The 1,153,433-nt window shown below is 41.2% G+C and overlaps 16 protein-coding genes across 64 annotated transcripts in view; 2 read left to right on the top strand and 14 right to left on the bottom strand.

The window, feature by feature from the left end:
- Positions 1-209,660: 209,660 nt before the first annotated feature.
- Positions 209,661-931,101, bottom strand: LOC120932487 (protocadherin gamma-C5-like). 46 transcript variants are annotated; one of them, XM_040344890.1, is made up of 5 exons: positions 512,239-514,848; positions 439,579-439,659; positions 235,762-235,820; positions 218,753-218,841; positions 209,661-212,294 (listed from the first exon to the last, which is right to left on the bottom strand). In XM_040344890.1, the coding sequence occupies exons 1-5, from the start codon at positions 514,678-514,680 to the stop codon at positions 212,080-212,082; spliced, it is 2,886 nt and encodes a 961-aa protein (XP_040200824.1). In that variant the 5' UTR covers positions 514,681-514,848; the 3' UTR covers positions 209,661-212,079. The 46 variants fall into 46 exon arrangements, with proteins under 46 accessions (XP_040200824.1, XP_040200821.1, XP_040200822.1 ...); XM_040344887.1 differs by lacking the exon at positions 512,239-514,848 and adding an exon at positions 446,717-449,325; XM_040344888.1 differs by lacking the exons at positions 439,579-439,659; positions 512,239-514,848 and adding exons at positions 430,508-430,588; positions 435,810-438,417.
- On the bottom strand, positions 235,762-459,749 carry LOC120932492 (protocadherin gamma-C5-like). Its single transcript, XM_040344941.1, is given in 3 exon segments — positions 235,762-235,820; positions 456,989-457,184; positions 457,187-459,749. Coding segments are annotated over 2 exon segments (2,397 nt in total). The 5' UTR covers positions 459,437-459,749; the 3' UTR covers positions 235,762-235,820; positions 456,989-457,037.
- LOC120932491 (protocadherin gamma-C5-like) lies at positions 235,762-476,791 on the bottom strand. The gene is given in 3 exon segments (XM_040344940.1): positions 235,762-235,817; positions 473,670-473,865; positions 473,868-476,791. Coding segments are annotated over 2 exon segments (2,400 nt in total). The 5' UTR covers positions 476,112-476,791; the 3' UTR covers positions 235,762-235,817; positions 473,670-473,709.
- LOC120932494 (protocadherin gamma-C5-like) lies at positions 466,399-469,121 on the bottom strand. The gene is given in 2 exon segments (XM_040344943.1): positions 466,399-466,566; positions 466,569-469,121. Coding segments are annotated over 2 exon segments (2,319 nt in total). The 5' UTR covers positions 468,819-469,121; the 3' UTR covers positions 466,399-466,497.
- On the bottom strand, positions 486,786-489,751 carry LOC120932493 (protocadherin gamma-C5-like). Its single transcript, XM_040344942.1, is given in 2 exon segments — positions 486,786-486,947; positions 486,950-489,751. Coding segments are annotated over 2 exon segments (2,319 nt in total). The 5' UTR covers positions 489,200-489,751; the 3' UTR covers positions 486,786-486,878.
- On the bottom strand, positions 503,367-506,082 carry LOC120932495 (protocadherin gamma-C5-like). Its single transcript, XM_040344944.1, is given in 2 exon segments — positions 503,367-503,523; positions 503,526-506,082. Coding segments are annotated over 2 exon segments (2,319 nt in total). The 5' UTR covers positions 505,776-506,082; the 3' UTR covers positions 503,367-503,454.
- LOC120932496 (protocadherin gamma-C5-like) lies at positions 527,741-530,464 on the bottom strand. Its single transcript, XM_040344945.1, is given in 2 exon segments — positions 527,741-527,902; positions 527,905-530,464. Coding segments are annotated over 2 exon segments (2,319 nt in total). The 5' UTR covers positions 530,155-530,464; the 3' UTR covers positions 527,741-527,833.
- On the bottom strand, positions 541,387-544,199 carry LOC120932498 (protocadherin gamma-C5-like). The gene is given in 2 exon segments (XM_040344947.1): positions 541,387-541,543; positions 541,546-544,199. Coding segments are annotated over 2 exon segments (2,313 nt in total). The 5' UTR covers positions 543,790-544,199; the 3' UTR covers positions 541,387-541,474.
- LOC120932497 (protocadherin gamma-C5-like) lies at positions 570,910-573,600 on the bottom strand. Its single transcript, XM_040344946.1, is given in 2 exon segments — positions 570,910-571,068; positions 571,071-573,600. Coding segments are annotated over 2 exon segments (2,319 nt in total). The 5' UTR covers positions 573,321-573,600; the 3' UTR covers positions 570,910-570,999.
- On the bottom strand, positions 593,928-596,922 carry LOC120932490 (protocadherin gamma-C5-like). The gene has a single exon (XM_040344939.1). The coding sequence runs from the start codon at positions 596,542-596,544 to the stop codon at positions 594,082-594,084; it is 2,463 nt and encodes an 820-aa protein (XP_040200873.1). The 5' UTR covers positions 596,545-596,922; the 3' UTR covers positions 593,928-594,081.
- Positions 629,265-630,383, bottom strand: LOC120932499 (protein phosphatase 1 regulatory subunit 3C-like). Its single transcript, XM_040344948.1, has one exon. The coding sequence runs from the start codon at positions 630,190-630,192 to the stop codon at positions 629,518-629,520; it is 675 nt and encodes a 224-aa protein (XP_040200882.1). The 5' UTR covers positions 630,193-630,383; the 3' UTR covers positions 629,265-629,517.
- Positions 844,611-847,338, bottom strand: LOC120932489 (protocadherin gamma-B6-like). The gene has a single exon (XM_040344938.1). It carries the CDS (start codon positions 847,154-847,156, stop codon positions 844,673-844,675), a length of 2,484 nt encoding a protein of 827 aa, XP_040200872.1. The 5' UTR covers positions 847,157-847,338; the 3' UTR covers positions 844,611-844,672.
- LOC120930247 (protocadherin gamma-B4-like) lies at positions 876,445-886,391 on the bottom strand. The gene is made up of 3 exons (XM_040341471.1): positions 884,946-886,391; positions 878,408-879,462; positions 876,445-876,450 (listed from the first exon to the last, which is right to left on the bottom strand). The coding sequence occupies exons 1-3, from the start codon at positions 886,177-886,179 to the stop codon at positions 876,445-876,447; spliced, it is 2,295 nt and encodes a 764-aa protein (XP_040197405.1). The 5' UTR covers positions 886,180-886,391.
- On the bottom strand, positions 895,868-898,547 carry LOC120930246 (protocadherin gamma-B7-like). The gene is made up of 2 exons (XM_040341470.1): positions 896,036-898,547; positions 895,868-895,906 (listed from the first exon to the last, which is right to left on the bottom strand). The coding sequence occupies exons 1-2, from the start codon at positions 898,421-898,423 to the stop codon at positions 895,868-895,870; spliced, it is 2,427 nt and encodes an 808-aa protein (XP_040197404.1). The 5' UTR covers positions 898,424-898,547.
- Positions 931,102-987,647: 56,546 nt separating the features above from the next.
- LOC120932486 (protocadherin gamma-B3-like) lies at positions 987,648-1,076,930 on the top strand. 3 transcript variants are annotated; one of them, XM_040344884.1, is made up of 4 exons: positions 987,648-991,420; positions 1,066,532-1,066,590; positions 1,072,007-1,072,095; positions 1,075,001-1,076,930. In XM_040344884.1, exons 1-4 carry the CDS (start codon positions 988,976-988,978, stop codon positions 1,075,216-1,075,218), a joined length of 2,811 nt encoding a protein of 936 aa, XP_040200818.1. In that variant the 5' UTR covers positions 987,648-988,975; the 3' UTR covers positions 1,075,219-1,076,930. The 3 variants fall into 3 exon arrangements, with proteins under 3 accessions (XP_040200818.1, XP_040200819.1, XP_040200820.1); XM_040344885.1 differs by having other exon boundaries at positions 987,662-989,170; XM_040344886.1 differs by lacking the exon at positions 987,648-991,420 and adding an exon at positions 991,483-992,927.
- Positions 1,076,931-1,120,742: 43,812 nt separating this feature from the next.
- Positions 1,120,743-1,153,433, top strand: part of HDAC3 (histone deacetylase 3) — a 64,584-nt gene continuing 31,893 nt past the window's right edge. The window contains exons 1-5 of one of the 2 annotated variants that reach the window (XM_040344881.1): positions 1,120,743-1,120,894; positions 1,136,182-1,136,264; positions 1,141,489-1,141,631; positions 1,147,387-1,147,468; positions 1,151,592-1,151,648. In XM_040344881.1, the coding sequence (XP_040200815.1) occupies positions 1,120,828-1,120,894; positions 1,136,182-1,136,264; positions 1,141,489-1,141,631; positions 1,147,387-1,147,468; positions 1,151,592-1,151,648 (432 nt within the window). In that variant the 5' untranslated portion in view covers positions 1,120,743-1,120,827. The remainder of the gene's footprint in view (positions 1,120,895-1,136,181; positions 1,136,265-1,141,488; positions 1,141,632-1,147,386; positions 1,147,469-1,151,591; positions 1,151,649-1,153,433) is intronic. The other variant, XM_040344882.1, reaches the window with a different exon arrangement.

Below are 1,153,433 nucleotides of genomic sequence, written 5' to 3'. Positions count from 1 at the left end.
AGGCAAAGCCTTGCCTCTAGCAAAAATGCTACCTAAATACAGAAGTGCAAAACAAGGCATGATAAGTCTTTCCTGTGGAAAATATTAATTGTAGAGAGACAACAGGCAATAACGGTTGCTAGTTCTTTCTCTTCTGCCTGCCTAATGCCACATATACACGGAATTTCCAACAAGAAAAGTTCGATGTGAGCTTTTGGTCGGAAATTCCGACAGTGTGTAGGCTCCATCTGACTTTTTCTGTCGGAATTTCCGACAGCAAAAATTTGAGAGCTGGTTCTCAATTTTTCCAAGAAGAAAAGTTATTGTCAGAAATTCAGATCGTCTGTATGCAATTCTGACGCACAAAAAAACACGCATGCTCGGAATCAAGTCGATGCATGCTCAGAAGCATTGAACTTAATTTTTCTCAGCTCGTCATAGTGTTGTATGTCACCACGTTCTTGACGGTCGGAAATTTTTGTGACCGTGTGTATGCAACACAAGTTTGAGCCAAAGTTTCATCTGAAAAAAATCCATGGTTTTCTTGCCGGAATTTCTGATTGTGTGCTTATTTTATGCCCTGTACACACGATCGGATATCTGATGGAATCTAATCCGATGGATTTTTTTCGTCGGATATCCGATGAAGCTGACTTTAATCAGTCTTGCCTACACACCATCAGTCAAAAATCCGACCGTGTCCAACTCAGTGACATAAAACACTGCGACGTGCTGAGAAAAATTAAGTTCAATGCTTCCGAGCATGCGTCGACTTGATTCTGAGCATGCATGGATTTTTCTCCGATGGACTTCCACACAGACGATCGTCTTTTTCTATCAGTTTTTTATCCATAGGAAAATTTTAAAACATGTTCTTTTTTTTTTCACCGATGGAAAACAAACCGATCGTGTGTACAGGGCTTAAGAGTTCCACAAATCAGGCCATCTTGAAAAAGTCATGAAATGAAAATTGGAAACATCACAGAAATTGCTCTTTCTAAATACCCCAGGGTATTTATCATAGCATTATTATATACATTTTTATGAAGAAAAAAAAAATAGATTTTAATTTTGGAGCGGACAAAGTTCTTTTGTACATTTTCTGTAATAACTAAAAAAAATAGAATTTCCTTTAAAAACAGGGATTTTAAATAAAAGTAATTGCAATAATAAATTAAGCAGTAGTTAAGTAACATATATTTAAATAGTCATCATTTTGTCAGCCTTTACTAAAATTTTAATTGTATGGATTCCCACAATTTATTAAGGCGTCCAAATTGGAATTTAAATATTGATCATGTAAAATCTGTAGATTTCGATTACACATTTTATTTCCCAAAATGTGAGGAAGAATGTCTTTTTAGCTTACTGAAACTATTTATTTTGATTAAAGAGTTTATCATTTATTTCCTTTTAAACTGGTTAAGGGACCTTTAAAGAGGAAGTAAACCCCCGATTTTTTTCTTTTTCTTTTTTTAAATATTATCATTTAGCAATGTATATAGATGCCTTGCACATTACAATGTCATTAAAACAAGGTTTGCAAATACCTTTTTTTACTTTTATAAAAGATACAGTCCTGATTAAAAAGTTTAAGACCACTTGAAAAATGGCAAAAAATCATATTTTACATTGTTGGATCTTAACAAGGTTCCAAGTAGAGCTTCAACATGCAACAAGAAGAAATGAGAGTGAGACAAAACATTTTTTGAGCATTCAATTTAATGAAAACAACGATTAAACTGAAACAGGCTGTTTTTCAGCTGATCAAAAGTTTAGGACCACACCTCCAAAAAAAAACAAAACCCCCCAAAACAGAAATCCAACTTCCAAACATGAACTCAGTAATGAGTAGCTCAGCCGTTATTGTTGATCACTTAAAAAATTCGGTTCGGCATGCTTGATGCAAGCATTTCCATGAGGTGAGTGGGAACATTTCTCAAGTGGTGAAGACAGCCGCACGAAGGCCATCTACTGTCTGGAACTGTTGTCCATTTTTGTAAACTTCCCTTGCCATCCATCCCCAAAGGTTCTCAATTGGATTTAGATCAGGGGAACACGCAGGATGGGGCAAAAGAGTGATGTTATTCTCCTGGAAGAAGTCCCTTGTCCTGCGGGCATTGTGTACTGTAGCGTTGTCCTGTTGAAAAACCCAGTCGTTACCACACAGACGAGGGCCCTCATTCATGAGGAATGCTCTCTGCAACATCTGGACATAGCCAGTGACCGTTTGACACCCCTGCACTTCCTGAAGCTCCATTGTTCCACTGAAGGAAAAAGCACCCCAGACCATTATGGCGCCCCCTCCACTCCTTATACAGAGACAAGTTGCTATTAACCAAATTTTTCCATTGCGCCGAGGGAGCTTCTACCTTCTTCCAATTTAATACTATTGCCATTCTTGCATAAAAGACCAACAGGCCTACCTGTGTTCTTCTTTCTATAGGGGCCATGTTTTCCTCTACCAATCCCAATAGGCAGACCTCTGCCTCTAGATCGAGCTGAACTGACGTCACTTTATCAATTACTCTCAAGACCTCTCTCCAAAATAGCACTATCTTCGGACAGGACCAGAATATATGAATACAATTTCCTGGGGTGCCTGCACATCTCCAACAGTTTTGAGAATTTGATGGAAATATTTTAAACATTTTATACGGTGTATAATAACTCCTATGTGTTATTTTGAATTGAATTAATTTGTCTCAAAGTGAGACTAGAATCTGGAATGGAAATTTATATATCTTTCCCCAGTTTTCTACCGATGGTTTTTGAACATCTCTCATCCACCCTTCACATAATTTATTCATATCTGACGCTTCTGTCTCTAGTAAATGGGTATATAAGATTGAAATCATCCCTTTTTTCCTTTTCTTTCTCACCGTTTTTTGCAAATCTGATTCTATTAATTGTGGGATGCCTTCGGAAAACTGAGCCAGCAAGGCATGTATATAGCTCTCAAGTACATTCCAGTTTTTTCTCATTTCTGTAAATGATGATATTTTCCCCTCATGTATTACTTGTGATATTTTTTTTACTTCATATTTTGCCCATGCTCTAGGGTCTTGGACAAACTCGGGATTTGGGGAAGTGTGATTGAACATGTGGCCCAAATGCAAGACAGAATTGCCCAAGTGATGCCGATTGTGAAAGAACATTTAGCCCAAGCCTAGTTTCCTTACAATTATGGTGAGCATGTATATTTGTAAATAGTCTACATAAATTAACATCTGTTGTTTTCTGTGGCATAAATCCTGTCTGATCTGAATCTATAATAGTTTTTAATAATGGCTGTAATCTTATTGTTAGTATTTTTGTTAATATTTTGAAATCTATATTCAAAAGTGCTATCGGCTTATATGAGGAACATATTTTTGGATCTTTCCCTTCTTTATATATTAAAGTTATATGTGCCTGCCTCATTGAGTCTGGTAGTATCCCTCTGCCAGTTTTGGAGCTAATAGAGCTTTATATTTCTTATAAAATTCGACAGGAGTTCCATCTGGGCCTGGTGCCTTTTCTCCCAAAAATGTCTTTATGACCTTGATTATCTCTTCACTTGTAATTGGATTTATCAATGCCTCCCTCTCCCTATCCGACAGCCAACCGAGGACCACCCGGTCTAATAGATCCGACATGTTCTCAGGTTGGAAATCGGAGGGCAGAGAGGAGGCATATAACCCACTATAGTAGTCACTAAAGGCCTTCAGGATCTCCTCATGTTCCTTTACTCTCCTTCCTTCTGCCGTCTCTATCTCTGCTATAGTTGTAGCTTGATTCTCTTGTTGTGCCAGTCTAGCCAAAAAGCTCCCACTTTTATCACCTTGTTCAAAAATATTTTGTCTCTTTCTATATATGTCCAACCTTGTTATCTCCTCCATGTGTAGTTGTAACTCTCTTTGTGTGGCCATCGTTAAATCAAAATTGGGATTACTTGAATCTTGACTATATTTTTCCTTACTACGTTCTACCTATATTTGTAGCTCCTGTACCTCAACCTTCTTTTTTTTATTTACTGCTGCAATATTTGAAATATATTGTCCTCGTAGGTATGCCTTGAACGCATCCCAGACCATATCCACAGAGGATTAACCTTCATTTTTTTCCCAATATTAATTTTTTATAGTTATCATCTTTTCTGCTATTTCTGGATATAACACCCATTGTGGGGATAACCTCCAACACGCTGCACCTCTGGAAATAGGAATCCTTATTGTAAAAAATAGGGGGCATGATATGACAAGCCGCTCGGTAGGTATACCGCATCTGTCCATTAACATTGCAGAATCTGCGAATGCCAGATCTATCCTAGAAGCAGTTTTATAGGAGGTAGAGTAGCATGAATACATTATTTTTTACATCTCCATATCTCTGTTACCCCTATTGCTTGTGCCCAACTATATAAATCAGCTGAGTGCTGCTTTGGAGGTCTAGGTCTATCTAGGTCGGCTGACAACACCGAATTAAAATCTCCAATGAGCAGCAATTTTGCTGGAAGATATTGAATAATTTTTTCCATGATTTCATTCAGGATTCCAACAGAGAAGGGTGGTGGGATATATACTGCCACTATAATACACCTTTGTTGCCCAATCGTATATATTAGAATCACATATTTCCCTTGTAAATCTATGTATGCTTTTTCCATCTTCCCCGGGAAGGATTTGTTGACTAAGACTGATACCCCTCTGGCATAGGATGAGTAAGTGGCATGATATTCTTTTTGTATCCAGGCTTTTTTTAGCGTTGTTATTCTTTTCCCCATTAGATGTGTCTCCTGAAGTATGATCAATTGAGGGCTGTATTTTCTTATATACTGAAACATCAGAGCTTGTTTAAACTTAGAGTTCAATCCTCTGACATTCCACAATATTACCGAATAACTATTATTTTTACCTGGCATTATATTTAGAGCTCATATAGCTGCCTCCTACGCCTTTCAGTTTGGGGGGGGAAGTACCTTGTTGAATCCTGAACTACACCTCTGAACACTTACACCCATCATTCTTAACCCCATCTTCCCTCCCTCCTCCCCTCCCACCCTCCCTCCCTCCTCCCCTCCCACCCTATCCGTCTCCACCTCCTCCTTTAATCTAAAATCACATCCATATCTGGACGAGAGTGGAGAGGCACTTTGACTATCCCTTTTTCCACTGATCATAGTATCTATTTCATGATCAGTACCCACCATATCTCAAACTCCACCCTTCCCAACACAGAATACAATTGCCCTTTTATTCTGCCGTGTGATGGGCTCAACAATATTTATATTTCATACATTTTACCGATATCTTATTTATCCTTAGTGTTTTTCCATATTAAATATATCAATATAAGGGAAAAAAATCTTTACCCTTCCTTCCCTCTCCCTCCTTCCCTCCCCTCTCTTCCCCCTCCCCCACCCCTCCCTTTTTTCCCCCTTTTTTTTCCCTCTTCCCTCTCTCCTCCCCTCCCCCCTCTTCCCTCCACCTCCTAACTCACCTCTCTTAGTGAATATTGTTTCCGGCTCCTACATGGCGCAAAATAATTAAAATATGTGTAAATATATGTGAATCCTTTCTCTTTCCCTCCCCCCCTAAACTCCACCACCTCCTCTCATAATTTAATTTGTGCACAGTGATTTTGGCGCCTACTTGGCGCAACAAATATAAAACTCAATGTGTTTAAAATCTGTAAAAAAAATATATAAAATAATCTCTTGTGCTTCCCCCCAGTCCTTCATCCAACAAGAACGAGCACAAAAAAAAATGGAAAAAAACACTGTCTATTTAGAGTCTAGCCATTCTGCAGCCGCTGTTGATGTCTCAAAAAAAATGTGTATGGTCTCCATCTATGACCCTCAGTTTACTGGGGTGAAGGAGACTAAATTTAATTTTTTTTCCCCCGTAGCCTGTTTTGTACTTCCGTGTATGTTTTGCGCTGTTGCTGTATCTCAGGTGGATAATCCGGAAAAAATAATATTTTGGAATTTTCATATTGCAGTTCTGATTTTAGTCTAGCCATTGTTAATATATGGTCGTGATCTCTGTAGTTTAATAGTCTGAAAAGAAAGGGGCGAGGGGGAGGTTCCGGTTTTGGTGTACTGAAGGAGATTCTATGAGCTCTTCCTACCACAAAAGTTGCAGACATATTCGAAAGGTGCAAAACATTTATCAATAGATTCTCTATAAATTCCCCCGGTTTATCTCCCTCCGCTCTCTCTGGTAGGCATATAATCCTTATGTTATTTCTCCTCAGACGCCCCTCCGTATCTACTGCCCTTTCTTACAGCATATTAATTAGTTTTTTTAACGCATTTAACTCCTTATGGTCCGCTCTTGTCATGTCTTCCACCTTTGATACCACTACTGAGGTCTTTTGTTTAACTTTTTCAAATTCATGTCTCATGATGTTAATATCTATAGCTAATGCATCAATTTTTACTGTAAGGCCTTGTACACACGACCGAGTTTCTCGGCAGAATCCATCAAGAAACTTGCTGTTTTTTTTTTTTTGCCGAGGAAACTGGTCGTGTGTAAATTTTTCGACGAGGAAACTGTCGAGGAACTCGACGAGCCAAAAAGAGAGCATGTTCTCTTTTTCCTCGACGGGAATGGAGAAAATTGGCTCGTCGAGTTCCATGACAGCCTAACAAGGAACTCGACGAGCAAAACGATGTGTTTCGCCCATCGAGATCCTCGGTCGTGTGTACAAGGCCTAAGTGTTTCACTACACAATTTATTAGCTGCCATATCTTTCCCAGATGGTACATGTTCCTGTTCCATTTCTTTAGCTATAGCTATAACTTTCTGTGTATTTGCTGACAGTCCGGTCTGAGGAGATCCAACCACTCCATTTTCTGCTGCCTTAGCTAACTTTTGAGAAGGAGAGGTGCAAGGCGTAATAATTTGAGCTTTGCGTGTTTTGCTTGGAGCCATCTGGCTCTATTTCCTCCTATAAAAGCTGTCCGTCCAAATATTTCACCCTCACTCCTTTCTCTGAATGTAGCTGTATCTATAACTTTTCCACAACACCGTGGATCTTATGGAGGGGGGTCAGTCGGTACCAACAATAATATTACGAAATGTTCTATGTCCGACGTCTTTCCCCCTTCCAACCAAAGAATGCAGAGTCTTTTAAAACCGTGTAGTGGTAGGGGGAAAAAAAGGGAAGGGAGACCAACCACGGTTTAACTGTCCCGTCTTGTCACCTGAGGGTTAACTTGAACTTACAAATTTCTGTATGACCAAAGTCTTATAGCAAAACCCAGAGAATAAGCAGAATACTACAGCAGCTTATACTTTCAGCTCAGTAATTTAACAGTACTCAAAAAGTGTTTTTTTTTTATACTCACTCTGCCTTGCTCTGTTTCAGCGCCAGTTTTTTCTAGGCTCCTGCTGTTTTCCAAAAAATGTAAAAAAAAGTCACCTACTGTTGTTGTCTTCAGGGATCAGCAGGGGAAACAATAATTGGGAGCCGTCCACCGGGAGTACGAGGACACTGCAGCATGGGCCATCCTAGAGCAGGGAGAGCTGGAAAGTACAGCCACCCGCCAGGACCCAGGAAACAAGCAGCGGGGATCTCAAGACTGCAGCCACAGAGCACCGAGGACCAGAGCTCCGGAGCCAGGCACCACGGAGAAGAACACCTCCGCTCCTCCACCCCAACAACCAACCAGCGTGAGCAGACCAAACAGTATGTCCGTAGCCGCTAAATTAAAAATAAAAAAAAATCTTCACCACGCTCCTCCGAGATTCAGTGGGCACTCCATAGTAGAGATGCTGTGATATCTCCAAAGTCGATCTAAGAGGCGGGCGGGATTGAATCCCTTGGCACTTCAGAGCTGGCGTTTCTCACTCGCTGGGAGCTGCTGGAAGCCTGCTAAGAACCTCACATAGGAAGAAGGAAATCCCTCGGTACTCCGGCACTTCAGAACTGGCGTCACACACACGCTGGTGGTAGCCGGGAGTCACTAGAAGCCTGCTGGCTGTCTATGGCCAGCTTAAGAGGGTAATAGTAACAGTCATGCGTACTCAGCTAACGCATAGCTTTGTGCGTACCAGCCATTTTGTCATGTCTCAGATTTCCTCAGCCATGTTGTCTTGTGAAGAGCACACCACAGTGACATTCTTTCAGTTATCCAAATACACAAACTGGTAACCGAGACCAGGACCCTATCAGTCCAGTGATCAAACACATAGACTTTTCCATTACCCAATCCACAATTTAAGGCTGGAAAACCTAATAAAATTGTCACCCTCTCAATCCAGAGAACCAACAGATACCTGTCATAAATACCTCAATCCATATAGAGTGCAGACAGTTTAGTATAGTTCTGAAACTTCAGCATGTTTTATAAGTTCCAACATAATAATGGCACAGCCATAATATGGACATATTTAGTTCCCATATAATTTGTAATGTTTTAAGTCCAGACACTCCTATGTCAGATCATATGGGGAACCCCTGGTACCCCTTCTTTCTCCTAGGCAAACTAGACATTGGAAACCTGCCATGTTTATATTTGTTTTGAAGCAAATGTCACACTGGGCCATAATATGGATGTTGGCAGTCTGCAAACAGTAGAGATGCAGAGATATGAATATTTACCACAAACTATACCTGGGACATGGTTATGAATGTAGAGACCTCCCAGCAACCAACCCCTTAATTAAATGACCAGACGATTGGTCATTGATATCTGTCAATACCCATTTGATCCCAAAGAAAGGGGCAATGCCAGGATAATTTGACAGCTTTCCTTTACCATCAAATCAGGAACATCTGACAAGTTTGAGAGCCGATTGCACCTGGCTCATCGACCAAACTCTGATCAACCCAAGAACATTGATTGAAAGTATGCTTCCTCCTCAATTCTACCTTTTTAATTTGTTTCTGCACATTGTCTTTATTTCCTTGAAACACCTTGTTCTGTAATTATTTTATTTGTACCAATTTTGACCATTTCTTTATTAAAACCTTATTTTGAAAAGTGTTAACCTTGTCCCTAAGCTCTTAATGCAAGCTAACCAAGAACCTGTCTCTTAAAGAGTGCTACTGTATAGGATAAACTTTCTGAACATACCTGTCTGTGGTGACAGTGTGTGTTACAGATGATTATTCTAAAATTATAATTGTAATGGTAAATTGGTGGAAGTTCTGACACTTCAGTAAACAAACGTCAGTGATGACCGTTAAAGGGTTAATTGTTTGATTAGCCCAGTGACAATCGCTCTCAGGCTGCTGACACCTAGATTGTGGTCCCTCATGGCTCAAGCTGGACAATATTTGTGCTGGGTGCAGCTGAAAGTGGCATTGTTACGTTAGTGACAGCGCAGTGTGAGATTGACCAGTCCTTGTCACGAGGCAGGGATCTGATACCCACGTTCATCACAGTAATATAAAAAACAAATGCTGACAGGGGGTTTAACCCTTCCATACTTTTTACAAAGCAAAAAAGAAATACAATTTTGTGGTGCATACATTTTAAAGCAGTACCCTGAAATATCTACCCTTTTTCTTGAATTCTTCCTGAAAAACGGCAGTGCACTTACCAGTATGTGAGGGTGACTCATTGTTGTATATTTGCAATGTAAAATCTGAGGCAATGCTGCCTCTGCCTGCAAGTCTAGGATATTTGAAGTGAGGCTTATGCCCCGTACACACGAGCGGTTTTCCCGACGGAATTCCTCTCAAGCCTGCCTTGCATACACACGGTCACACAAAAGTTCGGTGAAATTTTGACTGCCAAGAACTTGGTGACATAAAAGACTACGACGAGCCAAGAAAATTAAGTTCAATGCTTCTGAGCATGCGTCGACTTGATTCTGAGCATGCACAGTATTTTTGCACGTTAAAACTGCATACAGACAAACTGTTTTTCCTGCTAGGATTTTTTCCTGATGGGAAAAAAGAGATCCTGCTCTCTTTTTTTTCCCGGCAGCTTTCCTGTTGAAAAAAGTCAGATGGAGCATATACGCGGTCAGGATTCCCAGCCAAAAGCTCTCATTGGACTTTTTCCGACGGGAAAACCAGTCATGTGTACGGGGCATAAGCGTTGTTACTGCTGTGCCACTCACTCTTCTCAATGCTGCATTCTTTAACACGAGTAACAAAGTCCTCTACCAGGATGGCCACCTCCACACAGAGACACAAAACAGAACAAAGCATGGTAAGTTGTAATAGTGACATAATAAGCTTAAGGGAGATCACAGGCAATACTTACTGACTAGTTCTTTGCCCTCTGCTTTCTTTTTACTGGTACAATTTTCATTTCCAGTTTAAGACCTATTATTTGTTCAACATGATGTATTTTCAATGGCATGTCACAACTTATACTATACTTACTACATTTTTAAAAATGATCTCCATTGTTTCCTCCTCTTTCCCTTTGTAAAATTCTTTGAACTACCTGATAGATTGCAAATCAGTGTTTCTCTTTTATAATTAAAAAGCAGAGCACAAAACAAACTCTGGACTCCCCTGCCTCGGGTCAGGGAGTAATTTAATCAAACTCTAACTATATGTCATGAACGGAACTGTGGCAAGATTATCTAATCCCTTTTCACTCATTATTACATCAATGACTAATAGGAAGTAACATTTCCTATTAGTCATTGATCTACTAAAAGTGACAGGTATCAGCGAATCATGCCCTGCCTACATTCATAAAATGATTTTTTTTCTATTGTCCATATTCATTTTTTCTTCTTTCACTTTAATGACATAACTTGGTGTTTATTAATTATCAAAAACCACGATAAAATTGAAGTCCAATTTTGGTGATATTAATTGAAGCAAAATAGCTTTATTTTACTTCAAAGTTAAGCACTAGACAAACAGTTAAATACAAAAAAGAAAGCATATAGAAGAGCTGTTGCACCTACAAAAAAAATTTGTATTTCTATCTATACAGTTCTGAGATATACACAACTCTGACCCACAGCACAGCACCAGTTAAGTAACATTTACTTGTCTCTGCCCCTCCAGCCTTTGACTGGACAGTGAAAGGAGAAGCAGCAGACTGACAATCACATATTTATGTTACTCTTCTCACTCCAATAAGCATGTTCTTTTTTAGCACATGTGCACTGCAGCACAACAAACTGACTCTTTGTGCTGTTTCTCTCTCACAGTCTGAGCTATGCTGTACAAAAACTGCACAATGCTCCTACCAAGTCAAACTTATGCCTCATACACACAAACGGAAATTCCGCCAGCAAAAGTCTGATGTGAGCTTTTCATCGAAAATTCCGACCGTGTGTATGCTTCATCAGACTTTTGCTGTCGGAATTTCCGCCAGCAAAAGTTTGAGAGCAGGTTCTCAATTTTTCAGATGGAAAAATTCCTATCGGAAAATCCGTTCATCTGTATGGAGTTCCAACGGGAAAAAAACATGCATGCTCGGAAACAATTAGACGCATGCTCGGAAGCATTGAACATCTTTTTCTCGCCTCGTCATAGTGTTGTACGTCAACGCGTTCTTTTAAAGGTGTTTATTTTAGATTTTTGTACGTCACCACGTTCTTAACACTTGAAAGTTCAGTGAAATTTTGTGTGACCATGTGTATGTATGTTTGTCTGTACAATGCATAAGGTACTTACACTGACAGCATTAAAAATACATTTACAGTAAATTGTATGTAAATTGTATGTAAATTCTATCAACAAACTTCTTCTATTTGCTCCCTTTTGGTCCCTTAGATCTGTTAAATATAGCATAACCACTGTATAGTATATCACAGTGGCGATGCGTCCATAAAGGGCACACGGGTGCCGCTCCCTCTCTCCTGGCACCTCTCTCTCACCATAGATAGATTCATGCATTTTTTTTGGGCACCTGATTAGAGCCATAGGAATTTGATGGGCACAGTGGCTGTGTTTGATGGCACAGTGGCTGCAATTGGTTACCGTGGCTGTGTTTGATGGGCACAGTGAGGCTGCAATTGATGTTTTTTTTTCAGAATCTTTCAGTTTGTTTGCGCTCCCAAAAAAAATTTGAGCACCAGCCGCCACTTAATATCACGGCTGCGTGGGACCGCTCTTGTTGTGCATGCTTCTATGATTCTCAACTATGCTTCTGCCTGCCATCTGCGTTGTTTATCCACCACGTTTCTGCCTTCTAAGTTAACTGCTTAACGACCGCTGCATGTACATTTACGTCAGCAAAATGGCACGGGCAGGCAGAACGACGTGCCCGCACATCGCTGCCTTTCCGCGGGTCGGGGGTCAGATCGGGACCCCCCCGGCACATGCGGCGGTCGGTAAGCCTCAGGGAGCGATCCGGGACGAGGGTGCGGCTATTCGATTCTAGCCGCCCCCTCGCGATTGCTCTCCGGAGCTGAAGAACGGGGAGAGCCGTATGTAAACACGGCTTCCCCATGCTTCACTGTGGCGGCTGCATCGATCGTGTCATCCCTTTTATAGGGAGACACGATCGATGACGTCAGACCTACAGCCACACCCCCCTACAGTTGTAAACACACACTAGGTGAAGCATAACTCCTTCAGCGCCCCCTGTGGTTAACTCCCAAACTGCAACTGTCATTTTCACAATAAACAATGCAATTTAAATGCATTTTTTGCTGTGAAAATGACAATGGTCCCAAAAATGTGTAAAAATTGTCCGAAGTGTCCGCCATAATGTCGCAGTCACGAAAAAAATCGCTGATCGCCGCCATTAGTAGTAAAAAAAATAAAATAAAAATGCAATAAAACTATCCCCTATTTTGTAAACGCTATAAATTTTGCGCAAACCAACCGATAAACGCTTATTGCAATTTTTTTACCAAAAACAGGTAGAAGAATACGTATCGGCCTAAACCGAGGAAAAAAATTATTTTATATATGTTTTTGGGGGATATTTATTAGAGCAAAAAGTAAAAAATATTGTTTTTTTTTCAAAATTGTCGCTTTATTTTTGTTTATTGCGCAAAAAATAAAAACCGGAGAGGTGATCAAATACCACCAAAAGAAAGCTCTATTTGTGGGAAAAAAAGGACGTCAATTTTGTTTGGGAGCCAATTGTCTGTTAAAGCGATGCAGTGCCGAATCGCAAAACCTGGCCTGGGCATTTAGCTGCCTTAAGGTCCGGGGCTTAAGTGGTTAAAGTGGTTGTAAACCCACTTTTGCAAACTTTTACCGAAGGTGCGCTCTCGTCTCATACTTTATTCTGAGCATGTGCGGGTTTCTTAGCATACACACGAACGTGTTTCTCGTCGAAAACCAGCCCGACGAGGAACACGATAAGGAAATTGAGACTCCTGTCGAGGAAAAAGAGAACTTGTTCTCTTTTTTTCTCGTTGAGTTCCTCGACAGTTTCCTCGATGAAAAACATACACACGTCTGTTTTCCTCAGCAAAAAAGCTCTGCCACCAAGTTTCTTGATGGATTGTCAAGGAAAACAGTCGTGTGTATGAGGCCTAAGTGTAATATATATTAGTGTAACGCTATTGGTAACCTGTCCTGGCACATTTTGCTCTACTGATGCCCATTAGATACATGTAAATGTCCCAGACCCACTTACTTGGTGATAAATGTCCCAGGCACATTTCTTCTCAGGGTGAAAGTCCTTTTGCCTGTGTGGTGGTGGATTAATTAAAGGCACCAGTCACTTTGAGTACATTTTAGATGTTTTAATGATGTACGCGCATGAAGAGTGGGAAGGAGGGTGGAGGGAACACGGGATACCTGAGGGTTCCGTTAAGAATACACAGTCTCTGGTCACATACCTGGTCTTCTCACTAAGACCAATCCTGCTGTCACAGAACTCTGCTGTCTGGAATACATCTCATAAAAGTGGCTCCTTGTCAACTGAGGTGCCTGTGTATTCTCAGTCTTGGAGTACAAGGCAGGACAGCAGTGGAAAGGTTTGTGTGGTGCTTCCAAGCTCGGTCGGTCACCCACCATTCCTGTGGTAGGACAACCGCAGCTTTGCTTCCCCAACGACCAGTAGCACTTCATCTCAGCCAACAGCTTAGGGACACCTCCCATGACAGGAGATCCCTAAACCCTAAGGCCTAAGTAGATCACACAGACAAAACAGACAGACAGACCAGGAAGTGACTCAGATATTTAACCTCCCTGGCGGTATTCCCAAATGTGGCTTGGGGTTAAATATCAGTACCATTAGCAGTAACCCCGAGCCACACTCGGGATTGCATTGCAGGATCCTGGTGCAGTATACTCACCCTGTGCCCATGATCCTGCGATGTCCCCTTGCTATGTCCACGAGCTGTGTCCTCCGCCCGATGCCTGTGTGCCAGGCTCAGTTCCCTGCGAGCATTGTGACGCATGGGGGCGGAGCCTGGTGGCAAATTCAAAAATTACAAAATTCACAATACATACAGTACACTGTAATCTTAATTATTTCATATCCCATTTGTCCCTAGATGTCCCTGGTGTTTTCTCCAGTGCCCTGCATGCAGTTTTATATTATATATTCTGTTCTTTCTGCCTGGAAACTTGAGATTGTCCATAGCAACCAAAACGTGTCCCTTTATGTCAAAAGTGATTTGAGACCAGCTAGAAAACAGCAATAGTAAATAAGAACACTTGCAGAATTGAGCGATGATTTTCCCAGCATGCACAGCAAGCTCCCCAGGCCTGCTGATTGGCCAGGTATTAAATATCTATAATGTGCAGTAATATCTCTAGAACACCCTGCTGGAGAACACTCAAACAGCATGTGACTGAGAATAATCACTGGACACTATGGGGTTGATTTACTAAAGGAAAATATACTGTGCACTTTGAAAAGTGCAGTTGCACTTTGCAAAAGCAGTTGCTCCAGAGCTTAGTAAATGAGCAGAAGCTTCACTGAGTCCATCATCCAATCACATGCAAGCAAAAATGCTTTTTTTTTCATTTACTTTGTACTTGATTGGGTATTTTCTTCCAAGTATAGCTTTACCTCATTTACTAAGCTATGGAGAAACTGCACTTGCAGAGTTTGCCTGTTTGCCTTTAAATCAACCCTGTAGAGTGTACACATCTAAGCTGACTAACACTGCACTAACAAGTCACAACACACAGCAAAAATTATTTAGGAAATCACTACATCCCTACATTAGATTTTGTACTTGGGTTTAGATATACACTTTATTCATGCATTGATGAATATAAAACCGCAATGAATTGTGTCAAATTTTTGCCTTGCATTCAGAAAAAGTATCACTTTAAAATGGCTAAAATGACATCACTCCTGCACATGCGCAATAGTTCATTTACCTTGGAAGATGCTGAAATTGTACACTTTGGTGTTTACACACAACTCTGTGTACATCATAAGGAAGCAGGTAAGAATAACTAAATGCAGTTAAAGTATGTGCTGGCAAACGTTTTTAAAATAAAAGTTCCACTTTAACATTTTTTACACCATTCACAGCCCTATAGGGCAAAGGCACAACATAAATAGTTCATCAGTCAAGAGCATGCAATATACTGTGTATGTTACATACTCCTTACCCATGCACTCTGTATTTATAGTTACGTTACATAGTTACATAGTTACATAGTTAGTCAGGTTGAAAAAAGACACAAGTCCATCCAGTTCAACCACAAAAAAAAAACAAAAAAAAAAAAAAACACAATTCAGGGCTGTATATTACATACTCTTGGCCCCCAATGTATTTGTCATTTTTCTTATAGGCATGAATACCATTGGATGCCATGCCATTTTCTTATTTGCCCAACGGGGCTACAGTCTGCATATTGTTAAACGGTAATTGTTTATTTTATAACATTACATGTTTATATTGTGACCAAGCAATTCTCCCTATGGAATGACTTCTTCTCCTGGCTTCTCCTCTTATACCTCAGCAGCAGGACAGCACCAATAAAAACAAAATGGTTAGAACCACCCCAGAGAATCAGTAGCAAGAACATGACTTTTTTCAGTTTTCAGTTAAATCTAAGCCTTCATTTGTGTGATTTGGTTAAGCTATAGTTTGACAGTTAATGTATACGACCTCAAGATAAAAATAGCCAGCCCCTGAATGCTGTGTTTGTCACATATTATGCTCCTGGTGATAATTATAGCACAGTGACTAAGCCTTGTGCTGAGATGAAGGGCATCACTTATGAGCACTCTGAGTAAGATTTATTTCATGGAAAATTTACTATTTCCAAATATAGAAATTCTAAACATTTTGTATTCTTTCTTTTCATTTAAATAGATGGACAAAATGAAGAAAACATTTTTTTTACTTTTCAGCATTGGACTGTTATCCCCCCTCTTGCACTTGATAAGCCTAATGTGCTGCAAAAGGAATTAAAGAAGCGTAGAGGATAATTCAAGTATTAGTTGAGTGTTGGGGTCAAAAGCTAAGAGGTTAGGGTTACAGCCCCTCAATAACCTATTGATTCCTCCAGGAGAACCATTATTTTTCTTTTTTCTTTAACAAGTCAAGCTTTTAATCAGAAGTGGCAGTTAGAGGACTTAGAACAAACCACTGACAGCTTTTTCCTCTAAGAAAAGAAAGTTGCTGTAAGTGCTTAAAAAAGGTTAACTGAAGTATAGAGTTTAATTATCTGCTCATCTAAAGTCCATCTAATGCCTCGTACACGCGACTGGTTTTCCCGTTGGAAAAGCTGCGGATGAGAGCTTTTGATAAGAAATATAGGGGGCGCTGTGCCAATTATTTAAAGTGATTACATTTTTTTTTTTTTTCACTCGTGAAAATAGTTCATGTGATATTCATATCTATTATAAGTCCTAGATACAAATGCTATGATGAACTCAGTCCCAATATAGTAAACCAAAATGACAATATAATCCAATGACGAAAATAATTGCAAAAAAAAATGGTGAATGAATTATAGCAATAAAGTCCAATGATGAAAGTTTTTGCAGAGAAAAGTGGTGATTCCTATGTTCCTATTCAGAATCCTTCACCAAACATAGCAACACCCAAAAGTGATTGGTATGGAGATCTGCTTACCAGATGTACAGGTAATTGACTCCTTTAGTGAAAAAGAAAGTCAATTATCGCTTGTGCAGTTTAATGCCTGCTAGCATGTCAGTACAGTCTGGAGATATACGCTGGAACCTGCCTCCTCAAAGTTGCAGACGGGGTATATGCAAGAAATAGGGCATCCATAGCATAATATTGCTTTTTTATAAAAAACCATTAGCCAAATGGCTTCTTAAATTAGAAGGTGACTACCCGGCTTTGGGGCTGCTGGTGTGTAAGTCAAAAGCGGGGCGAGATGAACAGACCAATGGGAAAACTGCTGAAAAAAAAAGAGAGCGGGATCTCTTTTTTCCCCATCAGGAAAAAATCCTAGTGGGGAAAACCGTTCGTCTGTATGCTTTTCAGACGAAAAGAAAAAAAAATGTGCATGCTCGGAATCAAGTATGAGATGGGAGCGCTCGTTTTGGTAAAACTAGTGTTCATAATAGAGATAGCACATTTGTCATGCTGTAACTGACTGAAAAGCATGAGGCTGAAAAGCGCGAATCGTCTCCCACCAACTTTTACTAACACAAGGATCGGCAGCAGCCCAAAGGGTGGCGCCGTTGGAATTTAACTTCCCCTTTATCGTACCGTCGTACGTGTTGTACGTCACCACGCTTTGGACGGGTGGAATTAGGTCTGACCATGTGTACGCAAGACAAGCTTGGCCGGAATTCCGTCGGGAAAACCATCAGGTTTTTATCCGATGTGAAAACGTGTGTATCGTGTCCCCAGGTCAGCAATGCTGCTGTGTGATATTGCTGTAGAAGAAAAGCCTCTTCCCCACTGTCAATCACAAAGTGTTGAAAGCTTCACTGGTGGCTGTGGGACACCCTGGTGGGCCAGAAGCCAGAGGAAGAGAATAGTGTGGCTTTACAGAACACATCGCTATTATTGACAAAAGGCATCAATGATGCAAAGGCATAATTTTGAGAAAAAAATTGATGATATTGTTTCTTTAACTGCAGAAAAAGTCAGCTTTCCAAGTTGTCAGTGCTTCCTGACCAGGCTGTGTAAATCATAGGACTTAAAGCGGGGGTTCACCCTAAAAAAAAATTCTAACATTACATTGAGCTCACTTCCGACATTGACAGTATGCTGATCTTTTTTTTTTTTTTTTGTCGTACATACCATTGTATTGTTATTTTCCACCCGACTTTCAGGTAGTGAATCCCGCGGGAGTGGGCCTTCCTATGCACAGGCTAAGTGATTGACGTATGACATAAGCTTCCCCTCGGCGCATACGGCCACGTCACGAGTTGCCGAAAGAAGCCGAACGTCGGTGCGCAGGCGCCGTATAGCGCCATATAGAGCCGACTCGCAGTCTGGCTTCTTTCGGCAACTTGTGACGTGGCCGTATGCGCCGGGGGAAGCTTTTGTCTTACGTCAATCACTTAGCCTGTGCATAGGAACGCCCACTCCCGCGGGATTCACTACCCGGAAGCCGGAAAATAACGATACAACGTTATGTACGGCAAAAAAAAAAAAGATCAGCATACTGTCAATGTCGGAAGTGAGCTCAATGTAATGTTAGATTTTTTTTTTAGGGTGAACCCCCGCTTTAATAAGCAGAAACATAAACTCAAATTGTATTTAGTTGTTTGCCTGGTGTTCAGCTTTATCCTGTCACCTGAGCATTTTCCCCTCCTGCCTGTCTTTTCATATTTTAATGAGATGGGCACCCTCACTGACCAAAGGGAGACTCAGGTTGCAGGGTGAAGCCTGAATCACAGGAGCAGTTCCGACTTGCACATAAATTCAGCTACCTCTATCTTTTTTACAGCTGAACTCCGGGATAAGCAAGTATTATCTAATTACAAGAGTTATATGTATTCTGACTTGGCGATATTTGTATATTTCTTCCAGATCTGTGCAGTAATCCAGTGTAAACTATTGCCTCTGTGCAGGAGCTTCCTGTAATAAAGACCGGTCACTGTTAGGCCCCATACTCACGACCAAACATGTTTGCTGAAACTGGCCCGCGGACCAGTTTCAGCATACATGTTTGGTCGTGTGTAGTTACGAGCGTACAGAATTTCACCGTACATTTGCCCGCCGGGCCGTTTTTCAGCAGACATTTATTTCCAAACTTGTTTTAAAACCGTCCGCTCAAATCCTGTCCGAACGTACATGTTTGGTGGTGAGTACACAAAACCAACGTACAAAAACCCCGCGCATGCTCAGACTAAATGAGGCCACGGGAGCGCTCGTTCAGGTAAAACTCACGTTTGTTTGGGATATGGCACATTCGTCAATAGAAAGATAAATTCTAGCAATAGAACACTGAAGCAAAACACACAATAACCAACGCTTGATGCCGTCGTTTTATTCATTCTTCTCTTGCTATAACTAATCAGTTATTTAGCTCATGTTATTTCAACTGAGTTGTTCCATACTGAAAAGTGACATTTGTTAGCTGTGATGTAGTAAGATTTTTGCAAACTTTTATTGGCCCGACGTATCATATTTTTAGTGGTCCTCCACATTTCAATTTTTTTGCTTTTAATGTTTAATGGTTATCTTTCCCACTTTCTTTAGGTGTTTATAGTTATGTCACCATTTAGAATATTATAATAGGAAATTGTTTTGATTTAGCTTTTGTTTGTATATTTAACAGGATTTTTTTGAAGGTTGTTTAAATTGTCTACCATGTTGGCACACCAAATGACCCCCCCCCCCCACATGAGTTAGTGAATATTTTAGATTAAACATTTTATTTGTTTGTAATGTTTGATGCCTAAAATAATACCCACAGTATTACAAACAATAGGCACGTTTTTCAAATCAACAGAAAGGCTTTTATTTGAGCAAATTATAAAAAGGATCAAAAACAGAATGGCAGCACTTGAACAGCTAGCAACATACATGCAAACTTGCATTTGAAACATGGTGAAGGATAAACTAGCCAACCTCAGGAAGCACACAAAATAAAATCTGAAGCAGCAGCACATAACCAAAGGAACCCAAGCTGTGGTAGTCCAAACAAGATGCCATTTGTGGGGGATCAAATGGAAGGCAGGGCATCAACGTCTCCTCTTCCTTGCAACCTTCCTTCCAGGCTGCCTTCCAGCGGGTCTTCCCTGGGCCCTTGCAGGTGGGGATGATGTGGCAGCAGGAGTATGATGTTCAGCAAGCCGGGCCGGGTCACATAGCCCAGTGTCTGGGGTCAGCAGCTCCCTCTGCATCCACCAAAGGGCCTGGTTGATCACGCCCTTTGCCAGTTGCCTCTGCTCCTCCGTGCCTTTATTCAGGTCATGTGCCACGGAGGCACTGTAGGCCTCAGTGGGGTTGAGGGGGGCCCTCATGATGGCACTCGCCTCCCTAATCATTTGGAGGCTGGCTTCCTCCACTGCCCCCAATTTCTTCTTACGGCCTGGTGGCCTAATATAAAGGGGAGGAGCCTGGCTGGTGGTGCTTGTCCTGGGGAGCTGCTGAACGCCACTGGGCCCGGCCTCCTCCTGGCTGCCACTGACCCCTTCGTCCTGGCTGACAGTGAGGAGAGGATCTGCCACCTCCTGGCTGGTCTCTTCTTCCTGTGTAAAAAAAAGGGACATGTTGTAATATATTTAGGAATATACTCACTCACATTTTCATGCTTGAATCTTATTTTTTGCCTTGAATTTAAACTTGAAAACAGACTCACCCTCTGACCCCTGCAGTTGTCATCCCTGACACCTATTTGTTTGCCCACGATTTTAGATTTTTACTTCCCAGCTTGTATTTTATTAACCAATATCAAGTCAAGAATCAAACAATAATTAAGATTATTACATAAATAGTTATGAAACTACTATACCTCATCATCGTAGAGGCGCAGATCTGCCTCTCTGTCAGCCAGGCCCTCTTCATCTGACTCTGCAGGGCTGTGGTGATCTGGGGAAGTCCCGCTGGGAGGTAGCGTGGAGGAAAGGTTGGGATTCAGACTTGACATTGATGGCCTGCCTTCCAGTTGATCCCGCAAAAATGACATCTGGTTGTAATACCACAGCTTGGGTTCCTTTGGTGGTCTTGCTGCTGCTCCAGATCTTAGCTGCTTTTGGTGAGCTTTGTACGCTCTCCTATATGTGCCCCTGAGGTTGGCAAGTTTATCCTTCACCATGTTGGCACTGCATTCTGGCACCCATGTCCTCATGTATGCTGCTAGCTGTTCAAGTGCTGCCGCTCGTACGTCCTTATTGTGGTAATGGTCCTGCTTTGAATCCCACAGGATGGGCATTTCCCGAAATTTATCCAGCAAGTGCTGGATAATCTCTTGGCTCTGCAGGAGATCCATTAGGAAATTAGGATTTACTCTTTTTTTTTCTAGATTGAAAAAATAAAAAGAAACCAAAAACACTATTAAAAAAAGCCTCAGCATTTACATTGATAGAATATGTTGTTTAAAAAGTAGTACCTATATAGAAATACAAACACAGTGTCTCTTGTTTAGAAAATGCTGGCCAGCTCTGCCCCATTGGTTTGTTTTAGCTAACATTTTTTTTATACATGCCGCCCCTTTGGTTACATTGCAGGAAATAATAGAAATGTACAACCATACACAATTATTACAAATGACATCATTCATCAAGGCACTATTGCATGTGTAGATATCCTGCCCCTCAGCATTGATTACATGAAAGTAACTTCCTAATGACCTCTGTCCAACCAACACAGAACAATACTTGGCCTGATCTGAATACACCCTACATAATTGATAATGAGTCACAGCATTTTTGACCTCTCTATTTTGTGATGTCTACAAAAGCATTTGGGTACGAAAATCACATTCTGTTATCCAAGAGACATAATAGCTTAATAAAACTGTGCAACCAACAGACCAAACCCCCATCCCATTGCTCTACATTTTACAGCCCGCTGCTGATCCCATGTTTAAATTTCTTACCTGCCTCTCTCACAATCCTCGTTTCTTCCGCTCGCTGAATTAACACGTAACCTACGTAATCACGTCAAGCGCCTTTTATCCACTCCGCGTATGTATGAAACGCCGCCCTCGTCACCTTTGCCATGCCCCTAATCAATTGAAAAAGTAAATTTGGCGTTAACTGTGTAGGTTCTGGAATCGCGCGAATATTCTCCGCGTAACCTACGTCAATACGTTGTTGGCATTCGCGACACTCCGCATATGCAAGAATCCCCGCCCTCATCTCCGCCCCTGACGGGACATTTCCTCGTTTCCACGCCCCTAATCTCTGTGGGAAGGAAAGATGGCGATGTCACACGAGCGGGCACGGAGCTCTCATGGCGCAAGTGAAGGGACAGAGGCAGGACCGTCCCGATCCAGGCCTAAAAGATATAAAGCCACTAATATGGCGTTCGAAGAAATGGTGGAGTTGGTTTACATCATGAGGAGGAAGGATTATGATGGTGAATGTGGGCCCTACAAAACACCGAACCGGAGAAAGTCACACATAATGGACAAGGTGGCAAGGAGAATGAGGAGAATGTTTGGTGTCACCAGGTCAAAGGAGCAACTACGGAAGCGTTGGTCCGATTTAAAATTGAGGGAGCCACATCACATGAAGAAGATACTCAAAATTCTGCGTAAAAGTAAGTCCATATTATTTAAGGGGGGGGGGAATGTCTGCAATAATGTGTTGACATGTATTTTTTCACATCTGCCTCCTTGGCCTGCTTGTACTTTTTAACACGTGTAGATACTGTATTGTGTTTATGTCAAATAACAACCTTAAACAAATTTTGTGAAATAGTAAACACGCGTAGTATGACATTGTTTAGCAAAAATGTGACGTTACTCCAGGAACAACACACCTGGACATGGCTGACTGGCCCCAAACTTGGTTTTCCAACATTGTTGAATAGCAAAATCACAGAAATTAAATTGAGTGAATGTGACAGGCAAACAAGATTCATTCTCCAAAATGCAAATAAAGCTGATGTTTTAACATCTGGAAATGCAAAGCACCTGTGTCTCAAAAATCAAAGTATATTTATTTGGAGGGTCGACGAGAATTAATGTTTTGGGGGGACATCCATTTGTGTCACTTCTTAGCAAAAAAGGGGCAGGATCAGAGCTTGGCCTAGAACTACGCCAAAAATGGAGGATTGCTGAAAGAATAAACAACAAAAAATCATCATTAATGTATCGTCTATGCAATGTGTGCGATTTATGATATCCAATATCTGTGTGCTGATGAGTATCCCTTTTGTTTTTTATTATTTCTTATAGGGGAAAGAAGACGCCAGCAATTGGAGGAGGCAGAGAGGGCCAGACACCCGGAAAATCAAACACCTCCACATGTTGAGCAGGAGGAGGCTGGGGAAGGAAGAGAGGAGGATGTGGAAGGAGAAGAGGATGTGGAAGGAGAAGAGGAAGGAAGAAAGGAGGAAGGAAGAGAGGAGGAAGAAGTTATTTTGGACTTAGAATTTATATCAGATGAAGGGCAAGTGGCGGAAGAACAATTTGGCGAATTGCAAGAAGGTGGATTGATGGATGAAGGAGGAGTCGAAGATGATGGGGAGGTGGTGGAAGAAGGAGGAGTGATAGAAGATGATGGGGAGGTGGTGGAAGAAGGAGGAGTGATAGAAGATGAAGAAATTGGGGATGTGGAAATTATCAGGCCATCAGGTCAGTGTCACCCCTATATTAATAGGGCCAAACATATGCAGATAGGCTGGAAATTATTTACATATTTTGAATGCCAATTTGTTTATTTTTAGGGGATGAAGATGGAGTAGCACATTTTTCACGTGCAAGTGCTTCTATAATTGTACAGCAACTAATGGAGTGCAGCACGGAAATGGACATTATGCGGGAAAGGATGGTCGTCATGGAGCAGAATGTGCGAAATGTGATTTCAGAGTGTAGCACGGAAATGGAGAACATGCGACAAAGGATGCTAGTCATCGAACAAAATTACAAAAATATCATTGACATGATGGGCCGTGTCAAAGACTGAACCACAGAAGCCCATCCCCCGCCCATCCCCCGCCCATCCCCCGCCCACAAAACCCTTTTTAATTTTTGTACGTTATAATACGCCAAAATTTCTAAATGCACACACAGTGTGCCAATATGTGCTATCTGCCATCACAGACTATCTATTGTCTGTGCTTTGTGGGTACAAACCCCTCCTCGATCCTCAAGTAGTTGAGAGAAAGGGTTTGCTCCCACAAAACACAGACATTGATCACCCATGATGTCAGATAGCACATGTGGCCATTTGTCTGTTTAACCAATGACATTTGGCGAGTTTTCACTGAATGTGTGCATTTAGAAATTTTGGCGTGTTCCAGTGTGAAAGCACACCATCCATATGACTGACTGCTGTCCTTTTTTTAAATTTTTGTTTGGTGTTGATCTTTTTTGGTTTGTAAATGTTTCCAGTTTCAGATCACAAAACGAACAAGAAATCTCACCTAAAGAAAGAAGTTAACTAATTTTTGTAATTTTTGTAATTCGATTTAGAAGTGTGTATATATGTATATATATATATATATATATATATATATATATATATATATATATATATATATATATATCTAGAGATAGATATATAGGAGACAAGCCAAAAAATTCTTGCGTATAGTTTCAGTGAAATTATTCTTACATTGTGTTTCGATCATTATTATTGGTAATCACTGTCAATAAAGACAAAAAAATAAATAATTAAAAGCAAATATTTTGTCTCAAAAATTTGCAGGAAATGTTTTCTGCCTAAAAATACACATTTCTTGTTAAAAAATGACTAAAATAAAAAATGAGACATCAAAAGCAGAAAAATGAGTGGCTTCTTATTTCTAGACTGAATACCCAGTTAGTAGATGAGTGAATAATGTGCAAATGTGGTTAGTTAATACATCTGAGTAAGTAAATCTGGCACTAGAAGTGCACTATTTTTGGAGATAACCTGGAAGACAGAAAAATAGAGAAAAAGCAGTAATGACAAACAACTGTATAAAGTCCAATGGTCTAATTATTTATTAGTTGTGAGAATATTCCTTTCTTTGGGGGCCGAATTAGAAAGAAATATGATCTGGCATAGCAATGGCCCCCCGACCCATGAAGTACTCAACATATTTGTCGCGTACCTCACGAGCAGATTGGGGGGCCAAGCCAGCGCGACCAGTGTCCAGGCCAGGAATGTTCTCTGAGGGTAGTCCTGCCTCAGAGCCCATGGAGGCTAGGTACGTCTGGGAGTGCCTGCGTAGAAAATTGTGCAAAATGCAGCAGGCAAATATAACGGTGTTCAATTTATATTCCGCCAAATGTATCGATGTCAGGAACAGGCGGAACCGGTTGCTGAGGATCCCAAAGGCATTCTCGACTACCCTCCGAGCCCTGGACAACCGAAAATTGAACACACTCCTCTCTGAGGTGAGGGTCCTCTGGGGAAAAGGCCGCATTAGGTGAGGTCCAAGGCCGAAAGCCTCGTCCGCTAGGAACACAAACGGAAGTCCTTCCACATTATCTTCATCTGGTGGCAATGCCAGACCACCAGTTTGGAGACGATCATAGAAATCAGTCCGTGCGAACACTCCCCCATCTGACATCCGGCCGTTCTTCCCCACGTCCACATATAGAAACTCATACTGTGCCGACACCACCGCCATCAACACGATACTATGATAACCCTTGTAATTATAATAGTAGGACCCCGAGTGGGGTGGGGGCACAATGCGGACGTGTTTCCCATCTATTGCTCCACCGCAGTTAGGAAAATCCCACCGCTCGGCAAATTGGGAAGCCACAGACTGCCATTCCTGTGGTGTGGAGGGTAGCTGTGGGGACAAACAAAAAAAGAGATTTAGTACTTTGGCACATAAACATTGCAAACATAATCCTACAAGCATCCTTGTGCAACTTTACATTTTTAAAATAGCATTTGCAAATTATGAAGTGAGAATTTCGGGGCACAAATAGATAGGCCCACTTAATTAATAAGAGACTCCACAGCCCTCTGATGGGGACAAAAACACTTTGAAGGGGGGGTGGGGGGTGTTTAAACTGTTTTTAGAAAACAATAAAAAATAAAAAAAAGTGGCATGGTGGGGGTTGGCCCGAAGATAGCATGCTGGACAGGTTAATATTGGGTAAGATCAAAATATGCAGGTAGGCCAAAATAAAAAGAACATGTAAAAGCTGATATCAACATGCATAGTGAGAAAAGGGAACGTTAGTTAAACACACAGCATATCTGGGAAATAAAATAAAAAGTTAGTTTGCCACATTATTAAAGACACATTGTGAGGTTAAAATGAGGAAACTTACCTTCATATACTCCTCGTGCATAACTTTAATGATGGCAGCACACGTGTCCGGTATGATGACCCCAAGCGCCTGCGGAGAGATGCCTGTCGAGAACTTGAGGTCCTGCAGGCTCCTCCCAGTCGCCAGGTACCGCAACGTGGCAATAAGCCTCTGCTCGGCCGTGATGGCTTGGCGCATCACAGTGTCCTGCCTCGTGATATAGGGGGACAGAAGTTCCAGCAGACTGTTGAATACGGGGTCCGTCATGCGGAGAAAATTCCTATAGTCATTAGGATTATTCTCCTGGAGTTCCCTAAGCAGAGGCATATGAGAGAACTGGTCACGCTGGCGCAACCAATTCTTGGTCCAGAAACGCCTCCGCCCCCTGTTTCTGGCCAAAGTACTGGAATAATGAACATATCCAGCAGCCATCCCATAAACAGCACCAACTCGCGAAAATTGACGCTGCTGCTCCATCATGGCTTCAAACCGGCCGGCTGGTCAGTCAAGAACACACTCCAACAGAAAGCACAATCAAATCCAGCGGTACCTGCAAAGAACGCACGACACACAGATACGAACGCACAGTACGAATCTGCTAAGCAGAACGAACTGCACGCCTGTACCCGAATGCCAACTACGTACCCACAAGCACACGCACTGAACGAGAAAATACTACCTGCTAAAGCCTGGAGACCGAGAAGCGCGAATCAGCTCTAACCAAACCTTCACTAACACGAGCAAAGCCGTAACTAGCAAAAGCGGAACAGAGGGCGTCGCCATTGACTTTGGCCTTTCCCTTTATAGTGACGTCAAACGTGGATTACGTGCACGCGTTCAGGTCCGCAGGGAAATATCGTCCGCTGGTGTGTACAAGCCAGCGGGCCAAATGAAAAAACAGCCTTGTACGCCGGAAACAGCCCGTCGGGCATTTCGAACGGACATGTTTGGTCGTGAGTACTCGGCCTTACTTTGACCACAGCTGTGGACCACACATGTGGACAATAACAATAACAATGCTAAAGTTCTTCTTATATTTTGCTTTCCCTGGTTCTTCTTTTCCCTCGTCTTCAACAATGCTAACAACATTTTCAAATAAAACATTTGTGCTTTAAAGCAGAGGTTCACCCTAAAACATCTATGTACCATTACATGCAGCCTTCTTGCGTCAGCTACAGTATGCTGGTATTTTTTTTTTATCGCTGTACATACCGTTATATAGTTCATTTTCTTTTTTTTTTTACTCCCGCGGGGAATAGGCGTTCCTATGAAGAGACGTAGACGATTGACGTGCGGAAAAGGCGCGTCACACGTTCCGAAAATAGCCGATCTGAGACTCGGCTAAATACGGCGTCTGCGCAGTCAGCTCTGCACGGCTCCTAGTCTGTGCGCAGGCGCTGTATAGGGCCGTGTCCCAGATCGGCTATTTTCAGAACGCGTGATGCGCCTTTTCCGCACGTCAATTATCTACGTCTCTTCATAGGAACGCCTATTCCCCGCGGGAGTAAGAAAAGAAAATGAACTATATAACGGTATGTACAGCGATAAAAAATAAAATAAAATACCAGCATACTGTAGCTGACGCAAGTATGCTGCATGTAATGGTACATAGATGTTTTTTTAGGGTGAACCTCCGCTTTAATTACATACCTTATTTCAGACCAAGTGATATCATCATAGGATAAGGCGACCAGATTTTTCAAATGAAATCCGGGGACACATTCCTCTAGTAATGGTGGCAATCAGCGACTCTCTGCCCGTCACCGCCTCTGCCCACCTCACAGCCTGTCAAGTCTCACTCTCTGGGCCCATGGCTACTACTGGGTGGGGAGCGGAGGAAGATCACTCCACCAGTGAAGGCAAGGAGATAAAACAGGTGGCTGGCCGGGACTTGAGCCAAGGCAGAAAAACATGCGAGGGGAGCTAAATGGGCACCCGAAACTGAAGAAATATTCCCTCCACTCAGACCAGCACATGATCATCAGAAAGGGGCACAGATAATGGAAAAAATACACCGACCTAATGTAGTAGGAGCAGCGGAGTGGGGGGGGGGTGTAATTCAGATTTTTTTATTTTATTCGGCACTGACTGTCTTTGAAATTGCCTCAGCCCCTGTTCAAATCCAATCTGGGGACAAAACCAGGGACACACTTCATCCGGGGACAGTGTCCTCAATCTGGGGACTGTCCCCTGAAACCGGGGATGTCTGGTCAACCTATCATAGGATCTCTGTGCTTCTCTATTTAATGCAGGCATATCGTGGGTGGCGGGAAGTTCTGGTAGGGTGCTGTACATAGCTTCCTGAAAACATTACAGCACCATTAGCGGCTGGTGACAAATACTCTGGGGGGAGGGGCGGCAAACAACCCCCCAGTGGGTTGGACAGGAAGGCAGCGATACATGCCTTATATTCTGATGACGAGGTGTTGCTGGATCCTGGAAGCGGCTGTTGCTGCCCCTCTGCCCGCTGCTCCTCACTCCAGCTAGTGATGGGTTGCCAATTCTGATGGAACACTGGGCCATTGCTTCTCCTCCTGAACGAACGGGAAGTGCGTTCTAAGACTCCCTGGCCAATTGGGTCTCAGGACCAGCTTCCTGATTGGCCGGGGGGAAGAAGCAGGAAGACATCAGCGAATAATAATATATTACTATTAATAAAATGGCCACTTGTGATGCTGAGTCTCTGTGATTGAAATCATTAAATAACAGGGCCAGCCAGGGACATGCAGGCTGGGAAGGAAATGGAAAGGTTCTTGATGTCCTCAAACCAAGAAAAGAAGCAGGCTGTATCTGCCTTGCAAAAACTTCTAAAGCACATTATAAGAATCTCAGACCGAAGGTAAAGCTCAGCTATAGTTCAGCTATAGTCATTCATCCCTGGACTTTATCAGTAGTCCTAAACATCTAGAACAGTCATGTAAAACTGGTTTATAGGCTGCATGTAGCCCCCTCAATACTTCTCTGTGTCCCTCAGTGGTTTAAGGATGAAAGAAACCAATTCAACCCCAGCTGTTCTCCAGCTGATAAGTTTCACTTTCTTACATCATTTTGCTAAATATTTTAGGAAAGCTACAACTTTTACTGTAATGTTAGTTTCAAAGTGGTATGATATAAAATGAAATAGGTGCAGCCCTTAGGCTCTTTTTACACTAATGCGTTTTTTGATGCATTTTGCAGATATGCAAGGACATTTTGTAACATGGATTCCTATTGAGCATGTTCACATCAATGCATTTTTGTGCCTCTGCATCTTTGGAAAGGGTCAGGGACTTTTTTTACCGCAAAATGCAGCGTTTGCATGTAATAGACTTTAATGGACCCGCATCCAAAATGCAAGTAGTGCGTTTTTAAGATCTATGATGCGATTTTGCAGCGATTTGCATTTTTTTTTACACTATATATAGCTGGTTGCTAAGGAGGGGGCCAGGAAGCCTCCATAACAATCGTTAAGTCATCAGCTGGCATGTGAGCTTCCCACTGAATGTAAAAAAAAAAGAATTGCCAACTAAAAAGAAATTGTGAAAAAAAAAACAGCATTGGGTCCTCCCCCAGGTCCATACCAGGCCCTTGGGTCTAGTATGGATTCGGAGGGGACCCCCATGACAACATTTTAAAAACGGTTTGGGGGTCCCCCCAAGGTCATTACCAGACCCTTATCCGAGCATGCAGCCTGGCAGGTCAGGAAAGGGAAGGGACAAGTGAGCGCCCCCCCTGAACCATACCAGGCCGCATTCCCTCAACATGGGGGGATGGGTACTTTGGGGCAGGGGGCTCTGCCCCCAAGGTCCTCTTCCCAACAACCCTTGCCTGGTGGTTATCAGAGTCTGCGGGAGGGGGTGCCCTCAGATCCCAGCCCCCCCTATGTGAATGAGTATGGGGTACATTGTACCCCTACCCATTCATCCCCAAAAAGTAGTGTAGTGTTAAAAAATACAGTAGACAGTTTTTGACAAGTCTTTTATTAAAAATGTCTTCTTCTTCTCCGCTTCTTGCTCCGGTCTTCCTCCATCTTCTCCCACATCTTCATCCTCCGGTCTTCTCCTTCTCCCCCTGCTTCTGCTTCCGCTCTTCCTCTTTCTTTTGTCTTCTTTGTCCAGTGTCCTTCTTCCTCTGCCACCGCTCCCACCGACGACCCTTCTCCGAAGCTGCGTCCCGCTGATCTGTCCATGTCAAGCATTTCTAAAATAACGATTGGTGCTTGGTAATTGGATTACGTCTTTTGGAGGCCACACCCCTTGTGACATCACTGACCCATCATGTGCCCAGGTGGTGATGTCACAATGGGTGTGGCCTTCGGATGATGTAATCTAAATGCCACACCCCCATCTTTATTTAAGAAATGCTTTGGGGTGGGCAGTGCCGATCCTGACCTCCCTGGGGCCCTAAGCAAAATGACATGGCACAAAGTTGAGAAGCGGGAGGAGGGGGGGTTTTGCTGTCGGAAATGACATCTTACAATAAAGTGAGAAGCGGGGGGGGTCTAACTTCTTGTGGAGACAATATACAAACATATATATATCACCGCGCTACCTGTGTATACATACAAATTAATGACAGCCAACACCACAGAATTAGATCAATTCTGCAGAAAACAAACATACAAAGCAAAAAAGTGTAGCGCTAATTAAATATAAAGCAAGTGAAAAGACTGTAAATACAGATCTAAATTGATAAAAAAACATAAGTGCTCAAAAAGTCCATGGATGGTGAAAATATTAGAAGTACATGTATAAACACATAAAGTCCCATGTGAATCAATAGGTCCAACCAAAATTAACTCAGTGTTGGAAAATTATTAAGGATGAGAATTTGATAGTAGGTCCACCACCAAGGTAAAAATAGGAGGCTTACCAGAGGAACTGGACCCAATTAAGCGTATACCTAATGGGTCATGCAAGCTTAAACAATATTGATGTCTTGACTCCAAGATGACTTGAATAGCAGACTGGGAGTTGATTTCCACTATAGTGCTGTGCACAATATAGTGCTGCAGGAAGAGCAGCCAGTAACAGCCAGGGATGATAGTAGACTTGTTCCTTCTTTTTGAGCCTTTGGATTTAATGATACTGGCACAAGTCTACTATCATCCCTGGCTTTTACTGGCTGCTCTTCCTGCAGCACTATATTGTGCACAGCACTATAGTGGAAATCAACTCCCTGTCTGCTATTCAAGTCATCTTGGAGTCAAGACATCAATATTGTTTAAGCTTGCATGACCCATTAGGTATACGCTTAATTGGGTCCAGTTCCTCTGGTAAGCCTCATATTTTTACCTTGGTGGTGGACCTACTATCAAATTCTCATCCTTAATAATTTTTCAACATTGAGTTAATTTTGGTTGGACCTATTGATTCACATGGGACTTTATGGGCCAGATTCAGAAAGACTTGCAAATACGCCGATTCACGAACGTACGCCAGGCCTGCGTATCTGTTTACGTCGTTTGCGTAAGACTTACGCCCGGCGTAATGTGACCCCTGTTATAGTGATACGCAGCCAATGTTAAGTATGGACGTCGGGACAGACGTAATTTACGTTGTTTGCGTAAGTCGATTCACAATTGAGCTGGGCGTAAGTTACGCTTACGCCGCTTTCATTGACAATTTGCGACGTGATTTGGAGCATGCACACTGGGATTCAGTCGCGGCCGGCGCATGCGCAGTTCGTTCGGCGCGGGACGCGCTTGATTTAAATGATACACACCCCCTACCCGCCGAATTTGAATTCCGCCGGGTGATTTACGCTACCCCGCCTCAACTTTACAGGCAAGTGCTTTGTGAATAAAGCACTTGCCTGAAAAACTTGCGGCGGCGTAATGTAAATGACATACGTTACGCCAAACTAAAGATCCGCTCTCCTACCTGAATCTAGCCCTATGTGTTTTTTACATGTACTTCTTATATTTTCACCATCCATGGACTTTTTGAGCACTTATGGTGTTTTATCAATTTAGATCTGTATTTACAGTGTTTTCACTTGCTTTATATTTAATTAGTGCTACACTTTTTTGCTTTGGGTGCTAACTTCTTACCTCTTCTCCCATGCAGCCAGCGAGTTGAGAAGCGGGGTGAGGGGCCGAAAATGACTTCTCACCAGGCAGGGCCTCTAGTAATTTGGGGGGCCCTTTGCAGCTTTGCGGGGCCCTAAGCGGCTTGCATAGTGAGCCTATAGGGCGGATCGGCCCTGGGGGTGGGGGGCGCAGAGCCCCCCTTCCCCAAATCACCCATCCCCCATGTTGAGGGCATGCAGCCTGGTCCCCTCCCTTCCCTGACCTGCCTGGCTGCATGCTCAGATAAGGGTCTGGTATGGATTTTTTTTTATTTTGGCATGGGGGGTCACCTCCAAACATATACTAGACCCAAGGGTCTGGTATGGACCTGTGGAGGGACCCCACGCTGTTTTATTTCACATTTTTTTTTTGGTTATTCTTTTTTTTTTACATTCAGCGGGAAGCCCGCTGATAGCTAATGACTCATCGGTTGTTAAGGACGCGGCTTCCTGGCCCCCTCCTTAGCAACCAGCTATATGCAGTTTAAAAAAAAAAAACGCAAATCGCGGCAAAATCACTAAAATTGTGGCTCAAAAGCAACATGCATAGATGTGAATCAGGCCATAGGAGACATTTTGTGGCCTCTTGAACATTTTGCTCTCTCTATTTGGTCCACTGTTTCATCTGAGTTTGGCATGAATATACTGTACATATGGAGAGCATAAGGCCTGGTTCACACTTTTGCAGATTGCAGCTTGCATCTTGCAGGTGAATATTGCATTTTTTTAATACATTGAAGTCTATGGTACCAAAAACCAGAAAAACTTTTCTGGCCCTTTCCATAAAATGCACAGATGTGAACTACATCCATACAACATCATGTTAAATGGACTGTAGTGTGTTTCTGTAAAACTGAAAACGCACTAAAAAATGCATAGGTGTGAATCAGGCCTTAAAGAATGTAAAACGTTGGGGGTAGGAGAGAAAAGTGTGATTAAGTAGTTTGTACTTAACATATATTACATTTTATTTTATAGCACATTATTTTTTCAAGGTCCATCTGTAGATTACGTTGTATGTATTTCTTAGAAGCTGAAACAAAAGAGGTATTTTTATCCTGCAACACCATTTAGCGTATCGAAAAATAAACACAGCTCTGACACAGGAAATTGATCTGCACTGCAGCAAACAGTGAACAATCTGCTGAAGGTCAGCAAGAAATTCCCATAACTCATTCCCTTTGCTGTGGATCTGGCACCTCTCCCATCCGCAATCGTTTTCCTGTGTGCAGCCTTGCTGATTATAATACGTAGCAAAGACACTCTGTACTCTGTGTAAAGCACTGTTTTTTTACCATCATTAGCACAATGTACAGCTGAACATAATGACCTCGAGAGATTAAAAAAGAAGAAGAAAAAAAAAAGCACTGTCTGTACAATTTTTTCAAATTGTTTTGCTGGAGGAGAGTCTTACAGTTATATATCCATATTGTGTGTGTGTATAGAAAAAAGGAGATACATTTTAGATTTAGTATTCTCCAATGAGGGGAATGGGAGACCAATGAAGACCATAATGCGTTGCTAAATGCATTAGGGAAGGCACTGGAGAAACAAGTGCGTACCTTGTGGGACATTTCGACCTTTAAACATTATTTAAAGGAGAAAATTATAATGGGTAGTCTAAGATGGGAGGTCACTCCACAGGATGGCCTAGACGATAAAGAATCTGAAACTGAGTGGTTGGATTTTTTTAATTGGGTAGGCTTTAAACTACAGCAACTTGTACTCAAGCGTAAAATTAAAAAAAATGGCACTCCTTGAGAGGACAATAGCATAGACAATAGAAATAGACAATAGAGTTAAAAGTCAAACTAGACCCTTTAAAAGGAACACAAGTGGTAACCAACTTTGATAATGAAATAAAAAAAAAGTTGGATAAAATTGATAAAGAAACTCAAATTTAGAAGGGATCTCAATGATTTCAGGAAGGATACAGTGTATATGGCAGATGGGGAAAAGTAACGTACCGCCTCTGCAACAACAAATAAACCCTTTAACGAATCAGGAAAATGCCAACATTAGAAGGGCTCCACCAATAGCCCAAGTGACTGAACAGAGACAAGATGGTAGATCATTACCTAATCCTCCACAACAACGAGTAGAGGTAATAAATCATTGTTGAGGGGAAGGAATAATGGACAAATAAGGTCAGGGTATGATGCAAACAATTTAACGTATAACAATGATCATTATCGGGTGACTACCCAAAATATGTACGATCGTTTATCAGGACAAGAGTGTTCAGATAATACGTACCGAACACAATCACCACACCCGGCTCCTTTTTTAGGGAGAGGTATGAGGGGACATCCCCGAGGACGAGCATGAGGCAGCCGGCCATGGAGAGGCCTCCCACAACAGTATCACAATCCCAATTACACTCGGGATTGGTGGAACCCTCCAGTAGGGGAAGCCGCATACAGCCCAATAAGGAACAACAGGCCCCCACACGTAGAGGATGCCGAGCAGGGCAACGGGTCAAACAAAAAGAGGCCAAGGCATGCCAACTAGGTGGCATTTATAATTTATCATCAGTGACTTTAACGCAAAAGGAAACTAATATTCTAAATGCAGGGCTCAAATGTACTTCTACTAAGGCACTAAATAAGTTTGGAGTATACATTGATATACATAAATACATAAGGAAGGTAAACAATAAAAAATACTTCCTGGCAAACAATTTTGGTAGCAGAAGTAACAAATATTCGGAGGTTGTAGGGGTGGACAGCGGCCTTAAAAATAGATCTCTGTTCAATCCCCCGCAACTGTCTAATCACCATGTAGAGGTATTCAAACAGTTGGTATTGAAGGATTTGGATGCCCTTCAGGCGAAAAAAAGCCTCAACCCTAAACATATAAAAGAAGGAATTCAAGCCTTAGAAAAGCGAAAAGATATTATTGTGCGACCAGCAGATAAAGGAGGAGGGGTAGTGGTAATGGATAAAATCTATTACCACACCCAACTCCAGGAGATGCTAAATGATGAAAATACATATTTGCATCTGGCTGGTGACCCGATCAAACAGTATAGAACGGATTTACACAATCTTGTAGATTTTGGGTATTACATGAGAGTATTATCTAAAAAAGAAAAACAATTCTTATGTCCTAGTTTCAGCAGGACACCAACAATCTATACAGTCCCAAAAATGCATAAGCATCTCACATTGCCACCAGCTAGGCCAATTGTTAATGGCATAGAATCGGTAACATCGAGAGTTGGCCAATATCTGGATAATTTCCTACAAAGTAGTGTGATCACCACAAAGGCTTATTTAAAAGACACCACAAGCTTTCTGCAAACACTGAAAGAAGTTACCATCCCGCCTGACACTACAATGTTTTTGGTCACAGCAGATGTCTCATCGCTTTACACCAACATACATCATGAAGATGCAATATTAGCCCTGAATTGGGCTTTAAGTAAAAGGGATGAGTTACCTTACAATCAGAAGAAATTTCTAAAAATGGCTTTAGAGTATTGTCTAACGCATAATTACTTTTGGTATGGGGGCCACTTTTACAGCCAGAAAACAGGCGTAGCGATGGGTGCAAAATTTGCACCCAGCCTTGCCAACTTATTCATGAGCAAGTGGGAGGATAAGTGGATCTTTAATAATAGACGGAAGGAACTGGTATTTTACCAGCGCTACATAGATGACCTGTTCATCATATGGCAAGGATCTGAAGAATTACTACAACTCTATTCGGACTGGTTGAATACTAATAAAAATAATATCAAATTAGAATTCAAGTGGGACCAACAGCATGAATGGGGGTTCATATCGGGTTACCATGAACAATATAGGGAAATTGAAGTCATCTTTAAGAAACACTGGGGCATACTAACAATGGACAAAGTATTGAATCCTTGAATCCACAGTTACCAAGTGTTCCCCCGTTTATATATAGAAAAACACCATCTTTTGGGATCATATTGTTAAAAAGATATTGGACCCACCAAAAAAGATTCAGATGTTCTGGGAGAGATCAGGTTTCACAGCTTGTAGGCGCTGCAAAGCATGCCATCAAGTATCAACCCATTTAAGAGGCCTGACCCAGTTCTCCTCTACAGCTAACGGCAAGCAATTTGAAATTAAGGAGTGCATAACGTGCATATCAACACATGTGGCATATGCCTTGGAGTGCCCATGTGGGCTGATGTACATTGGCCGCACTAAAAGAACCCTATCCAAAAGAGTGTCTGAACACATCTACAATATCACAATTGGATACAGGGAACATAGTGTATAATTGCATTTTAGGGAAAAACATGACAAAAACCCAATAGGACTAACATTTTGGAGGATAGATAAGGTTGACCCCAATTGGAGAGGGTCTAACATGATAAGAGAAATATCAAAACGTGAAACGGAATGGATATTTCTCACCAATACTCTCAGCCCCAATGGTCTCAATATAGACCTAGACCTAAATTGCTTTATAAGCAATCATTAATTAATTAGGTCAAGGGTACAGCGGGGAAGATATGTAATATATCTTTCAATTTATTTGATTTTATTCTCAAATTTTTATTTACATTTTTTATTCATATTTTATCCTATATATAAGGTCAAGTAGTATTACAGTGGATGATTATAGGGACTACTAATGTATGGCAGAGATAATGAGCCTAATGGCAAGTTTTACAGTTTTGAATGCAGATGGTCTGCTGGATGTGCAATCTACTAATTTTTAATGATCTAATTTTCAATGACATGATTAATATACATGAGATTATAAATGATATATTTTACTGTTTGTCGTGATTATAAGGCTGCATATCAGTTTATTTGTACTGAATGAGGCAGCTGAAGATCATATGATCACTATCTAACAACAACTAAGTGAAGATATAAAGAGCAAGCACGTTTGTTTTTTTCACTTTAGTGGCAGTGATATCCAAATGTCAATATGTGCGGGAGTGTAACTCTGTGTTCTATTGTCTTTCTACTCAGTATTATTACATATGGGTTGTTGTTAATGGCTTCTGTTCGGGTGTCAGCAATGAAGGACCTCTTTGTATTGTGTGCAGAGAGGAACGGAGTATGCTGACATATGGAACATAGGGTAGTATCAGCAGTGAAGGGCGGGCCATTGCGTAACAGCAGAGGGGGGGCGAACTACACTGACAGGGATGTGCTAAACACGCCCTGCCATATAGCTTATCATAGATAGGGGGGCGGAGCTGATCGGGCGGTCCGAAGCTTAACAGCAGTACGAGCCATTAGGGGCGTGGTTAACACACCCATGCAAGCAGCTGATAACAGGCGAATGGGCGGAGCCGACCAACCCCATCCGCCTATTTATACGATAGGTCGCTTTGTGTAGCCATGCCCTCTGAAGACGTGAACCAATCACGAAATGCGTCAGGGCGTGGCTACGCGACGCATCGTAATCACGGAGGAAGCTGCAACCGGGACTTACCAGCTGGAGACCTGTTTTGGAGGCATATCCACCTGAGTGAGCTGCTGTCTTTTATCTGATGTGCATTCAATTTTAACACACCTTGTAAGCATATATGCATTGCGGGGGAATGATTTTACAATAAAAATGGTTTTACACTATGTTATGCCTCTCTGCTTCACTTACATGACCGCTTATGCTGCATGCATGCACCCACTGTATTGAATCAACACGCACTGGGAGGAGAGTATCTGACGCTGTGCTGAGTTGGGGCCAGGAGGAGAGTGACTGATGATCCCTGGTTAAGTGGAGAGCATCATACACCACTGAAGTCTGGTGAGTAGGACATCTTAAGGGGGACAGCGTTTGAAGGATTGTCTGGATATACTAGGAATGATCATTATAAACACCCAACATTAATGAAGCAATTTGAAAAAGAGACCATATGATGTTTAAACACTAATTTGGGACTTTTTTTGGATTGTGTTTATTTATTTATTTTTTCGCTTTGGAGAATCATAGGTATGAACCCCTGTGAGACTATTGCCCTTGATTATAGCAGATTGTGAACACTTGGTTCAGTTGAATTATATCATTCACATAGCACTGTTAATGTTTCAATGAGACATACCTTTTCACTTCAGATGTTGTTTACATACATTATAAAGCAGATATGCTTTGCACAGTATATATGTCCTCTTCACCCTCCTGGAAAGTTACGTTGATCTGTTTGATTATGTGTGCAGTTAAAAGCTGATTGAAAATTGCCCAAAAATTGCCGCTGTTGGTCACTGTAGCTATGAGGACCATGTCCATGTTAGCCCTGTCCACACCAGGTCATTACGGTAGTGAACAATAAAATGTGTGTGTTACAGCCACACACTGTAAGGCCTTGTACTCACGACCGGATCTGTGCGCTGAAAACTGTCTGCCGGACAGTTTCCGGCGTACAAGGCTGATTTTTGTTTGGTTCCGCTAGCTTGTACACACCAGCGGACCAAATTCCCGTCGTACCGGAATGCGTGCACGTAAACCACGTACGACGTCACTATAAAGGGGAATACCAAACTTAATGGCGCCGCCCTCTGTTCCTCTTTTGCTAGTTACGGGTTTGCTCGTGTTAGTGAAGGTTTGGTTAGAGCTGATTCGCGCTTCTCGGTCTCCAGGCTTTGACAGCGTGTATTCACGGGTTCAGTGCGTGTGCTTGCGGGATCGTAGTTGTCATTCGGCTATAGGCTAGCAGGTTGTTTCTGCTTTTGCAGTTGCATTCTGTGCGCTCGTATCTGTTTGTCACGCGTTCGTCGCAGGTAGTGCTGGATTTGCGAGTGCTTTCTGTTTGAGTGTGTTCTTGACTGACCAGCCGGCCGGTTTGAAGCCATGATGGAGCAGCAGCGTCAATTTTCGCGAGTTGGTGCTGTTTATGGGATGGCTGCTGGATATGTTCATTATTCCAGTACTTTGGCCAGAAACAGGGGGCGGAGGCGTTTCTGGACCAAGAATTGGTTGCGCCAGCGTGACCAGTTCTCACATATGCCTCTGCTTAGGGAAATCCAGGAGAATAATCCTAATGACTTTAGGAATTTTCTCCGCATGACGGACCCCGTATTCAACAGTCTGCTGGATCTTCTGTCCCCCTATATCACGAGGCAGGACACTGTGATGCGCCAAGCCATCACGGCCGAGCAGAGGCTTATTGCCACGTTGCGGTACCTGGCGACTGGGAGGAGCCTGCAGGACCTCAAGTTCTTGACAGGCATCTCTCCGCAGGCGCTTGGGGTCATCATACCGGACACGTGTGCTGCCATCATCAAAGTTCTGCATGAGGAGTATATTAAGGTAAGTTTCCTGGCTGTAATAATGTTGCTAACTAACTTTATTTTTAATTTCCCAGATATGCTGTGTATTTAACTAACGTTCCCTTTTCTCCCTATGCATGTTGATATAAGCTTTACATGTTTTATTCTTGGCCTACCTGCATATTTGTCCCTTACCCAATATTAATCTGTCCAGCATGCTATCCTAGGGACAAACCCACCTTGCCATTTTTAAAAACACGACTTTTTGGTTTTTGTGCCCCCCCCCCCTCCACCTTTAAACTTTTTTAGTCCCCCATCAGAGGGCTGTGGAGTCTCTTAATTAAGTGGCCCTATATATTTCATTCCCCAACTTCTCCATGCACTTTTTTCTAATGCAATTTTAATACTGTGAAGTTTCACAAGGATGCTTGTAGGATGTTTATGTGCCAAAGTACTAAATCTCTTTTTTTGTTTGTCCCCACAGCTACCCTCCACACCACAGGAATGGCAGTCTGTGGCTTCCCAATTTGCCCAGCGGTGGGATTTTCCTAACTGCGTTGGAGCAATAGATGGGAAACACGTCCGCATTGTGCCCCCACCCCACTCGGGGTCCTACTATTATAATTACAAGGGTTATCATAGTATTGTGTTGATGGCGGTGGTGTCGGCACAGTATGAGTTTCTATATGTGGACGTGGGGAAGAATGGCCGGATGTCTGATGGGGGAGTGTTCGCACGGACTGATTTCTATGATCGTCTCCAAGCTGGTGGTCTGGCATTGCCACCAGATGAAGAGAATGTGGAAGGACTTCCGTTTGTGTTCCTAGCGGACAAGGCTTTCGGGCTTGGTCCTCACCTCATGCGGCCTTTTCCCCAGAGGACCCTCACCTCAGAGAGGAGTGTGTTTAATTTTCGGTTGGCCAGGGCTCGGAGGGTAGTCGAGAATGCCTTTGGGATACTCACCAACCGGTTCCGCCTGTTCAGGACATCGATACATCTGGCGGAATATAAATTGGACACCGTTGTATTTGCCTACTGCATTTTGCACAACTTTTTACGCAGGCACTCCCAGACGTACCTACCCGACATCGGTTCTGAGGCAAGACTACCCTCAGATCCCCTTCCCGGGCTGGACACTGGTCGCGCTGGCTTGGCCCCCCAATCAGCTCGTGAGGTACGCGACAAATATGTTGAGTACTTCATGGGTCGGGGGGCCATTGCTATGCCAGATCATATTTCTTTCTAATTCGGCCCCCAAAGAAAGGAATATTCTCACAAATAATAAATAATTAGACCATTGGACTTTATACAGTTGTTTGTCATTAATGCTTTTTCTCTTTTTATCTGTCTTCCTGGTTCTCTAACTAACTTCTGCAATTTTAGTGCATAATTGATTTCTCCACTTTTAGTAAATAACCACATTTTGCACAGTATTCACTCATCTACAAACAGGGTATTGAGTCTAGAAATAAGAAGCAACTCCATTTGTACATTTTGAGGTCAAGTGTTTTAATTTTTGCTTGTTCATGACCACAAAAATTTTAATTTTGTTTTTTCATTACTCCCTGCTTTTGTACTTAGGAGTCTCCAATATTTTTTGGACTTTGTGTATTTTTTTTTAAGGTAATTAAACAAAAAATATTTTCAAGAATATACATTTTTGAACAAGTTCACAGTTTTGTTTATCAAATATAGTTCGATTTATTGTTTACACATATATATATATATCTATATAGAATATTTTTGGTGGGGTGTTTACCGCCTTTGTATTTTTTCTTCTCGCCATATTTTTTAGTCCCAAAAACAGATATTTTTATATTTTTTTTAGTTTTCTTATTTTTTTCCATTTTTTTGTGTGTTTTTAAATAGGAATATTTGTGGGGGAGATTTAGGAGTCAAATCTCCACTTCACTAAATTCAGTGATTATAGAGATTTATAATTCTATATATATATATATCTTTCATTTTTTTGGGTGTTTATTCTTTATGGTCTAAACTTTATAGTATCCAAAAATGTACAACATGGACCAAAAAAAGAACTTAAAACTTATAAAAATATAAAAAATCACAACAGCAGTCAGTCATGGTGTGCTTTCACACTGGAACACGCCAAAATTTGAAGATACACACATTCAGTGCAAACTCGCCAAATGTCATTGGTTCAACAGACAAATGGCCACATGTGCTATCTGACATCATGGGTGATCAATGTCTGTGTTTTGTGGGAGCAAACCCTTCCTCTCAACTACTTGAGGAGCGAGGAGGGGGTTGGACCCACAAAGCACAAACACTAGATATTCTGTGATGGCAGATAGCACATGTTGGCACACTGTGTGTGTATCTTCAAATTTTGGCGTATTCATTATTAAAACAGTAAAAATGTTTGTGGGGGCGGGGGATGGGCGGGGGGTGTTTCAGTCTTTGACACGGCCCATCATGTCAATAATATTTTTAAAATTAGATTCGATGACCATCATTCTTTGCCGCATATTGTCCATTTCCGTGCTGCATTCCAAAAGGACATTTGTTACATTCTGTTCCATGACAACCATCCTTTCACGCATATTGTGCATTTCAGTGCTGCACTCCATTACCTGTTGAATAATTATAGCAGCACTTGCACGTGAAAATATTGACACACCATCCTCCTCCCCTAAAAAAAAAAAAAGGGCATTTTACAATATTTTATTTGATGAGGCCTATCTACATATGTTTTTTTTTAATCAAGCTAGGGTGACACTGACCTGATGGGCTTCTCCTTTCCACCTCTTCGACATCTTCTATCACTCCTCCTTCTTCCACCACCTCCCCATCATCTTCTATCACTCCTCCTTCTTCCACCACCTCCCCATCATCTTCGACTCCTCCTTCATCCATCAATCCACCTTCTTTCAATTCGCCAAATTGTTCTTCCGCCACTTGCCCTTCATCTGCTATAAATTCTAAGTCCAAAATTACTTCTTCCTCCTCTCTTCCTTCCTCCTTTCTTCCTTCCTCCTCTCCTTCCACATCCTCTTCTCCTTCCACATCCTCTTCTCCTTCCACATCCTCTTCTCCTTCCACATCCTCTTCTCCTTCCACATCCTCCTCCTCCTCCACATGTTGAGATGGAAGATTTTGGCCTTGTCTGGCCCTCTCTGCCTCCTCCAAATGCTGGCGACTTCTTTCCCCTTAAATAAGAAAAAAAAAAATGTATACTCATCAGCACACAGATATTGGAGAGCAGAAATCGCACACATTGCTTAGAAGAGGCTTTCATTTATTTACTTTTATCTTTCACCAAAACTACATTTTTGAATTAGTTATATGGCAAGCTCTGATCCTGCCCCCTTTTAGCAAAGTGACACACATGGATGTCCCCCCTAAACTGTATTTCTGGGAGACCCTACCAAAACCCATTTTGGATTTGGGGAGACACAGGTGCTCTGCATTGCAGCTGTGAAAACATCTGCTTTATTACCACTGTTTTAGAATGAATCCTGTTTGCCTTTCCCATTCTCCGAATTCTATTTTTTATAACTAGCTTTTACACAATGTTTACCAACAAAGTTTTTGGCCAGTGAGCCATGTCCAGGTGTGTTGTTCCTGGAATAACCGAGCCTTTCTGAGAAACTATGTGATGTTAGGTGGTTTACTAAGACCACTATTTGTAAATATGTAGGTATTTATGTCCTAAAAAATAAATGACAACATGTCTTTAGAATTACAAGCAGGCCAAGGAGGCAGATGGTGAAATATACATGGCAACACATTATTGCAGACTATCAACCCCCCCCCAACCCCAAAATATATTTACTTACTTTTACGCAGAATTTTAAGTATCTTCTTCATCTGATGTGGCTCCCTCAATTTTAAGTCTGACCAGCGTTTCCTCAGCTGTTCCTTGGACCTGGTGATCCCAAACATCCTCTGCATTCTCCTCGCCACCTTGTCCATAATATGTGCCTTTCGGCGATTAGGGGTCTTGTATGGCCCTAATTCACCATCATAGTCCTTCCTCCGCATGATGGAAACTAACTCCACCATTTCCTGGAACCGCATATTAGTGGCTTTGTATCTTCTTTGCCTTGACGGGACGTCCCTGCCTCTGTCCCTTCACTTGTGGCATGAGAGCATCGTGCCCGCTCGTGTGACATCGCCATCTTTCCTTTCCCACAGAGTTTATGGGCGGGGAAAAGATGAATTGTTACGCCATGGGCGGAGAAGAGGGCGGCGTTTAATACATACGCGGAGTGTAGAGAATGCAAACAAGGTGTTTACGTAGGTTACGCGGAGAATCTTCGAGCGCATCCAGAACATACACAGTTAACGCCATATTTCCTAAACACATTGATTAGGGGCCTAGCAAAGGTGACGAGGGCGGCGTTTCATAAATACGCGGAGTGTTTAAAAGGTGCACACCGTGATTACGCAGTTTACGCGGTAATTAGGCGAGCGTGAGAAACGAGGAGCGAGAGACAGGAAGGTAAGGAAATTAAAAATGGGATCAGCAGAGGCCTAGAAAATGGAGACCCATGGGATGGGGGTTTGGGATGTTGGTTGCACCCTTTTTAAGCTATTCTGTCTATGGGGTACCACAATGTTATTTTGGTGTCCAAATGCTTTTGGACACCTCACAAAATAGAGATGTGAACAATGCTGTACCTCATTGACAAGTTTTTGAATGGTGTATTCTGATCAGGCAAAGTATTGTTCAAGTGTTGGTTGTACAGAGGTCATTAGGAAGTGTCTTTTATGTCATCCATTGTCAGGGGCATTAGATTTACACATGAAAGAGTGCCTAGATGAATGAATGATACTGTCATTTGTAATCATTGTTTCTTTTTCGATATTAAAAATAGTTACTGCAATGTTAAGAATGGCTCTGCATCTAGCAAATCAATGTTTGGTACAACCAATGCGGCCGAGCTGCCAATCATTGTTTAAACAAGAGAGACTGTGTTTGTAATTAGATATAGGTAATAAATTTGAAGACACATATTATATCAAGGTCAACGCTGATCATTTTGAATATCTATTTTTCTTTGGTTTATGTTTTGCGAATCTAGACTCAAAAAGAAATATCATATTTAAAAACGGGAAATGGACCTCCTACAAACAAAGGAAGCTATAGAGGCCTTACTCCAAAAATATCAGGACACGCCCATCCTGTGGAATTCCAAACACTCTTTATATTGTAATAAAGATGTACGAGCGGCAGCACTAGAGGAGCTAGCAAACTATATGCAAACATGGGTGCCAGGATGCACTGCCAACATGGTGAAGGATAAACTTGCCAACCTGAGAAGCACATACAGAAGAGCATATAAAGCTAATAAAAGCAAAAAATCGGGAGCAGCAGCAACACAAGCAAAGGAACCCAAACTGTGGTATTACAAACAGATGGCTTTTTTGCGGGACGAAATGGAAGGCAGGAAAACGATGTCTAGTCTTTCTTCCAACCTTTCCTCCATGCTACCTTCCAGCGGACATTCCCCAGATGACCACAGCCCTGCAGAGTCGGAGGAAGAGGGCCTGGCTGACAGAGATGCAGATCTGCCACCCTTCGATGAGGAGGTATAGTAGTTTCCTCTATATTTCTGGCGTAAATAATTATTGGTGGATTAATGATTTGATATTGTAAAAGAAAAGCCAAGCTGGGAAAAAGCAAAAAAAAAAGGTGTACAGACAAATAGGTGTCAGGGATGACAACTGCAGGGGTCAGAAGTAGAGTCTATTCAAGTAATAATGAACAGAAAATGCTAAACGAAAAACATGAAAATGAGTGTGGTTTTATTTAGCGAAATTGTAAAAAATTTCCTTTTTTTTGCACACAGGAAGAAGAGATCAGCCAGGAGGTGGCAGATCCTCACGTGTCTGTCAGCCAGGAGGAGGCCGGGGTCAGTGGCAGCCAGGAGGAGGCCGGGGTCAGTGGCAGCCAGGAGGAGGCTGGGCCCAGTGGCCTGCAGCAGGTCCCCCCGGCCAGGAGAACCACCACCAGCCAGTCTTCTCCCCCCCAGGTGAGGCCATCAGGCCGAAGGAGGCAGTTGAGGCCTGTGGAGGAGGCAAGCCTCCGCATGATACAGGAGGCAAGCGCCATCATGAGGGCCCCCTCAACCCCACAGAGGCCTTCAGTGCCTCCTTGGCACATGATTTGAATGAAGGGGAGGAGGACCAGAGAAGACTGGCAAAGGCCCTGATGAACCAGGTCCTTTGGTGGATGCAGAAGGGCCTGCTGACCCCAGAGACTGGGCTATGTGACCCGGCCCGGCTTGCGGAACACCATCCTCCTGCTGCCACATCGACCCCACCTGCAAGAGCCCGTGTAAGATCCGCTGGAAGGCTGCCTGGAGGGAAGGTTGGAAAGAGGAGGAAACGTTGATTCTCTGCCTTCCATTTCCTTCCACATAAAGGACATATTGTTTGGACTACCACAGTTTGGGTTCCTTTGTTTCTGTGCTGCTGCTTCATATTTTTGGGTTTGGCTCCTGAGGCTTGGAAGTTTATCCTTCACCATGTTGGAAATGCAAGTTTGCATATAGTTTGCTATCTATTTTAGTGCTGCCGTTCTGTTTATTTTTTTTATGACATTTGCCTAAATAAAAGGCTTTTTGCTTTCATTTGAAAACATGTCTATTGTTTGTTATACTGTGGGGATTATTAGGCAGCAAACCTTTAATAAATATACAATGGGTCATTTACAAAGGACACACTCCTTGGGGGGGGGGGGGACATTTGGTGTGCCAACATGGTTCAATATTCTCAAATGAAACAACAAAAAAACAAAAAAAAAAAAAAACATGTAAAAAATAAATAAAGAAAATGGTGACATAACTAGAAACAACAGAAACAATTAAAAAGATGCACATTCCTTTAAAAAAATGACTACAATAAATTATGGAGGACCACCAACCAAAACACACGTCTGGCATAGAAAACATTATTAAAAGATTACATCACAAGCAAGAAATTGACATTTCAGTATGGGACAACTCTATTGAAATTGCATCAGCAAGAGAACAGGGTTATTATAGCAAGAGAAGAATTAATAAAACGAGGCAAGAAACTGTGGTTTAGTGCGCCTTTTTAAGACATTGTTCTCTTGCTAGAATAAAAGGTTTCTAATGACGAATGTGCCATATCCCAAACAAACGCGAGTTTTACCTGAACGAGCGCTCCCGTCTCCTCATTTGGACTGAGCATGCGCTGGGTTTTTGTACGCTGCTTTTGTGTACAGACGACCGAACATGTCTGACGGACACGATTCCAGCAGACTGTTTTAAAGCAAGACCAGGAAACAGTTGTTCGTTGGAAAACGGTCTGGCCGACGAATGTTTGCTGGAATCCTGTCCGTTACTGCCTACACACGAACGAACATGTCCGCTGAAACTGGTCCGCGGACCAGTTTCAGCAGACATGTTTGGTCGTGAGTATGGGGCCTGACACACAGTATGTATGTTGATGGTTTCTGATGCTATTGATTGTGAAGGGCACCCTCATGCACCTCAACACGGTACCTTGTTCTGCATCATTTTTGTGCATTGAGTTGCGTTAGAGCTCATTCATTTTGAATAGGATCTTGCACAGCATGGCCTAGTACACCTTAACATTCAAAAATGCATGTCTTGTGGTATGAATGGACTGTTAAAGGTCTGCTTGTATGTTTATGTACTTACAAACCTTCCCAGATCCAAAATGAATATTGAGTAGAATTAAGTTAAGCCCCCACAACAGTCCCAGTTTCTCATTTTTTTTTTGCCCACTCCTGTTCTCTGTAAAACTTTCCTTGGCAGAATATCCCCGGCCTTAAAGTGGTTGTAAACCTTCACATATACCCAGTGAATGGAACAGCCTCAGATAATACACTGAGATTAAACAAATCCTTCTACATAGGTTTTACTTGTTTACCTGCAGTCTTCTCTTGTCTACATCCCTTTAAAGGGCAGACCATGTTAAAAACTTTTCCTCATCTGTCAGGAGCACAGAGGAGGGGGTGGAGAGACTGCACTTGCAGTGTTTGGGAGCTGATTGGAAGAAAGGAACACACCCCCTTCATACAGCAGAAGAACTGATTTGTGAATAGACAAGTTATGTGCTGAGCTCCCCCTCCCCCTGACACAATTTTATCTCATGTGTTGGGAAAACTTCTCAGAAGCGACTCTGCTGATAACAGAGGAATGAAGCACCAGAGAGAAAGGACACTGTGAGCTTTGAAGAGAGGTAAGTAAACACTACAGATATATGTACTTTGCTTGGATTCCATGACTGAGGTTTACAACCACTTTAATAGCAGTGATGGTGAACCTTGGCACCCCAGATATTTTGGAACTACATTTTCCATGATGCACTCTTCCTGCACTCTTCAGTATAGATGAGCATCATGGGAACTGTAGTTCCAAAACATCTGGGGTGCCAACGTTCACCATCACTGTCCTATAGTCTAAATTAAAGCCTCTGTTAAAATAAATTAATAAAATAAACACTACAGATGTATGTGCTTTGCTTAGATTCCATGACTAAGGTTTACAAAGGCTTTAAAGATTAACATAAAGACAAAAATAAAGCCTCTGTTAAAATAAAGGAATAAAATTAAAATTCTACAGTGTATAGCATATAGGGCTGCAACTAACGATTATTTTCATAATCGATTAGTTGGCCGATTATTGTTTTGATTACTCGGTTAATAACCTTAAAAAATTGTGTGGCCATAAAACAATGTCCAACCGTGTGAAAGGGACCCAAGTCTGTCATTAAAGTGTAACTCTAGCCAAAAAAAAAAAACATTTTAGTCTTTCAAAGAGTGGGGCAGGGGTAAATCCTCTGTAACAGCTGTCTGGCTTTACCATGTATTTAATTACCCTTAGTCCCTTCTAGATTATTATTATTATACAGGATTTATATAGATTGTAAGCTCTAATGAGCAGGGCCCTCGAGGTTCCCTCCTATATTGATTTGTATTGTAACTGTACTGTCTGCCCCTATGCTGTAAAGTGCTGTGCAAACTGTTGGCGCCGTATAAATCCTGTATTATTATAATTATAACAGTCCCTTCTTTAAAGATACTGTCTCCGGGACATGAATTCAAGGAAATCTCTCTAGTGATGACAAAGACAGTATTAAAAAACTAGCAAAAGTTCTAATTCAGACCATCTCTACTAAAATTAGCTTTTCTCACTGACCCATTGAAAAGTTTCCCCTCACTTCCTGCCTCGCTGACCACACTCTCTCTGATGGGGAATGAAGGAAATCCTTTCCAATAGATACATAAACATCAAAAAAAACTCTGACAGAGGTTCTCAGCCTTTCCCAGTTTATCTAAAGGCCCGTAAACACACAATACAAAAATCAGATGGAAAAATTCATACGACGAGCTGTCTTACAATTTTCGGATTGTTAGTATGGTGATTTCGACAGCCGATTTCGCTTTTTCGTCAGACAAAAGCTGGATAAGCAGACTATACATTTTTAGTCAGATGTAAACTCAACCACCGATTTGTCGTAAGAGCAAGACAACGCATGTTCAGAAACGAAAGAATACATTAAAATCTATTATTGACATTGTATTTTGTTGCACGAAAATTTTCGGATTGTGAGTAACCTCTTCACTTTGACATGGGACTAGCATGCCACAAAAAACTGAAGTTTGGTTGTCCAAAAATCTAACCGTGTGTACGAGGCTTAAGAATAAGGAAAAACTATTTTTGGCTGAAACTTTATACTTTAACAGCTGGAGAAGTGTGGATTACCTTAATCTGCTGTAGGACATGTGGTTCTGATCTTGTTTGTTCATACCACACTTTGTAAAACAACTTAGCAGTTATAAAGTGCATTACATGAGGAACCTACATGATATATCATGCACTAGTTTCCCATCTGCCAGCTTGCGGAACAGGATAAAAAATTGGACAGAGTATACAGCCAAGCTGCTCCCATGGCCTAAAGGGACCTTAGCATACGCATGGCTACATGTGTATTCATACAGGTCTCCTATTCCCTTATCAGTACAGCCTTGACATCATGACTGGGTCATTGGCTATTTAGGTCACTAAGTTGTTTTGTGTTCACCAGCTCTCAATGATTAAATCAGATTTTTATAACTAATTTCTTCCTGTGTGGCTGTGACTCTACTGTAGAAGCCATGTAGGATGGTGTGGGAGCTCATTGCTTCTGTGTGGTTGCTGTGAGTAATATGAGAACTGGGAAAATGTCCCAGTCCCCCTACATTACTTTGCTTTTACTTGACTTTGCTTTTCAAATGAAGCTGAAAGACCCATATGAATAAATAATCATTCAGACTCGCTATATGCAAGAAATTTCTAATGGCAGTTTAACCAAAAATTATTTATTGAGAATAAGTAACATGTTCAGCAGGCTTACTTTAGTTAACTATACTATATTCTTGTTTTAATATTAAAGGGGTTGTAAAGGTACAATTTTTTTTACTAAATAGCTTCCTTTACCTTGGTGCAGTCCTCCTTCACTTACCTCATCCTTCGATTTTGCTTTTAAATGTCCTTATTTCTTCTGAGAAATGCTCACTTCCTGTTCTTCTGCCTGTAAGTCCACACAGTAATGCAAGGCTTTCTCCCTGGTGTTGAGTGTCGTGCTCGCCCCCTCCCTTGGACTACAGGAGAGTCAGGACGCTCTCTACGTTGCAGATAGAGAAAGGAGCTGTGTGTTAGTGGGTGTCCTGACTCTCCTGTAGTGATTTGCATATCATGACCTAGCTACATACTCATTTATAACAATAACTAGGTATAGTACAACCTCACAGTCTCTGAAAGAACAGAGAGAACAGAGACTAAGCAGTTAATGAGCTCAGTAGCTTCCAGGATGGGATACACATAGTTTTCACTAACAACCTAAGCCATTTGCCTACTGTCACATTATTTACGTTATGTCATGTATAATCTACTTCAATCGGCACATGTTTCTGTCCGTATGTTTATTACAGCGGCTGCGTCCGCATTTATGCTTTCAATTGTTATCTTTTATACCCACAATAAAAGCTTCTTGAACACACACAAATAAATTGCCTCACAGCTTAACCCCCCTGGCGGTATTCCCGAGTCTGGCTCGGGGTGGAATTTCAGAACCAAAAGCGGTAACCCCGAGCCAGATTCGGGATCGCCTCGCAGTGTCCACAGGCAGGGAAATTCTTACCTTGTCCATGGATCCTGTGATGTCTCCCCGCTGTGTGATCGAGCGGTGTCTCCTCGCTCGATTCACAGTGCTGAGCTCCGTTCCCTGCGACGTTACGACGCACAGGGGCGGAGATCGGCGCCAAATTTAAAAAAGTCAATAAACACAATACATACAGTATACTGTAATCTTATAGATTACAGTACTTTATGAAAAAAATACACATCCCCTTTGTCCCTATTAGTCTGCCCAGTGTCCTATATGCAATTTTATATAATAAAAACTGTTCTTTCTGCCTGCAAACTGGAGATTGTCCATAGTAGCAACCAAAAAGTGTCCCTTTATGTCAAAAGTGGTTTTAGACCAGCTAAAAAACAGCGATAATAAATTAGAATCACTTGCAGAATTGAGCGATAGTGATTTGTGGGGAAATTCGTCATCAAAAAAATTTAAAGTAATAATTTCTATTAATATTATATTATTTGTTATAATTATTTATATTTATTTATTATAATTTATGATTTTGTGTTTCAAATTTTATTAAACCCGGGATGTCTACTAGACTCTTGTTTGGACAGATTTAAGTGTGTTATTCCTAAGAATTGCAGGCCTACAATATAAAACGCCAAATTTCCATGCAAAATAATGGTACCACTTTCAGCACCTAAAATCTGAAATAATCATACCGCCAGGGAGGTTAATGAATGAGGGGAAGCTCTACTGTCTTCCATCATCTAATTGTGTGCAAGTACAAATATATTTTTTTTATTTTCCTGCACGTGATTGGGTATTCTTTGAAAATTGAAGCTTTACCTCGTTCTGGAGCATCTGCACTTGTGAAGTGTCACTGCATTTTACAAAGTGCACAGTCTATTTGCCTTTAGTAAATCAATCCCTGTGTCACTACAGGACACACTAGTGAAATAGGGCCACTGGATGGATCCACAGGTGCAGCAGGTGGCACAGACGTGCAAAGTGTGTTGGATGCAGAAGATACTTTGAACATCAAAGCTCTTCAAAAGAACAAAGGTCTCAGGCACCGGAGGAGGAACGGGTAGATAGTTTTGGTATATGAAACTTGGCCACATGCCCTAAGCATTGTTGCAGTCCATTTGCCTTTAGTAAATCAACCCAATTGTGTATGAAAAACATTGGCATTATAGTATACCATAAGACTTTTTGTTCCCTATTACATAAAGAACTGCTATATACAAACTGGCTTGGAACACTCAATCAACAGATTTTTGTTATTGTACAGTATCACTCCTTATTTGTGCCACTACATTGTTCAGTCTTAACACAGTGTTCCATTGCTGACTACATGACACTACACAGCTGAAAGGGAACTGAATTTGTTATAATTATACCATAGGCTCAATGTTGGATAAACTATGGCAGCTGTGATTCATCTCCAGTATGAAATAATTAAGTCAGGAAAAGAGATTATGTAAAGAATTAAATTGGATTGGAGGAGGCACACAGCATTTGATATGTTAAGTAATCTATTGAAATATGCATTTAGTCAGAATCCTTAAAATTTCCAATTAATTCAACAATCTTCATCCATCCTACACACTGTGTTCTGAGTTTGTAAATGATTCACTGACATTAGGCAAGGACAGATATACCTGCTGAAGTATGGATGATAGGCTGAAGTATGTATTCATTACTTCCCACTTCTATCATCTGCTACACCACGCACATTATTTAATATCATCCTCTTGCCCAGGCAGATACAGTACATAAATGTTTCCACTAGTCTTGATAGAAAATACCAACTCTGCCCACTGGCATAATCCATTGCCAGTTCAACCCACTCCCTCAATGATCTCAGATATTGTCAACTTATAAGAACACAACATGATGGAATATTATTAATTATTTGGTAGAAGAACTTTGGAATAAAAAAAAGAAGATACTTTAAAATATATCAAAGAAATACATTAATTTAATATCCCTGCAATGGAAAAGGAGGTAATAGGTAAACGCAATAACTACTCCCCTTCCAAATATACAGAAATGTGTTTACGAAGCACAACTCAGAGAGCAGTCTAGTAGACGGGCCATTCATCACTTTAACCAACCAATAGGAAGAGGGGAGGGACAACTTTCCAGTTTTTTCCAGGGATTCAATTGGAGGACGCATACTGTCCAATCTACCTCACAGTGCTGCCGGCTGGCTGAAAGATCCCGGTACTGGGTAACTGTGTCTTTGGAACCTTTGCAAAGTGTGTGTGGTTACACAGTCCTGTGGCAGAGGACTGTACAATGACTCATTTACACTCATCAAGTCTGTGGCAGAGACCTTTGAACGAGCTTCGCACCGGCTGCTAGGTCAGTGAGAGAGGCCTATCCGGGGGTTGCTGAATCTAGTGTGGAAACGGTTTGTCCTCTGGATCCAAGAACGTACCTGTGATCCGCAAAGCAAGGTACCTGAATCTCCCCTAATCCTCCATCCCTCTGGCTGAGTTTGTTTAATAAAACCTTGGAAAAGAGACTAAGTGTTGGCACAGACATTTGTGAATAACTCTTCAAGGAGGACCCCTAAGATGAACATGGTAAGGTAATGGCAGGCCCAAATTCAAACCAGCAGCTCCTACAGGGGTAGTGCTACACATGTTTCTAAGCACTTTCTAAACTTTGTAATGAGTACTGACCTGTCCTCCTACCCTCCTGCCACAGGCAATCTGACAACAGCTGGGAAAGAGATGGTTGATTAATAGCTGCAGCCGGTCTTAACTGTGAACACTCCCCTGAGACAAATATTGGCAAAAGCAATGCAGAAGGAGCGCATTCCTCCTGTGGTTGCTTGACACAGGAAAGTGTTCACAGCTGAGGCAAACTGCAGTTATAAATCAACAAACTCCTTTATAGCTGTTGTTGGATTGGCAGTCAAAACCACATTTTCAGTAGAAGTTTATGAAAGTGTCCCTTGTGCTTGTCTCCTGTGCACTGCCCGAGCCTGTGTTTCTGTCCGTGACTCTCCTAAAAAGAGGAACAGATTTGAGAGGGGAGTTCTCAGTGTGTTATTCTGCCTCTTTTGCCTAATTTCCAAAGATGTGCTAACAGTGCAGTGACATCAAGAGACAAACTTCTGTACTGCAGCAATCCATAATCATCATACTGTTTAGAGGATTCTGTGAGCCTGTGTTTCTCCCATCGCCTTCCAGTCAGCTGACACAGTGGTCAATCTACCAAATTCTGGAAGGAAGATATATCAAGTGAATCTAATGGTGAGAGATCTTCTGCCACCCTTGTGTGAGTGGATCTTGCTTAATCCTGCTAGGTCCTATATACCGCTAATGCAGCTCTATCTGAAGGTGGATCACCACATCATTAGTAAGACCTTGTCTGGAATATTTAGTTCAGTTTTGGGCTCCAGTTCTCAAGAAGGATATCGGAGAACTGGAGAAAATGCAGAGAAGGGCAACCAAACTGATAAGAGGCATGGAGGAGCTCAGCTCTTGAGAAGAGGAGATTAAGGGGGGATATGATCAGCATGTACAAATATATAGGAGGTCCATATAGTGAACTTGGTGTTGAGTTATTCACTTTACGGTCAACACTGGGGACAAGGGGGCACTCTTTACGTCTAGAGGAAAAGAGATTTCACCTCCAAATACAGAAAGGTTTCTTCACAGTAAGAGCTGTGAAAATGTGGAATAGACTCCCTGCAGAGGTGGTTCTGGCCAGCTCAGTAAAGTGCTTTAAGAAAGGCAAGGATACTTTCCTAAATGTACATAATATAACTGGGTACTGACATTTATAGGTAAAGTTGATCAGGGGGAATATCCGATTGCCTCTCGGGGGATCAGGAAGGAATTTTTTCCCCTGCTGTAGCAAATTGGATCATGCTTTGCTGTTTTCAACTGTGGGCATAGAATTGGGTATATGTGATTGTATGATTTTATTATTATTATTTTATTTCTCATGGTTGAACTTGATGGTCTTTTTTCAACCTGACTAACTATGTAACTATGTAACTATGTAACCACATCTGTTAATCTTTGTTACCCTGTGACACTTTGCGAAGATACCTCTTTCCATGCTGTGGATTACAAGTATTGCTTCACAGAAGGCTAAGTACTTAATCACAGGATTTAACTTCCCAACGCTGGCCGACTCTCTGTGTGTGTGTGTAAATAGAATTCCCACTGGCCAGTGGTTAGCTAGAACCTACAAGACCTAGATAGGCTTTTATAGTCAGTAATATCACTTTTGGGTAATCGTTGAACATTATTTTTTTGTATTATGAAACTGACAGTATTCGTTCACCACTCACTCAGGCAAGGGTTCTCACTAGCAGTTAACAGGAACGAACACCAATCCTGTTTTAATTTGCTGAGTGCTCGTTGCCCTGGTACCCTGTTAATCAGTTTATCTCTTTCCAGGGCTTATTGCTAGTTCTTATAAAGTCCAGCTAAATATTTAAACGGTGTATTGTTGTTACTTGAATCCAGGTAAGGCTGAGGGGTAGATCCACATACAAATACATCGGTGCAGCGTATGTGAGATACCCAAAGAATTTGCGCCGTAAGTTACGGCGGCGTAGTCTAACGCAAGCGGCGTAATGGCGCGGAATTCAAATCGGCGATTAGGGGGCGTGTTTCATTTAAATGAAGCGCGTCCCCACGCCGAATGAACTGCGCATGCGCCGTCCCTAAATTTCCCGCCTGTGCTTTGCGCTAAATGACGTCGCAAGGATATAATTTTTTTAACATAGACGTGACTTATGTACATTCCGATTCACGGACGACTTACGCAAAAAAAAAATTCAAATTAAATGCGGAAACGACGGCCATACTTAACATGGCAAATCTAACTATACGCGACGAAATACCAGCTTTAACTGTACGCCAGAAAAAGCCGACTACAGACGCCGGAAAAATATGCGCCGGCCACTCGTACGTTTGTGGATTGTCGGAAATAGCTAATTTGCATACCCGACGTGGAAAACGACGTGAACGCCACCCAGCGGACGCCGAAGTATTGCATCTTAGATCCGAAGGCGTACGAAGACGTACACCTGTCGGATCTAACCCAGAAGCCGTCGTATCTTGTTTTGAGGATTCAAAACAACGATACGATGCGGGAAATTTGAAAGTACGCCGGCGTATCAGTAGATACACCGGCGTACTCGCTCTGTGGATCTACCCCTCAGTCATCACTGGGGTGGGAAAGAACACCCGTATATTACAGCGGCCCTTGCAGGGGTAGCCCTACATTCAGCACTGGCACAAAGGACACACGATTGAAGAACACTTGTCACTTTTTGCAAAAAAGACTTTGTGTTTACTAAATGACTGTGTTTATCAACTTGTTCACTTTAGCACTAGTCACTTTAAATAAGATTGTATTTTTTGTCACATTTATGAATTATCACATTGTTATTAGCTGTATTTAGCACTAGTGACTTTATTTACTTCAATTTTTCACATTAGATGGTACAGTTTCATATACAAGTTAAGCCTCGTACACACGGCCGAGGAACTCGACGTGCCAAACACATCGAGTTCCTCGGCCAGTTCAGCACTGAAGCCGCCGAGGAGCTCGGCGGGACGAGAGCTCCCATAGAACAACGAGGAAATAGAGAACATGTTCTCTATTTCCTCGTCGAGCTCCTCGTCGGCTTCCTCGGCCGAAAGTGTACACACGACCAGTTTCCTCGGCAGAATTCAGCCAGAAACTCGGTCGGAAGCTGAATTCTGCCGAGGAAACTGGTCGTGTGTACGAGGCCTTAGAGTGCATCATTGGAGCACTCAGATCCCTGGTATAGGATTCTCTCTTTAGAACAGCGCCACACCTACTGTCCTAATCCAATTAACACTATACTCCACTTAAGTGGCTGTATTAGTAGGGGCAGCAGTTCAAATGATATATTCAGCCATCTGCACGGGACCACCCACAATCTCTTCTAAATAAGATTATATTCATCCGCACCGCTGGCTATGGCTGGCGGGGCTGAGTGCAATACTGTATCCTGGCCTAGACGAACAAGGCCCAGGTCTAGGGCAGCACTTTGCAGGGGGGTAGCATGGAAAAAGTTGTTAGTGTAGCGCCAGTCTTATTGGGGCAGACAGGGCTGAGAGGCAAATTAGTCTAGCGTCCCCATAAATCGTCCGTACTGCTTCCGTTATGCGAACGGCCGGCATTCCACAATTGCGGGAGGGGGGACACTGCTTCTAATTTTGACTGACCTATCATCCTGGACCACAAACCTTCCTCACTGTGCTATATATTTTCTGCTGCACCATTGGCATGGTTATATCTTCTTAGTCCTCTCCATAAAATTATCAGAAATTTGTGCTTAAAGTAGAATTATAGGCAACGCTTTTATTTTTATTTTGGATAGAGTAAGGGAGGGTTATAGCCCCTGTCAGTTTATTTTTTACCATCCCTGTCCCATTGCAGAGATTTCCCTTCACTTCCTGCCCCGTAGCCAAACAGGAAGTCAGAGGAAATCTATGCAAATTAAGGGAATTCATTGCCCCCCCCCAGGTCCTCAGGACTAGTGTCCCCGCTGGAAAATTTCAGGGCGGGTCTTAAACAGCAAGGGGTGGGGCCTTGACAGAAAGGTTTGGGTAATTTTTAAATTAGGAGGTGCACAAGTTTAGTCAGGCCTAGGGCAGCACAAAACCTAAATACACTACTGGCTGAGCGAGAGACAATTTTCCAACAGGCTGCTTGTACACAAGTTGATCAAGAGATTGACTGGTGTACAACCAGCCTGCCCATATATGGATTTAAATTTGGCCAGTCCCTGCTGACCTGGCCAGATTGCGATCTATGTATGGCTGTCTTTAAGAAGGAATGGTTGCTGTTTTACAGTTGCATCTATCTTTTATTTTAGGGCACACTTTTATCTATAGCTATGACTTGCATTTGAAATGAAATGTTTTGCTTTAATGCTGACACTTATGCCAAGTACACACGATCGGTTCATCCGATGAAACGGACCGATGGATTTTTTCATCAGATATCCGGTGAAGCTGACTTTCATCAGTCTTGCCTACACACCATCAGTTAAAAATCCGATCGTGTCCAACGCGGTGACGTAAAACACAACGACGTGCAGAGAAAAATTAAGTTCAATGCGTTGACTTGATTCTGAGCTTGCTTATGTCGATTTTTGACCGATGGATTTCCCCACAGACGATCGTTTTTTTCTATCGTTTTTTTAACCATAAGAAAATTTTAAAACCGGTTCTATTTTTTTTCACTGATGGGAAAAAAAAACAATGGGGCCCACACACGATCGTTTCGTCTGATGAAAACGGTCCATCGGACCGTTTGTCAGACGAACCGATCGTGTGTACAGGGCATTAGGGGCATATATTTATGAACCAGTGAAGGTGACTTTCACTAAACATTCACTGGCGGTGAATCAATCACTGTCATTTAAAATACATGCATTAAAAAGATTAACCTGCAGTGAATGTTTGGTGAATGTCAGATTAATTGCTTCATAAATATGTCCCTTAGCTGAGGTCCATTGTTTTTTACAAAATCACAGGTGCAGATTAACAGTGCATTCAGTATATTAAATAGGAACATAATTTAAAGGGTTTGTAAAGGTAAAAGTTTTTTTACCTTAATGCATCCTATGCATTAAGGTAAAAAAACATCTGACAGCACCGCCCCCCCCCCCCCCGAGCCCCCGTTTTACTTACCTCACCGTTCGAAAGTCCCGGGCGCGTGCTTGTCATCTTGCTCGGTTCCCAGCCTGGCCGTTGATTGGCTAGGCTGGGCGGATTGATAGCAGCGCAGCCATTGGCTGGCGCTGCTGTCAATCACAGCGGATGACGCGGCGCGCCGGGGGGCGGGGCCGAGTGATACAGTCGGCGGCTATGGCCGCTGCTGTATCACGGGAGCGCGCTCGCAAAAGCTTTCCACCATGCGAGGGAGCTCGCATGAACGTGGAAAGCTTTTGCGAGGAGGAGCCGAGACAGCCGCCGAGGGACCCCAGAAGACACAGATCCGGGTCACTCTGTGCAAAACGATCTGCACAGTGGAGGTAAGTATAACATGTATGTTATTTTTTTTTTTTTTTTAATTGTACCTTTAGTGTTCCTTTAACATTTCATAAGCTTCTTCAGGATGCTGATTTGTGAATCAGGAAAGGGTGTGGGATCAGCTGAGAGCAGCACTACAGCAGGCATGTCTGTGCTTATTCAGGACATTTAGTAATTAGACTGGGTATTGACTGAGCTAAGTCAATTAGTATTTGACTAATTAACAACATAGCCATGTTTTTCTAGGTTGTAGAAATCATTTATTATTTTATTACTTATTCTAGGGTAAACATCTGGTAATGAAATTTTTATTAATCTGGACCTGTCTTTGGTCCTTACAAAAAACTAAAAAAAATAATACATAATAGAGTGTCTTGTGCATTAGGGGTTGATTTACTAAACCAATCAGCTTCCAGGTTTTTTGTTGTCAAAGCTTAATTAAACAAGCTGAAGTAAAGGCCCGTACACACGATCAGATTCTCCGACGGGAAAAGTGTGGTGACAGGCTGTTGTCGGAAAATCCGACCGTTTTTATGCTCCATCGGACAATTGTTGGATTTTCCGCCAACAAATGTTGGATAGCATGCTTTAAAATTTTCGGACAACAAATGTGTGTTGTCGGATTATCCGATCGTGTGTACACAAGTCCTTCGGACAAAAATCCAAAGTACAAACACCCTGTGACCTAACACTATCCCTCACTCTAATTTGCATCAATAATTTTATATACATTTGTATTTATGATAGCGTTACTGTCCGATCAGAAATACTGTATGATCAACAGTTAAAAAAGATAATTTGAAAAACCATACACTTAAAGCGGAGTTCCACCCAGGAAAACAAAATTTGGCCAAAAGTCCTAAAAAAATAAAATAAAAAAAAGTGAAAAAAAAAAACATTTATACTCACCCGAAATACCTGTTGCTATGCGGAAGTCCGTAATCTGCCTCTTCGGCACTGCGGTGTGTTTTCTTCTTCTCCTTCTCCTAGTGAATGGGGCGCGCTGCTTTCTGGGAACTGTGTGTGTTCTCAGAGAGCAGCCGCCCATTCACAAGCCGGCACGAGACTCACACAGGCTTAGTAGGAAATGGGCAGTGAAGCCGTAAGGCTTCACTGCCTGTTTCCCCTAGTGTGAATGGCGGCGCGGGACCTGCATCAGTCGTGGGATCGGCATCGGGGGCCATCAGCGTGGGCAAGTAGGACAGGTAAGTGTCCTTAAAATTGCGGGTGGAATCCCGCTTTAAAGTGTTACTAAACCCACAACAGTAAAATCAGTCTGTATATGCAGTAAAGCATGCCTGTCATACTCACTGTGAAAGGGGTAATCCTCTGCATGATGTAAAAAGGCTGTTTGATCCTGTATGCACAGATCCTTCCCTTCTTACATCGCCCCCAAAACATGTCCAGAGTTACTCTGAGTTACATGTTACTCTGAGTTGCATGTGCAGAGTGGAAAACCAGATAAAGTGAATGCAGGGTCCTGGGTTTAGTAACACTTTAATGATCTTATATAGAATTATCTACTTTCCTATGATCGTATTTTCCGTCCAGACTAATCATAATAGTTTTGACTAAACTGATTAGTTTTGCTTAAAATGGTTGTAAACCCTGTTACACCACTTTTACCTACAGGTAAGCCTATAAAAAAATGATGGCGAACCTTGGCACCCCAGATGTTTTGGAACTACATTTCCCATGATACTTGTGCACTCTGCAGTGTAGTACATCTGCAGAGTGGGGTGACATCTGGGGTGCCAAGGTTCGCCATCACTGGCCTACAACAAGGCTTGCCTGTAGGTACCTTGGATATCTCCTAAACTTGTACAGGGACATATTCAGTATATGCGCTGCTGCCGATGTCATTGGCGCATGCGCACTGAAGAAACAGGCTGATGAGCAGTTTCTTCAGGAGTCGTGCCGTGACTGGTATCTCCTGCACGCATGAGTGACGTCATCACGGCTCCGTCCAACCATATCGCCGGAGCCGCGAACCCGAAAGTAACAGGTGAAACATGTCTGCGCTGTACTTAGAGGGCCGACGCCGATCTATGGCATCATTCTAAGGTAAGCATTTCATAATGAGCTAGTATGTGATGCATGCTAGCTCATTTATGTCTTTGTCTTGCAGGGTTTGTTTTGTATTTAATGTGTCTTTTTGATATTTCATGGTTCCTAACATATTATTTGATTCTTTGAACAATTGTTTGATTAGATGATTATGTGTAAGGACAGATTGGACCCACTGAACCTGGAGGCCTGTCCTAGTGAGTCTACCCATAAATGTATTCTACAGCCTAAATAACCAGATCCTGTAAGTATATTATATTAGATGTTTGGTGTAGTGTACAAGTATGTCAAAATGTGACATACAGTAAATGTTCAGTTCAATTATTGTTCATGCTGGGATACAAACTAAATTTTTATGCAACTTGAAGGGCCCAAATTATATGATTGCATGAAATGCTACATAATAAAACAATATAACAATAAGGTCCCTGAAGAGGACATGTGGTCACGATTTGAGGCTAAAAGAAAGTTTAAGCTTAGTCCCCGTACACACGATCGGTCCATTCGATGAGAATGGTCTGATGGACCGCTTTCATCGGTCCAAACCGATCGTGTGTGGGCCCCATCGGTTAGTTAACCTTCGTTCAAAAAAATAGGAACGTGCTTTAAAATTTAACCAATGGACGCCTAACCGATAGGTCAAAACCGATCGTTAGTACGCACGACCATCGGTTAAAAATCCACACATGCTCAGAATCAAGTTGACGCATGCTTGGAAGCATTGAACTTCGTTTTTTTTCAGCACGTCGTTGTGTTTTACGGCACCACGTTCTGACACGATCGTTTTTTTAACCAATGGTGTGTAGGCGCAACGGACCATCAGTCAGCTTCATCGGTTAACCGATGAAAACGGTCCGTCGGTCCGTTCTCATCGGATGGACTGATCGTGTGTACGCGGCATTAGATTGTGGAAAGGGTTTTTTACTGCAGCTGCAGCACAAATGATCAGCTCATTGTATTGGTTCTCCCTCCCCTAGTCTCAGCTCTGCTGTACAGGGACTGAAAGAGAAAAAAAACAAAGCCAAATTCAGGTATGTACCCTGCTTGCATTTAAAAAATTAATTTACAAATGTATTTATAAATCAGACCTGCATTGATTTGTATATTTTTTATCTGCATAGAGTTCAGCTTTAAATGACATGTTCTATTGTGCTTTACAAAGAAAGGCAACAGTTTTATTGTCCTGCATTAATAATGGTATTTAATGCTTACAAAAGAACAGATGGTTTAAAACATCTGGGCATTAGGTTAATAGCAATTTCCTTTATTAGAATGCCTTATATTCCCATGCCACACCCAATTCAATAGAGCTTTGTAATATTTGTTTTCACGTTCCCTATGCCCTTGCAGTTCATTGCTGCTGATGACATACAGTGAGATGCAACAGATCTACATTAGTCACTAAGCTAGCCCATGGAATTTAAATTCTTCATTTATATTCCCTAAGTTTAGAGAGTCTGACAGAGCTTGTTGCTCAACAAAGATAGTAATTGTCAGGGTCAGTGGGATGATTGTTCTAGACAGTTCATCAGAGAAGATAAAGAAGTCTTTAGCAGCAATGACAGCGATGGTTTTGTGCTCATTATGTACTCTTACAATGCGCCAGTATTTATCCATAGTCACCAGTCTGAGCCAATGATTCATAATGCTCCGGATGTGGTTTTCTGAATCAGTCCTTTAAATCACATTGGCCATCTGCACTTTAGGCCTTGGTCATAGATAAAAAAAAAGGAACCCTTCTTAACAGAGCTGATTATAAACTCCTAGGGCCAGATTCACAGAAAAAGTACGCCGGAGTATCTGCCGCGTCGTATCTTTATTTGTAATTCACAAACCAAGATACGACGGCATTTGGCTAAGATCCGACAGGCGTACGGCTTTGTACGCCTTCGGATCTTAGGATGCAATACTTCGGCGACCGCTGGGTGGAGTTTGCGTTGTTTTCCGCGTCGGGTATGCAAATTAGCTGTTTACGGCGATCCACGAAGGTACGCGCGTTCGTCGCTTTTTCTTACGTCGTCGCTAGTCGGCTTTTCCCGTCGCAAACTTAGGCCTGCTATTTCATGGCTTAGATTTAGACCAGCCATGTAAAAGTATGGCCGTCGTTCCTGCGTCAAATTTAATTTTTTTTTTTTTTTTGCGTAAGACGTCCGGGAATTTCGCACAAAGCACGGAGGAAAATTTCCTAACGGAGCATGCGCAGAACGTTCCGCGCGGGAACGCGCATAATTTAAATGGTACAAGCCCCATTTGAATTAGGAATTAGGATTTTTTTTTTTTTTTTTCACATCAAAGTTTATTAGGAAAAGGAAATAAATGTACAAGTACAAATGGAAGTCACATTCCGACAGTATTTGAAAAGTAATCAAACATTAATGAAATGCATAGCTGTAAAGCATGTAACAATGTATAGATGTAAAGCATGTATCACTGTAAGGGGGGTATGCTTAACTAGGGCAGTACCGGTGTAGGGCCAGGTCCCTGGGACCGGTTAAATGAGGAGTTTCCCCTTCACAAGATCTAAAGAATCTTCCATGTGGCAATGATAAAAAATAAGAATAGTGGGAAGAAGGATAATAGGGGGGGGGGGGATAGGGTGGAGGGGGGGGGGGGGGGGGGGGAGAGTAGAGCATGAAGGGTGGTGAAGTATTATTCGTTAAGACCTCATTGCATGTAGGAGAGTGGGTATAGACGTATATCAGAGATCGTGATTACAAAGAGGCAGCTGACCATAATTCGGACAGTTATGCATCTTTAGAGGTCATTAGGGTCACATTAGTGGGTGGTTCATTAAGCAGTGAGGAAAGACATACAGATAACCAAGTATGGGGTTAAATAAAAGCAAGTAACATTACACATGTATAGTGGGACCTACAGTCCTGTCGATCATTTTTATTTCTGTAACAGGAGGTCGTAATCTTGCGAAAACCTGAAGGCGAACCAGGGAGACCAAGTTTTGTGATATCTCTCCACACATTCGGTGGATTGGGCTGTGGTGTCTTCCATTTCGCAGACGTCTGCGACTTTGCGTAGCCAATCAGACACAGTGGGGACCTTTGTGGACTTCCAGTGCAATGGAACCAGTGATTTGGCTGCATTGAGTAGGTGTCTGGATAGGGATTTTTTATAAGCTCCAAGGGATAAGTGAGAGACGTGTAACAGACAACATGCCGCGTCCAGGGAAAGTGTGGTCTCCGTGATCCGCCTCACTACTTCCCTGACCTCCGACCAATAAGGTGCTATCATGTCACACTGCCACCATATGTGCAATAAAGTTCCCTTCTCTCTATGGCACCTCCAACACTCATCCGAAGCCTGTGGGAACCACCTATTGACCCTCTCCGGTGTGGCATACCACTGTGTTAAGAGCTTGTATGCCGTCTCCTGTAGTCTGGTGCTAATAGAGCATTTGTGAGACAGGACACAAGCTCTGGTCCACTGTGCCTCCGTGATCTGAATGCCCAAGGTGCCCGACCACTTCTCCCTATATTTGTTCGAGTCGGAATCTGTCACCTCCTGTAGCCATGAATAGGCCACAGAAGTTGATCTATGGACCTGTTCCCCCTTGTCGCATACCTTTTCAAGTTCGGTAAGGTCTCTGGTTAGGTGAGTTTCGTGAGCGTGGTTGGTTACGAAGCTACGTATTTGAAGGTATGACCACCAGGGCAGTAGGGGCAGGTTATTGTCCGTCCTAAATTGTGTCATGTCTTTCATTGCTTGGTTGTTGAAGCAGTGCCGTGCGAGCAGAGGGACTTTAGCAGCATTGGGACCTAAGAATCCCCTTTCCAATCCCGGTAGAAATCCAGGGTTATTCGTCAAGGGGGTGAGTGGACTCAGGGGGGATGAGAGTCTAGCATGTTTAGTCAACTGATGAAAAATATTGAGTGTGGTACTGACCAGGGGATGAGCCTGAACTGACTGAGGGTAGGAGGTCTTGGGTATCCATGGTGAATACTTCAGGGGAATAGATATGAGGAAGGACTCAATCCCCACCCAGTCCTTGTTGTTGGAGTGGCAGTGCCAATCAATAATCCTGCCGATATGGGAGGCGTGATAGTAAGCCTTAAAGTCAGGAATACCTAGTCCCCCCTGTGCCTTGGGTTTAGTCAATAGATTCGATTTTATGCAAGGGGGTTTGTGCGCCCAGATGAATTTCATCTGGATGGAGTGTAAGTTTTTGAAGAAGCTGATGGGGATCCTGACCGGCAATGCCCTGATGAGATAGAGGACCCTGGGGAGGATCGTCATCTTACAGACGGCAGCCCTACCAAACCACGAGAGATGGCCTGGGTGCCATGTCTTCAGGTCTCGTTCAATGTTTTTGAAGAGAGGGGGAAAATTCCGTTCAAAAATCGACTGGAGCCTAGGGGTTAACCAGATACCAAGGTATTTTATGGCAGAGGGTTGCCACGTGAAGGGGTTATTGCTTTGGGCCTGATTCAGGACAGCATCTGGTAATGTGATGTTCAGTGCCTCAGACTTAGAGTAATTGATTTTAAGGTTTGCTAGTTGGCCGTACCGCGAAAATTCCTTCAGGAGGGACGGTAAGGTAGTATGCGGGGCCGACAGAAAGAATAAAAGATCGTCGGCGTAGGCCGCAACCTTAAATTCCCTCCCCTCCATTTGGAATCCCTTGATGTCAGTATTTGCCAGGACCCGTCTGATGAAGGGTTCCAGTGAGAGTATGAAAAGTAGAGGTGACAGAGGACACCCCTGCCTGGTCCCGTTTTTAATGTTGACCCTGTCAGATAGTGATCCGTTGATTTTAAGTTTAGCCGAGGGGTTCCTATATAATGCTGAGATCCATGCCATCATATGCGGGCCTAGGCCCACGTGACGGCATGTCCCCAGCATGAAGTCCCAGTCTACTCGATCGAAGGCCTTCTCCGCATCCGTCGATAGGAGAAAGCCCTCGATCTTTCGTACTCGGGCCGCATAGATAAGGTTGAGAGACTTGGTTACATTATCCCTGGCCTCCCTACCAGGCATGAAGCCCGCCTGGCATGGGCCTATCAATTTGTGTAGCAAGGGTCTCAACCTGTTGGCAACTATCTTCGCCACCAGCTTGACATCCAGATTTAATAGGGATATCGGCCTGTAGCTTGTGCAGTGGAGTGAATCCTTACCCGGTTTGGGCAATACCGTGATGTAGGCAGACAGAAAGTCAGGGGGTATTTCCCTATGAGTGGATAGCGAGTTTAGGGCGTCTTTGAGGGGGGTAAGGAGTATGTCTAAAAATGTCTTATAATATATAGCGCTAAACCCGTCAGGACCAGGGCTTTTGCCCGCCTTCAGGTCTTTGATTGCGGCCTTCAACTCAGAGGCGTCTATTTCTTTCTCTAGGAGGGCGACATCCTCTAAGGAAAGTGAGGGTAGAGCGGATTCTGTCAGATAGTCCTTAATTGCCTGCGTTCTATTCTCCTTGGGCCCAGATGTTGTATGGTGTGTTGGCAGGTTATATCATTTGGTGTAGAATTCTTGGAAATGTTGCGCGATCTTGTTTGTTTCCCTGTCAATTCTACCACTTTTGTTCTGAATGCCCGCTATGGTGCAACGTGAAATCGGTCCCTTTAAAGCCCTAGCCAGCAGGTTACCAGGCTTATCCCCATGCTCATAGTATAGCTTCCTTCGGAAGAAAAGGAATCTCTTGGTCTTAGCGTCAATGATCTGTCTCAGGGCTTTTCTTGACTCCAAAAGCGAAGTCGCTGATTGGATAGACAAGGATTGTTTGTGCTGGGTTTCTAAAAGACGGATCTGATTGATCAGCTTCAGGATTTCCCCCTCTCTCTCCTTCTTTTTCTTTGAACCCATCCTGATTAATTCCCCCCTGATTGTACACTTATGGGCCTCCCATACCATCAAGGGGTCTGATTCTGGGGTGACATTGTGTTTGAAGTACTCAAGGAGGGCTGAGTTCAGCCCAGGAAGTAAGGTCGGGTCCGTCAGTAGAGAGGCATTCAGCCTCCACATTGAGGTCTTGGTCTGAGGTGTTGCCTGGTTTAAAGTGAGGGAGATCGGGGCGTGGTCAGAGAGACTCTGCGTCCCTATGTGGGCTTCCGTCACTACCTGTAGGTCTTGTTGCGAAATGAATAAATAATCGATCCTGGAGTATCGATTATGTGGATTCGAGTAAAAAGTGAAGTATTTGTCATCTGGGTGGAGGAAGCGCCATGTGTCTACTAAATTGAGAGAGTGTAATAGTGCCTTAATCCTTTTTAAGATCCTGTATCTGATACATGTCTTGCCAGCAGAGGTGTCTGTTAGGGGGTCCAGGGGAACGTTAAAATCTCCACCTAGGATTAAAAGGCCAGAGCTGAAAGCCTTCAGCTCTCCTACTAGCCTCTGACTGAAGGTCAGGTGTGATGTGTTGGGGAAATATGCGTTGGCTAGCGTGACCGGTGTTCCTCCATACTTCCCTTTAATGAAGATGAACCTACCCCCAGGATCTACCAGTTTGTCAGTTAGTTCGAAGGAGGCAGTCCTACTGACCAATATGGTCGTCCCTTTAGTCTTAGAGACATCATTAGTGGCGTGGTGGGCCTCTATGAAGTATGAATCAGTGAGTTTCGGAATCTGTCCCGTCTTAAGATGTGTTTCCTGTAAGAAAACGAAATCGGGCCTGCTTTTTCTGAGTTCCCTCAGCAACGCCGAGCGTCTCTCCGGGATGTTCAGACCTCTAACATTGTGGGATATCACTGAGGGATTGCGTCCAAGACCGGAGTAAGCCATATTTAAGTCACAGAGAGGAGGGGGGGACTCCCTCACCAAAAAGAGGGTCCCAGGCGACCTGTCTGTGCACTGAATACTATGTTCACCACTCGCTTCTAGGGGGGGGGGTGAGGTAGTAAGGGGAGGGAGGGAAAGGATCAATAGATCCCAAGTGGGACAATGAGTAGAGAGGGTAGGGGGAAAGCAACAGAATGTGAAATAGGAAAAGAAGGTGTGAGGATAACTTCTCCCAGACGTATATAACGTCCCGGGAGACTCTAATTAGTGTACTGAGCTAAGCCCAGAGGCCCGCTCGTGTACCCTATGGGGGGAACACGGAATGCGCGCCGAAACAGACGGCTAACGTAACCCAGTCCCGTATACGATATCAATACGGGAGGCGGAGTTAGGTATATGAATTCAGAATGGTCGGGCAACGGCCCTATCTAAAGGCTAATTGTAAGCTGAAGAGTCTACTCTGCAACGGAAAAGACAATTTAAGCAGTGGTCGCAGGGTCAACATACACGTAGTTATGTGGAAGCAAGGTCACCAAAGGGGAGCGATCGAGTGGTCAGGCCACCCGCCAGAGGTATCCCGGACCCGTCCATCGCTCCTCGTACGCATCGCAAGATAATTGTATAAACTGGCATCGTATCAACATGGAACAATAAGTAAAAACATCTAATTATAAACTGATGAACTATTGATTAATGGTAAGTCATCCTTCTAACAGACTGCACAAACCCCAAAAGCTACTGACAACCCAGCCTAAAACTGCGCCCAGGAGTAGTTACATGTAAAGCGAAAGTGCTTGACCAAGTACCCAGCAGCCAGCCCCGCAAGGTTATAGGCCCGCCAATCTCTTCTCTCCCAAAAAGCCCATAGTCAGTGAGCTGAGTAACACATATAGTTAAGATGTTGGTGCGTGACAAAACAGCTGAGTGTGAGACAAACTGACGTAACAACTCAGCCGGTCTTAAGACTCCACAAACCAGCTCACCTGATCCCAGGTAGAGCGGTCGCTGTAGATGGAGTGTGCATGAGAAAAGGATTACTGTTTTTATCAAATGAAATCAGGTAGTTACCCAAAGGGCGGGCGGTGGGGCTTCAGCGACTGGCTTGTCTGCCCCTCTCGTCTGGTCGTGTAACAAACGGACATGGCGCGCTTGATAGTTGCTTAACCACACGGTAGTCTCGTGTGGTGCGGGCCAGGTGCTCGGTGAGGCTAGCGTGGGGGAAAGGCCGAAAGGCCCGTTGTGCAGTGAACAAATGATGCGTCAACAACATACAGAACGGTCTGCGACGAGGAGCGAGTTGGATCATACTCAGGGGCTTCATGCTTCCATCACGTTCCTGGAGGGGTGGGCTCGGATGCCAGGGGATCCCAAATGTTGACCTTCATGACGAGCTGGTTTCTGCCTCTTGGATAGTTGTTTCTCTGGCGTTGTCAGTGGGGATCTCGTTGGGCTCCTGTCCCTGGGTGGTACTGCATATTCTTGGTACCACTCTGGCAGGTCAATCCGGCCAAGCTGCAGTGCCTCACAGAATTCGGGGAGGTCGATAGGGGTACGGAGCGTATGCTGTCTGCCTCCATGAGTGACGAGTAGAGCAAAGGGGAAGCGCCACGTGTAACGAAGGTCCCTCTCCCTTAACTTATCCAACAAAGGTCGCAGGGCCCTGCGGTTTTTTAGGGTTATCTGGGAGAGGTCCTGAAACAGTTTAATGTTCTCCCCATTGAATACAATGTGCTCGTTTCTGCGGGCTTTCAGCATGATTTCCTCTTTCAGTCCAAAGTGCTGCATGCAGCAAATGATATCCCGAGGTGGCAGCGTGTCTGGGCCTCTGGCTCTGAGAGCCCTGTGCGCTCTCACAAAATCTATTGCCGTGTCTTCAGGTCTCTCCAATAGGCTATTAAAGACCCTCTGGAGGACCGGCACTATTTGGTCAGTGTCCACCGATTCCGGTATGCCGCGTACCCGAATATTACTCCTCCTCCCCCTGTTGTCAAGGTCCTCCAGGTGTCTGCTTACCTCAATAAAGTGCAGGGAATGTGTGGTAACGACCCTGTCCAGTCTCTGGATCGCCCTGTCCCTGTGCTTCCCCTCCGTTTCTGCGGTAGCCACTTTCTCCTGCAGTACAATGAGGCTTGTTTTCAGATCTGTGATAGCTGCCGAAAAGGATGCCTTGATATCCGCGGCAAATCCGGACATATCTGAGTATGTGAGCGGGTGGTCAGCCCTAGCATTCTTTCTGCCATTGTCTTCGGCGGCTGATTGGGAATCCTCGCTGTAATCTTCGTCCGCGTGTACCGGCGCCATCTTGCCTCCTGCTGTATGCTTCAAGGCCTCGGCTTGATTGCGGAACAAATCCGAGATGTTCCGACTTGAACTAGCCGCCGATGATCGCCTGGAACGGGTGTGATGAGGATGGCGACCTTGCTTGCTCATCCTCGGGTGATTTCCGTGCAGAGAGACGGGTTAGGGCCGCGATGCCGACGGAGCTCTCGAGCTAAGCTGCCATCTCCCTCGCGCGCCAAGCCACGCCCCAGGAATTAGGATTTTACGCTACGCCGCCGCAAGTTTACAGGCAAGTGCTTTGTGAATCAAGCACTTACGCCGAAAACTTGCGGCGGCGTAACGTAAACGGGATACGTTACGCCGCCGTAAATCTACATGAATCTGCCCCCTAGTGTTTATAGACTTAAATCAGAAAGGGATTCTAGTACTTGTGGTATGTTGGCTACTTATAAACATTTCACATTGTGGTTATTTTCCCATTTTTAAATATAAATGTGTGGCATTTAAAGAACAGCAAATAAAGAGTAGCATTGTTTTTCTAAGTATATGCGTTACGATGACAATGCAATTAAACTAAAAGCCTTTATGATGTCATTATACCCCTGGGAACCATTGTGCATCTACCTAAAAGTCAGCTGTAAAAACACTCTTATCTGAAACTAGAAGGACTAAATAGGAAATACTACAAGAGCTTGATTTTCCAGCAAGTCAAATATTTTAAGGTGGGAGAAAAAATGAATCAACTTTGTAAAATGTCTTTATAACACTGTGTATATGCATTTCTATGCACATACATTTACATGCCTTTTGAAATATCATGTGTACAATTGTTTTCATAGTATTTGGAAGCTACAGACACTTGAGGGGGTACATTTATAAAATGATGGCCCTAGTCTACCCATGTACAATTTTTTTTTATAGAATTTGGAAGCTACAGACACTTGATGGGGGTTACACTTATAAAATGATGGCCCTAGTCTACCCATGTACAATTTTTTTTAATAATATTTGGAAGCTACAGACACTTAATGTGAGTACATTTATAAAATAATGGCCCTAGTCTACCCAGTAACAACTCATACTTGCTCCTACGTGTCTAGTCACAAATTTTTATGGGTTTACAGTACATATTTTTGGTATTCACCGATCATCACATTCTAGCTATACACATCCATAATTTTTTCTAGACACTTTTGGAGCCATTGCCCTGCATTACTAGCAACGTCAACATGGACCTCCCCATCCTTTTGGGAGTTTTAGGCTCACGCCCGCCTTTTTTGTGTGTCCTCATCCACTCAGCTCCTAGGATAGACACTCAAGATGGTGAACATCTTTCCAGCACCACGTGTTCACACTCTGAACCAATATGTAAGTAGGGAGATGGATAATCTCCTTCCTCCTGACTCCTTTTGCTCCTTTTCTTTTGTCTATCTTCCCAATTGATGGGGTTCAACATTAGATTATACTGGCTCTTATATATTTTTTCTGTAGATTTGTCACATGCATCCATTCCTGATGAGGTGGAACAATCCCTGAAACGCGTTAACTACGATGCATATATGTCCCGTACATACAATATGGTTTACACTGTTTATTTTCGCCTTTTAAGATCTCCTACTGTAAATGGAGCAATTGGCTAATGATATTTAATACTGTTTAATTCCATGCTAATACCCCTATACATCAATGTCCTATAAGGGCGATTGGAGTGTTGACTAACTAACCATTTATATTTATACATGTATAAACTGGATGTGTTAAATGTACTTGTTTTAATAAATTTGCTTTTTTGATTAAACAATTGAGGTTTTTGATTGAGTTTGAGGTGGAGGAACTGTATTGGCCTGCACAAAGTCCTGACTCCCACCTCCAATAGAACACCTTTGGGATGAATTGAATTACTGAAATAAAATTAACTTTTTGATGATATTCAAATTTTATGAGATGCACCTGTATATGTATCAGCATTTCCTGTCTCTGGGAGGCTGGCTTGGAAACACTAAAATAAGGAAGTGGAGAGAGATGAGCTGAAACCACTTCCCCATGGAAGAACTGTTGCTATTTCAGACAAAAAGTAGGGGTTATTAGGCAAGTGTTTTTATGTTAATAGTTTATTGTTGCCCATAGCTTCTGGGTTTATAAATTTATATTTTTAACAACCAGTGACCAGAAATGTATATCTGTCCTTTTGTTGTTATCTCACATGCACTATACCAGACAGTTTGGTCTGTGACACAGTGTGCATGTTTTGTGGTCACCTTGCTGGATGTTAGTAGGCGAACCTGTTTATTGCAACTTAAAATACAGCTTCTGTTAAGCTGGCTAATAACTTAAGGAAAATTTTAAAAGAAAGTTGTATAATGTGTAGCCAGCTTTAGTCTAGTTAACCTTGTTCGATTCTACAAGGGACTGATAGGCTGGCTCTGAGTTCCAGTAGTGCCACACTAGTTCTGCTGGTGAAAAGCTGTGTTTAGGCTGGTTGGACAATGGCTGGAGGGTCTCACTATCATCACCGATTTTGTCTTCAGGTCTCTGACACCAAGACGAATGGCATGATCATCCTCAGGAACCCCTGCAGCTGGTCTTTGCTGCAACAATAATTTGGAGGTATCTCTAATAAGGAATATATATACTCAGGTATATGTGCACAGTACCACCAGGACTCTTATTGGGCACTTTGCTGATAATATCAGTTTGTACTTTGAATGTACTGTATGTACTATTATAATCTTTTAGTAAAGCTTGTATTATTCCCATAATGGCATGCATCTGTATCCATATGGTTAATGTTATATCCTGATTGCAGTAGTCCCTCAACACCCAACTTTGATTGGATTACTGGTTAATTACCCAGGAAGGGAATTCCCTCTGTTCCCTCTGTTCACAAAGGCAATGTTCTTGTTGGAGGCATGGCCAACTTTATTTTCAAACCCACTTCTACTTAGTGAAATTTCTGATTCTCTTATTGACCTACAGGTTTCGCACAATATCCTGTTTGGGGAGGGCTGTTTATCATAATCCCCCCTCCCCAACTTAGGGTTACACATATGCTACATTAAACATACAAATAATTTGATAAGATTTTGTCTAAATGAATGGTCTGACAGCAGGGTCTCTTTAAAGGGGTTGTAAAGGTTTGTTTTTTATTTTCTAAATAGGTTCCTTTAAGCTTGTGCATTGTTGGTTCACTTACCTTTTCCTTCAAATTCCCTTCTAAATGTTTTGTTTCTTTGTTTTCTTTGTCTGAATTTCTCCCTTCTTCCTCAGTAGGCTGTTCAGTAAGCTGTTCTGGCTGACTAAACACCGCTCAGATGATGGGGGAAAGTTTACTGAGGAGAAACAGGAAGTGAGAAATTCAGACAAAGAAAAAAAACATTTAGAAGGGAAATCGAAGGTTAGTGAAACAACAATGCACTAGCTTAAAGGAACCCATTTAGAAAATAAAAAAACAAACCTTTACAACCCCTTTAATGTCCTATTTTTATTTTTTGATATTTTGCGATATATTTTTCACTTTTGTGATATTAGGCATGTATTTTCACTTCCATTGAACCCAATATGTAGAGAAATGTGTTCTTGCAGTTTGCTCTTTATTCATCCTTAGGCACACAACCCTCCTAAATTTCATACAATGAAATCCAGGAATAAGAAATTGTTAATGGCACCAGCAGAAGATAATCACCATTATATTGTTCTTATAGATGAGTAGATGTAGTCAACACAATGAGTGTAGTTTTTGTGCAGGCATTCATTTTCTTGTGATTCATCAGTTATTAGCAGAAATCTCTCCATATGTATAGATAATTACTAAGACCTGCTCAATAGATCTTCATTTTTTGCTTTGCTATCCATGCCATTAACTTCTAACTTCCTTTGCAGCATAGAAACCCCCGCAAAGAGAACTTTCCTGGAGCTAATTCTAGAAATAATTACATATGAGAGCGGAGAGCTATTGAAGGAGGTTGGTTCACAAATCCACCCACACAAGTTGGCTGCGGGCTTGAAACAACAGCTTTCTTTCACAGGATTTCACAAGTATTCTGTTAGAACAGCTCATGTGTGCTGTGTTAAATTACATCAGCTCTTCTCTTTGATATTTATATAATGTAACAGAGCAACAGAATGTATAAGATGCCCATGCTTAGTCTCTAATTTCAGTACTCCAAAACAGTAAAAAAGGTTAAGAATGCACTAAAACATTATATTATTCTCCGCTAAGAGAGTCTCACTTCTCCTGTTGAATTCTTAATGTTCTTGCTCAATGTAGTATGTAATATACACTATGTAAACTCTTGCAGGGAATTTGACATTGTCTTGTAAATGTTATGGCAGGTGATCATTGCTGAGAGTTCACATGTAGAGGCTGAATACCTGTTGGTGTAGTGGTGTTGGTTGAAGTCATTTAAGGGATCTGCACAAAACAGTTCTGAATGAATCTATTCTTTAAAAATATATATTTTTGTATAATCTTTACTTTTATTAAAATGAAATTTCACAAATGTTATTGACTATGCAGAAATATAATGTGCCCTTCATTGTTAGCAGCATGTGAGAAGGTAGCCTCACAAAAAAACTGTGTAAAAGTTATACATTGATAAAGGTATAACACTAATCTACATTATGTTGACTCTAGATTCATTTAAACCATGCAAAAAGTAAAATGTATTACACTTAGAAGTATATTGAAAATTAAGTGAAATTTTTGGACCACTTTCACACTGAGGTGCTTTACAGGCGTTTTAGAGCTAAAAATAGCGCCTGCAAAGCGCCTGTAAAACGCCTCTCCTGTCACTCCAGTAAGAAAGCCTGACGTTAGAAAAAGTCCTACAAGCATGAAATGAATGGGCAGACCGGCCGAAGCGCCTGCAAAGTGCATTGGCAGTGGCCCTACACAGGCGGTATTAACCCCTTCTTCGGCTGCTAGCGGCCTAAAAACGCTGCTAAAACAACGGTTAAGCGCAGCTAAAATGAACAAGACAATGTAATTGAAACTTGACAAAACTTGACAAAAAAAGAGCCCATCGTGCCATTCTGGGAGAGAGGCATTTAGCTTCAGACAAGGATGTGAGATTCCTATGGCCAGTAAGAATGAGAACCGGCAAAGTGGTACCTTCAAGGAGATGTCTCCATTCTTTCAGGGCAAAAATGATCGCTAACAGCTCTCTGTCACCAATCTCGTAATTGCACTCCGCAGGTGACAATTTCTTGGAAAAGTAGCAACAAGGATGTATAGCGCTCTCAGAGGTAGGACGTTGAGACAGAAGGGTACCAACTCCAGTCTCAGAAGCATCAACCTCAAGGATAAAAGGTAACCTAGGATCAGGATGTGCCAACACAAGACCAGAAACAAAGGCAGCCTTGAGACTCTCAAAGGCCTTAATGGACTCTGGAGACCAACTCAGTCAGGGGCTTGATCAGAGACGAGAAGTTACGAATAAACTTCCTATAATAGTTGGCAAAGCCAAGAAAACACGGCAGAGGATGTAAACTCACGGGTCAGGGCCACCTTAGGACTTCTGAAAGTTTCTCTGGGTCCATTGAAAAAACTGTGGAAATTACATAACCCAGGAATTTAACCTGTTCACAATGGAATTTGCACTTCTCCAATTTACAATAGAGATTGTACTCTCTTAGTTTCTGAAGCACACAACAGACATCTGTATGGTGGCTCTCCAGGGACTTTGAAAATATGAGGATATCGTTGAGATAACAACAAAACTGGGGAATGCCCAAAACTGGGGAATGCCCAGGGAAAAACCAAGCCTCCTTACCGACCAGCCTGCAGAACAACCAAATAACCTGTCTAACAGTATGCGTTAAAAACAGGGGTTTTGTCCGCAATCATTTGCAAATGCATGCGTGAGCCACAGAGCCGCGCCAAGGCACCCTGTAATCTGTGGTCCTAACACTAAACAATGAGTGTCCCCATAGTGGAGGCACATACATTCTAATGGATAGATAGGGGCAGGTGAACTGAAGGGGAGCCACCCCTCCTTAAAGGTACAGGAGCACACCAAACACGCAGCATATAGCACAATGGCTGCAAAGATGTTGGTGCACTGCTGGACCAATATAAGCACCACAGGTGAAACATAAACGTGTCCACCCCCCCATCTATAGCTGGCAATCACAGTAAGTGGCATTGGAAGGGTAAAGAAGATAACAACAAAACCTGGGGAATGCCCAGGGAAAAACCAAGCCTCCTTACCGACCAGCCTGCAGAACATCCAAATAACCTGTCTAACAGTATGCGTTAAAAACAGGGTTTTTGTCCGCACGCATTTGCAAACGCATGCGTTGAGATAAACCACCACACATAACTGCAACAAATCTGAGGACATCATTATTAAATTCCTGGAAAACTCCTGGAGCGTTACAAAGGCCAAAAAGCATTACGAGGTAGTCATAATGGCCTGTTCTGGTATTAAACACAGTTTTCCACTCGTCGCCCTCCTTAATCCTCACAAGATTGTCTGCCCCTCTCAAATCAAGCCTCATGAAAACCATTGCTCCCTTGAGGCAGTCAAATAACTCCGCAATCAACGAAATCGGATAGGCATTCTTAATCGTGAAATTATTGAGACCCCTATAATCAATACAAGGTCTCAGTTCACCACTCTTTTTCTTCACAAAGAAGAAACCAGCACCAGCAGGAGATGAGGATTTGCAGATGAAACCTCAAGAAAGTGCAACAAACTCCTCCATGGCTTTATCCTCAAAGACCAACAAAGGGTTAACCCAGCCACGAGGGGGTATGGCACCAGATTCAAGGGAAATTGCGCAATGATACGACTGGTGTAGAGGAAAACTACCGGATTGACCTTTGTCAACGACATTGCTAAAATCACGGTACTCCTCTGGCATGAAGGAGAGTGAAGAGGTGCACAGGACCTTGACTTGACATCTGGAAGCATGTCTTACTGCATTGTGGCAAAAAGGAGAGAAGCTCAGCACAGAGCCAATCAAAAGAGGGGTTGTGCCTCTGTAACCAAGGAAAACCAATAACCACAGAAACTTAGGTAAGGAATTAACTTAGCATTGGAATATCTCATAGTGAAGTGCCCCTACGACCATGGACAAGGGAACAGTCTCATGGGTAACATGGGCAGGCTGTAGAGGTCTCCCGTCAAGAAACTCACTGGCAAGTGGAGTGTCAAGCAGCTGCAGCGGAATTGAGTGCTTCAATACAAAGGCAGCATCAATGAACAGTCAATCAGATCCTGTATCTCGATGGATGACTCAGCCCAAGAAAGGGTTAAAAAAAACTAGGGGCTAATTCTTCTGGATAACTGGGGATGAAAAAACGCCACCTAAGGCCAATCGGTTTACCGGACCTCAAGGTTCGGGCGTTCCCTAGGTGGGTAGGACAGGATTTCAAAAAGTGACCTGCCTGCCACAATAAAGGCACAATCTCTCCCTCCTCCTAAGGGCTCTGTCATCCGCAGAGAGACACGTGAAGCCCAAGTGCATGGGTTCACCTTCACTGACCGACTCGGTACCAGGATGCATGGAAGGTGAGGGAGGCAAGGGTAGGACTGCAAAGCTCGGAGACAAATGTACAGGAGGCTTTCCGCAAGCACTCCTTAAAAGAGTCTTTCTTTGGTCTGGAGTCAATGAGGATGGCACACGTGACCAACTTCTCCAGCTCAGTGGGTATATCTCAGGCTGCTATCTCATCCTTGATGGTTCCGAGAGACCATGAGAAAAAGCAGCCATGAGGGCCTCATTGTTCCAAGCAACCTCTGCTGCCAGAGTACAGAATTCAATGTCGTTATCGGCAACAGTTCTTGTACTCTGTTTGATGGACATGATGCACTTGGCAGCACAAGCGGAGTGTGCGGGAACGTCAAATGCCATTTTAAAAGAAGCCATAAACTCAGGGTAACTCAAGACAACAATGGGAAATGGGACAATGGGAAATGCGTTTCCCATAGAGGGTTTTCCCAGGCAAAGGCTCTCTCAGAAAGAAAAGATATCACAAAGCCTACTTTGCTTCTGTCCATGGGAAACGCCTAGGACAGCATCTCAAAGTATATCTCAATTTGGTTGAGAAACCCTCTGCAAGCGGACTGGATCAGCCAAATCACTGGGAAAGCGGGAACGGAGCCAGACATACCTCCTTATAGAGGTAATACTTGAGGCGGGTGCCTGCCCAGAGACTGGAGCAGCAGCAGGGATGTCCTGCAACACAGGTTATACCAGAGGAGCCACAGTGGGAGATTCCAGGTAAGTCATGCGACTCAGGAGCGTTTGTAACACCATGACAAACTGATCCATGCAGTGATCCTGCTCATCCAATCTGGAAAAAATCTTACAAACAAGTGGATTGACTGCATCTTCTGAATTCATGGCCTTTGCCTACTGACAGAAACCATGAATCAGACCGAGACAGAAGTACAGTTAAATCACGCTTGTTTAATAATATAAGTAAAATAGTACAAACGTAGTCAAAACATAGCCAAAGTTTGGTAACCGGAACGGATAGTTAGACAAGGCAGAAAGTCAGGAAGCCAGGGATCAGCGTAGTAGAAGAGCAAGCAGGATCTCGAGCCAGAAGGAATGTCAGCCAAGCAAAGTCTTTAACAGGAATGCAGGACATAGTCTCTGTGGTGTTGATGGCGAAGGCAGAGATCATTTGGGCTGGATGGCTTAAGTAGACAGGATTGATGAGCAGAATATCATCAACAGGTGAGTCACTGTGGAGAGATAAGAGCTGGCCAGCTCAGAGAAGGAAAGGCTCAGCCCTGACACTCACTACCTATCACAGTTTCAGAGGAAACAAAATGCCAAGATAGCACAACCCCCCCAAATGACCCCATTTTGGAAAGTAGACACCCCAAGATATTTGCTGTGAGGCATGTTGGAATATTTTATATTTTGCCACAAGTTTCGGGAAAATTACAAAATTGTTATTTATTTTTTTTACACAAAGTTGTCACTAAATGATATATTGCTTACACATGCCATGGGTATGTGCCTAGCCACGTATAGGACCTTAAAAATCAATCACCACCTTCATGCTTTCTAAGGGCGTACATTTTTGATTTCACTCCTCACTACCTATCACAATTTCAGAGGACATGAAATGCCAATATAGCACAAACTTCCCCCCAAATGACCCAGATTCCTCCATTCACATGAATTGAAAAGTCCACCCCTGCCCCTATGCTTTGACATATATGGTCTTTTTTAGCTGTGGTGGTGAAATCACCTCCTACAGCACAGGAGTCACGGATTTACATATTGTGAGAGCAAACCATATTGCTGTCAAAATAAATCAGTGCTGCAGCTGAATGGCGTACATGCAAAGCAAACATCAATAAAACATTAATCCAATAAAACAACTTTTTTTTATTGCAATCTGTGCCAAAAAAAAGGGCAAAACATAAATGCTGAAACATATGGGCAATACTCCCCTATGTCCACCCCTGCCGTTAGGCTTCGGTATATATGCTCTTTTTTTAACTTTTTTTATTAACTGTAGTGGTGAAATCACCTCCTACAGCGCTGGAGTGGCGGATTCATGTATTGTGAGAGCAACCCTGTTGCTGTCAAAATAATTAAATAAATAAATCCATGCTGCAGCTGAATGGCGTATCTGCAAAGCAAACAACGGTTAACAATAAAATACAGTAACAGTACAGTATAACAGTAGAATGGTATACCTGTAAAGCAAACATGATAAAACCCAGTAAAAATAACGCATTGCAGTTACATAGTTACATAGTTAGTCAGGTTGAAAAAAGACACAAGTCCATCCAGTTCAACCACAAAAAATAAAAAAAACAAAATAAAAAACACAGTAAAATCCTATACACCCAACTCCATACCCACAGTTGATCCAGAGGAAGGCAAAAAAACACAAAAACAACATAAAATACAGTAAAACAGTCAAATAAATAATTAAACACTTTTTGGCTTTTTTATTATATATATATATATATATATATATATATATATATATATACAGTATATATATATATATATATATATATATATATATATATATATATATATATATATATAATTTATGTTTTTTTGCGCTTTTATTTGTAACTGTAAAGGTTCCAGGTTGGGGTCTCTCATAATGCGATGGCCATCTCTCATCTTTCGAGACCATGTGTGAAAGTGTGCCCAACGATTGCACCCTGCTGTACCCTATTCTAATACTCTAGTGTGTGATAGCAACGGAAACATTCCCTGATGCAGAGACCAGGTGGGTCAGGATAGGATGAACATATAATATATGTCCACGTTTTCTACAGACAGGACATCTTTGGGCTGCTCGTTGGGTAGGGGTACCAGGGAGGATATCTGAAAAATGGCTCTCATTCAGTCGGCTCACTGCATTTGGATTGGGAAATTGGGCCACAACACCTTCTGGATACAGAAGGGCAGTGATGATCTCTTCCTGAAATTTTAGGAAGGATCCAGTTCATCCAGGCGCTTTGTATAGTTCTCAAGCATTGAACGGAGCCAATTGGAATAGGTATACAGACACTTTTTTGTACCAGCATCTGGCCTTACGGGCAATTAAGCACCATATTCTGGTCGTTAAAGTCCACCCCTCCCATATTAAGGTTGTATTCGTGGACACAGAGGGGCTTCTCAAGAACACCAGTCGCCGTAGTATTTGGACTGCTGTGTCTGCATGAATGGAAGACAGAACGAAAACCTTCCATTCGTCCTTCCATCTCACAGCAAGCAATTAGTTCGACCTCAAGCAGGCTCTCTACCCCATCAAGTCGGGTATCTACAAGCTGGTAGGGGAAGCCCCACTGTGCCACATGAGCCAATTCCTTATTGAAAGAGGTGTTCATTTATAATTGGTACTCCTTTTTGAACAAGGGTGACACCAAGTCCCAAACAATCTTGCTGCTGCTCCCTATTGTAATCTGGGCAGTTGGGGGGCTCCACGCTCCTAACTTTTCCCTGGTAAACCAGATAACTATGAGGGTGCCATATCTGGCATGCTGGCTGGGGAAAAACTGTTTAAACACAAGGCGGCTAGAACATGTAATCAGGGCCTCATCAATGCAGACATCTTGATCGAGAATAAACAAGGTGGCAAATTGTTGGTTGTAGTGGTTTTCAAGGGGCCAAATTTTGTGGAGCCGATCATATTTAGGGTCACCCCAAGGACGACAGAGTTCATTGTCGTTGAAGTGCATGAACTGCAAGATTTGCTCGTATTGAGTCCTGGCCATGGCAGCAGAGAACATGGCATATGGTGAATTGGGTCAGTGGACCAATATTACCACAACTCACTTGTGAACCAGGCAAATTCTCTGCCAAGGGTCAAATTTTGATTTGCGAAGATAAATTGACCAGCATATGAATTGATTTGGTCCACAATAGATCTGTACAGATCTTCAACGAAAAACAGTTGAGGGAAGTAAAATCTGCTGTTTTCATCTGAATTCCCGGTTGGCCAGTGAATGGGGGAAGTACGGATGCTGCAGAATGGTGGGCTGCCAATCAGAATCTGCAAACGCATCAGTAAGGGCATTATGGACTCTACAGGCCTGTGTTCGAATTCTTGGTGGTTGCGGGGCACTACTTATGCTAGCCACCACACCAGCTTGAACTGCACTTATGGGACTTATGGCCACATCACCAAGTGTTACTGCAATGCTGGTTTGTCTATGACCATTATGTACTAGGCCACTGGTGCTTGCCAGTTCCCCAGAAGGTTGCGCGGCACTAGTACTGGTTCTCTGCTGCATACGAGAACCATGCGATTGTTGCACCTCAGCAACAGAAGAATGGGGTTGGGTACACCTGACCTTAGCAGGTACCTCTATCTTGTCGTCAGAGCTATCTGTCAGGGTGCCATTGCTCTCTACAGGTTTGTATAGTGAGCCTGAATCAGATTGTTATTCTGACAGTGAGGCTTCCCCTGCACTCTCATCTGTCATGCTCAGTATCCTGTAGGTGTCTTGACTAGAGTACCTTTCGTTTGACATTTTGGCCACTAAATTTACAGGTACCTAGTGTGACTCACAGGTAAAAAAGCACCTGTTTGTCAGAGACTGCTTGAATCTCTACGAAAAAAATAACTGTTAGTGCTAGCAGGGATTAGGCGTGACTGTGCTAATGCTGCAGTTTTGTGTGCTGTGTTTTGGAAGTGACAGCGTTCTACTGATCCTGCACTTATGGTGGGCTGGGTAGAGGGGCTAGAGGACACTAGTGTAGATCTGATCAGATCAAATATATTGATCCGTTCAGACACTATACTAGTAATGGAGTTATATAGTGTGTGTGTGTGTGTGTGTGTGTGTTAGTGTTTCTGGCAATCAAAGGGTTAAAATCTGACGCTGTCTGGGATTGAAGCTACCACTAACTGATGCTAACTGATGTCATCTTTGATACTAATACAGTGATTAGAAAATTGATCTGTACACTATACTAATGACACTGTGAGGCCTCGTACACACGACCGAACATGTCTGCTGAAACTGGTCCGCGGACCAGTTTCAGCGGACATGTTCGTTCGTGTGTACGTCCGACGGCGGATCGGACAGGTTTCCAGCGTACAAATGTTTCTTAGCATGCTAAGAAACATGTCAGCTGGAAGCCTGTCCACCGGACATGTTCGGTCGTCTGTACGACTTACCGAACATGTCCGCTCAGCCGAAAGCCCTTACATGCGTCAAAGTGATTTTGGAAGCATTGACCTTCCAGGGTCGCGCACGTCACCGCGTCATCGTCGCGGCGACGGCGCGGCCACGTCACCGTGTATCCTGTCCGCGGGGATTTTGGTTTGATGGTGTGTACAACCATCAGACCAAAATCCGGCAGCAGACATGTCCGATTAAAACGGTCCGGCGGACCGTTTTCATCGGACAGTCCGTCCGTGTGTACGAGGCCTGACAGGCAGTGAAAAGGTTAACTAGGGGGTGAGCAGAGTGTTAAATCTTTATTAGGGAATATATGGCGCTATACAAGACTATACAAGACTAGCGCTGACACTAACTAGCTAACAAGCATCATCCGTGACACCTGGGCCTACCACTAACTGCCCTAACGCTGTGATCAGTAAACGCTGTGATATGTAAAACATCTGAAAACTGCACTTTGTGACACTGTGCACGTAGCTGAGTTGCTAAAAGTGGGTGAAGTACATGCTGTATGGGCTATATTAGCTCCCAAATCTTTGCCAGAGAGAAGAAGGAGGTCCTATTAACTGGTGGGGTCAATAAGTAATTTCTATCAATAGAAGATTCAACTAAACTGAGGTTAGAAAATTATTGCGAAGGTGTTAATTTTTTGTTTTTAAGTTTACGACCACTTTAAAGTGTAAAGCTAAACAACCTTTCTTTGTCTGTATCCTATTTGGGAGATTACCCTTGACTTCCTGTCCCAGTGGCACAACACAAAATTAGATGACATCTCTGCAAAGCAAGGGAAAATCCCCTCTTAGACAGTTGTTACAAGAGCAGGTGTACCCATGAGAAAATATCTTATCATCGCCTGTTCAGTGACAACTCTAAAACGTCTGGACTTTCATTACAAAAAACAGTGGTCACCAGGACAAGTAGAAAGGGGAAAATCTCATAAGCGGGCATACAGACAGCCATAAAATTCTGACAAGGGTTTTAACTACGGTATTCCACACTCTTAAAAACAAAATGAAAGTATTACAAACCTTATAAATAAAAGTTATTGCTTTTTTTTTTAATTTTCTGATTTTAACGACAGCTCTCTAAATGATTACAGATGAAAACCTCCTAAATCAATGAGTTAAGAACAACTTTCTTTGAATGTGCAGGTTTCTCTAACATTTTGTCTATTAGGTTTTGCCTAGCAACTGTATAGCATATTACAAAGCAATTTTTTTGGCATTATAATTAAAAGATCCTAAGAAAAGGTCCTGCAGGCCAGTTTCTCCTCTTATGATTGGAGAACAGAGACCTTCATTCTTGTGTATCAGGCACAGAAGGGACAGTTACAATAGTAAAGAGACAGACTGTATTGAAAATAGTCAAGAATGTACTTCTCCTGCCAGTACTCAGCATTCATTTTGGCACCCTTGCTTTCTCATTTAAAGAAGTCCTAAGTTGCTCTTTATTTCATTACCTTCCCACGCTCTTCGGGAAGTATGCCACTAAGAGCCCAACTTCTTAATTCTGGTCTCCTAATTCATGAACTAAAGATGAGCTAAAAATATAATTTTAACCAAGACTTCTGAACAAATTAGAGAACATTTACTGAAATGAGAAAAAATAGAACACACCTACAAACAGTAAGGCCGCGTACACACGATCGGTTAAACCGATAAGAACGGTCTAATGGACCGTTTTCATCAGTCCAAACCGATCGTGTGTGGGCGCCATCGGTTATTTATCCATCTGTTAAAAAAAAAGCCAACTTGTTTTATATTTAACCGATGGATTCCTGACCGATAGAAAAAAAACGATCGTTAGTAGGCACAACCATCGGTTAAAAATCCACGCATGCTCAGAATCAAGTCGACGCAAGCTTGGAAGCATTAAACTTTGTTTTTTCAGCACGTCGTTGTGTTTTACGTCACCTCGTTCTGGTGTGTAGGCACGACGGACCATCAGTCAGCTTCATCGGTTAATCGATGAAAACGGTCAGACCGTTCTCATCCGGATGGACCGATCGTGTGTACAGGGCTTTACTGTGCATTTTTAATTATATATATACGTTAAATTGGTAACTTGGATGAAAATCTTATCAAATTACGTAAATGATTTAAAATCTTGGTTTTATGTTTTAAATTAATTGAATGCAAGAGAGCAACCATATTTTTTAAGTGGGCTTTACTTTCTACCAATTTCGTTTTCTTATCAATAAGGTCTGTTATTAAACAGAAAGTTCTGTGCAGTTTGTAATGATGTCGCACACCCACAGTGCACCAGTTAGTCAAAAACAATGTCATGTTTGCCTAGGCTTTAAGTTACATGATGGAGTTCAGAAGAGGGTTTTTAAATAATTGCAAAAAAGCCATATATTTTACACCCCTATATAACGTAGTTTAAACGTTTTAAAGGGAACTCCGCGCTTCACCCCTTCTGAACCATACCAGGCCGCATGTCCTCAACATTCCAAAGCATCTTGCCCCCATGTTGACAGGGACAAAAGCCTCTTTCTGACAACCCTGGCCGGTGGCTGTTGGGGTATGCAGGCAGGGCAGGGCCTTACCGGAATCTGCAAGCCCCCTTTAACAAGGGGGCCCCCAGATCCCGACCCCACTATGTAAATGGATATCGGATACATTGTACCCCTACCCATTCACCCAAAAAAGGGTGATCCCTCACATGTGACATCATGTAATGTCAGAAGGGGGTGGGGTCATCTGGTTATGTTACTGGGTGGCCCCTGCCCTTGCCTATATAACAGCTGTTAAAGTGAAGAGACAGCAGTCATCGAGAGGCCTCCCAACAAGGCAGAGCTTTTTTAAAAATGTTCTATTTTTTGGGTCCGTCAGGCGGCGTGATTGACGATGGATGTACATAAGCACCCTCCAAAGCACCCTCCCCATGTTGAGGGAAAGCAGCCTGGTATGGTGCAGGAAGGGGGACGCTCGCCCCTCCCTTTCCTGGCCTGCAAGGATGCATGCTCGGATAAGTGACTGACTGCACACTACACTAACTACCTTCCTAATCTCCATTCATTCACTATATACGGCCGCCATTTAAGCATCAACCTCAACCCTGCCTTTGGCCAATCATGGCTCTCACAGCACATTGCGCTGTGATTGGCCAAAGCATACAGGCCAGGTGCATGCCTTGGCCAATCAGCAGCTGTTAATGCACTGCAATCTCACAGTGCATTATGGGGCTCTCCGGGGCGGGTGAACTTCCCGCGAGCGCCCCATAAATTCATTTTGGTCTACGAACAAACGAACACCCGATGTTCCAGTCGAACCTACGATTGGAACATCGGACTCATCCCTAATGTAGACCAGTGACCCTCTATGATTTTGCCCTAGGCAGCAGTCCACAGGGTCGGTCCAGATTTGTCATCTACGGTTTACAATTAAGTTTGTCATTAAGGCTCGGCTTCCAAAATGCAATGTTTTCCCCAATCTTGAATTCACAGATAAAACATATAACAGCGCGCAATTTGTGTGAAATGTGGGCTTCTAGTCAAGTAAAGGGAATTATTAGTTTGTTTTCAAATAGTACTTAGTATATTCATTGCAAAAGTAGATTCTAGCAACAAGATTTTTTCTCTGGCGTATTTTGCTGCAGGAAAGTAAATTTTCAGTGCAGAGGATCCCAAAGCAAGACATATAAATATGCAAATGAGGAGTTTACGGTTAGTGTAAGGGGGGCCTTATGATAGGGCATGTCTTTTTGTGTTGATTGCTTATTATCGGAAAGCTAATATATCATATTGCTCTGGATTTTAGCTTTTACTATCCTTCTCGCCAAAGCTTGCAAATTTATTATAATAAGATACATGATCCACAATGTTAACATCACAAATTTTCACGCATGATGACAATTATTTCACTGTAATATGTTAATATTCTCCTTTAGTTATGTGTTTCACAGACCTTTTTTGCCTCTATATCCCACCTCTTGTATTCATTTTCGGCAGCAAAGCTGCAGCAATACATCATCTACATTGTGGGAGTCTGACATCTCAATCTACCCTCTTGCAGCATCAATTATTGAAGTGCTCCTTCCCCCCCTCAAAGGCTTTTAACTCTTTTTCTGCCTCTGTGATAATGCCTGAGAAGAAAATAATGGGTTTTCCTGCCAGAGGTGACTTCTGCCATTAGAGGTTCTGCCCCTGCCATCTCCTGCAGCGAAGACATTAGCCACTCAGTCATTACCTCTCTAGTCAAACATTTCGCTGGAGTGGAAGCTGTCTATTATCTCTGCACTGTAAACTGCTATCAGAAAAAAAAAAACATTGCTGCTGTTGTCATTGGATTTATCTGTATATTATGACTAGTCTGAGCATGTCGTTTTTTTTTTACATTATTACTAACAGTATCAAAATATATTTATTTTACGTGGAATAAAACTAGGACAGATAGCTTATAGCAGCTCATAAAAATGAATTTATTAATTTGAAAAGTGAAATTCGATTGGCGGCCAAGTGCAATACTGTTTTATGTATGTATTGCTCCAGTTCTTGCATATCTTCTCTACAGTATTTATGAGAACAATACATGAATTGTTGGATAAAAGGACTTCCATTTATTTAATTGTTATTATTATAACTAAAATTATTTTTTATTTCACAATTTTCTTTTAAATTGAATATTTCTATCTTAACAGGTATTTATCATAGTTCATAGCTTTGGGGTGTAATTGATTTCCATGGTGATGTTTGATTTAGTTTAAGGTGATAATCTTCAGGTTGTTGGTAGTTTCCAGATTTGTATTGTTTCTCTCAGTTTATTTATCTGTCTCCTCCTGCAACTGATGTAAATTAGGAGGTTTGGAGGAGCGTAAGATAGAGAAGAAGGGTTAGCGCTGAATTGAGGAGACTGGTTTGGGGATAGGTAGAGGCAGGGCTGGGACAAGGGGTGAACAGGAGGGTCAGCTGCCCTGGGGCAGACAAGCAAGGGGACAATGAACAGACACATGGTGGTACTATTTCTATGGCATGTATCAACAGTGAGAGGGGGGGTGCAATTCTGGATGCTTGCCCTGGGCGCTGAATGACCCTGTTTGGGTAGAGGGAAGATTTATAGATATAGGGTGAGAATTCAAGCCCTTTCCTGGGGAGAAGACTTTCTCTGGGTTCCTATATTTTGATATGTACAGTGGGCCAGATTCACGAAAATTTGCGGCCGTGTAACGTAACCCATTTACGTTACACCGCCGCAAGTTTTCAGTGTAAGTGCCTGTTCCTCAAAGCACTTACCTGGAAACTTGTGGCGGCGTAACGTAAAGTCGTCAATTCAAATGGGGCGGGTACCATTTAAATTAGGCGCGCTCCCGCGCCGGACGTTCTGCGCATGCTCCGTTCGCAATTTTCCTGACGTGCTTTGCGTGAACTTACAGAGGCCCGACGTGTTTGTGAATTGCGACGTGCGTAACGTACTTACGCCGGAAAAAAAAATATTCAAAAGCGGCGCGGGAACGACGGGCATACTTTAACATGGTGGAGTAATTTTACACCATGTTAAAGCACACCTAACTTTGCGGCGGGAAAAAAAGACTTGCGCCGACGTAACGACGGGAAAAACCTTTGTGGATCGCCGTAACTGCTAATTTGCATACCCGACGCTGGAATACGACGCAAACTCCCCCCAGCGGCGGCCAAAGTATTGCATCCTAAGATCCGACGGTGTAAGTCAATTACACCTGTCGGATCTTAGGGCTATCTATGCAGAACTGATTCTATGAATCAGCCGCATAGATAGGACAGGAGATACGACGGTGTATCAGTAGATACGCCGTCATATCTCCTCTGTGAATCTGGCCCAGTATTCCTAGGGCCAAGGACAAGACAAGACTTTCTTAAATCTTTACCAAATGCACTGCTATTTGTGCCCACCACATGGCTTCACCACAGATAGCTTTTCAGCAGTGCTAGGGTCTCCCTGCCCATCCACCACCTTTAGACAATTTCTATGTAGACAGTTAAAATGTCTCCATGCGTTAAAACATGCTATTTGCTTTAGCATCACTCTGGAGCTGTAGCTGCTCTTCATATGCTGCCCAACCACTATTAGAGTGCTTACATTCTGGACAGAGGAGCAAGAGAGACACCTTTGGACAGCAACATTGTTAATCTGGGAAGAAGGAAATGTTAGATGTTCTAGCAGATTTGGATATACAAACAAATTAATGGCTCATACATTTCAAACAGTTACAGCAACATTTTATGTTCTTTTGGGATAAGGTTTTACATACAAGCTGACCGCTGTAACCAGCCTTGTCAATAATAAATGGTTTGCCTTCTAACTGCTACTGGATAGTTTGTTCTTTTGAAAAACAATAGACTTACAGGTCAGATCACCAGGTGTAAAGAAAGAAAGCCTGAAAAAGAAAACCAATGCAGCCATCATATCTAAGAAATGGTAAGCTGCGATATAATAAATGTTTGTTTTGGGGTTTATTACCACTTTAGGTGCTTGTTTGTTCCTTCAGTTGGATAATCCAAATGTCTAAAATTCAAAACTTAGTTACAGCACTTATATGTAAATTATTTTCCACTATCGTGGCTATCAGTATAGTAGGAAGTGGGATTAAAGGAAACGGTACATACCAAAACAATGCCTATTGCTTTCAGTCTGATGTGAATGATAGACTTTTACTAAAAGAACAGTACAGTAGTAATTACCAACCACTCTATGAGAGTGGCAGCAGGCATCCGAGCAGGCAGGGAAGCAGAGATAAAGGTATGTATAGGCACCACAGTCTGCTATGCACAAGATGTTTTTTATTCACAAGTTTCACTTTCAGCTGACCAAAATAATATATTTGTTTTACTATATTTAATGGCGCGTACACACGATCATTTTTAATGGTCTAGAAAAAACAACGTTTTTTTTCAACCTGATTATTGTAAAGCCGGTCTTGCCTACACACGATCTTGAAAAAAAAATGCTCTAGCAAAGTGCGGTGACGTACAACACGTACGACGGCACTATAAATGGGAAGTACCATTCGGATGGCGCCACCCTTGGGGCTGCTTTTTCTGATTTTGTGTTAGTAAAACTTTGGTGAGAGACGATTCGCGCTTTTCAGTCTGTTACAGCGTGATGAATGTGCTATTTCCATTACGAACGCTAGTTTTACAAGAGCGAGTGCTCCCGTCTCATAACTTGCTTCTGAGCATGCGCGTTATTTTCACGTCGTTAAAGCCCACACACGACCATTTTTTACGACTTTAAAAATGACAACGTCAAAAACGACGCAAACATTTAGAGCATGTTCTAAATTTTTAATGGCCATTTTTAACGTCGCGAACAATGCTCTGGAGCCCACACACGATAGTTTTTAATGACATTAAACAAAAAATTCATTTTTTCACATTGCGAAAAATGGTCGTGTGTATGCGGTATAAGATTTCACCTTAATTTTTAATAACGTATTGGGTTGAATTTGGTATGCTAGAGCACATGCTAAGGTCTGTTGTGCCTACAGAGCTGAGGTGCTCCGAGATGGGACAATGCTGTAAGCTGTCACCATTTACACCACATTCTAATTTAAGCATAGCTGACACAGGTGCCTGACATATATACGTTAATTTTATCCCAAACTATTTGTCAGAAGCTATTGTGGACTCCATAAATCATTATGCATTAATGCTGTACTGACTATTCTTATGTTCTCTAAACCGAAGAATGCAATGCACAGCATATGTTTTATATAACTGCTAAAAAGTATTCATGTAAAACTATACCTAATGCACAACCTAAATACACGGTTTTCCTGACATGCCAAAACCCAATGTTTTTTTACGACGTGATTCCTCTCAAGCCTGCCTTGCATACACACGTTCAGTCAAAAAAACGCTTGACCAAAGCGTGGTGACGTACAACACGTACGACGGCACTATATAGGGGACGTTCCATTCAAATGGCGCCACCCTTTGGGATGCTTTTGCTGATCCTCGTGTAAGTAAAAGTTAGGTGAGAGGCGATTCGCACTTTTCAGCCTTGTGCTTTTTAGTCCGTTACAGCGTGACAAATGTGCTATCTTCATTACGAACGCTAGTTTTACCAGAGCAAGCGCTCCCGTCTCATACTTGATTCTAAACATGCATGTTTTTTTCCCCTCGGAAAAGCATACACACGAGCGGTTTTCGCGACAAGAAAAAATAGAGCAGGTTTCAAATTTTTTTGGGGGCAGTTTTCTCATCTGGAAAACTGCTGAGGAGCATATACAAGAAAACCGGTCATGTGTACGAGGCATAAGAGTTAGAAAAAATGTAACATTGCACATTTTTACTTTTTGTTGGCAAAGATCATTCCATTCTATATTTTTGTCAGTAGCTGAGAGATATAATATACCACATTAATAAATCCCAAAACCTACATTTCATAAACTCTTTCATATATATTTTATAAGGATGTAAAAGTTTAAAGGGAAACTATATAGTTTTTGGTCAATAGGTATACATCACGTCTCATTTTGTTTTGTTGGCACAGAGTTTCCTTGATAACACCTTCCCACTGTGCTGGGTGACGTGGCAGCATTGCCGGGCCACTATGTTCACTTGACCTGACATCTACAGTATATGTGACAACACCAGTGTCAGAACTCAATGTGCTGCCGCCAATATGTGATGAAAACTCAGTAAGCACACACAACGCTGTCATGAATACAAGATGACACTCTCAGCCTCACCCTGCACAGAGATTTTCTAGCTCTTGTGACCACACTCTGGGTGCCAGCATACTAAGAGTGATGGACATTGGTTTTAGTTAACCATGCAGTTAAGCTATTACACACCAAACAACCATGTGTTTTATCGGAAACACAAACTTTTCACAATACCCGTGTTAACAATTAAGACTTTTAAGAAATGTCTGTAATACACACTGTCACGACAGACAGGAATATTTCAGAGATTTACAAATTAGTAGTGCTCTTCAAAGAGAAAAGGATTCTTTAAAGTGGTTCTAAAAGGCTGAAGCTTTTTTACCTTCATTCTTTTAATGCATGAAGATAAAAAACTTTCTTCCCCAGCCCCCCAAATCCTTACCTGAGCCCCCTCTGATCCAACGATGTTCAAGATATTGGCTGAGACAGCAGTGGGAGCCTAATTGGCTACCACAGCTGTCAATCACAGCTAGTGAGCCAATCAGGAGAGCGAGCCACAGCTCTATGTGTCTTATGGACACAAAGAGCAATGGCTCAGGAGCAAACATGCAGCAGTGCCCCCAGGCAAGTGGAGAAAGTGGCTTTCTCTGGGGGAACTGCTTGAAGGGGGGGAACCAGGAACTCCGGCAAAAGACCTGAAAAGAAGGGGATCGGGCTGCTTTGTGCAAAACCAATGCACATAGCAGGTAAGTATAACATGTTTGTTATTAAAAAAAAAAAAAGCTTTAGTATAACTTTAAGTTCTGGCTTAGTGTATTTTTTGGATCTTTTTTTATTATTTTAAAATCATTTGGAAAGAAAAAATGTAATATTTAAAAAAAAGAGAAAAAAAAGTATTGTAAAAGAAAAAATATAATAATACAACAAACACAAAAGATGATCAACTTCATAAAGTTACTGGGTTCTCGCAATGTTTGGGCAAAGTGGGCAAAAAAATGGGTACGAGTGTTGGCTCTCATAAAACAGACTCTTGGCTGGTGTTCTTCATTTGATGGTAATGGGGAACTTCAGACTGCTAATGCAGACACTTTTTTTTGTGCTTAAAGTAGTAAAGGCAAAAGGTTTTTTATCTTAATGCATAGAATACATTAAGATAAAAAAATAAAAATTGTGTGTAGCAGGCCCCCCAGCACCCCCTAATACTTACCCTGAGTCCCATCTCTCTCCAGCGATGTCCACGATTTCCTTGGCCATCTTCTCCTGATTGCCTGGGGCACATCCGCGGTGCCATTGGCTCTCGCGGCTGTCAATCAAAGTCAGTTAGCCAATCAAGGGAGGAGAGGGTTGGGGCTCTGTGTCTTAATGGATACACGAAGCTCTGACTCGGCTCGGGTGCCCCCATAGCAAGCTGCTGGTCTATGGGGGCACTCATCAGGAGGGAGAGGTCAGGAGCAGCGAAGAGGAACCTGAGAAGATGAGGATCCTGGCTGCTCTGTGCAAAACCAACTGCAACAGGGCAGGTAAGTACATCATGTTTGTTATTTTTTTTTAAGCGATACTTTACAATCACTTTAAGAAGAGTGTTGAGGGATATGCCCTGAACAATTAAGAGATCAGAGGACTGGTTGACTGGATATTTGCAGCTGCCACTACCTCAGATACAGTTTTCTAAATGTTTTAATATCTTCAATTTCCTACAGGTTACATTCTGATAGCCCATATATTACTGTCCAGATGTCCAGAATGAAATTGCCTTGTGAATGAATACAGATATGATAGTTATCAGATGCCTATACCACCCACGAGGTGGGATGTGCCTAACCAGACTCCGGTACCACCTCCTAATGTAGGCATGTTTGGTCTTAAAATGTTGGTAATTAGTTAATAAATGTACATTTTTTTATTTCTTTTTTGATATTATGTCATCAGTGCAGGAGTTATGAAACATATTTACCTTTTAAAAGAGAGATATTGGGCAAGGAATGTGTACTCTGTTTTCTGCAGGCTAAACTTTTTTTTATGGTAGGGCAATAAACCTGGCCTAGCAGGATGTTAGAATGGATTAGAAGATGTTAATTATTGTATATACTTTAAGCCTGGTACATTCGGCCCTGGTGTACAGCAGCCTGTTTGGCTTCTGTCAAAAAGGGTATGCTGGAAATACAGCAGCCGATCGGCATCTGATCAGTGCTCGCAGCCAATGACTGTGAGTGCTGACCAATGTGCTCTGGTGGAGGGGCAGTTCCCCTGTCAGTACACAATAGCTCAGCGGGGAGATCGCATAGGTAGTACAGTGAGCTCCTCGCAAGCTCCTCAGTATTTTTCTGTTCAGACTGCTAAATTGAATTAAAAAAGCCTGTCAGTGTGTATCAGGCTTAAGCCTGGTTTCCATACTTCCTTTCCATTGGACTTTAAAAAGGGGATCTGGTTGTATAACCAAGGTCTGTATGTAAAGTGCCATGATCCAGCCAGTAATGAATGCCCACTTTTGGCTCATCCTGTATATATAGGGACAGATCCACAGAGCGAGTACGCCGTCGTATCTACTGATACGCCGGCGTACTTTCAAATTACCCGCGTCGTATCTTTGGTTTGAATCCTCAAACCAAGATACGACGGCATCTCGGTTAGATCCGACAGGTATACGTCCTCGTACGCCTTTCGGATCTAAGATGCAATACTTTGGCGTCCGCTGGGTGGCGTTCACATAGTTTTCTGCGTCGCGTATGCAAATTTGCTATTTCCGGCGATCCACGAACGTACGAGCGGCCGGCGCATTTTTTTACGGCGTCTCTAGTCGACTTTTTCCGGCGTATAGTTAAAGCTGGTATTTCGTCACGTATAGTTAGACCTGCCATGTTAAGTATGGCTGTCGTTCCCCCGTTTATTTTGAATTTTTTATTTTTTTTGCTTAAGTCGTTCGTGAATGGGGATGGACATAATTCACGTCTAAGTTAAAAAAAATGATGTTGTTGCGACGTCATTTAGCGCAATGCACGGTGGGAAAGTTTGAAACAGGGCATGCGCAGTTCATTCGGCGTGGGGACGCGCTTCATTTAAATGAAACACGCCCCCTAATCGCTGATTTGAATTCCGCCGCCAGAGATACACTACGCCGCCGTAACTTACGGCGCAAATTCTTCCAGGATTCGATTTAAATCCAGGTAAGGTACGGCGGCGTAGCGTATCTCTGATACGCTGCGCGGGTGCATATCTCTGTGGATCTGCCCCATAATGTATATGTGTGTGTGTGTGTATATATATATATATATATATATATATATATATATATATATATATATACATATATTACATTCAATCTGTACATTGCAAATGAGCATTTAATATTTACAGGTTGCATCCAATACACAACCATTACAGAACATTTGGAGGTTTCTGACAGACAGTTTAAATCATACATCCAATATGATTTCCTTGGCTAGCTCAACATCAACACTGTAGGCTCGGCATCTTTGTGAGGAAGACATAAAAAAAAGAAAAGAAAACTGCAGAGTGTCCATGGCAACTGGACCTCTTTGATGGTGAAACATTGGATATTATTACAAGACCTGCAAAAATGAAGCAAGCTTTTGAGGGTTAAATGAAAAACCTCTGTTAACTTTGACCTGAAAGAAATGTAATCTATCAACTGATTTTATGGACCTTAGGATGTTTTGTCCCATTAACTTCAGTTAAATATTTGACTTCATATAAGACATATGTGCATTTTGAATTATATTCCCTGTGCTCTGAATAGGATTATATCATATCCTAGAAAATAGGCGAAGCATACTCCTTACTGTACAACAAAGAATGCTATTTTCATTCCCTAGCAGACAATAGGTTATATGAGCCATGTGGCTTCAGGTTCAAAGAGTCATCCAATCCAAAAAAAGATTGGAAGATGGAACTTGTTAATATGACAAAAAGGATAATTTTGCAATTGTTAGTCAGCAAAGGAAAAGGTCTTGCAAAATCTATACTGTATTTTCAGGGTAGGTGGTATATGTAGCTGCATATCTTGGTTTATGCTCTTTTCTTTCTAGATTTTGGCAATTGATATATTGTGGATAGTACTGAAAGCAACAGACCCCACTGATTAACAAAAAAAAATGATAATTCACTCTGTAAGAGCAGCAAGGATGTGGAATTCCCTTCCATGGGTGATGGTTTCAGTGGGGAGCATCGATAGTTCCAAAAAACGATTAGATAAGCACCTGAACGAACACAACACAACATACAGGGATATACAATGTAATACTGACATATAATCACACACATAGGTTGGACTTGATGGAATCAACCTCACTTACAATGTAACTATGAATGTAACTATGTGTTATCACCATTTTGTGCATCTATGGCACAACTATAAGCCCATCCCCGCATGCCAAGGTTCTAGGTGTAGTCTTGCACTCTGAACTCTCCTTTAAGCACCACATCCAATCACTGTCCAAATCTTGCCGCCTCAAGCTCAGCAACATCTCCAAAATACTCCCTTTCTAACCAATGACACAACAAAGCTCGTAACTCACTCCCTGGTCACCCCTTCAATCCATCATGAATGCTGCTGCCAGACTCATCCACCTTACCAATCGCTCTGTAACTGCTACTCCTCCTGTCAATCCCTCCACTTGCTTCTGCTTACCCAAATAATTAAATTCAAAATACTAACAACTACTTACAAAATCATCCACAATTTAGCCCCCAGCTACATCACTAGCCTAGTCTCTAAATACCAACCTAATTGTCCTCTTCATTCCTCTCAAGACCTCCTGCTCACTAGCTCCCTCGTCACCTCTTCCCATGCTCGCCTCCAGGACTTTTCCAGAGCCTCTCCAATCCTATGGAATGCCTTACCCCAATCTGTCCACTTATCTCCTACTCTATTAGCTTTTAGACATCCCAGAAAACCCTTCTCTTTAGAGAAGCCTACCCTACCCACACCTAACAACTGTATTTTCATTTTCTCCATCAGCTCACCCCACACAGTTATTACCTTTAGTTCCACTTGACCCTCCCTTCTAGATTGTAAGCTCTAACGAGCAGGGCCCTCTGATCCCTCCTGTATTGATTTGTACTGTTAGTGTACTGTCTGCCCTCATGTTGTAAAGGGCTGCACAAACTGTTGGCACTATATAAATCCTGTATAATAATAATAATAATAATAATAATAATAATTTTGACCTGTTGTTATGATCACGTAAAAAAAAGGGGAACATTTTTATGTGTGGGCTTATTTTTTTTAAATTTTTTTTAATATAAAAAAATGAAATGTGTTATACAGTATCATTCTTTATTATATACTGTATATAAAGTTTAGATTTTACAAATCACCTTCTAGTGGATGCACTAATGACACTACTGTATATATGACACTCACGTATATATATACGTGATTTGGCATTTCCACTAGCAGGGGGCATGTCTCTTTTGCTATCAATATCTACAGCAGAAGCCGATCTGCAGGTTCCGGGCACTTGATGTCCTCCAGATGTAAGTCTACACATTTTGCGGGACCCCCTGCTTCTTCAGGACTTCGGGAGCATATAGCTCTGTAAGTATACATGGTAGTCATCAAAAGCAATGTGGATCCAGTATAAAATCAAGAGAAAAAAGAAAATCCCCAAGTGAAAGTGTGCCCATGGGACGCATTTCAATATCCCTATAAATAGGTTGACATATTTGATGATAAAGATGGACACAAAAGTTATGTCTCTCTGGTTGTTAAATATAGATGGATTAGTAAGAATGAAATGGATCAAACATCTATAAATGGCATATATTTCTTACGAGCAGGGCCCTCTGATCCCTCCTGTATTGCATTGTTTTGTAACTGTACTGTTTCCCCCATGTTGTAAAGCGCAACGCAAACTGTTGGCACTATATAAATCCTGTATAATAATAATAATAACAATAATAATAATAATAATGAGGAAAGACTATCATCCCTGGGAGAGAGGATTGGTGTTCTGGAGAAGGAGAGAGAAAACTATATGGAAACAGTATCTCATATGCAGCTCCAGATTGAGGAATTGGGGGACCACAGCCATCACTGTAACCTGAGGCTGAGGGGGTTCCAGATCAAGAAAACCTCCAGGAGAAGGTAATGACAATTTTTCATATAGTACTAGAAGGTAAAGCTAATATGGACATGGATAGGGTACACAGGGCAATGGACCCCAAATCAACTGACCCCAAGAGGCCACGGGACATAATATGCCGCCTACATCGGTATGCGCATAAAGAGACATTACTGAGGAAAGCATGGGAGGCAGGCACAATTAAAGCTGAGGGGGTGATGGTGAAAATCCTACCTGATGTCTCCCGTGCTACATCGCAGCGTAGAGCTATGATGAGGCCAATCTTGGATTGTGTAAAGCGGCAAGGGGGGACATACCGCTGGAGGTACCCCCTGGCGGTGGTGATAAAAAAGGACTCGGCCACGTTTTTGTTACAAACGCACAGTGACCTACCTAAACTGTTCGCATTTTTGGGGGTGGAACCGCACCTGGTCCCAAATTGGAGAAAATCATTGTGTAAAGTGTGAAAGTGTCTGCGCTGTAGGAAACCTGGACTGGGGGGGGTGGCAAGGAGAGGGGTGTGGGGTGAGTGGTCGGAAATCCGTGGGTCAGTGGGATATTGAGTATATAAACACAGTAAGGGTGACCCACAATAAAAAGAAAATAGGTGTGGTCTGGCCTGATAGGTGTGGCGAAAAACACATAAAAAACTCTTGTCACTGATAAGTGAATATTACAAACAAATGAACTTGTGAGGTGAGTGGAAAAAATCAACAAATAAAGTGGGCGAAGCCCAAATGATAGTGGTAGAATCCAATGAGCAATGGTGAAAAACAGTCAAAAAACAAGGAAAATGGAGATTGACTGATGAGTAGGTAAGTGGTTAAGTGTGGGGAATACCAAACTCCAGTGAGTCGTGGTGTGTGGTCAGGTAGGTCCACACACCGTGCACCCTTCACCAGTAGTGAATCAAATGGCTTACCTCTCTACTCACGTATAAGCTCAAATCAGTCACTGTACCAGCTAGTTGTTGAATGTATATTTGCTTGTTATAGTCTCGGTGCATACATGTAAAGACAGCGATACAAATGTTGTTGCTTGGACTTCTTGCAAACAGCAAGGAGACAGAATTACCACAGTCAGGGGTGGCTAATTGTCCACTTACACAACTTACAGTGATGTATAAGGGGCGTGTGCCTATCTCCACGAGCGCCGAACTCGTATTCCAATCTTCCTACTACTGCCAGTTTCCTCTCAGCATCGAATGGAGCCGTCCGCTCGTGATGAGACAAATAGGCAGGGATAGAAAGGAGAGGGGGGGCACATCGCGTGAACCAGGCAAAAAATGAATTTATTAAAACAAGTGTTAAAAATAAAAGACTCACATAGGGCAGTTTACAGGCGGTTCCGTAGCTACGAGCGCCGCGCTCGTCCACTGTCCGTCAGGTACTGCTCCTGGTGTGTACTCTGTATTCCCTCTGGAGAAAATCATTGTTACAGTCAAAAAATTATAAAGAAGCTTAAAAAAAAAAGTATAAATGAGATGCAATAATCAGCTGACCTATGTTAAATATTAAAGTGGCTTCTGTCGGAGGGAGAGGAGAGGAGAAATAATTACAAATAAGGGTAAAGGGGGAGTCCCAAACCCCCGCTGTGTTGGGTTGGGGTGCTGGTTCCCCCGGCCCCGCCCCCCCCATCGGGGCAAAAATTCTTTCTCTCTGAAGAAGTACATATTGGAGAGTCATTGAAATAATAACATAATGATGAACTAAGAAGAAGAGGAAATATATATAACACTCATATTGTGACTGACAATCCCTTTTGGATGGTGTTTTTTTTTTCTTCTCTCAAATGATGGAGTTCAACCCAAATTGGTCAGTTGACCGAATAGGATAATGGATGGAAATATATAAAAATCCGGTCTGGGTTATTTGTATGAACTTTATTTAATGTACTTATTATTTGAGAAGGGGACTAAAAAAAATAGGGATGAATTATCATATTTGTTATTTTTGGTTATAATGATCAATCCTTAGTTATGGTTATTGAAATATTTAAAAGTTAATTATGTAGTGGTGGTGGAGGAAGGAGTAGGGGGAGTTAAAAGGTGGATAGGTTTCACATAAAAATCACATTAAGGGAATAGAAGTGGCAGAGGCGGCTCTAGGCTTTGCGAGGTCTTAGGCAAAACTTAGACATGAGGCCCCACTCACGCCCATAATGGGAAAAATAATTCAAGCTATAAAAAAAATAACGCCATTTTTACGAGGCATCAGAGACCTCCCAGCCCAGTCCACCCCAACCTCCTAGCGGGTTCAACAGCTGCTGTATATGAATTACCAGCCCGGCCCGCTCACCCTGCCAGCTTGGGGACACTGACCGGGGACATTCCCTCCCATTCTATCACATACATCAGTTAAATTAGGTGGCTGCGAGGCCCCCGAAAGCGCGAGGCCTTAGGCAACCGCCTTCTTTGCCTAATTAGAGAGCCGCCTCTGAGAAGAGGTATAAAAGGGAGGGGAGGGGATGACTTTTCTTTTGGCTTTTTTTTGTGGTTTTTGGATGGGAAGCGGTGTGAGAAGGCTTTCCCTTATAAGGTGGGGGGGTGGGGGGTAATAACACAAAGACGATAACACAGAGAGGTAGGGGAGTACATAGGGGTGGGAGGGAGGGGGGGAGAAGGAATATGTGATATTATAATATAATAACACAGTTATATAAATCATTCTTTTTTTTTTTTGATGTTTGGATTATGGATGGAAAGCGGTGTGAGAAGGCTTTCCCCTATAACACTAACACTGGGGAGGAATTGGACGGGGGGAGAAGGTGGGGGGGGGGAATAACACAAGATGATTACATAGATGACACAGAGAGGGAGTGAGCACATAGGGGTGGGAGGGCACGGGTAGGGTACATATATAAAAGGGATGTTTTTTTTTCCTTCTCCTTTCCTCTCTCTCTTTCTCCCCTGTGTGCCCTGGTCCATCTGTCCTCTCTATGGTAATTAAATATCCCCGAAAAACGTCGGATTTTATTATAGGACCTCAAGAGACAGCATATTGACATTGCTTTCATTCAGGAAACCCATTTAAAGGAAAAAAAACCTTTCCATGCTGAGGAATTAGAGATTATTTAGTGGTGTACCATGCAACTAACCAGGGCTGGACTGGGACAAAAATTTGGCCCTGGACTTCATCCAGACTGGCCCACTTTGACAGGTCTCTCCCATGGCGGCCGGACAACTCCCGCAACCCCCCCGGCCACCCAAGCCCCCTCTCCCCCTTCACTAGCCAGTGGCGAAGCTAGACATTATTTTACCCGGGGAATCAGTTTGGTGCCCCCCATTATGGGACAAGATTAGGAAGAAGTGAGAAACCCCCAGGCCATAGCTGTTGAGTCAGCTGTCTGTCTCCTTCCCCATGCTCCTCTGCCGTCCCTCCTGCTCCTCTGGTCCTCCCCCTGCTTCTCTGTTCTCCCCAGGTGAGCGCTGCAGGGAGGGAGAGGAGGTGAGCGCTACAGGAAGGGAGAGACAGAGGAGCGGAGGGGGGCGGTGGTCTGCTGTCACTAAAGTCGGCCCACTGAGCCATCGGCCCACTGGGAAACTCCCTGTAGTCCCAATGGCCAGTCCATCCCTGCAACTAACCCAGTCTTTAAAACAAAGGGTGTATCAATTTTGATATCTAATAGGGTGGCCTGGGTCCACAGAGACTCCTTGATAGATGGGGAAGGAAGATATCTGTTTTTAAAAGGAGCAATTGGAGGGATAGGAGTGACGTTGGCGTCCTACTATGCCCCCAATATACAACAAGATGTATATGTTAAAAAAATTATGAAAAGATTAGTGGAATTCACAGAAGAGCAGTTAATTCTGGGAGGAGATCTCAATGTTCCGTTAATACCTAGTGAGGATACTTCATCAGGGAAATCATCAGTACCACCTAAAGAAAGGAAGGGGATTACAAAGGCAATGATAGAGGCAAAAATGGTGGACATATGGCGAATGCTGCATCCGAAGGAAAGAAATCTTTCTTGTTATTCTAAATCTCATAAGGTATATTCACGAATAGATGTTTTTTTTATTACTCACAAACAATTACATTCAGTCAGGGAAACCACTATTGGTATGATCACCTGGTCAGACCATGCACCGATCTTTCTGAGATATGATTTGGCAGAGAGAAATCATTCAGCACCAATAATGTGGAAACTTAAAGGGGTTGTAAAGGAAAACATTTTTTTCATAATAAGCATCCTTTACCTGCAGACATTCCTCTTTTCACTTCCTCATTGTTTGTTTTTGCTCAGAAGTTGCTCTATTTCTTCTCAGGGAGGCTTTACTGCGGTGGTCAGTAACGTGCTCGCCCCCTCCTGGATACTACATCTGTGCAGCAGGACGCTCTCTATGTGTTAGAGACTTCAAGGAGGTGTGAATTACTGGGCGTGCCGCAATTCATATTGGGAAATGTAGTTCTTACATGAATGAGCGCCACAAACCAGGAAGTGAATGAGAGAACAGAAACTAGGACGCCGGAGGTGATATAGATGAAGGAATTTAATAGGTATTTACTCATTTTTTAACAGAATCATTACACTATTCTGTCTGTCTACCTTGCAGACTTTGGGCTAGATTCAGCAAGAATTTACGCCGGCGTATCTATAGAAGATGCGTATCTTCTTTCTGTATTCAGAAAGCAAGATACGCCAAAATTAGGCTAAGATCCGACAGGCGTAAGTCTCTTACGCCGTTGTATCTTAGGGTGCATATTTACACTTGCCGCTAGGTGGCGCTTCCGTCGTTTTCGGCGTAGAATATGCAAATGACCTAGATACGCCGATTCACAAACAAATGTGCGCCCGGAGCAATTTTTTACATCGTTTGCGTAAGGCTTTTTTCGGCGTAACGTTGCTCCTGCTTCTATGAGGCGTACGCAATGTTAAGTATGGACGTCGTTCCCGCGTCAAATTTTTTGAATTTTTTACGTCGTTTGCGTAAGGCTTTTTTCGGCGTAACGTTGCTCCTGCTTCTATGAGGCGTACGCAATGTTAAGTATGGACGTAGTTCCCGCGTCGAATTTTGAATTTTTTACGTCGTTTGCGTAAGTCTTTTGCGAATAGGGCTGGACGTAATTTACGTTTCCTGGCGAAAGCAATGACGATTTGCGGCGGAATTTCGAGCATGCACACTGGGATTCTTTCACGAACGGCGCAGGGTCAACAATAAATTAAATAAAACACGCCCACATCATCCCCATTTGAATTAGGCGGGCTTACGCCGGCCCAAATACGTTACGCCACCGTAACTTAGGGCGCAAGTTCTTTATGAATACGGAACTTGCTCCCTAATTTACGGTGGCGTAATGTATCAGAGATACGTTACGCACGCAATAAATTACGCAGGGCTATCTGAATCTAGCCCATAATTTTTAGGCAATTTTTTTTTTCCTTTACAACTCCTTTAATGAAAGCTTACTGCAGGACCCAATGGTGATGGAGGATATTCGGAAAGAGGTGAAATGGTTCTTTCAGGTGAATGATAACTCAGAAAGTACACTGGGAGTAATTTGGGAAACACAAAAAGCTGTAATACGAGTTGTACTGATTAAACATGGTGCAAGGATTAAGAAAGAGAGAGAAGTTAAATTAATAGGTCTATTAGGAAAAATTCAAACCCTAGAGGCACGACATAAGCATTCCCAGACTACGGAAGTAGAACAGGAATTATTAGAAACCCGAAGACAAGTAACTGAGCTACTACAATATAGAGCTAAAATGGCATTACAAATAGGACGTAAATGTAGCTATGAATCAGGTAATAAGTGTGGAAGACAATTAGCAAGAGCCTCACGGGAAATACAGACAAGGACATATATAACCTTTGTTAAAAAGAAAGATGGAACTGAGGTTTAATTTCCTGGAAAAATTGCAGAGGAACTTGGCAACTACTACTCCTCACTTTATAAACTAGAATTGAATGAGCCAGATCAAGTAGAGATGAAGGAATATTTAATTTCAAGTGGCATGCTGAGTTTGACGACAGAGGTTGGTGAGGAGTTGTAGTCACCAATAACATTGGAAGAAGTTCAAGATACAGTAAAATTAGCAAAAGTAGGTAAAGCTATAGTCCGCTGGAAGCCTGTCCGTCGGACATGTCCGATGGTCAGTACGACTCATCGGACATGTCCGCTGGCCCAAAATCCCACACATGCGTCAAAGTGATTCGACGCATGCGTGGAAGCATTGAACTTCCTGGTGCCTGCACGTCTCCGCCACGTCACCGCGTATTCTGTCCGTGGGGAATTTGGTCTGATGGTGTGTACACACATTAGACCAAATGATCCCAGCAGACATGTCCGATGAAAACGGTCCGCGGACCGTTTTCATCAGACATGTCTGGTCGTGTGTACGAGGCCTAACAGTTGCCTGCACAGTAGAACCCTGCATTTTACCATAAGGGCCAGGATGTTTGGGCCCCAAATGTGGGGGGGTGGACGTGCACAGGAGCCTGTGATGTGAAGGATCTGAGTCATAGCACCAATATGACACTCGGACCTCCGCTGGAAGAAAACATTTACTGACTGGACCCCTGAGGATATTAGTTCAGTACCCCTGGTCTATCACATACAATCCTAATAAAAAACATTTAAATTTTTGGTTGAAACGTGACAAAATTTGAAAAATTTCAAGGGGTATGAATACTTTTTCAAGGCGCTGTGAATCAGGTTTTGGTACATTGACTGTTTAAGTTTAAAAGCAACCTCAATGAGGAACATTCTCATATAAACCATTTTTATGCTCGTTTACTACTGAGGGATTCCCCGCCTCTTCGTATTCTGGTGAAGTCACAGGAAATAAAGAGGGGGGTTCCCAACAAAGACACAGATGACAATAAACATCTGTACTAAATCTTTGGCTGAAGTTTTTGCCCTTTCCCCACACAATGCCTAGCAGCAGATGGGATATCAAAGGGCCAAATATAAAGGAATGGCTGACCATTATTATAGAAGTTAATAAAAAATTCTTAGAGACATGTGTAATAAAATGCTGTTGTAATGATCCATAAATAAACAGAAAACAATTGACATAAATGGAAATAAAATGGTATTAAATATACCAATAACCAAAGCATGTATATAAGTTATATAAAATATTTAAATGAATGTCTGATAACAAAAAAAATTACACATTACACATAATCATTCCTTTTGTCTTTATAAATAGGAACCCACGTTTCTAATGAAGTTAGAACAATGACCAATTCTATATTTTAAATAATACTAATTTTAGAAGAAATGTTAAATGTTTACATTTAACATGAGCGGCTTATACAAACCAGCCCTATAATGTATGCGAGAATATATCAGTAAAGTCTTTGTGAATATTATTGTAGCTGTGTATTTAGATGGCTCCAGAAAGGTTGATACGTCATAGCATGCTGCACTCTGGAATTTAACAAGTGGGACCGTTTGTTATATGCTGGGGTTTTAGTAAAGCACACAGATTACTAGCAGATGTTGGTTAAGCTTTATCTAGACTAAAAGACCAAGCTCTGCAGTGTTATCACACAACATACACTATTCCTTTTCTCAACTGGACATCAAAACAGCATTAGAAGATCCAAAACCAGAGACACATAGGATGTGAGCTCTAATATTATCCCATTTTTTTTTCTTTTTTGAACGCTTGTTCTTTAACCCCAAGCTTTCATAAATAGTTTTAAAGATAAGGAGCAGTTTGCAAAATTCCACAATAATAACAATCAATCATCTTCTTTCACTGTTCTAATTAACCACTTCCTTACTGGGCACATATACCCCTTCCTGACCAGGTGAAATTTCAGCTTCCGGCACTGCGTCGCTTTAACTGACAATTGCGCGGTCATGCGACGTGGCTCCCAAACAAAATTGACGTCCTTTTTTCCCCACAAATAGAGCTTTATTTTGGTGGTATTTGATCACCTCTGCGGTTTTTATTTTTTGCGCTATAAACAAAAATAGAGCGACAATTTTGAAAAAAAAACAATACTTTTTACTTGTTACTATAATAAATTGCCCAATTTTTTAAAAAATAATAATTTTTTCTCAGTCTAGGCGATACGTATTATTCTACATATTTTTGTTAAAAAAAAAAAAAAAAAATCGCAAGAAGCGTCTGGTTTGCGCAAAAGTTATTGCGCTTACAAAATAGGGGACAGAATTATTATTTTTTATAATTTTTTTTTACTACTAATGGCGGCGATCAGCATTTTTTTTCGTGACTGCGACATTATGGCGGAGACATCGGACACTTTTGACACATTTTTGGCGCCATTCACATTTATACAGCGATCAGTGCAATAAATATGCACTAATTACTGTATAAATGTGACTGGCATTGAAGGGGTTAACACTAGGGGGTGAGGAAGGGGTTAATGTGTACCCTGAATTGTGTTACTAACTGTGGGGGAAGGGGGGTGACTGGGGGAGGTGACCGATGCTGTGTCCCTATGTACAAGGGACACAGATCCGTCTCCTCTCTCCCCTGACAGGACGTGGAGCTCTGTGTTTACACACAGAGCTCCACGTCTTGTCCCTGTAGCCGCCGATCACGAGTCCCCGGCGGACATCGCGGCCGCCAGGCACTCGCATCGGCATCTCAGCGATGCGGCGAGCGCGCGCGCGCCTCCGCCGGACGCGCGCGCGCAGGCCGTAAAAACACGGCCTCCCAGAGATGTAGAGCCACCCTGCGGCCGTACAAAGTCGTACGGCCGTCGGGAAGTGGTTAAACTTGTTAGAGACAAAATTTGTCCAGTATGCTTAGCACACAATTATTGCTTTTTTCATTGGCTCCTGAAGTTGAGCTCTGACCTGACCTCTCCTGTACCTCATCTTTGCTCACTCTAAATACCCATCGCAGTTATGAATGGTAAGGCCCCTTTCACACGAAGCATCCAATCAGATCCATCTGTCAGTTTTTCAGGCAGACCTGATCGAACAGTCCATTCACCCCTATGGACCAACGGGTGAATGGATCCCCTTCGGTTTTTTTTTCCAGCAGACTGGATCAGATCGGAAAGTAGGTGAGTGTAAACAGACACAAGAACCAATTCAAAGTTATTGTACTAGATAACAGTAAACAATAAAAGCAACAATCAGCGCACAAATAATACAGTTAAACTAAAAATATTGCAAGCTGAACACAAAAAAAGGTAACCACGACCTCAAATGTAGCAAATTAAAAAAATATGTAAGTGCAATAAAAGTCCATATAAAAGTAACTGAAGATGACACCCAGTGATACAGTGAAAACTCTTCAAACGAAAGTGATGTAACAGCCAAAAACAAGAGAAATGCTTCCTTACCAGATGGGATGGACCATTTGCATTAACGACTGGTCAAAACAGCTTGGTCTCAGCATAGGAGAGAAGATGCGGATGGATAACGCAGAATGGTAGGTAATCCGATCAGATATAAAAGAAACAACAGAAAACACGATCTCAGTGTAGACTGTTTGTATTTTATTCCAAGGGTAAAAAAGTTCACTATACAGCAAAAATCCTGGACTGGACAATAGGCACAGGGAAATCCACTGGAGGACTACCGTCTGGTATAGCGAATGAGATTAAAATCATAAAAAAGCATGGCGTGTAGCCGTGGTGTACAGCTGCAAACAGCAATTTGAAAAGGACGCGGGTGACGTCACAAAGCTCCTCCCCCCTACGCACGTTACGTCCGATTGGACTTCGTCAGCGGTGGGTGGGGCTAGATAAGCAAAATGATCCACTGCAGACAGAGAATGCTGATGAACAGGCAGCTTTACTCAATATTACAGTTAAAGCAAATGTAAGAGCAGATATCACAAGACACTCACAAGACACTCACTATTACTTTTTTAGTTAGAAAATGTTCTTCTATGCAGAGGTGTAGCTTGAAACTTGTGGGCCCCAATTCAAAAGTTGGCCTGTGCCCCTCCCCACTACCACCACTACTTCCACCGTGCATGCAGATACACCCACCGCAAGATATTTAAAGTGGATTAAGAGGTTTGAGTTTTCAGAGTTCCTCCTAACATCAGAGGACAGGGATCACCTCTGGAGAATCAGAGGACAGGGACCCCTGGCAGGTCACTTGGCAGAACTCCTTTCCCAACCCAGCACTGTATACATTCCCCCCCCCACACTACACAGGGCTGAAATCACATCCCTTTACACGCAGTCTGTCAGCCTTCACAGGGTGTAGCTGGCTTTTATGTTGCCATTCTGACATGTAAAATTCTCTGGTTGAAATGACAGTGTAGTTGCAGTAGGCAGATACACCCTGTGGAGATGGTGGCTGACTGGTTGTGTTGTAAAGGAATGTGATTTCAACCCTGTAGAGGGGGAGCAGTATAGGGTGCTGTAATAGAAAAGGAGCTCAGCAGCCAGGCATAGCATCCAGGGCAGAGGGGTGGTCAGGGGGCTTTGGGGGGGGAAGGCGCAACTTAGATCTAGGGTGGGCAAAGCCACGTGACACAAAATCTGGAGCCTGTAGCTCCACAGGGGCCCCTAAGGAGGTGTTAAGGGGTTTTAGCAATTTCTGAAGGTTCTCTGTCAGTGTTGGCAGGTGTTGGGGGGAGGTCACTTCCCGGAGGTGTGTGTCTTTTCCCCAGTTGTCAGGGAAGGGGGTAAGCGGACATCCTTGGGTGGGGGGGGTACAGAGAATCCCAGATGGTGACTAGGAGACACTGAGCAGTGTCTTACCTCACCAGTGACATTGGTCCCATTGTGGCTACAGGATGGCACTCTCCTCCTCTTGCCTCACTGAGATTGTTTACCATTCCATGTTGACTGCACAGACACATTCCCGTCCTGGGCTGTTCTCACCCCTTGGACCTCTCCATTTAGGAAATGTCTCGCAGCTTCTCCCCAGCCAATGAGAACGGAAGGGTGTGGACTGTGGAAGGCAAAGTGGAAGCCCAGTACTGGAGCTGGTCTTTGTGGAGGATATGATAATATGACAGGTAGGCTGCAGGGGCCCCCTGCAGCTAGGGGCAGGGGTTGCGATTGTGACCCCTGCAACCCCTTATGCTACGCCCATGCTTCTATGCTCCTCTTTGATTTTGTTTCATGTTGTTACTGGTGTAGGCACGTGTTCTGCTGCAGTAATCTGAAGGTGATACTGTACATTTATTCAGGTTGGCTATTGAAGTCTAATTTGTTCTCTGTTGTGGGCTCCAGGCAACCATCATGGGATGAATGGCATCTGTTATTCGAAATTCTGCATCAATCAGGGAGTCCACATTGTGGGAGTAGGTTAGTAACAGAGATTTTCAGATTGGGGAGAGAGTAGGAGCAGTGATAGGACAAGGTACCTGATGGGAAAGGAAACAGTAGGTTTACCCTTACTAACATCTTCCTGGAACAGCATTTGCAAAGGCCTTTGGCCTCACAGGGTGGCCCAGTATTTCCATGGCCCTTTCATAGAGAGTGATTCTCAGACATTCTGTGGTCTGTTAGGGCATGTAATATTACTATTGGAGAGTGCCTTCTTGATAAAAAATCTCTTCTGCCTGAAGATGTATATAACCTGCAATATATGTAGTGGCATTACTGAAAGCTGCTTTATTTCTGTGATAATTCAATTGTTATCTACAGTAAAAACAATGCTTAACTTGACTTTGTCTCTAGTTACAAGAATTAAAAGTTCTTATAAAAATCAACATTTTGATGCCACACCGATTCTTTTTCTCAAGTGCAATCAAAGATGCAGAGTTGCTATACATGGTATTAAAGTGTACTTCTATAGTGTGCATTTTCCTATGCATTTGCATACACAGATCCATGTACAAGTTCAGAGGCACATGCAACCTTCCTTAAAGTGGTTGTAAAGTCAAAAGTTTTTTTTACCTTACTGCATTTTATGAGACTTTTATCTGTGTGTGGCCGAAGTTAGACTGACTTCTGTTGTATGGACACTCCGCTGTCAGAATACAGTGTTCTGGCAGGGGGATTACTCCATCCACCTATGCCCAACTTTAGTCCCTAGTCAGTGTCTCGGCAAGCACTACAGCTGGAGGCAGCCAGGCAACTAAGGCCCCTTTCATACAGGCATAATCTGATTAGATTAGCAGGGAATCTGTCAGCTCATCCCCTGTTGATCAGAGCAGAGCGGGAGGATGACAGTTCTGTGTCCGCTCAGTTTATGCAGAGCAGACACGGACTGAGTCTTCTCTGCACTATGGACCGGCGGGTGTAAATGGATATTGCTGTCTATTTACACTCGACTTTCCACTGATCCAATCCTAGACAGAGGGGGATGGATCTCCTTCATTTTTTTAGTGGACTGGATCAGATTACAGGTAGGCAGGTGTAAATGGACATTTACACCTGCTGGTCAATTGGGGTGAATGAAGGGTTGGACCAGCAGACCTCATCAGATCTTTCACATAAATAGAGAATATTATTTAAAAGCTAAAGGTCAACAAGGGCATTCTCTGTCTTTCTCTTAGTATCATCTTTTATATGTCTAAAAGTAGGGTCCACAAATATATAAGAAGCACCGCAAACTAGAGTTTATAGCTAAACTCCTTTGCCTTTAAGGGATTACCATAAGATCTTTTCATCAAACTGTATATTGCAAACTGTACACTAAAATTGTAGAATGATTAGAAAATTTAACAAAAAACAACCGCAAAATGTTAGCAAATCAAGCACATGTTTATTTCAGTACAGGCATACAATTCAAAATGTAAAATCTACATAGTTCTATTAAAAACATCTGTTAATGAAACTTCTTTTAAACAAAGGCACATCTGCATTATATTCTACCGTGAAAAGGGCGGGAATTTTTTTTTAACCATGTCATGAGACTCCAGCTTTAATGAACTGGCAGTTACAGTACTGTTGCCTGATAACAGAATGGACTGTTCATGCTACAGAAACACATATATAATGCTATCCTTATATGCAGGCTCCACCCCTGGAACATATGTTATTATTAAGATTTTGCAACAACTGCTGGTTATATGTTATTTTAGCTGCAGTCTTAGCAGGTCTTGCAATGTTATCAACCCCTTCAGTTGTGCTGCTGGATGTATTTAAAGTTAAGCTAAATGATATCCGTTTTCTTTACAAATAATCCATAAACATCCAATACTTCTTGGCCCTGAAATCTATTTCTCAAGATCGGGTCTGCCAAGGACCTTCCAGGTGCTGGGTAAGCCTCCACAATCTACATACACTGTCAGCGAGGATCATATGGGGCCTTTCCAGGACCTTGGTTGATGTCAGGGCTAAGGATGGGGAACAGCTGTGTGTGTTTGAAACACAGAGACTCTGATATTTCCTCTAATACTACCAAAAAGGTACTAAAAAACAGCAGGTCAAAAAAAAAAAAAAAACAGCAGGTCTGTTTTTAGCACAAGGGTCCAAGAAGAGGTCAAGAGGGTGCAACAGCCTTAGTGCCGGTTCACACTGGGGCGGCTTCAAAGTCGCCCAAAACTGTAGCCACCTCGTACAGCGCGACTTCAGCACGGCTTGCAAATGACTTCTGTAATAGAAATCAATGCAAGTCACCCTGAAGTCATCTCCAAAAGGTACAGGAACCTTTTTCTAAGCCTGAGCAACTTGAGTGGCTCCGATTTAAATGGTTTCAATGCACTGCATGTAGCGCGACTTATCAGGTGGCTAAGTCGCCTGGCAGGTCGCCTCAGTGTGAACCGAGCCTTATGCATAACCTTTATAAATGAAACAATGAAAATGTTTGTACTCACAAAAACAATTTGGCTATTAATCTACAGCAGGGGTCTCCCAATATAAACAAAGGGCCAGTTTATTGTCCTTTAGACTTAGGGGGCCGATCTAGGGCCAGTGGGAGTAAAACATGTCTTGCCATCCAGTGGGAGTAAAACATGTCCTATCATTGGTGTCAATGGTAGGAATCGGGCCCCATGTTGTTGTCAGTGGAAGTAATTGTGCCCTTTTGATGGTGTCAGTGGGAGGAACAGTGCCCCATTGTTGGTGCAATTGGATGGAATAATGCCCCAAGGGCCAGATAAAGGCAAGCAAAGGGCCACATATGGTCCCCGGGCTGCATTTTGAAGACAGCTGATCTATAGGTAGAAGTATAATCTCAGCTCTGATGAACAGGGTACACCACTCAAAACGCTCTTGATTCTGCTTCAGTGAGGGCTCAGTTTTATAGTGGACTTCCATTTCCTTCCGAGTCGTATTTGTACCTATATGTTCATAACCATATGGCTATTGTGAGAACATACATTTTAAATAGTTTCATTAATAAATGTTTTTTAAGGTATGCACAAGTTTGTTGTACCCTTCTTGTTATTTAGAAGTAAAGATTCCCTATTTGGAAGAGGGCGGCATACTGTAGCTTAAAGTATTGTCTTTGCCATATTGAAGTTTCTGCTCATCAAACTCTCTTCTTCCGGGCTGCCTGTTTTTTCACAGGACTTTAACACTGATGTCATATCTCTATTTTGTCTGGTCTTATCAAAGAATTAGCAAATGACAGACAACTTAACATATGCTTTTGTGAGTACTTAAACTTGAAGGGGCAGATCCACAAAGATCTGCACCCGCGCAGCTTATCTGAGATACGCTATGCCGCCGTCACTTACCTGGCTTTTGTTTGAATCCTGAAAGAATTTGCGCCATAAGTTACGGCGGCGTAGTGTATCTCTCGCGGCGTAAGGGTGCGGAATTCAAATGCAGCGAGTAGGGGGCGTGTTTCATTTAAATGAAGCGCGTCCCCGCACCGAACGAACTGCGCATTACCCATCCGTCAAAACTCCCAGGGTGCATTGCTCCAAATGACGTCGCAAGGACGTCTTACGCAAACGAAATAACATTTTTAAAATTTGACGCGGGAACGACGGCCATACTTAACATTGAGTACGCCACCAGATAGCAGCTTTAACTATACGCCGGAAAAAGCCAAACGGAAACGACGTAAAAGAATGCGACGGCCGCTCGTACGTTCGTGGATCGTCGGAAATAGCTCATTTGCATACTCGACGCGGAATACGACGAAAACGCCACCAAGCGGATGCTGGAAAATTGCATCTAAGATCCGAAGGCATACGAAGACGTACGCCTGTCGGATCTAACCCAGATGCCGTCGTATCTTGTTTTGAGTATTCAAAACAAAGATACAAAGATACTTTCTTTGTGGATCTGCCCCAAAATGTTTATCCTTAAAAGAGAAGTACAGCCTAGGCTTGTTTGGCTGGGCTTCTCCTATGGGTCACAGGAGAGCAATTAATTTCCCACTCCTGTAATCCATTTTCAGCAGAGAGAGGACTGAAGTCCGCTCTCTGCTAACGTCACAGGAATCAGTCCAGGCACGATCGCGACAATGGAAGTTGGGATCTGAAAGGTGCCTGGACTGATACCCGTCTCAGCCTTTTAGTGAGCAACTTATAGCCTGAGTCGCCTGCTCCCTATCCCTCCACAGCTCAGCACTCCTGTGAGCGTGGAGGATCAGAGCAGGAGAGCTGCTGATTGACAGTCAGCAGCTCTCTGCTCGGGGAGCTGTGAGAACCTAGCCATCGGCGATGATCGATCACTTAGTTCTCAGTGTAGAGGTGACGGGTGACAGGTGCAGTATCAGACCGATGCTGCATCCACCTAGGTAAGTTTGATGGGGGAAAAACCCCAAACCCATACTTCTCTTTTAAAGGCATGGTATGGTAACAAGGTCTCTTTAAAGCCAAACTCCAGGAACTGGCAGTGCCCCCATGCTTGTTATATTTCGGCTAGGGTTGTAGATGCTGTTTCAGCTCCAATGTTCTCCACCTTCGCCTGAAGCTCCATTCTGTGAGCGGAGCCTGGTGTTATTAGATACCATACAGTGGACATTAAAACGTTACTAAAGGCTAAACTTTCTTATATTCTTACCTGCTCTGTGAAATGGTTTTCACAGAGCAGCCTCAATCCTCCTTTTCTGGGGTCCACTGTATGCGCTAAATGCTACTCCTCTTTTGTGTCTGCCCACATAGCAAGCTGCTTGTTATGGGGACTGACATTATGGGCTCAAACCTAATGGGGCTTGGCAGAGAATGAATTAAAGGGGTTGTAAAGACAAACATATTTTCCTCTTAAATTAAAGTCTGACAGTAGCTGATAAAGTAAAAAGTAATGTTTTGCATTATAACTCGTTTGATACCTGTTGAAATTGAGCTGTTTTATTCACCTCCAGCACTCCTGAATCATTATTCTCACTGACTTCCTGGTTTGCGGTGCGCATTCATTCTTGCTACATCACGGCCTAATGGGAACTACAGTTCCCATTAGGCTTAGCCTCCATGCCTGTGAGGGATAAGAGCGCATCTTCACACAGGGCGGTAGTCATAGGGAGGGGGTGAGCACATTCTGCTTTCCACCATGCAAAACGTCTCAGATGCTGATGGAAAGCAAGAAGAGGAGAGACAGGAAATGGCATTTTCAAACCTGGATTACTGTATTTTGGAGGTCAAAAGGAAAAACGAGGTAAGTGAAATTTAAATGCTCTAGCTTACAGCAATCAATTGATCTAATAAAAAACGAACCTTTAGTGTTCCTTTAAAGAAAAAAACCTTTAGCCTTCACTTTAACCCTGTATAGTACTATGATAAGAACTGGTGGCAGTGCTAGAGGGAGCCTGCAACTAACCATTGAAATGCATGGGCCCTGGGGGTCCACAATATAATGGTGTATATTTTTTTTCAGGAGTTGGGCTTTAATATATCTATACGTCGAAGTCTGTTATTTTTCAGTGTGTCAAAGCTATTGTTCCAATTTTGGGAATTTGTTTGGCCTCATATTTGTAAATTAATATCATACAGCATAAATAATAGTTCCAGTTGGGCCCTAATAAATCAGCAGATTAAAAGAGTGAATTTTACAAAAATTCTCAACTTGTCTGATGGTTGGCAAGGGGAAATTGTTGAATAGTTGTGTGAAATTAGTTTGAATCATGTGCCAGTTTAGCTCTGTGGTGCCAATTTGTGAAAGATGTAGGAAAGAAAATGAGTGGAAAAGTTATTCTACTGTCCATCAAATTCAGCTTTCCAAGTAGGTGCCTGCAGGACACTGAAAAGGAATGGCTCAGACTTTTTTTCTTACCGCAGATCAGAGTTAATAGAAGACAAACTTCCTTATTTTTGACAGTTTGAAGATCAAAAACCCTGTCTGGTTCTGAAGTTGGGATATAAAAGTTATGGAAAATTCTTGCATTCAAAGCAGCAGACACCTAATATAATCCATGTGGCAATTCTTTTTTAGAAACTCAGCTCTGTCTTCTGGGTTGAATTGTCTTTGTTATAATCTAAGTTCAGAACAGTGATGTATTCATTTTATAATTGACATTTGGTTTACGCCTCACAATCAGGAGACTATTGGAACCAACACCGTCAGTATACTGCATAGGACTAGAACTATAAAATAGCTAAACTGATCCCACCTGTTAGGTAGTCTTGGATGTTAAATTATGCCTTGTCTTACATACAGGTAAAAAACTCTTTCTGGTTGTTTTCAGCTAGTCATAGATGGAATGCGCCAATTTACACCATTGACCGATGTGGTTTATCTGATGATCTTGGAAAACCTTTTGTTTAAAGGGCCGTACACGCAAGTCATCATCAGCCGGCTTCTATCGAAGGGGCATGACCATCCGATCAGCTCTCTAAGCCAATGGGTGAAAGCACTGATCGGTGTGTTCTGGCGCCCCCCCCCATCAGGACACAAGAACTCAGGGGGGGAGATGGATGTACTAACATCAGGTATTTAGTACAGCAGTTTCTGCTGAGCTCTTCAGTTTGAACAAAAAAAATGAGTAGTGAATAGTGTGTACTAGGCTTAACTTTACAGTGGAATACCGCCCACTGAGACATTTAGCTAGATTCAGGTAGCCGGGCGCATCTTTGAGGCGGCGTAGCGTATCGTATTTACGCTACGCCGCCGTAAATCAGAGAGGCAAGTGCTGTATTCACAAAGCACTTGCCTCCTAAGTTACGGCGGCGTAGCGTAAATGGTGCAGCGTAAGCGCGCCTAATTCAAATGCGGATGAGGGGGTGTGTTTTATGTAAATGATTGGTGACCCGACGTGATTGTGCTACGTCCGTGTACATATCACAGTGTGCATTGCTCCAAAGTACGCCGCAAGGACGTATTGGTTTCGACGTGAACATAAATTACGTCCAGCCCCATTCACGGACGACTTACGCAAACAACGTAAAATTTTAAAATTTTGACGCAGGAACGACGGCCATACTTAACATTGGCTAGGCCAGCTATTTGTTGGAATAACTTTACACCGGAAAACGCCTTACGTAAATGGCGTATCTTTACTGCGACGGGCGCATGTACGGCATATATAGTAATTTGCATATTCTACGCCGAACTCAATGGAAGCGCCACCTAGCGGTCAGCGTAAATATGCACCCTAAGATACGACGGCGTAGGAGACTTATGCCGCTCGTATCTTAGCCTAATTTAAGCGTATCTGGTTTCCAGCAAACGCTTAAATTTACGACGGCGTAGATTCAGAGTTACGACGGCATATCTACTGATACGCCGGCGTAACTGTTTCTGAATCTGGCCAATTGTGAACACAAGACAGTGGCTCCCACTAATGTCAGAATACATTGATCAACAGCTGAAGTCACTGATCCAGAAAAGTTTTCCAACTTATTCTTACAACAGAAGTCACTCAAATGATCAACGTCCAATAAGAGGAGACTGTCACACACTTGTCAAAATTTTTGTGAAAGGCTGACCGCAGGTCAGCCTGTGTTTGTAGGAGGAGTCGGGAGGTATTTAAACCCGCCCTCCTTCCTCCTTCAGGGCGTCGGTGTTCTGGTGTGAGCTGCTGCTGCACCCGTGTCGTCATTTCCGGGCAACCCGTCTGACGTCACTTCCGGGTTTCCCTCGCGGTCAGGAAGATCGGGCGGGTGTCTTGGTGGCTCCGAGTCTCCCCGCGGGGTTCAGGTTTGGTCAGGGGGAGGTCCACAGGGGGCCAGCTACCCCCATCTGCTCGGTCTCACTGGGTGGTGACTCCCTGTTGGGGGATGACGGTCTCCGGCGGCAGGGATCTTGTTTGGCTTCGGCTGCGGTGTTATCAGGCAGGCAAAAGTTCCAGCGGACCCACCCCCCCTCCTCCGGGAGTTGGTATATCTTAGGGGGCGGGGGGGGCAGAGCAAGGAAACTCCACATGGTGTCAGGGGAGGAGTGGGATCTGTGGCTGCCAGCTCTGGGAACTTGCAGTATACCACTGGCACAGCTCCACCATATGTCACATGTTCAGCCTTTTACTTACTCCTTACTACACATAAACATTCCATGCTACACGTCAGCACTGTTATGCACTGCTGTCCATGTGTCACCTGTCATGTGTCCCCCCCCCTGTCTCAGGACTCTGGTTGGAGTGTGTGGGTGATCAGTATTCAGTTGGCAGCGCAGTGGTGTGTATTCAGTCAGATTCGGTATGCATTCATTTCACGTTTCTCATGTGTTTTGGTTTCTCATGCAATTTCCTCTTGTGTTTTTGTTTCTCATGCGATTTTCCCATGCGATCACGCTTCTCATGCGATCTCGTCTCATGCGATCACATCTCTCATGCGATCACGTCTCTCATGCGATCACGTCTCTCATGCGATCTCGTCTCTCATGCGATCACGTCTCTCATGCGATCATGTCTCTCATGCGATCTCGTCTCTCATGCGATCACGTCTCTCATGCGATCACGTCTCTCATGCGATCACGTCTCATGCGATCACGTCTCATGCGATCTCGTCTCATGCGATCTCGTCTCATGCGATCACGTCTCTCATGCGATCACGTCTCTCATGCGATCTCGTTTTTCATGCGATCACGTTTCCCATGCGATTTTTTTCATGCGATCACGTCTCTCATGCGATCACGTCTCTCATGCGATCACGTCTCTCAGGTGATCTCGTTTTTCATGCGATCACGTTTCCCATGCGATCTTTCATGCGATCACGTTTCCCATGCAATCTTTTCATGCGATCACGTTTTTCATGCGATCACGTTCCCCATGCGATCTTTTCATGCGATCACGTTCCCCATGCGATCTTTTCATGCGATCACGTTCCCCATGCGATCTTTTCATGCGATCACGTTCCCCGTGCGATCTTTTCATGCGATCACGTTCCCCGTGCGATCTTTTCATGCGATCACGTTCCCCGTGCGATTTTCTCATGCAATTTAGTTTCTCATGCGATTTTCTCATGCGATCACGTTTCTCATGCGATCATGTTTCTCATGCGATCACGTTTCCCTATGCGATCTTCGCATGCGATTACGTTTCCCATGCGATTACGTTTCCCATGCATTCACGTTTCCCATGCATTTACGTTTCCCATGCGATCTTTTTATGCGATCACGTTTCCCATGCGATCTTTTCATGCGATCACGTTTCCCATGCGATTTTCCCATGCGATTTTCTCATGCGATTTCGTTTCTCATGCGGATTTTCATGCGATCTTCTCATGCGATCACGTTTCTCATGCGATCTTCTCATGCGATCACATTTCCCTATGCGATCTTCTCATACGATTACGTTTCTCATGCGATTACGTGTCTCATGAGTCATGTCCTCTTGTGTTTACGTTTCTCATGTGTTTACGTTCTCATGCGATTACGTTTCACATGGTAGTTCTCGTGCAATTACGTTCACATGCGATCACGTTTCTCATGCGATCTTGGTTTTTCACGAGTCTTGTCCTTGTGTTTACATCTCTCATGCGATTACGGTTCGCATGGTGGTTCTCATGTGACTACATTTCGCATGGTAGTTTTCATGCGATCACGTTTCTCATGAGGCATGTCCTCATGTGTTTACGTGTCTCATGCGATTACATTTCTCATGCGATTACGTTTCACATGGTAGTTCTCATCCGATCACGTTTTCATGCAATCACGTTTCTCTTACGAGTCATGTCCTTGTGTGTTTACGCTTCTCATGCGATTACGGTTTGCTTGGTAGTTCTCATGCGACTACATTTCGCATGGTAGTTTTCATGCGATCACGTTCCTCATGAGTCATGTCCTCATGTGTTTACGTTTCTCAGGCGATTACGTTTCACATGGTAGTTCTCTCGCGTTTACGTTCTCATGCGGTTACAGTTCACATGGTAGTTCGCATGCGATCATGATCATGTTTCCCAGCATAGTTTCTCAAGCGATTACGTTTCTCATGTGTTTATGTTCTCATGCGACCACATTTTTCAAGCCTTATGTTGTCTCATGCATTTCGTTTTTCATGCTCATGTCCTCATGCGATTACGTGTCCTCATGCGATTACGTGTCCTCATGGGTTACGTTTCTCGTGCGAGTGATGTTCTCATGCAATTTTTACATTTCCATGTTTCGTTTTACGTTACGTTTCTCATGCTATTCATGTTCTCTAACATTTACGTTTCTCTGGCAGGTTTCAGTTGTGATACAATTACATTGGTCATGTTTTCATACGTTGCGCTTTTCTTACGTTACGCTTTTCACACAAGTTACGCTTTTCATACGAGTTACGCTTCTCACACAATTACGATTTTCATGGTATTTTTATGTTCTCAAGTGTATTTTCGTTTCTCATGCAATCATGTTCTTGGGTGTTCACGTTTCACATGCAATTTATGTTCTCATACAATTTATCTTCTCATGTTTTCATATCTCATGCTATTGATGTTTCTCATGTTTTTTTTTTCGTTTCTCATGCTATTCATGTTCTCGAATGTGTTTATCTCATGCAACCTTACGTTTCTCATGCAGGTTCCAGTTGTGTTAGTTTTCAGTTGGTAGTATTAGCATGTTCTTTTTAGGTTCATGGCGTTCCACCGCTGGGGGGGGGGTCACCCATCACGTCGATGGGTGCTTACGGATTGAGATGATCGTTTTTAATTGGCTTGTACGGTGGCAGGTCTCCTCATCCGTTTCTAATACGTTTCATGCATCTTAACTTTTCGTTTCTCACACAACGACCTGACACGTCTTCAGGTTGCGTCAGGCCTGAGTGTACGTTTTTAATTTGCCTGCTACGCCTCAGGTTGCTCGGCCTTCGCATTTCATGGGATTGTCACATGGTCAGTCCAGCTGCACTAGTCCTACACTTACCTACATTTTATTGTCATAGTCTGGGCATACATGTCACGTTCATATCCTCACGTTAGTTCATGGCCACTCTCCACTGCTGGGTACCGTCACGGTTAAGGGTACTGTCGGATTGAGATGTACGTTTCTAATTGGCTTGTACGGTGGCAAGTCCCCTCATCCGCTTCTCACGACTTTCATTTCATTGCATACGTCTTGTTATCTTTTACTTACATCACTTGCCTGACACATCTTCAGGTTCATAGGTTTGAGTGTTACGTTTTTAATTGGCCTGATTTGCCCCAGGTTGCTCAGCCTCGCTAGGTTCTTCAGACTGACACGTTTCAGTCCTGTGCTACGTATTCGTTCCTGCTCCACGTTACCGAGTGTGTCGATCACGGACACCTGCGTAGGTAGGGGTTAGGGAAGGTTAGGGTTTTTTCTTCCTTTTCCCTAGGTAAGTTATGGCTCGTTGGTCATGTTTTGTTTTTAAGGATGTTGTTCTTGTTTGCAGATTTCATGTCACAGGCAGCAGACATCGAGTTTTTGCTGCCATTCGTCCTTCTCCGGTTCGGGTTCCATACATGGTAGCACGCCCTCTTTGATCCTCCGGATACGGCCTTTTCTTTTGTTACAGACGAAGCTTGTTCTTTAAGTCCTTTTCAAATTCAGCCTAGGAAGCTCTGGACTCAGCCTGGGATATCTTCCAGGTGTTTCTTTCTCAGTATCCTGGGTCCTTTTCGCACCAGCATTCAGTTCCTACTTGAGGTCGTTTTCTTTTGCCTCTTTCAGCTCAAACAGGTTTTCAAGCCGGTGCCCAGTACAGTCTGGGCACCAGACTTGTGTGGATGTACTCAGAGATAGGCCACTTTCCTTTCCCCTGGTACTCCCTTCTCTGCTAGCACAGGGCATGACACGTAGCCATTCCATGCTGCCTAACTAGGGTAGCATCTTAATGTTCACTCCGGGCCGGAATTTCGGTACAGGTGCAGTTTCGGCTGCCATTCATCGAGGGGGTCTGTATTCTCGTTGTTGAGGAGTTAGTTCGGGGTAGTCGGCTTTCTTTACCGGTCATATCCCAGTTCCACATGTCGGTCACTGGCATTCTGGCATTGGGGGCTTGTGGTTACATACAGTTACTTTCATTGCATCTCTTTGCTAGCTCATCCTACTGTTTTGTTTTTTGCCCCCTTTTAGGCATACTGACCACTTGACCCTGGCACACCTCAGGTCATTTTCCCACCTTACGTCACTTTCCCACCTCAGGTCAGTTTCCCTGTTTCCTCTCAGTCCTTTCCCTAGCACGATTACCGAGACTCTGAGTACAAGTGAAAGGCTGACCGCAGGTCAGCCTGTGTTTGTAGGAGGAGTCGGGAGGTATTTAAACCCGCCCTCCTTCCTCCTTCAGGGCGTCGGTGTTCTGGTGTCCCACCCACCCATCCCCTTTTTTCTGGCATTTCTTCTTTTACTTCTACTTGGGTATGCCCCCTTTTAGGCATACTGACCACTTGACCCTGGCACACCTCAGGTCATTTTCCCACCTTACGTCACTTTCCCACCTCAGGTCAGTTTCCCTGTTTCCTCTCAGTCCTTTCCCTAGCACGATTACCGAGACTCTGAGTACAAATTATATTGCTGTCCTTGTCATTATTTGCTATTTTTGCCCTTATTTCCTGCCTCTGTAATAACACAGGAAGTCAAGGGATATTTTCGCAACATAGACACAATCGGTTAAAATTATAGATTCTAACCCTTCTTCTACACTCTAATCCAATGGAATATTATTTTAGGTTTGGCAAAGGGAGGTCATCAACAGATGGCGACTGTTTCTACATTGCTCTTTACATTAGAAAAAGTGTTAATAGATTTATTTTACACATTTACAAGAAAATCATATTAACAGTCGTTTTTTAATTGTTGTTTCTTTTATTATGAGCATATTGTAATACCATTTCTTGTTTTATATGCATGACCTCCAAATCTTTAAGGACTCTGAAATAACATTGTCCATTTTGCACATTCTTGGAACTCATCCATGCCTCAGTTCTTTGACAGTTGGAAGTTTAATGGTTACAGTATGTTTTATACATTCTTTGATATTTCAGGACTTGTTACATGTGGCAATGGGAATTAGATTTGTCTTTAGACTGCATATGGGAACAATAGTCCCGTTCTTCTTGTTCAAGTTTTGGAAAAGAGCCTGATGCTTCTGCAAATAAAAGTTTAGTCATTTTTCTTTACAAGCAAATTTTATAATTGGTGCATCTTCTTGCTGAAGAAAGTATAAAGTCTCAATTACTTTGAATTCCCTTTCCTGTGATCCAGAAACTCGACCAGTTTTTTTAAGGAAATTAGACATCCTTCCTTACCCCTTAAAGAAACTCTGTTAGAAAATAATAGCAATACAAAATAATTACTCAGTAATTCTCAGCAAAAGAACAATGATGATATACTATAGGCAGCAAGTCACGGCAAACAATCAAATTTCACTTTACTAGAGTTACATGTGTTCATTTTGATTGGTTGTGTTGCTTAAGGGTTTATTCACACCAGTCTGGCCTGCTGTGCAGTAAACATGTATGGCTAACCCATAGGATCCCCTGGATAGGGTGGGTCTTCTATTCATTGAATCAACATTTTCCAAAAACCTCAGCTCCTCTAGCACACCAGGTTGAGTGTACAAATATAAAATATCACAGTAATTCATTGGAAGTAATATTTAGCACACAATAGTAGCTCTATATATTGTCCAAATCAGCAAAAATAGTAGCAAGGCCACCTCATGCGCACCAGTGAGCAGTAGTAAAGTTTAATCTACCGAGTGCTGGAACTATACTGCTCAAGTGTATTTATGGTGGCGATGCTAGACTTAGCCTGACTGGGTATGCACTGTCCAAAAGAAAAGAAGGATGGTACCGGAAGGGGCTCTCAGAATAATTTTTACAGGAGAGGCAGTTATTTAAGATCTTCTTCCAGCTAATTAGGTCCATTTAGGAGTGTTGGTGCACTTAACAACAGCCCCAGTTAACCTGCATGCAGTATAGGTACAGTATAGATATGTTATAATCTCAGCACAGGTAGAAGGTAGATGTGGTTCAGATGCAGTAAAGGTTTGGTATAATGCAGTGTAGTGTTGTTAAAGGTTCAGTCTAGGTTTGGAATAGGTGCAGTATAGAGTGCACTAGGGGTACAGTATGGATTGGGTACACTTGGTGTCCTGTGACTCAGCCCCTGCTAACAATATCAGCAATGAATGAATAGCCTTCTCACCAGTCCCCAGGATACTGCAGTGACCTCTCACTCACTGTAGAAGGGGGTTCCCTTGGTTTCTCTCTGAAGGCTTTCAGTTATGAACAGTGGGAAGCAGAGGGTGAGTTGATGCTCCAGTCTCCCTGTGACAGCGATGCAGGTACTGTGATATGGGCTGTGCCCCCAGATGTCCTCACTCCCAAGCTCAGGCTGAGATCTCTGCTGGTATAGTCTCCCACTGGCAGGTGAAAATACAGACAGAGGTACTCTCTCTTTCTTTAATTCCCTCTGTGCCAAGAGAAAGAACTTTCCTGGGCAGTTTAATAAAAACTCTCTCCACTACTCCTACTTAGAGGTGGTTCTGGCCAGCTCAGTAGATCGCTTTAAAAAAGGCCTGGATTCTTTTCTACAGTAAATGTATATAATATAACTGGGTACTAACATTTATAGGTAAAGTTGATTCAGGGAATATCTAATTGCCTCTCAGGGGATCAGGAAGGAATTTTTCCCTTGCTGTAGCAAATTGGATCATGATTTGCTGGGGTTTTTCGCCTGCCTTTGGTTCAACTGTGGGTGAAGGATTGTGTATATGGGATTGTATGGTTACATAGTTCCATAGTTAGTCAGATTGAAAAAAGACACAAGTCCATCCAGTTCAACCATAAAAAAACAAATAAAAAAACAAAAACAAAATAAAAAACACAATACAATCCCATACACCCAACTCCATACCCACAGTTGATCCAGAGGAAGGCAAAAAAAACCAGCAGAGCATGATCCAATTTGCTACAGCAATGGAAAAAAATTCCTTCCTGATCCCCCGAGAGGCAATCAGATTTACCCTGGATCAACTTTACCTTTAAATGTCAGTACTCAGTTATATTCTGTACAATTAGGAAAGAATCCAGGCCTTTCTTAAAGCAATCTACTGAGCTGGCCAGAACCACGTCTGGAGGGAGTCTGTTCCACATTTTCACAGCTCTTACTATGAAGAAACCTTTCCGTATTTGGAGATGAAATCTCTTTTCCTCTAGACGTAAAGAGTGCCACCCTTGTCTTCTGTGTTGACCATAAAGTGAATAACTCAACACCAAGTTCACTATATGGACCCCTTATATATTTGTACATGTTGATCATATCCCCCCCCCCCCTTATTCTCCTCTTCTCAAGAGTGAATAAATTCAGTTCCTCTAATCTTTTCTCATAGCTGAGCTCCTCCATTCCTCTTACCAGTTTGGTTGCCCTTCTCTGCACTTTCTCCAGTTCTCCGATATCCTTTTTGAGAACTGGGGCCCAAAGCTGAACTGCATATTCCAGATGAGGTCTCACTAATGATTTGTACAGGGGCAAAATTATATCTCTGTCTCTGGAGTCCATACCTCTCTTAATACAAGAAAGGACTTTGGAAACCGCAGCTTGGCATTGCATGCCATTATTGAGCTTATGATCTACCAAAACCCCAAGATCCTTCTCCACTACAGATCCCCCCAGTTGTACTCCCCCTGTATGATGCATGCATATTCTTAGCCCCCAAGTGCATAACTTTACATTTATCAACATTAAACCTCATCTGCCACATAGTCGCCCAATCAGACAGAGCATTGAGGTTGGCTTGTAAATTGGAGACATCCTGTAAGGACATTATTAAATGTTGTTTTTTTTTTTGGTTGAACTAGATAAACTTTGTCTTTTTTCAACCTGAATAACTATGTAACTACTGTATATACTGCACAGTGTCTGTTGGGATCTGTAGTGTAAGGAGTCTATTTGTCCCAGTATATTGCTGCCATCTCAAACTACAGTCCCAGGATTCTGCGCTATCTGCAAAGAAGTCTAAGGGCTTTCTTGGCTTGAGCTCTCCCCTTGCTAGCCGGAGGAGAATGGTGCAGCATAATAGTTCACTATCTCAGTAAAGGGAGAGAAGAATAATAGGTAATAGGGCTGGTTTACTAAAACTGGAGAGTGCAAATATGGCGTAGCTCTGCACAGAAACCAACCGGCTTCCAGGTTTTATTGTCAAAGCCTAATTTAACAAGCTGATTAGCTACCATGCACTAGATTTTGCAGTTTTAGTAAACAAACCCCTTTGTCTCATTCTCCATATTGCTGTAGCCCAGCACCTGGCTACATACTCGTAATGTGCTGTGCATTAATCTGTAATGCATTAGGACAGTGGTTCTCAACCTTTGTCAGATCAGGTCCCTGTAATTTTTTTCAAAAAGAAGCTTCCATGCCAAAACAAATAAATAAATATGGGAATGAAAAATGTGTGTTCATTTTTATTTGATTTTGTCAGTAACATTTGTTTGTGACATTCATTTGTTTTATTGATCTAGCCTGGCAATCTTGTCATTTGTTGCTAAAGACAGCATTGTAAACGTGACATCGACCTAAAATCACACCACAATTGCATTTTTGTAAACGTGCAGTTGATGATTGTGGTGTATGCATGTGTGGAGTAGAAATATAATGTCATTGTGCATCTGTTTTCTACAATGACAATAAAATCTATCTATCTATCTATCTATCTATCTATCTATCTATCTATCTATCTATCTATCTATCTATCTATCTATCTATCTATCTATCTATCTCAGAGTCATCTGAGAGGTTCACTTTTCGTTTGCCAAAACTCAAACCTTTTTTTATAACCATAAAGGAGACAAGGCCCCTTTTAACTCTTAGCTACCATCTTCAGATATTAGTGCCCTCACAATGCTCCTCGGGTAAACTTAGCAACTATCCTGACTCAGCGTGACTATGATCCATATCCTAATTTCTGTTAGACATTATTAGCTAAACTATATACAATAAATGCATAATGATTATTTTAAGTCTAACTACCCCAAGATACAGTTACACTTAAATGTCCATTGAGCATGTGCTGAAACATATGCTGAACTGAAATGAAGAGAGTACTTTTAGACTGTTTAAGTCTGACTCTGCTACTACACTATGAAGAGGAGACAAACTGTTATCTGAGGCTGTAACATTCAACACTCAACTCAGTTTAGGAAGAAATATACACACTGGCCCAGATTCAGGTAGATTTGCCCATTACTTACACATGAGCTGCTCAGCTGAATTTCTCTGCGCTGGGGCAATTTAGCCAAATTGCCACCTGATTCAGGAATCGTTTGTTCAGTTAATTTGCTCCTGTTTAAGGCAAAGCTGAGGGCGCAAGGCCGCGCAAGTGAAAGTGGGTGTGCCCCTATGTAAATGAGCATTTTTCGGCTCAGCAGAGGTTTGCGCCGGGCGCGCGCATGCGCAGTTATGGCGCTTCCGTCTGCGCATGCGTCAAACTGCGCCTATCATACTTTCAGGGCAAATCCTGCTCAGCTGCTTGCACTGAGCAAATAAATAGGAGCAGACTTGCGCAGGTTCTTTGCTGAATTTCATCCTGCTTTTTCCAACCCCCCCTGAGCAAGGAAATTTTGCCCATTTTGAAGAGATGGCACCTCCCAAAGGAACGAAAAAAAGAAAGGCCAACTTCGTGGCTGCGGAGATGGACATCCTAATTGCTGCACTTCAGCGCCATAAAGAAGTCCTATATGGTGCCCAGCGGGCAAACACCACCGTTGCCCAAAGGAGGGCTATCTATGAAGCCATAACCCTGGACATCAATGCCCTGGGTAATCAAGAGCGTTCCTGGGATGACATCCAGAAAAAACTTAATGACATGAGGCGCAGGGTCCGGGAGAAACTGGCTCTTATCCGCAAACATACCGGTGGCACGGGAGGTGGACCACGATGTAAGATACGACTAAATCAGGAGGAGGAGATTATTGCCCAAAGTCTAGTGCAGGAGCAGGTGGAGGGACTTGCAGGGTACGACTCCACTGTTGGGAACTTGGGGACTGGTAAGTAATTTTTTTTCATATCTGCTGTGCATCATGGGAGGGGGTAGAAGTGAACATATTTGGGGGTAGAAGTGAACATGGAACTATTATTTTTTTTTCATATCTGCTGTGCATCATGGGAGGGGGTAGAAGTGAACATATTAGCAGTGTGTTGCACCAGCACAAATTTTTGTTTTGGTGTCATCCACAGGTGGTGATGAGGATGATGAAGCTGGGCCGTCTTCGGCTGCGGGGCGACCCACGCCATCCATACCTGAGCCAGGGGTCCAGTCAGGCCCCATGGACATTATGGCAATGCTGGTACAGGAGGAGATCCTACCGGGGACAAGTATGGTGGAGGAAGTGGTTTTGGAGGAGGAGTCCTTTTTCATCATCCAGGAGGACTCTGGCTCCCTCCAGGAGGATACCACCATCCCTGATCAACCCACCACCCCCCCGGCCAGCACGTCATCCCCCTCCATGGCAAGCCCCTCCAGGGCAAGCCCCTCCATTGTGGACCCCTCCCCTTCTCCCTCTGTCCGTGCCCGAGCCTCTCCTCCCAGGAAGGCTCTGTCCAAAACCAGGGATATACCCTCCAGCCTCCGTCAGGGTCTGCTGGAGGAGCAGGCCCTGCAGAGCCGCCATATAGGGGCCATGGTGGCAGATGTAAGACGTCTGGCGGACAGCATGGCATCCACCTCCACCTCTGTGCAGCATGCCCTCACCCTGCATGCAGACCGGGACAAACATGTCTCACGGAGCCTGGATGAACTAAGTGGCAACTCCAAGGCCATAGTCACCTGCTTGGTGGCTCAGCAGAACGCCCCCGCTTTATTAACCGCTGAGGTCAGCAGGATGGCAGCTGCGGTGGAGGCCAACACCGCTGCTGTGCAGGCCCACACCGCTGCTGTGCGGGAGGAGGGGAGAGTTACCCGTCGTCATCAGCGGAACACCACCACCCGCCAAATGCGGATGTTGGGCCAGACCAACACCATCCTCGCCCGCCTGGCCAACGCCATGGAGGGCATGCAGCCACCACCTGCGAGGAGTCTGGAAGTAGGGGTTGATGCACCACGGAGATTGAGGAGCCGGAGCCGGGGCACCCTTGGCCCAAAGAAGAAAAAAAAAATTAATATAATTTGAAAAATTATTATATGCTCAGAATATGAGCTATTTTTGTTTATTATATGCTCAGAATATGAGCTATTTTTGTTTATTATATGCTCAGAATATGAGCTTTTATATTTATTTGTAGTCCCTACACACGGTGAGGAGTGTATACTACAGTGTGACTGGTGTGTGAATGGGGGGGGGGGGGTGACACTCCTGCTGAAAAAGGGGTGTCACCCTCTGCCATGTGAAAGGTGTATGAATGGACAGCAACATAATTGGAGCCTTGACGCGGCGTTGCTGCTCCCTAATACCATGTGGTATTGTTGGGTCTAATCCAATTTGGGGTGCATGTGTTGTGTGTGTGCTAGGGACCACAGTGGTGTGCATACATGCATTATACTTGTGACAAGATCAGGGTGTGTTTAATGTGCAAAGAGACGTTCCACAAGACCATTCCGGATTTCTCTTCCCTCAGAAGATCCGGTAGTGTTTATTGGGGGGGGGGATTGCGTGGTTCTGGGGTAAGGTCATTGCGTAGCTCAATGTGCATGCCCCTTCTCTCAGCAAAATTGTGGAGAATACAACATGCTCCGATGATTTGGCACACAAAGTTGGGTGAATACAACAGGGTCCCCTCTGATTTATCCAGACATCTGAATCGAGATTTAAGGATGCCAAATGTGCGCTCCACCACCGCACGGGTACGTGCATGGGCTTCGTTAAATCTTTCCTCTCCTGGTGTTTGAGGGTTACGAAATGGGGTCATCATGTGAGGTCCCAGGGCATATGCTGCGTCACCTGGAAGGGAAAAGACAGGAGGATGTTAGTCGTGCATGTGCCCCTTGTGATGTCTGCGGGGGGGGCAGTCATACCTGACACCCATGTCACTCACCAATCAGCCAGCTGTCTCCATACATGTTCTGGTCAAACTCGGTTGGGATGGGGCTGTGTCGGTAAATAAAACTGTCATGGCTTGACCCTGGGTGTTTGGCACGGACATGCCATATGAGGCCATGTGCATCCACAATCACCTGCACATTTATCGAATGCCAATGCTTCCTGTTGCAGTAGATATGCTCGAGGTGCCGGGGGGGGGGCGTAGTGCCACATGGGTACAATCTATTGCACCCACAGTGCGTGGGAATCTGGCTATTTCATAAAAATCACTGATTGCCTTCTGCCGCAGGTCAGCCGTGGTTGGTTTGATAAATTGTGTGCCCATGCGTCTGAGTATTGCAGGGATCACTTGGTGCACACACCTGCTCATGCTGGATTGGGACATCCCCGCCACCATTCCACCTGTGCGCTGAAATGAGCCACTTGCCAAAAAATGAAGGGTTGCGACTACCTTCACCAGTGGCTGCAATGCCTGTCCCCGATGGGTCGGGCTGCTGATGTCATCCTGCAGGATTGTTAACAACTCAAGGATGACTTCAGGGCTGAAGCGAAACATGCGATACACCTCATTATCACTCATATCAAAAAGGTTGTAGCGCCCTCTGTAAATCCTCTCCCGTGCCCTCCTACGAGTCGGCTCAGTCAATAGAATATCAAGAACCATAGCTGCCCCTGGCATGTTGGTGCACAGATGTGAGGTCCCGAAAATGTGGGTGCTCTGCTTGTTCAGCTCGTCTGTCTAGGTGCTGCTGAAGTTGCGCACTCCTGCAGCTGACATGTGCCTATCTGTTGCTAACTTGCCCCTGCTTTTAGAAGGAGCAAGTTTGCCCGGGGAAAAAAGCTTGCACGCTTCCAGCGCAAGATGCGCCTCACACGCGCATGTTTCAGAATCATCGGCAGTACCTAATTTGCATGTTAGCTGAGGGAATAACATGTTTGCGCAAGTTACACCCTGCGCAAAATTGCGCAAGAATTGCTCCGGAGCAGCGAGGCTGCGTGCGCGGGAAAAAGGCAGAATTTCAGGCTTAGCTGGTTTACAGAATCAGCCGCAAATTTGCCTGGGAGCAAATCAGTACTTGCGCGGCGCAAATCACACTTGCTCCCGCGCAAGTGCTTCTTGAATCTGGGCCACTGAATACAACATCTGCAAGTTAAGGACAGAACCCCAACAATTTAAGCTCCAGGAGAATCTTGAGAATCTTGAACAGACCTCAACAAAGCTAAAAGCCATTGGAGATAGACTAAACAAAACTTTTAAATAAAAGGTAACAGGCCTGATATTATTCAAAAAAATGTTTTGACCCATACTACATTTTCATTTCTTCTAATGGTTTATCCACACACCAGAAACCTTAACAAAATCTATTGGGGAGTTTAAATTGCATCTAGCTAAGCGTTTCTCAGTCTCTTCTAATGCATTGTTTCACTCTAAAAAATGTGGAACATAATTGACTCCATTACACTGGTCTCACTGTATGGTAATACCATTATATACAATACAGTAATACTTTAATAATTTGGTAGCTAAAAAATTAACTTCCTTATTCTCCCTTTTATTTTATCTACAAACGTTTTTAAATAATATTACATTTCTGAAATAACTTTGTCCTTTTCTGTTATATTTTATTTGAACTGAAAACAGAAAATTCTTTGCAATCTAGAATTGGTATTTTCCTATTTTCTTGTTTCTGTACAAAATCTGTTTATTGACCCTTTTCCACATTACATCACTTACATTACAATACAAAAAATACTTTTACAAAAACACAGATAATACCATCATTCATAAAACGCAGATAACACAAACAAACATAAACGGTCTCAATATAACCCCTTCATAAAATTTAACTAGTATTTGTAATGATTAACTTCTCTTTTCTTGTTAAAAAAAGAATTGGTATTTTCCCCCTTCTATGAGTGGAAGCTGATGGTCCATTGTTGCAGTCTATGCCTCATGATGTCCTCATGTCTTGCAGTCTTTTATAGTGGATCCCACTCCTGGGTCTGTAGGGGGACTTTTAAAGCCGAATTCCAGGTAATCAGCTAAATAAATGGCTAGAATGCATCTATTCTTACTACTTTACCTACCAACGGCTTTGCAATTTTGTACAGCCAGTTTTATGAATGACACATTTTCTAAACTGGACAGCCAGTGATGTGACACACCTAATTTCTAAACAATTCAGCTTCCTGGCAAGACAATTCATCTTCCTGTCATGTCACCACTGCACCTTCAACCTCCCCATTGGACAGTGAAAAAACACAATTAACTCCATCCAGAATGCAGGGAGTGACCTTGCTGACATGCAGAGGAGTCCTAATAACAAGAATGGCTAGCTGAGGTTAATGACCTTTTGGCATTTAAAACAGTAAAAATTATGTGCTTTAACTTTTGTGTCCCCTTTAGCTATTTTGTTACTCCCTACACCTTGACCTATGTCCACCAATCGGCAGTCAAAAAAGTATCAGTTCCATAAAGCTTTCACTGAAGTATCTGGCTTTGTGTACCAAAAGAAACCTCATGATGGGAAAGTAATATTACATGGGCTGAAATATTTATAGCACAAGGAATCACTGTAATGATGCAACAACACTCAAGTTGAGTTGCAACACCAAAGGGCTGCCTGTGTCAGATATTTGAGAACTTGTAGGCGGGTGCAGTCTGTTTTCTCTCCAGCAGGTGGTGCTTCACCGCGCTGCTGTTGAAGAGGAATTTAGGAGGAACAAGGTTTATCTATGATTTCCTGGGTCACTGGGGAAGTGATCCTATTGGATGCTGCCACCCTATGTAACTCAAGCAGCTATCTTGGGTCAAGTAGAGCCTATATAAGGCCCTGACTCCCGGACTTGGCACACTTTTTGGGGTGAGTAGGGACAGATACTCCTCCTATGAGGGACAGTATCAGCTCTAGGGAGAGGTTTCCCTGGACATTCTCCTGATTAAAACCTGATGACAGAACACATTCTGTCCCCTCTCAACAGATGCTGTCATTCTGGCTGTAATCTGTGCCTGACCCGTTGGTGAACTGTGAGTGCACCAGGCTGGTTGGCCTTCTCCCAGAGTGTGTTCTGAACTGTTACTGTATTTCTTCAATACACGTTTTATTGCACCTGCCTGTGTCTGCACCCCACCTACAAACTGCACATTCACCAGAATTGATATCATTGTGCCATCTTTGTACCAGTATCTCAGCCTATAAAATAGATGGTGTCCTTGGATGATGCCTGAACACATCTACTGCCAGCCTTCTAGAGAAAAAAGTAGATAAAGATATTGCTAGAAGAAGAACTGTGATCTCTGTGAGAGATACTAAAAACATGCAAGTGTTACATTTACCCAATACTTATATTGAACAAGTATAATTGACAGACACTGCTTTAAGGGCAAGTTTGATTAAATGCACTGCCAAATTCACATGCAGTGCCATGCAGTTTGGTGGCCACAACCATGCTGCATTTGCTAGATGTGCTTGGGGTGCCGTTAACATATAACACCTGTACGCATCTAGCAAGGGCAGTGTGATCTTGTGCAATGTGGGAATGCACTTTTCCCATCACATGTTCTGGTGTGAAGGGACCCTAAAAGTAAAAACCCAAATGTAAAACCATTGTAAAACCTTTTTTTGAGACTCACAGTGAGGGTATATTCAAATATGTGAGCTGGCATTGGAACAGGAATAAAAGGGAAGTCTTCCAACAGGAGCACTAGATATGAAAATGTAATCTCTCTGACAAGGATTTTATTAACCGGTTAAGACCCGGACCATTATGCAGGTTAAGGACCTTGTCCCTTTTTGAGATTCGGCCCTGCGTTGCTTTAACTGACAATTGCACGTGCGGCGTGGCTCACAAACAAAATTGGAGTTCTTGTTTTCCCACAAATAGAGCTTCCTTTTTGTGGTATTTGATCACCTCTGCGGTTTTTATTTTTTGCGCAATAAACAAAAATAGAGCGACAATTTTGAAAAAAATTCAATATTTTTTACTTTTTGCTATTATGAATATCCCCAAAAAATATATAATTTTTTTTTTTATTCCTCAGTTTAGGTAAAAAATTCGCAATAAGCGTTTATCGATTGGTTTGCGCAAAATTTATAGCGTTTAAAAAATAGGGCATCGTTTTATGGCATTTTTAATATTTATTTTTTTTACTACTAATGGCGGCGATCAGCGATTTTTTTTCGTGACTGTGACATTATGGCGGACACATGGGACAATTTTGGGACCATTGTCATTTTCACAGCGAAAAGTGCACTGATACTGTGAAAATGACAATGGCAGTGAAGGGGTTAACCACTAGGGGGTACTGTAGGGGTTAAGTGTGAACTAATGTGTGTTTCTTACTGTAGGGGGGTGGAACTGGACATGTGATGTCACTGATCGTTGTTTCTTATATCAGGGAACAGACAATCACTGACACTGCCACAGAGAAGAACGGGGAAGGTTTGTTTACACTCACCTCTCCCCGTTCTTCAGCTCCTGTGACCCGATCGCGGGACACGGGCGGCGATCAGGTCCACAAGTCCCGCGGGCATGGTCACGGAGCTTCGGACTGGGTCGCGAGTGCACTGCTGGCGGCGTGCTCGCGACCCATGGCTGGGCTCTTAAAGAGGACCTATATATACGTCCATGTGCCCAGCCGTGCCATTCTGTCAACGTATATAGTCGTGCGGCGGTCCTTAAGTGGTTAATTTCCTACTGTATTCAATACTAAGAAAATGGGGCGTGGCTACACGGCGACTGTATGTTAAAGCTGGGATGGTGTTCTGATGTCTAGCGAATGTGTGAGATCACAACACAGAGCCGCTTGGCATGTCTTGTACTATTTTACAAAAAGGCTTGTTTTAACTATATTTGATGTACGTGCAATATATATTTTAAATAGGTCAATATCTCAAATGATTTTATACTATTGGAGGCTCCATTTCTCCCTCTATTTTCTACATGTGGAGTCAAACTCAGGCGTGAACGGAGTGTGGCAGTTTACAGCAGCTGTTCAATATAATCTTCAAGCTTGTTTGCCAAACACGAGAGTGAATGGCAACATCATCTGGTAAGCTTGTTTCTTAACAGGAGTTGATCTCCCATTCATCACTGTGGTGGAGGAAATGGTGTCATCATATTGTTTTTGCACTCTTCAATAAGGACTGTCTTTTTGGTGTGGATTCACAAGACTTTCTCAATATTCGTTTATATATACAGTGGATATAAAAAGTCTACACACCCCTGTTAAAATGTCAGGTTTCTGTGATGTAAAAAAATGAGACAAAGATAAATAATTCCAAAACTTTTTCCACCTTTAATGTGACCTATAAACTGTACAACTCAAATGAACAACACACTGAAATCTTTTAGGTGGAGGGAAGTAAAAATAATGAAATACAATTATATGGTTGCATACGTTTGCACACCCTTACACTAATACTTTGTTGAAGCACCTTTTGATCCTATTACAACACTCAGGGCCAGATTCTCGTAGACCGGCGTATCTTTGTTCCGGCGTAGCGTATCCTATTTACGCTATGCCTCCGCAACTTAGACGGGCAAGTGCTGTATTCTCAAAGCACTTGCTCCGTAAGTTGCGGCGGCGTAGCGTAAATAGGCCGGCGTAAGCCCGCCTAATTCAAATGTGGAACAGGGGGGGGGCGTGTTTTATGTAAATAACTTGTGACCCGATGTGATTACGCCGGTCGGATCTAATAGAAATCTATGCGTAACTGATTCTAAGAATCAGGCGCATAGATACGACCGCCCAGACTCAGAGATACTCTGGCGTATCTGGAGATATGCCGTCGTATCTCCTTTGAGAATCTGGGCCTCAGTCTTTTTGGGTATGAGTCTATCAGCATGGCACATCTTGACTTGCCAATATTTGCCCACAATTAATGTGCAAAAACATTCCAAATATGTAAGATTGCGATGGCATCTCTTGTGCACAGCCCTTTTCAGATCAGCCCACAGATTTTTAATCGGATTCAGGTCTGGGCCATTCCGAAACTTTAATCTTCTTCTGGTGAAGCCATTCCTTTGTTGATTTGGATGTATGTTTTGGGTCGTTTTAATGCTGAAAGGTGAAGTTCCTCTTCATGTTCAGCTTTCTAGCAGAAGCCTGAAGGTTGTGTGCCAGTATTGACTGGTATTTGGAACTGGTCATAATTCCCTCTACCTCTACTAAGGCCCCTGTTCCAGCTGAAGAAAAACAGCCCCAAAGCATGATGCTACCACCACCATGCTTCACTGTGGGTATGGTGTTCTTTTGATGAAGTGCAGTGCTGTTTTTGCACCAAACATATCTTTTGGAAGTATAGCCAAACAAGTTCAACCTTGGTTTCATCAGACCATAACACATTTTCCCACAAGCTTTTGGGAGACTTCAGATGTGTTTTCACAAACTTTAGCCAGACTTGGATGTTTTTCTTCGTAAGAAAATGCTTCTGTCTTGCCACTCTACCTCATAGCCCTGTTGTTCCATATTTTCTCCACTCGGTGATGACTGTCTTCACTGTGTTCCATGGTATATCGAATGCCTTTGAAATTATTTTGCACCCTTCTCCTGACTGATACCTTTTAACAATGAGATCCCTCTGATGCTTTGGAAGCTCTCTGCAGACCATGGCTTTTGCTGTAGGATGTGACTAAGAAAAAGTCAGGAAAGACCTACTAGAACAGCTCCTATTTAACATGAGTTTGATTGTGAGTTTGAATGTGATTGCTTAATTCTGAACACGGCTACATCCCCAGTTATAAGAGGCTGTGCACACTTATGCAACCACGTTATTTTCGTTTTTTGTTTTTACTTCCCCTCCTAAAAGATTTCAATTGAGTTGTACAGTTTATAGGTCACATTAAAGGTGGACAAAGTTCTGAAATTATTTATCTTTGTTTAATTTTTTTACATCACAGAAACCTGATATTTTAACAGGGGTCCGTAGACATCTTATAGCCACTGTATATGAAAAATTTGCTTCACCATATATATATATATATATATATATATATATATATATATATATACACACAGTATATTCATTATTAAGGATTTTTTTGTCTTTTTTGGACATATTTAAGAGCACTACTGTGGATTATATTATATATACACTGTTATATATTTATGTTTTTCATCTCTTGTTATAATACTAAGAAAATGTTTAGATATGTGTACTTTAATCATGCACAAATATGTATGGTCATACGGTATGTTCATCCAATATCTATAGCTACGATAGAAAAATAACTAATTTCCTTAGTAGTTGGTAATTTCAGATTTATTTATTTTGAATACTGTATAGAGTACTATAAGACTAACATCCTTCATGTACGTAGTATTACAGTAAAGACGTGTTTCATACTAAGTGTGAATTTTTGTTCAGCTAAGGGGAATAATTGATTTGAAATGAGTAGTGCAGTCTATACTTCTAATTACCAGTGTCCGAAGATGGTAAACACATTTATTGTTAATAATTAATATCCTTCCTAAAGATAAATTGGAATTTAATGAAGTTCTAAAGGCCTTTTTTACCATCTGGAGGGTGGACGTCGGGGGGCAAAATCAGTTAATTAAAGGAATTGTTTCTTTATACTTTGGTAGTTGAATTTTACAATGATGCCAAATGTTCTAGAAAATAACTTGATGCAATTTTACATATAACTAACACTCTGAGCCTCGCACAGTTCTGTCTGTAAACATGCTTATAAAAGGAGAAAGCACAGGAAGGTGACCTCATCACTAGGATGCTGCTCCTCCACTGTCCAATCACAGGTTATATTTAGCTGTTTTGCCTAATTGTAGAGAAGTCTGCAAAGGTTGGGAAAAAGTGCATGGCAAAGAGTTCGGCTCACAAGAGTGGCTGAACAGAAAAAAAGTCATTTGGTAGGTACTGTAAGATAGTTACATATTAGTCCATACATTGTATGTTTAGCTGTTTGCTTGGAGTTCAGCATAAAACTCACAACATCAACTTAAATCTGATCAATCAATGCACTGATAGAAAATAAAAATAACAAAAGGTTTAAGCCACATGATGGAGAGCCAGAACTCACTTGTGGAAAGTGCTGAGGGGAAAAGGGGAAGGGGAACAAACAACAGCTAAGATGGGCATTTGCTGACAGGCCAAGTGTGCCAAAGTCCATTGAGTCCATACAAAAGTCAAGTAAATTAATAATATAGATTTTATAGGCTAAATTGCCATGAATACTGTACTTACTACAAATAGCTGTTGTTTTGGTCCAGTAGTACATATACTGGACTTTTAGTACAGGAGTTCTTTTGGCCGAACAAATATCAACATTGAAAAAAATCCACGTTTAGCCGCGTTTAAAAGTATTTGGCGCTTGATATGCCTCTAAACTCAGCGTCTGAACTCATTTTTTTTGCTTTCCAAAAAAAGCCTCTAAACTCAACTGCCTAGAAACAACTATAGGCTTCATGTACACGGGACATTTTTACAACCTCTCCTGAACTATTTAACTTGACATATAGTAACCCACGTTTAAAACGTCCGTTTTGCCGCATTTTGCCGCGTTTGCACTTAGAAGCATTTATATATATATATATATATATATATATATATATTATTTATTTTGTAACCCTCCCTTGGCACTCCGGATGTCTTGCAAATGTATTGTGACCCCTACTTGGTTGAGGTAACAATAGCAGGGCATATAACATAAAATAACAGTACAGTAATAATGTTACCTGTCCCTGTGGGTGATTTCCATATGAAAGACACGTCAGACCATTAGTATATTCAAACCAAACAAATTACTTTACTTTGAATATGTTAAAGCAAGAAAAAGGGTTTGAATAACAGATTAATGACAAATATGCAATAACACACAATGACTCTGCAAGGGCCCTTGCGAGAGTCAGCAAGTAAAGAAAGGAATTCAAACTAAAGGGGTAGTGCTATCTAACTTAAGTTAATAAGGCAGTCTATACTCGCGAGCTCCCTCTAACGGGCAAATCCTGCAAAACAGCTTAATGTAAGTAACTTCTTGCCAGGCCTGGCTTTTAAACATTTATCAAGAATCTTTGAAGATGAAGTCTACGTTGAGGCCATTGGTGCACTTTTAGATTGTAATCCAAAAGGGGTAAAAGATGGAGTAAACTCAATCAACAGGGTACGATGAATAACAAAGTTGATGAACTGATCGCTCGTCAGCGTCAGTCAATCCTGCGGAACAGCTCTCAACTTAAAAGATCTCTATCGTTCAGTCAGAGATCAAACACGTGTCTCCAGCTTGAGGGGTGACACTAGGCTTGAAAGAGAGGATTGAAAGTTGAGCATGTGCTCTCTCACCTGAACAGGCCCCATACCACCTGATTACTTCTCAAAGGGGCGCGCTGACCAATACTGCTCCACAGCACGAGATCTCCGGTATCAGGTTCCCGCTGTTTCAGTCGTCAGCTGGGCGGTTTTATCCGGTCTCCTGGCTCACGAGCGGGACACCCTTTGGTCTTTCCTCCTTCCGGATGGTTGGTCTTCCGGTGGGTCCAGGCCCAGGCTTCAGGCCTAACAGCTTGGCTGTGTAGCCCTACACAACTCCGCAGAGGAGAAGATGAAGGTCCCGAGAGAGCGAGATCAGCTCTTCCCTGTCCTTAAGTAACCTCCCCCATAAGTCTGTGCGGAGGTATCACATGTTCCAATAAGGCAGGGCATTGTGGGAAGTGTAGTCTGTTTCTACTAAAAGTCAATAGAATCCATATCTCCCGGTACTTCTGGTCCCACAATGCATAACTTCTTAAAGACATCTTAACATATTTATAGGTGTGGCTAGAGCTCCGCGGTGGGGATTCAGGCTATCAATAGTCTCTGATAGGATGACCCCGCTGCATAACCATTTCCTAAAATTCAAATATAATCAATTTGAATTTGAAAAGAATACAAAACAATAGATTAGAATAGAAAATAATATAATATTATAGAAAAAACAACATAGAATAGAATAGAATAGAATAGAAAGAATATAACCATCTTCCTAGTCTAATCAATACTTTTCTATTCTATTCAAATTTTCATTGATTCTATTTATACGAGAAGGTCTGGCTCGCAGTATCTGCTCTAATTCATCCCAAAGGTGTTCTATCAGGTTGAGGTTTAGTTCAGGCCAGTCAAGTTCCTCCACCCCAAACTCACTCATCCATGTCATTATGGACCTTGCTTTGTGCACTGATCCAAATAATTTGGTGGAGGTGGGATTTTGTTGTGGGGTTGTTTTTCAGTGGTTGGGGTTGGGCTTGGCTGCTTATAAGGTTCCAGTGAAGGGAACTCTTAAGGCATCAGCATGCCAAGACCTTTTGGACTATTTTATGCTCCCAACTTTGTGGGAACAGTTTGGTTATGGCCCCTTTCCAGTTCCAACATGACTGCGCACCAGTGCACAAACAAGGTCCATAAAGACATGGATGATTGAGTTTGGTGGTGGAGAAACTTGACTGGCCTGCACAACCTGATAGAACACCTTTGGTGAGGAATTAAAGCGGAGAATGCAAGCCTGGCCTTGTCCACACCAGTGCCTGACCTCACAAATAGGCTTTTGGAAGAATGGTCAAACATTCCCATAGACAAACTCCTAAACCTTGTGGACAGCCTTCCCAGAAGAGTTAAAGCTGTTATAGCTGCAAAGGGTGGTCTAACTCAATATTGAACCCTACAGACTAAGACTTAGATGCCAAAGTTAATGTGCATGTAAAGGCAGGCATCCCAATACTTTTGGTAATATAGTGTATTTTATAGGGGATGCAGAAAAACCAAGACTGCTGTGTGAATGCTAGTGACATTTAGGGGGGCATTATGAGGAAACAAGAAGCTTTTTATATTGCTTCTCCTCAATAGAGGAGGTGAGGCATAATTCCATGGTTTACTTTCAGAGGTCACCCTTTTCCATTTAGAATAGGAAAAAGGTTACGGGAGTGCAGTACAGAACGTTAGCTGTGGCCCCCATGGAAGTTCCTGGAGCTTTGGACAGCAATGTGTAACCACTCCATACAGATGGCCTTCCATGACTGGGGGGGGGGCTCCATGACACCCCTCCCCCTAGAGGGCTGAGCCTAGGGAGAAAGTTGACAAAAGAATATCCTAAACTGGACAAAAGTAGAACACTGCTGATTTGGATGTCAGAACTGTAATTTGCCCAAAGGTTGTAAGTAAAACACAGTTAGATAAGGAAGATTTGGTGCTGTCTTTAATTATATGCTTGTCTTTGACCTATTCCTGAACAAGTGAGTACACACCTGATTTAAGCCTAGAAGGGGCTGGAACATGATGTGGTATATGGACATTGTGGTCATGATTGAGAGACTGTGTTTGAAACATGTTTGGGAATGCTCCAGCTATTTCTCCATCGTGGAGTGAGGGTCCACACCAACATAGAGGGAGACTGGAAGCCTGCTAGTGGTATCCGAAATTGGAACCTATTGCCTACATTCACTAAGCCCCTCTCACAGACAGACTACATAATATACGTAATTTCTGATTACACCTTAGTTCCATTTTAATAAGAACGAGTGTTACCAACCTAACAGATTAAAATTTACTGACAAAATATCCTGGCACAGCAAATATTTTACTCGCATATGCAAAAGTTACAAAATTACAGTTTTAAGTGCAAATTTCAGTATTTAGGCTACAAACAAGTTACAATATGCAATTAGCAAAGTGATTTAAGGTAGATATTAAGGCAAAAACATATTTATTATTTTATTTTCGATATAGTAAATAAGTAGCTCAGGGACAAGAATCGAGAGGGCAAGAAACTAGAATATGTGGCACACAAACATGAAATTAACTCTCACAGTGACACTGACAGCAGTGTGAAGCAGCACAGATGATGATGGCACCTCATCAACATGACACGTCCCCTCCTGAGTCTGTGACCTTCTCTCTCTATGCCAGGTGGTCCCTACAGTCCACTCCTGGCTTGCATTCCTCCTGTCCTGCAGACCTGCACATGAGGCTCCAGCTGCTCCATTCTCTTGCACCATGACTTCACGGGACACAATGCCGGCACTGGCCGAACACACTGTAGCAGGCACTCGGATGGTCTCGGCCAAGCGTCAAAGCCATATTTTTTACTGGCAACCTTTTGCTTTTACTGGCATTTACTGGCAGGAGAAAAGTACCCATTTTTTACTGGCAACTGGTATCAGGAATCAAGTACTCACCGAGACCGAACTGCCGAGGGTGGTTCACCTTTACGACCAAGCGCGCCCACCCACTGAGTTTTGGAACAGGTGGCAGAAGCACGAGGCGGTACCGGTGCCAGTGGAGAAGCGTTGACCGGTGACGGTTGTAGATGACAGGTGCTTCTGGGTGACTGCAGACGGAAACAGGAACAAACAATACTGAAGCCGGATAACCGGTACTGAAAGAGTCCAAGAAACAAACTGGAAAGTCCGGGGTGCAAGCCAAGGTTCGGGGAGCAGAGAAGACAGCAGATCCGGGTCACAAGCCAAGAGGTTCAAGGGCAGGAGAAACAACAACAGAGTCCAGGTCACAAGCCGAGATCGGGGTCAGAAGAGTTCAATAGAGTGGTGAAGCAATCCGAGGTCAGGTTCCAGGTGAGAGGTGAGTCGAACGGAATTCCAACAGGAAATGGTTTCCAGAGACACAGGTTCAGGAAGTAGCTGACGATAAACCAGCAACCTGTCTACTGACAGGAGCTGGTTTAAATAGGGCGGTCACGCTGGTGATTGGCCCCGAGAGGTCACATGCGTATGCGCACACGCCTAAAGTGCCCAGTTAGCCGCCGGGAAGCCAATCTACTACGCTGGTGTGTTAAAGGAGGAAGTACAGCGCTTTGGCCCTGACAGTGCCCCCCCCCAAGGGGCGGACTCCGGACGCCTAAACTGGCCATCAACTCCGGATGCTCCTGGTGAAAAACACTAATTAGCCAAGGGGCATGCACATTTCTTGAAGGTTCCCATGAGTTGTCTTCTGGAGGGTAGCCCCTCCATTTGATCAGGTATTGGAGTTGTCTCCCCTTTTTTCTACAGCTCAAAATGGCCTCTACCTCAAACTCCTCTTCTCCATCAATCTCCACTGGTGGTGCAGGAAGAGCTGCCCTTCCCTGAAAAGGGTCGGGGATGGTAGGTTTTAGGAGGGAGGCATGAAAAACCGGGTGGATTCTATAAGAGTTGGGTAATGAAAGTTCAAAAGCTACTTCGTTGATCTTGCGTTTGATTCTAAACGGGCCAATGAATCTCGGACCTAGCTTCCGGGCAGGAACTGGCAACTTCAAATTAGCCGCGGAGAGCCAGACCTCTTCCCCAATTTCAAAAGAGGGACAGTCCTTCCTTCCCTTATCATAGAATTTCTTATAATCCTCTTGGGCTTGCTGCATTACATCCCTGAGTTTCCGAAAGTTAGACTGTAAGGTGGTTATACGTTCCTGGGCAGCTGGGACAGGTATCTCCGGGAGAGGGTCTGGCAGGAAGGCCGGGTGAAAACCGCAATTAGCCCAAAAGGGTGTTTGGTTGGTGGTAGTGTGAACAGAATTATTGTAGGCAAACTCCGCAGTGGGCAATAGAGATGACCAATCATCTTGGGAGGCAGAACAAAAACATCTGAGGTATTGTTCAAGAGTTTGGTTCGTCCTTTCCGTTTGCCCGTTGCTTTGCGGGTGGTAGGCTGATGACAAACATGTTTTGACTTCCAGGGATCTGAAAAGCTCTCTCCAAAATTTAGAGGTAAATTGGACCCCTCTGTCTGAGACAATGGTTTTGGGGACCCCGTGAAGCCTAACGATTTCTTTGAAGAAAATTTTCGCCGTTTCGGCAGCAGAAGGGGTTCCAACCATGGGTAGAAAATGTGCCATTTTAGACAGGCGATCCACGACTACCAGGATTGTCGTGAAGCCCTCCGATGGAGGTAAATCTACGATGAAATCTAGAGCAATATCAGCCCACGGACGTTCTGGAACTGGCAGAGGCTTAAGTAACCCCCAGGTCTTGGTTTTAGGACCCTTGTTGCGTTGACAGATTGCACATGAAGAAATGTAAGTTTTACAGTCTTGTTTCCATTTTGGCCACCAAAAATAACGGGAAAGTAGTTCAGAGGTCTTCCTTGCCCCAAAATGACCGGCTAACTTACGGTCGTGGAAGGTGCTCAGAACTGATTGCCTGATCTCGGTGGGAACGTAGATCCTGTCTTGAAGCAAAAATAAGCCATCGCGCTCCTTTAGTGACGATGATACTGGGTCAGAGATTTGTCTGGATGCAATTTTGATGGAATTTAACAGATCAGTTTCAGAAACCAAGAGAAAATTCCGGGAAGGCAGGATGGTACTTGGTTCCGCTGTGCAAGGAGTCTCTGGGAACATCCTGGAAAGTGCGTCCGCCTTTCCATTTTTCGAACCAGGCCTATAAGTAATATGGAAATTAAATCGTAAAAAAAAAAGAGCCCATCGAGCTTGTCTAGGTCTCAAACGTTTTGCGGAGCGCAAGTACTCGAGATTTTTATGGTCCGTAAAAATTATAATCGGGTGAATTGCTCCTTCTAACAAGTACCTCCACTCCTTGAGGGCAAATTTGATAGCGAGGAGTTCTCTGTCCCCTACGTCATAATTCTTCTCTGGAGTTGTTAGTTTCCTGGAGGCAAAGGCCACGGGATGGAGTAGGGACTTTAACCCTTGCCTTTGTGAAAGAAGGGCTCCTAGGGCTGTCTCAGAGGCATCCACTTCCAAAGTAAAGGGCAACTTTGGATCAGGGTGCCGTAAGACAGGTGCTGAAGAAAAAATCTTTTTTAGTTTCTCAAAAGCTTCCTGAGCCTCCTGCGACCAGTGAAAATGGCTGCCTTGGTGGGTAAGTTTGGTGATAGGAATCACAATCTCAGAAAACCCGACGATAAATCGCCGGTAGAAATTGGCGAAGCCAATAAACCGCTGCACTGCCTTCTTATCCACTGGTGTCGGCCAGTCTAAGATGGCTTTGATCTTCTGGGGATCCATGGCGACCCCGCCGGTGGAGATGACAAAACCTAGAAACTGTATCGTCGTTCTTTCAAATTCGCATTTTTCGGCTTTCAAAAATAATTTGTGTTTCCTGAGGATAGTAAGAACTTTCTTGACGTGGTGCCTATGAAGCTCAAGAGAAGGGGAAAAAATGAGGATGTCGTCCAGGTATACAACTAAAAAATCATCCAAATACTCACGAAAGATATCATTGACCAGATGTTGAAAGGTGGCCGGGGCATTGCAGAGCCCGAATGGCATGACGAGATATTCAAAATGACCGAACCGTGACCTGAAGGCGGTCTTCCATTCATCCCCGACTCGGATTCTAACAAGATTGTAGGCACCCCTCAGATCCAATTTGGAAAACACCTGGGCATCTCGAAATCTCTGAAAAAGCTCTGGTATGAGAGGCAACGGGTACCTATTTTTGATGGTGATCCGGTTAAGTTCTCTGTAGTCGATACAGGGTCGTAACGAGCCGTCTTTCTTTTGAACGAAAAAGATACCTGCCCCCGCTGGAGAAGAAGAAGGTCGGATAAAGTTCTTTTGTAAGTTTTCGTCGATGTATTCCTTAAGAGCCGCAAGCTCGGTTTCAGATAACGGGAAGATGCGGCCGAAAGGTATTTCAGAGCCAGGTAAGAGATCAATCGGGCAATCATAAGGCCGATGGGGAGGGAGAGAGTCAGCCTGCTGTTTATCAAAAACGTCTTTAAATTCATGGTAAACAGAGGGGACGTGAGGTGGAAGTTCAGGTGAGGTTACCACAGTTGAACAGGTGGCTACCGTGGGTGCGCAGCAGTTTTGGGCACAAAAGGAAGATGTAAAGTTGACCTCTTTCTTCAGCCAATCGATGCAAGGTTGATGTGTTTGCAACCAGGGGAGTCCTAAAATAATAGGAAAAAGCGGTGAAGGAATGAGATCTAGTTGTAGAAATTCCTGATGACCTGAATCGGTAATGGCTAGAAGAGGCACAGTTTCCTGTGAGACTAGTCCCGATTTAGGAAGAGAGCCATCGGCCAAATGTATTTGCAAGCGTTGATCCTTATTGCGAAGGGGTATGTGGAGTTTAAGGGCTAAATTGGAGTCCAGAAAATTACTGCATGCACCTGAATCAAGGATGGCCGGGAGGCGGATGGTCTTTTCCGGTAGGTGTAAAGAGACGAAGAGTACAAGATGAGTTTGAGAACTATTTGAGACATGAAGGTTGAAAACAGGTTGAATCGGGAACTTACTCGGTCTTATGGGGCAGGTGCGAAGAAAATGACCGGTGGCACCGCAATACAGACACAAGTTATTCTGGCGTCTACGCAGTCTTTCCTCACTGGTGAGAGGGGTTCGAACCAGTCCGAGTTGCATGGGTTCCGGGTCTGGAAGACTGCCGTGTTGAGGAGCCACAGGAGGGGATGCAGCTGTAACTACCCTGGGTGGAACCCAAGCAGGGCGTGAAGTCTGGAAGCGCTCAGTGCGTCGTTCTCGTAAACGTCGGTCCAGCTGGGTGGCGGACTGGATCAAGGCCTCTAACGAAGCGGGAGCCTCGGTTCTTGCCAACTCATCCTTGAGAGTTTCTGAGAGTCCCTGGCGGAATTGGTATTTTAGTGCTGCGTCATTCCAGCCGGTGTCAGCTGACCATTTGCGGAATTCCGCGGTATAATCCTCTACCGGACGCCTCCCCTGGGTTAGATTATGGAGGACGGTCTCAGCAGAAGCCATACGCTGCGGGTCATCATATAACTGAGCCATATGATCAAAGAAAGAGTCCAGTGAATCTAGGATCGGACTTTGTTTTTCCATTAGGCTGTGCGCCCAAGCCTGGGGTTCTTCGGACAAGAGGGAAATAACAAATCCAACTTTCACGGCCTCGGAGAAAAAAGTTCTAGGCTGGAGGTCTAAGTATAAAGTACACGCATTTTTGAACGCCCGGTATTTTCGGCGTTCGCCAGAAAAACGCTCCGGAGGAGGGACCCGAGGTTCCGGGTGGATCAATCCGACAGCTGAACTGGGAATGGACTGTGATGAGGAAGTCCCGACAGCAGATGCAGCAGGTGGGGGTGCTACACCAGGAGACCCAGTTAACTGTTGTAGACGGCCATCGACTTGGACATATCCCTCCTAAAGTTTCTGCACCGCCTCGGTAAGCGCGGACACCTGCTGGCAAAGTGTCTCGAAAGGTGAACGCACCCTGTCGGTCTCGGACATTTTTTTTTTGTTTTTGGCTGGTTTATACTATCAGGAATCAAGTACTCACCGAGACCGAACTGCCGAGGGTGGTTCACCTTTACGACCAAGCGCGCCCGCCCACTGAGTTTTGGAACAGGTGGCAGAAGCACGAGGCGGTACCGGTGCCAGTGGAGAAGCGTTGACCGGTGACGGTTGTAGATGACAGGTGCTTCTGGGTGACTACAGACGGAAACAGGAACAAACAATACTGAAGCCGGATAACCGGTACTGAAAGAGTCCAAGAAACAAACTGGAAAGTCCGGGGTGCAAGCCAAGGTTCGGGGAGCAGAGAAGACAGCAGATCCGGGTCACAAGCCAAGAGGTTCAAGGGCAGGAGAAACAACAACAGAGTCCAGGTCACAAGCCGAGATCGGGGTCAGAAGAGTTCAATAGAGTGGTGAAGCAATCCGAGGTCAGGTTCCAGGTGAGAGGTGAGTCGAACGGAATTCCAACAGGAAATGGTTTCCAGAGACACAGGTTCAGGAAGTAGCTGACGATAAACCAGCAACCTGTCTACTGACAGGAGCTGGTTTAAATAGGGCGGTCACGCTGGTGATTGGCCCCGAGAGGTCACATGCGTATGCGCACACGCCTAAAGTGCCCAGTTAGCCGCCGGGAAGCCAATCTACTACGCTGGTGTGTTAAAGGAGGAAGTACAGCGCTTTGGCCCTGACAACTGGCAACACTGATAAGAACATGGTTGTATGTAAACCTTAACCATAACTTTTCTGTACTCACTTTTGGTCTGTTAAATATACCATGGAACGTGTTTTGTTAGATCGCTAATAAGTGCAAAAAAAATACTTGTTGATCACATCAGAAATTCAGATCTGTCCTGTGTACGGTGCTCACTTCCTGTGTTACCTCAAGGAAAGTAATTCTCTTTTACTCCTAGTTTCTATCTTGGGACTGTCAAATGATTAGCTCTATGCTCTGGCAATGGAAGAGTTGCAGAACACCCTTGTTGTCCCCCCACCCCCTTATTTTAGGTCTGAACTGTGGAAGCACATCAAGTCTAATTAGTATTGTAGGCTCACACAGCTTAGACATAAACCAGCGGTGGGGTTGGCTTGAAACCACCCAGGAAAGGAAACCTAAATTTTATCTGAAATGAAGGTAATCTTGGGTTCTCCAGTAATTAGGTAAAACACTAGAAATGGCTGTGTATATGCATGGATTCTGATTCCTGATGGTCAGCTGTATGCCTGCTTTCCACTCAAGTCAGCCCTTGCCGCTTCCTGCCCATTGTTCTCCTATGTGTAAAATGTTGACTTTAGGCTTTTAGTCCAACAGTTTTTTAGGAGCAGTAATTTTAAGTCTACCGTTGTAAGAATCATTTATCGCTGCTACCTTAAGTGAAGCATTGCTCTCGAGTTGTTGCGTGTCTAATGTATCCATTGGGAGCTTTGCATATGAATTAAACATCATATAACTTTCAGCAGTCACTTTCCTAACAGATTCAGCTGAATATCTATGCAGAAACACAGAGTAGAAATTTACTGGAGGGGAAAAGAATGTCTTGTATTACTTTGAAGGCCACTTCTAATTGATAATTTGCAAGAATATCCTCTGGCTAAATTCTTGGTATAATATTTAAAAAGGATGTATGTAAAATTCTAGCTACGAATTTGATTATTTCTAGGAGACTGTATCAGATAGATTTCCAATGTGAGCCAAACTGTCCCCAATCTTAAAAATATTTGATGCACAATGAAATGCAAGGAGGGCGCAATCAACGCCAGGCACCCGCGATTACTCGTTACAGAGCGAGAACCGAGAGCTGTGTGTGTAAACACACAGCTCCCAATCCTGACAGGGGGAGAAATGCCTGATTGTCTGTTCACAGGGCCGCTGATAGAAATCATGGGGCCCCGTACAGCCTACCTGACGGGGCCCCCCCCTTCAGCCCCACCCTCAACCCTATCCATTGCCCCGCCCCCTCCCTACACCGCACCTTGAAATAAAGTGTAGGAACAGGCCCGGATGTACATGTATGTGATCCAGCCTGTCCGTGCCACCCTGCCAAAGGGTGGGCGCAAGCAGTTTGGGGGTGGGTTCACACAACGGGTCTGATAGGGCCCGCCTGTCCATTTTATAGGCGGACCTGATCTGACCCTCCATTCATTACTATAGAGCGATGGATCTAAATGGACTTATGTTAATTTACACCCACCTACCTCCAATCTGATTCTCTAAACAAAACGGAAAGGGATTTGTAACCCGCTGTCTAGCAGATCGGATTGGAGGGCAGTTGGTTATAAATGGATAGTCGATTTGTTTACACCAGCTACCCTTAAAGCAGAGCAGGCTGTGTCTGATCTGCAAAAGAAAGACACCAATGTCTACCGCGCATAGACAACGGCGCGCAGGCGCATTGAGCGTGCCGTTACTAGCGGCGATCATGCCGTTAGTGGCGGCACCAGCGCGCATTAGCGGGAGTGACGTCATTGTGGCTCCGGCCAGTCACAGCGCCGGAGCCATGATATGCAGAAGTGAATCGTGCAGAGATGGCGGCGACGGAGGAGGGGAACGAGCACCACTGCAGGGGCTTCGATCTCAGGTAAGTACTTAATAATGAGCTAGTATGCTATGCCTTGCAGGGTGTTTTAAAAATAAATAAATAATAGGGTTTACTTCCTCTTTAAGATCATCAGCATCTATAACACACTGCCTGTGTGTTATAGATGGTGATATATTCTTATAATACCAATAACCACTCTTAGGATTTAATTGTGTTGGCTATTTCACCTATGTGAATGAATCCTCGATAAGCTGCTGCTTTTAAATTGCCTGTGTATATGTTTTTTTTTTTGCCTAATGAATCCCCACAATATTAACATTATTATACTAGATACATCATCAAAATTATAAAAATCATATATCCATTAACAAAAATGTTCCAATTACCTGTGAAATTAGTGTAAAATAATAATTAAAATAATAAGCAAATCTAATTTATACATGAGTCTGTGTCCTTTTATCTCCAAGTCCATACATTGACAATTTTGACTCGTGCAATTTTCCAAAGTGCCAGGTGCAGACAAACATGCTCCCCCTTCTGTGTCAGCACTAACCCACTTCCAGGCACTCCCGTGCTGCAGCAGCCACGAATTCCAGCTTCCCCTCTGCTTCTGCAATTTGTCAGCTGCCTGATACCTCCGCCGCGCACCTTGCAGCCTCTCTCTCGCCATCTTGCTAAGGGGAGCTAGATCACTCCGCCAGGGAAGGAAATGGACAGCAGCAGGCTGGCGCCCGGAACTGTAAGCGGCAGAGCAGGGCGCGAAATGCACTGCACATGCGCCCGAAAAAGAAAAAAAAGTCCCTCCACTTCCAGTCTCCCTCCACCACATAATCAGAGAGGAGGGGCCCGAAAAATAGCCACAATACCCCCGCCCCCTAAGCTAGCAGGAGTGGCTAAGCAGGGGTGTAATTTAGAAGAAACATTTTTATTTTTTTACTTCTGTCTATGAGGCTGCCCGGGCCCCCCCTGAACGCCGGGCCCGGGACGCCAGGGCTGGCTGTACTGGCCTATCAGCGGCCCTGTCTGTTCATACAATGTATGAACAGCGATCAGTCATTTCCCCAAGTCAGTTCACCCCCCCTTCAGTTAGAACACACCCAGGGAACATACTTAACCCCTTCCTCGCCCCTAGTGTTAACCCCTTCCCTGCCTGTGGCATTTTTATAGTAATCAATGCATTTTTATAGCACTGATCGCTATAGAAATGCCAATGGTCCCAAAAATGTGTCCGCCATAGTGTCGCAGTACCGATAAAAATCACTGATCATCGCCATTACTAGTAAAAAAGAAATATTTATAAAAATGCCATAAAACTATCCCCTATTTTGTAAACGCTATAACTTTTGCGCAAACCGATCAATAAACGCTTATTGCGATTTTTTTTAATGAAAAATATGTAGAAGAATACGTATCGGCCTAAACTGAGGAAAAAAAACATTTTTTTATATATTTTTGGGGGATATTTATTATAGCAAAAAGTAAAAAATATTATTTTTTTTCAAAATTGTCCCTCTATTTTTGTTTATAGTGCAAAAACTAAATACCGCAGAGGTGATCAAATACCACCAAAAGAAAGCTCTATTTGTGGGAAAAAAAGGATGCCAATTTTGTTTGGGAGCCACGTCGCACGACTGCGCAATTGTCAGTTAAAGCGACACAGTGCCGAATCGCAAAAAGTGGCCTGGTCTTTGACCAGCAATATGGTCCGGGGCTTAAGTGGTTAAGATACATACTGGATCCAAAAGTCTTTTAAAAATATCCATACTCCCCGAACCAACCACCAATTGTGGAAGAGAGTTCCACATTCTTATTACCCTGACAGTGAAAAACCCCCTGCGCACTTTAAGGTTAAACCAATTCTCCTCCAGTCTCATTGTGTGGCCCCGTGTCCTCATACACTCCCTGAGACTGAATAGTTTTTTTCCTATGTTGGGATCCCCATTGAGGTATTTGTAGATTGATATAATATCCCCCGCTTCTCCAGTGAGAATAAATTCAGTGTTTGCTGTTGTTCCTCGTAATTGAGGTCCTCCAGTCCCCTTATTAGTTTTGTTGCCCTTCTTTGGACTCTCTCCAGCTCCAGCACATCCCTTCTGAGGTCTGGTGAGCAGAACTGTACAGAATACTCCAGATGTTGGCCTAACCAGAGTTAAAGTGGCAGGATTATAGTTATATCTCTGGAGTATATCCCTTTTTTATGCATGCTAATATTCTGCCAGCTTTGGTAGCTGCAGCTTGACATTGAATGCTATTGCTCAATCTGTGATTTTGCTTGCTGTGTTGTCTGCCTGCACATGTGTGAGATGATGGGTTGTGGTGGGATAAGGGAGGTAGGCAGAGTAGACATTCACCTTGTTGCATGTTTTTTCTTTTTTGGGGGCTGAGTCTATGAATATAAAAAAAGCATTGTATATTTAAATCAGAAGTCAATTATAATATTCAGGTATATTCAGCTCTGAAGTGTGAACTGTCTGCCTGTGTTTGTGTTGAAAGTTTGAGTAAGAGAAGGGACTGATGGAGTGTGAAGCCTGAAGAACAGCTTATGCTGTATGGACAGAAGTGGAGTCTGTGGAATGCCAAGCCAGGGTAACAAGTCTACTGAAAAGGTACAAGTAAGGTTAGCCATACACATATAGATTTCTCTCATCCTGCCCGCAGGCTAAACAAGAGAGATTGATTATATTCCTCCAACCACGCTAAATAGCATGGATGGAGGAATCTCTCCTGCTGGCTATTGTATTCAGATAGAAGACACTAGCAATTGTCTGAATACATAAACAGTGATTTCATCTGATTGGAGGTAGTAGCTGTTAAGTCGGCCAGTGTCAACTCAGGTCTTTTGATCCTTTTATTTTTTAATTTGAAGTTTGTCAAGCCTGGGGATGCTGATAGGGTCACCCACATCTTATTTGAGATGTTTCCCACTGTAATATCCAAAATTCAAACTGTGTATGGTAGGCTTCACTTTATATGGATTCAGACTAAGCTGATGCTCTGCCCCTGTGTCTTGTTCTTATGAAGTGGGAGCAAGGACTTTGCACTAGGGTGAACTAAACAATTACCACACAATGGGAGTTCACAAAACTTTTTATGATTTGCCTGCATAATATCTTGCAGACTTGTTTAAAATGCAAATAATAATACAATATATTAATATCTGTTTCGTCAATTGCACAATTGTGGGCATAACAGCACAAACAGATCTGTGTGGAAGTATTCAGGCAAACTGAAAATTGTTATTTGACAATCATTTTAGTTTTTTTTTTTTAATATTTCCATGCTTATTCTTTTTGACAGGCAGAGAATCTTGAATTATTGTATAAATTGCAAAAGCATAACATGTATTAGTCACAATTGTCTGGATACTGAACTGAATGATTTTGCACCCATCACATGGACATACTGTACTGTACAGTATATGCACATATTTAAGCACACAACAAATTTGAGGCAAACTGCAAATTTTGGCCAAAAACCATGAATTTCAACATCAAGATAATTATAATTAATACATTGTGTGATTCTCAGCAGTTTGAACAAGACTGCCAGAAAATGTTCAGTTGATTCACAAAAGTGTGTGTTTTTCAGATTTAGTTTACATTCCAATGTAGCATCATACACTGAAGGGATTAATGCCACAGACTTGTAACTTGGTGACTTATGCGGCGTACACACGATCGTTTTTCGGCATAAAAAAAAAACAAAGTTTTTTAAAAACACCATTTAAAATGATTGTGTGCGGGCTTCACATCGTTTTTCGGCTTCTGAAAAACGACCAAAAAAAAATTCGAACATGCTGCATTTTTTAACTTCGTTTTAAAAAATTTAGTTTTTTGGGTTGTAAAAAATGATCGTGTGTGGGCTAAAACAACGTTTTAAACCCGCGCATTCTCAGAAGCAAGTTATGAGATGGGAGCGCTCGTTCTGGTAAAACTACCGTTCATAATGGAGTAAGCACATTCATCATGCTGTAACAGACAAAAAAACGCAAATCGTCATTTACTAACAAGGAATCAGCTAAAAGCAGCCCAAAGACGAATGGAACTTCCCCTCTAGAGTGCCGTCGTACGTGTTGTACGTCACCGCGCTTTGTTCATCATTTTTCAAAAACGATGGTGTGTGGGCAACATCGTTTTTAATGATGAAGTTGGAAAAACTTCGTTTTTTGGACATGCTGAAAAACAAAGTTTTTTTTCCATGCCGAAAAACGATCGTGTGTACGCGGCATTAGACATAGAGGTGGGCTGCAGGCAGATGCTGAATTGGTGGGCATCCTTGTAGCTATCTGCAGGAGAAGTAGAGCAATCTCTGGCACGTTTGAACTATAGGAGGTGCCCAACTGGCAATTTTCTTGGAAGTATTTTGAATTACAAGGTCATGAAGCATTTATGAATAACATAAGTGAAATCCATATGCCTTATTGCACAGCACTTTTTGAAAACTGTAAATAATACTGCGCGTTTAGCCTTGAAATGAAAAACCTTAATGTATTCCATATTATACAGTATATGTACCACATACGTGCTTAGAGATGATTGATTTTGATTTTAAGAAGGATCTATACAGCTGTCACCATTACACAGAAAAGTGGATTAAAGTTACTGCTAGAACAGCGTCTTTAATTTTCTAAAGCAATGTAAAAATCCTTCTATATTATACTTGGCATAGTTCTGATTAGCGGGTTATGCAGCACATTTTGTATAATATGGCAAGGTATAAATGATGTCTTCTGGAAAATAAAAGTTCCCAGTGGTAATTTACAGACATATTTTACACAGATGGAGCAGGGTTTTTGTTTCCAGAGAGGAAATGGTTCTGCTTCTCATGTGAAATATTAAACATATTTCCTAATGTTGAAACCATTTCAGAATCCTTAACCATTTTCTTTCTGAAATATTGTACATGTTTTGGTTATGGAATATCTGCCATCTATGTACTGTATAATCTATTATTTTGTGATATTAAAATTACATATGTGCATATGTACTGTATATGTGTATGTACTGTATACTTATTATAATACAGTTCCAGATCTGTACAAATGCAACATTAGCCCAGACCCAAGTCAGTGGAACTTCTAGAGGAACACTAGATTAACTGCTTAAAAATCCATATACTGCTGCTTGCAGCCTAAGGTTATGTTATGATAAGTGAAGAGCATGCTCAAATAGACAAAAAGTAGTCTGAAAAAGTTTCTAGATGTTGTAAGTTGACTGGCATTGTGCTCAAAAAGTGAACATTTTCTATGTTACAGGGAACATTCAAAAGTGTTAATTATGCCCAAGCAGTGCCCTGAAAAAAAACATACATATTGTCTGAAAATCCACCCAAATGAATAGGCTCTCCTAGCAGGCCAAGGGACTAAAAAAACCCTGTCAATTGGCCGACACACCCCATCCATTCATGATCTGACCTTGCTATGCCCTTGTCAATCTAATGTCACCAGCACAGTGCCACCTAGTGACAGAAGAGAAAAGGTGCAGCAATTCCATAATTAGAGGGAAATCAGTGGTTCTTCTATCAATTAGCCAGGACAATTACTACCTGGCAAACTTAATTTGTTAGCAACCTTGCCTAAACACCAGCCTAAGCTACAGTAACAATAATTTCCTGCCTGGCCTTCAAACTTAGGTCACCTGCCATTTAAGGGCCCAGGTCTAAACAGTCATATTGACAATGTGTTTTATTTGTGATAAGGAAAGTTCGGCTGACAAACTGCATTAGGAATGTGGTGATTCAAATTTCTGACACTGAGAAACCCCAAACTGAATGGAGCAAAGGGAAAGTGGTACTAAACACATTTACTCTCAATTTCCCTGATAGGCCAGGAGAGGTGGTATGAGCTTGTAATGGTGGCAGATATAGTTTTATTCTGGGATGGGGAGGGAGCTAACCATTGATAATGTAGTCTGTGGCTTTAGCAGTAGGGGTTTTGTAGTTATTGGTAATCTAACACTGATTTATTAAAATAAAAATGCGCTAGGCTACACTGTCAGGGGACATGTAGATTTTCTTCTGTATAATACAACCTCCTTCTATGCCAAAGAGCATTTCAGACAGCACCCTGCTGCAGGAAAAGTCAGAAGCTCCATCTCTGTCACGATCAGGCGTCGGGCTTGAAGACTAATTGCAATAGCAGTGGCAGGACAGCAATACAGACAGTCATTTCTGGCAGATGACACAGGCTCCCTTGAGGTGCGGCGTCTAAATAATAGCTGGTTTTCCCCAGAGCTCCTGATGGTGGAGATGGATTTAGCTGCAAGCTAGTACCAATTCGCAGTCCTCAAGTTTGCCCCACCAGGGTGTGAGCAAGCTGGGGTCAAATAGCGGATAAACAAACAAGGATGAAACAGCATAGTGGTCAGTAAACAAGGGATCAATCACGAGTAGCTGCAGGTTGGGATCAAGCAGTAGAGTAGTTAAAGAACAGGCAGAGGGTCAAACACGGGTGGTTGCAGATTGGGATCTGGCAGTAGAGTAGTCCAGGAACAGGCCGAGGGTCAAACACAGGTGGTTGCAAGTACAGATGGCAGCAGGAAAGACAACAGCAAGGCACTGGCAGGGAAGGCACAATAACCTGGCATGGAAGAAGTGCTGAGACAAGGCTTTTATAGGAAGTTCATGGGAGGAGCAAGGGGTTCAAGGTTCAACAGCAATCAAGACACCAAGCAGAGTAGTCTAATGGATCATATAGGTTTATCCAGCAGATCAGGCAGAGAACTATCCAGCATCACAGATAGCTCAGTGGGAAGAGTCAATGCCAGATACAGAGGAGGTCCTAGGTTCAAGCCCAGGTCCTGACAAGTGCATATTGTGCAAGCTTCAGCCAGTGGTTTAAGCCTGGAACCCAATAGTCAATGGTGTCCACAAAAGCCCTCTAGTCAAGAAACATGTGGTTCAGGTGCTGTTTATAAGTGCTGCCTGCAGTCAGGCCTGACCACTGTAGAAAAAAAAGATGATCTAAGGCAGCAACTGCTGTTCCTTCTTTCAGTGATTGGAGTCATGTTATTGTTAGAGGGGATCCTGCCACCATCAGGAAATCCAGCAAAAAGGTTCCTATCCAGCACCTCCTCAAAGTGGCACAGTTTGGACTCTCTCATATGGTGGTAGTAGATTGGTTATTTTACCATTGTATCAGTGATTGAAAGGAGTAGCCTAAATTCTGGGGTCCTTGCCCAGGGATTTCAGCATGAAAGACTGCATTTAACACAAATCGGCTGCTGCAGAGGACCCTAAGGCTTTGAAGTTGTTAAGGACAACACCATGCTCAATAAAATCACCATACCCACATACCATACAGGGTTTTCAAGGTTTTTAAACATCCCCTGTAAAGTCTAGCCTGTTTCTTCCCCTTTCTTGCCACTAGCACCCAACATTCCTCCTTATATTCACCCTCAGCCTCCTGCTACCTCTGCCTCACGGGGATGAAGGCAGTAGGCAAAGGTTCCTGCTCGCCCTGAGACAGAAGCAAATCCTTTTTTCCACCCCCCTGCTACTGTGCTTCCAGTGACAGGTTTCCTAAACCATACACGGTGTGTTTCAGTAGGGGCATGAGACCAATTTTATGGCACACTGCTGCTGATGCAGCTTTTGCAGTATGAAACAATATTGAGATCCATTGTGTGGGTATGTCACAAAATGTTGTACGTGTTGTATTTCTGCCATGCAATTAATCATAGAGCATGATTGTCTACAGTGGCCACTAACCCTTCTGATGAAGGACCTCCTGGAAGTCAGAGTACTTAATATAAACCAGGGGTATCCAAACTTTTTAAACAAAGGCCAGTTTACTGTCCTTCAGGCTTTAGGTGGGCTGGACTGCAGCCAGTGTGAGTAGAAAATGTCCCTGCATCAGTGGGAGTCAACACTGCCTCATCATTGGTTTCAGCATTGGTTTTAGCAGGAAGAATATTGTCCCATTAATGGTGTCAGTGAGAGGAATGAACCATTTCACCATCAGGGTTTGGACATGTTGCGGGCAAGGTGCATGTGTGATTTTTCCCAAGGGAAAAGTAACCATCAGGTTAGTGGCGTTGACATGACCTTGCCTGGCTAAAGATGATGTGAGGTCAGCCACGTTTTTTCATTTTCTTTTTGCAGTGGATGCAGCAGGAAAATGTTGGGGAAGGGGGGAATGTAAAGTGAGGAATGAGGAGGAGGAAAAATGAGTGTGGACCTTTTGCTGCCGACTTGTCTCATTAAGGTGCTGCTCCTATCGAGTTCTGTGGTGCAGAGTCATGTGTTGTCCCACACATATGGTATCCAAGTGCTGATACTTTTATCTTGGCTGATGCTCTGCAGGCAAAGGCTACACCACACAGTGCATTTAAAAGGCACACATTGCAGAGCTCTGTTATTTACCGCCAGATGTGCTAGAATGGCTGCTCCCCCGAGTTCTCTGCAAGCTGTCCCTGCCCCAGGACAAAATCCTTCCTCGCTGCTGTTTTACCTCATTCTCAGAACTTTCCTTCTCTCTTTTTAGTGGCACCCACAGATGGTTTTTCACCCCCATCATCATCAACCTACTCATTGATGGAGCCCACTTTGTAATAAGCTCCATCTAGAACATCACTACATCTTGCTGCTCCCTACCTGATGGCTTCTCCTTCTAGATCACTTTCTTTCCGATTATCTGCAAGAACAAATGTTTGTGCATGACCGGGATCATTCTCCTGTAACAAGTCAGTGATCATGTGATCAAATAATTGTACTCCTAGTTGCTAGTTTGGATTAGGATTAGTATTAGCTAAAGAGGAGGAGGAAGAAGAAGGGGCATTAGCAGCAGTAGCAGAAAACTGACTGTTATGCCCCTGGGAGTAGGAAGAGGAGGAAACCTATGCGTGTACACTTGCTGTATTACATAGCCACTCTGAAATAGAAAAAGCAGATGTGTCTGCCTCCAAATGATGCAGCCTGATCATCTCTTTAACATTTTGTTTAAATGTGGGAATGCCTAAATGTAATGCCATCTAAACAGAACAAAATAGAATAGGAAATAAAATAATAGAATAAAATAGAATTTAAAGGAATATAATATAATAGAAAAAATTGGAATAGAAAGTAAATGAATAGAATAGAAAAAACAATAGAATAAAATAGAAAGAACCGTTTAGAATTTAGAATTTTAGAAATTAGAATTTATTTGAAATTCTAATTTTAAATAAAATAAATGTGAATTGGAATGCAGATACAAAAATGAATAAACTTAACCAAACAAATTCTGAAAACAAATAAAACAGATTAAACACATTTAATTAAAATATATTATTCAAAAAACGAAACAAAACAAATTTTTTTGTTGTGCACATGCCTACTCCACATAGCATGTATGGTTATGATATCTTAAATAAATGCAGGTATCTAAACATGTTAAAGCTGTGTATAACCTGTTTTTCTGGAACTGCCAGTTAACCGCTTAAGGACCGCCCACTGTATATATACATCGGCAGAATGACACGGACAGGCATAATCACGTACCTGTACGTGGCCCTTTAAATGCCTGCCGTGTGGTCATGAGCGTGCCACCGCCAACACGCTCACGACCCTGCCGCCTTCCCCGTGAGTCGAACCGCGGGTCCTGAGGACTCGATTGCCGTGGGGATCCCTGCGATTGTCTCACGGAAGTATAGAGCGGGGAGATGCTTGTGTAAACAAGCTTCTCCCCACTCTGACTAGTGACAATGACACTGATCTCGGCTCGGTGTACTCGGAGCGGAGATCAGTGTCATGTGACACAGAGTTCACCCCCCCTACAGTAAGAAACACTATGCAGGGAACACTTAAATCCTACAGCGCCACCTAGTGGTTAACCCCTTCACTGCCAGTGTCATTTTCACAGTAACCAGTGCATTTTTATAGCACTGATCGCTGTGAAAATGACAATGGTCCCAAAAATGTGTCAAAAGTGTCCGATGTATCACTGAGGCTGATTGGCGCAAAGCTTTTCTCTATACTCACAAATCCTCTATTTCAAGCTACGCTCAGGAAAAAAACTATAAAGTGATATCGCGATGGTATCGAGTACCGACCACCCTCAGGATCATGTTTCCATCAGCTTCCGACACTTGCTGGAGATGTACCTTGGCAACGGGTACATACTGTCACATCTGGTGGGATTGTGATGTGAATCGCCCATTCTGGAACCACATCTTTCAAATATATTCTGAAATTTACGATAAATCTCTCACCCCCTCCCCTACTATAGCCCTCCTCTCCATTCTCCCGGGTACTGTCAAATTCCAAAAACATACCCTCCTTAAATTCTTCCTTAGCGCAGGTCAACAACTGATTTCTAGACATTGGAAACCCTCCGCCCCTCCGACCCTCGTCGAATGGGTAAGTGAGATGAATGGCATTATGCTAATGGAAGAGATGCATGCCAAATCCCTTGATAGTTATGCAAAATTTTCCTTCATCTGAAGTGTCTGGAGGCATTACTCCACCTCAGATAAACATAAGAACAGACTCCCACCCAAAAATGTCCTCTGAACCCTTGCTGGGTCCCTGCCTACATCTTCGCATAGCGAGGAAAAAAATAATAATTCTGCATTGGACTTGAGCTAGCAGTCTCCCTACCCCCCCCCCCTACTCCCCTCCCCCTCCATTTCTTTCCTGGACTCTCCCTCTTCACCTTCTTCTTTGTCTTCTCTCCCTCTTCTATGGGCCAATTCTGTTTGGCCGCACCAAGTATTCATATGCACCCCGTAAGCCTCATGTGTCAGTTTTGATATTTGTGTGTTGTAGAAATTCATTCACGTTTTGATGCTATCAGCACTCCTGCCTTAATTACCTCCCTTTTACTTCCCCGGATCCTGGTCGCAGCAGGTTCCCATTGGGGTGCCCAGGCCGGGGGATGTTTCTATTGGACGCAGGTTAGCATTGTATACTTATACTTGTTAAAAGATGAGGTACGGCGCAAAAACAATTACGTGAAAGTTTGGTAATGATACCAAAAATACAAAACTATTGAGTATAATAAAAATAAAAATAAAAACAAATTAAAAAAACACAAAATAAGCGTGATTAAAACAAATAGTAAATGATTAATAATGACAAAATAAGTGATTGATACTCAGTGAAAAATCCAAAGATTGTGACATAAGCTTAAATAAAAAATTAAGTCCATGAAACAATCCCACGTGAAATAAGAATAAGAAATTAATCCATATTCTTCTTATATTAAGTGATGAAATAGCAGGGGTTAAACCTTCTTCCACCAAATAAGCACCAAAGTGAGAGAGATGCAGTCTCCTTACCAGAAACTAAGACCACAAACTGGCAGTCAGACCAAGCATGGGGTTTGTTTAAAGTCTCCCAATAAGACTATATGGCTGGAGCTGATTCAATCAGGCACTGATGAGGATCTCAGATAAAGAACAAAAGGAAAACCATAGTGTAGACTGCAACAGAGGTTTTAATAAAAATAATGGTAATGCACTTACAGAAAAGTTGTGGTATTATACGCCCGTTCAGTATATAACACATGCAGTGTGCACAGCGGGTCTCGGCGTCCCCTCTCGTTCCTTCTCCTGTGTCGGTCTGTTCCGGGGAGCGTGATGACGTCAGGTTTTCTTCTAAGATTCTATTTGGCTCCATCCATCTTACCTTCAACTCTGATCAACTTCCCTGTCCCTGCGGAAAAGCATCTCCACAACATGATGCTGCAACCCCCATGTTTCACGGTGGGGATGGTGTGTTCAGGGTGATGTGCAGTGTTAGTTTTCCGCCACACATAGCGTTTTGCTTCTAAGGCCAAAAGGTTACATTTTTGGTCTTATCTGACCAGAGCATCGTCTTCCACATGTTTGCTGTGTCCTCCACATGGCTTCTCGAAAACTGCAAATGGGACTTCTTATGGCTTTCTTTCAACAATGGCTTTCTTCTTGCCACATTTTCATAAAGGTCAGATTTGTGGAGTGCACAACAAATAGTTGTCCTGTGGACAAATTCTACCACCTGAGCTGTGTATCTCTGCAAATCTCCTCCAGAGTTACCATGGCTGCTTCTCTGATTAATGCTCTCCTTGCCTGGCCTGTCAGTTTAGGTCAGTGTTTCTCAACTCCAGTCCTCAAGGCGCCACAACAGGTTATGTTTTCAGGTTTTCCATTAATTTGCACAGGTGATTTGATCAGTTTCTCTGCCTTAGTAATAACCACAGCTGTTTCATCTGAGGAAAATCCTGAAAACATGACCTGTTGGGGAGCCTTGAGGACTGGAGTTGGGAAACACTGGTTTAGGTGAACGGACATGTCTTGGTTGGTTTGCAGTTGTGCCATACCCTTTGCATTTTCGGATGATGGATTGAACAGTGTGATATTTTTTTATAACCTAACACTGCTTTAAAGTTCTACACAAATTTATCTCTGACCTGTCTGGTGTGTTTCTTGCCTTTATGACGCTGTTTGTTCACTAATATTTTCTAACACACCTCTGAGGGCTTCACAGAACAGCTGTATTTATACTGAGATTAAATTACACACAGGCAGACTCTATATACTAATTAGACTAGTTTGACTTCTGAAGGCAATTTGTTCCACTAGATTTTAGTAAGAGATATCAGAGTAAAGGGAGCTGAATACGAATGCACGCCACACTTTTCAGATATTTATTTGTAAAAAATAAATTCCTTCCACTTCACAATTATGTGCTACTTTGTGTTGGTCTATCACATAAAATCCCAATAAAATACATTTACGTTTTTGGTTGTAACATAGTTACATAGTTACATACTTAGTCAGGTTTAAAAAAGACCATCTAGTTCAGTGGTTCTCAACCTGGGGGTCGGGACCCCCTTGGGGGTCAAATGAGGATTTGCCAGGGGCCACCAAAGCCTGGGCTGTTCCTGAAGCCTGCAGCCGCCCACTCGGCCTCTTCACAGCCGCCCATTTATTTCATGGCATAGCTGGGGGGCAGGGACTAGATGTCAGCTGACTGGTGAGGAATGTGAAGTGGGTGGGGGCTGGAGGAGACCCTATCTGCTGATTTCAGCATAGGTGTCACTGCTATGAGAAATCACAAAGTTGGAGACACAGTGAGTAACACTACCTTGCCTTTAAAAGTCCACACTACAGTTCTCAGATCAGCAGATGACCTTGATCAAGAGCACCTAAGTTGGCTGATTCCAACTCCCCGCCAGCACTGCCACTGATCCCATACTCCCCACCAGGGAGTAAGAGAAGGAATAAAAATAGAGAATACATGGAAGGGAGAGGAAAAGAGGGGGAGGAACAAAGAAAAAGGGAGAGAAAGAATAAGAGAAAGAACAAGAAAGACGTCTAGAGAAGGATGGGGATAACAAACAAGAAATTAGGATAGAGAGGGATAAAAGGGAAAGAAAGGAGAACAAAGAGAAAGAGTGGTACATCCTAAAATGCACTATAAGGGGTTTTAATACTGTACGAGTGGAAGGGACTCAGTGAGCGCTAAATGTCCGTGGGTTAGGGGGCGCAAATTACTTGTCTTACCTTGGGTGCCAACAACCCACGATAAGAAAATAATTTTACCGTTAGGGGTCCCCACAACTTGGGAAATTTTCTCAAGGGGTCACTGCACTAGACAGGTTGAGAACCACTGATCTAGTTCAACCAAATAAATAAATAATATAATACAATCCCATATACCCAATCCTATACCCACTGTTGATCCAGAGGAAGACGAAAACCCCCAGCAAAGCATGATCCAATTTGCTACAGCAGGGGAAACAATTCCCTCCCCGATCCCCCAATCCCCTGAGAGGCAATCGGTTTTCCCCTGGATTATTCACATATAAATGTTAGTACCAATTATATTATGTACATTTAGGAAAGAATCCAGGCCTTTTTAAAAGCAATCTACTGAGCTGGCCAGAACCACCTCTGGAGGGAGTCTATTCCACATTTTCACAGCTCTTACTGTGTAGAAAACTTTCCGCATTTGGAGATGAGATCTCTTTTCCTCTAGGCATAAAGAGTGCCTCCTTGTCCTCTGTGTTGACAGTAAAGTGAATATTTCAGCACCAATTTCACTATATGGACCCCTTATGCATGTGTACATGTTGATCATACCCCCACCCCCACTCTTCTTCCCAAGGGAGAATAAATTCTGTTCTTCTATGGGATTAAATGAAGGATGCCTGGACATAACAATAATTGAAACCACACCAAACCAAAAAAAAATGTATTAAATAAATAATTAATTAAATAAATACACAAGATACTTTCATAAGTTACCTTACTAACAATACCATTTTTTTTTTGGAATAAATTTGGCCGCGGCATAACTATTGGTTTATTTAGATGATTGTAAAATAATACTATTACTTATTAAACTTAAATCAACCATATCAATACTGAAAAAGCAGCTCAGCCACTACGACTCAAGCTGCATACTCCTTACATTTTCAACCACTATCCCCTTTTGCCAACCTGCAAAATGGATTTACCAAAGTTATACCGCGACAAGGGAAGTGGGGGGGGGCGGGGAGATCCGCTGTCAGTTCTCCCTTTGAAACGGCTGGCCCCGATCCACGGAACCAGCTCCTTAAATAGGGCTTTTTCCCAGAACTGGAACATTTTGGAATACCAGGTGACCTAGATTGACCTATCCGGAACCTTAAAGAGCACAAATTTACCCCAGCAACCCAAGAACCAGAACCAATCCAACCCATTCCCGCTCAAATACCTACTTAACCTATCACCATCTCCGGATTTTCCACTAGCAACTAAACCCAATAACCAATCTCTTTGCTTCCCGCCTAAACCTTAAGGGGAAACTTGAAACTGTCCCCTGCAGAAATCCCATGAGGAAAAGGGGGGCTGAAACAGCCTAAAACCCCTTTTCCCCTATATGGGATTAAATGCAGGATGCCTGGACATAACAATAATTGAAACCACACCAAACCAATTTTTTTTTTTTTTTTTATTAACCACTTCCCGACCTCCTCATGTACATTTACGTCGGCAGAATGGCACGGACAGGCACATCAACGTACCTGTACGTGCCTGCCTAGACGTGGGTGGGGGGTCCGATCGGGACCCCCCCGGTACATGCGGAGGTCGGGTCCGCTCGGGGAGCGATCCGGGACGACGGCGCGGCTATTTGTTTATAGCCGCTCGGTCGCGATCGCTCCCCGGAGCTGAAGAACGGGGAGAGCCGTGTGTAAACACGGCTTCCCCGTGCTTCACTGTGGCGGCGCATCGATCGAGTGATCCCTTTTATTAGGGAGACTCGATCGATGGTGTCAGTCCTACAGCCACACCCCCCTACACTAGTAAACACATACACAGTGATCCCTAAATGTTACAGCGCCATCTGTGTTTAACTCCCAAACTGCAACTGTCATTTTCACAATAAACAATGCAATTTAAATGCATTTTTTGCTGTGAAAATGACAATGGTCCCAAAAATGTGTCAAAATTGTCCGAAGTGTCCGCCATAATGTCGCAGTCACGAATAAAATTGCTGATCGCCGCTATTACTAGTAAAAAAAATAAAAATGCAAAAAAAAATTTATATATGTTTTTGGGGGATTATTATTACAGCAAAAAGTAAAAAATATTGAATTTTTTTAAAAATTGTCGCTCTATTTTTGTTTATAGCGCAAAAAATAAAAACCGCAGAGGTGATAAAATACCACCAAAAGAAAGCTCTATTTGTGGGGAAAAAAGGACGCCAATTTTGTTTGGGAGCCACGTCGCACGACCGCGCAATTGTCTGTTAAAGTGACGCAGTCCCGAACTGTAAAAACCCCTTGGGTCTTTAGCCAGCATATTGGTCCGGGGCTTAAGTGGTTAAATAAATAATTGAATAAATAAATACACAAGATACTTTCATAAATAACCTTACTAACAATACCAATTTTTTTTTTTTGGAATAAATTTGGCCGCGGCATAACTATTGGTTTATTTAGATGATTGTAAAATAATACTATTACTTATTAAACTTAAATCAACCATATCAATACAGAAAAAGCAGCTCAGCCACTACGACTCAAGCTGCATACTCCTTAAATTTTCAACCACTATCCCCAAACGACAGGCAGGGCGCCTCAGCCCTGACTGTCACCAGACCACAAAACCGCAGCCCTCTCAATACAACCCTGTAGAGCCATATTGAATATGTCCAGGCCGACATCCGAAAGGTGAACCCCATCACTCCTGTAGAGTTCAGGGAGACCACCTTCCAAGTCAATGTGACGATAAGAGAAACCCACGTCTTGCAACATGAATTTCTCCACCGCTTTGTTCACTCGTTTCCTAACTTTCTCAAACGGCCTACAAACTACCGAGTCCAACCACCGCAATCTTGGGACTATTTCAGAGAAAACAATTACCAATCGTGGGTAAGACTCCCGAAGAATCTGGATCGTATCCCTGATACCAAAGATAAGGTCCAAAGTCCTCATTTGCCCAATATCATTCCCACCTAAGTGTAGAATGAGAATATTGGGTTCCGGCCAAACAGAAATAAGGGAATCAAACACGAACAACAGCTCTTCCCAACCCATACCCCTCCTACCGCACCAAAAAATTCTGAAGACAGAAAGATCCAAGCCCAAATTCACTGAATAACATCTGGTCTTTGCACGCTGATGAGCCCAGTAGATGAACGAGTGCCCGATAATCCAGACTATTCCTGGAACACCTAAAACAGTCAAACAACAAAATTAGGACGCATGTACAGTTGAAAAGCGTTAGATTTCCACCTACCCAAAGATTTAATTCTACCAGCATCAAACCCTAACCGAGCAGCCTCTGTGGCGGCTCCAATCCTGAAAGAATGGGATGAAATCTTCAAATTTGCAATATTAAGAGCTTACAACATTTGGATAACACTGCCCGAAATTGAAAAGCTGTCAGCGGAGAAGAGTCCTCATGAATGAAAAGCACCCCCGCTGCATCAGGACGGACTTGTAAATAAGCCAATAAGCTGGCCACTGGACATACCAACACCCCCGGGCATGCAGCTAAATGAATCCAATGGCCCTTACCCAGGCGATCAGTTTTACTGTATTGGATAAAAATACTAAGCCTTTCAACCTGGATTTTAATGTGTTGTAATAACAAACCAGACGGGTTCCGTCTGCTTCTGGACACTAATTCAGAGATTCTGAGGGCAGCAAAAAAAGCCAAAGTAAATACTGCATTGAACAATATGGATTCAAATGTAGAAAAACACACAGAAATGGTAATATTACAAAGAGAAACCAGCAACTGTGGGGTCACCGGACACCTGTTATCCTTATGAAAATTAACCCTTTTATATCCTTTTAAAGACTGATGTACAGAAAAATAAGACAAACAATGAGGAACATTATGTAACTTCTGAAAGAATGCAATACCCGACAAAATCTTGTATATATGAGACCAAGAATATTTTTTCACCATTAAGAATTCCAAAAATAATAAAAACAACGATTCAGATACTTCATCGAACAAGGCTCCATAGGCCCCTAAAAATTGTAACCATAATAACCAGGATGAATGGTAGCTAGACAAAGAGGATGCAGCCAAAGAATTTTCAATATTTTCTGACACTAAACGATTCCCCATACACTTGCTGGGAAAGGCGTCCCGACCGCGTCTGCTGTAGGAAGCAGGGAGAAAAACCGCTCCATCTGTGAACAAGAGTGGGCGTCGGCCACCTCATTAGACTTACCCGGCACATAACGAGCTTTAATCCAAATGTTGAAAAACAAACATTTATACACCAAATAACGTAACAAAGCAATGACCGGGGGAGAATTGGAGGACAGACAATTAACGGCAAACAGTGCACCGTTATTATCTGTGCTAAGTAATAACCTTTTATTTGCAAACTCACTACCCCAAACCTCCAGAGCGACCACCACAGGAAGAAGTTCCAAAAGCACAATATTTTTGCATAAACCTCTACTTACCCAATCCAAAGGCCAGGAAGAACAGCACCAATGATTACCCCAGACTGCTGCACAACCTACTGAGCCAGCAGAGTCCGTGGACAAGCAGAAGTCCTTGTCCAAGGCGAATTCCTCCTGCCAAAAAGCTCTCCCATTGAAATGAATGAGAAAATTCTGCCAGACCAGAAGATCCTCCTTCAATTCCAGGGTCAAACGAACATGCGCAAAAGGGTTCTTGATCCCTGCGATGGCCAAGTAAAGCCGCCGGGAGAAAACTCTACCCACCGGCAAAACTCTTGTGGCAAAAGCTAGCAAACCCAAAAAAGACTGTAGCTCTTTTAGAAAAACCTTCTTCTTCTTAATGAAAGACAGAATAAGGCTTTTCAACTTCTGAATTTTCTCCTCAGGTAGCCTAAATTCCCTACGCACTGTATCAATAGTAATTCCTAAAAATTCGATACAAGTGGTAGGAAAAACAGTTTTTTCATGAGCTAAAGGTATACCAAAATCGCTGCATACGTCCATAAAATGCTGTAACATCTCTAAACATTTTGGAGAATCAGATGGGCCAAAAAATAAAAAGTCGTCCAGATAGTGAATTAGAAAGGGGGATCCAGAAGTACAGGAAACCACCCAATCCAAAAATGTGGCGAACTCCTCAAAATAGAAACAGGACAACGAGCAACCCATGGGAAGGCAGCGATCGAAATAAAATTGTCCTTGAAACTGAAATCCCAGAGAACTAAAGCAATCAGGATGTATCGGCAAAAGCCGAAAAGCAGCCTTTATATCTGCTTTGGCCATTAAAACCGATCCCCCTAACAACCTAATCCTCTGGATAGCTTGATCAAACGAAGCATACGACACTGATGATAAATTCGTATCAATTTGGTCATTCAATGAAGTTCCCGACGGAAACGACAGGTGATGTATCAACCTGTAAGTATTAGGCTCCTTTTTTGGTACAAGTCCCAAAGGGGACAAACGAAAATTCGAAAAAGGAGGACGCAAAAAAGGGCCCGCGATCCTGCCCAATTCAATTTCAGCATTCAACTTCTCCTCCACTACCAGGGGAAAATCAGAGACAGACTTCAAATTGTTTACCATTGACACCCACCCCGTCAAATTTGGGAATCCTAAAACCTTCAGAGAAGCCCTTAATGAGCAGCTCCGCCGTCTGTCGTTTTGGATATTGAAGCAGCCAAAGGAGCATTCTTCCCAGCCTCACCGGTGTGGCTGCTTTTGAGAAAAAAGCTCCCTTGTGGCTGATTAGCAATGGACATTTTCCGAAAACATTTGTTAACCGGATGTGAGCCGCCGCAAAGGGCGCACTCATGTCTGTAACGACAAGACGATGGCCATTTACATTGGCTATCATTAAAAGAAAAGCATAAACCTTTTTTGTAAGGTACACTAGATGCTGTTGAAACATTACCTGACCCGGGCCTTGGCACCAATGGCTTCTGTGGGAGCAAAAGGTTAAGCCATAGACCTACATCTTTGGTTCCCCATTGCAAACCCGGATAAACAGACAGCTTGTGTCGGAAAGCTTCGTCATATACAAACCATACAAAGCCAGGAAAACCTTTGTAAGCTTCTTGAATAATGTCAATATGCTGAAACAAACCCAGACTTTTTTCCGGGAATCTTTCACATACCACACTCGCATAGATACAAAACCCCTGTAACCAATTTGTAAAAGATTTGTATGGTCTACGCTTATCCTCATCTCCTTTATCAGATTTATCTTTCAAAGCTTCTTTTTGATTATGCAGTAAGGATAGTATTTCAATAAATTCCCCTTTCCAGATCTTGTCTTTAATTGTAATAGAAAGATGAAATCCTAAAGGGGATAAATAACACGGCATGGACTCCTTGACATGACTGTCAGGAATTGAACCTATGTTACCAACAGCTAAAGTTGGACAGGCCACAGGCCCTGGATCCTGAACTACAGGCACCTCAACAGACCCCTCGGGTCTGTCAGTTGACCAGACCACAGCTGCTGGATCACCCATAGAAGACCTGTAAGGAACTGAAGGGGTTAACCTCACTGAACTAGGCAACTCACTCTTCCGCCAGAAATCTGATAAAAAAGAGGAAAAAGCAGCGGAAAAGACATCTAGAAACTCAGTCTCACCTTGAGAAATCCCCAACGGGGGATGCGCCGTCACTGGAGGTGCACAGAGCACTGGAATTGCCCCAGCTGCCCCTGCAATACGATCCGGTCTCCGTGCCGATGCTTGAGGCGCTGGAGAGCCACCTTCTTGACCCAGCGCAGGCTCCGTAGCCGATGTTGACCGGCGTCGCAGCGGTGGTGACGTCACCGCAGGCCTGGATGCCGCTCGCCCCCCCTCGCCGACTCCGCTCGCTGCCTCCAATAGGCCGACCTGACGCTTGGCACGCTGGGACGTCTCCGCCTTCTTCGCTGACCGACGGGGGCTGGATGATGGGCTGAACGCTTTCTTCTGCAGCCTCCGCCTCTTCACCGGATGTCCCGCCTCTTCTTCTCATACAGCCGCCGTGATCGCCGCTCGACCTGGAAGCAGAAGCATCCTGCTCGGGCCCGCCTCCTCGTCTTCCTCCATGATGGCGTCCACCGACTTCTCCGGCAGGTCCCCGATGTCGTGCCCGAACGGTACCGACTCTTGACCCGAAGGTAAGCGCAGACACTGCCGAATCCATTCGTCGTCTTCTGCGTCCACCCGCTCCAGCAGCTGCCAAACTAGCATCTTCATGCCGACCAAGGAAAACAGCGGTAGTGTAATAGCTCTTTGAAAAGCTCTTAGAAGAGCTCAGAGATCCGCTGTCAGTTCTCCCTTGGAAACGGCTGGCACCGATCCACGGAACCAGCTCCTTAAATAGGGCTTTATCCCAGAACTGGAAAATTCTGGAATACCAGGTAACCTAGATTGACCTATCCGGAACCTTAAAGAGCACAAATTTACCCCAGCAACCCAAGAACCAGAACCAATCCAACCCATTCCCGCTCAAATACCTACTTAACCTATCACCATCTCCGGATTTTCCCCTAGCAACTAAACCCAATAACCAATCTCTTTGCTTCCCGCCTAAACCTTAAGGGGAAACTTGAAACCTTGTCCCCTGCAGAAATCCCATGAGGAAAAGGGGGGCTGAAACAGCCTAAAACCCCTTTTCCCCTATAATCTTTCCTCATAGCTGAGTTTGTCCATGCCTCTTATCAGTATGGTTGCCCTTCTCATGACAAAATGAGGAAAATTTCAAGGGCTATGAATACTTCTTCAAATACCCAGCTCAAATTTCATGAATCGGGTTTACATCCACTTTAAGCCAAATTTTTCTTTTAGTTTTGAATAGAGTGGAGATGTATTGGAACACCTGCCAGTTTTTTGCTAGTCAAAAGAAGAGCTGCGCTGTTGTAGGTTAAAATAAAGTGCTAGATAAACAACAATTAAAATGACGAAACACTGACGGAGTGAAAAAAAATTATATCTGTAAATAGGTCTGTGAGGGGTTGATTCCTAAATTAGGTAGAAACCTGAAAAGTATCAAGTGAATAAATAGCAGTCTGTGCGAACAAACCAAAAAAATCCTTAGGAATTCCATTAACAGTAGCGTCAAATGTATAAAAATGTGAATATATTAAAAATACTAATGCAGAGTGTCCATATAAACTTAAATATCCCCAGTGTTCAATGAATCCAATAGTCCAGGAAAAAGTGCTGACAGGATAGTGCCTCCACCAAGCAATAACACTGCCGCTTACCAGACGGATGTGATCTCTAATTATTGGAGATGAATATGCGAATATGGTTGATATCCCAGCCTGGGGTCTCTATTGGTAGAAAAAATCCCTCAGTGTGGTTCAATATTGCATAGAAGATGTCTCAAACAACGTAGCAATTCAGGATGCACCACTTAGTTCAGGCAATTGATTCCTCCTCAGAACTCTGTCACACAGTAAGCCTAGGGATGCCTTGTCCTCATGGATTGCCAGGAGAGAGCTCCTCCCTCTTCACACGATTGGTGTCAGCTGGTCAGCTGACTTTTTTCTTTAGGAACAGATATCATTTTTACCAGAACAGGAATGGAGGGGAAATCTTCTAATGGAGAAACTAGTTCTGGTGAATCAAGGATTCCCTTGCTTTGGAGATATTTCCAGGTACTTCCTGCTGTCATTATGTGACAGGAAATTAAGGGAAATCTCCCCGATGGGGCACAGATGGCAAAAAAATTAATATAAATAAATAAAAAAACTGAAAAGGTATATAACTTTTCTTTACTCTATGCACAATAAAAGTTTTGCCTTTTGTTCTATTTTAATTTCAGGGATGTCTGTATTATGTGTGAAACCAAAACAGCTCTATTTTGTGTAAACATTACACCATTATCATTGTCTGTTCTGGACACAGCTTACATAAACAAGGAAGAAGGACACAGGGAACATAATGCACCATATTTCCTCTCACATACTGTCCTCACATCCTTACATTTGTCCTCTTTTTGTTCTATTTAAGTGAAAGGATGTTTTTTCCCGCCAAAATCTGCAACACTGCTTTCCTCTGATAAAGTACTGAACCCATGGATGTCAAAAGCCATGAATTTAGAAATCACTTCATGGACAAATCAATTCACAGATTTATTTTTGGGTCTTAGAAGGAATGACAGTGATGGAATGAAAGCAGGATTAATGAGCACAGATCCTCTGCCAGTATTTCTATGCAGTATAATGATTGGAACGGGCCTTGCTAATATTCCATGCAGCTTTACTCCTCTCCTGTCTCATTGCTTCTGCTCTTGGCAACATAATTCCGTGCTCACATTTCCCTCCCCCTCCTCCATTTATAGGATTTTTTTGTCTCTTTCTCTCTGTCAGTACTGCTTGTTTTTTCCACAGAATTTGTTTTTCTCTCGTCTGTGACATTGCATAACAGCAATCCGAGACAAGAAGCTGGTCCCAGCTGAAGAATTAGCATACTGCAGAGAATAGCAATGTGTTCAGGGCTGCATTGTAAATGGCAAGGCATTTTGTCCTTGATTAACAGGCTCATATTGGAAAATTTCGGTTTTTGCTGGGCAGTATAATCCCATGGAATTATTGTTGCTAAGGTAGCGTACGGTGGGTAGTGGTGCTAGCAACTTATTTGATTACTAAACAACAACCATTGCTTAATGCAGATTAATGAGGACAGTGGTGGATTGGATATCCTTTTACGAAAAATCTGTTTATCATTTTTTTCACCATGTTTCCTTCTAAGGCTTTCTACACAGCATTTTCCAACATTTACTTAAGGGTTAGGAAGGCTCTGCTTTTTGGGCTAACATTATTATTATTAAAGCAGACTTTCACCCCCATACCTAGCACTGCATGCCCATCCAAAAACCTCATAAAAGTCATTTGTAAAAAAACAAAATGTAGCACTACCCACGTAGGAATTGCAGATAAGAGGCACACAACAACTTCAGCTTTCATCCGAACACAGTGAACAGTTCTTGAGCTTTGTTTTTTTATTTGAGATTTGTGACGAACCGTGTCCTCAACAGCACTATGTCTGCTGTCAATGCTTCCTCTGTCCAGAACCAGCACTATCCAAGGCTCTTTAACCCACCCAGTCACCATCCGTACTTCAGTGTAGGGTGAAAACCAGCAACTCTTTATTCAAGCACATGTTACCACAGATATATAACTCAGAGACACTCCCCCCACCCTTGGATTCAGGGCGGAGTAAACTTTCCCATAATAATAGACACACAGGTCAGGTGTATTCAAACTTCTCATCAGTAAACAGTATTATCAGCAGGGAGAGCTGTTGGAGGAATCCCCCCTCCCCTCTCTACCCTACTCCGGTTTTTGAAATACTCTTACAAGAGTTTAGCAATCTTAAAGGTGAAGGATATTGCTCACAAACATTAAGGCCCCAAGTGAAAAGATCCCCTTCACTTCTTCAGCACAAACCATACACACAATATCCAGGACAACAGTGTCAAAAGTAAATGCTGAGTCCGGTGTGGTTGTTGTATGGTGATTTGGGTTAAGCCAGTGTTTCTCAATTCCAGTCCTCAGGCCCCCCCAACAGGTCAGGTTTTCAGGATTTCCATTATTTTGCACAGGTGATTTGATCAGTTTCACTGCCTTAGTAATCACCACAGCCTTTTCATCTGAGGGAAATCCTGAAAACCTGACCTGTTGGGGGGGCCTGAGGACTGGAATTGAGAAACACTGGGTTAAGCAGACCCAACTGGAGTTCTCAGCTAACCTGTGCCCTGAATGGACACAGGGTAACTTACACATAGAAGGGGCCATGGGAGCTGGACCAGGAGCCCCCAGTGCTCTCCCAGGCAAGTTGAGCCGCACAACCCCAAAGTGAACAAAATTCTTTCTTGTATTAAAAAAAGGTATGGACTCCAGAGAGAGAGATATCATATTACCCCTTTACAAATATTTATTTTTCATTATATATATTGTGGTGGTGGGACTCTGTGCGACCTTAAAGGAGTTGTAAAGGATTTTTTTTTTTTTTTTTTGCTGAAATTACTTTTTACAGGGTATAGAGACATAGGCCCAGATTCTCAAAGAAGTTACGCCGGCGTATCTCGAGATGCGCGGCGTAAGTGTATATATACGCCGGCGTATCTATGCGCTGTACCCACAGAGCCAGATACGCCTGAAAATAGGCTTCTTCCGACCGGCGTAACTTTTCTACGCCGGCATAGCGTAGGCGCATATTTACGCTGGGCGATTCCCGAACGTACGTCCGCCCGACGCAGGCTACGCGCGGTGCGCATAAGCTGTACGTCCAGCCTAAACTTGCCCCTCATAAAGCAGGGGCAACTTTGCACCAGACGTGTGCAGGTCAGCTGGAGAGCAGCTTCAGCAGCACCGTTACGGACAAGCTGAGCAACCACACTTGCAGGACAACACATCTGTATGCCAACATGCCAGGGGCAGGCATGGTCATAGCTATACTAGTGTGTGCCCAGGCGCGTAGAAGGAGGAGGGCACGGGAGAGGATATACCGAACGCGCATAAACGTCTTTGGCATGGGGGATTCGGAGGTGTATCGCATCTTCAGATTCAACACTGATGCCATCATGGATTTAGCCACAACCCTGCAGGATGACATCACCAGCCAGACACACCGCTCACATGCAGTGCAGCCACTGGTCAAGGTCCTGGCAACACTGCATTTCCTCGCCAGTGGATCTTTTCAGCGTACAAGTGGAGTTGTGGCTGGGATGTCACAAACCAGCATGAGCAGATGTGTGCACCAGGTTGTCCCCGCAATCCTCAGACGCATGTCCCACCACATAATCAGACCCACCCAGGAGCACCTGCGGAATAAGGCAATGGCGGATTTTGTCAGAATTACAGGATTCCCACGCACCGTGGGGGCCATTGATTGCACACATGTGGCACTACGGCCCCCTGTGACACAGAGCACATATACCGCAATCGGAAGCACTGGCATTCCATCAACGTACAGGTGATAGCCGATTCCCAAGGCCTCATATGGCACGTCCGTGCCAAACACCCAGGGTTCAGCCACCACAGCTACATATACCGTCAAAGCACCATCCCAACAGAATTTGAACAGAACGTGTACGGGAACAGCTGGCTGGTTGGTGAGTGACATGGGTGTCAGGCATAACTGTCTGACCCCATGATGCAGACATCACGAGGGGCACATGCACGGCTAACATCCTCCTGTCTTTTCCCTTCCAGGTGACTCTGCATATGCACTTGGGCCCCATCTCATGACTCCAATCCGGGATCCCCAAACCACATTAGAGCAAAACTACAATGCTGCACACATACGTACCCGTGGAGTGGTGGAACGCACATTTGGCATCCTGAAGTCCCGTTTCCGATGCCTGGATAAGTCCGGGGGGACCCTGTTGTATTCCCCAAACTTTGTGTGCCAGATCATCGGTGCAAGTTGCATTCTGCACAACTTTGCCGAGAGAAAGGGCCTGGAGATTGACATACGTGATGACCTGACCCCCGAACCAGACAATCCCCCCCTGCACGAGGATACCCTATCTGCTGAGGGAAGAGCAGTCAGAAGTTGTCTCGTGGAACGTATCTTTGCACGTTAAACACACACACATTCATCATGGCACATAGAGAATACACGCATGCACACCACTGTGGTCCCTAGCACACACCCCACATACACATCACATTGGATTAGCCCAAGTCCACCAAGCAGGAGCAACGCCACGGCAAGGCTCCAATTATGTTGCTGACCATTCATACCACATTCACACACCAGTCATACTAATCTGCACGCCTCACTGTGTGCATTATTAGAAAAAAAATCATAAAACTCTTAACCAGAGCAAAAAAATAAAAAACTCTTAACCAGAGCACAAAAGAAATCATAAAACTCTTAACCAGAGCAAAAAAAAAGAAATAAACAACAAAAGCCTGGTTGACGGCTCAGGTGGGGGGGGGCATCAGGTGGAGGAGCATCCACCATGGCTGGAGGCCTGCCCTCTAACCCAAGCAGGTGATGACAGCTGCTGTGTTGCCAGCCACATCCTGCAGACCATCATTGATGTGGCCCCTGGAGGCCAGGCTGTCGGCCACTCGCCTCATGTCCTGGGCCATCTCACCCATATGGCGGGTCTGCGAGTCCTGGGCACTCATCAGGTTCTCTGGCAGGAAGTCCGGAACCCCCCTGGTCTTCCTGGTTGCCTTCCTGGGGCCAGGAGAGGCTTCAGGCCTGGCATAGGGGGAGGGACTTGAGGGAGTGGGTGGGTTGGGGATGGAGCCAGAGGGACTAGAGGATCGGAGGCTTGACGCCCGGGATGGACCAGCCGATACGGAGGCCTCCTCTAGATAGAGAGACACCTCACCAAAATGTTCTGCATCCTCCTGAATGACCTCATCACTGGAGGTCTGGGCACCACTCCCCTCCACCAATGCCTCTTGGCTTCCCAGGGGGTCAGGGGCAGGAACATCAGGGGATGATGGCGTGGGACGGGCAGAGGCACCAGATGGCCCAGCTCCCTCCTGGACATCTGCGGATGACACAAAACATTCACATGTTGGTGGACCCACACACTTGTCACATATTCCCTTCCCCCCCTCACATGCTACACACCAGATAGTAAAAAAAAACACTTACCTGTCCTCAAGGGCGGCTCAACTGAGTCGTAGCCCTTAACACCCTCCACTTGCTCCCTCTGAAGGCAGCGTGCAACCACCTGCTCATCAGGAGTCAGCCGAATCCGAGAGGCTGGTCTACCACCAGTGCCCCTGGCATGTCTCCTCATAATGGAGAGCTTCTCCTTCACCCTCCTGCGCATATCGTTAATTTTTTTGTTATGTCCTGGGGCCTCCTCACCCCATTGCCCACGGCATTCACCTGGTTGGTGATCCTCAGAAGGATCTCATCCCTTCTGCCCTTGCTCGTCTCCTTGCTCCGTGCCCCATGGAGGCGATCGTCATACTTCTCCATGGCCGCAAGGATGATGGCCTTCTCCTCTGGGGAGAAGTTATTTTTTCTGTTCCCAGAACGCCGGGCAGACATGTCCAGAATAATAGCGCAAAAGTAACTACACCAAACCAACGGGTGTACTTTTGCACTCGACGGGCGCATGTCTGGGTGCATTTATGCCCTGGGCGTAAACGGTGGGCCGGCGTAACTCAGGATTTATGCCAGGCGTAGTTGTGAGCATGCGCAGAGGGGTGCGGGACATACGATCACGTCACGGCGCATGTGCCGTTCTTTCGGCCCTTCATTTGCATGGGGTCACGGTTAATTTAAATGGATCACGCCCACTTCCTTCCTACTTTGAATTACGCCGTCTTACGCCGACGATTTTACGTTACGCCGGCGCAAAATTGGATGCTTTTGCTTCGAGAATACGGAGCTTGCCTCTCTAAGTTACGTCGGCATAACGCATCTGAGATGCGCTACGCTGGCATAAAGATGCGCCGATCTACGTGAATCTGGGCCTCAATAGTTAACTGATTCCTTTTAAAAATGATTGAAAATAGATAAAAATCAATCATATAAAGTACCTGCAGTATCTAGTTTCGTTTTTGCATGTTGTTTCCTGCTTCTGTGATGTACAGAGCCACAGAGCCAATACAGGGCAGTGATGGTTTGGAAAACAAAACTGATTGGTGCTGTGGGGTTTTAGACACACAGTAATCACACCTCCTTGATTAGTGACCACAGAGAGAAAGCTCCCAGTACTGTGGATATCAGGAAACAGACAACCAGAAAGTGTGGAGATCAGAGAAGAATTACAGCAACTTGAGAGCAAAAACGCGAACAATGAGGACATAAAAACAGCACTGCATTAAGGTAAAGGAAGCTATTAAGATAAAAAAAAAAATCCTTTACAAATCCTTTAAAGATTGGTGGTTTACGCCATATTTTGGAGAGAAAGACACACTAATTGCACAGCTGTGTGTTTGGCTATTTAGTTCTGACCTGACTATGGCTCAGAGCCCCACCCAACAGACAGGAAGTATGTCCTGGGAGTCAGGTGGACTCCCATCCCTCTGAGAGGAGTCAGAGACGCTGCGGCCAGAGTATGCATGTCTGCAGGAGGCAGATGTCATTGGTGATTGAGCAGCAAGGCTCTGATCAGGAGTAAGCTAGGAGAGAGCTTATCTCTAGGAAACTCTGTTTGTTATGAGGAGCTGACCTATGGCCTAGGCTAAAGGCCTGAAACAGCCGGATGGCAAGAATGAAAGCCAGGAGGCTAAACTGTTGAGTATGCAAGATACAGTAATGGTGGAACCCCCTGTGAGGACTACTGATGTATTTGTGAACTTTTTGTGCTTTTAAATAAAAGTGGGCTACCAGGCCCTTAAAAATTCAGTTCTGGACTGGCGTACTCACTAAAAACACATCTACCGCTGGAGCGCCGACAGATGAAATAGTTCTGAGTTTCTTAAAATATTCCTGGGGCAGGGTAATTGAAAGCATTTGAAAATTAATATAGCACCTTGGGCATAAAATTCATTTTAAATATGTTTATTCTGCCTAGCCAGGAAATGGCCCAAATTTCCGAGGCCCAGTTCCTCTTTACACCACACAAATGTGAACATAGGTTGAATTGTGAATTGCTCTCTCACTGTTATATTCAGAATCTCTGATTTGGATGTACTGTATTTTCTGGCGTATAAGACTACCTTTTACACTTAAAAAAACTGGCCAAAAAGCAGGGGTCGTCTTATGCGCCGAGTCAGCTGCTCGGATGCCTGCTGGATTTGCGGTAATACTGTATGTAGCTTTGGCTACATACAGTATATACCGCTTAGCCAATCCCTGTGAGCGATGTATTCAAATGAATACGGAGCCTACTCGAATTGAAGTAACAACCTCTGCCAATCTGAGCGGGCTACATACAGTAGCCTGCTCGGATTGGCTTTGAGAGTCAGAGAGGCGTGGGCTGATGATGTTACAGCCTCTGCCAATCCAAGCAGGCTTTGTATTCATTAATAGAATACATTGCTCACCGTGATTGGCTCCAGCTCCAGCAAGAAGGAAGAAGAATATGGCTCCAGAAGGAAGAAATAAAAGTGTTGGAAGGGGGGGGGGTCGTCTTATACCGTGACTACAGGCAAAAAATCGTAAAAAACTGTAAAATTAGGGGGTCGTCTTATACGCCCGGTGGCCTTATACTCTGGCAAATACGGTATTAATTTTTAAATAATAGCCCATATCTCCTTACTTTCTCATGTCAGCCTAGGATTAGCAATAAAAAAAAAGAATGTCATCTGCATAAGCAGCCACTATACCCCTTCTGTACAAATCATTAGTAAGACCTCATCTGGAATATGCAGTTTAGTTTTGGGCTCCAGTTCACAAATTTTTTTTGAGGAACTGGAGAAAGTGCAGAGAAGAGCAATCAAACTGATAAGAGGCATGGAGGAGCTCAGCTATGAGGAAAGATTAGCTGAGCTGAATGTATTCCCTCTTGAGAAGAGGGGATTAAGCAGGGTATGATCAACATGTACAAATACATAAGTGGCCCATATAGTGACCTTGAGTTATTCATTTTAAGGTCATCACAGTGGACAAGGGGCACGCTTTACCTCTTCAGGAAAAGAGTTTTAATCCCCAAATATGGAAAGGCTTCTTCATAGTAAGAGCTGTGAAAATGTGTCATAGACTCCCTCAAGAGCTGGTTCTTAGCTCCTCAGTAGATGTTTAAAAAAACGGGTCTGGATTCTTTCCTAAATGCACAAAATATAATGAGATACTAATATTTATTGGTAAAGTTGATCCAGGGAACATCTGATTGCCTCTTGGGGGATCAGGAAGGATTTGTTTTGCCTTCCCCTGGATCAACTGTGGTTATAGGATTGTGTATATCTAGGTATTCAATTTGTGTGTGTGTGTGTGTGTGTGTGTGTGTTTTTTTGGGCTGAACTGGATGAACTTGTGTCTTTTACAACCAGATTAAGTATTTAACTATGTAGATGCAGCACCTACAGGTTACACACAGGAGGAGGAGGTGGCCAAGGAGTTAAAGCGGAGTTCCACCCAAAAGTGGAACTTCCGCTTAATCCACTCCTTGCTCCCTTACATGCCACATTTGGCAAGTCATTTTTTTTGGGGGGGAGTGGGGGCTTCAGGAGGAGTGGGACTTCCTGTCCCACTTCCTCCTTCCACCCAGAAAATGCTTAGGCGATATGTCATATCACCTACAGCCTGTAGGCGATCGCCTGAGACATGTGATAGGTCCCAGGCGATTGTCTGACCAATCACAGTGCCCGGCCATGAAGCTGAAAGCTGTCACGGTCGGGTGCCCACACTAAGAATGATGACACCGGCCGGAGAGGGGGGGAAAGAAGCGGAGCTCCGGTCGGCGTGTCGCTGGACCGTGGAGCAGGTGAGTGTCTGTTTATTAAAAGCCAGCAGCTACACTTTTTGTAGCTGCTGACTTTTAATAAACATAAAAAAAGCCTGGAACACCCCTTTAAGTTAAAGGTCACATACAGTAAGAAGGTGGAGATGGGGGGATAAAGTCCAAATGAGCAGGATAAGGGAGGTCACTGAAGAGACAGTATGGAGATCAGATGTATAGGAAGAGGCGGGGTGGTGAAGTGGTTAAAAAAACTCACTTGCATCTGCTCCTGCCGTGATCTGTATAGTGATCGGGAACTAATGAATGATTCATTCATTCCTTAGTTCCTCTTTCCTCCATTGTGAGAGAAAGAAGAGGGTTCACAGGTGTAAACACTACATTGCTTATGTCTCTGATTGCTGTGATTGGTCTCTCTATAAGAGTTAACTTCTGTGGCCATTATAAATGGCGTTGCTGAAATAAGCATCCACCGTTTTGCCATTTAAAGATGTATGCCGGTAGGTAAGTGGTTAGGGTATGTTCACATCAAATCTAATGCACTTAGATGATATTCTTTTAAAATCCTAAGGTATTTTCTCTTACGATCTAATGTTTTTTTAAATGTGTTGCATCCAGTACTACTTTTATACTAATAAATAATAGGTTACACATTCTAACTATATTCAATCTGAGATGTTAGGACAAACAGGAATCACCAATTGAATATTAGATTTACCCTGTTAAAGTCAATATAAATGTAAAAAAATAACATTCACAAGGGCATTATTCTTGACTTGTGAACGATTGTTTTTTATATATACAGTTCCCTTTGTGTACTGACTTCACTGTGTCACACAAGATGATCCTGTTTGCTGGGGTTTCACCATTCGCCTCACATTAGGGCCCCTGTATCTTCTCTACTCTGAAGTACAGTTGTGTCCTCCATTCCTCTTTGCTCTGCTTCTCTTGTATGTCCCTTGCTGAGCCCTCAGAGAACACTGCATGCTCCCCCTCCCTTCCTCCCGCTGTTACCAGCCAGATTTCTAATTTCATAAGCGTGGCTGCAACTGCTGCTCTCAGGCCAGGCAGGCTCTCTGTATAACACAATCAAATTAGTTCCACAAGCTCAACCTTACAATGGATCAATCGTGATTGTGGAAATGATGTACGGAGGACAGAAAATATCAAGGCACATGGTAATGACAGCATGTGTGGATGTCCTAAGAAAAAAAAAGAGCTTGTCGGTGTAATGATTTACAACAATAAAAGAAGCTGCTGTCTCAGAAGATCATTTAAGCACCTTCAAGTTAATCACTTCCGTTGTGATCTCAACAACATCTCATCGTTTTGCTTTATACAGTGAATAGTTTTGCTTTGTAATGCGTACATGGTTATTTCTATTGACTGTTTTGGTAAAAATGCCTACAAATCTGTGGTTTAATGCACCATTATGTGCAGGATAGTATAAAATGCTTAAAATGAAAAACCTTGGCAAGGTGCATAGATGGAATTTACCTTCAGCTCTTGATGGAGGCTGGACTCCAAGATTCTCTGGATTTGTGGTAAAGAATTGTGGTGGAGTGGTCCACCAACTATTTTCATGTTACATAGTTACATAGTAGGTGATAGTAGGTGTAACGGTCACCACCGTTTACGACCTTCCATCCCATCCACGACAGCTCATCTGACACACAGACAAATCAGCAGGCATCCTATTTTCCCAGAATCAAGACGAGACACAGCTCTGTGCTTGTTCCAAATGTAATGATTACTTTAATGGTTTCTTTCAGTCTTATATACAGTACAAGGCATTAAAGGAACAATCAACTCCCCACCCACACATCACACAAAGATCTCCTTCCAATCCACATCCCCAGACAGACGCTCTGTCTCCGACAAGTACATTCCACACATAAACAGTGGGATGCTGTGCGGTGTAGGCGGCATGCCCACTCGGTATAGGAGTCTCCAGTCTGCTTGCTCGTCTCTCGGAACCGCCTCCGGTATGCCTCCGGTGTGACGGCATACCTGGCCAAAAGTGCTTCTTTTACCAGTCCATAGTTCATAATATCCTTGTCTGGGATGGCCCTGAACGCTTCACTGGCCCGGCCGGACAATTTCCCAGACAAAATGGTAACCCATTCCTCTGTGGGCACCCGGTGTAGGGCACATTGCCGTTCAAAATCAGCAAGATACCCATCAATCTCCCCTTCAGTTTCAATGAAGTTCTTAAAAGCAGCAAAATGTATCTTTCTCCTTTCAGTTGGTGCTGCTGTGACTTCTGCTGCTGCAGAACGTTTTTGCTGTAGCCAATTTGCATCCACAGCAGCTATAACTCGGTCTATGATCTCCGGTGGAGGGTTAGGACCATAGTGTGCCAGTCTTAGTTTGACAGCCCGATCAAAGCTTGCCTCCTCCGGGGTCCTATCTGTTACGCTGGGCCTTTCCGTTACGTCCATCTTCTTATGGTTGCTGGCTGGTCTGCCATGGTTCTCCAGTAGTCCTTGTAGCTGTCCTTTAAGCGATGGAATTATCCCGCTGCTAGCCACCAATTGTAACGGTCACCACCGTTTACGACCTTCCATCCCATCCACGACAGCTCATCTGACACACAGACAAATCAGCAGGCATCCCATTTTCCCAGAATCAAGACGAGACACAGCTCTGTGCTTGTTCCAAATGTAATGATTACTTTAATGGTTTCTTTCAGTCTTATATACAGTACAAGGCATTAGAGGAACAATCAACTCCCCACCCACACATCACACAATGATCTCCTTCCAATCCACATCCCCAGACAGACGCTCTGTCTCCGACAAGTACATTCCACACATAAACAGTATTTAGCATACATAATTAGAGGTCTGGGAGCAGACCTGGATTAACACCTTTACACAAGGACAATGAAATGTCTTCCAGGCCCTGACTCAATTAGCATGTCACTAGTCAGGGCTAATCATTGAAAAGAGTCAGTATTGACTGGTTGGGTCACAATATCCTTTACAGACATTTAAAGAATATATGGTAGATTACTGTCCATGTTAAAACAATCCAATATATGTCTCTTTATTTCCTGGCTCAACCTGTGCCCAAAAGTGACTCCTGTTACAGTAGGTATGTTTGAAAAAAGACCAGTACATCAAGTCCAACCTATGTGTGTGATTATATGTCAGTATTACATTGTATATCCCTGTATGTTGCGGTCGTTCAGGTGCTTATCTAATAGTTTTTTGAAACTATTGATGTCCCCCGCCTGAAACCACCGCCTGTGGAAGAGAATTCCACATCCTTGCTGCTCTTACAGTAAAGAACCCTCTACGCAGTTTAAGGTTAAACCTCTTTTCTTCTAAATTTAAGGAGTGGCCATGTGTCTTAATCCAATCCCTATTGTGAGATCACCAGTACAGTATTTGTAAATCAAAATCATATCCCCTCTCAAGTGTCTCTTCTCCAGAGAGAATAAGTTCAGTTCTCGCAACCTTTCTTCACTAATGTCCTCCAGATCCTTTATTAGCTATGTTGCCCTTCTTTGTACTCTCTCCATTTCCAGTACATCCTTCCTGAAGACTGGTCCCCAGAACTGGACAGCATACTCCAGGTGCGGCCGGACCAAAGTCTTGAAGAGTGGAAGAATTATTATATTATCTCTGGAGTTAAAGGGGTTGTAAAGGTTTGTTTTTTATTTTCTAAACGGGTTCCTTTTAAGCTAGTGCATTGTGGGTTCACTTACCTTTTCCTTCCATTTCCCTTCTAAATGTTTTTTTTTCTTTGTTTTCTTTGTCTGAACTTCTCACTTCCTGTTCCTCCTCAGTAAGGTATTCAGTAAGCTGTTCTAAATGGCTTTCCACCGCTCGGATCATGGTGGAAAGCTTACTGAGGAGAAACAGGAAGTGAGAAATTCAAACAAAGAAAAAAAACATTTAGAAGGAAAATGGAAGGAAAAGGTAAGTGAACCAACAATGCACGAGCTTAAAGGAACCAATTTAGAAAATAAAAGACGAACCTTTACAACCCCTTTAATCCCCTTTTTAATGCATGCCAATATTCTGTTTGCTTTGTTAGCAGCAGGTTTCCACAGCCTGTGGACAAGTTTTTGCCCTGCTTAGCTTAGTGTCGTCCACAAATACAGAGATTGAGCTGTTTACCCCATCCTCCAAGTCATTTATTAACAAATTAAACAGGATTGTGTGTATGTGAGCAATGCTGGGTTTTCTATAGCTTTGGTGAACAGAGCCACACCCTGCCCTGTCCTTGAATGAAGATTGACTCAGCTGTTCAAGTACGAGGTTTAGAGAAAGTTACTTTTTATAGATTTTCTTTGGGATTTGCTCAATGAATCTGGAAAGTTTCTGTGGGCTGGATCCTCTGCGCAGAAAATTAAGCTGTTGGCTTACCTTAAGACTATCCCAAGAGGGCTAGGAAGTGGGATGGTGAGAGATGCGAGCAGCCCCTCATGGCTCTGATGTGAGTAATGCACATCTCGGTTCTTTTCCTGTAAAGGTTTCTTAAACCATCAGGATACTCACCCCCTCCACCTTTGCATGGATGGTACATTGTTGTGTGCCCTGGTTGGTGCTCTCCAGGCATTTGAATGGTAATGTGTTGTTTGGTGGGGGTTCTGTCTGCTAGAGGTGAGATGACTGGTGCTAGGTACAGTAATCTGGAAGACTGAGAGGCTCTAATCCTGCAGCCTTTCCCTCCATCAATAAACCAGTGGACCATTAAAGTAGCACTAAAGACATACAGCCAGATTCAGAAAGACTTAAGCTGGCATATCTACAGATACGGGCCCAGATTCACGAAGCTCAGCGCATCAATAGGCGGGCGTATCGCAATGCAGATACACTAGACCGTCGAAACTTAGAGAGGCAAGCAGCCTATTCAGCAAGCAAATGCGCGCTGCGATGCGCCATCGTAATGTAATTTTGATGGCGTAACCCGACGTAATTCAAATTGGGAAGGAGGTGGGCGTGATCCATTTAAATGAAGCGTGACCCCATGCAAATTAAGGTCCGAACGAACGGCGCATGCGCCGTCACGTGATCGCATCCCCCGCGTCCCACTGCGCATGCGCCCCAATTCGCCGATCGTATTCCCCCCACGATAACCCAGCCCACCGTTTCCGCCCAGGGCATAAATCCGCACGGACATGCGCCAGTCAAGTGCAAAAGTACACCTGCTGGTTTTGGTCGTTTGGTGTGGCTACTTTTGCTTTGTTCAGATCAAAAAAGATGTCTGAGGCTGGCACGAAAGATAGGAGGGAAAAAAACTTTATTATTGAGGAGAAGGCGGTGATTATTGATGCCATGAGGAAGTATAACAAGTTCCTCCACGGCAAGGAAAGTGGCTCGACCAGCAAGGTCCGTAAGGATCAAATCTTGGCACAGATTGCAGCGGAGGTGAGTGCCCTTGGCTATGCCAACCGGACCCCAGACAAGATCGCCAAGAAGATCAACGACCTGCGGCGTCTTGTGAAGGAGAAGGTGGCCAAGATAAAAAAACACAGTAGGGGCACCGGAGGTGGACCAGCCCTGAAACTAAGACTGACACCTGATGAGGAGGTCATTGCCAGGTGCCTGGAGAAGGAGCAGGTGGAGGGCCTGGAGGGCTTCGAGTCAGTTGATCAGCCCTTGAGGACAGGTGAGTGTGTTTTTTCTTTTATCTGGTGTATAGCATGTGGGGGGGGGAGTGAATATGTGACAAGTGTGTGGGTCCACCAACATATTACTGTTTTGTGTCATCCACAGATATGCAGGATGAAGCGGGCCCATCCTCGGCTGCTGGCCAACCAAGCCCATCCCAGGATACCAGTGTCCACACCTCTCCATTAGAGGAAGTGGAGGAGGAGCACGGGCACCTGGATGATGGCATATATCTGGGGGATGAGACCACCGTCGCTGGACCCTCCCATACCTCCATAGGGGATACCCCCCCAAGGGACTCAAACTTTATTGTAACCCCCCCAAGGGCCTCCACCCTTTTGGGAAGCCCCCTAAGGGCCTCCGACCTTTTGGGAAGCCCATCCTCCCTAAGGGAAGTTCCCTCAGGGTCCTCCCCATACATTCGTCCCCAAGCCTCACCTGCACCCAGGAAGGCAATTAGGAAGACGAGGGGTGATCCTGATGCCTTAGAAGCCACTTTGGCTATGGACCTGGCCAGGCAGACCCACCATGTGGGTTCTGTTGCATGTGATATGCGCCGGGTGGCAGCCAGCCTGGCCTCCATGCAGCAGACCCAGGCTGCTTTCACTGCCACCATTAGTGAAAATGTGCAGGAGGTCAGTGCCAACAGCACTGCGTTGGTGACCTGCGTTAGGGACCTGGATGACACTAATTCAGGCCTTGTGGCAGAGGTCAGGAGCCTGGGAGTGGCCATACAGGCCAATACAGCAGCCATTGAGGCGGTGGGGAATCAGACCACTGCGGTCCTTACCCGCATAGCCCTGGCTTTAGAGGGTATCCAGGCAGCCAGGGAGAGACCGGGGGATGTTCCTCCTCCCAATGACCCACCCCCCCCACCCGCGGCTGCCCCCAGGCAACAGAGGGCACGGAGCCTTGGCACTAGGCGTAGTACACGTCGGGCCAGATGAGTGCCATTTAGATTATTTTATTTTTATATTCTATTTGATTTTTGGTTATTAATTGATACTCATGATCTGAGTGATATTTTGTTATTATGATACTCGATTGGAGTTGTATTTATTTTATTATTATTTGGGATATATATATTGACAAATATTTTCTGAAAAACATACAGCAACATAATTGGAGCCTTGACGTGGCGTTGCTGCTCCCAAGTACCGCACGGTGTACTTCGGTCTAATCCAATTTATTGGTGTTTGGGGGGGGGGTGTGTTAGGGACCACAGTGGGGTGCATGCGTGCATTAGCATTGTGACATGTTTCATGTGCGTGTTGCACGTGAAAATAAGCCTACCACGAGGCATCTCCTGACTGCTCTTCCCTCAGCAGACGGGGGACCCTCGGGTGGGGGGGGAATGTCTGGTTCGGGGGTCAGGTCATGACGGACTTCAATCTGCAGGCCCCTTCTCATTGCGAAATTGTGCAAAATGCAACATGCACCGATAATCTGGCACACAAAGTCTGGGGCATACAACAGTGTACCCCCAGACCTATCTAGGCATCGGAACCGTGACTTCAGGAGGCCAAACGTGCGCTCCACCACTCCCCGGGTACGTATATGAGCCTCATTGTAGCTTCTTTCTCCTGGTGTTTGTGGGTTCCGGAATGGGGTCATCAGGTGGGGTCCCAGGGCATATCCAGAGTCACCTGTAAGGGAAAAGACAGGAGGATGTTAGTCATGCATGTGCCCCTCGTGATGTCAGCATCATGGGGGGGGGGACAGTAATGCCTGACACCCATGTCACTCACCAACCAGCCAGCTGTCCCCATACACGTTCTCTTCAAATTGTCTTGGGATGTCGCTTTGCCGGTAGATAAAGCTGTCATGGGTGGCCCCAGGGTGTTTAGCACAGACGTGCCATATGAGGCCTTGAGCATCGGTTATTACTTGTACATTAATGGAATGCCAATTCTTCCTGTTACGGTACATATGTTCAGCGTCACGGGGGGGCTGGAGTGCCACATGAGAACAATCAATGGCCCCCACAGTGCGTGGAAATCTGGCTATTTTATAGAAATCGGTTCTTGCCTTTGCCTGCTGGACCTCCTGGGTGGGTCTCACAATGTGGTGGGACATCCGTCTCAGGATAGCGGGTACAACTTGGTGCACGCACCTACTCATTGTGGATTGGGACATCCCAGCCAAATTTCCACTGGTTCTTTGAAATGATCCACTGGCGAAAAAATGCAGGGTTGCCATGACCTTGAGCAGTGGCGGCACTGCTTGTGATCGATGTGTTGGGTTGGTGAGGTCATCCTGCAGGGATCGTACTATTTCCATGATGGCTTCAGTGTCAAATCTCAACAAGCGAAACACCTCCGATTCCACCATGCCAAAGAGGTCCATGCGATCTCGGGGTACCCTCTCCTGTGCCCTCCTCCTCCTCCTGCGTGCTTGTAGACGCCGTAGTACTATGACCACGGCTGCCCCTGACATGTTGGCACACAGATGTGTTGTCCTGCAAGTGTTGTTGCTCAGCTCCTCTGTCACGCTGCTGCTGTTGCTGCTCTCCAGCTGACCTGTGCAAGTCCGTTGCAAAGTTACCCCTGCTTTTATGAAGGGTAACTTTAGATCGGGCTAGCAGCTTACGCGCACCGCGCGTAGCCTACGACGGACAATCGTACGCATGTGAATCGGCATTTCGCCCTCATTTGCATAATTGAATAGCTAATCAATGGGAACGAAGAATACGCCTAGCCTAAATATGCGCCTAAGTTTCGCCGGCGGAGGACAGTTGCGTTGGACGGGTGAAGCCTAAGTTCACGTGTATGTGCTTCTGTGGGTACCGCGCATCGATACGACGGCGCACATCTACACTTACGCCGCGTATCTCGAGATACACCGTCGTATCTCTTTTGTGAATCTGGCCCACGCAGCGTAAGTGTACAGATGCGCCATCATATCTATGCGCCTTATTCCCAATACTAGATACGCCTGAATTCTGGCTTCCTACTACTGACGTAAGTCTCCTACGCCGTCGTATCTTGGGTGCATATTTACGCTGGCCGCTAGGGGCGCTTCCATTGATTTACACATCGAATATGTAAATGAGCGAGATACGCCGATTCACTAACGTACTTGCGTCCGTCGCAGTAAGCTACGCCGTTTACGTAAGGCATACGTCCGGCGTAAAGATAAACCACCAAATAGCTGGTCTAAGTCGTGTAGGGTATGGACGTCAGAACTGCCGTCGGATTTTACGTCGTGTGCGTAAGTCGTACGGGAATGGGGCTGGGCATAGGTTACGTTCACGTCGTTGCCATCGAGCCGTCGTATCTTAGGGCGTAAATTCGACATGATTCGCCGTTCGTTCGGGAATTCATTTACATGGGGTCACGGTTAATTTGACAACACGCCCACTACCTTCCAAATTTGAATTAGGTGGGCTTACGCCGGCCCATTTACGCTACGCCGCCGTAACTTAGGGAGCAAGTGCTTTGTGAATACTGCTCTTCCCTTTCAGAGTTACGTTGGCGTAGCGCGTATGAGATGCGCTACGCCCACTCAACGATACGCCGAGCTACCTGAATCTGGCCCATAAGGTGCTAAAGGGTATAAGCTATTGCTTCTGTTGCTCTCAAGCAAACCCTGTCCCAGCCAATAAGGAGGGAGAAACCCAGGAGAGCCTTGGGTCTCGTGCACATTGCTGGATTAAGAACGGGCTTAGGTAAGTATTAGGGGGGTTGAGGGGGGACACTGCACAGAAGGGGGGGGCGGCAATGTCAGGCTTCTGCAAACAAGCCCTACAGCTTTAAACCTGTACTTGCAAATGGGCTATCAGTTACAATTCTGCAGGGCTTGTGAATAAGCAATGGGGCTTGTGAATCAGCTCCCTCATGGTCCATTCAGAACTACAAGCCGTCAGCCACAGTGGTAGTTGTAGTATATTTATTTAAAGGAAACTGTAAATGAAGGATGCAGCTGTTTGGGCAGAGTCCTGTATGGTCACACTGTTGAATTGTAACAGTGGGGAGAGATTCTTCTGCCTGCTGTCACACTGGGGATTGGGGGGAGAGGCTGCAGGAGCTGGAACATGTTACATGTCCCACCCTAAATACAGGTGGAATATGTAACATCTTCCAATAGGTGATCTTAGCCTTTAAGAGCCTTTGAGAGAATAGAAATCTAAACAGGTAGAGGGCAAGTAACCACAAGGATAGGTGTAGAGCAGGCATGCCCGCCTGGTACTTTGTACATGTATATATTTTGTGGCCCCCAACAAATCCCGGGGCCACAAAAGATATATATATGCTGGCTGCCTTGGAGGGCACAGGGAGGGGAAGGATGAGTGCCGTGCAATAGGAAGTCCCATCTCCTGCGCTGCTATTGGATGACTGTTCTGTCCATCATAAGGGGCAGGACTTTGTATTAAAGAGGCTGCAGAGAAAACAGATTCTCCTGTATATAATGTGTTGGCACTCTTCCCGCCCGCTCCCTGTCCCTCTGAGGCCGCAGATGGGCAAGGATCAGGCTGCACTGATGGCAATGGTGAGGCTGCATTCATGGCAATGGTGAGGCTGCAGATGGGCACTGATTAGGCTGCATTCATGGGCATTGACCCTTATTTTGCTTCACAGTTCTTTATTTAAAATGTTTGTTTTTTTCCTGAAATTTCCCTCTTAAAGTGAAGGTGCGTGTTATACGGTATAACCAAATTACACGCCCAAGCTCATCTCTTCACCACACACAACCCCAAAGGCAAGCGAATTCTTGCTGGGCAGTGTATTAGTACTTAGATGAACACACTTAGTCCGAATTTTAATGGTTCAAAGAATGTCAGGCAAAATGGTCGGCCCTCACACATGTTCACTTCATCAAATCTGGCCCTCTTTGAAAAATGTTTGGACACCCCTGGTGTAGAGGATTGCTTTGCCAAATAGCTGTTGGGGTATTTTGTGTGGTTTCCATGTAAGTACCACCTGGAGCAGTTGTCCTGATCTGGGGTAGGACCTAATTGGAATTAGAAGAGCTCAGCATTCCTTAACAGCCTCTGCAGATTATTTGGCTCTACTGTTTTCCTCTTTTTATAGTCATTGCAGACCCTCTTGAAGGCTTTAATTAGAAAGCTCAGTGTACATACAACACGCAACATAGTACAGTATATATACAGAACATTGATTAATGCAGTAAAAGGTAATGTTGCCAAAGGTCCAGTATTAATGTTCTTTGCAGGACCTGATTGATGATACCAGCTTTAATGAAAGCCATACATATTTTTATGATTATTATTTCATCTTTTCACATCAAAAGGTTAATGTTACTGTCAAACAGGCATTGAAGACTCAAGTGATCAAAACAATGATGTTTTAATTTCTTTATTATAAATTACACAACTAGACCACTTAGAAAAAGCATCTGAACTAGCATACTCGGCACTTCTTTCTCTGCTGCAGGCAGTGACATGAAGGAGATATCTGGGACTGAGATTACACAGCTCTGCCTAGCAACAGCTATAAAGCAATTTGCATGTGTGAGATGTTGCTGGGCAGACCTGCAGCTTACCTACTGACTGGCACATCACTGGTCTCAGACAGAGGAAAGATTCATCTTCTGATACATGATTCGAGAATTCTGTTTTGTGTTAAAAACAAACAAACAGAGCTGTAGTTTACAGTTAATAAAATGATCAATTCTGCTTTAGAGCCCTTTCACACTGCCAGCACCTGGGCATTAGCGTTGCCGGAAAAAAGGGTTAAAAATGCCCTCAAAGCGCCAATGCAGAGGCGCTTTGCAGACACTTCGGCGGCGCTGCCCATTGATTTCAATGGGCAAGGGTGCTTTAGGAGCAGTGTATGTCCTGCCAGCGCAGCACCCCAATGTGAAAGCACCTGGGCTTTCACACTGGGATTGCAGATGAGGCTTTATTCAGGTGCTTTATAGGCTCTATTTTTAGCGTTAAAGCGCCTGAAAAATGCCTCCAGTGTGAAAGGGGTCTTAGAGCCCCTTTCACATTTCCAGCGCCCAGGCGTTAGTGCTGTTTGTGCTGGGCTTTTAACCCCTGCTAGCGGCTGAATAAAGGATTAAAATCGCCTGCAGAGTGTGAAAGGGGTCTTAAGCAAATCAGAAGTAGGGTTCCTAATCATTCTCAATTGCAAAGGCTCTTTGATACAGTGAGTTTGTTGAAGCCAAAGTAAACATTCAACTTTCTCATTATTTGTGATATCAAAGCAGGTCTGAAATAATAAGCTGTGGTGATAGATCCCTTACTGATCTGGTGCATATTGACCAGGTTAGGCTTTTGCCATATCCACTCTGTTCCATGAGTAAGGCCGCATACACACGATCGGTTAAACGGATGAGAATGGTCTGACGGACCGATTTCATCGGTCCAAACCGATCGTGTGTGGGCGCCATCGGTTATTTATCCATCGGTTAAAAAAAGCCAACTTGTTTTAAATTTAACCGATGGATTCCTAATCGATAGAAAAAAAACGATCGTTAGTAAGCACGTCCATCGGTTAAAAATCCACGCATGCTCAGAATCAAGTCGACGCATGCTTGGAAGTATTGAACTTCATTTTTTTCAGCACGTCGTTGTGTTTTACGTCACTGCGTTCTGACACAATCGTTTTTTTAACCGATGGTGTGTAGGCAAGACTGACCATCAGTCAGCTTCATCGGTTAACCGATGAAAACGGTCCATCAGACAGGGCTTAAGTCTCAAAATTCTGCTGATCTTCATGTTCCCATCCAGTATACACAGTTCTGCGGCTGTCAATGATAAACAACATTGTCTAATTTTATTAATAAAAGCCACTATTGTCTTCCTAGCATCACCAGGACAGGAAGAAAGGTAAAATCTCTCCAGTGAGGCACAGGCAACAATGAACCTGATAGAGGTTTTAACCGTTCCATACTCAAATTAGGTTTTGGGTAGAGTTTGTTTTTACTGGATTAGCACCCAAGTAAAAAGGTTATGGTAGGCATGTCTTCTGCTTGAATGCCAGCTTGCTCCTTTTAAGTATGAAGGTGTGGGTGCTGAGCAGAGATAGCCATGAAAAATGCAAGTTGGGTGGATAGTGGGAGTTCCTGAGCTCTCAAAGATCACAGACTGTAGTTGTGACAGCCCTACTGTCATTTGTCTGAATGGCATCCATCAGCATTTTAATGAGCACAGCAGTTGGGCTTAGAAAATATGTCTCCGTTTATACCCCCCACCCACAAAGTGTCGAACCGGGGCCGTATAATCTCTCCCAGGATTGATCCAACATTTCTATACATGATTTAATCATGGTTAACAAAAACAAACGCCTCTTGCTATTTCCAGCTTCCATTATGTGATTGCATTATTGGAGATTGAGTTGCTTTATAACCTTTTATAACCTCTCTGAGTTGTCTGTTCCTGGTTAAAATGTCTTTGGCATGACTATATGCATACAATTATCGTCTTTTTCTGTGTGCGTCTCTTCCTTTTCACCTCCCCCATTTTGGCAGTGTGTTCTCAGCTCTGAATCACGCTTTTCCCTCAGTGTCCAAAGTGCTATAATGCAAAATTGCTGACGGATTTGCAGTGAACACGCACACACTGACTCACGTTAACCCTCTCCCTAACAGATTACATTCCACTGATGCATAAATTAATAATATGTAGAAAAGCATTGTTTTGTCTGTTACCGTGACAGCTACATCATGCTGTTAGGAGTGTCCTATTAGGTGATGACCTAATCTACACAGTGTGTGACAACGTATGGTGAATTTGTTTGCCAGTCTTGAACTGATTGCAACGGAGTTACAAATTTTGACCCAGTGCAAATAGGTGTACAGTATAATTTCCCATACATATACCTACTTTTAATATAAATCATTTGTTTATTTTTTTTATTCTTTATGTAACACAAGAAACTTGTGGACCAATGTGTTGGCCAGCAGAGATAGAAAGGGCAGCACTAAGCCTTAAGCCTCGTACACACGATCAGTCCATCCGATGACAACAGTCTGAAGGACCGTTGTCATCGGTTAACCGATGAAGCTGACTGATGGTCAGTCGTACCTACACACCATCGGTTAAAAAAACGATCGTGTCAGAACGCGGTGACGTAAAACACAACGACGTGCTGAAAAAAACGAAGTTCAATGCATCTGAGCATGCATGGATTTTTAACCGATGGTCGTGCCTACTAACGATCGGTTTTGACCTATCGGTTAGGAATCCATCGGTTAAATTTAAAGCAAGTTGGCTTTTTTTTAACCAATGGTTAAATAACCTATGGGGCCCACGCACGATCGGTTTTGACCGATGAAAACGGTCCATCAGACCGTTGTCCTCTGGTTAACCTATTGTGTGTACGAGGCCTTAAATAGTACAAATTTTCATAATTCCCCAAGATTGGGATAACTCCTCATGTTGTCCAGCTGTTGACATTTGTTCCTGAATTCAGCAAGACAAACCATAAAGGGGTCGAGGTGCAGGGGATGCTTGAAGGAGTCACATTTGTAAAGAAGATTTTGAAAAAATAATCACATGATACAAGGGGTGGAGCTTGTACAAAAGGTCATCATTACTTAGCTTTGCCTAGGGCGGCATGAAATTGTTTACCCAAGCTTTAGAAGACCATTTCATGAAACGGCCTTCAGACTTGTAATACATTTTCTTGTAATCAAAGCTACATAGTATTGGCTATAAACAATAACCAGTGCTGATAAGAGTTTTGTTTAATTACTGGATACCTACCATGCAATGGCCAAATGCATTTTGTTTTCTGCTGAATACATTTTTGTCTTTAGTTCATTATAATGTTGAAAATTCATAAAACGAAAAACTAAAACTAAAAAAAAAATATTAGGCTGGTCGTTTTATCTTCCTTTACATTAACCCAAATCGTATCTAGACCCCCAAGAATGTCATATTTTTTCCAGTTCTTGGATGCGGTGGCTTCATTCGTTTCCTGATATTAGAATTTTTTTTCCCTTTTTTAGGCCTTTTTCACATGGGGTTCTATAATTTTTTTCCCGTGATTACATGGATCAAGAACGGACTACAATGCATCCCTATGGGTGGCCAGATGTAAGCCAATATGTGTAATTTTAGCATTTGGTTGATGAATTATGGGCTAAAGAAGTAAATTGCAAAATCTTATCCTGTGTGCTGATTGTATTCTACATGATTACATTTTGCAGCTCTTGGAATAAAAGACATGGGGCCAGATCCACGTAGCGCATCGTACTTTTAGGCAGGCGTAGCGCATCATAGTAACGCTACGCCGCAGCAACTTTTAGAGGCAAGTGCTGTCGTAAGGGCGCGGAATTCAAATGTTAAAGATGTGGGCGTGTTTTATGTTATTTTTACTTGACCCAACGTAAATTAAGTTTTTTCTGAACGGCGCATGAGCCGTCCGTGGGGGTATTCCAGTGCGCAAGCTCCAAATTAACCCGCAACAAGCCAATGCTTTCGACGTGAACGTCATTCTACGCAAAGCCCTATTCGCAAACGACTTATGCAAACAACGTAAAATTTTAAAAATTCAACGCGAGAACGATGTCCATACTTAACATAGGGTACGCCTCATATAGCAGGGGTAACTTTACTCCGGAAAAAGCCTTACGGAAACTACGTAAAAAAATGCGCCGGCCGGACGTACGTTTGTGGATTGCCGTATCTAGCTAATTTGCATACTCGACGCGGAAATCAATGGAAGCGCCACCTAGCGGCCAGCGTAAATATGCACCTTAGATCCGACGGCGTACTAAGACGTACGCCAGTCGGATCTAGCCCAGCTTCAGGCGTATCTTGTTTTGTGGATACAAAACAAAGATACGCCGGAGCAAACTAGAAATTACGCAGCGCATCAATAGATACGCCGTCGTAACTTCTTCGTGGATCTGGCCCTTGCTCTTTACTTGTCTTTTTAAAGTTGTTCTAAGGTCGGCCATAGCTGCAGCAAATTTGACCAGTGTAGATAAGATGTCCTACCTTGTTTTGTGTCTGCCCGACCATGAGTACTCACCATCCCCCTTGCTATTAACTAAATGAATGAGACCACACATGAATTGGAGTACAAATGGCCATAGCAGCCTTTTTATAAAAAAAAAACTTATCAGCCTGTTGGTCTTATGACGGCACCCAAAATTCCAACTTGTTCCACTTGTGATGCCTAGTACACACGTATGGGTTTCCGGTGGACTTTTTACTGCTGGGAAACCCGAGGGGAAAACCAAGAACCTGCTCGGTTACTTTGTCCCCCTATACACGGCAGGGTTTCCCGACAGGAAAACTGCCATGAGAGCTTTGGTCGGGAAACCCGGCCATGTGTATGCTCCACTGCAGTCTTTTCCCCATAGGAAAACTGCCGGTTTAAAAACCGCCGGGAATCCCGGCGGGAAAAAAGAGAGCCGATTCTCTTTTTTTCCCGGCAGTTTTCCTGTCGGGAAAACTGCGATGGAGCATACACACGGCCGGAATTCCAGGCCAAAAGCTCTCATGGCAGATGGGAAACCACGTACGTGTGTACGAGGCATTACACTGCGGGACCTTTTACCATACCAGGCCTCCAGCCGTGACACACCAGCTCGGAGAAAACCCACACCCGCAGTGCAACCATTACCGTATTCCAGTTAACCTTAGTAACTGGAATACACCAGAGGGGCACATACCACTAGAGTTGAGCGAACCCGAACTGTGGTGTGGTTTAGGAGAGGGGGGGGCCGAACTCTGTCCCCCCCTCTTTTCTGCGGCCGGCCAGGTCAACATGCTCGGATAACGGGTCTGGTTATGGATATTTAGGGGGAACCGCACGTCATTTTTTTTTTAAATTGACGGCGGGGTTCCCCTTAATATCCATACCAGACCTGAAGGGTTATTGAATTTGCGGGGACCTCCCCGCATTTTTTTCTAAAAGTCCGTGTCCCATTGACTACAACCCCCCCCCACACTTCCATCTCAACTGCATTTTCTTCCACCATCAAAAGACCAACCACCGCCACAAGGCTGCCATGACGTCCTTTGCTCATATTGCACCTGCAAAGAGATAAAGCAAACCAACAAAACAAAACACAGGGAGGGTGGGTGGGAAACTGCTTGTCACCTGTCCCTTCTCTGCTGTCCAGGGGATCCCAGCTATCCCTTAACTAACTACCACAAACCCCTCCTCATTCTGTTGCTCCAACCAATCCACCTCTCCCCCATTCTCCACCTACAATCCGTAACTCCATAGTTGCTTCCCCTTCTTACACTGTCATGCCGGCCCTGCACCATCTTTCATTTTATTTTCTCTCGCTCTGGGCCTTACTTTCCTGCCACCATGGGTGACCATGACAGGGTTAAGCCGTCCCCGCTGGGAGAACACAGATATTATTGCTAGCAACTATAACAGCTGCAAACAATAATCAATAAAATTGGCAGACTGGTTGTACCCAAGTTAATCGATCGATCAACTTGGTTACATTCAACCTGCCCATATATGGTTCGCATCTCGGCCGGGTCCTGCTGAACTGGCTGAGATTCGAACCATCTACTGAATGGCCGGTTTAAAGTCTCAAGTTTTTTTTACCTTAATGCATTCTGTACGTTCTTTGTCTGTGTCCTGGTTTCCCATGCAGCCTCCCTTCATACTTACCTGAGCCTGATTTTGATGCAGCAATGTGCACCAGAGCAGCGTCTCTCTCCTATCTTTCCCTCCTCACAAGGCAGATTGATAGCAGCATGCAGAATTGGCTCCTGCTACTGTCAATAAAATCCTATGATGAGTTTGTGTGGGGTGGAGCGAAGCCGTGCTGTCTATGTCTATAGATGCAGTCAGCGGGGCTTGAGAGCAAGCCTGCACAAGTAACTCCCTAGCAAGCAGTTTGTTGGGGAGTACTCAAAAGCAGGTGCAGCCAGGAGTGCTGGTGGGGGACCCCAGAGGAGGAGGATCAGGGCTGCTCTGTGCAAAACCATTGCACAGAGCAGGTATTTATAACATGTTTATTATTTCAAAATAAATAAATAGATAAATAAAGGTTTAAAATCACTTTAACCACTTGCTTACTGGGCACTTAAAGGGTTTGTAAAGGTAAACGTTTTTTTACCTTAATGCATCCTATGCATTAAGGTAAAAAAACATCTGACAGCACCGCCCCCCCCCCCCCGAGCCCCCGTTTTACTTACCTCACCGTTCGAAAGTCCCGGGCGCGTGCTTGTCATCTTGCTCGGTTCCCAGCCTGCCCGTTAATTGGCTAGGCTGGGCGGATTGATAGCAGCGCAGCCATTGGCTGGCGCTGCTGTCAATCACAGCGGATGACGCGGCGCGCCGGGGGGCGGGGCCGAGTGATACAGTCGGCGGCTATGGCCGCTGCTGTATCACGGGAGCGCGCTCGCAAAAGCTTTCCACCATGCGAGGGAGCTCGCATGAACGTGGAAAGCTTTTGCGAGGAGGAGCAGAGACAGCCGCCGAGGGACCCCAGAAGACACAGATCCGGGTCACTCTGTGCAAAACGATCTGCACAGTGGAGGTAAGTATAACATGTATGTTATTTTTATTTTTTTTAAATTGTACCTTTAGTGTTCCTTTAAACCCCCCTCCTGCCCAAACTAATTTTCAGCTTTTAGCGCTCTCACTCTTTGAATGACAATTGCGTGGTCATACAACACTGTACCCAAATGAATTTTTATCATTTTTTCCCCACAAATATAGCTTTCTTTTGGTGGTAATTGATCACCTATTTGTTTTGTTTTGTTAAAAAAAATAAAAAAGACAGAATAAAAAAAATACAAAATAGTTTTATATTTTGTTATACAATTTTGAAAACAGGTAATTTTTCTCCTTCATTGATGTACACTGATGAGGCTGCACTGATGGCCACTGATAGGCGGCACCGATGGGCTGCACTTATGGGTACCAATAAGGCGGCACTGATGGGCAGCGATAAGGCGACACTGTTGGGCACTGAGAGGTGGCACTGGTGGGCACTGAGAGGTGGCACTGATGGGTGGCACTGAAGGGCATTGATAGGTGGCACTGGTGAGCACTGAGAATTGGCACTAATATGTGGCACTGATAGGTGGCAGTGATGGGCACTGATGGGTGGTAATGATGGGCAGTGATCAGCACTGGTAGGTGGCACTGATAGGCAGCACTTCTAGGTGGCACTGATGAGGCACTGATTGGCACCACTCGTGGGCATTGATAGGTGGCACTCATGGGCATTGATAGGTGGCACTGTTTTGAACTGGTGGGCACTGTGGGCACTGGCAGGCAGTACTGGTGGGCACCGATGAGGCGGATGTGCCTCTTCCACTCGGGACCGATGTCCCTTGCACAAAGCCATTGATCTGCTCTTTTTTTCTCTTCACGCTGTAAGCGCGAGGAGAAAAAAAAAACGATTACCAAGCTTTTGGTTACATTACGTAATCAGCTGTCATTGGCTGGGACCGGCAGGGACTCGGGACCGGATCGGTGATCACCCTAGTCTCAGTCCCTGAAGTGGGCACGCGGGCACGCGGGGAGTGTGCAAAGGGGAGGACGTCTATTGACGGCCTCTCAGCAAAGTAGATTTGCGCTGTAGCCATCATTCGGCTATAGCGTGGATGGGCAGGGCCATCTTAATAGCATCATGGGCCCCTGGGAAAATTAATGCACTGGGGCCCCTAACCCATTTTACATACCTACTCTACTACAAAATAATATGTTGGTACAGTATACTATACAAATAAAGATAACACAAGCACTACTATGAATTATTTATTTTTAAGTTCCTTCTAAATCTAAAAGATAACATTGTATCTGTGTGTGAATAGATCTTGGGGCTCATTCAAGTGGGTACTATGGCATGTACAGTGTGATTCAGTGTTTTTTTAGTGCTATGTGGAACTGTGGGGATTCAGTAGCTTTATGAACACAGCTGCAGGTCCTGATTTGACATGCATGTGGAAGGAGCTGTATGGCGCTGAACATAGTGTGCATTCTGGACCACTCACCAACACCTGTCAAATTAGGACCTGTGCCTGTGTTCATAGAGCCGCTGCATCCACATAGAGTAACCAAGGGCTCCCACCGCACAAACAACCTACTCATTCACACTTTATGGGTCAGAGAGTCCACGTGAATGAGCCTTTTATTTATTTATTTATTATTTTTTACATTCTTTGTTATTTTTAAAATTGTTCTAATAATTTTCCTTTACATTCTTTTTTCACAACAATTTTGGGGGAGGGGGAAAATATCAGGAGTCTAATTAGACCCCTGATGTCTTACTTTTGAGACAGAGAAAGAGACTGGGGATATATATTCCTTAACTAACCACTTCAGCCCCAAAAAAATGTACCCCCCTTCCTGACACTAAGTGACACTTTTTGGGGACCAGTGACACCAATACAGTGATTAGTGCTAAAAACGTGCACTGTCACTGTACTAATGATACCCGGGGGTTAACTGTGTGTCTAGGGAGTGCTTGCTAACTGTTAGCTGGATTCAGGTAGATGCGCGCATTTTTACGGCGGCGTAGCGTATCGTATTTACGCTACGCCGCCGTAAGTCAGAGAGGCAAGTGCTGTATTCACAAAGCACTTGCCTCCTAAGTTACGGCGGCGTAGCGTGAATGGGGCCGGCGTAAGCGCTCCTAATTCAAATGAGAATGAGGGGGGCGTGTTTTATGTAAATGGGTGGTGACCTGACGTGATTGACGTTTTTTACGAACGGCGCATGCGCCGTCCGCGTACGTATTCCAGTGTGCATTGCTCCAAAGTACGCCGCAAGGAGGTATTGGTTTCGACGTGAACGTAAATTACATCCAGCCCCATTCACGGACGACTTACGCAAACAACGTAAAATTTTCAAATTTCGACGCGGGAACGACGGCCATACTTAACATTGACTAGGCCAGCTATTTGTTCGACTAACTTTACGCCGGAAAAAGCCATACGTAAAACGACGTAAAAAAAATGCGCCAGGCGCACGTACTTTTCTGAATCGTCGTATCTAGTCATTTGCATATTCTACGCCGAACTCAACGGAAGCGCCACCTATCGGCCAGTGTAAATATTTCACCCTAAGATACGACGGCGTAGGAGACTTACGCCGCTCGTATCTTAGCCTAATTTAAGCGTATCTGGTTTCCAGAATATGCTTAAATTTAGGACGGCGTAGATTCAGAGTTACGTCGGCGTATCTACTGATACGCAGGCGTGAAGCTACCTGAATCTAGCTATGTGTGCCTAGCCTGTGCTTGGTTACTGTGGGGAGGTGCTTTTACAAGGAGAAGGCATTGATCCATATTCCTGTTTTGCAGCAACACAGGATCAATACCTTCCCTACTGACAGAACAGCAGTCTGTCTTGTTTAAATAGGCAGACTGCTGTTCTGCTAGTGTCCCGATCGATCGCACAGCATGTTGTAATGCAGCAGCTTGGGTGAATTGCTGACAAGGCAGCAGCTGGGGGTGTATACATGCCAGAGCCACGATGCTTTGATTTGTGACTGTGGCAAGAATTATATCGCCAGTTGCATTTGGCGGGCACTACTGCTTACCAAAGGCAATCTAATCAAATAAGAGTCTGCTGCAACTTTCCCACAACCGTGTGCAATGCACATAGTTGTGGTGGGGGTGATGCAGGTTTTAGTGGGTTAAAATAGGCGGTGAGGAAGCAACATATAACCTCCTCACCGCCTATCTAATACCTCTGAAAAGCAATCTATGTGAAGCAGTTTTTTACAGTAAGAGACTAAGTGCCGGTTTACACTTTTGCTCTGTGAATTCGCAACAAATTCTGTGCAGATTCCGCACCAAATCCAAATCATACCCCGTTCATGTGAACCACTGCATGTGTGTATGTTAAGGTAACGACACCCTGAAATCTGTTTCCAAACGCAGTGTGATTTGCAGAAATTATTCAGGGGCGGCCTAAAAAAATAAGGGTCCTGCAACACTTTAGTGAAGATTTGGTGTGATTTGAGCCATACAAAATGAATGGCTCAATTTGCACTGTTGAAGAATCGCATGTGATTTGAACAGGAATGTGGTGCGATTCCTGTTCAAACTCGCATGCAGTTCCCGCACTGCATAGTGTGAACCGGCTCAGAGCAGCAGAGAAGGACATTTGTTATGTTAAGGGGGGTTAAGGGGGGTGTCTGGATAGTGGACTTACCGATTTTTCAGCCTCTGGTCTCCTCTGGTCTCCTCCAATTGCAGTTTTCATGCTGCAGCTACATGACTCAGGTAGCCTGGATAACCTTTAATAACCTATAAAACACCATCCCATGTTACCCCCCTTTACCTAAGAGGCGACACCTGAGATTGGAGAAAAAACTTGGCCATAGCAGCCATATTTTATTAAACACGTTTAACATAATTAAACTTTTTATTAAAATTTTACATTAATTTTTATCATTTAAAATATATATCAAAACAGTTTCCAAACAGCCATTATAAAAAATGGCAACCATAAACAGTCATGTGGTAAAAGGAAGTAACCCCAATAACTTTTTTACACCATTATCCTTCGGGACATAAACAACCACCAGCCGCCAGCCTTAAAGGCATAGCAACACCCCTTATCCCGCAGTACACAAATTTCCGTGCTCCAGCGGACACCATTCCGGTGAAATACGGAGAGGGTCCATAACCGCTGGACCCCCACACTTTCGTCATAACTGTTCCTTTTGACCTCCTGGACCACATGACACCGCCACACCACTACTACTGCTATGACTACCTGCATCCGTGACCTGCAAAAGAAGAACACACACAAACAACACAAAACAAGACAAAAAACAGGGGAGGGTGGGTGGGAAAATACTGCCTCCTCCTCTGTCTCCTACACGCGCTGCCGTGGCTAATGGCTCCACCCCTTCCTTAAATAAACTTCCCTGAGCCCGGGAAAATGATCCACACAGCACCGCCCACACCCTTCCTCCCAGAACTTGTTAACCCCTTATGTCCCCAAGCACACTGGTCATGCCAGCCCTACGCTATTTTCTTTTTTGCTTTGCTCCGGGCTTTTCTCACCTATCTAGAACCATGCTGTGTGAGCACATCAGGGGGAGGGGTTGCTCGTCTGGCTGGGCACAGCAGGGAATCAGGGATTGGTCGGGTTACAGGGGTCTTTAGCACACTGAGGTCCTGTGCTGTTCACTCTGAATCCTCCTGTGATAATATGAGTAACATTGCAGTAATGGCACAGGCAGATACAAAGACAGCACTTTCACTGGGGAGTCCCAACCTGCTGCCGTGCAGACTGTGGAGGCAAAGCTTCTGCCGACATTCAGATCTCTCAGCCAGGGAAGAGTGAAGGAGAGGAGAGAGACACCAGTGACAGCCCTCCTGCCCGCAGGCAGAAGCAGAATGAAAGCAGCCGCCCGACCGATTCCCGAACCAGGCAGCCCCAGCGCACCACACAGTGCAGAGACCAGACCACACACTGCTGACCTGTCCTTTCAACTCTGCCGCATCCTGCAGGGTTTTGACTGAACCGGCCCTGATGGGGCCCCAGGAGCACCTGGGGCCCCTGGTCTGTGTCCAGGGGTGCCCGCTTAATAAGACGGCCCTGTGGATGGGAAGTGGTTAAAGGTCTGTTCACACTTGTGTCAGCCCTTGCTTCCCTTCTGAAAAGTGATTCCTCACAATCAACCTACAACATGAATAGATACCAGGCAAAATAATATTAAACATGTATCACTGAGACACAAAGAGATTTCTAGAAACACAGAAAGAGGAGCAAAAATAAGAAGAGGTTCTAAAATTTTGCTTTAAGCTTTGGGAAGTTTGAAGCAGATGCTAGATGTAGTTTGGGGTCCCTAACAACCAGTAGGTCAATCATATCCCACTCGAACTATCTAATCATCTCATTGCTCCATTTACTAATTACTAATAAAGTGTAAAATATTGAAATCCACTTATTACCATATTTATCGGTGTATAACACGCACAGGCGTATAACACACACCCTAACTTTAAGAGGGAAGTTTCTGGAAAAAAACTTTCCGCGGCCCCCTGTGTATAACACGCAGGCACAGTTTACCCTCTATTTTCAGGGTAAAAAGGTGAGTGTTATATGCCAATAAATACAGTAATCATCATGGAGGATTGGGATGTATATTATTCAGCCATACCTGCAAGTGACCTAAATGATGATGTCATTTGTCACTATTTCATCACTTTTGGGCCACATTTTGTGGTCCTAAGGGCCCTGCTTGCATCCCTGGAACTGCCCACACATGACAATTTAGGCATAAAATAAAAGTAGAGTATGTGGCAAGCAGAGAATGAATAAACGGACTGAATAATTAGGATGTGCATAGGGAGAGAAGCAGATGTTAGATGCACATATTTTGGGCAGAGGAAGAAAGAGATAAACTCATCCTGCAGACTATTTCAAGTTCTCTGTTAGACTACTTAATAAATAATGTATCTGCTTTTCTCTATTGTGCACAGACACTGTTATCCCAAGGGCTTTTCAAAGGACAATATGAGTGATTTAATATGGATGATAGGTTGCAGTGATATCTGTTTTCATCTTATCCTTGTGTTTCCTGTATGCAGGAAACGGTCTTATCTGTTCTTTTAATTTCATAGAGTCCCTGTTGTTTATCGTACTCTCTGGGAAACGAATGCAGATTGCAGACACCAGTCAATGAACAATAGCGGTAACACCCAAAATGTTACTGCAGTTTGACAATGACTTTAAGTGCAGAGAACTGGTTAGGCAATTACCAAGTTTAAATAATTCATTTCAAAGTGGGGGAAAAAAAAAAAAGCTACATCACAGTTGATTGCTTTATGTCTTTTTTTAGCCCTTTCATTTATTTATGTTGCCCAACAGATAAATCAACCCTCTATAATCCAGATTTTATTGAGTACCCTACAGTCACATTTATGATTAGCTAAGCAACTGCGATGTGGGATTCGCTTCCCCATTCTTTAATGACATGTGACTGATGATGGTCACAAATTATGCAATCACTGCTGCAACCCACAATAGTTGTGACAGTTTTAGTGCCATTGGGTAAACATTATTGCCAAATGTAGACCCTGAAACACATGTTGTAGGTGATATTTATTTTTAAAGTACGGTATATAAAACCTATATCATACACTGCCCAATGAAGCCTTCTTCTCTAAAATCCTTAATTTTCCTTCCATTACTTTTTTTTTTGCACGTAGCAGTTATGCTGTTACTGAGGATATAGGTTGGATTGTGTTTACTTGACAAGATATATTTTGCTTTGCTTATCTCTGAAACAATTAAATTCAAATTTAGATGAGCAGTAATTTGAATTTTTCAATTGTATGACAGCAGCTTCAGCAAATCACAAGCATAGCAAATTACAAAGATTTAGAAATTCAAAATGACAGAGGGATTAATTAAAGGTGAATATCTGTTTAATGGGAATGGACATAGATGGATCTAAATTTGATCAGTCCCTGCTGAACCACCCAATCTTTGATCCATTTACAGACAGCTTTAGACATAGTTAGTCTAATGCAGTGGTCTCCGAACTGCGGATTTTATCTGGCCCTTGAGGCACTGTTAGGCCGCGTACACACGATCAGTCCATCCGATGACAACGGTCCGAAAAACCGTTGTCATCGGTTAACCGATGAAGCTGACTGATGGTCTGATGTGCCTACACACCATCGGTTAATGAACCGATCGTGTCAGAATGCGGTGACGTAAAACACAACGGCATGCTTAAAAAAAACGAAGTTCAATGCTTCCAAGCATGCGTCAACTTGATTCTGAGCATGTGCAGGTTTTTAACCGATGCTTTTGCATACTAACGATCGGTTAGGCGTCCATCGGTTCAATTTTAAAGCACGTTCTAATTTTTTTGACCGAAGGATAACTGACCGATGGGGCCCACACACGATCGGTTTGGACCGATGAAAACGGACCTTCAGTCCGTTTTCATCGGTTTTGACCGATCGTGTGTACGCTGCCTTACTCCAACTGATACAAGGCACTATTCTGCCCACCGACACCAAAAATTAGGGCATAATTCCTACCACTGACATCAACAATGGGGCATTATTCCTCTCACTAATACTGAGGATGGGACACTATTTGCTCCCACTGGTGCTGGAAAAAGAAATCCTATTCTTGCTGGCAAACGTCCGGCCCCCCCCTAAAGTCTGAAGGACAGTAAACTGACCCTTTGTTGAGAAAGTTTGGAGACCCCTAACTCAAAGGAACCTGTAGATATCAGATCGAAGTTACCCAATATGGCTTTTATAAATATCGTGTCCATGGCTGGCCCACCTGGCTTTCTGTGTGAACAACAAGTGATTGGAATGGTTAGAAAATCCATCCCAATCCTTAATAATTTCTTGAGTGTTGTAAGTGACCTGTTCTCTATTTAACTGCCATCATCTCTCCATAGAGGCTGCTTGTATGTTCAGATGAACTTCTGAAGTAATAGACTGCTGTGCAGTGCTTTGGCAGCAATATGCCCTGATGGCAGTTAGATTACATCTGGTCAACAAACTACCATTGAAAATGATGTGAACTTTTACTCAGTAAGGTACAAAACAACATTTAGGTAACCCATAGAACTCAGAAATAATAGTTTACTAATTTAAAGTCATTGGTTGCAGTGAGGTAATAAGATCACTGATTGTAGCGGGTTACCTCACTTTGAATACTACTGTTAGGCTGTACGTGTGTATAATGCACATGCTTTCCATTAAAATCAATGGAAATACATGAAAATGCATGTCAACATGTATTGTAATGACGCAAACTAACACAGATCACCTAAGTGAACATGCATGGACATTGTCACACATTTTCACGTTTCTATTGATTATATTGGAAAAGGCATGTCCCCACATATAGAGGTGTATATGCAGCCTTGATTCCTATTCTGTTTTTAGTGAATATGCCTGTTGGATGCTGAATTCCAGCATGCATTTATGCAGCCCTGCGTTCCCAACTGCACTGGCTCTAAACCAACTGTCCAGTTGCCTAGACTTGGACTAAATTCTAGGATCACAAAGGGCCCAGCTTTAATTCATCGTAAAGTAATTTAAACGTTAATCTAAAAGTTAATGTAGAAAGTAGTTTAATGGTTAAATTACCTTCTCACAGGATGTGGTGTACTTGCTGTAAAATGAAAAAAACTAACAAAAAAAGATGTTGATCCATTAGAATATGGCAAGCAGGAAAACTGTTTCTGCTCGTAATGTCATCTCAGTTTCCTGGACTGCTTGTGCTACCATTCATTGAACTAATTAATAATGTGGATGTACATAAGTGTTATTTTACACTGAGTTTGGGCAGATCCATAAACAAGGATAGTACTGCCATTGTAAACTGTACCTGCCCCGACTGCTAGGGGTTGATTTACTAAAGGCAAATAGGCTGCTCAATTCACCTTGCAAGGAGATTTTCCTCAGAGCTTCGTGAATATTGTAACATTTGACTTTGAAAAGAATACTCAATCACATGCAAGAAAAAAAAAACATTTCTGCTCGCTCACGATTGGATGACAGAAGTCAGCAGAGCTTTACTTTATTCACTAAGCTCTGGGGATAATTCTCCTGAAAAGTTCAACTTCCCTTGCAAAGTGAAAGGTCTATTTACTTTTAATACATCAACCTTTTTGTGTCAAACCATAGGCATGAGTTTGAGTCAGTAGGACAGCCAGAGTACATACAACTTGGCTCCACTCACCAGCACCATTGGATATTTGGCCAAGCCAAGTTGCTTACATAGGCAGCCAAAATGAAGGATTGTGAGGCATAAAATTACTTACCATTAGCAAGGCACAATTGTATTTCCTTTCCATTTAGGAATGATTCCAGCACAGAGTTTTAGGATTTGAAAAGACAACAGCAAATGTTTATCAGCTAAGCACAACATAGAACTTTTCACTAACCTTCATATTGACTTTTTTTGGGGGGGGGGGGGGCCCTTGTATATATTATATATTTATAGAGATTAATTTGTATAACTGATACAGAAGTGCCATGAGGTTAATAACCCTTTATATTAAATACATAGCATAATGCAAAAAAAGGTCAATGCCCCAAAAAAAGAGGCCTAGCAAGCCTATTTGGATCTGTAACGCTGCATATACACAATAGGTTAGTCTGATGAAAACGGTCTGATGGACCGTTTTCATCAGACCAAACCAATCATGTGTGGGCCCCATCGGTTATTTATCCATAGGTTAAAAAAATAGGAACTTGTTTTAAAATTATCTGATGGATAAAAAACCTATAGAAAAAAACGATCGTCTGTGGGTACGTCCATCGGTTAAAAATCCACGCATGCTTAGAATCAAGTCGAAGCATGCTCGGAAGCATTGAACTTCATTTTTTTCAGCACGTCGTTGTGTTTTACGTCACCGCATTCTGACACGATCGGATTTTTAACTGATGGTGTGTAGGCACGACTGATCATCAGTCAGCTTCATCGGATAACTGATGGAAAAATCCATCAGACCATTTTCATCAGGCTAACCTATCGTGTGTACAGGGCATTGGAGTTGAGAGAGGGAAGGTAAAGAGGGGAAAAAAACAGGAGGGTTAAGGGGGGACCAGAGGCTGGAGGGGAGGAGGGGGGGGTTGTTGAGCCAGGATAAAAGAGCCAAGGGGTGTGAGCGCCCTAGCAGGGCATATGGTAGGGACCCACAGGAGTGTTCTAGGTTAAGGCTAGTTACTCATGCAATGGGCAATGGGCTAACACTGCCTGGAGGACCTCCCCTATCAGAGGGAGGTAGGTGTTATGAAATGTATCTTCTCTATGATAGAAGGAGGCAATAAGCTGTTCCATGCATTCATTGTCATTGATTTTAGCCAGGCACAGAAAGATTGGAGACATGATGGGTTGCTTCCATAGGGCTGGATTACAAGCCCGGCTGCATTAAAGCATTTGTAAAGGTTCACATATTTTTTCTTTAAATAGCAAACATGTTATATTTACCTGCTCTGTACAATGGCTTTGTATGAACTAGACGTGATGCATTTGGCTCTATATGGAGAAGATATGGGGACTATACAGATTTTCTGTTGTGGATCCATAATGGCTGTTGCCAGCATGTAACTCAGTTTGCCAGAGAACTTGTAAAATGATCTATAAACCTTCACAAGTTTCCATTTAAGATCATCAAATGGGAACAAATTCAGTCTGTCATATAGGACCAGGAGTTTGTGACGTACTGTAGGGGCAAGATATTTTTTCTGGAAGGATTCTAACGTGGGCTTTATAAGTATGAGTATGAGTATAAGGTCTAACATTGGAGAGAGCGTTGTTTTAGACAGACTCCATGCTTTATAAAAAATCATTGGGCTTCCCACAGTTGAGGAGGAAATGTCAAGTGGATAAAGACATGGTCTGCAAAAACTATGGAACCAATGGTGGAAGTGGAAACCACACTGAGATAGTCCTTGTGGCAGACACAAACATAATTGAGTCTGGAGCAGGTTTGATGTGGGACTGAGAAGTAAATGTTCATCCTAAGCAGTATCCTTCAGCGTACTACAATACACATGAATTTTAGCACACCGCAATGCACAGATGTGATCACTGCATTGTCAAAATATTGCATTGAAAAAAGGTGCTTGTGTGTAAATACCTATATTGCAGTTCGTTGATAGCCTAAATGAATGGTCAGCCTTAACACAACACACGTTAACATGTGTAATAACGTGTGTGTGTGCTTCTGCACTGCACAGAATTAATTTGAACTTCAGGTATACTAACCCCCCACCCATTCTCTTTGCAAAATGAAAAAAAAAAGTTTGGGCTTTAGATATACTTTACAGGATAACATTACAGCATGTGCAACTATGCTATTTTCCCATCCATTATGCATCTTTTATGTTTTATAACAAAACCTTCCAGAATATTCTAATGTTCAATAACAGGAGGATGTTAGTTTTTGATGCATTTTCCAAAATTTAGTACCATATATGCCTCCTTATACTTTCTGACGAAGCAGAATAGGTTCTGGGAAATGTGACGAAAACTACCATCCTTCTACTGTTGACCATTAGCGTATTCTGGGAGGTTTTTTAACAGAGTATACAAGCTGTATAGTGGATAGGCAAAGGGTAGATGCATAATAGGAGCACATACTGTGAAATTATATTTGACCTTGTTTTTACATGCTCTATGAAAGTATATATTTGATATGTTTCTATTGTGACATTGGCAAATAAATGTGGTCTTTTAAATGATTGTAATGTGTGGTATGACCTATGACACCTCAAAAGTCCTGGTGCATTTACATTTTTCATGTTAAATCTGTATATACTGTATAGAGATGTGGTGTCCTGATAGTTTAAAGCTGAATTAATTGTCCCGCAAGAAGGGGAATTGGCAGCAAATGATCCTCCTTACCCCTTTTTACTTGCCACAAGATACAACTCTTTATGATAGAGATGGAGAGGGTAGCTGGTGGTGGCCCCATCCCCCATCCTCCCTTTATCCTCTGAATTCTCCCCCCCCCTTTTTTTTTTCTCTTTTTCTATCCCCTCCTTCTTCTCCTCCTACCTGATAGCATAATAGATGTGAAATGGCATAGTAGGACTAGTAACAAAAAGTGTTGACTGATATTTTCCCCCACACCCCTTTTGGATACCTCAAGCGACCTAACCAATGGTGCACCTAAATACCTTGTTCTTAAATATTAGACAGTTTGTGGTTATTCCCTACAAATAAACTGAAATGAAGGGTATAATACTGGGAATAGCTATTAACATGCCACAGGAACAGGATAACTCCCTAATCATATGGGTGAATGTGTTTCTGTATACCATGTTTTGTTCTGTATTTGTATGTATTGGTTTACTTGCAGCAATGTCTATGGAATCATTTACTGTACTGTGCGTGAAACCTTTAATAAAATATTTATGAAAAAAAAGCTGAATTAATTGATTGTCAGCTTCCCCAGCTCTCATATATGAAATAAGCATACTTCTTTTGGTCAAAGCTAAACAAGTGTAAGTATGCAATACCTGGAGTTCAGTTTTAACATTAAACAATATCCTTATTCAACACAAATATCACACATCCATTACTTATTGACCCTGTTTTTGCCTCCTTGTTACGTCTTCTGTGGGCTTCTGAACTTCTCCTTTTCCCACTCGCTTCCGTTTTCTTTTGGAATGATGTTAGTCATGTGTGCTACAAATCCCATAGTCCACAGTACATCCCAGGAGTGATCAAGAGAGGGTGGCTATGTTTCTATGTACAGTGGGACCATGGAGTACGAACGTAGCCATCCGCTAACAGGAAGTCAGATCAAAGCAGCAAAAAAATGGGATTTGAAGATTTGGGGGAGACTGAGAGCAATAGAAGGAACATATGTGAGGTAAGAATACATACTTAAATGTATTTATTTTTTTAACCAAAGTTTAGTGTCACTAAAGTTAATCTAAATAGTCATACAAAAAACTGTTCTACAAACACAAAGAATTTAAATGTACAAAGACTTTCAAGGTGTCATAAATCACACAACAAATTACAATAATTTAAAACGATTAGACAGAGGAAGGATAAATGTAACCCACAATACAAGGTTGAGTTATTTTGTCTTTATTTTGTCAGCTGGTCTTACCTATTTCTTATCTCTTCCATGATAAAATATGCATTTTTTTGGGCCATTCTGTAAATCACATGTTCAGGCACGCTCACATTGAGCCCACAGCCATACCAAACAAATCATTAAGAAATATGGGTCATCTCTAACAAGCTTAGCAAGGCAGCAATCTCTCCAAGGAAATAAGAAGACTTATCTGTGCTTTGTGTAATACGAAGCAAGCACTACAATCATCTACATAACAAAGGGTCCCAGACACTGGAATTTTGAAGAAAACATTTTATTCATTTTTTTTTTCTCCCGAAGAAAGAAAGCAATATAAAAACAGAGTATAAAACTTGCATGTAATACAGTGACATGGGTATATGGATACAGGGAGGGGAATAAGCCTATATATATTTATATAATATGTAGATATAGTAGTTTAGTATTAGACACATTTAAAAAGGACAGATGCAATTCAACTCATGTACATTGAGATCACAAACCACACGTAAAGATAGGAGAATATTAAAATACTGCTGTTCACAAGTTAGCTACTGGGATGAAATAAGCACTTCATTCTTACAACACAATAGTATCTCTACAATGACATATTCTTTTTTGTTTCAATAGAAAGAAAAGAAAAATAGCAAAAATGTAATCTATCGCTAAAAGACTCACGTTACTGCCTTAGTTATTAGTATTACAAGCAGTGAGGATGGTTACTATTATTACAAGAGACATGGAGGAGGATAATGAAAGTTTTCTTCCTTTTTTTTTTGCATTTTTTTTATTTTTTATCTAACCTGATACTGAAGTGAAGGAGCGAGAAATATAGCAAAGCAACATTACGCTGGCATAAAATGTAAGAATTTTGCCCAATTTAAAAAGCAAGTTACTACTGTATATTAATAAAAGCAACGTCAGTAGCCTCTAAAAGGCAATTTCTAAAGAAGCTTGGCCAAATTCATCGTATTATATCGCAAGTGACCCCGGTGTCCAAACTCTACCTCCCTCTGCAAACAATATTGATATAGAGGCTTATTTTCTAATAGGATAATGGTATTGATCATGTGCAATGTGCTGTTTTCCACATCAACCATTCTAATTTCATCTTTCTTAGTTTATAGTAGTCAGAAGAAGATTTCTGATAGGATGTTATAGGTTGCTTCACTTTGCACACTAGTCTCTATCTGATTAAATAAGCCTCCACATTTTAGCAGATAAATTAACGCTCAAAAGAACTTAAGAGTTCATTAGTTGCTTCATAACTTAAGCCAGTAGGGCATTTTGAAATGTGACTATGTTTTGTCATTTCTCACATACATTACTGGAACTGTAAGAACTATTTTGATATACATTTAATTATGAAAATGTAGGATAGTCTAGTTTGTGTCTTAGTCTCCTCCCCAAGTGAAAGTACTCAATATACTCAAACATTTTCCCTGCACTACACAGGCTTACTTTAACCATTCTATATAAAGAATGAATGACCCCCATGCTGGCTACATGCAACAAAGTTCCTACATCTGGTGGAAAACTGTAGACACCATGTGAAAATTAGACATGCATTTCTGTGTGCAGAAGTGTAAAGAACCCGGTTTAACACCCTGAAGGAGTGAGTCGGCATGAACAATTGTATCAGTGTTTACATCAAATAATGTGAAACTTTTAATCCACAGTTGGGGGAACTTACATATTTTTTCTGTCAGAAAATAAAACAAAACATCAACAAGTACAGTATTAAAAGAAGTACTGCACAAGACCATTGACACTCTTGCTAAGTAGTAGTTGTACAATCACTACATATATATTTGTTTTTACATATTTAAGCAAAATAAACTCAGTTAAAGTGTATCCATTACTTATACTCAGTGGAGGCAGCCACTTTGCAAGCTAACCTATTTTTTTTTTTATTTTTTTTTAGGACTACAGCTTACATTTTCCAAGTGGAGCACACACGTTTTAGTATAATGGTGCCTTCACTTCTTGTAGGCAATTACAACACAAATTATCCATAATTACCAATATTTCCAGACCCACTGACAAAATGAGCAGGGTAATACCTAGCAGGAAAGATTATGAGCTGGACAAAATTTGGCCCTGGATTTAGAATATTGGCAAGTATTATTTTCCATTTTTTATCATTTATTAGGGCTTGCCTTCATATATACCAAGCCCTTTAGGAGTATTTATTTTTAAAATTTGGTGACATATCACTACTTTTAGCACACTGACTAGTGCCACTAGTTAGTCAATGGAAAAATAATGGGAAACAGGTAAAAAACACTTAATTACCCGAATGCTTATAAATTATAAATATCGGCTGGGATTATATACAATGGAAGAAATTCCACAAGATGGAACTGTGGGAGCAAATCAAATTGAAGAAGTTTGTAAAAAGAGTGCATACGTTAGCTAGGTAATTAGCCTGCACTAGTACAAAATATTGACGGATATATCAGGGCACTTATTTCAGAGGTTTTAATATAATGTTCTCATCACAAAGGCTAGAAGCAGACAAATGTCCAGCTAAAGGACATTTTGTGTAGCCAGAAATAACGATGACACATTCTTGATACTGATTTTATGTATATGTTTTCCTAAGGTGACATTCAACTTCACCCTAATACTTTTTCTTTTTAAGATGGAAAAGCTCTCAAACAATGGTGCCCTGTTGATGTAAACTGCTCTAAAATGGTTACTTCTTGTCTTTCTTCCCCGACTTCTTCTTGTTTCCACCACCTTTTCCATCACGCTTCCCTGCAGCATTGGTCGGGGTTAGTGTACTTCCCGGAATGTAGACGTTTTGTCTGTAGTCGGGCACATGCTGCAGGGTGAACTGTGGTCCATATCGGGCACTGAGGCCCATGGTGCCTGTGCTTCCTCCAAGGCCTGATGTTCCTTCAGCAGCCTCTGTAAGGTAATATGTTAAAATGTTGTTAATGCTAATTAAGAACTACTGTATATCTGAACTCCAAATGACAAATATATAACTATAAATGTATTCGTATGCCCATCCTAGGAAAAATAGCTTTTTTACATTAAAGAACAATCCTACTTAAAAATAGTTTTAAGATGGAAAATACTAATAATTCCAGCCTGTAAAACAAAACAGAAATACATTCCTACTCTAAAGGCTTGCCATGTGCTCCTGGTATGATCTCTTTTCCTCTAAGTTTGTATTGGCAGCAATGGCAGGACTGTCTGAGTTTTAAAGGTTTCGTTTCTAAAAATGTGTTTTCCGGCCATATTATTATTATTTTTGGTTTTTAAAGACATCAGAAACTCTGTTTGGATCTAAAATCATTGCAATTTTCCCCACTTGTTATGTTTTTTTGTCTGCTTGAATGTGACAGATTTCTTGACCTCACTTGATTTATTCTGTTTACACGAATCATGGGCTAAAAATGTAAGTTGATCACGAAGGAAGCATTGGAAAGGAAGATCTACATTAAAGCAAATTTTCCTGAAATGAATATGGCGTCAGCATTGGTGTTGTTATAAAGACCCTTTTGATTTACTGACCCTGAATAAGTATTCATATTACGAAACTCAGAGTAGACTGAGAAATCCTAATCATACTTGTCCTAGGCTAATGACACAAAGTATTGAGTTTAGCAACTAAACTAGAAGTTAACATGGCAGCCTTGGCATTTTTACCAGGTTTCCTTTACGATACAGCAGAAATAATCGTTGTTTAGTCATTAATTAAATCTGGTTATTACTTTAATATCTCAAACCCAACTATTTTCAGTGCATTCTCATTGTTAAATATTAAAGGGGTTGTAAAGGTTCATTTCTTATTTTGTAAATAGGTTCCTTTAAGCCAGTGCATTGTTGGTTCACTTACTTTTTCCTTCGATTTCCCTTCTAAATCCTTTTTTTCTCACTTCCTGTTTCTCCTCAGTAAACTTGCCCCCATCACCCGGGCCGTTCTGGCTGGGGTTTAGTAAGTGTGCTCGCCCCCTCCCTTGGGACTACATCCCTGAACACAGCATCTCCCTGCAGGAATGTAGGGAGGGGGCAAGCACGCTGACTAACCCCCAGCCAGAACGGCTTGGATGATGGGGGCAAGCTTACTGAGGAGGAACAGGAAGTGAAAAATTCAGACAAAGAAAAAAAAACATTTAGAATGGAAATCGAAGGAAAAGGTAAGTGAACCAACAATGCACTAGCTTAAAGGAACGTATTTAGAAAATAAAAAAAACTAACTTTAAAACCCCTTTAAGGTACAAGAGCTTTTATAGTTACTGTGGCTCCAAATAAGCAGAAAAAATGTACTGTATGAGATCATCTAGTGATCGATATGCACATAAACTATGACAAACAATATTCATAGAAATATCTATAGAACTCTTGTTATTTATTTTTTCTCAGTCTGACTTTATTTTATAGCTTTAGCTATAATTTAAATGTACAAGCTAATACATTATGGCACAGAAATCGCACTGTATTTATACCTATACTGTATATAATAAGAATCTTGCAATGAAGGCTGTTACTCTTCCCCACATGATAAAGGAGGGGATTACTAAGGGTAGAACTAATCACAGCTAGTAAAGTAAAGCTTTTTTCTTTTCTTTTCAAGCAGCTTATTTAAAGCAGATATATTTTATCTCTAAGCAGCTAAGGCATAAATGTATTACGTTGCCTAACCCTTGGCTATATAGTGTGGAGCATGGTGAGTGAATTGCAAGAGTACTCACACAGAATTGCAAAAATCAGCTGATATATACATACATACATACATACATACATACATACAGGGTATATATATATATATATATATATATATATATATATATATATATATATATATATATATATATATATATATATATATATATATATATCCCTCTTCCTATTCATGTCAGCCTGAGGCACTGGTTAACATACAAAAGATAGTCATAACTATTCATATTTACTTTATGTGAATCATTAAGCTACAATACTCAGCCTGGAAAAAGTATTAATACATGCCAAAAAATAAACATTTAAACTTGCCAAAGAAACTAATTTCAATGTGTTTTTTTTACTCTTATGACATGTTGCATTTTTGTTCTGTCAATGGAAAAATTCACCTTACTCTTATGACGCGTACACACGATCAGTCCATCCAATGAGAACGAACCGATGGACCGTTTTCATCGGTTAACCGATTGCATACTAACCATCGGTTTTTACCTATCGGTTATCAGTCCATCGGTTAAATTTTAAAGCAAGTTCTCTTTTTTTTGACCGAAGGAAAACTGACCGATGGGGCCCACACACACGATCGGTTTGGACCGATGAAACGGTCCTTCAGTCTGTTTTCATCGGTTTTGACCGACCGTGTGTACGCAGCCTAAGAGCCAGATAACAGATGGCAGAACTTCTGCTATGATATTTATGCAATGCAAGCAGTAATGTGACTTTTAGTTTATAAGTCTGAAATACCATGGCCCTACACTTGACTGGATCATTTATTTTTTGTTCAACCACAAAACATTACTGTAGCCATATCAGTAAAATTAATAAACTATTTACAAACTCATTTGCAAAGCAACTCATCAATAGGATGATTGTTATGAACACTGCAAAGTTAGATACATTCTTCTACAGGGTGGGCCATTTATATGGATACACCAAAAACAAAAGTTGGATTCAAAATGGCCGACTTCAAAATAGCCGCCATGGTCACCACCCATCTTGAAAAGTTTCCCCCCTTACATATACTAATGTGCCACAAACAGGAAGTTAATATCATCAACCATTCCCATTTTATTAAGGTGTATCCATATAAATGGCCCACCCGGGTGGATCCATATAAATGGCCCACCCTGTATATTTAGTAATATGCATAGAGTACCTCACAAAAGTGAGTACACCCCTCACGTTTTTGTAAATATTTTATTATATCTTTTCATGTGACAATACTAAAGAAATGACACTTTGCTACAATGTAAAGTAGTGAGTGTACAGCTTATATAACTGTAAATTTGCTCTCCCCTCAAAATAACTCAACACCCAGCCATTAATGTCTAAACTGCTGGCAACAAAAGTGAGTACATCCCTAAGTGAAAATGTCCAAATTGGACCCAATTAGTCATCCCCCCATTGTCATGTGGGTCACTGGAAGTTCAACATGGCACCTCATGGCAAAGAACTCTCTGAGAATTTGAAAACAACATTTTTTGCTCTACATGAAGATGGCCTAGGCTATAAGAAGATTGCCAAGACCCTGAAACTAAGCTGCAGATTGGTGGCCACGACCATACAGTGGTCTAACAGGACAGGTTCCACTCAGAACAGGCCTTGCCATGGTCAACCAAAGAAGTTGAGTGCACATGCTCAGTGTCATATCCAGAGGTTATCTTTGGGAAATAGAGGTATGAGTGCTGACAGCATTGCTGCATAGGTTGGGTGGGGGGGTCAGCCTGTCATTTTGAGGGGAAAGCAAATTGACACTGTTATACATGCTGTACACTCACTAGTTTACATTGTAGCAAAGTATAATTTTTAAAGTGTTGTCACATGAAAATATATAATAAAATATTTACAAAAATGTGAGGGGTGTACTCACTTTTGTGAGATACAATACATTGCCCGCTTTAGTCAACATAATTTGACCACTATAAGTAGTTAATAGCCCCCTTTTTGCCACCAACCAGGTTCACATCTGATCCATGATATGATATTAAATAATAAAGTGAATACAATACCTGGGGCAAAAAAGAGATTTAGTATGTCACTCAGACCCTTTTAATAATTAATTCCAATTGTGTATAATCAATGAACACCTCGTCAAGACTCAAGTCTGCTAATCTCAAAGCAGACATTCAACAGAAAAACAGCTGTAATTGTGAGTATCTTGTGGGCTGCAGGGAGTTCGTATTGCCTCCTTGGTCTCATTTATCCCTGTTTAAAAAATGTAGCAATATTCATTGAAGTGCATATTCTGCACTTGGTTCTCAATTATTAGGTAGATAATTATGTTGTCAATTCATAAAGATTACTACGGCATTGGGCAAAGCAATATTTACTCACAAATGTGGGCTTGTGCATTTGATATGCCTGGGATTATTTTTAATCCTAGTTCATGCCCACACATTAAATCTCCAGTCTGAGCCATGGCATGTTGGTACACAGTAAAACATCACAAACAAGCAAAAAAAAAAAACACTTAACAATGTCCCAAATAGATCTGCAGGGGTCACAGCTAAACCAAATGCTTTGGCTGACTATTCTAAAGACTGTCATATTATGGACTTGAATATTATTCACACGGAGGGCAATTTAGCACTCCACTTTTAGGCACCCCTCTACTGTAGTAAGTAAAAGATCTAATATAGAAACAACTATTTGTGTTGGTCAAATCTCAAACACTGTACATTATATTTTAGATGTATGCATTGCTGGGTATCAAAGTATATTGGCAGTATTATTAAAATAAATAAGTTAAATTAAATTAATAAATTAAAATAAATGAGTGCAGCGCTAAAACAATAAATGATGCTCAAATAAATTTCACAATGAGCTGAATAAAGTTTGTATAAAAAAGAGTTTCCCAAAGAGTGTCTACTCATGATTCATGTAGTCATGCGGATGACAACGTGCAGCGTCTTCACCACTGGTATCATTAGCAGCTCACCTCATAATATGGACCCCTTATTTAACAGATGGGTCAAATGCACCTTCCCATAAAGGGTCAATATACTGGAAATCCTCATCGGAATAATTGATTTCCACCAAAGGCAGCACTGGCATGCGTCAAATAAAAATAGTTTGTTTTCAGGCGTACCTGAGGACTTACATAGCCGATGATGAGATGAAAGTCCTGACTCTCTCAGTCCCTGTGCTTCTGCTGGAGTGATTTGGCTTGCCTTGCACACTGCCACTTCCTTCAGCAAGACATTTGTTCACTTTTCCAAAAATTTCCAACATGCCTGATCACTCAAATTCAATGACTGCACAAAAATCAGCCATTCATGCGGCCTACTAATGGTGCAAAATTATAATAAAAATTCTAAGTAACGATTTTCGAAAGAAAATTCTTTTGGGATTCAACCCATTTATGACAGGCTTTAGGCCAGGGGTGGCCAACCAGTGGCCCGCAGAGCCCTCTGATGTGGCCCGCGACTTCCCGCTCTGGAATGGCAGGTTGGCAAGTCCAGATCACAGGTTGCCGAACCGTCATACCACAGCATCAGTGTTGTGAATGAAGCTGGAGGTAGAGGAAGAAAAAGGCTGCGGAGTAGAGCCCCATAAGCCGATGCTTCCTGTACAGCGCCGGCTTTTGCCACAGGTGGAGTCTATTGCAAAATTCAGCTAACCTGCAGGATAGACATCGGTGCAGTACGCTGCACCCGCGATGAGGGTAAACTGCAGAACATCAGTGTGAAAGCAGTCTTGGGCCCTTTTCACACGATCGGCCCTACCCAATCGGACCCTATGTAAAATGTAAACAGACTTTTGTCCGTTTAAGCCCGCCTACCTCGAATCCGATCCTCTAAAAAAAAGAAAAGAAGAGAATTTGTCCCCTTCCATCTGGGCGGATCAGATCGGAGGGTCTATAGAATATCCATGACCTGTCATATGCCTGCTCCGATCATTGTGGCCTGTGACTGGTTACCAAGTTGCTTAAGTGGCCCTCACTCTTCAAAAGGTTGGGCAGCCCTGCTTTAGGCCCCTATCTTACCGGGTGGACTCCGCTTTACTCAGCGGGCATCTATCTGCTGATCCCCCACTGATCAGAGCAAAGAGGGCAGATGACAGCGCAATGTCCTTTCAGTTTATGCAAAGCGGTTGTGGACTGAGCCCACTCTGCTCTATTGGCAGTCGGTGTAAATGGACTGCGGTGCAGTGTAAATGAACGATCTGCCTAGACAGAGCAGGACGGATCCTGTTCCGATTATTTAGCAGTCTAAATTGGATGTAGGCAGGTGTAAAGTCCGTTTACATCAGCTGCTCTATAATGGTGAATGGAGGGTCCGATTGGGTCCCCCTGAAAAACTGACAGACGGACCCGATAAGACCAATCTTGCGAAAGGTCCTTAGGCCTCATTTACACTTGTGTTTGGGGGTATGGTAAAAACATGCGCCCAAACTTGTTCCCCCCTACAATTTTTTTTAGGTGAGTGGGTGGGGTCATGGGTGGGGTTAGGTAGACTGTGCCCCATGATTTCTAACAGTGGCCCTGCATGTAATATCTTTCAAATTCTTGCACCAGACATTTTTTATCTATATTTTAACAACTATGGGCTACACCTCCACTTTCCTTTATCTATTTTAAATTATCAATGATGGTTTGCTTGGATCTGACAAATAGCAAGCCTATATAAATTATTAAATATAACATGCTGTTCTCCCATATGCTTTTATAGAACACTGACCGTTGGCGGATGCCAGAATCATCGCCTGAAGTCTCTCGGTTTCAAACTGGTTGTTTGGCCATACTCCAGCTTCCTCTGTGGGTTGAGCTCTAAAGAAATCATAATGACAAAGCACAATTACCATTAAACAACAAAAGCAATTGTAAGAAATCACAGAAATACTAACATAGATCATCAGCGGTAAGACTGTAATTTACAGGACTACACAACAATGATGAAGCTGTTCTTATAATTACTGAACTATGTTTTAGAAAACAAAACATGATGATGGGCAATTCTGTATACAAAATAGCGTTTGCCCACAGGACAATTATATGTATTCAACTTATTGGTACACATCTTCACGTCACCTACAGTTTCTGTTTAACAAAGGAAGGTTATCATTATAATAACTCCTCCCTCACACTATTTTAGATGCATATTTTATCTTAATTATTTTAGGTTTAGGTTATTATACATATGTACTTTAAGTTAAACCTTGTTTTTTGTCCCATTGATAGAAATGGCCAGCTCAAGTTTTATGCATAGCTAAACTTTTCTTGTAATTTGAACAGGGACACATGTTTAGTAGATTGGGCAAGGGTTAAAATGTCTGACCATGTTGTTTTTGCTGCCTGTGACTTCCTGTCCTTGTAGCTACGGCTTTCCACATTCCTTGTATATGTGTGATAGGAACGGGAAGTTAAAACTGAACTTTAGTCTTACTTTTAACCACTTGACCACATGAGCAGGCCATTATTTTGTGATACAGCACTGTGTTACTTTAACAGACAATTGTGCGGCACAGTACCCAAATAAAATGTATTTCCTTTTTTACCTTTCTTTAGGTGGTATTTGATCACCTCTGCATTTTTATTTTATTTTTTTGCGCTAAAACTTAAAAAAGACAGACGATTTAAAAATATATATTTTTTTCTTTCTGCTATAAAACATATCCAATAAAAAAAAAAATCAAAAAAAAAAAATCAAATTTCTTCATACATTTAGGTTAAAATGTGTTCTGCTGCATATTTTTGGTAACAAAAAATACTAATAAGCGTATGTTGATTGGTTTGCGCAAAAGTTATAGCATCTACAAACTATGGGATATTTTTATTTATTTATGTGTTTTTTTAGTAGTAATGACGGTGATGTGCAACTTTCAGCGGGATTGCAATATATTGCAGCAGGCACACTGACACTTTTTGGAAACCAATGACACTAATACAGTGATCAGTGCTAAACATATGCACTGTCACTGTACTAATGACACTGGGCGTGAAAAGGTTAACATCAGGAGAGATCAAAGGGTTAACTGTGTGCCTAACTAGTGTTCACAGTATGTGAACTGTGTGAGGTGCTTTTACTAGAGGAAGTAAAAGGGACACAAACTCCATCCCTTCCCCCCTGTCAAAAAGGTGATCTGCCTTGTTTACATAGGCAGTTTGCAGTTCTGTGTCTCTACCTGACAATTGGCTGGTGCCAGCGGACATCAGGTCTCTGGTATCCACCAATCGGCTTCCTCTGCATATAATCACAGCAGAAGAGAGCTGCCGGTGGCACGCATTCGTGTCCCCTACCCGAAAGTGCAAGGTCTTGCAAGGTCTTGTATATACAGTATACGTGACCAGCTGCACAGCTGCCGCCCAGTAGCAGTAAAACAGCTATAGGGTGGTAAGCAAGTAGTTAATCTTGCACAGTTGTACATGCTCCTCACCTATATGGATATTGCTTAAGAACCCCATAGATAATTGTTTTTTGTTCAACCAGCAGGTTAAATGAAAAAAACTGACCTGATTCCCTTATCCACACATTCGAGATGTTATTCAGTTCTGATAGCGGGGAAACTTCCAAGCCATCAGATAACACTGATCAGCACCGCTGGCTATAGCTGGTGGTGCTGATTGAGCAGCATTCATCCAACAGGCAGATTGTACAGAATTATGCTGGCCATACATGGATCGAAGTTTGTCTGGCCCCTGCTGAACTGGCTATTTTCTGTTCCATGTATGGCTGGCTTTACTCACAGTGTACATTAGGAGCTGCAGCATGTCAGATAGAGCCTGCTTATTTTCTGCATGCTATACCATTGTTATCCTAGCTAATATTTGTTTTAAAAAAAAAAATTTGCGTCCACATAAAACCGTTATCTACAATACACTAGTCCATACACACTGTGCGGAGGAAAACAATATGCTCCATATTGACCACATACATTCACAGATACTATCACTGCATGACTAAATTTACCTTCACAGTCATTCAGTATCTAACTGCCTTTCACATCTACACTATATTACCAAAAGTATTGGGTCGCCTGCCTTTACATGAACTTTAATGGCATCCCAGTCTTAGTCCGTAGGGTTCAATATTGAGTTGGTCCACCCTTTGCAGCTATAACAGCTTCACCTCTTCTGGGAAGGCTGTCCACAAGGTTTAGGAGTGTGTCTGTGGGAATGTTTGACCATTCTTCCAGAAGCATATTTGTGAGGTCAGGCAATGATGTGAACAAGGCCTGGCTCGCAGTCTCTAATTCATCCCAAAGTGACTGTGCAGGCCAGTCAAGTTCCTCCACCCCATACACGCTCATCCATGTCTTTATGGACCTTACTTTGTGCACTGGTCCAAATGATTTGGTGGAGGGGAGATTATTATGTGGGGTTGTTTTTCTGGGGCTGGGCTTGGCCCCTTAGTTACAGTGAAGTAAACTCTTGAGGTGTCAGCATACCAAGACATTTTGGACAATTTTATGCTCCCAGCTTTGTGGGAGAAGTTTGGGGATGGCCCCTTCCTGTTCCAACATGACTGCGGACCAGTGCATAAACAAGGGCCATACAGATTTAGATGAGCAAATCTGGGGTGGAAAAACTTGACTGGCCTGCACCTCAAACCAATAGAACACCTTTGGGATGAATTAGAGCAGAGACTGCAAGCCAGGCCTTCTCGTCCACATCAGTACCTGACCTCACAAATGTGCTTCTAAAAAAATGGTGAAACATTCCCATAGACACACTCCAAAACTTTGTGGACAGCCTTCCCAGAAGAGTTGAAGCTGTTATAGCTGCAAAGGGTGGACCAACCTAATGTTAAATCCTATGGACTAAGACTGGGATGCCATTGAAGTTAATTTGTGTGTAAAGGCAGGCGCCCCCATACTTTTGGTAATATAGTGTATGTCATTCAGATACTCAGTTTCAGTGTTTTAACTTGAATTTTTTTTTTGTAAAAAAAGAGACTAATCTGTTAACCCCAAAGCACTGAAATCTTTTAGTGGTTGTCCTAAAGGGTAGTTATTTTGAAAACAGGTTCATGCGGTCCCTTAGCTTTGGTAATTGTGTGTATAGACTTTAATTGGTGACCATTTGAGCTGAGTTCCTTTCACTGCTGAATGAATGGAGGTCATCTGGCACTGCATGTACGGGTGACTGAAACCCTCAGGCAGATTTGACAATTGTGTATGGTGAATGGTGAACAAACCCTCAGTTGAAGGCAATAAAATATGACCTATTACCCATTTCTTAGCATTCTCAGCTTCTTGTTCATAGCTTTACAGATCTAATCAAGGTCAAAGGAAAGTAGTGGGATGTAGCGGGATGTCAAGTATGTGGATTGAGAAAGGCTGCAGAGGTATTCCTTGATCTACACACAGGTGTTTAGGTAAACTCTTCAAACACTGGGGTACAATGAGTGCTCAGGAAAGGCAATGAGCCTCTTTTACCACTTATATCTTTATAGTGTATTTAAATTTTTGCAGCCACATTGGGAATACTGTACAAGAACTGTGAAGCCAGCTCCCATGATTTCTCTCTGTGAATGTTTCAGGGTCAGTATTTTTTGGGAGATTTTTTTTTATACATTTTTTATTAATATCAGTGTCAGTTAGTGTCAGTGGGCCGGTTTCAAAGAGATTTGCGCATTTATTACGGAGGCGCAGGGCAACGATTTTGCCCTGCGTCCCTGAATTTTTTTTGTGCTGCCCTCGATTCACGGAGCATAAGCTCCGTAAATTGCGCGGGCGCGCCGGCAAAATGCCCGGCGCAAGAGCACGCAATTTAAATGATCCCGTAGGGGGCGGGAATCATTTAAATTAGACGCGTTCCCGTGCCAAGCGTAGAGCGCATGCTCCGTCGGGAAAGTTTCCTGACGTGCATTGTGGCAAATGACGTCGCAAGGACGTCATTTGCTTCAAAGTGAACGTGAATGGCGTCCAGCACAATTCACGATTCACTTACGCAAACTACGTAAAATTCAAATTTCGCGATGCGGGAACGACGGGTATACGTAACATGGGCTGCCCCTGCTGATAGCAGGGGCAGCCTTGCGCGAAAACCGCCATACGTAAACGACGTAAATTGCATACGCAGGGCTCACGCAACGTTGTGAATCGGTGTTAGTATGCAATTTGCATACTATACACTGAGCACAACGGGAACGCCACCTAGCGGCCATCGCTAGAATGCAGCCTAAGATATGCGGGCATAAGAGCCTTATGCCGCGCAGATCTTAGGCTGCAGTCGGCGCAACAAGGTTCCTGAATCAGGAGCACTCGTTACGCCGGGGCAAGTAAGCAATTGCGCTGTGTAACCTATGGTTACACAGGCGCAATTGCTTCTTGAATCCACCCCAGTGTGTTTTAGGTAGGATAAAAATAAAAGCAAAATGTTCAGTATTGTTTTTGGACTGTAACACGGGAACAAACAACAACTAACATATACATACAGTATGTGGTATTTTTTTACAATTATTTCCTTTAACCACAATACTGGGCACTTTCACCCCCTTCCTTTCCAGACCAATTTTCAGCTTTCAGCGCTCTCGTACTTTCAATGACAATTGCGCGGTTATGCTACACTGTACCCAAATAAACTTTTTATCATTTTGTTCACACAAATAGAGTTTTCTTTTGGTGGCATTTTTTTACGACTCAGTTTTTTATTTTTTGCAAGATAAGCGAAAAAAAGAGCGAAAATTTGTAAGAAAAATATATTTTCTTCTTTCTATTTTAAAAGAAATCCAATAAAATCGAATTTTGTCATAAATTTAAGCCAAAATGTGTGATCACAGACAGATGTACGCAGATGATCATGTACAGATGTGTGTAGGTGATCACGGACAGATATGTGCAGATGATCATTGGGACATGTGAATTTACTGTTACATATGTGGGGGACAGGTGTTTTTTTCCATTTTTTTTCCTGTGTGTATCACAATGTAGCGTTGAATAGGGGAATGAAGCTTTTACTAAAGTTAAAAGCATGTGATCACTTTACCATTTTACTATGTTACATAAAACTCACACTAATGTAAAATCATTTTAAAAGAGAAGTATGGGTTTACAAAAAAAAATGTTATACTCACCTACATGGATGCAGCATCGATCTGATGCTGCATTTGTTCCACGCTGACTCTGCAGAGACAACTGAGCGATCGAACACTGCCAATCTCTCAGTTCTCTGCTCTGAGCAGAGAGCCGTGACTGTCAGTCAGGATCTTTTCCCAGCCTGAATTGGCTGAGCGATATCATCTGACAGTGGGCTTTAGCCCACTGTCAGCTAAAAATAGGTCACAGAAGTGCAGAACAAACTGCACTCCTGTCATTCATAAAAGTATTGGCAAATAAGCTTTGGCCATACTTTTTCTTTAATTAACAAATTTAGTTTAGCTTATATTTTGGCGTATCTTTTTTTATTATTATTCATAATAAAAAGCAAGGAAATATATGTTTCAAAACATATATTATAATTATAATGCATGAGGGTAGACTACAAATGTAAAAAAGTATAATATAAGCGAAATACAAGAGAACGGAGTCGCGCTAATAATAATAAGCAATGTGATGTGCCTAATATTCAAACGAGCAAACCATCAATAAATTAATAATGCTAAATAAAGTGATAAGTGAATAACACAGTTGTGATTGGTCACATTCAATAAAGAGAAAAGTCCAGTCATAAACATATGGTGACAATTAGTGATAGGCTAGCCCCAGTGAGATATTGATCCACAAACGGTCCAGAAAACAGTGATGACAGAAGAACCTCCACCACGATCAAACACTGAGGCCTCGTACACACGACCGAGTTTCTCGGCAAAAAACAGCAAGAAACTTGCTGTTTTTTTTTTTGCAGAGGAAACTGGTCGTGTGTACATTTTTCGACGAGGAAACTGTCGAGCATCTCGACGAGCCAAAAAGAGAGCATGTTCTCTTTTTCCTCAACGGGAATGGAGAAAATTGGCACGTCGAGTTCCTCGACAGCCTAACAAGGAACTCGACGAGCAAAACGATGTGTTTCGCCCATCGAGTTTCTCGGTCGTGTGTACGAGGCTTTACCCTTACCAGAAGGATTGATCTCGAAGAGATCACAATCAGCATAAAACACATGGATTCCTTTGGATTAATCGCCAAACTCAAGCCGATCTTCACCAGTAGGTAATTCCTCAAGCAATGCCACAATGGAAGGTATATGCAGAGAGAGAAGAGGACTTGCATAGCATAAAAACTTTGGATATTTATTGTAGTATAAAAAGATGTACACTTACATCAGCGAAGATAACAAGGAGCATAAAAATATCTCCTTCCATGTGTTTTATGCTGATTGTGATCTCTTTGAGATCAATCCTTCTGTTAAGGGTCAGTGTTTGATCGTGGTGGAGGTTCTTCTGTCATCACTATTTTCTGGACCGTTTGTGGATCAATATCTTACTGGGGCTATCACTGATTGTCACCATTTGTTTATGACTGGACTTTTCTCTTTATTGAATGTGACCAATCACAACTGTGTTATTCACTTATCACTTTATTTAGCATTATTAATTTATTGATGGTTTGCTCGTTTGAATATCAGGCACATCACATTGCTTATTATTATTAGCACGACTCCGTTCTCTTGTATTTTGCCATTTTTGTTGTATAACAATTTTGAGTCGCAGCTTAGAAATTTATTTTTGTTTTATAGTATGCGCAACATTTTTTTCACGTATAATATAAGCGAGACATCACCGAACTGAAAAATAACAAAACTCAAAAACCAAATGGATCTAGGGAGAAAAAGCCTTGGGGACAGAAGTTGTTAACCACTTCCCTACCCGCCCAGTGTCAAATGATGTCCGCAGGAGGGATCTCCCATCCTAGGCGGGCGTGTCATATGACGTCCTGGGCTTTCTGGCGGCCTAGGGGGCCTGGAAATTGCCAGTAATAGAGCCAGGGATGTGGATCTGTGTGTGTAAACACACAGATCTACGTCCTGTCAGGTGAGAGGTGACCGATTGTGTGTTCCCAGTACAGAGGGACACCATTCTGTCTCCTCCCCTTGTAAATCCCCTCCTCCTACAGTTAGAATCACTCCCTAGGTAACACATTTAACCCATTGATTGCCCCCTAGTGTTAACCCCTTCCCTACCAGTCACATTTATACAGTAATCAGTTCATATTTATAGCACTGATTACTGTATAAATGTGAATGGTCACAAAATAGTGTCAAAAGTGTCCGATATGTCCGCCGCAACGTCACAGTCACAATAAAAATCGCAGATCGCTGCAATTACTATTTAAAAAAAATGCCATAAATCTATCCCCTATTTTGTAGGCGCTATAACTTTCGCACAAACCAATCAATATACACTTATTGCTATTTTTTTACCAAAAATATGTAGAAGAATATATATTCGCCTAAACTAAGGAAACATTTAACAAAATTTAAAATGGGATATTTATTATAGCAAAAAGTAAACAATATTGTGTTGTTTTCAAACTTATCACTCTTCTTTTGTTTATAGGGCAAAGAATAAGAACCACAGAGGTGATCAAATACCACCAATAGAAAGCTTATTTGGGTACAGCTTTGCATGACCGCGCAATTGTCATTCAAAGTGTGACAGCACTGAAAACTAAAAATTGGCCTGGGCAGGAAGGGGGTGAAAATGCCCTCTATTGAAGTGGTTAAATGAAAAAAAATCGATCATTTTTCGGCATGAAAAAAACGTTGTTTTAAATAAATGTCATTTAAAATGTTTTTTTCATGCCGAAAAATGATTGTGTGTACGCGGCATTACATTCAAATACATTTAACTTGCTAAGTTGTGAAATTAATGTGGAAATACTATTATTGCAGAACTAAAAGCTGAAACTTTTCACAAATATTTTTCTAAGCTTAAGCTGTTTAGACTAGAGGAAGCTGTGATCCATTTTGCTCCAGTGAGGAAGTTGTAGGAAACTCAATTCTTAAAATTTTGAAGAATTCTTGCCATGAGGGTGGTTTATTAGAAGCCTCCCTCACTGTGCACAGGAAAAACGTAAGGAGGCTTGTTGTGTGATCAAAGTCTTCTCACAAAGATGTGGGTCATTGGGTCCAAGGGGAATACTTAGACATTTAAAAAAACACGGGAGGTGGAGATTCTGTACATTGTAAATGTTCAGTGATGGTAGCATTTTCTGGCTGCAAAGAGGATTTTCACTCTCATTAAAAAAGAATAAAACCGGGGCGCATGCGCGGCGCTGATCGGGATGGACGCTTGAGACTGTAGCTCCGCTCCACTCGGGACCCAGATCACCGCTGGAGGGCTAATATAGATCGGCTTTTTGCTCCATTTTAACACCCCTCTAGCCGCAACTCAGTAGTGCATGCCGCCGAAGAAAAAAAAGTCCCAGGGCCCGGCTCAGCACACCTTGACACACTATCTCCTCCGTGCCCGGGAGCAGGACAGCATGTCACAAGATGGCGCCGACGTGGATCCAGGCCTGCTAGGCACGCCGCAGCGGACCTCACCAGTACCAGTCTAGTTTATCCAAGGCTGACCTAGATGCTAGTCTAGAGTCCATGTATGAAAAACTAGCCACGTAGTTCCAGACTGAACTCCATAAAACCTCCCACACGCTTTCCCAGGAGATCGCGGCCCTCGGCTCCAGGACCGACCTCCTCGAAACTAAACATGACGAGCTGGCACTAGCTTATGGGGATCTTAGTAGGGAATATGATTCCCTGTCCTCAGCATTTATTCAGATGCAGTCCCAAATTGAGGACCTTGACAATCGAAACAGACGCCATAACCTACGCCTAAGTGGGGTCCCTGAAACAGAACTGGAACTTATTCCCACGGTCATCAAACTATTTAAATCTCTGCTGCCAAACTGTGACTCTGCTGCATTCACTTGCGATCGCATCCACAGAGCTCTCAGGCCAAAACCACCCCCGGACAAGCCCCCGAGGGATATAGTCCTTTGTATGAAGGACTTTCTCATTAAGGAAGAGATCCTACGAGCAGCTCGCATGAAACAACGTATTGTGTTGGATGATAATGTGATTCAGATCTATCCGGACATTTCACCTGCTACCCTTGATAGACGCAGAGGCCTGAAGGAAGTCACAACGATCCTTCAGTCTGCCAGGATTCGTTACAAGTGGGGATTTCCCTTCAAGCTCACAATCCCCCACAATGGCACGACATACTCTGCAACATCTTTGCTGGAAGGACAGGAGATCCTCGTGAAGCTGGGCCTCTTGGATGCTGCCATGATTCGCAGTCCCCCCTCCACACCTAGACCTGCTCCAATCTGGCAAACACCTCCACCTCGCAGGGATAGAAGGAGGATCAGATACGACCCTGGTGACAGAAATCTTAACTAGCCGAATACAGACGCCCCACACTGGGCTTCTCTAAATCTCTTCTATGGCAACTACTACATTTGTGATGGAACTTTTCTTATATTTTTTTTTCATTTAATTGGCTCTGTTTCCATCATTCCAAAGGCTCCCCCTCTGGTATTCGTCCCCCGGAGCCGCGTCATGCCCTCCCCACCCAGCTAAATTTGTGACCTTTCGCCCCTTTGAACAGGTGATTGAGCCGCTCCCCCTCACTTGTTTGGACCTGCTGGGTTCGAGACCTAGTTGTCTCGTTTTGTTTTGGTTCTCTTATTATCAGGTTGTGTTCTTATCTACCTGATCCAATGCATATGTTCTGCATTCTATTTTTCTGTGATTTCTTTTGTTTTATGTTTTTACTGTGTTGTTTTTTAGACATGGCTTACTTTTTTTCAGGTCAATGGCTTCCTATAGATACTATTGGTGTCCTTTTTAAACTTGGATTGTGTGATTTACAAATGTATACTCTAATAGATGTTCCCTGCCTCTCCTTCACTGTGGTTGGGCTCGGGAGCGTGGTGGCGCCCCTGTCAGATGGTGATTTGGGATGGGGGCTAGGTGTGTCTTTTATCTTAGGCCCAAAATCCCTGCATATAGAGCATCCTTGCCTTTCACATGTCAGTTACATGTGTGTCACATAATGTGAAGGGCTTTAACTCCCCTGTGAAGCGCCGTAAGGCCTTTGACATGTACAAATCCTTAGGAGCCAAAATTCTCCTTATTCAGGAGACTCATTTTGCCCAATCCTCCCATCCTAGATTCTTCCACAGACAATTCCCGCAGGCCTTTTACTCGCTTCACACCTCTAAGTCTAGGGGCGCTGCCATTCTCTTACACTCTTCTTTTCCTATGGAGGTTAGGCAGGTTGTTAGAGATCCGGAGAGTAGATATGTTATAATCAAAGGGCTTGTGAATAACAAAGAATTGACTATCGCGTGTGTCTACGCCCCTAATGATGCCCCTGTTTCTTTCTTCAGCTCCTTTTTTGCCATCCTGACCCAGCACCAGTCCCCGCACATGATAGTAGGAGGGGATTTCAACATGGTTGCCAATGCTAACCTGGACAGGTGTACCACCGCGATCAATGCTAAGGCTTTTCCCAAGACCTTGGTAAGAAGCCTTCTTGATCACCAATTGGTAGACGCATGGAGAGCGCATAATGTAGGGGTTAGGGAGTTTACTTTTTATTCTCATCCCCACAATAGCTCTGCTAGGTTGGATTATGTCTATGCCTCACCGGTTCTCTTGGCCAACTCCTCATCCTCCTCGATTCACCCCTGCGTTTGGTCAGACCATCAAGCGGTATCTTTTACCATGAAATTTATTGGCTTAGCCCCTGCCCCATACTCTTGGCGGCTTAACGAAGCACTCCTGTCAGACGCTGTAGTTGAGTCGGATGTGAAGAGGGCCATAGTAGAATACTTTGCGCAGAATGCCATTCCGGACACTCCATTTACCACAGTCTGGGCAGCCCACAAGGCTGTGATCCGGGGGAAACTCATAGGAATTGCCTCAGCACGTAACAAACAGAATAGACACAAAATCCTATCACTTTCGGCTGAATTAGATCTTCTTTATAAGAAGGCTGATTCGTTGCACTTAGACTCTACCAGACAGGTTATAGAACAGAAACGCCTAGAACTAGATGTTTTGCTCTCAGATAAAGTGGAGAAAGCTTTGAGATGGTCTAGGGCGCGATTCCTGCTTCATAGCAACACGGCCTCGTCCATGTTTGCGAGAAAATTGAATCAGCAGACGCGCCCTCCACATGTCTATAAGCTAGATGTCGGGCCAGGTTGGACCTCTTCTCACCCGTAAGAAGTGCTTCAGCACTTCACGCAGTTTTATTCTTCTCTATTGGCAGCAAGGCCCTCGGAGCCCTCAGTCCAAGATGACCCCTGGTTCAGTTCCATCCCTATCCCCTCCCTTTCTTCTGCACAGCGTGATAAACTGAATGTGCCAGTCACAACAGAAGAGGTCCTTGGGGTTATTAAGTCTCTAAAGTCGGGTTCCGCCCCTGGTCCTGACGGTTTTTCGTCAATATACTATAAAAAATTTGCGGAACCACTATCCCCCAGGTTAGTCCATTTATTCAACTTAGTTCTGCAAGGTGGTAGCTTCCCAGAAGAAATGTTGCTTGCCAACATGTCCCTGATCCCTAAACCAAATAAAAACCATGCTCTCCCCCAAAACTATAGGCCTATATCGGTTATTAATAACGACCTAAATTTTTTTTCTAGAATCATGGCCGATAGGCTAGCAGGAGTGATCTCGTCCCTTATCTCGCCTTTTCAGTCAGGTTTTATCCCCCATAGGCTTATCACGGATAATATACGCCTAGCAACGAACATTATCCAGGATGCCAACCTATTTTCCCGTAAACTTTTTCTGTTAGGTCTGGACATCCATAAGGCCTTTGATAGCGTCTCCTGGAGCTATCTATCCACACTTTTGCCCCGCATGGGTTTCCAGGGTGAGTTTTTTCATGCTTTTCAGGCACTATACCAAAATCCTAAAACGCGCATTCGAATCCCAGGGTGCAGCTCAGAGTTTTTTAGCTTGGGTAGGGGTACACGGCAAGGTTGTCCCCTTTCCCCCCTTATTTTTGCGCTGGCCCTTGAACCCCTTGCTATTGCCATTCTAAATAACCCAGACATACGAGGGTATACCAAAGGAACCTCCATGTATAAATTCTGCATGTATGCAGACGACGTCTTAATGTTTGTCACCAACCCCCTACTTACCTTACCCCCTTTGATGTCCACTTTGTCGGATTTTGCGAGGATCTCCGGTCTCTCAGTCAGTGTCGCAAAATCGGTGGCCTTACCGGTTGGCTTCTCCCCCGAGGAGATAGGTCATTTAAAGCGTAGTTTTGCGTTTTCCTGGGTGATAGACACTCTTTCATATTTGGGCATCGAACTGGCCGGAGATTACCGCAAACTCTTTCACGCAAATTACCCCAAGATGTTTGCTAAACTAAAGGCTCTGTTAAAGCTCTGGTCCCCTTTACACATCTCTTTTCTTGGCAGGATCACAGCCCTGAAGATGACAATCTTGCCCAAGCTCCTTTACCTGTTCCGCTCCCTTCCGGTTAGGCTCTCTAAATCCCTTCTATTAGATTTCCAGTCCCACTTGAATAAATTTATATGGCAAGGCAGGCCCCCAAGATTCTCCAGGGAAGTTCTATATCGTCCAATGGCTCGGGGAGGTCTGGGGGTCCCTCAGGTTTGGCTCTACTATCTATCTAGCAGGTTCACTCAGCAGGCTCAGTGGAATATAGCTAACTCTAGAGTCCCTTGGGTCAGATTTGAGGAAGAGTCAATTTCCCCCTATTTCCTCCCAGGCCTGCTGTGGTCCTCTAATAGATCATGGCCAGGGTTGCTGTCGAAGAATACCATTGTGGATGAGAGTTTGAGACTTTGGTTGGATTATAAAGATAAACTTAAGCTGAGCTCGGATGGACCTCAGGGGGCTTCATTCTTTGGAGACCCTAGATTTCCCTCGGCTTTTGACCACCCTGAGGTGTTTGAGATTTGGAGAGAGTGTGGCCTGACTCAGCTGAAAAACTTTCTGGTGGGATCCGCCTTTGTCTCTTTCTCTCAGTTACAGTCGCTCTACCCCTTGCCCACTAGGGAATTCTACCATTTCCTACAGATAAGACATTTTTTCCAGCAGCATTACCCCCTTCAAAATTCGAGCATGAGCTCCCTTTTTGAGGATATTTGTTACTCATCTCCCAGACAAAAGGGCCTTATAGCGATGTTCTATGTCTTGCCCTTTTATTTTCTTTAATTGACTTTTTTGTTTTTCTTTACTATTATATGTGTATTTTCATATTCATTTTTACTTCGGCTTTAGCCACATATGTTGTATAGGTTTGATATATGATGCTCTTAAATGCTAATCTCCTCCCAGGGACCTGCGATGGACCATGAATAGGTTTCTTTATCTGTCATTATGGATGTGTTTTTCTTATCCTGTATGTATGATTTTTACTACACAAACCTATTGCTGTATTAGCTTTATCTGTGCCTTTCGGTGTTTCACCGGTTCATATTTCAATAAAAACTTTTTGAAAACAAAAAAAAGAATAAAACCCTTGAAATGGCCACCAATGCTGACCTTGCTTGTGGTCCCTGCTGATGGTGAACTAAGAGAAGGTGGCTGAATTCCCTGGAGAATGTAATTATTTATTAGTATAATGGTCAGATTCCCTGGCTATATCTTTTTTTATTGTTGTTGTTTTGCCAGTGAGAAATTCTATTAAAACATAAAAACTATTTCAGCTTCTTATTAATATTTTTTTCTAAGGATTTTCTTTGCTGTGTTAAGTGGAACATGAAGATACACATCAAACGTCACTATACAGCCTATTTTCGCCCTTAGTTTTTTGACTGACTCAGCATTACATTGGCAGCAACCCAGATATAATAAAACTTTGTCATATAAAATAAATAATGCATTCCTTATGTCATAATACACTTATTATTTCTGTATTTCAATCCCAACAGATGTGAAACATGAGGGCATTAATAAGACTTGTGCTAAAACGGTGATGCATTTACACAGAAATTTGGCACGTTAGCCCACAATTTGAGGAGCAGGCTAACTTTCTAGCAAATTTGTTCTTGGAAGTCAGAAAAATCATTTACTTTATAAATTGCATTTATGACATGGCATTATTCCGTATTTGTATGTATGCACTTGAAATATCAGTAGTACCCAGTGGAAAGTGTTCACGTTTAAATACTGACATTGAAAAACAAGTTATTAATACTAGCGTTGTTTCTTTTTATATCTATTCAAACATACATGAGTACACACAGGCATTACATTCCAGAGACACAGCTGTGGCCCCACTTAATCCATTGTAACACATTAATGGTAAGAAGCAAAGTTTGAACACTTTCCATTGGGTAAAACATGTATTTATACATTTAGGAATACGATAGATAGGCAGGAATAGCTACAAAGTTGAAGATTACAATGCCCAGCATTACGATGTAACATTTGTAAGCCAAAGTTAGGGTTAAGGTAGTTCAACACAATTTTGTCACTTGCTAGCAGTGTTGCCAACCGTCAGTATTTTTACTGACAGCCAGTAAAAAATGGGAACTTTTCTCCTGCCAGTGAATGCCAGTGACAGGAAAAGGTTGCCAGTAAAAAATATGGCTGCGATGCTTGGCTTGGAACTGTACATGCACAGTTCGGGTCTGGAGCTGGCCGAGACCATCCGAGTGCCAGCTACAGTGTGTTCGGCCAGTGCCGGTGTGGGGGGCAGGCCTGGCGGAGCTGTTGCCTAAACCGGGCGTGTGATGTCATGGTAAAAGGGAGCTGGAGCCTAGTTTGCAGGTCTGTGGGATGGAAGCAAGGCAAGCCGGGAGCAGGACTTTCAGTGCTGTTTGCACTGGAGTGGACTGAAGATTTTTGCCTTAATATCTTAAGTACTGAAATTTGCACTTAAAACTGTTATTTTGTAACTTTTGGAAATGCCAGTAAATTTGGGGTTTCATGTCAGTAAATTTCAATCTGGTAGGTTGGCAACACTGCTTGTTAGCTTCTTTACAAATCCTTAGAAACATGGGTGAAGGAACACCCAAGCCCCAAGATCCTGAATCTACCTTAGCCATGGCTGTAGAAAACCATTATGGCTGGCTTCAATTCTACCTAGTTAATGCTGCATTTTCACATATAATTCCAGTAGAATAGATCTACCATGAAGAAAGATCTACCATGACTGCAGGTGTAGATATTCTATGTTCTCCAAAAGCAGTAGTAAAAGCAGGTCTTTGTGTTGGCCATAGTCCAAGTAAAACTCAATGACTGGTTTTGCGTATACCCTTACCTTTATATGTTACCAGGTAACATCTTACAAAAAAAAGATCAGTACTGGCCATCATGCTAAATCTGCAAAATTACTATTTAAAGATGGAACTCTGACCAAAACTGTTAAGGGACTGTGTCCCTGTTAGGAGTCTTCCCCTCTTCTGCCTTAGGAATGAAGTTCAGAGGGGCATAACATGAAGAAAAGTCTCTCCAAGGGGGTTAAGCACAAATGGAAATAATTTAGTAGAATGAGGAAAGGTCAGAACCTCTACTTAGGTTTAACTGTACTACTATCCCTTCCAGTTACAATAAAGAAGTGGGAAGAAATACCAACAGCCTCTCATTTATCAGATGACAGGACAGAAAGGCTTAACATGAAAGTGCAGTGACACCTTCTCTACATTGCTTCTACACTAACAACTCTGCTCCAACTGGCAGTTCAATTGAATTATGTTGCGGGCACACAAATATTAAATTGCTGATTTTACCTAAAATCCTAAAAAGATTGCTAATAAGTACCTGTGCAGGCTCCTGCTGACTGCCATCACAGCAGCTGAGAGAGGGGGCAAGAGCAGGGATGGGCATAGAAAAGAATTGACACTTTCAGAAAGTGGTCAGATTCCTTTTAAACTTATACATTTCACAACATGGCTAAAAAATAACTAAATTAAAGTGGGGAAGCAGTAAAGTGTTTATTATCATCTAGTGCTGTAAGATTTTTATTTAAAAAGTGATGACAGTGGCCCGGATTCAGTAAGATTTGCGCTTAAATTACGGAGGCACAGGGCAACGATTTTGCCCTGCGCCCCCGCAAATTTGCGCCGCTGCCCTCGATTCGCGGAGCAGTAGCTCCGTAAATTGCGAGGGCGCGCCGGTAAAATTGCCTGGCGTAAGCGCGCGCAATTTAAATGATCCAGCAGGGGGCGGGAATCATTTAAATTAGGCGCGTTCCCGCACCAATCGTAAAGCGCATGCGCCGTCGGGAAACTTTCCCGACGTGCATTGCGGCAAATGACGTCGCAAGGACGTCATTTGCTTCAAAGTGAAAGTGAATGGCGTCCAGCGCCATTCACGAATCACTTACGCAAACGACGTGAAATTCAAATTTCACGACGCGGGAACGGCGGGTATACTTTAGCATTGGCTGCCCCTACTATTAGAAGGGGCAGCCTTACGCTAAAGACGCCGTACGGAAACTCCGTAACTTGCATATGCAGGGCCCACGCAACATTGTGAATCGGTGTTAGTATGCAATTTGCATACTATACACTGAGCACAATGGGAGCGCCCCCTAGCGGTCATTGCAAGAATGCAGCTAAAATCTGCGTGGCATAAGAGCCTTATGCCACGCAGATTTTAGGCTGCAGTCGGCGTTACGATGTTCCTGAATTAGGAGCATTCGTAACGCCGGAGCAAGTCAGCAATTGCGCTGCGTAACTATGGTTACGCAGGCGCAATTGCTATCTGAATCCGGGCCAGTGTCTCTCTAGGGAACACTGTATTATTTTCTTTAGCTTCCTCATGCATTTTTTAAAAACAAGGACAAAATGATGAGCATCCACTCACCCACTGGGTCCGGGTCTTTGAGCCTGAGAGATACGCCAGTCTGCATTAGGCTGCGCCTGCTGAAAAGAAATGGAAAAGTGCTTGTAATTGCTTTTAATATACAAAAATAAGTCATTTTCAAGCTTAGGCTGAAAGAGAGAAATACATTAACATATTAAAACTCTACCATACAGTTTTTTCTTCTGCTCTGTTCCAAGATAAAAGAAAAGTTATATTACAAGTAATTTCCTTTAAAAAAGGCAGAACTGTTAGGATGAAAAATCTATAACAATAATAATAATGATAATAATAATAATAATAATTATTATAATACATGTATATTATACAACACATTGGAATATTGAAATATTAATATATGGAACACAGTTGCATACAGGCATACCCCGGTTTTAAGTACACAATTGGGTTTATTTACTAAAGCTGGAAAGTGCAAAATCAGGCTCACTTCTGCATAGAAACCAATGAGCTTCTATCCCCAGCTTGTTCAATTAAGACTGGTAATAAAACCTGGAAGCTCATTGGTTTTTATGCAGAAGTGAGCCTGATTTTTTGATTTTCAGCTTTAGTAAATAAACCCAATTGTGTACTTAAAACCGGGGTATGCCTGTATATACAAATGAAAATGATAATAAACAGTTCAGCAACAAAAGGCTTCATGAATATTTTTGTATTATAATATTCCACAGCTTTCCACGCAGCAGAACCAAGAGGGTCAAAAAAACAAATTTCCACCTTTCTGGAGCACTGTGCTCTTAAAATAACCTTTTACTGGCTACTTACTAAGGAGGCGGTTGTTTTGCACTAGATACCCTAAAGCATGGGTGCTCAACCTGTGGCTCTCCAGCTGTTGCAGAACTTCAAGTCCCATCATGCCTCTGCCTTTGGGAGTCATGCTTGTAACAGTCAGTAGCTTGCAATGCCTCATGGGAATTGTAGTTCTGAAACAGCTGGAGAGCCACAGGTTGAGCACCCATGCCCTAAAGCCTAGTACACACAGGCCGAATGTTGAGCAGCATCAGCCGCTTCAATAGAAACTGGCCAACATTTGGACCATGTGTACTGCAGTCTGTCTGACAGAAGACGGCTGTTTGGGTCATGATCAAGAAAGGTCTGCCGACCGTCTCCTAATTAGCGCTCTCAGAGCATTGACCGGAGTGTTCTGGTGGGGGCCGTGCCCCTGTCAGAATACAAAAGAACAGCAGGGGACATCACTTTACTAACATTGCATAGTTAGTACAGCTGCTCCAACCCAAGCTGTGAGTTTTTATTCGTTCAGCCCATCGAGTTAAATGAAAAAAGAAATAGTAGCGTGTACTAGCCTTAAGGGGCCTGCTGCTACCCAAACACGTCTGAGCAAAGTTATATGCATGGTATGGAGGAGTGCCTAAAGTATTTTTATCTATCTTAGTTGTTTTGGGTGTGGTGTTGCAACCCACCTATAAGTCCCATTCAGTAATATTCTGTTTCTGAAAGTAGTTATACATATACCATTTTTTGGGAGCTATAGCAATGTGCTGGGGACAACTCTGTGTTGATAATAGCAGGCACCTTGTGAGGCCTTCTGCAAAGATTCTACATTACTTTACTTAATTGGTATTTGATATAGGTTTACATTAATGGCTTGGTAAAATGTCACAGGGATCAAAAAACAGATTTTGCACATAAGTTCAAGGCTAGTGTCAAAAGAGAAAAGCAGAAAAACTATGGCAGACAAAAATGAAACTAGTAGTCATGCTTTTTATGGACATCTACCAGTCACTATTATATTCTAACCACTGTCTCCATAAAAAATAAAAAAGTTCAGGTATTAAAACAATAACGTATGAGCCCTTCATAATAACTGGAAAGAAGCAATGAAATGCATGGCTTGGAAGTCATCAATACAGATTTACATTATTGGCATGTTAAGATATCACAGGGATCAAAGACCAGAGTTTGAACACTAGCTCCAGATTAGTGTCCCAAGTTCAAAGAGAAAAAAACTGCGGACAGACCAATGTGGAGCTAGAAGTCTGTGGTGTGACTGCACTGCTACCAAGTACTGTTACATTTCAAAAATCATTCTTTGCTCTTTCCTGTATCTAGTGTGGCTTCTAATTGTAGAAATGTTTAGAGCAGCCATTCTCAACTTGGTTTCTGTTGAACCCTAGGGTTCCTTGGGCTGTGCCCGATTGACCTCTCATTTGATGGTGCCTGCATTATTTCAGGTTCAATGCCATTTGGCAGAGTCAGTGGTAAGAGACCAACGTTATGGACATCAAGGTAAGGCAAATTCTTCCACTGACCCCTGATGAAATAATTTTATCAGGGGGTTTAGAGCGCTACTACAAGACTCATGAAGAGGGGGAGCTGCAAAACACCAATACCAGAGCAGATATTGCTGTTGTGAGGCCCCATTGTAAAGAATATCAGAATATTGAACTATATCAGTCACTTATAAAACATTGACATTCCCTAAATGTGTTTACAGATGGACCGAACTTCTGCTGGTTCAGCAGGAACAGGTTGATTTTGAAGGGAGGAGTACAATAGTGCTGTTAGAATACAATAGCACAGTGGGAGAGATTCCTGTATGCACGTCGCTTCTGTGGATGCAGGAATCTGTGAGTTTTCTTTTTTTTTAATTCGCCCTGGTAGTTGAACGGTAAAAAAATGTACAGTGTGAACCCATCTTTAGTGTTCATTCATAACAAGAAGACAGATTGATGGTGGTATTACACTGTAGATAAGATAGAAGGGGGGGTGAAATTACAAAGTGAATTGCCTTTTCCAAACATATACAAAATATATAACATTTGCCAATATAAGTAACCTGCAGTCTAACCCTAAGTTGTCTTTTTGTGCACCACTTATTATTTTTATTGTTTTGAGTTTTTATGTAGATTTCAAAAAATGTTTGGAACCTCTTTCAGGTATTTATCACTGTCTATGTCTATACTGGAGAGTATTTCTATCACTTTCTGTCCCAGAGACATTGGTCACTAGGACAGGAGATCTATCTACTAGGCACACCAACAGTAATAAAAACACTATTTTTTATTTTTTATGAAGTGGAAAAGTAATTAGCTCTTATTTTTGTCAATATTCTGAACCCTCCCGAGTCAAACTTGGACAGCAATAAAAACCTAATATTTCTGAAAGTTTTGTTTCTTTCCAAGTCTATCAAAACCTTAAAAATTTGCCTGGATGTATATTTTGAAGAAATGCTACGTACATTGTCATAGAACAGTTTTTTAATAGGCCGAATCTGTATGGTAAGCTCTATAAACCTGTCACAAAATAGGAAAAGCATCCGTTCATTTTTGACCTTATTAGAGTTTAATTTAGCTATCAGATGCCAAACATGTTGACCTTGTTGTACTATTGGCTTGTAATTCATCTGTGTTGTATAGTAGCTTGCCAATGGTTTTGCCATTTTGCAAACACACACGTGCTTCATCTAGCAACTTGGGGAAAAAAAAAGGTCCCTGTGGACCACAGTATGCCAGACTATGTATGAGGAATGCCCACACTAAAAATATAAATGCTACAATGGCAGTCTTCCAGCTGGACAGACAGCAGAAGAGAACTGTCTTGTCATATATTCTACTTGCAACGGGAATTCACACACCACAAGCACAATCAGAGATGTGAAGTTTAAGTACTTCATTGATTGACAATAACAGAGACTCTGCTTTTGAAAATAGAAGCCAGGTACAGTATATGTAAATTATAATAGTTACATATTTACATACACTTACATTATTAATCTTTTTTGTCAGGTACACAATGGGGGGCAGATATTAAAACTGGAGCAGACAGATTCTGGTGTAGCTGTGCATAGTTAACATTCAGCTTCTAGCTTTAGCTTCTTCAGTTAAGTTTTAAAAATGAAAGCTAGAAGCAGATAGGTCAGGCATAACTCGTCCTGATTCTGTCCGAGTCTTCGAAAAACCCCCCTAAATATATTTTCTAGCAAGTATATCCCATATAATATGCATTTTTGTATATATATTTATAAATACTTATACCCGCATACCAGGAGCAATAGCTTGTGTGCCCAAGATGTCTAGTACAACATACACAATTAAATATTCATACTACCTTGTGCATTTAAAGCAGAAGTAAACACAACGATTTAATAGTTTAAAAAAACAGTTACATTCCCAGCATGCCAAATGTCACAAAACTGTCACATTGGCTGTGCTCTCAACCAAACTGTCAAACCATCCAATGGCTGGTGTCATAACTGATCACATGTGCAGCATCATGGCAGTTGAAGATTGAAAAAAAAAACAAGATGGCAGCTTCCTTGGCTGAAAACGATAGGTGGGCTTACTTCCACATTAAATCTGTCTGTCTTTAAAATTTTGCCTGTCTATTTATTTCTATCCCTAGTGTAATGCCAGATAGATTTAGAGTGTAGCTATATTTGTTTTCTGTTATCAGGAGGCTCTGTTTTGTAAAGTGCAACTTTATTTTTAAGAACAATTAACACTAGTCAAAATAATTATGTTTCAACTGCTTTAGCAGGTTAGAACAGTCCACAAGGTTGTATAACAGTTGGGATCAGATAAAAGGTCAACACAACTAAATCAAAATAGAAGACATCCATCTACATCTGGATTGAATAATTACCTTCTGAGGGTATTTCCTCTAATTAAGTATTTAATCTTTGATTCCACATTTTATAACGTGACATATCACTCCTCTAACACTCACAGGTCAAATGTCAACACTTAAATCTGCTTTTTCAGTCGCCATTCTGCTGACAATTTAATTACAAGCTTCCTTCAAAAAGGAAAAATGTGTTTATTCAAGCCTGTTGCCCCTTCAACTTCCGTCCAAGAGTACCAGGACACTTTCAAGTCACTATAAATCACTTCCATCCATTAGTAATCCTGGCAATACATTGGTTAAACCTAGTGTTTCTGGGTTAGGCGGTGAGATATCCCCCAGCTGTTGACAAATATATGACTTTGGCGTCACAATAATCTGCTTAATCAATCTAACATGGCTCTGTGGAAACAAATGATATCACATAACCTGTAAGACTGCCATGTTATGTTTCATTGGTAATAAATAATAATTTGACTTATTAAAGACATGATTCTCTGTGGACAACAAACTAAACATGAAGTAGAACTTAAATTAACAGTAATAATTTAGAATAATTCCCAATACACATAATTTGAAGAATGCATGAAGGTAAAACACCTTCAGCTTTTAAAGCCACTTTAAATATGCTGCATATATATCTGACAGCTTTTATTTCCTGTAATGGGTCCAGGACTTGGTGAAAATGATGTCATCATTGCACTTAATGTTTTAACTACCAGATAGGGTGGGGTTATAGGATAAAAACCAAGGGGCCAGATCCACATAGAATTGGATAGGCGCAGCATATCAGAGATACGCTACGCCGCCGTATCTTACCTGGCTTTAAGTCGAATCCTGGAAGATTTTGCGCCGTAAGTTACGGCGGTGTAGTGTATTTCTGGCGGCGGAATTCAAATCAGCGGGTAGGGGGCGTGATTCATTTAAATGAAGCGCGTCCCCGCGCCGATTGAACTGCGCATGCTCGGTTTTGAAATTTCCCGCCGTGCTTTGCGCAAAATGACGTCGCAACGACGTCATTTTTTTAACTTAGACGTGACTTACGTCCATCCCTATTCACGGACGACTTACGCCAAAAAAAAAATTAAAATTTTGACGCGGGCCATACTTTAACAAGCAATTCGATCTATACGCCGCAAAATAGCAGCTTTAACTATACGCCGGAAAAAGCCGACTAGAGACGACGTAAGAGAATGCGACGGCCATGCGTACGTTCGTGGATCGTCGGAAAAAGCTCATTTGCATACCCGACGCGGAAAACGACGCAAACTCCACCCAGCGGACGCCAAAGTATTGCATCTACGATCCGAAGGCGTACGAAGCCGTACGCCTGTCGGATCGAACCCAGATGCCGTCTTATCTTGGTTTGAGGATTCAAACTAAAGATATGACGCGGGTAATTTGAAAGTACGCCGGCTTATCAGTAGATACGCCGGCGTACTCACTATGAGGATCTGGCCCAAGGTGTCTGCAATGAGAGCTGTCTGAGTACTCGCCAGCAACTAGTACACATTTTGAAAAAGTTTTGGCTGGAACCTTAGGCAATACTTATTTGAGACACTTTTAGGGAGTAGTATCCCTAAAAGATGCTCTGTGGATTAAAATAGTGCTAATAAGAACATTTCTGGACATTGGAAATAATAGCTAGACTGCTGCATAATTCTGAGAACGAAGAAAAAAGGAATAGTACATCTATAACATCAAAATAGAAAAAATATCTTTTAAAGAAGAGTCAGCACACCTGCATACAGAAAGCATCTAATTTACACATCAATACAGTTCTTGGTGGTTGTTATAGAAACACGAGGCACAGAGGAAAGGTCTAAGATGTTGGCATGTTCTCTTCCTGTTTTCATTAAAGCAAATAATAAAATACATTTCTTTGTTTTTATTGCAGCTTCCAGTGTCCCAGTTTTGTTTAGGCAATTTACACTTTCTTGAAGACTGCCACACACACATATATATATATATATATATATATATATATATATATATATATATATATATATATATATATATATATATATAAATATAAATCTGTATTATATGTTTAAAGAATAACTTATTTAACCATTGTAAATTATTTAACAGTCTACATCCCTGGTGTCCAATCTTTGGCACTTACTGTGTGATCCTGGGGGACCCCGGAACACAGTAGTCTGTTTTGCTTTGCCTGGGTGCTTACTTAGGCCAGTGAAGGTTTGTGGGCCAATAGCGATGGGGTACTATAGGCAAATAGGCTGTTAACTTTGCAAAGTAAGTTGCACTTTGTAAGGGAATTGTCCCCAGAGCTTAGAGAATGTGGTGAAATCTCACGTTGTAAAGAATATCTACTCATGCAAAAATAATTTTTGATTGGATGATAGAAGCAGAGCTTCACCTCATTAAATACACTCTGGGGTAAATATCCTTGCAAAGAGCAATGTTCCCTGCTCAGTCAACAGCCTATTTGCAACCCCCCGACCCTGTGTCTACTCCCCAGTCTCCAATAACTCCGATAGCATGTTTGCAGTCTTTTACTAGTAGCATGTTGCTAGTTTCTGATCCTCTCCTACTTCATATATGCAGTCTCTCTTATTTTTATTTTTTTGTAGAATTACTAAAAATGAACATCATGCTGCACTTGAACCCCCCCATATCAAGAAATTTGACCTGACCACCATCTGTCTACTGACTATTGTAAAAGAGTTTCTAACACTGGTCATTACTACCCCTCATAAAATGGAGGAAAGCTCTGCCAGACCAGACAACATACACACATGTACACTCAGTCTATGCTGGGAGGGGGGAACAAAAATGTTTTTAAAACTAGCACACATGTACTGGCATTAAATGTTATTAAATTTAAAAGCGTATTAGCTGATTCTTGTTTTATCTAACTGGAACAGGGAACTACTTCTAAATTAATGACAACATGCATATTGCATCTGTGCTAGTGGCATTTGCTAATGATTCGAATGATTAATTATATCAGATGACCTCTCTTTGTCAGCCTATGTGATGAAAGAAACTGACCTTTACAAAAACAAAATCTATTTACCGTATTTGCTAACAGCAACGTGAGTTATTTTATAGCATTGTTATTTATAAAAAACAAAAAAACAACTTACAAGGTCACTATGTAAAGTACTGAAACACATGGTTATGCGTTCTTATTTTATTCTTAACTTTTGAAGTATGAAGTATGAAAAACAGATCGATAAAAATGTACAGTGCTGTAGACCTTATGCATCATCATCAATGTGCATATTAAAATATATTTTTCAATGTATATACAAATTAATACAAATAATTGCAAATAATTATTTGATTGCTTGCAGAAGATTTGCATCAGCAAATTAAGTAAATGACTCCTTCTAATCCAGCTCTAACTCCCTGTGCTTGGCATTAGGTATGTTTGCCAAGATTCCTGCCTAAAGCCTCGTACACACAACCGAGAAACTCGACAGAATCCATCAAGAAACTTGGTGGGAGAGCTTTTTTGCCGGTCGTGTGTTCGTATTTCATCAAGGAAACTGTCGAGGAACTCGACGAGGAAAAAGGAGAACAAGTTCTATTTTTCCTCGACGGGAGTCTCAATTTCCTCGTCGTGTTCCTCGTCGGGCTGGTTTTCGACGAGAAACTCGAGCGTGTGTATGCTAAGAAACCCTCGCATGCTCAGAATAAAGTATGAAGCCTCTCTGAAGCCTATCCTACCCACACCTAACAACTGTATTTTAACTTTGCCCACCTGATCACCCCCCACATCTACTACCCTCTGATCCAGAATTGAAAACTGAACGTGTTTAATTCCCCATAGTCTAAATTGCTGGTATGTGTTTGCAGCTGACTGACATCCACCCAGAATTGAAAACTGAACGTGTTTAATTCCCCATAGTCTAAATTGCTGGTATGTGTTTGCAGCTGACTGACATCCACCCAGAATTGAAAACTGAACGTGTTTAATTCCCCATAGTCTAAATTGCTGGTATGTGTTTGCAGCTGACTGACATCCACCTAGAATTGAATCATTGCTGTCTGCATTGCTTATGTCCATTTGATAATACTGGCATGTTATCTTTGCTTAACCCTCTGTAGCCCTGTCCACCTTACAATGTTTTATTATCTTCCTTGGCTTACCCAAATCATGGGCCATTAATTTTATTGTCCTCTTGCTGTTCTGTTTCTGAACTAAGAATTCTGCCCTGTTGAACAGCATACCTTATTGCCTCCTGATTAGTTAATTGAAAGCACCCACCCCCTATATCCAGCAGTATAAATGTAAGCTTCCTTTTGGGGGGAAGCATATGCAGGGGGCTCCTTGCATCTGGGGCTATTCTTCAAGTGGGGCTTTTCTATAAGTGGAAGCACTTCGGCCTCAGCACTTCAGCGATTGCACAAAGCAAAACAAATCTTTAGTTTGCTGTTCATGATACAGGTATAATTTTTTTTTTTTTTTTTTTTTGGTGGAATTCACATTCCTCCCCTTCGAAAATGCACTCTCTACCACTCCTTCTGACAGTTGGGTTTTCTATCCTCAAACTTTCTTCCAGTCACCCCTCTGGTCCACCCTACACCCTCTATATATCACCCTCACTTCTGTCCTCTCCTTATTACTGCACTCACCAACTCATGCTAATTCTAAAGTCAAACGCCCAATGCTCCAAATCACTGGGGCAGGTCCACTCATATAAATCGCATTCCCACATTACCTCCCTCACCCTCCTGCTTCTCCTATCCTCTGGTGATATCTCCCCAAACCCTGGGCCTCCTTCATCAAACCGTGCTCAACGCACACATTACCCTACACGCTCTGGGTGCAGTCGCAATGCACACAATCTGGTTCCCATTTCTCTTCTTCCCATGACCAGACTCCCTTTCTCCTGCGCCATTCTGAACGCTCGCTCCATCTGTAACAAACTCACGTCCCTCCACGATCTCTTTATCGCAAACTCATTTAATCTACTCGCCATTACTGAAACCTGGCTCCACGAATCCGACACTGCGTCTTCTGCTGCTCTATCCCACGGTGGTCTTCTTTGGACTCACTCCCCCAGACTCAGTGGACGCAAAGGAGGGGGTGTTGGAATCCTTTTAGCCCCACATAGCACCTTTCAGGTACTTCACCCACCTCCCTCTCTGTCACTCTCCTCATTTGAGGCGCATTGCGTTCGTCTCTTCTCCCCAGTTTCTCTAAGGATAGCTGTGATCTACCGCCCCCCCGGTCCAGTATCCTCCTTTCTTGATGACTTCTCTGCCTGGCTACCCTACTTTCTCTCTTCTGAAATCCCCACAATCATTCTTGGCGACTTCAACATTCCTACAAATGCTAACACTCCTGCAACTTCCAAACTTCTCAGTCTAACCTCCTCTTTTGACCTGAAGCAATGGATACATGCTCCTACTCACTCTGAAGGCAATACCCTTGACCTTGTCTTTTCCCACCTATGCACTCCATGCAACCTCTCCATCGATCCTTACCCCCTCTCTGATCACCACCTTATTAATTTCACGCTCTCCCTCTCCTCCGTCTCCTCTCCCTCCAAATACCTAACAGTCACTCGTAGAAACCTTCAGCATATCAACCCTTCTCTTCTACACTCTGCAACTGACCACCTCTATGACAAAATTGCACCCCTGTCCTGCACTGACCTAGCTACTTCTGTCTACAACACTTCACTTCTAGCATCACTGGACAGACTGGCCCCCCTCACCACACGCAGAATAAGGCCCCGCCCCCTTCAACCCTGGCAAACTGATGATACTAGAAGTCTGAAAAAACACAACCGTGCTCTCGAGCGCCAGTGGCGCAAGACTAAGTCCCAGGAAGACTTCGTCCAGTATAAATCTGCCCTCCAAAAATACAATTCCAGCCTCCTCGCTGCCAAACAGACCTACTTCATCACCCTCATTAAAAACTTATCATCCCGTCCCCGTCAACTCTTCTCTACCTTCAACTCCCTCCTTCGTCCTCCATTGCCTCCACCCACTAACTCAATCAACGCCCAGGAGATTGCCAATCACTTCAAACAGAAGATTGATACAATTCGCAAGGAGATCTCTACTGTTCAGACATCCTCCACACCTCACACCTCATGCACACAGGTACAGTCACTACTTCCCTCGTTCAACCCCACCACTACAGAGGAGGTCGCTAAATTACTAACTAATGTCCATCTTACCACCTGCGCTCTAGATCCTGTTCCCTCACAAATGCTACGTTCACCCTCTTGCTCTATTCTACACTCTCTTACCCACATCTTCAATCTCTCCCTCTCTTTTGGCATCTTCCCTAACTCTTTGAAACATGCACTAGTCAGCCCCATACTTAAAAAGCCCTCACTGGACCCATCCAATCTAGACAACCTACGCCCCATCTCCTTGCTCCCCTTTTTATCCAAACTCCTTGAACGTCTAGTCTACAACCAACTGAGCATACACCTTGCTGACAATAACCTTCTTGATCCCCTTCAGTCTGGATTTCGTCCACAACATTCCACTGAAACTGCTCTCCTAAAACTAACAAACGATATACTAACGGCCAAAACTAAAGGACACTATTCTGTGCTCCTACTCCTGGACCTCTCTGCCGCCTTCGACACGGTTGACCACCCACTCCTCCTCAAAAAACTCCACACCTTTGGTCTCTGTGACTTTACTCTTCGCTGGTTCTCTACCTACTTATCCAACCGCACCTTCAGCGTTACTTACAACTCTACTTCCTCCTCTCCTCTACCATTCTCTGTTGGGGTCCCCCAAGGTTCTGTTCTTGGACCCCTCCTATTTTCAATCTACACCTCCTCCCTGGGTCAGCTGATAGCCTCCCACGGCTTCCAATACCATCTTTACGCTGATGACACTCAAATCTATTTCTCTGCCCCTCAACTCACTCCTTCATTTTCCTCACGTATCACTAATTTACTATCAGATATATCACTTTGGATGTCACGTCACTTCCTCAAACTCAACCTATCCAAAACCGAACTTATCATTTTTCCTCCCCCACGTGCCTCTTCCCCTGATCTTTCTGTCAAAATTGATGGCACAACTATCAGCCCATCCCCACATGTCAAGGTCCTAGGAGTAGTCCTGGACTCTGAACTGTCCTTTAAGCCTCATGTTCAATCACTGTCCAAATCTTGCCGCCTCAACCTCCGCAACATCTCCAAAATACGCCCCTTTCTAACCAATGACGCCACAAAGCTCTTAATTCACTCCCTGGTCATCTCTCGCCTTGATTACTGCAATTCCCTTCTCATTGGCTTACCGCTGCATACTCTAACCCCCCTTCAATCCATCATGAATGCTGCAGCCAGACTTATCCACCTTACCAACCGCTCTGTCTCTGCTACTCCTCTATGTCAATCCCTCCACTGGCTTCCGCTTGCCCAACAAATTAAATTCAAAATACTAACTATGACCTTCAAAGCCATCCACAATTCTGCCCCCTGCTACATCACTGACCTAGTCTCCAAATACCAACCTAATCGCTCTCTTCGTTCTTCTCAAGACCTCCTGCTCTCTAGCTCTCTCATCACCTCCTCCCATGCTCGTCTACAGGACTTTTCCAGAGCCTCTCCAAGCCTATGGAACTCCTTACCCCAAACTATCCGTCTATCTCCTTCTCTTTTAGCTTTTCGAGGATCCCTGAAAACCCTCCTCTTCAGAGAAGCCTATCCTACCCACACCTAACAACTGTATTTTAACTTTGCCCACCTGATCACCCCCCACATCTACTACCCTCTGATCCACTTCACCCTCCCTTCTAGATTGTGAGCTCTAACGAGCAGGGCCCTCTGATCATTCCTGTATTAAATTGTATTGTAACTATAATGTCTTCCCTGATGTTGTAAAGCGCTGCGTAAACTGTTGGCGCTATATAAATCCTGTATAATAATAATAATAATAATGAAGCCTCGTACACACGGCCGAGGAACTCGACGTGCCAAACACATCGAGTTCCTCGGCCAGTTCAGCACTGAAGCCGCCGAGGAGCTCCGCGGGACGAGTTCTCCCATAGAACAACGAGGAAATAGAGAACATGTTCTCTATTTCCTCGCCGAGCTCCTCGTCGGCTTCCTCGGCCGAAAGTGTACACACGGCCAGTTTCCTCGGCAGAATTCAGCCAGAAACTCGGTCGGAAGCTGAATTCTGCCGAGGAAACTGGTCGTGTGTACGAGGCCTCAGACGGGAGTAAAGGTAGCATTTGTAATGGAGATAACACATTTTTCATGCTGTAACAGACTAAAAAGTGCAAATCGTCTCCGACCAAACTTTTACTTAACACGCAGTAACAAGAGATTAGCAAAAGCAGCCCCAAGGGTTGTGCTAGTGGAATAGAACTTCCCCTGCCATTGTTTGTGTTGTATGTCACCGCGTTTGAGAACGAGGAGATTTTGTCTTGACAGTGTGTACGCAAAGCAAGCTTGTCGAGTTCCTCTACAAGCCTAACAAGGAACTCGTCGAGGAAAACGATGTGTCTCGCCTGACGAGTTCCTCGGTCGTGTGTACGAGGCTTAAGAAACTGGGACTAATTAGGCCCTGACCTTGCCCATACTTCAGCCAGATCTTTAAAATACATTTATATGTGGATAACTCTTAGGTACTGTTGGTTAGGATGTTGTAAGGATGTTGTAAGTGCTAATACATAAAATAGTGCAAATCAAACAATTGTGCAAAATAAATTCAAAATTATATCACTAAAGTGCTAATATGACAATGCATAAAAATAAAACTTCCAAGAAAAAATGTAAAAATATCAAAAATATAAAAATTCATAAAGAATTGTTCGAAAAGTTGTTGTTTAAAAATTGTGATGTGAAGTCCAAACTGCTCTGCACCAAAGTTCCCAAGTGCACCACCAAAATCCTTCACCACTCTCACTAAAATAGACTCACCAGATTGATATGCTGGTAAAATTATAAACCATCAAACTAGCCAAAATATCTACCAGCGGTCATCGACTGCAACTTGCTCCCCTCACTGGTCAGGATCTCAAAAATCCCAGCGTTCAATGTGGAAAACAAAGAGAAGGAAGAAGACTCCCATAGCGTAAAACCATACAACAGGATTTATTTTTTTTTAAGTGTATATATTCCACTCACATGTAAAAAGTGCCTACCCGACACTAGGGAAAACATGCACAGCTTTACTGGCCGTTCAGCTCTGGACATACCATAGACCGCGAGTGTGAACTGGCATACATGATGGCATCAGCATCCTTGTCCCACCCTACGTAATAATATGTACCCTCTAAATATGTATTTACCTTACTTTTACCGCATTGCAAGAACCACTCACCAAAAATTAATAATATATAAAATTAAATATGTAATAGCATTCACTGTACAGGGGATCCCCGGGTTACAAACAAGATAGGGGTCTGTAGGTTTGTTCTTAAGTTGAATCTGTTTGTAAGTTGGAACAAGTACCTTTTTTAAGTGTAGCTCCAGCCAGTTTATTTTTAGCTTTTTAGATAGCATGTGAAAGGGTTATCGCCCTTGTAACATTTGTTTTGCTCTCTGTGCCCCTGATCAGAAGATTTCACCTCACTTTCTGTCCCAATGACAATTGGATTTTGAAAATTTAGGGAAACAAGGATTGGTGATAAAGCATCAGTGGAGACACCTTTTCCCCATATTAACTCTTAGGCCTCGTACACACGATAGGTTAACCAGAGGACAATGGTCTGAAGGACCGTTTTCATCGGTCCAAACCGATCGTGTGTAGGCCCCATAGGTTATTTAACCTTAGCTTAAAAAAATGTCAATTTGCTTTAAAATTTTACCGATGGATTGCTAACCGATAGGTCAAAACCGATCATTAGTACGCACAACCATCGGTTAAAAATCCATTCATGCTCAGAATCAAGTCGACACATGCTTGGAAGCATTGAACTTTGTTTTTTTCAGCACGTCGTTGTGTTTTACATTACCACGTTCTGACACAATCGTTTTTTTTAACTGATGGTGTGTACGCAAGATGGACCATCAGTCAGCTTCATAGGTTAACCTAGGACAACGGTCCTTCAGACCGTTGTCCTCTGGTTAACCTATCGTGTGTACAAGGCCTAACAGTAGAGAATTTCCCTTCCCAGGGATAGATTTCCTCTCACTTCCTGTTGTCTTCTTCCGTTTGTAAGTAGGAGTCGTTTGTAAGTCAGATGTTTGTAAGTAGGGGACCCCTTGTATTATTTCTACATGTCAAATAAAAACAAGTGGGGAATGTTGTAAATCAATGAGATTAAGACCAACCTGCTACTGACATTTTTCACTTAGTACAAGGGGTACAAGGTACAAGGGGATACAACAGAAAACATACAAAGGAATAATTTACAACTATATGTATATTTTTCCATATTACACTTCCTATGTTGCAAACTACAGTATAGGAAAATCATAAAAATCCAACAGGCTTAGTGGGGCCCTAGCATAATGGCCACAGCAGGTATGTCAACTCATGAATTCAACTAGAGGTATTAAAAAATAAATTGAGTCCCGGTGAGACATAAAAGTTAAATGGAAAAAGTAAAAGTCTCTTTATGTTAAATAATAAACTTTGCGTTAGAATTTTCCATTTCTGTTTGTCTAAATACTAATTAACAGAATACAGATGATCAAATCCAGTCTGTGTGCAGCTCTTAACATGATGCAGCTTGCAGAACCATAATACATTTATTTCATTGCAGACATATAATTATTTTGAGAAACAAAACTCTGTGTGCCAAATAGTATTCCATAAAACAAATTCTCCAAAGCCACGTCAAGACTACTTAATAAGTAAATGCATTCAAACATCAATCTACATAACCATGCCTTTCCAAACTGTTCCTTCTCTGACAGCTATGTGAGTCAGCCAAAGTTCAGGATACAGTAATTGCACCAGAACTGTGACATCTTGGAATACATTGCGTAATATCAGCTTGCAATATAGAAACACACAGATGTTGTTTTCCTGAATGAGAAGTTGGTACCTAAAAGCGCTTCACGCTAATGCACTAAATACTAAATAAAATACTGTACTCCAGTACAAGATTACAAGATCTCCGTTTCAAGGTATGGCTTTTCATATGCAAATTAAACCTTGCTGTGTTCTCTAGTGATTTCTAGTGAGATTCAATCCAAATTATTTTAAATGGAGTCTGTTGACAAAATCTTGCAAACTGGTAACTAATATTTAGACAATCACAAACTCATACAAATGGGACCAATCTAATCATTTTAGTGAGAATTAGACATAATAGAATATACCGTAATTAACAAGTCTAAATACAAATAATAGAGCTGGCAACTCCAAACGTCCTTGTTGCTTCTTTATTGGTGAATAAAAAAGTGAGTAGAAATATACAGGGGCTCACGCGTTCCAGCTTACAAGCCTTGATCACAATTAACAAGTCTGTGCTTGTAAATGACAAAAATAAACCTGGCTTTAGTCCAACATTCTGGTAAATCTCTATGCTCAACTGAGCATTGTTCCTTTTTTTTTTCGACGGAAAAAGAAATGGTCACAAAAAATTGTGAGAAAAAAAAACAGGTACAGGACACAAAGCAATTCTGTTAAAAAAGCTTAAAGTGATAGTAAAGGTTCACGTAAAAAAAAAAAAAAATAACAAACATGTCTTACCTCCACTGTGCAGTTCGTTTTGCACAGAGTGGCCCCGATCCTCGACTTCTGGGGTCTCATGGCAACTCTCGCAGCTCCTCCCCGCAATAGATAACCCCCTCTGGGATGGGGTTACCTTGCGGGCACGCTGCCGTGTCATACACTCGGTGTACATAGCCGCCGAGTGTATGACTTGGCACCGCCCCCCGTCGGCCACGTCATTGCATTTAATTGACAGCAGCAGGAGCCAATGGCTGCGCTGCTATCAATCTATCCAATGACGAGCCGAGAAGCCGTGGGGAGAACAACGTGGGATCACGCCCATGGAAGTTTGGGGCTCAGGTAAGTAAAACGGGGGCTCGGGGGGGGGGGGGGCGGACAGTGAAAGTTGTTTTTTCACCTTAATGCATAAGGTGAAAAAACACGAGGCTTTACAACCCCTTTAAGGTGACTGTAGCTCTGAACAGGGCTTGGACCAAGAAGGAAGGGTACACCCTAAAAACAAATGTAAATATTAGTGCATATAAAAATCCTGGCATGGCGAGTAGTTAATGTTGTTGAGGACAGACAAACTGCTCATCTCTAGTTCAAAATCCTGAGAAATGTAGCTAGCTGCCTTGTTGTTACTAAATAATTCAGTTGCCATGCTACAGACCAGTAGAAAAGCTTCCTCTTTCAGTGCCATTTAAATTTCTTGTGCTGACAATACTTGGACCACCTAAAACTACTCTATACAAGCCCAGAGGTTTTTAATTTGTGCAACTAGTTCAGGGTCACTTGGTCAACAATCTAGCAATGCTGGTAAAAGTGAGACAATTAGTTTGTGTAGCAGTAAAAAACAGGGTTGCATTTTTTTTGGTTAAAAATGCAAACTTTCCTTATCCTCTACACTCTTCCTGTGAAAATTTGCACACTCCAGATGCTGAATGTCACAATTTTTCTGTAATAAGTATAGTGGAACATGCTTGTGCTCTGACATGGCTGTTTGTAGCCCAACTTTAGAGTATACAGGAAAAAGTGACAACACTTCAGCTGAGTTGTCACCCTAGGAAAGGAAGTGCCCGTGGATATACCCTGCTATGATCACTGGGAATGTTTTATTAAAGCAGAACATATAAATAAAAGGTCTGAAAACGTTGATATTCCATGAACATGAGTAAGAACATACTGCTGGTTTAACGAGGTTTTAGATACACTTCCACTATTCAAGCTTTAATGAACACTTATGAGTACCAAAAGTGCTGATTATTAAACACATTGAAAATCTCTCTAGTCAATCAATGAGCATTTCCTTTTTTCACTGAAAAAGGAAATGTTACCTCATCTTTTGGGAATTCCAGTTGTCTGCTATATCATGGAAAAAAATGTTTTGGATTCTGACAATACTCTGTCTGTTTAGGACAGAAAGACCTTACACAGCCCATTGTTCTTGATGGGAAAAATGGTATATGTGACAGCTCTTATTCAAGGCATTCATATACTGTAGATGGCAGTCTTCAGACAGCTCAGGGCAGAGTCAAACATCCACAGGGCAGCCCCAATAGCTGCAAAGATCATTATCAGGGTACACAGCAGCTAGACAAGTTAGAAAAACATATTGCTATTGTTTTCCATATGATAACTGGCACTGGCACTCCTCTATTGCCAGGAATGCTGATCTGAGAGTTCCTTCAATGTTTGAAGCTGATTGAAAAAGCATTGTGAGGGTTTTATATCTGTTTATAACCTTAACCACTTCAGCCCTGGAAGGTTTTACCCTCTTAATGACCAGGCCATTTTTTGCGATACGGCACTGACAATTGCGTATGACACTGTACCCAAATAAAATGTATGTCCTTTTTTCCCCCAAAAAAGAGCTTTCTTTTGGTGGTTTTAGATCACTTCTAGGGTTTTTATTTTTTTGCACTATAAACAAGAAAAGACCGACAATCTTGAAAAAAAACACAATGTTTTTTACTTAATACATGTCCCCCAAAAAAAAAATCATTTTTTTCATCAATTTGGGCCAAAATGTATTGTGCTACATATTTGTGGTAAAAAAAATCCCAATAAGCGTATATTGATTGGTTTGTGCAGAAGTTATAGCGTCTACAATTTTTTTATTGTTTTGTAATGGTGGCAAACAACGATTTTTAGCGGTACTGTGACATTGCGATGGACAAATATGACACTAAGTGACCTTTTTTGGTGACCAGTGGCACTAATACAGTGATCAGTGCTAACAAAAATCACTGCTACTGTATAAATGACACTGACAGGAAAGGGGTTAACATTAGGGGAAATCAAAGGGTTAAGTTTGTTCTCTTGGAGTGTTTTCTAACTGTGTGGGGGGTGGACTGACAAGGAGAACACAGAGATTGATGTTCCTGCTTACAAGGAATTTTAAGCGGGATTGTATTGTATTGTTTACATAGGCAGATCACCGTTTTGCCTCTGTGTGAAGCAATCGCTGGTGGCTGGCGGATATCGGGTCCGCCGGACCCGCTGATTGGCTTCCGCTCCATGCAGCCCACAGTATCTATTGCATGAAATGATGTACAGGTACATTTTTTTATGTAATAGAGCCGCCCTGCCACAGTATATATGCGGTGGGCGGTCTTTAAGTGGTTAATAAAAATTATAGGAAAAGAAAAGGCATTGTGGGATGCTTAGATCATGCACTGCCATCCAGCCCTTTTTTTATGTTTATTATTACAGGTACTTATATACTTATATATTGCACATACACATTGGTCCCTGCCCTCATGGAGCTTACAATCTAAGGTTCCTAACTCACATTCATACATACACATAATAGGGACAATTTAAATAGAAACCAATTAATCTACTGGCATCTCTTTTGAGTGTAGGGGGAAACAGAAGCACCCAGAGGAAACACATGCAAGCACACTGAGAACATGAGAACTACAGGCAGGTAGTGCCATGGTTGGGATTCAAACCAAAAACACCAATGCTGCCAGGTAGAAGTGCGAACCACTTGGCCACTCGACTGCCCACTAACTTTAAAGTTAGATCCTAGACCCTTGGTTAAAACCCACATTGCGATCTACTACTGCTACTTAGCAGTTTACTGTTTAGAGTGCACCTTAAAGGAAACAAGTGGTTGAAACTGTAGAGTAACAAAGTACCTGTGGCCTTTAAGCGCTATTCTAATGTGTGTATTTAGACTGACTTCTTATTTGTTTTATCTCTACGTTTGTATATGCCTTAATTGTATGGATTTGTACCACCATTTATTTCTTAAATAAAAGTTTGTAAACAAACAAAAAAAAAATATATATAATAAAAACCCACTGGTAATTTGTTTCTTGGTGGGTCATGTAAATACGGGTAGTTTCATCAATTGCTTTGTAATTCGGGCCAACACAGGCTTTGACATAGAACTTCAAATGTTACTGACAAGGGCAATTTAAATCAATTCAGTTTAATGATACATGAGTCAAATGGCACTGATGACAAGCAAGCATGATCAATATTATCATGTAAGAAACAATATCAGATTTGTGTGCGAACATCAGTAAAAACCAAAGATAAAAGCTGAAGCACAGCATTGGTGTTGTCAAAAATGAATGTATTAATTAATGTACAGCCAGCATTTATCACAATGCTTTATAAGGAGCAAAACATAATTAATTGCTAATCTACTCAAGCCTTTAATAAAAGGTTTTACAGCAATCAGACACATACAGTCTGTGGCTAACTGATATCCCAGTCCATTTTTGGATTGTGGAATGAAACCCAAATCTATAGAAAAATCACTGTCACTAGTTGAATGCCAGATTCTATTGCACAGCACTAATTATTAAAACATTTTGTTCACTAACAACTGCACAACTTTGTTTGCACTTAGGGCTCTTTCACACGGGTGGCCCGTTCAGGTCCGCCTGCCAGTTTTTTAGGCCGACCTGAGCGGGCGCTCCGTGATCCTCTATGGAGCCGCGGATGTCATCGGTGACATGCCCGCTGACATCCGACCTGCTCCGTTCCGCCAAAGTGTGACGGAGGAAAAACCTACTGTTCCATCCGTCTGGCGGATTGGATCGGGTGAACACAGACAGACGGTCCGTGTTCATCCGATCCCCCCATAGGGGACCGCCCTGTCATCTGCCGGCTAAGCGGGGATCAACGGAGCGATCCCCGCTGAGCAAGCGGAGGTTCACGGGGCGGTTCACGGGGTTCACGGGGCGGATCATTACTGATCCGCCCCGTGTGAAAGGGGCCTAAGTCTGTCGACAGGCTGTATAGTAAAGACAGCAACATGTCTGCAGACCTGACTGAGAGAAATGCATTTGCTCCACATACCTGTTTAAATCAGTAAGTTTGACTTTCTAAAGGTAAATTGGCTGTTACTCTACATGGGAATTTCCCCTCAGCCTAGTGAATCATCAAATCACATGCAAGCAAAAATACTGTGTTTTTTGCATGTGATTGGGTATTCTTTGCAAATTTAATTCATTTAAGCTAAGGAAAATCCCATTGCAAAGGAAGCAGCCTATTTGCCTATAGGTTTTGGTTTGGGAATTTGCCTATAGTAAATGAATCTCAGTGTCTTACAAGAAGCCATACATTATAGATTTTATACTGAACTGCTGTCATGCAATCACTAGAGAAACAAATTACAAAATACTAAGAAAAAAGGCAGGCCCTGCATTCAATGTTTTAATATAGTTTAAAAGTACAGTTATCTTTTATTTCTCATAATGATTCTCAAGCGCTTTTTAGGCTCAACAGGTGAATGTCACAGCTGTCAGATGGCAGGTCTAGACGTGTTTGCTCATTAGTAACTTTGTAAGCACTTAACTGAGACTTTAAACTAATGCATGTTTACATTTCTTATGAAACCAAAATTTCAAGCTGTATAAAGGAACATTGTATTCTATGGGGAATCATATAATACAATAAAAGAATCAGCTGGGACCAAAATAGCGGACAGTTCTTGTCGATACAAGTTTAATTGTCCATCTACACTTAGCGATGAAAAAAAAAGTAAAGTAGAGTAAAAAGCTATTTATTTGGTTAAGCATATGTTTAAATATAAATGTGTGGAAAGCAATAAAATAAGCCAGGCAAGACTAAACACTGAGCAGTCTCCACATGTAAAACAAGTGAATAGAAATAGGCAAACCCACTGGAAATGTGCCAGCTTAATTTGTATCTTGTTTAATCTGTGTATGTGGAAACTGACTATTAAGCAAGATTCTCATTAATGGAAAAATAAGTGAAAGCTTTATAATTAAATCGGGAGTAAGACAGGGCTGTCCTCTGTCCCCTTTGGTGTTTATAAGTGTTATTGAACCGTTATTGAAAAATGTTCAGAAAGACAAACTCTTTAGAGGAATGTTTATTCCAGGGGGTGGTGGACAAAGGGTTAAAGCCATGGCCTATATGGATGACCTTGTCTTCTTGGGACAGACACAACAAGAGCTGAATAGAGCCAATTTACATGTTAAAATCTTTTGTTCAACATCAGGAATGGCAGTTAATTGGAGTAAAAGCAGTCTATGTAGCCTGGGGAGGGAGGTTGAAGTCCAGACGGAAGGTATCCCTTTTGTGAAGGAAACAAAGGTTTTAGGCTTAACTTTTGATAGGGATTTGAAAGGTGAGACGAGTTTAAAGGACTTGTCTGCTAATATAAATAGGAAACTAAACTTATGGAAATTAAGAGAACTTACACTGTCTGGGAAAACTTTAGTTGTGAAAGCAATTATACTACCCCTGTTACTGTATACCTCACTAGTGTTTCCACCTTCAGATTTGTGGATACAAAGGATTACAAGACAAATTTTCTTGTTTTTTTGGGGCTCTAACATGGAGCGATTATCCCGATCTAAAATAATGCTGACACAAGCTAATGGTGGGTTTGATTTCCCGAATATAAGGGAATTTATACACTTGCACTACTGGTGCCTTATTATCAGAATGTTGAAAGAGGGTGATCGGACAGCAATTATGATAAGGTATTTAGCAGGTTGGTGGTTCATTAAATGGGGACTAGTTCAAAAAGATCTAACAAAACCATATGCACTAGTGGTCCCTCCATTTTACTCAATTCTGAAGAAATTTAAAGAAGTGAATCATTTGGATGAACTAGGAGAGAAGATGGGGAACAAACAATTTATCAAGAACTGGCTAAAAAGGGATGAACTGGTGTCACCTATATCGGGATTAAACTCTAGCCAGAGCAGTTTAGTGTGGAAAAAGGCACAGGTAAAAGGGGTCACAAAAAGACAGTGGGACATTGTATGGATGGGCTTACACGAATGTTTGCCAACCAGAAATTTCTTGGAATCCAGACACCTTACTGCAACAGAGCAATGCCCTCGATCTGATTGTGGGGGGAGAGAAACGGTTAAACATTTGTTCTGGTATTGTGATTTTGCGTCCAAAGTCAGGGATAACTTTAAGCCTTTTCTGGCAGAAGTAGCGGGGGTGACATGTCTAGATTATTTTTTGTTTAACACGGCACTGAAAATTAAAAATAAATACAAAGCAAGGGTGGCATGGATTTTCTTTTGCATATTAAAAGAAGTTTTATGGGACGTCCGTAACCTTTTAGTTTTTAAAAAAGAAGTCATACCGGTTAGCAAGGCATGCACAATTGTAATTTCCAAATGTGAATTTGTTTTTTTTCTGGATCAAAAACAAATGGGAGAAGAAAAGGCAGAGTTTAACTGGAAACATACAAAATGGAAATGTTGGTTTGCCAGTTTATAATTGGATTTGCAAAACGATATGGAAAAGTATGTAAAATGGCATTGTACAAATCTTTGTAAATATTTGTTTTCTCTTGAAATGTGACTATGTATATATGTGAAGTTTTAAATAAAGCTTTTAAAAAAAAAAAAAAAAAAAAAAAAATTAAGCAAAACGACATAGAATAAGCAAATACCAGTATAAACATAGAACACAAGTTGAATATTAGCATCTTATTGTAGGTTAAGGCCTAACTTAATGTGATGTTTATGTATCTAGGGATACAATTAGAGATGGAAACACATTTCTTGGGGATATATGGCTGTGCTTTCAATAAGACCACCATGTTTTGTGTTTGCTCAGCTCAAATGCACCAAGACTGTGGCTACATTATTCCAAGCAGCATCTAAAATGGGTACTGCATGATGCTTACAATTATGCAGCCTAAAAAACAATCCTTAATCCTAATCCCACCAAAAACCTGTTCAAACATAATTTACCAATTCTAGCTAAAACTTATAATTACTATTAGCTGTTATTACCTCCATACATACTGCAGACAAGAATCAAGTGGGCTAGGATAGCGCTGTATCATCTGTCCCCATATCTGAAGTGGCATAATTGCCTTAAAAAACAACTGTACTTAGATAGCAAGAATTGCCCTTGGTCTTTAGACTTATACCCAAAGCATTTTTAGGCATTATTTATCAATTTTCTGGGTCTCAGAAACAGTTATGCCTCGTTCACACGGCCGGACTTTTGACCGTGCAAATGTCCGCCGTGAGTTGGTCGGAAGTTCGACAGACAAAAAGAGAACAGATTCTCTATGTAAGGACCGCCAGACTTCCGAAAGAAGTCGGAAAGTCCAGCCGTGTGTACGAGGCATTAGAAACACAGCACATTAGTTTAATTTTTCATGAATTCGATCAGGTACTAGAAGCACAGAGGGGAGGACTGGTAGGCTGAAATATATAAAAATAATATAATTTTGTTCTTGAGTTTAATTCATAATTTAACAATAAGGAAGAAGAAATACATGTGTTTTACTGCAGCTAAACATCAATAAAAATATTGTGTAATCTTCAGCTTTATTTGAAGTGCTTGAAGTAGTAAGGAGAAAAAAAATCCTTCCAAAATGCAATTACAAGTGATTTTCTTTAAGGTAAAACTCATTTTGCATAATTCGTAAAGTGGTTGTAAACCCTGTACAACCACTTTTACCTACAGGTAAGCCTATATTAAGGCTTACCTGTAGGTGCTGGAAATATCTCCGAAATATCTCCACGGTTTAGGAGATATTTCCAATAAATGCTTGTGCCGTTTCAAAAGGTAACATGCCATGCCTGGTGGCTCCCTGATGTCACTCGACTCTGACCAGTCACAGAGCCGGAGCCTGCGGCACTGGAAGGAAGAGGGGCAAAGGTGGATGCATCCAGCCAGCGGGGACAGCGGTGACACCGCACGCTTTGTTTTCAGGTAAGTGACACATAATGGGCTACTATGCGATGCATAGTAGCCTATTATGCTTTAACTTTGCAGGGAAATAAAGAGGAAGTAAAACCTTTTAGGGATTACTTCCTCTTTAAGTGTGGCAATGAGAGGTTTATTTGGACAGTACTTTAGCTGACACCACAATTTTAGAAATGTACTTTATTTAAAGCCAACATTAACAGAAGCCATGGTAGAATATGTATAGTTGTTATCTATTAACATACAGTATATACTGTATTAACATTTGGATTGTAAATGTGTCACTTCTGCCACTTTGGATCAGGTTAGAAGGGAATTAACACAGCCCTTCTGCAGCAACAAATCATACTTGTGATCTAATATTTTAATAATACACAGCTATTATTTCTTTATCTGTACATGGACTGTTGATAAGGTCACAAAGATGAGGTCATCAGCCCCTCTTGCAGTCAGGTGCCAGGCATTCCTAATACACAAGCCAATAAAATAAAGCTGTAGCCCAAGATCTGAGCCAATCAGCTTTGTGTTAGAACCATGTTATCACTAGCAGCTAGGGTTCTGGTGCCCAACCTGTGCTAATTTAGCACTTATTGTACATCCCTGCAGTTAGTAGTCTTTGTTTTCCCTACTTAAGTGATTACTCAAGAAGGAAATCATTCTGGTTTTAGTAGTTAAATGGCTTGGTTTATTTATTTCACACTATCTTACTTTTTTCTATGTTGTTTATCCCTTTTCTCTTTTTATGTCCCCCCCCCCACTGATTTGTACAGGAGGTGTAATACCAGAGATTCCTCGCAGTCTCTTGTCATTTCTTTTCTGAACTATCTTCTAAAATGCGCCCTCAGTCTATAAATTATTTTTAAAACATGTCCCCAGTCTCCAACAACTTCTTTAGCAAATTACATAGCCTCTGAAAATCTTTGTTCATCTTCTGTACCATATCTACAGTCCCTGATAGCAGCCCTGTGGTCACTCTAGGGGCTACACTTGAGGCCCCCTATATCATAAGTCTTAACTACTATATCACTGGCTTGAGGGTTTGAACACATGCATTCCCCAATCTCACCTTACCATTGCATCGCATAAAAACATCCAATATAATTAAATGAAGAAGTATTAGAAGACATTTTATTAAATACATGGCTGGGCAACCCAAACACTACATCCTATATAAACTTGAATGTGTTTATGTATTTTTTAAGTGATTTTTTAATCCTTTTAAAGAAGAAGTCCAGCCTGAGCTCTTTTTTCTGGGCTTCTCCTATGGGTCACAGGAGTGCAATCTGTTTTGCACTCCTGTGACCCGTTTTCAGCTGCAAGCAGTTTGAAGTCCACTCTCTGCTGACATCACTGGATCCAGTCATCCAGTCCAGGCACCGCGTCATCACGACAAGTCTGGATCTGCCAGGTGCCTGAGGTGATGCCTGTCTCAGCCTCTCCTTAGCTCAGCTCTCCAGTGAGTGTGGAGGAGCAGAGCGGAGAGATTCTGACTGACAGGCAGCAACTCTCTGCTCGGGAAGCTGAGAGAACAGCGCCATCGGCGATGGCTCTGTACTCAGTGCAGAGGCTCCAGGGAACAGTATTCAGCAGCATCCATCTAGGTAAATATAATGGGTAAATAATAAAAAAAAAACTTACTACTCTTTTAAATTGGCAACTTTCATAAGGGTCTTTGGGCCAGATTCACAGCAGAGATACGACGGAGTATCTCAGATACTCTGTCGTATCTCTCAGAGTATCTATGCGAGTGATTCATAGAATCAGTTACGCATAGATAGCCCTTAGATCGGACAGGTGTAATTGTTTTACACTGTCGGATCTTAGGATGCAATACCGCGGCTGCCGCTGGGTGGAGTTTGCGTCGTATTCCAGCGTCGGGTATGCAAATGAGGTTTTACGGCGATCCACGACGGTTTTTCGCATTCGGTACGTCGTCGCTAGTCTAGTTTCCCGTCACAATTTTAGTCGTCATTTTACCTGCTCTAACTTTACACAGCCCACGTATGTGCTGTATAAAGTATGGCCGTCGTTCCCGCGTCGAAATGTAAAAAAAAAAAAAATTCTTGCGTAAGACGTCCGGGAATACGAAAGTATGCTACGCGCGTCGCCGTTCGAAAAAATGACGTCATTTCGCGCAAAGCACGGCGGGAATTTCAAAACGGAGCATGCGCAGTAGGTCCGGCGCGGGAGCGCGCCTAATTTGAATGGCACACGCCCCTTTGAATTACGCAGTTCTATGTGAATCTGGCCCTTTGTTCTTTATCTTTGTGGCCCTGCATTGTCACCACCTTAAACAGTAGCTGCATAAAAGCTGCAGGACTTTAGCAGTACTGATTTGCAACAAAGAATAAAAACAGGTAAACACAGTATTTTAATAAAAAAAAAAAAAGGTAATTGTTAATGATACTCAATGCTTTAGAAAAATTAATGTCATTCATTTAGGATTTACATCTGCTTTAATAAGCCTATCACTCATGTAAGCAGCACCACTAGAATGTTACGTAAAAAAGTGCCTGCGGTAATTTTGTGTCTTTACAATTATTTGGGCACAAAACTATGCAATCTATAATGTACTGCTGTGATCAGATGGCAATGTGGCTAAAGTGCTCCAGACTAATTTCTAGATTTGCTCAGAATAGCTGTTCATTAAGAACGCGTACACTGGGGAATTTTTACAGACAATATGGAGATTATTGTGGGTATTTATAGCACTGCACCTGTGCTAATTCAGTTTGAGTTACCAAGCTCAGGATGTCAATAGAGCAATAAAATGTAGGACATAAACTCTATCAGGCCATATAAAGAACCCGCTGCAAAGTGTGGTAAATCAGGGTAAACAATCAGATTATTTATACCAGCCATAGAAAATAAAAATATCTGCTCGCTTTGTGTGACTGCATATTGATCCTTACTATATTAAATATACATGTACAACATTTCTGCTGCATTCTACACACTTGAAATACATAAATATTGATGCCAACACAAAAAAAAAAGGATGTCTTTAATGCTAAATGTTTTATAATACTATACAGCCAGCCTTGTTTACCACTGCCAAACATCATGCCCTGGACCCCTGTGCACTGCAGATACTGCTGCTAAGCAACACAACTTTGTCAACGACCCACACCAGCCTGTGACTAAACAATAAAGAAGCAGCAGAATATTAATGAGGCCTGTGCTCCCCCCTCTATAAGAATATTCATAAAGTTAGAATGAGGCCCATGAGGAATATGCATTGAGCCATTTGAATATGCATGTCTTCTGCTACAGTAAAATATGTTAGGGTGCAACACACCACACCATGCGTTACTGCAACGCATATGTTGGAATGGGCTCTGAAAATACTATATAAAATAATACAGACCTTATGGGCTCAACATGCTAACCCTCAATCTCTTAGAATCCTGCTCTGCATATTCATAGCAAGCTGATATCAGTACAGAATTCCGATACTTATACTAGTTCACAGTGGCTGATTTACTAAAGCACTAGGGGATGGTCACTGAATGCAAGTTACCATAGCTTAGTGAATACAGTGAAGATGTTTACACACCAATCATTCAATTATATGCAAGGAAAAATCCTGTGTGATTTTTTCCCTTTATTTTCATTGCACACGACTGAATATTCAAAGCGAACACAGCTTTAGCATATTCACTAAGATAATTGAATCTTGTTGACTGCTTTACCACTTCAGCCCCAAAGGTTATACCCACTTCCTGACCAGTGCATTTTTTGCGATACGGCACTACATCACTTTAACTGACAATTGCGCGGTCATGCGACGCTGTACCCAAATAAAATTGATGCCCCTTTTTTCCCACAAAAAGAGCTTTCTTTTGGTGGTATTTGATCACCTCTGCAGTTTTTCTTTTTTTGCGCTATAGACATAAAAAGACAGACACTATAATACATATCCAAAAAAAAATAATTAAAAAATAATTTCTTCACCAATTTAGGCCAATATGCATTCTTCTACATATTGATGGTAAAAAAAAAATCACACTAAGCATGTATTGATTGGTTTGGGCAAAATTTATAGTGTCTACAAAATAGGGAATATATTTAGGGACTTTTTTTTTTATTGCTTTTACTGGTAATGGTGGTGATCCAAGATTTTTAGTGGGCCTGCGACATAGCAGCGGACAAATCTGACGCTAAGTGACACTTTTTGGGTACCAGTGACACCAATACAGTGATCAGTGCTAAAAAAATGCACTGACACTGGTAGGGAAGGGGTTAATTACAGGGACATTCAAGGGGTTAAATGTGTTCCCTGGGAGGTGTTTCTAACTGTGGGGGGAGTGGATTCACTGGTGGAAAACAGAGATTGTGATTCAGCTTAGCTGAATCACGATCTCTCTCTTTTCTTCCCTGACATAGCAGCGGTGTCCTTTGTTTACATTGGCTCACCGCTGTTCTGTCTCTCCTGTGAACGGTCGGCATGGATCACAATCACATTGGGAGTGGTGCACCGTCGGCGCCCGCCGCCCTAAACCGCATGTATGAAGTCACGTACAGGTACATGATTTTGCGCACCCGGGCTGCCCTGTAAATGTACGTCCGGTAGCGATTAATAGATCCACCTTATAGACTTTCAATGTAAGGAGGACCAACACAATGTAACCATGATGCAAACGGAAAATGTGCTTAAGTATGTCTCTCTGTATGGAAATAATTGCAAATTATTCCTAGAAACTAGGTTTTTAAAAAAAAAAGATGAATACGTATTGATAAGATTAGTTGCATCAACTTGACCTCTTTTACATGGTAAGAATACACTGAAGCCCTGTACACATGGGCAGAATGTCAGGAGTCATTTGTCAGCTCAAAAAAAAATGTCCGACATTCTGCCTGTGCGTATGTCAGTCTGTCTGGCACAAGGCTTCTGTCGGACATGCATGCTAGAAAACCAGCAGCCGACCATCTCCCGATCAGTGCTCTCAGCCAATACCACAGAGCACTGATTTGAGTGTTCTGGCGGGGGAGGGTCCCTCTGTCAGAACAGCTCAGCGAGGGAGATAGCTGGACTAACCTTGCATGGTTAGTACAGTGTCTCCAACCAGAGCTGACAGTTTTTTTCGTGTAAACCCATGGATTTGCATGAAAAAAAAACTGTTGTGTGTACCCGGCTTTAAGCTGACCTTTTACTGCCAGATTTTCTCATGTGAATATTCTTATGAAAATTCCTAGTACTTTTGATGACTTGACCAGTGTTGTTCAAGTTATTTTAAAATGTTGTTTGCTCTTCACATTCAATTCCGGTTCTAGAAAAAAAAATCCATCCTAATCCATCCAAAATAATTACACCACTGTGGTAGAAAACAAACTTCAATTTGATTCCGCTTAGAAAATCAAATAAAAAACTTTTAAATAAAGTTCTACTAGTGCATGACCAGCTTTACGTTTTAATGATTTTTTGATGATCGCTTAACAGGATTAAATAGTGGTTGGTATACCTGCTTAGGGTGTAGATTTAAGTGTATTTTAATGACCAAAGTAAATTAGGCAAGTGTTGGTTTTAAACTTTCCAACTGGCTGCACTATTGTTAAACTTTCATCCCCTTCTAAAGCAAACATTTTTTTTTGTCTTTCATGGCCCAAAGGTTACTGTTTGTATTCTATACACTGCTTGATAGTTGTTCAAAGTAGTAGACAGTGGGGTAGATTCAGGTAGGGCTGCGCACTCTTACGGAGGCGCAGCGTTCCGTTTTTACGCTACGCCTCCGTAAATTACTTGCACTACGCTTCATTCACGAAGCAGTAGCTCCGTAATTTGCGGGGGCGTTCCGTAAAAGTGGCCGGCGTAAGCGCGCGTAATTTAAATGATCCCGTAGGGGGCGTGGATCATTTAAATTAGGTGCGTTCCCGTGCCGAAAGTACTGCGCATGCTCCGTCGGGAGCATTGCGGTAAATGACGTCGCAAGGACGTCATTTGCTTCAACGTGAATGTAAATGGCGTCCAGCGCCATTCACGATTCACTTACGCAAACAACGTAATTTTCAAAAATCGCGAAGCGGGAACGACGGGTATACTTAGCATTGGCTGCGCCTGTTAATAGCATGAGCAGCCTTACGCAGAAACCGACGAACGCAAACGACGTAAAATTCGAATGCCGGGCACGCGTACGGTTGTGAATCGGCGTGAGTATTCAATTTGCATACTCTACGCTGACCACTACGGGAACGCCACCTAGCGGCCAGCGTAAGAATGCAGCCTACGATACGACGGCATAAGAGCCTTATGCCAGTCATATCTTAGGCTGCAGTCGGCGTATCGAGCTTTCTGAATACAGAAAGTCGATACGCAGGCGCTACTTAGCAATTATGCTGCGTATCTATGGATACGCAGGCATAATTGCTACCTGAATCTACCCCATTCTTTATATGATATAACAATCAATTCAACACATGGATACCCTATTGGCAGTTATCCAACTGAATAAAAGGTATTATTGGAAGAACTACATTAACTATGACAAATGCCACACGATCTGCCCATGTTTGTCTTACTGACAACATGATAAAGGCCCGTACACATGATCAGAAAATCGTATGACAAATACCACATTCAAATCAATCGTACGATAATCAGATCGTTAGTGTACAGCTTTCGAGAGCCGATCAGGACAGTTCATCTGCTTATTTGAAGGGACAAACGCAAACAAATTTCTCTTACAATACCAGACCATATGAATTTTGCTTAATCAGTACATTTTTTTGTCCAAAAAATACAATACAACACAATACATCACTTCCGATGTTTTATTCTGTCGTATGAGAATTTTCATTACTTTAGTAACCTCTTCATTTTTGATAGGAGATTAGCAAGCAAAAAAAAAAAAACGGACGCTCACTCGTCTGATAATTTCATCGTGTGTACCGGGCATAAGCTAGCTGTTCATTTTTAGGAGATGCTTGCCCTTTTTTGGGACTGATTTGCTAAAGTTGTATGTTTATATATGGACAGTTGGTTTGGGGTAATGTTGTTTAATATAAAGTGATAGGCATACTTTTTCAACAAAATAAAAGATATGTTATACTTATCTATTCTGTACAATGGTATTGCACAGAGTGGCACCTTACCTCCTTTTCTGGAGTCCCTGGGCAAGTGCTGTCTGCTCCTCCTCTTCTGCTTGTGCAAGCTGTGTGCTATGGGTGTACACATATTGGGGTACTCTCAAGTCGGGCTGTGTATGTCCATAGGCACACACAGCGAAGCTCTGACACCCCCCCGCTTTCTCCTCACATTATTTAACTGACAGAGGTGGGAGTCAATAGCCCCCGCTGCTGCCTGTGTGTCCAGTGTGGAGAGGAAGAGAGGAGAGGGGGGCTGCAGTTGGGCACAGAACTGGATGGATAGAGGACTCAGGTAGGTGTTTAGGGACAGGGTGAAAGAAAATTGTGTTTTTACCTTAAAGCGGAGTTCCAACCACAATTAGCATTTTTTAAATGTATGTCTTTTCATCCTGCGTTTTTATAATATAAATCTGGTCACTTACTATTTTACAATCCGCCGCCGGTCCGCATAGATATTCAAAAAAGATAGTTTATAAAACTATATCTACACCGTTGTCATTTTGCTTGTGGGCATTGTGAAGCCTACAGGCACTTACTTCCTGGAAGTCTTGGATGGGGAGTGATAATTGGACAGCGCACTGCATCCTGGGAAATGATGACACACATTTCCCAGGAGCATTAGAGGGAGATGATGTCAGAATCCTAGGTGGTTTCAAAGGCAGATTTGGTGGGACCGCATAGCAACAGGCATTTCCAGATGAGTAAAAAAAAAATATATTTTTTTTTTCTTTTTTAGTCATAAGCTACAGTTTAAAGCAAAATTGTTTTTTTGATGGAACCTCCACTTTAAAGCAGTATTAAACCCAACAGAAAACATTTATTATATTGCAACTCTCCAGGAAGAACAAGCTCTCCAGGAAATACATTAGTTACAGGGATGGGGCAAACTATTTAACACTAACAGGTTTGCTTACAACAATTTGTTTTTATTTTTTTATGTAAAACCTTTATTCCAAAAGAAAAAAAAATCAGTTTGCTGTAACTGCTTACAAAGTATGAGCTAGAGTTTGGCTTTGATTGCTTCATTCATCCAGAGTAGGGGCACTGTAATACAGGAGGTGTGTTATTGGCCAAATCACCAGGTAAAAACAGAGGGCAAAAGCCTAAATAAAGAAAACTAATGCAGCCACCACACCTATGGATTGGTAAGCTGCAATATATTATACTTTTTATTTTTGGGTTTAAAAAGCAATACGGTAAAAATGTTAAGACTTTAGAACCACTTTAAGTTAAAATAGTTAATTAAAGTGTTACTAAACCGACCACAGTAAAATCAGTCTGTATATACAGTAAAGCATGCTTGTTATACTACTCACTAAGGGGTTAATCCTCTGTATTGTGTAAAAAAGGCTGCTTGATCCTCTCTTCCCTGATCCTCCACTTCTTCCACTGTCCCCAATCCATCTCCTGATAGTACAGAGCCTTGGGTGCAAGTTGCACATGCTCAGTCTGTTGTGTTTTGCCAGAGAGGTTTTTTTCTTGGGAGAGCTCCATGATCAGTACAGGGCCAATCAGCACTGTCCAGACAGAGGGTCAGGGGTCCTGCAGCCTCATAGGACAATCAGGGGAGAATGAAAACTCCTCCTACAAGCTTTAACCAGACTCTGATAGAAGTCACACGACTGCTCTTACTTTTGATGAGAAAAGGTTTTTAGCAGTTTATATTTACTAAAACTATTGCATTTCCATGTTCTGTTTACTGTGGGAGACCAGATATAGTGAATGCAGGGTCCTGGGTTTAGTAACACTTTAAGCATCATAAAATCCAAATATAATCTATATCAATGCAATCAGTCTGTTGAGAGTTGCGATGACATTGCATTAGATTTGCTACTTGCACATGGTTGACAATGATATAAGCTAGGCTTAAATTAATGTGTATGTATAGCCACAACTGTTTTGTTTCTCTTAGTTTAGGATATACCAGAGAAGGTTTAGACCCCCTGTTAACTTTTCATTGCTGTCTGTGTCCCTGCTAGGAAGAATTACCCTCAATATTTGTCCTGGTGTCATTGAGACACAAAGTGAGTAATCCAAAAAGTTTAGAATTGCCACTGGAACAGAAATAAAGGGGACCATTTACAATGGGGACTCTTGTCTCTTGGACTCTTCTGGTTACAGCAATCTAAGAGGGAATTCCCCCCTTTTTTCGAGATCACTTCTTGCTGAATCTTCTCAATGAGACACAGACAACAAAAAATCAACTGGCAGGACTTTAAACCTTCCTTACTCTATTCAACAATTAATAAAAGGTTTTGGTTATACAGGCATTTTACCCATTTTAGAAGAAGTCTGACTATATATTGATCAGCTAGCCATTTTCTATCTATCTATCTATCTATCTATCTATCTATCTATCTATCTATCTATCTATCTATCTATCTATCTACATATATTATGGGCCAGATTCACGTAGATCAGCGGATCTATAGATCGGCTCGATCTACGTGATTTAAGATCCGCTCCCGCAAGTTTGAGAGGCAAGTGGCTAATTCACAAACCACTTACCTCCAAACTTGCGGCGGCGGATCCTAAATCCCCCGGCGGAATTCAAATTCCGCGGCTAGGGGGAGTGTACTATTTAAATCAGGCGCGTTCCCGCGCCGATTTAAATGCGCATGCGCCGTACGGGGAATTTCCGGGCGTGCATTGCTCCCACTGACGTCACTAGGACGTCAATGGTTTCGACGTGAGCGTGACTTGCGACGCGCGTGTTTGTGAATCGGCGTACGCAAACGACGTTAGAAAATTCAAATTCGACGCGGGAACGCCGGCTATACTTAACATTGGCTGCGCCTGATAAAAGTAGGGGTAAGTATACGACGGGAAAGCCGCTACGGAAACGTCGTAAGAAGACTGCGTCGGGTCCGCGTACGTTCGTGAATTTGCGTATCTCGCTGATTTACATATTATTCAAGGTAAATCAGCGGGAACGCCACCAGCGCCATTTTGAAATCGAAAATAATATCCGACAGTGTAACACATTGTAACACTGTTGGATCTAAGCCCTATCTATGCGTAACTGATTCTATGAATCAGGCGCATAGATAGGACCAGTGTAAGTCAGAGATACGATGGTGTATCTGTAGATACACCGTCGTATCTCTTTGTGAATCTGGCCCAATATGTCTATCTATCTATCTATCTATCTATCTATCTATCTATCTATCTATCTATCTATCTATCTATCTATCTATCTATCTATCTACATATATAATATGGCTATCTATCTATCTATCTATCTATCTATCTATCTATCTATCTATCTATCTATCTATCTATCTATCTATCTATCTATCTTTCTTTCTAGCATAGCCTTCTTCCCATTTATCCATCCATCCTTTCCATCTCCAAAAACGTTGCTGTTTTGTGTCACCATAGGGTTATTTTCTCTATCTTTGGTCCTGGTAAGACTTGTGCTTCAGTTCACACACATACATATGTATACAACCTCCTCTCCTGAGGCTACTGCAGATTAACAATGTTCATTATGTGCCCCCCTGCGGAGCAAACCTCTGAAGCTAGGAAGTGTTCAGGAAGTTGCCTGTTACTTTCACTGACGCCACAAAAAGTAAGCTATTCACTGCATGTATATATTGTACCATAAATATATACTAGAACAGTGCTGGTACCTTCAGTATACATATGGACATATTAAAGACAGTTTTCTGCAGTAAAGGACTGCATATAATAAAATACAAAGTAGGCGGACACAAATGACAAAAGGACTAAGCTGATAAGAATTTGCCATTTCTTTCCTTTTGCAGTAGACAAGCCATGTGGAAACACTGATGCATAGCATGAGCCAGGCATTATAATTAGTTGCTATGCAAGGAATATTACATAGTTACATAGTTAGTCAGGTTGAAAAAAGACACAAGTCCATCAAGTTCAACCATAAGAAATAAAATAAAAATAATATCGTACAATCACATATACCCAATTCTATACCCACAGTTGACCCAGAGGAAGGCAAAAAAAAAAAAAACAGCAAAACATGATCCAATTTGCTACAGCAGGGGAAAAAATTCCTTCTAGATCCCCCATGAGGCAATTGCATATTCCCCGGATCAACTTTACCTATAAATGTTAGTACCCAGTTATATATTATGTACATTTAGGAAATAATCCAGGCCTTTCTTAAAGCACTTTACTGAGCTGGCCAGAACCACCTCTGCAGGGAGTCAATTCCACATTTTCACAGCTCTTACTGTGAAGAAACCTTTCCGTATTTGGAGGTGAAATCTCTTTTCCTCTAGACGTAAAGAGTGCCCCCTTGTCCTCAGTATTGACCGTAAAGTCAATAACTCAACACCAAGTTCACTATATGGACCCCTTATATATTTGTACATGTTGATTATATCTCCCCTAATTCTCCTCTTCAATATTTTTTTTTTCTATACAGGATATCACTTATAAAAACTGGGCAGACTGTATTGTATCTGCTCAGGAAAGCGAAGACGCATCCCTTTTTACAGTTACACCTCATTGTATGTTGCAGCACTCAGTCCACTGTGTCCAAATAGCCTCCAATCACACCTGAGCATACTGGAATCGCAGGCAGAATCGCGCGATTCTGCCCGTGATTCCAGAATTGTGGCAAAATAAGGGACATTAATTGCACCCCAAAGACGGTTCGATCTTGTCACGGTTGTTGAGAGACAAAGCACACTAAAATCATGGAAAAAACGCAATGCCAAACGTGTCTGTCTCTATGCCAAAATTTGGTTCCCTAGCTTCATTGCTGCATTTTTGGAGCGGAGGGAGGCCCATTCAAATGAATGGTGCCGCTCCAAAAACACTCCACAAAAACACACAAAAAAGCTCAAAAAAACGTGATGCAGCAGGTGTCGCTTAGGTGTGAATGGAGCCAAGATCGCATTTTAGGGGATTGATCAGTTTGTAAACACCTCCTAAACCTCAGAACAGTGACTGAATGGGAAATCCACTTTGAAAAAAGGATCCTTCACTCAAGACAGTTTGGCAAGTGGATGTTCATACTGGTTGCATAGTTTACAAAGACATAATCATTGTCTAACCCACCTGCAATTAAGTGGGCCAAGCAACTACCATGTTAATACTATGGGCACGGGAGAGAGCATGTTAATTGCTTATAGTCGCAATATTAGCAATTAGATGGCACAATTCAATGAACTATACCTAGCACATTATAGAAAATGTTGATGTCTCACCTGCCCAGGCCCCCTTAGAGTGGGGAATAAAGCCTCGTTTTCACTGAACATGCTTTTCAGTTGAGGAAAATTTAAAGGCTTCATGAAGTTGATATCATTTTTATCTGACATTGTGGAATAGCAGGATTTGTAACACTGACCCTTAGGATCTGTTGGTGCCATCCTAACTTCCATATACTTCAAAGTACCGTCTGAGTTCAAATGCAGAGTTGGTTGATACTGTCCCGTGTAGTGATTTGGCTCAGAATCATCTTTGCAACACCACGCTGGACCACCGCTATCTTTTTTCAGACATTTTATCAGCAATATTGTGAAGGTAATAAAAGATACTGCACTTATTGCCACCAAAGAAATAATTAAATACATTGTTATTTCAGAACTGTTTGTGGAACTTGGAAACAAATCCTGGGACTTCATATTTTCCTGGATTGTAGTATCTTCTAATGTAATGACGATTGTCATGGTAGCAGACAAGGGAGGTTCTCCATGATCACTAACTGAAATAACTAAACTTTGCTCTTGATTTTCATTTTCCTGAAAACTACGGGTAGTCCTAATTTCTCCCATTTGGGAAGATATAGAGAATAAAGATGAGTCAGTGGCATTGACAAAGTTATATACTAACCATGCATTATGACCAGAATCAAGGTCCACTGCATTTACTTTAGTAACAAAGTATCCACCTGGGGCTGACCTTGGTATCTTCTGATGGGCAAGGAACTCATCCGAATGCTCAGGGTAGAAAATTGATGGAGAATTGTCATTAGCATCTAAAATGAAGATATACACAGTTGTATTGGAAAACTGTTTTGGAGATCCAGAATCCTCAACTTTCACTGGGATTTGTAAAACCTGGACCTGTTCAAAATCAAATGAACGCTGTGCATAAATATTTCCAGTTTTTGGATTAATATATACAAAAGATGATATTGTGGAACCTCCAACTTGGCCATCCGTAATTGAATAAACTAAGTTGGAATTCTCTCCTTCATCTGGATCTGATGCCAAAACCTCTACAAGTAACTGCCCAGGCTTGTTGTTTTCTTGTACAGTGGCACTGTAAGTAACTTGGGAAAAGGTAGGCTGGTTGTCATTGACATCTGAGATTTTTAAAATTATTGTTTTTTGCGTCCTTAGAGGAGGAGACCCCATGTCACTTGCAACCAGGTCAATGACATACTGGGACATTGTTTCCCTATCCAAGGCACCATCTGTAATTAATGAATAGTGATCATCTGAAGATTTAAATTTGAACGGTAAATTAGAGGGCAGCTCCAGTTTTACCTCTCCATTTGGACCCAAATCTTTGTCATTTACTCTGAAGAGCCCAACAACTGTTCCGATTGCTGTATCTTCAGGAACATCTGTCATTAAAGAGGTCAGCACTATCTCCGGTGTATTATCGTTGACATCATCAACTTCCACGTGAATAACACAGCTCCCCTCCATTTCTGGCACACCTTTGTCTTTTGCTCTGATGGATAACTCAAACGACCTTGACTCTTCATGATCAACTGGCCCAATAACAGAAATAACCCCTGTGCTTGGATTTAAGGCAAATATTCTTTTAATAGAATCTGGTGTGTGATCATCAAAGGAATATTCAATTTCACCGTTGGCACCTTCATCTAGATCGGTGGCATTAAGTTTTAAAAGTATCGTGTTAACAGCAGTGTTTTCCCTTAAATTAATTTTATAGGATCCCTTTTCAAAGGTAGGTGGATTGTCATTTAAATCCATGACAATGACATGTATTTGTGTAGTTCCAGACCTTGAGGGAGTGCCTCCATCTACAGCTGTAAGGATAAGGTGATGTCTGTCTGCTTCTTCTCTGTCCAAAACTTTTTCTAACACTAGCTCTGGAATGACAGTTCCATCTTTGCGGTTCTTTACAGACAGCGAGAAATAAGGACTCGGTTCCAGTTTATATTGTTTAATTCCATTGGTCCCCACATCCAGATCGTGTGCACTTTCCAAAGTAAACCTTGCTCCCGGACTTGCGATCAATTCTGTAATCTTTATAGTTCTTTCATTGTTTGAAAATACGGGAGAGTTATCATTTATATCCATAATCTCTACCATGACACGGTGTAGCTGTAGAGGGTTTTCTATAACTACTTCAACGGGTAACACACAGCTTGTGCTAGAGCCACACTGGCTCTCCCTGTCTATCTTTTCATTCACTACCAAAGCTCCATTTTCCCAGTTCACAGCAAAGTATTTTCTGCTTCCCTCTGATCCCATCCTAAGCTTGCGTTTCGAGAGATCAGAGATTTTCAGTCCCAGATCTTGTGCTACATTTCCCACCACTGTCCCTGGCTCAGACTCCTCCACGACCGAATAGCGAAGCTGCCCAGAGACCCAGCCCCAGCTACAAAGGAAAAAGAAGCACTTTACTTGCCATTTCCAAGTCTCTGCTGAGTTTTGAATGTCCATAACTTAAACCTTCCTTCCAAGCAGCGTGACTGCTTTCTCCGAATCCACATGTAAATCCTAGGAATTAAGTGCATCCATGGTGCACAAAGAGACCTTCATAGAGTAGCACATTTGTATCCAACTTGCTAAATACATCCACAGAACTCTTATCAGAGCAGCAGCCTTCCTTTCTCTGTTGCTGGAGGAACGCTTCACAAAACCAGGGGGGAGAGAAAGGATGACAGCAGAGGCTCTGTTGTGTGTTGTGTGCAGCGCAGAAGGATCAGATGTCATCTCTGCCCTCTACTGGTCACTGTTGTGAATTTAATAACTGCAAACTGGAATAATATAGTGCTATATTTACAATCACAACTAAAAGAAACCTTCCAACTTGTGCATTTTGGGAACTCTTTAGCTTTCTATGATTTCTCCTACTGCAGACTTACATTTTTAAAACAGTTTAACTACTTAAGGACCAAGCTTCTTTTTGACAGTTGTTGTTCACAAGTTAAAATCATTTTTTTTCCACAAAATTACTTAGAACCCCCAAACATTATGTATTTTTTTCAGACACCCTAGAGAATAAAATGGCGGTTGTTGCAATACTTTATGTCACACCGTATTTGCGGTCTTACAAGTGCAATTTTTTGGGAAAAATATGCACTTTTTATTTACTTAAAATATAAGACAACAGTAAAGTTAGCCCATTTTTTTTTATACTGTGAAAGATAATGTTACATTGAGTAAATTGATACCCAACATGTAATGCTTCTTTGACCCTTAAAAATCTCCATAAACTACATTTAAAAACTTTGACAGGTTACGTGTTTTCTGTTACAGAGGAGTGCTAGAATTATTGCTCTCACTCTAACGATCGCAGTGATACCTCACATGTTTAGTTTAAACACCATTTGTATATGCGGACGCGACTTACCTATGCATTACATTCTGCGTGCGAGTTAGGTGGGACGGGGCACTTACATTTTTTGTTTCTTATTTATTTAACGTTTTTTTTACACTGTCCTTTAAAAAAAAAAAAAAAAATTGGGTCACTTTTATTCCTATTAGAAGGAATGTTAACATCCCTTGTAATAGAAATAAAGCATGACAGGACCTCTTAAATGTGAGATCTGATCTAACATTTACACTAAAATGCAATAAATAGAAATTAAATGTCATTTGTTTTTTCCCCTTTAAGACCATTGGGCGGAAGTGGTGTTTGACGTCTCTTCCGCCATTCAATGTTATGGAGCCGAGCGGGGGCCATCTTTCTCTCGGCTCCATTTTTTAGAGGAGAAAGGACACGATCGTCTCCACCGCTACTGATGACCCCAGTAAGCAGCGGAGATGACCGAAACGTGACGGGAGGGGGGCCCTCTCCTGCTCCTGATAAAAGTGATCTTGTGGCGAATTCGCCATGGAGATCACTTTTATCTAAAAGCAAGACGCTCGTCGTTGTTACAAAACCCCTGCTGCCATAACAACGATATTTAGCATCAAAGTACCAATGTACAATGACGGCGAAGTGGTTAATCTGAAAATTACAATGAAACTGAAGTCACCATGAAACCTCTCTTTGACTAAAAATAATTACTACATGAAAAATGTTGTTGAGCGATAATTCCTATAAAATGATTTTTTTAGTGTTAGTTTTTGCAATTTTTTATGGGACGATTTTCTATGTGTATAATTTAGTTTTGAAGTCTTGTAAACAAAGCACAAACTATGTCACAAATGAATATCTACTTTATTATAACATTGGCATGCCTTTAATTTGACAGCACCACAACTAAGAAAGCATTTAATCAAATTACAGTACATTCGGAAATAGCAAATGCAATTCCCTTTGCAACGTAAATGTTTTTATATAACAATAATTACAAACGCAAAAACAGGATTTACACAGGTACTCTATAAACACAAATATACTCTATAAAATCTTCATTCATTATTTAATCTTTTTACTTAAAACCAAGTGCAAATCCATGCTATTCCTAAAATCCTCTTGTACATAAAAAAGTACTTATACTATAACATGATCCTGCCCTGCCTCCAATACCTTTATACAATCATCATATTTACCTTTGTTGTCATCTGAATTTGAGGGTCACTATTGGGGGATAATCCCTCCATGCGTTTTTTAGAGTCCACTTCATCGGAAGTAGCAAAAAGAGTGTGGATGACAAAAAGGTTAAATATGATGATTGTATAAGGTTTATTGGACAAATGTTGGGGGAGTCAGGATAGTACAAAATGCTTAGGTATATAGAACTTTTTTTATTTATAAGAGGATTTGGCTTATGAATAGGAAATGGCATACAAATGGCATAGATATGCACAATTTTTACAACAAATTCAACAACAAAAATATGAAAATGTTAAAGAGTTTGTAGAGTACATGTAAAAACCTTGTTTTTGTATTTGGTATCCCTGTTATATTTATATTGGGATGAGGGTACAGAATAACAGTAGGAAAAAATCCAATCATACACATTTATTCTGTTTGTTGAAAGAAGTTTCCATAACCATGTATATGAAAAAGTACAGAGATAAACTTCCAGCAGGATGATACTGGTTGGAATATGAATACATTTATAAATATTGCACACCGTTTTAGAAAAGTGGTCTACCGTCTTTGGATCTTTTCTTACCAAAAAATGGAACTTCCACTTTTTGGAATCCTCCCCCCCTCCGGTGTCACATTTGGCACCTTTCAGGGGGGAGCAGATACCTGTCTAATCCAGGTATTTTTCTCTCACTTCCGGGCATAAATCGCTGCAGGCTCTGCAGCGATCTATGCCCTGTTCGGCCCCTCCGCCCTCGCTGTCTTCTGGGAGACACACAGGTCCCAGAAGACAGCAGGGACTAGTGAGGACGCACAGTGCGACTCACGCATGCGCAGTAGGGAACCAGGCTGTGAAGCCGCAAGGCTTCACTTCCTGATTAGCTTACCCAAAGATGGCGGCGCCGCCACCTGAGACCCGAACAACAGATTGGCTTTGGTTGAGGACAGGTAAGTGTCCATATTTTAAAAAGTCATCAGCCTGCGGTAAAATTATTTTGGTAGAACTCCGCTTTAAGGTGTTTAATATTAGAAAATGCCTAAATGCTGGCTGAAGAAAACCCAACAGATGAATGCAATGCATACATACATAATAAAAGCTTCAATGCCCTTTTCTCTATACAAAGGGAACAATAGGCTGTCAATATAAACATGCCATTGTGCAATAACAGTCATTACCACCTTGCTAAACAACGCAACTTTCATAAGTGATGCTCAATTGGATTACATGTTTATTTGAATGGCTAACCTAGAAATGTGGCTTGTGCCCAATAACTAAACAACCGTGCTTACTCATTTTGGGCACCTTGTGTGAGTAAGCATAATGATGAATATCATTTGCATTAATTCACAGAATGTTTAAGCAGCAACTAGAAAAAATAAAAGCAAGAAGGTGAATAAATAACATTATGTGGGCTCTGTAAAGAAACAAAATGGGTAGATATGAAGTTAACATTTGTGTACCTCAGTATTCCAACTCCAATCTCATCTAAAGATCCCACATAGCGTAATGTGACTGTCAGCCTGTTCTGACCAAGAAGAAAGGATGTTGCAAAATTTCCCATCTGTGAGAATGAAGAAATCTTCCAACATCCATCCTGCATTGCCACTGTTTTTAGAAGCAACCCCAAAAATATAATATAAAAAACAGGTCAAATCCATCACACACATTTCGAAAGACGCAACCAACTTTACCACTCATGACAAAGCCTCTTCAAAACCCACACCAACCAGGTTGTACTTAGTTTCATCGATTTTTCCCTGCCACTTCTTCCTTCATTGCAGCTAACACAAAATACCAGGTGTCCGTGATTGGACTCTCTTGGGGCTCTTTAATCTAAATTCATGACATGTTGATATGTATGTCACCCTTGACCTCTTTGCCTGATGTTACAGAATTTAACAAATTCCATGCCCTAAACAACTTTAAAATAAACCTTAACACAAATGATATACTCCAGGCGAAAATTATAAACGAAAGATCTCAATTATAAAACACCAATACAGTATTTAAAGCCCGATGTGCTCTTATAGTTACAAACACCCCCTACAGTTCAACACTCATCTTTTCACTAGAAACATGTACAAACAAAGAAGACATTTACACATATCCTGTCTCCATCTAATATAAACTTGTGCTTCATGGTATACATGATGATGCTCCAATATTTAAAACATGACAAAAGAATTTAATAAAAGTTTGGCTTAAATCCAATACGATTACACAAACAGAGGACAAGAGACTTGCTTAAAATTCATCTCTGGATAGCACCAGAAACTTTGAAAAAATATGTTGCCTTGAGCTTTCTGGCTTTGGTTTGTGATGTCAGTAAGGGAAATCTTCAGTAAATTGTCAAATGTTACACTTCTCCTGGGAAATGTATATTATCTTCTATGACAGCCTTTTTCAGGCTTTTTACCTGAGAGAAGACCTTGAAATAATTTTCAGTCCTCAGGGAACCCCAGCTAAAAGGAATTTGTTGGTGATAATTGGGAAGAATGCTCCCCTTAGGCCCCGTACACACGGCCGAGAAACTCGACGAGCAAAACACAAATCGTTTTGCTCGTCGAGTTCCTTGTGAAGCTGCCGAGGATCTCGGCGAGCCAAGTTTCCCCGTTGACTAACGAGGAAATAGAGAACATGTTCTCTATTTGGCCCGACGAGATCCTCGTCGGTTTCCTCGGCCGAAAGTGTACACATGGCCGGCTTTCTCGGCAGAATACAGCTCCAATCGAGTTTCTGGCTGAATTCTGCAGAGAAACTCGGTCGTGTGTACGGGGCCTGACAGTGTTGGTTAGAATGCCACCCTTACAGACAGCTAAAAAGATCATTCATCATGTCCCTGGCTCTGTCATGTGACACTGGATCTAAAATTGTGCAGGCACCATCAGATGAGAGGTCAATCAGCTACAGATCAGGGAAATAACAGCCTCTGGAAGAAGCATATAACCCTTGTAGAGAAAGGCTGTTCTATGAGGTTTCAAACAACAACAATGTTCTGTAAATAGTGCTACTTAATATGTTTGATATTTATTTACTCTGCCCAATACCAAAAAAATGGGTATGTTATTGTGTAAATGCACACTAAATTGCATTTACAGTAAATATTTTATTTTTTTTCTGAAAGATTATGTTTCATAAATGGCTTTGTGCAACATAAAACAATTGCACCAACTGCTATTTTATTCTTTAGGGCCTCTGCCTTTAGAAAATATATAATGTTTGGGGGTTCTACGTAATTTTCTAGCTAAAAAATGCAGATTTAACATTTATATGAAAAATGTCAGAATTGGCCTGAACTGGAAGTGGTTAAATATGCCTGGGACAAATGTAAGCTCAAGCAAAAAATGTTTTCTTGTTTCTGTTAGATTACATTAACATACACAGTATAGTTTGAAAACTTTGATATGACTACTGGGAAAGCTATTTGTGTTCCTTATCTCTAGAGGACCTGTGTTTGCTCTGTAGATTAGAGCAGTGGTTCTCAGCCTCAGTCCTCAAGTAACCCCAACAGGCCATGTTTTCAGGTTTTCCTTTACTTTGCACAGCTGCTTTAAATCAATATCAATTACATGGTATTGATAAGAACTATTTTATCTAAGGGAAGTTCCCAAAACATGGCACGTTGGGGGTACTTGAGGACTGAGGCTGAGAACCACTGGATTGGAGAAGCAAGCGTTCTTTGTAGTCTATGTAAAGACAAAGCTATTTTTTTTTATTTTGTATGGTGTATAGAAGGGATCCAAATGTGTTCTTTTTCTGTCTATCTGTCTGTCTATCTTTTCCTGCTTTGTATACTTACTCCTTTATTTTATCCTTAAAGGGGTTGTATTTTCTAAAAAAGGTTGCTTTAAGCTAGTGCATTGTTAATTTTCCTTCGATTTCCTTTCTAAATGTTTTTTCTTTGTTCTGGCTGACTAACCCCCATGGATGATTGGGTCAAGCTTACCGAGGAGGAACAGGAAGTGAGAAATTCCGACAAAGAAAAAAAAACATTTAGAAGGGAAATCGAAGGAAAAGGTAAGTGAATCAACAATGCACTAGCTTAAAGGAACCTATTTAGAAAAAAAAAAAAAAAAACTTTACAACCCCTTTAAGTTTTGCTACTGAGATTAGAGTAAACCAAAGAGAAAGAAGACCAAAGAGAAAGAAGAGAAAAATCAGCCTAGAGGTAGACAGACCACCAAACCTAGAGGATTCAACCCTACCTTGTCTTTACATACATTTTAATGGATTTGTTATTGGGGCTACATGTAAAATAGTTACAGCCTGCATATCTTCACGTTTCCTTTCTTCTGCTTTTCATTTCTTCTCTCTTTCTCTATATTTACGATTTCCCCCTCCCCTTTTTCCTCTGCTCTTACTTTCTGCCACACTTTTTTTACTGGAGTGAAATCACATATAAATAATTTCTCATGTAATTTTCCATTTAATGTCATTAAATACAGTAGCAAGATGATCATCACATACAAGTACAAATCTCACTTGCAGCCAAACCTTGCATATCCCTTATTCTTACTAGTCCATGCATCCTGATTGGCTAATAACCATTAGTCCCCCCCGCCAGCCTTAAAGCCCTGTGTTACAACTTCTCTTCCTGCAGATGCTGCTCCAGACCTCCACTAGAGGGAGCCTAAGAGAAGATAATATATAGACTGCTTTATTCCCAGTACAACGCTCCAATGCTGGTAGGGAGCAACTGCTGAAGGAAAAGAGAAAATGTAAGCACATTTGAGGCTCACGGTCCCTTGCATCTGGATTTTCAAATAAGAATATGTGCTAAAAGTTAACTTTGTATTTAAAGTGGAATCAAGCCGTTTACTTAAATAGTTTCCCAAAACAGTTAAATTCAAGGCATGCCATGAATGATAGCTGTCATTTTTGCCTTTGTCCTCAACTGAACTGTCAAGCCATCAATTTGCTGGTGTCATAACTGATCACATGAGCATCACCCTTGCTCCTGCAGATCAAACATAAGCTAAGATGCCAGCTGTCTTGGCTGTAACGTATAGAAGGGTTTAGTTCCACTTTAAAGGAAACTGATTATGAACAAAAATGTCACGTGAAAAGGGTGCATGCTGCTGTTGCTGACTTTTCTTGGTAAAAATAAATGGATGCTGACTTTGAGTCACTGACCTGTAACAAGTATGCAGAGAAGGAATTTTGCCATTCCTGATCTGCAAACTTCCTGCAGTCAGTGAAGAGCCAGCACATATTTGCTCATGCTATTAAATGGTCTTAAACCAAAAAGTAAATATAATGACCAGTTAAATATAATTTTCAGAAGTAGCTCAGCAATGTCAGTCTCCATATTTCTCCCTGTCCATTAACACCTTCCTGCCCAGCCTATAGAAGGGCAGGCGGGGGCTTTACTGTTCTGATTGGATGTTATATGACGTCCTTCACATTGCGCCGCTCATGCACGCCCCTGAAGGCACGCAGTGTGAGTGAGTGAGTGAGTGAGTAACTTGTATAGCGCAGCAAATGCGAACTTAATCGCCTCAAGGCGCTTGTCATCCAGAGTAGTACAGATCTTTCAGAAGAGGTGGGTCTTTAGCTTTTTCCTGAATGCCCGATGGTTTTCTTCCAAGCGGATGGTCGTGGGTAGAGCATTCCAGAGCCGTGGTCCTTGGACCGAGAATCTTCGTTCTCCTTTCGATTTGTAGCGGGATTTAGGAATTTGGAGAAGGTTTTGGTTGGTTGACCGAAGCATGCGCTTGGTGACGTACGGTTTTATTTTCTCGCATAAGTATTGAGGAGCTTTTCCCTGTGAACATTTGTGGGTGAGGCAGAGCGTCTTGAATGTCACCCGGTCCTGTACGGACAGCCAGTGGAGGGACCTCAAGACTGGGGCGACTGCGGTGATTCCCACGGCTTTTTACCTGTTACCAGTCTGGCTGCCGTGTTCTGGACGACTTGTAGACGCGCCATCTGGTATTTTGGTAGCCCTAAGTAGAGGGAGTTTGCGTAGTCGAGTCGTGAGTTGATGATTGTTCCGACAACTACTGCCGTGTCTTCTTTCGGGATAAAGGGGATGAGTCTACGTAGCATGCGGAGCAGATGATGAGAGCTGCTGACGACTGATCCTATTTGTGCATCCATTGTCATGTCTGAGTCGAAGATGACTCCGAGACTTTTGATTTTTTTGCTTGGTGCGATGGTTTGTCCGAGGATGGTGGGTGGTGTCCATGTGGTCCTAGCAATGGATTTTTTATTTGCGTGAAGGATGAGTAGTTCTGTTTTCGATCCGTTAAGTTTGAGGGAGCTTTCGGTCATCCAATTGTCGATCAGTGTGAGGCACTTTCCAAGTTCAAGAAATTGGTCTTTTTTGTTGGTGATTCGAAGGTAAAGCTGCGTGTCGTCCGCATAGGAGTGGTAACGCAGGTCTTGTTTGCTGATGATTTTGAGGAGCGGGCGGATGTAGATGTTGAAGAGTAGAGGTGAGAGGGGTGATCCTTGCGGGACTCCGCATGTGATGGTCCGTGTTTCTGATGTGAAATCTCCAAGTTTCACGGTCTGAGTACGATTTTCCAGGAAAGATGCGAACCACGGTAGGGCTGCGTCAGAGACTCCTGCTACTTCTTTGAGTCGCGTGAGCAATATGTTGTGATCTACTGTGTCGAAGGCTGCACTAAGATCCAGCAGCACTAGGAGACAGGATTCTCCGTCATCTGCTGCTTCAAGGGCGTCATCCCATATCTTGAGAAGAGCCGTTTCTGTGCCGTGGCCTGGGCGAAAACCTGATTGTAGAGGATCTAGGAGTTTGTGGTCGTCCAGGTGGGGCTGGAGTTGTTGCACTACTGCTTTCTCCATGATCTTGGAGATCGTGTTCAGGCTTGTTACCGGTCTGCGCTGGTTAGGGTCTTTCGGATCGAGGTTGGGCTTCTTTAAGAGAGGTTTTATTATGCCTTGTTTGAGGTTGTCCGGAACCATCCCTTCCCTGAATGATTGGTTTATGATGTGCGTTATGGTGGGTGCCAAGATGTCCGTGCATTCTTTCAAGAGTTTTGTCGGGATGATGTCGTTTGGGGATGTGTTGTCTCGGAGGCTTCTGATGATGTTTTTTGTGGTGTCGATGGTAATTGGGATCAGCTCGAAATTCATCGAAGTTTTGTTGATTTCTTCTTCTTGCTGTATCTGAGTGGGGTTTATGTTTTTTTTCTGTTGAACTGTTGCCCGAATCTTTTCAATTTTGTCGATAAAAAAGTCTGATAGTTCGTTGCAGAATTCTTGTGTCTCACTTGCAGGGGGCTCCAAACAGGAGGGGTTCATAGCCTTAGAGACTAGTTTAAAAAGTTCCCGTGGATGGTTTATGGCTTTGGAGATGGTGTTTGCGAAATGGTCTTTTTTGGCTTTAAAGATTGCTTTGTGGTAATTTTTGGTGAGGGTTTTGTACTTTGTGAGGTTTTCTTTTGATGGGTTCCTCCTCCAGGCTCCTTCAGCTCTTCTGCGTTCCTGTTTCAGTAGAGTGAGAAAGTCATTAAACCAGCCTGAGTTATTTTTTCGGTTGAGAGCTCTGCGTTTTGGAGCGACTGTATCTGCTGTTTGTAGTAGTGCTTTGTTTAAAGCGTTGAGAGTTTGCTCCGTTGAGTGGTTCGGATTTGGTACGTCTATTTTAGTTGCTAGTGTGATTTTGAAGAGCTCAGAGTGTAATTTCTTCTTTGATCTTGCCCAGTGTATAGTTGTTGGGAGTTTGGGTTTTTGAAGGACGGTATCGGTGGTTAATATGAATTTGATGGCGTGGTGGTCCGTCCATGGTAAAGGTCTATTGTCCATAGTGTTGACATTCACGTTTTGTATGAAGATGAGATCCAAAGTGTGACCTGATGTATGTGTTGAAGTCTTTATCAGTTGCTGCAGACCCCGTTCTTCCAGTTGGTCGATGCAGGCGGTAGCGATGGGATCCTGAGTTGAGTTAGCCCAGAGGTTGAAATCCCCAAGTAGCAACAGGTTTTTGGTTTTCAGAGTGTGCGTCGAAAGGAATTCGGAGAAGGGTGAGAGGAGATGCGTTTTTGGTCCAGGTGGTCTGTAGCATAGTAGTATATGGACGGTTTCTTCTGGTGTAGTTTGAAGCTGCAGGGTCAGCGTTTCCATAAAGGGCAGAGAGTTCTGTAGAGTAGGTTTGGTGAGAGCGAGGTGGGATTTGTATATCACTGCAAGGCCTCCTCCTCTTTGTCCTGTTCTATGTTCGGTTAGGATGCGATAATTTTCGGGCACCAATTCTGCTAAGATGGGGTTACAGTCGGGTGTTAGCCAACTTTCTGTGATAAAGAGGCAGTCTGTATTGTGTTGGACGATGAAGTCATGGATTTCCTTTCTGTGTTTGACTGCAGATCTTGTGTTGATCAGGGCGCATTCTAAGTGTTGAAGTCGCTGCGGTGGCTTCTCTTTTTTTGGGTTTGGTTGGCGGTGGATTCTTAGTAGTCGTTCTTTCTGTAGTGTTTTTTCAGTGGTGGCTGGAAGCGTAGCGGCCAACTTCCTTAAGTTGCGGAGGGTGTCCGCTGCGTACTTGATGATGATCATGGTGGGGGATAAATTGATGGCGAAATGCTGGTACTGTAATCCTGTTGATCCAACGATGATGGGGATGGTCCTCGGGGGGGGGGGGGTGCTGTTCCCGGAAGGTTCAGTTGGTATTCGCTCAGTGACGAGGATCGGTAAAAATGCTGCAAAAAAGATGGTGACCCGGCCTGTGGTGATCAGTGGTGAGTCGTGTCCTTTGGACACAGGGTGTACAACCACTTTAATTGTTTTAGGAAACTGTTAAATGTGCAATTTTTGGTTCTGCTTTGAATGATATCTCTTAGGCCCCGTACACACGACCGAACATGTCTGCTGAAACTGGTCCGCGGACCAGTTTCAGCAGACATGTTCGGTCGTGTGTAGGCCTGAGCGGACAGGATTCCAGCATACATTTGCCCGCCGGGCCTTTTTCCAGCGGGCAAATATTTCTGGACTTGTTTTAAAACAGCCCGCTGGAATCCTGTCCGCTCGGACATGTTCGGTCATCTGTACAGACCTACCGTACATGTCCGAGCGCCAGCCATCCCTCGCATGCGTCGAATGACTTCGACGCATGCGTGGAAGCATTGAACTGGCAGGGCCGCCCACGTCGCCGTGTCATCGTCGCGGCGACGGCGCGGACACACCCCGCGTATTGTTTACGCGCGGATTTCTGTATGATGGTGAGTACAGCCACCATACAGAAATCCCCGGGCAGACATGTACGGTGAAAACGGTCCGGCGGACCGGTTTCATCGTACATGTTTGGTCGTCTGTACACGGCCTTACAGTTACTAGCATGCTTATGTTAGCTCTCAGCCTAACTGTCTAGCCATCAAATGGCTGATGTCAAAGCTGAGCACTGTGGCATCTGCAGAAAAATGAGGCCAAGATGACTGTAAAGTAGAGGAAAGATTCGTTTTGCTTTAAAGCATAGCTCCACCCAAAAGAGGAAGTTCCGTTGTTCCCTGGTCCTCTTGCAAAATTGCCAATTTTGAGGAGCAGGGGGGGGGGGGGACAGGTACCTGATTTTTACAGGCACCCTCCCTCCCTGTGCTGTCTTATGGGACACTGACAGGTCCCAGAAGACTGCATCCAGTACTAACGATGCACAGCACAACTCGCGTAATGCGCAGTGGGCACACAGCTTGCGGCTGCACAGCTGGGTACACATATTGAAGATGCCAGTGCCGGGGACTAAGCACAGCGAGTGAGAACGACTGGAGTGAGCACATTGCAAAATCATGGGACAGTTGAGTGGTTGTTTTTTAAAAGTCAGCAGCTACAGTTTTTGTAGTTACTGACTTTTATTTTTTCCACATGTGACTGGAATTCTGCTTAAAAGTACAGGAATGTTAGAAACTCTGCAAGGATTTTATTGTTGACTGTTACCCTGTTGCAGATTTTCTCACTTCCTGTTTGCTTTAATGGTATTTTTCTTTAAACACAGGATATTACAGCCATAGGTAAATACAAATACTAAAAAGTGCAATGACATTAACAAAAAATAAAGCTTACCTGCACATATAAAACAATTATATTATAAAACCTTAAAACAAAGAAAGTATAAGCTACTAAGTAACCACTTCAGACTTCTATACACCACCAGTGTATAGATCTGTAAAAATAAAAATAAAAAAAGCATATACAAATAAAAAAATTGTATGTTTACAACACATGAAATGATAGATATAGCAAATGGAAATGGAGAGGGTGCCTTCTTGCTTGGCACAATGGATAAAATGCAAAGCGGTGTTCTGTGAAGTGTAAACAAACACTACATAGCCGGAGCTCCCTTGTTGCCTAGGAGATAAATGGAGCAGCACGATTTTCTGCAGAGAAGCTGCAGTGCTAACAGCGGAGTTACTCATCAAGGATGCATATACTTTACATTATGCTTGGCTGCTCTGTGCAGAAGGTGCTTATAACACTCTTGCAAATGGCTACAGTAAAATGAACACAGCCATTACGTTTTCTCACCATCTGGGTTAAAGGTTAACTAAACAGAGCATACAAAAACAAAACTAACACCCATTCCAAAAATCCATTCTAAGACCACTGCTTATGTAAACGGTCACTCTGAAATCATATTTTATTGGCTACAAAATTGTATATTTCGGCATCTTGCTGTCTGGCCATTATGTTTTTTAGACAAACTTTCTTACCTGAAATACACATTCAATTTCATCCAATAAAAGTGGAGACCCAGAGGCTTTTTAAAACATTAGTTAATTTTTAAGGTGAGAAAACAGCTTTATATATATATAATATTGTTAACACAAAAGATTTTTTTTTTAAAAAAAGTGTGCAAATGTATCAGATTTCACTCCATTAATTCTGACCTCGAAGACAGGATTCTTGGCCTGAAAGATGTTACAAGGGGTTTGTATGTTGTGGTGTAATGGTTTGCACTTTATATTTGGTCTTTGTAGTGATCGTAAACATTAGAATGTTCTTCCTGTGCAGTGTGGTCATTATTAATTGGCTCTCTTGTTACAAAGCCAGACAAATATTTCTCCTGAGAACACATCTAACGCAGTTCTTTTTCTGACTGCACAAGAGAAGCTTGTCCACCACTAAGTGTCTCCCTAAGCATATTTTTCTGCTGCAGCTTTCATATGAAATACATAGAAATGTAACCAAGAGAGCACTCTACATATTAACTTTGTTTTAAATAAACAAAACACAGCAGTCCCTTACATATAGTTATATACCATTCACACTAGGTAAGTGCTTCTCTGTCTCTAATATCCCAAATATGCTCACACAAATATCATTGTCAACATTATCATAAATTACGTTTTACAGAGGGACCATTTTTAATCTTTACATCATTACGAATGCCCTTTCTTGTACTTATCATCATTATGTCAGGAGTGAGAGACTGAGGCCTCATACACACGACCGAGGAACTCTACGTAAATGAAACACCGTTTTCCCCGACGAGTTCCTTGTTTGGCTTGTCGAGAAACTTGACAAGCTTTCTTTGCGTACACACTGTCAAGACAAAATCTCGTCGTTCTCAAACGCGGAGATGTAAAACACCTACGACGGCACTATAAAGGGGAAGATTGATTACATTGGCGCCACCCTTCTGAGCATGTGCGGGTTTCTATGCATACACATGAACGTGTTTCTCATCGAAAACCAGCCTGACGAGGAACACAACGAGGAAATTGAGACTCCTGACGAGGAAAAAGAGAACTTGTTCTCTTTTTTTCTCATCGAGTTCCTCAACAGTTTTCTCGATGAAAAACATACACACGACCGTTTTCCTCGGCAAAAAAGCTCTGCCACCAAGTTTCTTGATGGATTCTGTCGGGGAAACGGTTGTGTGTACGAGGCCTTACTTTCAGCAATGAAACACATTGTATAAAAGCAAAAGAAGGATACAAGCTCTACTTCCTAGCTAATATGACCTATGCAGTGTCAGTTCAATGACAAGATCCCTGTACACCCTTGTAAACTTTCCAAATACTGCAAACTTCAAAATCCTTTATTGATAAGTCAAGACGGTAGTACAAAAGTGAATGTTTCTCATACATGTCAGAAAGATCCATAAAGCTGAAGTTTAGTTATGCATATTTGTACATAGTTACATTGGTCCAGCTTGGACCAATGTAAGTATGCCTCTGCCAGGCACATGCAGTCAGGGGAGGATCGACTTTGAGGGTCATAGCTCGGTGACTAGGGGCAACCATAAATTTGGTGTATGAAGCTGAAATCCTACCCCACGACTGGTCAAAATTTGGGGCTCCTATCATCTAGGGTTCAGGAGATACGGGGCTCTGTGTGCAGCCTGTCAGAAGCTAAATACAGAGCAGCCAGTTTAAATGCAAGCTGGCACACTCTTTTTGCAGCAGACTGAGGCCTCGTACACACGACCGAGTTTCTCGACAAAAACCAGCAAGAAACTTGCTGTTTTTTTTTTTTGGCCCAGGAAACCGGTTGTGTGTACACTTTTCGACGAGGAAACTGTTGAGGATCTCGTCGAGCCAAAAAGAAAGCATTTCTTCTTTTTCCTCGACGGCAATGGGGAAATTTGGCTTGCCGAGATCCTCAACAGCCTAACAAGGAACTCGACGAGCAAAACGATGTGTTTCGCCCGTCGAGTTTCTCGGTCGTGTTTACGAGGCTTGAGAGGATGAGCTCACAGTGGCTTTCCTCACTTCTTGTCAGAGGCACTAAGCTCAATGGACAGCTTGGAGTCTTCGACCAATGGTAAAGTATCATTGGCCCAAGCTGTACAATAAAAATGCTGCACTGGAGGCACGCCTCTCACTGCAGTGTCATAGAAGGGGGCATGTGTCTAAAAGACAAATATTCCCTTCCAGCCCAGCCCTCTTAACTAGAAGGAAAAAAACATACGTTTATGTGTATAAGATGTACCCATAATCCCATGTTTTTCTCACACAGTTAATAGGGAGAATGAGAATCTGCTGCTGCTGAAAAGGTACAAGCGAAATCATATGTTATTATGCTATATGTTATAAGATAAAAATTTGTTATTTATCTATTTACTGTGAAATTATAATTTCAAACTTCAGTAATTTGTTCGTTAAGCCACCTGCTTAAGTACAGTTTTGAAAAATATGGTAAATTACCTTAAAAATAATATATAATAATTATTTGTATATTACTTACTCATGGTAATTCATCCCTTGCCACCCTGGCCAATTCTGACATTTCTCTACTACATGTAAAAATCATAATTTTTTTGCTAGAAAATTACTCAGAACGCCCAAACATTATATATGGTGGTCAGTGCAGCAATTTTTCAAACACATTTTTTGGGGAAAGAAACTGTTTCACGAATAAAAAAAATTAACACTTAAGTTAGTCCGATTTTTTGTATACTGTGAAAGATGATGTTACGCCAAGTAATAAGATACCTAACATGTCACGCTTTAAAATTGCGCACACTTGTGCAATGGCATCAAACTTCAGTACTTAAAAATCTCTATAGGCAACGCTTTAAACATTTTACAGGTTACATGTTTAAAATTACAGAGGAGGTCTAGTGCTAGAATTATTGCTCTCGCTCTAACATTCACGGTGTATGTAACCTATGTGTATCTGGCTCTGATACTAGCCAGTGCCTGACCAGACACTGACCTCACTGCATGTCCCTGGCCTGTGCCATACCTGTAAGATCCCAGTGGAAGCTGGGAATCACTGTAGTAGACAAAACTACCACAGGGAATGCCACTTCTGGGTCCCATGCCAAGTTGCATGCTCTATTGCTTAGTGAACACAGGAAGTTGCTCGCTCAGCATGGGCACTATTCAAAGAAAACGTAGCATTTTCTCAATGAATGCAAAGCATTTTCTGATGGGACAAAATAGAGATCATGATGTCACAGCCCCACCTCTTCACCTTGTCCAATGCTACAAGGCAGAAATTACAACCTTATTCCTCACTTTCACAGAACCCTCTGCTCCAGATTAATGGTCCCCCAAAACTGCTTCTCTTCGGCACGCATTCAATCAGTCACACTCTGACAATATCACATACAATGGAAGGCCAGAAATTCTCCATTATAAGTGAGGTCAGCTAGGGCCGAGCTCACAACCAAGGGAAGAAAAAAGTGTTGGCTGCAGGGGGAGCGAAGGTAATTTAAGTAAAATAGCTTTTTAGGATACCCTAGGCAAAAACTGCAGGGTTAGTTTGGTAATTTCCCAACTACTTAACTTCGAAGTAGAATTTAAGCCAACGATTTCCAATATTTTAGAAAAGAGAAAGATTAAATCCCTGTCAGGTTTCTATTGCTGTTTGTGCCAGTTGGTGATTTCCCTGGTGACCATTATCATTTGGGACAGAAAGTCAGGGGGGAATATTATTATTATTATACAGGATTTATATAGCGCCAACAGTTTACGCAGCGCTTTACAACATCAGGGAATACAAGATTTTAGTGGTTGGCACCAGAACAGTAGTAAAGGGAACATCTTACAATGGAGACGCTTGCGGATCTACAGTATTTATAAACGTTTTCACACAATTCTACACAACATTATCCCAGGATTCTTAAATGTTTCCAGTCAAATCCAATTAGAAAAGTGTGTGATTCTTGGGAGAAAGTTGTGGGAATCCTGTGTGAAAACCTTGTAGATGCCTTTTTCTGGTGACAGCTGTCTAAGAAACCTATAAATACCTAAAAGAAGTTTGAACCTTTCACCCTCTCTATCCAAAACCAGAAAAAGCTTCAGCTAGAGTTATAATTCAAGCAACCACTTTTTGGACTTAAAAAGAAACCACAGAAGAAAGAATGAGAACAATGAGAGAGGGCACACATTACATTGTGCACTGCAAGGAAACCGTTTTAACCAAAGAGACACAGGGGGAGATTTACTCAAACTAGAGCGTGCAAAATCTGGTGCAACTCTGCATAGAAACAAATCAGATTCCAGGTTTTATTGTCAAAGGTTAAATGAACAATCTGAAGCTAAAAGCTGATTGGCTACCATGCCCAGCTGCACCAGATTATGAGCGCCTCAGTCTTAGTAAATCTCCCACACAATGCCTTTGTCACTAAATGTGGTACAGTGAACCTATGTACATGTGTAATATCCTGTCATGACCAGAGAAGCTCCTTAATTCCCCTGATTATAACGTAATATTTAAAAAGAACAGGATAGCAGCAGTATTACAAGGTATAAACAAAGAGTATAATGGAGGGGATTGGAATCCATCATAATAGAAACACTGGGTGCAATTCTATCCGTGCTTTCATTTGTTCTACATATTTTGGTGGGATACCCTCCTCCTGCCACAAAATGTCAGAAGAATGCACAAGATGTCTTTACTTGTTGACTAGAGAGTATGTATTGTTTGCTTTTGGCAATATTACAGTGTCCATGGTGTGGAAATACACCGCTCTCTAGGATGATTACCTCTCCTGAGGTCAGCTGTCTCCACAATCAAGTAGGGTGTTTGCAACAGAGATAATGAAAAGAAAATAGCTGGATAGCCGCACTCCGCATATTCACCTTTATTCAAAGTTTAAAATGCCGTTGACATGTTTCACACCAGGCACGGTGCTTAGTCATAGCTACAGTGTCCATGGTACTACTCCTGGTAGCCTTTGCTTTACAGAAAAGCAATGGTAATATGCAGCCCACATGCAATCTTGGCTGAAAGAGCCAGGCAACACTTCATTTTGGTTAATGTGTCAAAAACTGTCACATGGCATGGAATTTTTGTACATAAAAGTCAACAAAGCTCTCATGATTGAGAGTCGATTTTCTAGCTATTCTGGGGTCAGGGAACTATTTGGAGGGCTGGGGGGCTGCACAGAAAAGTTTTTTTTACCTTCATGATGAAGGTAAACAATCTTGAGCCTTTAGAACTACTTTAAAGTGATATAAAGGCTTCTATTTTCACAGTCGGTCACACAATAGTCATTCATGGGCCAAGAAAACTGCCTAACTTTTTAACACAACTGTTATTTATCTGATTTTAAGTGTAAAATGTTGTCTGCAGGCTAGGCAGAGCTAGATAAGGAAGGAGGAGGTATAGAGATCAAGCAGCACCTGCACATCATAATTGTGATAACGCACTGTTCTTGGTCAAGTGGCAACAGCTACTGTGAGGCCTCGTACACACGACCGAGAATCTCGTCGTAAAAGAAACATAGTTTTCCTCGAATCTTGTCAAGCTTTCTTTGCGTACACACTGTCAAGATAAAGTCTCCTCGTTCTCAAACGCGGTGACGTACAACACGTACAACGGCACTATAAAGGGGAAGTTCTATTCCATTGGTGCCACCCTTGGGGCTGCTTTTGCTAATCTTGTGTTGCCGCGTGTTAGTAAAAGTTTGGTGAGAGACGATTCACGCTTTTCAGTCTGTTACAGCGTGACGAATGTGCTATCTCCATTACGAACGCTACTTTTACCAAAGGTGCGCTCCCGTCTCATACTTTATTCTAAGCATGCGCACGTTTCTTAGCATTTACACGAACGTGTTTCTCGTCGTAAACCAGCCAGACGAGAAACACGACAAGGAAATTGAGACTCCCGACTTGTTCTCTTTTTTCTCGTCGAGATCCACGACTGTTTTCTCGACGAAAAACATACACATGACCGTTTTCCACTGCAAAAAAGCTCTGCCACCAATTGTCTTGATGGATTTTGTCGAGGAAAACGATCGTGTGTACGAGGCCTGGATGGTGACAAGGCAGCAATGATTTTACTGCGGAAAGAAAATTGTGGTCAGCATATTGAACAGAGGAAGAAATTAACAACGCTCCTGGCAGGATCATCAGGTAGTTAATTATTCTACAGGGAGGACTCAGAAAAGCATAAATCACTGTCTTTATAGAACTGACAGTCTATATCATATATGAGATTTTTGTTTTTACCATAGTTCTACTTTAATGATCACTATGCCGATCCTATGTACAGCAGTTACAGCTAGCTAGGTCAAGGACAACATAAAAGCACCTCGTATAAGTATATAATCAGTGTATTTCTCTTCTAATATGCACATGCAAAATGACAGATGGCATCTGGGTGACACAGAGAAATTTTATATACTAAGGATTTAGAAATTAACCCACAGTGGTCATGTTAACAGGCGGAGGCTAGGATTAGGATAGACTGTCTGCACACATTAATTGCGTTGATCCCTATAAACACCGCTACGGTCCATACAAGGAAAACATCTGAATTCCAACACTTCATTTGCCACTGATATGTGAACAGAAATGGTAAGAACAAGTACTTCTTTCTGAGATCGCTTTTGCAGCTTTTTAAAAATGAATATAATAACAGTACACAGGTTCTGACATGGGTGCATGTTTTGTAATCATATCAGTTGTGAAATACACTGACGCAGAATAAATATTATTAATAAAAATAACCTCATAATATGTATTTGTGGCAGTTTATTTTGTCTGCAAAATACTGTGGACTGTTTGAGCAAGAAAAAATTTAGATTCATGAAAACTACAGGAAACAAAGGTGTATGAAAAATGGAACAGTTTCACTCCACAGTCACTTAGATTCCTGGTTTCATTTAAAAAATAAAATTCATAATTGCCCCAGGAAGTGGCTCCAATGTGTGTGTTTTAGCATTATGTTTAATAAAACAGCATACGTGTATGTTATCTTCATATCATTGCTCATGAAGTCTAGTTTTTAAGGGGGCATTCACACATTCTTTTATTATATGATTTTGTAAACTTTCACAATAGTTCATTAACAAAAAAAAATAGGAAAACATTTTGGGAGATGGGAACACCAATAGGGACATACAGATCAAAAACATATAGGGAAACAGTAACGTGACTGGAAAGTATTATTACTGTACAGAGAAAAACAGGCTGTTCATTGTACTGTTTTGTGTCATCAGTGGCTACTCAGTGGCAACTGAGCAATTGTTTCCTGAGCAATATAGATTTACCAAAATTATTTAGGTAAAAAAAAAAATCTTGAAATACTTGCATTAATACTGCCTTTTTTGTAAAAAAACTTTCAAAAATGTATTTTTTTTGTATCTAATAAAGAGGCAATGTGATAAATTCATTGTTTACTTTTAATACCAAATATATGAATAGTGAGAGCATAATTATCCTTTCACAGCAATGTTTACAAAGTGACATTGAAGAATCAAATAAATGACAGCAGAAGCACTGCTACTTGACTGCATAGCTGGCTTAAAAGCCTGACCTCTCCTGGTCCAACATGAGAACTACATCTATCTCGTCTACTTTCAGAAAATGTATCTGCATGGATTCTTAGGCCTCGTACACACAACCGAGTTTCTCGGCAAAAACCAGCAAGAAACTTGCTGGCAGAATTTTTTTTGCCAAGGAAACTGGTCGTGTGTACATTTTCGTCTAAAAAACTGTCGAGAAACTCAACGAGCCAAAAAGAGAGCATGTTCTCTATTTCCTTGACGGGAATGGAGAAAATTGGCTTGTCGAGTTCCTCGACATCCTAACAAGGAACTCAACGAGGAAAATTATGTGTTTCGCCCGGTCGTGTGTACGAGGCTTGAGAGTGGTTAAGAAGTATTGTATGGTCACGCAAGCTTGTGTAGATTTGACAAAATGAAATAGATTTGAAATGATATTTACTTCTGAATGTCCCTCCTATTACACAGACATTCATTTATAAACAGAGCACTTATAACAAATAACATCCATTCTGCATGTTGTGTGAGTTTTACCAGTGAATTTACAAAAATCGTTTGGTTAAAAATAACGTAAGGCTATTTATGAATAACCTAGGGCCTGTTGACAGGCTTTTGTTTATATCAGACTTTTTTCACTTTCCATACAAGTTGATGCGAACACAAAGGCAACTCAAAACACATATAGGTTGATTTATTTAAAAAGACTGTGCACTTTGCAAAGTGCAGTCACACATTGCATGTGCAGTTGCTCCAGGGCTTAGTAAATGTGGTATTACTTCATTTTTCAAAGAGTACCCAATCACATGCCAGGAAAATAAAAATACAGCATTTTTGCTTGCACGTGATTGGATGATGTAAGTCAGCAGAACTTCTGTTCATTTACTAAGACCTGAAGCAACTGCACTTGCATCGTGCAACTGCCCTTTGCAAAGTGCACAGTCTATTTGCCTTTAGTAAATCAACCCCATAGATACTGCTTAGAAAGATATAAAATACTAGTCAGAAGATGATTAACTGGTCAAAAGTGTTTCAACCTGATCTCAAAGACAAGTTAGAAGCTAGCATCCAGCTTATCACTCACTGGGAGTGATAGCACTTAGCACTTCTGGGAGCCCAAACCTTTTACAGTCTGTACCAAAATATTATTCATCTAGTCATAACAGAGTCTTTCTAAGCACATTTCAAACAATAGAAAAAAACACACTCACTCTTATTGTCATATAACATAATGTGATGTTTATCCCCCCCGATATGCATTATAATAAATATCCTGTATATTGGAGAAGGAGAAATTGTGACATTTATCCACTCCTCACTCCGTCACAGAATGCATTGCATTCTGAGAAAAGAGTGCAAGATATTTTCAGAATGGAAGAGAGTGGAGAGCAAACAACCAGCAATGATCAGTGTACTACACCCTTAAGTTTCAGAAGTTTCAACTGTGCACAGTACGAGCTGAATGAAAAAAAAAAAACTTTTCCCCAAACACAGCAGTACCCACACACACACTTTTACATTAGCAGTTATTTATTTTTACAGTACAAATGGGCAAAAAATGTTTTTGCCTAGGGTTCAGCTTCAATAAAGCATGCACCATTCTTGCAAAAATAGGTGGCCTAGTGTTCTTAAACTGAATCTTAATGGCCAAAGATTATCCTTATAGCTTACATATTCTGTTACTAAGACTTCATTCACATGACTTTAAAAATGGTACTGATGTTAGTACACATGTGTTTTCTAGGAGAAAAGTTCCTGCGAAATGATCAGCAAAAGACTTGTGAATAGATGCAGAATAGAAGTTCAATGCTTCCAAGCATGCGTCGACTTGATTCTGAGCATGTGTGGATTTTTAATCGATGGTCATGCCTACTAACGATCGTTTTTTTTTTTCTATCGGTTAGGAATCCATCGGTTAAATTTAAAACAAGTTGGCTTTTTTTTAACCGATGGATAAATAACCGATGGCGCCCACACACGATTGGTTTGGACCGATGAAAACGGTCCATCAGACCGTTCTCATTGGTTTAACCGATCGTGTGTACGTGGCCTAAGGCCGGGTACACACGAACAAACATGTATGGTGAAAGCGGTCCGTCGGACCGTTTTCACCATACATGTCTGCCAGAGGGCTTCTGTACGATGGTTGTACACGCGGACCAGTTTCAGCATACATGTTTGGTCGTGTGTATGGGGCCTTAGAGTTAACGCAGAGCCAAGGACCTTTCCCTCACCCTCATGTGCTAGTGCTCAGAATTAATGGCTGGCCAAAGAGGTGCCTTACACTGTATAACAGAAGGATAGGGATGGGGCATATGTTGCTGCATATGTGACAGTATTTCCATATGTCTCAGCCGGTAAAAAGGGCAGGTGAGAGTATAGGAATGGTATGCATTAGTAGCATGTTGAATGGAATGTATAAAAGGACAGGTTTATGTTAAGCAATGCTAGGAAAAACATGTGCACTGGTCAGGTAAGATATTTATATTGTCTTTGTTTAAATACTCAAGCTTCATGTGTTTGCATAGCCTCCTTATTGTTGTAGGTGGAACTGCTGAATAGTAAGCACAATTAATGTGGAACACTAATGCCTAAAACCGTACATAATTATTTATATACTCATGAACTCCCAGTACAGATATATCACAGTCAGAAATCTGTTTGCTAGTTTTCCCTATGTAGGTTTATTTCCCAGCCATCATTATGTTTAATTCTGGAAGTGAAACTCTTCTGCTCTATATATGATTATCGTAATAATGATGATGAACATGATAATTTGCATGTGTGACACCTGTGTCCTACTTTGCATGGCAGAGATTGTCTGTGTGTAAATTCCTTTTCTATGGCCCACAAAGAATAATTATTATTTCTGGATTACTTGGCACAATCAGATTAGGTAATAAAAGTTATATACATTTCAGAGTATAACCAAACACAACAACATGTATTGGCTTTAATGAATATTACATTGATTTTAGAATGCAGTGTATATAAGTGATTAACTAATGTATGCAGGCAGACTACACAAGGCAGATCAATTGCTTTTCACCCAATGTGGCTTTATCAGAAGTTCTGATTGGGTGAAATGCGTCAGTGGGGGTTTGTCTGTATCACTCCAATGACAGCAGTGAAGGCTGATAATTAATCGTTGGGATGAACATTGTCATACTAAGAACTTTTGCCTTTTATGGACTAAACTATATTTTTGATAATGCGCTAGGATGGCTGCTTTCTTGTCTCTTTTATGTCTTAGTTCTTTCTCAAGAACCTTCCATACCAAATGAGAGTAGCAAGACTTAATATTGTATTGTGATTGGATTTATAAACTTGTTCTGTGCTATCTGCACTGACCTACAAGCCTGGAATTTCTGGTTTTCCTCATTCAACTTTCTACTTTTCTGACTTGGAATTAGAGAGTATTATTATTATTATTATACAGGATTTATATAGCGTCAGCAGTTTGCGCAGAGCTTTACAAAATGAGGGCAGACAGTACAGTTACAATACAATTTAATAGAGGAGGAGTCAGAGGACCCTGCTCGTTAGAGCTTACAATCTAGGAGGATAATATTTATTAGTTGCAATTGGTTATTGCACAAAGAAATCACAGAGTAAAAAAGGGAACTCTCTATTAAATAAGCCTGGTGATTTATCCAAAGACATGCATTGTAATTAATAGAAATAATGGTAAATAACTATATGAGCCAATAAATATTAGTCATGCTACCTGGATGGAACAAAAATGCATTAATAATGCAGCCTTATCACATACAAATTCTTAAAAATCTTAAATTGTATGTGCTGTAACCCATAGCAAGCAAATTAATATAAACATCAAAGTCATTCTCCATGTTTTCCAACGATAATCATTCTTATATGAGCAATTTAACCACTTGCCGTCCACCAATGACATATTGACGTTGGCAAAGTGGTTGTAGAATCCTGACTGGGGGCGCGCATCGCGGCGATCGTTGTTGCAGGGTGTCAGTCTGACACCCCGCAACACAGATCAAGGAGCAGCCGATCGGCTCTCCTCTACTCGCGTCTGACAGACGCGAGTGAGGAAAAGCCGATTACCGGCTTTTCCTGTTTACATCGTGATCAGCCGTGTCCAATCACGGCTGATCACGATGTAAACAGGAAAAGCCGGTAATCGGCTTTTCCTCACTCGCGTCTGTCAGACGCGAGTAGAGGAGAGCCGATCGGCTGCTCCTGTGACAGGGGGGGGTTTGTGCTGATCGATCATCAGCACAGCCCCCCCGAGGATGCCCACTGGACAACCAGGGATGCCCACTGGACCACCAGGAATGGCCACATAGAACACCAGTTAAAAAAAAAAAAAGGATGCCACCCTAGACCACCAGGGATGAGGAGGACACACAAAATGGATGCCAATCAGTGCCGCAATGGATGCCAATCAGTGCCCACAATGGGCATCACTGATTGGCAGGCATTGTTTGGCACTGATTGGCATCCATTAGTACAACACATACAATAGTGCCCATCTATGCCCATCCGTGCCACCTATCAGTGCCCATCCATGCCGCCTATCAGTGCCCATCCATGCCGCCTATCAGTGCCCATCCGTGCCGCCTATCCGTGCCCATCCGTGCCGCCTATCCGTGCCCGTCCATGCTGCCTACCCGTGCCCATCTGTGGCACCTATCCGTGCCCATCCGTGCCGCCTATCAGTGCCCATCCATGCCGCCTATCCGTGCCGCCTATCAGTGCCCATCCATGCCGCCCATCAGTGCTGCATATTAGTGCCCATCAATGCCACCACATCAGTGCCACCTCATCAGTGCCCATCAGTGCCGCCTTATCAGTGCCCATCAGTGCAGTACCATCAGTGCCCATCAGTGAAGGAGAAAACGTACTTATTTACAATGTTTTATAACAGAAACAAAAAAATACATTTTGTTTTCTAAATTTCCGGTAATTTTTTTTTTTTTGCAGAAAATAAATATCCCAGAGGTGATCAAGTACCACCAAAAGAAAGCTCTATTTGTGGGAACAAAATGATAACAATTTAGTTTGGGTACAGTGTAGCACGACCGCGCAATTGTCATTCAAAGTGCACAGCACTGAAAGCTAAAAATTGGTCTGGGCGGGAAGGTGTATACGTGCCCTGTATGGAAGTGGTTAAAGTCACAGCTACCCCAAAGTAGTTCATGCACTACTTTGGTCCAATTTTCATGCAACTTGAGGACCATAGACTTCAATGTTAAACCCTCAAAAGTTGAATGAAAATTGTTCCTGAACGTTATGCAGGCATACAGCACTTTTAAGTACACGATGGGGTTTATTTACTATCACTGGATCATGCAAAATCAGGTTCACTTCTGTATATAAACCAATGAGCTTCTAACCCCAGCATGTTCAATTAAGCCTGGTAATAAAACCTGGAAGCTCATTGGTTTCTATGCAGAAGTGAGCCTGATTTTGCACTTTCTAGCGATAGTAAATAAACCCCATTGTGTACTTAAAAGTGGGGTATGCCTGTACAATGCAACAACAGTTGTCCATTATCACTTGTCAAAGCCAAAGTCATATAAAAGTTGCAACCATCCAAAGTTGGGTCAAAGTTGCTTCAAAGTTGCATTAAAGTTTCACTCCTAAGTTGGTGCAACTTTGTGATCGTATAACTGTGAATGGAGCCTAAAGGTAGTGGAAATGATTTATACAATCCGCAACTGCAAGTATATTCAATAAAGCATGTGCCCAGAAGGGCAGCTTAAACAAATAAAACAAATCTAATATAAATAAGAGGGACCTTATATAATTACACTGAAAATATATTTTTTCCTCACCTGACTTGGGTCAATCAAAAGATTCAAATTAGAAGCATCAGGTGCACTATCTGGATCTTTAAACTGTGAAATATTTAATTGACTCCTTAATGTCAAGTCATTTGTTCCTGTACCAGGAGGAAAACAGATTGGATAACAAGGTCCAGTGGGTTCTGGAGGAGCCATCCTTACCTCCATATATTTTAAAGTCCCATCCGTGTTTAGGTAAAGTGTCGGTTTGTACTGATCCAAATAAGATGTAGAAAGTGGTTTGCTGGAGAAACAAGACCCACAGCTACTGTCATAATTCTTCTTAAGGCATCTGACAAGCAATATTGTAAAAGTAGTAAGAAAGACTAAACTAATTGCTGCTAAGGAAATGATAAGATATAAGGTCATATTTGGTGCTGATTTAGAATTTGTAAGAAAATCATGGGATTTGGGGTTTTCCTGAGCAATATTCTCCATTATATTTACAATCAGAGTGACTGTAGAGGACAGTGAAGGCTCCCCATGGTCACTGACTGAAATTACAATACGATGTTCTGCGTTATCTGTCTCCTGTAATCCTCGCAGAGTTCTGACTTCTCCTGTATATTCAGAGATGTGAAACAAAGCTGGACTGCCAGACTGAAGAAGACTATAGGTGAGCCAGGCATTGTGCCCAGAATCCAGATCCACTGCAGAAACTTTACTCACTAAATAGCCAGCAGACGCAGATCTGGGAATGGTCTCTTGTGCCATGACTTCCCCTGAGCTCTCTGGGTATAATATAGAGGGATAATTGTCATTTGTATCCTGAATAAATATGAAGACTGAAACATTGGAAAACAGCTTTGGGGATCCAGAATCTTCCACTCTCGCAGTGATCTGTAGAACTTGGAACTGTTCATAGTCGAATGAGCGCTGGGCATAAATATTACCAGTGTCAGAGTTAATGTAGACAAATGAAGAGACAGGGGACCCATCTATGTGGCTCTCTGCTATGGAGTAAATAAGCTTTGCATTATCTCCCTCATCTGGATCTCCAGCAGATACTGTACACAACAGTCTGCCAGGCTCATTGTTTTCTGATATGAAGGCATTATAAGCAGACTGCAGAAATGCTGGAGGATTATCATTCACATCAGAAATATTAATGATGATTGTAGTCTGGCTGCTTAAAGATGGAGAGCCCAGATCAGAAGCGATCAGTGTAATAGTATATTGTGAGACTTTCTCCCTGTCCAGATGTCCACTAGTGACCAGTGTATAACGGTTTGACATGGGCTGGCATTTAAAGGGTAAATCTGGTGATATTTCTAATTTGATTTCCCCATTTTTACCGGAATCCCTGTCTCTGACTGTGATAAACCCAACAATAGTCCCTACTGGAGCATTTTCCAGCACTTCATTTTTTTTTGTAGTAAATACAATTTCTGGTACGTTATCATTCACATCTTGCACTTCAACCTGTATAATACATCGTCCTTCGAGTTTAGGTGATCCTTTGTCTGCAGCTTTAACAGACAATTCATACAATTTTGTCTCCTCAAAATCCACATGTCCCTTGATAAATATTTCACCATTGTGAGGATTTAAATCAAATGTTTGTTTTGCAGACTCCAAAGTATGGTGATCAAATGTATAGAATATTTCACCATTAATTCCTTCATCTAAATCAGTGGCATTAAGTCTCATAACAACTGTTTTTATAGGAACATTTTCTCGTAAGCTAATTTTATAACGTGGCTGATCAAACACTGGTGCATTGTCATTAATATCTAGCACAATAACAGTTATCTGAGTAGATCCTGATCGGGGAGGTTCTCCTCCATCTATGGCAGTGAGAACAAGCTTGTGTTCAGATTTCTCCTCTCTATCGAGGATTTTTTCTAGGACTAACTCTGCAATGAGCGTTCCATCTATGCGATTGGTAACAGTCAATGAAAAATATGGATTTGGGTTCAGTTTGTAATTATTAACACCATTATTACCTACATCAAGATCCTTGGCTATTTCTAGTGGAAAACGAGCACCTGGGAAAGCAAATACTTCTGTAATCTTTACAAGTTCATTGGTGGTGGTAAAACTGGGAGAATTATCATTGATATCCAAAATCTCAATTTCTAAATTAAACAGCTCCAGAGGATTCTCAGCTATAACCTCTAAATGCAGTAAACAGCTGGATATGGATCCACACAGGCTTTCCCTATCAATCCTCTCATGAACAGTCAGGGCTCCGTTTCTTTGGTTGATATAAAAATATCTGCTGCTTTCTTCAGATTTCAACCCCAAGCTTCGTTTTTTAATATCTGCTAGATTCAATCCAAGATTCAGAGCTACATTCCCTACAACAGTCCCTAAATCTGACTCCTCTGCAATAGAATAACGAAGCTGCCCAGAGACCCAGCCCCAGCTACAAAGGAGAAAGAAGAAAGCTACTTGCCATTTCCAAGCATTTGGGATGATTTGCCAGTCCATATCTTAAACCCTTATTGTATGATTGATTAAAATGTACATCCTTTATAATCCAAATGTGTTTTTAGTGTAAATATGAAGCATTTTGTTGAGATTTTCTGTTGTTGCAGGAAAAGCATCCAGAGGGATCTCATTGCAGACGCAGCTCTTCTTTGTGTGTGAGAGAAGAGATGGGAGGGTGAATCACTGAGCCAGGGGGAGGAGAACACTGCCAGCATGAACAGATTTTGTAGTGTAGCTTAAATACTTGACTGGATGACAAGTATTCCCTCTTCTGGCCACCAGTGATTATTGCAGTTAAATACCATGCAATATGCTGATACTAATTTGACTGTATATTTCCAACAAAAACATTTAAAATATTGTAAATTTGTACAAATACATACTGGGCAGAAGAAGGTATGTTAAGTGTTAAAAAGATATTCAACGGACTGTATAATCTAGCTATCAGAGCACTGGCACCCATATTAAATACAGTATAATTACATCATTTATATTTATGCTGTTTTTTTTAAGATTCCAAGATGGAAAAAAGGTAGTAAGTTTGCAAAATGGAGAAGATTAAAAGGGGACAGGTTATTGGCAATTTTGTATATACCTAGTACCGTACCTAAGTTGATGTTATATATGATCATATCATCACTGTCTATTGACATATCTGATCATTTAACATTTTAAATGTGTTTTGTTATGGCATTATAATATATTTAAAATTTAATAAAAGCATAAAAAATATTGTGGATAAAATGGCATCTGTTTTCTGATATCTTCACAATGTTGACTCCAGATCTCTGGTATCTTTATGAAATAGCTGCTAGCTTTTTATAATACAAATCACAAAGTCTTGTGATGTTACACTAAAAATCCCCCAAACATATGGCTTTGAAGTACAGATCTCAAATAAGTTTCATCTTTATCTTGCAGGTCTCCATATCTCTGATGGTCCTAAAGTTCTACTCCAGGTTGCAGTTAAATGTACCCATGCAGTGCCTCCTCCCAACACTGCTTAAATGAAATGTTCATTTGGCTGGAGGGGAAGGAATAAGCACAAATACTTACCCTATTTCTTGATCCCCTGGCAGCAGATGCTCTTCTTCATTGTCCAATGCTTCAGGTACGTAGGTGGGCCCTCGCCATTCTTGCATGCAATGCAGCACTAGCCCTGCAGTGTGTGTGATAACCTACGACCGCTCAGAATAACTAGGCAGCAAAGTGAAGCTGCTTCAATGGAACAAGTTGCATGGAAAAGAGGAAGCCTGCGAGAGCAAATAATACAGTAAGTATTGTGATTTAAAGGGGTTGTAAAGGTAAATGTTTTTTATGGCCGCACCTGTATCACAGGTGCGCGTTTGCAAGAGCTTTCCACCATGCGAGGGAGCTCGCATGAAGGTGGAAAGCTCCTGCGCATAGGATTTTTGTGCGTTGAAATTGGCTACAGACGATTGGAATTTCCGACAAGAACGTTTGTTGTCAGAAAAATTGAGAACCAACTCTCAAACATTTTTCCGACAGCAAATGTCCGATGGAGCCTACACACGGTTGGAATATCCGACCAAGAGCTCACATCGAACATTTGTTGTCAGAAATTCCAATCATGTGTATGCGGCATTAGTCCAATTGTGAACATTCTGCTGGCTACAGAGTATACTTTGTGTTCTTTATGTGCATGTCTCATACAGTTCAGCACCCTCTTCTGCTGCCTAAAACCTTGTACACTGAAGTTACATGTCAGATAGATAAAGTGATGGTAAACTCTGTACAACCACTTTCACCTACAGGTAAGCCTTAATATAGGCTTACCTGTAGGTGCTGGAAATATCTCCTAAACCTACACGGTTTAGGATATATTTACAATGTACCTGTGCGCTGATGTTTTCTGCGCATGCGCACTTTAGAAAGGGCATAATTGGGAAAGAAAATGCTCTCCTTGCCTGTATCTTGCCTAACTTCTCAAAGATTCCTTGAACATGATTGTGTATTCTTTGCAAAGTGAATTTTCACTGCATTCACTAAGCCACAGGAAAATTCACTTGCAACGTGAATTTTCCCACACAAAGTAAAGAGCCTATTTGCCTTTAGTAAATCAACCCCTTGGTGTGGAATCCTGGTCATAGCACCCTTTAATATAAGAAAGGAAGATATACAGTTATCTTTGCAAGTCTTAGAAATGCATGTATGAAATGCTAAAATACCTTTTCACCTTTGAAGATAACAGTCTGTATTCAATTTAATGCATTACTTCTCTAAATATTTGTGCCAGTCACCACAGCCACAACACTTCTGGAATACACAACTTGTATTTTGCCTCTCCTGCATCATCCTACCATGCAAATACATATATATTGGTTGAATTAAAGAGGTTGCTTATGAATTATTATTTTTCAAAACCGAGAGATGTATGCATATAGACAGTTTTACCAAGCTAGATAGATGGATTTACCTAGCAAAGGGACATATTGTATGCATAAGCTGGTCAGTCATTCAAACTTTTTGTTATACTGCATATTTCTGGTCTCATATTTTTGCAACAGTAAACCATCCATACTATATCAGGCATTATATATAGCAATTAATATATTTAATAGGTTTATGCTAAAGTTTGCACACACAAACGTAAAAAAGCTGCCATGGCCAACTCTTCCTTCTGAAAATGTGACTAGCTGACCCTCCAGGTTCAGTACTTTCTGAGTTACTAACCAAAATAAAAATGCAGATTAGGATTTCAAATATCACGTGATGAATTCTGGTTCCAGGTTTGTGACCCAGAAACTATTGAAGCCAGAAGAAGTTAACTAACATTTTTAGAACGTGTTCATCAGCATACATTTTTATTTCATAACATGTTTCCTGTTACCAATTTTGAGTGTATGTAAACTCTAACAATACACTTCTCCTATTGGCTCCCTTTTGCCTCCCTGTTAAATATTTCACTGAAAGTGTTTTGTTATATCTGTTTGATAAATGCAAACAATTTCTTGTTGATTATAGAAGATATTGTGCATATTTCCCTGCGTTATTTCAAGAAGTCTAATTAGCCCTCCTAGTTCTCATCTCAAACTACAGAACAGTGTCTATGTTGTAGATACAAGTAGACCGGGAGCAATTCAGTAGTTTAGCAAAGGACAACTGTGCATTGCTCATGCCATTGGTTCACTGTGCTGTCAGCCCACAAAAGGATTTAGGAGCTGAGTGCATTTCTAGCAGATCAACACATCTTTTTTCTGTACTTGCAAGGATAAAACATGTATTGAAGAGATGTACTGTATATGTTTCTTTTTTTGCCTCAACATACACTTTACCAATTGATATAACCATGCGACAATAATAGATTAAGATAGTTTTTTCAGATTTCTGAAAATGTTGGTAAGTTATTAGTTTGGGCATATATAAGATGGTATACTGAAATTTTAGGTTATGGCAAAAGTGTGATGTATACCAATTTATACAAGTGCAACAATATTTTACATGTAAGATAAATTATAATATTTATAAACCAGTAACATTATTATTATTATTATTATTATTATTATTATTATTATTATGTTCCCTACCTGGCTTATTTCATTTAACAGGCTTGCACTGGTGGATTGATTAACCTGTGTATCCATTAGAACTGAATGTAAAGCTGTGACTGGTTTTGTCAATGTAAAATCTGCAGCGTTGGTTGATGGAGGAAAGCAAGGTGGATAACATGGTCCTGGTGGGTCTGTTGGAGCCATCCTCACTTCCATGTATTTTAATGTTCCATCTGTGTTCAAGTAAAGAGTTGGCTTGTAATGATCCATGTAGTTACTGGAATGTGATTTGTTTGGGAAGCAAGACCCACAACCACTACTGTAACTATCCCTTTTAAGGCACCTCACAATTAATATGATAAATGTAACCACAGAAACCAAAGTGGTGGCTACAAGAGAAATAATAAGATATAAGGTCATATCTGGTGTTGATTTGGAATTTGTAAGAAAATCATGAGATTTGGGGCTTTCCTGAGCAATATTATCCATGATATTTACGATCAGAGTGACTGTAGAGGACAGTGAAGGCTCCCCATGGTCACTGACTGAAATGACAAGTCGATGTTCTGTGTTATCCATCTCCTGTAATCCTCGCAGAGTTCTGACTTCTCCTGTATATTCAGAGATGTGAAACAAAGCTGGACTGCCAGACTGAAGAAGACTATAGGTGAGCCAGGCATTGTGCCCAGAATCCAAATCCACCGCAGATACTTTACTTACTAAATAGCCAGCAGATGCATATCTGGTAATGGTCTCCTGAGAAATGACTTCCCCTGAGTTCTCTGGGTATAATATGGAGGGATAATTGTCATTTGTATCCTGAATGAATATGAAGACTGTAACATTGGAAAACAGCTTTGGAGATCCAGAATCTTCTACTCTTGCAGTGATCTGTAGAACTTGGAGCTGTTCATAGTCAAAGGAGCGCTGGGCATAAATATTACCAGTGTCGGAGTTAATGTAGACAAATGAAGAGACAGGAGAGCCATCTATGTGGCTCTCTGCTATGGAGTAAATGAGTATTGCATTATCACCTTCATCGGGGTCTCCAGCAGCTACTGTACACAGCAGTCTGCCAGGCTCATTGTTTTCTGATATGAAGGCATTGTAAGCAGACTGTAGAAATGCTGGAGGATTATCATTAACATCAGAAATAGTAATAGTGATTGTAGTCTGGCTGCTTAAAGATGGAGAGCCGAGATCAGAAGCGATCAGTGTAATAGTATATCGTGAGACTTTTTCCCTGTCCAGATGTCCACTAGTGACCAGGGTATAACGGTTCAACATGGGCTGGCATTTAAAGGGTAAATCTGGTGATATTTCAAGTTTTACATCTCCATTTTTGCCAGAATCCCTGTCTCTGATTGTGACAAATCCAACAACAGTCCCTACTGGAGCATTTTCAGGCACGTAAGAATTTTTTGATGTATATATAATTTCTGGAGTGTTATCATTTACATCTTGCACATCCACTTGAATAACACAGTGTCCCTCTAGTTTGGGAGACCCTTTATCTTCTGCTTTTATAAACAATTCATAAAAATCTGAATCTTCAAAATTTATGATTCCTGTAACAAACACTTCACCTGTGTATTGATCTATATCGAATATGTTCTTTGCAGAATCCAGTGTGTGATGGTCAAAGGAATACAAAATTTCACTATTTGTACCCTCATCTAAATCTGTGGCATTTAGCTTTATAACAACTGTTTTTAAAGGAGTATTTTCTACAACACTGATTTTATAGCTTGAGTGATCAAACACTGGTGCATTATCATTGATATCCAAAACCACAACAGATATTTGTGTGGATCCTGATCTTGGTTGTTCTCCACCATCTATGGCTGTAAAGATCAATGTATGTTCTGCATTTACCTCTCGGTCTAAACTTTTATCTAATACTAATTCTGCAATAAGGCTTCCATCCTTACGATTCTTAATTAATAAGGAAAAATATGGATTTGAATTTAAATTGTACTGTCTAACACCATTCTTACCTACATCCAAATCCTTTGCTAGCTCTAACTGAAATCGCAAACCAGGACTTGCCACTTCTGTAATTTTTATAACTTGATTAATGCTTGAAAAAAAAGGTGAGTTATCATTTATATCCAATACCTCAATTTCCAGGCTGAACAGCTCCAAGGGATTTCCAGCTAAAACCTCTAACTGCAGCAAACAGCTGAGGCTGGATCCACACAGGCTCTCCCTATCAATTCTATCTTTTATAATCAAAGCACCATTTTTTTGATCTATAGCAAAAATATTGCCTTTTCCTTCAGATTCCAGACTTAGTCTTCTTCTATTAATATCCACCAGGTTTAAGCCCAGATCCTGAGCTATATTCCCAACAACAGTCCCTGGGTCTGACTCCTCTGCAATAGAATAACGGAGCTGCCCCAAGACCCAACCCCAGCTACAAAGGAGAACGGAGAAAGCTACTTGCCATTTCCAAGAATTGGGAAAGCTTAGGATGTCCATATCTTAAATTCTTTCTGTGAAAAATAAAATATACATCCTCTTTGTAATCCAAATGTTGTTGGAGATTAGATTATCATGAAAAAAGCAGAGCTTTTCTGCATTTGAATGATCCACAGGGTTTTCATCGGAGCAGCAGCTCTTCTTTGTGTGTGAGAGGAGAGATGGGAGGGTGAATCACTGAGCCAGGGGGAGGAGAGAGCATAGCTGAAATGAGCAGATTCATTATTGTGACTTGTAATCCTAACTGGATGACAAGCCTGCCCTCTTCTGGTAAATAGTAAGAATAAACCTTAAGTTAAAGCAACATGATTCCCATTTTTAAATAGGAATATTTATATAGATACATATATATATACGGTATATATATATATATATATATATATATATATATATATATATATATATATATATATAGATAGAGAGAGAGAGAGATAGATAGATAGATAGATAGATAGATAGATATATATATATATATATATATATATATATATATATATATATATATATATAATCATAAGAAGGGATAAATAAATTATATGCTTTATAATGATTTCCTAAACATATATGTCAGTATTATCTGGGGAACCTAGCACAACAAATAATAATACAAAGCATTCTGTTACGTCTCATCTTCACTAAAATAAACAAAAATCACCCTGTCTAGCACCTATCAAGGTGACCTATATGCTCAATTCTAATAAATTATACAAACAAGAAATACAACTCTACAATGTGCTTTCTTCATCAGAATAGTTGGTTTCATTAACCACTTGAAGACCAGGCCTATTTCTGACATTTGTTGCTTACAAGTTAAAATCTGTATTTTTTGCTTAAAAAATCGTGTATATACTTTTAGCAGAGACCCTATAAAATAAAATGGCGGTCATTGCAATATTTTATATCACGCTGTATTTGTGCAGAGGTCTTTCAAATGCAATTTTTTGGGAAAAAAATATATTCATTAATAAAAAAAAAATGAAACAGTAAAGGTAGACAATTTTTAAATAGTAAATAAATACCCAACTTGTCACACTTTAAAATTGCGCACACTTGTGGAATGGTGAAAAACCACAGTACTTAAAAATCTCCATAGGCGACGCTTTATAAAAATTTAACGGTTACCTGTTTTGAGGTACAGAGGGGATCTTGCACTAGAAATATTGCTCTCGCTCTAACAACCGTGGCAATACCTCAAACGTGTGGTTTAAACACTGTTGAACACTGTTGCAGGCTTATGTATGCGTTTGCTTTGGCGCATAAGCATGGAGGGATGGGGCGCTTTAAAAAACAATATTTTTTTACACTGTCCCTTTAAAAAAAAATCTGATCACTTTTATTGCCATCACCATGTATTTAAACTTCCCTTGTGACAGTATTTGGCAGTGACAGGAGCTTTGTATGCAGGAATCTGGGGTCTAAAAGGCCCCTAGACCCTCCTCCGCACTTGAAAGCATTCAAAACGCCAAGATCTGCGTTTTTGAATACTTTTGATTTTGTAAAACTGGCTGATGAGTAAACTGGAAGTGACATCATGGTGTCTTATCTGGGTTACTATATCCGAGACCCAATCAAAGTCAATTCCGGCCAGGTGGTGGCTCGAGTCTCCCGGTGAGATGGGACAGCCTGGGTGAGCTATGCGGGAGGAGAGGGTTGTCCCCTCCCACTGCTTGTGATAAGAGCTGAGCGGCTGCTTAGCTGCATTGGTTGTTATTACAAGAAAGCCAACCGTCAGCTATAAAAAACGGTACCATGATTTGGCGGCAAGTGGTTAATTTATTGATTCTGTTACAGGCAACATTAACAAAATACTAGAGAAATAAGCTGAAGTAAGATTCAACTTTCTTAAAGGGGTTGTAAAGGTAAAAGTTTTTTTACCTTAATGCATCCTATGCATTTAGGTAAAAAATCATCTGAGAGCACCGCCCCCCTGAGCCCTCGTTTTACTTACCTCACCGTTCGAAAGTCCCGGGCGCGTGCTTGTCATCCTGTTCGGTTCCCAGCCTGGCCGTTGATTGGCTAGGCTGGGCGGATTAATAGCAGCGCAGCCATTGGCTGGCGCTGCTGTCAATCACAGCGGATGACGCGGCGCGCCTGGGGGGCGGGGCCGAGTGATACAGTCGGCGGCTATGGCCACCACTGTATCACGGGAGCGCGCTCGCAAAAGCTTTCCACCATGTGAGCTCGCTCGTATGAAGGTGGAAAGCTTTTGCGAGGAGGAGCCGAGACAGCCGCCGAGGGACCCCAGAAGACCGGAGTCTGCAAAACGAGCTGCACAGTGGAGGTAAGTATAACATGTTTGTTATATAAAAAAAAATAATCTGCCTTTAGTGTTCCTTTAAGACTTTGTGGGAGATGGGGACAGTCTGTGTGATATATATAAAAAAAACTTGCAGATGCTCCAACATAGGCACTCACACAAATGTGACATATACACCTTAAGTGAAGTATGTCCAAGTCAAATGCGTCTTTTCATTGTGCTATGTTATGAAAGATATTACATTACATATATTAAGTATTATATATTATATATACATGCATATGTATTTGCAATAGGAACAGAAATATTCTGTAGATCTGTTCTGAAAGTAATGTGAATGTTACACAAAATATGTTGACTCACATAGTATTACAGATACATCTAGGAGTTACTTATTTAAATTTGTATCATATGTCAGTATTTTACATTTTACCACAACAGTTTAAACTCCTATTATGTAACTGAACAGGGTAAACAGAGACAACATTGAGACCAAAGTTTGAGATTCTACCATGAGCCCATTGTTCATATACTACAGTAAATCCCTATTGTAATTAGGTATTGTGGATATTTGTTAAATTAAGAGAAAACGTGGCACAAGATAGATAAAGTTCAAACACCTTAAATCTATATACATTTTTTCTAAATGTAATATGTGAATGGGGAGAGTTTTGACTTCCTATCGAATACAAATAAAAACAATATATATCTTTGTGTTAATTTTTCTAATTTAGTGTCGTGGTGAATGTGTAAGAGGAGTAAAGGATCTCTTTGCAAATTGCACATAGGCTCCCCTATACCCCCACCTTGTAAATTGGAGGTGCAGAAGACCCCAATGCCTGTTGACACCTTGCTGGTGATTTTGAACACATGACACTGAAGTGTATGGTTCTAACTATCCACAATTTTCCAGGCCCACATGCTAGTGGCTCTCCTGCCCTTGGAATATCATTCTCTATGCCTGGCATACAGGAGTATAACCTCTTGGAGGATACTGCTATTTTCTTTAAAGTTTTAATAACCTATAAAGAAACACATAAAAGGAAATTGCTCTTGTAATTACAGCCCTAACAGCAAACTTTGCAATTATTATCATAGCAACATCATACACATCACATTATCCTCACATCAAAACCACTGTCCACTGCCTAATTTCAAATGCAAAAAAATTTCTAGAACCCAGTCAAACTTCATTATCATGCAGACTTCAGCAAAGTGTTAACATGCGTGCAGATTTTCGTGAAGTCATTCCAGATTTTCAAAATAAGTACATTTTTGGTACTCTAACACTGAAATATTTCAATACAATAGCATTAACAGAAACTGAGCAATTACTGAGATGTGTAATTCAGCAAAATCTTAATTTTTGCCAACACTAAAACCACAATTCAGAGGCTGACATTTTTAAATCTTGGGGCATGCTGGGAGCCTATTTGGAGTGTTACCAATAACTTGGTGGCCTTGCATTACTGTATATCCCCTTTACAATGTGCAAACATTTAATATTTTGCCATATTATTTTTTTTCTGCAGAAAACCGAAGACTGTAGTCATATCTGTACAACAATACCAGCGCAAGAGGGTTGATATTGTTTTCCCTACTAATCAAAAGGAATGTAATTTTATATTTACAGGCAAAGTTAAATGTCTGCTTCACTCAGCATGCTGTCTTATACCATCCATACTGACACTTCTGTACTAGACTCTTTTTTTCTGTTTATTGAGACATAAATAATTCAAGTTTACATAAATGAATAAATCCATCATATTAATTGTATTTTATTTTTCACCAAGGTAACTGAATCAAGTCTAATGTAATATTTTATGTTAAAAATGTGTAAAAGTAGTTGATAAACATGTAGAATTTACAGGCCCCAGATGTGGCCTCCAACTTTTGTTAATGGGAAAGCTCTATAATTAAAACTGGGCTTCGGAAAACAAACTGCAGTAAAAAGGACACAGGTACTGTGGCACGATGCTATGATGTGGTGCAATAATATCCTCAGGCCCCTCCTACAAAACAAGAGCTTACTGAATATCAAAGACCCGCACAAAATCCTAATAATGACTTTACTGGGTTAGAAAATGTGTGTATTTTGAAAAAATTTACTTTTTTATTTAAAAATGTTATTTGCAAAATTGTTTAAACTTAAAGTGGAGGTTCACCCTCAAAAAAAATTCTGACATCACATGGCGTCGAGCCATCCTACCGACAGAATGCCCGTGTTTTTTTTTTTCTCAGCACATACCTCGTTATCACGATTTTCACCCCCTGGCAATCCCGCGGGACTGGGCGTTCCCAAGCACTGCCTGTGATTGACAGGCTTCCGAACGGTGCATACTGCGCGTCACAGGTTGCCGGCAGAACCCGAACGTCGGTGCGCAGGCGCCGTAAAGAGCCGCACCGACGTTCGGGTTTTTTCTGCAACCTGTGACGCGCAGTATGCGCCGTTCGGAAGCCTGTCAATCACAGGCAGTGCTTGGGAACACCCAGTCCCGCGGGATTGCCGGGGGGTGAAAATTGTGATAACGAGGTATGTGCTGAGAAAAAAAAAAACACCGGCATTCTGTTGGTAGGATGGCTCGACTCCATGTGATGTCAGACATTTTTTTGAGGGTGAACCTCCACTTTAAGCTTTTCAAAGGGGCAGCACCAAGCGTGAAAATGTAAAAAGTAGAATAACTTTTTTGCTATGTGGATCTGTCCATCGGCGGTCCGTTGGCATGGCCGTGACTATCGCAGGATGTGTTTGGCAGTATATTGGGGTTCTTCCTCGGCGCAGTCCACTTTACCTCCCAGTCCATGCATTACCATGCAATTGTCATTTACATGGATATTTCCTCTTATGACACAATACTGGTTCACCAGCAATTTTGGACCCTTTTGTACGTACTGCGCCTCCTTAGTCTCCCCGCCTTGCTGCCTTGCCCACACCCCTTGCCCGGCACATCTGGTTGATATCACCAGGCTCTTGTTTCCTTATGGCCTGGCTGTATTCCTCATGAGTTTTTACCGTGATCTCCACAACCAACCATCCCCTTGTCCGCTGCGGGGGGAACCCCCCAGGCCGCCTGGGTTCCGCATACTATCAATTGACTCATTTTATTGGCAGTCCTGACGAAGCGGCAACCCCGCGAAACTAGTCGACGTTTGACCAATCATTGAAGTGTTTTTATCTGTTCTGTATTTTTATACATCAATAAACTTTTTTTCATTATTATGTTTTATGCAATTTCATCAGTCCCTCCCAAACCACTGAATGGGTGGCGCCGGGTCCAATTTCAGCTACTGGTCCCTCGCCCCCACTCGCCCCTCTTTTATTCATAACCGGGATGAAAAGGTACTATTTTTAATTTTTTATACTTGAGGCAATACTCCCCCTTTTTGTTTTTTGCTATTCCCCGTTTTTTTTCTACCTTAGGACATTTGTAGCTAAACTGAGCAAAAGCTCTTTTCTGTTTATGATACATTAAATCATTTTTTTTTCTGTGATAGTCTATATAGTTGTATATGCCAAGTATAAAACAGACCTCAAGTTGAGTCCAATAAAGCCTTTTTGCTTAGTTTATGCTAAAACAATTATATGGCGAAGGGATGAGACTTTACAAAGAAGAATACTGTATCATTAAAGACAGCATACATATTTTAGATATATGCATCACACCAGATTTAATAACACTAGCTTTAATCACAGTCTGTATATTTGCTGACCATATACTATCCAAACTAAAATTTATAATTACAGAGCTTAGACTATGGGGTTGATTAACTAAATAGGTCGATTAACTAAATAGGCAAATAGGCTGTTCACATTGCAAGGGGAGTTGTTGGGGAATTTACCCCAGAGCTTAGTGGACGCAGTAAAGAATAGCCAACCACGTAGGAGAAAAAAAAACAGATTCACTACTACAATGCCTATGTTATTGTAATATTAAAACTTTGGACTTTGCAGCTGTGAACATACCAACAATGAACATCTGAATATTAAAAACAATGGATATCAGTGCAATGCTAGGTAAAGCAATCAGTGTTCTGAAAAATATGTAGAATTTGTTTGAAACAAACATCCAGAAACTGGGTAATTTCTAAATATAAAAGATAAATATTTGTAGTAGCTCACCTGAATAGGTTCATTAAGCCAGTCTGAGTCTGTTTGATTTTGAGATTTTACAACTGTTTCATTTAATGGGGGAATAAAACAAGCTGGATGGCATGGCTGTGGAGGTTCTGGAGGAGCCATTCTAACTTCCATGTATTTTAAAGTTCCATCAGTGTTCAGGTAAAGTGTTGGTTTGTATTGATCCAAATACGATGTAGAAAGGGATTTGGTTGAGAAACAAGACCCACAAGTACTGTCATAATTCCTCTTATGGCATCTAACAAGTATTATTATAAAAGTAACAAGAAAGACTAAAGTGACAGCTGCTAAGGAAATTATGAGATACAAGGTCATATTTGGTGTTGATTTAGAGTTTGTGAGAAAATCATGAGATTTGGGACTTTCTTGCACTATATTCTCTATTATATTTACAATCAGAGTGACTGTAGAGGACAGTGAAGGCTCCCCATGGTCACTGATGGAAATGACAAGTCGATGTTCTGTGTTATCCGTCTCATGTAATCCTCGCAGAGTTCTTATTTCTCCTGTATATTCAGAGATGTAAACCAAAGCTGGACTGCCAGTCTGAAGAAGACTATAGGTGAGCCAGGCATTGTGCCCAGAATCCAGATCCACTGCAGATATTTTACTGACTAAATAGCCAGCAGACGCAGATCTGGGAATGGTCTCTTGTGCCATGACTTCCCCTGAGTTCTCTGGGTATAATATAGAGGGATAATTGTCATTTGTATCCTGAATAAATATGAAAACTGAAACATTGGAAAACAGCTTTGGGGATCCAGAATCTTCCACTCTCGCAGTGATCTGTAGAACTTTGAACTGTTCATAGTCAAAGGAGCGCTGGGCATAAATATTACCAGTGTCAGAGTTAATGTAGACAAATGAAGAGACAGGAGAGCCGTCTATGTGGCTCTCTGCTATGGAGTAAATGAGCTTTGCATTATCTCCTTCATCTGGATCTCCAGCAGATACTGTACACAATAGTTTGCCAGGATCATTGTTTTCTAAAATGAAGGCATTGTAAGCAGACTGTAGAAAAGCTGGAGAATTATCATTAACATCAGAAATAGTAATGATGATTGTAGTCTGGCTGCTCAAAGAAGGAGAGCCGAGATCAGAAGCGATCAGTGTAATAGTATATTGTGAGACTTTCTCCCTGTCCAGATGTCCACTAGTGACCAGTGTATAACGGTTTGACATGGGCTGGCATTTGAAAGGTAAATCTGGGGATACTTCTAATTTAATTTGCCCATTTTTACCAGAATCCTTATCTCTGACTGTAATAAACCCAACAACAGTCCCTACTGGGGAATTTTCAGGTACCTCCCTACTTTTAGAGGAAAAAATAATTTCCGGACAGTTATCATTTACATCTTCTACTTCGACTTTGATTACACACCTTCCTTCTAATCTGGGTGATCCTTTATCTTCTGCCTTTACAAATAATTCATATGATTTTGACTCTTCAAAATCTACAGGTCCCTTCACAAATATTTCACCAGTATGTGAATTAATGTCAAATACTTTCTTTGCAGCATCGGATGTATAGTGATCAAAAGAATAAAATAGTTCACCATTTGCACCCTCATCTAGATCTGTAGCATTTGGTTTGATGATAACTGTTTGTAAGGGGACATTTTCCATGACAATTGTCCTATAACGTGGCTGATCAAACACTGGTGCATTGTCATTAATATCTAAAACAATAACGTTTATCACAGTGGATCCAGATCTGGGAGGTTCTCCTCCATCAATAGCAGTAAGGAAAAGCTTGTGCTCTGATAATTCCTCTCTATCAAGTGTCTTTTCCAGCACTAATTCTGCAATCAATGTTCCATCATTGCGATTAGTTTGAAATAAAGAAAAATATGGATTTGGATTTAGTCTATATTGGTGAATCCCATTGGGGCTTATATCTAGATCTTGAGCAATTTTTAGAGGAAAATGAACACCAGGGCTCGTCACTAGCTCTGTGATCTTTAGTACCTGGTCATTTAATAAAAAAATAGGACTATTGTCATTAATATCTACAACCTCTATTTCCAAACTGAACAGCTCCAGAGGTTTCTCAGCTACAATCTCCAAATGCAGCAAACAGCTGGCGCTGGATCCACATAGGCTCTCTCTATCAATCCTCTCTTGCACAGTCAAATCTCCGTTTATGTGGTCAATAGCAAAAAATCTGCTGCTTCCTTCAGATCCCAAATTAAATTTTTGTTTATTAATGTCTGCCAGGTTTAACCCAAGATCCCTTGCTGTATTTCCCACTACAGTCCCTGGATTTGACTCTTCCACAACAGAATAACGAAGCTGCCCAGAGACCCAGCCCCAGCTACAAAGGAGAAGGGAGAAAGCTACTTGCCATTTCCACGCTTTCAGAGAGGTTTGGCAGTCCATATCTTAAATCCTTTGTGTGAGATAGTATAAAATATACATCCTTTTTGTAATCCAATGCAAATGTGGATGAAGATTCGATTATCATAAGGTAAAGCAGTTCTGCTGCAATTGAATCATCATCTTGGTTTATAATGGAGTAGCAGCTCTTTGTGTGTTAGAGAGGAGATGGGAGGGTGAATCACTGAGCCAGGGGGAGGGGAGTGTGTGGCTGAAACCAGCAGATTCATTAGTGTGGCTTGAAATCCTTACTGGATGACAAGTCTGCCCTCTTCTGGTTAAATGTGAAAATAAAATTACAATTAAGATGAAGTAATTCCAGACATTCTGAATATTTCATTATTAAAGGATATTGATATACAGTATATTATTATATAGCAGATATTGACCATATATATATATATATATATATATATATATATATATATATATATATATATATATATATATATATATTGTGTATCCTCTGGTACGTTGTGTCACATATGGTTTGTAATTTTTTTTCAGACTCAAGCTCTATGATATTCTTGTCAGTCCCCCTTAGCAGCAATAGTCACTACAAGCTGAATAGTGTTGATTCTTTTGAATTTTCTATAATACAGATTAATGCTAAACAACACACCCTGTATACCATTATATTGCCAATATCATGGTTAAGGTGTCTTTTTTAGTATAAATCTATATTATAGAAAATGTGTAAGGATCAACATAGCAGAAAAATAATAATATAGCGTATACAAATGTGACACAAGTTACATTGCAATTGAATGGTATTAAAAATGCCCTTTCCCTTTTATTCTGCAGTGCTGTAAGTCACATTTTTAGGCATCTCCTTTTTTGGGGAGGTACCCCCAAAGTACAATCACGTCTAAAGGGATTGCCACTTTCCTCATTAGAACCCTGCAGGTGCAGCAGATGATTGGTAATAATAAAATCACTTCCATACAGATTCATTCACACATGGACACAGACAAACAAGCAAGTATTTCTTCAGAATAACTAGAGGTAGGAATCTGCAACACAATTTGTTAAAATCCTTGCTATGTACATAGATCACTCAGAGAGGAATGTTTTTTTTCTCAACAAAAGTGTAGTTACTTTTTAAACCAAGTCAGATATATCTTATGATTATGTTTTTATATATATATATATATATATATATATATATATATATATATATATATATATATATATATATATATATATATATATATATACATGTGTATCTGTCAATTTTTATTGTACACAAAAATGTAATATTTTATAGACGTGATGTACCAATAATGTCGTTTTAAAAGCAGATATTGAAAAATGTTGCTTCACAGAGTATCTAATATGTAAAAAAATCCTTGGCTGCCCAATACTCCTGTCATTCGCACACAATTAGGCAGGCACATGAGCATTCGTACTGATTGAAATGATCAATAGGTATAGAAATATATCTGACAATTGCTTATTAAAGTAAAGAATAAGTGCACTTTCATTACACAAATATTTTTAATGTTACCTCACTATTTCCTTCCCAGTACTAACAATGCACTTCTACCCTGAATCTCAGATCAAAATAAACTGCATTCCCCTTGGCCTTGGTAGTCGCAGTCTTTACTGAAACTGGTGCTTTATAGCTATCTATATAATTAGGTTCATGCTGTGAGCTGGAAATGGGGGATGGAAGGTCAGGCACAGAGAAACATACGTATATTTCGTTTTGAAGAAATCTGAGCTTTCTTATATTCGTAAATGTCAAAGTGCATGTATAGATCAAACATATTACTGTAATACTGATAAAGCAAAGTATGCTATTGACAGCAATGTGAAGTAATTTATACAAGAGATACAAAGAACATTTTACAGCAAGATGCCACATTTACATGAAATAAGGGTAAGCTCTCAGAATACCACATTTACCCATTTCTGTATTTAATAGTTTATGCTACCATAGAGCAGAAATTCATATGTCAGTATAATAGTGGATATGAAATAACAAAGGAATTGTTAGAAATACTGTCAGTTGCTTTATTGAAAATTGATTAATAAAGCTTTTAATCTCTAAACGGGATATAATTGTTTTCCTTCAAAAAATACATATACCGTATATACTCGAGTATAAGCCGACCCGAGTATAAGCCAAGGCACAGATAGTGAAACTAGGTCCTTTTACTTCTGAAAAACGTACCGTGTCATGCGGAGGCCCTCAGGGGTCACCTTTGTTGCCCGTACTATTCAATATTTATCTCCGCCCTCTTCTCAAAATCATCAGTAACCAGAATTTACTCTACCATTCCTACGTGGATGACACCCAACTCTACTTTCGTATCAGCAACAAAAAGGATCATTATCTCGGACTAGAGAAATGCCTTACTCTGATAGAGAATTGGATGACGGAGAGTTACCTTAAACTCAATGGATCAAAAACAGAACTTCTTCTGTTCCACGCCAACCGAAAGAGACTTGCTACGACAACATGGACACCCCCGCCCATTTTGGGACAAACCATCACCCCTAGCACCAAAGTCAAAAGTCTCGGAGTCACTTTTGACTCCGACATGACAATGGATGCACAAATAGGTTCAGTAGTCAGCGGATCGCACCATCTGCTGCGCCTGCTTCGTAGACTCATTCCCTTCATCCTAAAAGAAGACACAGCAGTCATGGTGGGAACAATAATCAACTCCAGACTCGACTATGCAAACGCCCTTTACCTTGGACTCCCAAAATATCAAATTGCATGTCTACAAGTCATCCAGAATACGGCGGCACGACTTGTAACATGAAAAAAAACCTGGGAATCAATCTCTCCCTCCCTCAGGTCCCTCCACTGGTTGCTCATAAAAGATCAAATTACGTTTAAAGAGCTCTGCCTGACGCACAAATGTGTACAAGGAAGTGCATCCCAATATCTATGTGAAAAATTAAAATGTCACAACCCCAACCGCGTTCTTCGATCTACTAACCCAAATCTACTCCAAATACCCAAGGCCCGCTACAAGTCCAAAGGAGAACGAAGATTTGCAGTCCAAGGACCTCGACTGTGGAACGCTTTACCAACCAGTATCCGAACGGAAGTGAATCACCAAGCCTTCAGAAAAAAACTCAAAACCCACCTATTCTGAAGGCAAAGAAAAATAGTAGGAAATGGATACCAAGCGCCTTGAGGCGATTCAGTTTGCATGTGTACCACTATACAAGTTTTTCACTCACTCACTCACTCACTCACCTAATTTTACCACCAAAAAATGGGAAAACGTATTGACTCGAGTATAAGCCTAGGGTGAGAATGCAGCAGCTACTGTAAGCAGAAAAGAGGGTCAACAATGCCTATTTGCATGCCTCACTGTGTCCATTTGCACGCCTCACTATGTCCAACCTCACTGTGCCCATTGGAACCTCACTGTGCCCATCCTCACTGTGCCCATTACAACCTCACTGTGCCCATTGCAGCGTACCTGAAATTCTTGACAGGCTGCGTCCATTACAACCTCACTGTGCCCATTGCCTCACTGTGCCCATTACCTCACTGTGCCCATCCTCACTGTTCCCATTACAACCTCACTGTGCACATTACATCATACCTAAAATTCTAGACAGGCTGTGCTGCGGGCATCCATTTTCTAAAACTCGCGGCTTCCTCCTGGTCCCGTCCCGTTCTGTGACAGGCATTTGACACTGTGTTCCACCTATCACGGACGTTCTTTCATCCTCGGACTCGGTTTCCCAGCAGACACTGTGTTCAGTGTTCCGCCAATCACAGATGTTCTTTCATCTTCGGACAAGAGAAGGTCCGTGATAGGCAGAACACTGAACACAGTGTCTGCTGGGAAACTGAGTCTGAGGATGAAAGAATGCCCGTGATAGGTGGAACACTGAACACAGAGTCAAACGCCTATCACAGAATGGGACAGGACCAGGAGGAAGCCGCGAGTTTTAAAAAATGGACGCCCAAGGTACACTGACTCGAGTATAAGCCGAGAGGGGAATTTTCAGCTCTAAAAAAAAGGCTGAAAAACTTGGCTTATACTCGAGTATATATGGTATATACTTTGTGCAGTGTTGTGTTTAATAAATGTGCTTTCTGCTTTTTTTGCTTTGGGACACTGACTCAAGCAACACTCTATTTTGTTTAATAAGTAGGGAAAAAGAGGTCAAAGTAATAAGAGAGTTCTCCTCTTAATCCTCAAAGGGTTTGCAGAAGGACACCACATGCAACATATCACACTCTTGATTTTATGAATTAAATGTACAATACAGAAACAGGGTGGGGAATTTAAAATAAAATAATAAAGTTAAAATATTATATACTACTTAAACTTGTGTCATAGGAAGTATAAATGTTTGCCCCATAACAGCTTGCAGCATTTAGAGTGAGATTCTCATCAAATTTCACCAGTGTAAACGTAATGCTCTAGTGATGTTGCACAGCCACATCACTAGAGCATTGATACTGTAGGTCAGTGGTTTTCAACTTAAAAGGGGGCAAGTGCCCCATTTGTATCCTCAAGTTGCGTGAAGGGCTGCATCTAGGGTGGCAGATTAAGGTTGCTAAAATTGCAGCCTTAGGGTTCCAGGGTGGGAAAGTGGGGGTTAGAGAAAAAAATGATTCCCAGCAACTTGCTAGGAATTCAAATTTTTTAAATACCTGTCTTCCGTTCACTGGAGCTGTGCCCTCTCTCCTACTGGGAGCGGTGTGGAGGTTTTGGTTTGCCTCTCCTGCCAGCTGCCCATGGCTGTTGGGGAAGTCATGGAGCGTGTCGCCCTGCCCCCTCATCGCAAACTGCCATTTGATGGCATTCCAGTGTGGCTCTGGTTTTTGGGGCTGCGTGGTTTAGCCTATAGCAACTAAACTGTTCCCACAATAAACCTCAGTTCAATTTCCTAAGTACATCTGATTAATTGCCGTTTCTCCAGTTTGTAAATACCAGCTGCACATAGCCAAACTTAAAACAAAAGGTATAAAGAAATTAGACAGAGTGCAACAACGCACTACTCATTTGTAAAATATGTATGGAATTTAAATCCTAATAATAAACTGTAAATTTTTTGAAAATAAGTACATTTACAAATCATTAATTACATCTCACCTGAGTGTGCTCATTTAGCCAACTTGAGTCTGAAATGTTTTTTGGGTCCATGACTGTTTCATTAAATTGGGGAATATGTTTAGGGTCTACAAGAGTGAAATCTGTATTTGCTGTTGGAAGAAAACAGGCTGGATTACAAGGTCCTGGGGGTTCAGGTGGAGCCATCCTCACTTCCATGTATTTTAAAGTCCCATCTGTGTTTAGGTAAAGTGTTGGTTTATACTGATCCAAATAAGATGTAGAAAGAGGTTTGCTTGAAAAACAAGACCCACAGCTACTGTCATAACTCTTTCTAAGGCATCTAACAAGCAATATTGTAAAGGTTACAAGAAAAACTAAACTAATTGCTGCTAAGGAAATTATAAGATATAAGGTCATATCTGATACAGATTCAGAATTTGTGAGAAAATCATGAGATTTTGGGCTTTCCTGAGCAATATTCTCCATTATATTTACAATCAGAGTGACTGTAGAGGACAGTGAAGGCTCCCCATGGTCAACGATGGAAATGACAAGTCGATGGTCTGTGTTATCCGTCTCCTGTAATCCTCTCAGAGTTCTTATTTCTCCTGTATATTCAGAGATGTGAAACAAAGCTGGACTGCCAGATTGAAGAAGACTATAGGTGAGCCAGGCATTGTGCCCAGAATCCAAATCCACTGCAGATACTTTACTGACTAAATAGCCAGCAGACGCAGATCTGGGAATGGTCTCTTGTGCCATGACTTCCCCTGAGCTCTCTGGGTATAATATAGAGGGATAATTGTCATTTGTATCCTGAATAAATATGAAGACTGAAACATTGGAAAACAGCTTTGGGGATCCAGAATCTTCCACTCTCGCAGTGATCTGTAGAACTTGAAACTGTTCATAGTCAAAGGAGCGCTGGGCATAAATATTACCAGTGTCAGAGTTAATGTAGACAAATGAAGAGACAGGAGAGCCATCTATGTGGCTCTCTGCTATGGAGTAAATGAGCTTTGCATTATCTCCCTCATCTGGATCTCCAGCAGATACTGTACACAACAGTCTGCCAGACTCATTGTTTTCTGATATGAAGGCATTGTAAGCAGACTGTAGAAATGCTGGAGGATTATCATTAACATCAGAAATATTAATGACAATTGTAGTCTGGCTGCTTAAAGAAGGAGAGCCGAGATCAGAAGCGATCAGTGTAATAGTATATTGTGAGACTTTCTCTCTGTCCAGATGTCCACTAGTGACCAGCGTATAACGGTTTGACATGGGTTGGCATTTAAAAGGTAAATCTGGTGATATTTCTAGTTTGGTTTCACTGTTTTTACCAGAATCCCTGTCTCTGACTGTAATAAACCCAACACCAGTCCCTACGGGGACATTTTCAGGCACGTTGCTTTGTGAGGAAAAAATTATTTCTGGTACATTATCATTTACATCTTCTATTTCAACCTGGATGCGACAACGTCCCTCATGCTTTGGTGTGCCTTTGTCTGTTGCTTTGACAAATAGTTCATAAACATTTGATACTTCAAAATCTAAAGGTCCTTTAATGAGCAATTCACCTGTGATTGGGTTTATATCAAATAGCTCCTTTCCAGCATTAGATGTACGATGATCAAAGGAATACATGAATTCACTATTTATACCATCATCGGCATCAGTAGCATTTAGTTTTATTAAGACAGATTTTAAAGGAATGTTTTCCCTGACATTGATCTTATACCGTGATTGATCAAAAATTGGTGGGTTATCATTTACATCTAACACTGCAACCGTTATCTGAGTGGATCCTGATCGGGGAGGTTCTCCTCCATCAATGGCAGTGAGAACAAGCTTGTGTTCTGATTTCTCCTCTCTGTCTAGGATTTTATCCAGTACTAATTCTGCAATCAGTCTATCATCATCCTTTGTGACAAATAATGAAAAGTATGGATTTGGGTTTAATTTGTAATGAGTAACACTATTAATTCCTGCATCAAGATCCTGGGCACTATCGAGAGGGAACTGTACTCCAGGAATTGTTACCAGCTCTGTAATTTTTATAATATGATGAGAATTTGCAAAAAATGGTGAATTATCATTAATATCCAAAATCTCAATATCCAGGCTGAAAAGCTCCAAAGGATTCTCAGCTACAACCTCTAAATGTAGCAAGCAGCTGGCACTGGATGCACACAAGCTCTCCCTATCAATCCTTTCATATACAGTTAAAGCTCCATTTCTCTGATCAATTGCAAAAAGCTTGCTGCTATCCTCAGATCTCAAATGCAGCTTCCTTCTATTAATATCTACTAATTTTAAGCCCAGATTCTGAGCTATATTCCCCACAACAGTCCCTGGATCTGATTCCTCTGCAACAGAATAATGAAGCTGCCCAGAGACCCAGCCCCAGCTACAAAGCAGAAAGAAGAATGCTACTTGCCATTTACAAGCTTTGGGAAAGCTTAGGTAGTCCATATCTTAATTCCTTAGTGTGAGACTGCATAAAAAGCATATCATTTTGTAATCCACATGTGTCTGCTGTGTAAATTTGTATCCTGTTGGTGTAAAATGCCTCTTTTGTTGCAATGAAATCATCCAGAGTCTAGTCGTCAGTGGAGTAGATCTTCTTTGTGTGTGAGGAGGAAAATGGGAGGGTGAATCACTGAGCCAGGGGGAGGAGAGTGCAGCGTACAGAATAGCAGATCTCCTAACAGTTGAAAAATCGGAATGGATGACAAGTCTGCCCTCTTCTGGTCAATTTTGATAACTTCAAGTCCCATCTAAGTGTTTAAACCCTTAAAACTACATCTTGTTTTAATATTTCAAGGATAAACTGAAACCAAATTAGCATCATAGAATTGTAACCAATTATTTAAATATTATTATTAATACTTTCAATAATTGCTAACAACTTAGTAGATTTGGTTTAGAAAATATATTATTGTGGTATCTACAGAAAACATTGCCTAAAGATCTTAAAGACCTATTTTTATTACATTTAAGAACATGCTGTAAAATTGTAAAATGTCACAATGACATATTGTAATATAAACACTAACACTATATGTCATAGTGATTTGTTATCCAGGAATTATGTAACTATGCACATAATGTCCTGCCTCTGTGAAGCCTATGCCTATCTAAACGCAGCTGTGATCATTTGAACCCATAAAATCTAGCACTGATGATCATCATTTCTACAAGGACACAAAGAGATGTTCATCGAATTTTCATTGAACTACAAAAATCAATTGTGAGCCCACCCTTTTGTAAAATATTGGTTGTTCCCTATTTCTGGTGGCAAACCTTGAGGCTCTATGCACACTGGCATAAAAACTTTGCTTCTACAGGAGTTTTGTGTTCTGCCTGTAGAAGCAACTCAATGTTAACCTACATGTCCATGTACATTAGGACGTTAAGAGGCATATTTTGAGAACAACGTTTAGAGACAGGAAAAAAAAACTTCTCATTCCCGTTTCTGATTGGAGCTCACTGGCAGAAAAAACGTAAAACTCTCCTAAACTCTTCTAAACTTTGTACAAAAAATGCTCTATATGGATGTTTTTTACTCCAAAGAGAACAGACGTTTTTTTTAAGCCCAGTGTGCATGGAGCCTGAAACTTTTGGCTAATAGTTCACAATTTGTGAACTTCGTGAATCCTGTGGGATTCATTGTGAACCCATAGTAATGGTTAGTAATTGTGGACCTGAATCTCATCCCTAGAAGTCACACAATCCTTTTTACTTTGGCTGGTACTATATGTACAAAGTCTAGAACTCTCACATACAATTGTACAATCCCTGAATGCTTTACATCATTCATTGCTCTATATGTGCAAAATCTAGACTGTGCACAAACTTTAGTGTGCACTATATATCATATAAATACTAATGCAACGGACAACATTACCAAAGCCCTGCCAGAATGTATGTACTAAAAACACATACCAAGCAAAAAAGTGCAAAAGCCAATACTATTTTTCTCGATCCATAGAAGTAAGGCCCTGTTCACACTGGCATTAGAAACAGGCACTTTGGATGCATTCTGGTTTCTTCCAGAACATCTAGCAAACTAGCCTACAATAGATAATATGGACAGCAGAGAGAGATGTTCACATTTGAAAAGCATGAAAAGCAAATGTGCTTCGCTTCATGTCAATGTGAGGCAAAAGTTTCCACTGTGGGAGGAGGTGAAGCTTGTCAACTACTTGCATTCAAGTCTAGAGTAATGCACTATAAATGCACCTGTAGTATTTGCAGCATGTCTGACAAGCGTTTATCAAATATCAGTGAGATGGAAAAAAAACACTTCCCACTTAATAAAGGAAAAAAAACACTTGGAGGGCTTTAAACTTGTCAAAAACACATGGTAAAGTGCTCACTTTAGTGTAAATGTTAAAATTGTGTGTGTGTGAACATAGTCTTATATAGTAGGCACAGAATATATTTTTAAATATTTAAATATTTGTCATACCATATTTGATATGCCCATTATAATGATTACACTTCCAGATTGCAATAGATAGATTATAATGTTGATTGCCAGGATTTTCAACAAAGGCAGAAGATTTCTGAAACCATGCATCTTTTATTACTTTCTCATCCTTCTTGTTACTAGACAAGAGTGACACATATTATATAGACCTCAAGCATGAGCTTTAAAGTTTGTTTGGCTTAGAGAATGATTTAAAATAAATCTTAAGTTAATTTACTATTATTTCCTGACATCTACTAATTGTACTGTGCTTACTCCTAAATGTGTACCAATAAAGTAAAACCCTTCTCATCTTCACTTATAATCTTCAACTCTCAGGTGCCAGTAAAAAAAAATTTGTGCAGCAGAAATTTGGATAATCAGTTATTCATGTGTGAATAAATGTCCTCTACATAATGATGAACGCTCATACATAAATATATATTTTTAAGGTTTGCTTTTGTTCTGTGATGCACACAGAGGGCCAGATCCACAGAAGAATTACGCCGGCGTATCTATTGATACGTCGCGTAATTTAACATTTTAAATTGCCCGCGTCGTATCTTTGTTTTGTATCTACAAAACAAGATACGACTGCATCTGGGCTCGATCCGACAGGCGTACGTCTTAGTACGCTGTCGGATCGTAGCTGCATTCCGCGTCGAGTATGCAAATTAGCTTGATACGGCAATCCACGAATGTAGGTCCGGCCGGCGCTTTTTTTTACGTCGTTTGCGTTCGGCTTTTTCCGGCATATAGTGATAGCTGCAATAATGAGGCGTACTCAATGTTAAGTATGGGCGTTGTTCCCGCGTCTATTTTTGAATTTTTTACGTCATTTGCGTAAGTCTTTTGCGAATAGGGATTTGCGTAGAATGACGTCACCGTCGTAAGCATTGGCTTGTTCCGGTTTAATTTTGAGCATGCGCACTGGGATACCCCCATGGATGGCGCATGCGCCGTTAAAAAAAAAACGTTGTTTACGTCGGATCACAATGTATTTACATAAAACACGCCCCCATCACATCCATTTGAATTCCGCGCCCTTACGCCGCCAAAGATACACCACGCCGCCGTAACTTACGGCGCAAATTCTTTGAGGATGCGAAAAAAAAATAAGTTACGGCGGTGTAGTGTATCTTAGATACGCTACGCCCGGCGGATATATGCGCCGATGTACGTGGATCTGCCCCATAGTTTACATGATTTTTTATTTATTTTTTAGAAATACATAGTTTTATTGTGTTTGTTTATAAGGGACACTACAGTGGTAATATTCATTGTGGAGGCAAATGCAAGAGTGGAAATGTCTAAAAAGAGGCAGAAAAAGTTGACTTAAACCTAGTACACAATATTATTATTTTTTGTTCAACTTAAAATGGAAGTGCTTGGCAGGTGATCCTGCACTAACAATCCAATGTTATTGTGTTCTGAAAGGGGCACTGCTTCCTCACCAGAACACACCAGTCAGCACTCTCAGCCATTGAGAGCAGTAATGGGATGCCAACTTTTTTTAGTCAAGCCCCTTCTACAGAAGCCGAACACCCGACCAACTGCCGTACACACTGGCCAAATGTCCGCCAATTTCTTTTAAACTGGCCGATACTGCTCGATATTCACTCCATGTGTATGGCCCTTTAGCGCTTCAACTTTAACTATCACAGGTCTGATTAAAAGTCAGGAGTATTTCACAACGGTGTAGAGGAGTAGACATAACCAAGAAAGTTTTAACGCTACCACTATAAACAAAAAGACCACATTATATGCAGTGTATAGTAGTGTGGATCTATGAGAAAAGTTGGGGGTTGTTTCTTGCCCTAAGTGTGTTTATTTTCTAGGACTATGTGCACTATCAATGGATGAAAAGACAGTGGGTTGCAGGGGAATGCTGATTTTTAACTAGACAGACCAGGCATAATGGTCATAAATGCCTCTGTCCTTTTCTTTACCATCACATTAGCATTCCCTATTCTACAGATTTTTTCCTGGGATCATAAGATATTCCTTGCTTCAGTGATCACCTCTCTCTCAGTAGCCACAAATGTCCAGCGTTGCCTATATCCCATCATATATATGAAAAAACGGTCTCTATTTTATAATTGGTTATTTTAATCAGCATCCCAGATTCAGGATCTTATGGCATTCATACTAATAATTTTTAATTGTCAGGCTACTTGCCTAAGGAAAGATACTGATTAAAAAAAAATATTATCTTTGTATCAGCTGTGCTGTTTGGTTCAACCTACTGAAGGGTTAACACTGCTGTGGTGCCAGGCTACCACACTCCAGAAACATCTACAGTATAACATAATTATATTTTCTCTTATTTGTCATCAGTGTATGCTTCTCTGACTGATTATCTCATGATCATTGTTTACCCTGTCAATACAATAAACCTTGATGAGGTACTGACAACAGTTTTAGTTTGGTGTTTATGTTCTGTCTTGGAAAAGTAAAGAATCAGTCCCAATGAACAACCCCAGCAACATTAAGAATCCAACCATCAAAAAAACCTCTCAAATTCTGTCAGACAAAGTTATCATACATGTCACTAACTACTTATGACATTCTACAATGGCAAATCTACACACCACACCATATTAGCTTGATTTGGCTCAAAACCACACTGTATGGTTTATTGTTATTCTAGTAAACTACAGTCATATGTATATGCAAACTAGTATATGAGTATGTAAACTACATTCATATATCATAATGGGGTTTATTTACTATGGCTGGAGAGTGCAAATCAGGCTAATTTCTGTATAGAAACCAATCAGCTTCTAACCTCAGCTTGTTCATTTAAGCTTTGGCAATAAAACCTGGAAGCTGATTGGCTTTTATGCAGAAGTGAGCCTGGTTTTCCACTCTTTACCTATAGTAAATAAACCCCAATGTGTACATACATATTACAACTACATGCAACTATTCATTTACATATTCCCTTATTTGACAGCATATCACTTTGCCAAATAAGCGTTTAAGAGTTTGTCTGAAATTTTTTTTTCAGTTAAGTATCTGAAAATACAAGCACATTTGCCTATTAAAACATACTGATAGTCCTGCCTGTAATATATATATCTATATATTGATATAGATATATCTATATATCTATCTATATATCTATATATATATATATATATATATATATATATATAAATATATATATATATATATATATATATATATATATATATATATATATATAAATCTATCTATCTATCTATCTATCTATCTATCTATCTATCTATCTATATATATATATATATATATATATATATATATATATATATATATATATATATGTACTCTGTATATGAAAAAGATATTATGCCAAATTTTAGTTCCACAATTCTTAGAACCAAATACGAGAAAGAAAAGTAGTGAAAAGTTTTGCTGTTCAAATGAGAGCAAATAATCAACAACTGGTTATATAGGTCTATAGAGTGATGTATGAAATAAAAAGTGATCATACAAAAAGTATAATTTCGCTGGTGTCTCACCTGATTTAGTTCATTATATTCCCTTGGCTCAAAGCTAAGTGTATGATCATTGATCATTTCACTTAATTGTGGAAAGTTTATAGGCTTATTCAGTGTAGATCCAGTAAAATCTGCAGCAGGAGGGAAACACATTGGATAACATTGTCCTGAAGACTCTGGAGGAGCCATCCTCACCTCCATGTATTTTAAAGTCCCATCAGTGTTCAAGTAAAGTGTTGGTTTATATTGATCCAAATAGGATGCAGATTTGCTTGGAAAGCAAGACACACAATTGCTTTCATAATTCTTTCTAAGGCATCTGACGAGCAATATAGTAAATGTAACAAGAAACACCATGCTAATTGCTGCTAAGGAAATTATTAGATACAAAGTCATATCTGTCCTTGATTTAGAATTTGTAAGAAAATCATGGGCTTTGGGGCCTTCTTGAGCAATACTCTCCATTATATTTACAATCAGAGTGACTGTAGAGGACAGTGAAGGCTCCCCATGGTCACTGACGGAAATGACAAGTCGATGTTCTGTGTTATCCGTCTCCTGTAATCCTCGCAGAGTTCTGACTTCTCCGGTATATTCAGAGATGTGAAACAAAGCTGGACTGCCAGACTGAAGAAGACTATAGGTGAGCCAGGCATTGTGCCCAGAATCCAGATCCACCGCAGATACTTTACTGACTAAATAGCCAGCAGACGCAGATCTGGGAATGGTCTCTTGTGCCATGACTTCCCCTGAGCTCTCTGGGTATAATATAGAGGGATAATTGTCATTTGTATCCTGAATAAATATGAAGACTGAAACATTGGAAAACAGCTTTGGGGATCCAGAATCTTCCACTCTCGCACTGATCTGTAGAACTTGGAGCTGTTCATAGTCAAAGGAGCGCTGGGCATAAATATTACCAGTGTCAGAGTTAATGTAGACAAATGAAGAGACAGGAGAGCTATCTATGTGGCTCTCTGCTATGGAGTAAATGAGTTTTGCATTATCTGCCTCATCTGGATCTCCAGCAGATACTGTACACAACAGTCTGCCAGGCTCATTGTTTTCTGATATGAAGGCATTGTAAGCAGACTGTAGAAATGCTGGGGGATTATCATTAACATCAGAAATATTAATGATGATTGTAGTCTGGCTGCTTAAAGTTGGAGAGCCGAGATCAGAAGCGATCAGTGTAATAGTATATTGTGAGACTTTTTCCCTGTCCAGATGTCCACTAGTGACCAGTGTATAACGGTTGGACATGGGCTGGCATTTAAAGGGTAAATCTGATGGGGTTTCTAGTTTGACTTCCCCATTTTTACCAGAATCCCTGTCTCTGACTGTGATAAATCCAATAACAGTCCCAATAAGGGCACTTTCAGGCACTTCATTATTCTTAGAGGTAAATATTATTTCAGGAATATTATCATTTACATCCTCTACTTCCAACTGAACAACACATCGTCCTTCAAGTTTTGGAGATCCTTTATCAACTGCTCTAACAAAGAGTTCATATGCATTGGAGTCCTCAAAATCCACAATTCCTGTGGTAAATATTTCACCAGTCTGTGGATTTAAATCAAATATTTTCTTTGCAGAATCTAGTGTACGCTGATCAAATGAAAATGTAAACTCACTATTTGCACCATCATCTAAATCAGTTGCATTAAGTCTCATAACAACTGTTTTTATAGGAACATTTTCTCGTAAGCTGATTTTATAACGTGGCTTATCAAACACTGGTGCATTGTCATTAATATCTAGCACAATAACGGTTATCTGAGTAGATCCTGATCGGGGAGGCTCTCCTCCATCAACAGCAGTGAGAACAAGCTTATGCTCTGACTTCTCCTCTCGGTCTAGTATTTTTTCCAAAACTAATTCTCCAATGAGTGTTCCATCCTTTCGATTTGTAACAGACAAAGAAAAATATGGATTTGGAGACAATTTATACAGAGTAACACCATTATTTCCTACATCAAGATCGTTTGCATTTTCCAAGGGGAACTGCACCCCTGGACTTGCTACTAGCTCAGTAATCTTTATAACTTGATTGTTGCTTAAAAAATATGGAGAGTTATCATTGATGTCTACAACTGTAATTTCCAGGCTGAACAGCTCCAAAGGATTCTCAGCTACAACCTCTAAATGCAGCAAACAGCTAGAGCTGGATCCACACAGGCTCTCTCTATCAATCCTCTCTTCCACAATCAAAGATCCATATTTATGATCTATGGCAAAAAGGTTGTTGCTTCCTTCTGATCTCAAGCTCAGTTTGCGTCTATTAACATCTGCTAGTTTTAAGCCCAGATCCTGAGCTAAATTCCCCACTACAGTCCCTGGATCTGATTCCTCTACAATAGAATAATGAAGCTGCCCAGAGACCCAGCCCCAGCTATAAAGGAGAAAGAAGAAAGCTACTTGCCAATGCCATTTCCATGCCTTGGAAAACCTTTGATAGTCCATATCTTAAATCCTTGTTTTGGTACAGTATAGAATGCACATCCTTTTAGAATCCAGTAATCTGTTTAGTGTAAATTGCAATCATTTTTCTGCAAATGCCTCTTCTGTTGTAATGAAATCATCTCATCGGAGCAGCAGCTCTTCTTTGTGTGTGAGAAGGAAGATGGGAGGGTGAATCACTGAGCCAGGGGGTGGAGTGCAGAGATGAATTGAGCAGAGCCACAAGTATAACTGAAACAATCCTTGATAGGATGACGTGTCTGCCCTCTTCTGGCCCATTATAATTATTACATCTTTACTGTTATATTATTTATTTTTGTATTTACTGAAATATTTATATTTACTAAAGGTTTAATGAGAGAATGTGTCTTGTAATTTACTATAATACTAAGTCTTTGTACACTGGATTTTCAACATAAATCGTGAAAAAATGGCAATTGTATTAATTCATACAGCTCAAAAATTAGCAGATGAGTACCGTGTTCCATTTTCAACTGAATAAGAAACGTATTTATAAATCAGTCAATCTGTTTACTATTAATAAATATATGCCCCTTATTTTCGACCAAAGTACAATTGAACATAGTTTGTTTTTCTTGCAATAATTTCTAAAATGATTCTACCTAAAATTGTATTGATATTCAGATAATGCCTTACAAAATATATGCAACTATGTTTGAATGTGGAAAAAATTTAAAGTCTGATGCTAGACATGTATGGGCAGTAATCACAAGAAATCTTTAACACATTTGATTAAATAAACTATGCACTGGGAGAATCTTCAGGCTCACAGAAAACTCCTTCTGAAAATGAAAATTCTAAATACCTAGCAGTCGTGTAGATACAATGACTTTAAAACCTTGTAAGGTACTAACCTGGTGCAAAAATGTAAGTCCGAAATTTTGGTTTCACTCCAATTTACAGATTTGCTGGATTTTTCTGTCAGCGATTCAAAAAATACTTAAGACAGAAACATCCAGACAATTGGTATTATTAGAAGGTAACCTGTAACACAACCTTTAGTTCTCTCATTACACGCTCCTTTTTTGTATTCACTTATATATTGCTGTGGCTGTAAATAACCCTCTATACTGTCCAAACATTGTCAGAATATTTTTTTGCAGGTATTAAAGTGGTTTTCCACTTGTTTTTCAGTTTATTAAAAGTCAGAAGCTACAAAAAGTTTATCTGTTAACTTTTAATAAACACATACTCACCTGTCCCACGGTCCAGTGATGCGGCCGCCCAAAGCCTCACTTCTCCCTCATCCGCAGCGCCATCATTGCAACTGAGGGCTCCCAGCTGTGACAGCTTGCGGCTTCACAGACAGGCACACACTGTGCATGCGCGAGTCACGCTGCGCTCTCCTAGTGGCCAGGCAATCTTCTCGGACCTGTGACGCGTCCCAGAAGATTGCAGAGAGGGAAGGGGCGGCCTAGGGGGAGAGAATGAGTCACCTAGGTGGCGAGAAGACAGAAGGAGGAAGTGGGATTGAAAGTACCTGTCAAAACAGGTACCCACTCCCCCCCCAAAAAAATTGCATGCCAAATGTGGCATGTAAGGGGGCAAGGATTGCTTAAAGTGGAAGTTCCACCTTTGGGTGGAACTCCACTTTAAAAAAACTAGCATGAAACAGATGTAGAGCTTGTTTTCTTTGAAAGGGCTTTCCATCACTGGCCTAGGGAGTGTAAACCCTAACTAAAGAAATTTAAACATTTTGAGAATTTAATTAACTATTGGGCATTCCCCACTTATCAGACTGCAAATGAAAAATCCCTTTGGTCTAATATACTTGTATACCTAGTGTATGCTGTAGCATTATAAGCATTTTCCTGTTTGTGTATAGTTAAAGATTTATACTGGGCCAAATTGTTCTGTATAACCAAACTGTAGGTCTAGCTGCACTACAGTTATACTTAGATTCATGATGACATACTGCCTTGCATATGTCCATAATGCCTTACATTATAATCATACTGTATACACGTACCTATATATATTCTGCCTAAATGTGAAATATTTTTATTGTGCAATAACACAACAGTCAAATACAATGTACAATTTTCTCCAGTTCTATGAAAACACATTTTTTTACATTGACCTCAGCCTTTACATTCTGTCACAGATGTGTCTAAAAACAACCATAGCATTGCAATTGTAAAATGTTTGGCAAATATTTAGCAAACAGCTATGGCCCCCCCCTACTCATAAGCCACCTTTCTTTTGACTACATATATATATATAATGCCGGGCTGCGTACCACACCACATTTCATGAATGGGTCAGTTGTGGGGTATGCATTAGTTAGTATATCGATGAACAATATTTGCTTTCAATAATAATTTACCCCCTATACTTTTCATAGTACTTTCCATGTCACAGACAATGCTAATAATAAGAGGCATGGTGTTAAGAAGGATCTGAGCAGTGGGATATTTTCAAAACACACATAAATCCCTTCATGTTTCTTCACACTGCAGTATATTACACTGTAATCAACCCTATTTATAAAAGTCTGCTGGTTAATGTGCCAGGGTGCAATCAACTTGCAGTGTGTAACTTGGAAAATCTATTTTAAACCAGCAATGTTGAGCAGTCCCTGGAAAGCATCTATCAGGACCTTTATTAGGACTTCTCACTGAGATAATACTGTAAGCCGAAATAATCCAGTCCAATGAGTGCTCACCTTTTACAACAGCTTGTAGGTTCTGCTAGAAATGATCCCTGTCAGGCTCCCAATTTCCAACAGTGGTATGGGAGAAGGATCCCAGTATGTGAGCTTGTCATGCTGGGAAAGACAAACTGGGGTAACATAATAAATTACCCTGCTCTTGCTTCTTTGGGGTGTTCAGCCATGCAAAGGTCTGACCCACCCTCTTCCCAGCTCACACCTCCTATAGCTATTCACTCCTTCCAGTTCCACCCTTGTATGCTGACAGTGATGGTCTTAGGGGATGCCCATATAGTTCATAAGGTTTAAAAAAAACTGGCCACTGGAAATCATCTCAGACTGCCTAGGTTGACTTATGGGTGATCTTGATAAGTGACCCATAACAGACCTATGAGGCTTCCTGCTCATTCACAAAGTTTACTATGCTTCAGTGATAAATGGACACAGTAATTGGTACCGATCACTCTGGGTTCATTAGGGAAAGGAAGGGGCCAGTAAATTACATATTTACCAGCCCCTTCCCCCACTCCATCTTAAAACATCCCCCTGTGTGTCTGCAGCAGTGGAGGGAAGCCGGCAGCACTGTGGGGGAAATGGACACACAGGGAGGCCCAGGCAGCAGATGGAAGGGGCGCATGTGATAGAACCAATCTCCCTGCAGTGCAGTTGGCAGCGCTGCGGCGGGATGTGGGGTCAGAAGAGGATCAGCATCTACAATAAGACAGTAAAGCCATGCCTCCTGCTCAACAGGTGCCCAGGCCCCAATTTTAAACTGATGGGGCCTGGGCCCAGTACAGGAGGACTGGCAGTACTGCCTTATCAGTGGCCCTGCCTTAGAACAGTTGGATTTCAGAGGGTTGGTTTGCAGAAAAAGATGCCACAGATATTTTAATGACGTAGAATTTTCCTGAACACAAACACATAGAAAAACAGACTTGAAATTCATTGCTATTTCAAATATCTTGCAGTTCTTTATTGCCCTTGGTGTCAGCTTGGTGACAATAGCACAATAAGGTCTGTATTATATTATAGGTCTTTAATGGACAATTCTAAAAGCATATAAATGCAGGCAATGATTGTTCAATGGTGCCATTCACACTTTGTGTTTACCTGCATTTAGCTAAATTTAGTTGTGTTTTCAGAAGAAACATAATTCAGTTTGTCCAGAATCTTATTAGAAACTCTAAACACAGCTAAAGATATAAATTAATCTAAAAGCACCTAAATGCAACTAAACCTGCTTTAAAGCAGCAACAATAAACAGGGACAGGAAAATGAGGTTTGTGAAGCATAAAAGTTTTTCTCCTCAGATCACTTCTGTATTTTGAGAACATAAATGCAGGATTGCAAGTGACCTAAAAACACAATAAATATAATGATCTAATTGTCGTCAATTGGGTGCATGCATAAATTGGTGGCTTACATAAAAATATACTAGTGTTTCTATGAAAATGACGTGGCCTGTTAACTACCATTGGTTGGAATCATAACTAAAATTTTTATTTACCTGACAAGACCTTTTGAGTGCTTTGTACTTTTCCATAATTTTAGGATAAACTAACATCTCATTACTTTTGATTGCTTCATCCAATACATTTTAAATTAAATAAATATATTATCAGCTTAAAAATTACACAGCCAAATATAAACATTTTAAATGAGTTTTGTACAGCAAAAACTACAGCCATCTCACCTGATGTGTTTCACTAAACCAGCTGTCAGAAGTGGGGTTAGGCTCTGCTATTTGAGGATTATTTTGATATTTTGCAAGGGTTGTGGCGGGAATATTTGCTGTTGCAGGAAAACAAGGTGGATAACAAGATCCTGGAGGTTCTGGAGGAGCCATCCTCACTTCCATGTACTTCAATGTCCCATCTGCGTTCATGTAAAGTGTTGGTTTATACTGATCCATATAGGACACGGGAAGAGATTTGTTCGGAAAACAAGAACCACAACCGCTGTCATAATTCTTTCTAAGGCACCTTACCAATAATATGACAAATGTTACCAAGGAAACCAAACTGATGGCTACTAGGGAAATGATAAGATATAATGTCATATTTGGTGCTGATTTAGAATTTGTAAGAAAATCATGAGACTTTGGACTTTCCTGAGCAATATTCTCCATGACATTTACAATCAGAGTGACTGTAGAGGACAGTGAAGGCTCCCCATGGTCACTGACAGAAATGACAAGTTTATATTCTGCGTTATCAGTCTCCTGTAATCCTCGCAGAGTTCTGACTTCTCCAGTATATTCAGAGATGTGAAACAAAGCTGGACTGCCAGACTGAAGAAGACTATAGGTGAGCCAGGCATTGTGCCCAGAATCCAAATCTACTGCAGATACTTTACTGACCAAATAGCCAGCAGACGCAGATCTGGGAATGGTCTCTTGTGCCATGACTTCCCCTGAGCTCTCTGGGTATAATATAGAGGGATAATTGTCATTTGTATCCTGAATAAATATGAAGACTGAAACATTGGAAGACAGCTTTGGGGATCCAGAATCTTCCACTCTCGCAGTGATCTGCAGAACTTGGAACTGTTCATAGTCAAAGGAGCGCTGGGCATAAATATTACCAGTGTCTGAGTTAATGTAGACAAATGAAGAGACAGGAGAGCCGTCTATGTGGCTCTCTGCTATGGAGTAAATGAGCTTTGCATTATCTCCTTCATCTGGATCTCCAGCAGATACTGTACACAACAGTCTGCCGGGCTCATTGTTTTCTGATATGAAGGCATTGTAAGCAGACTGTAGAAATGCTGGAGGATTATCATTAACATCAGAAATATTAATGACAATTGTAGTCTGGCTGCTTAAAGAAGGAAAGCCCAGGTCAGAAGCGATCAGTGTAATAGTATATTGTGAGACTTTCTCCCTGTCCAGATGTCCACTAGTGACCAATGTATAACGGTTTGACATGGGCTGGCATTTAAAAGGCAAGTTTGATGATATTTTTAATATAACTTCCCCATTTTTACCAGAATCCCTGTCTCTGACTGTAATAAACCCAACAACAGTCCCTACTGGGGCATTTTCAGGGACCTCATTATTTTTAGAAGTAAATATAATATCTGGTACATTATCATTCACATCTTGCACTTCAACCTGAACAACACAACGTCCCTCTAGTTTAGGTGATCCTTTATCTATAGCCTTCACATATAATTCATAGGATGTTGCAACTTCAAAGTCTACAGCCCCTTTAGTAAATATTTCTCCAGTGTTTTCATTTAAATCAAATATTTCCCTTGCAGAATCTGCTGTATGATCATCAAATGAATATAATATTTCACTATTCGCACCCTCATCCAGGTCTGTGGCATTTAGCTTTATAATAACTGTGTTTAGAGGTATATTTTCCATTACCCCTACCTTATAGCTTGCCTGATCAAACATTGGTGCATTGTCATTAATATCTAAAACAATAATATTAATCTGAGTAGATCCTGATCGGGGAGGTTCTCCTCCATCAATGGCAGACAGAATAAGCTTGTGTTCTGATTTCTCTTCTCTGTCCAGATTTTTCTCTAGTACCAATTCTGCAATCAAAACCCCATCATTACGATATTTTTCTGATAAAGAAAAATAAGGATTTTGATTCAAGCTATAATGTCTCACACCATTTTTCCCCACATCCAAGTCTTTAGCAGTGGGTAAGGAAAATCTTACTCCAGGACTTGTAAATATCTCTGTAATTTTTATTTCCTGAACAGTAACAGAAAAAATAGGATAATTATCATTAATGTCCAAAATCTCAATTTCCAGGCTGAACAGCTCCAGAGGATTCTCAGCTACAACCTCTAAATGCAGCAAACAGCTGGAGCCGGACCCACACAGGCTCTCCCTATCAATCCTCTCCTGTATAATCAGAGCTCCACGTTTCTGGTCAATGTTAAAATATTTACTGCTTTCTTCAGATCCTAGACTCAGTCTCCTTTTATTAATATCTGGCAGGTTTAAGCCCAGATCCTGAGCTATGTTCCCCACAACAGTCCCTGGATCTGACTCCTCTGCAACAGTATAATGAAGCTGCCCAGAGACCCAGCCCCAGCTACAAAGGAGAAGGGAGAAAGCTACTTGCCATTTCCAAGCATTTGAGGAACATTTGCAGTCCATGTCTTAATCCCTCTTCTGAGAATCAAGTCCTTTTGTAATCCCAGTAAGTATCCAAGCTGAGTTTAAATGATTTGTTGTAAAAAAAACACCATATTTCCTGCATTGAAAACATCCAAAGGGTTTTCATCGGAGCAGCAGCTCTTCTTTGTGTGTGAGAGAAGGGATGGGAGGGTGAATCACTGAGCCAGGGGGAGGAGAACACAGCGCACATGAATGGTTTCAAAGGGTTGCTTAAAAACAGACTGGGTGGACTGGTCTGCCCTCTTCTGTCTAAATATGAGAATTACAGCTTTATTTTAAAAGATCAGGGAAACAATGCTTTTTGTGCATAAAATAAAAATAAATAATATAAAATAAAATAAATTGATGATATTATGTATTGAAAATATAAATCTAGTTATTAGCTACTGTATGGAATAAACACATTCATTTTTAAATGAATTGTTTATATGTTTTCCAATTTTAAATAAAAAGTGAACACAAATAAATCTCAAAGGAAATGAAAATAATGAAAACAGTAGTACACATTTTTATTATCAATAAAAAAAGGTACTTTTCTAAAAAGATTTAGAGATTTAAAAATAATATGATAGAATGATGCAATGATGTTTACATTAAGAATAATACCATTCTTATTTAATACATTGAAATTATTCCGGCATGTTTTATTGGTTTCATTAGAGAAATAGATACTGGGGTAGATTCAGGAAGCAATTACGCCTGCGTATCCATAGATACGCAGCGTAATTGCTAAGTAGCGCCGGCGTATCGACGTTCTGTATTCAGAAAGCTCGATACGCCGACTGTAGCCTAAGATACCACTGGCATAAGGCTCTTATGCCATCGTATCTTAGGCTGCATTCTGATGCTGGCCGCTAGTTGGCCTTCCGGTAATTGTCAGCGGAGAGTATGCAAATTGCGAACTCACGCCGATTCACAAACGTACGGCGGTCGTGTTTTACGTCGTTTGCGTTCGTCGCTTTCGTCGTAAGGCTGCTCCTGCTATTAGGAGGCGCAGCCAATGGTAAGTATAGACGTCGTTCCCGCATCGCGATTTTCGAAATTTACGTCGTTTGCGTAAGTGGATCGTGAATGGCGCTGGACGCCATTTACGTTCACGTCGAAGCAAATGACGTCCTTGCGATGTCATTTACCGCAATGCATGTCGGGAAATTTTCCCGACGGAGCATGCGCAGTACGTTCGGCACGGGAACGCGCCTAATTTAAATGATCCACACCCCCTACGAGATCATTTAAATTATGCACGCTTCCCCAGGCCCCTTTTACGAAACGCCGCCGCAAATTACGGAGCAAATGCTTCGTGAATGAAGCGTAGCTCCAGTAATTTACGGAAGGCGTAGCGTAAAAACGGTACGCTGCGCTTCCGTAGCAGTGCGCGCCCCTACCTGAATCTACCCCAATGAGTTTTAGGATAAACATAATTCTGAAACAAACTTTCTTCATTTTCTGACAGTTAGTTATTTGAAGATCAATCAATGCAACACATTAGGAATCATAAACTGCTTTTGCTGTCTAGTTAGAAGTTTTCCAGATTTTTTTTTTTAAAACTGTGGAAGTTTGAGATTTTAAACAAATAGGAGTGCTAGCGCTTTGGACAGCAGATGAGCACTGGGACCTAGGCAGATTAGATAATGAGAATATTATGGTTTCCTCCCAATGATTCTATTTAGAAGGCAGCAAACACACTGGCCAAAAAAACAAACATTTGGCCCGTGTGTATGTCAGTCTGTCTGGCTGGCCAGCTTCCAACCAACCAGCATCCAACCGACTCCCGATCAGCGCTTTCAGCCAATGGCGGAGAACACTGATTGGAGTGTTAAACCGATAAGAACGGTCTGATGGATCGTTTTCATCGGTCCAAAATGAACGTGTGTGGGAGCCATCGGTTATTTATCTATCGGTTAAAAAAAAAAAAACTTGTTTTAAATTTAACCGATGGATACCTAACCCATAGAAAAAAAACAATTGTTACAGTAGTAGGCACAACCATCGGTTAAAAATCCACGCATGTTCAGAATCAAGTCGACGCATGCTTGGAAGCATTGAACTTCGGTTTTTTCAGCACGTCGTTGTGTTTTACGTCACCGCGTTCTGACACGATCGTTTTTTTAAATGATGGTGTGTAGGCACGACTGACCATCAGTCTGCTTCATCGGTTAACCGATGAAAATGGTCCATCAGACCGTTCTCATCGGATGGACCGATCGTGTGTACAGGGCTTTATGATGCATACACATGATCGGACATTCCGACAACAAAACTGTGGATTTTTTCCGACTGAATGTTGGCTCAAACTTGTCTTGCATACACATGGTCACACAAATGTTGTCGTAAATTCCGACCATGTGTACGCAGCATTAGTGTGTACCAGGCTTAAGTGGTCACACTTTTTAGTGCCTAGTCAAAAGGTTTTGGTTACACTGTTTGCTGCTTTCCAAGAACAGAAGTCCATGACTTCATCTTATGCAATCTGCATTTTTGATGATGGGGAGAATGAGCCAAATTACATATCATCACAGTGTCACACCTGACCTTACTTTAGGACTAGAGCCTTACGGGTATCCACTTTAAAAAAAACTGTGAAATATGGTGGTCCCAGGCTTCATACAGCAAAACTTTTTCTTAAGAGGGATGACTAAATAAAGGTTTTAGTACTATTGCTCAAACCTAGAGAAAATACTAAGCACATATGTTGTATCCCTTAAATATATGTTGTCATTCAAATTTTAGTTTTTAATTGTTTTTATTGGGATGGGCTTTAAACATTTGAACTTGGTTTTAACAGTCGAGAGCCAAAATAAAATCCTGCCACATTCCAAAGACACATTCATAGGTTAACGGATTCCTCTCTAAATTGGCCCTAGTATGTGTATGTATGTATGTATGTGAGATAGGGACCTTAGAATGTAAGCTATAAGTTCCTTGATGGTATGAACTGGTGTGAACTAAAAAATATACTGTGTATGTAAAGCAGTGCATGCATTGTTGGCACTATATACATGGCTGTAATAAATAAATAGTATACAAATGTCACAACTGAGCCAAAATACAACTATATCAGGTATATCATCTGAAACATGCTGTAGTTCCTGTAGTAAATTATGCATAATTATTAAATTAAATAGACCAGTAATGTTTCTTTATGCCCACGTGTTGAGTAAACACTGGGCGAAACAGAAATAAAACTAAAAAGACGAAATAAAAATACCTGAAGTACATTATAAATGTAATTGCTTAAAGCGTTTGTTATTTTAAAAAATATATATATATAATAATCCTGTTCCTTTAAAGCATAATATACAGCACAGTGCTTGTGCTGTGTCATTTGGCTCCTTGTATCACCTGAAATACCTGGCTGATTCTGCCAGTTTCTGTCCTCCCCTATGTAAACTGACCACAGTTTATCATGGCTGCTGAGCCCTGACACCATGGTCAGTTTACATGCCTCCCTCATCCGCTGCTCTCCTGTCCTCTCTCCCCCTCTCTCCCTGCCTGTCAGCTGTGTGTGTGTCAGTGTTAGCTGCCCCTCCCCTCCTGCCGCTATTAATATTAATTTAAACCTAAAAAATACTGCCAGCCCGGCTCTTGTATTCAGCTATAACACACAGTGTAAGTGTATGTGTAAAACTAAGCTTCTAGATACCATTTTTACAAATATCTTAGGAGCAGTCACGTGACTCTCGCCTGCTCTCCGCCCCATCTAAGGGCTATGGTGGGAGGAGCTAAGCGGCCAGCACAGCGCCTGTGCTGCTGTAGCCCTGGATTGGAGTAGAAAAGCAGCCAGGAGTCATGTGACCCACCTGCAGATATCTGCAAAAATGGTATTTAGAAGCTTAGTTTTTCATATACACTTACACAGGGTGTTATAGCTCAATACAAGAGAGGTGCTGACAAAGTAATGCAGCCCCAGGGTTACAAGCACTTTAACCTCCCTCCGGTATGATTCTTTCAGAAAAAAGGTGCTGAAAGCGGTACCATTATTTGCAAGGAAATTTGGCGTTTTATATTGTAGGCCTGTAATTTTTGGAAATAACTCACTTAAATCTGACCAAACAAGATTCTAATAGGCATCCCGGGTATGACATTTTTTTAAAAACAAAATTATAAATTATAATATAATAAATTATTATAAATAATTATAACAAATAATAATATAATTATAATAAAAATTATTCAATAATGTAATCAAATCAAAATCACTGAAATTTGCTCAGTTGCAGAATTGTCGCTGTAATTTTTTTTTTTTTATGATGAATTTTCCCACAAATCGCTATCGCACAATTTTGCAAGTGATTATAATTTATTATCGCTGTTTTTTAGCTGCTCTAAAACTATTTTTGACATAAAGGGACACTTTTGGTTACTATGGACAATCTACAGTTTGCAGGCAGAAAGAAACGTTTTTATTATATAAGTACATGTAGGGCACTGGGCAGACCACTAGGGACAAGGGGGATGTGTTTTTTTTACATACAGTACTGTAATCTATAAGATTACAGTATACTGTATGTAATGTGTTTGTTTACGTTTTTGAATTTGGCGCCGTTCTCCGCCCCCGTGCGTCGTAACGTCGCAGGGAACGGAGATCGGCGGCACAGGAGGACACTGTGTGAATCGAGCGAGGTCCCGCTCGCTCACACAGCGCGGTGGCATCGCTGGATCAAGGGACAAGGTAAGTAAACAATGCCTGTGGATCCAGCGAGGCGAGCTCGAGTCTGACTCGGGGTTACCGCTCACAGCATGAAAATCTAACCCCGAGTCAGACTCGGGAATACCGCCAGGCAGGTTAATAACACCACATACATCGACTGTCTACTCAAAACAAATTTTTCATTTTTTGATATGACAGTTTCTTATATCTCTTTAATTGCAATATATGATGAAAATGCAACAGAAGCACAGAAGCTTCTGAAACACAACAATAAGGTGGCTGGAATACCCACAACATCCAGGTGGACAGAAATAAATTAGTTCTTGCTGTTGGAGTAACCAAGATATATAAAAAGTCAGGGGCTGACTAAGTCTACCACTCTCCATATGCAGATGTGCTCATTTACATACTGTATCCCTGACACACAGATAACCTACAATATGCAAAAAAGCACATACAGAACCCTTAAAAAATATAGAAACAAAAAAAAAGAAAAGACTGATATGACCCAAATTAAACTTCATGGTCACAATCATAATGCTATGTTTGGAGGACGATCAACAATGCCTATAAGGAATAGTGCACTATCCCTTCCTTAAAGCCTATAAGTGGATCACTGCTGTTTTGGGGGCATTTTAGCTACAATGGCACAGCCAATTTTTTTAAAAAAATATAGAAAAATGAATGCAGCATAGTGTCACAAGATATTAGAAGACATTTTGCATTCAGCATCCCTTAAATTGCTCAAGGGGTACATTCAAACTGTTCAACATGATGACAGTGATCAGAAACATAAAGCTAAATTTCCTGTTCAGTGACTGCAGCAGAAAAAAAAAACGTAATGCTGTGGAGTGGCACAAAAACAATCTTCTAACCTCAACATCATTGAGCAACTATCTTTAAAAATCTCAAACATTCTGGCCAAGCAAATAATTTACAGGACCTGGGGGAAATGTGTCAATAAGAATGGGCAGCTTTATAAATGAGAAAATAAAGGGCCTCAGTCACAAAGGACTTCAAGACATCATTGATGCTAAAGGGGGCAATACATGATAATAAGGATTAATACATAAATTAAGCACATGTAAAGTCACAGGACCACTTTATTGCTGTGTCTTGTTTTTTTTCAATAAGTATTTATTAGCGTTTTCACAAAATACAGAAAAGGCAAAAGAAAACAAGGTCTCGATGCAGGGTAAAACATTGCAGCAGGTAAGTGGGGACGCAGCCCCAGCTAGGTAACATAGACATCACAGTGGTCAAGTTATCAAATGTGGATATACTAACATAATCAGGTATGAGATATGAAGGAGACATACGCGATATAAGTTATGATGGGGACAAGGTCCCCATCCGCAGAACCCCCAAATTGGGGGGTGTGCCGAGGGGGGGGTGTCAACTCCACCTTATTTTCGAACTGGTAGGATCTGAAACTTAGTTGAGTCAGTAGCCAGGGTGCGTTTAAATGTAGACCCTAGGTAACACTTAGTTCAGAGAACTATGCAGCAATAGTATTATTATCATCGTGGACCAATGAAAGGTATAACAACGAAGAAGTCCACATATGTAGAACAAAAAGAAAAAAGGGGGGAGGGGGATGGCTCCAGGGTGGGTTAGGCTGTGTCTTGTTTTAATGATTATGTGACATCTAATGTAATTCTTTTATTTAATTTTCATCAAATTAAAATATTTGTTTTGTCTGATGTTTCATGTTTTCTTAAAAAGGTACACATTTTACAAATTATGCCTGGAATAAGTAAACTTATGAACAAAAACTGTATAACCAAAATGTCTTTTTATGGTAGACTGATCATTTATATTTAATTATACTAAGGTGTGCTGTATGTGGGTCAGCAGATAATACATTTTCTGTTACCAATATATTTTAGAGAGATGAAAACAAAGGCATAAAATATGAGCCCGGGTGGTCCCAATATAGTTACAGTAATTATAAGGCACAAGGGATAAGTGTCGTTATTTGGATAATGGGAAAAAAACATATCAATAAGCAAAAAAAAAAAAAAAACTAAACTAAACTAAATTAATTCTACCTGCTCCAGTTGACAGAAGCCATGACCACAAAACCAAGTAATGATAAGAAAATTAAATGGAAAGATGAAGAAGAAGAAGAAAGGAGCATTCTTGAAGAGAACAGGTGGCGAAGAAAAGATAGGGAAAGGAAATTGAAGGGGGTGGGAAGGGCAAAGGTAGTGAACGAAAGAGGAAGGAAAGGGAAGGGAAAGAAAGGAGTTTCTCCAGAGGCTGGCAAACTCATTGTGAGAGATCAATTGATAAAGAAATTAAAGATTCAATTAGGATAGAGAGCTAATCTTGGAGTTGTAGATAATACATTCTTATTGCACATCTAGTCCCTCATTATCTCTGGGTATTAAAGTACAAGACCTTTTTGGAATAGCAGTGTCTCTGACTAAGAAGAAAACCCTTGTGCACCAAAGAGAAAATTAGAAAAAGCGTACTTGATTCTCACCTGCAATGAGCTACAGCAGGGAAAGTGTGTATTAACAAAAGAATCGAGCAGGCCAAGAATAATAATAATAATAATTATAATAATAATAATAATAATTACTACTACTAATAATAATAAACACACATGCAGAAAAGAAAGCCTTAAAAAGCCTATAATGACGTATTATCTTCGGGACTGGGCGTTCCTATTTGATTGACAGCCTTCCGACGGTCGCATACATCGCGTCACCAGTTGCCGAAAGAAGCCGAACGTCAGTGCGGCTCTATACGGCGCCTGCGCACTGACGTTCGGCTACTTTCGGAAACTCGTGACGCGCTGTATGCGACGGTCGGAAGGCTGTCAATCAAATAGGAACACCCAGTCCCGCAGCCCATACCCGGAAGCGGCAGGAGAACATCTATCTCGAAAACGGTAAGTACGGCATAGATTTTAAAAAAAATACCCGTTTCTGCTCCCCTTAAATAGCCTCAATCTAATGTTAAAAATGTATTTTTTGGGTGAACCTCCACTTTAAGGCATAAGCAAAGTTTTACAGCTCAGATGCCAAAAGAGTCACAACCATTATTCTGCTGGTCTCCATTGCGCTAGGTGCCAGCTATGCAAAAAGCTGACACGACAATGGTACACTAAATGTATTAAATATACAATGGTTACCTAAAATAATTGTCAATGAGGTACTGACATTGTTTGTTTGGTATTTATTGAAAAACTAGCAATACATTTCTTGTTGTGTTCTACGTGCATTTAGCTATGAGACTAATTGCACAGTAGTGACACAATAACTATAGTTACAAAATCACAATCAACTGACAGTAAATGACACATTGAGCACATAAATATTATTACAAAGAGTGTATATCTGTTGGATGGAAATAGCGTGTGGTAACATACGAGGGGTCAAACCGAGACTTTTAATTTTACAGGTAAAAAAAGGGATGCTAGTGTGGCAGTACTACAAGCAGTAGTAAGTGGTCTATTACTGATAGGCGCCACACATGTCGCGGGTCAGTCCAGAGACTGGTAATCAAGATGGCAGACAACAGTATTAGTACGTGCATAGAACAGCCTGGGGTAATGAAGTTTCTTATGAACGAAGTAAAACCCACTGATATCTACAGAAGACTTCAAGCACAGTACGGTAATGAGAGGCTCAGCTGCAGTAAGACATTTGAATGGTGTAAACATTTCAAAGTACATCAGCCAGTGACAATATCGGCTGTGGTAGTTCCCAGCCCACAGCAGCCATTCCTGTGAACATTAAGAGCGTACAACGCTTCTCTCCGGATAATTGACTCATAACCTGTTGCGAAATTGCACAAGAGATTAATCGTTCTGTGGAAACAGTGAACGAAGTGAAGCAGATTGTCCTAGGATGGTTCAGACGTACTGACAAATCTTTCTATGTCAAAGCTTTCCAGTGACGCTGTGATAAGTGTATAAATGTAGCAGGGGAGTATGTCAAAAAATAAATGCAGTTTCCACTTTGTATCACAATATTTGGGGTGACACAGCTATTTAGTTTACAAAAAAACTTTTGAGTTTATATAATAAAAGAACAATCTTGCAGCAGGTGGACCATAAGTGCCAACAATCATTATTTCAATCCCTGTGCTCCTCCACCCCACATGAAATTCAATCTGCTTACTGGAGCTACAGACCCAAAATAATATGACATTAATAGTGCTTGAGGATAGGGATATCCTCAATAGCCACCAGGTCACACTGTAGCATGAACCACCAGCTCCACTGCTTTTCAACCACTTGTATATGTTAGTAGCTTGGGCTACTACTTCATACCACTCAAGGCCCCAGCACAAGCCCCATTGTGCTGCAAAAGAGGAATGAAGAACTATAGTGCATTTCCTGCCTCACGCTTCAGTGCTGCCCTTCACATCTCCCCCCATGTGAAGTGTGGACCAGGTTATGCAATGTAGTTCCTCCATACCTCTTTTGCAGTACAATGGGGCTCGTGCTGGGGACATGGGTAGCACTGTAAGAATATGCATCCCAAGCTACTGACATTTACAAGTGGTTGAAGAGCAGAGGAAATGGAGGTTCATGCTGTAGTGTGAGCTGGTGGCTATTGGTGCTATTTCACTATCCTCAGGCACTACTAACCTCTTATTTTTTTGGGTCTGCACCTCCAGTAATATTGAAATGTGGTGGAGGAGCACAGGGATCGAACTAAGGATTGCTGGCATTTATGGTCCGCCTGCTGCAAGATTGTGTCACAATATTTGGACTTTTTGCACTGTTTGAATTTAGGCACATACAACACTGCATGGTGTTAACACTGTTAACACTGTGGTATATGTACTACAGTTTAAAGTGAATTTGTCACATAATATGTTATATTGTTTAAAGGAACAGTACACCTATTCAGTTTTTATATTTAGTTGAGTGTTCTATCCTGACACTGTATAGGGGGCAGCATTCCATATTTAACTTCAGTGTTTATTTCGTAATTTATTTTCTTAATTCTTGATTTGCACTTTATTTAGTGATTAATTTTTCATGAATTTTAAACTAAGCACAGAAGTAAGGTTTTATATACATGTAATCGATTTTGTAAATAATATTTAAAAGTTAGAAAGAACAAATATTAGCTCAAACTATTCTAACTGCCAGTATTTTATGAAATTATACAAATATACCTTTCTATTTTAAATAAACAGTCAAAATGAAGACCTGAATGGAACAATGAGGCTTTTTTGTTAAAAGAAAATATTGAATCACAGTGATTAAAAAAGTTCTAAGCAAATACTATACGATAGGCATAGTAAATACAAGCCATAAAAGAGGCGAAGCTAATGCACCGTACACACAGTCAGACTTTTTATAGGCCAAAATCACATCGGAATTCCGACGGAATTCCATTGGAGTAAAAGATAACATGTTCTCTATCTAAACTCCGACGGAATTCCCTGGAATTTCCAATGGAAAAACTCAGATGGGTCATACACACCGTCGGAATATCCGATGAAAAAATTCCGTCTAACATTTTCCATTGGAAATTCCGATCGTGTGTACAAGGCATAAGTTGATTCCTCATAGACATAAAGAATAATACGCGTCTAGCTTACTTTGTGGAATGGGCCATTGAACTGAAGTTCTGTTTTTTCATAAGATTTATAGTATGGTGCAAAGCCTAAAAGTACCAAACAAACTACCTTTGCAAATAAATACTAATTACCATTGCAAAATATAAAATAAAAAAATAATTATATAAAACAAACAAACATTATAGAATCTCACCTCATTTGTTTCATTAAACCAGCTGTCACAAGTGGGCTTAGGCTCTGTTATTTGAGGATTATTTTGATATTTATTTAGCGTTGAGTCTGGAATATTTGTTGTTGCAGGAAAACAAGGTGGATAACAAGATCCTAAAGGTTCTGGAGGAGCCATCCTCACTTCCATGTACTTTAATGTCCCATCTGTGTTCAGGTAAAGTGTAGGTTTATACTGATCCATATAGGATACTGGGAGAGATTTGTTTGGGAAACAACTGCTGTCATAATTCTTTCTAAGGCACCTTACCAATAATATGACAAATGTTACCAAGGAAACCAAACTGATGGCTACTAGAGAAATAATAAGGTATAAGGTCATATTTGGTGTTGATTTAGAATTTGTAAGAAAATCATGAGATTTGGGGCTTTCCTGAGCAATATTCTCCATGATATTTACAATCAGAGTGACTGTAGAGGACAGTGAAGGCTCCCCATGGTCACTGATGGAAATGACAAGTTGATGTTCTGCGTTATCCGTCTCCTGTAATCCTCGCAGAGTTCTGACTTCTCCTGTATATTCAGAGATGTGAAACAAAGCTGGACTGCCAGACTGAAGAAGACTATAGGTGAGCCAGGCATTATGCCCAGAATCCAGATCTACCGCAGATACTTTACTGACCAAATATCCAGCAGACGCAGATCTGGGAATGGTCTCTTGTGCCATGACTTCCCCTGAGTTCTCTGGGTATAATATAGAGGGATAATTGTCATTTGTATCCTGAATAAATATGAAGACTGAAACATTGGAAAACAGCTTTGGGGATCCAGAATCTTCCACTCTCGCAGTGATCTGTAGAACTTGGAACTTTTCATAGTCAAAGGAGCGCTGGGCATAAATATTACCAGTGTCTGAGTTAATGTAGACAAATGAAGAGACAGGAGAGCTGTCTATGTGGCTCTCTGCTATAGAGTAAATGAGTTTTGCATTATCTCCCTCATCTGGATCTCCAGCAGATACTGTACACAACAGTCTGCCAGGCTCATTGTTTTCTGATATAAAGGCATTGTAAGCAGACTGTAGAAATGCTGGAGGATTATCATTAATATCAGAAATAGTGATAATGATTGTAGTCTGGCTGCTTAAAGAAGGAGAGCCGAGATCAGAAGCGATCAGTGTAATAGTATATTGTGAGACTTTCTCCCTGTCCAGATGTCCACTAGTGACCAGAGTGTAATGGTTTGACATGGGCTGGCATTTAAAGGGTAAAACTGGTGAAATTATCAGTTTAACTTCCCCATTTTTACCAGAATCCCTGTCTCTGATCGTGATAAATCCAATAACAGTCCCTACTGGGGCATTTTCAGGGACTTCATTATTTCTAGAAGTAAATATAATTTCTGGTACGTTATCATTCACATCTTGCACTTCAACCTGAACAACACAACGCCCCTCTAGTGTTGGTGATCCTTTATCTACAGCCTTTACAAATATTTCATATGACTTTGCAATTTCAAAATCTATAGCCCCTTTAATAACTATTTCCCCAGTGATTTCATTTAATGAAAACATTTCCCTTGCTAAATCTAACGTATGATCATCAAATGAATATAATATTTCACTATTTGCACCATCATCAAGGTCTGTGGCATTTAGCTTTATAACAACTGTGTTTAGAGGTAGATTTTCCATTAGCCCTACCTTATAGCTTGCCTGATCAAACACTGGTGCATTGTCATTAATATCTAAAACAATAACCTTAATCTGAGTGGATCCTGATCGGGGAGGTTCTCCTCCATCAATGGCAGACAGAATAAGTGTGTGTTCTGATTTCTCTTCCCTGTCCATATTTTTTTCTAGTACTAATTCTGCAATCAAAGTCCCATCATTTCGATATTTTTCTGATAAAGAAAAATAAGGATTTTGGTTCAAGCTATAATGTCTCACACCATTTTTCCCCACATCCAAGTCTTTAGCAGTGGGCAAAGGAAATCGTACTCCTGGACTTGTAAATAGCTCTGTAATTCTTATTACCTGATCAGTAACAGAGAAAATAGGATAATTATCATTAATGTCCAAAATCTCAATTTCCAGGCTGAACAGCTCCAGAGGATTCTCAGCTACAACCTCTAAACGTAGCAAACAGCTGTAGCTGGACCCACACAGGCTCTCTCTATCAATCCTCTCCTGTATAATCAGAGCTCCATATTTCTTATCAATAGTAAAATATTTACTGCTTCCTTCAGATCCTAGACTCAGTCTTCTTTTATTAATATCTGCCAGGTTTAAGCCCAGATTCTGAGCTATATTCCCCACAACAGTCCCTGGATCTGACTCCTCTGCAACAGAATAACGAAGCTGCCCAGAGACCCAGCCCCAGCTACAAAGGAGAAGGGAGAAAGCTACTTGCCATTTCCAAGCATTTGAGGAGCATTTGCAGTCCATGTCTCAATCCCTCCTCTGAGAATCAAGTCCTTTTGTAATCCCAGTAGGTATCCAAGCTGAGTTTAAACAATTTGTTGTATAGAAAACACCATATTTCCTGCATTGAAAACATCCACAGGGTTTTCATCGGAGCTGCAGCTCTTCTTTGTGTGTGAGAACAGAGATGGGAGGGTGAATCACTGAGCCAGGGGGAGGAGAGCACAGCTTACATGAACAGATTCACAAGCTTTGCTTAAAAACAGACTGGATGGACTAGTCTGCCCTCTTCTGTCCAAAGTTGAAAATTACAGCCTTATTGTTAAAAAAAAAAAGCAAAACAATGCTTTTATGCACTGAAATTTAGAACATCCGTTAAAAATAAATCAACGGATGATATTAAATATTTAATAAAAAAATCTATTAATTAGCTACTATATGTAGTATGCTAATTATTTTGGTTTTGATGCAGATTTTTTTAATAATTTAAATAAGTTTTATGTGAAACAAAATGTTTTAACCTTTTCAGTATTGCCAATCGCAAAGAAGATATGAAAGGAATAAATACATTTATCAGAGTTTTTTTTTTAGATTTGTATATTTGTATATTTAGAAAATATTTAAATATTCTACCATAGAATGATGCAATATAGTTGTACAGCCATAAATGTATATTTTTGAGGCACAGGAAAGATTCAGTGAAGTTAATGTACTACTTATGAATAATGTATTTCATATGAGATCCTCCCATGCAACAACATAGAAAACATAGTTTACCAATCCTGTGTAGGAACAAGTTCCCAGCCTACTTTATAGATAACTGTCATGGCTTGGAAAAGGAAACAAGAAAATAAAAAATGCTTGTACCTTGGAATAGGAAATGAGCACTGGAGCCCGGACAGATTAGATCATGTAAACATGAAGGTTGTTATTCAATCAGATTGGTTAGGATGTCAGAAAAGCATATGACCACAATGAGTATTGGTCATTTAGAATATGGACTGTAGTTACTTGGTGTGCTGCCTTCCCAGAGGAGCAGTCTAGGAGGCTTCTCTGATCTCCTCTTATGTAATCTGCATTTGTGATGTAGCACCTAGATGTTCTTTAGGAGTAAAGAATAGTGGGTTAAACGTTACTGTTAAAAAAAAAAGAATAGTGGGTGGGATGAGATATACTTTGATCTCACCTTCAAAATCAGTGAGTAATGGTGGTCCTAGATAGGGATCAGTGCACCTTCCCATGTTCATATTACAAGGGGTTTGTTGAATCCTATTTGAAATCCATTAAACCTGAACTTAGCTGTGAACACTACTACCTACCTACCTACTATACAAAGTTAATCCTAAATGTTATACATTTTCAAAGTAGGCATGTTATTGTCTAGTTTTTATTCAGCTCAATTCATATGCATTCATTTATACACAGTATTTTTGATGGTTAACACTGCATGTAAATTCATTTATTTATGTAATTATTTGATTGTATTTTTGATGGTTAACACTGCACCCCTTATGTAATTATTTGATTGTATTTTTGATGGTTAACACAACATGTACATTTATTTATTTATTTTGATTGATCACATCAATGGTAGATCATTGGATATTTATTATTTTTTGATGAGTCACGTTGGCTGTGCGCACACAGCAGTGAAGACATAGCACTTAATTATATATTGAGGATACACTTTTTATACTTTAGTCATCACTATCACTAGTAGGCGCCACCACCTACTAATTATCTCTTATCCATGTTATTGTCAGAAAACGACAATGAGCAGGGCATTGCCATGGAGGGCATTTAACAAAGAAAAACATATTTTTTTTTAAAACCATACAGCAGAGAGAGAATGTCCTTTCAATGCTACTTTGAAGACATGTAAAAATCACAGATCCTTTAAGTTACATGTTTCAGAGATACGCTTAAAGTGGTTGAATAACGACTGCAGCGGAAAAAAAATACTTTCCCATGCCAAGCAATGACATAATGTGCTAGTGTGCATCACATAATAGTACATTATGAAATACTTATCTTAGAACACAGCCTTCTAGAGGCACATTGTCACTGTTGACATGACTTCCATCTTTCCCTGGTCTTACTTCTGGGTTCGGGGATTCCTTCTGTGTGAGTGGCTGAAACGGTGATTATATTAGCCCTCAGTTTGGCACAGTGCTCTAAATATGTGGCACAGTATGCTGGACCTTCAGAGCACATGTGTAGGTAAAAATCACAAAGAGGCATTTACTACCACTTTAAGCTGTATGTGGTGTAACAGAACAGTACAAATTAGTGGACTGTGTCAATGACACTGGATTCTAACATCTAATATTTTGGATGTGTTATTGATATTTTTTAACCTTTACATTTAGCTTAAATACAGCATAAGCACTTAATTCTGATTCCAGCTGCTGGTACTGCCATATGACTTGTGTTATGGTGACAGCACAGCCACCTGTAACCCTCCTCCTTACTGGCATCATCCTCCTACTCCTTGGGATCAGCAGTCCCCCATCCCCCCAAACATTCCACAGTATATACAGTGACCCAGGTTAAACATTGTTCTGCTACGTTGTAAACTGCAGCTCATAACTGTGGGACAAAAGACTATTCTACACAATTGAGAGGTTTACTAAGACAAAAAAAAAACACAGCTGATGAATATCATTAAAACATTTGCAGGTCTTGTAGAAAAATATGCATCACCTGTAATTTAACTAAACTACAAGACCTGCATGTGTTGTACATGTACAGACATCAATCAAACCTGCTCAACAAAGTAAAGTAAAACATTTTAAAATGAAGAAAATTACCTAAAACGCATTGCTTAGTCAAAATAGAAAGGGTTTGCATCTCACGTCCTTTAATTATGAAGAGACATTTTTATTTTCATGAATTCTCCTGAATGAATAACAATTAGAATTTTCAATAATAATTTGTATATGTTCTTCAAAATTAATGAAAAGCCCTTCTTTAAAGGACAACTGTACCTTTGCTTCAAATCTTAGTATTGTAATGAGGTTAGCTCATTTATTAAATTAGCAATATACGGTAAATGCTATACCTTTTTTCACACAAATTGTTAAACAAAATGTTGCCTGTTGCTGAAATCACACAGAGTACTATCTTGTACTCTACAAGTCCTTGTATTTGGAACTCAGTCAACCATTTAGATAACAGGTGGACAGGGTGAACAGAAGGTATTTGATTGCTTGAAGAGCCAAAAATCTTGTTGCATACTGGGTAGCGCTTCCTGAGTACTCTTTTCTCCACAAGAACCTGAATGTTCAGTTAGTTGTAAGCTGCCAACATTTTGAATGATGTTATCAACAGAGTTAAGTTAAGCAGACTACAGAAAAATCTTAACGTATGTGGAAAATGTATAGCATTGGTATTACTGAAATAATACATGTGCTAGACTCACTACAAAATTGATTTTTAAACAAAGTTGCAGTAGTCCTTTAAATGACAATTAACTCAAAATCAATATATTTTAGTTTTTGACAGAGGCTGGACAATCTACTCAAAGTTTCTTATATTTCTCAGTGACCCTATTGGTAATATATCTGGACTTGATTCCCTAAAGCTCTGTACACACGATTGTTCCATCCGATGATAACGGTCTGATGGACTGTTTTCATTGGTTAACCGATGAAGCTGACTGATGGTCAGTCGTGCCTACACACCATCAGTTAAAAAACCGATCGTGTCAGAACGCGGTGACGTAAAACACAACGACGTGCTGAAAAAAACTATGTTTAATGCTTCCAAGCATGCGTCGACTTGATTCTGAGCATGCGTGGATTTTTAACCGATGGTTGTGCCTACTAATGATTGTTTTTTGCTATCGGTTAGGAATCCCTCGGTTAAATTTAAAACAAGTTGGCTTTTTTTTAACCGAATGATAAATAACCGATGGTGCCCACACACGATCGGTTTGGACCGATGAAAACGGTCCATCAGACCATTCTCATCGGTTTAACCGATCGTGTGTACGCGGCCGAAGTATGCACACATGCTGTCGCTGTTATGAGAGGTTCCTGTAAATCCTGTTGAATACAGCAGGAGGCACTGGAACATACAAAGGATGACATAAACATCCACAGCTCCCAGGTAGACAGAAACAGAATAAGAATTATAGAAATTAGATGTTACTATTGAGGTATCCAAAACACATAAGAGGTGATATTATCCCAAGATACACTATAAAAGGGACATCAGAGAATACACTTTTATTGCACCACCAGCCGCTATGCAGTACATAATTTTGTGCAGATAAGTTCATAGATAACTTTTGTAGAAGGGTTTTTCTCCTAGCATCAGTATTTTGACTTAAAAAATGCTTGATACTTGTAAATACATGTAACAAGTGGTTGGGGCGTTAACTCATTTAATTGGTAAGAATAGTAATTTTTTCTGCCCATTGAAATATACTGACTCGTAAGTGCTAAACGCGCCTAGCGTTAACGTGTGTGTACATGCATGTACATGCGCCAAGCGTATTTTCATTCCACCTCCTGAATGTGCCGGCAGTGGGCTTTTTTCTGCCCTAAGCGCCCCTGCCTTCAGGCTCTTCTAAATGCTAATGCATACATAGGCTCTTAGAAGAAGAAAAAAGTAAAACGCCAGACGCCCCTAGACGCAGCATTAAAAACATCCAATGTAAATGAGACCTTATACATCCTTATATTTTGTTGCGCTCAAGTGCAGAGTGTGATAGAAAGGCCTAAAGGAAAATCGAGCAAATAACATCTAAATTGTTTCTTTGGCTAAAACCTCAAATGGATGCTGCATTCTAAAGTAATAAAAACACTAAGACCCCTTTCACACTGGGTCGCTTTGCAGGCGCTATAACGCTAAAAATAGAGCCTGCAAAGTGACCTGAAACAGCCGCTGCTGTCTCTCCAGTGTGAAAACCCTGAGGTAAAAAAAAGTCCTGCTAGCAGCATCTTTGGAGCGGTGAAGGAGCAGTGTGTATACCGCTCCTCCACCGTTCCTCCACCGCTCCTCCACCACTCCTGCCCATTAAAATCAATGAGCACAGCAGCTATACCACCGGCAAAGCGCCTCTGCAGAGGCGTTTTGAGGTGGTTTTAAAGCTAGCGGGGATAAAAGCGCCCTGCTAGCAGCCGAATATTGATGGTAAAAACTGTAAAAATAGCGGCGATTTACCGCCGACGCCGCCCCAGTGGGAAAGGGGACTACGGTAAAAAGCAAAATCCTGACTCTGACTTTCATACCTCATGCATAAAATAGTTTGTGTATTATTTTTTTATATTGCGTTTGAAAAATCACTGAACAAATACTGTGTGACATAAAAAAAATGCAACACCCACCATTTTATTTCCTAGGCCTCTGCCTAAAAATATACTGTATTTATCGGCGTATAACACGCACAGGTGTATAACATGCACCCTCATTTTAAAAAGGGAAGTTTAAGGAAAAAAAACTTTCAACAGCCCCTCTTACATTCCAAAGCCCCCCCCCATGCACATTACACAGACCATCCCCCCCCCCTGAACATTACACAGATCAAACCCCCCCCTGCACATTACACAGATCAAAGCCTCCCCCCTGCACATTACACAGACCAAAGCCCCCCCCCTGCACATTGCACAGACCAACCCCCCCCCTTGCACATTACACAGACCAAAGCCTCCCCTGCACAGCCCCCCCCACACATTGCACAGATCCCTGCACATTATGTAGCTCCTCTTTACATTGCACAGAATTTTCCCCCTGCACAGTACACAGCTACTTTACATTGCACAGCCCCCTTGCACTCCCAGGAGACCCCCCAGTCTCCGGGGTCAGCACTTTCAGCGTACTGTAAAGTTTTAAAACAATCACTGCCAGTCACTTCTCGTACATACTGTGTCACTGTTCTTTTCAGCTGGTCACATGATCGCTCTCCTCTGTTTCATGTGACCGCTCTCATCCTCCAATCTTAAACTACACTCGGAGGGGGAGGAGGAGAGTTGTCAGAAAGAATAGGGAGAATGAGGTATGTGCGGACTATGACAGTGATTTATTTTAATCTTTATAGTATGCCAGCAGGCTGTCCCAGGCCTAGGAGAGGCGGGACGGCCGGCATGACACCACCGCCCAATCCCCACCCACCCTGTTGGTAAAAAGAAAAGTTATATTGGCATATAACACGCACCCACGATTTGCCCCTGATTTTAAGGGGAAAAAAGTGCGTGTTATACGCCGATAAATACGGTATATATAATATTTGGGGTTTCTGAGTAATTTTCTAGCAAAAAAATTATGACTTTTACATGTAGGAGAGAAATGCCAGGATTGGCACGGGAAAGGAAGTAATTAAGGTTATTACATAAACCAATAGGCAACTGCTATACAATGATATGGCATTGAAAATATAAGCTATACAGACAGGTGGAGCAACCAGTAGATCACTAAAAGAAACAAAGAATAATAAACCTCGACCAATCTAATAGCTTATTGTGGAAAACAGGGATACCAAAATGAACATATGATTTAGGCATGGTACAAAATCTTAAAGTACAAAGCTCAAATGTTTCATTGCAAAATATAATATAAAAACATAAATGATATCAAATAAACAGAAATTACAAAATCTCACCTGATGTGTTTCATTACACCAGCTGTCAGTGTGTTTGGGGTCTGCTATATTAGAATCACTTTGAAATTTTAAAAGTGTTGAGTCAGGGATATTTGTTGTAGGAAAACAGGGTGGATAACAAGATCCTGGCGGTTCTGAAGGTGCCATCCTCACTTCCATGTACTTTAATGTCCCATCCGTGTTCAGGTAAAGTGTTGGTTTATACTGATCCATATAGGACACGGGGAGGGATTTGTTAGGAAAACAAGAACCACAACTGCTGTCATAATTCTTTCTAAGGCACCTTACCAATAATATGACAAATGTTACCAGGGAAACCAAACTGATGGCTACAAGAGAAATAATAAGATATAATGTCATATTGGGTGCTGATTTAGAATTTGTAAGAAAATCATGAGATTTTGGGGTTTCCTGAGCAATATTCTCCATTATATTTACGATCAGAGTGACTGTAGAGGACAGTGAAGGCTCCCCATGGTCACTGATGGAAATGACAAGTCGATGTTCTGCATTATCCATCTCCTGTAATCCTCGCAGAGTTCTGACTTCTCCTGTATATTCAGAGATGTGAAACAAAGATGGACTGCCAGACTGAGGAAGACTATAGGTGAGCCAGGCATTATGCCCAGAATCCAGATCCACTGCAGATACTTTACTGACTAAATAGCCAGCAGACGCAGATCTGGGAATGGTCTCTTGTGCCATGACTTCCCCTGAGCTCTCTGGGTATAATATAGAGGGATAATTGTCATTTGTATCCTGAATAAATATGAAGACTGAAACATTGGAAGACAGCTTTGGGAATCCGGAATCTTCCACTCTCGCAGTGATCTGTAGAACTTGGAACTGTTCATAGTCAAAGGAGCGCTGGGCATAAATATTACCAGTGTCAGAGTTAATGTAGACAAATGAAGAGACAGGAGAACCATCTATGTGGCTCTCTGCTATGGAGTAAATGAGCTTTGCATTATCTCCCTCATCTGGATCTCCAGCAGATACTGTACACAACAGTCTGCCAGGCTCATTGTTTTCTGATATGAAGGCATTGTAAACAGTTTGTAGAAATGCTGGAGGATTATCATTAACATCAGAAATAGTGATAATGATTGTAGTCTGGCTGCTTAAAGATGGAGAGCCCTGATCAGAAGCGATCAGTGTAATAGAATATTGTGAGATTTTCTCCCTGTCCAGATGTCCACTAGTGACCAGTGTATAACGGTTTGACATGGGCTGGCATTTAAAGGGCACATTTGGTGATGTTTCCAGTTTAACTTCCCCATTTTTACCAGAATCCCTGTCTCTGACTGTGATAAATCCAGCAATAGTCCCCACTGGAGCATTTTCAGGGACTTCATTATTCTTAGAAGTAAATACAATTTCTGGTACATTATCATTCACATCTTGCACTTCAACCTGGACAACACAACGTCCTTCTAGTTTAGGTGATCCTTTATCTACAGCTTTTACAAATAATTCATATAATTTTGCAACTTCATAATCTACAGCACCTTTTATCAATATTTCTCCAGTGATTTCATTTAAATCAAATATTTTCTTTGCTGAATTCAAAGTATGGTCATCAAATGAATATAATATTTCACTATTCGCACCCTCATCTAGATCTGTAGCATCTAGCTTCATGACAACTGTTTTCAGTGGTAGATTTTCCATTATCCCTACCTTATAGCTTGCCTGATCAAACAGGGGTGCATTGTCATTAATATCTAAAACAATAATATTAATCTGAGTGGATCCTGATCGGGGAGGTTCTCCTCCATCAATGGCAGAGAGAGTAAGCTTGTGTTCTGATTTCTCTTCCCTGTCCAGAATTTTCTCTAGCACTAATTCTGCAATTAAGGTTCCATCACTGCGATATTTTTCTGATAAAGAAAAATAAGGATTTTGATTTAATTTATAATGTCTCACACCATTTTTCCCCTCATCCAAGTCTTCAGCGGAGGGTAAAGGAAACCGAACCCCAGGGCTTGCAAACAGCTCTGTAATTTTTATTTCCTGATTAGTGACAGAGAAAATAGGATAATTATCATTAATGTCCAAAATCTCAATTTCCAGACTGAACAGCTCCAGAGGATTCTCAGCTACAACCTCTAAATGCAGCAAACAGCTGGAGCTGGACCCACACAGTCTCTCTCTATCAATCCTCTCCTGTATAATCAGAGCTCCATATTTCTGGTCAATAGTAAAATATTTACTGCTTCCTTCAGATCCCAATCTTAGTCTTCTTTTATTAATATCTGCCAGGTTTAAGCCCAGATCCTGAGCTATATTCCCCACAACAGTCCCTGGATCTGATTCCTCTGCAACAGTGTAACGAAGCTGCCCAGAGACCCAGCCCCAGCTACAAAGGAGAAGGGAGAAAGCTACTTGCCATTTCCAAGCTTTTGAGGAACATTTGCAGTCCATGTCTTAATCCCTCTTCTGAGAATCAAGTCCTTTTGTAATCCCAGTAAGTATCCAAGCTGAGTTTAAATGATTTGTTGTATAGAAAACACCATATTTCCTGCATTGAAAACATCCAAAGGGTTTTCATCAGAGCTGCAGCTCTTCTTTGTGTGTGAGAGAAGGGATGGGAGGGTGAATCACTGAGCCAGGGGGAGGAGAACACATGAGCAGATTCACAAGCTTTGCTTTGTAACTGTTTGGATGACTAGCCTGCCCTCTTCTGTCTAAAGATAATAACTACAGCTTTATTTTAAGATGTAGATAAAATCACAGATTTTCAAGTTCAAAAGTTAAAAAAAAGCAGTTTTTAATGGTATATGTAATGCATGCTATTGACACAGCAACACAAGTCTATCCATTTGTTTGCTATTTAAATACAAATATAAATTAATTTGTATAAATACACTTTAGGTTTCCCACTGTATCTTTTTTAAATTTAAGATGTAAATGGAAGAAAAAATTAAGGATTTTGGTTGTCAGAGCAAAAAATAATAATATATAAAATACAGTGGTTCTGTATAGTTCTGTTTATAACCTACAAAGTAATTAAAGCTAGGATTTAAAAACATATAATTGTAACCAGGAATGAATATACATTTAATTAATGCCAGTATTAATTATATTACTTTATTAAAATAAATTATGCAAAACGAATATTTAGCAACTGATGCAATTATTAAATAATAGCAGAATATAAACAAAATATATCAAATATTATATATATATATATATATATATATATATATATATATATATATATATATACACACACACATATATGTGTATATATATATATATATATATATATATATATATATATATATATATATATATATATATATATATATACACAGTATATCTCTTTTTTTTTTTTTACAAACCACAGTACTTTAAATCAAGTGATCCCACTCCAAAAACAATAGGGGGAAGAGTTACTAAACTGGTACACTCAGAATCTGGTGCAGCCAATAACCTTCTCACTTCAGCTTGTTTGATTAAGCTTTGGCAACAAAATGTGGATGCTGATTAGGTTCTGTGCAGAGCTGCACCAGATTTTGCATGCTCCAGTTTAGTAAATGACCCCCTATGTTATTAACATTACATCTAGAGTAGACTGTGCTGCATTAAAAGCAGAGAAGGTTATGGTGACATGAAAAACGAGATCAGAAGATCAATGATGTCTTGAAGAGATTAAATGCTCATGAACTTGCCATGATTATCTATGGAGGATCATATTTGCCCCAAGTACCTCTGCCTGCACTGTCCAATGGGAGGTATGCGGTGGCCACTCTCAAGCCACTCTTCCAGGGAAAACTGCCTCAGAGACAAATATAATTTTCTCTTTATCCAATCTGTATGTTCATTAGAAACAGAAAATAGCAAACCAAACAATACAGGATGGCATGGTTTACTATTGGAGACTACAGCACAGTAGACAAGATATGAAATACCAAGCTTGCATTTCACGATCTGTAAGCATTGGTATTCCAAGAAAAAAAAAAGGCTACCGGATGCAAAAAATTGACTTAAGTGGGATGACCTTGTGTATTATACATAGTTTTTTTATTCGGCCAGCGGGCAGATTGAAGGAAACTGAACTGATTTCCCCATCCAAACAATGGATGTGGATGGGTGAGTCTTCCCCACTGCACTATTGTATTCTGACAGAGAGGACACTGATCTGCTGTCAGAATACACAGATGAGCACTGCAGCTGCTGATTGATTGGCTTTTACCGGTCAGGGCGATTGAACAATAGTTGATCGTAGTTCGACTTCTGTTCAACTGCAGTGGCCTAACATGTGTCTGGTTACTCTTTAACCAAACACATTTTGATCCATCTATGGCCAGCCTTAGAACTATAACTGTGGGTAGAAAGTTAATGCAATGGGTAAAGCTCAGCTTCTAAATAAACATACACATTGATACTCTATCCAATTGGTCATCTTTAAAGAATCCAAATATGCACAATAATTGTTATGCTCATAAACATTGCTAGGGTAAATTCACTACAAAATAAATGAAGATACACTTGTATGATTAATGCCCAAACATGAAGCAAATCTATGACCAGAAAAAAAAATACACTTTGTAGATAAAGCTACATTTTAGCTTTAGAGACAGTGATGTTACACAACAATCATTCTGGCAGACATTGTACGATCTTATAATATAGAGTGTCCATGTTTGTGCTCTTGAAATAAACCTAAAGATTATTGCATAGATATGAAGCTGAATTACGACAGGTGTCATTTTTAGCTTAGCCGACAGTATATTCATTTTTAACGACTTTCTTTTTAAAGTTTATTTTCTAATATATTAAGCTTCTTTAATAAGTCCCTTCTAAAAGGTTTGTTATTATTGTATGTGTATGTCAGGAGTGAAATCCAATAATAAGCTTTCATCTCTAATCTCAAGATCTCATATACAACAGAAAGTATAAGTTATTTGGGTCGGACACCTTGTAATCAAATTTGAAGCAGTAGATATATAAAAATGTGATGTTAAAATTAAGTTCCCCCCGTTTTTTTCACCAAAAATCTTAAAATAAATATATTTTTTTTATACTCACCTGAAAGGACGGTTGATATGCGGAAGTAGCTCTTCTGCCTCTTCTTCCACCACGGTGGATCTTCTGCCTTGTCCTCCGTTGCGGTGTCTTCTGGTGAATGAGCCGTGCTGCCTTCTGGGAACTGTGTGTATCCCAGGAGGCAGACGCCCATTCACAAAGCGCCGTTGAGTTGTGCGTGCATGCATGAGCAGTAGGAAATGGGCTGTTTCCCTTAGTAAGGATGGAGGCGCCAGGACCGAGCGATCGCCACCGGGGGATCAACATCGCAGGTGACTAGGACAGGTAAGTGTGCTTATTAAAAGTCAGCAGCTACAGTGTTAGTAGCTGCTGACTTAAGAAAATAAAAATTGTGGGTGGAATCCCGCTATGAGAAGAAAATAGAGATGTTACATAGGGGGTGTAACGGCTACCCTCTGGTGTGAGGGTCTCAGCCGTTGGAGACGTCCTTTTCCCTGGCAAGCTGCGATATGCAAGTACCGCCGGTATATCCCATCGAACGCCCTTTCAAGAAACGAGACGTGCTACGTTTGCAGAGTCAAGCAGACTGACCTTTAATGTCACATTTTTCCTCCTTAAATCTGGTTACAACTGTACAGAAACAAATGACACTCCCTTGAGCCAATCAGCTGCTAGCCATTTCGGCTCCTCAACTTAGCTTGATCAGACAATAGAATTCAATTAACCTTTAAAACAATTATCACTCACACATAATCCCCCTCAGCATACACCTCACAAGAGGCTGTTATCTCCACAAGAGAGTTCATTAGCTATGCGAAGGGTACATTAGCATTCAGCAGTGACAGAGACCCTTGTCCAGTTAACCCTTTGAGCTCAGAATACAATGTGGTACATCCACTTGTGACAAGCCATGCAGTTCCTTGTAGTCCCCCTGCACGAAGATCATAACTGTCCCGGCAGCATGCATGTGTCCGTTACACTACTCCCCCTTTGTGGAACACTCCGGCAGACCCGGATTGATCCTTTTCGGATCAACTTGGGGATGTCCGGTCTGCTGTTAGGGTAAAAGTTCCGTTTGCCTGGACAGTCCGTCGGCCTTCTCATTGGCTTACCAGGTCGGTAGCTGATGGTGAAGGTGAAAAATGGAATTCAGTTCTGGAACAGTCACTTGCTTTGCTCTCTCAATGGCTCCCAAAACCTGTTGCTGATGCTCTTGGGACAAATACGGCACCACCTGGATGCAAATCCCATTTAATCTTTTGACAATTTCCGCCTGTTTGTGCATTTCAATGTTCAAGCCACGGGACATCTCATAATAAATGACATAGTGTCGTTGCATCTCTGATTTCTCACTGGCCAACTTGACACATTCCCATTTTAGACTGTGATATTGCGCCGGATCTACAGTACATGTCGGGGAAGGTAGTCTTACCCGGTTCTCAGCAGCAAGCGGGTTGATTCCAGCAACGCGGGTGGTCACGGGACAAGCAGCAGCAGGTGTAGGTAAATAAGCCGAAGTCAGAGGGCCAATGTCGTTGCCCAGCACCACCTCGGCAGGTAGGTTGTCCATGATACCAACTGTGGTCTTTCCTGACCCGGCTCCCCAGTCTAAGTGCACCCGGGTGGTGGGTACGCGAAATACAGCACCCCCTGCGACCCGGACGGCAACTGTGCGAGTGGACACGTTCTCTGGCTTTACCAGATGTTTTTGAATCAGAGTGATAGTAGTCCCGGAATCTCTTAAGCCTTGTGCTACTTGTCCATTCACCCGTACCTCCTGACGGTGATGCTGACGGTTATCCGGAGAGGCCGCTTGTATTGGGTCTGCCTCATACCAAATTCCCAGACATTCCTCCGGGCCCCCCTCGGTCTCCAGGCAGTGGGCCGCAGAGGGACGTGATGGAGTGACCTCTGTGTTGGGTGTTGTGCGTCTCCAATTGTTATTTGTAGCTCTCAAAGGGCAATAACGAGCAATATGTCCTGTGTCGCTGCAGTGATGGCACGTCACCCTAGGCGAATCCCGGGGGTAGTTGCTAGGCCCCTGAGGACGTGGTGGGACTGGAGCCCGAAACTCTAGGCGTGGGGTGACGGTTGGAGTACGCGGTTCTACCTTATGAGCCAGCCGTGTAGTACCCTGGCTTACTTTCCTTATTTCCGCGTACTCATCTGCTAGCCGAGCCGCCTCGTTTAAGTTAGCGGGACGGCGATCTCGTACCCAGTCTTGTATGTTTGCGGCCAGGTCTTGGAAGAAATGTTCCATTAGGACCAGCTGCAATACTTCCTCCCCGGTGTTGGCCTTGCACCCTTGGACCCAAAGGGATGCCATCCTTTGTAACTGGTTGGCCCATTCCATGTGGGAGTCCACAGCCATCTTCTTGGACTCCCGGAAGCGCCGGCGGTAGGCTTCTGGCGTTACGGCATATCGGGTTAGCAACGCCTTTTTAACTTGCTGATATTGTAAAATATCCTCTGGAGCGAGAGCCCGAAAGGCTTCATTGGCTTTGCCCGACAATTTCCCCGACAAAATAGTGACCCATTGGTCTGGTGGTACCTGGTGTAGTGAGCACTGCCTCTCAAAGTCCGCCAAATATCCATCGATTTCCTCCTCACTTTCTACAAAAGCTTTAAATGCAGTGAACGGTATTTTCTTTCCTGTAGCAGCAGGTGGGGGGGTAGGAACTGCAGGTGTAATGGGCTGTCTCGCTCTTACCAGTTCCAGTTCTTGTCCCCTCTTCGTTTGTATCTCTTCCCTTGCTTCCCGAAACAGCTGGTTGATTAGTTCCACAGACGTTTCTGGATACAAGGATAATCTCCACTGTACAATCCCAGTAATTACATCTTCCTCGCTGACCGGTGCAAGGGGCTCAGTTCCTTCCATGGATCCATCCATTTCGTCCAGCTCCAGCAGTTCAGCTATCAGCTCCCTCCGTGGTCTGTTGCTGGCGCTCCTACCACGACTCTCTAATAAATCTTTCAGTGTGGATCTTTTCAGCCTGGCGTACTGCGACTCCATTCAGCACTTGCTCTTTGGATAAAAGGACCATCCCACTGCTACCAACCAATGTAACGGCTACCCTCTGGTGTGAGGGTCTCAGCCGTTGGAGACGTCCTTTTCCCTGGCAAGCTGCGATATGCAAGTACCGCCGGTATATCCCATCGAACGCCCTTTCAAGAAACGAGACGTGCTACGTTTGCAGAGTCAAGCAGACTGACCTTTAATGTCACATTTTTCCTCCTTAAATCTGGTTACAACTGTACAGAAACAAATGACACTCCCTTGAGCCAATCAGCTGCTAGCCATTTCGGCTCCTCAACTTAGCTTGATCAGACAATAGAATTCAATTAGCCTTTAAAACAATTATCACTCACACATAATCCCCCTCAGCATACACCTCACAGGAGGCTGTTATCTCCACAAGAGAGTTCATTAGCTATGCAAAGGGTACATTAGCATTCAGCAGTGACAGAGACCCTTGTCCAGTTAACCCTTTGAGCTCAGAATACAATGTGGTACATCCACTTGTGACAAGCCATGCAGTTCCTTGTAGTCCCCCTGTACGAAGATCATAACTGTCCCGGCAGCATGCATGTGTCCGTTACAGGGGGTTATTTAATAAATGCAAATCCACTTTGCACTACAAGTGCAAACTACATGTGCAAAGTGCACTTGAAATTTCACTGAAAGTGTACTTGGAAGTGCAGTCGCTGTAAATCCGAGGGGGACTGCAAGGAAAGTAAAAAACAGCATTTTAGCTTGCACATGATTGGATGATAAAATCAGTAGAGCTTCCCCTCATTTCAGATCTACCCCTCAGATTTACAGCGACTGCACTTCCAAGTGCACTTTCAGTGCAATTTCAAGTGCACTTTGCACTTTTAGTTTGCACTTGGATTTGCCTTTCATAAATATCCCCTATCGTAAGCAAGAAAAAAAGAAGGACTCAGCAGAGACAGATTACGATTACTCAGTTGAACCCATAGCCTAGAGCAGTGGTGGTCAACTTTCTTGATATATGGGGTCCCAAGTGCAGCCTTGGACATGATCAAATAGCACCCCATTATATTAAGTGAATGTAATACAATGGAAAACTATCAGAGACTCACAGCATGCCATAGGTCATGGTAAGATGCTGCAGATGTGCTATAGGAGGGGTGGAAATCTGATGAGATGACATGCTTCAGGATATAATCAGAGACAGAAGACACATACCATAAGACTGATAAAGATAACCGCTATTATATAAATCAATGTTTCCCCAACTGTACTCCCTACAACTCAATTATAAAGGACTTGTACCACAGCAATATCCACTAAGGATCAGAGGAAAAAAAACCATGGTATGGGAAATGGGATGAACAGTAGAGAACAAAGTGAAATAGCATGAAAAAACATTTTACTACTACAATTAAAATCCAATTAATATTTTCCTTCACTATGCACCAATTGTAATACACTAATTGAAATTACAGAATAAATCTTTTAGTTAACTGATACACGCAGCAACTAACAATTTTTATATATCAAGAAAATAAATAATAATAATAATAATATAAAAGTTACATAACTTGAACGAATAACATATGCAAATATATTTGGTATAGTATATAAAAATTGGTACTGTTTGTTGATAAAAAAAAAAAAACTTGCAGCTTTCAATGCAAAAATTCTATTTTTACAAACCATTATGTAAACACTGACCGATTATATCTGTATTTAAAAAAAAAAAAAAACTCTATATAATGTCAAATATGTATTAAAGAATATGGAAAGCACATTGTCTTCATTAGGAGCCAAAGACCCGCACCTACTAGCTTGTCAAATTTTGACATGCGGCTGCATCCATGCCACTGCTTCTGCTGAAGGCTGCCTGCATGCAGCATGCTAGTGCCCATGTGAATGACATGAAAATCCTCAAAGATGTAAAAAATAATCAAACTAAAGAGTGAAGGAAATGCATTGGCCTGTATTACCAACAGCAAACGTTCACATTTCAAGGGTCCTTTTTTTAGTTCAGGTCACGAGAAAACTCACCAATCAGCTGTTTTCTTATTTTTTATAATAATAATTTTATAATGTTATCTACAAAAGCACTACTGAGAAGTTTCACTAAACCAGCTGGCAGAAGTAGATTTTGGCTGTGTTATTTGAAGCTAGCATTACAATTTTGTTAATGTTGAATCCATTGCTAAAATGTAGCATTGCAAAATAAAAAAGGATATAAATTGAAGAAAAATTATGGAATCTCACCTGATGTGTTTCATTACACCAGCTGTCAGAAGTGGGGTTAGGCTCTGCTATATGAGGATTACTTTGATATTTTGAAAGCATTGATTCTGGAATATTTGCTGTTGCAGGAAAACAAGGTGGATAACAAGATCCTGGAGCTTCTGGAGGAGCCATCCTCACTTCCATGTACTTTAATGTCCCATCTGCGTTCATATAAAGTGTTGGTTTATACTGATCCATATAGGACACGGGGAGGGATTTGTTTGGAAAACAAGAACCACAACTGCTGTCATAATTCTTTCTAAGGCACCTTACCAACAATATGACAAATGTTACCAGGGAAACCAAGCTAATGGCTACTAGAGAAATAATAAGATATAATGTCATATTTGGTGTTGGTTTAGAATTTGTAAGGAAATCATGAGATTTGGGGCTTTCCTGAGCAATATTCTCCATTATATTTACAATCAGAGTGACTGTAGAGGACAGTGAAGGCTCCCCATGGTCACTGACGGAAATGACAAGTCGATGTTCTGTGTTATCCGTCTCCTGTAATCCTCGCAGAGTTCTGACTTCTCCTGTATATTCAGAGATGTGAAACAAAGCTGGACTGCCAGACTGAAGAAGATTATAGGTGAGCCAGGCATTGTGCCCAGAATCCAGATCCACCGCAGATACTTTACTCACTAAATAGCCAGCAGACGCAGATCTGGGAATGGGCTCTTGTGCCATGACTTCCCCTGAGCTCTCTGGGTATAATATAGAGGGATAATTGTCGTTTGTATCCTGAATGAATATGAAGACTGAAACATTGGAAGACAGCTTTGGGGATCCAGAATCTTCCACTTTCGCAGTGATCTGTAGAACTTGGAATTGTTCATAGTCAAAGGAGCGCTGGGCATAAATATTACCAGTGTCGGAGTTAATGTAGACAAATGAAGAGACAGGAGAGCCATCTATGTGGCTCTCTGCTATGGAGTAAATGAGCTTTGCATTATCTCCTTCATCTGGATCTCCAGCAGATACTGTACACAACAGTCTGCCAGGATCATTGTTTTCTGATATGAAGGCATTGTAAGCAGACTGCAGAAATACTGGATGATTATCATTGATATCAGAAATAGTAATGATGATTGTAGTCTGGCTGCTTAAAGATGGAGAGCCGAGATCAGAAGCGATCAGTGTAATAGTATATTGTGAGACTTTCTCCCTGTCCAGATGTCCACTAGTGACCAGTGTATAACGGTTTGACATGGGCTGGTATTTAAAGGGTACATTTGGTGGTATTATCAGTTTAACTTCCCCATTTTTACCAGAATCTCTGTCTCTGACTGTGATAAATCTAACAATAGTCCCTACTGGAGAATTTTCGGGAACCTCATTATTTTTTGAAGTAAATACAATTTCTGGTACATTATCATTTACATCTTGCACTTCAACCTGGACAACACAACGTCCTTCTCGTCTTGGTGATCCTTTATCTAAAGCCTTCACAAATAATTCATACAAGTTTGCAACTTCATAATCTACAGCCCCTTTTATCAATATTTCACCAGTGATTTCATTTAAATCAAATATTTTCTTTGCTGCGTTTAACGTATGATCATCAAATGAATATAGTATTTCACTATTCGCACCCTCATCCAGGTCTGTAGCATTTAGCTTTATAACCACTGTGTTTAGAGGTAGATTTTCCATTACATCTACCTTATAGCTTGCCTGATCAAACACTGGTGCATTGTCATTAATATCTAAAACAATAATATTAATCTGAGTAGATCCTGATCGGGGAGGTTCTCCTCCATCAATGGCAGACAGAATAAGCTTGTGTTCTGATTTCTCTTCCCTGTCCAGATTTTTCTCTAGTACTAGCTCTGCAATCAAAGTCCCATCTCTGCGATGTTTTTCTGATAAAGAAAAATAAGGATTTTGATTCAAGCTATAATGTCTCACACCATTTTTCCCCACATCCAAGTCTTCAGCAGAGGGTAAAGGAAATTGTACGCCAGGATTTGTTAACAGTTCTATAATTTTTATTTCCTGATTAGTTACAGAGAAAATAGGATAATTATCATTAATGTCCAAAATCTCAATTTCCAGGCTGAACAGCTCCAGAGGATTCTCAGCTACAACCTCTAAATGCAGCAAACAGCTGGAGCTGGACCCACACAGGCTCTCCCTATCAATCCTCTCCTGTATAATCAAAGCTCCATGTTTCTGGTCAATAGTAAAATATTTACTGCTTCCCTCAGATCCCAAACTCAGTCTTCTTTTATTAATATCTGCCAGGTTTAAGCCCAGATTCTGAGCTATATTCCCCACAACAGTCCCTGGATGTGACTCCTCTGCTACAGAATAACGCAGCTGCCCAGAGACCCAGCCCCAGCTACAAAGGAGAAGGGAGAAAGCTACTTGCCATTTCCAAGCATTTGAGAAACATTTGCAGTCCATGTCTTTAATCCCTCTTCTGAGAATCAAGTCCTTTTGTAATCCCAGTAAGTATCCAAGCTGAGTTTAAATGATTTGTTGTATAGAAAACACCATATTTCCTGCATTGAAAACATCCAAAGGGTTTTCATCGGAGCTGCAGCTCTTCTTTGTGTGTGAGAGAAGGGATGGGAGGGTGAATCACTGAGCCAGGGGGAGGAGAACACAGCTTACATGAACAGATTCATAAGGTTTGCTGTTTAACCGTTTGGATGACTAGTCTGCCCTCTTCTGGCTAAAGATAATAACTACAACTTAATTTTAAGACTTAAAGCAAAAACACAGTTTTTTTCAATTAAAAAATGATGAAAAACATATTGTTTAAATATATCAGTTATTATTATATAAGGGATAGGGACTGATTATATAAGGGATAAAATACAGCAATTCTGTTTATAGCTTTACTACAAGTATGTATGTAATGCTAGTGTTTGAAAAGTAAATACAATATAAATTATGTAACAGTTAGTAATGTGTTTAAAAAAAACTGTAATTGTGTTTTTTTGTGAAAACATCTCGGAAAATAGATGAGGAAAAAATTGTAGGACTTTAAGTTGGTGCAATGTACTATATATATATATATATATATATATATATATATATAAACAGTACGCTGTGAGAGTGCATGGTGTATGTTGCTCAGGATTCTGAACACTGATTTTACAGGTGTTTGTGGGTCTTTTGACGTGTTAGGACCAGGGCTATGGGCTTCACCCTCCCAAAGAGGTCCAGGTGTGTACGAGGGAGCAGTCAGAGGGGTTCATATCTGCACTGGAATAGACAGAGACCCAAGCCTGAGGGCCAGAACAGCAAGGAGCTGCTAGCCATACAGACAATGCTGGTGAGAAAATGGTCTGTAGTAGACAGAAAAGGGCCTGAAGTGGAAGGTTCATGTAGCAGTGCTGAATGTTTAAGCCATTTTTTTTTTGCTAAAGAGAGCCATGATGCTGGATATTTAATTTTGTGCTAATGGTGGAAACCCCATGTGTGGGCAATGGTTTGTTTTGTTGGACAATTTCTTTCTTGTTGGACATTTTCTCTCTTTCTAAAAAAAATGAGCCAATAAGCCCCTAAACTGGTATAACTGGCATGGACTCTACCAGGGCCGCCATCAGGGGGGTACAGGCAGTACACCTGTAAGGGGCCCGGAGGTCCCCAGGGGCCCGGATGGCAACCCCCTTTAAATATATATATATATATATATATATATATATATATATATATATATATTTTTTTAGGGGTCCGGAGGTCCCCAGAGGCCCACAGGGCCCCAGATGGAACCCCCCCCCCCCTTTTTTTTATTTATTTTTTAGAATTTTTTTGTTTTTTAATATATTTTTATTTTATTTTTTATTAAAGGCCCGATTTTTTTTAGAGGTCCCCAGGGCCCCGGAGGTCCCCAGAGCCCAGGGTGGCAACCCCCCCTTTTTTTTATTCATTTTTATAAAAAAGAAATTATATATTTGTATTTTATTTTTTATTAAAGGAACAATTTTTTTTTCTTTTTTAGGGGTCAGGAGGTCCCCAGGGACCCGGAGATCCCCAGGGTCTACATAGTCATCTTCCTTTGCTATTCATTTTTCCTAGCATCGTACAGTACCAACTTTTTAATGGCATCAGCAAAAACAGTTTTTGATTAAGTGCATAACCACTGATGCACCGCTGCTTTCACATCATCATCACGTGAAAATCTTCTTCCCCTAAAGCTTCTTTGAGCAGTCCAAAAAGGTGAAAATTAGATGCCACTAAATCCAGACTATAAGCTGGGTGCTCCATAACCTCCCACTTTAATTGTCTGAGGGTTGCCAGTGCATGGACTGCAGTGTGGGGGTCAGCATTGCCATGTAACAACACAATTCCCCATGATGTCCTCGTATTGTTCCTATTTGGTGAATTTATACGTTTCGCAGCCATCTTCACCACAGCGTACTAAACTGCAAGATCAGCCAGTTTGTCAGAAAGACAAGTCACATGACGCTCTCAGACACAACCAAATACTACTCCTTCTGCCCTTACTGTTTCCAACGAAAATCTAAAAGTGCAGAAACTTTTTGAAGACCCTTTATATATATATATATATATATATATATATATATATATATATATATATATATATATATATATACCGGTATATATATATATATATATATATATATATATATATATATATATATATATATATATATATATATATATATATATATATATATATATATATACAGGGAGTGCAGAATTATTAGGCAAGTTGTATTTTTGAGGATTAATTTTATTATTGAACAACAACCATGTTCTCAATGAACCCAAACAACTCATTAATATCAAAGCTGAATATTTTTGGAAGTAGTTTTTAGTTTGTTTTTAGTTTTAGCTATTTTAGGGGGATATCTGTGTGTGCAGGTGACTATTACTGTGCATAATTATTAGGCAACTTAACAAAAAAAATATATATACCCATTTCAATTATTTATTTTTACCAGTGAAACCAATATAACATCTCAACATTCACAAATATACATTTCTGGCATTCAAAAACAAAACAAAAACAAATCAGTGACCAATATAGCCACCTTTCTTTGCAAGGACACTCAAAAGCCTGCCATCCATTGATTCTGTCAGTGTTTTGATCTGTTCACCATCAACATTGCGTGCAGCAGCAACCACAGCCTCCCAGACACTGTTCAGAGAGGTGTACTGTTTTCCCTCCTTGTAAATCTCACATTTGATGATGGACCACAGGTTCTCAATGGGTTTCAGATCAGGTGAACAAGGAGGCCATGTCATTAGTTTTTCTTCTTTTATACCCTTTCTTGCCAGCCACGCTGTGGAGTACTTGGACACGTGTGATGGAGCATTGTCCTGCATGAAAATCATGTTTTTCTTGAAGGATGCAGACTTCTTCCTGTACCACTGCTTGAAGAAGGTGTCTTCCAGAAACTGGCAGTAGGACTGGGAGTTGAGCTTCACTCCATTCTCAACCCGAAAAGGCCCCACAAGCTCATCTTTGATGATACCAGCCCAAACCAGTACTCCACCTCCACCTTGCTGGCGTCTGAGTAGGACTGGAGCTCTCTGCCCTTTACCAATCCAGCCACAGGCCCATCCATCTGGCCCATCAAGACTCACTCTCATTTCATCAGTCCATAAAACCTTAGAAAAATCAGTCTTGAGATATTTCTTGGCCCAGTCTTGACGTTTCAGCTTGTGTGTCTTGTTCAGTGGTGGTCGTCTTTCAGCCTTTCTTACCTTGGCCATGTCTCTGAGTATTGCACACCTTGTGCTTTTGGGCACTCCAGTGATGTTGCAGCTCTGAAATATGGCCAAACTGGTGGCAAGTGGCATCTTGGCAGCTGCACGCTTGACTTTTCTCAGTTCATGGGCAGTTATTTTGCGCCTTGGTTTTTCCACACGCTTCTTGCGACCCTGTTGACTATTTTGAATGAAACGCTTGATTGTTCGATGATCACGCTTCAGAAGCTTTGCAATTTTAAGAGTGCTGCATCCCTCTGCAAGATATCTCACTATTTTTGACTTTTCTGAGCCTGTCAAGTCCTTCTTTTGACCCATTTTGCCAAAGGAAAGGAAGTTGCCTAATAATTATGCACACCTGATATAGGGTGTTGATGTCATTAGACCACACCCCTTCTCATTACAGAGATGCACATCACCTAATATGCTTAATTGGTAGTAGGCTTTCGAGCCTATACAGCTTGGAGTAAGACAACATGCATAAAGAGGATGATGTGGTCAAAATACTCATTTGCCTAATAATTCTGCACTCCCTGTATGTATATATATCTCTATGGTGGGTAAAATAAGTTCTGAACACGTCACGATTTTTCTAGGTAAATATATTGCTAAAGCTGCTACTGACATGAAATTTTGACCACATGTCGGTAACAACTCATGCAATACAAACATACAAAGAAACCAAAAAAAATAAGTTCATACATTAAGTAATGTATATAAAAAGAAATGACATAGGGAAAAAGTATTGACACACTAACTGAAATTTGTTTAATACAACATACAAAATCCTTTGTTGGTAATGACCGCATTAAGACCGCATTAAGACCCCTCCTGTATGGAGAAACTAGTGGCATGTATTGATCAGGTGTGATTTTGGCCCATTCTTCCTTCACAGTCTTCATTGATCTTAAAAGAAACCAAACCATTTAAATACTAGAATACAGTCTAAAGACTATAGTGGCCTGGGTAAGCATTGAGGTAAAGAAAACAGACTACTGACTGCAGGGGCTCCAAGGGCCACACAATAATTCAAAGGGGATGCATGTGGCCCCCGGACCACAAGTTCAGCACCATAGGCCTAAAGTCGAAGCACACTGCACATACATTGTTACATACGTTCCAGGCTGCAACAATACCTACCAATAGCACTCAACTGGGTCTTCATTACTGCTTTCTATCACTTTGCACTTTTGGTAAAGTATCCTATAACTACGGTTTGCCGATTCCTAGCTCTGATTCTCTTTTTGGTTGTCTCAAAATGGTTTCTGTCTCGGAAAAAAAAATTGAATAGTCTCTCTGTGCCAGTATAGTAATGTTGACATGGCCATGTATACAATTATGTGGATATTGATTTGATCCCAATATATAAATCCTGGATGAGATTTGCTGCTTTGTTGCATTTTAAAGTTTTCTGACTATTTTTAGGCAGATTTCTTTAATCACTGTTAAATATTGCAATTTAAAAAGCCAGGCAGTCTCCGTTCATAAATTGTATATTTTTCTTCAGACTACACAACTCTGCATGCATACTTTAAAGAAATCTGCAATTCACCAATTTGTTCTTGTCTTTGGATTTCTGACTAATTCACTCCTTTCCAAATGTGGTTAAAGGATATATTGATCCCATGAATATGAACAAATATTTGAGCCAACCCTGTTTATTTGTGTAGTGACCCCTACAGTTGATCTTGGAAAACAGTATGAGAGTAAATACAAAATATTCAATGTAGAGAGGAAAGACATGTGACAGTTGGACACTGAGATGGCAAAACATTTAAATTCAATGGAATGCCACGTCACAAATTCAACAAACACCACCTTAAAGTTCATCAATTTAACTAAAGTATGTTACTAAATTTTACTAAAGCATAAGAGAGATTTTTCAGACAATGGGATGACAAATGTTTATGCTGATCATCATACAGGAGATTTCTAGCATTTAGAAATGTATAACAAATCCCATATAGATGTTAACTTTACTAGGTGCCATAAGTTATGCCATTAGATGTGAACAACAATACACTAATTATAAATTAAGTGATGTAATCACAGTAAATAAAAAATGTATATAGAAAAATATAAACAATAATAAAATTATTTCATATTGTTATTCATATAGTATGCAAATATATTTGGAAAAAATATATAAAATTGACAATAACTGATATTTAAAGAAAATGACTACTAGCATTTTAAAAATGGCAAATATAATATTTTCAAATTGCACATTTTAATTCAGACCTAATAAATAAAAAATAGGCTAATAAACACCACATTATAAGGAATATGGACAACAGAAAATGGAAAAACTGCAAACTGCATGAAAATCAGATGTTAACAATAATAAACTTCACCAGAAAAACTGAAGGAAATGCCTATAATACCAGCAACAACTAATTAAAACTCTTGCGGTCTGTTCAGGTTCAGATTTAAAGAATAATCTACTGGCTTCCAAAAGGCAAAGCATTACTGGATGCAATCAACGGATCTTACATAACTTATAATGCAATAAAAAAATCATATAGTAAAATCTTATATATATATATATATATATATATATATATATATATATATATATATATTCCAAAATTATAAAATGCTGCGACCTCACCTGCTGTGTTTCACTAAACAAACTGTCAGACGTAGATTTAGGCTCTGCTATTTGAAGATTGCTTTGATATTGTGTAAATATTGATTCCGGAATATTTGTTGTTGGAGGAAAACAAGGTGCATAACAAGATCCTGGAGGTTCTTGAGGAGCCATCCTCACTTCCATGTACTTTAACGTCCCATCCGTGTTCAGGTAAAGTGTTGGTTTATACTGATCCATATAAGACACAGGGAGAGATTTGTTCGGAAAACAAGGACCACAACTGCTGTCATAATTCTTTCTAAGGCACCTTACCAATAATATAACAAATGTTACCAGGGAAACCAAACTGATGGCTACTAAAGAAATAATAAGGTATAAGGTCATATTTGGTGTTGATTGAGAATTGGTAAGAAAATCATGAGATTTGGGACTTTCTTGCGCTATATTCTCCATTATATTTACGATCAGAGTGACTGTAGAGGACAGTGAAGGCTCCCCATGGTCACTGACGGAAATGACAAGTCGATGTTCTGCGTTATCAGTCTCTTGTAATCCTTGCAGAGTTCTGACTTCTCCTGTATATTCAGAGATGTGAAACAAAGCTGGACTGCCAGACGGAAGAAGACTATAGGTGAGCCAGGCATTGTGCCCAGAATCCAGATCTACTGCAGATACTTTACTGACTAAATAGCCAGCAGATGCAGATCTGGGAATGGTCTCTTGTGCCATGACTTCCCCTGAGTTCTCTGGGTATAATATAGAGGGGTAATTGTCATTTGTATCCTGAATAAATATGAAGACTGAAACATTGGAAAACAGCTTTGGGGATCCAGAATCTTCCACTCTCGCAGTGATCTGTAGAACTTGGAGTTGTTCATAGTCAAAGGAACGCTGGGCATAAATATTACCAGTGTCGGAGTTTATGTAGACAAATGAAGAGACAGGAGAGCCGTCTATGTGGCTCTCTGCTATGGAGTAAATGAGCTTTGCATTATCTCCCTCATCTGGATCTGCAGCAAATACTGTACACAACAGTCTGCCAGGCTCGTTGTTTTCTGATATGAAGGCATTGTAAGCAGACTGTAGAAATGCTGGAGGATTATCATTAACATCAGAAATATTAATGATGATTGTAGTCTGGCTGCTTAAAGACGGAGAGCCGAGATCAGAAGCGATCAGTGTAATAGTATATTGTGAGACTTTCTCCCTGTCCAGATGTCCACTAGTGACCAGTGTATAACGGTTTGACATGGGCTGGCATATAAAGGGTAAATTTGGTGGTATTATCAGTTTAACGTCACCATTTTTACCATAATCCCTGTCTTTGATTGTAATAAACCCAATAACAGACCCTACTGGAGCATTTTCAGGCACCACATTATTTTTTGAAGTAAAAACTATTTCTGGTACATTATCATTCACATCTTGGACTTCAACCTGAACAACACAATGTCCTTCTAGTTTAGGTGATCCTTTATCTACAGCCTTTATAAATAATTCATACATCTTTGCAATTTCAAAATCCACAACCCCTTTAATTAATATTTCTCCCGTTTTTTCATTCACTTCAAATATTTCCTTTGCTGAATCTGATGTATGATCATCAAATGAATATAATATTTCACTATTCGCACCATCATCCAGGTCTGTAGCATTTAGCTTTAAAACAACTGTGTTTAGAGGTATATTTTCCATTAGCCCTACCTTATAGCTTGCCTGATCAAACACTGGTGCATTGTCATTAAAATCTAAAACAAAAATATTAATCTGAGTAGATCCTGATCGGGGAGGTTCTCCTCCATCAGTGGCTGAGAGAATGAGCTTGTGTTCTGATTTCTCTTCTCTGTCCAGATTTTTCTCTAGTACCAATTCTGCAATCAAAGTTCCATCATTGCGATATTTTTCTGATAAAGAAAAATAAGGATTTTGATTTAAGCTATAATGTCTCACACCATTTTTCCCCACATCTAAGTCTTTAGCAGAGGGTAAATGGAACTTTACTCCAGGATTTGCAAACAGCTCTATGATATTTATTTCTTGATCAGTAACAGAGAAAATAGGATAATTATCATTAATGTCCAAAATCTCAATTTCCAGGCTGAACAGCTCCAGAGGATTCTCAGCTACAACCTCTAAATGCAGCAAACAGCTGGAGCTGGACCCACACATGCTCTCCCTATCAATCCTCTCCTGTATAATCAGAGCTCCATATTTCTGGTCAATGTTAAAATATTTACTGCTTTCTTCAGATCCCAAACTCAGCCTCCTTTTATTAATATCTGCCAGGTTTAAGCCCAGATCCTGAGCTATATTCCCCACAACAGTCCCTGGATCTGACTCCTCTGCAACAGAATAACGAAGCTGCCCAGAGACCCAGCCCCAGCTACAAAGGAGAAGGGAGAAAGCTACTTGCCATTTCCAAGCATTTGAGGAACATTTGCAGTCCATGTCTTAATCCCTCTTCTGAGAATCAAGTCCTTTTGTAATCCCAGTAAGTATCCAAGCTGAGTTCAAATGATTTGTTGTATAAAAAACACCATATTTGCTGCATTGAAAACATCCAAAGGGTTTTCATCGGAGCTGCAGCTCTTCTTTGTGTGTGAGAGAAGGGATGGGAGGGTGAATCACTGAGCCAGGGGGAGGAGAACGCAGCTTACATGAACAGATTCAGAGGCTTTTGCTTTTAAACTGTTTGGATGACTAGTCTGCCCTCTTCTGTCTAAAGATAATAACTACAACTTAATTTTAAGATGTAGAAAAAAATCACAGATTTTCAAGTTCAAAAGTTAAGAAAATTAGATATTAATGGTATAAGTAATGCATTCTATTGACACATCTACACAAGTCTTAATTAAAACTTAATTTTAAGATGTAATTAAATAACAGATTTTTAAGTTCAGAAGTTATGAAACATATAGTGTTTTAGTTTTACTAAATACTTTTATTATAGGTTGATACACAATTTTATCCTTTTTAAATATAAGATGAAAAACTATCATTGTTATTTTTCTATTAAAATGCCAAAGGAAATAGATCAAGTGAAATTTGTAAGACCTAAAGTTAGCATTGTGCACTACATTACTCATGGCCTAGTATTACAGGTAATTTTAAAGGAATAAGTAAAGCTTTTGTGTCAACTGTAAGTCATTAAACTGCTGATATGTGTGTAAATATATATAAAACCAAAATCAGAAACTTAATTTAATACACCATCAAATTAAGGGATCTCCCCCAAAAGCAGTAGTTGCTAATAAGCCATCTTAAAAAAATTGTGCTGCTTGTAGAGCACAGAAGAAAATTAGATAAGGAGAAGAGTACTGATGCCTAAGTAAACCAAAAATGCACCGGAAAGTTCCATGATTATCTATTGAGAAGTTCAAGTTTGCCCCAAGCACCTCTGCCTCTACCTATGTTGCCACTCTGCACACTGTGTTTTCAGAAAAGCTGCTTTGAAGGCAACCTTGCTTTTCTTTTAAAACCAATCTGTATCTTCATAAGAGACAGAATGAACTCAACCCTCAAATGTAAATGAACATAAATATTATTACATAGATTTGAAGCTGTTATACTAAAGATGAAATGTTCAGCTACCATAAACCAATAGTATGTGTGATTTAAAGACTTTGTTATCAGAATAATTTTATTTTCTGCTATGCAGGCATACCCCACTTTTAAGTACACAATGGGGTTTATTTACTAAAGCTGGAAAGCGCAAAATCAGGCTCACTTCTGCATAAAAAACAATGAGCTTCCAGGTTGTATTACCAGGCTTAATTGAACAAGCTGGGGTTAGAAGCTCAGTGGCAGTCATGGCACCAGCTTAAACTTGAAAATAGGGCAGGATTAAAAGATACAGCTGCATAGTCAGTAAATGACTAATTCAGCTGCTAAAAGTGGTCAGAAAATTAGGGTTTAGCATCACCTTTTGGAGAAAATAGAAGTGTAGCAAAGTAAGTAAGAAAATAGTAAAACCCTGATACAGTTAGAGCCAAATTATCCATACCTAGCACAACCCATAGCTTAGAGCGGTGGTGGTTACCTTTCTTTAGATAAGGGGGCCTAAGTTTGACCCCTCAGACCAAAGAGCCACACATTTTATGAAGTTAAAGTAATCTGAGATCCTTGACTTGCAACAGTAGAAGGTCAGAGAATACAAACATGCTACAAGAGATAGTCAGAGGTTGCAGACATACTATAGGGGTGGTTGAATACTGGAGACATGCTTCAGGAGACAGTCAGAGACTGTAGACGCATTACATAGGACTGACAGAGATCACTGCTATTCCAGCTTCCACGTTTGTGTGCCCTACAGTCCACGTAAAAATGACATGTGCCACAGAAGAACCTGTTATTAAAGATCAGAATTTTTTTTTTTTAAATAAAAGGAATAGACAATAGAGAAAAGGGTGTGAAATAAACCAAACCATATAACTACCAGAACAGTCTAAATAAGATTTTTTTTGGCATCTAGCTGGGGCTTCATTACTGACCACTGCCTGTGCCCTTTTTTTTGATGACAAGTGTATTATAATTATGGCTTGCTGCATTTCTATCCTTTTTGTATTAATATTCTGACTGTGTATGGTCATGCTAACATGACTACATACACAATTATATGATTTGGGTATTGATTTGACCTTTAGATTTATGGTCCTGGTCTTGTTATCCATAGACATGACATGGTGCTTAAAAATGGCTGAACTGTTGCTTTGATTCTTCAGCTTATTTGGGGCAGATTTCTCTGATTTCTAAAGAATATTGTTTTTTTTGTATCCAGGCAACCTTAAGGTTTTTTACCTTAATGCATTCTGTTGCAGAGGATTTTCTCCCAGCCCAGCCTTATACTTACCTGAATAAATGAATAAAGAAAAGAGGGTGCACCAGCCTTGAGCATTATCCTTTGATACATTTATTAAAAGAACAGATTAAAAAATACTCACAAGCATGTGAATGAAAAACCGCAATGTAAAAGCCTTCAAGTGATGCCAATTGGTCTGTGAGTAGTCTTTATACATTTTCTTGATGGCTAGGATAACCCTATCCTGGAGGGCAGCAAGGCCTGAGATATTCGCCTTGAAATCTAGATCACTCTAGATCACCTGATCCACACACTTGTGCGCAAGAGTATTTGTTTGCTGCTATCATTATACTTACCTGAGCCTGATCTTTATCCAGCGATGTGCATGAAAGCAGCGGCTGTCTCCCACCTCACTGAGCAGGGAGTGGGGCTGAGCCTCGAAGTCTGTGTCGCTTGGGAGCGAGCCTGCTCGAGTGCCCTAATAGAAAATGGCTTTGGGGCATTAAGCGTGGGAGGATCCAGGAGCGCCAGTGGGGAAGAGAAAGACTGGGGCTTCTCTGTGAAAAACCATTGCAAAGAGCAGGTAAGTATGACATTTTTATTATTTTTATTTAAAAAAAAGGAACATTTACAATCACTTTAATTCATGAATTGTATGATTTCCTGGATTTCAAACCAACTCCCAAATCACAAATGGTGGTAAAAGAACACAAAGCCAAGCCTATGTATTTATGCAGTGAGAAAACAACCCTGCAGCTGGCCTAGAGAGTGAGAGTGAATATAAAATTAATGTAGAGGGCCATGACATGTGGAAGTTGGCTATGGAGATAGCAGAACTTAAAAATCCAACCCTGAGTGGAATTCCACTTAACAAAAACTTTGCAAACAGCAAACTTTTCTCATTCCATTTTGCTGGAAAGTACTAAACAATAACAAATCATATACAATTGGTAACTGTACTAGGCCCCACTGAAGAAGTCCACACGAGGATGCAACTCATATGGAATAACGAGTTAGCAGCTGACACTATCCCACAACTATTCCTAACTAGACAGTGGTAAGCCAGTGGATTTTACGTTGTGCAATTTTCAGCTGACACGGCTTTAATTTTTTACAGAGAGCACTAGATGGTATGTTTTCAGTTTTATATGGCCGGTATTACATATGAAGATCCCATGAAGGAAAGAGCTGAGCTGTGAAAGCTATAAGGATACCCATCCACCAGCACAGATCTTCATATATCCCTCAAGGATATACTGCATGCTTTGACTCTCTGGTAAAACACAGGTCAAAGCTGGAGGTGATCTGCTGAAGAGCACTGGTGGTGGAGTGCATAAGCATCTGTTTTTGATTTAATGTGATTGTTGCACACAGAGGTGGCAAGAAGAGGTGGCAAGAATATTCGATCTAAGGGTTTATTAATTTATTTTTCCACATTTCTAGGAAGAAGAGTGAATTGTGTTAATATACTTGGATATTAAGATACTTTTTCTTTTTGGTACAAGTATATTGTGTTTCATGTATTTTATATTATCACTTTACTGATGATTGTGCTGTACTAAATGTATCCTATATGCCAATACCTATGCCATTAGATGCGCCAAGAATAACGCAATGCTTGCAATCACAAAATAAGCCCCATAATTAACTCACACTAACATGCTGACTTCTTTACATTCACATTCACTAAGCTCTGGGGAAAATGACCTTGCAAAGTGAACAGCCTATTTTCCCATTATTTCTATATTTGTTTTCTAATAATAAAAAAATAGGTGTAACAATAAAAAATAAATAATAATAATAACGTACAACATAAAAAATGCACTGAAAAATATTTAGAAACTGTAAACTGTGTGTAAAACCAGCAACAATAATCAGCCTTGTTGGAAAAATTAGAAAATACATTGGTGTGTATTACCAATAGAAACCATTTACATTCCAGCAATTCTTTTTTTCATCAAATACAACTAATAATGTATTTGCTTCTTGCAGGCTAAAGGGTACTGAACAAAACTGCTGATTTCACCAAATATTGTATAATGTAATTGGAATCTTACTGTAAAATCTTATATAAAAAAAACCTAAACATTATTTTTATTACCTAATAATATATTGCCATCTCACCTGATGTGTTTCGCTAAACCAGCTGTTGGAAGTGGGCTTAGGCTCTGCTATTTGCGGACTACTTTGATATTCTGTAAGTGTTGTATCCACAATGTTTGTTGTTGCAGGAAAACAAGGTGGATAACACGATCCTGGAGGTTCTGGAGGAGCCATCCTCACTTCCATGTACTTTAATGTCCCATCTGCGTTCATGTAAAGTGTTGGTTTATACTGATCCATATAGGACACAGGAAGGGATTTGTTTGGAAAACAGGAACCACAACTGCTGTCATAATTCTTTCTAAGGCACCTTACCAATAATATAACAAACGTTACCAAGGAAACCAAACTGATGGCTACAAGAGAAATAATAAGATATAAGGTCATATTTGGTGTTGATTTAGTATTTGTAAGAAAATCATGGGATTTGGGGCTTTCCTGAGCAATATTCTCCATTATATTTACAATCAGAGTGACTGTAGAGGACAGTGAAGGCTCCCCATGGTCACTGACAGAAATGACAAGTCGATATTCTGCGTTATCCGTCTCCTGTAATCCTCGCAGAGTTCTTACTTCTCCTGTATATTCAGAGATGTGAAACAAAGCTGGACTGCCAGACTGAAGAAGTCTATAGGTGAGCCAGGCATTGTGCCCAGAATCCAGATCAACCGCAGATACTTTACTGACTAAATAGCCAGCAGATGCAAATCTGGGAATGGTCTCTTGTGCCATGACTTCCCCTGAGCTCTCTGGGTATAATATAGAGGGGTAATTGTCATTTGTATCCTGAATAAATATGAAGACTGAAACATTGGAAGACAGCTTTGGGTATCCAGAATCTTCGACTCTCGCAGTGATCTGTAGAACTTGGAGCTGTTCATAGTCAAAGGAGCGCTGGGCATAAATATTACCAGTGTCGGAGTTAATGTAGACAAATGAAGAGACAGGAGAGCTGTCTATGTGGTTCCCCAATATGGAGTAAATGAGCTTTGCATTATCTCCTTCATCTGGATCTCCAGCAGATACTGTACACAACAGTCTGCCGGGCTCATTGTTTTCTGATATGAAGGCATTGTAAGCAGACTGTAGAAATGCTGGAGGATTATCATTAACATCAGAAATATTAATGATTGTTGTAGTCTGGCTGCTTAAAGAAGGAGAGCCAAGATCAGAAGCGACCAGTGTAATAGTATATTGTGAGACTTTCTCCCTGTCTAGATGTCCACTAGTGACCAATGTAAAACGGTTTGACATGGGCTGGTATTTAAAGGGTAAATCTGGTGACATTTGCAATTTAACTTCCCCATTTTTACCAAAATCCCTGTCTCTGACTGTGATAAACCCTACAACAGTCCCTACTGGGGCATTTTCAGGAACCTCATTATTTTTAGAAGTAAATACAATTTCTGGTACATTATCATTCACATCTTGCACTTCAACCTGGACAACACAACGTCCTTCTCGTCTTGGTGATCCTTTATCAACAGCCTTCACATATAATTCATAGGATGTTGCAACTTCGAAGTCTACAGCCCCCCTAATAAATATTTCTCCAGTGTTTTCATTTAAATTAAATATTTCCCTGGCGGAATCTGCTGTATGATCATCAAATGAATATAATATTTCACTATTCGCACCCTCATCTAGGTCTGCGGCATTTAGCTTTATAACAACTGTGTTAAGAGGAAGATTTTCCATTACCCCTACCTTATAGCTTGAATGATCAAACACTGGTGCATTATCATTAATATCTAAAACAATAATATTAATCTGAGTGGATCCTGATCGAGGAGGTTCTCCTCCATCAATGGCAGACAGAATAAGCTTGTGTTCTGATTTCTCTTCCCTGTCCAGATTTTTCTCTAGTACCAATTCTGCAATCAAAACCCCATCATTTCGATATTTTTCTGATAAAGAAAAATAAGGATTTTGATTCAAGCTATAATGTCTCACACCATTTTTACCCACATCCAAGTCTTTAGCAGTGGGCAAAGGAAATCTTACTCCTGGACTTGCAAACAGCTCTATAATTTTAATTTCCTGATTAGTGACAGAGAAAATAGGATAATTATCATTAATGTCCAAAATCTCAATTTCCAGGCTGAACAGCTCCAGAGGATTCTCAGCTGCAACCTCTAAATGCAGCAAACAGCTGGAGCTGGACCCACACAGGCTCTCTCTATCAATCCTCTCTTGTATAATCAAAGCTCCATATTTCTGGTCAATAGTAAAATATTTGCTGTTTCCTTCAGATCCCAAACTCAGTCTTCTTTTATTAATATCTGCCAGGTTTAAGCCCAGATCCTGAGCTATATTCCCCACAGCAGTCCCTGGAAGTGACTCCTCTGCAACAGAATAACGCAGCTGCCCAGAGACCCAGCCCCAGCTACAAAGGAGAAGGGAGAAAGCTACTTGCCATTTCCAAGCATTTGAGGAACATTTGCAGTCCATGTCTTTATCCCTCTTCTGAGAATCAAGTCCTTTTGTAATCCCAGTAAGTATCCAAGCTGAGTTTAAATGATTTGTTGTATAAAAAACACCATATTTCCTGCATTGAAAACATCCAAAGGGTTTTCATCGGAGCAGCAGCTCTTCTTTGTGTGTGAGAGAAGGGATGGGAGGGTGAATCACTGAGCCAGGGGGAGGAGAACACATGAACAGATTCACAAAGGTTTTATTAACAAAAAGACTGGACAAGTCTGCCCTCTTCTGTCTAAAAATTAGAACTACAGTTTTATTGAAAAATGTTAGGGAAACTGAATACTTTGTATGCACTGCATACTGTATACAATGCTTTTTTGTGGGAATGTTTCAGAAAAAAATGTAAAAATGTAAAAAAATTTAAAGTAAATTCTAAACTAAAACCGAGTCTTGAATCTGATGGTTTAAGAAAGCAGAAACAACGCATTTTTTTTTCTTATGCCTTATGCATTTATTCTGACACTTTAAAAAGCATAAGACACCTGGAACACAACTGTAATCTCCTCTAATCAGTGTCTTTGGTGGTCAGGAAGAGATAGAGAATAATGTGCAATCATGATGACAAATCTGCAATACCAAGTTCACAATTTATTAACCATTAATTATAGGAACTCCCATAATACCACATTATCAGCAGTAAGATTTTTTTCTAGAAAAGGTTGGCCTACTGCAAATAAAAAGAAAATAAAAGGAAAACAAGCAGCCATTGGTTGTGTCATCTGCTTTTATGCATATCAAACCATTCATTTTCATCATGCTGTTTTAATAGTTATCAGTTTAAAATAGCAAGGCTGATTTTATAACTTGTATATTAGAGTGAACTCTTGTCTAACCAATTTCTTTGTTGATTTGGCATTAGTAGTTTTACAGTGGGTAAATAAAATCAACACAAAGCACAATCAGACTTAATAACTTCTTCAATATGTTGATCTATACAAAGTATTTACTTGGTTTTAATGCCTTTCCCCTTCCTTTTTTAAAGTATTTTTTTTTCACGTGTCAAGCTGGAACTGAAGCTGTTACAGAATGTCATCATTGGAATGGTATTGCTATGTGAGCAATTCAAGATTTATTTATTTCATTCTACATATGCAGTATGCCTCTACCAAGTAAACTTTAGGGTAATATTAGAAATTAGTGATTGGAGGTCTTTTACTTAGATTTCTATTTTTTTGTTTTTTATGAAAACTGTGTGGAGTCTGGCTTATCTATACACTGGAGATAATTTTTGTATACTAATCACACAAGCACTGAATTTGGCTTTGCATTATCTCCTCAATCTTAATACAGACATAATAAGGATTTTATATTATGTAAACCAAATATCTAGTATAAGGTCCATGCTGTAATATAGTAGGCTGCTAGCAGAAAGGTTGATACACAAAAACCCTATGAAACCATAACAATATTGACCTACAACACCACACAATCAGAGGGCAACTATTAATCATAAAGTACAAAAATTTGTCACATATCTATTTAAAGTGCAATATAATATCACAATAAAAATAAAGTATATATATATATACATACCTGTATATATATATATATATATATATATATATATATATATATATATATATATATATATATATATATATATATATATATATATATATATATATATATATATATATGTATAAAAGTGCATAACGTGCCGATATAGTGCAAAAGCGTTCTGTATAGCTCAAAAAACATGTGTTATAGTTCCTTCCCAAACTATTTAGACTCTTCCCAGTGTAAAGAAGCACCAGGCACCACCTTATAAAATGAACACTCACCAGAAAATGTGCTACAAAATATGCTTAGCGTGTCATCATAAGTAGGTGTCATTCAGGGTAGCCTATGCATACATCCACAGTGCTCTCCTCTTCAGTTCCCAGCACTGATCCAAGTAAATAATGCTCACACCGCAAGCCAGCAAAGATGGTAATAGTGTAGTCAGTGGCGGTGCGTCCATAAGGGCGCATGCGCCCTGCCCCCTCTCTCTAGCCACCCCCTTTATGACCAATAGAAAGATTCATACATAGCTTGAATCTATCCATTGGCTGCCACTGCCACCCCTATTCAGGCACCGGGCACCTGAATTACAGTGGCGGGGGGATTTTGAAACACCTGATTAGAGCCAAAATAGGTGAACTCGGGTCAACCCAGGTGTGTTAGAAAAGCGAATGAATATTCGCTTTCCTAACACTGAACTGTCTCTCCGCCAATCAGGTCCTCAGGTATGTTACCCATCACCTGATTGTCTGAAACGACAGGTGCTGTGATTGGGCGTCTATCAGGAGGAGAGCATGGGAGGAGACATATGGATGAATTGATGGGCACATTGGCTGCATTTGATGACACAGTGGCTGCATTTGATGGGCACAGTGAAGCTGCAAATGATGGGTTTTATTTCAGAATTTTTCAGTCCCCCCCAAAAAAAAATTGAGCACCAGCCACCACTGAGTGTAGTATGTATTGCACCATGAGGAGTACATACATAGCACGCCAAACAAACAGACCAATATATCAATACAACACCACTGTAACTCACATACAGGCCGCTGCTGACTGATATAATGCAGCAGCATGACGTCAGCACTAAAGCCTGCCCCAACACTTGTTTCAGCTGATAGACTGTCTTCAGGGGACCTCCAGTGCTGAGATACAACATTTTTATGTATCCTATTACGCTCCACCTATAGGAAAGATGAGGGTGAACCTTTCAGCTATGTTGTTGTAAACCAAAAATAAAAGAAGCTCATACAAAAAATGAAGCAGCTTGCACCACAATTTAAAGGTATCAATGGGCAGGGTAGCAATGCAGTTATGTGTTTTGCCCACTAGAGGGCTCATTTATCTAATTAAACTGTTCACCAATGTTAATTTGTAAATATTGGCATATATAAAATAATCTATTAATGCTGCATTAAAGCGGGGGTTCACCCAAAAAAAAAAAATGTTACATTAGATTCAGGCGAGTTGTTAGAATCACAATCGGGTGTTTTTTTTTTAATCGTTGCCGTACATACCGTTTTATAGATATATGTTCACCGCTGCTTCTGGGTATAATCTGCGGGACTGGGCGTTCCTAATTGATTGACATGTGTCCGACCGTCGCATACATCGCGTCACGAGTTGCCGAAAGAAGCTGAACGTCGATGCGCAGGTGCCGTATAGAGCCGACTCGCAGTCCGGCTTCTTTCGGCAACTCGTAACGCACTGTATGCGACGGTCGGAAGCATGTCAATCAATTAGGAAAGCCCAGTCCGGCAGATTATACCCGAAGCCGCGGTGAACATATATCTATAAAACGGTATATACGGCAACGATTTAAAAAAAAAAAAACACCCGATAATGATTCTAACAACTCGCCTGAATCTAATGTTAAAACATTTTTTTTGGGGTGAACCCCCGCTTAAAATAGATTCCTTTATATATATATATATATATATATATATATATATATATAAATGCATTTTATGGACTATACTTGACACTTTATCAGCGCTTTATGCATTTTTATGCATATATACTTTATTTTTATTGCGATATACTGCACTTTAGGATTGATGTATTTATATTTATGTTGATTTTCGCACTTTTTGTAGATATGTGACTAATTGTTGCGAATTGTGACTAATTGTTGCACTCTGATTGTGTAGCGCTGTGTAACAGCTCTGGTGAACAGGAGTGAACCTCAACTGCGGATAGCGGAAAGAACTCAATGCACCTCCCTATGTTATGTGAGGTTTCAGTACTGGGCCCCAGGCGTCACTCCAATCAGAGAACAGGAGTTTGGGGGGTCACTGCATCATCTCTCTCACATATAGGAATGCGTTGAGCTACTAAGGGCGGAGGTATTACAATATGCCTCCAACCGCTAGCGTAGAAATTTTACAATGAAGATCAACAAGCGCAACTGCATTAAAGACTCCAATGCAGGCACTCTATGCATAGGGATTATCAGTACGAGACCCCAGGCGTCACTCCAATCAGAACAGGAGTTTGGGGGTTCTCTACATCATATCGCTTTAACATAAAGGGATGCATTGGGCTACTAAGGGAGCAGGTATGAAATACCTTCAAGCCTTAGCATGAAAATGTTAGAGCGAACATGTTCAGTAACGTAGGGCATGGGCCCATAAACAAGTAACAACTTATGTTAGGCACGTAGCAATTAAGTATACCGGCCCAGATTCAGTAAGAATTGCGCATAAATTACTGAGGCACATGGCAACGATTTTGCCCTGCGCCCCTGCAAATTTGCGCCGCTGCCCTCGATTCACGGAGCAGTACTGTAGCTCCGTAAATTGCGAGGGCGCGCCGGCAAAATTGCCCGGCGTAAGCGCACGCAATTTAAATGATCCCGCAGGGGGCGGGAATCATTTAAATTAGGCGCGTTCCCACGCCGATCATAAAGTGCATGCGCCGTCGGGAAACTTTCCCAACGTGCATTGCGGCAAATGACGTCGCAAGGACGTCATTTGCTTCAAAGTGAACGTTAAAGGCGTCCAGCGCCATTCACGAATCACTTACGCAAACGACATGAAATTCAAATTTCATGACGCGGGAACGACGGGTATACTTTAGCATTGGCTAAATTGACTATTAAAAGGGGAAGCCTTACGCTAAAGATGCCGTACGGAAACTCCGTAACTTGCGTATGCAGGACTCGCGCAACATTGTGAATCGGTGTTAGTATGCAATTTGCATACTATACACTGAGCACAATGGGAGCGCCCCCTAGCGGTCATCGCAAGAATGCAGCCTAAAATCTGCGTGGCATAAGAGCCTTATGCCACGCAGATTTTAGGCTGCAGTCGGCGTTACGATGTTCCTGAATCAGGAGCATTCGTAACGCCGGCGCAAGCAAGCAATTGTGCTGCGTAACTATGGTTACGCAGGCGCAATTGCTCTCTGAATCCGGGCCACTGTATGCAATTAATATTTGCGTAGGAGAGGCAAGTATAGCTGAGCTGAGAGTGTATGTTCCTTTAAGATATTCTACAGCGAACCACTAAAGTCACTTTAAGTAATCCCCAGCAGTAGATTAGTATTCGGTAAGCCAGAGTTCAATACAGCAACTAATTAGAAGCAATATATGTAGTAGCTAATTCTAAAGCCACTACTAGTGAAACAATGGCTACTTATCCGTTTGCAGAGGATGAGTCTTGTTGTAGAGTATTGCAGCAGCAATAGGATTCTTTTATGGAAGGTCTCCTGGTGGGGGGGTAGCTTGGGGTGTCCGCAGCAACTCAGACAAGGTTGGCAGCGCAGCTCCAGGTGTGGGATGGCCTCCAGTTTAGGGACGAATGGTAGCTGTAGTTGAATAGTAGCCAAGCCGGCTACGGCCGACAATAATAGAATGGCGTTTGTATGTAAAGTGAATGCCTTTATAGGCAGGAGACAGGTGCAAGGCAGGTGTGCCAAATCCAGCGCTGAGTGCGCTCGGCACTTCCGCGTTCCAAGCTGGAACGCTTGCGGCGCCTGGTAATGATGTCATTGCGTGGTCGCCATATGCGTTCCAGCGTGGAACGCATTACGGCGCTGGGAGCACCTGTTACAATCTGCAGGTGATTATCTCTATTGTATCTAAATGATGAGCTGACGAAAGTTAAAGTACTCTTTTAATGAGATCATATGTATTTTACAAATAATACCGTTAATGAGTTTCATGTCTCAATACCAAAAAAATGATAGCAGTTTACTTTAAATTTACATTAAAATGTTTATCAAAAATGGTAAGAACCCTGTCACGTTTTATCACTCTCTGTTGTCCACTGGCAAAATTCGACCTCTCAATTTGCCCTGTTGGTTATTTTCACTAAAATCCCGAATTTTACAGTTGTATCAAGAACAAAGGGTAAAGAAGGAAATCTTCCAATGGGGACACTTGTTCTGGGGACAACTGACTAAAGCTGGATTTACATCTATGCAATGTTTGCTTGATGTATTTTCCATTGAAATCAAAGAAAAAGGCATCACAACAAATGATGCAGGTAAACATCTCATGATGTCTATTAATGTGCATTGATGCCAATTATGATGCATTAAAAGTTTGAGACAACCCACATTAACATGTGCTCAACATGTGTTTTGATGAGTTTCTCTTAATTTCAATGACAAACGCAGCAGGGGAAACATGCATAGATGTGAATCCAGCCGAAAAGGGGAATTTCATTAAAATACTGCAGAAATGTACTACTTCTGTCTCCACCACAGGAAGTGAAGGGAAATCTCCCCCAATGGGGCAAACAGCAAAAATAAACAGGCAGGTTTGTTGAGTTATTTTGAGGAGACAACAAATGTACACTTTAAACTGGCATTTAAAGGGTAATTCCAGTGGTATTATCAGTTTGACTTTCCCATTTTTACCAGGATCCCTGTCTGTGATAAACTTAACAACAGATCCTACTGGGGAATTTTCAGGCACTTCATTATTCTTGGAAGTGTCATTCATATCTTGCACTTCAACCTAGACAACACAATACTTCTCCCGTCTTGGTAGTATCTAAAGCCTTTACAAATAATTCATATAATTTAGCAAATCTTTAAAAAATAGTTCCCCAGTGATTTCATTTATTTCAAATATTTTCTTTACTATCTTACATAAAAAGTTGATTTGGAGACAACCTTGATTTTCTCTTTATCGAATGTCTTCATAAAAGAGAGAAAGCACCCCCTTGAATTGAAGCACCAGAGATATAAAAGCTTGGTGCTAAGCTAGTATTACACCCACCCTACAGCATTTTTTAGCCTAATGCCGCATACACACATGACGTGAAAAATGAAATTTTTTAAGATGGTCATTAAAAAATGACCGTGTGTAGGCTCCAGAGCATTTTTCTCTACGTGAAAAATGGCCATAAAAAATGGTGAAAAACTGTCATGTGTAGGCTTTAATAACGTGAAAAAAACGTGCATGCTCAAAAGCAAGTTATGAGACGGGAGCACTCGTTCTGGTAAAACTAGCGTTTGTAATTGAGATAGCACATTCGTCACGCTGTAACAGACTGAAAAGCATGAAGACTGAAAAGCGCGAATCGTCTCTCACCAAACTTTTACTAACATGAAATCAGCAAAAGCAGCCCAAAGGGTGGCGCCATCTGAATGGAACTTCCCCTGTATAGTGCCGTCGTACGCGTTGTACGTCACTGCGCTTTGCTCGAGCATTTTTTTTTTCACGATCGTGTGTGTGCAAGGCAGGCTTAATAAGAATCATGTCGAGAAAAACGTTGTTTTTTCTAGGACATTAAAAATGGTCGTGTGTATGCGGCATTACACAATGAGCACAATAAAACAAACATTCCCCTGTAAACTATTTGTTAAACATTCTTACCCCAGTACTTACAGTTTACAACTTTTAAATGATGCTGGCTCCTGTTCTCAGTGCCACTTCCCTAAACCTTTGGTCTTCTCAGGAAAGTATGAACAGTGGACAGTGTTGTCCAGATCATGTCTGTTAGCTTGGAGAAGGGAGGATGGAGGAAAAAGGAGGCGCAGGGGAGGGTTTTGCCATTGAATGGCTACACAGTTGTGTGTTTCTAATAAAACACACAGTGTAGGAAGCACAGGTTTAGTCTCTGCATACCAGGGTGACTCCATAGGTCTGCAGGACAAGGGAACCTCCTTGAAACATGAAACATATAGGAGCAATCATGTCACAAGCTTAAACTAGACAATAGGCAAGGATTAAAAGATAAAGAAGATGCATACTAGAATCAGCTGCTGAAAATGCTTATAAATGAGGGTTTATTATCCCCTTAATTGGAGCAGAAATTCATAGCAGAGGAAATATTATATAAGTAAGTAATAAATAAGAAAGACTGTAATGCAATTCGAGCCAAATGTTGATTATTATTATTATTATACAGGATTTATATAGCGCCGACAGTTTGCGCAGCACTTGACAACAGTAGGGCAGACAATACAATTACAATACAATTCAATACAGGAAGAATCAGAGGGCACTTCTCATTAGAACTTACAATCTAGGAGGGGGGTCAAGGGATACGAAAGGGTAATACCAGGGGGGGATGAGTTGATGAAGAAAGTAAAAGAACAATTTTTAGGTGGAGGCAGGGTAGGCTTCTCCGAAGAGAAGAGTTTTCAGGGATTGCCTAAAAGTGGATAGATTTGGAGATAGTCTAACAGATTGGGGTAGGGTATTCCAGAGAATGGGAGAGGCTCGGGAGAAGTCCTGGAGTCGAATATGGGAGGAGGTGATGAGGGAGCTAGAGAGCAGGAGGTCTTGGGAGGAATGAAGAGGACGATTAGGTTGGTATTTTGAGACTAGGCTAGTGATGTAGCTGGGGGCAGAGTTTTGGGTGGCTTTGTAACCTATTGTTAGTATTTTGAATTTAATTTAATGGTGCATACCCAGCACAATTCATAGTCTACAGCAGTGGTAGTCAACTTGTTTAATACGCAGATCCTTAAGGCCCCGTACACACGACCGGATCTGTCCGCTGGGATTTATCCGCGGATCAGTTCCAGCGGACAGATCCGGTCGTGTGTAGGCCCGAGCGGACATTTTCCAGTGGATAAAAATCCAGCCGACGGATTTCCAGCGGATAAAAATTTCTTAGCATGCTAAGAAATCTATCCGCTGGAATCCTGTCCCTCGGACTTATCCGGTCGTCTGTACAGACTCACCGGATAAGTCCGCCCGATCCCCATCCCTCGCATGCGTCGAAGTGATTCGACGCATGCGTGGAAGTATTTACCTTCCAGGGTCGTGCACGATGTTTTCCGCGGGGATTTTGATCTGATGGTGTGTACAGCCATCAGATCAAAATCCGCCAGCGGACATATCCGATGTAAACGGTCCGGCGGACCGTTTTCAGCGGATATCCGCTCGTCTGTACGAGGCCTAAGTGTGGCCCCTGACACCAAAGAGCCACACTCTATATTAAGCGAAAGTAATACAGCAGAAAAGTATCAGAGACTCAAGCCAGACTTGCAACAGTAGAAGGACAGAGACTGCGGCCATGCTACATGGGATGAGGTTGCAGATAATCTGGAGTGCTTGAAGACATGCTTTGGACCACTGCTATTAAATATCATTTACAAATAAGATCCTACTACAACCCACATAAAAACAACCTGTGCCATATCAGAACCTGTTACTAAATATCAAAAGAAAAAAAAAAAGAAGAAATGGAATGGACAGTAGAAAAATAGGTAAGGATATTTTCCTTCACCAGGCAAGAGTAAGTTTCTAGGTAAATAGAACACACACCAGAGTCTCCAGGGGCTCGGGTTCAGTATTTAGTGTACACTGCTCAAAATGATAGAATACTGACTGAAAATTGTCAACACAAATGTTCCAGGCTGCCACCCAGCCTACCAATGACAGCTAGTTTTCATTATTGATTTCTCACCACTGCTTGTGCACTTTCTTTGATGGTATAGTGTACTATAATTATGGTTTAACCATTCCTAGCCGTGTCCTAGAAGTTTATTTTCTGGTTATCTCAATATGGTTCTGCTTCTGAAAACATTGAAGATTCTGGCTGTATAAGTATGGTCATGTTAACATGATTAGACACATAGTTCTATAATTTGGATATCTGGGAGGCTGAGCCAGCTGCCGGTCCAGCCATCTGGGTGGATCCTGACTGTAAAGTTGGGATCGATCCAGAGCCTGGACTAGTTGAGTGACATCAGCCGACAGCGGACTTTAGCCCACTGTCAGCTGAAAATGAGTCACACGAGTACAGAACTGTCTGCATTCCTGTAATCCATAGGAGAGGTAGGGCCGAAATAACTTTGACCCTACTTCTCCTTTAAAATTGGCTGAACTTTGAGAATTGTAACTTTGATTCTTCAGATTATTTGAGGCAAAACATTTTGAACTATGTAGAACACTGCTGTTTTTAAAATCCAGACAACCCTATTATATATTAATTTCTCCACACCACACAGCTCTGCATTGAGGTGGCAAACTTAAAAATCCAGTCCTGAGTGAAATTCTCCTTAACACATACAGCAAACATAACCATGAACACCATCAATTTCACTCAACAAGTACTAAAGAACAGTTTGCCCATCCTTAACAATAAACAGTTGGTAACTGTACTACGTTGTAGATGATAATAGCTATGCCATTAGATGTGCCAGGAATAAAACAATAATTGCAATCACAAAATAATCTTGATTGGCCCATGAGTATGCACACATATTTTATCCAAGCCTTTGTACTTATGTAGTGAGAAGACACCCTTACAGCTGTTAGAAAACTGAGTGAGAATAAAGATACAATATTCAATGAGGAGGGCAAAAACACGTGACAGGGGAATTCCACTTAACATATACCGGTACTTACAGCAAACCCAACCTTAAACTTCAAAAGTGTTACTCAAGCAGTACTAAAAAACAACAAATCATATACAACTGGTAACTGTACTGGGTGGCAATAGCCATGTCATTAGATGCATCAAGAATGACACATGATTGTGATCACAAAAAATGTAATGTAATTAAGTGACAAGCACAGTAACTAACATAATTTATATAGCAAGAATATAAATCATAATATAATGATTTCATGGCTACCATGAATACCATATGCAAAACTGTTGACCAGAATTGATATCTGAAGAAAGAAAAAAAATAGCATTTTATATAAGAAGTGCAAACATAGGGGGCAGCTAGACTGTTCATTTTGAAATGTGAATTATCCTAAAGCTTAGTGAATGAGTAAAGATCTACTGCCTTTTGTCATCCAATCATGTACAAGCTGTTTTGTTTTGTTTGCTTTTTCCCCTTGCTTTGATTGAATATTCTTTGCAAAGTGACATTTTGCCACATCCACTAAGCATAAGGAAAATTCCCTTGCAAAGTGAACAACCTACCTGGCTCTTTAGTAAATCAATACCATTATATCTATATTTAAATAAAAAAAAAAGTAAATGTAACAATAAGAACAAGTAAGCCAAGAAACACCATATAATGTAAAATGTGAACTGAAGAACAGGGAGAAACTGCAAACTGCGTGTACAACTTTTAACAATAAGCAGCCTCATTAGAAAAACGAAAAAAAAACGCACTGGTCTTTATAACCAATGGAAACCACTCACATTCCAAAAATCAATTTTTAGTTCATTGTTCCACATTAAAAAAAGTAATATATTTGCTTCCTGAAATCAAAAAGGTACCGAACAAAACTGCTGATTTTACCAATACAAATCTTATCGTAAAATTTTACAAAAAGCACAAAATATAATTTTTATTAATTAATACAGCCATCTCACCTGATGTGTTTCACTAAACCAGCTGTTAGAAGTGGGCTTTGGTTCTGCTATATGAGGGTTATTTTGATAATTTGTAAGTGTTGTGTCTGGAATGTTTGTTTCTGCAGGAAAACAAGGTGGATAACAAGATCCTGGAGCTTCTTGAGGAGCCATCCTCACTTCCATGTACTTCAAAGTCCCATCTGCGTTCATATAAAGTGTTGGTTTATACTGATCCATATAGGACACGGGGAGAGATTTGTTTGGAAAACAAGAACCACAACTGCTGTCATAATTCTTTCTAAGGCACCTTACCAATAATATCACAAATGTTACCAAGGAAACCAAACTAATGGCTACTAGAGAAATAATAAGATATAATGTCATATTTGGCGTTGATTTAGAATTTGTAAGAAAATCATGAGACTTTGGACTTTCCTGAGCAATACTCTCCATTATATTTACGATCAGAGTGACTGTAGAGGACAGTGAAGGCTCCCCATGGTCACTGATAGAAATGACAAGTCGATGTTCTGTGTTATCCATCTCCTGTAATCCTCGCAGAGTTCTGACTTCTCCTGTATATTCAGAGATATGAAATAAAGATGGACTGCCATACTGAAGAAGACTATAGGTGAGCCAGGCATTGTGCCCAGAATCCAGATCCACCGCAGATACTTTACTGACTAAATAGCCAGCAGACGCAGATCTGGGAATGGTCTCTTGTGCCATGACTTCCCCTGAGTTCTCTGGGTATAATATAGAGGGATAATTGTCGTTTGTATCCTGAATAAATATGAAGACTGAAACATTGGAAAACAGTTTTGGGGATCCAGAATCTTCCACTCTCGCAGTGATCTGTAGAACTTGGAACTGTTCATAGTCAAAGGAGCGCTGGGCATAAATATTACCAGTGTCAGAGTTAATGTAGACAAATGAAGAGACATGAGAGCCATCTATGTGGCTCTCTGCTATGGAGTAAATAAGCTTTGCATTATCTCCTTCATCTGGATCTGCAGCAGATACTGTACACAATAGTTTGCCAGGCTCATTGTTTTCTGATATGAAGGCATTGTAAGCAGACTGTAGAAATGCTGGAGGATTATCATTAACATCAGAAATAGTGATAATGATTGTAGTCTGGCTGCTTAAAGATGGAGAGCCAAGATCACAAGCGATCAGTGTAATAGTATATTGTGAGACTTTCTCCCTGTCCAGATGTCCACTAGTGACCAGTGTATAACGGTTTGACATTGGTTGGCATTTAAAGGGTAAATCCAATGGTATTATCAGTTTGACTTCCCCATTTTTACCAGAATCCCTGTCTCTGACTGTGAGAAATCCAACAACAGTGCCTATTGAGGCATTTTCAGGCACTTCATTATTCATAGAAGTAAATACAATTTCTGGTACATTATCATTCATATCTTGCACTTCGACCTGGACAACACAACGTCCTTCTCGTCTTGGTGATCCTTTATCTACAGCTTTTACAAATAATTCATACATTCTTGCAACTTCAAAATCTACATCTCCTTTAATGAATATTTCCCCGGTGATTTCATTTAATTCAAATATTTTCTTCGCTGCATTCAATGTATGATCATCAAATGAGTATAATATTTCACTATTCGCACCCTCATCTAGGTCTGTAGCATTTAATTTTATAACTACTGTTTTTGGAGGAATATTTTCCATTACCCCTACCTTATAGCTTGCCTGATCAAACACTGGTGCATTGTCATTAAAATCTAAAACAATAACATTAATCTGTGTAGATCCTGATCGGGGAGGTTCTCCTCCATCAATGGCAGACAGAATAAGCTTGTGTTTTGATTTCTCTTCCCTGTCTAGATTTTTCTCTAGTACCAATTCTGCAATCAAAGTCCCATCATTGCGAAATTTTTCTGATAAAGAAAAATAAGGATTTTGATTCAAGCTATAATGTCTCACACTGTTTTTCCCCACATCCAAGTCTTCAGCAGATGGTAAAGGGAATCGTACTCCAGGACTTGCAAACAGCTCTATAATTTTTATTTCCTGATCAGTAACAGAAAAAATAGGATAATTATCATTAATGTCCAAAATCTCAATTTCCAGGCTGAACAGCTCCAGAGGATTCTCAGCTACAACCTCTAAATGCAGCAAACAGCTGGAGCTGGACCCACACAGGCTCTCTCTATCAATCCTCTCCTGTATAATCAGAGCTCCATGTTTCTGGTCAATAGTAAAATATTTACTGCTTCCTTCAGATCTCAATCTCAGTCTCCTTTTATTAATATCTGCCAGGTTTAAACCCAGATCCTGAGCTATATTCCCCACAACAGTCCCTGGATCTGACTCCTCTGCAATAGAATAATGCAGCTGCCCAGAGACCCAGCCCCAGCTACAAAGGAAAAGGGAGAAAACTACTTGCCATTTCCAAGCATTTGAAAAGCATTTGCAGTCCATGTCTTTATCCCTCTTCTGAGAATCAAGTCCTTTTGTAATCCCAGTAAGTATCCAAGCTGAGTTTAAATAATTTGCTGTATAAAAAACACCATATTTCCTGCATTGAAAACATCCAAAGGGTTTTCATCGGAGCTGCAGCTCTTCTTTGTGTGTGAGAGAAGGGATGGGAGGGTGAATCACTGAGCCAGGGGGAGGAGAACGCAGCTTACATGAACAGATTCATAAGGTTTGCTTAAAAGCCGTTCGGATGACTAGCCTGCCCTCTTCTGGCCAACGATAATAACTACAACGTGTCACACAGTTTTATCTATTTTAAATCTAAGATGTAAATACAGCACAACTATGGGATTTTTTTGTCAGAGCGGAAAATAATTACTGTTCTATTTATAGTTTTACAATGTATTTAATGCTAGTCTGTGAAAAATAGATATAAAAATAGCATATAAAAATAAACACATGGTAGAATGAATATACCTTTTTATCACTACCAACATATATATGATATTTATGTAAAACTAATATGTATCAATGGATTTAGCCATGAGATTCTTTGAAAAAAACTATTATTGTAAATTTCCCATTAAAAGGAGGTGTATAATACTAATGTATCAGTAATGATTTGGGGTCAACTTAATTTTTGTTTCATGTCATTAAATTGCTGTTATGTATATACAGTGTATGATATCTATGTATATTCTTTGTTTTGCAAAATATTTTATATATGATATAGAGTTCAGAGACCATTAAAAGTTAACCAAAATCGCAAAGCTCACTTAATACACCTTAAAATGATGGGATCTCCTCCAGAAACTTTTGGTTGCTAATAAGTCATCAGTAGAAGATCACGCTGCATGTAGGGCATAGAAGACTATGGTTGGATGGAAAATTGAGCTTATCATGATTATGTACAGAGGGGTATAAGTTTGCACCAAGTACCTCGATCTGCACTTTCCAGTCAGAAGGTAAGCTATGTTCACTCTGTAGACTATCCTTCAGGAAAAGCTGCTTTGGAGGAAATCTTGAAACCTTAAACATGAGAAGGCACTGTGCACTCTTGGAGAATATAACACAGTAAGGGGGTCAAACATACCCAGTATGCATTTTTGAAAATCAGTAAGCATTGGTGTTCTATGAACCATAGATTACCAGGTGCAATACAGTTCTTTGAGTGGGAAGCCTGGTGTATAGCAAGAACAAAATTAATAAAAGGAAGCTCAGAACACGTAGGACTACTGCAATGGTTTTTATGACTTGGGTTTTACATAAATTTACCTTTTACATGTTCTAACTGTGTTAGTAATACATCTGACACCAAGAAAATCTGCAGTAAAACACATGTCATTTAAATTTAAAGAGCAATTGTACTTTTTACCACCAATACCTCTCCTTTCCTTACAAAAACACCTGCCGTAAGATTCTATTCTTCATCCACCCTAATAATGTTTTAGATACTTTGTCTGCCCAGAGCTGCCTGTAATCAATTGTGTGTCATATACCGTGCCTTGAAAAAGTATTCATACCCCTTGACATTTTCCATTTTCTTTTTTCAGGTTACAACCAAAAATGTAGATGTATTTTATTGGGATTTTATGTGATAGACCAAAACAAAGTGGCACATAATTGTGAAGTGGAAGAACAAATTATAAATGGTTTTCCCAATTTTTTACAAATACATATCTGAAAAGTGTGGAGTGCATTTGTATTCAACCCTTTTTACTTTGATACCCCTACCTAGAATCTGGTGGAACCAATAGCCTTCAGAAGTCACCTTATTAGTAAATAGAGTCCATCTGTGTGTAATTTCATCATAGTATAAATACAGGCATACTCACTTTTAAGTACACAATGGGGTTTATTTACTAAAGCTGGAAAGTGCAAAATCAGGATCACTTCTGCATAGAAACCAATGAGCTTCTAACCCCAACTTGTTCAATTAAGCTTTGGTAATAAAACCTGGAAGCTCATTGGTTTCTATGCAGACGTGAGCCTGATTTTGTGCTTTCCAGCTTTAGTAAATAAAGCCCATTGTATACTAAAAAGGGGGGAAAGCCTGTACAACTGTTCTGTGAAGCCCTCAGAGGTTTGTTAAATAACTTTAGTGAAAAAACAGCATCACAAAGGCCAAGGAACCAACAGACAGGTCAGGGATAAAGTTGTGGAGAAGTTTAAAGCAAGGTTAGGTTATACAAAAATATCCCAAGCTTTGAACATCTCATGGAGCACTGTTCAATCCAAATTAACCTGAAAATGGAAAGGGTATGGCACAACTGCAAACCTACCAAGACATGGCAGTCCAGCTAAATTGACAGGCCAGGCAAGGAGAGTATTAATCAAAGAAGCAGTCAATTGGCCCATGGTAACTCTGGAGAAGCTGCAGAGATCCACAGCTCAGATGGGAGAATCTGTACACAGGACAACTATTAGTCGTGCACTCCACAAATCTGGCCTTTATGGAAAAGTGGCAAGAAGAAAGTCATTGTTGAAAGAAAGCCATAAGAAGTCCCCTTTGCAGTTTGAGAGAAGCCATGTGGGGGACAGAGCAAACATGTGGAAGAAGGTGCTCTGGTCAGATGCAAGTCCAGAAAGTCCAGACCTAAATCCAATTGAGAATATGTGGATAAGAATAAGACTTGAAAATTTCTGTTCACAGACACACTCCATCCAATCTGACAGAGCTTGAGCTATTTTTCAAAGAAGAATGGGCAAAAATATCACTCTTTAGATGTGGTAGCTGGTAGAGACACACTCAAAAAGACTTGTAGCTGTAATTGCAGTAAAAGGTGATTTTACAAAGTATTGACTCAGGGCAGCTGAATACAAATGCACCCCACTCTTTTCACATATTTATTTGTAAAAAAAATTGAAAACCATTTATAATTTTCCTTCCACTTCACAATGATGTGCCACTTTGTGTTGGTCTATCACATAAAATTCCAATAAAATACATTTACGTTTTTGGTTGTAACATGACAAAATGTGGAAAATTTCAAGGAGTATGAATAATTTTTCAAGGCACTGTATACAATATACATGGGTGTAGGAGTAATACAGGTGTGGGTGAAAAAGTACCATGTGTAAAAATTTAGAGATACAGTGCAGCTTTTAATCAAACATAGATAGCGATATTCTATCCAATGAATTGTCTTTACAGATTCAAAATATGAACAGTTATAATTGTTTTTATATCATTTACAAAAAGAAGATGTTCCTGTAGTTATATGCACACCTAGGATGAATACACTAATGCCGCTCACACACGATCGGATTTCTGATGGAATAAAATCCGATGGAATTTTTCGTCGGAATTCCGATGAAGCTGACTTTCATCAGTCTTGCCTACACACTATCACACTAAATTCCGACCGTCCAAAACGCGGTGACCTAAAACACAATGACAAGCCGAGAAAATGAAGTTCAAAGCTTCCGAGCATGCGTCGACTTGATTCTGAGCATGTGTGGATTTTTCTGCGAGGGAATTCCACACAGACGATCGGAATTTCCTATCGTTTGTTTTCCATTGGAAAAATGTAAAACGTGTTCTATTTTTTTACACCGATGGAAAAAAGTCAGATGGGGCCATCAGATTTTTTTCATCGGAAAAAATGATTGTGTGTACACGGCATAAAAGGTAAAGTAAGCTTGTATCCTAAATGTACAGACATAAAGGAAATCTACAACCAAAAAGAAAAAAAAAAATGGAAAAAGAAAAAAACATGCAAAAAGAAAAAAACAATGCGTACTGCAGGTAAAGCATAAGTTGCCCCCCCCCCAAAAAAAGGTTGCACAACAATCATTCTGCCACATGTTTTAAAATCTTGCAGCACAGCATGATTATTCTGTATTGCCAAAAGCATTGGGGCACCTGCCCTTACACCCACGCAGGGGCGGACTGACAACTCATGGGGCCCCCGGGCAATAGAAGATTATGGGGCCCCTCTGGCTTACAGATGGCCACCACGCCAGGAGGCAGTGCAGAGGCAGGTCAGCTAAAATCTTGGGATATTCACATTAAAAGCATGTCAGTTTCAGACATATCAGGGACAGATCTAAAAAAAACACAGATTTTTACATACTGTCCCTGGTTTTACTGAGCCTGGCAACCCTGATGGGGCCCCCTAGTGGCATGGGGCCCTCGGGCAGTGCCCGAGTGACTCAATGGTCAGTCCGCCCCTGCACCCACGTGAACTTTAATGGCATCTCAGTCTTAGACCACCCTTTGCAGTCTGAGAAGGCTGTCCACAAAGTTTAGGAGTGTGTCTGTGGAAATGTATGGCCATTCTTCCAGAAGTGCATTTGTGAGGTCAGGCACTGATGTTGGAGGAGGAGGCCTGGCTCGCAGTCTCTGCTCTAATTCATCCCAAAGGTGTTCTATCGGGTTGAGGTCAGCCAGTTAAGTTCCTCTACCCCATACTGGCTCATTCATGTCTTTATGGACCTTGCTTTGTGCACCGGTAAGCAGTCATGTTGGAACAGGAAGGGCCAATCCCCAAACTACCTACAAAGTTGGGAGCATATAATTGTCCAAAATGTCTTGGTGCCTTTAGAGTTCCATTCAGTGGAACTAAGGGGCCAAGCACAACCCCTGAAAAACAACCCCACACCATAATCCCCCCTCCACCAAATGATTTGGACCAGTGCACAGAGCAAGGTCCAAAAATAGTGAGTTTGGGGTGGAGCTACTTGACTGGCCTGCACAGAGTCCTGACCTCAACCCAATTGAACACCTTTGGGATGAATTAGAGCAGAGACTGCAAGCCAGACCTTCTTGTCCACACCAGTGCCTAACCTCACAAATGTGCTTCGGGAAGAATGGTCAAATATTCCCATAGACACTCCTAAACCTCATGGATAGCCTTACCCAGAAGATTTGAAGTTGTTATAGCTGCAAAGGGTGGGCCAACTTAATATTGGACCTTATCGACTAAAACTAGGATGCCATCAAAGTTCATGTCCCGATACTTTTAGTAATATATTGTATGTGTGTGCCCTGCACACCAACATATCAATGAACATAATGATTATTACATAGATATGAAGTTGCTTTACTAAAGATTTCATTTTCAGCTAAGCCAACAGTATATTTAATTCAAAGACTTGGCTAGCAGAAGAAATGTATTTTCTACTATTATAAACATGTCCCTTCTACAAAGTATGGTGTCATAATCTGTGTAACAGGAGCAAAAAGCCAAAAATATGCTTTCAAACCTCTAGTGCCTACCACTACAAGTTCTTACAGAAAAGAAAGAAAGGGTATTTGGACTAGATCCTGTTTTTTAAACCAAGGCAGAAGAGTTATAAATGCTTGGTGTAAATGTTGGATTAAGCCCTCAACAGTTCACAACTTTTTAATGCTGCTAACTCCTGCTCTCTTGGTGCTGCTTTCTTGAACCTAGAGTTTCCCTGGAGTAAGTTAACAGTGGACAGTGAAGTCTGAAGCCAATCTATTAGCTTGAAGATAGGAGGCGACCCTAGGCCACAGGGCTCTGTGTTGTTATTGATGCACACAGTGTAGAGAAAAAAAAACCTCAGTTCCTGCATGCAAGGGTATCTCCATAGGCTGCTGCATGATAAAGAAACCACCCTGAAACAGGAAACCTGAGGCAGCAGTCATGGCACCACCTAAAACTGGAACATAAAAAATAATTCAAAAGATAAAGAAGCTGCATACTCAGTAAATGATTGAAAAAGCTGCTGAAAGTGCCTAAAATGTTTGTTTAAAATCACTTTAATGAGAAAAGGGTGGTACTGTAAGGAAAAAAGTAAGACTGTAATGCAATTACAGCCAAATAATGCATACCCAGCACAACCTATAGCCTAGAGATGTGGCGGTCAACTTCTTGATATAAAGGGCCTTAGTTTGGCCACTGACACAAAAGAGCCGCACATCATATTACGTGAAAGTAATACAGTAGAAAGCTATCAGAGATTCAAGACTTGAAACAGTAAAATGCCAGAGACTACATGTATGTTACAAGAGACAGCCAGAGGTTGCATACATTCTATATGAGTGGTTGGAGACTTATGACATGCTTCAGGAGACAGTCAGAGCCTGTAGACACATTACATAAGACTAATAAAGATCACTGCTTTACAAATCAAACTACCAGAACAGTCTAAAAGAATAGTTTCCTTTACTAACATGAATAGCACCAACACAAACTACAGTCTGCAGGGGCTTTGAGGACTGCTCAATAAATGCAGCATGTGGCCCCAGAATTGCAGGTTCCATACCTAAAGTGGTAGTACACTGCTCATAATACTAGAATGCTGATGATAGTGATATAAAAGTACCAAGTTGCCACTCAACTGACTTGCCTGACAACGGCATCCAACTGGGTCTTCATTATTGATTTCTCATGCTGCGTACACATGGCCATTATTCATGTCATTGAAGAAAACGTTTTTCTCAACGTGATTCCTCTCTAGCCTGCCTTGCATACACACGATGGTAAAAAAAAATGCTCGAGCAAAGCGCTGTGACGTACAACACGTACGATGGCACTATAAAGGGGAAGTTCCATTCGAATGGCGCCACCCTTTGGGCTGCTTTGGCTGATTTCGTGTTACCGCGTGTTAGAAAAAGTTTGGTGAGAGACGATTCGCGCTTTTCAGTCTTCATGCTTTTCAGTCTGTTACAGCGTGACGAATGTGCTATCTCCATTACGAACGCTAGTTTTACAAGAATGAGCAATCCCGTATCATAACTTGCTTCTGAGCATGCACATTCCCCCCCCCCCCCCGTTAGAGCGTAAACGCGATCGTTTTTCACGACCATGAAAAACGGTCCTGTGTACGGGGCATCACTCATTTTGCACTTTTTTTATGGTGTAGTGTACTATAGTTATTGTTATTGCCCATTCCTAGCTGCATTTCTCATTTGCATTTCTCTGCATTTCTGGTTTTCTCAATATGGTTTTGTTTCTGAAAACATTAAAGATTTTGACTGTATAAGCATGGCCATGTTACCAAGATTACACACTCGTTTCTATAATCGGTATATTGATTTGACCCCTAGATGTATGCTCCTGGTCTTGTTATCCATAGACATAACATGGTGGTTAAAGATGGCTGAACCCTAAAAACTGTGGCTTTGATCCTTCAGATTATTTGGGGCAGATTTCTCTAATCTCTAAAAAAAATTATCTATTTTTTTAATCCAGGCAACCTTAATTCATGAACTGTATGAGTTTCTGCATTTCAAACCAATTCTTTCATCACAAAAGTTATAGGTTAAAAGATTACATAAAGACTGTCCAGGAGAGTGACTGGCCCATTATTAATTATTATTATTATTATTAAACAGGATTTATATAGCGCCAACAGTTTGCGCAGCGCTTTACTTAAGGGAAGACAGTACAGTCACAATACAAATCAATACAGGAAAGATCAGAGGGCCCTGCTCGTTAGAGTTTACAATCTAGAAGGGAGGGTCAAGTGGAACAAAGGGTAGTTAACTGTGGGGGGTGATCAGATGGACTCAAATGAAAATACAGTTAGGTGTGGGAAGGGTAGGCTTCTCTGAAGAGGAGGGTTTTCAGGTTCCATGAATATGCACAAGTGTTTGAGTCAAGACTTTGTATTTATGTAGTGAGAAGACAAACTATACAAGAATAAATATAAAATAGTATATAATGAGGAGGGCGAAGACACATGACAGTTGACCATGGAGGTGTCATAAATTAAATACCCAGCCATGAGTGTATTTCCACATACTTACAGCAAACCCAACCCTAAACTTCATAAATTTCACTGAATAAGTACCAAAGAATAACAAATCCTATACAGTCAGTATATTGGTACAGGGAACCAATAGCTATGCCATTAGATGCGTGAAGAATGGCACATTAATTGCTATCACAATATAAGTCATGTCATTACCTGATATGCACAATAACTAACACTATTGAAATAGCAAAAATCTAAATCATAAGGATTTCCTAAAAAAAAAAAAAATCAGCATTGTTAGAAAAACTGAAGACCTGCATTGGTCTGTATTACCAATACCAACCATTCACATTCCAACAATCCTTCTTTTGGTTCATGTTACCAAATGCAAAGAATAATCTATTTGTTTCCTGAAGGCTAAAGGGTAGTGAACAAAACTGCTGATTTCACCAAGCATCTTATAGTGTAATAAAAAATCTTATTGCAAAAAAAAAAAAAAAAAAAAAAAAAAAAAACAGGGTATTCCCTGAAATTCATAAAGACTGGTGCAGACAGAGACAGATATTGCAAAAGAGTTTATCAAGTGTTCTGAAGGTGGTGCAGCATGCACCAAATTCATGTGCCTGTCTAGAACTTGCACCTGAATTTGGCTCATACTGTTCTACTTAGAATGCACACAAGGCACTTTGTAAAAATGTGTCTGAGCCAGTCTCTGTACCCCAAAACAGAGCTGGTCTTAATTAGCTCCATTTGCATAAGATATGAACTATCAGTATTTTATTTTGGATTTTTTGCATTGAATGAGACACAAATAATTTTGGTGCACTCAATGCGACACAAAGTAAATGGCACATTTAGGAATTTGATGCACCAGTAGCTGTTCGAGCCAAATGTGTTGCATATGCTAAATGGATTTGGCACAATACCTTAACAAGAGGGGTTAACGCCAGAACAGAAGTGCAGCAGCTTTATTGAATTCCCCCCATTCTTTTTTATTAATTAATATACTAAGGCAATCTCACCTGATGTGTTTCACTAAACCAGCTGTCAGGACTAGGCTTAGGCTCTACTATTTGAGGATTACTTTGAAATTTTGTAAGTGTGGTGTCCGGAATATTCGTTGTTGTTGGAAAACAAGGTGGATAACAAGATCCTGGAGGTTCTTGGGGAGCCATTCTCACTTCCATGTACTTTAATGTCCCATCTGCGTTCATGTAAAGTGTCGGTTTATACTGATCCATATAGGACACGGGAAGAGATTTGTTCGTAAAACAAGAACCACAACTGCTGTCATAATTCTTTCTAAGGCACCTTACCAATAATATGACAAATGTTACCAAGGAAACCAAACTAATGGCTACTAGGGAAATAATAAGATATAATGTCATATTTGGTGTTGATTTAGAATTTGTTAGAAAATCATGAGGTTTAGGGCTTTCCTGAGCAATTGTCTCCATTATATTTACGATCAGAGTGACTGTAGAGGACAGTGAAGGTTCCCCATGGTCACTGATGGAAATGACAAGTCGATGTTCTGTGTTATCCGTCTCCTGTAATCCTCGCAGAGTTCTGACTTCTCCTGTATATTCAGAGACGTGAAACAAAGCTGGACTGCCGGATTGAAGAAGACTATAGGTGAGCCAGGCATTGTGCCCAGAATCCAGATCCACCGCAGATACTTTACTGACTAAATAGCCAGCAGACGCAGATCTGGGAATGGTCTCTTGTGCCATGACTTCCCCTGAGCTCTCTGGGTATAATATAGAGGGATAATTGTCATTTGTATCCTGAATAAATATGAAGACTGAAACATTGGAAGACAGCTTTGGGGATCCAGAATCTTCCACTCTTGCAGTGATCTGTAGAACTTGGAACTGTTCATAGTCAAAGGAGCGCTGGGCATAAATATTACCAGTGTCTGAGTTAATGTAGACAAATGAAGAGACAGGAGAGCCATCTATGTGGCTCTCTGCTATGGAGTAAATGAGCTTTGCATTATCTCCCTCATCTGGATCTCCAGCAGATACTGTACACAACAATCTGCCAGGCTCATTGTTTTCTGATATGAAGGCATTGTAAGCAGACTGTAGAAATGCTGGAGGATTATCATTAACATCAGAAATATTGATGATAATTGTAGTCTGGCTGCTTAAAGAAGGAGAGCCGAGATCAGAAGCGATCAGTGTAATAGTATATTGTGAGACTTTCTCCCTGTCCAGATGTCCACTAGTGACCAGTGTATAATGGTTTGACATAGACTGGCATTTAAAGGGTAAATTTGGTGATATTTTTAATTTAACTTCCCCATTTTTACCAGAATCCTTATCTCTGACTGTAATAAACCCAACAACAGTCCCCAATGGGGCATTTTCAGGGACTTCATTATTTTTAGAAGTAATTACAATTTCTGGTATGTTATCATTCACATCTTGCACTTCAACCTGGACAACACAACGTCCCTCTCGTCTTGGTGATCCTTTATCTACAGCTTTTATAAATAATTCGTACAAATTTGCAACTTCATAATCTACAGCCCCTTTAATATATATATCACCAGTGATTTCATTTAATTCAAATATTTCCTTTGCTGAATCCAAAGTATGGTCATCAAATGAATATAATATTTCACTATTAGCACCCTCATCTAGGTCTGTAGCATTTAATTTTATAACTACTGTTTTTGGAGGTAGATTTTCCATTACCCCTAACTTATAGCTTGCCTGATCAAACACTGGTGCATTGTCATTAAAATCTAAAACAATAACATTAATCTGAGTGGATCCTGATCGGGGAGGTTCTCCTCCATCAACGGCAGTCAGAATAAGCTTGTGTTCTGATTTCTCTTCCCTGTCCAGATTTCTTTCCAGTACTAACTCTGCAATCAATGTTCCATCACTGCGATATTTTTCTGATAAAGAAAAATAAGGATTTTGATTTAAGCTATAATGTCTCACACCATTTTTCCCCACATCCAAGTCTTTAGCAGTGGGTAAAGGAAATCGTACTCCTGGACTTGCAAACAGCTCTATAATTTTTATTTCTTGATTAGTTACAGAGAAAATAGGATAATTATCATTAATGTCCAAAATCTCAATTTCCAGGCTGAACAGCTCCAGAGGATTCTCAGCTACAACCTCTAAATGCAGCAAACAGCTGGAGCCGGATCCACACAGGCTCTCTCTATCAATCCTCTCCTGTATAATCAGAGCTCCATGTTTCTGGTCAATAGTAAAATATTTACTGCTTCCTTCAGATCCCAAACTCAGTCTTCTTTTATTAATATCTGCCAGGTTTAAGCCCAGATCCTGAGCTATATTCCCCACAGCAGTCCCTGGATCTGACTCTTCTGCTACAGAATAACAAAGCTGCCCAGAGACCCAGCCCCAGCTACAAAGGAGAAGGGAGAAAGCTACTTGCCATTTCCAAGCATTTGAAGAACATTTGCAGTCCATGTCTCAATCCCTCCTCTGAGAATCAAGTCCTGTTGTAATCCCAGTAAGTATCCAAGCTGAGTTTAAATGATTTGTTGTATAAAAAACACCATATTTCCTGCATTGAAAACATCCAAAGGGTTTTCATCGGAGCTGCAGCTCTTCTTTGTGTGTGAGGGAAGAGATGGGAGGGTGAATCACTGAGCCAGGGGGAGGAGAACACATGAACAGATTCACCAAGGTTTTATTAACAAAAAGACTGTATGTCTGCCCTCTGCTGTCTAAAAATGAGAACTGCAGTTTTATTGAAAATGTTAAAAAAACAATTAAATGCTTTTTATGCACTGCAGTTTAGAAAAAAAAATTGAGAAAAATGTAACAAATAGATGGCATTATGATATCTAAAATCATTATTTATATCTCATATCTTTAGTTATAGTGGAATAAAATCTAGTGTTAAGCTTTGTAGTAAAACAAACCCACCAATGTTCATGGAAACAGGCTTGAATTTGTTAGTGTAAAAAAGCATAAACACAGTCATTAAATTTAGTATGCCTTAAACATTTATTCTGACTTAAAAAAAAAAACATAAGACACCTGGAATGAGACCTTGATCTCCTCTAATCCGTATTTGTGGTGGTCTGCAAGAGATAGGGAATTATGTGCAATCATGTTGACAAATCTACAATACCAAGTCTACCATTTATTAACCAGTAATTATAGGAATTCCCAAAATACCACATTATCAGCGTTCTAGAGAAATTTGGCCTACTGCAAAATATCTAAGCCTGCACAAAAAAGCAGCCTCTGGCTGTGTCATCCTCTTTTATGCATGTCAAATTTTTCATTTTCATTATCCTGTCACTTAGTATAGTAAAGGTCACTTTTATAGCTGTTTTAATGGTTAAAAGTTTAAAATTGCAAGGATGTTGAATATCAATGTTGATTACAGTGAAATCTTGTCTTCTGACCATTTTTTTGGCACTGATAGTTTTACAAAGGGTGAATAAATCCAATACAAAGTACAATCAGACCTAAGAATTCCCTAAATATGTTGATCTTTACAAAGTACTAACTTGGTTTTAATGTTTTTTCCCTTCCTGTTTAACCTCCCTGGCGGTATGATTCTTTCAGAAAAAAGGTGCTGAAAGCGGTACCATTATTTGCAAGGAAATTTGGCGTTTTATACTGTAGGCCTGTAATTTTTAGGAATAACTCACTTAAATCTGACCAAACAAGAGTATTGTAGGCATCCCGGGTATGAAATTTTTTTAAAAACAAAATTATAAATTATAATATAATAAATAATTATAAATAATTATAACAAATAATAATATAATTCAAATAAAAATTATTCAATAATGTAATCAACTCAAAATCACTGAAATTTGCTCAGTTGCAGAATTGTTGCTGTCATTATTTTTTTTTTTTTTATGACGAATTTCCCCACAAATCGCTATCGCACAATTCTACAAGTGATTATAATTTATTATCGCTGTTTTCTAGCTGATCTGAAACCATTTTTGACATAAAGGGACACTTTTGGTTGCTATGGACAATCTACAGTTTGCAGGGAGAAAGAACCGTTTTTAGGGACAAGGGGGTGTGTATTTTTTACATACAGTACTGTAATCTATAAGATTACAGTATACTGTATGTAATGTGTTTGTTTACCTTTTTGAATTTGGCGCCGTTCTCCGCTCCCGTGCGTCGTAACATCGTAACGTCGCAGAGAACGGAGATCGGCGGCACAGGAGGACGCTGTGTGAATCGAACGAGGTCCCGCTCGCTCACACAGCGCGTTGGCATCGCTGGATCCAGGGACAAGGTAAGAAAACACAGTCTGTGGATCCAGCGAGGCGAGCCCGAGTCTGACTCGGGGTTACCGATCGCAGCACAGAAATCTAACCCCGAGTCAGACTCGGGAATACCGCCAGGGGGGTTAAAAGTAATTTTGTCAGGTGTCAAACTAGAACAGAAGTTGTTACAGAATGTTATCATTAGAATGGTATTGCTATGTGAGCAGCTCAATAATTTCTTCATTCTACATTTACAGTATGCCTCTACCAAGTAAGCTTATGGGGAATATCAGAAATTAGTGATTAGATGTCTTTTAGTTGGATTTCCAATTTTTTAAAGAAAGCTGTATGATGTCTGGCTTATCTATACTCATAGGGCCAGATTCTGAAAGGACTTCCGACGGCGCAGCGCCATGTACGCCGCTGTAAGTCCTAATCCGACTTAGAATCAGTTACGCATAGATATCCATTAGATCTGACAGGCGTAAGTCTCTTACGCCGTCGGATCTTAACTGTATTTTTTTTTTGACCGCTAGGTGGCGCTTCCGTCGAATTCCGCGTCAAGTATGCAAATGAGCTAGATACACGAATTCCCGAACATACGCGCGTCCGACGCAGTAAAGTTACGACGTTTACGTTAGGCTTTTCCCGGCGTATAGTTGCCCCTGCTATATGAGGCATAAGTGTGGCGTACCAATGTTAAGTATGACCGTCGTTCCCGAGTCGAAATTTGAAAAAGTTACGTCGTTTGCGTAAGTCGTCCGTGAATGGGGCTGGACGTCATTTACGTTCACGTTGAAACCAATGATGTCCTTGCGGCGTACTTTGGAGCAATGCACACTGGGTAATTCCACGGACGGCGCATGCGCCGTTTCCCGCAAAAACGTCAATCATGACGGGTCACAGTAGTTTTACATAAAACACGCCCCCCTGATCCAAATTTGAATTAGGCGGGCTTATTTACGCTACCCCGCCAGCAACTTACGGAGCAAGTGCTTTGAGAATACAGCACTTGCCCGTCTAAGTTGCGGAGGCGTAACGTAAATCGGATACGTTACCCCGCCGCAGAAATACACCGCTGACTGAGAATCTGGCCCATAGACTGCAGATAATTTTTCATAATAATCACACAAGCACTGAATTTGGTGTTACATTCTCTCATCATACAGGCATAATAAGAAAGTTATTTTATCTAAACGATGAGCTGCTGAAAGTCAAAGCACTCTTTTAATGAGATAATATTTATTTTACAAATAATACCATCAAATAGTTCCATGTCTCCCTCCCACACAATGCCTTTATATCCAGTATGTTCATAGCATTATTTAAAATTTACATAAAAATGTATAGTCAAAATTATTATTATTATTATTATTATTATACACAATTTATATAGCGCCAGCAGCTTACGCAGCTCTTTACAAAGCAGAGGGGAGACAGCACAATTACAGTACAGTTCAATACAGAAGGGACAGGAGGGCCCTGCTCATAGAGCTTACATTCTAAAGGGGGGGTGGTGGTACAAAATTTCCAAAATTCGGAAATGCGAAAATTCGGAAATTAAAAAATCAGAAATACGAAAATTCGGAAATGAAAAATTCGGAATTTCGGAAATTAAAAAATTCGGAAATTCGAATTTTCAAAAATACGAAAATTCGGAAATTCTGAAATTCGAAATTTTCAGAAGTCCAAAAATTTGGAAATAAAAAATTTGTTAATACGAAAATTCGGAATTTCGTTAAAAAACGAATTAGAAACTAAACAAATTGCACATGTCTATTCAAAAGTGATGACATTTTTTTGGGTATACATACACCTTAACTGTATTTACTGACCATTTAATTTATTTACTCCAATAAAGTATTTTTTGAAGACAGCTTTTGTGTTTTGGTTTATTTGCGATTATGGGCCTTGCAAGGGTCTCACAGTTCTTTTAGACTAATATTATAATTTTTGCATCTAGCATTTTAGCTATACAAATTTCAATATTTGCTTGCTTTGTCAAGGGGTAAGGGATAAGCAAGAATATTTCTTTATTCCTCACTCCTGCAGGTTTACTCCCAGCTGCATGACCCATTTCACTAAACCACTCTCCTTTCATGATTGCCTAGTCGCTACCCCTCCGATATCATCAGGTACAATGAAGGTCCTGCAATGTTCTTGAGGATGAAAAGGATCGGCCCACACATTGGGAGAGTGCAGTAGAATTTTTCTTTCATTTCTTATTCCTTACCGCTTTGAATAAACAAGAATTTAACTCTTGCTGTGAGTTTTTAATGCTGACTGGAGTTCAGCCTAAACTATTTTGCAGAGAAAATTACCATGAGATAAAATACCAGATGCAGTTAAAGTAACTCCTATATCTTAGAAACGATACCCTAACACATAAAGTGTTGCCAGTCCTAGAGAGCCTTTCCTATGATATAAACCACTTTCAGCAGCTATACAGAAGTCATGCCTACAGTCTTTCATGGTGACCACTGCTTAAATTCTGCAATAGCAATGGAAATGGAAGCCTATGGACAGAGGATGAACTGCCCGAAGAGTTTTTTTTTTGGTACAGGTTTTTCCAGCAAACACTTTGGAAAGTGAATGTTGACTGTAGAAAGTGAATATTTCCTGAGTTTAGTTAATAGAGTGAAACTGTGTGAAAATTTACTTTGCTATGTGCATGTGCTCTATTTTTTTAGTAAATCAACTGCATTGCACATATTACACCTACCTCCCTAAATGCCTCTGTAACATGTTTTTTGTATGTTTCCCTTAATATCGTTTTAAAAAAAAAAAGAGGCAAAAAAAGTACAATAATATAGTGTGGTAACTGATTTAAGACCTTAAAACTATAAAAACATTCTAATAAACTGTTTGCAGAAATCCCAAAAGTAAACCCCACAAATCCTCCTCGGTCACCACCCCATCACATTGGGTGCTAGGCATAGGCAGCCCATCAGGGCTCCATGTCCTTTATCCAGGCAGGTAAGTAGCTGCACACCATCACTTGCAGCAAAACTTTAATCAACGAGCACAGACACACTTAGAGACAGACCATCCCTTTCTAATGCATAAATAATATGTTTGCCTCTGCGCTGCTTTACTGTACAAAATAAAAGTTAAAATCTGTGTATATGGTGACATCTCTGATAACATATTTTAGTGACACTTATGGAGTAATTTAGCCAAACAGATAAAAATCCAGTGGAAGAGCAATTTTACAGCTACACGAATAAGTATAATTTTTGTAGTAATCATAAATTCATTACAGGCCAAACAGCACACTATTTTACATATCCCAGAGATATTGCGTTATATAATGTAGATCTTTGTGTTTTGTTATCCATATCTAGGGATGAGCCGAACAAACCCCGTTCAGTTCACACCAGAACCTTCGAACGGACCGAAACGTTTGCGCGAACATTTAGAACCCCATTGACGTCTATGGGACTCGAACGTTCAAATTCAAAAGTGCTAATTTTAAATCCTAATATGCAAGTTATTGTCGTAAAACGTCTTTGAGAACCCAGGTCGTTCCCCAGAGAACATGTATCAATGGAAAAAAAAGTTTTAAAACTGTAGTTTTTTCAGGAGCTTAAATAAATATAAAAAAAAAATGAAAAATTCCTTTAAATATTGTACCTGCTGGGTGTCTATAGTATGCATGTGAAAACGTCTTTGAGAACACCGGGTCTTGCCCCAGGGAACATGTATCAATGGAAAAAAGTTTTAAAAACAGTAGTTTTTTTCAGGACTTCTGAAAAAGCTACCATTTTTAAAACTTTTTTTCCATTGATACATGTTCCCTCGGGAAAGACCCGGGTTCTCAAATACGTTTTCACAGGCATACTATAAACACCCAGCAGGTACAATATTTAAAGGAATTTTTCATTTTTTTTCTTTTTTTAATTTAAGCATCATTAAAATCACTGCTCCTGAATCTTTAGGTGCAAACTACAGAGCACACTTGCAGTATACATTAAGTAGGTTAAGATGCAAACTATAGAGCACAAGTGCAGTAAACCCCAAGTAGGTTTAGGTGCAAACTATAGAGCAAAAGTGCAGTACACACCAATTAGGTTTAGGTGCAAACTATAGAGCACAAGTGCAGTACACACCAAGTAGGTTTAGGTGCAAACTACAGAGCACACTTGCAGTATACACCAAGTAGGTTTAGGTGCAAACTATAGAGCACAAGTGCAGTAAACACCAAGTAGGTTTAAGTGAAAACTAAAGAGCACACGTGCAGTACACACCTAGTAACTTTAGGTGCAAACTACACAGCACAAGTGAAGTACACACCAAGTAGCTTTAAGTGCAAACTAAAGAGCACACGGGCAATACAACACATGAGAACACTGCAGCTAGCACAATCGACTGCCTGACAAATTAGGAAGAACTGATCTAGCTAAACTATACAGTGTATAAATATATGTACAACACCTGGGATGTATATATATCCTCTACACACTGTAAATTTAACTGACTAGCCTGCCTGCTCTATCTAGCTAGAAAAAAAAGACACTCTCTCTCTCTGTGACTGATATCTAACCAGCACTGCAACACACTACACAAGGCCGCCCTGCAGGCGGTCTTTTATAGTGTGGGGCGTGTACTAAAGCCCTGAGCCATAATTGGCCAAAGCCACCCTTTCTTTGGCCAATTACGGCTCTCTGTACTGACGACACTGTGATTGGCCAAGCATGCGGGTCATAGTGCATGCTTGGCCAATCATCAGCGTGCAATGCCGCAGTGAATTATGGGCCGTGACGCGTCACTCAAATTTGGCACAAACGACCCGTTTGTTCGTATTTCGACGAACGATCGAACATACGATGTTCGAGTCGAACATACGTTCGACTCGAACACGAAGCTCATCCCTATCCATACCAACATTTCCTACCCTACGTAAAATGATTTTGCCACAATCTTACGATTTATGGGCCCTAATCCTCCCTTTTTGGAGAAAGTCACAGGCCCAGATTCAGGTAGATCCGAGCAATATTTGCGTGGGCAAAGAGCAAATATTTTTCTCTGCGCCCACGCAAATATTGCGTTTTGCCCGCGATTCACGGAGCAGTTGCTCCGTAAATTGCGCGGGCGATATGCTAAACAGCCGGGCGTAAGGCTGCCTAATGTAAATGATCCCGCCGGGGGCGGGAATCATTTAAATTAGGCGCGCTCCCGCGCCGAGCGAACAGCGAATGCTCCGTCGGGAAACTTTCCCGACGTGCATTGCGGCAAATGATGTCGCAAGGACGTCATTTGCTTCTAAGTGAACATCAATGGCATCCAGCGCCATTCACGGTTCACTTACGTAAACGACGTGAAATTTAAATTTCACGAGCGGGAAGCGCAGCTATACTTTAGCATTGGTTGCCCCTGCTATTAGCAGGAGCAGCCTTATGCTAAAGTCGCCGTATGGAAACTCCGTACCTTGCGTGCGCAGGGCCCGCGCAACTTTTGTGAATCGGTGGTAGTATGCAATTTGCATACTATACGCCGATCACAATGGCCGCGCCCCCTAGCGGCCAACGCAAAAATGCAGCCTGGGATGTGAAGGCATAAGGAGGCTTATGTCTGTCACATCCTAGGCTGCAGTCGGTGTAACGAGGTTCCTGAATCAGGAGCACTCGTTACACCGGAGCAAGTAAGCCCTTGCGCCGCGCAACCTATGGTTGCGCGGGCGCAAGTGCTTCTTGAATCTGGCCCATAGTGTCTTCTGTGCAAAAGCAGAGGGAAAGGGACTGCTGGGGATGAGGAATGAATTAAAGTTATTCAATGTAAGAGAATATTCTACCTTGGCTTATCGATAGGTAGAAACAAGAATCAAATAAACAGAGTACTACTTTCACCCCACTTTGTACTGATTTATGCATATGATAGCCTTCTAGAAACTGATGAATATGAAGGACATCAAATGAATAATAGAAAGATTATATAAATACAATAGCTGCCAATATAAACAATTGTTATATAATATATTCCAGTAAATGTGGCGTGTATATGAAGCAGTGGCGAGAGTTCCTTTCATCCCTAATACATATTGCTTCTTTTGGACTCTGTCAGCAGTAGCGATGAGTGAATCTGCCTGGGTTCAATCCATGTATGAATTTTGAAGTTTGCAAACATTGCAGTGAACCCAGTTGAAGTCTGTAAGGTCCACATCTTGTTATTCAATGTTAAGCTTCGGTCATTTGCAGTAATAAGCAACCAATTGTCAAACAAAGGGCATAGGAAACCGGGCAATGCCATGAGTAACATAGCCACTACATTGCTTTGTATAAATGGGAAGTTGGGATAAATAGTTATCTCAAATGTTTGGCTTTTGTGACTAAGCTGACCAAAGTGAAGGTTATACACAGCATTATATGTACTCCTTTTTTTGGGCTGTGAAACTTCAAAGCCTTTGTCTAAAAGTTTGCAATATATGAACTTTGCAAATCCTATAGATTTGCAGCAAACCCATGGTGATAGCAAACCTGAACCTTATCCCTAGTCAACTTAATTAAAACCTAGCTGTGTAAATGTAGACTTGTAGAGGTTTTTCCTAATGCAATATCTTCTATAGTGTAGTAGATAGTATCCATATATGATGACCTGTTTACAAGGAGTCAAAAAAGGAATCATATGCAAGACACGGATACATCACATTCCTAAGCCAATGATAACTTACTGTTCATAAATGCTAAAGACAGTACTAGAATGTACCAGCTTTGCATTATCATTCTTATCCAGACAAGGTCACTCCTTGACCTTGTATTTGGCTTTTATCTATATTTACAAAATCAAAGCAACCACTGTATATTACCTATGAATTAAAGTAAATGACCACCATATTATATGTTTGCACTAGTGTTTATAAAAATGTATTATATCTCACCTGATTGGGTGTAGTCACACAGTTGGATTCAGAAAGTGACTGAGTCTCATTTACCAAATCATTGGACCTTAAAAGGTTTCCATTTCTTGGGAAGGAAGAATCATGTATTCCTGTTGACGGGAAACAAGCTGGATAACATGGACCTTGTGTTTCTGGAGGAGCCATCCTCACTTCCATATACTTTAATGTTCCGTCTGTGTTAAGGTAGAGTGTTGGTTTATATTGATCTGAATAGCTATGGGAGTATGAATCACTTGAGAAACAGATCCCACAACTGCTTCCGTAATGGTCCTTTCTAAGGCACCTCACAATTAGAATTATAAAAGTAACCAAGGAAACCAAACTGATGGCTATGAGAGAAATTATAAGATATAAAGTCATATCTGAAGTTGATTTAGAGCTTGGGAAAAATTCATGGGATCTGGGACTTTCTTGCACTATATTCTCCATGGTATTTACAATCAGAGTGACTGTAGAGGACAGTGAAGGCTCCCCATGGTCACAGACAGAAATGACAAGTCGATGTTCTGTGTTATCCGTCTCCTGTAATCCTCGCAGAGTTCTGACTTCTCCAGTATATTCAGAGATGTGAAACAAAGATGGACTGCCATACTGAAGAAGACTATAGGTGAGCCAGGCATTGTGCCCAGAATCCAAATCTACTGCAGATACTTTACTGACTAAATAGTCAGCAGACGCAGATCTGGGAATGGTCTCTTGTGCCATGTCTTCCCCTGAGCTCTCTGGGTATAATATAGAGGGATAATTGTCATTTGCATCTTGAATAAATATGTAGACTGAAACATTGGAAAACAGCTTTGGGGATCCAGAATCTTCCACTCTTGCGGTAATCTGTAGAACTTGAAGCTGTTCATAGTCAAAGGAGCGCTGGGCATAAATATTACCAGTGTCGGAGTTAATGTAGACAAATGAAGAGACAGGGGACCCATCTATGTGGCTCTCTGCTATGGAGTAAATGAGCGTTGCATTATCTCCCTCATCTGGATCTCCAGCAGATACTGTACACAACAGTCTGCCAGGCTCATTGTTTTCTGATATAAAGGCATTGTAAGCAGATTGCAGAAATGCTGGAGAATTATCATTAACATCAGAAATATTAATGACAATTGTAGTCTGGCTGCTTAAAGAAGGAGAGCCGAGATCAGAAGCAATCAGTGTAATAGTATATTGTGAGACTTTCTCCCTGTCCAGATGTCCACTAGTGACCAGTGTATAACGGTTTGACATAGACTGGCATTTAAAGGGTATATCTGGTGATATTTCTAGTTTGATTTCTCCATTTTTACCAGAATCCTTGTCTCTGACTGTGATAAACCCAACCACAGTTCCTACTGGGGCATTTTCAGGGACCTTGTTAACCTTAGAAGTAAATTTAATTTCTGGACCATTATCATTTACATCCACAACTTCAATTTGAACAACACACCGCCCTTCTAATTCAGGAATACCTTTATCTATTGCCCTGACAGATAATTCATATACATTTGCCACTTCAAAATCCACAATGTCTTTATTAAATATTGCTCCGGTCTGTGTATTTAAACCAAATATCTTCTTTGCTGCCTCTGGAGTGCTGTGATGAAATGAATATTCAATTTCTCTATTGATCCCTTCATCTAAGTCTGTTGCATTCAATTGTATAATAGGGGATTTTAAAGGGAGATTTTCAAGAATACTGATTTTATAAATTGATTGATCAAAGACTGGTGCATTATCATTAATGTCAAATACTGTAACAGTAATCTGGGATGTCCCTGACTGAGGATTTTCTCCTCCATCAATAGCAGTAAGAGTGAGAATGTGTTCTTTTTTCTCTTCCCTGTCTAAAAATTTTTCCAACACCAGCTTTGGAATAGGATTGCCATCTTTTTGGTTAGTGACAGATAAAGAAAAATATGGATTTTTATTTAATCTGTATTGAGCTACACTGTTAACACCCAAGTCTGGATCCTGTGCTGTTTCTAGAGCGATCTGAGTACCAGGGCTAGAAGCCTGTTCTATAATTTTTAATACCTGCTTAGCAACTGGAAATGATGGAGCATTGTCATTTATATCTAATATTTGAATTTCCACACTAAACAGTTCCAGTGGGTTTTCTGCTACAAGCTCTAAACGCATTACACAGCTTAAAGCAGATCCACACAGGCTCTCCCTATCAATCCTTTCCTGTACAATCAGATCTCCATATTTCTGGTCAATAGAAAAATATCTGCTATTTCCTTCAGATCCCACATGCAATCTCCGTTTACTAATAGCTGTCTGGTGTAAGCCCAGATTCCGAGCTACATTTCCCACAACAGTCCCTATATCTGATTCTTCTGCAAAAGAATAATAGATCTGTCCAGAAGCCCAGCCCCAGCTGCAAAAGAGAAAGGAGAAAGCTACTTGCCAAGCTTTGGAACAACCTTGGATGTTCATATTATAATGTCCTTCTTTGAAAGGTCTTGAAATGTGTTAACCTTGAGGTCCTTTTAATCCAATATATGGTCATCCTTAGAAAGAATCCACTGAATGGAATAAAATCCTTGGTCTGTACATGATAGCAGCAATCGTCTGGGCAGCAGCTCTTTGTGTGAGCGAGAAAAAAAAATGGGAGGGTGAATCACTGAGCCAGGGGGAGGAGAGAGCTGCATTGACATGAGCACATCCAATGCATTGCATAAGAAACTATCAGATCAGATGAATCAGATGACAGGCCTGCCCTCTTGTGGCCTAATGTGAGAATTTCAGGTACCTTTACTATTGACATGAAAACTAGCCTGAATGTATTTAATGAGATTATTCCTATTATTACCGGAATTAGAAATAAAATTCATAGTTGAACAGAAATGACCTCCATATTGCCTTTCATAACAGATGACATATTTGACAAAGATATACTTGCTGTAGTCCTCCCTATTATGACAAGCAATAAAAAAACAAAAAACAAATACACTATTTTACATTTTACAGTATGCTTCTAAACAAAGGTACTAATTATTAAAATGTTAATAGTGTTTTCTGGTTTATAGGTTTCTAGCATTAAGGCTATGTAAGGCAGTGATACTCAGAAATGTTAAATAATAAAAAAAAAAAAAATGACACTAACAGATCACATTGGTCTCCTAGTATAATTAGATTGCATGCAATTATTATTAATAATAATATCTATTAAATATATAAAGAAGCTCCAGTATTTTTCATCACAATCAGCTATACTCAGATACCACGTATGTTTAAAAATAAACTAGAAAAGAGAATACCATAATATTTTATTTAAATATAACTAATAAATGATAAATTATATATATAAAATAAATATATTTCTCTGCTTGACTATAGCTAGCATGTAACAGGAACCCACTTTGAGGAGTCTACAGTAGACTTCCTAAGGTAAACTTATATATATAAAAAAAAAACGTTATCATTTATTATTTAACTCTGCATAGTGTAAAAAAGCTGGACTGCATGTAGATGCTACAGAAGACAGACAAGGATCACTCTTATGTAATAACTATAGGATGGTTGGATATTTAGGAATGACAGAATGGTCAAGATTTACTAAAAGTGGTGCACACAGAATCTGGTGCAGCTCTGCATAGTAACCAATAAGCTTCGAGATTTGATTGTCAAAGCCTAATTGAACAAGATGAAGTTAGAAACTGAATGGTTACTATGCACAGCTGCATCAGGTTCTAAGTGCACCAGTTATAGTGAATCAACCCCATAGTGTCTTTATTGACAGCATAAAAAAAAGCAGAAACATGCATCTTGCGTAACATTTCCTGGCCTGTCCCATACTACACAAGTACTTTGAGGTCAGATAATTGCAAGCAAGTTTTAATGCCTTTTATGCGGAGAGAGAAAATGATATGTTATTAGTTACTATTAAGTATCCAGTGGTCTGTAAACTGGGGGCAAAGGGAAAGCCTGCAGCCCTGTGTAATCTCTAATACAGAGATATTAACTCAGGCCTTCAGCAGGTAAACAGAGTTGCAGGGGATTGTGGACATGGTAACCTGTTGCCTGCAAGTGACAAAATCACATTTAGGTACATAGGAGCGTCAAATCACAGATATTAGACATTGTAAGGAAGACCATAGATGGATCCATTTGTTTCGTTCAACCTGCTGACTTAAATCCCCCATTCACACACTGGATGTAGATGGTGTAATTCTCCCTGCTGAGCTATTGTATTCTGACAGCACGGAGACTCTGTACCTTCAGAATACCCCAATCAGCGTTTCCGGCTATAGCCTGCAATGCTGACTGAGCAGGGAAAATCTGGCAGGGCAGTTGTACAGAAGTCGATTGGTAGATTAACTTCTGTACAGCCCCCTGCACATACATGGATTTAAATTCAGCTGGTCCCTGATGAACCACCTAATGTTGATCAATGTATGGACTGCCCAACTCCCTACCTCTTAACTGTAGTGATACATGGCAACACATACATAGAGTGGCAAGAAAGCCCTTTTGCAAACAATGTGAATTATACAAAAGTATCAGTTTAATTTTTACAACTTAAAGTGACTTTGTTGTTTACAAAAAGTTGTCAAAGTTGTACCTCTAGATCAGTGGTCATCAACCCTGCCCTACAGGGCCCACTAACAGGCCAGGTTTGCAAGATAACTGAAATACATCACAGGTGATATCATTTGCTTCTCAGCGATTGCAGTATTCTAGACTGCATCTCCCCATGGTAATACATAAAACCTGGCCTGTTAGTGGGCCCTGTAGGGCAGGGTTGATGACCACTGCTCTAGATGAACTAAATACTTTCCTGCTGCCCAGATGGCTGAATGTTGCTCTACTGTAAAGATTTTTTTTACTGAAGTTCAGCAATCTCCTGTGTCCCCCTCTGTGCTCATTTGCTTTTCCAGTTACTATAGGCAGGGCCGGAGTAAGGGGTGAGCAAGAGGGACGGCTGCCATGGGCACTGTGATATCAGGTGAGGTGTGGGGGCATCACAATTTTGGGGGAGGGGATTTGGGTGTGGGAACATGGAGGGCAACAAGAGGCAAGAATTGCCCTAGGAGGGGAAATTTGGGGGGGTAGGGGTGCTAGGAAAGATGATTTGGGTGGATTTGTGTTGGAAGAGGGGATCAGAGAAGATGACTTGTGCTATAAGGGATGATATCTTGGTGAGTTTGTGCCAAGAGGGAGGGTGCAGGATTTGGAGTGGGGGGGAGAAGATGTGTAAGATTTCAAAAGGTGAGGAGTTGTGCTAGGTGGAGTTATTTTTTTGGGGGGGGGGGGGTTTGTGCTGGGGGATTTGGGGAGGTGGAGGATATGAGCTGGGGCAGGGGTATGGGGGGCAAAAATTTGTGCCGAGAGGGGGGATTTCGGCAAGGTGGAGGATTTGTCCTGGAAGGAGGGGGAATTTATGCTTAGGGGGTAATCATGTGGATTTGTACAATTATTTTTTTTAGGAGAATTTTTTTTTTTTACAATGGAACAGTGCAGGCAGCAGGAGAGGTATGTATTTATCATCATGTATGACATTGTTTCCTATTAAAGTCAGTTCTTAATTTTAAATATTAGCATAACACAATATATAAAATATTCTTAAAAACAAAAGGAAAAATATTTTGACTCTACAGCCTAATCAGCACACATATTTTTCTCAATTATCATTTGCCCTTTTTAGTTAACAAATAGTAATTAATGCATTAAAATAAAAAATGTATAATTACGTGAGTTTGAATTATTAAGCAGAAATCCTGTAAGTAGTGAGATACAAAGAGTAGGCCTATCTCTTACCTTGCTTGGATCATTCAAACAGCTTGTATCTGATGTACTGTCATTGTCTTTTACAAGTTCCCTTAACTGAGGAAAATCCAGAAACTGCAGAAAAGTAGAATCCCTCTGTTGTGGGGCTGGGGGCACATTCGTTTGGTAACATTGTCCTTGTGTTCCTGGAGGAATCATCCTGACCTCCATGTATTTTAGGGTTCCGTCTGTGTTCATGAAAAGAGCCGGCTGATACTGATCCATGTATGATTTGGTGTCAGATCCACTAAGATAACAGCAACTGCTACTATAACCATAACTTTCCTTTCTCAGACATTTCACCAATAATATAATAAACGTCACAAGGGAAACTAAACTGATAGCTACAAGAGAAACAATTAAGTATAAAGTCATATCTGATGGTGGTTTGGAATTTCTAAGGAAATCCCCAGATTTGGGTCTTTCTACTACAACCTCATCTGCTATACTGACAAGTACAGTGACAGTGGTAGATAATGGGGGATCCCCATGATCACTTATAGAGATGGCAAGTTGCTGTTCTGTATTTTCTGCTTCCTGAAATCCTCGTACAGTCCGGACCTCTCCTGTATGTTTAGACACCTGGAATAGTGAGGAACTACCAGGATCAATGAGGTTAAAGGCCAACCAGGCATTGTGACCAGAGTCCAGATCCACTGCAGTCAGTTTTGTCACCAGATATCCAGCACTTGTAGATTTTGGGATCCTCTCTTGGACAATGAGATCCTCAGAGTGTTCTGGATACAGCAAGGTGGGGGAGTTGTCATTTGTATCCAATATGAATATAAAGACAGGGACAGTAGAAAATAACTTTGGGGATCCAGAATCCTCTACTTTTATGGTGATTTGTAGAGTCTGAATGCGCTCATAGTCAAAGGAACGCTGAGCATATATATCACCAGTATTAGAATTAATGTAAACAAAAGAGGATACAGAGGATCCATCTATGTGGGTCTCCACTATAGAGTATACCAGATCAGAGTTAACCCCTTCATCTGGATCAGTAGCAGACACTGTACATAGAAGAGTCCCAGGGTCACTGTTCTCAGTAATGAAGGCATTATAGGTAGATTGTGTAAATGCTGGTGCATTATCATTAACATCAGAAACCCTGAGAATAACAGTTGTCTTGCTGGACAGAGCCGGAGAGCCTAAATCAGAAGCTGTCAGCTCTATAGTGTAATGGGAGATTTTTTCCCTATCCAGATTCCCATCAGTGATTAGTGAATAATGATTTTTATTAACCCTGATTTTAAATGGTATGTCATTAGATATATCTAATTTTATTTCTCCATTTTTCCCAGAGTCCTTATCTTTCACATTTATTAAACCCACGACAGTCCCTACTGGTGCATTTTCAGATATCTCATTGTTAAATGAAGAAAAATGTATTTCTGGGGAATTATCATTTACATCTTCAATTTCCACCTGAACCAGACAATTCCCTGTTAGCTTTGGTGACCCTTTGTCTACAGCCTTTATTGACAATTCATAAAAATTCAGCTCCTCGAAATCCAGATGATCTGTTATAAATATCTCACCACTTTGTTGCTTTAAATCAAATAATTTACGGGCAGATACAGAAGTGTGACCACCAAAATAATATTGAATTTCTCCATTTATAGCCTCATCTTGGTCTGTTGCATTCAGTATTAATATAGGGGAATTTAAAGGGAGATTTTCTTTAAGACTGATCTTATAAACAGATTGATTAAATACTGGTGGATTATCATTAATATCTAACACTGTTATTGTGATATGACAGGATCCTGATCTAGCTGGTTCTCCTCCATCTATAGCAGTGAGAATAAGATTGTGTTCTTGTTTCTCCTCCCTATCTAACACCTTCTCTAATATCAGCTCGGGGATGAGAGTGCCATCCTTACGATTCTTTACAGACAATGAGAAATAAGGATTTGTATTTAATATGTACTGACTAACACCATTAACACCAACATCTAAATCCTCAGCAATCTCTAAAGCAAACTGAGCACCAGGGCTTGTTAACAATTCTGTAATCTCAATGAAATGACTATCAATTAAAAATGTAGGAGAATTATCATTAATATCCTGAATCTCAATTTCTATATTAAAAAGCTCTAAAGGATTTTCAGCAACCACCTCTAAATCTAGCATGCATTTTACACTGGATCCACAAATGAACTCTCTATCAATCCTGTCACTAACAGTCAAGCCTCCATTTTCCTTATTTACAGTAACATATTTTTGGTATTTCTCAGATGATAAATGTAATCTGCGCTGAGCAATCTCTGCACGTTTTATGCCCAGATCCTGAGCTACATTCCCTACCCATGTCCCTGGATCAGACTCCTCCACAATAGAATAACGAAGCTGCCCAGAGACCCAGCCCCAGCTACAAAGGAGAAGGGAGAAAGCTACTTGCCATTTCCAACACAGACAGCAGTCTCTGATGTCCATATCTTACAATGTTTCCTTGATATTTGATGTGACATAAATCCTTTGTAATCCAAGTTGTGTTTATAAATTGCTGTTTCTAACCCTAAAAAATATTCCATCCAAAGGAAAACAAGTCCACAGGATTTCCATCTCAATGCAGCAGCCTTTGTGTGAGAGAAAAGATGGGAGGAAGAATCACTGAGCCAGGGGGAGGAGAGAGAGCAGAGCTAGTATTAGATGATCTAGCTGTAAAGCTAGACATGCCAAGACTGCACTCTTGTGGGCAATATTGTGAACTTCATCTACCAATTCAATGAAAGAATATAACTTTGTATTGAACTCTGAACGTAACATGATTTGATACGTATTATTAAATTGTATAATGCATTATGACTGACTGTTAATATTTTAAAGATGGAATATTTAAAATGTATAATTTTTTAATGCTACAAAGTAAACGTTATTACGCTTAAATCTCCTAATGATAAAATGGTCAACTATGCCCTCCATGAAGTAATAGTATAGTTGTTGCCGTGTCCCTGTCATTGAATTTATATTTTTGGTGAAGCTGGATGAATTCAGCTCTCCAGTTTACATTGGAAAGCAGTTATACCACCCAGTGCAGATTGATTTGACTGAGTTTGCTGTAATGTTTGAAAACAGCAAAGCTTTCTCTTGATTTCTACAATCAGATGCAGCACTCAGTTTACCACCATGACCTGACTCGGGTCTGCATTATTATACATTCTCATAAATTTAGATTTAGACTTAGACTGCATTTAGCCATAAGCAGCAGCATCAATCTGAAAAGTAAGCATACAGGTTCCACAAAGTATTTTATATCTGCTACAAGTACAAAGCACACTTTTAGAAAAAGTCCATTAGGTCCTGTGTATTACTGAGGGAAGAAAGCAATGTGGTGCTGAAGTTGGAGAAGGGTTGTGCATACCTTATTTACTGCGTGCTGGGGTTAGATACCCCTTTTAAGGAAATTGATTCAATCACTCATATAATTCCTTGTATTTTGCTTTGGACTTAGTTATATGTATTTTCTAACATATATGTATATATATATTTTTTTAATACACTGTATAATATACAGAATAGTAGAATGTTAGTTATATATTAAGCTACAAATCTGTTTGCCAGTTGTAATTTGGCCTGATCTGTGGCTTCAAAGCCATTGTCAATTTACTACAGTGGCAGATCAGAAGCACTGTCAGTATGTGGATTATCTCAGTAATGTAGCTTGCTGGTAATATGAAATCTACTTACATGAAGCCACATGTTTTGCCTTGGTAATGGCATCACAGTCTCTAGCCACTTCCCATCTGGGCCAATTCTGGCACTTCGATCCTACATGTAAAAATCATATTTTTTTGGGTAGAAAATTACTCAGAACTCCCAAACATTATATATATATATATATATATATATATATATATATATATATATATATATATATATATATATATATATATATATATATTAGCAGAGACCATAGGGAATAAAATGGTGTTTGTTGCAACTTTTTATGTCACACGGTATTTGCGCAGCAATTTTTCAAACGCGTTTTTTTCGGAAATAAAAAAAAAAAAAGCTAAAGTTATCCCAATTTTTGTATAATATGAAAGATGATGTTATGCCACGTAAATAGATACCTAACATGTCATGCATGAAAATTGGGCTTGCTTGTGGAATGGCGCCAAACTTCAGTACTCAAAAATGTATTGTTATAAAATTGTTGCTCTTGCTCTAATGTTCATTGCGAAACCTCACATGTGTGATATGAATGTCATTTACATATGTGGGTGTTACGTACGTATGCGTTCAGTTCTGCGTGCGAGCTCGCGGGGATGGGGTGCTTACATTTTTTAATTGTGTATTGTCTATTTTATTAAAAATAATTTATTTTTACACTATCCCTTTAAAAAATATATTTTTGATCACTTTAATTCCTACTACTAGGAATGTAAACATCCCTTGTAATAGGAATAGTGCGTGACAGGTCCTCTTTATGGAGAGATGTGGGGTCAATAAGACCCCACACCTCTCCTCCAGGCTGGGTAAAAGAAAAACAGGATGATCTCGGCTTTCCAGCCGAGTATATGGCAGCATTTACAACTGCCAGGCTGGGCGTGACATCATAGAGAGTCATAGAGACGAACGGGGACCATCTGTTCCCCAGAAATTTCTATGGTCAATTTCCGCTGCCGATGGATTTCCTCTCTGGCTCGCTGATCGCAGAGTCTAGCCCGGAGAAGCAGCGGGATTGAGATGGAGAATTCAATTCTTTAAAGGATTTGATTTCCTTTTGTAAGTAAAAGTGCATGTAACAAACAATATATACTTCAAGCAATGTACATTTACCTGTGTTAGTTACCATGGATAATTACCTACCACTACATTTATGAATTATTGGTAAGTATATTTGTGTGTATATTTCTGTATTTGTGTGTGTCTATTAGGGCTCATTTACATTTGAGGTTGGGGGCAGTAAAAACACATGATTGAGCCACATTGTTACCACCACACAATGCGTTTTACCTTAAGCTACCTCTAACAAGGTGGCCACCTCCACACAGAGACCCAGTGCAGAACAAGCCATGGTAAGTTGGTAATAGGGAAATATCAGCTGCAGGGAGAACACAGACATTGCTGGTGTCTCATAATTTTGCTTCTATTATCTTTTCAAAGGGCACAGCTTCCAGTGTTCATTCCCTCTTTAGGTCCTTCTCACCAGTAACATAGTGTAACAGAAAACTAACTACAATCACTTGTAAACATAGATGTATTCTTGTCCTTCTGTATACCAAACATCAGAGAAAAAAAATATGTCTTCATAGAAATCATTCATATCATTTAGGTAATGGCTGCAGACTTTCTGCCCACACGCAATACAAATGAAGTAGTTATTAGTCCAAGCTAAAATAAAGTAAAGACAGTTCTAGCCTTCAGTTTTATGAAATCTATTTGGCATGTTTAAATAAATGACCCATCTTCTGAATATTTTAGTGGATTATTAAGAAAAAGGATTAGCTTGAGTGAGTGAGTGAAAAATGTATATAGCGCTGCACATGCGAACTGAATCGCCTCTGGGCGCTTGTTTGACTATTTCTCCTTTGACCTCAAAAGAGATGGGTTTTGATCTTTCTCCTAAAGGCCAAGTGGTTCTCCTCCAACCGAATGGAGGTTGGTAAAGTGTTCCAAAGTCGAGGGCCTTGGACAGCAAATCTTCTTTCTCCTTTGGTTGGAGGATCGCAGAATGCGATTGGGGTTGTAAGCCTTTAGTTTTTCGCATAGATATTTGGGGGCATTTCCCAAAATACATTTATGTGTCAGACAGAGAGCTTTGAAAGTTATTCTGTCTTTCACTGGCAGCCAGTGAAGGCTTCTCAGTGAGGGTGAGATTGATTCCCATGTTTTTTTCCCAGTCACAAGTCGAGCGGCCGTATTTTGAACTATTTGCAGACGAGTGATTTGGTACTTTGGGAGTCCAAGGTAAAGGGCATTTGCATAGTCAAGTCTGGAGTTAACAATTGTTCCCACCACGACTGCTATGTCTTCTTTAGGAATAAATGGAATAAGTCTGTTTAGTAGGCGCAGCAGATGGTGCGATCCGCTGACTATAGACCCTATTTGTGCATCCATTGTCATGTAGGTATCAAAGATGACTCAGAGACTTTTGACTTTGGTGCTAGGGGTGATGATTTTGCCCAGAATGGGCAGAGGTGTCCAGGTTGTTGCAAGTTGATTCTTTCTATTGGCGTGAAACAGGAGAAGTTCTGTTTTCGAACCGTTGAGTTTAAGATCAAAGAGAGACAATTCTCTAGACCGAGATGATGATCCTTTTTATTGCAGATGCAAAAGTACAATTGTGTGTCATCTGCATAAGAGTGGTAGAGCAGCTTTTGGCTGCTGATGATTTCAAAAAGAGGACGGAGATAGATATTGAACAGCAACGGCGACAAAGGGGATCCTTGAGGGACTCCGCGTGACACCGTGCCTTTTTCAGAGGTGAAAGGTCCCAGTTGTGATCGGTTTTCCAAAAAGGAGGAGAACCAGGATAAGTCACATTCCGCGACTCTGGCTACTTCAGCTAGCTGAGTCAGTAATAGTTTGTGGTCTACCGTGTCTCCCGAGAGCTTTCTCATTGGAGAGGTTCACTGGCAGGACATCAAAAAAAGGCCTGGAAGCAGCTTCTTTTGAGGCCTCGTACACACGACCGAGAAACTCGTCGTAAAAGAAACATTGTTTTCCTCAACAAGCTTCTTGTCAGGCTTGTCGAGAATCTTGTCAAGCTTTCTTTGCGTACACACTGTCAAGACAAAATCTCGTTGTTCTCAAACGCGGTGACGTACAACACGTACGACGGCACTATAAAGGGGAAGTTCGATTCAACTGGCGCCACCCTTGGGGCTGCTTTTGCTAATCTCATGTTACCGCGTGTTAAGTAAAAGTTTGGTGAGAGACGATTTGCGCTTTTTATTCAGTCTGTTACAGCGTGACGAATCTCCATTACGAACGCTACATTTACCGAAGGTGCGCTCCCAACGAGAAACACGACAAGGAAATTGAGACTCCCGACAAGATCCACGACAGTTTTCTCGATGAAAAACATACACGCGACCGTTTTCCTCGGCAAAAAAGCTCTGCCACCAAGTTTCCTGATGGATTTTGTCGAGGAAAACGGTAGTGTGTACGAGGCCTGAGGCGCTTTAGAAGCGGTGTATACATCGCTCCTAAAGAGCCCCTGCCCTATTGAAATCAATGGGCAGTACCGCTTGCAAAGCGCCACTGCAGCGAAACTTTGCGGGCGCTTTTAATCCTTTTTCGGCCACTAGCGGAGGTTAAAAGTGCTGAAAAGCACCACTTTACCACTGACGCCGCCAACGCCCCAGTGTGAAAGGGCTCTTAATGTTTATAAAATGTTAATTTAACTATATTTTGCCATTATGCTGTATATGTGGAGTAGAGCAACCATATTTACTTAATACACACACAGGTCTACTTGCTGCTATACTGAGCTATACCATGGTTGTCCATTACTACTCCTTCTCACAATGCAAGTCTTTGAGATGGTAAAACGTTAACTATAATGCACTGCCTATTTCAATGACACCTGATTGCAATAAAGCAAAACAACAGAGATTCCACTGGGAATTTCCTCTAGAGGCCAACCTAAAGATCTATATTTGTAATACAAAAACATTAAATACCTGAATTTAAATGTTGAAAAAGAACTCTGATTTAAAAAAACATACAATTTTATAGTTTCTTAGGGGAGAGATGTTCAGATCTGTAAGTATAATGTATAAAGCATGCTGTCTCATTTTCAGTAGCAAATAGGAAAAATAATGGCAGGGGATCTTTTAGTAAAATACATCAGCCATTTAAAATGTCAGGCCCCATCCCACCTTACCTTACCCCCATCTTCTGCCTGCAGTGTGGATGGTGTCACATTCCTCTGGGGGAGAGCCTAGGGAACAGACAGTAGCTCAGATCTCACAAGCAGGCATGCTTGCAATTAACTAGATTATATTATTGTAAGATTTGAGGTACTTATTGTTCCCCATGAATCATTATGAGAGGATGGTGGCATCAATCCTAGTGATGCGGAAGATGTAAGTAAGGCAAAAAAAAATCTAACTTTGATTTTACAAGTACCTTTAATGCATAATATGAGCAAGCAATATTTACAGGCAGAGGGGAGCGGGACATTATATCTGGACTGCATTTAAAATTGTACTGGAAGGTCCGCTATAATCTTCTAAGGCTGGGCTCACACCGGTACGACACAACTGTTGTACGACTGTCATCCTACATTTGCCCTACATCGCTCCTACTTCGGTACTACTTCCATCTGACTTGAATGAACAAGATAAGATTTTGCTCCGACTTTGAGATAGTACGACTTGTCCTTTGACCAATTAAAACAATCCCAGAGTGACATAAATTACTTTTACTGCTACTGTAATCACCATGTTGGATGTCACAAGTCAGATGGTTAGGACAAGGATCCTACTTTGATCTGACTTCATTGATATTCAATGGGCTAAAGTAGGGTCAAAGTCGGACCAAAGTAATGCAGGGATCTTTTTCAAAGTCGAACTGACTTGTGTCAGAGCACTCTCATAGGGAACCATTGAATTACACACGTCATGTGACATGTGCTCCCAAACCTTTGTTTACAAATCATTAGTAGGTGTGGGAAGCAAGCTGTATCCATGCTGGTCCCCATTATTTGCAGTTATGTATGAATGTGTGAGGAAGAGTGACCAAATAAAGTATATAACCTTTTTAAAATTCCTTAAATGCTAAGACTGTTTGTAGCATGGGGCCTTCTTAAATTATATAATAAACATTACCAAGTTTGTATATATTTCACTAGTTATTAACACAAAAATCTGAAAGAGAATGTAAAAATGCTGGCTCACATTCTGGCTCACGTAATTTGAGTTTCCAGTTAACACAAAATAATGATGGTTATAGTAAGGAGGGTATGCTTATTTCTTGAAAGAAGCATACAAAACCTAATGAGCAATACAAGGACTAAGGGAAAAAAATAGTTTCTCACCTTGTTTGGATCATTCAAACAGCTTGCATCTGATGCGCTATCATTGTCCTTTACAAAATCTTTTAGCTGGGGAAAATCCAAAGACTGCAGAAATGCTGAATCCCTCTGTTGTGGGGCTGGGGGCACATTAGTTTGGTAACATTGTCCCTGTACTCCTGGAGGAACCATCCTGACCTCCATGTATTTTAGGGTTCCATCTGTGTTCAGGAAAAGAGCCGGCTGATACTGATCCATGTATGGTTTGGTGTCAGACCCACTCAGATAACAGCAACTGCTGCTATAACCATAACTTTCCTTCCTCAGACATCTCACCAGTAATATAATGAATGTGACAAGGGAAACTATGCTGATAGCCACAAGAGAAACAATTAAATATAAAGTCATATCTGATGGTTCTTTGGGGTTTTTGATAAAATCTCCAGATTTAGGTCTTTCTATTGCAAGCTCATCTGCTATACTGACAAATACAGTAACAGTAGTAGATAACGGAGGTTCCCCATGATCACCAATAGATATGATAAGCTGCTGTTCTGTATTTTCTATTTCCTGAAATCCTCGTACAGTCCTGACCTCTCCTGTATGTTTAGACACTTGGAATCGAGAAGAACTACCAGGATCAATGAGGTTAAAGGCCAACCAAGCATTGTGACCAGAGTCCAGATCCACTGCAGTCAGTTTTGTCACCAGATATCCGGCACTTGTAGATTTTGGGATCCTCTCTTGGACAATGAGATCCTCAGAGTGTTCTGGATACAGCAGGGTGGGGGAGTTGTCATTGGTATCCAATATGAATATAAAGACAGGGACAGTGGAAAATAACTTTGGAGATCCAGAATCCTCTACTTTTATGGTGATTTGTAGAGTCTGAATGTGTTCATAGTCAAAGGAACGCTGAGCATATATATCACCATTATTAGAACTAATGTAAACAAAAGAGGATACAGAGGATCCATCTATCTGAGTTTCCACTATAGAGTATACCAGATCAGCGTTAACCCCTTCATCTGGATCAGTAGCAGACACTGTACATAGAAGAGTCCCAGGGTCACTGTTCTCAGTAATGAAGGCATTATAGGTAGATTGTGTAAATGTTGGAGCATTATCATTAACATCAGAAACCCTGAGAATAACAGTTGTCTTGCTGGACAGAGCCGGAGAGCCTAAATCAGAAGCTGTCAGCTCTATAGTGTAGTGGGAGATTTTTTCCCTATCCAGATTCCCATCAGTGATTAGTGAATAATGATTTTTATTAACCCTGATTTTAAATGGTATGTCATTAGATATATCTAACTTTATTTCTCCATTTTTCCCAGAGTCCTTATCTTCAACATTTATTAAGCCAACAACAGTCCCTACTGGTGCATTTTCAGATATCTCATTGGTAAATGAAGAAAAATAAATTTCTGGGGAATTATCATTTACATCTTCAATTTCCACCTGAACCACACAATTCCCTGTTAGCTTTGGTGACCCTTTGTCTACAGCCTTGACTGACAATTCATAAAAAATGATTTCCTCATAATCCAGATGATCTGTTATAAATATCTCTCCTTTTTGTTGCTTTAAATCAAATAATTTTCTAGCAGCTGCAGAAGTGTGACCATCAAAATAATATTGAATTTCGCCATTCATGGCCTCATCTTGGTCTGTTGCGTTCAGGATTAATATAAGAGATTTTAAAGGGAGATTTTCTTTTAGACTGATTTTGTAAACTGATTGATTAAATACAGGAGGATTGTCATTAATATCTAACACTGTTATTGTGATATGACAGGATCCTGATCTAGCCGATTCTCCACCATCAATAGCAGTGAGGATAAGATTGTGTTCTTGTTTCTCCTCCCTATCTAACACCTTCTCTAATATCAGCTGAGGGATGAGAGTGCCATCCTTGCGATTTTTTACAGACAATGAGAAATAAGGATTTGTGTTTAATATGTACTGACTAACACTGTTAGCACCAACATCTAAATCCTCAGCAATCTCTAAAGCAAACTGAGCACCAGGGCTTGTTAACAATTCTGTAATCTCAATGAAATGACTATCAATTAAAAATGTAGGAGAATTATCATTAATATCCTGAATCTCAATTTCTATATTAAAAAGCTCTAAAGGATTTTCAGCAACCATCTCCAAACGTATCACACATTTTACACTGGATCCACAAATGAACTCTCTATCAATCCTGTCATTAACAGCCAAGCCTCCATTTTCCTTATTAACAGTAAAATATTTTTGGTATTTCTCAGATGATAAATGTAATCTGCGCTGAGCAATCTCTGCACGTTTTATGCCCAGATCCTGAGCTACATTCCCTACCCATGTCCCTGGATCAGACTCCTCCACAATAGAATAACGAAGCTGCCCAGAGACCCAGCCCCAGCTACAAAGGAGAAGGGAGAAAGCTACTTGCCATTTCCAACACAGACAGCAGTCTCTGATGTCCATATCTTAAAATCTGTCCTTGATATGTGATGTGACATAAATCCTTTGTAATCCAAGTTGCGTTTGGTTTATAAATTTCTGTTTCTAACCCTAAAAAATAATCCATCCACAGGAAAACAAGTCCACAGGATTTTCATCTCAACGCAGCAGCTCTTTGTGTGTGAGAGAAAAGATGGGAGGAAGAATCACTGAGCCAGGGGGAGGAGAGAGAGCAGAGCTAGTATTAGATGATCTAGCTGTAAAGCTAGACATGCCAAGACTGCCCTCTTGTGGGCAATATTTTGAACTTCATCTACCAATTCAATGAAAGAATATAACTGTGTATTGAACTTATTATATTGTATAATGCATTATGACTGTTAATATTTCAAAGATGGATAATTAAATGCTAAATACATGTTAAATGTTCAATACATTAAAATGTATTCTTTTTTAATGCTACAAAGTAAACTGTATTACGCTTATATCTCCTAATGATAAAATGGTCAACTATCCCCTCCAAGAAGTAATAGTATAGTGGTTGCCATGTCCCTGTCATTGAATTTATATTTTTGGTGAAGATGGATGAATTCAGCTCTCCAGTTTACATTGTAAAGCGGTGACACTACCCAGTGCAGATTGATTTGACTGAGTTTGCTGTAATGTTTGAAAAGAGCAAAGCTTTCTCTTGATTTCTACAACCAGATGCAGCACTCAGTTTACCACCATGACCTGACTTGGGTCTGCATTATTATACATTCTCATAAATTTAGATTTTGACTTAGACTGCATTTAGCCATAAGCAGCAGCATCAATCTGAAAAGTAAGCATACAGGTTCCACAAAGTATTTTATGAGAGCAAAATCTGCTGCAAGTACAAAGCACACTTTTAGAAAAAGTTCATTAGTTCCTGTATATTACTGAGGGAATGCAATGTGGTGCTGAAGTTGGAGAAGGGTTGTGCATACCTTATTTACTGTGTGCTGGGGTTAAACACCCCTTTTAAGGAAATTAATTCAATCATCATATAATTCCTTGTTTTTTGCTTTGGACTTAGTTATACATATTTTCTAATATATATATACAGAATAATATAATGCTAGTTATATATTTAGCTACAAATCTGTTTGCCAGTTGTATTTTGGCATTTGGGGAATACTGATATATTCAACTGAGCCCAAAATGTGCAGGATGTGGAAGAAATCTTGTGTGATTTTGGTCTGCTGGTCATGTGATCTGTGGCATCAAAGCCATTGTCAATTTACTACAGTGGCAGATCAGAAGCACTGTCAGTATGTGGATTATCTCAGTAATGTAGATTGCTGGTAATATGAAATCTACTTACATGAAGCCACATGTTTGGCCTTGGTAATGGCATCACAGTCTCTAGCCACTTCCCATCTGGGCCAATTCTGGCACTTCGCTCCTACATGTAAAAATCATAATTTTTTGGGTAGAAAATTACTCAGAACTCCCAAACATTATATATATATATATATATATTTTAGCAGAGACCATAAGGAATAAAATGGTGGTTTATGTCACACGGTATTTGCGCGGCAATTTGTTAAACACGTTTTTTCAGAAATAAACAAAAAAACGCTAACGTTATCCCAATTTTTGTATAATATGAAAGATGATGTTATGCCACGTAAATAGATACCTAACATGTCATGCTTGAAAATTGTGTTTGCTTGTGGAATGGCGCCAAACTTGAGTACTCAAAAATGTATTGTTATAAAATTGTTGCTCTTGCTCTAATGTTCGTTGCGATACCTCACATGTGTGATTTGAATGAAGTTTACATATGTGGGCATGATGTATGTATGTGTTCTGCTCTGCATGCGAGCTCACAGGGATGGGTGCTTAAATTTTTTTTTGGGTGTATTGTTTATTTTATTTTTATTTTTTTATTTTTACACATTCCCTTTATTTATTTATTTTTTTATCCTTTTATTCCTATTACAAGAAATGTAAACATCCCTTGTAATAGGAATAGTGTGTGACAGGTCCTCTTTATGGAGAGATGTGGGATCAATAAGACCCCACATCTCTCCTCCAGGCTGGAAAGCCTGAGATAAAAAAAAAAACAAGACGATCGCGGCTTTCCAGCCGAGTATACGGTAGTATTTACAACTGCCAGGCCGGGCATGACATCATAGAGAGTCATAGAGATGACTCTGTTCCCCAAAAATTTCAACTTCTGCTGCCGATGGATTCCTTCTCCAGCTCGCTGCTCACAGAGTCTAGCCCGGAGAAGCACCGGAGGGTGACGGGAGGGGGGGGGGGGCGCGATTGAGATGTAGAGCTACAATTTTTAAAGGGTTTGATTTCCTTTCATAAATTAAAGTGCATGGTAACAAACAATATATGCTTCAAGCAATGTACATTTACCTGTATTAGTTACCATAGACAATTACCTACCACAACATTTATGAATTATTGGTTAGTATATTTGTGTGTATATTTCTGTATTTGTGTGTGTCTATTAGGGCTCATTTACATTTGAGGTTGGGGGCAGTAAAAACACATGATTGAGCCACATTGTTACCACCACACAATGCGTTTCACCTTAAGCTACCTCTAACAAGGTGGCCACCTCCACACAGAGACCCAGTGCAGAACAAGCCATGGTAAGTTGGTAATAGGGAAATATCAGTTGCAGGGAGAACACAGACATTGCTGGTGTCTCATAATTTTGCTTCTATTATCTTTTCTATGGGCACAGCTTCCAGAGTTCATTCCCTCTTTAGGTCCTTGTCACCAGTGACATAGTGTCAACAGAAAACTAACTACAATCACTTGTAAACGTAGATGTATTCTTGTCCTTCTGTATACCAAACAACAGAGAGAAAAAATATGTCTTCATAGAAATCATTCATATAGTTTAGGTAATGGCTACAGACTTTCTGCCCACACACAATACAAATGAAGTAGTTATTAGTCCAAGCTAAAATAAAGTAAAGACAGTTCTAGTCTTCAGTTTTCTAAAATCCATGTAGCATTTTTAAATAAATGACCCATCTTCTGAATGTTTTAGTGGATTATTAAAAAAAAGAATTAGCTTGATGTAAATAACCTTAAGACCCATTTCACACTGAGGAGCATTACAGGCACTAAATCGCTTAAAATAGCACCTGCAAATCGCCTATAAAGCGTCTCTCCTTTCACTCCAATGCGAAAGCCCGAGGGCTTTCACACTGGAGAGGTGCGCTGGCAGGACATCAAAAAAAGTCCTGCAAGCAGCTTCTTTTGAGGCGCTTTAGGAGCAGTGTATACATCGCTCCAAAAGCGCCCCTGCCCTATTGAAATCAATGGGCAGCACCGTCAAAGCGCCACTGCAGCGAAACTTTGCGGGTGCTTTTAACCCTTTTTCGGCCGTTAGCGGAGGTTAAAAGTGCTGAAAAGCACCACTTTACCACCGACGCCTCCAACGCCCCAGTGTGAAAGGGCTCTTAATGTTTATAAAATGTTGATATACCGTATTTATCGGCGCATACCGCGCACTTTTTTGCCCTGAAATTCAGGGCAAAATTGCGGGTGCTCGATATACGCCGATACCCGCTTCCCGCATCGAGTTTGAACTACTGCGCCGGCATATACCGAGCGCAGTACACTCGGGTATAGTCAGGCAGGCTCGGTTCCTCTCGCGGTCACGTCCTGGATGTACAGGAAGCACAGGACATGACTGCGAGAGGAGCCGAGCCTGCCCGACTATACACGAGTGTACTGCGCTCGGTATATGCTAGCGCAGTGGTTCAAACTCAGCGCTGGAAGCGGGGATCGAGCGGGGAGGACACCGCAGAAGGACGCCGGACTCGACGAGGAGGACACCACCGAAGCCGCAGACGGAAGCCGGACCCGACGAGGCCGCCGATGGACGCCGCGCAAGACACCAAAACTGTAAGTACTAAAATGTTTTTTTTTACAGGAATGCGGGTCCACTTTAGGGGTGCGCGCTATACGCCGGAGCGCGCAATACCCCAATAAATACGGTAACTATATTTTGCCATTATGCTTTATATGTGGAGTAGAGCAACCATATTTACTTAAGGCCCCGTACACACGACCAAACATGTATGCTGAAACTGGTCCGCGGGCCAGTTTCAGCATACATGTTCGGTCGTGTGTAGGCGCGAGCGGGCCGAATTCCAGCAAACATTTGCCCGCCGGGCCTTTTCCCAGCAGACAGATATTCCTGGACATGTTTTAAAACCGTCCGCTGGAATCCTGCCCGCTCGGACATGTATGGTCGTCAGTACAGACCTACCGTACATGTCCGAGCGCCCGCCGTCCCTCGCATGCGTCGAATGACTTCGACGCATGCGTGGAAGCCTTTAAATGGCAGGCCCGCCCACATCGCCGTGTCATCGCCGCGTCATCGTCATGGCGACGACGCGGACACGCCCCGCTTAGTGTTTACGCGTGGACTTCTGTACGATGGTTAGTACAACCATCGTACAGAAGCCCTCTGGCAGGCATGTACGGTGAAAACGGATCGGACAGACCGCTTTTATCGTACATGTTTGCTCGTATGTACCGGGCCTAAAGGAACACTAAAGGTTAGTTTTTTTATTAGATCCATTGATTGCTGTAAGCTAGAGCATTTAAATATCACTTAGAGAGCGACTTCTGAGCCAGGGTCAAGCAATAAATGTATCTGGTAGTTATACCCGTGATATCACACACAAGGATAAGTGAAAAAATATATCTAACGCATAAAGATGCGTTATAACAGTGTAAATGTGTGCAGGGCTAGGACATGCCCCAGGGGCTATTAATTAGCCAAAAAATATATATGAATACTTTACATAGTTGTAATCATAAATGTGAATGTGACTGCACAAAATATGCGCTGTTGAACTTTGATAGTAGGTGTGATACTTGTGTGTGTATGAATACACAAAATACATAAAAAATAATAAATACTAAAATAAAAATGTACCAACACAAGGTGTATCAAATACAAGTGTGCCACCAATATAAAACACAGTAAAACTGCTACCTGTGAAATAATGAACATAGAATTCTAATCAAATTAAATAAACAAATGGAATTGCATATGGAATTGCATATATTAGCAACAGCATTGGGAATATAACAGTCCAAAGCCGCATATACGATCCATCCAAACCATTATCTTGGTGCAAAATATATCACAAATATCCGTGACTGATGAGTGCTAAAAAATGATCAATGGTGCTTCCACGCGTGATTCCAGTGCTCCCCCACCAGGGTCCCGTATATATATATATATATATATATATATATATATATATATATATATATATATATATATATATTTTGGCTAATTAATAGCCCCTGGGGCATGTCCTAGCCCTGCACACATTTACACTGTTATAACGCATATTTATGCGTTAGATATATTTTTTCACTTATCCTTGTGTGTGATATCACGGGTATAACTACCAGATACTGTACATTTATTGCTTGACCCTGGCTTAGAAGTCGCTCTCTGAGTAGTAATGATTAGTACTTCTTGTGGAAGTGGTCAGCTTAGTTTGTACACCCTAGCGATAGGGGAAAGAAAAGACAGCGCCACCACCCTTCCCTTTTTTATTATTTTATTTATTATATGCTCTCCTTAGGGGGAACATAGTAGATGGGGCTGTAGTCTTAATAAGCCACTCGTAAGGGCAGGTTCTCCATTTTTTACCTATATTTAAATATCACTTACCTCGTTTTTCCCTTTGACCTCCAAAATACAGTAATCCAGGTTTGAAAATGCCATTTCCTGTCACGCCTCTTCTTGCTTTCCACCAGCATCTGAGCTGTTTTGCATGGTGGAAAGCAGAATGTGCTCACCCCCTCCCTATGACTACAGCTTTGCCTGAAGATGCTCTCTCATCCCTCACAGGCATGGAGGCTAAGCTTAATGGGAATTGTAGTTCCCATTAGGCCGTGATGTAGCAAGAATGAATGCACACCGCAAACCAGGAAGTCAGTGAGAATAATGATTCAGGAGTGCTGGAGGTGAATAAAACAGCTAGATTTCAACAGGTATCAAACTAGTTATAATGCAAAACATTACTTTTTACTTTATCAGCTACTGTCAGACTTTAATTTAAGAGGAAAATATTTTTGTCTTTACAACCACTTTAATACACACACAGGTCTGCTTGCTGCTATACTGAGCTATACCATGGTTGTCCATTACTGCTCCTTCTCACAATGCAAGTCTTTGAGATGGTAAAATGTTAACTATAATGCACTACCTATTTCAATGACACCTTATTGCAATAAAGTAAAACAACAGAGATTCCACTGGGAATTCCCTCTAGAGGCCAACCTAAAGATCTATATTTGTAATACAAACACATTAAATACCTGAATTTAAATGTTGAAAAAGAACTCTGATTTAAAAAGCCATACAATTCTATAGTTTCTTAGGGGAGAGATATTTAGATCTGTAAGTATAATGTATACAGTATTCTGTCTCATTTTCAGTAGCAAATATGTAAATTAGTGGCAGGGGATCTTTTAGTAAAATACATCAGCCATTTAAAATGTCAGGCCCTATCCCACCTTACCTTACCCTCATCTTCTGCCTGCAGTGTGGATGGTGTCACGATCCTCTGGGGGAGAGCCTGGGGAACAGACAGCAGCTCAGATCTCACAAGTCGGCATGTCTACAATTAACTAGATTATATTATTGTAAGATTTGAGGTACTTTATTGTTCCCCAGGAATCATTATGAGAGGATGGTGGCATCAATCCCAGTGATGTGGAAGATGTAAGTAAGGCAAAAATAAATCTAACATTCATTTTACAAGTTCCTTTTATGCAAAATATGAGCTAGTGATATTTACAGGCAGAGGGGAGATGGACATTATATCTGGACTGCATTTAAAATTGTACTGCAAGGTCCGCTATAATCTTCTAAGGCTGGGTTCACACCGGTACGACACGACTGTTGTACGACTGTCATCCTTCTTTGCCCTGCTACATCTGCCCTACATCGCTCCTACTTTGGCCCTACTTCCATCCGACTTGACAGAACAAGATAGGATTTTGCTCCGACTTTAAGATAGTACGACTTGTCCTTTGACCAATTAAAACAATGCCAGAGTGACATAAATTACTTTTACTGCTGCTGTAATCACCATGTTAGGACAAGGATCCTACTTTGATCTGACTTCAATGATATTCAATGGGTGGAAGTAGGGTCAAAGTCGGACCAAAGTAGTGCAGGGACCTTTTTTAAAGTCGGACTGACTTGCGTCAGACCAGTTAAGACGGCTCTCATATGGAACCATTGATTTACACATGTGACATGTGACATGTGCTCCCAAAGTTGGAGCGTATGTCGTACCAGTGTAAACCAGGCACCTTGCTTACAAATCATTAGTAGGTGTGGGAAGCAAGCTGTATCCATGCTAGTCCCCATTCTTTGCAGTTATGTATGAATGTGTGAGGAAGAGTGACCAAATAAAGTATATAACCTTTTTAAAATTCCTTAAATGCTAAGACTGTTTGTAGCATGGGGCCTTCTTAAATAGTGAACATTGTATAATAAACTAAATAAATGATGATAAGCGCTCCAGGTATGTGATAAATCACAATACAGTGTATAAACAAATGAATAATCAGTTGAAAATATCTGCACTGAGTGATCCCAGGAAATAGGCGATTGGAGACCCTGAGGGATATCCCTATATGCGCACATATAGCACCTTCATGGTAAGGGAACTGCAACACTAATAAGGATCCCCCTATCACTGCCTTACATACAGGAATTGTCATATGTGAACATCCCATCATCCTCACCAATAGACTGTCATATCACCATCACTATTGCTGCCTACTTTAGATCTATTTAGAGATCACCTATTACTATTATATAATTTTTTTTTTTTTTTTTTTTTTTTTTTCACATTATTTATATGCATATGTGCACATTGTAGTGACTCTTGACTCACAGGGGACGCGACACCCCCAAAGAGTTTCACGGTGTCCTTACACAGACTTTTTTTCAGTTAATTCTAGTGTTCATTTTGACACGCACAGCACATTTTGAGTTTGGTCACTCACTCCCTTTTATTTGATTGTGTTTTATTCATTTGTTTATACACTGTATTGTGATTTATCACATACCTGGAGCGCTTATCATCATTTATTTAGTTTGTTTTTTCTCATTGTGTTATGTGAACACTATTAGATATAGCTGCCTCAGGTATTATTTGCACACCACTTTTTCATTATTCTGTTTACTCACAGTAGCGCAGTGGAATTTATTATTTATTATTCATTGTATAATAAACATTGCCAAGTTGGTATATATTTCACAGGTTATTAAAACAAAAATCTGAAAGAGAATGTAAAAATGTTGGCTCACGTTATTTGAGTTTCCAGTTAACACAAAATAATGATGGTTATAGTAAGCAGGATATTCTTATTTCTTGAATGAAGCATAACAAACCTAATGAGCAATACAAGAACTAAGGGAAAAAATTGTTTCTCACCTTGTTTGGATCATTCAAACAGCTTGCATCTGATGCGCTATCATTGTCCTTTACAAAATATTTTAGCTGGGGAAAATCCAAAGACTGCAAAAATGCTGAATCCCTCTGTTGTGGGGCTGGGGGCACATTAGTTTGGTAACATTGTCCTTGTCCTCCTGGAGGAACCATCCTGACCTCCATGTATTTTAAGGTTCCATCTGTATTCAGGAAAAGAGCCGGCTGATACTGATCCATGTATGGTTTGGTGTCAGACCCACTCAGATAACAGCAACTGCTACTATAACCATAACTTTCTTTTCTCAGACATCTCACCAGTAATATAATGAATGTGACAAGGGAAACTATGCTGATAGCCACAAGAGAAACAATTAAATATAAAGTCATATCTGATGGTGCTTTGGGGTTTTTGATAAAATCTCCAGATTTAGGTCTTTCTATTGCAAGCTCATCTACTATACTGACAAATACAGTAACAGTAGTAGATAATGGAGGCTCCCCATGATCACCAATAGATATGATAAGCTGCTGTTCTGTATTTTCTATTTCCTGAAATCCTCGTACAGTCCTGACCTCTCCTGTATGTTTAGACACCTGGAATAGTAAAGAACTGGCAGGATCAATGAGGTTAAAGGCCAACCAGGCATTGTGACCAGAGTCCAGATCCACTGCAGTCAGTTTTGTCACCAGATATCCAGCACTTGTAGATTTTGGGATCCTCTCTTGGACAATGAGATCCTCAGAGTGCTCCGGATACAGCAGGGTGGGAGAGTTGTCATTTGTATCCAATATGAATACAAAGACACGGACAGTAGAAAATAACTTTGGGGATCCAGAATCCTCGACTTTTATGGTGATTTGTAGAGTCTGAATGCGCTCATAGTCAAAGGAACGCTGAGCATATATATCACCGTTATTAGAACTAATGTAAACAAAAGAGGATATAGAGGATCCATCTATCTGGGTCTCTAATATAGAGTACACCAGATCAGAGTTAACCCCTTCATCTGGATCAGTAGCAGACACTGTACATAGAAGAGTCCCAGGGTCACTGTTCTCCTTAATGAAGGCATTATAGGTAGATTGTGCAAATGTTGGTGCGTTATCATTAACATCAGAAACCCAGAGACTAACAATAATCTTACTGGACAGAGCCGGAGAGCCTAAATCAGTAGCTGTCAGTTCAATAGTATATTGAGAAATCTTTTCTCTATCCAGATTCCCATCAGTGATCAGTGAGTAACGGTTTATAAGCGTTTTGATCTTGAATGGTAATTGTGGAGAGATATCCAATTGCATTTCTCCATTTTTCCCAGAATCTTTATCTCTCACATTAATTAGTCCCACAGTTGTTCCTAGTGGTATACTTTCCGGAATCTCATTTGACAAAGAGGAGAAAGAAATTTCTGGAGAATTATCATTAATATCTTCTATTTCCACCCGAACCAGACAATTCCCTATCAGTCTCGGTAATCCTTTATCTTCTGCTTTAATTGATAATTCATGAAGATGTGTCTCTTCATAATCAATATTTCCTTTGATAAAGATTTCTCCACTATTCTGGTTCACACCAAATAACTGTCTTGAGGATTCTGAAGTGTGACTATCAAAATAATACAGAATTTCTCCATTTACCCCTTCATCTAGATCTGTTGCATTTAATGACAATACAATCGTATTTATAGGGAGATTTTCTTTCAGTTTGATCTTATAAACTGATTGATCAAACACTGGTGGATTATCATTAATGTCTAACACTTTTATTGCGATATGACAGGATCCTGATCTAGCTGGTTCTCCACCATCAATAGCAGTGAGAATAAGATTGTGTTCTTGTTTCTCCTCCCTATCTAACACCTTCTCTAATATCAGCTGAGGGATGAGAGTGCCATCTACACGATTCTTTACAGATAATGAGAAATAAGGATTTGTGTTTAATATGTACTGACTAACACCATTAACACCAACATCTAAATCCTTTGCAATTTCTAAGGCAAACTGAACACCAGGACTTGTCAACAGTTCTGTAATTTCAATAAGATATTCATTGGTTAAGAATGTGGGAGAATTATCATTAATATCCTGAATCTCTATGTCTATGCTTAAAAGCTCCAAAGGATTTTCAGCAACCACCTCTAAATTCAGCACACAGCTCACACTGGATCCACATAGGATCTCTCTATCAATCCTGTCTTTAACAGTCAAGCCTCCATTTTCCTTATTTACAGTAAAATATTTTTGGTATTTCTCAGATGATAAATGTAATCTGCGCTGAGCAATCTCTGCACGTTTTATGCCCAGATCCTGAGCTACATTTCCTACCCATGTCCCTGGATCAGACTCCTCCACAATAGAATAACGAAGCTGCCCAGAGACCCAGCCCCAGCTACAAAGGAGAAGGGAGAAAGCTACTTGCCATTTCCAACACAGACAGCAGCCTCTGATGTCCATATCTTACAATGTTTCCTTGGTATTTGATTGAACATAGATCCTGTGTAATCCACAAAGCCTGTAGCTGTCAAAATGCTCTTCTTAACATTGAAAAAATAATCCATCCACAGAAAAACATGTCCACGGCATTGTCTTTTCTGCACAGCAGCTCCTCTTTGTGTGTGAGGAAAGATGGGAGGGTGAATCACTGAGCCAGGGGGAGGAGAGAGCAGGCTTAGCTAGAACTGATTTAGCTGTGAAGCTAAACATACCAAGCATGCCCTCTTCTGGCCAAAAATATGAACAGCATTCACCAATATAATGCAAACACTATTATATACTTATACTTATGCTTATACTTATAAACTTGTATAATTGAAACATTAAATACAATAGATATTGCACATTATTTTATTTTTAAAGACTATAATCTTTTTTGAGATTTACAAAGGAATTCATTATACCTACAGTGCAGCAACTGTCATCTCCATTGCTGAAAAAGCAGTATCGTACACCTGCTAATGTATAGTAACCCTCAAGTAAGATTACATTTGTGTTTCATTGAGAATTCATAGAACCTAAAACTATATTTGACTTATACCTGGAGGAAAAGCTATGATAGAATAAAAAAGCATATGTAATTAAACTAATGTATTGCTAGAGTATTATTAAGGATATGTTCTCAATACTTTCTTTTCTTTAGTCATAGGTGTACTGTTGATTTATTGGTGGTTGTCCTTATGTACAAACTTCAAACATTTTTAACATGGTTTTATGGATTAGACCAGTGTTTCTCAACTCCTGTCCTCAAGTCGCCCCAACGAGTCATGTTTTCAGGATTTTCCTCAAATGAAGCGGCTGTGGTAATTACTAAGGCAGTGAAACTGATCAAATCACCTGTGCAAAATAATGGAAAGCCTGAAAACATGACCCGTTTGGGCGCCTTAAGGACTGGAGATGAGATACACTGCATTACACTTGTGCTTTTAGTGTGACTCTTTTTTGCATGGATCCTGCATAGTTTGTATTGCATTTCACAATGGTCACTTACATAATTATACTAATATTTTTATAGAACTATAATACAGTGATTGAACAACATCACATGTGTACACATGATTTAAATATGTGTATTCAACAAAGCTTTAGAGTTTAGATGTTCATCTGTATGTAATTTCATACAAACATTTGACTGGCTAGGAGGAACATTATACACTAGTCAGGTAAACAAATTAATTTAAACATGTCTGCTCAACAATAGTTGTGCTTAGATACAATTAAGCAAATTATCATAACAAGGTAAAACTATACTCTAAGTAAGCTTTAATACTCACACAATTTAATTCAGTTGTATTTTCAATTAAAATGTATATATTTATGCAAATAGCATATACTATATACTTGCATCTGTGTTGATATCAGTCTCCTAAACTTTCCTGCACAGCAGCATTCATACAAGTAAAGTGAGAGACAATACTCTCTACCAATCAGAGCTCTATTTCTTTGCAAAACATTTGTCAGTCTAACGTCAAACATGCTGGCAAGAGGAAAGAGAACAGTGACCACTTTAACAAAGCAGTACTGCTCTGTCATTGTCTAATCATAAGACAAGTGAGGTGCTTATGTATCAAAAACATCAGCAGCCATGTTTTATACAGTCACTCAAGGGAAGTCCAAAAGAGCAACACATTTTGGGCTGAATATAACCGACCTTTTGTGGGTAAGTACCATTAACATGATCTTGGAGGAATGGTAGGGTGGTGGGAGTGGTGTTTACCTGTGAAAATGGAAGACACTTACAGCTATAAGAGTAAATTAGGACATATATTTTAGATAATCACAATTTGTTTATTATTAAGTCAAAATAATAAAATAAAAGTAAAACATTTTATTTGATGAAGTATACACTGGCAGCTACGTCTTTAACCTCCCTGGCGGTATGATTATGTCAGGTTTTTGATGCTGAAAGCGGTACAATTGTTTTGCATGGAAATTTGGCATTTTATATTGTAGTCTTGTAATTCTTAGAAATAACTCACTTAAATCTGTCCAAACAAGAGTCTAGTAGACATCCCGGGTATGATAAAGTTTGAAACACAAAATCATTAATTATAATATAATAAATAACTATAAATAATTATAACAAATAATAATATAATAATAATAAAATGATTCACTAATGTAATCAAATCAAAAACACTGAAATTTGCTCAGTTGCAAAATTGTCGCTGTCATTACTTTCAGTGTTTAAAGATAAATTTCCCCAAAAAATCACTATCGCTTAATTCTGCAAGTGATTCTAATTTATTATCGCTGTTTTCTAGCTGGTCTAAAACCACTTTTGACATAAAGGGACACTTTATGGTTCCTATGGACAATCTACAGTTTCCAGGCAGAAAGAACAATCTTTATTATATAAAAGTGCATGCAGGTCACTGGGCAGATCACTAGGGACAAAGGGGTGTGTAATTATTTTATATAGTACTGTAATCTGTAAGATTATAGTACTGTATGTGTACTGTGTTTTTATTTTTTTGAATTTGGTGCCGATCTCCGCCCCCGTGTGTCGTAACGTCGCAGGGAACGGAACTCGGCAGCACACGGGCACTGTGTGAATCGAGCGAGGACAGTGAAGAGACATCGCAGGATTCACACAGTGAAGAGACATTCAGGGGACAAGATAAGTAACTCCCTGCCTGGATACTGCGATGCGATCCCGAGTCTGGCTCGGGGTTACCGCTATTAGTACTGAAAATTCACCCCGCACCACGACTCGGGAATATCGCCAGGGACGTTAAGTACAAATATTTTGAGAAGAGTACTATTTAGTGTGATAATGGGGTAGCATTTTTATAATGGGTCGCAAATTAGTTTCACAAATAGCAGCATTCTTTTTGCATTATGTTCTTAAATCAAAAAGCTGACTCAAAGAACACTAGTTAGATCTGACTGTAGCTTTTTAATGGTACCCAGGTGCTATATAGAAATGAAATGATCTTTGTAAAACACAGATTGGAGCTGATTCAAGCATGCATAACTGTTGAGAAGCCTAGGCCTAAGGACATATTATGTTATTAGGACTGAATCAAATGTACCTTGGATTTTTCCTCATTTCAATAAAATGAAACTGTTTGGGTTAGCATTGAAAGCCCAACCCCCCTCCCCCACAACATGTATAGGTCCCAGAAGGCTTCAGGACAATTCACAAAGGGCAGTGCCATTCGTACATCTGCAGTGAGCAGCTGGCTGTGAAGCCAGAAGAAATCACAGCTGGCTGTGCATAGTAAGTCCTGGTTCACACCAGTGTGGCTTTGAAGTCGCACTACTTCAGAATGACTTCAAAGCCCAAAATCAGTGAGATTTCATGTATGGCTTGCTGACATCCGTGTGACTTCATTTAACAGATGTCAATGCAAGTCACACTGAAATCGCACATAAATAGTGCAGGAACCTTATTCAAAGACTCAAGTCACAGAGATTTGAACGGTTCAATTGCCGCAAATGGGGTGCGACTCGTCATGCGACTTTGAACTGTCAAGTTGCATGACAAGTCACACTTGTATTTGTAGCTACTGACTTTTCTTTTTTCTTTTCAAAAAGGCTGATGAACTGCTTTAAAAAATGAATAGGGTGGGAGGATGGAAACTTGTCAAGTGCCCAATTCCTAGCCCCCCCGCCCAACACTACATTTGCTACAATATAATTTGGGTTTATGTCAACATGTTACAAGTGTTCACTTTACCCCAACAGGTATCATTGCCACAAGCTAAAGAGTTGCATGTTCCAATTAGGTTTCCTAAGTACAAACAAGAATCGGAATCCGGAGACCAAAATATATTGTAAGGCCTCGTACACACGACCGAGAATCTTGTCGTAAATCAAACATTGTTTTCTTCGAGGAGTTTCTTGTCAGGCTTGTCGAGAATCTTGTCAAGCTTTCGTTGCATACACACTGTCAAGACAAAATCTTGTTGTTCTCAAACGCGGTGATGTACAACACGTACGACGGCACTATAAAGGGGAAGTTTGATTCCATTGGCGGTACCCTTGGGGCTGCTTTTACTAATCTCATGTTACTGCCTGATAAGTAAAAGTTTGGTGAGAGACGATTCACGCTTTTCAGTCTGTTACAGCGTGACGAATGTGCTATCTCCATTACGAACGCTACTTTTACCGAAGGTGCGCTCCAGACTCATACTTTATTCTGAGCATGCGTGGGTTTCTAAGCATACACACGAATGTGTTTCTCATCGTAAACCAGCCCGACGAGAAACACGACAAGGAAATTGAGACTCCAGACGAGAAAAAAGAGAACATGTTGTCTTTTTTTCTCGTCGAGATCCACAACAGTTTTCTTGACGAAAAACATACACACAACCGTTTTTCTCTGCAAAAAAGCTCTCCCAGCATTTTTCTTGATGGATTTTGTAGAGGAAAACGGTCGTGTGTACGAGGCCTAAAAGGATGTTAAGGTAATATTTAGGTCAGTAGTGTATTTAGGTTTTGTGCTGACCTAGGCCCGACTAAACTCATGCACCCCCTAATTTAAATATGACCCACCCCTTCCTGTCAAGGCCACACCCCTTGCTGTTTAAGACCCACCCTGAAAATTTAGAGTGGGGACACTAGTTCTGAGGGCCTGGGGGGGGGAGCAATGAAGTCCCTTAATTTGCATAGATTTCCTCTCACTTCCTGTTTGCTTATGGGGCAGGAAGTGAAGGGAAATCTGACCCGGGGCTTAAACCCTCCCTTACTCTATCCAAAATAAAAAAAAAAAAGCGTTGTCTATAGTTCTACTTTAAGCACAAATTTCGGATAATTTTATGGAGAGGACTAAGGAGATATAACCATGCCAATGGTTCAGCAGAAAACATATAGCACAGTGAGGAAGGTTTGTGGTTCAGGATGATAGGACAGTCAAAATTAGAAGCAGCGCTGATTTAGGTTCAACTTGTCCTGAAACATACACAGAATATAAAGTAAAACCAATACCTGGTGTTCTAAAACTACAGAAAGCTGTACCTGTAAACATTAGAATAGTGTAAGTTGCCTAATAAAGGCATTGCTAGGTAAATTTAATATAAGTAAAGAAATTAAAAAGAAAAAAAAACAACAGCGGTGGAAAAAATAAAAATAAAATAACCTTCAAAAATGTAAACTGATAATAATAGCAGCAGAAGAAGTGATGCAACTATTGGATTAAACTGATAGCCAGAGTACTGGGATCTTAAGAAGAGGGTTTTGAAACAACAGCAGAGATATATTTTTCATAAAAAGTTTCCCTTTTTTGTAAGGTGAAACCAACAAATATTCTTAACACAACAAACAGACAAACCTGTTGCTGTGCCAATCCCAAGCACAAAAATATACAACATACTGCATACAGAGTGGTGTATACAGATAGCTTGATCACAGTTATTTTGTATTCATTACATCCTTACAGTATTTATCATTAAAATTTAATTTACTACATTTTGTAAACTAAGCTGAGAGAAAAGACAATTAGAAATAGATTTATGCAACACCTGCACCTTTCCTTTTAAAAATATAAAAAAATATATATACTGTAAGGATTGTCTATATAATTTTATATAATTTTCATCAATTATCAATTGACCTGTTGATTAAAAACAGCCTGACTATGGAATTATCATATATGAGGTGTGACAATTTAACCACTTGACCTCCAGAAGATTTACCCCCCTTCCTGACCAGGCCATTTTTTGTGATACAGCACTGCGTTACTTTAGCTGACAATTGCGTGGTCATGCAATGCTGTACCCAAATAAAATGTATATAAAAATATAAAATAAAAAAATTGAAATCAAATTTCTTAATCAATTTAGGCCAATATGTATTTTGCTACATACATTTGGTAAAAACAAATCTCAATAAGCGAGTATTGATTGGTTTGCGCATACGTTATAGCGTCTAAAAACTATGGGATATAATTATGGGATATAATTATTATTATTGTTTTACTAGTAATGGCAATGATCAGCGACTTATAGCTGGACTGCGATATTGCAGTGGACAAACCAGACACTAACTGACACTTTTGACACTGTTTTGGGAATCAGTGACACTAATACAGTGATAAGTGCTAAAAAATATGCACTGCCACTGTACTAATGACACTGGCAAGGAAGGGGTTAACATCAGGGGCAATCAAAGGGAACACAGGATCAGTGCCTTCCCTACTGACAGAATGGCAATCTGCCTTGTTTACATTAAGTCCGCAGTGCCCGCAGATCAGCTATGTATAATCACAGTGGGAGCAGGCCACCAGCAGTGCAAATGCACGCCCCCTACCCAGAAGTATATCTAGCATGTGATCAGGCGCAACAGTGCCACATTGTTGCCATACATATGTAAGTTATACAGTCAGTAAGTGATTAATTCCCAGAATAGACTATACAAAAATATATACTAGATGATATCTGAAGATGGCCTTCTTTCTGATCTTCTGTCAACATTTGAGGCACCATCTGCCACACTTTTTCCCTATTTATGTTCAATTCTGCCATCATTTTCACAATCAATCTTCAATCCGAGCATTAGAGGGTTCGCGCTCTGCCCATTTTGCATCCGTCCCTTGTATTTTTGGCTTCCCATTTCTTGTGTCATTGTGGACATCTTTAAGCCACCTATGCCATTCAAAAACACTTGATTCTTCATGAAATAGTCACCATAAACCCGTTGCAATACAGCTAAATTTCTACTCACACGTTTGCCAGTTCACTCAAAATTTGATGTTACTCTGCTTCTTCAGATCCCTGTCACTCATTTTTTGCCAACAGCCCAACACACACATGCATTATTACTTCCACTAATCCGTAAAAATGAATTCTCAAGTGACTCGTCATAGTGCTACAGCGCGGACATTCCAGGAATTATAGATATATACAGGGGTCAAGTCCTGGGGAAAAAAGTGTGGGAACTCCCACCCAAGATCCACTCCCCCACCAAAACAAAAAAAATGATACGCTCATATGCATAATTACTAAACCGCATGTTTTTTTTTTTTTTTTCGATCCACTGTACCTTAATAATCCTTTGTTACTGGCCGCTTCCTGTATATGGATTCATTGGGTAGTGTGCGGGTATTCCTTTTCCTTTACCTTTAAGCAAGTTCTTTCTAAATCCCGCAATAACTCGTGGCAGACCTCCGCGTTGTGTCCTGGGAACAATGACAAAAGCTCCCAGGAGACATTGCGGCATCGAGGAAGTGACGGAATACCCGTACACTACCTGATGAATCCATATACAGGAAGCGGCCAGTAACATAAAGGATTACTAAGGTTCGCCTGCCCCTGACAGTGACTTGAGCTGGGCATCGCCGATTGGTGAAGGATCGGCTCGGGCGGCTAGGCTGCTCAAAGCTGCTCTTGTCCTGCAAAGGGAACTGCGTTCCTGCTGTGAAAAAAGTGCAGGGACTCCGTTCCCACGCATTCCCGCAGGACTTGAACCCTGGATATATACATATCTCAAATACAAATATATATGTATAATATAGTGACACTATATATATCTATATATATGTATATATAGATATATATCTATATATATAGAGAGATATATCTATATATATATATATATATATATATATATATATATATATATATATAAATAATGCCATAACTTCCATGCAAAGTGCATGAGCGCCTTTTGCTTTAAATGTAAATGTCCTCAATAGCAAAGAAATACATCTTTAAAATTTATGTTCACTTTCCTTGGGCAGATTATGCAGTTTCAGAGCAGAAATCAGCATGTTTCATTCTAAACTATTATTTTTACACATTAAATTAATAAAAGTAAAACATAGTAGATTTAAATATAACTCACCTTGTTTGGATCATTTAAGCAGCTTGTGTCCGATGTACTATCATTGTCTTTAACTAGTTCCCGTAACTGGGGAAAATCCAGATACTGCAGAAAAGCAGAATCCCTCTGTTGTGGGGCTGGGGGCACATTTGTTTGGTAACATTGTCCCTGTACTCCCGGAGGAACCATCCTGACCTCCATGTATTTTAATGTTCCATCTGTGTTCAGGAAAAGAGCCGGCTGATACTGATCCATGTATGATTTAGTGTCAGATCCACTAAGATAACAACAACTACTACTAAAACCATAACTTTCCTTTCTCAGACATCTCACCAGTAGTATAATGAAAGTAACAAGGGAAACTATGCTGATAGCCACAAGAGAAACAATTAAATATAAAGTCATATCTGATGGGGGTTTGGAGTTTGTGAGAAAATCCCCAGATTTGGGTCTTTGTACTACAACATCATCTGCTATAATGACAAGTACTGTTACAGTGGTAGATAATGGAGGATCCCCATGATCACTGATAGAGATGACAAGTTGTTGCTCTGTATGTTCTGCTTCCTGAAATCCTCGTACAGTCCTAAATTCTCCTGTATGTTTAGACACTTGGAATAGAGAAGAACTACCAGGGTCAATGAGGTTAAAGGCCAACCAGGCATTGTGACCAGAGTCCAGATCCACTGCAGTCAGTTTTGTCACCAGATATCCAGCACTTGTAGATTTTGGGATCCTCTCTTGGACAATGAGATCCTCAGAGTGCTCTGGATACAGCAGTGTGGGGTAATTGTCATTTGTATCCAATATGAATATAAAGACAGGGACAGTGGAAAATAACTTTGGAGATCCTGAATCCTCTACTTTTATGGTGATTTGTAGAGTCTGAATGTGCTCATAGTCAAAGGAACGCTGAGCATATATATCACCATTATTAGAACTGATATAAACAAAAGAGGATACAGAGGTTCCATCTACCTGGGTTTCAACTATAGAATACACCAGATCAGCGTTAACCCCTTCATCTACATCAGTAGCAGACACTGTACATAGAAGATTCCCTGGGTCACTGTTCTCCTTAATGAAGGCATTATAGGTAGATTGTGTAAATGTTGGTGCATTATCATTAACATCAGAAACTCTGAGAATGACAGTCATCTTAGCAGAGAGCGCTGGAGAGCCTAAATCAGTAGCTGTCAGCTCAATAGTGTATTGGGCTATTTTTTCTCTATCCAGATTCCCATCAGTGGTCAGTGAATAATGATTTTTAACTGTGCTGATCCTAAAAGGTAATTGTGGTGACATAGCCAATTGCATTTCACTGTTTTTTCCTGAATCCCTGTCTTCCACATTAATTATTCCTACAGTTGTTCCTGGTGGAATATTTTCTGGAATTTCATTCATCAAAGAAGAGAAGGAAATTTCTGGGGCATTATCATTGATGTCTTCTATTTCTACCTGAACCAGACAATTTCCTATCAGTCTGGGTAATCCTTTATCTTTTGCTTTTATTGACAATTCATGGAAATTGTACTCTTCATAATCCACATATCCTTTGGTAAAGATTTCTCCGCTATGCTGGTTTAAATCAAATAACTGTCTTGAGGAGTCAGAAGTGTGACTATCAAAATAATACAGAATTTCTCCATTTGCCCCTTCATCCAAATCTGTTGCATTTAATGATAGCACAATTGTATTTAAGGGGAGATTTTCCTTCAGTTTAATCTTATAAACTGATTGATCAAACACTGGTGGATTATCATTAATATCTAACACTTTTATTGTGATGTGACAGGATCCTGATCTAGCTGGTTCTCCACCATCAATAGCAGTGAGAATAAGATTGTGTTCTTTTTTCTCCTCCCTATCTAACACCTTCTCTAATATCAGCTGAGGGATGAGAGTGCCATCCTTACGACTCTTTACAGATAATGAGAAATAAGGATTTGTGTTTAAGGTGTACTGACTAACACCATTAACACCAACATCTAGATCCTTTGCAATTTCTAAAGCAAACTGAATACCAGGACTTGTCACCAGTTCTGTAATTTCAATAAGATAATTATTAGTAAGGAATCTGGGAGAATTATCATTAATATCCTGAATCTCTATGTCTAAAATTAAATGCTCCAAAGGGTTTTCAGCAACCACCTCTAAACGCAGCATACAGCTCACACTGGATCCACATAGGATCTCTCTATCAATCCTGTCATTAACAGTCAAGCCTCCATTTTCCTTATTTACAGTAAAATATTTTTGGTATTTCTCAGATGACAAATGTAATCTGCGCAGAGAAATCTCTGCACGTTTTATGCCCAGATCCTGAGCTACATTTCCTACCCATGTCCCTGGATCAGACTCCTCCACAATAGAATAACGAAGCTGCCCAGAGACCCAGCCCCAGCTACAAAGGAGAAGGGAGAAAGCTACTTGCCATTTCCAACACAGACAGCAGTCTCTGATGTCCATATCTTACAATGTTTCCTTGGTATTTGATGGAACATAGATCCTATGTAATCCACAATGCCTGTAGCTGTTAAAATTATCTTCTTAACATTGAAAAAATAATCAATCCAGAGAAAAACATGTTCACGACATTGTCTTTTCTGTACAGCAGCTCCTCTTTGTGTGTAAGGAAAGAAGGGAGGGTGAATCACTGAGCCAGGGGGAGGAGAGAGCAGAGGTAACCTGAATAGATCGAACTGTGCTACTAAATGTGCTAATTCTGCCCTCTTCTGGCCAATAATGTAAACCTCACCCACCAATTTAATGTGAAGAAATCCTGTTAAAATGACATGAATGTCTCTTGTAAATTATATTTGTGTTTGAGTGAGACATTTTATAACTTAAAGCTGAACTGCAGGCAAATATAAAAGGCATGCATTAATTCAGTTCTTTAATCATTAATATCTTGTTTCTTTTTTTTAATGCAAGCAGTGAATTTTACCTTGTATCCACTTCTTGCTGTAACTGTATAGCAGAGCTGAAACCTGACATGATGCCACAGAAATTAGTTCATAAGCTGGCAAAAAGCATACACACGGGACGTTAAAGCAGAGTGACAGAGGAAAAGGCTCATCACTGTGCTACTTCACAGGCTGGAGTGGTTTAAGGGATGCCCCAGCTCATAGGAAATGGGATGAAATATGCTGGCCATCAAAATGAGGACATATACTGTAGTGCAAAAAAATTACTGCAGAGAAAATATCTGGATTAAAGGTGAATATTGCAGCAAAATACTATTTTATGTTATGTTTTGATTGTTATGTTGATGTGTTGGTAAAACAATATAACTAAAAAAAAGAGCAAAACCTCAAAGTCTACTAATTCACTTCTAAACAAATGTTACGTTAAAAATGAAAAGGGGAAAAAAAGTTGTAGTGTATTCTTATATATTAGGTGACTGATCTGAGTCTGTGTTACCTATTCTATGTTGTAAATAATGTGTGTGTGTTACCTATTTTATGTTGTAATAATATGTGCGTGTGGTACCTATTTTATGATGTAAATAATGTGTGTGAGTTACCTATTTTATGTTGTAAATCATGTGTGTGTGTTACCTATTTTATGTTGTAAATAATGTGCGTGGGTTACCTATTTTATGTTGTAAATAATGTGCGTGTGTTACCTATTTTATGTTGTAAATAATGTGCGTGTGTTACCTATTTTATGATGTAAATAATGTGTGTGAGTTACCTATTTTATGTTGTAAATAATGTGCGTGTGTTACCTATTTTATGTTGTAAATAATGTGCGTGTGTTACCTATTTTATGTTGTAAATAACGTGCGTGTGTTACCTATTTTATGTTGTAAATAATGTGCGTGTGTTACCTATTTTATGTTGTAAATAACGTGCGTGTGTTACCTATTTTATGTTGTAAATAATGTGCGTGTGTTACCTATTTTATGTTGTAAATAATGTGCGTGTGTTACCTATTTTATGTTGTAAATAATGTGCGTGTGTTACCTATTTTATGTTGTAAATAACATGCGTGTGTTACCTATTTTATGTTGTAAATAATGTGCGTGTGTTACCTATTTTATGTTGTAAATAATGTGTGTGTGTTACCTATTTTATGTTGTAAATAATGTGCATGTGTTACCTATTTTATGTTGTAAATAATGTGCGTGTGTTACCTATTTTATGTTGTAAATAATGTGTGCACTAATGGTGCATTGAAAAAAAATGCATTTACTCTAACTTGTTAAAATATTTTTAATCCCTTTTGTAATTGTCACAGATATGTACATTAGAGTTCTATTAACTTTTGTAGTTCACTACAAACTGTAAAAAAACCTTTTGCCATGACGTACACAAAATCAAAAAGCTATATAGATCCTGTTTTCAAGTAGACTGACAAAGTACAAACATATACTGCAAGTACAAATCATATGCAGAGTTTTCTCTATCTGGATACGTCACAAGTACAGTAGAGTCCTTAAATTAATATAAGTAAATGCAATGTTTTTCCATAAAAAAAATATCAATCAAGTTAAACCAAGAAAAAAAAACATGAACTAACAATAACAGTGGTCAATCATTAAACTATGCTGTCAGAGAATTTGCAAAACAGGGAAGTGGCATCTTCAGAATGGGTCCTGAAACTGCAGTAATATGTGTGCTAATTCTAGCCACAGACAAACAAACCTGACCTTAGTCATTATTCACACATTGTACACTTGCTGTGCTTATCATTACAATAACATCACTACTAATAAAAACTGAACAAGAAAAAAAAATCATGATTTGTATTGTATTGTATTGTATTTACAACATAACAGCTAATAACAGCTAATGTAGCTAAAATTGCTGGAAAAGTTAATGCTGGTTCTGGACTGGTAGGATAGTATCAGAACACACCGTGCTGTTCAGTTTGTTGTGTAAGAAGCTGTGTAGCCTCAGGCAAGTCAGGGTGCCCATGTCGATCTGTGTCCACAGACAATAGCAGCCACAATGGGCACAAAAGCATCAGAACTATAAGCAATGGAAGAAGGTGACCTGGTCTGATGAAACATGTTTTTTTCTTTGACATCATGTGGATAGCCGGGTGCATATGCATGGCTTACCTGGGGAAGAGATGGCACCAGGATATAGTGTGGAGAGAACAGAGGCATTGTGATGCTTTGTACAGTAGAGTCCATGTCTCGATGGGTCAGGGCTGTTTTGGCATAAAAAAGGGCACCTACTCAATATTAGGTGGGTGGTCATAATGCTATGGCACCAAAACAGCCCTGACCCATTGTGCAGAAGAAAAATCAGCTTGCTACACGGGCACACAGAAAACAGTGGTTGTCTATGTCCTCAGTTCTCACTTGAACACAGCTGTCAACCAGGTTAAATTGCAAATGAACTCAACAAAATGCACAGTAAATCAATGCAGCATGAAGTAAAGACCAATATAAAATGATAGCTGGCAGATTATTGGCCTGTACAGTGACAGCATCTTGAAAACACAATATGTAGGAAAAAAGTGCATACAATGCATGTAAATGCACATAAAATGCACAAAAGCAGGTGAATGGTCTTGAGTTTTTACTTATGTACACAAGTGTGAACCTGCCCTTGAAAACCTGATGCTTCCTGCTTCTAGTAGGTTTTTACTTTCTGGGAACAATGTACACAATGTGTATAATGTACACTCCAGCTACGTCCTGCCAAGAATGGAGCGAAGTATGATGTGACAGTTGGCTGCCAAATGGTTAGATAGTTAGATAGTTAGTCAGGTTGAAAAAAAAGACAAACGTCCATCTAGTTCAACCAATAAAAGAGAAATAAAAATAAATTCATACAATCCCATATGGGCTGAAGAGAATGATAGGAAACAAGCAAGATAAGAGTGGTGGGGAAAAAGCACCGACTGACAGCATAGATCATTCAGCGTTGGAGGAGGGCAAACTTGTAAAATAATGCGTAAATATACTGTGCATACTTACAAATTATGGCAAGACTCACTCAATTTACTTCACATTACTTCTGCTCTAAATCACAGTTGCCAATAATAAAAGTGTTTCTAAACCCAAAAACCAAAATGTTATATATTGCATCTTACCATCCGTTTATGTAGTGGCTACACTATTTTTCTTTCGCCACACTCTTTTTCTTTTCACCTCATAATTCTGCCATTAACACACATACAGTGCCTGCCGCCGAGAATGTGTTTTTAGCACGACAGCATCGCGCTGATTCTCGGCGACAGGGTGCCGACATCTCGCACTCGCTGGAATAGTAAAAGCACATTTCCAGCGAGCGCGTCATAGATGCGACGGGGATCCGACTTGGATTCCCGCCAATTCTACACGTGTGCGGCGTTTGTTATGAATCCTGAGGAGGAACTCCCCGCCGGATTTTAAATAAAAATCCGGCATGGGTTCCCCCCTCAGGAGCATACCAGGCCCTTAGGTCTGGTATGGGTTGTAAGGAGACCCCCCTACGCTGAAAAAACGGCGTAGGGGTCCCCCTACAATCCATACCAGACCCGTATCCAAAGCACGCTACCCGGCCAGCCAGGAAAGGAGTGGGGATGAGTGAGCGCCCCCCCCCCCCTCCTGAGCCGTACCAGGCTGCATGCCCTCAACATGGGGGGGTTGGGTGCTCTGGGGCAGGGGGGCGCACTGCGGGGCCCCCCCACCCCAGAGCACCCTGTCCCCATGTTGATAAGGACAGGGCCTCTTCCTGACAGCCATGGCCGTTGGTTGTCACGGTCTGCGGGCGGGGGGCTTATCGGAATCTGGGAGCCCCCTCAAATAAGGGGGCCCCCAGATAACGGCCCCCCACCCTAAGTGAATGGATATGGGGTACATCGTACCCCTAACCATTCACCTGGAGGCAAAGTGGTAAAGTTAATAAACACACGACACAAGAGTTTTTAAAATAATTTATTTGTCTGCTCCGGAGGCACCCCCTGTCTTCTTTAGCTCTTTTTGCAGGGGGGCTTCTTCTTCCGCTATCCGGGAGTCTTCTCTGCTATCCAGGGGGGCTTCTCCGCTTTCCGGGGGTCTTCTCCACTTTCTGGGGGTCTTCTCCGCTCTCCGGGGGTCTTCTACGCTTTCCGGGGGTCTTCTCCACTCTGGGGGGTCTTCTTCTATGTTCGCCGCTCTCCGCTGTTGACTCGGCGCACCCCGGTTCTTCCTCCCGCTGTCCGGTGCCTTCTCCTTCAGGGCTGGCCGCCGCTATACTATACTATATACTATACTGTGACGTCATCTTCTTCACTTCTCTTCTTCAGCCTTCTCCCGATGTTGACACGACGCTTCTTCTCACTGCAATGACAGGTGCGCGGCTTGCATCTGACTTATATAGGCCTCACAGTCCCATCATGCTCCGGTACCTACCCATGTGATACCTACCCACGTGGGTAGGTATCACATGGGTAGTTCCCGGAGCATGATGGGACTGTGAGGCCTATATAAATCAGATGCAAGCCTTCTATTGAGAAGATCCCAAGCTGAGTGCTGTTCGGTGGGGGATCGGTCTGAGGAGAACCCAGAGGCAGGTGATCCAACAAGGCTAGAACGAACCATCGGGGATCTGGGTGGCTGGACACTGACAGGTCACATTCAACCTGTCAGTCGGTAACCCCAAAGGGACATACTGGGAGGATTCGCTCTACCGTTCACAATTTCAGCACTAGGCCTGTGGCAGAGGTCTCACCTATCATCCTAATTTAAATAGAGCCAAGTCGGTGGCAGAGACTTGTTCCTCCCAGAAGCTTTAAGTGGCGCTCTGGCTGCCAGACCTGTGAGAGAGGTCTGTCCAGGGGCACTTCACCCACTCCGGCAGGAGTGGCGACGCATACAAGTACCATTTCTAAAGGGCAGGATTGACTTTACTATCCATAGCCTGATACTGTGAATTTGCTCTTCCTTCACCAACCTATCCTGTCTACCTCAAGTTTACATGTTGGTCGTGTTGGACCGGGAAAATAAAGCATTTGAAAATGCCAACCAACGGTCCTGGACATTCTGTTATTGCTCTCAGCACTACCATCACCCCTAGACACAGTGAAGAGGTAACTTAAACACGCCATTCCCAAATATAATCAGCGGCTCCTCCGGGGGTAGTGCTACACGTGTTATCAACTTTCATAAAGGATTGGACTGCCTTTCATATATATTGTTTCATTTTTGCAATCAATTTTTGCACTGTGTTTAGTTGAAGTTTTAAAGGACACATACACCACTTTGAGCGTGGCTACAAACGCCTGCATGTTATTTTTATTTGCTTACACTCTTATAAGAGGAGACTCTAGAAACATTGGGCCAAATCCTCAAAAGAGATACGACGGAGTAACTGCTGTTACTCCGTCGTATCCCTGGTCCTAACTATGGAACTGATCCACAGAATCAGTTTTCCATAGTTAGGGAGAAGATCCGGCATGTGTAACTCAATTACACTGCCGGATCTTAGGATGCAGTACCGCATCCGCCTCGGGTATGCAAATTAGCACTTACGGAGATCCACAAAGCTTTTCAGCTTCGTTTTTTCTCCGTAAGTTTTAGTTTGCATACGCAAAATTAGGGCTGCTTTTACATGGTGTAAAGTTAGTACACCATGTAAAAGCAGACCCTTCTGTCTAGCGACGCGTTTTTTTTCGAATTTGAATTTTTTTTCGCGCCGTATCTTTTTTTTTTCCCGACGCAACTTTATTGACCCGTCGCAATCCACAAAGCCAGGCGTAACGTAATTTCATGCTATGCACGTCGGGAAAATGACGTCACGAGCATGCGCAGTACGGCCGGCGCGGGAGCGCGCCTCATTTAAATGGGAATCGCCCCCATGAAATGAGGAACGCCTTGCGCCGGCGGAATTTAAGTTACACGGCCAGAAATTTCTAGGTAAGTGCTTTGTGGATTGGGCACTTAGGTAGAAATTTTAAGGCAGTGTAACTTAAATTAGAATTTCGCCGTTACGCCGGGTCTTTGTGGATTTGGCCCATAGGCTTTTATACCAGATGTTTGTAAGTTGTTGTCAATGCATGTAGTAGGATTTTGATGAATGCACTTGGGCTTTATATTAAGGTATTTTAAATTCCACTATCTATAGGAGGTGGAGCATTTGAGCACACTAATATTTTTAAGACGCCAAGTAAAATGACTATAGAACACTGTCACTGTAGGAGGGCGATCTACTAGATCATCTTTCAGTTCACAGGCAGCGCCACTAACCCTTTATTCATATATATAAACCTTGCATTTGGAGATCCTTAATTGGGGTCCCCAAGGGAAGGCTACAGCCTAGCCTACACCTAAGCACGGATTTATTAAGATGTATAGACATTCATTGGAGTCTGGGTTCACACTTAGTGCGGAAGTGGCTCACAGCAGGTGTCTGGCACAATTTAGCATGAGAAGCTATGAATTAAAATATAAACTAAACCTAAAATAATAAGAAGAATACCTTACCTTGCTTGGGTCATTTAAGCAGCTTGCATCCGATGTACTATCATTGTCTTTAACTAATTCCCGTAGCTGAGGAAAATCCAGATACTGTAGAAAAGCAGAATCCCTCTGTTGTGGGGCTGGGGGCACATTAGTTTGGTAACATTGTCCCTGTACTCCTGGAGGAACCATCCTGACCTCCATGTATTTTAGGGTTCCATCTGTATTCAGGAAAAGAGCCGGCTGATACTGATCCATGTATGGTTTGGTGTCAGACCCACTCAGATAACAGCAACTGCTACTATAACCATAACTTTCTTTCCTCAGGCACTTCACCAATAATATAATGAAAGTCACAAGGGAAACCAAACTGATAGCCACAAGAGAAACAATTAAATATAAAGTCATATCTGATGTAGGTTTGGAGTTTGTGAGGAAATCTCCAGATTTAGGTCTTTCTACTACAACCTCATCTGCTATACTGACAAATACAGTGACAGTGGTAGATAATGGGGGGTCCCCATGATCACTGATAGAGATGGCAAGTTGCTGTTCTGTATTTTCTGCTTCCTGAAATCCTCGTACAGTCCTGACCTCTCCTGTATGTTTGGACACTTGGAATAGAGAAGAACTACCAGGATCAATGAGGTTAAAGGCCAACCAAGCATTGTGACCAGAGTCCAGATCCACCACAGTCAGTTTTGTCACCAGATATCCAGCACTTGTAGATTTTGGGATCCTCTCTTGGACAATGAGATCCTCAGAGTGTTCTGGATACAGCAAGGTGGGGGAGTTGTCATTTGTATCCAATATGAATATAAAGACAGGGACAGTAGAAAATAACTTTGGAGATCCAGAATCTTCTACTTTTATGGTGATTTGTAGTGTCTGAATGTGTTCATAGTCAAAGGAACGCTGGGCATATATATCACCATTATTAGAATTTATATAAACAAAAGAGGATACAGACGATCCATCTATCTGGGTCTCCACTATAGAGTAAACTAGATCAGAGTTAACCCCCTCATCTACATCAGTAGCAGACACTGTACATAGAAAAGCCCCTGGGTCACTGTTCTCCTTACTGAAGGCATTATAGGTAGATTGTGCAAATGTTGGTTCATTGTCATTAACATCAGAAACCCTGAGAATAACAATAATCCTACTTGACAAAGCCGGAGAGCCTAAATCAGTAGCTGTCAGTTCAATAGTATATTGGGAATGTTTTTCTCTATCTAGATTTCCATCAGTGATTAGTGAATAACGATTTTTAACTGTTCTGATCTTGAATGGTAATTGTGGAGAGATATCCAATTGTATTTCTCCATTTTTCCCAGAATCTTTATCTCTCACATTAATTAATCCCACAGTTGTTCCTAGTGGTATACTTTCCAGAATCTCATTTGTCAAAGAGGAAAAATAAATTTCTGGAGAATTATCATTAATATCTTCTATTTCCACCCGAACCAGACAATTCCCTATCAGTCTAGGTAATCCTTTATCTTCTGCTTTAATTGATAATTCATGAAGATGTGTCTCTTCATAATCAATATTTCCTTTGATAAAGATTTCTCCACTATGCTGGTTCACACCAAATAACTGCACTGAGGTTTCAGAAGTGTGACTATCAAAATAATACAGAATTTCTCCATTTGCCCCTTCATCTAGATCCGTTGCATTTAATGACAATACAACTGTATTTATAGGGAGATTTTCCTTCAGTTTGATCTTATAAACTGATTGATCAAACACTGGTGGATTATCATTAATATCTAACACTTTTATTGTGATGTGACAGGATCCTGATCTAGCTGGTTCTCCTCCATCTATAGCAGTGAGAATAAGATTGTGTTCTCGTTTCTCCTCCCTATCTAACACCTTCTCTAATATCAGCTGAGGAATGAGAGTGCCATCTACACGATTCTTTACAGATAATGAGAAATAAGGATTTGTGTTTAATATGTACTGACTAACACCATTAATACCAACATCTAGATCCTTTGCAATTGCTAAGGCAAACTGAGTACCAGCACTAGTGAATATTTCTGTAATTTCAATAAGATACTCATTAGTTAAGAATGTAGGAGAATTATCATTGATATCCTGAATCTCTATGTCTATGCTAAACATCTCCAAAGGATTTTCAGCAACCACCTCTAAATTCAGCACACAATTCACACTGAATCCACAAAGGATCTCTCTATCAATCCTATCATTAACAGTCAAGCCTCCATTTTCCTTATTTACAGTAAAATATTTTTGGTATTTCTCAGCTGACAAATGTAATCTGCGCTGAGCAATCTCTGCACGTTTTATGCCCAGATCCTGAGCTACATTCCCTACCCATGTCCCTGGATCAGACTCCTCCACAATAGAATAACGAAGCTGCCCAGAGACCCAGCCCCAGCTACAAAGGAGAAGGGAGAAAGCTACTTGCCATTTCCAACACAGACAGCAGTCTCTGATGTCCATATCTTACAATATTTCCTTGGTATTTGATGGAACATAGATCCTGTGTAATCCACAATGCCTGTAGCTGTCAAAATTATCTTCTTAACATTGAAAAAATAATCAATCCAGAGAAAAACCTGTCCACGACATTGTCTTTTCTGTACCGCAGCTCTTCTTTGTGTGTAAGGAAAGAAGGGAGGGTGAATCACTGAGCCAGGGGGAGGAGAGTGCAGAGCTAACCCAAATGCATCTAGCTGTGCTACTAAATGTGCTAATTCTGCCCTCTTCTGGCCAATAATGTAAACCTCACCCACCCACCAATGTAATGTGAAGAAATCCTGTTAAAATGACAATTGTTTTTTTTTTTTTTTACTATTTCTTTATATGCTGTTATAATTAAATAAAAAAGGGTATTATATACTTTTTGGTTTCGATGAATGCATAATATTCCGAAATTATGTATTATACATACAGTGTACCACAACTGTCAAGTTATCAACGGTGTTAAAAATGTAGTGTGGTTAAAATACATTATAGCTCTTGATAATTATATTTGCGTTTGAGTGAGACATTTTATAATTTAAAGCTGAACTGCAGGCAAATATAAAAGGCATGCATTAATTCAGCTCTTTAATTATTAATATATTGTTACTTTTTTTTAATGCAAGCAGTGAATTTTACCTTTTATCCAGTTCTTGCTGTAACTGTATAGCAGAGCTGAAACCTGACATGATCCCACAAAATTAGTTCATAAGCTGGCAAAAAGCATACACACGGGAAGTTAAAGCAGAGTGACAGAGGAAAGGGCTCATCACTGTGCTGCTTCGCAGGCTGGAGTGGTTTGTGGGATGACCCGGCTCATAGGAAATATGATTAAGTATGCTGGCCATTAGAATGAGGACATATAGTGGAAAAAAATTACTGCAGAGAAAATATCTGGTTTAGAGGTGAATATTGCAGAAAAAAACAGTTGTATTTTATGTTTTGATTTTACCTTGTTATTGGCTTGAGGTTTGTTTAAAGCTACAATTTGACATGGTTTTGGTATATGTTGAATATGTTGATGCGTTGGTAAAACAATATTACTAAAGAAAAGAACAAAACCTCAAAGTCTACCAACTCACTGTTAAACAAATGTTACGCAAAAAAAAAAAAAAAAAAAAAAAAATAAACGTTGTAGTGTATTCTTATATATTAAGTGTCTTATCTAAACCTTTCTTACCTATTTTACTGTATGTATAAATAATGTGTGCACTAATGGTGCATTGAAAAAAATGCATTTAATCTAACTTATAACAATATTTTTAATCCCTTTTGTAATTGTCACAGACATGTACATTTGAGTTCTATTTACTTTTTTAGTTCACTACAAACTGTAAAAAACCTTTTGCCACAATGTACACAAAATCAAAAAGCTATACAGATCATGTTTTCGAGTAGACTACCAAAGTCCATACATATACTGTAAGAAACCAAATTCATACAGAAAAAAAAAGTGTAACATCATGTTAAAGTGAATGTTTCCTTACATAGATTGAATTTTACTTGCAACATTTACTGCATATAGAGTACAAATCATACCCGGAATTTTCCCTATCTGGATACATCACAAGTACAGTAGTGCCCTTATGTTAATATATGTAAATGTTTTATATAAGTTCAATGCTTCCGAGCATGTGTCGACTTGATTCTGAGCATGCGTAGGTTTTTTCTCTGTCAGAGTTGCACACAGACGATAGAAGTTTCCTATCTTTTTTTTTCCATCGAAAAAAAAAACATGTCCTATTTCTAAACACAGACTTTTGTCATCGGAAATTCCGATCGTGTGTACGAAGCATTAGTCTTTATTCACACATTGTACACTTGCTGTGCTTATCATTACAATAACATTACTACTAATAAAAACTGAACAAGAAAAAAATAAATTATGGTTTGGATGACATTACCTACTTCTACGTTTCCCTTTTATTTTTGTGATAAATACCCAGTTCTATAATTGATTAAAAAATAAATACAATTAAATAAAAAGGTGCCAAAGATTACTTAAAAAAAAAAATAGAAAATCTCAATTTGACACAAAAAGCACAGTAAGACAAGCAAAGAGTAAATGTACTGCACTAATAAAAAGGAGCATACACTGATCGGTCATAACCTAATGACCACTGACAGGTGTTGAAACTGTAACTGTAACGATTTGAGAAAGGACCAAATTGTAATGGCTAAACAATTGGGACAGAGCAATTCCAAAACTGCAGCCTTGGTGGGATGTTCTTTGTCTGCAGCGGTTAGGACCTACCAACAGTGGTTCAAGGAAGGAAAACTAGTGAAACAGCAGCAAGGTTATGACCGCCAAGGTTCTTTGATGAATGTAGGGAGCGAATGCTAACCCGTGCGCAACAGAACAGCTACTGTAGTTAAAATTGCTTAATTAGTTAATGCTGGTTCTGGTAGGACAGTATCAGAACACACAGTGCTGTTCAGTTTGTTGTGTAAGGGGCTGTGTAGCCTCAGGCAAGTCAGGGTGCCCATGCTTATCTGTGTCTACAGACTATAGCACCCACAATGGGCACATGAGCATCAGAACTATAATCCAGAGCAATGGAATAAGATGGCATGGACTGATGAAACATGTTTTTTTCTTTTACATCATATGGATGGCTGGGTGCATATGCGTGGCTTACCTGGGAAAGAGATGGCACCAGGATGCAGTGTAGGAAGAACAGTGGCATTGTGATGCTTTGTACAGGGGAGTCCATGCCTCGATTTGGTCAGGGCTGTTTTGGCAGCAAAAAGGGCACCTACTCAATATTAGGTGAGTGGTCATGATGCTATGGCTGATCGGTGTATGTTTTAACTGTCACACACATAATTTTTCCAAAAATATCTTTTGACTTGGTAATACATTGTGACTACTGAATTGCAAAATATGTATTTCATACTTATTTAGGACCAGTTCAGATTTGTGCAGAGAGCTCTGTTTTTTTGCAGAAGAAAAAATCAGCTTGCTACAAGCGCACACAGAAAACAGTGGTTGCCATGTCCTCAGTTCATACTTGAACACAGCTGTCAACCAGGTTAAACTGCATCCGCACTTCTATGCACATAAATGCAAATGAACTCAGCAAAATGCACAGTAAATTAATGCAGCGGAAAGGAAAGAGCAATAAAAACTGATGGCTGGCAGATGATTCGCATGTACAGTGACAGCATCTTGAAAACACAATATGCAGAAAAAAGTGCATAAAAATGCAGGTAAATGCACATAAAATGCACAAAAGCAGGTGAATGGTCTTGAGTTTTTACTTATGTACACAAGTGTGAACCTACCCTTGAAAACCTGCTGCTTCCTGCTTCTAGCAGGTTTTTACTTTCTTCTTACTTTCTGTGAACAATGTACAGCACATGCAGCATATAGTGTACACTCCAGCTACGTCCTGCCAATAATGGAGCCAGGTATGATAACTCTTGTGAGCATGCCCAGGTGGATGCCAAATGGTTACATAATTAGATAGTTACATAGTTAGTCAGGTTGAAAAAAGACACAAATCCATCTAGTTCAACCAATAAAAGAGAAATAAATAAATTCATACAATCCCATATGGGCTGAAGAGGATGATTGGAGACCCGAAAGAAGCAGCAAACAAGCAAGTTAATAGTGGTGGGGAAAAGCAGCGACTGACAGCAAAGATCATTCAGCGTTGGAGGAGAGCAAACTTGTAAAATAATGTGTAAATATACTGCGCATACTTGCAAATTAAGTCTCACTTACTTCACATTACTTCTGCTCTAAATCAAAGTTGCCACTAATTAAAGTGTATCTAAACCCAAAAACAAAAATATTATATATTGCATCTTACCATCCTTTGATGTGATGGCTACATAATTTTTCTTTCGCCACACTTTTTTCTTTTTCTTTTCACCTAGTAATTCTGCCAATAACACACGTACTGTCCTAGGATGACTGCGATCACTCAAACCACTGTATCAGGACAACAAAAACAGGGTAAGACTACAGGATGCCGCCCTTCTCCTCTTGCCCATAGCATAGAGGATGTGGTTCTGTATTCCTCATATATAGCTGTGAAAAATGCAACTGATAACATTCAGCACAGAAAGAGAACACAGGAAGTTAGGCTCACAAGATCTCTGGCAAGATCATTTTAAACAGATATAACAAAACTCTTTCAGTGGCACGATTACCAGACCAAAAGGAGCCAAATAAGGCAAATGCATTAGGCAGACATTCATTTTGAGGCTGGGTTTACACTTAGTTCGGAAGCGGCTCACAGCAGGGGTTCAGTGCATACCTGTTCTCCGTTTCAGGGATGAATCAGGCCCGAATTTTTGCCTGAATTCAAACCTTAGACGGAGCCGAAGATGCACAGGACCTCTGTGCAATCCGCTCCGTGGCCACCATCAAGATGTGTGAATCGGCTCCATTGGGAGCCGGGCACACTCTCCTGTCATGCCAATTGGATGCGGGGAAACCTGCATTGAATTCACACTAATGTGAACCCAGCCTAAAGAGTTGACATACCCTTTCAGAATTAGAACTTAAGCCCATGTAGAGAAAGATGAATACAACCAATGCTTTGAAGTACTACTAGCAAGTTTTATTGTAGTAATAGCATGATTTTAAACTTTTCAAATTCTGTTTATATACATATGCCTACATCATATACCCAACAATGCAGGGATCCATCCTTTAGGCGCTCACCATACTGCATTGTAAGACACAGTGGGGTTGTTCCATTATTGGAGAGTGGAAACTTAAAATTAGGCCTTGAGTATTGATAATTACCCACAATTTTGCACGAGAAGCTATGAATTAAAATAACAACTACATCTTAAATAATAATAATAATACCTCACCTTGCTTGGGTCATTTAAGCAGCTTGTATCTGATGTGTTATCATTGTCTTTCACTAGTTCCCGTAGCTGAGGAAAATCCAGATACTGTAGAAAAGCAGAATCCCTCTGTTGTGGGGCTGGGGGCACATTCGTTTGGTAACATTGTCCCTGTACTCCTGGAGGAACCATCCTGACCTCCATGTATTTTAGGGTTCCATCTGTATTCAGGAAAAGAGCTGGCTGATACTGATCCATGTATGATTTGGTGTCAGACTCACTAAGATAACAGCAACTGCTACTATAACTTTCTTTCCTCAGACATTTCACTACTAATATAATGAAAGTCACAAGGGAAACCAAACTGATAGCCACAAGAGAAACAATTAAATATAAAGTCATATCTGATGGGGGTTTGGCGTTTGTGAGAAAATCCCCAGATCTGGGTTTCTCTACTACAAGATTATCTGCTATACTAATAAGTACTGTGACAGTGGTAGATAATGGGGGATTCCCATGATCACTGATAGAGATGGCAAGCTGCTGCTCTGTATTTTCTAGCTCCTGAAATCCTTGTACAGTGCGGACCTCTCCTGTATGTTTAGACACCTGGAATATCAAAGAACTGGCAGGATCAATGAGGTTAAAGGCCAACCAAGCATTGTGACCAGAGTCCAGATCCACTGCAGTCAGTTTGGTCACCAGATATCCAGCACTTGTAGATTTTGGGATCCTCTCTTGGACAGTGAGATCTTCGGAGTGTTCTGGATACAGCAGGGTGGGGGAGTTGTCATTTGTATCCAAAATGAATATAAAGACAGGGACAGTAGAAAATAACTTTGGAGATCCAGAATCCTCTACTTTTATGGTGATTTGTAGAGTCTGAATGTGTTCATAGTCAAAGGAACGCTGAGCATATATATCACCATTATTAGAATTAATGTAAACAAAAGAGGATATAGAGGATCCATCTATCTGGGTTTCCACTATAGAGTAAACCAAATCAGAGTTAACCCCCTCATCTGCATCAGTAGCAGACACTGTACATAGAAGAGTCCCAGGGTCACTGTTCTCATTAATGAAGGCATTATAGGTAGATTGTGTAAATGTTGGTTCATTATCATTAACATCAGAAACCCTGAGACTAAAAATAATCTTACTGGACAAAGCCGGAGAGCCTAAATCAGTAGCTGTCAGTTCAATAGTATATTGGGAATTTTTTTCTCTATCCAGATTCCCATCAGTGATCAGTGAATAGCGATTTTTAACTGTTCTTATCTTAAATGGTAATTGTGGAGAGATTTCCAATTGTATTTCTCCATTTTTCCCAGAATCTTTATCTTTCACATTAATTAATCCCACAGTTGTTCCTAGTGGTATACTTTCTGGAATCTCATTTGACAAAGAGGAAAAATAAATTTCTGGAGAATTATCATTAATATCTTCTATTTCCACCCGAACCAGACAATTCCCTATCTGTTTTGGTAATCCTTTATCTTCTGCTTTAATTGATAATTCATGAAGATGTGTCTCTTCATAATCAATATTTCCTTTGATAAAGATTTCTCCACTATGCTGGTTCACACCAAATAACTGCATTGAGGTTTCAGAAGTGTGACTATCAAAATAATACTGAATTTCTCCATTTGCCCCCTCATCCAGATCTGTTGCATTTAACAACAATACAACTGTATTTATAGGGAGATTTTCCTTCAGTTTGATTTTATAAACTGATTGATCAAAAACTGGTGGATTATCATTAATATCTAACACTGTTATTGTGATATGACAGGATCCTGATCTAGCTGGTTCTCCACCATCTATAGCAGTGAGGATAAGATTGTGTTCTTGTTTTTCCTCCCTATCTAACACCTTCTCTAATATCAGCTGAGGGATGAGAGTGCCATCTACACGATTCTTTACAGATAATGAAAAATAAGGATTTGTGTTTAATATGTACTGACTAACACCATTAATACCAACATCTAGATCCTTTGCAATTTCTAAGGCAAACTGAACACCGGGATTTGTCAACAACTCTGTAGTTTCAATAAGATAATCATTGGTTAAGAATCTGGGAGAATTATCATTAACATCCTGAATCTCTATGTCTATGCTAAAAAGCTCTAAAGGATTTTCAGCAACCACCTCTAAATTCAGCACACAATTCACACTGGATCCACATAGGATATCTCTATCAATCCTATCATTAACAGTCAAGCCTCCATTTTCCTTATTAACAGTAAAATATTTTTGGTATTTCCCAAATGATAAATGTAATCTGCGCTGAGCAATCTCTGCACGTTTTATGCCCAGATCCTGAGCTACATTTCCTACCCATGTCCCTGGATCAGACTCCTCCACAATAGAATAACGAAGCTGCCCAGAGACCCAGCCCCAGCTACAAAGGAGAAGGGAGAAAGCTACTTGCCATTTCCAACACAGACAGCAGCCTCTGATGTCCATATCTTACAATGTTTCCTTGGTATTTGATTGAACATAGATCCTGTGTAATCCACAATACCAGTAGCTGTCAAATTGCTCTTCTTAGCATTGAAAAAATAATCCATCCATAGAAAAACATGTCAACGACATTGTCTTTTCTGCACAGCAGCTCCTCTTTGTGTGTGTGGAAAGATGGGAGGGTGAATCACTGAGCCAGGGGGAGGAGAGAGCAGGCTTAGCTAGAACTGATTTAGCTGTGAAGCTAAACATACCAAGCCTGACCTCTTCTGGCCAATAATATGAACTGCATCCACCAATTTAATGCAAAGGAAATCAGTAAATATTCCAATTCCTTCTTTAACACTAGTATATATGTATACGCTTTGTATAATTTAAACATGAAATAAAATAGGTATTACACGCTCTTTTATATTTAAAGATTGTATTATATTTTTCTATTTACAAAGGAATGCATTATAACTACAGTGTAAAAAGTAATCTCTATTGCTGAAAAAGCAGTATATACACCAGCTAATGTTTAGTAACCCTCCAATAAGATTAAAGAGAAAAATAAATAAAATAAAGCGCCAAAGATAAATAAATAAATAAATAAAGAATTAAACTTAAATACACAACTGCAGTGAACAAATTTGCTGTGCAAATGAACAATATGTTAATTATTAAAGCGTGGTGTAGTAATTTACATAAGATTATATTTGTCTTTAAGTGAGCATTCACATTACTTAAAACTACAGATGATCTTTTGAGTGTAAGCTATGATAGCAAAAGAAGCATAAAGAATTAAACTAATGTATGGCTAGAATCTATATATAACGTGTGTGTGTATGTATGTATGTTCCAGCATCACGTCCAAACGGCTAAAGATATTAACATGAAACTTGGCACACATGTTACTTATATGTCAGCAACAAACATAGGATAGGTGGTTTAACCCTTACCCACCCCCATTTGCCATGGTCGGGGTTTTTCTTTAAAGTCCCATTCAACTCTATGGGAAATACATGTTACTTCATAACTTCCAAACGGCTGTACATATGTCGATAACACTTGGTCACATGTTACTTATATGTCCACTTAAACTATAGGATAGTTAATTTATCCCTTAACTACCCCCATTTGTGAGGGTCGGGGTTTTTGTTTAACCACTTGCTTACTGGGCACATATACCCCCCTCCTGCCCAGGTGAAATTTCAGCTTTCGGCACTGCATCGCTTTAACTAACAATTGCGCGGTCGTGCGACGTGGCTCCCAAACAAAATTGACGTCCTTTTTTCCCCACAAGTAGAGCTTTCTTTTGGTGGTATTTAATCGCCTGTGCGGTTTTTATTTTTTGCGCTATAAACAAAAAAGTGAGACAATTTTGAAAAAAATACAATATTTTTTACTTCTTGCTATAATAAATATCCCAATTTAAAAAAAAAATAACATTTTTTTTTCTCAGTTTAGGCCGATACGTATTCTTCTACATATTTTTGGTAAACAAAAAAAAAAAAATCGCAATAAGCGACTGGTTTGCGCAAAAGTTATAGCGCTTACAAAATAGGGGACAGAATTATTATTTTTTAATTATTTTTTTTACTAGAAATGGCGGCGATTTGCGATTTTTAATGGACTGCGACGTTATGGCGGACACATCGGACACATTTTTGGCGCCATTCACATTTATACTGCGATCAGTGCTATAAATATGCACTAATTACAGTATAAATGTGACTGGCATTGAAGGGGTTAACACTAGGGGGTGAGGAAGGGGTTAAATGTATCCCTGCTTAGTGTTCTAACTGTAGGTGGAGGGGGGGTGACTGGGGGGGTGACCGATCTATGTCTCTATGTACAAGAGACACAGATCGGTCTCCTCTCCAGAGACAGCACCGCTGTCTCTGTGTAAAACGGCAATGAGAGATGATCTCATATGTTTACATATGAGATCCTCTCTCATTGGCCGCACAGATCGCCTCGCGAACGGCCACTCTGATTGGCCGTTCGCGGCGATCTGTAATTGGCTGTGTCCGAGGGACACGGCCAACACAGATTTTCCCCGCAGCGCGCTCTGGAGCGCGCGCGGGGAACGTCCAAAGGGGCGGCCGTCAATTGACGGCGGTTTGGCTTTTGGGATCCGCACTGTAGCCGTCAATTGACGGCAGGCGGATCCCAAGTGGTTAAAGTCCCATGCAAATCAATGTTCCCACAAAACTTCTGTATGCCTGGAGATATTTCAATAATACCTGGTACACATATTACTTATATGCCAAATAAAAATATATGACAGTTAAATTAACCCTTACCTACACCCTTATATAAAATATGGGTATATTTATATTACTATGATTTTCCTCCCCAAAAGGTTAAGATAGGAAGACCGGGCAACGCCGGGTATTCAGCTAGTATTAAATAAAGATATGTTCTCAATACTCAGCCTTTCTTTTTTTTAGTCGTACTGTTAATTTATTGCAGGGTGGTTGTCCTTATGTACAAACTTCAAACATTTTTTTATGGATTAGATTTTTAGTCTTTTAGATGGTCACATACATAATTATAATATTCTAATATTTTATAGAATATAATACAGTGACCAAATTTACATGTGTACACAAGATTTAAATATTTGTACTCAACAAAGCTTTAGTGTTTTCTTGTACTGTAGTTGTTCATTTTTATGTAATTTCATACAAACATATGACTGGCTACAAGGAGCATTATACACTAGTCAGGTAAACTATTTTAAATTAATATCTCTGCTCAAGAATAATTTTGCTTAGATGCAAAACACTAATTATCAAAAGAAGGTAAAGCTATACTCTAAGTAAGCTTTAAAACACACACAATTTCATTCAGTTGTATATACAATTAAAATGTATATATTTAAGCAACTAGCATACAGTATATACCTGCATCTGTGTTCATATTAATTTCCTAAACTTTCCAGCACAGCAGCATTCATACAAGTAAAGTGAGTGACAACACTCTCTACCAATCAAAGCTCTATTTCTTTGCCAAACATTTGTCAGTCTAACTTCAAACATTCTGGCAAGAGGTAAGAGAACAGTGATCACTTTAACAAAGCAGTACTGCTCTGTCATTGTCTAATCATATGACAAGTAAAAGAGATGCTTACGTATCAAAAAAAATCAGCAGTCATGTTTTATACAGTCACTCAAGGGAAGTCCAAAGGAGAAACACATTTTGGGCTATTATGGTATCATAGGGTAATGGTTGTACTATTAACATGGTTTTAGAGGAATGGTAGGAGAGTGTGAATGGTGTTTAACTGTGAAAATGGAAGACCCTTACAGCTATAAAATTAAATTAGGACATATATTTTAGATAATTGTAAAACACAGATTGGAGCTGATTCAAGCTTGCATAACTGTTGAAAAACCTAGGCCTAATGATTAATAAGTTATTAGGACTGAATAAAATGTATCTTAAATTTTTCTTCACTTCAATAAAATGAAACTATTTGAAAAGACCAACCCCCCATCTCCTGGTTGCAACCTTCTGGTATATGTCATAGGTCCCAGAGGGCAGCTTGTTTTTTACATGCGCACTGGGCAGGTGGCTGCACAGTAAGTGTGTTCAGGTACGGTGATGTCACAAGGGCATGGGAGCCTTCGGTGTGAGCGATTGTTTTTTTTTTTCGGGTCAGCATGTCAGCAGGTGTCGTGAATGACAAAGGATCTACACATTTTTTCTTATTTTTCTTTTATAAAAAAAGGAATTTTCAAAAACTGTCTTGTATCTTACACTTCACATTTTTTTTGTGAATGAGTAGGGGTACTATGTACCCCTACTCATTCACATGGGGGTGGGATCTGGGAGCCCCCTTGTTTAACCTCCCTGGCGGTAAACCCGAGCGTGACTCAGGGTTGGTTTTCAATGCTAAAATCGGTATCCCCGAGTCACGCTCGGGGTGGACGTGCAGCGGCGCGGCTTACCTTTCGCTGGATCCGCAGGCAAATTACTCACCTTGTCCCTGGATCCAGCGATGCCACCCCGCTGTGTGAGCGAGTGGGACCTCCTCGCTTGATTCACAGTCTCCCCGTGTGCCGCCGATCTCCGTTCCCTGCGACGTTACGACGCACGGGAGCGGAGAACGGCGCCAAATTCAAAAAAGTAAACAAACACTTTACATACAGTATACTGTAATCTTATAGATTACAGTACTGTATGTAAAAAATACACACCCCCCTTGTCCCTAGTGGTCTGCCCAGTGCCCTACATGTACTTTTATAAAAAAAAAAAATGTCATTTCTGCCTAAAAACTGTAGATTGTCCAAAAGTGTCCCTTTATGTCAAAAATGGTTTTAGATCAGCTAGAAAACAGCGATAATAAATTATAATCACTTGCAGAATTGTGCGATAGCGATTTGTGGGGAAATTCGTCATAAAAAAAAAAAAATAATGACAGCGACAATTCTGCAACTGAGCACATTTCAGTGATTTTGAGTTGATTACATTATTGAATAATTTTTATTATAATTATATTATTATTTGTTATAATTATTTATAATTATTTATTATATTATAATTTATCATTTTTTTTTTTTTTTTAAATCATACCCGGGATGCCTACAAGACTCTTGCTTGGTCAGATTTAAGTGAGTTATTTCTAAAAATTACAGGCCTACAGTATAAAACGCCAAATTTCCTTGCAAAATAATTCTACCGCTTTTGGTACGTAATTCCAGACAGAATCATACCGCCAGGGAGGTTAAGCCCCTCACCTGCAGACCCCCACAACCACCAGCCATGGTAGAGACCCTTTTCCTCATCAACGTGAGGAAGAGGCCCTTGTCCCTATCAACATGGGGACAAGTTTCTTTGGCCCAAAGCAACCCTCCATGTTAAGGGCATGTGGCCTGGTATGGTTCAGGAGGGGGGCACTCGCTTGTCCACTCCCTTTCCTGACCTGTCGGGCTGCATGCTTGGATAAGGGTCTGGTATGGATTTTTGAGGGAACCCACGTCGTTTTAAAAACATCTTTTGGTGTGGAGCTCCCTTTAAAAAAAAAATCTGATTTTTTTATTGCCAATAATTCTTTTTTATATATTCAGCTGTCCGCGGGGACTCATCGGTTGTTAAGGACATGGCGGCCACCCCTCCTTAACAACCATAATGTTTAGTTGTTATTAAGGAGCAGGCGGCTGACCACTCCCTATTTATCGATGTACATAAATACTAAAATACTGCAAGAATTCATAAAATAACAATTTTTTTGTGAATGCCAAAATAAATGCTGAAATGTATTTTGATAAACGCTGAAAGGTATTTTACCATGTGTTTTAAGGGGAACAATGTCACTTTGTGATTGGAGCCCAGTATTACTTATCAGTAACACTATATTTGCTAGACAAAGAACTGGGTTTATGTCAGGAACATGTGTCAAGTATTCACTTTACCCCAGCATGTATGATAGCCACAAGCTAGAGAGTTGCATGTTCCAATTAGGTTACCTAAGTACAAACAAGTAACAGAATACAGAGACCAAAATATATTGTAAGAGCATGTTTAGGTGATGTTTCCTTGTTTAGGTTCAACTTATCCTGAAACATACCCAGAAAATAAAGTAAAACTAATACCTTTCTTCCCTAAACTATAGAAATCTGTACCTGTAAACATTAGAATATTGTCATATGCCTAATAAATGCATTGCTAGTTTCATTTTTTTAAGTAATTAAATTTAAAAAATCTGCCCGTGGTAAAAGAAAAAAAAAAAGCTATAAAAACACAAACTAATAACAATAGCAGCAAACATGTGATGCAATTAGAGGATTAGACTGACAGAAAGAGAACTAGCATCATCAGAAGGGAGTTTGAAACAACAGCAGAGATATATTTTCATAAGTTTCCCATTAACCCCTTGGTGCCGGCTGCACACAAATATGTGGCCTCACGGCACCTGGTCCTTTGCGGAGAGGGGCCGCATATTTGGGTGAGTGGGTGTCCACAAAGCTGTGTTAGAGCATACGCGGTGCTTGCTCTCAACACAAGTTCTAGTGCCTAACCAAAAGCTTGCGACCACAAGCAGTTTTCGGATCACATGATTGCCATGACTGTCAATCACGGAGGTCACGTGCTCTTAAGTCCCACCCACCTCCTGGCATCATAAACCTCTTAAAGGGTCGGGTGGTGCCAGAGTTGAGAGGTTAAAGTGGATGTAAACCCAAATATTTTTTTTAATTAAGACTTGCAACTTGTACAGTATAGGATTTCATGTCATCTCTGCCCAGTCTTGCCACAAAGTGTTAATCCAGCTCTGAGCAGTCCTATGTATATGTACACATATTTTATTCTTAAACGTTTTAATTTATGGTCTTTTGTCACTTTACAAGCCCAGTAATAGATGCTTCCATGTCCAGACGTGCTGTGCGGCGGCTGCTGCCTTCAGTTGCGATACATGGTGGCAACAGTGAAGGGCATCGGTAGCGCAGTACGGCCTGGATGGAAGCACTTCCACCCTCACTGGAGCAATGTGAGCAATCACGGCTAAGAGAGAGCAATGACGCGGGTGACGCGAGTATGTGTCTACGGTCAATTAGAGGCGGGTGATACAGTATTTAAATCCGGTTGGTGCATTCGAGAGTACTGCCCTCAGATGAAGTCCGGAAGTGACGAAACGCGTCAGGGCGTGACTCTACAGCACCGAAACCGGAAGTGACGTGTGCGCTCCACGGGGAAGGAACCAGGAACTCGGCAGAGGAAGCGCTCCAAAGTAGAGTTGAGCGAACCCGAACTGTAAAGTTCAGGTTCGGTACGGACTTTGGGTTTTTCCCGAACCCGGACCCGAACCCGAATAATTGGAAAAAGTTTGGGTCCGGGAGAAAAAAATGGACGGAGGTCCCCGCAAAATTCAATAACCAGACCCTTTAGGTCTGGTATGGATATTAAGGGGAACCCCGCCGTCAATTTAAAAAAAAAAATGACGTGCAGTTCCCCCTAAATATCCATAACCAGACCCTTCAGGTCTGGTATGGATATTAAGGGGAACCCCGCCGGCAATTAAAAAAAAAATGACGTGCGGTTCCCCCTAAATATCCATAACCAGACCCGTTATCCGAGCACGTTGACCTGGCCGGCCGCAGAAAAGAGGGGGGACAGAGTGCGGCCCCTCCCCCTCTCCTGAACCGCACCAGGCCACATGCCCTCAACATGGGGAGGATGTCCCCATGTTGATGGGGACAAGGGTCTCATCCCCACAACCCTTGCCCGGTGGTTGTGGGGGTATGCGGGCGGGAGGCTTATCAGAATCTGGAAGACCCCTTTAACAAAGGGGACCCCCAGATCCTGACCCCCCCTGTGTGAAATGGTAATGGGGTACACTGTACCTCTACTATTTCACGAAGGAAGTGTAAATTCTTGTAAAAAAAAACACACACACACCGTAGAATAAAGTCCTTTATTAATAATAAAAAAAAGAAAAAAACTCCAACGGTGATAATCCACTCGTTCCCGGCTTCCTGCTCCAACGATGTCCTGATCCAGCGACGAGTGCGGGTGATCTCCAGCGATGAGAAGATCCATCGATGGGTGATCTCCGCTCCAGCGATGAGAAGATCCATCCATCCGGAGTGCAGCATCGCCGACCTCCTCTCACCGCTGGACACAGCCCAGCGAATGACGCGCTGGAGCTGTGACATTACTTATATAGAGGAGGCAGGGCCACCCGTCACGTGACCCCACACCCTCTGACGTACCCTCTGCTACGTCACTGGGGAAGCCCAGGAAGAGGGAAGACTCTGGGCTTCCCCAGTGATGTAGCAGAGGGTACGTCAGAGGGTGCGGGGTCACGTGACGGGTGGCCCTGCCTCCTCTATATAAGTAATGTCACAGCTCCAGCGCGCCATTCGCTGGGCTGTGTCCAGCGGTGAGAGGAGGTCGGCGATGCTGCGCTCCGGATGGATGGATCTTCTCATTGCTGGAGCGGAGATCACCCGTCACTGGATCTTCTCATCGCTGGAGATCACCCGCACTCGTCGCTGGATCAGGACATCGTTGGAGCAGGAAGCCGGGAACGAGTGGATTATCACCGCTGGAGTTTATTTATTTTGTATTAATAAAGGACTTTATTCTACGGTGTGTATGTTTTTTTTTTACAAGAATTTACACTTCCTTTGTGAAATGGTAGGGGTACAGTGTACTCCATTACCATTTCACACAGGGGGGGTCAGGATCTGGGGTCCCCTTTGTTAAAGGGGTCTTCCAGATTCTGATAAGCCTCCCGCCCGCATACCCCCACAACCACCGGTCAAGGGTTGTTGGGATGAGACCCTTGTCCCCATCAACATGGGGACATCCTCCCCATGTTGAGGGCATGTGGCCTGGTGCGGTTCAGGAGAGGGGGGCCGCACTCTGTCCCCCCCTCTTTTCTGCGGCCGGCCAGGTCAACGTGCTCGGATAACGGGTCTGGTTATGGATATTTAGGGGGAACCGCACGTCATTTTTTTTTTTAATTGACGGCGGGGGTCTGGTTATTGAATTGCGGGGACCTCCGCGCATTTTTTTTCCTAAAAGTCTGTGTCCCATTGACTACAATGGGGTTCAGAGTTCGGGTTCGGACCCGAACCCGAACATCCAGGTGTCCGCTCAACTCTACTCCAAAGTGGTCTTCAGGTGTCCAGAACGAGTAAATAATTAAGCACACTTTTATGCCTGGTTGTTTATCATTTGTGGTACGCATTTATATTGAAGGGGGTATCTGTTTGGGGATTAATACATTTATCAAACGATACTGCTCTATGTGGATCTTCTTTTCCTTTATGCTTGCGGATTGAATACTGAGAAAGTGGTAAACTTCAGACGGAGATTAAGGAGGTGGATTGAATGCTGATTTGTTTCTACCATCTGGTGAGTGTATCCCCCGAAGGGGACCCCATATCCCCCCAAGTGGTGAACAGCATTGGTGATTGGAGCACTTACAGTTGAAGCACACCTTATCTGGTCACACTGATAGGAATACATCAAACGTATAGTTTGCAGCGCTGCTGCAGGACTGTGGTCAGACTCTGTGTGAGTCTGTGTACATATTTTCTGCTCATTTCATTTGGACTTTATACTTTAGCAGCTGCTTGTATTCATGTGGTATTATATCATTTATAATGTTTCTTACATTTGGGTATTATCATCCTAAGCGCAGAGTTGTACTCATGTAGGTTGGGCCAGCTTTTAGCACTTTTTGCACAGGTAAGGATACATGCAGGAGGCATGTATATCGTTATAGATAACCACTATGGCAGTAGTTTAGAAAGAATGAGAGTTGGTTTATATCCACTTTAGGGTGAAACCAACAAATATTCTTAACAACAATCAGCCAGACCTGTTGCTGTGCCAATCCCAAGCACAAAAGTACACAATATACTGCGTACAGAGTGGTGTATACAGACAACTAGATCACAGTTATTTTTTATTCATTACATCCTTGCAGTATTTTTCAGTAAAATTAATTTACTACATCTTGTTAACTGAGCTGAGAGAAAAGACAATTGGAATATAATTTATGCAACACCTGCACTTTTCACATTTTTATTTGCTGTTAACCATACAATTAATTAAAAATAATGTTATAAAAGTCAACCAAAGATTATTTCCTATAAAGTCTCAGATAAACACAAACAACATACAGTAGATATAAAAAAGTAGGATTGTCTATATATAATTGTCATCAATTATCAATTGACCTGTTGATAAAAATAGCCTGACTATAGAATTATCATATACGAGGTGTAACAATCTAATTCCTGGAATGGACTATTAAAAAAATACACTAGATGATATTTGAAGATGACCTTTTTATGATCTTTTGTTAAGATTCTAGGCACCATCTGCCACATTTTTTCTCTGTTCATGTTTGATTCTTCTGCCATCATTTTCACAATCAATCTTCGATCTGAGCATAGGAGGGTTTGTACTCTGTCCATTTTGCATCCATCCTTTGTATTTTTGGCGGCCCCCTTCTTGCAGCATCATGGAGATCTTCTCATCCCTATTTAAAACACCTATGCTATTCAAAAACACTTGATTTCTTCATGGAAGACTGTTGTAACACAGCTATATTTTTACTCTCACTTTTGTAAATTTTCTTGCAAAATGTGATGTTATTCCGCTGTTCCAGATTCCTGTCACTCATTTTCTGCCAACAGGCCAATGCACACGCATTATTACTTCCACTAATCCGTAAAAACGTAGTCAACTGGTCTGCGACCCAGGTAAGTGCAAGTTAAAACATGTCAGAACTTGCTCACGTGCGCATGGCTTTGTGACTCGTCATAGTGCAATGCTGCGGGCATTCCGGAAATATATATATGTATTTATATATATATATATATAAATATATATATATATATTTATATATTATGCCATAGCCCCCCCCCCCCCCCCCCCCCCGGCCAATGCAGTACAGTTGTGCTGTTATGCATTATTGAAAGTGCAGGTGCTCCTATGTCATGCATACATTTAGCTTTAAATGTACAGTAAATGTCCTCAATAGCAAGAAAATACATGCAGTATTTAAAATGAGAGAATTCATATTTCACTTTCCCTGGACAGTTCAAGCAGTTTCAGAGCAGAATGTTTTACTCCAAATTATTATTTTTACATATTAAATAAATACAAAGAAAATAAAGAAGATTTAAAATATAACTCACCTTGCTTGGATCATTCATGCAGCTTGTGTCCGATGTACTATCATTGTCTTTAACTAGTTCCCGTAGCTGAGGAAAATCCAGATACTGTAGAAATGCTGAATCCCTCTGTTGTGGGGCCAGGGGCACATTAGTTTGGTAACATTGTCCTTGTACTCCTGGAGGAACCATCCTGACCTCCATATACTTTAGGGTTCCATCTGTATTCAGGAAAAGAGCCGGCTGATACTGATCCATGTATGACTTAGTGTCAGATCCACTGAGATAACAACAACTGCTACTATAACCATAACTTTCCTTTCTCAGACATTTCACCAGTAGTATAATGAAAGTAACAAGGGAAACTATGCTGATAGCCACAAGAGAAACAATTAAATATAAAGTCATATCTGATGGGGGTTTGGAGTTTGTGAGAAAATCCCCAGATTTGGGTCTTTGTACTACAACATCATCTGCTATAATGACAAATACAGTAATAGTAGTAGATAATGGAGGATCCCCATGATCACTGATAGAGATGATAAGTTGTTGCTCTGTATGTTCTGCTTCCTGAATTCCTTGTGCAGTGCTGACCTCTCCTGTGTGTTTAGACACCTGGAATAGAGAAGAACTACCAGGGTCAATGATATTAAAGGCCAACCAGGCATTGTGACCGGAGTCCAGATCCACTGCAGTCAGTTTTGTCACCAGATATCCAGCACTTGTAGATTTTGGGATCCTCTCTTGGACAATGAGATCCTCAGAGTGCTCCGGATACAGCAGGGTGGGGGAGTTGTCATTTGTATCCAATATAAATATAAAGACAGGGACAGTGGAAAATAACTTTGGTGATCCAGAATCCTCTACTTTTATGGTGATTTGTAGAGTCTGAATGTGCTCATAGTCAAAGGAACGCTGAGCATATATATCACCAGTATTGGAATTAATGTAAACAAAAGAGGATAAAGACGATCCATCTATCTGGGTCTCCACTATAGAATACACCAGATCAGAGTTAACCCCCTCATCTACATCAGTAGCAGAGACTGTACAAAGAAAAGTCCCTGGGTCACTGTTTTCCTTAATGAAGGCATTATAGGCAGATTGTGTAAATGTTGGAGCATTATCATTAACATCAGAAACCCTGAGAATAACAGTCATCTTAGCAGACAGCGCTGGAGAGCCTAAATCAGAAGCTGTCAGCTCAATAGTGTATTGGGCTATTTTTTCTCTATCCAGATTCCCATCAGTGATGAGGGAATAATAATTTTTAACCGTGCTGATCCTAAAGGGTAAATTTGGTGACATATCCAATTGTATTTCACCATTTTTTCCTGAATCCCTGTCTTCCACATTAATTATTCCTACAGATGTTCCTAGTGGAATATTTTCTGGAATTTCATTCATCAAAGAAGAGAAAGACATTTCTGGGGGATTATCATTGACATCTTCTATTTCTACCTGAACCAGACAATTTCCTATCAGTCTGGGTAATCCTTTATCTTCTGCTTTTATTGATAATTCATGGAAATTGAACTCTTCATAATCCACATATCCTTTGATAAATATGTCTCCGCTATGCTGGTTTAAATCAAATAACAGTCTTGAGGAGTCAGAAGTGTGACTATCAAAATAATACAGAATTTCTCCATTTGCCCCTTCATCCAAATCTGTTGCATTTAATGATAGCACAATTGTATTTAAAGGGAGATTTTCCTTCAGTTTAATCTTATAAACTGATTGATCAAAAATTGGTGAATTATCGTTAATATCTAACACTTTTATTGTGATATGACAGGATCCTGATCTAGCCGGTTCTCCTCCATCGAAAGCAGTGAGAATAAGATTGTGTTCTTGTTTCTCCTCCCTATCTAACACCTTCTCTAATATCAGCTGAGGGATGAGAGTGCCATCCTTACGATTCTTTACAGACAATGAGAAATAAGGATTTGTATTTAATATGTACTGACTAACACCATTAATACCAACATCTAGATCTTTTGCAATTTCTAAGGCAAACTGAGTACCAGCACTAGTGAATATTTCTGTAATTTCAATAAGATACACATTGGTTAAGAATATGGGAGAATTATCATTAATATCCTGAATCTCTATGTCTATAATGAAATGCTCCAAAGGGTTTTCAGCAACCACCTCTAAACGCAGCATACAGCTTACACTGGATCCACACAAGATCTCTCTATCAATCCTATCATTAATAATCAAGCCTCCATTTTCCTTGTTTACAGTAAAATATTTTTGGTATTTCCCAGATGATAAATGTAATCTGCGCTGAGCAATCTCTGCACGTTTTATGCCCAGATCTTGAGCTACATTCCCTACCCATGTCCCTGGATCAGACTCCTCCACAATAGAATAACGAAGCTGCCCAGAGACCCAGCCCCAGCTACAAAGGAGAAGGGAGAAAGCTACTTGCCATTTCCAACACAGACAGCAGTCTCTGATGTCCATATCTTACAGGGTTTCCTTGATATTGTATTGAACATAGATCCTGTGTAATCCACAATGCCTATAGCTGTCAAATTATCTTCCTAACATTGAGAAAGTAATCCATCCATAGAAAAACATATCCACGCCATTGTATTTTCTGTACAGCAGCTCCTCTTTGTGTGTAGGAAAAGAAGGGAGGGTGAATCACTGAGCCAGGGGGAGGAGAGAGCAGAGGAAGCCTGAATAGATCTAGCTGTGCTACTAAATGTGCTAACTCTGCCCTCTTCTGGCCAATATTGTAAACCTAACCCACCAATTTAATGTGAAGAAATGTTAATTCCTTTTTTCACACTATTTGCTCTATGTGCTGTAATAAATAAAAAATGTATTACATACTTTTTTGTTGTGATGAATATACATAATATTCAGAAAGTTCCGAATTATATATGTAGTGTATCACAACTGTCAGGTTATACCCAGTGCTGAAAAAGTAATCTGGTTAAAAAAGATTATAGCTCTTGTAAATTATATTTTTGTTTATGTGAGAAATGTAATAACTTAAAACTGAACTGCAGGCAAATATAAAAGGTATGAATGAATGCAGCTCTACAATCATTAATATATTGTTACTTTTTTTTTTAATACAAGCAGTAAATTTGACATGGTATCAGCTTCTTGCTGTAACTGTACAGCAGAAGAGGAAACAGCAGAAATGAGTTCATAAACTGGCAATAAGCATATTTATGGGAAGTAAAATCAGAATAACAGAGACATGGGCTTATCACTGTGCTTCTTCACAAGCTGGGATGGTTTGTGGGATGACCCTGAGTCATAGGAAATAGGTTGAAATAAGCTGGCCATCAGTTTGAGGACATAAGTGGCAAAAAATAAATACAAATTTACTGCAAAGAGAATTTCTTGACTAAGACCCCTTTCACACTGGAGCTTTTTGCAGGCTCTATAGTGTAAAAAAAAGCGCCTGCAATACGGCCTTAAAATTCTGTCCCTATTCACTCCAGTGTGAAAGCCTGAGGGGCTTTCACACTGTAGTGGTGCGCTAGCAGGACGGTAAAAAAAGTTCTGTTAGCCGCATCTTTGGAACGGAGAAGGAGCGGTGTGTTTACCTCTCCTCCTCCGCTGCTGCCCATTGAAATCAATGGGACAGCGCGGTTATACCGCCCGCAATGCGCTGCTTCAAAAGTGCATTGCAGGCATTTTTAACCCTTTCTTGGCCACCAGTGTTCAATGTTCCCCGCTAGCGGGCAAAATACCTTGCAAATCCGCCCATTGTGTCGGCAGCAAAAATAGCGGTGTTTTACCTCCAACGCTATGGGCACGGTGTGATAGGGCTCTTAAGGTGAATATTTCATTTTTGGCTTTAGGTTTGTGTAAAAGCTACAATTTGATATGTAAAAAAAATGAAAAACTCAGAGTCTACCAAAATCTATGCTAATAAATGTTATGCTAGAAATGAAAAAGAAATAACATACATTGGGGGTTATTTGCTAAAGGCAAATCCACTTTGCACTGCAAGTGCAAACTACAAGTGATCTGAACGTGCACTTGGAAGTGCAGTCGCTGTAGATCCGAGGGGGACATGCAAGGAAAATAAAAAACAGCATTTTAGCTTGCACATGTTTGGATAATAAAATCAGCAAAGCTTCCCCTCATTTCAGATTTTCCCCTCAGATTTACAGCGACTGCACTTCCAAGTGAACTTTCAGTGCAATTTCAAGTGCACTTTGCACTTGTAGTTTGCACTTGTAGTGCAAAGTGGATTTGCCTTTTGTTAATAACCCCCAGTGTGTATTCTTATACAATGAGTGTATAATCTCAGCCTTTATTATCTATTATATGTTGCAATAGAATAGTAAAATAATGTGTGCCACAATGGTGCTTTGAAAAGATGCATTTATACTAATTTGTAAAATTATTTTTAATCTCTTTCGTAATTGTCACAGACATGTACATTAGCGTTCTACTAACTTTTGTAGTGCGCTACAAAAAAAATGTATAAAACCTTTTACCATGACATACATAAAATCAAAAATCTATACAGATCCTGTTTTCAGTTAGGTTGCCAAAAAAGTACAAACATTTACTGTAAGAAAACAAATTCATACAGCTAAATAAAAGTGTAATATCATGATAAAGTGAATGTTTCCCTGTATAAATTTAGTTTTACTTTCAACATTCACTGCATGTATAGTACAAATCATACCCAGAGTTATCTCTATCTGGATACAAGTACAGTGGTTCCCTTTAGTTCATATATGTAAATGCAATTAAAAACTAACAATAACAGCGGTGAATGTAAATGATGTTTAGATGAAGATGATGTGGCACCTTCAGAATGGGTCCTGAAACTGCAGTAATATTTGTGCTAAATCTAACCACAGACAGACAAACCTGACCTCAGTTGTGGTTCACACATTGTACATTTGCTGTGCTCATAATTACAATAACATTACTGCTAATAAGAACCGAACAAGAAAAAAAAAACATGGTTTGGAGTAGATTACCTCCAACACAGCTTTCTTTGTATGATAAATACCCTCTTCTATAACTAATTAAAAAATAAATACAATGAAATTGAAGTTAGCCAAAGATTACTTAAAAAAAAAAAAATTCAGCACAGTAAGACAAAAAGTAAATGTACAGCGCTAATAAAAAAGAGCATACACTGATCAATCATAAAATTATGACAAATGACAAGTAAAATTAATAGCATTGATTATCTTATTACAATGGCATCTAAAAGTGGGTGGGATATGTTAGGGAGAAAATGGACATGTTGTCCCTAAAGTGGATGTGTTAAAGGCAGAAAAAATGAGCAACTGTAAGGATTTGAGAGACTTTGATGTGGACAAAATTGCAATGGCGCAAGGACTGGGCCAGAGTAACTCCAAAACAAGATTTACTCACACCCGACGGCCCAAGTCAAAGTTAACAGAGTTTTATCAGACCCTTTTTCCATCTTAAATGGGTCCCCTTTACTTTATGTTCTTTCCCTTGAGCCTTCTTTGTGTAGGATACGTCTGAGCCCAGACATTACCGGAGTTGGTGTGAGAGAGGAGCAACATAAAATCTCAGCTTTTGCGGATAAAATGCTCTTCTCCCTCACCAACCCTGTGGTTTTGCTGCCGAATCTTATCCGCGAATTTGAGACTTATGGTCAACTATCTAATTTACGGATTCATTTGAATAAATCAGAGGCAATGGGGGTAGGCGTACCTATCGAGAAGCTACAGACCTTACAGACAAATTTCAGGCTCACGTGGAAATATTTGGGAACATAAATCCGCTCTAATCTATCACGAATCTTCGAACTTAACTTCCCCCCTATTGATTAGAACACGTATTTTGTTAGAGAGATGGAATCGGGGACTGCATTCGTGGTTTGCTAGATGCAATCTCTTAAAGATGAATATTCTACCCAAGTATCTATATTTATTTCAAACTCTGTCAATACTTTAAACAGGTTCATTCCCTGTTTATTAAATTTATACGGGCACATAAGAGACCACGCACTCCCAGACTCCAATTATCTTGACCTAAACATAGTGGAGGGATTGCATTTTTTTTTAGAGGTCCCCAGGCAATCCCCCTTATTTTATTTATTTTTTTATAAAAAAATATATATATTTAACCTGCCTGGCGGTATTCCCGAGTCTGACTCGGGGTTAGATTTTCATGCTGCGAGCGGTAACCCCGAGTCAGACTCGGGCTTGCCTCGCTGGATGCACAGGGAGTGTTTACTTACCTTGTCCCTGGATCCTGCGATGCCACCGCGCTGTGTGAGCGAGCGGGTCCTCGCTCGATTCACACAGCGTCCTCCTGTGCCGCCGATCTCCGTTCCCTGCGACGTTACGACGCACGGGAGCGGAGAACGGCACCAAATTCAAAAAAGTAAACAAACACATTACATACAGTATACTGTAATTTTATAGATTACAGTACTGTATGTAAAAAAAAACACACCCCCCTTGTCCCTAGTGGTCTGCCCAGTGCCCTGCATGTACTTTTATAAAATAAAAACGTTTCTTTCTCCCTGCAAACTGTAGATTGTCCATAGCAACCAAAAGTGTCCCTTTATGTCAAAAATAGTTTTAGATCAGCTAAAAATCAGCGATAATAAATTATAATCACTTGCAGAATTGTGCGATAGCGATTTGTGGGGAAATTCGTCATAAAAAAATAATAATAATGACAGCAACAATTCTGCAACTGAGCAAATATCAGTGATTTTGATTTGATTACATTATTGAATAATTTTTATTATAATTATATTATTATTTGTTATAATTATTTATAATTATTTATTATATTATAATTTATACCCGGGATGCCTATTAGAATCTTGTTTGGTCAGATTTAAGTGAGTTATTTCTAAAAATTACAGACCTACAATATAAAACGCCAAATTTCCTTGCAAATAATGGTACCGCTTTCAGCATGTTTTTTCTGAAAGAATCATACCGCCAGGGAGGTTAATATATTTTCATTTTATTTTTTATTAAAGGGCCAATTTTTTTTTTTAGGGGTCCGGAGGTCCCCAGGGGATTTATATATTAATAATTATCATTATTATTATTAATAAAGGGCCCAGTGGTCCCCAGGGCCCTGGATGGCAACCCCCCTTTTTTTATATTATTTTTTTCTTTTTATTTTATATATATAATATATATATATATATATATATATATATATATATATATATATATATATATATATATATATATATATATATTAACAAACGGTGGAGTAGCGCTAAAGAGTGAAAAGGCCTTCATATGCCATCTAAATCAATATGAAGGCTGAGTATGAATCCAATAAGTATCCAAAAGTGTAAACAAGTTACTAAATTGAAATAAAAAACTAATAGTCCAACAATGTGTCGAATTTTGAGTGTTGGCACACTGCTGCAAACGTGAAGAAAAACTCTGGGTCCAATGATAACTATAGCTTGCTGACCCTTACCAGAATGGAAGATCCTAACGGATCTAGTCAAGCTGAAATCACTGGATCGCATATGCTGGAGTGGAGTCTGTCTCTTGAAGCGATCCTCCACGGAGTCACCGATCCACCAGTAAAGCAACCAGAGAAAATAAACTAGTATGGTGTAAATCCGTGCGATAAATCAATACATAAAGAGCATCCCCCAGTGACTGGCAACAGACAGTGTGAACAAACGGAAACCACCACCAGTACACACACTGACCCTTACCAGAACCTGTGATCCATCATGATCAATCAAAGCAGAGGGGATGAGAGCAATGTGGAGTTGTGAGACATCCCAACCAATAGCATCAGGAAAGGTCCAAATATGTATGAGAAAGGAAAACTCACATAGCGTGATACCGTTGAGATTTTTATAAAAAACTAGCAGCACACTTACAGTTCAAGTAGTATATAACAGCAAGGATAAAAAGCCGGCTGGCCGGCCGGCGTGTCAGAACGAATAGTCCTCAGATCGCGGTGACGTCAGCACGTCGCCTCCCAACGTTTCGTCTACACTAGACTTGGTCACGGGAATCATATATATAAATATATCATTTTTTTTTATTAAAGAGCTCAGAGGTCCACAGGGCCCCATGTGGCAAACCCCCTTTTTTTATATAAATGTTTATTTTTATTTTTTTTGTTTTTCTATTTTTTTTTTATTTTTTTTTATTAAAGGGCCCAGAGGTCCCCAGATGGGCAACCTCCCTTTAAAAAAAAAAATATATATATATATATATATATATATATATATATATATATATATATATATATATATATATTTTATATATATTTTTTTTATTTTTATTAAAGGGCTCAGAGGGGTCCACAGGGCCCCGGATGGCTACCCCCCTTTTTTATATATATTTTTCTTTATTTCTTATTTTCTTTGTAAAGGGCCCCCCCGCTTCTCAATTCGCGGCAACCCCCCCTCTCAATTTCAGGTGGCAGCACCCCCCCCCGGTTCTCTGCTCCAGGGGGCCAATGCCTGAAGCATAATTACTGCCGACATTCAATAGACAAACTCTGGGTTCGGATTGAACAAGAGCAAACTGATGTTTTATTGAAAGGAGCACCATGGTGTTATGACAAGCTATCGCCCGACCTAAAGAGGCACCCACTGATAGGCCCTACAATACAAATTTGCTCACAAGTGATCATTAAAACCTCTCTCTCAACAATGGATTTGCCTCTGATGCCTATCCTTGGGAATCCGGGATTCCCTCAAGGTTTGAGAGATCATCACTTCTCCAATCTTCGACAAACAAATCGTTTTCGAGCATCACATTTCCTAGCATCAGATGGTTGGCCACGCTTTGGAACGCTCTGCAGCTCCACCACTTCCTTTATACACTGGAGTCACCAGAGAGGTTTAGACGACAATTAACCATATTCGAAGAATACTGCACGAAGGAGGGGACTTTGACACAGACACTCTAAAAAATGTACACTTTATTGATTTCCCCTCCGCAACAACTAAATTTATCTTAGATAGAGAAATGGGAGAGAGACTGTAAGTTTACAACCAGCCAAAGACAAAATATGATCGATCTCTCGCTGAAATCATCTATATGTACTAAGATTCAGGAGATGAATTATAAAATAATAAGATGGTACTATACCCCACAGAGACTACATAAATTGTATCTGTAAATATCAGACCGCTGCTGGAGATGTATGGAGGAGATAGGTATGATGTTACATATTTTTTGGTCGTGCCCCAAAATAACATCTTACTGGAAGGAGGTACGGAACATTAGTCAACAATTTACAGACTACAGGATACCGGAGGACCCAGACTTTTTTTACTACATGTTATGAATATACCTGTTAAAAAATATAAGCAATCTATCTCACACTTAGTAAATGTGGCCAAAGCATGGATTCCACTTAGGTGGAAAAATACGCTACCTCCTATGTTTGGAGGTTGGCTTTATAAAGTGGAAGAGATAAATAAGATGGAAGATCTTACACTTTCATCACAAAACCAACAAGAAAAGTATGCTGAGGTATGGAGACAGTGGAATAGGTTTATTGCTTCTGAAGAAGGTTTGGTCCTGCTTAATTCATGAAGGTCAGATATAGGTAGTACAATTTAAATTAGTTAATAGCTAGTTACCCATCGCCTACTCAGGGTATCCCCTACCCTTATTCCTTCCCTTCTTTTTTTTTTCCTGTCCCCCCTTACCCCCACCCCCCTTTTTTAGAATTTTCCTTTTTTTTTTTCCTTTGCCTTCTTCGGGTTTTTGTTTATACTGAGAAAATGGAAAATGGATAGGGTGATCCCAGACACAGCAAGTGGAGGTGGTCCACCTACTCGCTGCAAAATTGGCAGGATATCCTCCCTGCAGGGAGGATGCTATGAAGGATATGATTATTATTATTTTATATAGTATTTTGATATATCTGTTATGTAACTGTTTATATATGATTGTTATGAGAATATGGACTCGGCCTTGATGGTAGAAATAAAGTATTTGAAAAAAAATCGAAAACAGCAGCTTTTGTGGGATTTTGGGGGGAAAACTGGTACACCAGAAGTAGGGTCATGACCGGCCAAGGCACTTTGATTATTGTACGGAGGGAAGGCTGGTGTAGTCCAATATAACAGAACAGCTACTGTAGCTCAAATTGCTGGAAAAGTGAATGCTGATTCTGGTAGAATAGTGTCAGAACACACAGTGCAGCTCAGTTTGTTGCATATGGGGCAGTGAAGCCTCAGACCAGTCAGTGTGCCCATGCTGACCCATGTCAACGACCAATAGCACCTATAATGGACACATGAGCATTAGAACTATACCACAGAGCAATTGAATAAGGTGGCCTAGTCCTAGTAATTCTGCCAATTACACACTTACAGTCCTAGGATGACTGCACTCACTCAAACTACTGTATCAGGACAACAAAAACAGGGTAAGACTACAGGATGCCACCCTTATCTCTTCCCCATAATATAGAGGAAGTGGTTCTGCATTCCTTAAAGATAGCTGTGAAAAATGCAGATGCTAATTCAGAACAGACAGAGAACACAGTAAGTTAGGCTCACAAGATTTCTGGCAAGATCAACAGGTATTTAACAGATATAACAAAACTCTTTCATTGGTACGTTTAACAGACTAAAAGGGCAAATGTATTAGGCAGATGATCATTTTAAAGCGTTTTAGAATTATAAGCTAACCACATGTAAGCAAGTGATATTTTTAGGTACTACTAACAAGTTTTAATGTGGTATTAGCATGATTATAAACCTTTCAAATTCTGTATGCAAACACAATCCCACATCATATACCCAGCAATACAGGGATGCATCCATCCAGAGCTCACCACACTCCATTGTGAGACACAGTGGGGTTGTTCCATTGTTGGATAGTGGAAACTTGAAATTAAGTAAAAATCTTATTGAATTTTGACATTCAGCATTGATAATTACCCACAAGTACCCACCATTTTGTATTAGAAACTATCAACAACAAAATCTTAAATAAAATCTTAAATAATAATAGTAATACCTCACCTTGTTTGGGTCATTTAGGCAGCTTGTATCTGATGTGCTATCATTGTCTTTAACTAGATCCCGTAGCTGAGGAAAATCCAGAGACTGTAGAAAAGCAGAATCCCTCTGTTGTGGGGCTGGGGGCACATTAGTTTGATAATATTGTCCTTGTCCTCCTGGAGGAACCATTCTGACCTCCATGTATTTTAGGGTTCCGTCTGTATTCAGGAAAAGAGCCGGCTGATACTGATCCATGTATGGTTTGGTGTCAGACCCACTCAGATAACAGCAACTGCTACTATAACCATAACTTTCTTTCCTCAGACATCTCACCAGTAATATAATGAAAGTCACAAGGGAAACCAAACTGATAGCCACAAGAGAAACAATTAAATATAAAGTCATATCTGATTGGGGTTTGGAATTTAAGAGAAAATTCCCTGATTTTGGTCTTTCTACTACAGCTTCATCTGCTATACTGACAAATACAGTGACAGTGGTAGATAATGGGGGATCCCCATGATCACTTATAGAAATTACTAGCTGCTGTTCTGTATTTTCTGCTTCTTGAAATCCTCTTACAGTCCTGATCTCTCCTGTATGTTTAGACACCTGGAATAGTGAAGAACTGGCAGGATCAATGAGATTAAATGCCAACCAGGCATTGTGACCAGAGTCCAGATCCACTGCAGTCAGTTTTGTCACCAGATATCCGGCACTTGTAGATTTTGGGATCCTCTCTTGGACAATGAGATCCTCAGAGTGCTCCGGATACAGCAGGGTGGGGGAATTGTCATTTGTATCCAATATGAATATAAAGACAGGGACAGTAGAAAATAACTTTGGAGATGCAGAATCCTCTACTTTTATGGTGATTTGTAGAGTCTGAATGTGCTCATAGTCAAAGGAACGCTGAGCAAATATATCACCATTATTAGAATTAATGTAAACAAAAGAGGATACAGAGGATACATCTATGTGGGTCTCCACTATAGAATACACCAGATCAGAGTTAACCCCCTCATCAGCATCAGTAGCAGACACTGTACATAGAAGAGACCCTGGGTCACTGTTCTCCTTAATGAAGGCATTATAGGTAGATTGTGTAAATGTTGGAGCATTATCATTAACATCAGAAACCCTGAGAATAACAATTGTGCTACTGGACAGAGCCGGAGAGCCTAAATCAGTAGCTGTCAGTTTAATAGTATATTGGGAGTTTTTTTCTCTATCCAGATTTCCATCAGTGATCAGTGAATAGCGATTTTTAACTGTTCTGATCTTGAACGGTAATTGTGGAGAGATATCCAATTGTATTTCTCCATTTTTCCCAGAATCTTTATCTCTCACATTAATTAATCCCACATTTGTTCCTATTTGTATATTTTCTGGAATCTCATTTATCAAGGAGGTGAATGAAATTTCTGGGAAATTATCATTGACATCTTCTATTTCCACCTGAACCAGACAATTCCCTATTAGGCTGGGTAATCCTTTATCTTCTGCTTTTATTGATAATTCATGAAGATGTGTCTCTTCATAATCAATATTTCCTTTTATAAAGATTTCCCCACTATGCTGGTTCAAATCAAATAACTGCATTGAGGATTCCGAAGTGTGACTATCAAAATAATACAGAATTTCTCCATTTGCCCCTTCATCCAGATCTGTTGCATTTAATAGCAGTACAGTAGTATTTAAAGGGAGATTTTCCTTCAGTTTAATCTTATAAATTGATTGATTAAAAACTGGTGGATTATCATTAATATCTAACACTTTTATTGTGATATGACAGGATCCTGATCTAGCTGGTTCTCCTCCATCAATAGCAGTGAGGATAAGATTGTGTTCTTGTTTCTCCTCCCTATCTAACACCTTCTCTAATATCAGCTGAGGGATGAGAGTGCCATCTACACGATTTTTTAGGGATAATGAGAAATAAGGATTTGTGTTTAATGTGTACTGACTAACACCATTAATACCAACATCTAGATCCTTTGCTATTTCTAAAGCAAACTGAATACCAGGACTTGTCAATAATTCTGTAATTTTAATAATATGATAGTTATTTTGGAAAGTGGGGACATTATCATTAATATCCTGAATCTCTAGGTCTAGACTAAAAATCTCCAAAGGATTTTCAGCAACCACCTCTAAATGTAACACACAGCTCACACTGGATCCACATAGGATCTCTCTATCAATCCTGTCATTAACAGTCAAGCCTCCATTTTCCTTATTAACAGTAAAATATTTTTGGTATTTCTCAGATGATAAATGTAATCTGCGCTGAGCAAACTCTGCACGTTTTATGCCCAGATCCTGAGCTACATTTCCTACCCATGTCCCTGGATCAGACTCCTCCGCAATAGAATAACGAAGCTGCCCAGAGACCCAGCCCCAGCTACAAAGAAGAAGGGAGAAAGCTACTTGCCATTTCCAACACAGACAGCAGTCTCTGATGTCCATATCTTTAGATAGGTCCTTGATATTTGATTGGGCATAGATCCTGTGTAATCCACAATGCCTATAGCTGTCAAAATGCTGTTCTTAACATTGAAAAAATAATCCATCCATAGAAAAACATCCACAGCATTATCTTTTCTGTACAGCAGCCCTTCTTTGTGTGCGAGGAAAGATGGGAGGGTGAATCACTGAGCCAGGGGGAGGAGAGAGCAGGCTTAGCTAGAACTGATCTAGCTGTAAAATTCTAAATATGCCAAGGCTGCCCTCTTCTGGCCATGATGTGAACTTCATCCACCAATTCAAAGTAAAGAAATCCAGGAAATATCCTATTGCATTTTTATTATTATGTTTTTTTTTATTTTAGGAAATAAATTAAACTGGTATTAAATACTCCTCTAGTTCACAACTTTTTTTTAAGTATTCCTCTTTTAAGATGATATTTGTTTGTGAATTATATTATTTTAGAGATACATGCTGATGATTTGTTGAGTCTAAAACAACGATAGCAGAAAAACATTACTTTGAAAAATAAACAAATTTATTGCTAGACAATTTCTTAGTTAGAGGTTAAATTATATGCTTTGTGATTTATTTTAATACCTTGAATGTGTAATATTGGGCTTCATTATCTATATTACTCCTGTTATAAATAATGTGTATAATGGTTAGTTAGTTATTTAAGTAAATCATGTTACTGTATATTCACCTGTAAGAAAACATTTCATATTCGGTAAATATGCATTTATTATAACATATATTTGAAAGAATCAGATATGTACAGTAGATTACATTTTTTTTGTATCATTTAGCGTGAAAAATTATTTTAATGTGATAGTACACATGTGTGATCACAAACGGGATCACAACAGATTGGCCTGTACAGTGACAGCATCTTGAAAACACATATGTAAAAAAAAAAAATGGCCATAGAAATGCAGGTAAATGCACAAAAATGCACCTAAAAGCAGGTGAATGTTCTTAAGTTTTTATGTACACAAGTGTGATCCTGCCCTCAAAAGCCTGCTGCTTTCTGTGAACAATGTACAGCAATTGCGGCATGTATTGTAGTGTATACATCAGCTACATCCTGCCAAGAATGGAGTCAGGTATGATGTAACTCCTGTGAGCATGTCCAGGATGCTGCCAAGTGGGCTGAAGAGGATGATGGAAATAGAAGCAGCAAACAAGCAAGATAATAGTGGTGGGGGAACAAAGCAGCGACTAACAGCACATATCAGCGGTTCCCAACCTTTTTGGCACCGGGGACCGACTGCGTATTAGAAAATTGCGCACATGGGCTAACATTTTTTTGTGGGCAATGGCTGGTGTTAGCGCTTCAATCATCACAACATCATGCTTGATATGGTGTCAGGGTGATTGAAGCACATTATTTCTATTATAACATTTAACATAATAATAACATATAACATAATAATAAATTAAATAGTTAAACTCAACATAATGCAAAATCAGAGGGAGCCCTGAGCGTGTCACTTGCCACTGTCACCTGCCACCAGATGCGGAATGTCACTTGCCACGCTGCCTGCCATGAGATGTGGATTGTCACTTGCCACATCACCTGCCTTGTTGCCACTCACCAGATGTGGATTGTCACTTGCCACACTGCCTGCCACAAGATGTGGATTGTCACTTGCCACGTGACTTGCCATATAACTTGCTATGTTGCTTGTCACCAGATGCAGAATGTCACTTGCCGCATCATCTGCCACGTTGCCTGTCACCAGATGCAGAATGTCACTTTCCACATCACCTGACACATTGCCTGTCACCAGATGCAGAATGTCACTTGCCACGTTGCCTGTCACCAGATGCAGAATGTCACTTGCCACATTGTCTTTCACAATATGTAGAATGTCACTTGCCATGCTGCCTGCCACCATTGCATTGGTGGTTGCACTGGTCCATTTACCACAGATGCAGGCCTCTGGGCAGTGATGAGTTCCAAATAAAGGCAGGAGAGTGGTGATGCAGGGTGGGCGGTGAGAGATTATGTCATCTCTCTGCTCCCCGCTGCACCTCCGACATTGAGACTGACAGAACACAGGCTGTGAGGGCGGAAGAGCGGTGATGCAGGGAGTGGAGAGAGATGATGTCATCTCGGCTTGCCTGCCCACTCGCTTCATCCATCAATCCGGCTCTCATATGCTGGCCGTTCGGCTGTCTCATGCTGCCCACCTGGCTCTCTTATGTCGGTTGCTCAGCTCTTTCATACCGCCCACCCAGGTGTCTCATGCCAGCATTGGAGGAGGGCAAACTCATAAATAATGTGCAAGTATACTGTGCATACTTTAAAATTATGGCAAGACTCACTATGTTTACTTCACATTACTTCTGCTCTAAATCAAAGCTGTCCCTAAATAAAGAGTATTTAACCCAAAACCAAAAATCTTATGCTGTATATTGCATCTAACCATCCTTTGATGTGCTGGCTACATTATTTTTCTTTTGCCACACTTTTTTCTTTTTTTTTTCACCTAGTAATTCTGCCAATAACACACTTACAGTCCTAGGATGACTGCACTCACCTAAACTAATGTATCAGGACAACAAAAACAGGGTAGGGCTTTAGGATGCCCCCCTCTCCTCTTACCCATGATATAGAGGATGTGGCTCTGTATTCCTCAAAGATAGCTGTGAAAAATGTAACTGATAACATTCAGCACAGGCAGAGAACACATGAAGTTAGGCTCATGAGAGTTCTGGCAAGATCAACATGTATTAAACAGATCTAACAAAACTCTTTCATTGGTACATTTAACAGACCAAAATGAGGCAAATGCATTAGGCAGGCATTAATTTTAAAGAGTTTACATACCCTTTTAGAATTATAATCTAACCGCATGTGGAGAAAGATGAAAACAACCTTTGAAGTACTACTAGCAAGTTATAATACAGTATTAGCATGATTTTAAACCTTTAAAATCATGTATGCAATCATATGCCCACATCATATCCCCAACAATGCAGGGATGCATCAATCAGGAGCTCACCATACTGCATTGTGAGACACAGTGGAGTTGTTTAATTATTGGATAGTGGAAACTTATAATGAAGTCAAAAATCTCATTGAATTTTGACCTTTAGCATTCATAATTACCCACAATTGTGCATTAGAAGCTATGAACTAAAATAAAAACAAAATCTTAAATAATAATAGCAATACCTCACCTTGCTTGGGTCTTTTAGGCAGCTTGCATCCGATGTACTATCATTGTCTTTAACTAGTTCTCGTAGCTGAGGAAAATCCAGAGACTGTAGAAAAGCAGAATCCCTCTGTTGTGAGGCTGGGGGCACATTAGTTTGGTAACATTGTCCTTGTCCTCCTGGAGGAACCATTCTGACCTCCATGTATTTTAAGGTTCCATCTGTATTCAGGAAAAGAGCCGGCTGATACTGATCCATGTATGGTTTGGTGTCAGACCCATTCAGGTAACAGCAACTGCTACTATAACCATAACTTTCTTTCCTCAGACATTTCACCAGTAATATAATGAAAGTCACAAGGGAAACTAAACTGATAGCCACAAGAGAAACAATTAAATATAATGTCATATCTGATGGTGGTTTGGCGTTTATGAGGAAATCTCCTGATTTTGGTCTTTCTACTACAACCTCATCTGCTATACTGACAAATACTGTGACAGTGGTAGATAATGGGGGATCCCCATGATCACTTATAGAGAGGACAAGTTGCCGTTCTGTATTTTCTGCTTCCTGCAATCCTCGTAAAGTCCTGACTTCTCCTGTATGTTTAGACACCTGGAATAGTGAAAAACTGGTAGGATCAATGAGATTAAAGGCCAACCAGGCATTGTGACCAGAGTCCAGATCCACCGCAGTCAGTTTTGTTACCAGATATCCGTCACTTGTAGATTTTGGGATCCTCTCTTGGACAATGAGATCCTCAGAGTGCTCCGGATACAGCAGGGTGGGGGAGTTGTCATTTGTATCCAATATGAATATAAAGACAGGGACAGTAGAAAGTAACTTTGGAGATCCAGAATCCTCTACTTTTATGGTGATTTGTAGAGTCTGAATGTGCTCATAGTCAAAGGAACGCTGAGCATATATATCACCAGTATTAGAATTAATGTAAACAAAAGAAGATACAGACGATCCATCTATGTGGGTCTCTACTATAGAGTAAACCAGATCAGAGTTAACCCCCTCATCTGCATCAGTAGCAGACACTGTACATAGAAGAGTCCCTGGGTCACTGTTTTCCTTAATGAAGGCATTATAGGTAGATTGTGTAAATGTTGGTGCATTATCATTAACATCAGAAACCCTGAGACTAACAATCGTGCTACTGGACAGAGCCGGAGAGCCTAAATCAGTAGCTGTCAGTTCAATAGTATATTGGAATTTTTTTTCTCTATCCAGATTCCCATCAGTGATCAGTGAATAGCGATTTTTAACTGTTCTGATCTTGAATGGCAATTGTGGAGAGATATCCAATTGTACTTCTCCATTTTTCCCAGAATCTTTATCTCTCACATTAATTAATCCCACAGTTGTTCCTATTTGTATATTTTCTGGAATCTCATTTAATAAGGAGGTGAAAGAAATTTCTGGGGGATTATCATTGACGTCTTCTATTTCTACCTGAATCAGACAATTACCTATTAGGCTGGGTAATCCTTTATCTTCTGCTTTAATTGATAATTCATGAAAATACAACTCTTCATAATCTACATTTCCTTTTATAAAGATTTCCCCACTATGCTGGTTCAAATCAAATAACTGCCTTGAGGATTCTGAAGTGTGACTATCAAAATAATACAGAATTTCTCCATTTGCCCCTTCATCCAGATCTGTTGCATTTAATAGCAGTACAGTAGTATTTAAAGGGAGATTTTCCTTCAGTTTAATCTTATAAATTGATTGGTTAAAAACTGGTGGATTATCATTAATATCTAACACTTTTATTGTGATATGACAGGATCCTGATCTAGCCGGTTCTCCGCCATCAATAGCAGTGAGAATAAGATTGTGTTCTTGTTTCTCCTCCCTATCTAACACCTTCTCTAATATCAGCTGAGGGATGAGAGTGCCATCCTTACGATTCTTTACAGATAATGAGAAATAAGGATTTGTGTTTAATATGTACTGACTAACACCATTAACACCAACATCTAAATCCTTTGCTATTTCTAAGGCAAACTGAGCACCAGGATTGGTAAACACTTCTGTAATTTTAATTATATGATCATTAATTAAGAAAGTGGGGATATTATCATTGATATCCTGAATCTCTAGGTCTAGACTAAAAATCTCCATAGGATTTTCAGCAACCACCTCTAAATGTAACACACAGCTCACACTGGATCCACATAGGATCTCTCTATCAATCCTGTCATTAACAGTCAAGCCTCCATTTTCCTTATTTACAGTAAAATATTTTTGGTATTTCTCAGATGACAAATGTAATCTGCGCTGAGCAATCTCTGCACGTTTTATGCCCAGATCCTGAGCTACATTCCCTACCCATGTCCCTGGATCAGACTCCTCCACAATAGAATAACGAAGCTGCCCAGAGACCCAGCCCCAGCTACAAAGGAGAAGGGAGAAAGCTACTTGCCATTTCCAACACAGACAGCAGTCTCTGATGTCCATATCTTAAGATAGGTCCTTGATATTTGATTGAGCATAGATCCTGTGTAATCCACAATGCCTTTAGATGTCAAAATGCTCTTCCTAACATTGAAAAGATAATCCATCCATAGAAAAACATCCACAGCATTATCTTTTCTGTACAGCAGCCCTTCTTTGTGTGTGAGGAAAGATGGGAGGGTGAATCACTGAGCCAGGGGGAGGAGAGAGCAGGCTTAGCTAGAACTGATCTAGCTGTAAAATTCTAAATATGCCAAGGATGCCCTCTTCTGGCCATAATGTGAACTTCATCCACCAATTCAAAGTAAAGAAATTAGGAAAATATTGTATAGTATTCTGTTTATTTATTTTGAGAACAAAATTAAATTGGTATTGGATACTCTTCTAGTTCATGAACTTTTTTTTTTTTTAAAGTGTTCCTCTTTTACGATGATATTTGTTTGTGAATTACATTATTTTAAAGATGCATGTTGATGATTTGTTTAGAGTAAAACAATGATAGCAAAAGAAACATAACTTTGAAAATGAATCAAATGTATTGCTAGACAAATACTAGAGATTAAATGATACACTTATATTTTTTTAAATACCTTGCATGTGTAAATATTAGGCTTCTTTCTCTACTGTATATGACTCCTGTTATAAATGGTTTGTTATTTAAGTAAACCTATTTACTGTATATTAACCTGTAAGAAACCCTTTATTATAGCTATACGTTTATTATAACATCTGTCTGTAAGACTCAGTTATGTACAATAGATTTAAATATTTTTATTTAATGTAGCTTGACAATTTCTCTCAATATTTGATAGTATACACATGTGATCACAAATAGGACCATTACACATTTATAAGGTAAACATATTAGAATTCGGTTTGCATTTGTTTGTTTTTTATGACAAATTATATACTAAGTTAGCAGATTTTCAGCACCGCTTTTCAAACCACTAGCGTGATTTCCAACTATTTAAATACACATATTTGAATTGCCAGCCCTGCTTACTGATATTCTATTTTGATATGTTTATTTTTTATGCAATTCAAAAATATACCTGAGGCTGTATTCACACCATCCTAAAACACCCTGCACAGCAGCACTCATATAGGGAGAGCGAAGTACAACAATCTCCACTAACCAGGGCTCTATTGCTTTGCACAAAACTTATCAGACAACATGTTTGCAAGAGATGGCTATCAATGTAGTGCTTATCTTTCTTTACCTAATCAGGGAAGGAGAGGTAAATGAGAAAGTAAAATGACAATATCCATTTTTTTTAAGTTATCAAGGGTAAGTATCATCGCAATGAATTTTAAGGGGGTAGGGGCGGTGCAGAATTGCAGATGATGCATAAGTTACAATATATGTTGGGACATATTTGTTGGATGTATATTTAAACTAATTAGATGATAGTTTATCCTCCCTGGCGGTATGATTCTTTCAGAAAAAAGGTGCTGAAAGCGGTACCATTATTTGCAAGGAAATTTGGCGTTTTATACTGTAGGCCTGTAATTTTTAGAAATAACTCACTTAAATCTGACCAAACAAGATTCTAACAGGCATCCCGGGTATGACATTTTTTTAAAAACAAAATTATAAATTATAATATAATAAATAATTATAAATAATTATAACAAGTAATAATATAATTATAATAAAAATGATTCAATAATGTAATCAAATCAAAATCACAGAAATTTGCTCAGTTGCAGAATTGTCACTGTCATTATTTTTTTTTTTTATGACGTATTTCCCCACAAATCGCTATCGCACAATTCTGCAAGTGATTATAATTTATTATCATTGTTTTTTAGCTGCTCTAAAACTATTTTTGACATAAAGGGACACTTTTGGTTGCTATGGACAATCTACAGTTTACAGGCAGAAAAAAAACGTTTTTATTATATAAAAGTACATGTAGGGCACTGGGCAGACCAATTGGACAAGGGGGTGTGTATTTTTTACATACAGTACTGTAATCTATAAGATTACAGTATACTGTATGTAATGTGTTTGTTTACATTTTTGAATTTGGCGCCGTTCTCCGCTCCCGTGCGTCGTAACGTCGCAGGCAACGGAGATCGGCGTCACACAGAGGCACTGTGTGAATCGAGCGAGGTCCCGCTCGCTCGCACAGCGCGGTCACATCGCTGGATCCAGGAGAAGGTAAGGAAACACTCCCTGTGGATTCAGCGAGGCGAGCCCGAGTCTGACTCGGGGTTACCGCTCGCAGCATGGAAATCTAACCCCGAGTCAGACTCAGGAATACCGCCAGGCAGGTTAACCAGGATTTCCACGCAATAATAAAGGTGTAATTTTTTCCATGCCTATAGGACATTTTTAAGTACAACGTTTTTAATATTTGTAAGAAGGGACTGCTGAGTGTATTATTTCAGTAGCAATGACCCCAGGCTAATCCCAACAAGTGCCAGCACCATTTCTACATGATTTTCCCTAATAAAAGGATTCATAAAGCACTGGCCTGAACCAGTATTACAAAATGCACTCAAGTTCTTTACGTAAAGTATAATCTTCCTTACAGAATGTAGCTGGACTTATGCATTCATTTTAGTGCTTTAGTGAAATAAGATAGTGTTGCCTATCAACAATTTTTTCTTTAGCTGAACACAAAACTTTACACTGGTAAGAGTATAGTTTGTATCAGGAATATATGTGATGTGTACTGTATAAATCAACAAGCTAGAAAGTTGCAATTGGGTTATCTAAATGAACATTAAAACAGCGTTAAACTCAAAAATTGTATACTGTATATAGCAGTTTACAAATCCTTTGATGTAGTGGCTGTAATCGTTTTTTGGGCTCTCTTTCATGGCAATCTGGCCAGTAACACACCTCTTGTACTATACAGACACCATTCTGGATGAAGGAGCACAGGGGGCAGATTTAGACAGCAGCATTTTTAGTCTGGGGGAGGAGAGTGTTATAAATACTAGCACTCTAACTCTACTTAAATACACTAATGTCCTGTACACACGATCGGTTCGTCTGATGAAAACTGACCGGTGGACCGTTTTCATCGGACGAACCGATTTTACTTTTATATTTTCCTTCACAAATTAGTCGTTTGTTGTGTTTGGCAGCTTATGTATATCACGTAGGGTTGGCACAAGTTTAGAAAATTTTCTTCATTTTGTGGGATACAAGAGGTCTGCATCTCCAACGTGTCATCTGCTGTAGTGACCATGCAATAAGTGTACATGGCAACAAGTATCTAGTCATTATCATGTCTTTCTGTATCAGACTGCACCTGCAGTGCTGTGCTCATAGCCATGGTGAATTTGTTTTGAGATGGTGATATTTCCTATGTATTGTATATAGCCTGAATTTGGTGACAGGGCGATATTTTTTTGCTGCCTGGAAGCTATCTGGCACACTTGATAGATGCCTGATTTTAGGCATCAGCTTTGATTGGTTGTGATTGATTGTGTAAGTTACAAACTATAGTATATTAATTGGGGATGTGGGTATCCTCTCCTGTGCTTCAAATCAGCAGCATTTGGTGCAGAATATTTTTTTTCTTGTTTTCCTCCTTTAAAACCTAGGTGCGTCTTATGGTCAGGTGCGTCTTATGGAGTCTAGTATATATATGTATATATATACTTTACATTTAGCCTAGATTCAATATTCAGTGTAGAATCTATATTCAATCAGTACAGGCGGTGTGTTTTATATATATATATATATATATATATATATATATATATATATATATATACACAACCTAGTATATACTCTGCATTTAGTGTAGATTAGATATTCAGTGTAGAATCTATATTCAGGCAGTGTAGTATTTATAATATAGTGTATTGAAGTGGTTAAGGCGAACCCTGCATCAAAATGTAAAATAAAATGGCGTGGGGGTCCATACCAGACCCTTATCCGAGCACGCAACCCGGCAGGCCACAGGGAAAGGGGGACGAGAGAGCGCCCCCTCCTGAACCGTACCAGGCCACGTTTGTGTCCTATAGACTTTAATTTCGTTCCCATGTTTGCACAAACTTTTTGTTTTTTTGAGCAGTTAGGTTATTTTACCCTCAGAGTGATTACTGTCCTTCACCTTATTGCAGATTGCTAATTGTTTTTAAAGTATCCTTATTTCGCTGATATCTACAGTATAGTACTGTGGAGTTTATTCATCATATGGTTTGGCCAAATTTCATATGGTTTTGGCAGAATTTTAAAGCGGATACACTGGGCCCTTGGCCAATTGGTCAGATTCAATTATCTCTAATAAAACATCAAATCAATCAATAAAAATAATCAATATTCAAATAATGAATATGTATAAATTAGGGCTGTGGAAATTAACTATTAATTCATCGATTAATCTTGAATTTTTTTGATCGATCAACATTTTTTTGATTGGTATTCACCTCTCCGCCGGCTTCCGGGCCTTCAGGGAGTTCCCTCTGAGATCTGGTGACGTCACGGACACCGGCGGGGCTTGCCGTGTTCATCTGAAGGGCTCCTTTGCTGTGCCTTCATATCTGCATGCCGGCGGGACCTTACTATCTGCCACACGCAAGGACTGTTACACTTCCCTCTATCACTTCCCTCTATCAACCTGGGATTCTACAACCATCCACTGGGAGTTGTGATAGTTCCCTTCACGGGACATCTACATGCCGACGGACTGATGTTTACCTCTCCTCATCTGGATTCAGCAGTGGCATCATTGTACACATTTGTATACCAGTATCATACTTAGCTACATGTTTTATGACTGCTTTTTGCTACGTTTGGTATTACTCGCACCATTTTTACAGTTTATGTAGCTACATTGATTTTATCTCCAGTGCAATATTTATTTTGTTACCTACTTGAAGACTATAAAAGTCTTAATGCTATTCCCATCGAGCGCTGCCTTTGTGTGTTTTTTGTATCCTGCTATCAATTTTTCGAGTGGTTGGTAGCTGCACTGGGAATCAGCCTGCAATGAGATCAGCTAAAAGTAGATCTGTATGTGCATTATAATTAATCGAAATTAGTTGATTAATCGATTAAAAAAAAATCGATTAATCAAACACAGAAATTTTGATCACTAACAGCCCTAGTGTAAATGCTATAATTATGTCTGAGTATTAAGTCATATTGGCAGACTGAAGTACAAAGGTACAAAGGAGAGAAGAAACCTTCTATACTGTAGATTGTGTGAAGACACAGACTGACTAAACCTGTTTCACTGTCACAAAAACACAATGCTGCACCTGTAGGTAATTAATTCATGTTAATTACTGAATAGGAATCCCTTCCACATTTACATGCAGGACAAATTGTTATAACAAAAATGACAGGAGCCAATTAACCTGCAAAGTATACAGCTGGTGAATGGTTTCCAACTTGCATACTTTTTCTTTCTTAAGCTGGCCATAAATGCATAGATTTATTTTGTTCAACCTAAGGGCTGAATGAAAGAAGTCTAGTAGATTCCTCCATCCACCATCCATCCAGCTGATTGGCTTCTGACAAAATTCTACCCGGCTCTTTCGATGAATTTAAGGTTTGCTGAATCAACAGGAAATTTATGTATGGATAGCTTTAGTAAATCGAAATATTCCAAATAATCAGCATGATAGCCAGGAAAGTAATATTAAATATGGTTGCGAAAGAACAGTAGTGGTGTGCTGGACATTGCAGGTTTAGCTTTGCACATTCTATCCACAGATAAATACAATGATCTAGGTGCACAGAAATATATATATATTTAGACACGCATGATCACGGCCATTTAAATAATTGAAGCTTGAATTGTTCTTCAGTATAATATAATTTAATACATATTTTTTTAACAGAGATATAAACAAGATGACTGGGATTAGATTACCTTCAACACCCCTATGTTGTACTGTAATACAAATAAACTAATGGTTCCACCTTAAAATATTTATCTTTATTCTTTGCCAAAAAGAGTACCTTTTGAAAACCTGCCATAAGTTAAGGTTTATAAAATTAACCTCATGGGTTAACCTCAATGTATACCTTTGATAACTACCAGAGAGCCTATGTGGAGCACCAGCATGATCTAAGAGTATCATTTCTTGTAATCATGGACACAGTCACCCCCACACAGACTCACATAATGCAGTAAGGAACATGTCAGTGGGTCACCATATTATTTGGTGCAAAGCAGTAGGGGTCTAATTGTATGAAGTGGTTTATGCAGTAGGAAGTTCTTGGAACATGATTGATCATGGCAGTGTCTACATGCAGCATGTTTTGTTTTTTGTTTTAAACAGGAATACCTTATAAAAAAGGAAAAAGCATACAAGAGAAATATAAACTCTAATACTGTATGAACTTTTTAAGCAGTTCTATGTAAGCCCTATTTATGCACCCTTTTTTACCAATTCACACATGAAGAATAGAATATTGATAAAATATAAATCTTGCCATTTACTACATAAATATTTGGAAGGTAAATCAAGGTAGACTGCACTTTTAACTCACCTTGCTTGGGCCATTTAGACAGCTTGCACCTGATGTGCTATCATTGTCTTTAACTAGTTCCCGTAGCTGAGGAAAATCCAGAGACTGCAGAAAAGCTGAATCCCTCTGTTGTGAGGCTGGGGGCACATTAGTTTGGTAACATTGTCCTTCTGGAGGAACCATCCTGACTTCCATGTATTTTAGGGTTCCGTCTGTGTTCAGGAAAAGAGCCGGCTGATACTGATCCATGTATGACTTTGATTCAGATGCACTAAGATAACAGCAGCTACTGCTATACCCATAACTTTCCTTTCTCAGACATTTGACCAGTAATATAATGAATGTCACAAGGGAAACTAAACTGATAGCCACAAGAGAAACAATTAAATATAAAGTCATATCTGATGGTGGTTTGGAGTTTGTGAGAAAATTCCCAGATCTGGGTTTCTCTACTACAACATCATCTGCTATACTAATAAGTACTGTAACAGTCGTAGATAATGGAGGATCCCCATGATCACTTATAGAGATGGCAAGTTGCTGCTCTGTATTTTCTATCTCCTGAAATCCTTGTACAGTCCTGACCTCTCCTGTATGTTTAGACACTTGGAATAGAGAATAACTACCAGGGTCAATTAGGTTAAAGGCCAACCAGGCATTGTGACCAGAGTCCAGATCCACCGCAGTCAGTTTTGTCACCAGATATCCAGCACTTGTAGATTTTGGGATCCTCTCTTGGACAATGAGATCCTCAGAGTGCTCCGGATACAGCAGGGTGGGGGAGTTGTCATTTGTATCCAATATGAATATAAAGACAGGGACAGTGGAAAATAATTTTGGAAATCCAGAATCTTCTACTTTTATGGTGATTTGTAATGTCTGAATGTGCTCATAGTCAAAGGAACGCTGAGCATATATATCACCATTATTAGAAGTAATGTAAACAAAAGAAGATACAGAGAAGCCATCAATCTCACTCTCCACTATAGAGTAAAACAGATCAGAATTAACTCCCTCATCTGTATCAAGAGCAGCTACAGTACATAGAAGTGTCCCTGGGTCACTGTTTTCTTTAATGAAGGCATTATAGGTAGATTGTGTAAATGTTGGTGCATTATCATTAACATCAGAAACCCTGAGAATGACAGTTGTCTTACTAGACAGAGTCGGAGACCCTAAATCAGAAGCTGTCAGCTCAACAGTATACTGGGAAATATTTTCTCTATCCAGACTGCCATCAGTGACCAATGAATAACGATTTTTATGAGTTCTAATTTTAAATGGCATTGTGGGGGATAGATCCAGTTTAATCTCTCCATTTTTCCCAGAATCTTTGTCTTGTACATTAATAAATCCCACAACAGTTCCAGTAGGTGCATTTTCTGGAATCTCATTTATCGCTGAAGCAAATGAAATTTCAGGATAATTGTCATTTACATCTTCTATTTTTATATGTACCACACAGTCACCTTCTAATTTAGGAAGTCCCTTGTCTACCGCTTTGATAGATAATTCATGAAAAACAATTTCTTCATAATCCACAGATCCGTTAACATAAATTTCTCCATTTTGACTATTTAAAACAAATAGTTTCCTTGCAGATTTAGATGTGTGACTATCAAAAGAATATTCAATTTCCGCATTTGCACCCTCATCCAGATCGGTGGCATTTAATTTTAAGATAACAGTATTTAAAGGGATATTTTCTTTAAGGTTAATTTTATAAATCGATTGCTCGAACATCGGTGGATTATCATTAATATCTAGCACTGTAATTGTGATATGACAGGATCCTGATCTAGCTGGTTCTCCTCCATCAATAGCAGTGAGAATAAGATTGTGTAGTTGCTTTTCTTCCCTATCTAACACTTTCTCTAATATTAGCTGAGGGATGAGAGTGCCATCTACACGATTCTTCACAGATAATGAGAAAAATGGATCTTTGCTTAATATATACTGACTTACACCATTAACACCTACATCTAGATCTTCTGCAATTTCCAAGGCAAATCTAGCACCTGGACTTGCCACTAATTCTGTGATCTCAATATTAAGTTCATAAATTAAAAAAGTGGGTGAATTATCATTAACATCCTGAATTTCTATTTCCAAACTGAAAAGCTCCAAGGGATTTTCAGCAACCACCTCTAAAATTAGCACACAGTTCACACTGGATCCACAAAGGATCTCTCTATCAATTCTGTCTTTAACAGTCAAGCCTCCATTTTCCTTATTTACAGTAAAATATTTTTGGTATTTCTCAGATGATAAATGTAATCTGCGCTGAGCAATCTCTGCACGTTTTATGCCCAGATCCTGAGCTACATTCCCTACCCATGTCCCTGGATCAGACTCCTCCACAATAGAATAACGAAGCTGCCCAGAGACCCAGCCCCAGCTACAAAGGAGAAGGGAGAAAGCTACTTGCCATTTCCAACACAGACAGCAGTCTCTGATGTCCATATCTTAAGATATGTCCTTGATATTTGTTGCACCATAGATCCTTTGTAATCCAAAATGCATGAAATTTACAGATTTTGCTTTCCAGTCCTACATAACGATCTATCCATAAATAAATAATCCATGGGATTCTCTAATGAGCACAACAGCAGCTCTTCTTTGTGTTTGAGGGAAAATAAGGGAGGGAGAATCACTGAGCCAGGGGGAGGAGAGAGCAGAGCTAGAATTAGAAGAGCCTGTTTTGTAACTGCAGTGATCAAATGGATGGCAAGCCTGCCCTCTTCTGGTCATTGGTTCTAATTTCATCCTAACAAGATTATCCAAGCTAAACATTTGTTTAGAAGAATCAAAAACGTAATCTCTATTTTTTCTTTAGCTGAACTAGATAAATAATATTTTGTTTTAAATTGTAGTAGACAACACAAACATCTTACTATTACTTGAGATAAAAAAACATGATATCTGGCAAAACAAAATAATACTTAAAGAATGTTGGAAAAGAAAGTGGAAGTTTTATTAGTTGTCACTTTTATCTAGTGAAGGTTAGCGAACAAGCAAAGACTTAAGAGCAACACCTATATGCATAGTTTCCTTTTATTTTTAGGATAACACCAATTTTTTTGATCTATGCATATCAGAAGGATCTAAGTAGTGTTGAGCAGAATACACCATATTCGATTTTGCGATATATCTCGAATATATAGTCGAATATTCGAGATATATTCGCTAAATTCGAATATTCGTGATATTTTATCGAAATGAAATGATTGCAAATTTTCGCTATTGCGAATGCGAAAATAATTGCGAAATTTCGATAACTGCGGTAGGAGCACTCTGATTGGCTCAGAATATTCTTGATATTTTTTCAAAATTTCGCAAAATGCGAATGCGATATTTACTGCGCAATTTCGACAAATGCTGTAGGAGCACTCTGATTGGCTCAGAATATTCGTGATATTTTACAATACAAAATAATTGCGAATATTCGGCAAATGAGGAAGGAGCACTCTGATTGGCTCAGAATATTCTTGATATTTTACAATACAAAATAATTGCGAATATTCGGCAAATGCGGAAGGAGCACTCTGATTGGCTCAGAATATTCGTGATATTTTACAATAGAAAATAAAAAGTGTTTTGCATTGGTGGTGATTCTTTACTCTATCCATCTGTCACAGCCGTTTGTCAATCAAACACCTTGAAGATTGAACACGTTCATGCTGCATGCTTTGGACTTTTTTTCAGTTCACATATCAAAGACATTTTTATGAAAGATTATTTTTCTATTATTGGGACTATATTTCTTTATATATTTGTTTCACTGTGTATTTCACAAGTTATTTGCGCTTGCTTATTTTATAATTTGCCCACATGTCTTGTCACTAGACATATTTTTTATTCTTGTAGAGCGACTCCATTTTCTGTCTTGTATTAATTTATGTTGTATAACATTTTTGAGTTGCTGCTGTATTCTCCCCTTTTTTTAAGGTATGCGCAATTTTTTCCTTCTTACAAAAAAAAATAATATCAAACATACAAATATTCATAACAGAAACATACACAAAGCCAACCCCCTTTTGCATCAGAGACAATCAGAGTTCTCCTACCACAGTTATCGAAAATTCGCAATCATTTTCGCATTCGCATTAGCGAAAATTCGCAATTTTTTATTTTTTTTTTAATTCGGCAACATAAAAGGATCGCCTCAGCTTAGCTACTCGGCCCAGGGTCTCTAATCATACCAGCAATGCTTTTAGACGTCGATAGGATGTGATCTGTTTTAAAAATAAAATTGAAAAAATGTGAATATTCGGAATAGCGAATATTCACCGCAAAATTCGAAATATATCGCGAATACTCGAATATGCCATATTCGAGCCGAATATTCGCAATACGAATATTCGTGAGCAACACTAGATCTAAGCAACCTCTGTTGCATATTCATAAACTTCTCTCCTCTGAAGAAGCATGTGTTAGTTTTGCCCTGTCCTTTCTCCAAACAATGTTTTAATTATAGGGTTTGCCGTCATTATAACAATCTGAGAAAATGTCTGTGCTCTTATTAAGAAAAGTGCAATGTTTGCACTCCTTTAGGAGAGCACAGGCTGTATACACAAAATCATCAAAAATGCCTAAAACTTGACTTGTAAGTTAATGCAGACATCCAAGAAAACCAGTAAACCAATCACACATGCAGGAGATGACATTTCTGGGACCATTCAGTACAGCAACATTATTGAAGTATCTTGGTTTCCCAAGAGCTGGTGATATTACTCTATTGGAATTGGTATCGCAAAGAAAATAATATGATGGGTTTTAGAATCTTTATCTGGCTAAATACAGGAATAAATGAAGAAAATGTTACAACATTATACCAAGTATATTGGATCTGCTTATTTTACAAATGCCATATCTTTCTGGTGAGTGGCTTGAGTCATAAGGGTAACGTGTAATTAACTCCAAATATTATTTTTTATTACTTTGGAAACAGTAAAAAAAAAGGTAAAACCTTTTAAAGGAGGTTTCCTTTCACCTTCAGTCCATCTAACATAACTGGAAGTGATAAAAAATCTCTCCAGAGAAAGGGAAGTGCCCTCGTAGACAGTTGTCATTGGAGCAAGTGTTCTCATTGGAAGATTTTGCCTCTATTAGTCTCTTTTCACAATGAAGCGCTTTTACAGTGTTTTAGCCTTAAAAATAGCGCTATTAAAACGCTCATATAACGCTCTCCATGCATCTCAATGGACCCTTTCACACTGAGTCCTGCTAGCAGTATCTTTGGAGCAGCTTTTGGGCACTGAAAAAAATGCTCCAAAAATGCCCCTCTCCATTGAAATGAATAGAAAGCGCTGTAAAACGCCTTACCCTTTCAAACTGAGGCATTGCACTGGCGGGGCGTTGAGAAAACTCCTGCAAGCTGCATCTTTGGAGCAGCTTTTGGGCGCTGAAAAAAACGCTCCAAAAACGCCCCTCTCCATTTAAATAAATTGAAAGCACTGTAAAAACGCCTTACCCTTTCACACTGAGGAACTGCAAAAACGCCCTAAAATGTTAGGGTCTTAGTGGTGCTTTACCAGCACATTGGGATTGCAGATGAGGCTTCGCTCGAATAACGCTCGAAAAACGCCCCAGCCTAAAGGTATATAAAGGTGTAGTTTCTGGAGTGACATATAGAACATTATTTTAATGTGCACTGTGCTATTTGGTGGACTTTACCTTTTTTTTTCGTGTATCATTCACTGTGTTTGTTTATAATTAGATGAACAAACATAGTACTGCATAATTTTCACAATGTTTGCCATATTTGCATTGTTTATATCACAGCAGCTGGGCCTGTTAATATGCTTTTATTAATCGTACATATTAGCAACATTTTAGGATATTGGTTTAAAACATTACATGCATATGTTTGGATTGTGAGCGTACAAATTTGATTTTGAAAGAATAGCACAGGAATTGGGATGTTAAATAAACATTAAGAATCTATTGTTTTCAGCTAGACTAAGCAAACAAATTTGCATTAAACCACAATGGCCCAGATTCAAGTAGAATCGCGCAATATTTGCGTGGGCAAATATTGCGCTTTGCCCGCGATTCACGGAGCAGTTGCTCCGTAAATTGCGCGGGCAATATGCTAAGCAGCCGGGCGCAAGGCTGCCTAATGTAAATGATCCCGCCGGGGGCGGGAATCATTTAAATTAGGCGCGCTCCCGCGCCGAGCGAACAGCCCATGCTCCGTCGGGAAACTTTCCCGACGTGCATTGCAGCAAATGACGTCGCAAGGACGTCATTTGCTTGTAAGTGAACGTGAATGGCGTCCAGCGCCATTCACGGTTCACTTACGTAAACGACGTGAAATTTGAACGTCGCGAGCGGGAGGCGCAGCTATACTTTAGCATTGGCTGCGCCTGCTATTAGCAGGAGCAACCTTATGCTAAAGGCGCCGTACGGAAACTCCGTACCTTGCGTACGCAGGGCCCACGCAACTTTTGTGAATCGGTGGTAGTATGCAATTTGCATACTACACGCCGATCACAAAGGCCGCGCCCCCTAGCGGCCAACGCAAGAATGCAGCCTGGGATGTGAAGGCATAAGGAGGCTTATGTTTGTCACATCCTAGGCTGCATTCGGTGTAACGAGGTTCCTGAATCAGGAGCACTCGTTACACCGGAGCAAGTAAGCACTTGCGCCGCGCAACTATGGTTGCGCGGGCGCAAGTGCTTCTTGAATCTGGGCCAATAACTATATAGTGCTAATAAAAAAGGAAGCAAAATCTGTATACCTAAGTGCAGCAAAGGATTTAGGGCGAATGTGGCCCTGACTGATATCTGGTTTACTGTAGAACAGTCACAGTTGTATCTGACCCCCTGAAATTTCACTGGGCCCTAGACTCCTGGCTGGGTTGCCTTGTGAATAACCTGACTCTGTGTAGGGGCCATTGCTGGTTGCCTACTCTCTCTCTCTCTCTCTCTCTCTCTCTCTCTCTCTATATATATATATATATATATATATGTATATATATGTATTTTTATATATATATATATATATATATATATATATATATATATATATGAAATGTTTACTTTTTGAATTTCTCTTAATTTGAGTGGACGATACACTGATGCTGTGTAAGATTACTACTGTGGTATATCAGTCTTTAAAAAAACCTCTACACTTGCCCATAAACTACATGATATGATGCCATGTAAGCACGTAAATTATTCTTTAAAATATAGAAAAAAATAGGAAATGTACCAAATATTCTATTATGTTGCATGACAGGCATGTTTATAAATCCCCTACAATCTAAACGTGGTAGTAGAAAAAGAAATTCACTTAAATAACCATAAAAAATATGTTTCCTTTGTTCATATAAAAACGAAAGCACATAACACCAATTCAAGGAACAAAATTAGTAAATGATATTAGTCAACATCTTATAACCTCTCTAACCTAATGCAACTTTGTTGGGACTATTACCCAAAGTATAGGAACATACAACTGGCAAGTTTACACTGCTAGTTACACACAAAAGACATATTAGGGGGCAGGTATCCAGGCAGCATGCTGGCATTAACTCTAGTTGTATTTTCCGACTAATTCAAGAAAAGGCACATTCAGATGACTGCTAGAAAAACAGCAGTATGAACAACTCCAATGCTTACCTAAAGAGCTGGTTACCTGTATAGAAGACACATGGGAGCCAGAAATCTTGCTGATTGATAGGGGGTCAAATATTTATTTCACTCAATAAAATGCACATCAATTTATAACTTTTTTGAAATGTTGTTAAAATATATCTACCATTAAAATACTTTTTTCCCTCTCTGTATAGCAATTTAGTCTTTACAGGGCTAGATTAGGTTAATCTTAGATTGTGGATGCCTGTAGATTTACAGATTTTAGTGTTAGGGTGGACCTCTACTTAATCGTTGCCTGACAAAAAAAAAACTTCAGTACATCTTTGCAATACACACATATTTCCCCCTGGTTCTGGAAGAATCAACGGGTGTTTTCTATATTCATGGGAAATACTGTATGGATGTATTGCAAAGATTTAAGAAGTTTTATAAATTTGAACTCCACTGTCTCAAACAGATTTTAAACACTGATTTATATGAAGACCTCTCAGTAGAGAAAAATAACATGACATTAAAGTACCATCATCCTAACATAATTTCAATAAAGGTAGGGATTGTTGGGACCCCAGAGACCCAAAAAAGCCGAAAGGAAGTGGGTGGGGGCTAGTGGACTTTATCGGTACTAGATAAATCAGTTATACAGAAGAGTATAGTAAAGGTAAAAAAGTTCAATTTATTAAAAAATAAACATAGCATAAGGGGATTAAGGAGTACACAATGTTTTCAGGATCTCGAGATCCTGATCTTTATGACCCCCTCTGCCTCATCGCTGCCCGCAGATTAGGGCTTACATACCATCTCTATGATGTGTTGGCTGGTCATATAATATATCTGTTTTACACTACTACTGTTGTAATTTTAAAACATTGTGTACTCCTTAATCCCCTTATGCTATGTTTATTTTTTAATAAATTGAACTTTTTTACCTTTACTATACTCTTCTGTATAACTGATTTATCTAGTACCGATAAAGTCCACTAGCCCCACCCACTTCCTTTGGCTTCTTTGGGTCTCTGGGGTCCCAACAAACCCTACCTTTATTTAGATTTTAAACATTATTTGGCTGATTTACTAAAGGAAACAATAAATCATTTTACGATTCACTACAATTATCCAATCATGTTAAAGTGGTTCTAAAATCTTCAGTGTGCAGCTCCCCCTCAACCCTCCCTTATACTTACCTGAGCCTGATCCTAATACAGCAATGTGCACGAGAGTCAGGGCTCTCCTGGGTCTCTCCCTCCTCATTGCCAGAGATATAGCAGCAAGAGCCATTGGCTCCCACTGCTGCCAATCACAGCCAGTGAGGAGGTTGTGGGGGCAGGGCTGAGCCGTGCTCTCTGTGTTTTATGGATCAATCAGTTACAAGTGCAACAAGAGCAACTATACAAAAAGAGTAACAAATTTTACATTCAGTATTTTTGGTACATAAGAAATTATCTATTATTAAAAATAGTGTATATTGTTTGGATCCATCAAACAGGGTGCCTTTAGTAAGATATCAGTGTCATTTACAAAACCTGTTCATTGTCAAAGATCCTGAGAATGCATTTCAATAAATCTCTAGGTTTAAAAAACAACTCACCTTGCTGGGATCATTCATACAGCTTGTATCAGATGTACTATCATTGTCTTTAACTAATTCCCGTAACTGGGGAAAATCCAGAGACTGCAGAAAAGCTGAATCCCTCTGTTGTGGGGCTGGGGGCACATTAGTTTGATAACATTGTCCTTGTCCTCCTGGAGGAACCATCCTGACCTCCATGTATTTTAGGGTTCCATCTGTGTTCAGGAAAAGAGCCGGCTGATATTGATCCATGTATGATTTTGATTCAGATCCACAGCAAGTGCTGTAACCATAACTTTCCTTTCTCAGGCATCTCACTAACAATATAATGAATGTTACAAGGGACACCAAACTGATAGCCACAAGAGAAACAATTAAATATAAAGTCATATCTGATGGTGGCTTGGAAGTTCTGTGGAAGTCTCCAGATTTGGGTCTTTCTACTACAATATTATCTGCTATCATGACAAGTACTGTGACAGTGGTAGATAATGGGGGATCGCCATGATCACTGATAGAAATGACTAGTTGCTGTTCTATATTTTCTGACTCATGAAATTCTCGTACAGTCCTGACCTCTCCTGTATGTTTAGATACTTGAAAGAGAGAAGAACTGCCTATGTCTTTGAAGTTAAAGGCCAACCAGGCATTGTGACCAGAGTCCAGATCCACTGCAGTGAGTTTTGTCACCAGATATCCAGCACTTGTAGATTTTGGGATCCTCTCTTGGACAATAAGATCCTCAGAGTGCTCCGGATACAGCAGGGTGGGGGAGTTGTCATTTGCATCCAATATAAAAATAAAGACAGGAACAGTGGAAAATAAATTTGGAGATCCAGAATCCTCTACTTTTATGGTGATTTGTAGAGTCTGAATGTGCTCATAGTCAAAGGAACGCTGAGCATATATATCACCATTATTAGAACTGATATAAACAAAAGAGGATACAGAGGTTCCATCTATATGGGTCTCAACTATAGAGTACACCACATCAGAGTTAACCCCCTCATCTTCATCAGTAGCAGACACTGTACATAGAAGAGTCCCCGGGTCACTGTTTTCCTTAATGAAGGCATTATAGGTAGATTGTGTAAATGTTGGAGCATTATCATTGACATCAGAAACCCTGAGAATAACAGTCATCTTAGCAGACAGTGCTGGAGATCCTAAATCAGAAGCTGTCAGCTGAATAGTGTATTGGGTTATTTTTTCTCTATCCAGATTTCCATCAGTGATGAGTGAAAAATGATTTTTAAGTGTGCTGATCCTAAAAGGTAATTGTGGTGACATAGCCAACTGTATTTCACCATTTTTTCCTGAATCTCTATCTTTTACTTTAATTATTCCTACAGTGGTTCCTAGGGGTATAGTTTCTGGAATTTCATTCATCAAAGAGGAGAAGGAAATTTCTGGGGGATTATCATTGACATCTTCTATTTCTATCTGAACCAGACAATTCCCTACCAGTCTGGGTAATCCTTTATCTTCTGCTTTTATTGATAATTCATGGAAATTGTACTCTTCATAATCCACATATCCTTTGGTAATGATTTCTCCACTATTCTGGTTCAGATCAAACAAATGTCTTGCGGATTCTGAAGTATGACTGCCAAAGTAATACAAAATGTCCCCATTCGCCCCCTCATCCAGATCTGATGCATTTAATGACAATACAACTGTATTTAAAGGGAGATTTTCCCTAAGTTTGATTTTATACACTGTCTGATCAAAGACTGGTGGATTATCATTAATATCTAACACTTTTATTGTGATATGACAGGATCCTGATCTAGCCGGTTCTCCACCATCAATAGCAGTGAGGATAATATTGTGTTCTTTCTTCTCCTCCCTATCTAACACCTTCTCTAATATCAGCTCAGGGATGAGAGTGCCATCCTTACGATTCTTTACAGACAATGAAAAAGAGGGATTTGTGCTTAATGTGTACTGACTAACACCATTAACACCAACATCCAAATCCTTTGCAATTTCTAAAGCAAACTGAATACCGGGACTTGTCAACAATTCTGTAATTTCAACAACATAATTATCAAACATGAATGTGGGAGAATTATCATTAATATCCTGAATCTCTATGTCTAGATTGAGAAGCTCTAAAGGATTTTCAGCAACCACCTCTAAATACAACACACAGCTTACACTGGATCCACATAAGATCTCTCTATCAATCCTGTCATTAACAGTCAAGCCTCCATTTTCCTTATTTACAGTAAAATATTTTTGGTATTTCTCAGATGATAAATGTAATCTGCGCTGAGAAATCTCTGCACGTTTTATGCCCAGATCCTGAGCTACATTCCCTACCCATGTCCCTGGATCAGACTCCTCCACAATAGAATAACGAAGCTGCCCAGAGACCCAGCCCCAGCTACAAAGGAGAAGGGAGAAAGCTACTTGCCATTTCCAACACAGACAGCAGTCTCTGATGTCCATATCTTACAATGTTTCCTTGGTATTTGATGGAACATAGATCCTGTGTAATCCACAATGCTTGTAGCTGACACAATTTCTTCTTTTATGAACAAAAAAATAATCCATTCATAGACAAACACATCCGCAGCACTGTCTTTTCTGTACAGCAGCCCTTCTTTGTGTGTGATGAAAGATGGGAGGGTGAATCACTGAGCCAGGGGGAGGAGAGTGTAGGCTTAGTCTGAATAGATCTAGCTGTAAACAACACATGCCAAACCTGCCCTCTCCTGGTCAGTATTATAAACTTTTTAAAACAATTTAATGTAAGGAAATCCAAAAACAAAATTGCCCATTCTGCTTTTTAAGAAGCTAACAAAAATATTGTATTATACATGCTGACACAATTGTCAATTGCCCCCAATAAGATCATATTTGTGTTTTAATAAAAAAAAGTTATATTTTCAACTATAATATAATATTTTGAAGAGGATGCACTGTGCATTAAAAAAAAAATGTAAGCCCATAATGTATTGCTATACAGTTTTTTTTAATGTGGAAATTATAAGCTTAATAATATGTTTTTCCTTCTTTGGGTGTCTAATCAAATAATGCATTTTCCCTGTATGTTATTGGTGCAATAATAATTAATAGTGTAAACTATTAATTATATGATATGTAAATATAAAACAATGACACGGATCAGTGACGATGATGCCTAGCAAGTAATTTCATGCCTGACAAGTGACCCTGACTCCTGACAGTTGATGCTGGAATTGATAATTGTTTTCTTAATACTGAAGTTTGAAGAAAGAAATTAACTCACAAAAATATAAAAAAAATTATAAACACACAAAATTACCATGTTGTGTACTAATTTAAAACAATTTTTTAATGTCCCTGTACATGAAACTATAATATATATGGTATATTTCTATCAGTCTACACAAGACCCCCAGGTTGAACGAAAAAAGACATCACTTTCAAAAAAAAATCAGCTCTATTATTTCTTAAAATCCATATTTATAATAAATACAATTTATATACATTTATCAAATATTTGGAAATTGGTTATCCCTATCCCAAAATAAGATCCTAAAATATTCCTAGTAATAACACTGCTAACATAGACGTGTGCACATGGTGTGCCTGGGCACACCCTTACCCCATGTGGTGCAGATTCCCCCTGTTTAGACCCCTGATATTTCACCAAAGCCCCTTAACAGGGCTCCTAAAAAATTACAAAAAAAAACAAAATAAATAATTAAAAACGATAAGAAATAAAATAATCAGAATAAATCCTACTAACACTGCCCACTGCCCTATTGACACCAATCTCTGACCTTATGACACTGTCCACTGCTTTACTGACACTGCATATATGTTTGAGATTTGGGGTGCACGCCCTAATGCAATGGCACACCTATGACTGCTAATAAAAATCTGCCATCGCAGAGAACCCATTGCCCCAGATAAATGTTTTCATTGTAAGTGGAAATATTCACTGGTGTGAATTCTCTGCAAGTTTTACACATTCCTCTCAGTGTGATCGCTGTCCTTTTTTTGTAGATCAGGGGAATTTACTCATTACTTGGGTTTACACTGATCCAATGCATGTTCCTATGACAAGAAAGAGCAGTGTGGTGCCAGGACATCCTGCTTAATTCAGTGAAGATTCATGTAAAGTTGTTTGTGACATGCAGCACATTTAAGTACTCTACTGTACCTGCACAGTTTGTAACCATGCTTGTATTCTTTACATTTGTTTTTGGTTAGTTACACTAATTTCACTTAGAGGGATGATCACTGTCTTCCATTGTATTGCAGATTGCTAATCCTTATGTTTTTTTCATTTCTCCCACCCTTATTGCGCTATGAACTTTATTATTCATGTGGGCAACATTTATACAGCTTTACCAGCCTAAAACTGAACATGCCTACAGAAAGGAAGAGCACAGTTATTAGCCATCACTGTTCTTCTGCTGTTAGCAGATTATAAGAGACTGACAGCAAGATAGAGTCAAGTATATAATATAGTTTCATGTAAAGATACATTTAGCACCAATTCACACCAGAATACAGTTCGGGAAACCCGCGTTTGGTGCACGTTTCCCACACCGAGTTCAAAGCGTACACTTGTGATCTGCAGGGGGTGTCAGTGGTAACTTAACACTCAGGTCACAAACACAGTGCGCTTGCCTGTACTGGATCGTCTGGTACTGAAGTATTATGCTATGACTTTTGAAAAGTAGTGCATGCATTACTATTGGAGACGTCAAATGAATGGGTTGAAATTGCACTGCTCCCAGTTTACATGTTAATCCCTGTCAGACCTTTTCTGATTCACAGAACACAGTTTTTTTACAGTTTGTGACTGCTAGCAGGAGGGAGATCCTCCGCTAGCTCTCAGACCAAGGGTTCAAGGGGAAGCGGGGGCCAGTGCATCTGTAATAAGTTACATGTTACACCCTGAATATGGGTATAACATGTTACAAAAGGTGAACTTATCCTTTAAGGATTGTTTTAAATTAATGCACAACTTGATAAAATTGGGTGATTTGTTTTTTTGTTATTTTGTGAGTAAGTAGTACTACAGAAGCAGTTTTTTCCAATAGTCACCTATCTGATAGGATAGTACCATGACAACTTGGATGATTGTGCTTGAATTTTTTATGCTTTGACCTCACAGGCTATCCGTACAGCATGGGTTAATCCACCTAAAGTCATGTCTAGGTCTTGCGCCACAGATTAGTAACTGTATACCCTACATAAGCCCGAGGTCAGCGTTTTGACAATCAGGTGGTGTGGCCTTGCCTTCTAAATGCATTCTGATTGGCCAAACACAGTGGTAGGCGGTATCAAGGCTTAACAGCCCTGAGAGAACCTGCAGGCATTTTCTCAAGTCTCCTTGAGGCTTCAGCTACCGCTGACACAAGGAACTTGCTGCAGACATCTCCCGGCTCCAGCACCATACGGTGCTCACTGCTGACATCTAAGGCCCTGTACACACGATCAGACATGTCCGATGAAAACGGTCCGCGGATGGGCCAGGCACTTCTTTCTCTTTTTTCCTGCCTTCTTGTGCTTGAATTTACCTGTGAGATTAAGCTAGGAAACACATGGAATGATTTAATGGATGTCTTAACATCACAATTTTTTCTTAACTTCAACTTAAAGCTTGTAGCTATTCATTTAATCAAAAAAAGATTCCCATAAGAATATATATGCATTTAATGTATTTTATGCATGTTAATTACCTGTAAAAGCCTCCATTATATAGACATCCGAAAGCCCTGAGACAGCCAATGCACATCACCTTCTTGAATGTCTCTTTACCTCACTTAAGTGACACTCAATGCACACATTCCTTCCTTGGAAGCTCAGTGGTGGAGGAGCTGGGCCAGCACAGAGAGTAATTTGACACGTCCAGAAGAAGACAGGGCTAAGACATATGCACTTTGTTTACAATGGAAATTAGAAGGCTGGCAGGCTGACAGACCACTGCTAGGAGGGAGATCAGGGAGGCTGAGCTACAGAGAGGAAGTGAAAGCTGAGAAGCTTCTGCTGCAACCTCTGAGGATGAATTGCTCCAAAGGGGCTGCAGCTACACAGGTCAATGAGGGCTTGTTTTAAAGGGCATTTACTGAAATCAATACTCATAGCCTCTTCACATTTCTTTTTTAAAGATGTAAGGTTTGCTTTAAATGTATTGAAAAATTTAAACATTTTGAAGATGCATTTTAACTTTCATATGTTCAAGCAGTAGTTAACTAAAAGAGATCCACCTCTTATTCCCCCATGAAAAAAATGTAATTATGAAAACATAAATTCTGCCATATTACACATAAATAATTGACAGATAAATAATTTTAGATTTCAATTATAACTCACCTTAGATGGATCATTCAGACAGCTTTTATCTGATGTACTATCATTGTCTTTAACTAGTTCCCGTAACTGAGGAAAATCCAGAGCCTGAAAAAAAGTGGAATCCCGCTGTTGTGAGGCTGGGGGCACATTAGTTTGGTAACATTGTCCTTGTCCCCCTGGAGGAACCATCCTGACCTCCATGTATTTTAGGGTTCCATCTGTGTTCAGGAAAAGAGCCGGCTGATACTGATCCATGTATGGTTTGGTGTCAGACCCACTCAGATAACAGCAACTGCTACTATAACCATAACTTTCCTTCCTTAAACATTTCACTAACAATATAATGAATGTGACAAGGGAAACTAAACTGATAGCTACAAGAGAAACAATTAAATATAAAGTCATATCTGATGGTGGTTTGGCGTTTGTGAGAAAATTCCCAGATTTGGGTCTTTCCATTACAACATTATCTGCTATACTGACAAGAACTGTGACAGTTGTAGATAATGGAGGGTCCCCATGATCATTTATAGAGATAACAATTTGCTGCTCTCTGTTTTCTATTTCCTGATATTCTTGCACAGTCCGTACTTCTCCTGTATGTTTAGAAACTTGGAACAGCGAAGAACTGTCAGGGTCTATTAGGTTAAAGGCCAACCAGGCATTGTGACCAGAGTCCAGATCCACCGCAGTCAGTTTTGTCACCAGATATCCAGCACTTGTAGATTTTGGGATCCTCTCTTGGACAATGAGATCCTCAGAGTGCTCCGGATACAGCAGGGTGGGGGAGTTGTCATTTGTATCCAATATGAATATAAAGACAGGGACAGTAGAAAATAACTTTGGAGATCCAGAATCCTCTACTTTTATGGTGATTTGTAGAGTCTGAATGTGCTCATAGTCAAAGGAACGCTGAGCATATATATCACCATTATTAGAACTGATATAAACAAAAGAGGATACAGAGGTTCCACCTACCTGGGTCTCCACTATAGAGTACACCAGATCAGAGTTAACCCCCTCATCTACATCAGTAGCAGACACTGTACATAGAAGAGTTCCTGGGTCACTGTTTTCCTTTATAAAAGCATTACAAGCAGACTGTAAAAATATTGGTGCATTATCATTTACATCAGAAACCCTGAGGATAACATTTGTCTTACTGGACAGAGCTGGAGATCCTAAATCAGTAGCTATCAGCTCTATAGTATATTCTGATATTTTTTCTCTATCCAAAATCCCATCAGTGACCAGTGAGTAACGGTTCTTACTAGTTCTGATTTTAAACGGAATATTGGGAGATAATTCTAAATGAATCTCTCCGTTTTTCCCTGAATCCTTGTCTCCCACATTAATAAATCCCACAGAAGTTCCCAGGGGTGAATTTTCAGGTATCTCATTTGCTATAGAAGCAAAAGAAATCTCAGGATAATTGTCATTCACATCTTCTACTTCTATTTGAACCAGACAGTCACCTTCCAGTTTAGGAAGTCCTTTGTTTACTGCTTTTATAGATAATTCATGAAAAACAATGTCTTCATAATCCACTGTCCCATTAATGTAAATTTCTCCATTCAGACCATTCAAACCAAATATTTTTTTAGCAGATTTATATGTGTGACTGTCAAAGAAATATTCAATTTCTCCATTTGCACCGTCATCTAGATCTGTTGCATTTAATTTTAGTATTACTGTGTTTATAGACAGATTTTCCCTCAGTCTGATTTTATATATTGATTGATCAAAAACTGGTGGATTATCGTTAATATCTAAGACTTTTATTATTATATGACAGGATCCTGATCTAGATGGCTCTCCACCATCTATAGCAGTGAGGATAAGATTGTGTTCTTGTTTTTCTTCCCTATCTAACATCTTCTCTAATATCAGCTGAGGGATGAGAGTGCCATCCTTATGATTCTTTACAGATAATGAAAAAAATGAATTTTTACTTAAGGTATACTGACTTACACCATTGATACCTACATCTAAATCCTCTGCGATTTCCAAAGCAAACCTAGCACCAGGGCTTGTTACTAATTCTGTAATTTCAATAATATGTTCATTCATCAAAAATGTAGGTGAATTATCATTGATATCTTGAAGCTCTATGTCTAGATTAAATAGCTCTAAAGGATTTTCGGCAATCACCTCTAAACGTAACACACAGATCACAATGGATCCACACAGGATTTCCCTATCAATCCTGTCATTAACAGTCAAACCTCCATTTTCCTTGTTTACAGTAAAATATCTTTGGTATTTCTCAGATGATAAATGTAATCTGCGCTGAGCAATCTCTGCACGTTTTATGCCCAGATCCTGAGCTACATTTCCTACCCATGTCCCTGGATCAGACTCCTCCACAATAGAATAACGAAGCTGCCCAGAGACCCAGCCCCAGCTACAAAGGAGAAGGGAGAATGCTACTTGCCATTTCCAACACAGATAGCAGTCTCTGATGTCCATATCTTGATATTTGCAGTAGCATAGATCCAATTTAATCCAAATGCCTTTAGTTTATAGATTAGTCTTTCCAGTTCTAAATAATAATATATCAATGAACAAAACATCCGTACAATTCTCTTATGAGAACAGCAGCAGCAAAAGCTCTTCTTTGTGTTTGAGGAAAAAGATGGGAGGGAGAATCACTGAGCCAGGGGGAGGAGAGATTCAACACTAGATGTGGAAGATTCTGTGCTGTAACTGCTGTTAACATATAGATGTTAAGCCTGCCCTCTTCTGGCCATTGCTTCTAATTCCATCCCTAGCAAGATGATTTAATTAGAGATGTTTTCCAGAAGGCTACAAAAAAAAATGAATATTAACTTCTTTTCAAATCGGAGCTAAAAAAAAAATCCGAATTGTTGCATTTATATAAATTCTGTATATTAATAATGATAATAAAAACATAAACAAATATTATTATTGCTAGTATTATTATTATTATTATTATTATTGAACATTTGAAAACTATCAGTTAATACATTATTTTTATAATGAAGGCTAGGGGGGGAAAAAAGAAAAGAATTGGGGGCAACACCTACTGTATATTCATTGTTTAAATTTTTTAAGTACAACTACAGTTATGTCATAATATAGTGAAAACCTAAGCCTTCTTCCACTATCTCGGAACTATTGAAATATTAGATCTTATAAATATAAACAATTCAGTAATCACAGTGATTCGATCTTTCACAGCGATTCAAAGTGTCAGCTGCCACTTAAAGTGCAAAATGCAAAACAATAATCCATACAATATAGTATAATGTCGACAGGTACTCCAAAGGTACCTTTGATTACTAAAGCGGCACTACTGTCATTGCTTACTATAACCAACCTTCATATGGTAATGGCACATGAGAAAATTGAAGAATGACAGATGGTGATAAAAGTCCAGGAAGAGACAGATGGTGGTCCTAATGTGGCATAAAAGATGTGCACCTCACACTAGAATATGCAAGCCTTGCGTCACACGCCCCTTAGGGGTTCTCACTCACTAGAAAGATGAACACATCAAGCTTTGATATGTTAACCACGGCTGTCTTCCATGTCATGGAGGGTGTCAAAGCTTGTACTGGATCTCCCACGGGTACTCGGACAGAAAAAAGGGGCTCAAATTGCGTAATTCCGTTTTTTTCTATCGTTTTTTTTTAACTCAAAATTATATGTTCCATAATATCCGTCAGTCAATCAATAATTAAAATTATCAGCATTAAAAAAGCATAAAGACTCATAAAACTAAGGAAGACAGCGTCCATCGCTTACTTTCGTTTGTCTCTTCCAGGCCGTGGAATGCAAACGTCACTTTCGGCTGCCATAAGGTCGCGCACTGAAGCGGTTCATTATTACGACTTCTTTTAAAGGCGTGGTCTTACGGCGCGGCGTCCCATTTTTTATATCGACACATTGCAGTGTAAACATTAACCCTCCAAGTTCAAAACCGCTCATATTAACTGATGCACATTGGCGGCCATCATTACTTGACTTGGGGATCAGTATACAGTCAGCATAAAGTATACATGACTTGTATATCTGAATTTAACATACATTGTGCTTCCTTTTTATAGAAAATTACTATTAGTATTGTACAGTGTATTTTAAATTCAGATAAACAAGGCATGTATACTTTTTATGACAACTACAGTTATGTTGAGTATACAGTATTTCACAAAAGTGAGTACACCCCTAACATTATTATATATTTTCATGTGACCACACTGAAGAAATTACACTTTGCTACAATGTAAAGAAGAGAGTGTACAGCTTGTATAACAGTGTAAATTTGCTGTCCTCTCAAAATAACTCAACACACAGCCATTAATGTCTAAAATGCTAGCAACAAAGGTGAGTAAACCCCTAAGTGAAAATGTCCAAATTGGGCCCAAAGTGTTAATATTTTATGTGGCAACCATTATTTTCCAGCACTGCCTTAGTTCTCTTGGGCATGGAGTTCCACTGGACTCCATGAGGATATCACAGGGCTGGTGGATGTTAGAGATCTGGCGCTCCTCCACCGTCTGTTTGAGGATGCCCCACAGATGCTCAATAGGGTTTGGAGGCATGTTTGGCCAGTCCATTACCTTTACCCTCAGTTTCTTTAGCAAAGCAGTGGTCATCTTGGAGGTGTGTGTTGGGGTCATTATCATGTTGGAATACTGCTCTGCGGGCCCAGTTTTCGAAAAGAGGGGATCATGCTCTGCTTCAGTATGTCACGGTACATGTTGGCATTCATGTTTCCCTCAATGAACTGTAGCTCCACAGTGTCGGCAGTACTCATGCAGCCCCAGACCATGATACTCCCACCACCATGCTTGACTGTAGGTAAGGCACACTTGTCTTTGTACTCCTCAACCGGTTGCCGCGACACACGCTTGACACCATCTGAGCCAAATAAGTTTATCTTGGTCTCATCAGATCACAGGACATGGTTCCAGTAATCCATGTCCTTAGTCTGCTTCTCTTCAGCAAACTGTTTGTGGGCTTTCTTGTGCATCATCTTTATAGGAGGATCCTTCTGGGATGACAGCCACGCAGACGAATTTGATGCAGTGTGTGGCGTATGGTCTGAGCACTGACAGGCTGACAGCACTCATACATCTATTTCCCAAAGACAACCTCTGGATATGATGCTGAACACATGCACTCAACTTCTTTGGTCGACCATGGTGAGTATAACCTGTCCTGTTAAACTGCTGTATGATCTTGGCCACTGTGCTGCAGCTCAGTTTCAGGGTTTTGGCAATCTTCTTATAGCCTAGGCCATCTTTATGTAGAGCAAAAATTATTATTTTTTTCAGATCCTCAAAGAGTTATTTGCCATAAGGTGCCATATTGAACTTTTAGTGACCAGTATGAGAGCGTGAGAGCGATAACACCAAGTTTAACACACTTTCTCCCCATTCACGCCTGAGACCTTGTAACACTAATGAGTCACATGACAGGGAGGGAAAATTGGGCCCAATTTGGACATTTTCACGTAGGTGTGTACTCACTTTTTTTGCCATCAGTTTAGACATTAATGGCTGCGTGTTGAGTTATTTCGAGGGGACAACACATTTACACTGTTATACAAGCTTTACGCTCACTACTTTACATTGTAGCAAAGTGTAATTTCTTCAGTGTTGTCACATGAAAAGATATAAAAAAATATTTACAAAAATGTAAGGGGTGTACTGACGTTTGTGAGATATTGTATGTATTACATTGCAAGGATTTTAGCAACCTTTGTTGCAGATTCATCTTTTTTTTTCACTTCTTGGTGTTTTTTTCACCAGGTCCTTTTCCTAACTGATTTCTGAATATGAGGGTCTACCTATTATATAACCATTGAAGCATTTCCAATGTTCTTTTAAAAAAAAATAGAGTTTACATCCCTTTATGAATCTACAGGTCTTTGGTAGAATCTCACCAAAATAAAAACTCCTTGTTCCGAAGATACCTACAATTTTACTTGCATCTTAATACAATCATATGGCAAAAGCAGTAAACCAAAGCAGTAAACCAATCACATAAACAGAAAATTACATTGCTAGGAACATTATATACAGCAAAAGTTCTCAATGCACTCAGGTCGCTGTGCTTTTCATCCAAAATTGTACTTTCTTAAAAGTTGGTGACAATACTCTATTGGGATGTGTGTTGGCAAATAGGAGATGACCATCTGAATCCCTATCTAACTGATTGCAGATTTTTTTTAAATGAAAATGGGTGTGGACAGAGCAAGAGAGCAGAGACATTATACCTGGTGCATTATTAGTGCTATTTTTATATTTATCATTTCTGGTGAGTGGCTTGAGTCCCAGAGTATACCTCACAACAGGAAGTGAGAGAACATCTCAAAATGAGGGAAATGGCCTACTACACAGTTGTTGTAGGAACAAGTATCTTTGTCATATATGCATTATTTATACTACAACAGCTGGGATTAAGAGATAAATCCATACAAATTACTGATTATTGATCTACTGTTTTCAAACATAGTACACAAACAGGCTTCCAGTAAAACATCACAACTATATAGTACTACTAAAAAGGATGAACAATTTGTATACATAAGGCCAGAGAATCACAGATGGATTGAAGGAGAATGGATCTCCTATGCAAGGTCTTTTTTTCTTACTACTGGAGAATTAGGATATTATCTGGCCAGCCTGGAATTTTCTGGGCATTAGGCTCCTGCCTAGGTTACTTAGTGGATGATGTGGAAAGACCATAGTTGGCTGCCAACTTATTACATTAAGGCCTGATTCACACCTATGCATTTTTAGTGCTTTTTGCAATTTGCAGTTTTGCACTACAGAACGTGGTCCATAGGAAACCATGTTAGTTGGATCTGCAAAATGCAAAAAGCACTAAAAATGCGTAGGCGTGAATCAGGCCTAACAGGTAAAAGACACAAATGTAGGTTGTAAAAACGCACAGTCTCCCCAATTAAGCCATGTGATAATATGGCTTAAAGTGATTCTAAAAGTTTGCATTTTTTTTCTATATAACAAATATGTTATATGTACCTGCTCTGTGCAATTGTTTTGCACAGAGCAGCCCTGATCCCCTTCTTTTGAGTCAGCCAATGAGAAGAGAGAGACTCGGGAGAGCCGATGCTCTCATGCACAGCACTGGATTGAGATGGGGATCAGGTAAGTGGGGGCTGGGGGGGAGCTGCACCCAGCTGTTTTTTTTTTTTACCATAACCACATATAATGCATTAAGGTAAAAAGCCTTCTGCCTTTAAAACCACTTTAAATTTCAGTGAGTCCATAACAATGAACAAAAGTCCATAAGTTGGGCCAAAAAAAGGCACACATGTAGACAGCTCCACCAAAACACAGGAATCAATCTCTGGAATACAACAGAAGTACACAAGACGGGCAGAAACTAAGTGCAGTATTAATAAATAACTTTTAATGGCGCAGCCAAATGTAAACTCACATAAATCCACATAAAAGCACTTTTCAGTGCAGTAATAGCTGTTACAGGGATTGTTCACCCAAGACAGGCATGTCAGCAATGGCATTTAGCATGGATGGAGAAGCCATAAAGCTGCTTGTTAGTTGAGGCAGGAAGTCATCGGGAATCAGATCTGGTTTGACAAAGAAGCCTATTGGAGTTCCAACACGTGTTACCCTGGTTACAGTCCATTTCACAGAGTGACATCACTTCCAGTTCCGCGCTCCACGATGGTTCCGGATTACTTTTTGCCTTGGCTAACAAGCAGCTTCTCCATCCACACTGAATGCTGCTGCTGACATGCCTCTCTTGGGTGAATGATCCCTGTAACAGCTATTACTATACTGGCAAGTGCATTTCTGTGGATTTATGTGAATTTACATTTGGCTGCAGCATTAAAGCTCCGTTCACACCTGATTTTCAGCTTGAAGCTTGTAGCTCTAGAACGCTCAACAAGCTAAATTCTATTCATTTAAATGGCCCCTGTTCACAACTGAGCATTCTGTGTTCTCAAAAAAATTGCATGAGCTTATTTTTGGCAGATTACATGCGTTTTTGGCCCCATAGACTTCAATAGAAATGCATGACTTGAGTGTTTTACAGGCGTTTTCTGCCCTAATTTTCTCTCCCTATTCTCCCCCTAGTAAATTCTATTGGCTAAATAAAAATGCCTGAAGTTGTAAAATGCCTGTAATACACTTCTAGAATGTTTTAATAATGCTTGTAAAAAGCTACAAAAATGCTTGAAAAGCACCAGTAAATCAGGTGTGAATGGAGCCTAAAAGTTATTATTGATACTACATTTAGTTGGCACCCCCTTGTGGACATCTATAAAAATTAATTTCTTATTTAGCTGTGGATATAATATAAAGTTTTAGAACCCCTTTTAGATTTTTATTTCCACCTGTTTACCAATGAAGAGATATTCCCTTATTTGTTGACAGGCAACAGTGACCGAGAAAAAACATTTATTATGTGAACTGGGTAGGTGTTTGAGCATCTTTCTTGTCCTTGTGCCACAGGGATAAAAACATAAGCCTCGTACACACGCACAGTTTTCTCTGCAAGAAAACTGCTGGCAGAGCTTTCATGCCGAGTAAAGCATGTGTGTGTACGAGGCTTTCAGGTTTCTTGTAGAGAAAACTGCCCAGAATCTAGACAACAAAAATAGAGAACCTGCTCTCTATTTTCTCGTGTGATTCTCGGCAGTGTTTTCCTGCCGAGAAAACCTGAGCGTCTGTATACTTACCTGCCTCCATGGAAACCAAGGCATGTTAGCTTCCAAGGCATAGGTAGGGTGAAGAAATATGGCGGCTACAGCATCGAATGTGACGAGCGCATGCTCGTCGTAGTCGATGACGTCACCGTGTTCATGGCATTCAAAAGAACGGCGGTTCTTTTGAATCATACGTCTGTACACTCAGCCGGCAAGAAAATCTTGCCAGGAATCTCGTCAGGAAAAACAACGTTTTTTTCCTCACGAGAATCCCGGCCGTGTGTACAGGACTATAGCTAAAAATCCTGACAGTTCTTCCTACTCAGTCCAAAGCTCAAAAAACACGTTTTGGCTGAAGCAGGGCTTTTTAAAAACCATACTGTTCCTTCTACAACAGGCATGATAGGTTAGCATTCCTTAAATCATTTGTGGAGACACATACAATTAAAACGATGAGGCTTTTCTGCATTGGTGACATTCGCAAGAAAAAACAAAAACAAAAATGTATACACTGTAAAATGTATGTGTACATCATGACAGAAGTACATTTATGTTGTACATACTGAACCCGCCGAAAAATGAGAGTGAATGGGAAAGAACAAAGTGTTAACACAGGTTGAAATTCATACCTATGGTTAAGAGGCACCTAGTAATATGGGACAAAGTTCTACACTTGCATAGGGGACAGAACTGTAGACATTTATAGTTATACATCTTTTTTAAAACAAACAAATTAACAAATAATTAATCGTACAAATGTTCAGGGGCTAATATTTTAATTTGTAAGGACAATTTCTGCTTCATTAAAATGTATGCCTGACAAAAAAACAAGCAAAAAAACAACACATTAAGAACATCTTTGCAGTACAGTACAGTATATACTGCACCTTCCTGGCTGAATAAAAAGGTTTTATCTATACTTGCATGTTAGCTAACTTTGTCTGCACGCAATTAATATATCCTGCAGTAAATAATAATAATAATAATAATAATAATAATAAGCCAGCATGTATGTATGTGTATGTGTATACCACTTCACCTGACAATCATCTTGCCACATATTAGAACTTTCACTGCCATATTTTACAGTTCCTCTCCTACATGCCACTTGGCATTCTTTCTATGCAACAGAAAACAAAAACTCCTGTGCTGCCACAAATCACCACAATAATACAAAAAAAAAAAAAATATATATATATATATATATATATATATATATACACAAGAGCTGCTGCAAACGCCTAAATGTGTTCTCACATCCAAATACCTAACAACATGAATGATAAATAGTGTTGTGCTACTCAAAAGCTTTCTGTTTCTTCAAAACTCATAACATAGGTAAACACACTACAGAGCTATTTCTTGAAAGACGTATAACATACTATAGAGCTAAAACCAAAAGTACAAATGTAAAGTGTGAATACTGCAAGATAACCCCAATATGCAATAACAACAAATAAAATGAATAACATAAAAATTGCTATTTTGCATATAAAAAGAAAACATAAAATGTGTCATGAATTATAAAGTGCTACCCATAGTAGTCCAAAATGTCAATATCAGTCCACAATCTTTAGAAATGCACAAAATAATGTCACAAATCTAAATTGCACATATTTTCCCCTGTGCTGACAAAGCACACAGTTAGGTAATCTTTTCCATGCTCCTTTGACAGGTGCTTGACCACCACACAGACTGCATGGTCATCTCATGCCTCGTAGACACGACTGGTTTTCCAGACGGGAAAACTACCATGTTTGCTTTTTGTCGGAAAAAACGGTCGTGTGTATGCTCCATAGCAATTTTCCCGATGATAAAACTGCCCGCAAAAAAAATTAGAACCAGGTCTCTTATTTCCCGTCGTGATTTCCCGGCGGTCTGCTCATTAGTGTTGCTCACGAATATTCGCATTGCGAATATTCGACTCGAATATAGCATATTCGAGAAATCGCGCTATATTTCGAATTTCGCGGTGAATATTCGCAATTCCGAATATTCGCATTTTTTCAATTTGATTTTTAAAACAGATCACATCCTATCGACGTCTAAAAGCATTGCTGGTATGATTAGAGACCCTGGGCCGAGTAGCTAAGCTGAGGCGATCCTTTTATGTTGCCAAATTGAAAAAAAAAAAATTGCGATTTTTCGCTATTGCGAATGCGAAAATGATTGCGAATTTTCGATAACTGTGGTAGGAGAACTCTGATTGTCTCTGATGCAAAAGGGGGGGGGGGGGCTTTGTGTATGTTTCTGTTATGAATATTTGTATGTTTGATATTATTTTTTTGTAAGAAGGAAAAAATTGCGCATACCTTAAAAAAAGGGGAGAATACAGCAGCAACTCAAAAATGTTATACAACATAATTTAATACAAGACAGAAAATGGAGTCGCTCTACAAGAATAAAAAATATGTCTAGTGACAAGACATGTGGGCAAATTATAAAATAAGCAAGCGCAAATAACTTGTGAAATACACAGTGAAACAAATATATAAAGAAATATAGTCCCAATAATAGAAAAATAATCTTTCATAAAAATGTCTTTGATATGTGAAGTGAAAAAAAGTCCAAAGCATGCAGCATGAACGTGTTCAATCTTCAAGGTGTTTGATTGACAAACGGCTGTGACAGATGGATAGAGTAAAGAATCACCACCAATGCAAAACACTTTTTATTTTCTATTGTAAAATATCAAGAATATTCTGAGCCAATCAGAGTGCTCCTTCTGCATTTGCCGAATATTCGCAATTATTTTGTATTGTAAAATATCAAGAATATTCTGAGCCAATCAGAGTGCTCCTTCCGCATTTGCCGAATATTCGCAATTATTTTGTATTGTAAAATATCAAGAATATTCTGAGCCAATCAGAGTGCTCCTTCCGCATTTGCCGAATATTCGCAATTATTTTGTATTGTAAAATATCACGAATATTCTGAGCCAATCAGAGTGCTCCTACAGCATTTGTCGAATTTGCGCAGTAAATATCGCATTGGCATGTTGCGATATTTCGATAAAATATCACGAATATTCTGAGCCAATCAGAGCGCTCCTCCAGCATTTCTCGAAATTGCGCAATAAATATCGCATTCGCATGTTGCGATATTTCGATAAAATATCACGAATATTCTGAGCCAATCAGAGTGCTCCTACCGCAGTTATCAAAAAATCGCAATTATTTTCGCATTCGCAATAGCGAAAAATCGCAATCATTTACTTTCGATAAAATATCACGAATATTCGAATTTAGCGAATATATCTCGAATATTCGAATATATATTCGAGATATATCGCGAAATCGAATATGGCATATTCTGCTCAACACTACTGCTCATGTGTATGCTTTTCCGAGGGGAAACAAATAGCGCATGCTCAGAATCAAGTATGAGACGGGAGCGCTCGTTCTGGTAAATCTAGCGTTCATAATGGAGATAGCACATTCATCACGCTGTAACGGGCTGAAAAGCACAAAGACTGAAAAGCGCGAATCGTCTCTCACCAAACTTTTACTAACATGAGGATCAGCAAAAGCAGCCCAAAGGGTGGTGCCATTTAAATGGAACTTCCCCTTTATAGTCCTGTCGTACGTGTTGTACGTCACCGCGATTTGGTCGGGCAGGATTTGGCATGATCATCTGTATGCAAGGCAGGCTGGATAGGAATCACGTCGGGAAAATTATGTTTTTTTTTTCTGACAGGAAAACCGTGTGTACAAGGCATTTGGGTATGTCCCATTAAATATATAGGTCAACTGCACATGATTCAATAATGCTGGGATCTCTTCCACCTAGAAAAGATATCTTGTACCCAGAGGTTTGGTGTGCAGGTCCCTTTAAAAATCACTTTCTACTGCCAGTGGTTAGGGGTTATCAGGCTTCGGGTGACGTCACTTCCGGCCCGGAGTAGAAAAACAGAAATTGCACTTAAACACATCCTAAATATATTCTTAATACTGTACCTGAGTCTTATTGACTCTTAGCTTATGGGAGTGCATTTTCTGTCTAGTTTTTATTATTTTAATATACTTGTTGCACTGTGAGCGATCATTCCTTTGTTTGAGTTTGGCCCCGCACCAGCTGAAGGAGACTCTTAAAGGGACCTGCACATTACACCTCTGAGTATTAGACATCTAATCTGGGTGGGGGAGATCCCAGCATTATTGGATCAAGTGCTATTGACCCATGTATTTTATGTGTCATGCCCTGAAGTGATCATGCAATCTGTGGACTGGTGCAACACCGGTCAATGGAATGAAGCATGGTCTAGATTACCTAACTGCGTACTTTGTCAGTGCAGGTGGATATTTGTGGAATTAAGATTTGTGACATTATTTTGTGCATTCCTATGACTTAAAAGCAACTGTGGACTGATATTGACATTTTGGACTATTATTGGGGGTACTTTATAATTCATGGCACATTTTATGTTTACTTTTATATTCAAAATTGTTCGAAATTTCTATTTATTCATTTTATATGAGGTTATTGCTTAATTGGGTTATTTTGCACTATTTACACTTTATATTAAAGCTTTGGGGTTAATCTCTGTATGGTGTTAGTCTTTGAAGAAAAAGCTCTGTAGTGTGTTTAACTATATTATGAGTTTTGAAGAAACAGAATGGTGGTTTATTATTTACGTTGTTAGGTATTATTTCTATACACCTAAATTCAGATAAGAACATATCAGAATTCTAATGCCACTTTATGGGAAAACTATGCTACCTGCTAGTGACCCAAGACCATGGACTTAGGTTAAGTATCTAAGAAAAATAAGACTAAAACCAGAGAGGATGAACATTTGTTAGAGGTATTGGGGATCCAAAGAAATAAGATACATTAAATAAGAGCAACTGTAAAAAAAGGAAACATGAATTTTACCATAAGTATGTTGGATAAATAAGGAAAGATCTATCGGTATAAAGAACATATAGTATCCTGAGAATGGATTTCAGATGAGGAAATGAGCAGAAAACATGCTAAGGGTTTAAAAAATAACTCACCTTGCTGGGATCATTCAAACAGTTTGTATCCGATGTGCTATCATTGTCTTTAACTAGTTCACGCAACTGGGGAAAATCCAGAGACTGCAGAAAAACTGAGTCCCTCTGTTGTGGGGCTGGGGGCACACTAGTTTGGTAAAATTGTCCTTGTCCCCCTGGAGGAACCATCCTGACCTCCATGTATTTTAAGGTTCCATCTGTGTTCAGAAAAAGAGCCGGCTGATACTGATCCAAGTAGGATTTTGATTCAGATCCACTAAGATAACAGCAGCTACTATAATCATAACTTTCCTTCCTCAAACATTTCACTAGCAGTATAATGAATGTCACAAGGGAAACTAAACTGATAGCAACAAGAGAAACAATTAAATATAAAGTGATGTCTGATGGTGGTTTAGAATTTCTAAGGAAATCTCCAGATTTGGGTTTTTCTACTGCAACATCATCTGCTATACTGATAAGTACAGTGACAGTAGTAAATAATGGGGGATCCCCATGATCACTGATATAAATGATAAATTGCTGCTCTGTATTTTCTATCTCCTGAAATCCTCGGACAGTCCTGACCTCTCCTGTATGTTTAGAAACTTGGACCAGTGCAGAACTGCTAGGTTCTAAAAGGTTAAAGGCCAACCAGGCATTGTGACCAGAGTCCAGATCCACTGCAGTCAATTTTGTCACCAGATATCCAGCACTTGTAGATTTTGGGATCCTCTCTTGGACAATGAGATCCTCAGAGTGCTCCGGATACAGCAGGGTGGGAGAGTTGTCATTTGTATCCAATATGAATATATAGACAGGGACAGTAGAAAATAACTTTGGAGATCCAGAATCTTCTACTTTTATGGCGATTTGTAGAGTCTGAATGTGTTCATAGTCAAAGGAACGCTGAGCATATATATCACCAGTATTAGAATTTATATAAACAAAAGAAGATACAGACGATCCATCTATCTGGGTTTCGACTATAGAGTACAGCAGATCAGAGTTAACCCCCTCATCTGCATCAGTAGCAGACACTGTACATAGAAGAATTCCTGGGTCACTGTTCTCCTTAATAAAAGCATTATAGGTAGATTGTGTAAATGCTGGTGCATTATCATTAACATCAGAAACCCTGAGAATAACAGTCATTTTACTGGACAGAGCTGGAGAGCCTAAATCTGAAGCTGTGAGCTCTATAGTGTATTGGGCTATTTTTTCTCTATCCAAAATCCCATCAGTGACCAGTGAATAATGTTTTTTGATAGTTCCAATTCTAAATGGAATATTGGGGGATAATTCCAATTGAATCTCTCCATTTTTCCCAGAATCCTTGTCTACTACATTAATCAATCCCACAGAAGTTCCCACAGGAGCATTTTCTGGAATCTCATTTGCCATAGAAGCAAAAGAAATCTCAGGATAATTGTCATTTACATCTTCTACTTCTATATGAACCAGACAGTCACCTTCCAGTTTAGGAAGTCCTTTGTCTACTGCTTTGATGGAAATTTCATAAAAATTTGCTTCTTCAAAATCAACAGATCCATTAATACAGATCTGACCATGTTCATTTAAAGAAAATTTTTCTCGGGCAGATTCAGATGTGTGCTCATCAGTATAATACAAAATTTCACCATTTGCTCCCTCATCAAGATCTGAAGCATTTAAAGTTAATATCACCGTATAGAGAGGGAGATTTTCTTTCAGATTGAGTTTATATACTGGCTGATCAAAGACTGGTGGATTATCATTAATATCTAACACTTTTATTGTGATGTGACAGGATCCTGATCTAGCCGGTTCTCCACCATCAATAGCAGTGAGAATAAGATTGTGTTCTTGTTTCTCCTCCCTATCTAACACCTTCTCTAATATCAGCTGAGGGATGAGAGTGCCATCCTTGCGATTCTTTACAGACAATGAGAAATAAGGATTTGTATTTAATATGTACTGACTAACACCATTAATACCAACATCCAAATCCTTTGCAATCTCTAAGGAAAACTTAGCACCAGGACTTGTCCAGAACTCTGTAACTTCTATAATGCGATTATTAAATACAAATGTGGGAGAATTATCATTAATATCCTGAATATCTATGTCTAGACTAAAAAGCTCTAATGGATTTTCAGCAACCATCTCTAAATTCATCACACAGCTCACACTGGATCCACATAGGGTTTCTCTATCAATCCTGTCATTAACAATCAAACCTCCATTTTCCTTATTTACAGTAAAATATTTTTGCTTTTTCTCAGATGACAAATGTAATCTGCGCTGAGCAATCTCTGCACGTTTTATGCCCAGATCCTGAGCTACATTTCCTACCCATGTCCCTGGATCAGACTCCTCCACAATAGAATAACGAAGCTGCCCAGAGACCCAGCCCCAGCTACAAAGGAGAAGGGAGAAAGCTACTTGCCATTTCCAACACAGACAGCAGTCTCTGATGTCCATATCTTACAATGTTTCCTTGATATTTGCTGTATCATAGATGTTTTATAATCCACACTGCCTGTTGTTTATAAATTCATATGTGTTTTATAGCAAAAATAATCCATCTGTAGCAAAAACATCCTCAGGATCCCTAATGAAGCAGTCCTTTGTGTGTGAGAGGAGAGATGGGAGGGTGAATCACTGAGCCAGGGGGAGGAGAGAGCAGGGCTAGTTTGAGCAGATATATTTCTGTAGCTAAATAAAATCTTCAGAGGACAAGTCTGCCCTCTTGTGGCCTTTAGATATAACTGCAACCTTATGCAATACACCCAGGAGTTATGTTGATGAAAAGGAAGATGGAAACAACTCCCTGATAAATACTTGAGCTGTGCATACTGAAATAAAAAGCAATTGCTGCCAGAGATGGATACATAGGCATAACCTGATTTATTAATGTTTTTTAAAGTGATTGTAAAGTCTTGTTTTTTTTATATATATAAAAATTACTAACCTGCTCTGTTTCCATGGATTTGCACAGAGCAGTCCAGATCCTCCTCTTCTTGCGTTCCTCTCCTGTGCTCCTGACACCTCCCTCCTGTTGAGTGCCCCCACAGCAAGCAGCTTTCTATGGGGACACCCAAGATGAGCTGCAGCTCTGTGTGTCCATTCAGACTTTACAACCTCTTAATATCTATTTATGAACACATTTTTATTTCTTAAAAATGTGAACTGAATCAAACCAATATTAGTTAAACTGAGAACGCAATTGTAAACAATTACGGTTCTTGCAATCTCTCGCTCTCCTTCTCTCTCTCTCTCCCTTTCTCTCTGGGCTGAGTCCTGTATAATACTTTGTATCCCAATTAGTGCCAATGTATACAAATATAGACTTTAGAAATGTAAGTACTGGCGGGTTATAGACATGCAAAGCCATAATGTAATTGACTGTGATGCTATTAGACTTATGTTTGGGACTTCACTTTTCCTAATATGGATCATGAGCATTCACACAGGTTGCTATCAATGAGAAGAATCAAGCGGGATTGATTTGCTAAAACCGGAAAGTGGAAAATCTGGTACAACTGTGCATGGTAGCCAGACAACTTCTAGCTTCTGCATGTTCAATTAAGCTTTAGCAATAAAACCTGGAAGCTGATTAGTTTCGATGCAGAGCTGCAACAGATTTTGCAATCTCCAGTTTTAGTAAATCAACCTCAGTGTGTACTTCCCACCGTGAAGCTCATTAAAGCACAATCTAAGACTAAGTTTCAATTTTTTGCTCTTCTAAACTATATTAATTGTGCCATCACTAAAAATTCACATCTTTGGTTGTACATAATTCTCATATATTAACTAAAAAATAAATATATTTATTACCATGGGTAACTCATTATGAGATCAATTAAGATCAGGTGATTGGTTACAGATTGTCAACAGATGTGTAGATGACAAATGAGAAGCAAATAGTATAGCTATAATACAGCACTTGAGATACAAAACATACAAAGACTATCTTGATATGTGAGAAAATACAATACATATATTAAAAGCTCTAAAAGAGAATCTTTAACGAAAAAAATTATAGATTAAAAAAAATATATTGCTTGATGTGAAATATAAAGACTATACATAAAAGAAGTGCACATTCAAAGTGTATCACAAACAATGGGCATAATACAATGTCCATTGCTCCAGGACTTTTTTAAACATATTTCATAAAAAGGTCCACATCATAGCGATAGTTCATTCCCGCAAGGTGCCCTTGTTTGCAGGTGGAAAATCCACCAAACTTCACGTAAAAGAAGTGCACAGTGGATGCCCCCCCCCCCCCCCACATGAGGATAGTTTAACTCTTTCCAAACATGAGCACGAGAAGGATGCCATATTGCCATTATGTTCATACTTTGTCTGTATTGTTTGTTACATTTATTGCATTCCACAACATATACAACATTACTAGTGCCACAGTTGATAAATTCCCAGATCGCAAATTCTCGTCCTGTGGCACATGAAATTACTGTCTTGTGTTGTCTGGAGTGTCTACTACAAAAACGGCATGTTATTCCCGGAAATGTAAGAGCCCACAGTATTCAACCAAGTTTTTTTTGTGTTGCTGTGACTCAAACAGACTTGGGGACAGAAGGCCTCCTAGCGTTTTAGCACGGTGGCTTGGAAACCTACTGCGCGACTTAAGTATTGGTGCCAAATCTCCATCCATGGAAAGTATTGGTAAGTATGTATTAGTAGGTAAGTTGGTAAGTATTTATAGTTTATGGCATCCTTCTGACTATCAAAACTGAATTCCAAATTGAGATTATTTTTGTTTGCTAAGGATACAAAGGTGACACAGTCCACAAGGGAACCATCCCATACAATCAGAAGGTCGTCTATGTAGCGACTTTAACTAACTATAGAACCTGCACATGGGTTGTGTTGGGAGAAGAGAAAACTCTCCTCCCACCAGCCCATATACAGGTTCACCAGGGGTGGTGAAAAACAGGCCCCCATCGAGGCTCCCCTACATTGTAGATAAAAGACCCGATCGAACATGAAATAATTACGGCTGAGCAGAAATTCAACTGACATAATTATGAACAAATCGGTGTCGTAAGTGCTGTAGCATGTGAAGTGATGTTCAATGGCTTTGATTGCAAAATTGTGTGGAGTACAGGAATATAGGGCCAGATTCACAAAGGGGATACGCCGTCGTATCTCTGTTTCTATCTATGCGACTGATTCATAGAATTGTATAGTAATTGTTTTACACTGTCGGATCTTAGGATGCAGTACCACGGCCGCCGCTGGGGGGAGTTCGCTTCGTAAACCAGCGTCGGGTATGCAAATTAGGAGTTACAGCGATCCACGACGGGTTTTCGCGTTCGCTACGTCGCCGCTAGTCTAGTTTCCCGTCGCAAATTTAGTCATCGTTTTGGGTGCCCTAACTTTAGTCAGCAATCGTATTGCTGTCTAAAGTATGGCCGTCGTTCCCGCGTCGAAATGTAAAATTTAACGTTGTTTGCGTAACACATCCGGGAATACGGAAGTACGCTACGCGCGTCGTCGTTCGAAAAAATGACGTCACGGTGCGCAAAGCACGATGGGAATTGCGAAACGGAGCATGCGCAGTAGGTCCGGCGCGGGAGCGCGCCTAATTTAAATGGCACACGCCCATTTGAATTGGCCCGCCTTGCGCCGGAGGCTGCCGGCGTAGTTTTCATCGCAAGTGCTTTGTGAATCAGGCACTTGCGATGAAAACTTGCGGCGGTGTAATGTATCTACAATACGTTACGCCGCCACGATTCTACGTGAATCTGGCCCATAGTGACTTCACATCCATGGTGAGCCACTGGTACTCCTCTTTCCACACTACTTCCTGTAAAGATGCCAGTACTGATGTGGTATCCTTAATATAGCCAGGTAATCTTACAACCAATGGTTGAAGATACTGATCTAACCAATAACCCAAATGCTCAAAAAGGGAGCCGATACCTGCCACTATTGGTCTACCTTGTACCGGAACTATGTTCTTGTGGAGTTTGGGCATGTGATGGAAAATGGGGACTATAGGTGAATTGACCATAAGATGCTCTGCCACTTTTCTGTCAAACATGTGACAGTCTTTTATGTATAAATGTTCATGCTTTTCAACATACATGTGTGCTGTGAACAAGGCTTATCGCCAAAACTGCTGCTGACTACTCACTGTGAAGGCTTCACAATAAATACGCTTGATGTAATGGAGTTGCTGGATGCTTCTTTTACTCGATGACCGTTTATCTATTGGTGTGTGGGAGGACACTTCAGCTTTGACACCCTGACTGCAAACTTCCAAAGTAAGACTTTGTTTCCCACTGTTCTGAGCCATACAATCTTTGATTAACTCATTATGAGATTCCTGGTTTATTTATTATTTTATTACAGGTATTTATATATTGCCCAAAAAAAATCAGCACTTTACATACTGTACATTCAAATAGTCCCCTCCCTCAAGTAGCTTACAATCTAAGAATAAACACAGAAAAAATATATTTAAGAAGAAGATCCTGAAATGTAAGCTAACTTGTCTTTCCACAAGTGCTGCAAAAATGGGACTATAGGGTATTTGCAGATCCTGGCTCTACACAAATAATAAGTTGAGTCCCTCAAAACCCAATAGCACATAAAAAGCAACTTAGATAGAGAGTTTGATGTATCCTTTTGCATTTGAGACAGAATACTGTGTCTATATAAAACTACATCTAAATACATAACCAATATGTAATGTTCAAAGTACCATTCTCATCATAAGCACTTTTTTGTGTGATGCCCTTTTTTAAGACTTTAGCTGTGGTTTCTATTAATCACATTCCCTACAAAAGAACATCACTCCTTTTTAGACATGCTGCCTGTGGTATATATACACTTTAGAGCCTTACATATAGGTGATACATGCTATGACAAGACACACTCAAAACACATTGACAACACCCTTAGATGCATAATAAAAAGGCACATGTGTTATGTACCACAGTGTAGGTGGATACTAATAGAACACAAAACTAAAAACAGCCAAATATGTAATACACATACAATTAAGCTCACTAATAAATTGACAAAATTAGTCCTACAGCTGCACATTCTATAAGTCTATATATGCCTAATAGATTACTCCAAATACATGACTACCCCACTAGCTGCCAAATTTTAAATATTACATATGTTTTTTTAGATAAAAAAATTTACAGGCTTACAGAATAACTCACCTTATTTGGATCATTCAGGCAACTTGCATCTGAACAGTTATCACTGTCTTTAACAAGATCACGTAACTGGGGAAAATCCAGAGACTGCAAAAAAGCAGAATCCCGCTGTTGTGGGGCTGGGGGCACATTAGTTTGGTAACATTGTCCTTGTCCTCCTGGAACCATCCTGACCTCCATGTATTTTAGGGTTCCATCTGTGTTCAGGAAAAGAGCCGGATGATACTGATCCATGTATAATTTAGATTCAGATCCACTAAGATAACAGCAGCTGCTACTATACCCATAACTTTCCTTTCTCAGACATTTCACCAATAATATAATGAAAGTCACAAGGGAAACTAAACTGATAGCAACAAGAGAAACAATTAAATATAAAGTCATATCTGTTGGTGGTTTGGAACTTCTTTGAAAATCTCCAGATTTTGGTCTTTCCACTTCAACATCATCTGCTATGCTGACAACTACAGTGACAGTAGCAGATAACGGAGGCTCCCCATGATCACTGATGGAAATGACAACTTGCTGCTCACTATTTTCTATTACCTGAAATTCTTGTACAGTCCTGACCTCTCCTGTATGTTTAGACACTTGGAAAAGTGCAGAACTGCCAGGGTCAATAAGGTTAAAGGCCAACCAGGCATTGTGACCAGAGTCCAGATCCACTGCAGTCAGTTTTGTCACCAGATATCCGGCACTTGTAGATTTAGGGACCCTCTGTCGAACAATGAGATCCTCAGAGTGCTCCGGATACAGCAGGGTGGGGGAGTTGTCATTTGTATCCAATATGAATATAAAGACAGGGACAGTAGAAAATAGCTTTGGAGATCCAGAATCCTCCACTTTCACCATGATTTGCAGAGTCTGAAGATGCTCATAGTCAAAGGAACGCTGAGCATATATATCACCAGTATTAGAATTAATGTAAACAAAAGAGGATATAGAGGATCCATCTATCTGGGTCTCCACTATAGAGTAAACCATCTCAGAGTTAACACCCTCATCTGCATCAGTAGCAGACACTGTACATAGAAGAGTCCCTGGGGAACTGTTTTCCTTTATAAAAGCATTGTAAGTAGACTGTAAAAATGTTGGTGCATTATCATTAACATCAGAAATCTTGAGAATAACAGTAATTTTACTGGATAGAGCTGGAGAACCTAAATCAGAAGCCATCAGCTCAATAATGTATTGAGATTCTTTTTCTCTATCCAGAATAGCTACACTGACCAGTGAGTAATGGTTTTTATTCGTTTTTATTTTAAATGGAATATTGGGAGATAATTCCAATTGAATCTCTCCATTTTTCCCAGAATCCTTGTCTATAACATTAATAAATCCCACAGCAGTTCCCAGAGGAGCATTTTCTGGAATCTCATTTGGTATAGAAGAAAAAGAAATCTCAGGATAATTGTCATTTACATCTTCTATTTCTATATGAACCACACAGTCACCTTCTAGTTTAGGAAGTCCTTTGTCTACTGCTTTGATAGATAGTTCATAAAAGTTTACTTCTTCAAAATCTACAGAACCATTAATATAAATCTGACCATTCTGTTCATTCAGAGCAAATTTTTCTCTGGCAGATCCTGATGTATGCTCCTCAATATAATACAAGATTTCACCATTTGCTTCCCCATCAAGATCTGTTGCATTTAAAGTTAATATAACTGTATTTAGAGGTACATTTTCCTTTAGGTTGATCTTATACACTGACTGATCAAAGACTGGTGGATTATCATTAATATCTAACACTGTTATTGTGATATGACAGGATCCTGATCTAGCCGGTTCTCCTCCATCTATAGCAGTGAGAATAAGATTATGTTCTCGTTTCTCTTCCCTATCTAACACCTTCTCTAATATCAGCTGAGGGATGAGAGTGCCATCCTTGCGATTTTTTACAGACAATGAGAAATAAGGATTTGTATTTAATATGTACTGGCTAACACCATTAACACCAACATCTAAATCCTTAGCAATATCTAAGGTAAACCTAGCACCAGGGCTTGCAACTAACTCTGTAATCTCTAAAAGGCGCCTGTTAGATAAAAATATGGGGGAATTATCATTAATATCCTGAATCTCTATGTTTAAACTAGAAAGCTCTAAAGGATTTTCAGCAACCACTTCTAAAAGCAGCACACAATACACATTGGATCCACATAGGATCTCTCTATCAATCCTATCATTTATAGTCAAACCTCCATTTTCCTTGTTTACAGTAAAATATTTTTGGTATTTCTCAGATGATAAATGTAATCTGCGCTGAGCAATCTCTGCCCGTTTTATGCCCAGATCCTGAGCTACATTGCCTACCCATGTCCCTGGATCAGACTCCTCCACAATAGAGTAATGCAGCTGCCCAGAGACCCAGCCCCAGCTACAAAGGAGAAGGGAGAAAGCTACTTGCCATTTCCAACACAGACTGCAGTCTCTGATGTCCATATCTTACAATGTTTCCTTGGTATTTGCTGTATCATAGATCCTTTATAATCCACACTGCCTGTTGTTTATAAATTCATATGTGTTTTATAGCAAAAATAATCCATCTGTAGCAAAAACATCCTCAGGATCCCTAACGAAGCAGTCCTTTGTGTGTGAGAGGAGATGGGAGGGTGAATCACTGAGCCAGGGGGAGGAGAATGCAGGGCTAGTTTGAGCAGATATGTTTCTGTAGCTAAATACAATGTGTGGATGACAAGTCTGCCCTCCTGTGGCCTTTGTAAATAACTGCAATCTTATGTAATACACAGGAGTTATCATGTTTCAACAGTAAATAGGGCTATATTTTTTCCAAAAGGCAGGGTTGTTTTTTTCAACACGTATTTTTGCTGAGCAATAATGTATATATTATGATCATTAAATTATTTAGCATTTGCTAAGTAAAATATAAAATATATGTAGCAAACTTGGTGGATTTCAATCCATTAATTGAAACAAGCCTATCATTAAGTTCAGGGTATGGCTTGGATTTAAAAGTAGTTTTCATGCTTTGTTATGTTTCATGTCTGATCATTCTTTCTGTTCAGTCACTAGAAGTTATGCTGATATGCAAATTTCTACCAAGCACTTTTGCATTAAAAACTGTCAAGGGTGAGTATACATAATACATTTAAAAAAAGAAGACCTAAAGGCTGGAAGAAACAAACTCTCTAATGCTGCGTACACATGATCGGATTTTCTGTCGGAAAAACCTTGGATGGTTTTTCCACCGGAATTCCACTTAAGCTTGGCTTGCATCTGTCAAGAACGCAGTGACGTAAAACACTATGACAAGCCGAGAAAATAAAGTTTAATGCTTCCGAGCATGCGTCGAATTGTTTCCGAGCATGCGTCGGAATTTTGTGTGTCGTAATTGCTACAGACGATCAGATTTTCCGATAAGAATTTTTTCCTTCTGAAAATTTGAGAACCATTTTTCAATCTTTTGTTGGCGGAAATTCCGACAGCAAAAGTCTGATGGAGAATACACACTGAATTTCCATTCAAATGCTCACATCAGACTTTTGCTGTTGGAATTTCTGATTGTGTGTATGGGGCATAACACATTTCATAAGTAATAATGCTTTTAATTATGACCCAAACAGTAAAATAGTGAACAAAAAGTACTGCAAAGCACAACAAAATAACTTGACAAAACATTGTGTGCCATATGGAAGAGAGTGTTTATCTGTCCAGGACATGCAAATGGCTACAATTTACTTTTTTTAAATGCAGACTAAATAAGAAGGACAGGCTTTGACTAGAAATAATAGGAAGGACTTTTTCTTCTAAAAACGTTCTATATAAAAGGGCAAATAAGAATCAAGTCAAAGAAATTGTAGTTCTGCATTGTAAGTAAGGAAACAAGGTTTTCATTTTTGACAGAATATTCTATTAAAAAAATGTAAATGTACTTTAGAGCTTCACATAAAAAAAGAATATCCCTAGAAATTACATATCGAACACTCACATGCTTATTTTTGGTTTCTGTAATTTTAACCATGAATGCTCTGCATCATGAGGGCTTCCTAGAGCAGTCTGCATGCAAACAATGTCTGATTATGAGCGTGCATTACTCCACACTGACATCCACACATCAAGGCATTTTTATATTTGCATAGCTTCCCTCAAGAGGGAGCCTGCTGCTTGCACCAGGGCTAAAGGCTCTTTTGAGGTGCCATGATCCTTAAAGCGGGGGTTCACCCCAAAAACAAATTTAACATTACATTCAGGCGAGTTGTTAGAATGACAATCGGCTGTTTTTTTTAAATCCTTGCCGTACATACCGTTTTATATATATATGTTCACCGCGGCTTCCGGGTATAATCTGCGGGACTGGACGTTCCTAATTGATTGACATGCTTCCAACCGGCGCATACAGCGCGTCACGAGTTGCTGAAAGAAGCCGGACTGCGAGTCGGCTCTATACGGCGCCTGCGCACCGACGTTTGGCTTCTTTCGGCAACTCGTGACGTGCTGTATGCGCCGGTCGGAAGCATGTCAATCAATTAGGAACGCCCAGTCCCGCAGATTATACACGGAAGCGGCGGTGAACATATATATATAAAACGGTATGTACGGCAAGGATTTAAAAAAAAAAACCAGTCATTCTAACAACTCGCCTGAATGTAATGTTAAAAAAATTTTTGGGGGTGAACCCCCACTTTAATTGCACTGGGTCTAAAAAGGCAAGACATGAAAACAGAAAGATTTTACTTACCAATTGTATTAGCATGTTGATAAGGGGGAAAGAAGGAACAATGGAAGGTACATTTAAAAAGCATAAGCCTTAAAGGAGTTGTAAAGGAAAAAAAAAAATTGCCTAAAATTAATGTCTGCAAGGTAGACAGACAGAATAGTGTAATGATTCTGTTAAAAAACAAGTAAATACCTATTAAATTCCTTCATCTATATCACCTCCGGCGTTCTAGTTTCTGTTCTCTCATTCACTTCCTGGTTTGCGGCGCTCGTTCATGTAAGAACTACATTTCCCAGTATGCATTGCGGCATGCCCAGTAATTCACACCTCCTTGAAGTCTCTAACATGTAGAGAGCATCCTGCCGCACAGATGTAGTTCCCAGGAGGGGGCGAGCACGTCACTGACCACTGCAGTAAAGCCTCCCTTCACGGTGGTGAGTAAAATCAGACAAGCAGAAAGTGAACAGAACAGAGAAGAAATAGAGCAACTTCTGAGCAAAAAGGCAGTGAAAAGAGGAATGTCTGCAGGTAAAGGATGCTTATTATGAACAAAAAAATCCTTTACAACCCATTTAAAATGAACAGCAGAGGACACATCTAAGTGCAGTAAAACAAAAATTAAAAAAACACTCACTTTTATTGATAAATAAAAACAATTGGCAACTCACAGAAAAGCCACTGTCTATTTAACTTTATCCATTGGGAGCTGTCATCCTAACCACAACAGCACACAGCAAAGGTAATCCAGTACACAAGCTATGTGATTCCAATGGCCAGGAACAACTGGGAGACATGTGAGGCAGTCAGTCAGATTCTGGTAGGCATGAATGAATGAATGAATGAAAAACTTATATAGCGCGGCACATGCGAACTGAATCGCCTCTGGGCGATGGAGGAGGTATGGCTACATCATGTTTCAAGGTCACTCTTTTTCAAACTTTTCTCAAATGTGAGTTGTCAATTATTTTTATCGTTAAGTGTGAGTTTTTTTAGATATGCCCTCTGCTATTCCATTGTGTAGCTTTAGAGATTTCTTCAGTCTCTTGACAAGCAGCACTGAGTGTTGGAAGCCAGCTGAGGTAACTCCTGATGTGCCACACAAGGACCTTATGAGGTCCTTTGCTGAGCATCCATTTTAAAGGTGTTACTGTTTGGCAACTTGTCACGATATAGTGTGTTTATAGACGTCAAGAGAACCTGCCACCTATATGTCAAATATTATTTCAAGCACTCCAATAGATGCTCATGTATTATGATAATAGACAAAAAACACTACTTATTAGTCCATAAAGTACAGTAATGTCTTCCTCACAGCCCACAATTTCCTTGTGCTTCCTTGTGCTACTAGCTTGAATCCATCAGGAGTTGTTGGTTACTTCCAGACTCTTAAAGCCGCCCCCCTGCCCAGTCATGACAATGTGGCTCTGTATCTCATGCTAATGCATGTTTAGATTTCACTGGCAATCTTTTAATATACTAGTTGATGATCAACATCAGTACCAGTTCACATAAAAAAAGCTTTGGCAACCAGTAAGAAAGCAATATCCTTAAAGAAACAATGTGGTCATGAAATCTTTCCATACTTCAGTAATCTCTCAATACTTCTGAACTTACTGCCTGCAGCCTTCTGGGGTGTGTGATGTGCATATCCCAGGAGGCTGTGGGTGACCCAAGGATACTTTACTCTTACCTGGGTGAAAAACAAGCATGTGGGAGGATGAATCTAACCAAAGCAACTATTTTCAAAATCACAAAAAATTTAATTGGATGTGATTGTGTATGAAACAGGGAAAACGGAGGGAATGCTAGAAAGTGCAATTACTGGTGAATCGTCCTCATTAAGCTTTACAGGCTTGATAAAAAATAATTTGTTTTGTGTACCAGACTGTAAGTGGATACTAATATAGCACAAAACTAAAACAGGCAAATATGTGATATATATATATATATATATATATATATATATATATATATATATATATATATATATATATATATATATATATATATATATATATATATATATATATATATATATATATATATATATATATATATATATATAAAAGAATATGTTAGCATTGCACTGCAGCAACTACATAATCATCCAGCTGCCAAATCTAAAACCTTTGAATTATAATGTTAAAAAGATAGGAGATAAGAAGCTGCAGGCTTAGGGAATAACTTACCTTGTTTTGATCATTCAAACAGCTTGTATCTGAAGAGGTATCGCTGTCTTTAACTAGATCCCGTAGCTGGGGAAAATCCAAAGCTTGCAAAAAAGCTGAATCCCGCTGTTGTGAGGCTGGGGGTACATTTGTTTGATAACATTGTCCTTGTCCCCCTGGAGGAACCATCCTGACTTCCATGTATTTTAGGGTTCCATCTGTGTTCAGGAAAAGAGCCGGCTGATACTGATCCATGTATGATTTAGATTCAGATCCACTCAGGTAACAGCAACTGCTGCTATAACCATAACTTTCCTTTCTCAGACATTTCACTAACAATATAATGAATGTTACAAGGGAAACTAAACTGATAGCCACAAGAGAAACAATTAAATATAAAGTCATATCTGATGGTGGTTTGGAATTTCTGAGGAAATCTCCAGGTTTTGGTCTTTCTACTACAACCTCATCTGCTATGTTTACAAGTACAGTAACAGTAGCAGATAATGGTGGATCCCCATGATCACTAATAGAGATAACAATTTGCTGCTCTGTAGCCTCTATTTCTTGAAATCCTCGTACAGTCCTGACCTCTCCTGTATGTTTAGACACCTGGAATGGTGAAGAGCTGCCAGGATCTATTAGGTTAAAGGCCAACCAGGCATTGTGACCAGAGTCCAGATCCACCGCAGTCAGTTTTGTCACCAGATATCCAGCACTTGTAGATTTTGGGATCCTCTCTTGGACAATGAGATCCTCAGAGTGCTCCGGATACAGCAGGGTGGGAGAGTTGTCATTTGTATCCAATATGAATATAAAGACAGGGACAGTAGAAAATAACTTTTGGGATCCAGAATCCTCTACTTTTATGGTGATTTGTAGAGTCTGTATGTGCTCATAGTCAAAGGAACGCTGAGCATATATATCACCATTATTAGAATTTATATAAACATATGATGACACAGAAGACTCATCAATCTGGGTCTCCACTATAGAGTAAACCAGCTCAGAGTTAACCCCCTCATCTGCATCAGTAGCAGACACTGTACATAGAAGGGTCCCTGGGTCACTGTTTTCCTTTATAAAAGCATTATAAGTAGACTGTAAAAATATTGGTGCATTATCATTAACATCAGAAACCTTGAGAATAACAGTCGTCTTATTGGACAGAACTGGAGATCCTAAATCAGAAGCTGTCAGCTCTATAGTGTATTGGGATATTTTTTCTCTATCCAAAGTCCCATCAGTGACCAATGAGTAATGGTCTTTAGTAGTTCGGATTTTAAATGGAATATTGGGAGATAATTTTAATTGTATCTCTCCATTTTTCCCAGAATCGTTGTCTACTACATTAATAAATCCCACAGCAGTTCCCACAGGAGCATTTTCTGGAATTTCATTTGCCATGGAAGCAAAAGAAATCTCAGGATAATTGTCATTTACATCTTCTATTTCTATATGAACCAGACAGCCACCTTCCAGTTTAGGAAGTCCTTTGTCTACTGCTTTGATTGACAATTCATAAAAATGTACTTCTTCAAAATCTACAGATCCATTAATATAAATCTGACCATTCTGTTCATTCAGAGCAAATCTTTCTCTAGCAAATTCTGATGTGTGTTTGTCAACATAATACAGTATTTCACTATTGACCCCATCATCAAGATCGGTTGCATTTAAAATTAATATAACTGTATTTAAAGGGAGATTTTCTCTTAGATTGATCTTATACACCGACCGATCAAACACTGGTCGATTATCATTAATATCTAACACTGTTATTGTGATATAACAGGATCCTGATCTAGCCGGTTCTCCACCATCTATAGCAGTGAGGATAAGATTGTGTTCTTGTTTCTCCTCCCTATCTAACACCTTCTCTAATATCAGCTGAGGGATGAGAGTGCCGTCCTTGCGATTTTCTACAGATAATGAGAAATAAGGATTTGTATTTAATATGTACTGACTAACACCATTAATACCAACATCCAAATCCTTAGCAATATCCAAAGTAAACCAGTCAGCAGGACTTGCAATTAACTCTGTAATCTCAATAATGTTTTTAGTAGATACAAATATTGGGGAATTATCATTAATATCCTGAATCTCAATATCTAACCTGAAATGCTCTAGAGGATTTTCAGCAACCACCTCTAAACGCAACACACAGCTCACAATGGATCCACATAGGATCTCTCTATCAATCCTGTCATTAACAGTCAAGCCTCCATTTTCCTTATTTACAGTAAAATATTTTTGGTATTTCTCAGATGATAAATGTAATCTGCGCTGAGCAATCTCTGCACGTTTTATGCCCAGATCCTGAGCTACATTTCCTACCCATGTCCCTGGATCAGACTCCTCCACAATAGAATAACGAAGCTGCCCAGAGACCCAGCCCCAGCTACAAAGGAGAAGGGAGAAAGCTACTTGCCATTTCCAACACAGACTGCAGTCTCTGATGTCCATATCTTACAATGTTTCCCTAATATTTGCTGTATCATAGATCCTTTATAATCCACACTGCCTGTTGTTTATAATTGCATAGGTGTTTTATAGCAAAAGTAATCCATATGTAGCAAAAACATCCTCAGGATCCCTAACGAAGCAGTCCTTTGTGTGTGAGAGGAGATGGGAGGGTGAATCACTGAGCCAGGGGGAGGAGAGTGCAGGGCTAGTTTGAGCAGATATATTTCTGTAGCTAAATACAATGTGTGGATGACAAGTGTGCCCTCCTGTGGCCAATAAAAATAACTGCAATCTTACAGAATACACACAGGAGTTACCATGTTTTAAAAGTAAATAGAGCTATTTATTTTCCAAAAGGCAGGATTGTTTTCTTTTTTTTCAATACCTATCTTTGCTGAGCAATAATTTATATATTATGATCATTACAAATATGTAACATTTGCTAAGCAAAACACATGTGTAAACTTTGTGGTTTCGAACCCCTTAATCAATAAAAGTTTATCATGTATTATTATTACATTCAGGTCATGGTTTTGATTTGAAAACAGTTTTCATACTTTGTTATATTTCTAAGTACCTTTAGGCCTTGTCAGTATTTCCATTTTACAACCATAATTCCATGTTCCAAGATATACACATTTCTACCCAATCCTGCAAGCCTGGGATTATTGGGTACCACTATTGATTTGCATGGATGAGTCATTATTAGAGCACAGAAGGTTTAAGGTGGCGGATTGAAATTTGCATAACAAAGCTTATAGAGAATTATATTGAATTGTCTGGTATCTCAATTCACTGGAAATGTAAGTTTTGCTTGCTATAGATAGACGCTTGCAAAAAAAAAATTGTACACAATACATTTAAAAAAAGGTAGACCTAAAGACAGGTGGATACAAACTCCCTAATAAGTACAAGTTTAAAAAGTAATATTGCTTTTAATTACGAGCCAAACAGTAAAAACAGTCAACAAAAAGCACTATATCAACTAATTTATTACAATAAATAAATAAATAATAATTTGTGAGAACTGATATGTACCGATACAGGCTAAACGTGAAGGAAAAACTTTTACCAGAAACAGGAAGAAGATTTTTTTCTTCAGAAATACCTGTCATATACTGTACCTGCGCAAACAAGAATCAAGTAAAGTAATATTAATTAAATAAAGTATGTCACTGTTAAGCAATTAAGTCCAATCACGATTATCGACCTGGTAGCCATAATTGCCTTTTTTAAGCACAGTCATAAAGTCCATACTGGTCACACACACTGCCTGCAGGCAGGCCTAGTCAAGACCTACTCTTCTTTAAAAGCAGATTGTGAGGTACAATGGCTCCCTTTCTGGACATATACCGTATATTGCTTCCTCTGGTGACTGCCTTACTAGTCACCAGATGAAGCAGTGCTTCACCAGAGCTCTTCCTGCACTATAAACAGTGGGGTAGATCCACAAAGAAATTACGCCGGCGTATATATTGATACGCCGGCGTAATTTCAAAATTCCAGCGTCGTATCTTTGTTTTGAATCCTCAAAACAAGATACGACGGCATCTCGGCTAGATCCGACAGGCGTACGTCTTCGTACGCCGTCGGATCTTAGATGCAATTTTTCGGCGGCCGCTAGGTGGCCTTCCCATCGTAATCCGCGTCGAGTATGCAAATGAGCTATTTCCGACAATCCACGAACGTACGACCGGCCGTCGCATTTTTTTACGTCGTTTCCGTTCGGCTTTTTCCGGCGTATAGTTAAAGCTGCTATATGGTGGCGTACTCAATGTTAAGTATGGCCATCGTTCCCGCCTCGCATTTTGAATTTTTTACGTCGTTTGCGTAAGTCGTCCGTGAATGGGGCTGGACGCCATTTACGTTCACGTCGAAAACAATGACGTCCTTGCGACGTCATTTGGAGCAATGCACCCTGGGATATTTTAGGGACGGCGCATGCGCAGTTCGTTCGGCGTGGGGACGCGCTTCATTTAAATGAAACGCCCCCTACCCGCCGAATTTGAATTCCGCGCCCTTACGCCGCGAGAGATACACTACGTAGATACGCTGCGCCTGGCGCAGATGTATGTGGATCTGCCCCAGTATGTCTGTGGGGTTCAGAGTTTAAAAGGGTTACTTCCATGTTGTATGCTTGGCTACAACAAGTGAAAAACCAAACTCCAGACATGTCTAGGGAAAAGCTTTAAAACTTGAAATCCATGAGAGACAATGGAAGAAAGCATGCATACTAACACATGAATGCTCCATTAGTACACAGACCCAGTACACATTTTACAAATTGCTTATGCACTGGTATACTACCCCTGTAAAAATTCACAAGTGGTTCCCACGATCCTCGGACTTGTGCTGGAGATGTGGTCAATCACCAGGGACACTTATTCACATTTGATGGCATTGTCCAAGACTTGTTCATTTTTAAATAAAGTACAAAGAACTTATTATTCACATCACTGACACAAAATTGCAGCATACTCCAGCTTACTGTTTACTGCATATCTGCCCCACTCTCTTTAAGAACATATAAGCATTCTTTGACTAAGCATTTACTTAATACAGCCAAGTCGCTGATTCCTTTACACTGGAAATCCACATGTGTCCCCTCTGTCAGAGATTGGCTCCACATAGTGGGCACTCTTTACAACATGGAAGAGACAATTGACAGCATAACTTGCTTTTATAAAACCTGGGCAGTGTGGTTCATTTTCAAATACACTGCAGACTATGTGGTTTTGTTGGATAGCTTAACTTAAATAAGGCAACTCTGCATAGAAACCAAATCAAATATTATAGCTTCTGACTTTTAATATAAGGACACTTACTGTACCTGTCCAGGTATCCTGCGATGTCAGCACCCCTAGTAGATGTGTCCATTGGCTTCAGGTGCAGGCGCTGGCATCCTCACTAGGGAAAACAGCCTTGCAGTTTCACAGTCTGTTTCCTACTGTGCATGAGCCAAATGTGAGTTGCCAATTATTTTTATCGTTAAGTGTGAGTTTTTTTTTTAATGCACTTAGATATGTCCTCTGCTATTCCATTTTGTTGCTTTAGAGATTTCTTCAGTCTCTTGACAAGCAGCACTGAGTGTTGGAAGCCAGCTGAGTTAACTCCTGATGTGCCACACATGGACCTTATGAGGTCCTTGCTGAGCATCCATTTTAAAGGTGTTACTGTTTGGCAACTTGTGTCACAATATAGTGTGTTTATAGACGTCAAGAGAACCTGCCACCTATATGTCAAATATTATTTCAAGCACTCCAATAGATGAAACAAAGCCGCGCCACAGAACCCCCAATCACAAAAGCTTAACAGGATGTGATATGAATCAAGTCCATAACCCAAAAAATTATAAATAAATCAGCATAGATCTCCGTTAGGTACAGTTCATGCACATATGGAATCCTGGAAATTCACACCACCAAAGTGACAGGTAATGACATATTGAAGTGATCCCTCCACCAGAAATGTGAGGCCGCTTACCAGAGGGCAAGCTTTCTATGCAGTCGGCTATAGCCCAGCCGCGGCCTTTGTGGACTCACAGGATCCAAGGGGGAGACAGGTCCCAGGAAAAACGCACTAGGTACGATCTCAGGCTCATCCAAAAATGGAAATGAAAAAGAAGGTGCACCATAGCATAATTGCACCTTCTTTTTCATTTCCATTTTTGGATGAGCCTGAGATCGTACCTAGTGCGTTTTTCCTGGGACCTGTCTCCCCCTTGGATCCTGTGAGTCCACAAAGGCCGCGGCTGGGCTATAGCCGACTGCATAGAAAGCTTGCCCTCTGGTAAGCGGCCTCACATTTCTGGTGGAGGGATCACTTCAATATGTCATTACCTGTCACTTTGGTGGTGTGAATTTCCAGGATTCCATATGTGCATGAACTGTACCTAACGGAGATCTATGCTGATTTATTTATAATTTTTTTGGTTATGGACTTGATTCATATCACATCCTGTTAAGCTTTTGTGATTGGGGGTTCTGTGGCGCTGCTTTGTTTTATATATATATATATTTTTTTTTGCTCTGTGTATCGCACGCCAGCTGCTGCCTATTTTTTGTTTAATTTTGAGGTTATTAGTGCAGTTTTTTGATGCTCATGTATTATAATAATAAAAAAAAACACTACTTATTAGTCCATGAAGTACAGTAATGTCTTCCTCGCAGCCCACATTTTCCTTGTGCTTCCTTGTGCTACCAGCTTGAATCCATCTGGAGTTGATGGTTACTTCCAGACTCTCAAAGCCGCCCCCCCTGCCCAGTCACGACAATGTGGCTCTGTATCTCATGCTAATGCATGTTTAGATGTCACTGGCAATCTATTAATATACTAGTTGATGATCAACATCAGCACCAGTTCACATAAAAAAAAAAAAGCTTTGGCAACCAGTAAGAAAGCAATATCCTTAAAAAAACAATGTGGGCATGAAATCGTTCCATACTTCAGCAATCTAGTCTCAATACTTCTGAACTTACTGCCTGCAGCCTTCTGGGGTGTGTGATGTGCATATCCCAGGAGGCTGTGGGTGACCCAAGGATACTGTACTCTTACCTGGGAGAAAACAAGAAAGTGGGAGGATGAATCCAACCAAAGCAACTATATTTAAAATCACAAAAAATGAAAATTGGATGTGATTGTGTATGAAACAGGGAAAATGGAGGGAATGCCAGAAAGTGCAATTACTGGCGAATCGTCCTCATTAAGCTTTACAGGCTTGTTAAAAAATAATTTGTTTTGTGTACCAGAGTGTAAGTGGATACTAATATAGCACAAAACTAAGACAGGCAAATATGTGATATATATATGTATATAAAGAAATATGTTAGCATTGCACTGCAGCAACTACATAATCATCCAGCTGCCAAATCTAAAACCTTTGAATTATAATGTTAAAAAAATAGGAGATAAGAAGCTGTAGGTTTAGGGAATAACTTACCTTGTTTGGATCATTCAAACAGCTTGTATCTGAAGAGGTATCGCTGTCTTTAACTAGATCCCGTAGCTGGGGAAAATCCATAGCTTGCAAAAAAGCTGAATCCCGCTGTTGTGAGGCTGGGGGTACATTTGTTTGATAACATTGCCCTTGTCCCCCTGGAGGAACCATCCTGACTTCCATGTATTTTAGGGTTCCGTCTGTGTTCAGGAAAAGAGCCGGCTGATACTGATCCATGTATGATTTAGATTCAGATCCACTCAGATAACAGCAACTGCTGCTATAACCATAACTTTCCTTTCTCAGACATTTTACTAACAATATAATGAATGTTACAAGGGAAACTAAACTGATAGCCACAAGAGAAACAATTAAATATAAAGTCATATCTGATGGTGGTTTGGAATTTCTGAGGAAATCTCCAGGTTTTGGTCTTTCTACTACAACCTCATCTGCTATGTTTACAAGTACAGTAACAGTAGCAGATAATGGGGGATCCCCATGATCACTAATAGAGATGACAATTTGCTGTTCTGTAGCCTCTATTTCTTGAAATCCTCGTACAGTCCTGACCTCTCCTGTATGTTTAAACACCTGGAACGGTGAAGAGCTGCCAGGATCTATTAGGTTAAAGGCCAACCAGGCATTGTGACCAGAGTCCAGATCCACTGCAGTCAGTTTTGTCACCAGATATCCAGCAGTTGTAGATTTTGGGATCCTCTCTTGGACAATGAGATCCTCAGAGTGCTCCGGATACAGCAGGGTGGGGGAGTTGTCATTTGTATCCAATATGAATATAAAAACAGGGACAGTAGAAAATAACTTTGGGGATCCAGAATCCTCTACTTTTATGGTGATTTGTAGAGTCTGTATGTGCTCATAGTCAAAGGAACGCTGAGCATATATATCACCATTATTAGAATTTATATAAACATATGATGATACAGAAGACTCATCAATCTGGGTCTCCACTATAGAGTAATCCAGCTCAGAGTTAACCCCCTCATCTGCATCAGTAGCAGACACTGTACATAGAAGGGTCACTGGGTCACTGTTTTCCTTTATAAAAGCATTATAAGTAGACTGTAAAAATATTGGTGCATTATCATTAACATCAGAAACCTTGAGAATAACAGTCATCTTATTGGACAGAACTGGAGATCCTAAATCAGAAGCTGTCAGCTCTATAGTGTATTGGGATATTTTTTCTCTATCCAAAGTCCCATCAGTGACCAATGAGTAATGGTCTTTAGTAGTTCTGATTTTAAATGGAATATTGGGAGATAATTTTAATTGTATCTCTCCATTTTTCCCAGAATCGTTGTCTACAACATTAATAAATCCCACAGCAGTTCCCACAGGAGCATTTTCTGGAATTTCATTTGCCATGGAAGCAAAAGAAATCTCAGGATAATTGTCATTTACATCTTCTATTTCTATATGAACCACACATTCACCTTCTAATTTAGGAAGTCCTTTGTCTACTGCTTTGATTGACAATTCATAAAAATGTACTTCTTCAAAATCTACAGATCCATTAATATAAATCTGACCATTCTGTTCATTCAGAGCAAATCTTTCTCTAGCAAATTCTGATGTGTGTTTGTCAACATAATACAGTATTTCACTATTGACCCCATCATCAAGATCGGTTGCATTTAAAATTAATATAACTGTATTTAAAGGGAGATTTTCTCTTAGATTGATCTTATACACCGACCGATCAAAGACTGGTCGATTATCATTAATATCTAACACTGTTATTGTGATATAACAGGATCCTGATCTAGACGGTTCTCCACCATCTATAGCAGTGAGGATAAGATTGTGTTCTTGTTTCTCCTCCCTATCTAACACCTTCTCTAATATCAGCTGAGGGATGAGAGTGCCATCCTTGCGATTTTTTACAGATAATGAGAAATAAGGATTTGTATTTAATATGTACTGACTAACACCATTAATACCAACATCCAAATCCTTAGCAATATCCAAAGTAAACCAGTCACCAGGACTTGCAATTAACTCTGTAATCTCAATAATGTTTTTAGTAGATACAAATATTGGGGAATTATCATTAATATCCTGAATCTCTATATCTAACCTGGAATGCTCTAGAGGATTTTCAGCAACCACCTCTAAACGCAACACACAGCTCACAATGGCTCCACACAGAATCTCTCTATCAATCCTGTCATTAACAATTAAGCCTCCATTTTCCTTATTTACAGTAAAATATTTTTGGTATTTCTCAGATGATAAATGTAATCTGCGCTGAGCAATCTCTGCACGTTTTATGCCCAGATCCTGAGCTACATTCCCTACCCATGTCCCTGGATCAGACTCCTCCACAATAGAATAATGAAGCTGCCCAGAGACCCAGCCCCAGCTACAAAGGAGAAGGGAGAAAGCTACTTGCCATTTCCAACACAGACAGCAGTCTCTGATGTCCATATCTTACAATGTTTCCTTGATATTTGCTGTATCATAGATCCTTTATAATCCACACTGTCTGTTGTTTATAAATGCATAGGTGTTTTATAGCAAAAGTAATCCAAATGTAGCAAAAACATCCTCAGGATCCCTAACGAAGCAGTCCTTTGTGTGTGAGAGGAGATGGGAGGGTGAATCACTGAGCCAGGGGGAGGAGAGTGCAGGGCTAGTTTGAGCAGATATATTTCTGTACCTAAATACAATGTGTGGATGACAAGTCTGCCCTCCTGTGGCCTTTAAACATAACTGCAATCTTACATAACACACACAGGAGCTTTCATGTTTTAAAAGTAAATAGGCAATTATTTCCAAAAGGCAGGATTTTTTGCATTTTTAAATACCTATCCTTGCTGAGTAATAATTTATATATTATGATCATTACAAATATGTAACATTTGCTAAGCAAAACATAGTTGTAAACTTTGTAGTTTTGAACCGCTTAATCAATAAAAGTGTATCATTATTATTACTACATTTAGGCCATGGTTTTGATTTGGAAACTTTGTTTTATTTCTATGTGCCTTCAGGCCTGGTCAGTCTTTCCACCTTAATTCTTCGTTGTACTGGTATACACATTTCTACCAAATCCTGTGAGCCTGGGATGCTTATTGGGACCCACTATTCATTTGCATGGATGGGTCATTATTAGAGCAAAGAAGGTTTAAGGGGGTGGATTGAAATGTGTATAACAAAGCTTATAGAGAATTATATTGAATTGTCTTGTATCTCAATCTCAATTCACTGTAAATTGAAGTTTTGCTTGCTATTGATAGACTTTTGCAAAACAAATAGTCAAGGGTGAGTTTACACAATACATTTAAAAAAAGGTAGACCTAAAGACAGGTGAAAACAATCTCCCTAATAAGTACACGTTTTAAAAGTAATATTGATTTTAATTACCTAAACAAAAAGCACTATATCAACATTTTTTTTTTACAAAAAGATATATATATTTTGTGAGAACTGATATGTACCTATCCCTCACCCACCTAACTGTTCTTGAGACACCCCCATCAAATAATTTCCCACATCTATTACCTTTTGTACCAGCACCCCCTCCCTTTAGAATCTAGTCTCTACAAGCATTGCCCTCCTGCCCCTTTCTGTATTCAACTGTACTCCAATTGTGCTGTCTCCCCTCTACATTGTAAAGCGCTAAGTAAACTGTTGGCACTATATAAATTGTGTATATTAATAATGATAATAGTAATAATAATAATAATAATAATAATGTACAGATACAGGCTAAACATGAAGGAAAGACTTTTACCAGAAACAGGAAGAAGATTTGTTTCTTCAGAAATACTTGTCATATACTGTACCTGTGCAAATCAGAATCAAGTCAAGTAAGATCAATTACATCAAGTATGTCACAATTAAGTCGCGATTTCCCACCTAGTCATAATTGGCCTTTTTAAGCACTGGTCATACACAGGGTACAGGCATGCCTAGTCAAAACCTACTCTTCTTTGAAAGCAGATTGTGAGGTACAATGGCTCCTTTTTGGACATATCTTCAGATATGTAGCTACTTTACTAGTCACCAGAGGAAGCAGTGCTTCACCAGAGCTCGTCCTGCACTAGAAACAGTATGTCTGTGGGGTTCAGAGTTTAAAAGGGTTACTTCCATGTTGTATGCTTGGCTAGCATGAAAGGTAGATGAAAGATGGATAGCCGCACTACAAAAACCGTGCAGGTTGTCTTTTATTTAAATAAACAGCAAATACATCACCAAATCATAAAACAGGAACAGGGAAACAGCCGACGTTTCGCACAAGATTAGTGCTTATTCATGGCTTGTATGCTTGGCTACAACAAGTGAAATACCAAACTCCAGACAGGTCTAGGGAGAAGTGGGAACACACTTTACAACTTGAATTGAGAGACAATGGAAGAAAGCATGCATACTAGCACATGAATGCTCCATTAGTACACGGTCCCAGTACACAGCTTACAAATTGCTTACACACTGGTATGCTACCCCTGTAAAAATTCACAAGGGGTTCCCACGGTCCTCGGAACTGTGCTGGATATGTGGTCAATCACCAGGGATGCACATTCACATTTGATGGCATTGTCCAAGACTTGTCTATCTTGGAATAAAGTACGAAGAACTTATTATTCACATCACTAACACATCACTAAAACTGGAGCTGACTTCAGCTTACTGTTTACTGCATATCTTCCCCACTCTCTTTAACCTCAATACCCTGAAAAAAACATTTGGATAATTTTTTTTTTTACTCACCTGGAAATACCTGTTGCTATATGGTCCCACGAAATCTGCCTTCTGAATCACCTCGGTTTGTGTCGTCATCTCCCTCGGCTCCTCAGCACACTACTACTCCATTCAGGATTCTTGATCTACCGGCTTCATACACTGTTCTGCACTGTTCATTGCCATCACACCGGTGGGCACTTCCGACAATGACGCCTATTGTGATGGCAACCCAATTGGTTGACGGCCCTGCGCTGCTGTTACAATGCGCGAGAATGGGGCCGTGACGGGTGGTCCTTGATGGTCACTGCTCTTCATCGCTGTCCAGGAAGTAAGTGCTTGTGTGCTTCACATGCCCACAAGCAAAATGAGAACTGCAGCAAAGGAATTTTATAAGTCTCTTTACACAATAACTCTGCAGATCGATGGCAGATTTGTACATAGTAAGTGAACTTAGTTGTAAAACTGTATTCGATGATGAAAGAACATACTTTTAAAAATTGCACAATGTGATTGGAACCCAGCTTTAAGCCCTGGATCATTTTGTTGCTAAATGACCAGGCCACTTTTTGCGATTCGGCACTGTGTCGCTTTAACTCACAATTGCGCGGTTGTGTGACTTGGCTTCCAAACAAAAGTGACGTCCTTTTTTTCTCACAAATAGAGCTTTATTTTGGTGGTATTTGATCACCTCTGCGGTTTTTATTTTTTGCGCTATAAACAATAATAGAGTGACAATTTTGAAAAAAATCTATATTTTTATCTTTTGCTATAATAAATATCTCCAAAAATATATATATTTTTTTATTTTCCTCAGTTTTGGCGGATACGTATTCTTCTACATATTTTTGATAAAAAATCGAAATAAGCGTTTATTGATTGGTTTGCGCAAAAGTTATAGTGTCTACAAAATAGGGGATAGTTTTATAGCATTTTTATTAATATATATGTTTTTACTAGTAATGGCAGCGATCAGCGAGTCACAAAATTTTAGCTTTTGCTGTTCAAGAGAGGATTCCCATGTGCTCTTAATAATAATGCAATTAAATCAAACTTAAGGCCAAGTTTAATTTTTTTGCTCTCTTCGATCACATTAGTTATGCCTTTACCATGATCACATATCTTTGTGTTGTACATACCTATAAGAAATAAATATATAACATCTGGAAGTAACTGAATCTTAAAATGCCTATTTAAGAAAAAACACAGAAAGAAGACACTGAACACTGACAGGGAGAAAGGGGCTAATCTGCCTTCCCCGAAAATGCTACCCTGGATCTGGGAATGTATGACATTTCCAGAATCTTAGTCGGGTAAACACAAAAATAGAATACAGTCCCACAACATCCAACAACACATGAGAAGGGAGGATACAACAGGCCTGTTACCATCAAGCCTTGTAAACCATGGGAAGGCTACAATATCAACAGCAGGGATAGTTTTGCAAGTATTATGCAAACTACCAATGTAATCTGAAATGTGCTAACGAACTTGACATTGCCCTCTAAACAGACTGTGATTTTTTTTTAATTATCTACTAGTATACTTAAACATCTATTTAAAAAAAAATAACATCTCAAATTTTTTTTAAAGATGTTTATAATTAGTCATTCAGAAAGTATATATGTTTTAGAAACACAGTCAAGCAACTTAAATGCTTAACTATGGAAAAACATCATAGCTACCCTTGCAGTGGGACTCCCCCATGCAGTAAAATAGTATTTTTTGTCTAGGGTACTATTAAATGCATTTGTATTTACCTTCTCCCTCACTCCCACAGGCCTTTTCCTCTCTGTGCGCCATTGTCTCTTTGGTGCCCTGTCTGACATTCACTCACTAACACTCACATTATGTACAATGCAAGACCTGTAGACCAACATTTTAAGTGAGGAACCTGAAGGCCTGTCTACAATCAGGAGCAAAGGATAAGGTAAGTAAAAGTGCTTTTAAAAATAACTTTAGAATGAGCATTTAACCCTTATGCTGTGGGAGTAGTTCAGCGTAAATCATTGCCAAATTCCAATTCTAATAAAGAATGTCTTACTGACATAACTGTAGGTAAATGTGTTTGTTTAACTTTCTACATTTTAGACAGAATGTGCAATATAAAACTGTACGTAAATACATATAGTATTTAACATATTATAAAAGCAGTACAATTTTCTTTAGTGTTTTTCTTCGGTTTTCATTTCAAAATCCTGTTTTAACTGCAGTTTCTAGTAGCCACAACTTCCCTAGAAAAGACTGGCATGGCATGATTCATACTCTTTAGAGTTTCACATGAAAAAGAAGTGCCCCTAGAAATTACTTGTGTAAAACTCACACGCTCACTGATTTCAATGCACACTGTGAGCTTCTCATAGTTTGCATTAAAAGCTGCAGCAAGTTGGATGAGAGCCAGTCTTGTTTCCTGGCTTAATGACATCCAGCATTATCTCATGCTTTCCTCCCCTGCCCTACTGTCCCTGGCCCATCCCAATGCATTTTTATATTTGCATAATTCCTCCCAACAGCCATCACACTAATTACATCAGTGATGAGGGTGCTTTTGAGAGAAGTACTGAGTGCTGTGATGTTTTCAGGAAGCTATGTACTGCACCCTATTGGCCACTTCCATTAGCCATAATCAACCCTAAATTGCAATGGGTCTAAAAAAAGCATGCCATGAAAATAGAAAGTTTAATTTTTTTTAAATGTCTTTACCATGTTGGTAAGGGGGAAAGGAGGAACCAGGGCAGACAAAATATGAGCAGACTAAACATCAAGAGGACCTGCCATCTATATGTCAAATATTAAATTCAGCCACTGCAATAAATGTTTAATAATTATAATTAAAAAAACACTATTTATTAGTCAATGAAGTTCAGGGTCATCGTGAGTTGGCAGTTACTACTTTATTCACCAGTTGCTGGTCGACACCAGTGTGTCAGCTAAACAAGCCATGGCACTGAAGAAACAATATAGGCATGAAATTCAGCAAAAAAAAACAAACAAACAAGGAAGTGGGAGGGTGAATTCAGCTAAAACAGCTTTGTTCAAAACTCAAAATAGAAAAGTAAGACGTGATTGTGTAAGAAAGCGGGGGAAGAAAGGTAATGGCAGAAAATTTATTATTATTTACAGTCCTTTTTAAGCTTTAAATGCATATTAAAAATGCATTTGTTCTATGCACCACAGTGTAAGCGGACCTAAGAAATTAAAATTAAAAGCAGGTAAATATGTAATACTGTATATACAATTAAGTGTACTAATAAATTGACAAAACCAGTGCTTAGAATAAGATTAACCACATTTGATAGCATATACTGTACCAAATGCATGTTTACACAGCTGCCAAATCTTCCATATGTCATGTTGAACAGTTAGATGTTAGGAGACTGTAGGTTTTCAGAAAAACTCACCTTGTTTGGATCATTCAAACAGCTTGTATCTGAGCAAGTATCGTTGTCTTTAACTAGTTCCCGTAACTGGGGAAAATCAAGAGCCTGAAGAAAAGCAGAATCCCGCTGTTGTGGGGCTGGGGGCACATTAGTTTGATAACATTGTCCTTGTACCCCTGGAGGAACCATCCTGACCTCCATGTATTTTAGGGTTCCATCTGTGTTCAGGAAAAGAGCTGGCTGATACTGATCCATGTATGATTTTGATTCAGATCCATTAAGATAACAGCAACTGCTGCTATAACCATAACTTTCCTTTCTTAGACATTTCACTAATAATATGAAGAAAGTCACAAGGGAAACTAAACTGATAGCCACAAGAGAAACAATTAAATATAAAGTCATATCTGATGGGGGTTTGGAATTTCTGAGGAAATCTCCAGATTTGGGTCTTTCTACTACAACATCATCTGCTATACTTACAAGTACAGTAATAGTAGTAGATAATGGGGGATCCCCATGGTCAATAATAGAAATGATAATTTGCTGCTCTGTATTTTCTGTTTCCTGAAATCCTCGTACAGTCCTGACCTCTCCTGTATGTTTAGACACTTGGAATAGAGAAGAACTACCAGGGTCAATGAGGTTAAAGGCCAACCAGGCATTGTGACCGGAGTCCAGATCAACTGCAGTCAGTTTTGTCACCAGATATCCAGCAGTTATAGATTTTGGAATCCTCTCTTGGACAATGAGATCCTCAGAGTGTTCTGGGTACAACAGGGTGGGGGAATTGTCATTTGTATCCAATATGAATATAAAGACAGGGACAGTAGAAAGTAACTTTGGAGATCCAGAATCCTCTACTTTCATTGTAATTTGTAGAATCTGAATGTGCTCATAGTCAAAGGAACGCTGAGCATATATATCACCATTATTAGAATTTATGTAAACAAAAGAAGATACAGATGATCCATCTATCTGGGTTTCCACTACAGAGTATACCAGATCAGCGTTAACCCCCTCATCTGCATCAGTAGCAGACACGGTGCACAGAAGAGTTCCTGGGTCACTGCTTTCCTTAATAAAAGCATTATAAGTAGACTGTAAAAATATTGGTGCATTATCATTCACATCAGAAACCCTGAGAATGACAGTTGTCTTGCTAGACAAAACTGGAGATCCTAAATCAGAAGCTGTCAGTTCTATAGAGTATTGAGATAATTTTTCTTTATCCAAAATTCCATCAGTGACCAATAAATAACGATTTTTTATAGATCTGATTTTAAATGGAATATTGGGAGTTACATCCAGTTGTATCTCTCCGTTTTTCCCAGAATCCTTATCTACCACAATAATAAATCCAACAGTAGTTGCCAAAGGAGCATTTTCTGGAATCTCATTTGCCATGGAAGCAAAAGAAATCTCAGGATAATTGTCATTTACATCTTCTACTTCTATATGAACCACACAGTCACCTTCCAGTTTAGGGAGTCCTTTGTCTACTGCTTTGATGGAAATTTCATAAAAATGTACTTCCTCAAAATCAACAGATCCATTAATATAAATCTGACCATTCTGTTCATTCAGAGCAAATTTTTCTCTAGCAGATTCTGATGTGTGTTCATCAACATAATACAGTATTTCACCATTTTCTCCCTCATCCAGATCTGAAGCATTTAAAGTTAATATAACCGTATTTAAAGGGATATTTTCCCTTAGATTGATCTTGTATACTGGTCGATCAAAGACTGGTCGATTATCATTAATATCTAACACTGTTATTGTGATATGACAGGATCCTGATCTAGACAGTTCTCCGCCATCTATAGCAGTGAGAATAAGATTGTGTTCTTGTTTCTCCTCCCTATCTAACACCTTCTCTAATATCAGCTGAGGGATGAGAGTGCCATCCTTACGATTCTTTACAGACAATGAAAAATAAGGATTTGTATTTAATATGTACTGACTAACACCATTAATACCCACATCCAAATCCTTAGCAATATCTAAGGAAAACCTATCACCAGGACTTGCAATTAACTCTGTAATCTCAATATTGCGTTTATTAGATAAAAATATTGGGGAGTTATCATTGATATCCTGAATCTCTATGTCTAAGCTGAAAAACTCTAAAGGGTTTTCAGCAACCACCTCTAGACTTAGCACACAATGCACACTGGATCCACACATAAGCTCTCTATCAATCCTGTCATTAATAGCCAAACCCCCATTTTCCCTACTTATAGTAAAATATTTTTGGTATTTCACAGATGATAAATGTAATCTGCGCAGAGAAATCTCTGCACGTTTTATTCCCAGATCCTGAGCTACATTTCCTACCCATGTCCCTGGATCAGACTCCTCCACAATAGAATAACGAAGCTGCCCAGAGACCCAGCCCCAGCTACAAAGGAGAAGGGAGAAAGCTACTTGCCATTTCCAACACAGACAGCAGTCTCTGATGTCCATATCTTACAATGTTTCCTTGATATTTGCTGTATCATAGATCCTTTATAATCCACACTGCCTGTTGTTTATAAATTCATATGTGTTTTATAGCTAAAATAATCCATATGTAGCAAAAACATCCTCAGGATCCCTAACGAAGCAGTCCTTTGTGTGTGAGAGAAGCGATGGGAGGGTGAATCACTGAGCCAGGGGGAGGAGAATAAGAGAGTGCAGAGATGACTTGAGCAGATATATTGCAGAAGCTATATGAAATGTACAGATGACATGTCTGCCCTCATGTGGTCATCAGATATAACTACAATCTTACCAGACAAGTCATACAAATATTTTAAAGAGAACAATTATAAGTACAGAGGAGGAATGATTTAGAAATTAGATCAATGATCTTTTTTCCAATATGGTTAGAAAGTACTTTTACAAAAATGCATCACAAAGAATGTATATTTGTTAAACAGATGTATACAAATGCCTCTAGAAGTTTAAAATCTTTATTTCATAAATGTGTATTTTTGAGAAAAATATTTTTCAAAAATATGAAAAACACTCCCAAAATGTGTAAAACAATGTATTATAATATAATACAGTAATATAAAATAGTGTCCTTAACAGAGAAAAATCACAACTAAATGAAAACGATACACCTGAATCAATTCAAATTAGTTCCCTTTTGGTTCATATTTAGTAAAGTAAGCTTTGATTATTTACTATGTAAAAAATAAAGGAAGAAATTATGCTTGTAGGTGTCTATAGCAGCTGACACATCCATTAACATAGATTGATATAACTTACATACAAAAATAGTCCAGTGCTTGGTGTAGACTGAAGTGAAAACAAATACCAGTGCAAAAAGAGAGAAAAAATAGTTCAATATATACCGTGTTTCCCCGAAAATAAGCCCGGGTCTTATATTAATTATGCCAACAAAAGACACAGTAGGGCTTATTTTCGGGGTAGGTCTTACCATGTAATGTGCTGTCTTCTCTCCCCCTCTCCCTCCCTGCCTGTCAGGAATCCCCAGTGTGAACTGAGTTAAAATGCTTGTACAATCCTATAATCCTCTATTACAGTAGTATATAATGTACAATGTGTGCGTTTCTGTAATATAATTGTGCCAAATACATTTGTTATAGCGCCGCTCTGCACTTCTGTTACCCGCCGGAGCTCTCTTCCCCGCACTTATATTACAGAAACACACACATTGTACATTATAAACTACTGTAATATAGTGGATTAGAGGATTTTACAAGCATTTTTAACTAGGGCTTATTTTCGGGGTAGGGCTTATATTGCAGCCTTCCTGGAAAATAATGCTAGGTCTTATTTTCAGGGTAGGTCTTATTTTTGGGGAAACAGGGTAGTCCAAAATGATAACACCACTGTGATCATCCAAAGGTCTTCTTCTATATCAAAATCACCATGCAACAGTCCGTGAGACATCCAATTCTCCCATGATCAACCACTGTGAAGGAGGACATACAGGCTTACTAGATTGAGTGGACTTCCATGCCGTAGGAACAGAGTCAATCACGCGTGTATGGATGTGACATCCAAAACAGTAATATGGACACCTCTCCACTAGACATGGTCAAGTTAGTGGTGTATAGCATATGATTCTTCAGATGGGTCATAAATATAAAACTCATGGTTGGTCACAGGTCAAATAGCAGTCCATTCAGCACCTAGATTTCGAGATTCAGCCTCAGCCCCATTCCTCTTCCTGCAGCTCTGATCATCCCCATCTGTGGGAATAACAAGGAATGCCCACAACTGGGGATGATCAGAGCTGCAGGAAGAGGATGGGGCTGAACCTTTACATCTAGATGGTGCATGGACTGTCATCAGAACTGTGACAGAACACAAGTTTTACATCTATCACCCATCTGGAGAGTTATATGGGATAAACCACTAACTTGACCGCTTCTAGAGGAGAGGTGTCCATATTACTGTTTTAGATGTCACATCCATACAAGCATGACTGACTCTGTTCCTATGGTATGGGAGTCCACTAAATCTGGTAAGCCTGTATGTCCCTCTTCACAGTGGTGGATCATGGGAATTGGGTGTCTCATGAACTGTTGCATGGTGATTTTCACAGAGAACAACACTTTTGGTTGATCACAGTGGTGTTAACATTTCGGACTACATAGTGAACTATTTCTTCTCACTTTTTGCACTGCTATTTGTTTTCACTTCAGTCTACACCAAGCGCTGCACTATTTTTGTATTTACTATGGACTGCAATATTATTAATGCATAACCCATATCTCTAATATCTTTTAATTATTTCACATAAGCACAGCTTTCATTCCTGAATACTAATACTAATACTAAGTAGTCACACAAAAAATGTGAAAACAAGTTTAATGAGAACAAAAATGCAAACACTAAACAGGCTACACACATAGCTAAACGTACCTATGCCAAAACGATATAATTCTCACTTTACAGTAGGTACTAGGTCTGCTTAATGCATTGGTACTGAATTGGAAAAAGAATCAAGGTATAAACATCTAGGGCCAGATTCACGTAGCTCAGCGGATCTATAGATCCGCTCGATCTACGTGAATTAAGATCCGCTCCCGCAAGTTTAGGAGGCAAGTGGCTAATTCACAAACCACTTACCTCCAAACTTGCGACGGCGGATCCTAAATCCCCCAGCAGAATTCAAATTCCGCGGCTAGGGGAGTGTCATATTTAAATCAGGCGCGTTCCCGCGCCGATTTAAATGCGCATGTGTCGTCCGTAGAATTTCCCGGCGTGCATTGCTCCCACTGACGTCACTAGGACGTCAGTGGTTGCGACGTGAGCGGGACTTGCGACGCGCGTGTTCGTGAATCGGCGTACGCAAACAACGTAGGAAAATTCAAATTCGACGCGGGAACGCCGGCTATACCTAACATTGGCTGCGCCTGATAAAAGAAGGGGTAAGTATACGACGGAAAACCGCTATGGAAACGACGTAAGAACACTGCGACGGGTCCGCGTACGTTCGTGAATTTGCGTATCTCGCTGATTTACATATTATTTATCGTAAATCAGCGGGAACGCCCCCGGCACCATTTTTAAATTTAAAAAAAGATCCGACAGTGTAACACAGTGTAACACTGTCGGATCTAGCCCTATCTATGCGTAACTGATTCTATGAATCAGGCGCATAGATAGGACCAGTTTACGTCTGAGATATGATGGTGTATCTGTAGATACACCGTCGTATCTCTTTGTGAATCTGGCCCCTAGTGTGGCCTTTGTTAAAGTAGGACTAATGGCAAAACTTTTTTTCATTTTGGAGTAAGGGGGAGGGGAGTTTCCCATCTGTGTCCAATTGGAGAGCTTTCTCTTCACTTCCTGTGCCATAGCCAAAACAGGAAATGAGAGGAAATCCTTGCAAAGTGAATGAATCCCAGGCTGTCACCAGGGTCACCGGAACTAGTGTCCCCATTGGAAGATTTTCCCTTTAATATTGTTCTGATGTCAACCTTAAATTTGTGATTTTCTTTATTTTTAGTTTTGGTGATGACAGTAAACAGGACAAACGGGGGCACAGACAGGAATAAGACCTAACGGGTGTTCTAATCTCTCTCCACTCAATCCAAAACTATTCTTATTCTATTGTTATTCTTTACTTGTTATTATTTTATATGATTCCACATTTGTCAAACAGAAACATTTAGAAAAGCATAAATAGCTTTCAGAAATGTAACTATCCAATAGGGCCTTAGGCAACCTCATTCCTGACTATAATATAAGTAAATTACATTTTACTTTTTCTGATGTCAACCAGAACCCTTAATGCATGGCCCTGTGTAAAGCCATTTTACCATAACACCGTCTCTTGCTTTGCTGTATTGAATGCAAAGCAATAATCAGAACCCAATCTTTACTTTTAGTTTTGTTTGCATGAGGCTGCCTTGATACTGTTCTTTGTGTACTGCAGAGTGTATGGTAACACACCTGTGTAGCTGTGAATGGGCCCATATAGCTTCTCTTTCACACTAAACTTAAAGATATGAACCAGTCTTAAAGCAAATGATCACATTTTTCTTGAAATGCATTATTATGTAGTAAAATGCATGAATTTTGTTGCATGATAATGGACAAATGTGAATATGTTATCTCCATGACCAGACAACCATGGCTGTGCATATTTTCTATATGCATTCTTCAACTTAGAAAAACTTCTAAACTCTGATGAAATCTGAAATATTACATCGTAAGTGACTTTTGCAGGAAAAAGTGTTAAAAAACCCTACACCAGAGGTCCAACATTAAATCCCTAGAAAATGCTGATGTTCTAGGTTTCAGAGATCTCCACAATCTGAGCCTTCCATCACCAGGAATAAAAAGTCGAGACCCGCAATCCTAATAATATTTTCACAAGTCAAGTGTTTTTTTCTACTCTAGGTCTCATTTACCCAGGGTATATACATTTTCAGCCTGTGTGAGGGCTGTACTTACACACAGAAACAACTGGCCTTCTAGCGTGGACACAGCTACTGATCCAAATGTGACATCTGTGCAGTTGTGGGTGCACGGTACCAAACACGCCCTGAGTGTATTTGGGGCCATGCACCCACACCCACACGGATCTCACTTTGATAGCAGTGGCCGTGTCCATGCAACCACTGTGTCCAAATTGACATCAATAGGGTTGCCTGCATGGGAATACATCGAACACTTGAAAACACAGCCATCATAAGGGGCACACATTCATTTACCCCCTGTGAATCAGGCCTTATTTTTCAAATCTGGTGTATATTCCTTGTCAGGGCTGTCAGTCAGTCAGTGTTTCCTCTCACTGGTTTCCAATGTGGTCTGTGTTTGCGGCTATTTATCTATTGCTGTTACACATGTCTGTTTTTAAATAACTCAATCTGACCTGTATTGGCTTAAAGCTGTATTAACGCCAAAACCCAAAATGTTATATATTGCAGCATACCAATCATTAGCTGTAGTGGCTGTATTAGTTTTAGGCTTTTTTTCCCTCTGTTTTCCCCTAGCTAGCCAGTAACATACCTCCTCCATTAGAGTGCCCTTACTCTGGATGAAGGAGCACAGGGTCACCTTTGGAAACCAGGATTGTCAGTTTGGAGAGAGGAGAGTGTTATGCCGTGTACACACGACCGTTTTTTCCGTCTGAATAAACTCTGACGGGTTTTTCCGATGGAATTCCGTTCAAGCTGCCTTGCATACACACGGACACACCAAATTCTGACTGTCAAAAACACGGTGACGTACAACACTACGACGACCCTAGAAAAATGAAGTATGCATGTTTTTTTCTTCTCCGTCGGAATTCCATACAGACCAACGGAATTTCCGATTTTCTTTCTGACGGAAAAAGTCCGATGGGGCATACACATGGTCGGAATATCTGATAAAAAAATTCCGTCTGACTTTTTCCATCATAAATTCCGACCGTGTGTACGCAGCATTAGATAGACTAGCAGATTAAAATACAGTAACAACTTGAAGCTATGCTCCAGCTAATACGTTATACATAGTTACAGCACACATTTTTACATTTGGGATAAAGGTTTTACATAAACAAATAAAAGCTTATTTTTTTAAGCAACAGGCTTACTGGCTGGTTCACCAGATGAAAACAAAAGAACGAAAGCCTTAAAAAGAAAACTAAGAAATTATAAGCTGCAATATAATACATTTTTTTCTCTTGTGTTTAATAATGCTTTCAGTTTATGATATTTGTCTGCATTGGATTTGACTTCTAATACTATCTGTTTGTGTTACCTGTTTTTTCAGGTTTTGACATTGTCTGTTCTGCTGTCTGCGGTTGTCCAGCTAGGCTATTCTTTGGGTCTTGTTGCCTCTGTACCTTCAGGAAGAAGTCCAGTTCCTTCTGTTCCCTGCAACTATCAGCTGCTGATATACTTCTGTTTGTCTATCCAGATGCTTTACTCGCTCTCCTGTGTGTGTATATTCAGAATCTGTTATTCTCTGACCTTGATTTACCACTATGCTTCTGCTAACAGGTCCCTTCATCACAGCAGCTCCCAAACCCCTGTAATATGTACATCAATTCCCTGCTACAAGTAAAAAAAATATACAGGGAATACAATATCCTGCCATGTGAACCAGAAAACGCCTACAGCACCTACAGAACTGAAAAAATATTAGGTAAACAAGTGAACTGCCTACTTGTCCTTTAGTAAATCAATGTCATTGTCTTTAATGGCAAAACCTTTATCAATCTGTTATTGTGTGATGTATATATATATATATATATATATTAGTGCTGTCAAGCGATTAAAATTTCTAATCACGATTAATCGCATTAATGTCATAGTTAACTCACGATTAATCACAATTAATCTCAAACGTTCACCTTAACCATGGGTGCTCAACCTTTGGCCCTCCAGCTGTTGCAGAACTACAATTCCTATCATGCCTCTGCATTTGGGAGTCATGCTTGTAACTGGCAGTGACTTGCAATGCCTTGGGACTTGTAGTTCTGCAACAGCTGGAGGGCCACGGGTTGAGCACCCATGACCTAAACCATCCTCCCAAGACCTTCTATTCTCTAGCTTCCTTGTTACCCTCTTCCATGCTTGCCTCCTGAACTTCCCAGAGGCTTTCCCAGCCTCTGGAACGCCTTAACCCAAACCATCTGGCTACCTTCTACTCTGTCTACCTTTAGACAATCTCTGAAATGTCATCTATATAAAAAGGAAGCCTATCCTATTTCTACTGGACAACAACTTTTACTTTCCCTATATTTTTTTTGTCAGCACGTACCTCTTAATCCCGATTTTCACCTGACGGCGATCCCGCGGGAGTGGGCGTTCCCAAGCACTGCCTGTGATTGACAGGCTTCCGAACGGCGCATACTGCGCGTCACAGGTTGCCGACAGAACCCGAACATCGGTGCGCATGCGCCGTATAGAGCCGCACCGACGTTCGGGTTTTTCCGGGTGAACCTCATTCGGGTTCGGGTTTTTAAAAGGGTGAACCTCATTAATCGCGCGATAAAAAAATTGATGGCGTTAAAATGGGTTTGTGTTAACGCCGTTAATAACGCGTTTAACTGACAGCACTAATATATATATATATATATATATATATATATATATATATATATATATATATATATTTTTTTTTTAATCCTGCATTTTGTTAAACATTTTCTTAAACAATTCTTTCTATGGTTTAATCAAACTACATGGGACATATTTATAAAGCAATGGATGCAATATTTTACCAAACATCCACTCTGGGTGTAACTTCTTGGTGAATGTGCAATAAAATTGCTTAAGATTTTCCAAACACTAACACAAATGATTAATGAAAATGTGGCAAGTACAGAATTGTTAAAAAAAAAAATAAATTCAAACTTGATATATGAAACATAAGATTTATAACCAAATTGAAAAATGTTAACCTACCATATTTCAGATTAAACAAAAAGGAGATTAAGAGTGTTAGATTTAAACTACAACTCACCTTGTTTGGACCACTCAAACAGCCTGTATCTGAAGAGGTATCATTGTCTTTAACTAATTCTCGTAACTGGGGAAAATCCAGAGTCTGAAAAAAAGCTGAATCCCGCTGCTGTGGGGCGGGGGGGACATTCGTCTGATAGCATTGCCCTCCTGGTGGAACCATCCTGACCTCCATGTATTTTAGGGTTCCATCCGTGTTCAGAAAAAGAGCCGGCTGATACTGATCCATGTATGACTTGGACTCAGATCCACTAAGATAACAGCAACTTCTGCTGTAACCATATGCTTCCTTTCGCAGACATCTCACTACCAATATAATAAATGTCACAAGGGAAACTAAACTGATAGCTACTAGAGATACAATTAAATATAAAGTCATATTTGATGATACTTTAGGATGTGTAAATAAATCACCAGATTTGTGTCTCTCTACTACAATATCATCTGTTATACTTACAAGTATAGTGACAGTAGTAGATAGTGGGGGATCCCCATGGTCATTGATAGAAATTATAAGTTGCTGCTCTGTATTTTCTGTTTCTTGAAAACCTTGTAGTGTCCTGACCTCTCCTGTATGTTTAGATACCTGGAATAGTAAAGCACTGGCAGGATCAATGAGGTTAAAGGCCAACCAGGCATTGTGACCAGAGTCCAGATCCACTGCAGTCAGTTTTGTCACCAGATATCCGGCACTTGTAGATTTTGGGATCCTCTCTTGGACAATGAGATCCTCAGAGTGCTCCGGATACAGCAGGGTGGGGGAATTGTCATTTGTATCCAATATGAATATAAAGACAGGGACAGTGGAAAATAACTTTGGAGATCCAGAATCCTCTACTTTTATGGTGATTTTTAGTGTCTGAATGTGTTCATAGTCAAAAGAACGCTGAGCATATATATCACCGTTTTTAGAATTAATGTAAACAAAAGAGGATACAGAGGATCCATCTATCTGGGTCTCCACTATAGAGTAAACTAGTTCAGCATTAACCCCTTCATCTGCATCAGTTGCAGACACTGTACATAGAAGAGTCCCAGGGTCACTGTTCTCCTTAGTGAAGGCATTATAGGTAGATTGTGTAAATGTTGGTGCGTTATCATTAACATCAGAAACCCTGAGACTAACAATCGCCCTACTGGACAGAGCTGGAGAATCTAAATCAGTAGCTGTTAGCTCTATAGTGAATTGGGATATTTTTTCCCTATCCAAAATCCCATTAGTGATCAATGAATAATGATTTTTAATAGTACTGGTTTTAAATGGACTATCCGGGGATAGTTCCAACTGTATTTCCCCATTTTTCCCAGAGTCCTTATCTTCTATATAAATATAACCCACAACCGTTCCCAAGGGCATATTTTCTGGAATCTCATTTGCCATTGAAGCAAAAGAAATCTCAGGATAATTGTCATTTACATCTTCTATTTCTATATGAACCACACAGTCACCTTCTAGTTTAGGAAATCCCTTGTCTACTGCTTTAATAATAAATTCATAAAAGTTGTTATCCTCATAATCTACAGATCCATTAATATAAATCTGACCACTCTGTTCATTTAAAGCAAATTTATCTTTGATGGATTCTGCTGTGTGATCAACAATATAATACAGGATTTCACCATTTGCTCCCCCATCAAGATCTGTTGCATTTAAAGTTAATATAACAGTATTTAAAGGGAGATTTTCCTTAAGGTTGATTTTATACACTGGCTGATCAAAGACTGGTGGATTATCATTAATATCTAACACTTTTATTGTGATATGACAGGATCCGGATCTAGATGGTTCTCCTCCATCTATAGCAGTGAGAATAAGATTGTGTTCTTGTTTCTCCTCCCTATCTAACACCTTCTCTAATATCAGCTGAGGGATGAGAGTGCCATCCTTACGATTCTTTACAGATAATGAGAAATAAGGATTTGTGTTTAATATGTACTGGCTAACACCATTGACACCAACATCTAAATCTTTAGCAATATCTAAGGTAAACCTAGCACCAGAACTTAATAATTCTGTAATCTCAATGATGCGCTTACTAGATAAGAAAGTGGGAGAATTATCATTAATATCCTGAACCTCTATGTCTAAAGTAAAATGTTCTACGGGGTTTTCAGCCACCACCTCTAAGTGCAACACACAGCTCACACTGGATCCGCACAGGATCTCTCTATCAATCCGATCATTTACAGTCAAGCCTCCATTTTCCTTATTTACAGTAAAAAAAAAAAGATATTTCCCCGATGATAAATGTAATCTGCGCAAAGAAACCTCTGCACGTTTTATGCCCAGATCCTGAGCTACATTCCCTACCCATGTCCCTGGATCAGACTCCTCCACAATAGAATAACAAAGCTGCCCAGAGACCCAGCCCCAGCTACAAAGGAGAAGGGAGAAAGCTGATGTCCATATCTTACAATGTTTCCTTAAAATGTGTTGTACCATAGATCCTCTGTAATCCAAAATGCCTGCTTATAAAATTGCACAATTGGTTTTGCAAAAATAATCCAAATATTGCAATAACATCTTCACGATCGTTGACTGAGCAGCTCTTTGTGTGTGAGAGAGGAGATGGGAAGGTGAATCACTGAGCCAGGGGGAGGAGAGAGCTGAGCTAACTTGAGCAGATATATTGCTGAAGCTAAATAAAATGTGTGGGTGACAAGTCTGCCCTCTTGTGGTCATCAGACAAAACATCTACCAAAGAAGTAATGACTACATTTTACTAGGACAAATTAATATTGCCTTTAATTGAATATAAATGATCTACAAATGTGATAATTGTATATCTCCTATTTTTTTATGATAAACAGTGCTTTACATATAATGTAAGTAAAACAAAATATGTTTCTTACATAGAACACATATGCAAACACAAAACTGGCATTTTCTATATCCTTACTAATCAGACTCTAATTTAATTTAGGAAAAATCTGTAATGCTTGATTTAAGTGCTATTAAACCCAAAACCAAAACTGTTTATTGCAGCTTAACAATTGTTAGATGTGGTGCTGCATTAGTTTTCTTTATTAATACTTTTTCCTCTCTATTTTTACATGGGGATCTGGCCAGTACCACACTTTTTCTAGTGCCTACACTCTGCATGAAAAAGCAACAGAGACAGTTTTAGAAAGCAGCTTTGTCAGTCTGGGGATAGGTTATTGTTAGATGCACTAGCAAATTATGATACACTGCAAATTGAAGCCAAACTCTAGCTATCACTTTACCTCTTAGTGGTAAATCATTTGTCTCAACCCTCTGCCACATCTGCAGGACATTGTGTTCTGTTGAATAACAACAGACTTACTGGCAGTATCACCAGGTGAAAAAAAAATGCAGCCATAACATCTAAGAATTGGAAAGCTTCAATATAATAAATGTTTGCTTTTAGGTTTAATAATGATTTTATTCTAAAACCTCATTAATGTTGATTTGTTAAATTTAGTTCAATTATTAATACATTATTGATTTGGTGGTGATAATACTAAGACATTGCAAGATTAAATAAATACCTAAAAAAAATGCCATTGTCCACCTCTTTGTCGTGCTGCAACTGTGCTGCAAAAACAAGTAAGGGTGTTTCATACCTGTTCACTTGCAAGAGCTCTGCCTAGGTCCAATTGAAGTATTAGTTCCAAATATACCTGGGTAGAGTTTGGCGAACAGTTTGAGCCGAGAAAAAGTTCAGCCAAACATTCAAATTTGAGCGCCTCACAATGCGTGCTGCACTATGCATTCTAAGGCCCCATACACACGAGAGAATTTATCCGCGAATACAGTCCAGCGGACCGTTTCCACGGATAAATCCTCACGAGGATTTCCGCGGATTTCTATGCGATGGAGTGTACACACCATCGCATTGAAATCCGCGCCGAAATCCTCTGGCGATGACGTGTCGCGCCGTCGCCGCGATTATGACGCGGCGACGTGCGCGACGCTGTCATATAAGGAATTCCACGCATGCGTCGAATCATTACGACGCATGCGGGGGATCCCTTCGGAACGGATGGATCCGGTGAGTCTATACAGACCAGCGGATCCATCCGTTGGAATGGATTCCAGCAGATGGATTTGTTTGGCATGTCAGCAAATATTCGATCTGCTGGAATCCATCCCAGGGGAGATATATCCGCGGAAACAGATCCGCTGGAGTGTACACACCATAGGATCTATCCGCTGAAACTCATTTGCTGGGATTTTTCAGCGGATGGATTCTATGGTGTGTACGGGGCCTTAGCCCTGATTGGTCAAACCTTTGCCCAATCAGAGCACAGTGAATAGCTGGTTGTTAACCACTTCAGCCCCGGAAGAATTTACCCCCTACCTGACCAGAGAAGTTTTTGCGATTCGGCACTGCATCGCTTTAACTAAAAAATGCGTGGCCATGCAAAGATGCACCCAAACAAAATTTATGTCCTTTTTTTTCCACAAATAGAGCTTTCTTTTGGTGTTATTTGATCACCTATGCAATTTTTTTTAGTGCTGTAAACAAAAAAAGAGCGACAGTTTTGAAAAAAAGCAATATTTTTTACTTTTTGCTATATCAAATATCCCCAAAAAATATATTAACATTTTTTTCCCCTCAGTTTAGGCTGTTTTATATAAACATATTTTTGGTAAAAAAAATATCACAATAAGCGTATATTGATTGGTTTGCGCAAAAGTTATAGCATCTGCAAAATAGGAGATAGTTTTATGGCATTTTTATTATTATTATTTTTTTACTAGTAATGACGGCGATCTGAAATTTTTATCATGACTGCGACATTATGGCGGACACTTTTGATGCTACTTTGGGACCATTGTCATTTATACAGCGATCAGTGCTTTGGCGTCCGCTGGGTGGCGTTCACGTCGTTTTCCGCGTCGGGTATGCAAATTAGCTATTTCCGACGATCAACGAACGTACGAGCGTCCGGCGCATTTTTTTGCGGCGTCTCTAGTCGGCTTTTTCCGGCGTATAGTTAAAGCTGGTATTTCGTTGCGTATAGTTAGACCTGCCATGTTAAGTATGGCCGTCGTTCCCGCATTTGTTTTTATTTATTTTTTATTTTGCGTAAGTCGTCCGTGAATCGGGATGAACGTAATTCACGTCTAAGTTAAAAAAAATGACGTTGTTGCGACGTCATTTAGCACAATGCACGGCGGGAAATTTTGAAACGGAGCATGCGCAGTTCATTCGGCGCGGGGACGCGCTTCATTTAAATGAAACACGCCCTCTAATCGCCGATTTGAATTCTGCCGCCAGAGATAGACTACGCCGCCGTAACTTACGGCGCAAATTCTTTGGGGATTCGAACCGGCCAAAAGTAAGTTACAGTGGCGTAGCGTATCTCACATACGCTGCGCCCATCTATTTCTATGTTTATCTGCCCCATAATCTGCTTTCTGCAATGCAGTACATCTTCCTTAAAAATTATGAATAAATGATATACAGTATATGCACTTCAGTACAGTACATACAACACCAGGAAATATATGAAAATAAGTAAAAGAAATACTCATGAATACACCATGTATGATCAATGTGACCTCTATGTTTTTAGAATAAGCAAAATAAGAAAGTTAAATAACAACTCACCTTACTTGGATCATTTAAACAGCTCGTATCTGATGCAGTATCACTGTCTTTTGTTAATTCCCGCAAATGGGGGAAATCCAAAGACTGCAGAAAAGCAGAATCCCGCTGTTGAGGGGCTGGGGGCACATTAGTTTGGTAACATGGTCCTTGTCCTGAAGGACCATCCTAACTTCCATGTATTTTAATGTTCCATCTGTGTTTAGGAAAAGAGCCGGCTGATACTGATCCATGTATGGTTTTGTGTCAGTTTCACTAACATAACAGCAGCTACTACTATAACCATAACTTTCCTTCTTTAGACATTTCAGCAGTAATTTAATGAATGTCACAAGAGACACTAAACTGATAGCCACAAGAGAAACAATTAAATATAAATTCATATCTGATGGTGGTTTTGTATTAGTTAATAAATCACCAGACTACCGAAAAACCTAAATAGAACCTTTGAACTGAACTTTATACCATTAGCCAGACAGATTAAAGCTGACTTCCAACCATGGGACAGGGAGATCTTTACATGGTTTGGAAGAAGTAATATTATCAAAATGAACATAATGCCGAGATTGCTTTACTGTATTTATTGGCGTATAACGCTCACTTTTTTACCCTGAAAATAGAGGGTAAACTGTGCCTGCGTGTTATACGCAGGGGGCTTTGGAAGGTTTTTTCCCTGAAACTTCCCTCTTAAAGTTAGGGTGCGTGTTATACGCCTGTGCGTGTTATACGCCGATAAATACGGTATTTACTCCAGACCCTACCTGTAAAGATCCCCCTTGGCTTCATGAGAGAATTGAGATCTAGATTCGTAAAATGTATCTGGGCAGGAAAATCAGCGAGAATAAGGAGGGAAGTTTTGACTTTACCGAAAGTAAGGGGAGGAGTGGGATTCCCGGACCCAATGAGTTACCATGATGCTTCTCACCTGGCGCGGGTGGTAGAGTGGTGCCTCCATCAGAAGGAAAAACCATGGATTCATATAGAACAAAAAATAACGAACATCCCATTGGAAGGTATGGCGTGGATCTCAGATTCGGATATACCACAAGGGGTGAAAAAACACCCCACAGTGGGAGCTACGATAAGAGCAATAAAAAGGATTTTTAGGAAAACTAAAATTTCAAAATATCCAAGCCCACTAGTACCAGTCCTCGGAAATCCAAGGTTTGGATTAGGCCTTACAGACCTCCATTTCAATAACTTAAGGCGCCTGGGTTTGAGCAGGCTCATACATTTCAAGAGCAATAGCCAGACATGGAATAGCGGAAAAAAAGAAGAGATAATCAAGAGGGAATTAGACCCAATGAGACAATTACAATTGAAAGCAGCTATTCAAGCAATGATACCACAAGGTGAAAGGATTCAAGGCCTACCAGAGTTTGAGGAAGCCTGTTGTAAGGGAGAACCAATGAGACACGGTTTGTCACATATGTACAGCCTACTAGTGAAGTCAGAAGCTCCACAAGATCTAGCATTCATTCAAGAGAAAGAGACCTGGGGATTACATTCTCGGAGACTCAGAAAATAAAAATTTTTAGGTTTACAAATAAGGCTTCGCTAGCTACCAGGTACCAGGAGGGGGGGATATAAAATCCTAACCAGATGGTATAGAACTCCCGTAGCTTTAAAGCGGATATTTCCGCAAGTAACAGACCAGTGTTGGCGATGTAGTGAGGCGGAGGGTACCATGATACATTTTTTTTGGGAATGCTCTTAACTTAAAGAATTCTGGAAAATGGTAGCTGACACAGTAAAAGAAATTACTGAGGTGACTCTGGGAGACAATCCGGCAGCATTTTTATTAAATGACTTCCCAATCTCCATGGTAAAGTTTAAAAATTCTCTACTCAGGCATCTACTTACAGCAGCAAAGGCCTGTATTCCAATTCTTTGGAAAAGCATGGAGGTGCCGACAAGACAACAATGGCTGGGAAGAGTAACGGAAATACAGCAGATGGAAAACCTGACTATGGGAATGAGAGAACAGGAGGAGAAATATAGACAGGTGTGGGCGCCATATATTAATTATAGAGAGCGGAATCCCTGAGGCGGGGGGGGGGGCGGCTGGGGGTGGATGGGAGAGGGAGAGAGATGCTCGCGCTAGGGGGATTTTTTTTTTTTTTTTTTTTTTGGAATTCAGGAGGGTGGGTAAATAACCAGGGGTCAAGCCTGGTGTAGGGGGGAGGGGTAATCATGTTGGTACAGCTATAATAACATACAGGGGAATAAGAATGTGGGGGAATCCCAACTGTATATGAATAGAAATGTTTGTATGATAAAATTGTATTGGTTTATGTATGAACTATGATATAAAATAAAAAATAGAGAATTAAAAAAAAAAAAAATCACCAGACTTAGGTTTTTCTACTACAGCCTTATTAGCCATACTGACAATTACAGTGACGGTAGTAGATAATGGGGGATCCCCATGATCACTGATAGAGATGCAGAGTTGTTGCTCTGTATTTTCTTTTTACTGAAATCCTCAGGTAGTTCTGATTTCTCCTGTATGTTTTGAAACTTGGAACAGTAGAGAACTGCTGGGTTCAATAAGTTCAAAGGCCAAACAGGCAGAGTCAAGATCCACTGCAGTCAGTTTTGTCACCAGAAATTCAGTGCTTATAGATTTTGGGATCCTCTCTTGGACAATGAGATCCTCAGAGTGTTCTGGGTACAGCAGGGTGGGGGAGTTGTCATTTGTATCCAATATCAATATAAAGACAGGGACAGTGGTAAATAACTTTGGAGAGCCATAGTCCTCTAATTTCACTGTGATTTGTAGAGTCTGAATGTGCTCATAGTCAAAGGAACGCTGAGCATATATATCACCAGTATTAGAATTGATATAAACAAAAGAGGATACAAAAGATCCACCTATCTGAGTCTCTACTATAGTGTAAACCAAATCAGAGTTAACACCCTCATCAGCATCAGTAGCAGACACGGTGCATAGGAGAGCATAACATCAGTGACAGTGTCAGCTAGGCAGAACGGGGAGATGTTGTGTTTACACTAGCATCTCCCCGTTCTATGTCTTCGTGAGACGATCGCGGGTATGCCCACGGCGATCGAGTCCACGGGACCCACAGACGCACTCACAGAGATCGCGGTGGGCACACGCCCGCAACAACCGCTTCTTAAAGGGGACATACATGTACGTCGCTTTGCCTGCCCGTGCCATGCTGCAAACGTATATCTGCGTGTGGCAGGTGGCAAGTGGTTAATTAATCATTAGAGCTTATATGATAATTGGGGTGGGAGAAACTAACCCATGCTGTCTGAAATGCAAATCTCCTGGTCCACATCTAAATCATATATTATTCTACAGTATGAAGGTTAAGAGGATGTGGATAGAATTGTGTAATGATTATGTGGCTTGTTGAAGACATGTATTATGACATTTGGATTGATACTTTTTCTATCAAACTCCAGGGAAAGAGGTGATAATTAATTATCATTGGTTATATTGATTACATTAAAAAGGAAGTAAACCCTGATGGGGTACTGATGGGATACTCTTTAGCCCACTGCAAAGCCTGCAAATAAAAAGCATAATGGGCTAGTATGCATCGCATACTAGCTTATTATGTGTCACTTATCTGCAAAAGAAACAAGCGATGTCCCCAGAGTAGGCAGCGTCCATCTTCTGTCTCCTCTTCCTTCCGGGCTGCGGACTCCAGCTCTGTGATTCGCCTGAGCCGCGTGACGTCACTTACGGCACAGGCTGGGGAAGAAACGGCACTTAGTTTAATTTCTTCCCCATGCATGCGCCGTTGGGATTTTCGGCAGACTACAAGTGAAATATCTCCTAAACGGCGCACGTTTAGGAGATATTTCCACTACCTATAGGTAAGCCTTATTCTAGGCTTATCCTATAGGTAGAAGTAGTCAAAAGGGATTTACAACCACTTTAAAGGAGCTGTTTAAATCTTGAATGGAGAAAATATCACCCCACACTAACTAAAATTATATTTAAAATTTATGGCTGTTTTGTAGGGGAATGAGAATCAAGCAAAACATTTACGGCTGTTTTGTAGGGGAATAAGAATGAAGCAAAAAATAAACTAAAAAAGAAAAAGAAAAAGAGTTATTTTGAAAGCTGATGGGCCAAATATAGGAATACATTTCAGTGCTTCTGTTACTTAGATAGGGTGCTGTACTTATCCCCTTGAAAGACCAATTGACAGCCAATGGGAAGTGTTCATGTCAACCGGCACCCAAAGAAGCACCTTCTCACTCTGCAGTCCAGAATTGAGAAGATTCAGGATGTAGTGTGTCATAAAACTGCTGATTATCATAAGTATATTGGGCATTTTGTCTTTAGAAAAGGTTTGAGGTATTGTTTGTTGTAGGAGGATGATCACTGCTCAGGCTTTAAGGTTAAAGAAATTTGATTTAGTTTGAAATGTACTATTAAATTGTCATAATCTATTTAGTTTCTTATGTAAAAAAAAAAAGGTCACTAGTATTAATGTATGTATGTACTATTGGCTGTCAAGAAATGTGTTTTTAACTGTGAGAAATTAGATAGTGACATTCCACTCTTATAAAAAAAGACATGGAAATTGTTTTAAACTATAGATATTGCACATTGTAGCCAAGTATAATTTGCACTTACATTTTCTAACCATGTGTACATACCACTATTCTGTTTTTTGCCTGTTAACACTGCTACATAAACACCCAAACTTTATAAAAGGAAACATTAGTATGTTTTTATTTAAGAAACCTCCAGTAATTGTTTGCTTTGGCCTTAAAACATTGGCCCTGATGTACATTTTATTAATTAGGGCAGATCTCAGATCTACTCTAACCTCCATTGCCCCTTAATTCTATATATTCTAAATTGTATGTATTTTTTTATTACATTTTTTTACTTTATGAAAGTACTTTTACTAAAGAAAGATCTCATATTTTCTTGTTGTCTCCTGGGCAGGAGGTGAGAGGCAATCTTCCAATGAGGAAGCCTCCTCTTGTGTCCAAAAAGATTTACGAGACCAAGGAGATGTCACCTGCTGGGTTGAATGTTAACTTTGATCTCAATTGCTTTATTTCTAATATATAGGTGTTTTTTTAATAAGTGGTTTCTATTAATTTGTACAATGTGGATTTTTATAAATTGGTATATGTTTTTTTATATTACATTTATTGATGTTTATATTTTATATAATTTTCAATATGTATGTGTATATCATTCTCAAATCGGGAAGATGGTATTTCTTTTAGAATTGTTTTTCATTTTTAAAGGATAGAGTGCTTTTTTAACAAAGGTATGTTCCCCTTTACATTTTAATCTGAGACTTGTGTGCCTGTATATCTTTCTTTTATGGTATAATTAGGTTTTTATTTTCCCTTATATTACTTAAATATCAGTGCCAGTCTTATTTACATAATCATGTTATTTCTGTATGCACTTTATATGACTGTATTTGTGTCTGGTGTCCCGTCTTTGGCTGAACGGCTCCCCTGGTGTTAAAAAAGTTTCTTTATGTGATAAGGGCAGTGATTAGGCAGCTCTATCAGTGAGTCCGATTCCCTGATTGACGGTCACCATGACAATATTTATTTACTGCAGGCCGTCAACGTGTATTCCACCCCACGTTGAAGAAGTCCTGCCCACGGACGTAACGCGTATGGGGGGAGGAATCACGTCTGACGTCACTCGCGGCTATCTTTTTGGTTTGAAACCACTACATGTCTTTATGCAGGCACGCGGCTTTAAGTACTGCTGATTGTAAGTAGATTTCCAACCTTTTTTAACAATAAATATACATACGAAGGGCACTAGATTGTCTTCCTCTGTTTTTCCATATGCTGTGGAGTTCATCAAAGGTGTTGAATTGCAATCGCTATCCAGAGTGTGAGCTTTACTGCTTTATGACCTGTCTCATGTCAAGAATATGAGGTCAATCACTATCAACTGTCATATCGTCTTGCTCCTCACTGCACCAAATTGATTTGTGCCATTTTCACATGCACTAATTATTATCATTTGGACTTTCTATGATTCATTTTATGGACTTTTTATAATTTATAAAATAGTTTTGTTGTATATTTTAACACAACTGTTAAGAAGTCATGTTGAAACTATCACATAGGCAGCTACTTTACAGAAATGCCTTGGTACCCTTTAAAATTGATGTATGAAATGTAATGGTGAAAAGTAAATAGAAACACAAAAAAAGGGTACCAAAAGGTGACCCAGGGTCAGACTTTAAAGGCACAGCAAACAATGAAGGATATCGAAAAAATTAGTGCATTTATTAAGACAAAAGTACGTACATGGTATGAAAAAGAGCAAAGAAAAATGAATTAAATAACATATATGCTATGACGCACAAGGGTTCACTATATATCATGTATCATAGAATGTATGTTTTTTAATTTGTTTTTCTATGCTCTTTTTCATACCATGTATGTACTTTTGTCTTAACTACTTGCCGACCAGCCACCATCGTTTTACGGCGGCAGGTCGGCTCCCCTGCGCAAGAGCCAGTAGCTCGATTGCCGCCAGGCATACGTGATCGATCGTTACAGAGCGGGGACCGGGAGCTGTGTGTGTAAACACACAGCTCCTGGTCCTGTCAGGGGGAGAAATGCTGATCTTCTGTTCATACATTGTATGAACAGAAGATCAGTCATTTCCCCTAGTGAGGCCACCCCCCTTACAGTTAGAACACACCCAGGGAACATACTTAACCCCTTCCCCGCCCCTAGTGTTAACCCCTTCACTGCCAGTGGCATTTTTATAGTAATCCAATGCATTTTTATAGCACTGATCGCTATAAAAATGCCAATGGTCCCAAAAATGTGTCAAAAGTGTCCGAAGTGTCCGCCATAATGTCGCACTACCGGAAAAAAAATATTCATTTTTTTCAAAATTGACGCTCTATTTTTGTTTATGGCGCAAAAACTAAAAACCGCAGAGGTGATCAAATACCACCAAAAGAAAGCCCTTCTTGTGGGGGGAAAAGGACGCCAATTTTGTTTGGGAGCCACGTCACACGACCGCACAATTGTCAGTTAAAGCAACGCAGTGCCGAATCGCTAAAAGTGCTCTGGTCTTTGACCAGCAATATGGTCCGGGGGTTAAGTGGTTAATAAACGCAATCATTTTTTCTATATCCTTCATTGTTTACTGTGCCTTTAAAGTCCGGTCCTGTGTCAGCTTTTGGTACCCTTTTTTTGTGTTTCCATAATTACCTACGGATGTGGCAATGTGAGTGCTTCCCTTCTTAGGTGCAAAGTCAATGTTATTTAAACCTTAAAAGAAAACAGCATAACACTCAAACACAAATATGCTTTTAAAATGCAAATATAATATGCCCATGGTTGATAGAAATTCACACTAATTCACATTGATTCACAATATACTATAATACCATTTGTCTGTAAGATGTGAACAGGTCCATGTATTTACAACTAACAGTGACCACTCATGCGTCAAATTTTTATTTTTATATAATCATAATTGTCATTAGTATATGGGAATATTCTGCTTTTCAAAAGTACCACAGACAAGAATACATTTAATGCAAATCATAATAAAAAAACTGAACAATTTCTTTGCATGCTTAAAACATTTACATTGAACATATCTATTTGGTTATGCATAAATAACCTCTATAATCTTATAAGAATGCAAGATTTGTGGATTTCTCTGTAATTACTATATGGCATCTGATATTCTCAAACAATAATTAACAATTAGAGAAAATACAATAGATTTTAGCCACAACTCACCTTATTTGGATCATCTATGCAGGCTGCATCTGAGGACACGTCAGCATCTTTAACTAGTTCCCGTAGCTTGGGAAAATCTAGAGACTGGCGAAAAGTGGAATCTCGCTGTTGTGAGGCTGGGGGCACATTAGTTTGGTAACATTGTCCTTGTCCTCCTGGAGGGACCATTCTGACCTCCATGTATTTTAGGGTTCCATCTGTGTTCAGGAAAAGAGCCGGCTGATACTGATCTGTAAATGATTTGGATTCAGAGCCACTGAGGTAACAGCAATTGTTGCTATAACCAAAGCTTTCCTTCCTCAGACATTTTACTAGTAATATAATGAATGTCACAAGGGAAACTAAACTGATAGCAACAAGAGAAACAATTAAATATAAAGTCATATCTGATATTGGTTTGGAATTTTTGATAAAATCCCCAGATTTGGGTCTTTCTATTACAACCTCATCTGCTATACTGACAAATACAGTGACAGTGGTAGATAATGGGGGATCCCCATGATCAATGATACAGATGATAAGTTGCTGCTCTGTGTTTTCTAATTCATGAAATCCTCGAACAGTCTTGACCTCTCCTGTATGTTTAGACACCTGGAACATTGAAGGACTGACAGGATCAATAAGGTCAAAAGCCAACCAGGCATTGTGACCAGAGTCCAGATCCATTGCACTCAGTTTTGTCACCAGATATCCAGCAGTTGTAGATTTTGGTATCCTCTCTTGGACAATGAGATCCTCAGAGTGCTCCGGATACAGCAAGGTGGGGAAGTTGTCATTTGTATCCAATATGAATATAAAGACAGAGGCTGTAGAAAATAACTTTGGAGATCCAGAATCCTCTACTTTTATGGTGATTTGTAGAGTCTGAAAGTGCTCATAGTCAAAGGAACGCTGAGCATATATATCACCAGTATTAGAATTAATGTAAACAAAAGAGGATATGGATGATCCATCTATCTGGATCTCTATTATAGAGTAAACCAGATCAGAGTTAACACCTTCATCTGAATCAGTAGCAAACGCTGTACACAGAAGAGTCCCTGGGTCACTGTTCTCTTTAATGAAGGCATTATAGGTAGATTGTGTAAATGTTGGCTCATTATCATTAACATCAGAAACCCTGAGAATAACAGTTAATTTATTGGACAATGCAGGAAAGCTTAAATCATTAGCTGTCACCTCAATAGTGTAGTAGGATACTTTTTCTCTATCCAAAATACCATCAGTAACTAATGAATAATGACTTTTAATATTTCTTATTTTAAATGGAATATTGGGAGATATATGGAGCTGTATTTCCCCATTTTTCCCAGAATCCTTGTCTACCACATTAATAATTCCCAAAACTGTTCCTAGTGGTATATTTTCTGGAATCTCATTTGTCATTGATGTACAATCTATTTCAGGATAATTGTCATTTACATCTTCTATTTCAATATGAACCAAACAGTTACCTTCCAGTTTAGGAAGTCCTTTGTCTACTGCTTTGATAGATAGTTCATAAAAATTCCGCTCTTCATAATCTACAGATCCATTAATATAAATCTCACCATTTTGTTCATTTAAAGCAAACCGTCTTCTTGCAGATTTAGATGTATGATCATCAAAATAATACTCTATTTCACCATTTGCTCTCTCATCTGGATCTGTTGCATTTAGCTTTAATATAACAGTATTTAGGAAGATATTCTCTTTTAGACCAATTTTATAAACTGGCTGATCAAAGGCTGGTGGATTATCATTAATATCTAACACTTTTATTGTGATATGACAGGATCCGGATCTAGCCGGTTCTCCCCCGTCTATAGCAGTGAGAATAAGATTGTGTTCTTGTTTTTCCTCCCTATCTAACACCTTCTCTAATATCAGCTGAGGTATAAGAGTGCCATCTATACGATTTTTCACGGATAATGAGAAATAAGGATTTGCATTTAACATATACTGACTAACACTATTAACACCAATATCTAGATCCTCTGCTACTTCTAAGGCAAATTTGGTTCCTGGACTTGTCCAGTATTCTGTAATCTCTATAATGCGATCATTAAATGAGAAAGTAGGGGAATTATCATTAATATCCAAAATCTCTGTTTCTATACTATAAAACTCTAAAGGATTTTCAGATACTACCCTTAAACGCAAAACACAGTTCACACTGGTTCCACACAGGGTCTCCCTATCAATCTTGTCATTCACAGTCAAGCCTCCATTTTCCTTATTTACAGTAAAATATTTTTGGTATTTCTCAGATGATAAATGTAATCTGCGCTGGGCAATCTCTGCATGTCTTATGCCCAGATCCTGAGCTACATTTCCTACCCATGTCCCTGGATCAGACTCCTCCACAATAGAATAACGAAGCTGCCCAGAGACCCAGCCCCAGCTACAAAGGAGAAGGGAGAAAGCTACTTGCCATTTCCAACACAGACAGCAGCGTCCAATGTCCATATCTTAGATAATTACCAGTGTATTTTCTGTAACATAGATCCTTTGTAATTCCTAAATGCCTTGAGAATATTAATGTATCCTTCCAACCTAAAAAATCATTCATTCCATAAAAAGGGAAACACCCATGAGAATCTCATCTCGGAGCTGCAGATTTTCTTTGTGTGTGAGAGAAAAGATGGGAGGGTGAATCACTGAGCCAGGGGGTGGAGAGAGAGCAAACCAAGTCTGAGCAAATGAAAACTGTATTTCAGTTATGTAAATGGATGACAATAGTGACCTCTTCTGGTAAATCTTAATACATAACAGTATGTTTCTTCATTTATTTACAGCAAATACATGCATTTAATACATGTAGGTGTTCAATTGAAATATACTATATTGTTCTGATATAAAGGTAGTAGTTTTTTGGTTGCTTTTGACTCCCAATAACATGCAATATGTTTTTTGTTTTTTTTTAAAGTGTATTTTGTGCGTGTACTCGAGAGAGGAGCCGGACTGCAGGAGTTGGGAGTAGGCAGGCCTCCCCCAGAGGCAATCTGCCACCTTTCTCCATGCCCCGGGTGGCAATGGCGGGTGTGTGAGGGGATCCTCCCACACAGCCCGCCCTACCTGCTCCGCTTTGAAGCCCAACGGGGCAGAGGGACTCCCTATAAGGGAGTCAGAGGATTAGCCCGCTCAACCAGCCCCGTTAGTCCTTTGCCTCTCTTTAAGAGACCGCGTGGTCAAAGTGCGTGTGTGTTAACCCAATTTCGAGTGCATGTGTAGGTGTGGTGGTTTTTGTGGGAGGGGGGTGGGCGTACTAAGCGCAGGCTTACCTCGCATAGCACACCCACCGGGAGCCGGGCTGAGACCACCAAACTCAATTCACATGTAGCCGAGACCGGGAACCGAACCCCTAGCTGCAGAGGTGAATGGCTTGTCAGCGCAGTGCCAATCGCGTTGAGCCACCGCAGCTCCCACATGCAATATGTTTTAATAACAAACAATTAGTTAGAATGAATGCAAACTTTATGTGCATAGTTATTTCAAACACATAATTAATAAGATCCTATTATTATACCTCAAAAGTGATATGGTCCAGAAATATTTAGACAGAATAAAGGTGGATAAAGCACCTGGACCTGATGGCATCCATCCACGGATCCTAGGTGAGTTGAGCTCTGTCATTTCAAAGCCACTGTATCTAATATTTAGGGACTCATTAAAGACAGGAATAGTACCACTGGATTGGCGCAGGGCCAATGTGGTGCCCATATTTAAAAAGGGAACAAAGTCTTTACCAAGTAACTATAGACCTGTTAGTTTAACTTCTATAGTTAGGAAGATACTGGAACGTTTAATAAAAGACCACATGGATGAGTTCTTGCTGGAAAAAAACTATTTAAGCAGCAGACAACATGGATTCATGAAAGACAGAAGTTGTCAGACAAACCTGATTTCCTTTTATGAAGAGGTAAGTAAAACCCTGGACAGAGGCGTGGCTGTGGACGTGATATATTTGGATTTTGCAAAAGCGTTCGATACAGTTCCGCACACACAGCTCATGTGTAAGGTAAGGTCTACAGGATTGGATATATCAGTTTGTAAATGGATAGAAAACTGGCTGAAAGACAGAATTCAGAGAGTCGTGGTTAATGATTCTTACTCTGAATGGTCCAATGTTATGAGTGGTGTACCCCAAGGTTCAGTGCTGGGACCCTTACTTTTCAATATATTTATAAATGATATTGGGTCTGAGATCAAAAGTAACATTTCTGTCTTTGCAGATGACACCAAGCTATGCAGTGGAATAACGTCCTTACAGGATGTCTCCAATTTACAAGCCGACCTCAATGCTCTGTCTGATTGGGCGACTAAGTGGCAGATGAGGTTTAATGTAGATAAATGTAAAGTTATGCACTTGGGGGCTAAGAATATGCATGCATCATACATACTAGGGGGAGTACAACTGGGGGGGTCTGTAGTGGAGAAAGATCTGGGGGTTTTAGTTGATCATAAGCTCAATAATGGCATGCAATGCCAAGCTGCGGTTTCCAAAGCGAGCAAAGTCCTTTCTTGTATTAAGAGAGGTATGGACTCCAGAGACAGAGATATAATTTTGCCCCTGTACAAATCATTAGTAAGACCTCATCTGGAATATGCAGTTCAGTTTTGGGCACCAGTTCTCAAAAAGGATATAGGAGAACTGGAGAAAGTGCAGAGAAGAGCAACCAAACTGATAAGAGGCATGGAGGAGCTCAGCTATGAGGAAAGATTAGAGGAACTAAATATATTCACTCTTGAGAAGAGGAGAATAAGGGGGGATATGATCAACATGTACAAATATATAAGAGGTCCATACAGTGAACTTGGTGTTGAGTTATTCACTTTACGGTCATCACTGAGGACAAGGGGGCACTCTTTACGTCTAGAGGAAAAGAGATTTCACCTCCAAATACGGAAAGGTTTTTTCACAGTAAGAGCTGTGAAAATGTGGAACAGACTCCCTCCAGAGGTGGTTCTGGCCAGCTCAGTAGATTGCTTTAAGAAAGGTCTGGATTCTTTCCTAAATGTACAGCATATAACTGAGTACTAAGATTTGTAGGTATAGTTGATCCAGGGTAAATCCGATTGCCTCTCGGGGGATCAGGAAGGAATTTTTTCCCCTGCTGTAGCAAATTGGATCATGCTCCGCTGGGGTTTTTTGCCTTCCTCTGGATCAACTGTGGGTATGGAGTTGGGTGTATAGGATTTTACTGTGTTTTTTTATTTTGTTTTTTGTGGTTGAACTGGATGGACTTGTGTCTTTTTTCAACCTGACTAACTATGTATACCTGTTTTGCTAAAATGAATATTTTGAAATTAAATCAATAACAAAAAATCATATTATTGGAAGCTGATGGGGTTATATGGTGAGGATGTGGTATGTATCATTTTTTAAAATACCAACAATTCCCCCAATATGATTTTTTGTTTTCTTTCTCTCCCTTTTTCACCCCCTTTTTTTCTTCCTAGTGGTGTGGTTGGTGGTCCCCAGGTCCCTGATCCCATGATAGGTGATAGTATTATAAAGGTATTTATTAATAACAAAAATATGCATTGATGTGCTTTTTAATGAAGGCTGATTGTCTTTTAATATTTTTACAGAACCAATAACCCACAGAAGTGGGATATTTGTGACCCACTAAACACTTAGGCCTGGATTCACATACCCGTGCGTATCTTTATACCGGCGTAGCGCATCTCATATGCGCTACGCCGACGTAACACAGAGAGGCAAGCACAGTATTCACAAAGCACTTGCTTCCAACGTTGCGCCGCCGTAACGTAAATTCCTAGGCGTACGCCGGCCTAATTCAAAGTAGGTGGAAGTGGGCGTGATACATTTAAATGAACCGTGACCCCATACAAATGATGGGCAGAATGGCACATGCGCCGTCCCGTAGACGCTTCTAAGTGCGCATGCTCAGAATCACGTCGAACGAACGCCTAAGATACGTTGAATCACTGAACGTAACCTACGCCCAGCCCTATTCACGTAGTACTAGGTAAACAACGTAAAATACGACGGCTGTTCCGTGGTTCATACCTTTGCATGGGATGCGCCTCCTATATGTGGAATAACTTTACGCCGGATGTACGCCTTACGTAAACGGCGTATATTACTGCGATGGGCGCAAGTATGTTCGTGAATCGGCATATCTCAGTCATTTACATATTCAACGCGTAAATCAATGGAAGCGCCCCTTGCGGCCAGCGTAAATATGCGCTGAAGATACGACGGCGTAGGAAACTACGTCGGTCGGATGAAGCCTAATTTCAGGCGTATCTAGTTCTATGGGTACATCGCATAGATACGACAGCGCACATTGACACTTACGCGGCGTATCTCGAGATACGTCGGCGTAAGTATTACGTGAATCCAGGCCCTTATGACTAAATCCCCCCGCCAGAGACACTTTTTTTGTTTCATTAGTTGTTATTCAAATATAAGTATAACATTACATGGTACAACAAGTATATATGTAGTACCCCAAGGGGTTGATCACAACATGAAATATCATGGAACCAGGAATTGGTTTCGTTAAGCTCAGGCATGTGGCACGTTTTGAACAGGGCATATAAACAAACAATAAAACCCAGGCAAAAAGCTCCATGGGAATGCAACAGACATTACAAAGACTAAAACAGTAAAGCAAGAAAACAATAAGACAATAGAATATTAAAGCACTGAAACAGTATGTTGGTAGCTAAGTGGTCTGCCAGAGCCATTTCGAACCTACAAACTATTCAGTTTTAACAACAATAACGGAAACAAATAGAATACAATAGGGTGTGATGAACAATGATAAGCTGTGAAACTTTTTAAAAACATTTTTTTATGTATTATATTTTTGTTAAAAGAAAAAGAAGCCATGTTGGCAAAGTCATTTTTAATGTTTTATATGAACTGAATAAATGAATGTAATTTTAACAGTAATTTATACGTATTGCATTTACAAGTATCGTTAAAGTCCCTTGATTTGTGAATTTACTTATTGCTAACTTTATTTCTTTTATATAGAGTGAACCAGATTTTTGCTACTATGAAGCCTCGTACACACGATCAGTCCATCTGATGAAAAAGGTCTGAAGGACAGTTGTCCTAGGTAACCTATGAAGCTGACTGATGGTCCGTTGTGCGTACACACCATAGGTTAAATAACCGATCGTGTCAGAACGATGTGATGTAAAACACGACCTTAATTAATTAGGATTTTCGGACGAATGCATTTTTAGATGAAACAAAATAAATAAAATCGAATTTCGGGAGTAACTAAATAAAAAAAAAATATTCAGACGAAAACGAAATTCTGAAACAAAATATTTCAGTGTGCACATGTCTACTGTCTAGTAAAAGTGTTGTTAGAGGCACATTAAGTAGGTAAGAATCTCTCTAATCTCTCCAATCCACCAAAAAAAAAAATACTGTTAGTATATACACTTTAAATATTCCTAAACTAGCAGAGATTTAAGAAATTTCACCAATGAGCTGCTCTTCTTTACTGAGTAGCAGATGTGAAAGAGGACCAGGCCGTGTATAGAGATACAAGTGAGTCTGAGTTACAAGACCAGCTCAATAGAGATGTTTTGTAGGAAACATTTTAGATATATGAAGTTCAATTGTGCATTTAGCTGTTTTCTTGGAGTTCATCTTGACTGCAGAAGGCCATAAAGTAATGAATATCTCTAAGATAATGATAGTTGGAAAGAAACCAACTCAGCCCTATAAAAATATAACTCCACATAACTTCTTGTATTTGTCTAAAACATTATGGTAAGCCGCTTTCCCTGGGGGCACCCATACAGGCTCGCTCCAGAGTCCTGCTGCTGTGTCCATTGAAACAGACAGCGCCACCCCCAATCCCATGTCACTAGATTTGATTGACAGCAGAGGGAGCTAATGGCTCCCACTGCTATCAATCTGTCCAATGAGGAGAGAGACAGTGGCTGAATCCGATGTGCTCAAGCGCATCGCTGGATCCGATCAGGCACAGGTAAGAAAAGGGGGGAGGGTCTTGGGGGGTGAGCTGCAGCACAGAAGGTTTTTCACCTTAATGCATAGAATGCATTAAGGTGAAAAACTTTGAGGCTTTACAACCACTTTAATCCTAATCCTGTTTCTACCGAGAGAGATGCAAATAATGATATTCTGCTTTTGAAAGAGGATATAGTAAAGATGAGTGGTAAAGACAATGGGGTAATTTCAATATTCCCGTGTCGTATCTTTGTTTTGAATCCCCAAAACAAGATACGACGGCATCTCGGCTAGATCCGAAAGGCGTACGTCTTCGTACGCCTTCGGATCTTAGATGCAATTTTTCGGCGGCCGCTAGGTGGCGTTCCTGTCGTAATCCGCGTTAAGTGTGCAAATTAGCTATTTCCGACGATCCACGAACGTACGAGTGGCCATCGTAATTTTTTATGTCGTTTCCGTTCGGCTTTTTCCGGCGTATAGTTAAAGCTGCTATATGGTGGCGTACTCAATGTTAAGTATGGCCGTCGTTCCCACGTATAATTTTGAATAATTTACGTTGTTTGCGTAAGTCGTCCGTGAATGGGGCTGGACGGCATTTACGTTCATGTCAAAACCAATGACGTCCTTGTGACATCATTTAGCACAATGCACGGCGGGACATTTTAGGGACGGCGCATGCGCAGTTCGTTCGGCGCAGGGAAGCGCTTAATTTAAATGAAACACGCCCCCTACCCGCCGCATTTGAATTCCGCGTCCTTACGCCGCGAGAGATACACTACGCCGCCGTAACTTACGGCGCAAATTCGTTGAGGATTCAAACCAATTCAAAGTAAGTATAATATTGATTTAGTACATGCAATATGCAGGTATCTGGCCCAATATAATAAAGTGTAATAATTACCTATTTCCAATAGTAAAAAACAATATGCTTATAACTTTCACGGTTTAAGTAGGTTGTAAATTAACATGTTCTCCTTTAATATGGTACAGAGACTACAGAAATGAAAACATACATATTTGCAAACATCTCCCATCTCCTTTTATGATTTCAACTAAACTATAAGATTACTAGTAAATGGCATCATAATACATTTTTATCAAAAGTGGTATATGATTAACACAAAATGGTTTGCTTAGAGTAGAAATGTGTGCAGTATTTTCCAATGCATGCACGGTTTATTCTTTCTACTGATATAAATGCACTCCTGCTGGGTAAAACTCTGCCAAATGAGAGTGCCATCCTTAAAATTCTTTACAGACAATGGGAAATATGGATATGTTTAACATATACAAACTAACAGCTGTAGAACCTACATCTAAAGAAAACTGAGCACCATGACTTGCAAGTAATTCAGAAATTTGAATAAGACTATCATTTGTTAGAAAATGTGGGAGAATGATAATTAAAGCGGGGGTTCACCCTATCGACAGTAAAAAAAAAAAAAAAATTTTCTTTTACCTTTAAATCAGGCACTGTAGCGCGAGCTACAGTATGCCTGTCCCGAATTTTTTCCCCCCATACTCACCTTGTAGTCGTCCATCGAAGATACCGGGGAATGGGCGTGCCTCTGGAGACGGAGGATGATTGACGGCCGGCTCTGGCGCGTCACGCTTCTCCGGAAATAGCCGAAATAGGCTTGGTCTTCACGACGCGTGCGCATAGCCTGTGCGCACGCGCCGTGAAGAGCCGAGACCTACTCCGGCTGTCTTCGGGGAGAGTGACGTGCCAGGGCCGGCCGTCAATCATCCTCCCTCTCCATAGGCACGCCCATTCCCCGCGGGAGCCGGAATCTACGATGGACGACTACGAGGTGAGTACGGGGTTAAAAAAATCGGGACAGGCATACTGTAGCTCGCGCTACAATGCCTGTCTCGATGGTAACATCATGGGATTGTGGGTGAACTACCGCTTTAATAGGGTTGCACCGATACTGATACTAGTATCAGTATCAGTGCCGATACCGAGCATTTGTGTGAGTACTTGTGCAAATGCTCAGATGCTTGACCCAATACCTGGACAGTCAGGGGTGATCGGTGCAGCAGGGGGAGTTACAAGCACCGATCTCCCTGTATAGATTTCAATAAAGCAACTGATAGCTGCTTCTCCCAAGCCCCCCTCATGTCCTCCATGCTCCTCCGGTCCCCCTCAGTGTCTTCCATGCTCCTCCTGGCATTAGCATCTCATTGGTGACTCGGTATCGCCGAGTACTTGAAAAAAAGTATTGGTACTTTGTACGTGGTATCGGTGCAACCATAGTCATTACTATCCAAATTTCCAAATGATTTTATGCAACTGCCTCTAGATGCAGCACACAAATTGAGCTGGATCCACTTAAGCTACTGTATCTCTATCAATCCTATCTTTGACAATCAGATCCCATATTCCTTTTGCAAAGCAAAACAATTGTTTCTGACAATTTCATACAATTTATATGGTATTTATATTTTACTTATATAGCCAGTACATTTATCATATGCTTAGTGTAAACCAGGGAATTTCTGTTTTGTAAAATGTGTGCTCATAAAAGGTATGAGGATCAAACCATTACAGGCTCGGGGCAATTTAAATGTTAAACTGTTTACAATTGATTCACAGGCTGCACTCTTTACTGTATTGTTCATAAGTACCATATACGGTAATTATGCCTATTCGTATTAGTGTGTTTCCCAGTTACTTTCATTAGCCAAAATTAAGCCTAAATCCCTTGCAACTGCCTAGAAAGTTGCCAAGGTACATACCAGGAGCATGTACGTTGTTGAAGGTGTCACACATCACTTTGTTGTGATATGCAGCCAGCAACACAACCCACAAGGCCCAAGACTGTAGACATGTGCCAGCAGCAGAGGTTGACATATACAGATTGACAGAGCTGATCAGTTCCTCTTAACCTCACCATCAAGGACATGGACAACTCTTCTGTACTTCAGGAGAAGTTTCTTGGTGTTCCTGCAACATGAAAGATGGGTTGTTGCTAGGATGATAAGCTTTGCCAGACATGCGCAAGGTGTGCTTACTAAAATTACTGATTTTGCTGATTAAGGCAATCACTTGGACAACAATAACCAATATAGTTGGGGATCTAAGATCCCTACTGACAAAGGGGCTCCATAATAAGTTGCTTATTAGACTAAACAAAATAAAATGTATCTACATGATCTCTTCTCTTGTTATAAAACACGTATCTACATGCAGGTACAGGTTTTTTTTTTGCTCACTGAAGTGAAAATATACACTGTTACAGATTTTCCCTGACAACTATAAAATATATAGGATATCTAGCCCATGTCAAATGTTCAGTTCTTGATACTGTTGCACAGCTATTTTTAATATGTTTATTATTTTATATGATTTTTTCCATATACGTTCATGGGGCTGCTTAAATCAGCGGACACTTTTCTCTGGTTACCAACTGTAAAGATTGTGATGTGCTACCCAAGAGAGATGAGATACTACCATCACCCAGCAGAATGAGAACAACATCATACCATCAGCTACTAGAATTGTAAATGAAAGTATCCGTAAAAATCACAAACCTAGTAAGGGCTAGGTTGTTAATCTATTCAACTAGTATCCTTCACTTTCAGTACCATTGCAGTAGAGTTAGATATTAGTATAACAATAATATTTGTTTGTAAGTGACACATTTAAATACCAACTTACTTTGAAGCGAGACTAGAAAACATTCTGGGATGTTTTCCATACTGTATAAAATCATGGAACATTTAAGATATTTTATAAAAACACATTTACATTTAGCTTACATATAATAAAAGTTAATAAGTATAGTTGCCATCCCTATCCAACACCAATGAATCTTGGCAGTCACCAATGAGATGCTAATGCCAAAGACATGTCTCATTTGTTCTTCATATCAAATATGGTATTACAATATAATATTAGTCTAATATTTTAACAGCAGCATAACAACAATCTATCGCAATGCTATCTCATTTGCATAAACTGTTAAGCTTGCCAGAATTTTAAATGTGAGGTAAAAAACACAATCTGTGTACAGTAAATTCAAGTTTTATAGCCTTTTGCAGGATTCAAACTTTGTCAGTACTACATTTTTCATAGTCACAAAAATTTACTGTCATAATTTTAGAACCAAAGCACATTCACACAACAACATCTAAACAATACCGTTTTTTTGGTGGATAATAGAAGTAGCGAGCTTTGATTTAAAATAAATATATTGTGTGTTGTATGTATATTTTATAAAATATGTCTGCAAGTCTAGCTAAAATATACAAATATTTATATGGGCAGTAAATTAATGAACATTTTGGTTTTCATCTGATTTGATTAATTCAACCTACTTGCAAACTAGATATGTGCATTTACCCAACTTGGACTGAAGATTACATTTCTGTAAATAACCATGGGCCAGATTCACATATAATTACGTTGCTGGGCAGCGTAACGTATGCGATTTACGTTACACCGCCGCAGGTTTACAGCGTAAGTGCCTGATTCTCAGCACACTTACCTGTAAACTTGCGGCGGTGTATCGTAAATGCGCTCGGCGCAAGCCCGCCCAATTCAAATGGGGCGGGCACCATTTAAATTAGGCACATTCCCACGCCGAGCGTACTGCGCATGCTCCGTCGGGTAAATTACCCGACGTGCATTGCGCTAAATGACGTTGCACCGACGTCATTTGCTTAGACGTTAACGTAAATGGCGTCCAGCGCCATTCACAGACGTCTTACGCAAACGACGTTGATTTTTAAATTTCGTCGCGGGAACGACGGCCATACTTAACATGGCTTAGGACAACTAGGGCTCAGCCCTAATTTTACGTGGCACAACTCGACGGAAACGACGTACAGTTAGATCGACGGGCCGTTCGGACGTTCGGGGATCGCCGTAAGTATTCATTTGCATATTCTACGCTGGCCGCAATGGCCTCGCCACCTAGCGGCCGGCCAAGAATTGCATCCTTAAGATCCGACAGTGTAATTCAATTACACCTGTCGGATCTTAGGGCTAGCTATGTGTAACTGATTCTATGAATCAGTCGCATAGTTAGGACGGCCCTAAAACAGAGATACGACGGCGTATCAGGAGATTTTGTGAATCTGGCCCCATATCTCTAAGTTAAAGTGGAGGTTCCCCTAAAAATAAACTTTTAAGATTAGATTGATGCTCATTTTGTCTAGGGGAATCGGCTAGTTTTTTTAAAAACGAAGCAGTACTTACCGTTTTAGAGAGCGATCTTCTCCGCCACTTCCGGGTATGGTCTTCGGGTCTGGGCGTTCCTTCTTGATTGACAGGCTTCCGACAGGCTTCCGACGGTCGCATCTATCGCGTCACGAGTAGCCGAAAGAAGCCGAAGGTCGGTGCGGCTCTATACGGCGCCTGCGCACCGACGTTCGGCTACTTTCGGAAAATCGTGACGCGATAGATGCGACCGTCGGAAGCCTGTCGGAAGCCTGTCAATCAAGAAGGAATGCCCAGACCCGAAGACCATACCCGGAAGCGGCGGAGAAGATCGCTCTCTAAAACGGTAAGTACTGCTTCGTTTTTAAAAAAACTAGCCGATTCCCCTAGACAAAATGAGCATGAATCTAATCTTAAAAGTTTATTTTTAGGGGAACCTCCACTTTAAGATACATTTAGAGGCTTCAAAAATTGCCCAATGGCTTGAGGAATTAGGATCCTGGGGTAACTATTTGACTTCCCTGTACTTCAACGCCTTCATATACAGAGGTCTAGAAGTCCACACAAAAGCCCCAGTAAGCATTAATTAATTTGACAGTAATTCCATGAACACTTTGTTTATCTAAATATTTTTACATTGTTTTTTGAGAACATAAAAAGTTTTATTTGGCATGCTGTTTATTGAATACCTTGTTCATGTTTTTATTATGAGCTGATAGCTGGGCACAAATTTGATTTAAATACATGTTTGGTATTTTATATAAAACAGTTTTTAATCAAAACTTCACATTTTTTTTATGTCTTCCTTTATGCACCCCCTATGACATCTGCAAGCTAGAAAAGTGATCACCATGTTTGGCTGTCATGGTAATGAAATGATGAAGAACAGTGGAGATGGTTATTAACTGATAGTCTGAGACCTGCAGCTATCAATGCAAGATAAGTCACAGAACTAAGAGGGCAAACATGTTCAAACTCCTAGTTCACTGCAGCAATGTAGATGGTTCAGATTTCATCGGTTTTCAAGTAAACAGCTGCTTATTACTGATCCATATAGTATTTTGAATCACAGAGGAAGCAGCATCTTCCAACAGTCTTCACCTTTTCACTGTACCCTACATTCCATACTCATGATTAGGGATGAGCCGAACACGCCCCCATTCGGTTCGCACCAGAACCTGAGAACAGACCAAAAGTTTGTGTGAACTTTAGAACCCCATTAAAGTCTATGGGACTCGAATGTTTGAAATCTAAAGTGCTAATTTTAAAGGCTAATATGCAAGTTATTGTCCTAAAAAGTGTTTGGGGACCCGGGTCCTGCCCCTGGGGACATGTATCAATGCAAAAAAAAAGTTTTAAAAACTGCAGTTTTTTCGGGAGCAGTGATTTTAAATGACTTTTTATCCTTCAGAAATGACACTTTGTGCAGGGACAGTTCTAAGCACGGGAAACAAGCGCTGCTTTACAGGCATACTTTACACCCCCCATGTACGAAATTTAAAGGAATATTTCACTTTTATTGTTTCACTTTAAGCATTATTTACCACTTAAGACCTGGACCTTTAGGCAGCTAAAGGACCCGGCCATGTTTTGCGATTCGGCACTGCGTCGCTTTAACAGACAATTGCGCGGTCGTGCGACATGGCTCCCAAACAAAATTGGCGTCCTTTTTTTCCCACAAAATAGAGCTTTCTTTTGGTGGTATTTGATCAGCTCTGCGTTTTTTATTTTTTGCGCTATAAACAAAAATAGAGCGCCAATTTTGAAAAAAAAATCTATATTTTTTACTTTTTGCTATAATAAATTTCCCCCAAAAATATATAAAAAAACTTTTTTTTCCCTCAGTTTAGGCTGATACATTTTCTTCTACCTATTTTTGGCATAAAAAAATCGCAATAAGCGTTTATCGGTTGGTTTGCGCAAAATTTATAGCGTTTACAAAATAGGGGATAGTTTTATTGCATTTTTATTAATTTTTTTCGTGACTGCGACATTATGGCGGACACTTCGGACAATTTTAACACATTTTTGGAACCATTGTCATTTTCACGGCAAAAATTAAAAATGCATTGTTTACTGTGAAAATGACAATTGCAGTTTGGGAGTTAACCACAAGGGGGCGCTGAAGGGGTTATGTATGACCTAATATGTGTTTCTAACTGTAGGGGTGTGTGGCTGTAGGTGTGACGTCATCGATTGTGTATTCCTATAAAAGGGATCACACGATTGATGACGCCGCCACAGTGAAGAACGGGGAAGTTGTGTTTACACACAGCTCTCCCCGTTCTTCAGCTCCGGGGGCCGATCACGGGACTCCAGCGGCGATCGGGTCCGCGGGTCCCGCGGTCCCGGTCACGGAGCTTCAGACCAGGTCGTGGGCCCACGGCTGGGCACTAGCACAGGACATACCTGTACATGCATGTGCCCAGCCGTGCCATTCTGCCGACGTAAATGTTGTTCGCTATTCGGCGAACAGGCAATGTTCGAGTCAAACATGAGTTTGCCTCGAACTCAAAGCTCATCCCTACTCATGGTATAACAAAACTTGTTTCCACTCCAAGGAAGAGTCATGCTCAAGTATGTATTTAATCAGCTTATTCTCATGCCTCGTACACACGACCGATTTTCCTGTCGGGAAAACTGCCATGACAGCTTTTGGCTGGGAAAACCAGCATGTGTATGCTCCATCGCAGTTTTCCTGACAGGAAAAAACACGTTCTCTTGTTTCTCACTGGGATCCCCGGCGGTTTTTAAGCCGGCAGTTTACCTATGGGGAAAACCTACGGTGAAGCATACACACGGCCAGGTTTCCAGACCAAAGCTCTCGTGGAAGTTTTCCTGCTGGGAAACCCGGCGTGTGTAGGGGGAAAAAGCTACCAAGCAGGTTCTCAGGGCTGAATCTCCTACCCAATGTACCACAACAGATCAAAAATCACGTATGCAGTATTTTTGTCAGCCCAGACTACTGCAATGGGTGGTAGTGCATTGCTACACTGCATTACAATGCAATTGTGATTGGAAAGTGCATTGAAGTGCCATTCAGAATTAAAGGCTCTGCAGTGCACTAATAACACACCTCATAGATGTGAATAGGCCCTAATATAGGTCAGCGTTCATAAGAAATACATTGGGTTGGCAGCAAAGGAGCAAGAACATGTTAGATGTCAGATGAAAGCCTGTGCACTGTAGACACAACTGGCCCTTTAGAATACTATGTGGAACTGTCATCAGTCTGAGGGGGTATGTAGTAATAAGTTGTAGTATTAAGCACAAAGCAAGCAGTAAATCTAAATGTTGAATTATGCATCATTTGCATTAAGTAAACAGGTAATTTGACTCTCTTATCAAAAAAATCACAACTTCAAAGAGTGTACCATGCTTCTTACTAAATACCTCAGACTGTCTACTTTCTGAGGGGTATTTGTACTATCCCGGCATTGTAGGGCCTCAAAAAATTAGATAGTCAGTACATCAGAACTGATACATTTTCATATATAGCTGTAGCTTGCTCTCAAAACGCCCTGCCCATTGAAATGAATGGACAGCACTGCCGAAGCGCCTGCAAAGCCCTTCGGCAGTGCCGCATCACAGGCGCTTTAAACCCTTTCTTCGGCCACTAGCGGGGGGTTAAAAGCACTCCGCTAGTGTCCGAAAAATGCCAATACAGCCGCAGTAAAGCGCCGCTAAAACTAGTGGCGCTTCACAGCTAACGCCAGCACCACCGCAGTATGAAAGATCTCTGATGACCGTCATCTTTTAACTCCCTTAAAGCGGAACTAAACCCTTCTGTCCTTTTCAGTCAAGAAAGCCTCTTAGCCTCTGTTTGGTCTGCAACTGCCAAGGTGCTGCACATGTGATCAGTTATGACACCAACCATTTGATGGTTTGACAGTTTGGTTGAGAGCAAAGCCAATGTGTCAGTTAGCAGGAATGTAACTGTTTACCACTGTTAGGTGGCTGAATAAACTCTTCTCAATTCCATTGGTTCTGGGTTGATATAGTCATTAATAACATATGATCGAATTGGAGATACCATGATGAAACTACTCTGAGTAAGATGTTGATGCAGCTTTACTACTGTATGTTTACTACCTGGAAACTGGAATGTGGGATACTTTTTCTTGTTTTGTCGGTTTTCCTGCTCAAATTCATAATCATTCCTTTGAACACAAGATGTTATTTAATTATAATGCTAACATATTTCTTTAATTACCAGTGTATCCCTTCAAGACATTATTTTCTATACTGTAACTAGATGTAAAGAGTTCAGCACACATTAAAAACTAAATATTCATTATTTTTTACATGAATAATTGACAGAATGTGTTCCCAGTTGCATTCTATTAAAGTGTTTGCATGTCACCTAATTATTTTTTTTTAACTATTCCTGAAACACATTCCTGAACCACAGTATTTTATACTTAACATTGCTATGTCTCCAGCAGTTTACTAGTGCATATTATTAGTAATTCCACATTACAAATTTGACAAAATGTTATGATAGTTCACAATCTTGCTATTGTACCTATTCTTGACTATCCTTCTTGCTCAGTAAAGGCTTTCCTGATAAAGTACATTGTGTACAGTATGTGTACTTGTGCTACAGCTTTAAAATAAATTGAAGAATTGAAGGAATATTACTACTATACCTGGAGACTTCTTGTTTGCAAAAGGTGGCCTGATCTGATGGCCACATTTGACAGATATGGGTAGCCCAGGATGAACCTGACCACCTATACATTAGTTGGTTGCTATAAAAAAGGCTGTACAGGAGCAGGATACCTGCACTTCAGCAGCTTTTGAACAACAGCATTTTACATGTCTGCCAAACATGGTTGGTAACACCCCATACATATCATATTTGCCATTGGAACAATGTAAAACAAGGCTTCTCTGAAGATTATGTAGTCTTAAAATAATCATGTTTACAGAGAGACAGTTGAATTAGGTGCTTTGAGCAGGTTTTCTCACCTGGATCACTTCATTGTATTCACTATTCATTGACAAGGAATCTTCATCATTCAAAATATCTTTTAGTTGTGGAAAATCCAAAGGCCTTAAAAAGGTGAAGTCAGTTCGCTCTAATGCTGGTGAAAGGCAAGTAGTATAACACTGGTTTGTAGGTCGAGTCAAAGTCTTAACCTCCATATATTTTAGAGTTCCATCTGAATTAAGCTGTAGAGTTGGTTGGTAGTGACACTGAAAATCATTTATGTCAGACCCAGTGGTGCAACTGCGCACACTTCTGTTATTTTTTGTTCTTACACACTTGACAATTAAAACAATAAAAGTAATGATTGATACAGTACTGACAGCTGATAAAGATATTATCAAGTATAATGTCATATCTGATTGTTCATTATGAGCTGTTTGGAAATCTTGGGATTTTGGAGTTTCATCTTGGATGATATCCTCAAATGATACAAAAATAGTAGCTGTGCTCGATAAAGCTGGTTGTCCACTGTCTTTAACTTCAACCAATATGGTGTAGGTGCTATCATCTGACTCATGTAAAGTTCGCATCATTCGTATCTCACCTGTGTGTGGTGCTACTCTAAACATGGAAGGGTCAGAAGCTTCCAAGATACTGTAAGACAACCATGCATTATAACCTGAATCTGCATCCACTGCTGCTATTTTGGTGACCAAATAACCTGCAGATACAGGACGAGGTATTCTCTGATGCTCAATGGCCTCCCTGGTCAAGACAGGGTAGAGAATTTTTGGATGATTATCATTTTGGTCTAAAATAAATATGTAAAGAGTGGCATTTGATTTTAATTTTGGAGATCCACCATCTTCAACAAAAACAGTGGCTTCCAAGAGTTGAATATATTCGTAGTTGAAGGACCTCTGAGCATATACATTTCCACTGTTCTCATTTATATAGATATATGAAGACACTGGAGAGCCAGCAATATATATTTCTGATAGAGAGAATTTTAGGTGTGAATTCTCTCCTTCATCTGCATCAGTGGCAAATAAAGTGCAAAGAAATATCCCTGGTACATTATTTTCATGTATGTAAGCAGTAAATGAATGGTGTGAAAAAATTGGAGAATTGTCATTAACATCTGAAATATTGAGAACAATTGTTCTTTCTGTGTACATCGAAGGAGACCCTAAATCTGCTGCAATTAAGTGGATAACGTATTGAGCTATAATTTCCCGATCCAAAATACCATCTGTGATCAAAGAATAGTGATTTTCGAAGGATTTAAAAGCAAAAGGAAGCCCTGGTGGTACCTCCAACTGAACTTGACCATTTTCACCAGAATCTCGATCAATTATATTAAACAGTCCAATCACTGTGCCAATTGGTGTATTTTCTGGTATTGGATTTTCAAGGGACATTACAACAACTTCAGGGGCATTGTCATTGGAATCTTGAATTTCCACTTGTATAACACAATGTCCTTCCATTACTGGAACACCTTTATCTTTTGCTCTTACATAAATTTCAAAGAAACTGCTCTCTTCAAAATCTATATTTCCTTGAACATGAATTTCACCTGTGTGTGGATCTAGCTTGAACAGCTTTCCCACTGATTTTAAGCTGTGATCTTCAAAAATATACTCAATTTCACTGTTTGAACCTGTATCTGCATCTGTAGCATTAAGGTCTATTAATAATGTTCCTGGGATAATATTTTCTGATAAACTTGCTTTATAAACAGGTTGATCAAAAGTAGGTGGATTGTCATTATTATCTAAAACAAGCACAGAGATTCTTGTTTTTCCTGATCTAGGTGGCTGGCCACCATCCAGAGCTGTCAGTATAAGGTGATGTTCTGCTATTTCCTCTCTATCTAAAGCATTTTCTAAAACTAATTCAGGTAAAAGTGTTCCATCTTTTAACTGTTTAACATTTAGTGAAAAGTATTGGCTTGGGCTCATTTCATAGGAGCTTACAGCATTAGAACCTACATCCAGATCAATAGCGCTTTCCAAAGGAAACCTCAACCCTGGAGTAGCCAGTTCTGCTATTTTAATTAGTCGAGCATTATTTACAAATTGAGGTGAATTATCATTTATGTCCTGGATCTCAACAATCAAATGAAACAACTCTAATGGTTTTTCTATTAGTAGTTCTACAGGCAGCAAGCAGCTTGAACTAAAGCCACAGAGACTCTCTCTGTCTATTTTTTCATTCAGTAGCAGCTCTCCGTTTTCAAATCTCAAAACAAAATACCTTCTGCTTTCTTCAGATCCTAGTCTTAGACTCCTCTGAGATATTTGTTCAGCATTTAATCCCAGATCATGAGCCACATTTCCAATAAATGTCCCAGGCTCTGATTCCTCCATTATAGTATAATAAAGCTGTCCACAGACCCTTCCCCACAAACTGAGAAAAACAAAATGTAATACTTGCCATAGCCAAGTATTGAAATGCTTCCTGAAGTCCATTTTAAAGATATAATGTAGGTCCCTGAGATGGATAGGCACGAGATGTCAGGTTTCTAGATAAGCTCAAACATCATGATATGGTCTGAAGTAATCCAATAAAGCAAATTAAATCCTTCCTAACTCTTCCTTTTTAGCATCGATTTTGCATAGCTTTGTTCTTCTTACTGATCAAAGTGAGAGAGGGAGGGTGAGTCACTGACGGGGGTGGAGAGAACGAAGACAGTAAAAGCAGATATTATGTGGTAGCACATAAGATTATTGGTTGGGAGTTACTCCCACTCTTCCAATGACTAAAATTGCCTTGGCTTTACAAAACGTACTAATATTATAGCATCTCTTCATACAGAGCAACCCATGCAATCTGCTTCTCATTTAAGAATGCTAAATAGCAATTTTGAAATAGACTTGTTGTAATCCAGAAAAAGAAAAGCATACCAGAAGTAAATTTCTAATAATAAAATGATATATTTTGACGAGATATTCATTCTGCTAGAGCAGATGGAACCAAGAAAGATACATTAATCTTTTACATACATTGAAAATTTGAACATGAAACGACATATTGTAATTATATATAAGTAAATTACCATGGTGATATGCAAATTAATTTGGTTAGAACATTCTTTATTAAAATAAGGATTCAAGAAATAAGTAGAATCCTTATGTTTGTGACAATGCAGAATGGATATTTTTTTTTTTCTGTATGAGCAATCTATCATAAATCCAAGATTCTTTTTGATTCTTTTCCAAGAACACGTGGGTACCGAATGCTCAAGCCCCGTCTGTTGCAATGTTGTTAAAAAGTGCCTGTGTGGGAAGCTATCTAATAAAATCCTACAATTTACCACGCAAACTAATTCTGCATTAAATACATGGTTATATCATTTTTTATTTTCCCTGAGATTAGATACAATTACTAAAACTGTAAAAACTTTCAGCAACCAAAAAATAAAGTTTTCATATCAAACAAACAAAAGATGATGTTTAAGAGAAAAAAAAAAAGCAATCAGTGACTAACGCTAGTGCACTGAGTGTAGAAAACAGAGCTCTGTAGTTGTTAACATTTATCTCAAAGGGGTTGTAAAGGTAAAAAAAAATCCCTAAATAGCTTCCTTTACCTTAGTGCAGTCCTCCTTCAATTACCTCATCCTTCCATTTTGCTTTTAACTGTCCTTATTTCTTCTGAGAAATCCTCACTTCCTGTTCTTCTGTCTCTAACTCCACACAGTAATGCAAGGCTTTCTCCCTGGTGTGGAGAAAGCCTCTTGAGGGGGGAGGGGCGAGCAGGCAAGTCAGGACACTCTACTTTCCAGATAGAGAAAGCAGCTGTGGGCATCCTGACACTCCTGCTTGCCCCCTCAAGAGGCTTTCTTCACACCAGGGAGAAAGCCTTGCATTACTGTGTGGAGTTAGAGACAGAAGAACAGGAAGTGAGGATTTCTCAGAAGAAATAAGGACATTTAAAAGCAAAATCGAAGGATGAGGTAAGTGAAGGAGGACTGCACTAAGGTAAAGGAAGCTATTTAGGGAAAACATTTTTTACCTTTACAACCCCTTTAACTATGTAGCTCTGATACTTGACATTGTCATTGATTTTTGGAGTTGACAGGCAATGAGGGGAATTTTCTAAGATTAGAGCATTCAGAATCTGAAGAAGCTGTGCATGGCAACCAATGAGCTTTTAGGTTTAATTGTCACAGCTTTACTAACCAAGCAGAAGATGGAAGTTGATTTGTTATCATGCACAGCTGCTACAGATTCTGTCTGCTCCAGTTTCTGTAAATTCCCCCCAATGTGTTTTAATATGAAGCCAGGATGGCTCTTGGACAAATAGCTGTTATCCTTGCACCACTTTTAAGTGACACTGGGGACTCAAGTGGTTACACTAAAAAAAATGATTGAATGTGTTACAAAGTTTCTTACCTGGCGATCATACCAGTAACATCAATTCCTGTTGTAGGCTAACAAAGCTAAGCCAATGCCTTGCATCAGCCTGCTCTGTGTACATGGCTATTTGACTACCCTTCTGCTAGCTTTACACAAACAATGCTACCCCACACCATAGATACAGTACAGAACATTAACTGCTTGCCAACAGGCTCACACCGATATACATTGGCAGAATGGCACCACTGGGCGAACCGCCCTACCCATACTGTGGCTCCTTTAAGAGCCGTAGCAGGCGCGATCACCACCAGCCACCCACGATTATGGGCACATGAGCCAGAACATGGATTTGTGTTTGTAAACACACAAATCACCATTCTGACAGGGGAGGAGAGACAGTTTGTCTGTTCCTACTAAGTAGGAACAACGATCTGGCTTCTCTTCTAGTCAGTCCTATTCCCTCACAGTTAGAAACATACCTAGGGAACACATTTAACCCCTTGATCACCCCCTAGTGTTAACCCCTTCACTGCCAGTGACATTTACACAGTAATCAGTGCATTTTTATAGCACTATTAGCTGTATAAATGTCAATGGTCCCAAAAAAGTGTCAAAAGTGTTTGATTTGTCTGCCGTAATGCCACAGTCCCGATAAAAATCGCTGATCACGTCATTCCTAGTAAAAAAAAAAATCCATAATTCTATTCCCTATTTTGTAGACGCTATAACTTTTGCACAAACCAATCAATATACATTTATTGTGATTTTTTTACCAAAAATATGTAGAAGAATACATATCGGCCCAAACCAGGCATGTCCAAAGTCTGACCTGTGGCCCAATTTACGGTTCCAGATTCAAACAGCTCCACTGGTAATTTGTCTATATATATTTTGTGTCCCCCAACGAATCCCAGAGCGCTGAGGGGACAGGGAGGGGGCGGGCGGGCTTTCCGACAGAATGCATACAGTAAGAATTTCCTGTTTGCAGGGCGGCCTCTGTAATAGGAAGTCCCATCTCCTGGGCTGCCATTGGATGACTGTTCTGTCTATCATAGCAAGGCGGGACTTTGCATTAAAGAGGCCGCAGAGAAAATATGAGATTATTCTGTATGTAACCTGTTGGCGCTCATCCCGCCCCCCTCCCTGTCCACTCTGAGGCTGCAGATGGGCATCGATCAGGCTGCTCTGATGGCAATGGTAAGGCTGCATTCATGCAATGGTGAGGCTGCATTCATGGCAATGGTGAGGCTGCATTCATGTGACTTGTGAGGCAGCATTAATGCAATGGTTAGACTATATAGTCCCTTATGTTGGTTCACAGTTCTTTATTTAAAAAAAAAATCCTGAAACTTCCCTCTTAAAGTGAAGGTGCGTGTTAAATGCTGATAAATACGGTATATCCAAATAACACGCCCAACCTCATCCTTAGTCTTGAGCGGCGTTCAGGGATATGTTGGGGGGGCCACAAAATATATATATACAACATGCCCGGTCTCATCTCTACCACACACAGCCACAAAGGCAAGATAATTCTAGTTGGGCAGTGTATTAGTGCTCAAATGAACACACTGTGCAATTGTCAGTTAAAGTGACGAGGTGCCGTATTAAAAAAAAAATGATCCGATCATTAAGGAGGTAAATCTTTCTAGGGGTGGAAGTGGTTAATTGTTTGCAAATGACCAGGTAAAAATAAAAGATAAAAAGCCTAAAAAATAAAACTAATGAGGCCACTGCATCTAAACTGCCATGATTTACCATTCAGTGCAAAAGAAATTTGGTCTTGTGCACACAACCATTGTTTTTCTGAGTTTGACATGCATTTGAAATGCATGTCAAATGCAGGTTAGAAGATTCCCATTTACTTTCATACACACACATGTGTAATAATGGAAGTTGTGAGATGGCATTTTACCTACTTTACATTTGTGCTTTTCCAAACACAGCATAGCCTATTGATGATATGTTTGCATTTCAGGCAAGTTAGGTCAAATGCAGCCTTTTGCATTCGTACGAAGGAAAAAGCCTAGGAACTCCCAGGTTATATAACACAAATGTAGCCTTCTAAAAGTTAATACATTTAAAAGTCCGCAAATCCTAGGGGACCCCCCAAGTGTGTTGCGATATAATAAACTGTAGGTGATATAATCCGCCCCCGACAACATAGCACACCAGGCCTCTTACCCTTAGATGTGGACCACTAAATTATAGATGGTCTAACAGCGCTCCAACACTCTTTAGGCTAGCCCCTTTTCATTAAAGATAGCATCAAACTAGATCCTGTCAGCCCCTCTGAGAATATCTTTCCACAGGTCAGATATGCCAAAATGAGAACAAACACCACCTCATAGTGTAGTAGATAAAAGCACTCAAAAGTTTATCAAAAGCAAATCCAGAATACTCACATTTCCAACAGTAAAAACGTGCGTGTCAGATACACAATGTTTGGTGGAATCTAACCAACAAGATGGTTGCAGTCCAGACGTGCAGCAATGTGACCTGTCGTATCTAGGCTCCATCCTATGCGTTTTGTTCAATCAGACGTCATCCAAACATTATGTATCTGACACGCTCAATTTTACTGTAAGTATTCTGGATATGCTTTTAATAAACCTTTGAGTGTCACCTACAATTTATGTTAGCTGCAGTCCACAATCCAAGCTCTGTGGAAATTCTTTTGTTTCATGGTAAAAGCCTGCTTTTGACAGTACAATTGTGTACACAAGCCTTTATGATGTGCAGATTACATAAACCCAGACCAGTCAGAGATTACATTTAACCACTTGACTTGAAGGTTTTCCCCCCTTCGTGGCCATTTTTTGCTATTCAGCACTGTACTACTTTAACTGGCAATTGCACAGTCATGTAACACTGTACACAAATTGTATTTATATTATTATTATTATATTACAGTGCCATAAAACATATTTATACCCCTTGAAAATGTTCACATTTTGGCCTTTTATGACTATATTATACCATGAATTAAAGAATATAAATTATTCATTTTTTATATCTTAATACTTTCTAAGTTCGGGTAGATGTTGGCCCGTCTTTTATAACGTGTTTCAGGTAGGTTATCCCCCACCCAGCCCAGAATGATGGGTCCCGGATGGACATGTATAATTTAAAGTCCCATTACCAATTTTGTCCTTTTGCATTTTCGTTATTAGTGATGGAGGCATGTCACTTTGGTTGTGACAGGCTACACCTTTCTTTCATGACCAACACAAAGTGGAAGGAAAATGATAAATGGTTTTCAACCTTTTTTTATAAATAAATATCTTAAAAGTGTGGCATGCATTTGTATTCAGCCTCCCTGAGTCAATCATTTGTAGAATCACCTTTCGCTGCAATTACAGCTGCAAGTCTATTTGGGTATGTCTCTACCAGCTTTGCACAGAGAGGGAAATGTTTGCCCATTCTTCTTTGCAAAATAGCTCAAGCTCTCTCAGATTGGATGGAGAGCATCTGTGAACAGCAAATTTCAAGTCTTGCCACAGATTGTCAATTGGGTTTAGGTCTGGACCATTCTAACACATAAATATGCTTTAATTTAAACCATTCCATTGTAGCTCTGGCTGTGTGTTTAGAGTCGTTGTCCTGCTGGATCAGAGGCGGATCCAGGGGGGGCAATGGGTCAATTGCACCCCCTGAAGAAAATAGTAAGCAGGCTGTGCTGATAATGGACCCCCATCAGGATACAGGGCAGCAGTGCCGAAACTGACAGACTCTGTGTAGGGACACAAGCAGAGCCGTAGCTGCAGGGGATTTCCACCCTTCCTTCTCCTCCTTGAGATGAGCATTCAGCCTGCTCCTATTGGCTACACAGAGCCAATGGCTGGTAAACTAGAAACTAGAGGATTATGGGACATGTAGTCCCGGATACCAGCAAACCCCATGATGATTCCCTGAGAGGACTGCAGCCCCCAACATGCCGAGTGGGAGGGGGAAGAGTAAGAGAGGAGAAGAGGAACCATGGAGCTGTTGGGTGGAGAGGCCAGTGTGTCACGTACCTGGTTGGCGAGCCCGACGTGCAAGGAGTGGCTGCCCTTGCTCCTCTGACCACGAGACCCCTGATAGAGCAGACAGGGGGCTCGGGGGTACAGAGTTGCACGAGTGCCGGTTGCAGCGCTGGTGCTGAGCTGAGAAGAGCTCCAGAGGTCCCGGACAGCGTAGGGAAGCAGGTGCAGGCTGGCAGACCCAATAGGCAGGTGAAGATGCAGGAAGCAGATGAGGCAGCAACAGCGGGGAAGGTGTATTGTAGTCCAGTGGGGACAAGTCCCAGCAGAGGGATCCGCTGATGGGTATTGGATCCGGTACAGGTGCGGAAGTTCAGCAGAGTCAAATCCAGGCAGAGTCGGCAACAGGCGGGCAGCAGAAGTACAGTGGGTCAGGCAGGAGAATGGTCAGGCGATCCGTAGTCAGGGCAGGCAGCAGGCAGGGAGAGACAGGTACAAGCCGGGTGATCAGGAATCAGGTATAACAGGAACAAGGGTACAAGGGACACAGGGGGCGCTGTAGACAGGTCAGCAATGAGTGCAGGGGTCAGGATCCTTTTGAACCCGAGTTTGGCGCCAAAACAGCGTCCTCACGTGCACGCGCGCTGCCGCCGCTGGTGCGCGCGCCCGTGCGCATTACGGTGCGCGAGTGTGCCGCGATTGCGCCGCGATTGCGAGTGCGCGCGCCCGCGCGCGCCAAAGTGCCGCTGCTGCCATCTAGTGGCCGAGATTGTTCATGACATTGCCCCCCTCCAATGGGCAGCCTCCGGATGCCCAACTGAGACAATTTAAGAGGATGAGCATCTTTAAAGGACTGGACCAATCTCTCCGCATGGATGTTACATTCTGGTTCCCATGAATTATCTTCGGGTCCATAGCCCTTCCATTTCACTAAGAACTGGATCTGGCCGCCTCTCTTCCTACAGTCCAGGATAGCTTCCACCTCAAACTCTTCCTCACCGTCGACTAGAACTGGTTCAGGAGGCCCGGTGTCCCTCTGAGGGAAAGGATCAGGGACGTCAGGTTTGAGAAGAGTGACGTGGAACACTGGATGGATGCGGAAGGATTCAGGCAGTTCCAATTCATACGCCACGTTATTGATTTTCCTCTTGACGGGAAAGGGACCCAAAAATTTTGGACCCAATTTCTTTGATGGACATGCCAGTTTCAGGTTTTGAGTGGATAGCCACACTTGGTCTCCTGGTTCTAGGTTAAGCTCCCCCCTCCTTTTCCTGTCAAACACCTCTTTGTTATACTCCTGCGTCTTGGTCATGGTCTCCTGCAGAATCTTATTGTTGGTGCTGAAAAAGTTCAAAGTCTCCTGGACCGCGGGTACCGTACTTTCAGGGACGGAGTTAGACATGAACAAGGGGTGGAAGCCGTAGTTTGCATAAAACGGAGATTGAGCCATTTTGGAGAGTCTATCCACCACCACAAAGATGGTGGTAAAGCCCTCCGACCGGGGAAGTTCAACGATGAAATCCATGGAGATCATCTTCCAGGGTCTTTCTGGTACCGACAGTGGCTTCAGTAATCCCCAGGCTCTAGACTTAATTCCCTTGTTCCGTATACAAGTGGCACAAGACTCCACGTATTTCCTGCAATCTGTTAAAAGTTGGGGCCACCAGAACGTACGCTGTAACAACTCTGATGTTTTGTGCACCCCAAAATGACCGGCCAGCTTGTGATCATGACAAAACCTTAGGACGGTGACCCGTACACCTTCAGGTACAAAAATTCTGTCTTGATGCCACAACAACCCATCCTTCAGCTGAAGATCCAAACTCGGCAGGGGAGGAAGGCTGGAAGAGGCTTGCTTGATTTGCGATAGCAGGTCTTCTTGAAGAAGCAAGAAGTTTTTGAAGGACAAGATGGTGTCCGGAGGAGTAGAGATTTCTGAGTCACCATACATACGGGAAAGGGCATCGGGCTTGGAATTCTTTGACCCAGGTCTGTACGTTATGTGGAACACAAATCTTGTGAAGAATAATGCCCACCTGGCCTGACGTGGTTTTAGTCTTTTAGCAGATTTGAGGTACTCAAGATTCTTGTGGTCAGTATATATCAGGATCGGATGGGCTGCGCCTTCCAGAAGGTATCGCCACTCTTCCAGGGCGGCCTTGATTGCCAGCAGTTCCCGGTCCCCCACACCATAGTTCCTTTCAGGTTCAGACAATTTGCGGGAAAAAAACACAACAGGGTGTAAGAGAGCCTTGGGGCCCTGTCTTTGGGAGAGGATCCCCCCAACAGCGGTTTCTGAAGCGTCTACCTCTAGGATGTAGGGCAGGCTAGCGTCAGGATGTCTGAGGATGGATGCTGATACGAACAAGTCCTTGAGCTTCTCAAAAGCCGACTGGGCCTCTGGGGACCATTGAAATCGACTGGCTTGTTTGGTTAGGCTGGTTATCGGGGCAATGATACTGGAGAACCCTCGGATAAACTTTCTATAAAAATTTGCGAAGCCGACAAAACGCTGGACACCCTTTTTGTCCTTGGGTGCCGGCCAATCAAGGATTGCAGAGACCTTTTGAGGATCCATTTTGATACCTTCCACTGAAATTATGAGACCCAGGAACTGTATGTCCTGGCGCTCGAACTCACACTTCTCGGGTTTTGCATAAAGTCCATGCAACCGTAGGCGGCCGAGTACACACCTCACATGTTCCCGATGTTTGCTTAGGGAAGGGGAGAAGATGAGGATGTCGTCCAGGTACACAATAACAAAAAGGTCGAGGTAGTCTCTGAAGATGTCGTTCACAAAATGTTGAAATGTGGCAGGGGCGTTACAAAGCCCAAAGGGCATGACCAGATATTCAAAATGTCCGAAGCGGGTTCGGAAGGCCGTCTTCCACTCGTCCCCGTCACGAATCCGTACCAGGTTGTATGCCCCGCGGAGATCCCATTTTGTGAAGATGACTGCCGCGCCCAAGCGTTGGAATAGCTCAGGTACCAAGGGTAGCGGGTACCGATTTTTAATAGTCACTTTGTTCAATTCCCTGTAATCCACACAGGGGCGGAGGGAGTGGTCTTTCTTCTCTACAAAAAAAATCCCAGCCCCTGCCGGAGAGGTGGATGGGCGAATGAACCCCTTCCTGAGATTTTCATCAATGTAAGTTTTTAGGTTCTCAAGCTCAAGTCCTGTCAAGGGGAAGATTCTCCCAAAGGGAATTTCAGCTCCTGGGAGGAGCTCTATCGGGCAGTCGTAGGCCCTATGCGGAGGAAGGGTCTCAGCTCCCTTCTTACTGAACACGTCCAGGAAGTTGTGGTATGCACTAGGAACAACTTGACGACTTTCAGGGTCAGAGTCCATGCAGAGCAGGGGAGACGAGGAGGGTGATACTTGCAGGCAATGTTGACGACAGTAAGGAGAGTTGAGGGTAATTTCCCCAGAGAGCCAGTTGATCTGTGGGTTGTGGGCTTGTAGCCACGGCATACCTAAGATAACAGGAAATATGGGTGACTCGATAATATCTAGGCACAGAAGTTCGTGGTGGATGTCGGCAATTGTTGTAGCCAGAGGCAAAGTCTCTTGGACAACCGGCCCGGATTTTAAGGCAGATCCGTCTGCAAGATGTACAGAAAGTCCAATAGTCTTAGAACGCAGAGGAATACGGTGTCTGGTGGCGAAGGACTGGTCCAAGAAACCACTGCACGCTCCGGAATCAATTATGGCGTGGACCGGAATATTCCTTCCGGGGAGCTGAAAGACAACGGAGACAGCCAGATGAGTTGAGCAATTCTTGGGGAAAGCGGGTAAATGGACAGACGACAAAAAGAGGGACTTACGAAGCTTCGCCGGGCAGGATCTCACGAAATGTCCGGATTCCCCGCAGTATAGGCACAGATTATTGCTTCTTCGACGTTGGCGCTCTTCTGGGGTAAGAGATGGACGAAGGAGCCCCAGCTGCATGGGTTCCGAAGTGTCGGGTGGTGAAGAGGTCATTGGGACCGGTGGAGCTGAGTTGGCGAAGGAGGGTACCCGCGGCAACATCCAGACTGGACGTGACGGACCGGTGGTTCGTTCAGACCGGCGTTCTCTCAGGCGTCTGTCAATCTGGACTGCCAAATTAATTAAGGCGTCTAAAGTCTCAGGGACACCTACCCGAGCCAACTCGTCCTTAAGTGAATCCGAGAGGCCAAGGCGGAACTGGTAGCAAAGGGCCGAATCATTCCAGCTGGTGTCTGAGCTCCATCTTCGAAACTCAGACACATAGTCCTCTGCTGGTCTGCGACCCTGTTGGAGGGCATGTAGGGCGGCCTCAGCGGTGGCAGCTTGATGTGGATCCTCGTAAAGCAAGGACATAGCTTGAAAGAAGGTGGTTAGGGTGTCCAGGGAAGTGCTCTTTTGTTCCAGAAGGCGATGGGCCCAAGCCTGTGGTTCTCCGGATAGAAGTGAGATCACGAACCCCACCTTGGTGGCCTCCAAGGAAAAGGTCCTCGGCTGCAGGGCAAAGAATAGTTCACAGGCGTTCCGGAAGGCACGATATTTGCTCCGATCCCCTGAAAACCTCTCCGGTGTAGGGACCTTGGGCTCTGGTGGCAACATGATCACAGAAGGTGAGGTGGCATTACCGGCGGCTGCAGCAGTGGGAGCTGGAACTGATAAGGCCTGGACGCGGTTCTCCAATCTTGTATAACCCTCTTGCAGGGTTCGGACCGCCTGGGTTAGTCCCTCAAGGTGACGGCAGAGTTCCTGCATGGGATCCACTCCCTGCGCGGGCTCGGACATGGCTGACCTGTACTGTCACGTACCTGGTTGGCGAGCCCGACGTGCAAGGAGTGGCTGCCCTTGCTCCTCTGACCACGAGACCCCTGATAGAGCAGACAGGGGGCTCGGGGGTACAGAGTTGCACGAGTGCCGGTTGCAGCGCTGGTGCTGAGCTGAGAAGAGCTCCAGAGGTCCCGGACAGCGTAGGGAAGCAGGTGCAGGCTGGCAGACCCAATAGGCAGGTGAAGATGCAGGAAGCAGATGAGGCAGCAACAGCGGGGAAGGTGTATTGTAGTCCAGTGGGGACAAGTCCCAGCAGAGGGATCCGCTGATGGGTATTGGATCCGGTACAGGTGCGGAAGTTCAGCAGAGTCAAATCCAGGCAGAGTCGGCAACAGGCGGGCAGCAGAAGTACAGTGGGTCAGGCAGGAGAATGGTCAGGCGATCCGTAGTCAGGGCAGGCAGCAGGCAGGGAGAGACAGGTACAAGCCGGGTGATCAGGAATCAGGTATAACAGGAACAAGGGTACAAGGGACACAGGGGGCGCTGTAGACAGGTCAGCAATGAGTGCAGGGGTCAGGATCCTTTTGAACCCGAGTTTGGCGCCAAAACGGCGTCCTCACGTGCACGCGCGCTGCCGCCGCTGGTGCGCGCGCCCGTGCGCATTACGGTGCGCGAGTGTGCCGCGATTGCGCCGCGATTGCGAGTGCGCGCGCCCGCGCGCGCCAAAGTGCCGCTGCTGCCATCTAGTGGCCGAGATTGTTCATGACACAGTGATTATATTATTATCCTCTAAGGTAAGAACTTACCTCCCCTCCACCTGGCTGCATCCACCCTTTCCTCCCCTCCACCTAGCTGCATCCACCCTTTCCTTACCTCCACCTGGCTGCATCCGCCCTTTCCTCCCTTCCACCTGGCTGCTACCACCCAGTCATCCACTCCACCTGGCTGCCTCCACCCTTTCCTCCCCTCCACCTGGCTGCCTGAACCCTGTCCTCCCTTCCACGTGGCTGCATCCACCCTGTCCTCCTCTCCACCTGGCTGCATCTGCCATTTCCTCCCCTCCACCTGGCTGCATCCACCCTTTCCTCCCCTCTGCTTGAATGCATCCACCCTGTCCTCCACTCCACCTGGCTGCATCCGCCCTTTCCTCCCCTCCACCTGGCTGCATCCACCCTGTCCCCCCTCAACCTGGCTGCATCCACTCTGTCCTCGCTTCCACCTGGCTGCATCCACCCTGTCCTCCCCTCCACCTGGCTGCATCCACCCTGTCCTCCCCTCCACCTGTCTGCATCCACCCTGACCTCCCCTCCACCTGGCTGCATCCTCCCTGTCCTCCCCTCCACCTGGCTGCATCCACTCTGTCCTCCCCTCCACCTGGCTGCTCCCTCCCCTTCACCTGGCTGCATCCACCATGTCCTCCCCTCCACCTGGCTGCTCCCACCCTGTCTTCCCCTCCACCTGGCTGCATCCACCCTGCCCTCTCCTCCACCTGGCTGCATCCACCCTGTCCTCTCATCCACCTAGCTGCTCCCACCCTGTCCTCCCTTCAACTGGCTGCTCCCACTCTGTCCTCCACTCTACCTGGCTGAATCCACCCTGTCCCTCCCTCATCTGGCTATATCCCTCCTGTCCTCCCCTCCACCTGGCTGCATCCACCCTGTCCTCCCCTCCACCTGGCTGCTCCCTCCCCTCCACCTGCCTGCATCCACCCTGCCCACCCCTTCACCTGGTTGCATCCACCTTGTCCTCCCCTCCACCTGGCTGCAACCATCCTGTCCTCCCCTCCACCTGGCTGATCCCTCCCCTCCACCTGGCTGCTCCCACCCTGTTCTCCCCTCCACCTGGCTGCATCCACGCTGTCCTCCCCTCCACCTGGCTGCATCCACCCTGTCCTCCCTTCCACCTGACTGCTCCCACTCTGTCCTCCCCTCCCCCTGACTGCAACCACCAATACTTTTTCAAGACACTTTGTATTCATATGTGTGTGTGTATATATAGTTGCATTTTACAGTTGGCCCCCCTACTTTTGTCCCTGTCCCCCCATGTGCCCCCCTAAATATGAAATCTGGAGACGTCTCTCACTTCACTGCATTTCTGCATCTAAAAGAAGACTGCCATTACTGTGCAGATGCAAGCAGCAGAGAGATGACATCATCTCTCACTGCCAGCCCTCACTCTGGGACAACAGTGATACTGTCACTGGCCACTGGCAGTGACAATCTGCATCTGATGACAGGCAACTGTGGCAAGTGACAAACTGCATCTGATAACAGGCGATCCAGCAAGTGACAAGCTTAGGGCTCCCACTGATTCGCAATTATGGTGAGTTGAACTATTTAATTTTATATAACAATGTAATAATAGAAATAATGTGCTTCAATCATCCTGACACCATATTAACCATGGTGCCTTGATGATTGAAGTGCCAACACCAGCCATTGATGAACCTCCGCCCCAGTCTCAATTCTTTTACAGACTCTAACAGGTTTTCTTCTAAGATTGCCCTGTATGTGGCTCCATCCGTATTCCCATCAACTCTGACTAGCTTCCTGTCCCTGCCTGAAGAAAAGCATCCCCGCAACATGATGCTGCCACCACCATATTTCACAGTGTGTTCAGGGTGATGTGTTATAGCATTTTGCTGTGTCCCCCACATGGCTTCTCGCAAACTGCAAACGGGATCCAGGCTGCTCTGTGCAAAACCATTTCACAAAGTAGGTAAATATAACATGTTTATTATTTTTAAAGAAAAAGCATTAGACTTTAGTATCACTTTAAGTGTTTTTATATTTCCCATGTGTGTTTGTCGATCTCAGCTAAAATTAAATGAAATCATGTTATGGTCACTGCTACCCTGCATGGTTTGAGATTACCAGGTCCAGCAGAGTGTCAATCCTAGTTGGGGCCTCAATAAACTGGACCATAAAATTGTCTTGTAATAGGTTTATACATTTTTGCTGTTTAACTGTTCCAGCAGTGCCATTACTTCCGTCAATTTCCCGGTATTTAAAATTCTTCATTATTATAACTTTCCCAGCCCTTTATATCTATGCAATGAGCTGAGTCTCTACCTCCTCATTAAAACTGGGAGGTCTATAACAAACTCCAATGATAATAGTTGTAGTAGGCACACCAATGTACAGTTCCACCCATAATGCTTCAGACTCATCACACTCTCCATCAACTATGCCCTCTTTTACACTCGCTTTGAGATCATGTATCACATAGAAACAGACACCACCACCCTTCCGTTTTACCCTGTATTTCTGAAAGAGAGCATATCCAGGAATATCATTAGCCCAGTCATGTGTAGAATGAAGCCAAGATTCATTAATACCAATTAAATCATAGTTCTCCTCTTGCACCGGAGCTTCTGACTCGCCTATTGCTTGCCATACTTCTGGCATTGTGTGGTGAGTGAATTGCGCTCCCCTACGTTTTTCTTTTATTTACCACTACCTATTTCTAGGTACTGATTAGATTATTGATCATCAATATATGACACCTCTCTTTTTTTTTTTTTTTTTTTTGTGCAAAATTTGAGAATGTTTATTGAATGCCATAAAACTAGAGATAAAAAATAGACTGTGCCAATATGCAATCCCAACCCAGAAGGTAGATAGTTAAAAATACAGAAGAAAAAAGGTGATCATTTACAGCTTATCGAGTGAAAATTGCAACTATTCAACACTAGGGAGTGGTGAAGTGAGCTTTAGCACAAGTTGTGTTACTGATCAGGTAAGACAACCATGTGTTTTTTACACCCATTTAATAATATATAAAAAAATAAAAGTGACTGAATCCAAACCCATCACATGCAGAGAAAGGAGGCATTCTGTGGCTTTAATAAATAGTGACCAAGCCACAAATATCTACATTCACTGTGAAAAGGCAACATGGTCATTGTAAGATGCACATAGGCTAATGAACAGCTTATACAATATAACTTAGAGGTTTATAACTTTTATTCACACATTTCCCAAATGGGAAAAAAGTGAATCCTGAGTGAAAGTTGTGAAAAATCTTGTGTGAAGACATTTATAAATAAATATGTTCTTTTGGGAGAGTAGGCCCTCTCATTCAGTTAACTGGCTTGTCGTCATCAAGTGGCCAAGTCTTAAGAGTAGAAGCCTATGACAATCACATTGCCTGTCATACACATCAGTAAATAAGCATTCCATCTAGTCTATCCTTACAGCTGAAAGAATGGAGTTTCCCCTCTTGATCCACAAAAGGGGCGACACATAATGCATTACTCTTGTTCAGTGGACCAGCACCTTCATAGTTCTAAATACCAATCTGGCCCATTTCACCAATACACCCTTTGAAGAAGGTTTTTGCCATGTTGGGTCTCCTTGTGTACTGCATAGTTTTCACCTTCATTGTTGTCCCAGTATTCCTTGCCCTGGCACCAGAAGGAGATACAGAACTCCGCACGTTGAGCGCCTGGTGCCAGCGGAAGCCTGAAAGAAAACATATCAGTCTCCCGTCCACCATACGGATCGTGGAGATAAGAGCACAGAAGGTCATAGTGGCTTTGCCAGTGGTCATAGCTCACTCTTAGAGTGACCCGTTTCTCATAGCCAAGGTTACGAACTTTTATAGTGCCTGCCACCGCAGCCCCCTGGACCGCGCACTGCTCCAGGCATACCTGCTGCTTGTTGAGCTTAGCTTGGAAGCCAGTATAGTCATGAGCAGGAGGCTGAAAGTCCAGTGTGTACGATGAGGTGGAGAAAGGACGCAAGACTCGCAAGGAAGCCAATGCAAGTACCAGGGGATCCTCATCAAAGAACGAGCGTGAGAAATGGCGAACAGTAGTAAGAGCTAGTCCAAGGGCATCAGCAAAGACTACACCCTTTTTACGGGTGTCAGGGGGACGAGGAAATGAAGCCAGGCATGGTCGAAGTGTTCCTGTAGATGGACGACGCAACTGTAGTGGAGGAGGTGGACTGAGACACAGACACATGGAGAAATCGCCAGGCATGGTGCATACAGAAGTGAAATTGGCCGAAATGAAGAGGCTCTGAGTTCTCGGACCCCGATGGGTGTAATGAGTGGCGTGTGAGGAACACCGGGGGGAGATGTAGATGGAAATTTGGGGGGTCCTGCAATGAAAGTGAAACACGCCCTCTTTGTTCTCCCACCGGCGTCCTGCGCCCACTCGACACCTCTCTTTAAATACACAAATATGCTGGTATTCTTCTCATGGGTAATATAAGTGCACCCAACAGAGACCTAGACCTATAAACAATTTGCGTGAATCTGTCTATACAGTTATAACATAGTGCTCATAAAGTGCTGTAGTGCCCTTGTTCAATACGTAAAAAAGTGACTGCCCATCCTAAGCAAACAAGTGTTACACGAAGGCCAGAAAAATATAACAATATTATAGAAAAATATATATGGTAAAATAACATATGTGTATAACAATTCGATAAAGGAATACAAGACGAATCCTCTATTCATTAAAGTCCCAATGTGCTGATTAAATATTCATTTAAGTGCTTCTCCCGTGGGTTTATAATGCAGCGATAATAGCACCACTTTCTGTGATAATGACACCACTTTCTGTGATATGACACCACTTCTTGTGATAATAACACCCCGTTCTGTGATATTCCCATCACCGCTAGAAAAAGCCACTCACCAGATCTCAATCAATCAAAATGCCTTTGGTTCATTCCCAGGATAACCACTCCTTTTACACGTCTGTTCACCAATCGCCAGATGCCTTGAATGTGCCAATGGGGTCTCTATCTCTCCTACAATGGCTCATAAAAAAGAGGAGTTCCCCTCATGGTGTAGTACATAAAAAATGTATTGACTATTTAAAAACAAATAGATATTGCACTCACATTCAAATGTGCCCGTATGCCGGAACAAAGCTTCTCCAACCATGTATGCAAAGCCAATCCAAAAAAGGAAGGTAAAAGTTGTTCCTCTTAGGTTCCCCCAGCGCATACCTCACAATCAGCGCGCAGTTCTGTGGGTATCAGCAGCCTATATGCGTTTCGCAATCAATGTTGCATCCGCAGTAAGCTGCTGTACTTCTGTTGTACCTCTATATTTATAGCCCTCTGACTTTGTTTGCGATTTGAAATTTCCTCCCAACTTCCTCCCGGAAGTGTGCGGACCGGAAGGTTTCCGCCGCCATATTGCTACCTGGAACCTATGCCTGTGCATTTTAGACTTCATTCCCCTTTATTTCCCCTTTTATATTTCCCACATATTATATATTTTAAATGTAAATGGCTCTTCTCCGTTTTAGAGAGAGTCTGTGTCTTTTTCTCCCCAACACAGCGATCGCTGTCCGCGGCCGACCGGATGTTTACATCCCGCCAGGCCGGATATGGCGTCTCCGTCATCTTAGTACTCCCTTTCAGTCGGTTGTTCACATCCGGCCGGATGTTGATGTTTCGTCCGGCCGGATGTGATGGTTCTGCCATCTTTGTGCTCCCTAGACCGTCCTTTGCTAGGCGCGGAAGCCACTTCCTGCACCCCGCCGCGTGTAATTACTCCACCTACCCGGAAGCTGTCCTGTCACCATTTGAGATGTCCCCGTTTAGTGTATTTATACTAAGGATCTGTATATTCCTGTATATAGACCATGATTGACAGCCAGAGATCATGTACCTAGACTGGAAGCTAGAGGAACAGTGTTTTCTAAGTTAATAGAAAAACAGAGCACTAACTCACTGAGCAAGGATCCCAGAGGTTTAAACATAGTCAATGCATTAAATAATATATAAAATAGTAATAGTATATAAAAACATGTAGATGTACATTACAAGAAAAATAATGACTCCAGAAGTGCAATTTACAGTATATATTTATACATGTATTCTCTGCATTATCTGAATGCAGCAAAAATATATTTTCCATTTTTATTTTTTTTCACTTGTGCAGATGCCTGTAAAACCCCACAGTAAATGCAGCGTTACATGATTGAGGACAGTGAGGCTGAGGCAAGCAGATGGACACAGCGAGGCTGCAAATGAACATTGTTGACCCTCTTTTCCACTTACAATAGCTGCTGTATTCTCACCCTAGGCTTATACTCGAGTCAAGAAGTCTTCCCAGTTTTTTGTGGTAAAATTAGGTGCATCGGATTATATTATGGTCGGCTTATACTCAAGTATATACGGTAAATGAATACAAACATGTCATATATTTTAGCATCCAGTATGCTGGATTGCACAGAATGTGAAGCACATCAAGTTCCACAGAGAGGCAGCATGTAAATAGCACATGTATATATATATATATATATATATATATATATATATATATATATATATATATATATATAGATATAGATAGATATATATAGATATATATATTAAATATTGGGCCAAAAGATGCTAACCCTAGAGGCAGTAGACAGCAGCTGTCTTTTATGTACCCTGTACTGTATGCATGGCACCTGCAAACCCCCTTCAATGTCAGCCCAGGATGGTGTTTGCACATCATGCCACCTTTACCTTAGGTGTCTGATGACCTTCTCATAGCACTGCAGCCCATACACAGTGGTCAGATGATCTTGTTATTTGTTAAAAAAAATCTTGGCAAAAACATACATACTTGTAAGATCCTAGCTTTCATATTTACACCCTGAGCACACACCCAACATCGCCCTTCTGAAAAAGCAGCAAGCATTAAAATGTGTGGTTTCCAATGCTCTGTAAAGCCAGGAGTGTTTCAAGAGGCCACACACTTTTTTTTGTGTGATCCAACCATACTTGGTCTAATAAGTTGACACTGATCACATCTATAAGTATGATACCTATAAACTAAATAATTTAGTGACTTGCATCAGTATTTCTTCACCTTTAAGAAGTGTGTTGTTAAGGTAGAGCTCTATAACCTAAAATAATATGGATTCAAGTACACACAAGACATTTTCCTGAAATGTTAGATAATACTGTATAACCAATTTTGCTTAAAGGGTAACTCCACTTTCGTGGGGGGGAAAAATAGCAAATAAAGAAACAATAATATAGTGCATATAATTGCGACACTAATCATATTGTAATTGAATTATTAAAAATTACCTTTCCTTTTCAATCTGAAATCAATGTAATTTTTTGAGAATACATTGCAATATGGAGTGTATACTGACCACTCCCCAGAATCATAATATCCTGCTTGGGTGATTGGCTCACCAATTTTCCCAGAAGTCTGCCTAAGATACAAATCAGATTTCAGGCATCCCTTGCAAAAAAATGTCATTTTTAAGATGACTTTTAATAGGAACATATCTAAAGGGATGGGATGCAGGCCCAGCAGATTTCCTCAATAGTGCCCTTTAGCTCCACACCTGACAGTTTATTATGAAACCACTCCCATTACACTCACTCAGAACAGAGGCACAGACAAACACCCATGGATTTCTTCAGAATAACAAAAGGTAGGAATCTGCATCAAAGTTTGTTATAATCCTGGTGATGTACAGTACATAGATCACCCAGAAGGAAATGATTTTTTCTCAACAAAAGTGGAGTTAGGCTTTAGCATATATCAGATAAAGGCCTCCACACACAACAGATCACTTTGGTGATGTTTTTTCATATTGTATCAGCAAAGTCAGCCAGCATGCTGCCTTAAACAGAGTAAAAGTGCACTATTAAAGGCAGCACATGGCCCTCTTTATATAGTATGTAGGACTAGAGCACTACAAACCACTACATAAAAAGGCATAATTTTTACAGAAATATTATAAGCCTTCTGACTATTACGTAGGTCCCCTGTACTTCCTTGCCCCCCATAGTTCACAAACTGAATTTACCCACACTTATTTAAAAGTGTGAAAAGTTAGAGAAATAAGGGAAAATATTATCACATTTTTAAATAAAAATGTTCTATGCCATGTAAGAAAGCACACTTGAGGATGCAGGGGGCACTTTGGAGGATTTAAGGTGCACTCTGAAAGATTTAATGTGGCACTCTGGAAGTATTAGATACTCCAGAGTGCACCCTTAATGCCTCCAGAGTGCCCCCTTGGTGTTTCCAGAGTGCTATCTTGCATCACCCAGACTGCCCCCTTAATGCCTAAAAAGTGCCCCTCACATCCTCCAGAGTGCCCCCCTAGTGTCCCCTTGGTGCCTCCAGAGTGCTCCTTTACATCCTCTAGAGTGCCTCTTAAGTGCCTACTGTACTAAGGGGTGCTCTGGAGGAGGATTTAAGGGGGTACACTGGAGGTGCTATGATGGTACCTCCAGGTTAGGGTCATAATTTGTTTTATTACCTTCTGTGATTTTAAATAATTTATTTTTGCTTATTTTTCTTTTCTGTTGTATATTTAATGTCTACCGGTATATTGGTTATATACATCTTACCAATGGTATTTGTCAAGCAGGGGTTAAAATGTTTTTGGATTGCATCTCGCTGTTGTGTGCACCCATCTTTGCTGCGGAGGGGATTACCTGTCACTCGCTTGAGCAGTGTTTCTCTCTGTTTAGTTACAGCGGGCCGCCTGCAACTTTCAAGCGGCCGGGAGGGCGTTATAAAACTTAAAAAAAAAATGTTTTCACTGATTCGGAACTGCTAATGTGCAGTTCCAAATTCAGCTAATTAATGTACTGTTGAGCTTGGTCTCTACTAATGCAGTAGGGCATGTGAATTCAAGCCACACCCTGCTGCCCGATCTGAGGCCGAGCCTGGCAGTTCTCTAATCGTCTGCTTCCGGAACTGTGTATGCGCAGTTAGAAGCCGCTGAGAAGGAAATTTTGTTTACTGGAAAAAAGTGCCTGCTAACACTGCCCAAGACATGTGGCGTTCTTGGGGTCCCTCAAGTGCAACCTGTGCAACCCTGGTAGTTCCGCCACTGACCCACAAGTACCATTATGGAAAATACAGACCTGACAGATGTCATTCACCATTATTACCCATTATTAGTGGCCTGTGTGATTTCTAGGACTGAATCAAATTATTGAAACTGCTTATCCATTAGTAGTATAATATGCCTTGAAAGTTTTTGTTAATAGAAGGTTAACCATATTATTTATATTAAAAATCTGAGAAAAGTTGTGGCAGTCATTTTTTCTAGCTGCTTTGTGTTTACTGTGAAAATAACCTAATTATTATTATAATTATTAATATTATTTGACCCTTCTGAGGGTGTAGAATTATTGTATTAATTTGGCTTTATAACAGACATCTGTATTTATGCTACTTTAGTATGTCCCCATTACGTTTTGACATTGAGAGCTCAGGTCTAGAAATAGTAGTAGTGTGAATGTCCTTTGGTCCAGTTGCTCTTGTGTCCAGTGTTTATTGCTTAATGTCAGTAGGTCAGTGGTTTCTCAGATAAGAACACACCCAGAGGAATGTGACAAAGAATTGAACAAAAGACTGAAAAATATATTTTATAAAGAAAATCATTGGTCAACTATAAGTTAGTTAGTTAGTTAAAGCAGAGCTCTACCCAAAAGTGGAACTTCCGCTCATTTGTCTCCTTCCCCCTCTGGTGCTACATTTAGCACCTTTCAGGGGAGCGTATACCTGTCTTTGACAGGTATCCTGTCCCCACCACCAGGAGCCACGGCCACTGAAGATAATATACAGAGACACATTATTTACTTAAGGCCTCCATGTTGCCCCACTTTAGCAGCTGTTCTCTCCCTAAGACCTAACAGACACATCATGGCAATAGAGCAGGCAAGAAGCTAAATATTTTTCTATGTCAGATATTTTTTAACATTTGTTTAGGTGGAAAAAACAAAATTAAATTCTAACAGGTTTAACCCCTTAACGCAGCTGTAACGCAAATATGAGGCCTTCTGTTCAAGCTGCAGGTATCACCCTGGTACCGTTTTTTAGAGCCGATGGTCGACTTTCTTGTAATAACAACCAATGCGGCTAATCAGCTGCTCAGTTGTTATTATAAACAGCAGGAGCCACCAGCCGGTACGTCCACCAGCTGGTTGGAGACCCACACAAAGCAGGAATCAGCCTTTAATCAGGTCTTGGATCTAGTAACTCGGAAGCGATTTCATGACATCACTTCCAGTTTACTGAAGCCTTAAAGGCGCCAGATTTAAAAAAAAAAATACAGTATTAAAAACAGCCAAGCTTGGCGTTTTGAATGCTTTTAAGTGCAAAGGAGGGATTTGGGGTCTTATAGACCCTAGATCTCTCCAAAAAATATCTGACACATGACTAATGCTTTCACAAGGGATGTTTATAATTCTTGTGACAGCAATAAAAGTGATCTTATTCTTTTTAAAGGGACAGTGTAAAAATAAAAAAATGTAATAAAATAAATAGGAAAAAGAATATTGAAGCTCCCCATCCCTCTGTGTTTGCATGCAGAAACAAACACATACCTAAGTCATGCCTGCAGATGTAAACAGTGTTCAAACCACACGTGTGAGGTACCACTGCTATTGTTAGAGCGAGAGCACTAGACCTCCTCTGGAACTCTAAAGTGGTAACCGTTAACATTTTTGAAAGCGTCGCTCATGGTGATTTTAAGTACCTTAGTTTGTCGCCATTCCACGAGTGTGCGCAATTTTAAAGCGTGACATGCTAGGTATCCATTTACTCAGCGTAACATCATCTTTCACATTATACAATAAAAAGTGGCTAACTTTAGTCTTTTTTTTTTAATTCATGAAATGTATTTATTCCCCAAAAATTGCATTTGAGAGACCGCTGCACAAATACAGTGGGACATAAAATATGGCAACGACCGCCATTTTATTATCTAGGGTCCCTGCTAATATACTGTATATATATATATATATATATATATATAGTTGCACGAAAAAGCTGAAGCTCAACAGAAGATGGGTGTTGCAACAGGACAATGACCCAAAGCATAGAAATAAATCAACAACAGAATGGCTTAAACAGAAGAAAATACATCTGGAGTGGTCCAGTCAGAGTCCTGACCTCAACCCGATTGAGATGCTGTGGCATGACCTCAAGAAAGCGATTCACACCAGACACCCCAAGAATATTGCTAAACAGAAACAGTTCTGTAAAGAGGAATGGTCAAGAATTACTCCTGACCGTTGTGCACGTCTGATCTGCAACTACAGGAAACGTTTGGTTGAAGTTATTGCTGCCAAAGGAGGTTCAACCAGTAATTAAATCCAAGGGTTCACATACTTTTTCCACCTGCACTGTTAATGTTTACATGGTGTGTTCAATAAATACATGGTAACATTTAATTATTTGTGTGTTATTAGTTTAAGCAGACTGTGATTTTCTATTGTTGTGACTTAGAAGAAGATCAGATCACATTTTATGACCAAATTGTGCAGAAATCCATATCATTCCAAAAGGGTTCACATACTTTTTCTAATGTTCTAGCAAAAAAATACTGATTTTAACTTGTAAGCAACAAGTGTCAGGCTTAGTCTCCAAGGGGTGTACCCGAAACAAGATTAAGATGGAAAATGTTGTTATAACTTAAATAAAGGTAAGCACAGGGGGCCAGATTCACAGAATAGATACAACGGCGTATCTCTTGTCCTATCTATGCGGCTGATTCATAGAATCAGTTCCGCATAGATAGCCCTAAGATCCGACAGGTGTAATTGAATTACACCGTCGGATCTTAGGATGCAATACTTCGGCCGCCGCTGGGTGGAGTTTGCGTCGTTTTCCTGCGTCGGGTATGCTAATGAGCATTTACGGAGATCCACGACGGTTTTCGCGTTCATTACGTCGTCGCTAGTAATTTTTTCCCGACGCAAAGTTAGTCATGATTTTACATGCCCTAACTTTACACATGCTCAAAACTGAGCATGCGCAGTATGTCCGGCGCGGGAGCGCGCCTAATTTAAATGGTACACGCCCCATTTGAATTGGACGGGCTTGCGCCGGACGTGTTTACAATACACCGCCGCAAGTTTACAGGTAAGTGCTTTGTGGATCAGGTACTTACACTGAAAACTTGCGGCAGTGTAACGTAAACAGGTTATGTTGCGCCGCCGCAATTGTACCTGGATCTGGCCCAGGGATATTTAACTTCTAAGGCCGCGTACACACGGTCGTTCCAAACCGATGAGAATGGCCCGATGGGCCATTTCCATCGGTTCACCGCTGAAGTGGCCTGATGGTCTGAAGTGCGTACACACCATCGTTCCAAAAACAGATAGGGTCAGAATGCGGTGACGTCAAACACACGACGTGCTGAATAAAACGAAGTTCAATGCTTCCAAGCATGCGTCGACTTGATTCTGAGCATGCGCGGGTTTTGAACCGATGCTTTCTGTTCTAACCATCAGTTTGGACCGATCAGGCAGCAGGCCATCGGTTCGATTTTGACGCATGTTTTAAAATTTTGGACCGAAGGACAACAGACCGATGGGCTATACACACGGTCGGTTTGGACCGATGAAACTGAACCTCGGTCTATTCTAATCGGTTTTGTGCGACCATGTCTACGCAGCCTTAGGCTAACAAATTAATATTACTCAGGAAATGTGTTATATGTTTTAATATCTTTTACACTGAAATGCTGACTTACATACTACCATACTCTTGATGCTTGATACAAACAATTTTATTATAATTAATCATTTATTTGACCATATCATCAAACACAAAATAAACATGATAATGAACTATCTCTGTAATACATTTTACTAAATGTTTACCTGTGTAAAAGCAGATGATATAATAGTATATGATTTCACTGATTAAATTGTTTTTGTGTGAGAAAATATCCATGGGGCAATTTAGACAAGTAGTTATAATTTCAAAAGTTAAATATTAAAATGTGTTTAAAGTTATGCTGGTTTGTTTTATTGTCTTTGCTTACAAATTACTATAGCCACCACTGCGATGTTAACTACAAAATCCACTATACCTACTGTATTATGAAGTCATGAATAATGTGATAGATCTGTTATAATTATGTCATTTATCTTACCTGTCCTGTCTGATCATTTGCTACTGCTGAATCTTCCATGACAATGAGATTCTCTGTAGGTACATTCTGAATTGACTTCAGAAAAGCAATTTCATTCTGCTTTGAGTCAAGAGTAACACACACATCATGCGAGAATGGAAAAGGTAAACTGGTATCACTGATCTCAGAAGGGCATCCTAGTGTGAACTGAGGGTACACATTCCCACCAAAAGATCCTAAAGATGTTGGACTGTTAATTTTCCTGAATTTAAAAATCAATGTAACTACCACTGTTATGATAAAGAAAAAAGTAATCACTGCAATAAAAATTATTAAATAGAATTTTACATTGGATGAGGATTCTGACGAATTTGGTTGACGTCTTATCTCTGGTACAATTTGTTGAACATTTTCTGCAACAACTAAGCTTAAGGTCACAGTTGATGATTGGGATGGGACTCCATTGTCCTTCACAAGAACCACAATTTTTTGTCTTAAAGACTCTGTGTCTGGAAGGTCTCGTACTACTTTGATTTCCCCAGAATGCTGACCAATTATAAATAAGGTTGGATCAGGTACTTGTAATAAGTGATAAGAAAGCCATGCATTGTGTCCAGAGTCAGAATCTACTGCAATCACTTTGGTCACCAGATAGCCTTTCTCAGCAGAATGAGGGATAAATTCAAATAATGCTGATTCTCCAGTGTCTGATGAGGGGTACAGGATCTTTGGAGCATTATCATTTTTATCAACAATGCATATCTTTACTGTGACATTACTGCTTAGAGGAGAATTTCCATTGTCTTTGGCCATCACTTGAAACTGAAACTCCCGCAACTGTTCATAGTCAAATGACCTCTGAGCATAGATAATCCCAGTAATTGAGTTTATGGAAACATAAGATGACACTGGGATACCATCAATGCTATTACTAAGAATGGAGTAGCTAATTTTAGCGTTTTCATTAATATCACAGTCCGATGCATACATTCTGTGTACAGAGGTCCCCTGTGCATTATTCTCTTGGATATAGACAGTGTAACTTGATTTCTCAAAAACAGGAGCATTGTCATTCAGATCTAATACAGTGAGCTGTATGGTTTTGTTGTTAGACAGTTGAGGAAATCCATTATCCATAGCTTTAATTAATATGTTATATTTAGGCATTTTCTCTCTATCAATATTTTCAGCTGTCACAAGTTTATAGTAATTTGCAGAAGATGATATTAATTTAAAAGGTAAATGATCAGAGATTTCACAGACAACCTCACCATTCTCGCCAATGTCCAAATCCTGTACATGAACTAATGCTACAATTGTATCTGTTGGAGAATTTTCTGGAATTTCAGTTGAGAGTGATGTTATTGTAATTTCAGGGGCATTGTCATTGATATCAACAATTTGGATTAATACTTTGCAATGGTCAATAAGTCCTCCTCCATCTTTGGCTTCTACAGTTAATTCATACTTCTCTTTAGCCTCGTAGTCTAAATTTCCAATTAATTGAATATCTCCCTTTGATGGTTCTATAGTAAAAATTGAGTATAAACTTTCTGAAATATCATGAAATGAATATGTTATTTCTGCATTTGAACCTTCATCTTCATCATGAGCAGTAAGCCGAAGAACCAAAGAATTTAAAGGTGTGTTTTCATTTAACTGTATTTCATACGTATCTTTCTTGAATTTAGGAAAGTTGTCATTTGCATCATGGACTATAATCTTTATAAGAGCAGTACCAGATTTGGGAAGCTGTCCACCATCTTCAGCGGTTAATATTAATTCATGAATATTTTGTTTTTCTCTGTCCAGGATTTTTTCTAGTATAAGCTCTGGAGATTTTATTCCATTGTTAGTCACTTTAATTCCAAGTTTAAAGTATTCATTATTACTAATTGTATAATCCTGCACAGAATTGGTACCCAAATCAGGATCCTGTGCATGTCCTAAAGGAAGATGTGCTCCAGGTATTGCAGCTTCACTGATCACTATATCAAATATATTTTTGGAAAAAGATGGAGGATTATCATTTATATCTTCAATTTCCACATTAATAGTGTACAGGTGTAACGGATGTTCAATCACAGCTTCAAAGCTTAATATGCAGTTTTGTTTTATTTCACATAGCATCTCTCTGTCTATTCTTTCTGCAATATAAAGGTCTCCATTTTCAAAATTAACAGCGAAGTGCTGAATTTTGCCTCTTGAAACAATATGGAAATTTCTAAGTGATAATTCCTTTGCATTGAGCCCCAGATCTTTTGCAATATTTCCTATTACAAATCCTTGTTTTAATTCTTCTTGTATAGGATAGTAAAGCTGAGAAAATATAGGTTTAATTGAAAAGGAAATAATAAAATATACTACCTTCCATTCCATTGTTATTCTGCATCCTTTAATCTTCATTTCTATATAGTCTGATTTTCTCCGGTGTTTCCTTTAATTGTGTAAAATGTAAAGATGAAATATGTAAATCCCCTTTTGCACTGAATTGTAAGACAGTGGTTTTGGATCCTCTTCTGTTTCATATCTTGAAGGATTTTGCTGTGACAGCAGTGGAAGAAGCAGAAGGCCATTGTGCTAAACTGAAATATGTAGGCAACCAGTGCCACTTAGAGACTTTTTGGGAGAACTGCAGCAACACTGCTTACACAAAAGGCATAACTTGTCTTTCAACAGGGCTAATTTATCCTATCCTATAAAAGTATATTTTTTTAAGAAATGTCTAAATGTTTATAAAAACAATATTCAGATTTCTTTTTAATTTTACTTTCTATCTTTAAGAGATTTCTTTTTTATTATTATTATTTAGAAAAGCTTTTTTTTATGATTTTGTAAAATACATTGTCAAAAGGAATATAAAGATAAATGTCTATGAGTGATTTTATTGATGACTACCTTTACAGTGTACTCCCCTGCACTGCAAGGATTAAATGCTCACTTTTGCCTAAAGTTCCAGTACAAAGGACCAGCTTTGATGGGACAGTCGCTTGCAAGAAGAGGAATGCAGAAACAAAGGATAAGGTAAGCAAAAGGTGTTTTTTACTAGTACTCTAGGCAAAAAAGAAAATTTGACCCCCGCAGTTCAAGATCAGCCCAATTACAAGCGTAGTTCTTTCAGTTCCCCAGATTTCACTTTTAACCACTTCCCACCCGGTCAATATACAATTGAAGTTCGGGAAGTGGTTGTGAAATCCTGACTGGAAGTCTATTGACGTCCTGCAGAATTTAATGCCGGCGCGCGCCGTAGGGGCGCGCAGCGCGGCGATCGGTGATGCGGGGTGTCAGTCTGACACCCTGCATCTCCAATCTCAGGGGGGGTTTGTGCTGACAGGGGGGGTTCGTGCTGATTGTTTATCAGCGCAGCCCCCCCTCGGATGCCCATACTGGACCACCAGGGAAGCCCACACTGGATCACCAGGGAAGGGGCAGGAAAAAATAAAAATAAATGAGAAAGATGCCAATCAGTGCCCACTAATGGGTACTCACTGGCAACATGGGCACAAGTGATGCCCAGCAATGCCATCAGTGCCACCCCTCAGTGTCCATCAGTGCCACCCCTTTGTGTCCACCAGTGCCACCCCTCAGTGTCCATCAGTGCCACCTCTCAGTGCCCATCCATGCCCAGTGCCCACCCATGCCCGGTGCCCACATATCAGTGCCCATCTGTGCCACCCATAAGTACCCATCAGTGCCCAGTGCTGCCTATGAGTGCCCATCGGTGCCGCCTGAATGCCCATCAGTGCCGCCTATGAGTGCCCATCAGTGCCGCCTATGAGTGCCCACCAGCGCCGCCTATCAGCGCCGCCTATCAGTGTCCATCAGTGCCGCCTATCAGTGTCCATCAGTGCCACCTATCAGTGCCCATCAGTGCCGCCTCACCAGTGCCCATCAGTGCTGCCATATCAGTGCCCATAATCGATGAAGAAAACATACTTATTCACAAAACAAATAACAGAAAAAAATAAAAACTTTTTTTTTTTCCAAATTTTCGGTATTTTTTTAGTTGTTGCGCAAAAAATAAAAATTGCAGAGGTGATCAAATACTACCAAAAGAAAGCTCTATTTGTGGGAACAAAATGATAAAAAAAATTGTTTGGGTACAGTGTAGCATGACCGCGCAATTGTCATTCAAAGTGCGACAGTGCTGAAAGCTGAAAATTGGCTTGGGCAGGAAGGTGTGTAAGTGCCTGGTATGGAAGTGGTTAATATATTATAATAGTTGTATATTTAAACATACTCTAATAAGAACAATTGCATGATTTAAAGTGTAGATAGCAAAATAACAGCTGCCCTTGCTGACTTTCTTGCAAGTTGTGGGGCTGGCATCATGATCCAGGATTCATTAGCTAGCAAACCCCTAGCCTTAGTATTTTGTGGCAAAAGCTGTATTTTTTAATTTATCTTCTTAATGAGCTATTAGTGTTTTTTTTTTAATTATTATTATTTACTGAAATTCTGCTTAAAATTGCAGATTTCATATATCTTTTCACACAAGCGTATTTTAAAACTGTAAGATAGAATGATAATGAACAGATACATATTATAAATATACTATAATGTAAAAAAAAAATACAAATATAGATACAAAATACATAACGAATAAATACAGATTATATAGTCCTTCTGGCAGGTCGATATTTTAATTTGTTTCTCAAATGCATCATATTGAGGCCTATTCACTAATATTATTCAAATAGCAATGAGGATCTGCAAAGTAACCCATGCTAACCAATCAGATGTCAGTTTCCTGCAGTCAGATCTCTTAAAGGGTGATTTCCTGTTAGTTACTGAGGTCAAGTGATATTTTCATAATTTATTAATTCCTGGTATGGTTAATTTACCAAGCCCACTTGGGTAGCTGTAATTTTCAGAACATAGAAGAGATTGTGATTTATTTAAAACATTTTGTTCTACCAGCCTTAAAGAGGTGAACACCAAACTTTTTTTTTTTTTTTTAAATTATCATCCATCGATGTTTTTATACGCCTTACAAATTAAAAGGTGACTAAAAAGAGTTTTGAAAATACCTTTTTTAGCTTTTTTAAAATGTCTCTTCTTCCGGGTAACGGCCACGTCATCTTACTAGTGATTGCTGGCTCTTGTGTGGACATCATTTCCACCCTTCCTTTCCTTCCCTGTCTAAATATCGCACATGAGAGGGCACCCAGTATTAGAACAGCTGCTTCGTATGAACTCCTCGGTGCTGCTATGGTTCACTCCCTGTGTGTGACATCTTATACAGTCACAAGGGGAGAACCAGGAAGAAGAGGAGGAGGGCACGGTATCGCGAGGCTTCCTCTGTGCCGTTCTCAATGGAAGTAAAAAACCCAGAATGCTAAGGATAGTGAAACGGCACACACAGTGTGCTGTTAAAGAAGAGATTGCAGGGCTGATTCGGAAGAAACTGAAAGAGTGAGGCCGCGTACACACGGTCGTTCCAAACCGATGAGAATGGTCCGACGGGCCATTTCCATCGGTTCACCGCTGAAGTAGCCTGTTGGTCTGATGTGCGTACACACCATCATTCCAAAAACTGATCGGGTCAGAACGCGGTGACGTCAAACACACGACGTGCTGAATAAAACTAAGTGCAATGCTTCCAAGCATGCGTCGACTTGATTCTGAGCATGTGCAGGTTTTGAACCGATGCTTTCTGTACTAACCATCGGTTTGGACCGATCGGGCAGCGGGCCATCGATTCGATTTTAAAGCATGTTTTAAAATTTTGGACCGAAGGACAACAGACCGATGGGCTATACACACGGTCAGTTTGGACCAATGAAACTGAACCTTGGTCCATTCTCATCGGTTTTGTCCGACCGTGTGTACGCAGGCTAAGCGAAATTTCACAGGTAGCAATCAGCAGCCTGTTCTACGTATATTACAATGAGCTAAACTGAAAGTGGAGAGTTTACAACCACTTTAATAGTTTTACAAACAAGATTTAATATAAAAATAGGCATAGTGGTTTTGCTAACCTAAACTAAAATTCTCTGCAGTTTCCTGCTTGTGAAATTCTTACCTCCTTGCTGCAGTGTTTCTGCTAACATATGCAATTCCATTCACATGTGCTTCTTGTTCCTGGATTCAACTATGGGCATCCCCTGCTCCACTGTGGATTTAAATTTGTTTATCTTCTATCACTTCCTGGCCCAACTTCTTTCTTCCTTATATAAGACATGCTCAGTGCAGACCAATTTGCCTGAGCAATGTCCTCGTTTTCTGAGCTTCTGTTTGCCTAGTAGTATTTGTATTCAGTTTCCAACCTCTTATGTTCTGATCCCAGCTTTGTCTATCGTTTTTGCCTGCCAGCCACCTGCCCTGACCTCAGCTTGTTTCCCTCTCTTCTGTCCTCTTCTGTCCCTGCCATCTGTTCTCTGCATACATGGGTTGTCTCCATATCATCAGCTGGGCATACCTGGGGGAGAAGACCTGGTTCCAGCTTGCTGCATGTTCATCTATGCTATTTTTGGCCCTGGTGAAGAAGCAGGCTGGGGCTCAAGCTCCATTCACACCTGAGCGATCCGAATCCCAGACAGAATCACAACGATTCTGCCCGCTGTTCTAAATCACTGCAAATTGTGGGATGCTTGTGTGATGCCATTTCTTATCAATGGCACCCCAATCACAACATGCATTGCAGGAGCTTTTTTTGAGCGACAGCGTCGCACGTTGAGATGTGCCGTGATTGCAGTGCAATTTATCATGCAACAATCCCGGGAAAAATCATGCAATGATTAGGGTGCCATTAAGAAGTAAAGGCATCATACAAGCGTCCCGCTATTTGCCGTCATTTGGATTTGCAGGCAGAATCGTGGCAATTCAGCCCGCCGTTAGGATTGCTCAGGTGTGAATGGAGCCTTATGCCCCATACACACAAGCGGAATTTCCGCCAGCAAAAGTCTGATGTGAGCTTTTCATGGGAAATTCTGACCGTGTGTATGCTCCATCAGACTTTTGCTGTCGAAATTTCTGCCAGCAAAAGTTTGAGAGAAGGGTTCTCAATTTTTCCGACGGAAAAAAATCCTATCAGAATCGACAATTTGATGCATGCTTGGAAGCATTAAACTTATTTTTCTCGCCTTGTCGTAGTGTTGTATGTCACCGCATTCTTAAGGCTCGAAAGTTCAGAGAACTTTTGTGTGACAGTGTGTATGCAAGTCAAGCCAAGCGGAATTCTGTCGGAAAAACCATCCAACTTTTTTCAGATGGAAATTCTGCTTGTGTGTACAGGACATTAGAATCCACTCATTGGGGTTCCCCAGAGTTAGCATTTAACGGCACATTACCATAGAAATAGCAATAAGAAGAGGAAGATAGACAGCCGCACTCCGGGAAAACTTTAAAAGAAAGTTGTCTTTATTGTCAAACTGGAACATGTACAGTCACCGCAACCACAGAACAGGACAGCCGACGCGTTTCGCACTTAACTAGTGCTTAGTCATGGCTAAAATATGGTTCAAATACAATAAAATGTATACTAAACATCAACTCAAACATGTGATTTCTTTCAGCCTATGGCATCATGGAATTAATTAAGAGTGATACACGCCCAAAATCAAAGCAATTAGAGAGAACACATGTATGTAAAAACAAATCCATCTTTAACCCTACAAAATACATGCATAGATTTCAAAAATCAAGAAATAAAATAAAAGAATATAATTTAATTTAAGATTTACATGATGATATGTTCCCACAATGTCTACTAGAATAGCACATATGTGTGAAGGTTCAACGAACCTAAACACAAGCTTATATATATATAGAGACCAAATATATAAGTGTAATATGGTGTAAATATAAATAAACAGAATATAAATATAAAGAAATTAATTATATGGATAAGAAGTGAAATAATAGTGTACCCCATGTACAGTATATGAGTATGTGTATAAAAGTATATAAATATATAAGTGTACATAAGCTCACATCCGTCAATTATGTTGTGAAGTGATGAGAACATATATATGAAGAATATATATGTATGGGGATGACACTAAAAATAGAAAAAAGGTGCATGCTAAAGTGCTACAGAATATATACCAAACCGAGATTCTGAATATGAACATGTGAATTAAACAGAAAGGTATATATATATAGAGTGCAAACCAATGTTGGATATATCACGTATGTGAGAAGATAATAATACAAAATGAAATCTATTAGTATAATGAATTTATAAGGGATGAAAGAAGGGGAACAACCCTACGTGAACATGAGCTTCCAAGATTATGGAAACCTAAGGCCATACATGAATAGATAAAAAGATCAAACAAGTGAAAAATGGAGGGCTAACGATATATGGTGCTGGTCGATTGTAATTGTACATAACAGTATGTTGTCAAGCCCAGTTGCAGTTCGAATCATGTCAGGCCCCAATCTCTACGTTAAATGCACAATGGCTACATTGGTGCAGGCATAAATGTAACTAATGTTGATCCGGAGTTGATTTATTATCTAAAACCAAACAGTGGAAATAAAAATAGAAAAAAATCTCTAAAACGAATATAAGGAGAAAGATAATAGAAATGATTTTTTGTATATGTAGTAAAAGTCTATATATATATATATATATATATATATATATATATATATATATATATATATATATATATATATATATATATATATATATATATATATATATATATATATATATATATAATTATTTTACCAGTGTGAAAAGGAAATATATAATCAAAGGCACATGTGTACTATTCACAACCATGTATACCTTGTGTATCTGATTAACCACTTCAATACAGGGCAGTTATACACACATCCATACCAGGCCTATTCTGGCACTTCTCTCCTACATGTACAAATCATATTTTTTTTGCTAGAGAATTACACAGAACCCCCAAACATTATATATGTTTTTTTAGCAGACACCCTAGGGAATAAAACGACGGTCATTGAAACGTTTTATCTTGCACGCCATTTGCGCAATAATTTTTTTTTTCATGAATTAAAAAAAAATAACAAAACAGTAAAGTTAGCCCAATTTTTTTGTAAAATATGAAAGATGATGTTACACCGAGTAAATAGATACCTAACATGTCACGCTTTAAAATTGCGCACACTCATGGAATGGCGCCAAACTTCGGTACTTAAAAATCTCCATAGGCAACGCTTTGAAATGTTTTACAGGTTACCAGTTTAGATTTACAGAGGAGATCTAGTGCTAGAATTGTTGCTCACACTCTAACGCACGCGGCGATACCTCACATATGTGGTTTTAACGGCGTTTACATATGTCGGCGGGAGTTGCGTGTGCGTTCGCTTCTGCGCGCGAGCTACTGGGGACAGGGGCGTTAAAAAAAATTGTTTTTATTTCTTTTTTTTTTTTTACATATTTATTTATTTTTTTACACTTTTTAATTTTTTTTATTTTTTTTATTATCACTTTTATTCCTATTACAAGGAATGTAAACATCCCTTGTAATAGGAATGTGTGTGACAGGTACTCTTTATGGAGAGATGCAGGGTCAATAAGACCCCACATCTCTCCTCCAGGCTGGAAAGCATGAAATCGGTGAAAAAAAATTCACTGATCTCATGCTTGTGGTTGCTTAGCAGCCGCAATTGCGGCTTTGTTTACTTACGGGGACCCAGGCGTGACGTCATCACATCGCGCCCGGGTCCTCCGACGGTCATAGAGATGACTGGTGACCATCTGGTCACCAGTCATCTCTATGCTTCCTGCCAGCGCTGGACGATTCGTTCTCCGGGCCCCCGATGGCACGGGAGAGCCCGGAGAAGCACCGGATGGCGGCGGGAGGGGGAGATGTCCCCTCCCGCCGCCTGTAAGAACGATCTAGCGGCAGAATCGCCGCTATGATCGTTCTTACGTTGTGCAGAATCGCCGGCAGGAGAGAAGGATATCTGAATGATGCCTCTCGCTGCAGGCATCATTCAGATATCCACCCGGAAAGCCCAGGACGTCATATGACATCCTCCTGGATCGAGGAGGGGTTCCTGCCACCGTCATTTCACAATGACGCGGTAAGGAAGTGGTTAAAATTGTGTCTCAGATTATATCCTACATATGTGTCTGAAATAGAAGGGAAAAAAGGGGGGGTAGGGGAGGGGGAAGAGGGGTAGGGGGGGAGGGGGAGGGAGAGGGAAGGGGGAGGGGGGCAAGGGGAGGGGGAAGGGGGAAGACACGTAAGTAGGAAAAAAGATATGGGTATATATATATATATATATATATATATATATATATATATATATATATATATATATATATATATATATAAATAAGTTGTAAGCCTGATCCAATGTAAAGGATCTCAAAGGATCGTAATATTATGTATCTACAAATGTATGGCAGAAAAAGAAGGGAAGAGAATAAGAATAAGAAGTGTTTTGATTAAAGTAAATATAAAAAGAGAAAAAACATGTTTTTCTTCATATATTAGTTTGTAGTATATCAATAGTATATGTTTCTAGAAACGAAACACAACTAAAACCATAAAATAGTAAGGTTCATTGAGTTCATGCCAGTGAATGTTTAGAGAGTAAACAGTAAAGAGTTCTCCTGGGCAAACACAGACAATAACAAAGGTGGCCAGGATCAATCAGACCTGTATGCCAGCTTTATTTTATTGTATTTGAGGGTGCCGATATAAAGGAAAATTCCATATGTATCCAAGAGAACATAATGTAAAATAAACCTTCACTTGGCATGACTCAATGAAACCCACTATGCAGAACCCTAATACCAAAATAGGCATGTCGAGTATGGACAAAATATTCACCCTGTATGAGATGTGCGATGGAAAAAAAAAAGAGCTATTATACGCAGAAGGCATCTAATATAAGACCCTATTTTCTTTTTCCATGTGGAGTATATATAACTCTATAAGGCGGATATTGTACTGAAAAGTCTCATGTGTATAAATATCTGATGGGGATGGCTCAAAATGATCTGGACATGACAGACTACAGTATGTCATGAACTGACCAAATGGAGCCAGTGCAAAGGCTAATGTTATCGAGGGCTAAGAGAGGATGGGAAATGTGTGCATGAGAACTGTTTATTAGTCATTTTAATCATAAAAGTGGGATACATCCCATTCAAAATTAAGTCCTTTAGGTAATCTGGAATTTAAATGGAAAATCCAAAATACTTCTCGTTTGCACAAAAGTCTAAATGTATCCCCTCCTTTAGCTGGACATACGATTTGTTCCATACCTTGTATAGACTAACTGGAAATGTCTTTAGAATGTACAACATTCCAGTGCCTAGCTGCATTGGTGCCATGGTCTTTGTCTATATCATATAAATGATCGCTAAGTCTATCTCGCAATCTTCTGATGGTCCTGCCCACATATTGAACGTTACAGGTACTGCAAGTGATAACATATACCAGAAACTTTGTGTTACAGTTGATAAATTGTTTTATTTTAAAGTTCCTACCATTGGAACATGAACGCACTGCTTGACCAGTCCTAATCAAGGGGCAGTATCTATCGGCAGCCATTGGTGCCGCATTTATAGGTACCTTTAAAATGTAGCCAGGTTTGGGAACTATGTTTAGTTTGATATAAACTTGGTGACAAGACACCCCCCAATGTGGGAGCCCTACGGCTAACAGTTCTAATACCCTTAGACAGGATGGATTGATAAATATCATCATTATATAGTACTGGCAAATACTTGGTGATTATCTGCCTGATTTTATAGAATTCCGTGTTATAGGAAGTAGAAAAAATAGGGGTGGACTCACTAGGGGAAAACCGAGTGTGCCTGTCTGTAGAGTTCCCATCCTTCAATAATGAAGCTCTGGGGACTAGATCCACTTTACGGAGGGCATTGTTAATTACCTAAACAAAAATGGGAAGGTCCCCCAGTGGGGTTTTTTAGCGGCATGATGTTCTCAATAAATAAGAGTGGTTGGATGATATTGAAGTTAAAATCTTTACTTGGTTTCAACATTAGATTACAATAAAATGTACAACATGGTTGGAGCATTTGTAAAATAGTGTAGATAATATACATATAGTACACTCTGATTATACATGAATATAAAAATAACAGTGGCAAAAATCAACAACAATACAATGCATGTTACATCATGATTCAATTGGTTTCCGTATGAGTACCCCGATGCGTTTCGACCTAAACGGTCACGGTCTTCTTCAGGGAAATTGTACTCACTCAAGGGTTAATGAATTAACATGTAATCAGAGATGGTTGATGGGGGAGGAGACGACCGGAAGACACATAGGCTCCATCCTAATGTATGTATGGAGGGAGCTGTCCCAGGATCACATGGTGTCTTCCGGTCGTCTCCTCCCCCCTATGGTCCACACTTGTGACTCCTTGTAAGCCCGGTTTGGTGGGTTCCCGCCAAGCGGAACGGGGGTTTCTCTTGCTTTGGGGGGTCTTCATTTTTACTTCTCAGCAACCATCTCTGATTACATGTTGCTTTTTTTGTAAATTCGGGAAATTTTCGGATTTCCGAAAAAAGAAAAAAACGAATGAAACGAAAAAAACGAATGAAACGAAAAACGAAAAAATAAGAATTTTCGGAAATTGACGAATTTTCGGAAATTGACGAATTTTCGGAAATTGACGAATTTTCGGAAATTGACGAATTTTCGAAATTTCGAATTTTCGAATTTTTAAATTTTCGAAATTTCGAATTTTTGACATTCCGAATTTTTCAGTTTTCGATTTTTTTAATTTTCGAACTTCGATTTTTTCGAATTTTTCACTTTTCTGATTTCGAATTTTTCAAATTTCGAATTTAAAAATTCGAAATTCGAAAATTTAAAAATTGAAAAATTCGAAATTTCGAAAATTGAAAAATTCGAAATTTCGAAAATTTAAAAATTCGAAATGTCAAAAAATTCTTCTTTTTGAAACGAAAAAAAAACGAATGAAACCAAAAAAACGAAAAAAATTCAATTTTCTAAGTTCCGAATTTTTGACATTTCGAATTTTTCCGTTTTCGATTTCTTTAATTTTCGAATTTTTCAAATTTCGATTTTCGAATTTTTGACATTTCGAATTTTTCAATTTTCGAAATTTCGATTTTCGAATTTTTTGACATTTCGAATTTTTCAATTTTCGAAATTTCGAATTTTCGATTTTTTAAATTTTCGAATTTCGAATTTTTAAATTTTCGAAATTCGGAAATTTGATAAATTCGAAATTTGATAAATTCGAAATTTGATAAAATCGAAATTTGATAAATTCGAAAATTGAAAAATGTTTCAAATTTTCGTTTTTTTCAATATTCGAAATTTCGAATTTTTCAATTTTCGAAATTTCAATTTTCGAATTTTTCAATTTTCGAATTTTCGAAATTTCGTACCTTCGAAGTTTTTCATGTTTCGAATTTTCGATTTTCGAATTTTTTTAATTTTCGAAATTTCGAAATTCGAAATTTCAAAATACGAAAATATTCGGAAATACGAAAAAAAATTTTTTTTTTGCTTTTTTCGTAAATTCGGGAAATTTTCGGATTTCCGAAAAAGCAGAAAACACGGAAAAAACGAATGAAACAAAAAAGGAATGAAACGAAAAAAAAAACGAATGAAACAAAAAAAAGAAAAAAAATAATTTTCGGAAATTGACGAATTTTCGAATTTTTCAATTTTCGAAATTTCGAATTTTTGATATTTCGAATTTTTCAGTTTTCGATTTTTTTAATTTTCGAATTTTTCAGTTTTCGAGTTTTTACATTTTTGAATTTCGAATTTTTCAATTTTCGAATTTTCGAAATTTCGTATTTTCGACGTTTTGTATTTCGAATTTTTCAGGTTTCGAATTTTCGATTTTCAAATTTTTCAATTTTCGAAATTTCGAAATACGAAAATTCGGGAATACGAAAATTCGGAAATTTCGAAAATTGAAAAATTTCGAAAATTGAAAAATTCGAAATTCGAAATTTCGAAAATTGAAAAATTCGAAAGTTGAAAAATTCGAAAGTTGAAAAATTCGAAAGTTGAAAAATTCGAAAGTTGAAAAATTCGAAATTTTTCAGTTTTCGAATTTTTCAATTTCGAATTTTCGAAATTCGTAAATACGAAATTTCGGAAATTGAAAAATTCGAAATTTTAAACATTTTTTTAAATTTTGGATTTTTTAAATTTTCTAATTTTTAAATTTTCGAAATTCGGAAAATTGAAAAATTCGAAAATTGAAAAATTCCAAATTCGAAATTTCGAACATTTCGAAATTCGGAAATACGAAAATTCGGAAATACGAAAATTCGAAATTCGGAGATTGAAAAAATCGAAATTTGAAACATTTTTCAATTTTTGAAATTTCGAATTTTTAAATTTTCGAAATTTCGAATTTTCCAAATTCAAAATTCGAAAAATTCGAAATTTGAAAAATTCCAAATCTGAACTGAAAAATTCGAAATTTGAAAAATTCCAAATCTGAAAAATGTAAATAATTTTTTGAAGTCCGAAAATTGGTAAATAAAAAAATTGGTAAATAAGAAAATTCGTAATTAACGAATTTACGTAAAAAAACGAATTAGAAACAGAACGAATTGCACATGTCTAGGGGCTATCACATCAAAAAATGCGGGACCTTTCCCACCATCCCATGTAAAGATTGGCCAGGGATGGTGAGAACTTGGCACCCATGGAGGCCACGCACCTCTGGAGGTAAAAGACCCCATCGAACATGAAAAAGTTATGGATCAGGAGGTATTCCAGAGCTAGAATGATGAACTCTTGCAAGACTAGTGAGTATCTACCCGGCTCCCTTAGGAAGTGAGAGGCCGCTTGTAAACCTAAATGGTGAGGGATGGGCTAGATACATCATAGCTCATCCATCTGTAATGTTTCTCCCAGGATAAACCATTCAATTTGGAAAGTAGATGTTTGGTATCTCTTAGATAACCTGGAAGTTCAGACACCAAAGGTTGCAGCTGTCCATCTACCCATTCCCCAAGCCGCTCATTAAGTGATCCAATACCAGCCACAATAGGTCTACCCATAAGGGGGTTCATTCCCTTATGGATTTTGGGTAAATGGTGGAAAACTGGCATTATAGGGTGAGCGGGGACAACAAGTTTGCTATCAGAATCAGAGAAAATACCTGCGGATATGCCTCAATCTAAAAGAGAGATAATTTCCTGTGTGTATGCTGTGGTAGGATCAGATCTAAGACTTTGGTAGGTCGATTCATCTGACAGTTGACGGACAGCTTCCCCCTTATACATAGATGAATCAAGTATAACCACAGCCCCCCCTCGTATTTTCGACGTTTTGTATTTTGAATTTTCTTCAGGTTTCGAATTTTCGATTTTCAAATTTTTCAATTTTCGAAATTTCGAAATACGAAAATTCGGGAATACGAAAATTCGGAAATTTCGAAAATTGAAAAATTCGAAAGTTGAAAAATTCGAAAGTTGAAAAATTCGAAATTTTTCAGTTTTCGAATATTTCAATTTCGAATTTTCGAAATTCGTAAATACGAAATTTCGGAAATTGAAAAATTCGAAATTTTAAACATTTTTTTAAATTTTGGATTTTTTAAATTTTCGAATTTTTCAATTTTCGAAATTCGGAAAATTGAAAAATTCGAAAATTGAAAAATTCCAAATTCGAAATTTCGAACATTTCGAAATTCGGAAATACGAAAATTCGGAAATACGAAAATTCGAAATTCGGAGATTGAAAAAATCGAAATTTGAAACATTTTTCAATTTTTGAAATTTCGAATTTTTCAATTTTCGAAATTTCGCATTTTCCAAATTCAAAATTCGAAAAATTCGAAATTTGAAAAATTCGAAATCTGAAAAATTCGAAATTTGAAAAATTCCAAATCTGAAAAATTTAAATAATTTTTTGAAGTCCGAAAATTGGTAAATAAAAAAATTGGTAAATAAGAAAATTCGTAATTAACGAATTTACGTAAAAAAACGAATTAGAAACAGAACGAATTGCACATGTCTAGGGGCTATCACATCAAAAAATGCGGGACCTTTCCCACCATCCCATGTAAAGATTGGCCAGGGATGGTGAGAACTTGGCACCCATGGAGGCCACGCACCTCTGGAGGTAAAAGACCCCATCGAACATGAAAAAGTTATGGATCAGGAGGTATTCCAGAGCTAGAATGATGAACTCTTGCAAGACTAGTGAGTATCTACCCGGCTCCCTTAGGAAGTGAGAGGCCGCTTGTAAACCTAAATGGTGAGGGATGGGCTAGATACATCATAGCTCATCCATCTGTAATGTTTCTCCCAGGATAAACCATTCAATTTGGAAAGTAGATGTTTGGTATCTCTTAGATAACCTGGAAGTTCAGACACCAAAGGTTGCAGCTGTCCATCTACCCATTCCCCAAGCCGCTCATTAAGTGATCCAATACCAGCCACAATAGGTCTACCCATAAGGGGGTTCATTCCCTTATGGATTTTGGGTAAATGGTGGAAAACTGGCATTATAGGGTGAGCGGGGACAACAAGTTTGCTATCAGAATCAGAGAAAATACCTGCGGATATGCCTCAATCTAAAAGAGAGATAATTTCCTGTGTGTATGCTGTGGTAGGATCAGATCTAAGACTTTGGTAGGTCGATTCATCTGACAGTTGACAGACAGCTTCCCCCTTATACATAGATGAATCAAGTATAACCACAGCCCCCCCCCTTATCTGCATTCCTGATGGTAATATCATGATCTGTACTCAAAGATTTTAAAGCCTCTTTTTCTAGATATGACAGATTAGGGGGGTGATTAACACTATGACAGTTACGGGCCAGGTGAGTGAGGTCTCTTTCAACAACATTACCATAGAAACCTGACACCTTTATTATGGTAAAATTATATTTTGTCCATAGCTTTGAAAATAAAATTTAGATGTATAGTGGTGTCCACATAGCAAGTAATTACTTTAACATTTACTGTACATACCGTTTTTATCGGCGTATACGCACACTTTTTTGCCCTTAAAATCAGGGCAAAAACGTGGGTGCGCGATATACGCCGATACTCGGTTCCCGTACTGTGTTTGAATGCCGCCGCCGACATATACCGAGCACAGTACACTCGGCCAGGCTTGGCTCCCCTTGCGGTTATGTGAGAGGAGCCGAGAGGAGCCGAGCTTGCCCGAGTGTACTGCGCTCCGTAAATGTCGGCAGCGGCGGCGTTCAAACACAGCGCGGGAAGCGGGGATCGGCTCAGAGACAGCGCGGGAGAAGCGGGGAGGACACCACGAAGGCCGCAGACAGACGCCGGACCGGACAAGGTCGCCGATGGACGCCGGGCAAGACAACAAAACTGTAAGTAATAAAAAAAAATCCATAAATTTCACGTCTAGATTAGGGGTGCGCGCTATATGCCGGTGTGCGCTATAGGCAGATAAATACGGTAATTAGAATACAGCATTACACAAGCTGCCTTCTTCTTTCTTAAAACTATATATCTATTGATTCTGGAACAAAATACGCTCTACACAAAGAAAAATGTATGAGCAGCAACAAACTCAGTTAATCCACTGGAAAAATTGTCAATTGATGCTGCAAGCAAACATATGGATTCTCTATGAACTCACCATGGCAGGAAACTATGTACATTGAAAAAATGTAAAAGGGTGCCCCAAAAGTTACTTTGCATACAAGCTCTTTTTCAAATGATGTTATAATGGTATAAGATTCCCTTTTTATTTTTTTTGCCTAATTACAGCAGTTAAGCCCCATACACACTATCAGTTTTCCTGCAGGTTTTTCTCTTCAGGTTTAACAAAACAATCTAATATGAGGTCAAATCTTAAGAGTTTCAATTTGTATGCAATCAGGCAGGCCCTTGCACTACATGGTTTTGGTAAAACTGAAGAGAAAAACCTGCAGGAAAACTGATAGTGTGTATGGGGCTTCACTTGTTCTAGAATACATGCATCTTCACAGACACAAAGGTTTGGTGACCTAGAAACCCCCAAAAATGCTCCTTTATACCCAAGATTTCATGATTTTGTAATGAAGCACATGCAGTTATTCCATATATTGGAAAAAGGCTCAACTATAGACACTATGTTCCAAAAGAAATAGCCCTCCAGAATAGCAATGAAAAAGGAATTTTTTGTTTTACCAGTTCAGCTGTTAAGGCCTTATATAATAGAAAGTAGCAGAAGATGAATGGACGGCAGCACACCAAGAAACTCTTGAGTTGTCTTTATTGAAGAAACATAAGCAGACACCGCAAATACACAGCAAAAATCATAAAACAGCCGACGCGTTTCACACTTGGTTAGTGCTTATTCATGGCCATGAATAAGCACTAACCAGGCCGATATGTATTCTTCTACATATAAATACCAGATTTTGCACTCTCCAGTTTTAGTAAATCCACTCCCTTTTGCTTAAATAAGACTGAAAAAGACCAGATAACTGACTGCTAAGCTAATGACCAAAAGCATCCTGCAAATCTTGATTTTCTATAAACACCAACTCCATTCTATTCTTCCCTTAACAATCCACAAGTCTGAGTGCACACAATTTTAGAAAGTTAGTTTAACTCCTTCAACTCCTTCACTCCCAAGGGTAAAACAAATCTTAATGCCTAAGCCCAATTTTGCAACTTATTTTCTGGACAAATCGGGCTTTCATTTTGTGGTAAATGGTAAATGATATTTCCTGATTTTTTTTTAAAAAATAGTAAAAAATATATATATATATATATTTCTTCCTACTACCATAACCAACCACCAAAAAATAAACCAAGAACAATTTTCCTGCTCCTGCTGATCTTAGCCATATACGTATGCATATGTTAGTGTTGTGTGTACCCGGAGTACAGCCGAGAAACAATAGTGCGCATTTTGCTTTTTTTATTCTACCTAAAACACACTGGGCCAGATTCTTGTAGTTCCTGCGGCGGCGTCGCGTAAGCTATTTACACTACGCCGCCCCAACTTACAGGAGCAAGTGCTGTATTCCCCAAACACTTGCTCCGTAGTTTGCGGCGGCGTAGTGTAATTGGCTCGGCGTATCCCCGCATAATTCCAAGGGGGCGGCTTGTATTTAAATTAAGCGCGCCCCCGTGCCGTTCGAACTGCGCATGCGCCGGGCTTAAAATAGCCCAGTGTGCATGCTCCAGTTCTCGACGGAAAACGTCAATGACGCCGACGTGTGCGTCATTGACGTAAAGTTGTATTCAAGAACGACTTAGGAAAACGACGTACCCGACGGGAAAAGACGACGCGGACCCGACGCCATACTTAACATGGCATACGGCGGACTGGCGTAAGGTTACCCCTCAAATAGCAGGGGTAACCTTACGCTTACGCAAACGACGTAAGCGACGGCTACGCGACGCGATTTTGTTCGGGAATCGGCGTATCAGGCTCATTTGCATAAACAAATGAGACCTGAACGTAAACGCCACCTAGCGGCCGGCGGCAAATTACATTTAAGGTCCGACAGTGTAAGAAACTTACACCTGTCGGATCTACAGCGTATCTATGCGAAAATGATTCTAGGAATCACTCGCATAGATGCGCGGGTCAAAAAACAGAGATACAACGGAGTTTCCTGAGATATTCCGTCGTAACTCTTCTGAGAATATGGCCCACTGACAATAACTGACACTGATACTAATCTTTAAAAAAAATCCTGTCCAAAAAATACTGACACTGATCTTTGGCCCTGGCCTTGACCCAGACACTAATCCTGGCACTGACCTAGATCTAGTACATTTTTTATTTATTTTTTATTAGTATTAGTATTTTTCTATACAAACTTTTTTCTCGCTGCAAGTACAGAGAAAGATACAATGTATATATCTCATCCTTTCACAGAGACATAAAACATTGGGGCAGGCTTTACAATGACTGATCACTGTGATAGTCAATCAGATAGATATCACACCAATCAGGTGACCTGGAATCAGGAATTCCGGGTCCTGATCATTAGAATGGGGACCGGGGCTCAGGTAAGCAGTGCGCTCCCAGCACAAAGGGAGATACATAAATATGCGGCCCTACAGAAAAAAGCCCAGTCCAGTGGGGCCACATATTTGTGTTACGCCTACGCCAATCAGTTAACTGCATGATAATGTTGTCTTATGCGTTCATGTGAAATCTCCATTGATAGCTGTGAAATATTGTAATTATGAATATATTTCAATTAGCTTTGTATCTATGTAACAGAGTCACTAAGAAGCCTAGGTTAAGCAGACAAGGCGGTGCCTAGGCTTGTTTATACAAACAATGGAGATCCAAACCTCATTGTTTTACACATACTCACGTCAAAGGATCCGATGATGGGATATGCAATAAAGGGAGGCCAACCCGTAATCAATACTTAACTTCCCGGGAAAATTAATTTAAATCTCATGCCCAGAATAGTCAAAAGGATTTGCATTGAAGGGGGCTGACTTATGCAAAGTATAGGAATTGGAGATCTAGTCAGTCCGTAATGAGTAATAGGGAAGCCCTCCATGTAGATTGATGTTTTAAGGAATATACTCTGTATTCCTTCATGTCATTATTTTATTTTAACCTAATATTTCCTCCCTTGATGTAGACTATAGATAGATGTTTGTATAATAGATACTTTCAACTACTCCCTAATAAATGTTATTGTGTTAAAACTTTTACTCTTGGTCAAAGAACTTTCATTAAACCATATAAAATTTTAACTAAAATAAACGGGTAACAATAAGATTGAATGACCTTAAAGGCCACACCTTGTGGATTAAGATTTACTAAAGATGTTAAACGTTTACTTGAAACCCTATTAAATTATCCAGTCATATGCAAACTACATTGCTACTTTTAAATTTGTTTTTACATAACTTGGTTATAAAAGCATTCCTGATGGTAAATATAATTGCTACACCTTAAATAAATCAACCAAATTGCCTGGGTTGAGTTTGAAAGACCAAATTATTAAGATCTCAAGACTAACTTTAGCTTTGTGAAGTCAACAATAGAAATAGATTATTTATAGATTATAGTGTAGGAAAATTATAAAATGGATATGCATAATGAGCCTGTTTTTTGTAAGATATGTGTATAAGCCGAAGTGAGCAATTATATGTAAACAATCAAATGCATATGCTTATGACATTTTTTATGAAGCCACAGATGTCATCCACAAACTAAGAATTTACGTTGAATTTACTAACAAAGATTGTTTGCTACAGAGTTTATCACCAAACATACATCAGCTATGCTGCAGCACACCTAAAATAAAATGTTAGGGTTTTGGTATGTCTAACTACAGTTTTTTATGCACATACCACGTAGGAATAAAAATGCATAATCTGTGAATGGCTATCATTAAAGCGGGGTTTCGAGCATCATTAATTTTTTTTTTTTTTGCAAGCTAAACTTAATCACATTAAATAGTCCCTAAAACATATTAACCACTTAAGGACCGCCTCCTGCACATATACGTCGGCAGAATGGCACGGCTGGGCACATGTACGTACAGGTACGTCCTGTACTAGTACCCAGCCGTGGGTCGCAGGCGCGCAACCGCGGCGCGCTCCTGCGACCCGGTCCGAAGCTCCGTGACCGGGACCGCGGGTCCCGCGGACCCGATCGCCGCTGGAGTGCGGCGATCGGTCCCCGGAGCTGAAGAACGGGGAGAGCCGTGTGTAAACACGGCTTCCCCGTTCTTCACTGTGGCAGCTGGATCGATCATGTGATCCCTTTTATAGGGAGACACGATCGATGAAGTCAGACCTACAGCCACACCCCCCTACAGTTGTAAACACACACTAGGTGAAACTAAACTCCTTCAGCGTCCCCTGTGGTTAACTCCCAAACTGCAACTGTCATTTTCACAATAAACAATGCAATTTAAATGCATTTTTTGCTGTGAAAATGACAATGGTCCCAAAAATGTGTCAAAAATGTCCAAAGTGTCCGCCATAATGTCGCAGTCACGAAAAAAATCGCTGATCGCCGCCATAAGTAGTAAAAAAAATTAGAAAAATGCAATAAAACTATCCTCTTTTTTGTAAACGCTATACATTTTGCGCAAACCAACCGATAAAAGGTTATTGCGATTTTTTTTTACCAAAAATAGGTAGAAGAATACGTATCAGCCTAAACTGAGGAAAAAAAATGTTTTTTTATATATTTTTGGGGTATATTTATTATAGCAAAAAGTAAAAAATATTGCATTTATTTCAAAATTGTCGCTCTATTTTTGTTTATAGCACAAAAAATAAAATCCGCAGAGGTGATCAAATACCACCAAAAGAAAGCTCTATTTGTGGGAAAAAAAGGACGCCAATTTTGTTTGGGAGCCACGTCGTACGACCGCGCAATTGTCTGTTAAAGCAACACAGTTCCGAATCGCAAAAAGGGGCAAGGTCATTTAGCAGCATTTTGGTCCGGGTCTTAAGTGGTTAATAGCTCCCCAATCGATCCAGAAATCATTGCAAACACTTGCCTTATATCCTCCAGCTCATGTTGTGGCCGTATCCATCATATGTGTGGGCATGTGAAGCCCAGTTCCTTTTTCTTCCTGGTTTCCAGGGAGAGGTGCATGCTGGGCCATTTTTAGGCACAGTAATGCCCAGAGACTCCTGGGAAAGTGTCATAATTTCCCAGGAGGCAATGGGGTCTTAGGACAGGAAGTTAAACCACCTAGGTCCAGGAACTAGGCAGATTACAAAAGCTGCCTAGTAACAGCCAGATAGAAGTGAATAACATTTTTATTTTATTTTTACATTAAAGGCAAGCTTTAAAGGAGACTGTTTTACAGTCTGTGTTATTGAATGCCTTTGATCTCATATCATATTGTGAGTGCATTTTTAACTAGTTAAATACAGGCATACCCCACTTGTAACTACTTGCCGACCAGCCGCCGCAGTTATACGGCGGCAGGTCGGCTCGGCTGCGCGAGATCACGTAGCTATATGCCATCTCGCGTTTCAGCCAATAGGGGCACGCGCTCACCCCCCTCTCGCCCCTTGTGCCGATGCGCGTGCCCGGCTGGCGCGATCACCCACGATCTTTTGTTACAGAGCGAGAACTGGGAGCTGTGTGTGTCATTGACCAGCAATATGGTCCGGGGCTGAAGTGGTTAAGTACACAATGTGGTTTATTTAATAAAGCTGGAAAGTGCAAAATCAGCTTCCAGTTTTTTTTTTTTTTTTACCAAAGCTTAAATGAACAAGCTGTGGTAAAAAGCTCATTGGTTTATATGCAGAAGTAAGCTGATGTTGCACTCTCCAGCTTTAGTAAATAAACACCACTGTGTACTTAAAAGTGGAGTATTTTTTTAATGGTTTTACACTATAAAAAGACCTGTATTGGAGTTGTGTATGAGGAGAAGTGGGAGACATTGTAACTCCTGTTTGATGGATTGCTGAAGAGTCTGCAAACTGTTCAAAGGGTGTATTATTTGTATCAAAAAGCACTGTTTGTCCTGAGTAGTGGGGTCCATCTCAAAAGGTGAGAGTACAACTGTTGTGGCACGGTGGTGGTGTTACACAAATGTATGAAGACTATAAAAGGCACGGAGGATAACTCTTAAAGATGCTGTCACAGTGGTTTCGTCTTCTATATAAAAAAATGTTTGCTTCAAAGGACTGTTTTTTGATGAATAGGACTTTCTCTATTTAGATATTGAAAGTTTATACTGATTCACGTATCACTTGTTATATATAGTTTCAAAATGCATGACTCAGCAATTTTACGATTTATGTGAAGTGATTACACTTATTGGTGTTCAGCAGATCTTTTTCAGATTAATCACTGTGTTTTGAGATAATTTTATTTATTGTCATATATTGGTGTAGCGCAGGGGTCATATACATATTTTAGTATTTATATTTATATTGACTGTTATCAGATTATATCCACAGAAACATGGTAATATAAATTATTTCAGCAATAAAAGCATTGCTTTGTTTACCTTCTTATATATCCATTTTAAAGCTATTACTTTAATACTTGTATACACTATTATACTTTATTATTTTTATATACTTAAGCCCAGTGTTGCTGTTGTTTCTCCCTGTTAGCAGTAGATGTCAGGTACCTCTGGCAATAAATTATATGCCACAGTAATGAGTTATAAATATTTATGTTCCACCTGACCAACCAGTAGGAGGGTGGATCTTGTGTCTCTTCACTCTAGACTGTGGCCTGGGGAGGGTGTGTGATATACAGCTTTGTGACTATTCCAGGAGAGGGCCTTTGTATGTCTTCGGTACAAAGCTTGGTAGCATATGACTGCCAGTTCAGTGTGGTCATGATGCTGGAGGCCCTGAACTAAAAGAACCCCACAAAATACAGAAGTCTAGTTGGAGAAGAAGTCATAACTGGGATGGAGTACCAGATGGGACTCTGCTGCTGAAGATCTTAAGAACAAGGAACTTGTGGAGAGGCTGCTGTTGCAAAGGGAGGCGCTAATTATTTTGGAAAGGGTACAGGTTGCTGGATTCAGCTTAATGGCCTGAGGTCTACGGATGAAGACTATGAGTCTACAAGAAAGTAGCAGTGTTATGTATTCCCTACCCCCTCTCTCATGTGTTGCTGTGAAGAAAAAACATCTTTAAAATACCCTTAAAGTGACGCACAATAATTTTACAACCTTCACCTATGTATGCTGTGAGGGCCAGGGGGTTGCTACACATTATTTATTTATTGCTAAGGATTTCACTAAATGTAGACATGGAATAATAATCTTTCGAACACTGCTCTATGGTATTTCATTAAAAAATATTTTTGTATACTTTCCAAAAGGTGTTTGAAGCAAAATGCACAAACGATCAAATGCACCATAATACTTAATTGAATGCTATTTTGTCCTTGGAAAAACTTAAGTGGTTCTAAAGGCAGAAGTTTTTTTTACCTAAATGCATTGTGTGCATTAAGGTAAAACAACTTCTGTATGCAGCTCCCCCCAAGCCCCCCCCCCCTATACTTACCTGAGCAAATCTCAATCCAGCACCCTGCCCGAGAATAGCGGCTCTCTGAGCTCTCTCTCTCTCTCCTCACTGGATAGAGAGGCAGCAGCAGGAGTTGTTGTCACTGAACACACAGTGCGAAGATAGGGATCAAGCCCGCACTTGAAAAAAGGAGGGCCCGGGCTGCCCTATGCATATCATTGCACAGAGCAGGTAAGTATAACATATTTTTTATTTAAAAAAAAAGTTTAGGTTTGCAATCACTTTAAGGGAATTTCTCAAAAAAAAGAAAAAGAAAAAAAAGGTTCATGACATAATGAATTCCATATTTATACCAAGAATGTATGACACAAAACTACCATGTGTACACTGACACATCAATTTAAAACTTTAAATAACATAATATGATATATACAAGAGAGTAGTTTGAGCTTAAATACCTTTATAATAATCTAGATAGATTTAAGATCTTTTTTAAAGGGAGGCCTTTAATCTCTACTATCCAGGATTTACTTGTAAACATGCAGAGTAAAATTGTCCATATGCTAGTAGAATTTTGTTTGAGATTTTTAGTTTTAATACTATTCATTTGAATTCTTAATCAATAGTGGGGTCAATTTGACATTAATTTTCAACCACATTGATGAGAACATTTTAAAGGAGGCACTAAAAAATGTTCACATATGAACTTCTTACAGTGAATAGGGTTTTTATAACTTATATAGCGCTACAAATGCAAACCAAATCGCCTCAAGGCGATGTTAAAAGCAGATAATTTTTTTAGGAACTATTGAATGGCATTTGTGAAAACTTTGAATGTACAGAGGACTTTTGTGTGCATTTTAATAAGGACGTTGGTTAGAAAAATCTACTAGTATATGGCCAGCTTATAGAACAGTTTAATCCTTTAATGTCCAAAGATCATTAATTCCAAGATGGTCAGGGCAGATTTAGCACAAACAAGGCTTTTTTTTGCTAAACTTAATACATTTACACCTTTTGGTGTGTTTATTTTTTTCCGTATTTAAGGTTTACTAATACATAACCCTTTTTTATTTTTAAAACTGCCTGAAAGTGGCAGTGTTCATTTGTAGATTACAGGCTTTATTTATTTTTTCATTGAAGCCTTCAGCTTACATATGACCATAGTGATTGCATGATCAGGGGCCATGCTGACTGGTTACCAATTGACAATGGGGACCAATGGTGTCAGCTAGGGTTGAAAGCCCCCAGATGCAGTGTCAGCTAGAAACTCTAAAATTGTGTAAATGTATACCCAGTATAGCACATGCTGGGGGTCATATATACAGTATACAGCTGATGGGTGAGAATAGGGTTAATGAACAATCTTTGCTCTATAATTAAGCAACTTAAAAAGATTTCTCAGAATCAATATCACAGTGGAGAACTGATAATGAATGAATATGGTTAAAACTACAATATACTGTATATTTTACTACTAATTGGTAGTGGTCAGATAAGCAATTTCTATAATATCCTAATTAGCAGCAGTGTGTTATACAGTTTTAGACACTGAAGAAATCAATATTTTTAGGCAAGCATACATGGAGTTAAAGTGACACCACTTATTAGCCAACACAGTAATCATTTTTTTTTCTAGCCAATGCATGTTTGTTACTTTAACTGCATTTTTCCTCTGTAAGCAGACTGTGCTTCTAAAATTGAATATTTGCTTCTATGCTTTGACTGTTATGGAATCTGAAATAATACTCCCTTACCTGTTGAGCCTGATCAATTGAAATTTCTGAATCTTCTGTATCAATGAGATTCTCTGTGGGTACATTCTGAACTGGCTTCAGGTAAGCAATTTCATTCCGCTTTGAGTCAAGAGTCACACACACATCATATGAGATTGGAAAAGGTAGACTTGTATCACTGATCTCAGAAGGACATCCCAGTGTAAACTGAGGGTACACATTCCCACCAAGAGATCTTAAAGAAGTTGGACTGTTTGCTTTTCTAAATTTTAAAATCAAAGTAATCACCACTGTTATGATGAAAAAAAGAGAAATAACAGCAATGAAAACTATTAGATAGAATGTTACATTAGTTGAGGATTCTGAAGTACTTGGTTGCCGTCTTATCTCTGGTACAACTTGCTGAAAATTTTCTGCAACAACTAAGCTTAAGGTCACAGTTGATGATTGGGATGGAACCCCATTGTCCTTTACAAGAACCACAATTTTTTGTCTTAAAGACTCTGTGTCTGGAAAGTCTCTTCCTACTTTGATTTCACCAGTATGTTGACCAATTATAAATAGTGATGAATCAGGAACCTGTAATAAGTGATAAGAAAGCCAGGCATTGTGTCCAGAGTCAGCATCAATCGCAATCACTTTGGTCACCAGATAACCTTTCTCAGCAGAACGAGGGATAAATTCAAATAATGCTGATTCTCCAGTGTCTGATGAGGGGTAGAGGATCTTAGGCGCATTATCGTTTTTATCCACTATACATATCTTCACTGTCGCATTACTACTTAGAGGAGGATTTCCACTGTCTTTGGCCATCACCTGGAACTGAAACTCCCGCAACTGTTCATAGTCAAATGATCTCTGAGCATAGATAATCCCAGTAATTGAGTTTATGGAAACATAAGATGATACTGGGATACCATCAACATTATTGCCAAGGACAGAGTAACTAAGTTTAGCATTTTCATTGATATCACAGTCTGATGCATGAATTCTGTGTATAGAGGTCCCCTGTGCATTATTCTCTTGGATATAGACAGTATAAGTTGATTTATCAAAAACAGGAGCATTGTCATTTACATCTAAGACAGTGAGCTGAATGGTTTTGTTGGTGGACAGTTGAGGTAATCCATTATCCACAGCATTAATTGTTATGTTGTAGTGGGTATTCTTCTCTCTATCAATATTTGAAGTTGTAATTAGTTTGTAATAATTAGCAGAAGATAATATTAATTTAAATGGTATCATGTTGGATACTTCACAGACAACTTCTCCATTCTCTCCACTGTCTACATCATGAACATTAATTAATGCCACAATTGTATCTGGAGGAGAATCCTCTGGAATTGTAGAGGAGAGAGACGTGACTATTATTTCAGGAGCATTATCATTGATATCAACAACCAGTACTGAGACTTTGCAAAGACCCGCAAGACCTCCACCATCTTTGGCTTCCACAGTTAGTTCATATCTTTTTTTCACCTCATAGTCCAGAGTTCCTATAACTTTAATATCTCCATGCACTGGATCTATTGTAAAGACTGAATAAATGCTTTTTGGAATATCACGAAATAAATATGTTATTTGTGCATTCGAGCCTTCATCTTCATCTTCAGCCTTTAGCTGGAGAACCAAAGAATTAACTGGTATATTTTCATTTAGGCTGATCTTGTAAGTGGCTTTATTAAATCTTGGGAAGTTGTCATTTATATCAAGAACTATAATTTGTATAAGAGCAGTGCCACTTTTAGGAGGCTGTCCCCCATCTATAGCTGTTAGAACCAGTTCATAAATACTTTGTTTTTCTCTGTCTAGAGGCTTCTCTAGAATGAGTTCTGGAGATTCAATTCCATCATCAGTAATTTTTTGTCCCAGTGTAAAATATTCATTTACATTGATCACATAAATTTGTACAGAATTGGTGCCTAGATCCGGATCTTCTGCATGTCCTAAGGAGATCCTTACACCAGGTAATGCAGCCTCACTAATACCTATGTCAAAAATATTTTTAGAAAAAGTAGGAGGGTTATCATTTATATCCATAACATCCACTTTAACTGTGTACAACTGTAAAGGGTTTTCAACCACAGCTTCAAAGCTTATCAAGCAGTTTTCTCTTATCTCACATAGCATTTCTCTGTCAATTCTTTCTGCAGCATACAGTTCCCCATTTTCTAAATTAACACTGAAATACTGTATTTTGCCTCTTGAGACAATATTGAAATTTCTGAAGGATAATTCCTTTGCATTCAGCCCCAGATCTGTTGCTATGTTCCCTATTGAGGATCCTTGCTTCAATTCTTCAGGTATTGAATAGTAAATCTGTGCAGAAATATGCTCTAATATGAAGCAAAGAAAGAATACTACCTGCCAGTCCATTGCTTTCTGTCCATTGTTCTTCATATCCATAGTAGCTGATATAGATGTGCTTTAATAATACCAAAGTAGCACAGTTGACTTTTAAAATTCCAATTTCCTTTCAGTAAATTAATGGGAGTTAGTAAAAATCCTGTATTGGCTTGTGTTGCAGGCTTCTACTGTGACACATTAGTAAAAAGCAAGAGCTCCTTGCACTAAGCTACATCCTACAGGCACTCAGCACCACTTAGAGCTTTTTTAAGGAATTGCAGCAAACCTGCTTACAGAACATTTATGTGATTTCTTACATTAGTATTTTAACAACATTATGAATATTTACTTATTGATATTGCCTTTAAAAGGTTTTTTTTTATTAGAATTATTTTTATCTACAGAACATTTCATAAAAACGGTATCTATGAATTAAAATGGCACAAACATTTTTGTTACATTTACATTTGTGACATTTAATCATGAAATTATGTTAACAGGATATTCTAAGTGGGACAACATGCTTTAAATGTAATTGTCTTTATATAAATAAAAAAAAAAAAAAAATATATATATATATATATATATATATATATATATATATATATATATATATATATATATATATATATAAATATATTATATTTTAAACATTTGAGAACGTTTTTTTAAATTTACATTCTTAACTGTAAACAGCTATTGCTTGCATAACACTATGATGATGATATTAATAAATGTGGACACATTGAGAAAGTTAAAGTGAAATTAAAGCAGAGCTCTGCTTGTTCTCACCCCCCTCTACTGTCACATGTGGCACTTTTTGGGGGGGGGGGCTCCCACTTCCAGGTAAGATCACCACTGCAATCTACATGTATGTCCGGCCCCTCCCCTTTTCTCCTGCTGCTTTCTGGGACACACATACTTCCCAGAAGAAGGCGGCACCATTCACAAAGCATAGTGTGACTTGCGAATGCACACTAGTAAATCGGCTGTTAAGCCTAAAGGCTTCACTGACAGTTTCCCGTAGTGAAGATGCTGGCGCCTGCACCCAAAGCCGTTTGAAGAATCAGCTTGGGTGCCAATATCACTGGATCCCTGGACAGGTAAGTGTCCTTATATTAAAAGTCAGAAGCTACAGTATTTGTAGCTGCAGACTTTTCCTTTATTTTTTTTGGAGAGAGACTGGAGCTCTGGTTTAAAAAAAGATATATTGTAGTATGTATTCTTCGCTCACATAAGTACCTTCTGTTGCTCTGTGCCTCCTCCAAATCTCAATTTTTTTCTTCTGCTGTGATCCAACTTCCTGCAACTAACTTGCATAGCTTGTTTCAAAAAACTGAAGTTAGGGGGAAAAAGGGGAAGTTTGGGAGCGCATGGAAGATGTTACAAGAAGGCAGAAAAACAAAATAAAAATGTATTTAATAAAAAAATATTATTACAGCGCTATTAAGTAGTAAAACTATATGAATTATTTTATTATAAAATGTGTATTGTTTAGTGTCACTTTAAGGCAACCTCTACAAGTGCCCAATTTTGAATTCTGAATATTACACTTGGCAAATCTGAACAAGGAAACAAACCACAAGGTTTCCTTCTCAGGGTCGTTTACATTTACATTTTATAGGATTATATACATTTTTGCTAGTGATTACACTTAGTAGCAACTGTATGTTGTTTTATGTTTTAATTTTAATTTAATATGAAAATACAATGCATATTAAAAACATAAATGCTTTATTGAGAATAAAAATAGCTCAGAATCAAAAATCCTAGATCTAGCATCACTCATATTTAAATTAAGTAAATATTTATATGTTTTATTATTCTGGTACAATGAGTGTCATAGTTTGTATTAGACATTTCTTCTTTAAATATATTAGTAATAATAATATCCACAAAATGTTTGCAGCAATACAAGCCATGACGAGTCATGACAAAAATAGGCTGTTTTCTGTGCAAGGTAATTTTCCCCAACATTTAGTGAAAATGGTGAAGCACTGCTGACTTTCATCATCCAATAATGTGCAAGCAAAAATGTTTTTCCTTTCCTTGCACAAGACTGGGTATTCTATGCAAACTGTAAATAAGAACTGTGGGAGGAGCAAGAGAGAGCAACACTAGATAGTATTGATGAAAAAATATACAAGAGTTAACAGGAAAAAAAGCCACATCTTAATGTAAATATTCATGTTGAAAACATAATCCATGCAGTGAGACAAGATGCTAAGCCACTTTTCCCTACAGTATAAGATCCAGTGGACTTGCTTATCAGTGCCAAAAAAGAAGAAGTGGTGTACAAAGCACACAAGCCTACTTCTACATAATAAATCATACTTTCCAAAGACCTTATGTAGACAGGCCTTTTGGTCCCATCTGCCACCTCTGGCACCTATGCCACACCTGCTTCAACTTCAAATCCAAGTGAAGTGTAGTTGAGAAATGTTTATTGAACAGCATGGGTCACTATACTCTTTAACCAAACAGGTGCTTCAGAGTAAATGCCTATGAAAATGAACAGATCTTATTAACTTACATCATTCTTTGGAAGATGCCCTAAACCAGATGGAGCACCCTCTGCTTAATGCTAGCAGTTATAGTGCACTGGGCAACCATTAAATATTACATGAAATTCTACTAACTGAGCTAATTTACAGAATTTAGTAGGTTTACTCTGCATCGCCCTTTTTTACCAAGAACATTCAAGTTTGCACAATATCATTAATTTATTTTCCAAGCATGTACCAGGGTATGGACATGAATGAAGGCATTAAGGTAATTCTGGAACTTGCTATAACATTGACTAATTTATTGCATTTTCCAGAAGAATAGAGACAACTAGGGTTGAGCGAACCCGAACTGCTTTTTTGGACCCGAACCCGAATAATTTTCTGAATGTTCGGGTTCAGGTTCGGGGGTTCGGCTATGTAATGGCACTGCACAAAGTGTCATTTCTGAAAGGAAAAAAAAGTCATTTAAAACCGGCTTTGCGGCTATAATGAATTGTCGGCTTCGGCAATTCAGAGAGGATTCATTCATAAAAAATAGCGTGGGGGTTCCCCCAAATTTAATTACCAGGCCCTTCAGGTCTGGAATGGATATTAAGGGGAACCCCGCCATCAATTAAAAAAAAATGACGCGGGGTTCCCCCAAATATCCATTCCAGACCCTTCAGGTCTGGTGTGGATTTTAAGGGGAACTCCACCCCAAATTTAAAAAAAAATGGAGTGGAGTTCCCCCCAAAATCCACACCAGACCCTTATCCGAGCACGTTACCCTGGCCGGCCGCAGAAAAGAGGGGGGGACAGAGTGCACCCCCCTCTCCTGAACCGTACCAGGCCACATGCCCTCAACATGGGGAGGATGTCCCCATGTTGATGGGGACAAGGGCCTCATCCCAACAACCCTTGCCCGGTGGTTGTGGGGGTCTGCGGGCGGGGGGCTTATCAGAATCTGGAAGACCCCTTTACCAAAGGGGACCCCCAGATCCAGGCCCCTCTATGTGAATTGGTAATGGGGTACATTGTACCCCTACCATTTCACCAAGCAAGTGTAAATAGTTCAAAAAAAACACACACACACCGTAGAAAAAAGTCCTTTATTAATAAAAAATAAATAAAAACAATCCAGCGGTGATAATCCACTCGTTCCCGGGTTCCTGCTCCAACGTTGTCCTGATCCAGCGATGGGTGTGGGTGATCTCCAGCGATGGGAAGATCCAGCAACGGGTGCGGGTGATCCAGTAACGGGTGCGGGTGATCTCCAGCGATGAGAAGATCCATTCATCCAGAGCGCAGCATCGCCGACCTCCTCTCACCACTGGACACAGCCCAGCGAATGATGCGATGAAGCTGTGTGACATTTCTTATATAGGGGAGGCAGGGCCACCCGTCACGTGACCCCGCACCCTCTGACGCACTCTCTGCTACGTCACTGGGGAAGCCCAGGAAGGGGGGAGACTGCAAAGCCGCAAAGCCGGTTTTAAATGACTTTGTTTCCTTTCAGAAATGACACTTTGCGCAGGGACAGTTCTAAGTTTATTTTTATGTGGTTCGGGTTCGGGTCAAGTTTGGGTCCCGAACCCGGACTTTTTTCTGAAGTTCCCGAACATCCAGGTGTCTGCTCAACTCTAGAGACAACCACACCATCAGATTTACCCATGCAACTGACAAAACTGTGTGTCTAGATGAAAAGCAATTTTCTGTATATGAGTGGAATCTCCCATATTAGTCTGTGAAGAGATTCACATCAATTACGGTACTTCCTGACCATTTATAATTATCTTGCTGTTAAATGCATAATTACATTATTCTGAAAACACCAAATGGCTGTATGATTTTTTTATTTAGTTACAAGATATGAACGGGTGTCACTGATATATAGTGACTATCAAAATTGAATTTTCATAACATAAAAAAACAAATAAATACAATTTCTCAAATAAATGGTGAACTTAGACAGGTCTAGCATCCTGCATGATTCCCAAAAAGTACACTAAAATATGAAAGCTTACATTAACGTCAGAAGCAGTCAACAACACATATTTATTAAAATCTCATGGCTCATTAAAGCCTGACTGATGTGATGTTTTATTTTCTGTCCATAGGCACAAAAATAAGGAAAACTAAAATATTGGATGATACCTTGGGGTGATGAATACACCTAAAACGTTTACATAAATAATAAAACTCATAAAACATAACATGTCCTAAGAAAACTGTCAATAGTTGATTTAAAATGTAAAAAAAAAAAAAAAGCAACGTAACCATACAATAAGAGCCCATTCACACAGGGGCGACTCGTCAGGGGCGACAGCCGCCTGACAAGTCGCGTCCCGTTCTATTCAATAGAACCATTCTAATAGGAGCGACGCAAGTCGCTCCGACTTAGAAAAAGGTTATTTTACGACTTGCATTGACTCCTATACAGAAGTCATTTTGCACATTGCCTCTGAAGTCGTCTTCAGGTCGCTTGCCGAGTCGCCCCCAAAGTCGTGCTGCCCCTGTGTGAATGGGGCTTAAACGTTTAATTTGGCTGACAAAGTCTTCCTTTAGAAAAGGCTTAAGGTATATATAAGGAGCAAAAATATAAAAGCGAGAAGAAAAACCAGGACTAATGCTTTATAAATTACATATGTAGAGGATTAGAGCATTAAATGACTACTTTTATAATATTTCTGGTAATATATGACAAATGTTATGTCATTTATGTAAATTAACTTACCTGTTCAGTGTGTTCATGTGGATCTGACAAAACACCAGTCTCAATTAGATTGTCTGTGGGGACATCCTGCACTGGCTTCAGAAAAGCAATTTCATTTTGCTTTGAGTCAAGAGTCACACAAACATCATATGAGAATGGAAAAGGTAGACTTGTATCACTGATCTCAGAAGGACATCCCAGTGTGAACTGGGGGTACACATTTCTGCCAAGAGTTCCTAAAGATGTTGGGATGTTTATTTTTCTGCACTTCAAGATTGCTATGACCGCTACTGTTACAGCAAAGAAAATAGAAATCACAACTATGAAAACTATTAGATAGAATTTTACATTAGATGAGGATTCTAAAGGACTTGGTTGCCGTTTTATCTCTGGTACAACTTGTTGAAAGTTTTCTGCAACAACTAAACTCATACTAACAGTTGATGATAAGAATGGGACTACATTGTCCTTCACAAGAACCACAATCTTTTGTCTCATAGACTCCATGTCTGAAAGTTCTCTTCCTATTCTTATTTCACCACTGTATTGTCCAATGATGAATAAAGTTGGATCAGAAACTTGATGTAAGTAATAGGAAAGCCAGGCGTTGTGTCCAGAGTCAGCATCTATTGCAATCACTTTGGTCACTAGATATCCCTTTGCAGCAAAACGAGGAATAAATTCAAATAATGCTGATCCCTCAGTGTCTGGAGATGGGTACAGAATCTTTGGAGCATTATCATTCTTATCAATGATACATATTCTCACTGTGACATTACTGCTTAAAGAAGGAGATCCACAGTCTTTGGCCATCACCTGAAACTGAAATTCCCGCAATTGTTCATAGTCATATGATCTCTGAGCATAAATAATTCCAGAAATTGAGTTTATGGAAATATACGATGATACAGGGATTCCATCAATGATATTACTAAGAACAGAGTATGTAATTTTTGCATTTTCATTGATATCATAATCTGATGCATGTATACTATGTATGGAGGTTCCTTGTGGGTTATTTTCCTGTATATAGACAACATAGCTTTTTTGGTCAAAAATAGGAAGATTATCATTCACATCTGAGATAGATAGTTGGATGGTTTTGTTGGTGAACAACTGAGGCAATCCATTGTCCATAGCTAAAATTGTTATGTTGTAAAGAGACTTTCTCTCTCTATCAATATTTGTGGCTGTCACCAATTTATAATAATTTGTGGATGATGAGATTAGTTGAAAAGGCAAAGCTTCTGAAATGTCACAGTTAACTTCTCCATTCTGCCCACTGTCCAAATCATGAACATTAATTAGAGCAATTATTGTATCAGGAGGAGAATCCTCTGGAATTTTTTGTGAGAGAGATGTAATTGTAATTTCAGGAGTATTGTCATTGATATCGATAACTTGTATTAAGACCTTACAATGAGCAGCAAGTTCTCCACCATCTTTGGCTTCCACAGTTAATTCATATCTGTCTGTATCTTCATAATCTATAGGCCCCTTTACTGTAATACTTCCATTCATAGGATCTATTGCAAACAGATCATACATACTTTGAGGAATGTCACAAAATGAATATGTTATTTCTGCATTTGTCCCTTCGTCATCATCCACTGCATTCAGCTGAAGAATCAAAGAACCCACTGGCATATTTTCATTTATGTTTATCTTATAAGTGTCTTTATTACATTTTGGAAAGTTATCATTTGCATCATGAATTCTAATGTTTATCAGAACAGAGCCAGTTTTAGAAGGTTGTCCACCATCCACAGCTTTAAGAACTAATTCATACATATTTTGCTTTTCTCGATCCAGAGCCTTTTCAAGAATAAGTTCAGGAAATTTGATTCCGTCTGCAGTAATTTTTTCTTCCAACTCAAAAAAATTATTTTCACTTATTTTATAGCTTTGAACAGAATTTGTACCTATATCAGGATCCTGCGCGTGTCCCAAAGTAAGATGTACTCCGGGTACTGCAGACTCACTTATCACGATTTCAAGTACATTTTTGGAAAAACTAGGTAGATTGTCATTCACATCCTGAATGTCAACTTTAATAGTATATAAATGTAAAGGATTTTCAATTACAGCTTCAAAGCTTATTAAACAGCTCACTTTTATCCCACATATCATCTCTCTATCTATTCTATCTGCCACATACAGGTCTCCATTTTCCAAATTAATACCAAAGTATTGCATGTTTCCTCTCAAGACTATATGAAAATTTCTTAGTGATAATTCCTTTGCCTTCAATCCCAAATCCTTTGCAAGGTTTCCTATTACAGATCCTTGTTTTAATTCCTCAGGTACAGAATAGTGAAGCTGGGCAGAAATAAAATGATATGTAAAGGAAATGAGGAATAATACTGCCTGCCAAGCCATGACCCTTCTTTAAATTTTTGTCTTCAGGTCCTTTAATAAGTGTTGTAGTAAAAGGTGGCAGAATGCTTTTTGTTCTAAGATGAAATGTGAAATTCTTGAGTTTTCCTTTTTTCAGAATAATATTCAAGAGTTGAAAGATAATGAGTAAGATCCCGTATTGTGTCTTCACTTGCAGGTTTATACTGTCATGTTGTAGTACAAAATCCAGATTTCTATGTGCAGAGCTGCAATATACAGTCAAGCAGCGCCACTTAGAGTCTAGTTAAGGTTCTGCAGCAACAATGCTGCTTGTAGCCCATTTAACTTAATGTTTGTGAACAAATTACAAACTGTTTAAAGAACTTTTGGACTTTTTTTTGTATTTAAAACTAAAATGTATCTATAATCACAGTGAAAAATCATAACATTCAAATTGAATCAATTACGGTATATATTCTTATGAGATCCTTAAAAAAGATTCCCTTTAAAATTAAAACTGTAAACAACATAAAGTCAGTAAATGAAAAAGTGTAAAGCACATAACATTTTATTGTAAACCACACCATGCTGCTGTTGCTTTTATTACTGTTTAATTAAATGTATAGAGATTGTATAATAACCGCTATTTATAAAATACCTACAGTATGTTTTTTTTTTCTTTTTGCCACAGACAGAATTCCACAACACCAGTGTAAAAGTTATACAAAAATAAATGTATATTCTGACACTTACATGGGTGTTTGCATACACAGGTAAATTATTTATTATGCACATTCTACTTTCAGGTCTCTAATAATATTTAAATTTACATAAATAATACAACACTACAACATATTATTTTCAGAACTATTGAGAGCCATACACTATGGGCCAGATCCACGAAGCGTTTACGCTGGCGTATCTATTGATACACACCGTAACTTCTAGTTTGCTCCGGCGTATCTTTGTTTTGTATCCACAAAACAAGATATGTCGGAAGCTGGGCTAGATCCGACTGGCGTATGTCTTAGTACGCCATCGGATCTAAGGTGCATATTTACGCTGGCCGCTAGGTGGCGTTTCCGTCGATTTCCGTGTTGAGTATGAAAATTAGCTAGATACGGCGATCCACGAACGTACGTCCGGCCGGCGCATTTTTTCACGTCGTTTCCGTAAGGCTTTTTTCGGCGTATAGTTACCCCTGCTATATGAGGCGTATCCAATGTTAAGTATGGACATCGTTCCCGTGTCTAATAACAGAAGAAGTTGTTCACCTGTTCGCCATTTTCTCTTTCATCAATGTAACCAGATTTTCAAAATGAAATCTAGGGACTCCTTGCTGATAACAACACCCACAAAATCCCAAGTCTCCATCTGCAACCCCTCCCACAAAATCTCATCCCCATTTTTAATACACCCTCAAACAACTGATCACAAACTTTTGGAAAAAGGGGAAACAAATTCAAAGTTTAAAGAGAAACTAAACAGATTTCAAATGAGAATAACCAAGATACACATGACTCAATTACTAAGTGAACCGGCCATGGAACAAAATAAAACCTTCTTAAAATAAATATGTGCAATAGGATTCCCAAAAATAATATAAATCTGCTACAATATGGGTCCTACATGGACCTATAAAGTGAAAAAAGTGGCAGTGCAGAGAATATACATTGAAATCAACAAACAAAAAAAAGTCCATAAAAAGTCCACAATTTTGTGAATTTTAAAATACCACAAAGTGCAAACGTGCTAATACTTCACAAAAAAAGTGTCCTCCACCAAAAATATCATTCTCTCAGCTGCTAAAAGCTGACACTTGGGAAGTAGCACAATACATTTGCAGATAATGATTGCTGGAATCTCCTCTCATAGGGAATCATTCAGCCAAATACTATAAACCTCCTCTCTCCAATTGGCATCAATAGGAGTGCAACAAGATCTTCTCCGTTTTAGATTTTTTTAATGTACACAAGCAGAGTGCCACATAGTGTAAAACCAAACATCTATTGTTTATTTTAAAACAATACGATGCACTTATTTTTTTTTGTGTCATACTCGACACAAGGGGAAATACAGAATGGACAATAAGAAGCAAGCACCGCCAGCTCCAGCCACAAACACGGGCTGGTACAAGGTGACATCACTCAGAGGCTCCGCCTTGCGTGTTTTTCTTCATCAGAAGCGATTTATCTGAATTGGAGAAGATCTGTTGCACTCCTATTAATGAGAGGAGATTTATAGTATTCAGCTGAAAGATTCCCCATGAGAGGAGATTCCAGCGATCTTTATCTACACATGTATTGTGCTACTTCCCAAGTATCGTTTTTTGGGAGGTGAGAGAAAGATATTTTTGGTGGAGGAAACATTTTTGTAAACTATATGCATGTTTGCATTAGGTATAATTAAAGTGGTTGTTAACTTATATAAGTAAGTCTATGCCAGCCCCTCTATTAGAGCCTGGCATAGCACACTGTGTAAGTCTTGGCTTAGAGTGTTGTAACCAGCCTGAAGATCGCTCTAAACAGGTATTTACAGGCTCTAATAGAGGGGCTGATAGTGACCATTTCAATGTTTTAGATTTACTAATAGCGGCGAGGGGGGGGGGGGCGTGACATAGACAGAGACACAGAGCTGACTGGCAGGGAGGAGGGGGGTTAGGGGAGAGAAGAGAGCAGAGCAGGGCTGTGGATGACAGAGGGATGTACACTGACAATGATGGTCAGGGCTCAGCAGCAGTTGTCAGCGTAGAGACGGGGGACACAGAAAGTGGAGGGATCAGGGAGTTTTTTTTACAGTTTAGAGGGAGGCAGATTACACAGAACAAGCACTGTGCTTAAAGGGACCAGGATCTGTATTTTTTTATTTTTGGGTTAACAAACACTTTAAGGTTCACAACACATTTAATTACTCAAAGTTTGATGGTGTCATATTGTTTTATTAGGCACATTTAAGGTTTTAATACATCCCAATATATAAGTCACAGATTTTCAGCGTGTTCATTATTATATTGATATTTATTTTTTCACATATCCTCTGATATAGTACCTACCGCTGATTCGTTTATAATAGATCTTATATCTGTAGCGCAGATTCTTCATATACATTATCCAAGATATACATGCTTAGTTAGGAAAGATCTCTTGAAGATATCAAGAAGAAAACTGAAACACGTAGGCATGACCAACACGGTGGGTGTCACTTCACAGTGTATAAATTACAGTGGGGGGGGGGGAGAAAAATAAGCCCTAGCACCAAAGGAAATACAATCATAAAAAAACAAAACTGAATCATCGCAAAGGTAATATGCAGTATAGTAGAACTATATCATTTAGTCATTGAGTATTTGACCATTTTGCATTCGCAACAGAGAATTCTGACATTTCTCTCCAACGTGTAAAAATGTACTTTTTGCTATATTTTTTTTTTATCAGAGGCCCTATATAATAAAATAATGGGTGCTGCAATTTTTTTATGCCACACGGTATTTACGCAGCAGTTTTTCAAACGCAATTTTTAGGAGAAAATATACACTTAAACAAAGTTTATTGTATATGAACACAATATAACACTTTTTTTTCTAAACTATAAAATATGATGTTACGCCGAGTAACTAGATACCTAGCATGTCATGCTTTAAAATTGCATCTGCCCGTGAAATGGCTGCAAACTATGGTACTTAAAATTCTCCATAGGAGATGCTTTAAAATGTCTTTACAGGTTACCAGTTTAGAGATACACAGGAGGTCTGGTGCTAGAATTATTGCTCTCACTCTTACATTCAAACAACATGTGTGGTGCGATCACCGTTTACATATGCGCGTGGGAGTACCGTATGCATTTTCATTTGCACATAAGCATGGTGGGCGCTTTATAATTTTTTTGTATTATTATTTATTGTATACAAAAATTAATTGTTTTTCTAATTAACTTTATTGCTATCACAAGGGATGAACAAAATCCTTTGTGACAGGTCCTCTTTATAGAAAGATCTGGAGTCTATTAGACTCCATATTTCTCCTCTGGCCTCCAATGCAGTTTGATCGGCTGCTAACGACAAGGAACACAGAGAGTTAGAACTGGAAGTGACGACATACTCATTACTTCCTGTTTCTAGGGGCCACATAGAGGGAGGAACAACATCAGTTCCTTTCTCTCTGTTCTGTGCAGCCGCAATATTGCTAGTGGGCTCCATGATCGCATGGCAGAGCCTGGGAAATGCAGCGATGGAAAGGGGTGAGACCCCCTTCCACCACCCACAGAAGAGATTGAGTGGCTGTTCAGCCACTCAAATCACTTCTTCATTACAGGGAATTGCCAGCTGAAAATGTTCATACTGGGATGATGCCTGTAGGTGCAGGCATCATCCTGGTATAATCAGTGCAAACCGAGAACGTCCATGGACATCCTACGGTCGGCAAGTGGTACAGTTGTAGCTGTGGGTAAACACATTTTCATTTATAGCACACATAGATTTCTGCTGAAATCTAGAGTAAAAACCTGTGACTGTTACGTCTCCATCAAATAAAGAAAAGAGGTAAGCTGCCCCCTGACTGTATGCTGATTTGCATGGCAATGGAGAGGTGAAAGCGCTAGAAGGCAGAGTGGCTGCATATAATGTGTATGGAAAGGGGAGTTTCCCTTTCCGCATGTGAATGTGAGATAAAGCTACTGTAGGGCTGCCTTGGAAAGCAGACAGAAGTGAACAGAACAGAATAAAAAACATCATATTGTGTGTCTTCTAAGAGCTGTTGCAACATACAGGAACAACAGAAGGGCATAATGAAAAATTGTGGAGGCACAGCCAGTTTCCCTTCTTTTGCATGATTGAGCTTTTTACTTTTTACTATATGCATGATACTTTAGGGATGCATATAAGTTGTGGTGCTTTTAAGTGTTGTGGATCCACCTATCTACCTTTGTGGCTCACATGAGGATTATCCCCTGGCTGACAAAGCTGTTGAGAGAACAAGAAAATGACAAGGCAAGAGACGGCATATCTGGCCTGCAGGAGCAAGGAGGCATCATGTAATAAAACAAGTACCCCTCTCCTCCCATCTCTTCCTACAAGCACAGACAGCCAATGAAATAACTGTCACTAGGTATATTTCATACATCCCCATGGCCGGGACACAATTTTAAAATAGGGTAAAAAAATGTATCAAGAAAACCTTTGGTCCTGGGAATGTCTTCCAAAATGTGGGACTGTCCCTGGAAACCTGGGACATCTGGTCACCGATAGGATCGCGCTGGAAATCGGCACTGCGAGGCTGTGCTTCTCGCGCTCGCCGCCCCCTGCGAGATGCAGCATATCCATAGAAATCTCTTGGGGGCAGCGAGCGGGAGGAGCGACAGTGCAAGTCGCTGGCTCGCGCGATGGGGGTCACGGAGGGTCAATAACGCCGATGCCGAGCCACATTTACACACAATCTCGTAGTTACCAACTGTATCCTTAAACCCCAGGGACTAAAATAAGATTTCACATTTCAAAATATACTATTGTATAGCTATAGTCACAAACATAGAATACACTTGATGGTGCATGTGAGCTTATCACAAACATTACTGTCTTCAGAAGACAACAAAACACAGATTTGGGGGTATATAGATGTGGTATGGAGGAACGACATGTGAGGAGTGCCTAGATCACATGACATGTTTCGGAGGTATAGCCTACTTTCTCAAATGTATGTCGCTCTTCCATATCATAGGTCACATCAAAGTCGGTCTTGCTCATTCAGTCCTGGTGGCCAAGTAGCTGACAGGGTTTTTTTCCTACACCAGCTCCCCTGTCCTGTCAGGACGCCTATATGGAAGCATCGCACGCAGGAGATTCTCTTGTGCTTGGCTGGATTGTTTGTAGTGTAGCTTGTTGTAGAGATAATATGGCTCTCTGTGGGGATTCATGGATGCAATTTTACATTAGGATCATATTTTAAATTACTACTACAAAAAACTCTGAAAAATTAATGTAACCTGTCACCAGTCTGTGTGGGGAGAATGGGGAAATTGTATTGGACACAGAGCCATCCTTAAATCTCAAAAATTTGCAATAGACCCCATGTCTGGACAGCCAAGGAAAGCAATGCAAAAACCACAGCTCGAAGCTCTTTTGACAGAACACAGTGGCAGTGAAGATGGAAAGCTGATGTGTCAAATAACTCCTCTAATGCCGCGTACACACGAACGGTTCGTCTGATGAAAACGGTCTGATGGACCATTTTTATCGGACAAACCGATCATGTATGGGCCTTATCGTTTTTTTTCCCATCGGTGAAAAAACTTAGAACCTGTTTTAAAATTATCTGATGTTTAAATAACCGATAGAAAAAAAACAATCGTCTGTGGGCAAGTCCATCGGTTAAAAATCCATGCATGCTCAGAATCAAGTCGACACATGCTGGGAAGCATTGAACTTCATTTTTCTCAGCACGTCGTAGTGTTTTACGTCACCGCGTTCTGACACAAACAGATTTTTAACTGATGGTGTGTAGGCAAGACTGATGAAAGTCAGTTTCATCGGATATCTGATGAAAAAATCCATCGGTCCGTTTTCATTGGATGAACCGATCGTGTGTACGTGGCATAACAGTCTGCATATTACTACCTAAGCTACCAAATCCCAACTCTAGTTTATATTGGCCACTCATAAAATGTAATCAAAAAAGGCATGTACGCAACACTCCTCAGCATGGGCACCACTTTATTTTCAAACTTGTAGTCCAGGACATAAATATAGATATAAAAAATCAATTGATATATAGTTATCTATTAATGAAATTATTATGAGTATACATTAATAGCAGGAAAAGTTAGCACTATTATTATTTTTATTTATTTTATCTAGTAGATTAATATCGTTTTTGAATTCATTATAGATATATAAGGTGAAATATACATCAAAATAGTTAGCATTTCTATAAAAAGTGCTCTTTTTATATTTTAATTTTCAAAGTTTTATATTTAAAGATTTGTGATGACTTACTGTATATTAATTATATTCCATAAGGCTACTGAAAGGAATGCTTTTAGCACAATCTGAAGTTCAAAGATACAAAATATACATGCTAGTAAGAGCTTTTACAGTTTTGAACAAGTCACTAATTTAGCATTTTCACTGGGTAATGTAGTCTACCAGCTGCTGCCTAGTACATTGTGTGTAGGCTGGATAGCACTTTTGTTTACTTTAGTATTCCTCTGCTCTCTTATTTTATGTGCATTTACTGTATCAAAAGTATTTGTTTTGCTAAATGTTTTATATGGTTCAGCTGGTCAATGTAGTCCACTGGTTTCTATCTTTGTCAGTATAGAAAATACCAGGCTGCAGTATTGTGGCATGTGCCCTAAATCACAGCATTGCCCTAGGTGGGCTTTACAAGAAAGGAAGTCCTTCAAAATGTGTGTGTCAGGGCTGGGCTCTAGCTGTCGGTTAATTGGGAGTACTCATCATTCCACAGTGGCTCACCTGTTGATCATCTCCTTCTCGTCAGTCAAGCCTAGTTCATTTTTTAATTTCCTTTGCCTCAGTCAACATATCAAGAGACTCTCTGCTATGTTCCTGTTGAAGACTTGCCGGCTGACGTCCCTTCTGGTTCCTGATCCTGTATGCTGCCTCTGACTATGCTGATCTCTGGTTTCCTGATTTCCTGGCTTGTTCTGACTACACAATTTGGCTACCGAACCCTGGCTATGTTTTGACTACGTTTACCAGTTGTACTATTTTTACAATTTTATTAAAAAGTGTGATTTTTACTGCATTTTCTGTCTCCATCTTTTTCATGGTTCCTGACAGTGTGTAGCCACATCCAATGCTCCACTGGCATATGGTGTCATCCAGGAGATTCCCTGCAAGGTCAGAATAGCAGATGCTGTGAATGGTGTTCATTTAGACGCATGGTGGTGGCTACCATGTGTGTGTGCTTAGCCAGCAGCATATAATCACCTTTCCATCACTAGCCTGCATCTCTTTATTATCTGCTGGAAGTGAGGAAAGGAGGCTCTGTGTAAGCTCTGAGTTATTCAAGTTAACACAGGACACTGAACTATCTCCCTGCACCAATGTGATAGTGTTTGGCCAATCTCAAAGCATTATTTCTGTCACATGAGAGGAAAGAAAGTGAGTCACATGCTCCACCTTAATCATAGTTACTGGGTATTTAACATCACTAATAGCAGTTGAATGAAGAAGCCCCTAGGCAAATAAAAGATAAGGGCCTGTGTTGAATATCTTTTGGCTTGTGTCAATGACACCAGTTTGACAAAGTTTGAGATGCCTCTGAGATATGTCAGAACTCATTGACAGGTACAATTGACCTGCAATTAACCTCTTTATGACTTGCAATTAGCCTGCTTTAGGTGGTTAAACATATTCCCTAAGTATAAACTGCTGGGGGGTAGGGCATTAGAGCAAATCTGTTGCTTTTTGCCATATAAGCAAAGAAAATATTTGCTTTTAAGTGGAGCTCGACCCAAAAGGGGAAGCTCTGCTTATCTGCCATCAGCTGCCATTAGCACCTTTTGGGATGAGAGAGTGCAGCGCATTTCATGCATGCACAGTAGAGAACTGGCTGTGAAGCAACACGGGTTCACAGTCAGTCTCCTTTAGTGGAGATGCGGCAACAGCACCCAATCGCCAATTTAAAAATCGGCCCGGGTGAAGACATCACTGGATTCCTGGTAAGTGTCCTAATATTAGTTAAGTATTTGCCGCTGCTGACTTAATTTTTTTCTACAGGAGCCTGGAGCTCCTATTTAAACTGCAGGTGCCAGAATAATTATAATCATGTATAACTGTCTACAGTAAGAAATCTGAACAAAAATTTTGCTAAAATCAATTAAGCCCAAGAAAAAATTTGAAAAACAACTCTTCAAGAAAAAATAATATTTAAATAATTATAACAGTACCTATGTGATTAAATCAAACAGTGTTGTGTGCTGTTTTGATGGGCTTCAATTTGACAATACAGCATGCCTTGATATCTGTTTGAAATGCTTCTGAGATCATTCAGCATTTAGTGCAGGTGTGGTTAATAATGTGCATTTGATCTGATTTAGCTGGTTTTGCATTTCTGTAGGCTTGTATAGGTGAAAAATCTATTCAGAAATAAACAAAACCCTGGTAACAATGAACCAAAAACTGGTTCCCAACCATTGATGAATAGTTATGCATATGTGACAAACACTGTCGGAGCAGAACTAAATCGATTTAGCAGTTTAAAAAAAAACTATCAGAAAATGGACCAAATCTTTGAATAAGCAGTTATGGACTACCTCTAATGCCTCCAGTCCTGACCATTTCAACATACTTGCCACTGTTTCAACTCAAAGCAATAAGATATCAGAAATAACAAAAATATTACAATGTATCCTATTCTAGAAATCAACTAATGAACAACGTGTACTTGGCTTATTACCATCAGCATTACATTTTTTAAATTGTAGACATCATTATCAACAACAGTCACAATTATAAAGTCCTCTTCAAAGTGAATATATGACATCAGCAAAAATAAAATAAGTATATAGCTATGAAGATTGTTTTTCTTTTGCAAATAATCCAAAAGAAGAGCCACATGCAACAGGCTAAGTATAGTTATACATATTGTTTGGCCAGTTAGTGAATGTTTCTTACCTGTAAGCCATTAGCTTCCTGCAAACCATCTGCTTGTTGATTATTTGCCTCTACCAAATCATTTGTATCAATTAGATTGTCTGTAGGGACATTCTGGGCTGGTTTTAGATATGCAATTTCATTCTGTTTAGAATCAAGAGTCACACAGACATCATAGGAGAATGGAAAAGGTAAACTTGCATCACTGATCTCAGAGGGGCATCCCAGGGTGAATTGAGGATACACATTCCTACTATAATTTCCAATAGATGGAGGATTTATAACTGTCCTAGCCTTATAGATTACTATTACTATCAATGTCACAATGAAGAAAACAGAAATCAGGACTATTGAGACAACTAGATAGAATGTCATATTAGAGGAATTTTCGGAGTTGTTGGACTGAAGTCGTATCTCTGGTGAAACTTGTTGATAGTTTTCAGCAACAACCAAACTCAACGTAACCGTAGAAGACAGTGATGGAACTCCATTGTCTTTTACCAGTACAATAATTTTTTGTCTTAAAGAATCCATTTCCCGAAGATCTCTTCCAATTCTGATTTCTCCACTGTACTGATTAATAGTAAATAGTGATGGTTCGGGAGCTTGTAGAAAATGATAAGAAAGCCAGGCATTATGTCCAGAATCAGTATCCACCGCAATCACTTTTGTCACCAAATAACCTTTCTCAGCTGTGTGAGGAATAAATTCAAATGATGCTGAATTCTCAATATCTGGTGATGGGTAGAGAATCTTCGGGGGATTATCATTTTTATCTATGATACATATTCTGACTGTGACATTGCTGCTTAGAGGAGGGGATCCACTGTCTTTAGACATCACCTGGAACTGAAACTCACGTAACTGTTCAAAGTCGAATGCCCTCTGAGCATAGATAATTCCAGTTACTGAGTTTATGGACACATATGATGAAACTGGAATGCCATCTATGTTATTATTCAGAACAGAGTAACTAATTTTGGCATTTTCATTAATATCTTCATCTGAGGCATTTATCCTACATATGGAGGTTCCCTGTGGATTATTTTCTTGCACGTAGACTGTATAAGCTGATTTCTCAAAAATCGGAGGGTTGTCATTTACATCTAAGATAGTAAGTTGAATGGTTTTATTGGAGGAAAGCTGAGGAGATCCATTATCTGTAGCTTTAATTGTTATGTTGTAGTGAGAAGTTCTCTCTCTATCAATATCTCCTTCTGTTATCAATTTATAAAAGTTGGTAGATGACACTTCTAGCTGAAAAGGTAATATTTCAGAGATTTCACATACAACTTCTCCATTTTCACCACTGTCTAAATCTTGTACATTAATAAGTGCTATAATTGTACCTAGTGGGGAATCTTCTTTAATAGTACCCGTGACAGATGATATCGTTATTTCTGGAGCATTATCATTGATATCAACAATATTTATTACCACCTTACAATAAGCTGCAAGGCCACCGCCATCTTTGGCTTTGACAGTTATCTTATACCTATCTGTAACCTCAAAATTTAAATCTCCTATTATTTTAATACTTCCACTTACTGCATCTATACTGAATACTGAATAGAGATTTTCAGGAATTTCATGAAATGAATATGTTATCTGTGCATACAAACCTTCATCTTCATCTAGAGCACTGAGTTGTAAAACCAAAGAATCAACAGGTGTGTTTTCATTTAAACGTATTTCATATGTATCTCTATTAAATTTAGGAAAGTTATCATTTACATCATGAACTATAATCTTGATAAGTGCAGTTCCCGTTTTCAGAGGTTTCCCCCCATCTACAGCAGTTAAAACAAACTCATAAAGACTCTGCATTTCTCTGTCCAATGGTTTTTGCAGTATAAGTTCTGGAGATTTAATTCCATCAGTTGACATTTTGATTCCTAAAGTAAAGAACTCGTTTTCTTCAATCTTATAATCCTGGATGGAATTGGTGCCTATGTCAGGATCATCCGCATGTGTCAAAGCAAGGTGTACTCCAGGTAATGCAGATTCACTAATTACTATGTCAAAAACATCTTTTGTGAAACTTGGAGAATTATCATTTACATCCTGAATGTCCACTTTAATTGTGTACAGATGTAAGGGATTTTCAATTACAGCTTCAAAGCTTATTATACAGCCCTGTTTCATGCCACATAATACCTCTCTATCTATTCTCTCTACAACAAATAAGTCTCCATTTTCTAAATTAACATTGAAATATTGGATTTTACCTCTTGAGAAAATGTGAAAATTTCTAAGTGACAGTTCCATTGCATTCAGTCCCAGATCCTTTGCAATGTTTCCTATTGTGGATCCGTGTTTTAGTTCTTCAGGTATTGAAAAGTGAAGCTGAGCAAATATAAGCTTAAATGTAAAGAAAATAAGGAATGATACTACCTGGAAATCCATTTTTATCTTTGTTTAGCTGATCAGTTTCTGGTTTGATCTTCCTTTAAAACATCCGATATACAAATTCTCTTAAGCTGAAAAATATTTGCTGCAAGAGCATAAGTGCATATGCTGTATTGTTCCTTGTAGAATTTTGTTGTGACAGTGCACTAAAAAGCAGGATTTTTATGTACTGAGCTGCAATATGCAGGCAAATATCGCCGCTCAGAGTTTAAAAAAGGAACTGCAACAGCATGCTTTGCAACACAAAATTGAAATGACATAGACAAAAAGGTATCACAATTATTAGTCTGTCAGTGCTAAATAAAAAAAACAGCATCACACTGACTGCACTAAGGATGCAAGAAAAAAACAAACCTGAAAATTTGAAATAAGCCAAAAATACTTTTTTATCTCTATAAGTTTTTATCTCATTCTCTATAATGTATTGGTGTCTTATTTACCCAGGGACAAATATTGAAATATTGGAATATGAGTTTAATATTGGAATGAAACAATGATGTTTCTGTATACAGTCCCATTTTTCAAACCTACACAATATTCTTTATGGTATGAACATTTTAGTGATTATTATAGCTAGGAATGTACGTTAAAATGGAAAGCAAACATAAAAAATTAAAAATACTGCTGTTAATTTCAATTGATTTCTATCTGTTTATGAGCTCTCCAAGTAAAAATTCTCCCAACCTATTCACAGATCTTTTATTCTTTATGCAATTTTAGACTTTATCTGACATACATAAAGTACTCTGCCAGTCAGATATAAAAACATTTGGTGGATTGGTCCTTCCTGTTCCAACATGACTGCACACCAGAAAGCAAGGTCCATAAAGACATGGATGAGAGAGTTTGGGGTGGAGGATTTGTCTGCACCTGAACTCAATAAAACACCTTTGGGATGAATTAGAACGGAGACTGCGAGGCAGGCCTTCTCGTCCAACATCAGTGCCTGACCTCACAAATGCGCTTCTGAATGCACAAAGACTGAAAAGCGCGAATCATCTCTCAACAAAATTTTACTAACACGAAATCAGCAAAAGTAGCCCAAAGGGTGGCGCCATCTGAATGGAACTTCCCCTTTATAGTGCCATCGTATGTGTTGTACGTCACCACACTTTGCTCGAGCATTTTTTTCACGATCATGTGTATGCAAGGCAGGCTTGACAAGAATCACGTCGAGAAAAAATGTGTTTTTTTCTAGGACATTAAAATGGTCATGTGTACGCGGCTGTATAGTTCATGTGCATGGAAAAGCAGGTGTCCCAATACTTTTGACAATATATATATATATATATATATATATATATATATACACACACACACACAGGGCGATCGACCACGAATGAGAAATATACACACACAGTTGTACTCATAAGTTTACATACCCTGGAAGTTGACACAAAGGGGTTTGAGTGGCTATTAAAAGTAACCATCCTCACCTATGATCTGTTTGCATGTAATTAGTGTGTGTGTATAAAAGGTCAATGAGTTTCTGGACTTCTGACAGACCATAGCATCTTTCATCCAGTGCTGCACTGACGTTTCTAAATTCTGAGTCATGGGGAAAGCAAAATAATTGTCAAAGGATCTGCGGGAAAAAGTAGTTGAACTGTATAAAACAGGAAAGGGATATAAAAAGATATCCAAGGAATTGAAAATGTTAATCAGCAGTGTTCAAACTCGAATAAAGAAGTGGAAAATTAGAGATTCTGTTAAAACCAAACCATGGCCAGGTAGGCCAACTAAAGTTTCAGCCACAACTGCCAGGAAAATTGTTCGGGATGCAAAGAAAAACCCACAAATAACTTCAGGTGAAATACAGGGCTCTCTGAAAAAACATGTGGTATGACTGATTCAAGATGCACAATAAGGAGGCAATTGAAGAAAGATGGTCTGCATGGACGAGTCGCCAGAAGAAAGTGATTACTACGCAAATGCCACAAAATATCCACTTACAATATGCCAAACAGCACAGACAAGTCTCAAACCTTCTGGTACAGATTAATTTGGAGTGATGAGACCAAAATAGCTTATTGGCCACAACCATAAACGCTTCATTTGGAGATGAGTCAACAAGGCCTTGTGATCGGAGGTGGATCACTGATGTTTTGGGGATGTGTGAGCTACAAAGGCACAGGAAATGTGGTCAAAAATTGATGGCAAGATGAATGCAGTATGTTATAAAAAAAATACTGGAGGAACATTTGCATTCATCAGACAATGATCCAAAACACAAGGCCAAGTCGACCTGTCATTGGCTACAGCAGAATAAAGTGAAGGTTCTGGAGTGGCCATCTCAGTCTCCTGACCTCAATATCATTGAATCACTCTGGGGAGATCTCAAACGTGCAGTTCATGCAAGACAGCCTAAGAATTTACAGGAACTGGAGTTTTTTTTTCCAAGAGGAATGGGCAGCTTTACCATCTGAGAAGATAAACAGCCTCATCCACAAATACCACAAAAGACTTCATTGGTGTTACAGGGGCAATACACGGTATTAAGAACTGGGGTATGTAAAACAGGGTAATTTGGATAGTTTCTATTGTCATTATGATTTTAAAAGAGTAAACACAGTTGATTAATAATAAATGGCTTCAGCCAAACACTAACCATGAGTGAAATAAAAGTTTTTGTGTTGTCATTCATATTCTCTGAAAAATGGGCAAGAAATCATAAATTCTGCCAGGGTATGTAAACTTATGAGGACAACTATATATATATATATATATATATATATATATATATATATATATATATATATATATATATATATATATTGTCATATATAATAATAATGTATATATCTTTAGAACCAATAGCAGAAGAGTTTGAAAAATAGTGCAAAATGAAAGAATGGAGATTAATACCAAAAGTAATAAACCGGCAGCTGTGAATACTGCCTATCATTTATTAAACAAATGCAAGTAAACTGTCAGCCCCTTAAAAAAAAATGAGCCTTCAGTGATATCCATCACCTATCTAATTATCTTCTTTCTCCGATTTTAGCAGCATCCCAATGTACAATTACTCATCATGTGCCACCTCAAGAGACAATCTATACTAGAAATCCTACAGGTCAGTACTTTAAAAAATGATTTATTTGTGTTGATTTGCTAAAGTAATTAAAACTGTTAACTTTTGAAAGAGTTTGAACCTATGAAAAAAGGTGAAGATATGTTCACCCAATCATAAGTTAATCATAAATTAACCTTGGAGTCTTTTCACAAAATGTAACATTGGGAAGTTAGAGTAAATACGTTAACAGTACTCAGCTGCATTACTAAGTTAATTGATTCACTGGCCACAGGATCCAATGTGCTTCACTGTTGGGACCTGTTGCCAGCATTATTGCATCTCAGGTTCTCTGTGAAATCCTCATAGCCTTACATAGGACCTACATGTGGCATAGGAATAGCACTAAGGCTGGCTACAAGTCCAGGCAATAGAGCTTACTAGGATATTCAAAAAGTAATACAGATGCAAAGGGCCATACAATTGAGTGTTTTAAACCCCTCCATCTTCCAACCCTTGATTGGTTTGTCAACAACATCAAGGTACTAAAACGAAATTAGAATTAACTTTTAGCCTCTTCAATAAACTATGCAACATAAAATTAAAATAGTACCATCATCCAGAATCTAGTTAGATAGCGAAAGGGCTCAGGGAACCCCAAGAACCCCCAAAAGGAAGGAGCGGGCAAGGAGGACTATTCCGGTACAGGGTAAGTAGATGAACTCAGAGAGGAGCAGATATATCAAAAATAGGTAAATTAATAATATAATATTAAAAAAATAAAAACATCAAAGTGTTTGATGTTTTCCTTTTTTTGATATTATATTAATAAATGTACCTATTTTTGATATATCTGCTCCTCTCTGAGTTAATCTACTTACCCTGTACCAGAATCTCTTGGGGTCTCTTGGGTTCTTGGGGTTCCCTGAGCCCTTTTGCTATCTAACTAGATTCTGGATCAGAGTATTTGTAATGAAAATGCATATCATAACATATATCAATTCAAAAGCCATACAAAAAAGCATATTATTTAAAGATACTCTAGAAATTGTAGAAATATATTTTTCATCATTACACAATAGTAACCAAACACTTTCTTTGCAAATGATATTACTGTATAAAAAAGGTTTGTTGTAAATATAAAGATTTATGAATTTTCATCTACATAAATAAATGTTTGGACATTTAAAGGCCCCGACAAGTCTGCTCATACAACTCTTATTTACATATTTTAACTCAGTCAAGGTTATTCTCTGTTTAATGAATTTAAAAACCAAATGTGTGTATCTCAAAGTAATAAAATGTCTTACCTGTTGGGTTCCTGCTTCTGCAATACTGTTTGCTACTATTGAATCACCTGTGTCTATAAGATTGTCTATGGGAACATTCTGGGCTGGTTTGAGATATGCAATTTCATTCTGCTTTGAGTCAAGAGTCACACACACATCATATGTGAATGGAAAAGGTAAACTTGTATCACTGATCTCAGAAGGACATCCCAGGGTGAACTGAGGGTACACATTCCTACCTACTGTTCCAAAGGTTGTGGAAATATTAGGTTTTCTACACTTATAAATGACCATAATTATCACTGTTATAATAAACAAAAGCGAAATCATAGCTATGGAAACAACAAGATAAAATGTCATATTAGATGAATCAGAATAACTTGGCTGGCGTTTCATCTCTGGTGCAATTTGCTGAAAATGATCAGCAACAACTATATTCAAGGTGACAGTAGATGACAGGGATGGAACTCCATTGTCCTTTACCATAACCACAATTTTTTGCCTAATAGAATCTGTATCTGGAAGGCTTCTTCCTACTTTGATTTCACCATTGTGTTGACCAATTATGAATAAGGTTGGATCAGGAATTTGCAGTAAGTGATAAGAAAGCCAGGCATTATGTCCAGAGTCAGCATCCACTGCTATTACTTTAGTCACTAGATAACCTTTCTCAGCAGAGTGAGGTATAAATTCAAATAATGCTGATTCCTCAGTGTCTGGTGATGGGTACAGAATTTTGGGAGTATTATCATTCTTATCAATGATACATATCCTTACTGTGACATTGCTGCTTTGTGGTGGTGATCCGGTGTCTTTAGCCATCGCCTGGAACTGAAACTCACGTAACTGTTCATAGTCAAATGATCTCTGAGCATAAATAATCCCAGTTACTGAATTTATGGAAACATATGATGATACAGGAATACCTTCTATGTTATCACTAATAATTGAGTAACTAATTTTAGCATTTTCATTGATGTCATAGTCTGATGCATGAAGACTATGTATTGAGGTGCCTTGTAGATTGTTTTCTTGGATACATACTAAATAACTTGCCTTCCCAAAAATTGGTGGGTTATCATTCACATCTAACACAGTCAAATGAATAGTTTTGTTGGTTGAAAGTTGAGGAGAACCATTATCAAATGCTCTAATCAAAATATAGTATTCTGATGTTCTTTCTCTGTCCAGATTTATTGAAGTTAAAAGTTTATAGTAACTGGAAGATGATAATATTAGCTTAAAGAACATGTTGTCAGAAATTTCGCATGTGACCTCACCATTCTCCCCACTATCCAAATCTTGAACACGAATTAATGCTATAACTGTATCGGGTTGAGCGTCTTCTGGAACTTTGGATGAAAGAGATGTGATCAACATTTCAGGAGCATTATCATTGATATCAGTAATCAGTATTGTTACTTTACAATGAGCAGCAAAGCCTCCACCGTCTTTGGCTTCCACTGTGATCTCGTAACTTTCAGTAACTTCGTAGTCCAGATTCCCAATCAAGGTGATGTCTCCATTTACAGAATCTATAGTAAATATTTGACGTGCATTTTCAGGAATATCACGAAATGAGTATGTAATTTGTGCATTAGAACCTTCATCTTCATCAACAGCATTTAACTGTAAAACAGGAAATCCCGCTGGAGCATTTTCTTTGATGCTTATTTGATAGGTGTTCTTCGTAAACTTTGGAAAGTTATCATTTACATCATGAACAATAATCTTAATAAGAGCATTCCCTGTCTTTGGAGGTTTTCCGCCATCCCAAGCAGTCAAAATCAGTTCATAAAGACCTTGTTTTTCTCTGTCCAGGGATTTTTCTAAAATAAGCTCCAGATCTGAAGCCACTCTTTCTTCTAGTGCAAAATAGTCATTGTTACTTATTGTATATTTTTGCACAGAATTATCTCCAAGGTCAGGATCCTGTGCACGGCCCAAACTAAGACGCACTCCAGGTAATGCAGATTCACTAATCACTATGTCAAAAACATTTTTTGAAAAACTAGGAGGATTGTCATTCACATCCTGTATTTCCACCTTAATTGTGTACAAATGTAAAGGATTTTCTATTACGGCTTCAAAGCTTATTATACAGGTCAGTTTTATCCCACATAGCATTTCTCTGTCTATTTTTTCTGCAATATATAACTCCCCATTTTCCAGATTAACATTAAAATATTGTATTTTGCCTTGTGTGATTACATGAAAATGTCTCTGTGATAATTCCTTTGCATTCAATCCCAAATCTTTTGCAATGTTTCCTACAGGAGATCCTTGTTTCAGTTCTTCAGGTAGGAAATAGTGAAGCTGAGCATAAATATGTTTAAATATAAAGAAATAGAGTATAAATACTACCTGCAATGATGGTATCATTTTATCTCTTTTAGCAGTCTTCTTTCTCAGGATTTAGAAACTTTACTGATGCCAAGAAAAGGACCTGATCCAACATTAATTCATTAGCAGTGGTAACATTTGTAACTAATATCCATCCTAATACCCATGCACAAGCAAAAGGTCCAGGAAAAGAGCAGGGTGAAAATTCTTCTGTGTCTACTCTTGCAGATCTGCACTGACACTGTATTTTAAATCAGGTGTCTTTTAAAAACTGTACACTGAAGTACAATCTTAGTCCAACAGTGCCACTTAGAGTAAGAATGTGGAACTGCACCAATATTCCTAATACATTACATTTCTTTATTTGCAATACCTCAATAACCACAGCTATATTATATGCCATTTTCCTTGTATTATGTTTCCAAAATGAACTAAGCAAATCAGATAATGAGTCCTTAAGTAAATTTAAATAACATTGCAGCTCAAAATTTGAACGAAATCAACCTGAACCATTATGTAGGAAATAAAGTTGCTACTTTCTACTAATGTATTTGTATCTACTAATGTATATTTATAACATCTATACAAAAAAGTACTGAATGAACTTAGGAAGTAAGCCTAAATATTGCTGTACATGACTAGCAAACAATAACCCCACTATACTCTCACTGTTAATTTGATAGAATATTTTGTAGATACAAACAGAACAAAATCATTTCATACTTAAAGGTTTTTATAGTTACAGAATTAAAATAAAAAAAATGTACAGTGGGTGGATATAAAAAAAAAAAAAATTGCCACGTACATTTTTTTGGGGGACTGTCTATAACAATAAGAATCACATACAGTTTGTATGTCTAAGTCTTTTCTGAGGTATCCTGCCGCTGTATGTTTAAAGAGGAATATATCATTTATGCCTCATAGCCTTTCTGTAATTCTACAAATCTGCACCAGTAAATTTCTGATGTATCACAGTATACAGCAAATATATATATATATATATATATATATATATATATATATATATATATAATGTATGTATTTATTGTTCTTTAACCACTTAAGCCCTGGACTATTTCGCTGGCCAAAGACCAGAGCACTTTTTGCCTTTCGGCACTGCGCCGCTTTAACTTACAATTGCACGGTTGTGCGACGTGGCTCCCAAAAAAAATTTACGGAATTTTTTCCCATACATAGAGCTTATAAACAAAAATAGAGTGACAATTTTGAAAAAAGGCAATATTTTTTACTTGTTGCTATAATAAATATCCCCAAAAAAATCTATAACATTTTTTTTTTTTCAATAGTTTAGGCCGATACGTATTCTTCTACATATTTTTGGTAAAGAAAATCGCAAAAGGGTAAATTGATTGGTTTGTGCAAAAGTTATAGCGTCTACAAAATAGGGGATAGTTTTATGGCATTTTTATTATTTATTTATTGTTTACTAGTAATGGCGGCGATCTGCAATTTTTATCATGACTGCAACTTTATGGCTGACACATCGGACACTTTTGAAAATTTTTTGGGACCATTGTCATTTTTACAGCGAACAGTGCTATAAATATGCACTGATTACTGTGGAAATGACACTTGCAGTGAAGGTGTTAACCACTAGGTGGCACTGAAGGGGTTAAGTGTGTCCTAGGGAGTGATTCAAACTGTTAGGGGGCATGGCTACGAGTGACAGGTCACTGGCTGCTGCTCCCGATGAGAGGGAACAGACGATCAGTGACAGTGTCGCTAGGCAGAACGGCCAGATGCTTGTTTACACTTGCCTCTCCCCGTTCTGCAGCTCTGTGACCTGTTTGCAGGACTCCGGGGGACATCAAGTCTGCAGGTCCCACAGGCATGGGCACGGGACCTGCGTAGGGGCGCAAGCGCACCCGCACGGCGGGAATTTTAAAGTGAAATATATATACGTTACTTTGCCCAGCCATGCCATTCTGCCAATGTAAATGTACATGGTCCTTAACCGGTTTAGTATCACTAAACGGCTCTTTTTGCACTCTTGATATCTCTTGATCTCCCTGAGAAAATCACACTTGGATGAATGATATCATCAGTGTGCTGCATGCAGAAGGAAAGCAGTTCCTTGGTCTCCCCTCCTCCATTCATCATTCACTAAGGCCCCATACACACGAGAGGATTTATCCGCAGATACGGTCCAGCGGACCGTATCCGCGGATAAATCCTCTCGAGGATTTCAGAAGATTTCTATGCGATTTCTATGCGATTTCACACCATCGCATTGAAATCCGCGCTGAAATCCTCTGGCGATGACGTGTCGCGCCGTCGCCGCTATTATGACGCGGCGACGGGCGCGACGCTGTCATATAAGGAATTCCACGCATGCGTCAAATCATTACGACGCGTGCGGGGAATCCCTTTGGACGGATGGATCCGGTGAGTCTGTACAGACGAGCGGATCCATCCTTTGGGATGGACTTCAGCAGATGGATTTGTTGAGCATGTCAGCAAATATTCATCTGCTGAAAATCCATCCCAGGGGAGATTTATCCGAGGATAAATATCCGCAGGAGTGTACACACCATAGAATCTACCTGCTGAAACCCATTTTATGGGATTTATCTGCGGATAGATTCTATGGTGTGTACGGGGCCTGAGACTATTGTAGCTTTGTAACTTACTAGCAGCTCACAAGCTGACAAGCAGGAAAAGAAAGATAGACTGTGAGAGATGTTTACATTACATTCTACAACATAAAGATTACTGCACAGGCAACAGGACTTACATTTGATTTTTTATGACTATAAGTAGATGCTGGCCCTAGACTGGTGACAAATGGAGAAAGAGGAATCCTACGAAGTCTTCTAAATGTTAGTAGTACAATGTCAGAAGTACAAAAAACATTATTTAGTATGCATGTCAAAAATATTGTGGTTAGCTTTAACGTATGTATATACACTGCAATGGCCGATTGTCTTTTTTTCTGTTGTGACAGCAATAAACCATACCAAAGAAATTAGACGTACGCCTGTCGGATCGATCCCTCATTCCGTCGTATCTTGTTTTGTGGATACAAAACAAAGATACGAAGCGGGAACTTTGTGGATCTGGCCCAGTACCTGCAGAGTGTTTGCATGATACTATGTTTATAAAGGATTCTGCTCTTTCTAATAAGAAGATGAGCACAACTTTTATGTCTCTGGCAAACTGGGTTATTTCACTAGGAAATATTACAAAATGAGCGGGAAGGTGTGTGCACATATTCTTATTAAGTCAGGTCTCTGCTTAACACAACAGCTGCTCAGCATATTTACATGATGTTAATGTTAACAATGTGTGTTAGTATTGTATATATAAAAATGATGTATCTGCGTACTACATGCATAGGCTCTGCTTTCTGATTTGCAGTGCAGTTTTGTTAAGAAGAAATTTATAAGTGAGAGCTCCAAAGAATGTACAGTGTCTTGAAAAATAAATTATACCCCTTGAAATTTTCCGCATTGTGTCATGTTACAACCAAAAACTTAAAAAAGTATTTTATTTGGATTTTATGTGATAGACCAACACAAAGTGCCACTGCTACATCATTGTGAAGTGGATGTAAAATGAAAAATGGTTTTCAAAATAAATATCTGAAAAGTGTGGCGTGCATTTGTATTCAGATCTCTTAACTCTGATACCCCTAACTAAAATCTAGGGAAACCAATTGCCACCAGGAGTCACCTACTTAGTCAATAAAGTTCACCTGTGTGTTATTTAATTTCAGTACAAATACAGCCCTCAGAGGTTTATTTCAAGCCACTGTAAACATACTGAAGATAATGCAATAATATTTCAAAATACATGTATTTATATGTATTTACATATATAGCACACATTAAGATGTTAATGGTCTTTGTGTGCTATAAAGAGATGTGGAGTTTGTTGTCAATCTGTTCAGGATGAAAATAAATATATAACATTTTAGTTACTGTATCCCCACACCCCACAAACTAGCAAAACATTTATGAAATAATGATGAAAATCTGCACAACATGGGCCAGTAATTACATTTTTTCACATTGTTGCATGACCAGTGCATCTTTCTGAAAAATATCAATTTTTTGTCTCTCCAAGACCACAGCCTTAGAATTCCGTTGGCCCAAATCTTTCTACAATATTGACATAATGATTGTATGTTGTAGGTAAGATTCATTGAAGTTAAAGACCAGTAATGTAATTGTTTTATGTGATGTCCAATGAAATCCATGTATATCAGTATAATGCTTAAAATAGGTCACCAAATGCAATGGAAGGCATAACAATAAACCCTAGTTTTGTTTACTTTGCATTTAATATATGTTTCCTTTATAAACTTGACCCTCTCACTCAAAATTAGTAAAACCTTTTAGCAAAGGTTAGTACTAATCCCTATATTGATCAATCTTTCACAGTTGTATGCCTATGTAACACAGTACCCTTGCTTTTTCACTCTCTATCCTTGCCCTATACTCTGGCTCTCTCCTTTTTGCAACTCTCCCTCCACACATTCTCCTTCTTCTGGGTCACCTACATTACTATCACATGGGTATCCATAGTTCAGCAGATAATATTTTTCATGAATGATTTATTTGGCTTCTTATTCTTACTTCCCACATGAACCAAGGAATCCTACAATAGCATGCTAATCTTGTTGTAAGATGCCCTGTCCCTTCTATATGGTCTCCACAGGTATTTATATGGCTTGCTGGATTTTGTGTCTATTGTTCTTATGCAGAAAGCTGTACCTATTCTGTTCTTATGAAAAAAATAAAATATATATAACATTACAAGAAAAACTTGGACTGACGTGCTAGAAACAAAGGACAGAGATACTGTATAAATAGTGTAATTTTATTCAACTGTTATTAGACTATAACTTAAATAAAAGTATTCAGACATGGTAGCTTATTACAGACAACATCCCATATCTCACTGATAATAGACTGGCAGTGAAGCTTATGGGAGGAGCTGCTTAAAATCACACCCCTCAAGCTTGAGGTATGTTTGTCTACATGGGGTAGCTAACATGGAAAAGAAGCCCCTATCAATCATCCCTCCTAGATCTGCCATGCTAAAGGGCATTGTAATCACATGATTTGCAGGGGGCAACAGTGTGGACATGTCAGTCTAGGTGCTGCAGTCACCCCTAAAGCTGATAAAAAGTGTCACATGCAGTGAATTAAAGGAAGTGAATAGCTTCCTTTGAGTACAATGGCATAGAATGCACAATGGCACTGCTGCAACCAGAGAATTGACTGCTATTGGGTTGCCACCAACAGATAGTTGGTGAAGTGAAGAGAAATGGCAGGATCGAACAGCTATTTAAAAATGTAGGGACATGCACAAATTAAAGCTGCTGCTATAAGGTAAATACCTATTTTTACATTTAAATATACAATGATTTGTTTTTAGTTTAATGACCCTCTTTAAATCTTTTGAAAGGCAAGAATTAACAGATGTTCAGTCTCAAAACATGAAACAAAGCAAAATTGTAAAACCATTACATTAAATGCACAATAATGAAGTTTACAAATATCAATTAGTAAATTTGTTTTACCTGGATGACAGAAGCTGCTGTAAGACTGTCCTTTGGAGGTTCAGTCTTCACTGTTAAATCATCAGTATCAATGAGGTTGTCTGTAGGAACATTCTGTACTGGCTTCAGATAAGCAATTTCATTCTGCTTTGAGTCAAGAGTCACACACACATCGTATGAAAAAGGGAAGGGTAAACTTGCATCACTGATCTCAGAGGGACATCCCAGTGTGAACTGAGGATACACATTTCTATTAAAAGTTTGAAAAGATGTTGGAGTGCTAGATTTTTTGCACTTAAAAATGACTGTTAGAATCACTGTAACCATAAATAGAAAGGAGATAGTACCTATTGAGACTATTAAGTAGAAAGTTGTATTTGAAGACGTTTCAGTACTACTAGGGTGTCGTCTTATTTCGGGTACAACTTGTTGAAAATTTTCTGCAACCACCAAGCTCAGTGTAACTGTGGATGACAATGAAGGTTGTCCATTGTCCTTTACTAAAACCACAATCTTTTGGCTTAAAGAATCCATGTCTTTAAGGTCTCTTCCTATTTTTATTTCCCCTGTCCGTTGACTTATTATAAATAAGGATGGGTCAGCTGCCTGTAAAAAATGATAAGATAGCCATGCATTGTGTCCAGAGTCATTATCAACTGCAATCACTTTGGTCACTAGATACCCTTTCTCAGCAGAATGAGGAATAAACTCAAACACTGATTCTCCAGTGTCTTGTGATGGGTAGAGAATCTTGGGAGCATTATCATTTTTATCAATAATACAAATCTTCACAGCAGCATTACTGCTAAGAGAAGGAGACCCGTTATCTTTAGCCATTACTTGAAACTCAAACTCCCGTAGCTGTTCATAGTCAAAAGATCTCTGGGCATAAAGAATCCCAGTCACTGAGTTTATTGATATGTAGGAAGATACTGGAATGTCATCTATGTTACCAATGAGAATGGAATAACTAATTTTAGAATTTTCATTAATATCATGATCTAAAGCATGAATTCGATATATTGAAGTTCCTTGCGGGTTATTTTCCTGAACATAAACAATATAATTTGTTTGATCAAATATGGGCATATTATCATTCACGTCAGACACACATAGCTGAAAGGTTATGTTGGTGGATAACTGAGGAGATCCATTATCCAGAGCTTTAATCGTTATGTTATAGTGAGATGTTTTCTCTCTGTCAATGTTTTCTGTTGTCACCAATTTATAGTAACTAGCAGATGATAATATTAATTTAAAGGGTAACGTGTCAGATATTTCACAAACAACTTCTCCATTCTCACCAGTGTCCAAGTCGTGAACATTAATTAATGCTATAATTGTATCTGGTGGAGAGTCCTCTGGAACTGTAGCTGAGACAGATGTGATAGTTATTTCAGGAGCGTTGTCATTGGTATCTGTAATTTGAATTGATATTTTGCATTGAGTGGCAAGTCCACCACCATCTTTAGCTTCTATAATCATCTTATATTCTTCTGTTACCTCAAAGTCAATATCTCGTATTACTTTTATGCTTCCGTTTTTTGAATCTATTGTAAAAGTGCTGTGAGCATTTTCAGGAACATTGCTGAAGGAATACGTAATTTCTGCATTGGATGCCTCATCTTTATCAGTTGCATTTAGCTGCAGAACAACAAAACCAATTGGGACATTTTCCTTCAAATAAATTTCATAGGCGTCTTTATCAAATTTTGGAAAGTTATCATTTACATCAAGGACTTTGACATTAATGTAAGCAGTGCCTGTTTTAGAAGGCTGACCTCCATCTGAAGCAGTTAAAGTTAATCTATACATACTTTGTTTTTCTCTATCCAAAGACTTTTCCAAAATGAGCTCTGGATATTTCATTCCATCAGAAGCAGTCATTTCTCCAAGTGAAAAGTATACGTTTTCATCAATTGTATATTTCTGCACAGAATTAGAACCAATATCAGGATCCTGTGCAGGTCCCAAAGAAAGGCGTACTCCAGGTAGAGCAGATTCACTGATTGCTATGTCAAAAACATCCTTTGAGAAACTTGGTGCATTGTCATTTACATCCTGAATTTCCACTTTCACTGTATACAAGTGTAAAGGATTTTCAATCACAGCTTCAAAGCTTATGAAACAGTTTAGTTTTGTTCCACATAGCCCTTCTCTGTCAATTCTATCCATAACATACAAGTCTCCATTTTCTGAATTAACAAAAAAATGTTGTGTTTTGCCTCTTAAGACAATGTGAAAATTCCGTAGTGACAATTCCTTTGCATTTAACCCTAGATCCTTTGCTATATTTCCTATAGTAGATCCCTTCTTCAATTCTTCAGGTACCGAATAATGGAGCTGAGCAAAAATATTCTTAAATGCAAAATAAATAAAACAATAAAGTACCTGCCTTGTCATTGTCTTTCTTCCTCCATAGTACTGCATGGTTGGCTATTTTCTTAAAGTCTCCTTCATGCATCCAAATGTAAATGTTAGTCTAAACAGTTTTTCATCCTCATTTTCAGCTGAATTATCCAATATACAAGAGAACACTCAGAAATGTAATATGTTATGGTACACTGCAGTCTTGATCAGTGAAACTGCACTAAGAATCCAAGACTATTGAAATTTTAGATGGAATAAAAATCTTTGCAGTGCAATAGTGGCGCTCAGAGTCTCTACTTGGAACTGCAGGTTCAACGCTAAATACAGAACCACCAAAATACTTACTAAGTAATGGGAAATATAAATAAATACATATGCTTTAATTAAAAAAACATATTCAGAAACTATCAAAATATTATTTAACTTTTACAATAAATTATAAATTAAAGTAGTTGCACAGCAATGCAAAACCCATACAACAAATCCTGGTAATAAACAATGGGAAGTTTCAAAGTTTATCTGAGATAAGTTAGATGAGCTATAACCTTTATAAACAGGAGTTTTGTACTATAAAAATATTATTTTAATAAACAAACATATCATCACTATGAAGAATTTGTGCCTTAATGTATATTAGCAAAAGTTATATGTATAATAAGTGTTTTTAAATTTTTTTAATTGTTAGTAATTGATGATAAGTGCTTAAAAACAAATCAAGCACAAAATTCTAAACTGTTTAATTTATTTTCATTTACAGTCTTTTGCCAGGACTCAAATATAACTAAATCATATTTAATTCTTTGAATCTCTACTGTATAACTGATTTGATAAAGTGTAATGCCCTGTACACACGACTGATTTTCCTGACATGACAAAACCCGATGTTTTTCCGGACGTGATTCCTCTCAAGCCTGCCTTGCATACACACGTTCAGTCAAAAAAACACTCGACCAAAGCGCGGTGTTGTCCAACACATAAGACGGCACTATAAAGGGGACATTCCATTCAAATGGCACCGTCATTTGAGCTACTTTTGCTGATCCTCGTGTTAGTAAAAGTTTGGTGAGAGATGATTTGCGCTTTTCAGCCTAGTGCTTTTCAGTCTGTTACAGTGTGACGGATGTGCTATCTCCATTACAAACGCTAGTTTTACCAGAACGAGCGCTCCCATCTCATACTTGATTCTGAGCATGCATGTTTTTTTTCCCCCTCAGAAAAGCATACACACGAGCAGTTTTTGCAAATAGAAAAAAAAAAGACGGTAAAAAATAGAGCAGGTTAAAATTATTTTTCATCCGGAAAACTGCTATGGAGCATACACACAGCCAGTTTTCCCGACCAATCTAAAAAATGGCAGTTTTCTCGTCGAGAAAACCGGTCGTGTGTACAAGCCATTAGCCTGTAAAGGCTCTCTTATCTTCCTAAATGTTATGCTGATACTGAAGTCATCACAAAATCCTGCTGCATGAGAGAACCCTAAAGACCTTATCAATTGACACATGTATTTGTTACTGGTAATCTAGACATTGTGTTAGTTATCATACCTGAGCTCAGACAGGTGATAGTAGCTTCTTGTTGCTGCATTACAGCCAGACACTGGGCTGACACATCTACTCTGACAGGATAGTATAAAATGTAACATGACCACACACACCTATCCTTGACAGTGTCATAACCAAAGCAAAATCTCAAAGGGGTGCCCCTGGCAATCTCTCTTTCTTCCTCTCCCCTGGCAATGTCAACTGAGAAAATTCTGCAAACTATCATATCATAAAGTATGCCTAAAAACAAGCACAGGTAAGCTAGAGGGATTTCAGCATAGACAGAATACTACCAGTGCTGTGGATAAAAGTTGTCAAGGAAAAAGGGACAGCGTTGCAGAGAATTACCTTTTCACCATAATTTATTGTCTAACTGCTCTGTACTGAGTAACTTTTCTTTTTTCAACAAGCATTATCCGATCGTCTGTGGAACTCCATCGAACAAAAATCCACACATGCTCAGAATAAAGTCGACGCATGCTCGGAAGCATTGAACTTATTTTTTTCGGCTCATTGTAGTGTTGTACGTCACCGCATTTTAGCACAGTCGGATTTTTGACTGATAGTGTATAGGCAAGACTCATGAAAGTCAGCTTCATCGGATATCCAACGAAAAAATCCATTGGATTAGATTCCATCAGATATCCGATCATGTGTACAGGGCTTTAGAGTCTGCATCAACATCAACCTCTCTGTAGTCACCTTAATACAATTTTCTATGCTACCTGTTCTGTTAACTTACAACTGATTATTTTATTCTGCGAACCTGATATCTTCACCTGGTATGGGGCAGAATTCATTTTGTATCTTTTCACACAGACTGTCTCTCTACCATCAGAGGACAATTGATTTCAAAGAATCTTAAAATGGCTACTACAATTAATCTCTAAGGGCGAGCTACTGAAGAGAGAGACACATTTGTCGGCCTACACAGTAAATTACATCAGAGAGAGGAACATTCTCTCTGAGAGATCACCTTCCAGCAAGACAACGACCCTAAACATACAGCCAGAGCTACAATGGAATGGTTTAGATCAAAGAATATTCATGTGTTAGAATGGTCCATTCAAAGTCCAGACCTAAATCCAATTGAGAATATGTGGCAATACTTGAAAATCGCTGTTCACAGACACTCTCCATCCAATCTGACAAAACTTGAGCTATTCTGTGAAGAAGAATGGGCAACAATGTCACTCTCTAGATGTGCAAAGCTGGTAGAGACATACCCAAAAAGACTTGCAGCTGTAATTGCAGTGAAAAATGGTTCTACAAAGTATCAACTATTGGAAAGTTATTATTTACATCAAGAATGTTAACATTAATGCAGGCAGTGTCTGTTTTAGAAGGCTGACTTACATCTAAAGCAATGTTACGTTAATATTTAGACATTTTGTAAATTCATTTAAATGTCAGAATTACCCAATATAGAAAAGAACAGTAGTAATCCAATTTCAGAGCCTATAAAAAGTATTTACCCCTTGGATATTTTCATTTCTTTTACTTAAATGTCAATTTGAAAAGAGATCACTCATGTGGAGTCAAGGGGTTTCAGGTGATTGCAGTATGAATACACATGTATATGGAAGGTCTAGGTTCAGGCGAGTAAGTATCATGGCATAACGTACAATACTGCAATATTAACAATGTCCATTACATACTGATTATCTATATCTTAATTCTAATTATTTGTCATTACATTTCCCCATGTAAACTGTCAGTAGCAGTTGCAGACTTGGGGAAAAAAACATACTTTAACCACTGGAAATCCAGTACCATAAGCAGTATCCCCAAGCTAGACTTTGGGATCGCATCGCGGTATCCAGGCGAAGATTACTTACCTTGTACCCTGGATCCTGCGATGTCTCCCCACTGTGTAAGCGAGCCGTCTCCTCGCTCGATTCACACAGTGCCCGAGCTCCGTTCCCTGCGACATTACGATGCACGGGGGCGGAGATCAGCGCCAAATTCAAAAAAATAAAAACACAGTAGATATACAGTATACTGTAATCTTACAGATTACAGTACTGTATGAAATAAATACACAAACCTTTGTCTCTAGTGATCCGCCCAGTGTCCTACATGCACTTTTATATAATTAAGACTGTTCTTTCTGCCTGGAAACTGGAGATTGTCCATAGCAACCAAAAAGTGTCCCTGTATGTCAAAAGTGGTTTTAGACCAGCTAAAAAACATCGATAATAAATTAGAATCACTTGCAGAATTGAGCGATAGCGATTTGTGGGGAAATTTGTCATCAACCACTGAAAGTAATAATTTGTATTATTATTATATTATTATTTGTTATAATTATTTATATTTATTATTTTATAATTTATGATTTTGTGTTTCAAACTTTATCATACCTATTAGACTCTTGTTTGGACATATTTAAGTGAGTTTTTCCTAAGAATTGCAGGCCTACAATATAAAACGCCAAATTTCCATGCAAAATAATGGTACCGCTTTCAGCACCTAAAATCTGAAAGAATCATACCACCATGGAGGTTAATTCTCTATAATATTGTCCTAGCATGGTTTTACTGTTACAGTACATCCTTAGACTGATTTGTGTTCTTATCCTACAGCATAGAATAATTGTTTCAATTAAGTGTTCTGGATAAATAAAACAAACAGCTCCTCGCACTTTACATATGTCCTCTGGAGGCTATTCTACATTGGTATTGAATTTGTAGCATCTAAGTAAATCTAGATACAGTTGTCAACTCTAATTTATACCTAAAAACAACACTTTTCTTCACCAGTTATTCTTCCAGCTTAAAAAGAACCTGTCATTACCAACAGAAAGACACTGATCAAACTGGGCAAAAGTTGAAGGCACGAATGTAGCCTGAGAATCCAGGGGCTCCTTTTTCGTCAGTCATGAGGCAAATTCATGGTTATATGTTTGTTATGTTTTGTGAGGTATTTTCTATGATATTAATTTATTTGCTAAAATAAGGATAATTGGGAAATATAATGAGGCCCTGGATTGCATTTTACATTATAGCCCAGAAGCATTTTGCTACCCTTGGGTATGTAACGGTTTTGCACTGCCATTTCTGACAGGTAGATAGTAAAAATAAGTCAATGATTTCACATAAACCAGAACCTTTCTTTCAGAATGTGATGATGGATGTTTATTATCCATCCAATTTTTTTAATACAACTTTAGAACATATATTGTGACACATCTTAAAATATGGCATTTCCTGATAAAGAAATGTAATAACAAAAAGTTGTTTGAAGTTGAGCTGCTAAACACATAAAAATGTTACCAAATTAAAAAAGCTACATAAAATATTAGGCACGAGAGTGGAGGAGCTGAACAGGATTGAATATTTAGTATTATCAGCTCTAAACACAAACCCTACTCTAAAAACTGGATCCCTTGGAACATTCATTTTTAGACAAGGGTAAGGACATTTTCGGATCTAGTGCCCAGTAATCCAATCTTTTCTGCCCTCCTCCTTCGAGCGAACCCTCCATTCCTTACTTTCCTTCCCTCTCTTTTTTTATTCCTCCTCTGTTCAGTCCATCCCCTCCCCTAAGTTAGTCAGAGAGGCAGGATTGCATGATATATGGTGAGTTCGTCATTCTGGAGATCAGCAGTTATCATGCTATTCTCACTCTCACTCATCACTTTCATATATAGACCTAGCTCTGACAAATGTATTTCCCTATATCACAAATGCATCCTATGCTCTGAAATGTCTTTCTGATTGTTCTTGCCTTACTGTTCATTTGGAATTTTGTGCTGACACTCAGGTTCCTTAATGGAGGGTGAATCCATCCTCACTGAAATTGTTTCACTCCCCTAAAAGTGAAAAAGCTGACCCAATGTTGGTTTGGGACACATTGAACATTTTTTTATGTGGCCTTCTTCTCTGAAGTAAAAAAAAATCACTAGAGAGTGAGAAACATCTCTAATATGTAAGGTTACTATAGATGAGAAATATATAATACATATCTCTCCCACCTCATCCAAGCTAAATGATATGATAGACAGGTAGCCTATAACAATCTTCCCTTACTAAAGCAGAACATAATACATTTTTCCTGAAACAACACTACTTTCAAGAAGGTAAGAGTAGCAGCAATTATCACCACTTTAGGAAGAGTGACCACTCATTCCCCAAAAATCCTGGATATTTTTAGGGCTTGTGCTCCTTTGGAGACTTCAGGGGACTTTGTAGGGGTCGCAAAGATGACAAACTGGTGTTATATGAAGATGACACTTTCTTGTTCCTAGGCAATACACAAAACTCATTGATCTCTGTTTCTAATTACAAACTAAGGTTCCTTCTCAGGACTTATCATTAACTGGAGTACGTTCATCCTACTCCCAGTTTACTTCTTAGCACATCCCCTCACCCTTGTGCCTAATACATACAGGTTAGTGATAGGTTTAAGTATTTAAGCATATATGTAACCTTATTATGATATGCAGGTTTTACAACATATATATACTTAACTTCACAATTTCCCCATGTGGATATTAGGTTCATAGTTTAATAAGGTATATTCCTTATTCAGGGACCTTATTTGGAAGAAAGGTCAGGAAGTCACTCAGATCATTACAGACCATTACAGCTTCCCAAAGATATGGGTGGTTTAGCAGTTTCTCACCCTTGGTATTATCTTGCTGCACAAATGCAACATCTGCTGGGTTATGACATTTAAAATAACAACTCCATTCAGACCATTTTACTTGCCTGTACCCCTCATACTACTGTAACTAAAGTTTTAGAGGCAAAGTCATTGCTATCTAGCCCTAGGTGTCTCATGTTATTCCTCATGTTAATCCTCATGTTCAAAGTTTGGGAAAAATTGTGCTCTCTACTGAATTATGAAGGTTTTACCACTTTTATGCCCTGTAAACACGATCGGAATATCTGATGGTATAAAATTCGATGGAATTTTCCGTCGGAAATTCCATTCAAGCTGTCTTGCATACAAACTGTCAGACCAAATTCCGACCGTCCAAAACGCAGTGAAGTAAAACACTACGACGAGCGGAGAAAAATGAAGTTCAATGCTTCCGAGCATGTGTCAACTTGATTCTGAGCATGCGTGTTTTTTTTCTCCGTTGGAGCTCCACACAGACGATCGGAATTTCCGATAGGATTTTTTTCCATCGGAAAAAAATAAAACATGTTCTATTTCTAAACTCCGACGGAAAAAAGTCAGATGGGGCCCACACACGGTCGGAATATCCGATGAAAAAATTCTGTTGTGTACAAGGCATTACTTCCATTTGGGACAATCACTATCTTTCAGAGCTTCTGAATTTAAAAACTTTAACTCCTGGAAGGAGTTATCTTAAGACACTCATTTATACATCGGTTCTAAAGTTAAATTCTTTCAGGACCTTAGAGAGCAGTTTTTTTTTATTCCATAATAAATTCTTTCAATAGCTAAAGTTATGACATACTTAACTATGGCTATTTGGCCAGATAGCTCAGACCATCTCCAAAAAAGGCCTGATTTCTACTTTTTATAACTCCATTGGCTTTTAGGTATCTTCCATGTAAACAGAAAAAGGAGGAAAACCTGAGATTTACCAGGGTAACAATGAACATGCATACTGGGAGAAATCTGTTTGGCATCCCTGTTATCTTCTCTAAAGCTTACCCAACTTTTTAAATTACACATGATATAATGCATGCCACAAAGTCAACATGGTCATTGGCCAGACTCTGCCTGTGCCAGATGTGGGAAGTCTCCAGGGAGTCTCATTCATATGCTCTTTTCGCTACTAGTCAGACATGTTAACAACCGAAAATACCATATTTTACATTGCTTTCCACATGGACCTCAAACTATGATTGCTTTGTCTTATGAATATAGAACTGATTTCACCCACAGTAAAGAAATCCAAGCGCAGAATCCTATTTTTGCCCCTAAACGTACAGTACAGCACAAAGGTAGACTGCTCCCACTGTTCCAGACCATGCTACATAGATTAAGATGGTCAATAATACTCTAATGTGTATGAAATGGACATATACTGTACATATAGGGAGATTGGCTGAGTACCCTAGCTTGCCTCCCCACTCATTGATAACAGACTGCTTACTCTCCTAAGATTAATTCTCACTTTTTTTTCTCACCCTTTAGACTTCTCAAGAGGATCTGCACTAGATAAGTAAGTCTGACTCCAAACTCCATTCAAGGCTACTGTGATCAAGCTGGGGTCTTAGAATGTTCCATGATTAGCCCCCTTCTTTTCTCTGCTTCAATTACTCATTGTTACAAAGTGAATGCATTATAATATTAACAGGGCTAAAAATTTCAAGTCCTGAGCCACTAGCCAGGTCTTAAGGAGTTACTAGCCACTAGTTGCACCACCCAACCCCTCCCATGCCCCACCCCTAAGTCCGCCCCTTGTCAATTATCTCATGAAATGACAAATGTTTTAAGCAGAATTAAGTTCCAAAAATAAATATTATTAACAACAACGTTAACAATATTAACTTAAAACATATCAGTACCCATCAGTGCAGCCTCTCTGTGCCCATCAAATGCAGTTTTATGGTGCCCATGAATGCAGTCTCACTGTGCCCATGAACGCAGCCTCACTGTGCCCATGAACGCAGACTCACTGTGCCCATAAATTCAGCCTCACTGTGCCCCATCAAATGCAGCCTCACTGTGCCCCATCAAATGCAGCTTCACTGTACCCATGAATGCAGCCTCACTGTGCCCATGAACGCAGCCTCAATGTGCCCCATCAAATGCAGCCTCACTGTGCCCCATCAAATGCAGCTTCACTGTGCCCCATCAAATGCAGCATCACCGTGCCCCATGAAATGCAGCATCACCGTGCCCCATCAAATGCAGCATCGCAGTGCGCCATCAATTGCAGCGTCACCATGCCCCATCAATTGCAGCGTCAACGTTGCCCCTTTAAATGCAACGTCACCGTGGCCCATCAATTGCAGCGTCATTGTGCCCCATCAAATGCAGCGTTATAGTGCCCCATCAAATGCAGCTTTACAATGTACCATTAAATGCAGCATCACCGTGCCCTATGAATTGCAGCGCCACATGCCCCATAAATTGCAGCATCACCGCGCCCCATCAAATGCAGCGTCACCATGCCCTATAAATTGCAGCGTCACCGTGCCCCATCAAATGCAACTTCACCATGCCCCATCAAATGCAACTTCAACGTGCCCTATCAATTGCAGTGTCGCAGTGCCCCATCAAATGCAGCATCGCCGTGCCCCATCAATTGCAGTGTCGCAGTGCCCCATCAATTGCAGCGTCACCGTGCCCCATGAATTGCAACATCTCCATACCCCGTGAATTACAGCATCACCGTGACCCATGAAATGCAACTTTACCGTGCCCCATCAATTGCAGCGTCGCAGTGCCCCATCAAATGCAGCATGACCGTGGCCCATTAAATGCAGTTTCACTGTGCCCCATCAAATGCAGCGTCACCTTGCCCAATCACTCCAGACTCACCATTGCCTTCATGCGCCTGGTTCACACACACACAGCGGGAATATCCCACTGTGTGTTACGGAGCTGGGTCTGTGTTCGGTGGCTCCGTGTAACAAGATCCTGCCCCCCCTAGATCGGCTCATGTGATAGGCGGATCACTGAATCAATCTACTATCACACGAGCCGGTCTAGGAGGGTGGGATCTTGTTACACGGAGCCACCAAATACAGACCCAGCTCCGTAACACACAGTGGGAGATGTTTGCTGTGTGCGTGTGAGGAGGAGACAGCTGCAGCTTCTGTCCAGCCATGCCGCTCTGTGTCCTCCGGCTGACAGTTTCCTTGCTGATCGATTCAGCCAGGAAACTGTCAGCCTGCTCTGTCCCTGTACCTCACTCGTCCTGTACTAAATTCCACTCGCAAAATGCGAGCAGGCGAGTGGAATTTTTGAGGGCTGATATTAATATGTAACTACAAGTGTCCAATATGTTACAAATGGCAGGCGAAGGCACATATGTGTTACCATGCAGACATTTTTGCTTTTTTTCTGCTAACAAGTTTCAGTTTTTTTTCTTTTTCTGTTTGTTTTGGGTTGGGGGAGAGGGAGGTGGAGTGGCAAAAATTTTGGTTTTCTCTGTAAACCTTCAAAAAAAGTTGTTTTATAAAAAAAAAAGTATGCAACCATCAATAGAAATAGAGAAAAACTATTAGTGCTCTACCACACTGCTGAAACAATACATATTGGGATATGTAAAAATACTCAAACCAAGGCCTCAAAAAATAAAAATACAGTAATGAAAAAAGCAGGTAAACCCACTTGAAAAGTATTGGGTCACTATATATGCAGCAGTAAAGCCTATTCACATATGGCTTTAGCTAAAATTCAAACAGGTAGTCCTATACACTACACATGAACCACTACTACTGCCACTAACTGCAGCCACATAGAGATGAGTCCCTGAAATATGCAATGATAAAAGCAAAGAGACAGAGCGCAAAATGGCCCATACTGCAGAAAGTACAGTAATACAAATGTAAAAGACTGAGGTATGTACACACAATGATAAAATGTGTGGCGCATGAAAGTGTAGTCCAGAGCAGTCAGTCTCCTGTTGAGGCCCCAAGCTGAAGGTGGGGAGGTAATTTCCAAAACACATTCCCATTACACAAGTCTTGTGTATGATGTCACTTGTGAGTGATGTCATGTGAGCAGTACATCACTGGACTAAGCTCAGGCGTTGTTCACTTCGCAGAGAGGATTCCTTGCATCAGAGTTGTTTAGCTTCTGTAGCTGTCATTCGCAGCAAGGGCCTGGAGTCCCTCCAGGAATGAGACTGTCTGCTTTGGACTCTGCTTTCATGTGCCATGCATTTTCCCACTGTGGCAGTATACCTTGGTGTTTTTTTTTTAAAACTTACATTTTTTTTACTTACTGCAGTGTGGACTCTTTTGCGCTGTGTCTACTGCTGTGGTCTCTTTTTAGAAAACTCATAATACTTTGTAAAACCAGTGTCATGGATGCAACCTATATTAAATGCTTATTTATAAAATACTTATAGGTAGATTCACGTACAGTGGAATAAAGTTACGGCGGCGTAGCTTAGTGTGTTTAGGCTACGCCGCCGTAAATTAGCTAGGCTAGTAGTGATTCTCAATCTACTTACCTGCTAATATACGATGGCGTAGCCTAAAGCGGGCGGGCGTAAGGGCGCCTAATTCAAATGGGTTGGAGGGGGCGTGTTTAATGGTAATGAGGCTTGACCTCACGTTTTTGACGTTTTTTAAACTGCACATGCGTCAGGCGACTACATTTTCCAGTGCGCATTGCGGTTAAGTACGCCGTACGGGCCTATTGATTTCGACGTGGACGTAAACGACGTAACTCCCGATTCGCGGACGACTTACACAAACGACGTAAAAAATCCGAACCTCGCGGCGGAATAACCTCAGAGGTGGAATAACTGTAGGCCACTTAAGGCCTTACGGAAACGACGTAATTCGACTGCGGCGGCCGGGCGTACGTTCGTGAATCGGCGTACAAGCTCATTTACATAATCTACACCGGCCGCAATGGAAGCCCCACCTAGCGGCCATCCGAAAAATTGCAATCTAAATTAGGACGGCGCAAGCCAGCCTATCTTAGATATGTTTAAGCGTATCTCTGTTTGAGCATACGCTTAAACATACGGCGGCGTAGATTCGGAGTTAGGTCGGCTTATCTACTGATAAGCCGGCCTAACTCTTTCTGAATCTACCTATTAGTATATAGAAAAAAAATTTAAAACGCAAAATGTATTTCAATGATTGATTTAATTAGCCAGGAAATGATGTAGAAGAGATGTATCCTAGCCACTTCCAGTTTCTCTCTGCAGGTAAAGTTTTTCTTTTTTTGTAAAATAATTAGTCTGGTGAAGGCAGACAGAGATATGTAAAGTGGGGTTAAATCCTAGGAAGCTCACAAGACTTAGCACAAAAAGCAGAGAATGTGACATTCAACAAATATTGACTGCATGTGAATCAATCACTGTAAATTAAAAAAAACATTCACCAGGAAGAATTACCTGTAGTGATATTTTGTTGTCCCATTCACTGCTTTGGAAATATAGCCCTTAATATTTGCTAGTCATATTCACAAATCATTGACAATGTAAATAAGGGATTCTCTGTAAACTATAGGTTATACAATGTTTTTTTGTCAACCCCTGCTGTATTTGCGTCCTTCCCCAAATACTTGCTAACTATTAAACCACTGCTCTTTGGATTACTGTATTAAAATAGCAAGTGACTCTCTATCTCTCTCTCTCTCATTCTCTATCTCTCTCGCTCTCTCTCCCCCTTTTCTACGTCTCTCTTTCAATAAAAAAGAAACACAATGTGATGAGCACAGATGTTTATGTTTACCCTATATTAGACTTCAGCGAGTGGTATGAGTCTGACTGAGTAGCAACCTCTACTCACATGCAACTGTTTCATATGGTTTTTATACTTGATATGTTCATCACAATCTATATGTAATGAGACGTTGTCTTTATGTTTGTATCTGTGTCTTATCTTTAAATAAAAAAAAATAAAAAAATAGCAAGCGAAATTGCTAACTATGGCCCAAATTCACAAAGCACTTACGCCGACGTAAATCACTTTACGCCGACATAGTGCAAATGTGCGCCCGTCGTATCTGTGCGCCTGACCCACAAACTAAGATACGCCTAAAAACAGGCTTCATCCCACCAACGTAACTTGCCTACGCCGGAGTAGGATGGGCGCACATTTACGCTGGACGCATGGTGGTGCTGCCATTGATCAGCCATTCAAATATGCAAATTAGGCAAATACGGTGATTCACGAACCTGCGCGTGGCCGACGCAGGCTATGAGAGGTGCGCGTAAGTTGTACGTCCGGCGTAAAGTTAAGCCCCATAAAGGAGGTGTAACCCAGCAGCAGACATGTAAAGGTCTGCATCAGGGAACACAAGTCGACCAAGCCGGCGTTTTTCGTTGGACGTGTGTCTGGATGGGCGTAGGTTACGTTCATGGCGTAGGCAGTGATCCGGCGTTTCTTAGGCAGTTGTTCCGATGTGGTTGTGAGCATGCGCACGGGGATGCGTCCCTGTCAGGACGCATGCGCAGTTCGTTAAACGTACTTGTCTGACTCTCAAATCATCATTTGCATGGGGTCACGCCTCATTTGCATGGGTTTGCATGGGGCAATCCCACTTCCACCTACGCCGGCCTGCGCCTTCGAAACCTACGCCGACGCAGCGGTGGGAGCACTGGCTTCCTGAATTCCATGCTTGCCCCTCTGTACTGGCGTAGCGTACATTGGTTTGCTCTCTGTGAATCCGGGCCTATGTGTGCATTATTTATTTATTTTATATTAACTTTATCTCTGTTACACAGGCTTATAGTAAACATTCCATGAAGAAATTAAGTGTTTGTGAATGGCATAGGCTGTTTAACCACTAGCCGACCAGCCGGCGGCAGGTCGGCTCTCCTGGGCGAGAGCCCGTAGCTATACGTCCGCTCTTCGAGTGGCCACTAGGGGCGCGTGCGCGCCACCGGAGGCGCGCGCACCCCCTACTCGCCCCCGACTCCCGTGCGTGTGCCCGGCGAGCTCGATCGCCGCCGGGCACCCGCGATTGCTCGTTACAGAGCGGGGACCGGGAGCTGTGTGTGTAAACACACAGCTCTCGGTCCTGTCAGCAGGGGAAATGCTGATCTTCTGTTCATACAATGTATGAACAGAGGATCAGTGTTTCCCCTAGTGAGGCTACCCCCCCACAGTAAGATAACACACAGGGACATACTTAACCCCTTCCCCGCCCCTAGTGTTAACTCCTTCACTGCCAGTGGCATTTTTATAGTAATCCAATGCATTTTTATAGCACTGATCATAAAAATGCCAATGGTCCCAAAAATGTGTCAAAAGTGTCCGAAGTGTCCGCCATAATGTCGCAGTACCGAAAAAAATCGCTGATCGCCGCCATTATTAGTAAAAAAAATATATTAATAAAAATGCCATAAAAATACCCCCTATTTTGTAAACGCTATAACTTTTGCGCAAACCAATCAATAAACGCTTATTGCGATTTTTTTTTTACGAAAAATATGTAGAAGAATAAAATGTTTTTTTATATATTTTTGGGGGATATTTATTACAGCAAAAAGTAAAAAATATTATTTTTTTTCAAAATTGTCGCTCTATTTTTGTTTATAGCGCAAAAAATAAAAACTGCAGAGGTGATCAAATACCACCAAAAGAAAGCTCTATTTGTGGAAAAAAAAGGACACCAATTTTGTTTGGGAGCCACGTCGCACGACCGCGCAATTGTCAGTTAAAGCGTCGCAGTCCCGAATCGCAAAAAGTGCTCTGGTCTTTGACCAGCAATATGGTCCGGGGGTTAAGTGGTTAAAGGAGGGACAGGAAGATTACCATTAAATGTGAAGAAGTGGGCAGCCAAAAATCTAATGGTCAGATGCAAATTTGGACAGAGTTTGAACCGTTGTACGCTCATGCTGGTGTGTTCATAGAACATTGCCCAATGGTCAACCAACATTGTTACTTAGAAATTCTGAAAAAGATACAGGAATCAGTTTTTTTAGGAAAAGACCAGAACTTTGGCCTATCAAAGTGGATTCTCCACCACGACAATGCTCCTGCACAAACATATTTTATTTTTAGAGGTCCATTCCCAGGAATTAAGTTGTTACACCTCATATATACAGTAAATGTAAATGGATCTATCCACTGCAACTATCAAATAGTAAATCTGTATTATAGAACTACTGGAAGCGAGCAAAGGAATAGGAAAACACAAAAAATTGTCATATTGCAACCTTAGCTTTTTGTCTAGAACATATTCACTAGCCTAGCCTTTAAGTACTACAAACAAAAATTAAAAAAAAGTGTGTACTGAAGGATCATGTAGACTGTCTTTGCTGACCTCTGCTTCTACAGTATAAATATTATTTGCCTGATTTAAATGCTGCTTCAATTACCTGTTCCATGAGAATTACCTTTACCTGCCTTGCAATGCCTCTTCTGTGCCCATAGCTTAAATTATCGAAGTTGGGAAAAGCAGGGTAACCAAAAATTAGGAAAGAGGTCAGCAATGGCAGCCTATACGTTTCTCTCACAAGAGATGTACTTTAAATGCATTTAACAGCAGTCTCTTTGGAATATGAATGTTGACAAGATCTGTTTTTAGGATTGACAGTGCATATGACCTCAGTTTTTTTTTTTTTACAGTCATCTAAAAAAAAAAAAAAATCCTTACCTGAATAATACTAAATGACTGAGAATTTTCTTTCAGAACTTCAGTTGTGGTAGTTGAATCACCAGTGTCAATGAGATTGTCTGTGGGGACATTCTGTACTGGTTTTAGATAGGCAATTTCATTTTGCTTTGAGTCAAGAGTTACACATACATCATAGGAGAATGGAAAAGGTAAACTTGCATCACTGAACTCGGATGGACATCCCAGGGTAAACTGAGGATACACATTTCCATTACATGTTCCAAATGTTGCTGATGCAATTGGTTTTCTGCACTTAGAAATCACTATAATTATCACAGTTACAATAAATAAAAATGAAATAAAGGCTACTGAAACTACCAGATAGAATGTCACATTAGATGAAACATCAGAATTACTAGGTTGGTGTTTTATTTCTGGGGAAACTTGCTGGAAGTTTGCTGCAATGACTAAGTTTAAAGTGACTGTAGAAGAAAGGGATGGAGTTCCATTATCTTTTATTAGAACTACAATTTTTTGCCTTAAGGATTCCAAATCTGTTAGGTCTCTTCCAACACTGATTTCACCAGTTTGTTGGCCTATAATAAATATTGATGGATCAGGAACTTGTAATAAATGATAAGACAGCCAGGCATTGTGTCCCGAGTCAGCATCTACTGCAATCACTTTGGTCACCAGATAACCTTTTTCAGCAGAGTGAGGAATAAATTCAAATAATGTTGGTTCTTCTGTGTCTGAAGATGGATAGAGAATCTTTGGGGCATTATCATTCTTGTCAATGATACATATTCTCACTGTGACATTGCTGCTTAAGGGAGGAGATCCACCATCTTTAGCCATCACCTGAAATTGAAATTCCCGTAACTGTTCATAGTCAAAAGATCTTTGGGCATAAAGAATGCCGGAAACTGAATTTATGGAAACATATGATGACACTGGTATATTTTCAATATTGCTACTCAGAATATTGTATGTGATTTTCCCATTCTCATTAAGGTCAGGGTCTGAAGACAATAATTTAAATACAGATAATCCTGGCTGGTTGTTTTCTGAGATATAGATAATATAACTTTTTTTCTCAAAAACAGGAGGATTGTCATTAACATCTGAGATCAACAGTTGGATGGTTTTGTTAGAAGACAGTTGAGGTGTCCCTTTATCAACCGCACTAATGGTGATGTTATAATCTGAAATTTGCTCCCTGTCCAGGTTGGTTGTGGTTTCTATTTTATAGTAGTTAGAGGTGGAGGACGTCAGTTGAAATGGCAGATTTTCAGATATATGACAAAAGACTTCACCGTTTTCTCCAGTATCCAAATCATTTACATTTATAAGTGCTACAGCTGTACCAGGTGGAGAATTCTCTAGGATTGTAGATGAGAAAGATGAAACCTTTATTTCAGGTGGATTGTCATTGACATCAATAATTTGTATTGAAACCTTACAATGAGCTACAAGCCCACCACCATCTTTTGCTTCTACAGTTAACTTGTACTCCTCTGTTACTTCATAATCTAAGTTTCCTCTCACAGTAATATTTCCACTTACAGAGTCCACTGCAAACATTTGTTTTACACTTTCAGGAACATTTCCAAATGAATATGTTATTTTTGCATTGGATCCTTCATCCTCATCAACAGCATCCAGATGGAGAACCAGGAAGCCGACTGGTGCATCTTCATTTAAACTTATATGGTATTTGTCCTTTTTGAACTTTGGAAAGTTGTCGTTAGCATCATGAACTGAAATTTTAATAAATGCAGTACCTGTTTTAGGTGGTTGCCCACCATCCAAGGCCAATAAAATTATTTCATGACTTTTTTGTTTTTCTCTGTCCAGTGCTTTTTCTAAAATAAGCTCTGGATATTTAATGTTATCTATTATTTTTTCTCCTAATGTAAAGAACTCATTATCACTAAGCATGTAACTCTGAACAGAATTGATACCAAGATCTGGATCCTGAGCATGCTCCAAAGCAAGATGGACTCCAGGTAATGCTGACTCACTAATCACAATGTCAAATGTGTCTTTTAAAAAATTAGGGGAATTGTCATTAATATCAAGAATTTCTGCTTTAATTGTATATAAATTCAAAGGATTTTCAATCACAGCCTCAAAACTAATTAAACATGTCTCTTTTTCTCCACACAGTGTCTCTCTATCTATTCTTTCTATGATGTACAAATTCCCATTTTCTAAATCTACATTAAAGTATTGAACATTGCCTCTTGAGATGACATGGAAATTTCTGAATAATAATTCCTTTGCACTGAATCCAAGATCTTTAGCTATGTTTCCTATTGGAGATCCTTGCTTCAGCTCCTCAACTATTGAATAATGAAATTGAGCAGAAATATGTACAATTTTAAAAGAAATGCCAAACATCAGTACTTGCCACATCATTGTCTTGCCAGTATATTCAGTCCACAATATATATATGGGGGAATCGAAATTTTAAATCCAAGTCTTCTTTGGAGAATACAGAAATAAGCAATTTACAGTACTATGTTTCTTGTCCAGTCGACTAAGAAATGCAGTACAGTGAGGAAAAATCCTGTGTTGTGTGTTCCTATGCAGCTTTGTGCTGTGACACTATAGTGAATTGAAATCTCTATATACTTTACTGCAAAACCTTTTTCTGATACAACAGCGGCACTTACTGGTATTACATGGAAATGCAAACACTATTTTATCAACCACACATTCAAAGACGTGCCTTAATGTTTTATAGTGTATTTTATTTTAAAAAATGTGCATAAGAAAAATATATTAAAAATGTAACAAAGTTAAAACTGAAGATTTATTAGAAAGCTTTAGCTCTCAGAACATGTAAAAAATGAATTGCTAAAGTTTTGTATCAAGTTTTACAAAATAGATATTCAATGTACAAATTACAGACTAAGGGGCAGATCCACAAAGCACTTACGCCGGCGTATCTCGAGATGCGCGGCGTAAGTGTAAATATGCGCCGGCGTATCTATGCGCCGTATCCCCAAAACGAGATACGCCTGAAAACTAGATTTTTCCGACCGACGTAATTTTTCTACACCGGCGTATCGTGGGCGCAAAAATACGCTAGACGCACCATTGTTTTGCTATGCAAATATGCAAATGAGGGAGATACGGCGATCCACGAAAGTACGTTTGACCGGTGCAGGCTACGCGCTGTGCGAATAAGCTGTATGTCCCGTCTAAAGGTACCCCTCATAAAAGCAGCTTTAACTTTGCACCAGACGTGTGCAGGTCAGCTAAAGCAACACCGTTAGGGACGAGCTGAGCAGCCACACTTGCAGAACAACAATCTGTATGCCAACATGCCAGGGGCATCCATGGTCATAGCTATACTATTGGCTTTAGATGCGTGCAGAAGGAGGAGGGCACAGAGGAGGAGGAGGGCACGGGAGAGGATATACCGACCGCGCATAAACGTCTTTGGCATGTGTGATTCGGAGGTGTATCGCATCTTCAGATTCACCCCTACTGCCATCCTGGAATTAACCACAACCCTGAAAGATGACATCACCAGCCAGACACATCGCTCACATGCAGTGGAGCCACTGGTCAAGGTCCTGGCAACACTGCATTTCCTTGCCAGTGGATCTTTTCAAAGAACAAGTGGAGTTGTGGCTGGGATGGCACAATCCTCCATTAGCAGATGTGTGCACCAGGTTATCCCCGCAATCCTCAGACGCATGGCCAACCAAATCATCAGACCCACCCAGGAGGACCTGCGGGTGAAGGCAATGCATGATTTCTACAGAATTGCCAGATTACCACGCACCGTGGGGGCCATTGATTGCACACATGTGGCACTACGGCCCCACCGTGAGACAGAGCACCTATACCACAATCGGAAGCATTGGCATTCCATCAACGTACAGGTGATAGCCGATGCCCAATGCCTCATATGGCACGTCCGTGCCAAACACCCAGGGTCCAGCCATGACAGCTACATATTCCGTCAAAGCCCCATCCCAATGGAATTCGAACAGAACATGTATGGGGACAGCTGGCTGGTTGGTGAGTGACATGGGAGTCAGGCATGACTGTCCGCCCCCATGATGCAGACATCACGAGGGGCACATGCATGACTAACATCCTCCAGCCTTTTCCCTTCCAGGTCACTCTGCATATGCACTTGGACCCAATCTCATGACTCCATTCCAGAATCCCCAAACCCCAGGAGAGCAAAGATACAATGCTGCACACGCACATACCCGTGGAGTGGTGGAACGCACCTTTGGCCTCCTGAAGTCTCGTTTCCGATGCCTGGATAAGTCCGGGGGTACCCTGTTGTATTCCCCAAACTTTGTGTGCCAGATCATCAGTGCATGTTGCATGCTACACAACTTTGCCGTGAGAAGGGGCCTGGAGATTGATATACGTGATGACCTGACCCCCGAACCAGACAATCCCCCCCTGACCGAGTATACCCCGTCTTCTGAGGGAAGAGCAGTCAGGAGATGCCTCACAGTAGGCATGTTTGCACGTTAAACACACACATTCATCATGGCACAAGGAGAATGCACGCATGCACACCACTGTGGTCCCTAGCACACACACCCCACATCCTCATCAAATTGGATTAGCACAAGCCCACCATGCAGGACTTGGGAGCAGCAACGCCACGCCAAGGCTCCAATTATGTCACTGTACATTCATACACCATTCACACAGACCTGGGGATCACTTCTCCCTGGTCCTGGGGATCCCTTCTCCGCCACAACCGAGGGTGACACCCCTTTTCCGGCAGGAATGTCACCCCCACAATGTGAACAAATCATTCACAAAAAAAAAAAATCATAATCACAGTAAAATAACAAATAAACATAAAACACGTGAAAAAAAAGACAAAAACCTTACGCCCCTGGCGTGACCCACTCCTGGGGCGGCCACGGCCACGGGCCCGGCTCCTTAGGGGAGACTCATGGGGGGAAATCAGGGGAAGGAGGAGCATCCCCTGGTCTCTGTCCACCTGGCGGCCTGCCCTCCAAGGCCAGGACGATGCGCGTGAGGCCCACATTGAGGGCTGCCGTGTTGGCCTGGACAGCCTGGGTCAGGGCACGCACCTCCTGACCCACGCCTGCTGTGGCGGTCTGCAGGTCATTGAAGCAGGTAATCAGAGCCAGGGAGTTGCAACTCGTGTCCTGCATGGACTCCTTGATGGAGGCCAGGCTCTCTTCCATTCGGTCCAAAGTCTGGGTGACCTGACCCAGATGGCGGGTCTGACGGGCCTGGTCCCTCCTTAGATTTTCCGGCAGAACCTCCGCCACCCCCCTTGTCTTGCGGGTCGCCTTCCTGCCTCCTGATGAGGCTTGTGGCCTGGGAGAAGGGGAGCCCCTTGGGGGGAAGCCCTGTTGGGGGAGGAGTGGGAGGGGCTACCCCTGATGGGGGCCTGACTGCTGCCAGCCCTAGGGGGAGACTCCTCCACATGGAGAAGTACCTCATTCCCCGACATCACCTCCTCCTCCTCAACCTCCTCATGAGGTGAGCTGGGGCTACACCCCTGCACAGAGGACTCCGGGCTTGCCTGGGAGTCTGCCTCAGACTCATGCCAGGGGGAGGCTGCGGACTGGCCAGATGGCCCAGCACCCTCCTGCACATCTGTGGATGACACAAAACATTCACATGTTGGAGTATCCACACACTTGTCACAAATTCCCTTCCCCCCCACACATGCTACACACCAGATAGAAAAAAAACACTTACCTGTCCTCAAGACCTCCTCAATGGAGTCAAAGCCAGGCAGCCCCTCCACTTGCTGCCTGTGGAGGCACTGGGCAACCACACGCTCCTCATCAGTGAGCCTGATAGTGCATGCAGGTCCCCCTCCAGTGCCCCTGGCATGAGCTGAAATCTTTGCCAGCTTCCCACGGACCACGCGCCTGAGATCATTAATCTTTTTTTGGATCTCATTGGGGGTCCTGGTCTCACCCCCCAACGCATTGATATCATCTGCGATGTCTTGCAGGATCTGCCTCCTCCTGGCCGGGGTGGTGTTGGCACTCTCAGGCCCATGCAGAAACCGACCAAATTGGGTCATGGCCCTCACAATAATGGCCTTCTCCCGCAGGGAGTAGTTCAACTTCCTCTTCCTCTCTGACATCTCTCAAAAACACACGATCCAAAAAACACACCGACACGACACAAACCTACAAACAGCAACAGACAACGGAACAAAAGCACCTTGCTTCAGGGGGGGGAAACAAATGGATGTACTTTTGCAATGGAAGGGCGCATGTCTGGGCCTATTTATGCCCTGGGCGTATCTCACTAAGTACGCCGGGCCTAGTTCCTATCTCACTGATTACGCCGGGCCGAGTTCTGAGCATGCGCAGAGAGGCGCTGACCATAGTCAGCGTCATGCGTGTGCACAGTCCGGCCGGCCCTTCATTTGCATGGGGTCACGGCTCATTTCAATGGAACACGCCCACGTCCTTCCCACTTTCAATTACGCCTGCTTACGCCTCGGAATTTACGTCGCGCCGGCGCAAATTTGGGCGCAAATACTATGAGGATACGGTACTTGCCTCTCTAAGTTAAGCCGGCATAACGGAAAGGAGATGCGCTACGCCGATGTACGTGGATCTGCCCCTAAGTAGGTAGGAGTTGTAAACGTTTCAGAATTGTTATACTAAATCTAAAACACATTTTTAATTGCCAAAATGTTTTAATAGGTTATTGTTAACCAGATACCAGGGCTTGCTGCAGGGTGTATGAACAACACAATTATACTGCTTTTATTCTACTACTCTAAAATACAACTAAAAAGTAAGTAAAATTGATTTCCTATATTTCATATACAGCTTCAATGGAAATGCTTATTTACCTTACTATTAACAATGGTGTTATCAATTAGTAACACTGTTATTTCATGTTATCTACTAGAACTCACTAACAAAAATTATATGTGTCTATGGTTTTATTCTTAGTGGTGCATTTGTCCTACACGTAACATATTGTGTAATATTGCAAAAAAACAAACAGAGGATAATGGGTTTTTGAAGGCTGCATCCCTAATTTGTTCAATGATTTGTTAGGTTACAAGCCAGATAGCATGATGTCAGGACTAACATCACATAGGACAAATTTAAGTAACTACACCACCTTTCACCAGACATCCTATTCTCCACACTCCAAAGACATGCTGGTAGGTAAATTGGTCCTAGTACGTGCTTGTGTGCATGTGAAAGATTGCAAGTTCCTTCAGGGACTGGTGTGAATGTACAATATACTGTATGTAAAGCTCTACATAAAGTGTCTGCATTATATAAATACCTGTAATATATAAATAAACAAACAATTACAGCAGCACACAGGAACAAGTAAACTAACTAAAATACCTTTAGATGAATGTGACCGCTCAGAAAGGTTGTGTTGTTCTTTTTGCTTTATAAATAAAGGGGTAATGCCCACATGAATGCAGTCAAGCTGCAAAATTCAGAATATTGATTATCGCAACTAATAAGTGTAGCACTCTTGTCTTAAATAGGGGCTACCGGTAAATTTAGCTGTGCTAAGTTGTAGTTAACCTGCATGATTTGTAGTCTTTAGCCTCGTACACACGATAGGTTAACCAGAGGACAACAGTCTGAAGGTTTTGACCTATCGGTTGGGAATCCATAGGTTGATTTTAAAGCAAGTTGGCTTTTTTTTAACCTATGGTTAAATAACCTATGGGGCCCACACACGATTGGTTTTGACCGATGAAAACGGTCCTTCAGACCGTTGTCCTCTGGTTAACCTATCGTGTGTAAGAGGCCTACGTGATCATTTGGGTTTTCTTTTAAGCCTGGTGTAGCTGTGGTTCCTCCATTCTGTCAGTACGGGACACCGTTACCTTTGGCATTAGTATTATGAGCTACAGTAAAGCTAGCTTATGAATATGCATACTTCCATATGCATATGCATTCAACCAATCAGTAGGAGTTTCATGGCCACTGAACATGCTGGAAAAGAATATAAATATTTGGGGAGGTCAAGTGATCAGGGTCTGGTCTGAATGTGTAAGGAACATCTGCGTTGGGTGAGCCCTAAAGCCTAGGGCATAGCCAATTGTTTAAGGCTCTGACAGAAAGACCCTGTTTGTTGCCTGGAGGCATGAGGAAAGGGATGGATTTCTGAGATGAAGTACCAGAGGTTCCAAGAGTCGAGGACTGTGGAGAGCCTGGGAAAGCGTCAAGACGGACTCATCCAAGGAAACCCTGCATGCATGGAGCTGTGAGTTTATGGTTGCTATAGAAGACAAATGTTGCTACATAGATACAGAGGGCCAAATTCTCAAAAAACCTGCCTAACTTAACTTTCAGCAGTTAAGTTACACAGGCGTTAAATTTCTACCTAAGTGCCCGATCCACAAAGCACTTACCTAGAAATTACACGCCGTGTAACTTAAGTGCCTCCGTCGCAAGGCGGTCGTCTGCTCGAGGGGGCGATTCCTATTCAAATGAGACGCGCTCCCGCGCCGGACGTACTACGCATGCGTGTGACGTCATTTTTTCCGACGGGCAGCGCGCGAACGTAATTTACGCCGGGCTTTGTGGATTGCGACGGGAAAATAAAGATGCGACGGGTGAAAAAAAAAATACGCGCCGGGAAAACAAATAAAAACAAAAAAAATTGACAGCGTCGCTCGGCATGCATTCCTGAGAGGGAGAACTCCATGCCAATTTTCAAATAAAAAACCGGCATGGGTTCCCCCCCCAGGAGCATACCAGGCCCTTAGGTCTGGTATGGGTTGTAAGGAGACCCCCCCTACGCCGAAAAATCGACTTAGGGGGTCCCCCTACAATCCATACCAGACCCGTATCCAAAGCACGCTACCCGGCCGGCCAGGAATGGGAGTGGGGACGAGCGAGCGCCCCCCCCCCTGAGCCGTGCCAGGCCGAATGCCCTCAACATGGGGGGGTTGGGTGCTCTGGGGCAGGGGGGCGCACTGCGGGCCCCCCCACCCCAGAGCACCCTGTCCCCATGTTGATGAGGACAGGACCTCTTCCCGACAACCCTGGCCGTTGGTTGTCGGGGTCTGCGGGCGGGGGCTTATCGGAATCTGGGAGTCCCATCATGCTCCGGTAGGTACCCACGTGGGTAGGCAGCCACCACGAGGGTACCTACCGGAGCATGATGGGACGGTGAGGCCTATATAAATGGGATGCAAGGCGCGCTTCCATCATTGCAGTGACAAGAGGCGTCGAGTCAACATCGGAAGAAGGGAGAAGAAGTGAAGAGAAGAAGATGACGTCACAGAAGACCGCGCTGGCTGCCTGCTAGTAATTGAGCTAACACACGAAGATAGCAGGCAGCCAGCGCTGAAGGAGAAGGCACCGGACAGCTGGAGAAGAACCGGGGTGCGCCGAGTCAACAGCGGAGAGCGGCGAAGATAGAAGAAGACCCCCGGAGAGCGGAGAAGACCCCCCCGGAGAACGGAAGAAAAAGCCCCCCCCCCCGGAGAGCGGAGAAGACCCCCGGAGAGTGGAAGAAGAAGCCCCCCCTGGTATTAGAGCTAAAGAAGACAGGGGGGGCCTCCGGAGCAGACTAATAAATGATTTTGTGTTTAATAACTATCACTTTGCCTCCAGGTGAATGGGTAGGGGTACGATGTACCCCATATCCATTCACTTAGGGTGGGGGGCCGGTATCTGGGGGCCCCCTTATTTGAGGGGACTCCCAGATTCCGATAAGCCCCCGCCCGCAGACCCCGACAACCAACGGCCAGGGTTGTCGGGAAGAGGTCCTGTCCTCATCAACATGGGGACAGGGTGCTCTGGGGTGGGGGGGCCCGCAGTGCGCCCCCCTGCCCCAGAGCACCCAACCCCCCCATGTTGAGGGCATGCGGCCTGGCACGGCTCAGGAGGGGGGGGGGCGCTCGCTCGTCCCCACTCCCATTCCTGGCCGGCCGGGTAGCGTGCTTTGGATACGGGTCTGGTATGGATTGTAGGGGGACCCCCTACATCGATTTTTCGGCGTAGGGGGGGTCTCCTTACAACCCATACCAGACCTAAGGGCCTGGTATGCTCCTGGGGGGGAACCCATGCCGGTTTTGATTTTACAAATTGCCGTGGAGTTCTCCCTCAGGAATGCATACCAAATGCCGTCGCTTGAATGGGCTTTTACATGGTGTTACTAACTTTCCACATTGTAAAACCAGCCCTAGTTTTGCGCAAGCAAATCGGAACTTACGCAGAAATCACAATGCTTAAAAGCTTTGTGGATCTGCTTAAGTCCTCATTTGCATACTCAAAGCGGCATTTCAATGAGAAATGCCCCCAGCAGCGGATGCGGTACTGCATCCTAAGATCTGACAGTGTAAGTGTCTTACAGATGTCAGATCTTCTGCCTAACTTTGGAAAAAGCCTTTTGAGGATCGTTTCCAAAGTTAGGCACAGAGATAAGCAGGCTGAACAGCAGTTCCGCCTGCGTATCTCTTTTGAGAATTTGGCCCAGAATGTGGGATGCAGGCCTAAGGCCCTTTCTCTGTATTGCTGTCTTACCAGGCTATTTTGTTTTTGGAGTCTGCGGGTATTGCCTACTGTCCTAGGGTGTCCTGTGCTCTAACCCTCTCTTCCTCATTTTGCTTTTGTGAGCAATAAACTCACTTTTGTTCAGCCTAAAAGTGACTGGCATCCATTTTTTCTGCAACCATCCATGCCCACCATGCCTAAGAACCAGCATCCTGAGGTGAAATGTCAGCCCTTTCTGATGCGAGGAGTCAGGTGGGCACTACATAAACAATAATCTCCTAAATAAACAGTCTACAATAATATCAAATCTGATTGCATAACAATGGTTTTTGCACTTGCATGTCCTTACAGCTCTTTGTAAAGCCTCAAAATAAGTTGAACTTATATTTATGCATAGTAGTATATGTAATTTGTAAGTAGTGTATATGCTGTGCATACTGTTGTTTAGCACTACTAAACTACAGAACTTTTATAAACGTATTATTTCTTTAAATACAAAACTCCAAGCAGCAGCTACTGTAAACACACAGTTGACATTCATATACAGTATGTGTGCTGTTTTATCTGGATTTGGAATGTGGCCATTGTTGTAATATACACAACTATTCTATTTATTTATTTGAGGCATTTACTGTATATAGCACAGCCAATGTTTACATACTTCTCATTTACCTCAGTGTCTGCCTTCAAATATTTTACAATCTAAGGTCTATAGCTTACATACTGAGTCAGGATTGAAACGGAGGACTCTAATAAACAATTAACATAATGATTTCAACTACAGTGCTGTTAAAAAGAAGTTTCCCCCTTCCTGATTGTTTATTGTTTTTTGTATATTTCTCACACTTAAATGATTCAGATCAGATAATTTTGGAAAGCTGAGTTAAATTTCACTTGCCACACCCAGGCCTTATTACTGCCAGACCTGTTGAATTAAGAATTTACATGAATAGAAGCTATCTGACAAAGTGAAGAACGCTAAGGCCACGTACACACGATCGGTTAAACCAATGAGAGAGTTCTGATGGACCGTTTTCATCGGTCCAAACTGATCGTGTGTGGGCGCCATCGGTTATTTATCCATTGGTTAAAAAAAGCCAACTTGTTTTAAATTTAACCGATGGATTCCTAACCGATAGAAAAGAAACGATCGTTAGTAGGCACGACCATCGGTTAAAAATCTACGCATGCTCAGAATCAAGTCGACGCATGCATGGAAGTATTGAACTTTGTTTTTTTCAGCACGTCGTTGTGTTTTACGTCACCGGGTTCTGACACGATAGTTTTTTTAACCGACGGTGTGTAGGCACGACTGACCATCAGTCAGCTTCATCGGTTAACCGTTTTCATCGGATGGACCGATCGTGTGTACATTGCTTTACAGATCACAGAAAGCCACACATCATGCCACAAAATAAAAAAATTCAAGAGCAGATTAGAAACAAAGTAATGTACATGTATCGGTTTCTAAATCTTTGGAACTCCAATGGACCATGGGAGAGCCATTATCCACAAATGGAGATAACATGGAACAGTGGTGAACCTTCCCAGGAGTGGCCGGCCTACAAAAATTATTACAAGAGCATGACGACGACTCATCCAGGAGGACATAAAAGAACCCAGAACAACATCTAAAGAACTGCAGGCCTCACTTGCCTCAAGTAAGATCAGTGTTCATGATTCAACAATATGAAAGAGACTGGGCAAAAATGGCATCCATGGGAGAGTTCCAAGGCCAAAGCCACTGCTGGCCAAAAATAACACAAAGGCTCATCTCACATTTACCCAAAAAATTTTAGGCAAATATTCTGTGGACTGATGAGACAAAAATTTTACTTTTTGAAGGTGTGCGCCCCATTACTTCTGGCATAAAACCAATGCAGTATTTCATAACAAGAACATTATACCAACAGTCAGACGTGGTGGTGGTAGCCTGATGGTCTGTGGCTGCTTTGCAGCTTCAGGACCTGGACAACTTACCATAATTGATGGAACCATGAATTCTGAGCTCTACCAGAAAATCATAAAGGAGTATGTCTGCCATCAGTTTGTGACCTCAAGCTCAAATGCACTTGGGTTATGCAGCAGGACAATGATCCAAAACACAACAGCAAGTTCAAATGGTTCAAACAAAGCAAAATGTAGATTTTGGAGTGGCCTAGTGAAAGCTCAGACTTAAATCCAATTGAGATGCTGTATCATGACCTTACACAGGCCGTTCATGCTGGAAAACCCTCCAATGTGACTGAATTAAAACAATTCTGCAAAGAAGAGTGGGCTAAAATTGCTCCACAGCAATGTGAAAGACTCATTGCCAGTTATCGCAAATGCTTGATTGCAGTTGTTGCCACCAAGGGTGGCACAACCAGTTATTAGGTTTAGGGGGCAATTACTTTTTCACATAAAGCTAGGCAGGTTTGGACAGCTTTTTTGCCGTAATAAATGAAACCTGTAACGGAACGTCCCACACTCCGCTTGTGTGCTTCCGTCAAATACCACTTGCTATCAGTCTGGATATAGATATCAGATATTCCAGCTGCTCACAAGCACACAACGAGACAAGATTTGTTTGTCTGCTGAACATGGAGTGTTTTATTAGAACCAAGAATACAATGTTATATACAGTTAAAGAGGAGGTAACCAGAACATAAATTAACATGAGCCAATTAACTAATCATTTTCCCAGACTAGGTGACTCATAGATATAACCTTTCATGGTAGACGTCACGTCTCCTCGCTCACCTGCTATACAAGACACATTATCATAAGTGTAAACACAGGACCTCTTCACACAATTAGCACATAGAACAGACAGATGGCTGGAGGTGATGGCATTAGCATCTCCTTACACTGTATGTCCCAACAGTATGAATCAGTCACTCTAATATGGCATATACAGGGTCCCCAGGCATACAGCTAACAAAGAGCACCGTTCCCCCAAATGCCAGGGCCCATGATCGCAAGGCAAGAGGCTAACATTCAGTCCCCTCCAAAAGTCTCTGTCTCGGGTGAGTCTGTCACAAAACCATCATTTAAAAACTGCATTTTGTGGAGCTGCGGTGGCTCAACGCGATTGGCACTGCGCTGACAAGCCATTCACCTCTGCAGCTAGGGGTTCGGATCCCGGTCTTGGCTACATGTGAATTGAGTTTGGTGGTCTCAGCCCGGCTCCCGGTGGGTGTGCTATGTGAGGTAAGCCTGCGCTTAGTATGCCCACCCCCCTCCCACAAAAAAACCCACCACACTTACACGCACTCGAAATTGGGTTAACATCACGCACTTTGACCACGCGGTCTCTAAAAAGAGAGGCGAAGGACTAACGGGGCTGGTTGAGCGGGCTAATCCTCTCACTCCCTTATAGGGAGTCCCTCTGCCCCGTTGGGCTTCAAAGCGGAGCAGGTAGGGCGGGCTGTGTGGGAGGACCCCCTCACACACCTGCCATTGCCACCCGGGGCATGGAGAAAGGTGGCAGATTGCCTCTGGGGGAGGCCTGCCTACTCCCAACTCCTGCAGTCCGGCTCCTCTCTCGAGTACACGCACAAAATACACTTTAAAAGAAAAAACAAAAACAAAAAAAAAACTGCATTTTGCATTTACTCAGGTTATCTTTGTGTAATAATGGGGCGTGGTCTGGACATGCTGCTGTGAAGACGTGTCTGCCTTGAGCTCCGGCGCCAGCACAATCTTTAGCCCTTTTTTGCACCCCTAACCCCACCATAAGCCAGACCTAACTATGCGGAAGAAGACAGGCAAGTCTCTCCCCAAGGCTGGACCACAATCGGGTTCCATCAAGCGGTTTCTGGCCGCGGAGGCGATCGAGGGAGAAGACACTGATGGCCTAGGCCGCTCTCCACGAGGCGCGACTCCCGCCACAAGCTCCGCCTCCCGCCGCAAGTCGGATCGGACGCGCCATTCATCTGCCTCCTCGGCCTGCTCTGACGGAGACGATAGCCCTTCCCGACGCTCGGAGATCCGTGTGGATGACCTGCCTACCCGGACAGAGCTGACTTCGCTTTTCCAGAGCCTGGAGAGGACCATTAAAAAAGAACTCTCAGCAGTGCGGGCGGACCTCTCACAGGTATTGGGTCGGTGGAGAAGACTGAGCACCGACTTGACCGTCACGCCTCGGCCATTAGGTCCCTGCAGGCTTCCACTTGGAGCCTTGCTATTGCCCACAGAATGGCTCTATATAAGATAGAAGACCAAGAGAACAGGAATAGGAGGAATAACATTCGTATCAGAGGCCTTCCTGAGGCGACGGGTGATGATGACCTCCTTCCCTCGGTTCGCGGCATCTTCAACGGCCTTTTGGGCCTAGCTGCAGACAACCCGCTTAAGATAGACAGGGTTCATAGGGCCCTCCGCCCCCGTGCTCTATCTACAGATACTCCCAGGGATGTCATCTGCCGTATCCACTACTTTGAGGAGAAGGAGCGTATCATGCGGAAGGCCCGCAAAATTCCCTCCCTGGACTTTGATGGAGCCATCCTGACCCTCTTCCCCGATTTGGCTAAAGAGACTCTAGACCGCCGCAGGGCTCTGCGACCGCTAACAGAGAAGCTCCGGGAGGCGTCCATTAACTACCGCTGGGGCTTTCCTGCTGCTCTCATCGCCAACAGAAACGGCAGAGCGGCCGTTCTACGGTTCCCAGAAGACCTGGAGAAGTTTTGGGCTGACATCGACATCTCCCCGCCCGAGCTTCCAGGCTGGCAAGATACCATCCCTACCCTGCCGGGTTCTACAGACCCGCACTGGCAGAAAGTTAGCCGTGGGAATCGTCGTTCAGCCACCCAGGGGGCCTCTCCCTCTGTAGGCTGATCTATGGTGGTGTGGTCGTCTTCCTGCTCCTTCATGGTCCATTGAACTTGGGCCTCTTCTTGATGCTTCGGCCTGTTTGTTTGTTTTTTTGTTGGATTTATTTTTTCCTGACATTGCCTTAATTTTTATTTTTTATTTTGGTGCGTTTTGCTGGTTTTGTTTAGTTTTTTTTTTTTTTTCTCCAGCTGGGACCCATGGTGAGGCCTCCCGGACGGTGCCTATCTCTCTGCTGCGACATAGCAGTCTACTGCCTGCTGACTCGTGATAGTATGACTTTTATATTTTTTTTAGTACCACGCTGTCTGAACTCTAGATGGCGATCTCTGATCGCAGGCGGGGATATAAGTCCTGTGATTGATGTGTTATGATGGTTCTGTTTTCTCAATTTTTCGATTTATTATTTTTTCCTTTTTAAGGTGTTAGGTTTAACGGTTTATTTTATAGTGTGTCGGTGCTGGGGCGAATGGGCAGAGATTCTGGTGGATTTGCTGCCTGACGCTCGTGTCCATGCGCCTCCTCTTAGTGGGGTCCGGTGCTGCCCTGTCCTCCCGTGCTGTCGCCTCTTCGGGGGCGGGTGGCGGGGGGGGCCGGGCTGCGTGCGTGACCCTTCATCGCACGGCAGATTTATGCGTGCGCATGCTCTCTCCCTATGTGGGTTTTCATGTCTAGCGTCTAGCGTTCTAGCGTTCTTACGCAGACGGCTACATGAGTCCCAACTGATGGACGTCTGGAGGATTATGCATCCACGTGCGAGGGATTATACTCATTTCTCCCACTTACATACATCCTATTCGAGAATCGATTATTTCCTAATAGATCATCACCATCTGTCCCTCCCCACCGCTACGTGCATCGAGACCTCTCCTATCTCAGACCATGCCCTGATTTCCCTCTCACTGACTGTCCCTTCCGTACCAATTAAAAGCACCAATTGGAAGCTTAATGATAACCTGATGTTAGAAGATGTAGACAAAAAAGTGATCGGAGATGCGTTGCCTCAATATTTTGTAGACAATGCAACGCCGGAAGTGTCGCCGGGAACGCTATGGGAGGCCCATAAGGCCTACATTCGGGGCAAATTTATGGAGATAGGAGCTAAGAAAAAGAGGGAACGCACCTATCAACAAATGCAATTGCTTAGAGAGATTGAGGACCTAGAGTGCAGACACAAGGCCGGGCTTTTGCAATCGGTTTTCCAGGATCTGGTCCGGAGGAGAGAGGAGCTGAGAGGCCTCTTTCATCTGGAGCAGAAACAAAGGTTTAGGGTTGTTGCTCAGAGTTTGCATGAGTGGGGTAACAAGCCTGGTCGGCTATTGGCACGCTCGTTGCAACAAAAAAAATCTGCTACGTTCATTCCCAAAATTAAATCCCCCAATGACTCTCTGGTGTTCGAAACCTCGGCCATAGCCAAAGAATTTCGTTCTTTTTATCAATCTTTATACCACGTGAGGCAAACAGTGGAAGACAGGGACAATAGGGCACTGCTCATACGCGAATATTTAGCCCAGGCTGGCTTGCCGACACTCCCTGCAGAGGAATTGGCTGCTCTGGATGGCGATTTTACCGTCCCTGATTGCACTGAAGGCTATGGCCAACGGTAAGGCGCCAGGCCCCAATGGCTTCACAGTGACTTACTATAGGGCCTTCGCGGATCCTCTACTTCCGCGTTTAACTAATTATGCTAATGCGACCTCGGGAGACGGATCTTTCCGACCCGAAACACTTCACGCCCACATTACAGTCCTTCCTAAGCCGGGTAAAGACCCCTGCGCCAGTTACCACCCCATTTCTTTATTGAACCTTGATGCTAAGCTATATGCTAAATTGATTGCCAACAGGCTTCTCCCATTCGTCCCCCGATGGGTCTCTAGAGACCAGACGGGATTTATCCCCGGTAGAGAGGCGCGGGATTACTCTCTCCGCACATTGTCATTAATATCCCATGTCAGACGGACCTCCCAGCCCACCCTGCTGCTTTCCACAGATGCCGAGAAGGCGTTTGATAGGGTGGACTGGGAATTCCTGATGGCCACGCTTTCCCACCTTGGTGTGGGCCCCCCGCTCCTTTCGCATATCTCGGCCTTATACAATTCCCCTACTGCTCAGTTACGTATAAATGGAACGTTAAGCGAATCCTTCACACTTTATAATGGAACCAGACAGGGGTGCCCCCTTTCGCCCATCCTATTTGCCCTTTCCCTTGAGCCCTTTCTATCTTCGGTTAGGCACAATCCGAATATCCGGGGAATTACAGTAGGCACTACCGAACACAAATACGCTGCCTATGCAGATGACATCCTGTTTTACGTACAGCAACCTGTTACAACCCTTCCAAATTTAATGGCGGCTTTCGACTCTTTTAGTGCGATATCCAATTTTAAAATTAATCTATCCAAGTCAGAGATACTGAACCTAACGGTCCCCCCTCGTATTGTGCCGCAATTGAAGACATCCTTCCCCTTTAGTTGGCAGGCTCACTCGCTGAAATATTTAGGCATATTTCTCACCGCTAACCCCGCATCCCTATTTCGTACAAATTTTATCCCCCTACTGAATGCAATTAGGTCTGATCTACAAAGGTGGTCGCAATTAGTACACTCATGGTTAGGGAGGATTAGTGTGCTGAAAATGAACATTCTGCCCAGAATATTGTTTCTATTTCAGATGATCCCATATAGGATTCCTGTGGGATACTTCACGATACTGCGATCACTATTTTGCAAATATGTATGGAACAGGAGGCGGCCCAGGCTAGCTAGGGACACACTGATTAGGCCCAAGAGGGAGGGGGGGCTGGCTTTACCAGACGTCAAAAGGTATTTCCATGCTGTGATCCTGACTAGGATCTCGGACTGGAGATACAATAGGGTGTCTAAACTATGGGTATCGCTGGAGATGGATCTGTGTGGCAAAGACCCCTACGCTCAAATGTGGATCCCGCGGAAGTATAGGTCCTTATCTAATATGACATCCCCTCTGACACGCTCCACCCTGATGGTGTGGGATTCATTAAGTAAGACTCATGGCTGGGCGTACAACTCTCCCCTGATGCCGCTTTCTGATCATAATTATTTCCCCCCTGGAAATGTCCAATCACACCATCAGACATGGTCTTTGGGATCCGCAACGCTCCTCCATCATGTCGCTTCTTCAACAGGTATTACCCCTCTCTCTAGCATTGTTGGGTCCTCAGAAGTGTCTCTCATGGTATCTTGGAAATACCGTCAGTTGACGGCTTTCGTTCGCTCCCTACCTCAGCCCCTTAGAGATGACAGTCCTGACACTGGTCGAGTCTGCATTTGCTGAGGACAGACCAGTGGAGAGGCCCCTTTCTTATTTTTATAAAGCACTGTACTCCATTTCCACCCATGGCACCCCGGCCTTTCTGTTTAGGTGGGAGAAAGATCTCCAAAAGGAGATCACACCTACCCAGAGAGACACTGTTTTGTTGCTAGCCAACACATCCTCTATATCATCTAAATATGCTGAGGTTAACTATAAACTGCTGACCCGGTGGCATTATACTCCAGTAGTGCTGCACGGGATCTTCCCCCTGACGTCCCCGCTCTGTTGGCGGGGTTGCGGTGAGAAGGCTTCCCATGCGCATATTTGGTGGTTCTGTCCACTCATCCGCCCATTTTGGTCAACTATCTTACACTGGATGAAGGAAATACAAGGTTTTGAAACTCCGAATGACCCCTGGGTGATATTATTGCACTGTACGGCCGAACCAATCGGATCATATAAAAAGTCCCTCACTCCACATTTATTAAACGCCGCAAAGTCCCTCATCCCCCGATACTGGAAACAGACGGTAGTCCCTTCGCTGAGGCAATGGCTGGAAGCGGTTGACCACATATATTACATGGAGGACATCACTTACTCCCTTAAGAATAAACCTGATTTGTCACGGAAAATATGGTCAGATTGGTTCGCCTTTAAATATAAAACGGCATATGCTGAAATTATGTCTCAACCTGTCTGATGTTCCATATCTTACTGTCAATTTACAGCGGTGATATATTTGACATACTTCTCTGCTTTGAGGAGGCGACCAGGGACGGAGGAATTCCCCTTACCTATCCCCCCCCACTTACCCTTCCCCCATCCTATATTTCTCTCTCTGCCCTTTCTTTCTCTCTCCTACTCTTCTCTGTACTTCTCCTTCCTATTATTTATTATCATTTTAAGTTCTCTTTATGATTTGAAGGTTTTCAATATTATGCCCTTGTGTACTGAGTGAAACAAGGTTCAGGTTTGCGAGCCGTGGAGCATTTTGAAAAGAAAAGAGTACTAACTGTTATTGTCCGTTATGTTGTTTTACTAAGTGCTCTTGAAAGTATTTTTCACCAATATGCCTCCATGCCTCTAACGGTGCTTATTGCCCGATTATGTTGTTCGCCAATATTGGGGCTATTACTGCTACTGATAGTATTTTTGGTTATTATTTACTTTTATTTTGTGTATGTCCTCTAATACTGTATGTCTTAACTTACACTTTCTACTCAATAAAAACTTTATTGAATAAAAAAATCTTTGTGTAATAATAACATTTGTTTGATGATCTGAGTCATTTAAGTGTGACAAATATGCCAAAAAAATCAGAAAGGTGGCAAATACTTTTTCACAGCATTGTATGTATTTAGCAAGAGTTTTACTTTAAAATTAGGTTCCATAAGGGGATAACATACTCCTCATAATAAAAATTATATGATTTAAAAGAATAAAATGACATGCATTCCAATATTGTTGTGATATTATACTCATACAAGTTATACAGTGACATGCTTAAGATATAAATGTAACAGCCTTCCTCTAAGCAACAAATCAATGTGCATGTTTGTGATTTTATAAAACAGGAGTTTAATTGTGCAAATGTGATGTGCTTAACATTGTATTAAAAAAAAATACTTTACCTTACAGATAATAGAGAAAAATTAGGAACAACTGCGGTAGGTTGAAAAATCGGATTGACAAGCAGCAATTAAATTGTGTATAAACAAAGTAAATAACAGGTAAAAAAGGGGATAATTGCGCTAAACCAAACTGTGCACTTATATCAAACGAACAATTAAGGCATGTGCCCAAGTGCATGTGCTAAACATCTAAATTAACACTCTAAATTATAAATACTTATATGTATCGCATGAAGTCAGGGGGCCTAAAGCCGCCTGGCCCTGCTGAGCAATAATTGTGTAAGCCCAGTGATCAATGACACAAATAAATGTGTAAAAACGTGACAACACTAATTGCTGATAAAAATAGACCACAAAGGTGATAGGTGAAGTCCATGAAATCCAAAATGAAAAAAATATATAAAAATCAAATGTGTGATGAGTCCATATGGCAGAGAAGACACCCGTGAAAACTTCAAGAATGCTGTTTTTAGGCACCAGACGTGAATCCACCACCAATCATGCAGCTGCTTACCAGAAATCAAGGTCCTGCCGGACCACTATCAACATATCTCTCAACCATAGATCTTTAAAGCAGCAGTAGATCCTCCACTTGCGCTAGAATCATGCCGTGCTCAACGATGGATATAAAAAGACAAAACAGAGCTCCACATAGCATAAAATCCGGGTAATTTATTTAAAACAGGAGTAGACAGATATACAAATCACATTTGGGTTGATAAAACCAGCATTTGGCCTGTAACGCCGGCCGGACGTATCCAGGAACAAAGCCACTCGTTGGGTCAGGTATATCGACGACGTCCTCCTCGTATGTTCGACTCGAACATCGGCCGTTCGATCGTTCGTCGAAATTCGAACAAAACGGGTCGTTCGCGCCAAATTAGAGTGACGCAAAACGGCCCATAATTCACTGCGGCAGTGAATTATGGGCCGTTTTGCGTCACTCTAATTTGGCGCGAACGACCCGTTTTGTTCGAATTTCGACGAACGATCGAACGGCCGATGTTCGAGTCGAACATACGAGGAGGACGTCGTCGATATACCTGACCCAACGAGTGGCTTTGTTCCTGGATACGTCCGGCCGGCGTTACAGGCCAAATGCTGGTTTTATCAACCCAAATGTGATTTGTATATCTGTCTACTCCTGTTTTAAATAAATTACCCGGATTTTATGCTATGTGGAGCTCTGTTTTGTCTTTTTATATCCATCGTTGAGCACGGCATGATTCGAGCGCAAGTGGAGGATCTACTGCTGCTTTAAAGATCTATGGTTGAGAGATATGTTGATAGTGGTCCGGCAGGACCTTGATTTCTGGTAAGCAGCTGCATGATTGGTGGTGGATTCACGTCTGGTGCCTAACAACAGCATTCTTGAAGTTTTCACGGGTGTCTTCTCTGCCATATGGACTCATCACACATTTGATTTTTATATATTTTTTTCATTTTGGATTTCATGGACTTCACCTATCACCTTTGTGGTCTATTTTTATCAGCAATTAGTGTTGTCACGTTTTTACACATTTATTTGTGTCATTGATCACTGGGCTTACACAATTATTGCTCAGCAGGGCCAGGCGGCTTTAGGCCCCCTGACTTCATGCGATACATATAAGTATTTATAATTTAGAGTGTTAATTTAGATGTTTAGCACATGCACTTGGGCACATGCCTTAATTGTTCGTTTGATATAAGTGCACAGTTTGGTTTAGCGCAATTATCCCCTTTTTTACCTTACAGATAAGACTATAAAATGTCTTACCTTTAGGTGCCTTTGAAATGTCTTTAACTTGTACAGTTTCGTATATAGTGGTATGGTATATAGTGGTATGATGTAACTGGCCCATGCCCAGTACTCTCTGCATGCACAAAACACTGAGTATGCCTTGGATGCAGAGAGTGCCGAGCCGCTATGCCAAGTCCCATGTACAGAAGTGACATTGCTGCGGCCTGAGAGCATGAACCTGGAAGGAGCACCAGGCAAAGATGGAAGCACCTGCAGCAGTGACAGCATGCCACTGGAGGGCTCCATTTGTAAGGTAAGTCTGACAAAATGTGATAGCATGTGGTATATTATAGCACATTATGGCATTAACCTGCAGGGAGCCATTTAATTTCCTAAAAGTTTTCTACTGCCTTAACATTTACATTTTACATAAAACTAACGTCTTTTTAGGACTTTTAGTTATGAAATTAACCAGATAACAAGTGCTCTGGAGGAAAACCACAAGGAAACAATGGGCCAGATTCAGATAGGAGATACGACGGCCTATCTCCTGATACGCCGTCGTATCTCTAAAGCCCCATACACACTATCAGTTTTCCTGTCAGTTTTCTCTTCAGGTTTACCAAAACCATGTAGTGCAAGGGCCTGCCTGATTGCATACAAATTGAAACTCTTGAGGTTTGACCTTATATTAGATGGTTTTGGTAAACCTGAAGAGAAAACTGTCAGGAAAACTGATAGTGTGTATGGGGCTTAAGGCCGGCCGGTCGTATCTATGCGACTGATTCAGAGAATCAGTTACGCATAGATATCCCTAAGATCTGACAGCGTCGGATCTTAGGCTGCAATTCCAGGCCGGCCGCTAGGTGGCGCTTCCGTATCTTTTACGCGTCGAATATGCAAATGAGGAGTTACTCCGATTCAGAAACGAACGACCGCCCGGCGCATTTTTTTTACGTCGTTTGCGTTCGGCTTTTTCTGGCGGAAAGTTACCCCTGCTATATGAGGGGTATGTGCGGTGTATCCTATGTTAAGTATGGCCGTCGTTCCCGCGCCGAGTTTTGAAATTTTTACGTTGTTTGCGTAAGTCGTTCGCGAATACGGCCAGACGTAATTGGACGTCATTTGGAGCAATGCACGCTGGGAAATTTTGCGGACTGCGCATGCGCAGTTCGTTCGGCGTGGGGACACGCCTAATTTTAATTTTACACGCCCCCTAGCCGCGGAATTTGAATTCCGCCGGGGGATTTAGGATACGCCGCTGCAACATTAGAGGCAAGTGCTTTCTGAATAAAGCACTTGCCTCAAAAACTTGCGGTGGCGTAATGTAAATCAGATAGGTTAAGCGGATCTAAAGATCCGCTGACCTATCTGAATCTGGACCAATAACTATTTCCTTCATTAATATTTTCAATTTTAATGTCAAAGTGGACATCAACATGAGATGACAGTTTTTCAAAACAGGGGTTTAGACTTATGCCGTGTACACACGATCGGAAATTCCGACAAGAAAAGTTTGATGTGCGCTTTTGGTCGAAAATTCCGACCGTGTGTAGGCTCCATCTGTCTTTTTCTGTCCGAATTTCCGACAGCAAAAATTTGAGAGCTGGTTCTCAAATTTTCCGAAAAGTTCTTGTCGGAAATTCCAATCGTCTGTATGCAATTCCAACGCACACAAAAATCCTACACGTGCTCAGAATCATTGAACTTCATTGTCTCGGCTCATCGTAGTGTTGTACGTCACCGCGTTCTTGACAGTAAGAATTTCAGACAACATTTGTGTGACAGTGTGTATGCAACACAAGTTTGAGCCAGAATTCTGTCGGAAAAAAAATCACGTTTTTCTTGTCGGAATTTCCGATCGTGTATCGTGTGCATTAGTCATATGACTGCAGATTTTCCCTCACTTTCAGTCCAGTGATGTCAGCTGGAAGTAAGGGTATATCTTTACTACAGAGATCTGAATAGCAATAAAAACCCATGAGAAGTTCTAATCCTTCCCCACGTTATCCAAATCAGGAAAAAAGTTTTAGACATGCATTTCAAGCATTTAATATGATAATTATATCACTGATATTTTACTGGATGTTGAGAAATGGTCTTTTAAATTAATGATGATTTTTAAATAAAATCATCATTATAATCCTGAGCCATAAATTCATAAAGAAGTTAGATTTTAAAAGATAGCAAGAAAAGCTTTATATTACTTGAGACCAGGGGCATAGCTAGGTCTGCAAAAGATCTGGGGCTAGAGCCCATAGCAGCGGTCACCAACCTTTTTGCAAGCTCGGGGGTGGGGGGGTAGTAAGAAATTTTTTCGTGGGCAATTTGTCGGGGCAATAGCAGGTGCTGGCACTTCAATCATCACGGAACCATGGTTGATATGGTGTCAGGGTGATTGAAGTGCATTATTTCTATTGTTACATTGTAATATATAATTAAGTGGTTCAACTCACCATAATGCAGAATCAGTGAGAGCCCTGGGTGTGTCACTTGCCACATCTCCTGCCATCAGATGCAGCTTGTCACTTGCCACAATTGCCTGGCGCCAGCTGTGGATTGTCACTTGCCATGTCACCTGCCACCAGATGTGGATTTTCACTTGCCATGTCATCTGCCACCAGTTGTGTATTGTCACTTGCCACGTCACCTGCCACTAGATGTGGCTTGTCACTTGCTACATCGTCTGCCACCATTTGCGAATTGTCACTTGCCATGTTGCCTGCCACCATTTGTAGATTTTCACTTGCCACGTCGCCTGCCACTGTTTGCAGATTGTCACTTGTCATGCCAGCCAGTGTCACCAAATGTACATTGTCACTGCATTGGTGGCAGCACTGATCCATTTAGCACAGAGGCAGGTGCAGTTGTCTGTTCTGAGTGAGGGAAGGAGAGCGGTGATGTGGGGCGGGCATGATGTCATCTTGCTGCTTCGCACTGCACCTCTGACATTAAAGAGGCCCAGCTGTGATGGCAGAAGAGCAGTGATGTGGGGCAGGTGGAGAGAGAGCCACTGCCCGGTGGTTAGGCAGGGACCCCTTTAGTAAGAGACTCTGGGCTATGGGCCCCAGATTCGGGGCTATAGCCCCAATAGCCACCCCTTAGCAACGCCACTGCTTGAGACAACCCTAAATTCTATGTCAAGTATCTACAATGTTATGCAAAGACATCAAGTAATGAAATGTACCAGAAAACATTATACATTATTGGAAAGGCAATACCACAGTGGTATCCCAAGTATATACAATAAACCAGAAATAGGTTTGTAACAGTAATTTCTAGTTTATCAAAATTAAGCAATATTGTGTGAACATAGTATTTTCTATCAATATAGATTTATATTTTAATGGTTATGTTCATTTCTCTTACCTTTGAAGCCTGATCACTACCAATCCCTGAATCACCGGTGTCAATAAGATTGTCTGTGGGGACATTCTGGATTGATTTCAGATAAGCAATTTCATTCTGCTTTGAGTCTAGGGTCACACACACATCATATGAGAATGGAAAAGGTAAACTTGTATCACTGATCTCAGAAGGGCATCCCAGGGTGAACTGAGGGGCGAACTGAGGATAAACATCTCTACCAAGAGTTCTAGTGGATGTTGGGTTATTCATTTTTCTGCATTTAAAAATGACTATGATCAATACAGTTCCAATAAATAAAAATGAAATTAATGCTATGGCTACTACTAGATAGAATGTGGCATTAGTTGAAGTTTCTTTATTACTTGGTTGACGTTTAATCTCTGGAGAAACCTGATGAAAATTTTCTGCAACAACCAAGTTCAAAGTGACTGTAGATGATAGGGATGGGACTCCATTGTCCTTTACCAAGACTACAACTTTTTGCCTTAAAGAATCCATGTTTGGCAAGTCTTTTCCAAGTTTGATTTCCCCAGTGTGTTGACCAATGTAGAACAAAGATGGATCAGGAATTTGCAGCAAATGATAAGAGAGCCAGGCATTGTGTCCTGAGTCAGCATCGACAGCAATCACTTTGGTCACCAGATAATCTTTCTCAGCAGAGTGAGGAATAAATTCAAACAAAGATGGTCCCTCATTCTCTGGTGACGGATAGAGAATTTTAGGTGCATTATCATTCTTATCAATGATACATATCTTCACGGTGGCATTGCTACTCAAAGGAGACTTTCCACTATCTTTAGCCATAACGTGAAAATGAAATTCCCTTAACTGTTCGAAGTCAAATGATCTCTGTGCATAAATAACTCCTGTCATTGAGTTCATAGAAACATATGAGGATACTGGAATTTCTTCTATGTTGCTACTTAAAATGCTGTAAGATACTTTTCCATTCTCGTCACAATCAAGGTCTATGGCATGTACATGATGCACAGATGTCCCTGGTTGATTATTCTCTAGAATGTAGACAACATATGTGTTTTTTTCAAAAATAGGTGAATTATCATTTACATCTGAAACAGTCAATGGAATGGTTTTATTGCTGGATAATGGGGGAGATCCGTTATCCACACAGGAAACTGTAATATCATAGACAGAGTTTTTTTCCCTATCCATGCTCACTGCAGTAACAAGTTTATAGTAGCTAGTCGATGATGGTATTAATTGAAATGGTAATGTATTAGAGATCTGACACGCAACCTCCCCATTAATTCCAGAATCTAAATCATGAACATTAACTAATGCTATGACAGTACCAGGAGGTGCATCTTCTTGAACTGTTGCAGAGAGGGATGTTACAATTATTTCTGGGACATTATCATTCACGTCCATTACTTGTACTGATATCTTGCAACGGGCAACATGTCCACCACCATCTTTAGCTTCTACGGTAATCTCATAAGAATCTGCAGCCTCATAGTCCAAATTTCCTATTATTTTAATATCACCAGTTAAGGGATCCACATTAAAAAGCTGATGTGCATTTTCAGAAATATGACTAAAGGCATAGGTTATAAAAGCATTAGAACCTTCATCTTTATCAGTTGCATTCAAATGGACAACCAGAAAACCAATAGGTACATTCTCCATTATACTTATTTGATATGTATCTTTTGTAAAAACAGGAAAGTTGTCATTAACATCTTGTACTGTAATTTTAATATGTGCAGTGCCAGTTTTAGGTGGTGTACCTCCATCTGAAGCTATTAAAACTAATTCATAGTAACTTTGTTTTTCTCTGTCCAAAGATTTTTCTAGTGTAAGTTCAGGGTACCAAATTCCATCTCTCATAGTTTTTTCTCCCAAGCAGAAATAGCTAGTATCACTGAGTGTGTAGTGGTCTATTGTATTTGTTCCTAGATCTGGATCATTTGCATTTCCTAATGCAAAGCGAGCTCCAGGTGATGTAAGTTCACTTATTTCTATATCAAAATGACTGGTTGGAAAGGTAGGTGAATTGTCATTCACATCTTGTATTTCAACAGTTATTGTGTAAAAATTCAGAGGGTTTTCTATAACAGCCTCAAGGTTTAAAAAGCAGCTCTGTTTAGCTTGGCATAATGTTTCTCTATCAATTCTATCTGAAATAACCAAATTTCCATCTTGTAAATTAACAGTGAAATACTGTTTTTTTCCATGAGATACAATCTGGAATTTTCTTAGTGCTACTTCTTTTACATTTAGTCCAAGATCCTTTGCCACATTCCCAACCACAGAGCCTTGCTTTAACTCTTCAGGTATAGAGTACTGCAGCTGACAAAACACATGTTCAAGGAAAATCAAAATCAAATACAATAATTCCTGCCATTCAAGCATCCAATATTTATACCTGCATCTTGTAAAATCTTTCATGTTTGCAAGAAAGTATATCCTTCTTCAATAAATCCAGGAGAATAATGATTCAAATTTGTAATATCCAAGATGTATCTTGTTGATAGGATCCAGGTAAAGGATATAGCAGTATGTGCAGAGAAAGTGCAACGTTTACTACATATAGCCTTGTACCATGAGACTGTATTCATTCTCCACTCTTAGCTAAAATTCTCAAATCTGTGGTACAATGGCGGCACTCAGAGTTCAAAGTGAGGTACTACAGCTTACCAGCTTAAATCCTATATTTATACTGTGTGATTTAGCAGTAACTACATATATTATTAATTCACTTTTCAAGCTTGTTATCAAATAAAAAAAACTGGTCTGGTCCTAATCTTTGTGGTTTTGTGAAGCTTTACTTTCCCAGCCTACTGAAAATGTTAATCTTATAACCAATCAATCTACATACAGCAACAGCACACACAAATTACCACTAAATAACTGATTTATGTCTGATACTTTAATAATAAACAAAATTCCCAAACACGTTACATTTGCCTTGCCAAAATCCTGCATTTGGTAAAAAAAATATATCAGCACAAGGGAGAATACTTACATTCAACAAGTGTCCATTGTGCTGGTGACAGCTGTCCTAGATGTAATCTTCCATCCTCTGAGTGGTCTCTCGCTTTGAGCATAAAATACCCCAAATTAACCACAAAGGGCCAGATTCACGTAGCCCAGGCGCAGCGTAACGTAACCGATTTAAGTTACACCGCCGCAAATTTTCTGTCTAAGTGCCCGATCCACAAAGCACTTACCTGGAAATTTGCGGCGGTGTATCGTAAATCCGTCTGGCGCAAGGCAGGCCAATTCAAATGGGGCGGGTACCATTTAAATTAGGCACGCTCCCGTGCCGGACATACTGCGCATGCTCCCGACGCAAATTTCCCGACGTACTTTGCGCGAAATTACGACGCGCCGACGTTTTGTGAATCGCGACGTGAAAAAAAGACTTGCGCCGGGAAAAAGAAAAAATAAAAAAAAATTAAAAAGTGACGCGGGAAAGACGGGTATACTTTTACATGGTGGAGTAATTTTCCACTTTGTAAAAGGTGCCCTATCTTTGCGATGGGAAACTAACACTCGCGGCGACGTAACGACGGGAAAAAGCTTTGTGGATCGCCGTAACTCCTAATTTGCATACCCGACGCTGGTTTACGACGCAAACTCCCCCCAGCGGCGGCCGCGGTACTGCATCCTTAGATCCGACAGTGTAAAACTATTACACCTGTCGGATCTTAGGGATATCTATGCGTAACTGATTCTATGAATCAGTCGCATAGATAGAAACAGGGATACGACGGCGTATCAGGAGAAACGCCGTTGTATCCCTTTTGTGAATCTGGCCCAAAGTACCTGCAGCAGAGGAGTCTGAGTCCTTGGTGTTGCCGAGGACAATACTGTCCTCAACAATTACACCCCACCTATATAATATTGCTGGGATAAATAAGGGGGGAAACATCCACCTAAAAGTCTGACACGTTTTGTCTTCCTGCCCATTGCCAGCACCCTAACTCCTCTCACAGTATATTCCATATATTCTTCTTCTGCCTGCAGCTGCCTCTGCTTCAGATGGATGGAGTAGGCAAAAGACACTGTTGGCCCTGAGACAGCAGTAAGTCCTCCATTTACTCCTGCTACTGTGCCTTCAGTGCTTGGTCTATGGTCTACATGAGTGAGATGATATCACTAATTTCCACCTTATCATCAGTTACCATTTTGGTTGCCAAAAGTGCTGCATGCATCTTGAATGATAAGCCATTGATGTGGTAAAAAAAAAGTGACTTCCTTCACTGTCACTTGAGGTGCCAGATGTTGTGGTGGATGCGTCAGGAAAACACTGTGGAACACAGGGGAAGTGTAAAGTAACGAGTGAAGAGAGGGAGGGCAAGCCTTTTGTTGCCAACTTGTTTGCTGGTATGCCAGTAGCAGAGGCTGCAGACCTTAACGGTGCTGTCAACAGCAGATGCATTAAAAAAGGGCAACACTTCAGAGCTCTGTGAGCCAGCCCTAGGAATAGCAGTGGCCCATACCTGTGGGGTACCGCAGACAGTTGAATTTTATGCAAGCTGCCACTGCCCCTGCCCCTGAACAAAATAGTGCCTTGTTGCTGTTCTGCCTCTCCCTCAAAACTTTACTCCTCTCCAATCCGTGATACCCGTGGATGATCTGCCACCTTATCATCCACCTTATCTGCCACCTTATCATCTCATTGATGGTGTCTATTTTCTGCAATATGCTGCAGCTGCTGGAATATCACTGCCTCTTGTTACTCCCTTATTGGTGTCCCCTCTCACTATGGTCATAGTGCTATCTTCATCATATTCAATATCTGAAAGGAGTAATGAATGCTTATGGCCAAGATAATTCTCCTGCAGCAAGTCAGTGAACTTGTGATCTGCCTTTGAAAAAGAAGGAGAGCATTCTTTCAGCCACTCAAATTTATCATGTGCCACTTTATACTGAGGTAGAATTGGCAAATGTGACCTGACTCTAGATGGTGCAACCCAACCACAGCCTTTTTCTGCAAAACCTGCATGCCTCCTAATTTCTGCCTATCAATTTAGACCTGTGCCAGGGCTCTAGGACCTGGCATTTTACTGTCACTTCACATGGGCCTATATAAACAAGCCTGCCAGTATTTTGAGTTAATGGTTGACCTTCGGCTCCTCCAGTGCGTTATCTCTGTGATATTCCTGTTCCTGTGTGCATCCTATTAGCGACATGGCTTTTCCATGATCTGTCTCCTGCTTGCTTCCTGTGTTTGACCTTGGCTATCCATCTGACCATGTATGCGCTGATACCCACCTGGCTCCTGACCTAGGCTTCCTTCTTACTATGCTCCAGTGGCTGCATTATCCTGAAAACCCTACATGGGCGCCACCTGTCTGCTGATTCTACTCCCATACACCAGCTGTACTCTGAAACCTCCTGCACACAGTCAAGCCGGCGATCTGTATTACTTTGGGCCTGACCTTTCCTGTTTTTACCCTCAGGGGGACCGGGAACTTAGCCGCAAGGGAAGCCTTCTCTCTCCATTGGCCTCCAGCACCAGGTACGTTATAGTCTGATGGACATTTTCAAAAAAGAGCATTGCCTTAATTTAATTGCAGTTATTGCACAAGGTTGAATAAATGTGACTTGAACTTGAAATAAAAAAATAAAAAAAACACAACAAAAGGAATGCTTGCAAGGGGGGGGGGCACAATAGAAGTATATTATTAATAGTACTACAGTAATAGTCTCTGAACTGCAAATGAGGGGGGGGGCAGAGTAACACATATATGTAGCCCACCACTATGCAATTGAACACAATATAGCTCAGTATATCACCATATACCAACTATCTCTCCATACACAAACTGTAGACAGCTCTCCCTATACTACTCTAACACACACTTACAAATGACTTCTCAGAACCCACTCTTTTATAGTAAGGGCACATAAAAAAGACCCTAATTGCTGACTCTTTTAAAGCAGCTGACCTAAGTTTAAAAACCAGGCAATGCATTATGGTTACAAAGAATTATGCACTGTTATAAATACTCAGACTCAATCCAAAATAAAATCAATTCAATTATTTATAAACGTTGTCCATTCAAAACAATCAAAAATTATTATAAGATGTACAAATTCACTGCGCTCCAGAATGGTGTCATACTATATATAACACACTTGTAATGGTGCTAGTTTATAAACATACTGTAAATAGCCCAAAAAAGGTGAAATATCATCAGTACTAATCCAATAATAATCTACAGTAGCGCACAAAATAAACAAAAAATAATAAATTAATAAATTAGTAAAGAGGTGCTGTAAGAAATGTCCAAAAAAGTGTCAAAAGTAGTGAGTGCTTCAATTCTTCTCACCAAATATCCACCACAAAAGTGAATGTGCAATGAAAAATATTGCTGCAGTAACATGTTATCAGTTTCATCTTTTCACATTGATGTGCTTATAGTAAATTCTAAACATTTAATTGTACTATTTATATACACAATTTTCTATGGTACATTAGTTTTATTAACACAAATTATCAATAAAGTTGTTCCCATTTACTGTCTGCAAAATTTTGAGCTAAAAGACCACAATGTATTACAAATATATTAAATATTTTATTTAAAAAATTACAATTAAAAATTGATTTTTAAATCAAAATGGTCTAACCCATCCTTTACTTCTGCATAATTGTACGATGTCCTAAAAGGATAAAGGTATTATCTAAACAGTCACACAAAGGAAAATGGGAATGTATAAATTCATTTTCTGAAAACATGTTTTTAAAAACCCTGTATCACAATATATAGTCTGTTAAAATACTGCCAAGCAGTCACCCTTTACTGAATTTCTAGGTGTACTTAGTAACAGATATTTTTCTGATAACTTAATTTTTTAAATTTCATATTTAAACATTTATTCTATTCATTTGATCAATTCCATGAAATTCAGTCACTGCTTCTATAACTGAATACACAGAGACAATCTTCTGTAACTACAATGCATATTCACAGTTTAAATTACATTGTAACAACAACATCCAGCTATAGATTCAAAGTAGCAATATCTACTGTATGTGTAGGCGAAGATATTGTATTACCGCTGATAAGTGTGTCATTTAGTGTTTGCGATCTTCTGCCCCTGACATGGTAACATATATACTTAACCCCTTCCCTACCGGCGCATTGTAAAATGACGCCGGCAGGAACTCTCCCTCGATCCGGGTGGACGTCATATGACGTCCTGCATTCCCGGCGATCTAGAGCGCGCGCCCGCGGCACCGCTCGTGACATGGCGCGGGTGCCCAGCGGCCGCGATTGCCGCCAGGCACCCGCGATTGCCGGTGATCACGGCAGGAGTGTGGATCTGTGTGTGTAATGATGGGGTGTAAACACACAGATCCACCTCCTGCCAGCAGTGAGGAGACCAATGTGTGTTCCCAGTACAGAGGAACACACATCGGTCTCCTCCCCTTGTGAGTCCCCTCCTCCTTACAGTTAGAACACACCTTAGGTAACACATTAACCCCTTCAGCACCCCCTAGTGGTTAACCCCTTCCCTGCCAGTCACATTTACACAGTAATCAATGCATATTTATAACACTAATCGCTGTATAAATGTGAATGGTCCCAAAAATGTGTCAAAAGTGTCCGATGTGTCCGCCGCAATGTCACGGTCAAAAAAAAAACGCAAATCACCGCCAATACTAGTAAAAAAAATAATAAAATAAAAATGCCATAAATCTATCACCTATTTTGTAGACGCTATAAATTTTGCGCAAACCAATCAATATACGGTTATTGCGATTTTTTTTACCAAAAATATGTAGAAGAATATGTATCGGCCTAAACTGAGGAAAAAAAAGTTTTTTTAAAAAAAAAATTTATATTTATTAAATAAAAAAGTAAAAAATATTGTGTTTTTTTTTAAATTGTCGCTGTTCTTTTGTTTATAGCGCAAAAAATAAAAACCGCAGAGATGATCAAATACCACCAAACGAAAGCTCTATTTGTGGGGGGGAAAAAAACATAAAGATTTTATTTGAGTACAGTGTTGCATGACCACGCAATTGTCATTCAAAGTGCAACAGCGCTGAAAACTAAAAATTGGTCTGGGCAGGAAGGGGGTGAAAATGCCCTGTATGGGGGTTAATGCCATGCTATGGAAAGATATATATGTTATCTTAAAATGTGCATTTGTTGAAAAAAATTAAAATAGAAAACATGATTTCACATCATTCTAATATCACCTACTGCTATTGCGGGAAGGTGTAAATGAATGTTCTGATAATGGGATTGGATATTTAGCATTAAGGAACTGACATGTGCATAAGTTTTAATAAATCTGTAAGAGGCAGCCCGGCTCCACCTATGTGGCCTGATTCATTATTTATTCTCTGTAATGTGCACATTTCCTTACTGGGACTTAAAGTGTATTTACATCTTTGCAGTCAAATTCTGAGAAAATTACATTATATGTGTGTTATGTGTTTCCGTTCAAACAGTATATCTAATATATATATATATATATATATATATATATATATATATATATATATATACAGTACAGACCAAAAGTTTGGACACACCTTCTCATTCAAAGAGTTTTCTTTATTTTCATGACTATGAAAATTGTAGATTCACACTGAAGGCATCAAAACTATGAATTAACACATGTGGAATTATACATTAAAAAAAAGTGTGCCTTTCTTTAGCAGTGGTTTCCTAGCAGATATTGTACCATGAAGGCCTGATTCACACAGTCTCCTCTTAAGGCCGGGTACTAACGAGCAAACATGTACGATGAAACCGGTCCGTCGGACCGTTTTCACCGTACATGTCTGCCAGAGTGCTTCTGTACGATGGCTGTACTAACCATCGTACAGAAGTCCGCGCGTAAACAATACGCGGGGCGTGTCCGCGTCGTCGCCGCGACGATGACGCGGCGATGACGCAACGACGTGGGTGGGCCTGCCATTTAAAGGCTTCCACGCATGCGTCAAAGTCATTCGACGCATGCGAGGGACGGCTGGCGCTCGGACATGTACGGTAGGTCTGTACTGACGACCGTACATGTCCGAGCGGGCAGGATTCCAGCGGACGGTTTTAAAACACGTCCAGGAATATTTGTCTGCTGGGAAAAGGCCCGGCGGGCAAATGTTTGCTGGAATTCGGCCCGCTCGCGCCTACACACGACCGAACATGTATGCTGAAACTGGTCCGCGGACCAGTTTCAGCATACATGTTTGGTCGTGTGTACGGGGCCTAACAGTTCTAGAGATGTGTCTGCTGCAAAAGGTGGCTATTTTGAAGAACCTAGAATATGAAATATATTTTCAGTTGTTTCACACTTTTTTGTTATGCATAATTCCACATGTATTAATTCATAGTTTTGATGCCTTCAGTGTGAATCTACAATTTTCATAGTCATGAAAATAAAGAAAACTCTTTGAATGAGAAGGTGTGTCCAAACGTTATATATAAATATATATATATATATATGTATATATATATATATATATTCTTACATTTTAGATGTATCTAAGGGGGAAAGTATGATAGCCACTAGCAGTAATCACCGTGTTCTCCTGTCAGCTTCATGTGTCTGTGTCTCTGCGCCCCCCCCCCCCCGCCATTATTAGTAGTTAATAACGTTTGAAAACTGTCACTGCCAGCACCTCTATTTTATCCATGCATAACACTTTTTTAAAACAAAGCCTCTAAATGCCTTTTTTTCAGAGATCTTCAGGCCGAGCATGTGACTCCCAGCCACTCTCCTACTCTGATCCAGGGCTAGAATGGGAGGGGCTGAGCAGCCACGTGACCTCCTCAGCTGACGTCAGAGGGAGATCTCAGCTCCTCCCACTGTAGCCCTAGATCAGAGTAGGAGAGCGGCCGGGAGTTATGTGACCGGCCTTAATATATGAAAAAAAATATTTAGAGGCTTTATTTTAAAAAAACAAGTGTGTTAGAGTGTGTTATGCATGGTTAAAATAGGGGGCTGCCAGTGAATTTCATTTGAAAAGTAACAATCACTTTAACTTATGCTATGTTAATTGAACAAATATAAAGTTGGTGTTATCCCAATTTGGCTGCAAAAGTGGAAATACCCTTTTATAGTAAACATTGTGGATTAAAGCAGTATTTGTTTTTCTTGCTAACAATAATGCATTAGGCCTCATGCACACTGGATGATAAAATAGCGTTATAAAAATGCCAGTAACTTTGCAGTGAGTTTTTTATAGTTTTTCAAAGTTTTTGCAATAGTGTTTTTTAGCGTTTTTTTTTATTATTATTTTTTCAATGGATCAAAAATGTCCAAAAACATTGTTTAGCCATGTTTTTGAGCGTTTATCAATGTTTATAAACTTTTAAAAGTGTTTATCAGCATAATGCCCTGTACACACGATCGGAAATTCCGACAAGAAATGTCTGAATGTTCTTTAACCTCCCTGGCGGTATGATTCTGTCAGAAAAAACATGCTAAAAGCGGTACCATTATTTGCAAGGAAATTTGGCGTTTTATATTGTAGGTCTGTAATTTTTAGAAATAACTCACTTAAATCTGACCAAACAAGCTTCTAATAGGCATCCCGGGTATGACATTTTTTTAAAAACAAAATTATAAATTATAATATAATAAATAATTATAAATAATTATAACAAATAATAATATAATTATAATAAAAATTATTCAATAATGTAATCAAATCAAAATCACTGAAATTTGCTCAGTTGCAGAATTGTTGCTGTCATTATTTTTTTTTTTTTATGACGAATTTCCCCACAAATCGCTATCGCACAATTCTGCAAGTGATTATAATTTATTATCGCTGTTTTTTAGCTGATCTAAAACTATTTTTGACATAAAGGGACACTTTTGGTTGCTATGGACAATCTACAGTTTGCAGGGAGAAAGAAACGTTTTTATTATATAAAATGACATGCATGACACAGGACAGACCACTAGGGACAGGGGGGGTGTGTTTTTTTTACATACAGTACTGTAATCTATAAGATTACAGTATACTGTATGTAAGGTGTTTGTTTACTTTTTTGAATTTGGCGCCGTTCTCCGTCCCCGTGCGTCGTAACGTCGCAGGGAACGGAGATCGGCGTCACACGGAGGCACTGTGTGAATCGAGCGAGGTCCCGCTCGCTCACACAGCGCGGTGGCATCGCTGGATCCAGGGACAAGGTAAGTAACTTGTGCCTGTGGATCTAGCGAGGCAAGCCCGTGGCTGACACGGGGTTACCGCTCGCAGCAGGAAAATCTAACCCCGTGTCAGACACGGGAAGACCGCCAGGCAGGTTAACAAAGAACATACATTCAACATTAAAAATAATGCTATGTGATGTGGTACATTTTCCCCATCACTTCCTTGAAAAGGTTCTTACTGGAGGCTGCCATTTTTCTAAAGCTCAGAGCCCAAGAGCAGTAGTAAATCTATATGCTGTCAGCAGCTAGGCACAGTGCTGAAAAACAGAGAGCAACTGAGCATGTGCAGAGCAGGTTGTAAACAGTATAGGTGCTTATTTTTTTATGTTTTACATAGCTATTCCTGCAAAAGAGGCCAACATGAAGTGATCTATCAGGACTTAATTTTCTGACTAAAGTGCCACTTAAATTACCCATTCATATAAATAAATCCAAAATTTCTTCCACATACCTGTCCAACATTGGTAAAAGAGATATTGTTCTGTGTAGAAATATGTGTTGTGTCATCAGTATCAATGAGATTGTCTGTGGGGACATTCTGGGCTGGTTTGAGATACGCAATTTCATTCTGCTTTGAGTCAAGAGTCACACAGACATCATATGAGAATGGAAAAGGTAAACTTGCATCACTGATTTCTGAAGGACATCCCAATGTGAACTGAGGGTACACATTTGTGTTATATGTTCCAAAGGTTGTTGAAGTATTGTTTGTTCTGCATTTATAAACCATTGTGACCACTACAATTATGATGAATAAAAGAGAAATTAGTGCTATAGCTATAATCAGGTAGAATGTCACATTAGATGATGTTTCCAAATCCTTTGGCTGCTTTCTTATCTCTGGAATAACTTGCTGAAAATTGTCTGCCACAACCAAATTTAAAGTAACAGTAGCTGAAAGAGAAGGAACTCCGTTGTCCTTAACCAAAATCACAATTTTCTGCTTCAAAGATTCCATGTCTTGAATGTCCCTCCCAATCCTAATTTCACCAGATTGCTGGCCTATACTGAGTAATGATGGTTCAGGAACCTGAAGTAAATGATATGATAGCCAAGCATTGTGTCCAGAGTCAGCATCTACTGCGATTATTTTGGTTACTAGATATCCTTTCTCAGCAGAGTGGGGAATAAATTCAAAAACTGTTGATGCCTCTGTGTCTGATAATGGGTAGAGAATCTTAGGATAATTGTCATTCTTGTCAACAATACATATCTTCACTGTTATAGTACTATTTAAAGGTGGGGAACCATTGTCTTTGGCCATCACCTGGAACCAAAGCTCGTGCAATTGTTCATAGTCAAATGATCTCTGAGCATAAATAACACCAGTTACAGAGTTTATGGAAACATATGATGTTACTGGAATATCTTCAATATTGCTATTTAAAATATTGTAGGTGATTTTTCCATTCTCACCTCGATCCAGATCTGATGCATGAACTTTGTGTACTGATGTCCCTGCTTGATTATTTTCTGCAATGTAGACAACATAGTTCAACTTTTCAAAAACCGGAGAATTATCGTTCACATCAGAAATATTTACCTTAATAGTTTTATTGTTACTTAGGTGTGGTGATCCATTATCTGTGCAGAAAATTGTAATATCATACAAAGAGTTTTTTTCTTGGTCCATGTTGGCTGCTGTTACAAGCTTATAGTAACTGCTTGATGATGGTATCAGTTGAAAGGGCAATATGTTGGAGATTTGACAAGCAACCTCACCATTCAACCCGGAATCCAAATCTCGAACATTTACTAATGCTATAACTGCACCAGGTGATGAGTCTTCTGGAATTGTTGTTGCAAGAGACGTGACTGCTATTTCTGGAACATTATCATTCACATCAACCACCTGAACTGACAACTTGCAATGTGTGACATGGCCACCACCATCTTTTGCAGCTACAGTCATTTCATAAATATCCGATGTTTCATAGTCCAAATGTTCTTTGATCCTAACATCACCCTTTAAGGAATCTATGGTAAATATTTGTTGCGCTTGTTTAGAAATATGACTTAAAGAATATGTTATTAAAGCATTAGAGCCTTCATCTTCATCCGTTGCATTTAAGTGGATTACTAAAAAACCAAGAGGTACATTCTCAAGTAATTTTATGTGATATGTTTCTTGAGTAAACACAGGAAAGTTATCATTAAAATCTTGAATTTCAATTTTGATTATGGCAGTGCCTGATTTAGAAGGGTTTCCCCCATCAAAAGCAGTTAAAATTAACTCATAGGTACTTTGCTTTTCTCTATCCAGTGACTTCTCCAAAATAATTTCTGGGTGTTTCTTTCCATTAGTACTCATTTTTTCCCCAAGACTAAAATATTCAACACTGCTAAGTGTATAGCTTTGAACAGAATTATTTCCTAGGTCTGGGTCCTGTGCATAACCCAGTGCAAAGTGTTCCCCGGGTAAGGTTACTTCACTCATTTCCAGATAAAAATATTTCTCAGAAAAGGCTGGTGCATTATCATTCACATCTTGGATTTCTATAGTGATTGTGTAAAAATTCAGAGGATTTTCAATTACAGCTTCAAGGTTTAAAAGGCAGCTTTGCTTATCTCCACATAATGCTTCTCTGTCAATTCTGTCTATCACAAGCAAGTAACAATTTTCCAAATTAATAATAAAATACTGCTTGTTTGCTTGAGAAATAAACTGAAATTTTCTCAGTGCTAAATCTTCACAGTTTAATCCAAGATCTTTTGCTATATTTCCAACTACAGATCCTTTCTTCATTTCTTCAGGTATGGAATATTGTAATTGGCCAGAAATAAACCTGATTAAAAAATACATTAAGTAGAATACTTGCCATATCATTTTCCTTGGTAGTCTTCTGTATCCAGCAATACTGTAAGATTCTTTAGTAAAACCAAATATATATGCAAGTCCTTTTTATAGAAATAAAAATCAAAGAAAATCGTCCAGGTCTAAGCTGTTATATAAAATAATTACTGGTAGCTCCAAATTGCAGAATGCACAAGTCACTCCTTGCAGTATTTCCCTCAGATCAGATTTGTAGGACTGTAGCAAAATTCATTTTGGTTCACATCCACAACACAACCTTTTATAGTGCAATGGTTCCACTTAGAGTTCAAAATAAGGTACTGCAGCTTTACAACTTATACTAGATATATTGTATAACATTAATAAAAAAAAGTGTGAACTATAGATAGACAGAAAGACTGACAGAATCGATAGACAGATAGATAGAAAGACAGACAGACAGACAGACAGACAGCCAGACAGACAGACAGACAGACAGACAGACAGATAGATAGATAGATAGATAGATAGATAGATAGATAGATAGATAGATAGATAGAATAAACAAAAGATAAAATTAGAAATTAATATTGAAGATGACGCTACATAACTGTTATTTATAAAAACTACATTTCTTAGTATGACACGGTTAGCAATGGCAATTATATAAAGCCATATGGTACCAGGCAAAATCCAATGATTATTTTGCATTTAAAAAAAAAAAAAAAAAAAATGTTAAAAAAGACGGTTGAAAGAAACCAGCCTATAAATAAGCCCACTCTGCAGAGAGAAAGAAGGCAATTTTTTTAACCACTTGACCTCCAGAAGATATTCCCCCCTTCATGACCAGGCCAATACGGCACTGCGTCACTTTAACTGACAATTGTGCAGTCATACTACACTGTACCCAAATAACATTTATGTTTTTTTCCCACAAATGGAGCTTTATTTCTGTGGTTTTTGAACACCACTTTGTTTTAAAGGAAAAAAAAGGAAAACTTTGAAAAAAACAATAGTCTTTACTTTCTGCTATAAAACACATCCAATAAAAAAAAAAATTAAAAATTAAATGTCTTCATAAATTTAGGCCAATATGTATTCTGCAACATGTTTTTGGTAAAAAAATCCCAATAAGTGTATATGGATTTGTTTATGCAAACATTAAAGTGCCTACAACCTATGGAATATATTTATGGAATTTGTATTTATTAATATTTATTTTTCTAATGGTGGAGATCTGAGATTTATAGTGGGACTGCAATATTGCAGTGGACTATTGGACACTAACTGACACTATTGAAACTTTGTGGGAACCAGTGACACTAATACAGTGATCAGTGCTAAAAATATGCACTGTCACTGTACTAATGACACTGGCTGGGAAAGGGTTAAACATCTAGGGTGATCAAGGGGTTAATTGCGTGTATATCCAATGGTTTTGTGTTCACAGTGTGCTGCTTTCACTAGGGGAAGATATTGATTCTAGTCCCTGCTTTGCAGAGACACAGAATCGGTCCCTTCCCCCCTGAGATATGCCTTGTTTACATAGGCATATCTTAGTTCTCTGTGTTTTACTGACAATCGGCATATGCAGAAGGATCGAGTCCCCGGGACACACAGATTGGCTTCTGCTGTGAATTATCACAGAAGAAGCGTCGCACCGGCTGTGCATGCATGACCCCTGCAGCCAGAAGTGCAGGATCACGTATATATATACATAAGCTTGTCCACAGCTGCCGCCCTGTAGCAGTAAAAGGGCTATAGGGCAGTCAGCAAGTGGTTAAACCTTTTATCTGACAGCTCGAATTCAAAAAGCACAGGAACGGGAAACATGCTTTGTAATATTTTTTTTTAAATGGTGTTTACTTTTTCTAATATGGGCTGTGTCTAAAGCCTCATACACACGATCGGATATCTTATGTAATCTAATCCGATGGATTTTTTCGTCAGATATCCAATGAAGCTGACTTTTATCAGTCTTGCCTACACACCATCAGTCAAAAATCCGATCGTGTCCAAACGTGGTGACAACACTACGACGAGCCGAAAAACATTAAGTTCAATGCTTCCAAGCATGCGTCGACTTGATTCTGAGCAAGTGTGGATTTTTGATGGATGGAGTTCCATACAGACGATCGGATATTTCTATCAGTTTTTTTTCCATAGGAAATATATAAAACATGTTCTATTTTTTTTCACAGATGGAAAACAAACCGATGGGGCCCACACACGATCGGTTTGTCCGATGAAAACAGTCCATCGGTCTGTTTTCATCGGACAAACCGATCATGTGTACAGGGCTTTAGTGTTAACAACTAGACAGAACCTGAATAAGATTTAAAGGCTTTGCTAAATTCAGTAAAAAAAATGTCTACTTGTAAGATCCCCTAAAATAACTGAATTGAATGTGCATAAGAAATTGCCTGTTTTACTGTGATATAGAAACACATATTTACAATTTTCATAAAATATTGGCTATTAAGTTTCTCCTTCTTTAATGCAGAACACTGTTTAAACTGATTCTACAAAATGCTTGCCACTGATGCTGTAAAAGAGATTTCATAAATATGAACAGTTCAGTTGTTATTTAAATATATATATATATATATATATATATATATATATATATATATATATATATATATATATATATATATATATATATAAGCTAAAGCATGCATAGATACAGTACAGTACAGTGTAAATATTTACAGTATGTTTCCTAGAAGATATGCACACTATAGGAAGTGAAGTACCAAACCTATAGTTGTATCTCTATGTAGAAGAGGAAGCCAGTTGAAGCATACATCAAGCCACTAACAATGTGAGTATGTACCTGATGCCACTCTACAAAGCAGAGCAACATATGTCTCTTCTTTAAACAAAGCACCACTGAACAACTATTGGTAAATACATATTTATTCATAGCCCAGTTTATATATCATATCCTACTAGTTAACGGTTAATGTCTTAAATAATTCTTACCTGCTTACAACTAATTGCCTCTGAAGATTCTTTTGAAATATCAGCTGTGGAAGGGTCACCAGTATCAATGAGATTGTCTGTGGGGACATTCTGGACTGGCTTCAGAAAAGCAATTTCATTTTGCTTTGAGTCAAGAGTCACACACACATCGTAGGAGAATGGAAAAGGTAGACTTGTATCACTGATCTCTGAAGGACATCCAAGGGTGAACTGAGGGTATACATTTCTGTTATATACTCCTAAATCAGTTTGGGGGTTTGCTTTTCTGCATTTAAAAATAAGTGTAGCCATCACAGTCACAATAAATAACATAGAAATCAGAGCTATAGCTATTACCAGATAAAATGATAGATTTGATGAGGTCTGTGATGTATTGGGTTGTCTCCTTATCTCTGGCACAACTTGCTGAAAGTTTTCAGCCATAACTAAATTCAGCGTTACTGTAGATGAAAGGGAAGGGATACCATTGTCCTTTACCAGGATCACAATCTTTTGTCTAAAAGATTCCTTGTCTGGAAGGTCTCGCCCTATTCTAATTTCACCTGTTTGCTGACCAATAGCAATTAGAGAAGGTTCAGAAACTTGTAACAAATGGTAGGAGAGCCAAGCATTGTGCCCAGAGACAGCATCCACTGCTATCACTTTAGTCACTAGAAAACCTTTCTCAGCAGTATGAGGAATAAATTCGAATAACCCTGATTCCTCAGTATCCACAGATGGGTAAAGAATTTTAGGACTGTTATCATTCCTGTCAATGATGCATACTCGTACTGTGACATTACTGCTTAGAGCAGGAGTTCCACTGTCTTTGGCCATCACTTGGAACTGAAATTCTCGTAACTGTTCATAGTCAAAAGATCTCTGAGCATAAAGGACTCCAGTCATTGAATTTATGGACATGTATGAAGATACTGGAATTTCTTCTATGTTACTGTTTAGAATGTTGTAAGTGATTTTACCATTTTCATCACGGTCTTGATCTACAGCACGGACATTGAGTATTGAGGTTCCTGGTTGATTGTTTTCGGGAATATAGAAAATATAGAGCCTTTTCTCAAAGACAGGAGGATTGTCATTTACATCTGAAATAGCCAATGGAATCGTTTTATTGCTTGTCAAAGGAGGAGATCCAGTATCCACACAATGGACTGTAATGTTATAAATGGAATGTAATTCTCGATCCATGCTTGCTGCAGTTACAAGTTTATAATAACTGCTAGAGGTTGGTATTAGTTGAAAGAATAGTGTGTTAGAGCTCTGGCAAGAAACCTCACCATTCATTCCAGAATCCAAATCCTGAACCTTGATTAATGCGATGACTGTACCTGGTGGTGAATCCTCTGGAATTGTTGACGAGAGGGAAGTGACTGTAATTAAAGGGACATTATCATTGATATCAATTACTTGAATTGATATTTTGCAATGTGTCACATGCCCGCCTCCATCTTTAGCTTCTACAGTCATTTCATAACTTTCTGATGTTTCATAATCCAAAGTTCCAGATATTTTAATGTCACCGTTCAGAGAATCTATAGAGAATATTTGCTGGGCTTTTTCGGAAATGTGGCTAAATGCATAGGTAATTTGGGAATTAGAGCCTTCATCGTTATCAGTTGCATTTAAACTAATCACTACAAAATCAAGAGGTGCATTTTCATGTAATAGTATGTTATATTTGTCCTGGGAAAATACTGGATAATTATCATTCACATCTTGAACATCAATCTTAATTATTGCTGTACCAGATTTTGGAGGAAGTCCGCCATCAAAAGCAGTCAAAATGAATTCATAGGAACTTTGTCTTTCTCTGTCAAGTGGCTTTTCAAGTATAATTTCTGGGTACATAATTCCATCGTTAGTGTGTTTCTCACCAAGACTGAAGTACTCAGAACTTGTAAGTGTATAGGTTTGAACAGAATTGGTACCTAGGTCTGGATCTTTTGCAATGCCTAGTGCAAAATGTACCCCAGGTGACGTAAGTTCACTTATTTCTATATCAAAATATGTCTTTGAAAATATGGGAGAATTATCATTCACATCCTGAATTTCAATAGTAACTGTATAAAAATTTAAAGGTTTTTCTATGACTGCTTCAAGGTTTAAAATACAGCTCTGTTTAGCCCCACATAATGCTTCTCTGTCAATGTTTTCAGACACAAATAAGTCACCATTTTTCAAATCTACATTAAGATATTGTTTCTCTTGTTGCGCGATCACCTGGAATTTTCTCACTGGAAATTCTTTAACATTCAGCCCAAGATCTTTTGCAACATTCCCAACTACAGATCCTTTCTTTAGTTCCTCAGGTATTGAGTATTGTAATTGTCCATAAATTGTACTGATCAAAAAATAAATAACAATAAATACTTGCCAAGCCATAGCCCTCTGAGTTCTTCTGTATCCGGTATTATAATCCATTCTGTACAAGCACGTACATCAGTTTGACATCCTTTTATAAATTCAGAGAGTAAACTAAAACACCCTTTATCTTTTTTTGGAAATATTTTGAAAAAATTATAATAATACGAAGCTCAGTGGTAATAGTACTGCAGTGTTTCATTCAAGTCTGTACCATGAGACTGTAGTAAAAATCTTTTTCTTTACTCATTAAGCAGGATAAAATGTTTTAACAGTCCAACAGTGACACTTAGAGTTCAGATAAAGGTATTGCAGATTTCAAGACATTCACAGCAACCTCAAGTATGTACTAGTTCAAATTAATTATCACAATTGTATGTGTTTTGTGAATCACTGCCTGTTTGAACATATAATACATAACATTTATTTACGCTGTAAATAATAAATAATCTATTTCAGATTATTGTATGAGCAGCACAAATAAAAAATAACTGAAAACGTTAAAAATGCTAAGTAACATTGTCAATCTAATTTAAATTAACCACTTCTTATACTGTAGAGTCTACAGTATATGAAGTAGTTAATTAGAATTAGATTGACAATGTTTGTCTACAGTGTAGACCAGGGGTGCCCAACCAGCGGCCCGGGGGCCACATGTGGCCCGCGGAGCCCTCTGATGTGGCCCACGACCTCCTGATCTGGGATGGAATAGAATGGAAGACAGTTATTAAAGGTAAGTTTATTACTAAAATCACAGTGCCAGATTCACAGATATCTGCGGCGGCGTAACGTATCGTCTTTACGTTACACCGCCGCAAGTTTTCAGCGCAAGTGCCTGATTCACCAAGCACTTGCGTGTAAACTTACGGCGGTGTAACATAAAGCCGTCCGGCGCAAGCCCACCTAATTCAAATGAGGCGTGTACCATTTAAATTAGGCACGTTCCCGCGCCGAACGTTCTGCGCATGCTTCGTGTGAAAATTTCCCGACGTGCAAAATTACCGCGCCCCGACGTATTTTTTGAACGGCGACGTGCGTTACGTCGTTTCGTATTCCCGGACGTCTTACGAAAAAAAAAATTGGAAATTCGAGGCAGGAACGACGGCCATACTTTAACGTGGCTGTTCTAAATGTAAGCCATGAAAAAGCAGGCTTATGTTTGCGACGGGAAAAACCGACTAGCGACGACGTAAGAGATTGCGACGAACGCGCGTATCTTCGTGGATCGCCGTAATCAGCTAATTTGCATACCCGACGCTGGAAAACGACGCAAACTCCACCTAGTGGCCACCGTAAAATTACACCTACGATCCGAAGGCGTACGAAGCCGTATGCCTGTCGGATCTTAGCCAAAAGCATTGTATCTTTTTTGTGAATTACAAATAAAGATAAGACGTGGCAAATTTTAAAGTACGCCGGAGTATCAGTAGATACTCCGGCGTACTTTTTCTGTGAATCTGGCCCACAGTGTATATATGGGCATATCTGTTCTGCAATGGTTACTGGGCTGCTTTTAAACTGATCCGCAGGTGCAGAGCAGTACACCTGCGTGTTACCTGCACTGAGTCAAAGGCCCCTTTCACACGGTCAGTCCGACCCAAGTGGACACTCCATTCACCTCTAAGGAGTAGCAGATGTAAATGGACTTGTGTCCATTTACAAACGCCTATCCCCAATCCGATCCGCAAAAAAAAAGTAGAGTGGGCTCTATAGAGTAGAGTGGGCTGCCATCCACCCACTCTGCTCATTGTGGCCCGCGACCCGTTACCAAGTCACTTAGGTGGCCCTCACGCTTCAAAAGGTTGGGCACCCCTGGTGTAGACAAATACTTGAATTAGTATCAGTAATACTGAATATTATATTACAATTCTGCTGCTAGACTAATACACCTCACTAACCGATCCGTGACTGCTGCTCCTCTCTGCCAATTCCTTCACTGGCTTCCCCTACCCCACTGTGTAAAATTCAAAATGTTAACTACAACATACAAGGCCCTTGTCAGTGCTATTCTGTGTGCTGTCCGTTGGAACCTGGTCCTGAACCTGTACTCCTGTGGACCAATCAGTGGCTGTACTCCTGTGGACCAATCAGTGGCCAGTGCGGCCTATTTAAGCCAGCCCCTTCCCCTTTGCTGGTTGCTGGTTTGTCATCAGTTCCTGTATGTGCTTTATCCCTTGAACTAACCTCTTGACCTGGATTACCTGATTGCTTGACTACATACCTGACCTCGGCTTGTTTATCGGATTGCTGCCTTCTCTTACCCCTGACCCCGGCTCTGGACTTTGGACTCGCTTCTCTCTGTGAACCCTGATCTCGGCTTGAATCTCAGACTTGCTGCTGTCTCCATTCCCTGAACCTGGCTTGCTTCTTGGACTTCCTTATTCCTGCTCCTGATTGACTTCGCATTGGCTTCCGGCTTCTAACGTATCCTGTGGATTCCGGATCCCACACTTGTGATCTTCACCTCGGCTACTACCCAGCTACCCTCCGGTGCCGGTGCCTTCTGGTGCTTCCCTCTCTCTGTTTCCACCCTCAGAGGAAGGTTAGCGCCAGTCCGCAAAGGTGAGCCGTCCGCAGCATCTCGGTCTCGGTAAGTACGTGTCCTGATAGTACAAACCAGCCAGATGTCTGAGACCGACCGGGCGCGCTCACCCTTTGAGACCTTGTGCCAGCAGGTCTCCGCCTTGACGGACGCTGTGCAAAAACTTCAAGAAGGCTATCTCCAGATGGATGGCCGCCTACAACAACTTGCCATCCCACCTGGGCCATCTGCTGTACCTGCAGCCCCTCTTACTGGACTTCCCGCTCCTCAGGCCGCATTAACCCCAGCAGTTATGACCACGAACCCGGAACCCCGAGTACCCATTCCTGAACGCTTCTCGGGTGACCGTAGGAAGTTCAGAGCTTTCAAAAACGCCTGCACCCTTTATTTTGGTTTACAGCCCAGGACTTTTTGCTCTGAGGCGGTGAAAGTGGGATTTGTCATCTCCCTCCTCTCGGATGAACCCCAGGCCTGGGCCCATGGTCTAATGGAGCAGAGGAGTCCCGCTTTGGACACTATTGACGAGTTTTTTATTCACATGGCCAAGCTCTATGATGATCCCCTGCGTTCATCCACTGCTGAATCCACCCTCCATAATCTGAACCAGGGTAGACGCCCAGTGGAGGATTACACCGCCGAGTTCAGGAAGTGGTCGGCCGATACTGGGTGGAACGAGTTGGCCCTAAAGTACCAATATCGCCAGGGTCTCTCCGAAGCCCTAAAAGATGAACTGGCACGTTCTGAAACCCCTGCTACGCTGGAGGGTCTGATCCAGTCCGCCACCCAGTTGGACCGACGCCTACGAGAGAGGCGTTCTGAACGTTTCCAGTCCAACCGTCTCAGCTGGGCTCCGCCACGTCTGCCTTCGGTGCCCACACCTCCTTCGGTTTCACCAACTTCTTCATTACCTGATCCAGAGCCTATGCAGCTTGGCTTAGTACGTCCGCCCCTCACTCCGGAAGAAAGACTACGCAGGCGTCGAGCCAACCTTTGCCTTTATTGCGGTGGGGACGGCCACTTTTTGCGCACCTGTCCGGTGAGACCCTGTAAGTTGAAACCTGCACCAACCCTCAATTACCATGTCTCGCATCTATCACAGACTTACGTTGTGCTTTTCCTTTCCCTGCAGCTTCCGGAAGGGGCAACCCGCCTACCGGCGATCATTGACTCGGGAGCATGCAGCAGCTTCCTGGACTTGGCCCTGGCCCAAAAGCTGCGCATCCCTCACCGCACTAAAGATACTCACCTTCAAGTCCACCTAGCGGATGGGTCACTTCCCCGTTCTGGATTGGTTACACATGAAACACTTCCCCTGCACGTCATCTCTGATCTTGGCCATCAAGAACATCTTCGGTTGGACCTCATCCCATCTCCCATGTTCCCCATCATCCTGGGACTCCCTTGGCTTCAGCTCCATCAACCATGTATCAATTGGCTCACCAGAGACATCAGTTTCACGTCTTCTTTTTGCCTTCAGCATTGCCTGCTACCTCCTCCTGATTCTTGCTCCACCCTCATTAGCCCACCGGAAAACCTTCTACACGTCCCTCCTGCCTACTTGGGGTACAAAGACGTTTTTGATAAACAACAAGCAGATTGTTTACCCCCACATCGGCCGTATGACTGCCCTATCGATCTCCTGCCAGGCTCTGAGATTCCCTTCGGCCGTATTTTTCCCCTTTCAGAAACTGAATTAAAGGCTCTCAAGGCCTACATCGACGAGAATTTAGAGAAAAAATTTATTCGCCCCTCCTCTTCTCCCGCTGGGGCTGGGATTTTCTTCGTCGAGAAGAAGGATGGCTCACTCCGACCTTGTATAGACTATAGGGAGCTCAATAAGGTCACCATTAAAAACCGGTATCCCTTACCACTCATCCCAGAGCTGTTCCAGCGTTTCCGCTCGGCCCGCATCTTCTCAAAACTCGACCTCAGAGGAGCTTACAATCTTGTCCGGATCAGGGAAGGGGACGAGTGGAAGACAGCGTTCAGATCTAGATTCGGACATTTCGAATACTTAGTGATGCCTTTCGGGCTTTGTAACGCCCCGGCCACTTTCCAACATTTAGTCAATGACATCTTTCGTCAGTACCTGGACGACTTCCTTGTTGTCTACCTAGATGACATCTTAATCTTTTCAGCTACGCTAGAATTACACCGGAACCACGTTAAAAGAGTACTTATGATCCTCAGACAACACAAATTATATCTCAAAGCAGAGAAATGTGAGTTCGAGAAGACTTCAATACAATTCCTAGGTTTCCTTATATCCACTGATGGGGTTGCCATGGACCCCCAAAAGGTCAAGGCAATTCAGGAATGGCCGGCTCCTACAGATAGAAAAGGTGTCCAACGTTTTATTGGCTTCGCCAATTTCTATAGAAGGTTCATTGTGGGGTTCTCCTCCATTGTCTCCCCCATCACCAAGCTTACAGGTCAAGGGAATCGGTTCCATTGGTCACGGGAAGCTCAGGAAGCCGTCATTAAACTTAAGTCAGTATTCTCTTCGGCACCCGTTTTACATCACCCAGATCCAACACTCCCATTCATCCTGGAAGTTGACGCTTCAGAGTCCGCCACTGGTGCTGTTTTATCTCAGAGACAGGGGCCAAAATCCCTCTTGCACCCAGTTGCTTACGCCTCCCGGAAACTTACTCCGCCGGAAAAGAACTATGATGTTGGGGATAGGGAGTTGCTTGCGATCAAATTCGCATTGGAGGAATGGCGGTACTTACTGGAAGGAGCTACTCACCCTATCATAATTTTTACAGACCACAAAAACTTAGAGTATTTGCGTTCCGCTAAGCGTCTAAGACCCAGGCAGGCTCGCTGGGCCCTCTTTTTCACGCGGTTTAACTTCCACATAACCTATAGACCCGGTTCAAAGAACGGTAAAGCCGATGCTCTTTCAAGAATGTTCCCGGAAACACCTAATACTTCAGAACCCAGCACTATCCTGAACCCTCAAAACTTTTTTCTGATCGCTCAATCAGACTTCCTCAATTCTCTTAAATTGGCATCTCGCCAATGTACAGATCCGGAAACCTCTTCACTTGTAAAACGGGAAGATTTGTGGTGGTCTCGAGATAAGATCTTCGTGCCAAGGGAAGTAAGACAGCTACTCCTGGGTACCTTCCATGACCTCAAGATGGCAGGCCATTTTGGAACACGTAAGACCTCCGAACTAATTGCTCGATCCTTCTGGTGGCCTAAGTGGCGGCGTGACTGCAAAACTTATGTGGCCTCCTGTGTCCGTTGCCAACGCAACAAGGGTCCTAACACCAGGGCCTGGGGTCTTCTCAAGCCACTGCCCATTCCGGAACGTCCATGGGCAGACATCTCAATGGACTTTATCATTGACCTACCACCCTCTGAAGGGTTCACCACGATTCTAGTCGTGGTTGACCGGTTGTCAAAAATGGCACATTTTTTGCCCATGGTTGGCACGCCCTCAGCTTCCGATACGGCAAACATTTTTTTTAAAGAGGTCGTTAGACTTCACGGAGTCCCCAAGAGTATCGTATCCGATAGGGGTACACAGTTCACATCCAAGTTCTGGAGGGAACTGTGTAAGTCCCTGGAAGTGAAGATTTGTCTGTCCTCGGCCTATCATCCGCAAAGCCATGGCCAAACGGAAAGAACTAACCAGACCTTGGAGCAGTACCTCCGTTGTTTCTGCTCAGTCTCCCAGAATGACTGGCGTTCACTATTAGTATCTGCAGAATTTGCATATAACAACTCCATTCATGCCTCCACAAATCAAACACCGTTTTGGGCAAATTATGGCTTCCATCCTCCCTTCTTACCGGACTCCATTCCCGAAGCTTCTGTTCCAGCCGTCCAAGAACGGTTAGTATCCATTCAACAGAATTTCTCAAACTTACAAGAGGTGATGCAGCGGGCTCAGGAGGACTTTAAGAAATTTTATGACAAAGGTAGAAGGGACTGTCCCACTTTTGGGGTGGGAGAGAAAGTCTGGCTGTCCGCCTCTAATCTAAAATTACCTGTTCCTTCACAAAAATTGGGCCCGAAATTCATTGGTCCTTTCGAGATTAAACGCAAGATTAATCCTGTAGCCTTTGAACTGGCCTTACCTGATTCTTACCGGATTCACCCCGTATTTCATGCCTCACTTCTTAAACCCCTGGTCCCGGATCCTTTCCAAGGGAGAGCGGAGCCTCCACCTCCACCAATAGAGGTTGAAGGAGAAAGAGAGTTTGAAGTGGAAGCTATCCTTAACTGCAGGAAAAGAGGGAGACAACTCCAATACTTAATTAAATGGAAGGGCTATCCCCCGGAGGACAGTTCATGGGAGCCTTCCAGAAACATTCATGCCCCTCGGTTGATTCGGTCCTTTCAACGCGAACATCCTGAGTTAATGGACAGTTTGGGCGTCCAGAGTCCGCCCCTAGGGGGGGGGGCACTGTCAGGGCGCAGACCTTCCACGGTCTCTTTCCCCAGTTGGTCCTGGGTGGAATCGAACCCAGGATCTCTCCATTGAAGGTCCAGCTCTTTTGTCTCTGAGCCACTGCTCAGTGCTATTCTGTGTGCTGTCCGTTGGAACCTGGTCCTGAACCTGTACTCCTGTGGACCAATCAGTGGCTGTACTCCTGTGGACCAATCAGTGGCCAGTGCGGCCTATTTAAGCCAGCCCCTTCCCCTTTGCTGGTTGCTGGTTTGTCATCAGTTCCTGTATGTGCTTTATCCCTTGAACTAACCTCTTGACCTGGATTACCTGATTGCTTGACTACATACCTGACCTCGGCTTGTTTATCGGATTGCTGCCTTCTCTTACCCCTGACCCCGGCTCTGGACTTTGGACTCGCTTCTCTCTGTGAACCCTGATCTCGGCTTGAATCTCAGACTTGCTGCTGTCTCCATTCCCTGAACCTGGCTTGCTTCTTGGACTTCCTTATTCCTGCTCCTGATTGACTTCGCATTGGCTTCCGGCTTCTAACGTATCCTGTGGATTCCGGATCCCACACTTGTGATCTTCACCTCGGCTACTACCCAGCTACCCTCCGGTGCCGGTGCCTTCTGGTGCTTCCCTCTCTCTGTTTCCACCCTCAGAGGAAGGTTAGCGCCAGTCCGCAAAGGTGAGCCGTCCGCAGCATCTCGGTCTCGGTAAGTACGTGTCCTGATAGCCCTTTACAACATCGCCCCATCTACATCACCAACCGCATCTGCAGATATCACCCAAATCATCCCCTCAGTTCCTCCTAGGACCTCCTGCTCTCTAGCTCCCTTGTTACCTTCTCCCATGCTCGCCTTCAGGACTTCTCCAGAGCCTCTCTCATCCTCTGGAACTCCCTGCCCCGGTATGTCCGATCAGCCCCTACCCTGTCCACCTTTAGGAGATCCCTGAAAACTCATGTATTCAGGGAAGCCTACCCCACACCCACCTAACAACTGTCCCCGAACCATCCCCATCAAATCATTTTCTGCAGCTATTACCTTTTGTACCACCAACCCTTCCCTTTAGAATGTAAGTTCTACAAGCATTGCCCTCCTGCCCCTTCTGTATTGAACTGTACTGCAATTGTGCTGTCTCCCCTCTACATTGTAAAGCGATTCGTAAACTGTTGTCTCTATATAAATCATGTATAATAATAATAATAATAATAATAACCTGTAGTAATTAAACCATATACAATTATTTATAAAACAAAAAAACACCTAATTTTACACAAGATACAGAATATGCTGCACCACACCATCTTCAAAGATATTAGTTTATGTGTACGACCTTAAATCACAGAGAGACATAAAACCAAAGCATGAGGGTTTCAAGTTTGAAATAACTACTGGTGCAATATGATGTTATTATTATAACCACATACCATACCTGCCTGGCTCCTTAACCACTTAAGACCCGGACCTTTAGGCAGCTAAAGGACCTGGCCAGTTTTTGCGATTCGGCATTGCGTCGATTTAACTGACAATTGCCCGTGCGACGTGGTTCCCAAACAAAATTGGCGTCCTTTTTTTCCCACAAATAGAATTTTCTTTTGGTGGTATTTGATGACCTCTGCGGTTTTTATATTTTTTACCTTTTGCTATAATAAATGTCCCCCAAAAATATATAAAAACATTAATTTTTCCTCAGTTTAGGCCGATACGTATTCTTCTACCTATTTTTGGTAGAAAAAATCGCAATAAGCGTATATCGATTGGTTTGCGCAAAAGTTATAGCGTTTACAAAATAGGGGATAGTTTTATTTTTATAATTTTTTTTTTACTACTAATGGCGGCGATCAGCGTTTCTTTTTCGTGACTGTGACATTATGGCGGACACATCGGACAATTTTGACACATTTTTGGGACCATTGTCATTTTCACAGCAAAAAGTGCATTAAAAATGCATTGTTTACTGTGAAAATGACAATTGCAGTTTGGGAGTTAACCACAAGGGGGCGCGGAAGGGGTTAAGTGTGACCTCATTTGTGCTTCTAACTGTAGGGGGGTGTGGCTGTAGGTGTGATGTCATTGATTGTGTTTCTCTATAAAAGGGAACACACGATCAATGACGGCGCCACAGTGAAGAACCCCCGTTCTTCAGCTCCGGGGACCGATCAAGGGACTCCAGCGGTGATCGGGTCCACGGGTCCCGCGGTCACAGTCACGGAGCTTCGGACCGGGTTGCGGGCACTTAAAGAGGACGTACCTGTACGTGCTTGTGCCCAACCGTGCCATTCTGCCGACGTATATGTGCAGGAGGCGGTCCTTAAGTGGTTAAAGGAAATATGAAAATGAAATATAATCTTTCACCACAGCAAAGGTAACAGGTATTTTAGCAGTATTAAACCACAACACCATCATTCACTGCAGGTAAATCTTCATGGTACATGTGCTTTTAACTTTATAAATTAATTCCCCTTCAGCAAATCACTTTCCACAGCAAAACATTCTGAGGTTGATTTACCAAAGGCAAATAGACTGTGCAAATTGCAAGTGCAGTTGCACTCTGCAAACGAAATTCCTCCATCAGCATAGTAAATAAACGAAGCTTCACTTTGCAAATAATACCTATTTACATTCAAGGAAAAAAAATATATTTTTAATTGCACATGGATGTATGATGAAAGTCAGCAGGACTTCCCCTCATTTAGTAAGCTCTGGAGCAACTGCACTTGCAAAGTGCACCGTCTATTTGCCTTTAGTAAATAAACCCCACTATATGCTTTTGCCTTTTTAATCCCCAGTTTTTGCAGCTGAATGAGGGATTCTGGACATTTGTACCGCCTCCTTGTACTTGCCTACAGTTCTTAAAGAACTTTCTAAAAAATAGATTTGGATAGCAGAAAAACACTATTTAGACAAATTTCTAAATTCTTGGCATTTTCTGATTCAGTGAGTCTACAGCAGTGGTTCTCAACCTCTTAGTGCCGTGACCCCTTGATACAATTTTCCAAGTTGTAGGGACCCCTAACAGTAAAATTATTTTCATAGCATGCGTTGTCAGCACCCAAGGCAATTTAGCGCTCCCTGAGTCCCCTCCACTCGTACAGTTTTAAAACCTCATATGGTAAATTTTAGGATGTACCACGCTTTCTCTTTGTTCTCCTTTCTTTCCTTTTTATCTCTCTCTATCCTAACTTCTTGTTTTTTCCCCATCCCTCTCTCTAGCCGTCTTTCTTGTTTTTTTCTCTTATTCTTTCTCTCTATTTTTATTCCTTCTCTTACTCCTTGGTGGGGGAGGGGGGGATGGGATGAGTGGCAGTGCTGGGGGGAGTTCTGATCAGTCAACTTAGGTGCTCTTGATCAAGGTCATCTGCTGATCTGTGAACTGTAGTGGGGACTTTTAATGGCAACTATAATCACAGGTAGTGTTACTCACTGTATCTCTGACTTTGTGGTGTCTCATAGCAGTGACACCTATGCTGAAATCAGGATATAGGGTCTCCTCCAGCCCCTCCCACCTCACAATCCTCACCAGTCAGCAGACCTCTAGTCTCTGCCCCCAGTCATGCCGTGAACTGAATGGGTGGCTACGAAGAGGCTGAGTGGGCGGCTGTGGGCTCCGGGAACAGCCTAGCTGGATGGCCACAGGCTCCAGAGACAGCCCTGCTGGGCAGCTGCGAAAAAACTGGGAGAGTGGTGCGGTCTTTAGGAACAGCCCAGGATTTGGTTGACCCCTGGCAAATCATCAGGTTGAGAACTACTGGTCTACAGTATGACAGTAATTTAGTATCATAAAACTGCACAAGATAACAAGTCAAATAATTAAACGTGAATAGTAAGTAATTGAAGAAATTGCAAATTTCAATAGATCTGAACTAAACAATTTATCCAACTCTACTAATTTCCCTGGAATTAACCACTTGCAGACTGCTGCATGCCGATATGCGTCGGCAGAATGGCAGCAGTAGGCAAATGGGCGTACCTGTACGTCCCCTTTAAGAATCTTTGCGCCCCGTGATCGTGCCAGTGGGACCTGCAGACTCAATGTCCACCAGTGTCCCGTGATTGGGTCACAGAGAGGCAGAACAGGAGGATGCCTGTGTAAAGAAGGCATTTCCCTGTCCTGGCTTGTGACAGGACACTAATCGTCTGCTCCCTGTCATCGGGAGCAGCAATCAGTGTCATGTCACATGTAGCCAAGCCCCCACATAGTTAGAATCACTCCCTAGGACACACTTATCCCCTTTCGTCCCCTAGTGGTTAACCTCTTCCTTGTCAGTGTCATTTATACAGTAATCGGTGCATTTTTATACAACTGATAGCTGTATAAATGGCAATAGTCCCAAAATAGCATCAAAAGTGTCTGATGTGTCCGCCATAATGTCACAGTCATGATAAAAATCGCTGATTACTGCCATAAATAGTAACAAAAAAAATAATAATAAAAATGCCATAAAACTATCCCCTATTTTGTAGATGCTATAACTTTTGTGCAAACCAATCAATATACGCTTATTGCGATTTTTTTACCAAAAATATGTAGAAGAATACGTATCGGCCTAAACTGAGGAAAAAATGTGTTTTTTATATATTTTTTGTGGGTTTTTATTAAAACAAAAAATATAAATGTAGCTTTTTTTTTCAAAATTGTTGCTTTTTTTGTGTTTATAGCATAAAAAATAAAAACTGCAGAAGTGATCAAATACCACCAAAAGAAAGGTCTATTTGTGGGGAAAAAAGGGTGCCAATTTTGTTTGGGTGCAATGTCACAGGACCGTGCGATTGTCAGTTAAAGTGACACAGTGCCGAATCGCACAAAATTACCCAGTCATTGGGCAGCCAAATCCTCCGGGTCTGAAGTGGTTAAAGGGTAAAGTAACTTACACAGATACAGTATTTTCTATGAAGAAAATATACAGTAATACAAACTTTTGCAAATCTATACCTTATCAAGATCTACTATACGGTAAACTTTGAACTCTGCATCTCTAAAGGCACAAAGAGAAAGCAATAGGCATCAAATTGTGGGAGATATATACTACAGATCATAATGTGCAAAAGATTTGTGTGGACCCAAATGTCACATATCATTGTAGCTTTACATGTGTGCAACTATCTAAAGCCCTGTACACACGATCGGATAATTGATTGAATCTAATCCGATGGATTTTTTCGTTGGCTATCCGATGAAGCTAACTTTCATCAGTCTTGCCTACACACCATCGGTCAAAAATCCGACCGTGTCCAAACGCGGTGAGGTAAAACACTACGACATGCTGAGAAAATTAAGTTCAATGCTTCCGAGCATGTGTCAACTTGATTCTGAGCATGCGTGGATTTTTGGCCGATGGACAGACGATCGTTTTTTTCTATCACCGATGGAAAACAAACCGATGGGGCCCACACACGATCGGTTTGACCGATGAAAACAGTCCATCGGTCTGTATGTTTGCTAATAAGTTAGGTGCTACCTACAGGAAGCTGTGAGGAAACAAGGAAATCGGGCACAGACTTTACTGGTGATAAAATAGTTTAAGCTGTATTCAATATCCATCAAGACATACTGTAAAAGTATCCATCATATAAAAGAAATGTCTTGTTTCTGCCCCAACATTAGGGCCATAGTCATAAATGGAAAGTAGGCTTAAAGAAGCTGTGGCTTAAGATGGGTAAACACCAGGGACGTGCAGTGAGGAGAGGCAGGCGAGGCAGAGCCTCACCTACCATGAGCATAAAAAAATGAATGATCGACTTCGAGGGTCGAAGCTCAGCAACCAGGGATCACAGTGTCCCCACATTTCGGGGGTAGGTAGCTGAAGTCCTACCCCACCTCTGGTCATCTATGGTTTCCGGAGATACGTGGCTCTTTGCACAGCCTGTCAGAAGCTAAATACAGAGAAGCCAGATTAGATGTAAGCTGGCACACTCTGCAGCAGACTGAGAGGGTGAGCTCACAGTGCCTATCCTCACTTCTTGTCAGAGGCACTAAGCTCAATGGACAGCTTGTAGCCTTCGACCAATGGTAAAGTACCATTAGCCCAAGCTATCCAATAAAAATGCTGCAGTGGAGGCCTAAAATACAAATACTCCATTACAGCCTAGCCCTCTTAACCAGGAGGAAAAAACATGTTAATGTGTATAAGATTTATCCATAATCCCATGTTTATCTCACACAGTTAAGAGGGAGAATGAGAATCTGCTGAAAAGGTACAAGCTAAATCATATATTATTATGCTATATGTTATAAGATAAGAATGTATTTACTGTGAAATTACTGGTTTGAAGTTAAACCTTCAAACTTCAGTAATTTGTCTATTAAAGCGGATGTGCCACGGGAAAAATATATTAAAAGCCAGCAGCTACAAATACTGCAGCTGCTGACTTTTAATATAAGGACACTTACCTGTCCTGGAGTCCAGCGGTGATCGCAGCAGATGACGAGCTGATCGCTCGTCACCCTGCTGCTCCCCCCTCCATCCTCGGTGAGGGAACCAGGAAGTGAAGCGCTCCGGCTTCACTGCCCGGTTCCCTACGGCGCATGCGCGAGTCGCGCTGCGCCCGCCGATTGGCTCCCGCTGTGTGCTGGGAGCCGAGTGTTCCCAGCATACAACGGGGGACGGACGGGAAGGAAGGAAAAAACCCGTCCTTTGCCCGTATCGTAGGGCCAGAAGTGGGTGCAAATACCTGTCTGTAGACAGGTATCTGCACCCCCCTCCCCCCTGAAAGGTGTCAAATGTGACACCGGAGGGGGGGAGGGTTCCGATCAGCGGGACTCCACTTTAGAGTGGAGATCCGTTTTAAGTCAGTGTTTCCCAACTCCAGTCCTCAAGGCACACCAACAGGTCATATTTTCAGGATTTCCCTCAGATGAAACGGCTGTGGTAATTACTAAGGCAGTGAAACTGATCAAATCACCTGTGCAAAATAATGGAAAGCCTGAAAACATGACCTGTTGGTGTGCCTTGAGGACTGGAGTTGGGAAACACTGTATTAAGCTACCTGCTTGAGTACAGTTTTTGAAAACATAGGAAATTGCCTTAAAAATAATATATAATAATTATTTGTATATTACTTACTTATGGTAATTAACCCCTTGTCACCCTTGACACTTCTCACCTACATGTTTAAATAATTATTCTTTTGCTAGAAAACTACTCAGAACCCCCAAACATATATATATATATGTTGTTTTAGAAGACACCCTAGGGAATAAAATGATGGTCATTGCAACTTTTTATGTTACACAGTATTTGCGGTATTTGCGCAGCAATTTTTAAAACACATTTTTTTGGAAAGAAGTTTCATGAATAAAAAAAAAAACACTAAAGTTAGCCCGATTTTTTTGCATACTATGAAAGATGATGCTATGCCGAGTAAATAGATGCCTAACATTTCATGCTTTAAAATGTGCACACTTGTGGAATGGCACCAAACTTGAGTACTTAAAAATCTCCATAGGCGACGCTTTACATTTTTTACAGGTTACATATTTAGAGTTACAGAGGAGGTTTAGTGCTAGAATTATTGCTCTCGCTCTAACGTTCGCGGTGTATGTAACCTGTGTGTATCTGGCTCTGATACTAGCCAGTGCCTTTCCAGCCTCTGACCTCACTATATGTTCCTGGTACACACTGACCACAGGGGTGAATGAAAATAAACCTGACAGATCACTGTACCAACACAAGCAAAGTTGGTGAGGCGATCTTCCCTGCTGTTCTACTGAATTCTGACAGTGAGGATCTATGCTTCCGAACCCCCCCCACCACCACCACCATAAATTTACAGATCAGCGCTCGCAGCCATTGTCTACAATTGCTGATCGGATGCTGGTTTTCCAGCATGCCCCTTCCTTTGGCAAAAAAATGGTTGTCAGCCCGGCTTCTGCCAGAGAGACAGCCGTACACACTGGTTCCTGCTTAACTGGATGACTTTTGGCCAGCGTGTACCCAGCTTATATTTACAGTTACTCAATTTGCCTTTGTTTCCTGCCATATTCCCCTGATTTGCCTCACATGAGACAGTATCCCAAAAAACAAAAAAACAATACTACCAGGGACAACATGCTGATCAGTGCTAACAGGTTATTTCCATGCCAACGCCTGCAGACTGAAAAAAAAGTTAAATTGAGGATATATAAAATGATGTTGAGGATTGTAATAATTATTCATAAAAAAAATCTGACATGGCAGCTATAAACTATTTAAAATATCAGATACAAAAAATATAATGTATATTAGTTATTTGACAATGCTTATTGCTTATTTTTGATATTAGCACTAAACATTTATTTAGATTCAGCCTTCAATTTGTGTTCCCTGACCAGAAAACCTAATATAAAGTAGAACAAATAACTTGAAATTCTTCTAATTAGTCTTTACCTTGAATTTGTTGGATAATGAAAGCTCCATATATTTAAAACATTGAGTACATTTGAACATTATACCAGTCTTCGCTTCTCAGTTGTTGGTACAGTAAACATGTTTCTACTTCAAAGGTCTGGCCATTCTTTTTTCTTATGACATTGCACATGTGCTGTAAACAGCCGCCTTCTTTGAATCCTCCAATCCGACTATGCCCAATATACATTTTGCTAGATACAGTGGCCAATTAGGGTGCATTATACTAGCCAGTAGCCACAGTATAATGCTTGTTCACCAAGTTGTGCACTCTCTTTGTGTTGGGACACCCAGCAGTCAGCACAACCAGACTTGAAGTCGAGAGGTAAACTAACTCCACACTTGTACATTATATTGTAAATATGGTTTTGTGTGTAATTTGTAAATATTATTTAAGACAGGGGAGTTATACTGTACATTGTTTTCTAAATAATGTTTACTGTGTGATTTGTACATATTATGTAACCCTATCAATAAATGTGTATTGCAGATGGAACTACCTCTTTTGTGTAAAAACTCTCAGATCTAGCTGTGTATATGTAAATATTCCTACAGTGATTGAAGTGTATGGACATATACACGTAAACTAGTTAACAAATTTCAGTTATTAAACAATGTTATTTATACCATACTTTTCATTTCACCTCTTCTTCATATGGGTGCTTATATATCGAGATATATATTATTCAAAATGATATCAAGCTTTGAGTTTGCTTGGTATTGTCTCCCACACATGATATTTTAAGTGCCAGATAACAGTGGCTTAAAGCAGATGTCCGCTCAAAAAAAAAAATATTAAAAGCCAGCAGCTACAAATACTGCAGCTGCTGACTTTTAATATTAGGACACTTACCTGTCCTGAAGTCCAGCGGCGCCCGCAGCAGAGGACGAGTGATCGCTCGTCACCCTGCTGCTTCCCCCTCCATCCACGGTGAGGGAACCAGGAAGTGAAGCGCTCCGGCTTCACTGCCCGGTTCCCTACGGCGCATGCGCGAGTCGTGCTGCGCCCGCCGATTGGCTCCCGCTGTGTGCTGGGAGCCAAATGTTCCCAGCACACAACAGGGGACGGACGGGATGTCAGAAAAAAACTGTCTTTTGCCTGTGATGTGTGGCCGGAAGTGGGTGCAAATACCTGTCTTTAGACAGGTATCTGCACCCCCCTCCCCCTGAAAGGTGTCAAATGTGACACCGGAGGGGGGAGGGTGCCGATAAGCGTGATTTCACTTTAGGGTGGAGATCCGCTTTAAGAGATGCTTGCCAAACCAGGAGTTGCAATTGTATGTACAATAGCCAGTTTGAAAGCAAAAAACAGGCATGTAGGGGATTACAAATGGGCACAGAGTCAGAGTATCTGATGCCACAGATGCTTTTATTTAAAAGAAAAAAGCACAAATGAACAACTACTGCTAAATCACTTATAGCACAGTTTATATTTTGTAAAGGTCTTAAATAATTCTTACCTGTTTAAAACTAGTTGCATCTGAACATTCTTTTGAAATATCAGCTGTGGAAGGGTCACCAGTATCAATGAGATTGTCTGTGGGGACATTCTGGACTGGCTTCAGATAAGCAATTTCATTTTGCTTTGAGTCAAGAGTCACACACACATCATATGAGAATGGAAAAGGTAGACTTGTATCACTGATCTCTGAAGGACATCCAAGGGTGAACTGAGGGTATACATTTCTGTTATATACTCCTAAATTAGTTTGGGAGTTTGCTTTTCTGCATTTAAAAATAATTGTAGCCATCACAGTCACAATAAATAACATAGAAATCAGAGCTATAGCTATTACCAGATAAAATGATAGATTTGATGAGGTCTGTGATGTATTGGGTTGTCTCCTTATCTCTGGCACAACTTGCTGAAAGTTTTCAGCCATAACTAAATTCAGCGTTACTGTAGATGAAAGGGATGGGATACCATTGTCCTTTACCAGAATCACAATCTTTTGTCTAAAAGTTTCCTTGTCTGGAAGGTCTCGCCCTATTCTAATTTCACCTGTCTGCTGACCAATAGCAATTAGAGAAGGTTCAGAAACTTGTAACAAATGGTAGGAGAGCCAAGCATTGTGCCCAGAGTCAGCATCCACTGCTATCACTTTAGTCACTAGAAAACCTTTCTCAGCAGTATGAGGAATAAATTCGAATAACCCTGATTCTTCAGTATTCACAGATGGGTAAAGAATTTTAGGACTGTTATCATTCCTGTCAATGATGCATACTCTTACTGTGACATTACTGCTTAGAGCAGGAGTTCCACTGTCTTTGGCCATCACTTGGAACGGAAATTCTCGTAATTGTTCATAGTCAAAAGATCTTTGAGCATAAAGGATTCCAGTCATTGAGTTTATGGATATGTACGAAGATACGGGAATTTCTTCTATGTTACTGTTTAAAATGTTGTAAGTGATTTTTCCATTTTCATCACGGTCTTGATCTACAGCACGGACATTGAGTATTGAGGTTCCTGGTTGATTGTTCTCTGGAATATAGAAAATGTAGCGTATTTTCTCAAAAACAGGAGGATTGTCATTCACATCTGAAATAGCCAACTGAATAGTTTTATTGCTTGTCAAAGGAGGAGATCCATTATCCACACAATGGACTGTAATGTTATAAAAGGAATGTAATTCTCGATCCATGCTTGCGGCAGTTACAAGTTTATAATAACTGCTAGATGTTGGTAATAATTGAAAGGATATTGTGTTAGAGCTCTGGCAAGAAACCTCACCATTCATTCCAGAATCCAAATCCTGAACCTTGAATAATGCAATGACTGTACCTGGTGGTGAATCCTCTGGGACTGTTGAAGAGAGGGACGTGACTGTTATTTCTGGGACATTATCATTTATATCAACCACTTGAATTGATATTTTGCAGTGTGTGACATGCCCACCTCCATCTTTAGCTTCCACTGTCATTTCATAGCTGTCTGATGTTTCAAAGTCCAAATTTCCAGATATTTTAATAACCCCATTTAGATCCATAGCAACGATTTGCTGAGCATTTTCAGAAATTTGGCTAAACGTATAGGTAATTTGGGAATTAGAGCCTTCATCTTTGTCAGTTGCATTTAAACTAATCACTACAAAATCAAGAGGTGCATTTTCATGTAACCTTATATGATATTTGTCCTGGGAAAATACTGGATAATTATCATTCACATCTTGAACATCAATCTTTATTATCACTGTACCAGATTTTGGAGGAAGTCCACCATCAAAAGCAGTCAAAATTAATTCATAGGAACTTTGTCTTTCTCTGTCAAGTGGCTTTTCAAGTATTATTTCTGGGTACATAATTCCATCATTAGTATGTTTCTCCCCAAGACGAAAGTACTCAGAACTTGTAAGTGTATAGGTTTGAACAGCATTTTTGCCTAGGTCTGGATCTTTTGCAATGCCTAGTGCAAAATGTACCCCGGGTAAGGTAAGTTCACTTACTTCTATATCAAAAGATCTCTTTGAAAATATAGGCGAATTATCATTCACATCCTGAATTTCAATAGTAATTGTATAAAAATTCAAGGGCTTTTCTATGACTGCTTCAAAATTCAAAATACAGCTCTGTTTAGCCCCACATAATGCTTCTCTGTCAATGATTTCAGACACAAATAAGTCACCATTCTCCAAATTCACATTAATATATTGTTTCTTTTGTTGAGCAATCACTTGGAATTTTCTCATTGCAAGTTCCTTTACATTCACTCCGAGATCCTTTGCAACATTCCCAACTACAGATCCTTTCTTTAGTTCCTCTGGTATTGAGTATTGTAATTGTCCATAAATAGCACTGATCATAAAATAAATAAAACAAAATACTCGCCATGCCATAGCTCTCTGTGTTCTTCTGTATCCAGTATTATGATCCATTCTGCACAGGCAATTACATCAGTTCATCTTCTTTTAATAAATTAAGTAATACTGAAACTTCCAATATGTTTTGTGGAAATATTTAGAAAAATTCTAATGCCAACAAAAACAGTGGGAATAGTCCTGCAGTGTCACCTTCTAATCCGTACTGTAAGACTGTAGTACAATTCAAATGGTTTTATCATTCAGGCAGGATAAAATATTTTACAGTCCTATAGTGGCACTTAGAGTTTAAAATAGGGTATTGCAGGTTTGAAGACCTCACAATATCAAATATGTACTAGTTCTAATAATTTATAAGAATGTCATGTTTTCCATGAAGCATTGATTGGTTGGAAACATAATACATTTAACATACTTATGTAACAAATAAAAAATTACAATATATTAAAAATTATTGCATAAACAGCACTAGTGTCAATAAACTGAAAACCTTAAAAATTACGATTAACATTATTCAACAATAAAATACTTCCTATTGTTTATTTTAGTTTACAATTTTGACAAGGTTAGTTATGTATCACATTACAATGAAGCATGTAATGATTACATTTTTTTTACAACCACAGACCTAACTGTATTTACACAATAACAGAAAATGCTGCCCCACACTAACTGCAAAGTGGGAAGCAAGTTTGTGTGTCTTAAGTCACAGAGAGGCATAAAATGAATTCCTAAAGTGTTTCCCTTTGTAATTACTACAGCTGTAATATATTGTTATGATTATAACATGTGTTAATTGATTCCACCCGTGTGGCTCCTAAAGGCAGCCAAAATATATGAAATACAATAAGATCTTTTACTACCGCTCCCAGACATAAGAAGTATTTTAGCAGGATTAATTTACCATTGAAATGTTTATTGCCTGTTTATGAAGAAACATATTTTATAGTGTATGAGCAATACAACATCTTATTAATTATATGAAGCTATCAAGGTTGATTTACTAAAGGAAATTGGCTGTTCCTTTTGCAAGGGAATTTTCCCTTAGCTTAGTAAATGAGGTGAAGCTCTGTTGACTTCATCCTATCATGTGCAAGCAAAAATATATATTTTTTTTTTTGCTATTATTTATTTATGTACTTGGTATTCTGTGCAAAAATACATTTTCGCCACACTCTCTGAAGGGATGAGAGACACTGCACACCACTAGCTTAACAGTTCTGGGCATCATTTACTAGGGCACCTTGAGCAGCACTATAGGTGGTACCAGGAAAGGCTTGCCAGAAGACGACATGGTTCCTCCAGGCTAACTTGTCTTAGAAAAGGTGCGTTAGCACGTGCTAACGTGCATTCACATATGCGCACATGCACAAATATGTGCCATAGTGCGATTAGCTATGTGCATGCATGCATTAATGTGCGCAGCGCATCCTGTGAGAGATGAGGGTGCCATATGGGCTATTTAAACTGGGTCAGTATCCAGGATTAGTGCTGTCTTGTCTACAGCATTCCCGTGATTGTCCTGTTCCCTGTTTATCTGCATCTGATTTCAGTTACCCAGCCAGCTTGCTCTGACTTCTCCTGCTCTCCGACCATGGCTTGTACCATTCTCCAGTCTCTGCATCTGTATCTGGTCTGATCACACTGTGTATGACCCGGCTTGTCTGACTCTGTTTATGTTCCAGTCTATACAGAGCTATCTAGCTGCAAGCATCTGTCCATCTACCATTGGGACCTGCTCTTCCACTGACTACATCCAAGTACCAGCTTGTTCCAGCCCCCGGGACATCCGCTGCCATCTGGCATACCACTCAACTGGAAGCCCAGCAGCTAGCACAACTACTGGCACTTGTGCGACTGCACTCCTGTGCCACCTGTCTGCTCTGTCAGGGGCCCCAAGTCAGAGGTGTAAGAGAGGCCTTCCTCTGCATATCAGGTACGTGACAGCCTATATGCTTTTAGTAAATCAACCCTATGTTAAATATATATTTATAATTCACTATGCACAGCAGAACATAAGTGTTTGCTTTTTTTTAAAACAGTATTTTCAAACTCAGTACTGTACTGTTGCTCAGTTTTTTTATTTTGGAGAATGTTGTGTTTCAGATTAAAGTTGCCTGAAAAACAATACCCACAATAACTTGCCATCAATAAGGTACATAAAACATAGCATTTTCAAGTTGCATATTGTTTATATATTTCAATCACAAATCACATTGTAATTAAATTTGGGGGTTCTAAACACCTGTAACTCATCACCATTTGCACTTGCTTACTTTTCTTGATTCAGTTAAAAATATTATACAGAAATATGCATATTAAAAAGTTCTTAGCATTCTTTGACAGGAATTCCCAATTATTAAACTGAACAAAAGGAGATATTTAGCCCTAATGAGTCAGGTATAATCAATGAAGGTAACTGCATCCAGATTCTTATATTTCAAAATGTACTAGAGTTAGACTTGACAATCTATCCAACTATAATTGGTTCTTATTTGTAAAGTTATACTTACAGCTTTACAAAAAAGTGTTATGTTCTTAGTTCTATTTGAAATAAATATATAACACTAAACTTTCGCAGGCTAAACCTTAGGAAACTATAATACAGATGAAACTTTAAAATGTGTATCCATGTGCAATAATTTTTGGGGGGGATTTTATGCGCATGGATGTAACTTAAATTTTTTTACTACTTAAATACTTTTATAAATTCCTTAACTTTTTCATCACATAGGGGACAAAAAGTTTCCTATGTGATAATTTGTTGGTATAAAAAACACAAACAATTCACCAGTGGCTGGTCAAGAAAACTTCCAAGTCCATCTGGTAATCCTAATCAAAAGAAACAAATCTTCTGTCACTAAAGACACTGCAGCTCTCTTTTTTAATCTGCTGGGTGGAGGTCATGTATCTATACAGGAAAAGAGAAGGAAAAGATCGCACAGCCGCCCTAGTGTAATGCTGTTTATAAAAATAAATGATAAAAAAAATCCAGAAATTGCGCTCGCATTTGGAAGCACAAATAGAGGCATGTAGTAATCATGTTCTCCTCTCCTGGATGGCCCCTGTACAGCGTGCCAATAGACAAGGAACATCCAACCTCCCTAGAGCCGAATGGCAGCTCACAAGCCACCCAACATCACCTCCAGCATGCACTGCGGACCATGCATGCATCCAGACCAGCCAGTGTCAGGCTGCGATGATCACACCCACTGCAGGGGGAGAGCTGATGAAGACAGAAACCAGCATGTTAGCCTGACAATGCATTTTGGAGGTGTGCCCTCCCTCATCAAGTCACGCCCATGCCTTACTTGTATGGCTATTTATTATGAGTTATGTCACCTCCCATTAATCCCATCTTAAAAGGGCCATACCAAAAGAGGAAAAAACATGAAAATTACAACAGATAGGGCTAGTAACAACCTTATCTCAATTACATTATTAAAAACAATTGCGCACACAGAAGACTTCACATATAGAAATGATTATACGCTTAAAAAAATCAAACAGATTCATATAATAAATTCATAATCAAAAGTATCTGAATGAATGAAAATGAAAAATGTAATTAAATAAAAATAACAACAACAATACAACAGGAAACAGATGGCAGCTGGACCACCTGTACCTCATACGTATTGCCTCATAACTCTATCATAACAATTTCCAACACTAAAGAGGATAACTTATTATGTTGACTCACCCAAATATTTATACCCAAAGGGAAGGGGGAGGGGGAGAGAGAAGGGCAAATGGGGGAGGGAAAATGGGGAAGAGCAGGGTGTACACCTGCCGTGACCCCTCCCCCTTCCCTATTTAATAAAATATTTTTTGTTGACAGGTTCTTTTTAGGAGACATCCGGGAATTTGTGCCTTTAGGAATGTGTGTAAAGCACCCTGCTGTCAGGGTACATGTAGATATTCAACTATGTAAATTTGGCTTGACCCGACGTGATTGACGTTTTTCCCGAATGACGCATGCGCCGTCCGTGGAATTTCCCAGTGTGCATTGCTCCAAAGTACGCCGCAAGGACGTCATTGGTTTCGACGTGAACGTAAATGACGTCCAGCTCCATTCACGGACAAATTACGCAAACAACGTAAAAAATTCAAAATTCGACGTGGGAACGACGGCCATACTTAACATTGGTACGCCGCACTTACGCCACCATATAGCAGGGGTAAAAGCCTAACGTAAACAGCGTAAATGTACTGCGTCAGCCGGGCGTACGTTCGTGAATTTGTGTATCTAGCTGATTTAAATATTCTAGGCGTAAATCAGCATACACGCCAGCGTAAATATGCAGTTAAGATCCGACAGCATAAGAGACTTACGCCGGTCGGATCTAATAGAAATCTATGCGTAACTGATTCTATGAATCAGGCGCATAGATACGACCGGCCGGACTCAGAGATACGACGGCGTATCTGGAGATACGCCGTCGTATCTTCTTTCTGAATCTACCCCATACTGTAAAGGTCTTAATAAGTCATAATTTTCTGATCGCATAAACAAAAGTTCCAGAAAATGCTGCAACTGTTCATGCGCGCCAATCCTCCCACTATTATCAACATGCAATATTCTTTGCTGCATGTTTTAAACTACTACTACAAGTGCTTAATGGCCTGTGCACAATGCCACCAGATGTGTCAAAACAGAAGACCACATGAGCCTATTGTGAGAAGATTGCAGGGTCTTACATTTAAGCTGCTTTCTACCTTCCAAAATCCATATCAGAGACTGCTGTATGATGTAGTATGATGGCAAATAGCATGCAAATAGAGTGTCGGTGATAGAGATCAGTCTTTAGACAAATCCTCTTCAAGGTGAATTGGGCTGAAGGCACATTATAGTCACAATAGCCTAACGTGGAAGAAGTAAAAGAAAGAGACTCAGTGGATCTGGTGCCACATGTGTTCTGACATATTATGAGTAAATTGCTGTTGGTTAATAAGGCAATACTCCTTTATAAATAACTCAGTAAAAAGGGGGAAAGCTGCCGAAAGCCTCTTATTTACTTAATATTAGGGAAACACTTGGTTGAAAAGGCCAAACATGAAATATGAAGAAAGCATATCCTTTTATAGAGTGTACTTGTCTCAATTAAGAGCACTAAGTGCCATTTCTGTCTCCTGCTTCATTCCTCTGCTATCTGCATTGATCACTTCTGACTAGTTTATCTGACACCAAGAGAAAAAATGTGACAGGGAATGGAGCTCCGGCTAATTGACAGCCTCAGCTCTGTTCCTGTGTGCTGTGTGAAGGGGGTGTGTTCATTCCCTCCAATCAGCTCTCAAAGTTCTCCTCACTGAGGTCTGCAGAGTATAATTTCATTTTGTCTCCTGTTTACTGACAAGATTTATACATTTTAGACTTTGAATGGATGTAGAGAAGAGAAGACTTCAGATAAACAGGAAACTTTGCTGGGTATATGAAAGGGTTTGCAACCATTTTAAATACTTAAAATTACATTGACAAACACATAACACCAAGAGGAGTATGTTATGGTAAAACACATTAGAGCATTTTCTTGACAATAAGACTGTATGTATGAAGCATGTTTATCAAAGTATGCAGCACAGGTTTCATATTTCATACAGGAAGAACTGTTAAGATCTCTAAACATAAACTGTTAACACTGGCTATTTCTTTCTATAACTGGAAGGACAAACCAATGAAACCTAACATCAAAAAATAAAAAATAAATAACAAAACAAATGTTGTCTGCCACCTTCGTTTATAGTCATTGAGAGTCTTGCTGTACCCACTTCCATGACAGAAACAATGGTGCGCATTTAGAATTGTTTTTCCTGCCTAAAACACACTGACATTGACACTAACTGACACTGATACTAATTAAAAATGATGTAATTTAAATTCTACCCAAAATATGTATGCAATATAGAAACAAAATGTCAAACTTATAACCCGGTACTCTGGCCAACACAGGCAGGTCCACCATATTATTAAAAGATATTTTCCTGATGACGCATTCACGTATGCAAAACGCGTAGAGGCTTCTGGGTAATTCACATCTCGTCACGCGCCACCCCTGCAACACCTCCGCACGCCAAACAGCTCAACCACCGAGGCGTGGAACGCACGCCGGTGGGTACACATAGAGCAGGTACGCTGGGCAGACTGGTCCTGGTCAGACAGGCACAGACACATGCTTTTTATTTCAAGTACCATATTGGGGAGAGAGAGCAGCAGAAGTGCTGCGGAAAGAGGAGAAATACCTTTGGCTGATACCGTTATAGGCAGTTTGGCCTGAACCTTATTGGGGAAAGGAAACACCCTTGGCGGATATCTTTACAGGCATTAATTCCATCTTGGTCTGGTGAGCGCATATTTTGTAAAAAGGTGGTGGTGACACGGGTGAAAAGTCACGAATATTTGATTGATCTTCTTATGGAAATCTTAATGGAATTTGCACCTAATTTCATTTAAAGAGAAATAGACTGTTTTTTGGCACTGTTTTTATTGATTGATATAATATCGTTTATGGGCAGGATCACATTGTTTGAGCACATTGGTTATATTTGTTTTAACTTATTATTGATTAATTATTAATTAATTTATTTATGATTAAGAGCTGTAGGTGCATTGCATTATATATACACTTCTTCACGGAATCAGCGCAGTAATATGTGCATACACATATAAAAACTATCTTTCACAATGGGCATCTCCTCATGGCTTAATTGCCTTCTGCTTAACAACCTGTTCCATTTCATCTTACCTATCTGTGTGGTTTACTTTGTTATCCACATCTGTGGTAGGTATCATGTCATAGTCCTTATGGTATGTTTGTATTTAATTCTCATAGTCATTACTTGCTATCCACTCTTCCCCCTCAGGCAGAACATTTTGGGTTCCATATCCTCCCCTGTGGTACACTGATATCTTGTTAAAATATCCTTAAGGTGCTTTGACTGTTATATTGGGTCCATTGTGAACCCATGTGCTGTAAAGCAGGTGAGGGAACCCCCCAGTTGATCTAAAATATCTGTATCTGTGTATATATTGTTTCAATTATCTGTATACTTTGGTACAAATTCTCATTATGTCAATTTTTTATGTTTTTTTTTTCTATAAACGAATACACTGTTTTTGAATCGCTAGTGCATTTATATACAGTATGTGCATTAATCTCCTAAAGAAGCCATAGCCTGGCGAAACATGTTTTAATGCAATTTCTACTACTACTATGTTAATGTTTATTACCATAAAAATAGTATTTAAAAAAAAATGTGTTGGCCCCTGTAAAATCCTGTTCCTATTTTGCAAACAAATTTGTTTTTTTTTGGGTTGCCGTGCCGGGGAGACTCTCAGACACCAGACAGCTCTTCTTTGTCTACCCAAAATATGCTGACCATGATCTTTAACCCCTGGAAAACCTTGATCTTGTTGTTTTTCCTTTCTTTCCCTCTTTATTTTTTATTTATTTATTTATTACACACACTTGTTTGTATATATCTTCATTTTGTTCAAGAAGAGAAAGATACAATGTATATTCCTCTTCATTCAGAAGAGGAAGCAAACACAGGGTGGGCTCACAGTGACACAGTGATCACTGTAATAGCCAATCAGAGATGATCAGGTGACCCAGAACTGCGAGTCCTGGTCCAGATCGTTAGTAATAAACACATATGAGGCCCTACGGTAAAAGACCCACTTTGGTGAGGCCACATATATGCGTACAGTAGGCAGGAAGGGTTAAGTACAGAAAGAAAGCTCTTGTTGGTTAATGGATAGCTTTTTGTGTTTCTGATTCAGGACTGCTCATCTATGACATGATGAGAAAGTGTTATAACGCAAGGTTGCTAATCGTTTAAATAATTCCACATGTTTTTACAGGCAGGATATTATTATGTACTTGTATTAATGTTGTAGTATAAAGGCTACACAATGTATACTGCTGATATACTCATTCTAATTAGGGATTGAAATACAACCAATCAAAATTACTCAGGGGGTATAAATATCTGCAAGAATATGGTGGTCCTCATGGCTTTCCTGAAGACTTGATTTGCAAAACTAGTCAAAAATCTTACGGCCGCCAGAAGACTGTGATCAATCAATGCAATCAATATCCTGAAGCGTTTACTGACCTTTATTCATTTGGAAGTCACTGGAGCTACGGTGAGTGGGCACTTCTTATTGGTGATTTGTTGGAGGATCACTCTTTAGATATAAGAAGATCACACGTGTATGGTGTGGAATCATCACGTTTAATTTATGGACTTTATCTATGGACTTTCTTTTTCTAGATGTTTCATGTTGAAGTTCATATAGAGCATATTTCCCCTTTTTTTATTTCATCATATAAGTCAACCTAAACCTATGGATTTCAATGGAATTGGACAATATAGAGCAGGAATGACAAACTCAGATTAAAATTCAGAGGCCAAAATCTTCCCAAAGACAAACTTCTTCACCACTCTAGCCAGAGTGGGTATAGTGCACCTGGATAGGCCTCTTTCACCTGCCTACCAGCCAGAGCGTCACTCGGAAACTTTAGGTTGAAGTCTCTGCCACAGACCCTCTTAAAGGTGGAGATAATCTCAGTCCAAAATCCTTCTCAACTGGATTCAGCACCCGGATCTCCGTCAAAGAGCTTTAGTTACATCAGGAAACTGATAGGTGACCATCGTCCAGCGTCTCAGGTACGAAGTGTCCTTCGATGAGCAAAAAGACCTCTCCTGAGAAACCAGCCTTGTGCTCGGTGTTCCCCAGACAGGTTCTCCATTGATCGGCTTCCTCCCACTTTGGATGGACAGCACAGGACCACTTGCAAATTGTAGACTCAGTCTGCCTACCGAGTCTACGAGGTAGCTTAATGCTCCGGATCAACGTGGTCCCAGAGCCAGGAACACTGCAACACACACACCCCGGCCAGGAGGGCAACACACGGGGGTGGTGGGACGACTGCCCAGATGGAAGGCGGCAGGGCGGCGACCCCGAACCAATGGCATCTGCCCCTAAATACCCCTCCCCAGCATGCACAGCGAGGCGATCAACCCGCCTGATTGGCTGCTGAGGAGAAGTATCAACACGACCCTGATTCCACTGCTGCCACCTACCGTCCGGGGGGGCCTGAAGTCCCCAGACAGGATGATAGGCACACAGTACAGCCAGGGCTGGAACAGAGGCCTTAAATTTAGCCAAATAAACCTGAGTCATTTTAACCCTCTGACCCCCTTCTAAATTTACGACAGCGCCTACTATGAAAGTAGCCAGGCGCTACACTAATATTGTAAAAGTGTTGTATCATTAATTTTAATATAATGTAATCATAATATAAACCTAAGCTTACTGTAGGAAATTCAGTGAGCATACATGGAATTTTGACATAGGAACCCTTTATAGCAATATTATGTATGTTTGCAATATATTTTAAAAGGCAAAGCACACTTCTTCTAAAATACACAACACAGCTGACAACATTCAATTAGAAATGCAAAGATTGAATAGTTTTCTTTAGCATACCTGAGCTTCACTAGTAGAAACATCCACAGGAGCTAAAGCACCAGTATCAATGAGGTTGCCTGTAGGGACATTCTGGACTGGTTTCAGAAAAGCAATTTCATTCTGCTTTGAGTCAAGTGTCACACACACATCATAGGAAAAAGGAAAAGGTAAACTTGTATCACTGATCTCAGAAGGGCATCCCAGAGTAAACTGAGGGTACACATTTCGATTATATATTCCCATGTTTGGTGTGGAACTTGTTTTTCTGCATTTATAGATAATTGTAGTCACCACTGCCACAATAAATAACAAAGAAATTAGAGCTATTGCTATTGATAGATAGAATGTTACATTAGATGAAACATCTGAAATATTAATTTGCCGTTTGATCTCTGGCACAACTTGCTGAAAGCTGTCAGCAACAACCAAATTTAAAATGACTGTAGATGACAGGATTGGGACTCCATTGTCTTTCACCAAAACCACAACTTTCTGTCTTAAAGAATCCATGCCTGGTAGGTCACGTACGAGTTTGATTTCCCCAGTTTGTTGACCAATTGTAAAAAAAGATGGTTCAGGAGCTTGTAGTAAATGGTAAGACAGCCAGGCATTGTGTCCAGAGTCAGCATCTACTGCAATCACTTTGGTCACTAAAAAACCTTTTTCAGCGGTGCAAGGAATAAATTCAAAAAGTGTAGATCCCTCAGTGTCTGATGATGGGTAAAGAATCTTGGGAGCATTGTCATTTTTGTCAAGTATACATATCTTCACTGTGGAATTACTAGTTAGAGGACGAGATCCACTGTCTTTAGCCATCACTTGGAACTGAATCTCCCGTAACTGTTCATAGTCAAATGATCTTTGAGCATAAAGTACCCCAGTCACTGAATTGATGGACACATATGATGACACAGGTATGTCTTCTATGATGCTAGTTATGATGCTATATGTGATTTTTCCATTCTCACTATAATCTGGATCTGAAGCACGGACACTGAGTATTGAGGTGCCCTGCTGATTATTTTCCACAATGTAGATTACATAGTTAATCTTCTCAAAAACAGGAGGGTTATCATTCACATCTGTGATAGCCAACTGAATGGTTTTATTGCTGGAGAGTGGGGGAGATCCATTATCCACACACTGAACTGTTATATTGTACACAATTGTTTTTTCTCGATCCATGCTTGCAGCAGTGACAAGTTTATAATAACTTGTAGATGAGGGTATTAGTTGAAAAGGCAACAAGTTGGAGATCTGACAAACAACTTCACTGTTTATTCCAGAATCTAAGTCACGAACATTAATTAATGCTATGACTGTACCAAGTGGCGCATCCTCTGGAATTGTTGATGAGACAGATGTGATTGTAATTTGTGGGACATTATCATTCACATCGATCACTTGTATTGATATTTTGCAGTGTGTAACAAGGCCCCCACCATCTTTAGCTTCCACAGTCATTTCATAAGTATCTGATGATTCAAAGTCCAAATTTGCTGTTAGTTTTATATTTCCATTATTGGGATCTATAACAAATATTTGTTTTTCATTTTGAGGTATGTGGTTAAGTGAAAATGTTACAATGCCATTAGAACCTTCGTCTTCATCAGTTGTATTTAAATGAATTATTACAAAACCAACAGGTACATTTTCAAGTAATCTTATGTGATATGTGTCTTGAGTAAATGCAGGAAAATTGTCATTAAAATCTTGCACAGCAATCTTTACTACAGCAGTACCAGATTTTGGGAAAGTTCCACCATCTGCTGCAGTTAAAATTAGCTCATAGAAACTTTGTTTTTCTCTGTCAAGTGATTTTTCTAGTATAATTTCTGGATATATAATTCCATCTTTAGTAATTTTCTCCCCCAGGCTAAAATATTCATTGACTGTAAGAATATATGTTTTTACAGAATTACTTCCCAGGTCTGGATCACTTGCATAACCTAAAGGGAAGCGTGCCCCTGGTGAAGTTACCTCATTTATTTCAATATAAAAAAAAATCTTAGAAAATGCAGGTGAATTGTCATTCACATCCTGGATTTCAATAGAGATTGTATAAAAATTTAGAGGATTTTCAATTACAGCCTCAAGGTTTAAAAAGCAGCTTGGTTTAGCACCACATAAAGTTTCCCTGTCAATTCTGTCAGACACAAGTAAGTCTCCATTATCCAAATTAACCCGGAAATACTGTTTTTTTGCTTGAGAAATAACTTGAAATTTTCTTACTGCCAATCCTTTCACATCTAATCCAAGGTCTTTTGCCACATTCCCGACCACAGATCCGATCTTCAATTCTTCAGGAATGGAGTACTGTAACTGACCACATATAATCCTGATAAAAATCAAAATAAAACAAAAAATTTGCCATGCCATTATCCTCTGTGTGCTTCTGTATCTTCTATTACCATGTGTATGTATTCTTCTTCCACTGGTCCATAAAACAAGAATATAACCTTAAATGATAGATATACTGTAAATAGAAGATATACAAATATCCAGGTACTTCAGAATGCAGGACTAAATATTGCTGTATCTTCTCCTGAGCAGCACTGTGAAAATGTAGTGAAATCCGTTTGATTTCAACGTCCAGGCAGTGTAAAATGTTTTACAGTCCAACAGTGCCACTTAGAGTCCAAAATGAGGTAGTGAAATTTCTGTGCTCAAAGCATCATTTAAGGTTTTACCAGCATTAAAATACATCAAGCAGTGCACATTTGTTAAATTAGCTCTTTTATCATGCCTAATCTTAACGTTTCAAAGACAGTAAATAAAATGACTCACTCACTACATCTTTCAATACATATTACATAAAGTAGCTATGTTTTACTAATGTTAATCTATAGGAACATACATTTACAAAAGATAAGTAACAACATTTTTTTAGATCCTTTCCTAACTTCCACTACTGTTTTTCCAACAGAGTTGCACATGCACAGTTTGGCTATATTAGTCATTTAACATATGACAAAATGATATACATAACTCAGAATCAGATATCCTTTTCAAATTGCAATGTCATTATTTACATCTGTGCCCAATATAAAACAAAAATACAACAAACTTTAAATATTCCCAAAAAGTTATTAAATATATACAAACTCCATAAAATGCTGTCTTCAATAACAACAATGCCAATACTTTACAAAACTCCAATACTTTACCGCTATGACTAAGCACCGCTAAAAAGGTGTGAACACATCAGCTATTTATCTGTGATGCGTATACGTATTATCCGTATGCTGTATGTACTGTTTTCCATTCAATAAAGACATCATCTTGGAGTGCAGCTATCCGGATCTTTTTTGTTTACTCTTTTGTTTAGGTGAACAATCAAAAGTGACAAAGGGTCTTGTCTTTACACACCAAAGTGATAGTCCCCTTGATTTACACAATATTGAGATCAGATACAACTCAAATAAACCACACCCATATGCAAATCACGGTGTCTTTTTTCCAATGTTAGTTTCTCACACAAGTATTTAATAAATGAAGAGTCATAGCGAGTGTGTGAGGCCATATCTTAGTGCAAGCTGTCACAATGCTTTGCTCCTCCAAACTTGTTTCATCTCTAAAGATTTTATCAGGAACAAGCAATGGAATGTGTCCCTGCACAGTGTGCGGGGACCGCCCTGTTATCCGCCGGCTCAGCGGGGATCAACGGAGCGATCCCCGCTGAGGAAGCGGAGGTTCGCGGGGCGGATCATCACTGATCCGCCCCGTGTGAAAGAGCACTTAATGTGTTTATAAAATCTGGTTGCACTGTCCTAAGGTAGAAAAAAAAGAAAAAAAAAAAGAAAAAAATCTTGGTGTTTAGTGTCACTATATTTTTTGTCTCATCTACTAGTGGAAAGTAGCTACTGCATTTTCCAGTGTATAAGATGATACTTTTGTCTAAAGTCATTAGACTAAAAATTGAGTTCCGTCTTATACATGGAAGTAAGCTGAGGAGAGAACCGTGTGGTTACAAAACTGCAAACAGATTTTCTCCTATCACTAGCCTCCAATCATGAGCAAAACTGCCAATAGCTTGTCTCTGCAAACAGGCTTCCTCCAATCACGAGTCTTATGTTACTGATGCTAGCTGATACTGAACAAACCAATTGGAACACATCCCGTTGGAAGTGGAGAGTGTGTAGGCAGTGCACAGATGCGGATGTGGATGATCTCACATATATATACAGTGACTCAGAAGACAGCAGTGACACAATAGAAGTTGAAGAAACTGATGTCTAGAACTAATAGTGATGATGAAGAAAGCAGTGATGTAACAGAGGCTGAAGAAAGTGATATGCTCAATTGCTGTGTGATGCATATTATCACAGTACTGGTATGTAAATGTTACCTAATTACTAAATAAAATAAATATATTATTTATGTTCAAAATATTGATTTCTTAATTTTGGGTTGGAAAAGTGGGGATCATCTTATACACGGGAGCATCCTATACATTTAAAAATACGGTATATAACAACATGCAAACTGCTTTATAAAACTCTAAATAGTCCAGTGACGTCACGGGGGCAGTACAATTCCAACTCATACTGCTATGCTCTGTTAATAAATAAGTGTACAATCCAAACAGGGTTCTAGAAACTATTGAGCAGAAGTGGAGGAGAAGGGAGCCCACATTTAAGGATGTGGTACAGGCAAAAATTCCAAAGAAACTATTTATTAGTTTACTACTGATGGGCTAGTAGAGAATTTGTGTCCACAGGAGTGAATCCTAGCTCTTCACTCTTTTGAGATTTTTTCATCACTAGTAGAGGTACAAGATAAATAATAATTTACAAGAAATGTATTAATACACCAAATGTAATTCAAAATGTTATTCATATATGCCAGACCTGAATCATAAAAAACACAAAAAAAATACTACTCCAGGTCAGATTGCCATGCTAAAAGAATACTACTGGAAACAAAATATGGTTGAACATACCTGCACGCCATTAAAGGCTAAATCTTGCTTTGTGAAACCATTGACAGCAGATGAGTCCTCAGTGTCAATGAGATTGTCTGTAGGGACATTCTGGGCTGGTTTCAAATAAGCAATTTCATTCTGCTTTGAGTCAAGAGTCACACACATGTCGTATGAGAATGGAAAAGGCAAGCTTGCATCACTAATCTCAGAAGGACATCCCAGGGTGAACTGAGGATAAATATTTCTATTATAAGATCCTAACGTTGGGGTACTTGTTTTCCTGCATTTGTAAACTATTGTAGCAATCACTGTTAATATGAATAAAAGGGAAATCAGAGCTATAGATATTACTAAGTAAAATGTTACATTGTATGAAGATTCTGATGGTTTGGGTTGTCGTCTAATTTCTGGTACAACTTGATGAAAGTTTTCAGCCACAACCAAATTAAATGTGACAGTAGCTGAAAGGGATGGGGATCCATTGTCCTTCACCAAAACCACAATTTTTTGCCTTAAGGATGCCATGTCTTGAAGGTCTCGACCTATCTTGAGTTCACCAGTTTGCTGGTTAAGAATAAATAAAGATGGATCAGAACCTTGTAATATGTGATAGGAAAGCCAGGCATTGTGGCCAGAGTCAGCATCTACTGCAATTACTTTGGTTACAAGATAACCCTTCTCAGCTGAGTGTGGGATAAATTCAAACAGGGCAGATTCTTCTGCATCTGATGGTGGGTAGAGAATCTTAGGAACATTATCATTCTTATCTATGATACATATCCTTACTGAGACATTACTACTTAGAGGAGGTGATCCACTATCTTTAGCCATCACCTGGAATTGAATCTCCCGTAACTGTTCATAATCAAATGATCTTTGAGCATAAAGAGTCCCTGTCATGGAGTTCATGGAAACATATGAAGACACTGGAATTTCCTCTATGTTGCTATTTAAAATACTGTATGCAATTTTTCCATTCATATCCTTATCGTGATCTGAAGCATGCACATTGTGTATGGAAGTCCCAGGTTGATTGTTTTCTGCAATGTAAACAATGTAGTTGGAAGTTTCAAAAACAGGTGGATGGTCATTCACATCTGAGATTTTCACCTGAATAGTTTTATTGCTAGAAAGAGGAAGAGATCCGCTATCCACACAGAGGATTGAAATATTGTAAAAAGAGTTTCTCTCCCGATCCATGCTTGCCGCAGTTACAAGTTTATAGTAGGTGTTTGATGAGGGTATTAACTGAAAAGGCAAAGTATTTGAGATCTGACAGACAGCTTCACCATTTATTCCAGAGTCTAAATCAAGAATATTAATTAATGCGATGACTGTACCAGGGACCGAATCCTCTGGAATTACTGGAGACAAGGAGGTAACTGTTATTTCAGGGGCATTATCATTTACATCAATCACTTGTATTGATAACTTACAGTGGGTGACATGACCACCACCATCCTTCGCTTCTATTGTGATTTCATAAGTCTCTGCAGCTTCATAGTCCAAAGTTCCTATTAGTTTCACATCACCACTTACAGAACTAACGTTAAATATTTCACGCGCATTTTTAGGAATGTGATTAAATGAATAGGTTATTCGAGCATTTGAACCGTCATCTTTATCAGTTGCATTTAAATTAATTACTAGAAAATCAAGGGGTGCATTTTCAAGTATTCTTACATGATACGTGTCTTGAGAAAACACAGGAAAATTGTCATTAACATCTTCAACTGCAATCCTGAGTAAGGCAGTTCCAGATTTGGGAGGTATTCCACCATCTATAGCAGTTAAAATTAATTCGTACAAACTTTGTTTTTCTCTATCTAAAGTTTTTTCTAAAATAATTTCAGGGTATTTGATTCCATCCATAGTAATCCTTTCTCCAAGGCTAAAGTATTCAGTAGCAGATAGTTGGTATCTTTGTATAGAGTTGGAACCTACATCTGGATCCTGTGCATTGCCCAAGGCAAAGTGCGCCCCAGGTGAAGTAAGCTCACTAATCCCTATATCAAAATGTTTCTTAGAAAAGGAAGGTGCATTGTCATTAACATCTTGGATTTCAATTGTGACAGTATAAAAACTTAGAGGACTTTCCATTACAGCCTCAAGGTTTAAAACACAATTTGGTTTAGATCCACATACTGTTTCTCTGTCAATACAGTCATACACAAGTAAATCTCCATTTTCAAGATTAACGCTGAAGTACTGTTTTTTGACTTTGGGAATAATCTGAAACTTTCTTAATGTTAATTCTGCAACATCTAGTCCTAAGTCGTTTGCCATATTACCAACCACAGAACCTCTCTTCATTTCTTCAGGTATTGAGTACTGTAACTGACCAAGGATAGCATCTATAAGAAATAAAAGAAACCAAAGTACTTGCCATGCTGCTATAAGCTGTATATTTCTGTATCTTCTGGAATCCTTCATTATGAGCAGACAGATCTCTATTGTTCAGTCAAAACTCTGTGACAATTGTCCAGATAAGTCAAGTTAAGTCCAGATTGCAAGATGTACAAATGAAATTCTGCAGTATGTCCTACTGAGGGATCTGATTTAAAGACTGAAACATAATGTGGCTTCCACATGAAGGTGAATAAAAGATTCTACAGTGTAATAGTGACATCTTGTGGTTACAAGGAGGTGTTGAGGCTAAATTAAACAAGCTACTTTTAAAAAATACAGTAAGTATTCAGAACATTGAAGTGAAATTAGTTTGTTATTTTAATGTTAAACATTAATGGAAATATATACAGTTTACAAAAAAAATTGTCTTGATAGATTTGTTTTGCTAACCAAAAATGCAGAAGGCCTTATAACAAATGACCACATGTTGACAATATATACAGTGCTTATTCTGAGATACATAACAATGAGGTTGGTTTACTAAAGGCAAATAGGCTGTTCACTTTGCAAGGGAAATTGCACTTTGCTAGGAATATATATATATATATATATATATATATATATATATATATATATATATATATATATATATATATATATATATATATATATATATATATATATATATATATATATTGGTATTTTTTTTTGCAGTGAACCTATAGAGAACACTACATATCAAAACTGATATCAAGATTATTAGTTTAACCATATCTGCATATTTTTTCTTTCAAACTGATCCTAGTATTTGTCATTTAAAAATTAAATATGGGCGGGTCTAACCATCATTAAATTATTAGTACATTCATATTTTACTTTGGCATTTACAGTAGTTGGGCATATACAGTAGCTATATTGAATAATTAACTAAATACTGAATATATATTTAACCGTTTACTACTGCTGTTGTAACTACTGCAGCGGCAGTACCAGCAAGTAAAAATCTGAATTCCCAACCCCGGATTTACACGCAAATGCTCTGCCCTGCGCACTTCTGGGTTCAGAGCTGTCAAACTCAGCATATCAAGTGCTTTTTTGTAACACATTCTAGGCATTGGTGTGCAAGTCTGACTGAGAGGGATAATTCTGGGGAAAAACATTGATGTTATCTCTAAATCAATAGGCTGTAAATAGGCTGTGCTTTTAAAGTCTCTGTACCGTAATGTCTTAAGCAACTTTGAGGTTTTACTTATTTTCTATCTATTTATTAGACAAAGCTTTGATTTTTATATTTTACTAAAACACTGAGCACTATATTGTGCTTGTTTTCATTAATATTTTTTGAGTGTATGTTTTATTTAAAATACAAATTTTAAAACAGTGCCACTAATGTTGGCATTGAAGGAAGCTAAAGCTGTCTTATTGAAGTAAGCAAGTGTCTTGGTGGGGATGGTTTGTGGTTTGGTTTAGGTTATGGTGCTGAATTGGTTGCCAATTACAGTGATTGGTCTATAGGAGAGTGGGGGTGCAAGGCTTAGTGCCAAAGCCTTATCTGTCAGAGAAGCTCAGCATTTAGTCACGACAAGAAGGTTTGGGAAACTAGTGCAATTATCTACAGGGACATCCAGGTTCCTCCATTTCATTCCTGCAGCAGTTTGTCTTCCTAATGTTACAGAATCTCTACAAAACAAAGTAATTATGGATTTGGATTCTGAAATTTAAGTTGAAAATTTAGATCCTATTACCATATTTATCGGCGTATACCGCGCACTATTTTGCCCTGAAAATCAGGGCAAAATCGTGGGTGCGCGATATACGCCGATACCCGCTTTCCCGCCACGAGTTTGAATACTGCGCCCGCATATAGCGAGCGCAGTACACTCGTGAATCTTCGGGCAGTCTCGGCGCCTCTCGTACTGACGTCCTGACGTCCTGAGCGTACAGGACGTCAGTGCGAGAGGCGCCCGAGCCTGCCCGAAGATTCACGAGTGTACTGCGCTCGCTATATGCGGGCGCAGTATTCAAAGTCATGGCGGGAAACGAGCGGGAGGACGCCGCCGAAGATGGACACCGGTCCCGCCGAAGATGGACACCGGACCCGCCGAAGATGGACACCGGACCCGCCGAAGATGGACACCGGACCCGCCGAAGATGGACGCCGGACCCGCCGAAGATGGACGCCTGACCCGCCGAAGAGGACACCTGTAGCCGCAGAAGGACGCCGGACCCGACGAGGTCGCAGATGGACGCCGCGCAAGACACCAAAACTGTAAGTACAAAAAAACAAAAAATCTTTTTTTCCCACAGGATTGGGGGCCACTTTGGGGGTGCGCGGTATATGCCAGAGCACGTTATACCGCGATAAATACGGTATTATTTTTTGTCAAATTGGCATGCCAATGTTTTCTGACAATAGACCCCACTCACTTCCCCTCCAGCTGCCATTTCCAGGTGTGAGGCCATGAATCTATGCAGCGACATATCCTGTAAATGGCCAGTGGCCCATCATCCCCCTGTGATAGCATTAGTCCTGAATGTGTGAACACTATTATCTGAATACCTGTATACTGGATACAGTATGTATATAGTAAGATACATAAATAGAAATATAGATACATATATTGATAGACAATATGGGATCTATTGTACCGGGTGGGCCATTTATATGGATACACCTTAATAAAATGGGAATGGTTGGTGATATTAACTTCCTGTTTGTGGCACATTAGTATATGTGAGGGGGGAAACTTTTCAAGATGGGTGGTGACCATGGCGGCCATTTTGAAGTCGGCCATTTTGAATCCAACTTTTGTTTTTTCAATAGGAAGAAGGTCATGTGACACATCAAACTTATTCGGAATTTCACAAGAAAACAATGGTGTGCTTGGTTTTAACATAACTTAATTCTTCTTTTTCGTAACTTTATTCTTTCATGAGTTATTTACAAGTTTCTCTTTGTTTACAGCCATTGACATGTCGCCGAGGTTAACACGTGCGGAGCGGATAGAAATTGTGTTGATGTCTGGTGAACGCAGTAACCGAGTCATTGCAGCAGATTTCAATGCAAGACAGCATACGAGACCACCCATCTCCCATGCTACAGTTAGAAAACTGCTTGCTAAGTTTCGTCAAACTGGTTCAGTGTTGGATTTGCCAAAATGTGGACGCATGAAATCTGTCACTAATGAAGAAACATCAGTGGCTGTCCTAGCTTCATTCAGCAAGAGCCCACAGTGTAGCACTCGCCGCATGTCACTGGAGAGCACATTGAACACATTTTATAAGTGGTCAGAAACTTGTAAATAACTAATGAAAGAATTAAGTTATGTTAAAACCAAGCACACCATTGTTTTTTTGTGAAACTCCGAATAAGTTTGATGTGTCACATGACCTTCTTCCTATTGAAAAAACAAAAGTTGGATTCAAAATGGCCGACTTCAAAATGGCCACCATGGTCACCACCCATCTTGAAAAGTTTCCCCCCTCACATATACTAATGTGCCACAAACAGGAAGTTAATATCACCAACCAATCCCATTTTATTAAGGTGTATCCATATAAATGGCCCACCCTGTACAGCCATATTTTACTTTTTCATAAGGCCAGCATGTATTATAATTCATAATGTAATTAGCTAACTTGCAAAGTTAAAGAATAAGTCTGATGAGCAGATAGTTTTAGTTAAAATTCCAATGTTTATCTTAAAGTAATTTTTAACATAATCACCACTTTTTACACACTAAGGCCCAGATTCTCAAAGGAGATACGACGGCGTATCTCCAGATACGCCGTCATATCTCTGCATATATCTCTGCATATCTCTGCTATATGAGGCGTACATGAGGCGTACCAATGTTAAGTATGGACGTCGTTCCCGCGTCGAATTTTGAAAGTTTTACGCCGTTTGCGTAAGTCGTTCGCGAATAGGGCTGGGCGTCATTTGCGTTCACGTCGAAAGCATTGGCTTCTTGCGGGTTAATTTGGAGCATGCGCACTGGGATACTTTCACGGACAGCGCATGCGCTGTTCGTAAAAAGTGTCATTTACGTGGGGTCACATAAAATTTACATCACACGCCCACATCTAACACATTTGAATTAGGCGGGCTTACGCCGGCCTATTTACGCTATGCCGCCACAACTTTCGTTTGAGAATACGGCACTTGCCTGTAAAAGTTGCGGAGGCGTAACGTAAATAGAATACGTTACGCCCGCACAAAGATATGCGATTCTACGTGAATCCGGGCCTAAGTATTTTATATTGCTCTTTCAGCTATATATATATTATCTTTGCAACCATTGTGTGGCAATGCAAAGCAAGATAAAGAGGCTAGATATACAGTATATTGTGTTCTTATGTACATATGCACATAATAACAAACAATACACAGATTTTCTTAAACATTACCAACTATATGAATAATTGCACCAAACTGATATAATTTTAGATGTATTACTAAAAATATTCACTCCATGTAAGATGGGCACATAAGGGCAGGTGCTATCAGATTTGGCTTGATATATTAATTAATTAACTAATTGTGTAATGGGAATTACATTTAATTTCAAACTCTTAACTAAAATTCAAACAGCATTTGATGCCTTAACACAATTTCTATCTTTTAAAAGTTAACAGGGTAATGTTATTTTTAAAAGTAGGTTTAAAATATTTTGTTAAATCTTATTCTCGGGGGCGTGGCTTGCGAGCGGAGAAGATGGACGCTTAAGCCTGCAGCTCTGACAGAGAACCGGGGGAACAACGACTGCCCAGCACACTTAAGACCGCTCAGAGCCCCATCCAGCCAGCCCATCCTCGGGACATCCACCCGATGCAGGCTAGGAAGCGAAAGGAGGATCGTTACCCGAGGAAACTGACGGATTTTTTCGCCATGCCGTCAGGGGGACGGAGGAACCAAGATGGCGCCGGCGCGCGCCTGCAGTTTACCTCATCGCCATACACAGACCTCCCGGACTCGAATCCGGTCCCATGGGAGGAGGACACCGAGCCGCACGGAGCCCGTGATAGATCACCTCACACTCCATCGACGCAGAGCCCTGCGAAAACGCGGATGCGGATGGACGCCACACTACAGGCCCCAGGAGAGGAGGCTTCACTCACGCCGCAGGAGAAGGTAGGCCTCGATGCTGCATCCTCCATTGCCCTTTTCCCTACGTCCGGACAACCTGTCCTGGACACCACTCTAAAGGACATGTTACTGTCCCTGCAATCCTCCCTCATGCTAAATATCTCCACGATGGGGAGGGGATTCACAGCAGAACTGAATACCCTGGGAGATAGAGTACAACAAGTGGAATGTAAAATGGATGACTGTGCTAGCACTGTTAATGAGCTTATAGATGCATGCAGGGACCAGGCTGAGGAAACAGATTGGATAAGGGCTAAGCTTGCAGACCTCGAGGACCGTTCGAGGAGAAATAACGTTAAAATGAGAGGGGTCCCCGAGTCTGTTATGCCTGCTGACCTGCACAATTATGCCCGGGAAATGATTGCAAAACTACTGCCTGAAGTATCGCAAATTGAAAGCATCATTGACCGCATACATAGGATCCCCAAACCTAAACACCTGGAGGCCTCCATCCCTAGGGATGTGCTTATGAAGATCCATTTCTTCCCAACCAAAGAGAAACTGCTAGCGAAAGCCAGATTAACCCTTGAACTCCCAGCCCCATTCAATGGCGTTCACCTATATGCAGACCTATCTCAATTCACACTATCCATGAGGAGGCAGATGAAATCAGTGACAAAGGCTCTTAATAACCACAAGATATCCTACAAGTGGAGGCACCCAGCCACGCTGGTGATCACCCACAATGGCGCGACCAATGTTGTATCTCATCCACGGGATGGCCTACAGCTCCTCCACTCCTGGGGCATCATCTTGGAGCTATCTCCTGCAGACCAACAAGCCCTCTCAGACCATCGTCCAAGAGGCAAACGCCGTCCAAACCAACCACAGCCTAGCAGGAAATGAGCCCTCAAACCTCACTTTGTAAGGCGACGACGATCCCCTGTTCTCTGTCCTACTGTCAACTAGTTGTTGGAACATTCCCCTGATTTGAGTCAGTACACCTGTTTATTGCTGCTGACCTTTTTTGTTTGAGTTTAATAGTTCTTTATTGATCCTTTCACGTGACTATCTACTTTCACTCACTGGCCGATAGTTGCCCGTCTCAAGTCGGGTGCCCACAGTGGTGGGAACGAAGCATCAGGCTCTAGAGTCATCTAGGCCCTTAATCGCACAGAGGCCAGGACATCTGCAACTGTGCACAGCGTTCATATTTCATTAACTGTCTCTTTCCCAACAGAACCGCTTGAATTTTCTCTCCGCTAGAATCTCTACAGCATCCAGACCAACCGAGATTCCCAGTGCTACCAAGTTACCAGTAACCGACTGCCCAGAACCATACACCGCCTGTGATACCTTCAGAACGGTGAGTTTTGTCCTGCACACACCTCCACCTCATCCTGCACGCACCTCCACTCCAAGATGGCCATCCGTGTTCTCTCCCTGAACTCGAACGGTCTCAACCACCCGGTAAAACGGGCTTCATTATGGAAAACAGCGCTGGCCCACGATAGCGACATAGTATGCGTCCAGGAAACGCACTTCGCCCTGAACGCTGCCCCCAAATGCCAACACAAATCCTTTCCTCATGTCTTTTCGGCAAGCTACACAAAAAAACAACGGGGGGTCCTAATTGTAATTAGAGACTCAGTGGCATTTCAACTCCACGACAGTATCCTGGATCCTGAGGGACGCTACATTGTATTAGTATGTACTGTGGAGCACGTTCAATACACCATAGTGAATATATACGCCCCGAACACTAGACAGATCGGCTTCCTGAAAAAAGCACTGAAGGCAACCCTGAAAATCCAGCAAGGACATCTTCTTATATGTGGCGATTTTAACCTTGTACCTGACTATGACATGGACTCCTCAGCGGGGCCCAAACGTTTTGTTTCACCCCTGGCTGCCTTTTTGAACGCGCATGACCTATATGACGTGTGGAGGTGTTGTCACGCGACAGAGAGGGACTACACGTTCCTCTCCTCGCGTCACAACACCTACTCGCGAATCGACCTTTTCTTGTCTGACAAATGGCTATTGCAAAATGTATGTGTGTCTGAGATCCATGAAGCCACCTGGTCGGACCACGCTCCAGTGAGCATTCAAATTACTAACCAACACTCTACTCCCAAGTCGTGTGGAGAGTGAATAATTCGCTGCTCCAACGCACCGACAACCAATCGTTCCTATCTGACCGCTTGGAAGAATTCTTTAGCACCAATTCTAGCTCAATGTCCGACCCGGCGGTTTTGTGGTGTGCTCACATATCGTTTATGAGGGGTTATTTTATTCAGTTGGGAGCTAGGTGGAAGAAGAGGAGAATGCAAACACTAGACGACCTAACAGCCCAGATAATGTCCACAGATACACTGAACAAGACTAACCCAAGCCCGACCCTTCATGCCAAATTGTTTAAACTTCGCACCGACCTAAGGACGTTGCTACTAGAGGGTTACGAAAAGAAGCTCAGGAAGCTGAAAGCTACCTCCTTTGCTTCAAATAACAAAGCTGGTAAGGTTATGTCCCAATGCATCAAGGGACATAGGCTTAAAGCTAAAATAGCATACATCAACTACCCGACAGACCGAGATAAGCATATCAATCCGCAAGCGATAGCAGACGCATTCAGTTCATACTACAGTGAATTGTACAACCTAAAGGACAGTGAGGGCGCACCTCACCCCACGACAAGCGACATAGAATCTTTTCTAGACCAAGTACACCTCCCTTCCCTTACTCCGGAACGAATATCAGACCTTAACAAGCCCTTCACACCTTTAGAAATACGAACTGTAATTGATAAACTCCCCTCAGCGAAATCCCCGGGGCCCGACGGATACACAGGGGAATACTTCAAAACCTTCGCTACCACATTAACTCCCTACCTATGTGACATGTTCAACCACGCTGCCACTTCATCTCAATTTCCTGACGAAATGCTAGATGCCCTTATCATTACCCTGCCCAAACCAGGTAAAGAACCCACGGTCCCTCAAAACTTCTGACCAATATCCCTCTTGAATATTGATCTGAAAATTTATGCCAAGTTAATAGCAAACAGGCTAGTCGATGTCCTCCCCTCCTTGATCCATGCGGATCAAACAGGTTTCACTAAAGGGCGTCAAACGTCCGACGCCACAAGACGTCTTATAGACGTGATCCACCACACAACTTCATCCGGAACGCCTTCTCTGCTCCTGTCATTGGACGCAGAGAAGGCGTTCGACAGGGTCAACTGGTCCTATCTCTCCTCAGTATTGGAAAGATTTGGCTTTCAAGGGCAAATACTCAAGGCCATTCTCGCCTTGTACACCAATCCCTCAGCGCGAGTTTACTCCGCTAACCTACTTTCCAAGCCATTCCACATATCAAATGGCACAAGGCAAGGGTGCCCCTTGTCGCCACTAGTGTTCAACCTTATGATGGAACCTCTAGCGGAACACATCCGCACCAACCCGGCCATATCCGGAATCACTATAGGAACCCGCACCCATAAAATAAGCATGTTCGCGGATGACGTGATCCTGATGATCACCGACCCTTCCCGATCCCTGTCAGAGATCCAAAAAGTACTACATTGGTACGGGGAGGTCTCATTATACAAAGCCAATGCCACTAAGTCTCAAATCCTCAACCTAGGAGTAGATCCTGTGACGAGCAATCTATTGCAGCAGCAATTCCCTTACACCTGGGCAGACTCATGCCTACCGTATTTAGGAATCTACCTCACCAAAAACACACGCGACCTTTTCTCATATAACTATATCCCCCTGAGAAATAAGATGCAACAAGACCTGGGGAGACTGGGCAAGGTGGAATTGTCTTGGTGGGGCAGGCTTGCCGCCTTCAAGATGATTCACCTCCCACAGCTGCTCTATCTATTTCGAAACGTAACAATCCCGGTCCCGGCCAGCTACTTTAGATCCCTGCAGGCGATGCTAGCAAGCTTCGTCTGGCAGGGGAAAAAATCCAGATGTTCCCACACAAAGTTGATTAAACACAGACTAGCCGGAGGGGTCGGCTACATCGACTTCCGCGACTATTTCTCGGCCTCGGTCATGGCCCAGGCGAGAGAATGGTTTCAACAAGACCCTTCGACCACCTGGGGCGAGATCGAGCGAGTCTACAGCTCGGTGGGCCCACCGAACCTGTGGCTATTTGCCGCCCTTCTAGAACATAGGACCCCGACCCACCTGGCACCGCCCATGAAAGTGACCATAAGAACGTGGCTCCAGCTTCTAGCACGTCGGGACCACTCGGACCCGACGATCACTTTGAAAATACCAATTGATACTTTATCCCTGCTGATTACCCCGCTAGCAATTAAAACGTGGCGAGAGAGGGGCATCCAATGCCTCCAAGACCTATACTCTCCTACCAACACCATCAAATCTTTCCAACAGTTACAGAGGGAGTTTGACATTCCCCAAAACTCTTAGGCCCCGTACACACGACCAGTTTCCTCGGCAGAATTCAGCTTCCGACCAAGTTTCTGGCTGAATTCTGCCGAGGAAACTGGTCGTGTGTACACTTTCAGCCGAGGAAGCCGACGAGGACCTCGGCGAGGAAATAGAGAACATGTTCTCTATTTCCTCGTTGTTCTATGGGAGCTCTCGGCCCGCCGAGGTCCTCGGCGGCTTCAGGGCTGAACTGGCCGAGGAACTCGACGTGTTTGGCACGTCGAGTTCCTCGGCCGTGTGTACGGGGCCTAACTTTCAATACCTACAAGTTCAACACTGCCTAGGGACAACACCGGCACATACACACACCATTAACTCATGTGTTTGGGTTTATCTCACAGCTAAATCCCAGCCAAAAAAGGGCATCCCTCTTCTACAACATCCTTCAAGACAAACGCAGTTTTGTTAAAACTCCATCCCATGACCAATGGGAAAGGGATCTACATAGATCCTACTCACCCCTTCAATGGCACACGGCATGCAAACTAACACAAAGGGCCTCCAACTGCACCAACCTATGGGAACTGTCTGTAAAAATCACACTCCGCTGGTACTACACACCAGCAGTTTTATCCAAATTCAAGGCCCAAACCCCCGACTCCTGCTGGCGAAACTGTGGCTGGAGCGGGGACCTCCTCCACATACTCTGGGGATGTCCCAAGCTTCGACAATACTGGGGTCATGTGTTCGATGTAATTTCCGCAATAACGGGCTCCAGAATTGCACCAGATCCAGCACTGGCAATACTTTCCCTAAGGATAGAACTGATCCCGAATGCACTACGCCACGTAGTGCTCAACATCCTTATGGCAGCTCGCCTGTCAATAACGAGGAAATGGAAGGACGACCTTCCCCCGAAGATCACTGAAGTGATCGATCTGACCAACTTACACTGCTCTCATGAACAGCTACTGGCATCATCATTAGGACGCCTAGCAAACGTTACAGCGCTGTGGTCTCCCTGGTCGGTCTGGTTCACCAATAGTAAGGAATTTCCAGTGGTATGAGCATGTATTTACAGTATTGATTATCCCTGTCCCTATGGAGGAGAGCCAGTGCCCCACTCTGCGCAGTTAGTTCCCATAAGGGGCGCGGGTGGAGTACAGGATCTCTAATCTACCGAACCCTAGCGAGCCGTCACCCCCTGGTGAGGGCGCCATGCTCTGTTTAGCGAATACCAACTCTTGTTCCTGTTGACGGTTAAGTTCAAATATTCCTTGTTTGCTACCATTACGGTACTTACTTACATGATTTATTAATATACCAACTACTGCTGTATCTTGATATATCGTAAGAACATGTTCCACAATGGGACACTGTTCCTCCTATGACTTAATGCACTGTTGTATTGATTGTCTTTTCATTTTGCTGAAATAAATAAACTATTGAATTCAAAAAAAAATCTTATTCTCAAAAACATTGCTAGTGCTCAAAATTTCTAGGACTAATATTTGTTTTTCTGAAATTATATGATTGTGGAATGTTTTCAATTTGCTGATACTCTACTGTATTTAGAAATAGAATGATTACACTTGAATCAATGAAAAGCAAGTTTATTTACTTTCTAATGTTATAATTTTTGTCAGGCAAATATGAAATAATGCAACAAATTTAAGTTTGATGGAAACTCTTTTTATGTTTAATAAGTTAGTAATATATAGCTAAAAAACACAAGGTCAGATTTACAAACATCTGAATGAATCAAATAAAACGTATTATTGCCCTTATGTCTACTTGCCTTTGGAGTTCCAATTAAAGAGACAGCCTAAAAGTAGTGTATCTCCAATCAACTGCTTATTCCTAAAATATATATATTTTTTAAATGTTTTAAAAAGATATAACAAATATAGTTGGCAACATATAAATGTAGAATTAAATGGATCCAAAACTCAATAGTTTTGTTTTAACAGTCATCATATTTGGAAAATTCAACAAGGGTCAAAATGATCAATACAAAAGTTTTAGATGTATACTTAACATAAATTAGAATGACTAAAATGGTTAATAATATAATAGAGCATATAAAGTTATGGATAAGTAATTAGTGTTAAATTAAATTAATAAAAAAGAGGAGATATCTGAACCACAACTTTAGACAAAAGAAGAAAGAACCTCAGAAGTGTCTCTGTCTCTATCCTTGATACCTCAAGGATATAAACAAGAGTATATAGAATAAATGCAAAAAAAAGTTACTGTGCTAAATGACCCTAAAATATAAGCTGCAACTAAAAAGTGATATACACACCAATAATACAAGAAAGAAATATAGTTGCGCTAAGTAAATATAAAATAAGTGAAAACCATAAATAGAAAGTCCAATGTGTGAATCTCTATTAGGTAAGAATTCAAGCATAAACCACAAGGGCTAATGTAATTCCTGTTGATCAATGAAGTTCAAACAAGAAGTGCAATAAATCTGATCATAATGTTGATGTAGAAAAAAACACCACCGACAGAGATCACCATAAGGGATGTAGGCTTACCAGATGGCAAGCATAACCAGCTTGCGGCTGTAAACCCCAGCCCGGGCCTTTGTAAAGGGACTGCTGCATACACCGATACACCGATACACTATAAATCCTTAGTTCATGGATTATAACAAGATGCATAGATCCTGCACAGCCAGGATCTATGCATCTTGTTATAATCCACGAACTAAGGATCTATAGTGTATCGGTTTATCGGTGTATGCAGCAGTCCCTTTACAAAGGCCGGGCTGGGGTTTACAGCCGCAAGCTGGTTATGCTTGCCATCTGGTAAGCCTACATCCCTTATGGTGATCTCTGTCAGTGGTGGTTTTTTCTACATCAACATTATGATCAGATTTATTGCACTTCTTGTTTGAACTTCATTGATCAACAGGACTTACATTAGCCCATGTGGTTTATGCTTGAATCTTACCTAATAGAGATTCACACATTGGACTTTCTATTTATGATATAGAATAAATATTTTTAATTGAGGCAATATCTCCTTTTAAAAATGTAACCATATCTTTGTTTGTATATGCCTGCTGGCCATGAATTCTCTGAAATATGCTATCTTCTCTTAAGCCTCATACACACGCACAGTTTTCTTGGCAAGAAACAGCAAGAAAACTGCTGGCAGAGCCTTCTTGCCGAGTAAACCGTGCGTGTGTACAAGGCTTTGAGATTTCTCGTCAAGAAAACTGCCCAGAATCTAGACGAGAAAAATAGAGAACCTGTTCTCTATTTTCTCGTCGTGATTCTCATGTCGAGAAACCCGAGCGTCAGTATACTTACCTGTTTACGTGGAAACCTGCACATGCTCAAAATGACTTTGACTCATGCATGGTAGCTTCCAAGGCATAGGTAGGGTGAAGCAAGATGGCGGCGATGGCATCGAATGTGACGAGCGCATGCTCGTCGTAATCGATGACGTCACGTCGTTCATGCCATTCAAAAGAACTGTGATTCTTTTGAATCGTACGTGTGTAAACTCGGCCGGCAAGAGAATCTTGCCAGGAATCTCGTCAGGAAAAACATTTTTTTTTTACTGATGAGAATCCGGGCCGTGTGTACAGGGCTTAAGTCCTGGGAAACATTGACAGATAAACCTAAGACATCCCCATGTTTACCTAAGTGATAATTCAGTATAGTAAATAATATTGATTGTGATAGACTCATTACTTATACTCAAGAACTGTAGTAGACTGATATTTGAGACCTGTACTGTACTTTGAGTTCAATGTGTGAGTGAGTGAGTGAGTGAGTGAGAAACTTATATAGCGCAACACATGCGAACTGAATCGCCTCTGGGCGTGTACGTGTAGAACGTTCTGTTTAAAAAAAAAAAGAATAATGCAAATTTTCACAATATGCATCACTATGTAATACATAATCAATGACCATTGCATCAAAAACATTGCTCTAGTAATAGAACAATGGTATGCCATATTAGCCCTATGATAAATGTAGAAAAAATGAATTTGAAGGATTACAATTTAAACATTTACATCTCACATATTAAATGGAAATTCGCGCTTTTGAATCATGTTGGTTTTTTTTATATGGCATAATATGCACTAGATGCACTAGATATCATGCCTGAATAAAAATATTTGTATCTATTGTTTCTCAATTAATGCTACCATTCTAATTATAAACTTTCAACAATCCTGCTTTAACTTGGTCTCATAAATGCAACATAATATTTAGTTCAAATATATATATATATATATATATATATATATATATATATATATATATATATATACAGTATATATATATTACAATAAAAAAATATACAGTATATCCCTTACATTTTTAATGAAAGAGCATAACCACACAGGTTACTCTAAGCTAGGCAACAAGGAACCAAAAAACCCTTCACTGAATCAGTGTGAATCACAGCAGAGCCATTGTTGGTCCCCCAGACCTACTCTATAGAAGCCATGATTTCTATACACTGCTCTGATGATGACTAGGCTGTATTTTACATGTAAACCATTGATTCCACATTCAAAGTTGATAAGGGGTGTAAAGGAATTATTTCATGGCTCTACCTACTAATGTAAGGACAGCATAAATTCCATTCGTTTTGGATTTGACAATGACAGATGACAGTGAGAGATGCAGATGCTTTATGTTTTAAGAAAATTATGGTTTGAAAGAATTACTGAAAAATTACTGTAGGGTATTTGACACTTCAAGCAAGTTATTGAATTTGTTTATGGTTCAAACAGTACTGTGCAACATTTCAATTTGTCAAATTGCAATCATATTTTTCAAAATTACATTCTAACCTTACCAATTGCTTCACAATGTATTTATAAAGCTGTTGCTTTATGATGAAGTATTTTTTTTTAAATCTGTAAACAGTGAAGGTTTGCAAAAGCTCAAAACCTAAACATAACCAGCCCAGTAGAACAAAGTAACTGAACTTTCAAAGGAATAGAAGGAAGTTTGTATTACAGGTAAATGTGTGTGCCACTTTCAGAAGCATAATCAAAATAGAAAATGTTGGCAAATATAAAACAGAAAACCAGCAAACTAGACTCAAGCACCTTGCCAACTCTCAATGATTTCTCATAACTTTCTAAAGCAGTAAACAAATACTGTCTGGTATATCAAAATTGTACACATCAAAAGTAAGACCTATCCACTGGACTTCTACAGAGCCAATTCCTAATACAACAACCAACAATTTAATAAAGCTGGAACTTGGATCCCATAAAATATTTGTTCATATATACAAAATAGACATCACATGAATAAAAACACTCTGGATGGTTGAATAACCAGTTACTGAGACACTAATATCAACCTTAGGCCCCTTTCACACTGACACGTTTTTCAGGTGGTTCAGCGCTAAAAATAGCGCTGCTATACCGCCTTTAAAAAAATCGTGCCCTGCAGGCTTCAATGTGAAAGTCCGAATGCTTTCACACTGAAGCGTTGCGCTAGCAGGACCGCTCCAAAAGTCCTGCTAGCCGCATCTTTGTAGCGGTTTAGGAGCGGGGTGTTTACCGCTCCTATACCGCTCCTTCCCATTGAAATCAATAGGAAACCGCAGTAATACTGCCGGCAATGCGCCTCTACAGAGGCGCATTGCCGGCAGTATTAATCCTTTTTCGGCCGCTAGCGGGGGTTAAAACTGCACCGCTAGCAGCCGAATATCGCAGGAAATACGACGGTATAGCAGCGCTAAAATTTGCACCGCTATACCGTCACTGCATCTCCACTGCCCCGTGTGAAAGGGGCCTAATAGAACAACCTTCTGACAGGGCCCACATCTACAATTCATATAAATGATTGATAAAAACAAATATTATGGGCCATAAATTGGTGTGGTGCAGAGAAGTCCTTTCTCCAATCTGCATGCTTTGGTATCTTTGATAACATCTAATTGAAGAGTATATGATGAAAAGATGGCTCACAGACACACCCTCACAAAGTAATGGGAAATAGATCTTATACAATTGCTCTTTATATGATGACTAAGTGGTTCATAATTTCTTCTCAATGGCTACCTTCTCATAACAGGCTGTACAGAAAAACATTAGTTCCTGTTCACAGATGGTGGGAGCCCCCATATAAAGAAAGCCTTGCATTACGGTGTGTAGTTACAGACAGAAGATCAGGAAGTGAGGATTTCTCAGAAGAAATAAGGACATTTAAAAGCAAAATCGAAGGATGAGGTAAGTGAAGGAGGACTGCACTAAGGTAAAGGGAGCTATTTAGGGGAAACAAATGTACCTTTACAACCCCTTTAAAAGACCATGCAGCAGACAATCAGATTTTGTCCAGGAAGCTGCATGTATGTCTGCTAGGCTTGAGGAAAGGGGATATATGAAATCGGTTATCAATAGAGGTCTATCAATTGCTAATGAAGTACCCAATCACAAATTACTCACAGATAAGCCTGTCAATTAATCTAGGCATAGACATACAAACAAATCCAATTGTATTCCCACTTTTTCATGGCTGTTCTTAGTTGGTGGAGCAATTTGGTTAATTCTGATAACGAACGAGACTCTTCCATGCTAACTAGTTACGCGACCCCCGGCTTAGTTTGTTCCTTTCCTTCCTTCTCCCCCTTCCCTTCACCCTTCCCATCCTTTCCCTCTTGTTTAGGGCTCAAGCCTTCCAGGGACCTCTATATGGATGCCCATGTCTTATCACACTATTGATAGTAACACTGCATACAACAATTGTCGTGACATGCACATCCATATATAGATTTTTGGCATCCGGACGATTGTTTATTTGTCCCTCATTGTTGTGTGTCTTGTCTTGTGCCTTGTATTGTTTAGTGGCCACACTCAGAGACACTTTGTGATGCTGGTGTTTCTGATTGTTATTTATTGTCAAATTTCAAGTATCTTTATTCATTTTCTACTATCGTGGAGTTTTATGATATATATTTTTTATTCATTAATAAATTACTATATTTTTCAATTTATGCTCATTTGGTCCTCTGGTTCCTTACAGTCTTGATAAGGATAACCTGTTTTTGTGTATATGCAGTATTTTCTGACTAGAGTAACACTACTCATATTGGGTACACAATGTTTTTGAGTAAATACACATATATATGCCCTTTTCTTTTCTTTTTTGTCTAGATTTACTATATACTTTTTTATTTTATTTTGCTTTAGCCTTTTGAATTCTGCATGTATTATTTTTATTACCTATTTGTTATTGTGCCTTTTATGTATATATACAACACAATAATCAAGAAACTACCAAGCCTAGCTTAAAGGCATAGTTCACATTTACCAAAGAACTGCCTATGCAGCAGATAAGGGATGTTATTAAATAAAACAAACTGTGAGCTGTGACCAAAGTTGCATAATGGCCTTGCCATTGGTGTAGGCCATTTACATACCTTATGATGACTGAAAAACTTCCAGAAGTTAAATCCTGCCTTGTTGCTGGGACATTGCTAAGACATGCCCAGTTGTTACTGTTTCAATTTATTTTTATTGATCTTTTTCTCATATACAAAAATTATACATTAAAAACAAGATTCTATCACATTATACATCTATTTCTATTCAATATGCAAATCTTATTCAATGTTCATAAATCGCATTGCCTTTTAAAAGAAGACTTCCTACATCATATACCCTCCATTTACTGAGTCACAATCATACATTCACATTCATCCTCCCAAAAATATTTTATGTCCCTTATATTTTCTCTCTTTCCATTTCTTTCCTGTTGTTACTGTTCACCTCTACCAACAGAGAAAAAAAAAGCTCTGTCTCTGATTCACACCCCTCACATGCCCTTTCTATTCCTTGATGCAGTGGCTCTGAGCTCAAGGCTTTTATAGCTAACTCCTGTGATGGTGAGTGTGAACATTGACAGCTAGGTATGCTTTAGCAATGTCATAGCAACAAGGCAGGATGAAGAGATGCAATCTCTTGGAGCTTTGAAGTCAGGCCTACACCTATTGCAAGGGAATTATGCAACGTTGGCCAAAACTGCAGTGTTTGTTTTGATTTAAAAGCACCCCTTATCTGCATATGCATATCTGGTCAGTGGCATTTTAAACCCCTAGCCCCTATTTGTGGTGTTTAGCAGCACTTTAATCCCCCCCCTTGAAACAATCCCAAAACATTGGTGGACACTGACAGCTTAAATTCCCCTTACAAATCCTACATCATTGGTGTTCATTGGCCCCTTAATCTTTCAGTGCAGCTGGAGGATTTAATGAATATATCTGCTCAATAAATCCTCAGTTTACCCCTTCCCCTCACAACAGAGTACTCATCAATGTAAACAGTGCTACACTGTACTGTATATATTGGTGATCACTGTGATTGGTCATCACAGCAATCATGTTGCAAACAGCTCAGTGTGTACACCAGGCATGTTCATACACATAAAACAGCATATACAGGATATAAGGACACCTTCTAGACATTTACTTACACCAGACAGATGTAAGGAGGTTGAATGAGTATTCAATTATTAGGTTTATGTGTAAAACAAAGATTGCACAAGCATAGAAAAAAGGAAGTTTGAAAAAAATACTTTAAAACATATCTAAAACATAACTGTCAGAAAAGCCATATACTTTTCACTAAATAAAAATAACTGGGTATGTAAAAGTGACATACCTGAACATCATTGCTGATTTTCAAAGCTTGGCCTGTAGTACCACTGGCAGGAGCTGAGTCATCTGTATCAATAAGATTGTCTGTGGGGACATTCTGGACTGGCTTCATATAAGCAATTTCATTCTGCTTTGAGTCAAGAGTCACACACACATCGTACGAGAATGGAAAAGGTAAACTTGCATCACTAATCTCAGAGGGACATCCCAGGGTGAACTGAGGGTAAACATTTCTGCTAAACTCTCCCAAGTTTATTGCTGAACTTGTTTTTTTGCATTTAACAATAATTACAATCAGCACAGTCACAATAAATAAAAGAGAAATTAGAGCTATGGCTATTACCAGGAAGAATGTTACATTAGATGAAGCATCTGAAATATTGGGTTGTCGTTTGATTTCTGGAACGGCTTGCTGAAAATTTTCAGCTACAACCAAATTGAAAGTGACTGTAGAAGACAGTGCTGGAACTCCATTGTCCTTCACTAAAACCATAATCTTTTGTCTTAAAGAGTCTATGGCTTGAAGATCTCTTCTTATCCTAATTTCACCAGTTATTTGGTCAATATGAAATACTGATGAGTCGGGTGCTTGTAGGAAGTGGTAAGAGAGCCAGGCATTGTGTCCAGAGTCAGCATCTATAGCAATTACTTTGGTTACCAAATAACCTTTCTCAGCATAATGAGGTATAAATTCAAATATTGCAGATTCCTCATTGTCCGGTGATGGATAGAGAATCTTTGGAGCATTATCATTCTTATCAATAATACAAATCCTCACTGTGGCATTACTGCTTAGAGGAGGAGATCCACTGTCTTTGGCAATCACCTGGAACTGGAATTCCCGTAACTGTTCAAAGTCAAATGATCTCTGAGCATATAGAACTCCAGTTATTGAGTTCATGGAAACATATGAAGATACTGGAATTTCTTCTACATTGCTGTTTAAAATGCTGTAAGTGATTTTGCCATTGTCATCACAATCCAGATCTTCAGCATGGACCTTGTGCACTGAAGTCCCTGGTTGATTATTTTCTGTAATATAGACAATGTAGTTTGTTTTCTCAAAAACAGGAGGGTTGTCATTAATATCTGATATAGTTAATCTAATGGTTTTATTACTTGAAAGTGATGGTGAGCCATTGTCCACACAGTTAATAGTAATATTGTACGCAAAAAATATTTCTCGGTCCAAGTTGGTTGCTGTTACAAGCTTGTAATAACTACTTGAAGATGGTATAAGTTGAAAGGGCAAGGTGTTTGAAATCTGACAAACAATCTCAGCATTCATGCTGGAATCTAAATCATGAACATTAATTACTGCTATCACTGTACCAGTTGATGAATCCTCTGGAATTGTTGCAAAAAGGGATGTTAGTGTAATTTCTGGGATGTTGTCATTCACATCAATCACTTGAACTGCTACTTTACAATGTGTAAAATGACCACCACCATCTTTAGCTTCTACGGTCATTTCATAATTATCTGAGAGTTCATAGTCCAAATTTCCAATTGTCCTTATATCACCATTTATTGAATCAATGGTAAACAATTGGTGAGCATTTTCAGAAATGTGACTAAGAGAATATGATACTTGCGCATTTGAGCCTTCATCCTCATCAGTTGCATTTAAACAAATTACTAGGAAACCAATGGGTACATTTTCAGGCAATCTTACATGATATGTGTCTTGTGCGAACACAGGAAAGTTATCATTAAAATCTTGTACAACAATCTTAACTACGGCTGTACCAAGTTTAGGAGGCTTTCCTCCATCTTTAGCAGTCAAAATTAACTCATAGGAACTTTGCTGTTCTCTGTCCAGAGACTTTTCTAGTATAATTTCTGGGTATTTAATGCCATCCTTTGTGGTTCTTTCCCCAAGACTAAAATGTTCATTTCCAGCAAGAGTATAGCTTTGTACAGAATTAATGCCGAGATCTGGATCCTGTGCATTGCCTAGAGAAAAGTGTGTCCCTGGTAAAGTAACTTCACTAATTTCTATATCAAAATGTTTTTTAGAAAAGGTAGGTGAATTATCGTTAACATCCTGAATTTCAATGCTGATTGTGTAAAAGTTTAGAGGATTTTCAATGACGGCTTCAAGGTTTAAAAAACAGCTCTGTTTAGCTCCGCATAATGTTTCTCTGTCAATTCTCTCTGCCACAAATAAGTTACCATTTTCCAAATTAATACCAAAATACTGTTTCTTTGCTTTATGAATGATTTGGAATTTTCTGAGTGTCAATCCCTTAACATCCAACCCAAGGTCTTTTGCCACATTTGCAACAACTGATCCTTTCTTCAGTTCTTCTTGTACAGAGTACTGTAACTGACCAGATGTAATGTTAAAGAGAAATAAAAGAAAACCACATACTTGCCATAGCTTTGCACCCATTGTTCCCTGTCTTCTGGTACTATTCATTGTAAATGGGAAACCATTAGCTTTTGCTTCTCATTAATAAAGGAATCAAGCAAGAATAAACATTAAAATGCAATCGATTTTCGAAGATGTCCAGAAGCATCCAAGCATCAGCATGCACAGTGGAAATATTGCAGTGCTTTCTTTTCTTCTGCACTGTTAGACTGTAGTAAAATTCAAGTTATTTTGTCAATCAGATGGATTAGAAATGATACAGTCCTATACTGACACCAAGAGGTCAAATACAAGTATTGCAGTTAAACTGCTTACAGATTATTTACATTATATATAATAGCCTTTCCAGCTAGTGTTTTGTGTGCTTGTTATACGCTATGCATATAAAGGCAAAAATAATATTTTTTTAAATATATAAAAAAAAAAATTATTTATTGTTATAACATTGTTCTTTAAGTAAGTTAGATATACAGCAAATGTATTATGTAGTTTTAAATATATAGCTAATTTTATCAATTAAATGCATCTAGAAATGAATCTGAAACTATCAATATTAATGTAGATTAGGAAGGTACTGAGTTAAGAGGTGTAAAGAATGTTCATAATATTAATGGTGCAGTTAAGCTTACTTGAATCATATTGGTGAAAGTAGTCCATTGCAAACTGCCCTTTCCTCTATTAAACAACCTAATGTTGCTGCAGCAAAAACTATAGAAAGATGAAGCATATTCTGTCTATAAGTTGAGCTTATATCAGAAATATAATGCTTAACATTTATGTCTAAAAAATGCTGCTATGAAAATGCTACATAGTATTAAATGTATGTAATAGAAAGGTTTCAACTATTTACAGTTCAATTAAAAAAAAATTTTGTTACAGTAACAATACATTCGATGTGCAGTAAATTATCTTGAAGTAATCAAGACATTGAAAACATGGTGCTAAAGCACCCATAGACGAAACAACAGTAACACAATAAATCAACAAATAAATTGAGTAGATAAATGTATTATCCAACATCAAAATAAACAACATCAAGTAAAATTGAAGCTTATATAATCTATGTTGGTTCAAAAGGCGAGATTTCAACATAGGGAGCACTGCAGTCAGGCATTGGGTTACCAAAGTAAGGGGGTGGGAGTGGGGGGTGGTCAACTTTCAGCTATTTATGATAACTTAGTCTAATTAATTTTTTTCAAGAGAACACAATTTTCAGCGGATCTACCATTGCTTGCCAATCCAATCATTTTACAATATTTCTGAGGCGCTGACCTGCAGCAAGTGTAATTGACATATTTCCAGAGACAGCAAGGTAAATTGGTATTTTCTTAAGAAGAATAACAATAGCAGACACAATGAGGTTGATTTAGTAAAGGCAAATAGGCTGTTCATATTGCAAGGGAAGTCGCACGTTGCAAGGAAATTTGCCTTAGTGCTCAGTGAATGAAGTAATCCAATCACATGCAAGCAAAAATTTAGTTTCCAAATTATTCATTCACATGATTGGGTTATTCTTTGCAAAATTAAATTTCACCACATTCACTAAGCTCTGGAGCAAATCCACTTGTAAACTGCAACTTTCCATGCAAAGTTAACAGTCTATTTGTCTTTTTTTTTATTCTCTTTATTGATTTTTAATGGATTTACAAAAACAGAGCTTTGGGGCATTTCCTGGCTCAAAAAAGTGCCACGTGAATCGGTACCTAACAGATTATCTGCCTAAACAGTGCTGTTAGCAACAGCAAAAAACAAAAAAAACAAGGTACAAACAATAAAACATCACTGCTCATCCACTCCATTTGGAGAATTTATGAAAGCAGAATGTGCTACTCGTCTGTGATAGAAGTGAGGTTTCCCAATATGGAATTCTGGTACTAGGCCTAGAATACTAAGGTGTTCAACTATAGGGGCGCCAGGAGGGTCTTAGCAGGTGTTAGCACGGAAGGCGTAGTAAATTTGTATCAGATGTCTTTAATAAATTGATCCCCATCTAGCAAAATATTTCCCCCAGTTCAGTTTCACTATTTTTAATGCAGACATATCACTTAATTTATTACTTAGTACAAGAGATTACTTGGAAAACAATTTCACTAATTTGACACCTTTTCCCTGCAGTCACAAACAAACATCCACACTGTAACTGTTCTGTTTTTTCATTCAGTTTCAATGAACTTTATTAAAACCACTGCATGGCTCTTCATTACTCTCACTGGGCATGCCTTCTCCCCTAACACATTACACCCTTAATCAGGGTTAAGCATATGCATTAAAAATGCACAGGACACCCCATTGAAACTATAGACTTTTCAATATATTGAAACATCCAATTTTTATTTAAACAATGGCTACAGATAAATCTCATACACTTATATAAAAACACAAGAGAAAATGTGCTTTTCAAATCATTTATTCAACAAAAATATTAATGGATGTAATGGTATGCTATTGAAAAAGTAAGCACAGCCTTGGCATTAAAAGCTGGTATTCAACCCTGTTGCAGAAACTACTTCTTTTAGGAATTTTGTATAACTTCCTACCACTTTCTGACATTGACTGAATTTTTTGGGCACTTCTGTATGCAAAATTCATTCAGTTACAGGATGTGTGTCGGTTTCCATAAATTGCAATTTCAAAAATCCCCTCCAAAATCTTTAGGGAAAAAAAACAGGACAACCTTAAACCATAACATTCCCACCACCATACTTCACAGTTATCGGTTTGCAGCAAACATGTCTACTTACACTATTGTTGTTACCAAACAATTCAATCTTTGATTGCTGAGACTTTAGCACATTGTTCCAGCAGGCCTTGTCTTTGTCTAGATGTTCAGTGGCAAACTGTAATCATGCTCTAATGTTCTTTGTAAACACACCTCTCATGCAGGTTAAATTGGTGAAATTTCTGATTATAAGTGCATGCACTTTAACCTCAACTGCAAGTCAATAAGTCAATAATGGGGTTCTAGAGGGACTAATTTTAGCTTCAGAATTATGTTTTTTGCTTTGAATTTACTAGGCCTACTAGTCATAAATACATTGGCAGTTGTTTTGATACCTACACAACTCTTAAATTATTTTCTTAACAGTGGAATGATTGGATTTCAAACCATTTTGAAATCTTTTTATATTTATTGACAGAAAAGGAGCACAACTTTCTGTCTTAGGGCTTTAGAGAGCTGTATTGATCTTGGCATGATGACACAACTGTATTAATAGCAAAAAGATCACCAGCCTGTAGATGTCTGAGGTTTAAATATGACAGGTACCATCTGCATACTGCCTAAGGAGGTTCTAATCGGTGTCACCTAATCTTGAACACCAGATTCAAATTTTAAGGTTTTGAAGTAGTGGTACATGTAGGTGTTTACTAAAATTTTCCACATGGGAAATGTCTGTTATGTTATATCATGAAAATAAAATGTCAATTCTATGTGCCATTTGTTCACGTATATTGTCTATTTAAACCAAGATCTAATGCTTGCCTGTTAAAAAAGGTAAAAAAAAGTCAAAACTTTCTATGGGGTGTACTTACTTTTCACATGACTGTATAGGCCAAATAATGTATCAGATAATTGCAATCATGTCAAAACATGTACAAGAGAGATTATGAAAAAAAATACAAAAAAAAAACACCACCCTTAAAAAGTTTTTTTTGTTTTGTTAGAATAAAAAGATACGTTAAAACCAATATATACAATGCTGTGAAAAAGTATTCCCCCCTTTCTGATTTTTTTATATTTTTTTGCATATTTATCACACTTAAAGTGATAGTAAAGGTTCGTTTAAGAAAAAAAACATGCCATACTCACCTCCACTGTGCAGTTCGTTTGGCACAAAGTGGCCCCGAACTTCCTCTTCTGGGGTCCCAAGGCAGCTCCCGCGGCTCCTCCTCGCAAGAGCTAACACCCTCTGGTAGGCTCTCTCCCGAGGTGGTTACCTTGCGGCCGCTCTACAGCTGCCGATTGTATGGCTCTTCCCCGCCCCCGGCACGCTGCATCATTGGATTTGATTGACAGCAGCGGGAGCCAATGGCTGCACTGCTATCAATCTAACCAATGAAGATCCGACAAGCCGTTTGGAAAGCGATGCAGGATTTCGCCCACTGAATTTCAGGGCTCAGGTAAGTAAAACGGGGGGAGGTGTTTTTTCACCTTAATGCATGGATGCATTAAGGAGAAAAAACACGAAGATTTACAACCCCTTTAAATGATTCAGATCATCAAACAAATTTTAATATTACACAAAGATAACCCGAGTAAATCCAAGATGCACTTTTTAAATGATGATTCCATTTATTATGGTAAAAAGCTGTCCAAACCTGCCTGGCTTTATGTGAAAAAGGAATTGACTGGCTTTATGAGGATACAGTAGAAGGATGGACCATAGACACACATTTAAAAGATATAAGCACTTTCATTGCATGTATCCTTTTGTGGCCCTGCTAACCTTCTCTAGTGTACCTGTAATAAACCATACTTAGCTGTAAACATTTTCCACAGAGATCTTCACTGTTAGACCTGACTGGTGCCATACGAGTTTTCTCATGAAAACTTCTAAATTGTTAACGAATATATATCGTATTTAATGATCTTCAGGAACCTGCAGAGCGGTAAACATTATTTTTCTGTAATTCATTAGCTAATCCCTAGGTCTATTAGAATTTTTTCATCACAGCAGATTTGCACATGTTGTAACTATTAGGCCTCGTACACACGACTGAGTTTCTCGGCAAAAACCAGAAACTTGCTGGGATTTATTTTTTTGCCAAAGGAAAATGTGGAGAGACCCCCTAAATGGGGCTTTAAAGGCAACAAAAATATATAGTAGTCATAGTAGTCAAAAAGTAGGGTATTTTAATATACAAAAATGAAAATTATACATATATCACACAAAATTGTTTAACCACTTAAGGACCAGCCCATGTACATATACGTCCACAATATGGCACGTACAGGCACATGGGCGTATAGGTACGTCCTCGCCTATTAGCGGGTGGGGGGTCCGATCGGGACCCCCCCCGCTACATGCGGAGGTCGGGTCCGCTCGGGGAGCGATCCGGGACCACGGCGCGGCTATTTGTTTATAGCCGCTCCGTCGCGATCGCTCCCCGGAGCTGAAGAACGAGGAGAGCCGTGTGTAAACACGGCTTCCCCGTCCTTCACTATGGCGGCGCATCGATCGCGTCATTCCCTTTATAGGGAAGACACGATCGATGACGTCATTCCTACAGCCACACCCCCAAACAGTTGTAAACACATACTAGGTGCACCCTAACTCCTACAGCGCCACCTGTGGTTAACTCCCAAACTGCAACTGTCATTTTCACAATAAAGAATGCAATTTAAATGCATTTTTTGCTGTGAAAATGACAATGGTCCCAAAAATGTGTCAAAATTGTCCGAAGTGTCCGCCATAATGTCGCAGTCACGAAAAAAATTGCTGATCGCCGCCATTAGTAGTAAAAAAAAAATAAAAAAAAAAAATGCAATAAAACTATCCCCTATTTTGTAAACACTATAAATTTTGCGCAAACCAATCGATAAACGCTTATTGCGATTTTTTTTACTAAAAATAGGTAGAAGAATACGTATCGGCCTAAACTGAGGAAAAAAAATGTTTTTATATATGTTTTTGGGGGATATTTATTACAGCAAAAAGTAAAAAATATTGCTTTTTTTTCAAAATTGTCGCTCTATTTTTGTTTATAGCGCAAAAACTAAAAACCGCAGATGTGATCAAATACCACCAAAAGAAAGCTCTATTTGTGGGGAAAAAAGGACGCCAATTTTGTTTGGGAGCCACGTCGCACGACCGCGCAATTGTCTGTTAAAGCGACGCAGTCCCGAACTGTAAAAACACCTTGGGTCTTTAGGCTGCATATTGGTCCGGGGCTTAACTGGTTAAAAACAGTGCATAGATGGGTGTCATTGAAAAGCAACGTCCATGAAGACGTACACGGCCCTACGCGTTTCGGATTACCCTTCATCAGGGGCCGAAATGTGTGTAGTCAACAGATATAGGAACCACTTTTCACTCACAGCGCTTAATCGACCCTGCGCACCCCAGAAAAAGGACACCACTGTCAGGATGCAGAAGATTCCTCTAGATGGAAAATAGGAGGAAGGAAGCCGGCGGTGCAGAATCGCATATAGCAAGATCTCAGGCCCTTATAGTCCCAAAGTAACGTATAATAGTATAAAAAACCTGAGGTTTGCAGGAGTGTGTCAGTATTTTATTTGGCCAAAGGTGTCAGTAGAGAGCTAAGCAAAGCTCCAGCATGGAATAGACACTCAGTATAGCCCAAGGACGTGCCGCTAGTACCACTGCCGTCCAGCAGTGGTACTAGCGGCACGTCCTTGGGCTATACTGAGTGTCTATTCCATGCTGGAGCTTTGCTTAGCTCTCTACTGACACCTTTGGCCAAATAAAATACTGACACACTCCTGCAAACCTCAGGTTTTTTATACTATTATACGTTACTTTGGGACTATAAGGGCCTGAGATCTTGCTATATGCGATTCTGCACCGCCGGCTTCCTTCCTCCTATTTTCCATCTAGAGGAATCTTCTGCGTCCTGACAGTGGTGTCCTTTTTCTGGGGTGCGCAGGGTCGATTAAGCGCTGTGAGTGAAAAGTGGTTCCTATATCTGTTGACTACACACATTTCGGCCCCTGATGAAGGGTAATCCGAAACGCGTAGGGCCGTGTACGTCTTCATGGACGTTGCTTTTCAATGACACCCATCTATGCACTGTTTTTAAACAATTTTGTGTGATATATGTATAATTTTCATTTTTGTATATTAAAATACCCTACTTTTTGACTACTATGACTACTATATATTTTTGTTGCCTTTAAAGCCCCATTTAGGGGGTCTCTCCACATTTTCCTGTTTACCAGGGGTGTTGGCAACTTCTGGAAATCACACTGAGATGTTCCATTTATATTTTTTTGCCAAGGTAACCGGTTGTGTGTACATTTTTCGACAAGGAAACTGTCCTGGATCCCGTCGAGCCAAAAAGAGAGCATGTCTTCTTTTTCCTCAACGGGAATGGAGAAACTTGCCTTGTCGAGTTCCGACAGCCTAACAAGGAACTCGACGAGGAAAACAATGTGTTTCGCCCGTCGAGTTCCTCGGTCGTGTGTACGAGGCTTCACAGTTACTAAAAGAAGGACGTGGCACGGATAGAGGTCTTCATTTTGGTATTACAGTTAGTTATGATAAAATCAGGAAACCTAACAATTTGCAATTTTTTTATCCATCTGAATATTTATATGCTGTAAAGAATGAGGTATGGGGCAAGACCAATGTGTGAGAATTTGGTAGTGTTACCAAAAAACAAAATAAGAAATGAATACAAAGTGTTAAACAAGGAGCAAAAAGCGAACCACAACCTAACGTGATTAGCTATAATTCATGTATATGTGCCAAAAACAGAATGAGTGAATAACAATCTATTAATGACCAGAAATGTGTGCAAAAAAAATGCTAGAATGTGACATTAGCACAAATGCGGTATACGTGAAAAAATGTCCATAAAAAAGTGTGACAAAAGTGAGAAGTGTTAAATAATAAATTCCACTGCGCTACTGTGAGTAAACAGAATAATGAAAAAGTGGTGTGTAAATAATACCTGAGGCGGCTATATATAAAAGTGTTCACATAACACAATGAGAAAAAATAAACTGAATAAATGATAAGCGCTCCAGGTATGTGATGAATCACAATACAGTGTATAAGTAAGTGAATGAAACACAATCAAAATAAAAGGGGGTGAGTGACCAGACTCAAAATGTGCTGTGCATGTCAAAATTAACACTAGAATTAACTAAAAAGTCGTCTGTGTTAGGACACCGTGAAACTCTTTGGGGGTGTCGCGTCCCCTGTGAGTCAAGGGTCACTACAATGTGCACATATGCATATAAGTGGTGTATAAAGGTATATTAATGGTAAGCGATCTCTAAATTGGATCTATAATAGACAGCAATAGTGATGGTGATATGACAGTCTATTGGTGAGGATGATGGGATGTTCACATATGACGATTCCTGTAAGGAAGGCAGTGATAGGGGGATCCTTATTGGTGTTGCAGTGCCCTTACCATGAAGGTGCTATATGTGCGCATATAGGGATGTCCCTCCGGGTCTCCAATCGCCTTTCTCCTGGGATCACTCAGTACAGATATTTCAACTGGTGTGTGCCTTGAAGGTGTTAATAGTGTTGGTCCTCCGGGTCTCCAATTCCTTTATCTTGGGATCACTCGGTTGGCTGCAGCTGCTGCATAGCTCCAAAAGGGTCCAAATAGTGTTGTTCCAATAGGTAAAACAGTGGGATAGGGAGAAAAAAAAGAAAGGTTGCCTCCGATTGTGTAGTAGGTTTAGCGATCCAAAAAGTATTTATTAGGAACATAAAAAGCAGGTGATACAGAGGATAGCTCAGGAGACGGTTTTGTATTGCCAAACAGCGCTGGTGAATACAGAGCAGACGTGGCGTTTGAAATTACCGCCTACGTCCTGTGGCCTCCGGCTTGTGTGAGTGTTTTCCTCGGTCTCGGCTTGCGACTCCCTACGGCGTTACGTCACGCACCTCGTGACTTCATCAGGGGATTCGTATCCCCTGATGAAGTCACGAGGTGCGTGACGTAACGCCGTAGGGAGTCGCAAGCCGAGACCGAGGAAAACACTCACACAAGCCGGAGGCCACAGGACGTAGGCGGTAATTTCAAATGCCACGTCTGCTCTGTATTCACCAGCGCTGTTTGGCAATACAAAACCGTCTCCTGAGCTATCCTCTGTATCACCTGCTTTTTATGTTCCTAATAAATACTTTTTGGATCGCTAAACCTACTACACAATCGGAGGCAACCTTTCTTTTTTTTCTCCCTATCCCACTGTTTTACCTATTGGAACAACACTATTTGGACCCTTTTGGAGCTATGCAGCAGCTGCAGCCAACCGAGTGATCCCAAGATAAAGGAATTGGAGACCCGGAGGACCAACACTATTAACACCTTCAAGGCACACACCAGTTGAAATATCTGTACTGAGTGATCCCAGGAGAAAGGCGATTGGAGACCCGGAGGGACATCCCTATATGCGCACATATAGCACCTTCATGGTAAGGGCACTGCAACACCAATAAGGATCCCCCTATCACTGCCTTCCTTACAGGAATCGTCATATGTGAACATCCCATTATCCTCACCAATAGACTGTCATATCACCATCACTATTGCTGTCTATTATAGATCCAATTTAGAGATCGCTTACCATTAATATACCTTTATACACCACTTATATGCATATGTGCACATTGTAGTGACCCTTGACTCACAGGGGACGCGACACCCCCAAAGAGTTTCACGGTGTCCTAACACAGACGACTTTTTAGTTAATTCTAGTGTTAATTTTGACATGCACAGCACATTTTGAGTCTGGTCACTCACCCCCTTTTATTTTGATTGTGTTTCATTCACTTACTTATACACTGTATTGTGATTCATCACATACCTGGAGCGCTTATCATTTATTCAGTTTAAAAGTGAGAAGTGAATCCAACAATCACCAAGTGAGCACCCGAGTGTGAGAGATGTAGTCTCCTTACCAGATAGTGAGACCACAAAGAGGCGGTCAGACCAGGCACAGGGTTTTTAAAGTCTCCCAATAGACTATAGGCTGGAGCTGGTTCCAATATGTTCAATCAGACGCTGACGGGTATCTCAGGTAAAAACACAAAAAGAAGCCCATAGTGCAAACTGTGATGCAAATTTTAATAAAAGAAAGGTAATGCACTTACAGAGATTTGATGCAATGCAAGCCTGATATGGTATGACATTAGCGGTGTACAAACAGGATCTCGGCGTCCCCTCTCATTCCTTCTCCTGTGTCAGTCTGTTCCGGAGAGCGTGATGATGTCAGGACGCAGGCCGTTTCGTCATATTGGCTGCCAATCCCAGACAACGTCGACATATGACGAAACGCGGTATTGTTAAATTGTAAGTGTAGCCCTTCCCCCTCAGGAGCTGCTGATTGTTTTGGGATTGGTGTATTAAGTTACCTCTATGTGTTGTCTAGGGATGAAGGTAGTGAGCAGAGCAATAAGCAAATGTCCAATTCGTAGATAAGGTTTTCTGAATGCTTTATTTTCTTGGCCCAACACAACCAACATCAACTTGAGGTAGACAGAAAAGGTTGATGAAGTAAAGGAACTTTGTGGTATCAGGCTTTGGATAGTAGGAAAGCAATCCTGCTTTCTGCAGTAACACAGTTCGTCGCCACTCCAGCCAGAGTGGGTGAAGTGCCCCCGGACAGACCCCTGCCACAGGCCTGGCAGCCAGAGTGCCACTTTAAGGTTGCTGGGAGAAACAAGTCTCTGCCACCGACCTGGCTCTGATTAGATTAGGATGCCAGATGAAACCTCTGCCACAGGCTCAATGCTGACAATGTGAACAGCAGAGCGAATCCTCCCAATAAATCACTTCAGGGTCACAGGTTGACAGTGCAAGTGTACCTGTCAATGCTCCGGTCACCAGATCCCCGATGGTTCGTTCAACCCATTTTGGATAACCTGACTCCGGGTTCTCCTAAAGCCGATCCCCCACCGAATGGCATACAGCCTGGGATCTCCTCAGTAGAAGGGGGACCCAGTAAGTCACTGGGGCCCCTTTGTGGCATCAGTTGCTCCAGGCCAGAAGGGCCCAGAGTCTGGAACTCCGCTTTGCGCGCGACCCCAGGCCAGGTAGGCCATAGTGGTGGGGCCCACGATGTGCGCACACCCTAAAGGTGGGTGCCGCACCTGGAACCAGGAACCCACAAAGAACCAAGAACAACGGCTTCCACCACAGAAATACCCCCTCCCAGCATGCACAGCTGCTGGAAAGAAGCGGCTCCGCCTGGATCCCCTCTGGCGCCACCTGCCGTCCAGAGATGAGATCGTATCTCTGGACACACAGACTGACCCACAGAACAATCCAGATTTGGCGACAGCCAAATTTAACATAATTAAGAATGAGAGCAACTTACCTCTCTCATTCTCCCACTAACTTTAGCGTAGTGCCCTTACTGAAAGTAAAAGGGGCGCTACATATGATTCTTTGTAGACTGGGCAAATGTAGATGTATTTAATCTAGTAAATTATAAAATCTGCAATTTTATGTATTATGTCTACATTATTAGTAGGCTGCTAAATGTTTCACCATAAAAAATAAACTTTTCCAAACACATACTGTATGATAAGTTCATTAGACATATTGGAAATATGATAAAGTTTATTATTAGAAGTTTTTAAAATAAATGTATGTTTGAAACAAAAGAAGCATAGGGGAGCTCATGGTGGTATTGGCACAGCCCCAAATGATCCACAATGGCTCAAAAGTGATATGGTCCAGAAATATTTAGACAGAATAAAGGTGGATAAAGCACCTGGACCAGATGGCATCCACCCACAGATCCTAAAAGAATCAAATTTTTAGGGACTCATTAATGATGGGAATAGTAGCACTGGATTGGTGCAGGGCAAATGTGGTGCCTATATTTCAAAAGGGAACAAAGTCTTTACCAAGTACCTATAGACCTGTTAGTTTAACTTCTATAGTTGGGAAGATACTGGAGAGATTAATAAAATACCACATGGACGAGTTCTTGCTGGAAAAAATATTTTTAAGCAACAGACAGCATGGATTCATGAAAGACAGATGTTTTCAGACAAACCTGATTTATTTTTAGGAAGTGGTAAGTAAAACCTTGGACAGAGGCGGGGCAGTGGACGTGATATACTTGGATTTTGCAAAAGTGTTCAATACAGATCCCCACACACGACTAATGTGTAAGGTAAAGTCTACAGGCTTGGAAATATCAATTTGTAAATGGATAGCAAACTGGCTAAAAGACAGAATACAGAGAGTAGTGGTTAATGATTCTTACTCTGAATGGTCTAAGGTTATCAGTGGTGTACCCCAAGGTTCAGTGCTGGGACCCTTACTTTTTAATGTCTTTATAAGTATTAAAGTGACAGTGCTTATGCGCTACTATAGACACTCAATGAAAAAACCCTAAACAAAGTGTATCAATAAATTGCTGCAAAACCTAAAGTGTTTACAATACACAAATATATAAATGAAAAAGGTGAAGGGTTCCGCGCAACCTAGCACGCGGACATGGTGAAAGTGCTAAGTATAAATAAATAAATAAATAAATATAAATACTGATCAATGTTACCACAAACACGAGCAAAAAACAGCTCAATCCAATCCAGTGAAGGAGTGTAAGTGTCCAAACGGAAAATAGTACTATCTATACAATGTGCATAAAAATGTCAAATATAATATGCAGTGAATATATAAAAAATTAATAATATATACATATAAAAATCAATATATGAATGTATATAGTGAAGTCTCTAGCCGTGAAAGAGTGTCCATTCATAAGATGAGAAATAAATCAATAAATAAATCAATCTGGTGATCCCGTGCTAATATTGATGCTTCAAACAAGCAAAAGCTGCCAGAAGAGATGTGGCTGATGTGATCACAGGGTAATTCAATAGATAGTGTTGATAGATGGGTGTAATAATCCCTCCCCGAGCTCCCGGGACTCTTACCTCCGCACAGATAATCAAGTGCATCCACTATATGTATCTCGACCGGACCTCCGTGTATACGCTCCACTAATCCTCATTAGATCTCCATGACAGGGTCCTCTCATCCATCCAAACAGTTAGTGTGCCCAGGAGAGTAAGCAGGGGAAACACAAAAACAAAGGAGGGGACTCCAATCGTGAAGTAGTAAGCACAAGCTAATTATTTATTAAAGAGGGAAAAAACACATGTAAGCGCAGCTTTTTTCCCTCTTTAATAAATAATTAGCTTGTGCTTACTACTTCACGATTGGAGTCCCCTCCTTTGTTTTTGTGTTTCCCCTGCTTACTCTCCTGGGCACACTAACTGTTTGGATGGATGAGAGGACCCTGTCATGGAGATCTAATGAGGATTAGTGGAGCGTATACACGGAGGTCCGGTCGAGATACATATAGTGGATGCACTTGATTATCTGTGCGGAGGTAAGAGTCCCGGGAGCTCGGGGAGGGATTATTACACCCATCTATCAACACTATCTATTGAATTACCCTGTGATCACATCAGCCACATCTCTTCTGGCAGCTTTTGCTTGTTTGAAGCATCAATATTAGCACGGGATCACCAGATTGATTTATTTATTGATTTATTTCTCATCTTATGAATGGACACTCTTTCACGGCTAGAGACTTCACTATATACATTCATATATTGATTTTTATATGTATATATTATTAATTTTTTATATATTCACTGCATATTATATTTGACATTTTTATGCACATTGTATAGATAGTACTATTTTCCGTTTGGACACTTACACTCCTTCACTGGATTGGATTGAGCTGTTTTTTGCTCGTGTTTGTGGTAACATTGATCAGTATTTATATTTATTTATTTATTTATTTATACTTAGCACTTTCACCATGTCCGCGTGCTAGGTTGCGCGGAACCCTTCACCTTTTTCTTTATAAGTATTATTGGGTCTGGGATCAAAAGTAAAATGTCTGTCTTTGCAGATGACACCAAGCTATGCAATGGGATAATGTCCTTACAGGATGTCTTTAATTTACAAGCCGACCTCAATGCACTGTTTAATTTTCGACTATGTGGCAAATGAGGTTTAATGTTGATAAATGTAAAGTTATGCACTTGGGGGCTAAGAATATGCATGCATCATACATACTAGGGGGGAGTACAAGTGTTAGAATCCATAGTGGAGAAGGATCCGGGGGTTTTGGTAGATCATAAGCTCAATAATAGCATGCAATGCCAAGCTGCGGTTTCCAAAGTGAGAAAAGTCCTTTCTTGTATTAAAAGAGCTATGAACTCCAGAGAGAAAGAAATATAATTTTGCCCCTGTTCAAATCATTAGTAAGACCTCATCTGGAATATGCAGTTCAGTTTTGGGCACCAGTTCTCAAAAAGGATATTGGGGAACTGGAGAAAGTGCAGAGAAGGGCAACCAAACTCATAAGAGGCATGGAGAAACTCAGCTATGAGGAAAGATTAGAGGAACTGAATTTATTTACTCTTGAAAAGAGGAGATTAAGGGGGGATATGATCAACATATTCAAATATATAAGGGGTCCATATAGTGAACTTGGTGTTGAGTTATTTACTTTACGGTCAACAGAGAGGACTAGGGGGCACTCTTCACATCTAGAGGAAAAGAGATTTCATCTCCAAATACGGAAAGGTTTCTTCACAGTAAGAGCTGTGAAAATGTGGAATAGGTTCCCTCCAGAGGTATGTTGGGATTATTGGGGGTTAACGGCAAATGCTGCAATGGGAATCAGATCTAGATGAATCCTTCTCCACTGAACAATGGGACAGCATGACAAATAACCTACGGAAATGTACCAAGACAGCCTCCATTAGGGAATCTGCTATTAAACTCCAATATAGGTGGTACCTCACCCCTGACAGAATTAATTCATTCTATGCTGCAACCTCTCCCCTATGTTTTAGAGGCTGCCCAGTACAGGGTTCCCTTATTCACACCTTCTGGGAATGTACACACCTCAAAGATACATGGCAACAAGTCAGTATTAAAATAGAACAGATAACAGGTAGAAGAATAGAACTGACACCTAAAATGTGTCTCCTTTTTTATCCTATCCCCGACATTCCTATAGCCCACACCAGGCTAATACACACCTTGCTCACATCAATACACTGGGTGATAGCGCTCAACTGGCGGTCCTCCACTGTGCCATGGTCCCAAATTATGGATCGTATGTTGTCCATCAAACTAGCAGAACGCATTCATCACACCTTATATGATACTATGAACATATACGATCAAAAAAGGAAGCCTTGGGACCTTCCTCTGTTGATTCATTGAATTAAGATATAAGTCTGCTGTCTCCCCTTTTTTAATTTTATTTTTTCTCTCTCTTTGCCATTAAACTAATTCATTAAGTTCTTACATTACTGTATTATGCTACCGGATAGCCTTTTATACAAACCATAACCTATTTCTCTGCCTCTCGAATAACTGCTATGCATATTCTTCACAGATGTTCACTGCTCATGTATGTATTTTTGTACTCCTTGGCAATGTGAGTTTAAACTGTATTGATACTTATTTTTCAATAAACCGTTTGTAAACAAAAAAGAATATATAGGCCTTTATATTATATATTTATTTTATTCTATACTTTGAGCAAACCCAAAGCCATCTTGTATAAAGTTTTTTTTTAAGAGGTTAAACTAAGTTCACTGTCTTTAAAGAAGAGGCTTTTCTTTTTCACAAAGAGACTGTGTAAGTCTGTCTGTACCATCTTCCCAGGTTATAAATGAAAAGGTTTGAACACTTAGTAAAATAAACAAGATAAGGGAACCATGAGCTTACATACCTAATTGGTATTTTCAGAATAAGCCACAAAACAATAGGGCTTATTCACAAATTAAGCTATTGTATTATATATTTAATAATTTTTTTTTTATTATTATTATTATTATGATAAAAGTTGCAAACATGGTATTCTATTAGTGAGAATTAGTGAGAAGGAATTGATATACTAATTATGTGGGTAGAGTTTCCCAACCCATATATTTAAATAGGGGACGAGATGGCTAGGGAAATTGACACATGATTGTCAACCATTGGACAATTATTGGTGTTCTACTAACATTTAAGTCATTTCTTATACAACACTGCCTTTAGAGGTTGAAATTAGTAATTTTTCAAGATGCCCATTCGCCTTGATTGTCATGGTAACATATAAAGCACATCATCATATTACATCAACAATTACATAGTAGTGACACACACACACACTTTTGGGTGAGATAAAAAGGAGTGACAGATAGCAGAGAGGGAACTCAAACGGAAGGAATTTGGCACTAAAAAGAATCTTGAAAGGCGAGAGGATGTGGAAAGCTGGGATTTCAAGGATATTGAGAAAAAGGAAGTCCCTTTGGGAGATACGGCAGACATCTTCTCAAACAAGAGTTTGTAAAGTATAGATCATATATCCTATATGTGCCAGGGACCTGTTAACCACTTAACCCCCGGACCATATTGCTGCCCAAAGACCAGAGCACTTTTTGCGATTCGGGATTGCGCCACTTTAACTGACAATTGCGCGGTCGTGCGACGTGGCTCCCAAACAAAATTGGCGTCCTTTTTTTCCCACAAATAGAGCTTTCTTTTGGTGGTATTTGATCACCTCTGCGGTTTTTATTTTTTGCGCTATAAACAAAAATAGAGCGACAATTTTGAAAAAAAATAATATTTTTTACTTTTTGCTGTAATAAATATCCTCCAAAAATATATAAAAAAACATTTTTTTCCTTAGTTTAGGCCGATACGTATTCTTCTACATATTTTTCGTAAAAAAAATCGCAATAAGCGTTCATTGATTGGTTTGCGCAAAAGTTATAGCATTTACAAAATAGGGGGTATTTTTATGGCATTTTTATTAATATATTTTTTTTATTAGTAATGGCGGCGATCAGCGGTTTTTTTTCGGTACTGCGACATTATGGCGGACACTTCGGACACTTTTGACACATTTTTGGGACCATTGGCATTTTTATAGCGATCAGTGCTATAAAAATGCATTGGATTACTATAAAAATTCCACTGGCAGTGAAGGGGTTAACACTAGGGGGCGGGCAAGGGGTTAAGTATGTCCCTGGGTGTGTTCTTACTGTGGAGGGGGGTGGCCTCACTAGGGGAAACACTGATCCTCTGTTCATACATTGTATGAACAGAAGATCAGCATTTACCCCGCTGACAGGACCGAGAGCTGTGTGTTTATACACACAGCTCCCGGTCCCCGCTCTGCACACGCACGGGAGACGGGGGCGAGCGGGGGGCGCGCATGCGCCCCTAGTGGCCGCTCAAAGAGCCGCCGTATAGCTACGGGCTCTCGCCCAGGAGAGCCGACCTGCCGCCGTATAATGACGGTGGCTGGTCGGCTAGTAGTTAAAAGACCCTTGAAAATCAATGGTGGCATCATCGGATCACAAAAATAATGAACTTTCTGATTTTGAAAAGAAAATTCATTCAAAATTCGACTGTGTATGGCCTGCTTAAGTCACTAAACAATGCTGTTAGGAGGCAAGAGTGGCCAGGATCAGATTACTCTGTAGCACAGAAAGATAAAACCTGACCTACTACAGTCTATCAAACCACTAATTCAGGAAAGAAAGTAAAAATATCTACAAATAATAAATATGTTTTTTTTTTTCAAATTTTACACAAAGTGGGACTATGGAATCAAAATGGCATACAGTATATGACGGTCTGTTGCTATCATTAAAGTGTATGTCCAATAAAAAATGTTTTTTCTTGTACAAAGGGGGGGATATAACCCCTGTCAGGTTTCTACTTGTTTCATATTTTCCCTCTCTTCCTGTCTGGTGAAACCGTTGTCAACAGGACAGGAAGTGAGGCCAAAGCTCTGGATAGAAGTAAAATAAAATCATTGTCAGTAGGACAGAACCCTGGTTAGAAGTAAAATCCTGCTAGGGGACAGGGGACATTAAAGGGGTTGTAAAGGTTTGTTTTTTATTATCTAAATAGGTTACTTTAAGCTAGTGCATTGTTGGTTCACTTACCTTTTCCTTAAATTTCCCTTCTAAAAAATGTTTTCTGGTTTTCTTTGTCTAAATTTCTCACTTCCTGTTCCTCCTCAGTAAGCTGTTCAGTAAGCTGTTCTAAATGACTTTCCACCGCTCGAATGATGGTGGAAAGCTTACTAAGGAGAAACAGGAAGTGAGAAATTCAAACAAAGAAAAAAAACATTTAGAAGGGAAATCGAAGGAAAAGGTAAGTGAACCAACAATGCACTAGCTTAAAGTAACCAATTTAGAAAATAAAAGACGAACCTTTACAACCCCTTTAAGTAAGTTTCAAACAAAAATAGCCTAACTCTAGAAAAAACTTTTCAAGCAATTCCAACAACATTTTTTTCTTTTAGAATTATTTGAGTACAATCTGACTGTTTTAAGCCCCTGTGGTATTGTTTTATGGTATGCCCCAAACCTGTAACAGTCAACCTTTCAGGACAGCTTGGCCCACATGAAAATGTGTAGAAAAATAAAACTAAGGGTGAAATAAAAAAGGAAAGCAAATATTATCATTATGTATTAATCATTATGTATTGTATATTAATCATTATGTATTAACCACATAAATATACTAAAATGTTATGCAATAGTGGTCCCTTAATCTCACTACATGATATTTCTCACAGTTTTACAATTTATAACAGCTTACTAATATGAAAATGTGACAAAAATAGGAATCTAGGTACATACTGTCATGGGGATGGGGTTAAGATGCCACTAAACAAACATGTATTGTTTTGGGGACTTAAAGTGCTGCTGACCACAAAAGATGGGGGAGGGGTTTAGTGATTAAAAAACACTGACTTCTAATGGTTGGAAGTTTGTTTTGGTACCACCAGTAATTGTGGGATTGTTTTGGGGGGGGGGGGGGTTAAAGTGTTTTGGGTTTGTCCATGACATCTAGCCATACACTGCAATTTTAACATTTTAACTTTACAACAAGACTTACACATGACTTCAATTGACAATTTTAAAGGGTAAACCATCTTAAAGCAGAGTTCCCATCACTTTTGAGAGGTGGTTTAAAACGAAAGACCACCTCTCTGCTCCTCGTTTTTGCATAGTAAAATTTTTATTTTTTCCTTCTAACTTACCTTTTTATGAATCACAGACGTCTTTGGCGAGCCCCGCGCTGTCTTCTGGGACCGGTGTGTGTCACAGAAGACAGCTGGCCATTCACAGAGTGCCCCCCGACACGCGCATGCGCAGTAGGAAATGGGCAGTGAAACCGCAAGCCTTCACTGCCGGTTTCCCTTAATTAGAATGGCGGCGCCTGCACCCAATCTGATGGACGGATTGACCTTGGGGGGGGGGGGGGGGGTGACATCACAGGCTCCCTAGACAGGTATGTAGCCTTATTAAAAGTCATCAGTTAGAGTGTTTGTAGCTGCTGACTTGTGAGTTTAATTTTAACCACCTCAAAACCATTACTATTCCTAATACCCAAAACAATTATTGCAAAAAATGAAATCACTTTGGGGTGTCCACTTTTCAAAAAGGGGTCAGTTTAGAGATGTTTACACTGTGACATAGTTTTTATTTGATATGTTTAATACTAGAAAGGGGAACATTTTCTGCCTTTTTTAATGTGTTTCAAAAAATATATACAGGCATAAAGTTAATTTGGGTGTGTTGATTGTTGCATTGCCAAGTAATTGTCAGTCAAACTATCACAGCACTAAAAACTTGACAGGAGGGTGAATAACATGATGGTCATGAAGTGGTTAATCACCATTAATATCTTTGTTGTAGAGATGAGGAGAGTTTGACAGTTTGATTTGTTTAGCAAAAGACAACGGAGGAGGGCTGACAGCACTTGCTCCACAAAAATGCTTTGTCAGCTCACAACAGGATTAGGGTGCATGGGGCCTTTAAAGGGATAAAACATGGGGAAAATGGCATGTATTGCAGAGATGCATTTTTATTTATTTTTTTGCCCTGACATACACAAGGTCAAAATTTATTGTAAATCCTATATTCACGTCCACAGTTAGCGCAGCACTTAAAGGAAGTTATTCCAAAAGTTATATAAAGCTGCAAGTGAAAGGCAATTCATGATGAGAATACACTTATATTTCAAAGCTGATTTATATTAATAAAAAACAATTAACTTATGAGCTTTCATAAATGCAAAAAAATTACATGTAAGATTAATTTCAACATACCTCTACCATACTGTTAGCAGGTAAATCTTGATTTGTGGAACCATTGATAGCAACTGAGTCTTCAGTGTCAATGAGATTGTCTGTGGGCACATTCTGTACCGATTTCAGGTAAGCAATTTCATTCTGCTTGGAATCCAGTGATACGCAAACATCATATGAGAATGGAAAGGGTAAACTTGTATCACTGATCTCAGATGGACATCCTAGTGTAAACTGAGGATACACATTTCTACTATATGTTTCAAAGGTTGTTGGGGTATTCGATTTTCTGCACTTAAAGATGATTGCAACAATGACCGTCATAATGAATGTAAAAGAAATTAGAGCTATAGCAATTATTAGAAAGAATGATGCATTAGAGGAATTTTTTGAATTGTTGGGTTGCTGTTTGAACTCTGGAACAACTTGCTGAAAGCTTTCAGCTACAACCAAGTTCAAAGTGACTGTTGACGACAGGAATGGAATGCCATTGTCCTTCACTAACACCACAATTTTTTGTTTTAAAGAATCCTTGTCTGGAAGATCTCGTCCTATTCTGATTTCACCACTTTGTTGCCCAATGACAAACCATGATGGTTCTGGTACTTGTAGAAAATGATAAGAAAGCCAGGCATTGTGTCCAGAATCAGCATCAACCGCAATCACCTTTGTCACCAAATAACCTTTCTCAGCTGAGTAAGGAATAAATTCAAACACAGAGCCTTCAGTATCTGGTGATGGGTAGAGAATCTTAGGAGCATTATCATTCTTATCTACGATACAAATTCTTACTGTTACATTACTGCATAAAGGTGGAGCTCCATAATCCCTAGCCATCACCTGGAATTGAAATTCCCGTAACTGTTCATAGTCAAATGATCTCTGTGCATAAAGAACTCCTGTCACTGAGTTTATGGAGATGTATGATGGCACTGGAATGTCTTCTACTTTGCTGTTTAGAATACTGTACATAATTTTTCCATTGTCATCCTGATCTAGATCTGAAGCATGGACTGTATAAAGTAAAGTCCCTGGCTGATTATTTTCAGCAATATAGATAATGTACTCCATATTTTCAAAAACAGGAGAATTGTCATTCACATCCATAATCATCAACTCAATGGTTTTATTTCTGGACAAAATAGGTAGTCCATTATCCACACAGTGGATTGTTATGTTATATCCAGAATTTCTTTCTCGATCCATGTTTTCTGCAGTTACAAGTTTATAGTAACTACTAGATAATGGTAAAAGTTTGAAAGGCATTGTGTTGTAGAGCTGACATATAACTTCACCATTCTTTCCAGCATCCAAATCCCGAATTTTAATTAAAGCTATGACAGTGCCAGGTGGTGAATCCTCTGGAATAGCTGGAGAGACAGACGTAACTGTAATTTCTGGAATATTGTCATTCATGTCAATCACTTGTATGGATATTTTGCAATGTGTGGCATGTCCACCAACATCTTTAGCTTCAACAGTAATTTCGTAAGAATCAGCCATTTCATAGTCCAAATTCCCTATTATCCTAATATCACCATTTTGGGGATTCACGGAAAATATCAGGCGAGCGCTTTCGGGGATATGGTTAAATGAATAGGTTATTTGCGCATTAGATCCCTCGTCTTCATCAGTTGCATTTAAGTCAATTACTAGAAAATCCACAGGTGCATTCTCTTGTAATCGTATGTTGTATGTGTCTTGAGCAAAAGTAGGATAATTATCATTGACATCCTGAACATATATTTTAACTGTGGCAGTACCAGATTTGGGAGGTTGTCCTCCATCATAGGCAGTCAAAATTAACTTGTATAAACTTTGTTTTTCTCTATCCAGAGAGTTTTCCAGAACAATCTCTGGATATTTAATTCCATCCTTAGTAATCCTTTCTCCAAGACTGAAGTATTTATTGGCAGTAAGAGTATAGCTTTGTACAGAATTAGTACTAAGATCTGGATCTTGAGCATTTCCTAAAGCAAACCGTGCACCTGGTGAGGTAAATTCACTAATTTCTATGCTGAAATTGTTTTTGGAAAAGGTAGGCAGATTATCATTCACATCCTGGATTTCAATAGTGATGGTATAAAATGTCAGTGGATTTTCTATGACAGCTTCCAGGTTTAAAAAGCAGCTCTGTTTAGTGCCACACAATGTTTCTCTGTCAATCCTCTCTGAAACAAGTAAGTTCCCATTTTCTATATTCACCCTGAAATACTGTATTTTATCTTCGGCAACAACCTGGAATTTTGCTGCTAACTCTTTAACATTCAGCCCAAGATCTTTTGCCAAATTCCCAACTACAGTTCCTATTTTAAGTTCTTCAGGAATTGAATACTGTAACTGACCAAAAATGACTTTAAATAGAAATAAAATAAAAGTTAACACTTGCCACGCCATTTTCCCCTTTTTGCTTGTGACTTGTTATCAATCAAAGTGAGCAGGCAGATGTGTTGTCCTTTGATCACTCCATAAAAAAAGAATTGTCTCTAACAGATCCAAGATGTTGTGGAGTATCCTGAATTGCAGGATACACAATGAAAATATTGCAGTATCTCCTTCTAAGCTGCAGTGTGAGACTAATGAACTCTACTTGTGTATATAGTCCAAAAGAATGAAATAAAATATTATAGTCCTATAGTGACACCAAGAGGTTAAAGTCAGGTAATGCAGCTAAACATTTTGTATTGAAAATTATATTTGAAGGGGTTTACAATTGTTTATTTTTGTTTGCTTGTCATTTGTTGTTTATTAAAAGCCATAAAAATAAAAAATAATAATAATACAGGGTAAGTCAAAGGTCACCTGGTAAAGGTAATATGCATTGAAAAGGTTGGGATAAAATATCTATTTATGCATGTAATTGATTTTGCCTCTAGATGAACTCTTGTATTTATTTATCATTTATTTCTTAATTTTTTTTTTTTTAGCCTTTTAAAATGTATTTTATTCATGTACAACACATGAAAATATATGTTGAAATATGACAATACAGTATGTTTGCTAAGGTATACATATTATAATAATACAAAAAAGGAAAAGGATAATCTTTGTTCAAAAATATTTTGGATTGCAATGTGAATTGTGAATGTAAGAAACTCTAATATCTGATGTGGAATGAATAATTATTCTGGACCAGGTTTATCATTGCTATAATGGCCCCTTTCCCTCCAGCCTCCTGAAAGACAGTGAAGCTGATTTACGGAATAAAGACTTTCGGGCTAATAGACTGAATGTTTACTTAGCTTAGTGAACAAGGTGAAGCTGTGCTCACTTAAAGTGGTTGTAAACCCTTACAGACCACTTGGCCCTACAGGTAAGCCTAGATTAAGGCTTACCTGTAGGTGCAAGAAATACAGTATCTCCTTAACCAACACGGTTAAGGAGATATTTGCAGAAAAGACTGCACCGATGTCTATGGAGCAGCGATACCCGGAAGTCACTCCAGGTATCATGGTGGCGGAGGAGAGGAATGAGGGTCGCTGCGGGGGCCTCGATCTCAGGTAAGTACTAGCTCATTATGCCTTTCTCTTGCAGGTTTTTTTTTTTTTTAGGAAAACGTTCAGAGGGTTTACTTCCTCTTTAAGCCAGTCATCAGTCATGAGAAAGCAAAAAAAAAACGAATTTATTTATTTCACTTTCCCATGACTATATGCATATTTTTTTTTTATGATAAAATTTTAAGAGTTCGGAATAATTTATAATGACATGGAAAATACATGCACACAGTAAGGAAGGAAAAAATTGGTGATAGATTATAATTCAAAATTTGCAATAAGATGATGCTCAGACAAAATAAATAATCATGTAATGGCTTCCACAAGTATACACACACTTCCCAAACTGTGGAACATTACCATCTTGGCTTCCTACTGTGTGTCTCAATAAATTAGGTCAATACAGGAAACCTTTGACTTGGCATATACACTGCAGACTTTAGCCATGATTAATCAATCTGCAATATCACTTGGAAATTTGAAATAGTACTTTAAGGCACGCTAAAATCATATACGATAATATTGTTTGAGAGACTATGTTAGCATGCCTAAAATATAACTGAAAAACAAATATTTTTATGTTAGGATAGAATAGGGAAAGTTACCAACTCTTTCAGGCTTTTTTTCTAATATCTGTGTCCCTGCTGGGTAGATTCACTCTCACTCACGTTGGGTATATTTCCTCTCACTCCCTGTTCTTTCTATGGGGCAGGAAGTGGAAGTAAACCTCACATGCTGCTGTGCGAAGGAAGTCACCATAAGTAGTCATATAATTCTTTCAACTCAATTTATGTAATAGCCTCAAAAATTAAGCAGGCTGCCATTTTTCAAGCTTTCCTCAAAATCCTTTAGAAAGTATTGACTATGCAGACCATATATGTTGTGTACAAAATAACATAAATGGTCAGTTCACCCAAAATTGATACTTCAATTGTTGGTATATGCTTCACCCCCTTAACCTCCCTGGCGGTATGATTATGTCTGGAATTTTATACCAAAAGCGGTACAATTTTTTGCATGGAAATTTGGCATTTTATACTGTAGGCCTGCAATTCTTAGGAATAACTCACTTAAATCTGTCCAAACAAGAGTCTAGTAGACATCCCGAGTATAATAAAGTTTGAAACACAAAATTATAAATTATAATATAATAAATAACTATAAATAATTATAACAAATAATAATGTAATTATAATAAAAATTATTCAATAATGTAATCAAATCAAAAACACTGAAATTTGCTCAGTTGCAGAATTGTCGCTGTCATTATTTTTATTGTTTGATGATGAATTTCCCCACAAATCGCTATCACGCAATTCTGCAAGTGATTCTAATTTATTATCGCTGTTTTCTAGCTGGTCTAAAAGCACTTTTGACATAAAGGGACACTTTTTGGTTGCTATGGACAATCTCCAGTTTTCAGGCAGAAAGAACAGTTTTTATTATATAAAAGTGCATGCAGAACACTGGGCAGACCACTAGGGACAAAGGGGGCATGTAATTATTTTTATACAGTACTGTAATCTATAAGATTACAGTATACTGTATGTGTATTGTGTTTTTCACTTTTTGAATTTGGCGCCGAACTCCGTCCCCGTGCGTCATAACGTCGCAGGGAACGGAGCTCGGCGGCACTGTGAATCGAGCAAGGAGACACAGCGGAGGAACCCGCACACACAGCGGGGACACATCGCAGGATCCAGGGACAAAGTAAGTAACTTCCCCCTGTATCCTGCAATGCATTCCCGAGTCTGGCTCAGGGAATACCGCTTTTTGTATAAAAAATTCACCCCGAGCCTGACTCGGGATTACCGCCAAGGAGGTTAAATTAAGTGGAGTCAGGGGCGTACCTAGAGCATTTGTCACCTGGGGCGGATCCTATATCTGGCACCCCACACGTTAAAATGCAAAAACCCCACTGTGCCCCCTGCATACCTCTGCATCCCCCAATATCTCTTTGTCACTACTGTGTACTACTACTACTGTGTACCCCCTCTCCACAACTGCACCCCTGGACCCCATTACATTACACAGCACTGCACCTCTGGGCCACTTTTCATTACACAGCACTCTGCACACCTGGACCCCTTTTACATTACACAGCACCACACCTCTGGACCCCTTTACATTACACAGCACTCTGCACTCTTGGACCCCTTTACATTACACAGCACCCTGCACCTCTGGACCTCTTACATTACACAGCACTTCACCTCTGGACCCCTTTTACATTACACAGCACCGCACCCCTGGACCCCTTTACATGACACAGCACTCTGCACCCCTTTTACATTACACAGCACTTCACCTCTGGACCCCTTTTACATTACACAGCACCACACCTCTGGACCCCATTTACATTACACAGCACCGCACCTCTGGACCACTTTTATATTACGCATCACTCTGCACCCCTGGACCCCTTTAGATTTACACAGACACCCCCCAACTCTGTCCCTTCCTACATTAATCATGCAGATGGAGAGACAGTGAGCAGTGCTGAACAGATCACCTGCTGGTTTACTTAAGTTAGCTTCAGCAGCTCTCTACTCAGCACTGCTCAGGGTCTCTCTCTCCCCTGCGGTACAGGAGAGAGAGTGGTTTGCTTACCCTGCTGGATGCTCCAGATGGAGAAAACCAAACTTGGCGCCTTCACGCTGTAAACAGAGCAATGCACAAGTATCATGGGCGTCATCTCCCATATGGACAATCAGTGCACCACAGAAGCACTGCGCCTTCCACTCCATGCACGCCAATCCCACACAAGCCGGCCTAGAAAAAAAACGGCATATGCCCCGACCACCCCCACATGGAGGGAGACAGACAGCTCTACCAGCCAACCAGGTGAAAGGCATGGAAAAAACTGAAAATGGCGCAGGAGCCCAAAGCATAGGAACACACAGACGTGCCCCCTGACATCCCCCTGTGTGCCCCTCGGGAGGCCCGTTCCCCCACCCCCCGCTTGGTATGCCACTTAGTGGAGTGTGACACCCCTTAATGGTTTCTTATATCTTCTTTCAAGACTCAATTCTTGACAATTCTGCAGTTTTTAGGCATGGGCACCTACCTACTAATCAAGGTTTACTAGATTCAACCTGTTAGCACAAGTAACCTAAAAAAAAAAGAGCTGGACACACAAGATAGATACAAGAAATATTAAATTAGATACAATAAACCAATAGACCACATAAGAACCTGAAGACAAAAACAATAACATCTTAGTGCTTACATAAAAAAAAACAACACTAAAATGATACTTTAGTAGAGACCGACAGTAATGCATATTAAGAGAAATACAATCTAGATGGCTGCACTCCCAGTAGTGAGATCCAAAAAAAGCCTTTATTCAATAAATCTTTATAAAGCACACATGTACAACTTCCACCTGCTTTTATATCTGTGTGCTTTTTATAGATTTATTGAATAAAGTATTTTCTGAAACTCACTACTGGGAGTGCAGCCATCCAGACTTTTTGTTGTTGTCTTGAGTACTGTAGCTGTGACTGGGTAAGCATCCAAAACTGTTGCCTGCTCACCTTTGAGCAGTGTGAGTGTGTGTTTGTGGATCTACCAATGCATATACGTATTATCAGGCAAATTACCTTTTTTGGTCTGTGAATGAAAATAACTTATTACACATATAACATTTAGTTTCACATACCTGAATACAATTGTGTTGAGGCAAATTCTCTTGAGTTAAACTATTCACAGCTGTTGAATCATCAGTGTCAATGAGATTGTCTGTGGGGACATTCTGGACTGGTCTGAGATAAGCAATTTCATTTTGCTTTGAGTCAAGAGTTACACACACATCATAGGAGAATGGAAAAGGTAGACTTGTATCGCTGATCTCAGAAGGACAACCCACAGTGAACTGAGGATACACATTTCTGTTATATGTTCCTAGGTTTGTTCCTGGATAGCTTGTTTTTCTGCATTTAAGAATAATTGTAACCATTACTGTCACAATAAATAGAACAGAAATCATAGCTATAGCTATCACCAGGTAGAATGTTGCATTTGATGAAATGTCTGTCAAGTTGGGTTGTTTTTTTATCTCTGGCACAACTTGTTGAAAGCTCTCTGCCACAACCAGATTTAAAGTAGCTGTAGATGACAAGGCTGGGACTCCATTGTCCTTTACAAGAATTACAATCTTTTGCCTTAAGGAGTCCACATCTGGAAGTTCTCGACCTATCCTGATTTCACCGTTTTGGCTTATAACAAATAATGAAGGTTCTGAAACATGCAGTAAATTATAAGAAAGCCAGGCATTGTGTCCAGAGTCAGAATCCACTGCAATTACTTTTGTCACTAGATAACCTTTCTCAGCAGAGTGGGGGATAAATTCAAATAAAGATGATCCTTCTGTTTCTGGTGATGGATACAGAATCTTAGGGGCATTATCATTCTTATCTATGATACATATTCTTATGGTGGCATTACTGCTTAGAGGAGGGGATCCACTGTCCTTAGCCATCACCTGGAACTGAAATTCTCGTAACTGTTCATAGTCAAATGATCTTTGAGCATAAAGAATCCCTGTCATTGAGTTTATGGAAACATAAGATGACACTGGAATAGATTCTATGTCACTATTTATAATGCTGTAAGTGATTTTTCCATTCTCATCACGATCAATGTCTAAAGCATGGACTTTGTGTACTGAGGTCCCTGGCTGATTATTTTCTGCAATATAGATGAGATAATTCATTTTTTCAAAAAGAGGGGGATTGTCATTCACATCAGAGATAATTAACTTCATTTGCTTATTGCTCGACATTGGAGGAGATCCACTGTCAATACATTGAATTGTAATGTTGTACAAAGAATTTCTTTCTTGATCCATGTTTGATGCAGTAACAAGTTTATAGTAGCTACTTGATGATGGTATTAGTTGAAAAGGAAGTGTATTAGATATCTGGCATGCAACTTCACCATTCGTTCCTGAATCCAAATCACGAACATTAATCAATGCTATCACTGTACCAGGTGGGGAATTTTCTGGAATTGTTTCTGAGAGAGATGTGATTGTTATTTCTGGGACATTATCATTCACATCAATCACCTGTATAGATAACTTGCAATTTGTCACATGACCTCCACCATCTTTCGCTTCTACAGTCATTTCATAAGTGTCTGAACTTTCATAATCCAAATTTCCTATGATTTTAACATCCCCATTTTGAGCACCAATACTGAATATTTGACGAGCAGTTTCAGGAATGTTGCTAAATGAATATGAAATTAAGGCATTAGTTCCTTCATCTTCATCAGTTGCATTCAGATGAGTTACTGTAAAGCCAACAGGCACATTCTCAGGTAGCCTTATGTTATAGGTATCTTGAGTAAACACAGGGAAGTTATCATTGACATCTTGAACAACAATCTTCACTATAGCGGTCCCAGATTTCTGAGGCTTTCCGCCATCAAAAGCAGTTAAAATCAGCTCATAGAAACTTTGCTTTTCTCTGTCCAGAGACTTTTCTAGTATGATTTCTGGATATGTAATGCCATCCTTGGTAGTTCTTTCTCCAAGGCTAAAGTATTCAATACCATTCAGTGCATAGCTAGTTACAGCATTGAAACCTAAGTCAGGATCTTGTGCAATACCTAAAGAAAACTGTGTTCCAGGACTTGCTGATTCACTGATGCCTATGTCAAAGTATTTCTTGGAAAAAGTAGGAGAGTTGTCATTCACATCCTGGATTTCCACAGTAATTGTGTAAAACTGCAAGGGATTTTCTATAACAGCCTCCAAATTTATAAAGCATGTTTGTTTTGTTCCACATAACACCTCTCTGTCAATTCTTTCTGCAACAATCAAGTCTCCATTTTCAAGATTAACTCCAAAATACTGCTTTTTGGCTTGAGAAACAATTTGAAATTTTCTCATTGTTAGATCTTTAGCACTCAACCCAAGGTCCTTAGCCACATTCCCAACCACAGATCCCTTTTTTAATTCTTCAGGTATAGAATATTGCAACTGACCAGAGATGTGTTCAAAGAAAAATGAAGTAAAATAAAATACTTGCCATATAAACATCATCCTGGTGCTTCTGTTTCTTTCTGTATTCAGCATTGTGATAAGTAGCTATAGCTTCTGCTCCTTCACAGAATAAAATATCCAAAGTATTGTAAATATGGCATCAGAAAGCAAAATGGAAACTACTTGCAGTTTTCCTTAGTATCTGCATTGAGGCTGGATCCAGTTTGTACATTCTAACAGTACAAAACATTGTATAGTCTAGTAGTGACACCAAGAGTTCAAAAATAGGTATTACAATACAACTGGTAAAGACTGGGATATAAGATTAAAATTACCTATTTAATGCTGTACTGTAACCCTTATTTTTTCTTACAAGATTCTAAAATATGAAAAAAAAACACATGCAAAATGTGTAAATATATATACTGTATCTTTACAAAAAAATAATTTTAGAAGTTGATTATTGCATTTCTCTTTTCTTGATACATCTATTTTGGTAAATTCTAAAGAATTATAAAGGTATCTTTAATACATGCCTGAATCCTTTTTGTACTAAACCTTATATCCTCTTGTTTACAATTATAATGTCATATTTCTAAGGTAACATTTAAGGTTGGTTTACTGTTGTTCACAGACAAATCTATATTTGTTTCAGCTAACCAGGTTGAGTCTAATGCCGCGTACACACCATCACTTTATGTGATGAAAAAAAACGACACTTTCTGTGAAGTAAAAAATTACGTTTTTGAAACTTCAATTTTCAAAGACGAAGTTGCCTACACACCATCGTTTTCTCACAATGATCTTGCAAAGTGAGGTTACGTTCCACCACGTTTTACCATTGAAGCTTGCTTCATAACTACCTTCTGGGCATGCGTGGGTGAAAAAACGTCTTAGAAAACGACGTTTTTTGCTACACACGGTCAATTTCTGTGAAGTAAAAAGTGCACTTTTGAAAAACGACACATAAAATTGAAGCATGCTTCAATTTTTTTTGGTCGTTTTTTACAAGACATAAAACGACGTTTTCCCCCACACACAGTCAATTAAAGTGACGTTTTTAAAAACGTCATTTTTTTTCATCACATAAAGTGATGGTGTGTACGCGGCATAATACTTACTAAAAAATATCTCATTTAACCTGACTACCTGAAGAAAACATATATTTACTGTTGTGTCATACCACTGGACAGTCATTTTTAATGTTTTATTTTTAATATATGTAAACCCTTTGGTATTGGTAATATGGCAGTGAACTAGGTGCAATCCATGAAAAAGCTTGTAGAATGTGAAACAGGTAGTAGGTGCACTCAACAGCAACAAAAAGAATTTCCAAAGTGGTTTTAATAATGGCAATATTTTGGCAGGGCACAGCTCACTTTTCTCAAAGAAAATTTGTCTTCCCCACTGAAACGTTGACAATATTGAAACCTCCTGTTACAAATCCCATTGAGTGTACCTGATACCTGTTTCATATTCTGTTAACCCTTTGCTTATATTTTACATATTTTACACATGATTTTTATATCACTTTTTTTTACTTACTCTATATGTGATGCCAAGTTCAACCAAATTATGTCATACTTAAAAGGTATTTCCTTTTTTAAATTTAAATCTTTATGGTTTCGTTTGGAAGACTGTGTAAAAATGTGTATAATATAATCAAATCAAATGAATGCTGTAATAAAAAAAGTCATGCACTTGCTGCATTTAGTAAGTGTTTATTTGCTAAAGGAGTATAGAATTTTTACTTTGCAATAGGGAAAATATGTTCAACTTAAGTATCTGATTATGTGCAAGAAAAATACAACATGATTTTATTTAACGAGCAAATTAAACATTCACTCTGCAAAGTGCACATTTTCAAAATAGTATTTTAGACATTTAGACATATTTTAGACATGATTTTTTAACAGCTTCAACTTTTAAACATGGAATTTAAAGGAGTTTTCCTATTTAATAATTCAATTAGGTAAAAAAACGAATTGACTTCAAAAGATCATCACAGTTAAAGAAACAATTGTCAGGCAAAGTAACTCAAGTCGACAATTATGAAATATTTAAAAAAAAACTTGATTGATGTATTGGTATGTACTATAATACCTGTGCCATTCAATGAAAAAAACACAACCATATTTAATATTCCACATGACGCTCAGGGGTATATTTATAAAGTTGTGAATCTGACGTAACAAGACATTCAGTGCAGGTGAACCTTTTTTGGTATTTTAAATAACAGTGATTAACTGCCATTGTATGTTTGGTAAAAGCCATATTCACTGCTTTACCAATTTGACCCAAGGGTTATACTTATAAAGCAATGAATGTGATATTCACTAAACATTCATCTGCATGTGTCTCTTCCTGGTGCAAGTGTTTTCAAATACAGTGATTGATTCACCTGCAGTGAATGTTTGTAGAATGTCACATTTAACGCTTCATTAGTTTGCCCCTAAATGCTACCTAACAACTCATAATCCAAAATCTAAATCCCAGTTCTACTAATTGTACACTATTATGAAAAAAATCATAGCCACCTAAAATTATAAGAATGTTGACATGCATGTATTTGAGCTAATACTTTTTGATGCATAAACTTTTGAAGATTGGCTTTTTAAAAACTCTGTATATATATATATATACACACACACACACACACATATGCCTCAGAGCAAACTTCACCAGTTAGTATTAATTAAGCAGCATTCAGTATGCATTGCATGGACACTTTGCGAGCGATCCAGTTTCACAAATGTTTGGCTAATATTTCCATGATAAGGCAATCGGATTTAAGCAATATGAGTTGTTGCTCAACAATTGCATTAATGTGTATTCAATTATCCAATTTGAAGACAATACATGTACATCTGTGTTTGGCATATATTAATCTTGAAGCAATCTTCTTTTTAGATTGGGCATCATATTGTATGCACTAATAATTTGAAATAGAGTTGGGCCGAACACCCCCCAGATTTGGTTCACTCAAGGACTCTCGAAAAGTTCAGATCCAAACTTTGAACCCTATTAAAGTCTATAGGACCATAATGTCAAAAATCAAAAGTGCCCTTTTTGAAGGCTTATATTCAAGTTATTGGCCATTAAAGAAGGGTATGGGGGCTCGGGTACTGCCCTGGGGGACATGTATCAATGTAAGGTGGCACCCCACTACCCCAAATGCCCCAAAGCAACCCTGCATGTTGAGGGCATGTAGTCTGGTATGGTTCAGGAGGGGGACTGTTCGCTCCTACCCCCCTTTCCTAGCCTGCCAGGGTGCATGCTGGGATAAGGGTCTGGTATGGATTTTGAGGGGGTCACGCCATTACAAAAAAAAATGTTTTGGGTTCCTCTTAAAATCCATGCCAGCCCCAAAGGGGCTGGTATGGATTGGGGGGGACCCCACACAGTTTTCTTTAACATTTAAAAAAAAAAAATCATTGCCGGCAATGTTTTAAATTGTTTTAATTTAGCTGTACTTCGACAGCTGATGACTCATCTGGCCTGCTTCTTAACAACCATATATTCACTTAGAATGCACTCTGCAGCGCAAATTCAGGTGTTTGCTGAACTGGCGAACCGGCGATGTTCAGGCCCAACTTTTGCTTGACTCGAACTGTTCAACAAACTCCACTTTGAAACACATATTATAAATTATCATAATATGTGTTTATAATGTTAACTATAAAAAAAAACACAGTTGTATAATCAAAAAAAATGGTGTTTAAAGCAACAAAAAAAAACAGTAGCCTCAAAGATAATTATTTGCATTGCAAGGATTAGCAAACCTTATTGCAGACCCTTATTCTTTTGGGTTCTGCTTACACAGATATATATCATTATTATCATCATAGTGCTAAGTGAGAGGATCTGTCTGTTTTAATAAAATGGACATTCCAGATGTTGAAAAATTTGAAAAACTTCAAGGAAAATATGTAACCCATTGCATGAGAATGTGTTGTCAGCGCTCTGTGCACAAATTGGGGTCTATTTCTAAGACATTTGATCGACAAATGGCAAACACATTCACACATACTGCACACATTCTGGCTGTATTTTTCCTATTAGATTAATCCCCATCATCATTAGCTCATTCTAGTGGCTAATGGTGGTAGTGGTATATTTCCTTATTGAGGTATTTCAGAAAACAATACTGCATTTGGCCACTAAGATGAATATTGGAATTACCTTTTTAGGAAAATTATGGCCAAAATTCATGTATCATGCATGAAAGTATGTGATGTTCTTCTACAAAAAGCTTTGTAAACATGCCTCATAGTGTTCACAATGCCCTTGTGTGAATAATTTACTTGCCAGATTGCAACATTTTTATTTTATTTAGAAAATCTTAGAAATGAAAATGACTTTTGTAGCAATTATATAAATTATATTATTTTTTTGTGAAAAGGAAGGTTTTCCTTTTAGCAAAAAATTGAATAAAAACTAACAAAGCTTTTGTGGTATCATGGCAGCTTTTTTGGTCCTCCACTAAATAGTTTAAGGTAAAAAATTACTCATGTACTCATCTTCTTTTTTGTCAAAGCCTAATTTAACAAGCTGATTGGCTATCATACACATCTGCACAAGATTTTGCACTCCCCAGTTTTAGTAAATGAACCTAAATATGTATTTAATGAGTGCATTTTCTCAGCCATTATAAATAACGTTACAACAAAGTTTGATTATGGATCCACAAATATTTAGTACTGCACAATAATAAAAGGCATAAAAGGGACATTGTGCAAAGTTGACGCAAGGATAACATCCAGAGTAGAAAGCAGCCTCTATCCAAGAGCTAAATAAGTTAATTCCAGAGCATTCAAAAGCATGAATAGCACCTCCAGAGCACAATATAAGCCTCACCTCATCTAATTATAAAAGGCTGTCATAGAGACTATTTTGGTTTTGTTCAACTTTGATTCAACACATAAAAACAAAAAACAAACTTAAACATTGAGGAAATCAATTTTAATATAATGCATCAGTCTTTATGAAATATTCTTAATTATAATAGAAAAAAAAAACAAGATTTGGACACTAACTTGCATTTTTCAAACGTGTTCTGCTTATTGTATAAGTATCAAAAAATATTATTAAAATAAAGGCAAGAAAAATAATAACAAAATAATGTTAGATGCTCACGTTCACAAGTTTTTCCTTATTCTATTAAACACCTTTTTACGCCTCTCCTTATCTTTTAGAAAACGTTAGTGAGCAGGCATAATGACACATAATACAGGCATACCCCACTTTTAAGTACACAATGGGGTTTATTTACTAAAGCTGGAAAGCGCAAAATCAGGCTCACTTCTGCACAGAAACCAATGAGCTTCCAGGTTTTATTACCAGGCTTAATTGAACAAGCTGGGGTTATAAGCTCATTGGTTTCTAGGCAGAAGCTAGAATTTAATTCCATGTTTAAGGTAAAAAGTATAGTATGTATTTGCAAGGAAATTTTGTAAATATGTGCAAAATCTGCCTTGAATATGTAAACGTGTTTCTCTGCAGACTGAACAACTATGAAAATTTGTAAATATATGACATATAACTAAAGTAGTCATGGAGCTTGCTTCTGAAATAAATCCCACAGAGCCTAGCATATAAAGTCTTTTGATAACTGTTTCCAGTTATCGGAAGCCATCAGAGGATACGGTTTGTAAACGCTTACAATAATCACACAATAAAATAGTTGTCTTTAAAATTCAAGCAATGCCATGCAGTATTCACTAATATAAACTGCAAATAATATATTAAATAGAAAAAAATGCAACCTCAGCGAAAATGTATTCCAATGAAAATAAAGTCCACCAAAAATGTGTAAAAGTGTCCTTTCTTCATCAGTACTGTGTTCCTCTTATTAATTTAAACCACACTGTGAATCTTCACTGAATCTTAGTGCCACTGATTTCACAATCCACTGTGTAATCCCATCACCTTCAATCAAAAGCTCTCACCTTTTTTATTTGACCTAAAGAAATTAGGTCCAATGTGCCTACCACTTTAAGTGGGGTCACTACTGCCATGACTGGTCTTCTCAGTACAGATTCCTAGCCCTCTTAATCCATATCCATCCAGGCATCTCCACAGGTAAATAACTACCAGAAGCTCAAAAAATTACATGATCATAGTGCTCTCTGTCTCAATACCAATATTGTTCAACCCAATATGCTAAAAATACACTTATATAATACAGTGCATTAAGCTGGTACACCACAAATTAAACATATGCACTGCCCCTTTAAAGCTCACAGTTCTCTTGGCCAGTCTCAAGATGGCGTCCGCTCATTTCCCGTCATGCAGCATGGCATCATTGGCTCCTCCCTATGCATTATGTAACTACATCATGTGTCTTCATCAGAGATAGATGTCTGGCAGCATTTAAAATTCATCATTGTTTATATTCAATTGCATCATAAAGAAACCAAAAGAATATTGTTTTATCCTGGGAAGTTAACACTTTGGAAATATCTGTTCAGAAAGAGAAGATAACACGCACCTATTTTAAGCCAACTTAAATTAGTTGAAAATGTGGTTGATCCTCCAAAAAAAAAGAAAAATTTTTTTTTTTTTGCATGTGCCCATTGCTATGGATGTAAAACAGTTAAAAATAACCAGAGAAGAAGAAAAACATTTTTATCAAAGAGCACAGGCAGGAAATATGATATATAGGATTGTGTTACCTGCCAGCGCCTTGAGGCGATTAAGTTCACATTTGTTTGCGCTATATAAGTTTCTCACTCACTCACTCAGACTGAGGGTGTAGTGTATAGCATGGAATACCCATGCAGATTACAATATATTGGCCGCACAAAAAGAACACTCTTATATATGCCTCGTACACACGACCAGTTTTCCGGCATATAGCAACAATCCACAGGCCTACTTTATCTAGGTGGCAGCTCAGGTCCTCGTAGAATGTTAACAGATTGGTTTGGCAAGAATGACCTTTCGTAAACCCATGCATATTACTACTAATTATACTGTTTTCATCAGCAAATGCTTGGATATAGCCCCTTATAATTCCCTCCAATAGTTTACATACTATCAATGTTAGACTGACAGGCCTGATTTTAACTGTTTTAATTACAAGTTTTAAGGTGTTTCTATATCATAGGTGCTTTAGTGTTTTGATACCGGCCTCTTATCTAAGGTAAGAATTTGTACAGTACAATTTTTTTTTAGTTGTCACTTTAAAAGATTATGGGCCAGATTCTCAGTGGAGATATGACGGCATATCTCCAGATACGCCGTCGTATCTCTGAGTCGCGCCGTCGTATCTATGCGCCTGATTCTTAGAATCAGTTACGCATAGATTTCCCTTAGATCCGACAGGCGTAAGTCTCTTACGCCGTCGGATCGTAACTGCATTTTTACGGTGACCGCTAGGGGCGTGTATGCTGATTTACGCGTCAAAATATGTAAATAAGCAAGATACGCGAATTCACAAACGTACGCCCGGCCGACGCAGTACATTTACGCCATTTACGTTAGGCTTTTCCCGGCATATAGTTACCCCTGCTATATGGTGGCGTAAGTGCGGAGTACCAATGTTAAGTATGGCCGTCGTTCCCGCAACAAAATTTTTAAATTTTGCGTTGTTTGCGTAACTCGTCCGTGAATGGGGCTGGATGTAATTTACGCCCACGTCAAAACCAATACGTCCTTGCGGTGTATTAGGAGCAATGCACACTGGGAGATTTCCACGCACGGCGCATGCGCCGTTCGTGAAAAACGTCAATCACGTCGGGTCACAGAAGATTAACATAAAACACGCCCCCCTGTCCCACATTTGAATTAGGCGGGCTTACTTTTCATTGTAGCATCACAAACACTGTGGGGCAGATTCAGAAAGAGATACGACGGTGTATCTCCTGATACGCTGTCATATCTCTGAGTTCTGCCGGTCGTATCTATGCGCCTGATTTATAGAATCAGGTTACGCATAGATATCCCTAAGATCCGACAGGTGTAAGTGACTTACACCTTTGGATCTTAGGCTGCAATCTCACGCTGGCCGCTAGGTGGCGCTTCTGTTTGTATACGCGAGGAATATGCAAATGGGGAGTTACGCCGATTCAGAAACGAACGACCGCCCGGTGCTTTTTTTTACGTCGTTTGTGTTCGGCTTTTTCTGGCGTATAGTTACCCCTGCTATATGCAGCATATCCTATGTTAAGTATGGCCGTCGTTCCCACACCGAGTTTTGCATTTTTTACGTCGTTTGCGTAAGTCGTTCGCGAATACGGATGGACGTAATTTACGTACACGTCGAAACCTATGACGTCCTAGCAAAGTCATTTAGAGCAATGCACGCTGGGAAATTTTACGGACGGCGCATGCGCAGTTCGTTCGCACGGGACGCGCCTGATTTAAATTTTACACGCCCCCTAGCCGCGGAATTTGAATTCCGCTGGGGGATTTACGATACGCCGCAGCATGTTTACAGGCAAGTGCTTTCTGAATAAAGCACTTGCCTCAAAAACTTGCGGCGGCGTAACGTAAATCAGATAGGTTACGCGGATCTAAAGACAAACTATTTCCATTTTGAAACAAGTCACACAAATAGAAATTATAATATATATTTTTTCCTATTTTGGTGAATCTCACATTATTATATATTAGTAGGTCTTACCGGTGTTGCTATTTGCATGATCTTGTTATCTTTATTGAAATTTGGCCTTACAGCTGTATCTTCTGTGTCAATGAGATTGTCTGTGGGGACGTCATATCCTGGTTTCAGATATGCAATTTCATTCTGCTTTGAGTCAAGTGTCACACACACATCATATGAGAATGGAAAAGGTAAACTTGCATCACTGATATCAGAAGGACATCCCAGGGTAAATTGAGGATACACATTCCCATTAAATGATCCAAAGGATGGTGGATTATTGGATTTCCTGCATTTGTATGCTACCGCAATTATCAATGTTATAATAAATAACAATGAAATTAAGGTTATTGCAATTAAAAGATAGAATGTTGCATTGTATGTGGTATCTAAATTAGTGGATCGATGTCTTATTTCCGGAACAGCTTGTTGAAAATTTTCAGCCACAACCACATTCAAAGTGACTGTAGATGATAGGGACGGGATTCCATTATCCTTTACCATCACCACAATTTTTTGCCTTAAGGTGTCCACATCCCGCAGGTCTCTGGTTATTTTGATTTCGCCAGTCTGTTGACTAATAGTAAATAAGGTTGGATCAGGAACTTGCAAAAAGTGGTAAGAAAGCCAAGCATTGTGTCCAGAGTCAGAATCCACTGCAATCACCTTGGTCACTAGATAGCCTCTCTCAGCAGAGTGTGGAATAAATTCAAATAATGCTGATTCCCCAGGGTCTTCAGATGGGTAGAGAATCATAGGAGCATTATCATTCTTATCTATGATACATATTTTCACTGTAACATTAGTGCTGAGAGGAGGGGATCCGCTGTCTTTTGCCATCACCTGGAACTGAAACTCACGTAACTGCTCATAGTCAAATGATCTCTGAGCATAAAGAACCCCAGTCATTGAATTTATGGAAACATAAGAAGATACTGGGATGTTATCAATATCTGTGTTAATGATAGAGTATACGACCCGAGCATTTTCATTGTAATCAAGATCTGATGCATGAACTCCAAGAACTGAGGTTCCTGCTGGGTTATGCTCTGGAATGTAGGAAATAAAACCTGATTTATCAAAAACAGGTGGATTATCATTCACATCAGAAATGGTTAAATGAATATCTTTCTTATTTGACAGCTGTGGAATGCCTTGATCTTCAGCTATAACAGTAATGTTATAAAAAGAAAATGTTTCCCTGTCCAGGAGGTGTGCAGTTACAAGTTTAAAGTACGTATTAGTTGAAGGTTCTAATTTAAAAAACATTGTCTCAGATATGTGGCATATTATATCACCATTTTTTCCAGAATCCAAATCCTTGACATTAATTAATGCTACAAGTGTCCCAGGAGGGGCATCCTCTGGAACTGTTGTATAAAGAGATGCAAGAGTTATCTCAGGAACATTGTCATTCATATCAACAATCTCTATTAATATGGTACATCTAGCTACTAAGCCACCCCCATCTATGGCTTCCGCTGTCAACTCATAGGATTTTGTTGCCTCATAATCAAGTTCTCCTATGGTTGTAATGACTCCAGTCTGAAAATCCACTGCATAAATATGACGTGCTTTTTCAGGAATGTGGCTAAATGAATATGTAATTTCCGCATTGGTCCCATCATCTTTGTCAGTGGCATTTAGCTGAAGTACAAGAGACCCGCTTGGTAAACTTTCCTTTAGAGTTATCCTGTATATATCTTGACTAAACAGTGGAAAATTGTCATTAAAATCTTGAACCATAATCTTGATGATAGTTGTTCCTGTTTTCATAGGTTTACCCCCATCAGAAGCAGTTAAAGTTAGTGTATAACTCTGTTGTTCTTCACGATCTAGGGGTTCTTCCAGAACAAGTTCTGGGTGTTTTGTGCCCTTGCTGTCAACTTTTTCTCCCAAACTAAAATGTGGATTGGGAATAAGGTTATAACTCTGCAAAGAATTGGTTCCTAAGTCTGGATCACGGGCATTTCCCAGAACAAAACGTGATCCAGGGGAGGCAGATTCACTTATTGCTATGTCAAAATAGTCCTTAGAAAAACTTGGAGGATTGTCATTGATATCCTGGATTTCAATCTTAACAGGATAAACATTTACAGGATTTTCAGCCAGTATCTCAAGATCTAGAAAGCAGCTCTGCTCTGATGTACATAATTCCTCCCTGTCTATTCTGTGAGTGACATAAAGGTTGCCATTTTCTGAATTGATATTGAAAAAATTCCTGTTACTCTGAGAAACAATCCTTAATTTTCTTATATTCAGATTGTTACTGTTTAACCCCAAATCCTTTCCAATGTTTCCTACAATGGAATTTTGCCTCATCTCTTCTAGAATAGTATACCAAATTAAATTAGAAGCAGATACAAGATAAAAAATTAAAGAGAGATATATTACTTGCCATGCCATAGTCCTATGCACAGTGCTGAAGTCTTAAACAAAAGTGGAATCTGATGTTTTAAATCCTTGACAAAAGTATTTAAATTCACAAAGTACAAAGAAAATATGAAAATATGTCTTCCTTCTGTTAAGATCTTCAATGTCTGAGTATTATAATGCTATCCAAACACTAACACTACAAAATCAGTTCTGCACCACGTTAGGCAATAGTGACACCATGAGGCGTAATTGAAGAAATGCAGCAACACATATATTCATGTAAAGTATTACAAAATAAATTGTTTTACAAACCTATTTTGAACATTAAACAGAATAAACAATACAAAAATCATATAAAATGTGTTCAGTACTTTGCATACTGTATGTTTAGATTAAAAACATTATAAATGTATACTGTTTGTGACAGCAGATTATGTAACCATCATTTGAATGCCAAGCATGTATATTTGCAACATTTCACTTTGGGTTGAACATTTTATGTATTTCTGTATTTATTTCTTTGTTTTGGTTAATTGAATGTGAGCATGCAATGTCCTATTTACTAGACTATTTTAAAATAATCATTCTCTAACATGTGATAGTCATTTTTGTGAATGAAAGGTCCCAGCAATATGCTGGACCAACATGGGCTGGACCAAAGGACGAGAAGCACCGCTGTGCAGTCTCTCCTGCTGTGTCCTTTCGTTTCAGGTGCCGTGCAGATGCTGGGTAGCAACGGCGTGTGATTGGCGGAAGAAGCGGATCCGCCGATTGGTCGAATCGGGCGGGAGAAACCCGCGCTGTAGGAGGTTATAAAAGGGCTCCAGCGCGGCGGTCTCCTCAGCCCGTCCTGTCAGCCAGCGTCGCAGCAGGGACAGTGCCTGTCAGCACCTCAGGATGAAGCGCCGCGCCACCAGTAGCAGGGAAGCCCTCCTGTGCCAACTGCTGGAGAGGGCTGAGAGCAAGGGGGGTGAGGAATGGCTGCTCCGCTGTCTAGAAGAAGGTAACACTTCAGTACAGCCCACACCATCCCCTCCGGTGCAGAGAAAAGGCTCAGCTGCTGCGGGGAGCGCAGCAAAACAGAAGCCAGGGAGAAAGAGAAAAGTTCAGAGTGCAGCCCCTTCTCCTCAGTCAAGTCTGAAGAAAGAAGCAGCTGTGACAAGAAGTGCATCTCGGCAGCGAGAGAGCAGCGCTACACACCCTATACAAGTGGAGGAGAGTGAGCAGCCTATGTCCCAAGTTGGTGAGAAATCATATCCTGATATGTCTCAGTTGTCTGTACTGGTTAATTCCCTGTCAAATGTTTTACACCAATTTCAAGGGGCACATGCTAGTGGTGCTGATAGAGGTATACAGGGGGCACAGGTGTCTGGTGCTTATAGTGACAGGAATTTATGTATTAATTATACAGGTGCACAAGCCATGGGTGCAGAACAACAATCACAGAGTGAGGCAGAAGGCCAGAGAGCACAAGTGTATGGTGCTGATTATTTACATGAGTCCAGTAATGATTTTATCCCGCATGATATGCAGTATTTGGAGGATGTTAATGCAATTTGGCAGGAGTCAGGTACTCATGCATTGCAGGATATTAGAAAGCCAGTTACTGCTAAGGGCTTGGTTAATGCTATTAACCCCTCATTGCCTATTAGGCCGTCAGCTGTGACAGTGGGGGAGTCTTCGTTTAAGGAGCCCCTCCCATGTGTTCTGTCCCCGTTGGGCTTTCATTTGCCCAAGACAGTGAAAGAAAAAATTTGGAGGGGAGAGTTCATCGACTTGTTGTCTTTATTGCCCTCCTCCAAGGAGTTTTTATCTAAGGCTGATAAACCAGTGGGTGATAGGTCTGAGGAGGATAGGAGGAGGGCCGTGCCTAAAACTTTTCAAAATTGGCTTCAGGCTTTCTGCATTTATGCAGCTGTAATGGGAGAGCGTTTCCCCAGCAAGTGCTCGGGTCTATTCCAGCACTTGGACATTATTGCCGAGGCGTTTCGCCATTTCGGGGGCTCGTCTTGGTTCTCGTATGACGAGAATTTTCGGCAAAAATTGGCAGTCCACCCTTCGCTACACTGGGGGACAAAAGACGTGGGTCTATGGTTAAACTTAATGTTGCCAGCAAAACCCCAGTTTACTCCTAGGCCCCCGACGAATAGCCAAAGCAATTTTCGCAAAGGTTTTTGCTTTGCCTTCAATGAGGGCCAGTGCAAGTTCCTTACAAATTGTCGGTATAGGCACGACTGCTCCTACTGCAGCGGTTCTCATGCAGCCAGCAGGTGTTTCCGCAAATCCGCCGCATCCTCTTTTCAGCCAGTTTCCAAGGATAACCATGGAAAAGGCGCCGACTCCAGTGAGGCTGGCCGTAATGCAACCATGGTTAGAGCGCTACCCAGACCGCAGGATGGCGGCTCTGCTAATTGAAGGATTCAGAGACGGGTTTTTAGTCCCGGCCTTTACAGGCCCGGGTTGTGTGATGGTAAAAAATTTACTATCAGTTGATTGCCATGTTGATGTTGTGTATGAAAAAATATCCAAAGAACTGGCTGAAGGTAGGGTTGCGGGCCCTTTCCAGGCTCCCCCCTTTACAAATTTTCGTTTGTCCCCGTTGGGCATAGTGCCCAAAAAAGAAGAGGGAGCATATAGGTTAATTCATCATCTTTCCTACCCTCCCAAATCCTCCCTGAATGATGAGGTTTCTAACATATTAGCTCCTGTATGTTATTCTTCATTTGATGAAGCTTTGGTCATCTTAAGGCAGATGGGCAAAGGTTCATTGCTGGCTAAAGCCGACATCAAAGCGGCTTTTCGTTTATTGCCTGTACACCCCCAAGGATTTAATTCTTTGGGATTTCATTTTTTGGGTCAATTTTTCTTTGATAAGGCTATGCCCATGGGATTTTCCCTTTCATGCTTTTACTTTGAAGCCTTCTCCACCTTTTTGCACTGGGTCCTATCCCAAAGGTTTCCCCATGGGGCTGCTTTGCATTACCTAGATGATTTTTTATTCTTTGGGAAGGAGGGATCCTCGGAATGCTCTGAGGCTTTACGGGTTTTCTTTGAAATCTGTGAAGACTTTGGCGTTCCCCTAGCGCAGGAAAAAACCTTTTTTCCCTCCACGTCTATCGAATTCCTCGGCATTATCATTGATTCGATACACATGGAGTTCAGATTACCGGAGCAAAAATTGCGGAAACTAAGATCCTTGATCTCTTCATTCTTATCCAGGAAGAAAGTGCTATTGAAAGAAGCCCAGTCTTTACTGGGGCTGTTTGCGTTTGCTGCCCGGGTCATCCCAATGGCTAGGGTTTTCTCACGTAGTTTCTCCTTGGCCATTAAAGGCCTCACTAACCCGCGGGCGCACATCCGGTTGTCGAAAGGGGTTAGGGAGGATCTTAAGATCTGGGATGCTTTTTTGACCAATTTTAACGGTTCCACAGTGTGGCAACAGGAGTTTGTAGTAAGTAGCCAGATGAATTTCTTTACGGACGCAGCCGGCTCGGTAGGCTTTGGGGCCTTCCTTAATGGGCATTGGTGCGCTGGTGTTTGGCATCAGGAATGGTTGCAGGAGGACATCTTACAAAACCTGGTCCTCCTGGAATTATTTCCAGTGGTAGTTTCAGTAGTAATCTGGAAAGAATTCTTTGAGAATAGGAGAGTCATGGTCCATACGGACAATAAAGGGGTCCTTTTCGCTATTAATGCTTTATCTTCTAGATCTGAGCCAGTTGTTAAACTGCTGCGTTTTTTGGTATTGCACTGCATGCGCCACAATATTTGGCTTAAGGCTGAACATATAGCTGGAATTCATAACAATATTGCCGATGCTTTGTCTCGCCTACAGTTTGCGAAGTTCCGGGACCTGGCGCCAGCGGCAGATCAACAGGGGACCCCTTGCCCGGAATTCCTCTGGGGCTTAATATGGGACTAATTTTCAGTAACCTACGCAATTCAGTTTCAAGTAAGACATGGTCGGACTATAAGTTATCTTGGTCCAGATGGTTTTCTTTTTGCCAGATTGTGGGAGCGGATCCTTTTAGTGTCACTCCGTTGTTAGCTTTATCTTTTTTATCCAATTTAATCCAGGCTCGGTTATCCCCGGCGTCAGTGAGCAAGATCCTTGCGGGGGTGTCATTCTTTTTGAAATTTTCAGGTCTACCAGCCTTGACGTCTTTCTTCCAAGTGACTCAAGTTTTGAAAGGTTTTAGGAGGTCCAGGCCTTCAAGTGACGGCAGGCGTCCCATTTCGGTCGAACTTTTATTGGACCTCCTGGGTTCGCTTCAAGAGGTATGTTCATCCGGTTTTGAGGTTCTGCTTTTTAAAGCCGTTTTTTCAGTTGCCTTTTTCGGAGCTCTCAGGGTAGGAGAATTCACAGCAGCTAACAAGTCTTCCTCATCTTTTCTTAGGTTCAATCATATTCGTGTGCAGGATGGCTGTCTTCTTATTTTTCTTTGCAGGTCCAAATCTATGCCAGTAGGTAAAGGTTGTTGGTTTTCCCTTTCTAGTTCTCCTAACGATTCCTTATGCCCGGTCATTCAAGTCAAAAGGTATTTGGCGGTAAGGCCGACTCATTCTGGCTCGTTTTTTGTTCACAATGATTTATCCCCTCTTACCAGGTATCAATTTTCGGCCGTTTTTTCTGCTTGTTTGAGACTTTTGAATTTGTCAGCATTTCGTTTTTCGTCACATTCCTTTAGGATAGGGGCAGCCACGATAGCTAACGCCATGGGCTTTTCAGAGGACAGGTTGAAGTATGTTGGGCGCTGGAATAGTTCTAGGTACAAGTTATATGTTCGTCCGGAACTATTAATTTTATAATTTTTCTTTCAGAGCAAGTCAAGAAGGTGGTATGGATAGTGGGCCACTCTTATGTTTTCTGGGCCGCCAAGCATGCCGAATCGAGGCCCTACTCCACTAACCTAGGTCTAGACTCCTCATTTTTTACTTTACTATGGTCAGGTGTTAGGGGTTTGAGATGGCGTAATATGAAGGAACATTTGGTGTATTTGTCGGCCATATGGCCCTCACCTCAGATTCTGGTTCTACATGCGGGGGGAAACGATTTAGGTAAATTGGGCACTTGGGATCTATTATGTGAAATAAAAAGGGATTTGCATACGATAAGTCTCATGTTTCCAGGTTCTGTGTTGGCCTTTTCTGAAATGATTCCAAGAATTCTGTGGTCCCCTCAGAGTAGCCTGTTTTATTTGGACAGAATTCGGAGGAGACTTAATAGGACCATCCACAGTTTCCTAATTTCTTCTGGCGGAGTGTCGTTCCGCCACTCGGAATTAGAAGGTTTTATCCCAGGCCTTTTTCGCAGGGATAGAGTCCATTTGTCACCCATTGGCATCGACATTTTCAATATGGGTTTGCAAAACCTGATAGAAGCAGCCACGGTGGTGGGGGGGCCTCAGCCGGCAGTTGCTCTGCCGGCGCCGGCCGGTGGGGATTAGTCGTCCAGCTTTGGCTGGATGGACAGCAGGTTATTCCCTTTGAAATATGTATTATTAATTATTTATTTAATTAAATTAATTTAACCCCTCCCCCTATGGGTAACACCGTGGCCATATATTTTCCATTTAATAAATATGTTGGATCATACTTGTGTGTTGTGTTGTTATTTAAGGTACCTTTGTGCTAGCCCATGAAAGGTCCCAGCAATATGCTGGACCAACATGGGCTGGACCAAAGGACGAGAAGCACCGCTGTGCAGTCTCTCCTGCTGTGTCCTTTCGTTTCAGGTGCCGTGCAGATGCTGGGTAGCAACAGCGTGTGATTGGCGGAAGAAGCGGATCCGCCGATTGGTCGAATCGGGCGGGAGAAACCCGCGCTGTAGGAGGTTATAAAAGGGCTCCAGCGCGGCGGTCTCCTCAGCCCGTCCTGTCAGCCAGCGTCGCCCACCCTCCCTCCCTATTCTCAAGTCACGTTGTTATCCGAAATGGGGGATTAGTCGTCCAGCTTTGGCTGGATGGACAGCAGGTTATTCCCTTTGAAATATGTATTATTAATTATTTATTTAATTAAATTAATTTAACCCCTCCCCCTATGGGTAACACCGTGGCCATATATTTTCCATTTAATAAATATGTTGGATCATACTTGTGTGTTGTGTTGTTATTTAAGGTACCTTTGTGCTAGCCCATGAATTATACACACAAATATACTGTTTACTACAATATTCACAGTTTGTTATTATTATTGAAATGCTGGTAAAATTTGCTAAAACAATTTGATTGTTTTACTCAGTTAAGTGAACCAATTTGGAAAATAGAAATTTCCTTTGCATAAGATTGGATGACTCCATTAAGCTACGTTGCAATTTGCCCACTTTAGAAATGTATTCTTCTGTACAAATGTGAAACACAATTACCGGTATATATTTTTGACAGCACACAAAAAGAAATTACCTCTCCTAGCAAACTTTTACAACCCAGAAATTATATTATAAAAACAGGAAGTTGTTAGATTGAAAACAATGTTAAACATGACAAAAGCTTGTGAGCAAATTTAGAGTCAAATTTAAAAAATATATATATATATATATATATATATATATATATATATATATATATATATATATATATATATATATATATATATATAAACAACACGTAGATTTCAGTTAGACTAGGTCACTGTTGATTGAACCTCAGTCAAAGTTTTAGTTTCACATTTTGCAGCATATTAACAGTCCTTAAAGTAAAAACTCCAAAACACATGTAAAAACTGGAAGCTTACAATATAATTTTATTGCACTGTCACAGCTCAAGAAAAGCATCCACAGATTCAAAGTTTTAAGTGATACTGTAATAGAATGTTGTTGAGAATGTTTCTTCAGTTATAACATGTCCCTAGAAGTAGTTGTAAAGACCCTTTAGCAGTGCACATGTTCCACCCTAGTTAACTATGTCTTATTAGATTCCAATAGTGAAGTTACATTGCCTGTACAATCAAATTGTAGAGATGCAAAACCTCTGCTCCATTTTTTAAAGTACATAAATTCTCCAAACAACCCACTTAGTGAAAAAATCCTTTAGCCCAGGTTCACGCTGGGCTGCGGGAGTGAAGCCGTGCGAGTTCAGCTGAACTCGCACGATTTCACTTCCGCTGGCAGTTCCGAGTTCGGCTGCGATTTCAGAGACATCTGTGCAGGTTTCTGCACTGATGTCAATGTAAATCGCGTCCCGAAATCGCAAAAAGTAGTACAGGAACTACTTTTTGAAATCGGTGCAGGGCTGCAGATGCGGCGTTGCACCGATTAGGACGGTGCCATTGCCAACATTTGCCAACATCTCAAATCGCATCTCAAATTGTACCAGTGTGAACCAGGCCTTACACTCATAAGCTCTTCCCCTGATGCACTCTGAAGGAGGTGTGCAGTGAAACACTGCAAGTGTATGACAGAGACAGATAGCTTAGATCAGTGGTTCTTCTCAATCCTGTCCTCAAGTACTCCAACAGATCATTTTTGCAGGTTTTCCTTTTATCTTTAAAATCAATGACTTGGTATTTAAATTCCTAAAACATGGCCTGTTAGGAGTACTTGAGGACAGGGTTGAGAACCACTGGCTTAGACCTTGATACATATGTTCAAAAACTTAACTTATTGTACTCACATAAAAGTGAATAAAAGTGCACTCCATGGTATTTCCCAACACAAATTTTGCATTTCATGCTGAGGACATTTATGTTAAATAGAGTTTTTACTTTGGAGTTATACCGACTGTTTGTATGCTGCAAACTCGAGACTTAAATGGAGATTTAACCTAAAGTGAACCTAGTTTAGGCACAATAAGGTATATAAAGATTGTGGGCCAGATTCACATACAATGGCGTATCTTTCTGCCGGCGTAGCATATCTTTTTTCCGCTATGCCGGACCAGCGTGAAGAGGCAGGTAGGGTACTCACAAAGCACTTGTGCCTAACTTTGCACCGGCCTAACTTAATTTCCTCGGCGTAAGTGGAAGTGGGTGTGACCTTATGCAAATGATGTTCTGAACATGGAGCAGTGATTTACGCCCGGCGTATCATGAACGGAGCATGCTCAGTACGTTCGTTCCCTTCTGAGCATGCTCACAACTATGCCGGCCCAACTTACAGAGATACGCCGGCCCAACTTACGCCTAGCCGATGCAAAAAATATATTTTTATTTATATTTTGTGATGGACAAGAAGGCCTGGCTTGCAGTCTCTGCTCTAATTCATTTCAAAGGTGTTCTATCGAGTTGAGGTCAGGACTCTGTGCAGGCCAGTCAAGTTTCTCCACCCCAAACTTGCTCATCCATGTCTTTATGGACCTTGCTTTGTGCACTGGTGAGCAGTCATGTTGGAACAGGAAGGGGCCCTCCCCAAACTGTTTCCACAAAGTTGGGAGCATGAAATTGTCCAAAATGTCTTGGTATGCCGACGCCTTAAGAGTTCCCTTCACTGGAACTAAGGGGCCAACCCAACCCCTGAAAAACAACCCCCCACCATAATCCCCCCTTTCATCAAATGATTTGGACCAGTCCACAAAGCAAGGACCATAAAGACATAAATGAGTGAGTTTGGGGTGGAGGAACTGGACTGGCCTGCACAGAGTCCTGACCTCAACACCTTTGGGATGAATTAGAGCGGAGACTGTGAGCCGGGCCTTCTTGTCCAACATCAGTGCCTGACCTCACAAATACACTTCTGGAAGAATGGTCAAACATTCCCATAGACACCCTCCTAAACCTTGTGGACGGCCTTCCCAAGAGTTGAAGCTTTTATAGCTGCAAAGGGTGAGCCAACCCAATATTGAACCCTACAGGCTAGAGGATCGCACACACGATCGAATATTCCGATGGACGTGTTTTGTCGTACAATCAAACCGTCTGTACGCTCCATCGGACAAAAGAGCAGAAAAACTACATAGTTTCGTGAATGTTGGCTGAAAAAGTTCTGCCGTCTGTATGCAGAACAAGTTCACGGCCAGTGCCTTTCGGACAAAAATATATATATAATTGTTATTATCATTATTATTATTATTAAAGAGCCCAGAGGTCCCGGATGGAAAGCCCCCTTTATTTGGCAATTTATTTTTATAAAAAAAAGGTGGGTTGCCATCTGGGGCCCTGGTGGCCTCCGGACCCCTAAAAAAAAAAAAAAATGTTTTTTTTGTTTTTTTTAAGGGGGTTCCCATCCGGGCCCTCTCCAGCTGACTTGAGCAAGTCTGGTGCAAAGTTACCCCTGCTTTATGAGGGGTAACTTTGCGCCGGAATTTCCAGTTACGCTCACCGGGAGTAGCCTGCGTCGGTCAAACGTAGTTTTGTGAATCGGCAAATCTCCCTCATTTGCATATTTAAAACCAGAAAAACATGGCCACGCCAGATCCGTCCAGCGTAAAGATGCGCCCACGCCGCTCCGGCGTAGAAAAGTTACGCCGGTAGGAAGAAGTCTATTTTGAGGCGTATCTGGTTCTGTGGGTACGGCGCAGAGATACGCCGGTGCACATTTTGACTTACGCCGCGCATCTCGAGATACGCCGGCGTAAGTGCTACATGAATCTGGCCCAATATTTCCAAGTAAACCAAGAGACTATGGGCCAGATCCATGTACCTCGGCGCATATGTAAGCCCGGCGTAGCGTATCTCAGATACACTACGTTGCCGTAACTTACAGCGTATTTTCCGTATCCACAAAGAATTTGCGCCGTAAGTTACGGTGGCGTAGTGCAACTGTGTCGGCGTAAGGGCGTGCAATTCAAACGGATAAGATGTGGGCGTGTTTTATGGTAATTCACCTTGACCCCATGTAAATGTTTTTTTTGAACGGCGCATGCGCCATCTGTGGGGGTATCCCAGTGCGCATGCTCGAGATAACGTCGCAAATAGTCAATGCTTTTGACGTGAAGTAATTTACGCAAAAAAGTCCTATTCGCGAACGTTTTACGCCGGGCGGACGTACGTTTGTGGATCGCCGTATCTAGCTCATTTGCATACTCTACGAGGAAATCAACGGAAGCGCCACCTAGCGGCCAGCGTAAATATGCACCTAAGATCCGACGGCGTATTAAGACGTACGCCAGTCGGATCGAGCCCACATTCAGTCGTATCTTGTTTTGTGGATACAAAACAAAGATACGACGGGGCATCGTAGAAATTACGCGGCGTATCAATAGATACGCCGGCGTAATTTCTTTGTGGAACTGGGCCTATGAGTTTGTTTCACTACACAAGAAATTTTCACCTAAGCTTGTATTTATATTAAATGTTAACAGGTTTAGGGAAAAATGTATATTCCCATGAATATTATTTGGGTTACAAGGAAAAACGTACAATAAAAATAACAGATTTAATCAGTTAAGCTATTTGTGTGTGACTTTAGAGTTTCAAGATTTTGATGGTGTCATTTACGCCAATTACACTGTCAAAGTTCTATCAAAAGTTTCATCATGTAAGCAGTATAACACTGCAAGAACAGTGAAGAAGTGTTACATTTTTTTTTCTAATTGCAAATGTTTCTCACAGTTTGTTTATTTAGGCTTTTTTAAAAATAAAAAAGCACCACAACCATCATAAATAAACATGTTAGTATTGATAAGAGAGACCAACCAATATATCGTATACACCTTAGGCCATATGTTTATTTAGATTTTTTTATTTAACATATTTTTCTTGAATTTCAAGAAAGCCAAGTTCACAAATTGCACAAGAACACATACCATATGATCCTGGCTTCAGCTGTGGACTTCAGTACAGGTCCTATTTATTTCTTGAATTTTGGATATCTATCAATGAGATCAGATGAGCTGTTAGCTACTCAGTTTGTTAGGTGGTTGCTTGATATCTGAAACCTAGCCTCTTAAGGATGAAGGAGTCCTACCAGCTAATACAAGAAACCAAAGTTCCCAATAAAACTGTGGTCAGTGACCCTGACACCAAGTCTGCAACATTTTGCCTTTAGCTTCTCCACAACAATAATAATTGGTGACTGAAAGGAAACTATTATGTTGGTACCAATATGTTTTTCTATAGTTCTTTTCTTGAGTCAATTATTACTTCATTCAAAGTGCTAACTAAACTAAAGAGGGGTTTGCAATATTTAGATAACATTTTCAAATGATTTAACACATTAGAGCTAATATTTCTAACATGAACACTATTTCATAGAAAGATGCCTAAAAATAAATGGTCAATAATAAATAGTAATAGGGTAATAAGGGTCATAATTGTTTACTCTAGTACAGGGGTGCCCAACCAGTGGCCAGGGGCCACATGTGGCCCTCGACCTCTTGCTCTGGGATGCAATAGGATAGAATACTGTTTTGAAAGGTCAGTTTATTACTAAAATCAGTGCATATATGGGCATATCTTTTCTGCAGTGGTTACTGGGCTGCTTTAACACTGATCTGCGGGTGCAGATTAGTTTACCTGCGGGTTACCTGCACTGAGCCATAGACTTTTGTTATTACCTGCAAGTTTGGTGAGCTTTCTGAAAGTGCATCAAACCTGCAGAATATAATAGAAGTCTACTGCAAAGTACAGGAAAGCCAAAGGTACACTGTGTTGCACCCGTGGTGTGGGTAAACCACAGCACATCAGTGTGAAAGTAGCATTGGGCCCCCTTCACACGGTCAGTCCAACAGTCTGACCAATTGGAGCCAAAGACATAAACAAACTTGTGTCCTACCTCCAATACGATTTGCTAAAAAGTATAGTGGGCTGTGTCAGTGTCCGCTCTGCATATGCAGAGCAGACACGAACATGCCTTCCACCTGCTCAGCTCATTGTGGCCCGTGATCGGTTACCAAGTCGCTTACGTGGCCCTCACTCTTCAAAAGGTTGGGTAGCCCTGCTCTAGTACAACCAGAAACAAGTTGTCATTGTTTATTAGTCTTTTGACACATTCTGAACTAAGAAATTCTCCGTTGAGTCAAAGGCCACACAAGCATCATAGAAGAATAGGAAGGAAAGTTGTTGATTGATTGACAATCTCATTTGGGTTCCAGTGTTAATTAATGCTATCGATTTCCTTTGACCGTTTTAAAATATGGTGAAATATTTGATTTCATTGACTCTTACTAAGGCTGTTACAATTAATAAAATAGAAATCAGAGCTAAAGCTATTATGAAGTTTCAGAACATCTCTCTTGTCCAATTGTCAATCAGCCATAGATGACAGATGGTGCTAAAAAAAAAAAATTTATCAGAGCTACAATGTTTTGCTTTACATAATCTGTTTCTTGAATATCTCTCAGTGTGTAGACCAATGGTAAAAAAAAGTTGGATCAGGAACAGGTAGTGGGTTGATAGGGGAATTGCATTGTGGCAGAAGTCAGCACCTATGGCAATTAGTTTAGTTACAAGATAACTTTTTTCAGCAAAGCAAAGAAAAAAAAATCAAATATTATTGATTGCTTAGTGTCTGCAGATGGCTGGACAACCCTTGGAACATTATCATTCCTATCACAGAATCCACACCGTAAAAGTAATTCCTAAATGATGGCATCCACTGTCTTAAGCCTTACCTGTATCTGAAATTCCTGCAACTGCTCAAAGTCAAATGAGCATTTTATATACAGTACAGACCAAAAGTTTGGACACACCTTCTCATTCAAAGAGTTTTCTTTATTTTCATGACTATGAAAATTGTAGATTCACACTGAAGGCTTCAAAACTATGAATGAACACATGTGGAATTATACATAACAAAAAAGTGTGAAACAACTGAAAATATATTTCATATTCTAGGTTCTTCAAAGTAGCCACCTTTTGCTTTGATTACTGCTTTGCACACTCTTGGCATTCTCTTGATGAGCTTCAAGAGGTAGTCACCTGGCGCAGCACCCCATCACTCTCCTTCTTGGTCAAATAGCCCTTACACAGCCTGGAGGTGTGTTTGGGGTCATTGTCCTGTTGAAAAATAAATGATGGTCCAACTAAACGCAAACTGGATGGAATAGCATGCCGCTGCAAGATGCTGTGGTAGCCATGCTGGTTCAGTATGCCTTCAATTTTGAATAAATCCCCAACAGTGTCACCAGCAAAGCACCCCCACACCATCACACCTCCTCCTCCATGCTTCACGGTGGGAACCAGGCATGTAGAGTCCATCCGTTCACCTTTTCTGCGTCGCACAAAGACACAGGGGTTGGAACCAAAGATCTCAAGTTTGGACTCATCAGACCAAAGCACATTTCCACTGGTCTAATGTCCATTCCTTGTGTTCTTTAGCCCAAACAAGTCTCTTCTGCTTTTTGCCTTTCTGTAGCAGTGGTTTCCTAGCAGATATTCTACCATGAAGGCCTGATTCACACAGTCTCCTCTTAACAGTTCTAGAGATGTGTCTGCTGCAAAAGGTGGCTACTTTGAAGAACCTAGAATATGAAATGTATTTTCAGTTGTTTCACACTTTTTTGTTATGTATAATTCCACATGTGTTAATAGTTAATAGTTTTGATGCCTTCAGTGTGAATCTACACTGAACTCTTTGAATGAGAAGGTGTGTCCAAACTTTTGGTCTGTACTGTATATATATATATATATATATATATATATATATATATATATATATATATATATATATATATATATATATATACACCATCACAGGGGTTGATATACTAAAGGCAAATAGTCCATTCACTTTGCAAAGGACAAAGGGCATTTTCCCCAGAGCTTAGTAAATGAGGTGAAGCTCTGCATACGTCCATCATCCAATTACATACCAGGGAAAAATGAATATTCTTTGCAAAGTAAAATATTACCACATTTACTAAGCACTAGGATAAATTTCCTTGCAAAGTAAATTTGTCTAAAAAAAATATTTGCCACTATAAATCAACCTCATCAAGTTTATGGAAACATATGACATGACCAATACATCCTCTATGTCCATAGTCACAATACAGTAAGTTATCTAAAAATCTGATTCCTACTGTATTAAATTGTATTGTAATTGTACTGTCTGCCCTTATGTTGTAAAGCGCTGCATAAACTGCCGGCACTATATGAATCCTGTATAATAATAATATTTTTTTTCTATCATCCAGGTCTGATGCATGAACCCTATATATTATTTTCCCTATTGGATTTCACTCATAAATGTAGTATAAATAACTAAGTTTATTAAAGATTGGTGGTTTACCATTAATATCAGAAACATCTACAGAAATGTTTGGGTTAACAATGATGTTACATTTTTCTAGATAGCATTGAAGGTGATCCTTCACCTTCAGCAATAATTATGAGATTTGAAATTGCTTTAAATGATTTTTCTAGCCAGACAAGCTTGTAATAATTATGCAAATTTCCATGTGACTTACAATTCACAATTGACCTCACCAATTCCTTCAGCCCTTGTTTACACTGAATGTGGGTTTTAAACGCCTTTCAGAGCGAGTTTGGGGGTGATTTGAAAGACATCTGTGCGGGTTCATGCACAGATGTCTATTGAAAGTCGCCAAAAGCAGTGCATCACACTCATTGGGACAGTGCCGTTGCCAGCAATAAGCTGTGATTTGGCATGCGATTTGACATGTCGAATCACATGTCAAATCGCACCAAAGTAAACGGAGGCTAAACATTTACATTAATTATTTACAGTGTTCCAGGTGAAGAATGCTCTGGAACTGGTGTATTGAGTGATGTAAGCTTTATTTCTCAAGCACTGTCGCTGACATTGGTCATCTGTATTAACAAGATTTGATGTGTTCCATCACCTTTTTTAGTCTTTAGATACATCTTAAAACTATCTCAAAAGCTAGCTCTTCCATTATTAAAATAAACATAGTTTCAGAAAGTAAATAGTAGTTGATTTTCAGGAATCTGACTAAATTGATATTACATTTTTGCATTGGAAATTTAACCTTTATCACTAACATTTAATGGACAGTTAGAGAACCAATTGGTGAGTTTTTTATTTAAATGTGGATTTGAAGGAAAACAGTAATTATGCTATTGGCACACTTTAACTAGTAAAAGTTAAAGCTGGACACTTTGTTGTTCACTTAAAGGGTCACTAAAGGAAAAAACATTTTTAGCTGAAATGACTGTTTACAGGGTATAGAGACATAATAGTTAACTGATTCCCTTTAAAAATGATTAAAAATAGATAAAAAAACAATCATATAATGTACCTACAGTTTAGTTTAGTTTTTGCTGTTGTTTCCTGGTTCTCTGATGTACAGAGACAAACAGCCAATAGAGGGCAGTGATGCTTTGTAAAACGAAACTGGATTGGTGCTGACACACAGTAATTACACCTCCTTGATTAGTCACCACAGTGAGAAATCTCCCAGTACTGTGGTGATCAGGAAACAGACAACCAGGAAGTATCCAGAACAGAGAGGAATTACAGCAACATTAAAGCAAAAACGAACAATGAGGACATGAAACCAGGACTGCAGTAAGGTAAAGGAAGCTATTTAGCTAAAAAAAAATCCTTTAGTGACCCTTTAACTACTGAATACATTTTAAACTAGACAAGCTGTGTTTGCTTTTTTGAACGTTTATAATATTATGACAGCAAGCATCAACTAGCAACTTACCTCCAATTTACTTTTGCATTGTTTTTACATTGTTAACTATTCTTTTTCCTTAAATTTCATTACTTCATTATTTCTTTGCCTTGACTTAAACGATTGGTGTGCAGTATAGCTATGTGACTATACAAAGACAAGTGAATGGATTAAACAAATGTTATAGTAGTATAAAGCAGTGTTTTTTATTTATTAATAAACTTTGCAATGAACATTTAAAAATTACATTGCAAATATACAATGCATTTAACTTAAATTGTAACTATACTATACTTGATTTAATATTAAAATGGGTAACTTAGTTTATACCTATGACCTGCATATTAGCTTTTTTATTATTATACAATGTTAAAATGTAATAAATAGGGTTAAGATGTGTTAAAAAGCTGAGCAGATTAAATTTAACATACCCATAAATCAGCACGTTGGTTGTAAATTGGGAATTTTTGCTTCCACCAGAGGGTTCTCAGGCATTTTCACTAGTGATGAAATCCTTAAAGCAACATTTTGAAGTGTATGTTATTAATGCAGGGAAATAAGAAAATAACCCGAAAATATGAAGCTTCACTGCTGTTAGCAACCAATTTATGTCATACTTTTTCTTAGTTTTAATAGATGTTTACAATAGGAGATGCGCAATGCTACACTTTTCTATGTGTAAATTAATGAAAATTTAATTAAAGAATGTCTCATAAGTACACAGCGGTTCTCAAACATTAGCCTCTCCCAATTGGAATTTTCTACCTAAATGTAAGATCCCATATTAAAGGTAATAGCAGGTATGGCCAGTGAGAATGGCCATAAGGTCAGAAACATGAGAGAAATTTTAAACCCCCAGATTCTGCATATATAGGTAGCTCACAGCCATTTTTGTTTTTAGTATTACCCCATATGAACTGTGTAAAAAACACTGCGTTTTGTTGCGGCAGATCGCGGTAAAAAACGCCGCAAATCGCCTACGCCTAGGTGTGAATGCAGCCTAAAAGGAAAAATCCAGCCAGCACTTGTTTGGCTGGGCTTCTTCTAAGAATCACAGAAGTGCAATGCCTTTTGCACTCCTGTGACCCGTTTTCAGCAGAGTTCGGTCTGAAGTCCGCTCTCTGCTGATGTCACTGGAATCAGTCCAGGCACCATATTATCACAACAATACAGTCTGAATCCACCAGGTGCCTGGACTGATGCCTGTCTCTGAGTGAGCCGCTGAGAGACTGAAATAGCCGCTCCCCACCCCTACTGTGAGTGCATTGGGGCACAGTGAAGAGCTGCTAACTGACAGGCAGCAGCTTTCTGCTCGTAAAGCTGAGAGAACCGAGCCATCGGTGATGTTTGGTGGCTCGGTTCTCAGTGCAGAGGCGGCGGGGGACAGATGCAGCATTGGTCCGATAGACGCCATGACAAACTTTAGAACAGCCATGGAAACATGCCCAGTATGTTTGTCTGTTTACTCGCTGTAGTGATACGTTTAAGAGCAATAAGGATCCACAAATCAATTCTTTCACAGAATTTTGCTGTAAATAAATAAATTCCACAACAGATTGTAGATAAATTTATTCCAGTAGTATCTACAAAAAATCATGTTCAGGCCTTACCAAATATTATACGAATCACATAACATCCTTTCTAACAAAATGCCAAAGTTCAAGTTAAATCTCACTGATCTATTCAAAATTCCACTATATTATGGCATCTACACCTCCCACCATAAAAGCTTCATGGGAATACTGCACTTTTTTTGCAAAGACATACAGTATGTATATTTTGGGATGTAGCAAATTATTTGAAATATTATTTTATGGACATGAACATGTACTGTGTTTTGAATAATTCAAATCATTAAACATCTGTCTACTTTAGGTACATAATAAATATGCATATCTAAGCATAGTCCAAATGGTTTTAGGATCTTAAAAACAAGGTGATTGGTGGAAGTACAGTGCATGGCACTTCCGTATGAATCATAGGGATCAAAAATATGTTTATCAGTACATCTAGTAGCTCGTGAAGAAAATCCTTAAAGCCAATAAGTGGAAAAAATTTGCATTAAAGTTGCTATTTGTGAGCCACTGGGTGTGCTGGTAAACATAATTTTGGCGTCTACTCCTGGTCAACTTACCAGCAACAGAAACATTATACAGGGTTTCCATACATCATTCCCTTACTACACTTTTTTTGGTCACTGGAGATTTGTCGCCAGCAACTAGTCTGCAAGTATACCATGGCTTTTGCTGTATAAAATCTTCAATAAGAAGCTATACTGGCATAAATTCAAATTTTTAATACATTTCTTTTGAAAGTTTTCAATTTTAAAATGTTTATGGAGGGTACCTCCATAATCTGCTGGACTTTTTAAGAACACTGACATTTGTTGGCTCCCTATACAGTGAATAGCAAGCTTACTTGGTAAACTTACCATATACTGCATACTGGTTTACTTGGCTAAATCTGCAATACTATTCTCTATCACCGTGTTAACCATGATCTATTTAAAGCTGCTACCCTGAATTATGCATGTCATCACCAACCAGGAAAATACCATAAATCATAAGAATCTCCTATCCTTTTCATTGAAATATTATTACATTTATAGGACTGACTATTTTAGGGAAGCAGCCATGATACAATCAATCATACAAAGGCTTCATTAGAGCCATGTATAAGACCAAATAGTAGAAAAAAGTATGGGACTTTGAAGAGGTGCTAGCATTATAGAGAAAAAAAGTAAAAATTAAAGGTAAAAACAATTCAATTTGTTGTACATTTTTAACAACACATTACAGTACATAAAAAAGGAGTTACCGCGCTAGGGAACAATCAAAATTACTAACAGAGCTGCAACAACAGAGTGTCATACATACACAATACAAATGGAAAAAAAGGGGAAGAGATGTTGCGCTAGTAATTAGTTAAATCTAAACAAAGATTGATAAAAGGTAAAAAATTGAAACCAGTAGACCCAAATTAATGGGAAGCTGTAAAAGAAAGATAAAAAATAGTCCCAATGTGTCCACAATAAATAAAGTTCATATGAAGGTGAACAAATAATGAAGAGCAAATGAGACAGCCACCACCACGATGCAATAACGATTGGAGGCTTACCACAAGGTAAGCAATAAATGCTTGCGGCTGCAAACCCCAGCCAGGGCCTTTAAACGATCCTCACGGGGGGGGAGGAGAAAGATGTTGGAACCCCCAAACGAATCCACGATTTGTTGTACCGTGTTACAAAAGAAACACTCAATAGTGAAGTATATCGTGGATCAATACACATAAGAAATAAATAGTGACTTGAGAACCACCACCACCGACACCCTATAAATCGGAGGCTTACCAGAGCTTATGAAATAACCAGCATGTGGCTAAAACCCTAGCCTGGGCCTTTAAAGATCCTGGGATATAATGACAATCCTTGGAGATCCTCCGTGTTCAGCAAGTATGTAAAAAGAATAATGGGGCCCACATAGTGAAGTACATTTGAGGCTAGACGTTTTAATAGATAAAATTGCACTTACAGGGTCATACGAAAATAAAAACAGAGAGATAAGCCGGCCGGCTCGGAACAAACGCCCGTCCACTCTAAACACCACGTCCTGCGTCAGCACGCTACCTTCCCATTACAGTACATATCAGATTACAAAATAACATTATGCAAAACCCTGTACATGGCCCTTACCACCATGCATATACTGTACATATATAATATTGCAACACCACGTGATTAGATAAATGTAATACAAGTGAGATGATACATTCCCAAGATACAAATGGATAGCTGTCATTGTACTGTATGTCCAACGGGTGGGGGCTAACACATTTTGCAGAAAGCTTGTTCAGGAGCCAATGGTACATGATATATACATGGTGGTGAGAGGCTAGGTGTAGAAAGGCGCTGTGTGGCACAGGGCCAGGGGAGAGAAGGAGCCATCAAATGGGGCAGATGTAAAAGAGACAGGACAAGCATCAGGGTCACAGTCCTGGAGGCCAAATGCCTATCCTTTCTCTCTATTAGGGAAGTTCCTTATATCAGATATGAGACATATCATATGTGTAATTATTTCATGAACCACAATCTCTCCACAGGCTGGCATCTTACTTACAGCCATAGCAAACTATGGATACTGGAGGCAGGTTGGTCCCAATCCATCTCTGAAAAGGGGTTCTAGAGAAGATGATTACTTACAAAATTCATTCCTTTTACCTTCTCTGACTTGAGGATTAAACAGATTATCCAAGTAGTCCTATCTTTACTTGAAATCGCGGTCAGACCCATTCATATCTTTAAAGTGTTCAATTACAATGACTTTGAGTGCTAAAGTGTATTTGAAGGCGAAACCCTTTTTCTAGCTCTGTATAAAATGATGTGAATGTACAATGTATATGTAAATTGCTGCATAAATTGTAAGCACTATATAAATACCTGTAATAAAATAATAATGAATAACGATTTAGGCCCACCCCCTGTCTAGGTGCTGCCTGTGTCCCCATTGGGGAAATTCCCTCTCTATTTGTCCTGGTGAACACTGTTGTTGAGAAAGAAAGTGAGGGGTAATTCAAAGTTGTCCCCACACGAAAAGGTAAGGAGAGTCTAAGAGGGGAATTCCTATTATTTCCTGTTTAGTCTCTGTGACAGGAATTGAGGGGAAATGTCCCCAATGGTACACAGACAGCAAAAATAAACTGTCAAGGGTTTTAACCCTTTATTACTATTAGCGAAACCAACATTTTCTTTGCCTATGTATACACTTTAAAAAGCCTTGTAGAGGTGCATTATAGGCCACCCACTTTTGGCCATCAATGTTAAATGCAGGATAAATCAAGATTAAAAGATTGGTCTAATGGTATTTCCACTGTATGTGGAATAAATCTTACCTGTGTAGTGTTCTCAGAAGGTGAATCACCTGTGTCAATAAGATTATCTGTAGGAACATTCTGGACTGGCTTCAGATAAGCAATTTCATTCTGCTTTGAGTCAAGAGTCACACACACATCATATGAGAATGGAAAAGGTAAACTTGTATCGCTGATTTCAGAAGGACATCCCAGGGTGAACTGAGGGTACACATTTCCCCTATAAGTTCCAAGAGTTGTTGCAGTAGATTTTTTGCACTTGAAAATTGCAACAATCATCACCGACACAATAAATAAGACAGAAATCAAAACTATTGCTATAATTAGATAGAATGTTGCATTTGATGAAATGTCAATGTTACTGGGTGTATGTTTTATTTCCGGTACAACTTCCTGGAAGTTTTCAGCCACAACTAAGCTCAAGGTGACTGTAGAGGACAAAGAGGGTTGTCCACTGTCTTTCACAAGGACCACAATCTTTTGCCTCAGTGAATCTGTATACTGAAGGTCTCGACCTATCCTGATTTCACCACTGTGTTGACCAATGTTAATTAAGGTTGGATCAGGAACTTGTAAAAGATGATAAGAAAGCCAAGCATTATGCCCAGAGTCAGCATCCACTGCAATCACTTTAGTCACTAGATAACCTTTCTCGGCATTGTTAGGAATAAATTCAAATATTGTAGAATCCTCATTATCCGGTGATGGATAAAGAATCTTTGGAGCATTATCATTCTTATCTATGATACATATCCTTACTGTGACATTAGTGCTTAGTGGAGGAGAGCCACTGTCTTTGGCCATTAGCTGGAACTGCAATTCCTGTAATTGTTCATAATCAAATGATCTCTGAGCATAAATAACCCCAGTCATCGAGTTCATGGAAATGTATGAAGATACTGGAATGTTTTCAATAATTGTGTTAATGATTGAATATGTGATACGAGCATTTTCCTTCTCATCCAAATCTGATGCATAAACATTAAGTATTGAGGTTCCAGCTGGTGCATGTTCTGGAATGTACGATACATATATTGGTTTACTAAACATAGGTGGGTTGTCATTCACATCTAAAACTGTTACATTAAATGTTTCCACAGTTAACATTGGAGGTGTTCCTTCATCTTCAGCTCTAACAGTAATGTTATAGAATGTGAGGCTACGGCAGTATGCTGAGCCTGCATGGGATAGAGCAGAGGGAGAAGTGGGCTGCCGCGCTCTGGGGTAGTAACAGCCTCTGATTGGTCAGCTGCGGCAGCCCCCTTCTCTGATAGGTCCGTTCGCGTGAGGTAAAACCTGCACTGGACGAGCCTATATAAGGGAGAGGCTGAGGCGATTTGCTCAGTCACATCTCCTGACAAGCAGCATCGCCCGCCTCTCCCTCTCTCTCAGGATGAAGCGCGCTGTGCAGGACAGCCGTGAGGAGCTCTTATGTAGACTCCTAGAGAAGGCGGAGAGCAGGGGAGGTGAAGAGTGGCTGAAGCGTTGCCTGTCTGAGGAGAGTGGCTCTGTTTTATCTGTCAGCCCAGCTGCAGTACCAGAGATGAGCGTGGGCGCCCCCAGGAAACAGCCTGGAAGAAAAAAGAAATGTAAGACCAATAATTTAGCTCCTCAAGCTGAGGGAGCTGCAACAAGAGGTGCTTCTTGCCAGCAAGGGAGCAGCGCTGCCTCTTCCCCCCCTCCTGGGGACTTGGGTGAGCATGTTTTACCTGAAGTTGTTTTCAGTAATGTTAACCAGTTATCTGCATTTTCTAGTCTAATTGAATCTTTGTCTGTCATTGTGCAGCAGTTCAAAGGTATACATGATGCGGATTTTACCTCACAAAATGTAAATATGTATGTGCAACCAGGTGAGAGTCTGAGTACTCAGGCATGCACAGTAAGTCAGAGTGCACAGGAGACTGGTGCTGGAAATAGCGATAATGCTATTGATATGGAGGAGGTTGGTGTGGTGTGGCATGAGGCTGGTCATCCCTCTCTGCTAAATAAGGATGTTACTGTCAGATCGAGTGTGAGGTGTCCTGCTGTTAATAATACTTTACCCCTCAGATCCTCGGCTGCTATGGTCAGCGAGTCTTCCTTTAAGGACCCCCTCCCTTGCAGTTTATCCCCGCTGGGTTTTCATCTGTCTAAGTCAGTCAAAGAAAAAATTTGGAGGGGTGAATATCTCGATATATTATCACTTCTCCCTGCTTCTAAGGAGTTTTTGGCTAAATCTGACAGGCAGTCCAGCGAAAGAACAGAGGAAGATAGGAGGAGAGCGGTTCCTAAGACATTTCAAAACTGGCTGCAAGCGTTCTGTATCTATTCAGCAGTTATGGGAGAACGCTTCCCGGGGAAGTGCTCAGGTTTATTCCAACACCTGGATATTATTGCGGAGGCCTTTCGCCACTTTGGCGGCTCCGCATGGTTCTCATATGACGAGAATTTCCGTCAAAAACTAGCTGTGCACCCATCGCTGCATTGGGGGGCTAAGGACGTTGGTTTATGGTTAAACCTTATGCTGCCACCTAGGCCCCAGTTCACCCCTCGCCCCGCTTCAAATGGTCAGAGTCCAGTCAGGAAGGGTGTATGCTTTGCATTCAATGAGGGTCAATGTAAATTCTTATTGAATTGTAGATACAAACATGAGTGTTCTTATTGTGGCGGTACTCACGCGGCGAGCAGATGTTTTCGTAAAGCTGCCGCTAGTTCCTCTCATTCAGGACCCAAGGACACACATGGGAAAGGCCCCGACTCCGGTGAGCCTGGCAAGAATGCGCCCATGGCTCGAGCGCTATCCAGACCACAGGATGGCGGCTCTGCTAACTGAAGGTTTTGCCAATGGTTTCTTAGTGCCATCCTTTACTGGTTCAGGGTGTACACCAGTTAAAAATTTACTATCGGTATCCATGCACTCTAACTTAGTGCTTGAGAAAATTTGCAAAGAATTGTCTGAGGGTAGGGTGGCTGGCCCCTTTAATGACCCGCCATTCTCTAATTTCCGGTTGTCCCCTTTGGGCATCGTACCCAAGAAAGAGCTGGGTGCGTTCAGACTGATCCACCACCTATCTTACCCACCGCATTCGTCACTCAATGACGAAGTTGCCTCTGTGGAGGCTCCAGTCTGCTACGCCTCATTTGATGAGGCTTTGTGTCTTTTGAGGCAAGCAGGGCAAGGGGCTGTGCTAGCAAAGGCTGATATTAAGTCGGCTTTCCGCCTTCTTCCCGTGCATCCACAAGGCTTCAATTCTTTGGGTTTTCAATTTTTGAATAAATATTATTTTGATAAATGCATGCCAATGGGGTTTTCTATGTCATGCTTTTATTTCGAGGCTTTTTCCTCCTTCTTACATTGGGTCGTGTCAGTCGTTATCCCTCAAGGCCTTATCCTACATTATCTAGATGACTTCTTGTTTTTAGGTCCCCGGGGGTCATCAATGTGTATGGAAGCTTTACAGGTTTTCTTTGACGTTTGTCATGACTTTGGCGTGCCTCTGGCCCAGGAGAAAACAGTTTTTCCCACGACAGTTATTGAATTTTTGGGGATCACGGTTGACTCCGAACGAATGGAATTCAGATTGCCACAACAGAAGATACATAAAATGAAGTCTATGATTGCAACCTTTCTTGTCAGTAAGAAGGTGTGCTTAAAGGAGGCACAATCTTTGCTGGGTCTTTTTGCTTTTGCAGCCAGAGTCATCCCTATGGCGAGGGTATTTTCGCGCAGGTTCTCGTTAGCCATAAAAGGTATGGTGAACCCTTACGCTCATTTCCGAATTTCAAAAAGCATCAAGGATGATCTAAGAATTTGGGATGCTTTTTTAAATGAGTTTAATGGTTCCTCGGCCTGGCAAATGGACTTTATTAATAGTTCTCAGTTGGAATTCTTCACCGATGCAGCTGGCTCTGCTGGGTTCGGGGCTTTCTTGGATGGGCGCTGGTGCGCCCAGTCCTGGCACCCTGATTGGCTCCAGAAGGAGATACTTCAAAATCTAGTTCTGTTGGAGCTCTTTCCAGTGATTGTGTCGGTGGTTGTGTGGGAAGACATCTTTAGGAATCGTAGAATCTTAGTTCATACGGATAATAAAGGTGTCTTTTTTGCCATCAATACTCTGTCCTCTAAGTCTGATCCCGTTCTGAGGTTATTGCGTTTCCTTGTACTTCATTGTATGAACTGTAATATATGGTTGAGAGCTGAGCATATTGCAGGTAAAGAAAATAACATAGCAGATTCTTTATCTCGTTCACAGTTCAAGAGATTCCGAGAGTTGGCGCCATCAGCGGATCAACATGGCACCCCTTGCCCAGACTTCCTCTGGGGCTTAATTTGGGAATAATATTCCGGAATCTCAAGGCTTCAGTAGCGGAAAACACCTGGAGGGATTATAGGCTTTCATGGCACAAATGGTGCTCTTTCTGTCAACCATTGGGTTTGGATCCACTAGATGTATCTTCTTACGTGGCTTTGTCTTTTTTGTCCTTTCTCATTCAGTCTAATCTGTCCCCGGCTTCCATAGGTAAAATATTGGCTGGAGTTTCTTTTTTCCTTAAGTTTGCAGGCCTTCCTGCTCTTACCTCTTTCTTTCAGGTCACTCAGGTTTTGAAGGGCCTCAAAAAGTCTAGGCCCTCTTTAGATAATAGGCGTCCCATATCTATCCCCATTTTGATCGATCTTCTTCAGATCCTTCAAGATGTCTGCTCATCCAATTTCGAATCTTTGCTTTTTAAGGCTGCTTTCTCTATAGCATTCTTTGGAGCCCTTCGGTTAGGTGAGTTTACTGCAGCAAATAGAAACGCTTTTTCATTTCTCCGTTTTTCTCATGTTCAGTTTGACGTCGGTTCTGTCCGTCTGTTTTTGTCCAGATCAAAGTCCTCTCAGGTTGGCCAGTGGTTTTCTTTATCCAGTTCTCCTAATGAGGCTATCTGTCCCGTGTTTCATGTTCGTAATTATCTTTTGGTCAGACCATTGAGTAACGATTCCTTTTTTATTCATGAAGACTTGTCCTCTCTAACTAGGTACCAGTTCTCAGCTGTTTTGGCCTCCTGTTTGAAGCGCTTGAATTTATCTGGGTACCAATTTTCTTCCCATTCTTTCCGAATTGGCGCTGCCACCACAGCTGATTCTATAGGTTTTTCAGAGAGTAAGGTTAAAAAAGTGGGCAGGTGGGGCAGCAATAGATATAAGTTATATGTTCGTCCCAGTCTTCTAACTTTATGATTCTCTTTCAGATTTATCCAGGAATATCGCTTGGGTCATAGGTCACTCCTACGTGTTCTGGGCTTACAAGCACTCCGGATCCAGATCATACTCTGCTAACCTGGGGCTTGATCCTGATTTATTTTTAATTTTATGGTCAGGTGTTAGAGGTATGCGGTGGCGCAATTTAAAAGACCACCTAGCTTATTTGTCTTCTGTCTGGCCTCAACCCCAAGTGATAGTTATCCACGTGGGGGCTAATGACTTGGGTAAATTCAACACATGGGACTTGTTATGTGAAATGAAAAGGGATCTCTATTCCATAACTCAAATGTTCCCAGGTTCAGTGTTAGTATATTCTGAGATGGTTCCCAGGCTGTTATGGTCGCCGCACGGCACCCTTTTCTACGTGGATAGAATCCGCAGACGGCTAAATAGGACGATTCATAGTTTTATGCCTTCAATTGGTGGCTCTTCCTTTCGTCATTCCGAGTTAGAGGGTTTTTTGCCTGGGTTGTTTCGGGTTGACCAAATTCATCTGTCAGGCATTGGCCTGGACATTTTTAATATGGGTATCCAGTCCATGATCGAATCAGCCACGGTGGTGGGGGGGCCTCGGCCAACAGCTTCGCGGTTGGCCCCGGCCGGTGGGGAGTAGTCGTCCAGCTTTTGCTGGATGGACAGAAATTAATTTGATTTTAAAGTTTTAAGTTTAGCCAATTTGGCCTTTTGTAATTTAATTTATTTATTGAGAAAATTTTTGTAACCCCGCCCCCACATTTTATGGATGACACCGTGGCCAATTTGACCAAAGTTAAATAAAAATGTTGTATCAAATTGTTGTTTGGTCTCCTTATTCAATACCTCTGTACTAGCCCATGTGAGGCTACGGCAGTATGCTGAGCCTGCATGGGATAGAGCAGAGGGAGAAGTGGGCTGCCGCGCTCTGGGGTAGTAACAGCCTCTGATTGGTCAGCTGCGGCAGCCCCCTTCTCTGATAGGTCCGTTCGCGTGAGGTAAAACCTGCACTGGACGAGCCTATATAAGGGAGAGGCTGAGGCGATTTGCTCAGTCACATCTCCTGACAAGCAGCATCGCCCGCCCGCCCACCCTTACCTGTCAGTTTGTCATAATAAGTCATGGGGTCGTCTGTATGGGGGGAGTAGTCGTCCAGCTTTTGCTGGATGGACAGAAATTAATTTGATTTTAAAGTTTTAAGTTTAGCCAATTTGGCCTTTTGTAATTTAATTTATTTATTGAGAAAATTTTTGTAACCCCGCCCCCACATTTTATGGATGACACCGTGGCCAATTTTACCAAAGTTAAATAAAAATGTTGTATCAAATTGTTGTTTGGTCTCCTTATTCAATACCTCTGTACTAGCCCATGGGTTTTCTTCTCTATCCAGAAGTCGTGCAGTTATAAGTTTGTAATAATTATTAGATGATGCCATCAGTTTGAATGCTTGGGTATCTCTTATTTGGCATACCACCTCCCCATTTTTTCCAGCATCTAAATCTTTGACATTAATTAATGCCACAAGTGTCCCAGGTGGAGAATCCTCTGGAACTGGTGTATATAGGGATGCAAGAGTTATCTCAGGTGCATTGTCATTAATGTCCACAATCTGTATGAATACAGTACATTGTGCAGCTAAACCTCCACCATCTTTAGCTTCAACAGTAGCTTCATAACTTCTTGCTGACTCATAATCCAATTCCTGAATAGTTTTAATGACTCCAGTTTGGGAATCTAATGAAAATACCTGACGTGCATTATCACGAATGTGACTAAATGAGTATGTGATATGCGCATTTGAACCTTCATCTTCATCAGTAGCATTTAGATCAATAACAAGTGAGCCAGGTGCAGAATTTTCATTCAAATCGATTCGATATATTTTTTGACTGAAAACAGGATAATTGTCATTCACATCTTGTACCTCAATCTGGATAATAGCAGTTCCAGTTTTTACAGGCTTTCCTCCATCAGAAGCTGTTAAAATTAAACGATATCTCTGTTGTTTTTCACGATCTAGCTGCTGCTTTAAAATAAGTTCTAGGTATTTATCCTCTTCACTGAGTGGTTTTTCAACTAATTCAAAATCTGTGTTTGGACTAAGTTCATAGCTCTGCAAAGAATTTGAGCCTGAATCCTGGTCAAGAGCATTTCCCAGGACAAAACGGGCTCCTGGGGAAGTGGACTCGCTTATTCCAATGTAAAAAATGTCCTTAGAGAAACTTGGGGGATTGTCATTTACATCTTGAATCTCAATCCTAACAGGATAAACATTTACTGGATTTTCTGCCAGAATCTCAAGATCCAGAAAGCAATTCATCTCTGACCCACACAACTCTTCCCTATCTATTCTGCTAATGATATATATATTACCATTTTCTGAACTAATATTGAAATAATTCATATTTTTGTTAGAAACAATCCTTAATTTTTTCATCTTTAGCTCATTGCTAGTTAATTTCAAATCGTTTGCAACATTCCCCACTACAGAATTTTGCTTTATCTCTTCTAAAACTGAATAATGAAGGAAATCAGAAGCAGCCACAAAACAGAAGGAAAAATATAAAAATATTACTTGCCGTGCCATGTTCTCCATAAATGTATACCTTCAAGCCTTATAATCTGCTTTTCGATGACAATCAGAAAAAGCTAATATTTGATCATAAGTGTGAGCATTAAAATTATCCAAAGAGAGGAGTGGTAAATGTGTATCTTCTTTGTAGAGATCTGCACTATCTTTACTGTAGCATACACAGGATAAGTTCCTCCAAAGTATTTAACATGCCTGCCTTGTTAGGCAACAGTGACACCATGAGGTCAAATTTAAGAAATACAAGCACACTATTATTCCCAATATGCACACAGCGATCATTTTCTTAATAATAAACATCCAATTATATGCAAACAAATACTATAATCTCAGCGTGCCATCTTTGATGCAAACAAACATATTTTTTAAATAAAATCTAACTACTAATATTCTTATTGATTAAAAAGAGACCCAATAAATCTAAGCCCATATGTCCTTTATTTTAGCACAAAAAGTTCTAATTAAATATGACAAAGGGAATAACTGGGCTGGATTCAGATAAAATGGTCTGTCTATCCGCCCCGGCGTAACGTATCTCTGATACGTTATGCCGCCGTAATTTAGGGCGCAAGTTCTGTATTAAGAAACAACTTGTGCCCTTAGTTACAGCGGCGTAACGTATCTGTGTCGGCGTAAGCCCGCCTAATTCAAATGTGGATGATGTGGGCGCGTTTTATGTATATTAACTGTGACCCCGCGTATTGGAAGTTTTTTACGAACGGCGCATGCGCCTTTTGTGAAAAAATCCCAGTGCGCATGCTCGAAATTCCGCCGCAAATCGTCATTGCTTTCGACGTGAACGTAAATTACATCCAGCCCTATTCACAAACGACTTACGCAAACATTGTAACATTTTCAAAAATCGACGCGGGAACGACGGCCATACTTAACATAGGATACGCCTCATATAGGGTAACTATACGCCGAAAAAAGCCTAACGTAAACGACGTAAAAAGATGCGCCGGCCGGACGTAAGTTTCTGAATCGTATCTAGCTCATTTGCATATTCCTCGCGTAAATATACGGAAGCGCCACCTAGCGGCCAGTGTAAATATGCAGCCTAAGATACGACGGTGTAAGACACTTAAGCCCGTCGGATCTTAGGGAAATCTATGCGTAACTGATTCTATGAATCAGGCGCATAGATACGACCCCGCACACTCAGAGATACGATGGCGTATCTGGAGATACGCCGTCGTATCTTCTCTCTGAATCTACCTCACTGTCTGCACAATTGCACACCTACGATATATTCATTTTAGATTTCAATTGTAAAACTTGTTTCCTATGTACCCTTTGTGCATGCAAGGGAAACCAGATTAACTGCTTCAATAATGGGCACTTTCACCCCCTTCCTGCCCAGGCCCATGTTCAGCTTTCAGTGCTGTTGCACTTTGAATGACAATTGCGCTGTTATGCAGCACTGTACCCAAAAAAAATTATATGTTTTTTGCGACAGATAGAGCTTTTTTTGGTGACATTTAATCACCACTGGGTTTTTTTTTTTTTTTGCTAAATAAATCAAAACTGACAGAAAATTAAAAAAAAAAAATCTTAGTTTCTGTTATAAATGTTGAAAATAAGTAATTTTTCTTTTTCACTGATGTGCACTGATGAGGCTGCACTGAAAGGCTGAGGCTGCACTGATGAGGCTGCATTCATGGCCACTAATAAGGCTGTATTGATGGGGACTGATGAAGCTGCACTGATGGGCACTAATGAAGGTGCACTGATGGGCTTTAACTGCTTGCCGACCAGCTGCCGCAGTTATACAGCAGGAGGTCGGCTCTGCTGGGCGAGATCACGTAATATTATGTCATCTCTCCCAGCATCTCTCCCGTCATCTCTCCTGACTCCCGCACGCGTGCCCGGTGGTCGCGATCACCGCCGGGCACCTGCGATCGCTCGTTACAGAGCGAGAACCTGTCAGGGGAGAAATGCCAGGTACATATACAATGTATGAAAAGCGATCAGACATTTCCCCTAGTGAGTCCACCCCCCCTACAGTTAGAACACACCCAGGGAACATATTAACCCCTTCCCTGCCAGTGGCATTTTTATAGTAATCAATGCATTTTTATAGCACTGATCGATATAAAAATGGCAATGGTCCCAAAAATGTGTCAAAAGTGTCCGAAGTGAGCGCCATAATGTCGCAATACCGAAAAAAACACGCTGATCGCCGCCATTACTAGTAAAAAAAAAATATTAATAAAAATGCCATAAAACTACCCCCTATTTTGTAAACGCTATAAGTTTTGCGCAAACCAATCAATGAACACTTATTGCGATTTTTTTTTTGTTACGAAAAATATGTAGAAGAATACGTATCGGCCAAAAACTGAGGAAAAAAATGTTTTATATATATTTTTGGGGGATATTTATTATGGTAAAACGTAAAAAATATTTATTTTTTCAAAATTGTTGCTCGATTTTTGCTTATAGCGCAAAAATTTAAAACCGCAGAGGTGATCAAATACCACCAAAAGAAAGCTCTATTTGTAGGGAAAAAAGGACGTGAATTTTGTTTGGGAGCCACGTCGCACGACTGCGCAATTGTCAGTTAAAGTGACGCAGTGCCAAATCGCAAAAAGTGCTCTGGTCTTTGACCAGCAATATGGTCCGGGGCTTAAGTGGTTAATGAGGCTGCACTGATGAGATTGGGCACTGATAGGCAGCACTGATGGGCACAGATAAGCTGCACTGATAAGCTGCACTGATTGGCATGGGTGGGGCTGCACTGATAATCAATGCCCTGAATAGCAGTGTAAACAATGTTCTGACAGCCTTGCCGTTATTATCTCTCCTTCCCTCAGACACAGTGCATGAGGAAAGGACTGCTGCTAACCCGCAAGTCTGTTTACATGTGATCAGCTGTGATTGGACACAGCTGATCACATGTTAAAGGGCTGCTGTCATTGGCCATTTACCCCGAGCTGTGATCAGCTGTGTCTGAAGGAGGGGGCATGCAGGGGGCACGCAATGGGCATGCCGGGGGGGAGTTCTGGAAAGACGTCTATTGACGCCCTCCCAGAAATATAGTACCATGCTGTAGCTGTATTTTGGCTATAGTGCGGTACTAAAGTGGTTAAAGCATTAGTGCCTACTAGCTGTTAGTGTTATCAACATTAGATAAATATATGTTATATATTATATTTTTTAGCATTAAAAACCTCTTCTTCCTAATAATATCAGTATCTACTGACCATTAACTGGCTTTTTAGCCCCCCCCTTTTTTGCCCTTATCATATTGATTCTAGTCATGGATTTTGCAGGTGCAGGCTGGTCTGGATACATGTCCGAAATTCAAACTAACTGCAACGTAGACAACGTTGACCATATTAACCAGTACATGGCTAAAATGAAACGTATTTTAAAGAAAAAGTCCAATCTGCATTGGCATATTGAGTTCCTCAATAAATATGCTAGGGAAAACATTAGTCCACTAGGTCTTCGCGTGCAAGTATTTCCTTCCTTTCAGAATGCCACTTCTGAATTTAAAGTGGCCTGGGAGCAAATACTTACGGCTTGTAGCACTCAACTAATGAAATTACTGGTGGGACATCACCAATCAGAACTATTATCCTTAGAGCAAGACATTCTTCTATTACAATCTAGTAACGAGACTATTAAATCCCATACCCTCTATGACAAACGCTGTCAAGAAATTAAGGAATTCATAACCAGAATCACGAAAGATATTATCCTCAAAAAACAGATTAAACTCTCAAAAGATAGACTAGCCTTTAGTGAGGGCTTTGCATACCGTTGGCAGGCCCCCACTCAATCTAGAGGTTCACGTTCCAATTTTCGGGTACCGAGAAGTCAGGGCAGTAACCAATATACAACTGAGGATGATACGGAATCTGACTCTTCTTCCTTACTTCCCTCACAGCTACCTTCAAGACGGAACTACTCTACTTCTACTTCGTCTACACCTGGTGCACGTAAGAGGGGTTTTGGTGGTGGTTCTAATGTTCCCCTTTCTAAACGTCCTCCTATTAAGGATACTACTCTTTCACAGCGCACTCGTGGTGACTCGCTCCCTAGTGGTGATAGCGCCCGTGTACAAAGCAACTATATGGGAGGTTTGGCCACTCAAGCCATACAAACACTACAAGCGCAATCTACACTACACGCTCCATTGGTGGGCATGGGAAACACTGTGGGGACCTCTGACTCCAATATTGGGGTTCCTAGAAGGAATATATCCCTGGAGAACTCCCAGACAGCCTCACAATTACATCAATGTACTAGACAAGGGACCCTGGACCCACATGTTACAACCCAGGTTTCAAGTTTTCACTTACCTCTGATGACTCTCCCACAAACATAACCTCCAATACGAACTTGGATGTGATTAATCTTACCCCCTATGTGTTTTCCTCGGAGGAGCTTGAGGTCCTCCGATTAGGACTAAGTTTCTGTCCGTCCATGAAAGTTGACAAATATGAAACAATTAAAGACATTTATCTTTTTTGTCGCAATCTAACCTTTAAATTCTTGTTTGACGGAGACCGCCTCCGCACTATGGAGGATAAACGTATCTCCGAACAAGTAAAAAATGTTACCATGGAAGACTTTAGAGCCCTTAGGGACCTCATGCTCCTCCTTGATGAAAACACTTCTACTTCTTTTGATCTAGAGGCCACCCCTGAGGTTTCAACATCCACCCTCTCCCTTGCTCCTTCGTTAAATACAAAAAAGTTTAAACTTAAATCTCAGCGGTTCCCTGACCTAACCAGCAATTGTAACATCTGGGCCTTCCTGTTAAGCACAATAAATGATTGTAAGAAATTAGATACTAACTCCCTAATTAGCAACATTTCAAAAGAACAACGACAGGCTATACTAACCCTTCAACGACACCCGGACCTAGAAATAAAAGCGTCTGATAAAGGCGGAAATATAGTACTTATGACAAAATCAAATTATGAGAAGATGGCCCAAAACATATTACAAAATAAGGAGTGGTATAGACGTATCAACGAGACGCAAATCACACTGTTCAAAAATGAATTTTTGAATATTATTGGCCTCGCCTATCAAAGGGGACTCATCGACCAAGATCTGTATAATTACCTCAATACACGTAACCCCAGAATTGCCACTTTTTATGTACTGCCTAAAATTCATAAACATCCTACATCTCCACCTGGCAGGCCAATCGTGTCAGGTATAGGCTCCCTTTCTGAAAATGCTAGCCGGTTTGTAGACTCTGTTCTCATGCCTCACGTACTTGCCTTACCTTCCTACACTCGTGACACATTAGATCTCCTTAGACAAATCGAAGACATGGTCGTGCCTCGAGATGCCCTCCTCGTGACTCTGGATGTAGAAGCTCTTTATTCTAGCATCCCTCACGAGTTGGGCATCTCGACAGCATGCACCTTTCTTCAGGAACAAGATCATCATCAATGGGAATACGTTGAGTTTATTATTGAACTTTTGCGTTTCATTTTGACACGTAATCACTTTGTTTTCAAAGAGTCCCACTACCTCCAGGTACAGGGCGTAGCCATGGGCACCTGTTGTGCCCCTGGCTACGCCAATCTGTACCTGGGGGGGTGGGAACGAACTATTTTTTCAGATGACCAATTAACATTATACACTAGCCACGTCATCAACTGGCTAAGGTATATTGATGACGTGTTCATCATTTGGTCTGGCTCAATTTCCTTACTTCATGAATTTATCAATGCCCTGAACACTAATGGGCTCAACCTAAAATTCACATTTACAAGTGCACAAGATCAAGTCACTTTTCTTGACCTTACCATCTTAAAAGATAGCGAAGGTAGGATTACATCTTCCCTCTTTCGCAAAGAAACCGCTGGGAATACACTGCTCCATGCAGCCAGTGCACATCCAGCCAATTTGTTGAGGAGCATACCCTATGCTCAATACCTTAGACTACATCAAAATTGCACTACCACTAACGATTTCATTTTCCAGGCTAACTTACTCAAGCAGCGACTTTTGGCCCGAGGGTATAGTAAATCATTATTGCATAAGGCATATAACAAAGCTATACGCCAATCACGCACCACCTTGCTGTTTAAAAAGAAAAGTGCCCCGTTATCCCAACCGGTTCGCTTTATCACGCAATACTCTAGTCATCACCAGGAAGTGCGCAACATACTGGTCAAACATTGATCACTACTGACAAACGATCCGATTCTTAGTAAATACATTGGACACAAACCAGATATTACCTACAAAAAATTGCGTTTGCTACGTGATAAATTAACTTCGAGTCATTACAGTGCTCATTCAAGCCAACATAGGCCCCCCAATGGCATTACTCGATGTGGCAAATGTAGCTTTTGCCCTTGGATCAGGGAAGGCAATGTATTTACTCTACCTAATGGCGAGCAATTTATCCCCAATTTCCACGCGGACTGCAACACACAAGGCGTCATTTATCTTATGACCTGTGAATGTCAGGCTTTCTATGTAGGAAAAACTATCAGAAATTTTAAACACAGGATTAGGGACCATGTATATTACTCCTCTGAAGGGAAAATGGTCACCTCTGTCAGTCGCCACCTGGATCTTTACCATAAATTCAATACTTCGTTGGCCTCCTTTATAGCTTTGGCTGTCATCCCAAAGGATAATCGAGGAGGTAACTGGGATAAACAGGTACTCCAGAGAGAAGCCCTCTGGATTGAACGGCTTAACGCCCTTCAATCCCCAGGTTTAAATGAATCTCAATCATATAAATCTTTCCTGTAAACTGTTTGACTACATTTCCTACATGCTATAACCTGTTCCTGTTCCCCCCCCTTTGTTCCTTTCAAACTGATTTTCTAGGATTTTGAGATTTTCGAACTTTCATACAACATGTATCCCCTTACCCCCTGCTATACATTGTCCTTGCGGTCCTAATGAATAAATTTAATATTATACCAACGAACTAGTCAATATTGGATCTATTTGCTATTATTGAACATTTATTCCTTGGACTAATCTATATTGGTCCAGTCTGTTGTTCAAATTTTTAATTCAGAAGAGGTGTCCGCTAATTATTTGTTATATGGTCTACATATTAATTAATTTTCTCCATTATGTATATTAAATTTTGTGTATAGCTATACTGCTGTGACTGCCTGTAATCAGTGTTATGTACGAGTAGCTACCTCGTAATTGGAGTATCCGATGCACCATCCCCCCCGTCAGGGTCGCCACAGCTTTGCGTCTTGTTTTTCTGCCCCCCATATTATTCTGCACAATGTGGCCGCGTTAGATATAGCCATGTCATTACATGGCTGTATCTTGAGTGACCACTGGGTGGCGGTGTCATCACCACCTTCTGCTCACTTCTCCGACGCTCTGCATACATCCATCCTTGGATGCACGCGCGTTGGGATCTTTGCGGCCAGCACGGATGACGTCACGCGGCTGCGCCGCGATGTACGTGCACCCGTGCGGGACATGGGGCTATTTAAGGGCTTCTCGCCCAAGCACTCATTACCGTAGCCTCCCGGGAGGCTTACGGATTCTACGCTCCTGTCTGCAGTCTGCTCAATAGGTAAGGCCGCTCCACGCCTCCACCCTCTGGCTTACAATCTCCTTTCTTTTTGATTGTGACAACCTGCCAGTTCTGACTAGCTGCTTTTTACCATGTTACTACCCCCCCCCCTTTCTTTCAGAGACTCTTTGGCCTGGCTACTTTGGCTATTATTTCCATAGTCTCAACTGTAAACTGTGGGTGACACTCAGGCTTTTGTCTAGACATCATCCATCACTGCTATATATGGTGCAGGCTGCACTATCATCATTACAGCGCTACCAACAATATCTTTGCCTAATGGTAAGCTTGGGTGTTCCTTAAGCTATTTAACTACTTGCTCATTTTATGTATCTATGGTATCTAATTTTCATTTATTTATTTATTGACATTTCAGATATAACTTGCATTATATATTATATATATATTAATGCTATGTTTATGGATCCTATATGGTTGAGATCAGGAAGTTGCTCTTTCTCTATTTAGTTCAAACCCAGGGTGACTGCTACCTATGTTCATTTTATGTTGTTCTAGGTAAGTTCGCTTGCTGTATGTAGCGCTCTTATATCAAATTCTATCCTTATTACAATTAGCACGCTACTATCATGCTCCCATGTCCCCATTGTGCATAATCTGGGGCACATTACAGTCCGCTCTCCGGTGGCTTCCTCCCCGCACTCCCTCCCCCCCCTTTTTTCTAGCGCGAAACATGTCAGGCCACAGCGACATTATTGACATCGTCTAGACTTCTCAGTCTATTGCAATCCGCGGGTCCTCTCCAGGATTTATATCTATTTTAAGTGGTTGGAAGTTCTCACTTCTAAATATCTCTATATTTATGATTATATTGATTTCCATATTTATTATGTATTCTGCATGTGATGACATGCAATGATCCAATTCCTGGTGGTTCTCAATCATTATTGCAACGCTGTGATAATTTGTCAGTGTGTACATTCAATCCTATGGAGATTTTACAGCTGTTTTGATATATATGTTGTGTAATAAATATACTTTTTAGAAAAATACCCCTTTTTGTGACTACTATCTCTACCAGTCGACAGTGCCCACAAAGTCCATGACTTGCCCCTAGGTCAATTTTCTATTCAAAAAGAAAACAATGACAGTAATAATGCTAATAACATTAATTATCAATGGAAAATATATAATTTTTTCCATAAGAAAATAACTTCCCCTAGCAGTCCAAAGCATAAGAAAACAGGTGCAGGTGTTCTGACAAGCTCATCCTGGCTAACAGAACTCAATTGGAAGACAGACGGTAGGAGTGCCACACACCAAAGCCCAGGCACTATACAGACAGGTGAAGTTACGGCTTCAGCCTCAGCTCCTTCTGACTACACTCCTCTGACATGTTTCGCCCTACCCATGGGGCTTAATCTCTATGGTTAAGCCCCATGGGGTGAAACATGTCAGAGGAGTGCAGTCAGGAGGAGCTTAGGCTGTGGCTTTTACACCTTCTGTCTTTTGATCATTATTTTTTTGAAAAGGGACAAATGAGATAACTTGAGTAAATTAAAATAGAACTATGAATGCAAATGATACAGAATTAAGTTGCCGAAATACAATAAACGTTTATTGTGTTTATGCAAAATTTCATATTTTACCCAAAGTCCAAAATTCTAATTTGATTACAAAAGCTACAGTTTCAAAATGTAAAATATCTGCTGCATATATTTATGAGGAAACCAGAAAGCTTTTTTGTTTAACATAAAAGAAAGATTATTTTTAACAAGCTTTTTACAGTTAGTCACCATCATCTTAAATTATAGTATTATGAGGTTTATCAGTTCTCTGTAAGATGTATAGTTGAGTGCTACAAAATGACAAAAGCATCATATAATCCAAAAATAAAAGAAGTTGTATGCAAAAACATTCCTGAAAACATTTTGTAAGGCCTTAATAAAAAGTAGATAATTCTCAGGTAAATATTCTATATAGCAAGCCTTTAATAATTGTGCCTGGTAGATACCATAGTAAAATAAAAACATTAGTGGGTCCTTTACCTTTAAATTATCTAATTTCGTTTAGTAAATCAGGTACGTTCAACTAGTACAGTAACCGTTAAAAACTTGACCAAAAAAAATGGCATAATAAAGTAGTTCAGAGATTTTTACATTTCTAAAATGATTGTTATAACAAATGTTTAATTCAGGTAGCCTAAATGACAGTTTGCTGAAACTTGTCTTTTAGCAGCTGCTGAGGAGTAACAGAATAAATATTTTAACAATATAATAGCATTTTGATGGTTTAAAGATACCATTTAATTACATGGACACTTCAAAGAATAAAGTATGTGAATGAAAACAATTATACATTTTAGCTTACCTGTGCAATGTTCTCAGAATGTAAGTCATCTGTGTCAATTAAATTTTCTGTGGGGACATTCTGGACAGGTTTGAGGAATGCAATTTCATTCTGCTTTGAGTCAAGAGTCACACAGACATCATACGAGAATGGAAAGGGTAAACTTGTATCACTGATTTCAGAGGGACATCCCAATGTGAACTGAGGATACATATTTCTTCCAAAAGTTCCAAGAGAAGTAGGGGAGCTGCTCTTTCTACACTTGAAAATGACAACAGCCAATACTATCACAATGAATAAAATTGATATAAAAGTTATAGCGATAACAAGGTAGAAAGTTACATTAGATGATGTGTCTGAATTAGCTGGCTGTTGCTTTATCTCTGGTACAACTTGTTGAAAGTTTTTGGCCACAAGTAAATTCAAAGTGGCAGTAGCTGATAAGGATGGGACCCCATTATCCTTCACCAGAACCACAATCTTTTGTCTTAAAGAGTCAATAACCTGAAGGTCCTTTCCAATCTTAATTTCACCGGTATGTAGGCCAATGGTAAATAATGATGGTTCAGGAACTTGTAGCAAATGGTAAGAGAGCCAGGCATTGTGTCCAGAGTCAGCATCTACTGCAATCACTTTGGTCACTAAATAACCTTTCTCAGCAGTGTGAGGAATAAATTCAAATAATGCTGATTCATCAGTATCTGATGATGGGTATAAAATTTTAGGAATATTATCATTCTTATCTAATATACAAATCTTTACTGTAACATTACTGCTCAGAGAAGGAGTCCCATTGTCCTTACCCATCACTTGAAACTGGAATTCTTGTAACTGTTCATAATCAAATGATCTCTGGGCATAAATAACTCCAGTCATTGAGTTTATGGAAACATATGAAGATACTGGAATGTTATCAATATTTGTGTTAATGATAGAATAAATGACCCGTGCATTCTCAATATTATCTAGATCTGAAGCATGAACATTAAGAACTGAAGTTCCAGCAGGTGTTTGTTCTGGAATGTAGGAAATATACACTGGTTTATTGAAGACTGGCATATTATCATTCACATCTAAAATATGTATGTAGATAGTTGACTGGGTTACCATTGGAGGAGAACCTTCATCTTCAGCTAAAAGTGTTATATTGTAACTTGAATTTTTCTCTCTGTCCAAGTTTTCTGTAGTGACAATTTTGTAATAATTATTAGATGACTGTAACTTTAAAGGAACATTTTCTGTTAGATGGCAAGAGACCTCGCCATTTTTTCCTGAGTCCAAATCTTTTACATTAATTAAAGCCACCAGTGTCCCCGGAAAAGAATCCTCTGGAATTGGTGTAGATAGTGATGCTATCACAATTTCAGGTGCATTGTCATTGACATCCACGATCCGCATTACTATATTACATTTTGCAACTAAGCCACCACCATCTTTGGCTTCCACACTCATTTTGTAGTTTGGCATACTTTCATAATCTAAATCTGCTTTTGTTTTTATGATTCCAGTTTTAGAATCTAAAGTGAAAATCTGATGTGCATTTTCTGGAATGTAACTAAAGGAATAAGTGATATCTGCATTGGAACCATCATCTTCATCACTGGCATTAAGATGAAAAACTACAGAACCAATTGGCATATCTTCTTTTAAGCTGATTCGGTAAGTGTCCTGGCTGAATACTGGATAGTTATCATTCACGTCCTGTACCTCAATTTTAATAACAGCAGTTCCGGTTTTCTTAGGTTTTCCCCCATCAGATGCAGTTAGGATCAAGGTAAATTCATCAAGTTTTTCACGATCTAAAGGTTGTTCCAGAATGAGTTCTGGATGGTTTGTCCCTTCACTGTCAATTTTTTCTCCCAATGTAAAGTGTGGATTAGGGTTAAGGGTATAACTTTGTAATGAATTGACACCTAGGTCTGGATCAATTGCATTTCCTAGAACAAAATGTGCTCCTGCAGAAGCTGATTCACTTATTTCTATCTCAAAAATAGCCTTAGAAAATGCTGGGGCATTATCATTTATATCTAGAACTTCCACAGTAACTGGAAATATATTCACTGGATTTTCAATAATAATCTCAAGATCAAGTAAACAGACTTGCTCTGATCCACAAATGTCTTCCCTATCTATTCTATCAATAACATAAATATTACCATCTAAACTAGCACTAAAAAAGTTGTGCTTTTTATTATGAGAGACAATCCTTAGTTTTCTCACCTCCAGATCTTGAGTATCCAGGCCCAGATCCTTTGCAATGTTGCCTAATACAGTATTGTGTCTTACTTCTTCTAACACAGAATAGCGCAGTTGACTAGCAAAAAACAATGAATAAAAAGTAAATAGGATAATTATTACTTGCCCTGCCATGGTGGCAATGTTTTCAGAGAGTCTTCCTTCCTCTAGCATCCACAGTTTGTAATATCAACAATTAAGCAGTTGCTCTTAAAAAAATCCAGACAGAGTGATTTTCAGGTCCCTTTCCCATTAGAACTACAGTGATTGTTGTGAGCACTTCAGCTTTCACTCCTTGTAAAATGTTCAGTTCTGTACAGTAGTGCAACAGTGACACCTTGAGGCTGATCTCATTAACTGTAGCAAGAGTGTTTCATAATAGTGACTTTATAATTTTTTTATTTTGACAATCATATAATAAAAACACTAACACCTAATGCATTATCAGATAGGAACTTGCATATTTTACATTTTAGAAATCTTAAGTAAATAATGATAAATGTGGTTTAACAATTTAGGAATTTCAAGTGTATATGTGAAACATGTAAACTATGTTTAGCCTTTACTGTAAAGTAATACTTCTACTTTACTGCAAGGCATTTACTTCCTGTTATAAATAATAAAAGCACACATCATTGTAACAATTAAAAAGTGCTGTAAATTATTTTTTTTGTGGGGGTACTCATCCAGTACGAAAGAACAAAAAGTAAAATAAATGAATCTTAAAAATATCAGAGGTTGCTTCACAATCCAGTTAAGTAAGTCAGATTAGTCTGATTTATGGGTTTATCTGCCTCATATGAAAAAGAACATTAAATTATCTTTCTAACTGTATTAATAACAAATAGGTAAAACAAAATAGTGTGCTCACCTATATACAGCCTTATATTAGCGATAACTAATATATATATATATATATATATATATATATATATATATATATATATATATATATATATATTATATATATATACACTTACACACTGTGGTAGTGTGGTACCCCACCAGTGTATGAATGCAGTCTTCTCAACCGGGCAGGTTGAGGGACTTCAGTCTATTTGCTTGTTTAGGAGGAAACTGGCTTTTTAGTTCCCTCATTATTTACTAAAGTCCACTTTGGGACCCGGGGATTTTTTATAGATCTGGTTGAGTACACCTCAACAGATTTGTCAGAAAATCTTTACTTTCCTTTCAGAATCAACATTTCCTATGGGACACTATACTACAAAATACTCCCACAAATGCAGGCCATTGATTGCAACCAAGATTTATTAATTTTCACACACAAAAAATTATTTTTCCTAACAAATTCATTCAAGACCATGTTGTAAAAATGAATACACTCCAATGAAAGTCTTAGGCCTCGTACACACGACCAGTTTCCTCGGCAGAATTCAGCTTCCGACCGAGTTTCTGGCTGAATTCTGCCGAGGAAACTGGCCGTGTGTACACTTTCGGCCGAGGAAGCGGACGAGGAGCTCGGCGAGGAAATAGAGAACATGTTCTCTATTTCCTCGTTGTTCTATGGGAGAACTCGTCCCGCCGAGCTCCTCGGCGGCTTCAGTGCTGAACTGGCCGAGGAACTCGATGTGTTTGGCACGTCGAGTTCCTCGGCCGTGTGTACGAGGCTTGAGTTAAATTTTAAACAACAAAATCCTAGTTAACAAGAATTCAACTACAGGTGAGTCCAATTATTTATTAAACAGGTATCCAATAGACAGTTGATTATAAAAGGGTGTTACTTAACAAAGAAAACCCCTTCCCATTTCATGCTGTCAACAATGGCACCACATGGAAGAGAAATGTCATAAGGCCTGAGAAAGAAAATAATTTCTTTACACAAGATGAACGCTACATAAAGATCAGGAAAGCTTAACTTATCAGACTGAATACTGTAGCAAAAGTGATACAAAAAGGTAACAAAGATAGAACTGCAACCATCTCACAGACAACCAGGCCGTCCACAGAGTTAACACCTCAACTGAAGGGTCTTCTGAGGAGAAGGGTTAAAGAAAATGGCCATGCAAGTTCACTGCAGTTAGCTAAAGAAGTAGAAAGCCAAACTGGGGTGATTGTTTCCCATGACACAATATGGTGTGCACTGCAGATGAATAGTATGCATGGGTGTCGACCATGAAGGAAGCCTCTCCTAAAGCCCATGCACAAAAAAAGCCAGCCTAGAATTTGCCAGGGCCCATGCTGAAAAAGAAGATAACTATTCGGACTCTGCAGTGATGAGACCAAGATAAATGTTTTTGAAACTGATGGCTTCAAAACTGTATAGCGTCGTAAAGGTGAGGAGTACAAAGAAAGCTGCATGAGTGCTGGTGTCGGGGAACTTCATTTCATTGGCCCAGATTCAAGAAGCAATTGCGCCCGTGTAACCATAGGTTACACGGCGCAATTGCTTACTTGCTCCAGTGTAACGAGTGCTCCTGATTCAGGAACCTCGTTACACAGACTGCAGCCTAAAATCTGTACGGCATAAGGCTCTTATGCCACGCAGATTTTAGGCTGCATTCTTGCGTGGGCCGCTAGGGGGCGCTCCCATTGTGATCAGCGTGTAGTATGCAAATTGCATACTACCATTGATTCACAAACTTGCGCGGGCCCTGCGCAAGCCAGGTACGGAGTTTCCGTACGGCAACTTTAGCGCAAGGCTGCCCCTTCTAATAGTAGGGGCAGCCAATGCTAAAGTATAGCCGCCGCTCCTGCGACGTGAAATTTGAATTTCACGTCGTTTGCGTAAGTGATTCGTGAATGGCGCTGGACACCATTCACGTTGACTTTGAAGCAAATTACGTCCTTGCGACGTCATTTGCCGCAATGCACGTCCGGAAAGTTTCCCGACGGAGCATGCGCTGTACGCTCGGCGTGGGAGCGCGCCTAATTTAAATGATTCCCGCCCCCGGCAGGATCATTTACATTGCGCGCGCTTATGCCGGGCAATTTTGCCGGCGCGCCCTCGCAATTTACGGAATCGAGCTACTCCGTGAATCGAGGGCAGCGCAAAATATTTGCGGGGGCGCAGGGCAAAATCGTTGCCCTGCTCCCCCGCAAATATCGCGCAAATGTACCTGAATCTGGGCCATTGATGGTATCATGAATTCACTCCATTCACTTGGTCGTTGTGCACTTTTCCAACATGACAACATGACAATGATCCAAAACATATATATATATATATATATATATATATATATATATATATATATACAGTACAGACCAAAAGTTTGGACACACCTTCTCATTCAAAGAGTTTTCTTTATTTTCATGACTATGAAAATTGTAGATTCACACTGAAGGCATCAAAATTATGAATTAACACATGTGGAATTATACATAACAAAAAAGTGTGAAACAACTGAAAATATATTTCATATTCTAGGTTCTTCAAAGTAGCCACCTTTTGCAAAAGACACATCTCTAGAACTGTTAAGGAGAGACTGTGTGAATCAGGCCTTCATGGTAGATTATCTGCTAGGAAACCACTGCTAAAGAAAGGCAACAAGCAGAAGAGACTTGTGTGGGCTAAAGAACACAAGGAATGGACATTAGACCAGTGGAAATGTGCTTTGGTCTGATGAATCTAAACTTGAGATCTTTGGTTCCAACCCCCGTGTCTTTGTGCGACGCAGAAAAGGTGAACGGATGGACTCTACATGCCTTGTTCCCACCGTGAAGCATGGAGGAGGATGTGTGATGGTGTGGGGGTGCTTTGCTGGTGACACTGTTGGGGATTTATTCAAAATTGAAGGCATACTGAACCAGCATGGCTACCACAGCATCTTGCAGCGGCATGCTATTCCATCCAGTTTGCGTTTAGTTGAACCATCATTTATTTTTCAACAGGACAATGACCCCAAACACACCTCCAGGCTGTGTAAGGGCTATTTGACCAAGAAGGAGAGTGATGGGGTGCTGCGCCAGGTGACTACCTCTTGAAGCTCATCAAGAGAATGCCAAGAGTGTGCAAAGCAGTAATCAAAGCAAAAGGTGGCTACTTTGAAGAACCTAGAATATGAAATATATTTTCAATTGTTTCACACTTTTTTGTTATGTATAATTCCACATATGTTAATTCATAGTTTTGATGCCTTCAGTGTGAATCTACAATTTTCATAGTCATGAAAATAAAGAAAACTCTTTGAATGAGAAGGTGTGTCCAAACTTTTGGTCTGTACTGTATATTTATGTATATATACACACAGTATCTCACAAAAGTGAGTACACCTCTCACATTTTTGTAAATATTTTATTATATCTTTTGTGACAACACTGAAGAAATAAGTGTATAGCTTATATAACAGTGTTAATTTGCTGTCCCCTCAAAATAACTCAACACAGCCATTAATGTCTAAGTCCCTGGCAACAAAAGTGTAGAGTACACCCCTAAGTGAAAATGTCAAAATTTGGGCCACAATTTAAATATTTTCCAGCACTGCCTTAACCCTCTTGGGCATGGAGTTCACCAGAGCTACACAGGTTGCCACTGGAGTCCTCTTGCCCTCCTCCATAAAGACATCACAGAGCTGGTGGATGTTAGAGACCTTGCGCTCCTCCACCTTACGTTTGATGATGAACCACAGATTCTCAATAGGTTTTAGGTCTGGAGACATGCTTGGCCAGTCCATCACCTTTACCCTCAGCTTCTTTAGCAAGCCAGTGGTCGTCTTGGAGGTGTGTTTGGGGTCGTTATCATGTTGTAATACTGCCCTGCGTCCCAGTCTCTGAAGGGAGGGGATCATCAGTATGTCACAGTACATGCTGCCATTCATGGTTCCGTCAAAGAACTGTAGCTCCCCAGTCAGGGGCGGACTGACCATTGAGTCACTCGGGCACTGCCCGAGGGCCCCATGCCACTAGGGGGCCCCATCAGGGTTGCCAGGCTCAGTAAAACCAGGGACAGTATGTAAAAATCTGTGTTTTTTTTAGATCTGTCCCTGATATGTCCGAAACTGACATGCTTTTAATGTGAATATCCCAAGATTTTAGCTGCCCTGCCTCTGCACTACCTCCTGGCGTGGTGGCCATCTGTAAGCCAGAGGGGCCCCATACTCTTCTATTGCCCGGGGGCCCCATGAGTTGTCAGTCCGCCCCTGTCCCCAGTGCAGGCAGCACTCATGCAGCCCCAGACCATGACACTCCCACACGGTTGCAGCTTGTCTTTGTACTCCTCACCTGGTTGCCGACACATACGCTTAACACCATCTGAACCAAATAAGTTTATCTTGGTTTCATCAGACCACAGGACATAATTCCAGTAATCCATGTCTGTCTGTTAGTCTGTTTGTCTTCAGCAAACTGTTTGTGGTTACTTTGCATCATCTTTTGATGCAGTGTGCGGTGTACAGTGTGAGCAGTGACAGGCTGACCCCCCACCCCTTTAATCTCTGCAGAAATGCTGGCAGCACTCATACATCAATCTCCCAAAGACAACGTCTGGATATGATGCTAAGCATGTGAACTCAACTTCTTTGGTCAACCATGGCAGGGCCTGTGATGAGTGGAACCTGTCCTGTTAAACCACTGTATGGTCTTGGCCACCGTGCTGTAGCTCAGTTTCAGGGCCTTGGCAATCTTCTTATAGCCTAGGCCATCTTCATGTAGAGCAACAATTATTTTTTTCAGATCCTCAGAGAGTTTTTTGCCATAAGGTGCCATGTTGAACTTCCAGTGACTAGTATGAGAGAGTGAGAGTGATAACACCAAATTTAACACACCTGCTCCCCATTCACACCTGAGACCTTGTAACACTAACGAGTCACATGACACCGGTGAGGGAAAATGGCTAATTTGAACATTGAACATTTTCACTTAGGGGTGTACTCACTTTTTTTGCCAGCGGTTTAGACATTATTGGCTGTGTGTTGAGTTATTTTGAGGGGACATCAAATATACACTGTTATACAAGCTGTACACTCACTACTTTACATTGTAGCAGATTGTAATTTATTTAGTGTTGTCAGATGAAATATATAATAAAATATTTACAAAAATGTGAGTGGTGTACTCACTTTTGTGATACACTGTATAAACAAAACTTTTTTTTACTGTTATGTAAAAGTAGTGTGGTCTTAACATCAGGGCTTTTTTTCTCAGATAATAGGTGCAGGAACTCCACCATTTTAAGTTACCCTTCGTTTCTGCTCTTTACCCACCATTGAGCACCATTGAGCATTGTCCCTTGGTTCCACCTCCTACCAACCTCCCAGTGCCAACCCTTTTAGAGAATACAGAACCAAGTATCACCTTGTGCTACTAAGTGATTTGCACGGAATTTGTTAATAACAAGAAAGACAGTAAAATAGAGCGCGGTAAGACCCCACCCCAGGAACAGTAGACCCCCAGCAAGAAAGACAGTAAAATAGAGTGTGGTAAGACCCCACCCCAGCAATGATAGACCTCACCCCTGCAACAATATATCAACCACACAACAATAGACCCCCCCCAGCAACAATGGACCCCCTGCAACAAAATACCACCCCGCCAACAACAGACCCCCAGCAGCCAGCATCAATAGACCCTGCAGGATCCAGCAAAAATACACCTCTCATTCAACAGTAGATCCCTCCCCCCAAGCAACATAACACCCCCCATCAGCAATAATAAACCTTCCCAGTAACAATAGACCTCCATGCAAAAATAGATTCCCCAGCAGCCAGCATCAATAGACTCTCCAGGATCCAGCAAAAATAGACCTCTCCCTCAACAGTAGATCCCTCCCAGTAACAATTGACCACCCCCCCCAAGCAACATAACACCCCCCATCAGCAACAATAAACCTACCCAGTAACAATAGACCTCCATGCAAAAATAGATTCCCCAGCACCCAGCATCAATAGACCCTCCAGCACACCCCAGCACTCCTTGCTATTGCATACATTCATTGCTGAAGGTGCCGGAACTGCGTTCCCCCGCGTTCCCCCAGAAAAAAAGCCCTGCTTAACGTACATGTCATCCCTTCATCACAAAACCAAATTCTCAGGCCTCGTACACACGACAGAGTTTCTCGGCAGAATTCAGCGAGAAACTCGGTCAGAGCCGGATTCTGCCGAGAAACTCTGTCGTGTGTACACTTTCGGCCCGATGGAGCCGCCGAGGAACTCGTCGAGAAAATAGAGAACATGTTCTCTATTTTCTCGTTGTTCTATGGGAGAACTCGGCCCGCCGAGCTCCTCGGCAGCTTCAGGGCTGAACTCGCCGAGGAACTCGACGTGTTTGGCACGTCGAGTTCCTCGGCCGTGTGTACGAGGCCTCAGAGGTTTACTTATGTATAATGCATACAAGTTCAAATATTAAAACAGAAAGAAGTTATAGTTTAAAATGATCTGCAAACAATGCACCAAAAGATTTTAATTTGAAAATGTTAAGTGAAAAAATTTACCTATAAGAACACTATAATAGTTTTACATTTTCTATCTACAGTATGTGTGAATGTGGCCAGCTTAAAGTGAAACAACCATTTTTGGGCATTTTTACACAAAAGGTTTTTGGGAGGTCAATGGGTTTTTAAAGTGATTTGTCAATACTTATATCAAATTATGGTTCAGAAATTATTATTTAATTACAGGTTTTCTAAAAGAAGATCCCAATAAAGATTTATTACTGCCTCTATATGAATTTCTGTAGAGGCCATCTGAGCTGAAGAGGCAGGGATGTGTATCTATTCTCACTGTATTATAGCATAGTAGTAAAATGACTGATACTAAAGTAACAGAGAACTTTCTGTCTATCAACAATCAGATACCGACATGCAATATTTCATATTTACCTGACTAAAATTTTTTTTTTTTTAAATGTGTTGATATTTAAAAAAAACAGCTTGATGACTTGTGCCTACAGGTAAGCGTATAATAAAGCTTAGCTATTGGTAAAAGGAATATCTCCTAAACATACACCATTTAGCAGGCTATGTCAGTGAGTATGCCATCCCTTCAGAGCACTGTACCACAATCGTGGCTCTCATGCCCATGCACGGGAATGGCGTCATATCAGTTTGGTCATTTAAACAGGTGGAGCCCTTGAGCCGGGAAGGAAGACTGGGTGAAGATGGAAGAACTTTTTTTTAGACTTGGGGTTGGGACCCAAAACTGGGTCATAGATGTGCTTGGCAACTAACATTACAGGTAGGGAGTGCAGGGAGTTACACAAACAAGGTCTCTGATACCAAGTCATATTTAGGTACTTACACAACTTGAAAAAAGTATGTATGTGCCTAGTATGCAGTATTTTGCCTAGATAATATTTGCTGTTCCGCCCAAATGATTCAATGTGTTAATTATATCCAAGGTATAAGAAACATAAGAAAACGTATAAGAAAGTATTTGGGGATTTTGGGCCAAAAGATTCATTAACCCTTTCATGTCTAAGCCTATTTATGACATTTGATGTTTACAAGTTAAAATCCATATTTTTTGCTAGAAAATTACTTAGAACCCCCAAACATTATATATATATATATTTTTTAGCAGAGAATCTAGAGAATAAAATGGCGATTGTTGCAATATTTTATGTCTCACGGTATTTGTGCGGTGTTTCAAACGCAACTTTTTGGGAAAAATTTACTTTCACGAATTAAAAAAAAATGAAAATGTGAAGTTAGCCCAATTTTTTTGCATAATGTGAAAGGTGATGTTACGCCGAGTAAATAGATACCAAGCATGTCACGCTTTATAATTGCACGCACTCGTGGAATGGCGACAAACTACGGTAACACCGTTTTCATGTGCGGGCGCGACTTCCGTATGCATTTTCTTTGTTGCGCAAGCTCGCGGGGAGGGGGGCGCTTTAAACATTTTTTTTCTTTCTTATTTATTTATTTATTTATAATATTAATTTTTAATTATTTATTTTTTTACATTTTATCACTTTTATTGCTGTCACAAAGAATGTAAACATCCCTTGTGACAGTAATAGGTATAGGTGGTGACAGATACTCTTTATGGAGGGATCGGGGGTCTAAAAGACCCCCGATCCCTCCTTTGCCTTTCAAAGTATTCAGATCACCTAAAACAGCGATTCTGAATACTGTGTACCTTTTTAAATCCGGTGCCATTGGCAGCCAAGAATCCCGGAAGTGACGTCACGGCGCCGCTTCCGTGTTTCCATAGCGGAGACCGAATCTAAGCTGTTTACGCCTTAGTTTCAGTCTCCGCCTGGACACAGAAGGCGCCAGATGGAGGATCGTGTCTCCCGGTGGGACAGGAGGCCTGGTCAGAGCGGCGAGAGGCGGGAGGGGGGATGTCCCCTCCCGCTCCTCCGGCATAGCAACCAAGCGTCTTTTAGCCGCATCGGTTGTTATGTCTGAAGAGCCAATTGCCCGCTCTAAACAATGGTACCAGGATGATGCCTGCAGCTGCCAAGGACGCATATATGCGTTCGCTCGGCGTGAAAGGGTTTTAATATTGATCTTAAACATTTGGCTAAAGTTGCAGTAACTGCCTTCACTCCTGATTTTGTGAACCTGATAAAGATTAATGCAGATGTTCTCGAAAAATGTTTTCTCCTAGTTCAAGATTTAGCTTATTTTCTATGCTTTCGTCCAATTTTGAATAAATTGTTTTAAAAAATCCCTTTCTAAAACACTGCATTGACCTTTTCGCTGCCAGAGCCATGTTTGATTTTTTTTGCACACAAATCATTTTAGACCTAAGATTGCATAAAACCCCCAAAACATTATATATTTTCTGAAAGCAGACACCCTAGAGAATAAAATAGTGGTAGTTTCAATGTTTTAGGTCACATGACATTACCGCAAAGGCCTAGGAAATGCAACATTTAGGAAAAGGAATACACTATGTTGATTTTAGGACACAAAAATGCAAAAAATTACCCCAATTTTTTGTAAAATATAAAATATGAGGTTGCACCAAGTAAATAGATACCCAACATGTCAAACCTTAAATTTGCGCACGTTTGCACGCGTCTGCGCAATGGCAAGAAACTTTGGTATCCTATATTTTCTATAGGCAATGCTTTAACCACTTTACAACCACTGAACGACAAAATACGTCCTTGAATTTGTGCGGTGATATCTGAATGATGCCTGCAGCTACCGGCATCATTCAGATATCACCATCTTCAGCCGGCAATTCTGTGCACAATAAGAATGATCAAAGCAGCAGTTCTTCCTCTTGATCATTCTTATAGGCAGCAGGAGGGGACGTCCCCCCCTCCCGCCGCCATCCGGTGCTTCTCCGGGCTCCCCCGTGCCATCAGGGGCCCGGAGAGCGAATCGGCTGGCGCTGGCTGGGGAAGCATAGAGATGACTGGTGACCAGATGGTCACCAGTCATCTCTATGACCGTCGGAGGCCCGGGCGTGACGTTATGACTTCACGCCCGGTACCTGGAAGTAAACAAAGCCGCAATCGCGGCTGTCGGTGTGAGATCGATGAATGTTTTTTCACCAATTTCATGCTTGTAAGCCTGGAGGAGAGATGTGGGGTCACTAAGACTCCATAAAGAGGACCTGTCACACTGATTCCTATTACAAGGGATGTTTACATTCCTTGTAATAGGAAAAAAAATTATTGAAAAAATAAAAAAAGGGTACAAATAAAAAAATTAAGTAAAATAAAAATAAAATGAAAAAATAAATGTTTTAAAACGCCCCTATCCCTGGTAGCTCGCGCGCAGAAGCAAACATGCATGCAAGTCCCGTCCACATATGTAAACGCCATTAAAACCCCACATGTGAGGTATCGTCGCGTGCGTTAGAGCATGTGCAACAATTCTAGCACTAGACCTCCTCTGTTATTTGAAAATAGTAACCTGTAAAAAAATTTAAAGCGTCGCCTATGGAGATTTTTAAGTACCGAAGTTTGGCGCCATTCCATGAGTGTACGCAATTTTAAAGCGTTACATGTTAGGTATCTATTTACTCGGCGTAACATCATCTTTCACATTTTCCAAAAAAATTTTGCTAAATTTACTGTTTTGTTATTTTTTAATTCATGAAACCGTTTTTTTTCCCAAAAAAAGGAGTTTGAAAAATTATTGCGCAAATACAGTGCGAGAAAAAAAAGTTGCAATGACCGCCATTTTATTCCCTAGGATGTCTACTAAAAAAAAACATATAATGTTTGGGGGTTCTGATTAATTTTCTAGCAAACAAATTGAGATTTTTACATGAAGGAGAGAAGTGCCAAAATAGGCCAGGTTGTCAAGTGGTTAAAGGCCTCTATAGGTCACCAGTTTAGTGCTACGGAGAAGGTCTAGTGCTAGAAATATTTCTCTCACTCCGGCGTGTGTAACGATTTGTAACATATGTATTGTCAACGTTTTCAAGTGTAGGTGCCCCCAATGTGTGCATTTATGTTCGTGCATGCGAAAATGTGGGGCAAGGGGCCTCAAAAACCTTTTGGTGGGATTTTATGTGTATCACATATGATGATTTTTTGGTGACAGGTTCTCTTTAACCACTTAAAAATTATTAATAAAAATGCAATAATCCCCTATTTTGTAAACACTATACATTTTGCGCAAACCAATCGATAAACGCTTATTGCGATTTTTTATCCAAAAATAGGTAGAAGAATATGTATCGGCCTAAACTGAGGAAAAAAAAGTTTTTTATATATTTTTGGGGGATATTTATTATAGCAAAAAGGAAAAATATAAAAAAAAAAGCTCTATTTGTGGGGAAAAAAAGGATGCCAATTTTGTTTGGGAGCCACGTCGCACGACCGCGCAATTGTCAGTTAAATCGACGCAGTGCCGAATCGCAAAAACTGGCCGGGTCCTTTACCTGCATTTTGGTCCAGGTCTTAAGTGCCCACTCTTGGGTCGCGGCGCGCACCCGCAACCCGGTCCGAAGCTCCGTGACCACGGCCGGGGGACCCGCGGACCCGATCGCCGCCGGAGTCCCGCGATCGGTCCCCGGAGCTGAAAAACGGGGAGAGGTGTGTGTAAACACAGCTTCCCCTGTTCTTCACTGTGGCGCTGTCATTGATCGTCTGTTCCCTGATATAGGGAAAGGCGATCAATGACGTCACAAGTTCAGCCCCGCCCCCCTACAGTTAGAAACACATATGAGATCACACTTAACCCCTTCAGCGTCCCTAGTGGTTAACTCCCAAACTGTAATTGTCATTTTCACAGTAAATAATGCATTTTTATAGCATTTTTTGCTGTGAAAATGACAATGGTAGCAAAAATGTGTCAAAATTGTCCGATGTATCCGCCATAATGCTGCAGTCATGAAAAAAATCGCTGATCGCCGCCATTAGTAGTAAAAAAAAATATTAGTAAAAATGCAATAAAACTATCCCCTATTTTGTAAACGCTATAAATTTTGCGCAAAACAATCGATGAACGAAGAAGAATACGTATCAGCCTAAACCGAGGAAAAAAAAGTTTTTATGTTGTTTTTTGGGTATCTTTTATATGAAAAAGTAAAAAATATTTTTTTTTTCAAAATTGTCGCTCTATTTTTGTTTATAGCGCAAAAAATAAAAACCGCAGAGGTGATCAAATACCACCAAATAAAAGCTCTATTTGTGGGAAAAAAAGGACGCCAATTTTGTTTGGGAGCCACGTTGCACGACCGTACAATTGTCAGTTAAAGCGACGCAGTGACGAATCGCAAAAACTGGCAAGGTCCTTTACCTGCGTAATGGTCCGGGTCTTAAGTGGTTAACCTACACAGTTAAATAGATATTTGCTGAAAACACTGCACCAATGTCTACGGTGCCTGCGTGCCATAGACAATGGCGCAGGCGCACTGAGCGTGCCGTTTTTGTGAATGGTATAATGGGGGGTTAATGCCGTATTCCCACGCATGCGCAGGGATCTGCCGGTCCCCCTTCGGCCAATCGCATCGCCACAGCGGCCATACCCGGAAGAAGCTGCGAGGGGACATGGCGGTGGAGGGGAACGAAGAGCACTTCGGGGGCTTCAATTTTTTTTTTTTTAATTCTTTATTTCATCTCTGTTTTCCTTTTTTTTCCACATTAAATGGTAAATACTACAATATTACATTTCCAAACAAATAAACAGATAAACCATTTCTAAATTCCATACATTGGTACACATAATATAACCAACCTCTTCGCTGCCTCGGAATTTCTATATTTTACTGTACACTTAACCATTTCCTGTTCAAAAAATAATCCCCCCCTTCCCCCCTCCCTTCCCCCCCACCAAAAAAAAAAAAAAAAAGGAGGGAAAACCCCCTCCCTGGGTCACTCCTGCGTCCACGTCCCCCCCCCCACATTTCTCATAGCTCCCCTTCTCTGTAACTTACATATGGACTCCATATCCGTCTATATTTTTCCTCTTGTTCTCTAATGCCCATGGTAAGCTTTTCCATTTGTTGAATTTCCGAGATTCTATTTAACCATTGCTGTTTATTTGGGGTAGTTGTACTTTTCCACAAGATTGGAATACAGGCCCTTGCTGCAACCAGTAGATGTCTTATCAGGGAACTTTTGAACCTGGCCATGGAGACTGGTATGTCCAACAGTAAATAAGTGGCCGGGTTACTTCCCAGATCCACCTCCACAATATCTTTCACAGTGTCCATGACCATTTTCCAAAAGTCCACTATCTTCTCACAGGACCAGAAAAGATGTAACATGGTACCCTTTTCCTTGCCGCAACGCCAACATCTGTCTGAAACTTCCGGAAATATCCGGTTTAGTACTGCAGGGGTTTTATACCACCTGGTTAAAATTTTGTAGCCCCCTTCCTGGTATCTGGTAGCTAGGGAGGCTTTATGTGTAAAATTAAATATTTTTGTTATCTGATTTTCCGAAAAAAACACCTCTAACTCCTTTTCCCATGCTCGTATAAACGGCAGCTCACGCGGTGTTGTTTCCTCCACCCAGAGACTATACATCAGCGAGAGACCGTGTCTCAACTCCTCTCCCTTAAGGCACAGTTCCTCATATCCTGAGAGGTCTCTAATTGGTCTCCCTTTTGGGTTCAGAGCTCTAGTGGCCGTTTTTAATTGATTTTGTCTCATTGGGTCAAGTTCCTCTCTTATTACCTCGTCTCTTTCCTCGCTTCTGATCCTTGGATTCTCTCCCTCAAAATGTATTACTCTGCTCCAGCCTGCTCTTTTTACCATCTTAAAATGTGGGTCTGACATCCCTATTTGAAATTTCGGGTTACCTATAACCGGAGTGAGTGGGCTTGGGGTGATCGAAAGTTTTGTTTTCCTGAATAATTTTTTCACGACGCTCAGGGTTGCCCTTATGGTTGGATGTTTCTTAACTACCCCTGGTATATCCACTTCTTGTATCCATGCCAATCCCTCCAAGGGGATATCCATACTTTTCTGCTCTATAAGTAACCAAGGTTTATGCTTCTCCTGCATGCACCATTCCACCACTCTTGACATGTGTGTTGCTACATAGTAACCTACTGGGTCTGGGAACCCCACTCCCCCTTTCTCCTTGGGTAAAGTTAATATTTCCCTCCGAGTTCTCGACGCTTTCCCCGACCAGATAAACTTCGCAAACTTGGATCTTATATCCCTTAAATAACTCGACGGGATCTTTACCGGTAGGGTTTGAAATAAATAGAGCAATCTTGGTAACACGTTCATTTTTAAGATGCCGATTCTCCCAAACCATGAATACGTCTCTTTTTCCCATCTAATGAAGTCAGATTTCATTTGCCTTATCAACGGAATAAAGTTCAATTCGAGAATTCTATTTAAATTTTTGGGGATTTTTGTCCCTAAATAGAGTATGTGAGAGTCCGACCATTTAAAGGAAAAATTTACTGTCAAGAGATCCTTTATTTGTTTGTTTATTTCTAGCCCCATTGCCTCTGACTTATTATAATTTACCTTAAAGTTAGAGAGGTCACCATATGCCCTTATGTCTCTCATCAAGGGAGGAAGTGATAGTTCGGGAGCCGCTATTGAGAACAATAGATCATCCGCAAAAGCAGCTACTTTATGTTCCGTTCCTTTAATCTGAAATCCTCTTATATCTGCGTTTAATCTAATTGTCCTCAATAGCGGCTCCAATGTTAAGATAAAAATAATCGGGGAGAGTGGGCATCCTTGCCTTGTCCCATTCCCAATTGGGAATGGGTCCGATAATACCTCATTCACCTTGACCCTTGCCGACGGACATGAGTAAAGGCTAGCAATCCACTTCTGCATGCCCACTCCTAGTCCTATATGTTCTAATGTAGCCTTCAAAAAACCCCAGTCCACCCTATCGAAGGCTTTTTCCGCGTCAGTCGAAATAAGTGCTAGTGATTTCTGGTGGACTTGGGCCAAGTAAATGGTGTTTAACACCCTTTGTGTGTTTTCCCTACCTTCTCTTCCCGGTACAAAACCTACTTGGTCTGGGTGTATGAGTGAAGGGATATTAGGTACCAATTTATTTGCAATTATCTTTGAAAATATTTTTAAGTCTATATTTAACAACGATATAGGTCGATAACTCGCACAGACTGTGGGGTCTTTCCCTTCCTTGGGGATGACGGCAATATGAGCTCCTAATGTTTCTCTTCTCATCTGATGACCTTCTTTCAGTGAATTAAAGGCCTCTAGGAATTTTGGTATTAATTTGTCTTGAAAAGTTTTATAGTATGCTAGCGTGTAGCCGTCTGGCCCTGGTGATTTGCCTGGTTTCATCTCCCTTATTACCTCTTGACATTCCTTCACTGTGATCGGACACTCCATGCTCTCTATAATTTCCTTTGGTATTTTAGGCATTTCTGACTTCATTAGATATTCTTTTATTCTCTCTTCTCTATTCTGTATTTTCTCTACATCGGGCTGATTATCTATTTGATATAGACCATTGTAATATTCTTTGAAAGCATTTGCTATTAAGTGTGAGGGGCTTACTAACTTATCTCCCTGTATTTTTATTTTCTCTATGTGTTTCCTCGATCTCGATTCCCTAAGTGCATTTGCAAGCATCTTACTGGGTTTGTTGCCGAATTCATAGTAAGTTCTTCTGCATCTGTTCAACTGCGCTTTGGCCTTATCCATCAATAGTAAATTTAGTTTTTCTCGCAACGATACCAATTTCTCCTCATTGCTTGAATTCTGCACTCTCTTGTGTTCATTTTCTGTTATTTTAATCTCTCTCAATAGAGTGTCCACCTTAGCCCCTAATTTTCTCTTCCTGTGGGCCCCCATAGATATTAACATTCCCCTCAAATAGCACTTGTGCGCTTCCCACCTGCAGAGTGGGGATGTCTCCTCCGCACTATTCCTTTCAAAAAATGTGTCTATTTCCTGCCCTATCAACTCTTCATATTCTGGGTCTTTAATTAAGGTTTCATTAACCCTCCAGTTCCATTCCCTAAATCCTGATACTCCCCAGTCAATAGTACAGTTAATTGGGGCATGGTCCGAAATTGTAATAGATCCGATTGAAGTATCCCTTAAGTTCATCAGTACAGCTCGGTCTAGGAAAATATAATCAATTTGTGTATAAGTTTTGTGTTTGTTGGAATAGAAGCTATAGTCTCTATCCTGGGGGTGTTGAGACCTCCAACTATCTATCTATCTATCTAGTTGGGGGCTTCAATTTCAGGTAAGTGCCACATAATGAACTAGTATGCTATGCATACAAGCTCATTATGCCTTTCTCTTGCACATGTTTTTTTTGTTCCTGGATTAATTTAAGAGGGTTTACTTTACTTCCTCTTTACGAGAAAATACAATGGCTTTGGACAATGTTTAGATTATTTTAAATATTTATATAAAATGTTTTTTTAACAAATATTTTTTTTATTTAGATGATTATATAAGATTTTGTTGCACTTCGAGGTGATGGAGTTATTTATACCTGCACTGTGCTATGCTTTTGATATGCATTGTACATACATATTGCCTATGTTACTACTGCTGTTGGTTGTGTGAGTGGTTGCAATGTTTACTACAATAAACATTTTCCTGTAGGCTGAATGAAAAAAAAATCTAACAGATTCTTCCTTGCTATTGTATCCCAACACCCAGAAGACCTGAACACCTAGTAAACTGCAGTCACTTTTTTGCTGATCAACTTCAAATTTTCAGATCAAAATTTGCTACACTGGATAGTGTTGATGGGGGCACCCATGGATCAAGTGTATGCTAATTCGGCAGGAAATTAACGAAATCTGACATACTGTATGTATAGCCAGCTAAAGGGTACATCCATGCCGCACAGTTGGTCACTAGTATTTTCATAGCAAATCATTTTGGATTTTCAGGAAGGAATACAACAAACAATTATCCACAATTGCATGGGGAAAATTGACAATGAAAATACAATTTGGAATTGAAATTTCCACTAAGCCAATGATTTTTTGTTTATAAGAGCGAACACAAAACCAACTTGTTAGAAAGGTAGGATTTAAATCTGAAGTATTCTGAAGTATAGATATTGTGCTTTTGGGTGGAGGGATTAAATAAATTGGGATACACAACCCTTAAGCATTTTTTATGCAAAGACAATTTATGGACATTGCCATTATCTCACTGAAGAGAAACAAATACAAATGAAACAACTAGGTGAACACTTTCATCATTTTTAAAAAGTATACACTACCAGTCAAATTTTTTTTAGAACACCCCCATTTTTCTATTTTTTTATTAAAATTTACATAGTTTCATATCTCAATGTACTCTGAAAATAAAGCGTAGGGCAAGTCAACAACTGGATATAAAAAAATATATAATTGAATCATTATCTTTAACAAAATGTAATTTTTCAAATTAAATTTCTGACTCAAAGTGGACAGCATTTGTAGATATATCTACAACAGAAATCAAATGATGTTCTTGCCAACACTGTTTCAGAAGTTCCCACTAACGTGTTGCACTTCTAGGTGGCTTTAACCCTTCTGTCCAGTTCATCTCAAACCAGTAGACATGTGCAATTCATTTAGTTTCTAATTCGTTTTATTTATTCCGAAATTTCAGAATTTCAGAAATTTTTCGGAAATTCAACTTTCCAAATTTCCCATTTTGGAATTTAAGATTTTTGAAATTTCCAATTTTTGAATTTTTGAAATTCCGAAATGCTGTGGTAATAGTTTTGGTTCAGAGTGGCACTCTGTGCAAGCCACCAACTCTGGATCCAGCAAAAGAGTCCCAGACTATCATGCTACCTTCTCCATGTTTGACAGCTGGTGTCACACACCAAGGAACCATCCTTTCCCTTACAAGAATTAGAAAACTTCTAAAGCCACATCCGAATTTGAAGGTTAATATTAGAAAAAAACAGGAGGCCAAAATGGCCTTTAAAGGCAAAATGGACGAGAGTATTGTAAATTCACGATACTCTTGTCCATTTTGCCTTTATTTGCCGATCTAGGGCCATTTTGGCTCCCCTTTTTTCTAATATTTACCATCCTTTCCCTTACTCAATGGCATACGAAAACATTGCGGGATGAACTTGGAAATCTTACATTTCCTATTGATCAGGATTCAAAATTAATAGTTACTACAGTAGGGAACAAACACAAAATGATACACTCAGCATCTTTACAAATCACTGTTATTTTTATCACATTAACCAGTTCCTTACTGGGCATTTTCATCCCCTTTCTGACCAGGCCAATTTTCAGCTTTTAGTGCTGTCGCACTTTGAGTGACAATTGCGCGGTCGTACAACACTGTACCTAAATTACATTTTTACAATATTTTGGAGCCAGATAAAGCTTTCTTATGGTGGTATTTAATCACCACTGGATTTTTTTTTTTTTTGCTAAACAAGCGAAAACAGACTGCAAATTTTGGAGACATTTTTTTTTCTTTATTTCTGTTATACCATTTTGCAAATAAGTAATTTTTCTTCTTCACTGATGCGCCCTGATGAAGCTGCACTGATGGATACTGATAGGCTGCACTGATGAGCACTGATAGACGCCCTCCCAGAACTGGACAACTGTGCTGTAGCCATCTTTCAACTATAGTGTGGTGGGCAAGTGGTTAATATTACAGTTGCACTTTTAGGGTAACACGGGGCATTACATAGGCAGGCTTATTTCTTATCAGGACCTGAAAGAATTCAAATACGTAATCAAAACATTATTAGTGCCCTCTGTACAATGAGTGCATTGTGCAATACAAGTTCTCAAATTTTGATTCATCAGCCCATAAGAAATTCTTCCAGTCTCTGGTATTCCACTGGTGGTGTTTCATGGCCCAGGCAAGCCTCTTTTTCTTACTTGGCCATCTTGGCAATGGCTTTCTTACAGCCACTCAACCTGTCAAACTTGTAGCTCAATGTTTTCCCTTCACATTTGAAACTTAGATTTGTTTACTTTGATAAGTGTTATGCTGTGCTTGAAACTGTTTTTCGATGTCTCTCAGAAACTTCTGATTCTGTTGTGGCTTTGGGTCTGCCAGACCTTCTCCTGTCAGAGTTTCCTCCAGTTTCCAATTGCCTTTTGATAGTGTAGGAAACTGTACTTACTGGCACCTTGACTTTGTTAGTTTGTTAGTTGCCTTTTTCTTACCATTTTGGAAGCAATATGCTACTTCCTGAAGTGCAATACTGTCCAAATATTAATAAAAATATAAATAAGCATGCTATGTGCACAAATTAGTGCATCCAATCTCGGTGCTATACCACTTATACAACAATCTCAAACATTACCACAGCACATACAGTGTATATCACATTTTATGACAAACCAAAAAAAAGATATGTGCAGTAGAACAAATTAGTTCAACAAAAAATTGTAATAAAATATTCCAAATTCAAAAGTGATCCATTTTATAATCATCAATCCTTCAATAAAGTGCTCGGTGCTCAAAAGTTTATGATAAAAGTGCTGAAGGGCTCCAGGTAAACATGATGTGAAGTGTGGCACACACCTTTCTTGTACCCCTACTCACCAGAAGAAATGGACCCTCAGCTTTTCAGTCTGGGGGTCAAACTCACTTATATCAGGCGGGGGTGGGGAGGGTACCACAGATCTTCTTTTTTCTTTCTATATTTCCAACTTGCTGGTTCTATATAAAACTCGTATTTCCACCGGGCTCAATAAAAGGAGAGAGTTCTCATAGTGTAGTACTTAAGATTTAATAAAATGCAACATATAAAATTACACTTACAGAGTCTCAGACATAATCATGCTTTGCATAGTGAAAGGGCTCTTCCGGGTTTGCCGTGGCTTGGCGTGCATTCCACAGGTGGCAGTAGTGACGTAATTGGTTAGGGAACTGGAAATTGCATCAACGCGTTTCACCCCTCCTACAGGGCGTCATCAAAGACATAATTTTCGGTCTTCTGATTGCTCTTATAAACACAGGGGAGACACCTCCCCTCTGTGGGTTAAGATTTCCCTTTGCCAATTAGATCACTTCCTATAAGGTATATAGGCTTCACTCCTATGTTATTACCTATCGCTTCCTCCACCCAAGTTATCTCTCAAATAGCCAATACATATTACCAGCAATATTAATAGCACTCCAAATACTTATATATAGTAACAATGCGGCTCCAAATATACATATATATATATATATATATATATATATATATATATATATATATATATATATATATATATATATATACACATATATATATATATATATATATATATATATATATATATATATATATATATCGTGGGAAATTAGCTCGTGGGGATCACCTTTTCTGAATCAAAGTCCATAAACAGGTACTTTCTTAAAAGTCTGGCGGGTGCCAGGTTTTATTTACAAGAGGTGTGCAGGTAAAAATAAAATAAACAAATGGTCTCCTCTCTATACAGTGCGGGGCTGGTCCCCATCACCCACAAACCATACAATAAAGCAAACCTTTTTCTTTTTAATCCACACCAACAGAGCTCCTTACTCAGGTTCCCTCCTGAGTCTCCAAAACCAGATCACTGCTTGCTCTCTTCGTGGTCTTTTAACTGGACTCAGGTGTACCAGAACATCAGGACCGGAACCTAGCCTGCCACAGAGGCTGGAAAACCCCGGGCCAGATTCTGGTTCATTCCCTATACAACAGAGCGAATGAGAGGTGAAATGTACTTATAATCGTGTATCTCACCTGGCATACCGTCACTATATATATATATATATATATATATATATATATATATACACATAAATATATTGTAAGGGGTTCGCTCGGTAGCGGGGTGTGTGACCCCTTGGATGGGTTCACCACACACTGAATTTATACATACTGGCAGTCGAAGACGGTTGAAAACAACGTTTTTGGTTTATTTTTCCATCTTGATGGCAAACAATTGCAAGCATCCAAACAGCAAAAACAAAATCAAACATAAAATAAACCCTAGCCACTTTGGGCATCTACCTTCCACACAGGAACCTATCTATGGAGTCTGACTCAGTCTAGCGCTGGGCAGACAGTGCTGGCCGTACAGCACAAAACAATAGTCTTTTGATTTTTATCACACAGAAAAATCACTACTCTCCTCACCTCCTCAGAAGACTTTCAGTGCTGCTCTCCTACTCACAAAGCCTTAGGAATGATGCAGCAATTCCGTGGTAATCCTTTGGACTACTTATAGAGGCCTTAATTGCCTCATTCTGAACAGCTGGAGTCTTTCAACGCCCTTAGACCTTGTCTGGCTATTTTTGCAGCCGACGCCCAATAACAATTTGTGTATTGTCTAAACATATATATATATATACAGTGCCTTGCAAAAGTATTCACCCCCTTGGCCTTTTACCTATTTTGTTACATTACAGTCAATTTTTTTTTTATCTGAATTATATGTGATGGATCAGAACATAATAGTCTAAGTTGGTGAAGTCAAATTTGAAAAATATATACATAAAACTATTTTTCAGAAATAAAAAACTGATAATTGGCATGTGCGTATGTATTCACCCCCTTTGTTACGAAGCCCATAAAAAGCTCTGGTGCAACCAATTACCTTTAGAAGTCACACAATTAGTGAAATTATGTCCACCTGTGTGCACTCTAAGTGTCACAAGGTCTGTCATTACATATACACACCTTTTTGAAAGGCTCCAGAGGCGGCAACACCTAAGCAAGAGCCACAACTAACCAAACACTGCCATGAAGACCAAGGAACTATCCAAACAAGTAAGGGACAATGTTGGTGAGAAGTACAAGTCAGGGTTAGGTTATAAAGAAAATATCCAAATCTTTGATGATCCCTAGGAGCACCATCAAGTCTATCATAACCAAATGGAAAGAACATGGCACAACAGCAAACCTGTCAAGAGATGGCCGCACACCAAAACTCACGGACCGGGCAAGGGGGACATTAATCGAGAGGCAGCACAGAGACCTAAGGTAACCCTGGACAAGCTGCAGAGTTCCACAGCAGAGACTGGAGTATCTGTACATAGGAGGACAATCAGGCGTACGCTCTATATAGTTGGGCTTTATGGCAGAGTGGCCAGAAGAAAGCTTTCAGCAAAAAACAAAATGGCACGTTTTGAGCCTGTGGCATGTGGGAGACTCCCAAAATGTATGGAGGAAGGTGCTCTGGTCTGCTGAGACTAAAATGTAACTTTTTGGCCATCAAAGAAAACGCTATGTCTGGCGCAAACCTAACACATCACATCACCCAAAGAACACCATCCCCACAGTGAAACATGGTGGTGGCATTACACTTTGATACAATGTAAAGTAGTGAGTGTACAGCTTGTATAACAGTGTAAATTAGCTTTTCCCTTAAAATACCTCAACACACAGCCATAATGTTTAAACTGCTGGCAAGAAAAGTGAGTACACCCAGAGTTTAGGTGTCCAAATTGGGCACAAAGTGTCAATATTTTGTGTTGCCACCATTATTTTCCAGCACTGTCTTGGGCATGGATTCACCAGAGTTTCACAGGTTGACACTGGAGTCCACTTCTACTCCCCCATGACGACATCAAATTTACACTGTTTTACAAGCTGTACACTCACTATTTTACATTGTAGAAAAGTGTAATTTCATCAGTGTTGTCACATGAAAAGATATAATAAAATATTTACAAAAATGTGAGGGGTGTACTATAATATATATAAAATAAAATTTTAATAAAAGATCAAATCAATAAATCTTTAATGACTAAAACTAGAAAAAACGTTATTAAAAATTATTAGATTTTTTTATATTTATATATACATATATTTAAAAAAATAGTTTATATAAATAAGAAAATAAAGCTATATACATATAAATTATATGCCCCAGTATATAAAATCACCATTTCGACAGAAAACAATTCAAATCTAGTTCTATGTTTAACCCTAGTGGACTCAAGGTACCCAACTGGTAGATCCAATGGGTTTTGTTCTGAGGGATGGCCTCCTTTGAATTAGTTCCTCTCCAATGGGCCTCCACCTTATCAATCACACAGAAGTTCGAAACAGTGGAATCTCTGCTATGAGCGTCTAAAATGATTAGACAAACTGTGGTGTTTGTAGCCTTATTTATATTACCCACATGTTCTCTCAACCTCACCCCTAGCTTCCATATGGTTCTCCCAACATATTGGAGCCCACAAGAACAATCCAGGAGATAGGTAACATGTATACTACCACGGGTAATACATTTATTTATACCAAAAGATCCCCCACGTAAGTAGGACTCAAACTGTGTTGTTTTCTTCTTTCTGTGTCTAACCATCCTGCACATCACGCATTTCCCACAACTAAATAAAACCACCTGATCCAAAAACCTGGTGGTCTTCTTAGGGGGATTAACAATGTTGTGTTACTCTGGTATGTAATGTGGGGGGTCAAGTGTAAATAAATTCAACCCTGTCAAAACTCACTTTGTTAGTTCATGCAAAATACGAAAAATGTTCACCTCAAATGTTTAATTCAATACAGGCTATTCAGCAGAAAGAAAACTTTTTATAAACTATAATTCCCCTAGCATATAATACAATACCCATTGCAGGATTTCAGTATACATATACAGTACAATCATTGTATGTGACATTAACTTACAGATGCCTTCCATTTCAAAAACAGCAGTCAATATAGGCTGTACTTTGCAAAATTGAAAATGCAACAGAAATAATGACGTAAGCACACTCAAACACAACAGAAATACTATCTGAAAAGGCCAATGAGGAAAAACATTACCATGATTTAATATTTTACACCGTAAACAGAGTTGACTATTGACTAGCATAATAGTTTTGTGATATCATTAATATTTTTATTTTTGTTGTTCAGTGAATTTAACAGTGTTCTCTTTGTGAGCATGTTTTGAACAGTTATTGTAATGTTTACCTTAATACCTTAACATTTTACATATATGCAGTGCCTATCTGTATTTAACTGCAAACTCCCTACTTAACTGCTGAGATGGAGGGGGTGGTTTACTACATGAGTTGAGACATTTTATTATGTCTAAAAATGTGTGAAGACTCTAATCATCCATTCATGTAAAAATTATGTACACATGATTTGGTATTCAAAGTGAGCAGGAATTTGCTTTTCACATGATTGGATAAATAAAGTAATAATTCACAAGAATTTTTGAAAACATAAAGAGAGGGCATTCAATCAGTAAGACCTGACTAGTAGGCTTGTAGCAAGACATAAAAACAGCAAGGAGCATCAATTAGAAATTATAGCTAGAAACAGGAGTCAAAGAAATATATGTACGGAACATTGCTAAAATATCAGTATTAAAATTGATCTTGGTTGATCACTTTGAAATGCATTTAACAAAAAAATGAAAGATTATTTTATTTGTTTAAATTTTATCTAGCAAAACTGAACAGTGAGAGGATATTTTAAGGGAAACAGTATTTTTTTTTAAATCTAGGAAATTACTGCAGTCAAAACAATCAAAATTCAAAAACGTTTTAACCAAAAAGGTGGCATATAAGGTGGGATAAAAAATAAATACATCTTTTATAAAATAACATTGTCTTTTAAATGAAAATATGCATTAAAAATTAGGTATTACATACCTCTGCATTGCTGGTAATAAGTAGACAATCTTTTGTAGAATCAGTGGCAATAAGTGAAGCATCAGTGTCAATAAGACTGCCTGTGGGGACATTCTGGATGGGTTTCAGATAGGCAATTTCATTTTGCTTTGAGTCCAGTGTGACACATACATCATATGAGAATGGAAAAGGTAAACTTGTGTCACTTATCTCAGAAGGACATCCCAATGTAAACTGAGGATATACATTTCCACCAATAGCTCCAAAAGAGGGCTGTGTATTTGACTTTCTGCATTTAAAGACTACTGTAACAACCACTATTGCAATAAAAAAAAGACAAATTAAACCTATGGAAACTATCAGGTAGAATGTGATATTGGAAGATGATTTTGAATCATTATGCTTGTATATTATCTCAGGATGAACTTGCTGAAAGTTTTCAGCAACAACTAGAGTTAAATAAACTGTGGATGATAAAGAGGGCTGCCCATTGTCTTTTACCATGACTACAATTTTTTGCCTTAAAGATTCCACATCTGGAAGTTCCTTTGCAAGCCGAATTTCACCAGTGTATTGATCGATTGTAAATAATGAAGAATCCTGAACTTGTAGTAAGTGATATGAAAGCCAGGCATTGTGTCCAGAGTCAGCATCTACTGCAATAACTTTGGTCACAAGAAAACCTCTATCTGCTGAGTAAGGAATAAATTCAAATAATGCTGGTCCCTCGTTGTCAGGTGATGGGTAGAGAATTTTAGGGGCATTATCATTCTTGTCAATGATACATATCCTTACAGTTACATTACTGCTTAGAGGAGGAGATCCACTGTCCTTAGCCATCACTTGAAATTGAAACTCACGTAACTGCTCATAGTCAAATGATCTTTGAGCATAAAGAACCCCAGTCATTGAGTTTATAGAAATATAAGTGGACACTGGCAATTCTTCAGTATTATTGGTTAACATAGAATAAATAATTTTTGCATTTTCATCATGGTCAAGATCAGATGCACAAATCCTGTACACAGAGGTTCCAAGCAAATTGTTTTCTTGAATATAGATAACATAATTTGTTTGCTCAAACATAGGAAGATTGTCATTCACATCTGAGATTGATAGTTTCAGAGTTTTGGTAACTGACAGATGTGGTGATCCTCTATCCGTAGCTTTGATGGTTATGTTATAGTTGCTGGCTCTTTCCCGGTCCAAGTTAGTTGAAGTAACAAGTTTGTAATAATTAGTAGACGAAGGAACTAATTGAAAAGGTGACTTATCAATAATCTCACAAAGAACTTCCCCATTTTCTCCTGTGTCCATGTCAAAGATATTAACAAGGGCTATAACTGTTCCAAGTGGTGAATTCTCAGGAACTGATGCCAAGAGAGATGTTATGATTACTTCCGGGATATTATCATTAACATCGGTAACTTGGATAAATACTTTACAATGTGCCGTCAGGCCTCCCCCATCTTTAGCTTCCACTGTAAGCTCATATTTATCTTTCTCTTCATAGTCCAATTTTCCCATTAGAATAACATCTCCTTTTAAGGGGTCAATGGCAAACAGGTTTTGTGCATTTGCAGGAACTTCAATAAGTGTGTAAGTTATTTGTGCATTAATTCCTTCATCCACATCAGTAGCATTTAACTGAAGAATTAGGAAACCACTTTGAGCATTTTCATACAGGCGTACCTGGTAACTGTCTTGGCTAAATTGGGGGAAATTATCATTTACATCATGAACCTTCATCTTTATTAAAGCTGTCCCACTTTTCACAGGTTTTCCACCATCAAAGGCTGTTAAGATTAATTCAAAATAGTTTTGCTTCTCGCGATCAATGGGTTTGTCTAGCACAAGTTCAGGATACTTTTTCCCATCGGATGTAATTTTTTCTCCTAGCTTAAAAAAGTCATTATCACTGAGCCTATAACCTTGCAATGAGTTAACACCAAGATCTGGATCTTTTGCTGTCCCAAGAGCAAATCTTGTTCCAGGTAAAACAAGCTCACTCATTTCTAAATCAAATATGTTCTTGGAGAATTGTGGTGAATTATCATTGACATCTTGTATGTAAACTATAACTGTGTAAAAATTCAATGGGCTTTCAATTACTAATTCAACAGTTAAAGAGCAAGCCTGCTGGTCCCCACACAATTCCTCCCGGTCTATTCTTTCTATAACGTACAAATCTCCATTCTGTAAATTAATGTTAAAATACTGTTTCCTGGCAGGTGACACAATCTGTAACTTTCGACTTGATAAGTTCTTAATGCTCAAGTTCAGATCCCTTTCAATATTTCCAACTTTAGATCCTTGTTTTAGTTCCTCCTGTATAGTATACTGAAGCTGAGCATTTACAATATTACACAGAATAAGGATCATAGAAAATATAACTTGCCATGCCATTGTACTGTTGACGAATCTGCACCTCTTCTTCACTCTTCTTATTCAGAATAAATTACAAATATTTTGCAGTCCTGTGGTTATTGTGGTTATGATAAAATTATTTGTGTGCGATTCTGTATATAGATTGTAATGCTGCTTCAATGTGCAATGTGAAATTGTAGTAGGGTTTAGAATAGCTCTACTATACATTTTGTTTGTACAAATTTACTTGTGGTCTACAGTGACATCTAAAGGTTGAAATCAGGAAATGCAAGAAAGGTAGAAGTAGAGAACAGCTTATGCCAATAAAGTTAGATTTTACTGTAAACACATACATACAGTGCCTTGAAAAAGTATTCATACCCCTTAAATTTTACATATTTTGTCATGTTACAACCAAAAACATAAATGTATTTTATTGGGATTTTATGTGATAGACCAACACAAAGTGGAAGGAAAACGATAAATGGTTTTCAATATTTTGTACAAATAAATATGTGAAAAGTGTGGCGTGCATTTGTATTCCACCCCTTTACTCTGACCCCTAACTAAAATCTAGTGTAACCAATTGAAGTCACATAATAAGAAAAAAAGCATGGTGTGTTCAGGGTGATGTGCGGTGTTAGGTGTTTGCCACACATAGCGTTTTGCTTTTTAGGCCAAAAAGTTACATTTTGGTCTCATCTGACCAGAGCACCTTCTTCCACATGTTTGCTGTGTCCCCCACATGGCTTCTCACAAACTGCAAATGATACGTCTTATGGCTTTATTTCAACAATGGTGTTTATGACTTATAGGCTGAAACGCATCAACCCTTCCTATTGCGTTTGTCTACTGTGGCTTGTCAATAAATACGTCAATTGTTTAAGAGCAAGGTCTGGAGTGCGGATCATCTTTTCCTCATTATTCTACGCAGCCAGCGACTGTTGATCGAGCACTAGGGAGCACTGCTTTCCATGTGATGTATGGGTAGTAGCACTGACTTTTTTGTTTATTTTCTTTCAACAATAGCTTTCTTCTTGCTACTCTTTCATGAAGGCCAGATTTGTGGAGTGTACCGTATTTTCCGGCGTATAAGACGACTTTCTACATCCAAATCATTCTGCCAAAATAGGGGGGTCGTCCTATACGCCGGGTGCAGAGGCCGCAATGTTGATGTGATGCCTGTTATGGAGGCCGCCGGATAGAAGAGAAGACGCCGCGGTGCTCGTTACCACGTGAAGACGCCGTTAAAATCATGTTAATGCCCACCTGGTGCTTCGTTGTGGCTGTCGGGTGCTCGGCATTGCTGTCGGGTGCTCAGCAATGCACTGTAATACAGTGCACGCTGCTCAGCAAATTCTGGTGGCAATGCGCTCTGTTGCTGAATGAAGCCTGCTCGGATTGGTGCGGTGCAGGCTGATGATGTCACAGCCTCTGCCAATCCGAGCAGGCTTTGCATCCATCAACAAGCTAGCCAAATGCATTGCCTGCCGTGATTGGCTCAGCGGTGCACACTGTATGCACACAGTATTCTGCACTGTAAGAGGACCTAAAAAGCAATATTAACTATACTAAAGTCTCCTACTACAAATATACATTACAGTATACTATAAGTCTTTGAGTTTAAAGCCCTACATCAAAAGTTTACAGTACCTGGAAAAAAGCATCATATATTACTGTACCTACTAACATATTACCGTATACTGTGTGTACCTGGCGCTACTGTACGGTATATTACAAAGCATCATATACTGTGTGTACCTGGCGCTACTGTATGGTATATTACAAAGCATCATATACTGTGTGTACCTGGCGCTACTGTATATGGTATTACAAAGCATCATATACATCCCGTACTGCACATCCAGCTCCAGATTTCCCCTACCTACCAATTGTGGGATCTTTGGGACTTGTAGTTCACCAGTTTCCTTTTTGATTTCATAAAAGTGATACCGTAATACCTGACAGATTTCAGAAATGGCTGATAGACAGGGCCCCAGCATGGCTCCAGCAAGGAGAAGGAAACATGAAGCCAGTTTGAAGCTCAAAGTTGTAAACTTTGTGAAGGAACATAATAACTGCGCTGCTGCAAGACAATATGGAGTAACGGAAAAGATGGTCCGAGACTGGAAAGCAAAGGAAGATGCCAAGGGCTAAGTGTGCATTAAGAAGAGGCACCCCACATTGGCCAGAACTCGAGGAGCATGTAGTAGACATGGTGCATGAGCATCGTCACAATGGTTATGTAGTGACCCAAAACAACATACGGATTTCTGCACTTCAGTGGGCCAAATCTCACCCAGATCAAAGCAAAGGATTTAAGGCCACTGTATCCTGGTGTACTAGGTTCTTGGAAAGGAATGATCTGGTACTTACTAATGGGCACAGATTAGCATTACAAATGGGCACAAATTGTCATTGCTTCTGGGCACAGATTGGCATAACTTCTGGGTAGTTTTGGGGCTGCACTGATAATCAAGGCACTGATGATCAGTCTCCCCTATGAGTAGATGCTGCTGATTGGCTCTCCTCCCCTCACACTCTGTCAGTGTGAGGGGAGGAGAGCGGATTACCAGCACTTTCTCGTTTACATGTGATCAGCTGTGATTGGACACAGCCGATTACTTGGGTAAAAAGCTGCGTTATTGGCTCTTTACCAAGATTGGGGTCGCACTGTGTCCCAGGGACACAGAGCGCCCGCGATCGCAGTGCTGCGTGCCCCCGTGGGTGTAAACGAGCACAGTGAGACTGGAGCGCCGTCATTTTATGTCATCCCAGAACGAGAGAAGATCCCGCCCATTCTATGCGGCGGGCGGGAGTTAGTTAACCATCACAATCGAACTAATAAATTGTAAGAAAATTATACTGAAAAGCCTCACAATAGAATAATACTTTTGTACAAGCTTTAAAGGCTAGGTACACAATTGAAAAAAAACATTTAATAAATGCACATGTTTTTGATGAAAAAAAAAATGTGAATGTATTATTTTTATTTACAGGAGCGTACAAAGCATTGCACCCACAATCAGTGGAGGAAGTATCAACATATGACAAGTGTGCAGATTAGTGCAATGTTACACCCTAAATACAAGCAACATGATTAAAAAGGTAAACGTAGCCTTTATGAAACAAGAAATCTATTTGATGTATTTAAATAACAACTTATTGATGGTTTCTAGTTGCATCGTTATTGTACACATATAAAATGGAGTCACAATTTTAACAAAAAATGGGAATGTTGTACCTTACCTGTATGTTGCTGGTAGAGGGCAAGCTATTGTTACTAGGAAGATCCCCTGTGTCAATCAAACTGTCTGTGGGGACATTCTGGACTGGTTTCAGATAAGCAATTTCATTCTGTTTTGAGTCCAGAGTCACACACACATCGTAGGAGAATGGAAAAGGTAAACTTCTATCACTAATTTCAGATGGACACCCCAAGGTGAACTGTGGATATATATTTCCACTAAGCATTCCAGGAGTTGGAGGAATGCAAGTTTTTCGGCATTTATATATTGTTGTAATCATTGCTGTGACAATGAATAACAAAGAAATTAGAGCTATTGCTATCACAAGGTACAAAGTGACATTAGATGAAGCTTCAGAATTACTGGAATGACGTTTTATCTCCGGAAGAGCAAGGTGAAAATTTTCAGCTACAACCAAGTTCAAAGTAACTGTTGATGACAGGGATGGGGTTCCATTGTCTTTCACAAGAATCATAATTTTTTGTCTGAAAGAAGCCATATCAGGAATGTTTCGGCCTAGTCTAATTTCACCAGTGTACTGACCAATGATAAGTAAAGATGGATCAGAAACTTGGAGTAAGTGATATGAAAGCCAGGCATTGTGTCCAGAGTCAGCATCAACTGCAATCACTTTGGTCACTAAATAACCTTTTTCAGCAGAGTGAGGAATAAATTCAAATAATGTTGATCCCTCGTTGTCTGAAGATGGATAGAGAATCTTAGGGGCATTATCATTCTTATCAATGATACATAATCTTACTGTGACATTACTGCTTAAAGGAGGAGATCCACTGTCTTTGGCCATCACTTGGAACTGAAGCTCTCGTAACTGTTCATAGTCAAACGGTCGCTGTGCATACAGGACCCCAGACAAGGAGTTCATGGAAATATATGAGGCTATAGGTATGTCCTCAGAACCATTGTTAATTAATGAATACACAACTCTTGCATTCTCTTTATGGTCAAGATCCGCAGCATGTATTCTGTATAGAGAAGTCCCAGATAGATTATTTTCCTGGATGTAGATAACATATTTTGTTTTCTCAAATACAGGAGAATTGTCATTCACATCAGAGATAGACAGTTTTATGCTTTTGATGACTGACAATGATGGAGATCCTCTATCCACAGCTTTGATGGTGATGTTATATTCGCTGACTCTTTCTCGGTCCAAGTTAGCCGAAGTCACAAGCTTGTAGTAACTAGTAGATGATGGAATTAGCTGAAAGGGTAATTTTCCATCAATATCACAAACAATTTCACCATTTTCTCCAGTGTCCATATCATAGATATTAACAAGAGCTATAACCATACCAACTAGTGAATCCTCGGGAACTGATTCTGTTAGCGAAGTAATTGTTATATCAGGGACATTATCATTAACATCTACAACTTGTATGAACACTTTACAGTAAGCGCTCAGATCCCCTCCATCTTTAGCTTCCACTGTAAGCTCATACTTGTCTTTCATCTCATAGTCTAAGTTTTCTGTTAATACAATATCACCTTTTTTCGAGTCTATTGCAAATAGTTGACGAGCATTTTCAGGAACATCGCTAAGGGAATATGATATTTGTGCATATGACCCTTCATCATCATCTGTAGCATTCAGCTGAAGAATTAGAAAACCAACAGGAGTATTTTCTGGTAGGAATACTTGATATATATCTTCAGCAAATATTGGGTAATTATCATTAACATCATGAATTTTGATCTTTATTAAAGCTGTCCCATGCTTTACAGGTTTTCCTCCATCAAAAGCAGTTAATATTAGTTCGAAGTAATTTTGTTTCTCGCGATCAAGGGGCTTGTCCAGCACAAGTTCTGGATGCTTTTTACCGTTGATACTTATTTTTTCACTAAGGATAAAACAATCATTGTCACTTAGTTTATAACCCTGTAAGGAATTGGAACCAAGATCTGGATCTTTTGCAGGATTAAGAGCAAATCGAGTTCCAGGTGAAGTTGATTCACTGATTCCTACATCAAAAATACTCTTAGAAAAGGTTGGTGAATTGTCATTAACATCTAGTATTTCAACATTAATAGTATAAAATTGTAGGGGGTTTTCCATGACCGCCTCCACATTTATTGAGCAAAATTGCTGGGCCCCACATAATCTTTCTCTATCTATTCTATTGGCAACATACAGATCTCCATTTTGTAAACTAATGTTGAAATACATTTTTTTGGCACGTAAAACAATCTGAAATTTCCGAATAGATAAATCTTTAACATTTAAACTTAGATCCTTTACAATATTTCCTACTACAGATCCTTGTTTTAGTTCTTCCTTAACTGAGTACTGAAGCTGAGCAGAAATAAGACCACAAGTGTAAAGAGAAAGCAAAAATGTCACTTGCCATTTCATGGTCCTGTGCATGAGTCCATACATCTTCTTTCTGTTTTCACTCTTTAGGTGATGAAATCCTAGGGTATTAATATATATATGATTCAGGCATGAAGGAGGCAGTGAAAATAATGCAATGTTGCAAATGTTTGCTTCTGAAATGTTCTGTAAGAAAAAGTAGAGCTTAACATTTAGCTAGTTTAGTTTACTTATGGTCAACAGTGCCATCCAGGGGTTAAAATGAGGAACAGCAGCCAGTTTTACGAGCAGTCATTTCATGTATGTGAATGAAGTAAAAATAATAATAAAAATCAGAACACAATGTTTTTAAGATGTGCTGGAAATTATTCATTTAAACATAGACTATAAATATTAAATTACATAAATGTGAACAAGCCTTACAATTTGTTAAAAGATACGATAATAGAAAGAAGATAAGAAAGAACGGTAGATAGATAGATAGATAGATAGATAGATAGATAGATAGATAGATAGATAGATAGATAAATTAGAACATATACAGTGGGTATTGAAAAGAATCACCCCTCTTTAAAATAATCAAATTGTGTTGCTTTGCAGCCTGTAATGAAGGCAGACAAAGGGGCAGATGCACAAAGCACTTACACTGGCGTATCTCGAGATGCGCAGCGTAAGTGTAAATATGCGCCGGCGTATCTATGCGCCATATCCCCAAAACGAGATACGCCTGAAAACCCAATTTTTCCGACCGACGTAAAAAGATTACACCGGCGCATCGTGGGCGCAAAAATACGCTAGATGCACCATTGTTTTGCTATGCAAATATGCAAATGAGGGAGATACGGCAATCCACAAAAGTACGTTTGACCGGCGCAGGCTACGCGCTGTGCGCATCAGCTGTACGTCCGGTCTAAAGTTACCCCTCATAAAAGCAGTTTTAACTTTGCACCAGACGTGTGCAGGTCAGCTAAAGCAACACCGTTAGGGACGAGCTGAGCACTTGCAGGACAACAATCTGTATGCCAACATGCCAGGGGCATCCATGGTCATTGTTATACTACTGGCTTTAGATGCGCGCATTAGGCATCTTTGTACGTTAAACACACACATTAATCATGGCACAAGTAGAATGCATGCATGCACACCACTGTGGTCCCTAGCACAGACACATCACATCCTCATCAAATTGGATTAGCACAAGCCCACCATGCAGGACTTGGGAGCAGCAACGCCACGCCAAGGCTCCAATTATGTCACTGTACATTCATACACCATTCACACGGACCTGGGGATCACTTCTCCCTGGTCCTGGGGATCCCTTCTCCACCACAACTGAGGGTGACACCCCTTTTCCGGCAGGAATGTCACCCTCACAATCATACATCATTCACAAACTTAAAACTAATCATAATCACAGTAAAAAAATAATAAAAAAAACCCCATTGAAAACAAAAAAAGAGAAAAACTTAACGCCACTGGCGTGACCCACGCCTGGGCCGGCCACGGCCCCAGCTCCACAGGGGAGACTCATGGGGGGGGGAATAAGGGGAAGGAGGAGCATCCCCTGGTCTCTGCCCACCTGGCGGTCTGCCCTCCAAGGCCTGGGCAATCCGTGTGAGGCCCACATTGAGGGCTGCCGTATTGGCCTGGACAGCCTGGGTCAGGGCCCGCACCTCCTGACCCACGCCTGCTGTGGCAGTCTGCAGGTCATTGCAGCAGTTTATCATTGCCAGAGAGTTGCAGCCCATGTCCTGAACTGGCTCCTTGATGGAGGCCAGGCTCTCCTCCATCCGGCCCAAAGTCTGGGTGACCTGACCCAGATGGCGGGTCTGAAGGGCCTGGTCCCTCCACAGATTTGCCGGCAGAAGCTCTGCCAGCCCCCTGGTCTTGCGGGTCGCCTTCCTGCCTCCAGATGAGGCTTGTGGCCTGGGAGTAGGGGAGACCCCTGGGGGGGAAGCCCTGTTGGGGGAGGAGTGGGAGGGGCTACCCCTGATGGAGGCCTGACTGCTGCCAGCCCTAGGGGGAGACTCCTCCAAATGGAGCATGACTTCATTCCCCGACACCACCTCCTCCTGCTCAACCTCCTCCTGCTCAACCTCCTCCTCCTCAACCTCCTCAGAGGACTCCCGGCTTGCCTGGGTGTCTTCCTCAGACTCATGTCCGGTGGAGGCTGCGGACTGGCCAGATGGCCCAGCACCCTCCTGCACATCTGTGGATGACACAAAACATACACAGGTTGGAGGATCCAAACACTTGTCACATATTCCTTTCCCCCCCACACATGCTACTCATCAGATAGAAAAAAAAATAAACTTACCTGTCCTCACGGCCTCCTCAATGGAGTCAAAGTCAGGCAGCCCCTCCACTTGCTGCCTGTGGAAGCACTGGGCCACCAGTCGCTCCTCAGCAGTCAGCCTGACAGTGCATGGTGGTCCCCCTCCAGTGTCCCTGGCATGAGCCACGATCTTGGCCAGCTTCCCACGGACCACACGCCTGAGATCATTTTTTTTTTTTGTATCCCATGTCCGGGTCTCACCCCCCAAGGCATTGACATCATCTGTGATATCCTGCAGTATCTGCCTCCTCCTGGCCGGGGTGCTGGTACTTTCAGGGCCATACAGCAAACTACCAAATCTGGTAATGGCCGTCACAATAATCTCCTTCTCCCGCGAGGAGTAGTTCAGCTTTCTCTTCCTCTCACTCATCTTTCCAAAACACACGATCAAAGACACTCTCCAAAAACCACAATGACACGACACAACACAAACCAACAAACAGCCACAGACAACGGAACAAAAGCACCTTGCTTCAGGAAGGGAAACAAATGGATGTACTTTTGCAATGGAAGGGCGTATGTCTGGGCCTATTTATGCACTGGGCGTATCTCACTAAGTACGCCGGGCCTAGTTCATATCGCACTGATTGCGCCGGGCCGAGTTCTGAGCATGCGCAGAGAGGCTCTGACCATAGTCGCCGTCATGCGCATGCGCAGTCCGGCCGGCCTTCATTTGCATGGGGTCACGGCTCATTTCAATGGCACACGCCCACGTCCTTCCCACTTTGAATTACGCAGGCTTACGCCTCGTAATTTACGTCGCGCCGGAGCAAATTTGGGCGCAAATACTATGAGGATACGGCACTTACGTCTCTAAGTTGAGCCGACGTAACAGAAATGAGATGCGCTACGCCGGTCTATATTTGCGCCGATGTACGTGGATCTGGCCCAAAGTTTTTATTTTATCCAGCTTTATTTACTCAGTGCAACTTATAATATCCAAGTGGAAGATATAACACCAACATGTCAGAATTTATTTTTTAAAACATAAAAAAACAGAATCACTGAGTAAAAAGGATCACCCCCTTATGTCATTATTTTGTAGAACCACCTTTTGCTTCAATTACAGCCTTTAGTCTATTGGGGTATGTCTCTACTAACTTTGCACATCTAGACTTGGCAATATTTGTTCACTCTAAATTGACTGTGACCATTTGTGGACTGCAGTCTTCAAGTAATTTCACAGATTTTTAATGGAGTTTAACCACTTAGGGACCGGAAGGATTTGCCCCCTTAATGACCAGGCCATTTGCGATACGATACTACGTCACTTTAACTGACAATTGCGCGGTCGTGGAACGTTGTACCCAAACAAAATGTATGTCCTTTTTTCCCATAAATAGAGCTTTCATTTGGTGGTATTTGATCACCTGTGTGTTTTTTTATTTTTTGCGCTATAAACAAAAAAAAAGAGTGACAATTTTGAAAAAAAACTATATTTTTAACTTTTTGCTATAATAAATATCCCCAAATAAAAATAAAAAACACATTTGTTAATTTTAGGCCAATATGTATTCTTCTACATATTTTTGGTTAAAAAAAAAATAAGCGTAGTGATTGGTTTGCTCAAAAGTTATAGGGTCTACAAAATAGGGGATAGATTTATGGCATTTTTATTATTTATTTATTTTTTACTAGTAATGGTGGTGATCTGCGATTTTTAGCGTGACTGTGACATTGGATAGATCGGACACTTTTGATATTTTTTTTGGACCATTGACATTTATACAGTGATCAGAGCTAAAAATAGCCACTGAGTACTGTATAAATGTCACTTGCAGGGAAGGGGTTAACACTAGGGGGTGACCAAGGGGTTAAGTGTTCCCTAAGGGAGGTGTTTCTAACTGTGGGGGGAGTGTAGTGACTAGAGGAGGCTAGAGATTGCTGTTCCTGATCACTAGGAACAGCAGATATCTCTCTACTCCCCTGTCAGAATGGGGATATGTCTGTTTACATTGACAGATCCCCATTCTGGCTCTTTGAGGAGCGATCGCGGGTGGCGGGCAAAATTGCGGTCGCTGGCCGCGCACATCGGCTCTGGCATAGCGCCGCAGGCACGCATGCGTGCCCCCTATAGCTTTTTAAATCAGTCCACGTACAATGATGGCGATTCACACAGCCGTGGCAATCTGCCACAATACAACTACGGCAGAAGGTCGGCAAGTTGTTAATATTATTATCACATGCACACAATTACCACTCTTTGTCATACATTCTTGCAACTGCTTCAGAGTTGCTGTAGGCCTCTTGGTAGCTTCTCTGACCAATTTCCTCCTGGCTCTTTCATCCAGTTCGGAGCGATGTCCTGATCCAGAGAGGATTAATGTTGTACCAAATACCTTCAACTTCTTAATAATGAACTTCCCTGTGCTTTTAGGCATTGGTAAAGCCTTTGCAATTGTTTTGTATCCATCTCCTGTATTTTGCCTGTCCACAATTTTATCCCTGAGATCTTTTGACAGAGCATTGCCACCAATGGCGTATTAGTTGCTTCAGTTGCACTACCAGGGCCAGAAATGCTCCAGGAAATCTATTTTCATGCTGAGTTAATTAAAATTACCACAGCTGATCACAGTTGAAAGTCAAATGTGTTCCAATGAGAAGGTGATTAGCTACACCTAAAAGAGTTTACAAGTATTTTTTAGGAGGGGATGATACTTTTTCCAACTTAGTGATTCTGTTTTTGAATTTATTTTTTCTAACATGCTGGTCTTTTATTAAATTGTTCACAAAAGATAGAAAATAAATAAATAATCTCAAATAAACAAAAATTTTACATTAAATACTCTATAGAGAAAATACTGTATAAATGTAATATACCCAGTAACAACTTAACCAATTTAATACTGGCACCTTTACCCCCTTCCTGCCCAAGCCAATTTTCAGCTTTAATTTTTTTCACACAAATAGAGCTTTCTTTTGGTGGTATTTGATCATCACAGTTTTTTTTTATTTTTTGTGAAATAAACAAAATAAATTGAAATAAAAGTGTTTTTCTTTGTTTCCGTTATAAAGTTTGCAAATTAATAATCTTTATTCATAAATGTAGTCAAAACGTATACTGCTACATTTCTTTAGTGAAAATACACCAAAACAGTTCACAAACTGGTATATAACTGAAAATCGGCCAATCCTGATGTACTGATGGATCTCATTTTCTTGAGGCCTGAAAATGACAGTACCAATGGGCCAGATTCACAAAGCACTTACGCCGACGTATCCAGAGATGCGCGGCGTAATTGAAAAATGTGCCACGCGTATCAATGCGCCGTATCCTCAAAACGAGATACGCCTGAAAACCATTTTTTTCCGTCCGACGTAAAACGATTACACCGGCGCATCTTGGAGCGCAAAATACGCTAGACACACCATTGATTTGCTAGTTAAATATGCAAATGAGGGAGATACGGCGATCCACAAAAGTACGCTTGTGCGAAGTAGGCTACGCCCTGTGCGCATCTGCTAGTTTCCTGGCGGAAAGTTACACCTTATAAAAGGTGCCTTAACTTTGCACCAGCCGTGTACAGGTCAGCTAAAGCAACATCGTTAGGGAAGAGGTGAGCACACACACTTGCAGGACAACAATCTGTATGCCAAGATGCCAGGGGCATCCATGCTCATAGCTATACTAGTGACTTTAGAGGAACGCAGAAGGAGGAGGGAACGGAGGAGGAGGAGGAGGGCACAGGAGAGGATATACCGCACACGCCTAGATGTGTTTGGCATGGCTGTTTCTGAGGTGTATCGCAACTTCAGATTCACCCCTGAAGCCATCATGGAATTAACCACAACCCTGCAGGATGACATCACCAGCCCAACACACCGTTCACATGCACTGGAGCCACTGGTCAAGGTAGTGGCAACACTCCATTTGCTTGCTCTTTTCAGCGCACAAGTGGATTGTTGGCTGGGATGTCACAATCCTCCATTAGCAGATGTGTGCACCAGGTTGTCCCTGCAATCCTGAGACGCATGGCCAACCAAATCATCAAACCCACCCAGGAGGACCTGCGGATGAAGACAATGACAGATTTCTACAAAATTGCCAGATTCCCACGCACCGTGGGGGCCATTGATTGCACACATGTGGCACTACAGCCCCCCCATGAGACAGAGCACATGTACCGCAATCGGAAGCATTGGCATTCAATCAATGTACGGGTGATAGTCGATGCCCAATACCTCATATGGCATGTCCGTGCCAAACACCCCGGATCCAGCCATGACAGCTACATATACCATCAAAGCAACATCCCAAGAGAATTTGAACAGAACATGTATGGGGACAGCTGGCTGGTTGGTGAGTAACATGGGTGTCAGGCATGACTGTCCCCCCCCCCCCATGATGCAGACATCACGAGGGGCACATGCATGACTAGCATCCTCCTGTCTTTTCCCTTCCAGGTGACTCTGCATATGCACTTGGACCCCATCTCATGACTCCATTCCGGAACCCCCAAACCCCAGGAGAGGAAAACTACAATGCTGCACACATACGTACCCGTGCAGTGGTGGAACGCACCTTTGGCCTCCTGAAGTCCCGTTTCTGATGCCTGGATAAGTCTGGGGGTACCCTGTTTTATTCCCCAAACTTCGTGTGCCAGATCATCGGTGCATGTTGCATGCTGCACAACTTCGCAGTGAGAAGGGGCCTGGAGATTGACATACGTGATGACCTGACCCCCCAACCAGACATTCCCCCCCTGACCGAGGGTACCCCCTCTTCTGAGGGAACAGCATCCAGGAGACGCCTCGCAGAAGGCATCTTTGCACAGTAAACACACACATTAAATATGGCACAATGAGAATGCATGCATGCACACCACTGTGGTCCCTAGCACACACACCCCACATCCTCATTGAATTGGATTAGACCGAAGTACCCCGCATGGTACTAGGGAGCAGTAACGCCCCGCCAAGGCTCCAATTATGTCACCGTGCATTCATACACCATTCACATGGACCTGGGATGACTTCTCCCTGGTCCTGGGGATCCCTACTCCACCAAAAATGAGGGTGACACCCTTTTTTCAGCAGGAATGTCACCCCCACATTCATACATCATTCACCATAAATATAACAAATCATAATCACAGTACAAATCAAAAACAAAAAGAAAAAAAAGAAAATCAAAAGCGCATCCCTAACGACGGCGTGAGCTACGCCTGGGCCGGCCACGGCCACGGGGCCCTCAGGGGAGACTCATGGGGGGGAAGCAGGGGAAGGAGGAGCCTCCCCTGGGCTCCGCCCACCTGCTGGCCTGCCCTCCAAGGCCACGGCTATCCTGTTCAGGCCCACAGTGAGGGCTGCCGTATTGGCCTGGACAGCCTGGGTATTGGCCTGGACAGTCTGGGTCAGGGCACTCACCTCCAGGGCCACGCCTGCTGTGGCGGTCTGCAAGGCACAAAAACAAGTTATGACCGCCAACGAGTTTGTGCTCAAATCATTGACCGACTCCTTAATGGCGGACAGGCTGTCCTCCATCTGGGCCAAAGTCCGGGTGACCTGACCCAGATGTTGGGTCTGACGGGCCTGGTCCCTCCGGGGTGATGTCCCGGCTCTCAGGGCCATGCAAATATCGCCCATATCGGGTGATGGCCCGAGCAAGGATTTGCTTCTCATGCACCGAAAAGTTGAGCTTTCTTCTCTTTGGTGCCATATCACCACACAGCACTCAGCACCAAACAGACACAAAAATCAGACAGAACAAACAGACACAAAAAGACACAGAACAAACAAACACAAATATCAGACAGCAAAAACCAAACAGCAAAGTCAAACAGCACAAACACACAGCTAATACAAAATCAAAAAAACACACAGAAAATACAGACACAAAAAACACTCAGAAAAAACAAACAGCTACTACAATCTCCTACTTCAATAAATCTTTACTCTAACACTACTACACTAACCAACAAACAGCCACAGACAACAGAACAAAAGCACCTTACTTCAGGAAGGGGAATACATGGATGTACTTTTGCAATGGAAGGGCGTTTGTCTGGGGCTATTTAAGCACAGGGCGTATCTCAGTAAGTATGCTTGGCCTATTTCCTATCTCACTGATTGCGCCGGGCCGAGTTCTGAGCATGCCCAGTGAAGTGCATATTCATGTGCGCATGCACAGTACGGCCGGCCCTTCATTTGCATGGGGTCACGGCTCATTTCAATGGAGCACGCCCACTTCCTTCCCACTTTCAATTACCCCGCCTTACGCTTCAGAATTTACGTTACGCTGGCGCAAATTTGGGCGCAAATACTCTGTGGATACGGAACTTACGTCACAAAATTGAGCCGCCGTAACGTAAATGACATGCGTTACGACAAACTAAATATGCGCCGCTCTACGTGAATCTGGCCCAATATACCCAATATTACCCCTTTTTGGAAAGTAGACAGGCCAAGGTATTTAGTAAGGGGCATGGCAAATTTTTTGGAAAATTCGAGAAAAAAAAAAATTTTCACAATTTTTCTTTTCATGTACTGTCACCAGTGCAGTCAAGCATCATCATATAACTGGTGTGGCGGTGATCAGGGTCACTGACTGGTGACATTATGTAAAAAATAAGTAAAATGTATTTTGTTTTTCAATTACATTTTTGTTCTTTTTTTATTACATTTGTTTTCTTTTTTTTATGATTTTTTTTTTTACATACTGTGACCAAAGCAATAATGTGCTACCATAGTAACACTGTACTACTCTGGAGAGTTTTTGCTACACACTTTTTTTTACACACTATGTTTGCTTATAACAGCGAATTTCACGGGTTTATAAGCAACCATTTTGTCTTTTCATTCAGTGTTTGCTATTGTAATTAGCTGTGATTGGCCACAGTTAATCACATGGTACAGATGGGCAGTGATAGGCCCTGTCTGTACCATTTAAGAGACAGACGCCATTGGTTCTGGGTCGTCGTCTGTGCTGGGCAGTCGTCCCACCACCCCTGTGTGTGGCCCTCCTGGCCGGGGGTGCGTGTTCAAGAGTTCTTGACTCCGGAGCCACGTTGGTCAGGAGTCATGATCCAGCAGCTGGGCCCAGTGAAGCACCTGTTCTGGGGAGCACCGAGCACGAGGCTGGTACACTCAAGAGAGGCCTAGAACTTCACTGAAGGACCCAATGATACTGAGAGGCTGAGTACAGATCGCCTGTCAGTATCCTGAGTTTACAAGTCAGCTCAAGAGAATCCGGGTGCTTAATCCTACATTGAAAGGATTCTGGACCAAACGTATCTCCACCTTAGGAAATTCAGTGGCAGAGACTTTACCATGTATAGTATGTGACACCCTGGCTGCTAGGACTAGTGAGAGAGGCCTATCCAGGTGCACAACACCCACTCTTTCTAGAGTGGCGATGAAGATTTTATGACTGGAAGCAGGAGTGCTTCCGACTAATTATTATACCTGAACCTATCACCTATACCCTTTTCCACCTCTTCAATCTATTGTTCGTTCTTTTACCAAATTGGTAAATAAAAGCAGAGAAAAAGGAACGCAACATGTGGACATTGACTTTCTTACAGCTCTCATCAAGCACCCTAGACAGCGGAGAAATAGAGGTAACATGCCACCCAAATCAAACCAGCAGCTCCAGTTTGCGTAAGCCGTCCGGGAATACGGAAGTACGCTACGCGCATCGCCGTTCAAAAAAATTACGTCACGGCGCACAAAGCACGGCGGGAGTTCGGAACCGCCCCATCAGATGTTTGTCCATCACTACTGTGATGACATCATCGCGCAAGCGCCGTATGTGTTCCAGCATGGAACGCATTATGGCACTGAAAGCACCAGTCTATTAGCAGGGGAACAGGCATGCGGAGCGCCTGTTACAAGCATTCACCGGATACAGAAGTAAGTGTCGGCCATTACAGGCCCCAAAAATTAGTCCACGGCCACAGGCGTTCACCTGACAGCAAACAACTTTGTATTCTGTGGCTGGTGGTACATTAGGCATTCACCGGATACAGAGGTAAGTGTCGGCCATTACAGACCCCAAAAATTAGCCCACGGCCACAGGCGTTCACCTGACAGCAAACAACTTTGTATTCTGTGGCTGGTGGTACATTAGGCATTCACCGGATACAGAAGTAAGTGTCGGCCATTACAGGCCCAAAATTTTTGCCCACAGGCGTTCACCTGAATTTTAATGAAACATGGTCTACTGGTCACATGTGTTGAATTCCTCCGAGATCCATGCCTCATAAATTTTTCTAAATGTGAGGTAGTCAACAATGTTGTGAGCTAGGCGAGTGCGCTTATCGGTCACGACCCCCCCTTCTGCGCTGAACGTCCTTTCGGGCAGGAAACTGGACAAGGGGCAAGCCAACAGATCCATTGCAAATTGTGCAAGCTCTGGCCAGAGGTCAAGCCTGCCCACCCATTAGTCCAGGGGTTCATCACTTCTCAGTGTGTCCACATCGGCCGTTAACCTGATGTAGTCAGACACCTGTCGGTCTAGGCGTTCCCTGATGCTGGATCCGGAGGACAGCTGTGGATGGGTCGGCTGAAAGAATGATCTCATATCATTAGTGACCAAGACATCTTCAAACGGCCCTCTTCTTGCAGGCCCTGTTGGATTGGTACCCAAAACTGTTTCTCTGTGAGTGGAAATTCCTCTGCCAGCGGACGCAAAAGCAGAATGCAGCATTTTTCGAAGCAAGGCCTGGAAGTGCTGCATTCTGATAGCCCTCTGTGATGGTGGTAACATTTCCACCATGATTTGTTAGTACCGTGGGTCTAAGTACGTTGCCACCCCAGTACTGATCCTTGCCCTTTATGCTTTTTATACAGGGGTCCCTCTTAAAACACTGGAGCATTAAGGTCCCCATTTGCACTAAACTGGAAGCACTGTACCGGCCTGGCTCCTGCTCATCGTCCAGGATAAGTTCGTCCTCGTTCTCCTCCCCCCATCCACGGACAACACTAGGGATCCCAGAAAGGTTTAAAGCATGCTCTTCTTGATCCTCCTCCTCCGCCCCAGCACCATCCTCCTCTAACTCCTCTTCAGACTCCCGTTGTTGACTTGTCTCAGGTGGAGTAGCCCCCCCTGGGAATTCATCCTGCATTGCGACTTCCTCATCTTCCTGCTCCTCAGCGGCTTGATCAATGACACAACGCAATGCGCGCTCCAGAAAGAAGGCGTAAGGTACGATGTCACTGATGGCGCCCTGGCTGCGACTGACCAGTTTGGTGATCTCATCAAATGGCCGCAGAAGTCTGCATGAGTTGCGCATGAGCAGCCACTGGCGCGGTGCAAAAAAACCAAGCTCCCCAGAACCTGTCCTGCCGCAGAGTTCGTACAGGTAGTCATTAACTGCACATTTCTGCTGGAGCAGCCTATCAAGCATATACAATGTTGAGTTCCATCGCGTCGGGCAGTCACAAATAAGACGTCTGATGGGCAGGTTGTGTCGCCGCTGAATGTCAGTAAGGCGAGCCATGGCCATGTAAGATCTTCTGAAATGGGCCGAGATTTTCCTGGCCTGCCGCAAGACGTCCTGGAGCCCAGGGTATTTGGCAACGAATTGCTGCACGACCAAGTTCAGGACGTGTGCCATGTATGGCACGTGTGTAATTTTGCCGTTTCAGCGCGCTCAGCAGATTGTTGTCGCACACCACTTTCCAACTGTCAAATTGAGCGGTGTTAGCCACTGATCTCCCTGTGAACGCAAAGCTGAAAGGAGTGCAGGACCAGTGTGGCTCTTGTCTTCCAGGCACAACAGACGCAGCACAGCATTGCAACGTCTCACCTGGCATGTCGAATAGGTTCTGGGGATCTTGGGTGGCGCAGTGGAAGAGACGGTAGCATCGGAAAATGAGGAGTCAGCCGAGGAGAAGAGGGAGGATGGAGTAGGAAGAGGAGAAGAAGAGGCAGGCCTGCATGCAATCCCTGGCGGTAAAACCAAATCTACATGGGTGCCACGGGTTACATGCTTGACGACCGTCAGAAGGTTCACCCAGTGGGCAGTAAAAGTTATATACCTTCCCTGCCCATGTGTCTTTGGTCAGATGTATCTTGGCACCGACACTGTGTGCCAGAGATACATTCACTTGCCGCTGAACATGGCCATATAGCTCTGGGATGCCCTTCTGTGAAAAACATTTTCTTCCTGGGACCTTCCATTGTGGTGTTCCAATGGCCACAAATTTTCAAAAGGCCTCCGAGTCCACCAGTTTATATGGCAGTAGTTGGCTGGCTATCAGTTCCGACAAGCCAGCGGTCAACCGTTGGGCAAGAGGGTTACCCAGCATCATCGTTTTTTTACGATCAAACATTTTGGCCACGGAAGCCTGCCTTTTTACAGAAAAACGTGAGGACGGCATGATGAAAGGTAGAGTGGAGGACAATTGTGAGCATAGAGGGGAAGGAGAAGGAGAAGAGGCTGGACGGTGAGAGCCTGGAGTGTGGCAGTGTGGGTTCTGATGGCTTGGTGATGGGAGGCCAGGTACCTTCTTAAGGCGGTTGTCCCTAGGTGAGTGTTGGGCTTACTGCGACTTATGCGTTGACTGCAAAGGCTGCAGATGGCAACACTATTGTCTGCAGTGGACACGTTAAAAAAAGCCCACACTGCGGAGCCATGGGCCGGCATTCTGGGAGCGCCAGATGTGACCGTACATGGTTGATGGCTCGCTCCTGATACATTAGGAGTCTGGTTTGTCCCTCCTGTGCAATGTAAGTTTGGCCTGCTTCTCCTCCCTATGTGCTGGTCCATCTCTCCCTCTGAACTCCCCTCCTCTTCCTCTCTTGTGGGCACCCACGTAACGTCTGTAGACACGTCATCATCTACGTCATCTTCCCCATCACTAACAATAGAGATCTCGGAGTAGGCAGCAACAGCGGGCACCAACCTCTTTGGACTGATCTGAGTACTGTCGTCAGACAGACTGCTGAGTGCCGGCTGTTGCTACCTCCTCTTCCTGATCCAATGCCAAGAATGGCTGCACATCAGAAATGTCTTCTTATGGATCAGAAAATAATTCCTGTGACTCAAGCGGAGGGTATATGGTGGTTGTGGTGGTGGTGTTGGTGGTGAGCCAGTCAACCAGGTCTGGTGCGTCCTTTGACGTAATCGATCAAACATTGTGCCACTTCCCACCCCTGCGAAAGAGCCTGCCTCTTCCTCTGCCTGTCATTTTTTAAATGACCCTGTGACAAAAGTCTGTAGAGAAGCGCAGTATATGTGGAAGAAGGTATATAACAAAATCTGTCGTTTTGGGGGGCCACTGGTTTATCGCACCAGTTATGAAGCAGAGGAAACGCAGAGAAAGAGGAAAAAATTCAGCAGTAACCAAATACACCACCAGTCACAATTAGGGTTGCCACCTGTCCGGTTTTGACCCGGACAGTCCGGGTTTGGACACATGTGTCCGGTTTTCAAGCCGCCTGAAACCCGGGCACATTTTTGATTTTTTTTTTTTTGGGGGGGGGGGGATTTTTTGATTTTTTTCAGCTGTCCGTCCTGTGATCAAACTGGCCGGCCGCAACAGAGCTGCACATGATCCTCCGAATCAATTCTCTTGGCCGCCCAGAGGAGTACCACCTCCCTGCCTGGCGCTTGCTGTGTGTCACACTGTGTGCCGAGTCCTGGTCTCTCTGTTATATCTCCCGTCCCCAGGCTCGGCTCCACGGTCCACCAGCTTGTCTGAAAGTTAGTGTGCTTAGCAGACAGTGCTCTCTGTTAGCCCCCGGGCCCCCCCTGTTATACATGAGTGCATCACTACATCGTCACCCGTGCAGCCGTGTGACCCCCGGGTCACACACTGTCTGTGCTGCTGTGTCTTGTTCTCTCTCTCCCGAGTCCCGCCGATGCTAGCTAGAGACTGTATCCTAGCAACCAGGCGGGACACTTATGCAGGAGGGGAGGACTCGAGACTCGAGAGCATGGTGTTAGACTCCGCCCCCTTACAGGTTCGTACACATTGAAGCTGCAGCTGCTCCTGAAAGGTAAGGTTTTTTTTTTTCACGGAATCCATCCACGCTCTAAGGGGGGGAATCGAAAGGGATCCTGGCACTGGGGAGGTCTAGGCAATGCATGCTGATATAAAGGGGGGCCCTGGAGGAGTTCTATGCATGCTGCTAATATAAAGGGGAGCAGGGCCGCCATCAGGGGGGTACAGGCAGTACACCTGTAAGGGGCCCGGAGGTCCCCAGGGGCCCGGATGGCAACCCCCTTTTTTTTATTTATTTTTTATTAAAAAAAATGTTTTTATATATATATATATATATATATATATTTTTAGAGGTCCGGAGGTCCCTAGGGGCCCGAAGGCCCCAGGTCCCCAGATGGCAACCCCCCCCCCCTTTTTTTATTTTTTTTTATAAAAAAAATTCTAATATATTTTTATTTTATTTTTTATTAACCACTTAAGCCCCGGACCAATATGCAGCCTAAAGACCCAAGGTGTTTTTACAGTTCGGGACTGCGTCGCTTTACCAGACAATTGCGCGGTCGTGCGACGTGGCTCCCAAACAAAATTGGCGTCCTTTTTTCCCCACAAATAGAGCTTTCTTTTGGTGGTATTTGATCACATCTGTGGTTTTTAGTTTTTGCGCTATAAACAAAAATAGAGCGACAATTTTGAAAAAAATGCAATATTTTTTACTTTTTGCTGTAATAAATATCCCCCAAAAACATATATAAAAACATTTTTTTTCCTCAGTTTAGGCCGATACGTATTCTTCTACCTATTTTTAGTAAAAAAAATCGCAATAAGCGTTTATCGATTGGTTTGCGCAAAATTTATAGTGTTTACAAAATAGGGGATAGTTTTATTGCATTTTTATAAATTTTTTTTTTTTTACTACTAATGGCGGCGATCAGCAATTTTTTTCGTGACTGCGACATTATGGCGGACACTTCGGAAAATTTTGACACATTTTTGGGACCATTGTCATTTTCACAGCAAAAAATGCATTTAAATTGCATTCTTTATTGTGAAAATGACAGTTGCAGTTTGGGAGTTAACCACATGTGGCGCTGTAGGAGTTAGGGTGCACCTAGTATGTGTTTACAACTGTAGGGGGGTGTGGCTGTAGGAATGACGTCATCGATCGTGTCTTCCCTATAAAGGGAATGACGCGATCGATGCGCCGCCATAGTGAAGGACGGGGAAGCCATGTTTACATACGGCTCTCCCGGTTCTTCAGCTCCGGGGAGCGATCGCGACGGAGCGGCTATAAACAAATAGCCGCGCCGTGGTCCCAGATCGCTCCCCGAGCGGACCCGACCTCCGCATGTAGCGGGGGGGGTCCCGATCGGACCCCCCACCCGCTAATAGGCGAGGACGTACGTGTACGCCCATGTGCCTGTACGTGCCATATTGTGGACGTATATGTACATGCGGGGGTCGGGAACTGGTTAAAGGGACAATTTTCTTTTAGGGGTACGGGGGGCCCGGAGATCCCCAGGGCCACGGATGACAACTCCCCTTTTTTTATAAAAAATTTTTTTATATATATATATATATATATTTTTATTTATTATATGTGTATATTTATTATATGTATATATATTTATTCTTATTATTATTTTTGTTATTAAAGGGCCCAGAGGTCACCAGGGCCCCGGATGGCAACCCCCCTTTTTTTATAAAAAAAAAAATTCATATTTTATTTATTTTATATATATATATTTTTTTTTATTATTAAAGGGCTCAGAGGTCCCCAGGGCCCCATGTGGCAAACCCCCTTTTTTTATTTGTTATAAATGTTTGTTTTATTTTTTTTGTTTATATATATATATTTTTTATTTTTTTATTAAAGTCCAGAGGTCCCCAGGGCCCCGGATGGCAACCCCCCTTTTTTTATATAAAAAAAAAATCATATTTTATTTATTTTATATATATATATATATATATATATATATATATATATATATATATATATTATTAAAGGGCTCAGAGGTCCCCAGGGCCCCATGTGGCAAACCCCCTTTTTTTTATTTGTTATAAATGTTTGTTTTATTTTTTTTGTTTATATATATTTATTTTTTATTTTTTTATTACCCAGAGGTCCCCAGGGCCCTGGATGGCAACCCCCCCCCCTTTTTTTTTATATATTTTTTTTTTTATATATATATTTTTTTTATGTTTTTTTATTAAAGGGCCCAGATGTTTCTTTTTTTTTATTATTATTATTATTATTATTATTATTATTAAAGGGCCCAGAGGTCCCGGATGGCAACCCCCCTTTTTTGTAATTTAAAAAAATAATAATAATAACAATTTGTATATATATTTATTGATTTTTTATTAAAGGGCCCAGAGGTCCCCAGAGGCCCGGGTGTACCCCCCTCCCTTTTTTATATATATTTCTTCTTTTTTCCAGGGGGCCCATGCCTGAAGCTGTGTAAGGGGCCCCATAATTCCTGATGGCTGCCCTGAAGGGGGGCCCTGGAGGAGGTCTATGCATGCTGCTAATATAAAGGGGGGCCCTGGAGGAGGTCTATGCATGCTGCTGATATAAAGGGGGGCCCTGGAGGAGGTCTGTGCATGCTGCTGATATAAAGGGGTCCCTGGGGGTGGTCTGTGCATGCTGCTGATATAAAGGGGGGGCCCTGGGGGAGGTCTATACCTCCCCCAGGGCCCCCCCTTTATAACAGCAGCATAGACCTCCCCCAAGGCTCCCGCTTTATATTAGCAGCATACACCTACCCAGGGCCCCCTTTATATCAGCAGCATGCATAGACCTCCCCCAGGGCCCCCCTTTATATCAGCAGCATGCATAGACCTCCCCGGGCCCCCCTTTATATCAGCAGCATATAGACCTCCCCCAGGCCCCCCCTTTATATCAGCAGCATGCATAGACCTCCCCTGAGGCCCCCCTTTATATCAGCAGCATGCATAGACCTCCTTGGGGCCCCCCTTTATATCAGCAGCATGCATAGACCTCCTTGGGGCCCCCCTTTATTTCAGCAGCAAAGTCCTCCCGAGGGCCCCCCTTTATATCAGCAGCATAGACCTCCCCAGGGCCCCCTTTATATCGGCAACATGCATAGACCTCCCCAGGGGAATTTTTTTTCAGGGGGGGGCTCTTTGGCAGCAGCGATACACAGTCGCATTTACCCTTTCTTCAAACGCTAGCGGGGGTTAAAAGAGCCCCGATAGCGGCCAAATAGCGGCCAAATAGCGCACCTAAAACGATGGTAAAGCGCCGATTTTTAGCGGTGCTTTACCGATAACGCGGTCAGCTGGCAGTGTGAAATAGCTCTTGAGATAATTCAGTTTCACTCCATGCCCATATAAATATAGCCTAGAGAATGTACAGACCCCCCTTCAGCACATGTGGACCCTCCTTCAGCACAGATGGACCTCACCATTCTGCACAGACCCCTCCATTCAGCACAGATGGATTCCCCTTCAGAACAGAACCCTCCATTCAGCACAAATGGACCCCTCCTTCAGCACAGACCCTTCCATTCCGCACAGAGCCCTCCATTCAGCACAGACCCCCTTTAAGCACAGACCCCCCTTCAGCACAGGTGGACCCCCATTCAGCACAAACCCACCCTTCAGCACAGATGGACCCCCTCCCCCATCCCATTCAGTAACTCAGATCAGCAGAGCACAGCAGGTTCCCTCCCCCTGTGTACACAAACACTGGAGGGGGAGGCGGCTTCACTCTGCTCTCCGTGCCTGTGTGACATCCGGCCCGGGACTGCTCAGACAGCCCGTGGCCACGAGAGAAGAGGATGGTTGGTCACTCTGCACCAGACCACCCCCCCCCTTTGCAAAGCCAGGGCCAGCAGCTTGCCTCTCTCCCTGTTCTAACATGCCTGTCACCGCTGCGCTGTCACTGCTTCAGTTGCGGAGGGGTGTTTTCCCTCTTCAACACCTTCTTGATTCAAGGGGGGCAATTGCCCCCCCTTGCCCTATGGAGCGGACGCCCATGGTTGTATGTGATGGACCAACACAAAGGGGCTGATTTACTATTATCAATGCGCTGCGCCGGTTCATGGCTTAATTAGTGCGCCGGATGAATCCTTAATTAGGCGCATGAACCAGCGCAGCACAGGGCCCAATGCAAGTAATATGTAAAGCCGCCACCAAACTCCCTTTAGAGGTCTATGGGAGAAATCAAAAGTGCTAATTTTAAAGGTTAATATGCAAGTTTTTGTCCTAAAAAGTGTTTGGGGACCTGAGTCCTGCCCCAGGGAACATGTATCAATGATTTTTTTATTTTTTAAAACAGCCGTTTTTTCGGGAGCAGTGAATTTAATAATGCTTAAAGTGCAACAATAAAAGTGAAATATTCCTTTAAATTTCGTACCTGGGGGGGTGATAAGTAAGCGTGTGAAAAAGCACATGTTTCCCGTACTTAGAACTGTTCCTGCACAAAATGACATTTTGAAGGAAAAAAGTCATTTGAAACCAGGCTCGCGGCAATAATGAATTGTCGGCTCCCAGCAATTCCGAGCAAATTCATTCATAAAAAAAAAAAGCGTGGGGTCCCCCCAAATTCCATTACCAGGCCCTTCAGGTCTGGTATGGATATTAAGGGGAATCCCGCCGTAAAAAAATTAAAAATAAAAGACGCGGGGGTTCCCCCCAAATATCCATACCAGGCCCTTCAGGTCTGGTATGGATTTTAAGAGGAACTCCACACAAATTTTTTTTAAAAAATGGCGTGGAGTTCCCCAAAAAATCCACACCAGACCCCTTATCCGAGCGCGTAACCTGGCCGGCCGCAGAAAAGAGGGGGGGACAGAGTGCGCCCCCCCTCTCCTGAACCGTACCAGGGACAAGGGCCTCATCCCCACAACCCTGGCCGGTGGTTGTGGGGGTCTGCGGGCTGGGGGCTTATCGAAATCTGGAAGACCCCTTTAACAAAGGGGACCTCCAGATCCCGCCCCCCCCTGTGTGAAATGGTAATGGGGTTCATTGTACCTCTACCATTTCACCCAAAAAAGTGTAAAATAGACAGAAGGGCCTCATCTCATTGGTTTATAGATTCTTGGAGTCAGTGGCAGAATCTAGTCTAGTGAAGTATAGGGGGGATTGGCAGCAGGAGCTGAATCTGGAAGAGGATGCCTTGGACTAGGTTAAAGGATGGCAAAACATGCGCAAATGCACTAAGTCTCTGACTGTTAGAGAAACGGCAATTAAACTCTTGATGAGATGGTATTACACCCCACTCCGACTTAGCAAAATATTCCCGCAGGCTTCCTCGATTTGCTTTAGGGGCTGCCCACAACAGGGTTCCTTTATCCACCTATTTTGGGAATGTGAGAAACTGTTGCCCACCTGGACGGCAGTTCTGGAAATGATTGATAAGCTGGCGGGGGAACATGTTGCCTTAACCTTTAAACACTGCTTATTGTTCCAGGACATTAGTGATACCCCCAAGCATATGGTTAGGTTGATCCACTCCATTTGTATTGCGGTTCATTGGGCTATTGCTCTTCATTGGAAAAAACAATTGGTCCCCTTCGCTCCTATAGTTGCTCGATTAGACCAGATGATGCTCTCAGAAAAGATATTTCACACCCTGTATGATACAATCCCAATCTATGACGCCAAATGGAACCCATGGTTTCTATATAGACTACAGGTATAACTGACCCTGGAATTAGTTTAATATGATTTGTTTCTTTGTGTCTTGTTCTTTTATTGCTTTATTTTTATTTTATTATTCTCAAAGGTGTGTTTTTCTTTTTTTATATTATTCTCTTTCCACTTTGGCTTTGGCCACATATGTTGTACGGGTTTTGCTATGGAACACCTCCAGAGCGCTTAATTTTTGATTCCTCCCAGGGCCCTGGGCTGGACTTTATATTGTTTTCCATTTGGTTTTCAGATTGGATGTATTGTTTCTAACATGCATGTTCTGTCAAAGCTGCTTAAACCGAATTGTTGTATTTCCTCATCTGTGCCTTTCGGTATTTCACCGACTGATTTCTCATTTTTCAAATAAAAACTATTTGTAAAAAAAAAAAAAAAAAGTGTAAAAAATGACAATAGCCGGTTTTTGACAATTCCTTTATTAATGTCTTCTTTCTGCGCTTCTTCTTTTCTGCTTTCATTCGGGTTTCTTCCTCCATCTTCTTCTTCCTCTGCTTCTTTATTGGGTCTTCTTGTCCGCATCTTGACCAGTGTCTTCTTCCATCTTCTTCTCCTTCCGTCGGCCTTCTCATCCGCATCTTGACCGGCGTCTTCTTCCATCTTCTTCTCCCTCCGTCGGCCTTCTCATCCGCATCTTGCTTCTTCTTCCCCGGACGCTGCGCTTGAAATTGAAGTCCCCGCCGTGTGACGCTCCTGTGACCCTGCCCCCCTCTGACACCACGGGTAAACTCATAAGAAAGTTCCTGTGTGGTACATGTGCGTCAGAGGGGGGCGGGGTCACAGTAGCGTCACACAGCGGGAACTTCAATTTCAAGCGCAGCGCCCGGGGAAGAAGAAGCCGTGCAAGATGCGGACGATCCACTTGCAATTGAAGTTCCCGCTGTGTAACACTCCTGTGACCCCGCCCCCCTCTGACGCACATGTACCACACGGGGACTTTCTTATGAGTTTACCCATGGCGTCAGAGGGGGGGGGCGGGGTTACAGTAGCGTCACACGGCGGGGACTTAAATGTTAATCGCAGCGCCTGGGGAAGAAGAAGCAAGATGCGGATGAGAAGGCCGACGGAAGGAGAAGAAGATAGAAGAAGGACAGTGGGCGCCCCACCCCCTCTCCTGAACCGTACCAGGCCACATGCCCTCAACATGGGGAGGATGTCCCCATGTTGATGGGGACAAGGGCCTCATCCCCACAACCCTGGCCGGTGGTTGTGGGGGTCTGTGTAATGACACTGCTATGTGAGTACTGAATTAATAGTGTTGGATCACAGCTGCAGAGGCTTCTCAGGTCTAACCACCAGCACACTCTCTATTTAGTCAGAAAGTTTGGGGTTAAATCATCACGTCCTCAATCCGAAACCAACATAAAGCTAGCTTATTGTGTCATAAGCTAAACGAGGAAAGGAAAACTCTATTATAGTCTCTCAAGTATTATGGAGCGATCCTCTGTATCTAACATAGACAATATTGAGCAGATTGTTATGTTTGAGCGACAGTTCTCAGTATAGGGCAGCTATAATGTTACTTCACATTGATAGATTTAATACAGAGAGAAGCATAGTCCGTCTTATTTATCTGAGCACATAGTAGAAACGATCATTGCAGCTCTCAAATCCAAGCAAATAACATGCAGACTGGTTATGTTATCAAAGCGGTATGATACTTCGAGATTTTCCTAGCTTGTGACGGAAAATATTAATTATATGAAGACAGGAGGCGAGTATCTTATGCATTATCTTTCTTTAATAATGCCCATAGCAGAAATACAGTAAACATTTATTGTAACTTAAAAAATTCAAAGAACTACCCTTCCCAGCAGTCCCTGGGCCAGTGTAGCCCCTCCCAGACCGTAGCCTATATAAGGGACTGTCTGAGGTAACCTATTCCTCTTTCTTCATGCGAATTAGTGTAAACAGGAACCGAAAGTCCAATTAGACATCTCCGCGGCTGCCGGGAACCTTCCGACCGGAACACAACATCCGAATCTGGAGGAAACGAAAGGACAAGGCCAACACGGACCAACTTCATCCGGACCAACTTCATCCCAACGGGGACTATAGGAAACCCAAACCATTCGGAGCCGACCGGTCAGTTGTCCTCAGGAACATGGACCAACGGATTCAGTCAACGGCATCCCGACTCCGGATCTGGAACACAGTAGGAACCTCCATCTGCGGTGAACTAAACCCATGGATCGAAACGGACAGCAATCCCAACGGGGATAGTGAAAACGAACTCCCGGGGCGTACCAGCCTCCGACTTGCAGGGTGCGTGGTTCATCAGTCTAGAACGAGAGAGAGACAACCTCGTGACAGGGTTGGGTTGGGAGGGAAGATACTCGCCTCCTGTCTTCATATAATTAATATTTTCCGTCACAAGCTTGGAAAATCTCGAATTATACATCAGACAGGAGGCTCTTATGCAAGTTCAAAGCTATAACAATGCATATGACCAATAACAATCAAAATAATCCACAACACTGACATAGATATATGTACCTCCTGTTCAAAGCGGGATTGGCGGAAAAGCGGTCGCTGATAACAGTCCGCCGCTATAGTAAGTCACAGCGGAAACCGGGAAGAGAGGATTAACGTAGGAAACGAGGAGTTGAAAGACTTGCGAAGATCGCAGCGAGGCTGTCAAGGACATATAAGTCTGTAGACAGCGGACCACATACAGTTGTGGATGTGCGGGGAAGAACGGGTAGAAAACCGATCGAAGTACCGTCTGGTCCAACGCACGACGGAAAAAGACTTGAGTCTCTGAGGCGAGAAATGACGCCTGGATATGTCCAAAGCCTTGACGTCTGACCCACGATGATGGAAATCAGACACAAGAAGACAGTAAGCTCGAAAGACAGTAACCTCAAAACAGAGTGTCAACGTCCCCCAGCCCGAGAACATGATCATGACCTTGGAAAAATCCCAAGTGTGCTGGTACATTGGGCGATTTAAACTTAACGCCTTCAAAATTGACACACCAACGGATCCAAAGAGTCCACCAGATAATTGGCTATTACAGACCCTGGCGCTTGAACGGGGTCGACCCGTCGTTGATCACACCAAGTAACCCAGAGTCCCCAGGTAGATCGAGATGCCGATCTAGTCCCGGGGCCCAGTCCAAGGCAGGGAATCCCTAGCTGTTCCCGAAAGGTCGTAGTCTGCGACCGGAACCCCGATACTAACCATGTGAGGAGAGGTAGGATGTGCTTCGTGAGTAGAGGGTGCAGATCCCCGTTCGGACCAGCGAGGAGGTGGGGGGAATGAGGAAACAACCTGGGGAGTTCCACCGTCATCCTCAGAAGGAGGGGAAACCATGGCTGCGTCGGCCACCACGGAGTGAACCGCACGACTGATGCCCTCCGGCTCGCTAAGTGAAGGAGGACCCTGAGGGTCACCGGGAACAGGGGAACGCGTAACGTGTCCCCTGTGACCACGTTTGGTGGAGGGCGTCCACATGGTGCGCCTCCGGATCTGGCCTCCGGTTGTAAGAGCGCGGAAACTGGTGGTTGATACGGGGAACGAACAGGTCCATAGAGAAGGATCCGCGAAGTGAGCGAGGATCAGGGACCCTGACCGGTGCGGTCGCCAATCGTTGGAATCGGTCAGGTAACGAGAATCCAATCTGCCACCCTATAGGGATAGTCTGTGGCATATCCCGCAATCGGGACGATGTTGCATTCCAGGCAGAAGTGCCCGAAGTCTTACTAGATCCGCTAGGATTCTGGATCAGGGGCCCACCAAGCGATCGACGTACCGGACTGCGGGTACGTTGTCCGAACGTAATAGCACACAGCAGATGGACGTGTGTGGCAACAGACTTCCGATGGCAAAAAAGGCCGTCAGGGGTGTACGTGTTGATGTGCAGCCGAGGGTTCTCTGCGGACCACGTCCTACCGGAGGACGAGGGACTGCACCGAGCACCCCAGCCGAGGCGGCTGGTATCCGACCCTATGACGAAATCCGGTGAGGAGTTGAAAATGTCTCGCCGTTCCGTTTGACGGCATGACGTAACCACTACCGTAAGTCCACCATGGCTTCATTTAGTTTGTATAGCGAAGCCCCTAGCGAAGATGTAGAGTCTCGAGTCTCTGGAGGGTTCGACAGTGAAGAGGGGCTGGAGAGTGGCCTGGATTGACACCGGGAACAGGCCGACTAAGCGAGTCAGTCCGCGTAAGGACACCCGCTGCTGCCCAGCATGATACTGATGTCTTTGCGGATGGCGGCTAATTGGGTATGGGTAGCCGAAGGATCGCTCGGTTGGTGTCCACCAAGAACCCCAAAAACTCTATCTCCTGAAATGGGGAGATAATAGGTGTTCGTGATCTATGAGGAGTCCCAGATCGCGAAGCGATCCGACCATCCAGGAGGCGTGTTCGCTCGCTAGGCGAGGGGAACCAGCCATTAGAAGTAGGTCGTTCAAGTAGATGTTCAACCTCACCCTTGTTCCACAGGGCAGTAAGTTGGTGAGATTTCTCAAGCTCCCACCGGACGAAAAACCGCCTTTCTTCTTCCTGATCGGGAAGATGTTGTTGAGGAAGTTCAAAGAGAGCGGGTCCATCTCTACTATCGGCTGTTTGGTCCAAGGTCTAGATACCTGTTGTCCATTAGGACGGTGTTTAGGTTTGAAAAACCGAATGGGATGGTGAACCAGGTATACGCCTGGTAATATAACTCCATTTGTCCTACCGTCTTACAGATATCATCAATTAGCGTGATCCCATTGTGCTAGGTCAACCGGCTTACAGAGGCGGTAGCCTGCTCACTAAGGCGTAGGGTTAGGTGATAGGTCCAGAGATCTAAGACCCAGTACTGTGAGGTCCCAAAGGCCCTCTCTATTCCCTTCCTGGAATACTGAATGATTATGGGATCCACCTCTGGAGTGAGCACCACCGTATTTGGTAATGGAAGGGTGAGTATTCCACCCTCAACTTGTCCGGTTAGCGTACCGATCGATCTCCGGGTCCAGCATTCGATCTATTGGATCACCTCAGGTAGAGGTGCCCTGTCACCGGAGTGTGGGTGGCCAATCACCTCCTGATCGAAAAATGGTACTCCACAAGAGTCCAATAAAGTTTTACCCTGGGACCTAGGGTTGGCGTCGTCATGGAGCGCCATGTGCCCACTGCTCACATAATCATCATCATCATTATCATCATCATTTTCATCCTCAGACTCAAAGGTGTTAGCCGCCTCGTACTCCGCGGACGACTCTGGAAGAGTCCACGAGGAGTCTGGCTCAGTCCGTCTAGCGGATCGCTGCCTCTGCATGTGCATCTCCCCAAGGCTCGGGGGTCGATTGGAGTCTGGGAAGGCAGTGGGTCGGCAGGCCCGGGAGGGTACTGCCTGGGGCATGTTATTTACTTCCCCTGCCGGGGAGTCCGTGGGTCGGCAGTCCTGGGAAGGTACTGCCTGGGGCATGTTATGTACTTCCCCTGCCGGGGAGTCAGAGGGTCAGCAGTCCTGGGAGGGTACTGCCTGGGGTATGTTATTTACTTCCCCTGTCGGGGAGTCAATGGGTCGGCAGTCCTGGGAGGGTACTGCCTGGGGCATGTTAATTACTTCCCCTGCCGGGGAGACGGAGGCCACATTAATGTGACGGCGCATATGGGACGCCATGCCCTACTCAGGGGCGTTATATCCTTGCCGGGAGATCCGGACATAGGGGTGCATGTGGGTTGGAACAACCGATGCCCTGGTAGTCTGGACGGACCTACCGACCAGCTCAGGAACCAGTGCAGCACGGAGGTAGGTAGGGCCTTCCAGGGCTGCGTCCACCACTTCAGTGGCACCAATAGGGAGTAAAGGATCTGTCGCCAGCCACAGGAGAGGAGTCAGCTGTCTGCGGACAGCACGGCCGTGCAGCACAGGAAGATACGGAAGTTATATACTATAACTTGTATAGTAATTTCTATAATTCATTCAATTATTGTTATAATTTGTTTATTTATATATATATATGTATTTATTTATTCAATTATATATAAAGTATAGTTTAATAGTTTATATTTTAAAATTTGTTTATTATATATATTTATATATTTATTTATTTATTCAATCATATAGATTGTATACATTATTTATTTATAGACATTTATGTTCATTGATTTATTTATATTTATTTAATAAGTCAATAATTTATTCATTCGTATAATTATTTAAATGTATTATTTATTTACATGTATTAATATATTCATTATATGTAGAATAGACTACAGGGGAATAAATTCCCAGAACAAGAACTGATGTTTAACCACTTGCCCACCAGGTAAATTCTGGCACTTCTCTCCTTCATGTGAAAATCACAATTTTTTTGCTAGAAAATTAATCAGAACCCCCAAACATTATATATTTTTTTTTAGCAGACATCCTAGGGAATAAAATGGCAGTCATTGCAATACTTTTTGTCACACCGTATTTGCGCAGCGGTCTTACAAGCGCACTTTTTTTGGATAAAAATCACTTTTTTGAATTAAAAAATAAGACAACAATACATTTTGCCCAATTTTTTTATATATTGTGAAAGATAATGTTACGCCGAGTAAAATGATACCCAACATGTCACGCTTAAAAATTGCGCCCGCTCGTGTCATGGCGTCAAACTTTTACCCTTAAAAATCTCGATAGGCGACGTTTAAAAAATTCTACAGGTTGCATTTTTTGAGTTGCAGAGTAGGTCTAGGGCTAGAATTATTGCTCTCACTCTAACGATCGCGGCGATACCTCACTTGTGTGGTTTGAATACCGTTTTCATATGCGGGCGCTACTCGCGTATGCGTTTGCTTCTGCGCGCGAGCTCGTCGGGACGGGGCGCTTTAAAAAAATTTTTTTTGGTTTTCTTATTTATTTTTATTTAGTTTTATAATTTTTTACACTGAAAAAAAAAAAAAAAAAAAATTGATCACTTTTATTCCTATTACAAGGAATGTAAACATCCCTTGTAATAGAAAAAAGCATGACAGGTCCTCTTAAATATGAGATCTGGGGTCAAAAAGACCTCAGATCTCATAATTAGACTTAAATGCAAAAAAAAAAATTTAAAAAAAAAAATGTCATTTTTTCAAATGACAAAAAAAAAAATGTTTCTTTAAGAGGCTGGGCGGGACTGACGTTTTGACGTCACTTCCGCCCAGCAGAGCTAGGAGGACGGGTGAAGGAGATTTCTCCTTCAGTCCCGTCCCCGCTCAGCTGCCGGACACATCGGATCCCCTCCGCCGCTACCGACGGCTCCGGTAAGCGGCGGAGGGCGCGGGAGAGCGGCGGGAGGGGGGGGGGCCCCTCTCCCGCCACCGATAACGGCGATCTCGCGGCGAATCCGCCGCGGAGACCGCCGTTATCGTGTACACCACCGCCCCCTGAAAAGATGAATATCTCGGTTGTGGCAGCAGCTGCTGCCGTTATCGAGATATTCAACTTTAAAAAGGAGGACGTCTTTTTGACATGGGGCGGTGGTCAAGAGGTTAAAGTAACTGAAGGTGAAGGAGTGACAGAAGCAGGGGAGGGGAGGAATTCCCCACCAGCTAGGTGTGAGTGACAGAAGTTAGAAGAGGGGAGATATTCCCCACCACAAGGGGAGCTAGACGTGAGGCTCGGGGCCGTAGTCTCGCGAGACTACGGCCTAACGTGATTCGCATAGATCAGTGAGATCTACACAGAGTTCCAACCATACAGCCGCCCGAACCCTGGCGTGGCGGCGATGGGGAGAGACGGCCTAGCACACGGAGGATGGGGTCCCCAGGACAGGTCCGCAGCAATGGCGCCGTCGATTTGCGACAATAGCGCGATTGGTGCAGGGAGATCCTCACCGCCACGCCCCCCTCAGAGATGAGACGCTCTGAGGAGAAGAAGGGAGGTAGGAAAAAAGGCGCCGTCCTACCTCCAGTCAGAAAACGAGCAGTGTGCAGAGCGCACCGGGGGGAAACAAAAGAAGCAAAGCAGCGGTATATTGTAAAATAAACAAATAAAGAAGCCCAATGACTGTAAGATGTACACATCAGAGGAAACCGCGTTCTCTACAAAACGGGTGGCACAGATAGCAAAGTGGGAAGAGCATACAGCAAAAACTAAACGTTTATCATTTTTAGAAATATCAGTTGTGCTTCTTAAGACAGAAGGTTGATAGAACAACACACAGATGAAGGTCTGTGGGGATCAGAGGGTATATACAGATACAGGTGGAAGTTGAAGGGAATAGCGGAGGAGGGAAAAACCTCCGTAGCTGTAATAAAAGCCGGGGTGGGGGGGGGGGGGGATCCCCAGCACCCTGTGGAAAGACGATGTGACATTAGGATCTACACAAATTAAAAAGGCTGCTGATAACCAAATAACAAGCAAGCCTACATAAAAATTATAAACATAGAGTAATGTACTTATCTGAGTTCTGGCTATGAGCAGAAAGAAAGAGGAATAGGTTACCTCAGACAGTCCCTTATATAGGCTACGGTCTGGGAGGGGCTACACTGGCCCAGGGACTGCTGGGAAGGGTAGTTCTTTGAATTTTTTAAGTTACAATAAATGTTTACTGTATTTCTGCTATGGGCATTATTAAAGAAAGATAATGCATAAGATATGAGCCTCCTGTCTGATGTATAATTGCGGTTATGCTGAGTCCTGTAGTACACAGAGTGGGGGCTGCAGGTGGAGTGTAGAGAAATCCCAGGTTCCTGGATTCTGGAGCAATCCGTGTGATACAGACAGGGTGCAATGGGCTGCAGTGGTGGGCCTGTTGGAAATCAGGAGACAGGCAGACCTTGGGCTGGATACAGGTAGGGTGAGGTCTCTGGAGATCCTGGGGTTGTAGGACCAGACAGGGTGTTCCCAGGTGACGGCAGGCATCCGACACAATAACGGAACACCCTGCCGTCATCTCTGGGACATTTAAATAGCCCCGAATTCGCGGGGAAAACGTGGAAGGACGCTGGGGCGCACTTCCGCGTTCCAGCGTGGAACGCAGACGTCCGTGCACCGGAAGTGACGCGGACGTCTTGCAGAACGGAGCGCAGCTGTCTGAACAAGGCATAGCTGCGCTCGTTCTGCATAGAGGAACCTGAAAAGGAACATCAGGGATGTTAGTAACATCAGAGATGTTACAGTCTGCGGGCGGGGGGCTTATCGAAATCTGGAAGACCCCTTTAACAAAGGGGACCCCCAGATCCCGCCGCCCCCCTGTGTGAAATGGTAATGGGGTACATTGTACCTCTACCATTTCACCAAAAAAAGTGTAAAAAATGACAATAGCCGGTTTTTGACAATTCCTATATTAATGTCTTCTGAAAGAATTTGGCTCATGTATGGAGGCATGGGGTTGCCAACATCTCTGTATCAATTGAAAAAGATGAATACCTCTAAGTGAGGTGAGATTTTTCGGGCAACCAAAAAATGATTGCGACAACTAGGTCATAAAAATATAAATTTTAATACATTAGTTTAAAGCATAAACATTTTATAGTGACAACATTATTTAAAAAAAATGAAAAATTTCCGGATTGAGAAAATTGTTACTGCTAGAGGATCACCACACACCCCAGGACTAGGCTAAGGGTATAGGTGATCATTTATCTGACGCGTTTCAGATGTCTCAGTAATACATCTTTCTTCAGGGAACAGAAAGCAGTAAGAGTTTTTCCTAAAACAAAAGAAGGGTATATAATAACATACATATAAAAAATATATATACCTGTGACCAAAGATTTGTTTTTTGACATTTGCAGCATGTGGAAAACAAAGGGGAGAGATGGAAAGCTCAATATGTAAAAGGAAGTGGAACTCACCCCTTTCCAGACACAGAGCGCCTAGATCATCCCCATGGAGCTTGTGTGTGAGCCGCAATCAGGGCGACCAAACCAGATGGTAATTTTTCATTTTTTTTAAATAATGTTGTCACTATAAAATGTTTATGCTTTAAACTAATGTATTAAAATTTATATTTTTATGACCTAGTTGTCACAATCATTTTTTGGTTGCCCGAAAAATCTCACCTCACTTAGAGGTATTCATCTTTTTCAATATTAATGTCTTCTTTCCGCACTTCTTCTTTTCTGCTTTCATTCGGGTTTCTTCCTCCATCTTCTTCTTCCACTGCTTCTTTCTTGGGTCTTCTCATCCGCATCTTGACCGGCGTCTTCTTCCATCTTCTTCTCCTTCCATCAGCCTTCTCATCGCATCTTGACCGGCGTCTTCTTCCATCTTCTTCTCCTTCCGTCGGCCTTCTCATCCGCATCGTGCTTCTTCTTCCCCGTACGCTGCGCTTGAAATTGAAGTCCCCGCCGCGTGACGCTCCTGTGACCCCGCCCCCTCTGACACCATGGGTAAACTCATAAGAAAGTCCCTGTGTGGTAAATGTGCGTCAGAGGGGGGCGGGTCACAGGAGTGTCACACAGCGGGAACTTTAATTTCAAGCACAGCGCCCGGGGAAGAAGACAGGGAAGTGGCGGTCATTAATTTTTTTTATTTCCAACGGTATTTGCGCAATAATTTTTCAAACACCTTTTTTTTGGGCGTGCTGCACGGCAGCCAATCGCCATTCGTTTTACTACTGTGACTGGGAACTGATCACAGCCATGCCTACTTATGGTATGGCTGTGATTGGCCAGTGCAGCATGTGACCTATCATGTGACCAGCCTCTATATTAGATAGTGGCACACAGCACAGATCGTCACTCTGCTTTAGTTATGATAGGGAGAGGCTGCTGCTGTTGCTGCTTAGGGACAGTGTTAGAGAGGTGTATGCTGCTTCAGAAATCTCAACAAGCACACTTTATTTCTTTGATATCTGCATGATCTTATGGTTTCTGGCTCGTCGTCACTGTGCTTTAGTTATCATAGGGAGAGGCTGCTGCCGCTGCTGGTTAGAGACAGTGTCATTTAGGTGTATCCTGCTGCAGAAATCTCAACAAGCACTCTTTATTCCTGTGACATCTGCTGTGCTTCATATAGTTTAGGAATTTTGTTCAGCTATAGGGACAGCAGTAATCTATAGGTGACTGTATATTTCAACAGCACTGCACCTGCCACCACCTGTGCACCTGTGATATACTGTGTTTGTGTCCAGTACATAGTTCAGGGACAGGTTTCCAGAAATTTTCCTATAGGGACAGTCAGCAATCTATAGGTGACTCTGAATATTTCAACAGCACTGCACCTGCCACCACCTGTGCACCTGTGATATACTGTGTTTGTGTCCAGTACATAGTTCAGGGACAGGTTTCCAGAAATGTTCTTATAGGGACAGTCAGCAATCTATAGGTGACTCTGAATATTTCAACAGCACTGCACCTGCCACCACCTGTGCACCTGTGATATACTGTGTTTGTTTCCAGTACATAGTACAGGGACAGGTTTCCAGAAATTTTCCTATAGGGACAGTCAGCAACCTATAGGTGACTCTGTATATTTCAACAGCACTCCACCTGCCACCACCTGTGCACCTGTGATATACTGTGTTTGTGTCCAGTACATAGTTCAGGGACAGGTTTCCAGAAATGTTCCTATAGGGACAGTCAGCAATCTATAGGTGACTCTGTATATTTCAACATCACTCCACCTGCCACCACCTGTGCACCTGTGATATACTGTGTTTGTGTCCAGTACATAGTTCAGGGACAGGTTTCCAGAAATGTTCATATAGGGACAGTCAGCAATCTATATGTGACTCTGAATATTTCAACAGCACTGCACCTGCCACCACCTGTGCACCTGTGATATACTGTGTTGTGTCCAGTACATAGTTCAGGGACAGGGTTCCAGAAATTTTCCTATAGGGACAGTCAGCAACCTATAGGTGACTCTGTATATTTCAACAGCACTCCACCTGCCACCACCTGTGCACCTGTGATATACTGTGTTTGTGCCCAGTACATAGTTCAGGGACAGGTTTCCAGAAATTTTCCTATAGGGACAGTCAGCAACCTATAGGTGACTCTGTATATTTCAACAGCACTCCACCTGCCACCACCTGTGCACCTGTGATATACTGTGTTTGTGCCCAGTACATAGTTCAGGGACAGGTTTCCAGAAATTTTCCTATAGGGACAGTCAGCAATCTATATGTGACTCTGAATATTTCAACAGCACTGCACCTGCCACCACCTGTGCACCTGTGATATACTGTGTTTGTGTCCAGTACATAGTACAGGGACAGGTTTCCAGAAATGTTCCTATAGGGACAGTCAGCAAACTATAGGTGACTCTGAATATTTCAACAGCACTGCACCTGCCACCACCTGTGCACGTGTGATATACTGTGTTTGTGTCCAGTACATAGTTCAGGGACAGGTTTCCAGAAATTTTCCTATAGGGACAGTCAACAATCTATAGGTGACTCTGAATATTTCAACAGCACTGCACCTGCCACCACCTGTGCACCTGTGATATACTGTGTTTGTGTCCAGTACATAGTTCAGGGACAGGTTTCCAGAAAATTTCCTATAGGGACAGTCAGCAATCTATAGGTGACTCTGAATATTTCAACAGCACTGCACCTGCCACCACCTATGCACCTGTGATATACTGTGTTTGTGTCCAGTACATAGTTCAGGGACAGGTTTCCAGAAATGTTCCTATAGGGACAGTCAGCAACCTATAGGTGACTCTGTATATTTCAACAGCACTCCACCTGCCACCACCTGTGCACCTGTGATATACTGTGTTTGTGTCCAGTACATAGTTCAGGGACAGGTTTCCAGAAATGTTCCTATAGGGACAGTCGGCAATCTATAGGTGACTCTGAATATTTCAACAGCACTGCACCTGCCACCACCTGTGAACCTGTGATATACTGTGTTTGTGTCCAGTACATAGTTCAGGGACAGGTTTCCAGAAATTTTCCTATAGGGACAGTCAGCAATCTATAGGTAACTCTGAATATTTCAACAGCACTGCACCTGCCACCACCTGTGCACCTGTGATATACTGTGTTTGTGCCCAGTACATAGTTCAGGGACAGGTTTCCAGAAATGTTCCTATAGGGACAGTCAGCAATCTATAGGTGACTCTGTATATTTCAACAGCACTGCACCTGCCACCACCTGTGCACCTGTGATATACTGTGTTTGTGTCCAGTACATAGTTCAGGGACAGGTTTCCAGAAATTTTCCTATAGGGACAGTCAGCAATCTATAGGTGACTCTGAATATTTCAACAGCACTGCACCTGCCACCACCTGTGCACCTGTGATATACTGGCCCAGATTCAAGAAGCACTTGCGCCCGCGCAACCATAGGTTGCGCGGCGCAAGGGCTTACTTGCTCCGGTGTAACGAGTGCTCCTGATTCAGGAACCTCGTTACACCGACTGCAGCCTAGGATGTGACAGACATAAGCCTCCTTATGCCTTCACATCCCAGGCTGCATTCTTGCGTTGGCCGCTAGGGGGCGCGGCCATTGTGATTGGCGTATAGTATGCAAATTGCATACTACCACCGATTCACAAAAGTTGCGCGGGCCCTGCGCACGCAAGGTACGGAGTTTCCGTACGGCCACTTTAGCATAAGGCTGCTCCTGCTAATAGCAGGCGCAGCCAATGCTAAAGTATAGCTGCGCTTCCCGCTCGCGACGTTCAAATTTTACGTCGTTTACGTAAGTGAACCGTGAATGGCGCTTCACGCCATTCACGTTCACTTAGAAGCAAATGACGTCCTTGCGACGTCATTTGCCGCAATGCACGTCGGGAAAGTTTCCCGACGGAGCATGCGCTGTTCGCTCGGCGCGGGAGCGCGCCTAATTTAAATGATTCCCGCCCCCGGCGGGATCATTTACATTAGGCGCCCTTACGCAGGGCTAATTAGCATAGCGCCCGCGCAATTTACGGAGCAATTGCTCCGTGAATCGCGGGCAAAGCGCAATATTTGCGTGGGCGCAGAGAAAAAATTTTGCTCTTTGCCCACGCAAATATTGCGCGATTCTACCTGAATCTGGGCCACTGTGTTTGTGTCCAGTACATAGTTCAGGGACAGGTTTCCAGAAATTTTCCTATAGGGACAGTCAGCAATCTATAGGTGACTCTGAATATCTCAACAGCACTGCACCTGCCACCACCTCTGCACCTGTGATATACTGTGTTTGTGTCCAGTACATAGTTCAGGGACAGGTTTCCAGAAATTTTCCTATAGGGACAGTCAGCAATCTATAGGTGACTCTGAATATTTCAACAGCACTGCACCTGCCACCACCTGTGCACCTGTGATATACTGTGTTTGTGTCCAGTACATAGTTCAGGGACAGGTTTCCAGAAATCTTCCTATAGGGACAGTCAGCAATCTATAGGTGACTCTACATTTCAACAGCACTCCACCTGCCACCACCTGTGCACCTGTGATATACTGTGTTTTTTCCAGTACATAGTTCAGGGACAGGTTTCCAGACATTTTCCTATAGGGACAGTCAGCAATCTATAGGTGACACTGAATATTTCAACAGCACTGCACCTGCCACCACCTGTACACCTGTGATATACTGTGTTTGTGTCCAGTACATAGTTCAGGGACAGGTTTCCAGAAATTTTCCTATAGGGACAGTCAGCAATCTATAGGTGACTCTGAATATTTCAACAGCACTCCACCTGCCACCACCTGTGCACCTGTGATATACTGTGTTTGTGTCCAGTACATAGTTCAGGGACAGGTTTCCAGAAATGTTCCTATAGGGACAGTCAGCAATCTATAGGTGACTCTGTATATTTCAACAGCACTGCACCTGCCACCACCTGTGTATGTGCAGTACATTGTTTAGGGCTGGGTTCCTGCTTCTTGCTATAGGTGGAGAAATATATAGGTGAATCTCTGCCTATTTCACCAGCACTCTACCTGTCCCCTGTGATATACTGCCTGTGCAGTACATTGTTTAGGGCTGGCTTCCTGCTTATTGCTATAGGTAGAGAAATATATAGGTGAATCTCTGCCTATTTCACCAGCTTACACTATTTTTGTATTTAAAATTTCTCAAAATTAGGGCAAGACCCTAAATTTGAGAAATATATAGGTGGATCTCTGCCCATTTCACCAGCACTCTGCCAGTGCATTGTTTAGGGCTGGCTTCCTGCTTATTGCTATAGGTAGAGAAATATATAGGTGAATCTCTGCCCATTTCACCAGCACTCTACCTGTCCCCTGTGATATACTGTCTGTGCAGTACATTGTTTAGGGCTGGCTTCCTGCTTATTGCTATAGGTAGAGAAATATATAGGTGAATCTCTGCCCATTTCACCAGCACTTCACCTGTCCCCTGTGATATACTGTCTGTGCAGTACATTGTTTAGGGCTGGCTTACTGCTTATTGCTACAGGTAGAGAAACATATAGGTGAATCTCTGCCTATTTCACCATATTACACTATTTTTGTATTTAAAATTTCTCAAAATTAGGGCAAGGCCCTAAATTTGAGAAATATGAGGAAAACGTCAAATAAGGGACGTGGCCGCGGTCGTGGTGCTACTGGTGGAGCTCCTGTTACAGGAAGAGGACGTGGTCGATCTGTGCCAGCTTCACACACAAGTGAAACACCTTTCTCAGGTGCGAGTAGCCGACAGAGCCTGCAGCGGTATTTGGTTGGGCCTAATCCAGCTCTACGAATGTTGAGGCCAGGAGCAGAACAGGCGGTAGTAGATTGGGTTGCTGACAGTGCCTCCAGTTCCTTCACATTGTTTTCCAACCAGTCTTGTGCTGAAAGTTCAGAGTTGGCGCCTGCAGCCGATGTCCACCATCAGTCTTTCACCTCACCCCCTTGCAAATCAGCCAAGCAGTCTGAGCCCCAAAGCATGCAGCAGTCTCTTCTTATTTTTGATGAGTCTGTTAGCATGTGTTCCCAGGGCCATCCACCTAGCCCAGCCCCAGAAGGGGAAGAGATTGAGTGCACCGATGCCCAACAACTTATATTTCAAGATGAGTACATGGGGGGACCATCACAGCATGTCTTGGATGATGATGAAACACAGTTGCCAACTGCTGGTGCTTTTGCAATTGTGCAGACCGACAAGGAGGGCAGTGGTGAAGACTGGGTGGAAGATGATGTGCAGGACGATGAGGTCCTCGACCCGACATGGAATCAACCTCATGTAGGTGACCCGTGTAGTTCGGAGGAAGAGGCGGTGGTCGCACAGAGCCACCAGCACAGCAGAAGAGGGAGCAGGGTGCCAAAGCAGAGCGTCCGTCCCCTAGACAGTACGCCTGCTACTGCCCAACGCAGCAAGGGACCGAGCACACCAAAGTCAGGTCCAAGGAGTTCCCTAGCGTGGCAGTTCCTCACACAATGTGCTGATGACAAGACACGCGTGGTTTGCACGTTGTGCAATCAGAGCCTGAAGCGAGGCATAAACGTTCTCAACCTGAGCACAACCTGCATGACCAGGCATCTAAGTACAAAGCACGAGCTGGAGTGGAGTAGACACCTCAAAAACCAAGAAAGGTCTCTGGCTCCTCCTGCTTCCTCTTCTGCATTAGTCTCGGGCCTCTCTGCCTCTTCATCCACCTCTGTAATGACAGTGCCACCTGCCACCCCTCAATTAGAGGACCGGCAAGCAACACTACCACCTGGGTCACCAAACATCTCCACAATGTCCCATGGAAGCTTTCAGCTCTCCATCTCCCAAACACTGGAGCGTAAGAGGAAGTACCCCTCTACCCACCCGCGATCCCTGGCCCTAAATGCCAGCATTTCAAAATTACTGGCCTTTGAAATGCTGTCATTCCGTCTGGTGGAGACGCAGAGTTTTAGGCCTTGTACTCACGACCGGATCTGTGCGCTGAAAACTGTCTGCCGGACAGTTTCCGGCGTACAAGGCTGATTTTTGTTTGGTTCCGCTGGCTTGTACACACCAGCGGACCAAATGTCCGTCGTACCGGAACGCGTGCACGTAAACCACGTACGACGTCACTATAAAGGGGAAGACCAAAGTTAATGGCGCCGCCCTCTGTTCCTCTTTTGCTAGTTACGGGTTTGCTCGTGTTAGTGAAGGTTTGGTTAGAGCTGATTCGCGCTTCTCGGTCTCCAGGCTTTGACAGCGTGTATTCACGGGTTCAGTGCGTGTGCTTGCGGGAACGTAGTTGTCATTCGGCTATAGGCTAGCAGGTTGTTTCTGCTTTTGCAGTTGCATCCTGTGCGCTCGTATCTGTTTGTCACGCGTTCGTCGCAGGTAGTGCTGGATTTGCGAGTGCTTTCTGTTTGAGTGTGTTCTTGACTGACCAGCCGGCCGTTTTGAAGCCATGATGGAGCAGCAGCGTCAATTTTCGCGAGTTGGTGCTGTTTATGGGATGGCTGCTGGATATGTTCATTATTCCAGTACTTTGGCCAGAAACAGGGGGCGGAGGCGTTTCTGGACCAAGAATTGGTTGCGCCAGCGTGACCAGTTCTCACATATGCCTCTGCTTAGGGAAATCCAGGAGAATAATCCTAATGACTTTAGGAATTTTCTCTGCATGACGGACCCCGTATTCAACAGTCTGCTGGATCTTCTGTCCCCCTATATCACGAGGCAGGACACTGTGATGCGCCAAGCCATCACGGCCGAGCAGAGGCTTATTGCCACGTTGCGGTACCTGGCGACTGGGAGGAGCCTGCAGGACCTCAAGTTCTCGACAGGCATCTCTCCGCAGGCGCTTGGGGTCATCATACCGGACACGTGTGCTGCCATCATCAAAGTTCTGCATGAGGAGTATATTAAGGTAAGTTTCCTGGCTGTAATAATGTGGCCAACTAACTTTATTTATAAATTCCCAGATATGCTGTGTGTTTAACTAACGTTCCCTTTTCTCCCTATGCATGTTGATATAAGCTTTACATGTTTTATTCTTGGCCTACCTGCATATTTGTCCCTTACCCAATATTAACCTGTCCAGCATGCTATCCTAGGGACAAACCCACCTTGCCATTTTTTCAAACACGACTTTTTGGTTTTTGTGTCCCCACCTTCAAACTTTTTTAGTCCCCATCAGAGGGCTGTGGAGTCTCTTAATTAAGTGGCCCTATATATTTCATTGCCCAAATTCTCCCTGCACATTTTTCAAATGCAATTTTAATACTGTGAAGTTTCACAAGGATGCTTGTAGGATGTTTATGTGCCAAAGTACTAAATCTCTTTTTTTGTTTGTCCCCACAGCTACCCTCCACACCACAGGAATGGCAGTCTGTGGCTTCCCAATTTGCCCAGCGGTGGGATTTTCCTAACTGCGGTGGAGCAATAGATGGGAAACACGTCCGCATTGTGCCCCCACCCCACTCGGGGTCCTACTATTATAATTACAAGGGTTATCATAGTATTGTGTTGATGGCGGTGGTGTCGGCACAGTATGAGTTTCTATATGTGGACGTGGGGAAGAATGGCCGGATGTCTGATGGGGGAGTGTTCGCATGGACTGATTTCTATGACCGTCTCCAAGCTGGTGGTCTGGCATTGCCACCAGATGAAGATAATGTGGAAGGACTTCCGTTTGTGTTCCTAGCGGACGAGGCTTTCGGGCTTGGTCCTCACCTCATGCGGCCTTTTCCCCAGAGGACCCTCACCTCAGAGAGGAGTGTGTTTAATTTTCGGTTGGCCAGGGTAGTCGAGAATGCCTTTGGGATACTCACCAACCGGTTCCGCCTGTTCAGGACATCGATACATCTGGCGGAATATAAATTGGACACCGTTGTATTTGCCTGCTGCATTTTGCACAACTTTTTACGCAGGCACTCCCAGACGTACCTACCCGACATCGGTTCTGAGGCAAGACTACCCTCAGATCCCCTTCCCGGGCTGGACACTGGTCGCGCTGGCTTGGCCCCCCAATCAGCTCGTGAGGTACGCGACAAATATGTTGAGTACTTCATGGGTCGGGGGGCCATTGCTATGCCAGATCATATTTCTTTCTAATTCGGCCCCCAAAGAAAGGAATATTCTCACAACTAATAAATAATTAGACCATTGGACTTTATACAGTTGTTTGTCATTAATGCTTTTTCTCTTTTTATCTGTCTTCCTGGTTCTCAAACTAACTTCTGCATTTTTAGTGCATAATTTATTTCTCCACTTTTAGTAAATAACCACATTTGCACAGTATTCACTCATCTACAAACAGGGTATTGAGTCTAGAAATAAGAAGCCACTCCATTTAAAAATGTTGAGGTCAAGTTTTTTCATTTCTGCTTGTTCATGACCACAACAATTATTTTATATTTTTTTCAGTACTCCCTGCTTTTGTACTTAGGAGTCTACAATATTTATTGTACTTTGTGTATTTTTTTTTCAGGTAATTAAACAAAAAATATTATCAAGAATATACATTTTTTAACAAGTTCACAGTTTTGTTTATCAAATATAGTTCTATTTATTGTTTACATATATATATATATATATATATATATAGAGTATTTTTGGTGGGGTGTTTACCGCCTTTGTATTTTTTCTTCTCGGCATATTTTTTCGGTCCAAAAACCTCTATTTCTTTTTTTTTACTTTTGTTTCACGAAAATCCAAAACATTTTCTAAAAATATTTATACATTTTGAAATCTCAATTTTTTCTTTTTTGATTGTTTTCCAAATATATAATAATTTTTAAAACTTTTTTTTTTTTTAGTTGTATTTTTTTTTTCAATTTTTTTGTGTGTTTTTAAATACGAATATTTTTGGGGGAGATTTAGGAGTCAAATCTCAACTTCACTAAATTAAGTGATTATAGAGATTTATAATTCTATATATATATATATTTCCTTTTTTTGGGTGTTTATTCTTTGATTGTTTATGGTCTAAACTTTATAGTATACAAAAATTTACAAAATGGACAAACAAAAGAACTTAAAACTTATAAAAATATAAGAATTCACAACAGCAGTCAGTCATGGTGTGCTTTCACACTGGAACACGCCAAAATTTGAAGATACACACATTCCGTGAAAAATCGCCAAATGTCATTGGTTCAACAGACAAATGGCCACATGTGCTATCTGACATCATGGGTGATCAATGTCTGTGTTTTGTGGGAGCAAACCCTTCCTCTCAACTACTTGAGGATGGAGGAGGGGGTTGGACCCACAAAGCACAGACACTAGATATTCTGTGATGGCAGATAGCACATGTTGGCACACTGTGTGTGTATCTTCAAATTTTGGCGTATTCCTTATTAAAACAGTAAAAATGGTTGTGGTGGCGGGGGATGGGCGGGGGGTGTTTCAGTCTTTGACACAGCCCATCATGTCAATAATATTTTTAAAATTTGCTTCGATTACCAACATTCTTTGCCGCATATTGTCCATTTCCGTGCTGCATTCCAAAAGGACATTTGTTACATTCTGTTCCATGACAACCATCCTTTCACGCATATTGTGCATTTCAGTGCTGCACTCCATTACCTGTTGAATAATTATAGCAGCACTTGCACGTGAAAATATTGCCACACCATCCTCCTCCCCTAAAACAAAAAAAAATGGGCATTCAAAAATGTTATATTTGATGAGGCCTATCTACATATGTTTTTTTAAATCAAGCTAGGGTGACACTAACCTGATGGGCTTCTCCTTTCCACCTCTTCGACATCTTCTATCACTCCTCCTTCTTCCACCACCTCCCCATCATCTTCTATCACTCCTCCTTCTTCAACCACTTCCCCATCATCTTCGACTCCTCCTTCATCCATCAATCCACCTTCTTTCAATTCGCCAAATTGTTCTTCCGCCACTTGCCCTTCATCTGCTATAAATTCTAAGTCCAAAATTACTTCTTCCTCCTCTCTTCCTTCCTCCTTTCTTCCTTCCTCCTCTCCTTCCACATCCTCTTCTCCTTCCACATCCTCCTCTCCTTCCACATCCTCTTCTCCTTCCACATCCTCTACTCCTTCCACATCCTCTTCTCCTTCCACATCCTCCTCCTCCTCCACATGGCGAGTTGGAAGATTTTGGCCTTGTCTGGCCCTCTCTGCCTCCTCCAAATGCTGGCGACTTCTTTCCCCTAAATAACACAAAAAAATATGTATACTCATCAGCACACAGATATTGGAGAGCAGAAATCGCACACATTGCTTAGAAGAGGCTTTCATTTATTTACTTTTAGCTTTCACCAAACCTACATTTTTGAAAGACTTCTATGGCAAGCTCTGATCCTGCCCCTTTTTAGCAAAGTGACACACATGGATGTCCCCCCTAAACTGTATTTCTGGGAGACCCTACCAAAACCCAAATTTGATTTGGGGAGACACAGGTGCTCTGCATTGCAGATGTGAAAACATCTGCTTTATTACCACTGTTTTTAGAATGAATCCTGTTTGCCTTTCCCATTCTCCTCATTCTATTTTTCCTAACTAGCTTTTACACAATGTTTACAAACAAAGTTTTTGGCCAGTGAGCCATGTCCAGGTGTGTTGTTCCTGGAATAACCGAGCCTTTCTGAGAAACTATGTGATGTTACGTGGTTTACTAAGAACACTATTTGTAAATATGTAGGTATTTATGTCATAAAAAATAAATGACAACATGTCTTCAAAATTACAAGCAGGCCAAGGAGGCAGATGGTGAAATATACATGGCAACACATTCTTGCAGACTATCAACCCCCCCCCCCCAACCCCAAAAAATATTTACTTACTTTTACGCAGAATTTTAAGTATCTTCTTCATCTGATGTGGCTCCCTCAATTTTAAGTCTGACCAGCGTTTCCTCAGCTGTTCCTTGGACCTGGTGATCCCAAACATCCTCTGCATTCTCCTCGCCACCTTGTCCATAATATGTGCCTTTCGGCGGTTAGGGGTCTTGTATGGCCCTAATTCACCATCATAGTCCTTCCTCCGCATGATGGAAACTAACTCCACCATTTCCTGGAACCGCATATTAGTGGCTTTGTATCTTATTTGCCTGGATCGGGACGTCCCTGCCTCTGTCCCTTCACTTGTGGCATGAGAGCATCGTGCCCGCTCGTGTGACATCGCCATCTTTCCTTTCCCACAGAGATTATGGGCGGGGAAAAGAGGAATTGTTACGCCATGGGCGGAGACGAGGGCGGCGTTTCATACATACGCGGAGTGTAGAGAATGCAAACAACGTGTTTACGTAGGTTACGCGGAGAATCTTCGAGCGCATCCAGAACATACACAGTTAACGCCATATTTCCTAAACACATTGATTAGGGGCCTAGCAAAGGTGACGTGGGCGGGGTTTAATAAATACGCGGAGTGTTTAAAAGGTGCACGCCGTGATTACGCATCTTACGCGGTAATTAGGCGAGCGTGAGAAACGAGGAGCGAGAGACAGGAAGGTAAGGAAATTAAAAATGGGATCAGCAGAGGCCTAGAAAATGGAGACCCATGGGATGGGGGTTTGGGCTGTTGGTTGCACCCTTTTTAAGCTATTCTGTCTATGGGGTACCACAATGTTATTTTGGTGTCCAAATGCTTTTGGACACCTCACAAAATAGAGATGTGAACAATGCTGTACCTCATTGACAAGTTTTTGAATGGTGTATTCAGATCAGGCAAAGTATTGTTCAAGTGTTGGTTGTACAGAGGTCATTAGGAAGTGTCTTTTATGTCATCCATTGTCAGGGGCATGAGATCTACACATGAAAGAGTGCCTAGATGAATGCTCTCATTTGTAATCATTGTTTATTTTTCTATATTAAAATTAGTTACTGCAATGTTAACAATGGCTCTGCATCTAGAAAATCAATGTTTGGTACAACCAATGCGGCCGAGCTGCCAATCATTTTTTAAACAAGAGAGACTGTGTTTGTAATTAGATATAGGTCATAAATTTGAAGACACATATTATATCAAGGTCAACGCTGATCCTTTTTAATATCTATTTTTCTTTGGTTTATGTTTTGCGAATCTAGACTCAAAAAAAAAATTCAAAAATCACACCGGGAAATGGACCTCCTACAAACTAAGGAAGCTATAGAGGCCTTACTAGATAAATTTCAGGACACGCCCATCCTGTGGAATTCAAAACACTCGTTATATTGCAATAAAGATGTACGAGCGGCAGCACTAGAGGAGCAACAAACTATATGCAAACATGGGTGCCAGGATGCACTGCCAACATGGTGAAGGATAAACTTGCCAAACTGAGAAGCACATATAGAAGAGCATACAAAGCTAATAAAACCAAAAAATCGGGAGCAGCAGCAACACAAGCAAAGGAACCCAAACTGTGGTATTACAAACAGATGGCTTTTTTGCGGGACGAAATGGAGGGCAGGAAAACGATGTCTAGTCTTGCTTCCAACCTTTCCTCCACGCTACCTTCCAGCGGACATTCCCCAGATGATCACAGCCCTGCAGAGTCGGAGGAAGAGGGCCTGGCTGACAGAGATGCAGATCTGCCACCCTTCGATGAGGAGGTATAGTAGTTTCCTCTATATTTCTGGCGTAAATAATTATTGGTGGATTAATGATTTGATATTGTCAAAGAAAAGCCAAGCTGGGAAAAAGCACAAAAAAAGGTGTACAGACAAATACTGTAGGTGTCAGGGATGACAACTGCAGGGGTCAGAAGTAGAGTCTATTCAAGTAATAATGAACCGAAAATACTAAACGAAAAACAGGAAAATGAGTGTGGTTTTATTTAGCGAAATTGTAAAAAATGTCCTTTTTTTTGCACACAGGAAGAAGAGATCAGCCAGGAGGTGGCAGATCCTCACGTGTCTGTCAGCCAGGAGGAGGCCGGGGTCAGTGGCAGCCAGGAGGAGGCTGGGGTCAGTGGCAGCCAGGAGGAGGCCGGGCCCAGTGGCCTGCAGCAGGTCCCCCCGGCCAGGAGAAGCACCACCAGCCAGTCTTCTCCCCCCCAGGTGAGGCCATCAGGCCGAAGGAGGCAGTTGAGGCCTGTGGAGGAGGCAAGCCTCCGCATGATCCAGGAGGCAAGCGCCATCATGAGGGCCCCCCTCAACCCCACAGAGGCCTTCAGTGCCTCCTTGGCACACGATTTAAATGAAGGGGAGGAGGACCAGAGAAGACTGGCAAAGGCCCTGATGAACCAGGTCCTTTGGTGGATGCAGAAGGGCCTGCTGACCCCAGACACTGGGCTATGTGACCCGGCCCGGCTTGCTGAACACCATCCTCCTGCTGCCACATCGACCCCACCTGCAAGAGCCCGTGTAAGATCCGCTGGAAGGCTGCCTGGAGGGAAGGCTGGAAAGAGGAGGAAACGTTGATTCTCTGCCTTCCATTTCCTTCCACACAAAGGACATCTTGTTTGGACTACCACAGTTTGGGTTCCTTTGTTTCTGTGCTGCTGCTTCATATTTTTGGGTTTGCCTCCTGAGGCTTGGTAGTTTATCCTTCACCATGTTGGAAATGCAAGTTTGCATATAGTTTGCTATCTGTTCTAGTGCTGCCGTTCTGTTTATTTTTTGGGATGACATTTGCCAAAATAAATGGCTTTTTGCTTTCATTTGAAAACATGTCTATTGTTTGTTATACTGTGGGGATTATTAGGCAGCAAAGCTTTAATAAATATACAATGGGTCATTTACAAAGGACACACTCCTTGGGGGGGGGGGGACATTTGGTGTGCCAACATGGTTCAATATTCTCAAATGAAACCCAAAAAAAAAACTATAAAAAAAAAAAAACATGTAAGAAAAAAATGAAGAAAATGGTGACATAACTAGAAACACCAAAAAAAAAAAAAAGATGCACATTCCTTTACAAAAATGACTAAAAAAAATTATGGAGGACCACCAACAAAAACACACGTCTGGCCTAGAAAACCTTTTTAAAGGATTACATCACAAGCAAGAAATGTGACATTTCAGTATGGGACAACTCAATTGAAATTGCATCAGCTTTTAGAACGGGGTTATTCTAGCAAGAGAAGAATTAATAAAACGAGGCAAGAAACTGTGGTATAGTGCGCCTTTTTAAGACATTGTTCTCTTGCTAGAATAAAAGCTTTCAAATGACGAATGTGCCATATCCCAAACAAACGCGAGTTTTACCTGAACGAGCGCTCCCGTCTCCTCATTTGGACTGAGCATGCGCAGGGTTTTTGTACGCTGCTTTTGTGTACAGACGACCGAACATGTCTGACGGACACGATTCCAGCGGACTGTTTTAAAGCAAGACCAGGAAACAGTTGTTCGTTGGGAAACGGTCTGGCCGACGAATGTTTGCTGGAATCCTGTCCGTTACTGCCTACACACGATCGAACATGTCCGCTGAAACTGGTCCGCGGACCCGTTTCAGCAGACATGTTTGGTCGTGAGTATGGGGCCTTAAAAGCCTGATGGCATTGGCTGTCCCACAGTACGTCGTGCCCAGCCACCACTACTTTTCCAGGCGAGCCATCCCTTCCCTGCACAACCAAGTGGAGGACAAAATCAGGTGTGCACTGCGCAACGCCATCTGTGCCAAGGTCCACCTAACTACGGATACGTGGACCAGTAAGCACGGTCAGGGACGTTATATCTCCCTAACAGCGCACTGGGTAAATGTAGTGGCGGCTGGGCCTGAGGCGGATAGCAGTTTGGCGCATGTCCTTCCACCACCGAGGATTGCAGGGCGCTTCAGTTTGCCTCCTGTTCCTAACTCCTTCTACTCCGCTTCCTCATCCTCTACCGCCTCCTCATCCAGTCAGCGTAACAAATTCACCACCAACTTCAGCACAGCCATGGGTAAACGCCAGCAGGCAGTTTTAAAACTTTCCTGTTTGGGGGAAAAACCACACACCGCGCAGGAGTTGCGGAGGGACATGGAACAACAGATTGATGAGTGGTTGGCATCAGTGAGCCTCAAGCCGGGCCTGGTGGTGTGCGATAACGGGTGAAATCTCGTAGCAGCTCTGGGCCTAGCCGGTTTGACGCACATCCCTTGCCTGGCGCATGTGCTGAATTTGGTGGTGCAGAGTTTCCTGAAAACTTACCCCGATATGCCACAGCTGCTGCAGAAAGTGCGGGCCGTCTGTGCGCACTTTTGGCGTTCTCACCCTGCTGCTGCTCGCCTGGCAGCGCTGCAGCGTAACTTCGGCCTTCCCGCTCACCGCCTCATATGTGATGTGCCCACAAGGTGGAACTCCACCTTGCACATGCTGGCCAGACTGTGCAAGCAGCAGCAGGCAATAGTGGAGTTCCAGCTGCAGCACGCACGCGTGAGTCGCTCTGCGGAACAGAACCACTTTACCACCAATAACTGGGCCTCCATGCGAGACCTGTGTGCCTTGTTGCGCTGTTTTGAGTACTCCACCAACATGGCCAGTGCCAATGACGCCACTCTCAGGGTGACTATCCCAGTTCTATGCCTCCTTGAAAAAACGCTATGGGCGATGATGGAAGAGGATGTGGCACAGTAGGAGGAGGAGGAGGAGGAATCGGGATCATTTGCAAGGCTTTCAGGGCAGTCATTCACAAGTGGCTCCGAGGGTGGGTTCGTGCACCAACAAAGGCCAGGTACACAATTGTCTAGCAAGGGCACAGTTCTGGAGGATGACGCGGTGGAGGATGAGGAGGAGGAAGACATGGAGGAGGAGGAACCATGTTCACAACAGGATGGCATCCAGACCAGCTCATGGCCATTACTGGTGCGTGGCTAGGGGGATACAGAGGACACAGATGATACACCTCCCACAGAGGACAGCTTTTCGTTGCCTCTGGGCAGCCTGGCACACATGAGCAATTACATGCTGCAGTGTCTCCGCAACGACCGGCGTGTTTCGCACATTATGACAGGTGCTGATTACTGGGTGGCCACGCTGCTGGATCCCCGTTACAAGGACAATGTACCGTCCTTAATCCCCTCACTGGAGCGTGAACGCAAGATGCGCGAGTACAAGCGCACGCTGTTAGACGCGCTGCTGGTGCAATTCCCACCTGGCAGCGGGGGCACAGTGGAAGCAGAAGGCGAAGGCAGAGGAGGAGGAAGAGGTCGCCAACGCAGCAGAGGCACCGCCAGCACCTCAGAAGGCAGGGTTAGCATGGCCGAAATGTGGAAAAGCTTTATCAGCACGCCACAACAAACAGCACCACCAGCTGATATGGAACGTTTTAGCAGGAGGCAGCATTTCAGCAACATGGTGGAGCAGTATGTGAGCACACCCCTACACGTACTGAATGACGGCTATGCCCCCTTAAACTTCTGGGTCTCCAAATTGGGCACATGGCCTGAGCTTGCCCTTTACGCCTTGGAGGTGCTGGCCTGCCCTGCGGCCAGTGTATTGTCTGAACGTGTATTTAGCACGGCAGGGGGCGTTATCACAGACAAGCGCAGCCGCCTGTCCAAAGCCAATGTGGACAAGCTCACGTTCATTAAAATGAACCAGGCATGGATCCCACAGGACTTGTCCGTACCTTGTGCAGAATAGACACTGGGCCGGCCTTACCAAGCCATTGTTTTTTTTCTGAGCTTTCTAGGGTTGCCATCTCATCCCTTTCAAAGCAAAAACATATTAATTACACAGGTTCTCTGGCTGATTAAGGTGCCTCTAATTATGATTTTCTTGCCACGATTTCTGTATGTTTTGGGTAATTCGCCAGTGTATGTCACAAAAAATAAATTCAAAGAGATAGATTCCATCCTCACCTCCTTTTTGTGGGAAGGGGGGGCGGTCAGGATTGCCAAGGACACCCTTCAGTTACCAGTACTGGAGGGCGGATTGGCCCTCCCCTGCCTTCAAATGTATTATATTGCCTCTCAATTGGCCCACGTACACTGGTGGTTTTACCCCGAAGCCAACAATGCAGCCACTGCATTGGAGGCAGCCATCCTCACCTCCTATGAATCCCTGCAAAATTTGATTCATCGTATGTCACTTGGGGGGCGGGAGGGAACGAGTATTATAGCTATGACTCTACGGATTATTAAACTCACTAAATTGCAAGTCCCCTCCAGCAGTAATACATACTCACCGAACACTCCACTGTGGGGGAATCCGAACCTTCCGGAATTTTTCCGTAGATCGGATGGGGGATACTGGTCGAAAAGGGGGGTAAAAACTATTTTACATCTGTTCTCAGGCAATGTGTTTCGTACTTTTGAGGAATTTCGTAGAGACTATAATCTGCCACGCACGGCTTACTTCCTTTACCTACAGATACGCCACACTGCAGCAACGCAGTTTGGCCTTCGTAACATAGTCATCCAGCTTTCTCGGCTGGAGCGACTACTAACTGACCCCTCGCACACCAAGTTAGTCTCCACATATTATGGGTCTCTCCTGCACACTACGACTCAAAGGCTGAGCAAAGCGGCTGCTAGCTGGAGAGCCGACATCCCTGAACTGACGGAGGAGATCTGGCAGGAGGTATTGCCCCTCCAGGTCCCTTCTGTCATTTCGTCCCGTGACAAGGTAATACAGACCAAACTGTTATACAGATCCTACTTCACACCATGCTTACTGTTCAAACTCAGCAGAATCCCCTCAGCGCTATGCTCCCGATGCGGCGCGGCCGATGGCACGTTCTTTCATATGATGTGGGAGTGTGCTCCGATTAGGAAGTTCTGGTCGGAGGTCACGGCCTTCATTAGCTCGCTGACTGAGATACCCAATATATGTAATCCTCTGAGGTGTTTACTGGGCCACATTGTTGATGAGACTATATCTAAGAATATGCAAACCTTCCTGCGGATAGTACTGTTCTATGCTAAGAAGTCTATAACCTTCCACTGGAAGTCTCCATCCTTACCTACCATTGTCTTCTGGCTCACCACCATCAATCGTGCTATACCGCTGTATAAGATGACATATGAGGCCAGAGGGTGTCCAAAAAAATTCTTGAAGGTCTGGGGCTCGTGGGTTGATTCCGAGAGCACCATACCTCCTGCTCCTTGAACTTTGACTGATACCTCTGCCCGTTGAATAGATCTAAGTGAGTAAATTAACGATTCTGTTGTTTTTCTCCCACCTTTCTCTGTGCGTTTTTATGAAAATGCTCAATGTGTACCAGCTACCAAAGTTTTGTAAAATGATGTACCGGGCGATGTTCGCCTAGGATGTGTGTTTCTTGTATTGTCTGTTTTGTATGTACAAAAATTTCAAAATAAAAATTTACCTTTAAAAAAAAAAAAAGGTGCCTCTAATTAAACTCACTTGGTGTCTTATCGACATTAAATTAGCCCCAGAACCTGTGTAATTACTGTTCAGGTTTAAAGGGATGAGGTAGCAACCCTAGATCTGTCTCACTATTTTGGGGTTTACCCTAATTTAAAAAATAAATTAATTAAAACCCAAAACCTGCTGTGTTGGCTACCTCCTCCTCCTCCTCCTCCACCGCCGCTTCCACCTTCAGTCACATTCTTAGGCTTGCGCAATGCAACTGCTTTCTTTAAGTCCCACCAGAGGTTCTCAATCGGATTTAAGTCTGGTGACTGCGATGGCCACTCCAAAATGTTCCAGCCTTTAATCTGCAACCATGCTCTAGTGGACTTGGAGGTATGCTTGGGATCATTGTCCTGTTGAAAGGTCCAACGTCTCCCAAGCCTCAGGTTTGTGACGGACTGCATCACATTGTCATCCAATATCTCCTGGTACTGAAGAGAATTCATGGTACCTTGCACACGCTGAAGCTTCCCTGTACCTGCAGAAGCAAAACAGCCCCAAAGCATGATTGACCCCCCGCCATGCTTCACAGTAGGCAAGGTGTTCTTTTCATCATAGGCCTTGTTCTTCCTCCTCCAAACATAGCGTTGATCCATGGGCCCAAACAGTTCTAATTTTGTTTCATCAGTCCACAGAACACAATCCCAAAACTTGTGTGGTTTGCCCACATGACTTTTGGCATACTGCAGTCGACTCTTCTTATTCTTTGGATACAGCAAGGGGGTGCGCCTGGGAGTTCTGGCATGGAGGCCTTCATTACACAGTGTGCGCCGTATTGTCTGAGCAGAAACTTCAGTACCCACATCTGACAAATCTTTTCTCAGTTCCTCAGCAGTCACACGGGGACTTTTCTCCACTCTACGCTTCAGGTAGCGCACAGCAGTCAAAGTGAGCATCTTCTTTCTGCCACGACCAGGTAGCGTTTCAACAGTGCCCTTTGCCTTGAATTTTGCATTTACTACTGTATTACAAAACCAATTGATGTCATATTAGTTGCATATGGTTCTTGTAGGATTTCATTCTGAATACAATTACAAATGTACACTAAGGGCCAAATTCTCAAAAGAGATACGCAGACTTAACTCCATTTTTCTAAATTTACACGGCGCGTATATTTGCGCACGATCGTCAAAACGACTTAAGCAAACCGTATTTTCAGCCGTATTTAAATTAGTTACACCTGCGCATTCCCGGGCGCAAATTACGCTAGGCTCGCCGCTGTTTTTGATAGGCAAAGATGCAAATGAGGGAGTTAGGGCGATTCTCAGAATTAAGTGTGTGTGCCGTATTTTCCGCCCTGTGCGCACCTGTTAGTTTTTCTGACTAAATTTCCACATTATAAAACCAGCCCTAATTTTACACATGCTGTGGAAGGGTTTGCTGAAGGTAGTGACTAGAGGTTAGAGCTCTAGTTGTGAAGGTTATTTGTTGAAAAATGCCAGGACCAGCGATGATTCTGACGGCACTTGCTGCCTTACAGGCACAAAGGAGGAGGAGGGCACAGAGGAGGAGGATGAGGGCACAGGCGCGAGTTTATCGTCCACGGTGTGATATTTGGCAAATGCCAGCTTATGAGGTGATTGGCAACTACCGTTTTGATAGGGAGGCCATCCTGGAGATCACCCAACTCCTTCATGAGGATCTAATCGCCCCAACCCTACGTTCCCATGCCCTGACACCTCTCGAAAAAGTGATGGCAACCCTCCATTTTTTAGCGAGTGGCTCATTCCAGCGTGCATCTGGAGGTGTGGCTGGGATGGTGCAGTCATCAATGAGCAAATGTGTCCATCAGGTGGTCCCTGCCATACTGCGGCGCATGAGCAACCAGTTTGTCATGCCCACCCAGGAGGACCAGCGTGTGCAAGCCATGACAGACTTTTATAACATTGCTGGCTTTCCAAGGACCATCGGGGCGATAGACTGCACCCATGTGGCACTACAGCCCCCCCATGATACTGAACACCTGTTCAGAAATAGGAAAGGCTGGCATTCTATAAACGTACAGGTTATCGTAGATGCACATGGCCTCATCTAGCACGTTTGTGCCAAGTTTCCAGGCTCGTGCCACGATAGTTACATCCTACGGCAGACCAAGATCTACAGAGACTTGGAGATGAACGTTTATGGAGACAGCTGGCTGATTGGTGAGTGACATTGGTGTCAGGTATGCCCCCCCCCCCATGATGCAGACATCACAAGGGGCACATGCATGACTAATATCCTCCTGTCTTTTCCCTTACAGGTGACTCAGGATATGCGTTGGGACCCCACCTGATGACCCCCTTTAGGAACCCCCAAACACCCGGAGAACGGAAATTCAATGAGGTGCACATCCAGACCCGGGCAATAGTAGAGCGGACTTTTGGCCTTCTCAAGTCCAGATTTAGATGCCTTGACAAGACTGGGGGTACACTATTGTATTCCCCAGACTTTGTCTGCCAAATTATTGGGGCATGTTGCATCCTGCACAATTTTGCTTTGAGAAGGGGCCTGCATGTGGAGATATGTCCTGACCTAACCCCCCACCCAGGCAATCCCCCCCCCAAACCCCTCTACCCGGTCTGCTGAGGGCCAGGCAATAAGGAGACAACTGTCTGAAGGCATCTTTGCCCAGTAAATGGATCCTAATTATCTTTTTGTTTTTGCTTTGCCCAGAACAAATCACAGAGATTATGTGACCTTTAAATATTTTCTTTGCAAATTAAATGCACATTACTTATATGCCAATGAGAATGTTTTTTTTTTGTTACAAAACGCACATTAATTATCTCACAATGAGAATGCATGAATGCACGTCACTGTGGTCCCTAGCACAGACACATCACATGCACATCGAATTGGATTAGATCCAAGTACCCCCCCCCCTTTGGTACTTGGGAGCAGTAACGCCCCGCCACGGCTCCAATTATGTCACTGTGCATTCATACACCATTCAGGAACCTAGGATGACTTCTCCCTGGTCCTGGGGATCCATACTCCACCAAAACTGAGGGTGACACCCTTATGATTTCAGGAATGCCACCCCCCCCCCACATTCACACATCATTCACACACATAAACCAAATCATAAGTACAGTAGCAAAAAAAAAAAAAAAAAAATCAAAAGTACCCCTGCAAATTAAGGATGTTGCAGAGTGCTCCTTCTGGGCTGCCCACGGCCACGGGCACGGGCACGGGCACGGGGACGGCCACGGCCGACTGGGGGATCTTCACGGGGGGGGGGGGTCTGTGCAGGGGAGGGAGTATTTTCAGGGGGGGACTGTGCAGGGGAGGGAGTATTTTCAGGGGGGGGACTGTGCAGGGGAGGGAGTATTTTCAGGGGGGGTCTGTGCAGGGGAAGAAGCAGCCTCCCCTGGTGTCTGTCCTCCTGCTGGCCTTCCCTCCAAGGCAACGGCTATCCTTGTCAGACAGGAAGTAATGTCAGCCGTATTGGCCTGCACAGCCCGGGTATTGGCCTGCACAGCCTGGGTGAGGGCAGTCACCTCCTGGGCCACACCTGTTGTGGCGTTCCTCAGGTCCCACAAACAGGTGATGACCCCCACGGAGTTGGTGGCCACGTCACCCAGTGACTCCCTCATTGCACCCAGGCTGCGCTCCACCTTGGTCATTGTTTTTTGTATTGCAGACAGACTGCGGGTCTGCCGGACATTGTCCCTCAACAGACTGACCGGCAGACGCACCAACCCCCCCCTGTTTTCCGGGGTCGGCCTCCTACTTGCCCCTGAGGCTTGTGGCCTTGGAGGAGGAGTTGGAGTGAGCCATGGGTGCTGCTGCATGTTGGAGGAGGGTTGGAAGGGGCGACCCATGATGGTGGCCTGACTGCTGGGCGCCTGTGGGGTTCCCTCAGGGGATAATTCAAAGGTCATATCTTGGCCCATCATTATTTCCTGCCCAATCAGAATATTGTCATCTTCCTCCCCCTCATCCTCCTCCCACTCAACATCCAAATTAGGGGAGTTGTGGGCACTCCCCTCCCATGGCGAATCCTGCCCTTCTTGGGACTCTGCATGAGCCTGTCTTGGGGGTGGTGCAGCAGCCTGCCCTGATGGGCCAGCAACCTCCTGCCCTGATGGGCCAGCAACCTCCTGACCTGATTGGGCTGCCACCTCCTGCCCTGATGGGCCAGCAACCTCCTGGGCTGATTGGGCTGCCACCTCCTGGGCTGATTGGGCTGCCACCTCCTGGGCTGATGGGGCTGCCACCTCCTGGGCTGATGGGGCTGCCACCTCCTGGGCTGATGGGGCTGCAACCTCCTGGCCATCTGGGGAGGACACAAAACAATCACAGGTTGTTGGATCCACACACTTGGCACATCTTCCCTTCCCCCACCCACACATGCTAATCACCAGATAGAAATTCCAAAAAATTACCTGTCCTCATAAGAGGATCATTGTCAAAGCCAGGCAGGCCCACCACCTGCTGTGGGTGGAAACACTGGGCAACTGCCCATTCCTCCTCACTCATCCTGACTGGGCAGGGTCCCCCTCCTCCAGTGCCCCTGGTATGGGCATGCAGCGTTGCCAGCTTGTTCCGGGACACGCTCCTCAAGTCATTAATTTTTTTTTGAACTCCAGCGATGGTCCTGGTCTCCCCCCCCCCCCCCCCCGCATTGATCCGATCGGTGATCTTTTGAAGGATCTCCTTCCTCCTGGCCGGGGTGGTGTTGTGGCTCTCAGGGCCATGGAGAAATCGCCCAAATTTAATGACGCCCTGAGCAAGTATATGCTTCTCTGCCAGGGTAAAATTAAGCTTCCTGCGCTTGGGAGCCATGACAGACAACACCCAGCAACAGGGAACTCACCCAAAAAACAAACACTTATCAAAAACAATCAGGCAAAAAAGGAAAACAAAAAACAAACACTTATCAAAAACAATCAGGCAAAAAAGGAAAACAAAAAACAAACACTTATCAAAAACAATCAGGCAAAAAAGGAAAACAAAAAACAAACACTTATCAAAAACAAACAGGCAAAAAAGGAAAACAAAAAACAATCACACACCAAAAAACAAACACTTATCAAAAACAAACACCAACTATACCCTCCAACTCCACAAACACTTTTCTCACAAAAAAATCTTACCAACAAACACTGACAAACGTTCAAAGCAGAAGCAACTTGCTTTAGGAAGGGAACACAGGGAAATACTTTTGCAATTGAAGTCTGTTTGACTGGGGCTATTTAGACACAGGGCGATCTTCAAACTAAGTACGCTTGGCCTTTTACCTATCTCACTGATTGCGCTGACCAAAGTTCTGCACATGCGCAGTGAGGTCCAGATTCGTGCGCGCATGCGCAGTACGGCCGGCACTTCATTTGCATGGGGTCACGGCTCATTACAATGAAGCACGCCCACTTCATTCCCACTTGCCATAACCACGCCTTACGCATTGAAACTTAAGTTAAGGATGGCGCAATTTTGTGCGCAAATGCACTGAGAATACGGTACTTACGACACCAACTTAGGGCGCCGTAACTTAAATGACATAAGTTAGATAATCCTAAATTTACACATGTTTTTGAGAATTTGGCCCTAAATTCCCTAAAACCCTTTACAGCATTGGGGGGTTGAATAATTTTGAACAAAACTGTATGGACCTTGTCCTCCAAGGTCAAAATCATTATATTTTTTATTTTTATTTTTTTATGTTATTTTAAGTTATTTCCCTATCCACATTTATTTTCAGAGTACTTGCCATGCTCTTCCCGACATTTTGCTGCCATTTGCAGCCCTCCAGCCCTTTCCCTTAGTTTTTTAGAGACATTTTTGTAGTCAAAAGTCCGGGTCCCCATTGACTTCAATGGGGTTCGGGTTCGGGTCAAAGTCCGGGTTCGGGTTCGGTCCCGAACCCGAACTTTTTTTTCAAGGTCCGGGTGCGGGTCCGAATCCGAACATCCTGGTGTCCGCTCAACTCTATTCATAATGGAAGCACTGTCAACGCTGCTGATACACAAACTGACAACCAAGGCCCACAGATTATAAAGGTATGAATAAAGCATGGCTGCAGTTCCAGTCTTTTCTGCCTACCTGTCTGCCCACCCTTTATTCCAAGTATAAAATCCATTTCACACTGAGACAGTTTTCAGGCATTTTAGTGCTAGAAATAGCACCTGTAAATCACCTGAAAACTGCCTTCCATGCCCCCCCCCCCCCCCCCCCCCCGAGTGAGAAAGCCTGAGTGCTGAGTGCTGAGTGCTGAGTGCTGAGTACACAAAAAGTGTAGCTGCTGACTTTAAATAAACAGAAACTCACCTGTCCCGCGCACCAGAGGTGCGGGCACCCAAAGCCTCGCTCCTTTGCCCATCCTCTCCACTGCGCAACTGTGGGCACCAGACTGTGACAGCTTGCGGCTTCACAGCCTGGCACGCACTGCGCATTTGCGAGTCGTGCTGCGCACTGTTAGAGGCCAGGCAATCTTCTGGGACCTGTAACATGTCCCAGAAGATTGCAGAGAGGGAGGAGGAGAGGAGGAGTCGCTTAGGTGGTCAGTCGACTGAAGCAGGAAGTGGGACAGGAAGTACCTGTCAAAAGTAGGTACCCACTCCCCCCCCAAAAAAATTACATGCCAAAGTGCTTAAAGTGGAAGTTCCACTTTTGGGTGGAACTCCGCTTTTAAGTACAGCGCTTTCATAGGCCTTAGGAGTTTTTTTTTTTTTGGGGGTTGTTAATGCAGCTCTATGTTAGCCTATGTGTCCATGCACACATAGGCATTTACAGGTATATTAGAAGAGGATATTTGTATATTTGTATATATGTATACAAGTAGAAATAAAACCCATCACCAGTGAGTTCAGGAGAGGAGCGTTTGGCCAGAAAAAAACGTGGAACACACACATATACATGCATAACCGCTAGACACATTTAGACACAATTGTGTGTTTGTATGTTAATGCTATCTAATTGTCCGAATAAATTAGTATTTTGGGTAATAAAATGCATTATTGTGCATAAGCGCAAACTTGCATAAACACGTGTAATACGTAGCTTTTTCCGCATTTTTTAAGCAGCTTTTCACCTGCCAGGAGAAAAGGCATTCAGAGGAGCTATGCAAGTGCTAAGTGTGCATGAGGCCTTATACGGAACAGCCTTCTCGAGCCACAGCTGCATTAACTGTGACCCACAAACCTATCTGCATGTCAGCTTGTTGCTGGATTTCTTCATGAAAAGTATACAAAAATAAAATAATTTGAGGAAAAAAATTAAATATTCTTAGGCAATTAATGCAACACATCAAGTACCTGTCAACAGTAGTATCTGGCTATTCTTGTCATTCATCAAAAACAGTGAAAATTAAGCAAGAGTAAAGCTGTAGAGTATAACAACCATTCTTACGTCATTTAACATCTATGAAAATTACCCTAAGTGCCAAATTGGTTGCTATGACAACAGCACCACTTTTGTTTCATGTTTCTGCTTCCTTTTTTTATAATCCCACCCCTGTGTGTGTGTGTGTGTGTGTGTATACATACATTTGTCAAGATGTATTTGTGGAATTATGCATCTCCCAGATTCTCCTTGTCTCCTTTCTGGTGCCATAAGAATAATGCTCCTTAGATATTAATTCTTAGTTAATCTAAGCAAGCTTTCATTTTTATTGTATTTTTTTTCTCCTATTAGCAACTATTTCGAAACAGTCGCTTAACATACTTATTATGAAGAACTTATTGAAATGTTGTCTAACAAGACTTATTGAGATGTTGTCTAACAAGACCATGTTAAACTGACATGTGGAGGGTATTGTGTCCAATTCTATCTTTGTTTCCTTCCCCCCTCTAGCAGTGAATGGCTTGATCACTCCCCTCCTCTTCTTTTCTTGTCATTTACACGGCTAAAGAATAGCTACTCCAGGGGCGAGAATCACAATTTCTGTTTGAGAAGACCAGTAACGGATTTCGTCTGCTATCCATACAATCACAGGATTTTACTCCTCAACCTGCTTGTGTTTGTTGCTTGCATTCTCTGGATTATTTGCGGACTATATTATAAAGGATATGAACTAAAATGGCAAGTATGATTGTTTGCTTAGGTACCAAGTAAATGACTGAAGCCTAAGAATTATTCTGCAAAATTAGTCTTTTTGTTGCTGTTTTGTAGAAACTTTAATCACTGCAAGCAACAAACACATCCATAGGATTGTTACTGAACCCTACATAGAAATTTTAGGTCCAACAACTATTACACATTTTTTTTTAAAGAAGAAGCATGCATTAAACAGCTGCTAATAGTGCTTAAATTATTCCAAATGAACAATATACTATGCTATTGCTGTTGTAATGCATTGTTTGTGTCTTGTATATTCTTGGTGTCACACTCATGTAAGTGAATGAGGAACTGAGTTTCAAGATTTAAAATAAAATCTGTTAGGCTGACACTTGCTAATTTATTACAATGGTATATTAATTAGCTCTCTATGCGAGAACAGCAGATTGTGTTGTGGGAGTAATGTTTTCTTCTGTTTCCAAAACACATTGTAAATGATGAAAACCCACATTCCATTTCAGATACTCGTCATTTGTCACTGTTTGGCTGAAGCTGCTGTTCCTTTGTCCATAGAATATAGTTATAGACTGTTTTATTGGAGGTGCTCTATTTGATATGGATCCCAGATTGGCTTAGATCAATACTAGCTGTTCAATAAGCTCCTAGGAATTCAGAGAAGTGTTGCATGTGTTGGCAAGTAAAGAGTTACAGAATGGAATATTCCAATATGAATGTTACATTTTTGAAATCTGTTTATTCAGCGACACATTGAGAACAGGTAGCGTTAAATTTGAATTTGCTTCTCTTAAATGTTGGTAACTTATTTTAATACAGGGAACATATTTTTCTGGCTGATGATTGGATACACTAAAACATAACGTGAGCCAATGCAGTGCTGCATACAATTCAATGGCTGCTATGTACTCGCTCCTCCTTCGTTTCCTTTCTGTTGCCAGCTAGATTTTACCGTAGTCTCTCTGCCTGATGGAAAAAGAAATGACAAAACAACGTCGATTGCATCGTTCTTTTTTTCCATAAGGATTAACAGCTCGGTGATCAAGATGTGCTGAAGGGGGAAAAAGGGACATACCAGGCATTTTTTGCAATGATTCATCCAGCAGGTTACCGTGTTTTGCAAGTAGGAATACTGCATCTTTTTCCTTTGTGGCTGCTTGTAAACCTTACATATGCACAGTTCCGGTACTCTATCAATGAGGAGCTGAACAGGGGAGAAATTGTTGGGAATATCGCTAAGGATCTTGGAACAGATGTGGCCAAACTAGTAGCTGCTAATCTCCAGGTACTTTCCGATTCTGATTCCCAATATTTCTCTGTAAATGTAAACAATGGAGCCATATTGGTGAATGACAGAATAGATAGAGAGCTGCTTTGTGGACAGAGTGTTTCATGTATATTAAATTTGAAATTTGCTATAGAGAATCCAGTAGAAGTATACAGGATTGAGGTGGAAATATTAGACATTAATGATAATTCCCCTCGATTCCAGAGTGAAGAGCTGACTTTAAAAATAAATGAGTTGGCATCCACTGGTGCTAGGTTTCTTATTCCAAATGCACAAGACCCAGATATAGGCTCTAATGCTTTGCAGGAATACCATCTCAGCCCCAGTGAAAATTTTGCTTTGATTGTAAAAAAGCGTGCTGATGGTAATAAATTTCCAGAGTTAGTTCTAGAAAAGGCTCTAGATAGAGAACAGACAGCTGTCCACCACCTAGTACTGAAAGCAGAAGATGGTGGGGTTCCATGTAGGTCAAGCACCATGCAGATCACAATCATAGTCCTGGATGCCAATGATAATCACCCAGCATTCGATCAGCCTTCTTATAATGTCCAATTGAAAGAAAACGCCCCCAAAAACTCTTTAGTCATTAAACTTAATGCAACAGACCTAGATGAAGGGCCTAATGGAGAGATTGAGTACTTTTTTAGCAGTCACAATTCTGATGCCTTAAGCAATATTTTTCAGCTGAATTCAGAAATAGGTGAAATTAGGGTACTTGGAAATTTGGATTTTGAAGAGATTTCAGTTTATGAGATTGACATTGAAGCTAGAGATAAGGGAAGTCCTATCATGGAAGAACATTGCAGTGTAATTGTCCATATTATTGATGTAAATGATAATACTCCTGAGATGACTATAAGTGCATTTTCTAGCTCAGTGCCAGAAGACTCACCACCTGGGACAGTAGTTGCTGTTATAACTATAAAAGACAAAGATCATGGTGATAATGGAAGGGTGCAATGCCAAGTAGACAAAAACCTTCCATTCACCGTAAGGGAAGATTTTGAGCACCAGTTTTCCTTAATAACAAGTGATCATTTGGACCGTGAAAGTGTTTCTGAATACCATATAACAATAACTGCAAAAGATATGGGTAATCCCCCGCTTTCCACAGTAAAAGTTATATCAGTTGTAGTTTCTGATGTGAATGACAACACTCCCCGGTTTGTTGAACCAGTTTATGAGGTTTTCGTGGAGGAGAATAATAAAGCCGGTGAGTTACTTTGTACTGTTTCAGCTACGGACCCAGATTTGGATCAAAATTCACGTCTTTCTTATTCCATCTTACAAAATCCTAAAGATGACTACGGTAGCACATCTCATATATACATCAACTCTGAAAATGGACAGGTCTACCTAAAATTTCCTCTGGATTATGAAAGGATTAACTACTTCCAATTCCAAATAGAAGTTTCTGATGCTGGCTCCCCACCTCTTAAAAATAAGACTGTTGTGCATGTTTTTGTTCTTGATCAAAATGATAATTCTCCAGTGGTTGTCTTTCCTGTAGTTGGAGCTAATTCAGTTGCCCAGTGTAAAATCCCACGTTCCACTGGACCAAATGTTATGGTAAGCAAAATATCTGCTGTAGACCACGACTCAGGTCGAAATGCTTGGCTTTCCTATAACTTACTTGAAGCAACGGATCCCACTCTCTTCAGTATTGTAATGAGAACTGGTGAAATAAAGACTAAACGTGCTATTCAAGATGTTGATCCAACTCTACATGAGCTGCTTTTGTTGGTAAAAGATTCTGGAGAACCCTGTTTATCCACTTCAGTTACAGTAATGATGACCCTAGAAGACAAAGACCTAGAGGTGTCACAGGGTGTAAAGGACCATTCTAAAAAAAGGAATATCTCTAGTCTTACTTTGTACTTAATTGTGTGTTTAATTGTCATTTCTGTCATCTCATTAATTGGTTTGGCAGCCCTTGGAATTAAAATTCACAAGTGCGAAAACAAGAATTTCCCTCTTTGTTGCCGACAAAGTCAAAAGAAAGCAGTTGTGGCAGGATCTAAGCTACATGGAACGTTTCAGCTTCACCCAAGCCTTTGTAACACTATAATAGGTGTCCGAGTGGATTGTGCTGGAAATATCCCATCTAACCGAAGGGTCAGAACATGTTTCTCCCCAGTCTCAGATATTAGTGAGTTTATGTTTATGAGGCCACCTCATGTCACAGCTAGCTCCTCTTCCCCGGGGATACTGGTTCCAGATCCTAACTTCTCCATTGCTTCCAATGAGGTGAGCTCCCAAAATTTGCCATTACTTGAAACCAAAGTCAAACAAGATGAATGTCATTAAATTTTCAATTTCATCTTTCATGGCATCTGTGAGCAGTGTGGTGAGCATATTTACAGCACATTTTTTTCATCACGGGTCATTACGCCATACTGTCCACTTTATAAAAAAAAAAAAAAATTTTACATTTACTTTCATAGGGGAGGTAAATCCTTTAGAGTAGAAGAAGGTGGTCTTGACAGCAATACACTACAAAAATACACCTAAAACTTATATGCTTAACTATTTATTAAAGGACGGGATAAGTAGAATATGTCCAACCTAAGCAGCAACAAGACCTAAGAATGTCATTATTGAACTATTTCTTTCTGCAGCTAGGACCGCTCCTCATAACAAATTTGGTTAGAGGTCAAGGCAATAAAAAATTGTCTGAATTTACTCCTCAGTCTTTATCAAGTTCAGCTTTTTAATGGCAGGGATGCCAGTACCACTGCTACTGAGGTAAATATCATATTCAGATTTTTTCCTTACTTTCCAACCAATATTGTTTGATGGAGATTATCTTTAGGTATACTACCATAAAAGAATGTTTGAGTATTTCATAGTAGATTATATAGAACTATTATAATGAAGCTGCAGACATCCCAATAATAATAAAGTAGTTATGGATATCAGAAAGGATATTCAACAGTTTACATATTTTTGTGTCTATACATCAGATGATATTCCAAGCATTTTTAAGCCAAAATTTTTGAATAATCACTTAAGTGTAAAAGTGCCTCGGTCAGTGCTGATATTACCCTATTAGGTCTAAATATTTAAAACATACATAATTTTTTTTTCCCTTTTACATTATTTTCCTAAAATAAGTAATTGTTTTACTTTGTAATCCTGCACACCATGCTCCCAGATATTTAGTACTAGGCAAGTAATTGATAAACAATATAGATGCCTATGGTAGATACCCCTACTATAGGTTTATGAGCGATCAGCCCAAGGAAGTCCCCATGTGGTAAATTTCAGCTACCCTTAGGGATATATTTATATGAGTCCAACTGCAAAAACTGATTCTTATGGACAATAATACTTCCCAAGATGTGATCTAGACCTAGCCTTTTCACATTGGAATATCTGGAATATATTACTTGAGAAATCCTTTGCTTCTAAAACAGATGAAGGTCCATCAAACATTGTCAGGTTTTTGGATCCTGACTAATCAACTGACTGATGTATCATCTTTTAATAAACTTGCCGCACTTTCATAAATTGCCTTAAAGTTGGTACTGTATTGGACAAAACAGAGACTTTTGGGGAGTACACACCAGCAAAAAAAAAAAAAAACGTCATAATTACAGTGTAATCAAGGAGATGCTCTGAAATACACTGACATAAGATTTAGTCTGCGTTAGCAGACACGTTTATATCCATTTATACCGATGGAGACTTGTTTGTAAAGTTTTTAGTGAGTCCTGACTAACATGCAAGCATCTTTTGAAGACCATACGATGGGGTAAGAACTGTCATGACTCATGAAATTCTTATTTTGACATTTTTTGGTCATGCAAAAATACATTTCATTTCTTGCAAACATATTACATTCGTAATAAAGCATTTTTCATATTTTATTTGTGTCAATGAGTGTGTGAAACATTCTTTTTCTCATCTTGTTTTACGCCTTTCAAAAAAAAACATACTTTTATATTTCATATTTATGGTTTAAACAGGTTATAGTAAATAAAAGCAGTGTACTGTTTTGGTCAGGGCAGCCACTTTGTGGTCTGTTGTAAAGCTAGGTTTTGTTAAAATGTTCTCACTAGAAACCAGTATTTAGGTAAAGATGTTTCTAGAAGATGAAAGTTTAATGTATCAGTGACGTGACAAGATGCACCCAGTAAATTGTTAAGCTACATTCTCACTGATATTATGCTCACAAAATGGCTGCCCTACTATATTTATCACAAATGTGTTGTATAATTTAAGTGTGTGTTTACATTTTAAAGCAGTTATGGGCCTTGGGAGAAATTATTGAAAAATTACTGTCAATTGCTGTACCCTACACATACACACAATATTTTAGCAAGTAGTAGTTTGTGTGGTCAGAGCCTTTCAGTAGCAACAAGATTCAATATTCTCAAATTATGTTCTTCATATTAAAATAGCTGGTTGCAAGATGAAGTAAAGGTTAACCTAGCTTTTTTCCTGCGGTATTTGTAGAAAAACAAAACAAATTCCAATGTGATAAGTAGACAATGCCTGGAATGTTTAAAGGGCAATGATTGTGCAAGTTGTAATGCAAGAGTCAGTTGGAGAAAGAATGCCTTTATTTATTTTTCTTATATGATCACCATTAACCACTTGACCTCCAAAAGATTTTCCATCCTTCATGACCAGGCCATTTTTTTGCGACACCGTACTGCGTTGCTTTAACTGACAATTGCGTGGTCATGCAATGCTGTACTCAAATAACATTTGTAATTTTTTTCCCCACAAATACAGCTTTCTTGTGGTGGTATTTGATCACCACTGTTCTATAAACAAAAAAACACTGACCATTTAAAAAAAAAATGTAACTTTCTGTCATAAAACATTTCCAAAAAAAAAAAAAAGCCTAAAATCGAATTCCTTCATAAATTTAGGCCGTTATGTATTCTGCTACATGTTTTTGGTAAAAAAAAAAAATACCAATAAGCGTATATTGATTGGTTTACATGAATATTATAGCATCTACAAACTATGGTATATATACTGGAATTTTTATTTTTAAATACTAGTGATGGCAGCGATCAGCATCTTATATTGCAGCAAACAATCAGACATCAACTGACACTTTTGACACTTTGTGGGAACTTCCATTCTGTGTGTTTTACCGACAATCGCTGGGTGCCGGCAGAGATCCAGTGCTCGGTGCCCGTAGATCAGCTTCTGCTGTCACGAATTGGCCCTCCCAGGCCACTGTAGCTGTGGGAACTGTAGAGCAATTCATCCTTCAAATTCACATTGTAAGTATTTCTCTCAGTAGCTTCGTTCCCACTCCCAGCAGTGAGTTGGCAGCTCTCCAGCCTTCTAATATCTAATGTAAACACAGAGCACGTGCTCTGATAAGAGGCAGGGGGAACAGAGTTGCTGAGACAATGACTTTTGCATAACTTTAGTGCTTCTGCTATAAATTCTAAAGAATAATTGCACCACAGAGCATGCAGCTATAAAGATCAATAAGGTTTTGTTGTTACTTTAAGCTAGTGTATTGTTGGTTCACTTACCTTTTCCTTCCATTTCCCTTCTAAATGTTTTTTTTCTTTGTTTTCTTTGTCTGAATTTCTCACTTCCTGTTCCTCCTCAGTAAGGTGTTTAGTAAGCTATTCTAAATGACTTTCCACCGCTTGAATAATGGTGGAAAGCTTACTGAGGAGAAAAAGGAAGTGAGAAATTCAGACAACGAAAAAAAAATTTAGAAGGGAAATTAAAGGAAAAGGTAAGTGAAACAACAATGTAATAGCTTAAAGGAACCTATTTAGTGAATAAAAGACGAACCTTTACAACCCCTTTAAGACAGTGTAAACAGTTTAACTTGCAGTGCCCAGCTACAGATTCAGAAATAATGTTGGCGTCTATTTTCGAGGAGAGAAGAGCATTTGTAAGTATTTTAGCTGGGAGTAAAGGTTTGGTTATGGCCTTTCAAATGTAACTGAAATGGCAGTAGTGGTATAGTTGACAACAGAAGCATCTAGCTAATTGAATGCAGCCTCCCCCCTACAGATTGAATATTCCTCTAATCCTATTATACAGTGGGGAAAATAATTATTTGATCCCCTGCAGATTTTGTAAGTTTGTTCATTTACAAAAAAAAGAAGGGTCTATAATTTTTATCATGGGTGTATTTTAAATAATAGAGACAGAATATCAACCAAAAATCCAGAAAAAAACACAATACAAATATTATAAATTTGAAGTTGGACTTCAGTGAGTAAGGGCCCTTTTACACGGGGCGGATCAGTAATGATCTACCTCCGTGTGTCCGTAAGCTCAGCGGGGATCGCTCTGTATATCCCCGCTGAGCCGGCGGCTGACAGGGCGGTCCCCGAACACTGTGCAGGGACCGCCCTGTCTTTTCTCCACTCTCCCCTATGGGGGGATCGGATGAACACGGACCGTGTGTTCGTGTTCATCCGATCCGCAGACGGAAGAAAAAATAGGACATTCTTCCGTCTGCAAAATCGGATCTGTGCGGAGGCGGGTGATTACGGGTGTCAGCGGATGTTTATCCGCTGACACCCGCAATCACATAGGGACCAATGTATGTCCCTTTTTTATCCGCAAACGGATGGATGAAAAAGCGGACATACGGTCCACACGTCTGAAAGGGCCCTAAAATAAGTATTTGATCCCCAAGCAAAACACGACTTAGTACTTGGTGGAGAAACCCTTGTTAGCAAGCATGGAGGTAAGAAGTTTCACCTTTGCGGGCGCTGCAGGATTTCAATCCATAGAGACATTTTGGTTTGTTTGGTGACTGCGGTCCCAACTGCCGTGTAGTTCTGTGCTAATCCCCCACTTTTTTCATGATCATCCTTTTCCTTATGAGTCGAAATTTTGCATGGAGCTCCAGACCGAGGGTGGTTATTGGTTATTTTGTATTTCTTCCATTTGCGAAAAATCACTCCTTCTTACAAAGCTTGTTGCTGATGGTCTTGTAGTCCATTCCAGCCTTGTGCAGGTCTACAATCTTGTCCCTAACATCCTTTGACAGCTCTTTGGTCTTGCTCATGATTATGGGTTTGGATGGAAGAAAGAGATTCCCTGGACAGCAACTCAATTTATAGCATTTGTATCATGTGTTTTTTCTGGATTTTTGGTTGATATTCTGTGTCTATTATTTAAAGTACATCTATGATAAAAAATGATAGCCCCTTCATTTCTTTGTAAGAGGGCAAACTTACAAAATCAGCAGAGGATCAAATAATTATTTCCGCCACTGTAACTTGACTCATTGCAGATTTTAGGGCAAGACAATTTCAGAGTGTTGGCTGTATAAAATTATAGAAAAAAAAACAGTAATTTTTAAATTGCTGCTTCTTTGGTAAATTCCAGGTTCAATGAGACCTGTGTATTTATTAGTGTAATTATACCTGAAAACCAAAAATGTGTCTAGAGCTGCTCTTATACCTGTAAATCTCCAAAGCATATAATTGTATACATTTTTACAGCTATTATGACCCTTTCACACTGGGGCGGGGGTGGCGTCAGCGGAAAATTTTAACACCGCTATTTGGCCGCTAGCGGGGCGCTTTTTTCCCCCCCCGCTAGCGGGCGAGAAAGGGTTAAAACTACCGCACAGCGCCTCTGCAGGTGGCGCTTTGCCGGCGGTATAGCCGTGGTGCCCTATTGATTTCAATGAGCAGGAGCGATATACACACCGCTCCAAAGATGCTGCTAGCAGGACTTTTTTTAACCGTCCTGATAGCGCAACGCTCCAGTGTGAAAGCCCTCGGGGCTAGATTAGGGTACCTGAAGTCCCCCATAATAATACCATTACCCCTAACTATAAAAGGAGGTGTACCTCCTTCTCATCCTTGAGATTAGAGGGTCTACATTCACCCACAAATAATTTACTGTTTGTTTTGGTCTTTTTTTATTAAGGCATCAACCATAAAGACTCTATTCTAGTCTTGTTAGTAATGTTTTTACATTCACCTTCAGATCATTCTTAAAATACCTTTTCTCCCAATGCACAGGGATTTTTGTTGTGGGGGCGCATATTTGTGTATTTCCCTTTGTGCTGGGAGCATGATGCACAGTGACTAGAGTCTCACCAAGAGGTCCAGGCCCCATTCTAACGTCTGATTCTGAGTCACCTGATTGATGTGATATCCTCTGATTGGCTATTACAGTAATCAGTCACTGTGAAGCCCGCCCCTTTGTTTTCTGTCTCTGTGAATGGACGAGAAAGATACACTTTAACTTTCTCTGTCCTTGCAGAGAAAGAAAAGTATGTGTGTAGAAAAAAAAAAATAATAATAAAAATGGAAAAAAAAAACTAGATCAAGGTTTAATCTAGGTCAATGCCAGGATTAGTGTTTGGGTCAAATGTCTGTATTTTTTTAACAGGATTTATTTTATTTTTTTAATTAGTATTAGTGTCAGTGGGCCGGATTCAGAAAGAGATACGACGGCGTATCTCCTGATACGCCGTCGTATCTCTGAGTTCCGACGGTCGTATCTATGCGCCTGATTCAAAGAATCAGGTTACGCATAGATATCCCTAAGATCCGACAGGTGTAAGGCTGCAATTCCAGGCCGGCCGCTAGGTGGCGCTTCCGTATTATTACGCGACAAATATGCAAATGAGGAGTTACGCCGATTCACAAACGAACGATCGCCCGGCGCTTTTTTTTATGTCGTTTGCGTTCGGCTTTTTCCGGCGTATAGTTACCCCTGCTATATGAGGGGTAGCTAATGTTAAGTATGGCCGTCGTTCCCACGTCGAGTTTTGAAATTTTTACGTCGTTTGCGTAAGTCGTTCGCAATGACGTCCTTGCAAAGTCATTTAGAGCAATGCACACTGGGAGATTTTACGGACGGCGCATGCGCCGTTCTAGTAAAACGTAAAAAATGTGGGGTCAAGGGAAATTTAAATAAAACACGCCCCCTACATCCCCATTTGAATTACACGGCCTTACGCCGCCACACATAGGCTACGCCGCTCTAACTAAGGGTGCAAGTTATTTGTGAATAAAGAACTCACGCCCAAAGTTAGAGCGGTGTAACGTATCGGAGATACGTGACGCAGGCCGGACAGATACGCCAATGTATCTGAATCCGGCCCAGTGTCTTTTAGGTTGGATAAAAAAAAAAGCAATATGCGCACTGTTGTTTCTGGGCTGTACTACAGGTACACAAAACTAACATACACATACAGGGGCAGATCCACGTACATCGGCGCATCTATCCGCCGGGCGTAGCGTATCTAAGATACACTACGCCGCCGTAACTTTTTTTTTCGAATCCTTAAAGAATTCGCACCATAAGTTACGGCGGCGTAGTGTATCTTTGGCGGCGTAAGGGCGCGCAATTCAAATGGATGTGATGGGGGCGTGTTTTATGTAAATACGTCGTAACCCGACGTAAACAACGTTTTTTTTGACCGGCGCATGCGCCGTCCGTGAGGGTATCCCAGTGCGCATGCTCGAAATTAAACCGGAACAAGCCAATGCTTACGACGATGACGTCATTCTACGCAAATCCCTATTCGCGAACGACTTACGCAAACGACATAAAAAGTTCAAAATTCGACGCGGGAACGACGGCCATACTTAACATTGAGTACACCTCATAATAGCAGGGGTAACTATACGCCGGAAAAAGCCGAACGCAAACGACGTAAAAAAATGCGCCGGCCAGACGTACGTTCGTGGATCGCCGTAACTAGCTAATTTGCATACTCGACGCGGAATACGATGGAAACGCCACCTAGCGGCCGGCAGAAAAATGCATCTACGATCCGACGGCGTACTAAGATGAGATGCAGTCGTATCTTGTTTTGTAGATACAAAACAAAGATACGACGCGGGAAATTTAAAATTACGAGGCGTATCAATAGATACGCCGGCGTAATTCTTTTGTGGATCTGCCTCACTGTATGTGGTATCGCTAGAGAATTCGTTTGTGTTGTTCTTTGATGGTGAGTTATGGAAGTAGCCAGAAATATATACTGTAGTTAATTTTTTTTATGATTTTTTTTTACCATTTTGGGCCAGTTTTTCCTTGACAATAAAAAATAAATCAGGAGACACCCATTACCATTTGCCACCAAATGAAATCCCAATTTTTCCAGAAAAGAAAAAAGTATAATCCACCTGGATGCAAAAAGTAGTGATGAACGGTTTTACAAACACATGTCAAAGTTGCAAAATTGGGCTTAGGCATTAAGATTTGTTTTAGCCTTATGCACGAAGGGGTTGAATTAACACTTAAATCCCTGAAATCATTTTTAAAGGGGTTGTAAAGGGAAAACATTTTTTTCATAATAAGCATCATTTACCTGCAGACATTCCTCTTTTCACTTCCTCATTGTTAGTTTTTGCTCAGAAGTTGCTCTATTTCTTCTCTGTTCTGTTCACTTCCTGCTTGTCTGATTTTACTGACCACCGTGATGGGAGGCTTTACTGCGGTGGTCAGTAACATGCTCACCCCCTCCTGGGAACTACATCTGTGTGGCAGAACGCTCTCTACGTGTTAGAGACTTCAAGGAGGTGTGAATTACTGGGCGTGCCGCAATTTATACTGGGAAATGTAGTTCTTACATGAACGAGCGCCGCAAACCAGGAAGTGAATGAGAGAACAGAAACTAGAATGCCGGAGGTGATATAGATGAAGGGATTTAATAGGTATTTACTTGTTCTTTAACCGAATCATTACACTATTCTGTCTGTCTACCTTGCAGACAATAATTTTAGGCAAAAATTTTTTTTCCTTTAGTGACCCTTTAAGGATGCTTCATCTTCCTCAAACGTTGTCATTGGTACCAATGTATACTATGACAGCTTGGTCCCTTTCCAGGCCCACGCAACAATCTGTCAATACAACCCACAATGTGTCAAACCAGAGTGTCCCATAAACAACATACTGTTAAGTGTTCAGTATTTCTGACAGATTACCCTATCTGCCCTTTTCAATAGGGAGTACCCCTCTACCAGTATCTTTGTTTCCTTGCTTATACACCTGTCCCCATCCTTACTGGAGCATGAGGCCTAAAAATTAGATGTTAGACCTGAGAACTGGTCACCCCTCAGGGGAGGAACAGGGGTAGCTAAGCTGCTGGTTATTATCACCAGATGCAATGGAGTTAGAAGTGGCAGGTCCCAGAAGACAATGGGACAATTCAGAAAGTGCAGCGCAACTCTTGCATTGCATAGTAGAAAAACCTAGTAGAAAACCAGCTGTGTCCTTTAGTTTTTTCCCTTATTGAAGAACTGGCTGACATTGCTGGATCCCTGGACAGGTAAGTGTCCTTATAATAAAAGTCAGTAGCTACAGTATCTTTAGCTGCTGACTTAATTTGTTTTGCCCGTGCTGGAGCTCCTCTTGAAAATCCTTGTCCAGGCACTTTGTCACGATCAGGCGTCGGGCTTGAAGACCAATTGCAATAGCAGTGGCAGGACAGGCATACAGGCAGTCATTTCTGGCAGATGACACAGGCTCCCTTGAGGTGCGGTGTCTAAATACTAGCTGGTTTTCCCCAGAGCTCCTGATGGTGGAGATGGATTTAGCTGCAAGCTAGTACCAGGTCGTGGTCCTCAAGTTTGCCCCACCAGGGTGTGAGCAATCCGGGGTCCAATAGCGGATAAACAGACAAGGATGAAACAGCAGCGTAAAGTAAACAAGCCAAGGGATCAATCACGAGTGGCTGCAAGTTAGGATCAAGCAGTAGAGTAGTCAAAGAACAGGCCAAGGGTCAAATACGGGTGGATGCAGATTGGGATCAGGTAGTAAAGTAGTCCAGGAACAGGCCGAGGGTCAATCACGAGTGGTTGTACGTACAGATGTCAGCAGGAAAGACAACAGCAAGGCACTGGCATGGAAGGCACAATAATCTGGCAAAGAGGAAGTGCTGAGACAAGGCTTTTCTAGGAAGTTCATGGGAGGAGCAAGGGGTTCAAGGTTCAACAGCTATGCTGTTGTATAGCATACAACATATACATCATGCAACACAGTATATATCAATTATACCCTATCTCCCAAGGTGAAATAGAGGAATTACTTACATGCATCTCCCAGAGCACAGCAGGAGCCGGCATCACACCATGCAGCCCATCAGTGCCAATCAATGCCCATCAGTGCTGCCCATCAGTGCTGACCATTAGTGCCGCCAATTAGTGTCCATCAGTGCTGCCTATCAGTGCAGCCCATCAGTGCAGCCTATTAGTGTCCATCATTGCAGCCTCATCAGAGCACAACAATGAAGGAAAAAAAATACTTATTTGCAAAATTTATAACAAAAACTAAAAAAAGTTTTTAGTTATTTTCACAATTTTCTGTCTTTTTTTGTTTGCTTAGCAAAAAATAGAAAACCCAGTGGTGATTAAATACCACCAAAAGGAAACTCTGTCTCAAACAAATGATAAAGATTTCATATGAGTACAGTGTTGCATGACCGTACAATTGTCATTCAAAGTGCGACAGTGCTCAAAGCTAAAAATGTATGTATCAATGCATTGGCCAGGTCAGGAAGGGGGTATAAGTGCCAGTGCTGCCAACCTGCCAGATTGAAATTCACTGACCCAACACCCAAAATTTACTGTCACAGGCAAGTTTTTACTGACACTTCCAAAACGTACAAAATTTCAGTATTTAACCACTTAACCCCCGGACCATATTGCTGCCCAAAGACCAGAGCACTTTTTGCGATTCGGCACTGCGTCGCTTTAACTGACAATTGCGCGGTCATGCGACGTAGCTCCCAAACAAAATTGGCGTCCTTTTTTTCCCACAAATACAGCTTTCTTTTGGTGGTATTTGATCACCTCTGCGGTTTTTAGTTTTTGCGCTATAAACAAAAAAAGAGCGACAATTTTGAAAAAAAATAATATTTTTTTACTTTTTGCTACAATAAATATCCCCCAAAAATATATAAAAAAACATATTTTTTCCTCAGTTTAAGCCGATACGTATTCTTCTACATATTTTTGGTAAAAAAAAAATCGCAATAAGCGTTTATCGGTTGGTTTGCGCAAAAGTTATAGCGTTTACAAAATAGGGGGTATTTTTATGGCATTTTTATTAATATTTTTTTTACTAGTAATGGCGGCGATCAGTGTTTTTTTTTTCGGTACTGCGACATTATGGCAGCCACTTCAGACACTTTTGACAGATTTTTGAGACCATTGGCATTTTTATAGCGATCAGTGCTATAAAAATGCATTGGATTACTATAAAAATGCCACTGGCAGTGAAGGGGTTAACACTAGGGGGCGGGGAAGGGGTTAAGTATGTCCCTGAGTGTGTTCTAACTGTAGGGGGGGTGGCCTCACTAGGGGAAATCACTGATCTTCTGTTCATACATTGTATGAACAGAAGATCAGCATTTCCCCCCTGACAGGACCGGGAGCTGTGTGTTTACACACACAGCTCCCGGTCCCCGCTCTGTAATGCCGCGTACACACCATCACTTTATGTGATGAAAAAAAACAACATTTTCTGTGAAGTAAAAAACAACGTTTTTGAAACTTCAATTTTCAAAAACGACGTTGCCTACACACCATCGTTTTTTCACAATGCTCTAGCAAAGCGCGGTTACGTTCACCACTTTTTTCCATTGAAGCTCGCTTCATAACTTGCTTCTGGGCATGCGCGGGTTTAAAAACGTAGTTTTTTGCTACACACGGTCAATTTCTGTGACACAAAAAACGACGTTTTGAAAAACGACACATAAAATTTAAGCATGCTACAATTTGTTTTTGTCGCTTTTCACAAGACATAAAACGACGTTTTCCCCCACACACGGTCATTTAAATTGACGTTTTTAAAAACGTCGTTTTTTTTCATCACATAAAGTGATGGTGTGTATGTGGCATAACGAGCAATAGTGGCCTGCGCGAGAGCCGACGTTATACTACGGGCTCTCGCGCAGGGGAGCCGACTTGCCACCGTAATATGACGGTGGGCAGTCGGCAAGCAGTTAAGCTATACAATATGCAATGTGATTTAACCACTTCAATACAGGGCACTTTCGCACCTTCCTGCCCAGGCCAATTTTCAGCTTTCAGTTCTGTCCCTTTTTAAATGCCAATTGCGCGGTCATGCAAAACTGTACTCAAACTAAACTTTTAACATTTTGTTCCCACAAATAGAGCTTTCTTTTTGTGTTATTTGATCACCTCTGCGGTTTTTCTTTTTTGCTAAACAAATAAAAAAAAAACGAAAATTTGGAAGAAAAAAAAGTTTTTCTTTGTTATAAAATGTAAATAAGTACGTTTTCTCCTTTAATGATGGGCACTTATAAGCTGCACTGATAAGGTGGCACCAATGAAATGGCATTGATAGGCGGCATTGATAGGCGGCACTGATAGGTGGCACTGATGGGCACTGATAGGCGACACTGATGGGCACTGAAAGGATGCACCGATGGGTACTTATGGGTGGCACTGATAGACGGCACTGCTGGGCACTAATGGGCACAGCTATGCGGCACTGATGGGCACTGAAAGGCAGCACTGATGGGCATTGATGGGCACTGATAGCTGGCACTGATAGATTTCACTGATAGGCATCACTGTTGGCACTAGCAGGCATTTTTCTTTGGCACTAATTGGCAACTGCCTGGGCACTGATTGGCATTTCCCTGGTGGTCTAGGCTGGTATGCCTGGAGGTCCAGTGTGGTGGCCATCCCTGGTGGTCCTGGCGGCATCCTGGTGATCCTGGGAAGGCATCCGAGGGGGGGCTGCGCTCCCCTGTCAGGAGAGCAGCCGATTGACTCTCCTCTACTTGCATCTGTCAGACGTGAGTGAGAAAAAGCTGATCAAAGGCTCTTCCTGTTTACAACGTGATCAGCCGTGATTGGACACGGCTGATCACGTGGTAAAGAGTCTATGTCAGAGACTCTTTACCTAGATCGGAGTTGCGGGGAGCGCGCATCGGCTTGTTATCCTGACCACATCATATGACATCCGGTCAGGATAACACAACCACTTTTCCGACGTCATTTTGCTGTATGTCGGGCAGCAAGTGGTTAAGGTAGATATTAACCACTTCACCCCCGGAAGAATTGGCTGCCCAATGACCGGGCCATTTTTTGCGATTCGGCACTGCGTCGCTTTGACCTGACAATTGCGCGGTCATGCAACGTTGTACCCAAATAAAATTAACGTCCTTTTTTTCCCCACAAATAGAGCTTTCTTTTGGTGGTATTTGATAATCTCTGCGATTTGAATTTTTTGCGCTATAATTAAAAAAAAGCATCAATTTGGAAAAAAAAACCACAATATTTTGTACTTTTTGCTATAATAAATCACCCCAATATTTAAAAAAAAAAAAAATAATTTTTCCCCAGTTTAGGCTGATATGTATTCTTCTACATATTTTTAGGGGAAAAAAAGAAATCGCAATAAGCGTATATTGATTGGTTTGCGCAAAAGTTACTGAGGGAACGAGACCGCTTTGCGTTTGCCCCCACAGAGAGAGAGAGAGAGAGAGAGAAAGACTACTTTGCCCCCACAGAGAGAGAGAGAGACTACTTTGCCCCCACAGAGAGAGAAAGAGAGACCGCTTTGTGTTTGCCCCCACAGGGAGAGAAAGACTGTTTGCTTTTGCAAGTTGGGGGCAGCTATTTTTGCACCTTTTTTTCATTGTGGTTTTCTTAAATCTTTCTAGCACAACTTACTTACCGTATTTATCGGCATATAACACGCACGGGCGTATAACACGCACCTTAACTTTAGGAGGGAAATTTCAGGAAAAAACTTTACACAGCCCCCTGGCATAGTACACGGACCCCCTGCATAATATACCCCTGTACAACACCGCAGCCCCCTGTACAACACCACAGCCAACACCGTAACCCCCTGTACAACACCACAGCCAACACCGAAGCCACATGTACAACACCGCAGTCCCCTGTACAACAACGCAGCCCCCTGTACAACAACAGAGCCCCCTTTCATTATAAAGACCCCTGCCCCTGCACTCCCAGCGCTGGGACAGGGACAGTGCTGCAAGCATACTCTAAAGTGGAGAAAACTTCACACTGTCAGCCCCTTCTCATACACTGTGTCACTCTCATTGTAAAGCAAAGTTCTAAAAATACCTCCATTAACGCCATTCTCTCTCGTGGACCCGGTCATGTGACTGCTCTCCTCTCCTTCATTGATGGTCACATGACCGTTCTCCTCCTCCAATCAAAAGCTACACACGGGGAAAAGGCGGAGCGGGAGGAAAAGAGCAGCCACAACGAGCGGCGTTAATTAAGTTGTGCAGAGGCTTAGAATTACATTGATAGTTTACACAGGAGGAGCGGTATATGACAAAGGACTGGCAGTAATGTTTTCTGAACTTCAAAGTTTACTGCCAGCGCTGTCCCATGACTAAATGCAATGGTCAGAAACATGTTATATGCAGTCCAGAGTACAGAATGCATAGCTCCCAACTGCCCCTGATGTCGAGGGACTGTTCCTGATTTGGAACAAAGCCCCTCTGTCCCTATTTCCTCCTCATTTGTTCCTCATTTTGGTCTGATCTAAAGTTGTATAAAAAAAATCACTTTTTATCTTTAGAAATGTGTTTTACAGTGCTAAAACATTTTTATCCAATTTTAAATTGCTGAATTTGTAAATGTCAAAAGCCAATATAAAGAAATAGTAGTGGAAAAAAAGCACTTGCGGGTTTAACTAATATTTTTTTTGTATACAGTAATTCTCCTTTAAGGGAGCATGGCAGGGGGTGTGTCCTATGGCTACATATGTTTGCAAATAGGTGTCCCTCGTTCCCATCTCAAAAAGTTGGGAGGTATGAGAATGCAGTGGTCAGAAACGTCATATACAGTCCAGTGTGCAGTAGTCAAGTGGTCAGCAACATGTCGTAGTGTAGTGGTCGGTTAAAGTGATTGTTAAGCCACAGTATAACCCCTCTGTAAAATAACATTATACATATAATACACACACACACATATACACACACACCTTATATCAGAGTGTCTCCCGGCGCTCAAGTCACATGAGGTCCGGGGGATGAGGAGCAGCTCTACATGACCTTGTCCCTTCACTGCACCTCCCTCTCAGTGACAGAATGGTGTCCCACTGTTCACCTAGCAGAGACCTCATGCGTGCACTTAATTAGCTCTTTCCACTCTCCCATACCATGTGACCTAGCTGTGAGTCTCCATAACATGGGTTCAGTCCCGATACTTTTAGGTTACCGACCACTGGGGCAGGAGCCATATCATCGACCCCCTCGCTACCGGAAGAACCTTTGCAATGTAACATGTAAGGTAGTATTAGTATTTTGTGTGCTTTCATACTCCAAAAACCATCATGTGCCCCTTGGAATGACTTCAGACCAGGCTTAAAATAGTAATTGGGTTTTTACTGAATACTAAATATTTGCAGCAAAGTAAATTCCAGCGTAACACCCTGTTTAACTCAACTAAATCGTCAAGACACACCTCAGAAAGGAGGGGGGAGAGGAGGAGGGGAGGGGAGAAGAGGAGGAGGAGGGGAGGGGAGAAGAGGAGGAAGAGAGGAGGGGAGAAGAGGAGGAAGAGAGGAGGGGAGAAGAGGAGGAGGAGGAGAGGAGGGGAGGAGAGGAGGAGGAGGGGAGGGGAGGAAAGGAGAAGGGGTCTTCTTAGCTAAGCACACTCTCCAGCATGCATGTTTGAGTCAAGAGCAGATGGATTCCAGGAAGTAAATGCTACAGGAATCAGTTGACCTTACTCAAGGTGGCCACAGCCAGAAATGCTAAGGGGGAGTGTTTTTCAAAGTGATTTCTCAACAAAATAGAGCATGGAGACATGGATAGATGGGGAAGTAGGGTTGCCACCTGTCTGGTTTTGACCTGGACAGTACAGGTTTAGGAGGCTGTGCCTGGGTTTCCCTCTGCCTCACACCCGGATACCATTTCCAGCTGACAGGGGTTACCATGGGGCCTCCTTTTACAAGCCCCCGACACACAGGGGGAACCAGATCAAGAAGGGTTGCCAGCCAGTAATGATCCCTCTCCTTGATACCATGAATCCTATGGTCCTTTGTAGGCTTTGCAGGATCAGGGAGGCCATGCAGCGTAGGTTTGCTGAGGCATTCGATCCAGAGTCCTCTGGATCACTGAGGATCACATGATCGGCAGCCACCTCCTCCCAGCCACGTACAACTCCATGGGTTTCTGGGGACTGAAAACGATCCCTTGAAGACTGTTGCTGATGCTGAGTGCTATGCTCCACCTCCCTGCTGACAATGGCTCCAGCTGCTGTGTGAGCCAATGAGGAGAGAGAGAGACCCGGAAGAGCCGCTACTCTCATGCATGTCCCTGTATCAATATGGGGCTCAGGTAAGTATAAGGGGAGCTGGAGGTGAAGCTGCACCCAGAAGGTTTGTTACCTTAATGCATAGAATGTGTTAAGGTAAAAAAAAACTTCTGCCTTTAGAACCACTTTTTTAGGAGTAAACTTGAAATAATTGAAATACGATGTGGAAATGAATGTAAAATTGTATATTTTGACCATTCATACACTTTAATGAAAGCTGCAGATTTAAAATGATTGAAAATAACTTTAGTAACTACGTTATGTTAGTTGTTTGGTTTACACATACATTAGTCCTTAGCAATCTACTGAGAGCAATTTCTACTTAGCCTAATTCAACCATTTCAAAATCAACTATGAAGAAACAAGTAACACATCGACATGCTTAATTTCAATTTTTTAACTACTTGGTAACCGCCCTATAGCCGAAATACGGCTACAAGGCGGTTCCCTAACTCTAGGAGGGCGTCAATATACGTCCTCCCAGAGAGTCAGAATTGCGCGCCCGAGCGGGCGCGCACACGCGATCACCGGCGCTCGCTGGGTCCACGGGACCCGCAGCAACACGGATCGCGGTAAGGAGCCAATGGAAGCGGCTCCTTACCACGTGATCGCGCCGTCCAATGACGGCGCGATCACTTGTAAACAAACCGGCGTCATGTAATGACGCCGGTCCTCCCTCTCCTCTCTGTACCGTTCGGTACAGTGTGAGAGGAGAGGGAGGGGGGGGATCGGGCGGCAGCAGCAGCAGCCGCCGCACTGTGGGCTGGATCTGTGACAATTGCAGTCACAGATCCAGCCATCCCTGCGCAATACTCTGCAGTAAAGAAAAAATGATAAGCGCTAAAGTAAAGTGCAATACTCTGCAATACCCCCCATACTCTGCAATACCCCCCCCCATACTCTGCAATACCCCCCCATACTCTGCAATACCCCCCCCATACTCTGCAATACCCCCCCCCCATACTCTGCAATACCCCCCCCATACTCTGCAATACCCCCCCCCATACTCTGCAATACCCCCCCCCCCCCCATACTCTGCAATACCCCCCCCATACTCTGCAATACCCCCCCATACTCTGCAATACCCCCCCATACTCTGCAATACCCCCCCCCATACTCTGCAATACCACCCCCCCATACTCTGCAATACCACCCCCCCATACTCTGCAATACCACCCCATACTCTGCAATACCACCCCATACTCTGCAATACCCCCCCATACTCTGCAATACCCCCCCATACTCTGCAATACCCCCCCAATACTCCGCAATACCCTCAATACTCCAATACCTTGCAATACGTCGCCTATGGGGATTTTTAAGTAGCAACGTTTGGCGCAATTTCACGAGCGTGTGCAATTTTGAAGGGTGACATGTTGGGTATCTATTTACTCGGCGTAACTTCATCTTTCATATTATGCAAAAACATTGGGCTAACTTTACTGTTTTTTTTTTTTTAAGCACAAAACTGTTTTTTTTTTAAAAACACGCGTTCAAAAAATTGCTGCGAAAATACCGTGCAAGATAAAAAGTTGCAACAACCGCCATTGTATTCTCTAGGGTATTTGAAAAAAAAACATATATAATGTTTTGGGGTTCTATGTAATTTTTTAGCAAATAAATGATGATTTTTACATGTAGGAGAGAAATGTCAAAATTGGCCTGGGTGCTCCAGAACGCCTGATGGTGCTCCCTGCACGTTGGGCCTCCGTATGTGGCCACGCTGTGTAAAAGTCTCACACATGTGGTATCGCCATACTCGGGAGGAATAGCAGAATGTGTTTTGGGGTGTAATTTGTAGTATGCATATGATGTGTGTGAGAAATAACCTGCTAATATGACAGAAACTAGAATTTTTTTTTTATTTTTACAGAATTTTCAGTCTTCTTTCTTTTATAGCGCAAAAAATAAAAACCGCAGAGGTGATAAAATACCACCAAAAGAAAGCTCTATTTGTGTGAAAAAAAGGACAAAAATTTCAGATGGGTACAATGTTGTATGACTGAGTAATTGTCATTCAAATTGTGAGAGCACCGAAAGCTGAAAATTGGTCTGGTGATTAAGGGGGTTTTCGTGCCCAGTGGTCAAGTGGTTAAGATCTCTTTTCTTTTTGAGGACATTTGCGGGAAGGTCTGCTATGGATTATAGAAACAAGAAACATATTCTTTCAATGTCTTGCTTCAGTAGGCCTTTGTCACCAGAAATATAAATTGATTTTCATAACAGTGGCAGACCTATATTACGTGTACTGCTGAATACTTGTAAAATGTGCTAACTTTTCTTCATATGCTTGTCAAGAATTCAGCTTTGTGAGACGTATTCCTTGGGTAATATTAAGGTGTTAGAAGATTATTTCATAATGTGGGTTCAATCAATTTTTTAAACTGTTTATTGGGGATTTGCATATAAAGATTGAGACACATAGCTTTGAGTTGAGGGTAACATTTGACCTGGGCAGCCATCAGAAATTGTGGGGCCCCTTACACAGCTTTAGGACTGGGCCCCCTGGGCCTGACCACCATCATTCCCCAGGGTCCACCCATTGGTCCCACCAAATCGGCTGTGAATGGAGAGGGATACAATTTACAGCGTACCAAAACTTAGATGTGGTTGCTGGATTTGTTTTCTTTTTTTAGGATTTTTATTTTCTGTTTCCCCCTTGGTAATCTGCTCAGTAGCACACCTCTCATAATAGAGTGCCCCCACTCTGGATGAAGAAGCAACAGAGACACCTTTGGACAGCAGTCTGAGGGGCAGGGAGGTCGGGGGGGGGGGGGCATTGCTAGATGTACTGGCAGAATTAGGTACGCTAAACAAGCTGAAGCCATACTCCAGCTCACACTTTATAATCAGTTACATCAAACATTTTGTTTTCTTTGGGATAAAGGTTATACATGAATAAATGGAAACTTATCATTGTAAACACCTTTGCCAGTGTTTAATGGTTTGTCTCAATCCTCTAACTGCTAAATTTTCAAGTCAGTTTGTTCTTTTGAAAAAAAAAAACACGAGTGCGACCACCACATTTGTAAAGTTGCAATAAAATAAATGTTTTCTTTGGAGGTGGTGGCAGGAAGAGAGAACATGAGAGGGGGAAGAGAGAGAGAGGGGGGCAGGGAGATATAGAGAGGGCAGGGAGATAGAGAGAAGGCAGGGAGAGAGAGAGGGGGCAGGGAGATAGAGAGAGGGCAGGGAGAGAGAGTGTGAGAGGGGGCAGGGAGAGAGAGGTGGGGGCAGGGAGAGAGAGAGGTGGGGGAAGGGAGAGAGAGGGGAGGGCAGAGAGAAAAGTCAGGGAGAGGGCAGGGTTAGAGAGAGTGAGGGAGGGCAGGGAGAGAGAGTGAGTGAGAGAGGGCAGGGAGAGAGAGAGAGAGGGCAAGGAGAGAGATTGAGAGGGGGCAGGGAGAGAGAGAGAGTGAGAGAGAGCAGGGAGAGAGAGTGAGAGGGGCAGGGAGAGTGAGAGGACAGAGAGAGAGGTCAGGGCAAGAGAGAGGGCAGGGAGAGAGAGAGTAAGAGAGAGATGGCAGGGAGAGAGAGAGGACAGAGAGAGAGCATGAGAGGGAGAAGGGGCAGGGAAAGAGAGAGGGCAGAGAGAGAGGGCAGGGAGAGGGGGCAGAGAGAGAGGTGGGAGCAGGGGGGGGGAGAGAGAGAGGAGTCAGGGTCTGGTCACAATGCTCACTCACTTGGATGGTCGGGACCCTGGGGGCTTTCAGTCAGCGGCTTCTCCCAATGTGGCTGTTGGCTTGTTTAATCTTCCTGCCCCCACATTCCCTTCACAGACGCAGCAGCACACAGGCAGGGAGAGAGGGGGGCAGGAGAAGGAATTTGTGTAAGAAGCTCAGGCATGCTGGAGGGGAAAGGACAGTGTGGGGATCCTCTCGTTCCAGGACAGCCGCATTTCTCGAGCCACCTTTCACCACACACAGAGACCAGGGATGGTCAGGAGGACAGAGCGGACATCAAAGAAGGGGGTGGAGAGGAGCAGGTGGATGGAACCACTGGTGTTCTGGAGGGGGCGTGGCACTGATTTCTGCAACCCTCGAGCACTCCAGTTAAAGCGGAGTTCCACCCAAAAATTTAACTTCCGCTTTTTGGAATTCTTCCCCCCATCTCCGATGTCAGGGGAGGAGGGAGCAGATACCTGTGTAATACAGGTATTTGCTCCCACTTCCAAGCATAGATCACCGCGGTGATCGCAGTGACCTACATCACGTCCGGCGCCTACTCTGTCCCCCTGCTGTGTCTTCTGGGAAACACACAGGTTCCAGAAGACAGCAGGGCCCAGTGGGGACAGGCAGAGCGGCTCGCGAATGCGCAATAGGGAACCAGGAAGTGAAGCCGCAAGGCTTTACTTCTTGATTCCCTTACCGAAGATGGCGGCAGCAGCACACAAGAGCCGACGGACAGATCGGCTTCGGCTTCCGCTTTAACCACTTAAGCCCCGGACCATTTGGCTGGCCAAAGACCAGGCCATTTTTTGCAATTCGGCACTGCGTCGCTGTAACTGACAATTGGCTCCCAAACAAAATTGACATCCTTTTTTTCCCACAAATAAAGATTTCTTTTTTGCGCTATAAAAAAAATAGAGCGACAATTTAGGTACGTATTCTTCTACATGTTTTTGGTAAAAAAAGAAATCGCAATAAGCGTCTATTGAGTGGTTTGCGCAAAAGTTATAGCGTCTACAAAATGGGATAGTTTTATGGCTATTTCATTAATAATTTTTTTTCACTAGTAATGGCGGGGATCAGCGTTTTGGGACCATTGTCATTTTTACATCAATCAGTGCTATAAAAATGCACTGATTACTGTAAAAATGACAAAAAAATGTACTGTAAAAATTACACTGGCAGTGAAGAGGTTAACCTGTAGGGGGCGCTGAAGGGGTAAAGTGTGTTCTAGGGAGTGATTCTAACTATTAGGGGGCGTGGCTACCAGTGACACATCACTGATCGCTGTTCAGGGAACAGACGATCAGTGACATGTCACTAGGAAGAACGGGGAGATGTGTTTACGCTGACATCTCCCTCGCTCTTCAGCTCTGTGACCTGATCGTCACGGAGCTCGCGATAGGGTCTCGTGCGCGCCACCGGCGGCACGCGCACGACCACAAGGCAGCAAATTAAAGGGGACGTACCTGTACGCCCATTTGCCCAGCCGTGCCATTCTGTCGATGTAAAAAGGCGTGCGGCGGTCCTTAAGCAGTTAAGGAGCAGTAAGTCAGCACAGCATGTATATCACGTGTTGACACCTTGGTATAGATACAACTGCAAATAACCATTGTTAACCCTATGTTCGCACCTGTGCGTTTTTATGTGTGTTTTGTGTTTTTCAGAGATGCACTACAGTTCATTTAGGCCATTTTTTAGTGCATTTTCAGTTTTGCAAAAACACACTACAGTCCATTTAACATGGTTTCCTATGGATGTAGGGCCATATTCTCCTACATTGTAGGCGGGTGGCGCGTAAACCATTTACACTACGCCGCCCCAACCTACAGGAGCAAGTGCTGTATTCCCCAAACACTTGCTCCGTAGTTTGGGGCGGCGTAGTGTAATTGGCCCGGCGTATCCCCGCGTAAATCCAAGGGGGCGGCTTGTATTTAAATTAAGCGCGCCCCCGATTCTAACGAACTGCGCATGCACCGGGCTTAAAATAGCCCAGTGCGCATGCTCCAGTTCTCGGCGTAAAACGTCAATGACGCCGACGTGTGCGTCATTGACGTAAAGTCGTATTCAAGAACGACTTAGTAAAACGACGTACCCGACGGGAAAACACGACGCTGACCCGACGCCATACTTAACATGGCGTATGTGGGACTGGCGTAAGGTTACCCCTCATATAGCAGGGGTAACCTTACTCCTACGCAAACGACGTAAGCGACGGTTACGCGTCGCGAATTCGTTCGGGAATCGGCGTATCAGGCTCATTTGCATAAACAAATGAGACCTGAACGTAAACGCCACCTAGCGGCCGGCTGGGTAATTACATTTAAGATCCGACAGTGTAAGTGACTTACACATGTCGGATCTTAAGCGTATCTATGCGAAAATGATTCTAAGAATCACTCGCATAGATACGCGGGCCAAAAAAGAGAGATACGATGGAGTATCCTGAGATACTCTATCGTAACTATACTCAGAATTAGGCCTGTAGTTCACAGCTGTGCATTTTATTGAAAGGGACAGTTTTTTTTCTGGTTCGATAGATTTTAATGGTTTAAAGATGTGTATTGAAAAACGCAAAATGGACCTGCAATATGCAAACTTCGAACTGCTCAAGTGTGAATCAAGCCTGAACATGGTTTTCCTATGGTACACGTTCATATCCATACATTTTTCAGTCGTTTTTGGAAAGGGTTGGTGACTTTTTTTTTCCTGCAGCAGATATATTTTATTATTCTACTCTTCTAATATTTTTCTATTTCAGAAAATGGAAGATAGATAGATAGAAGAAGCCAGGTCATATTCTATTGTATTTGATTACATTCTATTCAATTCCATTCTGTTCTTTACTATTCTTTGACTTTCATTCTATTGTTTTATTATTTTATATTCTATTTTATTGTATTCTTTTTTAGAAATCGATTTATATTTTTTAGATTTTGATTCAAATTTGCTTTTAATTTTCATTCGAATTTGTTTTCGAATCGAATTGTTTTCTAATTCGATTCGAATAGAATTTGTTTTCGAATTCGATCGAATTTCGTCCACGGGATTTCGATTCGAAAACGTTCCTTCGGATTTGGTTAAATTCGTTATATTACACTTCGGGAATTCGTATGCATCCGAATGTCCGAATAATGAAAAATGTGTCCGAATTTCGATTCGGAACAAAACGAAATGCACATGCCTAAGATCCATCGCCAATCACAGCTCCGTCACTGCTGCACCCGAAAAACATTATCGGCCAGTGCATGCTGGGCCACCGACATCACAGGGAAGTAGGGCCACCAGAAGTTGCCCAAAGGGCGGTGCTAAAGAGCTGAAAAACATGTAGTTTTGTGTTTGTTGGCTGACAATTCTTTGCCGTTTGTATGCAAGACAAGTTCATGGCCAACGCCCTTCGGACAAAAGTCCTACGCTTTGTCCAATGAAAATCCGATCGTGTGTATGAGGCTTTAGTTGAGGAGAAATCTTCCTCTGAAGTCTGCTGAGAAACCAACACTTCCAGTAGTCGATCTCCTGGGTTCCCTGCTGTGCTCAGAGGATCCTCCCGGCAATTCCCACATCCCAACAGTACATAGGGATAAAATTGCACTTTCCGTTTCCATTCATATATGAAGTTAAAAACAAATTAACTGAATGAATACACATGAGTATATGCAGATAAAATTTAATTAGTAAGTATAAAGAGCTGCTGGTTAGACAGAAAGTTTATGAGACAAAAAACTATTAGACCCCTTTCACAATGAGAAGTTTTTCAGGCGGTACAGCGCTAGAAATAGTGTCGCTATACCGCGGGCTTTCACACTGAGGCGATGCGCTGGCGGGAGAGAAAAAAATCTCCTGTAAGCAGCATCTTTGGAGCGGTGAGAGGAGCGGCATGTATACCGCTCCTTCACTGCTCCTTCCCATTTAAAACAATGGGAAACCGCGGCAATACCGCCCGCAATGCGCCTCTGCAGAGGTATTAACCCTTTATCGGCCACTAGCGGGGGTTAATACCGCACCGCTAGCGGCCGATTCCCGCTGCAATCCCGGCGGTAGAGCATCCTATTTTTAGCGGCGCTATACCGCCACCGCGTCTCCCGATCCAATGTGAAAGGGGCCTTAGAGAGGGCAGCTAAGTGTGGAAAAGGGTGCTGGAGTAATGATGGTGCAGTAGAACTAGAACCCAAAGAAAATCCGATTGTGTGTATGAGGCTTTAAGCCTTGTAAACACGATCGGATTTTCAGACGGGAATTGTGTGTTGATAGACCATTGGCCGAAATTACGTCCGTTTCTACGCTCCATCGGACAATTGTTTGGATGGCAGGCTTTAAAATTTTCTGTAGACAACGGTCTGTTGTCAGATTTTCCGATTGTGACAAAAGTCCAAAGTACAACCACACATGCTCGGAATCAATACTCACCAAACACGACATTAGCAGAAGGTGCCCAAAGGGTGACGCTCAAGAACTGAAAACACACGTAGTATGTACATCACTACATTTGTGTTTGGTGGCCGACAATTGTGTGCCGTTTGTATGCAAGACAAAATCCTGGCACACGCCCTTCGGACAAAAGGCCAATGTTTTGTCTGCAGAAAATCCAATCGTGTGTACGAGGTTTAAAGCAGATTTTCCAAAGGGAATTGTGTGTTGACAGACTGTTGGCCTAAAATCCGACTGTTTGTACGCTCCATCGGACAATTGTTGTTGGATTTTCTGCGGACAAATGTTGGATGGCAGGCTTTAAAATTTTCCGCGGACATCGGTCTGTTGTCAGATTTTCCGATCGCGTGTACACAAGTCCGTCAGAAAAAAGTCCAAAGTACAAACAAGCAATGCTCACCAAACACGACATTAGCAGAAGGTGCCCAAAGGATGGCGCTAAAGAGCTGAAAAATCATGTAGTATGTCACTACGTGTGTGTTTGTTGGCCAACAATTGTGTACCGTTTGTATGCAAGACAAGTTCCTCCGGACAAAAGTCCAATGCTTTGTCTGCGGAAAATCCGATCCTGTGTACGAGGCTTAAGTCTCAATTGTTCATGTGCTGTTAAACCAACAGAGCAGTGAAGGTTCATTGAAAGAGGCCAACTGATCAAAAAAAAATTTTGGACTGTTATTCCCTAGTTTAGCATGTAAAGCAGTTCATGGGACTGTATGTTGCCTGATAAGCATGTCCCAGAGCGTACCATCTGTTATACGAGAAATAACGGATATGTAAACCCAAAATGCTAAAATATCATATAAACTTTAACATGGTAGCGTAATTTCAGAAGTAATTTTCAATATTTGTAATTCTTTATCTTTACTTAAAATAGAAGTATGGAGTTGGGGATTTTTCCAGTATCAAACTTATCTCGGTGAATGCAGCATCGGTCCAATGCTGCATCTGTCCCCCGGCGCCTCTAACACTGAGAACAGAGCGATCGAACACTGCCGACCGCTTGGTTCTGACAGCTTTGTGAGCAGAGAGCTGCAAACTGTCAGTCACAGCTCTCTGCTGTGCTCCCTTCTCGCTCTGTGGAGCGTTGGGCTGTGGAGTAGGCATGAGCGGCTGGCTCAGGCTCTCAGCGGCTCGCTGAGAGACTGAGTCGGGTTTTGGTGCAGGGACCTGGCGGATCCCGACTTCCATTGTCATGATGACATGGTCCCTCTACCGACTTCTGTGATGTCAGCAGAGAGTGAACTTCAGCCCACTCTCTGCTGAAAATGGGTCACAGGAGTGCAAAAACGAATTGCACTCCTGTGGTCCAAGTACAGCCAAACAAGCTTTGGTTATACTTCTCCCTTAAAGTGATTGTAAAGTCCTGTTAAAAAAAAAATAACAAACATGTTATACTTACCTGCTCTGTGCAGGGATTTTGCACAGAGCAGCCCAGACCCTCCTCTTCTCAGGTCCCTCTTGGCCATTCTATCCTGTTGAGTGCCCCCACAGCAAGCAGCTTGCTATGGGGGCACCTGAGCTGAGCTGAAGCTGTGTGTCCATTCAGACACAGAGCTATAGTTTGCCCTGCCCCCTCCCTCTCCTGATTGGCTAACTGATTTTGCTTGGCAGCAGCTGTGGGAGCCAGTGGCACCACTGCTGTACCTCAACCAATCAGGAGGAGAGTCCCAGATGACCGAGGGACTCGTGGACATCGCTGGACAGAGATGGGGCTCAGGTAAGTATTGGGGGGCTGAGGGGAGCTGCTACACACAGAAGATTTTTTTATCTTAATGCATAGAGTGCATTAAGATAAAAAACCTTCAGCCTTTACAACTCTTTTAACCACTTCAATGCAAGGCACTTTCCTGCCCAGGCCAATTTTCAGCTTTCAGCACTGTCGCACTTTAAATGACAATTGCGCAGTCATGCAACACTGTACCCATATGACATTTTTATTATTTTGATGAGACAAAAAAATTATAAAAATGTTGGTGGTATTTATTCACCACACTGGGTTTTTTATTTTTTGCTAAACAAATTAAAATATTTTTTGCTAAACAAATGAAAAAAGACTGAAATTATAAAGACTGTTATAAAATGTTGCAAGTAATTTTTCTTCTTTACTGATGTGCGCTGATGAGGCTGCACTGATTCTGAACTGATCGGCACTGATGAGCCTGCACTGATGGGCACTAATTATGGGCACTTCCAAAAATGTGATATTCAAGGAGGAACATGCGCAGAAGCTGGGGACTAATGGCACGCCCAGCTGCTGTAAATGGCGGAGGGACCTGGGGATGGACTATCACGTGACTGGCGATATTTAGCAACTAAATAAGGTATAAAGGAGGGTTTTTGGAAAGTTTTAATAATACACTCCCCTTTAAAGACTCATGTCAGAAAGAAGGTGTGGGTTGGATCCACGCAGCGGAAAGACAAACACACAGCAGCAAATGGAAGATGCAGGTAAAGGGAGAACTGCTGCCCCTACTATTTACTACCACTAGGTGGAGTAAAAGAATGAGAAAAAAGAGGGGTTGTTGAACCAACGTGCCTGTAACTCCGCCCTACGCGTTTTGTTCGTCTGTCTCACGCTCCCGATGACGTCAGACAGATGAAACGCGCAGGGCGGAGTTACAGGCACGTCGGTTCAACACTACCGGTCTGGGCTGCAAACACTGGGTGTTCAGCGCCAGTTTGTTTTCTTCTTATTTGCCTGATTTGTGTATGTACCATGTGAGTATTTAAACACTTTTTTCACATTAAACTTTATTTTAACGGATTCACACTATGGGCATCCTTTCTTCTTCCGCATCAAACACCTTGGAGGATCGTAAACAGAGCCTGGAATCAGCCCCATTTGTCCTCAGGTTGCTACACAGTAGCACTTATACTGTCACTGCGTCATACCCCTGGAGGGTAAGAAGTATCTGGTGAGTGCAACTTTGTAAAGAGCACGGTTTATCACGCACAGAGAAGGATCCTAATGGTTCACCCAGCAACGCTGAAGTTTTAAGCACAAAGTCACCTCATCACTTCCTCCCCTTTTTTGGTCCACAAATATTATTTTATTCACTGTGTTGATTTTTTCCATTAACTTTATATAGACTTGATTTATGCACCCTATGAACATTAATTTATTTACCTATTATACCCGGCCAAGGCCTCAACAGTAAACACCTGGCAGGGGGTTCTTTTCATTTTATTTAACTCATTTTATTTTATCATGTTTTGATGTCATACTCCATTCACTGTATTTTGATGTCACATTTATAATTAGCATCAGTTCAGCACTTACTTGTACCCGGTTGAGGGTGTATCACATTAGTAAACACCCGGCCGAGGGACCAACAACTTTTTACCGGATTCACATTTTCACGCTCCACACTTCTCATTGAATCACGATTCTTTCACAGCCATGTATTCTTGAGTCTTTTTATGACAGCAACAAACGTTTCTTCAATCAGAACAGCGCCATACCTACAACCCCTTTTTTTCTCATTGCATGTCAGCTATGAATTTTAGTGTGGTTGTCTGAACTTCCACTTTAAAGCATAGCTCCCAACTGTCCCTGATTTCGAAGGACTATCCCTGATTTGGAACAAAGTCCCTCTGTCCCTCTTTTCTCCTCATTTGTCCCTTATTTTGCTAAACCTTTTATATGATTTCTAAATTGCTGCATTTGTAAATGTCAAAAGCCAATATAAAGGAATAGTAGTGGTAACAAAAATATTATAATTCTTCTTTAAGAGGGAGTGTCCTATGCCTACATACCTTTGCTAATAGGTGTCCCTCATTTCCATCTCAAAAGTTGGGAGGTATGTTAAAGTTATACTAAAAAGGCTTCCTAGACTTTTGATTAACTGCAGTCTACGTACCATCTCCCACCCTCAGTGCAGTTCTATTACTTTCGACTCCAACATGCTGTTCACTCCCTGGGTGCCATAGCTGATTGAAGTCTCTCTGATTAAAGTCTCTCCCCAACATCCATTTTCAACTATGTCCAATCGGTGAAGGAAACTAAGGCCACCCATACACAGTTTGAATCTCAACCGGTTCAGCAGAAACTAGCTGAGATTTGAGCCAATAATGGGCAGGCTGAATGTACCAAGTTGATCGATCAATCAACTTGGGTACAACCAGCCTGCCAGATTCTCTTGCGATTATCACTAGCGCATACCTCCCAACTTTCTGAGATGGGAATGAGGGACACCTATCAGCAAAAGTATGCAGGCATAGGACACACCCCTTGCCACGCCCCCTTAAAGGAGAATTGTACAAAAAATAAGATTGGTTAAACCCACAAGTGCTTTTTTTACCACTACTATTTCTTTATATTGGCTTTTGGAATTTGCAAATGCAGCAATTTAGAGATCAGACGAAAGTTTAGTGCTGGGAAACACTTTTTGATAGATAAAAAGTGCATTTTATATACATCTATATAGATCAGACCAAAATGAGGGACAAATAAGGAGAATGAGGGACATTGCTCCAAATCAGGGACAGTCCCTCGAAATCAGGGACAGTTGGGAGGTATGCGAGCGGCTGCTATAGCCGCTAGTGATAATCACTGTCTTCTCACAGTCTGAACAGCTCCCCCCCCCCCCCTGCTATGAGAAGACAATTGCTGATTTCCCTGTCAGCACTGCCTGTGTTGATGGAGGAATCGTGCAAATATTTTTCCTTCATACCCGTATATGGCCGGCCTATGTTGCATCTATCTTATCTAGAAGGATATCCCTGCAAAGCTAAAGAGAAACAAGCACAATATGTAGGTAATTTGGAGGATGATCAATGGGATAGTGTTTTAGAATCATGTCATGCTCTCATAGCTTTACATCGTCCTCCATGCCCATTTCACCCCCTGAAGCTATATCGAATGGGAACTTTGCGGTCCCTACTATGTGCCAAATGCACTACAGCTGTCAATAAAGCCTTGTTTAAGGCCCGGACGCTTGTCTTACAGTACTGGAAGGAAGTCCGAGTAACCTCTGACAGTGATAGGGAATGGATGGGGTGATTCTTTCATATTTTTCTACCGTTTGTTTGCTATAACACCTTTGTTGTTATGAATATTGTTTTTAACTGTTTAATACATTCTTAATGGATTTCTTACATTAAGGTGGAGCACCTTGTCCTAAACAGGGCTGCTAATAAATTTAGCTGTGCTAGGTGGTAGCAAGGCTGGTGTTTTCCTAAGCCTGGTGTTAACTGTGATTTCTCCCTTTTGTCAGTAGTTGGCACTGTTACCTTTGACATCAGTGTAATGAATGACAGAGAATGCAGGCTATGAGTGTGTATACTTTTCTCAGCCAATCAGCAGGAGTTTCTTTGGCCGCTTAAAGGGGTTGTAAAGGTAAATGTTTTTTCACCTTAATGCATCCTATGCATTAACCACTTCCATACCGGGCACTTACGCCCCTTCCTGCCCAAGCCAATTTTCAGCTTTCAGCACTGTCGCACTTTGAATGACAATTGCGCGGTCGTGCTACACTGTACCCAAACAATTTTTTTATCATTTTGTTCCCACAAATAGAGCTTTCTTTTGGTGGTATTTGATCACCTCTGCGGTTTTTATTTTTTGCGCTATAAACAAAAGAAGAGTGACAATTTAAAAAAAAAACACTATTTTTTACTTTTTTATTTAATAAATATCACAATTTTTTTTAAAAAAAACGTTTTTTTTCCTCAGTTTAGGCCGATGTGTATTTTTCTACATATTTTTGGTAAAAAAAATCGCAAGGATCATATTCTGAATCGGCTACAAAGGCTATGAATGTATTTTTCAGTAGCACATGGAGCTCATTGCCCTGAAGAGATTATCCATCCCAAATCACCTTTCCAGATAGCTTACTCAGTCACAACTCACATGAAAGAAGATCTGGCGATGTTTATTCGTCGTATGATCCGTAGAATGCAAGTTACAACAGGTAAAAGAACGATTCTTACATGCAGGTAGAAGAAACATACAGGTCACATGAAGTACAGCATTGAAATGACTGATACAGAAAAGAGGGGGAGGAGACTGAGCAGCATGCAAACTAAGGAATGCCACAAGAGTCAAACTAGATAGGGATTAAAGAGACAGTACATAATAAAAATAATATCATGTAACATGACACTCCCCGCCTGAAATCTTTAGATTTCAAAGTCTATTACATATATAAAGATAAGTCCAACTTGAACCTGTAGGGGAAGAAACGTTAAAGGTAAAACTGGTGTGTAAACCATAGATACGAGATACCCGCAAACACAAGAAGGTATGCAGTAAATGAACAATGAAACATGACGTCCAAAAAACAGATGGCTTGAGTCCTGCAGTCTATCGTTTATAATCGTGGGACTTCAACAGTAGCACAGTCAATAGTGATAGTGATATTCTCCCCGCCATAGCAGGTATAGCCGGTACTCCTGCCTAAGTCACTCACTTGGGAGAAGAAGCACCAATTCCGTGATTGGTCGTGAGAAAGTCCGAGCAGAACCTCCTTTAGTTATCTTAATTTCAACCTTTCGAACCTTTCCGTCATCGCTGGGCATTACGCTTGTTACAAGACCCATAGGCCACTCATTGCGACGGACTTCTCTATCTTTCAGAAGAACAAGGTCTCCTACTTTGAGGTTGGGCTTGGGTGTTTGCCATTTGGAACGGCTTTGAAGGGTATGCAGGTACTCCTTTCTCCAGCGGTGCCAAAACACATTGGCTAGGTGTTGCACCCGTTTCCATTGACGCCTATAGATATCCTTCGGGTCAATCTCGGCAGAAGATATCACGGTAGTTCCAACCTTCTGAGTAAGGAGTGTGGCTGGGGTAAGGATCATTGGAGCATCAGGATCGGAAGATACTGGTACTAGAGGCCTTGCATTAATGATGGCGGATACTTCTGAGAGAAAGGTACTCAAAGTCTCGTGAGTCAATAGTGAAGACTTGTGGTCCTGCAACATGGAATCGAGAATTCTTCGAGCGATTCCAATCATTCGCTCCCAGGATCCTCCCATATGCGAAGAATGTGGTGAATTAAACAGCCAAGTACATCCATTGTTTGCTAAGAAATTGTCTAGTTGAAGTTCTTTACAAGTTGGTACCACAGTCGGATCTTAGCTGTTTGACAGGTCCTCGGATGGAGAAGAATCTTCGTAAAGCGTTGATGAAACAAGACGAATCCATTGACTCGATCACCTCGATATGTACAGCTCGTACGCTGAGACAGGTAAACAACACAGCCCACCTCTTGCTATTGGCTGCTCCACCGCGAGTCCTACGAGTTACCACAGTCCACGGACCAAATACATCAACTCCAACGTAGGTGAAGGGTGGATCTGTACTTAGGCGATCAAATGGCAGGCTTGCCATTTGTTGTAGTTGGTGTCTACCTCTTAACTTGCGACACTTGACACATTTAAAAAGCAGGGAAGAAACACATCTCTTCATTCCAACAATCCACAAGCCAGCTGACCTGATAGCGCCTTCTGTAAATTGTCGGCCTTGGTGCTGTATTAGTTCGTGATGGTGCCGTATTAGAAGAGTGGCAATGTGGTGCTGACCTGGTATGATGACGGGGTTTTGTTCCTTGCTGCACAGGTCAGATTTCTCTATTCGACCTCCAACTCGTAGCAACTGATTGTCATCGACTACAGGGTTCAGATTAAATAGTGAACTACCCTTTGATAGAGGTATTCCACCTTTGAATCTGTGCAACTCTTCCATGTACACTTCTTGTTGTACACAGCGAATGATAACCCTTTCCGCCTGCTCAATTTCCGTTGCAGTAGGGAGGTTGGTACAGATATGCCAGCCATGACATTCTGAAGTTGAGCTCCTTTTAAAACAATGGGCAATGTGTATCAAATAAGCAACGGCCCTAACAGCTGATGACCAGGTTGAGAAACGTTCAAAACGATGCGACTTTAGTTTTTGTTCTGAACTCGCAGAGGTACACAGTGTGGTGTACATAGACCTGATTTCTTTATCATCGTCAGGATGTACCAGTTCATAGGTAGTGTCCGTGGAAATTGAGTAGGAGTTTTCAGAAAGAAATCTTGGAGGCGACAGCCACAAGCAGTCGAGGAGAGCTACTGGAGATATAGCTCTTGTCCCACAATCGGCAGGATTAAGGTCAGTGGGAATATGGTGCCACTGCTTTGGCAAGGAGAACCTTCTGATACGTTCTACTCTATTGCTGACGTACACGTAAAATTGTTTAGTTTGGTTGTAAATGTAACCAAGCACTATCTTGCTGTCTGTGTAAAATGTGAAGGAATCAATGTTAATGTCCATTTCACTCTTTATGACTTCAGCTATTTCCACTGCTAGCACAGCTGCACAAAGTTCAAGTCTGGGTATGGTATGTGCGGGTTTTGGTGTTAGCTTTGTCTTGCCTAGAACAAAGTTGCAGTGTATGTCTCCATTAACTCCTGAGGTCTTCAAATAGGCCACTGCAGCTATAGCTTCAACTGATGCATCAGAGAAAATATGGATTTCCCTCTGGACAGCGGCTGAGATGGAGACTGGGGCATAGCAACGTGGAATTTGGAGCTGTTCTAATGTCTTCAGAGAACCTCTCCATTTCTCCCATCTTTGTTGTTTCTCAATAGGTAACGGAGTGTCCCAATCTAGGTTATCGGTAGTAAGCTGTCTTAATAACATCTTACCTTGGATGGTGACTGGGGCTATAAATCCCAGTGGGTCGTAGATGCTGTTCACTACGGACAAGACTCCTCTCTTGGTGAAGGGTTTGTCACAGGTTGACACCTGGAAGGTGAATGTGTCTGCCTTGATGTTCCACAGCAGACCTAGACTTCTCTGTATAGGGGGTGTGTCTGACCCAAGGTCAAGGTCTTTCACACTGGCGGCATAGTCCTCAGGGTGAAATGCATTCATTAGCTCTTGGCTGTTAGATATAATTTTGTGAAGTCTCAAGTTTGCTACAGCTAGCATCTCCTTTGTTCTGGTAAGAAGATTAATTGCTTCTTTAGCAGTAGGAAAGGATTTGAGCCCGTCATCTACGTAAAAGTTCCTTTCAACAAATTGACGAGCATCGGATCCATACTCAGCTTCTCCAAGCTGAGCTGTCTTTTTTAGTCCATAGATTGCTACAGCTGGGGAAGGGCTGTTCCCAAAGACATGTACCCTCATTCGGTAATCAATTACCTCTTTGTTGATGTCGTTGTCCTTGTGCCATAGAAACCTGAGGTAATTCCTGTTATCTTCCTTGACGATGAAGCAGTGGAACATTTGTTGAATGTCGGCCATCACCGCTACAGGTTCTTGACGAAAGCGAATTAGGACTCCAATGAGGTTGTTGTTCAAGTTGGGCCCTGTGAGGAGCATGTCGTTAAGTGAGAAGCCTTCATGTTGGGCACTGGAGTCAAAGACAACTCTGATTTGGTCTGGCTTTCGTGGGTGATACACACCGAAGGAAGGGAGGTACCAGCATTCTTCTCCTTCTTTCAATGGGGGTGCGGGTTCGGCATGACCCCTGTCAAAGATATTCTGTATGAAGTCCACAAAATGTCTTTCCATCTCTGGCTTCCTGCTTAAGGTACGCTTTAAGGAGGAGAATCTTTTGACTGCTTGATGTAGATTGTTTGGTAGCTTCTCTCTCGGGAGGCGAAAGGGTAGGGGTGCTACCCAGCTATTGGAATCTTCCTGAAAGAACTCATTGTCCATTACTTTAAGGAATTCTTTGTCTTCTGCCGAAGGAGCCAACTTGTCGTCTTCACTGCTTACGTTGAAAACTGTAGAACCAAAGCTGTCATCGTAGGTGCGGGAAAGGTTTGTGTTGCAATGTTGCAACTTGCAGCTAGTTACCTTCTCCTTTACCCAGTAGTGATGTGGGCATGGCTCAAAGTGAGTATTACGACCATTTGGCAATACATTTGTCTTGAATGAAGAAATGTTAGTAGGCCTTTTCATTTTGCCTATACAGACGTTGCCTATGATGACCCAGCCTAAGTCCAGGTACTGGGCGAATGGGGCCTCTGGAGGTCCGCTGACCTGCCTGTGTACCTTGTGGATCCTTAGAATATCTCTTCCCAGCAGAAGAAGGATTTTAGCATCTTTGTCAAGTGGTGGGATTTCACTGGCTATTGACCTTAGATGAGGGTGGTAGAAGGCAACTTCTGGTGTAGGTATTTCTTCTTTGTTGGCTGGTATCTGGTTACACTCTACAAGTGTAGGTAAGGGTAATTGTAGGTTATTTTCTAGGGAGGACACAATAAATCCATGAGCCCTTCTTCCAAAAACCTCTGTAGTTCCACTACAAGTGCCTAATGTGTAAGGGTGAACCTCTCCTTTTGTGCAAAATAGATCGAACAGTTCGGATCGTGCAAGCGATCGATTGCTTTGATCGTCTAAGATAGCATACACCCTTAAAGTCTTTTCTGGCTGATCCTTGTGATGAATATTCACTAGGCATATTTTAGCGCAAGATTTGTCACAGTGGTCTTCCCCACAGACTTCAGTGCACGAAGAAAATACCATGGTGGAATTAGATACGTGATCTGTACTCTTCCCGCTGTGGTTCTGCCCAGGAGGAAGGTCTGCATGTTGTGAAGGATTGGACTCAAGGGGATGGAGTGCTTGCACGTGGTCCTCGGAACCGCACTCTATGCACTTGATAGGAGTTTTACATTCCTTGGCAAAGTGATCGGTGGAAGCACAGCATCTATAACATACCCCAAAAGTCTTTAGGAGTTCCTTTCGTTCTTGTAGGGGCTTCTTTCTGAAACCGATACATTTTTTGAGGGGATGAGGCTTCTTGTGGATGGGACATAATCGGTTTGGGTTTTCGATCTTGCCGCTCTTGTTTGGGGCGGGAGTGGGAATAATGTCTGTCTTCCTAACAGACACGGGACCTCTGCGGTTCCTGTAGCTAGTATGTAGGTTGTCACCTTTAGGTGAGGGAGTATTGAACTCGCTGAATGCAAAACTAGGATCGTTCTTGGTGTCAGCAATGTTCCTGACGAAGTTGCAGAAGTAGGAGAACGGGGGAAAGGAAACCTTGTTTTCCCGTTTGTATGATGACCCAACTTGGATCCACTTTTCTTGTAGGCCATGCGGAAGCTTGCAAACGATAGGGTTAACTCCTCGAGCAGTGTCCAGGTAACTGAGGCCAGGTAGCTTAGGGTCAGTTTTGGCAAGCTGGACTTCGAGAAGAAGGTCGCTGAGTCTCTGGAACTCTATATTGTCCTTACCAGATATCCTTGGGAAATTTTCCAATCGTTTGAGCAATGCATTCTCTATGGCTTCAGGACTACCGTAAGTCTGTTCTAGACGCTCCCATGCTGCGGTGAGACCTGCAGTTGGATTGTCGATGTAAACTGACCTGAGGCTCTTGACACGTTCTGTAGACTGTGGGCCAAGCAACCCGATCAGCAGATCCAGCTCACGATCGGCAGTAAAACCGATACCGCCTAATGTATTTTTGAAAGCGGCTTTCCAGCTTCTATAATTTTCAGGATGGTCGTCGTAGTTTACTAGGCCTGACTTGGCGAGCTCATGTCGAAGTAAGTACTTTACTACCTCTGTTGTATCGGTTGCCTCTGACTTTACATAGGAGGTTGCTGGTTGATTGTTGTGGATTGCATTGTTTATGGTATCGTTGCAAAGAGACGTGGGAAGATATGGTGCAGCAAGGGCATTCAGCTGAATTGTTGGGTGAAGGTCTGGAACAGTACTGTTAGCAGGAGGCTGGCGACTTGCTTGCGGATTTGTGTGCCGTTTTGTGACATATGCGGGATCAGCATGACAGTCGGGAGCTGCACTGGGGTGGGTTTGCATGTAGGAAGTGGCTGGAACAGCTTTTACCTGATGATGTGGTGAAGTCCTTGCGTTGCCGTGAAACGTGGAGGTAATTGAGTGTTCACTGCTGTGGTTTAGAACATAGTTCTTAGTGCGTTCAAAAGGATCTTCTACATCTGCCTTGACGCTGACCCTTTCGCTAGCATTTTCATCTGCACCGATAGCTTGTTCCAAAACCTTTAGTTTTGCTGCAGCTGCCTCGTAGTTGCTCTGTTCCTTTAAAGCTTCAATTGCTGCCCTTTGACGTGCCGTTTGAGCTTCTATTGCTGCCTTTTGATGCGCTGCCTCGGCTTCCATTACTGCCTTTTGATGCGCTGCCTCGGTTTCCATTTCTGCTCTCTTTTTAGCATATGCGGCCCGTACCTTGATAGCCTCTGCTTCGGCGCGGGCATTTATTAGCTGTTCACTAAGCGTTGAGTGCCTTGAACTTCGGGATCTAGAGGAACCTTTAGAACGTCTGGTGGATACAGATTTGTGAGATACAGTGTCCCGTGGCAGCATTAATTTTGCTTCTGCCTTTGCTTTAGTTCGCTGGATAAAGCTTTCTCTTTCCTCATTAAGAAGCTGGGCATTGTTAAGTTGCTCTAAGGACTCCTCAGTGTTGATGCTTTGCAGAATAGTTTTATATTTCTTGCTTGTAGTCTGGTAGAGTTCATATGAAGCAGAGAGATGCTTTATGGCGCCCTCTAGTTGCAGTACCTCATGGCTGGGACATGAAATCACATCAATGTGGGTGAGGATTTTATCCCAAATCTGCTTCAAACTGGTTGCTAGTTCAGTTCTCATGGATTCATAGTTCTCTTTAACCTTCCAAGTGGGTTTCACAGAGCGTTTGGTCAATCCAGTGGACTCAGTCTCCTCCCCCTCTTTGCTGTATCAGTCATTTAATGCTGTAATTCATCTGACCTGTGTCTTTTCTCTATACCTGCATGGAAGAATCGTTCTTTTACTATTCTGAATCGGCTACAAAGGCTATGAATGTATTTTTCAGTAGCACATGGAGCTCATTGCCCTGAAGAGATTATCCATCCCAAATCACCTTTCCAGATAGCTTACTCAGTCACAACTCACATGAAAGAAGATCTGGCGATGTTTATTCGTCGTATGATCCGTAGAATGCAAGTTACAACAGGTAAAAGAACGATTCTTACATGCAGGTAGAAGAAACATACAGGTCACATGAAGTACAGCATTGAAATGACTGATACAGAAAAGAGGGGGAGGAGACTGAGCAGCATGCAAACTAAGGAATGCCACAAGAGTCAAACTAGATAGGGATTAAAGAGACAGTACATAATAAAAATAATATCATGTAACATGACAGATCATATATTGATTGGTTTGCGCAAAAGTTATAGCGTTTACAAAATAGCTGATAGATTTATGGCATTTTTATTTTATTAATTTTTTTACTAGTATTGGCGGCGATTTGAGATTTTTTTACTGTCACCGTGACATTGCGGCGAACACATCGGACACTTTTGACACGTTTTTGGCGCCATTCACATTTATACAGCGATTAATGCGATAAATATGCACTAATTACTGTATAAATGTGACTGGCATTCAAGGGGTTAACACTAGGGGGTGAGGGAGGGGTTAATATGTATACCTGTATTGTGTTCTAACTGTGGGGGAAGGGGGTGACTGGGGGAGATGACCGATCTATGTCCCTATGTACAAGGGACACAGATCGGTCTCCTCTCTCCCCTGACAGGACATGGAGCTCTGTGTTTACACACAGAGCTCCACGTCTTGTCCCTGTAGCCGCCGATTCCGAGTGCCTGGCGGACATCGCGACCGCCAGGAACGCGCATCGGCATCTCGGGGATGCGCCGGGCGCGCGCGCGCCCCCCAGTGGCCGCAAGAATATAGGACGTCAATTGACGTCCTGTTGAATATTCAGAGTCACCGTGGAGCCGTCATTTGACGATGGCCCGGTACTCTAGTGGTTAAGGTGAAAAAACATCCTACAGCACCCCCCCCCCCCCCGAGCCCACGTTTTGCTTACCTCACACCTCGAAAGTCCCACGCGCATCCCCGTCATCCTGTTCGGTTCCCAGCCTGGCCGTTGATTGGCTAGGTTGGACGGATTGATAGCAGCGCAGCCATTGGCTGGCACTGCTGTCAATCTCATCCAATGACACGGTGCGCTGGGGGCGAAACCGAGTGATACAGTCGGCGGCTATGGCCGAGACAGCCGTCGAGGGACCCCAGAAGACTGTATTCGGGGACACCCTGTGCAAAACGAGCTGCACAGTGGAGGTAAGTATAACTTTTTTTGTTAATTTACCCCCAAATTTTTTTTGCCTTTAGTGTTCCTTTAACCACTAGCCGACCAGCCGCCGCAGTTATGCGGCGGCAGGTCGGCTCGGCTGCGCGGGATCACGTAGCTATACGTCATCTCGCATTTCAGCCAATAGGGGCGCGTGTGCGTTACAGAGCGAGAACCAGGAGCTGTGTGTGTAAACACACAGCTCCCAGTCCTGTCAGGGGGAGAAATGACGGATCGTCTGTTCATACAATGTATGAACAGCGATCAGTCATTTCCTGTAGTCAGTCCCACCCCCCCTTAGTTAGAACACACACAGGGAACATAATTAACCCCTTCCTCGCCCCCTGGTGTTAACCCCTTCCCTGCCAGTGGCATTTTTATAGTAATCAATGCATTTTTATAGCACTGATCGCTATAAAAATGCCAATGGTCCCAAAAATGTGTCAAAAGTGTCCAAAGTGTCCGCCATAAGGTCACAGTACCGATAAAAATCGCTGATCGCCGCCATTACTAGTAAAAAAAAAATATTAATAAAAATGCCATAAAACTATCCCCTATTTTGTAGACGCTATAACTTTTGCGCAAACCAATCAATAAACGCTTATTACGATTTTTTTTTACGAAAAATATGTAGAAGAATACGTATCGGCCTAAACTGAGGAAAAACATTTTTTAAATATATTTTTGGGGATATTTATTACAGCAAAAAGTAAAAAATATAGATTTTTTTTCAAAATTGGCGCTCTATTTTTGTTTATAGCGCAAAAAATAAAAACCGCAGAGGTGATCGAATACCACCAAAAGAAAGCTCTATTTGTGGGAAAAAAAGGATGCCAATTTTGTTTGGAAGCCACGTCGCACGACCGCGCAATTGTCAGTTAAAGCAACGCAGTGCCGAATCACAAAAAGGGGCCCGGTCATTGACCAGCAATATGGTCCGGGGCTGAAGTGGTTAAGTTGCTGGGAGAAGGTATTTATTCAGAGGAGGTCAGATGATCTGGGTCTTTTTCCACCCAGGCTGCTGTTTGGGTGGGTGCGTGAGAAGCAGCTGAAGACTGAGCCCAAACCATGTGTAAAGGGGCTCTGTCGGAGGGAGCCTGGTCGATGCCAGGAGGCATGAGAGAGGAAGTTGCCAAAGGGTCAACACCTCTTGTTGCAGAGGGCAGGCTAAGAGGGATGCAGTTCTGTAGGAGTACCAGAGGAGACTCTACATAGGCTGGGGACTATATAGTGGCTGGGAAAGCTTCAGGAGAGAATTAATCTGATGATTTCAGTGAGATACTGTGAGTTAAGTTGTTGCTACAGGAGAAAGATGTTGCTATAGAATACAGATCGCTGGGTCCAGCTTAAAGGCACTTTTTCTGTATTGCTGTCTGCCTTGTTCAGCATTTTTGTCAGAGCAGTCTGCCGGTCTGCTAAATTGCTAGTGCATTTGCCTAAGGGTGTCCTGAACCCTACCCCTCTCTCCCACATTTTCCTTTTATTTGAAATAAGCTTCTCTGTTCATTTTGAAAAGTGACTGGCACCCATCTTTCCATTCTGCACCACACCCACCATGCCCAGTAACCTGCACCCTGAGGAGGAATGTCAGCCCCCTGTCTCTGGAGATCACCACTAGGCCTCTGGAGGTCGGGGAGAGAGCTACAAAGGTAGTTCCCCCTTCCCTGTGTACAGAGCCTCAAACAGCAGCAGGAGCTATTGGCTACTGCTGCTGTCAATCAGATGCAGTGAGGAGGAAGTGGGAGGCGGGGCTAGGCCAGCTGTGTGTGTCTATGGACACACAGTTCGGGAGTGAGCAGATACCTTTTGCCTACATAGCAAACAGCTTGCTATGGGGACACACAAAGAAGAGGAGGAGCTAAAGATCACTGGCGGGGGACCTGTGAAGAGGCCGATCGGGCCACTCTGTGCAATGCCTGAGTTAGGGGAAGGTGGATTCTAGGACATAGATGCTACATGGATTATCTGCCCTTACACAAGATGACCATGGCCAGAAATTACATTTGAACGAAATAGTTTTTTTTTGGTTTGTGGTGCTCAGACGCAGTGTAGTTTTGCTTGATTTTGTAGCTGATTTGCATATTTTTAAGTTGTCATACCTCATTGTGATCACATAAGTCTCTCTAGATGTGCCTCTAGAAAGACTTTCTGCATTTCTGTGGAGCCTACTGATTGTCTTCCCAGCAAGTGTAATTTTTGCATTTGTGTTTCTAATGATGTCTCTCGCTGTACCTGTTCAGCCTTGTATTATGCCCCCTCACCTCTAACTGTGCTTTCTTTTTCTTTGTGGCTGCTCAAGCTTTTGCGGTTATAGCTTTTGCGTGGGCAATAGCAAGTGTGTTACTTGCCAATAAGGATCTAGGGGAACCGAAGGTACTTGGGACCTTGTCTTGTATGAAGATGTCCTAATTTTAGACATGTTTGTGGAGGTGCATGACTTTGTAGAGACTGCTGTATTGCCGTATGAGGGTGTGTTCCGTCCCCACATGAAGGCGAATGAAGGTATAATTGATAATAGCTGTGTGACTTCCTACCTTCGTATCCAAGCAGTGGGGAAGACCGGACCGGCAGATGCTCGAGTTAGATGGATCCAGACTTAGACATGAGGATGAAATCAACCTTGGTTTTATTCAATCCAGATAAGCAATAAACGGTGATACAATACTGTTCTGTAGTAGTGGTATCAATGCTGTCTTGTTGGTATCTATCCTGAGGCTAACTGCTGGTCAAAAACTGATGCCTTCTCAAGCCCAAAAAATGTGCAGTGTTTAGTCACACAGCCATGAGGCACTGCCGATGGCTGCCCCCACATGGTAAGGCCCCGCCCTGCTTGAGTCCACGCCCCGCGATGGAAACAACTTTACTAACAAGAACAGAGGCGTGCGCCATGCAAATTCTGGCCAGCAGATAGCAGCAATACAAAAGATGCATGAAAACAACATGGTGAAAGAAAGATTGATAATGCAATGTCTGAAATTTCCTTTAGGAGATTTCACTAGGATGAATCTCCATGAAATATGATACAAACCTGTAACAAAAGAACATGTGAAATGCAATAAACATAACATAGTGGGTTCGCTGACCCGTAGCGGGGTAAAACCATGAAGTTCAAGTTCAGTCCTTTTCATCCTTCAGGAACGTTCTCGATGGGTAATATTAGAATGAGTTTGTTAATTGGCCTTACAAATGTTTTATGCTCACCCTTCCTGAAGATCTTGAACTCCACCCTTCGGACCTTGCCATACTTGCTAGGAAAAACCTTTGTAGAAGGCATGGCTTTTACCTTTTTTTATTAACAGAAATGTTAATAAACTGGGGGAAACAAATTTCACCTAATAACCAGGGGGGGGACGTCCGCTTTTCACCAAGAAATATACATATAAAAAAAAGATAATGACGGGGAAGGTGCTTGGTGAAAAGCGGCCGCCCCCCCCCCCCCCCTGGTTATTAGATGAAATTTGTTTCCCCCAGTATATCATCCCCCCCATATAAAAATGTATGCTTAAAAATGTATTTTATAAATCAGTAAATTCAGGCGATAGTCGCTGCAAAATCGCTGCAAAAAATTGTGGCAGAATCTTGTGACTTTCAGGCTTTTCAGGCTAACGCAGCATGAAAGTTGCACGATTCTGATGCAATTTTAATGTGACTTAAAGCAATGCCTGTGTATTCTGGGGGTCTATGGACCTCAAGTTGCATCAAAGTGGGACCAAAGTAGTGCAGGGACTACTTTGAAGTCGCTGTAACTTGAAGTCGCACAGATATGAACAGTTCTCATTGGAAATCATGGGGTATGACTTGTCATTAGGGATGAGCTTCGAGTTTGAGTCGAACTCATGTTCGACTCGAACATTGCCTGTTCGGCGAACAACGAACAATTAGGGGTGTTCGCGGCAAATTCGAAAAGCCGCGGAACGCCCTGTTAAAGTCTATGGGAGAAATCTAAAGTGTTAATTTTAAAGGCTAATATGCAATTTATTGTCCTAAAAAGTGTTTGGGGACCTGGGTCCTGTCCCAGGAAACATGTATCAATGCAAAAAAAGTTTTAAAAACGGACGTTTTTTCAGGAGCAGTGAATTTAATAATGCTAAAAGTGAAACAATAAACGTGTAATATTACTTTAAATTTCGTACCTAGGGGGGGTGTAAAGTCAGCATGTGAAATATCGAATGTTTCCTGTACATAGAACTGTCCCTGCACAAAGTGTCATTTCTGAAAGAAAAAAAGGCATTTAAAACCGGCTTTGCGGCTCTAATGAATTGTCGGCTCTGGCAATTCAGAGATGATTCATTCATAAAAAATAAAAATAAAAAAGCTGGGGGTCCCCCCAAATTCCATTAACAGGCCCTTCAGGTCTGATATGGATATTAAGGGGAACCCCGCCGTCAATTTAAAAAAAAATGACATGGGGTTCCCCCCAAATATCCATACCAGACCCTTCAGGTCTGGTGTGGATTTTAAGGGGAACTCCACCCCAAATTTTTTTAAAAAATGGCGTGGAGTTCCCCCAAAAATCCACACCAGACCCTTACCCGAGCACGTTAACCTGGCCGTCCGCAGAAAAGAGGGGGGGACAGAGTGCGGCCCCCCTCTCCTGAACCGCACCAGGCCACATGCCTCAACATGGGGAGGATGTCCCCATGTTGATGGGGACAAGGGCCTCATCCCCACAACCCTTGCCCGGTGGTTGTGGGGGTCTGCGGGCGGGGGGCTTATCAGAATCTGGAAGACCCTTTTAACAAAGGGGACCCCCAGATCCTGGCCCCCCCTATGTGAATTGGTAATGGGGTACACTGTACCTCTACCATTTCACGAAGGAAGTGTAAATAGTTTAAAAAAAACACACAGACACCGTAGAAAAAAAATCCTTTATTAATAAAAAAAAATCCAGCGATGTGAATCCACTCTCGGCCCGGCCCCCCGCTCCAACATGGTCTTCTATCCAGCGACGGATGATCTCTCCAGCGACGGGTGATCAGCGGTCCGGTCCAGCGAAGAGAAGATCCATCCGTCCAGAGCGCAGCAGGCGAGCTCCTCTCTCCGCTGGACACAGCCCAGCGGAATGACGCGCTGGAGCTGTGACATTTCTTATATAGGGGAAGCGGCCACCCGTCACGTGACTCCGCCCCCTCTGACGCACCCTCGTACTTCACTGGGAAAGACCAGGAAATACCCCCACAAACACCGGGCAAGGGTTGTGGGGATGAGGCCCTTGTCCCCATCAATATGGGGACATCCTCCCCATGTTGAGGGCATGTGGCCTGGTGCGGTTCAGGAGAGGAGGGGGCCGCACTCTGTCCCCCCCTCTTTTCTGCGGCCGGCCAGGTTAACGTGCTCGGATAAGGGTCTAGTGTGGATTTTTGGGGGAACTCCACGCCATTTTTTTTTTAAATTTGGGGTGGAGTTCCCCTTAAAATCCACACCAGACCTGAAGGGTCTGGTATGGATATTTGGGGGGGAACCCCACGTCATTTTTTTTTAAATTGACGGCGGGGTTCCCCTTAATATCCATATCAGACCTAAAGGGCCTGTTAATGGAGTTTGGGGGGACCCCCGGCTTTTTTATTTTTATTTTTTATGAATGAATCATCTCTGAATTGCCAGAGCCGATAATTCATTAGAGTCGCAAAGCCAGTTTTAAATGCCTTTTTTTCTTTCAGAAATGACACTTTGTGCAGGGACAGTTCTATGTACGGGAAACATGCGCTTTTTCACATGCTGACTTTACACCCTCCCTAGGTACGAAATTTAAAGTAATATTACACTTTTATTGTTTCACTTTTAGCATTATTAAATTCACTGCTCCTGAAAAAACGGCCGTTTTTAAAACTTTTTTTGCATTGATACATGTTTCCTGGGACAGGACCCAGGTCCCCAAACACTTGTTAGGACAATAACTTGCATATTAGCCTTTAAAATTAACACTTTAGATTTCAAATGTTCGAGTCCCATAGACTTTAACAGGGTTCTAAAGTTCACACGAACATTTGGTGTGTTCGCAAGTTCTGATGCGAACCGAACAGGGGGGTGTTCGGCTCATCCTTACTTGTCATGCAACGTTGAAGTCCTAAGTCGCAGGACAAGTAATGCAGTATGTCCGCAGTATCTGGTAATCCAATGCAGTATGTCCGCAGTCTGGTAATCTTGTGCAGTATGTCCGCAGTCTCTGGTAATCTAATGCAGTATGTCCGCAGTCTCTGGTAATCTAATGCAGTATGTCCGCAGTCTCTGGTAATCTAATGCAGTATGTTCGCAGTCTCTGGTAATCTTGTGCAGTATGTCTGCAGTCTCTGGTAATCATGTGCAGTATGTCCGCAGTCTCTGGTAATCTAATGCAGTATGTCCGCAGTCTCTGGTAATCTAATGCAGTAAGTCCGCAGTCTCTGGCAATCTCGTGCAGTATGTCCGCAGTCTCTGGTGATCTCGTGCAGTATGTCTGCAGTCTCTGGTAATCTTGTGCAGTATGTCCGCAGTCTCTGGTAATCGAATGCAGTATGTCCGCAGTCTCTGGTAATCTAATGCAGTATGTCCGCAGTCTCTGGTAATCTAATGCAGTATGTCCGCAGTCTCTGGTAATCTCCTGCAGTATGTCTGCAGTCTCTGGTAATCTTGTGCAGTATGTCCGCAGTCTCTGGTAATCTCGTGCCGTATGTCCGCAGTATCTGGTAATCTCTTGCCCATTTAGAGTCCTTCATTACTAACAGTGTAATTTTTTAGTTTGTTTGCACCGATCTGTAAGGCTGCGCTATATACCATGATTTGTGATGCTGGGGCTATATACTCTGTGCTGTGATGCTGAGCTGTATACTCCTGACACTATGAGTGGAAGCAAGTAGAATACAGGGGACGGAGTTGGTGGATTCTATAAGGGGTGTGGCTTATGGGAAATGGGAGGGGCCTAAAACTTCACCAGCCGCCACTGCTGAGTATTGTGATAACATCTGGCGATGTGCACTAACCTTGCAATGGTTCTGACTAGTCTCATCCAACTGGAAAAATGTTCAAAGCGATGACAGTAAAGCCTGGAGGTCTGCCTTGTTTTAGTGACTAATGCGCTAACCTCTGCACGGATTTCTGGATCATTATCCGGATCCTGGATGCTAAAAACTTCCTGTACACATTTGTCTGCCCGTCCTAGCGGAAACTCTGGGCCTGTAAGCCAAGTAGATTTAGTAAAGGAACCCATAGATGTAGGCCTGGTGGCGTGATCTGCTGGATTAAGTTTGGATGGTACATAGTGCCATTGTTCAGGTTTGGATGACCTCCTGATTCTCTCAATGCGGTTACTGACGTACACATAAACTCGTTTTTTCTGATTGTACATATAACCTAAAACGACCTTACTGTCCGTATAATACTGGACTTCATTTACGTCGACATCCAATTCTTGTTGTATGAAGTCCGCAATTTCCACTGCTAACACAGTCCCACAGAGTTCAAGTCTGGGAATAGAATGATCAGGCTTGGGGGCTAACTTAGCCTTACCAAAGACGAACCCAATGTGACTCCGAATGTTGGCGTCCGTCACCTTCAGATAAGCAACCGCTGCTATGGCCTCCGTGGAGGCGTCCCAGAACACGTGGAGTTCCTTCTTTACGCTGGAGGCAAGTGAGGTTTTAATATAGCATCTTGAGATGCGGATCTGATCCAAAGCGCACAAAGATTGCTTCCAAGCTTCCCATTTTTGCTTTTTGTCAGAAGGAAGAGGGATATCCCAGTCCTTGATGGTTTAGGAAAGCTGTCTCAGTAGGGATTTACCCTGTATAGTGATGGGTGCTACAAATCCCAGCGGATCGAATAGGCTGTTCACCACTGATAGGACGTCACGTGTCGTGAACGGCTTGTCTGCACAGCTTATTTGAAACCCAAAGGAGTCGGCTGAGAGATCCCATCTGAGGCCCAAGCTCCTTTGAATGGGTGGACTGTCCAGTCCCAGGTTAATGTCCTTGAATCCAGGTGCATGATCACCCGACTCGAAGACCCGCATTACGGCCAGGCTGTTTGAAGCAATTTTGTGTAGTCTAAGTTTAGCTTGGTACAGCATGCTTTGAGTTCATTTGAGCAGATCGATAGCCGCTTCCTCAGTTGGTAGTGATTTGAGTTCATCGTCTATGTAAAAGTCCTTCTCTACAAAGTCTCTGGCGTCTGTACCATACTTTGATTCTCCCTCTAATGCAGTTCTCCGAAGGCGTACGTTGCTAAGGCAGGTGAAGGGCTATTTCCAAATACGTGTACCCTCATTCGGTACTCCGCCACCTCTGCGTTGGTGTCGTTATTCTTGTGCCACAGAAACCTGAGGAAATCCCGGTGGTCCTCTCTGACTACGAAACAATGGACCATCTATTCGATGTCAGCGGTGATGGCGACAAGCTCTTTCCTGAACTTCATCAGCACTTCCACTAGGTTATCCGTCAGATTAGGACCTGTGAGGAGGACATCATTAAGGGATACGCCTTGATGTTTGGCGCTTGAATCGAAAACCACCGTAATTTGATTTCCATGGATGATACACTCCGAATGAAGGCAGGCACCAGCACTCTTCGTTCTTTCTTAGGGATGGAGCTGGTTCTGCATGGTTGTTACGGAATATTTTATCCATAAAGGCAACAATGTGTTCTCTCATCTCAGGCTTGCTGTTCATGGTATGCTGAAGAGAGTTAAATCTGGATAGCGCTTTCTCCCGTTTGTCCAGGTGCCTTACCCTGGTGGTTCGGAAGGGTAATGGAGAAACCCAGTGATTGGATTCGTCTTTAAAGAACTCGCTGTCCATTATCTTGACGAACTCTCTGTCTTCTACTGATAAGGCTACTTTATCGTCATCCTTGGTTGTATGAAAGACTGATCTCCACAAGTCGTCAGCAAAGAGGGGAAAAATTATGTCAGGTGGTTGTATGAGGTCTGGAGACTTCTCCTTCACTTCATAGTAATGAGGACACGGCTTAATGCAAGTTGTGCGTCCATCTCAACGCACGTACGTTTTGAAGGAGTCGGTTTTTGGTTGATCTAGGCATACATTTCCTATGACTACCCATCCCAGGTCCAGCCTCTGGGCATATGGCGCGTAGTCAGGACCATTACACTGTTGGCACACCTTGTGCACCCTTAGATTGTCTCTGCCAAGCAGGAGTAGAATCTCGGCATTGTTGTCCATAGATGGGATAACGTTGGCTAGGTGCCTCCAATGAAGCGAAGCATCTGAAACATACCCCAAGCTCGCTGAGGACCTTCTTGCGCTCCTGTATGGTTTTGGATTTAAACCCCCTGCATTTGTTCAGTGAGTGTGTTTTTTTATGAATGGGACATTCACGATTGAAGGACTTGTCTCCTGATGAGGTATTGTACTGTTTACCCGTGGGTGCTGCAGAAGACAGTAGGTTAGTCTTTCTAACACTCACGCTGCTCTTAAAGTCTCTATGTTTATGCATGACACTTTCATACCTTGATGATGGTGTAGCTGAAGCTGTAGTGTTGAACTCCAGGAAATCGAGGCTGGGGTCATTCCTCATCAATGAATCTGCAGAAATTAATAAATGGGGGAAAGGTGACGTCATGCACCCTTTTGTACCTTGAGACTGATGCCGCCCACTTTTCTCACAGACTGTATGGTAGTTTCACGACAATTGGGTTCACTCCATGGGCTGTATCCAGGTAGCACAGCCCGATCAGACGAGGGTCTCTTTTGGCAAGCTCTAGTTCCATGAGCAGGTCACTCAAATCCTGAAGCTTATGGATGTCCTTAAGATTGATCTTTGGGACGTTCTGCAGTCTCTTGAATAGGGCCTTCTCTATTGCTTCTGCACTGCCAAAGGTACGTTCGAGTCTCTGCCAGGTGGCAGCGAGACCTGCTTCTGCTTGTCCCACATAGACAGTTCTGAGGCTCTTGATGCGATTTGTGGAGCTTGGGCCCAGCCATTTGATCAGGAGGTCGAGCTCCTGCTCTGCGGTTAGGTTGAGGTTGGCAATGGCGGCCTTGAAGGTTGCCTTCCAAGTTCTGTAGCTCTCTGCACGGTCATTAAATTTTGAGAGACTTGTGTTAATTAGCTCTCTGCTCACCATAAACCTGGCAAACTCAGACATATCTGATTTCTCACTGCTTGTTACCACGTCAACTTGTGATGCTGCCGGGGCGTGTAGGCTACGCGGCGTGAAAGGGTGAGATGCATCCGGGTAGAATGATGTTGCTGCAGGGTTGATCTAGCCTCTGTAGATCTTGATGACTGCTGCTTGAGCTGTGGGGGTAGGCCAGGAAACGCATGATAGCCTTTTTTGTAGTTTTGTAATAACTGTTCTTGAGAAGGCACATCTGGGTGAACACCATCAGGTTGCTCAGGTGCTGTAAGTGACACTGGCACTGTAGGTGGAGTTGACTTGGAGGTTTCGGTGTTGTGGGCTTGGACGGTACTGCATACTGGGGGTGATGCAGATAACTGTTCCAGCACATAGTCGCTGGTGCGGTCAGCTGGATCTTCTACCTCCTGTGGTGGTGAGCAGACTGGATTAAGACCTTGGCTTAATGCTTGCTCAAGTAGTCTTACTTTAGCTAATGCAATTTCCTCTTCCATCTCTGATTCAAGAATCTTTATTCGAGCCTCTGCTTCTGCCCTCTTGGCCTCTGCATCTGCTCTCTTTGCCTCTGCTTCCACTCTTGCCAGAGCTTCTTTTTCAGTGAAGGAATGTCTGGCTTTGGATTGCTCTGCATTTATGCGGGCCTCTAGTAATCTGTCGCTTAGGGCTGAGCTTCTTGAGTACGATGATCTGTATGACCGAGAGGAATGTTTGGATGAATTTGATCTGTGTGATCTAGTTTCTTGCAAATGGGAGATGCAGAATTCCGCGTTATCTTTAGCAAGCAGCACCATGGCGTCTCTTTGTATGTCTATTGATTCTCCCTTGCTCAGTTTTGAAAGGGCTTCATCATTATTAACATTTTTTAGAAAGGTTATATACCTTGTGGACAGTCTTTTGTATCCTTAACCACTTTCCCACCGGACCATTTGTCAGCCTTAAGACCAGAGGTGTTTTTACAATTTTCCACTGCGCTGCTTTAACTGGTAATTGCGCGGCCATACAATGTTGTACCCAAACAAAATTTGCGTCCTTTTTTTCCCACAAATAGAGCTTTCTTTTGATGGTATTTGATTGCCTCTGCGATTTTTAATGTTTGCGATATAAACTGAAAAAGAGCGAAAATTTGGAGAAAAAAATTATATTTTCTACTTTTTGTTATAAGAAAAATCGAACAAACTCAATTTTAGTCATACATTTTGGCCAAAATGTATTCAGCCACATGTCTTTAGTAAAAAAAATGCCAATAAGCGTATATTTATTGGTTTGCGCAAAAGTTATAGCATCTACAAACTAGGGTACATTTTCTGGAATTTACACAGCTTTTATTTTATGACTGCCTATCTCAATTCTTGAGGTGCTAAAATAGCAGGGAAGTACAAAACCCCCCCAAATGACCCCATTTTGGAAAGTAGACACCCCAAGGAACCTGCTGAAAGGCATGTTGAGTCCATTGAATATTTTTTTTTTTTGTAACAAGTGATTGAATAATGACAAAAAAAAAAAAAAAAAAAAGAAATTACAAAAAGTTGTCACTAAATGATATATTGCTCACACATGCCATAGTTATATGTGGAATTGCACCCCAAAATACATTCTCCTGAGTACGGGGATACCACATGTGTGAGACTTTTTGGGAGCCCAACCACGTACGGGGCCCCGAAAATCAAGCACCGCCTTCAGGATTTCTAAGGGCGCAAATTTTTGATTTCACTTCTCACTACCTAAGACAGTTTTGAAGGCCATAAAATGCCCAAATAGCACAAAATCCCCCCAAATGACCCCATTTTGGAAAGTAGACACCCCAAGGAATCTGCTGAGGGGCATATTGAGCCCACTGAATATTTTTTTTTTTTGTACCAAGTGATTGAATAATGACAAAAAAAAAAAAAGAAAAAAGAAATTACAAAAAGTTGTAACTAAATGATATATTGCTCATACATGCCATGGTTATATGTGGAATTGCACCCCAAAATACATTCTGCTGCTTCTCCTGAGTACGGGGATACCACATGTGTGGGACTTTTTGCGAGTCTAGCCGCGTACGGGACCCCGAAAACCAAGCATCGCCTTCAGGATTTCTAAGGGCGCAAATTTTTTATTTCACTCCTCACTACCTATCACAGTTTTGAAGGCCATAAAATGCCCAAATAGCACAAACCCCCCCCCCAAATGACCCCATTTTGGAAAGTAGACACCCCAGGCTATTTGCTGAGAGGCATGTTGAGTCCATGGAATATTTAATATTTTGCCACAAGTTGCGGGAATATGACAATTTTTTTTTTTTTTGCACAAAGTTGTCACTAAATGATATATTGCTCACACATGCCATGGGCATATGTGGAATTACACCCCAAAATACATTCTGCAGCTTCTCCTGAGTACGGGGATACCACATGTGTGGGACTTTTTGGGAGCCTAGCCGCGTACGGGACCCCGAAAACCAAGCACGGCCTTCAGGATTTCTAAGGGCATACATTTTTGATTTCACTCCTCACTACCGATCACTACCTATCACAGTATTGAAGGCCATAAAAGGCCAAGATGGCACACAACCCCCCCAAATGACCCCATTTTGGAAAGTAGACACCCCAAGCTATTTTCTGAGAGGCATTTTGAGTTCATGGAATATTTTATATCTTGCCACCAGTTGCTGGAATATGACAAACTTTTTTTTTTTTTTTTGCACAAAGTTGTCACTAAATGATATATTGCTCACACATGCCATGGTTATATGTGGAATTGCACCCCAAAATACATTCTGCTGCTTCTCCTGAGTACGGGGATACCACATGTGTGGGACTTTTCGGGAGCCTAGCCGCGTACGGGGCCCCGAAAACCAAGCACCGCCTTCAGGATTTCTAAGGGCGCAAATTTTTGATTTCACTCCTCGCTGCCTATCACAGTTTCGGAGGCCATGGAATTCCCAGATGGCAGACAACCCCCCCAAATGACCCCATTTTGGAAAGTAGACACCCCAAGCTATTTGCTGAGAGGCATGGTGAGTATTTTACAGCGCTCATTTATTTTTGAAAATGAAGAAAGATATATATATATATATATTTTTTTTTTCTTTTTTCAATTTTCAAATCTTTGTGACAAAAAGCAAGATCTGCAAAATACTCAACAGACCTCTCAGCAAATAGCTTGGGGTGTCTACTTTCCAAAATGGGGTCATTTAGGGGGGTTTTGTGCCATCTGGGCATTCCATGGCCTCCGAAACTGTGATAGGTAGTGAGGAGTGAAATCAAAAATTTACACCCTTAGAAAGCCTGAAGGTGGTGATTGGTTTTTGGGGTCCCGTACGCGGCTAGGCTCCCAAAAAGTCTCACACATGTGGTATCCCCGTACTCAGGAGAAGCAGCAGAATATATTTTGGGGTGTAATTCCACATATGCCCATGGCATGTTTGAGCAATATATCATTTAGTGACAACTTTGTGCAAAAAAAATAAAATAAAATAATAATAATTCTCTTTCCTACAACTTGTGTCAAAATATAAAATATTCCATGGACTCGAGATGCCTCTCAGCAAATAGCTTGGGGTGTCTACTTTCCAAAATGGGGTCATTTGGGGGGGTTTTGAACTGTCCTGGCATTTTATGAACAACATTTAGAAGCTTATGTCACACATTACCCACTCTTCTAACCACTTGAAGAAAAAGCCCTTTCTGACACTGTTTGTTTACATAAAAACATATTATTTTTTTGCAAGAAAGTTAAGTTGAACCCCCAAACATTATATATTATTTTAAAGCAAAGGCCCTACAGATTAAAATGGTGGGTGTTGCATTTTTTTTTACCACGCAGTATTTGCGCAGCGATTTTTCAAATGCATTTTTTTGGGCAAAAATACATATTTTTTTATTTTAATGCACTAAAACACACTATATTGCCCAAATGTTTGATGAAATAAAAAAGATGATCTTAGGCCGAGTACATAGATACCAAACACGACATGCTTTAAAATTGCACACAAATGCGCAGTGGCGACAAACTACATACATTTTTAAAAGCCTTTAAAAGCCTCTACGGGTTACCACATTAGATTTACAGAGTAGGTCTACTGCTAAAATGACTGCCCTCGATCTGACCTTCGCGGTGATACCTCACATGCATGGTAAAATTGCTGTTTACATATGACGCCAAACCGACGCTTGCGTTCGCCTTTGCGCAAGAGCAGGGGGGGACAGGGGTGCTTTTTTTTTTTTTTTTTTTTTTATTATTATTTAATTTGCTTTTTTAATTTTATTTTAAACTGTTCCTTACTTTTTTTTATTATTTTTATAATTTTTATTGCCATCTTAGGGCATGTAAATATCCCCTATGATAGCAATAGTTAGTGACAGGTACTCTTTTTTGAAAAAATTGGGGTCTATTAGACCCTAGATCTCTCCTCTGCCCTTAAAGCATCTGACCACACCAAGATCGGTGTGATAAAATGTTTTCCCACTTTCCCAATGGCGCAGTTTATATCCGGGGAGGGGACATACCCTCCCACTGCTTGTAAAAGCAGTTTAGAGGCTAATTAGCCGCTAGGACTGCTTTTACATGAAAGCCGACCGCTGGCTGAAAAGAATGATACCAAGATGATGCCTAAACCCGCAGGCATCATTCTGGTATAACCATTCAAAGTCCAGCAACATACCATACGTTGATGGTTCTTGTTGGACATGTATTGTAATCTTTTTTTTTTTTCATGCAGCCTGTTGGCTGAACGAAAAAAAGATTGATCGGTGGGTATGCCCACCATTAGAATACCTCCCTTCATCCACCCACTTCTAATGATGGGCATACATGCACCATTTATATATGCCGAAGCATGCGGGCATCCTCCCGCAAAAAAGTTATGCCGCTCACACACGTATGTACGCCGCATTAAAAAGTTATGGCGCATACACACGGTCGGACTTTTCCACGGGCAAGCTTCCGACGGAATTTCGACCGTATGTACGCGGCATTAGGAGCAAAATCGCTCCTCCGCCCCTAATGCCCCCATGCTTCGGCATATATGCTCTTTTTTTAACTGTGGTGGTGAAATCACCTCCCACAGTGTTGGAGTCGCGGCTTTATGTATCGTGGGAGCAAACGCTGTTGCTGTCACGCTAAATAAATCCGTGCTGCAACTGAATGGCGTACCTGCTAAGCAAATGATGGTTAACATTATAACAAAGTAACATTACATTTTAACATTAAGATCTTACCATACCATACCTGCAAAGCAAATACCAAAAAAATAAATACAGTAAAAAATAAAACATTTTTTAACGCAACCTGTGCCTAAAAAATATACATGCCGAAGCATGGGGGCATCCTCCCGCATAAAAAGTTATGCCGCATACACACGGTCGAACTTTTCCACGGGCATGCCTCCGTCGGAATTTCGACCGTATGTACGCGGCATTAGGAGCAAAATCGCTCCTCCGCCCCTGCTGCCCCCATGCTTCGGCATATATGCTTTTTTTTTAACCGTGGTGGTGAAATCACCTCCTACAGCGTTGGAGTCACAGCTTTATAAATCGTGGGAGCAAACGCTGTTGCTGTCACGCTAAATAAATCCGCGATGCAACTGAATGGCGTACCTGCTAAACAAATGATGGTTAACAATAAAACAAACATTACAGTATAACATACCATACCTGCAAAGCAAATACAATAAAACATTGTAAAAATAGAGAGAATAGATATAGAACAATAGTGAGTGGACAGTAGAGAGTGAACATAAGAGAACAATAAAGAGAGGAGAAAAAAGCAACAACTATTTTTGGATTTTTTATTTTATATTTTTTTTGTGTTTTTGTGTGAGTTTTTTTAATTTTTTTTCCACTTTTTTTCACTTTTATAAAAACTGTAAGAAAACTGTAAACTGAACCTTGCAGATTATGGTCTCTCAAAATGTGATGGCCATCACATATTCCGAGACCCTGTGTTGGTGTGCCTAGGACTGTGTGGTGCTGTACCCTACGCTAAAACTCAATTAGTGTGTGGTAGCGTTTGAAACATACACCAATGCAGAGACCAGGTTGGTCAGGACAGTCGGGACAATAAAAGCGGGTGTCACGCCTAAATCCGAGTTTGCTGCAGACACGACATCTTTTTTGGCGGGATCTTTGGGTAGGGGTACCAGGGAGGACAAAAGGAAAATGCCTCTCATACAGCCGGCTCACTGCATTTGCGTTGGGAAGGTGGGGCACAGCACCATCTGGAAACAGAAGGGCTTCGACGATCTCTTCCTGGAATTTTAGGAAGGATCCAGTCCGTCCTGAAGCTCTGTATAGCACATGAGCGTTCAGCAAAGCCAATTGAAACAAATACACTGACACTTTTTTGTACCAGCATTTGGACCTCCGGGCAATTAGGTACGGCGCCAACAACTGGTCATTGAGGTCCACCCCTCCCATGTTAAGGTTGTACTCGTGGATACAGAGGGGTTTCTCCACAACACCAGTCGCCGTAGGAATTTGGACTGCCGTGTCTGCGTGAAGCGTGGACAGAACGAAAACATTCCGTGAATCCCTCCACTTCACTGCTAACAAATTATTACACTGTAAGCAGGCTCTCTCCCCCCGACTAAGACGGGATTCTACAAGCCGTTGGGGGATGCCCCGGCGATTAGGTCGCACGGTGCCACATGCGCCAATTCCATAATCAAAAAGGTGACTAAAAAGTGGCACGCTTGTGTAATAATTGTCCACGTACAAGTGGTACCCCTTTCCGAATAAGGGTGACACCAATTCCCACACTATCTTACCAGCGCTCCCTATGTAATCAGGGCAATTCTCCGGCTCTACGTGACTGTCTTTTCCCTCGTAAACCATAAAGCTAGATGTATAGCCTGTTGCCCTGTCACAGAGCTTATACAACTTGACCCCGTATCTGGCACGCTTGCTGGGAAGGAATTGTTTGAATGACAAGCGGCCAGAAAACTTAACCAGGGACTCATCAACGCAGACAACTTGATTGGGATTATACAAGGCTGCAAACCGTTCGTTGAAGTGGTTTACGAGGGGCCGAATTTTGTAGAGCCGATCGAATTCAGGGTCTCCCCGAGGACGACAGAGTTCATTGTCACTAAAATGCATGAACCGCAAGATCTGCTCGTATCGTGTCCTGGTCATGGAGGCAGAGAAAATGGGCATATGGTGAACTGGGTGCGCGGACCAATACATCCGCAGCTCACTCTTTTTAGTAATGCCCATGATGAGGGAAAGGCCCAGAAAGATCTTAAATTCGGAAACCGTAATTGGCTTCCAATCTCTGGCAAGGGACAGCTGGGGATTAGCGGCGATGAATTGACCAGCGTACAAATTGCTTTGGTCCACAATAGATCTATAGAGATCTTCCGTGAAATACAGCGAATAAAAATCCAGTGGCGTAAAATCAACTGTATTCACCTGAATTCCGGGTTGGCCAGTGAATGGGGGAAGTACGGGTGCTGCAGAAGTGGTGGGTACCCAATCAGGATTGGCGAATGCAGCAGGAAGGGCACTATGGGGACGGGCCTGTCTTTGTCGTCTTCTTCTTCTTGGTGGCAGCGGGACACTACTCGTGCTTGCCACCTCTCCAGCTTGAACTGCACTTATGGGACTCGCCACGTCACCAAGTGTTACTGCAGTGCTGGATATATGACCAGGATGTACTAGGCCGCTGGTGCTTGCCAGTTCACCAGAAGGAATAGCGGCGCTAGTACTTCTCTCCTCCATACGAGAGCCCTGCGGTTCTTGCACCTCAGCGACAGCAGAAGATCGGGGTCTGGTACGCTTGACCCTAGCAGGGACCACTCCGTCGTCAGAGCTATCTGTCAGGGAGCCACTGTCGTCTACAGGATCGTATTCTGAGCAAGAATTTGACAGATGCGTGACCTCCTCATCACTATCTGTCAGGCTCATAAACAAGTAGGCCTCTTCATCACTGTACCATCGATTTGCCATTTTGGGCTCTAAATTTAGGGGTACAGTGGTGAGATTCACAGGCAAAAAAGCACCTGACCTGTTAGTGACCGAGTCAAGCGCTACCAAAAAAACTGTTAGTGATCGCAGAGATCAGGCCTGACTCTGCGAACGCTGCAGTTATGTGTTTTTGTGTTTTGTGTCAGTGATCGATCGATCGATCGATACTGCACTTCGGTGGGCTGGACTGGGCGAAGGGGCTAAACGCAGGTGCTAGCAGGTATCTGGGCTGATCCCGCTAACAATGCGTTTTTGGGAACCCTAAACTGCAGGGGACGCTAGTATAGATCTGATCAGATCAAGTATCGATCCGATCAGATACTATACCACTAAAGGGATGCGTATGGTGCGTGCGTGGGTGTTAGCGCTATTGGCCGCTGCCTGGGGCGACGCAGACCCTATCTGGCGCTAAAACCAAACTTTGATCACCCGCCGGGCGATCAGGGGGTTAAAATTTTATTGCAAAAAATATGGCGGGTGCCTTGATGCAATAAAAAATTAACTAGCTAAACTGCGTCACCGGTGACACTTATACTGTGATCACTGGTGACAGGGGGTAATGATGGGGTTAAACCTTTATTGGGGGGGGTTAGGGGGGGTCCCTAGACTATTTAGAGCCTAAGACTGATGACCCTAACACTTATTTTTGTCACTAATGACACTAGTACAGCGATCAAAAAAAAATCTGATTGCTGTACTGGGTGACACAGTGACAGGCAGTGAATGGGTTAATTTGGGGGGTGATCGGGGGGTGATCAGGGGGTTAAATGTGTGCCTATGTGACCTGGTGTTAGAGTAGTGTTGTGCAACTCACGTTTCAGATGCTCTCTCCCTCTCGGTCTGGAACGGAAAGACCGACACGAGGGAGAGAGCAGTACTTCCCCTGCCAATGTTTACAAAACATTGCCAGGGGAAGACAACCATTGGTTGGAGCGATCGCCAGGTCCAGGCCAGATTTTATTGGCCTGGACCTGGTGATTGATCAGTTCTGCATCGAATCTGATCATCGGGAACGGCGGCGGGGCGCGCGCGCGCGCCCCATCGCCGTTCACGCGCCGGACGTCATAATACGTGATCTCGCCCAGGAGAGCCACCTTGTGGACGTATTATGACGGTGCGGCGACGGCAAGTGGTTAATGAGCTGTGTTCAGCCGCCTGATGGCAACTTGTAAGCTAGTGGTATCACCAGAGGATTTAAGTCCTGACATGAGGGAGGAAACTTGTTCCCATAGCTCCTCCAGTTTATCGCATAGCTCGTCTTTTGTGGTTTGATAGTTTTCCCTGACCTTTATTGTCGGTTTGAGGGAGCGTCTTGGTCGCACGACTTGGTCTGCTGGAAGTGTGGGTTCTGCTTCCTGTTCTTCGTAGAGATCAGTATCAGGCTGCATTAGCTTTGTTTCATCACTGGGGAACTGTGCGAGGTCCTGTTCGTCCATTTTGATTTAAGGTGCGCTGTCTCTTTAAGAAAATAAATGTATCCAAACAGTGGGGAAGACCGGACCGGCAGATGCTCGGGTTAGATGGATCCAGACTTAGACATGAGGATGAAATCAACGTGGGTTTATTCAATCCAGATAAGCAATAAACGGTGATACAATACTGTTCTGTAGTAGTGGTATCAATGCTGTCTTGTTGATATCTATCCTGAGGCTAACTGCTGGTCAAAAACGGATGCCTTCTCAAGCCCGAAAAATGTGCAGTGTCTAGTCACAAAGCCATGAGGCACTGCCGATGGCTGCCCCCACGTGGTAAGACCCCGCCGTGCTTGAGTCCACACCCCCGATGAAAAAAACGTTACTAACAAGAACAGAGGCGTGCGGCATGCAAATTCTGGCCACAGATGGCAGCAGTACAAAAGATGCATGAAAACAACATGGTGAAAGAAAGATTGATAATGCAATGTACAAATAACTATGAGGAGAACAGCACAGGGTGGTTGCGCTGACAGGACAGCAGTCCTCTGTTTGGTCAGCATTCTATATTCCAAATGCTTGGTAGCAGCTGTTTCACTGTCCTGTCCTCACTACACATTACCCTGTGACCTATGGGCAGCTTGACATGCGGTGAAACCCTCCTATCCAATACACCAGACTGTGACAAAAAATAATAACAAACATTATGAAAACCATGTGTTGGAGGCATGAAAATGACTACCTTGACTCCCTCGCTTAAAGGTATAACTCCTAGATGTTGAGAAAAATAGCAATTCTTCAAAGGCCAGTTATTGTATTGCATTGTAAGAATTTTTGTAAATGTCATTGTAGTTTCTTACCTCCTAATCTGTGGAAAACTAATACATGCTGAGTGCTGACACTTAAAGGGGAACTAAATAAGATGGTAGTAAGGTGCAGCAGGAGATGATGTGGTGCACAGTTTGCGCCCTGAATTTTAGTCAGGGAGCTCCTCAACAAATTCCTTTTCAGGAGTAGCTACTGCAGTTAATTGATAGAGATCTATTGATTTCTCCCTAAGTTTGGCCTTGTTGCACTTTTCTCTTCTAGCACTAGGTGGCCAGGAACTTTGTGATACTAGATATGAGAAGGGCAATCCAAGGTTAGGTAATAGGTATATGGGGTATCCCAGCCAATGAGCAGGGGTTTTCTTGAATCCCTGCCAGTGCTGCCAGGCTGTGTGAGGGCCTATCCATAAGTAAGAGGGCAGCGCAGGGTTGGGACTATGCCTTGCAACCGGTCATGGTCGGAGGTAGAAGGGAAGCTGTCGCAACTAAGGGACCAATCACTTTTACCAGGGATCACAGTGAGTACCAGAGCAGTATTCTCACCAAACGGGCATGGTGGAGAATCAGGAAACTGCAGGCGGTGATCAAGTCAGGGACCCAACCAGCGGAAGTGACGCTTGCAGAGCAGCTTTGTGTGTCAAGTCAGGGACCGAGCTGGTTAGCAGGGGTGAAGCTTGAAAAGCATCTGGAGTGCCAAGCTAGGGACCCAGCAGAGAAGAGTGGGTGACGCTTGAGGGAGATACCACCGCAAAAACCTTGAGGAGCTAACAGGGTTCAGAGTCAGTAAATAAGAGAGTCCAGTGGGAGACTAGAAGCTCAAGGGAGCTGAAGAATTACAAGTAAAAGTTATAGTGGAGCTGGTTGAACTGTTGAACTTTGTGTTAGGAACTGTTAAGTACTGTTGCCATAGGAGACATCAATCCTGAACGTGCAGAAGTGGCGCCTTGCTGGGGCCCTTCCCTGTACGGCTGTCGTCCTATTGAAGTGTCGAAGTCTGCCAATTGAAGTTGTCTGAATAATGTGTCCAGGTTTCAGGTGGATGGAAACCCGGAAACATGGTTCAAAACCTGGACTGTCCGGTTGAATCCTGGACAGGTGGCAACCCTATCTTACACACATATGTAAATAGTGGTTCTACCACACATTGTATCTTGAGAAAGATGGACTGAGCTGTATTGAAACATTGACAAGAAAATACTGTTGCTTCGGTTTATTTCCCTTCAATGCCTGTTTTTGGATTTGTACCAGTTTTCACTATGTGTGTTTCCCTTCCACAATGTTAAAATAAGAAAGCCCCACACGATGAGACAGTGTTCAGAAATTCAGTCACATTATACTGCTTATCTAGATCTATATATTGTACACTGATATATGACACATAACTGGGTGTAATGTAACAGCCTATTATCTCATCTCATGCTGCACTGTGTACATTGAGATATTTATACAGCTGATATGATACAGCGATGCATAAGAATAGTAACAGCCAATTGTTGTTACAGTATATATTCTCCTATAATACAACACTGACTACTTTTTTTGCTGAGAGATCCTATGTGTGCCATTTCCCACTGATCTCATCAACTCAGTTATAATTTGTTGTTCTAAAGAGGCCATGGGCCAGATTCACATAAGTTAGCGGATCTTTAGATCCGCGTAACCTATCTGATTTAAGATCCGCCGCCGCAAGTTTTTGAGGCAAGTGGGTAATTCACAAAGCACTTACCTCAAAACTTGCGGCGTATCGTAAATCCCCCAGCGGAATTCAAATTCCGCGGCTAGGGGGAGTGTACTATTAAAATCAGGCGCATTCCCGCGCCGATCGAACAGCGCATGTGCCGTCCGCAAATTTACCCAGCGTGCATTGCGCTAAATGACGTCGCAAGGACGTCATTGGTTTCGACGTGAATGTAAATGGCGTCCAGCCCCATTCACGGACGAGTTACGCAAACGACGTAAAATTTTTAAATCGCGACGGGGGAACGACGGCCATACTTAACATTGGCTGCGCATCATAGACCCAGGGGTAACTATCCGCCGGAAAAAGCCGAACGCAAACGACGTAAAAAAAAAGCGCCAGGCAGTCGTTCGTTTCTGAATCGGCGTATTTCCTCATTTGCATATTTGTTGCGTAAATAAACCGAAACGCCACCTAGCGGCCGGCCTGGAATTGCAGCCTAAGATCCGACGGTGTAACACAGTTACACCTGTCGGATCTTAAGGATATCTATGTGTAACTGATTCTATGAATCAGTCGCATAGATACGACCGGCAGAACTCAGAGATACGACGGCGTATCAGGAGATACACCGTCGTATCTCTTTGTGAATCTGTCCCCATGTGTCTAGTACAGCATGTCAAATGAAGAATTTCTCTGTTATGAGCCCCTCAACTGCCCAGGCCTCTCAATACCTTATCCCCCTTCAACCTCCAACCATGTCAGTGAGATAAATTTAAATGGAGCACTATGACTATGCAAAAGACGTCAAAATAGATGCGCTGACACCGGCTTTTAGGAAGCATGGTGATTATTTAGACGTGTAACGTGGTGTAAGGTCAGTTTGTGGATGCTAAAGTGGCTGCTTGGAAGTAAAGCAAGGAGAAGGTAGCCCAGTAAGGAAAACTGGGTACCAAATGCTAGTAAAATAGAGAAAACCCAGAACAGACAAGTACATGGCCTGGTAGACGATAACTATGTTTGAATATAGGTTGCACACCTACACTATATTGCCAAAAGTATTGGGATACCCCTTCAAATCATTGGATTCAGGTGTTCCATTTACCTCCATGGCCACAGGTGTATAAAATCAAGCACCTAGGCAGGCAGACTGCTTTTAGAAACATTTGTCAACAAATGAGTCGCTCTCAGTGAATTCAAGCGTGGTACCGTGATAGGTTGCCACCCGTGCAATAGGTCCAACTGTGAAATTCCCAAAATATTCCACGGTCAACTGTTAGTGGTATTATAACAAAGTTGGAAGCAACTGAGAACAACAGCAACTCGGCCATGAAGTGGTCGGTCATGTAAAATTATAGAATGGGGTCAGCTGAGGCTCACAGTGCACAGAAGTTGCCAACGTTCTGCAGAGCCAATAACTACAGACCTCCAAACTTCGTGTGGCCTTCAAATTAGCACAACGACAGTACGTAGAGAGCTTCATGGAATGGGTTTCCATGGCCGAGCAGCTGCATCTAAGTCTTGGATCACCAAGTGCAATGCAAAGCATTGGATGCAGTGGTGTAAGGCACGCCGACACTGGACTCTAGAGCAGTGGAGACGTGTTCTCTGGAGTGACAAATTGCAATTCTCTGTCTGGCAATTTGATGGGCGTGTCTGGGTTTGGCGGTTGTCAGGAGAACGATACTTGCCTGACTGCATTGTGCCAAGTGTAAAGTTTGGTGGAGAGGGGATTATGGCATGGGGTTGTGTTTCAGGGGTTTGACTTGTCTCCTCAGTTCAAGTAAAGGGAACTCTTAAGGTGTCAGCATACTAAGACATTTTGGACAATTTGATGCTCCCAACTTTGTGGGAACAATTTTGGGAATGCTCCCTCCTTTTCCAACATGACTGTACACCAGTGCACAAAGCAAAGTCCATTAAGACATGGATGAGCGAGTTTCGGGTGGAGGAACTTGACTGGCCTGCACAGGGCCTGACCTAAACCCGAAAAACATCTTTGGGATGAATTAGAGCGGAGACTGCAAGCCAGGCCTTCTCTCCAACATCAGTGCCTGACCTCACAAATGCGCTTCTGGAAGAATTGTCAAAAATTCCCATAGACACACTCTTAAACCTTGTGGACAGCCTCCCCAGAAGAGTTGAAGCTGTTATAGCTGTAAATGGTGAGCCAACTCAATATTGAACCATAAGGACTAAGACTGGGATGCCATTAAAGTTCATGTGCGTGTAAAGCCAATCACAGCCCGCGTTCCGGTTTTGAACGTCCGCCTGGTTATTTGGACATACTGTATATATCTTTTGTGGCCCCCAGACAATCTCCCAGAGCCGGGGCCACTAAAGATGTATATGCTGGATGCCTTGGAGGGGACAGAGAGGAGGCGGGACGAGTGCTGTACACACGCATGAGAATTTCCTGTTTACGGGGCTTCCTCTGTAACGCCTTGTACACACGACCAGTTTTCACGAAGAGAAAACTGCCATTTTTTATATTGATCGTGAAAACCGGTCATGTGTATGCTCCCTAGCAGTTTTCTGGACAAAAAAACTGCCTGCAAAAAAATTGAAACCAGCTCTCTTTTTTCTCGTCGTGTTTCCCATCAGTCTTTTTCTCGCCATGAAAAACGGTGGTGTGTGTATGCTTTTCCAAGGGGAAAAAAACGTGCATGCTCAGAATCAAGTATGCAGCCCAAATGGTGGAGCCATTTGAAAGGAACTTCCCCTTTATATCCCGTTGTACGTGTTGTACGTCACCTTTGCTTGGACGTTTTTTTGCATGAACGTGTGTATGCAAGTCAGGCTGGAGAGGAATCACATCGGGAAAAACGTTGTTTTTTCCTGCCGAAGAAAAATGGTCTTGTGTACGAGGCATAATAGGAAGTCCCATCTCCGGCGCTGCAAATTGGACGACTGTTCTGTCCATCAAAATAGGCAGAACTTTCTATTAAAGAGGCCGCCGCCGTGTAAACAGGAGATTCTCCTGTAGGTAATCTTTGGCACTTGTGAGTGCATTCCTAGCAATGATGAGTGGGCAATGGTGGGTTCTGCATTCCTGGCAATGGTGGGTGCTGCATTCATAGCAATGGTGGGTCTGCAGATGGGCACTGACCCCTATTTTGCTTCACAGTTCTTTATTTACTTTTTTTTCCCCATGAAACTTCGATCTTGAAGTAAAGGTGCGTGTTATACGCCAATAAATACGGTATATCCAAATAATACGCCTAAGATCATCTCTTTACTCACACACAGCCACAAAGGCAAAAGTTGTGGTGTCATTCAATTTGGATCGCATGCCAACATACTAAACCAATGCATCTCCAAAACACCTGTGTTGCAACACACTATACAGGATAATGCACTACTGTAATTTTTGGTGTGTTGTGGTGTGGTGTGTTGGCAAAAATGGTACAGAGAAAAAGGAAAATAGCGGCACTCCAAGATGCAAAAATCAGGTTTCTTTATTTATTCAATCCATGCAGATAAAAAAGACAACACACAGCTCCAGCACATCCAGTAAACGCGCCAGTGCTTATTCATACCTGACATGTGAATTGCATTTATTGGCTGTCCTGGAGTTGTATTATAAGCAAGATGTAATGTATATGTAAGAATTTACAACCACTTTAAGCTGCAAAGGCAAGAATTAAACCCACTGTTTTTTTGCCAGACAGATTGTGACCCATTCAAGAAAATTAACCTGTCATTGCATCGCACACAGGTGCAGCACTGTGGTGCAGTCTTTTAGGGGTTAAAACAGGCAGTGAAAAGGCAACATAACGCCTCCTTGCTGCCTGTTAAACCCTCTCCCTCGAAAAGCAGTTCACTGTGAATCACCCTTCAGAGGGCTATTGCACGTGTAAACAAGCCTTTAGTGATTTTTTTTTTTTTACTTTGCAGCATCCTTTTATGGATAGTGCTGACTTTGCAAGTGTCTTTATTAAGCATACAATGACTAATAGCAGAATTGATATCTATTTATTATTTATTTATTTTTATTCTGCAATGATGTTTGGGATGTGGTTAAGTGTGACTAAATACCAAAATGGTAGGGCAGTAAAAAGTGCCCTTCTTTTTGTTCTTAGAAAATTAGAAGACATGCTATTGTCGAAAAAAGAAAAATTGATCTGTAGGGAAAGACATTGCTTGAACAGCAGAACATGCAGAGCCATGTAAACAAACGGGCAATAGGTTACCATGGCAACTGGAAGGGGACTGCAGACAGAAGCATTGATATTCCACTTTAAACTAGGCCATTCAGAGGCCTGAATGAAACCTACATCATATATAAAGCAAATTAACCTATTCAGTCCTGCCAAATACACTGCTAGACAAATCGAAGCATATAAATACGTTCTAAAAAAATAAGGTCATGCACATAAAGGAGCCATTGTTTCATTACAAAGATGATATAAACAAATGTTGCTTCATGTTTTTTTTTTGTATCCGGTTGTGATTACGTTTAAACAATGCTATTATTTCTCTGATCTCTCATTTTACTTTCACTCGTTTTCTGGATGTGTTTCTCTTTCACAGTATTGTAAAATGCATAGGGCATTTCTGTTATTTGAAGTAAAGGCTACATTTAACCACTTCAGCCATGCAAGGATTTACCCACTTCCTGACCAGGCCATTTTTTGTGATACGGCACTGCGTCCCTTTAACTGACTAAGTGATGTCATATGTTTCCCACAAATAGAACTTTTCATTTGGTGGTATTTGATCACCTTTGTGGTTTTTATTTTTTGCGCTATAAACAAAAAACGAGCGACAATTTTTAACTTTCTGCTATAACACATTTTCCCAAGTTTTTGGAAAAAAATAATTTATTCATCAGTTTAAGCTGATATGTATTCTTCTACATATGTAGTACTGGTGCTAGTCAAATTTAAGGGTAGATCAGAGTATAGTTAGACTCTGATTATTACGTGTGAGAATAGAGCCTCTGTCTCAGCTTGGCTGTGCTGTGGGTCATTCTGCTGTATCGGGGTGTTTTTCCTCCCCTGGTACTGCAGGTGGCAGCAGTGGAGTCGAGGTTTGGGTGCTTTTGCCTGCAGCCAATCACGAGGGTTTGTCCTTGCTGTGCATGCTGGGGAGAGGTATTTATGGGACAGAAGCCATTGGTTCTGGGTTCTTCTTTGTCCAGTGTGGCACCCACCTTTAGGGTGGCTACATCACGCCACCCCGGCGATATGGCCTACCTGGCCGAGGGCGTGCGTGCCATGCGGTGTTCTTGGTTCTGGGACCATGTTGGCCCAGAGCATCTGAACCAGTGATGGGGATCCAGTGAGCGACTGGGTTCCCTCTTTTGAAGATCCCAAGCTATGTGCTGTTCGGTAGGGAGTCGGTCTGAGGAGCGCCATTGAGAGGCTGACGGTCCAATAGAGCTTGGACGAAAGAGGGGACCTGTGGCAGAGGTATCTTGTGAGGCTCTTTGAGAGGGGGTCTGTGGGAGCAGGACTGTTTCCTATCATTACGCCTGAATCTGCTATCCTTCCGCCTTTCAACTTTACTTTCCTCACCACAAGTTTATTGTTTTTACCCGGCTGGGTAATAAAGAGCACAGCAAAAGAGCACCTGTCGTGGACATTCCTTTACTTCTGTTTATGCACATACGCATCACTCGCCCCTAGAGAATTCGGAGGAGCCACGAAGTAATACGCCGCCCAAAAATCGAGCAGCTCCAATGGGGGTAATGCTACATATATTTTTAGCAAAAAAAAAAATTGCAAGAGGCGTATATTGATTGCTTTGTGCAAAAGTTATTGTGTCTACAAAAGGTGATAGATTTATGGCATTTTTATTTTTATTTTTTTACTGGTAATGGCGGCGATCAGTGATTTTTAGCGGGACTGTGACATTTTAGTGCACAGATCAAACACTTAAATTACATTTTTGACACTTTTTGGGAACCAGTGATATTATTACAGTAATCAGTGCTAAAAATATGCATTGTACTAATGACACTGGCAGGGAAGGGGTTAACATCAGGGGCAATCAAGGGGTTAAATGTGTTCCCTGTTCGGGTTTTCGAATTGTATGGGAGACTGTGTGACTGGGGAAACACACAGATCCGTCTTCCTGCTTAGCAGAAAGACAGGATCTCCCCTGTCAGAACAGAGATTTGCCTTGTTTACATAGGCAGATCCCCGATCTGTCACTGTGGGGAACGATCGCTGTTTGGCTACCCCACTGGCCAATGGGAGCGCGCGCGTGCCACAGCAAAAGCGGGTTCCCGAGCTGACGTATAGCTACGGCGATTTGCAGGAACAAGCCAACCTGCCATAGTATAATGATGGCAGCTGCTTGGCAAGAGGTTAAACATACTTAAAATCGCTTCCTCCATTGTCGAGTGCACTATGATACAGGGAGCCACAGCTTCTACATCAGGGATCGGACTGAAATAAAGTATTTACACAGATCTTTTTTACTGACACTGTACAGCATTGGTAGCAGGAGGGGGCAAGCAGTGATTTTAAGCATATAAATATGTGCCCTTTACTTCCACTTTAAATTGGGGAAAAACTGTCAGACTAGTGCGGCCCCTTTAAGCAGGGAGAGCCACACAGTCCAGGCATGACAGTCAAGCTGCAGGTTAATCTCCATCTTTCCCTGCTGGTGATGAATAGGCCTACTAAAAGGGGCAGAGAGGTTGAAAAACCGTAAGTGGCCACATTGGCGGGTGCACTTGAACCCGTAGAGGAAACATAATAAGAGGAAGCAGTTCTTAGTAAGGGGGGGGGGGGTCACCACTGGAAATGGAAGGAGAACAAACAAGCAGCTTCATATGGAGTAATTACTACATGTAGAAGCTCCCCCAGATTCTCCTGACCCTTTAAGAAGAGTGATGAACAAGTCTGAAGATGCCAGCAGAATCAGCCTGCTCATTGAAAATGCCACTATGGTGATTGGTGAGTGAATATGGTGAGTAAAATGTCTCCAGTCAGGAAGGTGGTTTTTAAAATATGGAAGAACTCTTGCTAGAGGTGAATGGCATAGATTTGGGGAGATCTGACATTATCAGATTTATATGCCCCTGCGCTATGGTCAAATGAATTACATGTTACAGGACTTGCTGCCTGATAAGCTGTTTTGAAACTCCAATGAGTCAATCTCCCAGAACGCACACCAGTCAGTTTGGACCTCATCTGAAGTACCACCAAATGAAAGAGAGGTACAAGCTCAGACAGCCATTCCCCCAACCACAGCTGCCTGCTCAAGTAGAGAACATTTTCACAAGGGCTGTTCTCAACTTGGGTTTATACGACACGTTTCCTGCCCCTATAGGAATTATAAGATTTAGTGATCTGGGGCATTGTGTTGGATAAAAGTCCTTAAAACAGGTACATACAGGTCAGGCTGTCATTTGACCTCTTAGTCACCAGAATGGCTAGCCATCGCATGTTACCAGCCACAAAGAGCTCATTAATCATGGGGTTAAACATGGATCTGGTTGGACAACTCTTGGCTCCCATAGTCCTTAATCATGACTTCATCATGCTGTGGCCAGTGTAACTGTGTTTTATTCAAGAGCAGAAGACCCCATCAAAAGCAATGGGAATATTATGGCGGCTGGAGAAAACCGATAAAGTGTTACAATGTGGCTTGTTTTAAAGCGTCAGTGAAGTTAGGTTGGAACCAGCTAGTGCTTTATGTTGTGCTGGAAATACACCTGGACGGAAATAGAGTCTCAAGGATATGATCTCCAAAGTAGTTTGAACAAAAGCGCTGCAGGGGGCCAGAGAAAGAGCCCCAGTCTGTTTCGGTAACACCACCAATACCCTGGTGAAACTGTGGGATGTGCAACGAGCACCCAGCATCGCATGCACTTGCAGTAAGCTAAGACCCTCAGGAAGAGATCTTAGCAAATCCCTGTAGGCGATCTGTAGAGAACAACATGCAGAACTAAGAAGAACTAAGATTATCAGAGAATCTAGATGCTCATATCCCTCTCCCATAGTTGTGGTCCGGAAGTAAAATGGCTCCAATAGAATGTGTAGTGATTACCAGACACTAAATTGAAGAACCATTCCAGACTAGAACACCACTCCAAAAATGAAGGGGAAAGTGGTTCAGATCCCCATGCACCCAATAGACAGGAAGAAGATCACGTTCATCTGTCCATTGGGTTTCCATAAATTAAATATTATATTTTTTCTTGTGAAAAAAATATTATATTTAATAGAATGCCTCAAGGGTTTACAGGGGCTCTTGTGACCTTTCAGCAGTTGGTGGAGCAAACTGATGGAGATATGAACTTGATAGGAGTTCTGGTGTATCTGGATTATCTGATTGTCTGATTGTCTTTAAAAATACACAGAGAGGCATACACAGTGATTGTTAAAGCAAGTGAAAGTGCTAAAGTGACTTCATGAAGATGGGTTGAAACTTTCTTTGGAAACTTGGGACCAACCAATCACTGATGACAAATACAGAAGACCCCATGGAAAAAATGTGAATAGATGTTTAAATCAAGAGTGTAGGTTTTTCAAGCAATGGGGGAAAGAGGGGGTAAATACTGGAGTTGGGCTTTAAGGATAGCAAAACATGCCCTATTAATCCCAATGATGCTCCTAGTTCAATGTAATTGTCACAGTAAGAAAAAAAAACGCTACCTGGAAGTGCCTGCACATACCTGCAGCAGTTCTTAATATCCATACTCCTTATAAATGCTGCACCGTTCTGACAGGGCAATGTTATGACGCTTATAAGTCATGTCAAAGTGTGCCCGCTACCCCCTTTTTATGGCCAATAACTTGCATAAAAGCCTTCAAAATGGGGACTTCAAAATGATTTTTCAAGTTCAGGTCCCATAGACTTTAATAGAGTTTGCAGCTCAGGTCCGTACTTTTTACATATTTGGGAGTCCTGGTGCGAACCGACCTAGGGGGTGTTCAACCCAACTCTAGTTAATACCTTTCAGGTAATTTTCTGTTCTCTACAGTGCCTTGAAAAAGTATTCATACCCCTTAAAATCTTCTACTTTTTGTCATGTTGATAACAAAAACATAAATGTATTTTATTTTTTTGTGATAGACCAACATAAGGTGGCACATAATTGTAAAGTGTAAGGAAAATGATAAATGGTTTTCAATTTCTTTTTACAAATAAATATGTGAAAAATGTGAAGTGCATTTCTATTGTGTCAATACTTTGTAGAACCACCTTTCCTGCAATTACAGCTGCAAGTCTTTTTGGGTACATTTCTACAGAGCTTTGCACATCTCACTGAAATTTTTGCTCATTCTTTGCAAAATAGCTCAAGCTTTGTCAGATTGAATGGAGAGCGTCTGAGAACAGCAATTTTCAAGTCTTCGCAATTGGATTTAGGTCTGGACTTTGACTGGTTTATTCTAAGACCCCTTTCACACTGGGTCGTTTTGCAGGCATTGCTGTGTCTCCAGTGTGAAAGCCCGAGGGCTTTCACACTGGAGCGGTGCGCTAGCAGGACGGTAAAAAAAATCCTGCTAGCAGCATCTTTGGAGCGGTGAAGGAACGGTGAGTATACCGCTCCTACACTGCTCCTGCCCATTGAAATCAATGGGACACCGCGGCTATACCGCCGGCAAAGTGCCTCTGGATTGTTAACCCTTTCGCGGCCACTAGCGGGGGGGGGTAAAACCACACAGCTAGTGGCCGAATAGCACCGCAAAAATAGCGGCGCTTTACCACCGACTCACCTCCCGCCCAATTGTGAAAGGGGCCTAACACATGAATATGCTTTGATCTAAAACAATCTATTGTAGCTCTGGCTGTATGTTTAGGGTCGTTGTCCTGCTGGAGGATGAACCTTCGCCCCACTCTTAAGTCTTTTGCAGACTCTAATGGGTTTTCTTCCAAGATTGCCCTAGATTTGTAATGGAGATAGCACATTCGTCACGCTGTAACAGACTGAAAAGCACAAAGACTGAAAAAAGCGAATCGTCTCTCACCAAACTTTTACTAACAAGAAATTAGCAAAAGCAGCCCAAAGGGTGGCACCATCCGAATGGAACTTCCCCTTTATAGTGCTGTCGTACGTGTTGTACGTCACCGCGCTTTGCGCGAGCATTTTTTTTTCACTATCGTGTGTATGCAAGGCAGGCTTGACAAAAAAACACGTTGAGAAAAACTTTGTTTTTTCCATGACATTAAAAATGGTCGTGTGTACGCAGCATTACTGTTCCCTCTGTCCAAAGCTGAAATAGTTTGCCTTTAGATACACATTCATTTGAATATAATAATTCGTTTTTATATTTCCAAGGCCATATATGGCTTTTATTTTGTGAAATAAAATCTTTGCTTTTTATTACAGGCTGACAATTGCATGAGTATGTGAAATATAAATATATTTTTGTGGCGCAGAGGCTTTTTTGTGAAAAAAATTCAATCTGCATGTAATCACTATGTCATAGCTGACAAAGTGGTCACATAATTAGGAACCACTCTGATTGGTACTGATTGTTAATGCTCATTCAGATGGGTGCTGAGACCGATCCTGTGTACAGAGATGCTTTTTGTTCCATGTGCATCCATCTCAAAGTGAATACTGTACATTTGGATCCGTGCACCCACTCCTGCCTGCATGTCAAATTTTGTGTCTATTGAGCCGCTATGTCTGCATCCACTTCTATGGGTTGCCTGCATCTCAGCTCTGAGGTGGATGCATATGCAGCAAAAAGCAGCTCAGCACAGAGGACGGGTCTCAGCTCCCATTTGAAGGAGGCCTTGGTGGGCACTGGGTGTCAGTTACAGCTTAGTCTGATTGCTAGCATTTGCACACAGTGTTGGCTGCTAGTTGTCAAAGGGAGGAAGTAGATCATTGTACCCTCAACACAAAGCATCATGCAGGGGAACATTCATCTAGAGATTTCCAGTGGGAAGGAGTTCAAGACCAAGTAACAAAGTTTTGGTTCAATTTTATTTTTACGCGGGTTGTTTTTTTTTTTTTTTGTGTGTTTTGTTTCTTGCCAGTGATTGTATACCTTTTTATACTATTTATATATAATACTTTGTTTGCAAATAAAAATTTCTATGCATAGTTTACCTGTGGCATTGATGTAACAGAGCATTGTTTTTTTTAAAGAGTGCACAGCAGAAACTGTTTGCTTTAACACTGTCTCTCTAAGTGGTAGTAAAGTCCACTTTGTGATTTTTGTCTACAGGTTCGCCTATAATAAGGCTAACCTGTAGGTAAATGTAATATATCCTAAACAGGCACCATTTAGGAGATATTTACACTTCATGCAGCCGGTGACGTCACCGGCACATGCGCTCTGAGGGTCCTGCATACCGTGCCGGACCTTCAGAGCACCATGCTGGAACTGAGGGCTCCTGCGCTTGCACAAGATAGAAGTCATCGAGGCTTCAGCCACTCACACAGCCTGAGTTCGCAAACCCAGAAAGAAGACATAAGTTATAAGCCCTGTCAGCGGGGACTGCGCACCGCTGGAGGACTTGGTTCTAAGGTAAGTATTTCATAATGTGCTACTATGCGACGGGGAACATGTTTTATTTTATTTTTTTTCTGCATCATTTTGCAACCACTTTAAAGCACTTCTTAACCCCCAAAAAAATATTATATTGCAGCTTTAGATAAGGTGATTGAATTTGTTTTAATTTTTAGGATTTTTTTTTCCTTACTTAAACCTTGTAATTTTGTGAATAACACACTTCCTGTCATTGGGTGGCTACCTACCCTCACTACTTGATTGTATCTAAGGAACCATGGCTATTACCCAGGTTAACCTCCCAACATATCTGTCTATTTTAAGCTCCAATAAATGGGGGAATGCGAGGTTACCGTAAGTTAACTAACTAAAATCTAGTACCAGTCTTACTTGTACCTAAAGCTGAACTCCAGTATTATTTTTTGCATACCCACATTGGACCAGCTTAATTCAATGTAAGTATCCATAATCAATATCAGAGGGCCACTGAGGCTGCTGTAAATCACTCAAGTAGTCCACACTACTTGTGTGCTTGCTCAGCACCTCTGCCATTCAAAGAATGCTTTTTATTTTTCAATTAATATAAGGAATTCTCCGATTAGACATGGATAGGTCACCACCACTGCTCTCCACTTCAGACAATCAGAGAATGCCTTTCTACTCATTGAAAAAAATCAAGGTGTTCTATAAATGGCAGATGTGCCAAGTAAGCAGCTGGAAAGCCAGCAAACCTGTCTGTGTTGATAAGTGAGTGCCAGTGATCAGACAACATTTCTCTCCAATCTCCATTAATGGTACTTGTAAGCTTAGCCATACCAAGCTATGAGTCTATAGAAAATGCTGCAGAGTTATATAGAGAGCTTGTCCTAAAGGTAGTAGTCAGAATATGCCTGGATGATTTTGTAGCTGATGAGTAGCCCAGGTTTGTAATATGCAATGTTACCACTATGGAAGGGACAAAAGTACAGTATACTTGGCAGTAAGTTAGCAAGTTATAATTGGAGAAGGGAACTAGACATTTTATTGACTCCATAATGGTTACAGGTTTTAAGAGTCTTCAAGCAATTGCAAACCCCTGCTAAGTAGTCAAATGCTCACAGCTGATTGTAGGATCAACAAAGCAAGGTGCAGATCAGGCACCCTGGAATTTCACATCCCAGAAGAGGATAACCTTGTAATAAATAATTGTATAGCAGAAATTGTGGTTCTATTATGTTCTGTCTGTATTGACTGTTGCACTATTTAGCAAACCTACCCTGCTGAGCTGCATTTTGCAAGTCGAGGGTTAACTCTGGTCAAGTTTTCCTGGGCTTTTTGGTAGTAACTCCCTCTTCTGGGAGCAACTATATAAAAGGAGGGTGCCATCTTAAGAATTTTTTTCCATCCCCCTGGTGGGAACATGGGGGCCAGATTCACCAAAGAGATACGACGGCGTTTCTCCTGATACGCCGTCCTATCTCTGTTTCTATCAATGCGACTGATTCATAGAATCAGTTACGCATAGATATCCATAAGATCCGACAGGTGTAATTGTTTTACACTGTCGGATCTTAGGATGCAATACCACGGCTGCCGCTGGGTGGAGTTCACGTCGTAAACCAGCGCCGGGTATGCAAATTAGCAGTTACAGCGGATCCCCGATGGATTTTCGCGTTCGCTACGTCGCCGCTAGTCTAGTTTCCCGTCGCAAAGTTAGTCGTCGTTTTAGGTGCCCTAACTTAAGTCAGCAAACGTATTGCTGTCTAAAGTATGGCCGTCGTTCCCGCGTCGAAATTTAAAAATGAACGTCGTTTGCGTAACACGTCCGGGAATACGGAAGTACGCTACGCACGTCGCCGTTCGAAAAAATGACATCACGGCGCGCAAAGCACGACGGGATTTGCGAAACGGAGCATGCGCAGTAGGTCCGGCGCGGGAGTGCGCCTAATTTAAATGGCACACGCCCATTTGAATTGGCCCGCCTTGCGCCGGAGGCCGCCGGCGTAGTTTTCATCGCAAGTGCTCTGTGAATCAGGCACTTGCGATGAAAACTTGCGGCGGTGTAACGTATCTACGATACATTACGCCGCCACAGTTCTATGTGAATCTGGCCCATGGTTCCACGATATGGACTGATGGACTTGAACAAGGACTTTAGGGATATTTTCTACAATTTAAAAGGTACGACTACCTCAATGTAAATGGGCACCAGGAGGTACTAAGCTAGCACTTTGTAAAGGGAATGGAATGTATGTAAAGACCTGACTGTAGCATTCTTTATTATTTGAATAACTTCTAGCAAAGACGACTTTGTTGTTAGCTTAACTTGCCTGGTTGGAAGTTACTTGAGGACACACACAATGCTAATTGTTCATACCAGTGGACAAGAAAGTAGAAGAGGGGCAGTACCAGTGTCTGATTAATGGTCAAGTTAACCAGAGAAGGCTATATTGCCAATACCAATGATTACAGCACTAGTGTCTATGCACATATAGCAGCCAGCCAGTTAAGGTGACTTGACATAGGTAACAGAAGGCCCTGGTAGTGAAGGAGCTTGTGTGGTTAGGCTCCTTCCTTAGTGATCCATACCCCAGTCCGGCTTGCATTATGGGCCATCCTAGCCTGTGTGTCACAAAGGATAGAGTGAGGCCTCATGGGAAGTAAGCACAGGTTCTGAATGGAGTTAAGCTGCCTGTGATTAACGTTTCATCACAAGTAATGTCAAGAGTTCAACATATGGATCGGTGTCACTGGGATAAGGTGACGGGTAACTGGGATGGTGGAGTCTGGTGCACGTCACTGGCAGCACTGGCACAGAAATGCTGCACAGAAGGGAGAGAAGTGTAAAGAAGAATATCATTCATAGTGTATAGTGTATAAAACTAAGAACTGTGCCATGGAATCTAAAGGGTTAAACTACTGCCTGTGTGGCTCATCACTTAGAGCGCCACTATAACACTATTGCCGCATAGACACGATCGGTTTCGTCTGATGAAAACGGTCTGATGGACCGTTTTCATCAGACGAACCGATCGTGTGTGGGCCCCATCAGTTTTTTTCCCCTTCGGTGAAAAAACTTAGAACCTGTTTTAAAATTATCTGATGGTTAAAAAAACGATAGAAAAAAACAATCGTCTGTGGGCAAGTCCATCGGTTAAAAATCAACGCATGCTCAGAATCAAGTCGACGCATGCTCGGAACTTCATTTCTCTCAGCATGTAGTAGTGTTTTACGTCACCACGTTTTGACACAAAAGTTTTTTTAACTCATGGTGTGTAGGCAAGACTGATGAAAGTCAGCTTCATCGGATATCTGATGAAAAAATCCATCGGTCCGTTTTCAGCGGATGAATCGATCGTGTGTACAGGGCATGAGTCTTTGTTTCAGCATATGCCTTTAGCAGCTTCTTGAGGCATGAGCAAGCACTCTTCCCGCCACCACCTGGGCACCACACACACACACATACATTTTTTAATCATTTTAAGACAGGTCAAATTATGCTTCCATGACTTACTAACAGAAAGGTGTGCTCTTTTATTCTGTAACTGCAGCATGACATCTTTGTGTAGTTTGTCAATTGCATTTTGGTTGATAGTATTGTTTGTTTTTTTTCACTTTTAGCAGGCACAAGCCAACATGGACTGGCACTTTTCACAGGCCCAAAGACCAGGAACCAGTGGGTTAGTAAATATTTTTTAACTGTTCTGTAACTGTGTTTACATGATAATGTTGTTATATGTATATGTATCTGACTCATTTGGTCACATTCTTTAACAAAAATGTCAGGCCTTATTTAAAGGAGAAGTGTGGACATTAAAAAACAAACATACATACTCTCTTGGCTGCAGCATTTCTGTGGTGCTGCAGATGTCCCCCCGTCAGCTCTAAGCCTGACCAGTGAGCACTCAGTTTTCAGTCTGCTTTGAGCAGAGAGTGTTGACTGTCAGTCGCCGCTCTCTACCTTACACCTCCAGCACTCACTGGAGAACTGGGCCAGGGAGGGGGATAGATCAGCTGGTCCAGGCTCTCAGCAGCGTACGGAGAGGCTGATCCAGCTGCCAGTCAGGCATTTGGGTAGATTACGACATTATTACTGAAATCCTTTGAGAACATGGAGCGGTTCTGTGACTTTAGCCAGTTGTCGAACAAACCTGGGTCACAGGAGTGCAAAAGTAAGTTTCGGTTTTACTTCTCTTTTTAAGAGAAAAATTTTGAGCTTTTGAAATCACTAAATAATAAAAACTCACACCTTTACCTTGCAATGAAGCAGCTAATTTTCAGTTCACTCCCATCGCAATAATTTCAAGGCACTGCATCATAGCATTTTTGTTATCCTGAGCCAAACCCACTCAACAATTCATCATGGGGTAGATTCAGATAGATCAGCGGATCTTTAGATCCGCGTAATCTATCTTATTTACGATCCGCCAGCGCAAGTTTTTGAGGCAAGTGCTGTATTCAGAAAGCACTTGCCTCTAAAGTTGCGCCGGCGGATCGTAAATCCCCCGGCGGAATTCAAATTCCGCGGATAGGGGGAGTTTACTATTTAAATCAGGCGCGTACTGCGCATGCACCGCCGGCTAAATTTCCCAGCGTGCATTGCTCCAAATGACGTCGCTAGGACGTCATTGGTTTCGACGTGTACGGAAATTACGTCCATCCGTATTCGCGACCGACGTAAAAAATTCAAAATTTGACCCGTGAACGACGGCCATACTTAACATAGGATACGCCGCATATAGCAGGGGTAACTATCCGCCGAAAGCAAACGACGTAAAAAAAAGCGACGGGCGGGCATTTCTGAATCGGCGGATCTCCTCATTTGCATATTTGTCACGTATACAAACGGAAGCGCCACCTAGCGGCCAGCGGGAGAATGCAGCCTAAGATCCGACAGTGTAAGTCACTTACACTTGTCGGATCTTAGGGAGATCTATGCGGAACCTGATTCTATGAATCAGCCGCATAGATCCGACCGTCGGATCTCAGAGATACGACGGCGTATCAGGAGATACGCCGTCGTATCTCTATCTGAATCTGCCCCCATGTGTCCAGTGTCACCCTGCTTGGCACATGCTCCATGGCTCTCTATTTTCAGCACTGTACCTAAAATCAGAGCCACTAGAGGGCGATCTGCTGACAGCTTTAATATATACTGTTGCTGAAGAGGGAAGAAAGCAACAGGAATGACACAAACTGTGCTGATGGAACATAGATTAGGGAGGGAGAATAGAAAAGCAGGTAACAGGACAAACTCTGCTGCTGATATTCTCTCCTTTCTCCCTCTTTAACAGCCCTGAACTTCAGCACCGTAAGCACCGGTTCACACTATAGGGCCCCATTCACACCTGAGCGATTTTCTGCTTGAAGCTTTCAAATGCTCAACAAGCCAAATACCTTTAATTTCAATGGTCCCTGTTCACATACTCTATGAGCGTTCTGTCGTCTGAAGAAAAACACCTGTCTCTCAAAAAAAGTAATTATTTTTGTCAATAGAAACACCTGACTTGAGCGCTAAAACAGCAGCTCTCCACCCCTAATTTCCTCTCCCTGTCCTCCCCATAGTGCTTTCTATTGGCTAAACAAATAAGCCTGAAGCTGTAAAATGCTTGTAATACACTTCTAAAGCGCTTTAAAAAATTTAAAAAAAATAAGAAGCTGCAAAATCGCTTTAAAAAAACGCCAGTAAATTTCTCTTCTCAGGTGTGAATAGAGCCTAACTTGCATGTGAATCACACAGGAACCACACTGCATTCATGTACAGTTCACATGCGATTCAGTGCAGTGCAATTTGAGCCCATTCATTTTGCACCAAAAAAGTGCAGACACCTTTTTTGGAGCTGCACAGCAACCGCATCATATGGTCATTTTGTACCATGAAATCCGATGTGGGAAAACCACATTGTGTTCGCAATCCTTTTGGGGTGTCTTTAACTTTGTATTGACACCCGCAGCAGAACACAGTGCGATTACAATGCGGTGCGGGAAACGTGCAAAGATTGCTGCGTTTCCCGCACGACATATGTGTAAACCTAGGCTAAAGCTTCTGTCAGCCTTCCTCTCTATCAAAGGTAGGCCATACATTAACCAATTTTATTTCCTTCAATCACAAATTAAAGGAAAGAAAATGTATTGACTTCCCCATGAACAGAGTGTTGATGAGGGATACCTTTGCGTGGAGTTATTGTATTCTGACAGCTGGAGGTTTCCCAGCCAAATTAATACAATGACCCTTGCTTGCGGCTATTGCTAAAGTGATCACATGAAAAAAAAATTCAGCAGGCTGGTGGAACAGAAGTCGATCAATGGATCAACTTCAGTACCAACAGCCTGCCCATACATGGATTGAAATTCATCCGGTTCCTGCTAATTTAGCTGAATTTTGATCAGTCTATGGCTGGCTTAAGTCCAGACATACGATCAATCCTGGAAATGTACATATTTTATTGACAGAAAGTGAAATATAGTTTTTGAGATCAAGAAGAGGGAGAGAGTTTCCAATAGGGAAGTGACTGCTCTGGGCTTCAACAAAATAGCAGCTCCAGCAAGAACAAACAGGAGCGATGCTGAAAGGATTATCTTAGTGGCATAATCATTATTGTGGAATGTACCGTATTTATCTTCATATAGCGCGCCCCAGCGTATAGCGCGCACCCCCAACCTGGAAGGGAAATTTCAGGAAAAAAATAAAATACTTACAGTTTGAATGCCCCTCGTCGGTGTCTTGCCCGGCGGCCTTGTCCAGTTCGTCTGTGTCTTGCCCGGCGGCCTTGTCCAGTCCGGCGTCCGTCTGCGGCCCTGGGGGTGTCCTCCCCGCTTCTCCCGCGCTGTTTCTGAGTCAATCCCCGCTTCCCGCGCTGTGTTTTAACGCCGCCGCCGACATATACCGAGCGCAGTACACTCGGGCACGTTCAGCCACGCTCGGCTCCTCTCGCATAAAGGCTAGGAGGAGGCACAGGGCATGACCACGAGGGGAGCCGAGCCTGGCCGAGTGTACCCGAGTACTGCGCTCGGTATATGTCGGCGGCGGTGTTCAAACACAGCGCGGGAAGCGGGGATCGGCGTATATCGTGCACCCATGATTTTCCCCTGATTTGAAGTGCGCGGTATACGCCGATAAATACGGTATGTTCTTTTGTTAACCACTACCCGACGGCCGTACGACTTTATACGGCCGCGGGGTGGTTGTCAATCTCTAACAGGCCGTAAAAAGACGGCCTGCGCGCGCATCCTGCGGGGCGGGCGCGCGCGCATCCTGCGGGGCGGGCGCGCGCATCCTGCGGGGCGCGCGCGCGCGCGTCCGACGGTGGCGCGCGCGTGCTCGCCGCATCGCTGAGATGCCGATGCGAGTGCCTGGCGGCCGTGATGTCCGCCAGACACTCGGGATCGGCAGCTACAGGGACAAGACGTGGAGCTCTGTGTGTAAACACAGAGCTCCACGTCCTGTCAGGGGAGAGAGGAGACCGATCTGTGTCCCTTGTACATAGGGACATAGATCGGTCACCTCCCCCAGTCACCCCCCTTCACACACAGTTAGAACACAATTTAGGGAAACACATTTAACCCCTTCCTCACCCCCTAGTGTTAACCCCTTCAATGCCAGTCACATTTATACAGTAATCAATGCATATTTATAGCACTGATCGCTGTATAAATGTGAATGGCGCCAAAAATGTGTCAAAAGTGTCCGATGTGTCCGCCATAACGTCGTCAGAACGTCGCAGTAACGAAAAAATGCTGATCGCCGCCATAAGTAGTAAAAAAAAAGAATAAAAAATAATAATAATTCTGTCCCCTATTTTGTAAGCGCAATAACTTTTGCGCAAACCAGACGCTTCTTGCGATTTTTTTTTTCAAAAATATGTAGAAGAATACGTATCGCCTAGACTGAGAAAAAAAAATGTTTTTTTAAAAAAATTGGGCTATTTATTATAGCAACAAGTAAAAAATATTGTTTTTTTTTCAAAATTGTCGCTCTATTTTTGTTTATAGCGCAAAAAAAAAAAAAACGCAGAGGCGATCAAATACCACCAAAAGAAAGCTCTATTTGTGGGGAAAAAAGGACGTCAGTTTTGTTTGGGAGCCACGTCGCACGACCGTGCAATTGTCAGTTAAAGTGACGCAGTGCCACAAGCTGAAATTTCACCTGGTCAGGAAGGGGTATATGTGCCCAGTAAGGAAGTGGTTAAAGAACATGCATTTTTGTCAAACTTTAAATCTGTAAAGTTCTGCTTTAGAGTAAAAAAAAATGTAAGTAAAAATGTTTTAAAGTGGAGCTCCACCCAAAAGTGGAAGTTCCGCTTTAAGCACTTCCCCCTCCCCTGCCACAATTTATATGTCATTTTTTTTTGGGGGGGGGGGGAACCTAGTTTCGCTGGAACAGGTGAGTGTGTTTATTACACACTTTTTGTAGCTGCTGGCTTTTAATAAACACAAAAACGACTGGAGCTCCTCTTTAAGAGAAGACACCACCTGAAGCCTGGAATCTTCATTTATTAACAAGAAAGTGCTCACTTTGTTACTGATTCCTAAATAAGGACCTGGGCTTTCGTTGTCTTTAAGAGGGTTTTGGATTCACACACAAGTCTATGGAAATGCAAAACCTGCTTGAAGCAAGTCAAATCCAAGACAGAAGGAGGTCACATTTACCTATCAACTGATTTTGAATAATCTCAGAAGCATCTCATACTGATGATGTCAGAGTGATGTCATCAACAAGAGTCTAAAGCTTGTTAACACCTGCTGTTATCTAACTTTGTGACTAAGCTCTGCCAACTTCCATTTCACTGTTCAATCTGAGCGTCCTTAATAGCCATTGTAGCTATCACACTGGGGGAGTGATATGACTGTTGCCAATTTATAATACATTCTTTAATATTTTAGTTGAAAAACAGAACAGTATCAATAGGAAAAATATAGATGTTGTGAATGCTTGCCTCCGTCTCAAAAGGATTTAAAAAGCACTGAATGCAAAGCATCAAGATGTCCTCTAAAATTCTGCATCGGAAAATACTTGTTAATGACCTTTTGAGTTTATACTCTAACACGCTATAATGAGGTTATATTGTTTTAACTTATTTCCACTTTGATTAATAGCACTCAAAATAACGAGGAAGGTGGAGTGTGGCCAAATAATCCAGTGGAAACAGAAAGGCTTCAGGCAATGATCCTGGCATCGGCAACTGGTTAGTCTCAAAAACTATGTTGCATGTCTAACTAGTATATTTCCTTGTATATTTCCTTGTATTTTTATTAGACAAAGACAGGTGCAGGCAATCTAAAGGTGCCAATCCAAATGCCAATTATTGGCAAAGTAGGATGTTTTATTCCTTATTTTTTACTGCTCAACGTCTCTTCAGGTTGTTACAGATTTTGCTGCAAGATCATAGACTAAGCAATCTCTACCTACGAGTTTGCTCAAAAACTGAATTTTTCATGGTAACGTCTTCAAAAACAGATTTTTGTGGCAGATTTGAGACAACTTTGATTTCATCTCCTTGTGTTCAATCAAAATCACCATTTTATATATGTGTTTACTTTTCATCTTTAACAAAAAAAATTAACTGAACGTTTACTTGCTCTATCAAATTTCCATGTGTATGGCTAGCTAAAGGCCATCTGAAATAGCAGTAGAATAGAACCAGTGTGTTTATTAGCTGTTGATTTATATGAAACAGTAAACTCACTGTCTACTCTTTATTTCCAACCATCCCATACAGTAGAGATCTAGTGAGCCAGGATTGTCAAAGCCATTGCCAATGCTGCTTACAATACATGGTGATTTCTCAGCTCCATGGTAGCTTTTTCTCCACACCATTTCCATCACACCCCTTCACCATTTACTCCATGAGCAGATCCTCCTCTGCATCCTGTCCTAGTGGAACAATATCACCTGCCAATCCTCTTTATCTTCCACCACACAGCAGCAATGCTTTCTTGCTCTACCTCCTACCTGACACCATCTTTCTGTCAGCCACCTATATATGCACAGTACCTCTTTACCTATTATCCCACTTTAAGCTTCCTCTATTCCCTGCATGTGATCAGATCCAGCTTTGTCCCCTCTCTGTCCTCAGTCCACAATCATCTCCTCTCTACCACTTCCCTCAATCAATAGTCAGCTAATGGTTTGCCTCCTATCCATTTCACCCATGGTCAGCTCCTACTCTGCCTACACTTCCCCTTCTAATCTTTGACAATCAGCTCTTGTTGCTCTGCCCACTGCCTTCTCCCTCTCTTCAACAGTTCATGATAATCTCTTCTGCGCATCCATTCTTTCTCTTGCCCTAGTCCTTGAATAGCTTATAGTACATCTCATCTCTCATTCCCCTGCCTATGGCCATCTACTTTCAACATTATCTTACTGTTTTTGGTACTCAATCTGCTCACCCTATACCTTTTTTTTCTTCCCAGTAAGATACTTCTCTGCTCTCTCTATCTTTCCTAATGTTCCATGGTCAGCTGTTGATTCTGTTCACCCCTTCTTTCACAGTCCATGATCAGTTCCATTCTTCCAGTGATCTATAATCTCTGCATCCTATACTTCTCAGCATTACAGTCAATTTACACTCCCCTATCGTCAGTTCAACTATGATGCCTCACTTGACCAAATAATACATCTGTCTAAATATTGTTTAATACACTACTAATGAATGCCGGTTTGTAATGATACACTCGGTGGCCAAACACCATTAGGTTTAAACTAGCCTCTTTCGGGAGCACATTTACTGGCTGCAGAGAAAGAATCTCATATTTCACCAAAGACCTCTAATGGTGCTCATGAAAAAAATAATAATAATAATAATAATATTGTAAAAAAAAATAATAATAATTGTAAAATAAAATACAAAATAAATAAAAATACATTTATATTACTGACACCAATCTCTGTCCTACTGACATATCCAATGCTCCACTGACACTTTCCACTGCCCTACTGTCAGTATATTCATATATTAATTTCCATATTGTATTTAAATTATTTCTAGCCTACTCTTCCTAATCTGAACAATCTTAAAGCTTGTAAATTTATTTTGTGAAGATCCCCACAAATTTACTTCCTTCAATTCGCTGACACGTAATTACTATGCCCTGTGACAATGCAATGCTGTGCTACTGAATTCACAGAGCCTGGTTACTGAACCACAGAGGTGTTGAGTGGAGGAGTTTCAGGAGACACAGCCAGTTCAGAAATCACAGCTTGCTAAAAGTAAGGTACCACGGGATATGTAGTTCTTAGATATTAAATGTAAACCACAGAGGAGAAGTTGCAAAACATGTCGGGAATGCAGGAAGTTGTGAAAAACATATGACCATCAGACAGGCAGAACTCAAAACATGAAAGCTGATTTTTCAAGTAAGCTTATATTGGATTGCAAAAAAAACTAAAACGTGTCTATTTCTTTTCATATTACAATACCAATGATCTAAAAAATAAATAAATGCTGTGACTAGAGAATTTCGAGCTTATTCTATGGTAAACAGACTGTTGTGTTCAGGCAGCATTTAGAAACTATCAAAAAGACAACATCCTGGAATCTCCTGAACTTCTCTTTTAGGCCGGAATCACACTAGTGCGGTGCGAATTTCAGCTCTCTTATCTCTGCAGAGAGATAAGAGAAGTGTTCAGCAGATTAGCAACATTTTAGATGCGAATTTGGAGACCTGGGAGAAGTTCCAGGTGAGAGGAGAGTGGGGGAGAAGTGTATTGAGCTGAATGAGAGAAATTCCTGAAGAGAACTGAACACATCTGCGAATTAGATGCGTGCCCATAGAAGATAATGGGACTGAATTCGCACCTGAGCCGCACCGCAAGACATAAAAACCGAACGCGGTTTGGAGGAAATGCGCAGTGCGAATGCATCGCACATATGTAAACCAGCCTCATTGAAAACAATGTATTTTGAAATGTCCTGCGAATTGGATGCGGTTTAAGCCGCACTCAATTCGCATAGGTGTGAACCTGGCCTTAATCCTTTTAAGTAGTGTAGATCACAGTTGCCACAGTGTAGCTTAAAAATGCGTAAAATCCTATTTCTTTATTGAATGTCTACTTTTTATACATATCTAATTCTCCCTCTGATCTTACAGAAGCTGCTGAAAGTGCCAACATTGGAGGAGGAACAGGGACTATGGGTCTTGGTGCCTGCTATGGGCCTCAATTCACTCTACAGCATGTACCTGACTATAGACAGAACATATATATTCCAGGGACTGCAACGCTTAATGCTGCTGTGAAACAAGAAACAAGAACTCCTGCACCCTCAGGAGGGAACAAGAAAAAAGCAGCCAAAAAGGAGAAAAAATAATATTTCCACAGCTGTGTGCAACTTACACCAAGCGAACGTATTACTCTAAGCACTTAATCCCAACCAAATCATATTGAATGTTACAAAGAAAGGCAAAAAAATGAAAGTGAATGTTCATGGTTTATGATGAAAAATTGGTTTTGATAGTAGAACTTTTCATGAACCATAAAGGATTTTTTTCATAAGTGCTATCATAATTTATATTAGCCAGTGATTTGTTATACTGTTTTTATTTCTCCCACCTGTAACAAAATGACCTCCCCCTCAAAAAAAAAAAGAAAAAAAAAATCTAAAATATATAATTTTATACAAAATTATCCAGGTCAGCCAACGACAAAAACAGAAGTCGACTGACTCTAAAACCTTTGCACTGTAATTTTAAACTCTGTATTTGATTTGTAAATGTTTTAACATGTGGGATTGTTGATTACCTTAGTGTAAGGTTCTTACTAGATTGTAGCATACATAGTTTCTGAAAAATTGCTCTTTTGTGTTAGATTTTAAGGAAGCTACATACAATGATCAGTATCAAAGAGCACATTCTATTTGCCAAGTAAATTTTACCTTTGAATTTTCTCAGCCCTTACTGTTCAGTAGTACATAACCCCTTGATGTAGAAACTTCAGAAGATTTATACACTGTGGTATTATTTTACTTACATCTCAAGACAATGGCTATCACTGTTAATGCTGAGATGAAATATGAAGACTTTTCCAAAAATTGTAAGATTCAGGTAGGCTTTTGCCTGGAGAATATTTAAGAGCTGGCCACAAATTTTTATTTGTTCGATCCATTAAATTTACCAGCAACTACAGTTTAGTGGACAAAAACACAGATGTTTGTAATTTTTTTTCGATCTGGCACATTCAATTTTGACCTGCCTTAGGGTTCTTGCACACAGTTGTGATATACAGGCATATGTATGCCTGAAATACTGAACACATTTTTTTCTTTTACTGATCTACACACAGCACAAGTTTACATGCCTGAGTGTACATGCCCATTAAAAAAAATGGACTGCGTTTAGATCATTAAAACTAAAAAAACATGAATGCCTAAAAATATGGCTTTTGGCATCCATGTGCAAGAGCCTTTTACACAGTCTATACAATGTAACAATTTTCCACACTGTAAAAAAAACAAGAAAACAGAGATGTTTCAATAAATGGGATGGGGAAGGGAAATCAAGTGTTGTGTGCCTGCACTCCAGTTTTGTATAGTTGAATGTGTAATAAATAGTACATGAATGTCAAGAAACAACTAATATGGACCCAGGGGCCTTTCGGCAACTGCTTTAGGATCAAAATTACGCAAAATGTAGCTGAAGCTAGAAGTTGAAAGCTGAAAGAGTTACTGGCATGTAACATCATTAGTTATCAATATAAAATAAGATGCAATTATCAATATATAAGGAGATATGGTGAAAGTCTATGTAAGCGCTACAAAAGTTCTATGGCTTGAAAATGAAATGTTGATTGGCATCTGTACCTAATATCAAGCCTAGTTTGTTCTATAACTCACAAAATGTATTTACTTATAACAGGAGGGCTGCAAAATTATGAAAAAAAAATCATTTGTTTAATCAAATGTAAAGAATGTATGTTGTGATTGTAATCATGTATAAGCGACTGTGTAGCAAATAATATAGTATTACTTAATGTGATCTTAATTTTTATTCTGATAGTAAATAAAACACAAAGGTAAAAACCTCACTTTAAGTGCTCCTGTTATCTGCTAAGTGGTAGCAGACATTTCGTAGGCTGTTGCAAATCAAAATTTATTAAGACCCAGCTAAATGACTGATATTAGAGGCAAATTAGCACACTGGTCACACTAGACAACAAATAAACTCACTGTGTTCAGGTGAGAAAACTATCATCTTATTCAATCTTAACATAAACTGATATGTTATATATAATATAAAGGTTTTAGCAGGTAGATGGACCCAGGAAAACATATATTGTATATTTTATATTGCTGGAATCAGGAAGCCTACAGTAATTCAATCAGCCATTCCACAGTTAAAATAGCAATTTTGGGTTCAAAGCGTTAGTAACACAGTGTGGAAATCATCAACCCAAAAAATATATATTTTTTTTTTAATGTAATAACATGCAACACAAAAACTTTTAGTAGAACACATTAAAATAGAATTTGGTGATAGTTTTCCTTTAAACAGTTGTAGAAAAATTGAGTGGCTGTTAATGCCTCTTTCTACCTGCAGTGACTGGTTGAGGTTCATGGTAGTTTGACACAGGTGTATAGAAAACTGCATGCATACAAACCATTCAGTATTCACAGGTGCATTGGGATAAGGTCCATATTTGCATGTCTTAACCAAGCATGGGATCCATTTAAATTTCAGAACAAACCTACAGAAACAAGAACAGTTACTATAATAATTAGAATTAGTAATTGTCTAAACAATCATAGCAGCTGTTCTTTACAAACATTACTGGCCGTAAGTTGTTGGCAGGCAATATAAATTATACTTTATCTTCAATAATGTATCTTCAATGGCAGTATAAAGTAATACTTCAATCATTTCTAGCAGCTCCTATAGCTGGAGGGTGATTAAGTGACATTTCCACCATGGATTTTGTAATAGAGAAGATGTGAATGAAGGCATCATGATATGGTCTATAGCATAACAAGAACAGATCTGCCATGTTAACCAGTTCATGACAGACTAAAGACTGATGGTTGGTCAAGACTTCACTCAGCTCCATGGTTCTACAAAGAAATCATAAAGCAGTGGTGGGTGGGTATTACTTAATACAGCCAAAGATGGAAGCACCTTATATGGGGAAAAAGGTTTCATACAATGTTCTTTTTTTTTTTTTTTTTTGCGTGTACTCGAGAGAGGAGCCGGACTGCAGGAGTTGGGAGTAGGCAGGCCTTCCCCAGAGGCAATCTGCCACCTTTCTCCATGCCCCGGGTGGCAATGGTGGGTGTGTGAGGGGGTCCTCCCACACAGCCCGCCCCACCTGCTCCGCTTTGAAGCCCAACGGGGCAGAGGGACTCCCTATAAGGGAGTGAGAGGATCTAGCCTGCTCAACCAGCCCCGTTAGTCCTTCGCCTCTCTTTTTAGAGACCACGTGGTCAAAGTGCGTGCATGTTAACCCAATTTCGAGTGCGTGTAAGTGTAGTGCTTTTTGTGGGAGGGGGGAGGGCGTACTAAGCGCAGGCTTACCTCGCATAGCACACCCACCGGGAGCCGGGCTGAGACCACCAAACTCAATTCACATGTAGCTGAGATCGGGATCCGAACCCCTAGCTGCAGAGGTGAATGGCTTGTCAGTGCAGTGCCAATCGCGTTGAGCCACCGCAGCTCCCCTTGTACAATGTTCATGACACATGAGAATATTGTTTTCAATAATTGGGAACCAGGGACATCACTGAGTAATAAGACATAATCTAATGGATATTTAAGGCTTGTAAAAATAGGTGACTATGTCTACAGTACACTTAATTTGAACTTTTTTTTTCTGTAAGGTTTAAACAAAAACCTAAATTGTAGCCCAAAAAGGGAAATCATGGTGAGCCCCATAAGATAATAATGTCATCCTTTTGTCTTGGACTCCTTGGAGCGATCTTATAATCCCTTTCAACCTCATCACAAAGCCCAAGATGGATTGATCAACCACATTCATATTAGTATGAAAAACAGCTGGAATAGAGCTATGGAATTCATGATCACTTTGAGCCGCCAATGCAGCATTAAAGCCCCTATTGTTTTTCCTTGGCAGAACCATGTGTAAAATTACCACCCTTAGCTGTCTAGAGAGCTTCAGGGTTCACTACGTTCTCAAGTAAATGCCCTGTCATGGTCAGGGGTCAGGCTCAGAGACCAGTAGCTATATCAGTAGAGAGGATCCTAACAACCAGCTGGATAAATGAACAAGTAGGTAACCCTGGCTGATGGCGCAGAAAACGAGTAATAACCAGTGTTCACCAGAGCTCCTGATGATGGAGATGGGTTTTGCTGCGTGTTAGTACCAGGTTGTGGTCCTCAGAATTACCCCACCAGGAGGTGAGCAAGCTGGGGTCCAGTAGCAGGTATAGCAAGTAGAGATCAAGCAGAAGCATAGTTAATAAACAAGCCAAAGGTCAGTAATAAGTGGTTGCAGGTTGGGATCGAGCAGAAGCATAGTCAAGGAAGAAGCCAAAGGTTGCTAACGAGTGGAAGCAAAGATATGGATGGCAGCAGGAGTGGAAAGAGGGAGATATTGGTTGGAGAGAGATAATCTAGCAAACAGGAAATACAGAGACATGGCTTAAATCAGGAAGTTCATGGGAGGAGCAAAGAGTTCAAGGTTCATTAGAAACAAGACATAAGGTAAGGTAGTCTAAGCAATCATACAGGGTGTTGTCCAGCATCTTAGGTGACTCAGCAAGAAGTGTTTTTTCCAGACACAACAGAGGTCCTGGGTTCAGTTCTAGGCCCTGACATACCCTTTCTGCCCTGGCCCTGCCTCTTAAAGCGGAGGTTCACCCACACATGACACTTTTTCCCCTTAGATGGATGCTCGTTTTGTCTAGGGGAATCGGCTAGTTGTTTTAAAATATGATCCGTACTTACCGTTTACGAGATGCATCTTCTCCGCCGCTTCCGGGTATGGGCTGCGGGACTGGGCGTTCCTATTTTGATTGACAGTCTTCCGAGAGGTTTCCGACGGTCGCATCCATCGTGTCACGATTTTCCGAAAGAAGCCGAACGTCGGTGCGCAGGCGCAGTATAGAGCCGCACCGACGTTCGGCTTCTTTCGGCTACTAGTGACGCGATGGATGCGACCATCGGAAGCCTCTTGGAAGACTGTCAATCAAGAAAGAACGCCCGCTCCCGAAGACCCATTCCCGGAAGCGACGGAGAAGATGCATCTCGAAAACGGTAAGTACGGCTCATATTTTAAAACAACTAGCCGATTCCCCTAGACAAAACGAGCATCCATCTAAGGGGAAAAGATAAAAAAAAACATAATTGGGTGAACTCCCGCTTTAAGCGTCGTACACACAACCGGTTTTCCTGGCAGGAAAACTGCCAAGGGAGCTTTTGACCGGGAAAACCGGACGTGTGTATGCTTCCTCGCAGTTTTCCCATCAGGAAAACAGCCGGGAAACCAGGCGGGAAAATAGAGAACCTGCTCTCTATTTTCCCATCAGGATTCCCTACGTTTTTTTCCCCACCAGATCTACTACTTACCTATGGGAAACACTGCGAGGCAGTGGCGATGGAGCATACACACCGCCGGGATTCCCAGCCAAAGCTCCATGGCAGTTTTCCTGCCGGGTTCTCGGGTTTCCCCTCGGTTTTCTCGGCGAGAAAACCGAGCGTGTGTACAGATCCTGGTTCTCCAATATGCGAGAGAGGGGCACTGTTCATAGAAAGGTTTATATTCACAATGAATGCTACACTGATAACTAAGGCAAATAGGTAATCCGCTGAACACATAGACCTCTAGGTACCCTTAGACACCTGTGAATGCACTCTACCAGTAATTACATGTGAGTGATAAGCCCTGCCTGCGTCCAGGAAAGATCACTCAAATGTGATCACAGCATGAGAGCTTACATGTGAGTAGGAGCAATTAGCTGCGAGAGCCGGAAGCCTCTCATTGCCTACTTGCAGCTAATAGTGGGAAACCCCCACTGGCATTCTCACATGTAATCACTGGCAGGGTGCTTTGCAGGTGTGTATTGCACCCTTAGACTTTAGCAGACATCTGTATATTGCTCTTATTGGCTTATTTTGGCCAGTTGAATACTGTTCCACAATAAGACTATAAACTGTGCTTGTGCTGAAAATGGGTATTTGTAGCTCAACAGAAATTTATCAGAAGCAACACAGAAAAGACATCGCAATATATTTTACATTTTTCTGCCATATATATTTATAACAGGTATTTAAATAGTGCTGACACTTTATGAAGTGTTTTACATAATATACATTCACATCAGTCAAGTAGATTACAATGTAAGGTTGCTATACATATACTAAAGACAATGGCCCAGATTCAGGTAGAATCGCGCAATATTTGCGTGGGCAAAGAGCAAATTTTTTTCTCTGCGCCCACGCAAATATTGCGCTTTGCCCGCGATTCACGGAGCAGTTGCTCCGTAAATTGCGCGGGCAATATGCTAAACAGCCGGGCGCAAGGCTGCCTAATGTAAATGATCCCGCCGGGGGCGGGAATCATTTAAATTAGGCGCGCTCCCGCGCCGAGCGAACAGCGCATGCTCCGTCGGGAAACTTTCCCGACGTGCATTGCGGCAAATGACGTCGCAAGGACGTCATTTGCTTCTAAGTGAACGTGAATGGCGTCCAGCGCCATTCACGGTTCACTTACGTAAACGACGTGAAATTTAAATTTCACGGGCGGGAGGCGCAGCTATAATTTAGCATTGGCTGCGCCTGCTATTAGCAGGAGCAGCCTTATGCTAAAGGCGCCGTACGGAAACTCCGTACCTTGCGTACGCAGGGCCCGCGCAACTTTTGTGAATCGGTGGTAGTATGCAATTTGCATACTATACGCCGATCACAAAGGCCGCGCCCCCTAGCGGCCAACGCAAGAATGCAGCCTGGGATGTGAAGGCATAAGGAGGCTTATGTTTGTCACATCCTAGGCTGCAGTCAGTGTAACGAGGTTCCTGAATCAGGAGCACTCGTTACACCGGAGCAAGTAAGCACTTGCGCCGCGCAACTATGGTTGCGCGGGCGCAAGTGCTTCTTGAATCTGGGCCCATATAGACAAGAGCGAGTTAATCTTCCATTATATCTTTGTAGTGTGGGAGGAAGCCAGATTATCCAAAAGGAAACCCACACAAGCACAGGTGGAACATTAATTTTCATTTATTTATTTTAGGTACTTATATAGCGCCGTCAATTTACGCAGCACTTTACAAATATACATTGTACATTCACATCAGTCCCTACCCTCAAGGAGCTTACAACCTAAGGTCCCTAACACACATTCATACATATACTAGGGCCAATTTAGACAGGATCCGATTAACCTACCAGCATGAACATGCAAACAGTGTCCTAAACAGGATTCAAACAGTGGACCCTAGGGCTGCAAAGCAGAAGTACAAACCACTATGCATTTATATCACACAATAATTTCCATAAATGTGTCACAGTAAAAATCAGTCTCGGTGATGTCCCTGATATCCACTATCCAGCAAATTTTTTGCATTCTAAAAAATTGTTGCATTTGGAGGAGGTTTAAAAAGCATCACATTGCTATTCCACGCTATTCCTTTATTTAGCAAATGTTAAAATCACATCTCATCATATTTTTCTAATATGCATATCATTTACAATAGCGGTTCTGTATAATAAGGCTAATGCATATATTTTGCGTGGGCAGTCCCACGACAGCTTTTTGTAAATTTCCTTCTGTGTGCAGGACAATATATACTCTCATCATGAATACTGCTCCACTTATCACAGATACTTGATAATCTGGTGCCTATCAAGGTTCATGTTGACAAAATAAGAATTTTCTGTTGAGTTTAGGTCTGTTCTTATCTGTTCACAGATTATTTGCATAATAATGTTTTGTAAACCGTTTTGCTTGGCTATAATCTCTTTATTTTACAGCTATAAAATAAAAATGATCAAACTCTTAAACAATGCCAAAGTTTTCTGAAACACTATAATGTAGGAAATACTTTATTAAGCTTCTTTATGAACATTGGAAGAAAAGAAAAGAAAAGTGTTGGCCATGAGAAATGAGATTTGCTAAATTCTGCAATTATGTATCTGAAAAGTTTTGGCCCATGGTTAAACACTTAAATGCCCTTTTTCTGTTGGCCAATGATGCAACGAGGTACATACCAGGGGAATTTAAATAAGGGATTAAACTTGGATCTTTGGGCCAGATTCACAAAAGAGATACGACGGCGTATCTCCTGATACGCCGTCGTATCTCTATGATCCGCCCGTCCTAACTATGCGGCTGATTCATAGAATCAGTTACGCATAGATAGCCCTAAGATTCGACAGGTGTAATTGACTCATTCACCGTCGAATCTTAGGATGCAATTCTAGGCCGGCCGCTAGGTGGCGATTCCATTGCGGTCGGCGTAATATATGCAAATGACTAGTAACGGCGATCCACGAAGATACGCGTGTTCGACGCAATCTCTTACGTCGTCGCTAGTTGGTTTTTCCCGTCGCAAAGTTAGGCCTGCTTTATCATTGCTTATCTATAGAACAGCCATGTTAAAGTATGGCTGTCGTTCCCGCGTCGAATTTCAAATTTATTTTTTTTGCGTAAGACGTCCGGGAATACGAAACGACGTAACGCACGTCGCCGTTCAAAAAAAAACGTAAAACCGTAATTTTGCGCAAAGCACGTCGGGAAATTTCCTAACGGAGCATACGCAGAACATTCGGCGCGGGAACGCGCCGAATTTAAATGGTGCCCGCCCCATTTGAATTAGGCGGGCTTGCGCCGAGCGGATTTGCGTTACACCGCCGCAAGTTTACAGGTAAGAGCTTTGTGAATCAGGCACTTACGCTGTAAACCTGCGGCGGTGTAACGTAAATGGGACACGTTACGCCGCCGCGGCGTAACGTAATTCTACCTGAATCTGGCCCTTTGTCTTTACCCATTGTATATTATGGAATGTAAATGAAACAGTGAGAATTTCTAGAATCATTGAGGAGTTTCGAAATATGAAACTCTTAAGTGATGACTATAAAGCCTGCTATGCACATTGGAGAGTACATTATTCCCTAGATTTTGCTTGTATCTAATCTCCAGCTGAGTACTACAGTGGTTACATTGTTACTCAACACATACCAGAATCTATACCTATCATCACTAGTGCATTACATAACTGACACTCAACTAGTTTAAAGTGCCTATCTTCATTGTGCCAGCATACATAAAGAAATTTGAAAAAATATATAATGAATGCAGATAATCATTTGTGGTATTTTTAAGGCTTTTTTATCTTGGAGAACTTGGTATTGTTAAAGGTATCAGTAAAGTTCACAATTTTGATCCTACCGCAACTACAGGTACCTATTGACATTAGCTGTCCCGTACCCACTGGGACCTGATGTGATCTAAGTTGTGACTTGGCCATTAGGTAAATGTAGTGACTGAGCTGTTTATATTTTCTTCTCTTACTCCAATTAAATGGGAAAAATCAGTTGATACTTTTACAGAGATTTTTCATTAGTGTGTGTTAAGATTGTGTCTTGTAGATGAAAGTACTTGTTATCAGCATCTAGAAGCTACCAGATTATCACCAGCTCATCTGAACTTAAAGCGGAACTAAACCCAACTGCTTCTCATTATTTAAGCTGGCCATAGATGTTCTTTTTTTACCCAGCCAGTGGGCTAAAAAAAAAAAAAAAAAAAAAAAATACTATATTTACACAAGCAAGGTGGAAGGAGGAATCCCACCCACCAAAACATTGTGTGCTGTGGGAGTCACCACTGTCAGACTACATGGCAGCGGCTGCAGCCACTGATCAACAAATGTTTTCCAGCTTGTCTGATAATTGACTTCTGTAGAATGGGGGCAGCCACACATGGACTGAAATTCAATTTCAATTCATCTATAGCCAGCTTATCAAGGTTAAGCTTATTCAAGGCAAATTCAAGGATTATTCAAATTCAAATTCAAGGATCAAGGAGTATGACATGAATGCTAATTGTCACAGTTGCTAGTGCTTTTACCGAGCTGTCAAGCAATCAAACCACCAGTGTTATAACTGATCTCATGTGCAACAGCATGGTAACTGCAGATCAAACATAGGCTAAGATGCCAGCTTTATTGGATGTAAAAAATAGGAGGGTTTAGTTCAGCTTTAACAGGTGATCCCTGAATTCATAGCATGATAGTTCGTAGTTCTTTTAGTATTGAAAACTATAAAAAAAAAAAAAAAATTTGACCCAACCTAAAATTAAACCCCTACACTAACTGACACGAATTTTAAAGCAGAGTTCCACAGTTTCTGTGTTTTTTTAAAAGTCAGCAGCTACAAAATGTGTAACTGCTGACTGTAACTGTAAACACACACTAACCTGTCCCGCGGTCCAGCGATGTGGTTGCCTAAGCCTTGCATCTCTCCCCTGCCTGTCCACGGCTCCGGCATTACTACTGTGGGAACCCGACTGTCACAGCCAGGTGCGGACTGCACATGTGCGTGTTTCCCTGCACGTCATAAAAGATTGTGCAATCTTCTGGGACCTGTGATGTGTCCCAGAAGATGCAGGGAGGGAGGGGCGACCTAGGCAGAAGTGGGAGCAGGGTACCAAAACCAGTTACTTGCGCTCCCCCCCAAAAAAATTACATGCCAAATGTGAAACCAGACAAATTTTGATCTGTGTATGGGTACCCTGGTTGTACTGAAGCCAAATGACTGCAGTTATAGCTGCCAGCAGTTAGGCCCCTTTTACATTGAGGAGTTTTTCAGGCGGTACAGCGCTAAAAATAGCGCTGCTATCGCGCCTGAAAAACTCCTTCACTGCAGACTCAATGTGAAAGCCCGAGGGCTTTCACACTGAGGCGATGCGCTGGCGGGAGACAAAAAAATCTCCTGTCAGCAGCATCTTTGGAGCGGTGAGAGGAGCGGCATGTATACCGCTCCTTCCCATTGAAAACAATGGGAAGCCGCGGCAATACCGCCCGCAATGCGCCTCTATAGAGGCGCATTGCGGGCGGTATTAACTCTTTATCGGCCGCTAGCGGGGGTTAATACCGCACCGCTAGCGGCTGATACCCGCGGCAATTCCGGCGGTATAGCGCCGCTATTTTTAGCGGCGTTATACCGCCACCGCAGCTCCCGCCCCAGTCTGAAAGGGGCCTTATTATTGTATTCTGGCAATGACAAAGCCTCCCCACACTCCCCACCAGGAGGGATTCCCCCATCTGACTATGTTGATGGGGGATTCAAGCAATTTTCTTTCCTTCAACTCATGGTTGAAGGTTGAAGGAAAGATAGCCTTTAACCTAGCCTTTAACCTAATCCTAAAATCTTCAGTACTAAACCTAATCATGAAATTTAACCTTACCTTTAAATATATAACACTTGTACCCTAAAACCTAACCTATCACCTAATATGACATACTCATTAACTTTAATTATTAACCTTAATCCACTTACTCTAAGCCACACGCAATCAGATTGTTGGCAGGGGATTGTCTGTTGACAGACTGTTGGCCTAAAATATGGCCGTTAGGCTGGATTCACATCTATGCATTTTTAGTGCTTTTTGCATTTTGCAGATTTGCACTACAGTCCATTTAACATGGTTTCCTATGGAACACATTCTGTAGTGTAAATCTGCAAAATGCAAAAAGCACTAAAAATGCATAGATGTGAATCCAGTCTTAGTATGCTCCTTCAGACAATTGTTGTTCAACTTTCTACCAACAAATGTTGGATGACATGCTAGTAAATTTTCCACAGACATTGTCAGATTTTCTGATGGTCAGTACACAAGTCCCTCACTAAAACATTGAAAGTACAAACACGCATGCTCAGAATCAATGCTCACCAAACACAAAATTAGCAGAAGGGGCCCAAAGGATGGCACCCAAGAACTGAAATTCCCTAGTACATCACTACATTTGTGTTTGTTGGCTGACAATTGTGTGCCATTTGTATACAAGCCAAGATCCAGGCACATGCCCTGAAGACAAAAATCCGACGCTCGGTGGGCCAACAATCTATTCGTGTGTACCAGGCTTAACTGAACCCCTGCCTAATACTAATTAACTCCTGGAAAGCCATACTTACTTTATTAGGCACTGAAGCTATAAGTACTGAATGTTACCCATCCTGCACTGTGATCTCAGTGCCAAAGTACTGGTCTACTGAATTGAGTCTATACCATTCAAAGACATCTTATCCAATATCTATGGATACCTTATAAGTATGCATGGCTTAGAGAATGTTGGGTTACAAAAAAAAAAAAAAAATCTTTCACTGAATGGATAGTTTTTTGATTGTTCTAATGTTCATTGGTATCTTAAGATGTTGATTTTTCAGATTGCTCTGCTCAGGACTGCAAGTATCCCAGCCTTTATTAGATTGGTATCAATGTAAGCATAGTGTGTTTCTGTATGTTTCAATGTAAAACAAAAGTAGAAAAAACTTGTACTTAGTTATCCATAAGATAGTTTGGATTTACTGAAGGTAAATGAGCTTTCCATTTTTTTAAGCAATGCTGGTCTTGTGAAGCCTAGACCATCCTGTACTGGTGACATAGGCCCAGATTCTCAAAGGACTTACGACGGCGTAGCGCCATGTACGCCGTCGTAAGTCTGAATGAGAGCCGTCGTATCTATGCGGCTGATTCTTAGAATCAGTTACGCTTAAATTCGGCTAAGATACGAGCGGTGCAAGTCTCTTACACCGTCGTATCTTAGGGTGCATATTTACGCTGGCCGCTAGGTGGCGCTTCCGTAGATTTCCTTGTCGAATATGCCAATGAGCTAGATACGCCGATTCACGAACGTACGTGCGCCCGGCGTAGCAAGATACGTTGTTTACGTAAGACATACGCTGGCGTAAAGTTACCCCTCATAAAGGAGGGGTAAGTCATGTTAGGCATGGACGTCGGAAACGTACGAACAGCGTCGTGTTTTACATCGTTTGCGTAAGTCGTCCTTGAATGGGGCTTGACGTAAGTTACGTTCACGTCGACTAGGCATTGAGCGGGCGTAATTTAATTTGACGTGATACATGCGCCGTTCGAAAAAAGCGCCATTTACGTGGGGTCATGATTAGTTTACATAAAACACGCCCCCCTGTTCTTCATTTGATTTAGGCGCGCTTACGCCGGCACATTTACGCTACGCCGCCGTAACTTTAGACGCAAGTGCTTTATGAATACAGCACTTGCCTCTCTAAGTTGCGGCGGCGTAGCGTAACTACGATACGCCCGCTTAGATTTACGCCGCCCTACGAGAATCTGGGCCATAGTCTTTTATGCTAATAACCTGTATATATCAGTAAACTGACATTTTAAATCCTCCTGTGTGGCTTGTGATGTGATGTCCATTATACCAATGCGCCAGTATGTCCAGTGTATCGCATAGTCCATTCTACTCTACATCATATTATATATACTCTGATCCATTTATACCATTGTTGTTAACTACATGCAAGTTTTATACTCTAAAATTTATATTGCTTTTTTTTCTCTCTGGGAAAAATAAAATGTTTTCTTCAAAAGAAAGGTGTTTTATTCATTGTGTTGTTTCTTTAAAATAAGTTATCTGAGTTATAGGAAAAATCGAGAAGAGAACATCACCCAATGCCGCATACACACCATCACTTTATGTGATGAAAAAAAACGACGTTTTTAAAAACGTCACTTTAAATGACCGTGTGTGGGGGAAAACGTCGTTTTATGTCTTGTGAAAAACGACAAAAAAAATTAAAGCATGCTTCAATTTTATGTGTCGTTTTTTCAAAACGTTGTTTTTTACTTCACAGAAATTGACTGTGTGTAGCAAAAAACGTAGTTTAAAACAACGTTTTTACACCCGCGCATGCCCAGAAGCTAGTTATAAAGCGAGCTTCAATGGAAAAACGTGGTGAACGTAACCTCGCTTTGCTAGAACATTGTGAGAAAAACGATGGTGTGTAGGCAACTTCGTCTTTGAAAATTGAAGTTTCAAAAACGTTGTTTTTTACTTCACAGAAAATGTCGTTTTTTTTCATCACATAAAGTGATGGTGTGTACGGGGCATGAGGCCTCGTACACACGATTGGTTAACCAGAGGACAACGGTCTGATGGACCATTTTCATCGGTCAAAACCGATGGTGTGTGGGCTCCATAGTTTATTTAACCATCGGTTAATAAAAAGCCAACTTGCTTTAAATTTTAACCGATGGATTCCTAACCGATAGGTCAAAACCGATCGTTAGTAGGCACAACCAAAAATCCACGCATGCTCAGAATCAAGTCGACGCATACTTGGAAGCATTGAACTTCGTTTTTTTCAGCACGTCATTGTGTTTTACATCACCGCGTTCTGACACAATCACAGTGGTGTATTTAAGTTTTGTGATGCCCTAGGCCTGACTAAACTTGTGCACCCCCCTAATTTAAATATGACCCACACCTTTCTGTCAATGTCACACCCCTTCCTGTTTAACACATGCACTGTCACATGTAAGCCACACTCCTTCCTCTTTAGACCCCACCTTTTCCTCTTAGAGCTCTACCTCTTCATCTCTGTACATTAAAAGTGGGTACCAAGTGCAGCCTCAATGCAGCCTCACCAGTTCTCTCTCGGCTCTCGTGTCTGTGTGGAGGGGAGCGGGAACTGTGAGCACATACTCTGCTCCATATGCGAGATGCTGCAGCCACAACCCCAACAGTGGATGGACTGACTCGAGAGGAGGAGGGGGGGCTTTTTTCATGCAGGGGGCAGCATTTTTGCCACTCCCCCGCATAGTGCTGCCCTAGGCCTGGCCTTGTTGGCCTAGGCCTAAATACAGCACTGCACGATCGTTTTTTTAACCGATGGTGTGTAGGCGCGATGGACCATCAGTCAGCTTCATCGGTTAACCGATGACAACGGTCCTTCAGCCCGTTCTCATCAGATTGACTGATTGTGTGTACGAGGCTTTAGAATCCCAGCAATTTCAGAGTTTTGAACAGGAGTGGCTAGCAGTATGACCTATTGATTACTATCACATGATTGCATAATGCTTTAATCACATACATTGCCATTAATGCCGATTGGGCTACAACAGCTGCTTCCAACTTGACGTCCGTGTAGGTGTGAGTTTCCGAACGCTGACAGTGTGAGTATGGGGATGCGGATACGCTCCCACACAGATGTCAGAGTGGGAGCATTGTGTGTGTCTGTGCAGCCATTGTCTCCTAATAAAGAGGAATGGGACTGCCTGTGCAGGCAAACAAGGCTCTTCCATGCGTGTATGCTTAATTATGCCGTCATGTCAGTCATTTGTTTTATCTGTTCATCTGTTCATAGTTAAATTACTATTACTAGCAAATTATTACTACCAATTTCAGCAGCATGACGGAGCTACTTAAAATTTCCTGTATTTCTTTAGTGTGATGAGATGACTGCCAGCAAACTGGTAAATTCTTTACTGGGGCATGTCAGACAGGCAAATCTGCTGGTGACACATGCCAGTAGCATTACTACCAAAGTTAGGACATGATTTACAATATGGAGTGGCTAACAAGGAAGTGACTCAATAGGTAGAGATAAGTTGTTTCTAAAGCTGGCTATACACCATACAAATTTCTTATTATTTTTTCTTTATATTTACCTTTAACTATGTAGTGCAAGAGCCTGCCTGATTTCATACAAATTGAAAGTATTTAGGTTTGACCTCCTATTATATGGTTTTGGTAAATCTAAAGGAAAGTTGTACAAGAAAATTGTACAATGTATGGCCAGCCATAGCGATCCTGTTACTGGCAAGTTGTCACTAGCAACAGGCATGATTTCCTGACATTCCCAACATAGTTTAAGATCTTTTTCAAATATGAGAAAACATTGATGCATTGTACTTAGCTCCAGTTGTCAAGAGTAGCGAATTACAACGTATCTTTTTTTGTTTTTTTTACCCAGGAGTATACTTGCAAATTTATTAAAGTAGAATAAAGACAAGGGTTTTTTATTTTTAATATATTAAGGGAGGGTTATAACCCCTGTCAGTTTTTTCCCCCTATCTGTGTTACATTGAGGGGATTTCCTTTCACTTCCTGTCCCTTAGCCAAAACGGGAAGTGAGAGGAAAACCTTATACAAATCATCCAATGAACAGAACAACAAAAGGAACTGGGTTGGACTGGTGAACTAGAGGAGAGCCAAGTGACAATACAGATTGACTCAATGCTGTGATAGGGGGATTCACATCACAACCTGCTGTGCTGAAAAAAAGTACTGCGTGTGTAGCGCCCCCTTAACTTTCAGTAAGGGCACTACGCTAAAGTTAGTGGGAGAATGAGAGATGTAAGTTGTTCTCATTCTTAATTTTGTTAAATTTGGCTGTCGCCAAATTCTGGATTGTCCTGTGGGTCAGTCTGTGTGTCCAGAGATATGGTTTCATCTCTGGACGGCAGATGGCGCCAGAGGGAATCTAGGCGGAGCCACTTCTTCCCAGCAGCCAATGAAAGGAGTTGAGCCTCGCTGTGCATGCTGGGAGAGGGTATTTCTGTGGCGGAGGCCGTTGTTCTTGGTTCTTTGCGGGTTCCTGGTTCCAGGTGTGGCACCCACCTTTAGGGTGTGCGCACTTCGCGGGCCCCACCACTATGGCCTACCTGGCCTGGGGTCGCGTGCAACGCAGAGTTCCAGACTCTGGGTCCTTCTGGCCTGGAGCAACTGATGCCACAAAGGGGCCCCAGTGACTTACTGGGTCCCCCTTCTACTGAGGAGATCCCAGGCTGCATGCCGTTCAGTGGGGGATCGGCTTGAGGAGAACCCGGAGGCAGGTTATCCAAAAGGGCTTGAATGAACCATCAGGGATCTGGTGACCGGAGCACTGACAGGTACACTTGCACTGTCAACCGGTGACCCTAACGTGATTTATTGGGAGGATTCGCTCTGCTGTTCACATTGTCAGCATTGAGCCTGTGGCAGAGGTTTCATCTGGCATTCTAATCTAATCAGAGCCAGGTCTGTGGCAGAGGCCTGTTTCTTCCAGCAACCTTAAAGTGGCACTCTGTGGCAGGGGTCTGTCCGGGGGCACTTCACCCACTCTGGCTGGAGTGGCGACGAACTGTGTTACTGCAGAAAGCAGGATTGCTTTCCTACTATCCAAAGCCTGATACCGCAAAGTTCCTTTACTTCATCAACCTTTTCTCTCTACCTCAAGTTGATGTTGGTCATGTTGGGCCAAGAAAATAAAGCATTCAGAAAACCTTATCTACGAATTGGACCTTCGCTTATTGCTCTACTCACTACCTTCACCCCTAGACAACACATACAGGTAACTTAATACGCTGATCCCAAATCAATCAGCGGCTCCTGAGGGGGTAGCGCTACACGTGGGGGCTCGTCCGGGATTCGGCTGTTACCTCTCGCAATGGAGAACGCGAGTACAATATTTACTAGAGAGCGAAGAGTGTCGTGTTTTTGAACTGTCTGGTACCGAGGGAGTTAACCTCAAACAGTTAAGCTTGGGCGGGGGTCCTCAGTATGTTTGCCCCGCCTGGAGTGCCAGTGACGGACACGGGGATCCGCATGTCCACTGAAGGGCAGTTTGTGCTCCTGTCGAGCAGCGGGTCGGAGATGCTGGGACTGTCCTGTCCTCTATGCGAGGAACTGTCCATGAGGATCCAGCCTTTCGCCCGATGTCAAAAATGCCGGGCCTATCTTTTTGTCGCTGCATCACCCACTAAAACTCCAAGGGAGTATAGGGTGAACTTTATTACCGGAGTCGTAGCCGCGGAGGAGGAAGCCACATGGCCAGAGCCATCCCCGTGGGTAGAAATCGTGGAGCAGGAGGCTCCTAACGTTGAGGTCATCTCGGTCTCATCTACTTTGACTCTCTGCAGGGCTACCCCACCACCCTGCTCACCGGAGGTAAGCCCGATGACCGAAAGAGACCGAGAAGATGACCTGACTGGTGACAAGGGTGTGACCAGTACCAAGGCCGAGACCACATCGGAGGCCGTGACTTCTACAGCGATCTCCTTGTGGTGTGCCTCTATTGGAGCAGGACCTGCTCCAGCCTCCCGCAGCCGCGGTCGAGGCCTACCTCCGCAACGTTCCTTGCCGGACTGGCCCAGGGACCCTACAGCCAAACCCTGCAGTTATTTGCCGGCGGAGGAGCTACACTCGTCGGATTTTGATTCGCTCTCTGACGATGGGGATCTCCATGACCAAATGTTTGAGCCGATGTTTCCTGAGTCGCAGGGCTTCGGGGGATCCTGTGCCCTCTACGGTACTCGGAGGAGGAAGAAGCGCTTCGGCCGGAGTGCCTAGCGTGGGTCCCAACAGCCGTCCATGGATGTCCCGCAGCTGACCTGGGGAGTCGGTGAGTTAAATCCTGTTTCTGTTCCACTCACCACCCCCGTGCCCCTTGTTGCTCCCACTTTAAAAAGGGCAACGGACGCTATTGTGCTGCCGGGACGCGGGGACCCACGTAACTTGCCAACCTTGGCCAGGCTGCAGCGCCTGGTGATCCAGAGAGTTGCTGCCCATCACGGTATGAGTACCCACCTTCCCTGCTGAAGCGGATTGACCAAGAACGGGAAACTTGGTGCCAGGGGGCCATATGGACACATCTAAAAGCACCCTGCATTCTTGTGGGTGCAGATTTGGGCCTGTCTTATTTGAATGTCAAGTTTGAGCACTGTCACCGTGACTGGAGCTGGAGCAGACATATCTACAGTGACCGGGTCGTGCTGAAATCTCCTGGGAGAGAGGACCAGGTGTTTTAGGCCACAGCAGACAGTGAAATTGTTATTTTGCCGGACCCGCGCTTCTATAAATGAGCTGCCACTCAAGTTGTTTTTCTCCCCTTTCCCTTTTCCCCCTGGCCTCTCCGGATCCACATTGCGGCCTATGTGAAGAACTTTGGAGGGGTTGGGTTCAGTCAGTTAGAGGGGGTCTTTGCCAACTTCTCCATAGCAGTACAGGAAGATTCAGCGTGAAAAGAAATGTTTTATCTTTTTACTTCCCTTTTGCTGCTATTTCTTTGCAATTAAACTTGGACTGCCGTAGTACCAGCGCACTGACCGCTAGGGGCAGTGTTCTGCAACTTCTTTTTATTGCAGGACAGAAATGTGTATATGGTTTTCTCTTTTATATTTCTTGCAACAGAGTAAAATGTAAATTATGCTCAGCACTTAGCTCTTTGGGAGGAAAGGAAACTTTGCGTTCTGACGAGAGCGTGCAGTCTCAATTCCAATCTTGGAGATTGTACATAAAGAAAATATTTTATAATATATTAGGATGTATATTTCTGTGTATGTTCTCGTTTATATTTTTATGCAGGTTATCTGGACCCACCTACTATCAACACTGCGGAGAATGGGCAGCATAGATAGGGCTGTGTATGTTTGTAATGTCATGTTTTAAAAGTATAAAGATTTGTAATCCAATGTTTTGCAGTTATGTTTCTCTCTCTTTCCTACTTTCCTTTACTGTTTAGCAGGTATCAGGCTGGCATTCAGGCTTGAATGCCTTAGGACTAGGGATGAGCCGAACACCCCCCTGTTCGGTTCGCACCAGAACTTGCGAACACACCAAATGTTGGTGTGAACTTTAGAACCCCGTTAAAGTCTATGGGACTCGAACATTTGTAATCTAAAGTGCTAATTCTAAATGCTAATATGCAATTTATTGTCCTAAAACGTGTTTGGGGACCTGGGTCCGGCCCCAGGGGATATGCATCAATGCAAAAAAAGATTTAAAAAAGGCTGTTTTTTCGGGAGCAGTGATTTTAATAATGCTAAAAGTGAAACAATAAAAGTGAAATATTCCTTTAAATTTCGTACCTGGGGGGGTGTAAAGTTAGCATGTGAAATAGCGCATGTTTCCCGTACTTAGAACTGTCTCTGCACAAAGTGTCATTTCTGAAAGGAAAAAAAGTCATTTAAAACCGGACTTGCGGCAATAATGAATTGTCGGCTCTGGCAATTCAGAGCGAATTCATTCATACAAAAAAAATAAAAAATAGCGTGGGGGGTCCGGTCTGGAATGGATATTAAGGGGAACCCCGCCGTCAATTTAAAAAAAAAAATGACGTGAATTTTCCCCCCAAATATCCATTCCAGACCCTTCAGGTCTGGTGTGGATTTTAAGGGGAACTCCACCCCAAATTTAAAAAAAAATGGCGTGGAGTTCCCGCCAAAAATTCACACCAGACCCCTTATCCGAGCACGTTAACCTGGCCGGCCGCAGAAAAGAGGGGGGGGGACAGAGTGTGCCCCCCTCTCCTCTCCTGAACCGTACCAGGCCACATGCCCTCAACATGGGGAGGATGTCCCCATGTTGATGGGGACAAGGGCCTCACCCCCACAACCCTTGCCCGGTGGTTGTGGGGGTCTGCGGGCGGGGGGTTTATCAGAATCTGTAAGACCCCTTTAACAAAGGGGACCCCCAGATCCTGCACCCCCCAATGCAAATTGGTAATGCGGTACATTGTACCCCTACCATTTCACGAAGGAAGTGTAAATAGTTGGAAAAAACACGGACACACACCGTAGAAAAAAGTCCTTTATTAATAAAGGACTTTTTTCTACGGTGTGTGTGTGTGTGTTTTTTCCAACTATTTACACTTCCTTTGTGAAATGGTGGGGGTACAATGTACCAACCCATAGGGGGGGCAGGATCTGGGGGTCCCCTTTGTTAAAGGGGTCTTCCAGATTCTGATAAGCCCCCCGCCCGAAGACCCCCACAACCACCGGGCAAGGGTTGTGGGGATGAGGCTTGTGATGGACTTTTATGCAAATATCAAATATGCTTCAGTCTAATTCTCTCCCTGCTAGTTTAATGCTGTGTGTTAGATGAAAAGGTGATTTCATGTGTGACTCATCTCTCTGTGAACACTGTTAATATGTTAAATAAGGCTGGCTTTTGAAAGGCCTTTAATTGTGTGATAACACTGTCTAAAACCTATTGATGCTCAGAGGTGTGAATAGGTGTCAAGCTGCATGCGGAGACGAAACGTCTGCCTAGGAAACTCAGTGTGTGAAGGTGGTTTGTTTGATGCCATTAATTAAGGAATGTGCAATGATTAGACATGATAATTATAGGCCGGTGCCGACCTGTCTAGAATGTTTTAGTAATTAGCCTTAGTGTGTGATTAGGGGGGTGGAGATCTCATTGTTGCTTTAATGCCTGGTACTGTATATAAAGCTGAGAAGAAACCATTAAAGTCTGTCTTGTTCCAGCAGTGAGCTCTGACTCATGTGTGGCTTAATGGGCGATCTCAGGAATATTCCTGCTCATGGAATATTGGGCGATGTAAATACCGTCACAAGGCTCTTGTCCCCATCAACATGGGGACATCCTCCCCATGTTGAGGGCATGTGGCCTGGTACGGTTCAGGAGAGGGGGGGCCGCACTCTTTGCCCCCCTTTTTTTTCTGCAGCCGGCCAGGTTAACGTGCTCGGATAAGGGGTCTGGTGTGAATTTTTGGGGGAACTCCACGCAATATTTTTTTTAAATTTGGGGTGGAGTTCCCCTTAAAATTCACACCAGACCTGAAGGGTCTGGAATGGATATTTGGGGGGAACCCCACGTCATTTTCTTTTTAAATTGATGGCAGGGTTCCCCTTAATATCCATTCCAGACATCTCTGAATTGCCAGAGCCGACAATTCATTATAGCCGCAAGTCCGGTTTTAAAAGACTTTTTTTCCTTTCAGAAATGACACTTTGTGCAGGGACAGTTCTATGTACGGGAAACATGCGATATTTCACATGCTAACTTTACACCCCCCCTGGGTACGAAATTTAAAGTAATATTTCACTTTTATTGTTTCACTTTTAGCATTATTAAATTCACTGCTCCCGAAAAAACGGTAGTTTTTAAAACTTTTTTTTGCATTGATACATGTCCCCTGGGACAGGACCCAGGTCCCCAAACACTTTTTAGGACAATAAATAGCATATTAGCCTTTAAAATTAGCACTTTAGATTTATCCCATAGACTTTAACAGGGTGTTCCGCGGCTTTTCAAATTTGCCGCGAACACCCCTAATTGTTCGTTGTTCGCCGAACAGGTGAACAGGCAATGTTCGAGTCGAACATGAGTTTGACTCGAACTCGAAGCTCATCCCTACTTAGGACACTTGGGACAGTGTCATTTCAAGTGGGGGGAGTATGTAGCGCCCCCTTTACTTTCAGTAAGGGCAGTACGCTAAAGTTAGTGGGAGAATGAGAGAGGTAAGTTACTCTCATTCTTAATTTTGTTAAATTTGGCTGTCGCCAAATTCTGGATTGTCCTGTGGGTCAGTCTGTGTGTCCAGAGATATGGTTTCATCTCTGGACGGCAGATGGCGCCAGAGGGGATCTAGGCGGAGCCACTTCTTCCCAGCAGCCAATGAGAGGAGTTGAGCCTCGCTGTGCATGCTGGGAGGGGGTATTTTTGTGGCGGAGGCCGTTCTTGGTTCTTCGCGGGTTCCAGGTGCGGCACCCACCTTTAGGGTGTGCGCACTTCGCGGGCCCCACCACTATGGCCTACCTGGCCTGGGGTCGCGCGCAACGCAGAGTTCCAGACTCTGGATCCTTCTGGCCTGGAGCAACTGATGCCACAAAGGGGCCCCAGTGACTTACTGGGTCCCCCTTCCACCGAGGAGATCCCAGGCTGTATGCCGTTCGGTGGGGGGATCGGCTTGAGGAGAACCCGGAGGCAGGTTATCCAAAAGGGCTTGAACGAACCATCTGGGATCTGGTGACCGGAGCATTGACAGGTACACTTGCACTGTCAACCTGTGACCCCAACGTGATTTATTGGGAGGATTCGCTCTGCTGTTCACATTGTCAGCAAGTGGGGGGAGCTGAAGCACATTCCTGTTGGAGTGCCCATGAGCCATGAATGTCGATAAAGCTAAGAAGAATTGCTGGTTGTGTAGATTAGACTAATGAGTTAAAATGTGATTCTGCGCTATGGATATTTTAAATTGTCAGGACTTGTATTCCTAGGGAGTTGAAAAAAAGAACTACAGCCTCTACGTGTTACTGTCACCTAAATGAAGTAAAAGTGTAAGAAGAAAAATAGTAGTAGATGTGGCGCTGTTCTATAATACAATTAATGAATACATTTGGCATAGTAAAATATTTATATAACATGTTGATACCATTAAGGTGCATGCATGCCTGTGTTCAATGGTGGAAAGTGCCCAATGTTGCAATAAATAATTTGTGCAAATAAACAAAGTGCAAATAGTGCAATCAAATATAGACCACTGATGTGATCATATAAAAATCCATGTGGCAAATAATCACAGAATCTGAATATTCCCACTCCTGCTGAGTGATATAATACGTGCAAGTAAACAAAGTGCAAACACATGTGCAATCAAATATAGACCACCGGTGTGATGATATACAAGTCCATATGGCAAATAATCACAGAAAATATTCCCACTCCTGCTGAGTGATATGATACGTGCTGGGTACCTTGTGAAAGAAAACACTCTTCCTTCAATAGGTGAACCCTGCAATCCGTGTCCCTGCAAAGCCCGCACTCACCGGATTTTTCACCCCCTATGGGGTATGTAAGCCTTCACAGTGTGTGCCACTGTGTAGCACTGTGGCGATCAAATAATGTCCTTTGTTCCGCTGGTGCTAGTCCAGTATGGTTCATGTACAGGAAAAAGAAGCCCCAAATAGTGTCTTATCGTTTACAAACACATTTATTGTTAAAACTCAAAATGGGTTCTCACAATTTTCGAGTTAAAAAATGCATGAAATGCTAGCAGTTAGAAGTCTGGCTTTCTGCTATCTGTGCTTTTCTTCATAGATTAGACTAATGTTTCTAATCAGACAATCAGCAATTACAAAAATGCATAATATAACATTTTTAGTTATTATACTGTGCATACTACTAACCAAGGGCAGATTTTAATTTTTAACTGGAATTCCACTTTTAACCCATGAGCTCATATAAAAAAAGAATCCGATCTGGATTTCCTGCTCTTGCTAAAAAGCATGATAAGGTGTGATGATAATCTGAGCCTTAATTAGACTGAAAGGCTTTGTGTTTCATAGATGTGTGAGTACAAATAGATTACATCAGTAGTAGGCCTAATGGTCTGTTGCCATGGAAACACCACTACTCATCCAATCTAGTAATCAAGTAAATTAAAGTGTACCTATTTCCACATATTCTGAAAGTCAGACTACTGCCTATCACTTCACTAGTATAGTGAATACTTCAAGCACAGCATACTTCACTTAGGTGTAAAACTTTAAGGCCAGTACTGTTTTTTACAGTGCCATAGCTTTGTATAGATAGGTCAGCAGCTAAAATCGAGTGCTACCCTCAATAAATGAAAGAACAAAAATAATCTAATAATAAAAAAACAAGAAAACTAGTCCTAAAAGAACACAAGTGTCGCTTTTTACTTAATAAAAGTGTGAAAACAGAAACATAGATTGATTGTTCCTTCACAAAGCTATATTCCTAAACATGGAAAAACTTTCAATTGTGACATCACTTTACATATTGGCCTGTCACTCATCTGACTTCCCCATAGTCACGCAGGCTACAGTCACAGACAAAACACTTATGGCAGGAAGAATGCTCAACCTTTTGAAGAGCTAGGGCAGCTTAAGTGATTTGGTAACCGGTTGCAGGCCACAATGAAATGAAATGGTTCAGAATTTTGAATTTTTTATTTTGAATAGTTTAACCACATCCCTACCCGGCCATAGTCATATGACATCCAGAGGAGGGATCTCCCATTCTCGGCAGGCTTCATATGAGGTCCTGGGCTTCTAGGATGAGCCGCGTCACTTGGGAGCCGATGCACGTGCCTGACGCCAGCGATGTCCACCGGGCACCCGCAATAACTGGTAACAGAGCCAGGGATGTGGATCTCTTTGTGTAAACACAGAGATCCACGTCCTGTCAGGTGAGAGGAGACCGATGGTTACATAGTTAGTCAGGTTGAAAAAAGACACAAGTCCATCCAGTTCAACCACAAAAAATAAAAAAACAAAATAAAAAACACAGTAAAATCCTATACACCCAACTCCATACCCACAGTTGATCCAGAGGAAGGCAAAAAACCCCAGCAGAGCATGATCCAATTTGCTACAGCAGGGGAAAAAATTCCTTCCTGATCCCCCGAGAGGCAATCGGATTTACCCTGGATCAACTTTACCTACAAATCTTAGTACTCAGTTATATTCTGTACATTTAGGAAAGAATCCAGGCCTTTCTTAAAGCAATCTACTGAGCTGGCCAGAACCACCTCTGGAGGGAGTCTGTTCCACATTTTCACTGCTCTTACTGTGAAAAAACCTTTCCGTATTTGGAGGTGAAATCTCTTTTCCTCTAGACGTAAAGAGTGCCCCCTTGTCCTCAGTGTTGACCGTAAAGTGAATAACTCAACACCAAGTTCACTGTATGAACCTCTTATATATGTGTACATGTTGATCATATCCCCCCTTATTCTCCTCTTCTCAAGAGTGAATAAATTCAGTTCCTCTAATCTTTCCTCATAGCTGAGCTCCTCCATTCCTCTTATCAGTTTGGTTGCCCTTCTCTGCACTTTCTCCAGTTCTCCAATGTCCTTTTTGAGAACTGGTGCCCAAAACTGAACTGCATATTCCAGATGAGGTCTTACTAATGATTTGTACAGGGGCAAAATGATATCTCTGTCTCTGGAGTCCATACCTCTCTTAATACAAGAAAGGACTTTGCTCGCTTTGGAAACCGCAGCTTGGCATTGCATGCCATTATTGAGCTTATGATCAACTAAAACCCCCAGATCCTTCTCCACTACAGATCCCCCCAGTTGTACTCCCCCTAGTATGTATGATGCATGCATATTCTTAGCCCCCAAGTGCATAACTTTACATTTATCAACATTAAACCTCATCTGCCACATAGTCGCCCAATTAGACAGAGCATTGAGGTCGGCTTGTAAATTGGCGACATCCTGCAAGGACGTTATTCCATTGCATAGCTTGGTGTCATCTGCAAAGACAGAAATGTTACTTTTGATCTCAGACCCAATATCATTTATAAATATATTGAAAAGTAAGGGTCCCAGCACTGAACCTTGGGGTACACCACTGATAACCTTGGACCATTCAGAGTAAGAATCATTAACCACGACTCTCTGAATTCTGTCTTTCAGCCAGTTTTCTATCCATTTACAAACTGATATATCCAATCCTGTAGACCTTACCTTACACATGAGCCGTGTGTGCGGAACTGTATCGAACGCTTTTGCAAAAATCCAAATATATCACGTCCACAGCCACGCCTCTATCCAGGGTTTTACTTACCTCTTCATAAAAGGAAATCAGGTTTGTCTGACAACTTCTGTCTTTCATGAAACCATGTTGTCTGCTGCTTAAATAGTTTTTTTCCAGCAAGAACTCATCCATGTGGTCTTTTATTAAACGTTCCAGTATCTTCCCAACTATAGAAGTTAGACTAACAGGTCTATAGTTACTTGGTAAAGACTTTGTTCCCTTTTTAAATATGGGCACCACATTGGCCCTGCGCCAATCCAGTGGTACTATTCCTGTCTTTAATGAGTCCCTAAATATTAGATACAGTGGCTTTGAAATGACAGAGCTCAACTCACCTAGGATCCGTGGATGGATGCCATCAGGTCCAGGTGCTTTATCCACCTTTATTCTGTCTAAATATTTCTGGACCATATCACTTTTGAGCCATTGTGGATTTGAGGCTGTGTCACTCCCACCCCCATTTTGGACATGAGCTCCCCCATGCTCCATTGTATACACAGAGCTGAAGAAAGCATTTAATAAATTTGCCTTCTCTTTGTCCCCAGTCACCCACTCTAGATTATTTTGTAAGGGGCCTACATGCTCAGACTTCACCTTTTTACTATTAATATATTTAAAGAATTTTTTGGGGTTTGTCCTACTATCTTTTGCAATCTGTCGTTCGTTTTGAATTTTTGCATCCTTGATTTCCTTTTTGCATATCCTGTTATATTCTTTGTAACATTTAAACAACACTAGTGTTCCTTCATTTTTATATTTTTTAAAAGCTACTTTCTTATTGTTTATAGCTTTTTTAACTTTGACCGTGAGCCACATAGGTTTTATTTTTAGCCTGGTGTGTTCCCAGTACAAAGGAACACCGATTGGTCTCCTCCCCTTGTGAGTCCCCTCCCCCTACAGATAGAGTCACTCCCTAGGTAACACATTTAACCCCTTGATCGCCCCCTAGTGTTAACCCCTTCCCTGCCAGTGACATTTATACAGTAACCAGCGCATTTTTATAGCACTGATCGCTGTATAAATGTGAACGGTCCCAAAATAGTGTCAAAAGTGTCCAATATGTCCGCCGCAATGTCACAGTCATGATAAAAATCGCAGATCGCCACCATTACTATTAAAAAAAGAATAATAATAAAAATGCCATAAATCTATCCCTTATTTTGTAGACGTTATGACTTTTGCGCAAACCAATCAATATACGCTTATTGTGATTTTTTTTTCAAAAATATGTAGAAGAATACATATCGGCCTAAACTGATGAAGATTTTTTTTTATTGGGATATTTATTATAGCAAAAAGTAAAAAAATATTGTGTTTTTTTTCAAACTTATCACTCTTCTTTTGTTTATAGAGCAATTGGGTACAGTGTAGCATGACTGCGCAATTATCATTCAAAGTGCGTCAGCGCTGAAAACTAAAAATTGGCCTGGGCAGGAAGGGGGTGAAAATGCCCTATATTAATGTGGTGAAGGAGGAGCTCCAGGCTCCCCCCCCAAGAAAATTAAGTCAGCAGCTGCAAATACTGTAGCTGCTGACTTTTAATATAAGGACACTTACCTGTCCATTGATCCAGCGATTTCTTCACCCGAGCCGAGTCTTCAATCGGCTTCAGGTGCAGGCCCCAGCATCTTTACTAAGGGAAACAGGAAGTGAAGCCTTGCGGTTTCACAGCTAGTTTCCTACTGCGCATGCGTGAGCCCCGCTACACCTTGTGAATGGTCCCATTGTCTTCTGGGACCTGTGATGTGTCACAGAAGACTGCAGGGGAAGGAGGGGGGGCAAAACTTCCGGCTCAGATTGCTGCGCCGATTTAAAGGGTCACTAAAGGAATTTTTTTTTTTTAGCTAAATAGCTTCCTTTACCTTACTGCAGTACTGGTTTCATGTCCTCATTGTTCGTTTTTTCTTTGAAGTAGCTGTAATTCTGCTGTGATCTCCACACTTCCTGGTTGCCTGTTTCCTTATAACCATCATACTGGGAGATTTTCACGCTGGTCTGAGCTGTCATTACTGTGTGTCTAAAACTCCTCAGAACCAATCAGATTCATTTTAAAAACAAAACACTGCCCTGGATTTGTTTGTTTTTGTTCTGTGAGTCTTCCCGACTCACCTCTCACCCGGAACTTCATGTATGTACCTTTAAGACCGAAAGTGAAACTAGAGGCACATTATATGATAGATTAAATTCAATTTTTAATCATTTTTAAAAGCAATCAGTTGACTTTTATGTCTCTATACCCAATAAACAGTAATTTCAGCAAAAAAAAAATATTCCTTTAGTGACCCTTTAAGCTGGAAGTGGCACCGGGTACCTGTCAAAACCAGGTACCCACTTCCCCCTCCCCCCAAAAAGTGCCAAATGTGGCAGTCGACATTGCGATCTCTGACTCTACACTACTGGTTGGGGGGGGGGGGGGGGGGGGTTTGTAAAAACATGTCTCAACTGTGGGGTTTTACCGCCCCCCAAATCACAAAAGTAAATGAGCCCTTACTGTCCTAAACCCTTTAACCACTTCACCCCCGGACCATATTGCTGCCCAAAGACTAGAGTACTTTTTGCGATTCGGGACTGCGTCGCTTTAACAGACAATTGCGGTCGTGCGACGTGGCTCCCAAACAAAATTGGCGTCCTTTTTTTCCCCACAAATAGAGCTTTATTTTGGTGGTATTTGTTCACCTCTGCGGTTTTAATTTTTTGCGCTATAAACAAAAATAGAGCGACAATTTTGAAAAAAATGAATATTTTTTACTTTTTGCCATAATAAATATCCCCCAAAAATATATAAAAAAACATTTTTTTTCCTCAGTTTAGGCCGATACGTATTCTTCTACCTATTTTTCGTAAAAAAAAAAAATCACAATAAGCGTTTATGATTGGTTTGCGCAAAGGTTATAGCGTTTACAAAATAGGGGGTATTTTTATTAATATTTTTTTTTTTACTAGTAATGGCGGCGATCAGCGTTTTTTTTTTCGGTATTGCGACATTATGGCGGACACTTTTGACACATTTTTGGGACCATTGGCATTTTTATAGCGATCAGTGCTATAAAAATGCATTGGATTACTATAAAAATGCCACTGGCAGTGAAGAGGTTAACACTAGGGGGCGGGGAAGGGGTTAAGTATGCCTGGGTGTGTTCTTACTGTGGGGGGGGGGTGGCCTCACTAGGGGAAATCACTGATCTTCTGTTAATACATTGTATGAACAGAAAATCAGCGTTTCCCCCGCTGACAGGACCGGGAGCTGTGCGTTTACACACACAGCTCCCGGTCCCCGCGTGCCCGGCGGCGATCGCGCCCGCCGGGCACACGCACGGGAGTCGGGGGCGAGCCCCTAGTGGCGGCTGAAAGAGCCGACGTAGAATGACGTGCTCTCGCCCAGGAGAGCCAGCTTGCCGACGTAGAACGGCGGTGCGCGGTCGGCAAGCAGTTAAAAGGCTGCTTTCACAGTGATGTGATACGGTTTACCTGCTACTTTCCTGTGGGGTAGCTACGCTTTGCCATAGACTATTATATCTTGTTGTGTTGCATTTTCTGAAAGTGCACCAAATTGCATTCAGGACTTTTAGTGTGCTTTCAGAAAGAGCACCAAACCCGCAGGTTCAGTGCAGATAACCTGCAGGAAAGCCACAGGTGCACTGTGCTGCACTCGTGGATCAGTGTGAAAGCAGCGTAATAGTTGTTAACTCCTTTTATAGGTGATAATATGTCCATTGCATAAGCGCAGTGTATGTGTTGTTATAATATATTGACCTTCTTTTCCTCTTCCAGCTTCTGCTGGCATCACACTCCTTTTCCAGGCTGCTAGAAGGGTCCCAGGCAAAGTGCACTTGGTATCCCTCCAATTGGGATAGGAGCTGGCACTAAGGGGGAAGCATCGGCTTATGCAGCTCCTGCTCCCTCCATGACTGCCTGCTTGCTCTGCTGCCGGTGCCAGCTCGATGCACTATGATGCTCTAGGATGGTGGGTCGGCAACCCCAGATCGCAATCACATGGGCATGCGCTTTACTGGTTTGAGGTCGAGGGCCACATCAGAGGGCTCCGAGGGCCACATGTTGAGCACCGCTGCCCTATGGTATCTTTCAATCTAAAATAGGCAGCCTCACCTGCTAAGAATTTGCCTCCACCTTTACCCACAACACCGTATTTATCTGAGGAAGCCCTCAATACTGTCACCTGCCAAAGCTAAGTGGTCACCCCTACCCATAAAACCACTTGCATCAGTTAAGGCCCTCAAGACCTTCACCTGTCAGGGCTCTGTGGTCAACCTTACTCTGAATACAACCTACACATACTGCATGCCTAACTCTCAACACCAACTACACCTGGCATTCCTCTAAACACCTTCAACCCACCACAGAGTCTGTTCCTGTTCAGCAGGGGATCCATTAACAAATCCTCTACTGAATCAGAGCAAAAAGGGACACATGTCAGTTTTTTTACATCCGTGCATGTTGAGTTTGGGCCTGAGGACACAGGCCGACTTGTGACAGCACTATGGGCGGCTGAATGTAAAAGGACTTTGCAGTCTGTTTACATCAGGCCACCAACAATCTGTTATGTTTAGGCCTGGAAACTGATGGACCTGGAGGTAGGTGGGTGCAAACAGACACAAGTGACATTTGTATAAAGTTGCTGCCATAATTTCCAATAGAAAAATGTAGTGGTATTTCATGAATAGCATCAAGATGTTTGGGGTGCAGCACATGTTGATACTCTTGTAGTTCAACAATTTTTATATATTACAATGATAACTTACCTATAATTTAATGTTACATATTCTGTTGGGCCCATAATGGAGGCTTTCATGTTATGAAAACATATTTTTATCTGATAAAATCCCAAATATTTAAACAGTCTTCGAACAGTAGTCCAAAAGCAAATCAACCAGCGCAAAAAAATAACCCGAGTCCCCTTTCACACTTATACGACTTGTCTCACAATTTTGGACTGCAAAATCGTATGACAAGTCATTCTCCATGATTTTCAATGAACACCATTCATACTGGCACGACTTTAAGTAGTGCCTACTTCAAAGTAATCCCTGCACTACTTTGGTCCAACTTCCATGCGAGTTGATGTCCATAGACCTCAATGTTAAACCCTCAAGTAGCATGCAAATCGTACCTGAATAATATAGACACGATTTCAGTACGACTTTGTAAGCACAAGCAGCTTTTTAACCCTTGTCCCACCCAATCCTTTCAGCATAGTAGCCCCTCTCAAGCACATTTTTTCACCACACATTCACTTCCTGGTTATTCTCTCAGGAGAAATGTGCTCCAAACAGGTAAAAAAAAAAAAAAAAAAAAAAAAAAACACGTTCTCGATAATGAGCAAATCATTCGATTTATCCGTGAGTGCCCAGCTATTTACGATTTGTGTGACCCAAACTACAAAGACAAGATAAATTACAAAGGCAAGATAAACTACAAAGACAATATCCCACTGACCACCAATGTAAGGAACATTCTTCCCACTGATCACCAATGTAAGGAACATTCTTCTCACTGACCACCAATGTAAGGGACATTCTTCTCACTGATCACCAATGAAAGGGACATTCTTCCCACTGACCACCAATGAAAGGGACATTCTTCCCACTGACCACCAATGTAAGGAGCATTCTTCTCACTGACCACCAATGTAAGGAGCATTCTTCTCACTGACCACCAATGTAAGGAGCATTCTTCTCACTGACCACCAATGTAAGGAGCATTCTTCCCACTGACCACCAATGTAAGGAACATTCTTCTCACTGACCACCAATGTAAGGAGCATTCTTCTCATTCTTCAAAATTGACCCCTATCTTCACGATTGGCAATGATGGGATGTACCCAATATCGATGTCTTCTCCGCCTCCGCCTCTCCTCCTCTTCTTCCTCATGCACTGCTACTGCTGCAGCAGCAATGACAACTGCGGTGGCAGGAAAAGGAATTGCCTCATGCATGTTTTCATTGGTTAATGCCAAAGTTGTTGCAAAGGCGAAGTTGTACTGATCCCAAATCGCGTCAAAATCGCGGCCGCAAAATCGTAGTGTGAAAGGGGCCTATAAGACAGCAGCTGAAACACTGAGGGTCAAATTATCAAATTGCTGTAAATAACCCTGCGCTGCCAGTATGTAATGTAGCTGCTAACACGGTGTAGCGCTCAAACAATACAATAGAATGACCAAATATTGCATGCAAAGAGTGGATAAACCACAAAGTAGTGATAACTCACTGTGACAAAAACAATGTAGTTAAATATTAAAATCAAATGTGACAAAAAATTACAAAAAACTTATAGTCCATAGGAAAATAAATAAATGAATAGGCCACCAAGTGTCACAAAACGACTGGAACACAAACTTCGAAGTGATTCCTATGAAAAAAAGTTGTGACTTCTTGTGCAAATTGTGATGACCCGCCACTGGTAAAAATGTGAGCTTACCAGAACAAGTGGACTCAGAGAAACGTATATCTCCATGAGTCTAACAAGCTTTGTGTTGTTACTGACTGGAAAACCCTTATTAGGTATGCATCATGACCTCCAATCATCAAAGGTGACAGGTTCAACCGGATACAAGATGAAAAGTGATATCGAATACACAAACTTGCCCCCGGTGTGTATCAAAATTGAGAGGAGATAAAAAAGAAGAAGAAAGGCCACATCAGTAATCTCGTTTAAAAAATGTGTAAATTGAATGAGCAGTTGCACTTACATTGAGCTGAGATGTATAGCGCTTGTATATAGAGATAAGGCGGCAGTGGAGTCCCGACGCGTTTCGTTTTACTACACTTTGTCTGGGGTCGACAAAGTGTTATCCACTCTTTGCACGCAATATTTGGTCATTCTACTGTATTGTTTGAGTGCTACACTTATACACCATCAAACTATCAAATCCCCACATGAAACTTTTAAAAAAGCAGTGCAGCGCAAACAGAAATAACACTAAATATGTTGATGGTAAAAATAGTCCATGTTCTTCACTTAAAAGATATATCAAACACCAATCAGTGTCCAAACGGTGACTTCTAAATCATAAAGGTGACTTGTGTGACGATCTCCACCACTGATAATGGTTAGCAGCTCACCTCAGCACATGTACCCCTGAACCAGTCAGTCAGGTCAAAAAAAGCAGTTCCCATCTCTGGGATAATTAGAGCCAGGATCAATGTAATAAACTGCACACCTCGATAGATGAATACACACAGAGCGCTTCTCAGTTTCACACCATCAGATCCAGGAAGTCAAATACATAAGGGAAAAACAAGGACATCTAGTGCTCTCCGTTTGATAAAATCATTTGATTGAATAAAAATAAAGATGCACTTACAAAGATAGCACTGTACCTCAGTGCATAGGAAGATCAGCACAAAATAAAATCACGAGTGTCAGCGTGTAGGACGTGGGTGACGTCACGCGGAATCACGTTGTTCCGTACGCGTTGCATCCCAGGGGGCGGGACTTCATCAGCGGTGACGGAACGGCGTAAGTCACCCGCTATTCATACTACAAGGAGAACCCGTCCGGCCAATCAAGGAAGTGTAAACGTTGATTTTGACGTTAATTGTTTTATTTCTGATCGTTAGATTATTATTATAATTTTTCCTGTCGGGACATAGGGGAATTTCAAACCGTACTCCGTGGCAACCCTTTTTATGAGCACTCTCTGTAGACGGGAAAGTTTGGGCAACGATCGGGTAACACACATGAGTCTGGCAATTTCTTTACCATAGACTTGACGGGTTTAGGTAAAGTCCCTTTATCAGTGCCCGGGATTTCCACCCTGGGTGTTGTCTCCCCGGAGTCCATAGCTGACCACTCCGAAAAGCTATGTGCTAAGGCAACACTCTTTTTGCTGCTACACGACAACTCCTGAGACATAGTCTTCAATATGTTTCCACAAACATCCAACAAGGACTTCATACCTTCTGCCAGCAAACAGGTACGCATAGTCCCAAGTAACTTTTCCCCAGATGTCTTACCGGTTCCTGACGTGGACTTCCTGGGGATATCACCTCTCTCGGGGGTCCGGTTCCGGTAGTCTCTGGGGTAAACTTCGACCGCGGCCGTGGGAAGCCTTCACATACCCCACCTTCCTCTGGGTGGGCACAGCGGGAACACTTGTAGCAAAAGTAGTGTCCGGAACGATGTCTGCTGATGGCTCCACAGCAACTGTAGCTGCGGCATGCCTTCCAAGGTCCCTCACTGCAGAAGGCGTGATGAGTGAGGGTTTGGCCACAGGCCTGAGGGCAACATCCTCCAATGTAGCGATGCCTGTGGCTCAGTCTACCCGGTAAGCACGGGGATCCTCAGTAGGTTGGTCCACTGTTAATAAATACTCCCCGCAGTGTAAGCATTGGGCAAACGGACGTAGTTGAACAGCCAGTCCCAGCATGCCCAGCGCTTCCACATCTCCACTTGTGTACAGAATGAAACGCCCATGCGGCTTCATTCGGATGCCCATATCCATCAAGGGGGGTTCTCGTTGGTGTAACACTCGCACCAGCATTAATAGGGAAAATCCTAGGCCCTGACATGGACTGTGCCAACGAGTACAACGACATGGCTGCTCTCCGATCCTTTCTCTGTGATCTCACAGCTTCTTTCCTTTGGCGTCGGACACACACACACGTGTCTCACGCAGGAGGTGGGAACTCCTCCTCCCCCTTGGTCTTTTTGGCATGTAGCTCCGGGGTTTTCCTGGCTCCACCCGCAGCCTATGCAATTGCCAAAGTGATTTGCACACTTAACCCCTTTCTTTCAAACATACAATCCAGCGCCCTCTTAATTGTAGACTCTCAGTAGAACAAAAATCTTTCCGTCCAGTTGCGAGGGGTAACGGCAAATCCCAGAAGAGCCCCCACGTGTAGAACTACCCTGTAGGAGCTGCTGGTTTAGTTTTAGTCTTGCACGTTACCTCGCTCTTTGTTGTCTAGGGGATGAGGTGAGAGTCTAAGAAACTTCAATGTCCGTACAAGTTGTAAATCCCTTTCTTTCAGTTTTTTTTTTCACACAAACTTGTATAGGTAAAGGGACGGAGGGTTAGGGAAAGGTTCAGGCACACGGTGCAGATCACTGGGGAACTTCTATGGTTTCAAAAGTCAACTCGCCACTTTCCTCAGAGTGGGTATTGCTCACCCGGAGAGGCCTCTCTCACTGGCCTAGCAGCCGGGATGATGCACGGACAAAAAGAATACAGTCTCTGCCACAGACCTTTTCTGATGGTAGAAATTAACTGTTCCAAAATCCTCTCCCACAGGATTTAGTGCCTGGATCTCCAGCCGTACAGTTTAGAGCCTTTAAGCTGACCCGGCAACATTGTAAGGCATCATAGCATACAGTGCATCCTCTAATAAAGTTACCAGGCCTCTGCCAAGATACCAGCCTTTCCGCTTGGTCCTCTCCAAGACAGGTCCTCCCCTGGTTCCTTTCATTGAGTGGCTTCCTCCCGCAGGATGGACAGCACAGGATCACCTTCAAAGTGCAGGCCCCAGTCAAGATGACTGGGCCTTCCTGGCGGAATTGCAGCCTCGGCCAACGTGGTTCCGGGGCTGAAAATGGACCATCACATGCCTTGAGCCAGGAGGGCCACGAGGCAAAAAGGGACCCAAGAAAATTGCGTCTGCCCCTTGGGTATCCTTCCCCAGCATGCCTAGCAGGGAGACCACTCCCACCGGGCTCTTCCCGGGGAAAGACACCCAATACACTCTGGCTTGCCTGTGTTCCAACATTGGCCTGCGGTGGTAACGCCACCTACAGGCAAACAATGGGAAAAACCCTCCAAGCACAGTCATAGCTGGAACAGAGGCTGATTTAGCCTTAATCATCAGAGTTTGAGCTAACTACCAGCTCAGACACCCACTAAATTTAAACATATCGCCTGGTCATCAGGAGCAGGGCGTTACACATCTATATACAGTGTCTTCTCCTCTTTCCTCCTGCACAAACACTTGCTGGCTCCAGCTGAATCACTCTTGAGATTATTTGACAGGCTCCCAGTCAGATTTAGCAATAGTCCATTACAAGTAGGAACTTGCAGCCCCTTTAATTGTAGCTCAGCTACAGCAAAACAGCATGGTACGTCTTCTCTGGGGCTACTGATCCCAGCAATACTTCTTCAGGCACTGCCAACCCACCTGGCTGCAGCTGCCCCTTTCACTAACCCTCCTGATGCTCTCTTTACACCAGTCCACCTGACTGACTCTTCCCTAGCCCACCTGGCTCTCTCTCAGATGATCTCTCAAGGCAAGCCCGGAACATTTAAGCACACCGCTGTCTTCAAGGGAGACTGGCTAAACTGGCTACTCACTCTGTCCTCCCTTTCTCCCCTGTTTTTTGGCAGGATCCTTCCAGCACCTGAGCCCCAGGCCCAAGGTAGGACACCCCCCCCCCCAGACTAGGGATTATCCCTGAGGGCCATCGACAGCCTCCTCAACACTGCATCTCCATCTTTCACCGACTGCCCTGCTGGCATGGCCCATGTCTATTAGTGGAGTTACCTCAGCCCCCTGCCTGCCCACTGTGGGGGATTGGCCAAGACTCCATAAATATTAGCCTAACCCCCACCCTCTAGTTCTACAAGATTCCCCAACCTTCTAGACCAGGGGGAGGCACCAGAGAGCTGCCAGGATGAGTCACCCAGCCCTAACCTCTAATAAGCCCTGATTCAAAAACTACTTGCCGACCAGCCGCCGTCATTCTACGGCGGCAGGTCGGCTCTCCTGGGCGAGAGCCCGTGACACCCGTGTGGGTGCCCGGCAGGCGCGATCGCCGCCGGGCACCCGCAATTGCTCGTTACAGAGCGGGGACCGGGAGCTGTGTGTGTAAACACACAGCTCCCGGTCCTGTCAGGGGGGGGAAATGCTGATCTTCTGTTCATACAATGTATGAACAGAGGATCAGTGTTTCCCCTAGTGAGGCCACCCCCCCCACAGTAAGAACACACCCAGGGAACATACTTAACCCCTTCCCCGCCCCCTAGTGTTAACCCCTTCACTGCCAGTGGCATTTTTATAGTAATCCAATGCATTTTTATAGCACTGATCGCTATAAAAATGCCAATGGTCCCAAAAATGTGTCAAAAGTGTCCGAAGTGTCCGCCATAATGTCCCAGTACCGGAAAAAAAAAAAATCGCTGATCGCCGCCATTACTAGTAAAAAAAATATATTAATAAAAATGCCATAAAAATACCCCCTATTTTGTAAACGCTATAACTTTTGCGCAAACCAATCAATAAACGCTTATTGCGATTTTTTTTAACGAAAAATATGTAGAAGAATACGCATCGTCCTAAACTGAGGAAAAAAAATGTTTTTTTATATATTTTTTGGGGGATATTTATTACAGCAAAAAGTAAAAAATATTCATTTTTTTCAAAATTGTCGCTCTATTTTTGTTTATAGCGCAAAAAATAAAAACCACAGAGGTGATCAAATACCACCAAAAGAAAGCTCTATTTGTGGGGAAAAAAGGACGCCAATTTTGTTTGGGAGCCACGTCGCACGACCGCGCAATTGTCAGTTAAAGTGACGCAGTGCCGAATCGCAAAAAGTACTCTGGTCTTTGGGCAGCAATATGGTCCGGGGGTTAAGTGGTTAAGACTCACCATCTTAACTGTAAGTCAGAGTACAGTTTATCCTACACTCACTTCTAGCACACACTAGAGGGTGCTACACAATGTTCACATGTCTCACCCGTCGCTGTCATCTTCTCCCCGGGCTACACCCAGGTTTTGGGCCTCTAAATTGACCAGTGACAGATGATGTGATCCTACACATGCACATTGGAGTCAGTCATTCCGGCACTGCTAAAGAAGATTGCTAACAGGCAGAAAGAACCCTTTCACATTGGGCTATCTAGGAGCAGTGTGTTCCTCTGAGGATTTTAATGTGCCCAGGTGGGACATGTGCAGCCCTGCTGCAGGCAGTCTGTCAAAGCCTACAGCAGGTTGTGGCCAGACAGGGCTGAATACTGTTCAGACACATATTTGGGATGTACCATGGTGCCAATCAGACCCCACTACACCTTAAACAGCCCCCACAGTGTGCAGAGGTTCTTCTCACTGCAGCCTGTCAGATTAAAAAATTAACAGGCCTTTGTTGGGCACCACTCACACAGCCGCATCCTTCATTCACAGAGATCTGTGAATGAAGAAACTACAAGTCTCATCTGTCACCATGCCAGATGGGCTTGTTTCTTCTCAGTGGATCATAAGTGCAGTAATCGCCACACTCGTAGTCCATTGATAGTCCCTCCAGCTCTCTAACTCTGCAGGTCTGGTTCACACCAGCCGCTGCATTTCTGTGCAATGGCTGGTATGCTGTACAATCTGACTGAGATCAGCTCAGTGATGATGCGCTGAGCCAGACTCATCACACCGTTCCCTTTTTTAACAAACTTTATTGAGATGTCATACAGACAATTCATTAAGCTCAATTGCCCACTGCCAAGTGCAAGGCAGTGGATTGCCTTGCACCGTGCTAAGTTAAAAAAAAGTACTGCATGCAGTACTTTTCTCTTTCGTTCATGGGCGGACACAGCTCCTTTATTCTTGACAGTAGGGTTATGTTCCGTCTATCAAGAGAGGACTAGGCAGACATGTTAAACAGTTAAAAACATGTAACAACAGCAAAGCTGAACAGTACCGCCCAGGGGGCGGTCCCTCTGGCTATAACCCCTCACTCTGCATCTAGCAGCTCTGTTTTTTTCTGCCTAGCATAGGAGAAGGACCTGGCTCCCTATAGGACCATTGGTCCTGGAGATTTTTTCTCTATCTACTTTTTTGATCCTGAGATCTACTATCAACTGCCGGCTGGGTGATAGGCTGGATAATATAGATCCTTGTAGTCTCCCCAGTTCAGCCATCGAGCGTGAGCAGACCTTTAGCTACGCGCTGGGTCAGCCACAACATACCCCATTGCTCAAGGAGTGGCCGGTGAGCTATGCTCTGGGGCACACATATGACCGGGCTACTGCTGTCCGAGGCACAGTGGGCCGTGGCCGACAGCCATTCCTTACTGCTCAGTGATGGGTCTGTCAGGATTGAGTCCAGCAGTCCCCACAGGACAGGTAAGTAGGGTTCCTCATGTTTTGGCAGGATGGAACAGCTGGGCATTCCTGGGGTGGTCAATTAGGGGGTCTCTAACTCTCCCTTTCTTCTCTCCCTGTCCCTTCCCTCTTTCCCATGCATCTGGGCTGGGCCTGCTGTGTACCTGACCAGAGGTCCTCCTGGAGGGGCTCCGTGTCCTAGCTGGGGGCTGCGCGGTGTGTCCGGGGTCCGCTCTTAGTGTGGGTGACCTGCCATGTGGGGGCCTGCGCTCGGAGGCCCAGCGTGTTCGTGGCCTTTTATTTTACCTCAGAAACGTTTTGGCTGCCATTTTCTTGTAGCCGCACTGGTTCTAATGCTAATACAGTTGGCGGACATTTTCTTGTAACTCTCTTTTTTCCTGAGGTGGCTGGCGGCCATCTTCTTGTAGCCCTAGCTTGGTTTTGGCCTCTAGCGCTGGAAATGTCTTTCTGAACGGCGCAAACAGCACAGAACACCTCAGCCACAGTCTGTGCAATAGAGAGAGCGGACCACAGCACTAAGCAGTACCTGGGTCAGTGTGGCGAGTCCTCTGGGGAGCCCCTCAGTCTGTAGAAGCTAGGAGGATGGGCCTTTTGTGTACCTTGCTTTTAGTCCTTAAGTGGCTGTCAGGTAAGCGTGGGTCAGCATGGCGCGGGAAGCTGGCACTTCTTCCCCAGACATTCCTGGTGCCCCTGTGGACGCTTTGTCGGCGGTCCAGGAATCCTTTGTTGCCAGGGTAGAAGCGGTGTGTGGGCGCAACGGGGGTAAAAAACGCCCCCTCCCCCCACCATGTTCTGGGGAAAGCTCTGATTCAAACTCGAGCATGGCTGTGACACAGGGCCCCTGGTTTGACGTGTCAGAGGATGCGGACCAGGACCATTCGAACAGTGAGGAAGACTCCAGGTCAGGCGCTTGTTGGAGCACTTATCACCGCAGTGCGGGAAACCCTCAAACTGGAGGATACGACAGGGGCATCTACTGAGATGTCGGTCCCTTTTGGGTCCCACAAGCCTACCCGCACTGCTAAGGTGTTACTTCACGTAACTTATTTTGAAGTTTATAGACAAAGAATGGGAACGACCGCAGAGGGCTTTTTCGGTCCCAAAATGCATGGCGGTCTGTTGTCCATTTTTTTGAGGAGACTCTCCTCAAATGGGTATCTCCCCCAGTTGTGGACCCCCGGTATCCAGGGTAAACAAGGTAACCACGATTCCGGTAGAGGGAACCCCTGCCTTTAAGGACCCTACAGATAGGAGGACCGAGGCGGTGGCCCAGGGCATGTTCACGGTGCTGGGGTCAGCATTGTGGCCTGTATTGGCCACGGCCCTGGTGTCACAGACACTTACAGAATGGGCAAAGTTGTTGCACCGTGAGTTGTAGAAGCAACAGGCTTCCCCGGTCTGCGTGGAACTGGCCGACCAATTGGTGCATGGCCTTAAGTATGTCTGCGATGCAGCCTTGGATACAGCTGCCTTGCTTTCCAGAGCCTCAGTATCTGCTGTGGTGCTACGTCGCCTGATTTGGCTAAAATGCTGGTCTGTGGACTAGACTTCCAAGAGGGCTCTGGCGGATTTGCCCTTACTGGGAGGGAGGCTATTTGGAGCTTCGCTGGACGACATTATTAAGCATGTCACTAGGGGTAAGAGCACGCTGCTCCCACAATCCAGAAAGGGTAAGGGGCCGTGCCCTCCTTTTCCGCTCAGAAGCATTTTTTTTCATCAGTCTGGGCCCGCAGGTAAGCGTTCCCAGGCCGACAAAGGGCCAGCTGAGGGACAAAAGTGTCCCTGGGTTTGCAAGCCAAACAAGCCTGCGAACAAATCTGCGACAGCATAGAGGTTCGCCTTCGCGAGTTTGCAGCTCGATGGACCTCCCTGCTTTCCGACCGGTGGGTTTGCAAAGTGTTTTCATCAGGGTACAAGATAGGCTCGTCGAAATGCCCTATTTGAGGCAGTGCAGGACCTGCTGAGGCGCGGGGTGATAAAACCTTTCCAGCAGTGGCACAGGTACTAGGGATTCTACTTCAATCTGTTTGTAGTCCCAAAGAAGGACGGGGTCCGTCTGATCCTGGATCTCAAGGCCCTCAACACCTTTGTAAAAGCACAAAGGTTCAGGATGGAGTCAATCCACTCTGTAGTCACTGCTGTCCATCTGGGGGATTTTCTGGCGTCCTTGGACATCAAGGACGCATATTTGCATGTCCCCATATATGTCAGGCATCAGAGATTTCTGCGCTTTGCAGTCGGGGGCGACTATTACCAATTTGTGGCTCTCCCCTTTGGCCTGGCATCGGCACCAAGGGTTTTCACCAAGGTGCTTGCCCCGATTCTGGTTCTGCTGAGACAGAAAGGACTCGCTATCGTGGGCTACTTAGACGACCTCCTTCTCAGAGCCGCTTCAGACTCAGAATTAGAGGAGGATGTGGCAATTGCTAGTCAGACCCTTCAAGAATTTGGTTGGGTACTGAACCTCCAGATGTCGGTGTTGGTGCCGACGCAGCACCTGGAATACCTGGGCTTAATTCTGGACTCCTCAGAGGCGAGAGTTTTTCTCCCCTTGGAAAGGTTGGAGACTCGTCGGACTGTGGTGAAGCTGCTGGCATCCCGCATGTGGTTCTCACTGCACTCCTGCATGTGAGTCCTGGGTCTCATGGTGGCCACCTTCGAGGCGGTACCTAAAGCTCAATTCCACACTCGAGTCTTGCAAAAGGAGATCCTGTCCAAATGGGACAAGTCTCTGTTATGCCTGGATCGTCAAATCCGGGTGAGTCAGCTATTCGGGGTTTCCCTGGTTTGGTGGCTGAGATCTACGTCCCTTCAGGCCGGGAAGTTGTTACTTCCCTTTTCGCTGGACGGTGATCACGACGGACACCAGCCTGACTGGCTGGGGGGGGGGGTGTTTAGGGCATACAGTCGACACAGGGTCGCTGGACGCAGGAAGAATCCAGCCTGCCAATCAATGTGCTGGAACATCGGGTGATCAGGCTGTGCCTCTCCACATGGTCACAGAGGCTTCAGGGACGTCTGGTCAGGATCCAGTTGGACAACGCCACAGCGTTGGCATATGTCAACCATCAAGGAGGAACAAGAAGCTCGGCTGCAGCTTTGGAGGTCGCTCACATCCTGCGGTGGGCAGAGCGAAGCGTGCCGGCTCTGTCAGCCGTGTACATTCCGGGCGTAGGAAACTGGCAAGCGGACTACCTAAGTCGCCAGATGCTAGACCAAGGAGAATGGTCATTACACTCGGATGCGTTTTGGCTACTTTGCCGGAGATGGGGCACGCCAGACGTGGATCTCCTGGCTTCTCGACTCAATCGGAAGGTATTGAGGTTTGTGGCCAGGTCCAAAGATCACTGGGTGGATGCGACGGATGCGTTGGTGGGGACAGTATCGGCTAATCTATGCCTTTCCCCCACTGAAACTCCTTCCTCGTCTGCTCCGCAGAGTGGAGACCGAAGGAATTTCCGGTGATTCTAATTGGCCTCGGCATTCCTGGTATGCCGACCTCGTATGCCTGGTGGCGGATGTTCCTTGGCGACTGCCGATGCGAGAGGACCTTCTATCGCAAGGTCCTATACTTCATCCTGCTTTACAGTCGCTGGCTTTAACGGCATGGCTGTTGAAAGTCAGGTACTAAGGGAACGAGGCCTGTCAGATGCAGTAATTTCTACCATGCTGAGAGCACGGAAGTTATCTTCTCGCAAGATCTATCATCGCACGTGGAAGGCCTACATCTCTATGTGTGAGGAGATGAAGTGGCGTCCACGGGCATATTCGGTTTCCAGGATCCTGCTGTTTTTACAGCACGGAGTGGATCAAAACCTTGCCTTAAAGGGTCACTAAAGGAATTTATTTTTTTAGCTAAATAGCTTCCTTTACCTTACTGCAGTCCTGGTTTCATGTCCTCATTGTTCGTTTTTGCTCTGATGTTGCTGTAATTCTTCTCTGTTCAGGACACTTCCTGGTTGTCTGTTTCCTGATGACCATAGTACTGGGAGATTCTGGTTTCATTTTCCAAACCATCACTGCTCTATGGCTCTGTGCTATCACAGAGGCAGGATAACATGCAAAAACGAAACTAGATGCAAAAACGAAACTAGAGGTACATTATATGATTGATTTTTATCTATGTTTAATCAATTTTAAAAGGAATCCGTTAACTATTATGTCTCTATACCCTGTAAACAGTCATTTCAGCAAAAAAAAAAAAATGTTCCATTTACAACTCCTTTAAGGGGCAGATATCAGCCTTGGCTGTCTTCTTTCAATGACCAATGGCTACTCATTCACTGGCGAGTACGTTTGTGCAAGGGGTTTGACATGTGGCCCCTCCAGTTCAACCACCATTACCTCCATGGGATTTGAATCTGGTGCTCTCGGTACTTTAGAAACCTCCGTTTGAGAACATCAGAGAGATTCCCCTTTTGACACTCTCTCAGAAAGTTGCCTTTCTAGTGGCTATTACATCCGTCAGGAGGGTTTCTGAGTTGGCGGCTTTGTCTTTTAAGTCCCCATACTTGATCTTCCCCAAGGATAAGGCCGTGCTACGCCCACAGCCTTCGTTTCTTCCGAAGGTTGTTTTGGCCTTTCATCTAAATGAGGACATTGTGCTTCCATCTTTGACCGTCGCATCCCAAAGAGGTTGCTTTGCATTCCTTGGACATGTGTCCGTGCTCTGCGGGTGTATCTGTCTGCTATGGCTCCGTTTCGGAGGTCAGACTTACTGTTTGTGTCGGTGGCTGGTCCAAAGAAGGGCCTGGTGGTCTAGTCAGCCACCATTTCTCTGTGGATCAGACAGATTGTGATTCAGGCTTATGCCCTAAAAGGGCGGGCACCTCCCTTTCCTGTCATGGCGCATTCGACCAGGGCAATAGGTGCCTCCTGGGCCTTCCGACATCAAGCGTCTGTCTCACAGGTGTGTAAGGTGGCGACCTGGTCGTCCGTTCACACCTTCATTAAGTTTTACAAGGTTGATGTGCATTCATCTGCGGATGCTTGCTTCGGCCACAAAGTTTTGCAGGTGGCCATTTAAGGTTGCAACTCCTCCGTTGAGGAGCTCTGACTGTTTTGGGGGGAAATTGGTTTGCTTGCTGTGCTTTTTGTTTTGACACTGCTTGGGGAATGTCCCTACTGTCAAGAATAAAGGAGCTGTGTCCGTCCATTAACGAAAGAGAAAATAGAATTTTTGTACTCACCATAAAATCCTTTTCTCTGAAGTTCATGGACGGACACAGCACTCATCCCTCCTTTTTATGTTTGTACTGCTTTTTGACAAACTGAGCTGCTAGATACAGAGTGAGGGGTTATAGCCAGAGGGACCGCCCCCCTGGCGGTACTGTTCAGCTTTGCTGTTGTTACATGTTTTTAACTGTTTAACATGTCTGCATAGTCCTCTCCTGATAGATGGAACATAACTCTACTGTCAAGAATAAAGGAGCTGTGTCCGTCCATGAACTTTAGAGAAAGGATTTTACGGTGAGTACAAAAATCCTATTTTTTGGAGCGCACCACTGTGACAGAGGTGTGAACCAGACACATAGGAGATGAGGTATTTTGTGCTGGCCTGGAATAGCCACCTAAAGCAGTCCCACCGCATCTGGTGTGAATCTACGCTAAAGCTTAGTACACAAAGGCCAAATGTTGGGCGGCATTGGCCAGCTCAATAGAAACCAGCCGACATTTGGCACGGCTTTTCCACTGTTGTTTCGGCTGCACAGACCTTTCTGTCAAAGGGGCATGTCAGGACACAATGGGGTTGATTTACTAAAGGCAAATCCATTTTCCACTACAAATGCACTTGGAGATGCAGTCATTGTAGATCTGAGAGAAAGCTCTGAAATGCGGGGAAGTTCAGCTGATTTCTATTACCCAATCATGTACAAGCCAAAAATTCAGTTTGTTTTATATTCCTTCCAAGTGCACTTGCAGTGCAAAGTGCCTTTAGTAAATAATCCCCAATAGAAAAGCAGGGGAGATCGCTGTACGAACATTGGATCGTTAGTACAACGGCTCTGACCTGAGCCCACTGGGTTGAATGAAAAAATAAAATTAAACCTAGCAGAGGCTTAAAAGTCCATAGAGCTGGAGGAAAGGTCTGCAGGAGCCTGGTGATGCTCTCACCACTCAGTGATCATGGCTGCAACACTTTACACTCATTTGTAAAAAATAATATATGCACATTCTTATTTCTGCAAATATTTGTGCATTTATTATTCTTTTTGCAAAAATGTGGAATTCTCCTTCTAAGGTGCGTTTCATGACATTCACATACACGTATTAACCAGGGAAAAGACTCCAGGTAGACGATGTTGTATCATGCCAGCTCCACCATAACCATTGCTTATTCTATCCCCTATCCCGCTTTCACAGAACGTCTTAGCTCAGCCTTCTTGTGAGCAGTGCACCAACTAAACGCTTACACATCCTCCCTGAACGTTACCTCAACAATAGCTCTGCACCATCCTCACACCTACTCCCTGGCCCTGCCCTTCTAGGCTGTGAGCGACTTCTGCCTGGTAACTAGTGACGCGAATGCTAACTGCGGCTCGGCTGCGCTTTCTGAGTGACGTAATTCCTGTGCGCTAGCGGAAGTAGCGGCATTGATTGGCTGCATTATTTGTTGGGGGAGCGTAGAGTTCTCTTTTCCGCAATATGTCGAAAACTGTCGCCTATTTTTACGATCCGGACGTCGGGAACTTTCACTATGGTGAGAGAAAGGGTGCGTGGATATATGCCTGGCACGCTGCAATGTGTTGGGTATTAGTGTGTTATAGTACAATAAGGCATTGTGTTTACTGGCCGACTGGATGTGCTAGTTCTTGGACTGAGTGCCTGCTGACTGTGTGAGAGTATGGCAATCTGTTGTATCTTGTCCTAGGGGCACCAGGCAGAGTGTCTGTTGTGCTCAGTGAGTGCTGAGTGTACCGATGTATCCATCACCTCGGGAGTCTTATATCAATGTGTGCCTTAATTTCTCACGCAGTACATATATCTCACATGTAGTCAGTTCATTAACCACTTGACAACCGGGCCTATTTTGACACTTCTCTCCTTCATGTAAAAATCAAAAAAAAATTTGCTAGAAAATTAATCAGAACCCCCAAACATTAAATATTTCTTTTAGCAGACATCCTAGGGAATAAAATGGCAGTCATTGCAATACTTTTTGTCACTCCGTATTTGCGCAGCGGTCTTACAAGCGCACTTTTTTTGGGAAAAAATCATTTTTTTGAATAAAAAAATAAGACAACAATTTTTGCCCAATTTTTTTTATATATTGTGAAAGATAATGTTACGCTGAGTAAAATGATACCCAACATGACACGCTTAAAAATTGCGCCCGCTCGTGGCATGGCGTCAAACTTTTACCCTTAAAAATCTCGATAGGCGACGTTTAAAAAATTCTACAGGTCGCATTTTTTGAGCTAAAGAGTAGGTCTAGGGCTAGAATTATTGCTCTCGCTCTAACGATCGCGGCGATACCTCATTTGTGTGGTTTGAACACCGTTTTCATATGCGGGCGCTACTCGCGTATGCGTTCGCTTCTGTGCGCGAGCTCGTCGGGACGGGGCGTTTTAAAAAAAAAAAATGTTTGTTTTCTTATTTATATTTATAATTTTTTACACTGAAATAAAAAAAATTATCCCTTTTATTCCTATTACAAGGAATGTAAACATCCCTTGTAATAGAAAAAAGCATGACAGGTCCTCTTAAATATGAGATCTGGGGTCAAAAAGACCTCACATCTCATATTTAGGCTTAAATGCAAAAAAAGTAAAAAAAAATTAAACTGTCATTTTTTCAAATGACAGAAAAAAAAAATGTTGCTTTAAGACGCTGGGCGGGACTGACGTTTTGACGTCACTTCCGCCCAGCAGAGATATGGGGACGGGTGGGGGCGATTTTTCTATTTTCTCTCCCGCCACCGATAACGGCGATCTCGCGGCGAATCCGCCGCAGAGACCGCCGTTATCATTTACAGGACCGTTGGCACTAAAGATGGATACCTCGGTTGTGGCAGCAGCAGCTGCTGCCGTTACCGAGATATCCATCTTTAACGTGCCGCCGTTAGTAGACGTAAGGCGGTTGTTAAGTGGTTAAACAACTTGCCCTAACCACTTCAATACAGGGAACATTCACCCTCTTCCTGCCCAGGCCAATTTTCAGATTTTAGCACTGTTGTATTTGACAATTGAGTGGTCATGCAAGTTGATGCAACACTATACCCAAATTAAATTCTTATTTTTTCCACACAAATGCAGCTTTCTTTTGTTGGTATTTAATCAAGACTGGTTTTGTGTTTTTTGTTTTTTCTGAACAAACTAAATAAGACCAAAACTTTTGAAAATAGGGAGGGGGAGAATGTGTTTTTGTTACAATTTTTTTTTTTTTCTTCACTGATGGACACTGATAAGGCTGCGTTAAATAAAAGTTGCACTGGTGAGGAAGCGCTGGTAGGCTGCACTGGTGAGTAGGGATGAGCTCCGGCGTGTTCGCACAGTCCACGTACAGAGCCCGCCAGGAAGTCTGCACGGTGCTGCGCTAATCACAGGCAGGGAGACATTGTCCTGGTCTCTGCAGCTGAGCATCAGGACTGGTGAGGAAGGTGCTGGTAGGCTGCACTGGTGAGTAGGGATGAGCTCTGGCGTGTTCGCACAGTCCACGTGCAGAGCCCGCCAGGAAGTCTGCACGGCGCTGCGCTAATCATAGGCAGGGAGACATTGTCCCGATCTCTGCAGCCGAGTATTGGGACAATATCTCCCTGCCTGTGATTAGCACAGCGCTGTGCAGACGTCCTGGCGGGCCCTGCACGTGGACTGTGCGAACACACCAGAGCTCATCCGTGCTGGTGGGCTGCACTGGTGGGGGAGGCGCTGATGGGCATTCATAACCTGTACTCATAGGACTGCACTGGTTATCGGGACACTAATGATCAGTATAAACAATGTACTTGCTGTGCCCTTTCAGACTTGCCGGTTATCGGCTCTCTTTTCCTCACAGAGACAGCGTGTGCGGAAAGGAATGCTGATAACCGGCAAGTCGTTTTACATGTGACCAGCGATGATTGGACACAGCTGAGCACTTGATAAAGGTCTGCTGGGATTGGTCCTTTACCCTGATCTGTGATCATCTCTGTCTAAAGGTCACAATGCATGTGCCCCCAGGGGGGCGTGTGGAAGGTGCACACGTAGGAGGAAGTCCTCCCAGAATTGTAGGCCCGCGCTGTAGTCATCTCTTGGCTATAGTGTGGGGGCAGGAAGGGTTCAGTAATTTAGAATTTGTTAAATTGGGAATTTTTATATATGGGATGGTGGAAGAGAAATGTTATCTTCACAAACCACCAACCCTTTTTCGTGCAGCTGTATTGATATGGGAGATTTATTGATGATTTTCTGGTTATCCGGGCTAATAAGTGTCCACAACATAGAGGGTGTTGTTGATTATCTCAATACTAATAATATGAATCTGAGATTCTTCCATGTCATGAACATCTGGTTATTGCGCTTGAGGGCAGCCTGAATACAGGTGTGATTTCAACTAAAACATACAAAAAAAGCATCGTTAATGCCACCCTCCTGGCTATGAGTTGTTATCCCCATCACACCATAAAATCAATCCCAGTGGGGGAATTCACCAGGGCCAAGAGGAATTGTTTGTTTGATTTTAAAATAGTTTTTCAGAGGAGTAATATCATCTGAAGTACACCCAAAGAGCCAAATTGGTGTATTGAGAGGGGTTTTGGCGTGGCCTTCTGTCCAACAGAAATTGGCTCCGCCCTCTACAGGAAACACAAATTGGATACAATTTAAATGGCCCCTCCCTTTCCTCTGACCCTCAGGAGCACAGACACGTTTTTTGTTTTTCTTGGGTCTGGTAAATGTGGTTGGTGGACCCCCTTTCTTTGGCATCATCCAGGACTAGTTGTGGCCAAGTCCTGGGTGCTTTTTTTTTTTTGTCATACTCCCAGAGGAGTTCTGTCCAGAAGGGTTCCCTGTTTGAAGTTTCTTGCCTACCTGGTTGTAAAATGGTGGCAACTTCCTTCACTTTTTTTCCCCCCAGCCTTGCTGTGTGGAACCTGTCCTTCCTCGTGCTTCACCGAGGTGTACCAAGATGGCATCGGATGACTTCCGGTGACACGGCAAGATGGCAAGTCGTGTGACGCGGCTTCCGCGGGGCACGTCTCAGAACTTCCGTAGTTTTTTATTAGAAGCATGGCGTGATACACTAAGGACATACTGCCTAGGGCAGGGGTCGACAAATCCTGGTCGCCATGGCGACTAGAAATGGTGTCCTGGCGACTTGGCTTGACTTGGTGAGCCGTTGGTATTACACGTTATTACCACCAGATGTGAGCTGGCGCCATCTGGTGGTGGCCGTTGGTATTACAAGTTAAGCATTACAAGTTAAACAGCAATTCTTATGTCATTTTTCACTATTTTCACTGCCATCTTCTTCCCTCTAATTAGAACCCCCAAACATTATTATTATATATATATATGTATGTATGTATGTATGTATGTGTGTGTGTTTTATCCTAACACCCTAGAGAATAAAATGGCGATCGTTGCAATACTTTCTGTCACGCCGTATTTGCGCAGCGGTCTTACAAGCGCACTTTTTTGGGAAAAAATTACACTTTTTTAAATTAAAAAATAAGACTACAGTAAAGTTATCCCCATTTTTTTTTTAATTATGAAAGACAATGTTACGCCGAGTAAATTCATACCCAACATGTCACGCTTCAAAATTGCGTCCGCTCGTGGAATGCCGACAAACTTTTACCCTTTAAAATCTGCATAGGCGACGTTTAAAAAAATCTACAGATTGCGTGTTTTGAGTTACAGAGGAGGTCTAGGGCTAGAATTATTGCTCTCGCTCTACCAATCGCGGCGATACCTCACATGTGTGGTTTGAACACCGTTTACATATGCGGGCGCTGCTCACGTATGTGTTCGCTTCTGCACGCAAGCTCGTCGGGACGGGGTGCGTTTTCTGGCTCCTAACTTTTTTAGCTGGCTCCTAGATTCCAAGCAAATTTGTCAACCCCTGGCCTAGGGGACAGTCTGCTGAATGCCAGACAGGCACATTTTTAGCAGGTCAATTGCAGCCCATTTCTCCAGCCAATCTCCGCTCGCCCAATGGAGCTCGGATTGAACCAGCGGCAGCCTCCAGGTCCCATACTGACCCCAAGGTAAGCCCTTGTCTGTGGTTCTACAGCAAGGGACTTTTTTAGGTATGGACCTTTTTCTTATGTTTCTTGTTTCTGCTTTATTCTAGGCCAAACCAATGAAGAAATGTGGGAACTGTAGGGCCAGGTTCTCTGATAGTTATAAAACTATTTTCTGAGGATTGTATGCTATCCAGAGCTAGTTCAGAGACTGCCTCTTTAAAGGAGTTTATGTCTTCTATGAAGGAGGTTTTGGCCTCCTTCCGGTCTTTCAATGACAGGTTAGCAGGTCTGGGGCCTTCATCATCTAGTTCCATAGCTCAAGAGCCTTCAAGGGGTTGTAAAGGAATTTTTTTTTTCCTTAAAATTTTACCTTAGTGCAGTCCTCCTTCGCTTGCCTCATCCTTCAATTTTGCTTTTAAATGTCCTATTTCTTCTGAGAAATGCTCACTTCTTGTTCTTCTGTCTGTAACCACACATCGTAATGCGAGACTTTCTCCCTGGGGGGGGGGGGCGAGCAGGCAAGTCGGGACACTCTCTACTTTGCAGATAGAGAAAGGAGCTGTGTGTTAGTGGGCGTGCTGACACTCCTGCTCGCCCCCTCAAGAGGCTTTCTCCACACCAGGAAGAAAGCCTCGCATTACGGTGTGTAGTTAGACAGAACAACAGGAAGTCAGCATTTCTCAGAAGAAATAAGGACATTTAAAAGCAAAATCGAAGGATGAGGTAAGTGAAGGAGGACTGCAAGAAGGTAAAGGAAGCTATTTAGGGGAAAAAAAGATAAAATGTATAGGGGCGGAACGCAAGAGCTTTTCCGGTGCACCAGTCGCTTAAGGATATGATTCTTGCAGAGTGGAAGGAACCTAAGAGGAGGTTATTCCAGTCTAGGGGACACAAAATGACATTTCCTTTTCGGTCTGAATTCGAGGAGACTTTCTTTAAATGTCCTAGACTAGATTCCCCCATGTCGCAGGTGTCAAAAAGGTCAGACCTGTCCTTTGAAGACTCCGGGGTCCCTCAGGATCAAATGGACAGGAAGGCCGATTCCATGCTACGTAAAGCCTGGAATGCCTCAGCTTTCACCTTGGGTCCAGCTGTAGCATCCACCTGTGTGGCTAGGAATTTGGACATATGGGTTCAGCATCTGGATGATCTTCTTTCATCTGATACCCCCAAAGAGAAGATTAGGGAGTCTCTCCCACTCATTGCCAAGTCAGTTGCCTTCTTGGCTGATGCTGCTGCAGATTCCGTTGCGGCAAGATCTTCTGCTCTCATTCAGCCAGAAGGGCTACCTGGCTTAAATCTTGGGAGGGTGATCTTGCCTCCAAAAGCAAACTGCGGCATCCCCTTTGAAGGCAAGCTCTTATTCGGTTCCTCCTTGGTGGAGGTCCTAGCTCGTTCCTCTGAGAAGAGTAAATGGTTCCCTTCTCAAAGGAATAAGCCACAGAATAAGGAGCCTTTTTTGCGGTTTCCAGAACAAGGTTAATTTTAAAAGAAAAAGTGGTCTTTTGATAAGCAAAAAGGGGGGACTCTCTTTGCTCCTTCAGCCCCTTCCAATAATCCCCAGTGACGCCAGGATAGGGTTAGGGGGAAGGTTGTCCCATTTCGTCAAGGAATGGTCGGAGATTTCCGACTATTCCTTTATGCTTCAAACATTACAGGTTGGAATTCAAGAGTCTTATTCCCCCCCCCCCCCCAAGAGATTTTTTTCTTGCCCATCTGCCGAGAGACCAAGAGAGATGGCAAGCCATGTTGAGTCTGATTTCAATGTGGGAAGCAGAAGGGGTGATTTCCCCTGTTCCGGAAACTCAAAAATTCAGCAGATTTTATTCCCACGTCTTTCTGGGTCGGAAAGCCTCCGGCGGCTTTCGTATGGTCATAAATTTAAGCGTCCTAAACAAATTTATTCTCTACAGATGTTTTCAGATGGAAAATACTTATTCTGTAAGAAATCTGATGTGGCCAGAGGTCTTCATGGTAACCCTGGATCTTCAGGATGCTTATCTTCATGTTCATGTACCAATCTGCCAGAGCCACCGAAGGTTCCTCAGATTTGCGATTTTCATGGACAACGGGCCGAGTCATTGGCAGTTCAATGCCCTCCCTTTCGGTCTCTTGGCAGCACCCAGAATTTTTACAAAAATCATGGTCGAGGTCATGGCCCTTTTTTTTTTTTTTTTTTTTTTGGATACAGGGTGTAGCGATCGTTCCATGTCTGGACGATTTTCTGATCTTATCTGGGATCTGCAGTTGATCTTGCGGATCTTTCAGAAACTAGGGTGGAAAGTCAACCAACAGAAGTCTTGCCTGGTACCCTTCCAGAGGATACTTTTTCTTGGTTATCTAATAGAATCTAATAGATTTCTTCCCGCGGAGAACATTTTGAAACTTCTTCTTTCCGTGCAAACCTTCAAATTGCTCCCGCAGACCTCTCTTCAGCGGATCATGCAGTTATTAGGTTTAATGACTGCGGCCATCCCAGGGGTGCCCTGGTCCCAATTACACTCCAGACCCTTTCAGGTGTTTCTTGCACCATTGGGATCGCAGGAAGGATTCTCTAAATCAGCTGGTACAGCTGCCAAGGTAGGATTTTCTCCATCTCTCCTGGTGGGAGCAGCGGGAACACCTGCAGGGAGGGAAGAACTGGGCGCAACATGCTCCAGTAAAAGTTACTACAGACGCCAGTCTGTGGGGCTGGGGTGCGCACTCTCAGGGCTAGCAGGCCCAGGGAGCCTGGTTGCCAGAGGAGGCAGGCCGTTCCTCAAACTTCAGGGAAACTGCTAGCTGTGGGGAAAGCTCTCTTGGCCCTGCAAGAGAGGGTCTGTTTAAGACAGGGGTTGACAAATTTGCTTGGAATCTAGGAGCCAGCTAAAAAAGTTAGGAGCCAGAAAACGCACCCTGTCCCGACGAGCTTGTGCGCAGAAGCAAACACATACGTGAGCAGCGCCCGCATATGTAAACGGTGTTCAAACCACACGTGAGGTATCGCCGCAATTGGTAGAGCGAGAGCAATAATTCTAGCCCTAGACCTCCTCTGTAACTCAAAACATGCAACCTGTAACTCAAAACATGCAACCTGTAGATTTTTTTAAATGTCGCCTATGGAGATTTAAAGGGTAAAAGTTTGTCGGCATTCCACGAGCGGACACAATTTTGAAGCGTGACAGGTTGCGTATGAATTTACTTGGCGTAACATTATCTTTCATAATATTAAGAAAAATGGGAATAACTTTACTGTTTTATTTTTTAATTAAAAAAAGTGCTATTTTTCCCAAAAAAGTGCGCTTGTAAGACCGCTGCGCAAATACGGCATGACAAAGTATTGCAACGATCGCCATTTTATTCTCTAGGGTGTTAGGATAAAAAATATATATATAATGTTTGGGGGTTGTAATTAGAGGGAAGAAGATGGCAGTGAAAATTGTGAAAAATGACATTAGAATTGCTGTTTAACTTGTAATGCTTAACTTGTAATACCAACGGCCACCACCAGATGGCGCCAGCTCACATCTAGTGGTAATAATTTGTAATACCAACGGCTCACCACCTGATGGCGCCAGCTCACCAAAAAAAAATTTTTGCACACCTTCCAAGCCAAGTCGCCAGGACACTATTTCTAGTCGCCATGGCGACCTGGCGCCCGGGATTTGTCGATCCCTGGTTCAAGAGACCTATTAGTTTTCTCAGACAATGCCACTACAGTGACGTACCTGAACAAGCAAGGGGGCTTGTTCAGAGTCTCTTCTGACACAGCAGATTCTGTCCTGGGCAGAAATCAATGTCACCTCAATCAGAGCAGTACACATCAGGGGTTCAGAGAATGCACTGGCGGATTATCTGAGCAGAGTGGGCGTCAGTTCCAGCTGTTGGGAGCTGCATTAAGGCACGTTCAGGGAGATTGTGCTAAGATGGGGTCTTCCTGCAGTGGATCTTTTTGCCTCCAGTCTCAACAGAAAGCTGCCAGCGTTCTCGCTGGAGAGCAAGACAGAGTCCTTGGGGGACGGATGCTCTCTCCTTCCCGTGGAATTTTTCTCTGGCCTACGCCAGAGGATTTCTCAGAAGAAATAAGGACATTTTAAAAGGAATCGAAGGATGAGGTAAGTGAAGGAGGACTGCACTAAGGTAAAGGAAGCTATTTTTAGGGATTTTTTTTTTTTTTTTTTTTACCTTTACAACCCCTTTTACCTCTTCCATACAGGGCATTTTTATCCCCTTCCTGCCCAGACCAGTTTTCAGCGCTGTTGCACTTTGAATGACAATTGCGCGGTCGTGCAACACTGTACCCAAATTAAATCCTTGTTTTTCCCCCCACAAATGGAGCTTTCGTTTGGTGGTATTTGATCATCTCTGCGTTTTTAATTTTTTGTGCTATAAACAAAAGAGCGACAATTTAAAATAAAAAAACACTATTTATTTTTTATTTAACCACTTGCCTACACCCCCTTCCTGCCCAGACGAAATTTTAGCTTCCGGCACTTGCGTCGCTTTAACTGACAATTGCGCGGTCGTGCGACGTGGCTCCCAAACAAAATTTACATCCTTTTTTTTTTTCCCACAAATGGAGCTTTCTTTTGGTGGTATTTGATCGCCTGTGTGTTTTTTATTTTTTGGGCTATAAACAAAAAGAGCGTACATTTTGAAAAAAAAAAAAAAAACACAATTTTTTACTTGTATAATAAATATCCCATTTAAAAAAAAATGTTTTATCTCAGTTTAGGCCGATACTAATTCTTCTACATAGTTTTGGTAAAAAAATATATATATAAAATCGCAATAACCATATACTGGTTTGCGCAAAAGTTATATTGCCTACAAAATAGGGGACATAATTATGATTTTTTTTTTTTTTTTTTTTTATCTTCCGGGACTGCGACATTATATCGGACACTTTTGACACATTTTTGGAAACATTCACATTTATACAGTGAACAGTGCTATAAATATGCATTGATTACTGTATAAATGTGACTGGCAGACAAGGGGTTAACCACTAGGGGAAGGGGTTAAATGTGTAGCCTAGTGAGTGTTCTAACTGTAGGTGGAGGGGGGTGACTGGGGGAGGTGACTGATCTGTGTCCCTATGTACAAGGGACACAGCATCGGTCTCCTCTCCCTGACAGGACGTGGATCTCTGTGTTTACACACAGAGATCCATGGTCCTGCTCAGTTACTGGGCAATCGCGGGTGCCCGACGGCCGCCGGGCGCGCTTATTGTGTTCCCAGTAACGCGACGGGTGTGCGCACGTGCCGCCGGGTGAGCGTGCTCCCTAGCGGCTTTAAATGACAGGACGTCATATGACGTCCTGTCAGAACAATGGAGTCTTCCGCCTGCCGTCATTTGACGGTGTGCGGTTGACAAGTGGTTAATAAATATCACAATTTAAAAAAAAATAAAAAATTTCCTCAGTTTAGACCGATACGTATTCTACATATTTTTGGTAAAAAAAAATGCAATAATCGTATATTGATTGGTTTGCGCAAAAGTTATAGCGTCTACAAAATAGGTGATAGATTTATGGCATTTTTATAAACATTTTTTACTAGTAATGGCGGCGATCTTTGACATTGCGGCGGACACTTTTGACACGTTTTTGGGACCATTCACATTTATATAGCGATTGGTGCTATAAATATGCACTGATTACTGTGTAAATGTGACTGGCAGGGAAGGGGGCGCTGAAGGGGTTAAAATGTTCCCCAAAGTGTGTTCTAACTGTAGTGGGGAGGGGACTCACAAGGGGAGGAGACCGATGTGTGTTCCTCTGTACACAGCATCGGTCTCCTCACCTCTGACAGGAGGTGGATCCGTGTGTTTACACACACAGATCCACACTCCTGCCGTGATCACCGGCAATCGCGGGTGCCCGGGGGAATAGCGGCAGCCGGCAAGGCGCGCCGTGTCACGAGCGGCGCGCTTCCTAGATCGCCGGGAACAAAGGACTTCATATAACGTCCACCCGGATAGAGGGAGGGTTCCTGCCGTGGTCATTTTACAATGGCCCGGTAGGGAAGAGGTTAAGGAAGCTATTTGTGAAGCTTACAAAGCATCAGGTCATAGTCCTCCTCCTAGAATAAGGGCTCATTCTACGAGATCTATGGCTACGTCATGGGCAAAAAGAGCGGGGGCATCATGGGAGGAAATTTCTAAAGCTGCCGTCTGGTCCTCTTCTCATGCATTTGTCAAACATTAGAGTTCAGATGCTTTCCTGCTTTGGTAGGAAAGTGCTTCAGGCTGTTGTCCCTCCCTAAGGTATAGTATCTTGTTTATCCTCTCAAGTAGCTGTCCTGGAAGGTGAGGGGGGGAAAACCCCCCCGTTAGACTTACCAGTAACGGTATTTCCAGGAACCTTCCAGGACAGCGTCTATAGTCCCACCCTACTCTACTTTCACCCGGTGGTGGTCTTTTGTTATGATTTTTGTGGGGTTTTTTTTTTTTTCCCTCTGCCGAGTGCACTTTGGTGAAGGTTTGCTTGATCATCTGAACAACTGAGGGGTCTTTTAAAATTGTATCTGATTTGTATCTGATTTGTTTCCTGTAGAGGGCGGAGCCAATCATTTCAAGTAGCTGTCCTGGAAGGTTCCTGGAAATGCCGTTACCGGTAAGACCAACCGTGGGGGGGGGGGGGGGGACGGTTACTGGGTTATTTATGTTCTAAAAAGGAATCTGTCTGTTCATTATTCAGATCATGCCCTTTATAAGGTCCTGTCAGGTGGTGGCAGGTTCTCCAGCCGACAGCTGCCCACCCTGCATGCACAGGATATCTCTCAAGCTCTTAAACATTTCTGGGAGATCCATATGGGGAATATGAAGTCCTTAAATTTTTGTGGCATTGAACGCCGTAGCATCCGAACCCAGAGGAAGCAGTAGACATTGGAGACTCATTGAGAAGGAGTTTTCTTGGACCTTTGAGTTGCATCCCGGGTGGTTTGAACCATAGGTGGGATGTGGATCGGTATCTCAAACGATCCTGCCTGGGATCCCTTGTTCTATTTGTTTGTTTCCTTTTATTTTCCACTCCCCATTTTTTTTTTATTACTTTCTTTTTTTTCTCATCTCTTTCTTCAGTTTTTTCCTCCTCCATTTTCTAATTTGTTTTGTTATGCAGGTCTTTTTTGTGGCAATGGCACCAACCAGAGTGAGTATAAAACTTTTTTTTTCTGGCAGAGGGTGCACTTTTCTCTTATAATAAACCTGCACCACGTATATTAATAAATATTGCCAAGCTTAATTAACAAACATGTAGCTATAGCCATGACAATACAGCGCAGAATTTTTTTTTGTAGCTTATTTATAACTGTGCTTAAATGTTTGTTGTTGGTGTGTGTGAACGTTTGTCATGAGTAAGGCCTTTTAGGTAGAAACACAAGCGATGTTGGTACAAGAATCTGCCCTGCTGTGCTTTTGTTTTATGACAAGGGGACCGCTCCCCAGCCAGAACACACCCGTCAGCGCTTTCAGCCACTGGCTGCACATGTTGATCGGATACCAATTAAATGCTTTTTTTCCGGCAAGCCCGGTTGACAGAGAGCTGTACTCCTTCTGAATGTTGGTTGGTTTCTACTATATCGACTGATTTTGGCCTATGTGCACCTGGCATTATTATCAAGTACCGTGTTGCTGGCTTTTTGTGTGGATTTGATGCTTTCAAGGCTTCAGCAACCTGTGTCTGAGCACCAGTAGTACAGCTGATTCAGTTTTGTGGAGGCTGTGGCACTGCACACTTCATACCTCGGGGACCTTTTATTCCTGCAGAAAAAGCAGGTACAAATGAATGGGCTGCCATGCGGCACGCAGAACCGCGAAGATGTGATCCTAGGCTAGTGGCATAACATTGCCACATTGTACACTTTCACTGGATAAATGGCAAATGCATTTCTTTTTTTTATTTGCTTTATAAATACATTTTATTCCAGTTCTTTTTGTGTCATTTAAAGGGGTTGTAAACCCTTGTGTTTTTTCACCTTAATGCATCCTTATCAGGGCCACTTTGCAAAACGAGCTGCACAGTGGAGGCAAGTATGACATGTTTTGTTGTTTAAAAAACAAAACATGAAGCCTTAGGCTTCATTTCCACTGACATTTTTACAGCCACTTTTCTGAGCGTTTTTTACAGCTTAAAAACGCCTGTCCATGTTATTCTATGGCATCATGCCCACATAGGCGTTTTTGAGCTGCAAATGGCATAGGCGTTTTTGAGCTGTAAAAAAAAAGGCAGGACCAGGGCGTTCTGAAGCTCCAGAGTAGAGCTGTAAAAACGCCAGAAGTTAAACGCTCAAACGTGCGAAAACGCTCAAAAACGCTACCGCTGCGTTTTTGAGCTCCAGCTCAAATTTTTTTTTTTTTTTTTTTTAAATAAATAAACATGGACAGGCGTTTTTAAGCTGTAAAAAAGGCTAAAGAAAGTGGCTGTTAAAACGTCCATGGAAATGAAGCCTTACAATGACTTTAAAGCGGTTGTAAACCACTGCACTTTTTTTTATCCTTGCTTGCAAGGCAAAGGTATAATGTGCTAGTAACTTTCCTCAAAACAAAGCATTCCAGCGGTGCAAAGTCATCGCTGGAGATGGCGTCCATCTATACCTGGTCTTCTTTCCAGGTTCGCGGCTCCGGGTTTGTGACTGGCCGGAGCCACGATGACATCACTCCCGTCCATGTGTGCGCGAGCCACTGGTCACAGCACACTGTTCTGAAAAAACGGCACGGTCGGCCGTTCGTTTAGAGTGCATGCGCCAGTGATGTCACTGGCTGCATGTAATGTAAATATCTCCTAAACAGTGCACCTTTTGTTTTTGAATGCTTACCAAAGATGCAAAACTACATCAGTTGAGTGACAAAGCACTGTTTTTGCTGAGTGTTCCACTGTACCAGAGAAGCTATTATCTCAGTGCTGGAAATGCAGAGTGTCTGCTTTTTCTGTCAGGTTGTGAATGATCAGAGCAAATCGATTAAATGTACGAGTGTGGCAGAATAATGTGGTCTATGAAAGAGAAGGAAAGGCGCCGCTCACCAACCCAGTGCATTAGTATGAAGATGAATGTGGTTTCAGCCAGCGCCGCTCCAGCCACACCCCCTTGATGTATTTCGCCCTGCTCACCAGGGCTTGCTCACAGAGGTGGCTGCTGCTTGCATGTGGAGTTCACTTTAGAAAAAAAAAAAACCAGAGGGGTCATTCGTGTGTGTGTGCGCTTTAAATCCCATTTGTTTCCTTTACATTCTTGATAGGGTTTCTCACGTAAAAAAAACTGGCCCTTTTTTGGCTTATGCAGCACATTTACAGCTCGTGTATTCATATTCTGTATAGTGGTGGTTTAAAAGGTTGGGTGCGTTGACGTGTTGAGGGCCCATATGTAATGAATTGGGTGCCCATCACTTATTACTACTGTATAGGTATGAATCCAGTATAAGTGAAAAGAAAAAGTATGCTGTGCGCTGCTCATTGTACTGTATTAGGACTCATTCAGGCTCCTTTATGAAAGTAACCCTTGCAGCAAGATCCTGCATAAAACTTGTCAGTATGGTATACACCAGGCATGTCCAAAGTCCGGCCCGGGGGCCAGTTGCAGCCCCCGTTCCAGTTTAATGTGGCCCCTCTGATAATTTGGATATATACTGTATTTATTGGCACTGCCTCGGAGGGGACAGGGAGGGGGGAACAAGTGCTGTCAAATTACATACAGAAAAATCTCCTGTTTACTCGGTGGCATCTGTAATATGAAGTCCCGTCTCCTGGGCTGCCATTGGACGACTCGTCTGTCTATCATAGGAGGTAGGACATTGTATTAAAGAGGCTGCTGTGTAAACAGGAGATTCTCCTGTATGTAATCTGTTGGCTCTCGTCCAGCCCTCCGAGGCTGCAGATGAGCACCGATCAGGCTGCATGCATGGAAATGGAGAGCCTGCATTCATGGCAATGGCGAGGCTGCAGATGGGCACTGATTAGGCTGCATTGATGGGCAATGACCCTTATTTTGATTCAGTTCTTTTATTTACATTTTTTTTCCCCTGAAACTTTCTTCCTAAAGTGATAAATACGGTATATTCAAATAACACACCCAAGCTCATATTTTCACCACACACAGCCACAAAGGCAAGAGAATTCTTGTTGGGCAGTGTTTTAGTGCTCGAAAAAAACACACTTAGACCAAATTTTAATGGTTCAAAGAATGTCAGACAAAATGGTCGGCCCTTACGCATGTTCACTTCATGAAATCTGGCCCTCTTTGAAAAAAGTTTGAGCACCCCTGGTGTACACACTTAATGCTTGTGCGACATTTGCAAAAGTACAGTGTAATTGCTGCTTGGAGCCTACATGTCAACACTGACCTTGCAAGTCATTCATGAACGACACAAGGCTGGTCATTCTGCGCAAGTGCTCCCGCCGCATGAATGACTCATTCAGGGCCAGCCGGTAAATATCAGTGGTGTATATTCGGTGCCACAGGTGCTGCTGAATACACGTTGTACATGTCAGACCTGTGCAGCGGTGGTGGCCAATAAGATTTATGTGCTGTGGATACTAGATATCTAAATGTTCGCCAAAAATATTTGCATGCACACAGCATTACAAATACAGCCCCAGATGCGGCTCTGCGCTCTGGTTTATTCAGTTTTTTTTTTTTTACACTGCTGTCTAAAGCGCTACAGTATGCTGCTGGGCGCTACTGTCTAAATGGGCCTAAAGATTTGTGTATAGATGCGTACAAAACTACACACTGTACACATCTCCTACGTGCCATTTTAACATCTGTGTTAATGAGCCCTAATAGAGAAATTTTATTATGTGGATGTTATTGGAGAAACCTTATGCAAAAATAATAATATTTCTCAACTCTTTCAGGAACCGGTCATCCCATGAAACCACACCGCTTGGCTCTCACACACAGTCTGGTTCTCCACTATGGGCTATATAAAAAGATGATTGTAAGTGTCACATTTCATAGCTGTACCACTGCTGTGTACTTTTTTTTTTTTTTTTTTATATATATATATATATATATATGCAATTGAGCTAATGAGAAATTTACAAATCTTCTAACTGTTTTTAGATTTGATTCTTTTTTGAAGTCTGTTTTTATCTGTTGGAATAGCAAGTTACAGAACCGGATGGGGTTCAAAACAAGTTGGAGGACAAGTTCAACTCTGTAACCTATCCCATCCCATTTTTAAGTTCTCTTAAACATGGTGTGAGGTGGTCGATTGCTGAAAAAAAAGTTGTGCAGGCCGACCTTATTTTCAACACAAATCACCGCACCACAGTATTGTGAACTGACCAGATAGGAATCAAGGCATTTTGCCTTGTCTTGTGGTGAGACTGAGCTGGAATAGCTGCCCAATGCAGTCCAACCACACCTGGTGTGAATGGGCCCTTGCAGAACCTGTAGTAGAATCCCAGAGATTTATTTTACAACATACATGATGTAATAGGAGCTACAAGTGATGTAGTCGGTTCTTGTGATCTCGGGACGATAAAAGGGCCTCTTTCCTGAGATCTCTGGGGAAAAATGCCTTTTAACTTTGGCAAAAAGACCGCTCCCGCATCACGCACATGGGGAAGATCTGGCACAGATTTCATCAGTAGGCCAGCATTTAGAACTTAGGAAAAGAAAATTGCCTTTTGTTTTTAAATGGCAGGGCAGGTTTATGCTAAGGGTGGCTAGGTATTTTGGAATTGGGGCAAGACTTAAGAGGCGTGTTTAAGTTTACATTGTTTTTACATACACATTTCTTTGTTGCTGACAGCTTAATGGGTTGTGAATCTACTCGCAAAGTGCACCTTTAGTAAATCGACCCCACTGTCTCCTTGCAGTGCGTTTTATTTTTTTTTATTTTTTTTTATTTTTTTTTTTTTACTGGTGAACATCTGGCATAACTGTGTTTATGACTGAAAAATACATGTGCTGCTACTTATATTCAAATTGTCCGGTATGCATTATTATGTACTTACTTGCCAATGCTTACTAAAGGCTGCTCGGGACCAGTGTGCCTTTGTCCTACCTTGCGCTTTTACTATGGCCAGGATGAAGTTTCTCACATGGAATGTCCATGGCCTACGAGATAAATTGAAATGCACTGCTGCTCTGTCCTTTTCAAAGACACAGCGTGCAGACATAGTTTTGGTTGAGACCCACGTGGATGGGTCCATGCAGCAGACACTGCAGCGACCCTGGATTGGATGGGCATTTCATGCCACGCACACATCATTTTCCAGGGGTGTCTCAGTGCACTCATGGCCAAATAATTTTCCTTCGAACTCCAGACAGTGGTGTCAGACCCCCAGGGCAGATATATTTTCTTGCTTGCCAAGATAGCGGGTGATTTGTTGCTTATACTAGCCTGGTATGTTCCACAATTCTCAGTGAGGGTTTTTCATTTATGGCCAAATATCCATCTATACTGGCTGTATGGCTAGCAGACTTTAATATGGTTGAAAATTATGTCTGGACCAAGTTTTTTAACTTGGTGGATACTTGGCGACACTTGCATCCCACCCATCAAGCTTATTCCTGCTTCTTTACCTCACACTTCTCTGTCTTGTGTAGGAAAAAGTAGAGCCCCCATGTCGGACACAATATATACCAGCCTATGTTACCTGGCTGAGTCTGGCCCTTCCCTTTTTTTAACTGGGTTACAGATCATAGAAAACTTCGATAGATTCTCAGGCCTTATAATATATTGGGGCAAGTCCCAGATTCTCCCTTTGGATACATTTTCCCTCATCGAAAGACTAGGCTAACTCTCAATCCTCAGCGTTTCCACTTTTTAAACACTTGGGAGTTCAGGTTTCCAGTGTAGCTGATTGTCTCACTGAATGTGGAGTCCCTTCTTCTGCTGATTAAAGCTAAAACAGACGTGGGCCAAATTGCCGTTGGGAGTTATGGGCCACTTGGGCCTAGTCAAAATGATACTTTTACCTGAAATTCTACATGTACTACGGCACTCCTCGGCAGTGGTGGCTGGTGCTCAAATTTTTTTGGGATGGGGGGGGGGGGGGGGGGCGCAAACCAACTGGGAAAAAAAAAGTCGCGGACAGTGTGCACTCACCGACACTTGCCTGTCTGGGGTCACGGGGCTGTCTTTCCATGCTCCCTCCAAGTCCTCGATGTCCTCTTCCTGTCGTCTATGATTGATCGCTTCATTCAATCAGGTGATGGTAACCAGACCGGAGCATCCTGATTGGCTAAGAGGCAGGTCGGTGTTGGGGAAACAAATAAAACGCTTTCCTAACACAACACTGTGTAAACAGCGAACGCACAGCATTGCGCCCGCTGTTTACCAATTTGGAAGCCTATTATTGCAGCTCTAATCGGGTGCTTCCAATAACGCCCCCGCCGCTGTAATTCAGATGCCTGGAGTCCGACAAGGGGCGGGACACCTGAATAGGGGGTGGAAGTGGCAACCGTAGATAGGTGCAGGAGATAGGGGGTGGCGCTCCTGAGCCCTTTATGGACGCACCACCACTGCTCCTCGGTCTACATTCCACTTGGATAATTTAAAACTATGGACACCCTGTTGCAAGCTTTCATTTAGGGGCCCAGTAGACACAAACTGTCCTGGAAGGTTCTTCAGAACTTCTCTTGGGGGCCTTGCAGCTCTGAAATTTGGATCATATTACCTGGCAGCGCAGCTCTCTCACTTTTACCACATTGATAAGGTTGACAAATGTAGATACCTTGGTTTGGTATGTCACCCAGTGGACTCGCGATTCTAACATCCATTCTGTGATCTGTTGTGTGACCTGCATGGTTTACTGGAGCTCCTGAACCACTCTGTCCTTTTTTTATTTCAGCTCAAGTGGATCTGAGATCTGGCAATGTCCAAGATAGGAACGACTGAGTTTCATGTTGATACTCTTATGGTACAACAAACTTATCCCAGAACTCCTTCAGATACCCGATCCTACTATATGGATATTACTTGTTGTCTTATGTTCTCAAGAAGGAAGAACTCAAAACCTTTGGCCAATTAAAAGCAGAATTTAATTTCCCCAACTATATGTTCTTTCGCTTTCTCTAGGTGCGACATGCACTCTCTACCCAGTTCACAGGTTCCTACCCCAACCTACCATCTCTGGATGCACTTGATGTAATTTGTAGTTAGTAACCACGTCTATTCCAGCTGCCACTAAACTTGCCTTCTCTGTTACGACCAAATGGGTTGATGACTGGGGCAAGGCTCTGAAGACCTTCACCCTTGTATCCCCCAAAATGTTGGATCGACTTACGCAAGCCTACATTACACATATCCGATTTAGCCAAAGTCTGTCCTTCACATAATTCCATGTTCCCCAGATGTTTGATCTCAGTTGATATCTTTGGCCATCTCTTTTGACACTGTCCTCGTATTCAAGGATACTAGTCGCAGATTGTCCGATTTCTGCATGATCAGGTGTGCTCCCCGATGTCCCTTTTAATCCCAGGCAGTGCCTGTTGGGTCTCTTTTCTGACACAAATATAGATTTCTTCATGAAACTTTGTAGCTAGAAAGATTATAGCTCGCAATTGGATTCAGGCCTCAACTCCCACAGTGTTTGCCTGGATTTCTGAAATCAATAATACATTACAAAAAGATTATTTACATCAATAGAGGGTGTCCGGGCAAATATAATAAAATCTGGGACAGATGGCTCCAATCCTCGTCAACTGAATCCACAATATGTATTACTAGCTGAAATCTGCTACCCCCATATTGATCGTGTGAATTGTATACACAATATGGTCTGAAATGTAAATGGGAAATAATCATCACCAGTATTTTTTTCCTTTTTTTTTGTCTTTTTTTTTTTTTATTTTTTTTTATTGGGTTATGTTTTTTTTTTATTGGGTTATGTTTTTTTTTTATTGGGTTATGTTTATCTGTTACACACTTAAATGTATGATTACCCTGTATACTATTGCATAATACTCAGTTTGTTTCCAAAAAACAACTTGCCTGCTCTGTGCAGTGGTTTAGCACAGAGCAGCCTTGATTCTCTGTGTCCCATGCTGGTTCTCCTGGCTCCTGCCGCGTGCCCCCACAGCAAGCAGCTTGCTGTGGGGGCACCCAAGCAGACCCGCTCCTGAGCTGCGGCTCTGTGTGTCCATTCATACACTGAGCTATGGCACGCCCCTGCCCCTTTGTCTCCTGACTGGCTCATTGGGGCCGTGCTTGACACCCAAAAGCCAATCAGTAGTGTGAATCCCCAGTAAGACAAGGCTCTCATAGTCATCACTGGATCGAATAGGGGGCTTGGGTAAGTATTATGCTGCACACCGTTTTTTTTTTTTTATCTTCATGCATGAATGTAAAAAACCTTGTGCCTTTACAGCCACTTTAATTCTGTTATGGCCCATTTACTCTGCCCTGCAACCCAAACTACTGCATCCCTTATGTTTTGGGCTGCAGAGCCCTGCGGGAAGGGTTCTGTGATGCATGTTTACTCACATCACATGGCTTCTTTCTTTTTTTTTTAATGGAAATGTGTACAAAGTGACACTTCATGTCACTGCACAACAGCACAGTGTGTGGTGACATGTGAAACCATGCAGAGCGCTGAGATATTATGCAAACATGTTGCATAATATTGCACTGCTCTGGAATGCAGAGTAAGACTGCATTCTGGCCTCAACGTGACACACCAAAAACTGTTTTGTGTTTGTCAATGGAGTTACCTGTAGTTCTTCCATGAGGAAAATCAGATGACGGAACAGAGTGTGAATGGGCCTTTACTGGTGAATATTATATCGATCGAGAGAGAATCTCTGTATATAGATATATAATCTCTATCATTCACTAAGCGATGTCCACTCTGTTCTCGTTTTTAGACTGCGGAGAACAGGTGACTGGCTCTCTCCTTTGCTCTTCCAGCGCTCACTAGCATGCTGGGCGGTGGAGGGGATGGGAGCGGCTTGCTCAGGCTCTCAGTCGCACACTGAGAGGCTGAGCCAACTGCTGGTCCAGGCATTTGGGCGGATCCCAACCATATGGTTAATCTTTTCAAAGGCTGGTCCGGGCCTGTTATATCAGCTAAAAGGGGGTTATAGCTTTTATAGCTATACTTCTCCTGTAAACACAAGACTAGATATGGGCAACCACTTTTCGTTTCTGAAGTTTTTAGCTCTGGAGATTGTACAGTTATTGTGATTGATCTGTATACAATGTCTTGCAGGTCTTTAAACCCTATCAAGCTTCACAGCATGACATGTGCCGCTTTCACTCCGAAGACTACATTGATTTCCTGCAACGAGTTAGCCCCAACAACATGCAAGGCTTCACGAAAAGTCTTAACGCATTCAATGTTGGTGATGACTGGTAAGTAAATGCAGATTTTGGATGGAGGGGTTAATTAACAGCTTACAGTAGAAGTCCTTCTCGACTTACCTTAAATCTGAGGTTTACACATTTTACTATAACCAGATCCTCTAAGCTTTATGCTGTATTAGGGTGGAGAGACTATTGTCTCCTGTCATGTCATTTTGTGCTTTGCAGGCTTCTTTTCTACGTAGGAATAAAGAAATTTGTCTGAACTATGGGGCAGTGGAGATCCAGGACCTGGCGATGGCAGGTGTTTGAATCACAAGACTGTATACCATTAAAACTTTTTAGCAAATAAATATTAATGTTTTTTGTTTTTTCAGCACAGTGTATTGATGCAAACTACTGCATTACAATTGTGATGCAGTAAAATTAATGGAATAAATTGTCGCCTGTGACATTTCAATAAACTTCTTAAAAAATATACTGGCACATCAGCAGTGTTCCTTCTAGTATTTACCAACAGATGTGCAGTTAGTGTGGCTTGCTGGTGTGAACTAGTCCCCAAAGTTATACTAAATGCACACTATTTACATTGTCCCTTATATTTCTGTATGTGGATAATGGCACTGTAATTATTTTAATTAAAATGTCCAAGTACCTTTTTCCTAATTGATACACAGCTGTCACATGACCCAGATCTTTCCCATCCTGTCTGCAGGGAAACATAAGCAGGAGGAGCTTCTAGTCCTCTACTGCTGGACACAAGTTTAAAAAATAGTCTTTGTAAAAGAAAATAATTAATATCAATAAACTGTTTTAAATTGCCATTTAAATATATACAGTCATGGCCGAAATTGTTGGCACCCCAGAATTTTTTTTCAGAAAAATATTGCAGTAACACATGTTTTTGCTATACACATGTTTATTCCCTTTGTGTGTATTGAAACAAAACAAAAAAAGGAGGGGAAAAGCAAATTGGACATAATGTCACACAAAACTCCAAAAATGGGCTGGTCAAAATTCTTGGCACCCTTAACTTTAATATTTGGTTGCACACCCTTTGGAAAAAGTAACTGAAATCCGTCGCTTCCTATAACCATCAATAAGCTTCTTACACCTCTCACCCGGAATTTTGGACCACTCTTCCTGCTCCAGGTCTCTCTTATTGGAAGGGCACCTTTTCCCAACAGTAAGTTTAAGATCTCTCCACAGGTGTTCAATGGGATTTAGATCTGGACTCATTGCTGGCCACGTTGGCACTTTTCAGCGCTTTGTTGCCATCCATTTCTGTGTGCTTTTTGACATATGTTTGGGGTCATTGTCCTGCTGGAAGACCCAAGATCTCGGACGCAAACCCAGCTTTCTGACACTGGGCTCTACAGTGCGACCCAAAATACTTTGCTAATCCTCAGATTTCATGATGCCTTGCACACACATTCAAGGCACCCAGAGGCAGGAAAACAACCCCAAAACCTCATTCAACCTCCACCATATTTCACTGTAGGTACCGAGTTCTTTTCTTTTGTAGGCCTCAGTTTTCGGTAAACAATAGAATGATGCGCTTTACCAAAAAGCTCTATCTTGAACTCATCTGTCCACAAGACGTTTTCCCGGAAAGATTTTGGCTTACTAAGTACATTTTGGAAAACTGTGGTCTTGCTTTTTTTATGTTTTTTTTTTAGCAGCGGGGTCCTCCTGGGTCTCCTGCCATTTTTCATTTAAATGTCAACGGATAGTTGGCGCTGACACTGATGCTCCCTGAGCCTGCAGGACAGCTTGAATTTCTTTGGAACTTGTTTGGTGCTGCTTATACACCATCCGGACTATGCTGCGTTGCAACCTTTCATCAATTTTTCTCTTCCGTCCATGCCCAGAGAGATTAGCTACAGTGCCACAATTTTGGTTCTCAAGTCCTTAGACAGTTCTCTATCCTCTTTCTGTTGTCCATGCTTAGTGTGGCACACACAGACACACAATGCAAAGACTAAGTGAACTTCTCTCCTTTTTTATCTGCTTTCAGGTGTGATTTGTATATTGCCCACACCTGTTACTTGCCCCAGGTGAGTTTAAAGGAGCATCACATGCTTGAAACAATCTTATTAATCCACAATTTTGAAAAGGTGCCAAGAATTTTGACCAGCCCATGTTTGGTGTTTTGTGTGACATTATGTCCAATTTGCTTTTTTTTTTTCTCCCTTTTTTTTTTTTTTTTTTTTATTTTTTTTTTTTTTTTTCCGTTTTGTTCCAATACACAAAAAGGGAATAAACATGTGTATAGCAAAACGTGTTACTGCAATACTTTTTTGTGAGAAATACTTGATTGATTTATTTTTTTATGTGGATTTACTGATGGAGAAATGAATACCTGGTAGGTATTTGTTACTGGTCAAATAGACCACATGTTCTGCCGACAATGCTTTTTGTCTTTAATTTTTCTCCTTCACTAATACCAAATCATATCGCCCGAGACCTTTAGCCCTGCAATTCTGATACGATTCAGGGATGTGATTATTAATACCCTTTTCCAATGCAAATTTAGTACTGCTGCGATTTTTCAATCTGCCTTCATATGCTAGAAATGTGTCTCTCCACATCTATGCAAATCAGTTTTCTAGCCACTTTTATGCCAAACCAGCTCTGAATCGCATCTTGAACAGTTATCTCAGAATGCCACTAATACTCTATGCTGTGTAAATTTGGAGCGCATTGCTCCAAACTTGCACTCAGAATCAACACACACAATTACTATTTTATTTTTACACACTTTTCTTTATTCTGCAAGGAGAGAGAGAAAAAGATACGATGCATAGCTCTCCTCCGGTCATAGTAGGCAAGGTGGAAAAATGTCCAAGTCCAACCTATTCACAGAATAAAAAAAAATGTGGGCAGGCGTCACAGTAACTGATCACTGTGATAGCCAATTATAGGCCATCACAGCAATCAGGCGACCTGGAATCGAAAGATCTGGGTCCCGAGGCTCTTCATGAGACCCCTGTCTCTGTGCTGGGAGCGCACCACAACTATGCGTCCCCAAGGAAATAAGCCAGTCCAGTAGGGCTGCATATTTGCATATGGTCGCCGTGAAGGGGTTAGCATTGCGCCGGTTATGTCCTACTAATCTCCCTGCCGGTCTCCAGCACCGCACCTGGGAACTAGCAGGGAGGGGAGAGACCTTGCCGTGTGACACGCACGGATTGGGTGCTCATCAGGAAAGAAGAGTGTCGGGCTCTCTTAAAACTTGGCAAAAAAAAAAGTATTCCTTCAGGTTATCGTCAAACATGGAACGTGCTTGGGCGCTTCGTACAGGTGCATGCTGAGCAGCCAAATCAAGCTCCGGTATCCTCTCCGTGAAACTTCATTCACACCTGGGCAATTTGGGATCGAGGCAGAATCTCATATGATCGCAAGACGCACTACATGCGCAAAATACATGGGGACGCATGGTTGTGGTGCGCTCCCAGCACAGAGACCGGGGTCTCATGAAGAGCCTCGGGACCCAGATCTTTCGATTCCAGGTCGCCTGATTGCTGTGATGGCCTATAATTATCTATCACAGTGATCAGTTACTGTGAAGCCTGCCCACATTTTTTTTATTCTGTGAATAGGTTGGACTTGATGGACATTTTTCCACCTTGCCTACTATGACTGGAGGAGAGCTATGCATCGTATCTTTTTCTCTCTCTCCTTGCAGAATAGTAATTGTGTGTGTTGATTCTGGGCTGTCCTACGGGTGTTCTCTGGTGGAAGGTTATAGAAGTAGCAATAAATATACAGCTAAAAGAATTTTATTTTTTAACTATTTTGGCTCTGTTTTCCTTTTGACATTAAAAAAAAAAATCGGGAGATATGCATTACCATTTAGCACCAAAATAAGGCCCAATTTGTCCTGAAAAAAGCAAGGTATCATTCACCTGGATACACAAAGTAGTTTTGATGATATGTACAGTTTTACTAACATGCCAAAATTGCTAAACTGTGTTTGGGCATTTGGATTTGTTTTACCCTTGGCCACGAAGTGGTTAAAGAGTCAGTAAAGGATGTTTTTTTTTTTTTAGCTAAATAGCTTCCTTTACTTTACTGCAGTCCTGGTTTCATGTCCTCATTGCTTGTTTTTGCTCTGATGTTGCTGTAATTCTCCTCTGTTTTGGACACTTCCTGGTTGTCTGTTTCCTGATCACCACAGTACTGGGAGATTTTAGTTTCGTTTTCAAACCAATACTGCTCTATGGCACTGTCCAGCACATATACAGCATAACATGCTAAAACGAAACTAAATGCAAAAACGAAACTAAAAAACTACAGGTAAATTATTTGATTGATTTTTATCTATTTTTAATCGTTTTTAAAAGGAATCCGTTAACTATTATGTCTCTATACCCTGTAAACACAACCCCTGCAGTATACATGTTTGGCAATTTACAAAAATGGCCTTTGTCTCCTCCTGTTAATCTGACAAATGTAATCCATTAGAAAATGATACCCAATACCACAGGTTCTGGTCTATTAAATATATGTTTGAAAACTTGGAAACAGTGCCCAGATGTCAAACCTCCCAGCTCATCTTGATTATAATCCCATCTTGTGTAGCCCTACATTGGAAAATGTTTCCTGTATCCCATGCAGTGTTTATGGGCATGAATAAGCTTGCAAGATAAACACCAATATACACTCTACACATGCTTAAAGGGTCACTAAAGGATTTTTTTTTTTAGCTAAATAGCTTCCTTTACCTTACTGCAGTACTGGTTTCATGTCCTCATTGTTCGTTTTTGCTTTGAAGTAGCTGTAATTCTGCTGTGATCTCCACACTTCCTGGTTGCCTGTTTCCTTATAACCATCGTACTGGGAGATTTTCACGGTGGTTTAAGCTGTCATTACTGTGTGTCTAAAATTCCTCAGAACCAATCAGATTCATTTTAAAACAAAACACTGCCCTGGATTTGTTGTTTTTGTTCTGTGAGTCTTCACGACTCACCTCTCACCCGGAACTTCATGTATGTACCTTTAAAACCGAAAGTGAAACTAGAGGCACATTATATGATAGATTAAATTAAATTTGTAATCATTTTTAAAAGGAATCGGTTAACTTTTATGTCTCTATACCCAATAAACAGTCATTTCAGCAAAAAAAAAATGTTTTCCTTTAGTGACCCTTTAAATCCTTTGGGATGCTAAAAAGAAAAGTCAAGATTTTTAATAGTTGGGCCTTCAAGATGTTCATCTTGAATCATCTACTAGGGAGGACATACTCCTGCAAACCAGAATTGGAAAAAACCAAGGAAAGTTTTTTTTGTTGTTTTTTAACGTGTTTTGGATAGAATAGGGAAGGGTTAAACACCCCTGTAATGTTTTGTTTTGCTGTCTGTGTCCCTGTTCAAAAGATTTCATCTACTTTTTCTGTTCCAATGACAATTGGATTTTTAACATTTGGGGTTGTTGTGGAAAGTGGAGGAACCTTTTCCCCATAACTCTTATAGGAGTGAATGTCCCTTCCTAGTGGTAGATTTCCTCTCGCATCCTGTTGTCTCCCTCTGTTTGCAAGTAGCAGTCGTTTGTAGCCAGGCAACATTTTCAGAAGTAGAGGGCGCATGTGACAGCCTGCATGGCAGTTTTCCTTCAAATCATTTATGTTGCTATTTTATCTCACCAATGCAGATGTGGGTCTACTTTCATAGCATACATCATTTGGGGTATATGAGGATAAGTTGGGCTACACTGGTGTAGATAAACAGCAAAGGATATATGGATCATTGCTCCTTTCCTAGGTGGGACAAATGTATTTTTAATTTTCCTATTTTGTTTTTTTCAGCCCAGTGTTCCCTGGCCTATTTGAATTTTGTTCTCGGTACACAGGAGCTTCACTTCAAGGTGCTACTCAGCTAAACAACAAGGTAATATTTTTTTATAGATAAAAATTACTATTCAAGATGAAGAGTACATTCACAATTCTCTACATATGGATCATATTAAATTCTGATTCTCATTGTCTTCTAGACTTTAACCACTTCCAGCCCAAAGCCAATTCTGGCATTCCTCTCCTACACATAAGAAAATATATATATATTTTTTTGCTAGAAAATTACACAGAACCCCCAAACATTGTATATCGTTTTATAGCAGAGACCCTAGAGAATAAAATGGCAATTGTAGTTTTGCTTTTTTATTTTGTTTTTTTGTTTTTTTACGTCGCATGGTATTTAACAAAACAGAATATTTACCACAATGTTTTTTTTTTTTTTTTTTTTTTTTTGTATAATGTGAAAGATGTTACACCGACTTCGGTACTTAAAAATCTCCGTAGGCAATGTTTACATTTTAAATTTTTTTTTTTTTTTTTTTTTTTTTTTTTTTTTACAGCTTGCCAGTTTAGAATTGCAAAGGAGTTTTTTTGCTAGAATTATTGCTCCCACTCTAAAGTTCACGGCAGTACCTCACATGTGTAGTGTGAACATCTTCTACGTATGCAGGCGTAGCCTACATATGCTTCTGTGTGTAAACCCGAGGGGGCAGGGGCACTAAAACATTTTTATTTATTTTTTTCATCATTTTTCCCTTTCCCTCTTGGATAACCACAGTAGTTTTTCCTGTATAAGTAAAAAAAAAAAAAATAGTTCCTTTTGGCGCTACAAAATTGTGGGTCCTATGGTGATATGTGACAACTGAAAAAGTTATTGCAATCCAGAGCCAATGCAGCTGACAAAGGCATTGGGAAGAATGTAATATAAACAAGAAATACTATTAGGCAGCGCTGCGGTTCCCACTGGCTCATAGGCTTCCATTCTGGAATCCATAGGTTTGCATCCTGTTTGGCTTCCCCTCACCATTGACAGGGCTCTCTCTGGTAGACACTCTGGACCCTTGGCTTGGTCCAGGACGGCTCATCCCGCGGTACCATCATTCCCTAGACACGGACGTATCTTTGCCTCCAGCCATCAGGTGTTTTTTTTTTTACTCAGACCCGGGTTTCCATGCTCCACCAGCAAGGCCCCCTGGATGGTGTTAACCCCTTCATGCCCCTGGGATTCCAAGTGGTATTGTTGACTTTTTTTACTTTCATTTTATTTTTAATTGTCTACCCATGACTCTGATTATTGATGGGGAAAAAAACATTGCTTTTTTTTCGGTCCCATTGGCTGTCTTTTTTTTTTTTTTTTTTTTTTTTTTAATATCATTTATAGATCCGGTCCATAGAGCGCTAGTTAATAGTATTTCCTGTATAAGTGAGGCTGTCCTACGTCTTTCTTTATTGAAAGAGATAATCTGGGTAGTGTAATAGGGAGAAAGCCCTGCATGTTCACATTTGGAATATGTTTGGAGCACTTAACCACTTTCTCTTGTAAACAATATACAACCTGTCTTTGAAATTTTAATGTAATTGATGCTTTTTAGTGGTCACTATTTAGCCCAGCTGGGTGTTAAATATTCCATTACTTGTTGTAGTTTTGTAAAGTCTTCCACTATATTTATGCATCTCCAGTAACTCGTTTTGGTAATGCCAGTCTGACCCTCTTTAAAACACTGCTTACAGTTTGGTGATGTTGCTCTCTGCAAAAAAAAAAGAAGTGTAGTAAATTGATTTGCAAAATTGTTTAAACCAGAAAATCAGTGTTGCTGCTTTATAAATATTCCTCCCAGTCTGATCCTGCTTTCTTATTGTAGGGTTTGTGTACTTCTGTATCCACTTACGGAATTCGGTTGGTTATCCCGGGATGATGCTTGCAGCTGCAGGTATCACCCCGGTACTAGAGGTCGACCGATATGGGTTTTTCTCTGGCCGATGCCGATATTTAGAAATCGGGGCGGCCGATATATGATGCCGATTTATGCGGCCGATATTTTAGGCCGATTTTTTTTTTTTTTTTTTTTTTTTTTTTTTTGGTGGCACTGGAAGATGGCACCAGCAGAAGGCACTGATTGGCAGGTGGCACTGGTTGACACTGGCAAGTGGCACTGGTTGGCACTGACTGGCAGGTGGCACTAATTGGCACTGGATGGCAATAGTTAGCACTGGCAGATGGCACTGGTTGGCATTGGCAGGTGGCACTGATGGCTTTAGTTGGCACTGGATGGTGGTATTGGCACTGGTATTGGCACTGGATGGTGGTATTGGCACTGGATAGAAGGTGGCACTGGTATTGGCTCTGGATGGTGGCACTGGATAGAAGGTGGCACTGGTATTGGCACTGGATAGGTGGCACTGGTATTGGCATTGGCAGATGGTACTGGACGGCAAGTGGCACTTATTGGCACTGTCAGGGGGCACTGGTGCAAAAAAATAGTGTCACCACCCTCAGTACAACAGACCCCCTCCCTTCAGGATAGACACCCACCCCCCTCCTCAGTACAGACCCCCCCCCCCCCCCCCCGTAGTACAGACACCAGACAGCGGTGTCTGTCCCACGAGTGCGGGCCCCTCCTCCTCTGTGGGTGTTAACAGAGAGGAGGGCCGCCGCGCTGGGTGTACCAAGATGGCCGCGGCTCCGGAGCTAGGCCGAAGCCGCGGCCTTTCCTGATGCTGTGACCGCGGCGGCAATGCGCGAATTGCCGACGCGGTCACTGCATCAGGAAAGGCTTCGGCCTATCTCCGGAGCCGCGGCCACCGCTAGTGGCCATGTTAAATATCGGCCAAATTTGGAGAAAAATCGGCCGATTTCTCCAAAAAGGCCAAATATCGGCCGACCTCTACACGGTACCATGTATTTTTTTTTTCTTCGTGTTTTAAAGATATTCTTATTGAGAATTTCAAGTGTTGTACAAGAGCTGGCGGTCGTCTCTCTTGCAAAAGCAATCCTAGCGGCTAACTAGCCACCGTATTGCTTTTTTGAACTGCAGAAGGAGATGCCAGATCTCCCCATAAAGAGTATTTGTCAATGATATTTACCTTCCTTGTGTCAGTAATAAAAGTGATAAAAAAATAATAATATAAAAATCCAATTTTAAGTGCCGTCCCTGATCATGCGCAAAAGGGAATGTACGCGTCAGTACAGCACACAGTGGTCATCCCACATATATGAGGTATCCCTGCAAATGTTAGATCATGGGCTGTAATTCTAGCACTAGACCGTTTCTGTAAATCTAAAGTGGTAACCTGTAAAGGCTTTTAAACCGTAGCCCATGGATAGTAAAATGTATGTCCAGTTTTTAAGTGTGTCATGTTTGGTGTCTATTTACTTTGCTTAACATCTTTTATTTGACAAAAAAATTAGTGTGTTTGTTTTTTTTGCATAAAAAAAAAAAGGGTATTTAAAAAAGTGTTTTTTAAAAACCGCTGTGACGTTACAAATTGCAACACTCACCGATTTTTTTTTTTTTTTTTTATTTTTTTTTTATTTTTATTTTTTTTTTCTTCTCTAGTGCCTCTACTACTTAAAAAAATATATATAATTGGGGGTTCTAAGTAATTTACTAGCAGAAAATACTGATTGTTACATTTAAACAAAAAGTGACAGAAAAGGCCTGGTGTGGAAGTGGGTATAGAATAGCATGAATTCAGTTGTAAATAATGCTTATAAAGTACCATTGAACACGTAGATTATTTTATTTTTTTATTCTTTATTTTTAATTTTATCAAAAATATCAACATGCATAAAATATTGCAATCAACACAGTTTGCATCCTACCCACGGTTTTGACTTCCAAATTTCTCTCCCTTACCCATCACGTCCCCCCCCCTCTCACTGGGTAGAGTGCATAACTCCACGTCTTTTTAAACGCTTTCCAACTATCCCAGTTATCCACTAATCCCTCATATATATAAATAAATATTCTCTCCAATCCCGAATTCTAGGGCTTTCTAGTTCCTACCCTTTTTTGGGGTATGAGTCTTTTTGCGGCATTCAGAAAGTGGGGGATTAGTGAATCTTTGTATTGCTTTACTGGGCCTTCCACTCCATGGAACAGAACTGTCTAAGGGTCTTCTATTATTGTTTTAGTAATTTCTTTTATAGTAAGAATGAACGCGTTAATTTATTTATTTTTCCAAATCTAATTGCATTCTTAATTGTTGATCCGCAGATTTGTGACATCGCAATTAACTGGGCTGGGGGACTTCACCATGCTAAAAAATTTGAGGTAATATTAGTTTTGCACATTTTTTTTTAAAGGCCAAGTTCACTTTTTTCACTCTAAATTTCTGCTTCCTTTGTTACCAATATACCATGAATGCAACTGTTATGCAGAAAATAAAGCTTTATATAATATTCTTCACCAGCCCTTAACTCAGCATCCCGATTGTTGTATGATGGCTCCCACCCACCTTTTTGTTCACACATACAATCAATTGCAGGCCATACACTGAGCGAATTTCTTTCCTGCAACCCCATCATCTCAGACCATGACAGGGGAATCCCCTCTCACCAAGCCATTGTGTTGTCCCCTGTGGGGGGGGAGCCGTCCCCGCCGGGAGAAGACTGTGATTATTGCTAGTGATAATCGTATGTAAAATCCGGCAGGCTTATTGTACTCAAGCTGATTGATCAACTTGGTACATTCAGCCTGCCCATACATGGTTCGCATCTTTGCCGGTTTCTTCTAAACTGGCTGAGAATCAAACCATCTATGGCTGGACCTAGATCTACCATCAGTTATGAAGTACAAGAGCCTGCCTGCTTGGATACAGAGTAATTGGATACATGGTGTTTTCTCATGTTCCTCAGTTCCAGTAAATCTAGAGGAGATTGTACCATCAGATTGTATAATGTATGACCATTTTTTTTATATATTGTATTTGCTGGCGTATAAGACTACCTCTTACACCTAAAAAAAAAATGGCCAAAAAGCAGGGCTCGTCCTATACGCCGGGTCAGCTGCTAGGATGCCTGCTGGATGTGCGGTAATACTGTATGTAGCTTCGGCTACATACAGTATATACCGCTTGGCCAATCCTGGTGAGTGATGTATTCAAATGAATACAGAGCTCGGATTGGAGTAACAACCTCTGCCAATATGAGCAGGCTACATTCAGTAGCCTGCTCGGATTGGCTTTGAGAGTCAGAGAGGTGTGGGCTGATGATGTTACAGCCTCTGCCAATCCAAGCAGGCGTTGTATTCATTAATAGAATACATTGCACGCCGTGATTGGCTCAAGCTCCAGTAAGAAGGAAGAAGAATATGGATCCAGTTTCAGCAAGAATGAAGAAGAATATAGCTCCAGAAGGAAGAAATATAAAGTCTCGGAAGGGGGGACGTCTTATACGGTGATTACAGACAAAAAAACTTAAACTGAAAAATTAGGGGGTCGTCTTATACGCCCGGTCGCCTTATATACCGGCAAATACGGTACCTAAAGTTAACCAATTGCGCTTTTGGTGCCCTTAATTGTTAATGGCACCCCAAACGCAGAAGCAAGCAACACATTTTGCCCCATGAAAAAACAAGTGACAAATGCAGCAAAGTGGTTCAAACTGCAACACACCAAAATGTGCAATGAGCTACTTTACCACGTGTAGGGCAGCCCATCGATTTCAATGGGCTGACCTACACTTGTGTTGCGTGAAAAACTAGCCTAAAAATGCACGCTGCCAGTTATTGGATCATAAAAGTTAAATTGGTGTCTTTACACAAGATCAATGAAGCTCAATGTTCATGGCAAGCTGCTCAGAAAGCACAGCGAGGTGTCTGCCATGAAAGGTTGTGGATTATATAAGCTGGGGGAGATCACTGCAGCTGTGTCTTCTTATGGCATGACCTGAACAAAATGGCTGCTACACATACAGCTAGTGGTGTGCCCGACCATTACACAAGCTAAACATAAGGGGCCAGATTCACGTACAAGTTACGCAGGCGTATCTATTGATACGCCGCGTAAGTTACAAGATGCGCTGTCGTATCTATGCGCCGTATTCTTGAACGTAGATA

This window comes from Rana temporaria, chromosome 3 (assembly GCF_905171775.1).
Source record: "Rana temporaria chromosome 3, aRanTem1.1, whole genome shotgun sequence".
Lineage (NCBI taxonomy): Eukaryota > Metazoa > Chordata > Amphibia > Anura > Ranidae > Rana > Rana temporaria.
The sequence above is the reverse complement of the archived record's forward strand: the minus strand, read 5'-3'. Positions and strand labels throughout refer to the sequence as shown.

Bases quoted from the DNA above. Each gene is read 5' to 3' on its own strand.
- LOC120932486 (XM_040344884.1), top strand. From the start codon at position 988,976: ATGATTCATCCAGCAGGTTACCGTGTTTTGCAAGTAGGAATACTGCAT. The intron at 991,421-1,066,531 runs GTGAGCTCCCAA...TTTCACTTTTAG, and splicing joins TCTCCATTGCTTCCAATGAG to CAGGCACAAGCCAACATGGA. The intron at 1,066,591-1,072,006 runs GTTAGTAAATAT...TTTGATTAATAG, and splicing joins CAAAGACCAGGAACCAGTGG to CACTCAAAATAACGAGGAAG.
- LOC120932490 (XM_040344939.1), bottom strand. From the start codon at position 596,544: ATGGACATTGGACGCTGCTGTCTGTGTTGGAAATGGCAAGTAGCTTTC.
- LOC120932487 (XM_040344887.1), bottom strand. From the start codon at position 449,164: ATGGACATCAGAGGCTGCTGTCTGTGTTGGAAATGGCAAGTAGCTTTC. The intron at 235,821-439,578 runs GTAAGTAGATTT...ATTTCTTTTCAG, and splicing joins GGCCAAACATGTGGCTTCAT to CAGGCGCAGCCTAATGCAGA. The intron at 218,842-235,761 runs GTGAGTGGATGC...TGATTTCTTTAG, and splicing joins CAAAGACCCGGACCCAGTGG to AGCTCAACCCACAGAGGAAG.
- LOC120932489 (XM_040344938.1), bottom strand. From the start codon at position 847,156: ATGCTGAATACAGAAAGAAACAGAAGCACCAGGATGATGTTTATATGG.
- LOC120932499 (XM_040344948.1), bottom strand. From the start codon at position 630,192: ATGCCTGGCGATTTCTCCATGTGTCTGTGTCTCAGTCCACCTCCTCCA.
- LOC120930247 (XM_040341471.1), bottom strand. From the start codon at position 886,179: ATGGAGAACATGGCACGGCAAGTAATATTTTTATATTTTTCCTTCTGT. The intron at 879,463-884,945 runs GTACAGAGGTAT...TTAATGTAACAG, and splicing joins AGAAGAAAACCCATGGGCTA to TTTTAGATGTGAATGACAAC.
- LOC120930246 (XM_040341470.1), bottom strand. From the start codon at position 898,423: ATGCTAGAGGAAGGAAGACTCTCTGAAAACATTGCCACCATGGCAGGG. The intron at 895,907-896,035 runs GTAAGCTAAAAT...GTTACTCCTCAG, and splicing joins ATTCTGAGAACATTGCACAG to CAGCTGCTAAAAGACAAGTT.